At 46.9% G+C, this 1,153,433-nt stretch overlaps 2 protein-coding genes and 2 long non-coding RNA genes across 15 annotated transcripts in view; 2 read left to right on the plus strand and 2 right to left on the minus strand.

Annotated features, from left to right (window-relative positions):
• The window catches only part of LOC140419803 (parkin coregulated gene protein homolog), a 671,928-nt gene extending 586,040 nt beyond the window's left edge, over positions 1-85,888 (plus strand). For both annotated transcript variants that reach the window (XM_072503824.1, XM_072503816.1), the window contains one exon: positions 85,508-85,888. In XM_072503824.1, coding sequence (XP_072359925.1) covers positions 85,508-85,668 — 161 coding nt within the window. In that variant the 3' untranslated portion in view covers positions 85,669-85,888. The remainder of the gene's footprint in view (positions 1-85,507) is intronic.
• A 25,109-nt stretch (positions 85,889-110,997) lies between these two features.
• LOC140384379 (uncharacterized) lies at positions 110,998-138,706 on the minus strand. The gene is made up of 3 exons (XR_011940074.1): positions 138,345-138,706; positions 136,990-137,144; positions 110,998-111,192 (listed from the first exon to the last, which is right to left on the minus strand). It is a non-coding gene; the product is annotated as an uncharacterized lncRNA (long non-coding RNA).
• Positions 138,707-173,738: 35,032 nt separating this feature from the next.
• On the minus strand, positions 173,739-174,641 carry LOC140419853 (uncharacterized). 2 transcript variants are annotated; one of them, XR_011946045.1, is made up of 3 exons: positions 174,543-174,641; positions 174,280-174,367; positions 173,739-173,855 (listed from the first exon to the last, which is right to left on the minus strand). It is a non-coding gene; the product is annotated as an uncharacterized lncRNA (long non-coding RNA). The 2 variants fall into 2 exon arrangements; XR_011946046.1 differs by having other exon boundaries at positions 174,547-174,639.
• A 285-nt stretch (positions 174,642-174,926) lies between these two features.
• Positions 174,927-921,536, plus strand: LOC140419816 (KH domain-containing RNA-binding protein QKI). Of its 10 annotated transcripts, none has more exons than XR_011946033.1 (9): positions 174,929-175,434; positions 389,810-389,952; positions 549,177-549,293; positions 721,591-721,734; positions 875,541-875,628; positions 890,577-890,873; positions 891,215-891,307; positions 912,367-913,263; positions 916,936-921,536. XR_011946033.1 is itself a non-coding variant. In XM_072503844.1 (8 exons), exons 1-8 carry the CDS (start codon positions 175,293-175,295, stop codon positions 916,950-916,952), a joined length of 999 nt encoding a protein of 332 aa, XP_072359945.1. In that variant the 5' UTR covers positions 174,927-175,292; the 3' UTR covers positions 916,953-921,536. The 10 variants fall into 10 exon arrangements, 8 of the variants coding, with proteins under 8 accessions (XP_072359945.1, XP_072359936.1, XP_072359954.1 ...); XR_011946034.1 differs by having other exon boundaries at positions 913,189-913,263; XM_072503844.1 differs by lacking the exon at positions 891,215-891,307 and having other exon boundaries at positions 174,927-175,434; positions 890,601-890,873; positions 913,189-913,263.
• Positions 921,537-1,153,433: the final 231,897 nt, after the last annotated feature.

The following is a 1,153,433-nucleotide window of genomic DNA, read 5'->3' on the forward strand; positions in this document are numbered from 1 at the left end:
TCAGCAGGTCCTGTACGCAGTTAAAGCCACCCCCCATGATCAGTTGGTGTGCGCCAATGTCGGAAATTTCTGCCATGGCCTTCTTTATAAAGTCTGTGTCGTTCTAGTTGGGCGCGTACACATTGGGGACTGGTTTAGCATAGTGGGCTAAATAGCTGGCTTTTAAAGCAGAACAAGGCAGGCCAGCAGCGTGGGTTCAATTCTCGTACCAGCCTCCCCGAACAGGCACCGGAATGTGGCGACTAGGGGCTTTCCACAGTAACTTCATTTGAAGCCTACTTGTGACAATAAGCGATTTTCATTTCATTTCATTTACCAATACCACCAGTGCCCCTTCCAGGACACTGCTGACCATGATGTACAGTTCCCCTTGGTCCATAACCATCCTTGTCTCCGTGAACTTCGTCCTCTTGCTAATCAGTATGGCTACTCCCCTAGCCCTCGACCCGTAACATGAATGGTACGTCTGTCCCACCCAGCCATTTCTTACCCTCAGTCGGTCCTTCTCCCTCAGGTGTGTCTCCTGCAGGCTTCTTAAGTGGGCAAAGACTCGTGATCTTTTCACTAGGCCGTTAAGTCCCCCAACATTCCAGGTGATGATCCTGATGGGGGGTTTCTGTCCCCCCATTCATGCGGGGTCAACGATACTTACCTGGTGGATGCGCCCCTGCACTCTGGGCTTTCTCTTTGTTTAGGGGGCCATTCAAAATAGCCGCAGTCGCTGTTCTCACCGTGAGGCCGGGCCCCTGCGCTCCGGGTCCAGGGGGCACCCAACATGGCTGCCAACTATGTGTACGCCACGTGGGTGCGCCCCTGCACTCTGGGGCTCAGGGACCATTCAAAGTGACTGCTTGCAACACCATCTTGTTTCCACGACCTGCTCCCTGCCTGCCAAAGCCAATCCAAGTGCCAATTCTTTCTTCCCATCCTGTTTCCTATGTATTTGATTCTGATCGCCTCTCTCATGGCGGCCTGCTCCTTCTTGAAATAGGTCCTCCATCCATCTCTGGGTGCTGAGGGGGAGATTGATTGAGGTTGAGGATCACCCCCTCTCTTAGGCAGCCAGGGCCCCCTCACCTCGTGTGCCGGCCAGTTCTTCTGGTCGCTGTTTGTGGCTCTTTCCACCACTTCTGCCGTCTCTTCGACCCATTGAGCTAACGTTCACTGGCATTATTTGCAGATGTTCTCTTTCTTCCGTTGGAGTTATTTTGATATTGGTTTATTGGGCAAAATTCACCTAAAAGTGCCTTTTTTGTTTCTGGTTGGGAGGAGAGCCACCTGATGTTCGTCTGCTCAGCACATCACCGTCACTGGAAATCCATTGAATTTTTTAAAAATCTTCTCCTGGCTCAACGCGCTGACGTCAGGAGGAGGCGGCGTTTCTCTCTGGGCTCCAGTATTTGCACTGATGAACGGGCATGAATGCACAGCGCACCCACATTCTGAAAGACGGTCACGCCATCATTTTTAAAAGCCGGCTGCTGCGACCGTTGTACATTAATTTCCACGATCGGGAACGCCGCGATTGATGGCTCCGTGACCCTCCCGACACCCGCCTGCGACCCACCGGTGGGTCCCGTCCCCCACTTTGAAAATGACTGATTTAAGATCTCACTGCATCCATTGAAAAAAGTAGAGGTTTGTCCTCGAACTCACTATGCTTAATCTTCAAATATCTTAGAAGGTTTGAGGGTTTTAAACTTTTTTTAAAAATGTATTTTATTACAAACATGTATCAAAAATGTTACAGCGAATAAACACCCCGGGAAACATACTTCCCAACAGCCAACTACACAGCCTGTACAGATTTTTCCTCTTTTTCCCCCCTACTCCACAACGAACAGCCTCACAAGCACAAACATCCCCCACCTTTCCTCAAACCCCCCTGAAGAGCCCCTTAACTCATACTTTATCTTCTCTAATCGCAGGAAGTCGTACAGGTCACCCAACCAAGCCGCTATCCCCAATGGCGATGCCGACCGCCAGTCCAGCAAAATTCGGCACCGTGCAATCAGCGAGGCGAAGGCCAAGACATCGGCCTTCCTCCTCTCCACGAGCTCCGGCTTCTCTGAAATCCCAAATATCGCCATCAAAGGGTCCGGGTCCACCTCTTCCTCCACTATCCTGGCTGAGACTGCGAACGCTCCCGCCCAGAATCTTCCCAATTTTCCGCAACCCCAAAACATGTGCATGAGATTCGCTGCCCCCACCCACACCTCTCACACTCATCTGCTACCCCCTGAAAGAATCCACCCATTCTCGCCCGAGTCATATGTGAAGTGTTGGGTACTCTGATACACAGACGAACCAACATGGTTGCTTTTGGTACAACGCAGTTTTATTTCAATGAACTATAAACATAGTAAACTCTGGTATTCAGCACACGGTGAACCTCTGAGTGGCTGGCAATGAGGTCTATGCCCTGAGCCCTCTCCTGCTCGAGTGCCCAGGAAGTGTCGTGTTCCCTGCTTTGTACTGTGTATGCTCTTGTCCGTGATTGGCTGTCGTGTTTTGTGTGTTGATTGGTCCGCTGATCTGTCCATCAGAATATGTGTATGTATGTGCTCTGATGTTCACCTGAATATCATGACAATATGCACCTGTGCACCACCTTAAATTGTATCAGACTCATCCTTGGACAAGAGGAGGTCCTGTTTACCCTGCACAGTGCCTCCTCCATAATCCCCAATTGATCTCCCTTCCCAACTCCGCTTCCCATTTCTCCTTGATCTTCACCACCCGCTCGCCTCCCTGCTTCCCCCGCCAATTGTATATATTCCCAATTCTTCCCTCCACTTCCACATCCTGAAGCAGCCGTCACTCCAGCAGGGTGTATCCCGGCAACCGAGGGAACCCCCTGCAGACCTTTCGCGCAAAGTCCCTAACCTGTAAGTACCTGAACTCACTCCCCCTCGGCAGCTCTACCCTCTCCCTTAGCTCCTCCAGACTGGCAAATCCTTCCTCCAAATACAGATCCCTCACCTTGTAGGGTCTTAAACTTTTATTTGCCAGTTCGTCCCTGCATATAACACACATGACATTTGAATTCTGATTTGCAGTGGCACAATTAATAACCCAAACCTCAAGTAATCATCTTCATGCTGCTTTGTTCCTGTTTTCAGCTTCTCCTTCATGGGTTGTTCACCAGAGGCCCTGGTGTTCACCCCAGTACTTTTCAAAAGCCGGTCGCACAGTTGGGCACTTCTTTCTGCGATCTGAAATGCCGCAACTCATGGCCCCGTGACCCTCCAGGCACCTGCCCGTGACCCACCCACGGGTCGAGTTTTAAAATGACTGCCCCAAACTGCACCACTGATCACAGTGATGCAGCGTGCAAACACTTGATAGGAGAGCAAGGGCTAGCAGTGGGTCCATGCTGTGTGCGACAGTCTCATGAGAAATGAAGGCAGGCAGCAAGGGATTTTCAGTTTTCATAGGGTAGGTGCATGCTAGCTTAACAGTTCAAAATCAGTTGGCCATCACGTATAATGAGAGAACAGATCATAAGGGTTAATGATGACTTCACAGTGCTGGAACGGGAGAGCAGAATAAGAATGCAATCGAGCAAAAAACATAAAAAAGGAATATGAGAGCTTCTCTGGGGTATGTGAAAAGGAAGCATTTAGCTGAGACAATGTGGATCTATTGCAGACAGGATATTTCAATTTAATAAAAATAAATTTTAGAGTACCCAATTATTTTTTGATTCCAATTAAGGGGCAACTTAGCATGGCCAATTCACCAACCCGGCACATCTTTGGGTTGCAGGGGTGAAACTCCACACAGACAGTGATCCGGGGCCAGGAACGAACCCGGGTCCTCAGCGCCGTAAGGCAGCAGTGCTAACCACTGTGCCACCATGCCGTGCCCCCCTCAGAATCAGGAGAATTCACAATGAGGAATAGAGAAACGGCAGAGAAGCTAAACAATTACTTTGTGATTGTTTGCACTAAGGAAATACAGGAAATCTCCTAGATAGAGACATCCAGGGAGAATGTGGAGTCAAAGGAAATTAGTATGGGTAAGAAGATTGTGTTGGAAAACTTAATGAAATTGAAAGTTTTTTAAAATAAAATGTTTTTTATTGGGTTTTTGAACACAGTATATTTACAGTTATGTACACAGAATGGCATTCATTGAAAAAAAACCTGGTAGGATATTGTACACTAGCTCAGAAACAGCAACTCTGTACAGTTAGCAATATTGCGTTTAACAAATAAATAGACACATGTTTGGGGGCGGGGGGAAACTGGGGAAGTACATGTACATTTGGGTGCCGGAGAAACAATTACAGTAGTTATGTCCAATACAGAGAGGGCAATACGCGAATGGATCTGGTGTTGGTGTTGTTACTTGTTTCTCCCAGACGGCTTTCGCTGCTGTTGTTGTTGCACATTCACCTCCACTTCGGCCATTCGTCCCGTCTTTCTTTCATATGTACTTGCTCTCTGTTACTGTATTTGCCGAGATTGTTGTCGTTTCCCGCGCTCTCCTTCCGGTTTTCATTCCCTCGCCTCACCCCTTTCTCTGGCTCTCCTCTATTGTTTCCCCCACCCTCCTTCTTCCCTAGTCCCTCCCCGGCCCACCCCACTCTGCCCCCTTTCCCCCTCCTCCCCCTTTTCCCGTGGTTCACTTTTCTTTTCTCTTAGGTTTAGCTATTGCCCGCCCCCCCCCCACCTTCCGTGTCTTCCCCTCCATCTCACGCCTAGGCTACTTTCCCCTGATTCTTGGCTACTTGGCTATTCTTCTGCTTGTTCGTGGCCACAAACAGGTCTCGGAACAGTTGGGTGAGTGGCGTCCACGTTCTGTGGAAGCCGTCATCCGGCCCCCGGATGGCAAATTTAATTTTCTCCATTTGGAGAGATTCTGAGAGGTTGGATAGCCAGTCTGCAGCTTTGGGAGGTGCTGCTGACCGCCAGCCAAATAGGATTATACGGCAGGCGATCAGGGAGGCAAAGGCAAGGACATCCGCCCTCCTCCCCATAAATATATCTGGCTGGTCTGATACCCGAAGACTGCCACTTTCGGGCATGGCTCCACCCTCATCCCCACCACTTTGGACATTGCCTCAAAGAAGGCTGTCCTGTACCCATCAAGTCTGGGGTAAGACCAGAACATGTGGGTGTGGTTGGCCGGGCCTCCTTGGCACCGCTCACATCTGTCCTCCACCTCTGGGAAGAACCTACTCATTCGAGTTCTTGTTCAGTGGGCTCTATGTACCACTTTTAGTTGCGTCAGGTTGAGACTTGCGCACGTGGAGGTGGAGTTGACCCTATGCAGTGCTTCGCTCCAGAGTCCCCAACCTATTTCAATACCCATGTCCACCTCCCATTTCTTTCTTGTTACGTCCAGTATGGTGTCGGCCCTTTCTACCAGTCGTTCACACATGTCACTACAGTTTCCTTTATCTAGGATGTTTGCGTCCAGTATTTCTTCCATGTAATGTCTGTCGTGGCAGTTGTGGGTAAGTCCTTGTATGAGATTGATAGTTGACAAGTCCCCGGGACCTGATATTCTACATCCCATAGTATTGGAGGTTGTTATTGAGATAGCGGATGCATTGGTGATCATCTTCCAAAATTCTATAGATTCTGCAATGATTCCTGAAGATTGGAAGGTAGCAAATGTCACCCCACTATTTAAGAAGGGAGGGAGGGAGGAAATAGGGAACTACAAACCTGTTAGCCTTACATCAGTGGAAGGGAAAATGCCAGAAAGTATGATAAAGGATGTGATAAATGGACACTAGGACAGTCATGATCTGATTGCGCATAGTCAGCATGGATTTACCAATGGGAAATCATGTAAATGATCTTTGGGGATTGAGAAAAAATAATAATTTACGGGATGTGGGTGTCACTGGTTAGGCTAACATTTATTGCACAATCCTAGTTGCCCTTCAGAAGGTGGTGGTGAGTTGCCTTCTTGAACCGCTGCAGTCCATGAGGTGTAGGTACACCCACAGTGCTGTTAGGGACAGGGTTCCAGGATTTTGGCTAAGCGATAGTGAAGGGACAGTGATATATTTCCAAGTCGGGGTGTTGAGTGACTTGGACAGAAACCTCCAGGTGGTAGGGTTCCCAGGTATCTGCTGTTCTTGTCCTTCTAGATGGCAGTGGTCGTGGGTTTGGAAGATGCCACCTCAGGAACCTTGGCGAGTCCCTGCAGTGCATCTTGTAGATAGTACACACAGCTGCCACTGTTCGTCAGTGGTGAAGGGTTTGAATGTTTGTGGAAGGGTAGCAATCAAGCGTTTTGAGTGTTGTTGGAGTTGCACTCATCCAGGCAAGTGGACAGTATTCCATGACACTCCTGACTTGTGCCTTGCAGATGGTGGACAGGCTTTGGGGAGGGGGTCAGGAGGTGAGTTACTTGCCGTATGATTCCTAGCCTTTGACCTGCTCTGGTAGCCACAGTATTAATATGGCTGGTCCAGTTCAGTTTCTGATCAATGGTAACGCCCAGGATGTTGATTAAAGGGGACTCAATGATCGTAATGCTATTAAATGTCAAAGGGCGATGGTTAGATCCTCTCTTGTAGGAAATGGTCATTGCCTGGCACTTGTGTGGCACGAATGTAACTTGCCAGTTGTCAGCTCAAGCCTGGATGTTACCGGAGGCTGTTACTGACAAAATTGATAAAAGAAAGTCGATGGACATAGCATATTTGGGGCAGCACGGCAGCATTGTGGATAGCACAATTGCTTCACAGCTCCAGGGTCCCAGGTTCGATTCCGGCTTGGGTCATTGTCTGTGCGGAGTCTGCACATCCTTCCCGTGTGTGCGTGGGTTTCCTCCGGGTGCTCCGGTTTCCTCCCACAGTCCAAAGATGTGCAGGTTAGGTGGATTGGCCATGATAAATTACCCTTAGTGTCCAAAATTGCCCTTAGTGTTGGGTGGGGTTACTTGGTTATGGGGATAGTGTGGAGGTGTTGACCTTGGGTAGGGTGCTCTTTCCAAGAGCCGGTGCAGACTCGATGGGCCGAATGGCCTCCTTCTGCACTGTAAAATCTATGATTTGGATTTTCAGAAGGCTTTTGATAAAGTCCCCACAGGAGGTTGATTAACAAAATGAAAGCACCTGGGATAGGAAGCAATATACTGGCATAGATTCAAGGATTGGTTAACAGGCAGAAAACAGAGAGTAGGAATAAACGGGTGATTCTCACTTGGACTATGGTTGGTGGGTACCCAAAGGATCAGTACTCGAGCCCCAGTTCACAACATAGATCAAAGATTTGGATGTGGGGACCTTGGGCGTCATTCTCCGACCCCCCGCCGGGTTGGAGAATGGCCGTTGGCCGCCGTGAATCCCGCCCCCTCCCCCGCCGAAGTCTCCGCTCCCGGAGATTGGGCGGGGGCGGGAACCCAGCCGCGCCGGTTGGCGGGACCCCCCGCTGGATTCTCCGGCCCGGATGGGCCGAAGTCCCGCCCAGGAATTGCCTGTCCCGCCGACGTAAATCAAACCTGGTATTTACCGGCGGGACCAGGCGGCGTGGGCGGGCTCCGGGGTCCTGGGGGGGGGGGCGCGGGGCGATCTGACCCCGGGGGGTGCCCCCACGGTGGCCTGGCCCGCGATCGGGGCCCACCGATCCGCGGGCGGGCCTGTGCCATGGGGGCACTCTTTCCCTTCCGCCTCCGCTACGGCCTCCACCATGGCGGAGGCGGAAGAGACTCTCCCCACTGCGCATGCGCGGGAAACTTTCAGCGGCCGCTGACGCTCCCGCGCATGCGTGGGGAAACTGACAGCGGCCGCTGACGCTCCCGCGCATGCGCCGCATTTCCGCGCCAGCTGGCGGGGCAACAAACGCCATTTCCGCCAGCTGGCGGGGCGGAAATCCCTCCGGCGTCGGCCTAGGCCCCTCAATGTTGGGGCTAGGCCGCCAAAGATGCGGAGACATCCGCACCTTTGGGCCGGCGCGATGCCCATCTGATTGGCGCCGGCTTTGGCGCCAGTCGGCGGGCATCCCGCCGTTGGGGGAGAATTTCACCCCTAATGTGATATTTCCAAGTTCGCGGATGATACAAAGCTCGGCAGCAATGTGTGTTGTGAGGAAAGTGTGAAGCGGCTACAGGAGGATGTGGACAGACTTAGTGAATGGGCAGGAACATGGCAGACGGAATATAATTTGGAAAAATGTGAGGTAATCCACTTTGGTAGAAGGAACAGACGTGCAGAATATTTCGTAAATAGTAAGAAATTAGAACGTGCAGATGTACAAAGGGACCTTGGTGTCCTTGTCCAAAAGTCATTAAAACTAACATGCAGGTGCACCAAGCTATTTGGAAGGCTAATAGAATATTAGCATTTATCGCAAGAGGATTTGAGTACAGGAGTAGTGAAGTCTTGCTTCAATTGTATAGAATCTTGGTTAGACCACACCTGGAGTACTGTGTGCAGTTTGGTCCCCTTCCGTTTAGAAACGGTGGGCGAAATTCTCCCCAAACGGCGCGATGTCTGCCGACTGGCGCCCAAAACGGCGCCAATCAGACGGGCATCGCGCCGCCCCAAAGGTGCGGAATGCTCCGCATCTTTGGGGGCTGAGCCCCAACATTGAGGGGCTAGGCCAACGCCGGAAGGATTTCCGCCCCACCAGCTGGCGGAAACAGCTTTTGTTGCCCCGCCAGCTGGCACGGAAATGACATATCAGGACGGCGCATGCGCGGGAGCGTCAGCGGCCGCTGACAGTTTCCCGCGCATGCGCAGTGGAGGGAGTCTCTTCCGCCTCCGCCATGGTGGAGACCGTGGCGGAGGCGGAAGGGAAAGAGTGCCCCCACGGCACAGTCCCGCCCGCGGATTGGTGGGCTCCGATCACGGGCCAGGCCACCGTGGGGGCACCCCCTGGGGCCAGATCGCCCCGCACCCCCCCCAGGACCCCGGAGCCCGCCCACGCCGCCTTGTCCCGCCGTTCAAAAGGTGGTTTAATCCACGCCGGCGGGACAGGCAATTTATCAGCGGGACTTCGGCCCATCCGGGCCGGAGAATCCAGCGGGGGGGCCCGCCAACTGGCGTGGCCCGATTCCCGCCCCCGCCGAATATCCGGTACCGGAGACTTCGGCAACCGGCGGGGGGTCGGAGAATGACGCCCGGTATTATTGCCACAGAAGGAGTGCAACCAAGGTTCACCAGACTTGTTCTAGCAAAGGTGAGACTGTCTTATGAAGAGGGATTGGGCAATGTGGGTCTATATTCCCTTGAGTTTCTAAGAATGAGAGATGATCTCTTTGAAACGGACAAAATACTTAATGGAATGGACAGGGTAGACGCAGATATGTTTCCCTTGGTTGGGGAGTCTAGAACCAGTGACACAATTTCAAAATGCCACATAGGATCGAGATGAGGAGAAATTCAATGACACAAAGGGTTGTGAATCTTTGGAAGTCTCTACCCTAGAGAGCTGTGAAGCTGTGAAGCTCAGTCATTGAGTATGGTTAAGGTGGAAATTGATACATTTCTGATTAACAATAACATAAAGGTTATACATAGAAACATACATAGAAGATAGGAACAGGAGGAGGCCATTTGGCCCTTCAAGCCTGCTCCACCATTCGTCACGATCATGGTTGATCGTCCAACTCAATAACCTAATCCTGCTTTCTCCCATAACCCTTGATCCCATTTGCCTCAAGTGCCATTTCTAGCCGTCTTTTGAAAGTATTCAATGTCTCAACCACAATGAATTCCACAGGCTCACCACTCTTTGGGTGAAGAAATGTCTCCTCATCTCTGTCCTAAATGGCCTGTCCCGAATTCTCAGATTGTGACGCCTGGTTCTGGACACACCCACCATTGGGGACATCTTCCCTGCATCCACTCTATCTAGTCCTGTTAAAATTTAATCAGTCTCTATGAGACTCCCCCCTCATTCGTTTGAACTCCAGCGAAAACATTCGTAACTTAGTCAGTCTCTCCTCATACATCAGACCCGCTATCGCCGGAATCAGCCTGGTAAACATTCACTGCACACCCTCGAGAGCAAGAACATCCTTCCTCAGAAAAGGGAGACCAAAACTGCACACAATATTCTTCACCAAGGTTCTGTATAATTGCAGCAACACATCCCTGCTTCTGTACTCGAAACCTCTCACAATGAAAGCCAAAACACCATCTGCCTTCTTTACCGCCTGCTGCTTACCTTCCGCGACTGGTGCACAAGGACACCTAGGTCTGACTGCACACTCCCTTCTCTCAGTTTACAGCCATTCAGATAGTAATCTGCCTTCTTGTATTTGCTTCCAAAGTGAATAATCTCACATTTATCCAAATTATACTGCAGCTGCCATTGATTTGCCCATTCATCCAACCTGTCCAGATCATGCTGTAGAATCTCTGCATCCTCGTCACAGTTCACCCTCCCACCCAATTTGGAATTATCTACAAACTTTGAGATGTTACATTTTGTTCCCTCGTCCAAATCATTAATATATATTGTGTATAGCTGGGGACTCAGCATCGATCCCTGTGGCACCTCACTAGTTACTGCCTGCCAATTTGAAAAGGACCTGTTAATTCCTACTCTTTGTTTATTTTCTGCCAACCATTTTTTTATCCATCTCAATGCACTTCCCCCAATCCCATGCTGTTTTAATCTTGCATGATAAATCTCTTCTGCGGGACTTTGTCAAACGGTTTCTGAAAGTCCAAATATTCCACATCGACTGACTCCCCCTTGTCAACTCTACTCATTACATCTTCAAAGAATTCCAATTTATTTGTCAAGCATGATTTCCCCTTCATAAATCCATGCTGACTCTGTCTGATCCTGCCATTGTTTTCTCAATGCTCCGCTATAACGTCCGTGATAATGGATTCGAGAATTTTCCCCACTATTGGCGTTAGGCTTACTGGTCTGTAATTCCCTGTTTTCTCTCTATCTCTCTTTTTGAACATTGGAGTGGCATTAGCTACCCTCCAATCTGCAGGGACTGCTCCAGAGTCTATAGAACCCTGGAAGATGACCACCAATGCATCCACTATTTCTAGAGCCACTTCCTTGAATACTCTGGGATGTAGATTATCAGGCGCTGGGGATTTATCAGCCTTCAATCCCATCAATTTCCCCAGCACCATTTCTCTACTAATATTGATCTCCCTCAATTCTTCCCTCTCCCTAAATCTTGCAATATCCAACATTTCTGGTATCTGATTTGTGTCCTCTTTTGTGAAGACTGAACCAAAGTATGTATTCAGTTGCTCAGCCATTTCTTTATCCCCATTGTATATTCCCCCGTTTCTATCTGTAGGGGACCTACATTCGTCTTCACCAATCTCTTTCTCTTCACGTACTTCTAGAATCCCTTAGTGTCAGTCTTTATGTTCCCTGCAAGCTTACTTTCGTACTGTATTTCCCCTTCTTAATCAATCCCTTGGTCCTTCTTTGCTGAATTCTAAACTGCTCCCAATTCTCAGACCTATTATGTTTCTTGGTCAATCTGTCTGCTTCTTCTTTGGATCGGATACTATCTCTAATTTCCTTTGTAAACCATGGATTGACACTCTTACCCAGTTTGCTTTTGTGTCAGACAGGAATAAACTATTGTTGCAGTTCCTCCATGCGTTCCTTGAATGTTTGCCACTGCCTATCCACTGTCATCCTTTTAAGTAACTCTCCCCAATCTATCGAGGCCAATTCACACCTCATACCTTCATAATTTCCTTGATCAAGATTGAGCACCCTAGTCTCTGAATCAACTACTTCACTTTCCATCTTGATAAAAGATTCTATCATGTTATGGTCGCTCATCCCCAAAGGATCTTGCACAGCTAGATTGGTAATGATTCCCTTCTCATTACACAGTACCTAGTCTAAGATGGCTGGCTCTCTAGTTGGTTCCTCCACATATTGGTCAGGGAAACCATCCAGTATACACTCCAGGAATTCCTCCTCTACCTTACTGTGGTTAATGTGATTTGCCCAATCTATGTGCATTTTAAAATCACCCATTATCACAGATATTTCCTTATCACATGCATCTCTAATTTCCTGTTTAATGCCATTCCTAACATCACCAGTTTGGTGGGTCATCTGCAGTTTGGGGGTCTATATATGACGTCCACTAGTGATGTTTGCACCTTGGTATTTCTCAACTCTACCCATACAAACTCCACATTGTCAGAGCTAATATCCTTTCTCATTATTGTGTTAATTTCCTCTTTAACCAGCAATGCCACTCCACCACCTTTTTCTTTTTGCCTGTCCTTCCTAAATACTGAATACCCTGGGACATTCAGTTGCCATCCCTGGTCACCCTGCAGCCATGTCTCCGTAATCCCAATTATGGCATACCCATTTACATCTATCTGTGCGATTAGTTCACACACTCTATTGCAAATGCTCCGCACATTAAGGCACAAAGCCTTTAAGCTTGTCTTTTTGACATTGTTTATCTTGCTTCCAATATTTTTTGCTACAGCCCTGTTTGAATTTTGTCCTTGGTTTCTTGCCTATCACTTTTCTTATTCCCCTTTCTACCTTGCATTTTTGTCCTTGCTCCCTCTTCTCTGACTCCTTATATAGGTGCCCACTCCCTTGGCATATTAGTTTCAACTCTCTCCAACCGCTCGAGCAAACACTCCCCCTGCGTCATCAGTCCCAGTCCTGCCCAGGTGTAACCCGTCCAGTTTGTACAGGTCCCACCTCCCCCAGAAGCGGTCCCAATGCCGCAGGAATCTGAAACATTCCTCCTGACACCATTTCTTCAGCCACGTATTCATCCGATAGATCCTGTCATTTCTACTCTGACTAGCACGTGGCACCGATAGTAATCCTGAGATCACCACCTTGGAGGTCCGATTTCTTAATTTTCTCCCTAGCTCCCGGTATTCTGCTTTTAGGACCTCATTTATTTTTTTAACCGATGTTGTTTGTACCGATGTGTACCACGACCACTGGCTGTTCACCCTCCCCCTCCAGTATGTCCTGTACCCACTCCAAGACATCCCTAGCACCAGGGAGGCAACATACCATCCTGGAGTCTCGTTTGGGCCACAGAAACACCTGTCTATTCCCCTTACAATCGAGTCCCCTCTGCAACAGAACCAACCATGGTGCAACGAGTTTGACTGTCCCTGTTTTGCAGGGGAATGGCCACAGGAGATTCCTGCACCACCTGCCTATCTCTCTTGCTCTCCCTGGCGGTGACCCTTCCTGCCTGTGAGCCTGCGGTGTGACCACCTCTCTATACGTTATGGAGATAATGGGTACAAAAGGCATTGAAGTGTCCGTTCAGCCATGATCGTATTGAATGGCGATCAGGCTCGATGGGGTAAATGGCTTACTCCTGTTTCTTTGTTCCTGTCTTTCTTTATGCCTGATGCTGTCTTCGCATCAGTCTCACCTCCCAGCAATGGCATCAGAAACGGGCCTTATTTTGGAGCAGCAACATGATTCGCCCTACACTACATTTGACCCTGTTTCCAACTTTGGGGAGCCTTCAGAGTGAGCGGGCTTGTCACAAACCTACCATCCCAACATGAAAATGGGGTGGTTGGGCGCATCCATAATGGAGGCGAGATTACAGGGAGGGGGGAAGTTCCTGACTCCCGACATCCGTCGTGATGCTGAAAATACAGTCCCTAAAATCAAGCCCAGTAGTAAAAACATATCTAACGTCCAAATCAAATCTAACTTGAAACTGAAGAACAAACTTTTTTTGTATTTCAAAGCCTGTCAATCAAACAATTCCAGGAGTAGGTGACTTCTTCAGTTCCCCACTTGAGACAAAGGATTCCCCATGGTTCATGACTCCTCTGAGGCACCTTGAACCACGTATTCTTACAGAAGGGACCCAACTCCAAAAATCGAGAAGGAGGTTGGACTGCAAACCCCGACAATGGAGCCAACAAGAACAGGGGTGCTGCATGCTGGCGGACTACCCACAATCTTATCCCGCAGCAGGAAAAATGGCCAGAACAGGAAAGAGGCACGAACCAGTGAATTGGGTCCCATCTGCCGAATCCAGTGAAAATCCAGACAATAGAATTGATTAGAATTTACAGCATACGTCATTCAGCTCAACTGATCTACTTTGTCTAACCTTATCACCATAACCAGCTATTTGTTTCTCTCTCATATCTTACCTAAGTATATCTATGCTATTCACCTCAACTACTGCATGTGACAGCAAGCTCCACATTCTCACTATTCTTATGTGTAGAGAGATTTCTGCTGAATTTCTTACTGGATTTACCATCTCTATGTCTACCTTCATAATTTAAAAGATTTCTTACAAGTCATCCCAGTTTGTTCAGCTTTTCCTGTAGTTATATTGGTCAGCATGTTCTCATTTCTTTCCAAGTGTCAACTCGGGTGGGAAAAGCAACTTGCAGCTTGCCAGCTCTACTGCCTTTCCTGCTGAAATTTTGAAAACCCTGAAAAAAATGCAACAGGCAAGTCCCACAATGTCATGCTAGTGGGGTGGGATCTGAATGAACCCATCCCATCGGCTAATGAGGTTCTTGAGAGATTGGGACAGCCTTTTTAAAGGATACCCTGATGTAAAAAAAATACAAAGGAACGCCACGGACCTGGAATCCTCCTCTTAGGGAAAGATATATAGGTGGACAGGTAGTATTGAGGAAGTAAGGGGGCTGTAGAAGGACTTGGACATGCAAGAAAGTGGGCAAAGAAGTGGCAGATGGAAAACAAATGTGGAGAAGTGTGAGGTTATGCACTTTGGAAGGGGGAATGGAGGCATAGACTATTTTCTAAATGGGGAAATGTTTAGGAAATCAGAACTACTAAAGGACTTGGGAGTCCTTGTTCAAGATTCTCTTAAGGTTAACGTGCAGGTTCAGTCAGCAGCTAGGAAGGCAAATGCAAGGTCAGAATTCATGTCGAGAGGGCTAGACTACAAGGGGAGGGACGTACTTCTGAGGCTGCATAAGGCTCAGAAGTACCCCTTCATGGTCAGAACCCATTTGGACTATACTGAGCAGTTTGGGGCCCCGTATCTAAGGAAGGATGTGCTGGCCTTGGAAAGGGTCCAGAGGAGGTTCACACGACTGATCCCTGAAATGAAGAGCTTATCGTATGAGGAATGGTTGAGATCTCTCTACTCGGAGTTTAGAAGGATGAGGGGGGATCTTATTGAAACTTATGGGATACTGCGAGGCCTGGATAGAGTGGACGAGAGGATGTTTCCATGAGGAGGAAAAACTAGAACCTAGAATCTCAGACTAAAGACATGGGGCGTCATTCTCCGCCGGCGGGAGTCTCCGTTCTGCCGGCACCGGGGGGTTTCCCGACGGCGTGGGGCTGCCCCACAATGGGAAACCCCATTGACCAGCCGGTGTTACGGAGACTCCCGCCGGCCGGTCGGAGCAGAAATGTGGCGGGGCGGGTAGGAGAATTTCGCCCATGATCCTTTAAAACAGAGGTGAGGAGGAATTTCTTCAGCCAGAGGGTGGGGAATCTGTGGAACTCTTTGCCGCAGAAGGCTGTTGAGGCCAAACCACTGAGCGGCTTTAAGACAGAGGTAGATAGGTTCTTGATTAATAAGGGGATCAGGGGTAATTTTTTTTGTTAAAATCTTTTTATTGCCATTTCCCATATTTATAAGCAGTTGTATATATACACATCATATTTTTCTCGCCCGTGCTAATTTCCTTTATTATACAGAGAGGTTTAGTTTGTTCTTCGTTTAACTGACCCTACGTGCATTTCGTTGCCCTCTGGATCGGTCTATGGTTTCCCCCCTTCCCTGTTGTCCCCCTCCTCCCTGCCCCCCCGACTTTGGCTGCGCTTTTCTTTTATTTGTTTCCCCACCTTCCTACCACCCCCCCCCCCCCCCACCCCCCCCCCCCCCCCACCCCCCACCCCCCCAAGGTTGCGCAGTCTTTTGGTACCTCATCTATCTTGGTGTTTTTTTTAAATTCTGTCATAATATCCACGCATGTATATAATGAGATGCAGACAGGCAGTGATTGACACACAGGATGACCAGTAAGCACACAGCACAGTGCAGCCAATCACCAGACAGGACACTACCACTATAAAGCCAGAGGGCACTAGGTTTCCCGCTCTCTCTGGGCCCAGCCACTGAGACAGTCAGAGTCCACGAGCTAGCACAGTGCAAACACCATGAGGTAGCTAGTAAGTCTGGTCAGGCTAGTACAAGGTCTCCAGTCAGTTCAGTATAGTGTCGACCCACAGTTAAATATGTTTGTTAGTTCTATCGTTCAATAAAACCGTGTTGGATCTTCTACAGTGTTAGAGGTCTGTTTCTCGCATCGCTGCACCAAGTGCAGTCCACACCGAACCGACCTGCCGAACACATCAAATTCTTATTAGGTTATTCCTCGTTGCTGGCCTCGAACAGGTTTTGGAACAGACCGACAAACTGCCCCCAAGTATCCAGGAAGCCTTCCTCTGACCCTCGGATGGCGTACTTAATCTTCTCCTGGTGAAGAAATTCTGAAAGGTGAGCGAGCCAGTCTGCAGCTGTGGGTGGTGCTGCTGATCGCCAGCTGAGCAGGATTCTCCAGCGTGCAATTAGGGAAGCGAAAGCGAGGGCGTTCATGGGGCCCTTCCCCATGTGTAATTCTGGCTGCTCCGATACCCTGAAGATTGCCACTATTGGGCATGGCTTCACCCTCACCCTCACAACCATGGACATTGCCCTGGAGAAGGCAAGCTTGGGGCAAGCCAAAACATGTGGGTGTGGTTGGCCGGGCCCCTCTGGCACCGCTCACATTTGTCCTCCACCTCCGGGAAGAACCTGCTCATTCGGGTTCTGGTCAGGTGTGCTCTGTGCACCACTTTGAGCTGCATTAGGCGCAGGAGGAGGTGGAGCTCACCCTGCTCAGTGCTTCGCTCCATAGTCCCCATTCTACCTCTGTCCCCAGTTCGTCCTCCCATTTTTGTCTGATCTCGTCCAGTGGAGTCCGGGCTATGTCCAGTAGCTGTCCGTATATTTTCCCACGTAGCCATCCCTTCTCGTTGCTTGTGCCTATCAGGCCCTCTCGTAGTGTGATTTCTGGAACCCCGGGGTACCCTACTGTCTCTTTGCGGAGGAAGTGTTTTATTTGGAGGTGTCTCATTTCCTGTCCTTTTGCTAGCCTCCACTTCCTCGTCATTTCGTCCAGTGTCGCCAGTCTGTGCCCTACGTAGAAGTCCCCGACCGTCAATGTGCCCCCGTCCCGCCTCCATCTTTTGAAAGTGGTATCCAGCATGGCTGGGGGAATCTGTGATGCCGCAGATGGGAGCCATGGGGAACATTTGGCAATCCCGAAGAGTTGTCTCAGCTGGGTCCGCGTACTCAGCGTGAGCTGCTACCACTGGGCTCGCTGTGTACCTTGTTGAGGAGGATGGGAGTGCTGCTGTGGCCAGGGCCCGGAGGGTCATTCCTTTACAGGATGCCTCCTCCATTTGTACCCAATCTGTGTCGGATTCTTGTACCCATCCCCTCACTCTTTCGGCCATTGCTGCCCAGTGGTAGTATTGTAGGTTCGGTAAGGCCAAGATCTCTTTGATTTTCCTTCTTTGCAGTGTCCATTTGGGAATTCTCAGATTCTTAACCCCCCCTCCCACACACACAAACTCCATGATTAGACTGTCTACGTTTTGGAAAAAGGCCTTGGAGAGGAAGATCGGAATGGATCTAAACAGTGAGAGGAACCTTGGCAGTACGTTCATCTTGATCGTCTGCACTCTCCCCGCCAGAGAGAGTGGGAGGGACCCCCACCTTTGAAGGTCTCTTCTTACTTCCTCCACCAGGCTGGTCAGGTTCCACTTGTGGATCTGTGTCCAGTTTCTGGCTATCTGGATCCCCAGGTAGCGGAATCTGTTCTGGGAGCCCCTCCAGCTCTGCCCCTCCCCCGTTTGGGTTCACTGGGAATGGCTCGCTTTTCCCCAGGTTAAGTTTGTAGCCCGAGAAGGTTCCAAACTCTTTCAGTATTGCCTTCAGGCCCTCCTGTGGCTTCAAGACATAGAGGAGCAGATCATCTGCATAGAGTGAGACTCTGTGCTCTCTGTCTCCTCTCCGGATTCCCTTCCAGCTTTCACGTCCCGCAGGGCTATCGCCAGGGGTTCGATCGCTCGCGCGAACAAGAGTGGGGACAGGGAGCAGCCCTGTCTTGTTCCTCTCTGCAGCTGGAAGTACCCAGTGCTGGTGGTGTTAGTTCGGACGCTCGCTTTGGGAGCGTTGTACAAGAGCCTCACCCAGGCGGTGAACCCCGCTTCTAGCCCAAACTTCCAGTACCTCGAAGAGGTATTTCCATTCGACTCTGTCGAAGGCCTTTTCTGCGTCCAGGGAGACGATCACCTCTGGTGTTCTCTCCCCGGAGAGGGTCATTATTACGTTCAGTAGCTGCCTGATGTTCGCTGTGAGCTGCCTACCCTTGACAAAGCCCGTTTGGTCCTCTGCGACCACCTCTGGTACACAGCCCTGGATGCAGCCTTTTGGCCAGGACCTTTGCGAGTATTTTCGCATCCACATTCAGCAGTGAAATGGGTCTGTATGATCCACATTCCGTCAGGTCTTTATCTTTTTTGGGTATCAGTGAGACTGTCGCCTGCACTAGCATGGGGTGCAGGGTGCCCCTTGCCAGTGAGTCCGCGAACATGTCCCTTAAGTGTGGGGCCAGGATTGGTGCAAATTTTTTGTAGAAGTCCGCCATGAACCCGTTGGGTCCCGGTGCCTTCCCTGCCTGCATGGAGCTGATGCTCTCCATGATTTCTCCCAAGTCTATTGGTGCTACCAGCTCCCCATGTCTGTCTTCCCCCACAACTGGTAGTTCCAGTCAGTCTAGGAACTGTTTCATCCCCGCACCCCCGTTGGGGGCTCGGAGGTGTACAGTCCCCGGTAGAAGGTCTCAAATGCCCAATTGACCTCCTTTGGCTGTTACCAGTCTGCCTCTGCTATCCTTTACCTGCGCTATTTCCCTTGTGGCTGCCTGCTTTCTCAGCTGGTGAGCCAATAGGCGGCCAGCCTTGTCTCCGTGTTTGTAGAAGGTCCCCCGTGTCTGGCGGAGTTGGTACACTGCTTTCCTAGTGGATAGCAGGTTAAAGTCCATTTGCAGCTTTTTTCTCTCCGCCAGCAGCTCCACAGTCGGGGCCTCGGAATATTTTCTGTCGACTTCCAGGATGGAGTCCACCAGTTGTTGCCTGGTCACCCTATCTTCCCTATCTCTGCTTGCCTTGTAGGCTATGATCGCTCCTCTAATCACGGCCTTCAGTGCTGCCCAGAAAGTGGAGGGTGAGACCTCCCTGTTTTGGTTGTTACTAACGTAGTCGCATATAACCCGCGATGTTTTTTGACAGAAGGCCTTATCGGCCAGGAGGTCCGTGTCCAGCCTCCATATGGGGTGCTGGGCACGGCCTGTCTCCAACCTCACATCCATATAGTGTGGAGCATGGTGAGAGATAACGATCGCGGAGCACTCTGTTCCCGTGATCCCTGGAAGCATCGAGTTCCCCACTGCAAAGAAGTCGATACGGGTGTGTACCTTGTGTACTTTTGAGAAGTATAGAAATTCCTTCTCTCCCGGGTGCAGGAACCTCCATGGGTCCACTGCCCCCATCTGCTCCATAAATGCTCCTAGGTCCCTTGCCATGCCAGTCTTTTTCCCTACTCTAGGGTTTGATCGGTCGGTCAGTGGGTCCTGTACACAGTTGAAGTCGCCCCCCATGATCAGTCGTTTGTGTCAAGGTCAGGAATTTCTGCCATGGTCTTCTTTATGAATTCTGTGTCGTCCCAGTTGGGAGCGTACACATTTACCAGTACGACCGGTGCCCCTGCCAGGACACCGCTGACCATGACGTACCGTCCCCCTGGGTCCATAACTGTCTTGGTTTCTGTAAACCTCGTCCTCTTGCTAATTAATATTGCTACCCCCCTAGCCCTCGTCCCGTAGCATGAGTGGTATGTCTGTCCCACCCAGCCCTTTCTTACCAGCAGTCGGTCCTTCTCGCTCAGGTGCGTCACTTGTAGGTAGATTATGTCTGCTTTTAGGCTTCTTAGGTGGGTGAAGACTTTGGATCTTTTCATCGGGCCGTTGAGTCCCCTTACATTCCAGGTAACAATCCTGGTGGGGGGTTTTCGATCCCCTGGTCCTGCGGGATCTCCCATACTTACCTAGTGGGCGTGCCCCTGCACTCCGGGGTTTCCCTTCGTCAAGGGGCCGTCCAAAATGGCCACAGTCGCCTCTCTCGCCATAAGGTCGGGCCCCAGGGCTCCGGGGTTTCCTTTTGTCCAGGGGGCACCCAACATGGCCGCCAGCTATGTGTACGCCACGTGGCTTCGCCCCTGCACTCCAGGGTCTCCCTTCGCCCTGAAGCCCTCCCGAGTGGCTGTTTGTGGCGCCATCTTGGTTCCTCAACCTGCTCCATGCCTGCCGAGGCCTGTGTTCGTGCTGCTTATCTACCTCACCCTTCTCTTTGCTTCTCTTTTGTTCTGCGCTCTCCCCCCCGACTCCTCTCCCCCCCCCCATAGTCCCTGTTCCTCTGTCGTCGTCCCCCCCGTGTTCTTCGCCCCCTTCTGCCCTGCCCCCCCCTCTCTTCGTGCCAAGAGCTCCCTCTCCCCTGAGAAGCGTGCCGCGGCCCTCCTTTCCTCCTGCCCTCCCGTGTTAGCCCTCCTCGCTTGCACGGTGGCCCCCCTCCCAGTACTTGCCCTGCTCTGGTCCTGTTTTACCTTCCTTTTGCTAGCCCTTGTCTGCCCTCCTGTCCGCCTTTCTCACCCTCATTCACCTTGCTTCACACCCCCCCATTGCATTGAGAGATGGAACAAGCCCGAGAACGAGTTAGCACAGTCCCGCGCAGTACACCAAACACGTGTGCATAGTTCGTGATCTTATTGTCTCTGTTTGCGGTCAGCCCTCCGCTCTTTGTTCTGATTCTTCCTTTCTTTTCCATCTCCGTCGCTTTCATGATGGCCGTTGCAGCTGTCCCTCCCCCAGTTTGTCCGCTCTAACGAACTCCTCTGCTGCCGCTGGGGTGTTTAAAAAACAGCTCCTTCCCCTCGAATGTTACGCAGAGTTTGGCCAGAAATAATATCCCAAATTGCACATTACCTTTGTAGAGTGCTGATTTGGCTCTGATAAATTCAGCCCGTCTTTTGTCCAAGTCCGCCCCAGTGTCCTGGTACACCCTTATGATCGTCCTTCCCACGTGCTTGATTTCGCCTGCCGGGCCCACTTTAGGATTTTTTCCCTGTCTTGGAACCTGTGCAGCTTCACGATAATTGCTCTGGGCTGCTCCCCGGCTTTCGGCCTGGGTCGGAGCGCCCTGTGAGCCCTGTCGATTTCTGGGGGTTTTGGAAATGTTTCCCTTCCCTCTAGCTTGCCCAGCATTTGGGTCCCCTGGGTCTTTACCAGCCGTTTCACCTCGGTTTCCTGAGTTAACATCCTGTCGCTCTGGTCCGAGGCGGCCCTCTCCAACTCCTGAATCGTTTTCTCCTGCACACCCACCTTCCTTTCCAGGCCATCGATGGTTCGCTGCATTTTGTCCGTTGTCTCCGCCAGCATCTCCTTCATCATTGTGTGGAGCTCCGTCCTGAGTGCGTCCCTCATGGCGTTTATCTCCGTTTTTATCTCCTCCTTTATGGCGTTTATTTCTGTTTTCAGCACACTTCTCCATTCCTCCCCCTGTGCGGGGGGGGATGGGCACCGCGTCCTGTTCCTGCTCCGCTGCGCCTGAAACTCCGCCTCGCCCCGTGGCCTGCGCGGCCGCAGCTCCTGCTTTTTTCTTTCGCCTTCGCTGCTGCTCCTTCTTACATCTCGCCGTCCCACCAATTTATTATTATTTGCAGGCATATTTCTGTTATGTGCCTTTCTCTTTTTCTCCTGGGTTTTGGTGCGAAAAAGAAAAAAAAAAATTCCCCCCAAAGAAAAAAAAACCCAAGGGTTTTTTCTCCTTTTAAAAACAATTTTTTTTAAATAAAAAGGATTTTTTTTTTTTTGGAAAGTTTTTTTAAAAAGTTGAATAAAAAAATGATTATTTTGTTTTTGTCTTATCCTCTCCATGCTCCAACTTTCAGGCAGTTTCTTGTTGCGATCCCCACTCCTCCTCCATGTGCAGCACACCCAGAGCAGTCTCTCCTCTTTTTTTTCTCTTCAGCTCCGTGGAATGGAGCTTTGGTGCCTGGGCAGGGCGAGGGAGGCAGGGCCGGTTTCGCGGGACTTTAATTTTTTTTAAAAACCCACCAGGAAAACCCCCTTAAAAAAACGCGATTTTGTGGATCTGCGGCCGCTCTTTGCTGCGGCCGCTCCGTTCGCAATCGCCACCGGAAGTCCACCGGGATCAGGGGTTATGGGGAAAAGGCAGGAGAATGGGGATGAGAAAAATATCAGTCATGATTGAATAGCGGAGCAGACTCGATGGGCCAAGTGGCCTAATTCTACTCCTATGTCAATATCATAGGAAACACCTCCCCGAATCTCTCCAAGAAACCCCATTCCCCCAGCACTGTATGGGCACTGCCCCATGGCAGTGCCTGCAACTGCCTTGACGTGACTGCTGTAAATCCTTCCGATGTGACGTCACACCACTGGGGTAAGGACCTGCCTACGTTGGGGGATGTTACAGCAGGAAGGTCCGTGAATTGTACATAAATGTATTCAAATCAATGCATGGCGGGAACCCTGTTGTGTCACTGGCTGGGGTGAGGACAATAGAGCGGGGAAATCCCATCAGCATAAAAGCATTTTGCAACTCCCCCTCGATTCTCCACCCCCTCCGCCATTGCTGCCTGCCAAAATGGGGGTGGAAAATCCCTCCCAATTATGTCTGTTCTGATATCATGGTTGTAACAAAATTATGTAAAAACCACAGGGAAACCAGGAGCTCAGGAAATGCTGGTCGAACGCTAATTGCTGTCAGTTCACAATGCATCATAGATGTGAGCTGCACCTATATACTTTCTCATTTCAAATTGTTTTTCATTCAACTTATCCTCATTAATCCCCTCTTTTTTGGGGGGCAAATATCTCTCCTCCCCTCCTATCCTATAGGTGTGAAATGAATCAAAGTGTCATAATATACACATCAGTATATGATGGTGCAGAGACACACACTGACTGACACACTGCAAGATCAATCAACACACACAACACAGCAGCCAATCACCAGTTAGGGCACGGTCACTATAAAGACAGAGGGCACTAGTTTTTCCACTCATTCGGGATGCAGCCTCTGAGACAGACAGAGCCCGCAGTCAGTAGCACAAACACCCACCATGTGCTGGCAGTATAGGCTGGTCAGGTTAGGCATAGGTCTTCAGTCAATCTAACATAGTGTCGACCCACAGTGCAAGTATGTTTAACAGCTCTTAATTAAATAAAATAGAGTTGTACTATTACAAGTGTTGGTAGCCTGTCTATGTTACTGCTACGGTAAACGCAGTCTGCACAGATCCAGAGTACCCAACATCATGGTACTAGTATGTGATGTTAGAGTTTAATAGACCTACCTTCAAGTGATCTGCCTTCGACCAGCAATCAGCCATCCGGTAGTATGGACAGCGTCCGCCTTCCCCCGCCGCTCCGCATCACCGGCAACCTCGGTGCGTACTGGAAAATCTTTAAACAACGATTCCAGCTATACCTCGAAGCTACAGACCTGGAAGCTGCTTCAGATGCCAGGAAGATTGCTCTCTTCCTTTCCACGGCCGGGGACCACGCTACCCATATCTTCAACTCTCTCACATTCGCTGAAGGTGAGGACAAGTCCAAGTTCAAAGCAGTCCTGCTCAAATTCGACAGTCACTGTGACATCGAGGTAAATTAAAGTTTTGAACGATATGTCTTTCAACAGCGTCTGCAGGGTAAGGATGAGCCTTTTCAATCTTTCCTCACCCACCTTCGCATCCTCGCGCAGTCCTGCAATTACGGCTCCATCTCCGACTCGATGATCCGTGACCAGATTGTTTTCGGTGTGCAATCGGACCCCCTACGCCAGCAGCTTCTCAAGGTGAAACATCTCACCCTTGCGATAGCCATCGAGACCAGTGTTCTGCATGAACACGCCACAAACCGATACTCGCACATTCAAGCGGCTGAAACGGCGCGGCAAGGTCCCCACGAGGCAGAGCTGGTGCAAGACATTGAACAACTCCAGGGCCTAAGCCTGGATGAGGGCAGCCATTTCACGTGCTTTTCGCGGGCTCCCGCGCATGCGCGCACTGACCAAGGGAACGGCGAGGCCAAAGACCGCACTGCACATGCGCACACTACGTACAACCGCACCGCGCATGCACGGTGGTGTACCGAACGTTCTGACGTCACGACGTGCGGCAACTGTGGCTCCGCCCACTTAAAGCGGCAATATCCTGCAAAATCCCAATGCTGTCTCCAATGTGGCAAGCTTGGCCACTATGCAGCCCTATGCAGGTCTGCTCAACCTACTACCTCTCGTCGCTCTAACCAGCCACGCAGGGATGTCCGAACCATCCAGCCACCGGTCACCGATTCCGACTCTGACTTGATTCCGGACCTTGACACCGAGGACCCTAAAACACCATTTCGGGTGGGCATCATCACCAAACACAAGATGCTCCAGAAGACAAAAGCAAAGTCTCTCCCTATATTCCACATTGATCCGGACGACGAGTGGTGTGCCACCGTCACGGTCAACTGATCCCGCTTCCGATTCCGCCTGGACACAGGCGCTTCAGCCAACCTCATTGCACGGTCTGACCTCGAAAGCCTCCATGTCAAGCCTACCATCCTGCCATCCGCCTGCCAGCTTCTGGACTATAATGGTAATGCCATTGCTGCCAGTGGCTCTTGCCAGCTTGAAGTGTCGCACCGGTCATTAAAGGCTAACCTGCCATTCGAAATAGTGGGATCCACTAAAGCCTCCCTGCTTGGTGCTCAGGCGTGCAAATCTCTAAACCTTGTCCAAAGGGTTCACTCCCTGTCACCCGCTGACGCTTCTGCATCTCAGGACGCTGACTTTCGGACACAGCTGAACGCCATCATCACCCGATACCACGGTGTATTCGAGGGCATGGGCACACTCCCTTACACTTATAAAATCTTGTTAAAACCAAATGCCACGCCTGTGGTGCACGCACCTCACAGGGTACCAGCACCCCTCAAGGACCGCCTCAAGCAGCAGCTGCAGGACCTCCAGGATCAGGGTGTAATTTCAAAAGTTACAGAACTGACTGACTGGGTCAGCTCTATGGTGTGTGTGAAAAAACCATCCGGCGAATTACGCATATGTATTGATCCCAAGGACCTCAACCGCAATATTATGAGAGAACTGTTATGGGCGAGGCTTTTCAGAACCCCAAAATGTATCATGGAGTTTAACCAACCTCTCCCTTTAATGGATTTGTTGCTTTTCCGAGCACACAGCTTTTTCCCTAGGTGTGGGATTACAATTATGGACACGTGGGTTTTTAAACACAAAACACTGTTTATTCCATGAACTCAACTGAACATCTTAAATAAACATTGGATCTCTTAACACCCCTTACTTCAAAGATAACTCAGAAAATATTGCAACTGTAAATAATTCCTTAAAATGTTCCTTCAAACTTCCAAGAGACTTAACACCTTTAAACAGTATCACATCAGGTTAAAGGATATACATATTTTCTGTAGAATGGCAGAGACTGTCGCAAACTGGCTTTCTACTTTTAAACTGCTCTCAGCAAAACCAGCCAGGCACTTTTTAGCTGCTCTCAGCAAAACCAAACTGCAAAACTTGCAGCTTTCTGGAAACACACAGACACTGCTTTTAAACTGAAACTAAAAACCTGCAAAATGGCTGACCTGAGCTGAGCTCCACCCACTCTATGACATCACTGTTTTCGAAAAGGTACATTGCTTAAACATCCAGTTCTTAAAGGCACTCTCTCATGACACCTCCCCCCAAGAAAAAAAAATAAACCATCCACTTCAAGATGGTTTCATTTTTCACATTTGCACCATCCACGAAGAAATGTACACAGTAAATATACCTTTTTGTTTTAAAAAAAAACACTTGCAAACAGGTATAATAATATAGTCCATTTATCTTTGCTCTTCTTCCTCCAACCAAAATCCTTCTCGATTGACAGTCTCTTTGAACAAAGTCTCTGCATGATCCATCCATTCCTCTACTCCTTGGCATTTCTCTTCAGAATCAGATAATTTAGTTTAATCTGACCACAGAGTCCCTTGCAATTCTCCAATACAGGAGCATTGGTGATCACAGATTTCAGGCAGTCAAATGCCTGTTGAAATTCCGCTGTCCATTGAAATTTTTTAGGTTTCTTTAGCAAGTCCACCAGTGGAGTAATCACGCCACAGAACCTTTGCACAAATGTTCAATCAAATCCACTCATGCTATGAAATCGCATTATTTCCCTTCGTCTTGAGGGTATCGGAAACTCCTCAAAAAAGTGATTTGGGCTTCTCTAAATTCACTTTCGGCTAGGTTCATCACCAAACCCGCCTCCCGAAGTCGATCGAAGAACTCCATATGATGTTTTAAATGTTCTTTTCGTGTCTGGAAGTTGAAAATAAAAGCAGATTGTCCCAGTTTCTCCATGCAATCCTTCAATGGTGAGACAAGATAAGAGTCCGTTCTTGTAACTGCATTCACCTTTCTATAGTCCACACACAACCATTGGGTACCGTCTGGTTTCGGTACCATCACTATGGGTGAGCTCCATTGGCTGCAACCCACTTCAATTATGCCATTTTTCAGCATACTCTCAATCTCTTTGTTAACCTGTGCCAATTTTAAAGGGTTAAGTCCATCTGGATGTTGTTTAATAGGAACAGCATTTCCCCAATCTACATCATGTATAGCCATTTTAGTACTTCCCAATTTATCTTTACAAACTTGCCCTTGTGATATCAATAACTCTTTCAGGTCAGTTTGTTTTTCCTCTGAAAGGTAACTTAACAATTCATCCCAATTTTTAAGACCATCCTCATTTTCCAATTTAATTTGAGGTATGTCAAATTCACAGTCATCTGGATTTGGTTTGTCACTTTGAGTTAGACTCATTAAAACCTCCTTTTTCTCTCCTTCCCTTTCAAAATACCTTTTAAGCACATTCACATGACACACTCGGTGAGTCTTCCTTCGATCTGGTGTTTTTACCACATAATTCACCTCACTTAATTTCCTTTCCATCTGATACGGTCCACAAAACCTTGCTTTTAAAGGCTCCCCTACCACTGGAAACAACACTAAAACTTTATCCCCACTGGCAAAACTACGAACTTTGGATTCCTGGTCCGCTACCCGTTTCATCACATTTTGTGCAACTTTCAAATGTTGTCCAGCCAATTCATCTCTATTTAATCATTCCCTAAAATTTTTGACACATAATCCAATCGTGTAATTTCCGATTTCTCGCCCACCAATTTTTCCTTAATCAATTTAAGTGGTCCTCTTACCTCATGACCAAAAATTAGTTCAAAAGGACTAAATTTGGTTGACTCATTAGGTGCATCCCTAATTGCAAACAATACGAATGGGATTCCTTTCTCCCAATCCTCTGGATAATCTTGACAATACGCCCTCAACATTGTCTTTAATGTCTGATGCCACCTTTCTAACGCTCCCTGCGATTCTGGATGGTACACAGTTGATTTAAAGTGTTTTATTCCTAAGCTATCCATAACTTCTTTAAATAACTCTGAAGTAAAATTTGTTCCTTGATCCGATTGAATTTCTGTGGGTAGTCCATATCTAGTAAAGAATTTAAATAACTCCTCCACAATCCTTTTAACTGTAATATTACACACTGGAATAGCCTCTGGAAACCTAGTAGACACATCCATTACAGTCAAAAGATATTGATTCCCACTTTTTGTTTTAGGAAGCGGTCCTACACAATCGATTAGGACCCTTGTAAAAGGTTCCTCAAATGCTGGAATGGGTATTAAGGGCGCTGGTTTTATCACTGCTTGAGGTTTCCCTATCACTTGACATGTGTGACATGATTGACAAAATTTAACTACATCTTTATGTAGTCCAGGCCAATAAAAATGTTTCTGGATTTTAGCTTGAGTTTCCTTATTCCCAAATGACCTCCCACTGGTACCTCACGTGCAACTCTCAACACCTCCTTTCTATACCCTACCGGCAATACTACTTGATGAACTTCTGCCCACTTTTCATCCGCCTGCATATGTACAGGTTTCCATTTTCTCATCAAGACATCATTTTTACGGTAATGACACTCTGGTATACTCTCAGATTCCTCTTCCGTATATGCTTTCTGATATATCCGTATTATTTCTACATCTTTCTGTTGTAACTCCGCCAATTTTCCTGAACTAAAAATATCCGCCTCATCCTCCACCTGTTCTTGTTCTTTTTCAACCATCTGATCAAAAATCGTTTCTGATAATTGCACTTCAACTTCATCTTCACTCTTTGATTTCTCCTCTTGTCTTAACCTGAGACTTTGCGACCTTGTTACTGCACAATCCGGAAAAATCCCAGGATATTCGTCCTCAAACCCTTCAGTTGATTGATTTTCCACTGGCTTATCAACCACAGTAGGCATCACTCCCACCTGCGATCCAGCTATATCATTACCCAAGATAAACTGTATTCCTGGACAAGTTAGTTTATCTATTACTCCTACTACCACTTCACCACTCTTCACTGGACTTTCCAACCTTACCTTATATAATGGAACGCTACTCCTCTCACCCTGAATTCCACATATCACCACTTTTTCTGGCAACATTCTTCCCAAACTACATATTTCCTCATCTCTTACCATTAAAGATTGACTAGTCCCTGTATCTCTTAAAATTGTGACTTCTTTACCTGCCCCTCCTGATACACATGAGTAAACTTTACCCACACAAGTAAATTCTTTAAATACATCTGGCACCTTCTTCACAATTACTTCTTGAACAGGCTGTACAATCGTTTGCACCTCCTTCACTTCCCTTGGGCTTTCCTTGACCACTCTAGTGCTTTTCTTCAACCACCAACACTGTGACTTTACATGGCCTAGTTTATTACAGTGAAAACATCTGAAACTTTTCATTTCTTTTCCACCCTCCTGGATTTCTTTTTTAATCTGAGGTACACTCTCTTTATTGTCTCCCATCAGATTATCTTTACCTTGACCACTTGAGTATTTCTCATGTCCTCAGTTTCTATCCCTCACCGGCTGAAACTGATGTCGGAAACCAATCTTTGATTTATGAACTAATTCATAATCATCTGCCATTTCCGCTGCTAATCTCACAGTTTTAACCCTCTGTTCTTCCACATGAGTTCTCACTACATCTGGAATTGCATTTTTAAACTCCTCCAAAAGTATAATTTCTTTGAGAGCTTCATACTTTTGGTCTATTTTCAAAGCCCTTATCCACTTTTCAAAATTACTCTGTTTGAGCCTTTCAAACTCCATGTATGTTTGACCAAATTCTTTCCTCAAATTTCTAAACCTTTGTCTGGAGACTTCAGGCACCAGTTCATATGCACTTCAGATGGATTTCTTCACCTCCTCATACATTCCAGATACCTCCTCCGGTAGTGATGCAAACACTTCACTAGCTCTACCTACCAGCTTTGTTTGAATCAGTAACACCCACATGTCCTGTGGCCATTTCATTTGTTTAGCTACCTTCTCAAATGAAATGAAAAAGGCTTCCACTTCCTTCTCGACAAACCTTGGCAATGCTTGGACATATTTAAATTGATTCCCACCAAGCCTTCGACTATGACGCTCTTTCTCACTATCCTCATCACTATTCTCCTACTGTATGTTTCCCTTTACGTCTGCCAATTTTAACTGATTGTCATGTTTCATGGCCATTTTCTGAAGTTCAAACTCCCTCTCTTTATCTTTTTGTTCTGCTTGGGCTATTCGTTCTTTTCTCCTTTCTTCTCTCTACTACTCATTTTCCTCTCTCGCTCTTTCTCTTTCTTTTTCCTCTCTCTCACTCTCGTATTCCAGCCGTTTTCATTCTTTCTGATGTTCCATTTGTTTAATTTGCAACTGAATTTTTGCCATTTCCAATGAGTCAAACTCTATCTCAAGCAACTTTAAATGCTTAACACCGCCATAATTACCTCATCTTTTCGCATTTTATCAGGTAATGTTAACTGCAATGTTCTTGCCAAATCTAACAGTCTGCTTTTCGTTTCTGTCCGTAAGGTACGACGTGTTACATTCTCCACCCCCAAAAACTTCTGAGACTCTGAAAGAGCCATTGTTCACAACACTCTCCCCACTTAAACTAAAATACCACACCGGGAAAGCAACAATCCTTCATTGTCTTTAAGTTCACAAAAGCTAATCTAATAGATAGACTTTCATCCCCCTCAAGCCCCCAATTGTTATGGGCGAGGCTTTTCAGAACCCCAAATTGTATCATGGAGTTCAACCAACCTCTCCCTTTAATGGATTTGTTGCTTTTCCGAGCACACGGCTTTTTCCCTAGGTGTGGGATTACAGTTATGGACACGTGGGTTTTTAAACACAAAACACTGTTTATTCCATGAACTTAATTTAACATCTTGAATAAACATTGGATCTCTTAACACCCCTTACTTCAAAGATAACTCAGAAAATATTGCAACTGTAAATAATTCCTTAAAATGTTCCTTCAAACTTCCAAGAGACTTAACACCTTTAAACAGTATCACATCAGGTTAAAGGATATACATATTTTCTGTAGAATGGCAGAGACTGTCGCAAACTGGCTTTCTACTTTTAAACTGCTCTCAGCAAAACCAGCCAGGCACTTTTTAGCTGCTCTCAGCAAAACCAAACTGCAAAACTTGCGGCTTTCTGGAAACATACAGACACTGCTTTTAAACTGAAACTAAAAACCTGCAAAATGGCTGACCTGAGCTGAGCTCCACCCACTCTATGACATCACTGTTTTCGAAAAGGTACATTGCTTAAACATCCAGTTCTTAAAGGCACTCTCGCATGACAGAACACTATCCCGTTCCAAAGCGCGAAGAACTCACCTGCGAGATGGCGTGCGCCAAATCTTTCACTAAGCTAGATGCATCCAAGGGGTTCTGGCAGATCCAACTCGACGCACCCAGTCGTAAGCTCTGCACCTTTAACACCCCATTTGGCCGGTATTGCTACAACCGGATGCCGTTTGGCATCATCTCTGCATCGGACGTGTTCCACAGAGTAATGGAGCAGATGATGGAAGGTATCGAAGAGGTTCCCGTATATGTGGATGACATCATCGTCTGGTCTACCACCCCGCAGGAGCACATTGATCGCCTCCAACGAGTCTTCCGACGAATCCATGAGCATGGCCTCCGCCTCAACAGGGCCAAATGCTCCTTTGGTCAAACAGAACTTAAATTCCTCAGAGACCACATTTCACAGTTTGGCGTGCAGCCGGATGCTGACAAGGTATCTGCCATTAAGGCCATGAAGACACCGGAGGACAAGAAGGCGGTCCTCCGCTTCCTGGGCATGGTCAATTTCCTGGGGAAATTCATCCCTAACCTCGCCTCCCACACCACGGCTCTCAGGAACCTGGTTAAGAAGACAACCGAGTTCCAATGGCTCCCCGCCCACGAACAAGAATGGTGGGAACTCAGGGCAAAGCTGACCAAGGCCCCGGTGTTGGCATTTTTCGATCTGGCCAAAGAAACAAAGATCTCCACGGATGCCAGTCAGTCCGGCATTGGAGCAGTGCTCCTTCAACGTGACAACGCCTCCTCATGGGCTCCTGTCGCATACGTGTCACGTGCAATGACGCCCACCGAATAGCACTATACGCAAATTGGACCAAAGTGGGCATCGACCTGTTCCATGCACTTGGCCGGGACTACGTCCTCATAGTGGACTATTTCTCAAACTACCCAGAGGTAGTTAGGCTATACGACCTCACCTCAACTGCGGTCATCCGTGCGTGCAAGTAAACCTTCGCTCGCCATGGCATCCCACTCACGGTCATGTCCAACAATGGCCCGTGTTTTGCCAGTCAGGAGTGGTCCAATTTTGCCAAACGATACAACTTCATACCTGTCACGCCCAGTCCCCATTACGCCCAATCCAATGGCAAAGCGGAAAAGGGGGTGCACATTGTCAAACGACTCCTGTGCAAGGCGGCCGATGCAGGATCCGATTTTTACCTCTCCCTGCTTGCTTACAGATCAACTCCATTGTCCACCGGCCTGTCACCGGCTCAATTGTTGATGAATCGCATGCTGCGGACGACAGTGCCGGCCATTCATGTCCCGGACTTGGACGACCTTCCAGTATCTTCGTCGAATGCAGTTGTCTCGGGCCCAACACAAATTGGCGCACGACGCCCTCGCCACGGATCTCCCTGCTCTGGCTCCTGATGACGAGGTCCGTGTACAACTTCCCGATGGTGGTTGGTCCGCCACCGCTGTGATGCTCAGACAAGTGGCCCCCAGGTCATTTTTGGTTCGTCTACAAGACGACTCTCTTCTTAGCCGAAATAGGCGGGCACTACGACTCCTTCCTCGTTCGCCACCAGATCATCATGTCCTGCCTCGCCGTCACGACAAACCTGTCACAGACTTTGCAGATCTCCCTTTCGCTCTGCCACCTCTGAGTCTGACACAGTCCCGCCCATTCCAGAACAGGCGGCCCCTGACCCACCCTTGAGGCGGTCAACCAGAATTTGTCGCCCACCTCAGGGACTGAATTTATGAACTGCCTGAATTCATGGACTCTTTGAACTCATGAACTGATTGTTTCATTACCCTGTTTGATTAACTCACTGGTTTGTACATACTGTTGTTCTAGTTATATTTTGTGTTACATACTGTCCATCTGCACTAGACACCTTCCAATGTAAATATCTTAGAGTTTCTGTACATAGTCCTGTAAATATGCTCGCATGTGCCACAAATAGTTGGGAACATTCGCATACTACATTATTTATTGCCACAAACACATTTTTTTAGAAAAGGGGGATGTCATAATATACATATCAGTATATGATGGTGCAGAGACACACACTGACTGACACACTGCAAGACCAATCAACACACACAACACAGCAGCCAATCACCAGTTAGGGCACGGTCACTATAAAGACAGAGGGCACTAGTTTTCCCGCTCATTCGGGATGCAGCCTCTGAGACAGACAAAGCCCGCAGTCAGTAGCACAAACATCCACTATATGCTGGCAGTATAGGCTGGTCAGGTTAGGCATAGGTCTTCAGTCAATCTAACATAGTGTCGACCCACAGTGCAAGTATGTTTAACAGCTTTTAGTTAAATAAAATAGAGTTGTACTATTATAAGTGTTGGTAGCCTGTCTATGTTACTGCTCAGGTAAACGCAGTCTCCACAGATCCAGAGTACCCAACACATCACAAAGAATGATGGATCATTCAGTTGAATCCGACTTTGAACTTTTGGTCCTTTGTCCTGTAGGTTAGGGAATGCAAATACTTGAAAGGCTGTGAGGACTTTTGCCACTACCCCTTTCAGGCAGTTCCAGGCCCCAACCACCCTCTGGGTGAAATAATTTTTTCTCAATTCCCCTCTCACCCTTCTGCCAATTACTTTAAATTGATGCCCCTGGTTATTGACCTCCCTGCTTAGGGAAACCCTAAGACCCTTTATTCCAACTCAATCTCGGCCCTTTATAATTTTATACATTACAATTAAACTGCCCAAAAGTAGCTGTTCCGTTCTAGTGCATTGCAATGATTGAGTCAGTGCACCAAAGAACATCTAGTTCGTGACTAGTTAAGATTTATTAAATTACAATAACGTGGGTGGAAAACAATACCAATCCTACTAACGAACTGTAAACTGTTAACAACTGGAATACGAGAGCTAATACAAAACACGGCTATCCACGACAACTCCTCACCCAGACTCTTTGAGGTTGCAGCATCACGTGGTGTAGTTCTACTGTCACCTGCTGGTTGGAGGTCTAACATATTAGCATACAGAATTGCTTATGCATATCATTACAGTAGCCATTATTTCTGAGTGTATTTCTGTCGCATCCATGTATGCTGCAGACTTCTTTACTGAGTCTGATCTTGCCCACACTTAGTGGATTTTCAGCCTCGCTGAAGTCAACTCCTTGTGGCAGGTTCCCTGGTGACGGGGTGAGCAAGCCATACAAAAGCCCATATACTTCAGCAGGACTGGAAGATCCTGCTGGCGGCTAATGGTTCACCGTATGCACCGCAGGAAAACCCTTCCTTAGTCTTCACAAATGCATAGTTCCAGATTGGATGATTTTCTCCTTATTAACGAAATAACATTGAAGCTGGATAGACCAAGTTACATTATAGATCAGTCATGTCACCATCTAGCCAAATGATGGAACAAGCTCAAGGAACTATGGGTGGAATTATCCATTCCTGAAGGCAGTGCCAGTGCCAACGGAGGATCCGTGTGTTTCACAACGGGAAAATTGGCAGGAATCCCTCACCGATTCCGGTAGAGTTGAGGGGCTCGCACCGGCACCTCGTGAAACACTTGCAAATCATTCGGAAAACGGCCGGAGAATCACCGGGTCCCGGGCCGCGCATGCGCAGGATTGACAAGCTGCACCAGTCACGGCAGAAAATATGGCGCTGGCCATGCTGGTCTGCGCACTCGCTCACCCCGACCCCACAGCCACCATAGCCACCACCCAACACTCCCCCCAGCCCTAGCAGAAGTCACCCGGGCCAGCAGCACAGATCCCAGCGAGTGTGGCGACGCTGGACACTGTCCGCAGCCGGCACACCAGGTTCCCGACCACTGGGACCACACGTGGCCCACGCCGTTGGGAACTCGGGCCATTGGAGGCGGAGCATCGCAAGTGGGCTGACTGATGACGTGCCAACAGCACTGCAACTGCGTGCTGCGCCCGTCCCAATGACGCCGATTTGGACGGGACTGAGCATCGCGAACCAACGAGCCAACGAACCAATGTGCACCGCGAACCAACATTAAAATGACGTCTGCACCAATTCCGGCGCCGGAAGCCATTCTCCGCCTAATCGCCGATCCCAATTTTGGCATCGGGCTACGGAGAATTCCGCCCGATTTCTTCGTTCCTTTCTATTTGAGCCCATTTTATGCTGAGATGAGGGGCAGGATTCTCCCCTACCCGGCGGGGCGAGGGGTCCCGGCGGGACGGAGTGGTGTGAACCACTCCGGCATCGGGCCACCCCAAAAGTGCGGAATCCTCCGCACCTTCAGGGGCTAGACCCGCCCCAGAGTGGTTTGCGTCCCGCCAGCTGGCGGGAAAGGGGCTTGGCACCACGCCAACCGGCGCCGAAGGGCCTCCGCCGGCCGGCGCCAGTTGGCGCATGCGCGGGAGCGCCAGCATGTACTGGCGTCATTCCCACGCATGCGCAGAGGGCTTTGTTTCCGCACCGGGAATGGCGGACCGGTACAGCCTCCGGTGCGGAAGGATAGAGTGCCCCCACGGCACAGGCCCGCCCACGGTTCGGTGGGCCCCAATCGCGGGGCAGGCCACCATGGGGGCACCTCCCGGGGCCAGATCCTCCCCCCGCCCCCCCAAGAACCCCGGAGCCCGCCCGCGCCGCCAGGTCCCGCCGGTAACGGACCAACTTCAATTTACGCCGGCGTAACTGGCAAAAGACGGGCGGGACTTCGGCCCATCGCGGGCCGGAGAATTCGGGCAGCCTCGACGCCCATTGAGTCCCGCTGGTCCCCGCCATTTTCCGAGGTGGGCGGCGCGACTCACGCCGCGCCAATTTATGGAGGGCCGGAGAATTGGGAGGACGGCGGGGGCGGGATTCACGCCGACCCCCGCCGATTCTCCGACCCGGCGGGGGGTCGGAGAATCCCGCCCGAGGTAATTCACCAGAGGCCCAGGAAATGCAATCTTAAAAACACTGACACAGGAAACACAGTGAATGAAGTTTTACTTTTGCATGTGAATGCTGAATTTATATTGTACTCATCTGCAGTGGAGTGGACCCAGCACCTAATTGAATAGACAATCTGAGTGCGTGCAAAACCTCCTAAAGTACTCTCCGTGGTTTAAACAGATAAAATTAAAACTTTTGCTGCAATGTCAGTTTTCTGTTATCTGTTCCTTTGAACAAAAGCCAATGGACTTGCAAATCATATGATCTAAAATGTGAACCATTTTAAATGCAGACAATGGCAAAAATCTTTGGACATAAAGAATATAATTTATAAGAAATGTGACATTGATTAGAACAAATTGATGGGTTTGTAGGAATGTCTGTTTCATTAATTAATAGTTGATATAGTTTCACAGGCTACTGGAATAGTATAATGAAGTGGTTGTAAAGCAACATGCATTTAAAAGAAGAAAGATAAAAATTGTTTCACTACAAAACAAAAATGTTGTATTTATCAAATGTATTTGTATGTCTCCAAGATATTCTAAGATTGCTTTTGAAAAAGGTTTTGTAACGCTTTAGTTAATGAGCTTGGCACGGGCCTTTCATCTTTTGAGACAAAGGAAGTACAATTAAAATAGAGTCCTATCTAAATATTTCAAAAAAGCTGTAATTTAACAGAATGATCTACTTTAGTCAACAGCCAGAACAATATTGTGTGAAATCATATTCTATTGAAATTTATAGTTAAATTTAAAAAAATATTTTATTGTGAATTGGAGAATAAATTCCAATAATATCTTAATTAAGGATTTCTCTAGTAAATTTACGTGATGTTGACAGGAACATACAGATGAGGAAGGTTGTTAGTTTCATCTTCTGCTTGCATTGAATTGGATGACCTTGGCTGGCTGGCAGTATGGATGCTGCAATTGCTCCCAGCTGCCTAGCTGAGCAAAGGGACCATCAGCCTGGGTTTCATCTCCAATGATCCATGCTAAAACTGTGCACATGTCAATTTCAGAGCAGGGCAGGACTAGGGTTCAGCTGTGAAAGCTTCCATGATCAAGTGACTTGCACACAGTGTTTAGGTTCACTCAGGAACAATTGACATCAAAACAGAAAGATTTCAGCATCTGCAGTGTCTTGTTATTATTTAAGAACAAATGACACTTGGGCGTGGTACTGGAGGATAGAGGAGGATACTAGCATATTCCAGCAAGGAATGAACATCTTACAGAGGCAAGAATGAAGATGAATGATTAAATCAAATTTATCCAATGATCACTGTGTTGGCTTCATACAGACGTTTATAAAATTAATTGTCTTCCCTCTTTTGTGCCCTTCAAATCACTCATTTATCCCTGGCCATGAATGGAGTTGAACTCTCCCTGATGACTTTATCTGGGTAGATCGGAGACATGGGCAGCACAGTAGCACAGTGGATAGCACTGTGGCTTCATAGCACCAGGGTCCCAAGTTAGATTCCCCACTGGGTCATTGTCTGTGCGGAGTCTGCATGTTCTCCCTGTGTCTGTGTGGGTTTCCTCCGGGTCCTACGGTTTCCTCCCATAGCCCAAAGATGTGCAGGTTAGGTGGATTGGCCATGCCAAAATAAAGGTTAGGAGGGGTTATTGGGTTATGGGGATAAGGTGGAAATGAGGGCTTAAGTGGGTCGGTGCAGACTCGATGGGCCAAATGGTCTCCTTCTGCACTGTATGTTCTATGAATAATCATAGTGCCTAGTCTAATTTGTATAGCCTCGAAAGTTCTAAGTTGCTTCCTGATCTTGGCTGAGCTTGCAATCAGTTTGGGTAGCAATTGAGGTTCTGAAATTGGGTTTGACACCACTGAGAAAAAAAACAATCATGGTTCTCCTCATTATTTCAATATTCCTGCTGGAAAGTACATATTAATGGACTTTAATGAGGATGGATTCTGGCAAAGTATCGGTGGCGGATAGGCTCCTGGGGCAAGCCACATGTTGCCTCTTATCAAGAAGGCCTGCCCAATGAAATGCCAGTCAGACACATAACTGGGCAGTGATGGGCTTCCCCTGGGATCAGGAATTCCAGGGAACTGCTGAGAATTGTCAGCCAATCAGACTGGCAGCTCTTTATTGCTCAGCAGCACCCTGGGGAGGTGGTTGTTGCTGCCAGTAATACACCCATCCTCAGTCCAGGATTGCTGATGGACCCAGGCACAGGCGGGAGGGGAATGAGGATCACGGGGAAGGACGATAGCGGTCGGCAGCAAGAGCCGGGTGAAGGCTCAATGGGTCCCTATCTTCCGGATGCCAGGTCCTTTGATCAGGCTCTGAATGCCTAGGAGCAAGGGACCCCCTCCACCACCCCTGTAGCTGGCAAGAAACCCTTTTTGGGCTTCCTGCATCGTGAGATCCCCTCTGCTGCTGAGTGACTTCAAACAGCCCAGTCCGACCATCACTTGCCAGTGCAATTCATCAGCAATCCTGGGCATTACTTGCTTACTTAAGGGCTCAATTGGCAGCAGGATGGGAAGGCCAGACACAGGCCTTCCCATCCATGGGCCCTCCTGCCACAATCTTAATCGAATCTTTAACCCAGTGACAATGAAGAAACAGTGATATACTTCCACATTAGAATGATGTGTGGCTTGGAGGGGAACTTGCAGGTGGTGATGTTCCTAGGTATCTGCTTTCCTTGTTCTTCTGGGTGACAGAAATCATGGGTTTGGAAGGGACTGTTGATGATTTTAAGGATTTGTCTCCTAGAACAACGTTAAGTAGAGAGGTGGAGAGGTCTAGGGAGGAAATTCTAGAACTTAGATAAGAACTTAGATAAGGCAACTGAGTGCCACCAATTTTGGAACAATTAAATTGGGGATGTACAAGAAGCCAGGTGCTTTGACCAAGGATTGCTGTTGGTAGATCATTCCAGAATCTTGATACAGTGCTGACTGAGGAACAGCAGTATGTCAGGCCTGTGCATGTGTCTTGGAGAGGGCGAGACATTGCGATGTAAATCTCGCCATTGTGGGCGGGATCACATTTTGTCAAATCTGCATATTAGAGCAAGACAGTTAGCCTCACTCTAATGTGCAGATTCCCGAGGTGTCTGAGGCTTTGGGATTCACCCCCTTCGCCTCGGGGACCTTGGATGAGCGCTGTTCAACACTGGTCCCCACAAGCAGGGAGTGCCACCAGGATGCCAGTCTGGTTGGCATTGCCAAGCTGGCATTATTTGCATGCGCACGATCGGGCCGAGGGTGCCCTTTGTTGCGGGGTATGGGGGCCCTCCGATAATGCATTCAGATGGGGGCGGAAGTTGGGATCGCTTTGAGGCCTTGGAGATCAGGATGTCCCACTCTCTTGCTACTCTGGGGAGTTCCGGCGAGCAGAGCTCCCCAGTGTAAAAAAACGGGCTATGTGTGGCCTCGGCCATGCGTTCCCCACTCAAGCCCCTCATATAACGCGAATCACATTGAATAGCCACGTGTTTCTCGGTACTGCGAGAGCCGGGAAACATTCAGCTAAATGTGCTCGCTATGGGACTTTTTTCCCTTTAGGAGAATCGCACCCATCGGGTTGTGAATGTGCCATCATTGAATATATTTAAGGCAGAGATAGGCAGGTTTTGATTTCTCAGGGAAGCAAAGGATGATGAGGAGTGTGTGGGAAAGAGGAATTGAAACCTAAGATCAGCCATGATCACATTGAATGGCAAGGGAGGCTCAGTGGCCATATGCTGTTCTCCTATTTACTGTCACTTGACACAGAATACTTAGCCACTGATTGCTCTCATAGTCACAGCATAAATGTGGCTGGTTCACTTAAGTTGCTGGTGAATGACAACCTCAGGATATTGATGGTGGGGGATTCAATGGTGGCAATGCCACTGAATGTCAAGGGGAGTCAGTTAGAATTTCTCTTGTTGGAAATGGCATTGCACTTGTGCGATGCAAATGTTACTTGCCACTTATTACCTGAAGCCTAAATTTATCCAGGTCTAGCTGCACATGAGTATGACTTGTTTCATTATTTGAGGAGTTATGAATGGAATTGAAAACTGCAATCATCAGCGAACACCCCCACTTCTCACCTTATGTTGGAGAGATAATGGATGATCAAGACTTGGTACAAGTTAGGAGATGACAACAGAGTTTTCGATGAGCGTAAGTTTATGGAGAGTGGAAGATGGGAGATTCACCAGGCATGATCATAGATTTATGGACTTACCTAACCGTCATTGCATTTTATTCTCATTCCAGCATATCCACACAATATAGGAATGGCTAAACAAGCTAATCATACCTCTACTCCTGACTTAATGAGATAGTTAAACAGACAGTAGCATATCATTTCCATGTCAGGGAGGAATTACTATTTTTTTTACATGAGAAAAAAGTACAAACATGAGAAAAAAATAGCCTGAATGCCCAATATGGCCAAAGCGGCAAACAAAGACCAGAACAAATATTGAAAATTGCTTATCAATATCAATTTCAACCATCCAACGCAAAACTGTCAGAGAAATTACAACAGAAGTGCTGAATTTTCATACTATTTCAACTCATGGACCTCATTTAAATTTTTCAAATCAGATTCCTGCCTGAAGCTTGGATCTCTCCTGCAGTGGAAGAAGGTTTGCAGATGTTCCTGAAGCTGCCACTTTCTCCAGCATATACAGTAATGATGTGAAACTCTGACAAATGTTAGCACACAGCAGGCCATTAGACTCCATTACTATTCCCACCATCTGCTGCACATCTTGGCAGAGACAGTGCAGGACCTCCATATGGATTTAATGTTCTGCTAGTGTTCTTCATTTCATGGCAGGGCCCCTGAGATCATCATCTGCATGTTCTGTAGAATCTGCTCAGCTGTAACAGGCTCCACTTCCACACCTGCTTCTTCTGGCCTTTTTATATGTGTGACTCATCTGTTGTCAATTTCTCATTTCCATGTCTGCCAGTAACTATTTCTGGGCTGCTGAGTGGAAGGGAGAAGGTTGTCAGTGGTAGAGGCAAGTACAGTTCCTTGGTCACCATCATCCTTCTCTTTTGTTTTCTGGCTTCCAGCCTCTAGAGGAAAATACATTACTGTTATCCAGCTGTAATAAAGGATTCTGTTATCTTGCTGGAAATGCTCCTGAAACAGCTGCTGGATTTCCTAGGAGGAAAGTGGTGAAATATTGAAGAATACCTGAAAACATACAGAATGATACTCCACAGGAGGAGGCCATTTATCTCATGGTGCCTTTGCTGTGTTCCATAGCTCTGAAAATGTTTCATTTTCAAGTATATATCCAATTCCCTTTTGAAAGTTACCACTGAATTGAATTCCATCACCCTTTTAGGCAGTGCCTCAAGCTCGCCGCACAAAAAAGATCTCACCTTCCCCTGGCTTTTTAGACAATTAACTTAAATCTGCATCGGTTTGTTACTGAATCTCCTGCCTGTGGAAACAATATTTCACTACCTACCAAAATGTGTTGTGAGAAAAGATATACATAATGACGGACATCTAACATTGAAGTAACTGCCACACCACAATTCCCAGTTTCCAGGTCACGGTTTATTCCATCTGTAGACATTCATGTGATTGTCGTTGCATTCTCCCCTTTAGCAGCCTCGGCCTTCCCTACCATTAAGTGATGTATTTTATTGCAAAACAAATTACTGCCTGAATTGGTTGAAGCAGTACTCAGATCGAGCAGCCAAATTATGACAAGGATAATGTAATAATCGGAGGAAAACTCTAGGATTTGAGACATCCGCGAGGTAACCTGCATTATAGAATGCGAGCAATTGACAGAATTACTGCTGAGGCGATAGAAAGCTAGGAGTGATTTCAAAGGAGTGCTTTAACAAAGAGTCATCGGACTCAAAACGTTAGCTCTTTTCTCTCCATACAGATGCTGCCAGACCTACTGAGATTTTCCAGCATTTTCTCTTTCGAGTGATTTGAAATGTGATACTGCTCAAGGTATTGTTTGAGTATTGGGATCCCGTTTGCCTGTCTTTTATTCAATAGGTTTTCCTCTTCCTTAATTAAGTACACAAAGTAATCAAATAGGCTAATTGTTATAACCCCAGTGGAGGTCCCAGGATCAGGACCATACGATTTCCCATGACCTCCTCAGAATATGGACTTTCCCTTTAAGGAGCGCAGGACTTCCCCTTTAAGGGGACGGAGTTTCCCCTTTACAAGGAGAGCCCCAGCTGTATAAAAACCCCGGCCTAGGTGGCTATACTAGTGGGGAAGCGGGTAATGTTTGAGGCAAAGACCATAGTGGCGGATAGTGGGGGCAGATACATGATGGTGAGTGGCAAATTGCAAGGGGAGGCGGTGGTCTCAGTGAACGTATATGCCCCGAACTGGGATGATGCCAACTTTATGAGGCGTATGTTAGGACATATCCCGGACCTAGAGGTGGGGAAGTTGGTAATGGGTGGCGATTTTAATACGGTGCTGGACCCAGGGCTGGACAGATCGAGGTCCAGGACCGGAAGGAGGCCGGCTGCAGCTAGGGTGCTTAAGGACTTTATGGAGCAGATGGGAGGAGTAGACCCCTGGAGATTTAGTAGAGCTAGGAGTAAGGATTTTTCGTTTTTCTCCTATGTCCACAAAGTTTATTCACGGATAGACTTTTTTGTTTTGGGAAGGGCACTGATCCCGAAGGTGACGGGGACAGAGTACACGGCTATAGCTATTTCGGATCACTCTCCACATTGGGTGGACCTGGAGATAGGGGAGGAAAAAGAACAGCGTCCACCCTGGAGAATGGACATGGGATTATTGGAAGATGAGGGGGTGTGTTTAAGGGTGAGGGAGTGTATTGAAAGGTACTTGGAACTCAATGATAATGGGGAGGTCCAGGTGGGAGTGGTCTGGGAGGCGCTGAAGGCAGTGGTTAGAGGGGAGCTGATATCTATTAGGGCACATAAAGGAAAGCAGGAGGGTAGGGAAAGGGAGCGGTTGTTGAAAGAACTTATGAGGGTGGACAGACAATATGCGGAGGCACCGGAGGAGGGACTGTACAGGGAAAGGCAAAGGCTACATGTAGAATTTGACTTGTTGACTACGGGAAATGCAGAGGCACAATGGAGGAAGGCACAGGGTGTACAGTACGAATATGGGGAGAAGGCGAGCAGGTTGCTGGCCCACCAACTGAGGAAAAGGGGAGCAGCGAGGGAGATAGGGGGGGTGAGAGATGAGGAGGGAGAGATGGAGCGGGGAGCGGAGAGAGTGAATGGAGTGTTCAAGGCATTTTATGAAAGATTATATGAAGTTCAGCCCCCGGATGGGAAGGAGAGAATGATGTGCTTTCTGGATCAGCTGGAATTCCCTAAGGTGGAGGAGCAGGAGAGGGCGGGACTGGGAGCACAGATTGAGAAGGAGGAAGTAGTGAAAGGGATTGGGAGCATGGAGGCGGGGAAGGCCCCGGGACCAGATGGATTCCCAGTTGAATTCTATAGGAAATATATGGACTTGCTGGCCCCGCTACTGATGAGAACCTTTAATGAGGCGAGGGAAAGGGGGCAGCTGCCCCCGACTATGTCAGAGGCAACGATATCGCTCCTCCTAAAGAAGGAAAAAGACCCGGTGCAATGCGGGTCCTATAGGCCTATTTCCCTCCTGAATGTGGGAATAAGATTCTGGCCAAGGTAATGGCAACGAGGATAGAGGATTGTGTCCCGGGGGTGGTTCATGAGGACCAAACTGGGTTTGTGAAGGGGAGACAGCTGAATACAAATATACGGAGGCTGCTAGGGGTAATGATGATGCCCCCACCAGAGGGGGAAGCGGAGATAGTGGTGGCGATGGATGCCGAGAAAGCATTTGATAGAGTGGAGTGGGATTATTTGTGGGAGGTGCTGAGGAGATTTGGCTTTGGAGACGGGTATATCAGATGGGTACAGTTGCTGTATAGGGCCCCGATGGCGAGCGTGGTCACGAATAGACGGGGGTCTGATTATTTTCGGCTCCATAGAGGGACGAGGCAGGGATGCCCTCTGTCCCCGTTATTGTTTGCACTGGTGATTGAGCCCCTGGCCATAGCATTGAGGGGTTCCAGGAAATGGAGGGGAGTACTCATGGGAGGAGAAGAACACCGGGTATCTCTGTATGCGGATGATTTGTTGCTATATGTGGCAGATCCGGCGGAGGGGATGCCAGAGATAATGCGGATACTTGGGGAGTTTGGGGATTTTTCAGGGTGTAAATTGAACATGGGGAAAAGTGAGTTGTTTGTGGTGCATCCAGGGGAGCAGAGCAGAGAAATAGAGGATTTACCGTTGAGGAAGGTAACAAGGGACTTTCGGTACTTGGGGATCCAGATAGCCAAGAATTGGGGTACATTACATAGGCTTAATTTAACGCGGTTGGTGGAACAGATGGAGGAGGACTTTAAGAGATGGGACATGGTGTCCCTGTCACTGGCAGGTAGGGTGCAGGCGGTTAAAATGGTTGTCCTCCCGAGATTCCTTTTTGTGTTTCAGTGCCTCCCGGTGGTGGTCACGAAGGCTTTTTTCAAAAGAATCGAGAAGAGTATTATGAGTTTTGTGTGGGCCGGGAAGACCCAGAGAGTGAGGAGGGGATTTTTGCAGCACAGTAGGGACAGGGGGGGGCTGGCACTACCGAGCCTAAGTGAGTACTGCTGGGCCGCCAATATTTCAATGGTGTGTAAGTGGATGGGAGAAGAGGAGGGAGTGGCGTGGAAGAGATTGGAGAGGGCGTCCTGCAGGGGGACTAGCCTACAAGCTATGGTGACGGCACCGTTGCCGTTCTCACCGAAGAAATACACCACAAGCCCGGTGGTAGTGGCTACATTGAAAATTTGGGGGCAGTGGAGACGGCATAGGGGAAAGACGGGAGCCTCGGTGCGGTCCGCGATAAGAAATAACCATAGGTTTGTTCCGGGGAGAATGGATGGGGGATTTGGAGCATGGCAAAGAGCAGGGGTAGCACAATTGAGAGATCTGTTCGTAGATGGGACGTTTGCGAGTCTGGGAGCACTGACGGAAAAATATGGGTTGCCCCAAGGGAATGCATTTCGGTATATGCAACTGAGGGCTTTTGCGAGGCAACAGGTGAGGGAATTCCTGCCGCTCCCGACGCAGGAGGTGCAGGATAGAGTGATCTCAGAGACATGGTGGGGGAGGGTAAGGTGTCGGACATATTTAGGGAAATGAGGGACGAGGGGGAGATCATGGTAGATGAGCTGAAAGGGAAATGGGAAGAAGAGCTGGGGGAGGAGATTGAGGAGGGGCTGTGGGCTGATGCACTACGTAGGGTAAACTCATCGTCCTCGTGTGCCAGGCTAAGCCTGATACAATTTAAGGTGTTACACAGGGCGCATATGACTGGGGCACGGCTCAGTAAATTTTTTGGGATAGAGGATAGGTGTGCGAGATGCTCGAGAAGCCCAGCGAATCACACCCACATGTTCTGGTCATGCCCGGCACTACAGGGGTTTTGGGTGGGGGTGGCAAAGGTGCTTTCGAAGGTGGTGGGGGTCCAGGTCGAACCAAGCTGGGGGTTGGCTATATTTGGGGTGGCAGAAGAGCCGTGAGTGCAGGAGGCGAGAGAGGCTGATGTTTTGGCCTTTGCGTCCCTAGTAGCCCGGCGCAGGATATTGTTAATGTGGAAGGAAGCCAAACCCCCGGGTGTGGAGACCTGGATAAACAACATGGCAGGGTTTATAAAGTTAGAACGGATTAAGTTCGTACTAAGGGGTTCGGCTCAAGGGTTCACCAGGCGGTGGCAACCGTTCGTCGACTACCTCACAGAAAGATAGAGGGAATGGAAAAGAAGAAGACAACAGCAGCAACCCAGGGGGAGGGGGGGGTGGGGGGGGGGGGGTGGTGGGAGGAATCGGACGGACTCTCAGGGATGTTATTGTATATGTATAGGCACTTGTTTTAGGTAATGTATATTGGACTGTTGGATTGTATCTTTGGAGAGTATTTATTTTCGACAAGGCAGTTGCCATTTAGTTTGGTTTTTGTTTCTGTTCATATATTATTTATTTATTTGTTTAAAACTGGCCACTGTTATTTATATTGCTTTATTGTTGTTTAAAAGAAACACTACGTACTGTTATGTTTGGCCAAAAAATCTTGAATAAAATATATATATTTTTTTAAAACCCCGGCCTAGCTGCAGGTTGGGAAAGGAGACCCTTAGGGGAGTGGAGGAGTACTGTGACTGTATTGCGATAAACCTTGTTCTTTCATTTCTACCATCGTCTATGCACTCTGCTTATTGCAGATTCAACATTGGCGATGAGGATTCAGTGGAGCTGCCGTCGACACTGATTGCTACACGTCTAGCCTGCCTCATCTAGGCTTCGGCAGGCCCCACCTCTAACTATTGAAACGCCACTCATGGGAATGCTGGAACCTTTTAACACAGGCACAGATGATTGGGGGCAATATGTGGAACGCATGGACTATTTTTTCCGCATGAATGCTATTACCGGCGATGCAGTAAAAACCTATATTACTGACGGCTTGCGGAGGGCCCACCTACAGTGTGATAAAGACCTGCTAAAGACCTGGAAGCCCCAGATTCCCAGCTGCTCACCACCATGGTGGCCCTGGTGGGGGAGCATTTCGACCTGAGGCCACCGCTCATCGTACGTCGTTTCCAGTTCCACACTGCTGCTCAGGTCCAAGTCGGGTCGGTGAGTGGCTTCTTGGCCCACCTCCAAATGCTGGCAGAGACTTGAGAATTCGGAGTGATGCTAAATTCGGAGAGACCGTTTGGTGCATGGACTCCGCAACCGATGCGGCCACTCAATGGATATTACTAGCTGAGGCCCAGCTGGACCTGCAACGCGCAGTGGGGATAGCTATCTCCAGAGAAAGCACTGAACAAGTGATCCAGGAACTCCTGGGACAGACAGTGCTCAGTCTGGGATGCCATAACAAGCATCAATCGCACTCGGCTGGACCTGAGGAGGCTGGCCCCCGACATTGGGACATCTACCAGAGGAACACGCACCGCCGTAATAGAAGCCGGGGACGCCGCCAGACATTCTCCCCCGACCAGGAGGAATAGGAATATGACCACCAGCCAGCAGGTGCTGCAGGAAACAGAGAGACAGGAAGCCCTGTGAGGATCTACCCACCTGCTAGGCGCAACCACTTCCCATATGACAGGGCTTACTACACGGAAGATGATGACAGCACCTACCACCGGTTACACTGCGTGGCTGCGCCAAGAATAGCGCCCATCTGGATCGCCCTGCAGATTAATGGACACCCAATCTGCATGGAGATCGACACTGGGGCAGCAATGTCAGTAGTCAATCGCAGTAAGTTCGACCGCATGTAGTCCTTCGATCGCTGTCCATGCCGGACACCAGCGCAAGGCTGGCCACTTATACAAGGGAACCTCTGGCAATAGCAGGCACTTCAATGGTTCCGGTCTAGTATGGTCAACAGTCTGCAATCCTTCCCCTTGTGGTGGTACACGGGAGGCATCTGAGCTTGTTGGGGCGTGACTGGTTACGCCACTTGCGGTCAGTTTGGCAGCGGGTGTGCCGCATGCACCCACATGGCCCTGAAGGGGTCCTGTCCAGGCTTCCATCAGTATTTCAGTGTGGCTTGGGCACGATTAAAGGAGCCGTGGCACGAATAATTGTAGGCCCAATGGCTCAACCACGCAACTTCCACGCCAAACCTGTCCTGTATGCCTTATGACCCAAAGTGGACATTGAGTTGGACCGGATGGAGAATTTGGGCATCATAGGCCCGGTGCAGTTCTCTGACTAGGCGGTGCCGGTCGTCCCGGTCATGAAACCGGATGGAACAGTACGCTTGTATGGCAGCGATAATTTTTTAAAAATAAATTTAGAGTACCCAATAAATTTTTTTGCAATTAAGGGGCAATTTAGCGTGACCAATCCACCTAACCTGCACATCTTTGGGTTGTGGGGGTGAAACCCACGCAGACACGGGGAGAATGTGCAAACTCCACTTGGACAGTGACCCAGGGCCGGGATTCGAACCCTGGTCCTCAGCGCTGTAGGCAGCAGTGCTAACTACTGTGCCACGTGCCACCCTCTGGCGATTATAAAATGACGGTCAACCATGTGTCTCGACTGGACCATTACCTGGTTCCTTGGATCGAGTACCTTTACGTGAAGCTCAGCGGCGGGCGCACATTTATGAAACTCGACATGAGTCACGCTTACCTCCAGTTGGTCCTGGCCCATCGAGTCCAGACGCTTTGTAACCATGAACATGCACAGGGGGCTATCTGAATACACCCGCCTGCCCTTTGGGGTTTCCTCCGTGTGTGCGATATTCCAGCGAGGAATGGAGAACATCCTGCGAGGCCTGACCCGTGTGGAAGTCTATCTCGATGACGTTCTGATCACAGGCTCATTCGATGAGGAGCACGTACGGAACCTGGCCGAGTTGTTGGGCCATTTTCAGGATGTCAGCGTCTGCCTCCGGCGAGAGAAATGTGCATTCAACACCGCCAAAGTAACATACCTCAGCTACCCCGTAGACTGCCTTGGCTTGCACCCGGTGGAAGAGAAGGTACAAGCAATTCGGCAGGCTCCTGGACCAGGTGGCCCGACTGAACTTTTGTTTGTTCCTGGGCATGGTAAACTATTATGAAAAGTTCCTCCCACTTTAGCCCCCTTCCACCATCTGTTGAAGATGGGGTAACACTGGGAGTGGGGCCACGAACAGCAAGTGGCTTTTGTCAAGGTGAAAAAACAACTCTCCTCATCACGACTGCTAACCCTCTTCAACCCATCCCGGCCAATCCTATTGTCCTGCGATGTTTCTCCGTGCGGCATCGGGGCCATGCTGGCCCACGAAATGCATGACGGGCCAGAATGTTGCATCGCCTTCGCCTCAAGAATGTTAGCCAACGCAGAGAAGCAGTATGCCCAGATCGAGGAAGGAGAGTTTAGCTGTCGTGTTTGGGGTCAAGAAATTCCATCAATATGCCAATGGGCATCGCTTACCATGCCCGTGGACCACATGCCGCTCCGAGGGCTCTTCAAGGACGATCGAACGATTTCCCACCCCCCCTCCCCCATTGCTTCTGCCCACATCCAACGATGGGCATTGCTGCTCGCAGAGTATGACTATGTGTCGGAACACCGCTTCGAGACTAAGAATCCCCATGCTGATTCGTTAAGCCATCTACTCCTGCTGACCAGGCCACCTACACCAGCTACGGCCAGTGAGATCATTGCCACCCTCCATTTTATGGACTTGCTACCGGTCACGACATCCCACATTCCCAGGTGAATCTAGACTGATCCTCAGCTATCCCATGTTCGCTACATGGTGCAGTATGGGGCTCAGCACAGGGCTGTACTGCAGGACATAAAGGCCGATTCCACAAAGATGCAGGAGCTTCGCATGGAGAACGGCATGCTCCTTTGGGGTACCCATGCGGTGGTCCCCGAATGTGGACATGGCCCACTCCTGACGGACCCCCACAATGGACATCCTGGCATGTCCAAGAGGAAAATGTCAGCTCGAAGCTACATTTGGTGGCTCAGCATTGATGCAGACCTCGAGTGGCTGGCCCAGTGCTGCGTCCAGTGTCAGGCACACCAGACGTTGCCTCCTGCAGCCCCGCTTCACCATGGCAATGGCCCAGTCGTCCGTGGTCTTGCCTCAATATAGATTTTGCGGGCCCCTTCTAGAAGCAATGGATGTTCCTCAACCTCGTCGATGCCCACCCCAAGTGGATGGAGATCGTCAAGATACAGACAATGATGGCTCGGACTACCATAGAGAAATTCCGGTGTATTTTCAGCACGCATGGCATACCCGAGGTGCTAATATCAGACAATGGTACGGCGTTTACGAGTGAAGAATTTGCGGCATTCATGTCTGCCAATGGGATCCGTCACGTGAGGACCCCGCCCCATTGCACCCTGCTTCAAATGGGTTGGCCGAGTGGGCAGTGCAAACCTTTAAGCTCGGCATGAAAAAGCAAACACTGGGATCCTGGGAGACCCGCCTAGCAAGATTCTTATTCTGCTACCGGACAACCCCCGCATGCCACGACGGGCATTGCGCCAGCCGATATGTTGATGGGTCGCCGCCTCCGCACCCGTTTGAGTCCCGTCCTTTTGGATATTGGCAAAACCAAGGTAGACTCAGGTCACTGCCAGCACTGGGTGAGTTCTCACCAGGAGACGTGGTACACATCGGAACTTCGGCGGTGGGGCCGCTTGGATCCTGGGAGTCGTGTTGGCAAAAACAGGTCCGGTTTCTTATCAAATACAGACCCAGGGCCACGAGTCTAATCGCCATGTGGACCCCCTCCGAAGCTGCATGCCGGATATTCCTGTCGTACCGGCCATTGGTTCAGATGTCCCAGCTCCGCCGTCCTCGCCGCTATTCCGGGCACCCCTGTTAGCTCCAATGCCCCCAGCTCCACCGGTTGTCATGGATTCAACAGTAATTTTTGAGGACACCAAGATGCCGGATGAAAAGCTGCCTATCTCCGACTCGGAAACCAAGATGGACATTCTGCCACCGCTGGAGGTGCCTATGTTGACTCTCGTGGCAACGCCAACATTGCCGCCACCGCCCAGACGCTCATCACATAAATGCCATTCCTCGGTTATATACACATTCTGATGCGCAAAGTATGCGCCTGATCACTGTCCACAGGCAAAATGGTCAAAAGGCCTGGTGCACTTTCCCATGGATGTGGATGTTGCTCCGGACATTGTTGGAGGGAAGTGTTCTAACCCCAAAGGAGGTCCCAGGATCAGGACCATATGATTTTCCATGACGTCCCCAGAACATGAATTTCTCCTTTAACCAGTCTGCTCTCACACTCAAAGGGGAACGCAGCCTATGGTAATCTGGTATGGTGGCGACTTTATTTTTACTCTGAACACCCTGGAGGTATCTACCCAGGACACTCCCAAGGGTGTCATGCCGCTTCAAATCCCCTGTGTTCGTGACCCCAAAATTCCACAAGGTCAGGCTGAAGACGGAGCACCTGCCCCAGAGCAGGAGACCCTGAGCAGAACAGTGTGCTCCAAGCCTCTGGCCACCAGAGGGCGCATGCCACGGTAATTTCTAACAACAAGGCTCGGCAGTCAGCAAACTGCCTCCACCTTAGCTGCAGATACAACACCCTTGTTCCTCTACTCATGTCCTCTTGCAATGATGGCCAACATACCATTGTCGTCCTAACTGCTTGCTGTACCTGTCTCCTTATTTGCAGTGACTGGTGTATGAGGACATCCAGATCCCTTTGATCATTTCCCAGTCTATCACCATTTAAATAATATTCTGTCAGTCTGTTTTCCTACAGAACCTGCTATGTATTTGTCCACTCACTCAGCTTGTCTAAATCGCCTTGAAGCCTCTTAGCATCCTCCTCACCACTCACATAGTTTTGTGTCATCAGCAAACTTGGAAATATTAGATTTTGTTACCTTATCCAAATTGTTGAAGTATATTGTGACTAGCCAGGGCTCAAGCAGGGATCTCTGCGGGACTTCTCTAATCAGCGCCTTCCACTCCAAAAAAGACCCGCTTATTCCACACTCTGTCTCCTATCTGCTAACCAGTTCTTCAATCCATGCCAATATATTACCCCCAAGCCCACTGTTTAAAAAAGGAGGTAGGCAGAAAGCGGGTAATTATAGGCCAGTGAGCTTAACTTCGGTAGTAGGGAAGATGCTGGAATCTATCATCAAGCAAGAAATAGCGAGGCATCTGGATGGAAATTGTCCCATTGGGCAGACGCAGCATGGGTTCATAAAGGGTAGGTTGTGCCTAACTAATTTAGTGGAATTTTTTGAGGACATTACCAGTGCGGTAGATAACGGGGAGCCAATGCATGTGGTATACCTGGATTTCCAGAAAGCTTTTGACAAGGTGCCACACAAAAGGTTGCTGCATAAGATAAAGATGCATGGCATTAAGGGTAAAGTAGTAGCATGGGATAGAGGATTGGTTAATTAATAGAAAGCAAAGAGAGTGGGGATTAATGGGTGTTTCTCTGGTTGGCAATCAGTAGCTAGTGGTGTCCCTCAGGGATCAGTGTTGGGCCCACAATTGTTCACAATTTACATAGATGACTTGGAGTTGGGGACCAAGGGCAGTGTGTCCAAGTTTGCAGACGACACTAAGATGAGTGGTAAAGCAAAAAGTGCAGAGGATACTGGAAGTCTGCAGAGGGATTTGGATAGGCTAAGTGAATGTGCTAGGGTCTGGTAGATGGAATACAATGTTGACAAATGTGAGGTTATCCATTTTGGTAGGAATAAAAGCAAAAGGGATTATTATTTAAATTATAACATATTAAAACATGCTGCTGTGCAGAGAGACCTGGGTGTGCTAGTGCATGAGTCACACAAAGTTGGTTTACAGTTGCACAGGTGATTAAGAAGGCAAATGGAATATTGTTCTTCATTGCTAGAGGGATGGAGTTTAAGACTAGGGAGGTTATGCTGCAATTGTATAAGGTGTTAGTGAGGCCACACCTGGAGTATTGTGTTCAGTTTTGGTCTCCTTAATTGAGAAAGGACGTACTGGCACTGGAGGGTGTGCAGAGGACATTCACTCGGTTAATCCCAGAGTTGAAGGGGTTGGATTACGAGGAGAGGTTGAGTAGACTGGGACTGTACATATTGGAATTTAGAAGGATGAGGGGGGATCTTATAGAAACATATAAAATTATGAAGGGAATAGATAGGATAGATGTGGGCAGGTTGTTTCCACTGGAGGGTGAAAGCAGAACTAAGGGCATAGCCTCAAAATAAGGAGAAGTAGATTTAGGACTGAATTTAGGAGGAACTTCTTCACCTAAAGGATTGTGAATCTATGGAATTCCTTGCCCAGTGAAGCAGTAGAGGATCCTTCATTAAATGCTTTTAAGATAAAGATAGATAGTTTTTTGAAGAATAAACGGATTAAGGGTTATGGTGTTTGGGCCGTAAAATGGAGCTGAGTCCACAAAAGATCAGCCATGATCTCATTGAATGGTGGAGCAGGCTCGAGGGGCCAGATGGCCTACTCCTGCTCTTAGTTGTTATGTTCTTATGTTCTAACCCATGTGCTTTAATTTTGTTTGGTAACCTCTTATATGGGACTTTTATCCAAAGCTTTCTGAAAATCCAGATACACCACATCTACTGATTCACCCTTATCTATTCTGCTGGTTACATCCTCAAAGACCTCATGTGGGTTTGTCAAACATGATTTCCTTTTCATAATTCCATGGTGACTTTCACTTACCCCATTGATATTTTCTAACTATTGTATTATCACATACTTTATAATGGACTCTAACATTTTCCCTACTACTTATGTTGCGCTAAACTGGTCTGTAATTCCCTGTTTTCACCCTCCTTTTTAAAATAGTGCGGTTATATTTGCCCCCTCCAATCTACAGGAACTGTTCCAGAATCTATTGAATTTTGGAAAACTGGCTGGCCTTCAGCCTCAGCTCCATTCTCCCACCCATTCTGGTTTAGCACACTGGGCTAAATAGCTGGCTTTTAAAGCAGACCAAGGCAGGCCAGCAGCACAGTTCAATTCCCGTACCAGCCTCCCCGAACAGGCGCCGGAATATGGCGACTAGGGGCTTTTCACAGTAACTTCATTTGAAGCCTACTTGTGACAATTAGCAATTTTCATTTCATTTCAGATCCTTTGGTTTCTTGAGAGTCAAAAGATGTGCAGGTTAGGTGAGGTTACGGGGATGGGGAGGGGGAGTGGGCCGAGGGTGGAGTGCTCTTTCAGGGGGTCGGTGCGGACTTTTAGGGGCTAGTGGCCTCCTTCTGCACTGTTGGGATTCTATGAATCACAACTGTATTTATTCCAGCTGCAAGAAAACGCAGCAAACAAGTCTTCAATCAGCAGCAGTGGATAGTGATCTCGCAAATGGGTTTATTGTTGTCTTTAAATCGCCACTTGTCCTTACTGAGCCATAACATTCCAGTACAGAAACTATTGGTGTAGCCTTATTACTTGCAGTAACTAGTGCAAATACTCCTGTTTGGATTAGTCTTTTTAGTTATGCTTCAACCTTTGGCCTGATGGCTTATAGTACAGGAGGCATTTTGACGTACTGTTTACCTACTCAATGATGGAATGCACATGGTGGAACAGTGGTTAGCACTGCTGCCTCACAGCACTACGGACCCGGGTTCAATTCCGGCCTTGGGTGACTGTGTGGAGTTTGCACGTTCTTGCCATGTCTGTGTGGGTTTGCTCCGGATGCTCTTGTTTCCTCCGACAAGTCCTGAAAGACGTGCTCTTAGGTGATTTGGCATTCTGAATTCTCCCTCAGTGTATCCGAACAGGCGCCGTAGTGTGGCGAATAGTGGATTTTCACAGTAACTTCATTGCAGTGTTAATGTCAGCCTACTTGTGACACAAATAAAGATTATTATTATTTTAATTTATACAGCTGGGGCTCCCCTTGTAACGGGGAAACTCCACCCCTTTACAGGGGAAGTCTTGGAATCAAACCCAGGTCCCTTACGCTGTGAAGTAATGGTGCTAACCACTGTGTTACCGTTCCGCCGGTAAAACCCTGGCCTAGCTGCAGGTGGGAGAAGGAGACCCTGAAGGGAGTGGAGGAGTATTGTCACTATATTGGAATAAACTTTGTTCTTTAATTTCTACCATCATCTATGCGTTCTGCTTATCGCAGATTCAATGCAAATGAAATGTTGCATTTATCTCAAATGACAAAGTGATGCTTGCCCTTCAGCTTTAAAGTACTTCACTCATTTTTGGGCACTGCACCTCAGAAAGACAGATTGACATCGAAAGGGTCACAGTGTTAAAATACCAGAATAATACCAGGGTTTAAAGGATGAAATTATGGAGACTAATTCCTTCGACTTGGTTTGTATTCCTTCTGAGGTTCAAATGCTAAGGGGTGATTTTATTAAGATCTTCAAAATGACAAAGGCATTTGATGATGTAGGTATAGAGAAATTATTTTCCCTGGTGGGACAATGTGGGATAAGGAGCATAATTTTAATATTCAAGCTGGACTATTTTGGCATGAATTTAAGGAACACTCTTTTGTACAAAGGATAGTTGAAGTCTGTAACTCTCTCCTCCAAAAGGCTGTGAATACTGCTTCTGCTGGTGTTTTCAAGATGAAATCAACAGAATTTCACAAGGTAAAGGTATCAAGGAATATCAAGCAAAAAAAAGGATTGGTCAAAATCTAATTGAAAGGAAGAGTATACTTAAAGGGTGAGGTACCCTCAATAATGATGCTTAGAGATTAAACTGTAAAGAAGGCTTTATTAGACTAATAACTATGCTACAGCTATGGACGAGAGCTGACTGCTATACAGACCATGAGGCAGGCCTTTATGTATGGCTCCCAGATGGGCGGAGCCAGAGGTGGAGTCCCCAGGGTTCCAAGCACGGTCTTAAAGGGGACATCACCTTACATGATGATAAGGCAGTAACCGTTCATCACAAAGGAATGAATGGCCCACTCCCTTTCCTATGCACCTTTGCTGATGTTGTGAAGTCATTAAACTTCTTTCAATATTGTAAAGGAATCCTTCGTGTTTTCAAGGAGTGACTTCTTGCCACAGTCCTGTCCACATTGCCTGTGCTGCAACTTTTATTAGATTTTCCCCAGCTATTCCCATCTCTCCTTTCTCCTATTCCAAATAACAAAACTTTAAAACCAGCATCAAGAAAATTTGATGCTGGCTTTTTTCTACCTTCTGCAGCTACCTTTGCGTGACCTCTCTCCAGGGTCTCTTTGACTCTCTAAATGGAATACGGATGATGCATCTTGCTTTACCTTAGCCCTTCTCGTGATCATCAGTAAGTGTTGCATGTAACCCTAAGGGGTTAGCATATTTGGAGGTCAGTAGATAGAAGCACTGCCTTGATCCATTTCTGCCAGCGCAGTGAATTTTAGGGCCTGGGTTACCACTATCTGATATGTTTGCTCAGCTTCCTCACACTGGTTAAGATAAATGATGATATTGAGTTAGTTCCTATTTCTTTCTTAATAGCGTTAGGATGTGTTAAAGAGACAGCAGAATTAAAATTTACAAATGAGGTGATGTGGCAGTAAAATTAGGAAGTAATACTACTATTAACCTTCTCTATAGATCTCTTATTTAAATTGAATACAAATGCACTATTTAGCTTCCATCTTTTCTCATGAAGATTAACAGCCATAAAAATAATTAATTGGGTACTAATTGCCCAAAATTTTGAAATTGATACTAGGTCATTTTTTGTTTATGACCAAGAATTATGCAAAATTTATTGATTTTAATAAGCATTTCTTAAGAGCTGATGGATGATTGAAGAACAGAAATTATTTAGCCAAAATTTCCCAAGACAATAGAACCACTCTTCCAGTGGTTATGCCTCTCGAGGGACTTTTGTTGTGAATTTGCTACATAACAGTTTTTTAAAAAAAAGGACTGTGTTGGACTTAGCAGCAAAATAGTTTTCGATTAAAATCAATTTGTATTGTTTTTAATGTGAGAAAACTGTCAGTCTAGTGCATTACTTTATATCTCTTGATGCCTACCTTCCTTCAACATCAATCGACACTTGAGTTTAACTTATGGTTTTGAGTGCAGCACGGTGGCACAGTGGTTAGCACTGCCGCTTCACGGCGCCGAGGTCCCAGGTTCGATCCCGGCTCTGGGTCACTGTCCGTGTGGAGTTTGCACATTCTCCTCGTATCTGCGTGGGTTTCACCCCCACAACCCAAAGATGTGCATGTTAGGTGGATTGGCCACGCTAAATTGCTCCTTAATTGGAAAAAATGAATTGGGTACTCGAAATTCAAAAAACAAAAAAAAACTTCTGGTTTTGAGCTGGGAATAAAAATGTCAGGTTCAAAATTCACAGAGTTCCTATGACTAGTTCTGAAGTGTTTTTAAGATTCACTGAAAAGTTTATTTTTTAAAATGGTTCATCTCCCATAGTGCTGTTTACAGAGAAGAAAAAATGTATTTCTGCTTTTCTACTTTTTTCCAGTCTCTTTGTGCTCTATTCAGTTTCATTCTACATTTGGCTCCTACATGTGCGGCGTGATTCTCCGTTGCCCGATGCCAATATCGTAATCGGCAATCGGGCAGAGAATCAACTCCGCCGACGTCGGTTTAGTGCCGGTCAGCCATGCTCCACCCCCTCTGAAATGGCATTGGTGCATCATCATCCGGCCCTTCTGTGATGCTCCGCCCCCTCCCATGGGCCGAGTTCCCGACGACGCGAGACATGTGTGGTCTCAGCCATGCAGGAACCCAGCGTGGTGGCTGCGGATTGTGTCCAGCTTCCGCAAGGGCTGGAAGGACTGGTGGGGGGTGGCCAATGTGTGGCCAGGGGGTGCGCTGTGGAGTCGTGGGGCGGCGATCAGGTCCGCGCACGGCTGGCAACATGTTGTACGGCGCAACGCTGCAGGTCGTCAGCTGTGTGCAAGCGCAGCCAGTAACCCTGCCATTCTCCAGCCATTTTCGGCGCAGGAGTCGGGAGTTTGAGCCGGCGCCGGTGATAGCCCGTCAGCAGCCCCAGAAGTGGTGAGGGTTTCACGCAGATCTTTTGGTCGTAAAAGACCACACATGCTTCGCTGGTGCCGGCACTTATCCGCTGAAACGGAGAATCCAGCCCATCAACTTTACTGATACACTGAACAAAACTTTGCACTCTGTGCACAGGGTGCTGGCTGGGACATGAAAACCAGCATGTAGCTCTCCAGCTGCACAGCGAGTTTTCTCTCCAGATTCTCTGGCACCCTGTGCTCAAAGAGCCTGGGGATGTGGATTTTTGCCATCACGCTGGTGGGTCAGGGCCTGATAGAACCAGCAATGCCAGCTCCACAGAGATTGGGGGCACCCCGATGGTTAAAACAATACTCTGTCCCTCCCACCCCCCACCCCTCACAGATACATGGAACCTCCCCACACCAACAAGCACTTTACCAATTCCACCCCCCCCCCCTCCCCCCCGCCGCAAGGATAAGTGGAACACCCCTCATCACAAGCACTGGGACAACACCATCTCCTCACAAGCACCAGGGCAACCTCCCACAAACCCCCCCTTCACACACACACACACACTCACACACATAAGGAACCCCCCCCCCCCAATGGAACTCCCCAGAGGACCTGCCACTGGAACTGCCAGGGTGGCACTGCTAGGTTGCCGTGCCAGTGTCACGTCAGTAAGGGGGGGAATTCTTTATGTGGAGGAACATAAGGGCCGGGAAGCCCTTTAAGTACATGCAAATTTATAAAAATAGATTTAAATGAAGTTTCCACTCTTTTTGGGTGGGCACCTCATTACATCACTGGCGAGGGGTGGTGAAAATCACTGAATGAGATCTCGCTGCCAAGATTCCCATTTAACTGGTCTCGTGAGGTTTTCCTTCTGTAGTGAACGCTGGCAGAAAATCCCCCCTACTGAATCTCCATCGTGTTTATGGACTGAAAAACCATTGGCATAAACTGGGGCACGAACCTGGTGCAGTACTGGTGACATAGTCAGGATATAGGGGTGACATGTACATATGTACTGAGGATTTGGGTTAATTGTATGGCAGCATTTGGAAATTGTACTCCTCATCCTGAGTAGTATTTATCGTAGATACCCTGTGAAAGGACTGAAGCTCAGAGATGCAAAATAAATAAGGCTGTTACCCCAAAGAGAGAACAGGACTATGCAGGACAAAGTAATTGGAGTTATTAATTGAAATGGACAGAAAGTTAGGTGGTTTTTCTAATCGGTATTAGGTTCTTCCCATTCTTCCATTCACTGGACCCAATAAGCCAATACAGGAACAAAACAATCTCTCCCTGAGTGCATCACCAGGCATCTAATGAAGAGAATAAGAAGATAAGGAACAGGAATACATAAACATTCAAAATACCATTGTTCCATTAAAAATCTACAGATCTACATTAATAAGGGAAGTTATGATAATTATTGTTAATACAGTTGATCAACTAGGACCATTGTTCATAGAAATTAATAGAAGCCGTTTTTCAAGGTTTTATTTTGTAACGCCTCTTAGGAACTTAGAAATAGGACTTAGTCAATAAGCCGCATAAACCTATTTTGTTCCATAAGGTCGTGGGTGACTTGTTACCTAACTCCACATAACTGGCCTTTTGCCCAAATACCTAAATACCTTTGGTTTAGAAAAATCTATCAATTTTGAATTTAAAATTAGAATTGATTTTGCAGCAATTGCCAACTGCAGAAGACAGTTCCAAACTTCTCCCACTCGTTGAATGTACAAATATTCCTATTTCACTCCTAAAAGGTCTGGCTTTTATTACACTATGTCCTAGTCTATTCTGTAATTTTTAAGTTCTTATCTTTGTTTCAAATCTCTCCACAACCTCATCCATCTCTATCTCTGTAACTTTCCCCAACCCTCAAATCTCTGAGATACTCCAAATCTAACATCTGTCATGTTCCTAATGGTCATCACTTTGCCAGCCATGTCTTCAGCTGCCGAGGCCTATCCCCTGAAATTCCCTCCCTACACCTCTCTCCATTTCTAGTTCTCTCTCCTCTCCCTGGGGCGGCTTGGTGGTTAGCAATGCTGCCTCACAGCGCCAGAGACCAAGGTTCAATTCTGGCCATGGGTGACTGTGGAGTTTGTACGTTCTGCATGGGTTTCCTCCGGGTGCTCCAGTTTCCTCCCACAGTCCAAAGATGAGCAGGTTAGATGGATTGGCCATGATAAATTGCCCTTAGTGTCCAGGGATGTGCAGGTTCGGTTACGGGATTTCGGGCGTAAGACAGGGTGGATCGCTGCCGACTCAATGGGCCGAATGGCCTCCTTCTGCACTGTAGGGATTCTATGATTCTAAAACAACTAAGGCACATAGATGGATGTAAGATACAGATCAGCCATATTCCGTAGCGTTGGCTGTGTCAGGCTACATTGCAGGAAATCTCTTCAGGCAGACTGAAAAGAGATGCAGCATCAGGGAGCATCTGCATAGTGAGATTGCGGTTTCATATGTATATTATGATTAAAGAGACAAAAATCTAAAATCACGTAGATAGAGTTAGTGCTGTGGGAGTGTCTGTGAGGACAATTGATATGGTGTCGCTCACTGGCAACACTCTTGCCTCTAAGTCGGACCGTTGTTGGTTCAACTTCCACTGCAGAGACTTGAGTAATTAATATAGCCTGGTCTTTCACTGCAGAACTGAGGGAGTAAAGGACTGTCAGAGGTGCTGGGAAGAGATTCTCAGTCGGCGAACACAGGAATCGGAAATGCGATTGGGCAGAGAATCAGTTTTGACACCCAAATCATGGCGGGCGCTGATTTCACGCCAAAAGACAATTCTCTGGTGCCTCGACAGTGACATCAATGCATTCCAGAACGCACATTCTGTAATCGCGTTGGCATATCATTAGCAGGCCTGACCCGGTTTTCTCCAGGGCCTCCGCAATGCTCTGCCTCCACTGGGGCGAATTTCCAATGGCGAGGTTCACGTGTGCTTTTATAAATCGTGAAACAAGCGCCGTGGCTGCTGAGGGAGAGAGTGGGGCACGAAAAGTATCCAACATCACCATAGTTTGCTGACGGTCATGCTGCTGGCCGGGGGGCTTCTGCCTGGGCTGGGGAGAGTAGTGGGGGTGGCCAGGAGATAGACTGTGGGATCGGGGTGGACAGGCAGAGAGCGTCCTGCAAGGCAGCCATGCAGCTACGCAGGCCACAAACTGCCCACTGTGAACTTAGGGCCATGGGTTGTATAGGTGCCCCCCAAGGACACCCCCGAGGTGACCTGTGGCCCCAGCCAACCCATCAGCGGGATACGTGCGCTCCGGCTCAACCAGTGCCATCTTGTTGGCTGGGATGGGTGTGTGTGTGGGGATTGTAATGTGTTTGTGCGGCTGCAGCTTATCAGCCTCCTGAGTGTCAATCACAGACACAGCAAATCCGTTTCTCATTGGAATCGATTGTTTTCCACGTGGCACCGGTGCTAGCCACTCCACTGTAGCTGAATCGGTCCAGGTGCGGTGCCAGTTTTGCTGTCGTGGAAGTCCATGAATCTTGCCCCGGCTTTAGTCTCAGGAAGGAGAATCCCACCCGGCTATCTTTGCGATGAGCTGGTCAAACCAAGACCCGTCTTCCCTCTCAGGTGGATGCAAAGGATCTCTGCTCACTATTTAAGAAAAGCTGCAGTATTCTTTCCGATACTTATTTCTCAGCCAACATCACAAAAAATGATGATCTGGTCATAATTACGCTGCTGTTTGTGAGATGTTCATGTACACAATTCTATGCTGCAATTCCTGCATCACAGCAGTGCCTATGTTTCAAAGACATAAGTAGCTGCAAAGCACATTAGGATATCCAGTCATAAAAGTAGAAAATGCTGGAAATACTCAGCAAGTCGACTATGGAGAGGAACAGGGTTAATGTTTCAAGTCAATGACCCTTCATCAGATATCCTGTGGTTTATGGCACTATATCTATGAAAGTTCTTTCTTTTTTAAGGTATAATTTTACATGACAATGTCCTAAACATGTAGAGCTAGAAATGTGTGTTCTTTGGCATTTGGGTGCAGGGTTGGCAATTTGTGACCAGCCTGCGCCTGTTCAAAACAAGGTGAGCAGCATGTAAAATTAATGTACTAGCCTCATCTCCATGATTGTTGTGTTCCCCAAAGTGGCTCCCGCACCGAGGTCATTTGTGCAGCACTGCTGGAAGTCTCTACGCACCGCAGTGAGCTGAGTAGAATGCTGAAGGAACAGATGTTCCAGGCAGCCTTCCCATTTTAAAGGTTCAGTTTCTCTCACAGGGAAGTTATAGCAATGCACTATAGGCTGCTGGCTAACTACTTTGGAGCATTGAAGGACAAGGATGATGTCACATCTCACCAAGGAAAGGGCAGCCCACTCAGTGAATATTGATCTGCAAACACTAGTGAGGCAGGTGGAGGCCAGTAAAGAGACTACGTTTTGGCGGGTAGCCGGAAGCCTGCATGAATGAGAGCAAAAGGGAATGGCAGCAGATGGCAAGGAGAGTTAATGCCGAGAGTGGAACATAGCAACATTGCTGAAATAAGTTTAATGACCCCAATCAAGTGGTCAAGGTGCAAGAATGCATCTGCACATCATAGTCTCACACTCAACTTCCATACTGCTCAATGCACCACAGCCCCTTCATTCACCCAATGCACAATGCACACCCTGCCACTCAGGACTCACTCTTAATACCCTTATAGCCACACACATCTTCCAACCATTCCAACTGACACCTTCACACACCTCTGCAAATAATTCAGCTGTGGCAGGCACATTATCTAAGCACACTGACAAATAGTCACTAACATTCTTCCCTCTCTCTTGAAAGAGAAAGTGGCACACGATGGGTGAAATCGTGTACTCTGCACAGAATTCTGGCTGGGGCGATAAACCAGCGTGCGGCTCTCTTTCTCTCCAGATTTCCTGGGGGTGTTCTTTCTGCCGTCATGTTGGCAGGTCAGAACCTGATACAGCCACAACACTGGCTCCAGAGAAATCGTGGTGCCCTTTTTAAAGGGCATCTCGACCTGCATTAATATGAAACACCCTCACAACCTGAACGGACACGGGTTCCCCCCACACAAGCACTGGTGCAACTCCCCCTCCCCACCACACAAGCACCGGGTCAACCCCACTTTCACACAAGCATCGGGACAGACCACCTGCCCCCCTTAACCGAGGCAACCACCCCACACAAGCACAGGGGCAAACCTTCCCACACAAGCACCGGGGCAACCACCCCTCACAAAAGAGGAACCTCCAGTGGGGCACCCCAGAGGGCCCACCCCTGGCGCAGCCCCCTGGCAATGCCACCCTGTCAAGTCGTTATTGGCAGGAGGCAATCCAAGGGCACTACTCGGGCATATTTTCTCCCTGGGGGGGCTCTGCATACCTTTGCGATGCCAGCGGGTTCCCCTCGACTACTTCCTGTTTTTCAATACCTGTTGTGAAACCTCATTAAGTCACCGACAAGGGGCAGGGAAAATCGGAAAACGAGGAGCGGGATTCTCCGTCCTGCCGCAACAGAGTTCTGATGCAGCGCGCCCCCAGGATTCTCCATATCGCCCGCTGGCCAATGGGGTTCTCATTGTGGGCAGCCCCATGCCGTCAGGAAATCCCCTGGTTGCCGGTGCAGCCCAAGACCTCACTGTCAAGAATCTCGTTTTCAAATTCTTGTAGGATTTAGCGCCCACGTTGCCGTTTGCGCACAATGTGAATGCGGGCAGACAATCACTCCCAATAAGTGCAAAAGCACCAGGCTGGCTGAGCGTCAGCATGCCTTTATCCCCTCAACACCTTCAAGGAGATGGTCCACAGAATCACCAGATCCTGCCAGAGAGCCTGTGACTTCCGGTGTTACTGAGGATACTGGGGATGATGATACGTTGTTGCCTTGTACGCCTTCTTTAGTCACTCCTTCATGCTCATGATGAAAGGTGCATGACTTGGAAACTGCACATAGAGTGAGCATTGAATTCTTGCTTTACTCCCACCACTTTCCCTTCAGTCCAACTCTCCTACTTTTCTGCTTTCAGACTGGCCAGCCCCTTCAGCCTTATGAGGTAACGAGCAAGCAACACAAGACCTCTGAGGAAGAAGCACCATCTCTTGATGTTACACTTAGAGTCATCGAGGACTACAGCACAGGAAAGTTCCTTCAGCCCATTGCATCTGTGCCAGTTAAAAAACAACCACCTAACTATTCTAATCTCATTTTCCAGCAATCCCCCCCCCCCCCCCCCCCCTCACACACACAAGTATACCTTGTATGCCTTGGCATCGCAAGTGTACATCTTACTACTTCTTAAATGTTATGAGGGTCTCTGCCTCCACCACCCTTTCAGGCAGCGAGATCCAGACTCCCACCACCTCTGGGCGAACAAGGTTTTCCGCTGAACCTCCCCCCTTACCTTAAATCTGTGCCCCCTAGACATTGATCCCTCCACCAAGGGGAAACATTTCTTCATGTCTACTCTATCTATGTTCCTCATAATTTTATACATCTCAATCCTGTTCCCCTCTCAGTCTCCTCTGCTCCAAGGAAAACAGCCCCAGTCTATTCAATTTCTCTTCATAAATAAAACTCTCCAGCCAGGCAACATCTTGATAAATTTCCCCTGCACACTTTCCACTGCTATCGCATGCCTCCTATGAATGGATTTGAGAATTGCACACAGTACTCCAGCTGTGGCCTAACAAATGTTTTATACAGTTCCAGCATAACCTATATGCTCTAATCTCATTGCCTCAGATAACAAAGGCAAGTATACCATATCCACCATATACTTTATCCATTTACCCTGCTACCTTAAGGCAGGACTTTTCCAACTGCAGGTCACAACCCGTGGGTGAGTCGTGGAGCGATCTGTCGCAGCGTTCTCGATTGAGGGAGAAGCGTCCAACGACCGTGATCGGCTTTTAAGAATGCTGGCACGACCGACTTTTAAATGAGAATGCCGACGCAACTGCCCTTTCAATAAGAACAGTGTAGTCTTCCAGCCAGAAGCAGCGGCAGAGAGCAGCTCATGCATCTGACATGTACACTGACATTACGCACCCTGTATGTCTATGGTTTGGCCGCAAAATCCCGTGAAGAGATTCCTTCATTTTGTAGCTGCCAGCAAGCAAGCAATAGGAGTGGATCATTTTGTAATAAGGAAGAGAGGGCCAGAGTCATAAACAGGCCGGGATCTCACAACTGAAACTGCCAGCGGGAGCTGCTCAGGAATCCAATTTGCCAAATTTCCATGGATCTCAAGCTTCTACCTTCACTGTCAGTCTCCCATGTGGGACCTATAAAAAGCATTGCTGAAGTCCAAGTAGACTACATCAACTGCACACCTGGTCACCTCTTAGAAAAATTCAATCAAGTAGGTCAGACATGACCGCCCCTTAAAAAAAACATGCTGACTGTTCTTGGATTAATCCTTATCTCTCCAAATGCAGATTCATTCTGTCTCTCAGAATGGGACAGTACGGTTGCACAGTGGTTAGCACTGCAGTTCCACAGCGCCAGGGACCCGGATTCAATTCCCGGCTTGGGTCACTGTCTGTGTGGAGTCTGCCCGTTTTCCCTGTGTCTGTGTGAGTTTCCTCTGGGCGCTCCCGTTTCCTCCCACAAGTCCCAAAAGACTTGCTGTTAGGTGAATTGGACATTCTGAATTCTTCCACTGTGTACCCAAACAGGTGCCGGAGTGTCGCAGCTAAGGGATTTTCACAGTAACTTCATTGCAGTGTTAATGTAAGCCTACTTGTGACACTGATAAAGGTTATTATTGCTTCCAATGGTTTCCCCACCACTGTGGTTAGACTGACTGGCTGGTAGTTTCCTGTTTTATTCCTTCCTCTCTTCCTGAATATGGTACCACATTGGCTTTCCTCCAGTTCTCCAGCTCATCTCCTGTGGCCAGAAAGACATTGAAAATTATTTCTAGTGCCTTTCTTATTTCCTTCCTTGCTTCACTCAACTGCCTGGGATACATTTCATCTGGCCCTGTACATTTGTCTACTTTTGAGCCTGCCAGACCACTCAGAACTTCCTCTTTATCTGTGTTAATTTCTTTAATTTTATCACAGTCCTTCTCCCTGATTTCTATTCCCACATCTTCCCCTCTCACTAGTTTTTTAAAAATAAATTTAGAGTACCCAATTATTTATTTTTTTCCAATGAAGGGGCAATTTAGCGTGGCCAATCCGCCTTCCCTGCACATCTTTGGGTTGTGGGGGTGAAACCCACGCAGACATGGGGAGAATGTGCAAACTCCACACGGACAGTGACCCAGGGCCGGGATTCGAACCCGAGTCCTCAGCGCCGCAGTCCCAGTGCTAACCACTGCGCCACATGCCACCCTTCCCTCTCATTATTGAACACTGACACAAAGGGTGCGGTTCGGCAGGATTAGTGGGTATTTCTCGGCGGCTGCAGTGCCAAGATTCAGCCCGCTATTCACTGGCATTTTGCCAGTTTCTTGGGGCCTCAGGGAGTTTCTCCCCAGAGAGGCCACACTTTAGTTGATTTCGTTCACTGGAAAGCTGAGCTTGCCAGTGGGACCGGTTCCTCGCAGATCGGGGCGACATTTTGACCGGCAGCCCTAATCTCTGCACGCCCTCCTTTCAGGCCCCTGACACTTTCTGGAAACCTCCATGCAACCTCTGGTGGTCCCTAGAGCCTCCCCTCACACTCCCAATGGGCAAGCCGAGGTCACGAAGGCGCAGTTGTTGACTCACAGGCGCCGGGTGAAGGCGGTGTCCAGGTATTTAACTGAGCCGTGGGCAAGATCCGGATCACGCCGGGTAGAGCGAGTCTGGTGACTGGCAATCAGCCAGACATCGCGCGCGGAGCCAGATTTGGGGCTCATACGGGATTCGCCCGGTGGCTGAATTGCGCCCAAAGTATTCATTTAAAACCCTACCTACATCCTCCAGCTCCACACACAAATTACCACTGTGGTACTTAATGGGCCCTACTCTTTCCCGAGTTATCCTTTTACCCTTAATCTACTTGTAAAACAACACACTTTCCAAAAGGGAACAAAGTTTAGCCGCTTGTTTCACGGCACTCGCAGTGCCAAGAAAGAGAACGCTATTCAAACGACTCGCTTTGAATAAGGGGTCTAAAAGGGGAATGCGCGGCCGAGGCCACACATAGCCCCGTGTTTTACAATGTGGAGCTCCGCTCACCGGAACTCCCCATTAGAGCGAGAGATCGGCACGCCATTTTTAAATCGCGTCCCGATCTCTGAAGCCCCGAAAAGAATCTCCTGGGCCACGCTCAGCAGCGCCGCTGCGACTTCCAGGTGGCTCTGGCACATGGTTGCCTGTGAGGTGGCAACCCTATCCTGCGCCTGCACAAAATGCCTTGGACACGCTGATCCAAAGTCAAAACCGCCGCCCCCAATGCCTCCACCACGAACGCCACCCATGTGGTGTTAACCTGGGTGACACACATGGTCGGCATCACCTCCTGCTGCTGCACATGGTTGGACTTTCTAACTTCTATACTCAATGCCCTGACTGATGAAGGCGAGCATGCCAAAAGCCTTTTTCGGTGCCCTATCTACCTGTGACTCCACCTTTAGAGAACCGTGCACCTGAACCCCAAGGTCCCTCTGTTCCACGATACGCCCTAAGGTCCTACCATTCACTGTGGAAGTCCTCCCTCGATTTGACTTTCCAAAATTCAACACCTCACACTTATCTGTATTGAACTCCATTTGCCATTACGTGGCCCAATTCCCCAGCTGATGAAGATCCTGCTGCAATTTTTTATAACCTTCCTCACTGACGACAATACTACCTATTTTAGTGTCATCTGCAAACTTACTGATCATGCCTTGTATAAATGTTGATACAGATAACAAACAGCAATGGGCCCAGTACTGATCCCTGAGGCACATCACTAGTCACAGGCCTCCAGTCTGACAAGCATCCTTCCACCATTACCCTCTGCTTCAAGCCAATTGTATATCCAATTTGCCAGCCCTCCGTGAATTCCATGTGATCTAGCCTTCGAGAGTAGCCTACCCAGTGTAACTTTATCAAATGCCTTACTGAAATCCATACAGACTACATCTACTGCCCTGCCTTCATCAACCATCCTAGTCACTTCATCAAAGAACTCTAACAAATTTGTACGGCATGATCTCCCATGTACAAAACCAGGCTGACGACTCCTAATAAAACCCTGTCTTTCCAAATGCCTGCATATCTTTTCCCGCAGAATCCTCTCTAGTTACTTATCCACCGCAGATGTTAGGCTAACCAGTCTATAATTCCCAGGTTTTTCTTTGCAGCCCTTCTTAAATAAGGGTTCATTTGCTACCCTCCAGTCTTCTGTTGCTTCACCCATGGCTAATGATGATGCAAATATCTCAGCCAGGGCTCCCGCAATTTCTTCTCTAGCCTCAAAAGTGTTCTTGGATATACCTGGTCAGGGCCAGGAGATTTATCCGCCTTCATACATTTAATACGTTCATCACCTCCTCTACTGTAATGCCACTGTCCCCAATATATCGCAACTAACTTTCCCAGGTTCCCAAGTCTTCATGGTTTTCTCCACGATAAACACAGAGGAGAAATATTCATGGAAAACCTTGCCCATCTTCTGCAGTTCCACACATATATGTCCACTTTGGTCCATGAGGGGTCCTATTCTCTCTCTAGTTATTCTTTTTCATTTAATATACTTAAAGAATCCCCTTGGATTCACCATAATCCTCTCAGCCGAAGCTGCCTCATGCCCCCTTTTTGCCCTCGTAATTTCCTTCTTGAGTATACTCCTGAATCCCCTGTACACCTCCGGGAACCCTTTGATTCCAGCTGTTTGTACCTGAGCCATGCCTCCTTCTTTTTCCTGGCCAAAACCTCAATATGTTTTGTCATCCAGGGTTCCCTACTCCTGCCCAGCCTTACCCTTCACCTTAACAGGAACATATAGACCCTGAACTCTAGCTATTTCACTTTGAAGGCCAGAGGTCCCTTTGCCCTCAAACAAGCTATTCCGATCAGCCCTTGCAACCTGTGAACCAGTTTTTTCCGTTTCCATAACTATTTTAAAATTAATAGAACTATAGTCACTGGTCCCAAAGTGGTCCCACACCGTCATCTCAGTCACTTGCCCTGCCCTATTTCCCAAGAGTAGGTCAAGTTTTTCCCATTCCTGAGTGGTACCCTCCACATTCTGCCTGAGGAACCTTTCCTGAACACACTTAACGAATTCCACCCCATCTAAGCCCTTAACACTGTGGCAGTCCCAGTCTATGTTAGGAAAATTAAAATCCCCTCCTATAACAACCCTATTACTCCTGCAAGTCTCCCCAATCTCCCTGCATATTTGTTCTTCTAATTCCCGTTGACTATTTGGGGACCTGTAATACAACCCAATAAGGTCACCATCCTCTTCTTATTTCTTAGTTCCACCCACAAAGCCTCGCTAGATGATCCCTCGGTTATTTAGGGCTGGATTCTTACCCCGCCCGCCGCAGGAACGTTACGGGTGAGACATCCATTGACCTCGGGCGGGATTTTCCGGTTGCCGGTCGGATGCGGCCGGAGAATGCCGCCCAGAATCTCTGACTACTGCTGTGATGCTCCCTTAATCAAAAATGCAAACCTCCCTCCTCTCTTTCTTCTACCTTTGTCCCGCCTAAAGCACCTGTACCCTGGAACATTAAAAGCTGCCAGTCCTGTCCCTCCCTTAACCATGTTTTAGTTATGGCTATAATATCCCAACCCCAAGTACCTATCCATGCCCTGAGTTCATCAGCCTTACCTGTCAGCCCTCTTGAAATAGATGCAATTTAATCCAAATGGTTTTTCCCACTCCCTGCCATGCTCCTGCAGGTTTATTAAGCCTGTCTTTGCTGAGAACTGCGACCCGTTTCAGTCCCTCATTTGCTTCCCTGCTGCTGAGGATCCCACCCCCCTGCCAATCTAGTTTAAACTCTCCCTTGTAGCACAAGCAAATCTGGCCCCCAGGATATTGGTCCCCCTCCAGTTCAGAGGCAACCCATCCCTCTTAAACAGGACGCCTCTGCCCCAGAAAATATCCCAATGATCTAAGAATCTGAATCCCTGCCCCCTGCACCAATTCTTTAGCCATGCATTCATCTGCCATATTCTCCTGTTCTTACCCTCAGTAGCGTGTGACACTGGAAGTAACCCGGAGGTTACCACCCTCGAGGTTCTGTTTCTTACACTTTTTTCAGCTCTCTCTAAATACTCCTCAGGACCTCATCCCTATTTCTATTTATGTCATTTGTACCAACGTGCACAACGACTTCTGGCTGCTCCCCTTCCCCTTTGAGAATGTTCTGCAGCCGCTCCGAGATATCCATGAACCTGGCACCCGGGAGGCAACACACCATCCTGGAATCCTGTTTGCGGCCACAGAATCTCCTGTCTGTCACCCTAGCTATCGAGTCTCCTATCACTGCGATCCTGTTTACCTTTACCCTTTCCTGCTGTGCCCCAGAGCTAGTCGCCGTGCCACAGATCTGGATACTGCTGCTTTTACCTGAACGGTCATCCCCCAACAGTATCCAAAATGGTATACTTGTTTAGGAGGAGAAATGGCCACACGGGACCCCTGCACTCTCTGCCTGCTCCCTCTGCCTTTCTTGGTGGTCACCCTTAGGTGTGACCGCCTCACTAAAACTCTTAACTATAAAGTGCTCAGAATCCCGGATGATCCTGAGTGCATCCAGCTCCAGCTCCCTAACTTGGTCACCCAGGAGCTGCAGCCAAGTGTACTTCCACAAGTGTAGTCATCAGAGAATTCTCCCTGAGCTCCCACAACCTGCAGGAGGAGCATATCACTGTCCTCATTGCCATCCCAACTGCACCAAGACTAAAGAGAAAAGTTAAGAGGACGTTACTTGTGATTACCTGTGCTCTGCTGAGATGCCACTCGCGGAAGCCTCTCGGGCCAAAGCCTTACCACTCAAGCACTCTTCTGCAAATAAGAATTATGAGAATTTTCCCATACTCAATTAGTAGAGTCCGGTGAACAACATTTAAAAAAAATAAATTTAGAGTACCCAATTCATTTTTTCCAATTAAGGGGCAATTTAGCGTGGCCAATCCTGCACACCTTTGGGTTGTGGGGGTGAAACCCACGCAAACACGGGGAGAATGTGCAAACTCCACATGGGCAGTAACCCAGAGCCGGGATCGAACCTGGGACCTCAGCGCCGTGAGGCAGCAATGCTAACCACTGCGCCACATGCTGCCCTGTGAACAACATTTTTAAGCATCTTATTATAATCTCCACTTTGTTCATTTCATGAAATTATGTAACAAGTTAGCATTTTAGGCATAACAGTTATCTGTGACTGGCAGCAACTTCACCAATGACACCTCGCAACAGAAGGGCAAAGAGCAGCAATAAACAGGCTATTGAGATAGTCGGATTTAATATATTCCAACTGTAATTTTAGACAAATGTAGTTTTGATTCCATTTTTATAAGGAAGAAACAAGTACATATGTAATTTTCTCAGATCGGTCTTCTGTGGGGCTTTATGATCATGGAACTTTTTTATACTGGAAACAATGGGTGCAATTTAATCAGAGAGAAACAGAATCCGGTTTCGGCACGTCTAGCGGGATGTTTCCCAGTGTCGGCAGCGCCGAGAAAGACACCGCTGGGTGCAGTTTCTTTGAGTTTCGGCGAGGAACGCTCCATCAAGCCGGCGCTTTCTGTATATTTGAGGCAGGGGGTTCATGAATACACTAAAAACAGGTTCTCGTGATGCAATTAGGAACCTAGTACAATTTTAATTAAAATCGTATCCAGAGCTAGATAAGATAAATCAAGCGGCAAGTAGATCAGGAGCCAGTTGATTAAAGTATTTTAAATTTTTTATTTTATTTTCCCGTGGGCTAGGAGGGGCAGGTTCAGGCAGGGGATGACCCATGAAGACGAGCTCCAGGGTACAAATGTCCTAAGACTCACAAGGCAGAAGGCCTTCGAGTTTCCTGTCTGCCTTGACCTTCCTGTCACCTCTGCAACTCATGCTGGGAGTTAAAATCCGGGCGCTTGTTCCTGCAGTGAGTGCGAATGGTACTTCTCTACAAATATTTCTACAGCTTTGTGATTAATGAGGTCAAGATTGAACCTAGTCTACAAAGCACTGCAACAGTGCAACAAAAGTCTTCCCCCATTCAGTGCACTCTGTGCTTTCAAGTATGATGTAACCACATCATAAGAATTAGCCCTTGTCTACAATGCAGTCTTTCTCATACATGTGGTGGGAATTAGGGTCCAACTTTCTCTTTTCATACATTTCATGGGAACAGACATCTCAAAGCATTGGGTGCTGCAAAATGTGACCTGAACCGAAAATGATTTACTCCAAATATCTTAAAATATTTTTATTAATAATTGTTTCTATGCTTGTTGCAAACTGTGTTACAAAATGAAAAAAATCACTTGAGTTCAAACCTGTGCTGAACATTCCAGATTTAGCAGACATTTAATTTCTTGTAATTAAACCCAAATAAATGTTCAGTGCAAAATTATTTAAAGTAGTACTTTTTAATCTATTAGTATCTATTATATTGTTGTAAAACTACTACCTCTTATTGCATGAAGCTTTGTACTCCACAGTATCAAACAGAAAATAACCATCATTAAACCAGCATCAAAATAACCTACATCTAGACTGATGTTGAATGTGGCAATTTTCTTTCATCCTCGTTGCAGCTTCGGTAACCATAACAGCTGCACCCTTGGTTTGTTCTGCCCCCTCTGACTACTTGCCTCTTGAGAATGGTTCCTTGTAGAACGAAAACATACCCACTTCGGTCAGCACCCCTCCTGTCCACCTCACTCTCAGCAACTGTGAAGAACAGATAAAACTGCAACCTGAGTCTGCTCCCTACTACTTTATGATCGGCTAATTGGAAGGTCAATGCAATACTGCATGTACATTGTGGTCAATCACAGAAAATGGCCCACAGATGAAAGAATAAGGACCTTTACATGATCATCACACAGGCAGAAATACTTCAGAGAAGCAGCTACATCCAAACAATTTCCTTTCATCCCACAAGGGCCAGCAGTGGAACGCGCATAATGAATGATGCACTATCAATTACAACGAGACGAGAGTAGAGTGTAATCGAGGCTTTATTACGCAGAGATGTGTAGCCTCCCGCAGCTGCTGCCGAAATGGCTGCAGCTCCGAGAGCACACACATTTATATTCCGCCTACTGGGCGGAGCCAGTAGGCAGGGATCTACCCCATACCTGTAGTACAGGGGCCTTACCGTAATACCCCTCGTATGCGGTATGTACAATACAACAGTAGTGACTACCACATTCACCCCCTGTTAAAAAAGAGTCCAGCGGGGGTGGTGGAAAACTATTTACATTCAGGTGTTTAACATTTTAAGGGAAAGTTTACAAATTCAAATGATCGGGCGCCTTGATCCGTCGTTGCGAGCGCCGCAGTTCTGGTCGGTTCGGTGGTCGGTGACTCCGGGAGCATATCAACCTCATCTTCATCCCCGGGTGGGACCAAGGGGAGGGTAGATCGTCCTGGAGCGGGGACTGTGGTGGGATGCACTGGGGGGGAGGGAGGGTGGCGCCGGGTCGGGGGGGGGAGGGGGGGGAGGGGGGACCCAACTGGTGCCAGGTCCCTGAGGGAGACTGTGTCTTGGCGGCTGTCGGGGTACGCTACGTAGGCGTACTGCGAGTTCGCGTGAAGTAGCTGTACCCTCTCAACCAACGGCAGCCGCACGTGCTTGCAGTAGAGGACAGGTCCTGGAGCTGCCGGCCACATTGGGAGCGAAACCCCGGAGGTGGACTTCCTGGGGAAGGCAAAGAGACGTTCATGGGAAGTTTCGTTAGTCGCAGTGCAAAGGAGCGACCGAATGGAGTGAAGTGCGTCGGGGAGGACCTCCTGCCAGCGGAGACCGGGAGATTTCTGGACCGTAGGGCCAGCTGGACGGCCCTCCAGACCGTCCCATTCTCACGCTCCACCTGCCCGTTTCCCCGGGGGATGTAGCTGGTCGTCCTGCTTGAGGCAATGCCCCTGTTGAGCAGGTACTGACGCAGCTCATCGCTCATAAATGAGGATCCCCGGTCACTGTGGACGTAGGCGGGGAACCCGAACAGAGCGAAGATGGTATTGAGGGCTTTGAAGACAGTGGAAGACGTCATATCGGGGCATGGGATGGCGAAGGGGAATCTGGAATATTCGTCGACCACGTTAAGAAAGTATGTGTTTCAGTCGGTGGAGGGGAGGGGCCCTTTAAAGTCCACACTGAGGCGTTCAAAGGGGCGGGAGGCCTTCACCAGGTGCGCTCGGTCTGGCCGGTAGAAGTGCGGTTTACACTCCGCGTTGACCTGGCAGTCTCTGGTGACAGCCCTGACTTCCTCGATGGAATAGGGCAGATTGCGGGCCTTTATGGACTGATAAAAGCGGGTGACCCCTGGGTGACAGAGATCATCGTGCAGGGTCCGGAGTCAGTCCACTTGTGCGCTGGCACATGTACCTCAGGATAGGGCATCGGGGGGCTCGTTCAGTTTACCGGGGCGATACAAAATCTTGTAATTGTAGGTGGAGAGCTCGATCCTCCACCTCAAGATCTTATCATTTTAGGTCTTACCCTGCTGTGTGTTATTGAACAATAAGGCAACCGACCATTGGTCAGTGAGGAGAGTGAATCTCCTGCCGGCCAGGTAATGCCTCCAATGCCGCACAGCTTCAACGATAGCTTGGGCCTCCTTTTCGACGGAGGCGTGCTGAATTTCGGAGGCATGGAGGGTGCGGGAAAAGAATGCCACGGGCCTGCCTGCCTGGTTGAGGGTGGCGGCTAGAGCGACGTCTGATGCATCGCTCTCGACTTGGAAGGGGAGCATCTCGTCGACCGCGTGCATCGCGGCCTTGGCGATGTCGGCCTTGATACGGTTGAAGGCCTGGTGAGCCTCGGCCGTCAGGGGGAAAACGGTGGAGTGAATGAGTGGGCGGGCCTTGTCCGCATAGTTAAGGACCCACTGGCCGTAGTACGAGAAGAAGCCCAGGCATCGTTTGAGGGCCTTGGGGCAGTGGGGAAGGGGGAGTTCCATGAGGGGGCGCATGCGATCGGGGTTGGGCCCTAGCACTCCGTTCTGGACCACATAGCCGAGGATGGCTAATCGGTTCGTGCTGAACACGCACTTCTCCTTGTCGTAGGTTAGGTTGAGGAGTTTAGCGGTGTGGAGGAATTTGGAAAGGTTAACGTCGTGGCTGGTCGTGGCCGCAGATGGTGACGTTATCCAGGTACGGGAAGCTGGCTCACAGTCCGTACCGATCAACCATTCGGTCCATCTCCAGTTGGAAGACCAAAGTGATGCCAAAGGGAACCCTAAGGAAGTGGTAAATGTGGCCGTCCGCTTCAAACGCGGTGTACGGGCGGTCCACCTTGCGAATGGGGAGCTGGTGGTAGGCAGATTTCAGGTCCACTGTCGAGAAGACCCGGTATTGGGCAATCTGATTGACCATATCAGATATGCGTGGGAGGGGGTACGCGTCGAGCTGCGTGTACAGATTGATGGTCTGACTGTAGTCAACGACTATCCTGTTTTTCTCCCCAGTTTTCACAACTGCCACTTGGGCTGTTGCTGGCCTCAATAATACCTTCCCATAGCAGCCGCGAGACCTCAGACCTGATGAAGGTCCTGTCCTGGGCGCTGTACCGTCTGCTCCTGGTGGCGACGGGTTTACAATCCGGGGTGAGGTTTGCAAACAGAGAAGGTGGGTTGTGAGACCGCAGATAGTAAGGGGTGGTAGGGGCCCACCAAATTTCAGGGTTAGGCTCTGGAGGTTGCACTGTAAGTCCAGGCCGAGTAGCAAGGCAGCGCAGAGGTCGGGGAGGACGTAGAGCCGGAAACCGCTGAACTCTACGCCCTTGTGGTACACTCAAAAACAAGGCTTAGAGTGTAAACAGTATAGCAGGCTTTAATAAACTAAGAACTAGGCTAGAGCCGAGACGTGTGCCTACTGCTGCACTGCCCACAAGGCGGCCCCTTATATAAGGCGTTCCCAGGGTTCCAAGCCCGGTCTTAAAGGGGACATCACCTTACATGATGGCAAGGGTACAGTGTTACAGTAACCGTTCATCACAGCCCTGGATGGTGAGGGGGGCGGAGCAGTACCCCCGGATCGCCACGGATTGGGATCCGGAGGCCAGGGAGATTTTATGGTTAATGGGGTGTACCGTGAGGGAGCAGCGCCTTACCTTATAGAGGTGGATGGAGCTCTCAGTGCTCCCGGAGTCCAAAAGGAAGGATATCTTGTGCCCGTCGACCTTCACTGTCGTCGACACGGTACACGCGGTCACGAGGTTGTGCGGTCGGGACTGGTCGATCGTGATGGAGGCAAGACACGGCTGGTCAGCGGCGGTTGCAAGCGATGAACGGCCCGATGAGGTGGCCGACGAGCAGGGGTCCTGAGGCGGGGAAGATAGCGGCGCCCACGGGCCGCACATGTCCTGAGGCAGGCAAGATGGCGGTGCCCACGGGCCACACGTGTTGTGAGGCGAGCAAGATGGTGAGCAAGATGGCGGCGCCCCCGGGCCACACTTGTTGTGAGGCGAGAAAGATGGTGGCACCCATGGGCCGTACGTGGTCTGAGGCGAGGAAGATGGCGGCGCCCACGGGTCGCACGTGGGGGTTGCAGGGACAATAGCGGCGATCGAGAGGGCCTGGCACACAGCAGCAAAATGTCCTTTCTTCCCGCAGGCTTTGCAGAGCGCGGTCCACGCCGGGCAGCGCTGCCGTTGGTGTTTTGTCTGTCCGCAGAAGTAGCACTTGGGTCCCCCGGGGTTGGTTGGCTACGGCACGGCGCAGGGCTGGAGTTGGCTGGGGGCGGTCGCTGATGGGGTCCACTATGGGGTGTTCGCTGGCGGGGTCCACGATGCCCAAGAGAGGTGGGCCGTGCGGTCGGGGGCATACGCCTGTACATTGTGTGAGGCAACTGTGAGTGAGATCGCTAGTTTCGTGGTCACCGCGAGATCGAGGGTAGCCCCTTCTAAGAGGTGCTAGCGGATGTAGGACGACCCTAAGCCCATAACGAACACGTCTCTAACTAGCAGGTCAGAATGTTCAACGGCCGAAATGGCCTGGCAATCGCAGTCTCTCACCAGGGCGTGCAGGGCACGCCAGAAATCTTCCACAGACTCACCGGGGAGTTGATGCCTCGTGGACAAGAGGTGCCTGGCGTAGATTTTGTTGGTCTTCTGAGTGTAGTTCTCCTTCAGTAGTGCCATGGCCTCAGCGTAGGTTGGCACGTCCCAAATGAGGTTAAAGATATTGGAGCTCAGCCGCGTGTAAAGGATCTGGAGCTTCTGTGCCTCTGAGGGTGGTTCTGTCGCAGATCCAATGTCGGCTTCAAAGCAAGATAGCCAATGTGCGAAGGCCGACTTGGCGTTGTCTGCCTGAGGGTGCAGCTGCAGGCGATCCGGATTGATGCGGAGATCCATAGTTGTAAAATCTCTGCGTAATAAATTGATGCACTATCAATTAGGGCGAGACGAGAGTAGAGTGTAATCGAGGCTTTATTACGCAGAGATGTGTAGCCTCCCACCGCTACTGCCGAAATGGCTGCAGCTTGGAGAGCCCACACATTTATACTCTGCCTACTGGGCGGAGCCTGCAGTCAGGGATCTACCCCCGCACCTGTAGTACAGGAGCCTTACCGTAATACCCCTCGTATGCGGGATATACAATAAAACAGTGGTGACTACCACAATGAAAACTATGTACAAAAGAGGGACCAGAATCATCGTTTTGTCACTATTTCACACTGATGCTCCATCATGAAGACAGGGTAAGCATGGCAGTCGAATCCTATGATGTTTACACTACAGAAGGAGCATAAAGGAAGCCATTTGGTTCATTGTGTCTGGTTCTTTGCGGGATCAATTCAGAACTACCCCCTCTTTCCCCATAGCTCTGCCTCGGCCTCTGCTTCAAATTCTTATCCGATTTTCCCTTAAAAGATGCAGTGGTCTCTGCCTGAGCCACTCTGTGTGGTAATACAATCTCTGATCCAGCAATCTCCTGAATAAAGAAATCTCTCTCTTTGCTCTATTACTGACAATTTTAAATTATCAAGCCTTTGACACTGATCCATCAAGCAGAGAAAAACCTAGTTTTCTCAATCAAAAATCTTCATCATTTTAAGCATTTCCATTGGGTTAGATATTCCGCCTCATGATGCCAGAAACACGAATCACGATTGAGCGGAGAATTAGGCATCTGAGAAAAAGCGAGGTTCACGCCTGGCGCCGATTTGGCCGCCATGCTCCGGTCACTACACCGCTGCGAAAACGTGTTTGCGCCCCTTGCCGGCGGGGCATGCAAAACCAGCATTTGCATGCATGTAAACGTGATTAGCGGCTTGGACACTTCATGCTCCACCCTTCCATGATGCGCCACCACCTATCTCAGGCAGATGTTTTGCGGGCACGAATTACTATAGGTATTTGTAAATGGGGACTGGGAGCCATGGCTACAGAGGGGGATGGGAGGCTAAAAAACACTGAGAAACCATTGAAAACTGTCGGGCTTGCTGGGAAGTGGCTGTCAGGCCAGGGCAGTAGCGGGGAGCGACTTGGTGCCAAGTCCATGGATTCGGGTGATCCCCTCGAGATCGGGATGGTAATAATAATTATAATAATCTTTATTAGTGTCACAAGTAGGCAGGTGGTCCGGTTCAGACTGCCATTGCTGCAGTCTGTCTTTTAAATGCATCCCTTTGGTGCTACTTACAGGCTCCTGGGGCGAGATTCTCCGACCACCCGCCGAGTCGGAGAATCGCCGGGGGCTGGCGTGAATCCCGCCCCCGCCATTTGCCGAATTCTCCACCACCGGATATTCGGCGGGGGCGGGAATCGTGGCGCGCCGGTTGGCGGGCCACCCTCCGCGATTCTCCGGCCCGGATGGGCCGAAGTCCCGCCGCTAAAATGCCTGTCCTGCCGGCGTAGATTAAACCACCTACCTTACTGGCGGGACAAGGCGGGGTTGCCTTGTTAATTAGGAATGAAATTAAATCAATAGCACTAAACGACATAGGGTCAGATGATGTGGAGTCTGTGTGGGTAGAGTTGAGGAACCACAAAGGCAAAAAAACCATAATGGGAGTTATGTACATGCCTCCTAACAGTGGTCAGGACCGGGGGCACAAAATGCACCACGAAATAGAAAGTGCATGTCAGAAAGGCAAGGTCACAGTGATCATGGGGGACTTCAATATGCAGGTGGACTGGGTAAATAATGCTGCCAGTGGACCCAAGGAAAGGGAATTCATTGAATGTTTACAGGAGGGCTTTTTGGAACAGCTTGTGATGGAACCCACGAGGGAACAGGCCATTCTGGACTTAGTGTTATGTAATGAGCCAGACTTGATTAAAGATCTTAAAGTAAGGGAACACTTAGGAGGCAGTGATCATAATATGGTAGAATTCAATCTCCAATTTGAAAGAAAGAAGGTAGAATCAGATGTAAAGGTGTTACAGTTAAATAAAGGTAACTACAGGGGCATGAGGGAGGAACTGACGAAAATCAACTGGGAGCAGAGCCTAGTGGGAAAGACAGTAGAACAGCAATGGCAGGAGTTTCTGGGCGTAATTGAGGACACAGTACAGAGGTTCATCCCAAAGAAAAGAAAGGTTATCAGAGGGGGGATTAGGCAGCCATGGCTGACAAAGGAAGTTAGGGACTGCATCAAAGCAAACGAGAAAGCCTATAATGTGGCAAAGAGTAGTGGGAAGTCAGAAGATTGGGAAGGCTACAAAAACAAACAGAGGATAACAAAGAGAGAAATAAGGAAAGAGAGAATCAAATATGAAGGTAGGCTAGCCAGTAACATTAGGAATGATAGGAAAAGTTTCTTTAAATACATTAAAAACAAACGAGAGGCAAAAGTTGACATTGGGCCGCTCCAAAATGACGCTGGTAATCTAGTGATGGGAGACGAGGAAATAGCTGAGGAACTAAATAAGTACTTTGCGTCAGTCTTCACAGTAGAAGACATGAGTAATATCCCAACAATTCCGGAGAGTCAGGGGGCAGAGTTGAATATGGTAGCCATCACAAAGGAGAAAGTGCTAGAGAAACTAAGAGGTCTAAAAATTGATAAATCTCCGGGGCCAGATGGGCTACATCCTAGAGTTCTAAAGGAGATAGCTGAAGAAATATTGGAGGCGTTTGTTATGATCTTCCAAAAGTCACTGGAGTCAGGGAAAGTCCCAGAGGATTGGGAAATCGCTGTTGTAACCCTCCTGTTCAAGAAGGGAACAAGGAAAAAGATGGAAAATTATAGGCCAATTAGCCTAACCTCGGTTGTTGGCAAGATTCTAGAATCCATTGTTAAGGATGAGATTTCTAAATTCTTGGAAGTGCAGGGTCGGATTAGGACAAGTCAGCATGGATTTAGTAAGGGGAGGTCGTGCCTGACAAACCTGTTAGAGTTCTTTGAAGAGATAAAAAATAGGTTAGACCAAGGAGAGCCAATGGATGTTATCTATCTTGACTTCCAAAAGGCCTTTGATAAGGTGCCTCACGGGAGACTGCTGAGTAAAATAAGGGCCCATGGTATTCGAGGCACGGTACGAACATGGATTGACGATTGGCTGTCAGGCAGAAGGCAGAGAGTTGGGATAAAAGCTTCTTTTTCGGAATGGCAACCGGTGACGAGTGGTGTCCCGCAGGGTTCAGTGTTGGGGCCACAGCTGTTCTCTTTATATATTAACGATCTAGATGACGGGACTGAGGGCATTCTGGCTATGTTTGCCAATGATAAAAAGATAGATGGAGGGGCAGGTAGTATGGAGGAGGTGGGGTGGCTACAGAAAGATTTAGACAGTTTAGGAGAGTGGTCCAAGAAATGGCTGATGAAATTCAACGTGGGCAAGTGCGAGGTCTTGCACTTTGGAAAAAAGAATAGAGGCATGGACTATTTTCTAAACGGTGACAAAATTCATAATTCTGAAATGCAAAAGGACTTGGGAGTCCTAGTCCAGGATTCTCTAAAGGTAAACTTGCAGGTTGAGTCCGTAATTAAGAAAGCAAATGCAATGTTGTCATTCATCTCAAGAGGCTTGGAATATAAAAGCAGGGATGTACTTCTGAAGCTTTATAAAGCATTGGTTAGGCCCCATTTAGAATACTGTGAGCAATTTTGGGCCCCACACCTCAGGAAGGACATACTGGCACTGGAGCGGGTCCAGCGGAGATTCACACGGATGATCCCAGGAATGGTAGGCCTAACATACGATGAACGTCTGAGGATCCTGGGATTATATTCATTGGAGTTTAGGAGGTTGAGGGGAGATCTAATAGAAACTTACAAGATAATGAATGGCTTAGATATGGTGGATGTAGGGAAGTTGTTTCCATTAGCAGGGGAGACTAGGACCCGGGGGCACAGCCTTAGAATAAAAGGGAGTCACTTTAGAACAGAGATGAGGAGACATTTCTTCAGCCAGAGAGTGGTGGGTCTGTGGAATTCATTGCCACAGAGGGCGGTGGAGGTCGGGACGTTGAGTGTCTTTAAGACAGAAGTTGATAAATTCTTGATTTCTCGAGGAATTAAGGGCTATGGAGAGAGAGCGGGTAAATGGAGTTGAAATCAGCCATGATTGAATGGTGGAGTGGACTCGATGGGCCGAATGGCCTTACTTCCGCTCCTATGTCTTATGGTCTTATGGTCTAAAGCGGCGCGGGCGGGCTCCGGGGTCCTGGGGGGGGTGCGGGGCGATCTGGCCCCGCGGGGTGCCTCACGGTGGCCTGGCCTGCGATCGGGGCCCACCGATCCGCGGGCGGGCCTGTGCCGTGGGGGCACTCTTTCCCTTCCGCCTCCACCATGGTCTCCACCATGGCGGAGGCAGAAGAGACTCTCTCCACTGCGCATGCGCGGGAATGCCGTCAGCGGCCGCTAACGCTCCCGCGCATGCGCCGCCCGGAGATGTCATTTCTGCGCCAGCTGGTGGGGTACAAAAGGCCTTTTCCGCCAGCTGGTGGGGCGGAAATTCGTCCGGCGCCGGCCTAGCCCCTTAAGGTTGGGGCTCGGCCTCCAAAGATGCGGAGCATTCCGCACCTTTGGGGCGGCGCGATGCCCGACTGATTTGCGCAGTTTTGGGCGCCAGTCGGCGGACATCGCGCCGTTTCCGGAGAATTTCGCCCCTGGTTACTCACACTGCTGAGTGCCTGTATCCTTTGAATTCTCAGAAGGCCCCTGGTCATCTGCAGCCCACCCAGGCCACCCCTTGAACACCCTCATACCCCATCTGTTTCATCAAGGGGATGGGCGTGACCAAGCTGAATCATGTGCCCACCAGGTGTTTGCACTCCTCAGACACGCTGCTGCCAGGCTCTATCGCATTAACTCAGGCCCCAGTGGTTAGAACGCCCACTAGACCGGGAATTGCTCTGAAGTCACGCCGGCAGAGTGCTGTCCATTTGCATTTCTTAACTCTCTTACCAAATAGCGGCCCCAATGGGAACGCATACCATATACAATTCAGTCCCAGAGTCAACACTTAGGGCGTAATTCAACTAAAAAGTGTCATTTTTGGCTAGTTTGGTGGGATCCTTCTCACCAGCTTTTTGGGTGAGATCCACACTGCTATTCAGCCACACTTAGGGCACAATTTACCAGCCACTTCCTGCCTTAATCACGATGGGAAGGGGACGGTAGATTCCGGGAGAGGCCTCTCCTGGGATGCCCGATGGTCGTTACGCTTTGCGAGATTGAACGAGATCTCGTAAGACGTCGTGATCTGGAACCTGCCCACAATGAGCGGGACCAGACTCGCATTGTTAAAAGAGCTTAAAAGCTCACTTAGCTATGCTTCCACCAAATCTAACCAGCGGACAGCATCTATCGACCTCACAAAAGAGACCCCAGCAGGGCACCTTTTAGCACTGGTCCCCACAAACGGCACTTAGGGGTTTCTCCCAAGGTGATCAGCCTCTGGCCAGGTTTACACCTTGGCACTGCTGGTGCCACCCGGGCTCCTTGGCGCTGCCAAACAGGCACCCTGGCAGTGCCACCTGGGCACCCTGGTGATGCAACCCTGGCACTGCCAAGGTATCCAGGTGGCATTGCGGGAGCCCAGGGACAAAACAGAATGTTGTTGAATAGTGGAGTCATTCGCGGCGCTTGCTAATCCCGCCCAGAATGGACTCTTTTTTGAGTTAAATTTTTTTGGGGCCTTAGGGAGTTTCTCTCTGGTAAAGTCCACACTTAGAAATCTTTTCAACACTGGGAGCTGAACTCGATGGTGAGACCAGCTACTCAGAATTCAGCCCGCCATTTTGATAGGTGCCCCTATCTCTCAGTGAGCTTGAGGGTCCCCCACACCCCACACCCATGGGTAATGTCACTCCCCGCTTATATGGGCATTACTCCACATCCCCCAAATGTGGAGCCCTGCTATGGGGTCGCTGAGGGCGACACTTTTCAGGCCTCCTCCCTTTCAGGTCCTCCCCTGAACTTTTATGAGACTCCTTCATACTTGCCCTTCACCGCCCGAAACCTCCATTCCCCTCATCCCCCCTTTCATGGGCATGCCCCCCCCCCTCCCCCCCTCAGGCCCAGACACTTAGCAGTACCATCCTGGCACCCAGAAACCCTGGCCTGCCACTCAGGCACCCTTACAGTGCCCCTGCAGCCTGGAGGTGCCATCTGGGCATATTGGCAGTGCCAAGCTGGTAATGCCAAGGTGCCAGGTTGGCACTGTCATGGTGCCCAGGTGCCACCCTACCCTGTTCCCGACCACCCAGGGGTCTCCAAAGGCCTGGAAGTCCCCCTAGGTGCCATTGCGCTTGATCCACATTTGTGGGTCCTGTACTAAACAGCGCCTGGTTGAAGCCTCGCTGGCGAGGCCGTTAGCTCCTGGGTCCCGGGAGAATACGGTGCAAGCCTATTTAAATGAGCCTGATGGCTCATTTAAATATCCTGATCTGCATCTCGCCCAGCAAAAGCTCGTTAAATTGCACCCTTAGTCTCCCAAAGGGAGAATCCTGTCAAGTAATTTTTTCAGAGCATTACTTTGGCACCCTTCTCAGGAGCCAGCACTCTATTCGAGAATGTCTGGCACCCTTTGGCAGGCTGAGGTACATCTATAGGAATTAGGTGACTCCACTTACTTTGGTAGGGTCAGTGCCAGTCATGATAATAATAATCTTTATTGCCATCACAAGTAGTCTTACATAATAATAATAATCTTTATTGTCACAAGTAGGCTTGCATTAACATTGCAATGAAGTTACTGTGAAAATCCCCTAGTCGCCACATTCCGGCACCTGTTCGGGTACACAGGGAGAACTCAGAATACCCAAATTACCTAACAGCACGTCTTTCAGGACTTGTGGGAGGAAACCGGAGCATCCGGAGGAAACCCACGCAGACACGGGGAGAACATGTAGAATCCACACAAACAGTGACCCAAGCCGGGAATTGAATCCGGGTCCCTGGTGCTGTGAACCACTGTGCTACCATGGTGCCGTCCATAGTAGATGCATCTGGCACTAACATCAGGACGTTAACCCTAGAATCTATTGGCTCCAATATAAATGAACACAAACATCTTCCTTCATTAAATTCCTGTTATCGTTCACGAACAAACTGAAACTAGATATAATTTTGAATTCCATTTATTGAATTTTTCATTGATGGAAGCTAAAACTAGACTGTCCTGGGCTGAATTGGCAAAGAGCAATGAAGCAGTCATGAATAGCAATGGGTTGATTAGCAGTTCAGAGTCAACGAGGAGTGTCAGATAGCAGCAGTGGGCAAAACAGTAAAATGAGCAGCAGTAGTATGGTGTGGACGATATTGGAATAACAGTAGAACACTGTGATATTGTAAAAAAGCAAGAGAGTCACGATCTATTTGGGGATCTGAACTTCCTGAAAAATAAAAGCTCATCCAATGTTTGTGTTTCTCTCAATTCACAGTGTCTCTAACATGAAGTATAGTCAATTGATTAATTTCATGTCAAAGAGGGTATATATTACACCTTAATTCCTGCTATAACTTGAATTAGGCAATCTTTTTGTGTCTTGTACAATAGTACAGACCCAGTGTTGTGTGACTGCCTAATAGAAGCTCCCGGTTATTAAAATCTCAAACATTGCACTGGATTATTTACAACATAAAGTTTACAAAGATTTTCTTATCTGCTATCAGAAGGCAAAATAGACAGTTCTCATGTCACTGGATACACTCGGTAATGTGCATCCTGTATGACAGCATAGGATTAGAAATACTACTTGTGGAAGTTGCCAAGGAAACAACCGAACAACCAGGAGTTTCCTGGCATTTCAATCCGAAACAGATCTTCATTGTTACTTACAGTTACAGGTGCAAGGCCACCCAACACCACTCAGCTCTTTTTTTACTGCTGGTCTTGTTTATAAATTAGCCAGACCATACAAAGATTACCAGTCAGTTGAATATGAATTTATGAAACCTGCAAGTGGTTCTTTTGAAAGAAGTAGGTACACTGGGCAGAATCCTCCGCCCCCCCCCCCCCCCCCCGCTCGGCCGGGTCTGAGAATTGGCACGGCACCGCGCGAATCGCGTCACGCCGCCCCGACACCGGTACGCAATTCTCCGCAGAGCAGAGAATCAGCGGCATCGGTGCCAGCGTGGTCGGTGCGGCGCCTGTTGGGGTATGTGCCGACTCTCCGGCCCGAGCCGGCACGGGCCTGCACGCCGATTATTCGTCCTGGATGGGCCGAGCGGCTGTCACACAAAATCCGAGTCCTGACGGCGCCCTTCTAACATCCTCTCGGCTGGCAGGACCTCGGCGTTGAAGGGTCCGGGGGCGGCCTGTGGGGAGGGATGGGGGTCCGGCCCCAGGAAGGGGCCTCCGTAGTGGCCTGGCCTGCGATCGGGGCCCACCAATCGGCGGGCTGGCCTCTCTGGCTGGTGGCCTCCTTTCCTCCGCGCCGGCTCCTGTAGCCTTGCGCCATTTGGGGTCAGGGCCGGCGCGGGGAAGAAGGCCACTGCGCATGCGTTAGTTGGAGCCGGCCCAACTGCGCATGCGCGGACCCCGCGGCGCCGGGATCAGCAGCTGGAGCGGCGTGGGCTGCTCCAGTGCCGTACTAGCCCCCTGTGGGCCGCAGAATGGGGTCCCGGAACGGGCGCCGACACTAGAGTAAAACACTCCCGTTTTTACGCCGACGTTGACTCTTAGCTACCCAATGGGAGAATCCCGCCCACTATTTATAATGCCGAGCTGGTACACCACCAGATCACAATGTTACTTTTTTCCTTCATGTTTTTCTTTTAAATTCTAGTCAATACAGGAGATGGCATTGACTACAGCCAACAGAAGAGAGAAAACATTGGAGACCTGATTCAGGAGACTCTGGAAATCTTCGAGCTGTATGGAGGAGAAGATGCCTTCATTAACATCAAGTACATGATCCCAACTTATGAGTCATGTATTTACAACTGAACCAAATAAACAGGTCTGAAGAAATATGTTGTATTAATTTATATAAGTAAGAATTATGTAAGTCTAAATGCATCAATTACACCATCAAATGGACCACAGCTGTGTTCTTGTTTCCTTTATTGTTTCTCAACAATTGTTTCTCTTTGAGCATGTGCATTTAAACTGCTGTTGGACTCAAACCTCAGATGCTCTGAACAATAAAAGCAATTTTCATACATAACTCAACGGTTCCTATTCTGTTCAGCCCACCCTGTCACAAACTACAAACAAGGGCTTACAATGGTACTATTGTCGGTGAATATAGCACTTCAGCTGAACTTCAGGTAAGCAACTATGACTGTTATGAACAAATGAGCAATGGTTTTGAATGACTGTAGACCATAGCATATTAAGTGGACCCGGGGTATAAGATGACCCCTGTATTTGGATGCCAAAATGCATGTTTAGGTTTATACTTTGTGTAGAAGTTAAACTCCACCACCTTCCCAACCAACATTTTTCAGCTAATCAATGTATGTTTAAAGCAATACTTATATTAGGAGTCAGCCTCAATTTTTCAGCTCAGAAATACATGTATAGGACTATACTTGCAAGTTGGATGTCCACACAGGATGCTCATATTGACCAACGAACATAATTGTTTTTTGTATTTCGAAATGGTGACCACCTAGCTAACACCAGCGGTTCACGTTTTATACTCAGCGAAGGATTTTTCAAAGTTTCAAAGGTCAGCTTAAACATTGCGATCGCCAGTATTTTGTTTGAGAGGACATAAATAGTATTTGACAGTCATTAAGGAATTCAAGAGACACTGGAGATGATGCCTCTCAAAAGGAAGTGCAATTCTCTCCTTAACATAACATAGAATTTACAGTGCAGAAGGAGGCCATTCAGCCCATCGAGTCTGCACCGGCTCTTGGAAAGAGCACCCTACCCAAGGTCAACACCTCCACCTGATCCCCATAACCCAGTAACCCCACCCAACACTAAGGGCAAATTTGGACACTAAGGGCAATTTATCATGGCCAATCCACCTAACCTGCACATCTTTGGACTGTGGGAGGAAACCGGAGCACCCGGAGGAAACCCACGCACATACGGGGAGAACGTGCAGACTCCGCACAGACAGTGACCCAAGCCGGAATCGAACCTGGGACCCTGGAGCTGTGAAGCAATTGTGCTATCCACGATGCTACCGTGCTACAATAATATTTCTAAACTAATGTTAACCACCAAAACAAATTTATGAAAAGGACCAAATATCTTGAATTGAGAAATTTAATGTGGTTCTTTCAAACCCGGATATTTTTGTCAATTTTCTCCCTTCTTTCTGTGGTTTTTTTCACTGGTGAGCAATGAGAAATTCAGCGCTAGAAGCTAACATGGACCTCATGTTTGCCAGGATGTATCGCTATGTCTGCTTCACAAAGGCTTGCATAGCAATTGAAGCAAAGGAGCTGGAATTGATCGGATTTCTGGTGAATGAATTCATATCACTGGTGCTACCACGTCCTACCATGTTCACACAGAAGGGGACAGTGAAAAACGTACCTATCCCATTTCTGGAAGAATTTTCAATAGACCAAAAAAGGGATAGAAATCCAGCATAACCAGGTCAGACCCCAACCTTAAAATGTTGGTCCTACTTTCCTTCCTTATCAATGTAGCTGCATGCTGAGTTGACTGTGGGGCCCTCAGGATGATGAGTGTTTATAGTTTATATCATTGACTCGGATTCAGAAATTCAAAGTAAAGTGGTCACATTTTTGCAGAGGATACTAAACGAGGAAGGTAATTTGATTCCGAAGATGCAGCTCGAGAAATGCAAAATGCGTCAAACAAAATATACATAGTGGGCATAATAATAGCGATTAAAATATTAGCAAATGTGAAGTACTGCACATAGGAAGCAAGCATTGAACGACACATGTAATCCATAAATGGTATTAAAATAGCTGAGGAAGAATAATTAACCAAGAAATAGTTAGGCTTGAGGAGAGATCTTTGCATGGTGAATCACTGGTTAGGAGCTAGCATTGACCCTATGCTCCGGAATTATCTTCCTAAATCTCTCTGCCTCTTTACTTCTCTGTTCCTTTAAAAGACTCCTTAAAGCCCTTTGCCTAAGCATTTGCTGTAATAGCTCCTGGAGCAGCTCAGTGCCAAATTTTGTTTGTAATGTTCCTGTGAAGCACCTTGGAATGTTTTATTGTGTTAAAGGTGCTATTTAAATACAAGTTGTTGTTATAGATGAAAGAAGTAGAGGGCTCAGGATGGAGGCTTGGGGTTTTCTGGGGTTGAGAGGAAACCATAATGAAAGATATGCTGGCTTCATTGCGACAGATATGATTGCAACCAGGATAGAGGAGTGCCATGGACGCGTGGTCTCAGCGGTCAAGGACCTGGTGTGGCAGCTGTTGACTGTGTCCAGCACTGCCACAATAAGGCAGGAGCCGTGCTGCTGGCCGGTGGGGCTTCCGCAAGGGCTGGGGAGACTGGTGAGGAGTGGCCAGGGGCTGGGCAAGGGGGCACTATCTGGCAGGTCAGATCCGCGCACGGCTGGCGCCATGTTTTACGGTGCGACCGCTGCAGGTCGTTACTTTGCACATGCGCAGCCATGAAGATACTTGGCTGGATTCTCTGCTTCGCAATGCTGGCAGGGCGATTCGCAATAGAGTGGAGAATCCAGCGTCAGGCAAAAACGGGATAGTTGCCTGAGGTTTGCACTCCACACCAGCAGTAGGACGTAAATGGGTCATTAACATCCATTTGCATCCTATTAACGGGCTGGGCACCATATTCTGTGGGCCCTCGTGATTCTCCAGTCCTCTGGGTGGGAATCACGTGAGCGAGAATTAGTGCAGCTCTTGTCAAGTGTGTACCTGATGCGATGTACTTCGCAGTGGGTTAAGGGAGTAACTCCTTAAGGGAGTTGTGCCCAAGGTCCATCAGAAGGCCACCCTCTCCCCCCCTGCACACAAAATGCAAGACTTACCCCCCCCCCCCCCCCCCCCCACCCCCCACCACCACCATCCCGGCACCCTTTATCAGAAACCTCCCGAATTAAAGCAACCCCCTAATTAAAGAGACCCCTACTAGGGACCCCCACAAGATAGACTCTTGTCAGGATGCCCTCCAGAAGAGAGACCCCAGTCTGGAAGCTGGAAGGCAGTCTAGACAGAGGCAGTGAAAAGAATGCTTTAAAACTCACCTGTGCAATACACCTGCTGGCTCAGGCACAGGATGTAGCACCTGTCAATTCCTGGAAAGTGAAAACCAGTCAGCTGGATATAAATCCCCTCAGATATTTGATCTGCAAACCATTTGTTTCTTGCTCTTTGATATTGATTTTACTTGGCTATGATTGACAGCTTCCATATACATGCAGTTGTCTGCATTGTTCCATTCATCTCTCTTCAGGCTTGAGTGACTTTGAAGTAATCAGCTGTGAGCTATGAAACTAAGAGAAATCACTTAACTCTCTTTTATGTGGTCCAGGAGCTGTCAATCAAAACTTGATGACTACTTCAAAGTCACTTGAACGTCTCTCTTCTGGTGGATCCCTGGGGGGTGAGGGGGTGGAGGTGCCCTATTACAGGGGCCCCTGTGCACTTATCTCTCTTTAATGCGGTCAATGTTTACAACCATTGGGGTTTCAAAACTTAGGCCACTGAAGCGTGAAGGGATATGAATGAATCAAAGCTGCAGTTTGTTGTTACCAGCTATCAGTCACAAACCACTACTCAAAAGCCATGAATGGATTGCAGATAGTAAATCTGTGGCAACCAGATGCAGGCATAGCTGCTCCCCTTCCAGGAATAGACATGTGTAGCTGCATGGTAAGTATTACTTCTATAATGCTTTCCACTGCCCCTATCTGGTCTGCTCTCTAGCTTCCTGACAGGTGTCTCTTTTCTGGGGGATCTATGTGGATGGGGGAGGTTCTGTGTGTGGGGAGTGTCAGTGGGGTGGGGGGGGGGGAGTTCCTGTAGGCAGGGGGTCACTTTGAGGGGTCTTCTACTTACAGGCATGCCTGGGGATGTCCCCCTATTACAAAGGTCCCTGTGGGGGTTCTCCCTTTTACAGGAGTCCCGAGGAGAATCCTGATGCCAAAATTAACGCCAGTTTTAGATCCTCCACCCCCTCCAAAATGGCATCATCACGTTGTGCGCCACATGCCTTAGCACATCACCTGAAGGACCTACCCCGATGCTCCGCCCCTGATGGGCCAAGTTCCCGACCGCGCGGTTGACGTGTGGACTCAGCGGTCGGGAACCCAGCGTGGCGGCTGCGGACTCTGTCCAGCACCGCCACAGTCGACCATGCTGCTGACCGGTGGGGAACTTCCCCAAGGGCCGGAGGGACTGGTGGAGGGTGGCCAGGGGCTGGCCAGGGGGCATTATCTAGCAGGTTAGGTCTGCGCACAGCGGGCGCCATGTTTTACAGTGCAACCGCTGCAGGCCGTCGCCGTGCGCATGCGCGGCCAAGGGCCCAGCCATTCTCCAGGCGTATATATCGTGGGATCCGGGAGTTTTACTCGGCACAGCTGCTAGCCCATCACCGATCGCAGGATCGCTGAGGGGTTTGCGCTGATTTTGCCATCGTAAAATGCCACAGTTCTCATGTCGGCGGTTAGTCTCCAAAACAGAAAATCCAGCACATAGTCTCCCAAACAGAGAATCCCACCCAAAATACACCATCAGAGGATCGGACGAAGGTTTCCAGAATACATGGAAGCAATTCACCAGCCTCTTCGAGGATCTGTTCTCGCAACTAACTGGTGGGGTGGGGGGACAGGAAGTGGAGGGGTGGGGGGGGGGCGGGGGGGGGGGGGCGGGTTGGAGAGGAGACCGAGCTAGACAGGGGAAAAGCAGGAGCTGGGAGGGAAGGCAGTGGGGCAAGAGGGGGAGAGGAAGGGAGAAGGGGAGGCAACACCCAGCGTGCAGGGGAAGCAAGTACAGAGGGATCAAAGAGTGCTGAGGGATAAAAAAAAAACATTGATGCAGCCGCGGCAACTAATGGCCTATTACGCCTTTGTGGCCTCAAACACATCCCTGGTACGTTTTAATACATGGGGTAGGTAGCATGAGTATAGTTAATAATATGGTTGTTGTAACCGACCATTTGGAGTTAACTGTTAATATGTCTCGTGTTTCTATATATGTCTCCTGCGTATTTTTACCTTTTCTGTTATATAAATAAAGATGCAAATCAATAAAAATACATTTTTTAAGATGTTATGGGTCTGTATAGCTGCTACGAATGCGTATTTGAAGGCAGTATACAAAGTGTATGTTCTAAATTGTGTTTAGAATGTAGTATAAAGCATTCAGTTCTCTGTCGATGCTATGCACACCTCACATTCCCATTCTAACTTTGTATACACTTTCTCAAAATAATAAAGCAATTGTCTTGAGGGGGGAAAAATAAGTATTCGACCATCGAGAAGGAGACATTGAGTTTGGTATTCGTGTTGCACCATTTTGACATTTATGTTGCTAGCAGTTCATTAGAGACAATTATTTATACAGACCTTAATTCATTGAAGTTTTTGGAGTAGTTTAAAGATCGATGAAGCTTATTGCTACAACCATTTAACTTGAAAATTATACATGAAGCAGGAAGTGAAAACGTGATTGCCGATACTTTATCACGACTTTGAGACGTAAGAAGAATGGAATGTTCAAAGTTTGAGAATGGAAGACGGAAATGGGCTACAATGATGTTTAAATTCGCATGCATAAATAAATGTGAGATACAGAATCATAGAATCCCTACAATGCAGAAGGAAGCCATTTGGCCCATTGAGCCTGCACCAACCCTCAGAAAGAATGTCTTACCGAGACCCAATCCCCCGCCCTATGCCCATAACCCCACCTAACCTTTGGACACTAAGGGGCAAATTAGCATGGTCAATCCACCTAACCTTCACATCTTTGGACTGTGGGAGGAAACCGATGCATCCAGAGGAAACCCATGCAGACACAGGGAGAACGTGCAAACTCCACCCAGACAGTCACCTGAGGTCAGAATCAAACCTGGATCCCTGGTGCTGTGAGGCACAAGAACTAACCATTATGCCAGCCTGTCTTACATGTATCTTAGAGAGGAATAGTAGTGTTTAGTAATGAGTAGTGTTTAAAGTTGAAAAGGCTTTGTAAATGAAGTTATCTTTTCATAGTGCTGCTTCATTTGTTTAAGGGGAGTGGTATGATAAATATAAGAAATTGATATATATTTCATATTTGTGGCAGTAATGTTATTAAAAACCCTAGTTTAAAATACAGACAGACAGTATGGTTGCTAAAGCTGTAATTAAGGTGTTGTAAAAGAGTGAGTTAAACATTCAATCCAACCACTTTCATGGTTACAGATAAAGGGCTAATGGAACATTGTTTATATTTAGAATGGTTCCCTGAGTAGATACTTTATGAGGGATAAATATAGGCCCATCTAAGCAGGTCATGGAACTTAGTGGGATACATATGATGTAATTAATACAAGCAGTGAGGTATGCAGTCTGTTAAAAGAATTTTAAGTTGAACAGCAGTTAGCCATAGGATTGAACTCTGACAAGAAGTATGTGTATGGGATCTCCTCTTGAAAAAGTCTGCTTCGAAAAGTATCTATACGGATAAGCAAGTAATATAGTTTTGTTAACATTATTTATCAATGGTATTTGAACTGTACTGAGTTGCTTAATTGGAATTAGTGACAGGTGTAAATAGTAAGTTCAAGTTTTCCTTTTATTTAAGAATTGTTTCACTATTAATTGTAAAGCTATTTCTTTGATGTTTAATGTGGTTAATTTTGTGTTTGAATTAAAGTTTGTTTTAACATAAAGATATCTATTGGTCAGAGTCATCACTCCTGGTGTGAAATATCTTTCCTCATAATTTTACAAGTAGAAAATTGTTTGGAGTTCTCATTCGGTATCCTAACAACAGTTGGAGTCTAGTCTGGGATCTTAACACTGGGACTTTGGGAGACTCAAAAATATCGACTTAAAATAAATTCAGAGGCTGCTGCCACTGTCTCCAAGCCTAAATACCTTGCATCTTCTGCCCCACAAAATAGCCCTCGTTTGATGTCCAAAAATAAATCCACCGGCCACGTGACCCTTTGTAATTACACTAAATTCAAAGCTATGGTCCCAAAATAATTATAGAATAACGACAGTGCAGAAGGAGGCCATTCGGCCCATCGAGTCTGCACTGACTCTCTGAAAGAGTACCTCACCCAAGTTCACTCCCCCACCCTATCCCATTCACCCCTTAATCTAACCTACACATCTATTGGACACTAAGGGGCAATTTAGCATGGTCAAACCACCTAACCTATCCACCTTTGGACTGCAGGAGGAAACTGGAGCACCCGGAGGAAACCCACCCAGACATGGGGAGAAAGTGCAAACTCCATACAGATAGTCACCCAAGGCCGAAATTGAAGCTGGGTCCCTGACGTTGTGAGGCATCAGTACTAACCACTGTGCCACCATGCTGCCTGATAAACTTGGTAATAGGTAACACAATCGATATGTTAATTACATTTTTTAATCATAGGGGTTCCAATTTCCTCCCACAATTACTTTCAGACCACAGTCACAAAAATTACTGCTGAGTCACATTTGTATTTTGATACATAAATATTTCAGATACAAACGGACTAGCATTGAAATGCTATTTCTTTCTGAAATTCAAACACTTTTTGCAGATATTTTCTACTCTTTGCTTTTTCTGCCATATCACATGTCATCATGATATATTCCTTATCGTCCACCACTTATATAGCCACTTATTTTACCAAGTGCATAAGAATAGCCCAGGACCCACACTTCCTTCAATTTTTCATTTTTTCTTTTGTAGGAAAGTGCCCAGTTTCTAAGAATATAAAAGAAGATTTTGTTACTATGCGGCAGTATATGTAGGTGTTCAGCATGATGGGGTTGAAAAATCTGGGCAAATATCATTGCCCCAAAAGTTCATTAAAATGTCTGAGGGGCATTCGATGTTCATACCTAGAGTGCCTTGGCCCTCAATAAGGGATGAAAATTGTGCAAGAGAGCAGAGCATGTCTTCCCCTGCATTTCCCATTATTGCTCATGAAACAACAGTTGGATTCTTTGGCCGCGCCCACCACAAGATCGCCACGAGCGGGACGCAGACCATGTGAAGGTCCATTGACCATGGGCAGGAATTTCCGGTCGGCGGGTGGGTGAGACCAAAGAATCCCGCCCATTTTACAGGGGTGCATTTACTATTCCATTTCTTGGGGTTTAGTTGCATTGGGAATAAATGTAAGGTGTAATGTTGATTTTGGTTTTGGTTTGTTTTTGTTACTTTCAGTTTTGTATTACCTTTTTTGCCATTTTGCAGTGACTTTGCAATTTTGAACTGTTTTAATTGTTTTTCCAACTCCTACAATTAAATAAAGCTCTACTCTCAAAACCAACACGTTATTCCAATAGGATGCGCATTTTTCTGAAAATTCTTCCAGGACTCACCAGAGGGCTTAAAGAAGAGTGCTGTGCAATGATTGAAAGATTGAAAGATTTTCTGATTACACCTGAGGTGAGGCAATCTTACATAGGCACTGGTAGCCCACTCGCCTCTTGTCAGAAGCTTGCGGATCCAAGCTCCACTCCAAAGACTTGAGCACACAATTTTGAGGACTTGGTGCTCAGGGAATGCTGCACTGTCAGGGTTGCTGTCTTTCTGATAAGATGCTTATTTACCCTCTCATGCAGATGTAAAAGATATCATGGCGCTATTCAAAGGTTAGATGTTGTCCTGGCCAACATTTCTCCCCAATTAAAGCCTAAAACAGATGATCCAGCTGTTTATTTCATTGTAGTTTGTGAGAACTTGTTATGGACAATTTGTCTGTGCATTCTCTTCATTATACCAGTGGTTACACTTCCAAAGTACTTCATTACCTGCAAAGCACTTTGGGACATCCTGAGATTGTGAAAGGCATTATATAAACAGTTTTATCACCAGCGTGGCCTCTGCTGGTTTGGATTAAGTTTTAACATATAATTTTGTTACACAAGTGGAAATTAGTCGAGAGATGTTACAAATTTTGCATGAAACAAAATGCAAAAGGAAAGTCGTGGACTCAACCCGCAGACAACCTGAGTGAAAATAGCTACTATTTATTAGGCAGCTAGATTGTTTTACAGTAGCTTTTGATTTTCTGGTCTTGGAATATGTAAACGTGGCAAGATTTTATATTGTAGGGGTACTTATTGAACCTCGGGTGTGCATGAAATGCAATGAAAGAATCGTAAGTTTTTGTGAGTGTTTGACATATATTGACAGTAAATATGGAAAAGGTTGGCATGCAAGACTTTGCAGTCTTCAATTGTGGGCCATCTATCCAACACAAAATATAGTTTGATAATCTTACCTTAGCCGCATTTCCTAAAATGTGCCCCCATCAGAGATGAGGAGGAATTTCTTCAGCCCGAGGGTAGTGAATCTGTGGAACTCTTTGCCGCAGAAGGCTGTGAAGGCCAAATCACTGAGTGTCTTTAAGACAAAGATAGATAGGATCTTGATTAATAAGGTGATCAGGGGTTATGGGGAGAAGGCAGGAGAATGGGGATGAGAAAAATATCAGCCATGATTGAATGGCGAAGCAGACCAATGGGCTGAGTGGCCTAATTCTGCTTCTGTGTCTTATTGTCTTATGGTTAAGGTCTCATTGCCTCATAAGATATAGAGCTGTGAATGTGCACTTACATATACAAAGGTCTTGAATAATATATATGCGTAAACATACATCGTTACGTACAATGGTCCCAAATTATCTGCAGAAGAGAGAAGGAAAAAAGTCACCAAAAAAGTCAACAAAATCGAAAAGAAGGACAGCACGGTAGCACAGTGGTTAGCACTGTGGCTTCACAGCGCCAGGGCCCCAGGTTCGATTCCCTGCTGGGTCACTGTCTGTGAGGTGTCTGCACGTTCTCCCCCTGTCTGCGTGGGTTTCCTCCGGGTGCTCCGGTTTCCTCCCACAGTCCAAAGATGTACAGGACAGGTGGATTGGCCATGATAAATTGCCCTTAGTGTCCAAAACGGTTAGGAGGGGTTATTGGGTTATGGGGATAGGGAGGAAGTGGGGGCTTAAGTGGGTCGGTGCAGACTCGATGTGCCGAACGGCCTCCTTCAGCACAGTATGTTCTATGTTCTATATGGCCTCAGCTTTGCACCTTCTTGTGGTGGTACAATGAAATCCAGAATCAATCCAATCCATTTAATAAACATCTCCCCTCTAGCCAGTTTATCCTTATGTGCCAATCTGACCAAAGGTGAAACTCATTACTGAAGAGAAGCCTGGCTGGAAATGTACATCGTTGGTATTCTAATGCTTTTGAACAGTGACTACATTTCTGAGTGTTATTGTTTATTTGTTTTCAAACCAGAAAAAGTTGCAATGAACTGAAAATGTTCCAGCTGATATTGTTCCAACTCTGCAACTTTTGAGAAATTACCATAGACAAGAACATGTGAATTATATATTTTTTAGAATATTTTTATTCGTTTTTTAACATTTTATCCATAAAACAATTCAAAACATCAAGAACAACAGAACCCCCCCCACTCCCCCACTCCACCAACCAATTCCCCAATCACTTAAATAACTCAAATCCACATGCAGGATCCCCGACATGATGCTGAAAAACGACCTCCAAAATTTCTCCAACTTTGGGTAGGACCAGTACATATGTACATGGTTGGCTCGATCTCTCCCACACCGCTCGCAAGTGTCCTCCGCCCTCTCAAACAACCGGCTCATCCTCAACCTCGTCAGGTGTGCCATGTGTACCACCTTTAACTGTATTAACCCCAGCCTCGCACACGAGGTTGAGGAATTCACCCTCTGCAACACCTCACACCACAACCCCTTCTCCAGCGCCACCCCCAACTCCTCCCACTTGGCCTTCACTCCCTCCAGTGACACCATACCCTCCTCCAAATGCTTTCCATAAATCACCGAGATGACCCCCCCCCCCCCCCCGCCCCCGCAGATTCCATCACCGACAACACTCCCTCCACCAAGGAGGAGGGTGGTGTTACTGGAAATGTCAGGAAAACCGTCCTTGCAAAGTCCCACACCTGCATATACCTAAAGGTCTCTCCCTACAGAATCCCAAACTTCTCCATCAATGCCTTCAAACTGGCAAACTGGCCTTTCAAAAATATGTCCTTCATATCCCCCGCTTCTCCCATCCCCGAAACCTAGCAGTCAGCCTCGACGGCTCAAACACATGAATCACTCGAACCGGCATCAACTTTGACCCCGCCCCCAACTGAAAGTGATGCCGACAAGTGAATTATCTAATCAATAGGCTTATGTAAGGACATAAATCACAGAATATAGCTTGCGATTTCGCTGGGACCTGGGGCTGGATTCTCCGCACACCGATGCACAAAATCTGGACCGGCGCAGTTTTGCTATTCTCCACCCCCCGAAAAGCAGCCTACTCAGGGAGTACGCCGCGCCGCATATCCACCGCCTCAGGCCATTGCGTAAGGCCCGCCCCACTATTCTTCGTCCCCGACCGGCCAAATTCCCAACGGCGTGGATCTAACATTGTCCTGCCATTCGGGAACCTCGTGTGCTGGCTACAGACTCAGTCCAGGGCCGCCACAGTCAGGGGAGGGACAATCGGAGGGCAGGGGGGCTTCATTCGGGACTGGGGGCTATGTGTGCGGGCGGTCCAGGGCAGGCAAGCGGTCGATGTGGGGCAGGTCCGCGGTCTGATTCCGCCATGGAGCATGGCGTGGCCGCTGGAGGCCGTCGCCATGCGCACGCGTGGCCTCTGACCCAGAAGTGCGGCGGGCCGTATCGGCAGCTAGAGCTGTGGGCCCTATGACAGCCGCCTGCTAGCCCCCTGCAGGACAGTGAATCTGTGGCCTTTTGACTCCAGTTTCCCTGGCATAAAGACCATAGTTTTCACAATGGCATGGGGACATAGTCCCAAAAGGGAGAATCTAGCCCCTGAAATCCAGGGCATGAAATTCATTCACAGAATCATAGAAATTACAGTGCAGAAGTAGATCATCGAGTCTGCACCGGCCCTTAGAAAGAGTACCCTACTTAAGCCCACACTTCCACCCTCTCCCCGCAACCCAGTAACAACACCCAATCTTTTTTGGACACTAAGGGCATTTGATCATGGCCAGCCCACCTAACCTGCACATCTTGGACTGTGGGAGGCAACCGGTGCACCCGGAGGAAACCCACGCAGACACGGGGAGAACGTGCAGACACCGCACAGACAGTGATTCAAGCCGGGAATCGAACCTGGGACCCTGGCGCTATGAAGCAACAGTGCTAACCACTGTGCTACCATGCCACCACATTGGCGGAGTCCCATTGGAGCGACTCAGACTCACCACAAATTTGTTGGGGGTTGGGGGGGGGGACACTGTGCCACTGGCTGCTTCCTGAGCAGCCCAGGCGGTGTTCCACCTGGAAAGGTGCACACCCGAGTTCTCAGCATGTGCAGGAAGACTAGGAATGTGCGCTATCCTGACACAGCACAGCTTAACTAAAAATACCTAATTTGGATCTTACAGCCCTAGGTAAAAATTCAGCAAACAACATAATCTTTATTAGTGTCACAAGTAGGCTTACATTAACACCGCAATGAAGTTACTGTGAAAATCCCCAAGTCGCCTCATACCGGCGCCTGTTCTGGTACACAGAGGGAGAATTCAGAATGTCCAAATTACCAAAAGGACGTCTTTTAGGACTTGTGGGAGGAAACCGGAGCACCCAGAGGAAAACCACGCAGACACGGGAAGAACGTGCAGACTCCGCACAGACAGTGACCCAAGCCAGGAATCAAACCCAGGTCCCTGGCGCTGTGAAGCAATAGTGCTAACCACTGTGCTACCATGCCGCCCATGCATGAAGCTGCAAAATAGTTCCTGCACTAGTGTTCCTTCAGGGGCCAGCCACCAAAATTAGAGGTAAGTTAATTTTGATGAATCTCTGCTATCACAAACTAGAAATATTCTGGATTGTTTCTGGCGGTACTATGGTGAGTTCTTAGATCTGCCATAGAGCAGTGTTTTTCAAACTTTTTTGCCCAGGACCTAATTTTACCAACTGGCCATTCTTCGGGACCCACACCGGCTGACCTTCACGACGCAGTGTACATGATACGTGACCTGTTCTCTGCCGCCGCTTCAAGCAGATAGACTGCAGCGATTTTTTAAAAAATCTGCTCCTGGGAAAGCACACTGACGTCAGGAGGAGGTGTGCTGCCACGTTGGGCACCTGGCCAGCGCATTGCTGAGGGGGCACACATGCGTGGAACAGCCAGCATTCTTAAAAGCCATGGGGCAACATTTCCCACGATCGGGAACGTTGCGACACATGGCCCCATTTGTTAATGCATCCTCACAGGGATGGCAGAGGCATGGATGACCTGCCAACCAAAAGGTTGCAAATGGCGTGAGGGCAACAGTGCCTCTGGGTCTGCAAAACGATAGGAAGGTGTCTGCTGAGACTCTGCATTGTACTTTTTGCTAACTTGCTGCCAGACTCCTCTGTGCTCCTTGATATTGATACAAGGCTGTCTAGCAGGTGGGACAATGTATCCAGCACTTGGATGTGCAAGTCATCTACTCTCCTGTAGGCCAGCCATTTTCAAAGTGGGGGTCACGACACGCCGGGGGGTCGCAGGCAGGTGTCAGGAGAGTCGCAGAGCTATCCATCGTGGAGTTCCCGATCATGGGAATTAATGCACAACGACCGCAGCAGTCGGCTTTCAAAAATGCCGGCCGTGATCAGCTTTCAGAATGCAGGCACGATGCGCTTTTGTGCCCGCTCATCAATGTGCATCCCCGGAGCCCAGAGCGAAAGTCTGCCTGTTCCTAACATCAGCGTGCTGACTCAGGAGAAGATTTTTTAAAATATTCAATTAAATCTTCCAGCCTGAAACGGCGGCAAAGAGCAGGTCACGCGTCCCGAACGCTGATGTCATGTGCTCTGGGCGCGAACACGATTCCTCCATTTGGTCAGCAGCAAACAAGCAACAGGACTGCAAAATTTAAAATGGATCATTTTATAATAAGCAAGAGAGGGCCAGAGACACAAACAGGCCAGGATCTCACAACTAAACCTGCTGGAGAGACTGGCTCAGGAGAATCCACAGCAGGACAAAGTAGTGGTGGTGTGAGCTCCAGGGTCTATGGTGAACAGCCCATTAGGAAGAAGCTGAAATCAGACACAAAGCAGTTGATTTTGTAATGTATGGGTTTATTAATTGTGCCAATGCAAATCGGGATGTGTTATATGCAGGGAAGTACTGGCAAATGAAAGTTTAAAACCCTCAAAATTTCAAAGGCATTTGAAGATTAAGCATGGCAAGTTCGAGGACAAATTTCCTGTTTTTTTCAAAGGATGCGACGAGAACTTAAATCATCAGCTGAAGTCCTCAGCAGAAATGTTACATTGAACGACAAAGTACAATTAGTTTCTTATCATGGCTTACCATGTAGCTAAAGAGAAAATGCCCCACATTGCAGCAGAGAGATTAATTCTCCCTGTAGCATTAGACATAGTTTGTAGGGCCCTAGATGAGAGGTTTGTTGAAAAAGTGAAACGCATCCAACTTAGTGATAACACAGTGGCTCGCAGAATTTGTGAGATTGCTGAGAAGTTAGAAGCCCAGCTTATTTCTCATTTGAAATCAGCACAGGAGTTCTCAATACAACTGGATGAAAGTACAGACTTTTCAGATTGTGCAATATTACTAGTATATGTTAGGTATGTTTGGCGCAATGAATTTGTTGAGGATTTGCTGTGCTACCTGACTTTACCAACCCACACGACTGGCGCAGAGATTTTTGAAGCATTGAATAGTTATGTTGTTGGAAAGTGTGGGCTCAACTGGGTTCATTGCAGAGGAATCACAAGCGATGGAGCAGCCAACATCACTGGGAAAACAGCGGAATTAAAGTAAGGATTAAGGAGGCAGCTGGTCAGGACATTGTTTGGAATCATTGTTTTATTCACCGTGACGCACTGGCATTGGGAGGCATTCCATCCGATCTTGAAGTGGTGTTGAAAAGAATTGTGAAAGTTGTGAATTTCATTAGTGGCAGCGCACTCAATACCAGACTTTTAGACACTCTGTGTTCCGATATGGGGCTGAGCACACACATTTACTGTTCCACACAAAAGTATGTTGGCTGTCAAGGGGTCGGGTGCTACTCAGAGTTTAGGAACGGAGGGATCAAATCCATTCTTTCCCCCTTGAGAAATCATCCTCTCTGGCTTATTTGTTTGCTGATGAAGCGTGGATGCTAACTATGTCTTACCTTGCAGACACCTTTTCAATTCTAAATGAACTGAACCTCAAATTGCAAGGGAAGGATGATGACTGCTTTTGGCACTGTGAAGAAATCAAAGCTTTCCAACAATCATTGAAAGTTCGGCAATTGCGAGTGCACAGCCAAAATTACAACATGTTCCCCTCACTGCTGCAACACATCGAAGAAAACAGCATTAGTAAGGAAACTGTAAATAGACTGTCAAGCCTTATTCAGTCGCATCTGGCTGCGCTGATCAACAGTTTTGGTCGCTGCTTTCCAGAGGAGAAGTTTAAGATTTTGAATGAGAAGAGGTGGGTGAAAAATTCCTTTGGGTTTGAGGTCTCAGAATCAGTTCTTAACTTGCAGCTGACTCCAAATGGAGAAACTAAACCTCTGCACCTCAGCTGTGACAGCACATTAAAAACAGCACAAGTCAACGTGGCTGTCAGCATTCTGGAGTAGCGTCTCCGAGGAGTATCCAGAGCTGAGTAAAACAAGCATTTTGTTGCTTTTGCCCTTCACAGCGACCTACATGTGCGAGGTTGGATTTTCCGTCCTCACAAAGATGAAGACGGCACAAAGGAACCGGCTGAATCCTGCACCCAATATGCACATAGCCCTCTCTTCCTGTGAACCTGATTGGAGTGAGATCGTGAGAACCAAGCAGGCTCACCTCTCGCATTAAAGGTAAGAGAAAATGATGGGTCGCGAATGTCGGCCGGCGTGGGTCATGAAGGTCGGCTGGCGTGGTTCACAAAGGTATCCTGTAACATTCCAGGTTGCCCAGGTGACACTGCCAGGGCGCCAGTGCTAGGGTGCCACCCTGCCCAGCGGCCAACCTCCCAAGGATCTCTGATCAACTGGGAGACTTCCCCTCACCCCCAAGTGCTGTTCCACCTGGTCTCCATTTGTACCCTGCTGTGGACTCCTTGGCAAGACCAATAGATGCCTGGTAGCTGTTCAATCTCACGTCAGCATGGTTATGTCAGTTTCTAAACTCACTGAACTGTGCAAGTCTCAAGGGAGGTATGGTGGCACAGTGGTTAACATTGCTGCCTCACGGCGCCGAGGACCCGAGTTCGATCGCGGCCCCGGGTCACTGTCCACGTGGAGTTTGCACATTCTTCCCATGTTTGCCTAGGTCTCACAACCCAAATATGTGCAGGGTAGGTAGATTGGCCACAATAAATTGCCCCTTAATTAGAAAAACATTTACTGGGGAAAAAACTGCAAGTCTGGGTCCCGCCCATTATGGACAGGATTCGTGTCAGCGCTGGATTGCGTCCGCAGCCGCCCACGCTGAGTTCCCGATGGATGAAACCACACGTGCCCCGCGCCATCAGGAACTTGGCAGGTCGGGGCAGAGCATCGGGGGGCGGCCCTCAGGCAAAGGCCTGAGGCCGTCGATTCGTGGCGCAGCGTACTCACAGAGTACGCCGCTTTGGAGAGGGCATAGCATCGCGTAAACGGCGCCGGCCCCAATTTTGTCAGGAATTTGGATTCTCCGGCCATTCGCCGAATGCGATTTTGACATCAGCGACCGGAGAATCTTCCTTCCATAAAACCATGTTGGCATTGTCTGATAATACTGTGGCTTTCCAAGTGCTTTGTTAAATTCCATAAATAATAAAACACATTTCTAGCCACCAGTCAGCAGGATTCTAATAACTAGAGATGGAGGTGGTGTTTGTTATGCACTGCCTGTGGGGTGGAATTTGGCCAGAATCCCTTTCAGGCCTCATTGGAAATGCCAGAAAATATGCAAATGAAACATAATAGATTCACTTATATGTGGGTGGGCATTTTTTGAAAATTCCTTCTCAGGATATTGGCATCACTGACATGGACAGCATTTATTATTCATCCCCTAATAGTTCTTGAAAAGATGGTAGTGAATGGCCCAGATTTGACTGCAATGGGGCATCCTGCAGTGTATCCCATTACTCAGATTCTTTTCCCTCATCTTTCAGCTGGAACAACTATAGACCAGTTAGCCTAACACCTGTCATAGGGAAAATGTTAGAACCTATTATTATAGATGTTATGGCTGGTTAAAGAGAAAAATGAAACGCGATCAGGTACAGTCAACCTGGTTTTGTGGAAGGGAAATCAAGTTCAACCAATATATTGGAGGTCTTTGAAGGAGTCACATGTGCATGGATGTACTGTACTTAGCTTTTCAAAAGGAAATTGATTAGGTGCCACATCGTAAAATAAAAAGCTCATTGTATAGCAGGTATTTGTCATGGATTGAAGATTGGCTCACTAATAGGAAACAAACAGTTGGCATAAAGGGGTATTTTTCTGGTTGGCAGGATGTGACGAGTGGTGTCCCACGAGGATCGGTGCTGGGTCCACAACATATTACAATTTATAAAATGGCATGGATCAAGGGGCCAAAGGTCTGGTTACTAAATTTGCTGATGACACAAAAATAGGTAGGAAAGTAAATTGAGAAGAGGACATAAGGCAGCTACAAATGGACACAGATAGGTTAAGTGAGTGGGCAAAGATTTGGCAAATGGAGAACAATGTGTGCAAATATGAAATTCCTCATTTTGGCAAGAAGAATAAGAAAGAAGCTTATTATCCAAATTGTAAGAAATTGCAGAGATTCAGAGGGTCTGGGTGTCTGAGTGCATGAATAAAAAAATGCAAGTATACAGGTACAGCAAGTCATTAGGAAAGCTAATAGAACGTTATTATTTATAGTGGGGGGAATTGATTACAGAAGTAGGGAGGTTATGCTTCAGTTGTACAGGCTTTGATGAGACCACATCTAGAGTACTGTGTATTAATTTACTTATTATTAATTCTTAATAAGAGTATTTGTCTAATATAAGGAAAGGTGTAAATGTGTTGTAAGAAGTTTAGAGAAGGTTGACTAGACGAATAGCAGGAATGGGCAGGTTGTCTTTTGAGGAAAGTTTGGACAGTTAGTTTCCACTGGCGTTTGGAAGAGTAAGGCAACTTGATTGAAACCTTTAAGATCCTGAGGGGTCTTGACAGGGTGGATTTGTAAAGTGCATTTCCTCTTGTGGGAGAATCTAGAACTAGGCATCATTGTATAAAAATAAGTGGGAAATCAATTAAGACAGAAATGTTTTCTCTCAGTGGGTCATGAACCTTTGGAACTCTCTCCCTCAAATGATGATGGATATTTTGAATATTTTATGGCAGGGCTAGAGAGATTCTTGATTAACAAAGGGGTGAAAGGTTATCTGGGGTTGGCAGGAACATGGGGTTGAGGGTACAACCATATCAGCCATGATCTAATTGAATGGCGGAGCAGGCTCAAGGGGACATGGCCTACTCCTGAGCCCCATTCGGATGTTTGATGGTAAAATCTTTGTCTTGCTGGCTGATAATGGCCAGAGCAAGGAGAAGCCTGGGGCATTGGCGAATGGTGAGATCAACAGACTTAAGCAATGAGATGAAGGGACTGAGAAAGAACATAAGGAAGAATGGGGAAAGAAATAGCGAAAATTAGACTTTCATTCGGTACAGAAAAATACATAAATGGAGGGAAAGAATGATTGGAGTAAGAGAATAAAGAGACGGAGTTGAATCACATTTTTTAATTTAAAGTTTATATTTCATAAATCTTAAACAACAATTTACAACTTGTTGGAATGAGACTGCACAATTCTAATTGTTTTCTAAAACAAAAGGAAAGTACTGTGGATGCTCAAAATCTGAAATCAAAACAGAACTCAGCAGGTCTGGCAGGAGCTGTGGAGGGAGAAACAGAGTAGACATTTTGACTTGGCTGGCTCTGACTGTCCTAATCAGTAGCAAAGTAAACGTAACTGGCTGTCCTGGCACAAATGACATAAATCACCGGGCAGCAGATTGTGAAATCCTGCAGATGTCACCAGCAGATTCCAGTAAGAAGCTGGAGGTGAAGAGATTTAGGGCTGTGATGACCTTGATGGCTATAGGCAATGCACCCTCACCTTGCCCAGTTGGAAGGAGTTCTCATTTCAAGAAGCTACAGTTGTCGGTAATTACCCTTTGAGAAAATCTGACCTTCCTGAGGCATTGCTGCTCAGTCATGTCTGGAAAGTGGATCCTGTTTATATACTGTGCTGGGGGTTTGAGATCCCTCAGGTTGGGCCTCTGCATAAATTTCCTCTGTCCTGTGGAGCAGCATGTAGCCGAGGAGAAGTACTGCCGCAGTTGGTGTTTCTGATGCTGCTTTTCTTTACTTGTTCATCAGAGATCCAAGGGAGAACTGCATAAGTTGCTTCCATGCTGCAATAAAGGTTGACAACAGGTAAGTACAAGTCAAGGTGATTCAAATACAACTCAGGAGATATAACTTCCAAAATGTTGGAAATTACCTGTAAAGCAATAGAATCCGTAAAGTACAGAAGGCCATTTGGCCCATTAAGTCTGAACCGACCCTCCGAAAGATCACTCCACCAAGGCCCACTTCACTGCCCTATACCCATAACCCTACCTAACTATTTGACACTAAGGGGCAATTTACCATGGCCAGTCCACCTAACCAGTGCACCCTTGGGCTGTGGGAGGAAACCATAGCACCCGGAGGAAACCCACACAGATACGGAGAAAATGTGCACACTCCACACAGACAGTCACCCAGGGTCAGAATCGAATCTGGAGGCAGCAGCATGGTGGCGCAATGGTTAGCACTGGGCACAAAACACAGGACGCAATTTACCGGAAATGAGACAAAGAGAAGGGTGCGTTCAGCAGGGTGTTTATCAGCATCAAACAAAAACCCCGCTATTAAACAGGACTCTGCTTCATTTCAGGGCCTTGGCAAGGAACGTCCTGTCGAGGCTGCCCTTGGTCCCATTTCCTGCACTAACGAGTTCTGCTCGCCAGTGCAGGAAGAGATCGGGGTGCCATTTTTAAATGGTGCTCCGATCTCTAGGCCCCCACCGTGGCCTCCAGACCCCCCCCACCCAACAGCCCAACTCACCTTTATCGAGCACCCCCCCCCCCCCCACACACACACACCTCACAAGGGCAGGGCACTCCGGGCCCAATCTCTGGCAACTTGACGTGCCACCTGGGCACCAGGCTGGATGTGTCACAGTGCCCAGGTGGCATCAGTGGTGCCGGGGTACCACCCTGCCCAGTGCCTAACCACTCAGGGCCCCCAATCACCTGGGAGATGGCCCAAGTGCTGGTACGCCTGGTCCACATTTGTGGAAACTGGTGCTTAACAGCACCGACTCAGGGTCTCCAAGGTGAGGCTGTTAAGTCCCGGGCTCTAGGGAGACCTAGCGTAGATATATTCAAGTGAGACTAGCTGCTCACTTGAATATGGAAATCTGGGTCCCGATCTCAATTGGGTGGGATCCAGATCGCAACGCCTTGCGAGATTTACTGACCTAGTCGCATCCTGAGTCGGGGGGGCGCAGCCGATAGATCGGACCCACAATCTTAGCGTAAGTCTTGTGAGCAAAAGCCTTTCACCTCGGCAGACATGAGGCGTGCTATTTCTGTAGTTAAATGTTTTGCAGACTGTCAACGTCAAAGAGTCACAAATGCCCCCACTGTGCTCTAACCCTGTTGACACCTAGTGGATTTCACACAGTTTGGGAAACCTGGCCACTGCCTATTAAAGCCCGAAAGCTGGGTTAAAATCTGAATTAATTATCTGTTCCGAGAAAGGCTATCGGTGTGGAATGTTCAGAGAAGGGTGACTTTTGTTCTCATCCTGGTTTCCATGTGAAAAAGGTTGTACATTTCCGTGACAGCCTTATTAGTGTAACAATAACCTCCACAGGCACTGCACCACACCTGGTCATTCTGAGGGATCATCCACAACCTCCTGGGATCCAGAGCCCACGTCGGGAGGAAAGGTAGGAGGATGAGAAAAGAGGAGAAGGTAGGGACGAGACAACATCCATCACGTACAACGGTACATCGGAAAAAAGACTATTTGAGGCCTTTCCTCGTTAAAAGAACATTTTGGTCCCACCAAAGATCCACCATTCCCCTGCTGGATGTCCATATCAGATACATCATCATCAAGTCCCCTTGGCCAATATCATTCAATAAAGGCAAATATCGTCATTCAATAAGTTTATCGGGCAATACATCAATAATAAGGGGGAAAAAAACACAGAACTAATCACCCATGTGTATCTGCTGGAAGTCTGTCGTAAGTGTGCCTTTGTCTGGCCTAGTACTCCTGGTGCAGTGTGATTCCAGTGGCTGCAGTATGACTGATGGAAGGCTGCTGACTTTCACTTAGGGGAGGCTGTAGTTGGCCTTACAGGACAACCTCAAGCAGCTGTGCTTCGAAATGCACCACATCAGCATTTTTCAATTCCTGATCGTGAGCATCGCTGGCTAGGCCAACATTTATTTCCCATCTCCAATTTTTTCTTTGCATTCTTGGGATGTGGGTGTGCTTCGCTCAGCCAGAATTTATTGCCCGTTTCTAATTGCCCTTGAGAAGGTGACGGTGAGCTGCCTTTTTGAACTGCTGCAGTCGATCTGGCATAGGTATATCCACAGTGCTGTTAGGATGGGAGTTCTTGGATTTTGACCAGGCAGCTGTGAAGGAATGATGATACAGTTCCAAGTCAGGATGATGTGTGCTTTGGAGGGTGGTCATATTCACATGCTTCTGCTGCCTTGTCCTTCTAGGTTGTCTAGGACAGTGATTTGGAAAGTGCAGTCGAAGGAGGCTTGGTGAGTTGCTGCAGTGAACAAAGAGAACAGAGAACATTACAGCTCAGGAACAGGCCCTTCGGCCCACCAAGCCTGCACCAATCCAGATTCCTTATGTAGACCTACTACCTACTGCCCAAACGATCTGTATCCCTCCATTCCTTGCCTGTTAATGAATGTGTCCATCAAGATATATCTTAACCGTTGCTATCGTGCCTACCTCCACCATCTCCACTGGCATCACGATCCAAGCACCCACTGCCATCTGCGTGAAAACCTTTTGTGTGGACGACTGCGTGCCAAAGAAAGCAGTACGTGCGTTCCCCAACCGGAAACGATGGCTCAATCGCGAGATTGACTCCCTACTGAAGGACAGATCTGAGGCGTTCAAGGCAGACGACCCTGCCCTATACAAGAAATCCAGGTACGACCTCCGCAAAGCCATCCGGCATGCCAAGAGAGAATATCAAACCAAGCTAGAGTCACAGACAGACTCTCGGCGGTTGTGGCAAGGACTAAACAACATAACGGGCTACAAAGCGAAGCCGAACAGTATCTCTGGCAGCAGCGCACCCCTCCCCGATGAACTCAATGCATTCTATGCTCGGTTCGAGCAGGTAACCAACAATCCGCTGGCGAGTGCCCCAGCAGCCCATAACTCACCCATACCCACCATCACAGCTTCCGAAGTCAGATTGGCCTTCCTGAAAGTGAACCCTCGGAAGGCGACGGGCCCAGACGGGTTCCCTGGTCATGCACTCAGAGCCTGTGCGGACCAGCTGGCAGAGGTATTCACGGACATCTTTAACCTATCCCTACTCCACTCCGAGGTCCCCACTTGCTTCAAGAAGACCACCATCATACCGGTACCAAAGAAGAACCAGGCAACGTGCCTCAATGACTACCGACCAGTAGCCCTGACTTCAGTCGTAATGAAGTGCTTCGAGAGGTTGATCATGAAGCGCATCACCTCCATACTCCCAGAACGCCTTGATCCACTGCAATTCGCATACCGCTGCAACCGGTCCACATCAGACACCATTTACCTGGCCCTACACTCATCCCTCGAGCATCTTGAAAACAAGGACTCCTACATTAGACTCCTATTTATTGACTACAGCTCCGCCTTCAGCACCATAATCCCAGCCAAGCTCATATCAAAGCTCCAAAACCTAGGACTTGGCTCCCCACTCTGCAACTGGATCCTCGATTTTCTCACCAACTGACCACAATCAGTAAGAATGAACAACAACACCTCCTCCACAATAGTCCTCAACACCGGCGCCCCGCAAGGCTGCGTACTTAGCCCCCTACTCTACTCCCTGTACACACACGACTGCGTGGTAAAACTTGGTTCCAACTCCATCTACAAGTTTGCTGACGATACGACCATAGTGGGCCGGATCTCGAATAACGATGAGTCCGAATACAGGAGGGAGATAGAGAACCTAGTGGAGTGGTGTAGCGACAACAATCTCTCCCTCAATGCCGGCAAAACTAAAGAGCTGGTAATTGACTTCAGGAAGCAAAGTACTGTACACACCCCTGTCAGCATCAACGGGGCTGAGGTGGAGATGGTTAGCAGTTTCAAATTCCTAGGGGTGCACATCTCCAAAAATCTGTCCTGGTCCACCCACGTCGACGCTACCACCAAGAAAGCACAACAGCGCCTATACTTCCTCAGGAAACTAAGGAAATTCGGCATGTCCACATTAACTCTTACCAACCTTTACAGATGCACCATAGAAAGCATCCTATCAGGCTGCATCACAGCCTGGTATGGCAACTTCTCGGCCCAGGACCGCAAGAAACTTCAGAGAGTCGTGAACACCGCCCAGTCCATCAGACTAACCTGCCTCCATCCATTGACTCCATCTACACCAACCGCTGCCTGGGGAAAGCGGGCAGTATAATCAAAGATCCCTCCCACCCGGCTTACTCACTCTTCCAACTTCTTCGATTGGGCAGGAGATACAGAAGTCTGAGAACACGCACGAACAGACTCAAAAACATCTTCTTCCCCACTGTCACCAGACTCCTAAATGACCCTCTTATGGACTGATTTCATTAACACTACACCCTGTATGCTTCATCCGATGCCAGTGCTTTTGTAGTTACATTGTATATGTTGTGTTGCCCTATTATGTATTTTCTTTTATTCCCTTTTCTTCTCATGTACTTAATGATCTGTTGAGCTGCTAGCAGAAAAATACTTTTCACTGTACTTCGGTACACGTGACAATAAACAAATCCAATCCAATCCAATCCACATCTCCCCTGAACTTTTCCCCTTTCATCTTGAACCTGTGCCCCCTTATAATTGTGTCTCCCTGCCTGGGAAAAAGCTTCTGACGATTCACCCTGTCTATACCTCTCGTAATTTTGTAGACCTCAATCAGGTTTCCCCTCAGCCTCCGTCTTTCCAGCGAAAACAATCTGAGTTTATTCAACCTCTCCTCATAGCTAGCAGCCTCTAGACCAGGCAACATCCTAGTAAACCTTCTTTGCACTCTCTCCAAAGCATCCATGTTCTTCTGGTAGTGTGGTGGACAGAACAGCGTGCAATATTCCAAATGTGGCCCAACTAAAGTTTTATACAACTGTAACATGACCTGCCAACTCTTGCATTCAATGCCCCAGCCGATGAAGACAAGCATGCCGTTTGCCTTCTTGACCACCTTATCCACCTGCATTGCCACTTTCATGGAACTATGCACCTGAACGCCCAGATCCCTCTGTATATCAATGCCCCTAAGGGTTCTGCGATTCATACCTGAATTTGATATTCCAAAATGCATCTCCTCGCATTTGTCCAGATTGAATGCCATCTGCCCAGCTCTCCAATCTATCTACATTCTGCTCCATTCTCTGACAATCCCCTTCACTATCTACAACTCCACCTATCTTAGTGTCATCTGCAAACTTGCTAATCAGTCCATCTCCATTTTCCTCCAGATCATTTATATATATGGCAAACAACAGAGGTCATAGCACTGATCCCGGTGGAACACTATTCTGAAAACTCCCTTCCACTGTTACTGTCTGTCTCCTATTGCCAAGCCAGTCCTTTATCAATCTAGCTAACACACCCGGAATCTTATGCGACTTAACCTTTTTCTATCAATCTGCCATGAGGGACCTTGCTAAAGTCCATGTAGATGACATCCACAGCCTTTTCATTTTGTCACCTCTTCAAAAAGCTCTATCAAGTTGGTAAGACATGACCTTTCCTGCACAAAACCATGTACCTATCACTAACCAGTCCATTCGCTTCCAAATATGAATAAATCTTGTCCCTCAGCATCTTCTCCAAAAGCTTCGCCACCACTGGCGTCAGGCTCACCGGCCAATAATTACCTGGATCTTGGATATGGTACCTACTGCTGGCACTGTGCACCGATGATAAGGAAGTGAATGTTTAAGATGTTAGTTGGGGTGCCGATCAAGCAGGCTGTTTTTTCCTGGATGGTGTTGAGCTTCCTAAGTGTTGCTGGAGGTTCGCTCATCCATGAGCAGGATGTGGTGATATGCATCACTGTAAATACACAAGGGGTTAATGTAAATACACAAATACTAAGTAAACACTAGAGGGAGCACCAGAGATATCATGACATGCAGACATACAGCTAATGAACACATAGAATAGGACACAACCAATGGGCAGTCAAGACACCCAGAGGTGACACTACCACAAGGGGGCAACCCATATAAAAGGACAGGGCACACATGCTCTTTCTCTTTCCACAGGCGACACAGGGACAGATCAGAAGCATCACACCCACTGCATGGCTTAGAGCAGACTGGTTAGTTAGACTGAGTTACTACAGCAAGATTAGCAGGAGAGTCAAACTCAAGTAGGAGAATTGTTAACTGTTCAATAAATGTGTTAAACCTATCTCCAAGTCGGAACCTTCCTTTGTCAGAGCATACATCAAGGAAGCAGCTTATGCTACATGAAGAAGCATAACACAACACAGGGTGGCAATGGTCTAGTGTTAGTGTCACTAGTCTAGTAATCCAGAGACCCAGGGTCAAGCTCTGGGGACACGGGTTCCAATCCCAACATGGCAGGTAGTAAAAGTTTAATCCAAAACTGGAATTTAACGTAATGATGCAGCCAGTGTCGATCCTTACCTGGTCTGGCCCTACATGTGACTCCAGACACACAACAATGCCCTCTCAGTTGCATCAGATCACTAAAACATCAATAAGGAATTAAACCAGATCACCAGGCACTTACCTAAGCACCAGAAATGACAATGACAAACATAGCCCTGTCGATATTGCAAATTCCTCCTCACAATGATCTGGGAATTGGTAGCAAAGGTGGGAGACCTATCTCACAGACTAGTCAAGCAACAGCCTGACATTATCATATTCACCACATCATATCTTACAGATCATGTCCCTGATACCACTATGACCATCCCTGGGTATATCCTGTCCCACCAGCATGACAGGCCCATCAGAGGTGAGGGCGCAGTGGTATACAGGAAAGAGTTGCCTTGGGAAGGCACAGTGGTTAGCAGAGCTGCTTTACAGCACCGGAGATCTGGGTTCGATTCCGACCTTGGGTGACTGTGAATGTTTGCACTTTCTCCCCATGTCTGTGTGGATTTCCTTTGGGTGCTCCGGTTTTCTCCCATAGTCCAAACTTGTGCAGGTTAGCTAGATTGACCATGTTAAATTGCCCCTTAATGTCCAATGATTAGGTCATGGGTGCCAGTCTTCAGCCAATTTGATTAACTCCACATAATATCAAGTAACAACTGAAGGCACTGGATACTACAAAGGCTATGGGCCCAGACAATATTCTGCCAATGGTACCCTAGCCAAGCTATTCCAATACAGCTATACCATTGGCATCTACCCAGCATTATGAAAACATTCCCAGGTATGTCCTGCATGGAAAAAGCAGGACAAATTCAACCCAGCCAATTACCACCCCATCAGTTTATTTGCCATCATAGTAAAGTGGTGGAAGGGGTCATCAACAGCGCTATCAAACGTGACTTGTTTAGCAGTAACTTGCACACTGATGCTCAGTTTGGTTTCCACCAGGATCACTCAGCCCGCACCTCGTTGCAACCTTGGTTCAAACATGGACAAAGGAGCTGAAGTCCAGAGGGGAGGTGAGAGTACCTTGATATCAAGGCAGCATTTGACAGAGAATAGCATCAACAAGCCCCAGTAAAACTGGAGTCAATGGGAATCGGGGGGAAACTCTCCACTTGTTGGGGGTCATAGCTAGCACAAGGGAAAATAGTTGTGGTTGTTGGAGGTCAATCATTTCAGTTCCAGGTCATCACTGCAAGAGTTCCTCAGGGTAATGTCCTAGGCCATCCTCAGCTGCCTCATCAATGACATTTGTTCCATCATGAGGTCAGAAGTGGGGATGTTTGCTGATGACTGCACAATGTTCAACATCATTTGAGACTCCTAAGGTACTGAAGCAGTATATGAGCAAATGAGCAATATCTGGACAATATCCAGGCGTGGGCGGACAAGTAGCAAGTAACATTTACACCATACAAGTGCCTAGGCAATCACCATCTCCAAAATAAATAATCTAACCATTGCCCCTTGAGATTCAATGGCATTCACATTGTTGGATCCTCAACTATCAATATCTTGGGGATTACTACTCACCGAACCATATAAATAAAGCGGCCACAAGTTCAGGTCAGAGGCTAGGAATCCTGTGGAAGGTGAGTCACTCCTGACTCCCCAAAGCCTGTCCACCACCTACAAGGCACAAGTCAGGAGTGTAATGGAATACTCTCCACTTGCCTGGATGAGTGCAGCTCTAACTACACTCAAGAAGTTTGACACCATCCAGGACAAAACAGCCCACTTGATTAAGACCCCATCCATAAACATTCACTCCCTCCACCATCGACGAACAGTGGCAGCCACGTGTACCATCTACCAGATGCACTGCTGTAATTCACCAAGGCTCCTCAGACCACAACTTCCAAATCCACAACAACTATGATTGAGAAGGACAAGGGCAACAGACAAATGGCAACACCACTACCTGGAAGTTCCCTTCCAAGCCACTCACCATAAAATGCCATTCCCTCACTGTCAATGGATCCAAATTCTGGAACTTCCTCTCTAACATCATGGTGGGTATACCTACACCAAGACGTTCAAGAAAGCAGCTTTGAAAAGGCAATTAGGGATGGACAATAAATGCTGGCCTAGCCAGTGACACCCACATCCATAAATTAATGTCTAAACAACCTTATAATCTGCTGAAGCACAGGTTTCTGGAGGTTGAAAGAGCTAACATGCCCTGTTGAGCACTGAGATTTTCACCCAAGGTGGCAGCCATCTAAGCCCGAATGTCAGCAACCATGGATCACATGACCTTTGTCTAAGTTTCCATTACATCACTTACACAACAGGAAGCCTCGACCTGTGGTGCAGCAAAGGCTGAGACAGTGCCCAGCAAATGCTCTATCATGGGTTAATATGGCAGTGGGGTACCCATCAGTTCCATGGTGGAAAGGATGGGCTCCAAGAACTGCGAGTTGGCCTGTGTCTTACAGACTCCTCCAAGCTCCTCGTCAGTGAGTGAAGTACCACTACTAATAATAATTTGTATTGCCACAAGTAACCTTACATTAACACTGCAATAAAGTTACTGTGAAAATCCCCTAGTCGCCACATGCCGGCGCCTGTTCGGGTACACAGAGGGAGAATTCAGGATGTCCAAATTACCTAACAGCACATCTTTCGGGACTTGTGGGAGGAAACCGGAGCACCCGGAGGAAACCCACGCAGACACGGTGAAAACGTGCAGACTCCACACAGACAGTGACCCAAGCCGGTAATTGAACCTGGGACCCTGGCGCTGTGAAGCAACAGTGGTAACCACTGTGCTACCGTGCCACCCATTATTTGGCTATTACTATTTGGCAAGTCTGCCAGTACATCAAGCACCTCTGCACACCGTCACCAGTATTTTCCTGTATGTCACCCCAAAGAGGTCCTCATCTCCAGCAGAACTTGTCTGCCCAAGGGGATCTTGCACATGAGGTGGTCTACCCACTCCTTGACTGCAGCCCATTCACCACTGATCCCAATTCTGCACTACCCTCTGAAGTTCACACAGTGGCAATATCTGAGTTGGTGGCTACATGTGAATGGCCAAGTGCATGTGTCTCTTCACTGACATGGGGTTGTTCTTCCTCATTGCTCGTTTGAGGGTGAGCAGGCATCATCTCCTGACTCCTGTCTGAATGCACAAAGTGTGTAGATTTGGGAGTCACACCTTTTTTTCTTTGTGGCAACTCATTTATTCTGAATCCTCTCTATCTCCTTTTTGAATGCCTCCGATTCCTCTGACACTGATTTTGCTTCAAGTAGCTGTTTCCAGTCCATTTTTGCCAAATCACATCTCAGCTTAGTACACGTGGCTTTTCCCCAATTTAAAAGTTTTACTCATGGTCTGTCTGTATCCTGTTCCATAGCTACTTAAAAGTCAACTGAATTATAATCACTACTGTCAAAAATGGACTTCCACTCATACCCCACTTACCCAGATTCATCCCCTAAAACTACATCCAGAACTGCATCTGCTCTTGTTGGGTTTGCTACTGTCATGTGAGAGTACCTTTAAGAAATGGGTGTTTATTACTGCAGTGATGTCAGAGAGTGGGTGGAGCTGGGCTGTCTGTCAGCTTTTTACTTTCGTTTTAGGCTGTTTGCTGCAGGGTGTGTTTTAGTTTTGTTTTCAGAGCTGGATAGCCGCAGCCAGAAGGGGTATTAGTCTCTCTCCCTGTAATCTAAAGAATGTAACTCGATCCTTTGGTGATTTAAAATGAATAACTGCTCTCAGAAGTGACTTTAACCTTTTTATGCTGTACCACACCTGTAGAGTGGGCCGTGTGCTCCCCATACCACAATCTATTAAAAGTTGTGGGTCAGATGAACTCCATGATACACTTTGGGCCCAATAAACCCTGGCCAATAACAACTACACACAAACTAAAACTGATCTCCTGAATAAATTTTAAGAACTCAGTGAACTCGATACCTTTTGCACTGAATCTATCCCAAGTAATTGGAATCCCCTATTAAAACTGTCCTTTTTTTCCTGCACCTCAGCAATTGTTCTCATCTATCTCCCTCTGACTGTTTCGCTGTCTAAAGCAGTGGTCTCCAAATAGTTGATCGCAATCGACAGGCCGATCCCGGAGTCTTGAAAAGTCGATTGTCATTACACACCGAAGTGCTCCAATTGTGCCAAGACCCGAGATTTCTCATAATGACGAGTGAATCATCTCATGCCTGCCAAACTATGCCAAATTGCTCGAGACTTGTGATTCTCGTAATGACGAGCAAATCAGCTCATTGCATTCTGAACCGTGCCAAATTGCACAATTGGGATTTCTCGTATTGACAAATCAGCTCATTGCCTGCTGAACAACGGCAAATATCTGCGGGACCCGGGCAACAAGATTCTCGCAGGCGCCAAAACTTGGAATAAGGTGGTTGAAGACAAAATGATGACCAAGGAACCAGGGACCTCCAACAGGGCAGAAACCTACCATTTCCACCAGGAATTGGAAAACAAATTTATTTTTGCAAACCTGAAACGCAAGACCATTTGTCTCATTTATTAACTGAGTGTAGCTTTGAGTAAAAGAGGCAATTTGGAATGGCATCACAAGACAATGCATGCAAAATGTCAAGAAAATTTCCCCTTAAACACTGCAACTCGGACGAAGGAGGTTGGGGATCAGAGGCAATTTTGAAAGCTAAACAGTCGCTCTTTCCAAAGACTGTGGCCAAAGGCAAGGCAAGCAAAGAGTTGTCTTTTCGCATTTGCCATCTGCTAGCAGAACATAAGAAACCATTCACCGATGGCGAAGTTATCAAGGAGGCTATGACAGTTGCTGCCAACACTTTGCTCAAAGACTTGAAAAACAAAGATGAAATTATGACAACCATCAAGAGCATGCTGCTTTGCGCTTTAACAGTAGCCAGAAGGGTGGAATTGTTGCCCAAAGACGTGTCTCAGCAAATACACCAAGACTTATCAGGTTGTGAATGCTTCTTACTGCAGTTTTATGTATCAGTAGACATGGCGGACATGGCCCAGCTGACTGTTTTCATTCGCATGGAATTTAAAGACTTAACAACAAAGGAGGACTTTCCACACTTGTGCCACTCAAGAGAGGCAAGGATGTCTACAATGAATTCAAAAGGTTTGTGTCTGAATAAAACATTCTGATCAAGATACTGGTTTCAATCACAACCGATGGTGCACCATCAATGCTGGGTGTCAATACAGGCTTTGTTGCACTTTGCAGAAACGATCCTGACTTCCCCTCCTTTGTCAATTACCAATGTGTTATCTACCAACAAGCGCCGCCGAGTGAGATTATTGACTTTTCTCATGTAATGACAGTAGTCAAAATCGTCAACTCAATTCATGCCAGAGCTCTGCAACATCGCTTGTTCAAATCTTTACTTAATGAGTTTGATGCCACCTACGGTGCTTTGATCCTTCAAGCAGATGTGAGGTGGTTAAGCTGAGAAATGGTCCTCCAGAGATTGCTCCCTGAAATTATCACCTTTCATTCAAGAAATAAGGTGTACAACAAGCTGTCAGATAGTGTGTGGTTGCTAGACTTGCCGTTTCTTACGAACATAAGTGCAAAATTGAATGAGCTGAATTGTGATCTGTGAGGGAGGGACAGAGACGTGTCACACATGATCAGTGCAGTAAATGTGTTCAAGTTGAAACTCGGCCTGTGGTCCTCCCTGTTAAAGAACAAAATTACTGAACATTTCCCAAATCTGGAGAAAATCCAACAACAGGTCACACAGAAAGGGCCCCAGCCCAACAAATTCTGTGATCACCTCAACAAATTGGCAAAGGAATTCAACTGACGATTTCAGGAGGGAGACAAGATGGAACAGGTCATTATGCTTGTCTCAAATCCTTTTCTTCAAGTGAACATTGGAGATCTGACAGAAAACTATCAGCAGGTGTTTGAACAAAGCAGTAAACTTGACATGGAAATCATCATCATGCAAAATGACATAGAGCTGAAATCTAGGTCAAGGGACAAAAACGTTTGGGATGATGAATGCAGGAATTTCAGATATATTGTATTCTATGTATTTGGTGCAGTAAGGGTTAAAAACCTGGGTTAGTGTATGTATGACTGCTGCAGTCATGTTTTTAAAATACATCCTAGTTAGGGGAGGAGGTGGTGTAATGGTATTGTCACTGGGCTAGTAATCCAGAGACCTAGAATACTCTGGGCTCCCAGGTTCAATTCCCGCCACTACAGATGGTGAGATTTGAATTCAATAAAAATCTGGAATTAAAAGTCTAGTTATATCCATGAAACCATTGTCGATTGTCATAAAACCCATCTGGTTCACTAATGTTCTTTGGGGAAGGAAATCTGCCATCTTTACCAGTTCTGGCCTATATGTGACTCCAGACCCACAGCACTGTGGTTGACTTGTAACTGCCTCTCAAGGGCAATTAGGGATGGACAATAAATTCTGGCACAGCCTGCGACGCCAACATCCCATGAACACATTTTTTAAAAAACAATTAAGCTTGGAGCCAAAGGTACAATTAAAGCACTGTAAAAAGCTCCACCCTGTGGAGTTAATTAGATATCAGCTTGGCAAAATGTTGTTGTTACTGGGAGGAGCTGAAAAGCAAAGTTGGTTGTGAGTTAGGTGGAGATGTGAACATAAGTCAAACTCAGTTAAAATATGAAATGAAAGTCGCTTATTGTCACAAGTAGGCTTCAAATGAAGTTACTGTGAAAAGCCCCTAGTCACCACATTCCGGTGCCTGTTCGGGGAGGTTGGTACGGGACTTGAACCGTGCTGCTGGACTGCCTTGGTCTGCTTTCAAAGCCATCTCTTTAGCCCTGTGCTAAACAGCCCTTTCATATAATCAGAGCTAGGTTTGCAGTGTTGTTCCAAGCAGTTCAGAAGAGCGTGAATAGAAGGTGAGCTGTAACAAGCTGACTCAGCTTCTGAAAAATTGCATCTAGAGTTTCTGCATGGTTCTGACAGGACTCTGGGGCGTCATTCTCCGCCGGTGGGAGTCTCCATTTTTCCGGCGCCCGGGGGTTTCCCGACGGCGTGGGGCTGCCCCACAATGGGAAACCCCATTGACCGGCCGGTGTAACAGAGCATCCCGCCGGCGGGTCGGGGCAGAAATGTGGCGGGGCGGGATGGAGAATTTTGCTCCCGATCTTTTCTTTAAAGCAGTGTCAAAATATTTCTCATTCTCAAAGACATCTCTGTAAAGCAGGTATTCCTGAGGGCTAACTGTATTTTAACAGTGAATTGAGAGCTGAGATGGTTTTGTTGTTATTTGAGTGGGACTAAAGATAGCAGTCAGTCAATTCACTCTATTGATTAGCATTGTTTAAGGAGCAACTGTTAGCTATTTTATGCTGTGATGTTAAAGATATTTTAATACTGTGTTAGTAATAAAGCTTGTTTTAATATACCATATCACCAAGCCCAAGTATCACACTCATCTCACAGATGGCCAAATGGTGGACTGTTTGAGATGGGCCAGCTCAACTACAACCCAGACTTCACAGATAGTGTTCAAGCACAGATGTCACACTAAGAATAGGTGAGTGTTATTGCATAGCAAACATTTTTGGGAGTTATAGTAAAGTCACATTTTTAAGAATAGATCTTGTGCTGCATTTAGATTCTAAAAGTGATCTTGTGCTTAAAAAGGGCAGAGACCACTGGTCTGAAGTATGGTCATAGAGATTTGACTGACCTTCTTTGTTCTTCAGTTCAACCCATGAAACTTACTTTGATGCTCCTTTTAACACACATCCCTTTTAACCAGTATTGCAAACCCCTCCCTATCTTATCCCCTTCTCTAACCTGCCTGAAAACACTGTCACCAGGAATGCCCAGCTGACATTCCTGCCCTTCTTTAAGCCATGTTTTGATAATAGTAATGATATTATACTTTCAAGCGTCTCTCTGTACCCTCAGTTCATGGGCGGGTTTCACTAGATAGTTTGCATTGAATTCTGTACCACTAATCACGGAAAACCTTTTTTGTCCATTTTGTAGCCTTTATTTCCTTGATCGTCTATGCCCATGTACTCCTTATCTGCATTCTATTTCCAGTTTTGCTCCGCATCCTTCTGGATCTATGCTCAGGTCCCCCAACCTTGAGCCACACTCGTTTAAATCCTCTCTAATCGCAAACCTCCCAGCCAAGACATTGGTCACCCCATTGAAATGCAGCCTATTCTCACGTCGCCCAAATCCAATCCTAATATCCAAAGAACGTAAAGACCTCTCTTCTGCACCATCTCTCCAACAGTACATTCAGCTGCACTCTCCTCCTATTTCAGTAGTGCATGGTGTTAGGAGTAATCTAAAATATCTTTGATGTCCTACTTTTTAATTCCTTTCCTAGCTCTATAAAATCGGCCTACAGGACCTCATCCCTCTTTCTACTTTAGTCATTGATCAAAATGTGGACTATGACCTCTGGATGTTCACCCCCCCCCCCCCCCCCCCCAGACATTCTGCAGCCGGTCAGTGACATTTCAATCCTGGCACCAGGGAGGCAATATTCCATCCTAGAATCACCTCTGCAGCTAAAGAAACACCTATCTTCCCCAAACTATTGAATCTCCTATAACTATCGCTTTCTTGACCTTCCTTTTCCACCCTGCACAGCTGAGCTATTTATGTTATCATGGACTTGGCCCTGACTGCATTCCACAGGTGAACTCTCATTTGTGTTCAGAATTGAACAGTGTGAGGCACTTAGGGGATCCTCTCCACGACCTGACAGATCCAGCTTGGCTGTTTGATGGTCAACCAGTCCCTTTCTACCTGCTCATCCTTAAGGAGAAGCACGACCACCTCAAAAACATGCTGTCCACTTAGCTTTCAGCCTCGAGAATGCACCACAGTGAAGCCAGCTGCTGCTCAAGCTCTAAAGTCCATAGTGAAAGCTCTTCCCGCCAATGACACTTACTGCACATATGATTGTGCTGAGCATGGGAAATATGCTGAGGTTTCCACAGGGCACAGGGTATGCATTCCATGGGACTGAGGTGTCCTGTGACGCCTTTATTAGACTCATTAAAGTTAACGGAAATAAACTGAAGACTTATCAAAACATTAGAAAAGACTCATGAGTTACTCACCAATTAGTGTCTTCCCTACTGTTGTTGTCACTTAAGGTTTATTTTCCACCTTGTTCCTTCCATCTTGTTTTTGCTCTATCCACTCCACTGTTTCATCCTTGAATTCCTTCACGTCCACACCTCTGACCTCCGAGTTGTTGTTCTATTATGTAACCATTTTTTTTTTGTTCGATATCCGTCTATCTTTATATTCACGCCTCACCCCCCCACCCCCTTCCCCCCATTACCCCCCGGCAAAACCTGCCTCGGCCTCAGGCCTCTGCTCCTACTGTCACCATTGCTGTAGCTTTTAGCGTTGGCAGCAGCTGCTTTATGTCCTTCGCTCTCACTGCTGCTGCTGCCATGGTGGCCTCAGTTTACAGGTAGCGCTCTCATCCCTGAGTCAGAAGGTAAGCAAGCCACGCGAGAGCCCTGAATTTATAATCTAGGCTGACATTTAAAGAGCAGTACAGCAATACTACGTTGTCAGTGATGCTGTCAAACCGATAAGACATTACACCGAGTCTATCTGAACTGTCGGGTGGCATAAATGATCCCATACACTGTTCAAAGAAGAGCAAGGGAGTTCTCCTGTGAGACTGGATCAACATTTATCCCTCAACCAACATCATTAAAACAAATCACTGCGTTAATATTTCATTGCTGTGTCTGGAACTTGCTGCTCACAAATTGGCTGTCATGTTTCTTGCATTACAACAGTGACTACATTTGTAAACCATATAATTGGCTGTAAAATGAAAGATGATATATAAATGCAAGTTATTCATTTTTTATAACCCTTGATCACAGCACTTTTGCTAAGAGCATTCCCAAACTCCCTAGCCAGCACTTTGACATCACACCTCTGAGAACGCCTTACTCCACATCTTCACTTTGCCATACTTCACCTCTCCCATCACATTCACTGCCAATCTATGTTGTTATGGGAGAAAGTGGCAAATACTCTATATGGGCATAACAATGGAGTGGGCATCCCAGCATGCAGGCCCACCATGAAGAAGTGGCATTCTTGGTAATACATTCTGTTCAGCTGCCCCAGAGGTGGAGGTTGTATTCACGCACAGTGTTCCACCTTTTCACCCATTCTTAAAAGCTGGCATCCTGAAAATCCACCTAAGCCACAAGGGCTGCAGGAGAAAGAAAGGGAATAGGAGCAGTAAGACTATTTGTGTCCATCCTTTGATCTAGTGACATATGAGGAAGAACTGAAACTCTTCTTGTTTGTCCTTCAAGGCAAAGGTGACCATGTTCATCACCGGGGGTGTTTTTTAGGGTTCTGATGGGTGACTGCTAAGGCCGACCCACACTCAGAAGGCAAATAGAACTGATAGTGCAGATGATTACGTTTTGGATGAGTTGCTGGCTCAGAATTCCTCGGCCTGTGTTTTCTCTCTGTCTCTGTTTTCTCTGTGCCTGCTTTCAAATGATTAGATGTAGCAGTCTTGGGTGAGCTTCTCCAAGGACACAAAGTCAATATCAAAACTCCTAAATAAGCTTTCAGGGAATCCATGCAGCTTTTCCTTTGACTGTCATGAGAGCGTATCCCAGAGATAAGCTCTTTTTGGAATATTTTCTTTGGTAAGCTAATGTCCAGCTCAACTCAACTGCAACTGCTTCAATATATTGTGGATGCTTGGCATTCCAGCTTGTGTGACCTCCTCAGTGCCCGGCATTTTGGCTTACCTTCTTATCTTCAGAAAGCTTTGAAGATAGCTCAAGTAAAAGTGGTTGAGTATCTTGGCATGGTGCTGGCACATGGTCCAAGCCCCTAGGCATAGAGCAGATTGGGCATTAGGAACATAGGATCAGGAGTAGGCCATTTAACACATCGGGCCTGCTCTGCCATTCAATTGGATCATGACTATTCATCTACCTCAACACCACTTTCCTGCACTATCCCCATATCTGTCAATTTCTGTCTTGAACAAACTCAATGACTGAGCTTCTACTGCCTTCATGGGTAGAGATTCACCACCCTCTGAGTGAATAAATTCTTCCTCACCTCAGTCTTTAATAACCTACCAGTTATTCTGAGACTGTGTCCCCTGGTTTTGGGCTCACCAGCCAGGGGAACCATCCTGGAGGGCGATTTTGTGGCCATGCTGCACGTGATGCAAATACTGCTAAGTTGGGAAAATCCCGTGTGAACCCAAAAATGGGAGGCACAAACTAGTTTGCAATCTTCCTGATCCCTTCCTACTGGCACGAAACGGACCATGCTCATAAAGGGCAAGAAGGTGATTAGCATGCAATTGAATACATTCTAATATCGTTAGCAAGTTTAAAGTCAGATCTTTCGACCTAATACAATTTTCCTGTCCAGCAGCAGATGGCAGCTGGGTGCCAATTAATACTGGTCCTAACAAGCGTGGACCAGGCACAATGGACTCTTGAGAAGTAGCAAGGGAGTGACTACTCTCTTCGCTTACCTCCAGGGTGCCTAAGGGTGTCCTTCAAGGGAGGGGGTTCGGGTGTGGGGGGTGCTCATGCTGCCCTGGACGGGCTCAGGTTGGGGTCTTTTCCAAGGGATGGGAGTAGTGTGACAAGTCTTCCCTCTTTAAACCTGAAGTCCTTTGATGTGTTTCCCAGCAGGTCAAGTTGAAAGATCTGTCAGATCTTCTCTCTGATGTGGTGAAAATCTTTGAAGTGCTTGTTTCACATTCAGTTTAATTTTGCTTTTAATGTTTTCAAGCCTCTGGCCATGTTGGGAAGCCGAAAAGCTTTGAATTGCATTGTTTACAATCAATTTCACGCCCCATTTCCTCTTGACTGACAGGTCTAGACTATTTCATTTTTTTAAATTAAGGGGCAATTTAGCGTGGCCAATCCACCTACCCTGCACATCTTTGGATTGTGGGGCGAGACCCAGGCAGACAAGGGCAGAATGTGCAAACTCCACATGACAGCGACCCAGGGCCGGGACCAAACCCGGACCTCGGCACTGTGAGACAGCAGTGCTAACCACCAAAGTCCAGGTTATTTCAAAGGTGGGATGTGCTTTGTTTGTTTTTATTGCTCTACACAGTCGACAAAATCTAAAGTGCTTCCTCATTTCAGCTGCTGCATTTTCTAACCAGAGGTTTTTAAGCAGGGTTTTCCCTTGTTTGGAAGGCCTGACTAGAAAGACCAAGTTTCCTTTTTCATAGAGGGTCTTTTTCAACCTCTCATGCCGGAACAACATGCCTGTACTAGAGGTTGTTTTCAGCCACAGAAGAAGCTGCCACAGTTCAGAAAGTAAACTCCAGGGGGTCCTCAATGAGGACTTTTCACATCCAACATTAATTTCTCTATCTAGATATTATGACCATGCCGGGAGCTCGGATGCCTATGAAGCCCTCGGGTGGTCAGGTAAATGGCTGAACAGTACCTCTCAATCCTGCCACCCCGGCAGTACCAGGGTGACACTGCCAAGAGTCGGGGCCTGAAGTGAGGGGGCCAGCAGGGGACAGAGCCTTTGGTGACCTCCATATTGGAGTGGTTTTCCCTTGTGGGGGTGGGGGATTGAAGCCTTTTGATGGAGGGAGGGGGTTCAGGGGAGCATGGTGGGGGGGGGGGGGGGGGCGGCGGAGGGGGGCATGGCCCAGGGTTCAATGAGTGATGAGGCTGTCATTTCAGGATGTCTGTCACTGTGGGTTGCAGTTGCTTGAATGTTCTGTAGGAGGATCTGAGTTCAGATTGGGGGGGGGGGGGTGAACTCTGTGGGAAAGGGAGTCAAAACAATGGAGTTGCGGTTTGAGGTGTGAGATTCTTTGATGTTGATTAGTTACAATGATTCTATCCCTAATTATGATGTCTGCCTTCACCAGTGCCCACTCAGTGCTATAACCTCTTCATCTTACGTGGCTTAGCGCTATGTCTAGGTGTCTGCCCAAGAGGTGGAGGCGGTCTGCTGTCTTCCACGCCCCGTAGCCTGTGACAATTATGGCGGACATCCTCTGGGGGGCCTGGGCCTGGAGGGTTCCGCTGACTTTTGGGTGTCACTGGTGGCACCATGCCACTGTATTCTTCCCGCTTCCCCTGAGATGAGCTGATGTCAGGAAGGGGGGAATTCAGAAGGGCTGCTAGGGTCTCCTGGATGGAAGGCCTCAGGATGGGCTCCAACATTTTCTCCTCCCTCGGGGTGCTTGCTAGGGCCTCTGGACTGCTCCATGATATGCTGGGGTAGCTGGAGCAAGCTCCAGAAGCCTCAGCATCACCTGGAACTGCCATTCCTGGAGGCCTGACATTGCACCGTGGTTTCAAAGTCCTCAGCAATGGACCTCGACATCTGGACCCAGCTCTGGAGCCCCTGAGCAATGATCCTCTGTGTCTGCACCATGCTCTTGAAGCCCTCAGCCATGGTCCTCAGAGATGAGCCATGTCTTGGACTCCACCACTCATGGTTCAGACGTCCTGCCCCAGGATTTCCACTGTGGACGCCAACCTTGCAGGGTTGGCCTGGGTGCCGTGCAATGCCGACAACATCTCCTGCGCCTGAAGGCTTTGGGACTCCTCCAATTGGCCTAGCAGTTGCTGGAATATCACCAGCACTCCTGGATCTGTCTTTGCATGTCCAGCAGCTCTGGGAGAAACCTTTCCAAATGCTCAGCATCTGGCTGCGGGCTAGTTGAAACAGTAGTGGAAGGGAAAACAGCTTCAGAATGATAAACAGCGGAGAGATTCAGTGCTGGACCAGGCAATATGTTGTTCCTGCATGGTGTGGGAGCTGGTGGACCCCATTGCTGGTCCTAGTGAACACATCTTTCTGGGGAAGGTGGGACCTCTACAGACAGGATGGTCTACATCTGAACCTGAGGGGCACAAATATCCTGGGGGGGAGATTTGTTTGTGCTCTTTGGGGGGAGTTTAAACTAATGCAGCAGGGGCATGGGAACCTGGATTGTAGTTTTAGGGTACGGGAGATTGAGAGTATAGAGGTCAGGAGCACAGATTTGACTTCGCAGGAGGGGGCCAGTGTTCAGGTAGGTGGTTTGAAGTGTGTCTACTTCAATGTCAGGAGTATACGAAATAAGGTAGGGGAACTGGCAGCATGGGTTGGTACCTGGGACGTCGATGTTGTGGCCATTTCGGAGACATGGATAGAGTAGGGACAGGAATGGTTGTTGCAGGTTCCGGGGTTTAGGTGTTTTAGTAAGCACAGAGAAGGAGGCAAAAGAGGGGAGGTGTGGCGCTGCTAGTCAAGAACAGTATTACGGTGGCGGAGAGGATGCTAGATGGGGACTCTTATTCCGAGGTAGTATGGGCTGAGGTTAGAAACAGGAAAGGAGAGGTCACCCTGTTGGGAGTTTTCTATAGGCCTCCTAATAGTTCTAGGGATGTAGAGGAAAGGATGGCGAAGATAATTCTGGATAAGAGCGAAAGTAACAGGGTAGTTATTATGGGAGACTTTAACTTTCCAAATATTGACTGGAAAAGATATAGTTCGAGTACATTAGATGGGTCGTTTTTTGTACAATGTGTGCAGGAGGGTTTCCTGACACAATATGTTGACAGGCCAACAAGAGGCGAGGCCACATTGGATTCGGTTTTGGGTAATGAACCAGGCCAGGTGTTAGATTTGGAGGTAGGTGAGCACTTTGGGGACAGTGACCACAATTCGGTGACATTTACGTTAGTGATGGAAAGGGATAAGTATACCGCGCAGGGCAAGAGTTATAGCTGGGGGAAGGGCAATTATGATGCCATTAGACATGACTTGGGAGGGGTCGGTTGGAGAAGTAGGCTGCAAGTGTTGGGCACACTGGATATGTGGAGCTTGTTCAAGGAACAGCTACTGCGCGTTCTTGATAAGTACGTACGGTCAGGCAGGGAGGAAGGCGTCGAGCGAGGGAACCGTGGTTTACCAAAGAAGTGGAATCTCTTGTTAAGAGGAAGAAGGCGGCCTATGTGAAGATAAGGTGTGAAGTTTCAGTTGGGGCGCTTGATAGTTACAAGGTAGCGAGGAAGGAGCTAAAGAGAGAGCTAAGACGAGCAAGGAGGGGACATGAGAAGTATTTGGCAGGTAGGATCAAGGAAAACCCAAAAGCTTTCTTTAGGTATGTCAGGAATAAAAGAATGACTAGGGTAAGAGTAGGGCCAGTCAAGGACAGGGATGGGAAGTTATGTGTGGAGTCTGAAGAGATAGGCGAGATACTAAATGAATATTTTTCGTCAGTATTCACTCAGGAAAAAGAGAATGTTGTGGAGGAGAATGCTGAGACCCATGCTATTAGAATAGATGGCATTGAGGTACGTAGGGAAGAGGTGTTGGCAATTCTGGACAGGCTGAAAATAGATAAGTCCCCGGGGCCTGATGGGATTTATCCTAGGATTCTCTGGGAGGCCAGGGAAGAGATTGCTGGACCATTGGCTTTGATTTTTATGTCATCATTGGCTACAGGAATAGTGCCAGAGGACTGGAGGATAGCAAATGTGGTCCCTTTGTTCAAGAAGGGGAGTAGAGACAACCCCGGCAACTATAGAGCCTCACGTCTGTTGTGGGTAAAGTCTTGGAGGGGATTATAAGAGACAAGATTTATAATCATCTAGATAGGAATAATATGATTAGGGATAGTCAGCATGGCTTTGTGAAGGGTAGGTCATGCCTCACAAACCTTATCGAGTTCTTTGAGAAGGTGACTGAACAGGTAGACGAGGGTAGAGCAGTTGATGTGGTGTATATGGATTTCAGTAAAGCGTTTGATAAGGTTCCCCACGGTAGGCTATTGCATAAAATACGGAGGCTGGGGATTGAGGGTGATTTAAAGATGTGGATCAGAAATTGGCTAGCTGAAAGAAGACAGAGGGTGGTGGTTGATTGAAAATGTTCAGAATGGAGTTCAGTTACAAGTGGCGTACCACAAGGATCTGTTCTGGGGCCGTTGCTGTTTGTCATTTTTATAAATGACCTAGAGGAGGGCGCAGAAGGGTGGGTGAGTAAATTTGCAGACGACACTAAAGTCGGTGGTGTTGTCGACAGTGCGGAAGGATGTTGCAGGTTACAGAGGGACATAGATAAGCTGCAGAGCTGGGCTGAGAGGTGGCAAATGGAGTTTAATGTAGAGAAGTGTGAGGTGATTCACTTTGGAAGGAATAACAGGAATGCGGAATATTTGGCTAATGGTAAAATTCTTGAAAGTGTGGATGAGCAGAGGGATCTCGGTGTCCATGTACATAGATCCCTGAAAGTTGCCACCCAGGTTGATAGGGTTGTGAAGAAGGCCTATGGTGTGTTGGCCTTTATTGGTAGAGGGATTGAGTTCTGGAGTCATGAGGTCATGTTGCAGCTGTACAAAACTCTGGTACGGCCACATTTGGAGTATTGCGTGCAGTTCTGGTCACCTCATTATAGGAAGGACATGGAAGCTTTGGAACGGGTGCAGAGGAGATTTACCAGGATGTTGCCTGGTATGGAGGGAAAATCTTATGAGGAAAGGCTGATGGACTTGAGGTTGTTTTCGTTGGAGAGAAGAAGGTTAAGAGGAGACTTAATAGAGGCATACAAAATGATCAGAGGGTTAGATAGGGTGGACAGTGAGAGCCTTCTCCCGCGGATGGAAATGGCTAGCACGAGGGGACATAGCCTTAAACTGAGGGGTAATACATATAGGAAGGAGGTCAGAGGTAGGTTCTTTACGCAAAGAGTGGTGAGGCCGTGGAATGCCCTACCTGCAATAGTAGTGAACTCGCCAACATTGAGGGCATTTAAAAGTTTATTGGATAAGCATATGGATGATAATGGCATAGTGTAGGTTAGATGGCTTTTGTTTCGGTGCAACATCGTGGGCCGAAGGGCCTGTACTGTGCTGTATCGTTCTATGTTCTATGTTCTATGATCTGTAGCAAGTATTGGTTGCTCAAGCAACTTCGGCTTAGGGATGATGAGCTGGAGTCTGAGATTCGGACACTGCAACACAGGAGAGTTATCCGGATGCTGTGTTTCTGGAGACAGTCACATCCCTTACATTAAATACTGAATTTTGCCAGTGGTCAGGGACAGGATGATGTGACTATGAGTGAGGCAGGTAGAGGCTTACAGGAACCTCAGCCCTTGCCCTTGTCCAACAGGTTTGAGATTCTTGCTCCTTGTGTGGAATAGAGTGGGTACTTTTGGGAGGTGAGAAAACTGACCACACACCGTGATACAAGGAGCCATTTAAGTGGGAGAAGAAAAGAGAAATGTATTCGTAATTGAGAATAGTATCGTTAGGGGCATAGACACTGTTCTCTGTGACCAGGATCAAAGGTTCCAAAGGTTGTGTTGCCGGTGCCAGGGATCAGGATATCTTATCTGGCTGCAGAGGAACTTGGTGTGGAAGGGTAAAGAGGGTAAAGATCCAGTTGCTGCGGTCCACATAGGTATCAACGACATAGACGACATAGGTAGAACAAGAATCAAGGTTCTGCTGAAGGACTATGAGCAGCTAGGGGCTAAATTATAAAGCAGAACCAAAAAGGTAATAATCTCCAGGTTACTAACTGAGCCATGGGCTAATTGGCACAGGGTCAATTAACGTGGCTCAAAGGTTGGTGTGGGAGAAATGGGTATGAATTCATGGGGCATTGGTACCAGTACTGGGGCAGGAGGGAGCTGTTCTGATGGGACAGTCTTCTTCTGAATCATGCTGGGACCAGAGTCCTGGCGAATTGCTAAACTAGGACTGTAGATAGGGCTTTAAATTGAATAGTGAGGTGGGGGGTTCAGTTGCATGGAAAATTAGAAGATCAAAGTTAAAGGAGAAGGTAAGAGTGAAGAGTGCAGGTTAATGATGAGGTGGATTGATACCAGAAAATAAGAGGAAGGGACAGAATGAGTGAATATCATATTGCACCAAGGAATCATACAAGAGTAGAGAAATTTAATAATTAATAAGCTTATAGGCTTTTTATCTGAATGCATGAAGCATTGGGAATAAATCACTGAGTTAACAGTGCAAATGGAGACCAAAGGTTATGATTTGGTCTCGATTACTGAGACATGGGTACATGGAGACCGGCTCTCGGAGTTAAATGTCCAACTGTACTCATTTTTTTGATAGGATAGACAGAAAGGTAAAGGAGGTGGTGCAGCTCTGCTGGTAAAGGAAGGTGCTGTGAGAAACATACATGCAATGGAGGTCAAGACGTGGAATCAGTCTGGGTAGAAATAAGAAATAGCAAAGGGAAAGCAATCTATAGGTCCCCGTAGTTACGCAGTGGGAACCAGGAAATGGTGGGGGTTTGTAACAAATGTACGGCAATAATCATGGGTGATTTTAATATACATATAGACTGGAATGATCAAATTGGCAAGGGCAGCCTTGAGGGAGAGTTCATCAAATGAGTTAGAGATTGCTTCTTGGAACAATATGTTGTGGAACCAAGCAGGGAGCAGGCTCCTCTGGATTTGGTATTGTATAATGAAGAGGAATTAACTAATCACCTCATAGTTAAGTATGCTCGATGGTAGAGTGACCATAGCATGATAGAATTGCAAATTCAGTTTGAGAGTGAGAAACTGGAGTATCCACACTAGAGTTCTGGACTAAACAAAAGTCATAGGCATGAGGACAGATTTGGCCCTAGTGGACTGGGCAGGAAGACTAAAAGGTAAGGCAATTGATGAGCAGTGGCAAGTGTTTAAGGAGATATTCAATTCCTCACAACTAAAATATATTCCAGAGAGGAAGAAATATTGTAAGGGGGAGAAAAAAAACATCCCTGGCTAATCAAGGAAATTAAAGATAGCATAAATACAAAAACTAAGGCATACCATATCGCAAAGGCCAGTGGCAGGATGGAAGATTGGGGAACTTTCAAAGATCAACAAAGGATTACTAAAACAGTAATAAAAAAAGGAAAATTCTGAAAGAAAATTAGTACAAAATATAAAAAAGGATAGCAAAAGCTTCTGTAAGCATATAAAAGGGAAGAGTGTAGCTAAAGTGAATGTTGGTCCCTTGGAGGATGGGACTGGGGAGTTAATACTGGGGAACAGAGAAATGGCAGAGATGATAAATCAATATATTGCAGCAGTGTTCAAGGTGGAGGGCACGAGTACCATCCCAATAGTAACAGGTAATGGAGAGCTAATAGAAAGGGAGGAACTTAGGACAATCATAATCAATGGGAAAAAAGTGGCAAACAAGTTATTGGGATTGAAGACAGACCATGCATTTGCGAAGAAGCCTCAAATAATGGAATGGGCGCGAGGTAAGGTGGTGCACTGCAGTACACCCCCCAGAGCCACTTTGTGGTGGTCTGCTATGTCCTCCACAACCTGGCGCAGTTAGCGGGGCAACGTGCTGGAGGAGGAGGGGGAGGAACATGTGTCCACCTCTGAGGTAAAGGATGAGGCCGAAGAGGTAATGGACCAGGAGGGGCTGGGAGACAAGCCTGGGAGGACCCGTAGGACCAGTTGGAGGATGGAGGACAGGTGGCTGTGGTGAGGGTCCGGCAATACCGGCAGGCCAGGGAGGCCTTCATCCTCACCTGCTTCATATAGGACCTGGCCTCATCCGTCATTCCCCCTCTCCCAACCCCCCTTCCCCCACTTTGTTCCTCAGCCTTCCCCCCCCCCCCCAATTTGCTAACCCCCTTCACCCTTCTCCCCACCCACCATTTCCCATCCTCCCAGATTCTGTGGAACATCATTCCAGAGCGATGATGGGACTCTGTCAGTGGGTCATTGTCGAGGGCTGGGTGAGGGAGGGTGGAGGTGATGATAACCCACTGTGAGCTGAGCGCCGGTGCTCCTCATTCAGTGCCATCGTCTGACCCCTGCCTGTCTGTGAGTGCTCGTTCACACGCATCACCTGCACGTGGTGGACCAGAGCGGGAGGGTTGGCGGAGGGGGACATCCAGGAAGTGGCAGCAGCTGTCAGCTTGGGGAGTGTGACCAGAAGGACAGGTACAGAGATCAGTGGCCTCCACCAGGCCGCACGGGTGAGTTGTGTTATGGACCAGGGTTTAGAGAACCCCAAAGTGTATCATGGAGTTCACCTGACCCACAACCTTTAATAGATTGTGGTATGGGGAGCACACGGCCCACTCTACAGGTGTGGTACAGCAGAAATGGAAAAGTATTTTTTAAAGCAAAACAATGTTTATTCCATGAATTCAAGTTAACCTTTTTAAAGCAAACAATGAACATCCTTCATGCATGTTTGACCAGGTTCGTTCCTTAAATTTCTGAACCTTTGTCTGAGGGCTTCAGGCACTAGTTCATATGCACCTAAGATGGATTTTTTCACCTCCTCATACATCCCTGATACCTCCTCCGATAGGGATGCAAACACTTCACTAGCCCTACCTACCAGCTTTGTTTGAATCAGTCTTGTGGCCATTTAATTTGTTCAGCTATCTTCTCAAATGAAATGAAAAAGGCTTCCACTTGCTTCTCGTCAAACCTTGGCAATGCTTGGACATATTTAAATAGATCCCCACCAAGCCTTTGACTATGATGCTCTTTCTCACTATCCTCATCACTATCATCCAACTGTACGTTTCCCTTTATGCCTGCCAATGTTAACTGACTGTCATGTTTCATGGCCATTTTCTGAAGTTCAAACTCTCTCTCTTTATCTTTTTTCCTGATCTGTATCTCCCTTTCTCTTTCTTTTTCCTCTCTATCTCTTTTGTATTCAAGCTGCTTTAATTCTTTCTCATGTTCCATTTGTTTAATTTGCAACTGAATTTTTGCCATTTCCAATGAGTCAAACTGTATCTCAGGCAACTTTAAATGCTTAGCCACCACCATAATTACCTCATCTTTACGCATTTTATCAGGTAATGTTAACTGCAATGTTTTTGCCAAACCTAACAGTCTGCTTTTAGTCTCTCTCCGTAAGGTACTGCGTGCTATGAATTCAAGATAACCTTTTTAAAACAAACAGTGAACATCTTAGCAACATTAATTCAAATACAACCCCCAAAGAATACAACACTAAGTAATCCGTAAGCTGTCCTTTTAACATCCAAAAGGCTTTGAAAAAAAACTTTAAACAGAAGCACATTAGGTTTACATTCACAACTGAGAACATTTATAATTCTGAATTCACCAAATGATCAACAGATAGTCTTTTCATGGCAGAGAGATCAACAGTATAGCTGCTCTATCGGGCTTCAGCTCCAACACTGAAAACGAAACTAAAACACATGCTGCAGCAAATAGCCTAAAATGAAAGTAAAAAGCTGACAGACAGCCCAGCTCCACACTCTGACATCACTAATAAGCACCAATTTCTTAAAGGTCCATTTCTTAAACTCCCATTTCTTAAAGGTACTCTCACATGACAGTTGGCACCAGATCATCGACCGCCCCCCCCCCCCATGGGTATGCACCTGGCACCTCCCCCACACAGCACCTTTCTGTATCTTGGCCCAGCCCAGCCATGTCCAGCAGTGCCACCAACACTGCCCCCCATACTCTCCATCCCCGCCCCCACCATACAGGCCTTCTCCCCAAACCCTCCCCTCGCCGAAACCCCCATGCAAGAGTGCCCCGTATACCTCCCCGCACCCCCTGAGGAACAGCATGTGAGGTTAACGTGCCCCATATGTATCACTGCAGGAGAAGTTGGCCCACAATAGACGGGAGATTGCCCAGACGAACAGCAGGGTGCCAGATATCAGGGGCGGGATTCTCCGCAGGCGTGATTATCCGTTATGCCGCCGCCCGGGGGTTTCCCGACGGCGTGAGGCTGCTCTACAATGAGAAACCCCATTGACCAGCCGACGTAATGGAGAATCCAGCCAGCGCGTCAAGGCAGAAATGTGGCGTGTTGGGACAGAGAATCCAGCCCCAGATTCCTCACCCCTATGAGGAACACGCCTTGGAGGTCGCAGGATTGGCGAGAACAGATCGGTTACCAATGTAGAAGTTGGTGTACGTTGCAGAGGCGAGGATCCACCGGCCCCCACCCAGGTGACCTGGCAGACATGAGTTGTTAAAGTCAAACACTGACCCATTCCTTCCACCTACCACATGTCCATTCTCCTGCAGGATCTCCATCCGACGGTGCCAGCCAGTCCAGGATGCCCCTCCCACACCAACGTCCCATGAGAATACCTCGGAGGGGAGCTCCAAGGAGACTACCGTATTCACGGCAAGAGCTGTCATCCCCACTCTCCAGCAACGTAGATGCACACACCTCGGTAGGCGACAGTAATGGTCAGGCTTCTGGGGCACATTCTGGTGAGCACCACACAGTTGCTGATGCACATCAGGTGGGGGGAGACGGGAATACCCAGGAGAGGCAGCAGTTGGAGGGCTGCTGGATCCCAGGACCCAGCTGGGTCCCAGTCAGGTGCTGAGCCTCTGGACCAGCTTTACCCAGAGCTGAATCAGTCGATATGGTGTGGGCGTGATATTCAGAGGGAGATGTCAGCTACACTCCAGTAGGTCCCAGATTAGAGAGGTCCCAGAGGCTATGGATGCAGGAGATAGCACGGGCAATTCGTGGCACCCAGGCCAACACTGCTAGGGTGGTGAAAGCAGTGGAGAGCCTGGTGCACAACATCAGAAGCATGTGTGGTGGTATCCAAGGCGTGACAGTCAGTGACAGTCATGGCTGAGCAACTCAACGGCAAGTCCCAGTTGCTGAGGGACCTTTTTTTATATTTTAAGTATCCAGTTCTTTTTTTCCAATTCAGGGGCAATTTAGAGTGATCAATCCACCTACCCCGCACATTTGGGTTGTGGGGGTGAGACCCACGCAAACAGGGGGAGAATGTGCAAAACTCTACATTGACAGTTATTGGGGGCCGGGCTCGAACCTGGGTCCTTGGTGTCGTGAGGCAGCAGTGTTAACCACTGCATCACCGTGCCGCCGCCCCACCCCTCCCCCCTTCCTTCCCAGGTGGACCTTTCTGAGCAGTTGCAGAGCAGGTCCCAGTCGCAGATGGGCATTGCCGAGGTGCTCCAGAGCATGTCCCAGTCATAAGATCATCGCTGAGGGTGTTGACACCGTGCTGCAGACATTGGGGAGCCAGCAGGACAGGCAGAGCCAGATGATGCCGGGGCAGCCAGGGCACAATCCAGCTGCTCCTTCTTCCCGAGGTGAACCCCAGGGCCCTATGGGCACTGACAGGGAGGAGGGGGTGCTGAGTGCTCAGCCGGAGCCACCATACGAAGTGGCGACAGCAGCCGCCATCTCCCCCGGGTTCCATCCCCCTGACATCGGCGCATCTCGGGGTCATCACCCAGAACAGGGTGGCATGGCAGGGCATGTGCCACCAGCAAGTACCTACCCCCCCCCCCCCCCCGAGGGCCTCCGGAGGACGCGCACCAGTGCATCGAAAGACAGGGGGCGCGGTAAGCAGCAGGCTGCTTCTGATGTGCATCTTGGGGACACACCTAGATGCAGCTTGGAGCACGGAAGGCTGAGCGGGTGGAGGATCACTGAGAGGGCACTGGGTGTAAGGGAGGGGTAGGGGGGTAAGGGAGAGGGGTGGGGTGAGAGGTGGAAGGGGTGGGGAAGGTGAGGCGCCATCATCAGGTGCTAGGGGCAGTTGAGGACACATACGTGCAGCATTGAAAAAGCGTTGCACCCGAGAAATATGACGCCTCTGGCACTTTCGTCCGCAATGCGGGCTGACCATCAAATCTCTGCCAAGCCTTCCCAGTCATGGGGGTTCTGGATTTCACCACCCCGCCCCCCCCCCCCCCCCCCCCCCCCACCCCATCATGCAGGCTATGGGCGTGAGCACTAGGCAGTCAGGCAGGACTCAGATTTTGGTATAGATTGAGTAGGACAGGAAATCAGCCCTCGGCAGGTTATCATCATTCCCTCTGCCTTCGACAGTGAACCACTGACAGTGCTGACACAGTCCTATCACCCTGGAGTGATGTTACATAGACTCTGGGAGAGTGGAATAGTGGGGTGAGGAGGGGAATTGAATGGGTGGGGTGGGAAGGGTGGAAAGGGGGGAATGGGGGGTGAGAGAGGGGGAGGGGGTGCGATGACGGACAAGACCACGCCCTATGTGAAGTGGTCGAGGGTGAGGGCCTCCCTGGCCCTCTGGGCTTGTCGGACACTCACCGCTGCCACCTGTCCTCTATCGTCAGCCTGGTCCTGCGGTCCTTCCCGGGCTCAACATTCAGCTCCTCCTAGTCTGGCGCCTCTTTGTCCTCCTCCTCCTCAATGTCCATATGTTCCTCCCCTCCACCTCGAGCACATCACCCCGCTACTGTGCCAGGTTGTTGGGGGGTACAGCAGACCACCATAAAGTAGGCAACTCTCTGGGAGGAGTACAGCAGGGCACCACCTGGTTGAGGCATCGGAACCACATTTTGAGCAGTCCGATGAACCGCTCAATGGCAGTCGAGGCTGCATGGGCCTCGTTGTATCGGGTCTCTGCATCAGTCACTGGCCTCCATAATGCCGTCATTAGCCAGGTCCTCAGCTCCTTAACTCCAAGAGCCAACCGGCCATTCTGGGGTGGTAATCGAAGAAGCCGGACATGTCAGACTGCCCCAGGATGTAGCTGTCGTGCACACTCCCTGGGAAGTGTGCATGATCCGGAGGTAGAGATCGCCGATGAGCTGGACTTTCAAGGAGTGGAAACCCTTCCTGTTGATGTAGGGCATTCCCAGATGGCCCGGTGTGTGCAAGGCGACATGCATATCATCTATTACCCCCTGGACCTGGGGCACCCCGGCGATGGTGGAGAATTGAGCTGCCCGGGCATCTTGTTGGGCCTGGTTCATGTTGAAGTCCAAAAGAACAGTGACACCTGTACACCCTGGGCTGTCCCTGGCCTCCCCCTCCCTGGCCGGATGGGAGGCTGGGTCCTCAGGGTGTGGGCGGGGCCCTGCACATGGGCCACCGAGTCGAGTCTCTGTTGACATTGCTGTCATGATATTCAGATAAACATCATGGTGCAAACACACAAACACACTGATGGACAGATCAACGGACCAATCAATACACACGCAACACCACAGCCAATCACAAGCAAGAGCAGACACACTATAAAACGGGGAACACGACACTTCCGATGGATTCCAGCAGGAGACAGCTCAGGGCATAGAGCTCACAGCAAGCCACTCAGACATTCACCATGTGCCGAGTGCCTCTCCAAGATAGTGTTAGGGCTGGGTCCACAGGTTAGAGGGTAATGAACGAACCAAAGTAACCAGTTTACAAATGTTAATAATTGTTAGTAATAAAACTGAGTTGTACCTTCCGCAACCGTGTTAGTTCGTCTGTGTAGCAGAGCACCCAACACGACAATTGCTACCACCGCCTCCTCCGGCATCTGGCCGTCTGACCTGCCAGCAGCACCACAAAAGGCACCTTCCGCGGGGGTCCAAGATATCATCCATCCCGTGTAATATCTGCAAGGAATTAGAGAGAGTGTGAGACTGAAATCCAGCGGTGTTTTCCACCCTGGGATCCTCCATTTCCCCATAGAGCCCCCCCTCCATTGCCCTCCCCTCCACATCCCCTCTATCCGACACACCCTGCCCACACATACCCGGCCGCTGCAGGGGTCCCTGGTCGCCAGATCCCACTCCCTGGGCGGGATTCCCCGCCCCGCCGCGCCACATTTCTGCCCCGACTTGCCAGCGGGGTTCTCCGTTACGCCGGCCGGTCAATGGGTTTCCCATTGTGGGGCAGCCTCACGCCGTCGGGAAACCCCCAGGCGCCGGCATAACGGAGAATCACGCCGGGGGAGAATCCCAGCCCCTCTACCCCAACCACCCGCACAAAATGTTGCCTGTACTGGGTGCTGCTCCCTCTGCGGTGCACACCCCCACCCACTGGTCGCGGAAATGTCCCCGGTGCTGGGGTCCAGCCCCTGGGTTTTCGGAGGTTGTTTTTAAATAAATTTAAAGTACCCAATTCTTTTTTCCAATTAAGGGGCAATTTAGGGTGGCCAATTCACCTACCCTGCACATCTGTGGGTTGTGATGGTGGGACCCACGCAGGCATGAGAAGAATGTGCAAACTCTACAAGGACAGTGACCCGGGGCCGGGACTGAACTCGGGTCCTTGGTGCCGTGGGGCCGCAGTGCTAACCACTGCACCACCGTGCCACCCCTGGGTGATCAGATGTTGAACACTGCATCCATCGTGTTGCTTCCTGTAGTGTTCAAGCACAGTGTCCAGGCATCACAGATTGGTTAGGATGCTCGGCAATAACTGCCACATGCTCCATGGCATTCCTACCCAGGGGAATCCAATTGGGAACTGTGAAATGCTCACCAAACTACGTTTGCCAATTCCTTATTAGCAAAAGCCTTCAGCCGTAAAGCCAGAGGCCTCCATGGTCAGTGGTAGTTACGGGTGGTCGGTGGGGCAGCCAAGCAGGGGCTGGGGACGCCCCCGTAGTGGGTATACACGATCCAGGAGGTGGCATGGTGAAACACCCTCCTACCCACCCCCTAGCCCATGGCTGACCCCCACCCCTGCCCCCTCCCACCACCACCGAAGGCGGCCCACGCCAACCAGTCTGGCCCCCGTAGGACCTTCCCCACCCCCCAGAAACCCAGTTCCCCCGGGTTCATTGCCCGAGAATGAAGATGGCTACTCACCTCCTCGGATCCCCACAGCAGCCATTCCGCCAGCTTCATGTTTTTAAAAAGCCCCCGACGACATGGGGCTGCCCCACAATGGGAAACCCATTGATCGGGGCGCCTGTGTGGCCACTTGTTGAGGAAGCCATTAGATTACGGGGGTCTGTTAGACAGGGGGTCGCTCCCATTAATTGTATGGAGATTGACCTTAAGTGGTGATTATTGGTTTCAAACCACACCAAGGTGGGATTCTGATTTCGCAAAGGGAGTGGACAGGTTAGATCGCAAACCGATCAGCGCTTGGCACGGTTCTCGATTTTAGCCACTATCTAACGGCCGGGTTGCACTCTCGCTAAAGTGCGGTGCGGCCATTAAGTCACACCCTGTGTGTATGTGAGGAGAGCAGAGAGTGTATGGGGGGAGAGAGAGAGAGACAGAGACAGAGGGCATGTGTGAGGAGGAGGAGAGAGAGTGTTTCAAATTGATTCCTTGGCTGTGATGGCCTGAGGCTGTGAAACACAGTGCAGTGTTTGTATTCACTGCTGGCAGCTTTACATGGAATCTACAGCACAGAAACAGGCCATTTGGCCAACTCCATCCATGTTGGTGTTTATCAGCTTCCTTGAATGTATCTATACTGGAAACATGGAGCACAATTTAATGGAAATGAAACAGAGTTCCATTTTGGGTGTTTCCAGCAGGTGTTTCCCAGAGCATGCAGCACCGAGAACCACCCCGCTATTAAACAGCACTCTGCTTCATTTCTGGGCTCTGCGAGGAACGCAGTAATGAGCTCAGCTCAGCCAGATCAGGAGCCCCGGGGCTGAATTCTCCGCCTTCGGGATTCTCCGTTTGGCCGGCAGCCCCAGGGTTTCCCAACGGCATGGGGCTGACTCACAATGGGAAACCCCATTGGCCAGCTGGGGAGACGGAGAATCCCGACGGTGCGCCGCACCAGATTTCTGCTGGAGGGAGAAACCCGCCCCCAATCTCTGGAACCCCCACTGCGGCCTCCAGACTCTCCCAATGCCCTAACTTACCAATTAGAGACCTTGAGCCCCCGGCACCCCACCTCATAAAGACAGGGCAACCCCAGGCCCGATCCCTGGCATGGGCAAGATGCCACTTGGGCACCTTGGCACTGCAGCCTGGCACCCTGGCAGTGCTCCTGCCAGCCTGGCAATGCTAAATGAGTACCTTGACACTGCCAGGGTGGCACCCAGGTGGCACTGCCAAGGTACCCACATGGCATCGTGAGTGCCAGGCTACCACCTTGCCCTGAGCCCAACCACCCGGGGTCCCCGATCGCCTGAGTGATCCTCTCATGTGCCGATATGCCTGATCCATGTTCGTGGAAACCAGTGCGAAATTCCTCAGCAAGTTCCACTCCTCAGCTAGTCCCACTCCGCAGCTAGTACCACTCCTCAGCTAGTCCTACTCCGCAGCAAGTCCCACTCCTCAGCTTGTCCCACTCCTCAGCTTGTCCCACTCCTCAGCTTGTCCTACTCCCCAGCTATGCCCACTCCTCAGCTAGTCCCACTCCTCAGCTAGTCCCACTCCTCAGCAAGTCCCACTCCTCAGCAAGTCCCACTCCTCAGCTAGTCCCACTCCTCAGCTCGTCCCACTCCTCAGCTAGTCCCACTCCTCGGATAGTCCCACTCCTCAGCAAGTCCCACTCCTCAGCTAGTCCCACTCCTCAGCAAGTCCCACTCCTCAGCTAGTCCCACTCCTCAGCTAGTCCCACTCCTCGGATAGTCCCACTCCTCAGCTAGTCCCATTCCTCAGCTAGTCCCACTCCTCAGCTAGTCCCACTCCTCAGCAAGATCCACACCTCAGCTAGTCCCACTCCTCAGCTACTCCCACTCCTCAGCGTCCCACTCCACAGCAAGTCCCGCTCCTCAGCTAGTCCCACTCCTCAGCAAGTCCCACTCCTCAGCTAGTCCCACTCCTCAGCAAGTCCCACTCCTCAGCTAGTCCCACTCCTCAGCTAGTCCCACTCCTCAGCGTCCCACTCCACAGCAAGTCCCACTCCTCAGCTAGTCCCACTCCTCAGCTAGTCCCACTCCTCAGCTAGTCCCACTCCTCAGCAAGTCCCACTCCTCAGCTAGTCCCACTCCTCAGCAAGTCCCACTCCTCAGCTAGTCCTACTCCTCAGCTATTCCCACTCCTCAGCTAGTCCCACTCCTCAGCTATTCCCACTCCTCAGCTAGTCCCACTCCTCAGCGTCCCACTCCACAGCAAGTCCCACTCCTCAGCTAGTCCCACTCCTCAGCTAGTCCCAGTCCTCAGCAAGTCCCACTCCTCAGCTAGTCCCACACCTCAGCTAGTCCCACTCCTCAGCTCATCCCACTCCTCAGCTAGTCCCACACCTCAGCTAGTCCCACTCCTCACATAGTCCCACACCTCAGCTCGTCCCACTCCTCAGCTCGTCCCACTCCTCAGCTAGCCCCACACCTCAGCTAGTCACACTCCTCAGCTAGTCCCACTCCTCAGCTAGTCCCACTCCTCAGCTAGTCCCACTCCTCAGCTAGTCCCACACATCAGCTAGTCCCACCCCTCAGCTAGTCCCACTCCTCAGCAAGTCCCACTCCTCAGCTAGTCCCACTCCTCAGCTAGTCCCACTCCTCAGCGTCCCACTCCACAGCAAGTCCCACTCCTCAGCTAGTGCCACTCCTCAGCTAGTCCCACTCCTCAGCTAGTCCCACTCCTCAGCAAGTCCCACTCCACAGCTAGTCCCACTCCTCAGCTAGTCCCACTCCTCAGCTAGTCCCACTCCTCAGCTAGTTCCGCTCCTCAGCTCATCCCACGCCTCAGCTCGTCCCACTCCTCAGCTAGTCCCACTCCTCAGCTAGTCCCACTCCTCAGCTCGTCCCACGCCTCAGCTCGTCCCACGCCTCAGCTCGTCTCACTCCTCAGCTAGTTCCACTCCTCAGCTCATCCCACACCTCAGCTCGTCCCACGCCTCAGCTCGTCCCACTCCTCAGCCAGTCCCACTCCTCAGCCAGTTCCACTCCTCAGCTAGTTCCACTCCTCAGCTAGTCCCACTCCTCAGCTAGTCCCACTCCTCAGCTAGTCCCACTCCTCGGATAGTCCCACTCCTCAGCTAGTTCCACTCCTCAGCTCATCCCACGCCTCAGCTCGTCCCACTCCTCAGCTAGTCCCACTCCTCAGCTAGTCCCACTCCTCAGCTCGTCCCACTCCTCAGCTAGTTCCACTCCTCAGCTAGTCCCACTCCTCGGCCACTCCACTCCTCCACTATTTCCCTGTAGCCACATCAAATATTTTCTCTTTCAATAATTAACCAGTTCCCTTTTGAAAATAGCAATTGAATCTGTCTCCACCCCATGTCAATATAGTGCATTCCAGATCCAAACCACTTGTTGCAGGAAGAGGTTTTTCCTCATGTCGCCTCTGGTCCTTTTGTGTTAATCATCTGAGAATTTTCAACCTTCTAGCAAATGGGAACAGCTTCTCATCATTTACTCTATCCAGACCCCTCATGATTTTGAACACATCTAACAATTCTCCCCTCAACCATCACTGCACCAAGAAGAGCCACAGCTTTGTCAATCTATCTGAAGTCTTAACTGAAGTCTCTCATCCTCAGAACCATTCTTGTAAATCTTTTTTGCACCCTTTCTGAAACCTTTACCTCCTTGCCATTGAGGCTGAACCAGTGTTTATGAAGGTTCATAACTTACTTGCCTATGTACTCTGTGCCCCTACATATAAATGCAGGATTCAGTATAATTTGTTAACTGCTTTGTCAACCTGAACTGCCACCTTCAATGATTTTCTGCACGGCTGAGGCAGCCTCATGTAGGGGTACCAGTCTGGGGGCGTTGGTGGCGGCGCCTCTGCCATTCTCACCGGCCTGCTTCTCCACCAGTCCTGAAGTGTTGCCGGCCCTTCGGATCTGGGGATAGTGGAGGAGGCACATGGGAGCAACGGGAGCATCGGTCTGGTCCCCGATATGTGACAACCATCGGTTTGCCCCGGGAGGTTGGACGGGGGGGTTTCGGGTATGGCGGAGGGCGGGGATTGAGCGGATGGGAGATTTGTTTTTGGAAGGGAGCTTCCCTAGCTTGAGGGCGCCGGAGGCCAAGATTGGATTGATGAGGGGGAATGAATTCTGGTATATTCAGGTGCGGGACTTTTTGGGTAGGCAGGTGCCATCTTTTCCACTCTTGCCACTAAAGGAGATCCAAGATAGGGTAGTGTCTGGAGGATGGGTGGGGGAGGGAAGTGTCTCAGATATTTTCAAGGAGCTCATGGGGGCAGAGGAGACGCAGACCGAGGAGAAGAGGCGTAAATGGGAGGAGGAGTTGGGGGGGGGAGATTGGGGAAGGCCTGTGGGCGGATGTGCTGAGCAGGGTCAATGGGACTGCAACATGTGCCAGGCTTGGCCTGATTCAATTTAAGGTCGTCCACTGGGCCCACATGACAGTGTCCCGGATGAGCAGGTTCTTCGGCGTAGAGGACAGGTGTGCAAATTGCCTGAGAGGACCAGCAGACCATGTCCACATGTTTTGGGCTTGTCCAAAACTTAGGAGATACTGGCAGGGGTTCGAGGACATCATGTCTAGAGTATTGAACACGAGGGTGGCAATGAGTCCAGAGGTGGCGGTTTTTGGGGTTTCAGAGGCCCCGGAAGTCCAGCGGGAGAAAGAGGCCGACGTTTTGGCCTTTGCTTCCCTGGTAGCCCGGAGACGGATACTTCTAGCTTGGAGGGACTCAAAGCCCCCGAAGTCGGAAGCTTGGCTGTCAGACATGGCGAGTTTCCTGGGCTTAGAGAAAATCAAGTTCGCCTTGAGAGGGTCGTTGTTGGGATTCGCCCGGAGGTGGCAACCATTCATTGACTTATTTGCGGAGAATTAATCGTTAGCAGGGGGGGGGGTTAGGGGAATGTAGTATAGGGGGTCAATTAGGCAGATCTGGGTGGGGCAGGCTACGGCAATTGCATGATGTACTTTGTTTACTGTACAGTCCTTTTGTTTTCTCGTTCTGTAATTCTACTGTTTACAATGCCCAAAAATACCTCATTAAAATTGTTTATTTTAAAAAAATGATTTTCTGCACATATACAGCCAGGTCTCTCTGCACCTGCATTTCCTTTCGAATTGTATACTTTATTTCATGTCACTTCTCCTTGTCTTCTGACCAAAATGTATCACTTCACACTTCTCCACATTAAGTTTAATCTGCTACGTGTTTGCCCATCCCATCAGCCTGTCTGTATCCTCCTGAAGTCTATCATTCCAAGTCTTGTATCAGCTTCACATTTTGAAGTTGTGCCCTGTACACCCAGGCCTAGGCTATAAATATAACTCAAGAAAAGCAGTGATTCCTCCTTACACCATCCCCCAGTCAGAAGTAAGTAGATTCTTCAGTAATTCATGTTTTTCAGAGGATTGAATCACATCAACCGTTGCGTAATGAAATTCTCGCTGTGCTAAAGACTAACGATTCAAAATATCACATGGTTCAAAATAATGCTAAAATGATGCATGCGCAGGAAAACAGCATAATAGTAGATTTAGAAATGATATGGTCAACACATTTTCTTAGAGCTCCTGCACCTCATATTACACCACTGATCAAAAGCCTTCTGAAAATCCAAATACATCACCTTCACCGGTTCTCCTTCACCTGTGACACAAATAACATCCTCAAAAAACTCCCAACAAGTTTGATTTCCCTTTTGTGAATTCATATTGACTCTGCCAAATCATAATTTCCCTTTGTTCCAAGTGTCTAATTATCACATCCTTTATAATAGATTCTAACATTTTTTCCCTACTATTGATGTCAAACTAACTGGTCTGTAGTTTTTGGTTTGATCTCTTCCTTCCTTCTTAAATAGTGGGGTTACATTTGCTACGTTTCAGTCTCGAAGAACCTTGTTAGGTTCCTGCAGACTGAACCTTTCTGTAATCTATAGAATTTTGAAAGATAACTACGAATGCAGTAGTTATCTCTATAGCCACCTCCTTCAATATTCTATGATTTATCAACCTTCAATTAGTACTGTAGCCCCTACGGGGCCACCAGGGGAGCAACGAGTGTAATGCTGGCAAGGGCAGTGCCAGCCGATGGTACCCCTGGTATCAGGGACAGGTGCCAGGGCCAGAGACTGTAGGCCCGCAGAGTGCCGGGCACCGACGGGTCCAGGGTTGCGGACATGGGGATGGGGTGGGGAGACATGCAGGGGTAGAGCCCTCAGTGCCAACCAGGGCCACCATGTAGCCTTGGTTGGGCATGGGGGCATGCTAACATATTGGCCTTTCATCCCTGCAGACAATGGTGGCCTTCCTGCTCGTCGCCGCAGCCTTTGGGGATGCCTTGCAGCTGTACGAGCTGACGCTGCTCGAGGAGGAGGAAGCTGCAGAGTGAAGCATGCAGCAGTGGAGGGTGCCCCAGAGGAACAGGAGGCAGCTGCCCAGGATGGAGATCCGGCTGCCCAACAGGCCGAGGAAGAGGAGGAGGTGCAAAGGAGGTGCCGCATAAGGCTGCGTGTGTACCTGCAGCGCCTGTCATTCGAGGACGTGACGGACCGGGCATGCCGTCAAAGACTCCAGCTGAGCAGGGGGACAGTGCAATATGTCTGCCAAATCATGGCACACCTGGCACTGCAGGGGTATGGAGGAGAACACCCGCTCCTGGTGACCATCAAGATAATGTTCGTGCTGAACCTTTAAGCGACGGGGTCCTTCCAGGTGCTGAGTGGGGACCTGTCCGGGATCTCACAGACCTTGGTCCACAGGTGCATCCGCGCCGTCATTGAGGCCCTATATGCCCGGTCGCCGCAATACATCCATTTCAATGTGGATCGAGCCCACCAGGGTGCCCGGGCAGCGGGTGGTGCTCGCACTGTTCTCAATGAATCCTCCGCCAAGGATGTTTCCTGACGAGATCTTCCCACACTTTGCCACGAGGGAGCATGTTTTGCACCACCATTGTGAGGGCCTGGGCCTAAACACACCGGCAAGCCTGGCTTCACAGATTTAAATGGCGCCCTGATCTCATAGTTATCATAGAATTTACAGTGCAGAAGGAAGCCATTCGGCCCACCAAGTCTGCACCGGCTCTTCGAAAGAGCACCCTACCCAAGGTCAACACTTCCACCCTATCCCCATAACCCAGTAACCCCACCCAACACTAAGGGCAATTTTCGACACGAAGGGCAATTTATCATGGCCAATCCACCTAACCTGCACATCTTTGGACTGTGGGAGGAAACCGGAGCACCTGGAGGAAACCCATGCACACACGGGGAGGATGTGCAGACTCCGCACAGACAGTGACCCAAGCCGGAATCAAACCTGGGACCCTGGAGCTGTGAAGCAATTGTGCTGTCCACAATGCTGCCGTGCTGCCCCAATTGATGTTAAAGACCCCGCCCAACCAAAGACATCGGGACACCCCCAGTTATTGATTGCTCCCTCAACCCCCTCCCTCGATCCCTCTTCCAAGGATCTCTGGCATCAACCCCTCCACCCCAAGGATTGCTGGCATCGGGGCCTTCTCAATGAGTCTTCCTGTAGGCCCTGGCCATGCCCATTCAGGCCATGCCCCCTTCAGGCACTCAGGTTGGCACTCCCAGGGTGTCGGGGTGAGTGCCCTGTCATATACCTGATCACCCAGAGCTGCGATGGCCTCTGAACCCCCCCAGCAGGCCCCAGGTGTGCATTTGAGGAAGCTTTCAAGCAAGCCACAGAGCTCTGTCACAATGGAGAGTGAAAAAAAACATTCGGAAAGACTGAGTTCAGCCAGGCCCCAGGTGTGCAATGGCAGAAGCTAGTTAATGGAGCGTAAAATTCAATGGTAGCAAACAATCGCCATAGTCCTATGAAGCAAGAAGCAGTTGGCTGAACCTCAGAGGCTCATAAAAGTCAATGGGGCATGAAACTGAATGTAAACAAGCAAGTACACAGGGATAAAGCAGGCATACTGCAACATTTACACCGCTGAGGCTCATAAAAGTCAATGGGTGTGAAATTTACTTTAAACAACCAAGTACAAAGGGATAAAAGCAGACGTACTGCAACAGGGAAACCGAAGAGCCCACTGAAACTTCAAAGGATATGAAGCGCTTCTCCAAGAAACACGCTGCAGAATGGCTCCTTCCTGTTAGAGGACTTTAGGACAGAGAGGCAGCAGTTGTGTCTTGCCCTGTTATGGAGTGTTAAACAAGAAAGAAAGCAGGCTTCAAGGCTTTACAGACCCACAGCTTTCTCCATCCTGGGGGAGACCTTCAAACTGGCCCCTTCCAGCCCACCTGAGCATCCCAACCCCAGCACTCTTAAGGTACCTCCCCCCCCACACACACACACACACAGCATCTGGCCAGTGGCTGCTGTGCCTTGTGCCCCTGGTGATAAGTGGAGAGAGTTTCTCACCTCCTTCCTCCCTCTCAGGGTCCTGGTTCACATGTGTAAGGACCAGTAGTAATTGGCACCCGGCTGACTCCCGCTGGTGGGCGGTAAATTTGTGTAAGGCCGGAAGATCGGACTTCAATCTTGTTACTGAGATTGAAATTCAGTCAAATACATTTTAAAAATAAATTTAGAGTACCCAATTATATTTTTCCAATTAAGGGTCAAGTTAGTGTGGCCAATCCACCTACCATGCACACCTTTGGGTTGTGGGGGCGAGACTCACATGGACACGGGGAGAATGTGCGAACTCCACACGGACAGTGACCCGGGGCCGAGATCGAACCTGGGACTTTGGCGCCGTGAGACAGCAGTGCTAACCACTGCGCAACCGTGCTGCCAAAGTCAAATACATTCAAATCAGCATCTCACCCTTTCTGGTTCGTGCAAGTGGAAAGGCCCGGGAAAATCGCAAACTGCTTTGCGCACGGTGAAAATCCTGTTTTTGGCCTCATACCGAATTTTCCTGACAGAAAGATTTGCACCAGGCGCAACGTGGCTGGAATGTCTCCATAAAGGCGATTAAATCAAATCAATATATCTTTATTTGTGCCATAAAATCAACTACTTATTGCAAATGCAGTGTGCATTTAGATAGAGAGCCCTTAATTTTGTCTCTTTAACATTATTCCATATTCTGCTCCTATTTTTATTTATTTATTTTATTAAATGTTGTATTGGTTTTCATATTTTTATGTTGCACATTCCAGTTCATACTTTAAATTTACAAATGTTATCACCATGCACAGTATTGGTCGGAGCAAGAAAAATTTGAAATTACAAGTGAGAGACAAACCCAAGAAGAGATGAAGAAAACAGAAACGATGCAAACAAACAAGGATCATTACACATATTATTACATGTTCCGCCCTCCCCCACTCCCCAGCCGTGGCTGTGGGGCCCCCTTTGGCTGCTCTGCCATGGTTGGACTGCCCTGTGTTGGCCCCCACGTGTTTTGCCCTCTGCCTTTACCTGTATGCTGTCAGGCTCGTTTTCTGTGGCTATGTCGCTTGTGTCCCACAATCTTTTTAATGGGCTCTTCCCCCTCCTCCCCCGGGCCCCTTCGCTTCCCCCCTGCCCCCCTTCCATTTCCTTTGCTTGTCTGTGCCTCGCCCCGCTTCCCTCCCCACCCGCTCTACAGGTTGCTGACTACAAACAGGTCTTGGAACAAGTTGGCGAATGGTGTCTATGTCTTGTGGACCTCTTCCGACCCACAGATGGCGTATTTAATTTTCTCTTGTTGGAGGAATTCTGACAAGGGCAGTCAGGGAGGCAAAAGCTAGGGCGTTAGTCCCCTCCCCATAAAGAGTTCTGGCTCCTCTGATACCCCGAAGCCCGCCACTTTTGGGCCTGACTCAATCCTCACCCCACAACCACAGACGTTGCCTCAAAGAAGGTTTATTTTCCCGATTTGGGGTTTGAACTGTCTGTCCATGTGTCCTGTGCACAGTTAAAGACCCTCCCCCATTATGAGTCGGTGTGTGTCTATGTCGGGGATTTCCATCATAGTCTTATTTATAAATTCCGTGTTGTTCCAGTTAGAAGTGCGTATGTTGACAAGAACCACTGGTGCCCCTTCCAGGACAACTCTGACCATGACGTACTATCCCCCTGCATCCGTAACCATCCTTGCCATAAACACCATCCTCTTATTGAGCAGAATGTCCAACCCCACAGCTCTCGTCCCGTAGCTCGAATGGTACGTCTGCCCTACCCAGCTCTTTCTTACCTGCAGTCGGTCTTTCTCCCTCAGGTGGGTCTCTTGGAGGAAGACCATGTTGGCTCTCATACTTTTCAGGTGGGTGAAGACTCTGGACCTTTTCACTGGGTCGTTAAGTCCCCTGACTATTCTGATGGGCTGTTTCTGCCACACACACCCCTGCGGGATCAACATACTTACCTTGTCACCATGCCCCTGCGTTCTGGAGTTTCCCTTATTTAGGGGACCACCCACAATTACCGTAGTCACCGTACTAACTATGAGGCTGAGCCCCTGCGCTCTGGGGTTTCCTTTTGTCCAGGAGCTACCCAAGATGACCACGAACTATGTATAGCCATGTGGGTGTGGGTAGGTCCCTGCACTCCAGGGTTTCCCTTTGATTGGGGACCCTCCAAAGTGGCTATTTGCGGTGCCTTTATGGTCCTTGCTGCCATATACGATCTGTCGTAACCAGCCTAGTGCCCTTCCCCATCCCTCTGTTCTCCCGCTGAGTCTGTTTCACTCCCCCTTCCCTTCCCCCCCGTGTCCCTGCTCATGCCCTCCCCTCTGTTCTTTCTCCCCCCTCCCCCCACCCTGTTTACCACCCTTTATATCCTCAGTTTGTAGAGTTTTACCCCTCTGTCGCCAGGCACCCTCTCCCTGACGGGAGATGTGTCGCGGCCCCCCCTCGCTCGTACTTCCTGGTGCTAGTGTGGTGGCCCCCATCCTGGGGTTGATCTGTATCTTCCCCCCAACTGCTCTGTGCCTGTTCCCCCTTCCTCCTCGTCACCCCCTCCTGCGCCCTGCTGCCCTCACCTTCTCCTTTCTGATATTTAGTTCCAGCGTTCAAAACGAGATGGTGCAGTCCCGCGCAAACAGTTTCTCAATGTCCCAGAATGTAAATGTGTCCAGTTCATCGTTGGTTCTGCTGCTGCCTTCCCAGCCTGTGTTTGTGGATGAATTTGTCCATGTCCGCAGGTGTGGTGAAGTAATGCTCCCTGCCCTGGAAGGTGACCCAGAGCTTGGCTGTGCACAGCATTCCAAATTTCACACCGTTCTTATGCAGTGCTGCCTTGGCTCTGTTGAATTGTGGCCAGGCCTGCCCCAATGTCCTTGTGTGTCCCTCCCAGTTGCAGGACTTTGTCTGCCTGGTCCAGTTCAGGCTTCGTTCCTGGTCCTGGTACCAGTTTAGCTTTGCGATTGTGGCACTTGGCTGTTCCCCAGCTCTGGGCTTTGACTGGAGTGACCTCTGGGCTCTGTCTATTTATTTTTATTTTTATTTTTTTAATTCTCCTCCTTTTTCACATTTTCTCCCACATTTACATCCATCAACAATAAACAATAATCAGCAAGATATGTCAGTCCCCATAATAACAACCAACCCCCAAACCTCAACCTGCATGTTTACATAAACAAATGACAAAAAGGAATCGGGGATTACCCGTAGTCACCCTTAATCTTACACAGCTCCCCCCCCCCCCCCGCCCCCCTCTGGTCTCCAGCTCCTCCCGTCCACTGCGTCTTGTAAAACTCCTCCTCCCAACCTCGGTTCCTTCCCCCCAACTTTCCACCCCAGCTAGACCACTCGGACCCTGTTCTGCCAGGCTCCGATGGCCTCAGCCCCTCCCCCCACCTCACTGCCGTTCACTGGCCGGCTTAAACCGGCCAGCGTGGAGGCCCCCGCCTGGGTCCCTTTCCCACTTGCCCGGCCCAAGGAAAGCCCAAAGATCCCCTTTTAGCACACAAACCCCGCATATCCACCTACACCCCAAAGAACCCTCATTTCGAGTGAAAGTCCCATCCCTTCCCTTGTCCAAATATATACCACATTGGCTCCTTTAGTGTCTACACCCGCACGCAGTGATACAAAAAAGAAGAAAATACAGTCATGAGGTTACATCGGCACATGGCCATTCCTCAATTTGTCAGTTCTGCCACAGTCCTTCTGCTTTCGCAAACTCTTCCGCTGCTTCCGCCGTTCCAAAATAAAAGTCCCTGAGCTTGTAAGTCACCCTCAGCTTCGCTGGATATACAATGCCGCACCGCACCTTGCTAATGTACAGTGCCCTCTTCACCCGGTTGAAGGCAGCCCGCCTCCTTGCCAGCTCCACCGTAAAGTCCTGGTATACATGTATACCAGCTCCAGCCCACTGCACCACCCGCTTCTGCTTGGCCCAGCTCAGGACCTTCTCCTTCACCCTGTACCTACGGAAGCACAGAGTCACTGCCCTTGGCGGCTCACTCGCCTTTGGTACAGGCCTCCACGACCGATGAGCCCGATCCAGTTCATATCGGGAGGGATTCTCCCCCTCCCCCAATAGTTTTGCCAACATCGCGGCAAAATACTCAGTCGGCTTCGGTCCTTCAACTCCTTCGGGCAGCCCCACAATCCTCAAATTCTGTCGCCTGGATCTGTTTTCCAGGTCTTCCATTTTTCCTCGCAGATCCTTGTTAGTATCCATCACCTTCCGCATCTCTTTCCCCATCGAGGCAAGTTGATCACCGTGCTGCAATAACGTCTCCTCCACTTCCTTCAGCGCCTCCCCTTGCTCTCGCACCTCCGCCACTGCGCTCGCCACCTCCGTCCTCACCGGGGAAACCTCCTCCTCCACCAGCACATTCAAAACCTCCCTCATCTCCTTCCTCACTGTCTCCATGCATTTCGCAATCTGCGCCAACTGCTTTTCAAATTCCGCAGCCATCACCTTAGTTATTTCTTCAGCCGTAAGCAGCGCGGCCTTCCCTGGTGCTCCAGCCTCCATTTTCCTTGGTGACCCCGCGGTGACCTTTCCACTCCCCGATGGACCTTCAGCTGGTTTTATTTCGGCCGTTTTCTTGCTCACCCTCGACATTTTTCTTTGTTCTTTTTTTCCTCCTGTGTCTTCACTGTGCCTCCTCCGTGCCTTCTCCCTGCTTCTGCCGCCTCCGTGGACCCTGGGACCAGGCTTAAAGCCCCGAAAATGCCGTTGCCGAACGGGAACCCTCCATTGTGCGGCCGCCTCCCGCCCGCAGTCACCGGAAGTCTGGCTCTGTCTATTTCTGGTGGCTTGGGGAAGCTGTCTCTCCACACCTGATTACCCAGCATTTGGGCCACATATTTTGTGGAGTTCCTGCCCTCCGGTTCCTCCGGTAGACCCACTATGCGGAGGTTCTGGCGATGCGACCAATTTTCCTGATCTTCGACCTTTTCCCTTGCCATCTCCGTCTCTAATGCAGTGATCCAGTCGCTCTGGACAGTCAAAGCCATCTCTAGCTCCCTGGTAGTTATGTCCTGGGTCTCCAGCCACCTTTGTGCCTTTTCTAGAGCCGCCTGCAGGGTGATCAGTGCCTCTGCCATTGCCACCTTGACTGTTGCCCTCATCTCCATCTAAATGGCCTTCTTGAGTTCCTGGAGTTTCAGTGTGATGAACTCCCTCCATCCATTCGTCAGGCGGGGGGAGCTCTGTGCGCAGCCTGCCGGTCTGTCTTGATCAGAGATAGCTGGGGACTTGGTGCCCCGGTGCTTCCGTTACCTCATTCCTTCTCCCCGGCTTTTGATGCTCTTTCTGTCCTTTTGGCTCCTGGAGCAGCTGCTGCTTGGCATGTCTTGTCCGGGTGGTGTATTGGCGGAGGGTGAGTTGTTTTCTCCTGATTTTAACGGGCTATTTCGGGCTGAATGTGCCTTTTTCCAAGTTTTCAGGAGGAGAGCCATCTTTCGTGCATCTACTCAGCACATCCCCATCACCGCAGGTCCTGGTCCTATTTTTTATAAAATAGTATCTAAAATAGTCTTGCTAAAATTATACAAGACATTGGGTAGGCCACACCTGAAATACTGAAGAAATGTGGTCCTCTTATCTGAGGAAAGATATACTGGCTTTGGAGGCAGACCAGAGAGGGTTCACAAGGTTGATCCCGGGCATGGAGGGATTTTCTCATGAGGCGAGGTTGAGCAGGCTCAACCCCTACATCTTGTGGCTTTTGGTCTTATTTTATATTTGTCTTTGCTTTGCCTGCCTTCTAATTTTTCTGACCACATTTCTACTTCCTGGTACCTGTTTTGCTTCCCTCAAGTTTGAGTTCCCTCTCAGGTTTCCATTCCCCTATCAATCTCATTTAAACCCTCTCCAAGAGTACGAGCAAATCTGAGGATATTAGTCCGGTCCTGTTAAGGTGCAGTCCATCTTGTCCCACCTGACCCAGAACCTGTCCCAATGCCTGAAAATCTGATTCCCTCCTTCCTAGACCAATTCTCCAGCCATATGTTCAATCATTCAAGCCTCCTATTCTTATACTCACTCATATGTGGGATTGGGAGTAATCCTGAGACAACTTCTTTTGATGCCCTGCTTTTTAATTTCTTTCCTAACTCCCTAAAATCTGCTTGCAGGACCACATTCCTCTTCCTACCTCTGTCATTGGTACCAGTGTGGACCACAATCTCTGGCTGTTCACCTGCCCTTAGAAGAATGTTCTGCAGTCACTACATGATCCTGGCACCAGGAGGCAACATATCATCCTGGTGTCATGTCTATAGCCGCAGAAATATTGGCATGTTTTATTAAATTCCAAATCCCCATCACTATTGCTCTTCCACTCTTCTTTCTCCCTTCTTGTACAGCTGAGTCACCTGTAGTACCACAGACCTGGCTCTTGCTGCACTCCTCTGCGAAACCATCATCTTCGCCAGTATTCAAGATGGAAAACCGATTAGTGAGCAAGATCGACTCAGGGGACTCTTGCACGACCTGTCAGGTTCCTTTAGACTCCCTGGCATTCACCCATTCCCTCTCTGACTGCATGATGTTCTTAACCTACAGTGTGACCATCTTCCTAAATGTGCTATCCACATAGTCCCCAGCCTCGTGGGTGCACCACAGTGACTCCAGCCACCACTCAAGTTTCAAAATCTGGAACTCAAGCTTCTCCAGCCAGTGACACTTCCTGCAGACGTGTCTATCTAGAACACATGCTGCATCCATTACTTCCCACATGCCACAGGATGCGCATTCCACTCACAGAGCTGCCCTGCCATATCTTAACTTCATAAGCTATTTATTATAAGTAGAGTTACTCACCGATCAACTACCTCCCCTGTACTGGGGCTAGGAAAAGTAAGGAGCACACCCTTCCCTGAAATCCCTCACTCGCTCACCAAGCTCCCAGTTGCACACTCTGCACATACTGTACTCAGTTCAAGGCGCACCAAGAAACATGTATTTACACCAACTAAGATTCAGATGAGTCAACACTGCCAAAGCCATCCAAACCGGATTAAGCTAGTTACTAATTAACTAAAAAATTGCACTCTAGTAGAGAAATTGTTTATTACTACTTAATTTAGAAATTTAAACATAAACAGTAATTTTTAGTTAAATTCTAAATGCAAACAAAACCAGATTTTTAAAAATTGATTAACTTGTAAGATTCCCTCATTCACCAAACTCCCAGCTGCTCACTCTGTTCAAGCCACACTCTATTGCTCTATAGAATTTCACTTTTACTCCTCTTCATTCTTACCTAACAGCATGTCTTTTGGGACTTGTGGGAGGAAACCGGAGCACCCAGAGGAAACCCACACAGACACAGGGAGAACATGCAGACTCCGCACAGACAGTGATCCAGCCGGGAATTGAAACTGGGACCCTGGCGCTGTGAAGCCACAGTGCTAACCACTGTGCTAACATGCTGGCTTACGCCTCTTCATTCTCGAAACTGATGATCAAAGTCTGCCAAAGACCACCTGTGGGATTCTCTGTCGGCAGGACCCCCTGTCCCACTGGCAGCGCATCCACTCCCGCACGTTTCCCGACGGCGTAGGGAAACCCCATTGGCTGGCTGCGGGAACGCAGAATCCTGCTGCCGGCGAGTGTACGTCGTGCAGGAAAACGGGGCTGGTGGGACGGCGAATCCCGCCTCACAATTGCTTTAGCAATTATTGCATGTGTCTTGTCGTCATACAGACAGCTTGAGAGAATGTGCTGCCCAGATAAGTGAACTTTTCCACTGCCGACAGGTTCTGGTCAAGGACTGAAACGTTGGGTTCAAGATAGAGCTTTCCTGGAAGAGGCTGGGACACGACTTCAGGTTTTTGCTGTGCTGATCATAAGGCTAACAATCGAGGCATTGTTGTGGTCTTGCAGTATGGTCCCTTGCTCTTGCATAGACTGAAAAAGGTCAGTGAGTTTCTTCATCAGGCATTGACCTCCAGCTTTGTAGACCTCAGCTGGGATTGGACATCTTCTGGAGTTTTGCAGCTGGGCAGGGGACTGATTGCCTTCGTCATCAAGAGAGCAGTTGGTGGCAACCAGTGACAGGCAGCATGCTGATTGATTCATCATTGATGAATGAAGGCCAATTGAGAAAATGGCTAAAGCATTCTTCCCATTTTCCGAGCTTCTCCTGTGAGTAGTAGTGTTGACCCATCAGCACAAAGGGCTGGTTACAAATCAGTAGACTGGGGCCCTGGGATAGATTTCAGTTTTTGTGGTCTGAAGTTTGTCTGCTTTCTTTTTTTTAAGAAAGTATATTTATTGAGATTTTACATTTTAGAGAATAACACAGCAATGTTCCAAGATAATACAGTGCCATAAGCAGGGGGGGAAAGAACAGCTAGCCCGACATGAGTACAGAATGGAACAGGAGAACGACAGCACAACTGGCTCAATACAATCATTGGACAAAACTGGATATTCACATCGCCCCACCAGAGGCCGAGGGAGAAACACGATAAGATCATGAAAATGGGACAAAATGGTACACACTCTTCCACGCCACATAAGTCTCCACTTTCCGGATATCAAACCCATCTGCACCCTTCAAGAGCCAAAAATCGAATTTGTCATACCCACCCTTACAAAAACAAAAGAAAACACACGGAAAGCTCAGTACTAAGGGGGGTTAAATGCTAACCACATAACGCCACTAAACCCCAAAACAGAGCCAGGGCAGAACCAAAATCATTCCATTCAATTGTGAAGAGAGGCCCAGCAACAACAGCAACATGTTTGGTTATGGCCAAGCCTTCAGGGCTTCTCAATGGAGACAGCACCCACCAATGAACAAGGAGGTGTACCACCTCCCCCCCCCCCCCCCCCCCCCCCCCCAGGGAGATAACAGAATATCCACCAAGGCAAAGAACTCGACCCATTCCCGGGAACCTGTGTACCTGAGAAGCGAAACACAGCCTCCCAGGATGGCCCCCACAACCCCTTCAGAGGGACATCCTGTGCACCAGGGACATAGGATAACAGCTACAAGACCAGGCTGGCCTAGTCCAGCACCAACCAACATACAAGAAGTTATATCCCCAGGGCCTCCAGCACCCCCCAAAAACCGGCACCCTCTCAAACCTGCACTTTTACAACCCCATCCAGGGCAACGAATATTAAGAGGATAATTACTCCAGCCCCAGCCAAGGGGGGGCCCCAGCCTGAGAAGAAGAAGAACCATCAAGACCCCCAACAATTGGATTCCCTGGGAGGGAGGGCCAATTTCCTCCTCCCCAGCACAACCAGGAAAATTCCCCACAAACCACCAGGCCAGCTCAAGATAAGAACCAATACAATTCTCACCCGAACGAAGAAAAGAACCCCCTCCCGCCCCCTCTCCCGGCCAAGGAAGGGGTGTCCAACCTAGCCTAAAGCAACCACCATCTCAGAAAGGGTACCCAGACCAACTTCCCTTTTCCAAAACTCAACCCACCACAGTAGCTCCGGCTCCACTCGTCTTCTTCATAAATGAGATGGGGAGGTGGCAAAAAACACTGCCCTCCTTCAACCACCAGGAATATAAGACAGAAAGAGTAAAACTGCACAAATCACACTTTGCATAATTGCCTCAATATGATTTTGCTAAAACAGGATAATCAGCAGCGCGGGCCATCACATTCACATTTCGCATTCCCCTATAAGAAGAAAAAGACAGCAACAGATGGTCAACAACATGGTCAAACAGGGAGTAACATTCAGGATTATAAAGGAACCACAGGGTAAAATGCAGGATAACAATATCTTCCATGTTGCACGAGAAGATGGAGGATAAAGCAGGACCGATGAGAATTCTTCATGATCTCTCAAAGATTCCAATGATCGAAGCACGAGACACCATCACTCTCACCATGCTGTCTCTCCAATGCCCAGATGGTGCACAGACTTGGCCCCAGCTGAGGGAAATGACTTGATCCACATGGCCACCTCCAACTCCTCACGGCAGGGCAAAATAGGACCAGTCATCGGTGAGCTCTACTGACCCCTGGCCTTGAAGACAGGATGCGTTGTGCTCCATTGAACCTGATACACCCAGCTTCCAAATCAAGATTTTCAAAGCATGCCAGCCAAATTTCGAACTCAATCGGGAACTCGCCTCCTTTTGCCAAGGTCACACCCCACCCGTTAGCAGGATCGCAGACCCTAACCAGGGACAGTGTTCTATCAAGAACCCTCTCATGTGACTCCATCGCTCTTCTGAAGGTACCTGCAGATCCTCAAAGTGAGCTTTAATTACCTGCACTGCAGAGCCAAGATTCTCAGTCAAGGCAACATCTTCAATGGCGACCATCATCCAGATGCACACAGCATTGTGTGTGTCTGATGGGGGTAGACAGCTTCCCACCTGACAGGGAATCACTACCGGGTTTACCTCTTTTGGTGCAATCAACTCCTGCCATCAAGCGGAAAGGGTACAACACACGTACGGGAACTGTGTGCGACCTTTTATTTCTCCACTTTGTTGCCAGAGAAAGTGTGTTTGGCAACAGGAACGGGGACACAGTGCTAGGAAAAGCTGAGGACTCGGAGCCTGCCCGTTCCAGGACTCAAGAGATTGCAACTGGGATCTTCCACTACAAGCTGGTCCCCACCTCAGCCCACTTTGACCACCACGAACAACTGAGGATGTTAGCATTTTATCTCGGCTCTTGCTTGCAAAAAATACATTCAGGAACTTCCAGGGACATGGCGTAAGAGGCCCAAGAAAAAGCAAACATGAAGGGCGGGATTCTCCTGCAATTGGCAGGATTGCCCGACGCCGGCGCCAAGAATGGCATGAACCACTCCGGCGTTGGGCCAACCGGAAGTTGCGGAATCATCACCGGAGGGGTTGGCGCCACGCCAACCAGCGCCGAAGAGCCGGCATGAGTTGGTGCATGCGCAGAACCGTCGCCGTGGTTCCGCGCATGCGCAGAATGGCCGGCGTGTTCCTGCGCATGCGCAGGGGTTTCTTCTCCGCGCTGGCCATGGCGGAGCCCTACAGAGGCCGGCGCAGAAGGAAGGAGTGGCCCCACAGTACAGGCCCGCCCGCAGATCGGTGGGTCCCGATCGCTGGCCAGGCCACCGTGGGGGCCCTCCCCGAGGACTTCACTAGACGGCCTACCTGCCAGGTCCCGCCGTGTGGGACCATGTCCATTTCCCGCCAGCGGGACTGGCCAGGAACTGACGGCCACTTGACCCATCGGGGCCCGGAGAATTGCCGGGGGGGGGGCACTGCCAACAGCCCCCGACCGGCGTGACGTAAACCCCGCCACCGGCCGAAAACCAGCGCCGGAGAATACGGCAGCCAGCGCCGGAGTGGCGGGGCAGGATTCACGCCGCCCCCCGGGGATTATCCGACCCAGCGGGGGGTCGTACAATCCCGCCCGAAATGTGCACCAGGATGAAATGACGGATTAAAAGACGAGTAGAGCCAGAGCTCATGAAAATGCGGCCGCTCCCATACTCACACCACGTTACTCGCCATTTGTCTGTTTTCTGATTCAGCCAAGTGTTTTGCATTCCTCTGAGCTTGTATTGGGGTGTTACAGCTGTGGGGGGCTCTTGTGGTGCAGTGAAAGTGTTCCTTACCTCTGAACCAGAGGCTCAGGGTTTGAGTCCCACTCTCGGACTTAAGGTCATGGAATGTGCATTCATATTGTGGCCAAATAGGTTGGTTATTAACCTGCAAATACTCCCAATATGTCTGTGACAGGTGGTAAGAGTGGGAGAGATTTCCGGTCAGCCAGAACTGTTTGCTAGATGCAGCAGATCAGAAAACTCCGCATGCAGGTTCTTGCCACAGGATACACTCAGTGGCAAGTATCCTCCTCACTTTGAGGCACTACCAGAGGAAGAGAGAATGTTTCAGTAGGCATTGTGCTTAGATACTGATGACTTATCATTGAAATATATCATGTGGAGGTGATGTTTCCTCCCCAGTAGTTTCTGGATCATCTCATTGTTCTCATCAAATCAACCTTGATGCTCAGGGGAGGAAGGGCCAATGGCCACGGGAGCAGTATAGACCTGAAGGTCGCCCGGTCATCCCCAACGTAGTAAGTGTCTATTTTTGCTGACACAAGCGACCCTTGAATTCCTATGTGAGAGATTCCTCGCATAAAATCTGCCTCTTTAAGACATTGAAATGCTTCTGAACATTCATGCCCTGGGGTATCTTGGGGATGGATCTCGATATTTAGCTTTGAAATAAGATGGTGGTCAGTTCAGCAGGCAGCACTGCACATGGCTTTCTAATGTGCACAATATGCCTGTCCCACTGCTTGATATGACACAGGTGATTAGAAGTCAATGCATAGAACAAGGGTGTATCCAAGACATCTTGTTGCGAACAGGAAGCTTCCAGCTTTTGCTCAGCTCACTCTTCAGTAAGACGAGACCATTCCTGTTAGATGTGCAAACTTATTTGTCGTCTCCCCCCCCCCCCCCCCGCCCCCCAATGATCCCTTTCCATGCCTGGTGATCATCACCAACTCTGGTGTTGAAATCACTAAGAATGATTTCCTTGTCTGATTTTCGCACAGTAGCAATCAAAGAGCGGAGGGCATCATAGACTTACTGTGGGAGTCACCATTTCAGAGACTAAGTGTTGATGCTGGGGCTGAATCAGTGGTGTTCTACGACAGAAAATTGTCGCCGTTCCCAGAGCAATTCATCAACAGTTAATGGCCTTGCACCAGTGCCACGTGAAACAGGACCGATTCCAATGAAAAACGGTGTCTGATTCAGTGTGGGATTGACACTCGGGAGGCTGACAAGCTGCACTCCACTCTCCGCACACACACTCATCCCAGCCAACAAGATGGCAGCAAAAAGAGCGGCACCTCATTTCATCAATGCGGAACTAGAGGCACTGCTGGACACAGTGGAGGAGAGGCGGACTACCCTGTACCCCAGGATTGGGAGGAGGCTGTCACCCGCCACCGTGCACCATGCCTGGGCACAGGTGGGAGATGCCATGAGCGCTGTGGGCAACACTGTCATGACCAGCCAGCAGTGCCATAAGAAACTGCACAACCTCCTCAGGGCAGCCAGGGTGAGTAGGCAGCATTGTGCCCCCGACCCATAAACCCGTAACCCCACCCCTCCCAACCCCAACCGGAGGCCGACCGAATCCCCACCTTGCACCACCTGTCAACACCCATACCGGCTGCCATGGCCGGGTGCCCTGGCTACCTACCCACCTCCTGTGTTGCAGGCGCCCGACTGTCTAACACTGGGTTTTCTTTCTTCCCCCCACCATGGAGAAGTCAGCCCCCAAACGCCATGAGAGGGAGAAGACCGGAGGGGTCCACTGGACTCCCGGCCCGTCATCGCAGCAGAGCAGCGGGTACTGGACCTGATTGATGGGTCCGGGGAGAGGGCAGTCACCGAGGCGGATGTTGGCATCGGGCGGGCAAGTGAGACCTCGAAGGGTTGCGGTTCCCCATGGCACGTGTGTCACCATCTCCTCCACCATCCCCCCCTCCCACACCGCCCCCATCCCCCCCACACCGCTTCTCCACCACCACCACCCCAACACCTCCTCCACTACCACCCACACCAATCCCACACTCCCCGTCCAACACCACCACCCACTTCCCTCACACCCCCTCCACCCCTAACCACCTCCACCCCCCCACACCCCACCACCACCTCCACCCCCACACCCCACCCACCCCTACACCCCTCCACCACCTCCAACCCCCCACACCACACCACCACCTCCACCCCCACACCCCACACCCCCTACACCCCTCCACCACCTCCACCCCCACCCCCCACCCACCCCTCCACCACCTCCACCCGTACACCCCCACCACCTCCACACCCCATCCAGCCCCACATCCCTCCATCCCCACCACCCTCACACCCCCATCCACTACCTCCACCCCCCCACACCCCACCACCACCTCCACCCCCACCCCCACCCCCACACCCCTCCATCACCTCCACCCATACACCCCACCACCACCTCCACCCCCACACCCCACCCACCCCTACACCCCTCCACCACCTCCACCCCCACCCCCACCCACCCCTCCACCACCTCCACCCGTACACCCCCCACCACCTCCACCCCCACACCCCACCCACCCCTACACCCCTCCACCACCTCCACCCCCACCCCCCACCCACCCCTCCACCACCTCCACCCGTACACCCCCCACCACCTCCACACCCCATCCATCCCCACATCCCTCCATCACCACCACCCTCACACCCCCATCCACCACCTCCACCCCACACCCCCCTCCACTCCCACACCTCCCTCTACCCCCATAGCCCCCTTCTACCCCCACATCCCCCTCCACCCGCACCCCCTCCAAGTGATGGGATCCCTGCCAGCTGAAGAAAACCGAGGTGACGCAGACAATGTTTAGGGATCCTTTTCGAGTCCCTTCCTCTTACCAGGGAGGTGAACAGTTTGACCCTGAAAAGGCTGTTCAGTCATGCGTGGGTGGCCGGGTTCCACTTCTGCTTCCTTCCAGTGAAAATTACCCAATGGTCTGAGCCACCTGTGCTCAGGTTCGCTGAAGCTGCTTCCATTGAATCCACACATTTTGCTACACGCATGCCCATCTCTACAAGACTTGCGACAGATAAAGGGGCAGCACGGTAGCACAAGTGGCTAGCACTGTGGCTTCACAGCACCTGGGTCCCAGGTTCGATTCCCCGTTGGGTCACTGTCTGTGCGGAGTCTGCACATCCTCCCCGTGTGTGCGTGGGTTTCCTCCGGGTTCTCCGGTTTCCTCCCACAGTCCAAAGATGTGCAGGTTAGGTGGATTGGCTATGCTAAATTGACCTTAGTGTCCAAAATTGCCCTTAGTGTTGGGTGGGGTTACTGGGTTATGGGGATAGGCTGGAGGTGTGGGGTTAGGTAAGGTGCTCTTTCCAAGAGCTGGTGCAGACTCGGTGGGCCGAATGTAACTGTAAATTTTATGAAATGATGAATGACAGATAATGGAAAGATAACGAATGTGACTTGCACATCGTCCTGACCAATCTTGGTCCAGTATCAAGGGAAGTCTAGATGGCTAGAAATAGATTTGCATGCGGTGAATTACCAGAATGTCTTCTGTGTCTTGTCAAGCTCTATACACGGTGCTGACCTACCTTCAAGACCGTTGGACCTTAGATTAGTCTTATCGGACCAGTCGGCCACAGCCAGTCTTCACAAGTCAGGGCAGGCAAATTCCTCAGTCTCCAAGGGTAGGAAACCTAATGGCTACCCTTACCTGGTTCAGCCCACCTATCAAAGCAGTCTATTGGGGTGTGGCTGCTGTTGCACACGAACAAGTATTTGGAGCCACAGGTGAGACTGGGTGAAGACAAAAGAGAATGAGCCGCTCCTAAGAGAGTGGCAAGCCTCCCCTGTAAGAGGTACTAGTCAAGGTTTACACCCTGGAACTGAATCTAAAGCAATGACAATAACCCAATCTTTCTATCCGATCCAACCCTGGCTTAAACCCCTCCACTGAGTAATCATCTGTGTTACTGGTTTCCTCATTTTGTAGCCACCTGCTCAGAACGAATTGCCAAGCGGTAAACCACTGAGTTTGGGAAAAAACCGAGAAATTGGAAGCCAGTGACACTTTCCTATCTTCCTCATGGAGGTGGAGGAGAAGGCTGCTAGCAGTTTCACAGTTGTGGCATCCGGAATATTGATACTCATCTCAAAAGGAGGATGTTGAAAAAACATCACACCTATGTGCAGACTCTGAGGATAATCTTCCATGATGTGTAGCAGTTAGCTGGGGTGCCTGTTCAGTCTACATCTCACCTCTGTGACATTTCAGAAAATTCCTCATCCTTGCAGCCAACAAATTTCACAAGCATCAGCTGATTGACAGGTGAAAGGCACCCGGGGGCTAGTGGAGACCTCCACTTTCATGGAAACACAGGTGGAAACTCTGAATGCGGTTGAGGACAGAGTGGAGGGCAGAGTTGAATCTGGCTTCTAGGCAGTGGTTATTGATGTCTCAAGGCTGGGCGGATCTGACAGGTGCTTTAGGCTTGCTATCCAACCAATGAGTGGCGATGCAGATCCAAGGCCCAGCGGAATGGCAATGCCTGAAGCCCTGATGCCTAATGTCATCATCTCTCAGGACAGCAACACATACCAGAACTCAGGCTGAGTGAGTACCATGACTGTGTATGGTGGTAGGTGAGATCAGGCAGCCCAGGAACAACTCCAAGGATCTAACCAGGAGTAGGTCCATCTCAGGTGCCATCTGCATGAGTCAAGAGCCACCTCAGTCTCATGTTTTGTTTGTACAGCATAAGGAGTTAACCACCTCTTGCACTTTAGGTCTTAAAGGAGCATTTTGAGCAGCAAAAGAGGAGCCAGAAAGGCACGGTTAATCATGAGAAACAATATTAAGTTTATAGTTTGGAAACAATTTTCTTTAAATAAATGTTTTGTTTGGAATACAGTGTGCAATTATCCTGTGTTTTGCCAATATTCCGGTAAAGGGGGCAATCATTTTGTGTGGACTTCCTCGCTCAGGCGATACTTTATATCAAAGTTCTGTTGGACCAAAGAGTTCTACTGTAGTGTCATCTCCTACTTTGTGGGGAAGAAGATATGGATGATATGATGTCACTGCAATTGATCAGTCAATGACAATTTCCTGAAGAGTCTCCCCTTGTGGCAGGAGCAAGTGATGGAATGGGTTGGTTTGCATCACAGACAAATTGGTCATTTGGGAATAACATGCCTTCTTCACATAATTAAATGGTTGGTTGCTTGGTGCCTTCAGTGCCACATGCATGTCTTTGTGACATCCCTAGGGACTCTAACTGTCCTGTTGATGCCCCTTGCTGTGTTCCTCTACTGCCTGCAGTCTAGGTGGAGAAGTTGGTTGTTCTATAGAATAAGGCTGCTAATACATGCTGGATACAAGTCTTAACGTCTGCCTGGCTCAGATGCACTGTGGCAGCCTAGAAGAGTCGAGAGGCTGGAATTTGAAGGCTGTTGCTGCATTAATGGCCAAAGCAGAGCAGTTACAGCAGTGAAGTGAGTCTGCAGGTATCCATAATTCAGCTGGCAGGGATGCCCAATCGTACTTTGAAGAATCACAGTTGGCAGATGCACTGCTCTGAAGGACTGGTGTGGCCTGAACACAGGTTGTGGTGTTTCTGCCCTCTGCCATACTGTCTCATTCTCCAGATCTGGCACTACTCCTCCTGCATTATCATTATATTGAGTGATGTTTCCATGGGGAAAGCCATCCCTTGTGAGAGTGTGAGTTTGGAGTGAAGGAAATCAAGAGGACAATTATGCCAACCTGGTGAAGCTACAACACAGGACAAAGCAGTTTTGTATAGACAGAGCTAATCAATCCCGCAATGAACAGATTAGTCAAAGCTCTGCAGTCCTGTCGCATCCAGTGGTGAATGGAGGTGGTCAATGAAAAAACTAAACAGGAGAAGAAGCTCCCAAACATTCCCATCTTCAATCCAAAATATCAGTTCAAAAGTCAAACCTGAAGCACTTGCAGCCATCTTCGGCCAGAAGTGCGGAGTTGATGATCCATCTCAGCCTTCTTCTGTGGTCCCCATCATCATAGGTACCAGTCTGAAGACACTGGATACTGCAGAAGACACGGACTCTGACACCAACCCGGCTGTAGTACTGATGACACGTACTCTCGAACTATTCACATCCCTAGCCAAGCTGTTCCAGTACAGTAAACACTGAATATCTAACCCTACAATGTAGAAAATTATCCAGGTTGCACAAAATTAATTCCAGCCGATAACCACCCAAACAGTCTACCCTCAATCATCAGCAAAGTAATGGAAGATGTCATCAACAGTTCTATCAAGTGGGGCGGCATGAAGGTGCAGTGGTTAACACTGCTACCTCATGGCACCAAAAACCCGGGTTCGAGCCCGGCCCTGCGTCACTGTCCATGTGGAGTTTTCACATTCTCCTCATGTCTGCGTGGGTCTCACCCCCATAACCCAAAGATGTGGCGGGTAGGTGGATTGACCGTGCTAAATTGCCCCTTAATTGGTAAAAAGGAATTGGGTACTCTAAATTTATAAAAGGAAAAGAAATAGTTCTATCAAGCGGTATTTACTCAACAACAACCTGCTCACCAATGCTGAGTTTGGATCTGCCAGGGCCATTCAGCTCCAGATCACATTGCAGCCTTGGTCCAAACATGAATAAAAGAGCTGAAATCCAAGTTGAAGTGAGAGTGACTACCCTTGACATCAATACGAAGTCTTACAACACCAGGTTAAAGTCCAACAGGTTTGTTTCGATGTCACTAGCTTTCGGAGCGCTGCTCCTTCCTCAGGTGAACCTGTTGGACTTTAACCTGGTGTTGTAAGACTTCGTACTGTGCTCACCCCAGTCCAACGCCGGCATCTCCACATCTTGACATCAAGGCAGAATTTGACCAAGTGTGGCATCAATGGGTCCATGCAAAATTGAAGTCAATGGAAATCAGGGGAAATCTCCCCACTGTTTGGTCATACCTAGCACAAAGGAAGATATTGAGGCTGTTGCAGGTCAGTCATCTCAGCACCAAGACATTGCTGCAGGAGTTTCTAAGGGTAATGTCCAATGCCTCGCCATCTTCAGCTGCTTCATCAATGATCTTTCCTCCATCGCAAGTTCAGAAGTAGAGATTTTTTTTTAAAAATTCAGAGTACCCAATTCTTTTTTGTTCCAATTAAGGGGCAATTTAGTTGTAGCAATTCATCTACCCTGCACATCTTTGGGTTGTGGAGGTGAGATCCACACAGCCACAGGAAGAACGTGCAAACTCCACATGGAAAAGGACCCAGGGCCGGGATTGAACCCTGGTTCTTGAGAAGTAGGGATGTTTTCTGGGTGCAGAGTATACAGTACCATTCGCAACTCCTCAAATACTGAAGCAGTCTATGCCCGCATGCAACAAGAGCTAGTACACATTCAGGCTTTGGCTGATAAGTGGCAAGTAACAATCGTGCCACGAACATGCCACGCATTAATCATCAATGTAGCAAGGTGGCACAGTGAGGGGGGGGGGGGTAGCATGGTGGTGTAGTGCTTAGCATTGCTGCCTCACAGCACCAGGAACCCGGGTTCGATTCCAACCTTGGGTGACTGCTTGTGGAGTTTGCACAATTTCCCTGTGTCTGTGGGGTTTCCTTCAGGTGCTTTCCAAAGATGTGCAGGTTAGGTGGATTGACCATGCTAAATTGCCCCTTAATGTCCAACAGGTTAGGTGTGGTTATGGGGATAGGGCAGGGGAGTGGGCCTCGGCAGAATGCTCTTTTGGATGGTTGGTGCTGACTCGATGGGCCGAATAGCTTCTTTCTGCACTGTAAGGATTCTATAATTTCTATGATCTCCAAGATAGAATCCAACCATCTTCCCTTGACATCAAGGATGGGCAACAAATGCTGCCTTGTCAGTGACACCCACATCCCATGAAGGAATTAAAAGAAATCAATGGAATTACCATTGCTGAAACTCTGACATTAACATGTTGGGGTCTACCGAGGACCAGCAACTTAACTGGGGCAGCCACATAAATATTGTGGTTCTAGGAATAGGTCACAAGCTGGGAAATCTGTGTCAAGTAACTCACCTCCTGACTCCATCGTCGACAAGCTCCAATAACACTCAAGAGGCTCAACAATATTGAAGGCAATGCAGCTCAACGTAATCGGCACACCATTGTAGCAGTATGCACCATCAGCAACATGCACTGCAACAACTCACCAAAGCTCCTTCGACAGCACCTTCTAAACCTGCCATCACTACTACCTGGAGGAACAAGTGTAACAGATGTTGGGAACACCACAATCTGCAAGTTCCCCTCCAAGTCACACAACATGCTGAGTTGAAGCTATATCACTGTCCCTTCACTGTCGCTCAGTCAATATCTTGGAATTCCCCTCCTCATAGTAGGGTGAATATGCTGACACCAGATGGGCTGCAGCAATTCTTAAAGACAGCTCACCGCCACCTTGTTAAGGGTAATTAGAAATGGGCAATAAATACTGGGGAGGTCTTCTGACGCAGTGGGTAGCTTCCCTGCCTCTATGCTAGAAGCTCCAGGTTTTGGTCAAATTCCAGGACTTGATGGCTAAGGAAGGTGCATTCATAACGTGGCCAAACAGGTTGTGTGTCAACCTGCAAATCCTTCCAATATGCCATTGGCTGGCAGTAAGAGTGGGAGACACTCCAGGTCATTAACGCTTGATGTGGAGTTGAGCCCTTAAGTTATAAGCCTCTGGTGACAGACTACAGACCTGTTCCAGGGATAACTAGCTTTGGAAACAGATAAAGGTTCTGCTTTAGTACACCACTAGATGCGGGAAGAGAACTGAAATAAATACTGGCCTTGGGCGGCATGGTGGCGCAGTGGTTCGCACTGCTGACTCACAGCGCCAAGGACCCGGGTTCGATCCGGCCCCGGGTCACTGTCCATGTGGAGTTTGCACATTCTACGTGGGTCTCACCCCACAACCCAAAAGATGTGCAGGGTAGGTGGATTGGCCATGCTAAATTGCCCCTTAATTGGAATTGTAAAAAAGATAAACATAAATAAATACTTGCCTTGCCCATGACACACACATCCCAAGAACAAAAGAATAAAATTCTGGGAAGGTTGCAAAGCATTACAGTAAAATGCAGTCGCTTGAAAAATATGAGGTTGAAATGGGGAAGAAAATATTCCATTATTTAATCAGTCTGTAAAGTTGGTTGTCTCTTTTGTGTTTTTTGTTGGGAGGGGGTGTACATAGACACATTACTTCTAAGAGTGCCATAAATTCAGAAAACTTGAGTGTACTTAAGCAATGCTGTTAAGCAAATGAGTGTGAAGTGGCTTTGATGGGCATAAGTTTTCACCATTAAAAAGACTCAGAAAATTTGCATTTCGTACAATAATGCTGCAGAACTGCTGAAGTGCTAATTATCCCAAACTTTTCAGTGCAGTAATTGTGTAGCAATAAAGTACTGAAGATAATGATGAAGTTTCGGGTCATCCTGTCTTTCATCATTCTAATTTGAATTCATTTTTCGAAGAAGATATGAATTTACAAGCTAACATAAAGAGTCTGTATTCATTGTATTTGTTGACAGGAAATATAAATATTCTTATTTCTGATAGTTGTAACAAAGAGAACAATCATCGAGACTGGCAGCGATTTCCCTAATACTAAAATTGAGTTTTTAACAAAACATGCAAGTTAAATTTTGAAGTAAACAAAGCTTAGAAGGACATGGATATTGAAAGTGTTGGGTGGGTTGCTGGGTTATGGGGATAGGGTGGAGGTGTTGACCTTGGGTAGGGTGCTCTTTCCAAGAGCCAGTGCGGACTCGATGGGCCGAATGGTCTCCTTCTGCACTGTAAATTCTATGATTCTATGATGATAATCTATAAAAGGAAGAAGAAAACATATTCAGTGTAAAGGTTTCTGGCATCCCTCACGAGAGAGTGGTCAGCGGAGTAGATTGAAGGCTAAGGAGGAGGAGAGTGAGAGTGGACTGAGGGTAAACTGTGCATGCAGGAATTGAATTGGTAGTTCTAATGGACCAAATCAGGTTAGCCATGTAAGGAACTGGGATAACAACTGAACTTAGAAAATTGCCAGGAATGGATGGAGTAGAGGGAAGGTGAAGGAAAGTGGATCAAATGAGAGTAAGAAGGAAACACAAGAAATGGGCAGGGGGTGCTAAGGGAACACGTTAGGAGCCCATACCTCCAAGAACTATATGTTATTTTTAAAATGGAAGTACATTGTATTATTTGGACATTCCTGAGTTTTTAAAAAAACTTTCCAAGTTGACTTTGATCTGTGAGCAAGCTGCTTTTTCCTTGAAATCACAAAACTTCAGCTAGATGACCATAGAATCATAAAATCTACAGTGCAGTAGGAGGCCATTCAGCCCATCGAGTCTGCAATGGCCCTTGGAAAGATCAGCCTACCCAAGCCCACACCTCCACCCTATCCCCGTAAACCCACCCAACCTTTTTGGGCATTAAGGGCAATTTAGCATTGCCAATCCACCTGACCTGCACATCTTTGGACTGTGGGCGGAAACCGGAACTCCTGGAGGAATCCCACACAGACACGGGGAGAACGTGCAGACTCCGCACAGTCAGTGACCCAAGCCAGGAATCGAACCTGGGACCTTGGAGCTGTGAAGCAACTGTGCTAACCACTGTGCTACCATGCCGCCCATGCAGCTGGTGAGATTAGGTAATGCAGCAAGACAGCTGGTGAGATTAGATAATTTGTTTACCGGAGATAAACCCAGGCTCCCAAATTTGATTCCCACTTGGCTCACTGCCTGTGCGGAGACTGCACGTATCTGCATGGGTTTCCTCGAGGTGCTCCAGTTTCCTCCCACAGTTTCTGAAAGACATTCTTGTTAGGTGAATTGGACATTCTGAATTCTCCCTCTGTGTACCCGAACAGGTGCCGGAATGTGGCGACTAGTGGCTTTTCACAGTAAGTTCATTGCAGTGGAAATGTAAGCCTACTTGTGACAATAATAGATTATTATAACGTAAAACACTGATGTAGTCAGGTTGTGGGCTCCTGCTGATTAGCTGCAAATACCTTGCCTGTGAGAAATTCTCTCTGAACATTGTTATTTTGAACTCAGGGAGCAAGCTGTGAAGGAAGATTACCTGCATTGCCTGCAGTCTAGAGTGTGTCTTCACCTTCAGCGAGAAAATTCTTATTTCAGTTTAACTCATATGTATTTGAAATCTGGCAAAGCTATGATAAGCTAGAGTTAACAAAGGCAGTGTTTTACCAAAGATCCATCTGCAAGGATCTCCAACTAATTACTGTGACCAGTGCTCTGTCAGATCAACAGCATCAATCCTTTTTAAACTTTATCCTTTATAATGTGTTCCCTTATGGCGACCTCTGCAGAGATCTTGTTTGTTTTGACCTTTGTTTTATTTTGTGTATGTGTGTTGGGATTTTGAAATGAGTAATTTGTTACACTCCCAGATTACAAATTGTATACAGTTGTGCAACTTTTTAAAAAAAAGTTTTGTTTTATAATAAATCAATTATTTTGAGTTATTGAAAGGAGCCTCGTTAAAGTCTATTTTCTTCTGGGTCTAGCAGTAATGAAGGTAATAATTGGCAATATTGGTGAGTGAATTAAACATTTACACTTATCATGGAATCCCTATGGTGCGACCTGTGGAGTAGTGAGGCTGGAAAAATCTGCTTGTTCCTCCCATCCTGGTCATAACAAATCACTGAAGGCTGAGCATCACATTTCCCCTAAAACCTCCACTGGAAGATGCAGGCTGTGGCCTTCAGTTACTCATGCCATATCAGCTACCACTTATAAGAAAGGAGAAAGAAAACTTATGAAAACAAAAGTAATAATAATCTTTATTATTGTCACAAGTAGGCTTACATTAACACTGCAATTAAGTTACTGTGAAAATTCCCTAGTCGCCACACTCCAGCGCCTGTTCGGGTACACTGAGGGAGAATTCAGAATGTCCAATTAACCTAACAAGCACGTCTTATGGGACTTGTGGGAGGAAACCGGAGCGCCCGGAGGAAATCCACGCAGACACGGGGAGAATGTGCAGACTCCGCACAGTGACCCAAGCCGGGAATGGAACCTGGGACCCTGGCACTGTGAAGCAACAGTGCTAACCACTGGGCCACCAAATAAATCGGATTGACAGAAACATAAATAATGACACAGAAGTATTAACAGAAACACAACAGAGACGGGTGACAGAGAGAAAATTATCTGACTTAACATGTTATGCCATGAGGGATCCGTTGGTATATGTTCATAAAAATAGAAAATTGTGATACAGTTGGACGAGCAGACTACATACAGTGACATGGGTTCCCCTACACTCAAACGCACCAATGGCCTCAACAAATTGTACCACTGCCAGTAAGTCTACTCACTGGTGCAGAAAAATATCCATCCCTATTTTTATAAAATATAATGATTTAGGCATTTTTTTTGCTGTCATCACACCACCAGCCAACCATATTTGATCATATTTTTATGGTGAATTAATAAGTGCTTTAAAAATGTGTATACAATAAAGGCAACTTCACAATAATCGTTTTTTTTAGCTGAGCATTAACAAATCAAGGCAGCTTCCATTAAAAAACAGGTTTAAATTGCTTGGCTGGGCAATCTAAATATGATAATAAATCTGTATGCACAAAATGTACTATGTTTAGTGTTACTAATTTATAAAAATATGTACATTTTTCTCTCTAAAAGTATTTTTTTAGAATTACAAGTCGGGACAAGAATTTACTGCTGGGTCTATTAACATCGGCCATTGTAGGCAGTAGAAAGTACACTGATCTTTTTAATTTAAGTGTTGTCCAATTTTTTACCAAAAAATTAAGTATGCAACTATAGCACATTAAAAAAGCGTATAGGTCTTGTGAAAAAGTGTTCCAATTACAATTAAGAAGTGAAATGCTTCCACCAGCAAGATAAGGTTCCATTTACAATGCAGATTTAGCGTTGATGAAGCTTTTTCAGCTAAACTGGCAGTACATTTGGAATTAGAGGCCAACCCTAGTGGGACTCCTGGGAATAAATTCAATGCCGTGTCACATTTATTTAACAAAGTGCTCATGGAAATCACTGTACGTCCCCAAAGCACTTCGCAAATCTACCAAATCCGAAGCTAAATGTTGTGGATTCTCTTATCCACAATTTCCAAACGTTTTTTTTGTTGAAGGTTGGGAAATTGCTTTGCCCATCGCTATATCCAGACAGGTTGTCACCCCGGTGACCGTTTAAATTCCCAATGCGGCCGTGTCGATGCATTTCTATTTGGATGCAGCCAAATACAACAATCCAAGCCAGTAGCTGCCCTGTGCAACCTTATTAATCGTGTCAGTCACATGACCTCAATGTTCTTAAATGGAAATAATCAAGTGGTTCTCTCAAATTAAGTATTTCATACAGTAATTCTGGCGTTTATTCTGTATTCCGGAGGTGACCTCATGAAATATTATTAATGTAATAGCAAATATGACTCGAATGTAAACTATTTAACGACCCACGTAAGGTTATTGTCCGAAGATGCTTGTTGACCAGAGGTTTGCTGGTTGCATACGTTTATACATTACCACAGGGTTGGTGTTTGCAATGTTTGAAGTGTTACAGTCCAATACTATATAATTAGTCTGTACTGATTTATAGGTTCACCAGAGTTCAGATTTCGCCAGATCCCTGCAGAAATTGCTCAGGGTTTATCTTTTTATTCAAAGATATATATTTCAGTATCCAACTAGAACTCATATTTTGTTAATGGATAGCCAGTCAAAGCGGGTCATTGAGCCACATCGGTAGAACGGGGATGCAATTGATTTGTGTAATTATAATATTAATTTGCAGTTTACAATGCACACGCTGTTTCCATACTACTACCCATGTAACCGTAACAGCAGGAATAACTGGGAGAAAATTAAGTTTTTATTGTACATTAGTAAATAACAAATCACAAGGAAAAAAAACGGGTACAGACAGTGCGAATTGCAAATTAATATTCTGTCGATTATGTCTGCAGGAATGTGTATGTAAAAAACGATGAAGTAATCGATTAAAGGAACAATGTTGTTTAAGAAACTTCCAAATTGCTATTGTTTATTTTACCGTGCTCGCTTACACAACGGTAACACGAAAAAAAACTTACAATCTTTAAAATAGAAATCAGTAATCCGAAAAACTAAAATGTACACTTCCCAAATGTGTTACACTCCGCCTCTGTATAGATCAACATTCCAAACAGCTGCGCCATCCCCGGTGGAAAATGCATCCACAACCTTGCTGCCCCATACAGGAATATATTTTTTCCCGATTTGCTTTATCCTTATTTAAAGTTTTCTGACAAATTAATAAATAAAATCATTTGATTTTAGTAATCCAAAAGGTGCTGCCTCATAGTTTTTACCAAAACTACCCAGAGACATTGTTGTGGGTTTCGGGGTGCGTCCCAAAGAATGTGTTTTTGTTTAAATCTGAAATCCAGTACAATCCTACTGATCACAGCAAATAACTTACCGCTCAAGGTCGAGATTCTTGTTTTAATTGCTTCTCCGTCCGAATTTGCCAACGCAATTTAGCAAAAGTTATATTCGCCATTTGAGCCGTGCAGTTATTTTGAAAGTTTGGGCTTTTTGTTCAAACAAGATCCGAAAATGTTTAACAACGCAGTGAAAGTTACCTCAACATATGCAGCAGAAAAGTAAGCTATGAAACGTGATATAATGATTTTGGATACAGAATTGTACGGATCAGATCTAAAGTCTGAAAATGGATTGTAATGATAAAATTGTTCTATCGGGGTTTCATTATGGACAGACAACTTTGGCAAACACACTAACTTTGAAAATACACTAAAAATGTATTTTGTTACAAGTGCACATATAGCCGAGGTCCCAGGTTCGATCCCGGCTCTGGGTCACTGACGTGTGGAGTTTGCACATTCTCCCTTGTTTGCGTGGGTTTCGCCCCCACTACACAAAGATGTGCAAAGTAGGTGGATTGAACACGCTAAATTGCCCCTTAATTGGAAAAAATGAATTGGGTACTCTAAATTTTTTTTTAAAGTGCACATATATCCCAATTAAAGCTAGCCTCATTGTCCATATAAGACAGAGGCAGAGAATGTGGGAAAGTGTGGGCAGATGTGGAATGTCAAATAATACATGAGTAAAAATATGATTACGAATTTGATCCACTCTGGTCAGTCCCCGCTTGAACAGTCATGGTGTCTGTTTTTGTCGTGGTACAAAAGTATTTTTACCGATGGCTTGAGGGGAGAGAAAACACCTTTCCCTCAAGTGCTAAATGGACAACATTCCAACGTCCTGACGCCGAAGCAAACGTGCCCTCTTCTTTCCTCTCAGCACGATGTCAATTCATCAACCAAACTGGTGCTTTGCACAAAGAAGTTCCAAACATCTGTGTCTATATCAATGTCACAACGGTGGAGATGGAATTGTGATGATACAAGGTGTGGTGACGCGTCGCTGACTTATGTTAAAACAAAGGAAGAAAACGATTCGCTGCAAATTTAAAACGCACAATTTTAATTCAACCCATTCCTGTAGTCCCTCGCTTCTAAACATGCTTTGAACTTCGAAAGACATCGCTTTTAATCAGCACCAGGATGTCAAAGGAGAACTGGTAAAAAAAAACACATTGACAAACGATTATAATTTCCCTAGTTCAGTCATTAACCCCTCCCAGAATGATTTGGGATGGTCAAACTTTATGACATTGTAACACGACAACATGGACACTTGACTGGTCACCGCCCAAAACATTTCTATTTTACTTTTGTGCTCAATTACTTTTTAAATTTAAAAACACCAGTTAAATAAAATGTTTACCACCGGGAGACAACAAGCCTCACTGAGAGTTTCTCTTTGGGTGGGAGGGGGCGACGGAGATCACAGGTTGCATTTCGTACTGATGGAGTCTAGAATTAAATCTATCCCCTGGCAATTGCTAAAAACACAATATTTTCCTGTGCTGTTTTCCATGGGAACAGTTGGTTGAGTGGTAGATTTTAAAGAAACAAAGCTTAAGAGAGTTATTTCTTTACCCGGTCTCTGTTTCCACGTGTGCAGGCATGCATTCATTAACACAATTCCTCCACATTTCAACATCAATTCAGAGGACAAACCCAGTAGCTGCATAAGGGAGAGAAAAAAATCATGAATCATGAATATTTAAGCTCCCTCGCTACCTTCCAACCAAAGGAGTAGGTATTTAGCACCGAACACAGTCCAGCTTATATGCATATGAATAAGCTGATTGTGCAGGACACAAAGGCGAAAAAAAGCAAGTCGAAAGTGGAATACAAACCCACATCTCTGGGGGGTGATTCATCTCGGGCTTGTCAAATATTTAAGCGATGCGGCGCTTTGCTTTGCAAGCCCGCCTCGCAACCCATTCACTCAGCGCGCACGCGCGCGAAATACCCCCCCCCCCCCCCCCCGCCGCCGGACCCTCGCGCCGCAAACACGTAACAACCTTCCCTGGATTTGCCAGACACAGCCCGCAACGCGGCTGCGCGTAAGTGTCCCACCCTTCCCCCTCTCCCACCCGGGACCGATCGGCGGCGTTGCCCAAGGAGGCGCGCGCGCAGGGGACGGGGTGCGCACGCACGCACGCACGCACGGAGGAGGCGTTGGGAGAGGGTGCGCTCGCTCGCTCGCGCAAGCGCGGATCACGTGAGGGTGATTTTTTTTTTCCCTCTTGAGGGTTGATGAGCTCGAGCAGGACCAAGAGGGGGGGAAAAAAAATCCACACAAGAGCCGTTAGTGTGAGAGCTGCTGTGTGCTCGTGTGAAGGCATCGCACTCGCGCAGCACAGACAAAACTCTCAGCACCATTCACACACAGGAGTGAAAGAAAGAAACCCCCTGGGGGAAGCTCCTAGTAAAAGGACAAGAGAAAAAAAAAACCAAACAAACAAAAAGAGACAGTCCTACAAGAAAAGGGAAAAGCGCTGTGGGACCAAGAGAAGGACGAGAGACCGAGACCTCTCCGCCAGAACTTTCTCAGCATTTTTTGCGGGTGCGTGCTTTTGGGGAGGGGGTTTATTTGTTGGAATATGGTTGGGGAAATGGAAAATAAGGAGCGACCAAAACCCACTCCAGACTATCTCATGCAACTGATGAACGACAAGAAGCTGATGAGTAGCCTGCCCAACTTCTGCGGCATTTTCAATCATTTGGAGAGGCTACTGGACGAAGGTATGTACGGTGGCAATGTGAGGCGCGGGGAGGGGAAGGGGAAACATTCCTCCACACAGATGTAAACACGTTAAAGGCAATGTGCAGGTCTGAGTGGCACCTCCTGTGCATCCTGCACACACTGGAAGGATATGTTCGCATTAGTTCGTAGGGAAGGGTGAGAGCAGACGCGGACCACCCTCCCCCCCCCCCCCCCCGGGTAATCGCTCCCGGATAAATACAGGGAACTGGTCAAACTCGGGAAACATTTGCTTTTTGTCCATATTTTTCGCCCAGCGTTGAAAGGACGATCTGGTAACAGTTTGGCGACTCTTGACATTTCCAGGCAGGGTATTTGAAAGGTGAAAATGGCATGGCTTTGGTGTCCTGTCTCTCTGTCTGCCCCCCCCCCCCCCGTAATTTTGGTGAGGTGGGGGGAGAATGTCTGCACGAATGGGATTATATAATAATAATGAACTCTGCAAAGCCCCCGCGGTGTTGATGCCCGGAGGACTCGCAGCAGTGAAATCCCAGCTGCGGACACTTGCACACGCCTATTCCTGATACATTTGTGTCATGGTGAAAATGTGGGTATCGCTGTGCAATGCTAATTTAGGAGATTCTTGGTTGAGGTTGCGTACAGGCGACTTGTTTGTTCCCTGTTTGGAGCACTGCGAATGGATTTTTTTTTAGTCGGTGGGCTTGCAAGCGGTGCCTTTTCGTGATTTAAAGTAGAGCGAGGCGCAGTGATTTCCACAACTTTTGGGTTCCTTGTTTCCAAACCAGGCGAGGTTTCAAACGGACACGGGTGGGTGTGGGGAACTTGAAACATACAGCTTGAGCTGAGTGTGGTCCCCAACCGGGACACATTTCAGAGAAAAGGTGGAATCTCCCCGTGAAGGAGTCGAAAAAGACTTGCAGATAAGGAAGATAATGGGAGATAATTTGGAGTGAGGAAAGATGAGCACCGATTAACGGGGGAAGTAGTTTAAAGAGTAGGGAGTAAACAACGTCAGTTGCCTTGATCTGCATTTGCCGTGGAAAATGTGTTCAGTGCCAAGAAACTTCCAGCAGTTCTGCAGCTTAAGTAACTTGTGTAACTAACATCTTAAATGTTCGCCCCGTGTGCGGCGTGCATGAGCAAGTCGGAGTTTAAATGTTTTCGTCCCTGTAAATGCAAAATATTGAGACAAGATTACTTTTAGGCCTCTGGCATTTTGAGATATTTTCACTACCCATATTTTGGGTCTATTTAGCCCTGGGTCACTAATAATGGGCATTGCGCCAAATATGTCAAATGGAGCCGAATAGGCAATAGATAACTTGTACAGGAAATGAAGTGACGGGAGAAACGCAAGATATAAGCATTAAAGGTGAAAATGAGATTCATTCTACTGGGGGGGGTCGATCAAAGATTTATCCCCACGATGACATGCGGCTTGATTTGATGCGGTTGTTTCATGTTTTCATTGGTAAGGCTTCTGTGTGTTTTAAAGAGGAAGCTAAGAAATTTAACTTAACTGTGAATGGAGTTTCAGTGAAGCAGTTTACATTAATTCTTGCGAAAAGATAACCAGACGGAATTAGAATAGAGAAGGGAGAGTTTTAAAAAAACATAAACGAGATTGGGCCAGTCATTGACTGGTCAAGCGGCTGGTTCAGATTTCATTTTACTGCAACGTTATTACGATACACGGCCGGACTTAACCCCAACAGGGGAGGGGAGAAGAGATGATAGGAGGAGGAAGTGGTCCAGAGTGGTGTGGTACTCTTTACAGATAAGAGGCAACTTTAAAAAATGGAGGCATCTGCACAAATTGTCCTTGGTAAACAACGAGTCCGCACCATCAAATCACAAAAAAAAGTTACTATGCGACATGTAACGAAACTAATTAGGAATAATGGTCATCACTCACTCTGTCCAGTCGGCTGTCATAAGGAATGGCGTGTGAGCTTTCCAAATGCTCACTGTAATCTTTTTACAAGCGAATGCATTTTTATTTACGTACACCCCATCCATTTGGGATCTGTAGAGTTTTCTCGCGCCCCAGTTTTTTCTAATTCCGCAATGACCCAAGCAGCTAGAGGTTAGAGTTTGATCGTATTTCCCCTTTTCAGCAAGGCAAGACTGTACTAAAGTGGGAAGGAAATGCTTGCAGGCGTAAATCGTTGCTTCTGCTTTAGCTTTCCGCGGCTTGGAACCGGATCACGCTATTGACTAACGATGCTGTTCATAAATCTGTCAAATTTAGTAAAAGTTCCACGTTTGAGCGCTAGGGTGTGCCAAATCTTTCCTTGAGGAATCATTGAGGCTTTTCTTCTGTTCCTTTCTTCAGGAACCTTGATTTTAATAAATGCCAAAGGTGACAGACAGCTTTCCATAGTATTCTGATCGGTGATAGGTGGCTTCGCACTCGACGATGACCATTTACTCCAAGTTATGTTGCCAATCCTATATTCGTACCCGCTGGCTCTGCAGATTCGGCTTTCATTCACAAATCAAAATATTTTGACGTCTCTAAATAGTAAACGATGATTAATGATTTGTCTTAATTGGAAATAAATATTAGGAGGAACTAAAATTGGCTCGCGTTAGATGCTAAATATAAATTAGATGTTGAAATGTAAAATTGCTCTATCCACATATTTGAAAAAGAATCAAAATAACAAGGATATTATCAATAAACAATATAAAGGCATGGTTTTCCTTTTGCACGATAGTACATTACAATTCGTATAATTGTTTTGTAGGGGCAATTGGGAATGTACGAATGAGTCAATGTTGTTACAAATTGTGTGGTTTAATAAAACTAAATTCCAGTATCCATAATTCAGAGAATTATACTTGCATTCTTGAACCTTGTGGAACACATTTGTATTCGAGTGTGCTCTATTGTCGATATGGGGTCGGTTTAGCTAACTTGGCTAGACAGCTGGTTCAATTCCAGTACAGGCTGAGGTTATTCATGAAGGCCCCACACGCTCAACCTTGCCCCTCCCCTGTGGTGATCCTCAGGTTAAATCACCACCAGTCAGCTCGCCCCCTCAGAGCGGAAAGTAGCCTATCTGGGATTATGGCAACTTTTAATTTTTAATCAATAGCCATTCTGATCACATGTTTTACATTTCTTTGATGTACAGAGGGTGAGGAAACTTTTTTCTGATCTGTACTTCCGGTAGTTACAACAGACTGTGGGCAGCACGGTAGCCTTGTGGATAGCACAAATGCTTCACAGCTCCAGGGTCCCAGGTTCGATTCCGGTTTGGGTCACTGTCTGTGCGGAGTCTGCACATCCTCCCCGTGTGTGCGTGGGTTTCCTCCGGGTGCTCCGGTTTCCTCCCACAGTCCAAAGATGTGCGGGTTAGGTGGATTGGCCATGCTAAATTGCCCATAGTGTCCAAAATTGCCCTTAGTGTAAGGTGGGGTTACTGGGTTATGGGGATAGGGTGGAGGTGTGGACCTTGGGTAGGGTGCTCTTTCCAAGAGCCGGTGCAGACTCGATGGGCCGAATGGCCTCCTTCTGCACTGTAAATTCTATGAGAGCATTGTAGTTTGGTGGTAAATGTTGCTGAGACAGCCATCAGTGATTGACTGGTAAAATGAGTTCCTTCCCACAATCTCAGAAAACGTTTCTTGGTGGATTGTTTAAGAGATATTATTTTATAAATTATATGACTGCATATGTTTTCAAATTGATCATCTTTGTCGGAAGGATTGAAGAAAGGGAATCTTTTTAGATAACCCGTTTTTATTGTAACCGTTGAATTGTTATTAAGATTGCATTCTGTGACCTTTGCTTCACTGAACATTAAAAAAAAGCATGCACCAACCTTTAGTAAATTTATGGTAAATTAAGATCATATAACAAAACAGGACAATCAGTAGGAAGTGCTCTTTTATCACAGTGCAGCAAATATTGAGAAGGGGGCTTTCCGTTTTGAGATTTAGTATGTTTCCTGGAATTGTAAGATTCCACATCCGACTTATCTACAATAATGCTATGTGATGTGGAGGGTTTATGTTACTGTAATAAGCAACTACTTTCATGCACCCATAACATTTCTTCATTGCTGTATATTGAGAGGGGTTTAATTTAACAAGTGATAGTGACAGGCTATCTTTCTATAAGTAGTAACCACAATTTGTTTTAGTAGTGACAGCATGAAAGCTTAGTACATAATTTGTTTGAATACATCACTTATTCTGTGCAGTAAAATTAACTTCTAGTACTTCTGTGAAGTGAGTAGGCTCTGTTGGAGATGGGCTTAATTTAGGTATTTTATCCATCATCCATGTGCTGGTCGACCTACGTTGGAACCCACTTCTGATCTTAAAATTCTCACTCTTGTTTTCAAATCACACCATGGTTTTGTCCCTTCCCCTCCCGTGAACCCCCTCTGGCCCTACAACATGCTGAAACCTCTGCAATCCTCCAATTTTTCCTGCTTATGCATTCCTTTACCCCACCATTAGTGGCCATGCCTTTATTTATCTCAGTACGAAGTCTTACAACACCAGGTTAAAGTCCAACAGGTTTGTTTCGATGTCACTAGCTTTCGGAGCGCTGCTCCTTCCTCAGGTGAATTTATCTCGACAATTTATCTCGGCCCTAAGTTCTGGAATTCTTTCCCTAAACCTTTCAACTTCCCCACCGTTCTTCTGTCTTAAGACCTTTGGCCATGTTTTTGATCATCTGCCCTAATGTTTCCTCCTTTGGCTCAGTTTTAATTGTTTGTTAACTATGCTCCTGTGAAATGTCTAGGAAGTATTACGTTAAAAACACTATGCTGTATGTTGCTGTTGTTATCTATTTTTTTGTTTCCTTACTTACCATATTGGCATGGAAGGGAGAAGGATAATATAGTTTACATGGTACTCCTTTATGATAGTGTATTTATAGGTTGGTGAGTAAAGTACCAATTCACAGCTGATAGTGTATTGTTTATATTACCTTGCTGGGATTTGCTGTCAGAACCAGCAAAGTTTACTTTCAGGGATGCATGGCATTCTCCTCCCAGTTCAATTTTAAGTATATTGTGAACACAGGTAGAAACACATTTGATATATTTATGTAATTTTTGGATATCTTCATCACATATCTAGTTCTGGAGTGCTTAATTCAGTTTACATGCACCGTGTGGTGTCAAACACAGCAGTGTATCAGGTTAATTGAACTAGTGGATCATTTCCTGTCTTTTTTTTTGTATATCCTTATAAATGGCCTCTTCAGTGTGACTGACATTGCTTCCTTTAAAGGTCATTTTACATTTTCCTCTGGAGTAACAAGATAATCTGTGTTTATGCTTCACACACAGTTAGTTGCAGAAAAAAATATACCCTCAATTGGTAATACATTGCTGATTAAAAATCATTGTACTATCTAATTCAAATACTAATTGTAAGATGTGCAGCTTGTAGCTTAAAATCTTGATACATTTGATTTGGTTTTACTTGTTTTGTATACAGTGACCATTGGTTAGGTAGAGATCTGGAGCAGTATTATGATACACTTAGATATTCTGGGCTTATACTTTTTAAAGATGCAGAGTAAATCATAAAGAAACAATAATAGTTGAATAAAAAGGGGAAAAAATCCCTGCATTGCAGACTGGCTTAACTCATTACTTACAGGCAACTGTAATCATCTTGTTAATGTATACTGAACACAGCAAACCTAGCAGCCTGGCTCAGATCCAAATTGACTGCAATATTATACAGTCTCTGCTTCATTCAGCAATTTAATTAATCAACTGCCTTAAGAGTTTGTTGTATTTTGAAGAAAAAGTAGGTTATTCTTGGTTTAAGTTCATTCAAGTTTTTGAGTGGCACAGTGGTTAACACTGCTTCACAGCATTAGGAACCTGGGGTTGATTCCGGCCTTGTGTGACTGTGTAGAATTTGCTCATTCTCCCCGTGTCTGTGTGGTTTTCCTCCGGGTGCTCTGGTTTCCTCCCACTGTCCAAGGATGTGCAGGTTAGATGAATTGGCCATGCCAAAGATTAGCAGATTGGGTGTGGTTACGGGAGATAGAGTGGGGGCATCGGCCTAGGTAGAGTGCTCTTTCGGAGGGTTGGAGCAAATGCAATTGCCGAATGGCCTCGGCACCGTAGGGATTCAATGAATTTGCTGACATCAAATGAAGGTGGTTTATTTAATGTCCAGAATGTTTATGGTAGCTTTGAATGTATGTATTCTGTGAATAACTGAACTGCTGATATATCAGTTATCTTCGATTTGCAATCATTTCACAACTACTCGAATAACTTCAGGAAAAAATGGAACCATCTCTTTTTCTCCATTTATACAAGTGTTAAACCATGATCTTGAATATCAAAATATCAGTAGCAGTTTAGAGGCTAATGTCTGCTTTTAGTTGTGGAGCTTAACTATTAAAATTATTCTCAAATAATTCTTTCACAGATGTAATTATTGTAAGCTCTGAAATCTCAAAACATTAGCTATCTCTCTCCACATATGCTCCCAGCATTTTTCTATCTTTATTTTATATTTATTAATTATTATAATTATTGTCCTAATTAATGCATCTGAGCATACAACTTTTGTGATTCTGATTTAATATGGGCTTCAAGAACTCTAAATATCTACAATGGTACAATGAAAGCTTCATAGGAGATGTGCTGGAAACCCAATACTCGAGGGTTGTTTCCTACCCTTTTCTATTTAAGATGTGAAACATTCAAAAGATTGCTTTTTGTTTGTGAAAATGTGAGAAAATAGTTTCGCATAAAAACAAACCCCTTAGAACTGATAAATTCTTAGGCATGGAAAATGTGTGCAGATACATATTAATATATGTTAACAGTATAAATATTACCTTGAGTACCAGTATTTGAGTCGGGTCCCTGAGTGCATTAGCTGGACAATAAACCCGTCTCTATGTAGCATTTCCAAAAGGTTGAGGCCTCTTGACCAATTTTACAATATTAGTGCTGTAACACTTTTTCACAAGACTAATTTGCCTTTTGTCAGCTGCTCCTTCTAGCATTTTGCACAGTTGTTATTAACTCAGGCTAACTCAGGCTAAATTGTATGAAAAATAAAACTACAAAACACAACCATTCTGGCACAAAAGCATTAAAGTGAATCATAATGTTCTTTAGAAATAACTTCTTGAAGTGTCCACCCATCAGGACTCGAGTTCCACTTCCAGAATTCTATCCAAATCACTGCCCATACTTGTCATACCCTCTTGTGATGCTCAGATGTTATATGGTTAGGTTTACTTAACTTGCTTCAGGTTATATTTATATAACAAATAAAGGGACAAAGTAAATAAAATTTAAAATTGTCTTTTATTTGTGGAACAATGCCCAGACATGCCATATTTATTGGACTAATAAACCCCTTCACACACAGCTGTTATTTAGGAATAATAATTTCACAAAGATCTTGTAGCATAATTGAATTTATGCTGTCATATTGATACTAGTAGTTACAAAATTGTACTCTTTGTAAATCTTTCCAATATAATTGTACTTTCTCCTTTGTGGCCGCTTCACACAGTGTAATTCCACAGCAATTGTTTTACTTAAAATTTAAATGCACCTAATGAGATAGTGGGTGGGTGGGAGAGCTTACACAGTTGTTTTACTTTGAATAGAACATTCAATTAGCTGAAATCTATTCGTTATGGGAGGGGGTTCTACACTGGTCACTTGTGTTCATATTTCATCATGTGGGATAAATACTTTTGATTTTATTTAACATCCTTTTTTTTTTACAAAATGGCAAGATTGTCAATGTAACATTTATTTCACTCCTCCAATGCATTGCTGGTTTCCCAAGCTTGCAAAACTGAAAAGGGAGACGCTGAGTCGAGGCCTAATATCTCTGTAGTTGAAAGAATCGAGAGCACTGCTAAAAGGAGGATTTATGCATCAAAGGGTAATGCACCCTCTGAAAAATTGCTCAATTTCCCTTTTCCAGTTCGCAAAAATGGCTATAAATAAAGAAGCCTGTTCAAAAGCAGTATATCTAGTGTATTTATATTTATTTACAGTACCAACATTTCACTTCACTAACATACAGTTAAACAAGCAATTTGTTAAATATACTGTTGAAATCTGAGGAATCTATATCATATGTTGCTCACTTGTGCTATTTTGGTACACAAAGTTCAGAAGTTTGCAGGATGTACTGAATCATCTAGAGCAAACACAGCATTATAGTGCCTATTTCCCAGTGGAATTAATTGTTTGCCTTCCAAAGGAATGTTTAGATCCCAGCCTCCTACAGTTTGGGGAAATTGTAGCCTTGACACCCAGGTCGTGATTGTCATATCCTGCAAGAAAATGTTCACATATATATGCTGCAGGTGTGTGTGTATTAGTTGTTTTCATAATAAACAGTATTGTATGAATTGGATAGATGCATATTAAAGAAGGTATGGAGCTCAAATTGACAATGCGCTGCAGGGACTGGAATTTTGCCATTTTATCACAGTCAACCATTGGTATGAGACAAGTTTATCACAGTCAACCATTGCTATGAGACAAGTGTGTTACAATGATGGTGGGCTGAACTGCATTTCACCTGCATTCTGTTATGTATTTTCTCAGGGCAGCCTATGGTACTTTGGAGATGATGATATGATGCTATCAAATCTGTCATAATATCTAACCAAACATGGTGTGGATGTGGTGGGATATAGATCAAAAGGATGCGTAAAAGTTAAAATTTTTCTAAAGGTGATCTGTAGAACCGACTGCGTTCATTCACCCTGATATGAGAATGAATGCAATTGCTTAAACACTGTTCACAACACAATGTTATGATGGATTCTAACAGGCTGTTGTATGCTATTGTATGGTGCCAACTCAGCTTGTTTCCCTTTTGAGATTAATGTTTCTCTGGTAAATTGGAATTGATCTTATGTGGGCTTCATTGCACTTTGACGGGAATTCTTTTTCTCCCCTCCCATTCTCCTCTGTCACACCAATCAATTACTCCGTTATGTTATGAGATATTTACATGTAACCTACATTTGTGGTGAGTTGATAAATGTTTCATTGATTTGCAAACATCAACAAAAACAAAAGTAACATTTTAAATCCGAGATATTTGAGTTGTCTTAAGTTTTTTTTTTTTTGAAAAGCACAGATACTTAAATTGAGATCCTAAGATGACCAGTGCTACAAACTGCATTTGAAATATTATTTCAATAACAGCATGGACTTAGATTGCATTATTAAAGTAATAAAAAAATCCCAGGGCACTTCACAGGAGCATTATAATGCAAAACATGACACCGAGCGACACAAGGACAATTGGCCAAATGCTGGGTCAAGGAGGTAGGTTTTAAGGAGTGTTTTAAAGGAGGAAAGATCGATAGAGAAGCAGTGAGCTGCAAGGTGAAACTCCTGACCTTGGGATCAAGGCAGCTGAAGGTACAACCACCAATGGTGGAGCAATTAAAATCAGGATGCTGAAGAGACACTACAAGAGCACTAATATCTCAAAGGGTTGTGGGATTGGAGGAGATTAGTGTTGACAAGGAATGAGGCTATGGAGGGATTTGATTGCTAGTGATGGAGTTGGTGACTAGGGAATGGAGTTTGCAAATGGATGGCAAACAATATTTTCGGTCTTCCCAGTATTTCATTTTGGTTAGGGCTGAACACCTGACGTAGGAATGTTTTTCGGCAACAATCTCAAAGGAACTAAGATGGTTATGTTTTTTTTTAATGTAGTTAGGAAAGGTACCTGTATGCATTGCATGTAAAGACTTTCAGATGGAATACTGCTGAGATCCAGATATGATGTTTGGATTGTTCTTTAAAAATTCATAGGTGTTCTGTAATTAATCAAACTTCAACATGCATCCATTCTATTAAAATCCTTAGTTATGTGTCCATCCACGCTACAAGATCTGTTCCTAGTCACCAACTCCTTCCCTCTCCCTAGCAATTGTCTGAAGCTAAACCAGAATATATGCAAACTTCATGTTATATTTGACCCCGCAATGAACTTCTGATTACATATCGATGGTATCACTAAAATTTCTGTAAAGTTGCCCGATTCTGTCCCTGCCTCAGCTTATCTGTTGCAGAAACTCTCACCCATGCATTTGCTACCTTCTAGACTTGGCTCCTTGATTGCTTCACACCTTTTAACCGCTGGAAACTTTGGTGTTATCCAAAACCCTGCTGACCCTATCCTGGCAGAGTTTCATTCATTCATCACTCCCGTGACTGCAGACCTAAATTGGTTCCTGGTCAATAAAGCAACACCCCGGTTTTAAAAATTTTCATCCTTGTATCCAAAGCCCTCCATAACCTAATTCCTTGCCAACACTAAGCTCCTCCAATCTCACAACCCTCCAAGATATTAAATGCTCCTGTGATGTCTCTTCAGCATCCTGAATTTAATTGCTTCATCACTGGTGGTTGTATCTTCAGCTGACTTGGTCCCAAGGTCAGGAGTTTCCTCCCTGCACCTCACTGCTTCTCTACTGCTCTTTCCTCCTTTAAGATGCTCCTTAAAACCTACTCCTTGACTGAGCATTTAGCCAATTTCCCTTGTGTTGATTGGTGTCACATTTGCTTTATAATGTTCCCGTGAAGTGCGCTGGAATTTTTTTATTATGTCAATGATGCAATCTAAATACATGCTGTGATTGAAGTAATAATATTTCAAACGCAATTTGTAGCACTGGTCATCTATAGGATCTCAATTTGAATATTTGTGCTTTTAAAAAAAAAACTTAAGACAACACTTTCTACTCACATATCTCTGATTTAAAATGTTACTTTTGTTTTTGTTGATGTATGCAAATCAATGAATCATTTATCAACTCACCACAAATGTAGGTTACATGTAAATATCTCCTAAAATAACAGAAATTGATGGGATGGTGCAAAGATCTATTCCTTGATACATCTTGTGACAGTTAAACTGAAATAAGTCTGATGAGTAATCCTGGATATATTCAAGTCACTCCCCACTCCCCTGAATAAACACAGTATATAATTCTCATGTACCTTTCAATAAATTCTTCCCCTCTTCAGTAATCTAGATTCTTTAATGCAATACAACACACTCTTTTAAAAACCACATGCAACTGATTATTACTGAACAATTTGCAATTTTTAAAGTTTCATGCAAGTCATGAGCAAAAAACAAAACCAATTCTGAGCACTTCCTGTAGAGTGGTCCACTTTTTAAGGAACTGAGTGCAACTAGTTCTCGTATGCATGTGAAACGTTTCTTGATTTCCTATGTACTGTTCTACAGTCAAATACAAATTGAGCTACTTCATAATGGAGTACAGTTCACCTCGCTTCCAACCTTTTAAAACAACTTAATACACAAGGAACACATTTTGGTAGAATCTACTGTTTTATTAACAATCCATTATCATGTGAATAAAACTTTCTAAAAGTACACAGAACCTTTAGTGCAAGACTTTTTAAAATAAAAATAATTTTTATTAAGGTTTTCATAAAATATCAATAACAAAATGAAAAAGGAACCCAACAGGGTTAAGTACAAAACACAGTCCAGAAAAGCAACCCTCCATACCCCCCTCCCCTGTACATAAATAATAAATTAACATTAACACCCCGACTTAACACAACAGGTATATACACCCCCTCAGACCCTCCAGTGTAAATAACAAAAATAAAGTAACCCCCCGAGTTGCTGCTGCCATTGACAAATGTCTACCGTTCTACCAGGAAGTCTAAGAACGGTTGCCACCGCCTAAAGAACCCTTGTACCGACCCCCTCAAGGCGAATTTCACCCTCTCCAACTTAACCCCGCCATATCGTTGATCCAGGATTCCATGCTTGGGGGCCTCGCATCCTTCCGCTGAAGAAGAATCCTTCGCCGGGCTACCAGGGACGCAAAGGCCAGAATACCGGCCTCTTTCGCCTCCTGCACTCCCGGCTCCTCTGCGACCCCAAATATTGCGAGCCCCCAGCCCAGTTTGACCCTGGATCCTACCACCCTCGACACCGTCCTCGCTATGCCCTTCCAAAATTCTTCCAGTGCTGGGCATGCCCAGAACATATAGGTGTGACTTGCTGGGCTCTCTGAGCACCTAACACACCTGTCCTCACCCCCAAAAAACCGTCTCAGCCTTGTCCCGGTCGTGTGTGCCCTGTGTAGCACCTTAAACTGTATGAGGTTGAGCCTCGCGCACGATGAGGAAGTGTTCACCCTCCCTAGGGCATCTGCCCACGTCCCTTCCTCAATCTCCTCTCCCAACTCCTCCTCCCACTTACCTTTCACCGAGGCCTCCTCCTCCTCCTGCATCACCTGGTAAGTTTCCGAGATCTTCCCCACTCCCACCCACCCCCCGGAGAGCACCCTGTCCTGCACTGTGTGTGGCAGCAGCCGCGGGAATTCCACCACCTGCCACCTGGCAAACTCCCTTGCCTGTAAGTACCTGAAGGTGTTCCCCGGGGGGAGCCCGTACTTCTTCTCCAGCTCACCCAGGCTCGCAAACTTCCCGTCCACAATCAGGTCCCCCAACCTTTATCCCTGCCCTGTGCCACCCCGAAAACCCTCCATCTGTTCTCTACTCCGCTCCAGGAACACCTTTCTCACCCTCGCAGTCCCTCGCGCCCACACAAACCCCATTATACTACTGTTGACCCGCCTAAAAAAGGCCTTCGGGATAAACACGGGGAGGCACTGGAACAGGAACAAAAACTTTGGGAGCACCGTCATTTTGACTGACTGCTCCCTACCCGCCAAGGACAGCGGCAACGCGTCCCACCTCTTGAACTCCTCCTCCATTTGCTCCACCAGCCTTGTGAAATTAAGCCTATGCAGGGCCCCCCAGATTCTGGCCACCTGGACCCCCAAATACCTGAAGCTGCTCTCTGCCCTTCTTAGTGGGAGCTCGCCAATCCCCCTCTCCTGGTCCCCTGGGTGAACCACGAACAGCTCGCTCTTCCCCATGTTGAGCTTGTACCCCGAGAACTCCCCGAATTCCCTAAGGATCCTCATTACCTCCGGCATTCCCCCCACCGGGTCCGCCATATATAGCAGCATATCGTCTGCATAGAGCGACACCCTATGCTCCTCCCCACCCCGCACCAATGCCCTCCAGTTCCTTGACTCCCTCAGTGGCATAGCCAGGGGTTCAATCGCCAGTGCGAAGAGCAGGGGGTACAGGGGACACCCCTGCCTCGTCCCTCGGTGCAACCGAAAGTACTCGGACCTCCTCCTGTTCGTGGCCACACTTGCCATCGGGACCTCATACAACAGCCTAACCCACTTGACAAACCCCTCCCCAAACCCAAACCTCTTCAGCACCTCCCACAGGTACCCCCACTCTACCCTATCGAAGGCTTTCTCAGCGTCCATCACCACCACTATCTCCTCCCCCTCCCTCGGCCCATCAGGACAACGTTCAAAAGCCTCCGCACATTCGCGTTCAACTGCCTCCCCTTCACGAACCCCGTCTGGTCTTCGTGGATGATCTGCGGCACACAATCCTCAATCCTCCTGGTTAAGACCTTCGCCAGCACCTAGGCATCTACGTTTAGCAACGAAATCGGCCTGTAAGACCCACATTGCAGGGGATCCTTGTCCCGCTTCAGGATCAAGGAGATCAGTGCCCGGGACATCGTCGGGGGCAAAGCCCCCCCCTCCCTTGCCTCATTGAAGGTCCTAACTAGCAACGGGCCCAACAGGTCCATATATTTTTTATAGAATTCGACCGGGAAACCGTCCGGCCCCGGTGCCTTCCCCGCCTGCATGCTTCCTATCCCTTTGGTCAGCTCCTCCAGCCCAATCGGGGCCCCCAATCCCGCCACCAGTCCCTCCTCCACGTTCGGAAACCTCAATTGGTCCAGAAAGCGGCCCATCCCTCCCTCCTCCAGTGGGGGCTCAGACTGGTACAATTCCTCATAGAAGTCCCTGAAGACCCCATTGATGCCAACCCCACTCAGCACCAAACTCCCGCCCCTATCCTTAACTCCCCCGATCTCCCTAGCTGCGTCCCGTTTCCGAAGCTGATGCGCCAGCATCCGGCTTGCCTTTTCCCCATACTCGTAAATCGCCCCCTGGGCCTTCCTCCACTGCACCTCCGCCTTCCTGGTGGTCACCAGGTCGAATTCGGCCTGGAGGGTGCGCCTCTTCCTCAACAATCCTTCCTCGGGCACCTCCGCAAACCTCCTGTCTACCCCCACCAGCCTCTCCCTCTCCCCTCGCTCCCTCCTCTCCTTGTGGGCCCGAATGGAGATCAGCTCTCCCCTAGCCACCGCCTTCAGCGCCTCCCATACCATCCCCACTCGGACCTCCCCGTTATCGTTGGCCTCCAGGTACCTCTCTATACTTCCTCGGACCCACTGACTCACCTCCTTGTCCGCCAACAACCCCACCTCCGTTGTGGCGCTGGTCCTTCTCCTCCCCCAGCTCTAAGTCCACTCAATGCGGCGCATGATCCGAAATGGCTATCGCCGAGTACTCTGTATCCTCTACTCTCGCTATCAGCGCTCTGCTCAAAATAAAAAAGTCGATCCGGAATAAGCCTTATGGACATGTGAGAAGAATGAAAATTCCCTAGCGCCCAGCCTTGCAAATCTCCAAGGGTCCACCCCTCCCATCTGGTCCATAAACCCCCTCAGCACTCCCGCCGCCGGCTTTCTACCCGTCCTAGACCTGGAGCGATCCAGTGCCGGATCCAGCACAGTGTTAAAGTCTCCCCCCATTATCAGGCCCCCCACTTTCAAGTCTGGGATCCGACCCAACATGCGCCGCATAAAACCCGCATTGTCCCAATTCGGGGCATACACATTGACCAGTACCACCCTTTCTCTCTGCAGCTTCCCACTTACCATTACGTACCTACCGCCATTGTCTGCCTTGAATGACACCTTTCCCACCAAGATCGCCACCCCTCGATTTTTGGCATCCAGCCGCGAATGAAACACCTGACCTACCCACCCTTTCCTCAATCTTACCTGGTCTGTCACCTACACGTGTGTCTCCTGGAGCATAACCACATCCGCCTTCAGCCCCTTCAGGTGCGTGAACACGAGGGCCCCCTTGACCGGCCCGTTCAGTCCCCTTACATTTCATGTTATCAGCCGGATCAGGGGCTATCCGCCCCCCCTCCCCCGCCGACTAGCCATAACCCCTCCTTGGCCAGCCACGCGCCCGCACCCCACGCCTGGCCCGTTCCCCACGGCGGCAGACCCCTGTCTCGACCACCCCCCACTCACTCCAGCTCCCCCTTGACCATAGCAGCAGCAACTCTATTCTCTCTCTTCTCTCCCCCCCCGTCTAGGACCCATCCTAGCTGTTTTACTCCCCCATTGCACTTCTGCAAGTCTGCTGACCCTGGCCACTTCCGCCTCTCCTTCGACTCCTCCCATTGTGTGACACACCCTCCTCTTCCGTTCCCCATCCGCAGGCTCTCCCCCTCCCCTTTCCATCCTAAGCGCGGGAAACAACCCTCGCTTCCCTGCCCCGGCCCCACCCCCTCCAGTCTTCAGCGCGGGAAAAAGCCCGCGCTTTCCATCTACCTGGCCCCGCCACCTCTGACGCAGCTCCTTTTACAGGCCCAGTCCCCTCACCCCCGACTTGGGCCTCCCCCTCCCCCGCGGGGCCCCATCTCACCGCCGGCCATCCACCCCTGTTCCATTTGCTTACCCCCCTCAAAGAGCCCCCCCGACCAACCCAACCAAAACAGTGCCCAACCCGCCCTTCACCACCCTCACCGGACCAGAAAGAGAAAAGGACCCCCCCCTCAAAAAGTAGCACATCAACCGCAATCCCCAAACGCCCATCCCGACCCTCAATCTGTGTCCAACTTCTCGGCCTGAACAAAGGTCCACGCCTCCTCCGGAGACTCAAAATAATGGTGCCAGTCCTTGTAGGTGACTCACAGTCGGGCCAGCTGCAACATGCCAAACTTCACCTTCCTGTGTAGCACCGCCTTCGTTCGATTGTACCCGGCCCTCCTCTTCGCCACCTCCGCACTCCAGTCCTGGTATATTCGAACCTCCGCGTTCTCCCACCTACTGCTCCTCTCCTCCTTGGCCTACCTGAGCACACACTCCCGATCAGCGAACCGATGAAACCGTACCAGCACCGCCCGCGGAGGCTCGTTAGCCTTGGGCCTCCTCACCAGCACTCTATAGGCCCCTTCCAGCCCCAGGGGCCCCTGGAAGGACCCTGCTCCCATCAGTGAGTTCAACATGGTGACCACATAGGCCCCCACGTCTGGCCCCTCCAGCCCCTCCGGGAGGCCCAGAATCCGCAGAGTCTTCCGCCTCGACCGATTCTCCATCTCCTCGAACCGCTCCTGCCATTTCTTGTGGAGCGCCTCATGCGTCTCCACCTTTACCGCCAGGCCTAAGATCTCGTCCTCGTTGTCGGAGATCTTTTGTCGGGCCTCGCGGATCGCCACCCCCTGGGCTGTCTGTGCCTCCAACAGCTTATCAATAGAAGCCTTCATCGGCTCAAGCAGGTCCGCTTTAATCTCTCTGAAGCAGCGCTGGATAACCTCCTGTTGCTCCTGCACCCATTGCATGCACGCTGCCTGGTCTCCGCCCGCCGCCATTTTGTTCTTCTTCCCTCGCACCTTCTTCGGGTCCACCACCACCTTTTTAGTCGTCCCGCTCCTGGTAAAAGCCATATACTGTCAGGGAACTATTGTAATCTCCTTCCCACACCGGGGAACGTCGGACAAAATGCCATTGGGTGCCCTGAAAAGAGCCCAAAAGTCAGTTTTTGCAGGAGCCGCCGAATGTGCGACTTAGCTCCGCATAGCCGCAACCGGAAGTCTCCTTTAGTGCAAGACTTACATGGGAGTTAGTGTTCACTTCCCTGCACATTGAGGTCTTTGTTTTAGTCACACTAATGGGTTTGGGGTGTTGCTCTTTTTAACCGTAGTCTATTTGCTCTGTTTACGTCACCTTTGCTCATGAGTCGCCAGGTATCTTTATGATACCGCCACGTGGTTCAAGTTCAGGTTATGATTAATAACACAGCACACCGCTTAGTAAGGATTAAAACAATGGTCATTTATTATATACAACAAGCAATATTAATACCCTAATACTACTTTCTATATAATAAACCTATCACTACTGGCCAATACTTAACTTAGGAAGAGCCCACCAGGTCAGGGAAACGAATGGCTTGTCCAATCAAATCTGGCCCGCGGGATTCAAAAGGCTGCTACAGGTCAGTGGCTAGGTGTCTCTACCGGATAGCGATTGTTGGATTCAAACTTACAGTTGCCGGTGGCTGGTCTTGTGAAGGTCTCGAGCAGGCGAAGAGGAGAGAGAGAGAGATCTGAACTTGGACCTTCACTTTTATAGGGCCCAGGGGCTTCCCGCCTCCCGGGGCGGCCCTTGACCCTGAGTCCCAAGTGATTGGATTCTGTCCCCAATCTCTGGGGTCGATGTGTCCAATGGTGAGGCGATTCCTCGATCGGGGGGGTGGTCGCTCACCTGTCTTTGTTTCAGCCACTGCAGGCGCCGACAGGTCTGGCCCAGTATTCAATTGCTAATATGTTGCAATTGTTCCCGGGGATAGCCGATTTAACTGTGGATGTCTGAATAGATTGGCTGCAAACAGTCCTGAATGCAGCTGTGAATACCTGGGTTGATGGGCTGTTGATAGCCCTGAGTATCGATCTGGGCTGCCTTCCCAGAGCCGAATATGCAAAACTGTCTGCAGCTGCCTGCTTGTGTCTTCTTGGCTGCTTTTCCCAGCAGTCTTTCGGGTTCGCCGTTTTAAACTGGGTTTTGGCCAGATTAATCGGAACGCAGCCATTTTACATGGCTACAGGGGGCATCATATGGAAGTGAAGTGTTTCTCCACAAAGAGAGGTTAAATTTAGAGGGTTAGTTTCTATATTCTGCTTTTCACATTTCATGGGGCTGGATTAGGTGCAGTGTTTGCCTTGACTCATGAAAGGTTCCTCCTCTTTATTAGCCATGATCATGCAATGCAGGGTGTTGTGGGACAAGGAAAAATAATTTGATTATTTTTCTTACATTCAGCATACAGATAAATTGTTTACTTATTATCTGCTAAGTACAAATTTCATTTTTTTTTTACAACTGTCTAACTCAATGGAACAAAAATGTCTTTGAATCTATGGCATTATAATTCTTAGAATGTTGCAGCACAGTTTGGGCGATTGGAGTGATTCAGTTAATCCCACTCCCCTGCTTTTCCTCAATAGTCCTTCAATTTTTTTTTCCTTCAAGTTTTTATCCAATTCTCTTAAGTTGCTAATAAATTTTCTTTAACCTTTCAAGCAGTGCATTCTAGATTACAACTTGCTGTGTAAAACGATTTCTCACATCAATTCTGGTTCTTGGGCTAATCACTTAAATTTGTGTCCTCTTATTATTGATCTTTTTGCCACTGGAAAAGGTTTCTCCTTATTTACTGGATCAAGACATTGATGATTTTGAACACCTATTGAATCTCCTCTTAATGTGTATTCTACCCTACATTCTGTACATTTTCATAGAGCTGAAATCTTGCACCCCTGGAACTTTCTAGTAAATCTTTTCCACTTCTTCCTAAGTACTTAGAATCATCCACAATATCACGATACTTAAGCTAAAATATAAACTGTGTTTGTAAAGGTTAGCATATCTTCCTTTCCTTTTACCCCATTCTTCTATTAATAAGATCAAGAAATCTATATGCTTATTTAACAACCTTCTCAATTTGGCCTGCCACTTTCAAATACTTGTGTACACACACTTCCAGATGTCTCTATTTTTGCCACAAATCCACTTCAGTTAAATTTTACCAAACTATATCCTGCTGAAGTCTGTTCCTATATCCTTCTCATTATTTACTTATGTTTCCACCTTTTCTGCAAACTTTGAAATTATGCTTTATTCACCCTTATTAAGATATATCAAATATATCAGTGGTTCTAGGGCCCCTGTGGAACACCACTGTATACTTCTCTCCAGTCTGTAAAACAACCATTCAACCCTGCTTTCTGTTTCTTAGCCAATTTTGTATCTGTGCTGCCACCATACCTTTAATCCCTAGGCTTTAATTTTGCTAACCAATCTTTCCACTGAAGAGCTGTCAGTTGAATTGAGTAGTACTGTAAATTTGGACAATATAGGTGGTACAGTGATTAGCACAGCTGCCTCACAGCCCCAGGGACCCGGGTTTGATTCAGACTTCAGGTGACTGTAGAGTTTGCACATTATCCCTGTATCTGTGTGGGTTTCCTCCGGATATTGAGAGGAATATCCTGGAAGCATTGTTATATGCAGAGTAACTTTCTTCAGAGTGGAAAGTGGAGGCAGACAACCTATTCTGTACCTGTTAACTAGCAATTGCAGCTGATGATGGGTAGCTTTTTTTGTAATTATTTCTTTTCACAGTTTAGAAGTTTGTAACATTTATTTGGATCCTCACTGAATTAAGGAACTGCTATGTGAGGAATCACTTGCATTTCAAGTTATAATGAAACACTAATGGACAGCAGCCCCATTCTGTATTTGTCGTGTATTTCAGGATGTTGTCCTTTTGAGCAACTTATTGCCTCGAAATTACAATCCTGATGCATAGATAATTATGTTCACACTGAATGACAGGATCTGCTTCTGTTCGTTTTCTGATTGGCCCGTTTATGAATTAATATTAAACGTTGAAGTTTTATGCTCCCTATAGTAAGGACAATGGATCAGGTTTCCAACTCTGGCATTTGCAGCAACAACTCCCATGTATATGGCACAGTCTTTTGCAGAGTAAAACTGCAACAATGTGCCTTAGCCATAGCTCATGAAAAGTATGGAAAATTTGACATTTCAGACATGCATATGGAAGATTGGGAGTTTCTGCCAGTAATATTATAATCCTGCATCCATTAGAGATTGAGTTGAGATCTCGAAAGCTCATGCCAGATAGGACCAGAAACGAGTGCAGACTTCCATCTAATCAGTTAGAAACAGACTCTAATAGTTAAGGGTACTGGAATGATGATCTTTAATGCTTATGTGATATGCTTGTCACTGTTTGCTGGCTCACATTTGGAGAGAAGAATAAGCAGAAAAGCAATTATTTGGTTTCTCAATTTATAGGGACTATAAAAATTTTGACTTTGTATTTTCGGGGCTAATAATACTCTTTTTTAAAAAAAAAATAATCTTTATTGTCACAAATCAGCTTACATTAACACTGCAATGAAGTTACTGTGAAAAGCCCCTTTTACCATTGTTTGCATTTTACTATATTCTGAAAATGTGGGACTAATGATCCAAAATGTCAAATTATCCCAGATTAGTATCAGTTGTCATTTATTAAAATATTAGAGAATTTCTTGTTGAACTTTTATCTAGTATTGCACTTTAAAAAAAAAAATGAAGTAAAGCATGAACTTTTGCAGTCAATATCAAACAAATGGCACTAGCGGTTCACTCCACGTACTCTATCTCACAGGCGTTTTGTATGCTTTTGCACTGGAATTTGGGGTGATAAGAAATCAAAAAAGTGCAGTATCCTTTACAGGTGATCTGTGACCGGTGAGAATAGGGCAAACAACTGTGTATCTTATCAACCAGTTAGATTGAAGAATCATTTGTGAGGTATACAGGATCTGAAACAGGAATTGTAGGTTAATAGTTAATTCAATGTCAAATTAAATATGCAAAACAAAATAGAAGGGGGGAGGGAAAGAAGTGATTGAGTGATAAAGTAGTTTGGAAAAAGGTTTTTGAAAATCTCCAGCAATAATTAAATCTGGAAGACTGAGACTCCTGCAGTTACAGTGGCAGATTAAGTTGTTGGACAATAGTTAGTACTCGTATTGTTGTTAAAAAATGACTTCGATTTGAATGCAACATTTTCTGGTATGCTTATGGGTATCATGTATTTGAATGCAGAGTCTCTTGTAAAGATTCTGGTATAGGGAAGTTCTGGAGGAACAGGGTAACTTTGACAACAACATCTTGATTTCTGCATTTGCACATGTATGGTCACCAGAAATTGCTGTCTGATTTACTCTTTAATCGTGAGTATTGATTGCTTCACTGCTATTTTCAATGCAAAATCTAGGCCATCCATTATCATTGATTTCTGCACAGCCCCATTCCCTAACTTTCCATCCTTCCAGTAACTGTCTGAAGCTGTGATAGACCATTTACACACTTGGTATTGTGTTTGACCCCAAGATTGGTTTATGGCTACACATCCACTCCAGCACCTCCTTCCACCTCTGTAACATTGCCTACCTTAGCTCACCTGCTGAACCCTCATCCATGCTGTTACCCTTAGACTTGACTATTCCAAAGTCCTCCTGCCTAGCTTCCCATCTTCCATCCCGTATAAGCGGGCTCATTCAAATGTTTGTTGACAGTTTCCTAACTCGCACCAAGTCCCATGCACACATTATCCTTATGCTTGCTGATGTACAGTTACTCCCAGTCTGGCAACACCTCAGTTTTAAATTAAGGTGGTAGAGTGTTGGTCCTCTGCGCTTGCTCCACCAGTCAACAAGGTCATGGCTGATTGGATGTGGCCTTAACTCAACTTTCTTGTCTGTTCCCCAGAACCTCCTTGTTAATCAAAAAGCTGTGTAACTGAGCTTTGATTACGTTCAATGACCTAACCTCTACTGTTCACTCGGAGAGAATTCCAAACACTCCAAAGAGAAGAAATTCCTCCCCGTCTCCATCTTAAATGGTACACCCCTGATTTTGGAACTGTCTCCTGGTTCCAGATTCCCCATGAGGGGAAACATCTTCTCAACATCTATCATGTCAACATGCCTCAGAATCTTGTATGTTTCAATAAGGTCACCTCCCAGTCTTCTAAACTCCAATGACTATAAGCCCAACCTGCTCAACCTTTGCTCAGAAGTCAGCCCCTTCATCCCACATATCAGCTTAGTGAATCTTCTCCAAATTGCCTCTAATGCAAGTATGTCCCTCCTTTAGTAAAGTGACCAAAACTGCACACAGACTCGAGGCATGATCTCACCACTGCCTCGTTTTGTAGCAAGACTTCACGGCTTTTATATTCCATGCCCCTTGCGTGGGCAGCACAGTGGTTAGCACTGCTGCCTCCCAGCTCCAGGGACCCAGGTTCAATTCCGGACTTGGGTCACTATGGAGTTTGCACTTTCTCCTTGTGTCTGCCTGGATTTTCTCCGGTTTCCTTCCAGTCCAAAGATGTGCAGGTTAGGTGGATTGGCTGTGTTAAATTTCCCCATGGTGTCTAAAAGGTTAGGTGGGGTTACAGGGATAGGGCTTAAGTAGGGTGCTTTTTCTAAGGGCTGGTGCAGATTCAATGGGCTGAAAAGCCTCCTTCTGCACTGTAGGGATTCTATTCAATCATTGAATAAAGGCCAACTTTCTGTTTGCTACCTTAATTACTTGCTGTACCTGCAAGCTGACCTTTTGTGATTCATATACAAGGACCCCCAAGTCCCTCTGTATTGCAGTTTTCGGGATTGTCTCTCCATTTAAATAAGGTCTGCTTTTTTGTTCGTCGTGCCAAAATGGCAATCACAATTTCACAGATTATATACTCTATTTGCCAACTTTTTGCCCACCCACTTAACTTATCTATATTTCTGCACAATCTGTGTATCCCCCTTACAACTTGCTTTCCTACCTATCCTCAAACCATCATCAAATGTAGCGGCAATACAGTCGATCCCTTCATCCAAGCCATTAATATAGTTCATAAATAGTTGAGGCCCCACCACTGATCACTGTAGCACTCCTCTAGTTACAGATGGCCAACCTGAAAGTGACGTATTTATCCTGAATCTCTCCAGATAGTTAGCCAGACCTCTATCCATTGCCACTATTCTATCCTAAACACCATATGCTTTTTTTTTTGTGTAGTAACCTTTTATACAGTACCTTATTGAATGATTGTTGGAAATCCAAATGCACTACATTTATTGGTTTCCCTTTATCTACCCTATCCACCCTTAATAAAAATAATAATCTTTATTGTCACAAGTAGGCTTACATTAACACTGCACTGAAGTTACTGTGAAAAGCCCCTAATCGCCACATTCCGGCGCCTTTTTGGGTACACTGAGGGAGAATTCAGAATGTCCAGTTCACCGTGTTACATTTATCAATAATTCTAATAAATTCATTTATTAATTTCCCTTTTATGAAACTATGTTGCCTCTGTCTGATTGCATTATGATTCCCAATGTACTACGAACTCTTTAATAACGGATTCTAGAATTTAGGCTAACAGACCTAGAGGGTGCAATCCAATGGCCATGCTGCGCCGGAAAAGCCACTTGATGCAGCGTGGCTGATTAAAAGCCGGGAGACTCTGCTCCTGGGATCTAGCAGACCCGTTGGTTGAAAGGGTGCAGTTACTCCACGCTAACCCCCAGTATGCCTACGTAGCATACTCCGACGGCCGCCAGGATACTGTCTCCCTCAGGGACCTGGCATCAGCAGGTTCCCCACACACACACCCCTCCAGCCTGGTACCACCCTCCCCTCCCCCGGTGCACCCAGCAGCAACCCCCCCCCCCCCCCCCCCCCCCCCGGGACCATCAGTCCTCCCCCTGCCCACGCCCGAGGATGAGGAGGATTTCGGCACGCTCCCGGAGTCACCGAGGACCAGACCGGCACCAGAATCGCCGCCACCACTGCGTCGCTCTCAACGTCAGATCAAGGCCCCGGACCGGCTAAACCTGTAATTGGTTCGGGATTGTTAAAGCACTATGTACTGGACACCAAAATTTTTTTTTCCTCTGCCCCGCCGGACTCAATTTTAACAGGGGGTGAATGTGGTAATCACCACTGTTGTATATATTAGGAGATGTGTGGTAAGGCCCTGTACTACAGGTACGGGGGTAGTCCCTGCCTGCTAGCTCCGCCCAGTAGGCGGAGTATAAATAGGTGTGCTCCCCATACAGCAGCCATTTTGCCAGCTGCTGTAGGAGGCCACACATCTTAGAGCAATAAAGCCTCAGTTGTATTCAACTCTCGTCTTTGTGCAATTGATCATGCATCATCTCTCACTACGCTGGGGGATTCCGGCAAGTGCAGCCCCCCGCTGTACAAAATGGGGCCATGTGCAGCCTCGGCCACGCATTCCCCGTTCAGACCCCTTATACAAGGCAAATAACACAAGAACATAAGAACTAGGAGCAGGAGTAGGCCATCTGGCCCCTTGAGCCTGCTCCGCCATTCAATGAGATCATGGCTGATCTTTTGTGGACTCAGCTTCACTTTCTGGCCCGAACACCATAACCCTTAATCCCTTTATTCTTCAAAAAACTATCTATCTTTATCTTAAAAACATTTAATGAAGGAGCCTTAACTGCTTCATTGGGCAAGGAATTCCATAGATTCACAACTCTTTGGGTGAAGAAGTCCCTCCTAAACTCAGTCCTAAATCTACTTCCCCTTATTTTGAGGCTATGCCCCCTAGTTCTGCTTTCACCCACCAGTGGAAACAACCTCCCCACATCTATCCTATCTATTCCCTTCATAATTTTATATGTTTCTATAAGAACCCCCTCATCCTTCTAAATTCCAACGAGTAAAGTCCCAGTCTAATTGACCTCTCCTCGTAATCCAACCACTTCAGCTCTGGGATTAACCTAGTGAATCTCCTCTGCACACCCTCCAGTGTCAGTACGTCCTTTCTCAACTAAGGAGACCAAAACTGAACACAATACTCCAAGTGTGGCCTCACTAACACCTTATACAATTGCAGCATAACCTCCCTAGTCTTAAAACTCCATCCCTCTAGCAATGAACGACAAAATTCCATTCGCCTTCTGTTGAAATTGTGTTGAATAGCCACTTGTTTCTCGGCACTGCGAGCATTGGGAAACACGTGGCCAAATGTGCTCCCTTTGGGACTTTGTTCCCTTTTGGGAGAATCACACCCATAGTTTCATGCTTTCTGTCTCCCTCCTTTCTTGAACATAGGCATTGCATGTGGTCTCCCAGTCTGCTGCGACTTTTCCAGGATTTAGGGAATTTTGGAAGATTACAACCAACATCTCTACCATCCTGCTGCCAAAGGCCCTAGATGCAAGCCATCTGGTTCAGCGGTCTTGTCAGCTTTAAGCCCCGATAGTATTCCATTCCTTTTTCTCCAGTGATGGCAATTGTTTGTTCTTCCTCCCTAATTGTTCAATATTGCACATCCTGATTTTAAATGTTCCACCACTGATGAATGTGCTTTCAACTGCCTTGGACCTAAGCTTTGAAATTTCCTCCCCAAATCTTTCTGCTCCTCTGCCTCTCAGACAGTTATAGGTTCAAGTCCTGCTTCAGGACAACCATCTAAGTTGACACCTCAGCGTAGTACTGATGGAGTGCTGCACAGTTAGGGGTACCATCTTCTGCACTGTATGTTCTACGTTCTAAGACACTTCAGAAAAGTTACCAAAATGTATGACACAAGGTCACAGGAGCTATCTGGAAAGTATCTCGAATGTATTTAGCGCCTTTTATGACAACCCAACATCCCAAAGAGCTTTGCAGCCAATTAAATATTTTTGAAGTATAATTGCTGCTGTACAGTAGAAATTGCAGCATCCTTGGTGCACTGCAAACTCTCGCAAAGAGCAATGTGATAATGAACTGATTGTTTTTGTGAACGTGCTGTTCACTGAAGGATCAATAGTGGACAGGACACCACAGAAAACTCTACATTCGGCCTATCGAGTCTGCACCGACCCACTTAAGCCCTCACTTCCACCCTATCCCTGTAACCCAATAACCCCTCCTAACCATTTTTGGGCAAGGGTAATTTAGCATGGCCAATCCACCTAACCTGCAAGTCTTTGGACTGTGGGAGGAAACCGGAGCACCTGGAGGAAACCCACGCAGACACAACGCGAACGTGCAGACTCCGCACAGGAAGTGACCCAGCGGGGAATCAAACCGGGACCCTGGCGCTGTGAAGCCACAGTGCTAATCACTTGTGCTGCCCATCTTTCGGATTAAATGTTTAACTAAGGGCCTGTCTGTCCTCTCAGGTGGCACTATCTTGTGCGGTTTTACAATGCTAATGGCACTAAATAATTGTTTTTCGTCCAATGAAGCAGCTCAATCTATCCAGTTTCTCCCCACTATTGGATATGAACCTTTTAGTAATCTAAAATAAGTTGGTACTTCACATTTACTGAGTTAGATTTGTATCATGTGGTCAACTGAGTTTTTCCAGAGTGCAGATTCACTTAAGATGTACACAAGTTTGTGTTGCTGATTGTCTCTCAAGCTGTTTTTAAAAGTGGACTAAATTCAACAATTTAGCTTTTGACCTTTTATTGAACTGAAAGCTTTAAAAAGGTGTGCATTGGCTTCTCAGCAGCTAATTAATTACTTGATGAAGGTAATTGTTGGGGGTTAACTGGTAGAGAAGGCTTTCGGGGCTGAAGAGCCTCCTATTATTCTTAGATTTCTGTGATATGCTTTTAACCCTCATAAAATATAGGATCAGTATGCCCAGGAATCCTGGAAAGCGGTAGTTTTCCTGTTTTCCATGATTCGAGAAAGTCACAAGGCTGAAAAACTGAAATCAGTTGGAGTGTGCTCCTTTATGTTGCAGAACTATACTTGGGGATCCTTTTGTAGAATCCTACCACTTAATTTGTTGGGTGGCTATCATTAAATAACACAATGGAATACATAAGCAGTTATTGAGTTTTTTGATTTTGTTGTCCCATCGGAGGCAGGAGCCTCCAAGCTGAACTTCTTTTAAATTATAGGACTCCATGACGTTTAACATGGTTGGGGTGGGAGGATTTGCTACAGTTCTTTTTATAAGCATTTTCTTTTTGCTTTCATATAAAAAAAGCTGCAAATACTTCCTGTTTCACCAGGAACTTGAATATACCTGTGTCAAACCATAACTTTACCATCTAATAATTTCTAACCTTATTGGATTTTGTTTTCAATTTGAGCCATTTGCTACTAATGACTCCAGCCCCTCCCTGGGTGAACACCAAATTGTTGCAGGAGTTTGTGTGCTGACTAATTTAAATGAAAATGCCTCGTATTTCATGGGAAAATGTGAGCTTTGGATTTCTAAGAAAGACTTAACAGGGGTGACCTATAGTGGTAAAAACCAATAAAACTAGTGAGAAACTTGAATGGACACTGAATCAAAGCTCAACTTGAGGCAGCAATGTTGCAATTTCCAGTGTCTCAAACAGTGGGAGAGTACATTTGAGTGGGGCCAATTTACTGGACCCCCCCCCCCTCTACTCTGGTGCTAGATAGGGACATCACTAATGAAGTCCAGTACATTTTTCCAAGGTCGGCCATTTTATCCCCTGCTCCGTGTCACCAGGATGCTAACAACCCCTAATCCCTGTTCACCAGCTCAATCCTGTTCCTTGCTGGGTCTAGCAATGGAATAAAACGGACAGCAAATGGAATGAAAATGCTATCTCTGGCCCACAGGGGATCCTGATTCAAGTTTCTTGGGGTATTTTTGATCTTGACAACTTGTAGCTGTAACAAAAAGAAGTAGAGAGGGGAACCTCCAGACCCCCCCTGTCTCATTTTGACATCTTTGGACCTCTGCCTATCAAACTATTTATCCCTGCACGCTCTGGAATTGAAACCGTGTAATGTGTGTCTCCCCTTTCTTGAACTTTGCGCCTAGCAAAGGGATGCAGTCCAGGAACAAAGGATACAGATCCACATTTCTGTCTGGGTCTTCTGAGCTTGACTTCTCCAAAACTGGTGCGTGCAGTTCATTGGAAAAGGTTCCGAGGACTAGTCGGGGTAGTGGTTGGGTTGAGAGTGGGACATACAGTCGAGGTGGGTTGGGTGAAGAGGGCGTGATCTGGTCTGGAGGGGTATCCATAGACTCCCGACAGTGCAGAAGGAGGCCATTCGGCCCATTGAGTCTGCACTGACCTTTCAATAGAGCATTGTACCTAGGTCCACTCTTCCACCCTATCCTCCTAACCCTCTGCATTGATCGTGGCCAATCCACCTAACCGGCACATCTTTGGAAAACAGAGCACCCGGAGGAAACCCACGCAGACACGGGGAGAACGTGCAGACTCCGCACAGACAGTGACCCAGCAGGGAATCGAACCTGGGACCCTGGCACTGTGAAGCCACAGTGTTAGTCACGTCTGCTACCGTGCTGCCCTGTTTTTAAACACTTTTTTGCCGATTGCTCTACAACACGTGCACCAAGCCAACAACTTCTAACCTAATATTTGCAACTCTTGATCAATGGGAGAAGAGCTCCTAGCGTACCCACAACAATCTAACTTAATTTGTAATCAGAGGTCCTTGGAACATTCCACCACTAAGACCATTCTAGTCAATCAGCTTTGCAGTCTTCTAACTGCTAAGCTCTAGTATCTTTTATTGGTGGCCCTGGAACATCTGCAATCCGCATCATAGGTTTGGCTTCTGTTTACTACTCAGCTCGACTCACTGAGGTCCAAATGTGCAAATGTGTCCAAGTTTGGTTCACCCGATGTGTTATTTATTAAAGCGACCTAAAGAGATCCCAACTTTAAGACTTTCTTAACAGTCCCCAAAATTCATTAGTCATCCCAGTAATATGGACAAATTAAGACTTTTCATGATTAAGCTTGTATATAGTAAAATTCGATAAATTATGCCTGATTAATTGTCAATGAGGTGAAGTCTAACGGGTCAGCTCCGTTACCCAGGAACTAGACTAAGATTTTTATGGGGGTGGCTATTCAGATAAGTATATAGGAACTGGGAACTGTCTGAGACTCTAGCCCAAAATTGAAGACATTTGTGGATGGTGCTGGGGAGGGAAATTGCCCATCAGAAGTTAAAACTTTCCAGGCAATTTCCAGGGAGACCAGCGCGCTGGGTTATATGTCCAGGATCTGACGATCCAGTGATTGGGAAGCTTGGGCTTTGATATAATTGATTGTTCCTATATTGTGGAATTAAATGCAAGAAGAGAAGGTCGTCTGAACCTGCTGTACCTTTTCACAAATCCTAGAAATGAAGTAAAAACACATTTAAGTAACTTTGCACTAGTAGATTAACAATTAATGTTTGGAGTGAATTTTAAGATTTTATTTGCTATCTGAGTGGTCTCTAAAATTTGATACAGTAAATTAATTTCATGTACCATGAATATATGCCTTGACTTGTCTGAATGGGGCATCTGCCAACTGAAACTGAAAACTCTGCCACTATATTCTTATCAATTTTCACCTACTTTTTGAATGGTTGTTGTGATTGACTCTCTTAATACACTTTCTCAGTAGTGAGACTTCTGTGGATGTTCTTCGCTTAAGTCAAGGTTGAAATACAGTGATGGGAAAAGGTGCTGTTTTTTGGACATATGATTAACAACATTCTGTTGTTGCTGTAAAAATCTAGGTTTTGCAGCAGCAATAACAGTGAAACTGTCAGCATTGTGTTATTATTCTTTTGAAACTGACAGCAACTTAGAGTCTGCACGTGCACAGTTAAATGTGGAAATCCACAAGTTGTCAGTGATTCTATGGTTTTTGGTAGGGTGTGTTGTTGACCATACAGACTGATATCAGTTGGAAAACTACAAATTGACAAGAATCTCCATTTTTAAGCTATTAGCCTCACTGTACAAACCTTTTGAAAAGTTACATATAGTTGAATGAGGGGTAACTGGATCTTTAACAGGGTCGTCTTCATGTGTGTTCAGACCAAACGCATGTCCTTGGCTCTTTTATTGTGATGTGGGCCTCACTGGCAAGGCTAGCATTTGTTACCCTTCCCTAACTGTCTTTCAACTGACTGGCTTGCTAGTTGGTCCGTTTCACAGGGTAGTTAAGAGTCCACCACATTGCTGTGGGTCTGGAGTTATGTGTAGGCCAGATGTCCTTTCCTGAAGGGCACGACTGAACAAGATAGATTTTGACAACAATTGATGATAGCATCGTCACCATTATTGAGACTATATTTATATCCCTGATTTATTATTTATTGAATTTAAGTTCTACCAACTGCCATGGTGGGATTTTAACCTGTGCCCCAAGGATTACTTGCCTGGGCTCTTTACCTGGTAGTTTTTGTTGGTGATGTTTTAGCATTGCCTTTCACTTTCGGGAACAGGGCTATGAGGCAGGTTCTAAGTCGACCACAGCCAAAACATGAATGAAACCCGTACTGTTGGTGTTGACCTGAACCACACTTGCCATCTTACCAGCTGATCAAACTGGTCCCCTTTTAACAGTGTAGTCCTTTCATAATTACTATATATTTTTTATTCCTTTATCAGAGCCACAAAACCAAAGCGCAGAGTGAACAGGGGCAAAACCCCAATCCATCTCCCTGTCTGCTCCAAAAACCAATTCAAAGTCAAATTGAATCCAACTCCTGATCCCCACAAGAGAGACATACCAGATCCAGGCATTACACCTGATCTTGCATTCGATCCCAGCCAAAAGGCTGAGAAGCGATAGTTCATAATTATTATTGAACAATCTCTCTTGACACCTAAATACCAATTTTATAGTTGTGGAATGTCAAATTTCTCCATTACAAAAATAATTTTTTGTTTCAAATAGCGTTTGTACGAAATTTCAGTTACAAACTTTATCCCTCCTGTATTTCTCAATCTTTATTTTGCTTCCTGTAACATGTTATTAAGAAGTGAAGAATAATTAGTTGTTAACTTCCTGCTTTGTTCTCTGTGAAAATTCTTCAATGTTATTGGCTGCTTACCCTAGTTGAAAACCATGCTGGAGACCTACAGAATCCCTTGAGTTGATGCCAGATTCAAATTGATATCAAGAAAATTAAATGCATGATAGAGAGATTGATGGATCTATGTGGGCAGCTTTCTTTCAGGTTAGCATCGATCACCATCACTTCACTGTTTGCAAAATCAGGGCATGTCTCTGAAGAAGTCAACTATTTCTCTATGCCAAATTAATCAAGCTTTTATTATTTTCAATTTTTCTGAGGTGGAATAATGTGAAACTAGGAATAAATTAACAAGTATTTTGACAATATTATTTTTAGCCAGTAATCTACTGTTATACGTCTATATGTTGGGCAATCCGATGCCTGACAGTAGTTTGTGTCAAAATGGGCCCTATATTGAATGTTATGGACAAGCATTTATTAAATAAATTAAATGTAGTGAATCCATTCTGCAACTTTATAATAAATTGAGCAATTTTTATCCTTGGTTTCCACAAAATTGCTTTTTCTTTCTCTGCTATGGTGTCAGCCTAAATTCAATTGAAATATCATTTGACTTGCAAGCACACACTAACGAAGGTAGAAATAGGAAGATAACGAGAGTCAGAAGGTAGAGATTCAGGTTCTTGGCACATTGAGACCAGTTATGCGGCGAAAAGCGACGTTCAAAAGAGACATGTTGCACCTCAACAGGACTGGGACCAATGTCCTCACTGGTAAGGTCACTTTAGGGAGGCATGGTAGCACAGTGGTTAACAATGTAGCTTCACGGCTCCAGGGTCGCAGGTTCGATTCCCGGCTTGGGTCACTGTCTGTGCGGAGTCTGCATGTTCTCCCCATGTCTGCTTGTGTTTCCTCTGGGTGCTCCGGTTTCCTCCCACAGTCCAAAGATGTGCAGGTTAGTGGATTGGCCATGCTAAATTGTCCTTAAGTGTCCAAAAAAAAGTTTGGTGGGGTTACTGGGGTATGGGGAGAGGGTGGAGGTGCGGGCTTAAGTAGGGTGCTCTTTCCAAGGGCCGGTGCAGACTCGATGGGCTGAATGGCCTCCTTCTGCGCTGCAAATTCTATGATTCCGTGACTAGTGTGGTTGGGGAAGGTTTAAACTAAACTTGTGGGGTAATGAGCACCAAAATAGAAAAGAGGAATAATATGCATGCTGTTAGAATAGTAAGTAGTGCTGGAGAAGGGTGGAGTTCAGTATTAGAGAGGAGTGGATTAAGAAGAAATAGTATTATGTGAATTCAGAGTAAGGGAGAAAGTGATGAAGTCTAAATCTGCTTATATGTGAACATCAGGAGTATGGTAAATAAGATTGGTGATTTGCAGTTGTAGATTGTCTTGTGGAAATATTATGTTGTGGCTATAACAGAGACCAGGCTCAAAGAAGGGCATGACAAGGGGTTAAATATTCCTGGATACAAGGTGTTGATTAAAAGGGGAGGGGGGGCAGTATTGATTAAGGCAATCATTGAAGTGTTGGAGAGAGGATGCCCCAGAGGGATCAAGGGCAGAATCTTTGGCTAGAGCTAAGGAATGAAAAAGTTGCAAGTACGTTGCATGGTGGCATCTATAGGCTACCGGCAATTGGGAAAGATGGTGACAAACAAATATTCAAGGCGGTTACAGAGATGTGCAAAAATTATCAAAGTTATAATGGGAGATATTATGGTGTAAAGGGCAGAGAAAGCATGAGTTTCAATAGCAAATGTTTCCAATCCTGAGTTGAGGGCTGTTTTAGTCATGGTTCTTTTCTTTAGGCTGAGTGTAATCCCTCTGTGCTGCTGTCCTAGACTGCCTTGCTCAGTTCCTTTGTAAAGTAGTAAGGTGTCAGCGGGAGGACCAAGAAACTGCTTCAAAGACACTCTGGCTCTCCTTGAAGGTTGGTTCAAAATGGCAGCAACTTGTATATCAGACAAGCTACACCCTGCTTTGAGTCCAAAATCCTTAATGGGAGGCAGCGTGGCAGCAAAAAAGGACAGAAAAGGAGCAAATTCTGCATTCCAGATTCCACTAACTCATGGGATGTCCTGCCCATGTGCCCAAAAGTCTTCTGGTCAAGCTGCTTGCTGGAGTACACTGGAGTGCTGCTGTGGTTCGATTTGATTTGAATTATTGTCCCATCTACACCTCCCGCTGCCTGGGGAAAGCGGGCAGCATAATCAAAGACCCCTCCCACCCGGCTCACTCACTCTTCCAACTTCTTCCATCGGGCAGAAGATACAAATGTCTGAGAACACGCGAACAGACTCAAAAACAGCTTCTTCCCCTATGTTACCAGACTCCTAAACGACCCTCTTGTGGACTGACCTGATTAACACACCCCTGTATGCTTCACCCGATGCCGGTGTCTTTGTAGTTACATTGTGTACCTTGTGTTGCCCTATTCATAGATCATAGAATTTACAGTGCAGAAGGAGGCCATTCGGCCCATCGAGTCTGCACTGGCTCTTGGAAAGAGCACCCTACCCAAGATCAACACCTCCACCCTATCCCCATAACCCAGTAACCCCACCCAACACTAAGGGCAATTTTGGACACTAAGGGCAATTTATCATGGCCAATCCACCTAACCTGCACATCTTTGGACTGTTACTGTTGTATTTTCTTTTCATGTACTTGATGATGTTGAGCTGCTTGCAGAAAAATACTTTTCACTGTAACTCGGTACACGTGAAATAAACAAACCCGATCCAACATGTACCGAAGTACAGTGAAAAGTATTTTCCTGCGGCTAAGGGAACATACACAGAACGTACATGGTAGACAAAAAAAAGAATAATTGACATTGACAAATGGTACATCGACAAACAGTGATTGGTTACAGTGCGAAACAAGGAGCCAAACAAAGCAAATACATGAGCAAGAGCCGCATAGGACGTCATGAATGGTGTTCTTGCAGGGAACAGATCAGTCCGAGGGAGAGTCGTTGAGGAGTCTAATAGCTGTGGAGAAGAAGCTGTTCCTATATCTGGATGTGCGGGTCTTCAGACTTCTGTATCTTCTGCCTGATGGAAGGGTATAGAGGAAGGCAAAGCCTGGGTGGGAGGGGTCTCTGATAATGCTGTCTGCCTTCCTGAGGCAGTGGGAAGTGTAGTCAGAATCAATGTGCGGGTAGCAAGCTTGTATGATGCGTTGGGCTTAGTTCACCGCACTCTGCAGTTTCTTGCAATCTTGGGCCGACCAGTTGCCGTACCAAGCTGTGATGCAGCCAGATAGGATGCTCTCTACGGCACATCTGTAGATGTTTGTGAGAGTCGATGCAGCCATGCCAAATTTCTTTACCTTCCATAGGAAGTAGAGACGTTGTTGGGCTTTCTTGACTGTTGCATCAACATGAGTGGACCAGGACAGACTGTTGGTGATGGTGACCCCCAGGAACTTAAAGCTATCGACCATCTCCACTTCGGAGCCATTAATGCAGACGGGGATGTCTGTCGTGCTACGCTTCCTGAAGTCAGTTCCTTAGTCTTTCTGATATTTAGAGAGAGGTTGTTTTTGGTACACTATTTAACCAAGTGATTTATCTCCCTTCTGTAGTTTGATTCATCATTGTTTGAGATACGACTGACCTCAGGCAATTCTAACCAGGGCCTGGGAGAGGGGAGGGGGTGCAGATAGTTCCAAACACTGGGGTTGGAGAGCACAACTGTGTTGTGTTTGGGGGGGGGGGGGGTTGTGGGGGGGGCTTTTCCATGGTGGACTCTTCCTCATTCACTCCCTCAGGCACTATTTGGCAAACTCATCGCTTCTTAAGAGTTTATTTTCCATTGCCCTGTGCAGAATCAAGGTAAAACCTGCCTGTTGTATTTAATTACATTGATCTCTGTGCTTTCAAACATTTCAATAGTGAGAGAATTGTCACCAAGTCTGACTGGGACTGGACTGCAGCATGCTTCTCCCTCCCTTGGTTTTATAGCCTTACTTGAGCTTGGCAATTTTAAAAAATGCCTTTCTAATAGCACTCTTCACAATCTCTGGATGTCCCAAAATAATCGATGGCCAATTAACTTATTAGAGTGTCACTTGTAGGAAATAGATTGGAGATTTTATTTTGACAAATGTTAGACTGAATATTAGGAGGATATGTATAGCTCAAGATGGCCACCAAACCACACATCAAAAAAGAACAAGCTACAGTCACCATCATAAAACCCTCCTGTCCCCCTCACAACATCAGCACACCCAAAAAACCAACAACCAAAAGATGAGCAAAAACCCCAGCCCCTGACTCCAACACCCCAAACAAAACAAAAACCCGAAGCTCATTATCTAATCCAACCCTAAAATATTGAGCTGCATTTACCTTCTCTCCTCCCCCCACCCCTCCCCGCCCCACTATGCTAATCGTTTTCAGCTAGCGGGGCAGCCCCCACATGGAATAAAGATGAATAAAAAACCTGAACAACAAACTCCCTGCTCATATCCAACTTTACTAAACATAGAAAACGTAACACACCCATCCCACATAAGAACAATAGAAAACAAACAAATTGGAACAAGAAACCCCAGCAAATCCCCATACACATGTCCTCCCCAACAACAACAAATTCCCATATAAATAATAATGAACTCTTCCCCCAGCCCATGCTTCTTCACAAAAGATTCAGCCTCCTCCAGCGCATCAAAATAGTCTTTGAAGTCAAAAAGTCACTCGGAGATGTGTACTTTTGACGGTGTTAACTCCCATAATGTTATGTTTTCATAGCTGTTGGTCACTAACAAGTAACCTCTCCACATGATCATTACTCTTCAGGGATAGTGAACATTCACCTGCGAGCCAAAACTTTTGAGTTTGATTCTCTCTACATATATCGATATAAGCATAACTGAAAATGATCAACGTGTGAGCCTTGCTTTTTTGCACCATGCTAACTTAGGAAGTCCTCAGTCTGCCCCAGCCATGAAGGGGAGATAAAGGGATTGAACTTAGAACTGAGAGATGCAGCTGCTGGCTGAGACTCTTGGAAAGCTTGTGATGAAACAATTTATAGTTTAACAAATTACTTCGCTGGAAATTTTGTTAATTTTTTTTGTAGATAGCTTTTAGAAGGGTAAGACTTTTTTTGTTGAAAGAAATGTAAATATTACTGTAGCAACAAGAGGTTGAGCCTTTCTAATAGTCAAAACAAGTTATCAAGTTATTCCAGTTCCCAAAGGAATGACATGGATACTCAGTGGCAGGTTTTAATTTACACTAGTTCTGTAACAGCAATATTAAGGAATTGAGCAATTGTGGTCATTATCAGGCTGTTCTGTGCACCTTCTGGTGGCTAATTCACAGCAGTGATGAAACTTATTAACAAAGATAGGTCCATATCACAGCACAAAGAAAAGCAGCATAATCTCAGAATGAATGCAGTTTGGAGACTCAACTCTATTTTACATTTGAGGGTGGCATTCACTGCGTTTTGAAATACAAACTGGGGAACTAATTTTGTTTTGCAAAAATATACTTTATTCATAAAGTATCTAAAAGATAATTTCAAATTGTCATAACAGGAAAGTGCAATGATATTTACATTTTCTACATACATTAGATTACACTTGGTGCTTCAATACAATTAAAAAGAAAATTACAAACATTTCAAAATGTTCAAAATTAGAGTGTAGTGATATTCACACCATCTACATAGGTCATGTTGCACTCCAAGGTGCTTCAGCATTTACTATATGCAGTCAGGAACATATTTTCAGTCCAAGGGGTTCAATGCAGTGACCAGCCCTCGGTGTACTATAGCTGATGGGGCTTACACACTGGCCTTTCTCCACTGCACTTTTGAGATGGCTGCCCCAAACTTGAGTGTGTACCTCAGCACCTAGTCCTGGTCGTTGGAATATGCCAATCTGCAACACTCGGTCACGGACAACTCTTCGTACTGGAAGATCAACAAGTTTCGGGCTGACCGAAGAGCGCCTTTCATCGAGTTAGAACATAGGACATACTGTGCAGAAGGAGGCCATTCAGCCCATTGAGTCTGCACCAACCCACTTAAGCCCTCACTTCCACCCTATTGCCCAAACCCAATTACCCCATCTAACCTTTTTTTGGAAACTAAGGGCAATTTATCATGGCCAATCCACCTAACCTGCACATCTTTGGACTGTGGGAGGAAACCGGAGCACCCAGAGGAAACCCGCGCAGATACGGGGAGAACGTGTAGACTCCGCACAGACAGTGACCCAGCAGGGAATCGACCCTGGCACTGTGAAGTACCCGTGCTAACCACTATGCTACCGTGCTGCCGAGTTGATGATCCTCCCAACAGCAGTTGACTTTTGTCTCAGTGTGCATCCCTGGGAACAGACCAAAGTGACAGTCTACTCAGAATGAACTTAGACACAAACCACTGCATCTCCTTCCACCTTTTTTTTTACAAAAGCACATTCTACAACCATTTCTTCACCGCTGTCCAAGCCGCTCCCCTCCCATCATGGACTTGTGATCACAGATGATACAGCACGGTCCACACCTATCCTAAAACTGGGGACAGGTAGAACCTCGGCACACAGTAACACTTAGCCTTTGCATACCGAGGGTTTACACACTGCTTAGTGCAGCCATACACAAACATGGCCATTGGAATGAGAGCAATATTGGGTCATTTTCACCCAGCTTTATCCAGTGCTTTGTACATTGTGTCTCTGCAGACATGATCCACGTTTATCTCCAGATTAAAATAGAAGATGGCGCAGGCGACCGCTGCATTGCAGCATCAGGGTATGGGCCACACCTGCACAACACCGAGAGCACCTTACACCTGATGGCCAAGTTCTTAGGCATCATGGAGAGGGTGTTGCTCTCCCTTGCCAGTACCTGCCTCACCTTGGATATATGCACCTCCCAGTTTTTGGCACAGCCTCCAGCACCTCTCAGCCATATCCCCAGCATCCTCAGGTAATTTGACCTGTTGGTGAGGAGACAAAGGATCGGTCAGCCAGTTCCATGAGAACCTGGCCTCACTCTTGCCGTAATTTACCTTCGTTCCCGAGGCCAGTTCAAACAGATTGTAGACATTCATTGGCCTGTACATTGACTGGATCTGAGTAGAAGACAGTGACATTGTTTGTATACAGGGAGGCTTTGACCCAAGTGCCTCCGCTGCCGGGGATAATCAGTCCTCCTATACTCAAATCCTCCCTGATTGACTCGGCCAAATGTTCTATGCAGCACACGAACAGGACAGAGGAGAGAGCACAGTCCTCCTGACTCAAGTTTTGATCTGAATGCTTTTGTATTCCCATCCATAGATTGAAACTGCGCTACTGATGTTTGCATAGAGCAATTGAATACAATTGTGAATTCCTTTCCCAACTCCATTTTGTAGAGCACATCCATCACGTAGGTGTGCAATATTTTGTCAAATGACTTCTCCTGGTCCAGGCTGATGATGCAGGTGTCCACCCGCCCCCCTGTTCCATGCACAGCCTCCTGCTAGCTATGGATATGATTTCCTATCAGAGATCTTCCTTGGTTTGTAGAGCACATCCATCATGTAGGTGTGCAATATTTTGTCAAATGACTTCTCCTGGTCCAGGCTGATGATGCAGGTGCCCCCCCCCCCCCCCCCTCTGTTCCTTGCACGGCCTCCTGCTAGCTAGGGATATAATTGCCTATCAGAGATCTTCCTTGGTTTGCCTATCAGAGATCTTCCTTGGTTTGGTCATGGTGGATCACTGACCCAGAGCAGACCTGACCTGATTGGTGATGACCTTGATTGGAATTTTATACTCTTTATGTTCAACATTTTAATGTGTTATATTCCAGTCGCAACATCCAGAAGTCTATTCCATTCCAAGGTGTGCTCCTGCATACATGTTGGTTGTGGACTGCTGCATGGTCACTGGGCTGAGGTAATCAACCTGTTCTGTGTTCTGTTGATAGGGTGATATTGGCAGGCAGACTTTTGCACCCAGGGAGGTTCAGATTATCCTCAGTAGGTGCTGTTGCTGGATTCCTCTCCTGGTTGAGGGCGTTGCTGGTCCCGGTTTTCAGAGCTGGGGTGCAACACTGCTCTTATTTTCTGGGGTTTTGGGTATGTTTCCCATTGCTGGTCCTTCGCCTACAACTGTTGTTCTCGGAGCCCTTTGTCACCTCGACCATTTGTGGGCAGAGGACCCTTTGACTCCTGTACCACCGTGGCACTTTGCTGCTTTTTCTGTCAGCGATGGCTTTATGTCCTCCTTGATCTCCTAGGGGGAGCAGGCACTGGAGTCAGTTTCCAATAACCTTTTTTGGAAATATTTTATTGAGGCATTTATATGTTTACAACCACAAAACAAACAAGCCAACAGGGCAGCAAATCAACTAAATACCTAATACCCCATTATTCCGCCTCCCACTCTCCCTCCCTCCCCCCATCTCCTCCTCCTTCTCCTCCCCTCCCCCACCCACTGCTGACATCTTAACTGTTCTCAACGAAGTCAATGAACGGCTGCCATTTCCGAGCAAACCCCTCCACAGACCTTCTCAAGGCGAACTTTATCTTTTCCAGCCTAAGAAACGCTGCAAGGTCACTCACCCACCCCCCTCCCCTGAGTCCCTCCATTCTAATGAGATCCGTCTCCAGGCTACCAGGGAGGCAAAGGCCAATACATCGGCCTCTCTTGCTCCCTGGATTCCCGGGTCTTCTGACACTCCAAAGATTGCCATTTCTGGACTTGGACCACCTTCACCTTCACATAACGTCATAATCCCCCAAGTTCGGACAAGCCCAAAACATATATGGACATGATTTGCAGGCCCACCCTTACAATGCCCACACCTATCTTCCACCCCTTCAAAAAACTTGCTCACCCTGGCCACCATCATGTGTACCTGTGGACCACCTTAAACTGAATAAGGCTAAGCCTAGCGCACAACGAGGATGCATTCACCCTCCTTAAAGCCTCCTCCCAAACCTCAGCCTCCAGCTCTCTCCCCAACACTTCCTCCCACTTGCGCTTCATTACCCTAATCGGGGCTCCCTTCCAATCCATCAACTCCTTGCAAGTTTCTGACACTTTACCCTCCCCTACCCCTGTTCCTGACACCACCTTGTCCTGCAGCCCCTGGGGCAGCAGGTGAGGAAAGGATAGTACCTGCTTCCGGACAAAATCCCTCACCTGAAAATATCGGAACGCATTCCCGCTGGGCAACTCCAATTCCTCCACTAACCCCTCCAAGCTCGAGAAGCTGCCCCCAACGAATAGATCCCCAAACCGCTCAATCCTCGCCCATGGCCACCCCGAAACCACCGGGCTTGTGGAGTACCTGGCTGGCGAGAACGGTAAAGGCGCCGTCAACAATGCTCCCAAACTCGTGTCTTTACAAGAGGTTGCCTCCATCCGCTCCCACACCGATTCTTTTCCCCCCCCCCAACTACTCACTTCCTCACAATGGCTATATTCGCCGCCCAATAGTAGTTCATTAAATCTGCTCCAGCACCACCTTCACCCGCAGGGCTTTACCCGCCCAAACAAACACGGAAATCAGCACATTCACCCTCCTGAAAAAAGCCTTAGGAATGAAGATTAGGAGAGTCTGCAACCTCGGGATAACCGTCATCTTCACCGACTACACCAGTCCTGCCAGCGGGAGCACATCCCGCTTCCTAAAATTCCCTTTCATCTGTTCCATCAACTGAGCCAAATTCAGCTTATGCAGCTGCACCTACCCCCACACCACCTGAATACCCAGTATTCAAAAGTTTTCCGCCCCCATCACTCTAACCGGCAACTCCCGCAGTCTCTTCTGTCCCCTCGTTTGAATCGGAAAAACATCGCTCTTCCCCATATTCAATTTGTACCCCAGGAACTGGCCAAATTCCTCCAATATGCCCATAACCCCCCAGCACTTTCCAACAGGTTCGAAGTGTAAAGCAGCAAATTGCCTGCATACAGTAAAACCCTACACTCCGCCCCCTCCTCCCCCCGCACTATCCCTTGTCAGTCCCTTGACATTCTCAGTGCATTGCCAATGGCTCTATAGGCAAGACAAAGAGCAATGGGGAGAGTGGACATCCCTGCCTCGTCTCCCGATGCGACCTTAAATATTCCAAACTCACCCGGCTCATTCGTACACTCGCTACCGGTGCCCGGTACAATAACCGGATCCAATCCACAAGCCCCTGCCCGAACCCAAACCGCCCAGCACCTCCCGCAGAGAGTTCCACTCCACCAGTCGAAGGCCTTCTCTGCATCTATGGTGACGACCACCTCCACACTTCGTCCCTCTGGGGGCATCATTACAACATTCAACAGCCGCATGATGTTAAATGACAAATGCCTCCCCTTAACAAACCCTGTCTGGTCCTCCTCTATCACCCCTGGCACACAGTCCTCAATCCTCGATGTGCCAATATCTTACTCGCCTTTTCCCCATATTCATAGACTGCCCCTTTAGCTCTCAACTGCCCTACCGCCTTACCCGTAGATATCAGACCACACTCCATTCTCTCCATCCCCCCCCCCCCCACCCGTGTCATTCAGCTCCATGTATCTCCGAATGGCAGCCCTAACCCGCTCACAAACCTCTTCATCTGTCAACAGCCCCACATCCAACCTCCACTGTGGGTGCTGCCCCAGCCCCATTCACCTGCAAGTCCACTCAATGAGGTGCAAAACCACAATTCATGAGTACTCCGAACTGACCACCCCCGCCAACAACATCCTGCCCAACACTAAATAATCGATCGGAAGTACACCCTATGCACATTGGAGAAAAACGAGAATTCCTCCCCCACCCCCCGGCCTGCCAAATCTCCACAGATCCACCCACGCTCCCGTCACCGCTGATGCTCTCCCTGACCTCTGGCACGACTGGTCCAATTTCGGCTCCACAACTGTGTTAAAATCCCCCCCAGGTCCGGGACCTTCCCCAACGCCCACCTCATAAACTGCCACGTCCACATCTGGGCTCACCCCCCCCCCCCCCCCCCCACTGCGCTTCCGCGAACCAGCTAGTCTGGCAGTCCCCACCCATGGCGCCCAGCATCCTACCCCCCATCTGCTCGAACACTAACCCAGTGCAAACAACAACACCAATATTCAAAGACCAAAAACAAAGCAAAAGAGCAACCACCCATCCCCCACAGAAGGACACAGGACAATGGCCCTCAAAGAAATAAAGAACACCTCCTCCAAAGTTCAATGTCCTCCTTCTCCTGCCAGTCCATTGCCTCGTAAAAACTCCATCGCTTCCTCTGGCATCCCAAAGTAAAATTCCCGGCCATTGTAGGTCACCCAGAGGCGAGCCGGGTACAGCATCCCAAATTTCACTCTCTTCTTAAAGAGGCAGCCTTCACTTTATTAAAACCTATTCTCCTCTTGGCCAGCTCCGCACCCAGGTCCTGGTACACCCAGAGTTCACAGTCCTCCTAGGTACATCGCCTCACCTGCCTGGCCCAGCAGGATCTGCTCCTTGTCCAGAAACTGGTGCAACCGCACCACCATCGCCCTTGGTGGCACGTTACCATGTGGCTTCCTCATCTGTGCCCTGTGCGCCCGGTCCACATACAGGGGGCGTTTGAAGACCCCCCTCTCCCAGCAATGTCTCGAACATCCTGACCACATATGAGCCAGCGTCTGCTCCCTCACTGTCCTCCAGCAGCCCCACGATCCTCCGGTTCTGTTTCCGGGACCAGTTCTTCAAATCTTCCACCTTCTCCTGAAGTTGCTTCTGGATATCATGCATCACCCCCATCTCAGCCGCCATCGAAGTAAGCTGCTCTCCATGCTCTCTCTCTCTCTCTTCCTCCTCCTCCTCCTCTCCCCCCCCCCCCCCCCCCCCCCCCCCCCCCCCCCCCACCAAAACCACCATCTTCTCCACCTTCTGGATCGCCTGGCTTTGAGAATCTAATCTCCTGCCTTGATAGGATCCACTGTCCTCCAGAGACCTGTCGCGCCAGGTCCTCCAGAGCCTCTTTTCTCTGCTGGTAGAACTTCCAATTCAAGAAGTCTACCAGCTGCTCCATAGACCACTGAGCTGGTAAGGCCGGTCCCTTACCCTCATCTTTCTCTGTGTCCCAGGCACAGTTTCTGACTCCCAACAGCTCCTTTCGCCTAAAACCACTTCTGGTCCACAAATCCATTCACTTGTGGAACAAACTCTTCTTCCACCACTCCTGCACCTTTTACCATTTAAAAAATCCGCTCGTTAACAGTGGAAAAGGTCCAAAAACACGCCACGAGCGGAAGCTACCAAATGTGCAACCACTCACGGCATGGCCACCACCGGAGGTCTGTCGTCCGTTTCCAATAACAGCCACTTTTTGCTTTTAGTCCGAAGCCTTGATCTCTTGCACCATTTTGTGCACTCCCTGTTCTTGTTGGAGGGTGGGCATGAGCTTCCCATGCAACAGTTTGGTTTGTTGCTCATCCTTTGATTATTTAAGTACAGCTTGCACCCTGTTTTGGGCAGGCCTTGTCAAGATGGTTGGCTTCCCCACAAAGGTTGCATCACATGGTCTCTTCCAGTCCTTTGTTACATATCCCTCCTGCTTATAGTTTCGGCAGAAGGTGGCACTGCAGGTAGCAACGATGTATTCTATTTTGTACCGATGTGACACACTCGTGACTGCCCCGTGTGCAGCTAATAGCCGTGACTTCCTCCAATGGAGGGAGGATGGTTACATTGGCATCTGCCTTCAAGGTCACCTTGACCAGTCATTTGCTTGTCCAATTGCCGAAGTGTCATTGACTTCTGTGCTGTTTCCATCAGCTCTTAAAGTACCTGGCGAGGAATGTGAGCACATCCACCACAGGGATATAGGCATTGTACATATGGATTGTGACAACCCAGTTCCGTGTGATGGAAAAGTAAACAGCGGCTCAGCAGTGAGGATGGTCAGTGGTCCCTGGTTACCTTTCTCTTTGAACACCTTCAGAAACGTGATGCAACCCACAATGTTTTTGAAGATGACTTTGAAATATCCCCTATCGGGAAAATCTTGCAGGCAGAAGATGTCTGCGATTTCAGATCCACAACACTTGAACAGCACCTGCTTATCAAAATCGGTCCGGTCCACAGACGGGCTTTAATCCAACATCTTCACCAACACCCTGACCGCATTCTGCACGCTATGGTCTGGCTAATCATTTGCAGTTTTGATGTAACAATGTCCAGAACTACTGTTTTCAATCTATAAACCACTTATTTCATTTGTAACTTTGCCACTCTTAGCATTGCTTAGTTTATGATTTGAATAGCACTTGAACTCCCCAGTGATTAGAAATAACTATTTCAATTATCACTTATTATTTAAATAACAGAGACATTCTTTTTCATGATTGGGCAAATTGCAATCATTCATTCAGGCTGTTGGTAGGCCCCTTATTGCTGAGGTGAGTGAAGAATGCCCATTTTCACAGCTCCAGGGTCCCAGGTTCGATTCCCGGCTTGGGTCACTGTCTGTGTGGAGTCTGCACATTCTCCCTGTGTCTGCATGGGTTTCCTCCGGGTGCTCCTATTTCCTCCCACAAGTCCCGAAAGACGTTAGGTAGTTTCGACATTCTGAATTCTCCCTCTGTGTACCCGAACAGGTGCCGGTATGTGGCGACTAGGAGCTTTTCACAGTAACTTCATTGCAGTGTCAATGTAAGCCTACTTGTGACAATAAAGATTTTTATTATTATTATTATGGAACTTCAGTGTTACCAAAATGTAAATGTTAATTGTTGTACCCAATTATATTGAAGTTAGCTTTACATGAATGTTCTAATGGAAGCAGATTTAAAAAAAAAAAGAGGTTTCATGTATTGAAACAGAATTTGTCACTTAATTAAATTCCCTGAACAGGAAAAAATTGCCTACATAAGGGCATAGAGAGAAAGGTATAAGATAAAGTGAGGTTTCTTCTACCTTTTTGACAGTCTTAAAAATGCTGGTCGAGAAGTTGTGATTGTCCTGAACAGTCCTTGTGTTGGTAGTTCAGAAGAATCGGACAGATGTATCTCTGCAGTTGGTCTGTGGCATGGGGAGGGGAAACTTCTTTATTCAAAAACCCAAACCTCTTTCGTAAAGTACTGTTTGGCTATAATCCAAAACTGTGAAGCATGAGACTAGTGCTGCTTAACCACAAGAGGACGTTGAAAGTGCTGTGATAATATTTAAATTACCTCTCCAATTCAAAAAGTATTCAGTGCAGTAACTTGAATGCTTAAGATAGTCATCTGGAATTTACCATTCTTGAAATGGGTTCAAGTTTAACTTGCGGCATTACTTTTCTCACTGAAATCAGTTCAGATGAGGTATTGATTTTGTAATTGTTCAACATTTCTGTACCGATTTCCATTTTTTCAGAAAAGTTACCATTTCCACTTGCAACACTGGATTAATGTTTCATACAAAGTTGTTGAAACAATTTGTTTGAAAAACAGAGCTGTCGTACAGTAACATTTTCTGCTTTCAAAGTGAAGTTAAATGGTACTTTCCAGTTCAACTATAGCAAAGCTTGGTGCAGAATAATCCTCTACTCTGCCACACTTTTGAACTTCAGAACAAAATCCCTCTGTAGACCGGTGTGGTGATCTAGCTAGTCACATCCATATCCCTTTAAGACACTCCTTAAGACCTACTTCTTTGACCAGGTATTTGGCCACATACCCATATCTCCTTCTATGGCTTGCATTTGTTTTGTTTGAGTGCTCCTGTGAAATGTCTTCGCATATTTTAGTATGTTAAAGGAATTATGAAAATATAAATTGCTGTTGTATTCTAATCCTCTAGATTTAATGGCCAGCATTTCATTGGCTCATGGCATTTCAATGATCTATGTCCCTGGACCCTTAAGTCTCCTTGGGCCTGTATTGTTTATAGTTTTGCTCGATTTAAAAAGTATCCAGTTTTATCTCTTTTTGGGCCCAAAATGGATGATCTCCCATTTGCAATATTGAATTCCATGTTATTTACATTTTAATGGGTCGTGAGTGTTGCTGGTGAGGTCACCATTTGTTGCTCACCTTTAATTGCCATGAGAAGGTGGGTGGCGAGCCACCGCCATGAATCCATCTGGTGTTAGGTGCATGAAAAGTGCTGTCAGCAACAGAATTTGAGAATGTTGGCTCCATGACAGTGAAGGGACTGCAATATCATACTAAGTCAAGATGGTGTGTGGCTTGCAGGGGAAATTGCAGGTGCTGGTGTTTCCCTCTGTCTTCTGCTTTTGTCCTCCTGGTGGTAGAGAATTGGAAGGTGCGGTTGACGAAACCTAGGTGAATTATTGTAGTGCATCTTGTAAATGGTACACAATGCTGCCACTCTGTTGGTGGCAGGGGGTGACTGTTTGGTGGTGCCAATCCAGTTGGCTGCTTTGTCCTGGATTGTGTTGAGCTTCTTGAGTGTTGTCCAGGCAAGTGGAGGTTATTCTTTCACACCGTGACTTGTGCCTTGTTAGATGATAGACAGACTTTGGGGAGTCAGTAAGTGAGTTACTCACTGCAGAATTCGCAGCCTTTGATCTATTCTTGTAGCCACAGTATTTATATGGCAAGTCCAGTTAAGTCTCTGGTTAATGCTAAATACCATTGATTGTCAAGAGGAGATGATTAGATCCTTTCTTGTTGAAGATGCTCTGCCAAGACCTTATGTGGTGAAGACTACTTTCCACTTATCAGACCAAGCCTAAATGTTGTCCAGGTCTTGTTGCGCATGCTAACTGCTGACTGCTTCAGTGTCTGAGAAGTGTACACAGTCCGAGCATCAGTGAACATCCCCACTTCTAACATTATGATGGAGGGAAGGTCATATATGAAGCAGCTGAAGACGGTTGGAGCAAAGAATCTTCCTTTCTGGTAGCTATGACTCCACCCAGTGAAGATTGACTTGGGTGGATTGGCCATGCTGAATTTCCCCTTCATGCCTAAAGGTTAGGTGGGGTTACGGGGATTAGGTGGGGAAGTGGGCCTGGGTAGCATGCTCTTTCAATGGGTCGGACGGTCGCCTCCTGTCCTGTAGGGATTCTATGGACTTCAATTTTTCTAGGGCTCCTTGATGGTGGTCAAGTGGTGCCTGATGTCTAGTGAGTCACCCTCACCTCACCTCTTGAGTTCAACTCTTTTTGATCATGTTTGGACCAAGGCTGTGATGATGTCGGGAGCTGAGTGGCATTGGCAAAAACCAAACAGAGCATTGCTGAGTAAGTACCTTTTGACAGCACTGTCAGTGACACCTTTCATCGTTATACCGATAGCGCAGTAATTGGCGGATTGAATTTGTCCTGTTTCTTTGTTGGCAGGGCATGTCTGGGCAATTTTCCATATTGTCCAGTAGATGCCAGTGTTGCAACTGTACTGGAAAGCTTAGTTATGGGCGTGGCTAACTCTGTAGTCCAAGTCTTTAGTACTACTGCTAAAATGTTGTACGGGCTCAGTGCCGCAGTCATTTCTTGTCTCATGAGTGAATTGGATTGGCTGAAGACTGGGCAGCACGGTAGCATAGCGGTTAGTGCAATTGCTTCACAGCTCCAGGGTCCCAGGTTCGATTCCCGGCTGGGTCACTGTCTGTGCGGAGTCTGCACGTTCTCTCCGTGTGTGCGTGGGTTTCCTCCGGGTGCTCCGGTTTCCTCCCACAGTCCAAAGATGTGCAGGTTAGGTGGATTGGCCATGCTAAATTGCCCTTAATGTCCAAAATTGCCTTTAGTGTTGGTTGAGTGGGGTTACTGGGTTATGGGGATAGGGTGGTGTGGGCTTGGGTAGGGTGCTCTTTCCAAGAGCCGGTGCAGACTCGATGGGCCAAATGGCCTCCTTCTGCACTGTAAATTCTATGAAATACTATGAAAAAGACTGGCATTTGTGATGCTGGGGACCAGAGGACGAGGCTGAGATGGATCATCAACTTGGCACTTCTGGCTGGAGTTGGTTGCAAATGTTTCAGCCTTTAATTTTGCTATGATATGCTGGGCTCCCCCATCATTGAAGGTGGGGATGTTTTGGAGCCTTCACCTCTGTTTAGTTTTATTGTCCGCCAGCATTACGACTGGATGTGGCAGGACTGCAAAGCTTAGATATGATCCATTGGCTGGGGGGATTGGCTTTCTATCAGTTGCTGTTTCTGCTGGTTAGCATGGATGTTGTAGCTTCATCAGGTTGGTACCTCGTTTATAGATCTGCGTGGTGCTGCTCCTGGCATGCTGTCCTGCACTCATTGAACCAGGATTGATCCCTTAGCTTGACGGTAATGGTAGAGTGGGGGATATGCCAGGCCATAAGGATATAGATTGTGATCGAATACAATTCTGTTGCTGCTGATGGCGCACGGCACCTCATTTGATTTTGATTTGATTTGATTTGATTTACTGTCACATGTACCGAAGTACAGTGAAAAGTATTTTTCTGCGGCCAAGAGAACGTACACAGTACGTACATAGTAGACTGAAAGAATAATCAACAGAGTACATTGACAAATGGTATATCGACAAACAGTGATTGGCTACCGTGCGGAACAAGGGGCCAAACAAAGCAAATACACGAGCAAGAGCAGCATAGGGGGTCGTGAATAGTGTTCTTACAGGGAACAGATCAGTCCGAGGGGGAGTCGTTGAGGAGTCTTGTAGCTGTGGGGAAGAAGCTGTCCTATGTCTTGCTGTGCGGGTCTTCAGACCTTTGTACCTTCTACCTGATGGAAGGGTTTGGAAGAAGGCAATGCCTGGATGGGAGGGATCTCTGATAATGCTGTCTGCCTTCCTGAGGCAGCGGGAGGTGTAGACAGAATCAATGTGAGGGTGGCAAGCTTGTGTGATGCGTTCGGCTGAGTTCACCACACTCTGCAGTTTGTTGCGACGTTGGACGAGTAGTTGCCAAGCCAAGCTGTGATGCAGCCGGATAGGATGCTCTCTGTGGCACATCTGTAGAAGTTGAGAGTCGATGCAGACATGCTGAATTTCTTTAGCTTCCGTAGGAAGTAGAGACGTTGTTGGGCTTTCTTGACTGTTGCATCAACGTGAGTGAACCAGGACAGACTGCTGGTGATGGTGACCCCAGGAACTTAAAGCTATCGACCATCTCTACTCCGGAGCCAATAATGCAGGCGGGGGTGTGTGTCGAGCTACGCTTCCTGAAGTCGATGATCAGTTCCTTGGTCTTTCCGACATTTAGAGAGAGGTTGTTTCATGGATGTCCTGTTTCACTGCCAGATCTGTTCTGAATCTATTCCATTTTGCACGGTGGCAGCCAACAAAACAATATCCTCAATGTAAAGACAGGACTTCAGCTTCACAAGGACTGTGCAGTGGTGGCTCCTACCAATATTTATCATGGACAGAAGTATCCCGACAGGCAGATTGGTGAGGGCAAGGTAAAGGTTTCCCCCTCTTGGTTCCCTCATCACCTGCCGCAGACCCAGTCTAGCACAATATCCTTCAGAACTTGGCCAGCTTCGTCAATAGCAATATTACTGAGGCAGTCTTGGTGATGGACATTGACGTCCCCCAAACAGAATACATTCTGTGTCTTTGCTGTCCTCAGCGCTTCTTCCAGTTGTCGTTCAATATGGAGGAGTAATGATTCATCAGCTGAGGGAGGGCAGTAGGTGCTAATCAGCAAGCAGTTTCCTTGCCCATATTTGATGGGATGCCATGAGACTTCATGAGGTCTTGAGTCAATGTTGAAGACTTCCAGGGTAACTCCTTTCCAACTCTGTAGCGCCATTTATGCTCGGTCTGTCTTGCTAGTGGGTCAGTCCATAATCAGCAATGGTGGTGAAAGTGTTTAGGACATTAACTGTAAGTTAAGATTCAGTGAGTATGAATATATCAGGCTGTTGCTTGCCTCATCTGTGGGATAAGTCTCCCAATTTTGCCACAAACTCCCTGATGTTAGTGAGGAGGACTTTTTCAGGGTTTATTGGACACGTACTATTGCTGTTTCTGGTGCAATGTTGATATCATCTGCTTTTATTCATTATTGCCTTTTCTGTAGTGGTTTGGTACACATGAACGGCTAGTTCGGCCATTTCATAGGGCAGTTATAATGCAGACAGATTGAGTGGGTCTGGACTCACAGTTATGCCAGATTAGGTAAGTACAGTGAAGGACATCAGAGAACCAGACAATCTGGTAGTTTCATGGTCACCATTAATGAGGCTAACTTTTAATTCCTGATTTATTAATTGATTAAATTTAAATTCCGCCAGCTGCCTTTGTGAGATTTGAACATGTGTACCCAGAGCGTTAACCATTGCCTCTGCATTACTTGTCCAGTAGCATTAGTCTTACGCTTACTGTACTCTCCCTGATCTCCTATTTTTATCCATCATTTTAAAAATGTTATACTTTCATCTACACTGCCTACAGTGCCCCTTATTCAAGTTTGCCAATGACAACCTGGCTATCTATCCCATCATCAGTTTAAAAAAATACAAGACTAGTCGAGACCCCAAAACACACCTTTGCGAGACCAGTGCATCAAGGTACACAGATCACTTGTCGAGTTTTCTGTAGATTGGTGTTGGCCTGTCTGTTTCACCTACTTCAGGCCCTGTTGACCACAGCCAAGTACTGTTGGTTTGTATGTAGGTATATGATCTGTCTGGGGGAGGAGCAGGTGGTAGCAGCCGATGAAAGATGCATTTATATGAATGTCAGTGGAAATCCTAAAGTTTCAGAGTTCTACATTGAGTGAGACTTAATTTTACCTGAAAATCATGCATCTTGATAAATGCTCTAGAGTTGGTAAGTTTGAAATCATCAGTGCTACTTTTTATGAGATTATTGTTATGTGTCAGATAACTAGTAAGGTGAGGCGGGAGAAGTGTTCATCATAGGAAGCTAGAAAGTTGCACGAGGGGGGGGGGCTGTACGATAGCACAGTGGTTAGCACTGTTGCTTCACCGCTCCAGGGTCCCAGGTCACAGCATGTGCGGAGTCTGCACATTCTCCCTGTGTCTGCGTGGGTTTCCTCTGGGTGCTCTGTTCTCCTCCCACGGTCCAAAGATGTGCAGGTTGGGTGGAATGGCCATGCTAAATTGCCCTTAATGTCCAAAAAGGTTATGTGGGGTTATGAGAATAGGGTGGAGGTGTGGGCTTAAGTAGGGTGCTCTTTCCAAGGGCCTGTGCAGAATCGATGGGCCGAATGGCCTCCTGCACTGTAACTTCTATGGTTCTATGAAGAGAGCAATGTCGCCATGGACATGGAGCAGATCTGGTAATGGGCAGTGCAGGACCTGAACTCTCCGCTCACGGCGTCAATTCTGTGGTACGCTCGACAACAGTTGTGAAAGGTTAACAGCCCAAGCTGAGAAAAAGTAAGAGCTCTTCCTGGCGTAGCCTGGTCTCCTCCATTCCCCATCCATCCTACACCACTCCTACCCATCTTGCCAATGAGCTCCTTACAGTTATGCCTCGGACATGGTGTGTATGAGTTAATCTTTGTGGTATAATATTTTAAATCCAATAACAGTTTATCTTTAAATTTCCATTTATTTCTTACTCCCTTCTCCTCCATTCCTCAGTTCTCCTCTCCTTGCTCTCCTCTGTCTCAACATGCAAAGTTGACGCTTGTATCATTAGAAAGATCCTTGATGGGGGTAAAATGGTGGCCAGGGCTAAAGGATCTAGAAATGGTAAACTATCATGACATCCAAAGACTTATTGAAATTTTGTTTTAGGAATTTGTCTTTTTAATCAATATGTTTTTAATGAGAATCAAATGGGAGCCAATAAGTATGCCTTGTAGACACATCTTGCACATTTCTGTGCCTTTGACATGTTAGACAAACACCAAAAATGTAACTTTCTCATGATTTTTTTTTTAAAGGTGGGTCGGGATTCTCCATTCCCGGAACGCCCAGATAGTGTTCTCTGATGGAATGGAAAATTGGGCGTTGGGGCAAAATCGGGATCGGTGCTGATCTGAAACCCTCGCAGGTGGTGTGAATGAGTTCTACACTGCACACCAGCAGGAGCATGACTCATCTGCATTTATTTAGCAGACCCGGCACCCTATGCTCCGCCCTCTCGTGATTCTCCGGTCCCTGCAGCCAGGAATCGCATGAGCGAGGTTCACTTGTGGACTCCATAATCGTGGCCCTGATGTGATGGACCTCATGCCCTCTTGGCCCACCACAAGATCCACCACGCCAGGGCCACAATGGTAGAGACCATCTGAGGACATTTCCCCTACCCCCCCCATCCCCATGCAACACACGGCAGCCGCCAACCCCAGGATTGCCTGGGCGCCCCTGAGTATAATAGTAATAATATTCTTTATTGTCACAAGTGTGCTTACATTAACACTGCAATGAAGTTACAGTGAAAAAACCCTAGTCGCCATGCTCCGGCGCCTGTTCGGGTACACTGAGGGAGAATTCAGAATGTCCAAATTACCTAACAGCATGGCTTTCGGGACTTGTGGGATGAAACCCTTGCAGACATGGGGAGAATGTGCAGACTCCCCTCAGACAGTGACCCAAGCCAGGAATCGAACGTTGTGAAACAACAGTGCCAACCATTGTGCTACCGTGCTGCCCAGTATGGGGTGACCCGACTCACGGCCCCTATTACGAGGGGTCTTTGGGGGGGGCAGGGTCCTCCTATTACGGGGGTCCTTTTTGGGGGGGTGTGGGGGGGGGGGCAGTGTCCCACTATTACAGGGGTGGGGGGGGGTCGGGGTCACCTACACAGCAGGACTCCATTATTGGGCCGCCTGCTCAAGATGGCAGTGTGAGATCGGCATTCCCACGGGAATCCCTCTTATTCCAGGCCATGCATAAATTTCCATGGCATGGAACACTGAATTGCATACTGCTTAAAACTAGTGCAATTCAGCTCCGTCAGGAGAACACAGCTTCCCAAAAGGAAAATTCTCCCCATTATTTTCTTTTTTAATATTTCTCATTATTATTTGACTGCTGTTTCCTCTACACCCTGAAGCTGACGGCAGAAGTCTGCATTATTCTAACTACCTGACCAGACTGACAGCTCATACTGATTGAAGTGCAGCAGGAGTCTGACACAAGAAAATTTGCAGTTTTACTGTTCTTGAATATAAGGTAAAATGTGCTTTGCTAAGGGAGTGTGGAATAATGAAATGTCCTTGTTCAGTGACCTCTGTCTTCATTGAAATATAGTTTAGGTTTTTATTCAAGACTGAAGAGTTTTTCAACATTCTTACTCTTGTACCATTATCATCAATGATGTAGCAAAGTCGAGCAATTTGCCACTTCAGAATTCCATGCTATTCCTAAAATCATTTTTTTTCAAATCTCTAGGAGGCAGGGTAAATCAGAAGCAGAAATTTAGCCCTTTATCTTGCTCCTATATCAGCATTTAATTTTTAGCATTGGCAGGGCATTTAAAAGAGACATATTTAGTTTTCTTCATCAGAGACCAGCAGTTCCATGGAATAAATTGCCAAAGCAGATCTGTGCTTCCTCAATTGTGTACAAAATCAGCTAGTGCTTTATATTGATATCTACAATCTGTCATCCTCTGGTATTACAGGGATTGAGTTGAGGGGGTGTGTTGAATGTCAAGCAAAAAATTGCAATTATTATGCAACAGTAAATTAGGATGCAGATCACCTCCAAATCAAATCACCTTTGGAGAAAGGAAACTGATGGTTCAGTTTGCTTGAAGTATGCCATTTAAAGTACAGTTACTGCACAGAAGGATTCATTCAAAATATTAAATTAAGCAAGACTGGCAGACATTATAGTGTTGGCTGGGTATTCACTCAATTCTTTTGTTTTTTTTTGTAAAGAAAGTCCTAAGATTTATGAAAATTCAGGTTCCTTATTTGGTAAGTTTGAACTTTACATTTGCTTCTTGTGATATTAGGCGCAAGAATGGATCCTTGTGTTGTTTGAGTGGTATGCTACCCAAATAAAAGTTGCTATTCAACTATTGATTTGCCAACTGTACTTTCTGTCATAGTTCATGAATGAAATTACCTTTGTTGATTAATTTAATGATTACAATTGTTGCTGGTTATGTTGAATTTTAATGTTACCAAGTGTCTAAATTCAGCAATATACACTTACATCAGCCACAGATTGGCAATCAGTGAATAATGGAGCAGTTCATCACTGGCAAATCCAATTGGGTGGCAAGGTGGCACAGTGGTTAGTTAGAACTTCTGCCTCACAGCGCCAATTCCAGCCTTGGGTGGCTGTCTGTATGAGTTTGCATGTTCTCCCCATGGCTGTCTGGGTTTCCTCTGGGTGCTCCGGTTTCCTCCCCCAGTCCAAAGATGTGTAGGCTAGGTGGATTGGCCATGCTAAAATTGCCCCTTAGTGTCCTAAGATGTGCAGTTTAGGTGGGGTTATGAGGGTTGGGCCTAGGTAGGGTGCACTTTTAGAGGGCCAGTACAGATTCGACGGACTGAATGGCCTCTCTGCACTCTGGGGAGTCTATGAAAGGGCCAGAATTTCAAGGGAGAGTAAGGAAATTTGAAAGCACAACTCATCGTAGTGTGGCGACTCCAGTATTTTCACAGTAACTTCATTGCAGTGTTCATGTCTCCTACTTATGACACTATAATTAAGATTATTATTATTGCTGGCAGTGATTTTGCAGAGCTGACGATAGTCTTTGTCTGGCATTTGTGTAGGAAAAATGTTACCTGCCACTTATTAGCCTAAACCTGAATGTAGCTTGGGACTTGCTGCTTGAGGGCGCAGATTGCTTCAGTATCAGAGGAATTGAGAATGTTTAAAAAAAACTGTACAATCATCAGCGAACATCCCCATTTTTATATTTGTATTGGAGGGAAGTTCATTAATGAAGGAGCTGAAATGGTTGGGCTTAGACTATTACTCTGTGAACTCCTGCAGTGATGTCTTAGGGCAGAGAAGTTTGGCTTGCAAAAATCAGAACTGCCGTCTTCATGCTAGGTGTAACTCCAACAAATGCTGAACTTCCCTGACTTCTATTGACTCTATTTTGCTAAAGCTCCTTGTTTACTGCACTTGGTCATATGTACCCTTGCTGTCAAAGGCAGTCACTATCCCCATCCCTCTGGAATTCAACTCTTTTTGAACATGTTTGGACCAAGGATATACTGAGGTCTGGAGTCCAGTAGCCCTGGCGGAACTCAAAACATTAATAAGTTATTGCTGTGTAAGTGCCGCCTGCAGCACTGTCAACGATGCCTTCCATCACTTTGCTGATCTTAACTACAGTAGGACTTTGTGGGGAAGCAGCCAAGCCAATGTATGAGATCATTCAAGAACTGCTTCAAAAGTTTACACTTCAAAAGTGCTGATTGTTTCTGAATATAGGATCTGAATTCCATATTCTAATATGTCTGCATGTTAAATATAATGCCTGAAAAATGTACTGATCATTTTTGTCATGTTCTTTCTTTAATCTGTACTTACAGACTGTGATCATAATCTACTTCAACAGTTATTAATTTTCTCTTCCTACTGCTTTCCATTTGGAAATTCTTGGTGCATGTGAAAAAGATCTTCACCTGAAATGTAACTTCTCCTTGTTTAGCATTTTCTAAAAGTTGTCGTTGATGTACTAACTTGAGCAGTGCATAACATTTAAGGCTATAGATTTGATGTTACACTGCTGCTTTACTATCTGTCTGATCCTTTAAATTAGCTTTTTAAACCTTTTTAATGGATAAAATTTCTGTTAATCTATGCTGCAGTAAATTTATACTCAAATTCTCCGCACTTGACTCTTAATAGAATCTGTATTCATTGCAGCCTGATTGCCCAAAGAGGTATTGTGCTGAATGAAGAGGACAGAAGAAAGAAAGATTAAAGCAGCTAATAAAATATTTGGACCTATTCCAAGCCCCAGAGACATTCATAATTAACATACAAATATAAATATTGTGTACCATTTTCATTTAATTTGAAACAAACAAAATCATGAGACGATCAGTGTTCTAGAATGCACTGTTGTTCGATTACTCAAAATAGAATTAGAAATGTTCATCTGTCAGCTTCAATTTAGGGGTCAAAAGTTTATTTGGTTGCATTACATAATGCATCAATTTAACTCATTCCCTCAGTGACCCTGGATATAATTTATTGGACTGGTGTAAAATTAATTTATATGCCAGGTCTGAAATCCACTGTAGTCTGAACTAATTGTATGTTTTAGTTCACTTTTAGTGTGTTAAATATTTTCCAATCTGATCAGGTTAAATTCCATTATGACCATGATTTCTTCAATATTACAAGACCCTAGGGTGTTGCTTGTGTAATTATGCCTGGGATCCAATAGGATACTAAATTCAGCTGCCAGATTTTGAGTTGTCAATAAATGTATAGGTGTTGGTCCATGAATATTACATTTTTAAAAAAATGTATTAATCACAGGTAGAACGAGGCAATTGAAAAATAGATTTGTGTTCAACAGATTAGATCAATATTCTGAATCCCAACACATCATTGCATATTATCAATTTACCAACTTTATTAATTCTGTAATCTGTTCTACGGCTCCTCAGCTCCTTGTTCTTTTAAGCTATTGACTTATTGTTCTTGTGTAGAGGGCATGGTTTTTGCACTGTATCTTCACTTGTGCTATTTCTTTCACCAAAACTACCCTTCCCTTTCTTCTTTGGAAATTAGATTTTCTGTAGAAATTTCTGTTCATAAAATCTTTAAAAAAATATATATATTTATGAAAGTTTTTTACCAACACAATTTTTCCCCCTTACAAACAATAAACCCCCCCCCCCCCCGTAACAAAATAACACAAAATCGTACTGAGCAAGATATATACATGGCAAAATGGTATATTTACATAGCTTTATACACTGGCTCTCTCCTGCACGTGCCAGTTTCCCCCACCCTTCATGCTATCTCCTGCTCATCCATCCATTCCCCCCCCCCCCCCCCCCCCCCCCCCGGTTGCTGCTGACCGACCTTCCTCTAACGCTCCCCGAGATAGTCTAGGAACGGTTGCCACCGCCTGTAGAACCCCTGCGCAGAACCTCTCAAGGCAAACTTAATCCTCTCCAGCTTTATGAACCCAGCCATGTCGTTTATCCAGGCCTCCAGGCGAGGGGGCTTCGCCTCCTTCCACATTAGCAAGTCCTTCACCGGGCTACTAGGGACGCAAAGGCCAGAATGCCGGCTTCTTTCGCCTCCTGCACTCCCGGCTCGTCCACTACTCCAAATATTGCTAGCCCCCAGCTTGGCTTGACCCGGACTTTCACCACCTGAGATATTGTTCCCGCCACTCCTCTCCAGAACCCCTCCAGTGCCGGGCATGACCAGAACATATGGACATGGTTCGCCGGGCTCCCTGAACACCTTCCACATCTGTCCTCTACCCCAAAGAACCTACTCAACCTCGCCCCCGTCAAGTGCGCTCTGTGAACCACCTTAAATTGTATCAGGCTGAGCCTGGCACATGAGGAGGAGGAGGAATTAACCCTACCCAGGGCATCAGCTCACAAACCTTCCTCGATCTCCTCCCCCAGCTCCTCCTCCCATTTACCCTTCAACTCTTCTGCGAGCGCTTCCCCCTCTTCTTTCATCTCTTGGTGTATTGCCGAAACCTTGCCCTCCCTGACCCATACACCCGAGATCACCCTGTCTTGAATTTCTTGTGCCGGGAGCAACGGGAATTCCCTGACCTGTCGCCTCACACAAACCCTCACCTGCATATATCTAAATGCATTTCCCGGGGGTAACTCAAACTTCTCCTCCAGTGCCCCTAGGCTCGCAAATGAACCTTCAATGAACAGGTCCCCCATTCTTCTAATCCCCGCCCAACGCCAGCCCTGGAACCCCCCCCGTCCATCTTCCCCGGGACAAACCGGTGGTTACCCCTGATCGGGGACCACACCTAGGCTCCCACTGCACCCCTGTGCTGTCTCCACTGGCCCCAGATCCTTAACGTTGCCGCCACCACCGGGCTCGTGGTATACTTTGATGGCGAGAACGGCAGCGGTGCCGTCACCAAAGCCCCCAAGCTCGTTCCTTTACAGGACGCCATCTCCATCCTCTTCCATGCCGCCCCCTCTCCCTCCATAACCCACTTGCGGATCATCGCCACATTTGCTACCCAGTAGTAGCTCCCTAGGTTTGGCAGTGCCAACCCTCCTCGGTCCCTACTGCGTTCCAGGAACCCTCTCCTTACCCTCAGGGTCTTATTCGCCCACACACACCCCATAATACTCCTACCTACTCTCTTGAAAAAGCCCTTGGTGATCACGATGGGAAGGCACTGAAACACAAACAAAAACCTCGCAAGGACCACCATTTTGACCGACTGCACTCTACCTGCCAGCGAGAGCGGTAACATGTCCCATCTTTTGAAGTCCTCCTCCATTTGGTCCACCAACCTCATCAGATTCAGTTTTTGTAGGGCCCCCCAACTCCTGGCTATCTGGATCCCCAGATACCGAAAACTCACCACCACCCTCCTCAGCGGTAGGTCCCCTATCCCTCTTTCTTGGTCCCCTGCCTGTAATACAAAAAGCTCACTCTTCCCTACATTGAGCTTATAGCCCGAGAACGCCCCAAACTCCCTTGGCGTCTGCATGACTTCCACCATCCCCTCCATTGGGTCCGCCACGTAAAGCAGCAGGTCATCCGCGTATAGCGACACCCGATGCTCTTCTCCCCCTCGGACCACCCCCCTCCATTTATTAGACTTCCGCTGTGATATGGCCAAGGGTTCGATCGCCAATGCAAACAACATGGGGGACAGGGGGCACCCCTGCCTCGTTCCTCGGTACAGCCGAAAGTACTCCGACCTCCGCCGGTTCGTCACTACACTCGCCACCGCGGCCCTGTAAAGGAGCTTAACCCAGCTGATAAACCCTCCCCCGAACCCAAACTTACGCAGCACCTCCCAGAGGTACTCCCACTCTACTCGGTCAAAGGCCTTTTCTGCGTCCATGGCTGCCACTTTCTCCGCCTCTCCCTCCTCCGATGGCATCATTATCACGTTTAAGAGCCGTCGCACATTAGTGTTTAATTGCCTGCCCTTTATGAATCCCGTCTGGTCCTCATGAATCACCCCCGGGACACAGTCCTCAATCCTCATGGCCAGCACTTTTGCCAATAACTTAGCGTCCACATTGAGGAGCGAAATCGGCCTGTACGACCCACATTGCAGTGGGTCCTTGTCTCGCTTTAGAATCAAGGAAATTGTCACCTCCGACATTCTCTGGGGCAGGGTCCCCTCCTCTCTTGCCTCGTTAAAGGTCCTCACTAGTAGCGGGGCCAACAGGTCTACGTACTTTCTGTGGAACTCCACCGGGAACCCGTCTGGCCCCGGGGCCTTCCCCGCCTGCATACTCCCCAAACCCTTGCTCAGCTCCTCCAACCCGATTGGTGCCCCCAAACCAGCCACCTCTTGCTCCTCCACCCTCTGGAACCTCAGTTGGTCTAGGAATCGTCTCATCCCCTCTTCCCCCCCGGGGGCTGGGATCTGTACAGCTCTTCATAGAAGGCCTTGAATACCTTGTTTATTTTCGTTACACTCCGAACCGTAGCTCCCCTTCCATATTTGATTCTCCCTATTTCCCTCGCTGTCGTCCTCTTACAGAGCTGGTGTGCCAGCATCCGACTAGCCTTTTCCCCGTACTCGCAGGTCGCCCCCTGCGCCTTCCTCCACTGTGCCTCCGCCTTCCCCGTGGTCAACAGGTCAAACTCCGTCTGGAGCCGTCGTCTTTCCCCAAGTAATCTTTCCTCCGGGGGCTCTGCGTATCTCCTGTCCACTCACAAAATCTCCCCCACTATCCTCTCCCTTTCCATGCCCTCTGCCTTCACCCTATGATCCCTGTTGGAGATTAGCTCTCCCCTGATCACCGCCTTCAACGCCTCCCATACCACCCGCACTCGCACCTCCCCGTTGTCGTTGGCCTCCAAGTACCTTTCGATACACCCCCTCACTTCCCCACACACCACGTCATCTGCCAGCAGTCCCACATCCAGCCGCCACAGCGGGCGTTGGTCCCTCTCCTCTCCCAGCCCCATTTCCACCCAGTGCGGGGCGTGGTCCAAAACGGCTATGGCCGAATACTCCGTCCCCTCCACCCTCGGGAAGAGCGCCCTGCCCAGAACAAAGAAATCTATCCGGGAGTAGGCTTTGTGCACTTGCGAGAAAGAAAATTCCCTGGCCTGTGGTCTTGCAAACCTCCATGGGTCCACTCCCCCCATCTGATCCATAAACCCCCTGAGCACCTTGGCCGCCGCCGGCCTCTTTCCCGTCCTTGATCTGGAGCGGTCCAGTGCTGGGTCCAGCACTGTATTGAAGTCCCCTCCCATTATCAGGCCTCCTACCTCCAGGTCCGGAATGCGCCCCAACATGTGCTTCATGAATCCAGATTCATCCCAGTTCGGGGCGTATACATTTACCAACACCACCCACATCCCTTGCAACCTACCACTCACCATCACATATCTCCCTCCATTATCCACTACGATAGTCTTGTCCTCAAATGACACCTGCTTTCCCATCAAAATTGCCACCCCTCTATTTTTCGCGTCCAGTCCCGAGTGAAATACCTGTCCTACCCATCCCCTTCTTAACCTGACCTGGTCCGCCACCTTCAGGTGTGTCTCTTGGAGCATAGCGACGTCTGCCTTCAGTCCCTTCAAGTGCGCGAACACTCGAGCCCTCTTCACCGGCCCATTCAGGCCCCTCACGTTCCACGTTATCAGCCGGATTGGAGGGGCTCTCATCACCCCCCCCCCCCCCCCGGGCCGACTAGCCACCTCCTTTTCTGGGCCAGTCCCGTGTCCGCGCCTCCCTCGCCCTCCAGTCCCCCAGCCGGGCGACCTCCGTCCCAACCACCTCTTCTGTGTCCTATTCCCTTTCAGCCAGTGCAGCAGCAACCCTTTCCCCCCCCTCCCCCCCGCTAGACCCCTGTCTAGCTTTTTTGCTCCCCCCATGTCACTCCCGTAAGTCAGCTGACACCTGCTGACCTCGGCTTCCCCCGCCGTCCCTTTGACCCCCATTTGTGGGAGTCTCCCAATCGATATACGTTCCTTCGTTCCCCTTCCCGCGTACGGGGAAAAAAAAACACGCTTTCCAAAGCCTGCCCCGCCCCCTCTGGCGCAGCTCCTGTCGCGGCCTTGTCTCTCTCCCCCAGCCCATATAACATTTCCTGCGCGTGAGTGACCCCCTATATACAACAACCATCATACTTCAACCCTCAAACACCCCCCCACCCTCTCAAACCCTCAGTTAGAGTCCAACTTTTCAGTTTGTATAAAGGTCCATGCCTCTTTGGGCGTTTCGAAGTAGTAGTGTTGGTCCTTGTATGTAACCCACAGTCGCGCTGGCTGCAGCATTCCAAATTTCACTCCTTTCCGATGCAGCACCGCTTTGGCCCGGTTGAAACCCGCTCTCCGCTGAGCGACCTCCATGCTCCAGTCCGGGTATATTCGGATCTCTGCATTGTCCCACTTGCTGCTCCGCTCCTTCTTGGCCCATTTCAGGACCCTCTCTCTGTCCGTAAACCGGTGAAATCTCACCACCATCGCCCTTGGCGGCTCATTTGCCTTGGGCTTCCTTGCCAGCACCCGGTGCGCCCCGTCCAGCTCCAGCGACCTCGAAGGGGTCTCCGCGCCCATCATCGTGCCCGCGTATGCCGCGGCATCGGCCACCTCCACTCCTTCTGGGAGACCCAGGATCCTCAGATTATTTCTCCTCGACCTGTTCTCCAGGTCTTCGAGTCTTCCCGCCCACTTCTTGTGTAGCGCCTCGTGCCGCTCCACTCTCACTGCCAGGCCCAAGAGCTCGTTCTCCTTCTCACTCACTCTTTTCTGGACCTCCTGGATCTTCACCTCGTGGGCCTTCTGGGTTATCTCTAGTCCTTCAATTACCGCCAGCATCTCCTTACGCAGCTCCTCGAAGCAGCGCTTGATGAATTCCTGCATCTCCTCTTTGTCCCCGGCCGCCGCCATTTTGCTTTTTTTCCCTTGCTTCTCCCGCTGCTCCAATGCCGCTTTTTTGGCCGTTGCACTTAGGGTCCGGTCCATAAAAGTTGGTAGGGGACCTCTCTCTTCTGTTCACCTCCCCACGGGTTGTCTGTGAAAAAAGTTCAGTTGGGGCTCCTCTAGCGAGCCCGAAAGTCCGTGGTCGCGGGAGCTGCCGAATCGTGCGGCTTAGCTCCGCATAGCCGCAACCGGAAGTCTGTTCATGAAATCTTGTATATTAAACAAATAACCCTCACAAAATAGCAAGTTGGCTATATCACACAACAATAATATTGTGTACAGTCTGAATTCAGACTGGATCCAGTAACATTTGAACATTAACAACACCTTGTTGACCGTTTCAGACTGATTACTGATGTTGTTAATTTGGGTTTTTATCGCCACAAATTCTGTCAACAGTAACTGAATGCTGGGGAATTTATACCCCTGCTAGGCCGGCTAACGCTGACAGTGACTTACAAGGATTGAGTAGATATAACTGACATTTTTTTCAAAAGCAAAGCTGAAACTGGAGCTGTTTTGAGACTTCTTGAATAAGTAAGTAGAATTGCTTAGTTATCAGCCCCAATATACTTTAAGAAAATTGCCCTTAGCCAGTATGCATCTGTGTAATGGTCTTATTTATCATTTGAAATTACTCCCAACAATGTGCAAAATGTAATTGATTCGAAATTCTTCACCCTGCCTAGTGTTACATAGCTCAACATGTTCTTTGCAGACATTACCCAAATCTGAAAGGACATGCTTATCAAATGTTTAATCAAGTTGCGCGTTGAGGCAGCAGTGCTAACCACTGTGCTACCATGCTGCCCTTCGGAGGAGGTAAGAGTACAGGTTAGCGATGTGGCGGATGGTTACCAGAAAATAAAGATAAGCGACAGAATGGTTGAATGTCTTTATGCAACAAGGAATTATAGAAGAGTATGGAAATTTAACAGTGGAACAAATTTAAAAGCTTTGTATCTAAATGCGTGAAACATTCGGAACAAAACTTGATGAGTTAACAACGCAAATACAAACAAAAGCATATGATTTGGTGGTGATTACTGACTCATGGTTATAGGGATCCAGGGGCGGGATTCTCTGACCCCCCGCCGGGTCGGAGAATTGCCAGGAGCTGGTGTGAATCCCGCCCCTGCCAGTTGCCAAATTCTCCACCACTGGATATTCGGCCGGGGCGGAAATCGTGCCGCGCCAGTCGGCGCCCCCCCCCCCCGGCGATTCTCCGGTCCGCGATGGACCGAAGTCCAGCTGCTGGAATGCCTGTCCTGCCGGCGAGAATCAAACCACCTCTCTTACCAGCGGGACTAGGCGGCGCGGGCGGGCTCGGGGGTCCTGGGTGGGGGCGCGGGGCGATCTGGCCCCGGCGGGTGCCCCCGCGGTGGCCTGGCCCGCGATCGGGGCCCATCGATACGTGGGCGGGCCTGTGCCGTGGGGGCACTCGTTTCCCTCCACCTCGGCCACAGCCTTCACCATGGCTGATGCGTAAGAGACACCCCTGCGCATCCGCGGGGATGACGTCAGCAGCCGCTGACGCTCCCGCGCATACGCGGACTTCCGCTGGCCGGCGAAGTCCTTTCGGCCCCGGCTGGCGTGGCGCCAAATGCCTTTCCCGCCGACTAGTGGCGCGCCAACCACTCTGGCACGGGGCTAGCCCCTCAAGGTGAGGGCTTGGCTCCTAAAGGTACGGCCCGACGCCGGAGTGGTTCCCGCCACTCCATCCCACCGGGACCCCCCGCCCGCCGGGTAGGGGAGAATCCCGGCCCAGGTCTAGGAGTTGAATATCTAAGGGTATAAAGTATTTTGGAAAGATGGACTAAAAGGAAAATGAGGTGGCGTAGCCCTGCTGGTGAGGAAAGGGATCAGTGTTGTAATGAGAAATGACATAAGCACTGGAGATCAAGATGTGGGATCAGTCTGGGTAGAAATAAGAAATTGCAAAGGGAATAAGTGATTGGAAGGAGTAATTTATAGATCCCCAGACAGTAGTTCTGCAGTTGGGCACAGTATAAACCAGAATACGGGGGGCTTATAAGAAAGGTACGGCAATAATCATGGGTTTATTTTTAATATGCACATAGACTGGACAAATCAAATTGGCAAGGGTGGCCTGGAGGCAGAGTTCATTGAATGTATTGGAGATTGTTTCTTGGAACAGTATGTTGGGGAACCAACCAGGGAGCAGGCTACTCTCGATTTGGTATTGTAAATGAGAAGGGATTAATTAATGATCTCATAGTTAAGGATCCTCTAGGGAGTAGTGTCCATAGTATGGTAGAATTCAAAATTCAGTTTGGGCGCGAGAAAATGGAGTCCCACACTAGTATTCTGGAATTAAACAAAGGAAATGACATAGGACAGATTTTGCCCAAGTAGAGTGGGCAGAAAGGCTAAAAGGTAGGATAGCAAAAGCTTCTGTAAGTACATAATTGGGAACAGAGTTGCTAAAGTGAATGTTGGTACTTTGGAAGATGAAACCGGAGGGTTAATAGTGAAAAACACACAAATGGCAAAGATGCTGGAACATAGAACATACAGTGCAGAAGGAGGCCATTCGGCTCATCGAGTGTGCACCGACCCACTTAAGGCCTCATTTCCACCCTATTCCCCTAACCCAATAGCCCCTCCTAAACCTTTTGGACACTAAGGGCAATTTATCATGGCCAATCCACTTAACCTGCATGTCTTTGGACTGTGGGAGGAAACCGGAGCACCCGGAGGAAACCCATGCAGACACTGGAAGAACGTGCAGACTCCGCACAGGCAGTGACCCAGTTGGGAATCAAACCTGGGACCCTGGCGCTGTGAAGCCACAGTGCTAACCACTATGCTACCGTGCTGCCCCAATACCGTGATGCTAAATACTTTGCCTCAGTTTTCACGGTGGATGACATAGGAATGAGCAATTCAGAGGTATAGAAAGGAAGGAACTCCGAACAATCAACATCAATAGGGAAACAGTACTCAATAAACTATTGTGATTGAGGACAGACAGGTCCCCTGGGCTTGGTGGCCTACATCCTAGGGTGTTAAAGGAAGTGGCAACGGAGATAGTGGATTTATTGGTTATAATATTCCAAAGTTCCATGGACATGGGAATGGTTCCAGTGGATTGGCAAAATGCTAATGTAACACCCTTATTCAAAAAGAGAGGGAGGCAGAATGTGGGAAATTTCAGACCAGTTAGTTTAACATCTGTTGTTGGAAAATTGTTAGAATCAATTATCAAGGAAGTAATATCAGGACATTGGAAAGGCAAAACGCTATCCATCAGAGTCAGCATGGTTTTATGAAGGGCAAATCATGTTTGACTAATTTGATAGAGTTCTTCAAAGATGTTACAAGCAAAGTGGATAATGGGGATCCTGTGATTGTAGTATATCTGAATTTACGGAAAGTGTTTGATAAGAAGGTTAATTCACAAAGTTAGATCACATGGGATTAGGGATAATTTCTTATCTTGGATAGAAGACTGGCTGACGGACAGGAGACAGAGTTGGGATAAATGGGTCTTTTTCTGGATGGCAAGGTGTGACTTGTCGGGTGCCACCGGTTCTGTCCTTTGGCTTATAAATGACCTGGATGCAGGGATAGAAGGTTCTGTAGCCAAATTTGCAGACAACACAAAAATAGGTGGGACAGTAAGTTGCAATGAGGAAATAAGAACCTGACAAATGGATATAGATAGGTTAAGAGCATGGGTAAAAATGTGGCAGATGGATTTTAACATAGATAAGTGTGAGGTCATGCATTTTGTTTGGTAAAAGGGGAAGGCAACTTATTATCTAAATGGGGAGAGACTTTGCAGAGGGATCTGGGGGTCCTCGTTCAGGAGTCACAGAAAACTTAGCATGCAGGTACAGCAGATAACAAAAAAATCAAATGGAATGTTGACACGAACAGCTAAAGGATTAGAGTATAAAGGTAAGTAAGTGTTGTTGCAACTATACAAGGCATTGGTGAGACCACATCTGGTGTATTGTGCACAGTTTTGGTTCCCTTATTTGAGGAAAGATGTGGCATTGGAGGCAGTTCAGAGGCAGTTCAACAATAACAGTAATCTTATTATTAACAGTAATCTATATATTGTCACAAGTAGGCTTACATTAACATTGCAATGAAGTTACTGTGAAAATTCCGGAGTCACCACTCTCCGGCGCCTGTTCGGATACACTGAGGGAGAATTCAGAATGTCTAATTCACCGAACAGCACGTCTTTCGGGATTTGCGGGAGGAAACCGGAGCATCCATAGGAAACCCACGCAGACACAGGGAGAATGTGCAGACTCCACACAGACTGTAACCAAAGCCGGGAATCTAACCCGGGTCCCTGGCGCTGTGAAGCAGCAGTGCTCATCTTTTTTACAATTTTTTTTTTAGTGTACCCAATTAATTTTTTACAATTAAGGGATAATTGAGCGTGGCCAATCCACCTACACGCCACATCTTTGGGTTGTGGGGGCGAAACCCATGCAAACATGGCGAGAATGTGCTAACTCCACACAGACAGTGACCCGGAGCCAGGATTGAACCACGAACATCGGCACTGTGGGGCAGCAGTGCTAACGACTGTGCCACCATGCTACCCAGTGAAGCTGCAGTGCTAACCACTGTGCTACCGTTCCGCCTGTGCTATCATACCACCTGATTCACCAGGTTGATTATAGAAATGAGGGGTTTGTCGTATGTAGAGAAATTAAACAGTTGCGCCTATTCTATTGCGTTTAGAAGAGTGAAGGGAGATCAAATTCAGGTATACAAGATGATAAAAGATATGGGTAAAGCAGATGGCTCCACTTGTGGGGCATTCTAGAATGAGATCATAGCCTTAGGATGACAGGTAGCAAATTTAAAACAGAGTTGAGGAGAAACAACTTCTCCCAAAGGCTTATGAGTCTGTGGAATTCGCTACACCAGAGTACGTTGAATGCAGGGTCAGTGAGTAAATTTAGAGTTGGACAGATTTTTAGTTGGTAATGGGTTGAAGGGTTATGGAGAACGGGCAGGGAAGTGGAGTTAAAACTAGGATGAGATCAGCCATAATCGAATGGCGGAGCAGACTGGATGAACCAAATGGCCTAATTCTGCTCTTTTATCTTATGAACTTTTAAAAAACAGAATTGGCTATTGGGCAAGTCTCAGCTGGGTATGAGTTCAATTCTGAGCACTACACTTTAAGAAGGATGTTAATGCCTTAAAGATAAGTGCTAGAATGGTTAACGATGAGGAACTTCAGTTATGTGGAGAATCTAGAAAAGTTGGGGTTAATCTTGTTAGAGAAGAGTCGGTCAAAGGGGATGTGATGGAGATATTCATTCCTGAATGAATTTGATAAGAGTGAATAAGGAGACGCAACTGGTTCCAGTGGCAGCAGGGTTCGTAATCAGAGGATAGAGATTTAAGATGATTGGCAAGAGAATCAGAAGCAGCAGGTATCTTTTATTTTTAAACTGAGTAGTTTTGATCTGGAGTGCAGCGTCAGAAAGGGTGATGGAAGCAGATTTGGTAGTTATGTTCAAACTGAATTTGTTAAGTATTCAAAGACAAAATAATTACAGGGGTATGGAGAAAGAGAAGGCAAGGAACAAGGATAAGCGCATGTGAATTCTCGGGCATAGCACTTCAGTCCCTGGTGGAGGAGGTTCCAAGGAGGGTTTTGTGCAGCAGTTCAGCAAGAGCCCATCTTGCCCCCCCCCATCCAGGAAGTGGTGTCGCTCCAGTCAATCCGACTCTCGACCTAGATTGACCCCCAAGAACATCCCCATGACGAAGTACTCCCTTTCTCTTGGTGACTTCTATTATATACAGTAGCTGCTGTACATCACTCTTTAAATTAAGTCGTCAAACAATGAGAAGTTTTAAAAGGTAACAAAGTGTCCTGATGTATCTTGAATGTGCTTTTGAAACACTGTCTAGCTCCAGCAGAAAGTGATTAGCAAAAGCCGAGTATGGATTTAAGTAGCAGTAGAAATCCTTAGCAATTACTTGAATTGCAGTATTAATCATGGAGGCTGATTTTTGTTAAAAGAAGAAATAATGCTTCAAAGGTCAGTAACCAATATTTTTGTTTCAGTGGAGTTGAATTGTACTCAGAGCCAGGATTTGTGTTGAGAATTTATTTAATTTTCTTCTGCATTCCTTTGATAAACTAAATTAAAGTACAAAGAACATCTATATTTTGAAAAGCTGATGAGATATGTGTTTATAATACATTAAATAATTAGTAAAATCTGTTGCAACCTCTCTTGTAGAGCTCTGTAGACCATATGAATACTTTATCCTAACAGCTGCTGAAAGAAAATTGGTGGATTTACACATTTAATTATTTTTCATCTCTTATTAAGTGGGGCTTTTATGTTCTAAAACACTTCATAGGGTCCATGAGTAATTAGAGGCAGGTGAGTAGATCAGTTTACCAGATTTTTTCAAAGTAAGTGTACTATTAAATCTTATTTTGGAGTCTGTTCCTTTATTGTTTTGGGCACATCTGCATGCACTCCAAGAGGACACTTTGGTAGCAGTAACTTATAAATGTGTCATTTTTAAACCACTGTCTCTGAGAAAACATATCTCCCAAGCACAATGATTTTTAGTGTGATTCTTTGTGACTTTTGTGTGAAGCAAGCTGTTATGATATGGCAGAATGATAAAAAGGCTGAGACTTCAAAATATCAGGCAGGTTGTGCTGTACCCTTTCATTATCTGCCGTTAAAAATCTTTTAATTTTACTTTGCTAAACTCAGCACTTTTGTACCTAAGAGCAGGATAAAATATTGTGAACAGCTTGTGTTAGAGCGGGACACTGATCACTTGTGAAGTATAAACTGGTGTTTTCTATTTACATCTGTTCTATACCAAAAAATGCAATTCATTTTGTCACACATGGTGAGACAAATAAAGCATTATTGCTGTCAAGGCAATCGTTGCCGCAGGGAAGCAGCTCAGGCATATTTACACACTGATAGTTGGTTATTGAAAACCTCCCTGTTCAATAAGCAATTCTCCCAAGGGTTCAAATCTGGCCAAATGAGAGCTTGGCCTAGATTCTAACTGTGGAGCTAGATAATGTACTGAAATGATTCCTTTTGAAAGAATGAAAAATAAACATATTTTCTTCCTGGTGATTAATCCTTTGCAGTGTGTCTTTGTGAAAATATCAGAATGGAAGTGAGTAAAATAAGTTTGTGGAATATCCTCTAATTTTGAGCTGGTTGTGGATAGGAGAGAGTAAACATACATGTGTATATTTCATTCTGCTACTTTGACAAATGAAAAATTGTAAGTGGGAACTCCTATAATTGGATGAAGGGGGATAATCGTGACAGCCTGGAGATAGTTAATTTTCTTTTTTTTTAAGTATGGAAAAGTGCCATGGTCCAAACAGTGCTGAAGCTATGATGTTTTTGAAATGAATTTATAGTAGATGTTGAAATACTTGGTTGTAAAAATATTTTTATCTGAGGTAAATTTCATGTTTTTGCAGCGGGTTGACATCTTTTGAAAGATTTCTGAGCTGAGTGGGAGAAAAGCTAATGCCTGAGTAGATGTGGTTGTTGGATCAGAACGATGCAGCTGTTAGATGTGAAAAATAACTTCTCCTAGCTGCTTGTGCACCAAGCTGTAGAATGCAGCATATTTATTTACAATAAAGGTGATGAATTTAATGGAAAGCTGAGGGAGAATGGAAATTGCAGACCTTGATACAAATAAAAACTGCCTACGAAGCAACTCTTGAGTGCTTGCTTTAAATGTACTTTCTGTTCCAATATCAAGGGAATAATAGAAATTGGTGGGCATTTTGAAGGATACATTTGGTTCAGATAAATTGTACTGGCAATTTCTCAATATTCAAGGTCAAGGATAGTAGGCAGAGTTGATAATAGCTATAACTCTAAGCTGATTTTTAAAAAAATGACTAAATGATTAACACCATTAGTAAAAGTAGACAATGGATTAAACAAGCCCATCCTTTGTAAGTGCCAAATATGCTGCTGTTTATTGATATCTTTTAAATGCTGTCATTTTGCAGCAAAGGTTAGGGTATTTGTCATAATCTGCACGGGATTTATGAAGTGGCAATGATTAAGCTCCCCGTGAGCCTCGCTGAATACGAGTTTCCCCCATTAAAGGGAGTGGGGAACCCTAAACCATGTATAGCTAAAGCTCAGTATAAAGTCGGCCAGTTTGGGTACCAACATAGAGGAGAGACCTGGCTGGGATCTTTTGTGCCGTGTAAATAATTGTTATTGCAATAAAACTTTATTTCTTTTTACAACTCCGTGTGGACTCTCTTCGTGGTCTACTAAAGTATTATAACTGACTGGCATGCTTAAAACCCATGGTTATTCCAAATAATTTGCTCTTGGAATTCAAAACTGGAAATGACTGAAGCTGGATTCTTGTCACAGTACATGCAAAAAATAAAGATCCATTGCTCTCAAAATTATAGGGTAACTGAAAAGCCACATCATTCATCTTTTACCTGTTGACTGATTACATTTCATGCTTCTGAAAGTGTGATGTATCAGTTGATAATTATTGATACTGGACATAGCTGGAGCACTGACATCCTCTAACAAGCCCGACTGACTCAATGTAAACAGATGACGGAGGTTTTTTGTAAGAATATTGAAATTCAACTTGTTATAATAATTGAATGGATTTGAACGTCATTCTCACTAAAGCCCCCTCAGATAGCAAATTGTTCAACTGCACCTGCTTATGACCTGCACCACTGAATGGAAATCAAGGGATGGGTAATGGAAGACTAGTTTCTATGTTGTATTCCACAACATCATCTATTTAGATTGTCAGAGTGACATTGGTTTAATGTTACCCCAATTGTCCACACATGTGAATTTGAGATGCAGCAAAAATATAGTAAAGAAGTGCATGTTGCAACTTCTTGAATGGTTTTATGCCTTGTCTAAATGTAATATTCTGACTTATGATTTTGCCATAATATCGACTGGAAAGCCAATGCAGTTTGTTTATTAAATGTATCTATTATGATTATAATTAGTTTTTAAAACTAGAATGGCAATAATGTTGAAATAGAATTCATTGTATGTCACATTAATAGTGATGTTACAGAATTTCAATAACCCTACCATTTTGTATATGCCATTCTTTTGGGCAGCACGGTAGCATTGTGGATAGCACAATTGCTTCACAGCTCCAGGGTCCCAGGTTCGATTCCGGCTTGGGTCACTGTCTGTGCGGAGTCTGCACATCCTCCTCGTGTGTGCGTGGGTTTCCTCCGGTTTCCTCCCACAGTCCAAAGATGTGCAGGTTAGGTGGATTGGCCATGATAAATTGCCCTTGGTGTCCAAAATTGCCCTTCGTGTTGGGTGGGGTTACTGGGTTATGGCGATAGGGTGGAGGTGTTGACCTTGGGTAGGGTGCTCTTTCCAAGAGCTGGTGCAGACTCGATGGGCCGAATGGCCTCCTTCTGCACTGTAAATTCTATGATAATCTTTTGATCACAGATGTTTTGTGAATTTGTGTTGCAATCTGCAGCAATAACTAATAACTAGCTTAGCTAGCTAGCATGCAGTTCAGAATAAATGTCAACAGTGGGGGTTCAATTCCTGTTCTGTCCGAGGGAAACAAGGGATGTACCTACTCACCCATAATATGAAAAAAACCACCCAAAGTCGACGGACCTTTGGCTGCTCTCCAAACTTTCTGGTCTCGGCCGCACCGATCCCCTCTGGTGGGACTGGAATTTCCTGCCAATGTCATAGTACCTGGATGTAAAGTGAAACATGTTTTTCTTCCAGAGTTTAAAATACTGGAAAATAGAACAATACTTTGCAAAAATATCCGTTTGGCCTAGGTCTAAACTTTCGGCTTTTTTCCAAAGGAATTCTGCTCATCAACAATGTAGGATAATGAAGGCCAAACAGGGATTTTGTCATGATCTTCAAATTTCAGAAAATTTTAAAGTTTGCTGCTTGTAATTCAAGTTTTGTAAGATAACATTTTGAAACTGAAAGGTGTTGATCATAAAATCTGCCCAAGTGCAAAATGGTTAATTTCTGCTTTTCCTCATCTGCACTCTCCTCATATTGAGTTTGCTACTATCCTAATTTCAAACCATAGCAGATTTTAATCAACTCAGTGCCCGAGGAGGAAAGGTACTTAATTCCAAGGTAGATGTTTAGATCAACTATGTTTCCTATTTACACATTTGCACAAAACCATGCCATCCTGCAACTGATGGTTAATCATCATGGGTACTTGGTACCAAGAATAAAGCCTTGTGTTGCTTACAGAAATGTTCTATTCATGCTTAACTCCATGAATGATGCAAAGATGCCATTAAAATTGTTCAATTGGAAACAGTAATTCAGAAAACTGGGGAGTTGAATGGAAAACAAATTTGGGATAACGAGGTGATAGCTATGTTGTTTTTTCGTCTGCAGACATTCAGAGCATTTTGATCGCTTTGTCAATATTGATAATCCCAGGGTCTGCTGCGTACTAATTATTCTATGGAATGTAGCTTTTATTGAACAAGAGAGCATCCACCATATTTTATGACTTCCATTCACTTGGTTTGACTCCCCTTGAAAATCTAAATAAAATTATGAACAAATAAACACATTTATCTATGATTATGTGGCACTTGATCGCATTTTGTTAATTCCTCAATTTCTCTTAAAATTTGTCAGTTTTGTTACAGAAGTGTTTATTAAGCTTAGCAATTATATAACTTGCAGAACCTATTCCAGGAAATTATTTTGTGAAGGTGATTTTTGAGTGACACTATGTAGAAGTGTTTCTATTAGAAATTGGGCAAGATAGATGCAGCTTTTTATCGCAATCTGGGGTAAAGCAAGGTGAATAGTGATGAAACATGTTTTAGCATAATATTTTATCCACAACTAATTGTGACATTTCCACTTTACTTTGGCTGTCAGGGTTTTTTATTCTGGGCTACGAATCACTAACATTTTAAGTGTATGACTGGTCAAAGCAGATAGTATAACTTCCTCTTTTTATCTGTTGCTTCTGCATTGTGCTGTATTGGGTATATTCAGTGTTCCCAACAGGGTCTGTCCTTGAAGGGAGCATGGATCAGGAATATGGGGATATGAAGCAGTATTTTCCCATCCTGCTCACGGTGCTCCCCCCCCCCCCCCCCCCGGCATAAGATTCCTTTGCAAGATTCCTCTGCAGTATTCCTGCTGGCGGGTGGGGTTTTCCGCTGAGTAGTGATGTGAACGCTATTTGCATTCGTTACCATCTTGTGAATGCTCATTAAATCTCGCTAGGATCATGTGATTCCTTCCAATCTTGCATCTCTCAGGCGGGAAATCATGTTGGTCTGAATCTCGTTTGAAAGAGGTTTGGGCCTCACTTCCCTTGCAACTTCGAGATGGGTGCAACACACAGAGTTACATGCCACAGTAATGCAGTGGTCTTGTTACAATGTCAGTGGAATGCTACACCGCTGGGGGTGTGGGGTTGGTCTGCAGCCGTTGGCTCCCTCCATAGTCACAAGAACACCACTGCAGCGATATTCAGACAGAGACCAGTATTGCAAACGGTGAGGGGCAGATTGTCGGATGGGTCTGCTCCAGGTGGATGCCACAGTTGTCCTAAGGACAAAACTGCAGCAGAACTCCAATAGGGCGGAAAATTCTAAGATTAACATTTCAACCAGAAGTGGGGGTTTGGAAGGGAACAATAACAAGCACATGGGCAGCAAAGGGGCAGGAAGGCTTTGCAAGGGGTTGAGGAGGAAGGGGGCACTGGAAGGCAGCGCAGCAGAAAGGCTTGGCAAGGGTGTGGAGGAGGAGAGGAAACGATGGCAGACGGGGGATACTGAAAGTTGGGAAACCAGAGCCTAACGAGGGAGACTGAAACATAGAAACAAAGGGGTGAATGAGATACCACATGTATGAATGGGAGGGGACGCATGCATACACTAGAATAGGAAAGGGGGTGGTTGTTACTGTTGCATGAAAGAGATGGGTCACATGGCGATTCGAGGTTGTGGAGGGAGAAAGTGTGGTTGTTGGCCATCAGAGCAACAGGGAACTTATTGAAAGAGCCCTAAGTCTGAGGTTAGCAGGTCAGAGTAGAGACGGACCATGGGACTACAGTCCAGAGTCGGAGAATAGAGGGAGCCATGGTGCTCGCTGGACCTCTCAGTCAAGTTGAGACAGTCAGGGGGGCATAGCTCAATGCTGTAATGTTCAAGCACCCATGTTGTACTCGCACTCCAGGAAGGGCAAGATCTGTGTGCTCGTACGGGATAACGCACCGCTTAGTGTGCAGGGTGTTTTCAAGAGCGACATAGTCGAAGGCTTGGTAGGTAACTATTTAAATATGTCCAAGCATTGCCAAGGTTTGATGAGAAGGATGTAGAAGCCTTTTTCATTTCATTTGAGAAGGTAGCTAAACAAATAAAATCGCCACAGGTCACGTGGGTATTAATGATTCAAACAAAGTTGGTAGGTATAACCAAGTGAAGTGTTTGCATCATTACCAGAGGAGGTATCTGGGACATATGAGGAGGTAAAAAAATCCATCTTAGGTGCATATAAACTAGTGCCTGAAGCCTACAGACAAAGGTTTAGAAATTTAAGGAAAGAATCTGGTCAAGCATACATGGAGTTTGAAAGGATCAAACAGAGTAATTTTGATCGGTGGAAAAGGGCTTTGAAAATAGACCAAACGTATGAAGCTCTTGGGGAAATGTTAATTTTGGAGGAGTTTAAAAATTCAATTCCTGATGTAGTGAGAACTCATGTGGAAGAGCAGAGGGTTAAAACTGCGAGAGTAGCAGCAGAAATGGCAGATGATTACGAATTAGTTCATAAATCATAAAGTTTTGGTTTCCGGCATCAGTTTCAGCCTGTGATGGATAGAAACTGGGGAAGGAAGAAATACTCAGGTGATAAAGGTAAAGGGGATCTGATGGGAGATAAGGATACTGTACCTCAGAGTAAAAAAATAAATAAATCCAGGAACGTGGAAGAGAAATTAAAAGTTTCAGATGATTTTACTGTAATAAACTAAGCCATGTAAAGTCAGCGTTGGAGGTTGAAAAAAAGCACTGGTAAGGCCGATGTGGTAAAACAGGATAATCCAGTGGGGTTTGTTAAAGTGGTAAAGGAAAGCCCAATTGAAGTGAAGGAGGTGCAATAGAATGTACAGCCTGATCAAGAGGTGATTGGTTAGGGTTAGGGTTAGGGTTAGTTTACTCATGTGTACCAGGAGGAGCAGGTAAAGAAGTCAGAATTTTAAGAGATACGGGAACGAGTCAATCTTTGATGGTAAGAGATGAGGAGTTATGTAGTTTGGGAAGAATATGGCCAGAAAAGGTGGTAACATGTGGAATTAGGGATGAGAAGAGTGGTGTTGCATTATATAAAGTGAAGTTGGAAAGTCCAGTGAAGGGTGGTGAAGTGATAGTAGAATGTTATTCCCTTAAAAATGATGTCTTAATGAGAAAATGGAGACCTTTGCATATGCAGGCGGATGACGTTCATCAAGAGGTATTGCTGGTAGGGTATAGAACGGAGGTGTTGCGAGCACATGAGGTACCAGTAGCAGGTCATTTGGGAGAAAGAAAAACTCAAGCTAAAATGCAAAACATTTTTATTGGCCTGGACTACATAAACATGTCGTTAAATGTTGTCGATCATGACACACATGTCAAGTGATAGGGAAACGTCAAGCGTTGATAAAACCCATTCCCGCATTTGAGGAACCTTTTACAAGGGTCTTAATTGATTGCGTAAGACCGCTTCCTAAAACAAAAAGTGGGAATCAATATTTTTTGACTATAATGGATGTGTCTACTAGGTTTCCAGTACACAATATTACGGCTAAAAAGATTGTGGAGGAGTTACTTAAATTCTTTACTAGATATGGACTACCCACAGAAAGACAATCGGATCAAGGATCAAATTTTACCTTTAGGTTATTCAAGGAGGTTATGGATAGCTTGGGAGTAAAACCATTTAAATCCACTGCGTACCATCCAGAATTGCAGGGAGCATTAGAAAAGTGGCATCAGACGTTAAAAACAATGTTGAGAGCTTATTGTCAAGATTATCCAGAGGATCGTGATAAAGGAATTCCATTCGTACTGTTTGCAATTAGGGATGCACCTAACGAGTCAACCAAATTCAGTCCTTTTGAACTAATTTTTGGCATTGAGGTAAGAGGACCACTTAAATTGATTAAGGAGGAATTGGTGAGTGAGCAGTCTGAAATTACACTATTGGATTATGTGTCAAATTTTAGAGAATGATTAAATAGAGCAGGTGAATTGGCTAGACAACATTTAAAAGTTGCACAGCACGTGATGAAACGGTTAGCGGACAAGAAAGCAAAAGTTTGTAGTTTTGCCAGTGGAGATAAAGTTTTAATATTGTTACCAGTGGTAGGTGAACCTTTAAAAGCAAGGTTTTGTGGACCTTATCAGATTGAAAGGAAATTAAGTGAGGTGAATTATGTGGTAAGAATGCCAGATAGAAGGAAAACTCACCGCGTGTGTCATGTTATTATGCTTAAAAGGTATTTTGAAAGGGAAGGAGAGCAAAAGGAAGAGGTTTTAGTGATTCTAACTCCAAAGTGAAGAACCGAATCCAGATGACTCTGAATTTGACATTTCTCAAATTAAATTGGATAACGAGGATGTTCTTAAAAATTGGGATAAATTATTGAGTTACCTTCTGTTAACTTTTGGTTGGTTCAATTGGCTCTGTTTTATAACCTTTGCTCTAGAGTCGCCAGGTATCTTTATGATACCGCCACGAGGTTCAAGTAATGATCAATAACTCAATGCACCAATTAGTAAGATTCAAATCAAAGCACATTTATTATACACAGTAAATCGCTACTCATGCATAAACTCTACTTTCTAAGCTATTTCTATAACTAACAGGCCAATACTTAGCTTCGGACTGGCCCACCAGGTGAGGGGAACAAATGACCGTTCGTTCGGGTTCTGAGTCTGCGGGATTCAAGGCTGGTATGGACTGGTAGCTAGGAGCGCCTATTTCGTAGCGAACGTTGACTTGAAACTTATGTTCTTGGAGGCCGCCGGACAGGTCACTGTCAAGGGTTGCTTTGCGTTGCTGAGTGACCCTGTCAAGAAAAAAGATTTGAACTTGGGGGCTTTACTTTATAGTCCCCAGGGGCTTCCCGCCCTTCAGGGCGGACCCCGTACCTGGTTTCAAGTGATTGGACTGCGTTCCAATCGCTTGGTTCGATTTCTCCAATACTGGAGCTGTTTCCTGATCGTTGGGCGGTCTTTAAGTGTCCGTTAACCTCTTTTGTGATGGCTCCTGCTGGCGCCGAGGAGTCTGGCTTGGCCTTGTTTACCTCAAAATGTTTTGATTGTTCCCGGGGATCGCTCATTACTATGTAGATGGCTGCTACATTACTATGCAGATGGCTGCTTGTGTCCGGGTTTCTGCAGAGTCTAATACACAGTAACTTGCACCTGCTAGTTTTTGCCTGTGTTGACTGAATTTCCCTTCAACCTTTGCTGTTCTCCATTTTAAGTCGGGAAGTGGCCAACTCAGGTGGCTACACTTCCAGAGGAAAAATGACCTGACCTGAAAGAGTTATTAATATCACATGGGCAAGTTTGTGGAAACAATATAACAATAATAATTGCTTATTGTCACAAGCAGACTTCAATGAAGTTACTGTGAAAAGCCACTAGTCACCACATTCCGGCGCCTGTTCGGGGAGGCTGATACACGAATTGAACCCGCGCTGCTGGCATTGTTCTGCATTACAAGCCAGCTGTTTAGCCCACTGTGCTAAACCAGCCCCTATAAGTTGGGAAGTACTAAAACGACTACATGATGTAGATGTGGGAAATGCTGTTCCAGTTAAACAACATCCATGTAGACTTAACCCTCTAAAATTGGCACAGGTTCAAAATGAAATTGAAAGTATGCTTAAAAATGGCATAATTGAAGTGGGTTGCAGCCAATGGAGCTCACCCATAGTGATGATACTGAAACCGGACGGTACCCAACTGTGTGTGTGGACTATAGAAAGGTTAATGCAGTTACAAGAACAGACTCTTATCCTATCCCACGGTTGGCGGACTGCATTGAGAAGGTGGGACACTCCACTTTTATCTCCAAACTTGATTTACTTAAAGGTTACTGGAAGGTACTTTTATCCGAAAGGACGAAGGAGATTTTGGCTTTTGTGACTCCAAAAGGTATATACCAATTCAAAGTTATGCCATTTGGCATGAAAAACGCCCAGCCACATTTCAGCGGTTAACGAACAAAGTCATTTCAGGATTACCCAATTGTGCGGTATGCATAGATGATCTGGTGATTTTTAGTCAGACATAGAAAGAACATTTGAAGCATCTGATGGTGTTATTCGATTGACTTCGGGAGGCAGGATTGGTGGGAAACCTAGCCAAAAGTGAGTTTCGAAAAGCCCAAGTCACGTTCCTTGGCCATACAATTGGATAGGGACAAATGGTCCCATGGGATGTGAAAATGAAAGGTATTGGGGAGTTTCCAATATCCACGACATGAAGGAAAATAATGCGATTTCTTGGCATGAGTGGTTTTTACCGGAAATTTGTGTCGAATTTTAGCAGCGTGTTTGCTCCACTGATGGACTTGCTGAAGAAGCATAGCAAATTTCAGTGGACGGTGGAATATCAACAGGCATTTGACGGCCTGAAGGCTGTGTTAACCACTGCTTCTGGGTTGGCCACCCCAAATTACATGAAACCATTCAAGGTGACTATCGATGCGAGTGATGTGGGCGTAGGTGCAGTGCTCCTGCAAGAAGACGACGAAGGAAGAGAGCGGCCTATTGGATATTTTTCCAAGAAATTAAATGATCACCAGAGGAAGTATTCAACAATTGAAAAAGTGACTTTGAGCTTGGTACTGGCTTTGCAACAATTATCATTTATGTTACCAGCAATTTGTCTGAAATAATTATATATACTGAACATAATCTATTGATGTTTTTGGAGTAATTCAGGAATAAAAATGCCAGACTGTTTCGATGGAGTTTATTATTACAACCATTTCATTTAAAAATTATACATGTGGCAGGATGAGAAAATGTGATAGCCGATGCTTTGTCACGAATGTGATAAAGAGAAACAGGTTCGATGGTGGAAAAAGAAGAACTAAAATGGACTGTAATGTTTGCCTGTTTTATTTTTGTTTGAAAAATTTATGTTTATTGTCAATTGTTATTAATGGGCAAGTGAAAAGGTGAAAATTGAAACCACCTTTGAAGTTGATTTATTTTGTTTCTTGGGGGGAGGTGTCTTGTGAGTGTCCCTTTAAGAAAGGTTATTGTCTTATCACATGGCTTCAGTGATTTCATTGTGTGGGTGGAGCTGGGCTGCGGCTCTGAGTTTTTACTTTCATCTTGAGTTTTGGGCTGGTTTTGAACTGCACAGGTTGAAAGAAGTGTTTCTCTGTCTTCATTTTAAAAGCTGTTTCCAGATTGCTTGATAACTTAACGAGATAATTACTTTCTAGAAGGAATTCAAACCTGCTGTTTGAAATGAGGAACAGAGTATCAATAATGAGTCTTACACCAGTAAGAATGCAGTATGCTGGGCCACACCTTTGAAAATGGGTTTCTGATTTTACTTGGATTTTGTTATTGAATTGGAACAGTCAAGAGGGAATTCATTAAGGGTTATACATAGATTACTGTAGCTGTGTGGGGTCTTTATGTTTGTAGTTGATAAAAATTCTTACTGTGTGTGTTTATACAAATGTTAACTAAATTTGTAGAATAAAGCTTGCTTTTTGTTTAAAAGCACAAAGAAGTCTATTGAATAACACCTGAAAGGCAGGCTCTTGTGCTCATCCAGCCAAATTCAATAAACAGTTGTAGGTCAGATGAACTGCATGATATTGGAGTTTACTAAACCCTGACCCATAACAGAAGATAGGCAGGCTGTGAGATTCAGTGGCTTTCCTGTCATCTCAGGATTCCCAAGCGTGCAGGGAGCACTCCACGGCAGCAGTCCCTAATGTTTATCAACTGAAAAGGCTATTATTCCATCAATGTTTAACGAGTGGGTGATTATCGGAAGCACATCATGCACGTTTGTGCCAAGCACTGTGGGAGCTGCATTGACTTCTACACCCTGGGTCATTCCTAAGTGCCTCAGATTTTCAGAGGGCCTGCGCGTCTGCAGGGATGGCTGCTTGGGGTTAAGGGCTACCCACTGAAATGCTGGCTCATGATACTGGTGTGTCTGCCTCAGAGTGGTTCGGAGGAGAGGTACAACACAGCTCATCATCACACAGTCACTAACTGAGCAGACCCTTGGCATTCTGAAGATGTGCTTCTGATATTTGGACTTCCCAGATGGCATATGACCATACTTTCCAGGTAGGGTCCACCACATCATCGCAGTCTGTTGCACCCTTCACAAGCACTACAAGGATGTGATCCCTTGCCAGAGGGTGATGTGGAGGAGAGCTCTCAGGACAATGATGCGGAGGCCCAGGAATCTGGAGACGGCGATGAGGATCCGCTTCCACAGGACGATACTATCGGGGAAACAAGACACAAGAGATGTGCCCGTGCCACTTCAATCACTACCAGATTCCAGGATGAGTGAAGTGAGGGGAAATGGCCACATTTCTCCTGGTCTGAATGCCATTTGATCTCAATGGCAGTGATGGCCAACATGTCTCAAAGAGCTGCTTCTGCATTCACACTTACATTGTCTAATCTCATGATTCCCTGGGCTGGGATCTTTAAGACGGTCACCGGTGCACTCTGCATTTGCTCGCTCGGGGGAGTGAGAGTATATTCAACAGCAATAGGTGAGGTTGACATCACATGAATGTGAATGTCAGAGGGACACTATCACTGAGTGGGAGGATGGCTAAACCTCAAGATAAGATGATTCATAAGTACATAATCTCAATGCCTTCAGTTGACCAAGCCATTTACATGAACATCAAAAATATCAACAAAAGTGCAACATGGCATCATGGTGGCAGTGGTTCACACTGCTGATTCACTGTGCCGAGGACACGGGTTCGATCACAGCACATCCATGTAGAGTTTGCATATTCTCCCAGTATCTATGGGTCTGACCCCCACAACCCAAAGATGTGTAGGGTGGGTGGATTGGTCATATTAAATTGCCCCTTAATTGGAAAAACATTTTTTTTAAAGTGCAACATTTTTACAGTGGTTTCATATCAGTGACCTAAAAGTGATTTCAATATTTCATCACTTTCCCAACCCTACCACTATGCCTGGGTGCAGCCCCAATATCTGCAGCAAAGGTGGAAGCAGCCTGATGACCGCTGCATCCTGATCTTGCGGACACCCTTTGGTGGCCTGAGGCTTGGAGGCCTCTGATTTGATGAAGGTCTCCTGCCCAACGGCACCCTTATTGACATGAGCCACTGGAATGGATGGGGTCACAGGCAAAGGGGAGTCAGAGCAACTGGACACGAGTGGAGGCCCATGGGGTGTCTGATTGATGCTCACCCTCTCTCGGTGCACAATGGTCCTTTCCTGATTCATGAGGAGAAGGGGCACTTGACGGGAGGTCAAAGTGCCTCCCCCTCCCACCCCCCATCACCTAGACATTAATGGTGCCCATCAGTCCGTGTGGCCATAAAGTTCAAGACCGAGCGTAAACCCGCCAAGGTCTTCATGGTTCCATGGTAATAGCCAACCTACCATTTTTATTTCATTTTAAATATGTTTATTAAGAATTTTTAAACACAATTTTCAACCATACAAACACCCCCCCCCCCGTAACAAAAAGAAAGGAAAACTCTCATAGCAAGACATAAACATGGCAAATCAACATGATACAGAACTTTGTACATTGGATTCCTCCCGTACATATCAGTTTTCATGATCGTTTATGTATTTTCTTGCTCAGATGCCCCCCAGAAACCCCCCCCTTCCCCGTCCCTCCCTCTTCTTCTCTCCCCCCCCCCACACCCCCCCGGGTTGCTGCTGCTGTCGACCGAACTTCTTCTAACGCTCCGCGAGATAGTCTAGGAACGGTTGCCATCGCCGGGAGAACCCCTGCACAGACCCTCTCAGGGCAAACTTTATCCTCTACAACTTGATAAACCCCGCCATGTCATTTATCCAGGCTTCCACACTGGGGGGCTTCGCATCTTTCCACACTAACAAGATCCTTCGCCGGGCTACCAGGGATGCAAAGGCCAGAATACCGGCCTCTTTCGCCTCCTGCTCTCCTGGTTCGTCCGCTACTCCAAATAATGCTAGCCCCCAACTTGGCTTGACCTGGACTTTCACCACCTTAGATATAGTTCTCGCAACTCCCCTCCAGAACCCATCCAGTGCCGGGCACGACCAAAACATATGGGCATGGTTCGCCGGGCTTCCTGAGCACCTCCTACATCTGTCCTCCACCCCAAAGAACCTACTCAGCCTCGCCCCCGTCATATGCGCTCTGTGAACAACCTTAAATTGTATCAGGCTAAGCCTGGCACACGAGGAAGAGGAATTAACCCTACTTAGGGCATCAGCCCACAGACCCTCCTCAATCTTCTCCCCCAGCTCCTCTTCCCATTTACCCTTCAGCTCCTCTACCAAAGCCTCACCCTCTTCTTTCATCTCCTGGTATATCGCCGACACCTTGCCCTCTCCGACCCATACGCCCGAAATCACCCTGTCTTGAATCCCCTGTGCCGGGAGCAGCGGGAATTCCCTCACCTGCCGCCTCACAAACGCCCTCACTTGCATGTACCTGAAAGCGTTTCCCGGGGGTAGTCCAAACGTCTCCTCCAGCGCCCCTAAGCTCGCAAACGTCCCATCGATGAACCGGTCCCCCATTCTTCTAATCCCTGCCCTATGCCAGCTCTGAAACCCCCTGTCCATCCTTCCTGGGACAAACCGATGGTTATCTCTGATCGGGGACCACACCGAGGCTCCCGTCGCACCCCTGTGCCGTCTCCACTGCCCCCAGATCTTTAGCGTTGCCGCCACCACCGGCCTCGTGGTGTACCTTGTCGGCGAGAGCGGCAGCGGTGCCGTCACCAGCGCCCCCAGGCTCGTTCCTTTTCAGGTCGCCGTCGCCATCTCCAACCTCTTCCATGCCGCCCCCTCTCCCTCCATCACCCACTTACGGATCATCGCCACGTTGGCTGCCCAGTAGTAGCCACCCAGATTCGGCAACGCCAGCCCTCCTCTATCTCTACTATGCTCCAGGAACCCCCTCCTTACCCTCGGGATCTTACTCGCCCACACAAAACCCATAATGCTTCTGCCTACCCTCTTAAAAAAGGCCTTGGTGATCACAATTGGAAGGCATTGGAATACAAAAAGAAACCTCGGGAGGACCACCATTTTAATCGACTGTACCCTGCCCGCTAGCGAGAGTGGTAACATGTCCCACCGTTTAAAGTCCTCCTTCATCTGCTCCACCAGCCGCGTCAAATTAAGTTTGTGCAGGGTCCCCCAGCTCCTAGCTACCTGGATCCCCAAGTATCGAAAGCTCCTTTCCGCCCTCCTCAATGGTAGGTCGTCTATCCCTCTTCCCTGATCCCCCGGATGCACCACAAAGAGCTCACTCTTCCCTACATTGAGCTTGTAGCCTGAGAAGTCCCCAAACTCCCTTAGGATCTGCATGACCTCCACCATCCCCTCCACTGGATCCGCCACATACAGCAGCAAGTCGTCTGCGTACAGCGACACTCTATGCTCCTCTCCCCCTCGAACCACCCCCCTCCATTTCCTGGACTCCCTTAATGCCATGGCCAAAGGTTCAATTGCTAATGCAAACAACAGGGGGGACAGGGGGCACCCCTGCCTCGTCCCTCGATACAGCCGAAAATACTCCGACCTCCGCCGATTCGTAACCACACTCGCCACCGGGGCTCTATATAGGAGCTTAACCCAACTGATAAACCCCTCCCCAAACCCAAACCTCCGCAACACTTCCCAGAGATACTCCCACTCTACTCGGTCAAAGGTCTTCTCCGCGTCCATAGCTGCCACTATCTCCGCCTCTCCCTCCACCGATGGCATCATTATCACGTTTAGGAGCCTTCGCACATTGGTATTTAGCTGCCTGCCCTTTACAAATCCCGTCTGATCCTCGTGAATCACCCCCGGGACACAGTCCTCAATCCTCGTAGCCAACACTTCTGCCAGCAACTTAGCATCTACGTTGAGGAGCGAGATCGGCCTATACGACCTGCATTGCAGTGGGTTCTTATCCCGCTTCAGGATCAAAGAGATCGTCGCCTCCGACATTGTCTCATTGAAAGTCCTTACCAGCAACTGGGCTAACAGGTCTATATACTTCCTATAGAGCTCCACCGAGAACCGATCCGGTCCCGGGGCCTTCCCTGCCTGCATGCTCCCCAGTCCTTTAACCAGCTCCTCCACCCCAATTGGCGCCCCCAAACCAGCCACCTCCTGCTCCTCCACCCTCTGGAACCTCAGTTGGTCCAAGAATCGTCGCATCCCCTCTTTTCCCCCTGGGGGCTGGGACCTATACAGCTCCTCGTAGAAGGCCTTGAATGCCTCATTCACTTTCACCGCACTCCGGTGACTCCACCTATTTCCCTCGCAGCCATCCTCTTACGGAGCTGATGTGCCAGCATCCGGCTCGCCTTCTCCCCATACTCATACATAGCCCCCTGTTCCTTCCTCCACTGTGCCTCTGCCTTCCCTGTGGTCAACAGGTCGAACTCCGTCTGGAGACTTCGTCTCTCCCTGAGTAGTCCCTCATCAGGGGCCTCTGCATATCTTCTGTCCACTCTTAAAATCTCCCCCACTAACCTCTCCCTTTCCCTGCCCTCTCTCTTCTCCCTATGAGCCCTGATGGAGATTAACTCTCCCCTGACCACCGCCTTCAGCGCCTCCCATACTACTCCCACCTGCACCTCCCCGTTGTCGTTGGCCTCCAGATACCTTTCGATACACCCCCGCACCCTCCCACACACTTCCTCGTCTGCCAGCAGTCCTACATCCAACCGCCACAGCGGGCGTTGGTCCCACTCCTCCCCCAGCCCCATTTCCACCCAGTGCGGGGCGTGGTCTGAAATGTCTATGGCCGAATACTCCGTTCCCTCCACTTTCGGGATCAATGCCCTGCCCAGAACAAAAAAATCTATCCGGGAGTAGGCCTTGTGTACATGGGAGAAAAAAGAAAATTCTCTGGCCAAAGGCCTGGCAAATCTCCACGGATCTACTCCCCCATCTGATCCATAAACCCCCCGAGCACCTTGGCCGCAGCCGGTCTCTTTCCGGTCCTAGATCTGCAGCGATCCAGTGCTGGGTCCAACACCGTGTTGAAATCCCCACCCATTATCAAGCTTCCTACCTCCAAGTCCGGAATACGCCTCTTCATCCATTTCATGAATCTAGCATCGTCCCAATTCAGGGCGTATACATTTACCAATACTACCCCCGTCCCCTGCAACCTACTGCTCACCATCACGTATCAGCCACCATTGTCCACTGCTATGTTCTTGGCCTCAAACGACACCCGCTTCCCCACCAGTATTGCCACCCCTCTATTCTTCGCATCCAGCCCCGAATGGAACACCTGTCCTACCCATCCCTTCCTTAACCTGACCTGATCACGTCTGCCTTCAGTCCCTTTAAGTACGCGAACACTCGGGCCCTCTTAACCGGCCCATTTAGGCCTCTCACATTCCACGTGATCAGCCGGATTGGGAGGCTACCCTCCCCCCCCCCCCCCCGTGCCCGCCGACTGGCCATCTCCTATCTTAGGCCAGTCCCGTGCCCGCGTCTCCCGCACCCTCCAGTCCCCCAGACGGGGAACCCCCGCCCCGACCACCTCTTCCATTTTCAGTTCCCCCTCGGCCAATGCAGCAGTACCCCTATTGTCCCCCTCTCTTTCTCTTCCCCCCCCCCCCCCCCCCGCTAGATCCGAATCTAGCTCTTTTGCTCCCCCCCATAATACTTCCGTAAGTCAGCTGACTCCTGCTGACCCCGGCTTCTCCCGCCTTCCCGTTGACCTCCCCCCCCCCCCCCCCCCCCCACCGGTGTGGAAATCCCTCCTCCTTGCGCTCCTCCATCCCCCTCCCTCCCTAATGCGGGAAAAAGCCCGCGCTTTCCTGAGCCAGCCCCGCCTCCTGTGGCGCAGCTCTTGTTGTGGCCTTATCCCAATTCCCCCATCCCCGAGTCTCACCGCCCTCCAGCACCGACGCCCACATTCCTCACTGTCCCCCCCCATCAAAAACTCTTCCCCATCCCCATTCATCGCCCCACCCGTGAAACATTCTTTACCCATATTTGCAACCCTGTGTACAGTCAACATCTCCCCCACACCCACAGTCCCTCAGTTCGAGTCCAATTTTTCCGTTTGTGTAAAGGTCCAAGCCTCTTCTGGCGTTTCGAAATAGTGGTGTCGGTCCTGATATGTGACCCACAGTCGCGCTGGCTGCAGCATTCCGAATCTCACCCTTTTTGTATGCAGCACCGCCTAGGCCCGGTTGAAGCCAGCTCTCCTCTTTGCCACCCCCGCGCTCCAGCCCTGGTAGACTCGGATCACCGCATTCTCCCATCTTCTGCTCCGCTCCTTCTTGGCCCATCTCAGGACGCTCTCTCTGACTGCGAAGCGATGGAACCTCGCCACTATTGCCCTTGGCGGCTCGCCAGCCTTGGGTCTCCTCGCCAGGACCCGGTGAGCCCCTTCTAACTCCAGGGGGCTCGGAGAGGCCTCCGCACCCATCAGCGAATGGAGCATCGCGCTCACATACGCCCCGGCATCAGCCCCCTCCACTCCTTCGGGGAGACCCAGAATCTGGAGGTTCTTCCTCCTCGACCTGTTCTCCAGGACCTCGAATCTCTCGGCACACCTCTTGTGCACCGCCTCGTGTGCCTCCATCTTCACCGCCAGGCCCAAGATCTCGTCCTCGTTCTCGTTAGTTTTGTCCCTCACCTCTTGGAGCGCTACCATCTGGGCCTTCTGGGTCTCCTTCAGCCCCTCGATCGCCAACAGCATTGGCGCCAGCACCTCCTTTTTAAGCTCCTCCACGCAGCGCCTGAGAAACTCCTGCAGGTCCGGCCCTCATGCTGCTCGATCTCCATCCTCCGCCATCTTGTTTTTCCCCCCTCGTTTCTGCTGCTGCTCCAAAGCGCCTCTTTCCGCCGCTCCACTGCTAATATAGCCAACCTACCATGATGACATTGAGGTGCTTGCACGTCGGAGCCACGACATCGGACAGAATGTGGACAGATTCCTCCATCATTTGCTCCAGACTGGTGAATGACTGCTGACCCTTTTTCCTGCTGTTCCACCGCCTGTTTGCATCTCCAGCATTGTGTTTTTGCCGCTTTCCAATGTTCATCATCTGACTCGGACTGGGCATGTGGCTGGTCTCCAACAGCCCTCCAAGTGCTGGTCTGTCCCTGCCTCCAACTTCTGCAGGGATGTTTCAATGACTTATTCATCAGGAAATAAGGCCAAGCTTAATCTGGAACTGCCCCACCAAGGAGTGTGTCCGCGCTGGTGGAGGGTGTGGTGAGCGCAGTGACTGTTCTTTCTCAGCTTCCGCATCTGATGTGGCTTGGGAGTTGGGATTTTGTTCGGCAACCTTGTGGGCCTCGATCTTCTGATGCCTGGAAGAAAGAGAAGAGTTTTAGTTGTAGTTGATGAGCATGCAGATTACAAGATTGCATGTGACTCACTGTGATTGTCAGGATGCGGTAAACTGATCAAGGTGTGATCCATGCTAGGTTACAGACACACAGTTTGATCTCCCCTTCCCCACAGGAGTGATCCCTAAACCCATCAGCGATCTCTGTTACATCCTTCTCCAATTCCATGAGGGGTATGATGTTGCCCAACCTTCCTCCAGTCTGGGATCTTTCCCGTCTGTTGTGGCCAAGGTTGCCTTGGATGAAGATAAAAGAAAAGCATGGGGTGAGAAGGGATGGAGCAGAGGTTGCGAAAGATGCATGCCCCCCGTGTGTGGCGAGCCTTTCCCAGAAGGGGCGGAGGATGAAGTGTGAGCAGCATGATAGATGAGATGGTGGTAATGTGAAGGTTTCTGTGGGCAAGTCGGTGATATGTGTCCCTCGCTAATGGTAGTGGGAGATTCCTGAAGAGAGTAGCCCTTTGAATACATGATGCTGCGATGAGAGTTTGATATTGTAAGGAGTTGAAGGATGACTGACCCTGGTGAATCGGATGAGATCATTCACCTTCTTCCTTCGCTGAATTTCATTGCAGGTGTAATTGGCCGGCCAAGCTGAAGTCTTCTGAAATGGCTTCCCAGGCTAGAGAGGTGAGGCTGGTGTGCTTTACGGAGCTGTCCCTGGGGAAAGCACATCCCTATGCACTTACACTGCTCTTGCGAAAGCCTGGAGGGCATTGTGGCTGAAGTAGGTGCTGCCACCATCTTTTGGCTTGCAACCGCCTTCTTTTGGTTTGCTGACATCTGTGTGTGTCCTGAACACAGCTGGGCTGGGGAGTGAGATCTGTGTGCTCGGGTGATGTTTGATGTTTATATCGGACGCCTGGACTTTAGACCCCCGCCAGGTAAAGGCAAGGCGGACAAATCTGTTCCTGACCCATCGAGTGATTCACAGAGCTGGTACCTTTTAGTTGTTGAGCATGCGGATTGCAGGATTGCCCATAATTTGAGGTTCCAAGTGCAATTTCCCGCCATTCCGCGCAGTGTGATCCATGATGCTGTACCCACCCATCCCCGCATTAAGTCTCAAAAAAGGCAAAGTTTCTTCCATGGTTACAGCACCTGTCCTAATTCCTTGTCTGTTCTCCAGTAAATATCCAATCTAACCAGGAACAGAAAAAATAACTGGCATCTGTAATTCAATTTTATTGCACTCTGGTTCATTGTTAACTAGGTTTAGCATCTAGCAACCAATTCTTATTTTCCTACTCTTGCAGAAATGTGCACTATTGGATAACTTCCAGTTGTACTTGCTGGGATAACCTGGGCTGTTAACTTGTTAGCAACTTTCAGGCTTGTGTTGTACCCAGGCTTCTTAATTTTGTACAATTATATGTTAAGAACTAGGGTGGCACGGTAGCATAGTGGTTAGCACTGTTCCTTCACAGCGCCAGGGACCTGGGTTCGATTCCCGACTTGAGTCACTGCCTGTGCAGAGTCTGCACGTTCTCCCTGTGTCTGTGTGGGTTTCCTCCGGGTGCTCCGGTTTCCTCCCACAAGTCCTGAAAGACGTGCTGTTGGGTGAATTGGACATTCTGAATTCTCCCTCCGTGTACCTGAACAGGCGCCGTAGTGTGGCGGCTAGGGGATTTTCACAGTAACTTCATTGCAGTGTTAATGTAAGCCTACTTGTGACACCAATAAAGATTACTATTATTAGACCAATGTCTGTTTATTTTCCTCACTCAGGTGAGGTGTAATTGCTGTGACTGTGTTGAACTACTTGCCCTATGTTTTTTTAAACAGTTGTCATATGTTGAGAACATTCAGGCCCACTAATGACCCATGGTTGTAGTGGTTGGCCTCCATCCACAGTGGCTTTGCAAACATTGATGCAGTTTTTCATTTTAAATCTGTTCGTTCATAGGTCCAAAACAATTTACTGCCTTCTGACAATGTTTCTTTGGCTTTGATAGTGCAGTTCTTTATTGGTATTAAAAATAGTACAAGCTGAAAGTGGCTACTGACAGTTGTGTGGGTGACTTTTGAAATGTGTGCAATTTAAGCATTCTTAAGCATGTTTGTACTTGCAGTGGCTTAGTGCCAGGGAAATGCACTGTTCTGCAGCACAATGGAGCATATTTGGTTGGAAACAGACTTAACACCACTTTGACTAAAAGTTATTTTGTGTGATCAAAAGTTATTTCTCCCTTATGAAATTACATGTTTAACCAAATTTCTTTGTCGACTTGAGACTATTAGTGGAAATGTGTATGCAATTTTCTCACAAACATATGAAATAGAACTAATTATTGTAGATTGCTTCCCATTGTTAAATAATGCTCGCATCATATTATAGTAGTGTGTGCTTTGAGACAAATGTGAAATACTTTATTTTTTAAAAAAGTACAGATTTCTGATGTTAAGTTTAACCATCTGCACCACACACACTGACCGACCATTAGTTAGTTCAACATGTCCTTCTGAGAATGACATTTACTTTCCAAGCTACCTCTCTGACTCTTTTGTTTCACTACTTCCTTTCCTGTAAAACTTGGGCAAATATTTAAAAGAAATTCAAAGTATATTAAAGTGAGAATTCCTCTCTGTATTTTAACAAAACTGCCACGTTTGTTCAGTTATCAGTAGAGTAAAATAAACCATTGTGTGAAATGTCAACTGTTGTCCTATATATTTCCAGCTGATGGAACACATTATGTAGTGATGAAGTGTTTTAATGCTTTCAAAATCGTCCTCCCTATTAGTTACTGGGGTGTTTTAAACGATGGCACCGAAAGTGTTAAAAGTGCTTGTGAAGAAAACTAAATGAAAGATTGGAACAGTTTGAATAATTTTTCACCTGACATCCAATGTTTAAAAATGTAAATTCCAAATAAATTCTAATTTTTGTAAAACTTTAAAATTTCAAAATGATCAAAAAATTGATATTTTTCAGTGCCAATGTGTACCCTGCTTAATTTAATTATTTTCACTTCTAAATTGAGATAAAGCTAAATTTAAAAAAAAAATCTATTTCCCCAGAAATAATGCTGACTAATTATGAGGAACCTTTTCATAAATTATTCCAACATTTATGGGGGCAATTCTCCGATATTGAGGCCAAGTGTTCGCGCCGTCGTGAACGCCGTCGCGTTTCACGATGGCGCAAACAGGGCCCGGACACAACCTATTCTGGCACCCACAAGGGGCCAGCACGGTGCTGGAGCGGTTCACGCTGCTCCAGCGTCCTTACGCGGCGCCCGCCCCAACCCGCGCTTTCGCAATTGGGGCAGCCCAATCCTCTGCATGTGCAGTTGGGCCGCGCCATCCTGCGCATGCGCGGGGAACGTCTTACGCACGCCGGCCCCTCACCAACATGGAGCCGGTGTTCTGGGTCCGCGCGAGGAAGGAGGGGAGGAGGGAGGGGATAGGCCAGCCCGCCGAGCGGTGGGCCCCGATTGTGGGCCAGACGCCATCGGAGGCCACCCCGGTGAAGGAGCCCCCCCCCCCACAGGCCGTTTCCGCAGAGTTCCCACCGGCTGCGACCAGGGGTGCACGGCACCGTTGGGAACCTGTCGTGTCGTAGCGGCCGATAGGCCCATCCGGGCTGGAGAATCGCCGCTCGCTGGTTCTCCGAGCGGCCCGGTGCGAATCGCGCTCCGCTGGTTTCTGGCGGTTGGGAGAATCGCGTGCGGGGGTCGGAACGGCATGGCGTGATTCGCGCGGCGCCCCGGCGATTCTCCCACCCGGCGTGGGGGGGGGGGGGGGGGGGCGGAGAATAGCGCCCTATGTTTCTGATTGATGTAAATCAGTTTGGGGTTCTTACTCTGTTTCCTCAGGCCTCATGTATATGAAGTTACAGTAATCCAGAAGATCGAGTCCTTTTGAGATGCAAGTACTGTAAAGAAGATAGAGAGATTCCATGATTCAGCATAAGAGATTAAAACTTGCTAGTTCAAAAGTGAATTTTCTTTTACAGCTGCTACTTAACTGTTCAAGTGGTTTATTCTTTCCCTTTTTTTTTTACAACCAATAATATCTATAGTTAAGAAACTGCACCATAGTTAATTTATGCATGGGATCTCAGATCAATGCCCGGCCCCTTGTATCCCAAATAATTTAAATTGACTCGCAAAGCTATGAATGCAGGTTACTCAATTCATGGGTTGGAATCTCGGACAGTTGCCAACTAAAAATGAGACCGCTTCCAATAGTATCTCTAATGAATCAGTGTATTGTTTTACTTTTGAAGAGTATATTTATGTTCAGAATAAACGTAGGTCTATGGAAGTATTGTGAGATGAATTACTGGCAAATAAAATTTGCCTTCATGCTATGTATTACTGAAATATTAGACTTTACAATGTTACAGGTAATAAAGCCAGTGAGAAGATTAAATGCACTTTTTGTGTTGATTTGCCAATCATTTATTTACACCCTTTCATGCCACCTGCTAAAATGTGCTCAAATTACAAATTGCTGTCATTGAAAGAATTGTTGTTTACTGTCTCATCTTCCTTGTGTGTAGAGTCTTTAAAAAGTTGTGCAGTTTAGAGGGGGTAAGGAACAAAGTAGGCATGGCTGTATAAATCACTTATTTCACACGACTATCATCAATGATGAATATGCTGTTCTCTTTTGATGGCACTTTAAATATAAAACAAGTGATCTCAGGCATTCCGATGCATCACAGACTCAGATTTTGTTGCGTTTTGCAACCTCATTGGATTAAAATATTTTACTGCTTGCTCAGGATCAGTTAAGAGAAGCGAACCCAGACTTTATTGGTTCAGCAAATATATCAGCCACTCACTGTTGTAAAAAGCATATCCATCCAGAGAGTTCAGACCGTAGTATCTTAAATTAAAAAAGTTAGCTTATACTGTGTAACGTTTGAGAATCTTTTTTGCTTTTAAGTGTACATGGAGCTAGGGATTCTGTTGGAATATAAGGTTTATTGAATGCTAGTCTCAAGTTGAACAGCTCCAGCCATAAATAAATCTTCAGAAGTAAACTTGTTCTTCATACTGCCTATTCTACCATTGCAAAATTTGTGTTTTGTGATTATTTGTTGTTTGCAACTATATTTACCTGTGGCAAGTGAAGGTCATCTAACTAACTGACTCCCTATCGCTAATCAAATGTCTATTTTTTTGTTAAAATGGCAGCTGTTTCATGCTGCTTTCTTTTAGGGAGGGTGGAGGTGCTAGTCCAAGTATCTTTCAATCTGAAAACCTGCCTCAGCAGATTCTAATTAACTTTAGTCTGTGCTTATAACAGTTTGACTTTGTCACCTTTCAAGGACATGTTAAAACCCAGCACCATAGGAGTAGAGTAATACATTGTGGCACATGGCATAAAATTTCTCGGTATAAAACAATATTGTATGATTCATCATAAGAATTGCTACCAGGAATATCAGTTTATATGTTGTACTAAATATTAGAAAAACTAAGTTTAAAGGAAGCACGATGGCACAATGGTTAACACTGCTGCCTCACAGTACCAGGGGCCCGGGTTCAATTCCAGCCTTGGATGACTGTGTGGAGTTTGCACATTCTCTCCGTGTCTTCATGGGTTTCCTCCCACAGTCCAAAGATGTGCTGTTTAGGTGGATTGGCTGTGCTAAATTGCCTTTTAATGTCCAAAGATGTGCAGGTTAGGTGAGGTTACTGGGATAGGGCGGGGGACCGCCTGGGTAGAGTGCTCTATCGGATGGTCGGTGCAGATACTGTGGTTCTTTAACCAAGCTTTTGGTTATCTCACCTAGTGAATCCTTATGTGGCTTGGTGTCATACTTTGTTTTACAATGGTCCTGTGTAGTGCTATGGGATGTTTTATTACATTAAATTTAGTTAGTTAACCTCCTGAGTCCTGGGTGGGACATACGGCCGTAAGATATATGAGCAGAATTAGACCATTCGGCCCATCGAGTCTGCTCCACCATTCAATCCTGGCTGATATGTTTCTCATCGCCATTCTCCTCATAACCCCTGATCCCCATATTAATCAAGACAGGGAAATCTCTGTCCTAAAGACACCCAATAACTTGTCCTCCACAGCAATGAGTTCCACAGATTCACCACACTCTGTCGGAAGAAATTCCTCATCTCAGTTTTAAAGGATCATCCCTTCAGTCTGAGGCTGTGTCGTTGGGTTCTAGTTTCTCCTACTGGTGGAAACTTCCTCTCCACGTCCATTCTATCGATGCCCCTCAGTATTCTGTAAGTTTTGATTAGAACCCCCTCATCCTTCTAAACGCCATCAAATACAGACCCAGTGTCCTCAACTGCTTCTCATATGACATGTCCTTCATTCTGCGGATCAGGCTTGTGAACCTCCTCCGAACCGTCTCTAAGGCCAGCACATCGTAGATATGGAGCCCAAAACTGCTCACAATACTTCAAATGGGGTCGGACCAGAGCTTTTTACAGTCTCAACAGTACATCCCTGCTCTTGTATATTAGCCACTATTTCCCAATCAAGCCCTGTCTTCTGCTGTGGCCGAATGGTCTCCTGCACTGTAGGGATTCTATGATTCTGAGTGAGCGAGATTAATTATAGCCTCATGTGAGCCAGCTCAGTAGTTCATGTCGATTAGGAAAGACTATCATTGTGTTTTTAATGTGCTGTCGCAGGTGAGGCGCAGAGGTTTAGTTTCTTCAATTGGAGTCAGCTGCAAGTTAATAATTGACTCTGGGGTCTCAAACTCGAAGGGATTTTTCACCCATCAAACTCTGAAACTTCACCTCCGAAAACTACTCAAAACTGTTGATCAGTGCAGCTAGATGCAACTGAATAAGGCTTGCCAGTCTATTGACAGTTCCCTAACTAACACTGTTTTCTTCAATGTGTCGTAGCAGTGTGGGGAACATGTAGTAATTTTGGCTTTCTACTCATACTTGACAAACTTTCAACTACTTTTGGAAAACATTGATTTCGCCACAGTGCCGAAAGGCAATAATCACCCTTCCTTTGCAATTTGAGGTTCAGTTAATTTAGAATTGAAAAGGTGTCTGCAAGGTAAGACATAGCTAGCATCCAAGTTTCACAGCAAACTAATCAGCTGTGATGACGATTTCTCAAGGAGGAAAGTTTGGATTTGATACCTCAATTTGTCAACTATGACAAGCACTGGCCCCTTGACAGTCAACGTACTTCTGTGTGGAACAATAAATGTGTGTGCTCGACTCCCATATCGGAATACAATACTTCAAAAAGCCTGGTGTTGAGAGCGCTGCGTTTAATGAAATTCACAACTTTCACAATTCATTTCACCACCACTTCAAGATCGGATGGAATTCCGTTCGATGCCAGTGCCTCACGGTGAATAAAAGAATAATTCCAAACTATGTCCTGACCAGCTGCCTCCCTAATCCTTTATTATAATTCCACTGTTTCTCCCTGTCATGTTGGCTGCTCCATCGCTTGTGATTCCTCTGGAATTCTACAGAATCCCAACAGTGCAGAAGGAGGCCTTTCAGCCCATTGACTCTGCACCGAAACTTCGAATGCGCACTCTCCCCATTTACACCCCCCTGTCTACCCCACCCTTTCCCTGTCACCCAGAACTTGGACATTAAGGGGCAATTTAACATGGCCAATCCACCTAACCTGCACATCTTTGGACTGCTGGAGGAAACAGGAACACCCGGAGGAAACCCACGCAGACACTGGGAGAACTTTCAAACTCCACACACAGGCTGGGATTGAACCCGGGTCCCTGGTACTGTGAGGAAGCGGTACTGTGAGGAAGCAGTGCTAACCAGTATGCCACCATGTCAACCCATGAGCCCAGTTGAGCCGTGGTCTGCTGTAATGTTTAAGTGAAGCCCAGTGCAAACTTGAGGAACAGCCCCATATCGTCTGATTAAGCATATTATAGCCTTCCGGACTTAACATTGAGCTCAACAACTTCAGACTTTGAACACTCTCCTCACCTCAAACCATTTTTCTTTCTCTATCAATTTATCTTAATTTCTTCCATCGATCTGTTCTCAGTTGCCCTTTGGCACACTGCTCACCTTTGTTCTGCCATTAACACATTTCAATCTCTATGTGCCACAATCAGCACCTTATTAGCCTTTTGTCTTTCAGTCCACGACATCTTTGTCAATCTCCACCTATCGCTGGCCCCCTATCCAGCCCCCCACACCATGCCCCCCCCACTACAGTATAAATCTGACCCTATTTCCTATTCTATCCAGCTTTGACAAAGAGTCTTCCAGACTCTCAACGTTAACTCCCTTCTGTCTCTACAGATGTTGTCAGACCTGCTGAGATTGTCCATTATTTTGTTTGTTTCAGATTCTAGCATCCGCAGTAGTTTACTTTTACCAAATTTAATTTCCTGAGGTAACATCACTTTGTCACAATTTGCAATGGTCAATTTCAATATTAATTGAGGCATGTGATGATGCAATAAACTGAAGAAAATTCAAGAGTGAAGAGGTGAAATTGGTATTGCGTTAACTGGCTAGATGTACACAATTTTCTCTAACCATGAATACCAACTTTCCCTGTCAGCTTGAATGCCCAAGCTTCTATGCCATTGGACTCTGGAACTTTTGTCTTCAATCTTTCTTCTTTACCACCTCTTTGCCCCCACTTTCAAGTGTCTTCTTAAAACCTCTTCACATGTATCTGATACTTCTCCCACTTCATGTTTCAATCTCCTATAAAGTAGCACATTTATTACTCAAAAGGAATGATATAAATGGAAACTCTTGAAACTGATATGTCTGCAACAAAGAGTTCAGTGTGAATAGGGTAATTTTTCCTCTTCCTTGGACATATTGCAATATCTTAAGCATAAGAACAAAGTAATATATTTTGGAAATTACCATTGAAGGCTATCGGTTATGATGTCAATTTTAAATGAGGCCAGAACTTAGAAATAGAATTTAAATGGAATTAAGTTAAAGTCTTTTTTTCCCTCAGCTGACTGTCTATATATGTATTCATCCATTCATCACTGGGTACTGGTTAAAATAGGCTGCATTCAAGGCTTTGTCTGCCTAATGCATATTCTAAACTGTCTGTGATTGTACGTTTATCTCTCAATGGTATTTTTTTAAAGGGATCTAGTCTTTATGAAAATAGTATTTGGTAAGCCATTTTTCTTCTGCCAAACACTGCAAAGCTAAGATGCAGATTCTGTCTAAATGCATCAGTGAATCATTTGTTTTATTGAGATGTCAGTAACTCTCTTCCTCAATTTTTTTTTCTTGGCAAAATAATCATACCTTTTTTAGGGGGAGATGAAAATAGTATTTGGTAAGCCATTTTTCTTCTGCCAAACACTGCAAAGCTAAGATGCAGATTCTGTCTAAATGCATCAGTGAATCATTTGTTTTATTGAGATGTCAGTAACTCTCTTCCTCAATTTTTTTTTCTTGGCAAAATAATCATACCTTTTTTAGGGGGAGATTTGCATAGTCAAACTGGGTCATTTGGACAATAATTTGAAGTGGCATTTTTATGCAGGAATATTGGTTGCGTGTTAGACGTTTCTACGAATATACAAAACTGATCTGCTGGAGCTTGCCAGCTCCTTGAATGGTTCAAGGGGTAGTTGTGATCCCATTTTGATCCCAGGTATCTATTATTAAAGCTGGTTTCAGACCATAGAATCCTAAAATCCCTACAGTGCAGAAGGAAGCCATTTGACCCATCGAGTCTGCACCAACCCTCTAAAAGAGCATGCCACCCAAGCCCTATCCCAATAACCCCTTCACCTAACCTACTCATCTTTGGACACAAAGGGAAAATTTATCATGGCCAATCCACCAAAACTACACATCTTTAGACTGTGGGAGGAAACCGGAACAAACGGAGGAAACCAACGGAGACATAGGGCGAAAGTGCAAACTCCACACAGACAGTCACCCAAGGTCAGAATTGAACCCGGGTCCCTGGTGCTGTGAGGCAGCAGTGTTAACCACTGTGCTGCCTAGGGGTGGAGAAAGCATCTCAGTTGTTCTGGTCTTGAGAAAAACTTTAGGCCCTGCATTTCTTTGTATGGACATGAGATGAAGATGGGATTGAGCTTGGATGAGATCTTCTGATAGGCAAATCGTTTACAAATGCTTGCAGTCTATGAAGAATAGGCACTTAGCAAGGTATTACTGGATGGTTGTCACCTTTAAATCATAATAACTTATTGCCTTCAGGAAAAAAAAAAGAAGAAATTTTGGGATAGCTAAAGGGAGCTGTGGCCATGTAAGTCTGTAATTTCATATACTGTGAGGATGATATTTTATGGGTCATGATGTGCTCAATTTATTCAGGTTTCAAATTTGTGTCAATTATTTGAAAGCGTATTGGACAATTTAAAATAAAATTAATGATTTAAAATAAGCAGTTGTATGTTTATTTGTGGGTACGAACATTGTTCCAAATTAGGAACAGGAGTAGACCATTCGGCCCCCTAAGTCTGCTCTGCCAGCCAATAAAATCATGGCTGATCAGATTGTAAACTCAATGCCACATTCCTGCCTACCCCTGTAACCTTTTACCCCATTGTTAATCCTCCTCGCTCTCTTAAGCCCTTTTTCTTTAGCTCAGTCCTTGCTACCTTGTAACCCTGAAGCGACCCAACTGAATCTTGTTTTCTCATTCTTACAAACGCTTCCTTTTTCCTCTTGACAAGACATTCAACGTCTTTTGTGAACCATGGTTCCCTCACACGGCCATTTCCTCCCTGCTTGACAGGGACATACCTATCAAGGACACGCAGTATTTGTTCCTTGAACAAGCTCCACTTTTCATTTGTGCCTTTCCCTGACAGTTTCTGTTCCTATCTTATGCTCCCTAATTCTTGCCTAATCGCATCATAATTACCCCTCCCCCAATTATAAACCTTGCCCTGCGGTATGGCCCTATCCCTCTCCATTGCAATAGTGAAAGACACCGAATTGTGGTCACTATCTCCAAAGTGCTCTCCCACAAACAAGTCTAACACTTGGTCCGGTTCATTACCCAGTACCAAATCCAATGTGGCCCCACCTCTTGTTGGCCTATCCACATATTCTGTCAGGAAACTCCTGCACACACTGTACAAAAACTGCCCTATCTGAACTGTTCGACCTATAGAGGTTCCAATCAATATTTTGGAAAGTTAAAGTCACCCATGACAACTACCCTGTGACCTCCACACCTATCCATAATCTGTTTTGCAATTTCTTTCTCCACATCTCTATTACTATTTGGGGGCCTATAGAAAACTCATAACAACGTGATCGCTCCTTTCCTATTTCTAACTTCAGCCCATATTACCTCAGTAGGTAGATCCCCCTCGAACTGCCTTTCTGCAGCCGTTAAACTATCCTTGATTTATAATGCAACTCCTCCACCTCTTTTACCACCTTCCCTGTTCTTACTGAAACATCTATACCCCGGAACTTCCAACAACCATTCCTGTTCTAACCATGTCTCCGTAATTCCCACAACATCGTAGTCCCAGGTACCAATCCACACTCCAAGTTCATCTACCTTATTCCGGATGCTCCTTGCGTTGAAGTAGACACACTTCAAACCACCTTCCTGCCTACCAGCACACGCCTGCGACCTTGATACCCTCCTCAGTACCTCACTACTCTCAACACTGGCTTCTGGACTACAGCTCGTTTTCCCATCCCCCTTCTTATCAATCACCTCTTGATCAGGCTGTACAATATTTTGCTCCTCCTTCGCTTCACTTGGGTTTTCCTTTACCACTTTAACAAATCCCACTGCCTTATCCTGTTTTATCACATCAGCCTTCCCAGTGCTTTTCTTCAACCACCAACACTGTGACTTTACGTGGACAAGTTTATTACAGTGAAAACATTTGAAATGTTTCCACTCTCCTGGATTTCTTTTTTAATCTGAGGTACACTCTCCTTATTATCTCCCATTAGATCACCTTTATCTTTACCACTTGAGTATTTCTCATGGCCCCAGTTTCTATCCCTCACAGGCTGAAACTGATGTCGGAAACCAAGCTTTAATTTATGAACTAATTCATAATCATCTTCCATTTCTGCTGCTAACCTCACAGCTTTCACCTTCTGCTCTTCCACATGAGTTCTCACTACATCAGGAATTGAATTTTTGAACTTCTCCAAAAGTATAATTTCTCTGAGAGCTTCAGATGTTTGGTCTATTTTCAAAGCCCTTATCCACCTATCAAAATTACTCTGTTTGATCCTTTCAAACTCCATGTATGTTTGACCAAATGTTTTCCTTAAATTTCAAAACCTTTGTCTGTAAGCGTCAGGCACTAGTTCAGCACCTAAGATGGATGTTTTCACCTCCTCATACGGCCCAGATACCTCCTCCGGTAGTGATGCAAACACTTCACTCGCCCTACCTATCAGCTTTGTTTGAATCAGTCATACCCACATGTCCTGTGGCCATTTCATTTGTTTAGCTACCCTCTCAAATATAATGAAAAAGGCTTCCACCTCCTTCTCGTCAAACTTTGGCAATGCTTGGACATATTTAAATAGATCCCCACCAAGCCTTCGACTATGACCTCTTTCTCACTATCCTCATCATTATCATCCAAAGTGACATTCTCATGACACCTGATAATTACCCTTTAAGTTTCAAATGCTAGTCTTGGGCTTTTTTTTTCTCTCCCTCCAGCTGAATGTATAATTCAATCATATTTTGATCACTAATATCTTGGGGTCTTCACCGAGGTCATCAATTAATCCTATCTCATTGCATAGCACTGTGTCAGTTATAGCCTGCCCTCTGGTTGGCTCCAGAACATACTGTTCTATAAAATGATCTCAAAAACATTCTATAAACTCGTCACCGATGCTACCTTTGTCCATCCAATTTGTCCAATCTATATGTAGATTAAAATCCCCCATGAGTATCACCGTAGCTTTCTGAGAAACTCCCATTATCTCTTTAATTCTATTTCCTATCCGTGTAGTACAATTAGGGGGTCTGTACAGCACTCCCACATGTGACTTCTAGCCTTTATCTCAACCCTCTCTAATGTGCTAATACCATAATTAATTAACAGATTCACACAATTACCTTTTCTTAACTTCTGTGCTTCCTAAATGTCACAAAGACTTCAATATTCAGGTCCCAATCTGTAGCCGTATCTTTTTAATGGCTATCAGATTGTACTTAATAATATCTGTTTGCGCTCATCTGCTATGTTTCGATGCTACATTAGTTTAGATATGGAGCCTTTAGTTGTGTCCTTTTATTATTTTTGTAGCCTCTAGCCTTATCTGCTGATTTTACTTTTGTGGATGTGTGATAATCCAAAATGAACACGTTTGGTGCATCCAGAGGAAATAATTAAAATAAGAATGTGGACAGTTTGTGTTGTAGGAATATGTTTGGAGGTAAGACTACTGAAAATCTGGATGTATTCAATTCCAGCTGCAGTGCACAAAATAGTCGGGTATCAACCATAATTCTTTTGACAATTTGTTCCAGAATGCCCCTTTTATATTTTATTTCTTGTAGGTAATTATTGGGCGGGATTCTCCCAGCTTGTGGCTGGGCCAGAGAATCCCCGCAACCAGGCCACGCTGCCCCGACGCCGGCTGTACGCAGCCGGTCTGCCGATTCTCCGGCCCTGATGGGCCAAGCGGCCGCTCTAAAAAAGCAGAGTCCCGCTGGCGCTGTCCACACCTGGTCGCAGCCGGCGGGAACTCTGCGCGCAGGGTCGGGGGGGGGCGGCCTGTGGTGGTGGTGTGTGGGGGGAGGGGGGGGGGGAGGGCCCGATCAGCGGTCCGGCCTTTTGCTTCCCCGGGCCTATTTTCTTTCGCGCCGGCCCCTGAACCCCTGCGCCATGTTGCATCAGGGCCGGCGTGTTGAGGGACGCCACCGCGCATGCGCGGATTGGCGCCGGCGCCACTGCGCATGCACGGATCCCGTGGCGCACAGTTCACGCCGGGATGGGAGGCTGGAGCAGCGTGAACCGCTCGAGCACCATGCTGGCCCCCTGTAGGGGCCAGAATCAGTACTCCTGGCAGCCCGTTCACGCCATCGTGAAACACGACGGCATTTCCGACGGCGTGGACACTCTGCCACTGATAAGGAGAATCCCGCCCATTGATCTTGCAGATTGGCTCAGGATGTTTGGTGATATTTGAATTTCTTAAACATTTGTGTTTTGGGTTTGTCCTTGAGATAAATCTGTGTTCTGCCCAGCTGCTATCCACCTGTGGATGTATATACTTGGATTTCCAAAAAGCATTCGATAATTTTCTGCATCAAAGGCTACTTAATAAAGTAAGAGCCCAGGATGTTAGGGGTAATATATTAGCATGGATAGAGGATTGGCTAACAGATAGAAGACAGAGAGTTAGGATAAGAGGGGCATTTTGAGATTGGCAACCTGTAACTAGTGGAGTGCCCCAGAGATCAGTGCTGGGGCCACAACGATTTATAAATGACTTGGGCGAGGGAAGTGAATGTACTATTGTTGGGATTGTGGATGAGAACTTAACTATTTGAAATTTGAGGAAATGTTACTCCACCACTGGAGTGATAACACTGATTCATAAGTATCTTTTATGTCAAAACAAACTTTAATTTAACACCAAATTAACCACAGTAACAACAGAGAAATAGCTTTACAGTCACAGTTCTTAAGTGAAAGGAGAAATTTTAGTTTGCTTCCGAAACCTACCTCTATATTCCAATTAAGCAAACCAATGTAGTCCAAATATCACTCATGAAAGTTAACAACCAAATTTCTACTTGCTTTTCTCTGTGCAGAATTTTTGGAGAGAGAACCTTTCAGGACCAAAACTGAAACACCGCCATTAAGATTAAAATCCCAAGAAGAGCTAACTTTTTGGACAGACCTAGCTCCTCCCCTTAATTATATCATCAGTACCTAAAGCATAAGGTTTTCTTCAGTCTCCTCCCATAAGACGTCCCAAGACCTTTTTAGCCAGGACCAAATACAATACCCCTCACAAATTATCTACACCTTAGTTGTCCATTAAACATAAACAATATTGCACTAGCAGAACACCTGCAAAATCATTGCCTCATTTTTATGACCCCTTAATCACAGACATACTGCCTGTATGCATCTTAACCCGTGTTTTAATAATGTTTCTGCAAAAGAAATACATTTTCTTAGATTCATCACATTATTGCCAAGTTCCTGGATGACACAAACATAGGTGGGAAGTCAAGTGGTGAGGATGATGCAAATAGTCTACAGAGGAATGTAGGCAGAATAAGTGAGCATGCAAAAGCTTGGCAGATGGAATATGATGTTGGAAAATATTAATTTATGCACTGTGGTAGGAAGAATAAAGGAGCTGAACATTATTTAAATAGGAGAAAAACTGCAGTACAGAGGGATTTGGGGTCCTTGTGCATGAATCACAAAATTCTAGCATGCAAGTTCAGGTAATAGGAAAGATAAAATGGAATGTTGGCCTTTATTTCAAAGGGAATGGAGTATAAAAATAGGGCAGTCTTGTTAAAACTATACAAGGATAGACCACACCTGGAACACTGAACAGTTTGGCTCCTCTTATCTAAGGGAAGTTACACTGGCATTGGAGGCAGTCTAGATAAGGTTCACCAGGTTGATCCCGGGCATTAAGGCATTGTGTAGGTTGGGTCTGTATCTATTGGAGTTTAGAAGAATGAGAGGCAAATTTATTGCGACATATTGGATTCTCGGGAGGCCTTGACAGGGTGGATGCTGAGAAGTTGTTTCCTCTTGTAGGGACCAGAGGGAATAATCTTGAGTAAGGGGTCTCCCATTTAAGATCGAGATGCGGAGGAATTAGTGAATATGTGGAATTCTTTACTGTAGAGACTGTCGTTTAGGATGTTTAAGGTTGAGTAGACAGATTTCTAATCAGTAGGGGTCTCATGGGAAATGGAGATAAGCCGGGAAAGTGGAGGATTATCAGATCAGTCACGATCTCGTTGAATGCAGAGCAGACTCAATGGGCTGAATGGCCTACTTCTGCTCTTATCGTCTCTGATATGTGCAGCATGGTAGTACAGTGGTTAGCACTGTTGCTTCGTTAGCACAATCTCCCCGTGTTTGCGTTCGTTTCATCCGGGTGCTCCGGTTTCGTCCCACAAATCCCGAAAGACATGCTTGTTAGGTGAATTGGACATTCTGAATTCTCCCTCGGTGTACCCGAACAGGTGCCGTAGTGTGGCAACTAGGGGATTTTCACAGTAACTTCATTGCAGTGTTAATGTAAGCCTACTTGTGACACTAATAAAGATTATTATTATGTATCAAACACTAGTCAAGTAATGATGATGAGTATGTATCCAGGTTGAGCTGTTACTCAAACTCTGATTGGATAGGGATTAGGATGGTGAGGTGAAGGAAAAACTGGTAAAAAACACTTGTTAGTTTTCAAAAATTCTAGCTAACAGATACTTCAAACCAGAATGGCAGGACAGTGTTGAATAAAGTGTGAGCTGTAGCTATTGGGAGGAAAATGGCACAAAATAACCCAATTATTGATAGTATGCTCTTGAATGAGCCCTCTGTGTGCAGGCAGTGGGTTAGTATTGCAGTAATAACTTACATGCCACCATCTCAACATTCTAAAATAGTTCCCAATTAAATTTAATCAGGTGAGTGGTAATGATATTGTCAGAATCAGGTACGGTGCACTATAATTGAGATTAATGGATTTTATTCGGTTTATAAACTAGATTCCCGGCCAAGGTGATCAGATTTCTGATGTGTGTTGACATAATAGCATATTATTTCTTGTGCTGTCTACTAAAATGTTTTCCGTGATGTAAGCACTGTTTTCCTATGGGTAGTTGATGGTGCCTTTTAGAAATTACGATATAGTTTCTGGCGTGTGCCAATGTTTGCAGAAGATACCTCGACAAAGAAATGTTTGAAAATCAAATTTAAAAAGGAAAAATGATTGAAAATGCTGATAAACGTCTGCAAAGAAAAAGGGCAGGTTTGTGACTTGTTGGATGTGCGTCTTTAATCCATATCTGAAACATCATAAATTTTCCACAATTTGAAAATTACTTATTTACAAACCTATTAGTACCAGAGGAATACTACCACTTGACACATGTGAAGATTTTACGGTAGAAGTTTCTGAAACAGTCCGCTGCATTAGCTTGGCTGAATGCCAAGGTGTCATCAGGCACAAACGGTTGATTTGTTATACTGTTAACTTATGCATTGTGCATGTGTAGAGATTGGCACTAACCTATTGGCTGGGATTCCCTTGGGTCAATTGGAGCCTCGCCCACTGGTTGGAGAACCCATAGGGAACCCCCTCAGTTATGTGGAGGAAGCCCAATGGAATCAAGTGCCATTCAGGGTCTCAAGTGCCCACCCTCATGCCTTCCCCTGGCAGAAGATGTCCTGCTCACTGTGAGCTACCGTCCAGTCCAAGGCTGACAGCTCCTCATGTTGCCAGCACTAGTGTCTGCGATGCCAATGGGAAAACACACTGGTCCAGAACACGCCTGGGCCAACATGGTATGCAAAAGTTGGGACTTACCAGAAGAAAGCTTGCGTTGCTTCTTGAGATTGGGATGGAGGCCTCCCGTGACCATGGAACAGCACAACAGTAGGTGGGGGGGAGCATTTATCAGGAGATCTTCCAGCTTTAATTTCTTTGAGGACGTCCATCTTCCAGTCTCTGTGTCCCTTGCAGTCCATCTTCTTTCCTCAGGAGGTCCTTCTTCAATGGTGGGTCAGTTATGTTGGGCACTCTTAAATATGGCACCCAGATATGACTGGGATGGACGCCGATAAGCCCGTCCCGCCAAGAAAGATGGCGTAAACTCCCCGGATACATAATTTATTATGCCGGGGATTGAAGATATTGTGTGATTTGCTGTCGGCCTCCACAGCAGGAAACACTCCTCATCCCTGCCCCTACCACGGGACCAGAATGCCTGATTACAAGTTACCTCCAAGATCTGCTAGCAAACCAAAGAGGTTTTGCTTCTTAATTTTCAGGAGGTACAGGACAGGTATAGGCCCCCATTTAATCCCTGAACCACCACTAAATTGCAGGGGTGCTGGGGATAATGTGTGTCAATTGGCTCATTAATGAGCCCAATTAACATCCTGGTGGCTGGGAATCTCAACTCAGCCTTTCCGCTGCCCTCAGACATAATCAAGGAAGGTTTTGTCACAACAGGTTGTCCAAAGTGGGGCCTCATGATTAAGTGGACCCAGTCGCCATGCTTTCTATTGTAATGGACTGCACTAAATTCAACCTATTGAGTTTTCTTAATAATAATAATCTTTATTGTCACAAGTAGGCTTACATTAACACTGCAATAAAGTTACTGTGAAAAGCCCCTAGTCGCCACATTCCGGCGCCTGTTCGGGTACACAGAGGGAGAATTCAGAATCTCTAAATTACCTAACAGCACGTCTTTCGGGACTTGTGGGAGGAAACCGAGCACCTGGGGGAAACACATGCACACACTGGGAGAACGTGTAGACTCCCAGCAGACAGTGACCAAGCGGGAATCAAACCTGGGACCCTGATGCTGTGAAGCAACAGTGCTAACTACTGTGCTACAGTGCCGCCCTTTATGTACAGACCAGGCAATTTTTTTTAGCCCTCTTGGTGCGCTCCCTACAACCGTAACGCAACAAAACAATTTTCAGATGTGAAGTTTTTAAAAATAAATTAGTACCCAATTCTCTTTCTTTTAAATTAAGAGGCAATTTAGCGTGGCCAATCCACCTACCCTGCACATCTTTTGCAAGGGGAGAATGTGCAAACTCCACACGGACAGTGACCGAGGGTCGGGATCGAACCTGGGTTCTTGGTGCTGTGAGGCAGCAGTGCTAATCACTCTGCCGTCGTTCCGCCCACATTACAGCTGTGAAGTTAAATCTTCCATTTGCATAGATGTAGTGGATCTCAGGATGCTATTTCATTTAATGACAGGGAGTTGTCTTTGGTGTTCTGGCCAATATTAATCTCTCAGTTAACATCTCTGCAGCATTATCTGGTCATATAATGTTCTTGTTCGTGGGATCTTGCTGTATTCAAATTGGCTGCCATCTTTCTTACATTACAACTTTTGAAACTCAAGGTTATTTTTGCTTTTTTTTCTCTCGTGATCATACTTTGCCTCTAGTTTCTTTTTTGATAAAATCAAGAATCAATCTGTTGTATGCGTGGAGAAGACCAGGGTTTACACTTTCATCAGAGGAGAACAGATGCAAAAGACAAACACTTTTGTATTGACTTTTAAATTTATTTTAATAATTGGTTTTCCAAGCCTGGTTATAAAAAAAAGGCCTGTTTGCATGTCAACCGGCTTGTGCCATAACACTACTTTGTGTAGTGTTTATTCTAGTAGACCAACGATCCATAAACTAGGGTTTGGAAATACTAGCAGTTTGTCCTCCGATTTGACAGCACTAAACTGGGGCATGGTAGCCATGGATGGAAGAGTCCTTTGGTCTGGCTTCTGTGGACAGGTACCTGCTGATTTGGTAGAATTAAGAGTCTCTTTTGTTTCTCATATTGCTTGCTTTCCCATTCATATGGACATTTAAAAAAAAAAAAAAATTTAGAGTACCAATTCCAATTAAGGGGCACGTTAGCATGGCCAATCCACCTAGCCTGCACATCTTTGGGTTGTGGGGGTGAGACCCACACAAACTCAGGGAGAATGTGCAAACTCCACATGGACAGTGACCCTGGGCTTGGATCGAACCCGGGTCCTCAGCGCTGTGAGGCAGGAGTGTTAACCACTGCGGCACCGTGCCGCCCTCATATGAATGTTCATACCAACATTCATGATCGCTTAAAAATGAACAAACTCAATACAACTTGCAATGTGAACCTTTTGATATTTAACTGCTAAATTTTCTACAATTAATTTTGAAAGGCCACCATAAAGAAACTGCTGTATACCAAATAAATGCAGTTGATAAAGTACCTAGAATCTGCCCCAGAGAAACAAACCATTCGACCCAACTGGTCAGTGCTGGCATTTGTACTTTTCATGAACTTTTTTTTTAATAAATATTTTATTGAAAATTTTTGGTCAACCAACACAGTACATTGTGCATCCTTTACACAACATTATAACAATACAGATAATAATGACCTTTTTTATATAAACAAAAAACAACAAATAAATAAATATTAAATAACAAAAATGAAAACTAGCCCTAATTGGCAACTGCCTTGTCACAGGCTATACACCCCCCCCATCCCCCCCCCCCCCCCCCCCCCCCCAAGTCCTGGGCTGCTGCTGCTGCCTTCTTTTTTCCCCCATCTATCTTTCCGCAAGATACTCGACGAACGGTTGCCACCGCCTGGTGAACCCTTGAGCCGACCCCCTTAGGACGAACTTAATCCGCTCTAGCTTTATGAACCCCGCCATATCATTTATCCAGGTCTCCACCCCCGGGGGCTTGGCTTCCTTCCACATTAGCAATATCCTGCGCCGGGCTACTAGGGACGCAAAGGCCAAAACATCGGCCTCTCTCGCCTCCTGCACTCCCGGCTCTTGTGCAACCCCAAATATAGCCAACCCCCAGCTTGGTTCGACCCGGACTCCTACTACTTTTGAAAGCACCTTTGTCACCCCCATCCAAAACCCCTGTAGTGCCGGGCATGACCAAAACAGGGTATGATTCGCTGGGCTTCTCGAGCACCTCGCACACCTATCCTCCACCCCAAAAAATTTACTGAGCCGTGTTCCAGTCATATGTGCCCTGTGTAATACCTTAAACTGAATCAGGCTTAGCCTGGCGCACGAGGACGACGAGTTTACCCTGTTTAGGGCATCTGCCCACAGCCCCTCCTCGATCTCCTCCCCTCGTTCTTCTTCCCATTTCCCTTTTAGTTCGTCCACCATAGTCTCCCCTTCGTCCCTCATTTCCCTATATATCCGACACCTTACCATCCCCCACCCATTTCTTTGAGATGACCCTGTCCTGCACCTCTTGTGTCGGGAGCTGCGGGAATTCCCTCACCTGTTGCCTCGCAAAAGCCCTCAATTGCATGTACCTGAATGCATTCCCTTGGGGCAACCCATATTTCTCGGTCAGCGCTCCCAGACTTGCGAACTTCCCGTCCACAAATAGATCTTTCAGTTGCGTTATTCCTGCTCTTTGCCACATTCCATATCCCCCATCCATTCCCCCCGGGGCAAACCTATGGTTGTTTCTTATCGGGGACCCCCCCAATGCTCCGGTCTTTCCCCTATGTCGTCTCCACTGTCCCCAAATCTTCAGTGTAGCTACCACCACCGGGCTCGTGGTGTAGTTCCTCGGTGAGAACGGCAATGGGGCTGTCACCATAGCCTGCAGGCTGGTCCCCCTACAGGACGCCCTCTCTAATCTCTTCCACGCCGCTCCCTCCTCCTCTCCCATCCACTTACTCACCATTGAAATATTAGCGGCCCAATAATACTCACTTAGGCTCGGTAATGCCAGCCCCCCCCTATCCCTACTACGCTGTAAGAATCCCTTCCTCACTCTCGGAGTCTTCCCGGCCCAAACAAAACCCATGATGCTCTTTTCTATCCTTTTAAAAAAAGCCTTCGTGATCACCACCGGGAGGCACTGAAACACAAAGAGGAATCTCGGGAGGACCACCATCTTAACCGCCTGCACCCTCCCTGCCATTGACAGTGCTACCATATCCCATCTCTTGAAATCTTCCTCCATCTGTTCCACCAACCGCGTTAAATTTAGCCTGTGCAATGTGCCCCAATTCTTAGCTATCTGGATCCCCAGGTAACGAAAGTCTCTTGTTACCTTCCTCAACGGTAGGTCTTCTATTTCTCTACTCTGCTCCCCTGGATGCACCACAAACAGCTCACTCTTCCCCATGTTCAATTTATACCCTGAAAAATCCCCAAACTCCCCAAGTATCCGCATTATTTCTGGCATCCCCTCCGCCGGATCCGCCACATATAGTAGCAGATCATCCGCATATAAAGATACCCGGTGTTCTTCTCCTCCCCCAAGTATTCCCCTCCATCTCTTGGAACCTCTCAGCGCTATCGCCAAGGGCTCAATCGCCAGTGCAAACAGTAATGGGGACAGAGGACATCCCTGCCTTGTCCCTCTATGGAGCCGAAAATATGCCGATCCCCGTCCATTCGTGACCACACTCGCCACTGGGGCCCTATACAACAGCTGCACCCATCTAACATACCCCTCTCCAAAACCAAATCTCCTCAACACCTCCCACAGATAATCCCATTCCACTCTTATCAAATGCTTTCTCGGCATCCATCGCCACTACTATCTCCGTTTCACCCTCTGGTGGGGCCATCATCATTACCCCTAACAGCCTCCGTATATTCGTGTTCAGCTGTCTCCCCTTCACAAACCCAGTTTGGTCCTCGTGAACCACCCCCGGGACACATTCCTCTATTCTCATTGCCATTACCTTGGCCAGGACCTTGGCATCCACATTTAGGAGGGAAATTGGTCTGTAGGACCCGCATTGTAGCGGATCCTTTTCCTTCTTTAAGAGAAGCGATATCGTTGCTTCCGACATAGTCGGGGGCAGTTGTCCCCTTTCCTTTGCCTCGTTAAAGGTCCTCGTCAGTACCGGGGCGAGCAAGTCCAAATACTTTCTGTAAAATTCAACTGGGAATCCGTCCGGTCCCGGGGCCTTTCCCGTCTGCATGTTCCTAATTCCTTTCACCACTTCTTCTACCGTGATCTGTGCTCCCAGTCCCACCCTTTCCTGCTCTTCCACCTTGGGAATTTCCAGCCGATCCAAAAAATCCATCATTCTCTCCCTCCCATCCGGGGGTTGAGCTTCATACAATTTTTTATAAAATGTCTTGAACACCTCATTCACTCTCCGCCCCCCGCTCCATCTCTCCTTCCTCATCCCTCACTCCCCCTATTTCCCTCGCTGCTCCCCTTTTCCTCAATTGGTGTGCCAGCAATCTGCTCGCCTTCTCCCCATATTCATACTGTACACCCTGCGCCTTCCTCCATTGTGCCTCTGCAGTGCCTGTAGTCAGCAAGTCAAATTCCACATGCAGCCTTTGCCTTTCCCTGTACAGTCCCTCCTCCGGTGCTTCCGCATATTGTCTGTCCACCCTCAAAAGTTCTTGCAGCAACCGCTCCCGTTCCTTACTCTCCTGCTTCCCTTTATGTGCCCTTATTGATATCAGCTCCCCCCTAACCACCGCCTTCAACGCCTCCCAGACCACTCCCACCTGAACCTCCCCATTGTCATTGAGTTCCAAGTACTTTTCAATACACCCCCTCACCCTTAGGCACACCCCCTCATCCGCCATTAGTCCCATGTCCATTCTCCAGGGTGGGCGCCCTCCTGTTTCCTCCCCTATCTCCAAGTCTACCCAGTGTGGGGCATGATCCGAAATGGCTATAGCCGTATATTCCGTTCCCCTCACCTTCGGGATCAATGCCCTACCCAACACAAAAAAGTCTATGCGCGAATAGACTTTATGGACATAGGAGAATAACGAGAACTCCTTACTCCTAGGTCTACTGAATCTCCACGGGTCCACACCTCCCATCTGCTCCATAAAATCCTTAAGCACCTTGGCTGCTGCCGGCCTCCTACCAGTCCTGGACTTCGACCTATCCAGCCTTGGTTCCAACACCGTGTTAAAGTCTCCCCCCATTATCAGCTTTCCCGTCTCTAGGTCCGGGATGCGTCCTAGCATTCGCCTCATAAAGTTGGCATCATCCCAGTTCGGGGCATACACGTTTACCAAAACCACCATCTCTCCCTGTAATTTGCCACTCACCATCACGTATCTGCCCCCGTTATCCACCACTATAGTCTTTGCCTCGAACATTACCCGCTTCCCCACTAATATAGCCACCCCCCTGTTTTTCGCATCCAGCCCCGAATGGAACACCTGCCCCACCCATCCTTTACGCAGCCTAACCTGGTCTATCAGTTTCAGGTGCGTTTCCTGTAACATAACCACATCTGCTTTAAGTTTCTTAAGGTGTGCGAGTACTCGTGCCCTCTTTATCGGCCCGTTGAGCCCTCTCACGTTCCACGTGATCAGCCGAGTTGGGGGGCTTCCCACCCCCCCCCCCCTTGCCGGTTAGCCATCATCTTTTTCCAGCTTCTCACCCAGTTCCCACGCAGCTGTATCTCCCCCAGGCGGTGCCCCCCCGCCCATCCTCTCCCGTACCCACTCCCCCCTTTCCCCAGCAGCAGCAACCCAGTAATTCCCCCCTCCCACCCCCCCCGCTAGACCCCCCGCTAGCGTAATTACTCCCCCCATGTTGCTCCCAGAAGTCAGCAAACTCTGGCTGACCTCGGCTTCCCCCCCGTGACCACGGCTCGCACCGTGCGACGCCCCCTCCTTCCTGCTTCTCTATTCCCGCCATAATTATCATAGCGCGGGAACCAAGCCCGCGCCTCTCCCTCGGCCCCGCCTCCCATGGCCAACGCCCCATCTCCTCTCCCTCCCCACCTCCCCCCATCACCACCTGTGGGAGAAAGAAAAGTTACCATACCGCAGGATTAGAACATAAAACCCCTCTTCGCCCCCCCCCATTCGCCCCACCACTTTGTCCAAACGTTCTTTTTCATAATCCACTCATTCCAGTTTTTCTTCTACAATAAAAGTCCACGCTTCATCCGCCGTCTCAAAGTAGTGGTGCCTCCCTTGATATGTGACCCACAGTCTTGCCGGTTGCAGCATTCCAAATTTTATCTTCCTTTTGTGAAGTACCGCCTTGGCCCGATTAAAGCTCGCCCTCCTTCTCGCCATCTCCGCACTCCAGTCTTGATAAACGCGGATCACCGCGTTCTCCCATTTACTACACCGAGTTTTCTTCGCCCATCTAAGGACCATTTCTCTATCCTTAAAACGGAGGAATCTCACCACTATGGCTCTGGGAGTTTCTCCTGCTCTCGGTCCTCGCGCCATCACTCGGTATGCTCCCTCCACCTCCAACGGACCCGTCGGGGCCTCCGCTCCCATTAACGAATGCAGCATCGTGCTCACATATGCCCCGACGTCCGCCCCCTCCACACCTTCAGGAAGGCCAAGAATCCTCAGGTTGTTCCTCCTTGCGTTGTTTTCCAGTGCCTCCAACCTCTCCACACATCGTTTCTGGTGTGCCTCCTGTATCTCTGACTTCACCACCAGGCCCTGTATATCGTTCTCATTCTCGGCTGCTTTCGCCTTCACGACCCGAAGCTCCTGCTCCTGGGTCTTTTGTTCCTCCTTTAGCCCTTCGATCGCCTGTAGTATCGGGGCCAACAACTCTTTCTTCATTTCCTTTTTTATCTCCTCCACGCAGCATTTCAAGAACTCTTGTTGTTCAGGGCCCCATATGAAACTGCCACCTTCCGACGCCATCTTGGTTTTTGCTTGCCTTCCTTGCCGTTGTTCCAAAGGATCCGCTGCAATCCGGCCACTTTCCTCTCCTTTTTCCATCCGTGTCCAGGGGGAACACCCTCCTGGTTTACCGCACGGTGTTTTTAGCCGTTAAAATTGCCGTTGGGGCTCCTATCAAGAGCCCAAAAGTCCGTTTCACAGGGAGCTGCCGAAACGTGTGACTCAGCTGGTCATCGCCGCACCCGGAAGTCTGACTTTTCATGAACTTAACCCCTACTCTCTTCTTACTCTTATCACGCCATTCCCTTTCCCATTTATGCATCAAGCCTTTGTTACACATTATTGTTAGCTGTTCAACCACACCATGTGATAGTTAGTTCCACGTTCTCACTCTCAGTAAAGAAATTCCTCCCAAACTCTTTATTTGATCTGTTCGCGCCTGCCTTCTATTTATGTTCCCTAGCTCTGGACTCACTCATAAGTTGAAACACTTTCTCCAGAGCTACCATATTGGATCCCTTCAAAATTTGAATGACCTCTATAGTGTCTACTGTGAGTTTTCTCTTAGCCAGAGAAAATAGCCTCCAGCCACAAACTTGTTCCTGCAGTTACATCCTCTCAATTCTGGTGATATCCTTGTAAATCTTTTCTGTACTTTCTCCAGTGTTTCAATATCTTATTTATATCCGACCACCCCCTCCATGCTGAGCCCAAGGTTTCAGTCCATGATGAGAACCTGTTAGTAGTAGATGAGTTCACTTATCTTGGCAGTACATTCTCTCAAGCTGTTTACATTGATGCTGAGTTTCATGCAAGAATTGCCAAAGTATGAATAGTCTTTGCAGACTTCGAACATCTGTATGGAAGTGAAAAGGAATAAGCCTGATCCCAAATTGAAAGTCTATAAAGCAACAGTGCTTCTGACTTTGCTCTATGGATGTGTGACTTGGATGTGTATCAATGTCATGCCAAGAAGCTCAACCACTTTAATTTGAGCTGCCTTCGGAAGCTCCTGAAAATCAGATGGCAGGGCAAAATACCAAACACTGAGATGATCACTTGAGCGGGCATTTAAAGCATCCACATAATATTGAGACGCTTGCAACCGAGTTAGGCTGGTCATGTAGCCAGAATGCCTGATATTCGTTTTATCAAACTGAATCTTCTATGGAGAGCATGGGGTTGGGTGTGCTCTCATGGCAGTTAAAGGAAGCACTATAGGGACACTCATGGGGCTTCATGTAGGACTTTGATATCAATTCTGAGTCCTAGGAGAAGCTTACTGAGGATTGATACACCTGACGCAATCATATAAAAAATGGTGCAGCCCCCTTTGAGAGCAAACGCATATCAGAGGCAGAGAGAAAATGCAGAGCCTTCCTGGTGCAGATCAGCCTTAGCAGTCACCTATGTACCCACAGATAATGAATATGATCATCTTTGCCTCAAAGGATGGACAATGTCCTATTGTACTATTGAGACCAGAATTACACACACTGCTGAAAGTGTAACCTAATAAAAGTTCTCTATAGATCCCTGATTATATATTCATCTCCTCTCCAAATCAACCCTATTCTGTTTATGGCTTTATCAACTTATGTTGCTACTTATACAAATTTACATATCTTTGCTGCCAGATCACTTATTTCCTCTACCCCATTTAGTTTCTAACTTTCAAAGAAGTAGTAGCTTTCTTATTTCTTTCATACTGGAAGGTTGTGGACACTGCACATTTGAAATCGCAGCATTTGCCTTCCATTAGGGGCCCCATTGGGGCAGCACGGTAGCACACGTGGCTAGCACTGTGGCTTCACAGCGCCAGGGTCCCAGGTTCAATTCCCCACTGGGTCACTGTCTGTGCGGAGTCTGTACGTTCTCCCTGTGTCTGCATGGGTTTCCTCCGGGTGCTCCGGTTTCCTCCCCCTGTCCAAAGACGTGCAGGTTAGGTGGATTGGCCATGACAAATTGCCCTTGGTGTCCAAAAAGGTTAGGAGGGGTTGTAGGGTTGTGGGGATAGGGTGGAAGTGAGGGCTTAAGTGGGTCGGTGGAGACTCGATGGGCCGAATAGCCTCATTCTGTACTGTATGTTCTGTATCTATGTATTAATAGTCATAACATCTGGCAAAAGATACCAAGTGCAACTTTGAGGGAATATGTTCCAGTGAAGACTGTACAGAAGATAATAAAAGATAATGCAATAAATATATTGAATCTTGTTATGTGATGTGCAATTATTTGAATTAATATTGTGTTCAAAATCTTACTCTGGAGAGTAGAAATTCCACATAGGAGAAAAAAAAAATCAAAGTGTATTGAATGATTTGGCTCACCAATACAGTGTGATGGCTAAATATTTACAAAGAGACACATTTGTAAAGGGAAAATTGTATGAATCCCCATTGTAAATATTTACGTAGACAGCTTCCAATGTAAGTATTGACATGAAAACAGTTGTAGAAAAAAAGGTTTCTGGGTAGGGAGTATGTTCAGAATTTGCATTGGAATGTATCAGGGCGCTGATCGTTCCATAGTGAGGGTTGCTGAATGTGAGTGTTGTGCTGTGCTGTGGTTAGGAAAATGTTGAAATATAATGTTTCCCAATGCTACTGAAAGCCAAGTCTGTACAAGCTGAGATATCTGCTGAACACAGAACTCAGTTGCTGGAAGGGAGGTAATATAAGTATGATATGTAAAGTTAATGTTCTAAAAATGTCACAACACAGTAGGGAGTCAAGTACTGGACAAAATACTTAAAGGATGGCCAGACAAGTATTCAAACAAAGTCTAATGTTCCACTTGTATGTATTCATGTGTTTTGTAATATTAAATATGAAACTGAAGTTGAATAATAAATATTAATGCAACTTTTAAATATTTATTAACAACACAGTTGAAACGTTTATTTAACCTTTGTAGCCATGTTCTGCCTTTGTAAGCTCGACATGGACATGGTTGGTTGGCTGTCTCCAGTCTTGGGGCTGAAGTCCACTCGAGTTTCTGCCATGGTTCTTTGTGTGACTCAACAGACTGATTCTTTACCTGCAGATCTTTGGGCACTGGGGTAAGATGTCCCATTAGGTAGCGGGATCTGGAGTGGTGGATTTGCTTCCTTTTCTTTCCTTCTCAATTCACAGGATAATTTACATCAATTTTTAACAATACTCAGAAGAAAATATTTAAAGTTGCAAATTAATACCTTAGTTTTTAATTTTGAAGATGTGATTAAAAGCTCTAAAAATGACTGAGGGCATTTATATGCTCAGACTCTCTCATTGAAGCAGTGCATACCAAACAATTAATTGCTTATGTTCATCACAATTGCTTGTCCAGCACTACAGTGTATTGCAGTCATTTGGAAATTGCATTTTCTCCTGTTCCTGGAATATTTTTCCATCTCTCCCCAAGGCGCTGACTTGTTCTGAGAAATGTTCAGTGTGCACAAGGTGCTTCCCATATTTCACCCAAGTGACCAGAGACAGACGGCAACAAATCAATTGATTTGGCTGCCACAGCTGAGCCCAGTCCTGTACTGTTCTCACATCCACAGTATGATGGAAGTTCCATTGAACAATTTTCAGCAGTAAATGTTGAATTAGATTTTTTTCTCATATTATTTTGTTTTACTTTTTTTCACTTTCTTTGAGGATGTAGTTAAATTTGAAATACTTTAATGCTATACTGCAGCATAACTGTTTAACATGTGAAGGATCTTTCCTTTTGCATCTTCTTTGGTGTATTCTGTATTTTTTACGAATGGAAGTTGTGTTGTTTGCTGCATTCTTTCTTTAGTTAATCATTGAAATTTTGGGCTCGCAGTACAAATTCTATATTCTTAACACTTGGCCTGCAACAAAATAAATTGAGATCTTTTCATGCTTGTAAAATAGCATTTAGAATGTTGTCATGTAATCCCCAATTCCTGGGAACCTGAAGATGAACTGGGTCTATAAAACAATCATTTATTTTTGCAATATGTACACTGCCAAATTACCAGAGTTATCCTTTTGAGACATACCCAGTGAACTAACTACTGTAAAACATGTCTGTCCCTGTGTTGTCTCTTTTGTGTGAACTGCCACTGAGTTTGTAAAGTAGCTTGTTTCATAAAAGTGGGTTTGATATTAATGTACCATGTTGTCAGATTAAAGAATGTCAAAGTGAGGAAAAGCTGTAGCAATTGGGCTTCCAATAGGTTGAATCAGACAGAGTTTATGCAACAAATTGTATGAATAATATGCAGAATTCCTCATTAGTGAATCATGATTTTTTTCATTGGATCATTGTGGTTTAGTGTATAGTCATAATTTTCAAAATAATTGTTTGGGTTATTGGGTGGGGTTGGAATGGGTGGTGCCATGGCAGTGCTGAGGAGGGAGGGTTAAGAATTAGTGTATTTTTCCCCCTGTTTCTTCATTACTCAATCAGTTCAGCTAGATTGATTCACTTTAGCAAATAAATACTGTTAATACTGTTAAAAAACAATGTTAACAGGTCATGGTATTGCAAAACAACAATTAAAAATGAAAGTAAATAAAAGTTCAATAGTGTTGAAGTAAAAATACTCTGATGTCAAAAGCTGGGCCAGTGTTTTGCTACTAATACCACGTTAAAATCTAAGCTTCATTTAACTTCATTTTTAAACACTTCACTCATGGACCTCTGAATCAATCAGCGCAGGTATTTGATCTCAGTTCACACCTATCATGATTTATAAACCATTTTGTAAGCCCTTAATATTGAATAGATCTGGGATTGTTAGAATGCTCTTTTTAGAATTTGCAATGTCTCTATATAATTTAGAATGTTTTGAAGGTTTGTGATTAAATGCTTTCTTCTGTTTTTAAAATTATTACCTTGCATATAACTTTCAGATTGCTTTCTCCATGTTTGAAGCAAACACCTGCTTTTGGAAAACACCAGGAAAAAGCAATAAACTTGGTAACAACTGTGTTGCTATGTAAATTGATGCAGTCTGTGAAGATTTCTAAATTATTTTTTCATTCCTGCATATGGCTGAAAATTGACATTTTAAAACCTCACTTGATATAGAACTCTTTCTTGCCTTTTCCCAAAATGACCATACTTGGCATGTAATTGAGTCAGAATCATCGAATACAGAATCATGTTGTACAGTATTAAACGTTTAAAAATTATTTCTTGCAGTCTGAAGCTGCATTTTCTGGTGCTAAGATCTTTTTTGTTGCTTTTTGCAATGTTAAGGTTTTTAATCCTGCCTTAAGATGGCAAACTGCAAATGAATAAGGGAAAGAGCTCAATATACTTCCAGCTAGCTATGATGTGATGAATTACACTTCTGATCCTTTTGTTGGCAGAATCTTTCAGACTTAAGTGTAATTGGGAGATGTCTATTCGGGCAGGTGGCCCCAACAATTGGAGATTGAGAGCCTGACCACGAGAGCAAGTGATCAGACTAACGTTTAGTATTAAAAGATACACCTGTCAAAACCCTGCCTCTTGCTTTGAATGCGAAACAACAAAAACATTCTTTAATTGATTGGCTACAGGCACTGGATGAGGTCCAGAATAACTGGAGCAACAGGAAACCTCATATGTAGGAATGTTTCTGAGATATGTTTCACAGCCTATTCTGGCTGCCATACCATTCCAATGGCTTAGATGTAAGTTACAATTTAATGAGCACGAAACCAATATGCTGGTCAGCATGAGTGAGCTGAAATTGTTGACCTCAATTGATGGCCACAAAAGTTAACAATCTACATCTTTGTCAATGACATTTGTACTGTTAGCAGAGGCATTGCAAGGACCTGGAGGGAAGAACACTTAAATGATAGTTTGAAGTAAGAAAGTTGATGCTATGAGAGGTATTGAATATTCTACCAAAACTCTAGAAATATGGTGCTAATTTATGCATTTTAAGGATATAGGTAACGTATTCTCAATAATGGGGTGAAAAATGTTCATTGTTCCAAATACAAATTTGAGGAGCCATACACTCTGGTGGAATGATCACTTTCAAGTCATGTCCCTACTGCGTTGTTGATGGGCATGCCTTCAGTTGCCCATAGCTTTGGAATATTCTCCCTACACCTCTCTACCTTGTGTTCTTCTTTCAAGACATTCCTTCAAATCATCTCGAACAAGCTTTTGGTCGTCTGACTTAATATTTCCTAATGTGGCTTGGTGTCGTATTTTGTTTTATAAAGTCTCTGTAAAGCAGCTTGGGACTTTTTATTATGTTAAATATAAGTTGTTGGCCCTTTTCATTCTGAATTAAAGATTTTTTAAATTAATCCCAGAAGGGGGATAAAAGCAAAACTTCAAATAAGTAATTAGCCCACTAATTAGAGTGTAAAGTCTTTCCTTTTACTGTCAAGGATAATTATAATTAATTACAATTACAGGACACCAGATAACAGACAATCTTCACAAAATTAGTTACAGCTCCACTTTCTGCATTTTACCCAATCACTATTTCACCATTCCCACATGATTTCCACCTTCCTCAGTTACACTGTTCAATCACAGAAGCATTAAGCCTGCTTGCCTGTCTAACAATGACTGGATAAAATTACACATTGCAAAGAACATTGAGTCAATTTACAGTGGGCCTCCAATGATTAGAAATCAAGTCCAACCCACCATGTTGCAAATAAATGCAGCCAATTTCTGAAAGACATTACAACTAGACATAGTAGGAAAATATTATGCCAATTAACATGACCGAGATGCGTGTCTAGCGCAAAAGAAAAACAAAGTTACAGGCACGTCAAGTTGTGGGAGTGGAGGAGGAGGCTGACGGGCAGTATTACGATGGGAGGTTTGGACGTTGTAGTTTGTAAGGGACTTGTTTGATTTTTTTGAATCGATTGCTGTGAAAATCTGCCTTCCCTCATAAAGCCACTCTTTCCCTATCATCCCTGTCTCAGCACTCCCAATCCCGTTCCTGGTTCAAGTGGGCCTTAGAATCCCTTTTCCCAATTCCTCTCTGCCCCTCTCCCCACAGGACTATCTTTCAGTACCCATAAGCTCTTCTTGCCCAATGCTTTTAGAAGCCAGGATCACTTGTAATCGTTCTAGGATAGTTCTTTTCCAACGTTCCTGATCCCAGGACACATCTGTCAATTATCCAAGAATCACTTGAAACTTCCAGTGGTCTGTGCTCGGAAATGCAACTTGGCATAATATTGTGTTATTCATTAAATCTCTTAATAACTGCATTGTGGAAAATGGGTGATTTGCAAGCACGCCAGCCAATGGATCAGATCTTAGCTAATGGTAGTGGGCAATTAAATAACTAACTGAAGAAGGAGGCGCCATAAATCCTCAATGATGTGGGAGCTCAGCAGTTCAGTACAAAAGACAAGGAAGTGCTGAGTGGATGATCCATCTTGGCCTCCTCCTGAGGTCCCACACATTACAGATGCCAGCTTTCTGACAATTGACAAGTGATATTGAGAAACTGTTGAAGGCACTGGATATTGCAAAGGCTATGGGCCCTGACAACATTCTGACAGTAGTCCTGAAGACTTGTGCTCCACAACTAGCTGTACCAGTACAACATCAACACTAGCATCTTCCTGACAGCGTGGGCAACTGCCCAAGTATGTCCTGTCCACAAAAAGCAAGAAAAATCCAACACAGCCTATTGCAACCCCACCAAGCTGCTCTTGGTCATCAGCAAAGTGATGGAATGTATTGTCAACAGTGCTATCAAGTGGTACTTCCACTGCAATAACCTGCTCACTGATGCTCAATTTGTGTTCCGCCAGGGCCACCCAGTTCCTTACCTCATTGCAGCCTTGGTCCAAACATAGACAAAAGAGCTAAAACTCAAGAGTGGAGATGAGACTGACTGCCTTTGACCATCAAGGCAGCATTTGACCAAGTGTGGCATTATGAATACCTTGCTAAAACTGAAGTCAATAGGAATCAGGGTGGGGTGGGGGTGGGTGGGAGATGGTGGTGGGGAATCTCTACTGGTTGGAGTTATACCTACAACAAAGAAAGATGGTATGGCTGTTGCAGGTCAGTCATCTCAGGTCTGGCACATCACTGTACGGATTTGTTCGGGTAGTATACTGGAACCAACTATCTACAACTGCTTCATCAATTGCCCTTCCTCTATCATTTGTACCATTCATGACTCCTCCGATACGGAAGCAGTACATGTCCAATGCAGCAACACTCATCAGGTTTGGACTCATAAGTGGTATGTAACATTCGTGCCACGGAAGTGTCAGTCAATGACCATCTCCAACAAGGGAGAACCTAACCATCTTCACCTGACACACAATGATATTAACATTACTGAATCCCCAATGTCAACATTGTGGGCATAACCATTGACCTGAAGGTGAACTAGAACAACCAGATGAATACTGCAGCTACAAGAGCAGGTCAGAAACCTGAGAATTCTGTGGTGAGTAACTCACCTCCTGAGTTTCTGAAGCCTGTCCACAATCTACAAAGCAAAGGTTAGGAGAGTGATGGAACACTCTCCACTTACCTGGATGAGTGCAGTTCCAACAACACAAGACGTTTTGACAACATGCAAAGCAGCCTGCTTGATTTGTTCCCTATCCATCACATTAAACATTACGCCCTCCACCACCATTGTACAATGGCAGTAGTGTGTACCTTCCAAAGCCCTGACCTCTACACCTAAAGGGTAGCTGACGCATGGGAACACCACCACCTGCAAGTATCCCTCTAAGCCACAACCATCCTAACTTGGAACTATATTGCCCTTCTTTCACTGTCGCTGATGTCAAAACCTGGAACTCTCCTCTTACATCCGTGGATGTACTACACCACATGGGTTGCAGTGGTTCAAGACGGCTCCTCAATGCCATCTTATCAAGGATAATTCAGGATGTGAAACATATGTTGACCTAGCCAGCAATGCCGACATCCTGTGATAGAGTAAAAAATATATAATACAAAATCAGAGGAAACAACTTCTCAGTATCTACCCTGTCAATCCCTTCATAACCTTGAATGTTTCAATTAGATCACCTCTCATTCTTCTAAATTGTGGAGAATATTTACTCAGCCTTTCATCATACTCCAACCCTTTCCTCCCAGGGACCAATCTAATGAACTTTCACTGCACAGCCTCCATGCAAGGATATCTTTCCTTTAATATGGAGACCACAATTGCACAGAATCTTCTAATTGTGATCTGGTCAAAGCAGCGTACAATTGCAGCAAGACTTCCTCATTCTTGTATTCCAATCCTCTTGCAATAACAGCCAAATGCCATTTGTTTTCCTAAGCCTGTGCTGCACCTGCATGCTTACTCTTTGTATTCCTTTTATGAGTACACCTCTGATTCCCTGATTTAAGATATTTAAGATGACATGGCTTTTATTCTGCTTTTATATTATGACCAAAATGAATAATAATCTTTATTATTGTCAGAAGTAGGCTTACATTAACACTGAAATGAAGCTACTGTGAAAATCCCCATATCACCACACTCCCGCGCCTGTTCAGGTACACTGAGGGAGAATTCAGAATGTCTAATTGTTGCTAGTTTCTTTTCTACTTGGTCTTTTCTGTGGCTCTGTTCCAATTGTGGCAATCAGTGAGTTTGCCCTTCTTTCTATGTTATCTATGTCCGAATGCTTAGAGTAGCCAGGTATCAAATGATACCACCACAAGTTTCAACCGGCTATCGATCAAAGAGCCAAGCACCAGTTAGTTAGGTCAAGGGTACTTTATTTACACACAATTAGTCATGCAACATAAACACTACTAGTTAGCTACAACTATCAACTAAGACAACCTGTACTTAACTTCGGGCACCTGGCTTAGGTCAGAAAACAGTGGCCGCTGTTCAATTCTGGATCTCTCAGGTTCGAAGGAGTAACTGCTGCTCAGCTGGGCTCATCCGCCTCGTAGCGGGCGTTGAACTTGGACTCGCTCCTGATGCTGCTGCAATTGGCGATGGCCGTGACCGGGGTACCAAGGCCAAAAGAGAGCGAACATATGGCAAATTCTTCTTATACTCGGGGGGGGGGGGGGTTCGCGCTCTTTGGGGCGGTCCTTCGATTTGGGCCTTACTAATTAGGTGATCCCTGATCACTCCGTTCAATTCCTTAGCCAATACGTGGGCGGGGATCTGGATGGCTGGGCGTGTCCCCAGCGGTCACTGACCCCCGTTGTTTGCGGTTCCCTTGAACTGGGAGTGGCGCCGAAATGTCTGGGACTGTCCGAGTTGCTCGAGTATCAGTCCTTTGTCTTGGTGAAGATGGGCCATCAAATGCTAATCGGCCCCATTAAAATGCTAATTGGACGGAGTTTTGATACCGTCTGGACTTTTTGCTGGCAAATATGCATTTCAGGCTCTGAGCCTGCCTGAGTCTTGGCTTGTCCATTTTACCCGCCAGGCTTTGCGAGTTTCTCTGTACCTAGCTGGAAGTGGCCATCCCAGATGGCTACACAATTCACCTGACAAGCACATCTTTCGGGACTTGTGGGAGGAAACCGGAACACCTGGAGGAAACCCACATAGACACTGGGAGAACGTGCAGACTCCGCACAGACACTGACCCAAGTGGGAATCTAATCTGGGACCCTGGTGCTGTGAAGCAACAGTGCTAACCACTGTGCTACCTCACACTTCCCCACATTATACTCTAACTTGTTGTCCACTTACTTACCTGTTTGTTGCCTTTGTGTCCTCCTCACAGCTAACATTCCCACCTAGCTTTGTATCATCAACAAAATTAGATACATTATTCTCTGTCTCTTCCTCTAAGTTATGAATAATGATTTTAAACAGCTGAGGCTTCAAAATTGATCCTTGTGGCACTCCACTTGTCACAGCCTGCCAACTTAAAAATGCCCAATTTATCCCTACTCTGCTTCCTGTTTATTAACCAATCCAATATCCATTCTAACATATTACCGTCAACTCCACGAGCCTTTATCTTGTGTATTAACCTTTTTTGTGTCGCACCTTATCAAATGCCTTTTATAATCCAAGCATACTACATATGCTGGTTCCCCTTTATCTAACCTACTAGTTACATCCTCAAAAAACTCTTAATTTCCCTTTTGTAAAACCCGGTTGACTTGTTCTGGTCAGACTATGATTTTTTTTTAATGCATTGCTAAGACTTGCTTAAAAATGGATTCCAGCAAATTTCCAATGACCGGTGTTGGGCTAACTAGCTTGTAGTCTTTTCTCTCCTTCCTTTTTTTAAATACTAGTGTTACATTTGCTGACTTTTAATCTGCTTGGATGATTTCAGGTCATTTTGGAAAATGAAAGCCAGAACAACTATTTCTCTGCTGCTATCTCTTTGAGAATACTAGGATATAGGCATGAGGTCCAAGGGACTTGTTGGATTTTAGACCCCTTTGTTTCTCAAGTACTTCTCGCTGCCCATGTTAATTACCATAATGTCCTAAATCTTAATAGCCTATTGGTTATGTTCTATTTCGGGCATGTAACTTGTCTGTCTTCACAGTAGACGACGCACAAAACCCTAACATTTTCTTATTTCCTATGATAATTTCTCCTGTCTCTGCCTGTAAGGGTATGACATTTACTTTACCTATTCTCCTCATTTTTATACACTTGCAAAAGCTTTTGCCATTGGTCTTTATATTTCTGGCCTGTTTACTCTTGTGTATCCTATCTTTTCTCTTTTTTTCTCAGCTTTTTGGTGGCCCTTTGCTGCTTTCTAAGATATCCCCAATCCTCTGCATTGTTTTTGCATTATTGTAATCTTTTTTAAATCTATACTATCTTTAACTTCCCTAGTGAACCATGAATGAATCTTTCTGGCTGTGATTTTGTTTTTCATTGGAATATGTTTTTGTTGAACATTTTGAATTGTTTTGAAATGTTTTGCCTTGTTTATTTATCCAGGCTTATTAGCCTATTTACCCAATCAACCTTGGCTAGCTCTCATTTATACCATTTATTAGAATTGACTGTTTAAAATTAAGATTCTTGTTTGTGATTGGATTATGTTGTTTTCAAAATTAGTGTGTAACTAACGTGTATTATGGTCACTATTTGCCAGGGTGATTTACTGTAACTTTCTCATTGCACAATACTAAATCCAAAATAACTTTATCTCCAATTGGTTCCGCAACATATTGCTCCAGGAAATGGTCACAAAAGGATTCTACAAACTCATCTTCCAGACCATCTTTGCGAATTTGATTGGTGCTTTCTATATGAAGATGAAATTTTCCCACAACTTTTACAATGTGCTTGTTAAAAGTTGAAATAATTTTTTGTTTAATGTTCTGTCCAACGATAAAACTACTGTTATGGGGCCTATAAACTCCTCCCACCAACATTTTCTGACCTTTACTATTTCTAATCTCCACCCATACTGATTCTTCTTGTGTATTTTCTAAGCCAGGATTCTTTCTTACTATTGTCTTTATGTCCTCCTTTATTATCAGTGCTACACTTCCTTTTGCATTCTGCCTGTATTTTATGGAACTGTTGTCTACCCTGGAATATTTAATTCCTAACCTTTGTCACCTTGTAACCATTTTCTGTATTTGTTTGGACTGATCTAAACCATTTATCTCTAAATGGGCCTGTAGTTCATCTATATTACAGTGGATGTTCCACACATTCAGATAAAGTGTCTTCAGTTTTTTTTTACTATTCCATGCATGGACCTTTCTATTACAATATCCCCCCTTGCTGTCCCACTCAGCTTCTCATTACCAACATCAATATACCTTTCCTACTGCCTCAACTGTTATTCGATCTCTGAATTGTCCCTCATCCAAACCCGCTTAGTTTACATCTAGTTTTCCCTACTCTGACAATATTTGTTTTTACCCATATCACTACCTTGCAATATTACCGTGTGCTTTTTCTTTGATTTTCCAATCTCACCTCACAGTAATCTCCCCCTGCACTAATTAGATTAAAGCTCTCTACAGCTCTTGTTATTCGGCTCGCCAAGACACTGGTGCCAGTGGTTCAAGTGAAGATGGGTGGGCCAAATGGTGGAGTTGCTTCTTTCCCTAGTACTGGTGCCAATGCCTCATTAATCAAACCCACTTCTCCCCAACCAATCTTTGAGCCATGCATTCAACGCTCTGAATCTTATTTGACCTATACCAGTTTGTTCATGGCTCAGGTAATAATCCAGAGATAATGACCTTTTTATTCTGCTTTTTACTTATTTTTAAATATTTTTATTTAAGGCACTTCTATAAGCATCAAACATGAACCATCAGAAGAACAAACAGAAATCTCATGCAAAATAAATAACTCCCTGACCTCCCTGCAATTCCCCTCCTCCTCCTGACCTGCCTCCCCCATTTTGATCCCATTACTCCTCCCACTCTTCCTCTGGACTTCTCCTATCGGGGCTCCCTCCCACTCCATTAACTCTTTGTAAATCTCAGATACCTTGCCCTCCCCCACACTCTCCTTCGACACCACTTTGTCCTGTAGTCCCGGGGGCAGCAGATCATGAAAAGACGTCACCTGCTTCCTTGTACAGTCCCGTACCTGTAAATAATGGAAACCCATTCCCTCTGGACAGCTCATATTCCTCCTCCAATTCCTCTAAACCCGGAAAGCTTCTCCCTTCAAACAAGCACCTTCTTATTCTGTGGGGTTTTCCCTGCCCACACAAATCCCAAGATCAACAAATTAACTTTCCTAAAGAATGATTTGGGGACAAAGATCAGGAGGTTCTGAAAAACAAATAAAAGCCTCGGAAGCACCATCATTTTCACTGTCTGCACCCACGCCCGAAACACCTGTATCATTCAGTCCCACGTATCCTCGAATGGCAGTCCTCACCCGCTCGCACATCTTATCCGCTAACAACCCTACATCCAGTCTCCACTGTGGGCGCTGCCCCCCCCCGATCCACTAGCAAGTCCACCCAGTGTGGCGTGTGGTCTGAAACCATGATCGGCGAGTACCCCGAATCGACATCCCCTGCCAGCAGTGCCTTGCCCACCACAAAATAATCAATCCGTGAATACACCCTGTGCACATGGGAGAAGTACGAGAACTCTTTCGCCCTCGGCCTCCCAAACCTCCACAGATTTACCCCCCTCCCCCCATGTGCTCCATAAACCCCTTCAGCTCTTTCGCTACAGCCAACACCCTCCCCGACCTCTGGGTCGACCAGTCCAACCCTGGTTCAATGGCCATGTTAAAATTCCCTCCTATGATTAACCGGTGGGAGTCCAGATCCGGGATCTTCCCCAGCACCCGCCTCATGAGCTCCACATCATCCCAATTTTGGAGCATAGACATTCACCAAGACCACTGGCAACATCTTCTGCTTACCACTCACCAGCATGAACCTTCCTCTCGAATCTGCCACAAAATTCCCCATTTGTTAATCAACACCGCCAACTCCGCGTCTTCATATCGATGAAAGACTTGCCGTACCCACCTTCCTTAGCCTAGTCTGGTCTCCGATCTTCAAGCACGTCTCTTGTAAAAAGGCCAGGTCTGGCTTCAAGCTCCTTAAGTGTGGGAACACACACGACTGTTTGACTGGCCCATTCAGCCCTCTTACATTCCATGCAACCAACCTAGTTCTCCAAAGCGCCCCCCTGCACAGGCGCCGATCAACTATATCCCTTCTTGGGCTAGCCCCTGTCACGCGGCCGTCAGGCTCACCGACGGACGCCGACGGACACCACCTCCCTTCTGGCTGCACCCCCTTCCCCTTAGCAAAATAATAATCCCATACCCCTCTGCTACACTAACAACCTGCTCACCCCCCCCCCCCCCCCCCCCCAACTGCGCTCTCGTTAATTAACCCGTCCAGCTAGCCTGGTAGCCTCACCCAGGGTGCCAAACCTCCTATCCCCCACTGATTCCCCTCCTCCCTCGCTCGCATGCCTCCATATCAAAAACAACAATGAAATAAGAAAAAGGTCTACTGGCCCTCCATGTTTCCCCAAGACCTTGCAAAGAAGAGATGTTTTCCCATAATCAACAAACAGAAAGCAACAAAAATGAAAAAGGCAGAAAAAAAAGCCAACATTTCCTCACACCACCTCTACAGTTCAATGTCCACCTTCTCCTGTCAGTCCATTGTCCCTTACAAATTTCGTCGCCGCCTCTGGTGTCCCAAAATAATGTTCTCGGCTGTTGTGAGTCACCCAGAGGTGGACCGCATACAGCATCCCAAACTTCACCCCCTTCTTAAAGAGGGCAGCCTTCATTCAATTAAACCCGGCTCTCCTCTTCGGCAGTTCCGGGCCCAAGTCCTGGTACACTTGAAAGTCAAAGAGATCTAGGAGTACAGGTTCACAGGTCATTGAAAGGGGCAACACAGGTGGAGAAGGTAGTCAAGAAGGCATACGGCATGCTTGCCTTCATTGGCCGGGGCATTGAGTATAAGATTTGGCAAGTCATGTTGCAGCTGTATAGAACCTTAGTTAGGCCACACTTGGAGTATAGTGTTCAATTCTGGTCACCACACTACCAGAAGGATGTGGAGGCTTTAGAGAGGGTGCAGAAGAGATTTACCAGAATGTTGCCTGGTATGGAGGGCATAAGCTATGAGGAGCGATTGAATAAACTCGGTTTGTTCTCACTGGAACGAAGGAGGTTGAGGGGCGACCTGATAGAGGTATACAAAATTATGAGGGGCATAGACAGAGTGGATAGTCAGAGGCTTTTCCCCAGGGTAGAGGGGTCAATTACTAGGGGGCATAGGTTTAAGGTGAGAGGGGCAAGGTTTAGAGTAGATGTACGAGGCAAGTTTTTTACGCAGAGGGTAGTGGGTGCCTGGAACTCACTACCGGAGGAGGTAGTGGAAGCAGGGACGATAGGGACATTTAAGGGGCATCTTGACAAATATATGAATAGGATGGGAATAGAAGGATACGGACCCAGGAAGTGTAGAAGATTGTAGTTTAGTCGGGCAGTATGGTCGGCACGGGCTTGGAGGGCCGAAGGGCCTGTTCCTGTGCTGTACATTTCTTTGTTCTTTGTTCTTTGTTGTTCTACACCCGGAGCTCATTACCTTCCCAGGTGCACCTCCTTGCCTGCCTTGCGCACTGCAATATTTTCTTCTTGTTGAGAAATCGGTGGAGCCGCGCTACCATTGCCCTCGGCGGCTCTTCACCTGCAGCTTCCTTATCAGCGCCCTATGTGCCCGGTTGACCTCCAGGGGCCGGTCATAGGCCCCCTCCTCCATCAGCTTCTCCAACATCTTGGCTACATATGAGCCTGCACCCGCTCCCTCGATGCCCTTGGGCATCCCCACAATTCTTTTTGCCTCCGGGAGCGGTTCTCCAAATCCTCCAGCTTCTCCTTTTAGCCGCTTCTGGGTCTCCCGCATCATCCCAATGTCTGCCACCAACGAGGTAAGCTGCTCCTAGTGCCCTCCCCTGCTTCCTCCACTTCCGAATAGCCTGGTCCTGGGATTCCAGCCTCTGTGCCACCCTATCGATTCCAGCTTTTAATGATTCTAAAGCCTTGGCTAGATCATCCAGGGCTTCCCTCCTCTGCCGGGTGAATTTCTCATTCAAGAAGTCTACCAGCTGCTCTGTTGACCAGTAGGCAGGCAGGGCTAGCCCTTTATACTTCGCCATCTTCCCCTGTCGCACACAAAGAACTTCTTGCTCCAACAGCTCTCTTCTTCTTGACTCACTTCTGGTCCATGGATCCATCCACCAGCACCATCAGTGGAGCTTAACTTCCCTCAACCACCTCAACACCTTTTTCCACCAAAACACCCTCCCAACAAACGGAAAAGGACCAAAACAACTGCGTTGAGCGGGAGCTGCCAAAATGTGCGACCACTCACTCCATGGCCGCCACTGGAAGTCTTACTCTGCCTTTTAATTTTGCCTCTAGGCTCATGCTTCCTCAGCAGACCCTTTATACTAATCCTGACTTTGTTCTGGTACTCACTACACCATGTCACCTGGATCCTTCCCGTCCTGTTCCAAGTTCGTCTCCAACCCTGAGGGACTGTCCAGACAGGCAACACATAATTTGCAACTTATACTCTTGGTGGCAAAGAACGGTATCTTTCTCCCTAACTGTTATAAATATGAGGTTTATAAGGTAGTTATGTTTTGGGGCTGTGTTTTTAATTTAGAGTAAAATGAATGAGTTCATGTAACCTTTTGTTTTGAACTCTGCCAAACAAAAGGCCTGGGTGATGTGGCTATTTAAATATTAAAGAGGAGCCCAGGCTTTTTTTTTAATGGAGAGAAAGAGTTTGCACACTTGGAGACAATGGCAGCAGTACTTGTGTTTGCAGTGGTTAGAGTCTCATCTCAAAAATTTCAGGAAGGTATTGGGAATATTGGGTTGTAAATAGTTGTGGTTTTAACTGTTCATTTACTTCCAAGATTAAAGAGAGTTGGGGTCTTAAGAATAGCTAATCAATTTTTCTACCTGGATACAAGATCTATGTGATTCACATTGCCATGGAAGATGGGGTTTGAGAGGAGAAGAGTTTCTGTGTTTTCTGGTGCAGTTAGTCTGACAGGATCTGTGAGAGAGAGAGAGCAGCCAGAGGCTGAAAGATTCTGTGGTTCACTGCACAGGAATGTAGATGAGAGCTCAAGGTCAAAACTAAACCAAACAAAGTTGGAAAGATTTGAAACTAAACTGGAAGATTCACCTAACTTGTGGCAGAGGGAAAATACCCCTCACTGTCAAGAACAGTTCTGTGGTTAAAGGTTACCTGACTGGGAAAGGAATGGAGGTAAACCTTTGGGAGCAAGGAATCACTTCAAACTGGGTCCAATAAAATTGAATTACAGCTTAAAGGACCGTATAATGTATACCTGATGGGTTGTTTTTCAGTTGTGTTAAGAGTTTTGTTCTGTAGTTTCAAATAGAAGTTTAAGGAATATTCCTTGTACTTGACATTCTTTGCGGAATATAATATATATATTCTTGTCAAATTAATACAAGCATGCAATCTATATTGTGTAGCAAATATTGCTCACAAATAATTAATTACCTTCCTGTTCATTTGCCATAAAATAAGTTGTCATGATTCCTTCGAGATCATTACCTGTATCACACAAATTGTCAATCTTGCAGTGCAAGTGATGTCACCTTCATTAATGGAAGAATCCTGTCATTTGTGGAAATGTTTGATTCTGTTCTTTAGTGGGAGCTCTGCTTTTGGGGATAGTGGTAATTCTTTAAGTTCCCAAAAGGCTAGTTCATTTAAAAACTAATTGGAGCCTAAGGAGTACAAACAATGTCGCATAATTTTGTTGTCTGTTTTGTGTTTTGTCCATGGAGGTCAGTGCTCATTAGCCAGGAATTTGATTTTCTATTTTTTCTCCCAAGCCTATTTGGGCCTGTATCTTCATGCTGTTACAAACCAAATATTCTTTCTCTATTTATCATCAAATATTTTTGTTGTTTTCTCTTGAATGCTGAAAAAATGGAAATGAGGTACTAGCAGTAAACTATCAGATTAACTGTTTTGGAGATCTGAAAGAAACTAGAAGATCCTGTTCAAACAGATCAGCAACTGGTTGAAATGATGAGAGCTGTCAGCTCAGCCTCACCAATGCAATCATACCCATATGTATAGAAGCAGCATGCATTTGTTCCATAAATATTGAATTGGGTCTATTATCCCACTGTTCCAGCTGATTAAATTAATTGAAGATGTGCACAATATAACATTGAATTGGTAGCTCTCCATGTTTCACAATTGGTGAACAGCGACATTGTAGCAATATCTTTTGTGATCAGCACTCAGTGTTGCTATAATGGCGTTAATTATTTTTGGTGACTGGTTTGGCTGTGGGTATAGATGAGTAGTGATGCACAAAGAGAAAACAGATGAGGTGCTGAAATTTTGCTTCGTACATTTAGATTGTGCAGCAGAGCCATTTGAGAAAGCATAATGATGCTATTAGATTTTTCTACAGTACAGTAGCTTTGAGTATCAGGTCAGATGAATTAAACACCATGTAGGAATTGGAACATCCTTTTTTCTAGTATGTAAATTTTTATGACAAAATAAGCTGGTGCTGCAATACATGTAACCTTTAAACTTTTATTTACATCACGCCGTTTACACACGCCTGGTGAGCATTTTGATTCAATCCGGTTGAGTGAGATAACCAAAAGATTATTTCGCAAAGTTTTAAGTTTGAAAGGAAATAAATTATCAAATAAAATGCGCTTAGTTTCAAAATTAAATGGTTGCAGTTTATCCCTTTTGATTTTAATTTTTTAGTTCAGTGATGCTTTACGTTAGAGGATTCAGGATACAGAAAATTTGAATTCTTTACAGATATGTAATAGATACAATGGGCGCGATTCTCCGACCCCCCACCGTGTCGGAGAATCACTGGGAGCTGGCATGAAGCCCGCCCCTGCCGTGTCCCGAATTCTCCGCCACCAGAGATTTGGCGGGGGCGGGAATTGCGCCGCGCCGGTCGACGGGCCCACCCCGGCGATTCTCCGGCCCGCGATGGATTAAACCTCCTTTTGAACGGCGGGACAAGGCGGCGCGGGCAGGCTCCGGGGTCCTGGGGGGGACGCGGGGCGATCTGGCCCCGGGGGATGCCCTCATGGTGGCCTGGCCCGCGATCGGGACCCACCGATCCGCGGGCGGGCCTGTGCCGTGGGGGCACTCTTTTTCTTCCGCCTTCGCCATGGTCTTCACTGTGGTGGAGGTGGAAGAGACCCCCCCCTCCCCTGCGCATGCGCGGGGATGCCGTGAGCGGCCGCTGACGCTCCCGCGCATGCGTCGCCCGGCGAAGACCTTTCGGCGCCAAAGGCCTTTCCTGCCAGCCGGCGGAGCGGGAACCTCTCCGGTGCGGGCCTAGCCCCTCAAGGTGAGGGCTTGGCCCCTAAAGGTGCGGAATTCTCCGCACCTTTGGGGCGGCCCGACAACGGAGTGGTTCCCACCACTCCATTACGCCGGAACCCCCCGCCCCGCCGGGTGGGGAGAATCCCGCCCAATGTTCATTTAACAATCGTCAATTGTGGTGCCAATTGAAAACATCCGGCAATTTGGATAAAATTGCTGTGGTTAGCAACAACATTGTGCCATCTGCACGTAATGGCATGTTGCTCTGTCTGCGATGACAATTGGTGATGGTATGCAATTTAATAAGCTTAACTGCTTCCACCCAGCTACGTCTCATGGGTTCAATCAACATGGATCTTATGAAACCTGCAGTATTCTAGCTGGATAGGAGAGCATAGAATATTCTAATGTTGCCAAGAGCTCTAGTCAAGGCCTATATACAGACAAAGGGTCGAATTTTGGTGAGCCTGAGAGCAACAATTGAAATATTTGTCTAATTTTCTAATTCCGTTTCATGTGGAGGTCATTGCAAGGATTGTCTTAGTCTAGTTTAAAAGTATTCAAAATCTGTTAACACTGGGCAAGCTAAGTTGATCCACAGGTGATAAGTGATTTCTTTGAACTTTCTATCTTGTGCTACGTTTTTGTTCAGCTTTATGCTCTAAAATATGCTATGACACAAGTAAGATTTACATAATTCATAATCCATCACTGGATACATACAATTCCAGTTCGGGGTTTACTTATCATGTTTTCAAAATGGAACTAGCTATTAGTCATGAATAATCAGTTCATGCTGATGTTTGTCAGCATCTATATTCTTCCAGGTAGAGGACTGCTCCCTATGTTATGATCCCCGTAGATAATGTTTTAACAGTACTGAACTCCACGATGCCAGTGGAAAGAAACTGATGAACAAGATTTAACTTTTTAAAATTTTAACTAACAATCAAACCAAAGTAAACATAATTCAAACATGATAACTGGTAAATAAAAAGGTAAATTTACCTCTAAATGGTCGATGCAACAAAAGTAAGTGTTACAAAACTGCACACCCAAACACACAACATATATGGCATTACACTCACCTACTGAGTCCCATATTTCTCTTTATTTCCCAGGTGAAGGTTCAGGGCGCGATTAACCAAACCTTTTCTAAGTGTGGTAGCGAGCGAGAACTGCCGCAAGCTTCCCGATGCTCGGCCTGGCGAGGCTATCACCGCTATAAAATGTTAATTGGTCCATTTAAGGAGACTGCAAAGCAAGGTCCCACCAGCTGATTCATCAAGAACTCGCTCACAAGCCCCCCTGCTAACAACGGAGAGCAGCACTTAACCAATCCTGCACAACCAACCCCACTCAGCCATGCCGCCAAGATGTCCAACGCCACGATTTGGCGATGCCGACCTGCTCAGGCTACTGGAAGTGGTAGAGGGCAGCCACTGCTGCCTGGGAGGAAGTGGCAGCGGCAGTCAGCTCGGGTAGCATGACCAGAAGGACCGGCACCAGTGCCGCAAGAAGGTCAACGAACTCGGGGGAGTTTGCACCGGACCCCCCTTCCCCGGCGAGTAACCATGCGTGCGGCTAAGAATGCCCCCTCTGGCCCGCAACTGGCTGGAGACTTAACAACCAGCGGTCCCTCATCACTCCCCCACCCACCCCACCTCCTCCAATCTCCAATCTGGCACATCCTGTCCACTCACCCCACCCCCGGCAGCTGCTAGGGCCCCCTGCTCACTGGACCCCATATTCTGTACCTCAGACAGCCGCATGTAGCATTACCTGGACCGGGCGCTGGTCCCTTCACTGGTGCACACACCCACCCTCTGGTCACGGAGATGTCTCCAGTGCCGGAGCCCAGCCCCTGGGGGTTCTGATGTTGACTGCTGCACCCTAGGTGTTTCCTCCTGCAGTGTTCGGGCACAGGGTCCAGACATCACGGTCTGATTGGGATGCTAGGCAATAACACCTACGTGGTACGCTTATCCACAGGGATCTACTTGGGATGTGTGCAGTACTCACTTAACTACGCTTGCCAATTCCCAATTAGCTATAGCCTTCAGCCACATGGCCAGAGGCCTCTACGATCAATGGGAGTTATGGATGGTCGGTGGGGCAGGTGGGCTGAGATGCCCCCGGAATGGTACCCCACGGTCCAGCTGTTGGCATGGTAGGCCCATGAGCGCTGAGACACCCGTTTTCTCTTTCTCTCACCCCCGCCCAAGTCTATCCCAGGGCATTGGTGGCCATCCCCACTGCTCCACAACCCCGCTTCCCCCGACGGCAGCCCACCCTGATCAAAGCTGGACCCTCAGTGGCTCTCCCACCCCATTCCGAGCACCGGGGCAGCAGTCCCAGTGCCCCCTCACCCTTTGCCTGTGAGCGAACATGGCTACTTACCTCCTTGGGTCGCCGCAGCCATTCCATTCCAAAGCAGAATTGTAGTCCAGAAGAGCCTCCAGTGTGTTGTGCTTCTAATTGTTCAAACTCTGAGGTTGGTTTGGAGTATTGCTTGGAAAAAAAGTTTTTGTCAAAGCTTTTCATTTTACACTCATCAGGACAATTGTAAGAATACCAATGTCAGGGGAAAGAACAACTTTATACTGGATGAGAAGAGACTGCTGATTAATTGGCAAATGGACTCTGATTGGTAGCGGCGTTGCCAAGGAGAATGCACCAGTTACTGGTGACTCTTAACTTGCCTAGCATTGTTTGAAGATTTAAACCAGGTAGCTTGACTCTGGTCAAGACATTGTCCTGAGGAATGAAATCGTGAATGGCTATCACTTATTTTGTTTAGCTGAAACAGGAGCAATAAGGGTACATGTTCTTTCTGCCTGCAAAGAACAGGACCCTGTGTATTAAAACATGTAGCTTCCAGTGCATTCAAATGCACCACACTGTGAGCCCAACTGACCATGCTAAATTAGTTGCCAGAGTAATTTTTAGCACACTGAGGATTATTTAGCAAATGCTGTCCAATTGCAGAACCGCATCTAATGTAGGCACTTTCATTTGAGTTTTGCAAACACGGGCTGGTTGGGTATGGTCTGTATCTTGCCCGTTACAAACAGCAGAAGGGACTTGCTGTTACAATCCACCAGTCGTTGGGACGTACAGCGTACATACCTTGCATCACACTGGCACTGAAATTCCTCATTTACACACCATATTACTCATTTGTGTGATAGGCAGAATGTCTCATTGGCTTGGCAACAACATCCTGGTTAATAGTGTTTACAACTCATGTTGCTACTGCGTAGTGGTAGTGTGAAACAGCCAGCTTTCCCTGTTGGACAGATTTATGAGATATCTTGGTCTTCCAGGATAATCTGAGGTAGACTGGGCACTTTTCAGGGATGAAAGTGATCACCTTAATAAACCTGTTTATGATTTTGCATAATATACAGCGAGAAATTATCTGATCATGGTAGCCATTATCCCTATTAAAAGGTTGAATCTTTGTTTCCAAAACTTTGGAAACCTGGATGAGATTCCAGCAAATTTGACTGCATCCAAAATATAATTGTGGAGTATTTAACTCAATGATCAAACCAGCTTCAGTAGATGCTGGCATGTATAGTTATGGTGATGAATTAAAACGAATGTCTTTTTCTCAACCAAAACCTGTCATGTGAAAAACTGCCATCATCAGTGTTGTGTAGAGTGTTGAGATGCAGGATGAAAGATGCTATGATGTTGAACTGAAGTTAGAATGTTGTGCACCAAAAAACACAATTAATTCCAGAGCACTTTTAACATCTAAGCCTGCACAAGCTGGGCAGTTTAATGTGTGATATAGTGAGCAAATACAATGTCAGCTATAAGGCTAGGACACCTGATCAAGCTGTGTCGGTGACTAGATGCAGCATTTTACAAGGTTACAAAAAGTTGCATTCAGAAAACTGTGGGAAAGAGCAATGTCCTGAAGCTTGGGGACTTGACCACCGTTGAAAGAATAGGGAGGCCATTGTAGCTACAGTATGTTAGTGTGTGTCGGCAGGCACTCAAGAGTTTACTGTGAATGGATTCCGAAATGTTGGAATTGCAGAGCAATCACCAGCTGAAATGATTCATGAATTCTTGCAAACTTTTGTTGAGGTTTTGATTGCAGTTAGACAAAATCCTTTAGTCTGCATATTTTTTTGTTTAACTCAGCTGATTTTTCACGAATCATCATTTCGTAGTTGATTTTTTATCATATTCAATATTATAGCTTTTTGGAGAATGTTTACCATGAAGCACAACTCCAATTTGGGCTCAGGGTGTTTGCCCTGATCAAGGTCAATAATGGCATGGCGAGATGATAAAAGGACCACTGCTCTATTGCAAGAACCTTATTTAATTTCAATTCTTTGTCCTTCAGCCTTTTTTTCAACCATCCGTTTAAGTGTTTTCTGGGTTATTTTCTTTTTGTGCTGAAGACCAAGGTGAGGCTGCACATTTCAATTTCATTGCAGATTCTTAAAGCTAGTCGAGAAAGGAAGAGGGAAGTAGACTTTTATTCTAGTTCAATGGGTAAACTGAATTCTATTCATGCAAGGACAGTTATAATGTATGGCACCACCTATTGGTAGTAAGATTAAAGTAGCAGGTTGTAACAGTAAGTATGAGAGAGAGAGTTGATTTTGTAAAGGATAAAGTGAACAAAATATATATTTGTCTTAAAAATATTGTGTTGTTTTATGTTCTGGTAAGTGCAAGTTGTGTTCCTTTTCTTTAAGGAGTGTTGGAGAGGGTTTTGGTGGAGAGGGTGTTCGTGGATAGGAGAAGAAATCTAAGAGTGCGGAAATCATTTCAACTTAATGCCCAGTTTTTCCAGAGTGATCGTTTCTGTGGAGGATTTCTTGCTTCCCATTATTTCAGCTCATACTGTATTGTTTGGTTGCCTTACCAATTGCAGGATAGTGCCTGTACTCGACCCCTTTAAATTCCCTAGTCCAGTATTTTTGAAGAACATCAGTACTGCTTTTTAATTTATTGTTTTGTGTCAGCGTTACTGGTTTATTCATTTCCACCCTTCAAGCCAGATTTTGCTGTGTCAAAAACTTGGTAATACATTCTGATTGACTGGTCCTGTACACGTGTACTATAAATAGAAAATTTTGTAGAGGATGTGATGTGATTACATTTAAACAAATGGACCTGGCTCTATAAAACAACAAGCAAAATCCAGCCATCTCTCCCTTACTTTCAGTCATGATATCCCCAACATTGACTGGGCCAGCAATATTAACATTAGCTAAAAGAGTAGGACAGAGGCTGCCCACTATGTGATGAGTGGCTCATCTTCTGATCTTTTCGTGCCTCTCCACCATTTACGGGGCTTAAGTTCAAGAATGTGATGAGTTCAAGGGAATGGCGAAGATGGTTTTTAATTTAGTTGCCATTGAGGTTTTAAATGGTTTTACATAAGAACAAAAGAAGTAGGAGTCTGCCATTCTGCTCCTCACACCTGCCCCTCAAACCTGCTACACCTTTCAATTAGACCATTGCTGATCTGAATGTGGCATCAACTTGACTTTCCTGCATGTTAACCCATAACCTTTGTTGATCAAAAATCTGACTAACTCACCCTTGACAGGCTGAATCACAATGCAACTGGATTCCATAATACGATTGAAAGCAAGAATCATGGGAGGCACGGTGATGCAGTGGTTAGCACTGCTTCCTGCAGCACTGAGGACCCGGGTTCGAACCCGGTCCTGGGTCACTCTGTGGAGTTTGCACGTTCTCTTTGTGTCTGCGTGGGTTTCACCCCCACAACCCTATGATGTGCATGGTAGATGGATTGGCCATGCTAAATTTCCCCTTAATTGGAACAAAATAATTGGGTACAGTAAATTCATTTAAAATAAAACAAGAATCATAAACTTAAGCAAAACTAATTATATATATATATATAAAGTTAACAATTTATTTTTCATAGAATTTACAGTGCAGAAGGAGGCCATTCAGCCCATCGAGTCTGCACTCGGAAAGAGCACCCTGCTTAAGCCCATGTCTCCACCCTATTCCCGTAACCCAACCTAACCTTTTGGACACTAAGTGGCAATTTAACAGTCCCAATCCATCTTTGGACAAGGAGGTTATGCTGAATTTATATAAAACACCAGTTTGACCTCAGCCAAAATGTTATGTAAAGTGTTAATGGACAATAAGCAAAGAGGAGAGCTAAATGGGCCTTTTTCAAATCTCCCCTTAGAAATCTATGCTGGCTCTTCCTAATCAATCGAAACTTTTCAACGTGACTGTTAATACTACCCCAAATAATTGTTTCTAGAGGTTTGCCCACTGACTGGCCTGTCAGTTGCTGGAGCTATCCTTACTATCTTTTTGAACAAATGTATTGTAAGGTACATGAACAAAGGTGCATTATTTGCAATTCTCCAGCTCTCTGGCACCTCCCCGAGTCTAGTGAAGACTGGAAGATTATGGCCAAGACCCCTGCAATTTCCATTCTCACTTCTTTCAATATCCTTGAATCATATCCGATCCCGGTGTCTTGTCAACTTTCAGTACTAGCGACAGTATCAATTTTTAATCCTTCTAAGGACAGAATTTCCTTGACTGTCAGCATGTTCTGTGTATCATCTACCTCCTTGGTAAAGACGGATGTAAAGTATTCATTTATTAATAATAATAATCTTTTGTTGTCACAAGTATGAAGTTACTGTGAAAAGCCCCGAGGCGCCACATTCCGTTCGCCTGTTCAATTCCTCAGCCATGCCCTGGCCTCCATATGTAAATTCCCTTTTAGGTCTCCAATCGCGCCTACTCCTCCTTTGACCACCCTTTTACTATTTGTATGCCTATAGAAGACATTGGGATTCCCCCTTATGCTGGTGCCAGTCTTTTCTCATAATCCTTCTTTGCTTCTCTAATGTGCTTTTTCACCTCCACTCTGAATCTTCTATACTCCTCTTGGCTCTCAACTGTATTTTCAACCTGTCATTTCCCGCCAACCTTTTGTTCCTGTCTAACCGCGCCTGTTCTTGCCCCATTGAAGTCAGCTCTCCCCAGTGAATTATATTTACTCTGGATTACGTACTTTCCTTTTCTATCATAATTCCAAATCTTACAATACAATTCACTGTCTCCTAATGTTCCACCACTGACACTTGATCTACTTGACCCACTCCATTTCCAAGAACCACATCTAGCAGTTCATCCGTTTTGTTGGACTCGACCCATATATTGCTGCAGAATATTTTCCCAGACGCAATCTAGGAACTTTGCTCCTCTCTGCCCTTCACCCTTCACTCGGGGCATCCTCTTTCACCAGCATCGCAATGCTCTCCCTAACCAATATTGCCACCCCTCCCCCTTTCTTTCCTTTTTTATGTTTTCTGAACACCTTGGCCAGGATTCTCCGAGCCTCCGTGCCAAAATCGTGCTTGGCGCGGGTGCGAAGAATGGGGTCTCAGACCGGTGACACCTGGACACGATTTTCCACGGACCGGAGAATCACAGCCAGCCACGCGATGTGGCGCCGGTCAGGGGCCATTGAAAGAGGCCCCCAGGCCGATTCTCCGCGGCCGACCGGCCGAGTTCCGCCGGCGTGGTTCCCATGTGGTTCCAACCGGCGGGAGCTCTGACTCGTGGACGTGCTGGTGGGGGGGGGGATCAGACGGGGGGGACGGGGGCTCCACGACAGACAGGCCCGCGATCGGGGGCTACCAATCAGCGGGTGCGTGCAATCTGGGGAGGGGCCTATCTTCTTCCGCGCTGGTCCGCTGTTTTGCTCTGCCATGTTGCGCGGGGGTCGGCGTGAAAACTGCCGCCGCGCCCATGCGCGGACCAGCGGCCGGAAGTGCAGGGCCCCTTGTCGGCAGCAGGAGCAGGGATAGCACCTGCTATGCCTCTTAAAACCGGAGAATCACTTCGGACTTTTTGAAAAAAGTCTGGAGTGATTCGCGCCCGTTTTCCGGTGGGCGAGGGGACATAGCCCCATTTTTGGAGAATCCCGGCCCTTGTATCCAGGAATCTTTAACACCCAGTCCTGTCCTTCCTTGAACCAGATCTTTGTTGTAATAATAATCTGTATTAGTGTCACAAGTAGGCTTACATTAACACTGCAATGAAGTTACTGTGAGAATCTCTAGTCGCCACACTACGGCACCCCTTGGTTCTCATAGCTCTGCCGAATTATCTTAAAGCCCCCTACTCCCAGCACGAGCACAACACTCCGCAACAAACTCAGTCCCAGCTCTTTTCAGATATAACCACTCCCGCTTCTACAGATTGCCCGTCCCCCAGAGCCTGTCCCAAGAATCTAATGTCCTCACTCCTGCACCATCTTTTCCAGCCACAAATTAATTTGCTTTATCCTCCTATTCCTGTACTCACTTTCACGTAGCACTTAGAGTAAACCAGAGACCTTTAATGTCCTGCTTGCTAATCTTCTGCTTCTAGCTCCCTAAATTCTGATTGCAGGATTCCATCACCATTCTACCTGGGTCATTGGTATGAATGTGGACCACAACCTCTGGCTAGTCACCCTCCACCCTCGCAGAATGTCCTGCAGCCGCTCTGTGACATAATTTACCCTGGCACCACGGAGGCAACATGCTATCCTGGAGTCATGTCTAGGGCCACAGAAACACCTGTTTGTACCCCTAACTAATGAGTCCCTTATCACTATAGCTTGTCCCTTCTTCTTCGTTCTTCCATGTACAGCTGAGCCGTCTGTGGCTCTGACTGCACTCTCCGGAGGAACCATCGCCTTCACCAGCTTCCAAAATAGAAAACAGATTTCTGAGCGGGACCCCAGGAGACTCTTGCACTACCTGCCTAGTTGTCTTGGACTGCCTGGTGGTCACCCATTCCCCCTCTGCCGCCAGGCCCTTACGCTGTGGTGTAACCTCCACTCTGAATGTGCTATCCATGTAGCTCTCAGCCTTGTGGAAGTGCCACAGTGACTCTAGCTGCCGCTTGAGCTCTGAAACCCGGATGTCAGATTTCTGCAGCTGACAGCACTTCCTGCACATATGACCATCTGGTACACCAGTAGCGTCCATGACTTGCATATATTACAGGACACTCATTCATTCCACTTGACTGAGCTGCCCTGCCATGCCTTAACTTTACTTCTCTTGTATCAACTCTATTCTATTTTGTATTACTTCTATTACCTTACTTTGTAAACCCTAACTTTCCCTTATTTCAGATGCTAATTTTTTATACATTGCCCCTTACACTGAACATTTACTATCCAATCCCTTTACCAGTTTCCTGTAACACTGCGGTTGTCTTTTATGTCCACTGCTTCCTCGCAGCAGCTGACGTAGCCCCCAAATAACTAGCTACCCCTGTCGCAAGGCAAGACCAATTTCTGAAGAAAAAGTTAGAAAGCAAAAGAGCACTTTTTCCTCTCTGCACCAAATCCCACTTTGCTTCAAATTCACAAGTATACTCACTCAAACTGTGTCTCACCCAATGTCCATGTGCCCACTTACAAATAGTTGAGGTCGCAGTACCTTTGGCATCCCACCACTTACAATTTACCAATCTGAAAATGACCCATTTATTCCGGCTCTGTTTGATGTTAGTTAGCTAATCTTATATCCATGCAAATATAATATCCCCAACACCTTAAAGCTCTTGCCTTGAATAGTAACCTATTCTCCAGCCTCATTCTCTGAAGGATCAATGTTTACTTTAGCTTTATTTGAAGGAACTGTCCTGAATACACTCTATGAAGATGTCCTGAAGACTACTTTTGCTAATTTGTGTTTTCCAATCAGTGTGAAGACTAAAATCTTCCACGGTTATTGTAATACCTTTTTTACAAGCCCCAATTATTTATTGATTTATTCTTTGTCTAACGGTGTTAGGGTGACGTGTGAACACCTCTCACCAATCTTTTATTTCTCTTAATTTTTGAGTCTTCAATTGTCTGATTTTCCCACCCCCCTTATTCTGTGGAGAACGATAGTGGCAGTATTGTATTTGTGTTAGATGTGGGAAAAATAGTACCCTACTGATGCCACACCCATCATGTAATGGGGTTCTGCACTGACCTTTAATCTGCTTCAAATCTTCATTCCAACATAATGGACTAATTGGTATTCTCCATAATGGATGGATTAAAAGCTGGTGAGATTTGTTTTGAATATTATGTGCTATCTCCAGAACCATTGTATTCCATGTCTTGTAAATTCAGCAAATACAGAGTGCAGTGAATGTGACGTGACAAGTATTTAGCCTGCAGCACGTGTGCAGTGAATTTTGTAATGTTGACTTTGCAATGATTTTATACCGACCATCTCCATCTCAGTTTCATTGTTTAAATGGGCAATTATGGTTGTACTTTGAGTTTTAAAAAAATATTGATCTTTGTTTTCTTGAGATGTGTTTGAAACTGTTGTGTTGTCTGGGGGAAAAAAACCAATGGAGTCAACTATTTTAGTTAGGAATTCAGGGGCATTAGTTTTTCCATCTTGGCAACTCCAGTGAACTTCAGACATGGTTATTTCTTGAACTCGTCAAGGCAGTGTATGCAGCAGGTAGGGACGGTTACATTACCTGTATTTCATGGAAGGTAAAGATTTCCACTCAGCAAGCTTCGAACAGAATTACTTACAATCCATTATCTTTCATTTCCTGCATAAATCAACTGTCAATGGGAAAGTATTTTTTAAACTACAAATTATTCTTTTTTTTTGGAATATTTTTATTGGCATTTTTTATATTTATAAACAATTGTGTATATATACATCACATTTTTCTTACCCACGTTAATTTACTTTATTGTACAGACAGGTTTATTTTGTCTTTCTTTTAATTGACCCTATCTACATTTCGCCGCCCTCTGGGTCGGTCTATGGTCCCTCCCCCCTCCCCTGCGTACTCCCCCTGTCCCTTCCCCACTCTCCCACATTGGCTTCAGTGGTGCTTTGCTTTTATTTTCAGGGGGATTAGCCCTCCTCTCTCCTCTTCTCTTCTTTTTGTGGCTTCTCCACCTTCCTTCCACCCCCCGCCCCCCTCTCCCCTCCCAGGTTGCGCAGTCCTTTGGTTCCTCATCTATCATGTTTTTTTATTCTTAACTTACTCCGCGTTGCTGGCCTCAAAGGTTTTGGAACAGGCCGACAAACTTCCCCCCCAAGTATCTGGGAAGCCTTCCTCGGACCCGCGGATGACATACTTAATCTTCTCCAGGTGGAGAAATTCCGAGAGGTCAGCAAGCCAGTCTGCGGCCGTGGATGGTGCTGCCGATCGCCAGCCGAGCAGGATTCTCCGGCGTGTCATTAGGGAAGAGCGAAAGCAAGGGTGTTAGCCCCCTCCTGCATGTGTAGTTCTGGTTGCTCCGATACCCCGTGGATTGCCACTATTGGGCATGGCTTCACCCTCACCCCCACAACCTTGGACATTGCCTCGGTGAAGGCTGTCCAGAACCCAGCATGTTTGGGACAGGCCCAGAACATGTGGGTCCGGTTGGCCGGGCCGCTCTGGCACTGTTCACATTTATCCTCCCCCTCCGGGAAGATCCTGGTCATTCGGGTTCCAGTCAGTTGCACCCTGTGCACCAATTTGAGCTGCATTAGGCTTGCGCAGGAGGAGGTGGAGTTAGCCCTGCCCAGTGCTTTGCTCCAGAGTCCCCACCCTACCTCTGTCCCCAGTTCGTCCTCCCATTTTTGTTTGGTCTCACCTAGTGGTGTTCGAGCTCTGTCCAGTAACTGTCCATATATTTTCCCTTCTTGCTGCCTGTGCCTATCAGGTCCTCTAGTAGTGTGGTATCTGAGCCCCGGGATACTCTACTGCCTCTTTGCAGAGGAAGTGTTTTATTTGGAGGTGTCTCATTTCTTTTTGCTCGTTTCCACTTCCTCGTCAGTTCGTTCAGTGTCACCAGTCTGTGACCTACGCTAAAGTCCCCGACCATCTGTGTGCCCCTGTCCTGCCTCCATCTTTTGAAGGTGGTATCTAGCATGGCTGGGAGGGATCTGTGATTGCCACAGATGGGGGCCATGGGGGGTATTTTAGTTAACCCGAAGTGTTGTCTCAGCTGGGCCCACATTCTCAGCGTGGCCGCTACCACTGGGCTCGTTGTGTATCTTGTTGTGGGGATAGGAGTGCTGCTGTAGCGAGGGCCCAGAGGGTCATTCCTTTACCGGAGGCCTCCATTTGAACTACAAATAATTATTTCTGTTCACTTAGTTAATGTTTGTTTCAGAGGATGTGTTCTGACTTGCCATTGATGTACAACTTAAATTAAAGTGACACTTGAAATCTGAATGAAGGTTTGTAATATGGTACATAGGGGGCGGGATTCTCTCAGCCCGGGGCAGAGCGGAGAATCGGCGGCATTGGCGCCGGCGTGGTTGGCGCGGCGCCGTTCGGGGGCCGTTCTACGTGGCCGGCTCGCCGATTCTTGGCCCGGGATGACTGTCGTAAAAATGCTGAGTCCCGCCGGCGCCGTCCACACCTGCTCTCAGCCGGCGGGAACTCGGCGTGGAAGGGTCAGGGGGTGGCCTGTGGGTGGGGGGTCTGACCCCGCGAGAGGAGGAGGGGTATCCCGGGGGTGGGTGGGGTAGCATCTTTCTTTTCATAGAATTTTTTCGGAGGTTAGGTGGATTGGCTATGATAAACTGCCCTTTGTGTTCAAAATTGCCCTTAGTGTTGGGTGGGGTTACTGGGTTATGGGGATAGGGTGGAGGTGTTGACCTTGGGTAGGATGCTCTTTCGAAGAGCCGGTGCAGACTCGATGGGCCGAATGGCCTCCTTCTGCACTGTAAATTCTATGATAAGATAGCATCTCATTTGTTATTGTTAGTAAAGTGATTTTACCTATCTAGTAGCTAGGGTATCATCTATAATGGCCCCTCCTGGTCCCACACTGTTACTGCTGGGATCCCCAAGAAACATTGATTACCTATTCTGTCTCATCTACATGCTGCAGTTTCATGGCTGTGTCCACAGACATGGGATCAGCTTCTATATGCACACTGAAGGCACCCCGCTCTACATCATTTCTTGACTTGTGTTGGTTTGCTTGTCTCGTGTCCAGTACTGGATGAGTTATAATTTCCTCCAATTAAACATTGGAACAATTACCGTAAATCTGTGTTCTCTAGTTACTGATCCTCTTGCCAGCAGAAATAATGCTCCTTATTTACTGAATTGAAATCTCTCCATTTTTGAATACCTCTATTAAATCTCCATTCATGACTGAGGTCCCTTATTCCCTCATTAAACGTCTGGCTTGTTTCCATAAAGGAAAATACTTTACTGATACAGAAGAGATGAGAAGACATTGACAAGCTGAAGGACTCTGAACTTACTCTTCTCCAGTTAAGATCCTCTCCATAAATCCTTGACACTGTATTTGAGTAAATAGAATGGAATGTCAGCATCTTATTAAAAGTAAATGAAGAGACTGTTCTGTAAAGTAATTTGCTGGAGAATGTACACTTTCTCGCTCTGAGATCTGTGAAACAAATGGATAAATATATTTGGTATATGGACACCTGGACTCTTGCTGCCTTTCCTATTGTCTTGGCTGCAAGTAAATGATAAGTTACATCACTATCACTTTGTCTTCGTTGAAGCTGTATGAGGATTCTATTAAAATTCTCTCCAATTTCCCCAACTGCTATCTTTCTTATTCAAAGCTGAATTTTATTTAGGATCCTGTTTCCCTCATAGTTTTCTAACTTTAGAACGCTGCCACAAATGAAGTTTTTGGGTTTATTTTTATTTTTGACTTTATTTCCTTTCAGAATTTTTCATGTTAAATTAACTAGGAAGCAGTAGTTTGAGCAGAGGATGTGCTGAAACCATCTTGGTTTACCATCCCACTGCAGTGTTTGCTGCACCCAGCTGAACAATAGCTGTGGAAGTATGTTTACTGTTAGAATTCAACATTGAGAAACATATTTTGTAGAACCAATTTATCACACTATATTTCCTCATTTTACTTGCTTCCCACTCCTTACTCTTCTTCATCCTCTATTGATGTTGTCACCCTTATAATTTGCATTTCCCACATCTGTGCTGATCATAGACGTTCTTCCACAGCTTTCCTCTATATCCCACATTTTCCCCTTTACAGCTCAACTTTCTCTGTAACCCTTTTGCATATTTGTCACCCTTTTTCCTACTTGCCCATGGCTTGTAAGGTGATGTCTCCATTCCTCCCTTATCCCTGAACTCTTATCCTAAATCTTTTTGAAGAGATAATTAATAGTGCCTCCATTTCTGCCTGGTAACCTTTGGGCCTTCTTTCCTTGCTGCTGCAATTTATTTTTATGCTTCATTTTTGTCTGTTATGCAAAACTAGTATTTTAGTTTACAAACAGCTGACTGATCAATTGTAGTTTGTGGGCTGCAACTGGAGCGCTTCTGTGGGAGTCAGAGCATGTTGATGATGGAAGAGAGGGTGCAATACACAGGCTGCAATTACCGTGGTGACAAGCATTGTTAACGTAGCAAAGTTTGCATTATAAATGTTTATATATGTGATTTTCATTGATCTGAAAATTGTTACAATAATGAGGTTTCAAAGATCATTATATTTTGGGGCTATAGCTTTAAATTCAAGGTAAGTGAGGTTATGAGACATTTTCTCAATTTTCTCCAGTCTGTCTGATGCCTGGGTGGTTTGATTGTTCAAGGTCAAAGGGAGGCTGAGATTATTTTACTGAGAAGAAGGTGTACAAGGGGCAGGATTCTCCATCCCTGGGTCGACCAAAATGCATTCCCCGACGGGGCGGTGAATGCAGCCAGGCACCGACCTAAATGCCATGCTCTTAACCCCTCGCTGGTTGTGTGAATGAGGTCCACGCCGCACACCAGCAGGAGCATGAAAATAAATGCAATTGGGTTGTAATGACCCATTTCTATCTATTTAGTGGGCCTGGCGCCCTTAATTTCGCCCTCTCGTGATTCTCCAGTCCTCACCGCCGGAAATCACATGGGTGAGGTTCACTTGTGGGGTGGGATTCTCCCCTACCCGGCGGGGCGGGCCGTACCGGCGCCGAGGAGTGGCGCGAACCACTCCGGCGGCAGGCCGCCCGGAATGTGCGGAATCCTCCGCAACTTCAGGGGCTAGGCCGGCGCCGGTGGGGTTGGCGGCGAAGAGCTTGGCGCCGCGCCAACCGGTGCCGAAGGCCCTCCACCGGTTGACGCGAATTGGCGCATGCGCGGGAGTGCCAGCGTGTGCTGGAGTCATCCCAGCGCACGCGCAGGGGTTTCTTCTCCACGCCGACCATGGCGGACCGTTACACTGGCCGGCGCGGAGGGTAAGAGTGCCCCCACGGCACAGGCCCGTCCGCGGATCGGTGGGCCCCGATCACGGGCCAGGCCACCGTGGGGGCCTCCCCGGGGCCAGATCCATCCGCGCCCCTCCGAGGACACCGCAGGCTGCCTGCAGAGCCAGGTCCCACCAGTACGGACCTGGTGTATTTTACGCCGGCGGGACACGCTGAAAACGGGCAGCCACTCAGCCCATCGCAGGCCGGAGATTGGCCGGGTGGGCCGCTGCCAATGGCCCCTGACCGGCGTGCCGCGATTCCTGCCCCCGCCGAAATATTGGCGCCAGAGAATCCGGCGGCGGGGCGGGATTCACACCGCCCCCTGGCGATTCTCCGGCCTGGCGGGGGGTCGGAGAATCCCGCCCGTGGTCTCTACAACCATGAACCTGAAGTGGTGGACCTCGTGGTGAGCCTCCCGTGGCCCGCCATGGCAGGGTCCCAATTGTAGAGACCATCCAAACCCCCCCCCCCAGTCCGCAAATAAGCTCGCCCCCTCGCACCGCTCAGCAGCCCCAAACCCATGGGTTGCCTGGGCATTCCCCCGCCCCAAGTATGGGGTAACTCGCCCCCCGGGTCCCCTGTAATGGGGGGGTCTGTAATGGGGGGCCTGTAATACGGGGGCTCCTGTAATGGGGGGGGGCTCCTGTAATAGGAGATGCCCCCCAGAGACCTCTGTAATGGGGGACACCCTCCCCCCCCCCCCCCACAAGGGGTCCCTATAATAGGGGGAAACCCCACAGACCCCTAGAATAGGGGGACCCCACCCACAAGGACCTCTGTAATAGGGAGATCTCCCTCAAGGATCCCTGTAATATAGGGACATCCCACTGGGGCTCCTGTAATAGGGGAACCCTCCACAGGGACCCTTGTTATAGGGGAACCTCCACAGGGACTCCCTGGCTAAAGTAACCCCCTCCACAGCCCCCCCCCCCCCACACACACATCCAACCCCACACAGACCCCGTACCACAAAAACAGATCCGCACACACACCTCCGATTCTCAGATCCATCCCCCACAAAGATCCCCCCCCCCTCCCCCGCAGAAAAGAAGACTCCTGCCTGGAAGCTAGAAAGCAGTCCAGGCAGGGGCTGTTGGCAGCATTATAGCTGTACTACCCACCTTGCAGCTCCACATCTCCATTCCTACAAGTTGAGAAGATGTGACTAAGTCTGGTTTCCACAGATTCACATCAAAGAGATGAAAGTTGCACTAAGTGCGTTCCAATCACTCAAGTGTGCAATTTCAGTTCACTTACCTCTCTTTGATGTGGGCAATGTTTACAAACATTGGGATTTCATCACTTAGGCCACTGAAGGGTGAAGGGAGATCAATGGATCAAAGTGGCAGATGGTTTTTATGAGCTGTAAATCAATCCACAAAAACCATGAATAGATTGCAAATGGTGAATCTGTGGGAACCAGAGGCAGGCACAGCTGCTCACCTTTGAGGAATGGACACAGTGCTGCAAGGTAAGTATTACAGCTATAATGTTTCCCACAGCCTTGTCTGGACTGCTCTCTAGCTTCTGGACAGGGGTCTCTTTTCTGGGGAGAGGAGGGTGGTCTGTGTATGGGGCTCCTTTATGCAGGGGGTCCCTGGGGTGATGTCCCTATTACCGGGGTCTCTGGGTGATCCTCCGATTACAGGGGTATCTGGGGTGATCCTCCTATTACAGGGGTCTGTGGGGCTGGGCTGGGTGGGGCGGGTCACCCCTCTACTTGGGGGTAGGGGGGGCATCCATGAAATCGGAGGGTGGGGGGGGGGCTGCAGTGTGGGTGGGTGTGGGGTGGGGCGGAATCATGCCCGCTATGCGGAAAGGGGGTCATGACTGATGTGTGTGCAGGGGAGGGTGTGTCATGAATGATTTGCGGTTAAGGGGGGGAAGCTCATAGGTGATCAGCAGTGCCGAGGGGGCGTAGCCGATGGACTCCACTATCAGGCCGGCCACGGAACTCCACTATCAGGCCGCACGCTCAAGGTGGTTGCCCGATATCTAGATACCCGCTGGAGACCCCTCATATTTCATTCCATGCATAGTTTTGCATGGCAAGGAATATGGAATTGCATCCTGCTTTGCGACTACAAGGGAATTGTGTAATTCAACTCCAGCCGGAGTGCATATGGAGAATCCAGCCCAAGATACTTATGCTTGAGTAGAAACACAGCCTTTATTAAGAACTTGCTTTTCCTAATACTCTAACTGAGGGTTTTACATTAATTTTACAAAACCTGTGGTAAATACATTTTAAGATGATGAGAAGTATGTATGTTTCAAAATGTCTGAGTGGCATTTTGTGCTGCAAATCTTTGAAGTGGCCCACTTACTGATACAGCAGAGAAGGGAGGGCAATTGTATATGAAAGGCAGCACGGTAGCATTGTGGATAGCACAATTGCTTCACAGCTCCAGGGTCCCAGGTTCGATTCTGGCTTGGGTCACTGTCTGTGCGGAGTCTGCACATCCTCCCCGCGTTTCCTCCGCGTGGGTTTCCTCCGCGTGCTCCGGTTTCCTCCCACAGTCCAAAGATGTGCAGGTTAGGTGGATTGGCCATGATAAATTGCCCTTAGTGTCCAAAATTGCCCTTAGTGTTGGGTGGGGTTACTGGGTTATGGGGATAGGATGGAGGTGTTGACCTTGGGTAGGGTGCTTTTTCCAAGAGCCGGTGCAGACTCGATGGGCCGAATGGCCTCCTTCTGCACTGTAAATTCTATGAAAACCTTTGAGCACTAGATTCAGGTAGGTCCATGGTCCTGATGTCCACAATGATAACTGTTGTAGGCTTTTAACTTTGGCATCCCTTCGTCCAGGAGACAATATACTTGGCTCAGGGTGTATGTCACTTCTTATTGGGCATTGGCTGTCATGGCTGTAGAGGCCAATTCATGAGTCCCTTCCGCAGCTGCCAGAGTATAGCATTGGCCCGAGGTCAACTGATGTTCTTTTCCTTTGGTAAGCACTCTTTCTTTCTCAATGTGGTCATTTCTTTTGTGCTCTTCCTGACTGCTTGGGCGTAATTTAATGGAAAATTTCTGAAGTTCATTCGTGGCGGGTTTTTCAGCGTGTTTCCCAGCGAGTTCCCCACCGCTATCAAACGACACTTAGAGTCGGATTCTCCGGCCGCACCCGCCCGCCGACTGGAAATTCTCAGCCGAGGTCAATGGACAGTTACATGGTCCGCGTCCTGCCCATGGCAATCTTGCAGCGGGCAGGGTGGAAGAATCTGCCCCTCGTCACTTTTCTGGGGCCTGGGGAGTTTCTCACTGGTTTAGCCCACAATTAGAATTTTTTTCAGCACTGGGGAGCTGAACTCGGAGATCAGGCCGCCATTTGAAAGGGTGCCCCAATCTCAAAGTGAGCTTGTGGGTCACCCCACCTGTGGGCAATGTCACCCCCTCCACACGCATGAGCACTACCCCCCCCCTGCCCCCCAAGTGATGACACCCTGCTAGGGGTTCCCTAGGGGGGGCTCCCCCTTCACTACCCCCACCAACCTCCCAGAAGCTCCTACTTACCTGTCCTGCACCACCCCTCTTCAAACCCCCCCTTCCACCCTCCTTTCATGGGCATGACCCCCCCATAGGCCCTGATCCTTGGCAGTGCCACCCGAGCACCTGAGAACTCTTACATTGCCAACCTGGCCCAGGCAGTGCTCCTGGCGGCTTGGCAGCACCTCCTGTGCACCTTGGTAGTGCCAAAGTGCCAGCTGGAAGTGCCAATGAGAGCCCGCGTTGGGGGATGGCCGGGAGCCACCCTGCACTATCCCTCCCACCATAAATGACCCGGAAGACTCCCTGAGCGCTGTTCTGCCTGGTCCATGTTTTTGTGGACAAGTACTGAACGGCGCCTGGCTGCAGCCTCCCTGGGAGGCTGGTAGATCCCGGGTAGGTTCGGTGCCATTTGGCCCTTTTGGGTGTGATTCTGATTCCAACGCGTTGCAGGATTTGGATAGATACGACGAGGCGTGAAAGCCACTGGGCGGCCTCTCCCAGGATCAACTGGCTGCGTTGTGCTCTCGCTCAAGCGCAATGTGGCCACAAAGTCACTCCCCTTGTCTCCAGGCATTCTAATCAACAACAAGGATTTCCATGCATCAACTCCAATTCTAGTCAACCTGAAGTTTCACTTGCAGACATCATTGTATCGCAGACTTAGGTGACCATTTTGATCTCATGCTGATAGCAAGCTCGACATAGAGCATGGGCTGGATTCTCTGATTCTGCGGCTATGTCCGGAGGATGCGTCTGGTCTTGTGACTAAAAAGCCGGCGCCCACCCCCCGCACCAATGCTCCGCCTGGACGCAGAATGTCCGTGGCCGCGCACGGTGGCAGCCTGCGGCGGTCGCGTCGTACAACATGGCTCCGGCTGCGCATTGACCGGGCCTGCCAAATACTGCCCCTCTGCAATCCCCCTTGCCAACCCTATCTCCAACCCCCACCACTGTGGCGGCGCTGGGCACAGTCCGCAGCCACTACGCCAGGTTCCCGAAGGTTGAGAGAACACGCCCATTGGGGGCGGAGCATCGGGGAGGGCCTCAGCTGACGTCCTGAGGCCATCCCAACAGCGTGCGGTGTACTCATTGAGTTTGTTGTTTTTGAGGGAGCGGAGCATCTGAAAAATGGTGCTGCCCCGATTTCAACGTAAAAAGGGATTCTCCGGCCAATCGCCAAATGTGATTTCGGCATCGGCAATCGGAGAATCCCGCCCCATGTCTTTAGGAATGTAGCTGTCATCCATTTGGCTCACATGGCAGAGCCAATGGAGTTGCCAGTGACTGAAGAGGGCAAACATGAGGGTGTCTGCATACTGGTGAACTTCCATTTTTGGCACTCGGTTTTGCCAGACATGCCTATTATTTGTCTGAAGCAGCAGAGGTAGAATTTTTCGGCTTTTTTCTTGACTTGCATAAGTTACCTATGCCTTGCCACCATAAAAGAGGGTGCTGAGAACACACGGAACTTTGTATTTTTGGTTAGTTTGCTGTTGTTCCGCACTCAACTTTCAACTTGATCATGACAGCTGCAGCCGTGGAAATCCTGATGCTGATTATGGCATCAAGGGACAGGTTGGGGATATGGTGTACGAGCCGGAGAGTGGAGCTGAGTCCACAAAGATCAGCCATGATCTCATTAAATGGCGGAGCAGGCTCGAGGGGCCAGATGGCCTACTCCTGTTCCTAGTTCTTATGTTACTGGTATGCAAAGCTGTTAATAAGCTCCAAAATTAGGTGGATGGAAGGTGGAGTCTCTATAGCCAGGCCCATGATGTTGGTCTTCCTGATGCAGATTGTCAGTCCAAACTCCTTGCGGGCCCCAGGAGAACCGACCTACAAGCTGTTGCAAACAAACTTCTTAATGGGATGCCAGCATGGCATCATCAGCAAACAGCAGCTCATGAGCTTCGACATTATGTGCTTTGTTCCTGATATGCAGTCTTGCTGAGTTGAAAAGTTTGCCATTGGCTTTGTCATGCAGGTAGATGCCCTGAATTGCGTCGTCTAAAGTGTACTAGCGCCCTAGGGGCATCAGGGTTAAAACTGTCCCCTGGCTGCAGGCATACCAAGCACAAAGGAAGACGGTTGTGGCTGTTGGAGGTCAATCATCACAGTTCCAGGACATTGCTGCAGGAGTTCTGCAGGATAATGACCTAAGCCCAACCAGCTTCAGCTGGTTCATGAATAACCCCCCCCCCCCCCCCCCCCCCCTTTTCCGCTGTGTTTGTCTGTCTTGTGTGTGTGTGGGTGAAGGGTGGGGTAGGATTTGGGATTAGGTAGATTTTGTTCGACCATTGTTCATTGTTACTTCATATATTCATCTTTTCCTCTTGTTATTAAAAAAGTTAGTTAACGTTTTACTTACAAATCTGGTGTTTGCATCGCATTGGAGCAGTCTAGGGCCAAAATCGCAACAAATTTATTAGAATTATTTGTTAATTCACTTTTGTTGCGACTCCGGGTTGAGGGGGGCTGGAACTGACCGCACGCTCGTGCAGGTTGTCAACTGACACTGCCAGCACTGAAGTCGCACTGAGACTCAAGATAGTTGCATGATTACAGGATCTGCAATCTGGTCAGAGCAAGGCAAGCAAAGCCCTTCTTCACAATAATTAACAAGGAGATGCCTTGGTAATTGTGCAATCACAGAGATCCCCTTTGATTTTTACATCTATATTGGATTGGATTTGTTTATTGTCACGTGTACTGAGGTACAGTGAAACGTATTTTTCTGCGAGCAGCTCAACAGATCATTAAGTACATGGGAATAAAAGAAAATACATAATAGGGCAACACAAGGTATACAATTTAACTACATAAGCACAGGCATCGGATGAAGCACACAGGGGGTAGTGTTAAGAGGTCAGTCCATAAGAGGTTCATTTAGGAGTCTGGTAACAGCGGGGAAGAACCTGTTTTTGAATCTGTTCGTGCGTGTTCTCAGGCTTCTGTATCTCCTGCCCGATGGAAGAAGTTGGAAGAGTGAGTAAGCCGGGTGGGAGGAGTCTTTGATTATGCTGCCCGCTTTCCCCAGGCAGCAGGAGGTGTAGATAGAGTCAATGGATGGGGGCAGGTTTGTGTGATGGACTGGGCGGTGTTCACGACTCTCTGAAGTTTCTTGCGGTCTTTGGCTGAGCAGTTGCCATACCAGGCTGTCATGCAGCCCAATAGGATGCTTTCTATGGTGCATCTGTAAAAGTTGGTAAGGTTTAATGTGGACATGCTGAATTTCCTTTAGTTTCCTGAGGAAGTACAGGCGCTGTTGTGCTTTCTTGGTAGTAGCGTCGACATAGGTGGACCAGGACAGATTTTTGGAGATGTGCACCCCTAGGAATTTGAAGCTGCTAACCATCTCCACCTTTGCCCCGTTGATGCAGACAGGGGTGTGTACAGTACTTTGCTTCCTGAAGTCACCAACCAGCTCTTTAGTTTTGCTGGCAGTGAGGGAGAGATTGTTGTCGCTGCACCACTCCACTAGGTTCTCAATCTCCCTCCTGTATTCTGACTCGTTGTTATTCGAGATCCGGCCCATTATGGTCGTATCGTCAGCAAACTTTTAGATGGAGTTGGAACCAAACTTAGCCCCCTACTATACTCCCTGTACACACACACACGACTGCAGTCGTGTGTGTGTACAGAGAGTATAGTAGGGGGCTAAGTACGCAGCCTTGCGGGGCCCCGGTATTGAGGACTATTGTGGAAGAGGTGTTGTTGTTCATTCTTACTGATTGTGGGCTGTGGGTCAGGAAGTCGAACATCCAGTTCCAGAGAAAGGAGCCGAATACCAGGTTTCGGAGTTTTGATATGAGCCTGGCTGGGATTATGGTGTTGAAGGTGGAGCTGTAGTCAATAAATAGGAGTTTGGTGTGGGAGTCCTTGTTGTCGAGATGCTCAGGGATGAGTGTAGGGCCAGGGAAATGGCATCTGCTGTGGACCGGTTGCGACGGTATGCGTCTTGAGGCACAAATATCTTCTTCCAGAAGAGCCACAAAGGTTCATAGAGATGCTGCAACAGTGCTGGTTTTCCACTTTTGCTGAGTTTGTGTGGAATGCTACAGTTTCCTGTGTCTTTACCACTGTCAAGCTGGTCAATGGCCTTGTTGAACTCTAGTTATGGTGAACTCACTGTCCAACTCCTGCACGTCAAGAAAATCTGGAATCACACAGAGCTTTAGTAACAAGTGCTCCATCCACCTTCCCATCAACTTGCTATGTTTAGTGATGATGTTTTTATCCTTGAAGGGACTGCTTTGGATGCTGCTAGACCTCCAGGATTCCGCAACAGATTGTGCGCTGTTGCAGACTTTTAACCAAAATTGGTTGTCGCAGTCTGCTTCAACTGGAATCTGTCAGCTCTGAAGAGTAGCTTAGATTTTGTTTCTGTCTTACTCTGGTTCCCTCCCACAAATCCTTTTCAACTACATTGAAGCTGCTTCATGCTCTCATCCAGAACTTGAAAAATTCATTTATTTTACTTCCAATTTCCACCCCCTCTCACTTTCATATGGTCTATCTCCAACACTTCCTATTCCTTCCTTGACTTCTCTTTCGTCATGGCGCTGCAAAAGTTTTACCTTCAAGCAGTTATTGCATTTCCTTTTAGTACGATCCCAACCAGACTCCAACATTGGCTAGGATACTGAACCAAAGCCCCAATAATTTAGTTTATTTTGTAAGACTGTGCAGAAAGAATACTTCCATCCAGGAGTGATTGCACAAATAAATAGGGATTTGGTATTTTAAAACAACACAACATTAAACTCTTTAATATCAAACCACAAATAGCTTACACTTACACCTTGAACAATACTGTTAAAGACGGTAAATATAATACCCTTAATTATTATCTCTATTCCGAATTATACAACAAGAAAGAAAAAACAAACAGCTCTCAATCCATCCTACATCCCAATGGATAATACTTGCTTTCCAGTACAGATTCGGCTCCTGTTAAAACCCCTGTAGATTCTGGCTGGATGTCTTCAAAAAGCTGTTTCAACTGGTTTGTTTCAGTTTCCTCTTGTCCTCAGACAAGTCTGCACTGCTTTAAATACTAATACTCTTTTTTTTTTTTTAGCTATCCCACTGTGAGAACAAAATACCTTACTTGTGGTCTAAAGGGTTAGTCAGATCAGAACTTCACTCAAAAATGATTTCTTAAAACACCCAAATGCTTGCCTCCACCCAGAAATGACATCTCCCCAGGATGCAAACATTAACTCCCCAGGTTGAAAACATATTAATTCCCCAGGGACTCCCCTTAGTCAAACAACAGTGCATTAGCCCAGGCTATTTACTCTGGTTAATTTCACTTCCGGCTCCTAAAAGCTTTCTGGTCTGGAAAAACATGATTTAAAAAGAAATGACTACTGCAGTCAAACACACTCAAACCCAGGCTTTTAACCCTTGAAATGACAAATGTTTATCATCCAATATATCTAAAATCCTTCATTCATCACACTTTAGAAAGTTCCTATTGAATCTTGTGCACCAAGCCTTCAGGCAGACCTTCTAAATCATAAAACCATTTTTAAAAAAACTTAGAGTACCCAATTATTTTTCCCAATTAAGGGGCAATTTAGCATGGCCAATCCACCTACCCTGCAAATCTTTGGGTTGTGGGGGTGAAACCCACACAGACACACGGAGAATGTGTAAACTCCCCACAGACAGTGACCCAAAAACCTTTTTGTTTAATCCTCATGTCACCTTTGATTGTTTAGTCACTGTAAATCTGTCAGCTGGTAAGAGATATTTATTTACTCTGTCAATGCTGAAGAATTCTACTTTGGACATGAAGTAGGCTTCGTAGTCATGAGTATATTAACAACAACTCTTTTTTTCACATCTCAGAACTATATACAATAGAGGGCAGAGGTATGTAGCTGACTCCATCCAAGGTATTTACACATCTTTACACTGACCCTGGCCTTGGGCCATGTGTTGTGTTACATTACTGTGTGGGCGGTACCATACTCAATTCTACATTAGCCCTGTATGTACAAGACCCAACTACCACAATTGCAGTTTATGATTTCGAACAACATTCAAATCCCCGTTTAAGATTCCCGATTCCCAGCTCTTAGAATTAGATTTCAGTTATGAGGAAGGAAAGGTAAATTTTAGTTTTTTTTAGTATGCAGAAGATTATTGTTGGGATGTGAATACTCTATTAGGGATAATGGTGGAAGCAGAATTCATTGGCCGATATTTTCTGCCCGTTCCTGCTGGCGAGATCTTCCGGTGCCTGCGATGGCAACCCCCCCTCCCCTTGCAGCGTCCCGATCGGTGGAGAGTCCGAACTATCGGAAAACTTGTTTTCTTTCGAGAGGGGAATGAGGGGGAAAGAGGTAGAGAGGCAGAGAGAGAGGGTGAGAAGAGAAGAAGCAGAGAATGAGAGGGAGAGAGGAGGCGAAGGAGGGGAGAGGGAAAGGACAAGGGGAGCCAGGGTTGTGATACCCAAATTGTAGGTTATGAAAAAACCCAGAAACCTAGCTTAACAAAATATATGTTAAACCAGAAGCTGCTTTTTCTAAACTTAACTCCATTCTAGAATGTTTAAAGCTCTGGAAATTCAGAAATATGGAACATAAACTCTGATCACTTTTGCTGTCAGAATGCTTAAATGATTATGCTGACCACAAATGTTTAAGCGCTGCAGTTTGGGGAAATTTATGTCAGTTATGTTACTTGCAATGTTAAACAATAGATAAATGATTGTTCCTAATTGTGCTCAAAAGCATAGGAACATTATTTGAGGAACATTATTAGATGTAAAATAATGCTTAATTGATTGCTTTTGAGCATGTTTGATATCAAATAATAGCTAAATGATTTGTTGGAGTGCAATTGATGTCAAAAGAGGGAAAATGAATGATGTTGAATGCAAATGATGTCAAAATGGGAGGGTAATAATCTGGTTCGATATGTTGATAGAGTGAAACTATTTTCTCCACTGTGCAATGCAGAACATGGGGCGAGATTCTCTGACCCTCCGCCGGGTCGGAGAATCGGCGGGGGCTGGCGTGAATCCAGCCCCGCCGGTTGCCGAATTCTCCGGCACCGGATATTCGACGGGGGCGGGAATCGCGCCTCGCCGGTTGGCGCCCCCCCCCCCCTCGCGATTCTCCGGCCCTTTTGGACCGAAGTCCCGCCGCTAAAATGCCTGTCCCACCGGCGTAGATTAAACCACCTACCTTACCGGCGGGACAAGGCGGCGTGGGCGGGCTCTGGGGTCCTGGGGGGGGCGCGGGGCGATCTGGCCCCGGGGGGTGCCCCCACGGTGGCCTGGCCCGCGATCGGGGCCCACCGATCCGCGGGCGGGCCTGTGCCGTGGGGGCAATCTTTCCCTTTCGCCTCCGCCACGGTCTCCACCATGGCGGAGGTGGAAGAGACTCCCTCCATTGCGCATGCGTGGGAAACTGTCAGCGGCCGCTGACGCTCCCGCGCATGCGCCGCCCGGGGATGTCATTTCCGCGCCAGCTGGCGGGGCAGCAAAGGCCGTTTTCGTCTGCTGGCGGGGCGGAAATTCCTCCGGCGCCGGCCTAGCCCCTCAAGGTTGGGGCTCGGCCCCCAAAGATGCGGAGCATTCCGCACCTTTGGGGCGGCGTGATGCCCGTCTGATTGGCGCCGTTTTGGGCGCCAGTCGGCGGACATCGCGCTGTTTCGGGAGAATTTCGCCCAATGTGTCCTTTTAGATTTTAGTGCATTAAAATGTTATTCTAACAAAGTCTGGAACTCCCTATGAAGGAATGAATTATTATATGCCGTCAATAACATTGAGTGCACTTAAAAATGTCAATTGAATGCTCTTATGATAGAAAAGCCTGTCGGCGTTTTAGTTCAGGATTGGGGGTTGATAAAGCAGACCTCACACTGCGTGCTGGTATGAATTTAGTAGGCCTGTGGCCATGATCAGAAGCAGGAGTGATTGAATTCTTGAGACCCTGCAAGCTGACAAATCAGTAAAATGACTGTTCATTAATCACCTGCCTGACAGTTTAATCATATATTATGTTCCTAAATTGGGTTGATGGGCAAAGTACGAATACAAGAAAAGAGAATTCTGCAAAGTACGAATACAAGAAAAGAGAATTCTGCAAAGTAAAAGCTTGACCAAGACCATTTGAAAATCATGAGCACCTGTGAAGTAGACCATGCTTGTGTTATTAAATTACAAACAAACTGCTGTAAGTTTTTTTTTTAGCTTATTCAAATTCTAGCATACTGGATTTGAACAATAATTACTATATGGATATGCAAAATAAAAAAATGTGCTCATTTTAGGAATTTGTTTCTTAGTATTGCCATCTCTTCAATTTTAGTTCTTTACAAGTATGACAGACTTTTACCTATTTTGTAAGTTACCTCCCTCTGTTGAATCTACTTTGAATGTCTTTTCCATGGTCTTGAGCACCATTTTAGTAGCATGCATACAAGTGATATTACTGAACTATTTTTCTTCCTGCTCTTTATTCTTCAGCATTTCAAGCTGCAGTTAAAGTGGAATTTAATAGGAAATTCATTTACCCTCCTTGTAACTTTTGATTCTCTTCCCTAACATTTTTGGAAAGATTCTTTATCAGGATATGGGTGTCTCAGGCCAACGCAACATTTGTTGCCTTGAACAGATGGTGGGCTGCCTTTATAACTCACTATAGGTCCCAGTTATAGTAAATAACATTGGTGAGTTACAGACGCAGATTGCATTGTGGAAATATGATATGGTGATAAGAGACCTGGCTCAAGGAAGAGCAAGACTGGGTGTTAAATATTCCTGAGTACATACGTGTTCAGAAAAGATATGCAAGAAAGGAAAGGGGAAGGGGTGGTGGTTATGGGGAAACATTGCAATGCTGGAGAAAGAGGATGTCTCAATGAATTCAAGGACAGATTCAATTTGGATAGTGCTAAGGAACAAAAGGATGTAATTACATTGCTCAGTGTAGTCTGTAGACTGCCAACTAGTGAGAAGGATGCAGAAGAACACATCCAAAGGAAAGGAGATGCAAACATTATAGGATAGTTTTAATGGGGGACTTTACACTACCAATGTCCCAGTCTACATTTGGGTAATTAAAGGATGGAGAGGGGCAAAAGTTCCTCGATTGTCCAGAACAATGATCTGCAGAGTCTGTGTACAGTCTGACCCAAAAAGGATTCACTGTTGGTTCTGGTTTTTGGAAATGAGGTTGGCCAAATGGATTAAGTGTCAGTGGTGGAACGTTTAGGAGACAATGATCATTGTATTGTGACATTTAGGATAATGATAGGGAAGGAAAATAAGCCACCCAGAATAAAACTAATTAACTAAGGAGAGATTACTTCAATGGGGCAAGAACGGAGCTAGGCCAGTTAGACTGGAACAAAAGGTTAATGAACAGTGGGCTACCTTAAAAACAGAAATGATCCAGATACAATCGAGGTATATTCCCTTAAAAGGGAAAGGTCAGGCAAATAAATCCAGAGCAAAATTAAGATAAGAAAAATTGTGTTTATGACAGGTGTCAGGTGGAAAATACAGTTGAGAACCAAGGGGAGTACAAAAGGTTCAGAGGGGAGGTGAAAAAGCACATTAGAGAAGCAAAGAAGAATTATGAGAAAAGACTGGTGCCAGCATAAGGGGGAATCCTAAAGTCTACTATTGACATATAAACGTAAAAGGGTGGTCAAAGGAGGAGTAGGGCCAATTGGGGACCTAAAAGGGAATTTACATATGGAGGCTGGGGCATGGCTGAGGTATTAAATGAATACTTTACATCAGTCTTTACCAAGGAGGTAGATGATACACAGAACATGGTGACAGTCAAGAAAATTCTGTCCCTAGAAGGGTTGAAAAGGAAGTGTTGAATAGACTGTCAGTACTGAAAGTTGACAAGACACCGGGACTGGATGAGATGCATCCAAGGATATTGATGGAAGTGAGAATGGAAATTGCAGGGGCACTGGCCATAATCTTCCAGTCTTCTCTAGACTCACGGAGGTGCCAGAGGACTGGAGAATTGCAAATGTTTTTTAAAAAAAGGTTGTAAGAATAACCCCAGCAATTACAGGCCAGTCAGTTTAACATCAGGGGCAGGATTCTCCCAGCCCTGGGCCTGGCCGGAGAATCCCCGCGACCAGGCCACGCCACCCTGACGCCAGCACGCAATTCTCCGCAGAGAGGAGAATTGGCGCCAGCGTGGTTGGTGCCACGCCGGGCGCAGGCCACACTATGCGGCACCCCCCCCCCCCGCCCCCCCCGCGATTCACGGCCCGAACAGCCGTAAGAAAGAAAACCGAGTCCCAGCAGGACCTCGGCGTTGAAGGGATGGGTGGCGGCCTGGGGGGGGGGAGATGCATGCGTTGGTGCCGGCGCCACTGCGCATGTGCGCGTTGGCGCCGGTCCACACTGCGCGTGCGCGGATCCCACGTCGCCCTGTTCGTGCTGGGATCGGCAGCCGGAGCGGCGCGAACCACTCCAGCTCCGTGCTGGCCCCCTATAGGGGCCAGAATTAGTCCTGGCATCGGCCCGTTCATGCCATCGTAAAACGGGACGGCGTTTACAACGGCGTGGACACTCTGCCGCGGGATTAGAGAATCCTGACCCATTTGTGGGGAAGCTTCTAGAAACAATTATTTGGGGTAGTATTAGCAGTCACATGGAAAAATATGGGTTGATTATGCAGAGCCAGCATGGATTTCTCAAGGGGAATTTGTGTGTTAACTATCTTTTTGGAGTTTTTTGAGGAGGTAATAGAAAGAGTCAATGAGGGGTAACTCTGTTGATGTGATGTACTTGGACTTTCAGAAGGCTTTCAAAGCAGTGCCACGCAACAGACTTGAGAAAGGTTAAAGCTCATGGAATAAACAGGACAGTAACAACGTGATACAAAATTGGCTGTATAATAGGAAGAAAAGAGTAATTGTTAATGGATATTTTTTAGGCTGAAGGAAAGTTTGTAGTGTATTCCCTAGGGGTCGGTATTAGAACCCTTGCATTTTCTGATATAAATGGTCGAGATCTTGGTGTGCAGGGAGCAATTTAAAAGTTTGCGGATGATACAAAACTTGGAAGCACTGTAAATTGTGAAGACGGCAGTGTTGAAGTTCAAAATGAAAAAAAAAATCAAGTTGGGGGACTGGGTATATTGGTGGTAGGTGAAGTTCAATACAGGGAAATGTAAGGTGATGCATTTATGGTAGAAAGAAACGTGGAGAGACAATATAAAATACGGGGTAAAATTATAAAATGGATGCAGGAGCACGGACCTGGGGCTATACGTGCATTGATCATGGAAGGTGGCAGGACAGGTAGAGAGAGCAGGTAAAGCATATAGTAATCTAGACTTTGTTAATAGGGCATAGAGTACAAGAGCAAGGAGGTTTTACTGAACTTATACAAGACACTCGTTAGACTTTAGCTGGAATATTGTGCACAGTTCTGGGTGCCATACTACAGGAGGATATGAATGCATTGAAGAGAGTGCAGAAAAGGATTACAAGAATGGTTCCAGAAATGAGAAGCTTTAGTTATGAGGATAAATTGGAGAGGTTGGGACTGTTCTCCTTGGAGAGAAGAAGGCTGAGAGGAGATTTGATATAGATATAAAAAATTGTGAGGGGGTTGGACAGAATAGATAGAGAGACACTGTTCCCTCTCACAAGAGGATCAAGAGTGAGAGGGCACAGATTTGAGATGATTTGCAAAAGAAGCAAATGTGATGTGAGAACAAACCTTTGGACAAAATGAGTGATTCGGGTTTGGAATGCACTGCCTGGAGTGTGGTGGAAGCAGGTTTAACTGAGGCATTTGAGAGGGCATTAGATGATTACTTGAATCAAAACAATATGCAGGGGGACAGAGAAAAGGCACAGTAATGGCACAAAAACTTGATCTTCATTTCACGAGCCGGGGCGGGCCAAATGGTCTACTTCTGCACCGTAACAATTCTGTCATGTGATGAAAGAGTTCACACAAAGGTATTAGGTGGGGAATTCGGATTTTGACTTGGTGGGAAGGAACAGCAACATATGTCAAGTATAGATGGCATGTGAATAGGAGGGTAAATTGCACCTGACTTCCCAAGATGATGGTTGGGGTGCTGCCAACTGCCTCAATTTCACCGTTTCGAATAATAGATTTTATTGTTCTCGCCTAATTATTAAATAATTTCACAAATATTTGACCATAACCATATAAGGGTCAATGCCATAATCTGCTAAATGATCTGAAGTGATCCTAAATGTTAAAATATAAAAATGTTTTTGAAAGTATTGATTTGCCCATCAATATATCACTGCCATTCAGTGCTTGGATCGGATTGGATTGGATTGGATTTGTTTATTGTCAAATGTACCGAGGTACAGTGAAAAGTATTTTTCTGCGAGAAGCTCAACAGATCATTAAGTACATGGGAAGAAAAGGGAATAAAAGAAAATACATAATAGGGCAACACCAGGTATACAATGTAACTACATAACAGCATCGGATGAAGCTAACAGGGTGTAGTGTTAATGAGGTCAGTCCATAAGAGGGTCATTTAGGAGCCTGGTAACAGCGGGGAAGAAGCTCTTTTTGAGTCTGTTCATGCATGTTCTCAAACTTCTGTATCTCCTGCCCGATGGAAGAAGTTGGAAGAGTGAGTAAGCTGGGTGGGAGTGGTCTTTGATTATACTGCCCGCTTTCCCCAGGCAGCGGGAGGTGTGGATGGAGTCAATGGATGGGAGGCAGGTTCGTGTGATGGACTAAGCGGTGTTCACGACTCTCTGAAGTTTCTTGCGGTCCTGGGCCGAGCACTTGCCATACCAGGCTGTGATGCAGCCAGATAGGATGCTTTCTATGGTGCACTTGTAAAAGTTGGTAAGGGTTAATGTGGACATGCCGAATTTCCTTAGTTTCCTGAGGAAGTATAGGCGCTGTTGTGCTTTCTTGGTGGTCGCGTCAACGTGGGTGGACCAGGACAGATTTTTGGAGATGTGCACCCCTAGGAATTTGAAACTGCTAACCATCTCCACCTCGACCCCGTTGATGCTGACAGGGGTGTGTACAGTACTTTGCTTCCTGACGTCAACGACCAGCTCTTTAGTTTTGCTGGCATTGAGGGAGAGATTGATGTTGCTGCACCACGCCACTAGGTTCTCTATCTCCCTCCTGTATTCTGACTCATCAATATTCGAGATCTGGCCCACTATGGTTGTATCATTAGCAACCTTGTAGATGGAGTTGGAACCAAATTTTGCCACGCAGTCGTGTGTGTACAGGGAGTAGAGTAGGGCCCCCGGTATTGAGGACTATTGTGGAGGAGGTGTTGTTCACTGTTATTGATTGTGGTCTGTTGGTCAGAAAATCGAGGATCCAGTTGCAGAGTGGGGAGCCAAGTCCTAGGTTTTGGAGCTTTGATATGAGCTTGGCTGGGATTATGGTGTTGAAGGCGGAGCTGTAGTTAATAAATAGGAGTCTGATGTAGGAGTCCTTGTTGTCGAGATGCTCTAGGGATGGGTGTCGGGCCAGGGAAGTGGCATCTGCTGTGGACCCGTTGCGACGGTATGCGAATTGCAGTGGATCAAGGAGTTCTGGGAGTATGGAGGTGATGCGCTTCATGATCAACCTCTCGAAGCACTTCATTCCGACTGAAGTCCGGGCCACCGGACGGTAGTCATTGAGGCACATTGCCTGGTTCTTCGGTATGATGGTGGTCTTCTTGAAGCAGGTGGGGACCTCGGAGTGGAGTAGGGACAGGTTAAAGATGTCCGCGAACACCTCTGCCAGCTGGTCCACACAGGCTCTTGAGTGCACGACCAGGGATCCCGTCCGGGCCTGTCTCCTTCCGAGGGTTCACTTTCAGGAAGGCCGATCTGACTTCGGAAGCTGTGATGGTGGGTATGTGATTCTGTGATAATGGTATTATAAACAAGACACTTTTTAGATGTTGATGCATTGCTGTGTTAACACCACAAATTGAACAGTATTATTAAATACATTTATCGTGCTGATAAGGTTTTCATTAAAATCAGCAGAGCAACCTGGAAAACCAGAATGGAGTTCAGTGAAAGATCACTGCATTCATCCCGAAACCCATTATTGTGAACTTTCAGCACTGTTATCTGCATGATCATTCACCTTCAGCAAAGAATAGTAATATACTAAATACTGGAGTAAAGCCTAAATTCTGAAAATGATTATGGGCACAAAATCTGCATGCTCTTCAGTGTTACGAATATGAAGCTGAATGCCATTGCAGCATGTTACATTGAACTTTTATAAACTTGAACTGATCATTTTATACTGTTGCACATTTGTAGTAAATAAGCGAAAAGGCTAATATATCAGAAATAAATATCAGTAAAATGAAACAATTAGTTATTTTTGTTGTTTTCTCAATTAAGGCTACTTATCAAATTATTAGTCTCCATAAAACCACATTTGGGGCCCCTTCCAGACTGACTGATGTTCTGCAGTGGCTGTCTCACTGGGGTTTCACTTTAAAAACATAGAGCATGGTGCAAGTCAACTGAGAGCAGAGAGGCACTATCAGGGTGACATTTTTGAGACGAGTAAGGGTAACAGGTGTCAAGTGTGGTTCTGCTGCCCACCTATTACTGTCTACCAAGCCAAGTGCTGAGCATTGCAGTAGATGCTACCAACTTGCAATTGTACTTCAGGATCTATTTCAACATTCCCACTCAGAACCAGGCTAAAGTGTCTGGTGAGGGGCAGGGGGCAGCTTCAAAAAAATCAGGAGTAATCAGGCTTGGGTAGTGAGTACATTTCCCAGGAGACCCTCTGCACAGGAGGGAGGGCAGAATATTTTTGGGCTCAGATTTTTCAGTAGTATTAGCAACTGAAACTGTCAGCATTAGTTGTTGTTGGTCATTGGAAACTGATGACAACTTCTGGAATCTGATGTGCATAGTTAATTTTGGAAATCCAGAAGCTGTAGTGAGTGCGCTGTTAAAAGTCCCTGCAGACTGCAGTCAGTTAGAAATCGTTGAACTGATGAGAGCTTCCACTTTTACGTTATATGTATTGCTGTCGAAACGCTTGAAAAAGTTATATCTTGTGAATGAAGTGTTACAAAGTTTTTAACAGCATCCTAAGCTCATTGACTACTGCTGAACAGCTTTCTGCCTATGGAAAACTAATACTTCATTTGTTGAGCTTCTAGCTTATCTCCTTGTCGCAATCTTTATTTCATACTCTATAAAATGATCTTAAAAAAGAAGGGATTTTACTTTCTAGTTTTCTGTATGTGAAAATGTGATTGGCTGCATTCCGTTTGATGACATTACTTTTCTTGGGTGCTTGGAGACTTCCTTGAGTTGTCACCAGATTTAAATTAACATCAGGAAAGGTGAAATCCATGCCACAGATCACTAGTCAAGCCTCAATTATTTCACCACAAAATCTGGGCCTTTGTATGTCCAGTGCCTCAAATTCTGAATCCCATCTGTCATCCACATTGGAAGGAGTGAGCTCATCTCCACTAGGTTCAGATCAAAAACACTGATTCATGGATGCTCAACTGCATTTTAAGTTGCATTCACATTTTTAATGTACAATGTTAAAGGTGTTGGAACATCATTAAAACTCAGAGCTGTATGAATGATTTAAATTGAAGAATGGATGCAAATTAGATTGGTTTAAATAATTGCACAATTTTGTTTTGAGTTGATGAGAAACTTGGTAGGAGTAAGGAAGCCAAAATTAACTACCGGTATGTTGTTTAACATTCCCATTGTGAAACATTGCCTTTTTGCATACAGTTTGCAGAGAATAGTTTCAATAAATACACTTAATGGCAAAAATAATAATGCATGGAATTGAAGAAATAATGGATGGAGGATAAAAATCAAAAGGTTTCTTGTACTGGAGGATCATGAATGATGTTCCATAATATTGGGACGACTCGTATTTGCTGTATGAACATAAACGTGTTGGATTTAGAAATTGAGGGGACAAGATCAAAATTTGTTGCCTCTACCAAATTGCAGGTGTGCTAAATTTGTTGAGGACTGTTAAAAACCGGAAGGAGGACATATATAAGTTGGTAGATTGGGTCGAGGGTTGAGCAGAGGGAGGGTGGTGTTGGTGGCAGATAGAGTTCAATATTAAAAAATGTAAAGGAATTCATTTTGAATACACAATAGTGGAAGGAGGTGCAGCTTAAACGATAAGAATTTAATTGGAGTAGAGGACAGATGAAACATTAAAGGTGACATTATAAGTAAATAAAGCGAAAACAAGATTTACAGAACCATTACTTTTCTGGAAAATATTTTTCAGAAGTGAGGCACCGTAAAATTGTGCATTTTAAGTTCAAAACTATTTACTCCCAAAACTCGAGCTGATTACGATGCAGTGAAGACAACAGGGCATCAGGTTGCTTGCCAAACAGCTACAAACTGTATCTCCTTAACCAATGAAGTTTAAGGATTAAGAAAGTTTCAGAGGAAGAATATGAATTTGATGATCAGGTGTGAAATTACAGCGGGATCTTAAGCTGCCCACCATGGCAGATTGTGAATCCCGTGGAGGCCAAGGTGAAAGCGATTTGCATCCTCAAGTCTATATAATGAAGCTGAAAGACATAAAGTAGTGAAAGTGAATATATTTGCAGAATATTCAGTGATAATATTGCATTTAACAGGCAACCACTTGTGATCAAAATATTTTGACTTTCCATGGCCTACCACTTCTTCTAGGTGCTGTCCCGACATCCGCAGGAGTGGTGGAGACAGCCTGTGGAGTTGTTAGTCTGTTGCCTTCGGCAGCCGTTTTTTAGATAGCTGAGGATTGGAGGGCCCTGGCTTCCTTTGCCTGTCCACCTATGGGCCAGATGCTCCCTCTGCAGTGACAGAGGATGAGATTGAAGGGGTCACAGGCAAATAGGATTCAGAGGTAGCAGACATCATCTGAAGTCCTGTGTGGATGACTGAGGTGTCCAGCGTCTGCTCCTCCTCCCCTTGAGTGTCTGAGGGTCTTGGCTTGACTTTTCCGAAGGGGGAAGGAGAACCTGGCAGGAGGTTAAGGTGCCTCGCCGCCGCCCCCCCCCCCCCTTTCGCATTGCCATTGCAGGAATTCTATCATGGCTACTGTGATGGATTGCAGGTCTGCGTGCATCTCCAGCAGAAACTGTGTTTTGCTGGGCCAGGATCTTCATAACATCTGTTATCCTCCCGATAGAGACCTCCATGCATGCACGGGCAGGGAATGGGTGGGGGCTTTTCATCAGAGAGCAGGCGGACCGACTCCTCTGACTCTCATTCACCTCAGGAAGGCGCAGTGCTCCGAAAGCTAGTGATTTGAAACAAACCTGTTGGACTTTAACCTGGTGTTGTACGACTTCTTGCTGTGCTCACATGACACTGAGGCTTTCAACAGCTCTGCCTGATGTTCCTCTGCCTCTTGCTGACTCTCCACCATGAGTTGCAAGGCCAATTCCAGAGGCTCATCATCTGACCCCACAGTTGCCTCCTCTCCAGTAGTCTTGCAAGGGCCAAAGTGCTCAGTCTTACCCCAATACCCTTGATTGCCTTGCTGATTTAAAAGTCTGTCTATCACAGCCTTTAACATACTTAACGGCCCAGCTTCTACAGTTCTCTGCGGTAAAGAATTCCACAGATCCACTACGCTCTGAGACAAGAAATTCCTCCTCATCTCTGTCTTCACTCTCTGTTTGTATTGTATCTATTCCGACAGAAAGAGAACAGCATGTTTGAAAGGAGTTGCATGGATTGAAGCAATGGAAATTGGTTTATTTATCATACTTCCCCTTTTAAGATGACTCACTTTTGCGGCAGGTCATCACTGTTGAGAATTGGGCACTGGGGTTCGGGACAAACTTCCTCCAGAACACTGAGTACATCCACATGCATGGAGAAGGCTCAGACAAGCATGTGATTTGTGGTGGGTGCTGGTTCCCTCTGGTCCATGCCGGTTCCTACCTGTCCCTCCCTTTCTCCCCTGTGCGCACACATTTTTCACACATGATTATTTACCCTCTGAGAAAGAAAGGAAATTGGTGGTCATTAACAATTAGCACTCTAAAACAACACTTCTACTAATTACTAGATTTAACTTGCTAGTGTATGTTTAATAGGTAGTGAGTGTGTAAATGGAGCAACTTCATGAAAATTACATGGAGTTGAAGGGCTAGATGCTGTTTCTGCAAAGCTGTAATGGAGTGATGCAAATTGGCCAGGAACGTGACAATTTGCAATTCACGGGATGTCTATTCCTTGCTATGTTGTTCCCTGATTTGTGGTTTAATACTGCTGTATGTCAGGCGACACCATTATTTTTTCATCAAAATCTTTCCCTCCATCTGCACTGAATATAAATTTTTAAACCACAGCTGCAGTTGGAGTATTGTGTGCAGTTTTAGGCACCCCATTCTAGATAAAAGCAATGAAAAATGTGCAATATACGTTGTTTTGCAATTAATGAGGGCTGGAGTTTGCTTTTTCCATTTAAAGCCAAGAAAGTTGAGAGGTCATCAAGATTGTGAAAAGTTAGAATGAGGTAAATAATGATAGATTGTTGTTATGCTTCCGGTCAAGGAAACAATGTGCACAAATTTAAGATAACCATAGAGAATTCAAGGAACAATTGGAATCTTTACACCGAATTTGCTTAGAACATTAAATTATCTGCCACAAATCATTGTTCAATTAGACTCCATGGAATCATTTGTAAGGAAGTTGGATAGTAGCTGCTTGAAATAGAGAAGACGTCAGCTGTCCCTTGATTAAAGTATGTTGTCTACTCAGGGCCACGAGTTTCTGTCGTTGATCCTCGTGGCTAAACAGGCCGATTCTCAACCCACAGATCTTTGAGAAAATGGAACAGGGGTTCCACAAGGTAGTGGGATCCAGAGTGCAGGATTTCTTTCCCTTTTTTGTTCTACGCTGCTGCCACTCTACCCCATCATTAAGATGTTGTTTCTCAAAGCATGACACAGCTTGAATGATGGTTGCAAGCTTCTCCCAGTCATTTGTGGCAATGCTACTAGCTTCAAGGAGAGATTCCGTGTCTTTGAAGCACTTTCTTTGTTTTCCCCAGAGCACTATCCATTTGGGAGTTTGATAAGATAATAATAGAGGGGTATTGACTAGTGCGAAGAATGAGATTGAATTAATTACTTTATGGGGAAAAGTACCCATATAGTTGATGAACCGAATACCTCATTTCATTCTGATCCTGTGTAGTGTTGCTTGTCTTTGTAAATTAATTCCAACAGATATTTAATTTGATATAATTGGTGAGGCTCATAAGAACAGGTGTTTCTGGCCTCCTGGTCTAGATGTTCAATGATGCATTTAAGAAGAGCGTAAATGGTCTGCGCAGTGCAACCGGTTTGTGGAGCAAGACTTGGAAGTGGGATATGTAAATTTGGAAGAAGGGAGGGGGGGGATTTTTCAAAGAACTTGATGATCTAAGAGCTGGAATATTCATGAACCACTGTTTTGGCCCACCAATTATTGACTTAAGGCAGTGTTTTCCCCTTTGATGCTGATGGACATGCAGAGCTTATCTGAGATTTAGAGTTTCATATGTGGAAGGCTTCTGTGGGAAGAAGGGACGACCTAGACACGCAACCACAGATAGTTTCAACCAGTTATCTATTTATCTGTTAAAGTAATCTGTTGACCTTCCATTGTGCGAGAGTGAATTGTCAACCCAACGGGGAAAATGTTTTTTGAAGCATCATAGTTGATTGTTGTGAGGCAGGTGTGGGAATTAGCAAGGCAGTTTATATTGCCCATCACTATTTTCTTTGAGGACTTTGGGAGTTATGGGAATGGATTAATGTATTTGTCTGATCAGGTTGAGGTGGCAGATCTCTTTTCTAAAGGACATGACTGAACCAGTTAGGTTTTTATAACAATCTGCCAGCTTGTGGGATCATTTTACCAGATTCATAAAATTCTCAAATTGTGTGGTGGCACAGTAGCTCAGTGGTTAGCACTGCTGCCTCATATCATTGAGGACCCGGGTTCGATCCGGCCCCAGGTCACTGTCCGTGTGCAATTTGCACATTCTCCCCGTGTCTGCGTGGGTCTCACCCCCACAACTCAAAGGTATGCAGGGTAAGTCGATTGGCCATGCTAAAATTGCCCCTTAATTGGAAAAAGATAATTGGGTATTCTACATTTATTAGAAAAAAAGGAATTCTCAAATTGCCACAGTAGAATTTGAACTCATGGGGCTGGATTCTCCGGTCACCGACGCCGAAATCGCGTTTGGCGATCAGCCGCAGAATCAAAGTTCCCGACCAAATCGGGGGTGGTGGAGCTTTCGCGATGCTCCGCCCCCTCAAGTGGCGTACTCTGAGAATATGCCGCGCCACATATCGACAGCCTCAGGCCATTGCCTGAGGCCCCCTCCCCAGATGCTCCGCCCCCGACTGGCCGAGTTCCTGACGGCGCAGGACACGTGTGAAACTCGGTGTGGCGGCTGCGGACTCAGTCCAACGCTGCCACGGTCGGGTGAGGGCCGATCCGTAGGCAGGATCGGACTGGACCCGGCAATTCTCCAGACCACATCGGCAGCTAGAGCTCTACGTTGCCGTCCTGCTAGCCCCCAGCAAAACGGGGAATCGGTGGCCATTTTACAGCACTTTTTCTGGTGTAAAACGTGACTGTTCCCATGCCAGCGTGGGGACATAGCCCCAGAATCGGTGAATCCAGCCCATGATGTCTGGATTTTTAGTCCAGTGCCATAATCACAAGACTAAACATCCTTTATGTTAAATTATCCACCAACCTTCTTGACTGCAGCAATTGGTGGATATATGCAGAGGAAAAAAACAGCAAATGTTCAAAAGTAGAGGGGTATGTTAACAGAAATGGTGTTTATTCTTTATGCCTGTTCATGCTGTGGTTGGAATTCATTTTCAATTACACTTATTAATATATCTTGATTTAAAAATATAGCTGGAGTATTTCCCAAGAGCTAGTGAGTATGTAATCAGCTGTTTTTATTGCTGTTGGCCAGCTTCCATTCAGTTTTTCCAAAAACATTTTGTAAAGTAAGCAGGAATATAGTCAAGGTTACATTTCTGCTCATGTTTTTTAAAAATCCTGACCAATGTGCTGTGTGGCAATAAGTCTCTTACAGTTATTGTATCTTAAGTGATATATTTCTGATTGTCCACTTGGCATTGTGAAGACCTCTGAGACCATGGTTGATTTTTCTTGAATTGGGTCGAAGGTGTAAATTGATGATTCATGCTTCAGTAATGATGAATGCAATGGACTAACTGATGGAGCATCATTGAGCTGTTACCGAAATAACAAAGTTGTTAAAATGTGTAACAGGTTTGGTTTGAAACCTTGGCTTGATGTTTATGTTTCCTGTTTCTGTTTATCGCAATGGACTACTAGTTGCATTCATTTATTTCAGTTAAATTCTGGCTCAATTTCTCTAGGGATTTGATAATGTTAAGCTGGAACTGTAGAGATAGTGCGTTCACTAGCTATGCTGTTATGTTCTTCAGGTCTCTGCCAGCTCAGCCAGTAGTGGTGCTACTGAACCACTCTTGGTGTTGGACATCTAAGTCTCCCACCTAGATTACCTTCTGTGCCCTAGTCACCTTCAATGCTTGCTCCAAGTGGTGTTTAGCATGTTTCATCAGTTGAGGGAGTTGGAAGGTAAGTTGTAATTAGCAGGTGGTTTCCTTTCCCATGTTTGGCTAGATGCTATGAGAATTCATGTGGTTCAGAGCCAGTGTTCCCAGGGCAACTCCCTCTTGACTGTATACCACTGTGCACCACCTTTCGGGGGGCTGCCCTGCGAGTGAGAAGGTACCTACCCAGGGTGGCATCTAGGACACCGTCTGAAAGATATGATTTAGTGAGTATGACGATGTTAGGCTCTTGGTTGGCACGTCTGTGGGACAGCTCTCACAGATTTGGTCTAAATCCCCAGATATTAGAAAGGAGGACTTTGTAGTGTCAAAAGTACTGGGTGTGCCATCTTCTTTTCTGGTGTCCGGTTCAATGTCTAGTAGTCCGTCCAGTTTCACCCTTTTCAACTTTGAAGCAGTTTGATACAACTTTGCTTGACGATTTTAGAGAGCATTTCAGAGTCAACCACATTATTGTTGGTCTGGACCCTGATGCGGACCAGGCCAGGTAAGCATGATTTCTTTCTCCAAAAGACATTATTGAACCAGATTGTTTTTTCTGACAATTGAGGATCGTATAACTTTTAATTCCAGATTTTAAAAATTAACTTAATTTCCAGCATCTGTCACGGTGAAATTTGAACCCGTGCTCAGGAGTATTAGCCTGGGCCTCTGATTACCAGTGCCATGAAATGTTTTACATGAAATATGGTTGATGTCTTTTGAAAAAAATTCCACCAAATTTTGACCCAAGTTCAATGTCAGATAGAATAGCAACGCAGGTGGAAAATCCTGAGAGAATTGGGAAACGTGATTTTCTCAGGAGAGATCATGGGTGGGATTCGCCGATGCCAAAATCAGGAACGGCGTTTGGGTGGAGAATAGCTTCCGAAGCCAAAATCGCGACAGCGCCGATTTGAGGCCAAATCGCGATTTTTACGTCACCTCTAAACGGCTTCAATGCCATGCACGGCGCGCATAGTTTAAACACCGTTTACATTTCATTTGTGAGCCCACCCGCGATTCTCAATCGTGAACCTGGCATGGTGGCTGCTAAGAGAGAGCAGGTCGGACACGGAGAGGAGCGACTGCGGGGGGTGGGGGGGACAGGCCGAGTGGCTGGGGTGAGCCACTGGGGCGGTGTCCAGGCATGGACCGCCATTATGGCAGCTATCTTGCTGACTGACCACCCACCTTGGCCCTTGTTTCTGAACAGTGACACCGGCTGTATGGATTCCCCCCCCCCCCCCCCCCCCCCCCCCCCCCCCCGGTCACAACCGGCCACCACCCACCGGCGGGCCCCCAGGTCACCACCCACAGTAGCCCCTAGTGAGGGCAGTACCAGTCAACGTTACCCCTGGCATCAGGGATGGGACCAGGCCCCCGCTACGGTGCCAGCCACCGATGGGGCAGGGGTGGGGGGATGGTAGATCACATAGTACTTGGAAATGAATGGTAAAATAGGACTGAGTCAGCACGGCTTTGTCAAACGGAGGTCATGTCTGACAAATCTGTTAGAGTTCTTTGAAAAGGTACCAAGGAGAACCAGTGGAGGCAAATTATTTAGATTTTCAGAAGACCTTTGACAAGGTGCCACATAGGAGATTAATCTCCTTAAGGCCCATGGTGTTAAGGGAAAGATCCTGGCATGGATAGAGCATTGGCTGACTGGAAAAGGCAGAGAGTGGGGAATAAAGGGGTCTTTTTCAGGATGGCAGCTGGTGACTAGTGGTGTGCCTCAGGGGCCAGTGCTGGGACCACAACTTTTCACAATATACATTAATGATCTGGAAGAAGGAACTGAAGGCAGAGTTGCTAAGTTTGAAGATGATACAAAGATCTGTAGATGGACAGATAGTATTGAGGAAGCAAGGGGGCTGCAGAAGGATTTGGACAAGTTAGGAGAGTGGGCAATGAAGTGGCAGATGAAATACAAAGTGGAAAAGTGTGAGGTTATGCACTGTGGAAGGAGGAATTTATGCACAGACTATTTTTTAAATGGGAAAATGCTAAGGAAATCGGATGCACAAAGGGACTTGGGTGTCCTTGTTCACGATTCTCTGAAGGTTAATGTGCAGGTTCAGTCGGCAGTTAGGAAGGAAAATGCAATGTTGGCATTCATGTCGAAGGGCTAGAACACAAGACCCGGATGTACTTCTGAGGCTATATACGGCTCTGGTCAGACTCCATTTGGAGTATTGTGAGCAGTCCTGCTACAACGATGTCCATGCAGCAACCAGGGGTGTGATCGAGCGGTGCTTCACCCTCCTGAAGATGTGGTTCAGGTGCCTGGACCGCTCTGGAGGGGCTCTCCAGTATGATGCTGAGAGGGACACTGTTGACTCTCATCGCGGTGGCCTGCTGCGTCCTCCACAACATTGCGTAGCAGAGGGCCAATGCTCTGATCACCTCCAGATTCACTGACTAGGAGGGGGGGTGGTAATTGGTTAGGGGCATGGACACTGCATCCCAACCCCACACAAACTCACTTCCCATCCTGCCTCTCTCTCTCTCTTCGCCCCCCCCCGGTGATACATACCTGCCGCATTACGGGGAGGGTGCCCTGGGTTAGCAGTAACAGCGGGCCTAGGGGATGGAGGATGATGACAGCCCGCTCTATAATGAGCTCCGGTGCTCCACATCATATGACAACGTCTAACTCCTGTCCACGGTAGCACTTTCCACCTGGGTGATCCCTGCATGCGAGCTGGCCAGTCCATCACACAGTCCCATTGAATCTCTGGGGTGGCGGTGGTGAGGGCATTCGGGGTGGGGGGAGGTGGAAGAGCAGGGAGAGCATGGGCCTCATCACCTCCTCCTCCCTCGGGGTGCCCGATGACCCATGGGCTACTCCATGGGACAGGGGTGCGGGCAGAGCTCTCCCCTGAGGCTCCCCTGGCGCTGCCAATCCTGGAGGTCCATTATGGCTCAACCAGGGTCCACACGCTCGCAGCCATGGAGCACAGGGAGTGGATCATCTCCATCTGGGATGCGCCTCACCACGCTGCGGCTATGCCACAACTTTCTGGGTTTGTGTCACATCAGCCAGTGACTGCGCCATCTCCCTCTGGGACTGGCCACTTCTCTCTGTGTCTGCGCCACCTTGGCCAGCGCCTGGGCAATGCCACACGTTCCTAGTCATGGCCTGCTGTGACTGGGCCATGCTCAGGAGTGAAGCTGCAATGTCCAAGTGGCTCTGGCACACAGCTGCCCTGTCCTGGGCCTCAGCCATTGCCTGCACCGAATGCCCCAGGCCTTGGATATGCTGATCCATGGTCGAAACCGTCGCCCTCAATGCCTCCACCACGGACGCCCCCGTGCGCTGTTGGCTTGGGTGGTCACATGGTCTGCACCACCTCCTGCTCTTGCACGCGGTTGGACTATTTCACCTGCACCCGCAGGTACTGGATGCTCGCCGACAACCCCTCATGGCAGTCCATGGCTCTGCGACTGCATCTCCACTGTAGTCTGGGACCCGTCTAGACGGCAGCTAGTTCCTGGGGTTGGCCTGCCCTCCAACCGACCTTCCGCTCGGGTGCTCCTACCTCCACCTGCTGTACTAGGTCAACTGTGTGGTGCGCACCAGAGAGTGTCCCAGGATCCTCTTCACTAATGTGCCCAACTGAGGCGAGTGTTTCTGGGATGGTGGAGGGTTCTGGAGATAGCTGTGATGGAAAATCACTGGCATCCTTCGACCCGAGCTCCAGGGCCTACTGAGTCTTGGGCGGAGGTCTGGTGTCCGAGCTGCTCTGTGTCACTGATTGGCTCATCTGGAGGTCTCCGGCTGTGGGCGGGGACCACCTGATGGACCCGCCCCATCTCCGGCAGATCCTGCAAAATACAAGACAAAATGCATGATTGGACCATGCGGGGGGGGGTGGGGGGGTCGACACACGTGTCACTGGGAACTGCAACTATGCGGGGTCTCACCTCCTCGCTCGTGGCCGCACTCCACCTTGGCGACCTCCCATTCCTTCGGGCTGCCTACTCACTCCGGCCGCCCTGAGGAGATTGTGAAGTTTCCTCCGCACTGCATGCCGGTCCGGACGACGTTGATCACGGCGCTGACCATCTCGGTCACCTGCATTCAGGCATGACGAACAGCGGTGGCTGACAGCCTCCTTCCCGGGTCCGGTTACAGGGTCACCTTCCTCTCCTCCACGGAGTCCAGTTGGGTGTCCAGTTACGCGTCTGTGTGTGTGTGGTGTGTGTCTGTGGTGTGTGTCTGTGGTGTGTGTCTGTGGTGTGTGTGTGTGGTGTGTGTCTGTGGAAGAACAACTGTTCTGCGTTTCGCTACTGTTGTGTAAAGAGTCAAAGGTTCGTCTCCTTTTCACAAACACCTTTATTTCACTCTCACAGACTCTGCACAAAACTCTAACATCGCATCACCTGACACAAAGGCCACCTGAAGCCTCTTTACATATCGGTGTCAAATATTGGAAACTTAACGTCAATGAGATAATTAATTGGAATTTCTCTTAACCCATTATTTAAAAACAACATGCGCCTGCCTGCCAGCTACTGGCATCCCAAAGCCCCCCTGGCCAGCGGAACGTCTCTCTCTCTTTCCCCCCGCCCCCCCTCGCAATGTGGCGGCTGCTGGACACGGAGCGGTTAGTGAGGGTGGAACTTGCAGGCATGGCGCGGGCGGGGTGTGGAACAGGCACTGAGGGAGCAGGGTTTGCATTCCAGCGGTGTTTCTGTGGTAGTGGGGTGGGGGAACCCCTGATGATTGTCAAGGGGAGCTCCTGAAACCTCTGTAGTGGGAAGAGGTTTGTGGGGAGAAAAGAGAGTTTCAGTTCAGTGCGGATCTGGGCATCCTTTAAGATGTCGCTCCAATCTCTCTAGAGCAGAATGCTGGCTCTCTCAGATGGTGTAAACCATGCCCACTCGTTTTTTTTCTGAGAGGCTCAAGATCCAAAGAGAAAACTGGTCTGTGCAGCAGGAGAGCTGCACGCAGGTTTTCAGTCTGAGCCTGAAAAAATATGGTTGAGAAGTCTTACAACACCAGGTTTGTTTCGAATCACTAGCTTTTGGAACGCTGCTCCTTCCTCAGGTGAAAATTTGGTTTTGGGTAATGAACCAGGCCAGGTGTTGGATTTGGAGGTAGGAGAGCACTTTGGGGACAGTGACCACAATTCGGTGACGTTTACGTTAGTGATGGAAAGGGATAAGTATACACCGCAGGGCAAGAGCTATAGCTGGGGGAAGGGCAATTATGATGCCATTAGAAGTGACTTGGGGGGGATAGGTTGGAGAAGTAGGCTACAAGTGTTGGGCACACTGGATAAGTGGAGCTTGATAAGTACGTACCGGTCAGGCAGGGAGGAAGGCATAGAGCGAGGGAACTGTGGTTTACCAAAGAAGTGGAATCTCTTGTTAAGAGGAAGAAGGAGGCCTATGTGAAGATGAGGTGCGAAGTTTCAGTCGGGGCGATGGATAGTTACAAGGTAGCGAGGAAGGATCTAAAGAGAGAGCTAAGACGAGCAAGGAGGGGACAGGAGAAGTATTTGGCAGGTAGGATCAAGGAAAACCCAAAAGCTTTCTATAGGTATGTCAGGAATAAGCGAATGACTAGGGTAAGAGTAGGGCCAGTCAAGGACAGGGATGGGAAGTTGTGTGTGGAGTCTGAAGAGATAGGCGAGATACTAAATGAATATTTTTCGTCAGTATTCACTCAGGAAAAAGATAATGTTGTGGAGGAGAATGCTGAGACCCAGGCTATTAGAATAGATGGCATTGAGGTACGTAGGGAAGAGGTGTTGGCAATTCTGGATAGGCTGAAAATAGATAAGCCCCCGGGGCCTGATGGGATTTATCCTAGGATTCTCTGGGAGGCCAGGGAAGAGATTGCTGGGCCTTTGGCTTTGATTTTTATGTCCTCATTGGCTACAGGAATAGTGCCAGAGGACTGGAGGATAGCAAATGTGGTCCCTTTGTTCAAAAAGGGGAGTAGAGACAACCTCGGCAACTATAGACCGGTGAGCCTCACATCTGAAGTGGGTAAAATCTTGAAGGGGATTATAAGAGACAAGATTTATAGTCATCTAGATAGGAATAATATGATCAGGGATAATCAGCATGGCTTTGTGAAGGGTAGGTCATGCCTCACAAACTTATCGAGTTCTTTGAGAAGGTGATTGAACAGGTAGATGAGGGTAGAGCAGTTGATGTGGTGTATATGGATTTCAGTAAAGCATTTGATAAGGTTCCCCACGGTAGGCTATTGCAGAAAATACGGAGGCTGGGGATTGAGGGTGATTTAGAGATGTGGATCAGAAATTGGCTAGCTGAAAGAAGACAGAGGGTGGTGGTTGATGGGAAATGTTCAGAATGGAGTTCAGTTACAAGTGGCGTACCACAAGGATCTGTTCTGGGGCCGTTGCTGTTTGTCATTTTTATCAATGACCTAGAGGAAGGCGCAGAAGGGTGGGTGAGTAAATGTGCAGACGATACTAAAGTCGGTGGTGTTGTCGATAGTGTGGAAGGATGTAGCAGGTTACAGAGGGATATAGATAAGCTGCAGCGCTGGGCTGAGAGGTGGCAAATGGAGTTTAATGTAGAGAAGTGTGAGGTGATTCACTTTGGAAGGAATAACAGGAATGCGGAATATTTGGCTAATGGTAAAGTTCTTGGAAGTGTGGATGAGCAGAGGGATCTAGGTGTCCATGTACATAGATCCCTGAAAGTTGTCACCCAGGTTGATCGGGTTGTGAAGAAGGCCTATGGAGTGTTGGCCTTTATTGGTAGAGGGATTGAGTTCCGGAGTCATGAGGTCATGTTGCAGCTGTACAAAACTCTGGTATGGCCGCATTTGGAGTATTGCGTACAGTTCTGGTCGCCGCATTATAGGAAGGACGTGGGGGCTTTGGAGCGGGTGCAGAGGAGATTTACCAGGATGTTGCCTGGTATGGAGGGAAAATCTTATGAGGAAAGGCTGATGGACTTGAGGTTGTTTTCATTGGAGAGAAGAAGGTTAAGAGGAGACTTAATAGAGGCATACAAAATGATCAGGGGGTTAGATAGGGTGGACAGTGAGAGCCTTCTCCCGCGGATGGAAATGGCTGGCACGAGGGGACATAGCTTTAAACTGAGGGTTAATAGATATAGGACAGAGGTCAGAGGTAGGTTCTTTACGCAAAGAGTGGTGAGGCCGTGGAATGCCCTACCTGCAACAGTAGTGAACTCACCAACATTGAGGGCATTTAAAAGTTTATTGGATAAGCATATGGATGATAATGGCATAGTGTAGGTTAGATGGCTTTTGTTTTGGTGCAACATCGTGGGCCGAAGGGCCTGTACTGCGCTGTATCGTTCTATGTTCTATACCTGTTGGACTTTAACCTTGTGTTGTAAGACTTCTTACTGTGCTCACCCCAGTCCAACGCCGGCATCTCTACATCATGAAAAAATATGGTAAGATTCCACCCAAAGTTTTTTTTTTTTTTAATCAAATAAGCATGCTTTACTGCTATATTGCTAAAACTGACAAAACAATTACTTGAACAGGTCAGTACCAGATGTCACTTCCATGCACATAAACCTTAAACCATGGTATTCCCTACTGAAGTGCCAACTTTGCAATTGTAAGTGGATCGTAGTGCAATGTTTTGATTAATACACATCCTTTTTCTATTTTGGGATGCTGGGCCCATTAACTGGCAGTTAAGAATCAACCACATCCTGGTGGATCAAAGACAGATATTTGTACCTCTCTGTATTAGTGGTCGGAATTTTACAGTCTCCCCCCCCCCCCCCCCCCCCCCCCCCCACGGCAAGCTTTCCCACAGCGGGGGCAGCTCACCATTGGATACCGGTAGGATCTTTGGTCTTAGCAAAGTCTATGGCAATTTGCATAGCTCACTCGTCCAGCTGCCTGGGAACCCATGTTGGAGTTGGAATTTAGCAGGGCCAGATGATCCCACTGGCACGAAGGATTGGAAAATCCCACCCATTACTCTAATTTCTGTGGGCAAGTTGAATAATAACAGGCGTCATCTGATATAATGTCATAATATTGTAATTGTCTCTTGATGTCAAATGATGCAATTAGAGGAAGAAAACATAATGGCCATTGCAACAGCTGTAGACTTAATGATCAAAGGTTTTGTTACTTCAATAAAGCTCGGAAAATGTAAATAAAAGTTTATTGTAATTTGTTGTGGCATATGTTGAAGGATATGCCAATCTCTGAGACATCATTTCCTGAATGAAATAGAGGTTTATTTTGCACGGTCCATGAAAATAACTGTGGACAGGACTAAAAGTCACATTATTAAATTACAATACTGATGTGCTGCTCCTGCTGCTACCAAAGGAAAGCACGGTCACTGTTCACATGACTGTTAAATAGAAAAATAATTCCTCTAGGTGTTGAAAATCAATATATATGTACCTATCTGACAATTTTGTACTTAATTTGTAGAATATAATTTTTTTGAGGTGTTTACTGGAACTCAAATTTTGATATGTTTTTGTTGAAAGTGTTTAAAACAATTATTATGGAAAGTTTATTGTAAGACATAAATATTCTGTTCTATGATTGAAACAAGTCAGTAATGCACAGAACTTGTTTTTGGATCTCATTTTTATTTTAATTCGCCTGGATTTTTTGAACTGTTGTAACATCATTTTTTAAAACTTGTTAGCTTATCAGATTATCCACATGATGACAATTAAAAGTGCTTAATTCTGGCTGAAACTCTGCTAAAGTGGGTCCATTGATTGATGTGTTACATTAGCATTGACAATTGGTGGTATAATTTTATGTTGCAATAAAGTATAATCTGTTAAATACTGGTTTGATCTTGCATGGCAGGTTGGAAAATGGACATTAATTGTGGCTGAGTCATTTTATTAATCAAATGAAATATTTTACATTTTTCACCTTAAGGTGACAAAGTTGAATTATTTTCAGAAAAAAACTTTGAAATAATCTTCAAAAGTTGATGGATGACTAGCAGTTTCATGAAGAATCTTGTATTGCCAGGGTCAGTACACATTTCAAATAGGAATTGGTCTGTTACATTAATAGGCTGATCTAGTTTTTCTCCACATGCTGTGGAAGCAGTAACTCCATTTTGATTTTCTTTCTGTGCACATTTCATTCTACCATGATTCAAATCACAAAAAAGTAGATAAATGACATCAGTAAGACAAAATATAAAATTAAAATAAATATTTTTAGGAGGATGAGAATGGAAATCCGAGTCAGCAGCAATGTATCCCATTGGAAAAAGGCGGAGGCTAAGTAGATGGACAACAAAGGAGAGGAAGACAAAAGGGGAAAAAAATTAAGAATGGTGGGGTTATGGGGATGGGACAGAGGAGTGGGACTGGGTAGCGTGCTCTTTTAGAAGCTCTGTGCAGATTCGATGTGCTGAATGGCTTCCTGCACTGTAGGTATTCTATGTAAAGTTCGGAAGGCAAAGAAACTCATAAATTAAATAATAAACTATTCAAATTTCAAACAGATCCTTGTCCAGATGGATTGCATCCAAGCATATTTAAAGAAGTTAGGAAAGTGATGGCAGAGACACTGGGTTCGATCCATTGTCCTCGTCGTGCCCAACTCAGGACGCAACAAAACCAGTAAATCTCGCGAGAGGCTACTCCTGAGGTTTACTGGCCTCGTTGCACCTTACAAGATCTAACGAGATCTCTGGGCGGGATCCAGATTTGCATATTCAAGTGAGCAGTTAGGCTCACTTAAATATGTCTACGCCGAATCTACCCAGCGTCTGGGATCGAAGGCCTCGCCTTGAAGACCCTGCGCGGGCACCATTTAGCACTGGTTTCCCAGGCGATCGGGGGCCCCTGGGATGGCATCTTGCCCATGCCAGGGAACAGGCCCGGCGGTGCTCAAGTTCCCCCTAATTGGTAAATTGGGTCTGAGCTCGTTCGCGCGGGAAATGAGCGCGAGTGTGGCTTCAGCGTTCCTTGCTGAGGCCCAGAAAAGAAGTCGAGCCCCGTTTGATAGCGAGTTCGATCTCTGCGCTGCAAGTGCCGGGAAACACCCGGCTAGATGCGCCCAAAATGGGACTCTGTTACTTTCCACTAACTCGCGCCTACTGTTACTTATTTAGATTTGGTTCCTCCAGTCCCATGCAGACAATGAGCAGCAAGACTTCACCACCTGCCCGGGGTACATCGCAATTTATTTAGCCGGTCCTCCATAAATGTACTTCATCAGGTAGTCTTTGGCTGGCTCCATCTTCTTTTTGGTGGTATCCATTCTACTACTACTAGTAGTAGGGCTTTTCACAGTAACTTCATTGAAACCTACTTGTGACAATATGCGATTATTATTATTATTATTATTATTATTATTATTATTATTATTATTATTATTATTACTATATGCGTGAGGCAAAATACCTGTCTTGCCAGTCTCAGTTGTGTCTCAATTACAATACCCCGGAGATGCTTCTGGCCAGTTTCTTGTGGCACTTATTCATTCGTGATGTTGTCTCTCTTTGTGGTAGTCAGGATTTTATCTTGGCAACCTGGTGAAAGATGTCATCTTTACCTTTCAATTCCATGTCTTAATGCCATTGATTGGAATTTGTACTACAATGGACATGTCGGGTTGCAGCTTCATGATCTTGTTGGGGGACACTCAGAATCCCCCCCCGCTCCCCACCTTATCTGGGCAGTGCACCCCTGGGCCAGATCCCCAGTGCGGTCAAAATGCCACCCAGGCACCTTGACACTGGCACCCTGGCAGTGAAACCTGGGCACATGGGTGGCACTGCCAGCATACTAGGCTGGTGATACCAAGGTGCCCAGGTGGCATCAGCAGTGCCAAGGTGCCACCCTGCCCAAATACCAACCACCGGAGGACTCCGATCGCTTGGAGGACCCCCTCCCCCCCCCCAAGTGCCGTTCCGCCTGGTCCCCATTTGTGGGGACCAAGGATAAACAGCGCTCGACTAGGGTCTCCTCAGCCAGGCTGGTAAATCCTGGGGCCAGGTTCCATCTGGCGTCGGCAGAGTTAGCTCACTTTTCTCTGTAAGAATGGGCGTGATCCAGATCGCAAAGTCTTGAGAGATCTCATTAGATCTTGCGAGGCATAACAACCGGCAGGAATCCTGGAAGAGTCCTCTCGCAGGATCTACGGGTTGCGTCCTGTCCTGATTTTGGTGGGACAGGGCCAGTAAATCGCGCTCATGAAAGATATTGCTAGCGCGGGTGAAACTGTAAGGGCTTCATAATACTTTTTTCTAAGTAAATAAGAACGCTTGATTCCAAGTCAAAATGATGATTGCACCCATTACTGATCTACAGGGTCATTAGAATTGGGGCTGAGCACTGTTGAAAATGTTCTGTTTATTAAGAATTAATAAATTGGCTTGTTTGCATATGTACATACAGTCAGTAACTGACTTGGACCTGATAAATTTAAGATCAGTGTGCATAACGAGCAGGTAATTTGACATAAAAGTACTCGGCTCTGGTAAATAGAAGTAATATTCTATGTTTCCCCCAAAAAGGTTAAGGTCATTTTCAAAAACCCTTCTATTTACATTCTTTAGTACTTTGACACATAGGATTCGAAACTGTTCACTTTTATGAAAAAAAAACAGTATTGTTTTGTACCTAAACAGGCTCCAGGAATTGAGGGATAGCTTCACAGCATTGGGAGACATGTATAAGGGACTCATTATAGGTACCTTTGATCTATGTGAAGCCAAATTAGAATTTCAATGTTACACAAAATAGTGGATTAACTATAATGAGGTAGAAAGGCATCAGAAATGCTTGACCTCTAGGAGTTTGCACCAGAATGATAATTTTGTCAACTGCGATCTTGTCTTCATTGAACAATGTCACAAGAGTAACTTTGAGGTTTCCTTGTTCGTTCAGGACACTCCCGTTTCTGCTGACTACACATGGGATACTGGTTGGCAGCTAATACAAACCAATAATTAATTGATAAGTTCTCATGACTTTAAATATGATCACTGTTTCTGAAGGTTTGCACAACATAAAGGTACTGATTTGTGCTGGCATGTCGTATCCCAATGGCTATTCTTAATGCATGAACTTTGAGGGGTTTTGACAGGTTTTTCAGTTGTGGGAAGTATCACAGCCAACCATAGTCCTTATCCTTAGCTGGTGTCCTCTCACTTTCCAGCATGGGCCATTGGTAAACAACTGAAAGAAAGACGCTGATTCATTTTGGCTCTAAACCCTGGAAGTTCTTTATATAACAAACTTTGTAAAAATTACAGAGTATTGTTTTTATCTTCTCAACCGATTAACACTTATAAGTTCACACCAAGTATCTGATTTGTAATTAAAATTTTTTTTTTTTTTTTTTTTTAAAGAGTACCCAATCTTGTTTTTTCCAATTAAGGGGCAATTTAGCGTGGACAATCCACCTACCCTGCACATATTTGGGTTTTGCGGGTGTCACCCACGCAGACACTGGGAGAATGTGCAAACTCCACATGGACAGTGATCCGGGGCCGGGATCGAACCTGGGTCTTCAGCGCTGTGAGGCAGCAATGCTAACCACTATACCACCGTGCCGCCCTCTGATTTGTAGTTTGAATGTTTATTTTTGCTTGTTTTTTGCCATTATGGCTAACCCTTTGGGATGTTTTCCAATGCCCTTTGATAGTTGAAGTAGTGCTATATGGCATGGCACTGAAAGATCTATTATCTGCAATGTTCCTATTAGTTTTCTTTTCTCTTTTATTGCTACAGCACATGAAAATAAACTTTTCCTGCCATATGATACAGCATGGTCTGGAAAAATGTTTTCTTTGAAATGTTCTATGAAAGTGTTCCCTTGCCAATGTTGCAATTCATTTATTTTCTTTTTCCTAATCTTTTCCAGACAAATTGCTCATGAAGTTTTTTGGGTAATATCTTTGGAGTTTAGTTTGAAATTATACATGCAATGTTTTTTATGAAATACTAACTAAACTGGTTTTAATTAATACTCTTACAGTATTAAAATAGCCTTCATTGCCCTGGAGACGAGATTAGTATTGGTTTTAGATATGAAAGATTTAATGAATCTAAACAAAAATAAGAATTCTTTGTGCATGTTTAAGATTTTGATTTTTTTTGTGGTAATTCACTGCTCTTGGTCTGAAATGTGAAATATTCTGTGTTGAGCTCAATGAATAGAGTAGTCGTGGAAGGTTCATAATAATTATGCTGGGGGCTAGCAAGATTAGCACAGGGCTTTGTGTTGCAAGCATGTTTTGGTTGAGTGACTGCATTAGATTAAAAACGGCATTGCCCATGAATGCACTGTTTGTCCCACAGGCTGAGGACAAAAGAGTGGCAGAATAAGCATCGTGACAAATTTTTGGTGAGCCAAGCATTTCACCGCCTGATATAAAAAGTTGATTTGTGTACAATTTATGTGACCTTCATGTTTCATACTGCTTACCTTGTTTGTTGCTGAGATAGTAGTTTTATGAACAGACATAGTTTCCCTTGGCTTTGTGGAAAATAGACTCAAAATGTATTTGTGTTACAAATTATTGACAATTTAAAAAAAAAAAACTCTATACATGCTTAGCCAACAGAATATCATCCTAGACATGAAATCTGACTCTATTTATGTAATACCCATCTATATGTGTTCCCTTATTGCAAAGGAAAACACATCATGTTGACATGAAAAAGGGAAACTACAAAATATTAGAACTGATGGAGCCTAAAACTCCTCTGTATTATTAACTTTCAAATGACTGCTGGAGTACTCAGTCTAGTGCAACTTTTGAGTTGTATCTTTCACAAATTACATTTGGATGAAATGAAGTGGATTGATTAAACACTTGACAGATTATGTCACACTTAAAGATAGAGATGTTTGTCAACGGATATTTGTGACAAATGTCTATTTCTCTATGTGCAGTGACATAAAGCACTCATCTGGTTAATTTGTATTTTGAAACCAACTGTAATTCTAAATGTTGTGTCTGTAAAGCCAGAAAACACCACCAAACATCCATTTCCCTCTACACAGATACTATTTAGCAATTTTTAAAAATGGGACCAGACTCATTTTGGTATATTTTGATTTAACAACTACATCAAAACTAATTTAAGGGAGAAAAAAAAAGGGTTAAGGCATATGGTAACGGGCTAATGATCATGATTGTCACTTGGCTTTCTTTGTACATGTCATACTTATGTGATATTTACCCTTACAATGAAGTTCTAAGTATCTTAAAGCTGCTAATGTCACAGTGCTTTTACAGTCAGTGAACAGTAGAGGACACACACCAGGAAACCTTGAAACTACAAACTACATGCTGCAAGTCTTCATATCAATGTGCTTTATCATACATGTGTACTGTATCAAAGATTCCCTATTCATAAGATATGGCCCTGAGGCCATTTGGTCCACCGAGTCTCCTCCGCCATTCGATCATGGCTGACCTCACCCTGGCCTTAAACTTCACTATCCTGCCTATTCTCCATAACCCTTCAACCCATTACCATTTAAAAATCTGTCTAACTCCTCAAGTTTACTCACTGTCCCAGCATCGGCTGCACTCTGGGGTATCAAATTCCACAGATTCACAACCCTTTGGGAGAAATAGTTTCTCCTCAAATCCATTTTAAATTTACTATCTCTTATCCTAAGACTATGACCTCTCAATCTAGAAACTGAATTTTTATTAACCTTTTGAGCACTGAAAAACCTCTTTGCCTATAAAATGCCCTACAGTTTGTTTTTTGAAAAGTTCAAATCTGTTAATTTCGTAAGCTGCAATTAATCAAATTCAGTGATCTTTGTTTAATTTAAAACTTTGAGAACAAATATAAGAACATTACAATTCAGTATTGCAATTATCATTACTCTAGCACACCCTTCTATATAAATCTAACTATGATAATTCAGAGACTGGTTTGTAAAATTAACCTTAATTGGTGTACAGCTGTCTCAAGTTAGTAAATGCACTACAGTTTATTTCCCATCAATATTTCTTTTATTAAAGTATGCATTAATTAGACAAGTGCCTCAATGAAACCAATTACCTAAATTAATGGATGGGTGGGAATAATTAGAAAATGCTCGAGTGCATAGTTTGACAGATGTGAAATATCAGGTGAGTATGTGTGTGTGTCACAGATCACTCTGAGTCCAGGTTGCTGTGGCAAGGTCATGAGCAATGGCTAGTAATGGTCGAGACTCCAACTTTCTTTCCATCACATGGCTGACCAGGAATCTCTTCCACTCTTACCACCTGTCAGTGGCATAGAACATAGAACATAGAACAATACAGCGCAGTACAGGCCCTTCGGCCCACGATGTTGCACCGAAACAAAAGCCATCTAACCTACACTATGCCATTATCATCCATATGTTTATCCAATAAACTTTTAAATGCCCTAAATGTACTGGAAGGAATTGTGGTTTTGTAATCAACCAGCTTGGCCGCGTTATGAACACACCTCCCTTGACCATCAAGTCCTGGGGTGTAACTTGAACCTGGAACTTTTGAGTCAGGAACAGGGAACCTACCCACTGTGCAACAAGAGCTCTTCAGGTAGAAAATTGCAATAGCCTAAAGATATTTCAAGGGTGGAGTTACACTGCACTCCTTGAAAATTCAAACTGGCATGCAACAGCTCCCTGAAGGAGTTCTGGCCTGATAAATCAACGTTCAGGTGCAAAGTAGATTTTTGAATACAGAACTATTTCCACACTGCGCACATTCAGACCATTTTGCATAATGAGAAAACAGCAGTATATTTTGCTCAACAATAGCTATTCTTTCAAATTTCACTAGCACTATAATGTTATGCCTGGGAAATTCAGACTTAGGATGGGCAATTGGCTTGGGAACCATCTGGAAACACAACTTAAATTACAAACTTCAAATGGTTCTCACTTGTCTTAAGCAATAGTTGCCCAGAAAGGAGTCAGAAGAATTAAAATCACTTCCAGATTCTATTTAATTATTATATTGATCCACACTGACCCTCCTATGGGACGCTCCCCACTCCCTGATCCCCACGGGACTCTCTTTCTCCCTCACCCAAAATTAATTTTGAATGGAATGGCAAACAGACTCAATTGCCACTTAGTTAGAAGTTAGGTTCCATTGTTTTATTAGCACAGAGCAGATCAGTATTTTGTTTGAACAACTTTTCAAAAAATTGAAATGAATCTGAGCAGAGACTGTCCAAAGTAACTTGATTTTAAATGAAAGCAAAATACTGTGGATGCTAGAAATTGGAAATATAGGGCGTGATTCAGCGATCGCATTGGCCCAGGCGTGCCAGGTGAATCCCGGGAGAGCCCCAAATTGGCCTCCGCCCGGCACGATCTGGATCCAGATCAGCCTATTTATGCTATTTATGCCATTAGGCTCATTTAAATATCTGGATGCTGGATTCACCCAGGAGTCAACGGACACGCCTGTAAGGCCTTGCCAGGACACCATTTAGTATTTATCTCCACAAATGTGGACCTGGTGTAATGGAGCCTCGGAGGGGGGGGGGGTTTGAGGGGCGCACACAGGCCATTGGACAACTTCGGGTGAACGGGGACAGGGCATGGGGTACCCTGGCACTGCCTGCCTGGTAGTGCCACCTAGTCACTGCCAGGATGCACAGGTCGCATTGCCAGACTAGTCATGCCAAGATGCCAGGTTAGGGGTCGGGCATTGGCCTGGGGGTGGGGAGGGGAGGCGTTTGCCAATTGGAGGAGAGTTCCAGGGGCTTAGAGATGGTTGAGGGAGTGAAGATGGGGGGCCTGAAAGAGGAGGAGGGACGGAAAGAAAGATCGGGCTACAGTTCAAAATGAGGCCTCTATCGGCGAGCAGCAATTACTGCTGGCAAAGATCATAGAACATAGAAAAATACAGCACAGAACAGGCCCTTCGGCCCACGATGTTGTGCCGAACCTTTGTCCTAGATTTATCATAGATTATCATAGAATTTACAGTGCAGAAGGTGGCCATTCAGCCCATCGAGTCTGCACCGGCTCTTGGAAAGAGCACCCTACCCAAGGTCAACACCTCCACCCTATCCCCATAACCCAGTAACCCCACCAACACTAAGGGCAATTTTGGACACTAAGGCCAATTTATCATGGCCAATCCACCTAACCTGCACATCTTTGGACTGTGGGAGGAAACCGGAGCACGCGGAGGAAACCCACGCACACACGGGGAGGATGTGCAGACTCCGCACAGACAGTGACCCAAGCCAGAATCGAACCTGGGACACTGGAGCTGTGAATCAATTGTGCTATCCACAATGCTACCAAGGCACATTCCCCTGTCTTGCTCCGTAACCCTGGACACTAAGGGGCAACCTATCTTGTCCAATCCTCCTAACCTGCACATCTTTGGACCGTGGGAGGAAAGCAGACCACCCGGAATAAACCCACGTAGACACTGGGAGAACGTGCAGACTCCACAGAGTCGGTCACCCCGTGAACGGAATCTAATCCGAGTCCCTGGCGCTGAGAGGCAGCAATGCTAACCACTCTGCAACCTTCAGTTTGAGCCTTTTTCGAGCCTCAATGTCCCTTCAATTGCTTGCAGCCCCTCCATTTATTTGCCCCCTGCCTTCAATTGCACACCATCCCTTTAATCAGGAACGTTTACTCCCAGATCCCTTTCATCACACGTTCGGTGTCTTTCCCCCCCCCCCCCCCCCCCCCCCACACCTTTTGTCTGCACCTTTTGGCAGCAACTCCCCTTTAATTGCACATTTATTGACACCATACTTTTTATCCCACGCCATCCCTTTAATTGCCGCCCCCCCCCCAAGCAACTGCATCACTCCATTGAACCCTAAAGCGAGCGGGGGGAGGGGACGGAGGGAGACTGGTTGGGAGAGGAGCAGAGGTTACAAAGGCCACACTCACCCCCTCCACTATCTTCGACCCGCAGCCTGGGCCGGCTGCACAAAAAGCTCACCAGCAGGAAATCTGAGTGTGGCCTCAGCGGGTAGAAACACCCCAAGGTCACAAAACATGGCAAAGTGTCATTGAATAGCAGGGTGATTCTCGGCTTTGCAGCCGGCGAGAATCACCTCACCAAAAGTGGACTTTAACTTTTGTCTGCTGAATCGCGCCCAAAATCAAAATACTGGAAACATTCAGCAAGCCGAGCAGAATATCACGAGAGAGAAATAGTTAATGTTTCCGAATGGTGACCTTTCATTTAAACTGAAAAAGGGGACAGATTCAAATTAAGTATAGACCCAGGGAATGTGAGAGCGGAGGGTAGAACTGAAAGAAAAGTTAGAAGACTGGAATGATTAAATGACAAAAAAGTTGTTTTAGAAAATATTTTATTGAGGCATTTTAACACTTTTCGACAACAACAACATCCGACAGAGACAGAACCCACAACAAAATAACCATCACCCCCCCCCCCCCGAACACAAACCTCAACCAACATGGTTTATAAAAACACACCGCCATTGGTTTTCCTACCCTTATTCGTTACTTCCATGCCCCCCCCCCCCCCTCCCCCCGCCCCCGCTGACGGTCTAATTTTTCTCAATGAACGGCTGCCACCTCCGAGCGAACCCCTGTAATTAACCCCTCAAGGCGAATTGAATTTTCTCAAGCTTGAGAAACCCCGCCATGTCGCTAACCCAAATCCCCGACTTCGGGGGCTCTGAGCCCCTCCACCCCACCCCCACCCCCCTGGGCTCCCGGGTTTTCCGACACTACAAAGACCGCCACCTCTGGATTCGGAGCCACCCTCCCTAGCAGGACCTCTGACATGAAGTCCGCAAATCCCAGCCAAAAGCCCCTCAGCCTCGGACACGTCCAGAACATGTGTACTTGATTTGCAGGACTTCCCCCACATCGCTCACACCTGTCCTCCACCTTCTCAAAGAACTTGTTCATCCGGGCCACAGTCATGTGTGCCCTGTGGACCATCTTGAATTGGACCAGGCTGAGCCTGGCACACAACGAGGACGCGTTAACCCTCCACAGGGCCTCCTCCCTTAACCCAGCCGCCAACTCCTCTCTTTCCCCTCCCTCCCCTTTCCCTCCCACTCCATCAGCTCCTTATAGATCTCCGAGACCTTCCCTTCACCAACTCCTGTTCTCGACATCACCTTATCCTGTAAGCCCCTTTGCGGCAGGCATGGAAAGCTCGAGACCTGCCTCCGTACAAAATCCCTCACTTGCAGGTACCGGAACCCGCTCCCACCTGGCAACTCAAACTCCTCCTCCAGCTCCTTCAAACTCTGAAAACCCTCATCAAGAAAGAAATCCCCAAATCTCTCAATCCCCGCCCGCTACCGCCCCCATCCAGCCCCCCCCCCCCCCGGAGCGAACCGATCGTTATTGCATATCAGTGCCCACACCGACGTCCCCTCCAAATCTGTGCTGCCGCCACTGTCCCCACACCCTCAGAGCTGCCACTACTACCAGGCTTGTGGAGTACCGAGCCAGCGAGAACGGCAGAGGTGCTGTTAACAGTGCCCTCAAACTCATGTAATTACAGGATGCCACCTCCACCTGCTCCCACACTGACTCCTCCCCCAATACCCACTTCCTGACCATCGATATATTCGCCGCCCAGTAATAGTTAATAAAGTTTGGAAGAGCCAGACCCCTTTTCACGCCCCCGCTCCAGCAGCACCTTCCTCACACGCGGGGTTTTACCGGCCCAAATAAATCCCCAAATTACCGCATTCATCTTCGTAAAAAATGCCTTGGGGATAAAAATTGGGAGACACTGAAAAACAAACAGCAACGTTGGGAGGACTGTCATTTTCACTGTCTGTACCCTCCCGCCAGAGACAGCGGGAGCAGGTCCCACCTCCGGAAGTCCCCCTTCACCTGCTCTACTAGCTTACCCAGATTCAATTTGTGGAGTTGTCCCCATTCCCGTGCCGCCTGGATACCCAAGTACCTAAAGCTACCTCCCACAGCCTTGAATGGCATCTCCCCCAATCTCCTCTCCCGCTTGCCTGGATCGCAAAAATTTCAGTTTTACCCATGAAAAATTATACCCCGCGAACCGGCCGAATTCCTCTAGTATTCCCCTAATCCATCCAATCCCCCCCCCAACGGGTCTGATATATACAAGAGCAAATCGTCCACATAGAGCGAGACCCTATATTCCAAATCTCCTCGCACTATCCCCTGCCAAACCTTCAGCAGCGCCATTGCCTACAGCAGTGGGGAGAGTGGACATCCCTGCCTTGTCCCCTGGTACAGCCTAAAATACTCCGACCTCGCCCGATTCGTAAATGGCAAATAAGTTGATGGTGCAAAGCATAATGGGGTTTACAATGGGCTAAGTATAGAAACAAAACATGTGCCTAGGTAAGGTATAAAAACGAAAGCAGAATCGTTACCAATTGTCCCAACACAAAACTGAATATCATAAACTAAAACTGAGTAAGAGGTTATGATCTGAAATTGTTAAACTCAGTACTGAGTCCAGAAGACTGTGAAATGCCTAATCAAAAGATGAAGCGCTGGCTGCTGTTTCTCTAGCTTACCTTGAACATTATTGGAACATAGTAAGAAGCAGAGGTCAGAGCGAAGTGAAGAATTGAAATGACGGGCATGATTTTAAACAATGACAAATTTTTGAAATACTAGGTTGAAGTTATCCAGCCCTTAAAAATGGTCTTGGAAGTTAAAGATTAGCAAAATCTGTGCTGGTGAATAGAATAGTTTCCTCTCTTGGGCACTCATAGGAACATGAATAGACTGCTCAGGCCCTTTGGCCTGTTTGTTCGATCATGATAACTATGTACTGCAACTCCTGGGTCACCTATATGTGGGGAGCAAATTTCAGAGTAAAACTACTCCATCAACAATGTTCTTTAGCCTTGGAAGAATTTCCACTTTTTTCCAAGTCATTGATCTTTGTGTCTTCTCTGAATGACTTGTCAATTTGTGGTTGGAGTACTTCTTTGTGCTGCATACTTATGCAGACATCCGTTGCTAAGCCTCACATATGAACTAATTTCATATGTGAGGCTTAGACAATAGGAAGGCAAAACATTCATCCCGCCCAATGGACTGGATTTTGCCTTTGGCTGCAAAGGCAGATGATAGTGTATGAATGCACATTGACAGCCAGTCCCACAAATTGTCTAATTGTAAAGAGATTGAGCTGTAAGGTGAAGGTTAATACAGCAACTATCTTGAAGTTGAGTGCTTTTCTTGATTTGGAAAATAATGCTTTGATTAAAACCACTATAGGGATATCTGCTGTATAATGTACACACTTTTTTGGTTCTTAATATAAAATGTTTGTGTCTAATTGCATAAAGCCAGCATATACCTACAATGGTATGAGAGTGAGAGGCAGCAGAATATATTCTGTGATACTAAAATAGACAGTGATGCTCTCATCATTACTGTTTGTGCAGGCAAATACTTGGAGACAAAGAAAATGCAACAACTATGACTTTTGCAATGACCTAAATTCTGAGAAAATATAATACAAATCATAAACACACATAGCAGGAAAACGTTAAGACAGACTTGGAACCATAGACTTGTAGCATAGAGGTAATACAGAAGGAGGTCATTTAGCCCATCAGGTGGAATCTCCTCTCGCAATTATATTGTACACCTACAATAACATAAACTGACACGTTTACATGTATCCAATGTGAAAGGCAAAATTCAAGTGACTATGGGCACTCTTGCTCAAGCGAAACGAGGCCAGTGAATAGTGGGAGAACCAAAAAAGAGAACCACGCCAGGCACCAAATAGTTTGCGATGCAACCAGCCTGCTCCCGTAGGTGAAATCGTGATCTTGCCGTAGCTTGGCGAGAAACCAATTATCACCACTTAAGCGCCATTTCCATACTCGCGGCAACCACTTGTGGCACCACCATGCCAACCCCTTGATGGTGTGTGCCCATTCATAGGGCAACACTTGTCCCTGTCTGTCTGCCCCACCGACCACCCATAACCCCCACCGAATGCGAAGGCCTTTGGCCGTGTGGCTGAAGGCTATTGCTAACAGGGAATTGGTAATCATGGTTAAGTGAGCACTTCACACAACCCAAATGGATTCCCGTGGGTGGGCGGGACATGTGGCAAGTGGGAGCCATTGACTGGCATCCCAATCACACCTGAGGGTGGGTGGGTGGCACAGGGAAGGGGAGATGCTTGGAGAGATATGGCAAGGATTCGAGGGTTGACCCGCATTGCGGAAGAAAGTGACTGAGGCATCATACTGTTGTGCACAAAAATGTTTATTGTGCTTGACAATTCCCCACCCTCCCAATGGTGCTGCCCCCTCGCCCATCCCCGCTCTCACCCCTCACCCCCTACTGCCTCCTCCCCTCCCCCTCCCCCGGTGCCCTCAGTGACCCTCTATTTGCTTTGCCCTCCTAGCTCTACCACTATGTAATAATAATCTAATAATCTTTATTATTGTCACATGTAGGCTTACATTAACACTGCAATGAAGTTACTGTGAAAAGCCCCTAGTCGCCACATTCCGCCGCCTGTTCGGGTACACCGAGGGAGAATTCAGAATGTCCAAATCACCTAACAGCACGTCTTTCGGGACTTGTGGGAGGAAACCGGAGCATCTGGAGGAAACCGACGCAGACACTGGGAGAACATGCAGACTCCGCACAGACAGTGACCGAATCCGGGAATCAAACCTGGGACCCTGGAGTTGTGAAGCAACTGTGCTACCCACTGTGCTACTATGCTGCCCTTACAGTGACCCAAGCTGGGAATCGAACCTGGGACCCTGGCGCTGTGAAGCAACAGTGTTAATCACTATGCTACCGTGCGCTCGGTGATCCTCAGTGATCCTCGATGTGCTTTGCCCTCCTAGCTCTACCACTAGGTCTAGGTGTTCCTCCAGGATGCACATCTGAGGTGAAGGCAGCCAGCTGCTTCCCACGTCCCATGGTCTTCCTCTGGGGGCTCTGAGACCAGAGGGCCCCGACTCACTTGTCGGCAGCACAAGCTAGGCCTGCTGCCCTGTCCCGTGTATTGGCTATGAGATGCGGCGTCATCAGAGTGGTGGAACCCTGGGGAGCTGGTGGCCACCATCGCCACTCCATGGGATGGGTCCGGGTTGGCACTCCGTGTCCCCTCCTTTTGGGGCCTGGGATTCATTTGTGACGGAGAGGCAGCTCGTTCGAGCCCCAGCTACCCCTGTATCATCTGGCTCTGCCAGCCCTGACAGTTTCCCCACGGTCTATACTATCGTGTCGACGCCCTCAGCAATGCTCCTCCGTGACTGGGACATGCTCTGCAGTGACTCGGCAATGCCTACCTGCAACTGGGACGAGCTTTGCAGCACCTCGCCATTCCTGTCTGAGAGCGGGACATGTCCTGCAGAACCTCATCAAGGTCAGCCTGGTACTGGCCATCCCCCAGCGAGGCGGACATATCTGTCGAGACCACTCAAGCAGTGTTGTTCTCGGTGCTATGAATTGCTGGCGATACCTCCTGTGCCCAGAGCCTCTGGGACTGCTCCAGGCGGCTATGAATCTGCTGGAGTGTTGCTGACACCTACCCCTGAATGTGCCCAGGCGCACCCTATCGTCTCCATCAGCTCTGGGATGACCTCTTCCACTGGCTCAGTATCAGGCTGGGACGCAACTGGGTCCTGGGATCCAGTAGACCTCTGACTGCAGTCTCGCCTGGGGGTTTCCTGCCTCCACCTGATGCACACAAGCAGCAGTGTGGTGATCACCAGATTGTGTCCCAGAGGTGATCTCCTGGGAGACTGGAGAGGGTGCCACCTGGGATGGGCACCCTGGGGAGGACCTGCGGGAGGGCAATAACACCTCATGTTTGACTGGTCCTTGACGTGAGGCCCGGTGGTTCTTCACCTTTGTGGCATCCTCCAGCCTCGGCATTGGTGACCGCCCTGTCCTCGGCCACACCGGTCACCTCCAGGGCACGCTTAAAAGTGGTGAGGATCCTGATGTCTGGCACACCACTGCCAGTCTGGACTGAGAGGGCTTTTATTGAGGAGATGAAGAAGGGCCATCGTTAGCCACACGTGGTGGGGGGATGTGTGTGAAGGAGGGGTTGGGAGTGTTGAAAGGGGAAGGGGTGGAGAAGGGTAAGGGGGGTTCGAAGGGGGTGGGAGGTAGATGCTCCCCTGGGGGTGGGGGGTGAGAGGTTGTGGTGGGGTTGGTGTCACCTCACTCTTGCTGCCCGGTGTAGGCCATTGACCTTCTTCCTGCACTGGAGGGCATTCCTCCTGGTCACACTCCCCGAGCTCACTGCTGCCGCCACCTCGTCCTAGGCAGAACTGGCTGGCCTAGGACTGACCCTCCTGGATTCTCGGGGGAACAGGACATCCCTCCTAGCCTGCACAGAGTCTAGCAACCTTCCCAGGCCAGCATTCCCGAATCTTGGGGCTAGGCTCCTTGGCGCCATTGTTGTGAGTTGGTTGGGGCTGGCTGAGCAAGTGCAGCTTAAGTGCTGCTCAACATTGTTAGCGGGGGGCTGGTAATCAAGGTCCTGCGAATCAGCTGGTGAGCCTTAATTTGCAGCGAGAAGCCCGTGAGGCCTCATTAAGTGGACCAATGAATGTTGAATAGAGTTGCCAGCCTCGCTGTGCCAAGCGCCAGGAAGCTCGTGGCAATTCCCGTTCGCCACAACACACCTCTTTCTGGAAAATCGGGCCCTAAATTTGACTTCAGTCTTTGTGGTCCTGAAGGCACCTGGATATAGAGTTAAAAGACAACTAAAACCTAACTCTCATATTATGGTGTGACGGGATGTAAGTTCATATAGAGGGGACCGCCTGCACTACAGAAGCTAAGTGCTTCGACACAGGAGAAACTGAATTTACTGTGTACTCTTTAAAATGTTATTGGTTGGCATAAAATGTTCTTGGTTGGGCACGAATGATGATCAAGGTGCAGTTGAATGCTTAAGCTCCTTGAACCTAACGCAGGCATGGGGCACGATTCCCTGTTGCCCAACGCTGATATCGTGATTGTTGTGTTATGGTGCTTCGGATAACACAGGCTGCTCCTTGATGCAGTCTTAACTAAAGGATGCTCCAGACTCTGAAGTGAGTTCAACGTGTTTATTGAACTATTAACACAGTTCTCAAATGAGTTTGACTTTCTGCTAATCTAACTGCAGTAACTCAGTCTAACTGTACCAGCTTGCTCTAAGCCACGTGCTGGGGTGTGATGCTGCTGATCAACCCTGTCTAACTCTCTAGATATCTGTCTGTGGAAAGAGGCAGGGTGTGAGTGCCTCATCCCTTTTATAGTGTTTATGTCATGCCCCCTTGTGGTGATGCCACCTCTGAGTGTCCTGACTGCTCATTGGTTGTGTCCTATTCTGAGTGTTCATTGGTTGCATGTTTGCATATCATGACAGCGATCGGGTGGAGAATCCCTGTTTATGACTGCATCGGGGGCGGTGCCTGTTTCAGATGCTCCAGCCCCTCCAAAACTGCATCATCGAGGAGTGCGGCGCACGCCATTGGGACGGCCTCAGGACGTTACCTGAAGGCCCTCACCCGATGCTCCGCCCCCGATGGGCCAGGTTCCTGACGACACGGTTCACTTGTGCTCTCAGTTTTCGACAATCCGACGTGGTGGCTGTGGACTGTGCCCAGTGGCGCCACAATCGGAGGGCGGGGGAGCCGTGCTGCTGGCCTGGGGGAACTTGTGGGGTGGTAGCGAAGGGGTGTGCAAGGGGGCACTATCTGGAAGCTCTGGTCCGCGCATGACCGGCGCCATATTGTACGACGTGACCGCTGCAGGTCATCAGCGTGCATATGCGCGGCCATGTAAAACACACGGCCGTGTATTTTTTGAAGGCCGTGTGTTTTACGTGGCCCAGCTGCTGGCCCCTCACCAATCGTTGGGTCAGTGATGGGGCCTTGTTGATTTTTTTTTCGTCGTAAAACTAGACACTTCCAACAAAGCCTCAAAATCGGAGAATCCAGTCCATGATCCTTTCGCATGCCTATCTTATGTTCGAGGAGCTTACTCATTCAACTGCACCTTGATCATCCTTGATTACTTCAGAGCAATAGCAGTCATATCACCCACTCAACATGTGCCTTCGAGATGTGCATAAGAAAATAAAGAAACAGTTCAAGGAAAGTGTCTTAGTAAGTATTTTCATAATGCACACAATTTATTCCACCTGCAGGGCAGACTTCTGTAACTCACTCTTCTTGCTCCAAAATAAATATCTTAGTTCTTAACTGAACAAAACTTCACACTAACATTTAACACACAATGCTTGGCATTGAATTTCATGCAATACTTTCGAATGTACGCAATGACCAACTTACAGAACATAAAAATCCTAGCCTTGACAACATTTTTTCAGGGAAAATATATCCAGCTGAGTGGTATTGCACAATAATGTCTTAGGAATTCCTGGTCTTAGTATTTGGTGGTTGGCAGTCGAATCAATATAGCAATTCCATTGAAACAATGTACAACACTAAGTTATTGATTCAGAAATTTTAAAAAACCTTTCCCCAAGCCTACTGTTGAGTTGTAGCTGTATATATTCAGTCTTCACTTCCCAATATCTGGCTGACCCAATTTCCAAGGCAATGTTCGCATTTAGAAAAGTCAGGGGCCTTCACCCATGGATGGCAAATGCCTCTGGCAGGTTTCTCCATTGGACACGAGCTGCCCATGTACAAGAAAAACCCCACCATGCCACAGGCATGATCGCCATAGTTTACCTAGTGGGTTGCTGACATGGTGTAGCTCTGCGCACCGTGGTGGGATGAGGCCCTTACTTACAGTTTGCATTAGAATTAACATTAATTAATTTAGCTTCGAGTTAACAAATTCCCCCTTGAAAGAGGGTGGACCAAATGAATGATGAACAAAGCTTGAGGGGCTGAATGGCCTACTCCTTTGCCTGTGTATCTATATGTTCCTATTCCATAGACCTGATGATTTTTAGTCTTAAAAGCTTTGAGTTGAGAATAAATAGCCTGACGCCCTTCACGTGCCTGTCTTCGGTTCAAGGAGCTTACTCATTCAACTGCAGCTTGATCACCTTTGATGCCCAACCTCTGTACCAACCAAACCATAATGCATCCTGCAGAAGAGTGTTGGCGTTCCTGATTTACAGGCAAACATTCTAGTGTGCAGACTTCCTCTGGAAAATGTTGTCCAATTGCCCAGGACTGTTTATTTTTAGATTTTCTCTCTGGGCTGGCCATTCACAAAAACCTGGGCCGGGATTCTCCCGGAATCGGCAGGGCATCCCGTACCGGCGCCAAAGAGCGGTGTGAACCACTCCGGCGTCGGGCTGCCTGGAAGTTGCGGAATTCCCACACTTCCGCGGGCTAGGCTGGCGCTGGAGGGGTTGGCACCGTGCCAACCGGCGCCGAAGGGCCTCCGCAGCCGGCGCGAGTTGGCGCATGCGCAGGACGGCCTGCATGTTCTGGCGCCTGCGCAGAACAGCTGGCGTGTTTCCTGCGCATGCGCATGGGGTTTCTTCTCCACGCCTGCCATGGCGGAGCCCTACAGAGGCCGGCAAGGAGGGAAAGAGTGTCCCCATGGCACAGGCCTGCCCGCAGATCGGTGGGCCCCGATCGTGGGCCGGGGCCCACGAGGACCCCACTAGCCGCCCTCCAAGCCAAGTCCCGCCGGGATGGACCATGTCCATTTCACGCCGGCGGGACTGACTGAAAACGGGCGGCCACCCGGCCCATTGGGGACCGGAGAATTGCCTGGGGGGCTGCTGCCAAAAGCCCCCAACCAGGGCGGCGCGATCCCCGCCCCAACCTGAAAACCGGCGCCGGAGAATTCGGCAATTGGCGGGGCGGGATTCACTCCCCCCCCCCCCCCCCCCCCCCCGGCGATTCTCCGACCCGGCGGGGCGTTGGAGAAACCCACCCCTGAATCTTTGCTTCCCCACCCTTTTTTTGCTGTTTATGCATGGGTGCTGGTTTAGCTTGAATTCTGAGGGTGGGCATTTGTGAGGGAACTCTTAGCATTTCAAATGAAACTGATTCCCTCCTTTCAGTTCCAGACTATCAGAAGGATAAATCCAAGATAAAAACAGAAATGCTAGAAAAACAACAGTGGACCTATGGCGGAGGCATGTAGGTGGAGGTCGCACGTTGGGTGGCTCCTATTAGAATCTCATGTTTTTGGACTTTTATACCTGGTTTTAGGGGAAGTTTGTGAATGAGTTGGTGTGGGAATACATAAGGAAGACGAGGAATGTCAAAGCCCCAGAAGAAAGGTCCTGGGTCGTCTGGTGTGGCCGCTCCACTCATGGTGGAAGGTGTTACCGAGGTGATGTTGGTGGAGTATGAAAGCCTGTTTGCCAAGCATATGGAGTTGCTTCGAAGGGAGATGATGGCTTCTCTGAAAGAGTGTGTGGAGCAGGTGATTGCCAGGATAAAGGTGGCAGTGATGAAGAGGAGAGAAGTTGAAGGAGGAGGCGGAGGCATTGCCGTAACAGAGCAACCCGTTCACCTTGATGATTGAGGAGCTGCGGAGGGTGACGGAGGTCAACAAAGGGCTCAGAGTTAAGGTGGAGAACCTGGAGAACAGGTCGGCGAGGCAAAACTTGAGACTCGTGGGCCTGCCCGAGGGGGTTGGAGGGCCCAAGGCCGACAGAGTACTTTATGAAAATGTTTGTGGAGTTGATGGGGGAGGGGAAAGAACCCTCCCGCTACAAGTTCGACAGGGCACATCAGTCGCTCAGGCCGAAGCCTAAAGCGAATAAGCCACCAAGGGCGGTTATAGTCTGCATCCACAGCTACCATATAAAGGAGAAGGTTTTGAGGTGGGCGAAGTAGAGATGAGATGTGAAGTGGGAAGGCGTTGGTATACACATATACCAAGATCTGACGGCGGAGTTGGTGAGAAGGCAGGAGGCCTTTGGACAGGTGAAGGTGGCATTGTAGGCAGCGGAGTGAGATTTGGTGGTCTACCCTGCAAAGCTGAGAGTGACTCACTATTCAAAGAACTTTTATTTGGGTCTCCCAAATTTGGTGTATTATTATTGGGTGGAAATTCAGAGAAGATTCAGGATGGAGCAGGGAGGGGTACTTTGTAGGTGTGGATGGAGGTGAACTCTTGCAGGGGGTCGGGGTGCGGGCACTGGCAATGGTGCCATTCCAGATGGCCCCAGGGAAGTATTCGGTGAGTCCGGTGGTAATGGCCATGTTGAAGATCTGGAGGCAGTTTAGGCAGCATTTTAGCTTGAGTGCTGGGTCGGGGGATGCAGATTAGGGGGAAATCATGGGTTTGAGCCGGGGAGGATGTATGCAATGTTCCGGAGATAGGGGGCGGGATGCGGGATTCTCCCCTATCCGGCTGGGGGCGGGGGTGTCCCCCGGCACCGAGGAGTGGCCCCCCCGGCACCTTCAGGGGCTAGGCCGTCCCCGGAGTGGTTTGCGCCACGCCGGCCGACGGGGAAGTGGCTTGGCGCCACGCGAACTGGCGCCGAAGGCCCTTCGCCGGCCGGCGCGAGTTGGTGCTTGCGCGGGAGCGCCAGCGTTTGTTGGCACCATCCCAGCGCATGCGCAGGGGGGGTTCATCTCCCCGTTGGCCAGCGTGGACTGTTACAGCGGCCGACGCGGAACAATAGTGCCCCCACGGCACAGGCCCGCCTGTGTATCGGTGGGCCCCGATCGCGGGCCAGATCTCCCCCCCCCCCCCCCCCCCCCCCCCCGGAGGCCGCCCGCGCCGCCAGGTCCCACCGGTAAGGACCTACTCTAATTTATGCCGGCGGGACCGGCCGAAAACGGGCGGCCACTCGGCCCATTGCGGGCTGGAGAATCGCGGGGGGGGGGCTGTTAGCAGCCGCCGACCGGCACGGCGCGATTCCCGCCCCCGCCATATCCCCGGAGAATCCCGCCCAGGAAGAAGGGGGGATTAAGGAAATGAAGGATCTGTTTCCGGGAGTGCGATTTGTGAGTTTGGAGGAGCTGGGTAAAACGTTTGGGCTGGCGTGGGGCGGAAAGTTTCAGATGTGCACATGAACGGGACTTTGTGAGTAAGGTCGTCCCAACCTTTCCGATAGTGCATGCCTCCTTGTTTTTGGAGCCGGTGCTGTCAGCAAAGGGATTGGAAAAGGGGGGGGGGGTCGTCTTGACGATTTACGGGAGGATTTTGGAGGATGATGAGGTGTCCAGGGAGGTGATTTCGCGAGTTGGCTACCGTTGACTGTTGAGGGGATGCGTTTGGTGTGTTGGGGAGGTTTTGTGGGTTGTTGTAATTTGTAAAACTGTTATCGGCAGCACGGTGGCACAGTGGTGAGCACTGCTGCCTCACGGCACTGCGGACCCGGGTCACTGTCCGTGTGGAGTTTGCGCATTCTCCCCGTGTCTGCAAGGGTCTCACCCCCACAACCCAAAGATGTGCAGAGTAGGTGGATTAGCCGTGCTAAATTGCCCCTTAATTGAAAAGAAAATAATTGGGTCCTCTCAATTTATTTTTTAAAATTGTAAAACTGTTGAAAATCTGTGGAATAAAAATACGTTTTAAAAATAAAGAAAAAACTGAGTAGCTCCAGCATCATCTGTGAATATTAAAACAGTAAACCTTTCACCTTAAAAACCTTTAATCCATAAATCACCGATTTAGGTTTATGATTCTGTTTTCTGAATAAGCATTATCAGCTGGATTCTCTGTTTGGGAGACTTGGGGCAGGTTTCTCCGTATCTCGTGCAGCACGCCGTCGGGATTCCCCGTTTCGCCGGCTGGAGAATGGAGAATCCCGACGGCGGAGAATTCAGCCCTAAGTGTTGATGCCAGCGGAGCATGTGTGGACTTTCACGACCGAAAAATCGGCACAAAACCCTCACCAATTCTGGTACCGGGGAGGGGCTAGCACTAGTGGTGAGTGAAAATCCTACGGAATGCACCGAAAATGGCCAGAGAATGGCCGGTCCCCCTGCACCGGTCGCGCCGTACAACATGGTGCCGGCTGTGCATGAACCCAAACAATAACCGCGACCCCACAGCCCACCCATGGCCACCCTCCACCAGTCCCCCCAACCCTAGCAGAAGCCCCCCTGGTCAGCGGCACGGATCCTGGCCTAGTGTGGCGGCACTGGACACTGTCCGCAGCCAGCAAGCTGGGTTCCCGCATGCTCGGGACCACACGTGACCCACACTGTCGGGAACTAGGCCCATTGGGGGGCAGAGCATCGCGAGTGGGCCAGCCTATGATGTGCCAATGATGTTGATATGGCACGGGTCACTATGATGCCGGTTTGGAGGGGGCGGAGCATGGAGGACCAGCGTCAAACCGGCGCCGGCCCTGATTCCGGCGTCTGAATCCATTCTCCGCCCGATCGCTGATCACGTTTTATCCAGAGAATCCAGATAATTGAAGATTATCCAGCTTTGCTGAACTTAATGCTTTTACAAAACAATCAAGTTAAATCCCATTCCACTTAATTAGCCGGCATGTTTTTGAAGTTTGAAATTTAAAGTATGGCGATGTTATTTGCATGTTAAGGATGTGGGATATGGTGCTTAGCAGAGTCCCAATTTGACCCCTTCCATTATAGAATTACATATATGGAATTTTGATAGAATTCACAGATACTGAAGTTAGAAATGACCACTGTAAACCGCTAAATCGGTCAGGCAAAAGCTGCTATTCTCAACTGTTTGGTCTCGAAGTTGTCTGTTTATTCATAGCTTGATAATTCACAAGATGTTTAAAAGTCCAAAACTTAATTTTTAAAAGGTCTAAAAGCTGATCAATTTTTTTTTTTCAGTCTGTGATTCAATTGGTGTGATGAATTATAAAGTAGAGTAATTGATTTGTATATGCTTAAATATACTGCTCTTTGTTACGCCACTTAGAAATTTACAGCGATATTTCTTGACAGGGCGAGCAGATAATCATCTTGGGTAGCACGATACAATGCTTGGGACAAAATTTATCAGCGCAATTGATTTGTAGTAATAGTATAAGCAATATGTAATATAGCCTGAAATACAAGTTCTTTGTATATGAAAGGAAAAACTCTGTTACTGAGAATTGAACACAAAATTTATGTATTTGGACTTAATAATGTGGTGAACACTGATCAGCTATTGGATTTGAAACTAAAATTGATCACTGTGCTTAAATGTTCTAAATGATTACTTTCTTCAAATATTCATAAGGGAAGAAGACATGAACAACATGCCTTCCCCAGAGCTAATCAAAATAAATTTAATGACTTTGATTGGAACAAAATAAATAAATCATAGTTGGTATTTATCTGAATGCTGAAAGCGACTGAGGAGGAGATTTGTGAGACATCGAGGGAGGGTATATTATAAAATATACACAGAACTACAAACTCATTAATCTGCCTTCCATTCTATATAAAATTACCAGTACAGGTTGAGCATCCCTTATTGGCCGTGTGTGTATCGGATTTCGGAATTTTTCAGATTTTCGAATATGATATGTATCTGCGGCGCGTTGGGAACTGCGGATGTGCGGTGCATTGGGACCTGTGCATTGCCTGGGAACCTTCCCAGAGCATTGTCACATAGGCGCTACAAATAAAGTGCGGATTTCAGAATTTCTCGGTTTTCGGAATTTCAGATCAGGGATGCCCAACCCATAATACACTTCAAAATTGTCTGTGCAACAATAACATAGCAACAAATATCCAACATAGATTCAGAAAGGGACCAATCTCTTAGGGGCATCCTAAATGGATTATGGAAAGGTCTTTTTATGGTGCAATTAGACTTCCAAAAGACATTTTGTTTTTGTTTTAAAAATATTTTTATTCTCCTTTTACACCTTTTCTCCCGCATTTACACCCATCAACAATAAACAATAATCAGCAAGATCTGTCAATCCCCATAATAACAATGATCCCATCCGCGCACCAACCCCCAAACAGCAGCCCGCATATTTACGTAAACAAATTACAAAAAGGAATCGGGGATTACCCATAGTCACCCTTAATCTACACAGCCCCTCTCCACCCCCACCCACCCACCCCCTCAACTAATGTTCGATGTTATCCAGTTCTTGAAAGTGCATAATAAATAGTGCATATGACTTGTAGAACCCCTCCGAGCTTCCCCTCAGTTCGAATTTAACCTTCTCAATGGTCAAGTATTCCAACAGGTCCCTCCGCCATGCCAGGGCACTGGATGGAGAGGCTGCTCTCCATCCCAGCAGGATCCGCCTTCAGGCGATCAACGAGGCGAAGGCTATGATATCTGCCTCCGCTCCCGTTTCCAACCCTGGCTGGTCCGATACCCCGAATATGGCCTCCTGGGGACCCGGGTCCAGTTTCACACGCACCACCTTGGAAATTACCCTAAACACCTCCTTCCAGTACTCCACTAGCTTTGGACAGGACCAAAACATATGAATGTGATCCCCCCCCCCCCCCCCCCCCCCCCGGCAACGCTCACACACATCCTCTACTCCTTAAAAAAATCGGCTCATCCTCGCCCTCGTGAGGTGCGCTCTATATACCACCTTCAGCTGTATCAGCCCCAACCTCGCACATGAGGTGGAGGCATTCACTCTCCGGAGCACCTCGCACCAGACCCCCCCCTCTACAACCTCTCCCAGCTCTTCCTCCCACTTTGCTTTGATCCCTTCCAGTGGTGCCTTATCCTCTTCCAAAATAGCTCCGTAAACCGCTGACACTGCCCCCTTCTCCAGTCCCCTTGTCATCAACACCTCCTCCAGCAATGTGGAGGCCGGTTCCTCTGGGAAGCTCTGTATCTCCTTCCTGGCAAAATCCCGAACCTGCATGTTCCTAAACACTTCTCCCTGTTCTAGCCCATACTTCGCTTCCAGCTCCCTCAATCCTGCAAACCGACCCAGAAGAAACAAATCTTTTAGCGTCTTAATCCCCTTCTCTTCCCATGTCCGAAAACTTCCATCCCACCTCCCTGGCTCAAATCTGTGGTTCCCCCGAATCGGCATTTCCCTTGACCCTAAACCCAACCCGAAGTGTTGGCGAAACTGCCTCCAGATTTTCAATGAAGCTATTATTACCGGACTCGCTGAATATTTCCCCGGAGCTATCTGGTGCGGCGCTGTTGCAAGTGCCTTCAGCCCCGGCCCCCTGCACAAACTCTCCTCCATTCTGACCCACTGACGTTCCTAGCCCTCTCACGTTTCACGTGACTATCCTTACTGGGGGTCTCTCACCCCCCCCCCACCCCCACCTTTCTTATCCACCATCACCATACCACCGGGCCCTACCCCATAAGCCTGACCCGCCCCCGTCCATTGTTAACATCGAACCCCCCTCCCCCCCCCCCCCCCTCCCAAGAACCCCCCCTACAAAAACATCCCCCAACATCCATCCCTCCACCCCCTCTTGCTCGCCTCGTAGGCCCATTGAAGCCTGCTATCCAGGCTCCAATGTCCGCAGTCGTCCTCACCTCACCCCCGTTCACTAACTGACTTTAGTTAGCTAGCGCGGGTGGCTCCCCCCGCCAAGACCTCTCGCCCCCTTCCACCCGGTCCCAGAGAAAGAAACACCAGTTCCGGGTGCGGCTATGCATAGCTAGGTCGCATATTCGGCAGCTCCTGCTTGGAACGGACTTTTGGGCTCTTTTACAGGGCCCCCACGGCATTTGTTTGACATTTCCCGGTGTGGGAAGAAGGCGGCAATATTCCCCCGACAGTGTCCCCCAGGAAGGGTATGTCTCTTGGTTGCCAGACACACGCAGAAACAGTGAAAGATTTGGCTGCAACTACAGGATAAACAGGGCCTCTTCCAGCATGCAGGCGGGGGAAGGGCAAGCTTAAAGCTGCAAGCTGACCTGAGGGCCTGTATCAAAGGTGAATTCTAGCAGCAGAGGGAACAACTGTGAAAAGACCTCATCAAGGCCACTGAAGGGACTTCCGGTTGCGGTGATGCCTAGCTAGCCGCACGCTTCGGCGGCTCCAGCTCCGACGGACCTTCGGGCTCTTTTAAGAGCCCCAACGGGGAATTTTTCGACGACGCAACCCGGTGTGGGGTGTGTGAGAAGGGAGTCCCCCCCCCAACGAAGGAGGAAAAAACCGGCGGCGGCGGCTGCAGCGCGAGGAATCGTCGACCAAAGGGTCAGAAAGAGAGAAGTGCAAGATGGCGGCGGAGAAAGCGCAGGCGACATGGGGGCCTGAGCAGGATGAGATCGCGAGACGGTGCGTGGAGCTGCTGAAGAGGGAGGTGCTGACCCCGTTGCTACAGGCAATTGAGGGGCTCAAGGAGACATTAAAGACCCAGGAGACAGAGCTCCGTGTGGTGGAGCAGAAGGTGACAGATATTGAGGACGAGATCCTGGGCCTGGCGGTTAAGACACAGACGCACGAGGCACTTCATAAAAAGTGTACTGAAAGGATCGAAGCCCTAGAAAATGGAGCGCGAAGGAAGAACCTTCGGATACTGGGTCTCCCTGAGGGTGTGGAAGGAGTGGACTGTGGAGCGTACGCAAGTACGATGCTGAGCTCACTGATGGGTGCTGAGGCCCCTACGGGCCCCTTGGAGGTGGAGTGGGCAAATCGGATTCCGGCGAGAAGACCAAAAGCGGGAGAACCACCCAGGGCGATAATCGTGCGATTTTACCGCCTTAAGGATAGAGAAGAGGTCCTGAGATGGGCTAAAAAGGTGCGGAGTAGCAGATGGGAGAATGCAGTGGTACGGGTATACCAGGATTGGAGTGCGGAGGTGGCGAGAAGGAGGGCGAGCTTCAACCGAGCCAAAGAGGTGTTGCATAAAAGGAAGGTGAAGTTCGGGATGCTGCAGCCGGCAAGACTATGGGTCACGTATCAGGAGAGACACCATTATTTCGAGACGGCGGAGGAAGCATGGACCTTCATCAAAGAAGAGAAATTGGAGCGGAACTGAGGGACTGATGCTGCAGGAAATGTTATTGTTAATGTTACGGTGGAAGTTAATTGAGAAGTAAACAGGGAAGGGGGGAGACATTGGGGAAATGTGGGCGCCGGTGAGGGGGGAAAGACGGGACATAGTTGGAGAATGGGGAAGGGGAGGGGGAGGGGAAAGGGAGCTGCGCCATAAGAGGCGGGTCAGGTAAAGGGATGTTCCCGCACCAGAAAGAATAAGGCGGGAAGACAGGCGCAAGGCGGATGGGAGTTCCCCACATGGGGCAGGTCGAGGAGTGAGCAGGAGTAGCCGGGGTCAGTTGAAGTCAGCTGACTTACGGAAGTAATATGGGGGGAGCAATCAAGCTAGAAAGAGATCTAGCGGGGAGGGGAGGAGGGAGGGAGAAGGGGGGGGGGGACAACTGGGTTGCTGCTGCGGAAATCCAAAAGGAAATGGCTAAAGAGTGGGTGGGCGGGGATGGTGTGCGACGCTGGAGGAGCGAGCGGGAGCGCGGAGGCGGGATATGGGACTGGCCTAGAGAAGGTAATGGCTAGTCGACACGGGAGGGGGGCAGGTAGCCCCCTAGTGAGGCTGATCACGTGGAACGTGAGAGGCCTGAACGGACCGATAAAAAGGGCCCGAGTGCTCGCGCATTTGAAAGGACTAAGGGCAGACGTGGTTATGCTCCAAGAGACGCACCTAAAGGTGGCGGACCAAGTTAGGCTAAGGAAAGGATGGGTGGGACAGGTGTTCCACTCAGGACTGGACGCAAAGAATAGAGGGGTGGCCATTTTGGTGGGGAAACAGGTCGCATTTGAAGCAAAGAACATCGTAGCAGATAGCGGAGGTAGATATGTAATGGTGAGTGGCAGGCTGGAGGGAATGGAGGTCGTGTTGGTTAACGTGTATGCCCCAAACTGGGACGATGCGGGATTTATGAGACGGATGCTGGGGCGTATACCGGACCTGGAGGTAGGAAACTTGATTTTAGGAGGGGACTTTAATACGGTGCTGGACCCGGGGCTAGATAGATCCAGCTCAAGGACCGGAAGAAGGCCGGCAGCGGCCAAGGTACTTAAGGGGTTTATGGACCAAATGGGGGGAGTGGATCCATGGCGATTTCTTAGACCTAGGGCTAGGGAGTATTCCTTCTTCTCCCATGTCCATAAAGTGTACTCCCGGATAGATTTTTTTGTTTTGGGAAGGTCGTTGATCTCTAGGGTGGAAGAAGCTGAGTACTCAGCCATAGCGGTTTCGGATCATGCCCCACACTGGGTGGACCTGGAATTAGGAGAGGAAAGGGAGCAGAGAACACTCTGGCGATTAGATGTGGGACTGATGGCGGATGAGGGAGTGTGTGCAAGAGTGCGGGGGTGTATTGAGAGATACCTGGAGGTCAATGACGACGGCGAGGTCCCTGTGGGAGTGGTATGGGAAGCACTAAAAGCGGTGGTCAGAGGAGAGCTGATCTCCATTGGGGCCCACAAAAGGAAAACAGAGGCCAAGGAAAGGGAAAGATTACTGGGGGAGATTTTAAGGGTGGATAGGGAATTTGCAGAGACCCCGGAGGAGGAATTGTACAGGGAGAGGAGACGACTCCAGACGGAATTTGACCTTCTGACCACCAGAAAGGCGGAGGTACTGTGGAGGAAGGCACAGGGGAGGAGGTATGAATATGGGGAAAAGGCGAGTCGCCTGTTGGCTCATCAATTGCGAAAGAGGGCAGCAGCGAGGGAAATAGGAGGAATTAGAGACGAAAGGGGAGACACGGTGCGAAGGGCAGGAAAGATAAATGAGGTGTTCAAGACCTTCTATGAGGAACTGTATAGGTCTCAACCCCCAGAGGGAGGGGAGGGGATGCGGCAGTTCCTGGACCAATTGAGGTTCCCGAAAGTGGAGGAGCGGGGGGTGGTAGGCCTGGGGGCACCGATTGGGGTGGACGAGGTTATTAAGGGACTGGGAAGCATGCAAGCAGGGAAGGCCCCAGGACCAGACGGGTTCCCGGTGGAGTATTACAGAAAATATGTGGACTTGTTGGCCCCGTTGATGGTGAGGACGTTCAATGAGGCCAGGAAAGGGGGTACTCTACCCCCGACGATGTCGGAGGCGACGATATCGTTAATTTTGAAGAGGGATAAAGATCCGTTGCAGTGCGGGTCCTATAGACCCATTTCATTGTTGAACGTGGACGCCAAATTGTTGGCAAAGGTACTGGCATCGAGGATAGAGGACTGTGTCCCGGGGGTGGTGCACGAAGACCAGACAGGGTTCGTAAAAGGGAGACAACTGAATGTTAACGTGCGACGACTATTAGGGGTGATAATGATGCCCCCAGTGGAGGGGGAGGCAGAGATAGTGGCGGCAATGGACGCAGAGAAGGCATTTGATAGGGTGGAGTGGGAGTATTTATGGGAAGTGTTAAGGAGGTTTGGGTTTGGGAACGGGTTTATTAGCTGGGTTAGACTTCTTTATGGGGCTCCAACGGCAAGCGTAGTTACAGGTCGACATAGATCGGAGTATTTCCGACTATATAGGGGAACAAGACAGGGATGCCCGCTGTCTCCATTGTTGTTCGCGTTGGCAATTGAACCTCTGGCCATGGCGTTGAGAGACTCCAGGAAATGGAGAGGGGTGATTAGAGGGGGAGAAGAACACCGAGTCTCGTTATATGCGGATGACCTATTGTTATACGTGTCGGACCCAGCGGGGGGAATGATAGAGGTTATGCGAATTTTGAGGGGGTTCGGGGATTTCTCGGGGTATAGGCTAAACATGGGGAAGAGTGAATTATTTGTGATACATCCAGGGGACCAGAGTAGAGAGATAGAAGGCTTGCCTCTAAGGAAAGTGGAAAGAAACTTCCGATACCTGGGGATTCAGATCGCTAGGAGCTGGGGAACCTTGCACAGACTTAATCTGACACGGTTGGTAGAACAAATGGAGGAGGACTTCAAGAGGTGGGACATGCAGCCTCTGTCGCTGGCGGGCAGGGTGCAAGCAATTAAGATGATGGTCCTCCCGAGGTTCTTATTTGTATTTCAATGTCTCCCTATACTAATCACTAAGACCTTTTTTAATAAAATAGACAGGAGCATCACGAGCTTCGTGTGGGCAGGGAAAGTTCCGAGAGTAAGGAGGGGGTTCCTTCAGCGTAGTAGGGACAGAGGAGGATTGGCACTACCGAACTTGGGCGATTACTATTGGGCCGCCAATGTGGCAATGATACGTAAATGGATGATGGAGGGTGAGGGAGCGGCGTGGGAAAGACTGGAGAGAAAGTCCTGTAAAGGGACGAGTTTAGAGGCGCTGGTGACGGCGCCGCTACCGATCTCACCTAAAAAGTTTACCACGAACCCGGTGGTGGCGGCAACATTGAATATCTGGGGACAGTGGAGGCGACAGAGAGGGGTGCGGGGAGCCCTGGTGGGGTCCCCAATCAGGAACAACCATAGGTTCGCCCCAGGAAGAATGGATGGAGGATTTCAGAGCTGGTTCCAGTTGGGAATTAGGAGGGTGGGAGATTTATTTATAGATGGGACTTTTGCGAGCTTGGGAGCATTGGAGGAAAAGTATAAGTTGCCCCGGGGAAATTTCTTGAGATATATGCAGGTGAGGGCATTTACTAGACAACAGGTGAGGGAATTTCCATTGCTCCCGACACAGGGGATACAGGACAGGGTGCTTTCAGGGGTGTGGGTCGGAGAGGGCAAGGTGTCAGAGATTTACCGAGAGATGAGGGAAGAGGGGGAGGAGTCGGTGGGCGAACTAAAAGGAAAGTGGGAAGAAGAACTAGGGGAGGAGATAGAGGAGGGTATGTGGGCTGATGCCCTAAGCAGGGTAAATTCCTCTTCCTCATGCGCCAGGCTTAGCCTGATTCAATTTAAGGTGCTACATAGAGCACACATAACGGGAGCAAGATTGAGCAGGTTCTTTGGAGTGGAGGACAAATGTGGGAGGTGTGGCGGGAGCCCGGCAAACCACGCACATATGTTTTGGGCATGCCCGGCACTGGAAGGGTATTGGAAGGGAGTGACGGGAGTGATTTCGCGGGTGGTGAAGGCCCGGGTCAAACCAGGCTGGGGGTTAGCTCTATTTGGAGTTGCGGAAGAGCCGGGAGTGCAGGAGGCGAAAGAGGCCGACGTTGTGGCCTTTGCGTCCCTAGTAGCCCGGCGCAGGATCCTACTCATGTGGAAGGAGGCGAAACCCCCCGGACTGGAGGCCTGGGTAAATGATATGGCGGGGTTCATTAAACTGGAGCAGATAAAGTTTGCCCTGAGGGGATCGGCTCAAGGGTTCACCAGGCGGTGGCAGCCATTTCTCGACTACCTAGGGGAACGTTAGAGGGAAGACAGATGACCAGCAGCAGCAACCCAGGGGGAGGGGGGGGGGGGGGGAGGGGGGGGGGGTTTAGTTTAGGTCAAAGATAAAGGGGTTTTGTTACTTGTGTATTGTTTAAAATTTCTGTATTGTTATTGTTGCGTTTGCTTTGTAAGAGGGGAAAAATTGTTGTTTGGGAAAAAATTTTCAATAAAACATTTATAAAAAAAAAAGAGAAAGAAACACCAAAACAATCCAACCCCTACAATTCACTGACATAACATTTAACCGTCGCTAAACAGAACGCCATTAACTTGAACTCTGTAACAATGCAAAGAGAAGTAAATTTCAATACAAATCAGTAAAAAGAAAGTTGTAACATTTGTACATTTTCCAGCCGCTCAAACACAGTCCACAGTCTCTCTTCTAGTTCCGCTCTTCACGTCTGTCCCAAGCCTTCTGCCCTCATGAACGCCTCAGCCGCCTCCGCTGTCTCAAAATAAAAGTCTTTGGCGTTATATGTTACTCTCAACTTCGCCGGGTACACCACACCAAATCGCACCCCCTTCTTGTACAAAGCCGCCTTCACTCGCCCAAACGCCGCTCGTCTTTTTGCCAACTCCACCGTCAAATCCTGGTAGATCTTCCAAAAGACATTTGACGAAGTTTCATATGAAAGGCCCATTAAATTCAAAGCTATGGGGTTGTACAGTGGTTAGCACTGGGACCTGGGTTCGATTCCGGCCTGGGTGACATTCTCCCAATGTTTGCGTGGGTTTCCTCCGGGTGCTCCGGTTTCCTCCCACAGTCCAAAGATGTGCAGGTTAGGTGGATTAGCCATGCTAAATTGTCCCTTGGGGTCCAAAGATGTGCAGATTAGGTGGGGTTACAGCGATAGGGCAGGGAGAGTGGGCCTAGCTAGGGTGATCTTTCAGAGGGTCGGTGCAGACCCAATAGGCCGAATGGACCTCTTTCTGCACTAGGGATTCTATGATTCTGAATAAATTGTGGTAAATGGTTATGAAGCTGGCCGAAGGGGAAAAACATTAGTATACATTGAATTTATGTTGAAGTGGGAGTATTGAATGGGGTACTTCAGTGTCTGAAGCTTCAAATTAAGTGAAGTGCTTTGAGATGTTTGTGAGAGGTGAGGTTATTATACAACGCAAGACTTTCGTTTAAACCAGCATGCATTTAGAAAAATAAAAACTTTATTTACATCAGATAAGGTTGGAGTTTTTAACCTGATAAATCCCTTTGCGTTTTTTTGATTAGATGGTAATCCTGGTGGTAACTTGCTGAAGTTGGGTAGGAATGGTAATATTTTGTTCGTTTCATAAGCAGCAGGAAGGCTGGGAACTTTTTTTCTGGTCAAACTTCATAAACAGAAATTAAAGCAGTATTTTAGCATGTGTATTACTTCAATAATTTTTATTGATTTCAATTGACTTAATTTTTTGAAACTCGTCACAATTCATCATGTGTCAGAAAACATTTGAGATTTTGGCCATGTGGAGAACTTTCTGAAAATGAAGTTCCTTCTCAAACTGGGAGATTATGGGCGGAACTTTCAGATTTCGTTTTTCAAAAGTGTCTGGGTGGGAAAAGTGGAATGTAGTCTGTTTCTATTCACCAATTTCACATCGTGGCGAACTTATCTTTATTCACATCAGCGTGAGTGGACAGTCTTAATATGTGTGTGGGGGCAAACCTGATATTCAAGTAGATGTACATGGAGATCTCAACTTCCAACTCATCATTGGCAGGGGGTGGGGACAATCGAGGGGAGGAATCCCGTTTGATTCTCTGCCCTCTATGCTGTTCCCGCCCAATTCCCCCAATGTTTTTTCTGCTATCATTAAGTTTTATACGTTTTGCCTTACTCCTCTTTTGTTCTACAGAGATCAGCAGAGTGCGGAAAGACATGTACAACGACACATTAAATGGCAGCACAGAGAAGAAAAGTGCAGAATTACCAGATGGTGTGGGACCTATTGTACAGTTACAAGAGAAGCTTTATGTACCCGTTAAAGAATATCCTGATGTAAGTATATGGTTTAGCTAAAAATGTTATGCCACTCTTATTAAGTATTATTTGAAGCTATTTATGTTGGTCTGGAAGACCTGTAGTTGTAATGTGTTTGTAATGATCAACAAAACTTCCATATTTGTTAGAATCCTAACAAAAGTAGATGCTAATTGGCAATCCATAGGCAATAATGGTATAGTTAGACTCATTAATGAGAAGTGATTTTTAAATCTGTCCTATTATAGATTAGAGAAGAGATCACAAATTGTGTCGAGGAGTTTTGGTTTTGATTCCTTTGTGAGAAAAGGCAAGGATCACCAGCAGCCTATCATAGGAATCTGTGCAAAGACCATTGCTGTTCCTTGTGTACAAAGGTTTGCAGCAGAGATTGAAACAAAGCCAACTATATTTCCAAAACATAGATGAGCACTTGAAATGCCATAGCATGCAAAGCTATGGACCGAGTGCTGGAAAATGTAAATCGAATAAATAGGTGCTTGATAGCCATAGACACAATGGGCCAAAGGCTTTCTTTCTGGGTTGTAAAACTCTGACTCTTTGACCTCAGATAGTGTGGTAGGGAGTCAAATAATGAAGAGGCAATACATGTGCAAAGGCATCTGGATAGATTGAGGTGATGGGCTTATGAATAACAAATTGCACCTACAATGGACAAATGTACAGTGTTATGGACAGGAGAGGGATTAATTTAAACAGTTTGATTTCTCCGCTCACTGCCCACAGTAAACAGAAAAGTGATATTGATTTCTGATTTCCCCCCTTATAAGTGATGGCTTATTTTCCCCAACCCTTCAGCTTGGAGCATTCCACGTCTCAATCAATAACCCCACAGCAAATTTGAGATGCGATGAAATAAGAGGGTTTGGTTTCACAGCGTCCACCCCTTTTGTACTTAGAGGAAAAGGGAAAGAAAGGGATACATGGCAAGACCGCGATAAAAATAAAAGTTACAGTTTTTATATGGGTCCAGAATCAACAATTCAAAGGCGTTATCCTTCAGAGGCTGACTGTGGCAAGGTGATCATTCTTTCCAGAAATGAGGAGTTCCATGATAGGCAAAAGACATGGAGAACTAGTCTTGAAGGCACAGATACAGAAGCTCCAATCTTCCAATGGTTCACAGTGTAGATGAGGGTGGCAGTCTACCTGGACAGAGCTCTTTCTGCTGCTACCTGCTCGATGGTAAAATGGTAGACTGCCTGGGTTCAGTTTCACATGCCAATATTACAGATTCTAGCAGCTTGAGGGAAGCCACTTCGTCTTCTGGATGTTGGACGAAGATTTATTTTCCAAGGTCGGGAATCTCGAGGGGCGAGATTCTCCACTCCCGCGCCGGTTGGGAGAATCGCCTGGGCCGCCAAAATTTCCCGGGACGCCGGTCCGACGCCCTCCCGCAATTCTCCCAAGCGGCGGGAACGGCCTCATCGAGTTCCGCAGGCCGGAGAATCGCTGGAGACACCCAAATTGGCGATTCTCCAGCACCCCTGCTATTCTCAGGCCCTGATGGGCTGAGTGGCCAGGCCAAAACGGCGGGTTCCCCCTGGCGCCGTCCACACCTGGTCGCTGCCGTCGTGAACGGTGCGTGAACGCTGGGGGGGCTGCCTGCGGGGGGGGGAGGGGATCCTGCCCCGGGGGGTACCTCAAATGTGGGGTGGCCCGCGATTGGTGCCCACCGATCGTCGGGCTGTCCTCTCTGAAGGAGGACCTCCTTCCTTCCGCGGCCCCGCAAGATCCGTCCGCCATCTTCTTGCGGGGCGGACTTGGAGAGGACGGCAACCACGCATGCGCGGGTTGGCGCCAGTTATGCGGCGCCGGCCGCGTCATCTATGCGGCGCTGCCTTACGCGGGCGACAACGCCTGGCACGTGTAGATGACGCGGCCCCGATCCTAGCCCATTGTCAGGGCCTGAATCGGTCGGGAAAGGGGCCGTTTCGCGCTGTCGTGAACCTCGACGGCGTTCATGACAGCGCGGGAGTGGAGAATCCCGCCCGAGGTGTTTAATAGAGCAGTCGGGTCCTTTTGTCCCTTACAGACAAACCGTCCTTGTTGGCTGGAGCTCTGCCGTAGAAATGTGAAAGAATGTTCATGTGTTTCTTTGAAATTTGATTGTCGGCAGTCACCGAGGGCAGTCAAAGATAATGAGGTCCTTGCTGGTTTTCTGAAGGTTAAAAATTTATCTCTTATGAGTCATGGCTAGACAGGGTAACACTTTGTACATTTTAAAAATAAAAATAATTTTACAGAGTAGCCAGGTTGACATAGATACATATATTTTTTCCTTCCTGTCCTCTGACCAGGATAATGGCTATGAAACTTAGAAAGGGAAATAAAAAATGAGAATTACAACTTAAATGGCTGGAGGTTTCAGGACACAAATCAGGAGAGGGATCGTGGACATTGTTGACCAACCCAATGAAACCATACTAAATGATTCATTGTCAAAGATGGATTGTAGACAAACCTTGGGAAGTGGTAGTGAGTACAAGACTATGGTATAACCACATCTAAAATACTGTTCACATGACACAAGAAAGCATTCAATATTCTTCACTTAATAGATAAATTGTACCCGGACATGCTTAAGCTAGTCATAAACAGCTGTGTCCAAAAACACAGGTTGATATAAAAAAAAACAAAGAACAAAGAAAATTACAGTATAGGAACAGGCCCTTTGGCCCTCCCAGCCTGCGCCGATCCAGTGCCTTTATCTAAACCTGTCTTCTATTTTCCAAGGATCTACTTCCTTCATGGAACTGTTCCCCGCCCGTTCATATATCTGTCTAGATGCATCTTAAATGATGCTATCGTGCCCACCTCTACCACCTCCGCTGACAAAGCGTTCCAGGCACCCACCACCCTCTGCGTAAAAAGCTTTTCACGCACATCTCCCTTAAACTTTCCCCCTCTCACCTTGAAATCGTGACCCCTTGTAATTGACACCCCCACTCTTGGGAAAAAGCTTGTTGCTATCCACCCTGTCCATACCTCTCATAATTTTGTAGACCTCAATCAGGTCCCCCCTCAACCTCCGTCTTTCCAACGAAAACAATCCTAATCTACTCAACCTTTCTTCATAGCCAGTACCCTCCATACCAGGCAACATCCTGGTGAACCTCCTCTCCACCCTCTCTAAAGCATCCACATCCTTCTGGTAATGTGGCGACCAGAACTGCACGCAGTATTCCAAATGAGGCCTAACCAAAGTCCCATACAAGGATAACATGACCTGCCGACTCTTGTACTCAAAACCTCGTCAAATGAAGGCAAGCATGCTATATGCTTTCTTGACCACTCTATCGACCTGCGTTGCCACCTTCAGGGTACAATGGACCTGAACTCCCAGATCTCTCTGTACATCAATTTTCCCCAGTACTCTTCCATTGAACGTATATTCCGCTCTTGAATTAGACCTTCCAAAATGCATCACCTCGCATTTGCCTGGATTGATCTCCATCTGCCATTTCTCTGCCCAACTCTGCAACCTATCTATATTTTGCTGTATTCTCTGACAGTCCCCCTCGCTATCTGCAACTCCACCAATCTTAGTATCATCTGCAAACTTGCTAATCAGACCACCTTTACCTTCGTCCATATTATTTATGTATACCACAAACAACAGTGGTCCGAGCACGGATCCCTGTGGAACACCACTATCCACCTTTCTCCATTTTGAGACACTCCCTTCCACCACTACTCTCTGTCTCCTGTTGCCCAGCCAGTTTTTTAGCCATCTAGCCAGTACACCCTGAACCCCATACGACTTCACTTTTTCCATCAACCTGCCATGGGAAACTTTATCAAATGCCTTACTGAAGTCCATGTATATGACATCTACAGCCCTTCCCTCATCAATTGACTTAGTCACTTCCTCAAAGAATTCTATTAGGTTTGTAAGACATGGCCTTCCCTGCACAAAACCATGCTGCCTATCACTGATAAGTCTATTTTCTTCCAAATGTGAATACATGCTATCCCTCATTATCTTCTCCAACAGTTTGCCTACCACTGACATCAAGCTCACCGGTCTGTAATTCCCGGGATTATCCCTGCTACCCTTCTTAAACAAAGGGACAACATGAGCAATTCTCCAGTCCTCCGGGACCTCACCCGTGCTCAAGGATGCTGCAAAGATATCTGTTAAGGCCCCAGCTATTTCGTCCTTCGCTTCCCTCAGTAACCTGGGATAGATCCCATCCGGACCTGGTGACTTGTCCACCTTAATGCCTTTTAGAATACCCAAAACTTCCCCCTTCCTTATGCCGACTTGACCTAGAGTATTTAAACATCCATCCCTAGCCTCAACATCCGTCATGTCCCTCGCCTTGGTGAATACCGATGCAAAGTACTCATTAAGAATCTCACCCATTTTCTCTGACTCCACGCATAAATTTCCTCTTTTGTCTTTGAGTGGGCCAATCCTTTCTCTAGTTATCCTCTTGCTCCTTGTATACGAATAAAAGGCTTTGGGATTTTCCTTAACCCTGTTAGCCAAAGATATTTCATGACCCCTTTTAGCCCTCTTTATTGCGCGTTTGAGATTTGTCCTACTTTCCCGATATTCCTCCAAAGCTTCATCAGCTTTAAGTCGCCTAGATCTTATGCATGCTTCCTTTTTCATCTTAGTTAGTCTCACAATTCCACCCGTCATCCATGGTTCCCTAATCTTGCCATTTCTATCCCTCATTTTCACAGGGACATGTCTGTCCTGCACTCTAATCAACCTTTCCTTAAAAGACTTCCACAGGGCAGCACGGTAGCATTGTGGATAGCACAATTGCCTCACAGCTCCAGGGTCCCAGGTTCGATTCTGGCTTGGTTCACTGTCTGTGCGGAGTCTGCACATCCTCCCCGTGTGTGCGTGGGTTTCCTCCGGGTGCTCCGGTTTCCTCCCACAGTCCATAGATGTGCAGGTTAGGTGGATTGGCCATGATAAATTGCCCTTAGTGTCCAAAATTGCCCTTAGTGTTGGGTGGGGTTACTGGGTTATGGGGATAGGGTGGAGGTGTTAACCTTGGGTAGGGTGCTCTTTCCAAGAGCCGGTGCAGACCCGATGGGCCGAATGGCCTCCTTCTGCACTGTAAATTCTATGATCTATTTCAAATGTGGATTTACCCTTAAACAGCTGCTCCCAATCCACATTCCCTAGCTCCTGTTGAATTTTGTTATACTTGGCCTTTCCCCAATTTAGCACTCTCCCTTTAGGACCACACTTGTCTTTGTCCATGAGTATTCTAAAACTTACGGAATTGTGATCGCTGTTCCCAAAGTAATCACCGACTGAAACTTCAACCACCTGGCTGGGATCATTCCCCAATACCAGGTCCAGTATGGCCCCTTGCTGAGTTGGACTATTTACATACTGCTCTAAAAAAACTCTCCTGGATGCTCCTTACAAATTCTGCTCCATCTACACCTCCAACACTACAGGATTCCCATTCAATGTTGGGGAAGTTAAAATCTCCCATCACGACCACCCTATTGCTCCTACATTTTTCTATAATCTGCCTACATATTTGTACCTCTACTTCACGCTCGCTTTTGGGAGGCCTGTAGTAAAGTCCCAACAATGTTACTGCACCCTTCCTATTTCTTAGCTCTACCCATATCGCCTCAGTGCTCGAATCCTCCATCGTGCCCTCCTTAATCACAGCTGTGATATCATCTCTGACCGGTAATGCAACTCCTCCACCCCTTTTACCTCCTGAAGCATCTATACCCTGGGATATTTAGTTACCAGTCTTGCCCTTCCCTCAACCAAGTCTCAGTAATACCATCATATTCCCAGGTACTAATCCAAGCCCTAAGTGCATCTGCCTTACCTGCAACACTTCTCGCACTGAAACAAATGCACCTCAGACCGCCTGTCCCTTTGCGTTCATCATCTCTTCCCTGTCTACTCTTCCCCTTAGTCACATTGAGTTTATTATCTCGTACCTTACTGGCTTTAGTTGCTGCCTCTTTACTGACCTCTAACTTCCTAATCTGGTTCCCATCCCCCTGCCACATTAGTTTAAAACCTCCCCAACAGTGTTAGCAAAAGCACCCCCGAGGACATTGGTTCTAGTGCTGCCCAGGTGTCGACCATCCGAATTGTAATGGTCCCACCGCCCCCAGAACCGGTTCGAATGTCCCAAAAATATGAACCCCTCCCTCCTGCACCATCTCTCAAGCCACGTATTCATTCTGACTATTCTTGAATTTCTACTCTGACTGTCTCATGGCACTGGTAGCAATCCTGAGATTACTACCTTTGAGGTCCTACTTTTTAACTTATCTCCTAACTCCCTAATTTCTGATTGTAGGACCTCATCCCGTTTTTTATCTATATCGTTGGTGCCTAGATGCACCACGACAACTGGCTGTTCACCCTCCCCCTTCAGTATGCCCTGCAGCTGATCGGAGACATCCCTGACCCGTGCACCCGGGAGGCAACATACCATTCGGGAGTCTCGTTTTCGACCACAGAAACGCCTGTCTGCTCCCCTTACGATTGAATCCCCTATGACTATAGCCCTGCCAGTCTCTTTCCCGCCCTTCTGTGCAGCAGAGCCAGCCACGGTGCCATGAGCCTGGCTACTACTGCCTTCCCCTGGTGAGTCATCTCCCCCAACAGTATCCAAAACGGTATACCTGTTTTGGAGGGATTGACCTCAGGGGACACCTGCACTGCCTTCCTGCTCTTTCTCTGCCTTTTGGTCACCCATTTCCTGTCTCCCTCACCAATCCTAATCTGTGGTGTGACCAACTCACTGAACGTGCTATCCACAACCTCCTCAGCATCGCGGATGCTCCAAAGTGAGTCCATCCGCAGCTCCAGAGCTGTCATGCGGTCTAACAGAAGCTGCAGCTGGATCCACTTCCCGCACATGAAGGAGTCAGGAGCATCGGCCGCATCCCTGAACTCCCACATTGAGCACGAGGAGCACAACACGGGCTGGGACCTCCTGCCATTTTTACACTTTACCTTAACTGATTACAAATATAATATCAAATAATGAATAAGTGAAAGGAATAAAGATTTTTTTTTAACTTACCAATCACAATACTTACCAACACACGAAGAGTTAAATTTCTCCCAGCTACTGCTAATTGGAGCACTTTCCTTACCAGCCAATCAGGTCACTGCTTTGCTGTGATGTCACTCTTCAAGGTAAGTTTTTTTAAGTTTTTAAAGAGGAAAACTTACCTTCCCGACAGACCCCTGGCCACTGTTCCCGCCGAAAATCTGAAGGCCGCTTCTCCGGCAGCTGTGCCCCGCCGCTCTCCTCGCACTTTTTTTTCCTGTGTCACCGCCGCTCTCCTCGCGCTCTTTTATCCTGTGTCCCCGCCGTTCTTCCACTGAATCTCCGCCGCTCTCCTCGCGCTGTTTCACTGAGTCTCCGCTGCTCTTTCACTGCAGGCTGTGACAGCACGGTTTAACTGTCACTTGACAACAGCTCCTTCAAAAACCACCTTCAAGATACGGTGACCGCAATGCACTGATGCAAATTTTCCCTGCAACAGCCAATCAGCAGCTCTGCTCTACTGCCCTCTGCTGGATATATATTTAGAACAAAAATCCACTGACAGTTTAGATTTAACTACTTCATAAGTTCACGATGTTCTGTGTCGAGCAAACTGTCTCCGAAGGCAGGTAACATAGAAAGATTTTGGGGAATGACACAACATGTGGGTTACTGGGGTGTATGAGTTTTTGGGAGCAGCAGATGGTCTGCAGAGCTTTGTGCTTTCCCATAATTCTGCATTATCCATTTTCAGCAAGTGTTTTTCTACAAAATAGGAGCTGAAGTGAGCCTTTTGGCCCCTCAAGCCTGCTCTTCCATTCAATAAGATCCATGGCTGATCTTCTTGTGTTCTGAATTCCACATTCCCTTCTACGCCTGACAACTCTTGATTTCCTTGCCTAACAAGAATCTATTTACCTCTTCCTTAAAAATATTCAATGACCCTTATTTTATTTTCCCTTCATTTTATTTTCTTATTTTATCCCCCACCTCCTCGCCTTTACCGAGGGAGAGTGCCTTTAACATTACCTGCCAAACAAACCTGTTCCTTTATTATATAAAAAATTGTATGCACGCATACCCAAAGAAGAAATATTTTCTAATGACTAATGATTTGTCTCAGGATATTGTAAGTATGTTGCCCAATCTTACCACTTGAAATAATCTACCCAATGTGACCAAATTTAATTCCTTTGTTTTAAAACGCTCAATGATACCTCCTCTAATCCTGCATTTTTCTGAACAAAACTAGCCCCATATTCTGAAATCTTGATAATTATTCAGTTGTAATTTTGGTAGCCTTCAGAACTTTCATTTCTCCTACCATGTGTAGGCACCAAAACTATACTCCAGTTTGAGCTGATCTCCATGTTACTCCCTGTTGTAAATAGTAGTACAAAATCAAAAGTAGTACTTTGGAACATAGAAACAGGAGGAGGCCATTCAGGCCCTTGAGCCTGGACAGTCATTCAAGTTGATCATGGCTGATCTGTAGTTCATCTACATTTATCCTCCTGTGTTTCGTAATCCCTCTATACTCTTACTTAACAGAAATCTATCAATCTCAGTCTTGATTCCAATTTCAATTTACTTAGCACCCACACCCTTTTGCGGGGAGAAAATTACAGACTTCCACTACCCTTTGCATGAAGAAATAAATATCTCCTGATTTGACTCTTGGAATGGCTTGGCTCTAATTGCTGTATTATTAGGCAACTCCTCAGATAATGCAGCAGCCCATGTTCAAATGCAGCAAGTAGACCTGTATAGTATCCAAGCTTGACCAGTGCTGGCCAGTAACATTCGCACTATACAATTGTCAGGCAATGTCCACCTTCAACAAGAGATAATTCAACTATCATTCCTTGACATTAATTGGCATTACCATTGCTGAATCCCCCACTATCAACATCCTGGGTGTTACAATTGACTCAGAAGCTGAACTGGACTAGCCATATAAATGCTATGGCTGCAAGAGCAGGTCAGAGGCTCAGATTTCTGCAGTGAGTAACGCACCTCTTGAGTGTAGCTCCAACTGCACTCAAGAAGCTTGACACCATGCAGGACAAAGCAGCCTGCTTGATTGGCATCTCTTCTACAAAAGTTCACTCCTTCCATCACAGGCGCACAGCAGCAGCAGTGTGTACCAACTATAAGATGCACTGCAGGAATTTACCAGAGCACCTTCGACAGCAACTTCCAAACCCATAACCACTACCATCTGAAGGACAAGGGCAGCAGAAAGGTGGGAACACCACCATCTAGAATTTCTCCTCCAAGCCACTTACCATACTGACTTGGAAATATACTGCTGTCCCTTCAATATGGCTGGATCAAAATCGTGGAGCTCCCTTCCTATCAGCATCACTGGTGTACCTACACCACATGGACTGCAGTGGTTCAAGAAAACAGCTCACCACCACCTTCTCGAGGGCAATTATGGATAGACAATAAATGCTGGCCTAGCCAACGAAACCCAAATCCCATGAATGAATTAAAAAAAAAAAAACATTGTTCCAGTTTAATTTAGGAACTATGGGCTTCATCTAACTGCTCCATCGCATCTGACTCCGGTTGCAACCCGGCAAGTAAATCCCGCAAGAGACCTCTCATGAGAATTACCCGGCTCGCCACGCCTCATGAGATCTAAAAGGATTCAATCTTTCTTGCCCATTTCTGTTTAATTAGTACTATATATAAAACTGTTTTTTGTTGATTTAAATTTACCATCTTATTGATTCTCCTCCTCACTTTCTAGCAATTTGTATTGTAATTAGAACTCATTGCACATATTTCCCGTGATCTCAAAAATTGGAATTCCTCTATGTTTCAGTGCATCACATACATTCTTTTACCCTCACACTTAATCTTGTGCTCTCCCTTTCTCTCTTTACCTCTCCTTCCTTGGTTCCCCCTCCATCTTTTTTATACCCTTTCCATCTTTTTCAGCTCCCCCTACCTCAGTTTTCCCTCTTGACGCTTGTTCCCCTTTTGTCCTCCATTTTTTAATACACCCCTCCTATGATGCTGTATATTTCCTTTATGCTTTCCCTTTTTCTCATTTTCCCTTTTGCTCTCTCACCCCCTCATAAACGCTCCGGTTTGCTCCCACAGTCCAAAGATGTGCAGGTTGGGTGGATTGGCCATGCCCCTGGGTGGGGTGCTTTTTTTGGAGGGGCGGTGTAGACTCGATGGGCCAAATGGTCTCATTTTGCACTATAAGGATTCTATTCTATTCAATGATCTTAGTTGGAGGATTGGTGCGAATTTCTGGTGATTTGCCCAAAATAATTTTCTCCCAACTCTATTTGAGATTGAAGGTGAAAACTGTTCTTTCATCTCTCACAGCAAATTCATGCTGTGCATTCCAGGTCATAATAACTCACTGTGTAAAATAGTTTTTCCCTAATGTAGCTTCTGGTTACGTTGCCAATTACTTGAAGTGCAGAATTTTAAACTCCACCCCACCCAAACCGAGATACGATTGCACACTTGGCCAGGCAGGGCCTCAGACGAAATCCGCCCATTCACCTATTAAGTCCCTTAAGTGACCACTTAATGGTGAGTTAAGGGCCTTATCCCACCAGCCTCAATTTTTATGCTGGTGGAATCAGCTGCTGGGAGTGGACAATTCCCCCATTCCGGGCAGTAAATATTGCATCCCTCACTCTGCAGACCCCGTCAGAGTTTGGGTGCACCCCCTCCCCTCTTCCGGGACATAGGTGCTCCTGGGGCTCTCCCGCAGCTGAGGCCTACACCTCAAAGCCGCAATCCTCATTGCTAAGCTTAAATTCCATCGTCATGTGGCCATTTCACCCATCCTGGGTCCTCGTGAAGCTTGTTACTTTCCTCCTTGCTTTTTACCACACAAATTTTGTATTGTCCACAAACTTTGAAATTATATTTTGTGTAACCAAATCCAAGTAATTAATATATGCCAAAAAAGAAAATGGTTCTAATGTTGAAGGGAACAACACTTTACACCAGTTCCAAGTTTGAAAAACAACTGCTGAACAGCTCTCTTCTTTCTGTGTCTATGCATTCTTTAATCCCTGTTTTACAAACAAGTTTTTTGTGTGCTACTTATCAAATGTATTTGAAAATCCATATGTACAACATTGACTGCATAGCCCCCAACAACCCTCTGAATTAGTTGATGAAGTAACAGAATCAAGTTAGTCAAGTACCATTTGCCTTTAACAAAATTTGTGTTAGTTTTTATAATATAATAGAATAGCGCAACACAGAATGAAGTCTTTCAGGCCACCAGATCTGTATTGGCTGCTTCAAAGTGCAATCTAATCCCACTCGGTTGCTTTTCCTCCAAGTATTTTGCCAGTTCCCCTTTTAAGGTACTAATTAATCTGTATCCAACACCTTGTTAGTTAATGTATCCAAAATCCTAACCACTTGCTGCATAAAGGGTTTGCCTCATGCAACCTTTGGTTCTTTTGCCCGTCACCTTAAATCTGGATTTCCTGGTTATCAATCCTTCAGCCATTGGGAACAGTTTATTTTTGTTATCTAAAGACTTTGTGATTGTAAACACCTGTGTCAAATCTTCAGAGCTTTCTCTGCTCTATTGAGGAAAAACCCCTGTTTCTCCATGTAACTGTAATCTGTTATCCCTGGAACCATTCGAGGAAATGCCTTTTGTACCCTCTCCAAAACTTTCACGTACTTCCTGAAATGAGATGCCCAGAATTTTACACAATACTTGGTTGAACTGCATGTGTTTTTGGCATAACTTCCCAGCTTTCGTATTGTATGCCTACATTTATAAAGTCCAGATTCCCATAAACCCTATTGACAACTTTGCTAAACTTGCCTCTCGCCTTCAAATATTTGTGCACGAGAGCTTAGAAATGTCTAGTTATAATCATTTTGTGTATTAGATTGTATATTGATCCAAGGCAATATTTTTAAATGGCAAACTCTATAGGTTAGTTTATTTTTCATTTTTTTTCTTTGTTTCTAAGTTTATGGGCCCCATACACAGGAATAAGACAGGCCATCCATCCAGGTTTCTGCAATGTAATTGAACAATGGGCGTGATTTAACAGATTTGAAACAAGTCCCACGTTCAGCACGTTTAGCCAGGTGTTTCCTGTGTCGAGACCCCCGAACGTGACCCAACACATTGGGTAGATCAGGCGAGTGCATATTAAAATGAGACTAGCTGCACACTTTAATATGCAGATTTAACAAATACAGATCCCACACATTATGGGCAGGATCCAGATTGCGACGACTCATGAGAACCCGTTTGATTTTGCGAGGCTTGGCACTCCGGGTAAATCCCATGAGAGGCCTCTCGCGGGATTTACCGTCCGCGTTGCGCCCGGGTTTGGGTGTGACGCGGCCGTTGATTTCACCCTAAATTTGAGTGATAGGTGTGATTTCTCTGACATTTTCATTGCAAAATTTGATTTTCTATCTAAAATACTTGGGGTGTGCACTCTGTTCCCTAATGTCATGCATCAGGTGAGGCGTACTTGATTTTCTGCTTATGCTTGGGTGTCTACAATGTTTAAGACATGAAAGCATAAATTAAACTTAATTTAAATAGCCTTGCATAATTGATGAATCACAAGTGTGTAAAGCTTGTCCTATGTTTATAGAATGACAATTGCATCCGATAGTAATCAGAACTTGAAATTCATTGGAATGGTTGGGATGATTACATAACCCCTTAATACATTTTCAAGTTCCAAATCTTGAGGACATATAAATCAATCTTTCAACTTAAAGAAGAATGTCATTGTCATGTGAGAGTACCTTTAAGAAATGGGTGTTTATCAAATAACTGCACTGATGTGTGGATGGAGCTGGGCTGTCTGTCTGCCTTACTTTCGTTTTTGAGCTGGCAGCTATAGTGTGTGTTTCGTTTCGTTTTCAGAATTTGAGCTGCATCCAGCCAAACAAGGTGTAATTTTGACCTCTGCATGTAAAGAAAGTCTTCAGATCACTTGCTAATTTAAAAGTGATAACTGCTCTCAGTAGAGAATTTAAAACCTGCTACTTTTGTTAAAGAGGGTATTTGTCTTATGGATGTTGCTGGGAAAGATTAAGGGTTACTTATGGAGTACTGTATTCTTTGGACGGAGTATTTGAGTTGATAGTTGCTAAGATGTTTACTGTGTGTTTATAAAATATTAACTGGATTTATAGAATAAACATTGTTTTGTTTTAAAAGTACTTTAAATCTCTGTTGCATCACATCTGTAGAGTGGGCCCTTGTGCTCCCCACAACCAAAATCTATTAAAATTTGTGGGTCAGGTGAACTCTATGATACACTTTGGTGTTCTCTAAACATTTTTCATTGCTGTGATCAGAATTAATTATTTCCCCCTCTCCTTTAATCCCCATTTATGAAGAATAGTCTAATCTATGTTAAGTGTTACCAGAGCTAATTGTTTTCCAACAGTTTGTGTGACAGGCAATGAGACTGTTAAAACCAGTTTATCACAGAAATTTCTTAAGTCAGGCTCCAAGCAGTGTTGAAATGATAATGGATGTCACTGGGTTGCCTGTTACTTAGACAAATATAATTAGAATGCTAAGTATATATATTTGATAAGTAGATTTTTGGCAAAAGGTTCATTTCTTTTCAGGAATATTATCAGACAAATGCATTGTTACATTTACAGTCATAGTGGCTTCATTTCAGTTTCGAAATCCTAACAACCAACTTCAATTTCAGTACGTCAATAAAATTGGTGGCTTGGGAGTGTAGTCTCAGTCGAACAGTTGAAGTTGACAACTATTTGATTCTTGGGTGCTGTCATGTGCAATTAAACTGTCACATATGTACGGCACAAACAGCCAACCCCTGGGTCAGTAGAGTAGTGTCAGCAAGTGAATTTAATGTATTTGCAGAGAGTTTACTGGTTACCCGATGCACACACGAGTAGCTAGGGTTTCCTTCAAAACTTAAATCTACTGTGTTCATTTGTTCGAAATGCAGCGCGAGTCTTCAGAGTGTTGAAGGAAACTGACTTTGTCCGGCATAGGTTCAGGATGGTGGGGGTGGCAGTATAGGATTGGTTAATGCTCTTCACTCATCCCAGGAATTTAGCAATGACTGGAAAAAAATATTTCACTGTCTGAGTTCTTGGTTGGGTCCATACTGTCATTGCGAGGGTGTGCGAGGTGAAGATCAGGCAATTCTTGAGAGAGAGGGATCAATCAATTACAACAAAACCAGCCTTTGCATAAAATGTTTAATGCAGGAAAGCATTGCAAGCTGTTTCACAGAGGAATAAAAATGGACAACGGATGAATTGTTAGCTGTTTTAAGCATAGTAGCTTAGTAATTTTTCTTCTCAACCAGGCAATAATGCTGTATGTAGGACCAAAAGAAGATATTTTAAATTGTTGATATTAGATCTTTTGTACGGAGGGACAGATAGATGGAAGTACATTGGTTTGGCATGTTTTTATCATTTGCGTTTAAGTTCATCATTTTCATCATTTGAGTTTAAATTCAACCAAAGTTGAATATTTGGGTGACAGTGTTAATTAAGCTAGTTGCTTGTGACCTTGGGCTCACAGCACAAAACTGTTCAACTTTCCTTGAATGACAGATGACATTATGGACTGTTGGTAGAGGAAATGGAAACATCATGGGCAGCATGGTAGCCTTGTGGATAGCACAAATGCTTCACAGCTCCAGGGTCCCAGGTTCGATTCCGGCTTGGGTCACTGTCTGTGCGGAGTCTGCACATCCTCCCCGTGTGTGCGTGGGTTTCCTCCGGGTGCTCCGGTTTCCTCCCACAGTCCAAAGATGTGCGGGTTAGGTGGATTGGCCATGCTAAATTGCCCATAGTGTCCAAAATTGCCCTTAGTGTAAGGTGGGGTTACTGGGTTATGGGGATAGGGTGGAGGTGTGGACCTTGGGTAGGGTGCTCTTTCCAAGAGCCGGTGCAGACACGATGGGCCGAATGGCCTCCTTCTGCACTGTAAATTCTATGATTCTATGATCCTCTGTAATGTAATGAGAATTGCCCATCTGAGGTTGGGATTAAGGGATTTTGTTTCCGCAGAAAAGATCTTTCTATTCTGCACCTTGCTCACTTAAATATATCTTGAAAGTGGTTAATGCTAATATTGAATGTCTAATCTGCTGTGCATTCACATGTGCATTACATGGAAAGTTGTGGTTTCAATCCTCATTCAAGAATTTGAGTGCGTAATTTTGGATGACATTCAAGTGGACTACTGAAGATTGTTGCAATGTCAAACGTGGCATCTTTTGGATGTGATATTAAAAAGAAATCCCTTTTTGTTCCTTCTGACAAGTGACACTGTTCAAACAGAAAGGAGGTTCTCCTGGTAATCTTACCCAATGTTCCTTCCTCAAACAACACCAGCAAAGGAAAAATAGTTAGTTGGGCTGCTCATCTAATTTTCTGTTGTGGGATTTTGCGATGTGCAAACAGTCAGATTCACTTATAGAATAGTGATTTCACTTCAAAAGTGATTCTTCAGATGGACAGTGCCTGGGGGCACATTGACGTTATGGTAAGACTAAAGATAATGGGCGCAATTTAACGGGAAATGCTCTAAGCGCCATATCGGACGCGACATCCCCGGTGCTCCCCGACGGCCGAGCTGGCCGACAGGATTGATTAAGAAGGGGAAAGTACAGTACGAAAGGAACCTTGCAGGGAACATAAAGACCGACACGAAGAGTTTCTACAGATATGTGAAGAGAAAGAGAATGGTAAAGAGAAATTTAGGCCTCCTACAGACAGAAACAGGAGAATGCATAATAAGGGAGAAAGAAATGGCTGAGCAATTGAATACATACTTTGGTTCTGTCTTCACAAATGAGGACATCAATCAGATCGCAGAAATGTTGGAGAATGAAAGGTTTAGTGAGAGGAAAGAACTGAGGGAGATCAACATTAGTAGAGAAATGCTGCTGGGAAAACTGATGGGATTGAAGGCGGATAAATCCCCAGGGCCTGAGAATCTGCATCCCAGAGTGCTTAAGGAGGTGGCTCTGGAAATAATGGATCCATTGGTGGTCATCTTCCGGGATTCTATAGACTCTGGAACTGTCCCTGCAGATTGGAGGGTAGCTCACGTCTCTCCGATATTCAAAAAGGGAGGTAGAGAGAAAGCAGGGAATTATAGACCAGTAAGCCTAACATTGGTAGTGGGGAAAATGCTTGAATCCATTATCAAGGACTTTATAGCGGAACATTTAGAAAGCAGTGACAGGATCAGTCAGAGTCAGTATAGATTTATGAAGGGAAAATCATGCTTGACAAATCTGTTGGAATTCTTTGAAGGGGTAACCAGTACAGTCGAAAAGGGGAAGCCAGTCGATGTGGTATATTTGGACTTTCAGAAGGCGTTTGACAAAGTCCCGCATAAGAGATTATTGTGCAAAATTAAAGCGCATGGGATTGGGGGAAATGTATTGAGGTGGATAGAAAACTGGTTGGCAGAGAGGAAACAAACAGTAGGGATTAATGGGTCCTTTTCAAATTGGCAGGCAGTAACCATTGGGGTACCACAGGGATTGGTGCTAGGACCCCAGCTATTCACAATATATATTAATGATTTGGATGAGGGAACAAAATGTATCATCTCAAAGTTTGCAGATGATACCAAATTAGGTGGGAGGGTGAATTGTGATGAGGATGCAGGGATCCTACAGCAAGATCTGGACAGGTTGGGTGAGTGGGCAAACCAATGGCAGATGCAGTATAATTTGGATAAGTGTGAGGTTTTTCATTTTGGAAGCAAAAACAGGAAGGCACATTACTATCTGAATGGTTGTAAATTGGGAGAGGGGAGTGTGCAGCGGGACCTGGGTGTCCTTGTGCACCATTCGCTGAGGGTAAGCATGCAGGTGCAGCAGGCGGTAAAGGAGGCTAATGGTATGTTGGCCTTCATTGCAAGAGGTTGAGTATAGAAGCAGGGATGTGTTGCTGCAATTGTACAGGGCCTTGATGAGGCCACACTTGGAGTATTATGTGCAGTTTTGGTCTCCTTCTCTGAGGAAGGATGTTCTCGCTCTGGAGGGAGTGCAGCGAAGGTTTACCAGACTGATTCCAGGGATGGCGGGTCTGTCATATGAGGGCGATTGACTAGGTTAGGATTGTTCTCGCTGGAGTTCAGAAGAATGAGGGGGGATTTCATAGAGACTTAGAACATTCTAACAGGACGAGACAGAGTAGATGCAGGGAAGATGTTACCAGTGATGAGTGTGTCCAGAACCAAGGGTCACAGCCTAAGGATTCAGGGTAAACTATTTCAGACAGAGATAAGGAGACATTTCTTCACACACAGAGTGGTGAGCCTCAGGAATTCATTATCACAGGAACTAGTTGATGCTAAAGCTTTGAATATATTCAAGAAGCGGCTGGATATAGCACTTGGGGAGAATGGGATCAAAGGCGATGGGGAGAAAGCCGGTTTAGGCTATTGAGTTGGATGATCAGCCATGATCGTGATGAATGGCGGAGCAGGCTCAAAGGGCCAAAAGGCCTCCTCCTGCTCCTATCTTCTATGTATCCTCTGCGTGTGGGGTGGGGATGGGGATGGGGATGGGGGGGGGGGGGGGGGGGGGGGGGGGGGGAGGGGGGGGGGGGGGGGAGAAGAAAGAGAGGAAAAGTAGCTGTGATACACACCAGAGCGGTCCAGGCATCTGAAACACATTTTCAGCAGTCCGATGCACTGCTCAGTGACAGCACAGGTGGCAGCATGGGTCTCCATCTTGGGCTCCGGCCTCCAGTCTTGCGTTGTTATCAGACTGGACCTCAGCACGGTACCCCTTTTCCCCCCAAGAGCCGACCTGCCATCCAGGGTGATCCTCGAAGATGCCACCACAGGGTGTAGATGTCAGGCACATGCCCTGGGAAACATGCACATATGTGCATGATTCAGAGGTGGTAGTCGCATACAAGTTGAACATTCAGGGAATAAAACCCTGTGGTTGCCCCTATTATGAGTGTGCACAATATTGGAGAATGGCTTGTAGGCTCCACAGACGCTAATCCCCCCACCCAAAAAAACCCTGGGGTGACCTCTGACCTATTTCACCCAGCAGCCAACCTCCCCCCACCGGCATGCCGGTGAATGGTAATGGTTACTCAGCTCCTCAGCTCCCTTGAGCAGCCATTGCGCTAGCTTCCCATTTTTAAAGAGGAGTGCTAAGTGGCGCCCACGTGACCTCCTCGCTGGGGAGCCGGTTAGTTCCCAAGTGGCCGTTAGATTGGGCTTCCATCTCGCTAATGAGGTGGAGATTTCTCTTAATTGGTGTTTAGGCACATCTGGGCGGGATCTGTGACCTGACACCTGGGGCTGGCCGGTTAGATCGCAAACCGATTTATGCCCGGAGCGGATCCTGATTTGGGCTTCTCCCACGATTTAACGGCATGTCCGGTTCTGCGCTGGGTGCAACACGACCGTTAAATGCAAAGTCAATTTGAATCTTATGTAATGAATATTTAACAGGAATGAAAATAGTATTTATATGATATTGGTGGCAATAACTAAATCAGTCAGTAGTGACAGAGCCATAAGTAACGTCACACTAAAACAAAACATAAACACAGCCCGACATTTCTCATCACTCTGATCAAGGTCGGGTGATGCTTATTGTGACTGTTTCATGTGTGGACACTTTACACTGCATCGATTCATCATTATGATGATGAACATTGCAGAAGAATTGGCTGGAAGAGGGGGAAGGGACAGTACTTTCAATCTTGATGAACCGGAGTGTAAAAAGTTTGTATACACATTGAGAGAGAACAGATTTTTTTGTATTGAGAGAAATTGGTGCGCAATGAATATAAATTATATTTATATAATTCCTTTCACGACCTCAAGACATCCAAAGTTATGTTACCAATGAACCAAACCATCTTTGTCAAAGGCAATGGTAAAAGGCTGGAATTTTATTTCTGTTATTGTTGGCTAATGGTAACAGTAAATATTCCAGCCTGTATTGTGCTGAATAATGGACCGCAAGCAGATTAAAGTATTTGAAATCGCCTTGTACTTTAATCACTGTTCCTCCTCCCTTTTCTGGCTTACATTGCTGCAATGTTCATCATGATAAAGATGTATCCTTGCAGCATCAAATATATGAAATGGTCACAACTGACATCAGACTTTATTCAGTTGGAGTGATGACAGCTTTAAGGTTGGGTTTATATTTTGTTTTAGTGGTGACATTACTTATGACTCTGTCACTGACTGAAGAAGTCATTACTGCTCGTGTAACAATTTTATTCTTCCCTATTAGATATCCATTGCCCAAGTCTCTGATTGTTTTTATACTTGCAAATGTCACTATGGTCCGCATGTTGATTAAGCAGTTGGTAATATGTAATGCCTTTGACTAATCCATTATTAAAATATTTTTAAAGCAGTGTTGTAGCTTCTTGTTCCGGTATTTATTTGTATGCCCACTGAACTTTTCCTTCCAGGCAACACAATTACCCCCTTGTATCTGGAATCCAACATTGGCTTTTAAAAATGCTAGTTTTGAACTGATTTGTCCCCATGAATATTAAACTCTGTCCTCAGTAGCTTCAAGTGTTTATTTTAATATAGTTCTTTTCTTTTTCTGTTTCTTCTTATAAAATTATATAGAAAGCAAGCCACATGCTGTTAAAATAGGTAATGAAAGATATAGATGCAATAGCCTCTTAACAGCCTGGTCTAACTATCCAACGAGACACGAGATAACCCTGAGCAGTAATTTTTGGAAGAAGCTGTTCATGGAAATATCCATACTTGGAAAAGTCCCTAGATAATGACAATATTCTATAACATGCAGAATAAAACAATTAGTCTACAGGTCAGTCGTTCTTTGCAGTTTCACATAAATTTACTAAAAATTCAAAGCATATAATACAGAACTCACCAGGAATCTACATGGTGCTATCTCTTTCCCAGTAATTATTTGGTGTTGTCAACTCTGCAGGTTTCTCGTGAGCTAAATCCAGCTCCTCCCCTTACGCTTGCAAATCTCCAGCTGAAGCCCCAAAGCAAGCAAAGGGGCTGGATTCTCCGCCCCACCACATTTCTGTTTTACCCCGCCGGCAGGATACTCCGTTACACCGGCTTGTCAATGGGGTTTCCCATTGTGGGGCTGCCCCACACCTTCGGGAAACCCCCGGCGTTGAATCCAGCCCATGATCTTTGAAATTAACACGAGAGAAGGATTTCGAGAATCTGTTGTCAGCAGCAGTACATGCATTAGAAATCAACCGATTGTGATGTTTTGCTTTCCAGAGAACCATTAGTCAGTAACATCAGTAAATCTGTGTCCAACCAGACCAGGCCTAATTGGCTTAATATGCAAGCTGTGATTCTAATCTTAAAGCATATATTTTCAAATTTTGTCCACTGTCCTTTAGAGTCAGCTTTGATATCCTGAAGCCATCAGATTTTTACCACAACAGACACAAGTCACCAGAGAAACCTGAAGACTTGAGTTTGAAAATAAGTGTTGTTGACTGTAAAAATAAAATGTTATTTCTTGCACTTGGATTTATTTTTAACTGTCAGCAACACTCCTCTGAGATTGGCATTTGGGAAACCTTTGCTCGCCCATTTGTCAAACTTCTAGCAGTCAGCTGCTGTGGGTCTGGCGCTCCTGCCTAACCTGCAGCATAGGAGATCCAGGTACTGGACTAAATATGAATAACTAGTCCCAGGGTCAAAGCTGATGATACGATGTACCCAAGGAAAGCTAAAACTGCTCTGCCCAGAGAGAAGTGCTGTTGAGAGTAAAATACATAATTTATAGTTCCTGTCTTTCAATTCTTGATTGCACACCAGTGCAAGCTGAGTAAGGTCCAGCAAGCTTTATTTGTGAGAAGATTTGTTCTGCCTAACTTGAAGGGGAAGCTCATAGCCCCAGTGTTTCTGGACTCCTGGTAAAATGGTATTTCTCTTTTGAGCTAGAGTGCTGCATTTGAATTTGATCAAGAGACACTTCTGTATTTAAATGGTTTATTTTTTAATATTGTTGTATCCAGTTACTATAGATTCTGATGTATTACCCGAAGTTTAAAACCTAGAATAGTCCATCTAAAAACAGGGGGTTTATTTATGTGCTGAGTATAAAATGGTGAACCGGCACTTTTGAAGTGAGTGGTCGTCATTTGGAAAGGTGAAAAAAAAGTAACACCAATAATTCAGATTAAATCAATGTAACATTGGGGTGGTACAGTGGTTAGCATTGCTGCCTCACAGCACCAGGGACCCAGGTTTGATTCCGACCTCGATAACTGTCTGTGTGGAGACATTCTCCCCGTGTCTGCGTGGGTTTTCTCTGGGTGCTCTGGTTTCCTCTCACAGTCCAAAGATGTGCAGGTTAGGTGGATTGGCCATGATAAATTACCCCTTAGGGTGGGGTTATAGGGCGGGGGATTGGGCCTAGGTAGGGTGGTCTTTCAAAGTGTCGGTGCAGTCTTGATGGGCCAAATGGCCTCTTTCTGCACTGCAGGGATTCTGTGTTTTATTGAATGATTTAATCCTACAAGAATACCTTTCACCACAATCGAAATATTTTAAAAACCATCAAATTCCTAATCAAGCTCATTGAGTCACTTTGACGATGATCATGAGGATGCCACTCTGGAACAAATTTGGTTCTTTCATGGAGGTCTTGGTAGTTTCTCAGTGATCTAGGTCTTCCGCCGCAACGGTGGACACTTTTGTTCCATAAAGAGGAACCAATTGGAACCAACCAGCTTTGCTCTGAAATCTTTGCTGGACTTAGGGTTTGATTTGGCTCACTTAAGTGCATATGTACTTTGTATTTCTGGTGACAATGTAACCATTCAGATGATTTTCAAGGAAACATGTCAATACATGCTTCTCACGATCAGACCAGTAGCTAGTCCCTACTCTGAGGAAGCATTTGGTCTTGGGCATCTTCTTCAAGGCAGATTCTCGCTCCAGTTTTACACTAACACTGAATATTGAATTCCCTTGTTGCAGCACAGTTATCTGATGAGTTAGCAAATGTTACAACTTCTAGCTTAATTGTTTTTTCCAGAGGACCCATTTCAGCTTGTACGCCATAGACAGGCTGCTCTAAACACTCCAATCTTCTTGGCAACAAGATCCCATGCACCAACTGTTGTGTTCTGTGATTATGGCCATTGTAATGAGGTACACAGAACATCTAGTTGTTTAACTAGAAAGATGATTTATTAACACACAGATAGATAACTAACAGTTTACCATTATGACAATAACTACTAAATGAATTCAGTGAATTCTCCTGGAACTACCCTAACTGCGACTATCCTCTCGTATGTCCTACTACCAACTGGCGGGTATCTCAAGTCACGTGAGGGATGTCTGACTCCACTAGCTGGTTGGAGGTTGCACTACTAGCTATCTACAAAACTGTGCACCGGCATATCACCACACCAAGGTAAAAGCTGAGTCAAACATGCATTTCTGAAGTGAAAAATTGAGGTTGGCTCCTGATGCAAATGTAACATTTCTCAGCACAAAGGTGAGGTTGACTTAAAATGCCGAGTATAGGCCTAAACATGAATTCTGGCACCGAAAATGGGGTTATCATATGTGCTAGCTTACATAAATGTGGTGATCTATTTAGATGCTTCACCTTGAAATCCATGATTGGTTATGGAGCCTCTTTGGAAGGATGCTAGGTTGACCTCTCCTTTATGGACTTTAAGGTATTTAGCTGTGTTAGTTTGTGTGTTTTGGGATGTTTCATTACGTTAAGGGTGATGAAGTCGTTATTGTGTCACATCCAATGACATTAATTCTCTCAGAGCAGTGTTTTTCAAACTCCTTTTCCAAGGACCCACTTTTGCCAACCAGCCAACCTTCAGGACCCATGCCGGCCAACCTTTGGGACGCACACCAACTGACCTTCGCAACCCATGCCAACCGACCTTCACTTACCTTTAATGCAAAAGGGAGCCTGCTTGCTCCTCATGATCTCACAGGAGGAGAGGGCAATGTTCATACCAGGTGCAGACCAGCCAGTTCCTTTGCGCCGTTTTCATCTTTATGAAATCAGAAGATCCAACCTCGCACATGTAGGTTGTCATGAAGGGCAATAGTAACAAAATGCTTGTTTTACTCCGCACTGGATACTCCTGGGAAGTTCCACATCAGAATGCTGACAGCCTCATGGGCTTTTGCCATGTTTTTAATGTGGTATCACAGGTCAGCTACAGCAATGTAGTCTTTTAATTTGGAGTAAGCTCCAAGTTAATACCTGACTCTGGGGTCTCAACCTCGAAAATAATTTTTTACCCACCACTTCACTTTCAAATTCTGGAAGTTCTCTCATTTGCCTGTACTTTCCTGCATATAACAAACATGGGCTTTGCATCTTTATTTGCATTGGCACGATTTACAAAACTATACCTCAAAAAATCTTCTTCATACTGCTTTGTTCCTAAGTTAAGATTCTTCTTGGTAGACTCTAGCACTGCTCTGTCTGCTCTCTCTAGCAGATTCTGTTGTGAGATCCTGTCTAATAGGTAAACTGCCTGTTTGAGTCTCTGGCCATCTCTCTTTTAAGAAAACCATTCATCTTCCCAGTTCACTTGCCTAGCTTGCCAGCAGCTGAAAAATGGAAGTAACACTGCTCTGTGATTTGGCTCCAAAAGCACATACCTGGAGGGTGCTTGGCATCAGGTGTGCATGCAGGATGCGTAACCTGCTCTCTGCTGCTGCTTCTGGACGGACGCCTCCACACAGCCTCATTTATTTCCATGGCTGCGGCCGCCGTTCTCAATGTAAAAGCCAGTAGCGGCCGTTGGGTGCTTCTCCCGTGAGCGTGACCATCGTGGGAACGGCGCAACTGATCGGCCCATGACTCCCCTGACACCCACCCATGACCCACACATGGTTCTCGACCCACATTTTCAAAAACCCTGCCCTAGAGCATCACCACTTCAGTGGGGTGCCAAATACTTAGACGGCAGAAGAAAAATACGAATTGTATAAAAGTATTAGTTTACTCACTTTTCATGCGTACGGTCACATTTTGAGGAAGGCAGCGTTGCAAACATCGAGATCATTGACCTATGTTTTATGTGTGATGGGTTCTGTCTGTAAGCTTTAATTGGTGACTTGGCAGTAACTAATCCTGTTTGAGAGATACAAGTGACATTCGGAGAGCTTCTGCAACCCGCAGATAATGGAGTCATTTAAAAGAAAAATCTGATGCAACCCAGCAGAGAAGTTCTCACTATTGAATTTTCCAAGCATGAAATACATTTCTTTTATATGCTTTTACCCGACAGAAATATAGCACTGTTACCTCTGGTCAGAATTTCATGAAAACAACATGAACTGTGCACAAATATAAAATTGACTTTGTCCAGCTCGGATCTGGCAAAATCAAAATATGATTTTTTTATTTGTGCTATTTATATAGAATCACAAATTTGTTACAGCACAGAAGGATGCCATTCAGCCCGTCATGTCTACGCCGACTTTCTGAATGAGTAATTCACCCTGCCTCTCCCTCATAATTGTGCACATTGTTCCCTTTCAGATAACAATCTAGTTTTCTCCAAAAGTCTCCATTGAACCTGCCTCCATCAGGCTCTAAGGCAGCACATTCCTGATCTTAACCACTTGGTTGTGTGAAAACGTTTCTCCTTGCGCCTCCAAAGCTTCTTTTGCTAATTACCTTAAATCTGTGTCCTCCTCCCCTACTCGATCCTTCCGCCAATGGAAACAGTTTCTTCCTATATACTCTGTCCAGACCCCCAAACCTCTATCAAATCATCAGAACCTTCTCCAAGGAAAGAATTCTCAACTTTTCCAATCTATCTACGTAACTGAAGTTCCTCATCCTTGGAATCATTCTCAGGAATCTTTTCTGCTCTCGCATCTTTCCTAAAGTATGTTGCGCACAACTGGACGCAATACTCCAGTTGAGGCCAAACCATTATTTTATACAAATTTAAATTAATCATTTTCTTCTTGTACTCTATACCCTATTTACAAATCTTAGGATACTGCATGCTTTATTAACTGCATTCTCAAGCTGTCCTGCCACCTTCAATGACTTAGGCACCCAGGTTGCTCTGCTCCTGTACCCTCTTTATAATTGTACCCTTTATTTTATATTGTCTCTGTTTTTCCTACGAAAATGAATCACATCAACTTCTTTGCATTGAATTTAATTTGCCATTTGTCTACCCATTCCATCAACTTTTCTATGTCCTTTTGAAGTTCTACACTATCTTTCTCATAGATCATAATGCTTCCAAGTTTCATCTCATTCACAAGTTTTGACATTGCGCCCTTTATACCAACATCTAGGCCGTTAATATATATCAGGGAAGCAAGTATCCCAACTCCGACCCTGACAAACTCTACTACAAACCCTATTCATGTCTGAAAAACATTCATTCTCTACCACTCTCTGTTTCCTGTTACTCAGCCAATTTCATATCCATTTTGCTACTGTTCCATTTATTGCATGAGCTAGACCTTTGCTCACCAGCCAGCACTGTATCAAATGCTCATTGGAAGTCCATGTACACCTGATCAACAGCTTTATCTTTATTTGACAAAGAGTCATCTAGACTCAAAACGTTAGCTTCCTTCTCTCTCCACATGCTGTGGACCTGCTGAGATTGTCCAGTATTTTCTATTTTTGTTTCAGATTCCAACATCTGTAATAATTAGCTTCTATCCTTATTAACCCTCTTTGTTACCGCATCAAAAATATTGAGCAGGTTAGTTAAACACAACTTGCCTTTGCTAAATTCATGTTGGATTTCATTAATTAACGCATTTCCCCAAGAGACTAGTAATTTTGTATCAAATTATTGGGTGGAATTCTCCTATCTGGGACTAATGGCGGGGATGGGGACAAGGAGTGTTCCCCGCTATGGAGTCCAATGGAAAACCATGCCATATCTTGCATCCCTGGTATAATTAATTATGCATCCGGAGGTTTTGCGCTGTCTTACTTGGCGGGGAAAGCTTGATGGCATGCTTCCTGTCATCAAATCTGGGTACCTTATTTACCCAACATCAGTGACACAGGGTTGAAGAAAGAAGATGGACCTCCTGAAGAAACACAGGAACACTCTGAGGTTGGAAGATGGGCCTCCTCAAAGACAATGAAGCCGGAAGATCCACCTAAAAAATATTCCCCTCACCCTCTGCTCTGGTAGTTCAGGGTTGCTGGCGGCTTCCATCCTGACCTCCAGAGACAGTCCCAGGCGTTCTTCAGGTGAGTTGATATTTTAGCATGCCACATTGATCCAGACATGCTCTGACTTTATTTTTTCCTGAAGGTGCTGCAGAGAATCTGGCATGGTGAGAAGATTTTGGTTGGGCCTTCTGCATCCAAATAGCGGGATGCAAATCGATTTGAGACCAGCCTCAAGCAGGAGTCCTGATTTGCCAGGGCGGGCAACATCAGGAGATTCCGCTATTATGCAGATGTGAAACCAATTTTTGGGCCTCCCACTGAATTCTCTCCACCACACAACCCCACCTGCCATTGATCCCGTCAGCGAGAACATGGGAGAATTCCACCCACCATTTCTGAAGCTTCCCCACCGCCGAAGTTAAACTGATGGCATGTAGTTGCTGGGCTTAACTTTGTACCTGTTTTTGAACAAGGGTGTAACATTTGCAATTCTCCAATCCTCTGGCACCACTCTTGAGTCTAACGAATATTTTAAAATTATGGCTAGTGCCTCTAAAATTTACACTCACTTCCATCAATATCTTTGGTGCCTTATCAACTTTAAGTACTGACAACCTATCTAATACCTCCTTCTCATTGATTTTAAACCTATAAAGTATCTGAATTATCTCCTCTTTCATGACCTGGGCAGCACATCTTCTGTAAAGACAGATGCAAGGTATTCATTTTATATCTCAACTATACCCCCTACCTCAAGTTGCCTTTTGGTCTCTAGTCAGCCCACCTCCTCCCTTGACTATCCTTTTACTATTTATATGTCTATAGAAAACTTTGGGATTCCATAAGACCATAAGATATAGGAGCAGTATTAGGTCATTAGGCCCATTGAGTCTGCTCCATCACTTGATCATGGCTGATATGTTTCTCATCTCCACTTTCCTGCCTTCTCCCCGTTACCCCTGATCCCCTTATTGATCAAGAACCTATCTATCTATGGCTTAAAAACACTCTGTGATTTGGCCTCCACAGCCTTCTGCGGCAATGAGTTCCACAGATTCCCCACCCTCTGGCTGAAGAAATTCCTTCTCATCTCTGTTTTAAAGGATCGTCCCTTCAGTCTGAGGCTGTGCCCTTGGGTTCCACTCTCTCCTATGAGTGGAAACATCTTCTCCATGTCCACTCTATCTGGGCCTCTCACTACTCTGTAAGTTTCAATGAGATCCCCCCCTCCTCCTCCTAAACTCCATCGAGTACAGGCCCTGAGTCCTCAATCGCTCCTCAAATGACATGCCCTTCATTCCCGGGATCATACTTGTGAACCTCTGGACCCACTCCAAGGTCAGCACATCCTTCCTTAGATACGGGTCCCAAAACTGCTCACAATATTCCAAATGGGGTCTGACCAGAGCCTTATACAGCCTCAGCAGTACATCCCTGATCTTGTATTCTAGCCCTCCTGAAATGAATGCTAAAATTGCATTTGCCTTCCTCACTGCATGTTAACTTTAAGAGAATCCGGAACTGGGACTCCTGAGTCCCTTTGTCCCCTCTCTCTCCTTCTGCCAGTCAGCCAATCCTCTATCCATGCGAGTACCTTGCCCTTAACACCATGAGCTCTTATCTTATTTAGCAGCCTCCTGTACACAAAGGCCTTCTGGAAATCCAAATAGATCATGTCAACTGGTTCTCCTTTGTCTTTCTTCCAAGTTACCTCCTCAAAGAATTCTAACAGATTTGTCAAGCATAACCTCCCCTTGACGAATCCATGCTGACTCAGCCCTATTTTACCATGCATTTCCAAATACTCTGCAATCTCATCCTGAACAATGGACTCTAAAATCTTACCAACGACTGAAGTCAGGCTAAGCAGCCTATAATTTCCTGTCTTCTGCCTCCTGTCCTTCTTAAACAGGGGTGTTGCATTAGCCCTTTTTCCAGTCCTCTGGGACCCTCCCTGATTCCAGTGATTCCTGAACGATCACTACCAATGCCTCCACATTCTCTTCAGCTATCTCCTTCAGAACCCTGGAGTGTAGTCCATCCGGTCTGGGTGATGTATCCACCTTCAGACATTTCAGTTTCCCCAGCACCTTCTCCTTGGTGATGGCCACTACACTCACCTCTGCCCCCTGACACCCTTGAAGTTCTGGTATGCCACTGGTGTCTTCCTAATTAAACTACCTAATTTTTAAATCACAGTACATATTAAAAAGCACCAGGCCAAGAAATTTTAAGTTCCCTTAGAAAGGTTGCTGTAGTTTGAGTTACTCTTTCATTTTCTCTTTTCAGTTGGGTTTTTTTCTCTGCCGCTCTAATTTTTTCCTCCATTGGCATATCTCTTGTTATTGCCAATCTTTCTCTTTGTTTCTTCTGCATAACTCTTAATTTATTTTTAGAAAGCACACATATTCTAGAAAATAATCTTTACAGGCACTATTCTTTACAAATAACAACCATCAAAATTCTAAATAAATGATCTTGAGGCATTTAATAGAACAGTCAGTAAATCGCGAATAACAGTACAGTGAAACCTAGATAAACAGACACTCCCAAAAAAGACACCGGCAAAACACTGAATACTTGGAGGCACCCAAATAACTTGCATGGAAAACATACAAAAGGCACCTGTGACAGCTCAAATTGCAAACTACAGACAACCTTCAAAGCAAAAACCGTTATTACATCTTGAAACACGGCGCAGTCTGTTGCAAATCTGCTGTCTCTGGAGAGACACTGATGCTTGTCCTTTCTTTTCCCCCCAATTCCCACTAAGTCGTTATATGCTAGTTAATGTGAGGCAGCAACATGTTTCATGAAAGACAGGGGCTGGACTTATCTGACTGTTCACACTGGTGGGATCTTCTGGTTCCGCCTATAGCGCACCCCTGCCATGGGTTTCCCAGTGGCGAGGGTAGCATTCAACTGAAATCCAGTTGACAACAGCGGACCTGAAGATCCCACCGCTAGTCAATACCAGGCTGCCTCTGCAAAACATGCGGCGGGCTGCGTGGAAAATATCACCCAGGGGATGAAATTCTCTCATGGTCCTGCTGGTGGCATCAAAATCGAGCAGGGGGAAAGAATTCCGCATTACTCAAAAATCAGTTTGATGATGGCAGTGATTTCCCGTGGCTCTGCCACTGGGTGCTCACCATGGCAGATCAGGAAACCTGCTGTTTCCTGGCCAGTGTTTAAAAACTGATTAGCATCCCGCTAATTGATGCAGATCAAGGCCCGACTGGGATGTTCTCCCAAGCCCAATTCACCACGATGAAGAATCATATCTGTTGTCTTCTATTACTTCTTGAGATTGAGGTACACATTGAACACAAAGATGTAGTTGCTACAAGTATTTATTCTTAATGGTAACCATGCATTTCTATGTACAAATGATTCATTCTCCGTTACTGTAATCTGTCCTCTTGTCCATCGAGCTACCAAGTGTCCGGCTCCCGTACGACCTCTGTTATATATACATCTGTCTGGTCTGGTTCCAACGACTGGCGGAAGGTTATAGCTATCCCTACATGTATTAGTCATCGTCTATATACAGTGGCACTATTATATACAAATATATACATTGGTACAACTATGTACAATTATGCATAGATATGCCAATATGCATAAGGATATGGGGAAAAGGCAGGGGAATTGCATGAAGCCATGGTGCTCATCACACTATCATGCCCACCCCGCCACAGAATAAGGCGCTAAATCCCCGGGTTTGTAATTAATTAAATTGCGGTCAGAAGATATAGCATGGTTTCCCACCGGCCTCAGTCATGGGAAATGCTCCTCCATTCCTGCCCCCACCATAGGACTTATTCCCACATGCGACAATTCCACCCAGGATTTTTGTGGAATTGTAGGTTATTTACCCACATGCATTTCAGCAGAGAAACCACACTATCTCTGGGATTGATTGCATGCATAGCTCTATTCAAGGGATAGAGTGGCTTCTCTGGCATGATCTGAGCTGGATATTGGACTGAACATTTTTTTTACAGAACCTCAGTACTATTTTGAATGCAAGGGCAGCTAATGCCAGCCCCTCACAATATAGAGACTTCTCTGCATTTCAATTTAGATTTAGTGAGGTTTATGAAGAAAGTGATGTTCAGATTTAAACTCCGGTAATAAAGTAGGTTCACAAAGATGTGCCTGGCTTACACAATCACAGAATCTCGAACTGTTATGGCACAGGAGGCCATTTGGCCACCCTGTCTGCACTGGCTCTCCAAATGAGCACCATGGCTTCGTGCAATTCCCCTGCCTTTTCCCCATATCCTTACGCATTGTTTCTATCAAAGTAATCATCTAAAACCCTTTTAAATGCCTTAATTGAACCTGTCTCCGCCACACTTCCAGGCAGTGTATTCCCGACCTGAACCACTCGTTGTGTGAAAAAGATTTTCTCACACCACATTTGCTTCTTTTGCAAATCACCTTAAATCTGCACCCTCTCATTCCTGATCCTTCTGAGATTGGGATCTGTTCCTCTCTATCTACTCTGTCCATCCCCCTCATAATTTTGAACAAATTTATCAAATCACCTCAAGGGTCCATCTTCTCCAATCTATCCTCAAAACTGAATTTTCTCGACTCTGGAACCATTCTTGTAAACGTTCTCCATACTCTCCAATGCATTTACATCCTTCCTATAGTGTGGCACCCAGAACTGTCCACAATATTCCAGCTGAGGTCTAACTAGCATCTTATACAAGTTCAACAAAACCTCCTTGCTCTTGTACTCTATAAATGATCTGCAAGCAGGGACAAGAGTGTAACATAGCAAAATTTGTGGATGATACTAAATTAGGTGGGAAAGCAGGCAGTGAAGAAGAGATAAAGATTTTACAGCTGGATATAGATAGGCTGGGAGATTGGGCCAAAATTTGGCAGCTGGAGTTTGATGTGGATAAGTGTGAGGTTATCCATTTTGGCCAAAAAATAGTCAGGCAAATTATTATGTAAATGCAAAACAGATTCAAGATGCATATGGGCAGAGGGATCTGGGAGTCTTTGTTCATGAATCACAGGAAGTCGGTATGCAGGTACAGCATGTAATTAAAAGACAAATGGAATGTTAGCGCTTATTGCAAAAGGAGTGGAGTATAAAGTGTTGTTGTAATTGTATAGGGTGTTGGTGAGACCACATATGAACAAAGAACAAAGAAATGTACAGCACAGGAACAGGCCCTTCGGCCCTCCAAGCCCGTGCCGACCATACTGCCCGACTAAACTACAATCTTCTACACTTCCTGGGTCCGTATCCTTCTATTCCCATCCTATTCATATATTTGTCAAGATGCCCCTTAAATGTCCCTATCGTCCCTGCTTCCACTACCTCCTCCGGTAGCGAGTTCCAGGCACCCACTACCCTCTGCGTAAAAAACTTGCCTCGTACATCTACTCTAAACCTTGCCCCTCTCACCTTAAACCTATGCCCCCTAGTAATTGACCCCTCTACCCTGGGGAAAAGCCTCTGACTATCCACTCTGTCTATGCCCCTCATAATTTTGTATACCTCTATCAGGTCGCCCCTCAACCTCCTTCGTTCCAGTGAGAACAAAACCTCCTTGCTCTTGTACTCCATTACAAATATGGAGTAATGTGTCCAGTTTTTGTCTCCTTATTTGAGGAAGGATGTGGTGGCATTGCAGGCAGTTCAGAGGAGGTTCACCAGATTGATTCTGGGGATGAAAGGGTTGACATATGAGGAGATATTAAACCGTTAGGGCTTATACTTGCTGGAGTTAAGAAGGCTGAGAGGGGATCTGCTCAAGGTGTACAAGGTACTAAAAGGGATTGATAACGTAAACATAGACCAAATGTTCCCCCTTGTGGGGCAATCTAGAGCCAGAAGTCATGGAAATAGGTTGAGAGGCGGTAGATTTAGAACTGAGTTGAGGAGGAACAACTTCTCACAAGAGGGTGGTGAATTTGTGGAATTCGTTGGCCCAAAATGCGGTGGGGTCGGAGTCATTAAATGGTTTCAAGAAGAAGATAGATATATTTCTACTAAAATAAATGGGTTAAAGGGTTATGGGAAACACATGGGGAGGTTGATTTGAGACCAGGAAGAGATCAGCCATGACCTGATTCAATGGTGGAGCAGGCTCGAAGGGCTTAATTGCCTACTCTTCTCCTATTTCCTATGGTCCTATGCCCCTATTAATAAAGATGTGGAGATGCCGGCGTTTGGACTGGGGTGAGCACAGTAAGAAGTCTTACAACACCAGGTTAAAGTCCAACAGGTTTGTTTCAAACACTAGCTTTCGGAGCACTGCTCCTTCCTCAGGTGAATGAAGATGCCCTCATACGGACGGGATATGGCGCTCGACTCATCGATCGACAGTTCCAACGTGCCACAGCAAAAAACCGCACCGACCTCCTCAGAAGACAAACACGGGACACAACCGACAGAGTACCCTTCGTCGTCCAGTACTTTCCCAGAGAAACTACGACATCTTCTTCGCAGCCTTCAACACATCACCGATGAAGATGAACATCTTGCCAAGGTCACCCCCACACCCCCACTACTTGCCTTCAAACAACCGCACAACCTCAAACAAACCATTGTTTGCAGCACATTACCCAGCCTTCAGAACAGCGACCATGACACCACACAACCCTGCCATGGCAAACTCTGCAAGACGTGCCAGATCATCGACATGGATACCACCATTACACGTGAGAACACCACCCACCAGGTACGCGGTACATGCTCGTGCGACTCGGCCAATGTTGTCTACCTCATACTCTGCAGGAAAGGATGTCCTGAAGCATGGTACATTGGCGAGACCATGCAGACGCTGCGATAACGAATGAACGGACATCGCGCAACAATCACCAAGCAGGAATGTTCCCTTCCAGTCGGGGAACACTTCAGCAGTCAAGGGCATTCAGCCTCTGATCTCCGGGTAAGCGTTCTCCAAGGCGACCTTCAGGACGCGCGACAACGCAGAATCGCCGAGCAGGAACTTATCGCCAAGTTCCGCACACATTAGTGTGGCCTCAACCGGGACCTGGGATTCATGTTGCATTACATTCATCCCCCACCATCTGGCCTGGGTTTGCAAAATCCTACCAACTGTCCTGGTTTGAGACAATTCACACTTCTTTAACCTGGGGTTACCCCAATCTCTGGATCTGTAAACACTTAATTAACTGCAAATGCTCGCATTCAAAGCATTGCCTTGCATCTTTGAATTTGTCTATATATATGTTTCTGGAACATACCTCTTCATTCACCTGAGGAAGGAGCAGTGCTCCGAAAGCTAGTGTTTGAAACAAACCTGTTGGACTTTAACCTATTAATAAAGCCCAGAATAATATATGTTTTATTAACTGTTCTCTCCACCTGTCCTGTCGCCTTCAATGATCTATGCGCATAGGCAATAAAGGTCCCTCTGCCCCTTCGCTTCTCGAACGTGCTTTTTCACATCCCCTCTGAACCCCTGTATTCCTCTTGGTTCTCAATTCTATTTTCTACCTGACATTTGTCATTAAGAATTGAACCCCTTATTTAATATTGTCTTTCCATGTTCTTCCTACCAAAATGCATCACCTCACACTTATTGGCATTGAACTTCATCAACCACCTATCTGCCAACCTATCTATTTGTTTCAAAGTTCTCACTGCCCTCTTCACAATTTACAGTATTTCCAAGTTTTGTGTCATTCTGTCCCCTTCACACCAAGATACAGATCATCAATATACATCAGAAAAAGCAAGGGTCCCGATACCGACCCTGGGGAACACCACTACAAATTTTCCTCCAACCCAAAAAATATCCATTGATCATTACTCTTTGCTTCCTATTATTCAGCCAATTCTGTATCTGCGTTGCTACTGTCCCTTTTATTCTATGAGCCTCTTGTGTGGCACTGTTTCAAATGCCTTCTAGAAAGTCCATGTACATCAACCGCATTACCCTCATCGGTCCTTTCTGATAACTTCCCCAAAACTCCAGCGAGTTAGTTAAACACGATTTCCCCTTTAGAAATCCATGCTGGCTCTTCCTAATGAACCCACATGTTTCCATGTGACTGCTAATTCTGTCACAAATAATTGATGCTGGAAGATTGAACACTACTGATGTTAAACTGACTGGCTGGGGCTAACCATACAACTTTTTTTCAACATTTGCAAATCTCCAGCACTCCGGCACCTCCCTGAAACATAGAGAAGACTGGAAGATTTTGGCCAGCGCTCCCTTCAATTTCCATTCTCAGTTCCTCCAATATCCTTGGATGCATCCCAGCTGGTCCCGGTGCCGTGTCAGCTTTTTGTCAGCTTTCGGTACTGACAGCCTTTTTAACACTTGCTCCTGATTAATTTTTAACTTATAGGGACAGTTTCCTCATCTGTCATCATGTCCTTGGCAACATTTACCTGGGCAAAGATGGATGCAAAATATTCATTTAATATCTTAACCATGCCCCAGCCTCCATCTGCAAATTCCTTTTTAGGTCCCTGATCAACCCAACTCCTTAGGATTACCTTGTATGTCGGCTGCCAGTCTTTTCTCATAATCCTTCTTCGCTTCTCTAACGTGCTTTTTCACATCCCCTCTGAACCTCTGTATTCCTCTTGGTTCTCAATTCTATTTTCTACCTGACATTTGTCATAAGCACAATTTTTCTACCTCATCTTAATTTCTATCTTCTTTTTCATCCAGGGAGCTCTGGATTTGTTTGCCCTACTTTTCCCTTTTAACGGAATATACCTTGACTCTGTCCAGACCATTATTGTTTTGAAGATAGCCCATTATTCAGCTATATCTGTTCCCGCCAACCTTTTGTTCCAGTCTAACCGGCATAGCTCCGTTCTTGCCCCATTGAAATCGGCATTCCCCCAGTTAATTATTTTTACTCTACATTGCCTATTTTCTTTTTCTATCATCTTTCTAAACCTTAAAATACAATGATCGCTGTCTCCTAAATGTTCCCCCATTGTCACTTGATATACTTGGCTCACCTCACTTCCAAGAACCAGGTTCAATAGTGCATGCTTTCTTGTTGGCCTATACATATCCTGCTGTAGAACATTTTCTGAACACAATCTCGGAACTTTTGCCACATCTGCCCTTTCCAGGACCACTGTCCCGGTCCACATTTTGGAAATTAAAGCCCCCATTAAAATTACTCTTATCATGTTTGCATCTCTTTGTAATTTCCCTGCAGATTTGCTCTGCTACATTATAAATACAATCACAAATACATATACATCAGCAAATTGACACAAAAACCTTTTTGGAAATAATAATAATAATCTTTATTATTGTCACAAGTAGGCTTACATGAACACTGCAATGAAGTTACTGTGAAAATCCCCTAGTTGCCACACTCCGGCGCCTGTTTGGACATACAACGGGAGAATTCAGAATGTCTAATTCACCTAACAAGCATGCCTTTCGGGACTAGTGTGAGGAAACCGGAGCACCCGGAGGAAAACCATGCAGATACTACGATAACTGCAGATTCTGCACAGACAGTGGTCCAAGCGGGAATTGAACCCGGGGCCCTGGCGCTGTGGAGCAACAGTGCTAACCACTGTGCTATCGTGCACGATGAATCACATTCTTTACAGCGAGCTTCAGAGCAATTCATTCAGAAGATGGTCCGAGTCCTTTGCCCCAACCCCAACCCCAACCTTCCCCCAACACTTATCACAACAGGCTCCTTTGGATGTAAATGTAATGGTAATTGTTTCTGAAATCAGTATTAATCAGGACTCTCCAGCTGTTTGTAATTATTTAAAGTACTGAACCATAAGCATATATTGGGATTGAGGAGACATTATCAGAGCATTTATTTTAACCTTGGACACTTCCTGTGTCCTGGATAACCATTTGTATTGGATATGTTGGTTGCAGAAGCTTGAACCCTGGGTTTCTGAACTGAGCAGCAGCTGGCGTCACTGCAGTACATCCATGAAGTTGAGAGCTTCGTGCATAGCACATTTCTGGATGTGATTACTCACAGTTTGAGAGGATGCAGGGAGAGATGGAATCGATGACCAACAGACAGTCGAGGAATAATAGGCAGGTAGAGCAAGAGTCCCCTGCGTGCATCTTACACTCCAACCAGTATTCAGTCTGAATACTCTGAGAATGATGGTTCATCAGGGGCATGCAGTCAAAGCCAGGTACATGGCAGCATGGGTGGATCAGCCGCACATTGGGGGGGGGGGGGGGCACAAAGAAGACTGAAAGAGCTTATTATAGGAGGCGCAATAGTTAGGGGAATAGACAGGTGTTTCTGCAGCTGCAGAAGTGAATCCAGGATGGTGTACTGTCTCCCTGGTGCCAGGGTCAATAATGTCGCTGAGAGAGCACCCTGACAGGGGAGGGTGTACAGCCGGCAGTCGACGTCCGCATTGGTACTAATGACATTGGCAGAAAGAGGGATGTGATCCTGCAGTCAGAATTCAGGGAGTTAGGTAGAAAATTAGGTAGAAGAATCATATTAGACTTAAAATGTTAACATTGTTTCTCGCTCCACAGATACTACCTATCCTGCTGAATCTTTCCACCATTTTCTCTTTTTAGTTTATGGTTTCCCCACTGCTGGGTGTCTCTGTTTAAAATAAGGTTCAATTAAAAAATATAGAATCTTGGCTTGTACAACCGCACTGTAGGGGACTGGCTTTTATTCTTTTAGTTCTGCATGAATGACTTAAAAGTAATTAACAAGTTACACATCTGGAAAAAGTTACCAAGGATGCCCAACTAATAGAAACGGATGGCATGAATCACTAATAATTGACAGCATGGTGTAATCAAGTTAAACCTGACAAAGCCAGCATTTGTCAGACGCCATAGGTGGCCATAATATTTTATGCATGTGTTTGAGAAATTCCTGTCTATTGCTGGAATAATGTTCTGTACCTCTGCCTAGCCAACAGGCTTTTCAAGCAGGATTGGATACTTCAATATAGTTAGATTCTATTTTGACTTGGCCTTAACAGGCATTAAGGTAGCTGCTCTGTGAGCAGGACACCTACGTCATTCAACGAAAGGAGGAGAAATGACTTCCATTTAAATAGTACCATTCATGATTCACCCCACATAAAGTATAATCTTGAAATCTGGATTTTGTGTTGAGCAGGATGCACGGAACTGGCCAGATCTTAGCGTAACAGATCTGAAAGCCATCTATGGGCGCGATTCTCCCAGAAGACCTTAGCGAGCGTGTTTAACCGCGTGTTTCCTGATTCTTCCTGAAAAATACATGGCTCCAATGCGACTCATGTTGTATAAGGGGCTTGAATGAGGAACGTGCGGCTGAGGCCACACAGCCCCGTTTTGTACAGTGGGGAGTTCCACTCACCAGAACTCCCCATTGTGGCGTCCTGATCTACAAGGCCCCTGAAACAATCCCCGACCTAGTCTTACCCCCCCCCCCCCCTCTCCACAGCCCGAATGCATGAGGGAGGATCCCCGGCCCACTCGCAAGCAAACATGTCAGCTTTGCAACTTGGCAGTGCCAACCAGGCACCCTGGCACCTTGACAGTTCCCCTGGGCATCCTGGCAGTGCCCATGTCAGCTGGAAATGCCATCTGGGCACCTTGGCAATGCTAGGCTGGCACTCAGGTGGCACTGCCAAGGGGCCATGCTGCCAGCTGGCACTGTAAGGGAGCCCAGGTGGCACCAGCAGTTCCAGGGAACCATCCTGCCCAAAGGACATGCAGCTGAGGGAATCCGATCCCCTGGGAAACCCCCACGAGTGCCGTTTCATCTATGGGGACTGGTGCTGAGCGGTGCTCGCCAGAGGTCTATGAGGCGAAGGGGATGAATCCCAAAGCCTCTGGTACCTCCAGTATCTGCACATTAGAGTGAGGCTAATTGCCTCGCTCTAATATGCAGATTTGCCAAAAGGTGATCCTGTCCACAATGGGCGGGTTTTGCATCGCAGCATCTCGTGAGATTGCGTTGGATCTCGCGAGCCGGATAGATTCCGGGAGTGGGGTCTCTTTTCTTTCATCGGCCGTGCCAAGCACGGTGCTTTTCTGGCGCAGCATTGCCGTTGGATTGCACCCCAAGTGTGTTAAGATTCTGCACCCTCCCTGTTGATCAAAGTCCTTGAGAGAAGAGGACCAAAATGACTATCTGTTAAGTCCATCAACTATCTGGACCATTCTTCACAACCAAAATTGCAAATGAGAAATATTAAGGGAGATTTTCCAGTTCATTGTGCTCAATTTTCAATAATCAGAATTTTTGTTAAATAATAGAAATAATAAGATGTTACCAGTAGTTCTAGATTTATTTCACGCTTTGTCAGTCACGGTTTTAATATTTTGATATGGTTATTATTGTAATAATAATCACTTATTGTCACAAGTAGGCTTCAATGAAGTTTCTGTGAAAAGCCCCTAGTCGCCACATTCCGGTGCCTGTGCGGGGAGGCCGGTATGGGAATTGAACCCACGCTGCTGCCTCGTTCTGCATTACAAGCCAGCTGTTTAGCCCACTGTGCTAAACCATACTTTGTCTCCCTCAACCACCAGCATGTGAGACCACATAGGTTCTTTCAACATAATAGAATTTGAAAATTAGTGCATTAACCTAATTTGTTATCTTTCACAACATCTTGTGTATGCTTTAGGTTTTAAGATGTGTTTATGTGCTATATATTAATGTAACAATAATTAATTGTTTGTGATGGCAACTTCTGACCATGTAATTTTCTTAATCACATATTCCCATGAAAGGGCAATTACCTTTGTGGAAGACCAATGACAGAAGATGTGTTGTAAAGGTGGTGTACACATTTAAAAATGTTTCAAACTCTGGCAGAGAGCTGTGTCAAAGTTTGGATCTGTCCTTGATGCTGCCTGGGCGCCAATGTGGTAATGGTTTATAGTGAAATTTATCTTCCTGTGTGAAGAACCATTTGTCTATTAATTAATAATTGAATTGTGTTGATCATGGTTTGATCGTTACAGTAAAAGTTAGTCTCTTTACAATTTGTAACACTTATCTGCCTGATCCAAACCTGTCCTTTTCTTGTGTACTTTTCTCAAATCTCACCTCAATCTCCTTTACTCCAACAAGAACAACCCCAGCTTATCTTTCCCAACTTTGTAACTCAAACCCTTCTTCCCAGAATCATTCTGGTAAATCACCCCTGCAGCTTCTCAAGAACCCTCAATCTTCTTAAAGTGCGGTGATCAGAATTGGACCCAGTATTTTAATAGTGGCCTAACCAGAGTTTTATAAAGGGTTTGTATGGTTAGCACTGGGACTACGGCGCTGAGGACCCGGGTTCGAATCCCGGCCCTGGGTCACTGTCCATGTGGAGTTTACACATTTCCCCCCATGTCTGTGTGAGTTTCATCCCCACAACCCAAAGATGTACAGGTTAGGTGGATTGGCTACGCTAAATTGCCCCTTAATTGGAAAAAAAAATAATTGGGTACTCTATATTTGTAAAATGAAATAAAATAAAGGCTCTGTATGAATTCTGTTTTGTTACTGGATCCTCTATTTTTGAAGCCCAAGATCCCATATGCTTTGCCAACTGCTCTCTCTGTATATCCTGCCATCTTTAAAGATCGATGCACATGAACCTCCACTATTCCCTTATCGTCCATATGTCTATCGAATGACCATTTGAATGCTCTTAGTGTTGGCAAGTCCACTACTGTTGCAGGCAGGGCATTCCACGCCCTTACTACTCTCTGAGTAAAGAACCTACCTCTGACATCAGTCTTATGTCTATCTCCCCTCAATTTAAAGCTATGCCCCCTCGTGCTAGACATCACCATCCGAGGAAAAAGGCTCTCACTGTCCATCCTATCCAATCCTCTGATCATCTTGTATGCCTCAATTAAGTCACCTCTTAACCTTCTTCTCTCTAATGAAAACAGCCTCAAGTCCCTCAGCTTTTCCTCATAAGATCTTCCCTCCATACCAGGCAACATTCTGGTAAATCTCCTCTGCACCCTTTCCAATGCTTCCACATCCTTCCTATAATGCGGCAACCAGAATTGCATGCAATACTCCAACTGCGGCCGCACCAGAGTTTTGTACAGCTGCAACATGACCTCATGGCTCCGAAACTCAATCCCTCTACCAATAAAGGCTAACACACCGTACGCCTTCTTAACAACCCTCTCAACCTGGGTGGCAACTTTCAGGGATCTATGTACATGGACACTGATCTCTCTGCTCATCCACACTGCCAAGAATCTTACCATTAGCCCAGTACTCTGACTTCCTGTTATTCCTTCCAAAATGAACCACCTCACACTTTTCTGCATTAAACTCCATTTGCCACCTCTCAGCCCAGCGCTGCAGCTTATCTATTGTAACTTGTAACATCCTTCCGCACTGTCCACAACTCCACTGACTTGAGTGTCATCTGCAAATTTACTCACCCATCCTTCTACGCCCTCCTCCAGGTCATTTATAAAAATGACAAACCGCAGTAGCCCCAAAACAGATCCTTGTGGTACACCACTAGTAACTGGACTCCAGTCTGAACATTTCCCATCAACCACCACCCTTTATCTTCCAGCTAGCCAATTTCTGATCCAAACTGCTAAATCACCCTGAATCCCATGCCTCCGTATTTTCTGCAGTAGCCTACCGTGGGGAACCTTATCAAACACTTTACTGAAATCCATATACACCACATCAACTACTTTACCTCATCAACCTGTTTGGTCACCTTCTCAAAGAACTCAATAAGGTTTGTGAGGCACGACCTACCCTTCACAAAACTGTGTTGACTATCTCTAATCAAATTATTCCTTTCCGGATGATTATACATCCTATCTCTTATAAACCTTTCCAAGATTTTGCCCACAACAGAAGGCTCTGGAAGAAGTAACCTCTTCCTGTCCCTTTTGCCAAAATGCGTCACTTTTTATGAGTGTTCTTAGCTAGCACTGATCCTTGGGCACACCAATGAGTTTCTTCCTCCAGTTTGAAAAATAACCATTTACCACAACTCTTGACCGTTTTCTATCCTTAAGCCAATTTTTAAATTCAATTTGATATTAATCACCTATTCCATGAGCCTGCACTTTGTTAACCAGCCTTTTATGTGGCACTCTGTTCAATACTTTCTTAAAACCATACTGACGACATCCACTGCATTCCCTCCATTAACCTTCTCTGTTACTTCATCAAAAAGTACAGATTGATTAGTCAAGCATGATCTGCCTTTTATAAATCTGTGCTGTCTGTTCTTATTAACATAAATCTCTCCACGTGCCTGTTGATTTTTTTTCTTTCTTTATTGATGCTAAAACTTTACCCAACAATGATGGTGAACTAACTGGTCTATAGTTGCTAAGACTGTCCTGGCATACTTTCTTGCCACTCTTCAATTCTCTGGAACCCCATTGAACTTTGGGAAGATTATGGCGAGCGCTTCTGCAACCCCACCAGAATTTCCTTTGTCAAACAGGGAGGCAAGCTATCCGCATGACTTATCCATTCTCAATATAGCCAGCCTTTCCAGTAGTTCTTCACTCTCAATTTTCACCCCATTCCTCACTCCTGCTAGCAAATGGCCCTTCGACTTGCCATTCCTTCCCATCCTAAGACAGAACAGGGTCCAGATACTCTGGGGAAGAAGACATAGCAGGGTGAAGACACTCTGGGACAGATTTTCATGGAATCAGGAAGACTTCACGGACATTTAAAAATGGCGGCTGGTCCTGAATTTGGAAGCCCTGTCCCATGTCTGACAGATCCAATTTTTGTAGGCAGGTAAGTGGACGGTACATGGTTCACACAGGAAGGAAATTGGAATTCAGCAGGGCCATCGTGTGGAGTTCAAACTGATCCCATTTTCGCAATTGCAGGGGCCATAACTTGTAATATGGATGTCACAGATTGATGGAGTAGACACAAACTCCACACTTCCGGGGGCCAGGTGGACGCTGGAGGGGTTGGCGCCGTGCCAGCTAGCGCCGAAGGGACTGCACGAGTCCGCGCATGCGGCAAAGGGCCGGCATGATCCCGCGCATGCATGGAACCGTCGCCGTATTCTGCCGCATGCGCAGGGGGGTGTCTTCTTCGCGCCGGCCATGGCGGAGCACTACAGGGGCTGGCGCGGAAAGAAGGAGTGCCCCCACGGCACAGACCCGCCCGCAGATCGGTGGGTCCCGATCGCGGGCTAAGCCACCGTGGGGGCCCTCCCTGGGGTCGGATCCCCCCCGCGCCCCCCCGAGGAACACCCCAGCCGATGTACCTGCCAGGTTCCGCCGTGTGGGACTGACCAAAAACCGACAGCTGCTCGGCCTATTGGGGCCCGGAGAATTGCGGGGGGACCGCTGCCAACGGCCGTGGACCGGCGTGGCGTGAACCCCGCCCGAAAACCGGTGGCGGAGAACATGGCAGCCGGCATCGGGGCGGCGGGGCGGGATTTGTGCCGCCCCCCCGGGGATTCTCCGACCCGGCGGGGGGTCGGAGAATCCCGCCCTTCATCTACGTTTCCCAAGAACAATTATTCTTTCATTATTACTGTTTGCTAGAGTTTCAAAAACCACAGGTGGCCATCTCACCAGTCCGCCTCAGCATTTGTCTGTCCCCGTGACTGGCTAAGATCTGCATTCTGGGTCAACAGGCCTGACTCTATCCTGTTCTTGCTTTCCCATAGTGAAAACTGGTCTAATGGAGCCTTTTAACCGAACCGGGTGTGGAAAGTTTCCGCTTTGAGCCATCTCCTTGGTAACAAACATCTACCCTTTTCTTTGAAGCATGGATTGGGACAGATGTTGCTGGAAGACCCTGATCATGTAAATGACCCTGTCTCCACACTGGTGGACATAACTACATCTTTAGGCATTGGGTGGTAGGGAATCCTCTCTGCTGAAACAGTGCCTCTGGTACTGTTGAACCTGAGCTGCAAATGAATATTATTGGATTTTTGAGATTAGGTTTTTAAGAGAAAGCAACTTACGCAGTAAAGCAACTTAGCTGCCAACTCGGCAGTCCTGAAGAAGAATCACATTTGACTTGAAATTTTAACTCTGTTTGTCTCAGGCAGCAGAGTGGCGCAGTGGTTAGCACTGGGGGGTGGGTACCGGAGGGTGGGTACCGAAGCAATAGGTCAGAAGGTGAAAGCATTGAGGGAGAACTTGGGAATAGGGCCAGTATGGCTCTGAGGAAGAGCAGACAGGGAGATGTTGCTGAAAACAGCGGGTCTGGTGGCCTTAAGTGCATATGTTTTAATGCAAGAAGTATTGCGGGTAAGGCAGATGAACTTAGAGCTTGGATTAGTATTTGGAACTATGATGTTGTGGCCATCACAGAGACCTGGTTGAGGGAAGGACAGGATTGGCAGCTAAATGTTCCAGGATTTAGATGTTTCGGGCGGGATAGGGGGGGATGTAAAAGGGGTGGCGGAGTTGCGCTACTGGTTAGGGAGAATATCACAGCTGTACTATGGGAGTACACCTCAGAGGTCAGCGAGGCTATATGGGTAGAGATCAGGAATAAGAAGGATTCAGTCACAATGTTGGGGGTTTACTACAGGCCTCCCAACAGCCAGCGGGAGATAGTGGAGCAGATAGGTAGACAGATTTTGGAAACGAGTAAAAACAACAGGGCTGTTGTAATGGACGACTTCAACTTCCCCAATATTGACTGGGACTCACTTAGTGCTAGGGGCTTGGACGGGGCAGAGTTTGTAAGAAGCATCCAGGAGGGCTTTTTAAAACAATATGTAGACAGTCCATTTAGGGACGGGGTGGTAATGGACCTGGTATTGGGGAATGAGCCCGGCCAGGTGGTAGAAGTTTCAGTAGGGGAGCATTTCGGGAACAGTGACCACAATTCAGTAAGTTTTAAAGTGCTGGTGGACAAGGATAAGAGTGGTCCTAGGGTGAATGTGCTAAATTGGGGGAAGGCTCATTATAACAATATTAGGCGGGAACTGAAGAACCTAGATTGGGGATGGATGTTTGAGGGTAAATCAACATCTGACATGTGGGAGGCTTTCAAAATGTCAGTTGAAAATAATTCAGGACCGGCATGTTCCTCTGCAGAAGCAGGATAAATAAGGCAAATTTCGGGAACCTTGGATAACGAGAGATATTGTAGGCCTCGTCAAAAAGAAAAAGGAGGCATTTGTCAGGGCTAGAAGGCTGGGACCAGACAAAGCCTGTGTGGAATATAAGGAAAGTAGGAAGGAACTTAAGCAAGGAGTCAGGAGGGCTAGAAGGGGTCAAGAAAGTCATTGGCAAATAGAGTTAAGGAAAATCCCAAGGCTTCCTACACGTACATAAAAAGCAAGAGGGTAGCCAGGGAAAGGGTTGGCCCACTGAAGGATAGGCAAGCGAATCTATGTGTGGAGCCAGAGGAAATGGGCGAGGTACTAAATGAATTCTTTGCATCAGTATTCACCAAAGAGAAGGAATTGGTGGATGTTGAGTCTGGAGAAGGGTGTGTAGATAGCCTGGGTCACATTGAGATCCAAAAAGACGAGGTGTTGGGCGTATTGAAAAATATTAAGGTAGATAAGTCCCCAGGGCCTGATGGGATCTACCCCAGAATACTGAAGGAGGCTGGAGAGGAAATTGCTGAGGCCTTGACAGAAATCTTTGGATCCTCACTGTCTTTAGGTGATGTCCCGGAGGATTTGAGAATAGCCAATGTTGTTCCTCTGTTTAAGAAGGGTAGCAAGGATAATCCAGGGAACTACAAGCCGGTGAGCCTTACGTCAGTGGTAGGGAAATTACTGGAGAGAATTCTTCGAGACAGGATCGACTCCCATTTGGAAGCAAATGGACGTACTAACGAGAGGCAGCATGGTTTTGTGAAGGGGAGGTCGTGTCTCACTAACTTGATAGAGTTTTTCGAAGAGGTCACAAAGATGATTGATGCAGGTAGGGCAGTGGATGTTGTCTATATGGACTTCAGTAAGGCCTTTGACAAGGTCCCTCATGGCAGACTGGTACAAAAGGTGAAGTTACACGGGATCAGGGGTGAGCTGGCAAGATGGATACAGAACTGGCTAGGTCATAGAAGGCAGAGAGTAGCAATGGAAGGGTGCTTTTCTGATTGGAGGGCTGTGACTAGTGGTGTTCCACAGAGATCAGTGCTGGGACCTTTGCTGTTTGTAGTATATATAAATGATTTGGAGGAAAATGTAACTGGTCTGATTAGTAAGTTTGCAGGCGACACAAAGGTTGGTGGAATTGCAGATAGTGATGAGGACTGTCAGAGGATACAGCAGGATTTAGATCATTTGGAGACTTGGGCGGAGAGATGGCAGATGGAGTTTAATCCGGACAAATATGAGGTAATGCATTTTGGAAGGTCTAATGCAGGTAGGGTATATGCAGTGAATGGTAGAACCCTCAAGAGTATTGAAAGTCAGAGAGATCTAGGTGTACAGGTCCACAGGTCAATGAAAAGGGCAACACAGGTGGAGAAGGTAGTCAAGAAAGCATACGGCATGCTTGCCTTCATTGGCCGGGGCATTGAGTATAAGAATTGGCAAGTCATGTTGCAGCTGTATAGAACCTTAGTTAGGCCACACTTGGAGTATTGTGTTCAATTCTGGTCGCCACACTACCAGAAGGATGTGGAGGCTTTAGAGAGGGTGCAGAAGAGATTTACCAGGATGTTGCCTGGTATGGAGGGCATTAGCTGTGAGAAGCGGTTGAATAAACTTGTTTTTTTCGCACTAGAACGATGGAGGTTGAGGGGTGACCTGATAGAGGTCTACAAAATGATGAGGGGCATAGACAGAGTGAATAGTCAGAGGCTTTTTCCCAGGGTAGAGGGGTCAGTTACTAGGGGGCATAGATTTAAGGTGCGAGGGGCAAGGTTTAGAGGAGATGTACGAGGCAAGTTTTTTACACCAAGGTTAGTGGGTGCCTGGAACTCGCTGCCGGAGGAGGTGGTGGAAGCAGGGACGATAGTGACATTTAAGGGGCATTTTGACAAATACATGAATAGGATGGGAATAGAGGGATACGGACCCAGGAAGTGTAGAAGATTTTAGTTTAGATGGGGAGCATGGTCTGCACAGGCTTGGAGGTACTTTTCTTTGTTCTTTGTTCACTGCTATCTCACGGCGCCGAGGTCCCAGGTTCGATCCCGGCTCTGGGTCACTTCCGTGTGAAGTTTGCACATTTTCCTCGTGTTTTCATGGGTTTCGCCCCCACAACACCAAGATCTGCAGCGTAGGTGGATTGGCCACGCTAAATTGCCCCCTAATTGGAAAAAATGAATTGGGTACTCTAAATTTATTTTAAAAAACAACTGTTTGTCTCTCCAAAGATGTTGCAGACCTGTTGAGTATTTACAGCACTTGAGATTTCCAGCATCCTCTGTATTTTGCTTTTATTATACCATGGTATTTTTAGTTTTCTACAAATCATGGGCGGGATTCTCCGAAATGGAGGCAAAGTGTTTGCGCCGTCGTGAATGCCGTTGAGGTTCACGACGGCACGAAACGGCCCCGATCCCGACCGATTCAGGGCCCGATAATGGGCTAGGAGCGGCGCCGCGTCATTTACACGCGCCAGGCCTTAGCGCCGCGTAAAGGCGGCGCCGCATACATGACGTGGCCGTCGCCGCATAACTGGCGTCAACCGCGAATGCGCGGGTAGGCCAGTGCCAACCCGTGCATGCGTGGTTGCCGTCCTCTGCAAGTCCGCCCCGCAAGAAGATGTCAGACGGATCTTGCGGGGCTGCAGAAGAAAGGGGGCGGGGTTCTCCGAAATGGAGACAGAATGTTCGCGCCGTCGTGAACGCCGTCGAGTGTCACGACGGCACAAAACGGCCCCTATCCCGACCGATTCAGGGCCCGATAATGGGCTAGGAACGGCGCCGCGTCATTTACACGCGCCAGGCCTTGGCGCCGCGTAAAGGTGGCGCCGCATACACAATGCGGCCGGCGCTGCATAACTGGCGTCACCCGCGCATGCGCAGTTGCCGTCCTCTCCGAGTCCGCCCCGCAAGAAGATGTCAGACGGATCTTACGGGGCTGCGGAAGAAAGGAGGTCCTCCTGCAGAGTGGCCGGACCGACGATCGGTGGGCACCGATCGCGGGCCGCCCCCCCAGCGTTCCCGCGCTGTTCCCACCGGCAGCGACCAGGTCTGGACGGCGCCAGGGGGAACCCCCCGTTTTGGGCTGGCCCCTCAGCCCATCCGGGCCTGGGAATAGCAGGAGTGTCGGAGAATCGCCTTTTTGGGTGTCTCGGGCGATTCTCCGGCCTGCGCGCGCGGAACCCGACGGGGCCGTTCTTGCCGCTTGGGAGAATCGCGGGAGGGCGTCGGACTGGCGCCGCGGGAAAATTTGGCGACCCAGGCGATTCTCCCAACCGGCGCGGGAGCGGAGAATTGAAGCATTGTTTATGAGACAATTGTGTTTTTTTGTGTACAGGACTAAATTGGCTTTGAACTCCCAAATCTTTAATCTCACAATAATAAAGGTGGTGGAGTTTCCCTTTTTGGTGTTTTACTGGAAAGGCAAAGTTTAGTGACATTAGTAAGCCAGGAGAGAATGGACAGATCAGATATTAAATCCCAGGAATGCTTTATTATGCCTGCCTCGCACCATATCAAAGTTTAAAAACAAACTTAAAACAGGCTTCACCCCTCATATTCGGTCACCCCTCCACCCACACTCCCCATGCACCATCCATTCTCACCCATGCTACCTCGGCACCGTGAGGCATCAGGGTCCCATGCTACCTCCTGCTTCCTGCCCAACCACAATGGCCCATCATAACTTCCAACATACCCCTCCTTAACAACCTTTTTCCCTCTGCCCAACCTTTTTGCTCTTTAGAATGCATTGACACTCTCAGTGTCTACTCATGTTAGCTCATGCCCCCAATCTACCATGCCAATTTACCTAATATTTGATGTTAGTTTCTCTGCTGTTTGGCCTTTCACATATTTTGTTCTCTCTGGGGACTGCCATTCGCACTCTTTCCCCTTGGTTTCTGTGGCTATTAGCCCCGGTTTCCCTGGGTTTCTGTGGCTATGACTCATCTTTCATTCTCACTCTACAGTATCAATATTTCCCACTTTTGTCTGTTAGCTTTGACAAAAAGTCATCGGATTCGAAACGTTAGCTCTTTTCTCTCCCTACAGATGCTGCTAGACCTGCTGAGATTTTCCAGCATTTCCTCTTTCTACCCAATATTAACTATGGATTTACCTCAGGACCTATGCCGAGATTGGATGAAATGAAGTTCCAACTGCCTGTTGCAAACTTTATTTTTTAAATTCCTAAATACCCAATTACTACATTTATATTCCTTCAACTGCATTATCCTTTATCGCTACAAAATTATAAACATTTCATCATCACCATAATGCCTTACAAAACAAGGATTTGAATTCATAGCCCCACTTCAAAGAATCCAGAACCATTGGAACTGTCAATCAAACTGTGAAATGACAATCACCCTAATGTGATAATGGACACTGAAATCAGTCATGCAGTACTAATCCAGTATTGATAGCCCTAAGGTTTATCCAACAGACAGTGAAATAGCTGGCCATCATTGTTTTAACGCTAGAAGAGCTGGAGTTTAAAATGCCTTGACAGCTCCTTTTGACAGTTCATCTTGACACTTTTGATAGTTGTTTTCAGTTCCAATGAGCTTTGTAGTTCGAATGTTTTTATGCACATTCATGTCTACTTTTAGCAATCCCAAGGGGCCCCTGACCTCTCCTAAAGGGAACCTGACCTTCCCCAAAGGTGTCCCAGTACCACATCCAAAAGGCTATCCTAACAAATCCATAAACTTCAGATCTATGTCTACCAGGTCTAATCTGTGCATTTTAAGTTTCAGACACACCTCACACCAAAGTCTGACATGAGTGGAGGCAGCTGTTAATTTCTATGGGTAGCTATGTCTGCAAAGTTTGCATTTGTAGTTCCCATTCTCACCTTCAAAATAGTAAGTGCTATGTTCAGGGATGGGACTTTGGAATTACAAAACAAAGAACAAAGAAATGTACAGCACAGGAACAGGCCCTTCGGCCCTCCAAGCCCGTGCTGACCATGCTGCCCGACTAAACTACAATCTTCTACACTTCCTGGGTCCGTATCCCTCTATTCCCATCCTATTCATGGATTTGTCAAGATGCCCATTAAATGACACTATCGTCCCTGATTCCACCACCTCATCCGGTAGCGAGTTCCAGGCACCCACTACCCTCTGTGTAAAAAAAACTTGCCTCGTACATCTACTCGAAACCTTGCCCCTCTCACCTTAAACCTCTGCCCCCTAGTAATTGACTCCTCTACCCCGGGGAAAAGCCTCTGACTATCCACTCTGTCTATGCCCCTCATAATTTTGTATACCTCTATCAGGTCTCCCCTCAACCTCCTTCGTTCCAGTGAGAACAAACCGAGTTTATTCAACCGCTCCTCATAGCTAATGCCCTCCATACCAGGCAACATTCTGGTAAATCTCTTCTGCACCGTCTCTAAAGCCTCCACATCCTTCTGGTAGTGTGGCAACCAGAATTGAACACTATATTCCAAGTGTGGCCTAACTAAGGTTCTATACAGCTGCAACATGACTTGCCAATTCTTCCAATTGAACCTCTTCTACCATTTTCACATTGATAGAGAGGCCCTCAATTGCAAAAATCCAGGTGTTAGTCTCTGAGCCAGTAAAAATATCCTTAATTCTAGTCTTTGATTTCTTGCTTATTACGTTTTCTTATTCTTGGATGGATGACTGATGGGAAGAATCTAAACGGTGGTAATCAGAAATATCAAACAGAAATATGCAACAGAAATCTCAAAAATACTAAGAGCTGTTGTTAGACTTAAAACTATTCTGTCTTCAGTGTTCCTTGGGGAATGTTTAGAATATGGAAGAGTTCAACAAACTTAATGTGGAATTTGTTGCAAACTGGTCTAGTCCAAATGGGAAGGATGCTTTTTTTTTAAACCCTTTCAAGATTTGGTTCGCCATGAAACTTAACATGGCATTTCCACCAACCAAATAATTTTATTGTTTGCCAAAAGCTGGTTAGTTGGAAATGTTGTATTTCTGTTTAAATGGTCTTGTCTGACAACTATAAAATTGCATTTGGGACTTTTTTGTTCTTCCATAACTATAATGATATTGACTTCTGCAGATAGAGATATATTTTTCTTCAGTTGTATTAAAGGGTATTTAAAAAAATATATAAATTCCATTTGTACAAATAATTTCCATTTGGCACAACATATTTTTTAAAATGACAAAAATGTGTATTTAGTTTCACTTTGTTTAGTGGTGTTTGATGCACAATTTTTTTAAAGTTAGGAATAAATATGAAGGTTCTTAACTGAACCCGAGTAATAGTTTTTCTTAATGTATTTGTGTGTTCCTTTGTCTCTTTCTTTGGTTTCCTGCCGAAGAATGTGGAAGGTCAGCTTGCTCCTCATTGATGCCACTTCTACTCAGAAGGTCTGTGAGGGCAGCTTTGCATGACTTGCCTTTCACGAAGTATGTAGATGTTGCTGAGCCCTTTTATTGTTCAATTATTATTTGTTGGAATTATTTGTCATTAATTTCAAACTTTAAACAAATTCTACATTGAAGGCTTCGCTTGTTGCAACTAAAAATGAAATTTTAGTTTAGTATATGAACAGTGTCAAGGGTATCTATGAATGGGTAACTCACAAATGAACAGCCAGTTTCATTGTGAATTGGACTTTGTGCTGCATGGTGGGCCATGTTGTCTGTACTTACAGTACAAAAAAACTGAGACAATCTAAATGTCTAACTTGCCATTTAGGCATCAATAGATAATAGCATGTTATCAGCTGCTCTGTAATTGTATGTAAGTGACAAATCAGTGCAGTACCACTAGGGTTAATTAATGTTGCGATTTTTTTTCACTTTCTCTGTGGTCCTTTTATAGGTGCACTTAACACAAGTGGTTTGAAATTATTTTCTGTGGAGTGTTGTGACATTGTTTTAATTGAATGAAGCTGCAGAACTGGCACGATAAATCAACACAATGAATTTATAATGAAGTGCAAACTATATTAACTGGCTGCAGTAGAGAAAGCAGCTGTTGTGATACATTTTTTCCCAGTCTCCATGCATCTGTAGAGGAGAGAGCAGTGACCTTGGTTACTCCAATGAGCAAACAGCAAGAGATCTCTGGCTTTAAGATGAGTGTACTGATGTCTGTAGTTTTTGTTTGGGACAAAAGGCCCCACTTTAACAATGGTATATTGTGATATTTGAGCATGTTATAATGATGCTGTCAAAGCAGAATAAGAGGTTTGATGTAGGAGTAAAATCATTAAAACTGGTTAATGTATGATTCCCGTACCAGCCTCCCTGAACAGGCGCTGGAATGTGGCGACTAGGGGCTTTTCACAGTAACTTCATTGAAGCCTACTCGTGACAATAAGAGATTTTCATTTCATTTTCATTCATTTCATGGGTTAGTGAGACGTGTTTGTGAGTGGTTGTTAAAATGGTAGCTGTGGGACTATGCTTTTTGCGATTTTAAAATTTTTTAAACATATTTTTTAAATTTAAAAAAAAAAAAAAAAATTTTTTCTTTTTTTTCTTTTTATTTAAACGAGCTTTTGGTCAACTTTATTTTTGCATGTTTGTTGTCTGATAACTATTTGGAATTGGGAATTCCTTGTGGAAGTGCTGAAACTCTAAAAAGTAAACTGTCAAAAATTAATCTATTACATACTAAGCACTCACAATTCTATCATTGGTCGATGCTTTGCACAAATTACCCCAAGAAAACCAGCTTTAAATTTATTGCTGTTCTCCCCAGTGCCATCCAGAGTATGAAAGTAGTAATAGCTAAGCATAACTTTGTTGAATGAGAAGAATTCACTCTGTAATTGTGTGTGTTTTCACATTGACAGAAAGGAAATTCATAATTTTTGTTTAACATGGACGGCAGATGTTTTCCCTTTTATTTCTCTGAATAAGAGCAAATTTTAATGACAGTCGGATGGAATAAAACAAAACCTATTCTGATGTACTGATAAGATAAGACACTATTTTGATTAATTTATATTTACATGGTTTCTTGTTGCTAGTAATTCAAATTATTGAGATTTGCTATCCTTAGCCGAGCTTTATCTATTGTCTCATTTTATTCGAGATTGAAATAATTCAATAAAGCAACAGTTAAATGGGGCAGATTTAAAACCCGGCTGTTCTAAGGTGGTGGTACACTTCTTGAACTTGAAGAATAAGAACTTGCCTGCTTTTGAATGCCATTATTCATGTGTGATGCTAGCTTTGTTAATTATTTTTTATATTTTAGTTTTTGTTGCTGTCGTCAGTTGATTAAGGATTTTATTTGACATTTACTGCTGTTCAAATGCAGATTATGGAAGTACAATTTTGTAATTCTTTTCGTGGGAATGCCAAGAGCCAAGTAGAATTGGAAACTCCCAAGTTTGATTCAGAGTTGACCATGACTGTTGATCTCAGCCAGTGTATTATAGAGGCACTACACTCAACGATTGTACAATAATTTCTGTGGAAGTGTGTGCTCTTCCCTACTTTGGTTGATGCTCTCCAGGGTCAAATAGCAATCTGTCAGCATTCACTGTTTAGGCTTAAAGAATAGCCATTTGGATAAGTTGCCAAAGAAGAGCAGTTTTGCAAGTGAGTCAGCACCAATCAAGAAGAATTACTATCATTGCAAAAATTGCATGCTAACTTTATGGCAGTACCCAAAGCAGTACACACAGAACCAAACACAGTTTACATGATGCTTTTGAATTTCAGAAGTCCTTCTGGATTGGAAGAGGAAAGTACATACTCTGAAATACTTGCTCATGATTATGCCATGGCGCCTAAAGACTTCATGTTCATTGCACTAGTCAAGTGTTGCCAGAGAACAATGAGGTTTTGGAGTTTCTTAAGCTAAAATGAGGAGTGATACTGTTATTTAAGCTGAATTATTTGATTTCCTGCTGAGTAATTAAGAAACTAATGCAATTAGATGAAAAACATCAATGTTAACATTGTTTTAAAATAATTGGCCAGTTGTGGTACATTGTGCGTACAGAAAATAACATTTCAAATATCCTTAAAATGAGTAGTTTGTGGTCCCAAAAATTGCTGGGATTTCTTCCATCCACCCCCCCCCCCCCCCCCCCCCAAAGCAGACCCCAAAATGGCCCCCTCACTGTGCTGTTCATGGAAACCAATAATATTTAAAAAACCCACCCTTTCTCTGAGGTTCCAGGCCCATCTCTTCACCTAGACCTTCCCTGGTAAGGCCGACCTTTGCTCACCTGGAAACCGGTATCATAGAATGATTACAACACAGAAGAATGCTATTAAGCCTGTTGTGTCCATGCCGGCTCTCTTCAAGAGCAACTCAGTATGCACTATTTCTCTGCCTTTTCCATGTAGTCCAACAAATCTTTCTCTTTGGATAATCATCCAATACCCTTTTGAAAGCCAAAAATTGAATCTGGCTTCTCCACCCTCAGGAAGTATTCTTAACTGTGAGGAGAATGGTGTTAAACTTCAAAAGGACATAAACACTTTTGAGGAATGAACGGAGAGATGGCAGATGAAATTTAATGCAGAGAAGTGTGAAATGACTCATTTTGACAGGAAGAGCGACAAAAGACAAAGAGTCATTCGTACTCAAAACATTAGCTCCCTTCTCTCTCCACAGATGCTATCAGACCTGCTGAGATTATCCAGTATTTTCTGTTTTTGTTTCAGATTCCAGCATCCACAGCAATTTGTTTTTTAAAAATAAAATACAGGATACAAGCAGGAGAAGAAGGATCTGGGGAATATGTACATAAATCTGTGGCAGGGCAGGTTGTGGGTGCGATTTAAAAAAAGATACAGGATCCTGGACTTAGTAAATAGGGGCATAAGTATACAAAAGCAAGGATGTTATATTAAACCTGCATAAAACACTAAATTGGAATATTATGTCCAGTTCTCAGCACTTCAGGAAGAATGTGAAAGCATTATTTGTGGAAGCATTAGAGAGTGCAGAAAAGCTTCACGAGAATCGTTCCAGGAATGAGGAACTTTGGTTACATAGATTGGAAAGCTGGGGCTGTTCTCCTTGGGGAAGAGAAGATTAAGAGATTTGATACAAGTATTCAAAATCATGAAGTGTCTGACCAGAGTAGATAGGGAGAAACTGGCAGAAGGATCAAGAACTAGAGGAGATTGATTTAAGGTAATTGGCAAAAGAAGTCATAGTGAAATGAGGAAAAGCTCTTTTAGTCAGCAAGTGTTTGGGATCTGGAATGCACTGAGTAAGGAGTGCGGTGGAGGCAAATTCAATTGTTTCTTTCAAAAGAGGATTGGATCGTTATCTCAAGAAAAGTTTGCATGGTACGGAGAAAAGGTGATGAGGCGGTTTTTGGAGGGACTGGAGTTTCCGAGGGTGTAAGAAGAGCTGGTGGAGGGTCCAGGGGCCCCAATTGGGCTGGAGGAAGTGGTGGAGGGGATGGATGCAATGCAGTCGGGCAAGGCCCCGGGGCCGGACGGGGACCCAGTGAAGTTCTAATGAAGGTTTACAGGAGTGGTGGTTACCCTGCTGGTAAGGGTGTTTGATGAGGCTAGGGAGCGAGGGATACTCCCTCCGATAATGTCACAAGCCTCGATTTCTTTTATCCTGAAGCGGGATAAGGACCCAGAACAATGTGGATCGTACAAGCCAATCTCCCTTCTAAATGTAGATGCCAAGCTAATGGCCAAGATCTTGGCCTTGAGAATAGAAGATTGTGTGCCAAGGGTGATAGGGGAGGACCAGATGGGGTTTGTGAAGGGGGGGGGGGGGGCGGTAGCGAACATTAGAAGGCTGTTAAATATGATTATGGTGCCCTCAGAGGGAAGTGAGGTGGAGGTGGTGGTTGCCATGGATGTGGAGAAGGCCTTTGATCGGGTGGACTGGGAGTATCTTTGGGAGTACCTGGGGCAGTTTGGGCAGGGCTTTGTAGAGTGGGTCCGGTTGCTGTACCAGGCACCGGTGGCGAGCGTGCGGATGAACCCAGTGAGCTCGGATTATTTTAGGCTGCACCAGGGGACGAGGCAGGGATGTCCACTCTCCCCACTGTTGTTTGCCTTGGCCATAGAGCCATTGGCGATGGTGTTGAGAGTGTCAAAGGACTAGCAGGGGATAGAATGTGGGGAGGGGGTGTAGAACAGGGTCTTGCTATACGCGGATGACCTACGTTTGGATATTTTTGACCCGCTGGGGGGGGGGGATTGGAGAGATAATGGGGATCTGAGGGGAATTTGGCCGGTTTTCGGGGTACAAATTAAATATGGGCAAGAGCGAGGTCTTTGTGATTCAAGCAAGGGGACAAGAGAGGAGATTGGGGGAGATGCCATTTAAGGTGTTGGGTGGGAGCTTTCAGTTTTTGGGTATCCAGGTGGCGCGGGAGTGAGAACAGCTGCACAAGCTGAATTTGGCTCGGTTGATGGAGCAGATGAAGGGGGACTTCAGAAGATGGGATATGCCCCCGTTGTCACTGGCGGGGAGGGTATAGACGGTAAAGATGACGGTTCTTCCGAGGTTTTAGTTTGTATTTCAGGGGCACCACCCCATCAGGCCCTGAACCTTGGCAATGCCACCCTGGCATTGCCATCCTGGCACCCTGTGAGTACTCCTGCCAGCTTTGTGGTGCCACAAGGGTTAGATCACGGAAGGCCTTTAGATGGAAGGTACTTCCCGTTAATGGGATGGAGATTGTCCTTAATTGGTGATTATTGATTTCTCACCACGGCGCAGTGGTAGGATCCTATGTACATCTGAAACATGTTAAACCAGCCCCCCCCCCCCCCCCCAAACCCGGCCCTCCAAAAACTGCCCCCACCCTTAATGCCTTCTCCTGCTTTTACACCCAACTGCACAATACACCTACTGGCTGAGACACAGGAAGCACCATATGTCAATTCCTGGAAAGAGAAAACCGGTCAGCTGTGTTTAAACACCTCCGATCTTTGATCTGCAAGCCATTCATTCATTTCTCTTTGATATTGATTTTACTCGGCTGTGATTGACAGCTTCCACACACCCAGCTGTCAGCATTTTTCTATTCCTCTTCCTTCATGCTGCCATTCCTCAGCGTCTCTGCACAGGCGCCGTAGCGGGAGCCACCGGGCACCAGAGTCTGTATCCCAGACACCCCCTGGCAACGTTACGTGGACCGGGTGCTGGTTCCGTTCCGTTCCTGGTGCACACACCCAGCGGCTGGTTGCATGCATGTCCCCAGTGCTATGGTCCAGCTGTTGAGTGTTTGGATGTTGCCTTCTGCCTCTGTTGTGTTGAAGCCTCCAGTGTTCAGGCAGAGTATCCCGGCTTCACGGTCTGGTTGGGATGTGAGGCATTAACTCTCCCCTGCAACATGGCACGTGTACCCACAGGAATCCACTTGGGGGCTGTGAAGTGCTCACATTACTACAATTGCCACTTCTCTATTAGCAATGGCCTTCAGCTGTGCACCTGGAGGCCGCCACGGTCAGTGGGGGTCATGGGTTGTTAGACGTTTTAGTTGCTGTGAAATGAAGAGTCTAAAGTTCTGTTCCTTTTTCACAAACACACATTTATTTCCTTCCAACAACCTTTGCACAAAACTCTCACTGTACATCACCTGACAGAGGCCACCTGAAGCCCTTAACATATCAGTGTCAATTAATGGATACTTAACATAAACGAGACAACTAATTGCAATGTCTCTTAACCCATTACTTAACATGGGTGGTCAGGGAGACAGATAGGCAGTACCCGGTACAGATGATCTGGGGGTGGCATGGCGGACCCACGGTGCTGGGGCACCTACCCCTAGTCCAGGGGCGACCTCCCCCACCGATGGAGGCGGTTAGGTCACAGGTGGCCGTTAAATAGCCGTTGGATAGTCAGAGGCTTTTCCCCAGGGTAGAGGGGTCAATTACTAGGGGGCATAGGTTTAAGGTGAGAGGGGCAAGGTTTAGAGTAGATGTACGAGGCAAGTTTTTTACGCAGAGGGTAGTGGGTACCTGGAACTCGCTACCGGAGGAGGTAGTGGAAGCAGGGACGATAGGGACATTTAAGGGGCATCTTGACAAATATATGAATAGGATGGGAATAGAAGGATACGGACCCAGGAAGTGTAGAAGATTGTGGTTTAGTCGGGCAGCATGGTCGGCACGGGCTTGGAGGGCCGAAGGGCCTGTTCCTGTGCTGTACATTTCTTTGTTCTTTGTTTGTAAATAGGGGGTATGGAGATTGGCTTTAATTGGTTAATATTGCTTTCTCGCTACACCATGGTGGGATCCTGATTTCGGCAAATTGAGCGATCCGGTTAGATTGCAAACCAATTGGCGCCCAGCGTGGTTTACGATTTTTGGCCTCTCCCGCCATCTAACGGTAAGGCTGGTTGATTCCGCCCAATGCCTTATGGAGTTACAGGTTGTGTCTTGAGATGGATGGAAAGCTGGTTAGCTGACGGGAAGCAAAAAGTTGGAATAAATGTTTTTTTCCTGATTGTCAGGCAGTGACTAGTGGGGTACTGCAGGGATTTGTGTTAGGACCCCAAATGTTCAGATTATATATTAATAATTTGGATGAGGTAACTAAATGTATTATCTCCAAATTTGCAGATGATACAAAGTTGGGTGGGAGGGTGAGCTGTGAGGACGATGCAGAGATGCTTCAGCAGGATTTGGACAGGCTGAGTGAGTGGGCACATACATGGTAGATGCAGTATAATGTGGATAAATGTGAAGTTATCCGCTTCGGTAGCAAAAATAGGAAGGCAGATTATTATTTGAATAGGTGTAAATTGAGAGAGGTGGATACTCAGCGAGACATTGCTGTCCTAGTGCATCAGTCACTGAAAGTACGTGTGCAGGTACAGCAGGCAGTAAAGAAGGCAAATGGTATGTTGGCCTTCATAGCGAGAGGATTTGTGTGGATGAATACTGCAATTGTATAGACGCAGCTTGAGTATTGTGTGCACTTTTGGTGTCCTTGGGTGAGATTCTCCGACCCCCCCGCCGGGTCGGAGAATCGCCGGGGGCTGGCGTGAATACCGCCCCCGCCGATTGCCGAATTTTCCGGCACCGGATATTCGGCGGGGGCGGGAATTGCGCCGCGTCGGTTGGCGGGCCCCCCCGCGCGATTCTCCAGTCTGGATGGGCCGAAGTCCCGTCGCTAAAATGTCTGTCCCGCCGGCGTAGATTAAACCACCTACCTTACCGGCGGGGCAAGACGGTGCGGGCGGGCTCCGGGGTCCTGGGGGGGGGGGGGGGGGGGGGGGGCGGGGCGTGGGGCGAGGGGCGATCTGGCCCCGGGGGGTGCCCCCACGGTGGCCTGGCCAGCGATCGGGGCCCACCGATCCGCGGGTGGGCCTGTGCCATGGGGGCACTCTTTTCCTTCCGCCTTCGCCACGGTCTCCACTGCGCATGCGCGGGAATCCCATCAGCGCCCGCTAACGCTCCCGCGCATGCGCCGCCCGGAGATGTCATTTCCGCGCCAGCTGGCGGGGCACCAAAGGCCTTTTCCGCCAGCTGGCGGGGCGGAAATTCGTCCGGCGCGGGCCTAGCCCCTTAAGGTTGGGGCTCGGCCCCCCAAGATGCGGAGCATTCCGCACCTTTGGGGCGGCGCGATGACCGACTGATTTGCGCCGTTTTGGGCGCCAGTCGGCGGACATCGCGCTGATACCGGAGAATTTCACCCCTTATCTGAGGAAGGATGTTCTTGCTATGGAGGGAGTGCATCGAAGGTTCACCAGGCTGATTCCTGGGATGGTGGGACTGTCATATGAGGAGAGACTAAGTTGGTTAGGATGATATTAATTGGCGTTTAGAAGAGTGAGAGGAAATCTAACAGAAACTTAGAAAATTCTAACAGATTAGACTGGGTACATTCAGAAAGAATGCTCCCGATGGTGATGGAGTCCAGAACTAGGTATCATAGTTTGAGGATAAGGGGTAAACCAGTTAGGGCTGAGGTGAGGAGAAATTTCATCAGAGAGTGGTGAGTTTGTGGAATTTGCTACCACAGCTGAGGCCAAAACGTTGTGTACTTTCAAGAGGGAATTGGATTTAGCTCTTGGGCTAAAGAATCAAGGGATATGGGGGGTAGGTGGGATCAGGGTATTGAACTTGATCAACCATGATCATAATGAATGGCGGAACAGGCTTGAAGGGCCGAATGGCCTCCTCCTGCTTCTAGTTTCTATTTTTATAACAACAAACATTTAATTTAAGTGCACAATTCCTTAAAACAAAAGGCATTGGAATTCATCATCTCACATCGAGTTTTACTTACTCTTTCACAGGATGTGGGCATCAACCAGAATTTTTATTGCACATCCCTCATTGCCCATGAGAGGATGGTGGTGAGCTGTCTTCTTGAACCGTTGCAGCCCGTGATGTAGGATCACCCACAGTGCTGTTAGGGAGGCAATTCCAGGCTTTTCACCAATGATGGTGAAGGGACAGTGATATAATTCCGAGTCACAATGATGAGTGGCTTCAAGGGGAATTTGTAGGTGGTTGTGTAGGTAGTAAAGGTCACCGGTTTGGAAGGTGCTATTGAAGCAACCTTGTGATTGTGAAATTAGTCATGCAGCACCAATCCAGTAATGGGAGCCTTCATGCTTATGCCAACTGACAAGAGTTAAATAGCAAGCAGTAATTTTAAAACACTGGAGACATTTTTCAAAGATTTAAAGGGCATAAGTTTAAAATGCTTTAACAGCTTGACAGCTACCTTTGACAGGTGCTTCTGACAGTTTTGACTGTTGATTTTGATAGGTCTTTTGCCAGTTGCATTGAGCTTGACAGTAATGCGGCTATAATTGCTACGCACACTTATGCCTACTTTGAACATTCCAAAGGCACCTTTACTCCACTGACAGGCCTCTGACCTCTGCCAAAGGGAACCTTACTTCTGTCAAAGATGTCCCAGGACGAGATGCAATGGGGTACTTTACCTAACCAAAGGGGCAATTTGGCTATCCAAATGAATCCACAAACATCAGACCCCCTCTTATCAGGTATAATCTGCACAATTATGATTTCACATTTCAAGACAACCAAAACTCCACTTGTGATGACAGCAGATGATTTAAATGGCTAGCTGCCTCTGAAAAATTACCATGCCCTCTGCCATTCCTGATACTGCCAAAATGAGAAGTGCCACATTTGGATGCGGGCCTCATCATTTTCAGGCGGTCCCGCTATTTTCCATAAAGGCGGGAAACTGGGCCATATATCCAGTTTTGGAGCTCCTTGAATTCATCATCTTCTGACTTGGGCCAATAGTGCTGGTCAGAATGCTGAACCTACCAAGGAGTTGAACAGAGCAGTCTTTCAGTTTCAGCTATTTATTGTAGGTATTATTGAAATTCTGTTGGAACATTTATGCTGTGATGACATTGATGTGCAAATTGGGATAGATTTGAGCTCTTATTGCCAATAATTCTTTTGAGTGTTTCAATCCAAAATATGAACAAGATTATATCTCAATAAACAACTCGCTGCCAGTTTTATACTAAATATGGTACCTGTTAGGAACTATATTAAAACTGCTCAGGTTCACTTCATGCATGATCTTCAACTAGCAGTGAGAGAGTGATCTCCATGACTTTGATGGAGCTGTATTTGTATTCTTGTCCGCGAGTTAAAAGGGTCAGAATCAACTGTGCTGCCCAGCATGTTTTCCCTTTAAATATCTTTCTTATCCAATTTCTTACCCCATCATTACTCAGCAGAAGATTATTTCTACTGAGTGTGGATTGTTTTCATAGGCAACACTGGATGGGAATAGATAGTCCCTCCTGCTGGATGTAGAGAAGTGGGATCAACATTTTCAAATTTGCTGATGACACCACCGTAGTGGGTGGGATTTCAAACAATGACGAGACAGAGTACAGGAATGAGATAGAGTATCTGGTGAACTGATGCGACAACAATCACTCCCTCAATGTCAACAAAACAAAAGAGATTGTCATCGACTTCAGGAAGCTTAGAGGAGAACATGCCCCTATCTACGTCAATGGGAGCGAAGTAGAAAGGGTCGAGAGCTTCAAATTTTTAGGTGTCCAGATTATCAACAACCTGTCCTGGCTCCCCCATGCCGACACTATAGTTAACAAAGCCCACCAATGACTCTACTTTCTCAGAAGAGTAAGGAAATTTGGATACTGGGGGTTATGAAAATGAGTAATTGAATACAAAATGATTTTGTAATTACACTTTTCCATTCATTTTTGATCTGGAAGGCAGTGTAAAGTATTGTTCTGGAAAATTCCTGTTTTTCAGAGCACATTAGCTTTGTACACCTCGTGGTGATACCACTGTGGTCTGTGCGAAGGACAGTGAGTTCATATAATACAAATACCATACCTGGTAACGTCAATTGCTCTAACTGTAGTTCGTCTGACTCTAGACTGTGTTACAGATGCATTTAACTAGGATTTAGGATACAAAGAACAAAGAACAAAGAAATGTACAGCACAGGAACAGGCCCTTCGGCCCTCCAAGCCCGTGCCGACCATACTGCCCGACTAAACTACAATCTTCTACACTTCCTGGGTCCGTATCCTTCTATTCCCATCCTATTCATATATTTGTCAAGATGCCCCTTAAATGTCCCTATCGTCCCTGCCTCCACTACCTCCTCCGGTAGTGAGTTCCAGGCACCCACTACCCTCTGCGTAAAAAACTTGCCTCGTACATCTACTCTAAACTTTGCCCCTCTCACCTTAAACCTATGCCCCCTAGTAATTGACCCCTCTACCCTGGGGAAAAGCCTCTGACTATCCACTCTGTCTATGCCCCTCATAATTTTGTATACCTCTATCAGGTCGCCCCTCAACCTCCTTCGTTCCAGTGAGAACAAACCGAGTTTATTCAATCGCTCCTCATAGCTTATGCCCTCCATACCAGGCAACATTCTGGTAAATCTCTTCTGCACCCTCTCTAAAGCCTCCACATCCTTCTGGTAGTGTGGCGACCAGAATTGAACACTATACTCCAAGTGTGGCCTAACTAAGGTTCTATACAGCTGCAACATGACTTGCCAATTCTTATACTCAATGCCCCGGCCAATGAAGGCAAGCATGCCGTATGCCTTCTTGACTACCTTCTCCACCTGTGTAGCCCCTTTCAGTGATCTGTGGACCTGTACTCCTAGATCTCTTTGACTTTCAATACTCTTGAGGGTTCTACCATTCACTGTATATTCCCTACCTGCATTAGCCCTTCCAAAATGCATTACCTCACATTTGTCCAGGTTAAACTCCATCTGCCATCTCTCCGCCCAAGTCTCCAGACAATCTAAATCCTGCTGTATCCTCAGACAGTCCTCATCGCTATCCGCAATTCCACCAACCTTTGTGTCGTCTGCAAACTTACTAATCAGACCAGTTACATTTTCCTCCAAATCATTTATATATACTACAAAGAGCAAAGGTCCCAGCACTGATCCCTGTGGAACACCACTGGTCACAGCCCTCCAATTAGAAAAGCATCCCTCCATTGCTACCCTCTGCCTTCTATGGCCTAGCCAGTTCTGTATCCACCTTGCCAGTTCACCCCTGATCCCGTGTGACTTCACCTTTTGTACTAGTCTACCATGAGGGACCTTGTCAAAGGCCTTACTGAAGTCCATATAGACAACATCTACTGCCCTACCTGCATCAATCATCTTAGTGACCTCCTCGAAAAACTCTATCAAGTTAGTGAGACACGACCTCCCCTTCACAAAACCGTGCTGCCTCTCACTAATACGTCCATTTGCTTCCAAATGGGAGTAGATCCTGTCTCGAAGAATTCTCTCCAGTAATTTCCCTACCACTGAAGTAAGGCTCACCGGCCTGTAGTTCCCGGGATTATCCCTGCCACCCTTCTTAAACAGAGGAACAACATTGGCTATTCTCCAGTCCTCCGGGACATCCCCTGAAGACAGCGAGGATCCAAAGATTTCTGTCAAGGCCTCAGCAATTTCCTCTCCAGCCTCCTTCAGTATTCTGGGGTAGATCCCATCCGGCCCTGGGGACTTATCTACCTTAATATTTTTTAAGACACCCAACACCTCGTCTTTTTGGATCACAATGTGACCCAGGCTATCTACACCCCCTTCTCCAGACTCAACATCTACCAATTCCTTCTCTTTGGTGAATACTGATGCAAAGATAGGGCAGCTATTTGCTGGCTGACAGGTAGTGTAATTTTATAATTTACTCCAAAGAAGCATTGCTGCAGCGATATCTCCTTCTGAAACAAGATGTCGATGATATTCCTTCTCAACAAAAGGACCTGTGAGATGAGAGTGATTAAAAACTATATTAAACGATTGTCTGGATTATTTTCCCTCCCTCCCCTTCTTTTTCACGTGTTCCTATAACACTTGCCTCTATACAGCTTATTTTATCCAGAGGATTATAGTTAATTTAGAAACCTAACAGTGAAGCTATTTCTCCCTTGTCCAATACCGTTGCAAGAATGGCTGCAGTAATAATATTTTTTCAGACTTCAAACTTAGTCCTCTGTCGGGCACGTTTAGCAGAGTGTTTCTCGGTGGCTGCAGCACCGAGAAACACCCTGCTATTCAACAGCATTTTGCCGTTTCTTTTGGCCTCTGCGAGTTTTTCTCTGCCGAGGCTGCACAGACTGATTTCCTGTGACCTTCCCACTCTTCCCCCCCCCCCCCCCCCCCCCCCCCCCAAACCAGGCCTGATCCCTCACAGTGCTAACCTGCCATCCGTGCACCCTGGCTGGGTACTCTGGCAGTGCCAAGGTGGCCAGGTGCCAGGGGACCACTCTCCTGTTCCTGACCACGTGGGGGTCTCCAATGGACTGAGAGACCCCCTCAGGTGCCATTACCCCATGTCCATGTTTATGTGTACCAGTACTAAATGGCGTGCTGGTAACGTCTCCCAGAAGCGGCCATTGAGCCCTGGGTGCATTTGGCGTCTGGGTATTTTTTTTTTTTAAGAATATTTTATTGAAAATTTTTGGTCAACCATCACAGTACATTGTGTATCCTTTACACAATAATATAACAGTATAAATAACAATGACCTGTTTAATAAACAAAGAATAAATAATATATAGCAAAAACTAAAACTAAATGGCAACTGCCTTGTCTCAGATAAACACTCTCCAAAAATATGGTTTAACAATCCAATATACAATTATTTATAGCAACGACCTATACATATTATACATATATATTAATAACCCTGAGACTCCTTCAGGTTCCTCCCCCCCCCCCCCCCCCCCCCCTTCCCCCCTGGGCTGCTGCTGCTGCCTTCTTCTTTTCCATTCCCTCTATCTTTCTGTGAGGTATTCGACGAACGGTTGCCACCGCCTGGTGAACCCTTGAGCCGATCCCCTTAGGACGAATTTAATCCGTTCCAGCTTTATAAACCCTGCCATGTCATTTATCCAGGTCTCCACCCCCGGGGGCTTGGCTTCCTTCCACATCAACAGTATCCTGCGCCGGGCTACTAGGGACGCAAAGGCCAAAACATCGGCCTCTCTGGCCTCCTGCACTCCCGGCTCTTGTGCAACCCCAAATATAGCCAACCCCCAGCTTGGTTCGACCTGGACCCCCACTAATTTCGAAAGCACCTTTGTCACCCCCACCCAGAACCCCTGTAGTGCCGGACATGACCAGAACATGTGGGTGTGATTCGCTGAGCTTCTCGAGCATCTCGCACACCTATCCTCTACCCCAAAAAATTTACTGAGCCGTGCTCCAGTCATATGCGCCCTGTGTAACACCTTAAATTGAATCAGGCTTAGCCTGGCACACGAGGACGATGCGTTTACCCTACTTAGGGCATCCGCCCACAGCCCCTCCTCAATCTCCTCCCCCAGCTCTTCTTCCCATTTCCCTTTCAGCTCATCTACCATAATCTCCCCCTCGTCCCTCATTTCCCTATATATATCTGACACCTTACCGTCCCCCACCCATGTCTTTGAGATTACTCTGTCCTGCACCTCATGCGTCGGAAGCTGCGGGAATTCCCTCACCTGCTGCCTCGCAAAAGCCCTCAGTTGCATATACCGGAATGCATTCCCTTGGGGCAACCCATATTTCTCGGTCAGCGCTCCCAGACTTGCGAACTTCCCATCCACAAATAGATCTTTCAGTTGCGTTACTCCTGCTCTTTGCCATATTCCAAATCCCCCATCCATTCTCCCCGGGGCAAACCTATGGTTGTTTCTTATCGGGGACCCCACCAAGGCTCCCGTCTTTCCCCTATGCCGTCTCCACTGTCCCCAAATTTTCAAAGTCGCCACCACCACCGGGCTTGTGATGTATTTCTTCGGTGAGAACGGCAATGGGGCCGTCACCATAGCTTGTAGGCTAGTCCCCCTACAGGACGCCCTCTCCAATCTCTTCCACGCCGCTCCCTCCTCTTCCCCCATCCACTTACTCACCATTGAGATATTGGCGGCCCAGTAGTACTCACTTAGGCTCGGTAGTGCCAGCCTCCCCCTATCCCTACTACGCTCTAAAGAATCCCTTCCTCACTCTCTGGGTCTTCCCGGCCCACACAAAACTCATGATACTCTTTTCGATCCTTTTGAAAAAAGCCTTCGTGATCACCACCGGGAGGCACTGAAACACAAAGAGGAATCTCGGGAGGACTACCATTTTAACTGCCTGCACCCTCCCTGCCAGTGACAGGGATACCATGTCCCATCTCTTGAAGTCCTCCTCCATTTGTTCCACCAATCGCGTTAAATTTAACCTATGCAATGTACCCCAATTCTTGGCTATCTGGATCCCCAAGTAATTAAAGTCCCTTGTTACCTTCCTCAGCGGAAAGTCCTCTATTTCTCTGCTCTGCTCCCCTGGATGCACCACAAACAACTCACTTTTCCCCATGTTCAGTTTATATCCTGAGAATTCTCCAAACTCCCGAAGTGTCCGCATTATCTCTGGCATCCCCTCCGCCGGGTCCGCTACATATAACAACAAATCATCCGCATACAGAGATACCCGGTGTTCTTCTCCTCCTCTAAGTACTCCCCTCCACTTCTTGGAACCCCTCAATGCTATTGCCAGGGGCTCAATCGCCAGTGCAAACAGTAATGGGGACAGAGGGCATCCCTGCCTTGTCCCTCTATGGAGCCGAAAGTATGCAGATCCCCGTCCATTCGTGACCACACTCGCCACTGGGGCCCTATACAACAGCTGCACCCATCCAACATACTCATCTCCAAAACCAAATCGCCTCAGCACCTCCCACAAATAATCCCACTCCACTCTATCAAATGCTTTCTCGGCATCCATCGCCACCACTATCTCCGCTCCCCCCTCTGGTGGGGGCATCATCGTTACCCCTAGCAGCCTCCGTATATTCGTATTCAGCTGTCTCCCCTTCACAAACCCAGTTTGGTCCTCTTGGACCACCCTCGGGACACAATCCTCTATCCTCATTGCCATTACCTTGGCCAGAATCTTAGCGTCTACATTTAGGAGGGAAATAGGTCTATAGGACCCGCATTGCAGCGGGTCCTTTTCCTTCTTTAGGAGGAGCGATATCGTTGCCTCAGACATAGTCGGGGGCAGCTGTCCCCTTTCCTTTGCCTCATTAAAGGTCCTCATCAGTAGCGGGGCGAGCAAGTCCACATATTTCCTGTAAAATTCAACTGGGAATCCATCCGGTCCCGGAGCCTTCCCCGCCTGCATGCTCCTAATTCCTTTCACTACTTCCTCTATTTCAATCTGTGCTCCCAGTCCCACCCTTTCCTGCTCCTCCACCTTGGGAAATTCCAGCCGGTCCAGAAAGCCCATCATTCTCTCCCTCCCATCCGGGGGTTGAGCTTCGTATAATTTTTTATAAAATGCCTTGAACACTCCATTCACTCTCTCTGCTCCCCGCTCCATCTCTCCTTCCTCATCCCTCACTCCCCCTATTTCCCTCGCTGCTCCCCTTTTCCTCAATTGGTGGGCCAGCAACCTGCTCGCCTTCTCCCCATATTCGTACTGTACACCCTGTGCCTTCCTCCACTGTGCCTCCGCAGTACCCGTTGTCAGCAAGTCAAATTCTACGTGTAGCCTTTGCCTTTCCCTGTACAGTCCCTCCTCCGGTGCCTCCGCATATTGCCTGTCCACCCTCAGAAGTTCTTGCAGCAACCGCTCCCGTTCCCTACTCTCCTGCTTTCCTTTATGTGCCCTTATTGATATCAGCTCCCCTCTAACCACTGCCTTCAGCGCCTCCCAGACCACTCCCACCTGGACCTCCCCATTGTCATTGAGTTCCAAGTACTTTTCAATGCACCCCCTCACCCTTAGACACACCCCCTCATCTGCCATTAGTCCCATGTCCATTCTCCAGGGTGGGCGCGCTTCTGTTTCCTCCCCTATCTCTAAGTCCACCCAATGTGGAGCGTGATCCGAAATGGCTATAGCCGTATACTCCGTTCCCCTCATCTTTGGGATCAACGCCCTTCCCAAAACAAAAAAGTCTATTCGCGAATAGACTTTGTGGACATAGGAGAAAAAAGAAAACTCCTTACTCCTAGGTCTGCTAAATCTCCACGGGTCTACTCCTACCATCTGCTCCATAAAATCTTTAAGCACCTTGGCTGCTGCCGGCCTCCTTCCAGTCCTGGACCTCGACCTGTCCAGCCCTGGTTCCAACACCGTATTGAAATCTCCCCCCATTACCAACATTCCCACCTCCAGGTCCGGGATGCGTCCTAGCATCCGCCTCATAAAATTGGCATCATCCCAGTTCGGGGCATATACGTTTACCAAAACCACCGTCTCCCCCTGTAGTTTGCCACTCACCATCACGTATCTGCCCCCGCTATCCGCCACTATAGTCTTTGCCTCAAACATTACCCGCTTCCCCACTAATATAGCCACCCCCCTGTTTTTCGCATCTAGCCCCGAATGGAACACCTGCCCCACCCAACCTTTGCGTAGTCTCACCTGGTCTATCAGTTTCAAGTGCGTTTCCTGTAACATAACCACGTCTGCCTTAAGTTTCTTAAGGTGTGCGAGTACCCGTGCCCTCTTTATCGGCCCGTTCAGCCCTCTCACGTTCCACGTGATCAGCCGGGTTGGGGGGCTTCCCCCCCCCCCCCCCCCCTTGTCGATTAGCCATCCCCTTTTTCCAGCTCCTCACCCGGTTCCCACGCAGCTGTGTCCCCCCCAGGCGGTGCCCCCCCGCCCATCCCACCCCATACCAGCTCCCCCCTCTCCCCAGCAGCAGCAGCCCAATAATTCCCCCCTCCCACCCCCCCCGCTAGATCCCCCACTAGCGTAGTTACACCCCCCATGTTGCTCCCAGAAGTCAGCAAACTCTGGCCGACCTCGGCTCGCACCGTGCGATGCCCCCTCCTTCCTGCTTCCCTATTCCCGCCATGATTATCATAGCGCGGGAACCGAGCCCGCGCTTCCCCCTTGGCCCCGCCCCCAATGGCCAACGCCCCATCTCTTCCACCTCCTTTCCTCCCCCCACCACCTCCTGTGGAAGAGAGAAAAGTTACCACATGGCAGGATTAATAACATAAAACTCCTCTTTCCCCCCTTCTTCGCCCCCCATACTCGCCCCACCACTTTGTTTCAAACGTTCTTTTTTTTAGTAACCCGCTCATTCCAATTTTTCTTCCACGTTAAAAGTCCACGCCTCATCCGCCGTCTCAAAGTAGTGGTGCCTCCCTTGATATGTGACCCACAGTCTTGCCGGTTGCAGCATTCCGAATTTTATCTTCTTTTTGTGAAGCACCGCCTTGGCACGATTAAAGCTCGCCCTCCTTCTCGCCACCACGCACTCCAGTCTTGGTATACGCGGATCACCGCATTCTCCCACTTACTGCTCCGAGTTTTCTTTGCCCATCTAAGGACCATCTCTCTGTCCTTAAAACGGAGGAATCTCACCACTATGGCTCTAGGAATTTCTCCTGCTCTCGGTCCTCGCGCCATCACTCGGTATGCTCCCTCCACCTCCAGCGGACCCGCCGGGGCCTCCGCTCCCATTAACGAGTGCAGCATCGTGCTCACATATGCCCCGACGTCCGCTCCCTCCGCACCTTCAGGAAGGCCAAGAATCCTTAGGTTGTTCCTCCTCGCGTTGTTCTCCAGCGCCTCCAGCCTTTCCACACATCGTTTATGGTGTGCCTCGTGCATCTCCGTCTTCACCACCAGGCCCTGTATGTCGTCCTCATTCTCGGCAGCCTTTGCCTTCACGACCCGAAGCTCCCGCTCCTGGGTCTTTTGCTCCTCCTTTAGCCCTTCGATCGCCTGTAATATCGGGGCCAACAGCTCCTTCTTCTTTTCCTTTTTGAGTTCTTCCACGCAGCGTTTCAAAAACTCGTGTTGTTCAGGGCCCAATATTAAACTGCCACCTTCCGACGCCATCTTGGTTTTTGCTTGCCTTCCTTGCCGCTGCTCTAAAGGATCCACCGCAATCCGGCCACCTTCCTCTCCTTTTTCCATCCGTATCCAGGGGGGATTCCCTTCTGGTTCACCGCACAGTACTTTTAGCCGTTAAAATTGCCGTTGGGGCTCTTATTAAGAGCCCAAAAGTCCGTTACACCGGGAGCTGCCGAAACGTGCGACTCAGCTGGTCATCGCCGCACCCGGAAGTCTGCGTCTGGGTATTTAAAGGAGCCATTAGGCTCATTGAAATATTTCGACCTGAATCTCGCCCAGCAGGGTGGAGCAAGTGAGGTGGCTAGTGATCGGCCCAGTGCGGAGCCTAATTTGGGGCTCTCGCGTGACTCACCCAATGAGCCCAGCTCCACATCACTAAATCCCGCCCAACGTCTTAATTTTACTCCGTAATAAATTGATAAATTATTCTTTCAATATTTAGAAACATTTGGGGTTAGAGTTTCTGCTAGGCAGCGTAAAAGATCAAGGAAGTAGCAAGCGCAAATTGAATTTCCAGTGTCTTTCATGGTGGTTAAAAAACATTGCACTGAAAATTGACCCCCTCGGTAAAGCTAGCCGTGTGCTCAAACTTGATTAACGAGTGTGCCAAGTTTCTGCCAATTGCATCCATTTGCAACCTTTCAAGGTGTCTATTCAGATTAAGCTGCTTTTTACAGGTAGGCACCTTTTCCTTTAAATGAAGTTTAAAAAAATTACTTTTTAAACTTTCTGTGGAGTGTTTTTTAAAAATATTTTTTATTCTCCTTTTTCACATTTTCTCCCAAATTTACACCCACCAAGAATAAACAATAATCAGTAACAAATATGTCAATCCCCATATCAATAACAACGATCCCAATCTCTCGCCAAACCCCAAACATTAGCCCGCATGTTCCCGTAAACAAATGACAAAAAGGAATCAGGAATCACCCATCGTCACCACTAACACACACCGCCCCCCCCCCCCCCCCCCCCCCCACTAATATTCAATGTTATCCAGTTCTTGAAAGTGCATAATGAATAATGCCCATGAATTGTAGAACCCCTCCATCCTTCCCCTCAGTTCAAACATAACCTTCTCAAGAGTCAAGAATTCCAACAGGTCCCCCTGCCACGCCAGGGCACAGGGTGGAGAGATTGCTCTCCAACCCATCAGGATCCGCCTTCAGGCAATCAATGAGGCGAAGGTTACAACATCTGCCTCCGCACCCGTTTCTAACCCTCGCTGGTCTGATACCCCAAATATGGCCTCCCGGGGGCCCGGGTCCAGTTTCACGTGCACCACTTTAGAAATTACCCTAAAAACCTCCTTCCAGTAATCCTCTAGTTTTGGACAGGACCAAAACATATGAATATGATATGACCCCAGTAGTTGGGGTCGGGAGGGTTGTCATAAGGTGGGCGGTAGTTGGGGGGGTTGTCGTAGTCAGGTGGTCCACTGTGGCGTCGGTAGGGAGGTCCGTGGTATAGTTATCTTGGAGTTAGAACTGGTTTTAATTCTTCTAACTTTTCTTTGATAACTATTCTACCAAGTGAGTTGTAATCATCTGAAGTCCTGAATTTTAACTCAGCATTTTGGAGTGTTCAAGATGCAGTGTAATTGCCCAACTGAAGTTGAAACTTTCTGGGCAATTGGTGTGTTGCCTCCCAGGTGCCAGGGTCCGTGATGTCTCGGATCGTGTTTTCGGGATCCTTAAGGGGAGGAGGAGCAGCCCCAAGTCCTGGTCCACATAGGCACCAACGACATAGGTAGGAAAAGGGATGGGGATGTAACGCAGGTATTCGGGGAGCTAGGGTGGAATCTTAGAGCTAGAACAAACAGTGTTATTATCTCTGGGTTGTTAACCATGCCACGTGCTAGCGAGACGAGGAATAGGGAGAGAGAACAGTTGAACACGTGGCTACAGGGATGGTGCAGGAGGGAGGGATTCAGATACCTGAATAATTGGGGCTCATTCTGGGGTAGGTGGGACCTCTACAAACGGGATGGTCTATACCTGAACCAGAGGGGTACCAATATCCTGGGGGGAAAATTTGCTAATGCTCTTCGGGAGGGTTTAAACTAATTCAGCAGGGGGATCGGAACCTGAATTGTAGCTCCAGTGTACAGGAGGTTGAGAGTAGTGAGGTCATGAGTAAGGTTTCAAGGTCGCAGGAGTGTACCGGCAGGCAGGAAGGTGGTTTGAAGTGTGCTACTTCAACGCCAGGAGCATCCGGAATAAGGTGGGTGAACTTGCAGCATGGGTTGGTACCTGGGACTTCGATGTTGTGGCCATTTCGGAGACATGGATAAAGCAGGGACAGGAATGGTTGTTGCAGGTTCTGGGTTTAGATATTTCAGTAAGCTCAGGGATCGTGGTAAAAGAGGGGGAGGTGTGGCATTGTTAGTCAAGGACAGTATTACGGTGGCAGAAAGGACGTTTGATGAGGACTCGTCTACTGCGGTAGATTAGGCTGAGGTTAGAAACAGGAAAGGAGAGGTCACCCTGTTGGGAGTTTCTATAGGCCTCCGAAAAGTTCCAGAGATGCAGAGGAAAGGATTGCAAAGATGATTCTGGATAAGAGCGAAAGTAACAGGGTAGTTATTATGGGGGACTTTAACTTTCCAAATATTGACTGGAAACGCTATAGTTCGAGTACTTTAGATGGGTCAGTTTTTGTCCAATGTGTGCAGGAGGGTTTCCTGACACAGTATGTAGATAGGCCATCAAGAATCAAGGCCACATTGGATTGGTACTGGGTAATGAACCAGGCCAGGTGTTAGATTTGGAGGTAGGTGTGCACTTTGGTGATAGTGACCACAATTTGGTTACGTTTACCTTAGCGATGGAAAGGGATAGGTATATACCGCAGGGCAAGAGTTATAGCTGGGGGAAAGGCAATTATGATGCGATTAGGCAAGACTTGGGATGTATAGGATGGGGCAGGAACTGCAGGGGATGGGCACAATTGAAATGTGGAGCTTGTTCAAGGAACAGCTACTGCGTGTCCTTGATAAGTATGTACCTGTCAGGCAGGGAGGAAGTGGTCGAGCGAGGGAACCGTGGTTTACTAAAGTAGTTGAGTCACTTGTCAAGAGGCAGAAGAAGGCTAATGCAAAGATGAGACGTGAAGGTTCAGTTAGGGCGCTTGAATCACTTGTCAAGAGGCAGAAGAAGGCTTATGCAAAGATGAGACGTGAAGGTTCAGTTAGGGCGCTTGAGAGTTACAAGGTAGCCAGGAGGGACCAAAAGAGAGAGCTAAGAAGAGCCAGGAGGGGACATAAGAAGTCCTTGGCAGGTAGGATCAAGGAAAACCCTAAAACTTTCTATAGGTATGTCAGGAATAAAAGAATGACTAGGGTAAGAGTACGGCCAGTCAAGGACAGTAGTGGGAAGTTGTACGTGGAGTCCGAGAAGATAGGAGAGGCGCTAAATGAATATTTTTTGTCAGTATTCACACAGGAAAAAGACAATGTTGTCGAGGAGAATACTGAGATACAGGCTACTAGACTAGATGGGATTGAGGTTCATAGGGAGGCGGTGTTAGCAATTCTGGAAAGTGTGAAAATAGATCAGTCCCCTGGGCCGGATGGGATTTATCCTCGGATTCTCTGTGAAGCTAGGGAGGAGATTGCAGAGCCTTTGGCTTTGATCTTTATGTCGTCATTGTCTACAGGAATAGTGCCAGAAGACTGGAGGATAGCAAATGTTGTCCACTTGTTCAAGAAGGGGAGTAGAGATAACCCCATAACTATAGACCAGCGAGCCTTACTTCTGTTATGGGCAAAGTCTTGGAAAGGATTATAAGAGATAGGATTTATAATCATCTGGAAAGGAATAATTTGATTAGGGATAGTCAATACGGTTTTGTGAAGGGTAGGTCGTGCCTCACAAACCTTATTGAGTTCTTTGAGAAGGTAACCAAACAGGTGGACGAGGGTAAAGCAGTTGATGTGGTGTATATGGATTTCAGTAAAGAGGTTCCCCACGGTAGGCTATTGCTGAAAATATGGAGGCATGAGATTGAGGGTGATTTAGCGGTTTGGATCAGAAATTGGCTAGCTGTAAGAAGAGAGAGGGTGGTGGTTGATGGGAAATGTTCAGCCTGGAGTTCAGTTACTAGTGGTGTACCACAAGGATCTGTTTTGGGGCGACTGCGGTTTGTCATTTTTATAAATGACCTGGAGGAGGGCGTAGAAGGATGGGTGAGTAAATTTGCAGATGACACTAAAGTCGGTGGAGTTGTGGACAGTGCGGAAGGATGTTGCAGGTTACAGAGGGACATAGTTAAGCTGCAGCGCTGGACTGAGAGGTGGCAAATGGAGTTTAATGCAGAAAAGTGTGAGGTTATTCATTTTGGAAGGAGTAACAAGAATACAGAGTACTGGGCTGATGGTAAGATTCTTGGTAGTGTGGATGAGCAGAGAGATCTCGGTGTCCATGTGCATAGATCCCTGAAAGTTGCCACCCAGGTTGATGGGGTTGTTAAGAAGGCATACGGTGTGTTAGCTTTTATTGGTAGAGGAATTGAGTTTTGGAGACATGAGGTCATGTTGCAGCTGTACAAAACTCTGGTGCGGCCGCATATGGAGTATTGCATGCAGTTCTGGTCGCCGCATTATAGGAAGGATTGGAAAGGGTGCAGACGTGATTTACCAGGATGTTGCCTGGTATGGCGGGAAGATCTTATGAGGAAAGGCTGAGGGACTTGAAGCTGTTTTCGTTAGAGACAAGAAGGTTAAGAGGTGACTTAATTGAGGCATACAAGATGATCAAAGGATTAGATAGGGTGGCAGTGAGAGCCTTTTTCCTCGGATGATGATGGCTAGCATGAGGGAACATAGCTTTAAATTGAGGGGGGATAAATATAGGACAGGTGTCAGAGGTAGGTTCTTTACTCAGAGAGTAGTAGGGGCGTGGAATGCCCTTCCTGCAACAGTCGTGGACTCGCCAACATTAAGGGCATATAAATGGTCATTGGATAAACATATGGATGATAATGGAATAGTGTAGATGGGCTTTAGATTGGTTTCACAGGTCGGCGCAACATCGAGGGCCGAAGGGCCTGTACTGCGCTGTAATGTTTTATTCTATTCTACCTTTCTTGGGCCAGTCTCCAGCCTGCGCCCCACGCATCCGCCGTCCCGCCCCCAGGCAGCCTCCGCCCCCGACCTCCTTTCTGTCCCACAGCACAATGCTTCCCCCGTCAGCAGAACATTCCTCTCTCTTCCCCCCCCCCCCCCAGTAACAGCACTATGTAAACCAACCACTTCAACAAACATAACATCTGCTCACCCTGCACTACGCTTCCGTGAGCTAGCCCGCCAGCTAGCTTGTGACCCACTCCCATGGCGCCAGACATTCTCCCACCTATTGTTCCCTCCCCCCGCTTGGACACACATATTCAAAAGAAAAGCAATCCCAACACAATTGCCCGAAAAACCCCACGAAAAACAAAGAAAAAATCAAGCAGAAGATCCAACATCTAACAAAGACACCTCCATCCACCATCAGTGCAAAAGTAAACTCACTCAGCTCTGCAACAGACCCCAAATCAATACAGAAGGCATTACAGATAACGTCCAAAAAACAAGAAACTTTTTTAACATGAGCGCTGCAGCAAAGTTCAAAGACCTCAGTCCGCCACCAGTCCTTTCCTTCTGGCGAAGTCCATCGCTTCCTCAGGCGACTCAAAATAAAAATGTTGCTCCTCATACGTATCCCAAAGACGGGCCGGATACAGTAGTCCAAACTTCACCTTTTTCTTAAAAAGAATCGACTTTATCTGATTGGACCCCGCTCTTCTCCTGGCTACATCCGCACTCAGATCCTGATAGTTCCGCAGGATACTGTTATCCCATTGACAACTCCGTGTCTGCCTGGCCCACCGTAAAATACGCTCCTTGTCCAAGTACCTGTGGAATCTCACCACCATTGCTCTCAAGGGGTCCCCTACTCGCGACATTCTCGCGACCACTCTGTGAGCCCTGTCCACCTCCCAAGGGTCGGGAGAATGTCGCATCCTCCAGTAACCTCTTGAGAATGCCCGCAATATGTCCCAACGTCCGCTCCTTCGGACCCCTCCGGGAGACAGACTATTCTCAAGTTCTGCCGGCGGGACCTATTCTCTAGGTCCTCCACCTTCTCCAGGAGCCTTTTCTGCTGGTCTCTCAACTAGGGAAGGGGCGGTACTGGACCTGGTATTGGGGAATGAGCCCGGCCAGGTGGTAGATGTTTCAGTAGGGGAGCATTTCGGTAACAGTGACCACAATTCAGTAAGTTTTAAAGTACTGGTGGACAAGGATAAGAGTGGTCCGAGGATGAATGTGCTAAATTGGGGGAAGGCTAATTATAACAATATTAGGCGGGAACTGAAGAACATAGATTGGGGGCGGATGTTTGAGGGCAAATCAACATCTGACATGTGGGAGGCTTTCAAGTGTCAGTTGAAAGGAATACAGGACCGGCATGTTCCTGTGAGGAAGAAAGATAAATACGGCAATTTTCGGGAACCTTGGATGACGAGTGATATTGTAGGCCTCGTCAAAAAGAAAAAGGAGGCAGTTGTCAGGGCTAAAAGGCTGGGAACAGACGAAGCCTGTGTGGCATATAAGGAAAGTAGGAAGGAACTTAAGCAACGAGTCAGGAGGGCTAGAAGGGGTCACGAAAAGTCATTAGCAAATAGGGTTAAGGAAAATCCCAAGGCTTTTTACACGTACATAAAAAGCAAGAGGGTAGCCAGGGAAAGGGTTGGCCCACTGAAGGATAGGCAAGGGAATCTATGTGTGGAGCCAGAGGAAATGGGCGAGGTACTAAATGAATACTTTGCATCAGTATTCACCAAAGAGAAGGAATTGGTAGATGTTGAGTCTGGAGAAGGGGGTGTAGATAGCCTGGGTCACATTGTGATCCAAAAAGACGAGGTGTTGGGTGTCTTAAAAAATATTAAGGTAGATAAGTCCCCAGGGCCTGATGGGATCTACCCCAGAATACTGAAGGAGGCTGGAGAGGAAATTGCTGAGGCCTTGACAGAAATCTTTGGATCCTCGCTGTCTTCAGGGGATGTCCCGGAGGACTGGAGAATAGCCAATGTTGTTCCTCTGTTTAAGAAGGGTAGCAAGGATAATCCCGGGAACTACAGGCCGGTGAGCCTTACGTCAGTGGTAGGGAAATTACTGGAGAGAATTCTTAGAGACAGGATCTACTCCCATTTGGAAGCAAATGGACGTATTAGTGAGAGGCAGCACGGTTTTGTGAAGGGGAGGTCGTGTCTCACTAACTTGATAGAGTTTTTCGAGGAGGTCACTAAGATGATTGATGCAGGTAGGGCAGTAGATGTTGTCTATATGGACTTCAGTAAGGCCTTTGAAAGGTCCCTCATGGTAGACTAGTACAAAAGGTGAAGTCACACGGGATCAGGGGTGAACTGGCAAGGTGGATACAGAACTAGCTAGGCCATAGAAGGCAGAGGGTAGCAATGGAGGGATGCTTTTCTAATTGGAGGGCTGTGACCAGTGGTGTTCCACAGGGATCAGTGCTGGGACCTTTGCTCTTTGTAGTATATATAAATGATTTGGAGGAAAATGCAACTGGTCTGATTAGTAAGTTTGCAGACGACACAAAGGTTGGTGGAATTGCGGATAGCGATGAGGACTGTCTTTACAGCAGGATTTAGATTGTCTGGAGACTTGGGCGGAGAGATGGCAGATGGAGTTTAATCCGGACAAATGTGAGGTAATGCATTTTGGAAGGTCTAATGCAGGTAGGGAATATACAGTGAATGGTAGAACCCTCAAGAGTAATGAAAGTCAAAGAGATCTAGGAGTACAGGTCCACAGGTCATTGAAAGGGGCAACACAGGTGGAGAAGGTAGTCAAGAAGGCATACGGCATGCTGGCCTTCATTGGCCGGGGCATTGAGCATAAGAATTGGCAAGTCATGTTGCAGCTGTATAGAACCTTAGTTAGGCCACACTTGGAGTATAGTGTTCAATTCTGGTCGCCACACTACCAGAAGGATGTGGAGGCTTTAGAGAGGGTGCAGAAGAGATTTACCAGAATGTTGCCTGGTATGGAGGGCATAAGCTATGAGGAGCGGTTGAATAAACTCGGTTTGTTCTCACTGGAACGAAGGAGGTTGAGGGGCGACCTGATAGAGGTATACAAAATTATGAGGGGCATAGACAGAGTGGATAGTCAGAGGCTTTTCCCCAGGGTAGAGGGGTCAATTACTAGGGGGCATAGGTTTAAGGTGAGAGGGGCAAGGTTTAGAGTAGATGTACGAGGCAAGTTTTTTACGCAGAGGGTAGTGGGTACCTGGAACTCGCTACCGGAGGAGGTAGTGGAAGCAGGGACGATAGGGACATTTAAGGGGCATCTTGACAAATATATGAATAGGATGGGAATAGAAGGATACGGACCCAGGAAGTGTAGAAGATTGTAGTTTAGTCGGGCAGTATGGTCGGCATGGGCTTGGAGGGCCGAAGGGCCTGTTCCTGTGCTGTACATTTCTTTGTTCTTTGTATCCCCACCTCCATCTCCACCGCAGTTTGATGTTCCTCCTGCTCAGCCAGTGCCTTCTCTACTTTCTGGATCTCCCGGTCTTGGGCATCCAATCTAAGTTCCAGCCGCGCAATCGATTCTTTAATCGGGTCCAAGCAGTCCTGTTGCTGCTTGGCGAAGCCCTCCTGAATAAACTGCATCAGCTGTTCTGTCGACCGCTGGGTCGACAAGCCAGGATTCCGATCATCCGCCATGCTTTCTCCCGCTTCAGCTTCAGCCCAAGCCTTCTCTGTTCGTCTATTTCTTCCTTTGCGAGCACTTCTAGTCCGCCTCTCCATGCATTGATGTAGGAATCCACTTCACAATTGCCTCCACCATCAATTTACCGAATCAAGTCCGATAAGCAACGGCGATATGATTGATGGTCAGTGGCTTGGAGGGGAACATCCAGGTGGTGATGTTCCCAGGAATCGGCTGCTCTTGTCCTTCCACATGGTAGTGGTTGTGGGTTTGGAAGGTGCCTCCAAAGGAACTTGGTGAGTTCTTGCCTTTGATCCATATCTGTTGACACCCTTGCAAAATCAAAATTTGTTGAGTTATGTCCTGCATTCACAGCCATATGAAGGCAAGAATTCCACATATACATTACCCTTAGGGTAAAAAGTGCTTCCTGATTTTGTTATTGAATAGTCTAACTTTACAAGATGTGGAGATGCTGACGTTGGACTGGGGTAAGCACAGTAAGAAGTCTCACAACACCAGGTTAAAGTCCAACAGGTTTGTTTTGAATCACTAGCTTTAGGAGCACTGCTCCTTCCTCAGGTGAATGAAGAGGTATGTTCCAGAAACACATATATAGACAAAGTCAATGATGCAAGACGATACTTTGACTGCGAGTCTTTGCAGGTAATTAAGTCTTTAAAGGTCCAGACGGTGCAACTGGAGAGAGGGATAATCACAGGCTAAAGAGATGTGAATTGTCTCAAGGCAGGAGAGTTGGTAGGATTTTGCAAGCCCAGGCCAGATGGTGGGGGGTGAATGTAATGCGACGTGAATCCAAGGTCCAGTTTGAGGTCATAGTCATGTGTGTGGAACTTGGCTATAAGTTTCTGCTCGCCGATTCTGCATTGTCGCGCGACCTGAAGGCCGCCTTGGAGAACGCTTACCCGAAGATCAGAGGCTGAGTGCCCTTGGCTGCTGAAGTGTTCCCCGACTGGAAGGGAACATTCCTGCCTGGCAATTGTCGCACGATGTCCACTCATCCGTTGTTGCAGCATCTGCATGGTCTCGCCAATGTACCACGCTTCGGGACATCCTTTCCTGCAGCGTATGAGGTAGACAACATTGGCCAAGTCGCACGAGTATGTGCACCGTACCTGGTGGGTGGTGTTCTCACGTGTAATGGTGGTACCAATGTCGATGATCTGGCACGTCTTGCAGAGATTACCATGGCAGGGTTGTGTGGTGTCATGGTCGCTGTTCGGAAGGCTGGTTAGTTTGCTGCAAACAATGGTCTGTTTGAGGTTGCGCGGTTGTTTGAAGGCAAGTAGTGTGGGTGTGGGGATGACCTTGGCAAGATGTACATCTTCATCATTGACTTTGTGTCTATATATATATATATATATATATATATGTCTCTGGAACCCACCTCTTCATTCACCTTAGGAAGGAGCTGTGCTCCAAAAGTTAGTAATTCGAAACAAAACCTGGTGTTGTAAGACTTCTTACTGTAACATTACAAGAACACAAGAAATAGGCTCTTCGAGCCTGCTCTGTCATTCGATGCAGTCAAGGCTGATCTTGGGCTTCGTCTCCACATCTCTGTCCTTACCCCGTATCCCTTAATTCCCTGAGACCCAAAATACATTCTGTTTATTTTATTTTTTCAAATTATCTTTATTGTCACACGTAGGCTTACATTAACATTGCTATGAAGTTACTGTGAAAAGCCCCTAGTCGCCACATTGAGGCGCCTGTTCGGGTATACAGAGGGAGAATTCAGAATATCCAATTCACCTAACAGCACGTCTTTCGGGACCTGTGGTAGGAAACCGGAGCACCGGCGGAAACTCACGCAGACACGGGGAGAACATGCAGACTCCGCAAAGACGATGATCCAAGCCGATAATCAAACCTGGGACCCTGGAGCTGTGAAGCAACAGTGCTATCCACTTTGCTACCGTTATGCAATATGTCATCATAATCGGTATATGTGCACTGTAACCCCTCTTAAGGCCTCCCTCCTGAGAAGCTGTGCCCAGAACTGAATACTCCAGCTGTGGTCTCAACAAGACTTTGGACAACTTAAGAATAATGTATTTCAATCCTCTGTCCAAAGTCCAACATCTGATTTGTACTTACTTATTTGCACCAGATTTCAGTAGTTTGTGTACCTGGACTCTCTATGCTCCTCCACTATTCAGTCTCTCACTTCTCCCAGTTGTGTTTATAAATTATCCAGGCTAATGATGTTCTTTCCTTGCCCACAAATGCAACTGGACCAGAAATATTTGGTGATGAGACAGGCTCGAGAATATGCACACCTGTGAAGTTGGCCATCAAACTGCCCAAAATATCTCTGCTACCCTGCAGATGTATTACATCTTATGTTTAATCAATAGATGTGTTCATATTGGTTTACCATTCTGATCATTGCCACTGATTATTCTAGAAAAATCCCACTGAATTGAATTGACAGTTAAAGAAGCTTTGATGTTTTAGTAATCCATTTCAGTTAGGATAAAAGAAGATGGCTATGTGCTAATAGAATGGAAAAGCATGCGCTGGTGAATGGGTGTACAAAAAATGTCATTTTGATTTTCTTATCAGCCCCAAGCTTAGAGACTGCAACATGGGTTATCGGTCATCTGGAGCTTCAATCTGCCTGGCAAGATTATTTTCTGTAGGGCAGACAGCGGACAGTTGACATAACCATAGAGACGGTAAAGAAAAGCAAGATAATGACATTTGATTGATTGTGGGTGCAAGAATTCAATTAGTCTTCATGACTAACAAATAGATGGAATTGAACAGTTCAATTTTACATGGCTCAGTTCAGAGCTGTGCCAGATTACCTTTTGTTTCTGTAGCTTTTCAAGCCTGTCTAGCTGCAATTGAGGATCTCATCTTCCCTGGAAGGTTTGTTTGAGATTGCAGTGCAGTGCACCCTTAGTTACAAAGCACAAAGCATTTCAACTAATGGGGATAGTATACTCAGCTGGTAGGACCTCCTCTGAAGAGGAAGAGAGGGGCAGAAGGGAGAGGAGGCCAATTAAGCACAGGCAGCATCCCAGGGAGAGATTTTGAGAGGAGAGGCATGGGCTCAGCTGGTGCAGGGCCAGCAGGGAGGTCAAGGCGATAGGTTCGGCCTTGCCCAGTAGCTCGAGTTTACAAGTAGTGCTGCAACTACCTCCAAGTGTCAAGGTTGAATGCCGATGAAGGCTCCAACTCTTCTTAGGGACACAGTGATTGCCAGATGATTGGGCTGGAAATTGCCTCCAACTGCACAGGCAAACAACCCGTGCCAGGGGCTTTGAAGGTCACAGTGGCCCTCAACATCTATTCCACTGACTCTTTCGAGGGGTCAGAATGGAGGGTCTGTGTGATGTGTCCCAATCAGCTGCCCACAGTTGTGTCAAGCTCGTCACTGACACTATCCTCAGATGCTTGCACATTCATCCATTACCAACCAGCCAAGGCTAGCCAGGCGGAAAGAGCCAGAGGCTTCGCCATGATTGCTGGATTCCCCCACATCCAGCTGTATTAGATTGCATTCATGTGGCCATCAAGGCACCAGCAAGTAAACCGGGATGTAAACAATCAAAGTGCAGATTGACTGACCACAGGACACACATACTCCAAGTCTGTGCCCGTCACCCTGGCAATTCACATGATGCTTACATCTTGCAGAACTTGGGTACTAAAGTTGTTCATGACTCCTGCATGATTGGATAGATAGCTTTTGGGTGACATGGCTACTCTTCTATTTATTCATGAACCCACTCTAGCATCCAAGAACAGAGGTGGAGTAGAGATACAACAGGAGTTATGCCTCCACAAGGGTGGTGGTGGAGAACACCACTAGACTGATCAAGATGCACTTCAGATGTCTGGACTGATCAGGGGGAGTATTGTAGTATCCTCCAGAATGTGTCTCCCTTAAAGTAGTAGCATGCTGAACCCTGCACATTCTGGCCCTGGCAAAGGGCGGCCCAGAGGATGCCGAAGAAAGTGATGCCAGGGAGGATGACTTCAGTGATAGGTCTGATGAAGAGCCTAGGAAGGCACAGGGTGATAGTGTGGAGGCAGACGAGAGGAACCTTCAGGGAGGCAGGGACTCGAGGGATGCCTTGATCTTGGCGAAGCTTCAGGTAGGCATCCAAGGCATTGATGCTTCCCCATGCCAATGGCACTGCTTCCACAAGCAACCCTGATATGCTTGACGAACCCAAAGCTCCAGCTTGCGCACAACACAATGCAGTTACAACCCTGTACTGCACCTGGCACCAATTACAACCATCAAGCCAACTCCACCCATTAAAGCAAAACAAAGTTTGTTATTGTCAATGCACCAACAAGGAACATTTAATGTTGCCAAACCAAAAAATTCAAACTAATCAGTGCAAATAATGTCACCTGTGACTAATCCCTGGTGTGCTCTAGGACAGGCATTTTCAAAGTCGTGGGTCGCGACCTGCGTGTGGGTCTTGGGCGGGTGTCGGGAGGGTCGCGGAGCCAGCCATCGCAGTGTACCCGATCAAGGGAATACATGCGCAGCAGTGGCTTTTAAAAATGCCGGCTACGAGCGGCTTTGAAAATGACAGCCACGACCAGCTAAAAAAATGCGGGCACACTGCGCGATACGTGGCTGTTCATCAGTGCGCATTCGGTCGGGGTGTGTTGGAACCTGAACCTGGAGTCCAAGTGAGATAGCGGCATGGTAAAAATGGGTCTCCGGAAAAAAACTTTGAAAAACACAGCTTATGTTTGCAGGTGCTGCATCTTGGTGCTTCCCCCTCCACTGCCAGTGGCATTGGAGAGATCCTGGCGGCCGTGATGAATTTGGCAGCCATCCTCTGACCGGCAAAGCCGGAGCACGCTCTGGCTGGGAGGGTGTGTGCAGCCCATGGCTGAGCACAGCATGGTATCATCAGATGCAGCGGCAACTGGAAGAGGGAAGGAGGAGTTGGTGCCTTCATCTGGAACACCCTGAGAGGAGCCCATGGAGATGACAGGCAGCTTGTCTTTCAGCGTGAGGTAAGTTTGGACCTATCTTCTCCCCATTGATGGATGGGCGCCCAGCAGCGAGACTAGGTATCGCATCCATTTCTCTCAGTAGCAGTGACCTCCTGAGGTTGCAGCTGATGTACTGGATTGCAGGTCTGAATGTAATCCCTGTAACCTCTGGTTATGTTCCTGAAGCTGCCCCTCCATGCGAATCACCGATCTTTCAATGGAAGAGGCTGTGCACTCGGATGTTCAGGATCAATGCAGTGCTCATGCTCTACATGGACTCCTTTATGACAGAGACCATGGCGCGCAGACCTCCTTGGATTTCCGCCAGAATGCCCCGCGCATTTCACTGGAAATCCAGCATCTGTCGCCTGATGGATGACTTCAAAGGCTCATCATCTGCCTCGGACTCGGTGCGGCCCTGGTCTCCAATTGCAAAGACCCTGGGACCTCCTGTCCACCAGCTCCTCATGCAAGTGTGATGTGCCCTCGCCACTGTACTGTACCCTCTGAGACAGTGACCTTATGCCCACTGACGTGTTAGTATCTGTACTGGTGTCAGCTTCCGAGGAATGGCGTGAGTCTGGTGCAGGTGTGAAATTGTCTTCCTGTTAGCTTAAAGGATAGTCCTCAGGGTCATGCTGAATGACATCCATGGTAGGAAGACGAGGAGAATCAAGAAACGTCAGAGAGTCGTGAACACAGCCCAGTCCATCACACGAACCCGCCTCTCATCCTTTGGCTCTATCTACACCTCCCGCTGCCACTGGAAAGCGGGCAGCATAATCAAAGATCCCTCCCATCCGGCTTACTCACTCTTCCAGCTTCTTCCATCGGGCAGGAGATACAAAAGTCTGAGAACATGCACAAACAGATTCAAAAACAGACTCCTAAATAACCCTCTTATGGACTGATCTAATTAATACTACACTCCTGTATGCTTCAACCGATGCTGGTGTCTATGTATTTACACTGTGTACCTTGTGTTGCCCTATTATGTATTTTCTTTTCATGTACTAAATGATCTGGTTGAGCTGCTCGCAGAAAAATACTTTTCACTGTACCTCGGTACATGTGACAATAAACAAATCCAATCCAATGCATCAGTACATTCAATCATTACAAAATTACTGCATGCTAGGCGGTTGTTGATACACTGGAGACCTGCAATGTGGTGCCATCTGCATTGGAGCTTCTTGCTATGACATTTCCATTTCAGATTCGAGGACACCATTGTGTTTGCACTCCCCACCGCACAATCATCTGTGCAGTGCATTCTTATCTTCATCCGAGACCCCTGCCTCACAACACCAATGGAGCAAGCTGGGAAGTGGCATCTAGCTCCAGTGCATCACTCTTACATGGGCTGAGGACAGATAGATTGGACACCCAACCACCCATTCATCAGCACTCCACCGCATTACGGCTTCTCTTCTGAAGGGGAAAAAAATAATTAATCATTAGTTATCCCTCTGCCCGAAGGTCCGTTCCAGCTTGCTGCCCCACCCCTTCCCCTGCTCTGTACAGCCAGTTAGTGTGCCTTGCCACAGTGGCACACCTCACCCTCCAATGCACTTCAATCCAAGCCTGATGACATCCCAACCTCAGCAACACAGACTTCAGTGCCAACCAACTACACTTCTCCATACAGTTCCATGCCATCGCTGCACTTACTCTTGCTGGTTGCAGAAGATTACTGAACCTTTTGCCATATGCAACGCACCTATCATGCCCACTGACCTGAATGGCAACCTCTGCCCAGGCCTTCTTGGTTAGAGGGGGTGGCTATCTCTTGCCATACCTGAGCATCAATATGTCCCACCTGGCACTGACCACCACCAGAGCTCCCAGGCACCCATCTGATAAATGGAGGAGTGCCCGCCGGACTTGCCCTCCCACCTTCCATGCCCACCAGGTGCTGAGGACATGACCGCTCCAAATTCTATCTCCCACTGTTTCAGAAAATTCCCTCTGCCTCCCATACAACCTTTGGCAGCCCTCTGGGTGCTGCCTGCAGAGTTTTTAGAGCACTGCTGGGTTCGCATTCGATGCATAACTCATTCCCACCCTCATCTGCACTGTCAGCCCAACTGGGAGATACGTTTCACATTGGGCAGTCCTCAATTGGTGATACCGCTTGGTGAACGCGACCCTGGCCAGAATTGGGTTCTACATCCGCTTCTGTTCTCTCCTGCAACTTCTGCATTCCTCATTCTCTCTGCTGCTTGACTTAAAGATATATGTCCATTAATCACCCAAGAATCAAAAATGATCATGGCAAAAGACAAGAGAAATGACGGGAAGGATCCATACAGCGTAATTCACAGGTTTGAATAGAGGGGTGATGTGGGCATGATGAGACAATGGGCAGAAGTGCCCTGTAGCTAGGGCAAGAGACAAGGGTTTTGCATGTGCCAGCTTTCCAGAAGATGCGGTTGTGTTCAGTTCTCTACTGCAGAGGACTCAAAATAGGGTTTTGATGGGATAACATACAGAAAAAGGCTGATGGTTTTGCACAATGAAATGCTTGGGCCATTGGCAGACCTGCCAGAAAGCCGGCGTGCAATGTTTTGGAGTATAGACTAGTTGGCACTAATTTAGCATAAGGCCTTACCCAGAGCTTGGAGTCCACCCTTTCCGGTGTGGAAGTGATGGATAACTATTTGAGTGCTTGTGTGGACCCAACACCGATGTCTTGGCTTCCATTGCTGCACAAAAAGCAACTGTCCAACACCTGAGTCCTACCATGGAAGCTCAGCTTCTCATATACAAGCTTGGCTTACTGCTGTGCAAGGTTATACTCTTGCTTCATGGCTGCAGATAATCATTTTACAAAGGGGCTTGCATGCTGGCATAATGATGTATTTTCAAAGGCCTTGCATCCTACCAGTGCCCTTGTTGTTGTCTGTCAACCAAGCAGCTCAGATTACTGTATCCGTGCCAAGGTTATGCCTTTTTTTTTAAAGCTGGGCCCGTAGACCCAGAATTGCTTGAGGTAATTTTCCAAGACTATCTGCAGTCTTTCCCGCTGAAAGTCAACAGCCTTCCGCCAGTATTGCTGTAACTAGTAGAGTGGCATTGTGTAAGAGCACGAGGACATACAAAGGCACATGGAGGACAAGCACTATGAGAATGCATAAAGGTAATTATGTTTATGCAATATAGCATGATTTAATTCATAAATTTGGTTTGGCATGCTTATTTTGTGTTGGCATTTAATTTTGCAGTTTGTCTAAGTGGACACTGATGGTCAATGAGAGAGGGACAGCAAGTTGTAAACTACAGTTCCTGGCAGTCTTTGGCACTTCTGCACATGTGTCAGCGGGGAACAATGGATGAAAAATGGCAAGATGTTACAAGTATCTCCATCTCCAGCTAGGAAGGAGCCTGACACAAATGTTCATAGCCATGGTCATCTTCATAGCCACCGGCAATGCGATCCTTGCTCTGCTCTGGGATTGTAGTTGTGGCTGTAGCTGGTGGCAGATTCCATAGAGAACTCGCGTGTCTCATACTCCTGCTCAGATTCCGGTCAGAAAATTGCTCTCTGAACATCTTTGGTAGATATGGCTGCCTATCAAGAGCCATTATCTGCACGCTCCTCTTTTTCCTAGCCGGATGGTTGAATTCCAAAGTGGCACCATTGACATCAGTTCAGCTTTACCTGTGATGTCATGATTTGTTTACCTCGGGGCTGGTTTAGCACACTGGGCTAACTAGCTGGCTTTTAAAGCAGACCAAGGCAGGCCAGCAGCATGGTTCAACTCCCGTATCAGCCTCCCCGAACAGGTGCCGGAATGTGGTGACTAGGGGCTTTTCACAGTAACTTCATTTGAAGCCTACTTGTGACAATAAGCGATTTTCATTTCATTTCATTTCATTGACTACTTCTGACAGATACTTAGTTATATCTTCACCAATATGATGTCTGGTGTGACTCGCACCAGAGGTTTGCATCTGCACCCCACTAGCTTCATTTTGGACCTCTAGAAACTTAGAAAATAGGAGCAGAAGGAGGCCGTTCGGCCCTTTGAGCCTGCTCCACCATTCATTATGGTCATGGTTGATCATCCAACTCAATAGCCTAATCCTGCTCTCCCCCCCCCCCCCCCCCCAATCCTTTAATCCCCTTTACCCCAAGTGCTATATCTAACTGCTTCTTGAAAACATAATGTTTTGGACTCAACTGCTTCCTATGGTAACGATTTCCACAGACTCACCACTCGGGGTGAAGAAATTTCTCCTCATCTCTGTCCTAAATAGTCTATCCTGTATCCTCAGACTTTGACCCCTGGTTCTGGATACCCTCTCCATCCGGAACATCCTTCCTGCACCTATCTTCTCTAGTCCTGCTAGACTTTTCTAGATTTCTATGAGATCCCCTCTCAATCTTCTGAACTCCAGCGAATGCAACCCTAACTGACTCTCTCTCTCTCCTCATACATCAGTACTGCCAGTCCCACCATTCCAGGAATCAGTCTGGCAAGCCTTCACTGCACTCTCTCTAAAGGAAAAACATCCTTCGGCACCATTGATGCAGCTAACGAGATGAAAACTACACACAATATTCCAGGTGTGGCTTCACCAAAGCCCTGTATAATTGCAGCAAGACTGTCCTGCTCTTGTACTTGAATTCTCTCTCAATGAAGGCCAACAAACCATTTGCCTTCTTTACCGCCTACTGTACCTGCAAGCTTGTCTTCATTGATTGGTGTACAAGAACACCCAGATCTTGTTGTACACACCTCGGCATCAATGGTGCCGAGTTGGAGATGGTTGACAGCTTCAAATTCCCAAGTGTGCACATCACTAATAATGTGTCCTGGTCCACCCATGTTGACGCTACGACCAAGAAAGCACAACAGCACCTTTACTTCTTCAGGAAACTAAGGAAATTCAGCATGCCCACATTGACTCTGACTATTATAAATTTTCACAGATGCACCACAGAAAGCATCCGATCTGACTGCATCACAACTTGGTATGGCAACTGCTTGGCCCAAGACCGTAAGAAACTACAGAGAGTCATGAACACAGCCCAGTCCATCACGTGAACCCACCTCCCATCCATTGACTCCGCCTACACATCCCGCTCCCACCTGGGTTATTCTCTCCCAACTTCTTCCATCGGGCAGGAGATGCAAAGGAGAACACACACAAACAGACTCAAAAACAGCTTCTTCCCCAGACTGTTACCAGACTCCTGAATGACCCTCTTATGGGCTGAACTGATCTCTTCCCACATCTTCTCTACTTAGTAGTACTATTACACTAGTAATACTACACTTCGTATGCTCGTATTTACATTGTGTATTTATGTACGTCCTATGTTTTTTCATGTATGGTGCTATCTGTCTGGACTGTACACAGAACAATACTTTTCACTGTACCTCGGTACACGTGACAAGTTACATTTGCACCACACAAGTGCCAGACAATGACAAGAGAGGATGTAACCATCACCCCTTGACATTCAATGGCATTACCATCACTGAATCGCCACAATCAACATCCTGGGGGGGTTACCATTGATCAGAAACTGAACTGTGGCTGCCAGGGCAGGTCAAAAGCTAGGACTCCTGCGGTGAGTATCTCTCCTCCTGGTCGCCTAAAACATGTCCACCATCTACAGGCACAAGTCAGGAGTATAATGGAATATTCTCCACTTACCTGGATGTGTGCAGCTCCAATAACATTTAAGAAGCTCCACACTATCCAGGACCAAGCAGCCTGCTTGATTGCTACCTCTTTCACAAACATCCATACCCTCAACCACCGAAGAACAGTGGCAGCCGTGTGTGCCATCTACAAGATGCAATACACTAACTCACCAAGGTTCCTTAGACAACACCTTCCAAACCCATGACCACTACCAGCTAGAAGGATAAGAGCAGCAGATACCTGGGAACCCCATCACCTGGAGGTGCCCCTCCAAGTCACTCACCACCCTGACTTGGAAATATATCGCTGCTCCTTCACTAGAGCCACATCCTGGAACGCCCTCCCTAACAACACAGTGGGTATACCTACACCTTAAGGACTGCAGCAGTTCAAGGAGGCAACTCACCACCGCCTTCTGAAGGGCAACTAGGAATGGGCAATAAATGCTGGCCTAACCAGCAACATCCACATCCTGTAAATTAATGTAAATCAAATCCAAATCTCCTAATATATGGAAATTCAAATAATAGTCTGCCTTCTCGTTTTTGCCACCCAAGTGGATAACCTCGCATTTATCCAAATTATACTGCATCTCCCATTCATTTGCCACTCACCCAACTTGTCCAAATCACACTGAAGGATCTCTGCATCATCCTCACAGGTCACCCTCCCACCCAAATTGATGTCATTTGCAAATTTGGAGATATTACATTTCGTTCCTTCATCTAAATCATTAATATGTATTGAGGTCCCACATAGAGATTAACGTGTAAAATTAAAGCGCATGGGATTAGAGGTAGTGTATTGAGATGGATAGAAAACTGGTTAGCAGACAGGAAACAAAGATAGGAATTAACATTTTTTTCCAAATTGGCAGGCAGTGACACGCTAATCTCTTATGTGGGACTTGTCAAAAGCCTTCTGTAAATCCAAATAAACTACATCCACTGGCTCCCCCTCATCAACTCTCCTCGTTACATTCTCAAAGAATTCCTGTAGATTTGTCGAGCATGATTTTCCCTTCATAAATCCATGCTGACTCTGTCCAATCCTGCCACTGTTTTCTCAGTGCTCTGCTATAAAATCTTTGATAATGGATTCTAGAGTTTGTCCTACCAACGTCAGGCTTACTGGTCTATAATTCCCTGTTTTCTCTCTACATTCCTCTAAATAGTGGAGTTACATTAGCAACCCTCCAATCTGCATGAACTGTTCCAGAGTCTTTAGAATCCTGGAAGATGAGCACCAATGCATCCATTATTTCTAGACCCACTTGTTGAGTACTCTGGGATGCAGATTATCAGGCGCAGGGGATTTATTAGCCTTCAATCCCATCAATTTCCCCAACACCATTTCTCTACTAATATGCATCTCCTTCAGTTCCTCCCTCTCACTTAACCCTGCATTTCCTCACGTTTTATCTTATTTTTGAAGACAGAACTGAAGTTTGGATTTAGTTGCTCAGCCATTTCTTTGTCCCCCATTTTACATTCCCCTGTATCTCATTGTAAGGGACCTACATTTGTCTTCACCAATATTTTTCTCTTCACGTACCAATAGACACGTTTACAGTTAGTTTTTATGTTTCCTGTAAGCTTACGCCCGCACTCTGTATTTTCCCCTTCTTAATCAGTGCATTGGTCCTTCTTTGCTGAATTCTAAGCTGCTCCCAATCCTCAAACCTGTTGTTTTTCTCAGCCAATTTGTACGCTTCTTCATTGGATCGAATACCATCTCCAATTTCCCTGGTAAGCCATGGATTGGTCACCTTTCCCATTTTACTTTTGTGTCAAATAGGAATAAACAATTGTTGAAGTTACCCCGTGCGCTCCTTGAATGTTTGCCATTCCTATCCACTGTTAGCCCTTCAAATAACATTCCCCAGTCAATCATAGCCAACTCAAGCATCATACCATCGTAATATCCTTTAATTAAGATTCAGGTCTCAATCAACTATACTCTCCATCTTGATGAAAAATTCAATCATATAATGGTCGCTCAACCCCAAGGGTGTCACACAGCTAGATTGCCAATGATTCCATTCTCATTACACTGTCCCCAGTCTAAGTTGGCCTGTTCTCTAGTTGGTTCCACAATGTTTGGTCCAGAAAACCATCCCGTATACACTCCAGGGATTCCTCCTATACAACATTGTAGCTAATTTTATTTGCCCAATCTATATGGTGATTAATATCCTTCATAATTACAGATGTTCATTAATGCATGTGTCTCTAATTTCCCATTTAACTTATTCCCAACATGGCCACTGCAATTTGGGGCATCTATATATGTATGACGCCCACTCACATTTTTTGCCCCTTGTGCTCTACCCATACAGATTCCACATTGTTGGAGCCAATATCCTTCCTCGCTATTGCATTAATTTCTTCTTCAACCAGCACTGCAACTCCACTGCATTTTCCTTTTTGTCTGTTCTTCCTAAATACCAAATACCCTGGGACATTCAGTTGCCATCCCTGGTCATCCTGCAGCCACGTCTCCGTAATCCTGATTACATTCGCTTTATTGCGAATGCTCCGCGCTTTAAGGCACAAAGCCTTTAAGCTCATCTTTTTACATTACTTGTCCTGCTCCCAATACTTTTCACTGTGGACCTGTTTGAATCTGACCCTTGGATTCTCTGGCTATCACTTTTCTTATTTCCCTTTCTGTTTTTTGTTTTTGTCCTTGATTCCTCCTCCTCTGACTCCTTGAATAGGTTCCCATCCCCCTGTCTTTTTTAAACCCTCCCCAGCCACTCTAGCAAAACTGCCCCAGGACATCAGTCACATGTATCTCCCACAAAACAGGCATTACAGATCCAAAATTTGCACCTCATGAGTTTAGCTTCAAAAATTAGTGTTCATGCAAGGGTATATTTTTGAAGTAACTATTCCGGTTAAGACTAACAACCCAGAGTTTTTGAACTAATTTGTGTGCATCTGTTCTCCAAAATAATGCCTGTAAATTCCCGAGTTAGGTTCATCAATTTTCCCAAAAGTGCTTTGGGAATTTTATGGGTTTAGTTCGGTTCCAGAATCAATAATAATTTTTCTGCTGCTACAGTCTTTTAACTCTAATGTGGAGTGGAGCATTGTGAGAGTTGCTCTATATCAGAATGCTGTAACTCTTCTAAGAAAACATATTTAAAAAATGGTATGCTGTGCATTCTTTGCGTATTAACTGAAAAATTCTGTGGAAATAGTTTTGATTGAAAAGGGCTTTATCACTTGGATAGTCCAAAATGTTTGCTTCCAAGGGAAGCTGTAAGTACTTTTAAAATGTAATGTTTAGATTGAAGGATCTTATTGTGGAACAGCATTCTTAAGTACCTTCCAATTTCCTTGCCAGTGAGGAAGGTCGCAATAATAACAAAATGAAAGAAGTAGAATTGTGACATTTACCATACAAGTAATTTTTTTTTAAAGAAAAGGCTTTGGTTGATAGTAGTGAAATAAAACTAATTGCATAATTTTTAAAAAAAATTAATTCATGGAATGTGAGCTTCGCGAGGTAGGCCAGCATTTATTGCCCGTCCCTAATTTCCTTTGAGAAGTTGGTGGTGAGCCTTCATGAACCATTGCGGCCTATGCGCTGTAGATACACCCTCTGTTGTTAGGGAGGGAGTTCCAAGATTTTGACATGGCAATATATTTCCAAGTCAGGATGGTGAATGGTAACTTCCTCGTGGTGGGGTTCCCATGTATCTGCTGTCCTTGTACTTCTAGATGGTAGTTTGGAAGGTGGGTTTGGAAGGTGCTGCCTAATGAACTCTAGGGAGTGACTGCAGTGCATCTTGTAGATAGTACACACGGCTGCTACTGTGTATTAATGATGTAAGGGAGTGGATGCTTGTTAATTAATTAAGTAATTAATTAATTAATTGGTAACAAATGAATGCCACAGTGTCACCAAAATAAATTCTATATGTAATGAGCTAAGGCTCTTTGGCTTTGAAAATTTGTCCTAGAGCAGAGGAACTTGGAATTGCAGCCAGTTTGAATGAAAATGACATTGCTACTCAACACTGGCTGAGCAAATTGAAGATAATAGTCAGGGGCAACATAGGGAGTGATTTGCCGGGAATAATTATAACTGTCATTTTGGGAACGCTTCGCGGTTGTTTCTCGATGGCCGAATGGGTGAGATTGCGGCCCGTATTTAACGGCACCAGAAATGAACCCCCACGAGCTTCTTGCCATTACTCATTACTGGATGCCTCGCTGTTTGATTCGTCAGACTTGTGCCTCAGTTGCTTGTGCTAACCAAGGGGAGCTGCTTTTAAGCGCACCCTCACCAGTCAATACACAAGCATGGCAGCATGCAGACTTGCTCCTTGCTTTGGCAATGCCAACCTGGCCAGGCTTCTCGACGCTGTGAATGCAAGACGGGGCATCCTGTTCCCCCGAGGAGGTTTGAGGATCAGCAGTAAGGCCACTAATGCAGTGGCAGCTGTCATGGGGGCAGCATGATCAGGGCGACCGCCATACAAAGTAGGAAGAAGACAAACAACCTTCACTGAGCTGCAAGAATAAATTACTACCTCTCCTGGCATCAGTTCCACTTGCCACCCCTCAAATTCCCAATCCCGCCCCAATAAAGAACTGGCTGACAGTTCGCACTGTCCCCACATCCAACCTTCATGCTTATTCCTCAACAACCCCTGGCACCCACCAGCACAACCTCTTAATGTCCAGGTGCGGTACCCACACATGCCACCCGGTATAGACCTCCCCTGTTCCATCAAGCACACGGCTCACAAAGCCCTCTCTTTGCCCCCTCATGAGAAGATAGCCCACAATAAGCGGGAAAGTGCCAGATATCCGATTCCCCGCCCCCCGCATCCTATGAGGAAGAGGCCCTGGAGGTTTTGGGGTTGGTGGGAAGAGAACGGTCACCAACAGGGAGATAGGCCTACACTGCAGAGGTGAGGTTCAACTGACCCTTCAACCTGTCTTAAGTGAGTTCATGTCAGACAAAAGGATCCTTCCCTCTCATGAACCACATGTCCATTCTCTCGGAGGACCTCCATCTGATGGGGCCTGGCCATCCCGAGTCATCCCCCAACCTCCGAGGAGAGCACCGATGGGAACACTAGCGAGGCATCACAGCTAGCACCCACATCTTCCACCAGCGCAGAGGCACTCACTTCGGTGGGCAACAATAGTGGACAGGCACAATCTAGTGAGCACCCCACAGTTGCTGATGCACATTAGGTAGAGGCATGAACATCCAGGGGAGCCAGAAGTTGGAGGTCTGCTGGATCCCAGGACTCTGCAGAGTCCCAGTCAGATGCTGAGCCTCTGGACAAGGTTATCCCAGAGCTGATGCAGATGCTGAGATATAGCTGTGGAATTCAGGAGGGGATGTCAGCGATGTTCCAGCGAGTGCATAGCCGATTAGAGGAGGCTCAAAGGCTACGGACGCAGGAGATGATGCCGACAACGCATGGCACCGAGGCCAACATGGCTATGGTGGCCACTGCAGTGGAAAGCCTGAAGCACACAGTCAACATCTTGAGTCGGGTTGTCCAAGGAATGGCTCAGTCTGTGACAACCATGACTGAGGGCTCAACATTCTGTGCCAGTTGCTGAGGGACATTTCCAGGGCACTCCAGAGCTTGTCCCAGTCACTGAGAGTCATGTTCCAGATGCAGGTGGGCATTGCCAAGGCTCTGCAGAGTGTGGCCCAGCCTCTGAGGAGCATCACTGAGGGTGTTGACACCATGGTGCAGACAACTGGGAGGCACCAGAACAGAGTCAGATGACTCAGAGGCCCCTGGAACTCACTCCAGCTGCCCCTCCATCCCAGGAGCCCATGGGCACCATCAGGGAGGAGGAAGCGCTGGAGGCCAACCCGGGGCCTGCCACCAAGGAGACGACGGTGGTCTCCACTTCTTACAAATCGCCCCCCTCCTGATAGGGACACAGCCAACGTTGTTGACCTCATATGCTGCAGGAAAGGATGTCCCGAAGCGTGGTACGTTGGCGAGACCATGCAGACGCTGCGACAACGGATGAACGTACATCGTGCGACAATCACCAGGCAGGAATGTTCCCTTCCAGTTGGGGAACACGTCAGCAGTCAAGGGCACTCAGCCTCTGATCTTCGGGTAAGCGTTCTCCAAGGCGGCCTTCAGGACACGCGACAACGCAGAATCGCCAAGCAGAAACTTATAGCCAAGTTCCGCACATGTGAGTACGGCCTCAACCGGGACCTTGAATTCATGTCTCATTACGTTCACCCCCCCACCATCTGGCCTGGGCTTGTGAAATCCTACCAACTGTCCTGGTTTGAGACAATTCACACCTCTTTAACCTGGGATTATCATTCCCTCCAGTTGCTCCGTCTGGACCTGTAGACTTAATTACCTGCAAATATTGCATCTTTGACTTTGTCTATATAAATGTTTCTGGAACCCACCTCTTCATTCACCTGAGGAAGGAGCAGTGCTCCGAAAGCTAGTGATTCGGAAAAAAAACTGTCGGACTTTAACCTGGTGTTGTAAGACTTCTTACTGTGCTCACCCCAGTCCAAGGCCGGCATCTCCGCATTATAGAACAATTTGGTTCTGATGATCCAAAAGCTGACTGTAGCCTTGAAATTAAGAACTTACCAAGGATAACTATTCTAATGTGATATACGATGCAAATACATTTTGTCTATTTTGTGCTCCCTCAAAATAAGGTCATCAATGCTGGGGAAACACAATTCTTTGAGAATACATACTATCAGTATCAAAAGCCCAGGAGCTGCAAAGTAGAACTACTGCTCTGCGATCAAAATGTGCCAAAACTGCAAATGCATTTCTCACTACATCAGTGTAACATTTTCATTCCAATTTCAATTGCTGTTTTGGCCAGTCTGTCACGCCATTCTGAGGGAAAGTGCAGATTTAACTCCAATTTTGAGACAGTTTGCTGTTGTAGACCCACATGAACCAGGAATTGGATTTAGACCAGTCAAATTTATGTTGGTAAAATTTGCAGTTAAGCACTTTTTAACTTTAGAGACTGAATTTGATTAAAACCCAGATCCCAGTGATGTTCCTTATTCTTCAAAGTGTTTTGGTACGCAAAATTTCAGACTTCTCTCTTTCTCTTCCACCCATAATCTGAATTAACCTACTCAATTCTTCTGTGCAATGTCTTAATTGAAACAAGCATAACCACTTCTTCATCCATTCCTTGCTACTTCAAAATGCAAGAATAAATTCCCTTTAAGTATCTCAAACTAACTATGCGATTACAATTTAATGCTCTTTGTTAATGATTAAACTGTTGCCTCTTGACATTTTTCAAGTGAACACTGTACCACTCCCTCTAAATAAAGCCCTCATCATCTTGGACATTGAATTGTTTTAGATCAGTGCTAATTTGTCTTCAAATTAATGTGAACTCCAGCTGCAAGGTCAAGATTTAAAATGAGTATAATTATGCAGAGGATAATGGATACCTGAGGTGATTCTAAGATAATGACATTTTTAGATGATGTGTAGAATCAAGGGTGAAACTCAAGACATTTGTATGATTCTGAACCCAAGGTGATGGACCCTGAAGAACAATTTTGCTTTTCGTAACTTGAGCATTTCTAATTGGATTGGAAAAAAATATCCCAACAGCAAAGAAAAAAATCAATTTGCTGGTGTGCATTCCATGTAGTTAATGCAGTGAAGTAATAGCAGCCCAGACTTCTCCATGCAAGGTTATTTAGGGATGGTCAACAGCTGATTGCATATAGTTACAATCATTATATATTAATTGCCATTGTCAGTGGGCTTGCGTTTTTTCTTGAACTTTGTGAGGATATAAGATCCGCCTCTCCAGTTTCTTTCAATTTACAAGCTAGTATTTCACTAACCTGGTCACTTGACGACAGAAAGGCAGGCCAGATCACTTCTTCCTCTGTCTGGCACCTCTCAACAGCACAATGATTGAGGTGTAGTAGTCAGTGGAATGCAGAATTGGAAATGTATTTGTTGTCCAGCATTTGGCATCCGATGGTGATCACTTGATTTATTTTGTGGTTTGTTTCAAATAGCAACATTCAGCATCAATTTCAAATACACGTTGAGCTGTAGCCTATTTGGAATGTAGTTACTTGTAGCAGCATGTCTTTAGTCATTTGCAGTGAAATGATTATATACAGTACCATTTAACACTTCTCAACCAGAAAGCTAGCAGAAGTTAGCAGTAAAAGGAAAACTATGTCAAAGTGCTGTTGAGTTCAAATTGAATACAGAATTATCGGCTTTACAAATCGAGACATTGAATACAAAATAAGGAAGTTATGTTTGGTTAGACCTCAACTTGTGTATTGTGACCAATTCTGGCATCACACTTTAGGAAGTGTCATAATATACACCAGTATATTATGGTGCAGACACACACACTGATGGACATGCAGTGGGACCAATCAGCACACAAAACACCGCAGCCAATCACCAGTGAGAGCGCACACACTATAAAGACAGGGGACAGGAGAGTTCCCGCTCATTCTAGTAGCAGCCAGCTCGGAGCACAGAGCTCACAGCCTGCAACACAGACATTCACCATGTGCTGAGTGCATCATCTGGTTAGGACTAGGCAAGGGTCAACAGTTAAAGCTGGTATTGCATTTACCCACAGTTCAAGTATGTTAATATAGTTAACCTTATAATAAAATAGAGTTGCACCACTTCCAGTGTTGGTGACCTGTTTGTGATCCAGAACACCCAACACATCAGGAAGAATGTCAGAACCTTGAAGAGGGTGCAGAGGGGATTTTCTTTTATGACCTGGGATTTTAGCTATGTAGGAAGTCCAGAGAAGCTGGTAATTGTTCTCTTTAGAGCAGAGGAGGTGAAAGCAAGGTTTCATTGAAGTCTTCAAACTAACTATGCGATTACAATTTAATGGTCTTTGTTAATGATTAAACTGTTGAACTTTGAAAGGGTAAATAGGGAGAAACAGTTTCCATTTGTAATTGGGTCAATCTCTTAACACAGATTTAAGGTAAGTGGCAAAAGAACCGGGTGAATCTTTTCATTCTGTGTTAAGATAATTAGGGCGGCATGGTGGCACAGTGGTTAGCAGTGCTGCCTCACAGCGCCAGGGACCCGGGTTCAATTTCGACCATTGGTGACTGTGTGGAGTTTGCACTTTCTCCCCATGTCTGCATGGGTTTCCTTCAGATGCCCCGGATTCCTCCCGCAGTCCAAAGATGTGCAGGTTGGGTTGACTGACCATGCTAAATTGTCCCTTTGTATGCAAAGGGTAGGTAGGAATGGGCCTAGGGAGGGTCGGTGCACTCGATGGGCTGAATGGCCTCCTTCTGCACTGTAAGAATTCTATGATCTGGGATGCGTTGCCTGAAAGGATGGTGGAAGAAGATTTAATTCTAAACTATCAAAAGTGCAAATTGGATGAACATCTGAAAAGCAAAAAAAAAAAGCAACGCTATCTGCAAACAGCAGGGGAGTGGGACTTATAGGATATTTCTATCAAACAGCCTACATTGGCAGGATAGGCAGAATGGGCAACTCCTATGCTGCATGATTCTAAATAAACTAGCACTGATTGATCTGGAGGAAGAGCAGGCAAGGAGAAGACTTGGAAAGAAGGCTGCCTTGCTTTTCGTAGATATGTGGCTTGGTGAGATCAGAACGAGGAAGGGACGGCATGGTAGCACTGTGCCTCACAGCGCCAGGGACCCAGATTTGTTCCGGCCTTGGGTGACTTGTGTGGAGTTTGCACGTTAAAGTCATAGAGGCCTACAGCACAAAAAGGTGCTTGGGCCCATCTGTTTGCGTAGGCCAAAAACAAAGTTAAGTATTCTAATCCCATTTTCTATTGGCCCATAACCTTGTATGACTTGGCATCACAAGTGTACATTGAAATACTTCGCAAATAGTATGAAGGTCTCTGCCTCCACCACCCTTTCAGGCAGTGAATTCCAGACTGCCATCACTCTCTGGGTGAAAAAGGTTTGCCTCACTTCCCCGCTAAACTTACTGCCTCTTGCCTTAAATCTATGTCCCCTGGTCATTGATTCCTCCATCAAGGCACTGGAGTGCTAACTTTGGGCTGCATTAGAGTGCTAAAGTGGGAATTCGGTGACTGAGGGAGTTTGGTGAGGGGGGAACAAGGTGTTCCGTTCATTTCCTCAAAGAGCGTGAGGGAAGCGGGAGTTTGCTTTTCGTAACTTGCGCATTTCTAATTGGATTAGAAAAAAATAGCCCAACAGCAAAGAAAAAAATCAATTTGCTTGGTGTGCATTCCATGTAGTTAATGCAGTGAAGTAATAACAGTCCAGACCTACTCCATGCAAGAAAAAACACAAGCCCACTGACAATGGCAATTAATATATAATGATTGTAACACAAAGAGTGCAGCTGACTAGGAGCAGAGTCGGAGGGCAGAGTTCCAGCTGGTTCACAGCGCAGAATCTCAGCTACATTCTGTAAGACAAGAGTTATTTTTGTTTGAGTCTTTTTTTAGGCGGCAACAAGCTATATTTGAATCCTTCGGCAGAATCATCAATTTTAGAGGGTTCACGTGAGAGAGTAGCAGCGCATATATATTTTTTAAGGGCCTAACGGGTGTTAAATCGTTAATTTTGTTTTTCCTTTTAAATCTCTTTGGGAATTCAGATCAGAGGGGATGGAAGCTAATGCAGTTGCATGCTCCTCCTGTAGGATGTGGGTGGTAAGGGGCACCACTAGTGTCCCTGCTGACTACACCTGCGGGAAGTGCACCCAACTCCAGCTCTTGGAGACCGCATTAGGGAACTGGAGCTGGATGAACTTCGGATCATCCGGGAGGCAGAGGGGGTGATAGAGAAGAGTTACAGGGAGCAAGCCACACCCAAGGTTCAGGACAAGAGTAGCTAGGTTACAGTCAGGAGAAGGAAAGGAAACAGGCAGACAGTGCAGGGATCCCCCGTGGCCATTCCCCTTCAAAACAAGTATACAATCTACCAGAGGAAGGCCATAGCGGCCAGGTCTCTGGCACTGAGCCTGGCTCTGTGCCTCAGATGGGAAGAGGGGAAAATAGAAAAGCGATAGTGATAGGAGACACAATGGTTAGGGGAACGGATAGGAGATTCTGTGGTCGCGAATGAGACTCCCGGAAGGTATGTTGCCTGGAGGGGCACCAATATCTTGGGCGGGATGTTTGCTAGAGCTCTTCGGGAGGGTTTAAACTTGTTTGGCAGGGGGAAGGGAACCAGAGCTACAGATCAAAGGATAGGGTAGCTGTTGAACAGGCAGAAATAGTATGTAGTGAGTCTGTGAGGAAGGATAGACAGTTGATAGGGCAAAGTTGCCCTCAATGGGATGGGTTAATGTGTGTCTGTTTCAATGCAAGGAGTATTAGGAATAAGGGAGATGAACTTAGAGCATGGATTAATACTTGGAACTACGATATTGTGGCCATTTCAGAGACATGGATTTAACAGGGGCACGAATGTTTGTTAGCTGTTCCGGGGTTTAGATGTTTTAAGAAGAATAGGGAGGGATGTAAAAGAGGAGGGGGAGTGGCACTGTCAATTAGGGAGTGCATCACAGCTGCAGAAAAGGAGGTAGTCGAGGAGGGTTTGTCTACTGAGTCAGTATGGGGTTGAAGTCCGAAACAAGAAAGGAGCAGTCAATTTATTGGGAGTTTTCTACAGACCCCCCCAATAGCAGCAGAGAGATAGAGGAACAGATTGGGCGGCAGATCTTGGAAAAGATGCAGAAGTAACACGAGTTGTTGTCATGGGTGACTTCAACTTCCCTAATATTGACTGGAACCTCCTTAGTGCAAATGGCTTGGATGGAGCAGATTTTGTCAGGTGTGTCCAGGTAGGATTCCTGACTCAATATGTAGAGAGGCCAACTAGGGGCAAGGCCCTATTGGATTTGTTGATTGGCAAAGAACCAGGCTAGGTGTCAGATGTCTCGGTGGGAGAGCATTTCGGTGACAGTGACCACAACTCCTTGGCCTTCACCATAGTCATGGAAAGGGAAAGGGAAAGGAACAGGCAGTATGGGAAGGTATTTAATTGGTGGAGGGGAAATTGTATTGCTATTAGACAGGAGCTGAGGAGCATAAATTGGGAACAGTTCTCAGGGAAATGCACGACAGTAATGTGGGGGTTGTTTAAGGAGCACTTGCTGCGAGTGCGGGATAGTTTTTTCCCACTGAGACAAGGAAGAAATGGTAAGGTGAAGGAGCCTTGGATGACAAGAGAAGTGGAGCTTCTAGTCAAGAGGAAGAACAAAGCTAATGTAAGGTTGAGGAAGCAAGGATCTGGCACAGCTCTCGAGGGTTACAAGGTAGCCAGTAAGGAACTCAAGAATGGACTTAGGAGAGCTAGAAGGGGGCATGAAAAAGCCCTGGCGGGAAGGATTAGGGAAAACTTCAAAGCGTTCTACACTTATGTGAGAAATAAGAGGATGGTCAGAGTGAGAGTAGAGCCGATCAGGGATAGTGGGAGGGAACTTGTGCCAGGAGTCGGAGGAGGTAGGGGAGGCCATAAATGAATATTTTGCTTCAGTATTCACTAGAGAGAGGGACCTTGTAGCTCATGAGAACAGCGTGAACCAGTTTAATAAGCTCGAACAGGTTGATATTAAGAAGGAGGATGTGCTGGAAATTTTGAAAAGCATCAGGATAGATAAATCCCCTGGGCCAGACGGGATATGCCCAAGGTTACTACGGGAAGCGAGGGAGGGAATTGCTGCGCCGTTGGCGATGATCTTTGCATCGTCGCTCTCCGCTGCAGTAGTACCGGATGATTGGAAGGAGGCAAATGTTGTTACCTTGTTCAAGAAAGGAAATAGGGAAATCCCTGAGTATTACAGACCAGTCAGTCTAGCGTCTGTGGTGAGCTAAATACTGGAAAGGATTCTGAGAGATGGGACTTATAATTATTTAGAAAAACATAGTTTGTCTAAAGATAGTCAGCATGACTTTGTGAGGGGCAGGCTATGCCTCACGAGCCTCATTGAATTCTTTGAGGATGTGATGAGACACATTGATGGTCAGGCAGTGGATGTGGTGTATATGGATTTCAGTACGGTTTCCCATAGTAGGCTCATTCAGAAAGTCGGGGGGCATGGGATACAGGGAAATTTGGCTCTCTGGATACAGAATTGGCTGGCCGAAAGAAGACAGCAAGTGGTAGTGGATGGAAGGTATTCTGCCTGGAGGCCGGTGACCAATGGTGTCCCGCAGGGATCTGTTTGGGACCTCTGCTTTTTGTGGTTTTTATAAATGACTTGGATGAGGAAATGGAAGGGTGGGTTACTAAGTTTGCCGATGACACAAAGGTTGGTGGAGTTGTAGATAGTGTTGAGGGCTGTTGCAGGTTACAACAGGTCATTGACAGGATGCAAAGCTGGGCTGAGAAGTGGCAGATGGAGTTCAACCTAGATAAATGTGAAGTGATTCATTTTGGAAGGTCGAATTTGAATGCTGAATACAGGGTCAAAGGCAGGATTCTTGGAAGTGTGGAGGAACAGAGGGATCTTGGGATCCACATACATAGATCCCTCAAAGTTGCCACCCAGGTTGATAGGGTTGTTAAGAAGGCGTATGGTGTGTTGGCTCTCATTAACAGGGGAATTGAGTTTAAGAGCTGCGAGGTTTTGCTGCAGCTTTATAAAACCCTGGTTAGACCACACTGAATATTGTGTCCAGTTCTGGTTGCCTCATTATAGGAAGGGTGTGGATGCTTTGGAGAGGGTGCAGAGGAGATTTACCAGGATGCTGCCTGGAATGGAGGACATGTCTTATGAAAAAAGTTGAGGGAGCTAGGGCTTTTCCCACTGGAGCGAAGAAGGAAGAGAGGTGACCTGATAGAGGTGCACAAGGTGATGAGAGGCATGGATAGTGGATAGCCAGGGCAGAAATAGCTGTCACGAGGGGACGTCATTTTAAGGTGATTGGAGGAAGGTATAGGGTAGATGTCAGAGGTAGGCTCTTTACACAGAGAGTGGTGGGTGCATGGAATGCACTGCCAGCAGAGGTGGTGGGGTCACAGTCATTAGGGACATTTAAGCGACTCTTGGACAGGCACATGGACAACAGTAAATTGAAGGGGTGTAGGTTAGGTTGATCTTATATTAGGATAAATGGTTGGCACAACATCGTGGGCCGAAGGGCCTGTACTGTGCTCTACTGTTCTATGTTCTCTAAGGGGGAATGTTTCTTCCTGTCTCCTCTATCTATACCCCTCATAATTTTATACGTCTCAATCATGTCGCCCCTCAGCCTCCTCTGCTCCATGGAAAATAACTCTAGTCTATCTAATCTCCTTCATAGCTGAAATTCTCCAGCCCAGACAACATCCTTGTAAATCTCCTCTGCAACCTTTTGAATGCTAATAAATCCCTCTAAGAATGTGGATTCCAGAACTGCACACAATACTCGCTGTGGCCTAACCAACGTTTAATACAGTTTCAGCATAACCTCCCTGCTCTTAAACTCTATGCTTCGATAATGAAGGCAAGTATACCATAAATTCTTAACCACTGTATCCACCTGCTCTGCTACTTTAAGGGACTGGTACACATGACACCAAGGTCCCTCTGATCTTCAGTGCTTTCCAGACTCCTGCCAGTTGTCATGTATTCCGTTGCCTTGTTTGTCCTGTCCAAGTGCATCACCTCACACTTAACTGGATCGAATTCCATTTCTCACTCATCAGCCCACCTGATCAACCCGTCTATTTCCTTCTGTAATCTAAGGCTATTCTCACTACTTATCACCCCACAAATCTTTGTATCATCTGCGAACTTACTGATCAACCCTCTTACATTCATTTACCTAAAAGTGTCTGCTCCCAATCCATTCTGGCCAAATGATTTCTGACCTTATTAAAATAAGCCTTCCCCCAGTTTAGAACTTTGATTTCGGTCACATCCTTGTTCTTTTCCATAACAATCTTGAGTCTAATGGAGTTCTGATTGCTTTCTGCAAAATGCTCCCCCGCTGATATTTCAACCACTTGCCGGCTTCGTTACCTAAAATTAAGTCCAAGACCACCCTCTCTCTTGTAGGTACTTCTACGTACAGGCTTAAAAAGTTCTCCTGTGTGCATTTTAAGAATTCCATTCCCACTAAACTTTTCACACTCTGCCTACACCAGTTAATGTTGGGGAAGTTGAAATGCCCCACAACTACTACCCCATTACGTCTCTGAAATTTGCCTATATATCTACTCTTCTATTTTTCACGGACTGCTCGGAGCCCAATAGAACACTCCCAGCAATGTGATTGTTCCTTTTTGGTTTTTAAGTTCTGCCGAAATGGCTTCATTTGAAGACCCCTCTAAGATGTTGTCCCTCCTTACTGCTGTAATTGATTCCATTATAAAAATTGCTAAACCCCCTCTTACCTCCTTCCCTGTCTCGCCTGAAGATGCTATATCCTGTAATATTGAGCTGCTAATCCTGCCCCTCTCATAACCATGTCTCAGTGACAACAATGATATCATACCCCCATGTTTTAAGTTGTGCCCTCAACTCATCTACCTTAATCGTCAGACTCCTTGCATTAAAGTAAATACCATATAATCTTGCAAAAGTCCCATGTGACTTAACTGATCTAGAAATTCTATGCCTTCCTGACTCACTTAATGTCTCTTTTAATTTTTGCTTTGCACCTCTTCCCTACTGAAACGTCTCTCAGGATCCCAGTCCTTGCCAAGTTAGTTTAAACCTTCCCCAACAGCAGTAGCAAACCTCTCTGCAGGGACCCTGGTCCCATTTCGTTTCAAGTGTAACGCGTCCACCTTGTACAAGTCCCACTGACTCCAGAAATGGTCCCAAAGTCCCAGAAATCGCCCCGTTCTTCCAGTGTCTGCCTGGGTTTCCTCCGGGTAATCCGGTTTCCTCCCACAATCCAAAGATATGCAAGTTAGGTAGTTTGACCATGCTAAATTGACCCTTAGTGTCAGATGTGCAGGTTAGGTGGATTGGTGGCCATGATCAATGCACAGGGGTAGGGCGGGTGTGTGGGCCTCAGTAGAGTGCTCTTTAGGAGGATCAGTGCAGACTCAATGGGCCAAATGGCCGCCTCCTGCACTGTAGGGATTCTATGGAAAAGGACCAAAAAAGACATGCCATTAAAAAATACATCTTGTTCGATAAACAAAATTTGTGCTAAACTTGTGTTTTGTAATGCTCACATTTTTATTGAAGTGACTGTTTTCATAAATATATCTTAACTTGTGATTTTTGGTACGGCTTAAAAGTTCATGTGCCACACACTGACATGTAATGCATTCCTAGCAGTGCCGTATAATCAGTTGAAAGCTAGAACCGTATAATATGTAGCAGTGGTTTTATCCAATGTCTTTTATTTTCACTGGCACAGTGGCATTTTTCATAAAACATTTTGATGCATACCTGTTAATAGTGATCTGAAAGATTTTGATGACAGATCAATGGAATCATGAGTTAATGCTGTCAACTCAACATCTGTTGTATGTTTAAAGGAAAGATCTTTGAACCATTTCGAATTTGGGAAGACAAACAACCTGGGATCCAGAATTTCATTTTACACAGTGTTGAAAAAATGCAATGCCAGCAAGAGATTTTAAGGTTGCAAATTAATAGAAACCGAAAGATTTATGGCCTAGCTGAAGGCCACTTGGCCCATCTTGTCCATGCTGGCCATTAAAGAGCTATCCAGTCTAAACTCACCTTTGAGTTCTTGAACAGTATTCCTGTAGGTTATGGCACTTTTGAGTGCATATCCACATATTGTTTTTTAATGTAATGAGGTTTTTCTGCTTCTATAACCAGATCCCTCCTCACCGCCACCTTGAGTGTACACATTACTCAGATGGTTTCTAATCCTTCCACCAATGCCTTTAAAAGCCCCCTGGTTATTGACCTGCCTGATAACGGAAATGGGTCCTTCCTATATTTGGAGTGTCATGAAGGTAATTCTTTTTCTTTCAGTTTAATAAAAATTGTTTCATGGGATGTGGGCGCCACTGGCCAACATTGGTTGTCCATTCTTAATTGCCCTTGAGCTACTGCCTTGAACCGCTGCAGTCCATATGGTGTAGGTACACCCATAGCATTGTTGGGGAGTTCCAGGATTTCTGACTTGGTGATGGTGAAGGAAAGTCTGTATAATTATAAGCCAGGATAACTTGCAGCTTGGAGGGGAGCTTGCAGAATGCATTTGCTGTCTTTGTCCTTCTAGGTGAGAAGGATAATTTGTTGATGGTGGTGTGCATATTACAAACAAAACAAAGAACAAAGAAATGTACAGCACAGGAACAGGCCCTTCGGCCCTCCAAGCCCGTGCCGACCATACTGCCCGACTAAACTACAATCTTCTACACTTCCTGGGTCCGTATCCTTCTATTCCCATCCTATTCATATATTTGTCAAGATGCCCCTTAAATGTCCCTATCGTCCCTGCCTCCACTACCTCCTCCGGTAGTGAGTTCCAGGCACCCACTACCCTCTGCGTAAAAAACTTGCCTCGTACATCTACTCTAAACTTTGCCCCTCTCACCTTAAACCTATGCCCCCTAGTAATTGACCCCTCTACCCTGGGGAAAAGCCTCTGACTATCCACTCTGTCTATGCCCCTCATAATTTTGTATACCTCTATCAGGTCGCCCCTCAACCTCCTTCGTTCCAGTGAGAACAAACCGAGTTTATTCAATCGCTCCTCATAGCTTATGCCCTCCATACCAGGCAACATTCTGGTAAATCTCTTCTGCACCCTCTCTAAAGCCTCCACATCCTTCTGGTAGTGTGGCGACCAGAATTGAACACTATACTCCAAGTGTGGCCTAACTAAGGTTCTATACAGCTGCAACATGACTTGCCAATTCTTATACTCAATGCCCCGGCCAATGAAGGCAAGCATGCCGTATGCCTTCTTGACTACCTTCTCCACCTGTGTAGCCCCTTTCAGTGATCTGTGGACCTGTACTCCTAGATCTCTTTGACTTTCAATACTCTTGAGGGTTCTACCATTCACTGTATATTCCCTACCTGCATTAGCCCTTCCAAAATGCATTACCTCACATTTGTCCAGGTTAAACTCCATCTGCCATCTCTCCGCCCAAGTCTCCAGACAATCTAAATCCTGCTGTATCCTCAGACAGTCCTCATCGCTATCCGCAATTCCACCAACCTTTGTGTCGTCTGCAAACTTACTAATCAGACCAGTTACATTTTCCTCCAAATCATTTATATATACTACAAAGAGCAAAGGTCCCAGCACTGATCCCTGTGGAACACCACTGGTCACAGCCCTCCAATTAGAAAAGCATCCCTCCATTGCTACCCTCTGCCTTCTATGGCCTAGCCAGTTCTGTATCCACCTTGCCAGTTCACCCCTGATCCCGTGTGACTTCACCTTTTGTACTAGTCTACCATGAGGGACCTTGTCAAAGGCCTTACTGAAGTCCATATAGACAACATCTACTGCCCTACCTGCATCAATCATCTTAGTGACCTCCTCGAAAAACTCTATCAAGTTAGTGAGACACGACCTCCCCTTCACAAAACCGTGCTGCCTCTCACTAATACGTCCATTTGCTTCCAAATGGGAGTAGATCCTGTCTCGAAGAATTCTCTCCAGTAATTTCCCTACCACTGAAGTAAGGCTCACCGGCCTGTAGTTCCCTGGATTATCCTTGCTACCCTTCTTAAACAGAGGAACAACATTGGCTATTCTCCAGTCCTCCGGGACATCCCCTGAAGACACCGAGGATCCAAAGATTTCTGTCAAGGCCTCAGCAATTTCCTCTCCAGCCTCCTTCAGTATTCTGGGGTAGATCCCATCCGGCCCTGGGGACTTATCTACCTTAATATTTTTTAAGACACCCAACACCTCGTCTTTTTGGATCACAATGTGACCCAGGCTATCTACACCCCCTTCTCCAGACTCAACATCTACCAATTCCTTCTCTTTGGTGAATACTGATGCAAAGTATTCATTTAGTACCTCGCCCATTTCCTCTGGCTCCACACATAGATTCCCTTGCCTATCCTTCAGTGGGCCAACCCTTTCCCTGGCTACCCTCTTGCTTTTTATGTACGTGTAAAAAGCCTTGGGATTTTCCTTAACCCTATTTGCCAATGACTTTTCATGACCCCTTCTAGCCCTCCTGACTCCCTGCTTAAGTTCCTTCCTACTTTCCTTATATGCCACACAGGCTTCGTCTGTTCCCAGCCTTTTAGCCCTGACAAATGCCTCCTTTTTCTTTTTGACGAGGCCTACAATATCATTCGTCATCCAAGGTTCCCTAAAATTGCCGTATTTGTCTTTCTTCCTCACAGGAACATGCCTGTCCTGTATTCCTATCAACTGACACTTGAAAGCCTCCCACATGTCAGATGTTGATTTGCCCTCAAACATCCGCCCCCAATCTATGCTCTTCCGTTCCCGCCTAATATTGTTATAATTAGCCTTCCCCCAATTTAGCACATTCATCCTCGGACCACTCTTATCCTTGTCCACCAGTACTTTAAAACTTACTGAATTGTGGTCACTTCATTACTTCAATGTTACTTATGGAAAGGAGTTAAGTGGTTTAAATTAACATTTAGTTGTAGTGTTACCTCTGTCAATTATACAAAATGGTTCATTGTTCTTCTTGGCACTTTTCAAATACAATGTAGAAAAGACATCTCTGTAGGTGTATTCTGGGCTTTAGAGTGGTTTCACAGGTCGGCGCAACATCGAGGGCCGAAGGGCCTGTACTGCGCTGTTATGTTCTATGTAGGTCACAAGAATCAGAGCTTGGCCTCCACTGTTTAACAATCTATCTGTGTTAATGATTCAAATGAAGGGACCAAGTGTATATTAGCCAAATTTGCTGGCAAATCAAAGATGAGTAGGAAAGTAAGTTCCAAGAAGGGTACAAGGGGATAGGTTAAGTGATTGGGATGTGGGAAAATTTGAGGTTGACCGCTTTGGCGGAAAGAATAGAAAACAATATTATTTAAATTGGCAGCATGGTATCCCTGTGGCTTCACAGCACCAGGGTCACAAGTTTGATTCCCCGCTGGGTCACTGTCTGTGCGGAGTCTGCACGTTCTCCCTGTGTCTGCGTGGGTTACCTCCGGGTGCTCCGGTTTCCTCCCACAGTCTAAAGACTCCCAGGTTAGATGGATTGGACATGCTAAATTACCCTTAGTGTCCAAAAAGGTTAGGAGGGGTTATTGGGTTACGGGGATAGGGTGGAAGTGAGGGCCTAAAGTGGATCGGTGCAGACCCGATGGACTAAATAGCCTCCATCTGCACTGTATGTTCTATCCACTCTATCTCGTTCTGTACAGTTTTATACACCTCAATTAAATATTCCCTTAGCTTCCTCTGCTCCGAAGAAGGCAACCACAGCCTATCCAATCCTTCCTCGTAACTAAAATTCTCCATTCTTGGCAACCTCCTTGTAAATCTCTTTTTTACCCTCGCTCATGTGCTGTAAACTGATAAACAAAACTGTGTGCAATGCTCTAGCTGCAATCCAACTTGTGCTCTATTCATCTCTAATATAACCTCCCTGTTCTTATACTCTCAGCCTCAGTCAATAGAAATAAATATCCGCGATGCTTCCTTCACCACCCTATCCACTTGTCTTGTTACCTGCAGGGCTCTGTGGACGTACATGCCAAGGTCTCTCTGTTTCACTACATTTTTCAGAAACTTATCGTTTATTGTACATTTCCCTGCCTTGTCTGTCCTCCCCAAATGTATCACCGTACACTTCTCTGAATTGAATCCCATTTGACACTTTTTGCTCACTGACTGATATCTCCGTGCCAAACCTAGCTTTCTTATTCCCAATCAACTGCATCGCCAATTTTCATATCATTTGCAAACTTTGTAAACATGTTTTTGTAATATTTAAGTATAAATTATGGACATATACCATGAACGACAAGGGACACAATATGGAGCCCTGTGAAATGTCTCTGAAATCAGTCATTCAGTCACCTATCAACCTTTGCTACCTACTTTGGATCCAATTTGCTCATTTCCCTTGGATTCCTTGAGCTTTAAATTTACTGACCAGTCTGCTGTGTGCAATTGTCAAAAACCTTTCTAATATCCATGTCAAATTTTCTATTCTCATAAACACTCCTTGTTACCCTCTCAAAAAAATTTAGTCAGGTTAGCCAGACTGGGGGCACGATTCAACGGGAATATTTCAAAGTGTCATTTTGGGCGCATTTGGGGGGATGTTTCTCGATGGTCACATTGTCGAGATTGTGGGCCGTATTCAATGGCACTTGGTGCCGAAATGTGCCCCCATGAGCTTCTCTCCATTACTGGCTATCTTGCAATCTGATTCGCCTGACTTGCGCCTCAGCGTCTCGCCGCTAACAAGAGGGAGCTGCTTTTAAATGCTCCCTCAGCACTCATTCCCAGCCAACACACCAGCATGGCAGCACACAGACCTCCTCTCTTTGGGATGCTGACCTGACCTGCTTTTCGATGCTGTGGATGTGAGGCAGTAAGTCCTGTTCCCCTGAGGGGGTCGGAGGACCAGAAGTAGGGTCAGCAATGCTGCCTGGGAGGCAGTGGCAGTGTCTGTCAATGCGGTCAGCATGACCAGGAGGACCGCCATCCAATGTCAGAAAAAGACCAACTACCCCCACTGAGCTGTCAGGATAATACCTCTTTCCTGGCATCAGTTCCACCTGCCATCCCTCAAATTCCCCACCCCCCACCGCCATAGATCACTGGCTGACACCTCGCACCCTCCCAACATCCGATCTTTGTGTTTGTTCCTCAGAACCCACTGGCACTCACCAGCACAACCCCTTCATGTCCAGGTGCAGTGCCCACACATGCCACCTGCTACAGATCCCCTGATCCATCAAGTGTGCGGTTCACAATGCCCTCTCTTTTCCCCAGCAGGAGAAGATAGCCCATAATAAGCAGGAAAGCCAAGATGGGGGGGCGGAGTCCCAGAGATCCGAGTCCTCTTCCCTGCCCCCCCCCCCCCCCCCCCTGAGAAACAGGCTCTAGAGACCACAGGTTGACCAAGGAGAAAGCAGTCACTGACAGCAGGGTTGGCCAGCATCACAGAGGTGACGATTCACTGCCCTTTCACTCCGCTGACCTGTCTCAAGTGAGTAGTTCATGTCAGACAAAATGATCCTACCCTCTTCACTGACCTGCTGTCTCCGGTATCATTCCCCCCCACCTCCTGCAGGGCATATGTGGAAACCAACACTGCTAGTGTGGTGACTGCAGTGGAAAACCTGGAGCATGACATCAGCATCCTCAGTGGCAGTGCCTAAGGCATGGCTCAGTCTGTCATAACCATGGCTGAGGGCCTCGATATCATGTCCCAGTCGCTGAGGGACATGTCCCAGACGCAGCTGGACATTGCCGAGGCACGGCAGAGCATGTCCCAATCACTGAGGGACATATCTCAGATGCAAGTGAGAATTGATGAGGCACTAGAATGTGGCCCAGTCACTGAGGAGCATCCACTGAGGGTGTTGACACTATGGTGCAGACGATGGGGAGCCGCCAGGACTAGTAGAGTGAGATGACTCAGAGGCCCCTGGAGCTCACTCCAGCTGCCCCTACATCCCATGGAGACCCCCAGGGCTCTACAGGCACCGTCACGGAGGAGGGAGCGTTGGTGGTCAACCCGGGGCCTGCCACAAATCATGGTCTCAAGCTCTTCCGAATCCCCCCCTCCTGACACCGGTGCACCTGAAGGGCAGTGGGCAGAATAGGGTGGCACGGTGATACTGTGGAGCCGAAAAGTTGGCCGGGGCCCTCCATCTCCAGGCACTCCAGAGGACATCTGTGAAAGGCATCAAAGGCCACAGGGTGCGGAAAGCAGCAGGCTACCTTCACTTCTGATGTGCATCCTGGGACACACCTAGACATAGCAGTACACCACGAAAGAACAAGAAGATCGAAGAGCACTGAGTGGGCACTGGGGGAGGGGGTTGGCACTACCTGTAGCTAGGGGGAATGGAAATGTCAAATGTTCACTATTAAAACATGTAACACCTGATACATGTGAAGCCACTGTCACATTAATCTTCACAAGAGGGCCTGCCTGCACCCCACCCCTGTTGCTCTCTGCTCCACCCCCCTCACCCCACCCACCAGATACAGTGGTCCAAGATCAAATACCCAGAATGTGTTTGTTGGGACAGATGGGCTGCAGCTTGCCCACAAGATTTAAAGATGGCTTGAACGCCTTGCTGATGCAAAGCCCCCTTACCCCACCCCCTTCCAGGTTCATGGGTAACCCCCAACTAAGCTCAACCCCCCTGAGGGGTTTCTCTCTCTCTCTCTCTCTCTCTCTCTTCCCCCCCCCCCCCCCCCCCCCCCCAACTGAGTAGTGGCCCAGCAGCTCTGGTGACCCTGTGCTGCATACTGGAAAATGGAAATGGCTACGCACCACCTCCGCTCCCCTCAGCAGCCACTGCGCCAGCTTCATGTTTTTAAAAAGGAGTATTCAAAAACGCCCGCATGATTTCTCGCTGGCAAGTCGGTTAATTCCAGAGAGGCCACTGTATTTGACTTCAAACTCGCTGATGAGATTGAAATGAATGAAAATGAGGATTAATGATAGTCTCGTCATCACTGGACGAGATCCGGAACTCTCCATCGGGAGCGGGCCGAGAGAATTGCAAACCGGTTCGCGTGCGGCGAGAATCTCGATTTTGGCCTTCCCCGCTATGTACCCGGTCTGTCTGGATCTGTAGTGGGCACAACACAGTGGTTGAATTGCGCCCATGATCTTCCCTTGAGTACCACTGATGCTACATTGACCTGGAAGAACTCGGGCTATCCCTCCTTCCCTTGCCTCCCTTTTTCAAGCAATGGTTTAACATTCGTACCGTTCCACTGGACGCTTGTAGCTGGAGAGGATTGGAAAATGAGGGTCAGAGCTTCTGCTGTTTTTCCCCTTATTTCCTATAGCATACATTTAATCCAATTTCTTGGATTCTAAATGTCTTAATATTTCCTCTCTTTGTATGTTTATCTCATCTGATCTTTCAAATTCCTCATTCTTATCCACAGCTTTGTCCATCTCCTTTGTGAAGACAGATGGAACTCATTCACCAAGTACCATGTCCATGTCTTGTGCGCCCATACACAAGTTACTTTTTTGGTCTCTAATTAGCCTTACTCTTTCTTGCCTTAGCTATCCACTTGCTGTTTGTGTTCATAAAACATCCTTCAGTTTGCTTGCCAATTGTTTTTCATGATTTCTCTTTGCTTTCCTTTTTTATAATTTTACCTTTGCACACTCAGCTTCTTGACTTTCTGCATCACTGAGCACTTTGCACCTGACAGCTTTCTTTTTTGCTTTATTCTACTCTGGTGGCTCTTTGACATCCACAAGGGGCTAGAAATGTCAATCTCCCCCATTTTGTTTGTGGGAACACATTTTTTGTCTTCTCCTTGAATATCTCCCACTGCTCCTGTGATATACCTTTTAAGTAACTGTTTCCGGTCCACTTTTGCCAAATTACATCTCACAATTGGTTTTTCCTCAATTTAAAACTTTAATTCTTCATCCATAACTACCCTAAATCTAACTGAATTATGAATAAAATCATTAAGGGCAGCATGTGGCGCAGTGGATAGCACTGGGACTGCAGCGCTGAGGACCCGGGTTTGAATCCCGGCCCTGGGTCACTGTCCGTGTGGAGTTTGCACATTCTCCCTATGTCTGCGTGGGTTTCACCTCCACAACCCAAAGATGTGCAGAGTAGGTGGATTGGCCACAATAAATTGCCCCTTAATTGGGAAAAAAATAAAATAATTGGGTACTCTAAATTTTTTTTAAAATGAATACAATCACTACAATGCTAAATTAAACTCCGAACTGTCCCTTCCTTTGTAGGCTTCCTTTGTAGTACTGGTTAAAAATGCTCTCCTGGATAAATGTTATGAATTCTGTACCCCTATACCTTCTACACTGCAATTATCCCACTATCTCAGTTTTGATGCTTTTTCTAAAATGTCATCCCTTCTCACAGCTGTGATTGTTTCTTTAAACAATATTGCAACATCACTATCTCTTCTGAAAACTCTGTACCAGGAATGGTGCCTTTCCTGCATTTCTTTAATCAAGTTTCTGTAAAAATGATGATAGCATATTTTTGGGTGTTTATCTCTGCCTTTTCAATTCCTCTACCTGGTCCATTAGGCTTCTGCATTGAAGTATATTACACTAATCTCTGGACAACTCGTTTTGTTGTCGGCTTCTTAGCCATTATTTTCTGAACCTTCGATACGTACTTAGAAATTTTCTGCCTTCTATTTCCAGTTTTACTTTTCTTGCTTCAGAGTCTGTGCTCATCTTTCAAATCCCCTCACAAACTTGTTTAAAACCTCCCCATGAAGATACCTTCACGCCATGATGTTGGTCCCAGCCACATTGAGGTGCAGCCCACTTGGCTCTAATCCTAGTGTTCCAGGAATCAAAATCCCTCTTTCCTCCACCACCTCTTCAGCCACATATTCAGCTGCACTATCCTCCCTATTTTGTACTCACAGGCCATACATTGGTAGCCATCTGGAGGTCACTACCTTTGAAGTGCTACTTAATATTTTTTTTCCAAGCTCCCTGCAACTGGCTGCAAGATCTCATCACTCTTCCAACCTTTGTAATTTATACCAACACGAACCGTGACATTGGATAAAAGCAAATTACTGCGGATGTTGGAATCTGAAATCAAAAAAGAAAATGCTGGAAAATCTCAGCAGGTCTGGCAGCATCTGTAGGGAGAGAAAAGAGCTAACGTTTCGAGTCCAGATGACCCATTGTCAAAGCTCAAAAGAGCTAACCTTTCGAGTTAAAGTTTTGCGTTTCGAAACGTTGGCTCTTTTCTCTCCTACTGATGCTGCCAGATCTGCAGCGATTTTCCAGCATCTTCTCTTTTGGTAAACCGTGATATTGAGCTGTTCACTCTTGCCCTGGGAAATAATGTAATCCTGAAGTCACATCTGTGCCTACAGAAGCGCCCGTCTGCTCCCTTAATTGAGACCCCTATGCGCACTCCAAAACTTGCACTCCACGTAACTCTCAACTTTGTGGAAGCACCGCACTGCTAGCTGATGCCCAAGCTATGACACCTGAGGATTGTGGTAATAATTATAAAACTCTATTTTGTTTTACAATATAATTTGAACCCCTGGATCAGATTTCTGTCTTCTGTCAACACCTAAGTTTATGTTCTCCATGAAATTGACATGTTTGCCTTTTTATTTTTCAAATAAAAAGAACCTATCAATACTTCTATGCTTGTCAGATTTTTTGATTGATAGATTTGCAATTTTAAAACAGTATTACTCCACATATACTATATTAAATGAAATTACAGCATACTTGTTCGAAACTAAATTAGCAGCAAGTTTTGAAAAGAAGCATAATTATTCTTGCACATTTCTGATGTGAGTAATAAATACTGATGCAGTTACACTTTGATAACTCCTACAAAATGCCTCTAATTCTTGTTGAGAAGTGGGGAACAGGCAGATAATTGGTGTATTTTAGAGAGCTAATGTTGATAGGCAAAGAGAGAAATCTGATTTACTTTGAAGTTCAACTGTTCATTGATGTGGTCAAAGCTTTGACAAGTTTGCATGCTTCACTCGTACAACTGAATGTCTACCTACTCATTGTAGATATTTTTGCAGTCAGTAATTTAAGGAATGTTAGAATAGAATCCCCATAATGCAGAAGGAGGCCATTCAGCCCATCAATTCTGCACCGGTAGACCAACCTACCTCGGCCCAATCCCCCTCTTATCCCCTGTAACCCCACCTAATGTTTTTGGGGGCAATATTAGCATGGCTAATTCACCTAACCTGCACATTTTTGGACTGGGAGGAATCCAGAGAACACAGAGGAAACCCACACAGACACGGGGAGAAAGTGCAAACATCATACAGGCAGGTTCCCAAGGTCAGAATCGAACCTGGGTCCCTGGCGCTGTGAGGCAGCAGTGCTAGCCACTGTGCCACCTTGCCGTTGACAGACTGAAGCCAACAGAACACAATGGATAGATACTGAGGGGAAAAAAAGCAAAACTGAAACTAAATATGTATTACGATTTTATTTTTTTGGCAGTAGGACTGTACCATGCTGTTGGGGTAAAAAGGGTCTTAAAAAGGAAAAGAATGCATTGTGCTCCTAATGAACAGCTGATGGGCTTATCGGGGACAGCCTAAGGTCAAATAATTTTAGAAGAACAACTGGTGGCCGAGACAATACTTCTATTTTAATCCGTTTTGTCAGCCCAAATGGTAATAGTGTTATGGGCGAGGCGTTTTCAGAACCCCAAAATGTATCATGGAGTTCAACCAACCTCTCCCTTTAATGGATTTGTTGCTTTTCCTAGCACACGGCTTTTTTCCTAGGTGTGGGATTACAATTATGGACACGTGGGTTTTTAAACACAAAACACTGTTAATTCCATGAACTCAACTTAACATCTTAAATAAACATTGGATCTCTTAACACCCCTTACTTCAAAGATAACTCAGAAACTATTGCAACAGTAAATAATTCCTTAAAATGTTCCTTCAAACATCCAAAAGGCTTCAAATCTTCAAAACAGTAACACACCAGTCAAAGTTAATTTATATTTTCTGTTTTATGGCAGAGATATATATGCTTGGTTGACTTCAGCTCCAGCACCTTGCTTTCTTCCTACAAACTCTCTGGAAACACACAGACACACCCAAACTGCTTTCTCAAACCTGGTTTTCTCCCTTCAAGCAGATCACAGCAAACCAGAACTTCTCAAGCTGCTGTCTCAAACTGGCTTTCTACTTTTAAACTGCTCTCAGCAAAACCAGCCAGGCACTTTTTAGCTGCTCTGCGCAAAACCAGTCAGGCACTTTTTAGCTGCTCTCAGCAAAACCAGCCAGGCACTTTTTAACTGAAACTTCAAGAATGGCTGAACTGAGCTGAGCTCCACCCACTCTATGACACCACTGTTTTCTTAAAGGTACATTGCTTAAACATCCATGTCTTAAAGGTACTCTCACATGACACCTCCCTCCAAGAAAACAAAATAAACCATCAACTTCAAGATGGTTTCATTTTTCACTTTTGCACCATCCACTAAGAAATGTAGGTGAGTCCTCGAGGGCGGGGCGGGGGGGGAGGCGGGGGCATCCAGCCCCGAGGGGGGGGGGGGGGGGGGGTCCACGGTGGCCTGGCCCGTGATCGGGGCCCACCGATCTGCGGGCGGGCCTGTGCCGTGGGGACACTCCTTCCTTCCGCGCTGGCCTCTGTAGGGCTCCGCCATGGCCGGCGTGGAGAAGAACCCCCCTGCGCATGTGCAGGAAACACGCCGGCCGGTCTGTGCATGCGCGGAACCACGCCGGTGGTTCTGCGCATGCGCCAACTCGCGACGGCCTTTCGCCACCGGTTGGCGCGGCGCCAACCCCTCCGCCGCCGGCCTAGTTGTGGAGGATTCCACAACTTCCGGTTGGCCCGACACAGGAGTGGCTCGCGCCGTTCTTGCCGTCGGGCCATCCCACCAATTTCAGGAGAATCCTGCCTCCTGTTACCTGTATCAGTTTTTTTTGTGGGGTAGATGAAGGGGAACCAGTAGATATAGCATACCTGGATTCCCAAAAGGTATTCTATAAGGTGGAACACAAAAGGTTAATAAACAACATTGCGCATATCTAGTTCATGGTTCATGTGTTATAAAGTATAACATTAAAGCCTAGATTTTCACGATGATGGAGAGGCTCTTTGTATGGCGAAAATCCCAGAAATGGCTGGGATTTTTAAGGCCTGCCCCTTAAACCGTCATTTTCCATCTTTGCTGGGGCGGGACTGGAGTTGGGCTGAGGTTTGTGTGATTTGGCAAGGTAGCTGGCCATTTAAATCACCAGCTGACTCCACTGAAATGTGACTTTGGAAGTCCAGGAGCGTGAAACCTGGAACATGCGGATTAGAACAGGTAAGAAGCAGTCTGAACTTGACAGATTTGTTTGGATAGTCAAGATACACGTTTGGAGAGGGCCCTAGGACACCATTTAGGAGAGGTTAGACACCCTTTGGGATTGTTAAAAGTGAAATGATTGTTTGTCCCTGAATTGGGAAAAAAAATGAATTGGGTACTCTAAATTTATTTTAAAAAACCTTCAGGTTTTACTAAATGCTTTCAAACTCCCAAAACAAAAACATCGCTCTGGACTGTCCTTACTTGAAATAATTGTGAATGTCATATCTCCATCCAAAGACCAACAGAGAGGTAGGTCATGCATGGTTAAGATTTTCAACTTTCTGTTTTAAGATATTCACATTTTTAGTTGTTACCCTCTTAAGTCAACATGGCCCCAACATTTTCAGTATATTAGACTCCAAGCTTGCTTTATCTGCATTTACTCCATTTTACACAGTTAAAATTTTCATTCTTAAAACTAAGTCCCAGATTTTTGTCCTTGGCTCAGATTCCCAGGGTTGGATGATTTCCTGGCGCTGCAAATCCGACACTTAAAAATATCTGTCCACAGGAGTTGGCATGCTGAAATAGGAGCTGGGGCAAGTGACAACAGAAGCTGCCAGGTACAGAGGTGGACTGGGTGCAAGACCTGCCTCAGTGCTCCAGCACTGTATTTAAAGAAATATAAATGTTACAGACAAGAGGGGGGATAATTTTTAAAGAGCACTAATTTCTCTTCTCACCGCTCGCCCATAAACAGAGCGATGTTTTCGTTTGTTTTCCTCTTTATAAACAGTGGTAAATTTCACAATCCCTGTTTTGGTGCATTTCAATTTTCTATTAGGTAGGAATGAACGCAAACGATTAGAATTTCAACAAGGCAGAAGAAGGCCATTCGGCCCATCGAGTCACAGCATCGAGTCATTGAGCAGCATGGTAGCACAGTGGTTAGCAGAGTTGCTTCACAGCTCCAGAATCCCAGGTTCAATTCCCAGCTTGGGTCACTGTCTGTGTGGAGTCTGCACGTTCTACCCGTGTCTGCGTGGGTTTCCTCCGCGTGCTGCAGTTTTCCTCCCACAGTCCAAAGATGAGCAGGTTAGGTGGATTGGCCCTTAGTGTCCAAAAGGTTAGTTGGGGTTACTTGGTTACGGGGCTAGGGTGGAGCCATGGGCTTGGGTGCTCTTTCCAAGAGTCGTTGCAGACTCTATGAGCCAAATGACCTCCCTCTGCACTGTAAATTCCATGACTCTATGAGTCTACGCTAACCTTCTGAAAGAACACCACACCCTGGCCCACTCCCCTGCCCTAGCCCCGTAACCCCACCTAACCTGCACATCTTTGGACTGTGGGATGAAACCAGAGCACCCAGAGGAAACCTACGCAGACTCGGGGAGAATGTGCAAACTCCACACAGTCACTCAAGGCCGGAATTGAACCCAGGTCCCTGGTACTGTGAGGCAGCAGTGCAAACCACTGTGCCACCATGCCAATTAGTTTATTTGCACACACTCAAGATGCAAAAGAGGGTTCACCACATCGTCATTGTATTCAGGTAGTAAAGAGAAGGATAGAGAGAAAAAAAGATAGAGATCACAGGGAAAATAAATATTGGTTCTCGTGGGTTCCAGAGTCCAGAATCCTAAAATCTCTACAGTGCAGAAGGAAGCCATTCGACCCATTGAATCTACACCGGCCTTGGAAAGGGCACCTTAATTAAGCTTAAACACACGCCTCCACCTTATCCCCATAACCCGGTAATCCTACCTAATCTTTTGGCTCTAAGGAGCAATTTAGTATGGCCAATCCATCTAACCACATCTTTGGACTGTTGAAGGAACATGGGGAGAAAGTGCAAACTCCACACAGACAGTCACCCAAGGTCGGAATTGAACCCGGGTCCCTGGGGTTGAGAGGCAGCAGTGCTAACCACAGCACCGTCCATATGAGGTACTGCTTCACAGAAGTCGGTGGGCTCAAAACCAATGCTGGATAATTAATTTTTTTGGTGGTGTTGACTTCACACGATAATATAGGAATGCAGAGATGAATCAGTCTTGTGGCCAACAGCACAAAATTTCCAACCGAAGCAGTGTAGATGGGGTCAGGTTTTTAATCTTGACAGAACTTCTTTTCGTGAGGCTGATAGTCGGTTGGTAAACAGCAGACCAATGCTATGCAGTTCAGCAAGGCAAAATCACTGGTTCCAAAAGCACAAGGTCCATGTCACATGACTCCTCCTCGCCACACTGTCTTTGACAAAGGATGCATAATCCCTCGTCTGGGTCCCCAAGACTGTTAAATGTCTCAACTGTTAAGAATTGAAAGGAAACTAATCGGGTCCTTTGTTTTAGTAGACAAATAAATTCCTGTTAGCCATCTGGGTTATGAAATGCAGATGGCCTTTGTATTGTTCTCTTTGAACTTGGTTGTGCAGCTCACAGGGGATTGTTAGTGGCTCGGCAGAGATTTTTAAAACTAAATACGTTTAGAGTACCCCAATTCTTTATTTTTCCGATCAAGGGGCAATTTAGCACGGCCAATTGACCTACCTTGCACATCTTTTTGGGTTGTTTCAGGGGGTGGGGGGGGGGGGGGGGGGGGCGGGGGGTGCGGGTGAGACCCTCGCAGAACCAGGGAGAATTGGCTCCCCAGAGATAGTGATGTGCGTGTTTCCCCGAGACTGCCAGGCAGCTCCTTTTGTTCTCTCTCCTGGCATTATTGTCATTCCTACTGGGCCAATTTGGGAACATTCCTGACATTCCTAGTCCCCACTTAGATTCGCCATAAAGCTTCCGGCTAGACCAATCAATTACTTCTTAGTGGGTGCCTTTGAATTGTTCCCCGACTCCTGGAACACCACTGTCCTCAAGTGGGGGTGCACTCCTGTGGTGATTCCACTGCAGGAGGCATCTCACTCCGTATCTAAACATTGGTTGGGCTCCTGTAATAACTTGTAGTAACCTGCACAGAACTCATCCAGCTGGGGATGATTGTTCTCTGTGCTCAATTGGACTGAGTTAACCCAGCACTAGCATAAAAGGCCGGCAGCTGTAGAGCCAGCTAAAAAGAGGATGAGGACCCGGTGAAAGGTAACCGGTCCCTGTGCATGTATGATGCTGTTGCTGAAATAAAGGACTTTTAAGAAGCTCGTTGGACTCCCCTGGCTTTATCACAGCTCCCTTTGTCCCTATTTAAATTCGGAAAGAAGGTTTCTGCCAGCCATGTTTCATACAATTCCCTAACCTTTGTCTTTCTGGGTTTAATAAGTTGCCTTCTTTGAAGACCTGAGGCACCTCCCTCACTATCCCTTTCCCTGCTCTGAGACTTTGCTGCACCCTGATTTATTCTGGGGTATTCTGTGAATCTATTTTAATTCTGCTAGCCTTTCATGGATTTTTAAAAAAAACTCTACTGGCCTGGCTTTGACCTCGTTAAATTCAAGCAGCTCTTGCTCACTGGGCTTTATTTCACCTTTTTGGGCCTTTAATCATTTCCCAGCTTTCTGCATTCCCATAGATTTCTGCAGGCTGACGTTGGCCTTGTTTCTTTTTCTGACGAACACTTTGCTGCCAGCTGAACAATTTCAGTCGAGGAAATCGATTCCTGCTACTGGCAATTCATGGACAATATCTAACTGACAGGGCATGAAAAATGGTCATACTTTAAGAGATCTGCAGTGGGCAAAAGATCATTGAGACTCCGATGGGAGGGCCACATTGTGAGGATCTATCGGGATGTTGGAGTGGAGCTGGCCAAGTGGCATGCACATTCAACAACAAGTTGGATCTGGGCGGAGGGTTGGGTGGCATTATGGTTTTTTTTGTTATGTTTATTACTCTGTGAGGTGACCATCCTGCTAGCTAAAGAGTTAGATAACCGGGACGGAGGGAGGGGGTATCTGCAGCTCATAGTGAAGGGGTTTTTAAGCATGAGCTTAGGAGTTTTGTTTTTGTTTTTGTTGGGAGAGGGTGGAGGGTGGGAGTCTTTGTTTGCCTTGTTGTTTGCTGGGCTATTTGGGTGTGGTACTGATGGGAGGCAGGGGGAAGGGTTAGTTTTCTGACAGTGGCTACAAATTTTTCTTTGTTCTGTTTGATGGGGGATTTGGTTGCCAGCTTGTGTGGGCCTGAGATCGTCTCTCTTTGTTTAGTTGCTGGACTACCCCACAGGGTGGGAATGGCTGACTCTGGGTCGGGGATAGATGATCCCCTATTCGGCTGGTCGTTTGGAATGTGTGGGGGTTGAACAGCTCGGTAAAAAGATCTAGGATGTTTACACACCTTAGGAGTTTGAAGGCTGATGTGGTGCTGCTGCATGATACCCATTTGTGGATTAAAGATCAGACAAGGTTACGGAAGGGCTGACTGGGGTAAGCACTTCATTCAGATTTAACAGTAGGGCCCGGGTGGCTGTGACTTTGATTAATAAGAGAGTATCTTTTTTGGCGGCTGAGATTCTGATAGATCCGAACAGAGGTATGTAATGGTCAGTGGGTCATTGGCGGGTACCTGGTGGTCTTCATTAATTTATATGCACCAAACTGTGATGATAGAGCTTTTAACAACAAGTTGCTGGCTTCTATTCCCGATCTAGACTTGCACCAGCTAATCCTGGGAGGGGACAAACTGTGTACTGGACACTCGACTGGATAGATCGAGGCCCAAGTCTTGAGTTCTTCAGGGGTAGCAATGGCACATTTGACCTTTATGATGCATAGGGCACATCTGACCAGACACACCTCCCTCTGTCCCTGGCGGGCAGGGTCCAATTGGTGAAGATGAACATCCTCCCAAGGTTTCTATTTTTGTTTCAGTGTCTCCCCGTTTTCCTTCCCAAATCTTTCTTTGTGAAAGTTAATAAAATGATATCATCTTTTATTTGGGAGGGCAGGACCCACGGATTATTTGGGTGTTTTTGCAGAGGGAAAGGCAACGGGGGGGGGGCCTAGTGTTGCCCTATCTGTTATTTTATTATTGGGCGGTGAACATAGAGAAGGTACAGGGGTGGTTTGAGGGTACAGAGTCCACAAGGGGGCAGATGGAGGGGAGTGTCTGTGGAGGTGTAGTTTTAAAGGCCTTGGTTATGGGTCAACTTCAGTTTTCCCCCACAAAGTGGACTGCAAGTCCAGTGGTGGTGGCCTCTGAGAATATAGAGATAGTTTTGGCAACATATCCAGCTGGGTGCCATGTCGTTGTTAACCCCAATCTGCGGAAACCATTGTTTTTTTCCAGCGGTTTGGGGGCATTGGGTGGGGGGGGGGAGGGGGGCGGGGAGAGAGAGAGAGAGATAAAGAACAGGGAAAGAGGGTATGGGGACATGTTTATGGAAGGGAAGTTCGCTGGTTTTGAGGAGTGGTTGGGTAAATTCCAGCTTCCGAGTACTAATTTATCAGATGTGTATCTTTTTACGGAAGGAGTTTCCTTCCTTCCCCTTGCCATCCTTGCTCCCTTTAATGGTTAGGGTTCTTTTGGCAGTTGAGCTACGAGAAGGGAAGATATCGGATATTTATAGTCAGCTTGCGTCGATGGAGCAAGCTCCATTGGATGAGGTTAAAAGGAAGTGGGAGAGGGAGCTGAGTCAGGCTTTTGATGGTGGGGGGGTATGGAGTGAGGCTCTACAGAGGGTCAACTGCGTCTCTTGTGCTCGGCTCAGCTTGATTCAGTTCAAGGTAGTGCATAAGGCACATCTGACAAGGGCACGGATGAATGTTTTTTTTCTGGAAGCAGAGAATAGATGCGAGTGTTGCTCACGGGGTCCGGTGAATCATATGCGTATGTTCTGGCCTTGTCCTTAAATTTGTGAGCTTTTGGGTCTCCTTCTTCAGCACCACATTGGGGATTTTTGGGATTGAGTTGGAGTCTTGCCGTTGGTGGCTGTCTTTGGGGTCTCGGGCTTGCCGGAGCTGCAGACAGGGGCGAAGGCTGACGCTCTTGCCTTTGCCTCGCTAATAGCCCAAAGACAAGTTCTGCTTGGATGGAGGACTCCGGTTCCATCCAGTGCTTTGTCTTGGTTAAGTGACTGTATGGAGTTTTTGCATATAAAAGCTCAAGTATATCATGAACGTATCAGTAGAAGGGTTCTACTCGAGATGGCAGCCTTTCATTTCTTATTTCAGCGAGGTGGTCACTATCAGATATTTGAGGGAGAGACAGTTCCGGGTTTTGTCTCGGTTGTTTTATTTGTGGGTGTGAGGGGAGGGGGTGGTTGAGTCTGGAATTATATTTGTTGTGTAGTCTGGTTTCACGGTATTATATTGAAACATTTTTCTCAATAAAAATGTTTTTCAAAAATTACTTTAGGTGGACATTATGGAGGGGTGAAAACACAGGTCCCCCTTCCAATCCACTGTTCAGGGCTTTGGCTTTCAGGGAGGACTCGAGAAGTAGGTTTAGGTTTCCCTCCATCATTAAGAACCAAGCGGCTCCTGTGTTCTGGAGCAGCACACATTTTAAGATGGGTGTGTGGGGTAAAGAACAAAACTCCGGAAGCTCTTTAGGACATTGTCCAGCTCAGACACACAGTGCAAATGCCTTCCAAGGGGTGAGTTTCTGGAGCGAGAGTCTATGACTGCTCTGTTGAGCTACCCTTTGAAGCGTCCTTTGGGAACTAGGGGACTACTCGTGTGGAACCCTACTCGTCTTACAGGCATTCCTTGCAATTTCCAGCACTCAGGCCTGGTATGGCCTATTTCATTACAATCCATATACACCAGTTTCCTGCGGTTCTCCCTACGAGGTTCAGGAGGCTTCTCACAACCTCCTTTGTGTTTTCTTTTCTGTGAGGGACCTCTCTCTGCTTTTCTTTCGAAGGATCATGGAAATGGTTTGGAAAAGGTCTGCCTGAGTCTCCAGGCCTATGGGCGAGATTGTAGCTGTCTGCTGTGACAGCTACACCCCTAGGTGTGAGGATTCTCTGCTCCCTAGAGGTAACGATGTTCGGGTTCCCCTCAGGCTGCGAGGCATCTCCTTTTGTCCAGGGAACACAGACAGAACAATTCAGCCATTTTTATGGACTTTGTCCAGTTTTTAAATTTAAGAAATAGCAATGAGCATATATTAATATACAGGCTGTGATCTTCGCCCTCAAAAACAAAACAAAAAAATTACTCCAGCCCTCACCTCCACACACTACCTCTGCCTCATCCATGCCATCCTATGTTGCCCTCTGCTTCCCATTCACCCTCCATAGTCCCTCAACTCCCAATGCCAACCATCCCCATTTCCCCCAAAGTCCTACACCAACCAATGTCCCCCACTCACCCACACCCCCAATGCCAACCCATACCCCCACCAGAACTCCCCAATGCCTCCATACCCCCATGCCAACTTGAGGCTGACTCATGCTAACCCATGCACCTCACCCACCACACTTTGCCCTTACCTCTTCCATTCCAACTCACCTAGTTTTTTGGGTAGTTCCTTGACAGCTTTGACACTTCCTAGACAGGTTTGATAGCTTTGACATTTCCTGGACAACTTTGACACTTCCTGGACAGGTTGGACAGCTGTTACAGCCAGTTGAGAAGGATTAACTGGCTCCCCTCTATTCAACATCCTTGGTTGGTCACAACAAACATTTAAGTTTCTTTTTCATGAAGAAATGACTTTTCCAAATCAGAATGTATTTAATTATTTAAGCTATGATCAATAAGGAGTCAATAAAATAAGGTTTGCATGAGAAACAAAGAGCGATTAAGCCCGAGAAACGCAGTACAAATCTGATGTGACTCAGTCGACCTTCATGCTGCCATTTGGACATGCACGCATGCACACACACACACACATATCAGAAATAAGGAGAGTTAGAGTTTAATACAAAGGTACAATAATACAGTTATGTGCCCTTTTCATGTCAAGGCTTAGATTTTAAACACTGCAGCTGAATAGGGTTATCTGGTTTCTTGGGTGCGGTCAGATGTAGAAGACATTGCAATTATTTCGACATCTCTGTTTGCTGGTAGTTTTCAGGTACAGCTGGCGTTTTGAACCGGATGGCACTCTCATTCCAAAAGACACAGCGGGAGAGAGAGCCTGATTCTTCTACTGAAGACTTTCTTGACACTATTTATGTCACTTGCAATCTCGCTCGAGTCGTTGGGTAGCCTCGACAAGAAATACTTCACCTAATGTATATTTTCAATAGGTGTGTGTCTATGTGGCAACCATTGTTTCAATATCGAGTGCTTCACATTTTTGATGACTCTTCCTTGGACAGTTAGCAGTTTTGATGGGTGTCTGGATTATATGAAATGTTTCTTCCTTCACACTCCCAAGGGTGATTTGCTTTTTTCTCTTTCACCTTGGAATGTGGCTTTGCATTGTTAAGCAGTTTGCTCTGTGTCAGTTCAAACTACAAAATTTCCAGTCAGCTAAAAGTTGAAAAATCATATTTTCAAAAATAAAGGGGCAAAGTCTTTTAGTACAGCTTTGATACTTCATGGTCAGATCTGACAGCTGGACAGTTCTTTGACAGCTTGACAGTGCCAGTGAGCTTTAGCGTAACAATCATTTCACTTTTAACAATCCTAAAGGGTGTCTAACCTCTCCTAAATGGTGTCCTAGGGCCCTCTCCAAAAGTGTACCTTGAGTATCCAAACAAATCTTATCAAGTTCAGACTGCTTCTTACCTGTTCTAATCCGCATGTTCCAGGTTTCACGCTCCTGGACTTCCAAAATCACATTTCAGTGGAGTCAGCTGGTGATTTAAATGGCCAGCTACCTTCCCAAATCACACAAACCTCAGCCCAACTCCAGTCCTGCCCCAGCAAAGATGGAAAATTACAGTTTATGGGGCAGGCCTTAGAAATCTCAGACATTTCTGGGGTTTTCACCATGACAAAGAGCCTCTCCATCATAGTGAAAATCTAGGCTTTAATGTTCTACTTTATAACACATGAACCATGAACTAGATATGCGCAATGTTGTTTATTAACCTTTTGTGTTCCACCTTATAGAATACCTTTTGGGAATCCAGGTATGCTACATTTACTGGTTCCCCTTCATCTACCCCACAAAAAAAAATAATAAAGGTAACACGGGGTGGGATTCTCCTGCAATTGACTGGATGGCCTGACGCCGGCACCAAGAACGGCGTGAACCACTCCTGCGTCGGGCCAACCGGAAGTTGCAGAATCCTCCGCACTTCCGGGGTCTAGGCCGGTGGCGGAGGGGTTGGCGCCGCACCAACCGGTGCCGAAGGGCCGGCGCGAGTTGGCGCATGCGTAGAACCGCCGGTGTGGCTCCGCGCATGCGCAGACCGGCCGGCGTGTTTCCTGCGCATGCGCAAGGGGGAAGATCTCCATGACGGCGCAGAAGGAAGGAGTGCCCCCACGGCACAGGCAAAGCACTGCTCAAAGCTATGCAATTGACTTGAATTAGATTTCTGTTTGTGATTGGAATATATAATTTTTAAACTTATTGTGGAATTAATTTGTATTTTTCTGACTATTTGCCAGTGGATTTTTGATGGTGACATTACTAATTAAAAAAAAATAAAAAAATTAGAGTTTTTGTTTCCAATTAAGGGGCAATTTGGTGTGGCCAATCCACCTAGCCTGCACATCTTTGGGTTGTGGGAGTGAAACACACACAGACACAGGGAGAATGTGCAAACTCCACACAGACAGTGACCCAGAGCCGGGATCGTACCGGGACCTCAGTGCTGTGAGGCAGCAATGAGAACCCACTGCGCAACCGTGCTGCCCTGCAAAAACATTTTTTGCATCGGATCAAAGATATACACGGCCTCCTTATGTGCCGTAAATTGTTCTATGGACAGAATCTTCTCTTGTTGGTGGCGAGCTTCGTGGCAGGTATTAAAATTCCAGACCAGACCCCAACAGTGGCTTGGATACTGGACAGAAACCCCAATATTTTATTTTGATTTTGTAAGACTGTGAGAAAAGGATACCTCATTGCAGGAGTGATTTCAAGAAGAAATAAGAATATGGTATATTAAAACAAACTTTATTGCTAACACTTGTAACCTTCAACATCTCACCAGAAAATATGGCTCCATCTAACTCTCCACTGAAAGCCAGCTTTCCTGCAAAATGCCTGATATCTTAGCTCCACCCAGTAACTACATCATTTCACCAAGCTGAAATCTAATTAACTCCAGAGGGAACCCCCTTAACCAAAAACGAGTGTGCATTAGCCCAAACTTAGCCCACAGTAGTCAGGTAGTCACCACTGCTGAGCATTAGAGCTGTCGTCCTCTAATTTGCCGGGAACTCTTGGAAGGTAAGACTTCTGCACTGAGATCCTGATTTCATGGAAAAACCTAACTGTTGTTTGGCTTTGCCACTGCCCAATTGACTTGTGGCTCAGCTAGTCTTCTCGAAAAGATGCAGCGTGTGTCTCCCACTGGGCTTCCAACCAACACCAGGACCCCAAATACCTCAACAAGATTCCACCCATTGACTCATCTCTAGATAACACAATTTGACTTGATTACTGTAGTGCTCTTGGGAATCAGATTGTTTCTGGTATATTTCTCAACTACTGATTTTTATTGTGATCCAAGACTCATTGACAGTAGGCTATTTTAGTGAAGGAGGCAGGCCGGCATCTCTGTCCATATTCAAAATGCATAGCATACATTCCTGCGTCCAGAAGGGAAACTAGTCAAAAGTGGGAACTTTGTTCATTTACATTCTGCTTCCAAGTGAGACTAGCTGTTTCAAGATAGTCCGAGGATTGAAAACAGCAACTTCCTAAAATAGGCTTGGAAGCCTCTTAATCTAGGCTGATACTTCAGTACAGCACAGAGGGAGGACCTGTGCTTTCAGAAATTGGTGCCATTTTTAAGGCGAGATGTTTTTAAAAAACTTAGAGTACCCAATATTTTTTTTGCAATTAACGGGCAATTTCGCATGGCCAATTCACCTACAAAGAACAAAGAAATGTACAGCACAGGAACAGGCCCTTCGGCCCTCCAAGCCCGTGCCGACCATGCTGCCCGACTAAACTACAATCTTCTACACTTCCTGGGTCCGTATCCTTCTATTCCCATCCTATTCATGTATTTGTCAAGATGCCCCTTAAATGTCACTATCGCCCCTGCTTCCACCACCTCCTCCGGTAGCGAGTTCCAGGCACCCACTACCCTCTGCGTAAGCAACTTGCCTCGTACATCTACTCTAAACCTCGCCCCTCTCACCTTAAACCTATGCCCCCTAGTAATTGACCCCTCTACCCTGGGGAAAAGCCTCTAACTATCCACTCTGTCTATGCCCCTCATAATTTTGTAGACCTCTATCAGGTCTCCCCTCAACCTCCTTCGTTCCAGTGAGAACAAACCGAGTTTATTCAACCGCTCCTCATAGCTAATGCCCTCCATACCAGGCAACATTCTGGTAAATCTGTTCTGCACCCTCTCTAAAGCCTCCACATCCTTCTGGTAGTGTGGCGACCAGAATTGAACACTATACTCCAAGTGTGGCCTAACTAAGGTTCTATACAGCTGCAACATGACTTGCCAATTCTTATACTCAATGCCCCGGCCAATGAAGGCAAGCATGCCATATGCCTTCTTGACTACCTTCTCCACCTGTGTTGCCCCTTTAAATGACCTGTGGACCTGTACTCCTAGATCTCTTTGACTTTCAATACTCTTGACGGTTCTACCATTCACTGTATATTCCCTACCTGCATTAGACCTTCCAAAATGCATTACCTCACATTTGTCCGGATTAAACTCCATCTGCCATCTCTCCGCCCAAGTCTCCAAACAATCTAAATCCTGCTGTATCCTCTGACAGTCCTCATCGCTATCCGCAATTCCACCGACCTTTGTGTCGTCTGCAAACTTACTAATCAGGCCAGTTACATTTTCCTCCAAATCATTTATATATACTACAATGAGCAAAGGTCCCAGCACTGATCCCTGTGGAACACCACTGGTCACAGCCCTCCAATTAGAAAAGCATCCTTCCATTGCTACTCTCTGCCTTCTATGACCTAGCCAGTTCTGTATCCACCTTGCTAGCTCACCCCTGATCCCGTGTGACTTCACCTTTTGTACTATTCTACCATGAGGGACCTTGTCAAAGGTCTTACTGAAGTCCATATAGACAACATCCACTGCCCTACCTGCATCAATCATCTTAGTGACCTCCTTGAAAAACTCTATCAAGTTAGTGAGACACGACCTCCCCTTCACAAAACCATGCTGCCTCTCACTAATACGTCCATTTGCTTCCAAATGGGAGTAGATCCTGTCTCGAAGAATTCTCTCCAGTAATTTCCCTACCACTGAAGTAAGGCTCACCGGCCTGTAGTTCCCTGGATTATCCTTGCTACCCTTCTTAAACAGAGGAACAACATTGGCTCTTCTCCAGTGACATCCCCTGAAGACAGTGAGGATCCAAAGATTTCTGTCAAGGCCTCAGCAATTTCCTCTCCAGCCTCCTTTAGTATTCTGGGGTAGATCCCATCAGGCCCTGGGGACTTATCTACCTTAATATCTTTTAAGACACCCAACACCTCGTCTTTTTGGATCTCAATGTGACCCAGGCTAACTACACACCCTTCTCCAGACTCAACATCTACCAATTTCTTCTCTTTGGTGAATACTGATGCAAAGTATTCATTTAGTACCTCACCCATTTCCTCTGGCTCCACACATAGATTCCCTTGCCTATCCTTCAGTGGGCCAACCATTTCCCTGGCTACCCTCTTGCTTTTTATGTACGTATAAAAAGCCTTGGGATTTTCCTTAACCCTATTTGCCAATTACTTTTCATGACCCCTTCTAGCCCTCCTGACTCCTTGCTTAAGTTCCTTCCTACTTTCCTTATATTCCACGCAGGCTTCGTCTGTTCCCAGCGTTTTAGCCCTGACAAATGCCCCCTTTTTCTTTTTGACGAGGCCTACAATATCTCTCGTTATCCAAGGTTCCCGAAAATTGCCGTATTTATCCTTCTTCCTCACAGGAACATGCCGGTCCTGAATTCCTTTCAACTGACACTTGAAATCCTCCCACATGTCAGATGTTGATTTGTCCTCAAACATCCGCCCCCAATCTATGTTCTTCAGTTCCCGCCTAATATTGTTATAATGAGCCTTCCCCCAATTTAGCACATTCATCCTAGGACCACTCATCCTTGTCCACCAGTACTTTAAAACTTACTGAATTGTGGTCACTGTTACCGAAATGCTCCCCTACTGAAACATCTACCACCTGGCCGGGCTCATTCCCCAATACCAGGTCCAGTACCACCCCTTCCCTAGTTGGACTGTCTACATATTGTTTTAAGAAGCCCTCCTGGATGCTCCTTACAAACTCCGCCCCGTCTAAGCCCCTGGCACTAAGTGAGTCCCAGTCAATATTGGGGAAGTTGTGTCCGTCCGTCCGTCCGAAGTCTCCCATCACCACAACCCTGTTGTTATTACTCTTTTCCGAAATCTGTCTACCTATCTGCTCCTCTATCTCCCGCTGGCTGTTGGGAGGTCTGTAGTAAACCCCCAACATTGTGACTGCACCCTTCTTATTCCTGATCTCTACCCATATAGCCTCACTGCCCTCTGAGGTGTCCTCCCGCAGTACAGCTTTTACATCCCCCTCTATCCCGCCTGAAACATCTAAATCCTGGAACGTTTAGCTGCCAATCCTGCCCTTCCCTCAACCAGGTCTCTGTAATGGCAACAACATCATAGTTCCAAGTACTAATCCAAGCTCTAAGTTCATCTGCCTTACCCGTAATACTTCTTGCATTAAAACATATGCACTTCAGGCCACCAGACCCGCTGTGTTCAGCAACTTCTCCCTGTCTGCTCTGCCTCCGAGCCCCACTGTCCCTATTCCCTAGTTCTCCCTCAATGCTCTCACCTTCTGACCTACTGCTCCCATGCCCACCCCCCTGCTATAAGAGTTTAAACCCTCCCGTGTGACACTAGCAAACCTCGCGGCCAGGATATTTATGCCTCTCCGGTTTAGATGCAACCCGTCCTTCTTATATAGGTCACACCTGCCCCGAAAGAGCTCCCAGTGGTCCAGATAACGGAAACCCTCCCTCCTACACCAGCTGTTTAGCCACGTGTTAAGCTGCTCTATCTTCCTATTTCTAGCCTCACTGGCACGTGGCACAGGGAGTAATCCCGAGATTACAACCCTAGAGGTCCTGTCTTTTAACTTTCTGCCTAGCTCCCTGAACTCCTGCTGCAGGACCTCATGCCCCTTCCTGCCTATGTCGTTAGTACCAATATGTTCCACGACCTCTGCCTGTTTGCCCTCCCCCTTCAGGATGCCCTCTACCCGTTCGGAGACATCCTGGACCCTGGCACCAGGGAGGCAACATACCATCCTGGAGTCTCTTTCACGTCCACAGAAGCGCCTATCTGTGCCCCTGACTATAGAGTCCCCTATTACTATTGCTCTTCTGCGCTTTGACCCTCCCTTCTGAACATCAGAGCCAGCCGTGGTGCCACTGCTCTGGCTGCTGCTGTTTTCCCCTGATAGGCTATCCCCCAACAGTATCCAAAGGGGTATACCTGTTCGAGAGGGGGACAACCACAGGGGATTCCTGCACTGACTGCCTGCCCTTTCTGGTGGTCACCCATTTCTCTGCCTGCACCTTGGGTGTGACCACATTTACATAACTGCGATCTATGACGCTTTCCGCCACCTGCATGCTCCTAAGTACACCCAATTGCTGCTCCAACCGAACCATGCGGTCTGTGAGGAGCTCCAGTTGGGTGCACTTTCTGCAGATGAAGCCACCCGGGACGCTGGAAGCCTCCCGGACCTGCCACATCTCACAGTCAGAGCACTGCACCCCTCTAACTGACATTGCGTCAATTAATTAAAATTAAAATTAAATTTAAAAAAAATTATTTTAATATATATTTTTTAAAATTTCAAAGTTACTGCGACCTATCTGTTTCCTAGCACTAGATTTCTAATAGAAGTGCGAAAGCTAAATATAGTACTCTCCGATCTCTGGCTTAGATACCCCTCTAAATTATAATTAAGTAATTATGTTTAATTAGTTACCAATGCTTAATTTTTTTTAATTTAGTGTAGATTCCCAACCAGCCACTCAGGTCACAGCTTTTCTGTGATGTCACTTCAGTTTCCCCCGACACACACTTTGAAAAAGGTATAAAAGTAAAAATGAGTAAAAATCACTTACTTACCTTCTGAGTGTCTTAGATGTTCTCAGGTTCTCTCCCTGACAGAGACTGCTCCTCCACCTCCGAACCTTGACCTGCACAATGCTAATAATATAATATAATAATAATAAAATATGGCACTTACCTCACACCAATGGGTCTTATTATTAGGTTAGAGGAGGAGGGCGGGTGGGAGACACTACACATGTAGTGTCTCGGGTTTCCTCTCCTCCAGAATTTATTGGTTGGGGGGGGTGGTGGTCTTCCCAGAAGTCCGCGGGTCGAAAAAAATAAAACAGAAAAGAAGTGTTTTTGAAAAGGATACACTTACCTCCCTGAAATCACTTGCGCACCGCTCCCACTGAAATCGACTGGCCTGCTCCTGTGAAGGTAAGTGTTTTTAAAGGATACACTTACCTCCCTGAAATCACTTGCGCACCGCTCCCGCTGAAATCGACTGACCTGCTCCTGTGAAGGTAAGAGTTTTTAAAGGATACACTTACCTCTCAGAAATCACTTGCGCACCGCTCCCGCTGAAATCGACCTACTTTACACATGTTTTAGGGTATGGGGATGAGGCCCATGCAGACACTGGGAGAATGTGCAAACTCCACACTGACAGTGACCCGAGGCCGGGATTGAACCTGGGTCCTTGGTGCTGTGAGACAGCAGTGCTAACCACAGCGCCACCATGCTGCCCCTTTAGGCGAGATGTTGAGTTGAGGCTTCGGTTATTCCCTTGGAATGTAAAACAAATTGTCTACTAATTTATCTGATTGCTGTTTCTGGTGCCTTGGTGTGTGCAAATGGTCCTGTTGGCTATGTTAGCAGGACGTTACGCAGCTAAAATATTACAATCTGGCAAGATAGAATTTGTGTTTTTAAAGCCAGTAACACTGGGCTGGATTCTCCGCCCTGCCGTGCCACATTTCTGCCTCAACCTGCCGGCGGGATGCACCGTTATGCCGGCTGGTCAATGGGGTTTCCCATTGTAGGGCAGCCCCACGCCGTCGGGAAACCCCCGGGCTGCCGGCAAAACGGAGCATCCCGCCGGCGAAGAATCCAGCCCACTATCTTCTGGATTTGTCCACAGAATCCGTCCAGATCCAAACAACAATGAAAATTTAAATATGTTTGGAAATGCCCACTAAATGTATTTAAATCCAGAAGAATTTGCAGAGTAACAGTCAAAATATTGTTTGTTGTCATTTTCATAGTTCCACCGAAACACTTCCTAATGAAGATTGAAGCCTACTTGTGACAATAAGCGAATTTCATTTCATTTCATTTCCGATCAGAGCTGCAATTGTAAATGACAGCATATTTTACAGTGACATTTGTTAAGTATATAAAAGGTAAACTATTTACCAATAGCCTACTACTTTGGAGCTGAATTTCATGTGTGTTATTATCAGGGGGTGGTACTTGAATTTTGGAGAGCAAACCTTTGACTTTTCGGTTCTACATTGGAGAAAGATGTGCAGTTTTAAGATTTTGCAAGTGATTGCGGTGCCTCTGAATTGTGACATTAATGTTACTTGCCGTGAAGTTTGAACTGCAAATAAGAAAGGGATATTTTACCTTTGTTAGCTGATCAGTGTGTTCTCCAATTCCTTTTTAAAAACTTGATTATCACAGTTACTTTCCTGGCAGTTCCACTGAAACACAGGCAGAAAACAAGCCTTCTCATTCAACTTCTGCTTTATGGGATCAGCTCTGATATGAGGGCTGGCTCTATTGCATGCTGAGTGTTGGGTGGTTCCATCTGAGTGCCTGGAAATTGAAAAGTACTTTCCTCAGCTGCATTGTTTTGAATCTTTGCCAATTTATATATTTCACTGCTCCTTTGTCAGGCAATTCTTTTGAAAATCAGATTTTCATATTCTACCATTTCACTGGATATTTATTCGTTCCGGTTGGCATTCTTTTTCATTCATATTCTGCAACACAAATAATAGTTTAAAAAGAAACAAATATTCCTTGGAAAATGTTACCTTTTTGATATTGTTAAGCACATGCTGGGTATAATATCACCTTTAAACAGGAAATGAAAGTATTCTATTTCACAGTTGATAAGAATTAGGCCCAGAATTTCCATTCCCTGAGAGGGGTTGTACTCCAGAAGAACTCCATAAGTTTCACTCAGGGACTCCACAGAAATGTACTCCCAGAAGTACCCTACAACAGGAACCATCTAAATCTCTGATTTAAGTCTGTGACTGTGGGAGGTTTTGACTCACTTCGCAGAACACTTATTAAAAGTCTAACTCCTGGGTAACAATGGTACTGACATCCACCATCCCCACTTGGTTTGTCCCCTTCCCTGGACACCTTCAACCAACCCACACTGTCATGATATGCAGACATGCAGATAATGATATACAGACAGGCAGCTAATGAACACAGAGAACAGTGAGCAGGCAGGACACTCAGGGGTGGTATCTCACTATAAAAGGCATGAGGCACTCACACTCTGCCTCTTTCCACTAATGAACAGCTACAGAGTGAGTCAGGGTGTATTTACAGTATCACACCTCCAGCACGTGGCTAAGAGCTGGTCTTGTTCAGTCAGACAGAGTAACCACACTTAAGTTAGCAGAGAGTCAAACTCACAGAGAACTGTGCTAGCTGTGCTACTGGTTCAATAAATCAGATTGAATTAACTTCAAGGTCTGGAGTACCTTTTGGTTAAAGCTGCATCCAGTTGCAGCCTGTGTTATTCCAGAGTACATAACACGACATACTACCAGGAGACTGCTTAATCTAGGTGGTTTACCTCAGTCCGTTCCGTGACAACCAGCGAATGTATCCCGGCACCATGGAGAAGATTCAGGCTCTTCACCAGCTCAGGACCTCCGGCAATCTCAGTGCCAACTGGCAGACATTCAAGCAAAAGTTTCTGCTGTACATCGAAGCTTCAGACCTCGTGGGTGCGTCTGATGCAAGGAAGATTGCGCTTCTCCTCTCAACAGCGGGTGATCAAGCCATCAAACTCTTCAACTCTTTTCACTTCACCGATGGTCAGGACAAGACCAAGTTTCAGACCATCCTGGACAAGTTTGACAGTCACTGTGAAGTGGACACCAATGAAAGCTTCAAGCGCTACATATTCAAATAGCATCTGCAAGGTAAAGATGAATCTTTCAACTCCTTCTTAACTAACTTCCGCCTGCTAGCGCTGTCCTTCAACTTTGGTGATATTGTTGACTCCATGATCAGAGACCAAATCGTTTTTGGATTTCACTCTGATCCTCTGAGAGAGCAGCTACTGAAAATCAAGCATATGACCCTGCCAATCGCGATTGAAACATGCACAGTGCATGAGCACGCCAAAAATCGCTAAACCCAGTACAAATCGGCTGAAAATGAGAAACTTGCCTCCCACGAGGCAGTGTGTGTGCAGGCCATCTCCCGGATGCAGCACCTCAGCATTGATGAAAGCGGCCATTTCACGCGCTTTTCCCGGGGTCCCACGCATGCCCGATGCGAATGGGATAACGAAGCGGCTGACACCCGCACTGCGCATGTGCGATGACGCGCAGAGCGTCAGGACGCCAATGTCATGACGTGCTCGAACTGCGGCAACGCCCACTTAAAGAAACACTGCCCTGCAAGAGGCAGGTGATGTTTAAACGGTGGAAAGCCTGGACGCTATGCAGCCTTGTGCAGGTCTGCGCCACCAGTCAGGGGCCAGCGTTCTCAATTCCGACGACGATGCGTTCAGAGTGTGCAACAACGATTAGAGGATTCGATCCTGGCAGCACAACGGATCCAGAGGAAGAATGTCTCGACTCCGCCTACTGTGTGGGCATCATTACCAAATGTGAATATGCCACATCCAACTCATCACAAATTCAAACCAGCCTCGCTGTGGATTCTGCGGGCGAATGGCGTGTGGTGATGCAGGTCAACCACTGCTCCGTCCAATTTAAGCTGGCACAGGTGCTTCTGCCAACTTCCTCTCTCAGGCAGATTTCAAATGCTTCAAGAAGCCCCCCAAGGTCCTTCCAGCAGCCTGCAGGCTCCTGGACTACAACGGAAATGCCATCACGGCACTGGGATCCTGCCAACTCCTCGTCTCCAATCGGAGCACCCATGCATGGTTACGTTTTGAAATTGTCAAGCCAGACAGGGCATCCCTACTTGGCGTGCATGCCTGCAAGCAGCTGAACCTCGTGCAGCGGGTTTACACAACGACATCCTCCAATGTGGATCTTCAGGCCGTCATTGACGACATCTTCGCTCAGTACCCGGATGTGTTCGACGGTATGGGCACGCTGCCATATCAATACAAGATTCTGCTATGACCTGATGCCAAGCCAGTGGTCCAAGCACCACGCCCGGTCCTGGCTCTGCTGAGGGAGCGCCTGAAGGCACAGCTCCAGGATCTTCAGCAACAGGGCATAATTTCCAAGGTAACCAAACCGACTGACTGGGTCAGCTCAATGGTATGTGTTAGAAAGCCTTCGGGAGACCTGCGCATCTGCATTGATCCCAAGGATCTCAATAAGAATATAATGCGTGAACACTACCCCATCCTGAAGCAGAAGGAACTCACCAGTGAGATGGCACATGCACGTATTTTCACCAAGTTAGATGCGTCACGTGGATTTTGGCAAATCCAGCTGGATGAGTCCAGCAGAAGGCTCTGCACCTTCAACACACCGTTTGGCAGATACTGCTATAATCGCATGCCATTTGGCATTGTCTCGGCATCGGAGATCTTCCATAGCATCATGGAGCAGATGGTGGAAGGCATTGAAGGGGTTTGTGTGTACGTGGACGACATCATCATATGGTCCACAAACCCTGAAGAGCATGTTTCCCGTCTCCAGCAGGTATTCTGCCGTGTCCATGCCAATGGCCTGAAGCTGAACAGGTCCAAATGTTGCTTTGGCATGTCAACACAAGTTCCTAGGTGACCAGATCTCTCACCAGGGCGTGCGCCCAGACACAGACAATGTCAAGGCCATCGAAGCCATGAAGGTCCCTGAAGAAAAGAAGGTGGTGTTGCGCTTCCTGGGCATGGTCAATTTTCTGGGCAAGTTCATCCCAAACCTGGCCTCACACACCACGGCCCTACGCAACCTGGTAAAAAAAAGTCCACTGCCTTTGAGTGGAGGGCAGCATATCAGGCAGAGTGGTTGGAGCTGAAAGCCAAGCTCAACACTGCACCCATCTTGGCATTTTTCGACCCAGACAGGGAGACGAAGATCTCGACAGATGCGAGCCAGGATGGCATCGGTGCGGTGCTTCTTTAACGCGATGACACTTCATCCTGGACACTGGTAGCCTACGCATCGGGGGTCATGACGCCCACCGAAACAAGCTATGGGCAAATAGAGAAGGAATGCCTGGGTCTTCTCACTGACGTTCTCAATTTTCACGACTATTTCTACGGCCTGCCAACATTCACTGTTGAGACAAATCATAGGCCTCTGGTCCACATTATCCACAAGGACCTGAACGACATGACGCCTCAGTTGCAGCGCATCCTCCTCAAACTCAGAAGGTACGACTTTGACTTAATGTACAGGCCTGGCAAGGAGCTCATCATCGCTGATACATTGTCCTGCTCCATCACATTGCCTAGTGAACCGCTGGAAATCATCCGGCAGATTGAATCACAGGTGCAGCTGTGTGCTAGCATCCTCCCGGTGTCTGATGAGAAGGTGGTTTGTATCCGCGAGGAGACAGCCAAAGACCCCCTCTTGCAGCGTGTCATGCACCACCTCGCCAATGGTTGGCAGAAAGGGCAGTGCCCTCAATTTTACAATGAAACGGACGACCTGACGGTGACTGATGGTATCCTCCTCAAGCTGGACCGGATTGTCATTCCACTCAGTCTCCAGAGCTTGGTGCTCTGCCAAAGTGCAGAAGCAGAGCCAGGCAGGCTGTCTACTGGCCCGGTATTAGCCAGGACATCTCGAACATGGTCCTCAACTGTGCGACCTGTCAATGCTTCCAGCCAGCGCAGAGCAAGTAGACGCTCCAGCAACATGAAATCGAGACCTCCCCATGGTCCAAGGTTGGCATCGACCTCTTTCGTGCGAATGGTCGTGACTACGTGTTGATTATTGACTATTTCTCCAATTACCCTGAAGTCATGAAGCTCTCCGACCTCACATCTTGGACCGTCATCAAGGCCTGTAAGGAGACGTTCTCCAGGCATGGTATCCCGCTCACTGTCATGAGTGACAATGGCCCGTGCTTCAACAGCCACGAGTGGTCTATGTTTGCCAAGTCATACCATTTCAAACATTTCACTTCCAGCCCACACTATCCACAGTCTAATGGGAAGGTTGAAAAAGGGGTGCACAGTGTGAAACAGCTCATCTGCAAGGCCTCGGATTCTGCTTCTGACATCTACCTCACGCTGCTTGCGTACAGGGCGACCCCACTGTCCACTGGCATGTCGCCGGCTCAACTCCTGATGAACAGGGACCTGCGGACGACTCTTCCAGCCATACACTTCCCCAATCTGGATCACCTCCCGGTGCTGCAGAAGGTGCAGCAGCTCCAAAACCAGCAAAAGCAGGGCTATGATGCTCATGCCACCGATTTGCCAGTGTTATCCCCGGCAGACACTGTCAGGATCAAGATACCGGATGGTGGCTGGTCTGCTCCAGCTGTTGTTGTTCGACAGGCTGCGCCCCGCTTGTATGTTGTACGTATGGCTGATGGTTCTGTTGTGCGACGAAACAGACGGGTACTGCGCAAAGTTGCCTGCCCGCAACCGCTTTCTTCTCCGTTTCCGTCCGTTGTTTTGCCACCTCCTGATACCTCGAACTACGAGGCCACCAGTCAGGCTTCCATCCCGACTGTCGAGGTGCTGTCGTCCCCACCACCACCTCTCCGGCGGTCGACAAGGATCTGATGCAAGCCCCAGAGACTGGACTTAACATTTGTTTTGCTTGCTATGTTCTGTTTTCTCACATTGGACAGCTGTCTTCACATATAAATACGTTCACATATGCCATCGCTTGTAAATATGTTAATATATGCCACCACATGCAAGTACGTTCCCATGTGCCAACAAAATATAAAACAAGGGGGAGATGTCATGATATGCAGACATGCAGATAATGATATACAGACAGGCAGCTAACGAACACAGAGAACAGGACATGACCAATGAATAGGCAGGACACTCTGGGGTGGTATCTCACTATACAAGGCACGAGGCACTCACACTCCGCCTCTTTCCACTGATGAATCTCTACAGAGTGAGTCAGGGTGTATGTTCAATATCACACCTCCAGCACGTGGCTAAGAGCTGGTCTGGTTCAGTCAGAGAGAGTAACCACACTTAGGTTAGCAGAGAGTCGAACTCATAGAGAAGTGTGCTACTGGTTCAATAAATCAGATTGAACTAACTTCAAGGTCTGGAGTATCTTTTGGTTAAAGCTGCATCCAGTTGCAGCCTGTGTTATCCCAGAGCACACAACACGACACACACAGCTGCCCACTGGTCCCATCCACCCGCCCCCCAACTGTATCCCATCCTCTCCCACACCCCTGTCCAATCATCCACGCCCTCGATCTCCCCTTCAAAACCCCGACTGCCCTGCCCACCATCCCAGCTACTTTCTCAATCCCTGATTATTCTGCAGCCCCTGGTTTATGACATCTGGCACCATAAGAAGGGGGCATGGCTTCACTTCAACTGGTACTGTTGACTTGCACTGGAAGGATTCTGGGGCGGCTGTGCTGCACATTTGTCACTAGGCCCAGGACAGAAGTCTGGGTGAGAAATGTGTAGCTCCCGACTAAGGTAAATAAAAAGGAGTGGGGGGGGGCAGCAATCTGACAGTGACTCCACGAAAGCTCTGGCTCTAAGTGTTTTGTAATCATAGTACATTATATTTTTGCTTTTATAATAGACAAATACTTAAAGACTAAAGGTTAAAGGACACTTTAGCGCAAACAGGTTATTTTACAATATCTACAAATAATTGGGTCATGTTCTCATGCCAAGAAAGCATTTAAGATACAACTTTAGCCTGACAGCATCATGGCATTATGCGAATGGTAAAATGTGTGTTGTAAATCTGGAGTAAAACCTTCCTGGATAGCTACACCACAAGACTCCCTGGGGTACTAACACCAATCTGAAATCCAACCTTCAGCTGCCCTAAGCTCTGGAATTCCTTCCCTAAACCACTCTGTCTCTCCCTCCTCCTTTAAGGCATTCCTTAAATCCTTACTTTTTGACCAAACGTTTAAACATCTGTTCCAGCATCTCCATATGTGACTCTGTATCAAATTTTGTTTGATAATGCTCTTGTTCAGCACTTTGTATCATTTTATCATATTAAGAGTGCTACATGTTTCTGTTGAACCAAGGTTTAGAAATGGCCAGGGATTCCTTTTGAACACCGACTTGACATAATGTAAATGTTTTATAGAGTTTTTTTGTTCTTTTGAGTTTAGACTCTTGCGCGTATTTTAACTGTCAGGAACTCTGTATGTGTGTAAATATGTATATACAGAGCTGTCTTCTATGTGAGAGAATTGTTTTGAAAGCAGTAGCTATAGTGTGAATGTAAAAACACTTGGGCATTGAGATTCTATTTTTGGAAGAGTCCTGTATTTATAATGGCCCAAAAATATATAATCACAATATAATATTGAATTTTTGGGTAGTTCAGGTGGGTTTAAATCAGAGGATATAGTTGGGTAGAGTTACTCCTCAAATTAATCTCGCTTGTATGACATTGGGATTATAAACCTTTGCGAAACCACATGAAGTATATAAAACCAAATGAAAAGCGATAGACAGTTGTTTTCCAGGAGACATTTACTATTTGCTGCAGTTTGGAGGTAATGTCACATTACTGGATGTGTTCTGGACCACTTTTAGATCAAGATGTTTACAGTTATTGTGGTCTTGGATTAATGTGCTAAACTCTTTAAGGGTTACTGAATACAATATACAAATATTGTGCATTATGGACAGCAAGGCAGTACAGTGATTAGCACTCACAGCGCCAGGGACCCAGGTTTAATTCCGGCCTTGGGTGGACCTGTGTTGAATTTGCACATTCTTCCCTGTTTGCGTGGGCTTCCTCCGGGTGCCCAGGTTTCCTCCCACTGCCCAAAGATGTGCAGGTTAGTGAGTCGTGGGGATAGGGTGTGGGAGTGGGCCTAGGTAAGGTGCTCTTTCAGAGGATTGGTGCAGACCCAATGAGCCAAATGGACTCCTTCTGCACTGTAGGGAATTTATGGAGAACAAAACGGGGAAGTGTATGTCGGTAGTTGATCAGGTGAACAGGGGCGGGATTCTCCCGCAACCGGCGGGGCGGGCCGTACCGGGGCCAAAGAGTGGCGTGAACCACTCCGGCTTCGGGCTGCCCGGAAGGTGCGGAATCCTCCGCAGTTCAGGGGGCTAGGCCAGCGCTGGAGTGGTTGCCGCTGTGCCAATCGGCGCCGAAGGGCCTCTGCCGGCCGGCGCGAGTTAGCGCATGCGCAGGAGCGCCAGCGTGTTCTGGCGCATGCGCAGAACCGCAGGCGTGATTCCTGCACATGCGCAGAGGGTTTCTTCTCCGCGCAGGCCATCGTGGAGATTTACACAGGCTGGCGCGGAGGGAAAGAGTGCCCCCATGGCACAGGCGCGCCCACAGATCGGTGGGCCTCGATCGCGGGCCAGGCCACCGTGAGGGCCCACCCTGGGGGTGGATCCCCCCGCTTCCCCCCGAGGACTCCGCAAGCTGCCCTCAAAGCCAGGTCCCGCCGGTATGGACCTTTTCCATTTCACGCCGGCGGGACTGGCCGAAAACAGGTGGCCGCTAGGCCCATCGGGGCCCAGAGAATTGCTGGGGGGGGCCACTGCCGACGGCCCCGATCGGCGAAACACGATTCCCGCCCCTGCCCAAAAACCGGCGCTGGAGAATTCGGCAGCCAACGTCGGAGCGGCTGGGCGGGATTCACGCCGCCCCTCACTGATTCTCCGACCCGGCGGGGTGTCGGAGAATCCTGCTCCAGATTTCTGGATTGAAAGTAAGTTTATTTGTGCTAGTGTGGTTTAACTTGCCACCCTACTCTGGATCTCTGCATGTGATTACTGGTATGTAGAAAGCAACCATTCTGTAATAATTTAATTTATTGCTTCATTTTGTCAGTGTTCCCACACTCTGTTTATTTCCTTTTCCCTGAGCCTTACCCCTATTCCTGGGTTCTTGAGAGTGTTAGTGAGTGACACAGATTAATTTCTTCTCTGATTTTTCTTTTCTTTTCTCACAATATATTCACTTAGCTTCAGAAAGTGTCATTTGGGAAATCTAAGTTTGGCCAAAACTTAATCTTCCTCTTACCAAACCATGGCGCAACATGTTGAAACAACATACGTCAGCCTGCTATTACTTTACTAAGAGCATTTATATATAAAGAACAGAGCTTAGCAGTGTCTGTTTAATAGCTATTGGGTAAATGATGCTTCTAAATTAGCTTGAAATGATCTGTGTGTTCAATAAGAGTTAATAGATTAGTGAAAATTATGAATCAGTTTTGGAATTTGTAGACTGGCAATTTCTAATGATTTCATGAATTATGTTCACATGAATTTGGGAGATTGTGAATTGTGTTGTGACTTGGATTATGTATGTACCATCTGTTACAATGTATTGTAAATGGTTTAAATCATTAGGGTTTAGTGCTAGTGTCTGTAGTGTGCCCATGATCCTCATTTTGAAGGATTATATCCAATGACATTCTCTTGGGTAATGCTAGTGGATAGAATTGTTTTGAGCATGCTAAATTCTCATTCTTTCCATCTATCCTTTTCCGCTTCCTTCCTCTCACCTTCCTTCCCTCTCCTCTTCCTCTCTCCTCTTCCTCTGCCCACATCTTGCTCTCTATCTCTTTTCTCCTTTCTTTAATAAGAACAAGTGAAATTGACACTGAGTAAAATAAGAACAAAGTTTTATTTACACAACAATATATATGCTACCCGGTAGACGCCTACCGGATTCCTGCTTGGTCGGTGCCTTACTGGCTAACCATATATTCAGGGCAGCACTGTAGCACAAGTGGATAGCACTGTGGCTTCACAGCGCCAGGGTTCCAGGTTCGATTCCACGCTGGGTCACTGCCTGTGCGGAGTCTGCACTTTCTCTCCATGTCTGTGTGGGTTTCCTCCAGGTGCTCCTGTTACCTCCCACAGTTCAAAGACGTGCAGGTTAGGTGGATTGGCCGTGCTAAATTGTCCTTAGTGACCAAAAAGGTTAGGAGGGGTTATTGGGTTACAGGGATAGGATGGAAGAGAGGGCTTAAGTGGGTCGGTGCAGACTCGATGGGCCGAATGGCCTCCTTTTGCACTATGTTCAATATATGCACTGGGTAATTGAGATACCCCGCCCCTAGCCGGGGAACTCTTATTCTGCAAGGAGCACGGGGAAGACGGGCATTCCCACCCCTAGGTCCAGTGTGGGATATTTCCCCTTACTTGCTCTCTTCTTCCATCCCCATATCCCCCCCCCCTAAATGTTGATGCTCAGAGAGACTAGCTGTCTCGCTCTAATATGCAGATTTGCCAGAAAGTGGGCGGGATTCACATCACAGTATCTCATGAGATCGCGTTAGTACTTGCGAGTTGGGTAATTCCCTGGAGCGGGGTCTCCCAACTTCTTTCGGCCATGTTGTACCGCAGTGTGCTGCCTTTCGGGTGTGCAGCATGGCGTTCGATTGTGCCCACAGTTATTGTCTCCCATATCTATAAAGTGATGTACTTGACTTGAATGGGATACAAACTAAAGGTTCACTAGATTGGTTTCAGCAATGTGGGGATTGTCGTATGATAAGAGGCTGAGTAAGTTGGGTCTATTTTCTCTGGAATTTAGAAGAATGATAGATGATCTCATTGAAACATACAATATTCTGAAGGGACTTGACAGGGTTGAATTGGCAGGCTATGTTCACTTGCTGGGGAATCAAAAACATGGGGACACAGTCTCAGGATAAGGAGTCGGCGATTTAGGATTGAAATGAGAAGTTTCTTCACTATAAGGGCTTTAAAATTCTCTATCCTTTAGGGTTGGGTATATTCCCTCCATCATTGAATATATTTAAAGCTGAGATTGATAGATTTTTGATGACTCAGGGAATCGAGGAATATGGGGAGCAGGGAGGGAAGTGGAGTTGAAGTCAAAGATCAGCCATGATTGTATTTAAGTGGTAGAGGCAGTTCACAGAGCTGTGTGGTTTACCCCTGCTCCTATGTCTTGTGTTGTTAGGTATGCCCTCACTAATTAAATTGGCCGTCCTCCAATTTAGGTATTTTTTTCTCTGTATTACTCTTCATCTTTTTCTGTAGTTAATCTATATGTTATGATATCCTGATCACCGTTCCCTAAATGTTACCCTGCTGACTCCTAATCCAGTTGACTGACCTTATTGTCCAGAACCAGATCCAACAATGCATTATTTTTCATTTGGCTGGAAACATTTGAAGAAGAAAATTCTCCTGAACACACCTCAAAGATTCTTTCTCCCCTCTTTGCCCTTTGCAGTATTACTAACTCAGTTTATATTAAGATAATTCAAGTTGTCCATTATCACTGCTCTATAGTTTCTGTACTTCTCTGTGGCCTATAGATTACACCGAGTTGTGTAATAATATCTCTATTGTTTCTGAACTTTAACCAAATAGATTCTATCCCTCACCCCGCTAAGTATTTGAATTTTTTATGATTATTGTTGTGTTTACCAGATGTATTTTTGGTAGCTTTGTTTAGTTGTATTTGTACCTTGCTGATATTTTCTTTGCTAACTGTGGTGAACGTATTATAGTAACCATTCACCACTGTACTACATTGTACCACGCTGTTGCCCTTGTGGGCTCCACCTATGGACCATTGTACTGTACTACACTGATTGTATCATGTTGGTGTCCTTGTGGGCTCCGCCTTGAGGGGAGGTATAAAGGTATAAAGAGCAGCTGCCCTGTAGGCGGCTCTCATTGCAGAGCAGTTTCAGGCAGGCACTGTTCCAGTTGATTTATGCCACTGTTCACTTCAGCTCTCTGTCTCGTGTGAATTGATGGTCGTATCACTAACACAGCATTTAAATGACCATACAGTTATGTGTTAACACATCTCACTTTTTGTGTCAACATTCTGAGTAAAACACATGTGCAAAAGGAAAGGCTGCTCAGTTAGGTATTCTTGAGTGATTCCCATGAGCACTTGCTGAAAATGTTACAGCATGTCATGATATTCAGGTAAACATCATGGTGCAAACAGACATACATACTGATGGACAGATCAACGGACCAATCAACACACACACAACACCACAGGCAAGAGCATACACACTACAAAACAGGGAACACAACACTTCCCGTCCATTCCAACAGGAGACAGCTCAGGGCAGAGAGCTCACAGCAAGCCACTCAGACATCCACCATGTGCTAAGATAGTATTAGGAATAGGTCCACTGATTCAAGGGTTATGATCGAACCTCAGTAACCAGTTTACCACTGTAAATAAATGTTAGTAATAAAACTGAGTTGTACCATTCGCAACCGTGTTGGTTCGTCTGTGTAGCAGAGCACCCAACACATCACAGCAGATGTCCTGTCTTGTACCATGAATATTTGAAGATTTCCCTTGGACACACGTGTGTATGTGCACAGACAAACATAGACACGTGTATGTTAAAACTAGTTGTTTAAGGATCTTTTGGATTGACACCTTGGATAGTTTCAGATTAGATTGGGTTATCTTTCCAGATTCTGCATCAAGGTGACTTAAAGATAGTGACGGATGATTTATCTGCTCTTCTAGAGTCAGCAGCTGCTGGGTTGATTTTTCAAGATGCTGCCCATGCCATGTGGCTGGTCAGACTAGTAGGGCACAAACTTGTAGAATGGCTGGAGAAGGAGTGTGTACACTCGGGATCATTCTGATCGCGCACGCAGACTCTCCTTTTTTTGACTGGCCTCGAGAAAAATTGTTTCTTAAAACATAAACAAAAAATTCCCAATTAAGGAGCGATTTAGCTGCCCTGCACATCTTTTGGCTTGTGTGGGTGAGACCCATGCGTACTCGGGAAGAATTTGCAAACTCCACACAGACAGTGACCCAGGGCTAGGATTGAACCCGGATCCTCGGCACCGTGAATAGTTTCTTAAAAAATGAAGTGGTTTCTGTTTTCTCACCCCATTATCTTTCCTACCCAAACATGGCCGTAGCAAAATGATCCCAGGCCCATTGTTTAGAAATTCTTAGATTGTGGCTGAAGGAGATTGATTGATTAATTTATTGTCACATGTACTGAAGTACAGTGAAAAGTATTTTTCTGCGGCCAAGGGAACGTACTCAGTACATACACAGATCTTCTCTCAGCCAGCGACTATCCTCTGAAGTACCCTTCTTACCATCAGGGATTGTCTTTCCTGCCTAAATGCTCTCCGCTCCAATGCTTCTTCCTCCATTGATGAGAGGATCACCTTGTATGGCATGCCACTTCCAGTTTCCCGTTTGAGCATCATGTGCTCTCTTGGCACGGTAACATGGTGGTTAGCACTGTTGCTTCACAGCGCCAGGGACCCGGGTTCAATTCCTGGCTTGGGTCACTGTCTGTGCGGAGTCTGCAGGTTCTCCCCAAGTCTGCGTGGGTTTCCTCCGGGTGCTCCGGTTTCCTCCCAGTCCAATGGTGTGCTGGTTAGGTGGATTGTTCACGCTAAATTGCCCCATAGTGACCAAAAGTGAGGTGAGGTTGCTGGGTTCCAGGGACAAAGTGTAGGTGTGGGCTGAGGTAGGGTGCTCTTTCAGGGACTGGTGAAGACTTGATGGACCGAATGGCCTCCTTCTGCACTGTAATTTCTATGATTTCTCTTGCACATAGATATTTCCATTTTTACTTGCCTGTCAGAGACACACATCATGCCTATGGGGGTGCAGTTTAACAGCTTATCGTATTGCAGAGAGATCTCGGTTTCCATGTACATAGATCCCTGAAAGTTGCCACCCAGGTTGATAGGGTTGTTAAGAAGATGTATGGTGTGTTAACTTTTATTGGTAGAGGGATTGAGTTTCGGAGCCATGAGGTCATGTTGCAGCTGTACAAAACTCTGGTGCGGCCGCATTTGGAGTATTGCATGCAGTTCTGGTCGCCGCATTATAGGAAGGATGTGGAAGCATTGGAAAGGGTGCAGACGAGATTTGCCAGGATGTTGCCTGGTATGGAGGGAAGACCTTATGAAGAAAGGCTGAGGGACTTGAGGCTTTTTTCGTTAGAGAGAAGAAGGTTAAGAGGTGACTTAATTGAGGCATACAAGATGATCAGAGGATTAGGTAGGGTGGACAGTGAGAGCCTTTTTCCTCGGATGGTGATGGCTAGCACGAGGGGACATAGCTTTAAATTGAGGGGAGATAGATATAGGACAGATGTCAGAGGTAGGTTCTTTACTCAGAGAGTAGTAAGGGCGTGGAATGCCCTTCCTGCAACAGCAGTGGACTCGCCAACATTAAGGGCACTTAAATGGTCATTGGATAAACATATGGATGATAAGGGAATAGTGTAGATGGGCTTTAGATTGGTTTCACAGGTCGGCGCAACATCGAGGGCCGAAGGGCCTGTACTGTTCTATGTGCTATATGCGGCCATTCAGTACCGACAAAAGCCAACTTTGCCTGACTAGTGTCGTCCTCAGAGAAGCTAACAACCAAAAAATTTGACAACCAATGCTGCTGCCTTGACATTATTGCTGACTGCGTGGGCACATCCTTCTTCAATTTAATTTAATTTTCAGTCATATTTAAGGCTGTTAACTTGTGCATGACAGTTACCTTGCCAGAATAGTGTTGTTATGGCACGGAAGAAGGCCGTTTAGACATCAACTCTGTGCTGGCTCATAGTAGAGCATCCAGTCAGTCCCATTCCATTACTCTGTTCCCATTTATTTTCCTCAAATGCCCATGCAACTTCCTTTTCAATAGAAGGACACAAGAATTAGGAGCAGCAGTAGGCCATTCGGCCCCTCGAGCCTGGTCCACCATACAATACGTTTATGGCTGATATGATTGAGGACTCTCCTTCACTTATCTGTCTGTCCACATAACCCTTGACCCCTTGTCAATCAAAATTATAACTCTGCCTTGAATATATTAAATAACCCAATATCTGCCCTCTGGAATGAAAATTCCACAGTGTAATACCCAAAATCATTGATTGTCCCTGCTTTCACCACCCTAGACAATGAGTTCCAAATCATCACTACTCGCTGCGTAAAAATAAGTTTTTCCTTCTATCCTCCCTTCATCTCTTGCCCAAAATCTTGTATCGATGTCACCTATATCCATTTGACTTAATCTTGTATCCATAGAATCCCATATAATTCCACAGTGCAAAAGGAGACCCTTCAGCCCATTGCGTCTGCACTTACCCTCCGAAAAAATACCCTACCTCGGCCCACTACCCCACCCTATCCCCATAACCCCACCTAACCTGCACATCTTTGGACTGTGGGAGGAAACCGGAGAACCCGGTTGAAACCCATTCAGACAGGGGCGAGCATGTCAACTCCACACAGTCACCCAAGGCTGAATAGAACCTGGGTCCCTGGTGCTGTGAGGCAGCAGTCTTATCAAACCACCTTGCAATTTCCTTTGCTCCATAACCCCATATTCTTCAGCCTAACCTTGTGACTAAGTTGCCTCATGTCTGGAATGATTCTGGTAAATTTCCTCTGCACCCACTCAAGGACCCATGCATCCTTAAAGCACAGTGATCAGAACTGGATTCAATGTTTGAACTGCCCTAACTCGAGCATTGTAAATGTTACTTTGTAACATCCATGCTTTTGTACTCAATACCTCTATTTATGAAACCCAAGATGCCAGAATGCTTTGCTTATTACTTTCTCAAAATGTCCTGTCACTTTCAAAAAACTATGCAATGAACAATGGGTCCCTCTGTTTCTGAAGAATGTTTCGAACTGTTCCTTTAAGTCTACATTTTCCGTCCCCATTCCTTCTGCCAAAATGCATCAAACTTATCCATATTAAATTTCATCTGCCACTTGTTTGCCCATTCTGATAACCCATCTATATCCTGTTGATATCCTCCTGACTGCTTGCCACATCTCCAGGGTTGGAATCTTTGGCAAATTATGAATTATTTCTCTGCATTTTGATACCTAAATCATTTATATATGTCAAAAAGCAGTGGTCCTAGCAATGACTCTTTGGGAAACACCATTGTCTGAAACAACTCCATTATCACAATGCACTGCTTTCGGTCCAATTCAAAAAAAATAAAATCCCATAAACCAAAAAACTCTTTTCAAGGGTGTGGCCCAGCACTCTGCATTCACTTGAAATAGACTGGCTTTCCCTGAGATTCTGACCCTGTCTTACCAGTAGATTTAAACCCTTCCGGAAAGCAAACTATATCTTTTAAGTTACCAAAGCAGGTAGCTATAATCAATGGTTTTTTAACTGGAACAGATATTTAAAATGAAGATAGAGAGACATGCCAAAACACTTATTTTCTCTGTCTGTAATCCACAGCAGTCAAAAGTGAAAGTAAAACAAACCTTACAGCCACAGCTTAGCTCCACCCACAAAATGACATCAATGAAGCCATGTGGTAAGACAAAAACCTTTCTTAAAGGGACACTCCCATGACAGGTGTCACATTTTCCACTTTCAATAGTCTACCACCTCCCCTGCATTTAGGGGAAATTATGGAAAGCCTTTATCCCCTTTAGCAACCTGGGATGCAAGCCACCCGGACCAGGTGATTTATCCACTTTATGCATAGCCAGCCTTTCCAGCACTTATTACGATCCCAGACCAGACTCCAACAGTGGCTAGGATACTGGGCCGAAACCCCAATGTTTTAGTTTATCTTAAGACGGTGCGGAAAGAATTATTCGCTCCAGGAGTGATTGCATGAAAAAGTTGTGCTTTGATATTTCGAAAACAAAATGTTATTATGAACACAATATGAAACTATTAACTTCATACCTGAAAAGAACAGCTTACAATTACCCCTTAATACTACTGTACAATTTCCCATTAACGAACAAGAAAAGAAACATAGCTCTCAATCAATCTTAAAAATCAGCAAGGTATAGAGTAATACTTGCTTTATAAAACAGATTTGGCTCCGGTTGGAACCCACGCAGACTTTGGCTGAATATCTTCAAATAGTTGCTTATTTAGGTTGTTTCAGCCTCTTCCTTGTCTTCAGACAAGACTGCACTGCTTTAAAATGTTATTCGATTTTTTAATTATCCTGCTTGGAAAGAAAACTGCCTTTACTTGTGGACTTTGTGGTAGCCAGATCAGGGCGGCGATTCTCCGAGCCCCGCGCTGGGCCGGAGAATCTCCGCAACCGCGCCATGATGCACCAACACCGGTGTGCCATTCTCCGAGGTGCGTTTGACGCGGCACTGGCCGCGGGCCACTGGAATCGGCAGGGCCACCGATTCTCCTGTCCGGATGGGCCGAGCGGCCGTGCGGATACGAAAGAGTCACGCCGGCGCAGTTCACCTCTGGTCGCTGCCGGTGGGAACTCTGCGCAAAGGGTCGGGGGTCGGCACGTGGGGCGGGGAAAAGTGCTCCTTCAGCAGGGGAGGGGGGGGCCTCCGATGGGGTCTGGCCCGTGATCGGGGCCCACCGATCAGCAGGCTGGCCTCTTTTCCCCCCCCCCTTCCCCCGGGCCTACTTTGTTGCGCGGCCGGCCCCTGAATCCCCACGCCATGTTGCGTCGGAGCCAGCGTGCTGAAGAAGTCCCCTGCGCATGCGCAGGTTGGCGCGGCCCAACTGCTCATGCGCGGGTTGGCGCGGCCCAACTGCGCATGCACAGGTTGGCGCGGCGCCCATTTGACGCTGGGAAGGGAGACCGCTCCAGCACCATGCTGGCCCCCTGTAGGGACAGAATCGGTCGTCCCCTTGCCCGTTTCGCACCATCGTGAAACGCGACGGCGTTCACGACGGCGCGAACACTTCATCTCCATTTTGGAGAATCGCCCCCTAGACCTCTGCTCCTCTCACTCCCAAAGCTTCTCCAACACTCACTGCCTCTCTGCTTTACTGGGCTTCACCCAGCAATAACCTAATCTCTCCAAGCTGAAAACAAATTGGGCGGGATTCTCCGATCTCCCGCTGGGGCGGAGAATCCCCGGGGGCGGAGCGAATGCCGCTCTGACGCTGGCTGCTGTATTCTCCAGCACCGGTTTTCGTGCGGGGTTCACGCCGGTCGGAGGCTATTGGCAGCGGCCCCCCTGCAGTTCTCCGGGCCCCAATGGGCCGAGCGGCTGTCCGTTTCTGGCCAGTCCTGCCGGCGTGGGTTAGGCATGGTCCCACACAGCGGGACCTGGCAGGTAAGTTGGCGGGGACGGTCCTCTGGGGAGGGGGGGGGGGGGGGTGTGCAGGGGGATCTGACCCCGGGGGGCCTGGCACACGATCGGGCCCACTGATCTCCGGACGGGCCTGTGCCATGAGGGTACTCCTTCCTTCTGCGCCGCCCCGTGTAGGGCTCCGCCATTGCCAGCACGGTGAAGAGAACTCCCCCGCGCATGCGCCAAAATATGCCGGCCTGTCTGCACGTGCGTGGAGAATTCTGCACTTTCGGGGGCTGTTGCTGTTGGAGTGGTTGTCGCTGGTTTTCCCGCCAGCGTGGAGACTGAGTCCCCGGAAAGGAGAATCCCGCTGATTATCTCTGCAAAAGCACATCAACTCCCATGGACCTCCCAGTCAATCCACATTCCTCTGGTCAATTTCACCTGCCCTTTTCTAGAAACAAGACAGTAGCTGCAATGCCACTTGCTCTGCAACGTAGCCAGGACGAGCAGAGGAGTAGACAAAAATGGTATCTCTTTGAGGAAGGAGGGCGAGGAGGCCTATCCTTTATGGCCCTACCCAGAAAGTGTCTTCCAGAAAACCATTCATTCATTGTAATGAGCTAAGAGCAGTGCATTAGGAGGCTACACTTCAGAAAATAGTTAGTGGTGGAGTTGTATCTGTCGTCTGCTTCATGACTCCTCAAACCAGAAAGAGGACGACCCTGGCAGTTGCTGTGAGTGTCACCATCACTCTTTTTATCTATACAACAAGATATTTTTAGATGGAGGCAGGTGACATTAAAATCCAAATCAGTAGTATATATTAAGAAAAGAAGTCATCCAAACATCAATCCCTGGGGAACCCAACTGTATGCCTTCCTCCTGCTAAGCTCTATTTCCCACCACTCATTCAAGTTTGTATCCATGATGCTACTATCCCTTTTATCTATTGACTTCTACTTACCTGGCTGGCCTATTATGTGGCAAACATCTTTTGGAAGTCCATATAACCGTATCAACCCTTTCTGCTACCTCATCAAGTAACTCAATTGGCTAAACACAATTTGCCTTCAGATATTCCATGTTGGCTTTCCTTAATTACTCTACTCTTGTCACCAAGTGACTGTAAATTTCTAAAACCATTCCCAGAACAATGATTATACTGACTGGCCTGTAGTTGCTTTGTTTATTCTTGCAACCTTTCTTGAACAAAAGTGTAACATTTACAATTCTCTAATATTCTGGCACACTACTGTAGGAGGATTGGAAGATTATGACCAGTACCTACACAATTTACATCCTTATTTCCCTCAGCATCCTGGCTGCATCTCATCCAGTCCTGGTAATTTATTATTTAAGTACATCTCGGCTTTCTCATACCACTTTATCAATTTTTTAGTCACACAGTATCTCAGCTACCTGCTCATTCACTTTAACTTTGGCAGATCACCTTTCTTGATAAAGACAAGTGCAAAATACTCATGTAGTATTTTAGTCATGTCCTCTGCTTCTACGCATGGTCACTAATTGACCCTCACTTTACTATGCTGTTTATTTAAATGGCTATGGAAGACTTTTTGGATTCCCTTTCATGTTAGCTGTCGGTCTTTTTTCACCTCGCTTTGTCTCTCATATTTCCTTTTTCATTTCCCCTCTGAGCTTTCTGCATTCAGCATGGTTCTCATATTTATTGAATGGCGATGAAAAGGACCAGAGAAGTTTTGTTGTGAAGAAGGGAATCAGAGAAGGTGTACAGATGAGAGGAGGTTTAAAAAATTGACCCCAGAGGAAAGGTGTGTTACGGAAAGGGGAGAGAGAAAATTAACAACTTTATCCTCTCTTTATCAGTCCATAGGCAGCAGTGTTTTTGAATGATTTTGAAAGTAGGTTATGGCGTATTTCCCCAATCCCACAGTTTCAGGACTGATAATGCCCTTGGCTTTTGATAGCGTTATCATCCATATTGTGGTTCTTGAGCCGGGAAGCCATTGTCTTGGCAGGCCCTCTGACTCCGCTAGAAGGGTAAACTAATGAAGATGCAAATGGTGTACATTTTCCCCTCAATGGTCCACTTTTGAAATTGATTTGGACTGTCCCAGATGTGAGGTGGGTCTGTTAATAACTCTGCAGGCATGATAAGTTTTGATCTGTGAATCTACCAGTTTAGTGATTAGAATGTCCTTCTAATTAGGTGTTTCTACAATGATGAGAGGAGGATTCTTTTGTCCTTGTAATCCCTGTTGGTAGCTTCCAGAACAAAGGATCAATACTGTAATCATGTGACTTTCCGCAGCTATATTTTTGGTTCAACAGAAAGTCCATCTACCCATTATACACCCTTCTTTCTCCCACCCACCACTATTGCATTCCACTCAACTTCCATATCCTTCCCTCCCTATTGCACCTAACCCTCCAGTTATTCTTTCCCTTAACCCGTCAATTTGCATTCTATTTTAGCTTTTAAAGGGGAAAATTGGCAGGTGAAAATTATATTTGCAATGTATTTTAAATGATACGCAATCTGGTCATCAGCTTCTCACGAAGTCAGAGTGACCAGCTTATACGGAAACCATGTGATGGAAGAAATGGTGACACAAAATGTGTGACAAAAACATGATCGCAGAAAGTGGCAAACAGGAAATATGTGCTGATGTAAGATTTTTAATTCTTCAGAAATTGTTGGATAACTCTGTTTAAGACCAAGTTGAATCAAATCATGTAGTTTTATTTTAAATTAGGCTAGTAAAGCTACGTCGTTTCAGTTCATTATTGTTATATGGATGCGATTCAACGACCGGGTTGTGCTTGTTGCGATCGGGGCACACCGGGTGAAAAGCGGGAGGGGGTAAAATGGCAATTCACCCAGCCCGCTCACGATGGTGAGTTCCAGATTATGCCCAAAAATGGCGAGAATATATTTAACTCTAATTTGCATGAATTGCAATCTCATTAACAAGATTAAAGTCTAATGCAGCGGCCTTCCAGGAATTGCCTGACTCACCAGTGGGAAGTCATGTGGGTGTCATTTAGCACAGCTTTTCAAAAACGTGAAGCTGGCACAATGGCTACTAAGGGGAAGTGTGGCGCTGAATTGCCCTTTACATTTTCCGGCATGCAGCTCAAGGGTACCAGAGCTGCTGCCCCAGTGCTGGGGGTTGGACTTGGTCGGGGGCTGAAGGGTTCCAGGTCGGGGGTCGCCCCTGGACTGGGGGAGATGAGGGGCTTTGGATCTGTGAGGCCTTCAAGCCATCTTTAAATATTGTGGAGACCGATAACAGGGGCAACCATAGCTTCCGCCTGTCTGTCCCACCAAACTCTTGCAGGGCAAAGTCCTGCTGCGGCTTCTCTCCTGAAAGCCAATTTCACTCCTTTTGACCGTGAGCAGCCTCTAGCTTCACAGCTGAAGGCTATTTCAAATGAGGAATTAGTCTTGAAGTTATGAGAGCACTTCACATTCCTCAACTCTCAAGAGCCTCCTCGAAGGCACATGTGCCTTGCCTCAGAGGAGGATTAGTGAACTGCATGTCCAGCAACCATTGATGCCTGACCAGTGTGCATGAACTCGAGGAGCATCAGCACCATAGAGGCAGTTGCCAATGAGGTATTGAAATAATAGTCTTTTGGCTCCTAATTAACCTGCAGCCTCGCCAGCTACACAATCTGAAACCAAACTCTGTTCTTGTACAATGCAGCCTTCGTTTTATTGAAGGCCATCTGCTTCCTCGCCAGTTCCACTCCGATGTCCTGTTAAATCCTCCCACTTCCAATCTCGTGTTGCTTGACCCACTTCAGGACCCACTCCTTCTCCCGAAAGCTATGAAATTGAATGATGACTGCCCGTGGTGGTTCATTCGATTGAGGCTTCTGCTGGAATGTTCAATAGGTCCTGTCTAGCTCTGGAGGGGATGTGAGTCCCTCCTCCCCCATAATCTTCCCAAACATCTACGAAAAATACCCAGTGGGATTTTGGGCCCTCCACACCCTCCGGCAATTCCACGACACTAGTTTCTGCTTCCTCGAACTGTTCTCAAGGTCGTCCAACTTAGCCCTCAGACTCTGATCTCGGCCTCCAGCAAGGCAATTTCCCACTGTACCTTGACAGAGCCTCTTCACACCCTTCAACACCTTGCCCTGCTCCTTCACCGTCTCCAAAGTCTTTTCCAGCGTTTCTCAGATGGGACCCAGAACCTCCTTGATCGACTTTTGAAGGGTTTCTGACATCACCTTCCACTGTCTCTTAAATTGCTTATCAAACTTTTGCCAGTACACCAATAAGCATGTCTGCCATGAAATAGCGGTCGCAGCCACTGGAGCTGCCTCTGCCATTTTCTCTACAGAGGAGCCACACGAAGCCTTCGAGTCTGTCGATGAATTTTCATTCACAGGCTTCTTGCCTCCAGCCTTTCTTGGCATTTTCCCGAAATAGGCTCCTTATACCTTCAGATGGATCTGATATTTCCATCAAAGCACTCCAGAAACCGTGCAAAAGGGACCAAAACAGCAAGTACCTCGCGGGAGCTACCTAGTGCGTAACCTCTCCCTACATGCTGCCATCGTAAAATCCCCTGTGATGTATTTTCATAGTGAACATTTCACTGTGACAGATTTCCATTCCCACGAGCTACAGATAGTGCCCCCCACACCTCAGGCAGTGCCCAGTCAATGATCCTCACTCTTCTTGATCATCTTCTGTGATCTACTACTACATCTAAGTGTGTCCCCACGATGCACATCAGAGGTGGAGGCAGTCTGCTGCTATCGGTGCCCTGTGAATTTGCTGCCCTTTGCGGACATCCTCTGGAGGGCCTGGAGCCAGGGAGGTGCTGTCGACATCCGACTAACCAGTGTCACTGGCGTTGCCATGCCCCCCTATTATGCCTGTGACGATGTCAAGAGGGGGTATTTGGAAGAAATGGAGACCGCAGTATTCTCCTTGGTGGTGAGCCCCAGGTTGGACTCCACTGCTTTCTCCACCCTGACGGTGCCCATGAGATCCTGGGAGCTCCATGAGATGGAGGAGCAGCTAGAGGGAACTCCAAATACCTCTGAGATATCTGGTTCTGCCAGAACTGGAGGCTCCCCATTGTCTGCACAATGGACAATGGTGTTGACACCCTCAGCGATGCTCCTTAGTGACTGGGCTATGCTCTTCAGATCCAACCTGCATCTGGGACACGACCCTCAGTGATTGGGATTTGATGTTGAGGCTCTCAGACATGGTCATCACAGGCTGAGCCATGCCTTTGACATATCCACTCAAGATGCGGACGTTGTGTTCCAGGTTTTCCACTGTGGTCGCTTTCCCAGCAGTGTTGGCCTCGGTGCCATGCAATGTCAGCACTATCTCCTGCAGCCTTCGGGACACTTGCAATCAACCTTCGAGTCACTGGAATGTCGCTGACACCCCCTCCTGCATCTCACGTCTGTGTCCTATAGTGTGTATCAGCTCTAGGACAACGTTGTCCTGAGACTTGACATCTGGCTGCGACCCAGCTATGTCCTGGGATCCAGCAGACATCCGACTGCCATCTTCCTTGGATGTTCTGCCTTCATCTGATGTACATCAGCAAGTGTGTGGTGCTCACCTGATTGTGTCCCTGAAGCCTGTCCACTAATGTCGCCCACTGAGGTAGGTGTGTGTCTCTGCGTAAGTGGAAGGTGTGGGTGACAGCTGTGATGCCTCATCAGTATCAGCGGCTGGTTTAGCTCAGTGGGCTAAACAGCTGGTTTGTGATGCAGAACAAGGCCAGCAAAGCGGGTTCAATTTTCGTACCAGCTGAAAATTCTGAATTCTCCCTGTGTACCAGAACAGACGACGGAATGTGGCGTCTAGGGGCGTTTCACAGTAACTTAATTGCAGTGTTAATGTAAGCCTAATTGTGACAATAAAGATTATTTATTATTTTTATATTTAGGGTCGTCTCGGAGCACTTTGTTCTTTTGGGTGATGCGGGGGGGATGGCCCAGCCTCATCAGGTGTAATCCTGCGAGACAATGGGCATGTAGTCAATGAGAGGGAATGATTGTTAGACATGAAGTACTCACTTGAGACAGGTCATCTGGGTGAAGGGGCAGACACCTCACTGGCACAGGCAAAACTCTGTTGGTGACTGCTCTCTCCTCGGGCAACCCGCGATTTCCAGGGCCCATTCCTCATAGGGTGTGAGGCCTCAAATCCTCCCTTGGGGGGGACAGGGTGCCCTGCCTCTGATCCAAAGCATCGAGAAGCCTTGAGGTCAGCATCCCCAAAGCGAGGAGCAGGTCTGCGCGCTGCATGCTTGTGTGTTGACTGGCAGTGAGTGGTGAGGGAACGTTTAAAAGCAGCTCCCCCTTGATCGCGGAGAGCTCCTGAGGTGCAAGTCAGGCGAATCAGATGGCGAGGGAGCCAGTCATGTTGAGAATCTTGTGAGGGCACATTTTTGGCACTATATACTGTTGAATATGGGCCGCAATCTCGTCAATGCAGCCGTTGTGAAACTCCCTGCCAAACGCGCTCAAAACCGGACTTTAACTTGAGTCCACTGAATCGCGCCCATGATATCCTCTATAATAATTCCACATTGGGTTGGATTGGATTTGTTTATTGTCATCTGTACCGAGATACAATGAAAAGTACTTTTCTGCGAGCAGCTCAAACCGATCATTTAGTACATGAAAAGGAAATGAAATAAAAAGAAAATACATAATACGGCAACACAAGGTACATCGGGTGAAGCAAAAAGGAGTGTAGTATTAATCAGGTCAGTCCATACGAGGGTCATTTAGGAGCCTGGTAACAGTGGGGAAGAAGCTGTTTTTGAATCTGTTTGTGCGAGTTCTCAGACCTTTGTATCTCCGGCCCGATGGAAGAAGTTGGAAGAGTGAGTAATTCACTCCGTATATTCAACCTATTATACAGCTGCAGATCTGAATTATTTCAAAGTGCTCTCTTTTTCCAGAATCCATTGTTCAAGGTGTAAAATTTGTGGTTGTTCCTTAATAAAAAGAGATTTTTAAAAATGTTTATCAATTAAACACACTTTCTCACTGATGCAAATGACTCATTTAAAGGATTTTTTTTCTCCCTTAACTAGTTCAACTTTGTGGGAAGAATTCTTGGACCCAGGGGGCTAACAGCAAAACAACTGGAAGCAGAGACAGGATGCAAGATTATGGTACGAGGAAAGGGCTCAATGAGGGACAAGAAGAAGGTGAGTCTGATGTAACTGGATGGTTTTGAAAGAGGATTTTCCTTAGGACACATGTACACACACTAATTCTGGAACAGTATTCCAGTAAACTCTAATCTCAGAAAAATAATTCTTCATTTGGTTTCAGGATAGCTCCTTGTACTTGTCCCAAAATGGAATATTTTTTGAAGTGGAACAAACAGCTCAATCCATGAGATTTTATGTTGTATGTTGTGTTCAACACTGCCTTGCTGATTAAGTTTGTGTTCCAGATCAAGCTACCACTTCAATTTTTTGCTGCAGTTGGGATGTTTATTCACTATTGAATATAGTGAACTTGAGCTTGGAAAAGAGACTAGCAATACAGTTCACCTGGTCCACTGAATATTTGCCTATCTTGTCACCTGATTAGAAGGGCAGCTTTGATGCTCCTGTAGAGTATTTCGCATTCATTATGTAATTTTTAAAGTTACGGTTGCTGTAATCAATTTGTTTATTATGGATAGAAAGTGGGAACAAGCCATGTCATCCTCTATTAAATCACATGATACTATTTGAATAGTTTGAATCGCTGAATGAATATTTAAGAAGGGATTGAAAGTATAAGGATAAGTTTGAAGATCTAGCTGACGCTGTGAAAATATCCAACTCATCAAGGTTGAATGACAAATTGCTGTCCTGGAAATTTTGCTTATTTATCTTGCGGTCAGGGAAAAAGTTAAACCCTTATTGTTGAAGTTGTGGTTATGCAGAATGGATAAGTTGGTAGAATCAGTGATGATGGATGATGGATAATGTGCATGGTGCATAATGAATTGGTTTGATGAGCCACATGGGCACGATATTATGAACCAAAAAAAAATTCTTGCACTGTCTTATTTACAAACAGGATGTGTTTAAACAAGTCTATTGCTCCAATAATTTTTGTTTTGTGTGACTACCTGAATTCCATAAAGGCTTTATTACAATGGTTATATAAATCATATTATTTTGTTAATGTGGTTGGGTTTATCAGCAAATTGTTTAAATTTAAACACTACTGGGGCATCTGCTTTGCAATATCATTAGATCCCATTTATAATAACTGATATACTGCTCACATAGTTTGAAATGCAAAAATAACAGGTCAGATGATTAAAATTTAAAAAGTAGTCCATGAGTAGAAAGCAGTGGAATTATTGTTAGTTCTAATTGGGATATAAATAAGAACACACTTAAATAAGTTGAGCTCTTTGTAGATTTATTTAAAAGCATAAAATAGAATGATTTGACACAGTAGTTTAGGTAAGTTACTTGATTTAAGTTAGTTTATGGGTGTTTTTTGAACCGGAGATAGGTATAAAATTTCCTTCGATTTGGTAAGAGGACCACTGTCATTCTTGATCTATGATAGTGATCTGAACTTGATTTGCAGGACACAATTTCAAAATTTGGTTATAACGCAAAACTTGGACATATAGTGAACTGTGAGGAGGATAGTGATAGACTTCAGGTGGGCACACAGGCTGGTGGAATGGGCTGTCAATGGCCAATAAAATTTAATGCAGAGAGTGTGAAGGAGCAATAGGGAGGCAATATAAAATAAATAATACAATTTTAAAAGGAGCAGAGGGATCTGGGTGTATATACACAAATCATTGACGGGTTCAGAAAGTTGTAAATAAGGCATACAGCTCTCTGGGTTCATAAATAGAGGCATAGAGTACAAAACCAACTTTGTAAACCTTCATGAATCTTTGTAAAACATTGGTTGGCCTCGAGTGGAGTACTGTGTCCAATTCTGGGTAAGGAAGGATGCGAAGACATTCGGGATGGTACAGAAATGATTGATGAGAATGGTTCAAGGGGTGAGGGACTTGGGTTATGTGGGTATATTGGAGCAGCGGGGGTTGTTCTCACAGAGGAGAAGATGGAAAGGAGATTTGATAGAGGTGTTCAAAATCATGGAGGAATTGATGGGAAGAAGCTGATGCCATTGAAAATGCAGGAAGCAGATGTCTCTGATTTTAAGGTGAATGGCAAAAGGACCAAAGGTGGTACAAGGGAACACTTGTTTTGACCCAACCAGTATTTAGGATCTGGAATGTACTGCCAGAATGCGTGGTGGAGGTAGATTCAATCGTGGGTTCCAATGGAAATCAGATAATTATCTGAAGAGAGAAACTTGATAAAAATATTTTTTTTTTAAATTACCTGAAGAGAAAAAAATTGCAGGACCATGTGGAAAGGATTGGGAAATTGAGCTAGCTGAACTGCTCTTGTAGAGAGCTAGCATGGACAGGAAAGGCCAAATGGCTACTTCCGTGCTGAAACCATTCTACCATTATTTATTTAATTATTGGTCAGCACAATTATTTTGCATTGGGAACTGAGAGCATTTATTCCTTATTAATATTGGTACTGCAGGTCCAGTGAAATTTTCCAGGATATTTTAAGGACCCTTAAGCATTAGCAGTTATTATGAAGGCAAAACTTTCAGCCCTCTTGCTGCTGAGCCAGAAGGTTCTGGGTTCAAATCACACACCAGGTTCTGAGCACAGTAATCAAGGTGGACACTCCAGTGGAGTGCTGAGGGAATGCTGCACTGTCAGTGATGTAATCCTTCAGATGAGATGTTAAACTGAGGCCCCATCCATTCTCTCGGGTGAATGTAAAATATATACCATGGCATAATTTTAATGAGGAGTAGGGAAGTTGTCACAGGTGCCCTAGCCAATATGTGTCTTTTAATTAACATCGCAAAAAGATTATCTGATCGTTATTACATTGCTGTTTGTGGGAGCTTGTTGTGTGCATATTGGTACCACATTTCCTACATTACAACAGGGATTACAGTCCAGGAGTACTTCATTGGCTGTGATATGGTCATGAAAGGTGTACAAATTCAAGACTTTCTTTCTTTATCTTAAATTGAAAGATGAGGGCTGATGCTAGGATTAAACAGTTTTGAAGTATGAGACTAAATTTGATGGTTTTTATCTGTATGTGGGCCAATAACAGGGACAGCATGGTGGCACAGTTAGCACTGCTGTCTCACAGCACCAGGGTCCCAGGTTCAATTCCGGCCTCAGGTGACTGTCTGTGTGGAGTTTGCACTTTCTCTCCGTGCCTGCGTGGGTTTTCTCCGGGTGCCCACACCCCCACCCTGTCCCCATATCCCAGTAATCCACCCAATGTTTTTGGACACTAAGGGCAATTTAGCATGGCCAATCCACCTAAACTGCACATCTTTGGACTGTGGGAGGAAACCGGAGCACCCGGAGGAAACTCACAAGTTGGGAGATGTAAACCTGAGACCCTATGGCTCACCACTGACAAGTCTTCAGTTACGTAGAACCTTGGTTAGGTGTACCTGGAGTACTGGGCGCAGTTTGGTCCCCTTACCGTAGGAGGATATTATTGCCACAGAGGGAGTGCAACGAAGGCTCACCAGGCATATTCATGGGATGGCAGGACTGTCCAAAGAGAGCTTGGGGAAACTGGGCCTGTATTTTCCAGAGTTTCGAAGAATGAAAAGATCTTATTGAAACCTACAAAATACATAAAGGGCCAGGGTAGATACAGGTAAGATGTTTACTCTCGTTGGAGAACCCTGAACCAGGGGGGGCAATTTCAAATTAAGGGAGAAGCCAATTCCGACCAAGATAAGTAGAATATTTTTTTTACTCCGAGGGTTGTAAATCTTTGGAGTTCTGGAGAGCTGTGGAAGCTCAGTCATTGAATATGTTTAAAGCAGAGACTGATAGCTTTCTAAATAACAATGACATAAAGGGATATGGGAATAGTGTGGGAAAAAGATATTGAAATGGATGATCAGCCATGATTGTATTTAAAAAAAAAAATAAAAAAAAATCTTTATTGTCACAAGTTGGCTTACATTAATACTATAAAAATCCGCTAGCCGCCACACTCCAGCGCATGTTCGGGTACACAGAGGGAGAATTCAGAATGTCCAAATTACCTAACAGCGTGTTTTTCGGGACTTGTGGGAGGAAACCAGAGCACCCGGAGGAAACCCATGCAGACACGGAGAATGTGCAGACTCCATGCAACAGTGACCCAAGCCGGGAATCGAACCTGGGACCCTGGAGCTGTGAAGCAACAGTGCTAACCACTGTGTTACCGTGCCGCCCAGTATTGACTGGCAGAGCAGGCTCAGTGGGCTGAATGGCCTACTCCTGCTCCTTTTTTCCTTAGAAAGTGTATGTGTGGCAAGTTTATAGAGGTAATATCCATTGTAGACATAGAATTTAGGGGCAGCATGGTGGCGCAATGGTTAGCACTGCGGCCTCACGAGGTCAAGGACCCAGGTTCAATCCAGGCTCTGTGTCGCTGTCCGTGTCGAGTTTGCACATTCTCCCCGTGTTTGCGTGGGTTTTGCCCCCACAACCCAAAATGGATTGGCCATGCTAAATTGCCCCTTAATTGGAAAAAATGAATTGGGTACTCTGAATTAAATTTTTTAAAAATAGTTTATAATAGAAAAAATTGATGTAAGATGCATGGTAGCACAGTGGTTAGCACTGTTCCTTCACAGCGCCAGGGACCCGGGTTCGATTTCCGGCTTGGGTCAGTGTCTATGCGGAGTCTGCACGTTCGCTCTGTGTCTGCGTGGGTTTCCTCCGGGTGCTCCAGTTTCCTCCCACAGGTCCCAAAAGACGTGTTTGTTAGGTGAATTGGACATACTGAATTCTCCCTCAGTGTAGCTGAACAGGCACTGAATGACTAGGGGATTTTCACAGTAAGTTCATTGCAGTGTATTATGTGACTATTATGTGTAAAATTTAAATTATTTTTCATTCATTCATGGGATGTGGGCGTCGCTGGCTGGCCAGCATTTATTACTAATCCCTGAGGGAATTTTAAGAGTCAACAAAATTGCCGAGGATCTGGAGTCACATGTAGGTCAGACCAGGTAAGGACGACAGATTTCCTTCCCAATGGACATTAGTGAACCAGATGGGATTTTATGACATCGACAATGGTTTCATAGTCACCTTTAGACTTTTAATTCCAGATTTTTATTTAATTCAAATTTCACTATCGGCCGTGGTGGCTTTAGAACCCGGATACACAGAGCACGACTTTGGATCTCTGGATTACTAGTCCAGCGACAATACCATTATGCCACTGCCTCCCATATACAACAGTATGTTGTGGCAAATCCTGTCATTGAGAGAATATTGAATGTTGTAGGGACAATCTAAATACAACTCTTTTAGCAAATAGAATAGATTAACCTTTCAAACGTTTTGTCACTCAACACACTTTCAAATTAAGATTTCTATTTTCAGTAAAAACTGTGAATCCAATTTGAACTTTCCATTATTTGAAGAAATTGCCAGCACCAAATGAAGTGTTTTAAGTAATGCAAAGGCAAACCGGGTGGTCACAAGCTGCTGTTCAGAGCAAGCAATCTTTTTCTACTTGAGCCTAGGGGTGCGATTCACGAGACAAAAGTCTGCTTTTGGACGTGTTTGATGGAGTGTATCTCAATGGCTGCAGTGCCGAGAACCACCCTCTATTCAACGGCACTTCGCTATATTTTTTTTGGCGTTTGGGTGTTTCTCCCTGCTGAGGCCACTCTTCGGCAACCGTCCTGCATTGCGAGCTGATCTCGGCAGCAGGACTGGCTCCTCGCAGATCACGGCGCCATTTTGGAAGGCTACCCAGGTAGCTATACCCCCCTCCATTCAGCCACCCTGACTTTCAGTATTCCCCCTCCACTTCACTCCCCCAGCCTTTTCTGGGACCCACAAACCCCACCTTAGCCTAGCCCCTTTCCGGCAAGGCCACCCCCAGGCCTAACCTCTGGCACCTTGGCACTGCCAGCCCTGGAACTCTGGCAGTATCCCTGGCAGTGCCAGGCTGGCAGTGGCAAAGTGCCAGGATATCACGTGCCCTGTCCCCGACTACCCGGGAGACTTTAATGGCCTGAAAGAGCCATTAAACGTAGCCCCTCCCAGGTGCCGTTACGCCTGGTCCACTTTTGTGGAAACTAGTGCTAAACGATGCCATGACAAGGTCCCGCAGATGTGGCCGTTTGATTCCCGGGCGCAGGGTGTTAGTGATTTAATTTGAGGAGCAAAATACAGTATTTTACCATGCAATTCATAAGACCATCAGAGCCATCAATCCCGCCTTATCGAATGAATGGGGCTACGTTGCACAGAGTTAATCTATTCTTGAAAAAGCTATCTAATGGGAGAGGCAAAAAGGCTGTGATGAATTGAAGTAAGAATTTTGGAAAATTCCTCTCCACTCTTTCCAATCAAGCAAGCGCTAACAGACCACATTTGCTGAGTTACAATTAGCAACATATCCCCTACAACTGGAAATGATCCCTTCTCTTAGAAGATTGCCAAGTTTTCTTTTCAATGGATATTAGCACGGTAGCACAGTGGTTAGCACTGTTGCTTCACAGCTCCAGGGTCCCAGGTTCGAGTCCCGGTTTGGGTCACTGTCTGTGCAGAGTCTGCACGTTCTCCCTGTGTCTGCGTGGTTTTCCTCTGGGTGCTCCGGTTTCCTCCCACAGTCCAAAGATGTGCAGGTTGGGTGGATTGGCCATAATAAATTGCCCTTCGTGTCCAAAAAGATTAGGCGGGGTTGCTGGGTTACGGGGATAGGGTGGAGGCCTGTGCTTCAGTAGGGTGTTCTTTCAAAGAGCAGATGCCGGCTTGATGGGCCGAATGGCCTCCTTCTGCACTGTAAATTCTATGATTATATGATTACAATTCAATAGTCACTGCTTGTTTCTGCAGTTTGTTCTAACATGATGACTCTCTGTGAAAAGACATACATCCTGGCATCTAACACAACTTTGCTTGCATAAGGATTTTTTTAAGCATAATCTCCAGTGCTACCATCTAAAGCCTTTATCTAAATAGATTCAATCCAAATACCGTCGTTTTGAAAACATCAGTCATAACATCGCTAATCCTACATTCACCAAGTAAAGACTAACTTTAGAATGTCATATTTGGTAATCACCTTGGTAATCATTCGGGGGAATTTTCCCAAAATCTGTCAGTGTCAGGTCCAGACTGAAAATCTGCATGTATCTCCAGCTGTGGGTCGGGGGGGGGCGGTGAAGAGAGAGGCGGAAGGAAGGTGGGGAACCACACAAGAAGAGGAAGGGTGTCCATGTACATAGATCCCTGAAAGTTGCCATCCAGGTTGAGAGGGTTGTTATGAAGGCGCACGGTGTGTTAGCTTTTATTGGTAGAGGGATTGAGTTTCGGAGCCATGAGGTCATGTTGCAGCTGTACAAAACTCTGGTGCGGCCGCATTTGGAGTATTGCGTGCAATTCTGCTCGCCGCATTATAGGAAGGATGTGGAAGCATTGGAAAGGGTGCAGAGGAGATTTACCAGAATGTTGCCTGGTATGGAGGGAAGATCTTATGAGGAGAGGCTGAGGGACTTGAGGCTGTTTTCGTTAGAGAGAAGAAGGTTAAGAGGTGACTTAATTGAGGCATACAAGATGATCAGAGGATTGGATAGGGTGGACAGTGAGAGCCTTTTTCCTCAGATGGTGATGTCTAGCACAAGGGGACATAGCTTTAAATTGAGGGGAGATAGATATAAGACAGATGTCAGAGGTAGGTTCTTTACTCAGAGTGTAGTAAGGGCATGGAATGCCCTGCCTGCAACAGTAGTGGACTCGCCAACACTAAGGGCATTCAAATGGTCATTAGATAGACATATGGAAGATCAGGGAATAGTGTAGATGGGCTTTAGAGTGGTTTCACAGGTCGGCGCAACATCGAGGGCCGAAGGGCCTGTACTGCGCTGTTATGTTCTATGTTCTATCCTGGAGAAGTACCATTGCCACTGGCTCTGAAAGATCCTGCAAATCCATTGTCAGGATAGGTGCATCAACATCCGTGTTCTCGCACAGGCCGACTCTTACCAATTTTTACAGATGTACCATAGATAGCATCCTATCTGGCTACATTACAGCCTAGTATGGCAACTGCTCGGCCCAAGAGAGTAAGAAACTACAGAGAGTCATGAACACAGTCCAGTCCAATTCCCAAAACCACCTCCCATTCATTGACTCTGTCTACACCTCCCACTGCCTTGGGAAAATGTAAGCCTAATCATAGACCCCCTCCCATCAGGTTATTCTCTCTTCCAACTTCTTCCATTAGGCACGAGATACAAAAGTCTGAGAACACGCACTAACAAGTTCAAAAGCAGCTTCCCCACTGTACCAGACTGCTGAATGACCCTCTTATGGACTGAATTGAGCTCTTCACACGTTTTCTCTAGTGAGATGTACTACACTCCATATGCTTCACCCGGTGCCTGTGCCTCTGTATTTGCATTGTGTACTTATGTATGTCCTATGTTTTTGTCACGTATGGAATGATCCATCTGGACTCTAAGCAGAACAATACTTTTCACTATACCTTGGTACACGTGACAGTAAATCAAATCCAATCCAATCCCAGCATCAAAACATTAACCACATTCTATCCACTCTGCTGTGAGGGCCATGTCATCCACATGCCTGACATGAGACTCCCAAAACAAGCGCTCTACTCGGAGCTTCAACACAGCAACTGAGCCCCCGGGAAGTGAGCCCCTCCTTGAAAAAATGGAACCCCCCCCCCCCCCCCTCCCAGACACCTGGGAATCCCTGGCCCAAAATAGCCCAAAGTAGAGTGAAAGCACCTGGGAAGGAGCAGAGCACTTCGGTTTCATGGTTGAGAGGAAGCTGAAGCCAACATTGACAGCGGAAGGAGCTTGTGGCAACGTGGCACTCCACCCATGCGCTCCTCTAACAACAGTCTGCCCCAGCTGTGACCGAGATATAGGTCCCACATTGGACTCCTTAGTCACCTGAGACCTCATTTTTAGTGTGTAAAAAATTCACCCTCGATTCCAAGGGACTGACTAGAAGAAGGAAGTCCAACAGAATATCATTGATATTGCAGCTTAGAATTTCAACAGTAACCATTAGCCTATATTGCTTTCATGTAGGGTTACCATGACAGCCACTTGTTCACAAAAATACTGTAGGCATGTGCTGACTAAAACGTTTCTGGTATGTGTGCTGCATTCTTGCTAGTATTGTATATTAGAGCATCAGCGTACAATAGTCAAGTTACCATAACACAAATACATACTGCTGTGTAACATTGACATGCCAGACACATATATCTGAAGTGAGATTTTGCAGCAGGTCTATGTAAACTGGCCCTTTCAGGCTGCATTGTTCTTCATGTACTGTTTGAGAACTGAGTGTTTGAAACGGCTTGAAACAGCTGAATTTGAAGCTTGCAAACAATCATTTAACTTTAACGAGGTATTTAGAAACATGGTCATTCTGGAAAATAATGAAATAATACACTTGTAACTTATCGTCATTCAGTTAGATCATGATTGATCTGTGCCTCAATTCCATTTTACCTGCCTCGGCACCATTTTCCTTGGTATGTTTACCTAACAAAAAGCTATTGGCTTTTGCAGGTTGGATACATATACATTTTCCAGCTCAAGAAATGGGAAGATTTTGAGGTCAAACAGCTGGCTGGAGACTGTCAGGTTTTCCAGCTGAAAGAGCTGGGATATTTCAGCCTGCAAAGTAGTCCTGACCCACTGCTACAATTAAGAGTCTTAACTTCACAAATGATATAGATTAAATGTGCTACATCATTCCCTTTAGTTTCTAATGTTATCAGTTGTACATCACTCCACATCTTATTGGAAAAAAGGCCCTCTCCCAATTCATTTAGATCTGCACTTTCAAAATGTTACTGTGTAGCCTCTGACCCTCCAATCACCACAATATTTCCTCCACTACCAATCCTCTGAATCACATTATCATTTCCACATCCTTTGATGCCCTTTTCCCCATTAAAAACCTTATTCGCTGTCACCAGGCCATTCTCCCTGGTACGGCCTTCATTTTCTGCTCCTTGAAATCAAAGGGACGGGGACATGAATGCCTGTGGCAAACAACAAGTTTAATTCATCACCATCATCATTATCAGGTCCTGTTTTTCTCTGTCAAAACTGCACATTATTCCAGGATTAAACCCTGGCATTATTTCTCTTCTGCAAACTACATTTTTAAAACCCTTTCCCCTGCTACCTGCACCCTCATAAAATCATACAATGGTTATAATAGCACAAGAGGAGGCCATTTGGTCTATTTGCAAGTGCTATCTATCTGATCCACTCACATGCCCTTTCTCCTTAATCCTGCAGAGTTTTTTTCTTTTCAGGTGACTAACCAATTGTCTCTTGACTATCTCCATTGTATTTGCCTCCACCACCCATTAGGGCAGTTTTTCCCAGATTGTAACCATTTGCTGCATTTAAAAACAAATCCTTAATTTACATTTAGTAGTTTTGTCATACAGCTTAAATTGCTGTCCTCTGGTTCTTGACTATTCTCTCATGGTATACTTCTCTCTGTCTATTCTGTCTCGACCCCTTATGTTCTGAATACCACAATCAAATCTCCTCTCAACCCCCTCTTTTCTAAGAGGAACAACCCCAGCTTTTCTGAACCATTGTTCTAAGAGAACCTTATCTCTGCAGCAACTCGCATAAATCTTTTCTGCACCCTCCCTAAAGTCTTTGTGTCCTTCCTAAAGTGTGGTGTCCAGAATTGGGCACAGTACTCCAGTTGTGGCCAAACCAGTGCTTTATAAATGTTTACAAAGTTTTGATTTGAGAGAAAAGGGCCCCAACGTGTTCAGTCTTTCTCGGTAGTTAATTTTAACGCCCAAAAACAGTCCGGCTTTGGGAAAGTATAGCAGGTGAAGTTAACGACCCACTATCAAACCGGACCCTGGGTTTTTCTTGGCCTCAGTTGGGAATTCCCCACCAAAGCGGCAGTTGCTTCGCTTCCTGCACCGATGAGCTGGACTTGGACTTCCCGTTGCGACCTCTGGACCCCCCCAATGCCCCAACATACATGTTAGTGGGTCCTGGAGCCCCTCTCATCACACCTCATAAGGGCAGGGCACCCCTGGGCCCGATCCCTGGCACAGATATCCTGGCACATGGGTACCTTGGCAGTGCCCAGGTGGTTCTGCCAGGGTGGCAGTGTCAGGCTGGCAGTTCCATGATGCCCAGAGCCCAATCACCTGGGGGCCTCCGATGGCCTGGGAGATCCCCCTCAGCTGCTATTACGTCTGGTCCAAGTTTGTGTGGGCTAGTGCTAAATGCCACCATGGCGAGGTCTCCCAGGCGTGGGCTTTTGTTCCTGGGCCTTGGGCAAATTGGGCGCCAACATAGTTAAATGAGCCTAATGTAAATTTGGATCTCACCTAGTGATGGCAAGATCCAAATCGCGCTGTCTCGCAAGATCTCATTAAATCTCGTGAGGCATTCCGAGCGCTGCAAATCTCGCAAGAGGCCTCACGAAATTTAGCGGCCTCGTCACGCTCTCAGTAACGCGACGAGGTTGTTCGATTGCACCATATAGTTCTGGTGGATTTTCCATAGCTAAGAAGCTGCTGCATGGGCAATCTGTGCGTGCCTCCATTCTATTATAAGCAGGCACTGGAGAGGTTGGCAGAACTCTACACATATATTGCTATTCTGAAAGACAGCACAATCATTTCAATGCATTCCTATCAATTCCCACCAGGATTGCACTCTGGCTCAGTATGAACAGACCTCTGTGAAAGTGGCCCTAATTGTACCAGTGAGATCAACAATGTCTTGCCTCAGCTTGTCTGTAAGCATTTGTCATAACTGCCAAGCCTGGAAGAGACCGCTTATTCCAAACTGGCTATCTCGGCCTCTGTGGCAACAGTCTTGACTTGCACAGGGTGCCATGGGCTGACTGCCCAATGTCAGTCCTGGGCCGTTACTACTCAGACCATAGAATCCCTACAGTGCAGAAGGTTTGGCCCATCAAGTGTGCACAACCCCCCCCTCGCCACCGGAAGACCACCTCACTTTGGCCCAATCCTCCTCCCCACCCCTGCAACCCCCCACCCAACCTCCAGATGCTTGGGGGAAATTTAGCATGGCTAATCCACCTAACTAGAGCACACAGGAAATCCAGGCAGACATGTCCCTTTCTTCCACATGCAGTGGTGTTGAATTGCCTTCCAATGTTTTGCATTTATAACTAGTGGATTTCACCATCTGACCCACAAATTTACATTAGGACATCAGATAGAATGTTACCGACTGAATGCTTACAGACTGATGAGTGGCAATGAAACATGGTCTCTTGTGGTTTATTCTTACCACAGTATTTGTTCTGCAGCAGAAGCAAGCCTACTTTAAATATAAACCAGCTTTCCTGTACTGATGCTTTGACAGAGTGTTTGATTAAATACCACTAGTAATATGTTATCAAAATTAATTGGTTAACACCTGGCCATATTGTACATCATTTCCTGAAAAAGACTATGTGGAGGGAAACAGCAAGATGAGGAAATTTTATGTAATGTTTAAATGGTTTTCTTTAAATTAAGCCTTTGGTTTGTTTCTCTTAATAATGTAGAGTCACCTATTCAGTTGGGAACAAAACCTGGTCTAGGTCACAGGGCTCCATTCAGGTTAGCACAAAACAGCTTATTGCTTTTTATAATGCAGTTTGTAGCCTTCATTCAATGTCATGGGTTAGGTTTCAGAAAATGTTGGCCACCTTGTTATAAGGGACACTAAATTGCATTACTGATCTATGTGGAGCTACTTAACTTGGTTATTTTAATTAATTGCATGCGCATGATATGAATTAAAAAATTCCATGGGCTCGCAGCCAAGTTGCTTCAAGTATAGCCGTGCCAGAGTGGCTGATGAGGAATCCTCTTTACTGTGACATGTTGATACTGTTTGTGATGTTCTTTAATTCAGTTAGGCATTGTAATGCATGAAGTCAGTCTTGTAATTCCATTGGGTACTTCAATACATGGCCAGACTCCAATTGTGCCAACTATTGTAAAAGATGAGCAATTGCTATTTTGTTGTGCAGATAGATGGCTCTGTTCATTCTGTTGAACATAATGAATAAACTAGAATACTTACCTTTGGGTACTGAATCGCCTCAGTGGCTCCAGGAATAAATCTATACTGCTTCATTATATTATAGGATGTAACTTGTAGCTCAAATTTTACGAAAGTGTTGCATGTAGAAAATAATTGTACAGGATGGACAATTTGAACTTGGCTCATGATTTCTATATGTTTGAATATCTTTAAATCAATATATTTTGAAATTCCAGTTAAGTTTGAACTGTTTCAGTCAGATTTGTTGTGGTAACTTTTCTTTTGATTTTAACATAGAACCATAGAATCCTACAGTACAGAAGGAGGCCATTTGGCCAATAGGGTCTGCTCTGACCTTCTGAAAGAGCACTCTACCTGGGCCCATCCCTGTAACCCCACCTAACCTGCACATCCCCGGACACTAAAGAGCAATTTTATCATGGCCAATCCACTTAACTGACACCTCTTTGGACTGTGGGAGCACACCAGAGCACCCGGGGAAAACCCATGCCGACACAGGAAGATAGTGAAACATTTTCTTGCAGATGCTTAGGGGAGGCACAGTGGTTAGCACTGTTGCCTCACAGCAACAGGCACCCAGATTCAATTCTGGCCTTGGGTGACTGTATGTGCTGAGTCTACACGTTCTCCCCGTGTCTGCGTGGGTTTCCTCTGGGTGCTCTGTTTACCTCCCACAGTCCAAAGATGTGTAGATTAGGTGGATTGGCCATGATAAATTGCCCTTAGTATCCAAAAAGGTTAGGTGGGGTTACGGGGAGAGGGTGGAGGTGTGGGTTTCAGTAGGGTGCTCTTTCCAAGGGCCGGTGCAGACTCGTTGGGCCAAATGGTCACTGTAAATTCTATGATAATCGTCCTTCCATCTGCAATGATTTATGCACACGTATACCTAGATCCCATTTGTTCCTGTACCCTCTTTAGAATTGCACCTTTTATTTTATATTCTCTACCAAAATAAATCACTTTACACTACCTCTACACTAAATTTTATTTGTCACTTATCAGCTCATTCCACTAACCTGCTTTATGTCCTTTTGAAATTCTACACTACCCTCCTCACGGTTCACAATAGTTCCACGTTTTGTGCCATCACAGGTTTTGAAATTATTATCGGTTAATTCCAGCAGGGCCACAATCTTGGAATGTATTTTACCCACTAGTCCACCTGCGAGAGTGTAAAGATGAGGACTGAAAAGTTGGAAGATTCGGGGAAGTTTGTAACTTTATTCTTGTATGATCTAATATTGAAATAATGGAACTGGTTGAGTAGAGTTCATTCAAAGGCCTAGATTTAATCTCTAATCTGCTTTATTGATTGTGTGCCAAGTTGGTCATCATGGTTCTAAACTAGGTCTCTGTTCTTTTGATTAGGGAAGGGATATCAGTCAAGGGTGTTGCAAATTGATTTTCAGTGAAATCTGTGGGATGGATATATGGACTTCGAGTGCCGGATCTTTAGTCAAATAACCTGCTGACAGTAGCTGTTAAAGCTCACACCTGAAGAATTGCCTGTTAAATTATATTAAATAATTTAAATAAATAAAAAGTTGATATTGTGAAAAGGAGAGGTGAAATAATAAGTCAAAAGAAACGTTAGGGTAAGTATCCGCTTTATGTAATTTCCAATTCTATTCAGGAAACCTAACCAACTGTGAATGAGAATGCAAGTGCTCATTTTATGCCTGGGTCCTCATTATTGACACTGCTTGCCCCAGATGATCTGTGAGAGACTTGTCTAGTTTTCATCCTGTGTATATGCTTGGTCTTGTTGTTTGCAGTCAATTGTGTGAAAATTGTGACCATAGTACCATGTGATTCCATAAGCATTCAATGGTACGAACTGTTGGATATTCCAAACTTCCTTCTGAATATTTTATTTACAAGTCAGATGAGGAATGTTCGCTGATGATTGCACAATGTTCAGCACCATTCGCAACTCCTCAGATACTGAAGCAGTCCACATGCAAATGCAGCAAGATAAGAATTGGGCTGATGAGTGGCGAATAGTATTTGTGCCACACAAATGCCAGGCAATGACCATCTCCAACAAGAGAGAATCAAACTGTCGCCCCTTGACGTTCAATGGCATTACGGTATCACAAGTGGCTAGCATTATGGCTTCACAGCGCCGGGTCCCAGGTTCAATTCCCCACTCGGTCACTGTCTGTGAGGGGTCCGCACGTTCTCCCTGTGTCTGTGTGGGTTTCCTCCGGGTTCTCCGGTTTCCTCCCACAGTCCAAAGACGTGCAGGTTAGGTGGATTGGCCGTGCTAAATTTCCCTTAGTGTCCAAAAAGGTGAGGAGGGGTTATTGGGTTACGGGGATAGGGTGGAAGTGAGGGCTTAAGTAGGTCGGTGCAGACTCGATGGGCCGAATGGCCTCCTTCTGCACTGTATGTTCTATTACTATCACTGAATCCCTCACTATCAACATCCTGGGGTTACCATTCAACAGAAACTGAACTGGACTAGCCATATAAATACTGTGGCTGCAAGAGCAGATCAGAGACTAGGATCCTGCAGCGAATAACTGACCTCCTGATGCCCAAGAGCCCATCCACAACCTGCAAGTCAAGAGTGTGGTGGAATACCCGCCACTTTCCTGGATGAGTGCAGCTCCAGCAGCACTCAAGAAGGTCTGCCATCCAGGCAAAGCAGCTGGCTTGATTGGCACCCCTTGCACAAACATTCACTCCCTCCACCACCAACACAAAGTAGCATCAGTGTGTTCCAGCTACAAGATGGACCGCAGGAACACACCTAGGCTCCTCAAGCATCACCTTCTAAACCTACTCCATAGGTTGCATGTAGAAAAGAATTGTACAGATGGGCAATTTGAATTTGCCTCATGACTACCATCTAGAAGGACAAGGGCAGCAGATACTTGCGAATACCACTACCTGGAAGTTCCCTCTCGGGTCACTCACCATCCTGACATTGAAATTCATCGCCGTTCCTTCACTGTCGCTGGGTCAAAATCATGAAATGCCCTTCTTAATCGCATTGTGGGTGTACCTACACAACTTGGACTGCAGCTATTTAAGATAGATGTGGAGATGCCGGCGTTGGACGGGGGTGAGCACAGTAAGAAGTCTTACAACACCTGGTTAAAGTCCAACAGGTTTGTTTCGAATCACTAGCTTTCGGAGCGCGGCTCCTTCCTCAGGTGAAGGAGCCTGTGGGCTCACCTGAGGAAGGAGCAGCGCTCGGAAAGCTAGTGATTTGAAACAAACCTGTTGGACTATAACCTGGTGTTGTAAGACGTCTTGCTGTAATTTAAGAAGGCAGTTCACCAGAACCTTCTCAAGGGCAGTTAGGAACGGGCAATAAATGCGGACCTAGCCAGCGAAGCTTACATCCTGTAAAAATGAATTTTAAAAATGATAATGTTAAAAATTAACATCCTTGAAACTGACATACAAAGTCTACGGTTTTTTGGAAACAAGATAAAATTTGTCTGCCAGACTTTCACAAAGTTTGTGTCCTTTAGAGTTGAGCAAGGCAGAAGAATCAGTTAGATGTTGTGTTTCAGGACTGTGAAGTAGTGTTTTGATGCAGAATAATAGATCGGATCATCCGCTTGACTCTGCATAGCAGATTGGTTTCGTTATCTCTGCTGGGCCTTTCAATAATATGGTCTGAAAGTCGATTCATGCAGGATATGAAATAGGCCAAGGATGAAAGCTGCTGTCTTGGTTACAGTACACAGCACATAGCTTTTCTGGATGAGTTGAGATGAAATGTTGCTGAGTCGCAGACTGATTTGAAACTGATTAATGGGGAAAGAAAGATGCAATCTTGACATTTAAATGTAGTTGATGCATGAGCCAGAATCAACAAGAGTCATGCAGGGAAAAATGTTGAACTTTTAAAATAAACTTTTATTGTAGTTCTGTCAAGTTGATTCCTGTATTTTAGACCTGTTGGAATTAGAATTAGACCCGAAAATTTACTCACACTGAAAATGTGACCGTCAGATAAGTTTGTTTAATTCTTTTGCATTGTACCAGTGGAACTGCAAGGAAGGAGACTTGAAATATTCAACTGATGAAACAGTCCTGAATGCACCATAATTAAAGTGTATTGTTTGTAAGGTGAAATAGTAGCCATACTTTGAAAGGCTTTCTTAAATATCGAATACAGTCCCGATACACATTGAGATCAGCACTGGTTTTCTAGGCCTTTGTTAAATGCTCTATTTTTCCACAACGAAAAGACAACAGTGATGATCAGTTCTTAGTTTGCCTACCTCATTGCATCAAAAACATCTTGTGACTGGTCAATGCAATGCGCAGTTTTATCCCAACTTGTCCTTGGAGATCTGTGTGGTAGTGACCACTGTTTGTATATAGTACACATATGAGATGTAATACGGTAAGGCTCATGTACTACAGGTACAGGGGTTGATCCCTGCCTGCTGGCTCCGCGCAGTAGGCGGAGTATAAATGTGTGTGCTCACTAAGCTGCAGCCATTTCGGCAGCAGCTGTAGGAGGCAACACATCTCTGCGTAATAAAGTCTCAATTACTCTCTACTCTCGTCTTGTCGTAATTGATAGTGCATCAATTTATTATGCAGAGATTTTACAGCGATGGACCTTCGCATCGAGCCAGATCGCCTGCAGCTGCACCCTCAAGCAGACAACGCCACGTCGGCCTTTGACCACTGGTTAGCTTGCCTTGAAGCCTACATCGGATCAGCGACAGAACCACCCTCAGAGGCACAGAAACTACAGATCCTGTACACACGGTTGAGCTCCGATATTTTTTCTCTTATCCGGGATGCGCCCAGCTACACTGAAAGAGAACTACCCACGGCCGATTAACAAACTCTGCGCTAGGCTCTTCCTGTCCACGTGGCAACAACTCCCCAGTGAGTCATTGGAATGTTTCTGGCGTGCCCTGCATGCCCTGGCGAGGAACTGCGATTGCCAGGCAGTTTCGGCCGTTGAACATTCCAGACTCCTAATCAGGGACGTTTTCGTTACGGGCAGGGTCAGCGTACATCCGCCAGCGCCTCTTAGAAGGGCTGGACCTCGCTGTGATCAAGAAACTTGCAACCTCCCTAAAGGTAACTTCTCGTAATGTACAAGCGTACGCCCCCGACCGCACGGCGAGCCCATCCTGGACATCGTGGACCCCACCAGCGACCGCCCCCAGCCAACCCAAGACTGCGCCGCGCAGCAGCCAGCCAACCCCAGGGGGCCCATCTTTAACACCGCCCGCCACGTGCGCCCCTGGGCGCCGCCATCTTTGGCGCCATTTTGGACGGCGCCTCAGGACCCCTGCTCGTCGGGCACCTCATCAGGCCACTCATCGCCCGCAACCATCGCCGACCAGCCCGGGGCTCACCAACACCAGCCGCAGCTCGCCTCCATCACGCTCGACCAGTCCCGGCCACACAACCTCGCAACCGCGACAACGACAGCGAAAGTAGATGGCCACAAGACACCTTGCCTTCACGACTCTGGGAGCACAGAGAACTTCATCCATCCCGATACGGTAAGGCGCTGCTCCCTCGCGGTACACCCCATTACCCAACGAATCTCCCTGGCCTCCGGATCCCACTCCGTGGAGGTCCGGAGGTACTGCACCGCCACCCTCACCGTCCAGGGCATAGAGTTCAGCAACTTCCGGCTCTGCGTCCTACCCAACCTCTGCGCAGCCTTGTTACTTGGCCTGGACTTCCAGTGCAACCTCCAAAGTCTTACTCTGAAATTCGGCGGGCCCCTACCACCCCTTACTGTATGCGGCCTCACGACCCTTAAGGTCGACCCACCTTCCCTGTTTGCGAACCTCACCCCGGATTGCAAACCCATCGCCACCAGGAGCAGACGGTACAGTGCCCAGGACAGGACCTTCATCAGGTCGGAGGTCCAGCAGCTACTGCGGGAAGGCATCATTAAAGCCAGCAACAGCCCCTGGAGAGCCCAAGTGGTAGTTGTAAAGACTGGGGAGAAACACAGGGTGGTCAGTGACTCCAGTCAGACCATCAATTGGTACACACAGCTAGACGTGTACCCCCTCCCACGCATATCTGATATGGTCAATCAGATTGCACAGTACCGGGTCTTCTCTACAGTGGACCGGAAATCTACCTACCAGCAGCTCCCCATCCACAAGGTGGACCGCCAATATACGGCGTTCGAAGCAGACGGCCGCCTTTACCACTTCCTTAGGGTTCCCTTCGGCGTCACTAATGGGGTCTTGGTCTTCCAACGGGAGATGCACCGAATGGTTGACCAGTACGGACTGCAGGCCACCTTCCCGTACCTGGATAATGTCACCATCTGCGGCCACGACCAGCAGCACCACGACGCTAACCTTTCCAAATTTCTCCACACCACCAAACTCCTGAACCTAACGTATAACAAGGAGAAGTGCATGTTCAGCACCAATCGCTTAGCCATCCTTGGCAATGTGGTGCAAAATGGAGTTCCACAGCCCGACCCCGATCACATGCGCCCCCTCATAGAACCTCCCCTCCCCCACTGTCCCAAGGCCCTCAAACGATGCCTGGGGTTCTTCTCATACTATGCCCAGTGGGTCCCTAACTATGCGGACAAGGCCCGCCCACTCATCCAGTCCACAGTTTTCCCCCTAAACGGCCGAGACTCACCGGGCCTTCAACCGTATCAAGGCCGATATCGCCAAGGCCGCGATGCACGCAGTTGACGAGACCCCCTCCCCCCTTTCAAGCTGAGAGCGATGCATCAGACGTCGCTCTGGCCGCCACCCTCAACCAGACAGGCAGACCCGTGGCATTCTTTTCCCCCACCCTCCACGCCTCCGAAATTCAGCACTCCTCTGTCGAAAAGGAGGCCCAAGCCATCATTGAAGCTGTGCAGCATTGGAGGCATTACCTGGCCGGCAGGAGATTCACTCTCCTCACTCACCAACAGTCGGTTGCCTTCTTGTTCAATAACGCACAGCAGGGCAAGATTAAAAACGATAAAATCTCGAGGTGGAGGATCGATCTCTCCACCTACAATTACGAGATTTTGTATCGCCCCTGTTATGGGCGAGGTGTTTTCAGAACCCCAAAATGTATCATGGAGTTCAACCAACCTCCCCTTTAGTGGATTGTTGCTTTTGAAGCACACGGCTTGTTCCCCAGGTGTGATATTACAATTATGGACACGTGGTTTTTAACACAAAACAATGTTTATTCCATGAACTCAACTTAACCTGTTAAATAACCATTGGATCCCTTAACACCCCTTACTTCAAAGACAACCCCGAAAATCATACAACACTAAATAATCCCTCAAAATATTCCTTCAAACATCCAAAAGGCTTCAAACTTTCAAAACAGTAACACACCAGGTCACAGAATATATATATTTTCTGTTTGATGTCAGAGATATATCAGCTTGGTTGACTTCAGCTCCAGCACCTTGCTTTTCTTCCTGCAGCTCTCTGGAAACATACAGACACATACAAGCTGCTTTTTCAAACTGGCTTTCTCCCTTCAAGCAGCCCACAGCAAACCAGAACTTCTCAAGCTGCTGTCTCAAATTGGCTTTCTCCTTTTAAACAGCTCTCAGCAAAACCAGCCAGGGACTTTTCAGCTGCTCTCAGCAAAACCAGCCAGGCACTTTTCAGCTGCTCTCAGCAAAACTGAAACCAAAAACAGAAGTGAGCTCAACTCCCCCCAACCTCTGACATCACTTCAGTAATATGATCATCTCCATTCCTTAAAGGTACATTTCTTAAACATCCATTTCTTAAAGGTACTCTGACATGACACCCTGGTAAGCTCAACGAGCCCCCCGATGCCCTACCCCGAGGTACATGTGCAAGCGCACAAGTGGACAAACTCCAGGCCCTACATGATGGTCTCTGTCACCCAGGGGTCACCCGGTTCTTTCACTTCATAAAGGTCCGCAACCGACCCTACTCTATTGCGGAAGTCAGGGCTGTCATAATATACACCAGTATATCATGGTGCAGATACACACACACTGATGGACACACAGCGGGACCAATCAACACACACAACACCTCAGCCCATCACCAGTTAGAGCACACTCACTATAAAGACCGGGGGCATCAGAGTTCCTCAGTACACGCATCAGAAGCACAGCCCCACTGCAGGGGAGCAGGGCGATAGCAGAGCTCACCCCAAACAAAGGACACATGCACCGTGACCTTTGGCATCCTCTTACAGGGCAGAGATCTCGACAGTTACACTATCAGCTCGCCTACTCTTCAGGACCAAAGGCTGTCTCCAAGCCTTGCCTGTCCACCGCACCTCTATTCCCATGCATCTTGCCCCCAGACAGGTTGTCACAACCTATGTATCAAACCAGGACTTACATCACACTGCAGCTACGCTCCCAGCAGATGTACACTTCCCTGTCTCACCCCCATCTGGACATGTCTACTCACAAGCCTCTAAACATGGAGGCGATTGGTGGCACATGGTGACTCTCTCCACCACACAACCAGGTGTCACCCTGCTGTCAGGATAACACCCAGCCAACCCAATGAGGACACCCATAGTAGACCCCACTGGAGGAAGCACTTCTGATGCCTGGACCCCTGTGGTGGTGCTCTCCAATGTAGCTCTCAGAGGGTCTCGAACATTGTTCTGGCCTGCTGTGCCCTGCACAACATCGTGCAGAGGGGGGACATGGAGGAGGAGGAAGAATGAGGAGAACGGCCAGGAAGAACTGGGCATGGAGCCACCCAACGTGAGCTCCAGGGCTGCCGCACACAAGACAACCTCATCATCTCCAAATTTGCCTATGAGGAGACCTGGCCACTGGCAGCTCTGATACCCTGTCTCACCTCGCCATATTTTCCCTCCCCCCACCCCCTTCCAAGTGGTGCTCCCATTCCCATAGCTGCTCAAATCCTCTCTTGTCCCTCCTCCCTTCACTGCACCACCCTGGCCCCTTGTCCCTTCACTCCATCCCACCACCCCAGCTCTCCCTCTCCCCTCCAAGGGTCGTACCACCATCACTGCAGATTGTTGGGCAGGCAACATCAGCAGGTCTTGTCCACTGGACGGAGGAAGATGACAACTCACTGTGAGATGAGCTCTGGTGCTCTTCATCATTTGACAAAGTCTGACTCCTGCCTTCAGGATCACATTCCACTGTCCAGCTGGGTGATCCCTGCATGTGTGCTGGCCATTCCATCTCATGGGCCCATATATCCTTTGGGGGTAGGGGTCTGGGCGGAAAGTTATGGAGATGGTGAGCGGTGTTGGGTCACTCACTGGATAAGCTGACCTACAAGGCGACCTTCTACTTCTGGCCCCATTTCCTGCCACCACTGGGGATGACACTAGATGGAAAGTTCAATTGCCCTGCCCCATGCCATCTTCCCAACACCCAAACACCCCACCCAGCAGACCCTCGACACACAACACAGCCTACCCCTCATATCCTTCAGACAAAGGTATGAGGCAGGTTGGAATGTTTAATTGACTATATACATTATTGTGCCCTGACCCCTACCTTTAACCTATGTGCTGCACCATGCCAACTTGTGTCCAACTTCATTTGCGGCCTACCGCTCCTTCTAGTAAGTACCTCAGACAGCACATCAGACATAGAGGCGGCCTGCTGTGTACCTCACCCTCTGACCTGACATGCCTTTGGCAGCCATCCTCTGGAGTGCCTGGACCTGGATGAGCCAGGCCGACCTTCGGGCGTCAGAGGTGCTGAGGTGCCATCCTGTTCAACCCTCTGCCCATCAGATGTGCCAGTGTATTTGAGGGGATTCAGAAGTGGTGAGGTGTTCTAGCACCTCCCCTGCAAGAAGACCCAGCATGGGCCCCGTCACTTCCTCCTCCCTTGGGCTGCTTAATAGCCCCCAGGCTACTCCATGGGACGAAGGTGAGGCTGGAGTGAACTTTGGAGACCCCCCGTCACCTGGCGCTGCCAGTCCTGGAGACCTATCCTCGGCTGAATCAGGGTCTCGATGTCCTCAGCCATAGCAAACTGAGACTCTGTCATGTCCCTCAGTGAGTGAGTCATGCCCCTCACTGCCTCGATCATGTCCCTCTGGGACTGTGCCATGTCCCTTTGTGACTGGCCAAGGTCAGTCAGCGCCTGGCTAATGCTCTCGATGCCCTCAGCCATGACCCTCTGCGATATGGGCCAATCTCTGGACCTCCCCAGTAATGTCTATTTGGGCCCTGTACATAGCTGCCTATGACTGCGCTCCTTTGTCCTGAGCCTCAGCCATCGACTGCACTGATTGCCCTGATCCTTGGATGTTTTGACCCTGGCTGTGACTTTCTGACCAAAGGTTTCCACTGCAGATGCCACCCATTCAGTGTTGGCCTGGGTATCGCGCATTATCGGCTCTGTCTCCTACACCTGAAGGTGATTGGACTCCTCCAGCTGCACTTGCAAGCACTGAAAAATTGCTGACACCCCATCCTGTAGATCATGGCATCACACTTTCCAGAAACGCGACACCTGTCCAAATTCCTGGGATCGGGCACCTTCCGCCTGACTTCTCCCTCGGGTGTCCCAACCTCCAATTGGTGTGCTGCAGCATGTGTGATGTGCTCACAAGAAGGTGAATCAGGAGCCTCTTCACTCAACTGCCCTACCAAAGTGATAGTCTCTACGGTGGTGGAGGATGTAGGTGAAAGCAGTGCCGAGAAGTCAGTGACTTCCCGGGACTGGTGCTCCGGGATACGCTAGGGTTGTGGCAGGGGCGAGGTACCCCGATGGGCCAGCCTGGTCGATGCTGTTCCTGCGAAACAAGACAAGACACATGGTGAGATCGTGGGAAGATGTCACCTGGGGGAGAGGGGTGACTCACTTGCTATTGGGACATCACTCTACATTAGAAGCTCACTTTGTTGTCGCATGCCAACCTCGCATGCGCGGCCACTTACCCAGCCATTCTGCGTCCGTATCGGCAGGTAAAGCCGGGGGGCTTTATGTGGCGCGGCTGCTAGCCCCCCACCGGCCAGGGCATCGGTGCGGGGCGGTGCCGACTTTTTGGTCGTAAGACCAGATGCATCCTGCAGCCATAGCCGTAGAATCGGAGAATCCAGCCCTTAGTCTCCCAAAAAAGAGTTTTGCCCGGTAAATCTGTGCCTTATGTAACCAGTGCAGGCAGATTTGAGCTGTTGTATGTTATGTTTTGTTTTTATTTGCTTCCACTTCCACTTTCTGTCGTACAAAATTAAGATATCTGTAAATCGAGGCCCATATATGTAATATTCAAAATGCTAATCGATTTAACTCTCACTATTACTCTGTATATAAATGTGAAATTACCATGTAAATAGTGAAGTAAGTGAAAATACTAATAGTTCATCCATCTTTCGTTACTTGCAGTCATTGTGATGACTTGCAAGACATTTTGTAATGTACAACACCAAAATACATTCAATAACCATTGTACATGCAATCGGGTCCAAAGCTACAATACAAAATTGAGGTCTGGACTATGTGTCCAGTTAGGTAAAAGAAAACAAATCATTTGCATGAACTGTATTGATGACTTGAAGGTCTCAATGCTGCAGTTACATCCCTGACTTTTCCCATTTTGTAGTCATTACCAACTGTTGCAACAGACAAGAACTGAGTTGCTTGGCAAACTACCTGATTTGCTACTGTTCCATTAAAATTGTATTTAAGTGCGTGCAGCATTTTTAAAAGTAGATTAGAAAAAGGATATTTGGACTTTTATGATCTTGTAAAATAGTGCTAGAATTTTAATAGCCAGGCCTAATAATATTTATGATAGAGTTGGAACATGTGGGATATTCTGAACTATGTAACCCTTTATAAGACCATAAGACATAGGAGCAGAATTAGGCCACTCGGCCCATCAAGTCTGCTCCGCCATTCAATCATGGCTGATATTTTTCTCATCTCCATTCTCCTGCCTTCTCCCATAACCCTCGATCCCCTTATTGATCAAAAACCTATCTATCTCTGTTTTAAAGACACTCAGTGATTTGGCCTCCACAGTCTTCTGCGGCAAAGAGTTCCACAGATTCATCACCCTCTGGTTGAAGAAATTCCTCCTCATCTCTGTTTTAAAGGATGTTGCCTTTAGTCTGAGATTGTGTCCTCTGCTTCTAGTTTTTCCTACAAGTGGAACCATTCTCTCCACGTCCACTATATCCAGGCCACGCAGTATCCTGTAAGTTTCAATAAGATCCCCCCTCATCCTTCTAAACGCCAACGAGTATAGACACAGAGTCCTCAACCGTTCCTCATATGACAAGCTCTTCATTCGAGGGATCATTCTTGTGAATCTCCTCTGGACCCTTTCAAAGGCCAGCACATTATTCGTAGAAATGGGGCCCAAAACTGCTCACAATACTCCAAATGGGGTCTGACCACAGCCTTGTATAGCCTCAAAAGTACATCCCTGGTCTTGTATTCTAGCCCTCTCGACATGAATGCTAACATTGCATTTGCCTTCCTTTTTTTTTTATAAATGTTTTATTGAAAATTTTTTCCCAAACAACAATTTTTCCCCTCTTACAAAGCAAACGCAACAATAACAATACAGAAATTTTAAACAATACACAAGTAACAAAACCCCTTTATCTTTGACCTAAACTAACCCCCCCCCCCCCCCCCCTGGGTTGCTGCTGCTGGTCATCTGTCTTCCCTCTAACGTTCCCCTAGGTAGTTGAGAAATGGCTGCCACCGCCTGGTGAACCCTTGAGCCGATCCTCTCAGGGCAAACTTTATCTGCTCCAGTTTAATGAACCCCGCCATATCATTTACCCAGGCCTCCAGTCCGGGGGGTTTCGCCTCCTTCCACATGAGTAGGATCCTGCGCCGGGCTACTAGGGACGCAAAGGCCACAACGTCGGCCTCTTTCGCCTCCTGCACTCCCGGCTCTTCCGCAACTCCAAATAGAGCTAACCCCCAGCCTGGTTTGACCCGGGCCTTCACCACCTGCGAAATCACTCCCGTCACTCCCTTCCAATACCCTTCCAGTGCCGGGCATGCCCAAAACATATGTGCGTGGTTTGCCGGGCTCCCACCACACCTCCCACATTTGTCCTCCACTCCAAAGAACCTGCTCAATCTTGCTCCCGTTATGTGTGCTCTATGTAGCACCTTAAATTGAATCAGGCTAAGCCTGGCGCATGAGGAAGAGGAATTTACCCTGCTTAGGGCATCAGCCCACATACCCTCCTCTATCTCCTCCCCTAGTTCTTCTTCCCACTTTCCTTTTAGTTCGCCCACCGACTCCTCCCCCTCTTCCCTCATCTCTCGGTAAATCTCTGACACCTTGCCCTCTCCGACCCACACCCCTGAAAGCACCCTGTCCTGTATCCCCTGTGTCGGGAGCAACGGAAATTCCCTCACCTGTTGTCTAGTAAATGCCCTCACCTGCATATATCTCAAGAAATTTCCCCGGGGCAACTTATACTTTTCCTCCAATGCTCCCAAGCTCGCAAAAGTCCCATCTATAAATAAATCTCCCACCCTCCTAATTCCCAACTGGAACCAGCTCTGAAATCCTCCATCCATTCTTCCTGGGGCGAACCTATGGTTGTTCCTGATTGGGGACCCCACCAGGGCTCCCCGCACCCCTCTCTGTCGCCTCCACTGTCCCCAGATATTCAATGTTGCCGCCACCACCGGGTTTGTGGTAAACTTTTTAGGTGAGATCGGTAGCGGCGCCGTCACCAGCGCCTCTAAACTCGTCCCTTTACAGGACTTTCTCTCCAGTCTTTCCCACGCCGCTCCCTCACCCTCCATCATCCATTTACGTATCATTGCCACATTGGCGGCCCAATAGTAATCGCCCAAGTTCGGTAGTGCCAATCCTCCTCTGTCCCTACTACGCTGAAGGAACCCCCTCCTTACTCTCGGAACTTTCCCTGCCCACACGAAGCTCGTGATGCTCCTGTCTATTTTATTAAAAAAGGTCTTAGTGATTAGTATAGGGAGACATTGAAATACAAATAAGAACCTCGGGAGGACCATCATCTTAATTGCTTGCACCCTGCCCCCCAGCGATAGAGGCTGCATGTCCCACCTCTTGAAGTCCTCCTCCATTTGTTCTACCAACCGTGTCAGATAAGTCTGTGCAAGGTTCCCCAACTCCTAGCGATCTGAATCCCCAGGTATCGGAAGTTTCTTTCCACTTTCCTTAGAGGCAAGCCTTCTATCTCTCTACTCTGGTCCCCTGGATGTATCACAAATAATTCACTCTTCCCCATGTTGAGCCTATACCCCGAGAAATCCCCGAACCCCCTCAAAATTCGCATAACCTCTATCATTCCCCCCGCTGGGTCCGACACGTATAACAATAGGTCATCCGCATATAACGAGACTCGGTGTTCTTCTCCCCCTCTAATCACCCCTCTCCATTTCCTGGAGTCTCTCAACGCCATGGCCAGAGGTTCAATTGCCAACGCGAACAACAATGGAGACAGCGGGCATCCCTGTCTTGTTCCCCTATATAGTCGGAAATACTCCGATCTATGTCGACCTGTAACTACGCTTGCCGTTGGAGCCCCATAAAGAAGTCTAACCCAGCTAATAAACCCGTTCCCAAACCCAAACCTCTTTAACACTTCCCATAAATACTCCCACTCCACCCTATCAAATGCCTTCTCTGCGTCCATTGCCGCCACTATCTCTGCCTCCCCCTCCACTGGGGGCATCATTATCACCCCTAATAGTCGTCGCACGTTAACATTCAGTTGTCTCCCTTTTACGAACCCTGTCTGATCTTCGTGCACCACCCCCGGGACACAGTCCTCTATCCTCGATGCCAGTACCTTTGCCAACAATTTGGCGTCCACGTTCAACAATGAAATGGGTCTATAGGACCCGCACTGCAACGGATCTTTATCCCTCTTCAAAATTAACGATATCGTCGCCTCCGACATCGTCGGGGGTAGAGTCCCCCCTTTCCTGGCCTCATTGAATGTCCTCACCATCAACGGGGCCAACAAGTCCACATGTTTTCTGTAATACTCCACCGGGAACCCGTCTGGTCCTGGGGCCTTCCCTGCTTGCATGCTTCCCAGTCCCTTAATAACCTCGTCCACCCCAATCGGTGCCCCCAGGCCTACCACACCCCGCTCCTCCACTTTCGGGAACCTCAATTGGTCCAGGAACTGCCGCATCCCCTCCTCTCCCTCTGGGGGTTGAGACCTATACAGTTCCTCATAGAAGGTCTTGAACACCTCATTTATCTTTCCTGCCCTTCGCACCGTGTCTCCCCTTTCGTCTCTAATTCCTCCTATCTCCCTCGCTGCTGCCCTCTTTCGCAATTGATGAGCCAACAGGCGACTCGCCTTTTCCCCATATTCATACCTCCTCCCCTGTGCCTTCCTCTACAGTACCTCCGCCTTTCTGGTGGTCAGAAGGTCAAATTCCGTCTGGAGTCGTCTCCTCTCCCTGTACAATTCCTCCTCCGGGGTCTCTGCAAATTCCCTATCCACCCTTAAAATCTCCCCCAGTAATCTTTCCCTTTCCTTGGCCTCTGTTTTCCTTTTGTGGGCCCCAATGGAGATCAGCTCTCCTCTGACCACCGCTTTTAGTGCTTCCCATACCACTCCCACAGGGACCTCGCCGTCGTCATTGACCTCCAGATATCTCTCAATACACCCCCGCACTCTTGCACACACTCCCTCATCCGCCATCAGTCCCACATCTAATCGCCAGAGTGTTCTCTGCTCCCTTTCCTCTCCTAATTCCAGGTCCACCCAATGTGGGGCATGATCCGAAACCGCTATGGCTGAGTACTCAGCTTCTTCCACCCTAGAGATCAACGACCTTCCCAAAACAAAAAAATCTATCCGGGAGTACACTTTATGGACATGGGAGAAGAAGGAAAACTCCCTAGCCCTAGGTCTAAGAAATCGCCATGGATCCACTCCCCCCATTTGGTCCATAAACCCCTTAAGTACCTTGGCCGCTGCCGGCCTTCTTCCGGTCCTTGAGCTGGATCTATCTAGCCCCGGGTCCAGCACCGTATTAAAGTCCCCTCCTAAAATCAAGTTTCCTACCTCCAGGTCCGGTATACGCCCCAGCATCCGTCTCATAAATCCCGCATCGTCCCAGTTTGGGGCATACACGTTAACCAACACGACCTCCATTCCCTCCAGCCTGCCACTCACCATTACATATCTACCTCCGCTATCTGCTACGATGTTCTTTGCTTCAAATGCGACCTGTTTCCCCACCAAAATGGCCACCCCTCTATTCTTTGCGTCCAGTCCTGAGTGGAACACCTGTCCCACCCATCCTTTCCTTAGCCTAACTTGGTCCGCCACCTTTAGGTGCGTCTCTTGGAGCATAACCACGTCTGCCCTTAGTCCTTTCAAATGCGCGAGCACTCTGGACCTTTTTATCGGTCCGTTCAGGCCTCTCACGTTCCACGTGATCAGCCTCACTAGGGGGCTACCTGCCCCCCTCCCGTGTCGACTAGCCATTACCTTCTCTAGGCCAGTCCCATATCCCGCCTCCGCGCTCCCGCTCGCTCCCCCAGCGTCGCACACCATCCCCGTCCACCCACTCTTTAGCCATTTCCTTTTGGATTTCCGCAGCAGCAACCCAGTTGTCCCCCACCCGCCCCCCCCTCCCTCCCCCCCTCCCCGCTAGATCTCTTTCTAGCATGATTGCTCCCCCCATATTACTTCCGTAAGTCAGCTGACTTCAACTGACCCCGGCTACTCCTGCTCACTCCTCGACCCCCCCCCATGTGGGGAACTCCCATCCGCCTTGCGCCTGTCTTCCCGCCTTATTCTTTCTGGTGCGGGAACATCCCTTTACCTGACCCGCCTCTTATGGCGCAGCTCCCTTTCCCCTCCCCCTCCCCTTCCCCATTCTCCAACTATGTCCCGTCTTTCCCCCCTCACCGGCGCCCACATTTCCCCAATGTCTCCCCCCTTCCCTGTTTACTTCTCAATTAACTTCCACCGTAACATTAACAATAACATTTCCTGCAGCATCAGTCCCTCAGTTCCGATCCAATTTCTCTTCTTTGATGAAGGTCCATGCTTCCTCCGCCGTCTCGAAATAATGGTGTCTCTCCTGATACGTGACCCATAGTCTTGCCGGCTGCAGCATCCCGAACTTCACCTTCCTTTTATGCAACACCTCTTTGGCTCGATTGAAGCTCGCCCTCCTTCTCGCCACCTCCGCACTCCAATCCTGGTATACCCGTACCACTGCATTCTCCCATCTGCTACTCCGCACCTTTTTAGCCCATCTCAGGACCTCTTCTCTATCCTTAAGGCGGTAAAATCGCACAATTATCGCCCTGGGTGGTTCTCCCGCTTTTGGTCTTCTCGCCGGAATCCGATTTGCCCACTCCACCTCCAAGGGGCCCGTAGGGGCCTCAGCACCCATCAGTGAGCTCAGCATCGTACTTGCGTACGCTCCACAGTCCACTCCTTCCACACCCTCAGGGAGACCCAGTATCCGAAGGTTCTTCCTTCGCGCTCCATTTTCTAGGGCTTCGATCCTTTCAGTACACTTTTTATGAAGTGCCTCGTGCGTCTGTGTCTTAACCGCCAGGCCCAGGATCTCGTCCTCAATATCTGTCACCTTCTGCTCCACCACGCGGAGCTCTGTCTCCTGGGTCTTTAATGTCTCCTTGAGCCCCTCAATTGCCTGTAGCAACGGGGTCAGTACCTCCCTCTTCAGCAGCTCCACGCACCGTCTCACAATTTCATGCTCAGGCCCCCATGTCGCCTGCGCTTTCTCCGCCGCCATCTTGTACTTCTCTCTTTCTGACCCTTTGGTCGACGATTCCTCGCGCTGCAGCCGCCGCCGCTGGTTTTTTCCTCCTTCGTTTGGGGGGGACTCCCTTCTCACACGCCCCACACCGGGTTGCGTCGTCGAAAAATTCCCCGTTGGGGCTCTTAAAAGAGCCCGAAGGTCCGTCGGAGCTGGAGCCGCCGAAGCGTGCGGCTAGCTAGGCATCACCACAACCGGAAGTCCCTTCAGTGGCCTTGATGAGGTCTTTTCACAGTTGTTCCCTCTGCTGCTAGAATTCACCTTTGATACAGGCCCTCAGGTCAGCTTGCAGCTTTAAGCTTGCCCTTCCCCCGCCTGCATGCTGGAAGAGGCCCTGTTTATCCTGCAGTTGCAGCCAAATCTTTTACTGTTTCTGCGTGTGTCTGGCAACCAAGAGACATACCCTTCCTGGGGGACACTGTCGGGGGAATATTGCAGCCTTCTTTCCACACCGGGAAATGTCAAACAAATGCCGTGGGGGCCCTGTAAAAGAGCCCAAAAGTCCGTTCCAAGCAGGAGCTGCCGAATATGCGACCTAGCTCTGCATAGCCGCACCCGGAAGTCTGCATTTGCCTTCCTAACTGCCGACTGAACCTGCACGTTAACCTGAAGAGAATGGTCCCTTTGTGCTCCTGATTTCCTAAGCATCTTCCCATTTAGAAAATAATCTATACTTCCATTTCTCCTTTCAAAGTGCATAACCTCACACTTTTCCACATTGTATTCCATCTGCCACTTCTTTGCCCACTCTCCTAGTCTGTCCAAGTCCTCCTGAAGCCTGCCTGCTTCCTGAATACTACCTGCCCCTCTACAGATCTTTGTAGCATCTGTAAACTTAGCAACAGTGCCTTCAGTTCCTTCCTCCAGCTCATTAATGTATATTGTGAAAAGTAATGGTCCCAGCACAGACCCCTGAGGTATACCACTAGTCACTGGCTGCCTTCCTGAAAAAGACCCCTTTATCCCCACTCTACTTTCTGTCAGTCAGCCAATCCTCTGTCCATGCCAGGATCTTACCCTGAACACCATGGGCTCTTAACTTATTTAACAGTCTCCTTTGCGGCACCTTGTCAAAGGCCTCCTGGAAATCTAAATAAATCACGTCCACTGGTTCTCCTTTGTCTAACTTCCTTGTTACTTCCTCAAAGAACTCTAACAGATTTGTCAGACATGACTTCCCCTTGATGAAACTGTGCTGACTCAGTCCTATTTTATCATGCACTTCCAAGCACTCTGCGATCTCATCTTTAATAATGGACTCTAAAATCTTACCAATGACCAAAGTCAGGCTAACTGGCCTATAATTTCCCATCTTCTGCCTCCCTCCCTTCTTAAACAGTGGTGTTACATTAGCCACTTTCCAGTCCTCTGGGACCCTTCCTGCCTCCAGTGATTCCTGAAAGATCATCACCAATGCCTCCACAATCCCCTCAGCTATCTCTTTTCAAACCCTGAGGTGTCGTCCATCCGGTCCAGGTGATTTATCCACCTTCAGACCTTTCAGTTACCCCAGAACCTTCTCCTTAATAATGGTCACTGCACTCACTTCTGCCCCCTAGTTCCTCTGGAGCTCTGGCATCCCACTGGTGTCTTCCACCGTAAAGACTGATGCAAAGTAACTATTCAGTTCATCTGCCATTTCTTTGTTTCCTATTATTACTTCTCCAGCCACATTTTCCAGTGGTCCAATGTCTATTTTTGCCGCTCTCTTACCTTTTGTATATTGAAAAAAATTCTTCCTATCTTCCGTTCTATTACTAGCTAGCTTGCACTAATACTTAATCTTCTCCCCCATTATTGCTTTTTAGTTGTCCTCTGCTCGCTTTTAAAGCCTTCCCAATCCTCTGGCTTCCCACTAATACTTGCCACTTTGTATGCTTTTTCTTTAACTTTTATGCTGTCCTTGACTTCCCTCAGCAGCCATGGATGCCTTGTCCTCCCCTTAGCATGTTTCTTCCTCCTTCGGATGAATTTCTGTGTGCCTCCTGAAATCCCCCCAAAACTCCTGCCATAGCTGTTCCACTGTCTTCCCTGCTAGGCTCCTTTTCGAATCAATTCTGGCCAGCTCCTCCCACATGTCTTTGTAGTTACCCTTATTTAATTGTAATAACGATTCTATCATATTGTGGTCACTGCTCCCTAAGGGTTCCTTCACCTTAAGTGCCCTAATCAAGTCTGTCTCATTACACATCACTAAATCCAGAATTGCCTGTTCCCTAGTAGGCTCTGTCACAAGCTGCTTCAAAAAACCATTTCTTAGACATTCCACAAATTCCTTTTCTTAGGATCCACTACCAACCTGATTTTCCCAGTCCACCTGCATGTTGAAATCCCCCATGATTATTGTGATGTGGAGATGCCAGCGTTGGACTGGGGTGAGCACAGTAAGAAGTCTTACAACACCAGGTTAAAGTTCAACAGGTTTATTTTGAATCACTAGCTTTCGAATCCTTCCTCAGGTGAATTATTGTAATATTGTAATTATTGTAATATTGCCTTTTTTACATGCCTTTTCTATCTCCTGATTTATTTTCTGCCCCACCACCTGACTACTGCTCGGGGGGGGGGGGGGCCTTTGTGAGATGTGAACTTGGTGTTCGATTACCTAATGGCTGGGTAGCATGGCTTTGCAATTCCCAAACTGAACATTTCCATAGAATCAAGTGTTGCTGTGCTCGGCTAATGCATGGCTCTCCAAGTGAATCCATCGTAATCTAGTTCTGACCTGTGTCACATAGTCGTCATATTGTCTGGCAGGACCAAAAGCCTGCAGAGTTCAAATATATCTGCAGGATTAATGTGTTCTTACTCAGTTACACTTTTCTGTATGAGGTCATTTAGCTTCACATCGATGGCTACCTTCAAATCGGAGCAAGTGTGCTTATTTTAGAAACAGATATTTCTGTTGAGTTTTATTTTGGTTCCAAAAACAAAACCATACTTCATTGTATATTCTTAAATAGCTTGGATATATATTTGAGAGGAATGTTTTGCTTCTATTCTATTGCATTTTAAAATGTAACTATCTTGTATTTAAGGAACTTGGTTTGTTACTTCAAAAAATGAAAAAGGTGACAATTTGAGATTTGACTCTGAGGTTGCTGAGACACGAATTTGTAGTGCTATTATCTTTTTGAAAAGCAGCTATAAAATAGAATGGACAAGTTTCACCTAACACTGGTCTTATGATTGTGAACCAGTGTGACTCAGTGCAATCTCTGACCTCTTTGAATGTTAATTCAGCTGTTCCACTGTGCAATAGAATTTTATATTGTGTAGACTGATAACTTGCAGAGCTGTCCCTTTGGCTCTCTAGGACGGACAGCATTTCTGCCTTAAATAAAATGGCAGATGCTTTTATGTTTTTGCTTCCAGAAAGTAAATTTTCTGTTACTCTTCACTTTTGATCACAACACAGGAGCATTGGTCACTGTTCATTGCCCTATCGAGGCATGGTTGCAAGGGTGGTTACAGCTTTGTATGGCCTTCTATCATAGTAAGACTAGTGGACTGAGGTTTTATACCAGCTGAGGGAAGTGGATTTAGTTGAACCAACTGAAATATGTGTCACATGTTTTGGAATTCGGTGCACATACAGTGGGCGGGATTCTCCACTCCCGCGCCGAAGTGGCCGCGCCGTTGTGAACGCCGTCGAGGTTCGCAATGGCGCAAAACGGCCCCGGTCCCGACCGATTCAGGCCCTGACAATGGGCTAGGATCAGGGCTGCGTCATCTACACGCGCCAGGCATTGTCGCCCGCGTAAAGGCGGCGCCGCATAGATGACGCGGCCGGCGCCACATAACTGCCGTCATCCGCACATGCACGGGTTGGCCGGCGCCAACCTGCGCATGCGTGGTTGCCGTCTTCTCTAAGTCCGCCCCGCAAGAAGATGGCGGACGTATCTTGTGGGGCCGCGGAAGGAAGGAGGTTCTCCTTCAGAGAGGACGGCCCGGCAATCGGTGGGCACCGATCGCGGGCCATGCCACATTTAAGGTACCCCCTCCCCCCCCCCGCAGGCCGGCCCCCCCAGCATTCACGCACCATTCACGACGGCAGCGACCAGGTGTGGACGGCGCGGGGGGGGGGAACCCGCCGTTTTGGCCTGGCCGCTCGGCCCATCCAGGCCTGAGAATAGCGCGGGTGCCGGAGAATCGCCATTTTGGGTGTCTCCGGCGATTCTCCGGCCCGCGGAACTCGACGGGGCCGTTCCCGCCGCTTGGGAGAATCGCGGGAGGGCGTCGGACCGGCGTCCCAGGACATTTTGGCGGCCCAGGCGATTCTCCCAACCGGCGCGGGAGTGGAGAAACTCGCCCAGTGTATCTGATAGATGCTTGACCACCACGCGAATTCAATTTACCAGTTTATGTCCAGAATAATATTTTTTCTTCACAAGTTCTACAAAGTTGCACTGAAAACCTCTGTTGCATTGAAATATTTTGTACCCTGAAAGGTGCATAATAAATAAAGTATTTGGATAAAGGATTCCCAAAGAGTCTTGTCAATAACATACATAAAAAGTAGCACAAATGTGGTAGGTTAATGTTAAAATCACTTATGTATTCGTGTACAGTTGTATATGCGATATGAGAACTTCTGTTGAATAAATTGCAATTTCAGCAAGGTCTGCACAAGAAAATAAATGTAATACTTTCCTTTTTATGCTCAATGTATAATCTCCCTTATGTGGCCTGTCTTAGCCAGCTGTTCAAATCAAAATGGCAGGGACTGATCTTTATGGAAATGTTTCAAGTCTTCTCTGAGGAACTGAAAAATTTCCATTTTGATTTTCTGAAGTAGTAAGATTAGCAGCCAGGAAATTGGATGAAAAGTGATTTTGAAAGTAACACGAACAGCATGCAATGAAACAATGCCTTTGAATTAAGAACAGAAAACTCTAGCACACCTCGGGTAGTATTTAATAGCAGCAATGATGGCCTCACTCATGGGCTGGTGAGCCGGCGAGATCCCTGTGTCGCCTCTTTTCAGGAAGGCCTGCCTCATTAAGAATTCATCAGGCTCTTAACTGGGCAGGACTTTTCCAGGATCAAGAACCCTGGGGATCAGAAGGCTGCCCACTGAGACCTGCCAGCCTATCAGAGGCAGCTAGCTTTTAATTCCTCAGCAGCGCAACAGTGGAAGCAGTGGCAACTGCTGGTATACACCCACTGTCTAAGATCACCATGAACCCAGGCACAGGTAAGTGATGGCAGGAGGAGGGCCACATGGGCATTAAGGGCATGAGGTGTTTCTCAATGGACACCTCCCCTTTCCCGATGCCGTGTCCCTCAATCAGGTACTGAGTGCCTGACAAGTAAGGACTCTTCTTCGGAAGCTTGCAAGCAAATATGCCATGGTTTTCTCTTTGGGCTTCCTGCATGGCGTTTCCCCTGCCCCTCACTGGGCCAATCCCAACAACAATAGGATGAGGCCCTTAAGTGTGCATTAATGACCCACTTAAGAGTCTTACTTGGTAGGGGTGGAGGAAGGCCATTCATTGGCCTTCCCTCCACAGAGTTAATAAGGACAGTGGCGGGGCCTGCATTCACCACTTTCCCGTCTGTTTAAATGCCCCCTGCGAACAAACTTGCCATGGGGGAGGGCATTAAATTTTATCTTTAATATTTAATTAGCTTGAGGTTCTGTGTTGCGGAACAGAATTAATCAATTTTGGTAATTTACTCAAAGCGAATAGTTGGACAGGGCAACATCTTTTGAGAACAGTTCAGATTCAAACATATTACAATGTGCATTATGATGGTCAGAGTACCTGTTCTATAGTCAATTGGATTGTGCAACTTCTCATCTTTCGAAGACATATTATTTTCACCGGTGAGTGTGACCACACCAATTTAGAACTCTGAAGATGACAAGCAACCTAGTCCCAAAGCTTTGCCAATGCTGCTCATGTTCTAAATATTAGCCAATTGCAAAAGGGAACTACAGTGAACTTGCTATATTTTTTATTTTTCCTCTTTCCTGGTAGTTAAAAACATTTAACCATACCCATTGGGAATCTCCCAATGACATATCTGACATTAGACATTTGATATTGTGCGGAATAAAGGCTCATGTTCAACTGTTCTGCCGTATTTTATACTTGAGTGTAGACAAAAGCTGCATCACCCCCCCCCCCCCCCCCCCCACTTCGTAAGATTGTATAATTCTACTAAACTCTACTGATACAGGTTAGGTTTATTCTCCCGAATAAATGAAGTCCATTTTTGGCAGTTAATAGTTTTAATGGCATCAGGTTTGTTTTTGAAATATATTTATGGTGGCATTACTTGCAGTACGTAGTAGGCAGTCCAATGGAACTAAACCTGTTCTGTTGTCCTGTGAGGATAATTTCTGTCTGTAATCTATTGTATGTGACTTTAGATAGTCCTATTTATGTGAATTGAAGAGAAAGTTGAGATTAGTTCATTGTTCAAACAAATTTCATTAATTATGCATGATTGACTAATCCTTGTGATTTGCAGTGTTTTTCTATATGTCTTTGAGCTTCCTTGACTATAATTGTAAATTACATAAAGCAAGGGGTCATAAATGTAACAGCCACAAATAATTCCAGGAGCAATGCAGGAGAAAATTGTTTACTTTGAATGGTGAGAAGGTGGAAAAGGTTATTGTAAATTAGATGTAAGTTTAAACTGTTCATTTTAGTCTCAATGTAATGGCCTGACAATTGGGCTGGAGTGTGACGGACAGCAATTTTGTGGTAAAAGACTAATTGTTAATCATGTGCTAATCATGTTTCACTTCAAGAAGCCAGTTCCAGTTCAAAGAAGATGTAGATCTGCAGAAGGAATGCTGCATCTTTAATGTGAAATCAAGTTCGGTATTATGAGAAAATATTCTATTTAGAAATGTTTTGACGGTAATAGGCAATATTCACTAAATTTGTTTGGTTATGGGTAATGCACCTGCAGTCTGTTTCTCCTTATCATTTAATGCAAAAATGAAAATTACCCTGCTACTGCACTTAGTATGCACTAAAATACAGAAGGTTCATTGTATGTCTGAAAATAGGTGTTTGACATGTTCTTCCTTCACTCGGGCGATGTGACAGTGATTAAAAATGAATAATCCGATTTAAATGTTTGCTTTGGCTGAAGGATATGGCAACTCCCACAGTTACAGTAGTGTTTTCCTGAGTAGAGTGAATTTGTGTGGCACATGTAGTAAATAGGATAACAGCTGAAATTTAAAAAAAAAAGTGACAATGAAGTAAATTAAGGCAACATAATCCTGCTGTTAAAATTATTGATTGCTCCATACCAATTGCGTTTGGGTGATTTATGTAGAGGAATAATGATCTGAGATTTTATAAATTTCACCATGAGCTGCTTCTTTAAAGCTTTTATTTTTGGACAGCACATTTGAAATGAATAATAATGTTTTGAATACATACAGCAAAATATAAAAGGAATTCCAATTGTTTGTGTTTTAAGCTTCTCCTTTGAGAAGAGGCCTTTAACCCTCTTTGAAGAGATTATTTGTAATTTCCTAATCATGGTTGACAGAAATTGCTGCTATTTTGTATGCGTGATGTTTTGTAACAAAGTGCTTGCTGTCAATTGATTCAGCAAATCCCTGCACAAGAGCTTTGATTTGGAAGAGATTTTTTTCACAGTTGTGGAGTGATAGTATTGCAGGCATTAATCTCATCTCAGTGAAATGGCAGGTTTTCAGATTGTTTTCAAAAAAATTTGCACCGTGTGTTCTTCTGGATCATTTGACTTTGACTTTGTTGTTCCACCCTGTTCCGTATTTGAAACGTTTAGTAAATTATAGAATCCCGACAGTGCAGAAGGTGGCCATTCGGTCCATCGAGTCTGCACCAATACCCTCCTGCCCATCCCATCCTATCCCCATAACCTAACCTGCAAATCCCTGGACACTTGAGGAGCAATTTTATCATGGCCAACCCACCTAACCTGCGCATCTTTGCACTGTGGGAGGAAACTGGAGCACCCAGAGAAAACCCCATCAGACACAGGAAGAACATTCAAATTCCACACAAACAAGGCTGGATGGAATTGAACCCGATCCCTGGCGCTGTGAGGTAGCAGTGCTAACCACTATGCTGCCAGTATGCCATAATGTTGTGGGAAAACTTCAAATATGACTGCCCCTTAATATTTTTACATTTACATTTTTGCAGCATTTTTAATTTGTGGTAAAATGTCCCAAAATACAATTTAAACAAACACATTGAAATGAAATGAAAATCTCTTATTGTCACAAGTAGGCTTCAAATGAAATTACAGTGAAAAGCCCCTAGTCGCCATATTCCAGCCCTGTTCGGGGAGGCTGGTACGGGAATTGAACCGTGCTGCTGGCCTGCCTTGGTCTGCTTTAAAAGCCAGCTCTTTAGCCCTGTGCTAAAAATAGCCAGAGATTGAGATATTGGGACATGTGACCAAAAACTTGGTCAAAGAGGTAGTTTTTGTGGAAAAACCTAAAGGAGGAGAGGCAGAGAGGTTTAGCTAGGGAACTTCAGAACAAAGGACAGAGATCGCTGAAGACATAGCCAACATTGTTGGTGTCAAGGAACTCTTGAGATGTGCAAGCAAACACGACTTGGAGAATGTGGAGATCTCCGAAGGTGTTTGGCTGGAGGAGATTAAGGAGATGAGGTGGGGTGATTTGAAAATAATTATGGGAATTCTAAACTTGAAATACTGTAGAACGTAGGACCAATGTAGCTCAGTGAGCACAGGAGTGATGGATGATCAAGACTTGGTGAGAGTTATCATGTACCCAGCAGAGTTTTGGATGAAATCTAAAAAGTTGTTAGGGATGCTGACCAGGAGAATAATGGAACAATCAGGGCTGCAGGTGACACAATTTTAATGAGGGGTCCTTCAGATAGATTGTGGCACAGATGGAGTCAGATGATGTTACGGAGGTGGAACTAGGCGGTCTTCATGATGGAGAGGATTATGAGGTCAGAAGCTCTGCTCAGGGCCACATTTTATTTACTATCTATTTATAGCTATGGAATTTGTCTAGTGGGCTAGTTGTTTCATTGCATGAAAACTTGCTAGGTTATAATTTAAGGGTTTAAATGTAAATTACTTTTGCAGTGTTTTGTTTATTTGTGTCACCGACGGAGTTCACAATTATTTATTATCATTGTAGCATGGAATAGAACCATAGTTTATTGTATGATGTGTTGTGCTATAGCAAAAAAACGTAGGCCAAAAATTGTGACGTCCTACGTGCGCATTTTGTGACCTTTGTCATTGAGGGAAGAGCCAAGAGCAGGTAGATTGTGCAAGGGAAGAGCCACGAGCAGGTAGAGTGTGTGCTGAAAGCAGGAGAAATTATAGGATAAATCATCTACTGGCACACTCTTGTACATTTCCAAACAAATGGTCGAAATGCAGCATTGGTTGATCACAATAAATAGGAGCAGGAGTAGGCTATTCAGCCTCTTTAACCTGATAAACTACAGTTTAGTAAGATCGGATTTTGGAGTTGGTCTTATTCCTTGCCCACTTCCCATAATCCTTGACTCCTTCATTGATCAAACATTTGTCGAACTCAGCCTCAAGTATATCAATAACCCAACCTCTACTGTTCACATCCAGCCTCATTATGCATGCTTGACTGGGATGCCCAGACTTCCATGAAATTTTTACTTCGTTGACACAGCTGGAGAGAATGGAAAACTCCCTGATAGCTTGATGATATAATAAGTCATTTTCCTTTTGCCAATGGTTCAGTGTTTATCTGCATTAAATAAATATGTCAAATGCTCATCTCTTCTATTATTGATAAATGTTAATCAATTTGATTAACATTTTTTTAGGGTTGTAGGAACAGGAGTTTGTTTTTAAAAAGAGATAATTATGAATGGGTGTTGTTCTGAAGAAGCTCCAATCATGATGTTGTTACTATAGAGTTCATTGGTTTTATACAGTGTCTATACTGGGTGAATGGGCATGAAAGTGCCTTGAGTTGGCATGGAGGGGAATAGGGGCCATTGGGAGTGAGTGGGGGAGGGAGAACATGATTTGGCATGGGTGGGCAAGGGTCATGGGTTGGCACTGAGTGGGTAAGGGGATCATGAGTTGGCACAGAGGGTATTAGGGAGCCATAGGAGAGAATGGGGCATGAGTTGACAGAGAATATGAGGGAATAAGGGGAGTGGTGGGGGGCCATGGGTACGGTCTTTTGACCTTTCAAATGGTTCCCGAATCCAGATAAGGATTTTGAGGGGCCGTGACTCTCAAATCATGGAACTGCTGGCCCACCTCTAAGAAAATTGCAGGAGGCTAGGAGATGACTACCCCTGCAGTGGAGCTAGCCAGGTCAGCAGTGTGGAGTGCGGGCTTGCTACCCCTACCCTTATTCCGTGCCACCAAAAACTGGGAGTGCTAGGAATGTGTTGGAAATTCCAGAATCCGATCATGCCACCATTTTTAAAACCCCTGCCTCTCTTTCGACACAGATAGAAGTTTGAAATTTTGGGCCCCTGTGTCCTATTTACAGCTTTCCTGAACATAGATCAGCTCCCTGTTGTTTAACCAGACAGAACAATGTACAGTCTTGGGAGATTATGTGGGAAGTGGAAAATAAATTGCACACCACAAATTGGTTTTTAACCTGATCATTCTGGGTTATCATTATGAAGTCCCTTGTGCAGCTGGCATTGATTCTGTGTATCTATAATAAATGCTATATTTGCTGACTGCTTGACTGAGAAGCACCAAGAGGCATCCAGAGTAGTAAAAGCATACATATTTAACTTACTTATTCAGTTGAAGATAAGATACTGGGTGCATTCTACCCGAATGGGAACAGAATCCCGTAACGCACACGATTAGTTGTGTGTTTCCCTCAAGCCATTCGGGTAGATTGGGGGCCTCAGCGGGGAACACGTGGCCGAAGCTGCACTTAGTCCCGTTTTCTGCACTAAGGAGCTCTGCTCGCCGCAATTCTTCAGTGCAGAAGGAGATCACGCCACCATTTTTAAATGGCGTCCTAATCTTTCTGTGATACGTCCACAGAGGCAGACGTCCCTTCACCAGAATCCCTTTTATTAACAAAACCAACAGCAGTACGACCATGTGCAGTCAACTTGCTTTCTACACTGGGAGTTTAGAGGATCTGACACTCCCTGTTATATACAAAGAAGCGATTCCCCGAATCCAGACTAGAATCAGGGAATTCTTATTCCAGTTGGCCAGTCTCAAAGTCTTGGGGCTGGATTCTCTGATCCTGCGGCTATGTCTGCAGGATCTGTCTGGTCTTACGATCAGAAAGTCGCCCCTGCACCGATCCTCCGCACAGTAGGGGGCTAGCAGCCATGCAGCGTAAAGCCCCCAGCTTTACCTATGGATACGGCCGCAGAATAGTCTGGTCTGTGGCCGCGCATGCGCACGGCGGTAGCCGACGGCGGCCGCGCCGTGCAATATGGCGCCAGCCGCATGCGGACCCAGCCTGCCGAAAACTGCCCCCTGTAACCAGTGGAATGGCTCCCCCCAAATGTGGCGGTGCTGGACACAGTCCACAGCCGCCGCTCGAGGTCCCCAAATGGTGTGAACACACGCGAGCGATACCGCTGGGGACTCCACCTATCGGGGGAGGGCCTCAGGTGACGTCCTGAGGCCGCCCATACAGCATACGGCGTACTCCCCGAGTATGCCGTTTTTGAGGGGGTGGAGCATAGGAAAAATGGCACCAGCCCCGATTCCCGTGTAAACAGGGATTCTCTGGTCAACCCCCAATCCGTCGGCGATCGGAGAATCCAGCCCCTGGTCTAAGTCACACCTTCAACCCTAGCGCGGCCTCCGAAACCCTCACTTGGGTATAAGAGGGTCCTCAGGCCCCTCCACACCCTCCTGTACACGGACAGGGAACTCCGGGCCTGATCCCTGCCAGCTGGCAGTGCCACCTGGGCACCTTGACAATGCCAGGTTGGCACCCAGGTGGCATGGTCAGGATGCCAGGCTGACACTGCCAGGTGCCACCAGCAGTGCCAGGGTGCCACTCTGCCCAGAGGTAAAGCACCTGGAGGCCTCCGATCCCCTGTGAGACCCCCACGAGTGCTGTTCCGCCTGGTCTCTGTTTGTGAGGACCAGCACTGAATGGCACTCGTACAAGATCTCCCAAGGCCTGGGAATTAGATCCCACGTCCAGGGTAGATCATGTGAATGCCCACCGAGTAAAAGCTGAGTTTTCAGTTTACCTCTGGGTTATTTGATGTATTTTTACTTCTCATTTGCCAAGATTGTGGCTGAGCTAAATTATTGCCTTCTGAAAAGCAATTTGGAAGGTGAAGTAAAGAGATTTAAAATGTAGATAATTATATATCTGCATAATTGTGCAAATATAATGAAATGTTAGAAGTAGTTATTAATTTAGAACAAACTTTGTGTCCCAGAGATAAGCAGCAGTTCAGCTTTGTGGTAATTGTGGGGAAAACTGAGGCTGGAAAAGAGAAATGTTTGAATAAATTTTATGGCAGCAGTTATAACATAATTTTACTAACTTACAAAAATTGTCTATTCAATTAATATCAAGAGCATTGGTGCTACAATGGAACAAAAACAAGGCGATTGTTCAGAACAGTTTCATGTTAAAGGTAATAAAAACGTTACTGTTGTTTTAATAGAGATGTGGTTAGTAAATTGGCAAGAGCTGCCATAGTAATAAAAAATAAAGTATTAACTTTCTTCAAATTTTTCACGTGTACTTTTTTTGTCAGTTTTTCCAATTAAGGAGCAATTTAGCATGGCCAATCCACGTATCCAGCATATCTTAGGATTGTGGAGGTGAGACCAATGCAGACATGGAGAGAGTGTGCAAACTCCACACGGACAGTGACCCGGGGCCAGGAACTAACCTGGGTCCTCGGCGCCATGAGCGAGCAGTGCTAACCACTGCACCACTGTGCGACCCTAGAGATGTGGACTCTTAAGAAGTCAAAACAGTACTTTAAGGATTATAAATTTGATGCAAAATTTGTCTTTCTTTTCTGCCACTCAACAACTCCCCAGCACCATTGCAGCTACGGTTTGGGAAGTTTTATGGTTGTTTTTATATTGAGACCGAAAATGGCAAAAGCACTGTTCCTTGAACTATCCTAATCTGCACTTTTCAGTACAGCAAAAGTAGATCTCCAGTAATGCACATCTATTTGACCTTACAACTCTAATAGAGATTAATGCCCAAATTTTTGCCACAACGGAGAGGCTCACTGCGAAAACGGCCAAAAATCCACACATAGTATTTCCTATTTTTGTGGGCATAGGGCTGGATTCGGGCCAGAGTTGGTGCATAATTATTTTACAGAGGCAGTTGCCCATTTAAATCATCAGATGTTTCCACTGGAGTGGGATTTTGGGAGTCCAAAATTGTGAAACCAGCATATGCCGGTTACACCAGGTAAGAACTGGTCTGAACTTGGTGGATTTGTTGATCGCCAGGGTACTTTGGAGAGGTAAGGTATCGCTTTGAATATGATCATGGGGAACCTTTGGGAGAGGTAAGGCATGTTTTGGAATAAGTAAGATGCCCTTTTGGATTGTTTAAAGTAGATATGAAGGATGTCATGACTAAGTAAAAAGTTCCAATAAGGAAATTGGAACTGCCAGAACTGTCAAAACTGTCAAAGCTGTCAAAGAACTCAAAACTTATTGTACCTGTCAAACATGTCAATGGATTAAACTTTTTTAAAAGTCTGGAGTTAAAGAAAAAAACTGGTGCTTAATATTTCATTGTCTGTTGACACAAATCTGTAGGTTATTATGATAGGATTTATGCTGCAATGACTGATTTTTCAAATTAACATCATCACATTGGGGTGCCTGTTAAGTAAGTAAACAGCTTCAAGTGGTATAGAATAGAAATGTCTGTTTTAATAAGAGATTGGTTGAAGAACTTTCTGTGTATTGATTTTTTAAATCAGTGTTTTTAGTTTAAAATAATGACATCATCAATGGACAAATAATTTTATTTTATGTCAGTAGAGTTCGAAGTTTTCCAGTGGTGGATATTCAGAAAGTTGGCATGGAGGAGGTAAGGGAAAAGGGTAGTAGGTGGGGCAACATGGTTGGTACTAAATATAGGGCCGTATAAAGATAGTTAATAAGTATATCAATGGGAAGAGGATAACCAGGGAAAGAGTAGGGCCCATTATGGACCAACGGGCAAATCTGTGGATGGAGGCAGAGGGCATGCTAGGGTGTTGAATGAATGCTTCATATCTGTCTTCATCCAAGCGAATGAGGAGGTAGATATAGGACTCAGGAGAGAAACTGAGAGGTTCTTGAGCAAATTGTCATAGGGAGTGGCAAGGTATTGGCAGGCTTAAAAGTGAACAAATCTCCAGGTCCGGATGAATTGTGTCCCAGGATGCTGTGGGAAGCAAGGGAGGAGATTGCAGGGGCTCCGACCCAAATGTTTAATTCCTCTCTTGCCTCAGGGGAGGTGCCAGAGGATTGGAGAACAGCTAATGTGGCCCCACTATTTAAGAAAGGTTATAAAGATAAACCAGGGGACTACAGACCAGTGAGTCTCATGTCAATGGTACGGAAACTATTGGAGAAAATCCCAAAGGAGAGAATCTATCTCCACTTGAAGAGGCAAGTTTGATCAGGAATAGTTAGCATGGCTTTGTCAGAGGGAGGTCATGTGTAACAAATTTGATTGAATTTTTTGAGCATGTGACCAGGTGTGTAGATTAGGGTAGTGCAGTTGATGTAGTTTCCATGGATTTCAGCAAAGTCTTTGATAAGTTCCCACACGAGACTTATAAAGAAGGCAATTGAATATGGGATACAGGGGAACTTGATAAAGTGGAATCAAAATTGACTTAGCTGTAGGAGAGAGAGGGTGATGACAGATGGCTGCTTCACTGACTGACAGTGGTATACCACAGGGATTTGTGCCGGGTCATTATCATAGAATTTACAGTGTCCTCTATTGTTTGTCATTTATATAAACAACATAGATGACTATGTGGGGGTAGGATCAGTAGGTTTGCGGATGATGCAAAGATTGGCCGGGTGGGTAATGGTGAGGTTGAGTATCTTGGTTACAGGAAGATAGACTGGATGTTTTGAATGGGCAGAAAAGTGGCGGGTGGAATTTAACCCTGAAAAGTGTGAGGTGATACACTTTGGGAGGAGTAATGTGACAAGGAAGTATTCAATGAATGGCCTGACACTGGGAAGCTCTGAGGAACAAAGGGACCTTAATGTGTTAGGGATGGTGCAGGAGGGAGGGATTCAGATACCTGGATAATTGGGGCTCATTCTGGGGTAGGTGGGACCTCTACAAACGGGATGGTCTACACCTGAACCAGAGGGGTACCAATATCCTGGGGGGAAAATTTGCTAATGCTCTTCGGGAGGATTTAAACTAATTCAGCAGGGGGATGGGAACCTGAATTGTAGCTCCAGTGTACAGGAGGTTGAGAGTAGTGAGGTCATGAGTAAGGTTTCAAAGTCGCAGGAGTGTGGTTTGAAGTGTGTCTACTTCAACGCCAGGAGCATCCGGAATAAGGTGGGTGAATTTGCAGCATGGGTTGGTACCTGGGGCTTCTATGTTGTGGCCATTTTGGAGACATGAATAGAGCAGGGACAGGAATGGTTGTTGCAGGGTTTAGATGTTTCAGTAAGCTCAGGGAAGGTGGTAAAAGAGAGGGAGGTGTGGCATTGTTAGTCAAGGACAGTATTACGGTGGCAGAAAGGACGTTTGATGAGGATTCGTCTACTGAGGTATTATGGGCTGAGGTTAGAAACAGGAAAGGAGAGGTCACCCTGTTGGGAGTTTTCTGTAGGCCTCCAAACATTTCCAGAGATGTAGAGGAAAGGATTGCAAAGATGATTCTGGATAGGAGTGAAAGTAACAGGGTAGTTGTTATGGGGGACTTTAACTTTCCAAATATTGACAAGAAACACTATAGCTCGAGTACTTTAGATGGGTCAGTTTTTGTCCAATGTGTGCAAGAGTGTTTCCTGACACAGTATGTCGATAGGCCAACAAGAGGCGAGGCCACATTGGATTTGGTACTGGGTAATGAACCAGGCCAGGTGTTAGATTTGGAGGTAGGTGAGCACTTTGGTGATAGTGACCACAATTTGGTTACGTTTACCTTAGCGATGGAAAGGGATAGGTATATACCGCAGGGCAAAAGTTATAGCTGGGGGAAAGGCAATTATGATGCGATTAGGCAAGACTTAGGATGCATAGGATGGGGAAGGAAACTGCAGGGGATGGGTACAATTGAAATGTGGAGCTTGTTCAAGGAACAGCTACTGTGTGACCTTGATAAGTATGTACCTGTCAGTCAGGGAGGAAGTGTCGAGCGAGGGAACCGTGGTTTACTAAAGTAGTTGAATCACTTGTCAAGAGGGAGAAGGAGGCTTATGTAAAGATGAGACGTGAAGATTCAGTTAGGGCGCTTGAGAGTTACAAGGTAGCCAGGAAGGACCTAAAGAGAGAGCTAAGAAGAGCCAGGAGGGGACATGAGAAGTCTTTGACAGGTAGGATCAAGGAAAACACTGGAGCTTTCTATAGGTATGTCAGGAATAAAAGAATGGCTAGGGTAAGAGTAGGGCCAGTCAAGGACAGTAGTGGGAAGTTGTGCGTGGAGTCCGAGGAGATAGGAGAGGCGCTAAATGAATATTTTTCATCAGTATTCTCACAGGAAAAAGACAATGTTGTCGAGGAGAATACTGAGATACAGGCTACTAGAGTAGATGGGATTGAGGTTCATAAGGAGGAAGTGTTAGCAATTCTGAAAAGTGTGAAAATAGATAAGTCCCCTGGGCCGGATGGGATTTATCCTAGGATTCTCTGGGAAGCTAGGGAGGCGATTGCAGAGCCTTTAGCTTTGATCTTTATGTCGTCATTGTCTACAGAAATAGTGCCAGAAGACTGGAGGATAGCAAATGTTGTCCCTTTGTTCAAGAAGGGGAGTAGAGACAACCCCGGTAACTGAGCCTTACTTCTGTTGTGGGCAAAGTCTTGAAAAGGATTATAAAAGATAGGATTTATAATCATCTAGAAAGGGATAATTGGATTAGGATTGTCAAGATGGTTTTGTGAAGAGTAGGTCCTGCCTCACAAACCTTATTGAGTTCTTTGAGAAGGTGACCAAACAGGTGGACGAGGGTAAAGCAGTTGATGTGGTGTATATGGATTTCAGTAAAGCATTTGATAAGGTTCCCCACGGTAGGCTATTGCAGAAAATACGGAGGCATGGGATTGAGGGTGATTTAGCGGTTTGGATCAGAAATTGGCTAGCTGTAAGAAGAGAGAGGGTGGTGGTTGATGGGAAATGTTCATCCTGGAGTTCAGTTACTAGTGGTGTACCACAAGGATCTGTTTTGGGGTCACTGCTGTTTGTCATTTTTATAAATGACCTGGAGGAGGGCGTAGAAGGATGGGTGAGTAAATTTGCAGATGACACTAAAGTCGGTGGAGTTGTGGACAGTGCGGAAGGATGTTACAAGTTACAGAGGGACATAGATAAGCTGCAGCGCTGGGCTGAGAGGTGGCAAATGGAGTTTAATGCAGAAAAGTGTGCGGTTATTCATTTTGGAAGGAGTAACAGGAATACAGAGTACTGGGCTAATGGTATGATTCTTGGTAGTGTGGATGAGCAGAGAGATCTTGGTGTCCATGTACATAGATCCCTGAAAGTTGCCACCCAGGTTGATGGGATTGTTAAGAAGGCATACGGTGTGTTAGCTTTTATTGGTAGACGGATTGAGTTTTGGAGCCATGAGGTCATGTTGCAGCTGTACAAAACTCTGGTGCGGCCGCATATGGAGTATTGCATGCAGTTCTGGTCGCCGCATTATAGGAAGGACGTGGAAGCATGGGAAAGGGTGCAGACGAGATTTGCCAGGACCTTGCCTGGTACGGAGGGACGATCTTATGAGGAAAGGCTGAGGGACTAGAGGCTGTTTTTGTTAGAGAGATGAAGGTTAAGAGATGACTTAATAGAGGCATTCAAGATGATCAGAGGATTAGATAGGGTGGACAGTGAGAGCCTTTTTCCTCGGATGGTGATGGCTAGCACGAGGGGACATAGCTTTAAATTGAGGGGAGATAGATCTAGGACAGATCTCAGAGGTAGGTTCTTTACTCCGAGAACAGTAGGGGCGTGGAATGCCCTGCCTGCAACAGTAGTGCAGTCGCCAACATTAAGGGCATTTAAATGGTCATTGGATAAACATATGGATGATAATGGAATAGTGTAGATGGGCTTTAGATTGGTTTCACAGGTCGGCGCAACATCGAGGGCCGAAGGGCCTGTACTGCGCTGTAATGTTCTATGTTCTATGAAGTCAGAAGGGCAGGTTAATAGGGTGGTGAAGAAGGCATACGGGACACTTGCTTTTATCAATTGAGGCATAGATTACAAAAGCAGGGAGGCTATGTCGGCGTTGTATAGAACTTTGATGAGTCCACAGCTGGAGTTATGTGTGCAATTCTGGTCGCCACATAGGAAGGATGTGATTGCACTGGAGGGGGTGCAGAGGCGATTCACCAAGATGTTGCCTGGGATGGAACGTTTAAGTTATGAAGAGAGGTTGAATAGGGTTGTTTTCACTGGAGCAGAGAAGACTGAGGGGTGACCTTATTGAGGTGTACAAGATTTAGGGGACAAGGACAGGGTGGATAGGAGCAGCTGTTACCCTTAGGTGAAGGGTCAGTTACGAGGGAACACAAGTTCAAGGTGAGGGGCAGGAGGTTCTGGGAGGATTTGAGGAAAAACCTTTTTACCCAGAAAGTGGTGATGGTCCGGAGTGCACTGCCTGGGAGGGTTAGAGGCGGGTTGCTTCACATCCTTTAAAAAGTACCTGGATGGGCACTTGGCACATCGTAACATTCAAGGTATGGGGCAAGTGTTGGCAAATGGGATTCGGTAGGCAGGTCCGGTGTTTTTCATGCATCTGTGCAGTTTCGATGGGCCGAAGGGCTTCTTCTGTGCTGTATTGTTCTGTATTATTATTATCCTTGGAATGAAAGTCCGAGCTGCTGGCTGTCATTTTTTACAGTTGAATTTGCAGAGCCAGGAATTCTCCTACCTCTGCGTCCCCAAGCTTATGTGTGCTGTCTCCAGGAAACCTGGGCACGACATGGACTCTGGTGTGGCTAGCTGACTAATTTGCCAACAGATAAACTGGGTTTGAAGCAACGCTGGTGGTTTTCATAAGCTTTGTGTTTCCTCTAAAGGCTTACAGACAGTAATTTGGAACAGTAGAGACTGACTTAGAGGAAGAAAACTATAATTACCAACTGAGGAAGGATGAACATTTTTTTTTTGCATCCAGCTGAAATCACTTGAAATGCTGACATTGTGATGTAATTGTAGAACTGAAAGTGCTGAGCTTAGGACACATCTTTAAATAATTGAGTAAATTTGAGCCATTTCTGTTCTGGACCTCCTTGCTGATACGAAAGTCAGCAATACTTGTGCATTTCAACAACTCAAAGCACTCTGCTGTCACCACTTTACAAAGATACTAACTCATTTATGCACCAAACTCTAAAATGAAATACGCTTTTTATTTCTTTGCCGGCAATTTAATTGGCCTCAACTGTTTCTGTGGTAGTGAATTCCACAGGCTCACCACTCTGTCCTAAATGGCTTAGCCTGTATCTTTAGACTGTGACTCCTGTTTCTGGACTCCCCCACCATCAGGAACATTCTTCCTGCATATACCCTGACTAATCCTGTTAGAATTTTATAGGCTTCTATGAGATCCTCCCTCTTTCTTCTGAACTCCAGAGAATATAATCCTAACTGACTCAATCTCTCCTCATACATCAGTTCTGCCATCCCAGGAATCAGTCTGGTAAACCCTTGCTGCACTCCCTCTATAACAAGAACATCCTTCCTCAGATAGGAAGGCCAAAACTACACACACTATTCCAGGTTTGGTCTCATCAAGGCCCTGTATAAATGCAGCAAGACATCCCTGCTCCTGTAGTCGAATCCTCAGTCATTAATGTATTGGTGAGTAACATAGAATCTAATGTATCTTAATATGGTATGCCATGGGAAAGCGGGTAAATTTTGTGCAGAGTCGCTTTGTAAATTTGTATATTTTTTTTATTCGTTCAGGGCATATGAGCATCGCCCTGCTGGGCCAGCATTTATTGCCCATCTCTAATTTCAGAGGCATTTAAGAGTCAACTACATTGTTGTGCGGCTGGAGTCATTTGGACTTAGGGCAGACCAGGTAAGGGGGGCAGATTTCCTTCCCTAAAGGAGATTAGTGAACCCGATGGGTTTTTCTGACTTTTAATTCCAGATTTTTATTGAATCAAATTTCACCATTTGCCATGGTGGGATTCGAATCCAGGTCCCCAGAGCAATACTTTGAGTTTCTGGATTACTAAACCAACGACAATACCACTGCTACCACCTCCCTTAAACCAGAATGACGATGAGATAGTCAAGGCAGGGTGTGATTTTAAATGTTGTCCCCTGATGATCAAGGGAGGAAATTCTAATGCTAGTAGTCTTGTGCAAGATGACTGAAAGGTTGCCAGCGTAACATCTTTTAAAGGAGAGGAAAGGATACACTGAGTAATCGGTTTCTTAACACTTTCAGCTCGAGAAAATGGATCATACCATTGTATTTCAGCTGAAGTTATTTTCCATCAAACTTATTTGGTGTTTGACTATTTCATTCTCTGTTAAAGCAATAAGCAGCATGTTAAATGTCGATGGTAGATGAAAGTATAAAAAGTTATAATAAATATCAACATACTGGATTGGTTAATGTTACCTGGGGAGGATTTATTCAAGTGCAATAGATAAGCTGATGATAATGGCAGGGCAAGTAATCAAAAGACTGATGCACATACCCAGTTTAACCTAGTTGCTGCTGCTGACCCCCTAGTGGTTGAGTAGTAACTCTCGTGAATGCTATTTGTCAGCAGATTGCCTGCTACTCACTGTCTTGCGAAGAGAACAATGCCAGGATTTATTTGACATGGGCATTGAAGGTGCCAGTGCTCGTGCTTCAGTGAATGAAAAAAACCAGTTCGGATTTGTACAAATTGTGCGGAATTAAATTCTCTCTAACTAGTTTTTCTTGAAAGTATAACGTGTTCTCACAATGAGTGTTACTGATGCTTGCTGCAGTAAATCGCAGCCTACAAATGAATACAGCTGTGGTTTCAAACTTTTTGAAACCGTCAAAGATTTCTCAGAGTCCCTTTAGTGCTCCTTCAGTTGAAGATGTATATGTCTGGGTGCTGGAGTGGGGAGGAGTTACCTTTTTTGATTCTTAATCGGTGCAAACTTTAATAGGCAAATATTTCAGGGTTTCTTTTCCTATAATATCTCACTGTTTATCTCCAATTGTCTCCCCAGTTTGCTATTTCTATTCCCCTTTACCTTGCCTAGTTTTGAGTGCTCTCAAGGGAATAAACATGTTGGTTTAATGTACATCGAGTTTACAAGTGCTGTATCAAAGAGTAAACTCTGGTAATGAGAGAGGTAAACAGGTAAGTCATCAGGCCCACCATTGCGCACTTGAGCAATTAAGGTCCGGATTATGGTAACTGACAGCCCTTCAGTCTTGACATAGCTACAGTGAAATTTCAATGAGGTGGAACCTCTTTGTGGAATGTCCCAATGGATTTTCACATGTACCTCTCAATAGCATCTTCCACTGATGTAGCGCTTGAAACACTGAAATGTCTAAATCACTTTGCTGAGGTCAGAGAGAAATATTTATAAATAAACAGATGCTGAGAGCAAATGGGGGAAGAGTTCAAGCCACTGAAAACATTTTCATAAATTTGGGCTTGACGAGGCTTTTGAAACCCCAGGGCCTGAGGGATCTACCCCAGAAAAATGAGGGCGGCAAGGGAGGAAATTGCTGGGGCCTTGACAGTAATCTTTCTCCTCATTGGCTACAGGGGAGGTCCCAGAGGATTGGAGAATAGTCAACGTTGTTCCTTTGTTTAAGAAAGGTAGCAAGGATAATCCAGGTGAGCCTTATGTCAGTGGTAGGGAAATTATTGGCGAGGAATCTTCGAGACAGGATTTACTCTCACTTGGAAATAAGTGGATGTATTAGCGAGAGGCAACATGGTTTTGTGAAGGGGAGATTGTGCGTCACTAAATTGATCGAGTTTTCCGAGGAAGAGGCGAAGATGATAGATGAGGGTAGGACAGTGGATGTTGTCTACATGGACTTCAGTAAGGCCTTTGACAAGGTCCCTCAGTTTAGGGCCATTTGATCCATGAAATTCATCTCTCTAGTAACCTAACTCCTCATTGCATCCAGAGCCATTTTGAACAACCTGAATGTATTCTATTTTGGTACCCTGCCTGACAGTTATTTCAGTGGCAACTAAGTCTCCAGGTGTGTCACACCAGCATTATAAAGCAAAACTTGATATGGCGCAAAGAGCAAGAGGTAGATTTAAGGAGTGTTGTACAGGGGAAAAGAGTGGTAGTGAGATGGAGATGTTGCTCTGTTTCGGTCCCAACAGCGTCGCCAATACTGGGTATTTCTATTTATCTTAAGTGAACCACGAGCCTTCCCTTGTATCAACCAAATGACCACACAACCAGTTAGTTAGTTCAAAAGATAGTTTATTTACATACACAAGAGTTATCTCAACATGCAAACACAATATCTACTACGGGTTAAACTATACCTATCAGCTACAATAACCTATACTTAACTTCAGGGCGACCGGCACTGCGCACATGGATAAGGCCTTTATCAGTATTTTACTTGGCTGGTTCAAAGAAAGTGGCTCTGTCTCTGCTGTGCTCATCCGTCAGGTAGAAATCGTTGGTCTTGAACTTAGCTGGCTGTTCCTGCTGCAATTGGGTGGCACAGGCCGGATCCAAAAGAGAAAGAACACATAGCTGCGCTTTCTTTTATCCCCCTTGGATTTCACACTCTTTGGGGCCGGCCTTAACCTTGGACCCAATAGTTCAATAGGGCTCTGATCACTCTCTTCGATTTCAGCCAATAAAGGGGTGGGTGCCTTGGTCGCTGGGCGGGTCCTTAGCGGTCATTAACCTTGGCAGTTGTGCTTTCTGAGTAAGGGGAGTGGCGCCGATCAGTCTGTGGCTGTACCGGTTGCTTGATTGGAGTTCTATTGTCCTGGGAAAATGGGCCATTAAAATGTAAACGAGCAGGGGTTTCGGTCAGGTCAGATTACCTGTGTTTTAGATACACATATCTGTCTGAGTCCTGGGTTGGCCATAATTCCCATGGTCCTTCGCAGGTGCCATCCTAGATGGCTGCAGAGAGGTTCCAGGATGGAATTCCAAAACTAAGAGCCTTGGCAGCTGAAGGCATGGCCACCAATTAAACAAATTAAAGTGGGGATGTTCAGAGGCCAGAATAAGATGAGCACAAATATCTTGGAGGGTCTTTGGACTGGAGGAGATTGCATCGATAGGGACGGGCAAGACTATGGAGAAATTTTGAAAACGAGGATGGGATTTTAAACTAAAGAATTGCTTAAGTGGGAGTCAGTGTCAGCCAGGAAGCACAAGGGTGATGCGTGAATGGAGCTTGATGCAAGGAAGGACACGAGCAGCAGAGGTTTGGTTGACCTCAACTTTACAGACAGTGGGAGGCTAACCAGGAGTGCTGAGTGGTTGAGGCAACAAAAGGAATGGATGAAGATTTCAGCAGCAGATGAGCAGAGGCAGAAATGGAATCGGGCAATCTTGATAGAATGGTTACAGCATGTTACAGAGATTGAATTTGGCAGTCTTAGTGATGGCACACACAAAGGGCTGGAAGCTCGGGGTCAAATATGACAGGTTGTAAACAACCTTGGTCAGTCTCCAAACATTTGTTACTTTTTCAATGAAGAAGCTGTTACTATAATTTGTTTTTGATAAACAATTCATTCATTTCCATTTTCCTCTGCTTCTCTTAGGAACAGGATTATGCCATTTGGCTCTTCAAGTTCGTTTGTTCTGTTATTTAATGAGATTATGGAGGATCTGCAGCCTAACTTATTAGAACTGCCTTTGCCCAGATCCCCTAATACCTTTGGTTAGCATAAATCTATCAATCTCAGTTGAAGTAGATCAATTGATTTAACATTCATTTCTGTTTGCAGAAGAGAGTTCCAAATTTCCACTAGTGGGAAGAAGTGTTTCCTAATTTCACTCATGAGAGATCATCTTATAATTTTTGGATTATGCACTCTAGCCCGAGGCAAGATTTTTCCATGTGGAGTGTGGGCATATGTCCAACCCAAAAACATGTGAAGTTGCGCAAGAAGACGTCGGGCACGCGTCCCACGTCATCACGCACTTAATAATATTTCAGTTGGAGAGTCTGAAAGTTGAGAGTGTGCCAGTAATCAAGAAGCCAATTTAAATGATTTGAACATCAATTGACCAGAATTTTATTCTGCCCATCTGCCTTTATAGGCAGGTGGGCCGATTGGCAAGGCGCCTTTACGTTTCGGCTGTATCCTCAATCTAGGGTGGGATGAAAGATCAGGGCGCAAATGAAATTAACAAATTTGTGTGTAGGGACTGAAGTTTGTGCATGATTGTGCTGCCTAGACACTCGTGGCATAGTTTTTTGGTCGATACTTATTTTTCCACAGGTCAGCAGCTTCCAAGTCAGCTCTGCAGTGGCTGTCCCTCTGAGGGTGCACATTGGAAGTACTAGCACACACCTTTCTCATCACCCATCCTCCCTGGCAATGCAAAGTATTTCACAGCTCATGTTTCAAATCATGCTCTGGGTTTCACAGCCGTTTCTGGTTTCACAGCCGCTTCTGATCCTGATGAAAGTGCATGCCCAACAGACAAAAGATTCAAACCCTAGATTCCCCAATCACTGGAAATAGTTTCTCCTTATCTACTGTCATCAGTTCCCCTTAATATCTTCTAAACATTGATAATCATCCTCATCCTTCTAAATTCAAGGGAAGACAACCCTAGTTTCTTTAAACTCTCCCTGGTGCTTAAACCTTGGAGTCCTGGTTTAATTTTAGAAAATTTTTCCTTGGGTATGGTAGAGTTGCTTTCAGTACTCCAATGTGGTCTGACCAGGGATATAAACTGACAAAGGGTCACCTGGACTCAAAACGTTAGCTCTTTTCTCACCTTACAGATGCTGCCAGACCTGGTGAGATTTTCCAGCATTTTCTCTTTCGGTTTCTGACCAGGGAACTGTATGGTTGAATCCCCATGACTTCTATGCTTTTCTGTTCTAGGTCTCTAAATATAAAGACCGGCATTCCATTAGCCTTTTTGATTATGATATTTAAATGATCCATAAAGCTGGGCCCTAACTCTGTTCGGACCTCCACTTTTTCTGACTCTTCACCATTTAGAAAGTACACCTTTTATTTCTATTTAGGTCCAAAGTGGATGACTTTACATTTGCCAACATTGAAATTCATTTACCATAGTTTTGCCCATTCACTTAATGCCTCTTTGTAATTTACTGTTTACAATTCTGATAACTGTCCTGCTCAATTATTGAATCCTCTACAAACCACATTAGGCTTTCCATGCTCCTCTATGGTTTTGACAGCCTCCAGCTCCAAGGTGCTAAGGTTCACAATCTGGCTGTCCTTTGGACAATCTTTAACTTCAGCTTTACTGATCGCAAGTACATTGTACCTGTTGGATAGGATCAGCTTCTGTGTCACCTAGCGTTCCTTTACCCTGCACAGTCACACAAACCTATTTTGCACCTGCACCTCTGAAGTGTGACTGAAGACTGAGGAAACTGTATCCCTTCCTTATGCATCAAGAGTGCCTCCAACTCTTAGTCCAGCTCAATGAATCTGAGCTGCAAAGATTTGAGAGGGTGACACTTGCTGTGGGATTGAGTTGGAACATAACAAACAAATGAAAAAGGAGCAGAAGTCGGCCATTCAGCAGTTCATGGGGAGCTGCCACACAATGCAGCAGCAGGCAGTCATCCCCCTTCTCTACATCTTCGGGAGTAGTCCCTGCAGGTTCATCCAAATGGAAGGTACGGCCCCTGGGCTAGCCCCAGTTTCTGTCAGAACAACGGAGCCTCTGGCGCCCCCAGGACCGGTGCCCACAAGTCCAACACTGACATGACTCCTCATCCATCAGTTCTGGAGAAGGCCCCCTTCAGGGAGTAATGTCCGGCGGCCACTGGCGTCGATCCGGACGTCGCCCCGCCCAAGATATGGCAGGAGTGTGGGGAGACGATTTTGGATGGATGAGGTTGTGTCCCAAGGCATGCACCTCCATTCCCTGTAGCTCCTGCACTCCCCGTTCTGCGCTCTCTCGGGACACGCTATCTGAATGGCCTGTTGAAAAGTCATAGTCGGCTCGGCTAACAACTTCCTCAGGGTGGCCGTGTCCTTAATTCCTCCCCCTCCTAAACCTCCTGCCCTGACCTTGAACTTGTCCCTTCGTAACTGACCCTGCAACTAAGGAAACAACTGCTCCCTATCCACCCTGTCTATGCCCCTCATAATCTTGTATACCTCATTCTTATCTGTTCCAGCGAAAACAGCACAAGCCTATCCAATATGTTCACACAGCATCAGTACCGACTGCTTATTTAAACAAAATAATTTCAATAATAGAAAGGCATAAATGCCAGAAGTGATATTAAAATTATAACGTATACATCATTGTGATCTATATTTTTCAATGGTAATTTTAGCAGCAGGTCCTAGATAAGGGCAAGATCGAACGGCCTCATCGCACCCTACTAGGTGACGCGACGAGGTTGATAAGTCACTGGGACCAGATGAGATGCATCCAAGGATACTGAGGGAAGTAAGAACATAAATTATGATGAACATCTTTGAAACAGTGGCATCAACTAGAGTATTGTATCGGATTCTGGGCGTCACGCTTTTGGAGTATGTGATGGCATTAGGGAAGGTGCAGAAAAGATTTAATAATAATAATTGCTTATTGTCACGAGTAGGCTTCAATTAAGTTACTGTGAAAAGCCCCTAGTCGCCACATTCCAGCGTCTGTTCGGGGAGGCCGGTACGGGAATTGAACCCACGCTGCTGGTATTGTTCTGCATTACACGCCAGCTGTTTAGCCCACTGTGCTAAACCAGCCCCGGTTTACAAACCATCTACAAGATGGTTCCAAGGATGAGGAACTTACATATGTGAATGGATTGGCAAAACTGGGGTTGTTCACCATGGAGAAGAGAAGAGAAAGTTGGGAGAGGATTTGAGAGGGTTGTTCACCGTGGAGAAGAGAAGAGAAAGTTGGGAGACGATCTTCAAATCTATGAAGGGGCTGGTCAGAGTAGGTAGGGAGAAATTATTCCCAGTGGGGAAGGTGTCTGGCAAAAGAACCAAAGAAGACATGAAGCCAATGGTTAGGATCTGGAATGCACTACCTGAGAGTTTTGTGGAGACAGATTCAATCATGATTTTCAAAAAGGAATTGATTAATAATCTTTATTATTGTCACAAGTAGGCTTACATTAAGACAAAGTGACTGTGAAAATCCCCTAGTCGCCACATTATGGTGACTGTTTGGGTACACCGAGGGAGAATTCGGGATGCCCAATTCGCCTTACAAGCACGTCTTTTGGGACTTGTGGGAGGAAATCGGAACACCCGGAGGAAACCCACGCAGACACTGCTGTGAAGCAAAAGCGCGAACCACTGTGCTACCGAGCCATCCATATATTTGAAGAGAAAACATTTGGAGATCAACCAGGAATGGGCAAAGGAGTGGGACTGGCAGAGTCATGACAGACCAAATAGCCTCCTTCTGTGCTGTAACCATTCTCTGTTTAATTATCGGCAGATCAGATTTGGGTTTAGAGCCTTTTTAAAAAGAAACTACTGTTTAGACATCCATTCCTTCATCAATTTGGAATTTGTATCTCAATTTAAATTGGAAACAAGGGGCGCGATTCTCCGACCCCCCCCCACCGGGTCTGAGAATCGTCGGGGGCTAGCGTGAAACCCGCCCCCACCGTGTCCCGAATGCTCCGCCACCAGAGATTCGGCAGGAGCGGGAATCGCGCCGCGCCAGGGGCGGGAATCGCGTCGGTCGGCGGGCCCACCCCCGACGATTCTCCGGCCCGCGATGGGCTGAAGTCCCGCCGCTGTCAACCTTCTCCCGTCGCCGTGGATTAAACCACCTTTTGAACGCCGGGACAAGGCGGTGCGGGCAGGCTTCGGGGTCCTGGGGGGGGCGTGGGTGATCTGGCCCCGCGATCGGGGCCCACCGATCCGCAGGCGGGCCTGTGGGGGCACTCTTTTTCTTCCGCCTTCGCCATGGTCTTCACTATGGCGGAGGCGGAAGAGACCCCCTCCCCTGCGCATGCACGGGGATAACGTCAGCAGCCGCTGACGCTCCCGCACATGCGTCGCCCGGTGAAGACCTTTCGGCACCGGCTGGCGTGACGCCAAAGGCCTTTCCCGCCAGCCGGTGGAGCGGAAACCACTCCGGCGCGGGCTTACCCCCTCAAGGTGAGGGCTTGTCTCCGCACCTTTGGGGCGGCCCGACGCTGGAGTGGTTCCCGCCACTCCATTACGCCGGAACCCCCCGCCCCGCCGGGTAGGGAAGAATCGCGCCAAAGGTGCTCGGTTATTCTGAAGCACCTACCTTATTTGCGTATTCAATTGGGTGATACACAACAGAAATTGCTTTTGGTCAGGCTGGAGATGGGCAGAGTTGGAGCTGAAGATCAATAGTGTCTTATTAAATGGAGGAACAACATGAAGGGCTGAATGACCTACATCTGTTACTATTTATGTTCTTGAAATGTTCTGTTAGCTAAGAGAGGTTTCTATTGACATCTCGCATGGATAAATGGAGTTGAGGTATATATCAGTCATGATCCAATTAAAGGCCAAACAGGCTGAAGGATCTAAGTCCTCCTTTGTTTCCCAGAAAGATTTGGTGAAATAGGAATAACTTCAAGCAAGGGAATATATGCTAAGTCCTAGAACCCCTCTGTGTTATACTCAAAGGCTGCTCAATGAAATTCCTGTAGAGTTCCAATGAAATACTAGAAAGTTTCAATGCAGCAATGCAAGTACATTAACTAGTAGCAGAGCCATCTCAATGTTCACCTAATAATGTAATAAAATTGAGACATGATACACAGTGTAACCTAAACTGTCAACCACGTAGCAAGTTAAATGACAAATGTCTTGGCTATTGCCTTTGTTAATATACAGTAGAAAATATTATAAAAGAAGACAACTTCCCAAAGCCAACTTCTGTTGTCAGTCAAAAAGAAAAATTAAATTCACTTTGGAAAAAGACACAATCTCATGCAGGACTGATTAACCAAGTAACGTTTCAACAAAATTCACTGGAAAGAGAAATCTAGGTTTTCCCAAATGTAAAGGGAGTGTGCATTGAAGAAACATTGAAGCTTAACCTTTGCTTAGAAAGAAGGCAGTTAAATAGGTGAACTGACAAAAATATAAAAGTTATTAACTGGTAAAGTTATGAACTCACCAGTGCAGGAAGAAAGTAAGTGAGGCTTCTGTGGGGCATTCCTCGCCAAGGCCAAAAAACCCCAACAAATTCCTGTTTGATAGCAGGGTCACCCTACTATTCACGCCCAAAACGGGACTTTTTGGGGGGCATTAAATCACGCCCATTGTGTTCAGTTTTAGGCATTGTACCTCAGGAAGGATTCCATCTGATTCACCAGAATGATACCAGGGCTTCAAGGACTAAATTATGAGGATAGATTACACAAATTTGAATTGTATTCTGGTTGGGGACACCTGACTAAATGAGCATAACCTTAAAAATGGAGCTGCACCTTTCTGGAGTATAAATTCAGAAGCACATCTTCACATAAAAGGTAGTGGAAATGTTGAACTCACTCCTGAAAAGGACTGAATGCTGGGTCAATTGTAATTTTCAGGATTGACATCAGTAATTTTTTGTCTGGTAGTATCAAAAGATGTATATATGAGTAACCTACAATAAAGAAATTATGTTGAGATGAGAAAAACTTGCTGTGCTACCCTAATTATTGATTGGTCAATGCACATATGCCAAAAACTATATAACAGAAACAATGTCCTCCCAATTCTCTGCCATCTGCATATTGCCGCAGATTCTTTGACCACAGCTGAATTTACAGTCTGGGCCATTACTTTACCAGTCATGTGACTGTTTAATCACTTGTGTCTTGTGAAACAGTTGGTAGCATTCCAGAATGTTGTGGTTTTAAGTCCCACTCTAGAAGCTGAGCAAAAAATTCAAAACTGACAGTCTAGTACTGAGGGAATGCTGCAATGTTGGTGGTGCCATCTTTGGATCAAACGTTAAACCAAAACTTGCCTGTCCACTCAGTGGATGAAAAAGAAACCATGGCACTATTGCAAAAAAGGCTATGCCTGCTGTTCTGGTCAATATTTATTCTTCAATTAACATGACAAAAATAGAATATCTGTTCGTTATAACATTACTGTTTGAAGGAGCTTGCTGTATGCAAAATTGGCTGTTTGCTACACTGCAACAGCGACGACACTTAACAGTGCCTCATTGGTTGTAAAATTCTTTTGGATTTCTGGTGATCATGAAAGGCGTTATATAAAAGCAAATGTTTATTATCTTAAAAATGACCATTACTGCAGTATGTCCTCATCAGCCAGGTTTATGGTGCTGAAAGCAACAGAATATCTGAAAGGAGCTTCCCAGCAGGTGATGGATGCCTGGAATAATTCAAGCTCTGGCCATTAAAATAAACTTCTAAAGGTAGAACGCATGCCCTTTGTTTGGAAATGGTCTGAATAGATAGGCTTTGAAGTAGCAAATCTAGAAATGCTGAAGTCAACATGCCCGATTGGCGTGGTCTTGCATCTTAGTGACATAGGATGTTTGCATCATGCGTTGTTGCCCATAAACCTTTTGTAGACTTATTAGTGGCGATTTCAAGTCCTCTGCCATCTGGTTCAATGTAGTACCCTTGCCAAAGAATCTGTGGCATCTTAACTGGTTGAACAATCGTGCGGCCGATCAACCTATCAGCTTGAACAATATGCACAGAGCCACACAGTCTAAATCAGGAAGTATAAATTGCATTTTAATCATGTATAGGAGGCATAATAAAGACTGGGAGAGACATAAAATATTAAATATTTTTTTTCTTAATCTCCAAAAGTAATTTTCTTCCTGAGGGAATGAGACTCAACACTTTTAAAATTCACTTTTAAGATCAGTTACCGTTATTAATAAATCACTCTTGAATGCACTATTCCTAAAAGTTCCTGCCATTGTTATCAATGGGCAATTGCCCCAAGTTAATACCATTACAATGATTGCAGTGCAGACAAAGGTAATGTAGTACATCCTGTGGAAGAATAGGGTATAGTTGACAGCAACTTCTAGAATTCTGTCTTTACACTGGTGGAGCCACATATTGATCCCAGATTTATCCTGAAATGAAAGCAAGTGCTAATAAGCCTCAGATCGTTTTATAGCAAAATCTGGACTAGGGTTCATGAAATTTCCCAGCATAGCCAGATAAATTTGATGACTTATACAAAACATTTTATTTTTTGTCCTGCTGAATTAAGTTTGAGGAGCTTCAAACTAAATGCTGATTGTGTTAAGCCGATTGGATAAACTTCAATCTAAGATTGTTCTCACGGCTTCAGCTTTGTGTACAGTACAAACTTATAAAATTATTTCTGTAATTGAATAGTTAACCTGCAACAGTATTTAGTATTTATATGTTATGTAGGTTTGCAATACCAGTTAAATTATCCAAGAAAATGGAATGACGCTCATTTCAAGCATCAGTAATGGAAAAGATATGTTTGCTACTAGGTGTGATGGTGGAATGCTGTGAGCACGGTGAGGCTGGGAACATCTGAATTGCCAAAATGAACTCCAAACAGGAATGTAGGGTAGTAATGTAAGTTCAAGCTACAGAACAAAACAGGATAATGAATCATTTTCAGGCAATAAACGTGTAAAGGATATAAGTTTCTTTTTGATAATTAAATACCATGATACTAGCTAGCTCGTCCCATGCATGAAAATCTTTTACGTTCAGGGCAGGCTCAATGATCCATTGTAATAAACAATTTTCAGAACTCTCGTTTCCAAAATAAAAAGGCATTAATTTGTGAATTTGATAATATTTTAACGAATAGTCCTGACATTTTGATTTGGTGGCCCTGCAAATGTAATCTTTTATTTACTGCACTTATTCATTAGAGATGTCAACTTGTGTTTAACACAAGGGGCCAGAAATTTGATGTAAGTATAGACTGATCTCATTTATATGAAAGCTGCCATTTTGAATTTATCAGTCACAATTCAGAATTGCCCATGATCTGTGCAGCTTTATTAACATCTTCCAGACAGGTTCATTCCCCTTGTTGTAAATGCCTGTCCTTTACCCCAAGTTTAAGTTGACAACTCTGGATGTATTCCAAGAGGGTGTCATCACATGACTTGTTTCCAACTGCCCTGCCTCTACACACCTGCCAATAATGACCCAGCATGTCCATCCTTGTGTTGCACCAGTTTCCCATACCAGTCAAATATCAACAGAATTTTCAGGACTAAATTAGATGACACATCAATCAGCCTTGTATCCTATATCAAATAGTTTTGTCACAATATAAGGGCAGTACGGTGGCCCAGTGGTTAGCACTGCTGCCTCACAGTGCCAGGGACCTGGGTTCAATTCCGGCCTCAGGTGTCTGTCTGTGTGGACTTTGCACTTTCTCCCCGTGTCTGCATGGGGTGGCCCCCCCCCCCCGAGTGCTCCGGTTTCCTCCCACAGTCCAAAGATGTGCAGGTTAGATGGATTGGCCGTGCTAAATTGCCCCTTAGTATCCAAAGGGTTAGGTGGGGTTATGGGGATAGGGTGGTGCTATTTCCAAGAGTCGGTGCAGACTCAATGGGCCGAATGGCCTCTTTCTGTACTGTAGGGATTCTATTCTTCTATTCTAACATAAGAAGGAAAAGACCATATGGCCTGTCAAGATGGACACGGCCAAAACCCGACGGGGGGAGAAAAGAAAGGGGGGGGAAACGCAGAGAATGGGGACCCCCCCCCCCCACCCCCAGAACAAGCAGGGAGGGCAACAGAGAAGGAGGAAGAGGGGGGGGGGGGGAAGGAGGATTGTCACCGAGTCAGACGGCGACAAACTGTAAATAGAGAAACTTAAGAAAAAAAACTTTAGTACTGTGCAATAAACATTAACGAAGTAATGTAAATAATATTGAAAATGCCAATAAAAAGATTTTTAAAATAAAACCCTGCTCCACCATTTCATTACTGATCTTGGCCTTTATCTCCACTTTTCTGCCCACTTCCATATCTCTCGATTTCTTGAGAGACCAAAGTTCTGCCTATCCCTGCCTTGAATATGTTTTCTGATGACACATCCACAATCCTCTTGGGATTGAGAATTCCAAATATGCACAATACTGAGTGAAGACATTTCTCCTCATCTTGGTTCTAAATGATAGCTTCAGGATAAGGAGCCAGTGTTCCCTTTTCTAGATTCCCCAACCAGGAGGAACAATGGCCGGAAATCTCCAGCTGTTGCAATTCATTTTTCCCACCGGAACGCACATTTCTCAGTGGTGTGGGGTGGCTTCAATAGGAAATCCCATTGACAAGCAGTGGGAAGAGAGAATCCCACTGCCAGTAAACAGTGCATGACCGAGAAACACAGGACTGGGGCAACCAGAGAATCCAGCCCAATGTCTCATTATCTACCCTGTCAAGCCCCTTCATAATCTTGAATGTTTAATTATATCACCTTCCATTCTTCCAAACACCAGAGAATATAGACCCAGTTTACTCATCCTCTCATCATAGGACAACCCTCTCTTCCCAGGTTCCAACTGGTGAATCTCTGCTGTACTGCCTCCAATGCAAGTATATCCTTACTTGAAACATGGAGCCCAAAATTGTATTCCAGGTGTGGTCTCACTAATCCAATACAGTTGTAGCAAAACCTCATTATCCTTGTATCCCAAAACCCATGCAATAAAGATCAAAATGCTATTTGCTTTCCTAATTGCTTGCTGTGCCTGTATGCCAAGGTTTTGTGTTCCATGTACAAGTCTTTCTGAACAACAACATTTACAAGTTTTATACCTTTTAAAAAATATTCTTATTTTCTATTCTTATAATTAAAGTGGCTAACCGCACTTCCTCAAATAATACTCCATCTTCCACTTTCTTGACCTTTCACATAACCTGACCATATATCTTTGCAGCCTCTTTGTGTCCTCCTCATAGCTTGCATTCCCACCTAGCTTGTATCATCAGCAAACATAGGCATATTACTTTCTGTTTCTTCCTCTAAGTCATTGATAGATATTGTAAACAGATGAGGTCCCAGCATTGGACCTTGTGGCATTCCATAAGTGAAAACCTGCCAACTTGAAACTGCCCTATTTGGCCCTACCCCCCTGCTTCCTGTCCATTAACCAATCCCCTATACAGGTTATATCACCTCTTATTCTGTATTCACATGTTTTTGTTGCACCTTTATCTAATGCTATTTAGAAATCCATATATACTATATCTACTGGTTTCCCCTTTATCTACCCCAGTTGCATTCTCAAAATGCTCTAATAAAATTTGTCTCAGCAGGACTTTCCTTTTGTAAAGCCATGACTTGTTCTAATCATGTTGTGCATTTCTCAGTGAGTTGTTCAGACTTCCTTAATTATAGATTCCAGCACTTTCCCAATGACTGGTGGCAGGCTAACTGAACACGGACCACTGCAGTGTTGAGCATTGGCTCGACCATGGGTGTATTGCCAGCCATTCTCTTTTCTAGGGATGAATAAAAGGCTATGCTGGAGGTGCCCTTCTGTACCCTGGGATATGATTGCTCACATCTGGGAGCTTCTCCAGTACAAGCTACAACTCCAAAAACTTTGTCGGAGCAGTGCAGCATTCCTGGTCTGCAATGAGTGAATGTGTGTTTAGATGCATTTAAAAGGGGCATCGGGCCCTTTGGTCCCATGAGATAAGTGCAGGGCAGGCGACTTCCTGCCTGACCTGCCATGAGATTCACCACGCTCTTTGCTGATACATAATTAACAAGCAGAAAATAGGAAGATTCCATGGGTATTGAGATGAGAAGGGTACAGAGGAAGCTATTGTAAAGAGTGTGTTTATGGGCTTTCAAAAATATCACTGATTATCACAGACAGATGGGTTAGCCTGGCAGGGTCCAGAAAGGGGACAGAATTTACTCTGGGTGGAGAACTTCAATTTCCATCACCAAGAGCCCTTGAGTAATACCACTGCTGACTTGAGATGGCTGAGTCCCCAAGGACATGTCTGCCAGACTGGACTTAGCAGATGAGGAATAAATCAAAAAGAGGGAACAATCTACCAGACCTTGTCCTCACCAACCATCTATCTGTCACACATGCATCTTCTCCATATCAGTATAATAATAATCTTTATTAGTGTCACAAGTAGGCTTACATTAACACTGCAATGAGGTTACTGTGAAAATCCCCTAGTCGCTACACTCCGGCACCTGTTCGGGTACACTGAGGGAGAATTCAGTATGTCCAATTCACCAAACAAGCACACCTTTTAAGACTTGTGGGAGGAAACCGCAGCACCCGGAGGAAACCCACACAGACACGGGGAGAATGTGCAGACAGTGACCCAAGCCGGGAATCTAACCTGGGTCCCTGACACTGCGAAGCAACAGTGCCAACCACTGTGCTACGGTGCCGCTGGGTATCTATTTGAAAGTGATGAATTTAAAGGGCTCGGAGATGGGGCTGGGGAATGGGACTAACTAGGTTGCTCTTTTGGGAGCCTGTGCAGCCAAGATGAGCCGAATGACCTCCTTCTGTGCTGTATATAACGGACAAACAAATAACAAACAAACTTCTTGGACCACTCTCTTCATATAACATCGTGCAGTCAGCCGCCTTACTAGGGATGGTGCTTGTGGCTGGACATTGTCGATAGAGTATAATTTAGTGAATACAATTATGTCAGGCTCGTGGGATACTACCCCCAATTTTGGCATACGCCTTCAGATGTTAGAAAGGAGAACTTTGTAGAGTCAACAGTGTTCATTTTGGTGATTGAATCAATGGCAGGTGGTCTTTCCAGTTTTATTCCTTTTTGACTTTCCTGTGGCAGTTTGGTACATCTGCGTGGCTTTTCAGAGGGCTGTTAAGTCTGCAATCACAGGTAGGCCAGATCAGCTAAAGGCAGCAGATTTCCTTCCTTTGTGGACATTAGCGAGCCATTTTACAACAATTCGTAGTTTCATAGCACCATCACTGAGACTAACTATTAATTCCAGATTTTTAATTGATCAATAGAATTATTTAAATAACACCAGCAGCCCTGGTGAGATTTGAAACTCTGTTCCCAGCCCATTTTTAGCGTGGGCTTCTGGATTACAAGTCCAGTGACATTAATTACTATTGCACTACCATTTTCCCTATTTGGTTTACAGCCCTGGTTATATGGCTTGCCAGGATGCTTGCCCCAGCACAGTTCAGATGCAGCAGTACAGCTCTCTCTATCTTTCCCCAGTATTAGTGACCCATGAATCAAAATCTATTTCTCCCGCATCAATCTTTGAGCAATATATTCAGCTCTCTGATCGTAAATTACCCTATGCAAATTTGCTTATGGTTTTTGTAGTAATCCAGAAATTATTATTTTTGTGGTTCTGTTTTTTAATTTATTACCTAGCTGCTCATGCTCCTTCAGCAGAACCTATTTCAGTCCCACTTATGTCATTGTTACCCATGTGCATCACGAATATTGGGACCAGGAGTTTAATGGCACAGGTTGGGTAGATCATAAAAGGGTAATGCTGCTATGCATATTGGTTACTGATACTGCTTTTGAAATGATTAACAAAACTAGTCATTTCATACTGTTTTCCTTCTGACCTGAAAATTTACCAACATTTGCCAATCAGCAAATTTATCTCATCAAATAAGTTAATAGTAATATTGAGATTTAGAACTACTAAAGTTTGTGGCTTTAAGGCAGATCAGTTTAAGACAGCTATACTGCAACACTAGGATAATACATTACTGGTTCACAGAATAATGATCCTATTGTTACAAGATACTATATCATCCTACTTACTGGGAGCAGTGCCATGGATGATCCATTCATTTGGGAAATATTCTGGGAGAATTTTCAGTTCATGTTTAGAAGAGGCATAATAAGAATGAAGCACTCTAGGTTGAGAATAGAATTCCTTCAGTGGGATTATGCTCAAGTTATGCAGAGTAGCCTTTTACTGCATTGTTATGGTTTAATTCATGCCACCAGTCCTGATTGAGGTTTTTCATTCAGATAATTAATGTTGAGACCCCTTGGTTATATTCTATTTCTGGTATGTAATTTCTGTATTCTGCTGTGAAGATTGACACAAAATATTTGTTCAACATCTCTGCCATTTCATCATTCCCCGCGATAACTTCTCCTGTCTCCTGGAACCAATGTTTGCTTTCACTACTCTCCTTTGTGTAAACTCTTAAAAGCTCTTACAATCTGTTTTTATATTCCTGGATAGTTTACTCTCATTCTATTTTTTTCCATTTTTATCAGCTTTTTGGTGGCCATTAGCTGGTTTCAGCAAATTGTCAGACTTGCTTTGCAATATTAAAAACCTCTTTTATTCTAATATTATATACTTCCCTAGTAAACCTTGGATAGATCTTTATTGCTGAACTTTGCTTTTAAATGTAATTTGTTTTTGTTGGAACATTTTGAATCATTTCTTTAAATGTTTCCGACTGTTTATTTACTGCCATATCTTTTAGCCTATTTACCCAATTAACCTTTGTCAGCTCTTGCCTCATAACTACATAATTGGCTTTGTTTAAGTTTAATTGCTAAATTGATTTGTCTAGTTTTACTTCAATTATCTTTTAAAGAACTGATAGCTTGTCCAAATCACTTGCGGGCTGTTGAGAATGGGTTCTACCATAGAATAAGTCATTGTCATCACTATGACTGCTTTGCGTGGGTTTTGATATCCTGCACTCAAGTGTGAGTGATGGAATTTTCAATTATGGCTGCAGCATTACATCACTGCATTGATTGGGGATTTTGTAGAACACTGATGCTGGTTGTAATTCACTTTGTAACATTGGATTGTAGGAATCTATTTTAAATGATGTGCTGTGACTATTAGTTCATGCTTCCTGGAATACAAATGTGTTACTATTGTTTAAGTTAATGAGTTTAAAATAGATGGCATAAAATCATGAACCCTCTGATAACACATGAACTGAATTGTATGACTTGAAGCTCTCAGTTGAATAATGTGCAACTTCTAATTTATTGTTGGCAATTTTAATGCAGTTTCAGTGATGCAACAGTAATTGAAATAAGTCAAAGATGTTGCCTGGCTTGGTGAAAGAGAAAGGATATGCTTTATTTTCAATGCTCATCCTCCCCCCCCCCCCCCCCCCCCCCCACCCCCACCCCACCCCCAAAGAAAAACATTTTGCCCAAGGATAGAGTCAACACAATAATGCATCTTACCTGCCATTACTGGGTCCCTAATCTTTATCTTAGCCTCTAATACTAACTGTAGTATTGTACAACTTTATAAAAATAGTCCCAAACAATTGACAATGGTTCCCTCTAACAGTTTTGATATGGGGAATAGAAATGAATGCTCTCCAGAAAGTATGGTGATTTTTTAAAAAAGCCTTTAGTTCCATATATTTATTCTAATAACCACTGATATCATGTTCAATCAGCTATTCATTCTTTCTTGATGACGTAGTTTGTTGATGCTTAACTATTTGGAAATCTGTTCCAGAAAAACTTGTTCGAGAATATTGTCTGCTAAACGAGATCACTTTGCTGATAATAGTGGTGAAATAGGTAGGATGTGCAAGTAGAACTAAACAAGTATAAGCAGTTGGCAGCAGACTAGCTGTTATGACATTTCAACAGTAAACCACAATATGAATATTTCTATGCTGGCAAGCAACTGGAGCATTAGAATACATTAACTGGCTAGGTAATTGAAAGGCCTGCAAGGGGCATATCAGACGTTTATTACTTGTCCTTGTATCTTACTTTGGTTTGGCTACTTGATAAACCTGTGCAGAGACTGAAAAGGTGGCCTGCAAATGATTGCTTGAGATTACACAATTCTAATAAATTGTTTCCTTGGACTTCGATTGGATTGTAGGTCACATTGTCAAAAATGTGGACAGATCCTTCCCATGTCCAATTTCCCTTTTAACTTTGTTCAGGCTGTAGTTGCTTCCTTTCGGTTCCTGTTTTCTTATTTCTTCTGCAGACTGCGTCAGTGCCCCTGAGTCAGCTTCCTCGGTTGCTGGTAATATTCTTCCACCGTTTCCATCATTGCTTCCTGCCATTCGTTCTGTTGTAGTCTGAATGGATTTGCCAGATAAAATGGAGGAAATCATTAATTTAATAAAATAGTGGAAATTTTTCTGAAAGGGTGGAGAAAGAAGATGTTAAATCAAAGAATTTAACCAATGAGAAGTAGAGCCATGTGGACTCGGTTTAATTGATTTCTGAGGAGACGACTCACGGTGCAAAATGAGTTCAGGAAACTGCTGAAATGTTCAGAGCAATAGCAGATGAAATTTAAGAAGGACAAGTATATAAATAGATGTTGGCAGCATATTTCTTCGATAAATGGTGTTAAAATGTCTGAGGATGAAGTTAAGAAAATGTTTTAGGTCTTAGTAAATTCGACTTCCAACTGCCAAGTCAGGATTACAAAGACAACTAGAAGGCCAGAGTGAAAACAGAAGCTACTAAAAAAGCTATAAAGAAGAGTAAGATAGATTATGAGAGTAAACTTGCTCAGAATATAAAAACAGATAGTAAAAGTTTCTACAAATATATAAAACAAAAAAGAGTGGCTAAGGTAAATATTGGTCCTTTAGAGGATGAGAAGGGAGATTTAATAATGGGAGATGCGGAAATGGCTGAGGAACTGAACAGGTTTTTTGGGTCGGTCTTCACAGTGGAAGACACAAATAACATGCCAGTGAGTGATGGAAATGAGGCTATGACAGGTGAGGACCTTGAGAGGATTGTTATCACCAGGGAGGTAGTGATGGGCAAGCTAATGGGGCTAAAGGTAGACAAGTCTCCTGGACCTGATGGAATGCATCCCAGAGTGCTAAAAGAGATGGCTAGGGAAATTGCAAATGCACTAGTGATAATTTACCAAAATTCACTAGACTCTGGGGTGGTCCCGGCGGATTGGAAATTAGCAAACGTGACACCACTGTTTAAAAAAGGAGGTAGGCAGAAAGCGGGTAATTATAGGCCAGTGAGCTTAACTTCGGTAGTAGGGAAGATGCTGGAATCTATCATCAAGGATGAAATAGCGAGGCATCTGGATGGAAATTGTCCCATTGGGCAGACGCAGCATGGGTTCATAAAGGGCAGGTCGTGCCTAACTAATTTAGTGGAATTTTTTGAGGACATTAACAGTGCGGTAGATAACGGGGAGCCAATGGATGTGGTATATCTGGATTTCCAGAAAGCCTTTGACAAGGTGCCACACAAAAGGTTACTGCCTAAGATAAAGATGCATGGCATTGAGGGGAAAGTAGTAGCATGGATAGAGGATTGGTTAATTAATAGAAAGCAAAGAGTGGGGGTTAATGGGTGTTTCTCTGGTTGGCAATCAGTCGCTAGTGGTGTCCCTCAGGGATCAGTGTTGGGCCCACAATTGTTCACAATTTACATAGATGATTTGGAGTTGGGGACCAAGGGCAATGTGTCCAAGTTTGCAGACGACACTAAGATAAGTGGTAAAGCAAAAAGTGCAGAGGATACTGGAAGTCTGCAGAGGGATTTGGATAGGCTAAGTGAATGGGCTAGGGTCTGGCAGATGGAATACAATGTTGACAAATGTTTGATTATCCATTTTGGTAGGAATAACAGCAAAAGGGATTATTATTTAAATGATAAAATATTAAAACATGCTGCTGTGCAGAGAGACCTGGGTGTGCTAGTGCATGAGTCGCAAAAAGTTGGCTTACAGGTGCAACAGGTGATTAAGAAGGCAAATGGAATTTTGTCCTTCATTGCTAGAGGGATGGAGTTTAAGACTAGGGAGGTTCTGCTGCAATTCTATAAGGTGTTAGTGAGGCCACACCTGGAGTATTGTGTTCAGTTTTGGTTTCCTTACTTGAGAAAGGACGTACTGGCACTGGAGGGTGTGCAGAGGAGATTCACTAGGTTAATCCCAGAGCTGAATGGGTTGGATTACGAGGAGAGGTTGAGTAGACTGGGACTGTACTCATTGGAATTTAGAAGGATGAGGGTGGATCTTATAGAAACATATAAGATTATGAAGGGAATAGATAGGATAGATGCGGGCAGGTTGTTTCCACTGGCGGGTGAAAGCAGAACTAGGGGGCATAGCCACAAAATAAGGGGAAGTAGATTTAGGACTGAGTTTAGGAGGAACTTCTTCACCCAAAGGGTTGTGAATCTATGGAATTCCTTGCCCAGTGAAGCAGTAGAGGCTCCTTCATTAAATGTTTTTAAGATAAAGGTAGATAGTTTTTTGAAGAATAAAGGGATTAAGGGTTATGGTGTTCGGGCCGGAAAGTGGAGCTGAGTCCACAAAAGATCAGCCATGATCTCATTGAATGGTGGAGCAGGCTCGAGGGGCCAGATGACCTACTCCTGCTCCTAGTTCTTATGTTCTATAAGTTGAAGGAATGATTGGTGTGGGTGTTGTGATATCATGGTTATGTTGTAATTCACCGACTGACCACTAGGAGTCTCACTAGTATATCAGTGAATGTTAGAGTCAGATGACCTCTCAGACTGGCTGGAGGGAGGTTGCTTGTGCTCGAGCTTACTGTTATTTATCTCATCTCACTTTCTCCAAATGGTTACCCGCATGGGTCCTAGCTACGCTTGCCTTTTTATGGGGTATGTGGAACATTCCTTGTTCCAGGTCTATCCGGGGCCCCTCCCACAACTCCTTTCCCGATACATTGATGACTATTTTGGTGCGGCATCATGCTCTCGCCCGGACCTGGAAAAATTCATCAACTTCGCTTCCAGTTTCCACCCCTCCATCACTTTCACCTGGTCTATCTCAGACACTTCCCTTCCCTTCCTTGATCTTTCTGTCTCCGTTTCCAACAATAGACTATCCACTACAAGCCCACTGACTCCCACAGCTATCTGGACTACAGCTCTTCGCACCCTACACCCTGTAAGGACTCCATCCCTTTCTCTCAACTCCTTCGCCTCCGTCACATTTGTTCCGATGATGCCACTTTCCAAAATGGTTCTTCGAAATTGTGTTCCTTCTTCCTCGACCGTGATTTCCCACCTACAGTTGTTGACAGGGCCCTCAACAGTGTGCAGTCTATCTCCCGCGCCACTATCCTCGCCCCCTCCCCATCCTCCCTGAACAAGGATAGAGTTCCCCTCGTTCTCACATTTCACCCCACCAGCCACCGTATGCAAAGCATAATTCCGCCATTTTCGCCAACTCCAGCGTGATGCCACCACCAAACACATCTTCCCTTCACTCCCTCTGTCAGCATTCCTCAGAGACCATTCCCTCCGAGACAATCTAGTCCACTACTCCATCATACCCAGTCCCTCTCCCATCACCCATGGCACCTTCCCATGCAATCGCAGAAGGTGTAACACGTGCCCCTTTACCTCTTCCATGCTTAACATCCCAGGCCCAAAACACTCATTCCAGGTTGAGCAGCGTTTCACTTGCATCTGTTCCAATTTGGTCTATTGCATTCGCTGCTCCCAATGTGGTCTCCTCTATATCGGAGATACCAAACGCAGACTGGGTGATCGCTTTGTTGAGCATCTTCGGTTTGTGCGCATTCAGGACCCTGACCTTCCCATTTTAACAAAAGACCCTTCTCCCACGCCCACATGTCTGTTCTTGGCCTGTTGCAATGTTCCAGTGAAGCGCAACGCAAACTGGAGGAACAACATCTCATCTTCTGGTTAGGCACGCGACAGCCTTCCGGCCTGAACATCGAATTCAACAACTTCAGATGATCAGCTCTACCCCACCTCGGCCCATTTGTTTTCATTTCATTTTAACTGTCTTTTACCATTTCTTTCCTTCTTAATATATATTTAATTCCCCCCCAATCTTATCCACCTTTCCTTCACCTTTCTCCTCTTTGCTTCCCCCTTCCTCTCCCCCCACATTTACAGTTCATCCTCTGATAGTTTCCCTGCTGTTTGTCCTTTCACATCTTTTGTCCTCTCTGGGACTGCCATTAGCACTCTTTCCCCTTGGTTTCTGTGGCCATTTGCACCCAGTTTCCCTGGGTTTCTGTGGCTATGACTCATCTTTCATTCTCACTCCACAGTATAAATATTTCCCACTTTCTCTGTCTGTTAGCTTTGACAAAGAGTCATCAGACTCGAAACATTAGCTCTTTTCTCTCCCTACTGATGCTGCCAGACTTGCTGAGATTTTCCAGCATTTTCTCTTTCGTTTCAGATTCCAGCATCCGCAGTAACTTGTTTTTATACTGTTATTTATCTGTTGTTTTCTATATAGTTTACCCACAGTTAGTGTTAATAACTCATTTATAGCTTTAGCTACAAGTGTTCTAGGAATATAAATCAGGCCATCCAGCAAGAACATTACAGTGGGAGAGGGGTAAAAGAGGAGCTCCATTTTTACAAATGGTTACACAGCATGTGAATGTCGCTGGCTGGGCCAGCATTCATTGCTCATCACTACCTGCCCTTGAGAAGGGGAGGTGAGCTGCCTACTTGAACCACTGCAGTTCATGTGGTGTAGGAACACCCACAATTCTGTTGGTGAGTGAGTTCGTGAATTTTGATCCAGCGACAATATACGGTTATATATTTCCAAATCAGAATGCTGGGTGGCTTGGAGGGGAACTTCCAGGTGGTGGTGTTCCCACGTTCTGCTGCCCTTGTCCTTCTCAATGGGGGTGGTTGTTGGTTTGGAAGGTGGCTCGGTGAATTTCTGCAGTGCCCCTTGTAGATGAGTCACACTGCTGCCACTGTGACGGTGGTGGAGGGAGTGAATGTTTGTGGCTGGGGTGCCAATCAAGGGGGCTGCATTGTCCGGGATGGTGTCAAGCTTCCTGAGTGTTGTTAGAGCTGCAATCATCCAGGCAAGTGGAGCGTGTTCCCGCTGCCTTGGGAAAGTGGGCAGCATAATCAAAGACCCCTCCCACCTGTTTATTATCTCTTCCATCGGGCAGGAGATGAAGAAGTCTGAGAACACACACTTATAGGTTCAAAACCAGCTTCTTCTCCGCTGTTACCGGACTCCTTAATGACCCTCTTATGGACTGACCGGATCTCTTCACACGTCTTCTCTACTGAGTATGCTTCACCCAATGCCTGTGCCTATGTATTTATTTTGTGTATTATATTGTGTAGGGGCTGATTTAGCACAGTGGGCTAAACAGCTGGCTTGTAATGCAGAACAATGCCAGCAGTGCAGGTTCAGTTCCCGTACTGGCCTCCCTGAACAGGCGCCGGAATGTGGTGACTAGTGGCTTTTCACAGTAGCTTCGAAGCCTACTTGTGACAATAAGTGATTATTATTATTATTATTATTTATGTCCTATGTTTTTCATGTATGGAATGATCTTTCTGGACTGTACGCAGAACAATACTTTTCACTGTATCTTGGTACACGTGACATTAAATCAAATCCAATCCAAATCCACACTCCTGATTTGTGACTTGCAGATGGTCGACAGGCTTGGTGGAGTCATAGTGAGTTATTCGCCACAGGATCCCTAACCTCTGACCTGTTCTTGTAGCCACGGTATTTATATGTCTCATCCAGTTTTAATAATCTTTTTATTGTCACAAGTAGGCTTACATTAACACTGCAATGAAGTTACTGTGAAAAGCCCCTAGTTGCCACATTCCGGCGCTCTTCGGGTACACAGAGGGAGAATTCAGAATTCTCAGCTGGTACGGGAATTGAACCCACGCTGCTGGCCTTGTTCTGCATCACTAACCAGCCATCTAGCCCACTGAGCTAAACCAGCCCAATTTCTGGTCAATGATAACCTCCCCGCCCCCCTCCAGGATGTTGGTAGGATGTTTCATGGCACACCAGCAGTAGTACTGGGATACAAAGAGGTGCAATACTGGTATGGGCTGCATCTGAAACAGGTTGAGAAAAAGGACCTGGCTGAAAGGATAAATAGAGCTATTGAAAATAAAATAAAAACGGGCTTTTGTTTAAAACTGTGATTTTCACACCCTTGGCTGTCCCAAAGCACTTTACAGCTAATTAAGAACTTATGCATTGTACTCACTGTTGTAACGTATGGCATATGGCAGCCAATATGCACAGGCAAGCTCCCATATACAGTAAGGTAGTAATGAGTAGATAATTTAGTGATGGAGTGATAACTCCCATCAGGGTCAATAGTTATGTACAGGCCCCCGAGCAGTAGTCAGGGACAAAAATTAAATCAGGAGATAGAAAAGGCATATAAGAAAGACAATATTACAATAATCACTGGAGACTTCAATATGTAGGTGAACTGGAAAAATCAGAATGGTAGCGGATTCCAAGAAAAGGAATTTGTGAAATGTCTAAGATGGTTTTTTTTGAAGCAGCTTGTGGTAGAGCCCACTAAGGAACAGACAATTCTGGATTTGAAATGAAAATTGCTTATTGTCACAAGTAGACTTCAAATGAAGTTACTGTGAAAAGCCCCTAGTCGCCACATTCCGGCGCCTGTTCGGGGAGGCTGTTACGGGAATTGAACCGTGCTGCTGGCCTGCCTTGGTCTGCTTTCAAAGCCAGCGATTTAGCCCAGTGTGCTAAACTGTAATGAGACTGACCTGATTAGGGAACTTGAGGTGAAGGAACCCTTTGGGGAAGTGGCCACAGTATGATAGAATTCACACTGCAATTTGAGAGGGAGAAGCTAGAATCAGATGTAACAGTATTACTTGGAACATAGAACATAGAAAAATACAGCACAGAACAGGCCCTTCGGCCCACGATGTTGTGCCGAACCTTTGTCCTAGATTAATCATAGATTATCATTGAATTTACAGTGCAGAAGGAGGCCATTCGGCCCTTTGAGTCTGCACCGGTTCTTGGAAAGAGCACCCTACCCAAAGTCAACACTTCCACCCAACACCAAGGGCAATTTGGACATTAAGGGCAATTTATCATGGGCAATTCACCTAACCCGCACATCTTTGGACTGTGGGAGGAAACCGGAGCATCCGGAGGAAACCCACGCAGACACGGGGAGGACGTGCAGACTCCGCACAGACAGTGACCCAAGCCGGAATCGAACCTGGGACCCTGGAGCTGTGAAGCAATTGTGCTATCCGCAATGCTACCATGCTGCCCTTGAGAACAAATAAATCTACACTATCATTTTACTGTAATCCATGTACCTATCCAATAGCTGCTTGAAGGTCCCTAATGTTTCCGACTCAACTACTTCCACAGACAGTGCATTCCATGCCCCCACTACTCTCTGGGTAAAGAACCTACCTCTGATATCCCTCCTATATCTTCCACCTTTCACCTTAAATTTATGTCCGCTTGAAATGGTTTGTTCCACCCGGGGAAAAAGTCTCTGACTGTCTACTCTATCTATTCCCCTGATCATCTTATAAACCTCTATCAAGTCGCCCCTCATCCTTCTCCGTTCTAATGAGAAAAGGCCTAGCACCCTCAACCTTTCCTCGTAAGACCTACTCTCCATTCCAGGCAACATCCTGGTAAATCTTCTTTGCACCTTTTCCAAAGCTTCCACATCCTTCCTAAAATGAGGCGACCAGAACTGTACACAGTACTCCAAATGTGGCCTTACCAAAGTTTTGTACAGCTGCATCATCACCTCACGGCTCTTAAATTCAATCCCTCTGTTAATGAACGCGAGCACACCATAGGCCTTCTTCACAGCTCTATCCACTTGAGTGGCAACTTTCAAAGATGTATGAACATAGACCCCAAGATCTCTCTGCTCCTCCACATTGCCAAGAACTCTACCGTTAACCCTGTATTCCGCATTCATATTTGTCCTTCCAAAATGGACAACCTCACACTTTTCAGGGTTAAACTCCATCTGCCACTTCTCAGCCCAGCTCTGCATCCTATCTATGTCTCTTTGCAGCCGACAACAGCCCTCCTTACTATCCACAACTCCACCAATCTTCGTATCGTCTGCAAATTTACTGACCCACCCTTCAACTCCCTCATCCAAGTCATTAATGAAAATCACAAACAGCAGAGGACCCAGAACTGATCCCTGCGGTACGCCACTGGTAACTGGGATCCAGGCTGAATATTTGCCATCCACCACCACTCTCTGACTTCTATCGGTTAGCCAGTTTGTTATCCAACTGGCCAAATTTCCCACTATCCCATGCCTCCTTACTTTCTGCAGGAGCCTACCATGGGGAACTTTATCAAATGCCTTACTAAAATCCATGTACACTACATCCACTGCTTTACCTTCATCCACATGCTTGGTCACCTCCTCAAAGAATTCAATAAGATTTGTAAGGCAAGACCTACCCCTCACAAATCCGTGCTGACTATCCCTAATCAAGCAGTGTCTTTCCAGATGCTCAGAAATCCTATCCTTCAGTACCCTTTCCATTACTTTGCCTACCACCGAAGTAAGACTAACTGGCCTGTAATTCCCAGGGTTATCCCTAGTCCCTTTTTTGAACAGGGGCACGACATTCGCCACTCTCCAATCCCCTGGTACCACCCCTGTTGACAGTGAGGACAAAAAGATCATTGCCAATGGCTCTGCAATTTCATCTCTTGCTTCCCATAGAATCCTTGGATATATCCCGTCAGGCCCGGGGGACTTGTCTATCCTCAAGTTTTTCAAAATGCCCAACACATCTTCCTTCCTAACAAGTATTTCCTCAAGCTTACCAATCTGTTTCACACTGTCCTCTCCAACAATATCGCCCCTCTCATTTGTAAATACAGAAGAAAAGTACTCGTTCAAGACCTCTCCTATCTCTTCAGACTCAATACACAATCTCCCGCTACAGTCCTTGATCGGACCTACCCTCGCTCTAGTCATTCTCATATTTCTCACATGTGTAAAAGGCCTTGGGGTTTTCCTTGATCCTACCCGCCAAAGATTGTTCATGCCCTCTCTTAGCTCTCCTAATCCCTTTCTTCAGTTCCCTCCTGGCTATCTTGTATCCCTCCAATGCCCTGTCTGAACCTTGTTTCCTCAGCCTTACATAAGTCACCTTTTTCCTCTTAACAAGACATTCAACCTAACCTCTCTTGTCAACCATGGTTCCCTCACTCGACCATCTCTTCCCTGCCTGACAGGGACATACATATCAAGGACACGTAGCACCTGTTCCTTGAACAAGTTCCACATTTCACTTGTGTCCTTCCCTGCCAGCCTATGTTCCCAACTTATGCACTTCAATTCTTGTCTGACAACATCGTATTTACCCTTCCCCCAATTGTAAACCTTGCCCTGTTGCACGTACCTATCCCTCTCCATTACTAAAGTGAAAGTCACAGAATTGTGGTCACTATCTCCAAAATACTCCCCCACTAACAAATCTATCACTTGCCCTGGCTCATTACCCAGTACTAAATCCAATATTGCCCCTCCTCTGGTCGGACAATCTACATACTGTGTTAGAAAAGCTTCCTGGACACACTGCACAAACACCACCCCATCCAAACTATTTGATCAAAAGAGTTTCCACTCAATATTTGGGAAGTTAAGTCGCCCATGACTACTACCCTATGACTTCTGCACCTTTCCAAAATCTGTTTCCCAATCTGTTCCTCCACATCTCTGCTACTATTCGGGGGCCTATAGAAAACTCCTAACAAGGTGACTGCTCCTTTCCTATTTCTGACTTCAACCCATACTACCTCAATAGGGTGATACTCCTCAAACTGCCTTTCTGCAGCTGTTATACTATCTCTAATTAATAATGCCACCCCCCCCCCTCTTTTACCACCCTCCCTAATCTTATTGAAACATCTATAACCAGGGACCTCCAACAACCATTTCTGCCCCTCTTCTATCCAAGTTTCTGTGATGGCCACCACATCGTAGTCCCAAGTACCGATCCATGCCTTACGTTCACCCACCTTATTCCTGATGCTTCTTGCGTTGAAGTATACACACTTCAACACATCTCCGTGCCTGCAAGTACTCTCCTTTGTCAGTGTTCCCTTCCCCACTGCCTCACTACACGCTTTGGCGTCCTGAATATCGGCTACCTTAGTTGCTGGACTACAAATCCGGTTCCCATTCCCCTGCCAAATTAGTTTAAACCCTCCCGAAGTGTACTAGAAAACCTCCCTCCCAGGATATTGGTGCCCCTCTGGTTCAGATGCAACCCGTCCTGCTTGTACAGGTCCCACCTTCCCCAGAAGGCGCTCCAATTATCCAAATACCTGAAGCCCTCCCTCCTACACCATTCCTGCAGCCACGTGTTCAGCTGCACTCTCTCCCTATTCCTAGCCTCGCTATCACGTGGCACCGGCAACAAACCAGAGATGACAACTCTGCCTGTCCTGGCTTTTAACTTCCAGCCTAACTCCCTAAACTTGCTTATTACCTCCACACCCCTTTTCCTACCTATGTCGTTGGTACCAATGTGCACCACGACTTCTGGCTGCTCACCCTCCCCCTTAAGGATCCTGAAGACACGAAGACACGATCCGAGACATCCCTGGCCCTGGCACCCGGGAGGCAACATACCTTCCGGGAGTCTCGCTCGCGACCACAGAATCTCCTATCTATTCCCCTAACCATTGAATCTCCTACAACTATTGCTTTTCTATTCTCCCCCCTTCCCTTCTGAGCCCCAGAGCCAGACTCAGTGCCAGAGACCTGCCCGCTCGGGCCTTCCCCCGGTAGGTCATCCCCCCCAACAGCATCCAAAACGGTATACTTGTTTTGAAGGGGAACGGCCACGAGGGATCCCTGCACTTTCTGCCTGTTTGTTTTTTTTCCCCCTGACTGTAACCCAGCTATTCTTGTCCTGTACCTTGGGTGTGGTTACCTCCTTGTAACTCTTCTCAATCACCCCCTCTGCCTCCCGGATGATCCGAAGTTTCATAGAATTCACAGTGCAGAAGGAGGCCATTCGGCCCATCGAGTCTGCACCAGCTCTTGGAAAGAGCACCCTACCCAAGGTCAACACCTCCACCCTATCCCCAGAACCCAGTAACCCCACCCAACACTAAGGGCAATTTTGGACACTAAGGGCAATATATCATGGCCAATCCACCTAGCCTGCACGTCTTTGGACTGTGGGAGGAAACCGGAGCACCCGGAGGAAACCCACGCACACACGGGGAGGATGTGCAGACTCCGCACAGACAGTGACCCAAGCCGGAATCGAACCTGGGACCCTGGAGCTGTGAAGCAATTGTGCTATCCACAAGGCTACCGTGCTGCCCAGTTCATCCAGCTTCAGCTCCAGTTCCCTAACACGGTCTTTGAAGAGCTGAAGTTGGGTGAACTTCCCGCAGGTATAGTCAGTGGGGACACCGGTGGTATCCCTCACCACCCACATCCTACAGGAGGAGCATGTAACTGGCCTAGCCTCCATCCCCTCTTACCTGACAGAATATAGCTGCCCTGTGGACTAACTAGATCTCCGCCCTCCGACCCTGCTCCCAGTCAGCTACACTTTCTGTAAACTCCTGGCTCTCTTCGCACTCTTACGGAAACAAAATGAAAGGAGCACCTTACTCCCTCCTCACCTAACTCCCTCGGTCACCAAACTCTCACTATCGCACTCAAATGCACCAAATTTAGCACTCCCTCGGTCACCAAACTCTCACTATCGCACTCAAATGCACCAAATTCAGCACTCCCTCGGTCACCAAACTCTCACTATCGCACTCAAATGCACCAAATTCAGCACTCAGTTACAATTGAATAAAGGTAGCTACAAAGACATGATGGGGGACCTGGCCAGAGTTGATTAGAATGGGAGCCTAGCAGGGAAGATGGTGGAACAGCAATGACAGGAGTTTTTGGAGGTTGTTATAACCTGCCCGAATCCTATTTGCTGGGGCCAATTGGTTACCCCATGACTCGGGGAATATGAGCTCCCCTAATGAGGTGGGGATGGGGCAATCGTTAACCTTTCAGCTGTATAAATAGTGCTGGCCAGTGTGGTACTGGCCAGAGAGAGAGAACCAGTAGTGAAGTACTGGTGCTGTGTAAATATTGTTGTCAATAAGGTCACTTTCTGTTTGACTCTTCAAACTCATGGTGGATTCTTCATGGCCCTCACAAAAGGGGTTATGGTGGAGACACAACAGAAATTCATCCCAAAGGAGAGGAAACATGCCAAAGGGCAGACAAGGCAACCATGGCTGATAACGGAAGTCAGGGACAGCATAAAAGCAAAAGAAATAGCATACAATGTGGTGAGGATTAGTCTGAAGTCAGAGGATTGGAAAGCCTTTAAAAACAACCTGAAGAGAACTACAAAACCAATGGCGGGGGAAGAGACGAAATAGGAGTGTGAGTAGCTAGTAATATAAAAGAAGATTGCACAAGTTTTTTTTGATATATAGATAGTAAGAGAGAGGCAAGAATGGACATTGGACTACTGGAAAATGAAGCAGAGGAAGTACTAGTGGGGAACAAAGAAATGGCAGAGGAACTGAATAGGTACTTTGAATCAGTCTTCACAGTGGAAGACTCCAGTGGCATACCAGAACTTCAAGAGAGTCAGGGGGCAGAGGTGAGCGTAGTGGCCAACACTAAGAAGAAGGTGCTGGGGAAATTGAAAGGTCTGAAGGTGGATAAATCACCTGGACCAGATGGATACAACCCAGTGTTCTGAAGGAGATAGCAGAGGAGATTGTGGAGGAATTGGTGGTGATCTTTTCAGGAATCACTGGAGTCAGGGAGGGCCCCAGAGGACTGGAAAATAGCTAATGTAACACCCCTGTTAAAGAAGGGTGGGAGGCAGGGCAGCACGGTGGCACAGTGGTTAGCATTGCTGTCTCACGGCGCCGAGGTCCCAGGTTCGATCCCGGCTCTGGATCACTGTCCATGTGGAGTTTGCACATTTTCCCTGTGTTTGCGTGGGTTTCACCCCCACAACCCAAAGATGTGCAGGGTAGGTGGATTGGCCACTATAAATTGCCCCTTAATTGGAAAAAATGAATTGGGTACTCTAAATATTTTTTTTTAAAAGAAGGGAGGGAGGCAGAACATGGGAAATTATAGGCTGGTTAGCCTGGCTTCAGTCATTGGTAAGATTTGAGAATCTATTATTAAGGATGAGATTGCAGAGTGCTTGGAAGTGCATGATATAATAGGACTGAGTCAGCACAGCTTCATCAAGGGGAGGTCACGTTGGACAAATCTATTAGAATTCTTTCAGGAGGTAACGAGGAAGTTTGGCAAAGGAAAACCAGTGGATGTGATCTATTTGGATTTCCAGAAGGCCTTTGACAAGATGCCATACAGGAGGCTGCAAAGTAAGAGAAGAGTCCATGGTGTTAGGGGCGACGTATTGGCATGGATAGAGGATTGGTTGACTGGCAGAGTGTTGGGATAAAAGGGTGTTTTTTCAGGATGGTAGCTGGTGATTAGTGGTGTTCCGCAGGGGTCAGTGGTGGGATCAAAACTATTTATGATATACATTTTAAGGGTGGCACGGTGGTGCAGTGGTTAGCACTGCTGCCTCATGGCGCCGTGGACCCGGGTTCGATTTCGGCCCTGGGTCACTGTCCGTGTGGAGTTTACACATTCCTCCCGTGCCTGTGTGGATCGCGCCCCACAAACCTAGATCTGCAGCGTAGGTGGATTGGCCACACTAAATTGCCACTGAATTGGAAAAAGTTTTTTTTTTAAAATCATGTACATTATAAGCGTCGGTCCTTTTTTTCCCCCTGTTTATTCCCTTCTTTCCCCTTTCTTTTATTTCTCCTGTTACGTTTTTGATCCATGGATGACTAGTGGACATGTGGCTTCAAGGTAAGTAGGCTGTCCTTTCATTGAAGCAGAAGAATTCAACAGCGGGAGAGATCACTGTGCTAGTCTGAACTGGAGTTGTAGATTGCCGGCATTAGGGTCAGAGATGGACTGGGACTCCGTTTTATTGATTTGGCTGGTGGCCAATGAATTGGCCCAAAAGGGTGTACTTTGCCCTGTAACAGGTGGTGATTGGCTCTTATGCCACTTAAATGGTTCAGAGACCTAAGGAGGTTTCAGTTTTGAATTTGGCAGCAGAGAGATGAAAAGTCCAACTAATCCTCCACCATACCCCCCACAACGTTGGATATTTTTATAAGAATTATTAGTTAATTCACTTGTGTTTGACTCTGGGACTGGAATTGACATTGCACTTGCTCAAGGTGTCCTATCATAATTTAGGGGCTCGAGGACGGCATTGTGGCACAGTGGTAACACTGTTTCCTCATGGTGCGGAGGTCCCAGGTTCGATCCCGGCCCCGGTTCACAGTCCGTGTGGAGTTTGCACATTCTTGGGCAGCACAGTGGTGCAGTGGTTAGCACTGCGGTCTCACGGCGCCGAGGTCCCAGGTTCGATTCCGGCTCTGGGTCACTGTCCGTAAGGAGTTCACACATTCTCCCCGTGTTCGCATGGGTTTCGCCCCCACAACCCAAAAGATATGAGGGGTGGGTGGATTGGCCACTCTAAATTGCCCCTTAATTGGAAAAAAATGAATTCGGTATTCTAAATTTATATTAAAAAAAGAGTTTGCTCATTCTCCCCGTGTCTGCGTGGGTCTCGCCCCATAACCCAAAGATGTGCAGGGTAGGTGAATTGGCACACTAAATTGCCCTTTAATTGGGAAAAAAAGAATTGGGTACTTTAAATTTATAAAAAATAAATAAATAATTTGGTGGCTCGTGTCTGGAATTTCTGGAGTGGTAGATGGCGAAGTTGGGTTACAGTGTTATTAAAAAAGACATCAGGTTTGTAGTGATATAATAGGATGGCTCTGGAAGCTGCTGAAATTTTTCTTTAGATGGATGACTTATCTCTGGTTTATTTAAAAGAGCTTTGCAAAGATAAGCTAGTCGAATTGGTAGGTGAATTAGAAATAGAGATGCCATTAAGGTGGAGGTAATTGACATGAATGCTGAACGTTTAAATTTGAAAGAGAGGCCAGAAACATACCCTGGGTTAGGGTAACAATCAGAATTAGCTAAAACCAGCTACAAATGAAACAATTGGAAATGCACCAAAAGCAAAGGTAGCTGATGCAAAAAGAAATAGAAAAAGAAATGCAGATGAAGAAAAGAGAAATGGAGGTGCTGGCGAGATCGCGTTTTCATGTGATTCTCGAAGGCAGGAACAGGTTTCCTGATTTTTCCAGGCCACTCATCAGTGGAGTAACAAGAATCCTGCCCCGGAAGGCTGGGAACCTCGTGCATTGATATCATTAGCAAGTCTTCCGGCTGGGACTTACCCCCTACTGAATATTCGTTGGTCATCGGCGTGATGTTCCAGACCCTGAGAGGGCTGAGGATCAGGACATTGTTAGGTTTCCTCATCGACGCCAACGGAAAAACTCACTTCCGCCTTTCTAACAACATTTTTTTTCTTCACATGAATCAGGCCCTGTTTGTGATGGCTTGCCCTTGATATGCTTGCCCTGGGAAAACTTAATCTTTGTAATCAGGAGACTCCTTTAAAATGCCCCAGCACTTTTTCCAAGTCCAGTCGGGAGGGATGGCAGCCGAAAGACGACGCCACGTTTTACAGAGGGAGCCCTCAGCAAACGCCTCGATGGGTTTGAACAGAGGCAGGATTCTCCTGAGTTTTCACACCGGAACCGACACTTTGAAAAAATATGCTAAGGTTCCGTCCAAAGTAAGTGATGAAAATACATTCAAATTGACAAGAAAAAATAAGGGCTGGGATTTTCTGGTCAGGCCTGCTATAGGATGGGAAATTCTGTGGTCTGTTAAACTTTCTATCCCGAAGGGAACAGTTCCTGCTGCAGGTGGGACTAGAAATCCTGACCAAGGATTTTGAGAAGTCAAACTGTAATCCCCAACATAATAATCTTTATTGTCACAAGTAGGCTTAAATTAACACTACAATGAAGTTACTCTCAGTCAGCTCTAGGCGGTTCTTCCCTTCTGGCTTGGATGAGGTTGATGCACCCTGCATGCTTGTGGTGAAGTACACATGACTGTCACCCTCATCTGTGCTGTAAATTCACAGAGTAACAGTTTGAGGAATGTATTAAAGGTCCGTGGGCAGGATTCTCTGCCGGCGGGATGCTCCGTTGTGCCGGCGCCCAGGGGTTTCCTGACGGCGTGGGGCAGCCCCACAATGGGAAACCCCATTTGCTGGCTGGGGTAACAGAGAATCCCACCGGCGTGGTGAGGCAGAAATTAGGCGGGGCAGAGCATCCCGCCCTATGTCTTTGATGAATACAAATATTTATTTTTAAGGGATTGAGTACCTGAGGCAATTTAAATGTATTGAATGGGACAGATACATAGAACATTGTTTTATTTAATCTCAGCATGGTTCATGAGAGCTGCCACTGGTGGATACAGGGTGAGTTGGCAGGGAGGGTGTAAGGGAAAAGGGTGGTGAGGGCATGAGTTGGCACAGGGCTATAATGAACCATGTGTTGTCAAGGTTTGGTATAAGAGCTACGCGAGGCCATGAAAATGAGTGGAGGGGTCATGTGTTGGCATAAGTTGGCGCCACATTGGCATAGGTTCTATAAAGGATCGTGGGGATACATAGGTTTGCATGAAGAGTATATGGGACCACTGGGGTGTGTAGAGGGGCATGGCTGGCATAGTTGGGGTAAGGGAAGTAGGTGGAGGTGTGAGGGATGAGTACTCGAGCACCTAATATTCAGCAACACAATTGAGACAAAGTCCCAGAGCACCAAGGCAAATCTTGCCCAACTCAGCATTCGGCAAACCCTGTGGCCGCAACCAATCTGCATGTGGGTGCGGTGGGCCCATATCCAGCATGTAGGTTGAGTGCACTCCACACCTTCATCTACAGCTTTCAATAGCTTTTCATTCCCTCCACAAGCCCATCTCTCCTTCCCTGCTTTGCTGCTTGGGTCACCCTTGCGATTTCCATGATTCCCTTCTCCAATGCAATAAACCCGTGGATGTGACTCTCCTCTACCAGTCAGTGCCCTCTCCATAGCATTGTAAGTCCATTTCTCCTCCATTCTGACCAATGCCAACAGTTCATCTGCCCAAGAGGCTGCATGTTTTAGTGCTGACATGTTCTCAATAGCACTACATTGCTGAGTCTTGCTGGAGGGTTAATGAGCACCTTGGGAACAAAATGCTGTCATGTGCAAGGGTAACATACACCCTCAGGCTCCTCAGCTGGTGTGCTGGTTGGAGGTTAAATACCCATAGGCCTGTCATCAGGGTTCGATGTTGCACTCACCTTGCTAGAGTGCAGAAGGTCATTGAACCTTTCACGAAATTGGACCCAGTTTCTAAGGATCATACTTCTGTTGCTCTTGCTCTCGATCTCCGCCAGCCATGCCTGTTTTGCTTAACTAGGTGGCTTTCTCCTTTCACCCTCCAGAAAGAGCAGCTTCCTCCTCATTCTCACTGCTTCCAGGAGGATCTCAATGTCGGCAATCAAGAATCGAGAGGCAGCCCTATCCTGGATATAAAGGCTTCTGCTCTCATGTGGAATCCACTTGTCATTCAAACTGCAACCGTAATAATGGCTGCTGTGATGACTTTAAATATGGGACCCTTAATATGATATACATTAATGATATGATATATAATTGTAATTGGAAATCAGGAAGCAGCAGTTTTACTAAATAGATAATTTGTAGGTCTTCACAGTAGAAGACGAGCATAAAGTACCACAAGTGCAATGAAAACTAAGAAACTAAATCACTGGGTGGAACTGACTAGATTGAAACTAGTCTGGAATCTGGGCTGTGGCACCATTTGAATATGCTGGAGAACCTCTCTGTCCCCCCCAAAAAATCAAGTCTTAATGTTTCAGGTAAACAACCCTACATTAGAACTGGGGAGTACCATTGCTCAGTTACCGTCGGTCTGTTTTGTAGCCGTGTGATGAGAGTTGAGTTGAGATTTGTTCTGTTTCAGACTCCTGCAGTAAATTTAAAGTGCAAACTTTCATTCTATTTGCTGGACAGGTCCTCAAACATTACCATGGAGAGTGAAAGAATATTTTGTGAGAATGTTTTCTCCCCACATTGCTGCTGTCCTACGCCCCCCCCCCCCCCCCCCCAAAACCCTGTCAAAAAAAAATCTTGGTCACAGAGTCCTTTGCCCAGTGCTGGCAAAGGAAAAATGGGATTCTATCCATATTCTCACTGGCACAAAGTAAAAATCTGTTTGCAGTAATGGAGGGATATCTTTACTCTTTCCTGAGGTATGGCAAAGGAATTATAGGGCATGTGATGAGAGGTCACATACAGAGAATGAATGGAGCTGATTACATGCATTCTGACACTGTGAAAGAGCTTTTCTTTTCTCCAGAGCTCCTGATATTTGCATATCTAATTGTAATGTGAACCAAGCAATTCAGGGTTGTTTTAAACTTTGCAATGGAAAGTAATCATCTTAAAGAAAAGGAAAGGATGGTGCTGAATGTTAAGATTATATTCTATTTAATTATAGGCATCTGAGTGAGCAGTAAATTTGGGGCTGTATAGTAAAGGAATGAATGTGACCCTGAAATGTCAGTTCAGCTTTGCTGTAGCACAGCGTTGGCACTGAGAGAATTTAGCAGTGCTGTGCATTGCACTGATAAGGGAAAGAGGCAGAATAGCTGTTAATTACCTGCTTTGTTTGATGTGGAAACTAGCAGTTCCGCACTTTCTTCCCATCAGTAACAGTACTCAATTAAAACTTACATTAACAGTGATAATGCCCTCGTTTATCTAGTGAGGGAGACGTGAGGTGAAGAAAATGAACAGTGCATTGTCAGCTGCTGCCAGATGCTGAAAACTTGCCTCGTAATCCAGAGGGATGAAAAGCTGTTACTAGACAGTGTTATTTTGTATGTTCCTATGTCTTTAAACAAACTGATTTATTTTATTGCAGTGACTTTCTTAGAAGAATTACGCTATCTTTCAGCTTCTGAGGGTATTAATGTTTAAATGTCATTCTTCAGAAAACTTATTACTTTCTTTTAAGTTATTTGCTGTCATGCAACCAAGCCAATAGAGGAGAGAAGGAAAAAATGACGCCGAAAGGTCCTTACAACTTATTTTGTATAATGTAACTCACCACTGATCTTTCTGGAGTGATTGTAGGAGAAGCAGTAATAAAACTGCAAACGAGCTGAAATAATCCAAAGAAATTCTAGGTGTACAGTAACAGGTGGAATCTTGTCAAGCTATAGTGCATGAGTAAGTCAGTTTCTGCTTATAAAGGAGGATTTGTGTTTAAGACTTGGCTTCAAAGAGAGCTTTACTAAAATCTGTATCCATGATTTATGATCTTGTGGTGGCGTAGTCACTTTAAGGGGCAATCCATCGCGGGCCAAGTGACCGGCTCGGAGCCTATGGGGAGGGAGCACGTAAATGTTAGCCTGTCAGGTGTTTGGGCACAGATCTGGCTGTTGGGGTTTGGTCAGAGTTAGCTTTGGAGTCGAGGGAATAAGACCTGTGTAGTCGTCAAAGAATCATAAAATCCCTACAGTGCAGAAGGAGGCAATTTGGCCCTTCGGGTCAGCACCGACCCTCTGAATGACTATCTCAGCCAGGCCCACTTCTCTGCCCTATCTACGTAACCCCACCTAACCTTTGGACACTAAGGGGCAATTTAGCATGGCCAATCCATCTAACCTGCACTTCTTTGGACTATCCTGTATATCAAGTTTTTTTTTTTTTAGTTAAATAAATCAGTGCTGTGATTTAATACTGCCTCGTCGCTTGCCTCGAGAATAAATCAATCCAGTTGAAGGAAACACGTCGAAAATTGGAAGGAGGAAAGAGTGGCTTCTCAGAGTCCTGAAAAGGTGCAAGATAGTCAGCAGTCAAATAGCTATGCCACTATTCTCAAAAATTGATCCATTTGATCTGGAGGTTGAAAGTTGAGGCCAAAATATCGAACAGCTTCAATACTTCTTTGTTGCCAATAAAATCATGGCAGAAGACAAACAGAAAGTAATATTACTTACAGTTTGCGGCCCACAAACATAGGGCGGGATTCTCCACTCCCGTGCCGAAATACCCATGCCGTCGTGAACGCCGTCGAGGTTCACGACGGCGCGAAACGGCCCCGATCCCGAACGATTCAGGCCCCGACAATGGGCTAGGATTGGGGCCACGTCATCTACACGTGCCAGGCCTTGTCGCCGCATAAAGGCGGCGCCGCATAACTGGCTCCAACCCATGCATGCGTGGTTGCCGTCCTCTCTATGTCCACCCCGCAAAAAGATGGCGGACGGATCTTGCGGGGCCGCGGAAGGAAGGAGGTCCTCCTTCAGAGAGGACGGCCCGACGATCGGTGGGCACCGAACGCGGGCCACCCCACATTTGAGGTACCCCCTGGTGCAGAATCCCCCCTCGCCCCCCTGCAGGCCGCCTCCCCAGCGTTCGCACACTGTTCCCGACAGCAGCGACCAGGTGTGGTCGGCGCCGGGGGGAACCCGCCGTTTTGGCCTGGCCGCTCGGCCCATCCGGGCCTGAGAATAGCGGGGGTGCCGGAGAATCGCCATTTTGGGTGTCTCCGGCGATTCTGCGGCCCGAGGAACTCGACCGGGCCGTTCCCGCCGCTTGGGAGAATCGCGGGAGGGCGTCGGACCGGCGTCCCGGGAAATTCTGGCGGCCCAGTCTATTCTCCCAACCGGCACGGGAGTGGAGAATCTCGCCCATATAACCTCGTGCGAAGCTGAATATTTCCATAGAGCCTGGACTCTAGATTCTTTAATCAATTGGTGCAACGAATGAGGGACCATTACAACCCCTGACCCCCCCCCCCCCCACTGCATTATTATGCAGCGCTATAACTTTCATAGAGCCATTGGAGGTGCTGGAGAAAGGGTATCCGCTTTTGTAGCCAGATTTCAACAAATGTCGGAACATTGTGAATTTTGCACTTCTCTCAGCGACATACTGTGTGACCGGTTGGTCTGGTGGAACAACAACTTAAATATTCAGAAGAAGTTGCTGACAGAAACCAAGATATCCTTTGACAAGGCAATTGAGTTGGCTCAAGCGACTGAAAACGTTGAACAAAGCGCTTTTGAATTACAAAGTGCAAAGCGAGGTGAACCAGTTATGGCAGGAATCGGCGACTGCTCAAGGTTTCCCGAAGCGAGAGAGCAGCGCAGCCAGAGAAGAAAAGTGACCAGCAGTCACAAGAGTTAGAGGTTTGTTACTGTTATGGGGTAGAACATTCCCAAGAATAAAGATAGATGGGTGACGGTGAGAGGGGCTGGGGGGAAGCAGTCAGTACAGGGATCCCATGTGGTCGTTCCCCTTAGTAACAAGTATACTGCTTTAGATACTGTTGGGGGGGGGGGGGGGGGAGACTTACCATGGGGTGCAGAGTCTGTCCCTGTTGCTCAGAAGGGAAGGGGGGAGAGGAGTAGAGCATTAGTCATTGGAGACTCCATAGTTAGGGGGATAGATAGGAGATTCTGTGGGAACGAGAGAGACTCGCGGTTGGTGTGTTGCCTTCCAGGTGCCAGGGTGCGTCATGTCTCGGATCGTGTTTTCGGGATCCTTAAGGGGGAGGGGGAGCAGCCCCAAGTCGTGGTCCACATAGGTACCAAAGACATAGGAAGGAAAAGGGATAGGGATGTAAGGCAGGAAGTCAGGGAGCTAGGGTGGAAACTTAGATCTAGGACAAAAAGAGTTATTATCTCTGGGTTGTTACCCGTGCCACGTGAAAGCGAGGCGAGGAATAGGGAGAGAGAGGAGTTGAACACGTGGCTACAGGGATGGTGAAGGAGGGACGGTTTCAGATTTCTAGATAATTGGGGCTCATTCTGGGGTCGGTGGGACCTCTACAAATGGGATGGTCTACACCTGGACCAGAGGGGTACCAATATCCTGGGGGGGAAATTTGCTAATGCTCTTCAGGAGGGTTTAAACTAGTTCAGCAGGGGCTTGGGAACCTGAATTGTAGCTCCAGTATACAGGAGGTTGAGAGTAGTGAGGTCATGAGTAAGGTTTCAAAGTTGTAGGAGTGTACCAGCAAGCAGGAAGGTGGTTTAAAGTGTGTCTTCTTCAATGCCAGGAGCATCCGGAATAAGGTGGGTGAACTTACGGCATCGGTTGGTACCTGGGACTTCAATGTTGTGGCCATTTCGGAGACATGGATAGAGCAGGGACAGGAATGGTTGTTGCAGGTGCCAGGGTTTAGATATTTCAGTAAGCGCAGGGAAGGTGGTAAAAGAGGGGGAGGGGTAGCACTGTTCGTCAAGAACAGTATTACGGTGGCAGAAAGGACGTTTGATGAGGACCCGTCTACTGAGGTAGTATGGGCTGAGGTTAGAAACAGGAAAGGAGAGGTCACCCTGTTAGGGGTTTTCTATAGGCCTCCGAATAGTTCCAGAGATGTAGAGGAAAGGATTGCAAAGATGATTCTGGATAGGAGCGAAAGCAACAGGGTAGTTGTTATGGGGGACTTTAACTTTCCAAATATTGACTGGAAACGCTATAGTTTGAGTACTTCAGATGGGTCCGTTTTTGTCCAATGTGTGCAGGAGGGTTTCCTGACACAGTATCTAGATAGGCCAATGAGAGAAGAGGCCATATTGGATTTGGTACTAGGTAATGAACCAGGACAGGTGTTAGATTTGGAGGTAGGTGAGCACTTTGGTGATAGTGACCACAATTCGATTACGTTTACTTTAGTGATGGAAAGGGCTAGGTATATACCGCAGGGCAAGAGTTATATTTGGGGGAAAGGCAATTATGATGTGATGAGGCAAGACTTAGGATGCATCGGATGGAGAGGAAAACTGCAGGGGATGGGCACAATGGAAATGTGGAGCTTATTCAAGGAACAGCTACTGCGTGTCCTTGATAAGTATGTACCTGTCAGGCAGGGAGGAAGTGGTCGAGCAAGGGAACCGTGGTTTACTAAAGCAGTCGAAACACTTGTCAAGAGGAAGAAGGAGGCTTATGTAAAGATGAGACATGAAGGTTCAGTTAGGACGCTCGAGAGTTACAAGTTAGCTAGGAAGGACCTAAAGAGAGAGGTAAGAAGAGCCAGGAGGGGACATGAGAAGTCTTTCGCAGGTAGGATCAAGGATAACCCTAAAGCTTTCTATTGATATGTCAGGAATAAACAAATGACTAGGGTAAGAGTAGGGCCAGTCAAGGGAAGTAGTGGGAAGATGTGCTTGGAGTCCGATGAGATAGGAGAGGTGCTAAATGAATATTTTTCATCAGTATTCACACAGGAAAAAGACAATGTTGTCGAGGAGAATACTGAGATTCAGGCTACTAGACTAGAAAAGCTTGAGGTTCATAAGGAGGAGGTGTTAGCAATTCTGGAAAGTGAAAATAGATAAGTCCCGTGGGCCGGATGGGATTTATCCTAGGATTCTCTGGGAAGCCAGGGAGGAGATTTCTGAGCCTTTAGCTTTGATCTTTAAGTCATCTTTGTCTACAGGAATAGTGCCAGAAGACTGGAGGGTAGCAAATGTTGTCCCCTTGTTCAAGAAAGGGAGTAGAGACAACCCCGGTAACTATAGACCAGTGAGCCTTACTTCTGTTGTGGGCAAAATCTTGGAAAGGTTTATAAGAGATAGGATGTATAATCATCTGGAAAGGAATAATTTGATTAGAGATCGTCAACACGGTTTTGTGAAGGGTAGGTCGTGCCTCACAAACCTTATTGAATTCTTTGAGAAGGTGACCAAACAGGTGGATGAGGGTAAAGCAGTTGATGTGGTGTATATGGATTTCAGTAAAGCGTTTGATAAGGTTCCCCACTGTAGGCTACTGCAGAACATACGGAGGCATGGGATTCAGGGTGATTTAGCAGTTTGGATCAGAAATTGGCTAGCTGGATGAAGACAAAGGGGGGTGGTTGATGGGAAATGTTCAGACTGGAGTCCAGTTACTAGTGTTGTACCACAAGGATCTGTTTTGGGGCCACTGCTGTTTGTCATTTTTATAAATGACCTGGAGGAGGGGGTAGAAGGATGGGTGAGTAAATTTGCAGATGACACTAAAGTCAATGGAGTTGTGGACAGTGCGGACGGATGTTACAAGTTACAGAGGGACACAGATAAGCTGCAGCGCTGGGCTGAGAGGTGGCAAATGGAGTTTAATGCAGAAAAGTGTGAGGTTATTCATTTTGGAAGGAATAACAGGAAGACAGAGTACTGGGCTGATGGTAAGATTCTTGGCAGTGTGGATGAGCAGAGAGATCTCGGTGTCCATGTACATAGATCCCTGAAAGTTGCCACCCAGGTTGAGAGGGTTGTTAAGAAGGCGTACGGTGTGTTAGCTTTTATTGGTAGAGGGATTGAGTTTCGGAGCCATGAGGTCATGTTGCAGCTGTACAAAACTCTGGTGTGGCCGCATTTGGAGTATTGCGTGCAATTCTGGTTGCCGCATTATAGGAAGGATGTGGAAGCATTGGAAAGGGTGCAGAGGAGATTTACCAGAATGGTGCCTGGTATGGAGGGAAGATCTTATGAGGAAAGGCAGAGGGACTTGAGGCTGTTTTCGTTAGAGAGAAGAAGGTTAAGACGTGACTTAATTGAGGCATACAAGATGATCAGAGGATTGGATAGGGTGGGCAGTGAGAGCCTTTTTCCTTGGATGGTAATGTCTAGCACGAGGGGGCATAGCTTTAAATTGAGGGGAGATAGACATAAGACTGATGTCAGAGGTAGGTTCTTTACTCAGAGAGTAGTAAGGGCGTGGAATGCCCTGCCTGCAACAGTAGTGGACTCGCCAACACTAAGGGCATTCAAATGGTCATTGGATAGACATATGGACGATAAGGGAATAGTGTAGATGGGCTTTAGAGTGGTTTCACAGGTCGGCGCAATATCGAGGGCCGAAGGGCCTGTACTGCGCTGTAATGTTCTATGCAAGTGTAAGGAATTAATCTGTTTCAAATGTAATAAGACCATTTGTAAGCCAGATGCAGAGTCATACAGCCTACTCCATGTTCACAAAAAAATCGGCAACTCCAATGAACAAGCTTGTGGAAGACCCTGAAGAAAAATCAGAAGTATACGTGGTGAGATTAAATAAAACACCCCTCATTGCGATTGTCCTTGACGTCGATGGCCTTAAAATGGAGGTCAATTCAAGGGCAGCTGCCACAGTGGGTGAGCATACTTTTAGCTGTCTGCAGGGAAGGCTGCAGCCTGTGAATCTAAGCAGTACTTTGGCCACCTTGGGGGAGGCATAGACGATATTGTGGACGGCATCCATACCAGTATCGTACCAAGAGCACTCAACCCAGTTGCCTTTATTCATAGTGAAGGGACAAAGGCTAACCCTCATGAAACTGGATTGGCTGAAGAAAATCAAATTGAATTGGTTAGAAATATTCAACATCACCAACAGGGTTTTCCAGGAACTTCTACCGAAATTCCACAAGTTCACCCAGGGAGAGTTAGGATGCATCAAAAGAGTGAAAGTAAAGATCTATGTAAGCCAGAAGCAATGCCAAAATCTTTTTCCACCAGACTGGTGCCTTATGCTCTACACAAAAAGGTGGAGGTGAAGTTGAAGCATTTGGAAGACCTGGGGGTAATTACTCCAGTTCAGTTTTCAGAATGGGCAACATGGAGGTCAGGATTTACCGACCACCACGCTGCGTGTTTTTCGGCGGGGGGGGCTGGCCCTCTCGCGGGATCGACCGGTCCTGCTGTTGTCGATGGGATTTCCCGTTGATGGCACCACTCGCTGCCGGGAAACCCGTGAGCTGGCATGGGACCGGAATTTCCTGCCGGCGTGAACAGCTGATAAATCCCACCCTAATTGCCCCAGTGTTGAAGCCGGACTGCACAGTCCGAATTTGCAGTGATTACAAGATGACGGTAAACAGGGCTGCTAAAGTTGATAAATGTCCTATCCCTAGGATAGAAGATTTATATGCCAAGTTGACAGGGGGCTTCAAATACATCAAATTGGATTTAACAATGCATACCAGGAGCTTGACCTGAAAGATGAGTTAATAAAGTTTGTTACTATGAATACCACAAAGTCATGTTCCAATATGCGAGATTGCCCTTCGGTATTTCATCGGCCTGCTCTATATTTCAGTGCATGGTGGAGAGCCTTTTGCACAGAATTCCGAAGGTGGTTGCGTGTTTGGACGATGTCCCAGTGACTGGGGCAGAAAATTTTGTAGAAGTCCTCAAAAGAAGCTTGTATTCTGCTAAAGCAAGAGAAGTGGATCTTTCAGGCTGATGAAGACATGTATTTAGGTTTCAGAGTTTATGCGAAGGGGTTGCACCCACTCGAAAATGAAATAAGGCAATACAAGGGGCACCTGAACCAAGGAATATTTTGGAATTGAAGTTCGTTTTAGAGATGGTCAATTATTATGTCCGATTTTACCAAATCTGTGTACCATTTTGGTATCCCTGCATCAATTTTTTTTCATTTGTTCATGGGACATAGGCTGTGTCAGCATTTATTGCCCACCCCTAATTGCCCTTGAGGGGGCAGTTAAGAGTCAACCACATTTCTGTGGGTCTGGAGTCACATGTAGGCCAGGATCAGTCAGAGTCAACATGGATTTATGAAGGGGAAATCATGCTTGACAAATCTGTTGTAATTCTTTGAAGATGTAACCAATACAGTTGACAAAGGGGAGTCAGTCGATGTGGTATATTTGGACATTCAGAAGGTGTTTGACAAAGTCCCGCATAAGAGATTATTGTGCATAGTTAAAGCGCATAGGATTGGGGCAAGTGTATTGAGTTGGATAGAAACTGGTTGGCAGAGAGGAAACTAAGAGTAGGAATTAATGAGTCCTTTTCAAATTGGCAGGCAGTGACTAGTGGGGTGCCACAGGGATTGGTACTGGGACCCCAGCTATTCACAATATATATTAATGATTTGGATGAGGGAACAAAATGTAACATGTCAAAGTTTGCAGATGATACAAGGTTGTGTGGGAGGGTGAACTGTGACAAGGATGCAGAGATCCTACAGCATGATCTGGACAGGTTGGGTGAGTGGGCAAATCAGTGGCAGATGCAGTATAATTTGGATAAGTGTTGGAAGCGAAAACAGGAAGGCAGATTCCTACCTGAATGGTTGTAAATTGGGAGAGGGGAGTGTGCAGCGGGACCGGGGTGTCCTTGTGCACCAGTCGCTGACGACAAGCATGCAGGTGCAGCTGGCGGTAAAGGAGGCTCATGGTATGTTGGCCTTCATTGCAAGAGGTTTTGAGTATAGAAGCAGGGATGTGTTGCTGCAATTATACAGGCCCTTGGTGAGACCACACCTGGAATATTGTGTGCCGTTTTGGTCTCCTTTTCTGAGGAAGGATGTTCTTGCTCTCGAGGGAGTGCAGCAAAGGTTTACCAGACTGATTTCAGGGATGGCGGGACTGTCATATGAGGAGAGATCGACTAGGTTAGGGTTGTTCTCGCTGGAGTTCAGAAGAATGAGGGGGGGGATCTCATAGAGACTTATAAAATTCTAACAGGACTAGACAGGGTAGATGCAGGGAAGATGTTATCAATGATGGGTGTGTCCAGAACCAGGAGCCACAGTTTGAGGATTCAGGGTAAACCATTTCGGACAGAGATGAGGAAATATTTCATCACCCAAAGAGTGGTGAGCCTGTGGAATTCATTACCACAGGAAGTAGTTGATGCTGAAACATTGTATATATTCAAGAGGCGGCTAGATATAGCACTTGGGGCAAATGGGATCAAAGGCTATGGGGAGAAAACCGGATTAGGCTATTGAGTTGGATGATCGGCCATTATCGTGATAAATGGCGGAGCAGGCTCGAAGGGCCAAATGGCCTCCTCGTGCTCCTATCTTCTGTGTATCTATGTACCAAGTAAGGAAGGCAGATTTCCTTCCCTAAAGGACATTAGTGAATCAGATGGTTTTTTTTCGACAATCGACAATGGTTTCATGGTCATCATTAAACCTTTTTAATTCCAGATATTTTATTGAGTTTAAATTCCATAACCGGCATGGTGGGAATTGAACCTGGGTCTGCAGATCATTATCTTGCATCTCTGGATTACGAGTCCAATGACAATACCACTGTGCCACTGCCGCCTCCTGCTGAAGCAGCACCAATGTTGAAAGTGGGATGATTCCCAGAAGAAGTCATTCGATCAGGTTAAACAAGCCATGCAGTCGCTGGCCTTGCTGGTTAATTTCAACCTGAATAAACCCACCATAGTCACTTGTGATGCATCACCATATGGCATACAGTGGTACTCTGGCACAAAAGGGAGGATGGTGTGGAAAGGTTGGCCACCTTCACTCCAGAACACTGTTGGATGTTGAGAGGAAATATTCCCAGATCGACAAAGGAAGTCTGGCGGTCATTTATGTCGTTAAAAACAAATTCATGAGGATTTCCGGTGGCAACCATGGTGCGTATGGTTGATTATTTGGTAGCTCCTGCTTGTGGTAGACTTTTTGGACCTTTTCCATTGATTTACGGTGGATTTGATTGATGAAACAAGGTGCTGGTGAAGTAGAAGAGGAGGATTCCCCACCAATGTATGGATTCGTGGACCAGAAGTAGTCTGAAAAGAAGAGAAAGTTGGTCGAAATCGGGAGTGGAATTTGCGACACGGGAATATGGCGGAAGGTCAGGGACCGAAGCTGCCGGCCCAGTGGTCGACGGAGCAACTTATGGCCTTTCTCCATGAGAAATTTGCTCAGCAGAGAAAAGAATATCTGGAAGATCTGGCCAGGATGGTGGATCCGATAAAGGTGGGGATTGACTGTATGGAGCAGAGATTGGAAACCCAGGGACAGGCGATCCAGAAGGTGGAAGAGGCGGTGGCTGAGCATGACGATCAGCTAGCCATGATGGCGGTGGAGATGGGGCTGATCAAGGACCATCAGAAGAGGCTGCAGGATAAAGTGGAGGATCTGGAGAACAGATCGGGCAGACAGAATCTGTGGATTGTCGGCATGCCAGACAGCAGCGCGGGATTGGATGCCGGTGCATATGTGGCGCGCATGTTTGAGAAGTTGCTGGGAGAAGGTGCATTTCTCGGCCTTTGTAGGTGGATAGTGCGCACAGGGCGCTTGGGGAAGCCACTGAGGAACGAGCCACCGAGGGCGATGATGGTACTAATGCACCGGTTCCTGGACAAGGAACAGATTTTGAGGTGGGCCAGACAGACGAGGCACTGCTTATGGGAAGGCAGCGAGTTGTGCGTCTATCAGGGCCTGGGTGCGGAACTGGCCAAAAGAAGGGCGAGCTTCAATAAAGCAAAATCGTCCCTCTTTAAGAAGGGGGTGAAGTTCGGCATGCTGTACCCAGCACATTTGTGGGTCACATATGAGGGCCAGGAACTTTACTTTGGATCGCCAGAAGAGGCAATGAACTTTATCAGGGACAAGGGACTGGCAGGAGATGGAGGACATTAAACTTGGAGGTGAGTAGTTATGTTTTAGTACTTCTGTTAAACTTCTTCTTCTGGTTTTGTATGTATTGTTTTGTACTAAGTTTAGGGCCGTTGCTCAGTTTTATTTGCGGGTTAACTTTGTTCTTAATGGGAGATGGTAGGTGGAATTTTCTTCTTTGTGTTTCACAAGTGCAGAAGGAGGCCATTCGGCTCATCGAGTCTGCACCGGCCCTTACAAGAGCACCCTACTGAAGCCCACGTATCTAACCTATCCCCGTAACATAAGAACATAAGAACTAGGAGCAGGAGTAGGCCATCTGGCCCCTCGAGCCTGCTCCATCATTCAATGAGGTCATGGCTGATCTTTTGTGGACTCAGCTCCACTTTCCGGCCCGCACACTATAGCCCTTAATCCCTTTATTCTTCAAAAAACTATCTATCTTTATCTTGAAAACATTTAATGAAGGAGCCTCTACTGCTTCACTGGGCAAGGAATTCCATAGATTCACAACCCTTTGGGTGAAGAAGTTTCTCCTAAACTCAGTCCTAAATCTACTTCCCCTTATTTTGAGGCTATGCCCCCGAGTTCTGCTTTCACCCGCCAGTGGAAACAACCTGCCCGCATCTATCCTGTCTATTCCCTTTATAATCTTATATGTTTCTATAAGATCCCCCCTCATCCTTCTAAATTCCAACGAGTACAGTCCCAGTCTACTCAACCTCTCCTCGTAATCCAACCCCTTCAGCTCTGGGATTAACCTAGTGAATCTCCTCTGCACACCCTCCAGTGCCAGTACGTCCTTTCTCAAGTAAGGAAACCAAAACTGAACACAATACTCCAGGTGTGGCCTCACTAACATCTTATAGAATTGCAGCAGAACCTCCCTAGTCTTAAACTCCATCCCTCTAGCAATGAAGGACAAAATTCCATTTGCCTTCTTAATCACCTGTTGCACCTGTAAACCAACGTTTTGTGATTCTGAAGCAGGAGAAGGACCCAGAACAATGTGGGTCACCAGGCCAATCTTCCTTCTGAATGTAGACGCCGAATTGCTGGCCAAGAATTTGGCCTCGAGAATAGAGGATTGTGTCCCAGGGGTGATAGGGGAGGACCAGGCTGGGTTTATAAAAGGGAGGTAGTTAACGGCCAATGTTAGAAGGCTCCTGAATGTTATCATGAAGCCCTCCAAGGGTAGGGAGGTGGATGTAGTGGTCACTATGGACGTGAAAAAGGCCTTCGACCGGGTGGAGTGGGACTATCTGTGAGACGTCTTGGGGCAGTTTGGGTTTGGGCAGGGCTTTATAGACTGGGTCACCCGGTTGCTGTATCCGGCACCGGTGGCGAGTGTGCGGACGAACCGAGTGAGCTCGGGAGTATTTTAGACTGTACCTGGGGACGAGGCAGGGATGTCCACTCTCTCCATTGCTGTTTGCCTTGGCTATAGAGACGTTTGCTTTAGCGCTGAGGGCGTCAAATGACTGAAAGGGGTTAGTCCGGGTGGATGGGGGGGGGGGCGTGGAGCACAGTGCCTCGTTATATGTGGACGACCTACTCCTGTATATTTCTGGCCCGTTAGGGGGGATGGGAAAGATTATGCGGATCCTAGGTGAATTTGGCCGGTTCTCGGGGTATAAATTGAATATGGGTAAGAGTGATGGCTTTGTGATCTAGGCGAGGAGAGGAGGCTGGGGGAGATGCCGTTTAAAGTGGTGGGAGGAAGTTTTCGATACTTGGGAATTCAGGTGGCATGGAGATGGGAGCAGTTACATAAATTAAATCTGGCCCAGTTGGTTGAGCAAATGAAGGAAGACTTTCGGAGGTGGGACATGCTCCCGCTGTCGCTGGCGGGGAGGGTACAGACCATAAAATTGACGGTTCTCCCGAGATTTTAGTTTATTTTCAGTGTCTATTTTTATCCCAAAAGCTTTTTTTAAGGGGGCCAATGCGGTGAGGCTGGGTTTGTATGGGCGGGTAAAACCCCATGAGTAAGGAAAATGTTGTTGGAGCGGAGCAGTGGGGGAAAAATTATTACTGGGCAGCAAATATAGCTATGATTAGTGTTATGGGTCAGGGTTTAGAGAACCCCAAAGTGTATCATGGAGTTAACCTGACCCACAACTTTTAATAGATTGCGGTATGGGGAGCACACGGCCCACTCTACAGGTGTGGTCCAGCAGAAATGGAAAAGTATTTTTAAAAACAAAACAATGTTTATTCTATGAACTCAAGTTAACCTTTCTAAAACAAACAGTAAACATCTTAGCAACCAGTAAATCAAATACACCCCCCAAAGAATACAACACTAAGTAATCTGTATGCTGTCCTTTTCACCCAGAGACTTAACAAACCTTTAAACAGAAGCACATCAGAGTTTACATTCAATATTGAAATCATTTATAATTCTGAATTCACCAAATGATTAAGAGATAGTCCTTCATGGCAGAGAGCTCAACAATACAGCTGCTTTGGGTGACTTCAGATGCAACACACTGAAAAGCGAAACCAAAAAGACAGAGACACACCCAAGCTTTTCTCAAAGTGAAACTAAAAAGCAGAACCAGAGCTCAGCTCCACCCACACTCTGACATCACTGCAATCACCATGAGCAGCTAACCATTTCTTAAAGCGACATTCTCATGACATTAGGAAGTGGATAGTGGGGGAGGGGTCGGTATGGGAGCGTGTGGAGGTGGCATCATGTAGGGGCACAAGCTTAGGGGCCAGTAATGGCACCTCTGCCATTCTTGCCAGCTCGGTACTCTACAAGCCCGGTAGTGGTGGCAGCTCTGAGGGTTTGGAGGCAGTGGCAGAAGCGTATGGGAGTGGAGAGAGCTTCGGTGTGGGCTCCAATTTGTGGGAACCACAGGTTTGTGCCGGGGAGGTTGGATGGTGGTTTCGGAGGTGGCAGAGAGCAGGGATTGAGAGGATGGGGGGACCTGCTTATTAATGGGAGCTTTCCTAGTTTGGAGAATTTGGAGGCGGAGTTTGAACTGCCAGGGGTGAATGGATTTCGTTATCTGCAGATGACGGACTTTGTACGGAGGCAGGTCTCGACCTTTCCGCTTCTACCGCCACAGGGGATACAGGACAAAGTAGTTTCAAAAACGGGGGTGGGGGAGGGGAAGGCCTCGGAAATTTATAAAGAGCTTATGGAGTGGGACGGAACCCAGATAGGGGAGGTAAAGCGTAAATGGGAGGATGAGTTGGGCAAGGAACTAGAGGCAGGTCTGTGGGAGGATGCTCTGAGTAGAGTCAACACGTCCTCATCATGTTCCAGGCTCAGCCTCATACAATTCAAGGTGGTCCACCAGGTACACGTGACGGTGGTCCGGACGAGCAGGTGTTTTTGAAGGGGTGGAGGACAGGTGTGGGCGGTGTGCGGGAGAGCCCGCAAACCATGTCCCCATGGTTTGGGCATGTCCGAAGCTTAGGGGATTCTGGCAGGGATTTGTGAATGACATGTCCACAGTTTTAAAGACGAGAATGGCACCGAGTCCAGAGGTGGTGATTTTTGGAGTATCGGAGGACCCAGGAGTCCAGGGGGTGAGAAAGGCTGACGTGTTGGCCTTTTACTCCTTGGTAGCCCGGAGATGGACCTTATTGGCATGGAGGGACTCGGAGCCCCTGAAATCGGGGGTATGGGTTAGCGACATGGCTGGGTTTCTCAGGCTTGAGAAAATCAAGTTCGCTCTAAGAGGATCAACGTTAGGGTTTTTCCGGAGGTGACAGCCGTTTACCAACTTCTTTGGGGAAAATTAAACTGTTAACAGATATAATAAGTGGAGTGGGGGGGGGGTTAGGGCATGAGGGGCTAGGGGGAGATAGGTTAGTTTAGTTTAGACCAGCGAGTGAAGGAGGAGGGACTGAGGAACTGCGTGTGTAAGCCATGTTGGTTGGTTATGGTTGTTCGTTGGGGGGGGGGGGGGGGGGGGGGGTTATTTACGGAGTTATGTTAAATCTGTAGTTGTTGTTATAAAATCATAAATGCCGTAATAAAATGTTTTTCAAAACAAAATTCATGGGCGGGATTCTCACCTACCTGGCGGGGCGGGGGGTTCCGGCATAATGGAGTGGCGGGAACCACTCCGGCATCAGGCCGCCCCAAAGGTGCGGAGACTTCCACACCTTTAGGGGCCAAGCCCTCACCTTGAGGGGCTAGGCCCGTGCCGGAGTGGTTTGCGCTCCGCCGGCTGGTGGGAAAGGCCTTTGGCGCCACGCCAGCCGGGGCCGAAAGATCTTCACCGGGCGACGCAAGCGCGAGAGTGTCAGTGGCTGCTGACGTATTCCCCGCGCATGCGCAGGGGAGGGGGTCTCTTCTGCCTCTGCCATAGTGAAGACAATGGCGAAGGCGGAAGAAAAAGAGTACCCCCACGGCACCGGTTCGCCCGCGGATCGGTGGGCCCCGATCGCAGGCTAGGCCACCGTGGGGGCACACCCCGGGGCCAGATCACCCCGCGCTCCTCCACCCCCAGGACCCGGGAGCCTGCCTGCGCCGCCTTGTCCCGCCATTCAAACGGTGATTTAATCCACGCTGGCGGGACAGGCATTCCAGCAGCGGGACTACAGCCCATCGCGGGCCGGAGAATCGGCGGGGCTGAGCCTGCCGACTGGCGCGGCACGATTCCCGCGACCGGCGTGGCGCGATTCCTGCCCCCGCCAAATCTCTGGTGGCTTAGACTTCGGGACACGGCGGGGGCAGGATTCACCCCAGCCCCCGGCGATTCTCCGACCCAGCGTGGGGTCGGAGAATCCCGTCCCAGATGTTTATGACTGGCACTTCTCCATAGTCTTGACAATTTCGTGAAGATAAACCCATCCTGCCAATAGCATCGGCCCATGTACAAAAATGGGTACTGCTCTTGGCTGTCTATTCATATACCTTTCGGCAGAGACCAGAAACCCAGATATCACATGCGGGTGCTTTGAGCATGCTTCCATTACCACAAACAATATCCGTACCTCCCATTCCACAGGAGATCATCCTGGCTGTAAATGTTCTTGACACATATGGGCAGCACGATAGCACAGTGGGTAGCACTGTTGCTTCACAGCGCAAGAGTCCCTAATTCGAATCCTGGCTTGGGTCACTGTCTGTGTGGAGTCTGCACATTCTCCCCGTGTCTGCATTTGTTTCCTCCGGGTGCTCCCGTTTCCTCCCATAAGTCCCGAAAGACGTACTGTTAGGTGAATTGGATATTCTGAATTCTCCCTTTGTGTACCCGAACAGGGTCCGGAATGTGGTAACTAGGGGCTTTGCACAGTAACTTTATTGTTAATGTAAGCCTCCTTGTGACAGTAAAGATTATTAAAATAAAATTACCTATTTCATCTGGCCACGTGAAGACGTGAACCAAAAGAGACCCAGTGTTGTCAAGAGTAAAAATAAATAGTTCTCATGGGCTACCATTTTGAGAAGTCAGAACAGATTAGGCCCTATATGCAATGTAGGGGCAAAATCACTTGTGAGGACGGGATTCCCCTGTAGGGTTGGGGTGTTGGTGAGTGGTAGTGCCACCCCGGGAGCTGCAGCCGCTTCTCCGAGAAGTGCACATTGGTCGTCCTGGTCAGTCCAAGATGGAGAAGCTGGCCAGGAATTATATTTGGTGGCTAGGAATCGACAAGAAGGTCGAAAGTCTGGCCAACCATTCCGGACTCAACACAACCACCAGCCTGCAGCAAGTGGTTGATTCTTAACTGTCCCCTCAAGAGCAATTAGGGATTGCCAATAAATGCTGGCCCTGCCAGCAACGCCCATGTGCCATAAACAAATAAAAACGTTTTCACCCTTGGGAGTAGCCAGGGTGTCCTTGGACAAGGTTCCTCATTAACTTTGTGGGTCCCTTTTTGGTTATGATGTCTTTCACTGTGATATACGCCCACTTGAGGTGGCTGGATGTACAGCCTCTGTGTTCGACTACTACGACGGCCATCGTGGACAAGCTGCCCCAAACCTTCATCATTCACTGCCTATCCAAGGTGATTGTTTCTTTTACATATGCAGCTGGCATCCTGAGAAACGGATTTGCAAACTGCAACTGGCCACTGCCCAACAGCGACCCCCCCCCCCCCCCTTCCCCAAACACTACCACAACAAAAGTGACAGGTTCAGGGTCAGGATTTCTGGTATGTGGGCTCTGGCACCATTTGAATATGCCGGAGAACCCCTCTGCCCCCCCTGCAAAAAAAAATCAAGTCTTAATGTTTCAGGTAAACAATCCTACATTAGAACTGGGGAGTACCAATGCTCCGTTACCTTCGGTCTGTTTTGTAGCCGTGTGATGAGAGTTGAGTTGAGATTTGTTCTGTTTCAGACTCCTGCAGCAAATTTAAAGTGCAAACTTTCATTCTATTTGCTGGACAGGTCCTCAAACAATACCATGGAGAGTGCAAGAATATTTTGTGAGAATGTTTTCACCCCACATTGTTGCTCCTACCCTTCTCCCTTGCTAAATATAGAGGACTGTCTGATTAGTGTTATTATTGGAAGAGGTTTGAAAGCTATGTAAATGCTTGTCTTTTTGACTTCAATCACACAAAGTCCTTTGCCCAATGTTGGCAAAGGAAAAATGGGATTCAATCCACATTCTCACTGGCAAAAAGTAAAATCTGTTTCCAATAATGGACGGATATCTTTACTCCTTCCTAAGGTATGACAAAGGAATTATTGGGCATGTGATGAGAGGTCACATACAGAGAATAAATGGAGCTGATTACATGCATTCTGACATCGTGAAAGAGCTTTTCTTTTCTACAGAGCTCCTGTTAATTACATTCACGGCCTACCCAAGGTGATTACCTCAGACAATGGTATCGTCTTCACAGTCAAAAAGTTTCAATTCTTTGTTAAGCCCAATGGGATCCACCACGCAAGACCAGCCCCTACCACCCCACATCAAACGGGCCAGCTGAAAGAACGTTACATATGTTCCAAGCATCAGTGAAAAAACAAGCTAATCAGCCACTACTGCTTTGCTCAGCGGATGTCTTGCTCTCGTACAATTCAACCCCGCATGCCACCACTGAGGTCATCCCAGCTGAGTTGTTAATGAACAGACGCCTCAGTATCCAACTTGTACCTTATTTTTCCAAGTTTTTCGAGAAGGGTGGAGGCTAAGCAAGCCTCACAGAAGGGCCACCACAATACAGCCAAGAAGGACAGGTCGTTTAAAACAGATGATTTAGTGTAGGTGTGGAACTTTGTTGGAGGACCAGAATGGATACCTGGGAGAGTTGCTCATCGGTTCATAAGATATAGGAGCAGAATTAGGCCATTTGGTCCTTCGAGTCTGCTCCGCCATTCGATCATGGCTGATCTCATCCTGGCCTTAACTCCACCCATTCCCAATAACTCTTCAACCCATCACCAATTAAAAATCTGTCTAACTCCTCCTTAAATTTATTCACTGTCCCAGCATCCACCGTACTCTGGAGTAGGGAATTCTCCAGATTCACAACCCTCTGAGAGAAGTAGTTTCTTCATTTTAATTTTGCTACCTCTTATCCTAAGACTGTGACCTCTCTTTCTAGAATGCTCCACAAGAGGAAGCATCCGCTCCACGTCTACTTTATCCATACCTTTTATCATCTTGTATACCTCAATTTGATCTCTCCTCATTCTTCTAAAAGAGAGCATAGGTCTAAAATGTTCGCCATCTCTTTATACGACAAACCCCTCCATTCTGGAATCAACCTAGTGAACCTTCTCTGATCTGCCTGCAATGCCACTACATCTTTCCTCAAAAAAGAGGACCAAAACTGAGCACAATACACCAGGTGTGGTTTCACCCATACCTTGTATAGTTGCAAAAACACTTCCTTACTTTTATACTCTATTCCTTTAGCTGTAAATGCCAACATTCTATTTGCTTTTTTTATTATCTGCTGTACCTGCATACTGGTTTTCTGTGACTCATGAACGAGGACCCCCAGATCCCTCTGCACCGGAGCACCCAAAGTCTCTCCCCATTTAGATAATAAGTTGCCTTCACATTTTTCCGACCAAAATGCATGACCTCACACTTATCCACATTAAACTCCATCTGCCACATTTTAGCCCACTCTCCTAACCTATCCATATCCATTTGTAAGGTTCTTATTTCCTCCTTGCCACAATTACATTCAAGAAGCTCAACATCATCAAGGACAAAGAAGCCCATTGACTGGCACCCGTCTATCACCGACACACTGGATAAACTATCTACAAGATGCACTACAGCAACTCTCCAAGCTTACTTCGACACCACCTTCCAAATCCGTGATCTTTACCACCTGGAAAGACCAGGGAAACAAATGCATGGGAATGCCACCTCTAATTTCCCTTCCAAACATCCTGATTTAGAACTATGTTACTGTTCCTTCACTGTTATTGAGCCATAATCCTGGAACTCCCTCCCTAAAGGTACCTACACCAAATTGACTGAGGGTATAAGAAGGCGACTCACCTTCCCAAATGCAATTTAGGGCTGGGCAGCAAATGTCAATAGCACTTACAACCCAAGAAAGAATTGTTCAAAAATGAAGATGTTCTTAAACTAATTACATAAACTAAGGGATCTCTTGTGACCTTTCTGGCAGTGCAGAGGGAAATGCTGGGCTGGATCCTCTACTGGTGGGATTCTCTGTTGCGTCGGCAGCGCATCCATGCCCGGGACTTCCAGACGGTGTGGGGCTGCACAATGGAAAATCCTATTGGACAGCTGGCGGGATGGAGAATCCAACTGCCAGCTGGGGTGCGCCGCACCAGAAAACTGGTGCAACAGGATGGAGAATCGCGCCCGCTGTGTCTGCACAATGGTCTGGTCTGTTTTAAAGTTACGGTGTACATCTTTGATCTCTGGACTGTGGAGTGAGTTTAGTGTGTCACATCAGGGTGAAGCTGGGCTTAACGCTGAATATAATATAATCTTTATTGTCACAAGTAGGCTTACATTAGCACTATAATGAAGTTACTGTGAAAAGCCCCTAGTTGCCACACTCCGGTGCCGGTTCGAGTACACGGAGAGAGAATTCAGAATATCCAAATTACCTAACAGCATGTCTTTCGGGATATGTGGGAGGGAACCGAGCACCCGGAGGAAACCCACGCAGATATGGGGAAAACGTGCAGACTCCGCACAGACAGTGACCCAAGCCAGGAAACAAACCTGGGATCCTGGCGCTGTGGAGCGAGAAAGAAGTAATGTTTCAGGTTGATGACCTTTCATCAGAACTGTTGAAGCTTTGGGGTGGGTCTGTAGGGGGAAGGTGTAATACTGAGGTTTTTTTCTAATGTTACTTTTTTTTTTCTCTTCACCCTTTTTCACTGTTTCTTTTCATTGTACAGAGTTGTGGTTAATTGAAATTGGTATGTTTTTGGGAAGGCTTTTTCGTTTTTGTGTATTCTTTTCTCGATGGGTATTCTTTGGCATGGGGGGAGTACTTGGCTTGGATGAGAGGTGATGGATAGTTTTAAAGTTGAAGGGGGGTGGGAGGATTTGGTTCTTGGATGTGGTGCTGTGGATTTTGATCTCTGTCTTTGGTTATATATTGTGGGAGGAGGGTTCTGGTGGTGGGGGCTACCTCGCTAGCAGGCTGAGGTTGGCTAGTGAACGGGAGCGAGGTGGGGGATGGGCTGCAGCTTGCTGAACCTGTTTCGGGAGGTTTTGATTAGCCTAGAAGGTGTGAATGGTGGAGAGATGGGGATGGAGGAGAGAGGGGTTGGCTGTAGAGTAAGTGGTTGGGGGATTTCGCGGATGGGGAGGGGTAGAATGCTGATGGCTCTTTGTCCCATCTGGTGGGTGGGACTGGCTGCCAACTTGGGTGGGTTCGGGTTTCAGGACTATGGGAGATGGAGGACATAATCCCGCACAGTGGAGATGACTGACTTGAGAGCTGGGGGGGTGAAAGATCCCCGATTTGATTGGATACGTGGAATGTGCGGGGTTTGGGGGACCCAGTGAAACGGGCAAAAGTTATCTCGCATTTGAAGAATTTGAGGGCGAGGTGCTGCTCTTGCAGGAGACCCACCTGCTGGTGAGGGACCAGATTAGGTTCTGTAAGAGTTGGGTTAGCCAAGTGTTCCACTTGGGCTTTGACAGCAGGGCCCGAGGAATGCCGATACTAATTAAGAAAATAATTGGGTTTCAGGTGGGGAAGGATGTAGCGGACCAGGGTGGTCAATATGCCAGAATCATGTTAGCGTTGGAAGTTAAGTCGATAGTTTTGGTGAGTGTGTATTCTCCAAATTGGGACAATGTGGAGTTTATGAAGAGGATATTGGCAGCCATACTGGACAGGGACATGCACCAGTTGATTTTGGGGGTTGATTTGAATTACATTCTGTTGGTTCAGTCCAAGCTGAAGCTGAAGCCAAGCCCCTTCGGTCGTGGTAAAGGTACTGGCGGAATTTGTGAAGGAGATGGGTGAAGTGGATCTGTGGTGGTTTTTATATCCTGGTGTGTAAGGTATTCATGTTTTGATTTTTCATGTGGTGGGGAAGTCTCTACAGCCAGAGGTGAGGAATGTGGAATATCCTGCAATAGTCATTTCAGATCATGCTCCGCATTTGGTAGATGTGGTTTTGGAGATGGGGCTGGTTTAGCAGCTGGCGTGGAGTTTTTGGGGTTGTTGGTAGATTTTGGATTTTGTATGAAGATGGCTAGGGTGATTGACTATGTGGGGAGTTGTCGCCCTCCAGAATGGGAGGCGAAATAATTTTGCACAAGGCGCACGTGGATATAGAGGCGAGGGAGAAGCGCCAATGGTTTGTGGATGAGATTTTGAAAGTAGATGGTACGTATTCGAGTGGTACTACTCTAGTACTCCTGGCAAGTAGAAAGAAGGTGCAGACGTAGTTTGATCTATTATCTACTGATAAAGTGGTGCGTCAGTTGCGGCACTCGAGGGGGGTGTTATGTATGAATATGGAGAGAAGGCCAGTAGTCTTTTGGCTGGTTAGGCGAAAGGTGGCCTCCTGGGTGATTGTTCAGATTCACGAATTGGGGGGGGGGGGGAGGAAAGGGGGGCGCGATGTGGCTTGTTGTCTGCACCGGATAAGGTTAACAGGTGTTGAAGGCATTATATAAGAATCTGTATAGGTCGGAGCCACCAGGGGAGGAGTTGGATATGGTTGGGTTCCTGGAGGAGTTTGAGTGCCCCAAGGTGGAGGAGGATTGGAGGTACCGTTGGGGGTAGAGAAGGTTCGGACAGCTATTGGGAGAATGCAGACAGGGAAGGCCCCAGGGCGGATGGGTTCCCGGTGGAATTTTATTAAAAGTTTGTGGATCGATTGGTGCCATTATTGGTGGAGATGTTTGAGGATTTGGTAGCGCAGGGGTCTCTTCCAGAGACGATGAGGCAAGTGTCGATTTTGCTCTTGCTCAAGAAGGCCAAGGAATCGGTAGAGTGTGGGTTGTATTGCCCGATTTCCTTATTAAATGTGGATGCCAATATCTTGGCATAGGTCCTTGTAGTGCAGTTGGAGGAGTGTCTGCATCAGGTTATTGGAGAGGATCAGATGGGGTTTGTAAGGGTCGGTGTTTGTTGTCTAATGTGAGGTGGCTTTTAAATGTGATATGTTCCCCAGCAGAAGGGAGAGAGCAGGAAGTTATTGTGGCATTGGATGCCAAAAAGATAGGGTAGAATGGGGGTATTTGTTTCCGGTATTGTAACAGTTTGGGATAGGGCCTAAATTTGTGTCATGGGTTTGGTTGTTGTCTAAGGAGCCTAAGGCTAGCGTCCGTACAAATAATGAAAGTTTGAGATACTTTCAGTTGCATAGGGGAACGAGGCAGGGGTGCCCTATGTCCCCTCTCTTGTTTCTGTTGACAATTAATCCTTTGGCCATTGTCCTGAGGACTTTGGATAAATGGAGGGGGTTAATTAGGGTGTGTGGAGTATAGGATGTCCTTGTACGCTGATGATCATCTTTTGTACGTGACAAACCCAAATCCCACAATGAGTGATATCATGTCCCTGCTGAAGCGTTTCATCGCATTTTCAGGGTTTAAACTGAACTGGGAGAAGAGTGAGTGTTTTCTGGTCACTCCACTGGGGAGGGGGATTAATTTTGGGGGGCTACCATTCCGTTTAACAAGTTCTCATTTTAGGTACCTGGGTGTGCAGGTAGCACGGGATTGGGCCCGGCTTCGAAACTTGAATTTTACGAGCTTGGTGAGTAGGGGTAAGGCTGATTTACAGTGGTTATATAGTCTCCCTCTGTCCTTGGTGGGCAGAATTCAATCGGTGAAGATGAACGTTTTATCATAGTTTCTTTTTCTGTTTCAGTATTTGCTGGTCTCTCTGCCAAAGAAATCATTCTTTGGGAGTGGAGAGATTGATCTTGTCTTTTATTTGGGTGGGCAAAGTGGCTAGGATCCGGAGGACAGTCCTTCAGAGGGACCGGCAGTTCCTCTTGGAGGGGCTTCGCATCGACAAACTTGATATATTATTACTGGGTGGCGAATGCAGAGATAGTGCTGGGGTGGTATGGACATCCTGAGGCTGCTTGGGTGCGGATGGGGTCGGGGTCAAGGACATCAGTGATGGCTGCACTGCCCTTCTCTGCAGGGAAATATGCTGTGAACCTGATGATGGTCTCTACACTGATGATCTGGAGTCAATTTCGGTTGGGGGCTGTATCGAAGCTGCCGCCGATTTGTGCCAGTCACATGTTTGAACCGGCAAGGCTGGATGTCAGGTTTAGGGGATGGGAGGAGAAGCGGGTGGAAGGGATGAGGGATTTGTTTTTGGAGGGGCGACTTGCGAGCCTGGGGGAGTTGTTGGAAAATATTTTGCTTTCGCAGGGGGATACATTTAGGTATCTACAGGTTCGCAGCATCATGAGTAAAATTGTTCCGGCATTCCCTGTGGTGCATGTGTTCTCACTGTTGAAGAGGGTTCTGTCGCTGGTAGGGATGGAGGAAGGGAGTAACTCGGGGATTTATGGCAGAATTATGGCGGAGGATGTAGTGTTGATGGAGGGGATTAAGGCCAAGTGGGAGGAGGAGTTGGGATTGAAATTGGAAGAGGACGTGAGGCTCTGCGGAGGGTGAATGTAACAATTTCATGTGCGAGATTAGGGATCATACAGCTGAAGGTAGTGCATGTCGTGTTATTCACCCTGGGGTAACACGGACTGCAACACAATGCAGTTAAATGATCAAGCATACACCAAACGTAGGCGTTGGTCCAATGAGATTTATTGAACTTCAGTAACGAAGCACACAGCTGCCTGTGGGTTGACTCTCTACTACTCTAAGTAAACTAACATTCACTATCTAGACCAGGCTAGCTCTGATCCACATGTAGAAGGTGTTGAATGATTTGTACACCCTGACTGTCACTACAGTTGTCACCAGTGGAAAGAGGCAGAGTGCTGATGCCTCGTGTGTTTTATAGTTGGAAGCCCCCCTCTGGCGTTCTGTCTGGTGATTGGTTGTGTTCTGTTCTGTATGTTGATTGGCTCACCTGGGTGTCTCACTGCCTGCTTTCACCTCATGATGTGCATGGGTGCATATTATGACAGTGCATAAGGCCCATTTGACCAAATCCAGGATGAGTAGGTTGTTTGCAGGAGTGGAGGATGATTGTGAGCGTTGTGGGAGGGGCCCGGCAAATCATGTGCAATTGTTCTGGTCTAGTCCTAAGCTCGCAAGGTTCTGGGTCTCCTTCTTTAGCACCATTTTGATGATTCTACAAATTGAACTGCCTGTCCATTAGGGACCACATTTGGGGCGTCAGACCTGCTGGAGCTGTAGGCCGATGTTCTGGCCTTCACCTCGCTGATTGATAGAAGGTGGGTGTTGCTGGGGTGGAGGTCAACGTCTTTACCCTGTGCTCGGTATGGCTGGGGGATCTGATGGAGTTTTTCTATCCAAGATAATTAAGTACACCATGAAGGGGGCAATTGAGGGATTCTACCGGAGAGACAGCCGATTATTTCGTATTTTAAAGAGCTGGTCACTATTAGCTGCTACGCTACATGGGCGGTGGAGGGGGGGGAGCCCTTTCTGTTGGGAGTCTTTCTGGTCAGGGGGGGGGGGCGCCTTTCTGTTGGGAGTCTTTCTGGTTTGGGGGGGAAAAGGTTTTGGGGAAGTTTTGTTATTGCTTTATTGTTATGTATAAAATTGCAAAGGCTGAATAAAAATATATTTTTAAAAAACTGTTGAAACTGATCAGTTTTGGCATCAAACAAAAAAATTCCACAGCTGCTTCTAAACCTCCTGAGTATTTCCAAAATGTAATGTTTTATTTCAGATGTTCAGTATCCACAGTAAATTGCTTTTGTATTTGTGTTGTGAAGTAAAATGTGTATTTATTGACCGACCTGCATGAGGTCTGATAGCTATTTCCAGTCTGAGAACGTGCGACCAGAGTTATTATCTACATAGACCAGTGTTTTTCAAACTTTTTTTCCGGTGACCCATTTTTACCAACCGACCGACCTTCGTGACCCACCATTTTCTCTTACCTTTGATGTGAGAGGTGAGCCTGCTTGGTCCTCATGATCTCACTCCAATCAGGTTCACAGAGGAAAGGGTATGTGCATATCGGGTGCAGGATTCAGCCGGTTCCTTTGTACCATCTTCATCTTTGTGAGGACAGAAAATCCAACCTCGCACATGTAGGTCGTTGCTGACAAAATGGAGGAATCGCAATTGCGCCCAAAGCACGTGACATAAGCGTTCGGGGCACGTGACCTGCTCTCTGCCTCGCTTCAGGCAGGAAGATTGCATTGAATTTTTTTTTTAATCTTCTGGGTCAGCATGCTGACGTTAGTTCCCGCGATCGGGAATGCCACGATGGATAGTTCGACACCCACCCACGGGTCGCGACCCCCACTTTGAAAATGCCTGACATGGACCACTCCAAATATAAATATGTAGTGGTGAACATTTTGCAGATTTAATGGAGGAAACTCTTGGTCTGCAAGCCCAGAAGTGGAGTGTCTACCTCAAAGTATTTAAATTTCCTCCAGAACTGAAGTACATGGCAAAATCCAGTGCACATATAACATGGATTATTAACATGACTGAAAGGGTTGCACTATCTGATCAATGTTTTGTAGACTATATAGTAATTTAGATTCTTACAGCATAATCTGTCTGACCATGAATTAAATATTTAATTAGATCACTTCATAAGTGCAATCCGCTGCATCAACCTATGACCTACATCTATTTCAGATTAATATTGGTGCACTTTAAATAATACAATAAAGGCTAAAGAGCAGATTTGAAGTTCTGACCAGTAAGCTCAAATTGATTCATTAAGATTAAGAAGATGTATTAGGAACGTAGGAACAGGAGTCAGCCATTCAGTTCATCGAGCCTGCTCCGCCATTGTTAGTCAATCTCTGCTTTAAACATACACCATTACTGAGTTTCTACAATCTTCTGGGATAGAGAATTCCAATAATTCACAGCCCTCGATGTAAAGAACTTTCTCCTCATCTCTGTTCCAAGTGGCATCCTCCTTATTTTGAAATTGTGCCCCCCTAATTCTAGACTCCCCAACTAAGGGAGACATTTTATTCTTGATCCAAAGGAAGCAAAACATGTCAGAAATGTTTTAAGGCTTTTTCCAGCACACTGAATGAATAGTGTTGAACTATAAATGTAGGCAGTATTCATCCTGACTAGAATGTTGAACCTGATTTCAGAACTAGATTCAAAAATGGTGGATCCTGTTCAAGGTGATGAATTCAAATTTAGAGGGAAGGAGAAATATCAAATTCAAATTTAGAGGGAAGGAGAAATATCATTGGAAGCAATAGAAATGGCAAGATGTACTTTTCTGTACAATATGCACAACTACATTGCATGACATATTGTAATTGTTGCACATCGCTGCACCATTGATGACATGATTTATTTTGCTTCCTGAGGTGGTATTTATCTCTGAAAGGCAATGTATTTAATGTGGTCCAAGCATTAGCAGTATTTGTCTGCCTGCCATGCAAAAACAGAAGATATTAGAGATGCAAAAATGAGTTTTCCTTCAGTACCTGTGATGCAGGCAAACTTTCTAATACACAGATAGCTTGCAGAGAAATAGTTGGTGTACCAATATTAACCAGTTATTGCGAAGGAAGGAAAATCATATCATTGAAACTCTTGCATTCTGTGATTTCTGTTTTCGGGGATTTTCACAGGAACTTCATTGCAGTGTTAATGTAACAATAATACTTGTAACAATCTTACTTGTAACAATAATAAAGATTTTTTTAAAAATTTGAATCCAGACTCATCAATAGCCAGTTTAGGATGAGTAAATGTTACTAAGTCAAGGTCAGCTCAGAGAACAGTTATTTCAGCAGCTATAGACAGAAGTGCTGTGCACTATTTCTTCTGAAAAGAAAAGGAAAACTGAACTTAGCATTGCAAAGTTTGTGTTGTAAAACAAATGGATGAAGAAAACTACCAATATTCTATTCATCTTGAGTCATGAATGGAATTATTTTTCCATGTTTACATTTCATTGTTTGTATCTGTAATTATAGTTTAAAACAAAAATCCAGGTCGTGATTGTAGTAATCCTAAGAATATGTTGCACAATTATGAACAAAGGTTTCGGGATGCTTCAGGATGACTGAATATATTGACTGTCATGATATTCAGATAAACATCATGGTGCAAACACACATACACACTGATGGACAGATCAACGGACCAATCAGTACACACGCAACATCACAGCCAATCACAAGCAAGAGCAGACACACTATAAAACGGGGAACATGACACTTCCGATTCATTCCAGCAGGAGACAGCTCAGGGCACAGAGCTCACAGCAAGCCACTCAGACATTCACCATGTGCTGAATGCCTCTCCAAGATAGTGTTAGGGCTGGGTCCACAGGCTAGAGAGTAATGAACGAACCACAGTAACCAGTTTACAAATGTTAATATTGTTAGTAATAAAACTGAGTTGTACCTTCCGCAACTGTGTTGGTTTGTCTGTGTAGCAGAGCACCCAACACGACATTGACCATATTATCTGGGCTACAAAAGTGATTTGAATATTGACACCAAAAATATGCAGCAAATGTGAAAGTATTCTAATGATTAAAAGAGAACAGCCTCGATTAGCTTTCCATTTGGTATTTGTTGTTGGCAACTGTATTTTCCACTTTAATTGTGATAGTTACTGAACTTTGCCTTGAAGCTACACCCCATGGTAGCATCCTTTAAACAAAAATTTTAATCCTATTAGGAAAAGGTTGTCATGATGGCAGTTAACAATATTTTACTGAAGTATTTTTAAATTTTGTTTGGTCATATTTTTGTTTATATCAAAATGCATTACCTTTTTGTTGCAAGAAGCTTTTCTAGACTATTCGACTTACATTTATAAAACATACACATTGCATTATAGTTTCTTCTCATCAAATTTTTTTAAGCATCCAAAATTGATACTGTTATATAATTGTTTCTCTGCAAAGAGGAAAAGGAGAGGTGCCACACTTTAAGTTGGTAAAAACATAGTGCAGGGTTTATTAAGAGATGTTGCTTCAACAGAGTAAGATGGTGAGCTCCCAAAAGCCTGCAAAATGCTTCACTGACATCACTGCGTATCATGTGACATTTCACTAGCTAAAAGTGTTACTTGAATACATAACACCCCTCCCATTTCCTCCTTTAACATAGAACAGCAGCACAGTACAGGCCCTTCGGCCCACGATGTTGTGCCGACCATTTATCCTAATCTAAGATCAACCTAACCAACACCCCTTCAATTTACTGTTGTCCATGTGCCTGTCCAAGAGTCGCTTAAATGTCCCTAATCACTCTGACTCCACCACCTCCACTGGCAGTGCATTCCACGCACCCACCACTCTGTGTAAAGAACCTACCTCTGAGATCTCCCCTTTACCTTCCTCCAAACAGCTTAAAATGACGTCCCCTCGTGACAGCCATTTCTGCCCTGGCTATCCACTATCCATGCCTCTCATCATCTTGTACACCTCTATCAAGTCACCTCACTTCCTCCTTCACTCAAGTGAGAAAAGCCCCAGCTCCCTCAACCTTTTTCATAAGACATGCCCTCCAGTCCAGGCAACATCCTGGTAAATGTCCTCTGCACCCTCTCCAAAGCATCCACATCCTTCCTATAATGAGGCGACCAAAACTGGACACAATATTCCAAGTGTGGTCTAACCAGGGTTTTATAAAGCTGCAGCAAAACCTTGCGGTCAACCCCCAGTTAATGAAAGCCAACACACCATACGCCTTCTTAACAATCCTATCAACCTGGGCGGCAACTTTGAGGGATCTATGTATGTAGACCCCAAGATCCCTCTGTTCCTCCAAACTTCCAAGAATTCTGCCTTTAATCCTGTTTTCAGCATTCAAATTCGACCTTCCAAAATGAATCACTTCACATTTATCTAGGTTGAACTCCATCTGCCACTTCTCAGCCCAGCTTTGCATCCTGTCAATGACCTGTTGTAACCTGCAACAGCCCTCAACACTATCTACAACTCCACCAACCTTTGTGTCATCGGCAAACTTACTAAACCACCCTTCCACTTCCTCATCCAAGTCATTTATAAAAAGCACAAAGAGCATAAGTTCCAGAACAGATCCCTGCAGGACACCACTGGTCACCGACCTCCAGGCGGAACACTTTCAATCCACTACCACTCGCTGTCTTCTTTCAGCCAGCCAATTCTGTATCCAGACAGCCAAATTTCCCTGTATCCCATGCCCCCTGACTTTCTGAATGAGCCTACCATGGGGAACTTTATCAGATGCCTTACTGAAATCCATAAATACCACATCCACTGCCCGACCTTCATCAATGTGTCTCATCATATCCTCAAAGAATTCAATGAGGCTTGTGAGGAATTACCAGCCCCTCACAAAGCCATGCTGACTATCTTTAATCAAACTATATTTTCCTAAATAATCATAAATCCTGGGCGGGATTCTCCGACCCCCCGCCGGGTCGGAGAATCGCCGGGGGTCGCCGTGAATGCCGGCCGCCAAATTCACCGGCCCCCTGAAAATCCCCCCAAAGTGAATCGCGCCGCCCGCCTCGGAGAATGGCGAGGACCGGCGCGGCGCAATGGGCCCCGGGGCCGCCTGAATTCTCTGGCCCGCGATGGGCCAAGCGGCTGCCCGTTTTAGGCCCGTCCCGCCGGCGTAAAGGTAGGTACTTACCGGCGGGACCCGGCTCTGTAGGCGGCATCCGGGGTCCTCGGGGGGGGGGGGGGGGGGTGGTGCGGGGGAATCTGGCCCTGGGGGGGGGGGGGGGTGCCCCCACAGTGGCCTGGCCCGCGATCGGAGCCCACCGATCTGCGGGCAGGCCTGTGCCGTGGGGGCACTCTATTCCTCCACGTCGGCTTCTGTGGACCTCCGCGATGGCCAACGCGGAGATGAACCCCCATGCGCTGGGATGACGCCAGCACACGCTGGCGCGCTAACTCGCGCCGGCCAGGCCCTTCGCCGCCGGTTGGCGTGGCGCCAATCCCCTTCCGCGCCGGCTGGCACTGCGCAAACCACTCCGGTGCTGGCCTCGCCCCTGAAGGTGCGGAGGATTCGGCACTTTCGGGGCGGCCCGACCTCAGAGTGGTTCACTCCACTCCTTCGCGCCGGAGTTGCCCGCCCCGCCGGTTCGCGTAGAATCCCGCCCCTTATCTCTCAGAATCCTTTCCAGTATTTTGCTCACACAGACACAAGACTGACTGATCTGTAATTTCCAGGGATTTCCCTATTCGCTTACTTGAACAGGAGAACTACATTTACCTCCCTCCAATCATCCGGTATTACTCCAGTGGAGAGTGAGAATGCAAAGATCTTCGCTAACGGCGCAGCAATCTCTTCCCTCGCTTCCCATATTAATTTGGGGTATATCATGCCTGGTCCAGGGGACTTAACTACCCTGATTCCGCAGGTGTTTCATGCGGTGCCGGTGCTAGCCCATCACCGGTAGTGGAATCGGTGCGGGTTTCGCGCCAATTTTCCCGTTGTGAAACACCATGGATCCTCTGTTGGTGTCGGAACTTAGCCTCAGCAATGGATGCTAAATGCCAAGTCCAGTTGTGACAAAGCTCTGTTTTGAGTACTTGAGTTTGAATATTATTTAAGTCCTCGGAATGGGAACCCAATATACAACTAAACGAATCTGTTGTAATGGATTAAACTTCAAATTAAATTAAAATTATAATGTTAAATCTTCTCATTGATATTTTAATGAAATAGTTTTAATTCGTTGTTAAAACCTGTTCCCTGCCTCTGCTGCAGTTTAATGTAAAACATACATTGTTGCAATGTCAATTGTGGTAAAATAATTGGAGAAGAATTGTAATGCAAATAACAAACAAGAGTGAGTCTCACACACACATATTGCAAGGAGCCTCCTCTCCCATCACAAACCAAATAATCCCTTTCTGTTTGTAATATCTAGGTGTGAGATATGTGACTTGAGACGTTCCACTACTCTCATCTGGGAACTTCCTGTTTTGGCCATGTACCTTAAAAGAAATGGCTTGGAGGAGTAAATGATGCTGGCATTGGTTGAGTTTCAGTATTAGGAACATGCAATTGAAGCACCATTTCTAAAAAGAGAGCAGCTTTTTGGGCATGTTTATAATAAGTGACCTGGTTCAAACAAGGGCAGGAATTGAAACCAAACATTACCAGCTACAATGAAAGAGAAAATGCTGGAAAATCTCAGCAGGTCTGGCAGCATCTGTAGGGAGAGAAAAGAGCTAACGTTTTGAGTGCAATGACTCTTTGTCAAAGCTGAGCTTTGACAAAACAGAGCTTTGACAAGAGCCATTGGACTCGAAACGTTAGCTCTTTTCTCTCCCTCCAGATGCTGCCAGACCTGCTGAGATTTTCCAGCATTTTCTCTTTTGTTTCAGATTCCAGCATCTGCAGTAATTTGCTTTTATTACCAGCTACAGTATGGACCATGGAAGGAAAAAAAGGGGGGCGCAGGAGTTTGGCAGTATAGATCCAAAACAGTGAAGAGCAGCTGCTTTTCAAAAAGAAAATACACTCCCCAAACAATAAGAGATGTTTTAAATTGATCAGGCAAGCAGTGTATATTGCAATGACAGTTTTTTAATGTTTATAACACTTATCTTAAAAAAAAATATTAGACACTAATAATTCAAATGCAATTTGCTGTGCGGACAATGAAACCTGCATTGCTTTTATTTGTTATAAATTTAGAGTATCCAATTCTGTTTTCCCCAATTAGGGGGCAATTTAGCTTGACCAATTCACCTATCTTTTTTGTTTAATATCTCGTAAAAGTTTTGGAGAGAGAATGAACTCACAGTTTATTTGTTTAAGTTACTCAATAAATTATTTGCTTTAATTGGAAAACTACGCGTGTTAATCAACATCGCGTTTAAGAGCATCTTGGTAAGAAGCAAATGAGTAACTTATATTACGCAAGGTAATAGAACAGGTTGGTGTTTATATTCCGTAGTATTTGAGACAAGTCAAGTACAAGTATAAGATCTTAATTTCCTGATAGGTAAACTAAATGTTTACTCATCTTGTGAGCACCTTTTTCTTTCCTTTAAGAAGAGATGGAGAGAGGCCTGTCATAATATGCATTCATGCACATAATGAGGTAAAGACAGGCAATGACAGACACCCAGGTTAGCTAATCAACACACAGGACAGAACACAACCAATCACCAGACAGAACACGAGAGGGGGGCTTCCTACTATAAAACACACGAGGCATTTGCACTCCGCCTCTTTCCACTGGTGACAACTGTAGTGACAGTCAGGGTGTATATATCATTTAGCACCTTCTACACGTGGCTCAGAGCTAGTCTGGTCTAGTTAGTTAGCGTTAGCACACTTAGAGTAGTAGAGTGTCAACCCACAGCAAGCTGTGTGCATTGTTACAGAAGTTCAAAAAATCGTATTGAACCAACGTCTAAGTTTGGTGTCTGCTTTCCAGTACAACTGCATCCAGTTGCAGTCCTTGTTACCCCAGGGTGAATAACAGAACATGATACCAGGAGTCTACTTCATCGAAGTAATTTACCTTGAATAATTCAATGACGACCAGCAAGTGCCTTCCAGCAGCATGGAGAAGATCCAGGCTCCTCCACAGCTACGGAGCTCCGGCAATCTCAGTGCCAACTGGCAGGTCTTCAAGCAGAAGTTCAGCCTCTACATTGAGGCCTCGGGCCTCGAGGATGCGTCCGAAGACAGAAAGATCGCGCTGCTCCTATCGACTGCAGGGGACCAAGCCATCCAAATCTTCAACTCGACGGCGAGGACAAGACCAAATTCAACACTGTTTTAGCCAAATTCGACAGTCACTGTGAAGTCGAAACGAACGAGAGCTTTGAGCGCTATGTCTTCCAGCAATGCCTTCAGGGTAAGAATGGACCTTTCCAATCCTTTCTAACTCATCTGCGTATATTATCTCAGTCCTGCAACTATGGTGAAACCGCTGATTCCATCATCAGGGATCAGATCATGTTTGGGGTCCACTCCGACGCCCTGCGGGAGCAGCTCCTAAAAATAAAAAACATGACCCTGCCAGTCGCAATCGAGACTTGTAAAGTGCATGAACAGGCGAAAAGTCACTACTGCTGTCTTAAATCGGCAGAACAGGACCAACTTGCCTCCCTCGAGGCAGAGAGTGTACAGGCCATCGCCCAGATGAGGCGCCTTAGTATCGATGAAGGCGGACATTTCACGCGCTTTTCCCAGGATCCCACGCATGCGCACCACGGAAGGGAGAACGAAGCGGCCGAAGACCACACTGCGCAGGTGCGAACGTCGGCTGACCACACTGCGCATGTGCGACGACGCACGGAGTGGAACGACGTCAATGTCATGACGTGCCCGAACTGCGGCACCGCCCACTTAAAGTGGCAATGCCCTGCACGGGGCAGGCGATGTTTAAATTGTGGGAAGCCTGGACATTATGCAGCCTTGTGCAGGTCTGCACCACCGGTCATGGGCCAGCGATCCCATTTCCAACGCAAAGGCGTTCGATGTGTGCAGCAAGGGCTGCTGGATCCGGATCCTGGTTGCACCACGGATCCAGAGGACGACTGCCTGGAGTCCCCATATCGTGTGGGCATCATTACTACGTGTGACAAGGCCTCCTCAAATTCAGCAATATGCCTATCTATCCTCAACATGGATTCTGCGGACTCAGCTTCTGACTTTAACCTTGCGCTGCGGGCGTACAGGGCAACCCCTCTGTCCACCGGTATTCTCCAGCACAACTCCTTATGAATCGAGACCTGCGGACGACTGTTCCGGCCATTCATTTACCAGACCTGGATCACCTCCCAGTGCTGCAAAAGGTGGAGGAACTCGGGAACCGGCAAAAGCTGACATACGATACTCATGCTACTGATTTGCCTGTGCTCTCTCCGGAAGATGCTGTTCGCATCAAGTTACCTGATGGAGGCTGGTCAGCTCCAGCTGTTGTTCGACAGGCTGCTACCAGGTCGTTCGTGGTTCGCATGGCGGATAGCTCCATTGTCAGGTGCAACAGAAGGGCACTACGCAAACTAGCCTGACCACCATCGAAACTCACTTTTCCAGCTGTCGTTATGCCTTCTCCGGACACCTCGCTCCATGAGGCCACCAATCTGGCTGCAATCCCATCTATCAAGGCGCTGTCGTCCGCACCTCCACCTCTCAGCCGATCGACAAGGATCCGACGGCAGCCCCAGAGATTGGGCTTGTAGATATTTATTTTGTACATATTGTTCTGCATCTGCACGCTAGACTCCTTCCATGTACATATGCATTAATTCGCCATTCGCTGTAAATAATTATATCTGTATATATATTGTACATGCTCTAAGCAGCCGACAATTTTTTTTTAAAAAGGGGGGATGTCATAATATGCACTCATGCACATAATGAGGTAAAGACAGGCGATGACAGACACCCAGGTTAGCCAATTAATACACAGGACAGAACACAATCACCAGACAGAACACACGAGGCTTCAGCATTCCACCTCTTTCCACTGGTGACAACTGTAGTGACAGTCAGGGTGTATATATCATTTAGCACCTTCTACACGTGGCTCAGAGCTAGTCTGGTCTAGTTAGTTAGAGTTAGCATACTTGGAGTAGTGGTGTCAACCCACAGCAAGCTGTGTGCATTGTTACAGAAGTTCAATAAATTGTATTGAACCAACGTCTAGGTTTGGTGTCTGCTTTCCAGTACAACTGCATCCAATCGCAGTCCGTCTTACCCCAGGGTGAATAATACAACAAGGCCCAGTGGTTTTTCACTGAATTAGCACTGCAGGGTAAAATTTAGGAGAGCTGCTAGTTTATGCAACTATACCTGGCAACAGCTTAACCTGACATAGAAAAAAAAATTATCACAGACACCATTTATTCGATGAAATAGATTTTGATTCTGGTCTTTTGGATTTTATATTTAATTCAGTTGCTCAGCTGCTGGTCTATGCACCTCCAGATTATGAACTCTTTGTACATTTTCCTTACATAGTTTTGCATTATTCAGACCATTTTCTGATTCCTTCGAACGTTGTCTCACCCAAACTCCTTCAAAGTGATCCACCTGATGTTGATGCCTAGCCTTATTTTGGGTGCAAGTGGAATTTTAAACATTTTAAAATAATTTTTCTGGAATAGTTTCAAACTAATATCTCCAATTTATTCCAGTGTCCAGGATTGCAGTAACTGCCCAATGGAAAATGTATTTTTTTGTGAATTTATTTTAAAGTGACTATATAATTTTGGGGTTGCTTGCTGATCTGATTCTGGAATTCACTAATGCGAAACATTCTCCAAGTTGCAACTGCATGACTGTGTTTCATAAGACGTGGAAGATGACTTGGTAGTGTAAATTTGGATTTTAAAAAGGTCTCGACTTTCTAACTTTACTGTAGGAGCTGGTCAATGTTGTGAGAAACTGGACACTTCTGCATGCACTGTCATGATGTTAAATACAAAGTTATCTCAAGAATGCAACTCATCCTTCATAACCAAGTACAATTCTCCATCAGCACAGCTCGTGATGTAAGCTGGCATGTTGCAGGCTTTGTACTCTGCAACTGCTGATCTCGATAGTTAGTGAGTTAGCCCCTCCCCCCTTTGGAAATTCAAGATTCTGATCCGGACTTTGGCTCTCCATCACAGTGGAGGTCCTGGAAATGGCCGAAAATTATATGTTCCACTCCAGAATTTCTCATCTTCATGAGTGCAAGACTGGAGTTAGGCCGGGGTTTGCATATTTACGATTTGCAGAGACAACTAGCCATTTAAATCATCAATAACTCCATATTGGGATTTTGGAAAAACAGGAGTTTGGAATCTGGAGTGTGCAGACTACAACAGTTAAGAAGAGGCTCAACGGGACTTCCGGGTGCGGCGATGACCAGCTAAGTCGCACGTTTCGGCACCTCCCGTTTTAACGGACTTTTGGGCTCTTATCGGGAGCCCCAACGGCAATTTTCGAAGGCTAAACCCACTGTGAGGCGACATAGAAGGGAGTCCCCCCGGATGTGAATGGATAGTAGAGAAAATAGTGGCCAGATTGTGAAGGATCCTCTGGAGCAGCGGCAAAGAAGGGAAGTGAGAAGCAAGATGGCGGCGGAGGGCGGCCAGTTGGTATGGGGCCTGGAACAGCAGGAGTTCCTCCGGCGATGTGTGGAGGAGCTCAAGAAGGAGGTGCTGGCGCCGATGCTGCAGGCGATTGAGGGGTTAAAGGAGGTGCAGAAGACCCAAGAGATGGAGCTCCGTGGAGTGAAGGCAAAAGCTGCCGAAAATGAGGACGAGATACAGGGCTTGGTGGTGAAGACGGAGACGCACGAGGCACTGCATAAGAGGTGTATGGAGAGACTGGGGCAGAGGGAGCGGACGTTGGGGCGTATGTGAGCACGATGCTCCATACCTTAATGGGAGCTGAGGCCCCGACTGGCCCCCTGGAAGTGGAGGGAGCGTACCGAGTCCTCGTGAGAAGGCCAAAGGCAGGAGAAATACCTCGAGCAATAGTGGTGAGGTTCCACCGCTACAAGAACAGGGAGATGGTCCTGAGATGGGCGAAAAAGACACGGAGCAGCAGGTGGGAGAACGCGGTGATCCGCGTGTATGATGATTGGAGTGCGGAGGTGGCGAGAAGGAGGGCGAGTTTCAATTGGGCCAAGGCGGTGCTCCACAAGAGGAAAGTGAAATTCGGAATGTGCAGCCGGCAAGACTGGGTTACACACCAGGGTAAACACCACTACAGCGAGACGGCAGAGGAGGCGTGGACATTTATTGAAGAGGAGAAGTTGGACTAAATTTGAGAAAGAGTGTTTGAAATGAAGTAGCGAGGTGGTGGCAAGGGACTGTGAATCAGATGGGGGAAAATGTTCTTTCCCCTCGAAGGGAGGGGACACGAAGAAATGTGGGCGCCGGTGGGGAAGGGGAGGGGTAAGGAGAGAGGGAGCTGCGCCATCAGGGGCGGGGCCGAGAGGGATGCGCGGGCTTTGTTCCCGCGCTATGGAAATTGTGGCGGGAAAAGGGCAAGGGTATTTGCGCACCTAAAGAAGCTAAAGGCAGACGTGGTCATGCTTCAGGAGACGCATCTGAAACTGGCGGATCAGGTCAGATTAAGAAAAGGATGGGTGGGACAGGTATTCCACTCGGGCTTGGATGCGAAAAATAACGGGGTGGCAATACTGGTGGGGAAACGGGTATTGTTTGAAGCGAAGACCACAGTGGTGGACAGTGGGGGCAGGTACGTGATGGTGAGTGGCAGATTGCAAGGTGAGGCGGTGGTGCTGGTGAACGTATATGCCCCGAACTGGTATGATGCGAACTTTATGAAGCGTATGTTGGGGCGCATCCCGGACCTGGAGATGGGAAAGTTGGTAATGGGGGGGGGACTTCAACATGGTGCTGGACCCAGGGCTGGACCGGTCCAGATCTAGGACTGGGAGGAGGCCGGCAGCGGCCAAGGTGCTCAAGGGCTTTATGGAGCAGATGGGAGGAGTGGATCCCTGGAGATTTACTAGACCAAGGAGTAAAGAGTTTTCCTTCTTCTCCCATGTCCACAAAGTGTACTCCCGGATAGACTTCTTTGTCCTGGGAAGGGCGCTGATCCCGAAGGTGGCAGGAACGGAGTATTCGGCTATAGCCATTTCAGATCATGCCCCACATTCGGTAGATCTGGAAGTAGGAGAGGAAAAGGAGCAGCGCCCACTCTGGAGATTTGATATGGGACTGTTGGCGGACGAGGGGGTATATGTAAGGGTGAGGGGATGTATTGAAAGGTACCTAGAGATCAATGATGATGGAGAGGTCCAGGTGGGAGTGGTCTGGGAGGCGGTGGTTAGAGGGGAGCTGATCTCCATAAGGGCCCATAAAGGGAAACAAGAGGGTAAAGAAAGGGAGAGATTGTTGGGGGAGATTTTGAGGGTGGATAGGCAATATGCGGAGGCTCCAGATGAAGGGCTATACAGGGAAAGACGGAGATTGCACACGGACTTTGACTTGTTGACCACGGGTGAGGCGGAGGCACAATGGAGGAAGGCACAGGGAGTGCAGTATGAATATGGAGAGAAGGCGAGCCGGCTGCTGGCCCAACAACTTAGGAAGAGGGGGGCGGCGAGACAGATCGGAGGGGTTAGAGACGAGGAGGGAAAGATGGAACGGGGAGCGGAGAGGGTGAACGGGTGTTTAAGGTATTTTACGAGAGGCTATATAAGGCTCAACCCCCGGAAGGGAAAGAGTGAATGATGCGTTTCCTAGACCAGCTGGAGTTCCCAAAGGTTGAGGAACAGGAGATGACGGGACTGGGAGCGCAGATTGAGGTGGAGGAGGTGGTAAAAGGAATTGGGTACATGCAGGCAGGGAAGGCCCCGGGACCGGATGGGTTCCCGGTGGAGTTCTATAGGAAATACGTGGACCTGCTGGCCCCACTTCTGACGAGAACCTTTAATGAGGCTAGGGAAAGGGGGACACTACCCCCGACGATGTCGGAGGCGACGATATCACTGATCATGAAAAGAGACAAAGACCCGCTGCAGTGCGGGTCATACAGGCCTATTTCCCTCTTGAACGTAGATGCCAAGCTTTTGGCCAAGGTGATGGCGATGAGGATAGAGGACTGTCTCTGGGGTGGTGCATGATGATCAAACGGGGTTTGTTAAAGGGAGGTAATTGAATGCTAACATACGGAGGCTGTTGGGGGTGATGATGCCCCCACCGGAGGGGAGGCGGAGATAGTGGTGGCGATGGATGCAGAGAAAGCATTTGATAGAGTGGAGTGGGACTACCTGTGGGAAGTACTGAGGAGATTTGGAGAGGGGTTCATTAGATGGGTTCAGCTCCTGTACAGGGCCCCGGTGGCAAGTGTGATTACAAATAGGCAACGATCTGACCACTTCCGACTATATAGGGGTACAAGACAGGGATGTCCCCTGTCCCCGTTACTGTTTGCGTTGGCAATTAAGCCATTGGCCATAGCGCTGAGGGGCTCTAGGAAGTGGAGGGGGGTACTTAGAGGAGGAGAAGAGCATCGGGTGTCATTATACGCGGTTGATTTGTTGTTGTATGTCGCAGACCCAGTGGAGGGGATGCCTGAGATAATGCAGACACTCTGGGAGTTTGGAGAATTTTCAGGATATAAATTGAATATGGGGAAGAGTGAACTGTTTGTGATGCACCCCGGGGAACATGGCAGGGGAATAGACGATTTACCGTTGAGGAGGGTAAGAAGAGAATTCCGGTATTTAGGGATCCAGGTGGCCAGGAACTGGGGAACCTTGCATAAGCTTAACTTGGCACGACTGGTAGAGCAGATGGAAGAGGTCTTTAGGAGGTGGGACATGGCGCCCCTGTCACTGGCGGGCAGGGTGCAGGCGGTTAAAATGGTGGTCCTTCCGAGGTTTCTTTTTGTGTTCCAGTGCCTCCCTGTACTGATTACAAAGGCCTTTTTTAAGAAGGTGGACAAGAGCTTTGTGTGGGCTGGAAAGACCCCAAGAGTAAAGAGGGGGTTCCTGCAGCGCAGTAGGGACAGAGGGGGACTGGCACTGCCGAGCCTAAGTGACTATTATTGGGCCGCCAACGTGTCAATGATATGTAAGTGGATCAGGGAAGGGGAAGGAGCGGCGTGGAAAAGACTGGAGATGGCGTCCTGTAGGGGAACTGGGTTAAAAGCACTGGCGACGGCGCCGTTACCGTTCTCCCTGAAAAAATACACCACAAACCCAGTGGTGGTGGCAACTCTGAAAATTTGGGGGCAGTGGAGACGACATAAGGGAGTGACGGGTGCCTCAGTGTGGTCCCCGATAAGGAACAACCATAGGTTCGTCCCGGGAAGGATAGATGGGGGATTTCAATCTTGGCAGGGAGCAGGAATTGCGAAATTGCAGGACTTGTTCTTAGACGGGACGTTCGCGAGACTGGGAGCACTGACACCTGGGAATGCATTTCGCTATATGCAAGTGAGGGCATTTGTGAGGCAACAGGTGAGGGAGTTTCCGCAGCTCCCGGCGCAAGAGATCCAGGACAGAGTGATTTCGGGGGCATGGGTGGGTGAAAGCAGGGTGTCAGATATATATAGGGAAATGAGAGACAAGGGGGAGACGATGGGAGAGGAGCTGAAGGGAAAATGGGAGGAGGAGCTGGGGGAAGAGATTGAGGAGGGGCTGTGGGCAGATGCCCTAAGTAGGGTAAACTCTTCGTCCTCGTGTGCCAGGCTCAGCCTGATACAATTCAAGGTTCTACATAGGCGCGTATGACGGAAGCAAGGCTGAGTAGGTTTTTTGGAGTGGACGATAGGTGCGGGAGATGCGCGGGAAGCCCGACGAACCACACCCACATGTTTTGGTCATGTCCGGTATTGCATGGGTTCTGGGTGGGTGTGGCAAAAGTGATCTCTAAAGTGGTGGGGGTCCGGGTCAAACCAAGCTGGGGGTTGGCTATATTTGGGGTTGCAGATGAGCCGGGAGTGCAGGAGGCTAGAGAGGCCGACGTGTTGGCCTTTGCGTCCCTAGTAGCCCGGCGAAGGATTCTACTTATGTGGAAAGAAGCTAAGCCCCTGGGTGTGGAGGCCTGGATCAACGACATGGCAGGGTGTATAAAACTGGAGCGGATAAAATATGCATTAAGAGGTTCGGCTCAGGGGTTCACCGGGCGGTGGCAACCGTTCCTCGACTATCTCGCAGAGCGATAAGGGAAAATAGGAAAAGCAGCAGCAGCAGCCCGGGGGGAGGGGCGGGGGGGGGTTTATATATTAGTTATTTATATTTGATTTCACAAAGTTACTATTTTAGTTATTATTTCTGTTGTTTCTTACTTTGTTGTTGGCAGTTGCCATTAGTCAGCATATTATTTATTTAAAAAACGATCAATGTATATATTATTACAAAGTTGTAAAATGGGAAATTTTTGTTTGATCGAAAAACTTTAATAAAATATATATTTTTTTTAAAAAGAAGAGGCTCGAACTTCATGTGTTCTTATGGGTATCCAGGGTACCCCTTTGGATCGGGTCCTGGGACACCTTTGGGAGCGGTAAGACAACCTTTGAGATTGCTAAAAGTGAACATAATTATGCACATTTTTCACACACATTCATTGGAGCTTTCACGCTGTTAAAGAGCTCTCCAGCCAAGGAACTGCAACATTTCTGTCCAACTGTCAAGTAATTGTATAAGAGCTATCCAGCAGTCAAAGAACTGTTAAAGAACTGTTGTCTGTCAAGGAAATGTTAAGGAGCTGCCCAGTCGTCAAAGCCATCTAGGAATCATCAAACCTGTCGAAGCTAACCAGGAAGTGCCAATGTTGTCGAGAAACTATCCTAGAATACTAGGTGAGTTGGCATGGAGGGGGTAAAATCAAAGGGTGGTTGGGAGCATTGATTGACATTTGTTGGTATAAAAGTTAGCATAGGGAACATGAAGGCTGAGGGTGGGGAGAGCAGCACTAAGTTGGCACAGCGGTATGGGGGACTTTGGAGTAGGTGGCAGGGCACAAGTTGACATGGGTTTGGCATAGGAAGTATTTGGGGGTAAGGGCTGGAGGATTTTTTTTTGTTTCATTATTATTTCTGATCTAGTGAAACAACGGTGCCATGGCACAGAGGCAGGTCTTGTGAGGCAGGCCCACCTTCTCACCCTGCGCTATTGTCCCGGGCTTACCCGTCCTGACTCCTGTTTCAACCTGACAGGCTGGAGGCCCACTGATACTTATTGTAAGTTGACATTGTAAGTTTCTCCACTTGCTGTTTTACGAACTTTCCTTTCTAGCTGATTTTCAAACCAACATGGTCCAGCTTTTTAAGTGCAATGACCTCCAAGCTTGTTTTGATTACATTTACTTCAGAACTGCTTCTCAACCAGTTTCTCAACCAGACTCCCATTTTCTACCATTCGAGCTTTAATTCCTTAAACTACAAGTTTTATTCTAAAACACATGAACCATGAACTAAATATCCTCAACAGTGCATAGATACACTGCATGAATATGAGTATTGGTATAAAATGCTCAAGGATGCTATTCCTCATTTTAAATTTATTAATCAGGCATGCAATTAGCAATGTTCGGATTCCCAATTAACCGTATGTAGCTAGGGGCTTATGTATTGGACAATGCAACATGATTGCAGGACATGATTGTATTGGTTATCATTTGTAGTTCAAAGTTAATAGAGTTTGGAATTGGCAATACATTGAAGACATTTTCAGGTTTTAGTGGAGTTATTTTGATGAGAGCTAATTACCTGTACCCTGCATTTAGAGTTATTGCTTAGTTTTGTTAGCAACTAGTGTTTTCTTTCTCATTGGTGTTTTTGATTGTAATATATGTCATTCCTGAATTGTTGTGCAGTTTGGGGGCTGTTTAGTTATATTTATTTCTTGCCCATCCATCAGTTATTAATCTAGAAGTACTTCAACCACAAGTCAGGGTTTGCTATGTCCCTAGTTGCAGTTCAGGCTTTGCTCCTTTCTCATGGAAAGGATTTTGACATGTTGAAAGATGTCAAGTTCAGTCAGTATCATGTTTCATCAGAGAAGAAATTGAATAAGAACATGACTTCCTTCTGTTGGTATTGATTGTGAGAACAAGAATATCACTTTCCCTTGAGTTTTTTTTGTTTAGATACACATTTTCTTTGATTTTTCTCATTCATCCTTCCCCTCAAGTACGGATTTAGTGTTGTCATTTTAAACCTACTATTTTATTCAGTCGTTTCTCTTCCTTTTGAGCCAGTCTATTGTGTCTGCTTATTAGTTGTGTTTTATTATAGCCATCTACTCTGCTAAGAATCAGTCATGTTTAAATCCTCAAACATTTTTGCAATTTTTTTAATCTGATTTTCTTTGTGTTTTCAAGATAAAGGCTTCTAAAGATGCTTTTATCTTAACTTGTGTGCTGATATATGGGTTTTTCACAGTTGATGCTAAACAACTCAATCTCCACACAGTCAGCACAGCAGGATGTGACTTTATAGTGTGTTCCCGATGTGGGATTGGAACAATCCGATCCCCTGTTGATCTGTTCAACGCTCTGAATCAATTCAGTGCATCAACATCCTATTCACTTGCACTTAGCTTGTGATAGGCTATATTGTGTACAATTCATCCAAAATAATTAGTACGAGGATTGTGTGTAATTATATTTTTAAATCAGTTAGCAAGCATGCTGCATTATAAGATTTGTCTTAGTTAGGTTTGACTGTCTGTTGGAACCCTTTTTTACACAGCACATGAAGACTTGATTTTTCCCGTGTCCACTTTTCCAGGTTCTTATCTTTCTCAAACATCAATTCATTCTGAACTCAGCTGGCATTCTACTGTCATGTCCGTCCATCACTTATGTCTTCGCTGACCTACATTGGGTCCCCCATTACATTAAAATTACAATCTTGATTTTCAGGTAGTCACTGTGCCCCCAGCCTTACATCCTCACCCACACCTCAGTCACCATTCCTAGCTACGCACCATGGCTTGTGAATCCATTTAACAAATTTGATTCCTTACCTTTAAGTCCCTGCAAAATAAGGTCTTTTGGAATGTTTGGAACTTAAAAGTTTTGTAAATACATTTTTTTCTGTATTGCAATGTGCTAGATACAGACTATTATTGATTCAAAGATTAAATTGTACAGAAAATGAGCCAATGTTATGTTAAGATTGCTTAATTTAAGGTAAGTTCAGATTTTAGTGGAACCCAAAATTGCTTCAAGCAATCAGCACAAACAACATCAACCTCAACATCCAACATAGATATTGGAATTCTCAAATACAAACAGAACTTGTTAGAAATGCACAGCAGGCCAGGCATCATCTCTGGAGATAGAGAAACGGAGTTCAAGTTTCAGGTCAATGACATTGCATCAGAACTGGGAAAAGTTGGGAAGTGTTATAACCTCCACAGGGAAACCATGGTTGATCTCCCTGAATGACTCGTGGAGTACGAGCTTCCAGAGTCACCGAGCTGGAGCTTGTTACAAACGAACATAAAAGCCAGCCCAAAGCAGGGCCAGGTGTGATTAGTTCTCCCAGCAAGGATTGTACAGTGAGCAAGTTGTTGCCTTGAACAGAATATTATATCTTGTTAAATAAACCTCTGTTCTCCAACTTCCTCAAGTTACTAAAGGAATGTAATGGGTTCTAACATGTAAAAAAGAGAAGGCTGAAAAAAGAACAAATGAGAAGGTCTGGGATAAGGTGGAAGACATGAGAAGTTAAATTACAAAAGAATTGGCCACAAGGCCAAAAGTGGTGGTAGTGAGACAAGTAAGGAATCAAGAGATATGTCTAAAGGAGATACAAATGGCAGAATGATTACTCTCTGCTCCTATTTTGTTTCCCTTTCTTTGCCTGTTTCCATCTTACTCCTGTCTTCTGCTTTGTTTTACTTGAGGATGGAAGCTATTCATCATTCTGCCATTCACACCTTTTCTTGACATCTTTGTTTCTTTACTTCTCCCAATACCGTGCTCATTGGCCTTGCATTACCAACTCATTTGTGGGTGCTGGCACGAGGTAGAAAAGGCCATTCGAGAGCTAAAGAGAAACAAGACCTCAGGAGCAGGTGGAATCCAGCAGCCCCCCCCCCCCCCTCCCCACAATCGCTGACGGTGACTAGCTCTTAAAAACAGAATGAAAGCCCATCATCTTACATAAAACCTTCAATGGTGCTCCTTAACATGTACTTAATTTTTCCAAGATGCAAAAACTCCATAAGATCCTCCAGCCATACCGAGGCATTGGGTGGAGAAGCTGACCTCCATTCCAACACCACCCACCTGCGAGCGATCAGTGAGGTGAAGGCGAAGACATCCTGCACCCGTCTGCAGCTCCAACAGGTCTGACAGCCCAAATATGACCACCAGAGAACTGGACTCCAATTCCATCTGTAGAATCGGCAACATGGTACGGAAGAAGGAGACGCAAAATCTCACCAGCTCATGACATGCCCAGAACATACGTACATGATTTGCTGGGCCCCTCCTACAACACTCACTTATCTTCCTCACCCCTCAAACAACCAACTCGTCCTAGCCTTAGTTAAGTGTGCCTAGTGCACCACCTTCAAATGCACCAGCCCCAATCTCGCACACGATGACAACGCAGTCACCCTACGCAAGGCCTCACACCACACTTCATCTAATTCCACCCCCAACTCCTCCTCCCACTTGGTCTTAGTCCCCATCAAGGATGCAGTATCCTCCCGTCAATTCCCGAGGGGAGGATGAGCACTATTGGCAAGAATACAAAACTCATTTCCTTATCTGGATGGAGGGGAACATGCCATGAGATCTCAGAGACGCCATAATCATGACCACATTCCGTTTGAGGGAGAGAGTGGATCCAAGGCCAGTATTTTAAACTTGAGTAAGGCCAAGTAAATGGGAATGAAAGCAGAGCTAGCTAAAGTGAATTAGGAAATTAGGTCACGGGATAGATTAACAGAGATTCTGTGGCAGACATTTTAAAAATAATTTTTCAGAATAAACTGAATGGATTCGATCCAATGAGGAAGCAAAATTCCAAGGAGAGGATCCACCATTCGTGGTTAACTAAAAAAATAAAGTTAGTGTCAAGCTTAAAGAAAAAGCATATGATTGTGCAAAGATGGGTGGCAGGTCAGGAAATTGAACAGAATATAAAGAACAGCAAAGAATGATAAAAGATTAATCAGGAGGGAAAAATTAGAGTATGAGAGAAAACTAGCTAGAAATAGAAAGATGGATAGTAAGAGTTTCTATAGATAGTTAAAGAAGAAAAAAAGTTTTCAAAGTGAGCATTGGTCTGGTAGAAAGTGAGTCTGGGAATTAATGGAAATTAAGGAAATGGCAGATGAATTGAATAGGTATTTTGCATCAGTCTTGACTATAGAGGATGTAAGTAACATCCCAGAAATAGCTGGAAATCAGGAACTGGAAGGGCAAGAGAAACTCGCAAACTGTTAGAGTTGTGGGCTGACAAATCCCTGGATCCTGATGGATTTCATCCCAAATTCTTGAAAGAAGGTGGTTTACATGTTGGTTTTAATTTTCGGGGAAGGTGGCACTAAATTGAAAAATAGCAAAATGACTCCTGTATTCAAAAAGGGAGGGAGATAGAAAGCAGGAAATGACTAGCCAGTTAACTTAATATCTGCCATAGGGAAAATGTTGGAAGCTATTATAGAAGATGTTATGGAGGGACACTTACAAAAATTCAAGCAATCAAGCAAAGTCAACATTGTTTCGAGAACGGGGAATTTATTTATCCAATTTATTGGAGTTCTGTGAAGGAGTCACATGTGCTGTGGAACCTGTGGCTGTGTACTGTACTTAGATTTCCAGAAGGCATTAGATAAGGTGCCACATCAAAGGTTATTACGGAAAATAAAAGCTCATAGTTAATTTAGAAAATAAAGGCTCATATTGGCATGGATTGATGTTTGGCTAGCTGACAGAAAATAGGTAGCCATAAGGGGTCTTTTTCTGGTTGGCAAGGTGTAACCAGTGTTGTGCCACAGAGATCAATGCTGGGCCCTCAACTTTTTACGATATATATAAATGACTTGGATGAAAGCACTGAAGGTATGGCTGCTAAATCTGCTCATGACATAAAGATAGGCAGGAAAGTATGTTGTGAAGAGGACACAAGGATGCTACAGAGGGAAAAGATGTGTTAAGTGATTAATAGAATCCCCACAGGACTTCCGGTGACGGCGGGCGGGAGGCGGCCGCACAATGGAGGGCTCCCGGTCGGCAACGGCATTTTCGGGGCTTTAAGCCCGGTCCCAGGGTCCGCGGAGGCGGCAGAAGAAGGGAGAAGGCACGGAGGAGGCACAGTGGAGACACAGGAGGAAAAAAAAATGTCGAGGGTGAGCAAGAAAACGGCCGGAAAAAAAACAGCTGGAGGTCCGTCGGGGAGTGGAAAGGTCACCAGGAAAAATGGAGGCTGGAGCACCAGGGAAGGCCGCACTGCTTACGGCTGAAGAAATAACTAAGGTGATGGCTGCGGAATTTGAAAAGCAGTTGGCGCAGATTGCGAAATGCATGGAGACGGTGAGGAAGGAGATGAGGGAAGTTTTGAGTGTGCTGGTGGAGGAGGCGGTTTCCCCGGTGAGGACGGAGCTGGCGAGCGCAGTGGCGGAGGTGCGAGAGCAAGGGGAGGCGCTGAAGGAAGTGGAGGAGACGTTATTGCAGCACGGTGATCAACTTGCCTCGATGGGGAAAGAGATGCGGAAGGTGATGGATACTAACAAGGATCTGCGAGGAAAAATGGAAGAGAAGACCTGGAAAACAGATCCAGGCGACAGAATTTGAGGATTGTGGGGCTGCCCGAAGGAGTTGAAGGACCGAAGCCGACTGAGTACTTTGCCGCGATGCTGGCAAAATTATTTGGGGAGGGGGAGGATCCCTCCCGATATGAACTGGATCGGGTTCATCGGTCGTGGAGGCCTATACCAAAGGCGAGTGAGCCGCCAAGGGCAGTGACTCTGTGCTTCCGTAGGTACAGGGTGAAGGAGAAGGTCCTGAGCTGGGCCAAGCAGAAGCGGGTGGTGCAGTGGGCTGGAGCTGGTATACGTGTATACCAGGACTTTATGGTGGAGCTGGCAAGGAGGCGGGCTGCCTTCAACCGGGTGAAGAGGGCACTGTACATTAACAAGGTGTGGTGCGGCATTGTATATCCAGCGAAGCTGAGGGACTTTTATTTTGAAACGGCGGAAGCAGCGGAGGAGTTTGCGAAAGCAGAAGGACTGTGGCAGAACTGACAAATTGAGGAATGGCCATGTGCCGATGTAACCTCATGACTGTGTTTTCTTCTTTTTTATATCACTGCGCGCGGGTGTAGAGATTAAAGGAGCCAATGTGGTATATATTTGGACAAGGGAAGGGACGGGACTTTCACTCGAAATGAGGGTTCTTTGGGGTGTAGGTGGATATGCGGGGTTTGTGTGCTAAAAGGGGATCTTTGGGCTTTCCTAGGGCCGGGCAAGTGGGAAAGGGACCTGGGCGGGGGCCTCTACGCTGGCTGGTTTTAAGCTGGCCAGTGAACGGGAGTGAGGTGGAGGGAGGGGCTGCGGCCATCGGAGCCTGGCAGAACAGGGTCCGAGTGGTCTAGCCGGGGTGGAATGTTGGGGGGAAGGAACCGAGGTTGGGAGGAGGAGTTTTACAAGAGGCAGTGGACAGGAGGAGCTGGAGACCTGCGGTGGGGGGTGGGGGAGAGCTGTGTAAGATTAAGGGTGACTACAGGTAATCCCTGATTCCTTTTTGCCATTTGTTTATGTAAGCATGCGGGTTGAGGTTTGGGGGTTGGTGGGTAGATGGGATCGTTGTTATTATGGGGACTGACATATCTTGCTGATTATTGTTTATTGTTGATGGATGTAAATGTGGGAGAAAATGTGAAAAAGGAGAATAAAAATTATTTTAAAAAATAAAAAAGATAGAATCCCCACAGTGCAGAAAGAGGCCATTCAGCCCATCGGGTTCAGCACTGGCCCTCCAAAAAAAGTACACTATTAGGCTCACATGCCCATCCTATTCCCACAACCCAGTAACCCTACGTTACTTTTTGGACATTAAGGGGCAAATTAGCATGGCTTCTCCACCTAACCTGCACATCTTTGGACTGTGGGAGGAAATCTGAGCAATCTGGAAGAAACCCACCAAGACACGGGAGAATGTGTAAACTCCACAGACAGTCACCCAAGGGGGAAATTGAGCCTGGTGCAGTGAGGCAGCAGTGCTAACCACTGTGCAACTGTGCTGCACATTGGGCAAAGTTCTGGCAAATGGAATATAATGTGGACAAATGCAAAATTGTCCATTTTGGCAGGACGAAAAAGAGCAGATTATCTAAATTCTGAGAAATTGCCGAGCTCTTAAGGGTCAAAGGGATCTGGGTGTTCTAGTGCATGAATCGCAAAAGACAGGTATGCAGGTACAACAAGTAATTAGGAAAGCTAATAGAATGTTATCATTAATTGCCAGGGGAATTGAATACAAAAGTAGGGAAGTTATACTTCAGTTATACAGGACATTGGTGAGACCACGGGCTGGATTTTCCATTCCCCCAACCATGTCTTTCTTGGCAACGAGCCATTCACTGACAGTGGAATTCTATATCCCCTCAGCTTGTCAATAGAATTTCCCATTGAAGCCTCCCCACACCGCAGGGAAACCCACGGGCAGGAGTGTGCTGCCGGCAGATAAAGTGAATCGCGACGACCAGAGAACTCCGGCCCACATCCAGAGTATCATCTACAGTATTGGCCATTTTATTCAAGGATGGATGTAAATGCATTAGAAGCAGTTCAAAGAAGGTTTGCTGAACTAATACCAGGATTGGGCAGGTTTCTTTGTGAGGAAGAATTGGACAGGCTCGGTTTGTACCTGCTGGGAGTTTAGAAGTGTAAGAGGTCATTTGATTGAAGCACATAAGATTCTGTGGGGTCTTGAAAGAGCTGATATGGAGGATGTGCCGCCTTGTGGGAGAATCTAGAACTAGGAGTCACTTTTTTAAAAATGAATCACTCAATGTAGACAATGATGAGAATTTTTCTGAGGGTAGTGAGTCTTTGCAACTCCATTCCTCAAAAGGCAGTCGAAGTAGAGTCTTTGAATGTTTTCAAGGCAGAGGTAGAAAGATTATTGGTAAATAAGGGTGTAAGTAGGAAAGTAAACACTTGGATAAGAAATTGGCTTGAATTACATAAAACAAGTAGTGATAAATAGTTGTTTTTCAGATTGGAGGAAAGTTTGTAGTGGAGTTCCACAGTGGTCAGTGTTGGGACTGTAGAACTATGGTCTGATTTGTTGGTCGTGGGATTACTTAGCACTATTTTTAATATGCTGGTTCACCTGTTTAACATGCATGGAGTTCATGTTGCAGCTTCACCAAACTGGTACCTCTTTTAATGAATGCTTGGAGCTCCCCTGGTCTGCTTTCCTGCACTCCTCATTGAATTAAGATTGTTTTTTGACTTCACAGTAATGGTAGAGTGAGAGGGATATGACCAGGAGGTTACAGAATGAGGTTGAATACAGTTCTGCTGCTATTGTTGGTCCACGGCCCGGTGCCCAGTTTTGAGGTGATGTGTCTGCTCTGAGTTTATCTCATTTAGCATGGTGGTAGTGGGAAACCTTCAGAATTTAAGATCCAGTCTTATGATTGGCCCTTTCCTGCAAAGAATGAATTCCAGAATTCTAGAGTAATGCCTAAAATGAGTAATGATTAGAGTAATGATTTGGAGTTGAGGACCAAGTGCAATGTGTCCAAGCGTGCAGACGACACTAAGATGAGTGGTCAAGCAAAAAGTGCAGAGGATACTGGAAGTCTGCAGAGGGATTTGGATAGTTTAAGTGAATGAGCTGGGGCCTGGCAGATGGAATACAATGTTGACAAATGTTTGATTATCTATTTTGGTAGGAATAACAGCAAAAGGGATGAATATTAAAACATGCTGCTGTACAGAGGGACCTGGGTGTCCTAGTGCATGAGTTTCAAAAAGTTGGTTTACAGGTGCAACAGGTGATTAAGAAGGCAAATGGAGTTTTGTCCTTCATTGCTAGAGGGACTAGGAAGGTTATACTGTAACTGTACAAGGTGTTAGTGAGGCCACACCTGGAGTATTGTGTTCAGTTTTGGTCTCCTTACCTGAGAAAGGACGTACTGGCACTGGAGGGTGTGCAGAGGAGATTCACTAGGTTAATCCCAGAGCTGAGGGGGTTGGATTACGAGGAGAGGTTGAGTAGACTGGGACTGTAGTCGTGTGAATTTAGAAGGATGCGGGTGGGATTTTATAGAAACATATAAAATTATGAAGGGAATAGATAGGATAGATGCGGGCAGGTTGTTTCCACTAGCGGGTGAAAGCAGAACTCGGCGGCATAGCCTCAAAATATGGGGAAGTAGATTTAGGACTGAGTTTAGGAGGAACTTCTTCACCCAAAGGGTTGTGAATCTATGGAATTCCCTGCCCAAGTGCGCAGTGAAGCAGTTGAGGCTTCGTCATTAAATGTTTTCAAGGTAAAGGTAGATAGTTTTTTGAAGAATAAAGGAATAAAGGTTTGTGGTGTTAGAGCTGAGTCCACAAAAGATCAGCCATGATCTCATTGAATGGGCCAGATGGCCTACTCCTGCTCCTAGTTCTTATGTTCTTATGTAAACCCCAGAAATGTCACTGATGGCATATTGCAATTCCAACCTGCTCTATATGGGAACGTCCTGCTGAGACAGGGAATTCTTTATCATCTTCCTACACCAACTAACGACTTTGACTCAAATGCCTCGTCTGCATCATGTTCGGATGGGTAAATTAAGTTCCATGGGGGATGTGTTGAGGTTGAAGTTACTAATCCAGGTAAACTGTATTTATCATTACTCTTTATTTGGCATCTTTTTTTCTTGCAAAATTGTTTGATTAATTAAACCAGGAGTTTTTCTTTTATTTTCAAGCATTCTCTGGGATTTTTTTGGATCCAACAAAGCATTCATTTGCCTGCAGATGATTTCACTTTAAAAAAAATCTGAATTCAAGAAAAAATAATACCCAAAATCTAAAGCCGCAATGACTAGTTTGTTTGCACTAGTATTCTTTTGTGATTTTAATCATCTGTTTTGTTTGCTTAACAAAGTAATTTTGTAGCGGGCTATGATAGCTGGTCGATCTATTCTAAATCTCTAAAGGTCACTTTAGTTTGAAGATCAAACTAACACCAACTGCAGATCCAATGCCCTTAAATTGAGATTAGGGGCAAAGGGACCAAGACACTGTGAGTAATCATGCATCATGCTCTCCTGGCCATCCTTTCACTTTGTCCCTGAAAAATTGAGGTCAACTAAAACTCTTATGGCCATACCCTAAATTATTTTAGAGCCCATCCACCTGCTGACCAACTTGCTTTTCTTAACCAAAGTTTCCCTCCCACTGTGGTTAACAAGGCACTCTTTTCCTCCTTCCCAGAATCATGAAAGGATCCAAATAAATATAAAAGCAAGTTACTGCAGATGCTGGAATCTGAAACCAAAAGAGAAAATGCTGGAAAATCTCAGCAGGTCTGGCAGCATCTGTAAGGAGAGAAAAGAGCTCATGTTCCGAGTCCAGTTGACCCTTTGTCAAAGCTAAAAGGCATAGAAAGTGGGAGATATTTATACTGTAGGATGAGGGAATGAAAGATAAGTCATAGCCACAGAAACCAAGGGAAAATGGTGCTAATGGCAGTACCCAGAGAGAATAAAAGATGTGAAGGGCCAAAAGCAGAGAAACTAAAATCAGAGGGTAAGCTATGACAGATGTAGATGTGGGGGAGCGGGAACATGGGTGGGAGAGAAGAAAAATAAGAAAAGGGGGGAAGGGGAAAACAAAGGGGAGAAAAGGTGGGATAAGATAGGGGGAAAGAGTGGGGGGAAAATCTCTGTAAAGAAAGAAATAAAAGGTAAAAGACAGTGAAAATGAAAGGTGGTCTCAGCCTCAACCTCAAGAAGACTCGAGTTCTTTACCAACCCGCCCCTGAGCAAGATCCAGGGTCGTCCTCCATCAAGATGGATGATCAGTCATGATCGTGATAAATGGCAGATCAGGCTCGAAGGGCCCAAAGGCCTCCTCCTGCTCCTATCATCTATGTATCTATGTAAGATTAATGGAGAACCCCTGCCAAATATGGAACATTTCCCCTAACTGGAGAGCCACCACTCATCTAAGGCTGACATTGATGCAGAGATCCAACATCATATTTAATCCACGAGTGCCGGCTTTGGACCCTAAGAACGAGAGCCTTTGACATCCGTGACACCTGTGCTGATACCAAGATCCTTGTGTAGAAGAAATTCATCCTCTCAACTCATTTATATACGGCTCAGAAATGTGTACTACACACAGATGTCACCTCAAGACCCTGGAGAAGTACCATCAATGCTGTCTTAGACGAATTCTGCTCATCAACTGGGAGGATAGGCATACTAACATCTGCATCCTTGAAGGAACCAAGAGCACCAGCATTATTTATGATCATCCAAAATCAACCATGCTGGGCCGGCCACATGCTTAGGATGTCAGCGTCTTGAATGCCAAAGCAAATCTTTGCCCAACTCAAGGAAAACTCCTGAACAAGAAGAGGATGAAGGAAGAGCTTCAAAGATACACTGAAGCTCACATCAAGAAATGCAATATAGACCTCAATGCCTGGGAGACGCTTGCTCAGAAGAGACCTACTTAAAGGAACCTCCTGATTGAAGGGATACAATTCTTTGATACACCCGCCGACAAGAGGAAATCTGGAAAATGAGCCTAAGAAAGGAATGCCAGCAATTTTGTGTCCAAGAAACAATTCCACTTCCTGGAAACATCTGCCAAGTGTGCGGTCAAAGGTGTGGCTCTCCGATCGGGCTCATCAGCCACGCAAGGACCCACACCCATGACCAGTGACATGGAGTTTCTTAGATGGACAATCCTATTTGTTAGCAAGTGATCGCCGAAGAAGGATATCATATAAATTTTAAAATCTCTTTTTAAAAAATACTTTGTAAAAGTTTTAATTTTTTATGTACTCATGTAAGTTTCAGCCAAGCTTTCCATATTCCCTTGTGACAGAAGACTCGCCCTGCACAAATTGTAATCCACCCTTCTACCCCACCACTGCGCACACACTTTACTTCCCCCATGACACACACCCGACCTCGTTCAGCAGCCCCTCCCCAAACCCCTACCTCACCCCCCACACACATATGCAGACAGCACCAGTCTCTGGCCCCTTCCCCGCTTTTAGTCTAGTTGACGATGCCTGCAAAACAGTATTGCTATCCTGTGGTAAAGAGCCTATGCAACAGGCAGACAAGAGCAGAAACGCACTAAACTTTTAAGCTACCACTCACCTCTGGTTCAGCTGTATGACACGCCATATGACATCCCAGTTTTTTGTGTACTTAGTCAGTAACTGAGTTACACTTACCCGCGCCAAGTCCAAACATCCTAGACCCATTTGAACTTGCCACTAAAAGTGGTCTCTGATGTTATTGGGCATCTGGGGCTCACCATTCATTCCTTTCTGATTTCATGGCATCGATCCAGTGGCTCTCGGGCTATCTCGCCAGAGCCTTCATCTAAAAGTGGCTAAATGATAGTGCACAGTAATATGTAAATAAATCCATCAGCTGGCCTCTACTGTAATTCAGCTACATAGCACAATGTAATGGGTGAGGGCCAGTCATTCTAAATCAGCACCTGTCATGTAAATGGTTTCAATGCACTGTTTATGTAAGACACTTCAAGCACAAATTGAATATTTGAAAAGATGAGTGAATGCTTCACAGAATTAAAACACATCCTAACACTGAAGAAGTTCAGTCTTTAATCATTCTGCTGTGGTATAGAAAGGAGCAATAATGGGGAGTTAAGTTTATATGCCAGGTGAAGGAATTCTTTGATTGTGTTTTTAGGTATAGTGGATGCATTGACAATTTTTGGGGGGAAGGTGGGAGTCTTGACAAATTTCAAGATTGGCAAATCAAAACTGTTTAATGCTTGTTTTAATTAGACTGAGCTAAAGATGAAATAATGGAATAAATCCATTACACTGTACTGCTTTACAAATGTTCTAAACGTACAGTAATTGCATTGAAAGAAGTGGAACTGAGTATCCTGTTCTGTGATAGGTGTACTTGGGCAACAGGCCAGTGGAAAGTCTTGTTACAATGCTTACATTAAATGTCTGTGATTCATGTAAGTGACAAAAAAACATCAAGTTCTGCAGAGTACATCTTCCATAATAATGCAAGATTTTGTTGAGGAAAAGTTAAAACCATAGTAACTGCAGATGATAATTTGAGTAACACTTGCTATGGAGTTCCTCATGCATTTGGGTTTTTTTTCATCCTAAAATAGCAACTTGAAGCTGCTGTTGTTCCATAATTTAATAGTCAGCATGAAGTTAGGAATACAGGGCCTTTTTCCTGATGAGCGATAAATTGTTTCATCACTTTTAATGAAAGGGAACTTTCAACACCAGTGATACATAGTTTATTTATAAATGGTTTGTCCTAGTGCAGCACTGTGGCACGGTGGTTTGCACTGCTGCCTCAAGGCACCGAGGGCCCGGGTTTGATCCCAGTCCCAGGTCACTATCCATGTGGAGTTTGCACATTCTCCCCATTTTGCGTGGGTCTCACCCCCACAACCCAATGATGTGTGCAGGATAGGTGGATTGGCCATGCTAAATTGCCCCTTAATTTAAAAAAAGACTAATGGTGTGTCTATTTTCTATTTCAGTTATTGCATATATTTCTTAGTTACTGTTTTCCTGCAACTAATCTACCAAAGGTTTGATAGTATTGGGATGACATGTTGCTCCAAGCACACTTTGGTCTCACACTTTGGGGAGGGTTTGTGGGCAAAACCTGGCATGCCTGGGTACGTGGCGGCCCTGCCAAATTTAACAGTAGACCCTCATCATAATTTGTTACTGTGTTTCCCACTCAACAGTTGACCAAACTACCAGGTTGGTCAACTGGCTGATGGGGAAATCAGCAGAAGGAGGCCTCAGCAAGTGACCCTTAAATGGTTCTCCACAATTGGGAAGGGAGAGGGAGTGAGCAATCAAAGAATAGAATGGCCACAGCACAGAATGAGGCCATTCAGCCCATTGTGTCTATGCAGGCTCTCTGCAAGTGCTAGCCCCACACCCCAGCTTTTTCCCCATTGTCCTGCAATTTCTCTAGCAGGTGTTTATCCTATTGCCTTTTGAAAGCCTTGATTGAATCTGCCTCTGCCATACACTCAAGTATTGTATTCCAGATTCTAACCACCTGCTGTGGAAAAAAAGTTTTTCTTTTCTTTTCTCAGCATTGCAAGTGAGCAGTGGTGGGAGTGAGTGGAGCCATTGTGGGAGGGTGGAACCAAGAGATTGGGGATTATAGTGTAGAGGTCAGCAATCATGATAAGTGGTAGGGAGAGGCCACGATAGACAGAAGGGAAGAGAAGGCTTCCGTGTGATTGTGAGGGAAGCACTCTGCTCTTTGCCCACTGATGTACCATCAATGACGACAGACGAGAGTCGGAAGAGTAAACTGCGGCTTTAATCAGCTAAAAGACACCTGCTGGCAGCCGGTCCCAGAATGAGGGCAGGGCTGGAGGTTAGCCACCTTTATACTTGAGCCCGAGGGGTGGAGCCAGCAGGGACAAACCCAGACATGTAACAAACAGTAAGTACAATAAGTAAGAACAGTAAGTACAATATCATAGTGGTTTACCCATTCACCCCCTGTTAAAAAAGAGTCCGGCGGGGGTGAAGTGGACGGGTTGAATTAGAGATCGAGTCTGTCAGGGGCTTTGACCTTCTGCTGTGATCGCCTCAGTCCCGGCTGTGGTGAGGACACTGGTATTGGATGAAGTGTTGAGGCCTGCGTATCCATGAGCGTGTCGTCTTCCGGATAAGTAGGAACGGAGGGAGACGGTGTAGAGTCGCGAGGAGCAACGGAGGGAGACAGTGTAGAGTTGGGGTAGTGATGATGGTCGCTGGGGAACCTGCGGGTGCCGAGTCCCGAAGGGAAACTGTGTCCTCCCGCCTGTCATGGTGTGCCACGTAGGCATATTGAGGGTTAGCATGGAGGAGAAGGACCCGTTCGACCAGGGGATCTGACTTGCTTCCGGAGGAGGACGAGCCCTGGAACCGTCAGCCAGGACAGGAGGGAGACCCCTGAGGTGGACTTCCTGGGGAAGACAAACATTCTCTCATGAGGTGTCGCATAGGTGGCGGTACACAGGAGCGACCGGATGGAGTGGAGCGCATCGGGAAGGACACCCTGCCAGCGGGAGACAGGGAGACTTCTAGACCATAGGGCAAGAAGGACGGCCTTCCAGACCGTCGCGTTCCCCCTCTCCACCTTTCTGTTTCCCCGGGGTTGTAGCTGGTAGTCCTGCTTGAGGCGATGCCCTTGCTAAGCAGGAACTGACGTAGAACCCCGATCGCTATGGATGTAAGTGGGGAAACCGAACAAGGTGAAGAGGCCGTGCAGGGCCTTGATGACTGTGGCAGAGGTCATGTCAGGGCACGGGATGGCGAAAGGGAAATGTGAGTATTCATCAATGATGTTAAGAAAGTACACATTACGGTCAGTGGAGGGGAGGGGCCCTTTGAAATCGATGCTGAGGCGCTCAAATGGGCCTTTACCAGGTGTGCTCTGTCCGGCCGATAGAAGTGCGGTTTGCACTCCGCGCAGACCTGGCAGTCCCTGGTCATGGTCCTGACCTCCTCGATGGAGTAAGGCAGGTTGCAGGCCTTGATAAAATGAAAAAAAACAGGTGTCCCCCGGGTGACAGAAGTCATTGTGGAGGGCCCGAAGTCAGTCTACTTGTGCGCTGGCACATGTACCGTGGGATAGGGCATCTGGGGGCTCATTGAGATTCCCAGGTCGATACAAGATATCATAATTATAGGTGGATAGTTCGATCCTCCACCTTAGGATCTTGTCATTCTTGATCTTTCCCCGCTGTGTGTTATTGAACATGAACTGTTGGTCAGTGAGGAGAGTGAATCGCCTGCCGGCCAGGTAATGCCTCCAATGTCACACAGCTTCCACAATGGCCTGGGCTTCCTTTTCGACGGAGGAGTGTTGAATTTCGGAGCCCTGGAAGGTACGGGAGAAGAAAGCCACGGGCCTGCCTGCCTAGTTGAGGGTAGCGGCCAGAGCAAAGTCAGACGCATCGCTCTCCAACTGGAACGGGATGGACTCTTCTACTGTGCATCGTGGCTTTGACAATATCTGTTTTCAGAAGGTGAGTGGGCTGATCGAGGGTAGCGGAGGCCAGCGTACGATCTGGTGAGCAGGGGTTCCGGGAGGCGGCGGGGTGATTCCAATATGGCGGCCCCCATGGGTCGCACGTGGTGGGTGGCGTCGAAGATGGCGGCCCCCACGTGGCGGGTGGCGGCCAAGATGGTGGCCCCCACGGGTCGCAAGTGGCGGATGACGTGGGAGCTGGGGGCGGTCCCCGCGGGCTACATGTAGCGCTGCTGGGTTTAAAAACAGGTCGTGCCTGACAGACTTCAGAGAAGTGGCCCTTCTTTCCGCAGCCATTGCAGATCAAGCTCCTCGCTGGGCAGCGTTGTGTGGGGTGCTTACCCTGGGCACAGAAGTAACATTTCGGGCCTCCGGAATTGGCGGGTCGCTCTGCGACACAGGCTTGCGGCGCCCCTGGGTCGGGTGATGGCAGCGCCCACGACGTCCACGAGGGTGCCGCGTGGTCGGAGGTGTAGTCATCCATATTATGGAAGGCCACTTCCAACGAGTCCAAGAGCTGTACTGTGTCTTGGAGGTAGAGTGTACCCCCTTCTAGTAGGCGTTGGCGGATATAATTAGATTTTATGCCTGCGACATAGGCGTCCCGGATCAGCAATTCGGTGTGCTTGACAGCCGATACTGCCTTACAACTGCAGTTGCAGCCGAGTACCCACAAGGCGTGCAGAAATTCAGCTTGCGATTCTCCGGGGTGCTGTCGCCTCATGACAAGGAGATGCCCAGCGTACACCTCGTTGACTTCCTTAACATAATGCCCCTTCAACAGCGTTATCGCATCCTTGTACGAGGTAGCGTCCCTGATAAGAAGGAAAACCTGCGGGCTTACCCGGGAGTTGAGGACTCGCAGCTTGTGGGTCTCAGCGACGGCGGCGGTGGAGGAATCAATGTAAGATTCGAAGCAGCTTAGCCAGTGTTCAAACTTGGCAGTGGCGTTGGCTGCTTGGGGGTCCAGCTCCAGGCAATCAGGCTTGAGCGATGGATGGATCCATCTTAAAATTTTAACTGATTAAATTGATGTACCATCAATGAAGACAGACGAGAGTCCGAACAGTAAACTGTGGCTTTAATCAGCTAAAAGACACCTGCTGGCAGCCGGTCCCAGAATGAGGGCAGGGCTGGAGGTTAGCCACCTTTATACTTGAGCCCGAGGGGCGGAGCCAGCAGGGACTAACCCAGACATGTAAGAACAGTAAGTACAATAAGTCAGAACAGTAAGTACAATATAGTACAGTGGTTTACCACACCCACAAGGAATGCTGTTATTAACATGTACTTTAATGAGCCGGCAGCTTCTGCCTCCCCCTTTTGGCTGTAATAGTGGAATCTTTTGGATGAAACCTTACATCTCTTAAAAGCCCTTGATTCGATAAGGGATTGGAGATTCAGATCATAATGTTATGCATTCCTTCCCTAAATAGCAACAAAAACTGAAAGCAGTAAAACCTGACATGAGAGTGGTTCAAGCCTGGGATAATGCAGTCATTCAAGATCTGTTAAAAATTGCTTTGAAAACACAAATTGTGATATTTTTATGTAGGAAAACGACATAAATAAGAGTACAGATATCATAAATTATATAATCTTCTCTGAACAGCTTCATGTACAGACTAAAATGGTTAAGGTCTATCCAAACAAGAAATCCTGGATTACAAAGGATTTAAAAGCAATAATGAAGTGCAGGGGACCAAGACAAGTTCGATGAACTAAAAATCAAGGTGAGGAAAGAAATTCAGAGTGTAATAGATGCATATAGAGCAGGCTGCAAAATTGTTTTTGGATGAATAATCCCAGAGATGCATGGAAGTGCATGTATAAAATGTCAGGCTATAGATGGAAAAAGAGAAATGACACCTTTTTGTCTACAGTAATCCTCATGGTTGCAAATGAATTGAACTGAGTTTTTAAAAATTTGGTTTGAAAATGATGAATTTGAGGAGCATGTGATTTTACAGCAGGCAGCACTTTGTGAACCAGTAGGATCTTGTGTTACTATCAATAAATGGGAGTTAGAGAAGCAATTGAAGCGAGCATATTCATGAAAAGCATGTGGTCCAGATCAACTCACCAGAAAAAATCTTAAGGAATGTGCTCATCAGTTAGCTGTTCCTCTCTGTCTGGTCTTTCAGAAATCATTTGACACACATGCTGTTTCCTGCTGCTGGAAATCAGCCATCATCGTTCTGGTTGTGAAAAAGCCGTGCCTACTGAGGCTGAATGATTACCGACCAGTTTCCCGTGCAACTTTCGTCAGTTTTGAATGCATTGTTGCCAAAGTGGCTTTTAGATCTGCATGTTCCACATATTGATCAGTTACAGTTTGCCTATCACCCTCAAAGGTCAGTGGGCAATGTTATCTGACCTTGGTCCATTTGATCCACTGCACAAGGTTAGATTGGGCAACTATGCCCAATGTCTCCTTAGATTTTAATATTATGCACCCATTAAAGGTTAATATGTTAACCAACTGGATTGCCTCAGGGGTGTGTGCTTTCGCTTTTGATTTTTTTAATAAACATTTTATTGAGGTATTTTTTTGGCATTTTAACAGCAGCAATATAAACAATATACATGAGACTATAAACATAGTGCAAATACCATCTCCCTCCCTAACAGGTCCCACCATTAATTAACCCCCTAATCTACGCTAACCTAACCCCCCCCCCCTGCTGACAATCAATTTTCCGCAAAGAAATCGATGAATGGTTGCCACCTCCGGGCGAACCCCATCAGTGACCCTCTCAGGGCGAACTTGATTTTCTCCAAGCAGAGAAAGCTAGACATGTCCGATAGCCAGGTCTCGACTTCGGGGGCCTTGCGTCCCTCCAAGCTAATAGTAACCGTCTCCAGGCTACCGGGGAAACAAAGGCCAGAGCATCTGCCTCTTTCTCCTCCTGAATTCCCGGGTCTTCCGACAACCCAAAAATCGCCACCTCTGGACTCAATGCCACACTTATTTTTAATACCTTGGACATTACACCAGCAAACCCCTGCTTTGGACATGCCCAGAACATGTGGACATGGTTCGTTGGTCCTCCCGCACATTTTGCACACCTGTCTTCCACCCCAAAGAACCTGCTCATCCGGGCCACTGTCATGTAAGCCCGGTGAACGACCTTGAATTGAATTGAATCAGGCTGACCCTGGCACATGTTGTGGTCGCGTTGACTCTACTCAACGCGTCTGCCCAAATGCCCTCCTTTATCTCTCCCCCCAGCTCCTCCTCCCACTTGCGCTTCAGCTCCTCGGTCTGCGTCTCCTCTGATCCCATAAGTTCTTTGTAAATGTCAGAGATGCTCCCCTCTCCTACCCATCCTCTGGAAACTACCCTATCCTGAAACCTCCTCAGCGGCAGGAGTGGGAAGGTTGATACCTGTCTAGGCAGAAAGTCCCGCACCTGCAGATATCTAAATTTGTTTCCCCTCACCAACACAAACTTCTCCTTCAGCATCCTCATACTCGGAAAGCTCGCCTCTATAAACAAGTCCCCGATCCTCTCAATCCCCGCTCTCCGCCATATTCGAGACCCCCCATCCATACTCCCCGGGGCAAACCGGTGATTATCGCAGATTGGGGACCAGACCGATGCTCCCACTGCTCACACATGTCTCCTCCATTGCCCCCAGACTTTCAGGGCCGCCACCACCACGGGGCTGGTGGAGTACCGCGCCGGCGGGAATGGCAGAGCGCAGTTACCAGCGCCCCCAAACTTGTGCCCTTGCATGAAACCCCCTCCATACGCACACATACTGACACCTCCCCCACCACCCACTTCCTAATCATGGCTATGTTCTCCGCTCAGTAATAGTTGCTAAAATTCAGTTTCTTCCATCCCATCAATTGGATGTGAAACATACAGGAGCAGGTCATCCGCATAAAGTGAGACTCTGTGCTCCAACCCCCCCGGACCAGCCCCTTGAGGCTCTCCGAGCAATTGCCAGCGGCTCTATAGCCAGCGCAAACAGCAGTGGGGAGACGGGGCATTCCTGTCTCGTTCCCCAGTGCAGTCTAAAATAGTCCGAAGTCGTCCTGTTCGTCCGTACACTTGCACAGGAGCCTGGTACAGCAACCTGACCCAGTCAATAAAGCCCCTCCCAAATCTGAACCGCCCCAGAACCTCCCATAAATAATCCCATTCAACCCGGTCGAATGCTTTTTCCGCATCCATTGCGACCACTACCTCCACCTCCCTACTTTCCAGGGGCATCATGATCACATTTAATCATTACCACGTCCGCCTTCAGTCCCCTCAGGTGCGCAAACACACGTGCCCTCTTAACCGGCCCATTTAACCCTCGAACATTCCAAGTGATCAGCCTAGTTGGGGGGCACAGTGTCCCCCCCCCCCACCCTCCGCCGATCAGCCATCCCCTTTCTTGGGCCCGCCTTCAGCCCATGCGCCACGCCTTCTCTGGCCCGCCCCCCCAGCAGCCCCCGCCACTGTCTGTCCTCTCTGTCCCTCAACTGAAGTCCCTCCCTCGTCAGCAGAACAACTACCCCCCCCCCCCCCTAGCAATATCCCTCTGAAACCTAACCCATACAATAAACTAAACATATGCACACCCCCCACTGCACTTCCATGAGCTAGTTCACCCAGCTAGTTTGGTGGCCCCCGGCACCAAATCGGCTCCCATCTACTGTTCCCACACTTCCCCCTCCCGCTCATACAAATAAATTCCCTCATCTAACGATCCCCACACAATCACCCAACCGAAAGAAAAACACCGAAATCCAAACAAGCACGTCTCCATCCCACAACAGAGAAGTTTGCAAAATGGCGTGATAACAACTCTCAAATTGAACTAAAACAAAACCAAAGAACCTGTTGTAGATTTCAGGGGAAAAAAGAGTCAATGATAGTGTTTCCATGAGGTTTTGTGATGTGGATATTGAAATAGTTGCTACTACTAGTAAAGTAGATAAGTTGAATTGGAAGAAACAGTGTACAGATTTAATTCAATTAGGAGCTCGATGGGAGAGAGGAACTTGGTAAAATTATAATCATTAGGTTAGCAGTACTGAGCAAACAATAGAGATGTGACTTGATGAGTCTCCGGGTCCAGAAGTGACGAACGGGATGTTAATTTTCCAAAATTTCCTATATTCTGTAAAAGTTCCATCAGGCTGGAGAGTAGCAAGTATAATCCCTCTATTCAATAAGGGAAGGAGGCAGGAAATAGGAAATATTGGACAATTAACTTGATGTCTGTCATTGGGAATTGCCAGAATAGATCATTAAGGAGGTTATAGCTGCTCACTTATGAAAGCTCGGCAATCGGGAAGAATCAGTATGGTTTTGTGAACAAGAAATCCTGTTTAACCAGCTTATTAGAGTTCTCTGAAGGAGTAGCATGTGCTATGGATTAAGGGGACCCTGTAGATGTACTATACTTGGATTTCCAGAAGGCAGTTGATAAGATGTCACATCAAAAGTTATTGTGGAAAATAAAAGCTCATGGTGTAGAGGGTAACATATTAGCATGGAATGAAGATTGGTGTACTGGCAGAAAACAAGAGTATGCATAAATGGGTCTTTGTCTAATTGGCAGGATGGACTCCCACAGGTGTCTGTGCTGGGGCCTCAACTTTTTACAATTTACATCAGTAACTTTGATGAGGAGTGTGACGACATGATAGCTAACTTTACAGATGACACACCGATATTGTGAAGAACACAAAAGGAGTTTGCACACTGATAGGTAGAATGAGGGAGCAAAAATCTGGCAAATGAGGGCAGCACAGTGGCGCAGTGGGTTAGCCCTGCGGCCTCACGGTGCCGAGGTCCCAGGTTCGATCCCAGCTCTGGGTCACTGTCCATGTGGAATTTGCACATTCTCCCCATGTTTGCGTGGGTTACGCTCCCACAACCCAAAGATGTGCAGGGTAGGTGGATTGGCCATGCTAAATTGCCCCTTAATTGGAAAAAATGAATTGGGTACTCAAAATTTTTTTTTTTTAAATTTAAAATAAAATAAAAATCTTGCAAATGGACCATAATGTGGGAAAGTGTGAAGTTCACTTTGGCAGGAAGATAAAAAACACAGTATTAAATGGAGAATGATTGAGGGTTATGCGGTTGCGGGGATAGGGCGGAGGAGTGGGCTTAGGTAGGGTGCTCTTTCAGAGGGTCGCTGTGGACTCGATAGATGAATGGCCTTCTGCACAGTAGTCATTCTTTGATTTCACGTTGAATAGTCTTGACAAGGTAGACGTGGAAAGGAAGTATCCTTTTTAGTGTGAGTCCAGAACTAGGGGTTCTGTTTTAAAATTAGGAGTCTCCTTTATAGGACAGAGATGAAGAGATTTTTTTTACTCTGAAGGTTGTGCAACTTTGGTACTCTGCCTCAGAAGTGGGGTTATTGAATATTTTTAAGGTGGCGGTAGATAGATTCCTGTTCGGCAAGGAAATCAAAGGTTATCGGGGGAGGTGAGAATGTGGAATTCGTAACACAAACAGATCAGCCATGATCTTATTGAATGGTGGAGAAGGCTCGAGGGACTGTATGGTCTATCTCTCCTACTTCCTATGTTCAAATGTGGTGGCCAAGTGAATCCCACTGAGTGCATATCCACATCCATATATCAAACTCCTGTTAAACGTTCTTTCAGAGAAGGGCACAAAAGAGTTCAGAAAGAAATTTTGCATTTGAGGGATTGTAGTTTGGGGAGAGGGCAGCTTGGTGGTGAGGACGCTTGACTAGTAATCCAAATCCAAGTTAATGTTCTGGGGGCATGAGTTCAAATTCCATCAGAGCAGCTGGTAAAGTTGAATTCAGTTAATAAATCTGCAAAATAAAGCTAGTCATCAGTAATAGTAACCATGAAACATGGATCGTTGTTTATTAATGTCCTTCAGAGAAGAATATCTGCCAGCCTTACCCAGTCTGGCCTACATGTGACTCTCAACTGCCCTCAAGCTATTCAGTTCAAGGGAAATTTGGGATGGGCAGCAAATGCTGGTCTTGCCAGCGATGCCCACATCCCATGAAATAATTTTTTTAAAGACTTTTTCTTGAACCCATCCTTCAGTAATACTGAGACGAGGAGTGATTCTCATTGTTCTATTTTTGTCAAAAATTTTCAAATGGATATTTCAGCAAGAAAGATATGTTCATCAAATACCCTTCCTGCTTGGTTGAGTAGTGCTCTTTCAAAGAGCCAGTGCAGACTCGATGGGCCGAATGGCCTCCTTCTGCACTGTAAATTCTATGATTCTATACCCTTGCACCTTTTGAAGCCTGCATTACTCCACAAACATTTTGTGGACACACCAAAACCACACACAAGGACCTATATGCACACAAATGTATCAACATTCATACATATATACATACACCGTACGCATAAAACATATAAATATCATGGGGGAAAGACAAAAGCCTTGATGGGTGAGAGGGTCATTGATGGGGTTGCAGTGCAGGTTAAACATTCTTAAGTGGAGAAGGCCTATCTGACAATGTGCCCGGTGTCAATTTTATGGTGGAAGATTTGGTGTCTTGCAAGTGTCACAGCATCAAGAGGACAGACAAGTCAACAACATTTATATTGGGCTCCCCCTGTGCAATTGGAAACTTATTGAAATTTTACAGTTGCCATGCACATTTTTTGGCACTGAAAATAATAAAAGGAAGACCTTTTCTTGTACCCAATTGTAGGGTGCAAAGATTTTTGAAACCAGGCAGGAAGGGTATTTGCAGATCTTCCTTGCTGAAATCTACTTTTGAAGAATTTTGAAAAACGTAGAGTGTCGTGAATGATGAGAATCGCCCCTTGTCTCAGTATCACTGTTTGATGCATTCAGGGAAAAGATTGCAATCCCTCATTTAGGACAAATCAGTACCTGACTCGTTTCTGCCCTTCTTTATAAGAACTTTGAAAAGGAGTTTGATTGTGGATGAGGATATGCACTCATCGTGGGGTTCACGCATTCATTATTTTAATGTATTGTAAGTTTTAAACACATATTTCAACCAAAGTGAGACCATATGACAGGATCATTTTTATCTTTATTATTATTTATTCATATGTAATTTTTAAATGGGTGAGTATTCTACCCGAAGTGAATTTCCAGGACAATGAAATGAAATTGAATTGAACTGAATTGAAACCAAGGCCCTGACTGTCATCTAAGGTGTAAAAAATCCTATGGCCCTATTTCAAAGTTACCACCTGTATCCTGGCCAATATTTATCCCTCATTCAACATCAAAAATACAGGTTATCTGTCATTACCACATTCCTGTCTGCAAATTGGCTCCTCTGTTTCCTAAATTACAATTGTGACTATGCTCCAGAATTATTTTATTGGCTGTAAATTGCTTTAAGATATCCTGCGGTCGTGAAGGGCGCTGTATGACTTCAGCTCTTCCTTTCTTATCTTTTTATGTTGAATTTTCTGAGCTTTATGAGAACTGTCAAATTTAAATCCAGTTTCCAATTGAACTATGAGAGTCCAATACAGATGTTATTGAAGAGTTTGTCCTTTTGATGCTGCAGCATTTGCGTCACAAAAACCGTCATTTCAAAAATGGCAATGGGCACATTGGCAAGTAGGCAGCACCTTCGCCATTTAAAATGTTTTAAACCCCTTCTGACGATACAGTTAATATCAAGGCTTTTATATTTCGACCTTCATATTTGTATTTTTTAAATATAGTGTGCGTGTAAATATCTTTATATATGTGTTTGTGTTTATACATTTGTGTGCAAATAGATCCATGTGTATAATGTTTGTGTCCATGTTATGTTTAGAGTCTCTGTTAAGTTGCATTACTCTATAAAGTAGTGTAGTTGTTTACAGCCTGTTTTAAACTTTCTTCCCTACAGTGATTGCACTTTCAATTACAACCATTTTGATAATTTATACAATTTTTATCCCATATTTTCTGTGTACGAATTTGTTCCATCAGGTGCACAGTAGGAGAAAAACCTGTGGTTAATTTGCCTTACTGGAAATATACAATTAAAAACATTTACTGGTAGGGGGTTGAGAAAATTAGTGTGTCTTGCTGCTTCGTGTTATGAAATTCCTGTTGTTCAAACAGATACATAATCATAATTTTACACCTGTTTTTTTTCATGGGGTGCATGACTCATGAGAGATTAACCATAAGTAAATTCTAAAGTTAAGGGAATTCGATATTTCAGCTCGAAGAACGGCAGTTATTGAATGTGTTGCACAATAGGATTTCTTTGCATATATTGGACGCGATTTTCCTACCCCCCGCCGGGTCGGAGAATCGGCGGGGGCTGGCGTGAATCTCGCCCTCGCCGTGTCCCGAATTCTCCGCTACCAGAGAATCGGCGGGGGCGGGAATCGTGCCATGCCGGTCGGCGGGCACCCCCCGGCGATTCTCTGGCCCGCGATGGGCCGAATTCCCATCGCTGTCAACCCTCGCCGGCGAGGATTGAACCGCCTACCTTACTGGTGGGAGCAGACGGCGCGGGCGGGCTCTGGGGTCCTGGGGGGGGCGCGGGGCGATCTGGACCCGGGGGGTGCCCCCACTGTGGCCTGGCCCGCGATCGGGGCCCACCGATCGGCAGGCGGACCTGTGCCGTGGGGGCACTCCTTTTCTTCCGCCTTCGCCATGGTCTTCACTATGGCGGAGGCGGAAGAACCCCCTCCACTGCGTATGCGCGGGGATGCCGTGAGCGGCCGCTGATGCTCCCGCGCATGCGTCGCCCGGCGAAGTCCTTTCGGCGCCGGCTGGCGTGGCACCAAAGGCCTTTCCCGCCAGCCGGCGGGGCGGAAATCACTCCTAGCCCCTCAAGGTGAGGGCTTGGCCCCTAAAGGTGCGGAATCTCCGCACCTTTGGGGCGGCCCGACACCGGAGTGGTTCCCGTCACTCCATTACGCCGGATTCCCCCGCCCCGCCGGGTACGGGAGAATCCCGGCCATTGACTTGGAGAGGTAAAGACAATTGGAACAACTCATAGTACACATGTCTTGATGCTGCCTCTTCTAAATCGCAGTGTTATTCAATAGAATTGCATTTGTTGTATTAATTTTATAGAGGGGGTACTGAAAATCTATGCTGCAACTCTTATTTTATGTATTTCATCAGGTAAGCAGCACTTCAAAGTTCAGCGCAATTTTTACAATAAAATATAACGATGTTGCACATATGTGTTAATTGTTTCCTCTTAATGAACACTCAAGCAAATAATAGACTGAAAAGGTCATTGAGCCGACTGAAACTTCAGCTGTGGCTTGTGTGCAAGTGCAGTGGGATGATGCCATTTTTGTGCAAAACTGTATTTTGCAAATTCTGTCACAAATGCTTTAAATACCATATTAATGTAATGAATATCCAAACCAAATGTGTCTTTTATATCTATAGCACAGCTGTTAAAAAGCTGTTAGAATTAAAATAAATGCAGATCTGTAGATTGTTTTTTGGCCATTGCTCATTTTTGGTATATGGTCTTGTCTTGTACAATTATTTCTGCTGTTGGCCTATTGTAATAACTGTTTTGGCCGTTTTGTACTGGGTTAGTTAACATAACCATGAATCCACACAATAGGAAAAAATAGACTAATTACCACACCATAATCACGGCTTGTGTCAAACCTATAACCAGTAGTTCATCACTTTGGTATTGTATAGTTCAAAGTAAACTGTCATGCCACTGGCTGAGAACAATTCAAGACAATATTTCACTTCCCCGTCATTACATTTCACTAAAATCTTACTGTCGATACCGCTTTGCGATTTTCTTCATATGCATAACCTGCATATATATTGAGGTATCTTTGCCTGATAAAATACATAAAATAAGATCTGCACAATAGATTTTACTAATAAGTTCAGATTTGTTTCATGCTATCAAATTTTGTGAGGACATTTCAGATCTGAATTGCATCATTACAGTAAAACTTAACTTCAAAGCAAATTTGTTGTTTCAGGTGACATGTTTGATAGATTGTTGATTTCTTTGTAATGGTAAATGTAGTCACTTGGTAGTGCAGAACTTGAGTATTGCTGAAAAATAGAAACATGTCGAAGCTTTTCGACTTGCACTCGTTAGGACAGATTCACAAGAATACCGATATAATTGGGGAATAAAATTATACTGTGTGAGAAGAAAGTGCTAATTGGTCGGCAGAAAGACTCTGGGCTGGATTCTTCCGCCCTGCCCGCCGCAAGAATGTTACAGGCGAGACGCCGACAATGGAAGAATCCATTGACTTCGGGCGGGATTCTCTGGTCGGCGGGTGTTGGTAGAGGCGTTGCAGTGGAGAATGCACCAGGTTATTGCCAAGCATTGTTTGAAATTTAAACCAGGAAATTTGACTGGCCATGACATTGCCCTGAGGAATAAGTCAGCGAATGGCTGGCACTTATTTTGTTCCGCTGAAACAGGTGCAATGTGTATTTATGTTCTTTCTGTCTGCAAACAACAGGGCTCTGTGTATTAGTATATGTAGCTTCCATTGTGCCACATTGTGAGCCCCATTGAACTTAAATTGGTTGTTTGTGTAATTCTTTGCATATTAGAACATAGAACATACAGTGCAGAAGGAGGCCATTTGGCCCATCGAGTCTGCACCAACCCACTTAAGCCCTCACTTCCACCCTATCCCCGTAACCCAATAACTCATCCGAACCCTTTTTGGTCACTAAGGGCAATTTTTCATGGCCAATCCACCTAACCTGCACGTCTTTGGACTGTGGGAGAAAACCGGGGCACCCGGAGAAAACCCACGCAGACACAGGGAGAACGTGCAGACTCCACACAGACAGTGACCCAGCGGGGAATCTAACCTGGGACCCGGGCGCTGTGAAGCCACAGTGCTAGCCACTTGTGCTACCGTGCTGCCCCTGTTGAGAATTATTTAGCAAATGTTATCCAATCACAAAATCACATCTAATGTTGAATGCTGTTTTGAGTTCTGCATGCATGGGCTGGTTTGGTAGAGCCTGTACCTTGCCTGTTGTGAACAACGACTTGGACATGCTGTTTGAGACAGTTCACCAGTCTTTGGGACATATGGCCTACATACCTAGCATTACACTTGCACTGAAATTCATATACCACATTACTCAGTTGTGTGATAGGCAGAACATCTTTTTGGCTTGCCAGCAGTTTACTGTTAGTGGTGAATACTGCCTGGTAGCAGTGTGAAACCGCTAGTTTCACTTGTTCATGTTTTGAAATACCTGGCCCTTCCAGGTAGCCTGAGGTATGCTGACCACCTTTCAGCGCCAAAATGATGGCCTTCAGCCCATCCTTGAGTTTGCATGATATACAGAGCAAAATTATATACAGAGCAAAAGGGTAGTCAGTACCCCGCAGGATGCCTTATTTCAGCATCAATCTTGCATGGTGAGCAAATGTCTCAGGCACTATTTACAAGGTTGCAGATAAGACCAATCTTACAGCGTGTGGCGCCATAAGAACCCCAACAAGTATATTGACCAGTGAAGATAGGCTTTCGATAGACCCTGGTGTTGAACTCTCTGGTAGATTTTTCTAAACTTGGCAGTTAACTGTCAGTCACCTGGTGCATGTTTCATGGCAATGTCTCTTCCAATCAGAGTCTACTTGTCAACCAATCAGCACTTTTTAGTAGGTTTATGTACCTAACAAGCCTCCCCCACTCTATTTTACCTTGACTAACTTCTTGAACACCCCCGATTTTAATTCCTCTACCATCGGTGGTTGTGCTTCAGCTGCATAAGCCCAAAACTCTGGAATTGCCTCCCTAAATCTCTTCGCCCATCTGCCTCTCTTTCCATCTTTAGTACTCTCCATAAAACTTAACTCTGACCAAGCTTTTGATCATTACAGTAGTGACTAAATTTCAAAGTGCTTAATTGGCGGTCTGTTGAAAAGAGCTATATAAATACAAGTCTTTCAAGTCTTTTTTTTATATCTTAATATTGCTTTACATAATAGATGTCCAGTTTTATTTTTTAAACATGTGAAGTGCCTTAGGATAGTTTATGACATTAAAAATCCAATACAAATACAAGTTGTTGTTATTTCATTTATCCTATCAACATGCCCTTTATTTCTTTTCTCCCTCATGTACTTATCTATCTCTTGCTTAAATGCATCTATGCTATTCACTTCAGCCACTCCATGTGGTAGTCAGTACGACATTTTCACTACTGAAAGAAAAGAAGTCAGTTTCTAACTTCACTCCCCAACATGGAAAACCATTCCAAATATTCAAATAATTCTTGCATTACTATTTTGCACTACTCCAGCCTTAAATTTGCCATTTTCTAGTTTGTGCAAGTGAAGTCTTTTCCTGCAGCTACAATAGTGCTTTTGGATTAACCTGACAATAAATTTTGTTTGCTTGTTAAAGATCTCCTTTCATTCACCACATTTCAGAAAAAACCGTGGGCTGGATTCTCCGATTCTGGGGATGTGTCCCCACGCCGGCATGGGAACGGTGGCGTTTTATGCCAGACAAAATGGCGTAAAACAGCCACCAATTCCCCGTTTCGCTGGGGGCTAGCAGGAAAGCAGCATAGAGCACCCAGCTCTAGCTGCCGATACGGCCCTGAGAATTGCCAGGTCCGTAGCCGTGCATGCGCACGGCGGCGGCCTGCAGTGGCCGCGCCGTGCAACATGGCACCGGCCGCTCACGGACCCGGCCCGTGAAATAGTCTCCCCACCCCCCCCTTTGGCTGGCTCGCGCATCCCGGACCAGCCCCCAGCCACTGATGAAGCCCCCCTGCCCACGGATCGGCCCTCCCCCGACTGTGGCGCCGCTGACTGAGTCCGCAGCCACTACGCCGAGTTCCCTACGGATGAGACCACACGTGTCCCGTGCCATCGGGGGCGGAGCATCGAGGGGATGGGCCTCAGGAGGAGGCGGAGCATCATAAAAGCGGTGCTGGCCCCGATTTGGATGAGAACTTTGATTCTCCGGCCGATCATCGAACGCAATTTCGGCGTCGGCGACCGGAGAATCCAGCCCCTTAGCTTTAATGGGGCTCCTCACTGTTCCATGGGTTTGGAATGTTTTCCTTGTACCATAGTGAACATAAAGAAGACAACATTCAAGCTGTAATCTGGCTAGAACTCTACACAACCTCAACATGATAGCTTCAAACCTATACTGTCCTAATATGGCAATCCATGTCAGCATTCTATTTAGTTTGTTGACTGTTTCTCAGCAAAATTGGATTTTAATTTTTTCAATCTCTTCTCTGCACCACCATCCAATGAGTGCAGCCTCGATTTTCCCTTCAGTTGTTGGGTTCCCTATGACGTGAAAAGTAATCTATAACTTTACTCCTTTGCCATTGAAAATAAATGCATTCTTGCATCAGAAAATGGCTGATACAAGTCCCATGACACATGGTTGGCCTTTTGTTCTGGAAGGTACCACCAAGAATTACAAGAACAGAAGAACTTCTCAATCAGCCTGTGAAATCTCATTGTACCGACCCCTTGTAGCCAACATAAGCAGAAGTGCAGTGTCATGTGAGAGTACCTTGAAGAAATGGGTGTTTATAAATGGGTGTGTTTATAAGTATCTGTAGGGAGAGTACCTTTAAGAAATGGGTGTTTATTACTGCAGTGATGGCAGAGAGTGGGTGGAGCTGGGCTGTCTGTCAGCTTTTTACTTTCGTTTTAGGCTGTTTGCTGCAGGGCGTGTTTTAGTTTAGTTTTCAGAGCTGGATAGCTGCAGTCACAGCCAGAAGGTGTATTAGAGTCTCTCTGTAATCTAAAGAATGTAAATCGATCCTTTGGTGATTTAAAACTAATAACTGCTCTTCGTAGTGACTTTAACCTGATGTACTTCTGCTGAAATGTTTTTTTTTTTTAAAGTCTTATGGATGTTAAAAGAAAAGTAAGAATTACTTAGTGTTGTTTTCTTTGGGGGTTATATTTGAATTGATGGTTGCTAAGATGTTCACTGTATGTTTTAAAGGGGTTTACTTGAGTTCATAGAATAAACATTGTTTTGCTTTAAAAACTACTTTTCCATTTCTGTTGGACCACACCTGTAGAGTGGGCCGTGTGCTCCCCATACCACAATCTATTAAAAGTTGTGGGTCAGGTGAACTCCATGATACACTTTGGGGTTCTCTAAACCCTGGCCCATAAGAGCAGTCAAACTGGCTCCCGAACCAGAAGGATCACAAAAGAGAGAGATCGAACACCATTTTACTGGAAGAGATGCTAATAAGTATCTCGTTGCTCTCTCTCTCCTAAGGAGAAACAAATAAATTCTGTCCAGAAGCGCAGAGACTGAATATTAAGCTGCAATTGCACATTAATGGACTATTTCACATGATCCCAGTTTCTAGCCTTTTGAATAGTTTTGTTACTATTCTTTGGTCTCACAACCAGTCTCTTATTTAACATCCAACTGGTGAACCACCAGTAGCAGACCTCCAGGTAAAACAACATCTTGCCTTTTGAAGCTTATCTCTATTGCAAAATTTCCTAATATTGTCTGAAGAACTGACCCAGTCGCTGAATACCTACTTCCTCTTTCAGTATCAGCAGCAACTGTAAAGTGAGTTCTACTCTGGCCTTCAGCCAACTGACCTCGAGCTCTTACATGAAAGAATTCCTAATTGAACTTTGACTCTGGAAATCACACAAACTAATGAACTAATATTAGTTCATTGTACTATTACAAGTTCTTGTACTATTACTATCCATAGTTGTAAAACTCTTATTGAACCTCATCCCCCCCTCCCCCCACCCCCACTTTCGCTGTGCATGTGTGCCTGTAGTGGAGTGGGAAACTATGAACAATCCTCCCCTGGGTTTTGAATGTGAATTAAACTAACCAGAGTTTTTTTTTAAAAATTATTCACATTTTCCAAATTTTATACATAAACAATAAACAACCCCCCCTGCAACATGATGCCCAACAGAAAGACCCCCCCCCCCCATCCCCATGTTCGCACCCCCACCCCACCCCACCCCAACTAACCTTCTGAGTTAATCATGGCATGAGTTTGCTGCATGTTATTAGTAAATTGGATCACACGAACCGAGAATTTCGGAAAACATGCCACTGCATCCACTGGTGACAGGTGGTGAGAGGAAACCAGTACAGTTTCCCTGTTCCACTCCTGTCTGGTATGCATGCATTCATCTGTAGTATTTCTGTCCATGATCAAGTTTTACTTCCCCACCTCCAATTTTTCTCTTAAGTACTTGAACATGTGTCCTCCCAAATCTGTACCTATTTGACTCCAGTCAAGCTTCAGACCCCAGATCTTCTCCATCACAAATATGTCAATAAGATTTTTCAGTTCAATCCCTATCTCCAGAATATTCAGTTCTATCCCTATCTCAACCCATTTACTGCAGAAAATCTGATTCATGCCTTTGCCTCATTCAGACTCGTCTGTTAGAGTGTTGTCCTGGATGGCCTCTCAAATTTGATCATCTGTAAATCCCACCTTATCTAAAACTTTGTGCACCATATCCTGTCCTGCACTGCCCAGTTAGGCCTCTTGACCTACATTGGTTTCCAGTTCTGAAATTAAAAATTCTCATCATGACTTAATCCCTTCTCAGTAGCTCCCCTTACCCTATAATCCTGAAATATTCTGTTCTTCTGAATCTCCACTCCCTTTGCTCTGCCATGATGGCTCTGTCTTCAATCACCTAAGCTTCAGGTTCTGAAATTCCCTCCTTGAACATCTCCATCTTCCTTAAGAGTTGCCTTAAGACTCGGTTCTTTGACCGAGTCTCCTAATATCGCCTCCTTTGACTTCACATCTATTCTAGATTTTTTTTTTTTTGGTATGCCTCTGTGAAGTGTATCAAAGTTTTTTTTTAAAAATAATCTTTATTGAAGGTTTTCATAAAATATCAATAACAAAATGAGAAAGAAAAAAGAACCCAACAGGGGTAAGTACAAAACACAATCTAAAAAAGCAACCCCCCAAACCCCTCCCCCCGTACCTAAATAATAAATTAACATTAACACCCCGACTTAAGACAACAGGTGTATACACCCCCTCAGACCCTTCCAGTGTAAATAACATAAACAAAAATAAAGTAAACCCCCCCACCCCCCGAGCCGCTGCTGCCATTGACCAATGTCTAGCGTTCTGCCAGAAAGTCTAAGAACGGTTGCCACCGCCTAAAGAACCCTTGTACCGACCCTCAAGGCGAATTTCACCCTCTCCAATTTAATGAACCCTGCCATATCGCTGATCCAGGATTCCACACTTGGGGGCCTCGTATCTTTCCACTGAAGGAGAATCCTCCGCCGGGCTACCAGGGACGCAAAGGCCAGAATTCCAGCCTCTTTCGCCTCCTGCACTCCCGGCTCCTCTGCCACCCCAAATATTGCGAGCCCCCAGCCCGGTTTGACCCTGGATCCTACCACCCTCGACACCGTCCTCGCTACGCCCTTCCAAAATTCCTCCAGCGCTGGGCATGCCCAGAACATATGGGTGTGATTTGCTGGGCTCCCTGAGCACCTACACACCTGTCCTCGCCCCCAAAGAACCTGCTCATCCTTGTCCCGGTCATGTGTGCCCTGTGCAGCACCTTAAACTGTATGAGGCTGAGCCTCGCGCATGAAGAGGAAGAGTTGAAGCATATCAAAGTTGCAATATAAATGCGGGTTGTTGATGGTGATTTCCCCCATAATCAAGCACCACCCCTTCAAAAAAACTGTGTCATTTGTACACTTGACAAATTTAAATTGTTTGTGAATCCAGGTTGTTGAAGTAGCTTAGAAAGAGTAGGGACCCATAAACAGTAATCCCTGGTATGGTCTACTTGTATGCACCACTACACCACAAACACTGCTGCTCATTCTTGTTCAGCTATTTCTTTATCCATTTCAAGGTATTGTCCAAGATGGTACATTGCTTTAAACTGAAATAGCAAACTTACTTGATTTGTAGACATGCAGGTAACAGACTCTTGGGGTTTCACTTCCTGATGTTGCCTTGTTTCCAATGCAGCAAGACTTTGTTGGTGTTTGCCAATTCCCAGTGTTAAACAGACTGTAATGTGTTTTGTTTTCTAAATTTTAAAATTTAAAATGATACATTATATTCATTATGGTAGTAATATTTGTATTCTTGCGGTGAGAATGACTGCCAGTGAAAAGATTAGATGATAATTAAAAATATATAGTAAGAAGTCTACAATACCAGGTTAAAGGGACTTCAACCTGGTGTTGTAAGACTTCTTACTGTGCTCACCCCAGTCCAATGCCGGCATCTCCACATCATGGCTAAAAATATATAGTATTATAAGTGCTCTTTATGCCAAGGGCAGAACACGACTTAGGTTGATTGATGCTCATTCCTTTAATAGTTTAGCTACTATTATAGCATTCAGTTTCATTTTGAAATTTCTGATTGTTTCTTCTTGTAGATTATTCCAAATGTGTATCATTTAGCAGCACAGCTATAGGATAGTACATTGTTCCCAAACATTTTTGGTTATGCACTCCTATTCAAAATTACCACTTTTTGTTTTCCACACAGAGTTTCTATTTGTTAAACCCAGTAGTGGTGAATTCGACATTTTCAGACGTTAGACACCTCACCAAATCCATCTGTGGTTTCAGATTAAAATTGACTGTAGAGACTTCAGTAGGGGAAGACTATGTTCTATCTACTACCACTGTATGAACAATAAATAACCAAATTCAACTGCCATGTGCTATATTTTCACGGATGTTAATTTGTAATTCATATAACAGTTCTGCAGTTTGGTAATGCTGTCAGTATTTCTACAACCTGTTTCACATCTTCAGATAATTGTCTATAGAACTGCTGAGTTTGAAGGTTAATGTTACAGCTGCAGGCAGAAAAATACATTGTAGTGATACAGGATATGAAATTACTGTTTCAAAATTGGTTGAATCCTTATGAAATAATGGCCTGCTTTACCATGTATTAGTTTGCTTGGGTTCACATATATTGTCATTGTCTCACCATGACTATCTTATTATAATTGAAAGGATTCACTTTGCACGAAACAATTGCCTTCTCTAGCAGCAGCACACCAGAAAATTATTATTTTATTTGTTTATGGGATGTGGGTATCGCTGGCTGGGCCAGAATTTATTGCCCATCCCTAAGGGTATTTAAGAGTCAACCACATTGCTGTGGGTCTGGAGTCATATGTAGGCCAGACCAGGTAAGGACGGCAGATTTCTTTCCCCAAAAGGCATTAGTGAACCAGATGGGGTTTTATGACATTCGACAATGGTTTCATGGATATCTTTAGATTCTTAATTCCAGATATTTATTGATTTTAAATTTCACCATCTGCCCTGGTGGGATTCAAACCTGGATCCCCAGAGCATGACTCTGGGTTGCTGGATTACTAGTCCAGCGACAATGTCATTATGCCACCGCCTCCCAAAATGATATGCATTTGAAAATTAAATTTATTTTGGGATGGGGGAGCAAAGTTTTTGTTCATATCAAAGTTAGTGTTACTCCTTTCCCAAGCTAATTAATGAAGTGTGAAACTAAATACTAATATTTTTATTGAAGATGTGTTTATTCATGGAATGCAGCATTGCATATGTCTGCTTCTTAACTACCAACCCAACAGTCTCTCTTTAGAAGTGCTTAAAATACTTAATTAAACACTGCCCTTCACCTGTGCAATTTAACAACATTTTTAATATCCGATTAACAGGTGAGTTCAGTGGTAGCATATGAATTCCAGTTTGATATCCTGTAACAGTATCAATTTCTCTCAATTCAACCATAATAAATGTTGCCCCAAAAATATGCTGTAATCCCAAATTGAGAAGACCACACACACACTGTGTATTAATGTAATGTTTCTTGTTTCCATTCAAATAATTCGTGTAGTTCCTAAAATTGACAACTTTCGTTGAATTATGGATTATTTTATTCTTTTGACTGATTCCCAATTGAAACTATGCTGGACTGGACAGGAAACCTAATTTCCCTCAATTCTGTTTGGCTTTGGGCAATCATCTCAAATGTATGATAGTAAATTGGCAGCTTATTTACATTGATCTGATTTTTAAAATATTCATTAAAGTCAACAGAAATAAAAATAAAGAAAGCTGTAAAACAGGCTGCTATCAACCACTTTGCAGTATTCAATGTCAAAATCTACCCCTTTACATGCAGCTGAGAAACATACATCCAGTTAGTCAGGCTGGATTCAAACATGTTAGTGAGAAGTGTCCTGTTTAATTGTACCACTCAGTACATTGTAAATTTATGAGCAGGAATGGAGATCTCAACAGAACCACATTTTCAATATGCAAAATTTATTCTGCCTATCGAGTGAAGAGGCTAACATTTGAGATAGAAGTTGCACAACTGTATTAGACCTAAAAAAAGACTCATGGAGCAATTAAACATAGATCTGTACTCCATAAACTGTATGTGCATGTGAATTTCAGAGTCCTGTCAGCAGATCAAAGTGATTCTGATCAGGTTTTAAAACATCACAGTAGAATATAGGTTAGTAAAAGAAGATTGTGGGGAGTAAGATTTAAATAAAATGTTACATTGTTCCCAGAGATGGAGTTTAGACCATAATTCATGTGTTAATTCTGTGGCGTATATATTAAAAAACCTGCAAAATTCTCTGTAATCTGTCATCATAAAATTGGATGATTGTTTTACCAAATTCCACAAGCATTCCCAAAGTTAGGCCTGCTGCAAGTCCTTGGCCTGTTGCAATGTTCCAGTGAAGCCCAACGCAAACTGGAGGAACAACATCTCATCTTCCGGTTAGGCACGCTACAGCCTTCCGGTCTCAACATCGAATTCAACAACTTCAGATTAGCTCCACCCCACCTCGACCCATTTGTTTTCATCCCATTTCATTTTAACCACCTCATCTTATCCATCTTATCCACCTTTCCTTACCCTTTCTCCTCTTTGCTTCCCCCTTCCCCTTCCCCCACATCTACAGTTCACCCTCTGATAGTTTCTCTGCTGTTTGGCTTTTCACATCTTTTGTTCTCTCTGGGGACTGCCATTATTTCCCCTTGGTTTCTGTGCCCATTAGCACCCGGTTACCCTGGGTTTCTGTGGTTATGACTCATCTTTCATTCTCACTCCACAGTATAAATATTTCCCACTTTCTCTGCCTGTTAGCTTTGACAAAGAGCTTTTTCACCAAGTGTCATCAGACTTGAAACGTTAGCTCTTTTCTCTCCCTACAGATGCTGCCAGACCTGCTGCGATTTTCCAGCATTGTCTCTTTCGTTTCAGATTCCAGCATCTGCAATAATTTGCTTTTATCCAAAGTTAGGTGTGAAATCTTTGAGAAAGTTTGAGAAGCAATTTATTTTGATTCACTGTTAAATGTTTCAACCTTTTGCATGAACCTAAGTCTAATGCAACTTCAATCACCCTTAAAAGACCAGGATTCATTACCTACAACTATCATTTGGCCAATAACATTGTATTGTGTCTTTTCTAAAGTATGAAATTAGTATAAATATTTATCTTGGTGTTAGAAAAAGCCACCTATGTTGGTTAGCACATATATTACAGTACTTTATACAATGGCCCAGGGAAAATTATTCCATTAAGGGCTCTTCAAGAATGTTGACAAGATTGTCACAAATTCTGGGCCACCAACACCCACCTTCATTAAAAATGTCAATCTTTAAGAAAGCAGTCATTTTAACAAGTGGTATCCATTGAGCAAAATGGATTTTTGTCAGTGTATTAGCATCATAACTTTAGAGAGACGTTTTTTTTAAATGAACTCCTTACTGCTAAAGTAGCCCTTAATGGTGTGCATACTCAAGGAATGGCAATATCCTTTGAGCATGATGTTTTTACTGCTTCAGGGTTATCAAGCACTAAAGTTCATTTCTGATGCTTGCACTTGGAGGGAAATATTCTAAATGATAAGATTCTGAGCCCTATTTGGTTTCCAGTGACACTCTGCTGATGTCCGATCAGTAACCAAATAATTAAGTGGAAAGGAGTGTATTACAGCAGTTATTTCTTTTATTCAATATTTTACTTTCTTTTAATAAAAAATGGGTGGGAACAATAATTCATGGCAGAAAACCACATTGCACTTAGGGATGATTTCTCCTATTGTATTTATTTCCATAAATTATCACTGTAATTTGACAAACTCCTAATTAATATATAATTTACAGTCCCAGAGGTTGAGACATAACAAAGAAATCCATATTTTATACAAATCAAGAAGTCATGGTCGTAACTTTAGGATTAATTAAATACATGTGAGTGGAAAATATTAATCTTCCTTGACTGCCAACTTCATTAATCAGCCCAAGTAGCCTAAATGGATTTGGCTCGAGAGAATGTCCCCAGTCATATTGTAGTCCAATGTAGTAATTCCTATCATTTGTCACCCAGATCTTGCAGAGCCTGTGGAGGCTCTTGAGGTTGCATGACGGAATTCCGCAATGGTAATGCCATTGAGCGTCAGGGTGAGATGGTTGGGTTCTCTCGTGTTGGAGATGGTCATTGCCTGGCACTTGTGTAGTGCAAATGTTACTTACCACTTATCAGCCCAAGCCTGAATGTTGTCCAGATCGTGCTGCATATGGGCACAGACTGTTTCAGTACCTGCGGAGTCGCAATTGGCAATGAACACTGTGCAGTCATCAGTAAACATCCCCACCACTGACAGCATCTGTGGAGAGAAAAGGGAGCTAACGTTTCAAGTCTGGATGATTCTTTGTCAAAGCTGAGATTGTCCCGTATTTACTGTTTTTGTTTCAGATTCCAGCATCTGCAGAAATTTGCTTTTATATTGATATCACTTAACCTGAATGTGAATATATGAAACTATGTTGTACATTAATTGTATTTTTGTGGGCAGTGTTACATCATGAATTATTTTAAGTGACAATTTGTGTCTGGGGTGATCAAAGCAATGTAAAAGCTTGGACTTCAGAATACACCTTATCTTAATTTTGGTGTGACACTTGAATACTCCAATTTCTTGTGCCATTGAGGTGCAGGTTCATGTTTCCCTCATCCATGAGTCATAGAGGTCTACAACATAGAAAAGGCCCTTCAGCCCATCGTGCCTGCGCCATTCAAAACAACTACCTAAGTATTTTAATCCCATTTTCCAGCACTTGGCCCATAGCCTTGTATGCCTTGGCATCACAAGTGCACATCTAAATGCTTCTTAAATGTTATGAGGGTCTCTGCTCCACCACGCTTTCAGGCAGCGAGTTCCAAACTCCCTCCAGATTCCCATCAACCTCTGGGTGAAAAGGTTTTCCCTCCCATCCCCTCTAAACCTCCTGCCCCTCACCGTAAATCTATACCCCCTAGTCATTGATCCCTCCACCAAGGGGAAATGTTTCTTCCTGTCTACTGTCTACTCTATCTATGCCCCTCATAATTTTATACATCACAAACATGTCTCCCTTTAGTCTCCTCTGCTTCAAGAAAAACAACCAGGATGTTGTGGGAGGCTAGGGAGGAAATTGCGGGTCCCCTAACCGAGATATTTGAATCATCGGCAGCCACAGGTGAGGTGCCTGAAGATTGGAGAGTGGCGAATGTTGTGCCCTTGTTTAAGAAGGGCAGCAGGGAAAAGCCTGGGAACTACAGACCGGTGAGCCTAACGTCTGTAGTAGGTAAGTTGCTAGAAGGTATTCTGAGAGACAGGATCTACAAGCATTTAGAGAGGCAAGGACTGATTCGGGGCAGTCAGCATGGCTTTGTGCGTGGAAAATCATGTCTCACAAATTTGATTGAGTTTTTTGAGGGGGTGACCAAGAAGGTAGAGGAGGGCAGTGCAGTAGACGTTGTCTACATGGACTTTAGCAAAGCCTTTGACAAGGTACCGCATGGTAGGTTGTTGCAGAAGGTTAAAGCTCACGGGATCCAGGGTGAGGTTGCCAATTGGATTCAAAATTGGCTGGACGACAGAAGGCAGAGGGTGGTTGTAGAGGGTTGTTTTTCAAACTGGAGGCCTGTGACCAGTGGTGTGCCTCAGGGATCGGTGCTGGGTCCACTGTTATTTGTGATTTATATTAATGATTTGGATGAGAATTTAGGAGGCATGGTTAGTAAGTTTGCAGATGACACCAAGATTGGTGGCACAGTGGATAGTGAAGAAGGTTATCTAGGATTGCAACGGGATCTTGATCAATTAGGCCGTGGGCCGATGAATGGCAGATGGAGTTTAATTTAGATAAATGTGAGGTGATGCATTTTGGCAGATCGAATCAGGCCAGGACCTACTCAGTTAATGGTATGGCGTTGGGGAGAGTTATAGAACAAAGAGATCTAGGAGTACAGGTTCATAGCTCCTTGAAGGTGGAGTCGCAGGTGGACAGGGTGGTGAAGAAGGCATTCGGCATGCTTGGTTTCATTGGTCAGAACATTGAATATAGGAGTTGGGACGTCTTGTTGAAGTTGTACAAGACATTGGTACGGCCACACTTGGAATACTGTGTGCAGTTCTGGTCACCCTATTATAGAAAGGATATTATTAAACTAGAAAGAGGGCAGAAAAGATTTACTAGGATGTTGCCGGGACTTGATGGTTTGAGTTATAAGGAGAGGCTGGATAGACTGGGACTTTTTTCCCTGGAGCGTAGGAGGCTTAGGGGTGATCTTATAGAGGTCTATAAAATAATGAGGGGCATAGATAAGGTAGATAGTCAACATCTTTTCCCAAAGGTAGGGGAGTCTAAAACTAGAGGGCATAGGTTTAAGGTGAGAGGGGAGAGATTCAGAAGGGCCCAGAGGGGCAATTTCTTCACTCAGAGGGTAGTGAGTGTCTGGAATGGGCTGCCAGAGGTAGTAGTAGAGGCGGGTACAATTGTGTCTTTCAAAAAGCATTTAGATAGTTACATGGGTAAGATGGGTATAGAGGGTTATGGGCCAAGTGCGGGCAACTGGGACTAGCTTAATGGTAAAAACTGGGCGGCATGGACTGGTTGGGCCGAAGGGCCTGTTTCCATGCTGTAAACTTCTATGATTCTATGATTCTAACCCCATCTATCCAATCTCTCTTCAAAGCTAAAACTCTCCAGCCCAGGCAACGTTCTGGTTAATCCCCTCTGGGTCCTTTCCAATTATATCACATCTCTCCTATAATATGGATTAAAGAAATGCACACCATATTCCAGCTATGGCCGAACCAACATTTTATTCAGTTCCCTGCAGAACCTCTCTGCTATTAAACTCTATGTCTGGGCTAATAAAGGCAAGTATACCATATGCCGCCTTAACCACTGTCGTGCTACCTTAAGAGACCAGTATACATGCATACCAAGGTCTTGCTGATCCTCGGTGCTTCCCAGGGTCCTGACGTTCATCCTGTATTCCCTTGCAATGTTTGTTCTGCCCAAGTACATCACCTCACACTTATCCAGATTGAATTCCAATTATCACTAATCAGCTCATCTGACCAGCCCATCTATATTCTCCTGAAATCTAAAGCTATCCTCCTCACTATTTACCAACCCAACAATTTTTGTATTGTCCATGATAAGCCCCCCTACATTCATGTTTAAATCATGAACAGCAAGAGCCCCAAAACAAATCCCTGTGGGACCCCACTAGACACAGGTTTACAGTCAGAAAAATACCCCTCGACCATCACCCTCTGCTCCTTGCCACTCAGCCAATTCTGGATCCAATTTGTCAAATTTCCTTGAATCGCATGGGCTCTTACCTTTGCTCTCAGTCTCCCATGTGGGACCTTCTCAAAAGCTTTGCTGAAGTCCAAGTAGACTATGTCAAATGAATTGCCCTCATCTACACACCTGGTCACCTCTTCGAAAAATTCAATCAAGTTGGCAGACATGACCTCCCCTTAACAAAATCATGCTATTGTAAGAGTTGAGCGTATGGTGCTAAGTGGGAGATGTGTTGTCTTAGGTGACTTCCTGTTTGATTCCTTGTAGGCGATCAGTTACAGAGGACCAAAGATAGTGTCATAGCAGGTTCCTTGCGGTTGGCCTTAGTTAAATTATGATCAATTGGGCATGAAGACCTAACAAACAAAAATAGTTGACCTGTGTTTTGTGTTTGTTTTTAAACAATTTATTTTTGCCCTATTGATGTTACAGGAGGAGCAAAACAGAGGCAAACCTAATTGGGAACATCTGAATGAAGACTTGCACGTATTAATCACTGTGGAAGATGCACAGAACAGAGCGGAAATCAAGCTAAAGAGGGCAGTGGAGGAAGTTAAAAAATTGCTTGTCCCAGCGGTAAGTACCTTCAACAACAGATTCCAGTTTCTCTCATGTAACTTAATTGAAAGTTCTGTGCACAGAATCAGAAGTGATTGACTAAAATATACAAACAAAAGTTCCATAAAAGAAAAACAATTCTTTTTCCCTCTCATGCCAGTTTTTTCTCCTCATTATCGGCAGACATCTGCTCGTACGGTTGTGGTTCCATGTAGCCCCTCCAAACCTTTGTTGGAATAACCATTTGTTTTGCAAGAATCTCAATATTTACATGCAAACAACTTGCCAGCATTCAGTGTCATAGGTGAGAGTGTCTGCTCCCTGATATCCATACATCCAGACTGGATTGCTGGTAGATACAAAAAAATATTATTCTTTGCTGATGTAAAATGTAACATAACATAAGAAGTCAACTCATAGAAAACATTACCAACATGTGGCACCATTTTTGATGGTTTGTATGTTTGTGTCCACGATCCACAAAACTATTCATTTCATGCTATCTGTTGCATTGACATGGCAGGTGAGATTCTCAGAAGGAGGGAATGAAAATAGCCTCAAAATTTGATGTCACCACGGACACTTTCCATTTGTAAAATGAATGACTAAAGATATGATAATTGAGGAAGCATGCGGTGCTCATTCTACATCCAAAGTGCACTGCCCACCATATTACGTGGTACTGTTCGAATGAAACTGGTTTGATCCATTGTACAGGCAAATTAGAAGCCTAATGTCTGTTTCAATCCAAATGTCTGAATGGCTGCTGAAATCCATTACTTCAGATGATAAGCAGTGATCTTTCAAGGGACTGCTGGAGGCGGCCACCTGAAAGGCAAGTCAAAAATGTTTAGACGTAGCTTATTGTGGAGGTGCAGGAGCGTCTCTCTCTCTCTGCTACATGTTAAAATTGTCACCTGCTGACAGCCGCCACTCAGTCACATGTCTGTTTGCTCTAGGAGCTGAGTTGGCAAATCATGCTGCCCCACACATGAGCAGTGAACAGCCTCTAAAACCCTGACTGACACCACAGCTCACCGGCTTTATCTTAATATTGCGACAGGCCAACTTTCACTGGTCTCGCAGCCAGCCTTATCAGGCACAGCACCAGGATAATATCTCAGTTTGGGTTTAATTCAAATTCTAGACTAATGAGTTGGATGCTCAAGTCTTCATGGACATTATTTCTCAATGATTGAGATTTTGGAGCTGTCATCTTAGAATCAGCTTAAAGGCAATTAGGAATGAGAAATAAATGCTGGTCTAACCAGTGATGTCCACATCGCAAGGAGATTTTTTTTTTTAATCAGCAGGTGTATATCATGGAAGGGAAATAAAAAATAAACTTAGAAGGGAAAAACACAATGAAACTATCGTTAAAATGATTGATTAAATGTCTTCTGTGTTTTAGCAGGCCCCATGGTGCAAGCCCATTTATGACCTCAATTCAAACCATATATGCTACCTCAGAAATTACACAGGTTTATTATTATTAAACCCATGTTTTGCATTTCTTAGCTTATTGATAAATTTGTAAATGTAATTTACCATAAGACTGTGAACCATGGAAGCAGAATAAAACATAGAGTAGAGGAAGCGTCTGGTTGCAACTTGATTGTACTTGCATTTTTATTTGAATTTGATGGATTTTATAGTCTAATAAAAAAAAACATAATAGTTTTGACACTGGAACCATCTGTATCCTACATTAAAGTATATTTTTATTTATTCATGGAATGTGGGCAACATTGGCTCGGCCAACATTTATTGCCTATCCCTAATTACACATGAGAAGGTGTTGATGAGCTGCCTTCTTACAATTGCCTACAAATTGCACAATGTTCAGTGCCTTGTAGATGGCACATTGGTTTTGGGGAGTCAGTGGGTGAGTTACTCGCCTTAGGATACCTAACCTCTGACTTGCTCTTGTAGCCACAGTATTTTTATGGCAAATCCAGTTCGGCTTCTTGTCAATGTTAATCCCCAAGATATTGATGGTGGGGGATTCAACGATGGTAATGTCATTGAATGTCAAGGGACCATGGTTAGATTCTGTCTCGTTGGAGATGGTCATTATCGATCACTTGTGTTGCATGAATGCTACTTTGCCACTTTTCAGCCAAAGCCTGGATATTGTCCAGGTCTTGTTGCATTTGGACATGGAAAGGTGTTTGGAATTTTATTGAACATTGTGCAGTCATCAGTGAATATCACCAGTTTTATGTAACGTAACTGATGATGCAGTTGAAGATGGTTGGATCTCTGACATTACCCTGAGGAACTCCTGCAGTGATGTTCTGGAACTGGAATGATTGACCTCCAACAATCACATCCATCTTCCGTTGTGTTAGGTATAACTCCAACCAGCGGAGAGATTTCCCCTGGTTCCCATTGATTCCAGTTTTGCTCGGGCTCCTTGATGTCACGCTTGATCAAATGCTTTACTGTCAAGGGCAGTCACTCTCACCTCAACTCTGGCATTCAGTTCTTTTGTCCATGTTTGAACCAAAGTCAGTGCAATGAGGTCAGGAGCTGGGTGACCCTGGAAGAACCCAAATTGAGTATCAGGGGTCAGGTTATTGCAAAGTAATTTGAGGTCTTAAAATTTAGCTCAAACTTTAATGGTGAATTTTCATTTTCTTCTTGTTGGTGGATGTTTGACTTGGTCTCACATTCCGCTGTCAGAATTAGGTTTCATTTTCAAAATTGATTCCGTTAATTCCACTTGGGCCGTTTGTTTTTCAGGGCTCTCCACTCGGCTTCCATTCCTTTGGTTAAACATTTTCTGTTTGTTAAGATCATTATAGTATTTGTGAAATGTATTATTAAATAAATACACCTAACTTTTAATTTAATTACTGACTTAATGAAGTCTAGAGTTATACCGCGGAGCTGTAGGACATATCTTGCTGACTATTTTGAATGTGGAATCACTCATTTGATGCAAATCACAATTGTTATCATACAAGATAGAGCAGTCCGCTTGATCTGGAGCCCTTTCAGCACCTTGAACATTCACTTAACTGCCGTGGCTGAAATGTGTACTGTCTCTCGGATGCACTGCAGCAACTTACCAAGGTTACTTCAATAGCACATTCATACCCTTGACTTCCAGCAACGAGAAGACATTTCTTGAATAAGGGTGTGACATTTGTAATTCTAAAGTTCTCTGCCTATATCCAAGGAAGATTGAAAGATTATGACCAATGTTCTGCATGTTTCACCCTTACATCCTTCAGATTTCCTGGATTCATCTCATTTGGTCCTGGAGACTTAACAACTTTAAGTATAGCCAGCCTTTTTAATGCCTCTTTATCTGCTGTTTACAGCTCACCAACCTTATTTCCCATGCTCCGTATATTCGCATGCAGGCACTGTAAGCTAATTTAGACCTTATTTTATCTCCTTTTACTTTAACCTCACCAAATTCCTTACTATTATTCTAGATCTATTTGCCTCTCCCAAACCTTTGTGCACCTTATTTTGTCTTTCTAATGCCGCAATCTAGCTTCCATCCCCCTGCTGTTAGTTTAAACCCTCCTGAATGATTGACAGACCCCCCCCCCCCATGATCTTATTAAATGGCGGAACAGGCTCAGGGGGCTGAATGGCCTACTCCTTCTTGTTCGGATGTTTGTGCTCTTTAGCTATTCACCTCTCCCACTCGGAGTGCTCTGCAGCTGCTTCGTGACATCCTTGATACTGGCAGCAGAGAGGCAACATACCATCCTGGAATAATGTCTGTGGCTGAAGAAATTCTTGTACGTTCCCCTAACTATAGAATCCCCATTCACGAGCTGCTTTTCCGATTTTCCTTCAGCCCCCTGTAAAGCCAAGAGAACTTGGCTCTGGCTGCACTTCCAAGAGGGGCCATCATCATCACCAGTAAAAGTGACATGCAGCCAGAGGACTCCTGCATTACATGCCTGATCCTCCTTGATTTTGCAGTCACTGTCTGCCTGAAGCTGTAGCCTCTACAAGCATACTATATGCACAGCTCTCAGTCTTCTAGAAGCACTGCAGCGACATCAGATGCTGCTCAAGCTCTAAAAGTCGAAGCCAGTTTTTCAGGTCATGGGAAGCGTCCTGGAATTTCCATGTGGAGAAGAATACACTTAACTTTTCTGCTGTCCCGTTGTAAGCATTGGTCTTCATCTAGAATTAGTTAAGGATATTATCCTTTAATAATGTAAAATTACGGGGGGGGGGGGGGAAAGAGGGGACTGCCTGGGAGGGTGGATGAGCAAGAGATAACATGAAGGGTTGGGGAAACTGGCACGTACGGGTGAGGGCCAGTGTACAAAGCTGTGTAAATATATCATTTTGCCATGTATATATCTTGCTCTGCGCGATTTCTCATTTTTTTTTTTGTTACGAGGGGGAGGATGTTATTGTTTGTAAGGGAGAAAAATTGTGTTAAAAAACTTTAATAAATTTAAAATAAAAAAAATAATGTAAAATTACCAAATAGAGGAAAATTAAAGCAGAAATGAGATATCAGAAAAATAAATAATTTTCAATGAAAGTTGCAATTATACAGCACTATACCACTCTTTAATATCTTAAAGAATTTCACATTTTTTACAAATGGATCTGGATATGAGCATTACTGGCAAGACGGGCATTTATTCTCCATCCTTCGTTGTCCTTGAAGGTGTTGATGGGTTGCCTTATTGAAGTGCATTAGAAGTTTCATACACAAGGTAAACTTTAACGACATATAGTCAGAAAAAGGCCTGATTGAGCAAACACAATTCCTGAAGAGATTGGGTACTTACCATCAGCTTCATTATCATTTTACTAGTACCAGTTTACTTTTTAGCTGCCATTATTCTTATACTGCATTTAAATTTTCCAACTGGCTTTTTGGTATTTGAACTCTATGGGTCTCAGTTTTACCCAAAGCAAGGAAGTTCTGCCACTGAGCCTGTAAGGGATCCTGAGTCTGAGAGGGCAAACAGCTAGACTGCGGGGCCAATTGTATCAGTGGCAGCCGACTAAGAGATCAAAACTGCTGAGAGGACTGGCAATTTGTCAGCTTTGGCAGTGCCTCCAACAGAGGAGGCTGCTGGGAGAAGGAGAGAGTTCCTCCATTTTGAAGTCCCTTGAAAGGCTGATGAGAAATGATTCTTAACATGCCAGGGTCAGGCTAGAAGGCCTTGGTGATCTAGGGGCGAACCTTCTCACGGGGGCAACCATTGCCACCAGAGGGGGATCCGCCATGACCCCCGAGTGGCTACAAAGATCATGCTTCCCACTTGGGCATCTTCCACCTCTATCTAACAAACATTCCCACCTCTGAACTTGCCGACATAGGCAATAACTTTCTGATTTCTTAGTTCAGACCATTGGTTTCCTAATTTGTTACATAACCACTACACTGCTGTGCCTCAGTTCCACATAATTATTTTGAGGTGCTTTGTCACTGTCTGGGCGACTACTGATTTGCTAAACTGATGATAAACCAAAGAGCTGGAGGCACACTTCCCCAGAACTTTCAACAATATTCAAGTTCTGTATTACCAACTGACTAGTTCCCTAATTCATAAGTCAGCAATATTTTAGCAAGGCTTAATCATGGGATCAACAGTATTCAGAAATGCAGTGTTGCAAATCTGTATTAAAGAACGTTGAATTACAAAGTTTCTATGTTAATGCTTTAAAATTTTAGCAGGTCTTTATAGTGACTTCCACTGTATTCAGAAATACAGTCCTCAAAATCACAGATACCAGACCTCAGCCAAGATTTGCTCCACTTGATATCCACAAATGGCTGAAGGGAATGGATACTGCAAAGGCTATGTGTCCTGACAACATTAGCTTTGATGCTAATCACCATGTTTATTAACACTTGCTATAATTGACAGTTCCTCACCGCACTAAAACAGCGAAGTGCTTGACTTCCTCTTTTTCACATCCGGAAGCACTTAGCTGACTTTGATCTGGTGGGGGGGACTGTCAGTCATAGCAAGTGTGTTTATAAACATTGTGGTTAGCATCAAAGCAGGATAATGGAGATACATTCAAGGTGGAGCGAAAGATCGATTTTTTAAAAAATCCACCAAGCAGCTGCCTCTGGAGTAATAAATCATTGGCCAATGCAATGTATTGCTGTGTAACATTGAATGGAAGATCTGTACTTCAAGGCTGTCAAGGAATTTCAAGCCCTTTGAAGTGTACTGGGCTTTCCAGGGAGCATCTGATACTTGTAAAAGCTGCTGCTTTGAACTCTTCTGTCTGAGGCAGCAGATGTTAGGAAAAGGTAAATGAAAATGCAGTAATTTTTCAACCTACTGTCTCGACTGCACTTCAGCTGTCACCCTCATGCGTGCATGCTGTGGGGGTGACTTGCAATTCCATGGCAGGTAGAAGGGGAGGAAACCCCTTCTGATCGTGGGGGGGGGGGGGGGGGGGTGAAGAGAGCAGGATCTACATTGTGGGGGAGGGGGACCAGTTGCCAGACCTTGGTATTGGGCCATCGGCTCAAAATGCAGGCCCAATACCAGGATTCTGACGGAATCCTGCAACCTCCCCTCCATGCATAAATTTGCAGGGAAAAGGGAGAGGGAATCTTTCCTGGGCACCGCACCTCGTGCCAGCGGAGACCAGGAATGATTCTACTCTGGCAGGTGCATTTAGTCTCCAGAATGGAGAATCCAGTCCATGATCTTTCCTCAGAAGTTGAACCTGATGATCTCCACTATTGTTCAGTGAAATTCAGTTTAGATATATGAAAGTAATATTTTTTAGTTTGTACTTCTCTTGGTTCAGTTTAATGTTGTTATGGGCCAGGACTTAGAAACTCCAAAGTATATTATGAAGTCCACCTGACCTGAAATCCCTCTCTGAGGCTCCCAGGTAAGGATCGACCCAACACGATCCAGCCTAACCTTCCCCAGACCCCCAATTCATCACCGATCCTTAACAACCGGCACCACGTCCCCTCAATGTGCAACTTCTTGGCCATGTCTATTCACCCCATATCCCACATCGCATTCACGCACCTTAGACACTTTCCTGGAATGTTATTTTCAATGGGACATTTAAACTCAGCTGCTTTACAGTAGCCAGTGCCGTAAAAAAGGGGGCATGTCCTCCTTCATTCTGCTTCTTTTACACTTCGATGTCCGAGTCAGGAAGATCAGGCAATTAAGAATCCTAGCGCTGGTAAGTCGGCACGGAGTGCCAACCTGCTGCTGTTGCCACTCCAAGGACCTTATGACCCATCATGTTCTTCACTGCCTTAGCAACTTGCTCTGCTACTATATGCACCTTCAGATTCAAATTTTAGATTATGTTACCTCTCCATGTTGTTCCCAAAGTACATCACTTCACATTTATCCACATTAAATAGTATCTGCCATCTGGTTTTTAATTTCACCAACCTGTCTCTATCCTCTTGAAGTCCAAAGCTATTACACTCATTACCTGCCACATTAGTAAGTTTTGTATCATATGCAAACTTGAAAATTGTACTCCCTATATACAAATCCAGGTCACTAATATATGCATATTAAAGATTTTTGGGCTGCCTTTTATGTTACCTGCTAATCTTTCCCAACCCCCACACCCCTTGATGCCTCTCTCTACCTTTTTGAATTCTCCCACACTCAATATTCTGCCTGATTTTTTTCCATTGCATTCTATTCCTGACATTTATCTTAAACCTCTTTTTTAATGTTTTATTTTAATCTTTATTGACATGTCATCTAGGGAACTCCAGGTTTGGTTGCACCATCTTTCCTCATATTAGTATGCTTGGCCTATATCCAAACTATAGTATTTGTATCTAAACTATTTCCACATTGCAGGTACAAGTTAATCTTCTCAAACATGAAATTTAACTTATATAAAAGATAATATTATGTTCATGTTTGTTTTGTCTTGCAAATTTAGTAAACTTCAAGCATTTATTTAAGTGCATTTGATTTGGCATTCTGACAGACAATCCTTTGGATTCACCTGCAGTTTTTTGACTTTGCATTTTCATTTGAGTTAAGAAATTGTTCTGTTAGTTTATCTGTTGCCACCCATCATTAGCGAAATGTCATTCTGCCATTTAAGTGGTCGCAGAGCTCTAATACTATGCTTATTGCACAAGACAATTTTGAGGCAAACCTGCGAGCACTAATTGGATGATTGAGTGCATTTTACTTTCCTGGGATGTTAGGTGAGGAAGCCCAAGGTTCTGATTAAAGATCTATTTCACCCATCCCATTGCTGCTGCTTCAGCATTGCACAATAATGTTCCAATTGATAATATGTAATGCTGCCACATGGAGTAATCTCACATACTGACTGAACATTAATGTTAAGTTGCCACATTGAAATGTCTTTAGCAAACTGGTCTTTATGGGCGTTTTGGATTCTGTACAAGGCCTGAAAGGCTCCTACATCTGTATGACTTTTATACTTTCCTACAGCAAGCATGGATCTGAAATGAAGAAGGAAGATGTATTGCTTACCACCTCAGATCGATCACACGCTGGCATCTTCCATCCTGCAATCATCTTCATAGAATTTTAGAATTTACAGTGCAGAAGGAGGCCATTCGGCCCATCCAGTCTGCACCAGCTCTTGGAAAGAGCACCCTACCCAAGCCCACACCTCCATTCTATCCCCATAACTCAGTAACCCCACCCAACACGAAGGGCAATTTAGCATGGCCAATCCACCTATCCTGCAAATCTTTGGACTGTGGGAGGAAACCGGAGCACCCGGAGGAAACCCACGCACACACCTGGAGAACGTGCGGACTCCACACACACTGACCCAAGCCGGGAATCGAACCTGGGACCCTGGAGCTGTGAAGCAATTGTGCTAACCATTATGCTACCTTGCTGCCTTCTCTCAACCTCTGCTTCACACAAAACAACTCCTCCTCATCAATTTAAGCTTAACTTAAACTAACTGTCTCCTGTGTTCATTAACTTCATTGCACTGCTCATCTCTCTATACTTTACCCTCCATGTTAAATCTCTCACCCGGTAGAATGATTATGTCCCTCGATCTTATTATCACATGATCTGATCCCGTACCGGCCTCCCCGAACAGGCGCCGGAATGTGGCGACTAGAGGCTTTTCACAGTAACTTCATTGAAGCCTACTCGTGACAATAAGCGATTTTCATTTCATCTTAACATCCCTATTGTCCCTGTTGCCTGTTGGATCACTTAATTACATTAATTCTCCTACACAAACCTCTCTCCGTTATTTTCTTCTTCTTCTTCTCATGCAGTCCCTTGAGATCAAGCATGACTTTATTCCAGCCCTTGAAAGCTAACCATTTCTCGTGTGACTTCTAGGTCAAATCTGCCATGGTTTGGCCTATAACTCAGAGTGAAATTCTTCCTGAAAGTGAGTCACAGAATCACAGAAAAATACAACGCAGGAAAGGCCCTTTGGCCCATTGAGTCTGCATCGCCGCATGAAAGGCACCTGATCTGCCAATCCTAATCCAGTTTTCCAGCACTTGGCCCACAACTTCGAATGCTATAGCGTGCCAAGTACTCATGCAGGTACATTGTAGAGGATGTGAGGCAACCCGCCTCTACTAACCTCCCAGGCAGTGCTTTCCAGTCTGTTACCACCCTCTGGGTAAAAAAGATTTTACTCAAATCCACCCTGAACCTCCAGCCTTCACCGTGAACTTGTGTCCCCTCGTAACTGACCTGTCAACTAAGCCTATCCAACCTCTCTTCATAACTTAAATGTTCCATCCCAGGCAACATCCTGATGAAACGCCTCTACTCCCGCTCCAGTGCATTCACATCCTTCCTATAATGTGGCAACCTGAATTGCACACACTACTCCAGCTGTGGTGTCACCAATGTTCTATACAACTCCAACATGATTTCCTTGCTTTTGTAATCTATGCCACAATTGATAAAGGCAAATCTACCATGTGCCTTTTTCACCACCCTATTAACCTGCCTTCTGCCTTCAGAGATCCATGGACAAACATGCCAAGTTCCCTACTTGTGACAATAATAAAGATTATTATTATTCTGCCTTCAGAGATCTATCTACAAACACGCCAAGGTCACTTTCTTCCTGAGGACTTTCCAGTGCGGTGCCATTCATTGAATATTTCCTTGTCAAATTGCTCCTCCAAAGTGTAACACCTCACTTTTCAGGATTCTATTTCATCTGCCACTTTTCTGCCCATTTGACCATCCCGTCTATATCTTCCTGTAACCCAAGACTCTGAGGCCGGGTGATTAACAATGGGGCTATCTTTGTGTCATCCGCAAACTTACTGATCGTACCCTCCATATAGCCATCAAAGTCATTTACATAAATGATGAATAATAGGGAACCCAGCACAGATTCCTGTGGTATTCCACTGGACACTGACTTCCAGTCACTAAAGTAGCCATCTGTCATCACCCTGTTTCCTACAGCTCAGCCAGCTATGAATCCACCTTATCAAGTTCCCCTGTATCCCATGTGCATTTGCCTTCTTTATAAGTCTCCCCATGTGGGACCTTGTCAAATGCTTTGCTGAAATCCATGTAAACTACACAACTGCACTACCCTCGTCTACACACTTCGGCACGTGCTCAAAAAATTAATGTGGACTCAAAACATTAACTCTGTTTCTCTCTCCACAGATGCTGTCAGACCTGCTGAATTTTTTCGGCAGTTGTTCTAAAGCACCTATTTCCTTCCTGCCTCTGAACTAATATTGAGGCGCCTATCTCTTTGTGATTCTCAAACTCTACAAGCTAATTTCTTTGGCCTCTTGTGCATTGCTGCTGCCAGTTAGTGGATGTACCTTCAACTACCCAAAACAGCTCCCTGAAATTGCTCCCCACCTCTCCTACTTTAAAACCTTTATTGACTCCCATCCTGTGATTAAGCTTTTGATGATCTCTCTATTGATTTAGTGCCTCTGTAAAGCACTTTGGAACATTCTAGGAGCTATGTTAATGCAAGCTGTTTGCCATTTCTTTCTCTCCGGGGTTGGTTTACCAACTGCATGATTCGCAATATATAGATTTACCATATTTTATGCAGGCCTGTCCCCTGTCTTTTATCATCTTACTTTTTGACATTCTTTTACTGTCTTTCTAATGAATGGTTGAGATAATTTTTATATTATCTAACCATTTTCTATTTGGCAGATTGTGGATCATTAGCTTTCCCTCTCTGATTAGAGTATTGATGAGTTTTCTCTCAACCCTGAACAAACATAGAACATACAGTACAGAAGGAGGCCATTCGGCCCATTGAATCTTCACCGACTCACTTAAGATCTCACTTCCACCCTATCCTCGTAACCCAATAACCTCTCCTAACATTCTGCACAGTAAAGGCAATTTAGCATGGCCAATCCACCTAACCTGCACGTCTTTGGACTGTGGGAGGAAACCGGAGCACCCGCAGGAAACCCACGCAGACACAGGGAGAACGTGCAGACTCCGCTCAGACAGGTGACCCAGCGGGTAATCGAACCTGGGACCCTGGCGCTGTGAAGCCACAGTGCTAGTCACTTGTGTTACCGTGCTGCCCACGTGCTGACATGTTTGCTTATCATTCTGATTTAGTCCTGATCTAAGTGTATATCCAAACTGCTAGCCTATCTTTTCTTTTTACAGAAGCTGACTGATCAATTTTGTACATCTGTCATTTTTTTGTTTCCGACATTGTTTTAGAATCGTCAGTCAGTTAGAGATGATGGACCCAATGTTGTATATTGTGCAAGGAATGAATCTGAGCAGATGTTCAACTTCATTCAAGCTTTGTGTAGTAATTCTTCAGACCTTATGTAATTGTTAATTATTTCGTCAACTGTAACCTGATTAACACATCCAGAAATAGATTCTGTATCTCCCTTAATCAATAGCTCAAACAGCTGACCCTGGCTCTGCACCAATTTCTGGAGTTACAATGAGTTGTGAACTTCCAACTTTACTGTAGTTACTTCAGCATACTGCTGCATTTAAAACTTCTTCCCCAGCTGATAAGAGACAAAAGTTATTTTCAACACCAGAAAATGTTGAGAGTAGATCCACAGGGAATATTCTAACTCCGTTTGGTGGTGGGGAGGAATCTTTTTGGGGACTATATTCGATATGAATTAGGTTATCCCATGTTTTTCTGTATGTATCACCAGTATCCGAGCGCTAATGGCATTTTTCTATGCAATCATGGACAGTCCAAATTTGCTTAACTTCATCACCTGCCATGGAAGCAATTAATACTTTTTTTCCTGTCTTTGCCGAATCCCACCCATGGTCTTTGTTTGTTTCAAAAAAAGGGTTTAAGTTCTGCTGAGTAGGCTGTGTTGTCTGCCCAGTGCCAGGATTCTGGAAATCTACTCTGGAATGGAGAGATACTTGCAGTGAGTGGGGAAGGATCCAGTTGTCGTGGTCCAGGTAGGTGCCAACAGTGCAGGCAGGACTAGGAAAGAAGTTCTTTTTAGATAGTATGAGCAGCTAGAGGGGACATTTAAGAAGCAAAGCCTCAAATCTCTGGATTATTACCTGAGCCATAAGCAAATTGGAGTTGAGTAAATAAGATTAGTGAGTTAAATGCATTGGTGTGAGAAAAATGGGTTTTGATTCATGGGTCGCTGGCACCAGTAGTGGCAGCTGCACCTTTGAGATGGTCTTCACCTGAAATGTGCTGGGAACAATGTTCTGGCGAGCCCATTACGATCCCCGACCAGACCCCAACAGTTGCTAGGATACCGAACAGAAACCCCAATATTTTATTTACTTTGTAAGACTGTGAGGAAAGGATACTGTTCTCCAGGAGTGATTTCATACACAAATAGGGAAATGGTATATCAAAACAAACTTTATTACTAACACAGTATTAATAACTTTAACCTTAGAAATACAAATAGCTTTCAATTACTGGTTAAGCAATGCTTATCAATATAATGACACCCTGATGCCCTCCCCCGATGCTCCGTTCCCGATGGGCCTGGTTACCGACAGCGTGGGACACGTGTGCTATTTTTTTCCGGGAACCCAGCGTGGCAGCTGCGGACTGCGTTCAGCGCCGCTACCGTTGGGTGGGAGCCGTTCCGCGGGCAGGGGGAACTTTGGCAGGGGCTGAGGGCACTGGAGGGGTGTGGCCGGGGGGTGGCGAACCTGGTCCAAGTGGGGCATTATTTGGTAGGCCGGGTCCACACGCGGCAGGCGCCATGTTAGCGGCCGCCGCCATGTGCATGCGCGGCCACGGACCCGGTAATTCTCCGGCCGTATCCGCAGCTAGAGCCCCACCGACGGAGGATCGGTGCAGCTTTTGCAACATTTTTTCGGGATTAAAATGCCACCGTTCCCAAGCTGGCGTCAGCACATGGTCTCCCAAACGGAGAATCCAGCCCAATGTCTCCAATGATCTACTCCCCAAGAAACCCTCTTAATATAAACAAAAGTCCTTTAGCCCAAACTTTTACAATGCTTTAACTGCACCTCTTGCCGCCACAAATCCTGCTTGCCTTGCAAACCAGGATTTTTAAAAGCACAACTGTAGCAGCCATTCACACACTAACTCAGATTTTTAACCCTTACTGCACCAAATACATATAATACAACATATATGAAATTTCTATATTAATCACAAGTCAAATAACTGGGTAAGTAGAGAGGGCTTTGAACTAAATAGTGGGGATGAAGGATCACGCAAGGGAAGATGTGATAAATTAAAGAGAGAAGACCAGGCAAGAGAGCAATAAGGGAATTGATAATCTTGAACGTGGCAGAAAAGAAGCATACAAACCTAAGAGTGCACCTGCAAATAAGGCTAGAAGTTGCAAAGAATAAAAAAAACAGATTTAAAGGCACTATCTGAATGCGCACAGCATTCACGGCAAGCTAAATGAATTGGCAGCACAATTGGAAATAAATAATTATCATCTGATTGCCATTATGGAGACATGGCTGCAGGGTGACCAAGGCTAGGAATTGAATGTTCAAGAATATTTGACATTAAGAAGGATTGGCAAAAAGGAAAAGGAGATGGGGTAATACTGTTAACAAAGGATGCAATCAGTATATTAGTGACAGCCAACCTTCGATCGAAATATCAAGATTTAGAATCAGTTGGGTGGAGCTAAGAAACAGCAAGGGACATAAACATTGGTAGGAGTTGTTTATAGGTTACCAAACAGTGGTGTTCATGTAGGACACAATATAAATCAGGAAATTATAGCTGAATGTAACAAGAGTAATGCAGTAATTATGGGGGATTTCAGATTTCAATCCACATGCAACTGGATAAACCTAATTAGCACTAATGATGTGGAGGACGAATTCCTGGAATATTTCTGAGATGGAGCAGCACAGTGGTTGCTACCTCACAGCACCAGGGACCCAGGTTTGATTCAGGCCTGGCGTGACTGTGTGGAGCTTGCACATTCTCCCCTTGTCTGCAAGAGTTTCCTTTGCTTTCCTCCCACAGTCCAGCGATGTGCAGGTTAGGTGGATTGGCCATGCTAAATTGCCCATTAGTATCTTGATCAATGTGCAGGGTTAACGTGATAGGGTGGGGGAGTGTGCCTAGGTAGAGTGCTCTTTCGGAGGATTGGTGCAGACTCGGTGGGCTGAATAGCCTTCTTCTGCACTGTAGTGTGTCTATGAAGTCTATGGTTTTCGAGAGCAATATGTTGAGGAATCAACTAGCGAACAGGCTAAATTAGATCTAGTATTGTGCAGTGAAAAAGGGCTTATTTATAGTTTTGTTGTGAAGGATACTCGAGGAGTGATCATAATATGATAGAACCTTACAATAGGTTTGGAAATGATGTTTTTAGAAGTTAATTTAGAGGATATGGGCGTCGTTGGTTACACTACCATTTATTACCAATCCCGGTAATAAAACGGGCCCTCCAGGGCCTGATCCTCGTAGAGGGTGAGGATTCTAATGTTCGGTACCCCGCCGCCTGTCTGGACCCTCTCCCATCTGTTGTGGGGAGACACAGAGGGGGCATCATAAGCAGAATGTACCGTTCATTGTGGTGGGGGTGAAGGCTTGGGTGGGGTGTATGTGGGGATAGGAGAGTATCGGGGTGGATGGGGAGACTGGGGGGTGGTGGGATGGATGGGGCGATGGGGAGAGAGGGGGTGGGGCTGCATGGGCGCCACTGTTGGACATGGGTGTGCTGGGGCACAGAACGGTGCTGGGCAGGGATGGTGCCACATCCATTCCCGCGGGGTGTGGTGCCAACCCACCCATGCAGCCCGGTGGAGGTCTTCGGGCAGTGGCTGTCAGTCCTCCCAGTCACACTCCCTGAGCTGACGGCCACTGCCCCTTCCTCACAGGCAGCCCTGTGGCTGGCCCTCCGAGTCCTTCGGGGAACAGGGAATTCCGTCTGGCCTCTACCGCATCCAACCATCTGCCCAGGTGGGCATCTCCGAATCATGGAGCTGGGTCTCCTCGGTGGCATAGCTGAGTGGGTTTGTCTGTGCAGGAGCGGTTTAAGTGCTGCTCTTCCTTGTTAGCAGGGGGATGGCGAACACGGTCCCGGAGAATCAGCTAGCAGGGCCATCGTTTGCGGCGTGAAGCCCGTGGGACCTCGTTAAGTGGACCAATTAATGTTTCATAGCGGTGACGGCCTCACTGGTCCGAGTGTTGGGATGCACACGGCAGCTCCCGCTCGCTACCACACTTAGAAACCTTTTTGTTAAATCGCACCCTTTGTGTCTGTCCTCACTGCGGAAAATACAATAACCTTCCAGAAATACCAGAAAATCAAGGGACTAGCGAAATTGAAGAGCTGAAAGAAATTAGTATCAGTAAAAAAAACTGGTACTGAAGAAATGAATGGGACTGAAAGGTGATAAATCAGCTGGAACTGATGACCTTCATCCCGAATGTGTTGAAAGAGGTGACTGTAGAGATAGTGGATGCGTTAGTGGTCATCTTCCATAATTCTATTGATTCTGGAACAGTCTCTGCAGATTAGATGGTATCAAATGGAACCCCAATATTTAAGAAAGGAGGGAGGGAGAAAATGGCAAATTACAGATCTTTTAGCCTTACATCAAAAGTCAGGAAAATGCTGGAATCTATGATAAAGGATGTGATAACTGGACACCTAGCAAATAATGGTAGGAGTGAACATGGATTTGTGAAAGGGACATTATGTTTGACAAACCTGTTGGATGTTTTTGAGAAAAATAATCTTTATTAGTATCACAAGGGGGAGAGATTCGCAAGTGTTTATGTCTAAAGCGACCGAGGTATCCTTGTTATAAGTCATTGAAAGCTAACATGCAGGTGCAGAAAGCAGTTAGGACAGCAAATGGTACGCTGGTACGCTGGCCCTTATTGCAATAGGATTTGAGTACAGGAGTAAAGAAGGCTTGCTGCAATTGTCTTGAGAAAGCACCAAGAATGTTGTGTACAGTTTTGGTTGTCTTACATAAGGAAGGCTTACATTAACAATGCAATGAAGTTACTGTGAAAATCCCCTAGTCGCCACGCTCCGGCGCCTGTTCGGGTACACAGTGGGAGAATTCAGAATGTCCAATTTACCTAACAAGCATGTTTTTCAGGACTTGTGGGAGGAAACCGGAATACCCGGAGAAAACCCACGCAGACATGGGGAGAACATGCAGACTCCACACAGACAGTGACCCAAGTGGGAATCGAACGCGGGACCCTGCTGCTGTGAAGCAACAGTGCTAACCACTGTGCTACCGTACCGCCCTCTATGTAATTAACAGAATAAATAAGGATGGGTCAGTGGATGTGGTGTATTTGGATTTTCAGAAGACTTTCAATAAGATCCCATGCAAGAAGTTGGTAAGCAAAAGTAGAGCACATGAGATTGGAGGTAATGTACTGGAATAGATTGAGAATTGACGAACCTGACACAAATCGTGGAGTAATCGGGCATTCACAAGTTGGCAGGCTGGACTAAGTGGGTAGCCGCAAGAATCAGTGCTTGGGCCCCAGCTATTCACAATGATATTTGGATTTTGGGACCAAAATCCCAACGAGAGAAATCTTGTTGACAACAACAGGACCCAGAAAATCCCCCTGGTGGGCTGACTCCACTACCGAAAAACACACGGCGGGTTGGGCGATAAATCCCATATTTCCAAGTTTGCCAATGAGACAAAACTCGGTGGGAATGGGAATGTGAGTTAGAATGAAGTTGCAAAGAGGTTTCAAGGAGATTTAGAAAGGCTAAGTGAGTGGGCACAAACATGGCAGATGTAATAATGTGGAAAAATGTGAAGGTATCCACCAGGAATAACAGAAATACGGAGTATTTCTTAAATGGGGAGAGATTAGCAAGTGTTTATGTCTAAAGCGACTGAGGTATCCTTGTTACAAGTCGTTGAAAGCTAACATACAGGTGCAGAAAGCAATTAGGACAGCAAATGGTACGCTGGCCCTTATTGCAATAGATTTGAGTACAGGAGTAAAGAAGGCTTGCTGCAATTGTCTTGAGACAGCACCAAGAATGTTGTGTACAATTTTGGTTGTCTTACATAAGGAAGGATATACTTGCCATTGAGGAAGTGCCATTCACCCCGACTGATTCCTGCAATGGCAGGATTGACCTATGAGGAGAGACTGCGAAGATAGGCCTGTATTCTCTAGAGGTTAGAAGAATGGGAGATGACCTCATTGAAGCTTACAGATCTCCCACAGGGCTCGACAAGGTAGATGTAGGAAGGATGTTTTCCCTGCCTGAGGGGACCTAGGACCAGAGGGTAGAGTCTCAGAATAAGAGGTAGGCTATTGAGAACCGAGATGAGTAGGAATTTCTTCATTCAGAACCCAACTGACTGCAAGCCTGACTGACTGACAACATTAGATGTGATTCTGCGATTGGACAGCATTTGTTGAATAATCCTCAGTATGTTAAAAATTAAGATTTAAGATAGTCAATCGGGCTCGCGTTTGTGTTTACTGGATGCTACATATGTTAATATACAGGACCCTGTTCTTTGCAGATCGAAAGAGCATTTACGTACATTGCCCCTGTTTAGCTAAACAAATTAAGTGATAGCTAGTTGTGTGTTCATTCCTCGGAGCAATGCCTTGCCAAAGAGAGTCAAGCTGTCTGGTTTAAATTTTCAAACAATGTTTGGCAGTTAACTGTCAGTTACCGGTGCATTCTCTATTTCAACACCATTACCAAACAGAGTCCACTTTGCAACCAATCAACACTATTTTAGAATTTAGAATTTACAGTGCAGAAGGAGGCCATTCGGCCCATCGAGTCTACACCGGCCCCCGGAAAAGTACCCTACCCAAGGTCAACACCTCCACCCTACCCCATAACCCAGTAACCCCACCCAACACTAAGGGCAATTTTGGACACTAAGGGCAATTTATCACGGCCAATCCACCTAACCTGCACATCTTTGGACTGTGGGAGGAAAACGGAGAACCCGGAGGAAACCCACGCACACACGGGGAGGATGTGCAGATTCCGCACAGACAGTAACCCAAGCCAGAATCGAACCTGGGACCCTGGAGCTGTGAAGCAATTGTGCTATCCACAATGATACCGTGCTGCCCACTATTATGAAGGTCTTCCCCACAATTAAAGAAACAATTTAGTTGAACCGTCACTCAAATGATATTCTAATTATTGTATGGGTTTTGAGTTTAAAAAAAAATCAAATCAATTGTCACATTGAATATCTCGAGTGGATAAAACAATTAATTTTAATGTGAAATATTAGCCCTACAAAATTCAACTGTACCCAGCGACCAAAACCCTGAAAAAATAAATTGGTTTCTATAATAATGCAAGTAAATTATAATTTAAGACCTGTTTGGCTATAACTGTTGCTGAACAATAAAGTAAAAGTAAGTAAAGCCACCATAGTCCAGGATGACCATAGGCTGCTTTCCACTTTTCAGGAGGAGAGCTGACTGGTGGTGATTTAACCTGAGGATCACCACACCTCAGTCGGTTCCAGAATTGAACCCTTGCTGCTGTCTCGATCGGCATCATAAGCCAATTGTCCAGCCAACTGAGCTAAACCATCTCATACAGTATAAAGTTGCTGAGCGCGATTCTCCGCTCCCGCGACTAAGTGCCCACGCCGTCGTGAACGCCGTCGAGGTTCACGACGGCGCGAAACGGCCCCGATCTCGACCGATTCAGGGCCCGAAAATGGGCTAGGATCGGGGCCGTGAGAAACTCTGGGGGCGTGTCGCTAAAGCAGCGTCGTCAGCGCGCGCTGGGCATTATGCGGTGCCACATCATCCGCCGCCTAACTGGCGTCACCTGCGCATGCGTGGTTGCCGTCCTCCCCGAGGCCGCCCCGCAAGAAGATGTCGGATGGATCTTGCGGGGCGCGGAGGAAAGGAGGTTCTCCTTCAGAGAGGCCGGCCCGCCGATCGGTGGGCACCGATCGCGGGCCAGACCCCTTTTGAGTGCAACCCCGGTGAAAGAACCCCCATCGCCCCCCCACAGCCCCCCCCCCCCCCTCAGCATTCCCGCGCTGTTCCCGCCGGCAGCGACCAGGTGTGGATGGCGCCCGCGGGAAGCCGTTGTTTTGGGCAGGCCGCTCGGCCCATCCGGGCCGGAGAATAGCGGGTGTAGCAGAGAATCGCCATTTTGGGTGTCCCGGGCGATTCTCTGGCCTGCGCCGCGCAGAACTCAATGGGGCCATTCCCGCCACTTGGGTGCATCGCGGGAGGGTGTCGGACCGGCGTCGCAGGGAAAAATGGGGCGCCAGGCGATTCTCCAAACCGGCGCGGGAGCGGAGAATCGCGCCCGTTGTGTCCCCTTACATTGCTATTCGTGTGATTGGCCTGATGAGTACAAGACAAAAAGCATCAACAAATTCAATAATCAACATAGTATTTTTCAGCAATGCTCAAGCTCTGCACTACCAAACGACTATTTGTAGTTGTTATGACACTAGACTTGCAACCCAGGGTGATGAGTTCAAATCCCACCATAGAAGATGTGAAAATCTGCACAGTCATATAAAATGTCAGGTAGGGAACAAGCCACCCACACTCAATTCAGTCCAATTAATAACTCCAGTCCTGCACTGCAGTTGATTCTCAATGTCTCTGACATGGCTGAGCAAGCTATGCAATTGTAAACAATTGCTACAAAGTTCAACACAACTAAAAATATTGGATAGACCTATGAGTGGTCTGAAATCCAAACACCATGGGCGGGATTCTCCGACGCCCCGCCAGGCCGGAGAATCGGCAGGGGGGGCGGCGTGAATCCCGCACCCGCTGGCTGCCGAATTCTTCGGCGCCACGGTTTTGACGGGGGCGGGAATCGCGCCGGTCGGCGGCCGCTAGCAGCGGCCCCCCCCCCCCCCGCCGATTCTCCGGCGCGCGATGGGCCGAGCGGCCGCCCGTTTTAGGCCGGTCCCGCCGGCGTTTCCCAGGTTCACTCTTAAAATGTGAGCATATATAATTAAAGCATCACTTCATTCCTTCTGTAGTTGTGTGGTTTGTAAGTCATTTTAATGTTAATGCAAAACAATGAAGTTCAAGGAGAAAGGAATATGTAAAGAATTGGTAGTCATATGGGTGGCATGGTGGTGCAGTGGTTAGCACTACTGCCTTCGGCACTGAGGACCCAGGTTTCATCCCAGCCCCGGGTCACTGTCCACGTGGAGTTTGCACATTCTCCCGTGTCTGCATGGGTCTCACTCCCACAGCCCAAAAAGATGTGCAGGGTAGGTGAATTGGCCACACTAAATTGCCGCTTAATTGGGAAAAAAAAAAGAATTGGATACTCTAAATTTTTTTTTAATTTTAAAAAAGAATTGATAATCATAGGATTTAGTGAATTACACAGACTTTGGCTGAAATCTTCTGTCCTCATTCGCAACTGAGATTTTCCAGTGCCGCTGAAAGTGAATGGAGTTTTGGCTGGAACGCCAAATTTTCGGTTCTCGCTCTCAACGGATCCTGCCACAGACTATACCGGAGAATCCGCCCTTTGTATTATATACCTCAACCTGATGAGGTTTTGTGCCACATGATATTGTTGCACATGATTGACTGGTATTTAATCAAATCACATTGAAATTCCTTAGACACAGTGACCAATTTGTCTTGAAATCTATCCTTCATTCAGATATAGCGCATGCAATGACAGACACATGACTGTGGCAAGTAATCTCCTTAAAAAGTCATACTGAACATCAGCTTGCTATATGTCCAAGCAGTGAAAGTTCATTATGTCCCATTGAATATGCAAGGCTCTCAGAATAATTTACTTTACAAGTGTGTGTGCAAACTTTTGAGAATCAACTAGCATTTATGTTCTCCTTCCTTTCATGAGGAACTACTGTTCTCATGGTAGTAATCCTTCCGTCTCCAATTCTTGGCAAAATTCTACAAATGCTTTTGGGAATTCTCTGTACTGAAAATCTATCTAATTTAGCAAATATTGTAGTGTGGCATAGATGATAATGCTATCCTTTACTCATGATAGAAGTAATACGTCCAGCAGAACATTCAGTCTAGTTTAACGCTCTACATACAAAGTGATTTTACAGTTTTCATAACTCTGTAAAAATTCATAGCAATTGTTATATTTGCCTCCAAGGCCAATAACGAAATAAGAAATGAAAGAATTTCTCCTCCTGAAATAATCCCACATTGTACTATAATTTGTTTTCATTTTAATGCTGGTTTGAAATTTAAATACAGAAAGAAAGATAGTTGAATCAATTAAATTCAGTTAAATCGGTCTATTTGCATAAAATATTTTATTTTAAAGGAAGTGTCCATACTCTGTTCATGCACATTTCATTAAATCTTTTTAAAGTTATTGTCAGTTATCAGACACCATTTGCAACTCGCATATTAACCCCTAGATTAAACTCTCACACATTTGGGCATTATTGCCACAAGGTATTTTTCCAGGATCAGAGTAGTTGTACATTACTGGATTGTTATCAGAAATCAGATTTAGTTGAAATTCATCAGTGACTGGTAAACATTTGCACATGACACACATTTTGCTCTTTATAGTGAAGAAGTATGATGAAGGAAAGAAAAGTGACAAGTTGGGACTTCAAAAGTGGAGAAATACTGTACAAACAATAGAATATGCTTCAAGTGCAGGCAGCTGGGAAAATCGATGCAACATACTGCTACTACTTCCACCCTTTACTGGTATTTTCTGATCCCCAGACAGAACAGACTATAATTTTGATCTTTGTACAGTCATGCAATGCCATTATGTTTCAGTTTTAATTATCAGTATTGAGTCAAATAAACTGAGATACAGCTGCAGGCATCCTTCTTGGAGCGTGCTACAGGCCATTAGTTACATAAAAATTAAACGGAGTTCAGTTTGGAATCATGTCATGGAGTGTATCATTCCTTAAAATTACTGATGGCAGTTGATCCTGTCCAGTCATGGCCACTTTGGTAAGAACCTTAGAGCAGCTTCATTGTGCAAATTGATTTACGATGCTATATTTTGCATGCAATCTCTATCATTTATGAGTCAATTTAATTAAACGTTGGCTAATTCCACAAGCCCTGCAGCTCCTGCTGGAGTAGTGGAACTTCTATTCACTTCTATTGCAGCTATTTCAATCTGTAAAAACCTTAACAAATAACGCCTAGAGCAAGCATGTTATTAAAAGTTAATTAGTTACGCAATAGATTAGATGTCTCAATAGCAATAATAGAAAGCATATAATGCTTGAATATTTACCATTTTGCATGCTCACGAACAACGCATGGTGTTACACTTAGTGTCCCTTGTATTGTCAAATACATGGGTTCACTGCTAAACTGAAAACAGTAACGTTTTGGAAATTTAGCTTGAGTAGAAAGATTTTTTTATACAGCATTGCTTGAGCAGGAAATAATTATTCAATGTTGGAGGCTGGTTGGAATTAATTATTCAAACTTCATTGTTGACGCTTTGGTACTGACTGGATCTTTTGCTTTGGTGCTGCTTTGTAAACCTCTCCCAAAATTGCATCCTTTGTTCAAAATTCAGATGCAGGCTAATTTAGTTTTAGGGTCATACTTTTTTATTATACTCTTATTCTATTTGAGTTTTACATTGCTGCAATGTAGCTACGCCTTATTTTATACACCGCCTCTCTGTTTATTTTTTTAAAAATTATTACTTTCCTCAAATTGGCTGATCTTCCATGTCTCGGATTGTGGCCCAGATTTTCACGCCCAGGTTGGGAGCAAGAGTTGGGAGAATTTCTGGTTCCGCGAACTCAACCAAATGGCTGCCTTCCGGATGTCAGATTTTTGGTCCAGGTGAGAGGGCTGGAGTAGAAATCCGGATAGGTGAACCCGTAAGAACTGGGAGAGGCTGCCAAGGGATGGGGCGGTCTGGACAGAAGGCCTGCCTAGGGTACTGACACGGTGTCCTAAAATAAAGACTGAGGCATAAAACATCCTTCCATCCCACACCCGTCAAACTCAGTCCCCACCTTGACCATCCCTTCCAAGCCATCCCAATATGTCCCTCATCCACCTCCATGCCCCCCATAACCTTCCCATGACGCCTCATACTGTCAAAGCCAAGCTATGCCCCTCTACCACTTTACAGCCCCATGCCAATTTAATGCCAACTCATTCAAATAGATGCCTCCCACACACCATAGATGATGTCTTTGCACCTACTCTGCTAACTCGCATCCACTGTGGACAGATCTCAGAACCCATGCAAACATGAGGGATGCAATCGAACGGCCAACCTCATCCAAAATATAGTGCGCCGTGGCACAGCATGGCCAACAAGAGTCGGGAGCCCCCACTCCCAGAAGTTACTCGGCTCGCAACGCCTCGATATCTAACGCAATAACGAGAGACGTTGAGATGTAAATCCCACCCATTTTAGGTGGGATCATGTTTCGGAAAATCTGCACATTAGAGCGGGACGGCTAGTCTCACTTTAATATAGATTAAATGGGGCCGACTGGTCTCCTTCAGTGCTATAATGACACCATGGCCTGAATTTTAACCCCCCCCCCCCCCCCAGCCACACACACACAATTACCGGGTTTTCTGGTGGGAGGAATGTGGAATTTCATGGATGGGATTCCTTCTGGGATCCCGCTCATCCTGACCTGGAAACAATTTTATGGTGCGGTGGGCAGGGCCTTGGGTGGGGAGCCTGCCCGAGCCCTAATTAAGTCCCTGATGCCATGGAAAAGGATGAGTGTTGTCTTAGAATTAAGGTGCTGAATTGGGGCAGCACGGTGGCGCAGTGGCTTAGCCCAGCTGCCTCACGGCGTCCAGGTCTCAGGTTCAAACCCGGCTCTGGGTCACTGTCCGTGTGGAGTTTGCACATTCTCCCCGTGTTTGCATGGGTTTCGCCCCCACAGCCCAAAGACGTGCAGGCTCGGTGGATTGACCACACTAAATTGCCCCTTAATTGGAAAAAATGAATTGGGTACTCTAAATTTATCCAAAAAAATGGTGCTGAATTAGGGGAAGGCTAACTACAACCAGATTAGGCAGGATTTGGAGGCTGTTGTTTGGGAAAGGCTGTTTGAGGGGAAATCCACATTTGACATGTGGGAGTCTTTTAAGAGGACTTGATGGGAGTGCAGGACAGGCATGTGCCGGTAAAACAGAAGGACAGGAAAGACACGGCAGGATTCTCCGACCCCCCCCCGCCGGGTCAGAGAATTGCTGGGGGGGCAACGTGAATCCCGCTCCGACGCCGGCTGCCGAATTCTCCGGTGCCGGTTTTGTGGCGGGGGCGGAGATCACGTTGCGCCAGTCGGGGGCCATTGGCAGTGGCTCCCCCGGCGATTCTCCGGGCCCCGATGGGCCGAGCGGCCGCCCGTTTTCGGCCAGTCCCGTCGACGTGAAATACACAAAGTCCATACCGGCGGGACCTAGCTGTGAGGGCAGCCTGCGGAGTCCTCGGGGGAGATCCGGCCCCCGCCTGGCCCACAATCGGGGCCCACTGATGTGCCGGCGGGCCTGTGCCGTGGGGGCACTCTTTCCCTCCGCGCCGGCCTCTGTAAAGCTCCGCCATGCGCATGCGCTGGGATCACGGCAGCGGTTCTGCGCATGCGCCAGAACATGCTGGTGCCCCCGCGCATGCGCCAACTCGTGCCGGCCGGCGGAGGCCCTTCGGCGCCGGTTGGCGTGGCACCAACCACTCCAGCGTCAGCCTAGCCCCCGGAAGTGTGGAGGATTCCGCAACTTCTGGGTGGTCCGACACCGGAGTGGTTCAGGCCTATTCTTTGGCGCCGGTATGGCCCGCCCGCCGGTTGGGGGAGAATTCCGGCCACGATTTGGGAACAATGGTTGACCAGGGAAATTGAGAATATTGTCAAAAAGAAAAAAGATGCTTATGTGAGGTACAGGCAACTAAAAACAGAAACAACACTTGAGGAATAAAAGAAAAGTAGAAAAGAGCTCAAGCAGGGAGTTAGGAGGGCAAAAAGGGGTCACAAAATGTCCTTGGCAGACAGTATTAAGGAGAATCCCAAGGTATTTTATACACATATTAGGAACAAGAGGTTAGCTGGAGAAAGAGTTGGTCCACTCAAGGACAAAGGAGTGAAATTATGTGCAGAACCAGAGGAAGTAGGTGAGGTCCTTCATGTGTATTTTGCATCGGTAGTCACAAAGGAGAGGGACATATTGATTTGGTGGTGTCTCAGAGGGATGTATAAACACTTTAGAACAGGTCATTATTACGAAGGAGGAAGCGTTAGGTGTGTTGAACAGCATTAAGGTAGACAAATCCCCAGGGCCAGATGGCATCTATCCCAGTTTACTGAGGGAGACAAGAGATGAAATTGCTGGACTTCTGACAGAAATCTTTGTGTCCTCATTGGCCACAGGTGAGATCCCAGAGGATTGGCGGATAGCCAATGTTGTACCGTTATTTAAAAAGGGTTGTAAGGATAATCCATGTAATTATTGACGTCAGTGATGGTGAAATTGTTGGAAAAGATTCTCAGAGATAGGGCGCAGGATTCTCCAAACGGGAGTCTAACTGCCGATGCCGGAGTAAAAACCAGAGTGTTTCACAACGGTGTCGGCGCCCGTTCCCAGACCCCTATTCTGGGGCCTCGGTGGGGCTGGCAGGGGCGTGGTGCAATTTGCAGGGGCGGGGCCTCGGCGCGGCGTCGGAGACCCGGCACAGTGTAAAAGACGCAGCGTCTTTGGTCCCGCGCATGCGCAGTGGGCAGGCGCCAACTAGCGCATACACAGTGGCCGCCCTCCCCCAGGCCGCCCCGCACAACAATGGCGCAGGGATGTGACATTGCCGGCGGAGGAAAGGAGGCCCACTGACAGAGCAGCCGACCCGCCGATTGGTGGGCCCCGATCGTGGCTCAGACACCATCGGAGGCCACTCTCCTCCCCCCACAGGCCGCCCCCCGAGCATTCCCGCAGAGTTCCCGCTGGCAGCGACCAGGGGTGATGGCGCCGGCGGGACTCTGCCACGTCAGAGCGGCCCATTCGGGCCGGAGAATCGGCGGCCCAGCCGATTCCAGCGGCCAGCGCCGCACCAAATGCGCCGGTGCAAATGCCGCCGATTCTCCGCACCTCGGAGAATCGCACGCCGGCGTCGGGGTGTCGTGGTGTGGTTGCTCCGATTCCCCGGCGCAGGGCTCGGAGAATCGCCCCCAGGGGGTGGGATTCTCCAATAATGGGGCTATGTCCCCACGCCCGCAAGAAACCCACGCCCGCAAGAAAACGGGCGCGAGTCACTCCGGACTTTTTTCTGGACTGTCCGGAGTGATTCTCCGTTTTTAAGGGGGCTAGCAGGGCCCCGGAGTACTCCACGCAGCTCTGGCTGCCGATATGAGGCCCTGCACTTCCGGCCGCAGGTCCGTGCATGTGCGCGGCGGCCTCCTATTGCGCCGGCCCCGTGCGACATGGCGGACCCATAGAGCGGGCCGGCGCCAAAGAAGTAGGCCCCCCCAGATCGCTCACGCCTGCCGATCAGTGGCCCCCGATCGCGGGCCTGGCCATCGTGGAGACCCCCCTCTGGTGACGGATCCCCCCGCCCCCACCAGGATGGCAACCGCAGCCGCGATTCCGATCTCCCTCCAGGTGGAAATATACGTGAACCACGCAAGCAGGAACTCAGCCGGTCATCAGCGGATAATCGCCATGGCCATTCTCCGGTCGCCGGAGAATCGCAGGAAGGCGTCGGACCCGCGATTGCGCCGCCGAGGCTCGGAGAATCCCGGCCAGGATCGATGCACATTTGGAAGTGAATGGTCTTATTGGTGACAGACAGTATGGTTTTGTCTGAGGGAGGTCATGTCTCACAAATTTGATTGATGAGGGAAGGGCTGTGGATGCTATCTACATGGACTTTAGGAAAGCATTTGATAAGGTCCCTCATGGCAGGTTGGTGCAAAAGATTAGATCGCATGGGGTTGGGGTGAACTAGCTGGAAGGATCCAGAACTGGCTTGGCCATAGAAGACAGAGAGTAGGAGTGTTTTTCCAAATGGAGGTCTGTAACTAGTGGTGTTCCGCATGGATTAATTCTGAGACCTCTGCTCTTTGTAATATATAGAAATGACTTGGAAGAAAACGTAGCGGGTCTGATTAGCAAGTTTGCAGATGATACTAAGACTGCAGGAGTTGCAGATAGTGATGAAGATTGACAGAGAATACCACAGGATATAGATAGACTGCAAAATTGGACAGAAAAATGGCAAATGGAATTTAATCCGGACAAATGCGAGGTGATGCATTTTGGTAGATTCAATTCAGGTGGGAGCTATAAAATAAATGGCAGAAGCATAGAGACACAGAGAGATCTGGGTGTGCAGGTCCACAGATCCTTAAAAGTGGCAGCACAGGTAGAAATGGTAGTAAAGAAAGCATATGGCATTCTTGCCTTCATAGGATGGGGTGTCGAGTATAAAAGCTCGAACATTATGTTACAATTATATAGAACATTGGTTGAGTCACATTTGGAATACTGTGTCCAATTCTGGTCACCGCACTACCAGAAGAATGTGGAGGCTTTGGAGAGAGTACAGAAAAGGTTTACCAGGATGTTGCCTGGTATGGAGGGTATTTGCTATGAGGAGAGATTGAATAAACTGGGATTGTTCTCCCTAGAGAGACGGAGACTGAGGGACGATCTGATAGAAGTTTATGAAATTATTAGGGTATAGATAGGGTGAACAGTTGGAGGCTTTTTCCCAGGGTGGAAATGACAATTACAAGGGGGCACAAGTTCAAGGTGAGGGGGGGAGAGGTTCAGTGGAAATGTGCGGGGCAAATTTTTTTTACAGAAGGGTGGTGGGGGCCTGGAATGCACTGACAAGTGAGGTGGTTGAGGCAGATACGTAGCGACTTTTAAGACTTATCTGGATAGGCACATGAACAGACGGGGTATAGAAGGATTCAAGCGGTTGGTCTAGAAAGGACACATGATTGGCGCAGGCTTGGAGGGCTGAAGGGCCTGTTCCTGTGCTGTATTGTTCTTTGTTCTTTGAAGCGTCCACTTAGGGGCCTCTTCCTGCCCAGTGTAATTTTTAAGCTGGCGGCAACCAGATAGATTGGGGGGAAATAGAAACGTTTTTAATGCACAATCTCGGGCAGAAAGGTGGGGGCTGGAGGAGCTGGGCCTCCATCAGAAGCCCTCACTTTATGCAAATGTTGTGCTTGCTAGTTACAACTGTCATTTGTGTATTGATAAGCCAAAACTTTCAAATCAATTGTGAAACTGCTGTTACAACTTCACCTTCAGAGAAACATCAAGAAAATACAGCATCTTTTTTCATTCATTTATGGGGGTGGGGGACAGTAAGGCCAGTATTTATTGCCCATTCCTAATTGCCTTTGAGAAGGTAGTGATGAGCTGCTGCCTTGGATTACTCAAGTCCCTATGGCGTAGGTAACCCCACAGTGGTGTTCAGGAGGGAATTCCAGGATTTTGACCCAGCGACAGTGAAGGAATGGCGATATATTTGCAAGTCAGGATGGTTACTTGGAGGGGACCTTCCAGGTGGTGTTGTTACCATAGCTACTGGTAGTGGTAGGAAGTTTGGAAGATGCTGTCTAAGGAGTCTTGGTAGTTCCTGCTGTGCATCTTGCAGATCAGCGTTTTTCAAACTTTTTTTCCCGTGAACCCACTTTTACCAACCACCCGACCTTTTTGACTCACGCTTGCCGACCTTCACAGCCCACCATTTTTGCTTACCTTTAATGCGACAGGTGAGCCTACTTGGTCCTCACAATCTCACTTGCTTTGTCATTCAATGTTACATTTCTGCTAAGGACTTCAGCTGACAATTTAGGTTCTCGCTGCATCCTTTGAAAGAAATCGAAGAGGTTTATCCTTGAATTACTCGCCACAGGATTCATAGCCTCTGACCTGCATTTGTAGCCCGAGTATTTAAGTGACTTAGCCCAGTTCTGATTTCAATTGATTTGCTAAACATTTTGAGACTAGAAATGCTAGAACTCTAATGTGACCAACTTTTATAACATTTTTTGTGTGGACTCATTCTTTCCCGACAACTTCCATGGCTTTTTTGTTCCTAATTGTTTGTTCTTCGGTGCTTTTGGTCCATTAAGTCAAATCAAAGACGCTTACTCACTGAATTTAAAAGTGATCCACAGTCTGACTCAAAACAATACTATTAAATGTTCATGATTGTAGTCACTTATTTAAATTTTTATTCAGTGTCATGTTTGAAAAATCACAGGGAGCTAGTATACATTAAAAATCATGCAAAATTAGCACTGCGTTAATAATGCTGGTTGCACACCATCTAAAGGGCAGAGAATTGCGTGCAGTAGCATACAACAGTGAGGCAAAAGGCTGCAGAGGAGGTGTTTTTTTTTCCTTTTTATTAATGAGAAAACAATGCAATAGATTTTTGAGCAGCATTTTTGGAAACCTACAATGACATTGCATTCCCTCTACAACATATTAAATGGTCAGTGTCAGGACATTTATTTATTACAGGGGCAGCACGGTAGCCTTGTGGATAGCACAATTGCTTCACAGCTCCAGGGTCCCAGGTTCGATTCCGGCTTGGGTCACTGTCTGTGCGGAGTCTGCACGTCCTCCCCGTGTGTGCGTGGGTTTCCTCCGGGTGCTCCGGTTTCCTCCCACAGTCCAAAGATGTGCAGGTTAGGTGGATTGGCCATGATAAATTGCCCTTAGTGTCCAAAATTGCCCTTAGTGTTGGGTGGGGTTACTGGATTATGGCGATAGGGTGGAGGTGTTGACTTTGGTAGGGTGCTCTTTCCAAGTGCCGGTGCAGACTCGATGGGCCGAATGGCCTCCTTCTGCACTGTAAATTCTATGATACAGTAAAATTCTTATTTGCATAATCCAGTAAATATTTATGTTTACTATTCTTGATTCCTACGACTTGCCAATTGCAAAGTGTTTTGCAAAATATGTCAAGAGATTGAATCATTACGGTCCTTGATCTGTTGAGCCTTTCAATTTCTGGTTAAAGATGGAGCTGCAGGTACCCAAGAACATGCATGTTCTAAGTTCTAATACAAGATCTTCCAAAAACAAAAACTATATGTGCTATTTTAATGATTGGCAAGTAGAACAAAGTAAATGATAATAATTCTTATCACCTTGTCTTGAATGTTCAAAAATTTGAATGTTTTTGTTTCTCTGTGAAAAAGAATCCCAAGTACTTACAAACTATAACTAGTTCATATTTGGCAATTCACCAACATTGCACAACATTGAAGACCATTTAGTAATGGGTTATTATGATAAATTTGAATTATATGTAGAGAAATGAATTACATACACTATAAAGTTATAGGTCAAAGCAATGCATTAAAATTGTTGTTTTAAAACTTTCTAATTATGAAAAGAGCTTTTAAGTCCTGCATATGGAAATGTAATTTCAAGTTGGGTAACAGGACTAGCATTAGCCAATCTGCAATATCATGATATAATTTAAACTGAGGATTTGGACTAACAGTTTTAAGAATGGAGAAGTGAAAACTGCAGCATAAAGGGATTTGAGCTCCAATCAAGTATTTGGCTGTGAGTGACAGAGTAAGGTTAATAAAGCAAAGAGAATCCTTTAGATCTTATTGTGCAATGCTCGCAGCATCCTAATCATCTGTCACTGGCTAGCTGTTCTGATCTTTCCTTCTCCATCAGCCACAGGATATGATATTGCCATCAGCCAATATTACAATTGTTACCACTATCAACATTAACTTGGGGGAACTAAAATAAATTGTCTCATGTCCTGTAGAAAAAAAAAATCAGCTTTCACCTTAACAGCAATGGACCAACATTTAACAGATCCCCTGGAGAATTTGTTTATAGCCTTAATTAATCCTAATCTTCAATTCAAAGGAGGACAATTAAATCTATTTCGATAAACTACAGTGGCCCTTTTGTTTAAATTACACAAGGCCGGCATTTGAATCCATGCATGTTAAGATGTATTAGTAGGATTATAAACAGTGCATGCCATTATTGCCTTCCCACTGAGGGTACAGCATTGTTTCAATTTAATACAAGTTGGTGTAAAAACAATACATTCTGGCAAAAAACAATTATGGAATCTCCGAGAAATACGCCAAAGTAGATCATGCTAAACAGCTTTGTGAAAAGCTATTCACTGAAACCTTGCAGTAGGCATACCCATGATTTATTTTAATGACTGGCATCTGGAACAAAGTGTTTGACAATAATATGTCATTCTTTATCCAAAACAATAAGTATATTTCAACGAAGGAAGTGAACTGCTCCATTTTTTTCTAAATGGGTTAATCACTGTTGGCATTGAGTGTCAACAATACTCCTCTCTTCTCATCATCTGTCTATCACTTAATGCAGCACTGAACAAGTGAAAGTTGTGGATCCAGTGTGGCCAATAGGATTCTCAGGCTATTGTAGAATGATCATATCTGCAGCTAGTTTGTAATGAACTGCCGACTGAAGTTATTTTTGCCTTCTCCAATTTCTGGATATTAAATTATGTGACAGAAACTAATAGTCTCTTCAAAAACTTATATTTCTGCTTGATAGTTCAACTTTAGACAGCTAAAATGTGATTTTTAGAATACTTGTAACTTTATCAAATGTTTAGTTTTGCTTTTAGAGGCAGGAAACCATAAAAGCTTTTCACTTAAAATAATAAAATTTAAAAACACACTTGTTCTATTAAGTGACCCCAGCAATGATGCTGACCTGAACTAATCACTGCAAGCTGATACCCACAATTACTGACAGTGATTTGCAAATACCTGAGATTTTTCAGATATTTCCCTGGCAAAAGGCCAAACATTTGAAAATATGAAAGGCAAGCTAAGCATACTACCCTTTCATCAACAAGACATTGATTGAAATTTCTCGGTTTGTGAGGATCCTACATGAACTGATTGTTGCCACTATCAAATGATCACAATTCCAATTCAGAAAATAAATTAGCAATTTTGATCTTCGTGCAAGAAGGGTGAAGAGTGTAGGAAAGGGATAGCACCATAATGGTGCAATAGAGCCTTAACTCTCTGTGGATATGACTGTGTGGAGGGAGTTTCACCTTATTTAAATCATAATGTACCCAATTTAGAATGCTTGAACATTAGGCGGCACAGGGATTAGCACTGCTGCCTCATAGCGCTGAGGACCCGGGTTCGATCCCGGCCCCGGGTCACAGTCTGTGTGGAGTTTGCACATTCTGCCCGTGTCTGGGTGGGTCTCACCCCCACAACCCAAAGATGTGCAGGCTAGGTGGATTGGCCATGCTAAATTGCCCCTTAATTGGGAGAAAAAAAAGAATAGGGTACTCTAAATTTATTTTAAAAAAAGAAAATGCTTGAACAAAAGCAAAGGATGAATCTTTTTCTTTCCAGGATTGATAGTCTTCACCTTCAGTGGAAACATAATCCTTTGGAGAACATGTTGTCTCATTTAAACATATTACGATGGTTCCATTTCCTCAAAGGTTAAATGAAGGGGACACTTTAACAACATGATAATATTTAGGGGAAACCATACCCATATATATCTCATTCTGATTTGGCTATGAAAACAATTCTTCCACCATAGCCATTTTTATGTAAAAGCTGAATTTGGCATTTTTCTCCCTTGTGGTTGCCCTCATTTTGGGCTTCTAAAGAAACAATTTGCCATCAATAACTGAATATTGTGCAAGGATTCTCTTTGTCTAGATTTCATGTAATTCATGTAGCACCATGCATGCTCAACTTTCAAACACAATGGGCTGGATTCTCCGCCGTCGGAATGCTCCATTTTGCCAGCAGACCGGGGGTTTCCCGACAGCATGGGACTGCCCCGCAATGTGAAACCCCATTGACCAGCTGGTGGAACAGAGCATCCCTCGGCATGCTGAACCAGAAATCTGGCGGGACAGAGAATCCAGCTCAATATTGTAATGCCATGATAAAATAAAATGATCCAACAACTGCCTAAAGGCCGAAAATGGTTAAAGGTGGCCTGTAGCTTTTAAGAAATGGCAAAATGCATGGTTGTTCTGAAACCAGATTCTGTAATTCCTGTGTTGAGTAGTTTTGTCAGGGTTCTGAAGACATGCTGTTAAGCAGGTTGCTGATATTGCTTTTTTTCCCTTCTGATTGTATGGTGTTTTGAGGAACTTGGAGCTTAGGGTTGTAAAAGTGCTTCATGAAGTAGAAAATATGATGTGTCAGTTGAAAATTCTGTCTTGTGTCATCACTAGACCGTCACAGACTTTGTTTGTTGTTATTTATATCAATAAGCTTTCAATATTTTTAAATGTGGCTTCCAACTGGAAGCTGTTGAAGGGTAAGTTATAATTAAACTCCTGTCTTTGTCTGCTGGTGCTGGCATAAAGGCTTCAGTATTGCAAGATGGCAACAGCATAGTCCGTGAAACACATTGGGGTTAATTTGGTCTTGGGCATTTGGACAAAAACGGCCAAGTGAAAAGTTTGTTCTGGAATTCCAGCACAATCAGTCACTGTAGAAGACGTTCAGGTAATTAAGATTTGTAATGAACTGACTGGCTCTGCCAGTCAAGTAATTCAAAATGCCTGAATTGCCAATATTAAATGTAGCTCATCTTTTGGGATCAGCACTGCAACAAATACCAAACGTTAGTCTTGTCAGTTTACACACAAATGCCACATCGTCATAGAATTTAATTCCGAAAACACCACTAACTTTCCTACAATACTGTATAATGAAAACACAATTTGACTTGATAAATCACTATTATATTGGATCCTATGTGAAATAACACAGCACATGCACCAACTTAACTCCACAGGGGCCTTCCCATCCTATCCCTTCTCCTCTTTTATTCCCTCCACCTCCTTATATTTTGATGTGGAGATGCCGGCGTTGGACTGGGGTGAGCACAGTAAGAAGTTTTACAACACCAGGTTAAAGTCCAACAGGTTTGTTTCGATGTCACTAGCTTTCGGAGCGCTGCTCCTTCCTCAGGTGAATGAAGAGGTATGTCTTCATACCTCTTCATTCACCTGAGGAAGGAGCAGCGCTCAGAAAGCTAGTGACATCGAAACAAACCTGTTGGACTTTAACCTGGTGTTGTAAAACTTCTTACTGTCCTTATATTTTGCCCTCGTTGCCTTCATCAACTTGCTTCTTCCAATAAGAAGCTCTGAAAAGCAATAACAAAGCTGTTTGTCACATGAGGATATGATATAATTTCTAAACCAAATCCCTTGCCTTAACCCCTTTGCAACCCCTTCCCTTGAAGCCTCCTCCCACCCCCTCGCCCCCTACTTCCCCCTCGCCCCCTACTTCCCCCTCGCCCCCTACTTCCCACTCGACCCTACTTCCCCCTCGCCCCCTACTTCCCCCTCGCCCCCTACTTCCCCCTCGCCCCCTACTTCCCCCTCGCCCCCTACTTCCCCCTCGCCCCCTACTTCCCCCTCGCCCCCTACTTCCCCCTCGCCCCCTACTTCCCCCTCGCCCCCTACTTCCCCCTCGCCCCCTACTTCCCCCTCGCCCCCTACTTCCCCCTCGCCCCCTACTTCCCCCTCGCCCCTACTTCCCCCTCGCCCCCTACTTCCCCCTCGCCCCCTACTTCCCCCTCGCCCCCTACTTCCCCCTCGCCCCCTACTTCCCCCTCGCCCCCTACTTCCCCCTCGCCCCCTACTTCCCCCTCGCCCCCTACTTCCCCCTCGCCCCCTACTTCCCCCTCGCCCCCTACTTCCCCCTCGCCCCCTACTTCCCCCTCGCCCCCTACTTCCCCCTCGCCCCCTACTTCCCCCTCGCCGCCTACTTCCCCCTCGCCCCCTACTTCCCCCTCGCCCCCTACTTCCTCCTCGCCCCCTACTTTCCCCTCGCCTCCTGCTTCCCCCTCACCGCCTCCTGCTTCCCCCTCGCCGCCTCCTACTTCCCCCTCCCCGCCTCCTACTTCCCCCTCCCCGCCTCCTACTTCCCCCTCCCCGCCTCCGATACCCTCCTACTTCCCCCTCCCCGCCTCCTACTTCCCCCTCCCCGCCTCCGATACCCACCTTGCTCCCTATTCCCCACTCGCCCCCTATACCCTCCTCGCCCCCTATACCCTCCTCGCCCCCTATATCCCCCTCGCCCCCTATACCCCCCTCGCCCCCTATACCCCCCTCGCCCCCTATACCCCCCTCGCCCCCTATACCCCCCTCGGCCCCTATACCCCCCTCGCCCCCTATACCCCCCTCGCCCCCTATAAACCCCTCGCCCCCTATACCCCCTCGCCCCTATACCCCCTCGCCCCTATACCTCCCTCGCCCCTATACCTCCCTCGCCCCCTATACCTCCCTCGCCCCCAATACCTCCCTCGCCCCCAATACCTCCCTCGCCCCCTATACCCCCCTCGCCCCCTATACCCCCCTCGCCCCCTATACCCCCCTCGCCCCCTATACCCCCCTCGCCCCCTACTTCCCCCTCTCCCCCTACTTCCCCCTCTCCCCCTACTTCCCCCTCTCCCCCGACTTCCCCCTCGCCCCCTACTTCCCCCTCGCCCCCTACTTCCCCCTCACCCCCTACTTCCCCCTCGCCGCCTCCTGCTTCCCCCTCGCCGCCTCCTGCTTCCCCCTCGCCGCCTCCTGCTTCCCCCTCGCCGCCTCCTGCTTCCCCCTCGCCGCCTCCTGCTTCCCCCTCGCCGCCTCCTGCTTCCCCCTCGCCGCCTGCTGCTTCCCCCTCGCCGCCTCCTACTTCCCCCTCCCCGCCTCCTACTTCCCCCTCCCCGCCTCCCGATACCCACCTTGCTCCCTATTCCCCACTCGCCCCCTATACCCTCCTCGCCCCCTATACCCCCCTCGCCCCCTATATCCCCCTCGCCCCCTATACCCCCCTCGCCCCCTATACCCCCCTCGCCCCCTATACCCCCCTCGCCCCCTATACCCCCCTCGCCCCCTATACCCCCCTCGCCCCCTATACCCCCTCGCCCCCTATACCCCCCTCGCCCCCTATACCCCCTCGCCCCCTATAAACCCCTCGCCCCCTATACCCCCTCGCCCCTATACCCCCTCGCCCCTATACCTCCCTCGCCCCTATACCTCCCTCGCCCCTATACCTCCCTCGCCCCCAATACCTCCCTCGCCCCCAATACCTCCCTCGCCCCCTATACCCCCCTCGCCCCCTATACCCCCCTCGCCCCCTATACCCCCCTCGCCCCCTATACCCCCCTCGCCCCCTATACCCCCCTCGCCCCCTATACCCCCCTCTCCCCCTACTTCCCCCTCTCCCCCGACTTCCCCCTCTCCCCCGACTTCCCCCTCGCCCCCGACTTCCCCCTCGCCCCCTACTTCCCCCTCGCCCCCTACTTCCCCCTCGCCCCCTACTTCCCCCTCACCCCCTACTTCCCCCTCGCCGCCTCCTGCTTCCCCCTCGCCGCCTCCTGCTTCCCCCTCGCCGCCTCCTGCTTCCCCCTCGCCGCCTCCTGCTTCCCCCTCGCCGCCTCCTGCTTCCCCCTCGCCGCCTGCTGCTTCCCCCTCGCCGCCTGCTGCTTCCCCCTCGCCGCCTCCTACTTCCCCCTCCCCGCCTCCTACTTCCCCCTCCCCGCCTCCCGATACCCACCTTGCTCCCTATTCCCCACTCGCCCCCTATACCCCCCTCGCCCCCTATACCCCCCTCGCCCCCTATACCCCCCTCGCCCCCTATACCCCCCTCGCCCCCTATACCCCCCTCGCCCCCTATACCCCCCTCGCCCCCTATACCCCCCTCGCCCCCTATACCCCCCTCGCCCCCTATACCCCCCTCGCCCCCTATACCCCCCTCGCCCCCTATACCCCCCTCGCCCCCTATGCCCCCCTATGCCCCCCTCGCCCCCTATGCCCCCCTCGCCCCCTATGCCCCCCTCGTCCCCTATGCCCCCCTCGCCCCCTATACCCCCCTCGCCCCCTATACCCCCCTCGCCCCCTATACCCCCCTCGCCCCCTATGCCCCCCTCGCCCCCTATGCCCCCCTCGCCCCCTATGCCCCCCTCGTCCCCTATACCCCCCTCGCCCCCTATACCCCCCTCGCCCCCTATACCCCCCTCGCCCCCTATAAACCCCTCGCCCCCTATACCCCCTCGCCCCTATACCCCCTCGCCCCTATACCTCCCTCGCCCCCTATACCTCCCTCGCCCCCTATACCTCCCTCGCCCCCAATACCTCCCTCGCCCCCAATACCCCCCTCGCCCCCTATACCCCCCTCGCCCCCTATACCCCCCTCGCCCCCTATACCCCCCTCGCCCCCTATGCCCCCCTCGCCCCCTATGCCCCCCTCGCCCCCTCGCCCCCTATGCCCCCTATGCCCCCCTCGTCCCCTATGCCCCCCTCGTCCCCTATGCCCCCCTCGCCCCCTATACCCCCCTCGCCCCCTATACCCCCCTCGCCCCCTATACCCCCCTCGCCCCCTATACCCATCTCGCCCCCTATACCCCCCTCGCCCCCTATACCCCCCTCGCCCCCTATACCCCCCTCGCCCCCTATACCCCCCTCGCCCCCTATACCCCCCTCGCCCCCTATACCCCTTCGCCTCCTTATTCCCCCCTCGCCTCCTTTTCCCCCCTCGCCTCCTATTCCCCCCTCGCCTCCTTATTCCCCCCTCGCCTCCTTATTCCCCCCTCGCCTCCTTATTCCCCCCTCGCCTCCTTATTCCCCCCTCGCCTCCTTATTCCCCCCTCGCCTCCTTATTCCCCCCTCGCCTCCTTATTCCCCCCTCGCCTCCTTATTCCCCCCTCGCCTCCTTATTCCCCCCTCGCCTCCTTATTCCCCCCTCGCCTCCTTATTCCCCCCTCGCCTCCTTATTCCCCCCTCGCCTCCTTATTCCCCCCTCGCCTCCTTATTCCCCCCTCGCCTCCTTATTCCCCCCTCGCCTCCTTATTCCCCCCTCGCCTCCTTATTCCCCCCTCGCCTCCTTATTCCCCCCTCGCCTCCTTATTCCCCCCTCGCCTCCTTATTCCCCCCTCGCCTCCTTATTCCCCCCTCGCCTCCTTATTCCCCCCTCGCCTCCTTATTCCCCCCTCGCCTCCTTATTCCCCCCTCGCCTCCTTATTCCCCCCTCGCCTCCTTATTCCCCCCTCGCCTCCTTATTCCCCCCTCGCCTCCTTATTCCCCCCTCGCCTCCTTATTCCCCCCTCGCCTCCTTATTCCCCCCTCGCCTCCTTATTCCCCCCTCGCCTCCTTATTCCCCCCTCGCCTCCTTATTCCCCCCTCGCCTCCTTATTCCCCCCTCGCCTCCTTATTCCCCCCTCGCCTCCTTATTCCCCCCTCGCCTCCTTATTCCCCCCTCGCCTCCTTATTCCCCCCTCGCCTCCTTATTCCCCCCTCGCCTCCTTATTCCCCCCTCGCCTCCTTATTCCCCCCTCGCCTCCTTATTCCCCCCTCGCCTCCTTATTCCCCCCTCGCCTCCTTATTCCCCCCTCGCCTCCTTATTCCCCCCTCGCCTCCTTATTCCCCCCTCGCCTCCTTATTCCCCCCTCGCCTCCTTATTCCCCCCTCGCCTCCTTATTCCCCCCTCGCCTCCTTATTCCCCCCTCGCCTCCTTATTCCCCCCTCGCCTCCTTATTCCCCCCTCGCCTCCTTATTCCCCCCTCGCCTCCTTATTCCCCCCTCGCCTCCTTATTCCCCCCTCGCCTCCTTATTCCCCCCTCGCCTCCTTATTCCCCCCTCGCCTCCTTATTCCCCCCTCGCCTCCTTATTCCCCCCTCGCCTCCTTATTCCCCCCTCGCCTCCTTATTCCCCCCTCGCCTCCCTATTCCCCCCTCGCCTCACTCATTCCTCTTCCTCGTCGCTGTCTCCTGCCCTCTTACCTCCTTTTCCTCACTTCCTCCTCCCCACTTCTTCCTACCCATTGTCGCCTCTTCCCCTTCTCTGCCTCCTCTCTCCTCACCTCCTACTTTCCCTCAATGACTCTCTTCCATTATCTTTTCCTCCCCTTCACCTTCCCCATCCCTCCCTTTCCTCCACCTCCGCCATTATCCTCCCGTCCTCTTTCTTCTCCACTTCTTTCTTTTTACATCCCCATTTTAAAAGAGAGAGTTGAAATTACTCTTTCAATAATAAGCTCTGAATCACAAAATCATTTGGCACATGAGGATGCTTTGATATCAGGTTTTAAACCAGATCCCAGTGTGCAAAATAAACATGACAAATAGCACAACATATTGTCCAGGATGGTTCACAAAATTTTTTTGTTTTGTCTATATACTTCCCTGAAGGCTGAGAAGCTGTGTTTGGCTAGAGCTTTATCACAATGCCCAGAGCTGGTCTATGCGAGCACATTTATACTATAATCTGTAGGCACCAGAATTGATGACCTCTAAATATTTTGAAGAAATTAAATGCTCACATTGTGTAATGGACAGCTGTTGATATTGTGGGGAGTCCCAAAGTAATTTTGGCTTGTGTAAAAATAATTGCTGTAAGAACTAAAGCCTCAATCTAGAGTGACCGCAGAGCGTATATATGGAGCATGGTCCCCATAGAATTGTCAAGTTGGTCTGCAGTAAACATTTTTTGAAGCCAAGTTGGAAGGACCTTTTTTCTGAAGCACGGCTTTTATTGAACTACATGATATTTTGAATCGGGAATATCAAGGGGGTGGGGGCGGGGCGGGGGGGGGGGGTGTGTGGGGGTGGGGGTGAGGAGAAATGTTATGCAGTTTTTGTGCACGTGGATGATATTTCATTAAAGGTGCGAACAAAGAGTCAGGAAATTGTTCAGCTGAGGGATGCATTTCATTCTAAACTCTGAAAATTATCTGTTTTAAATTTGGTGACTGCTGCTCATAACGTTCTAATTATAATGTGGGTTAATAATGCTACAGCCTTCCAGATCCATCTGCCCTCTATTTCCACTTACATGTTGTGACAGTGTTACTTTGTTAATATAAGAACTGATGTATGTCAAATAATTCAGTCTGTAGTTGCTTAATTATAATAACTTAATTGTTGAATTTTCTTTTAGCAGCATGTATCTTCGATCTTAAAGTGGGATATATAATTTCATACATGCTTTTACTTTAATGTATCCCCGATATTACACTCTTTTTCACCTAATGCCACGAGAAACCAATCATTTGGTACTTGTGTAAAACAGCCACAAAAATGGCATTAATGTTGGACATGGGTCATAATGGTAAGGAGTTCTATGTTAAAGGGATACACCAAAGATTGGTCACAATCTACTGTTTCTTTAATTGTAACTGAGCCCCCAAATTACAGGACAATTTGCCAAATGAGTTCTTAACTGACTGACCTTTTTGCATCCAGTTTTCAAGGTGGCTGGGCATTGATATTTAGCAATGGTAAACTGATTTCCATTTCCAGACATACAGTTGAAAAATAAAGTCCAACCCAAAGTGTGCAACAGGCATTGGCTGTCTTTATGTTTTTGATTGCAGAACTGTGAAATGCCTTAGAACATTGCTCAACATTAATGACACTACACAAGTACAAGTTGTTGCTGTTTATAGGGCATTAGACACTTTCTGAAGTGCCTCTCTGTGCCCATGCAATATCCTTTGCAGAAATTATATGAGTTTCCTCCAAACAACTGCCCATCCTACTTTGAAACTGCCTACATGAAAATGTGAACTTTGTTGACTCTCCTCCCTCTGACTGGCCACCCACCCTCCTTGTGGGGAATTGCATAGTTGTCAGAACCTCCTGATACAGTCACAATTGAGATTGGGAAATCAGAAACACTTAGGTGGTGACCTGATTTACAACATTTAATTCTAATAGCTATTGCTTTGCTTTTAATTGGTGTCTGATATGCATAAAATATCCTGACTTGTGTATCTAAAGATTAACAAGTATTTGATATTCATACAATGATGAATTATTATGTTGTTTCTAATTAATGATCACATTAACACTAACTTAGTCATCAGAAACTTAAATGCAACAAAACAAATTGCTGAAAAATCCCCAATATAGTCAGAAGCGTTTGCAATGCACGGACAAAGTTAATGATTAGCAGCTGGTACCCATTTCCAGAAAGAGGCTTTGAGTAAAATGGTCACTGAGCATGCTATTTCCTCTCGTACTGTTTAATTCCAACAACTATATTTTTTAAAATCTATATTCTTTCATGGGATGTCATGGAAACTGATCATGTCAAGCTGTCCATTTGAGTCATTCCAGGATATAGGACCATCCACTGCTAGAGGCGTCTTCCAAAGCAATGGGAGGGGAGGGGAGAGAGGGGGTTGATCCTATTGATTGCAATTTGCTTCCCATCACATGCTGAAGAATTAATATGCGGTTTAAGTTTTGCTGTTACAGCAGATTAGGGACAAATTTGAGGCAGTGCAGATGTGTGATTGGAACAGCATTTAACATTTTGGCAAGTGAACACTTTTATGTTGTTTGCTGTCAAGTAAATTATTGGGTCTATTTAAATTGTCTTCAAAGCATCAATTTCAAACGTAAGAACTATGACCTGAGCTGAACATATATCACCTGCTGACCTAAAGTTAAAACATATGGATGTTTTTGTACATAAGATCTAATGTTCTCCACAAATCATTATTTGTAATGTTTGGTGTGTCAGATGTTTAGATTTGACAGTTTATTGATATAGGTGAGTCCTGTGCTTGCGTGCAGTGTAAAATCCTATCAGCATGAAATGTAGATTTTTATATTCCCTGGTTTTAAGGGAGATACTGGGCGGGATGCTCCGTTTTGCCGGCAGCCAGAAGATTTCCCAACGGCGTAGGGCTGCCCCACAATGGGAAACCCCATTGACCGGCCGGCGTAACAGAGCATTCCGCCGGCAGGGTGAGGAAGAAATGTGGCGCGACAGGACGGAGCATCCAGCCGAAAATTTTTTAAATAAAGAATTATTTTAAGATTTGTAAGAGTATTTTTCTTAACTGTTTACTTGTTCATTTTTTACTTCTCAGACACAGCAGCCTATTACTTGAGTACTTGTGTCTCGTGCTTGATAAAATCTTTAATTGATCATGGTTTGACAGAAAAAAGAGGCAGTGTGGATATCATCATGACATTTATAATTGATAAATGTGGCTTATTGTAAGCAGTGAAAGAACACACTATTTCTCTGAGAGATAACTAATGTAGGCATGATCTGTTACAGGATGGTTTTAGAAATAGGATAATTTTTTATTGAATTAAGGGCAATGTGACTATTTTAATCAAGTCTAATTTTTAGGAACTAGCTAGAATAATTTACAAATGAAATACTTTTTGTGACTCCTTTATTTAGGGCAGGTTCATTTGTCCTGACTTTACATACTCTAGTACTTTTTTCATATGATGTAGCTTTGATTATCCATTAAATTTTAGACCTTGGTGATCCTTTCATGTACCCCGTTCCATAGTGACCAGTGATAAAGAGGTACATCCTAATCTGAATGGTTTCCTTATGTTTGCATTTTTTTCAACTGAGAGAGTGCAATGGGAAAAACAATGAAGCGGGGCACTTTATAAATCGAGTATTAACTTATTCCTGCCAATAACCCCCCCCCCCCCCCCCCCCCCCGCCCCCCCCCCCCCCCCCCCCCCCCCAATCGCCACCTTCAAAGCAACACTGGGCACTCCTTCCATTTTGGGGACCAGCCAAGAAGAAAGAGAAGGAAAGGATCCTCATGTGCATTATGAAAGCTGGAATTCATATTAGGAGATACACAAAAAGATACATAATCCTTAACACCAAAATAAAGTAATTTGAAACTCCACTTTTTAATCAAACTCCGTGTGTAAAATGGTTTGCAGACTAAGCATTGAATACCCGAGGGCTAGGAGTAACAAAGTGTGCATGTAATGCTTCAAATTACAAATGTTATGCTTTTATTACAAAATGACCAAATGATTGCAATCAGATTTTAGATTTGAGGCATCAATTCTGCTACAATCTGGAGGCTCTTTCAACTGGCTTATCCCATGTTACTAGGCCCATTATGTTGCAAATGCAATACATAGACTGTTCAGCTTCACTTTTTGCAGGACTCTAGTTATGACTGGAAAACTGTAATTGCATTATGTTGGAGCTTTTGGTTTATCCAGAGTTTTGCCTGACTTCCCATCCTAAAGTAGAGAGTAGGTTCTATGTTAAGTATTCAGTAACATAATCACCATAGGATTGCCACTCTACTTGGACTTTTTCATGCCTAAGTGCTGTTCCGCATTTCTTTCCGGGTCTTCAGAACCCAACTTCTCCAAAAACATAGAACACAGCATCTCTTAAAGAATTCCATTGCAGAGCTAGCCTTGGGAGATGACAAGACTCTTTATGGGACTAGCTGCAGTGTAGTAGCCTCATTGTTCGGGGGCATCCTTTGGCTCTCCAGCTTCCGGAGTCCATTTTCCAGTGAGCACATCTTCTGGCCATCAGTTAGTCATTGCGTTGAAATTCACATTATGGGATACTGCAGGGACCTTCTTCGCCCAGCTCAAGGAAGGCTCTCGAAAAAGAGGAAGCCAAAGGAAGCGCTTCAAAGACATCCTGAAGGCTTACCTCAAGAAATGTAACATAGACATCAATGTCTGGGAGACCCTGTTCAGGAGAAACCTACTTGGAGGAACCTCCTGATTGAAGGAACACAATTCTTTACCATTTCCAACACGGTGCAGGGTCAGGATCCCAAAATAAAAGTCCAGCCCATCTGTCTGTATTCTTTTACAGACACTGTTGTATCCTGCTCACACCTTTTCAGCAAATTTGGATAGATTACACTCAGTCCCTTTGTCTAATTTATCAATATAGATTGTTAAAAAGTGATCAATATAGATTGTAAATAGTTGTGACCCCAGCACTGATCCCTGCAGTCGTCTTCTTCGTTACTCACTAACGAGTATGATTGTCTACCTCTGGGCTCTGTGGTTCTTGCATGGCTGATGAGCCAGATCCTAGAGCCGCATCTTCAACCTCACATTTGACAGGTGTTTCTGAGAGGTGGGATTGGTCCGTGAACTCGATCGTTGGTATTCCTTTCTCAGACACCTTTTCTGGGCCTCCTCTTGCAGTCACATATCCTCAAAGAATTGGGTCTCTTCAATCGGGAGGTTCCTCCAAGTGGGTCTCTTCTGAGCAACGGTCTTCCAGGTAATGATGTCTATGTTGCGTTTCTTGAGATAAGCCTTTCGGGTTTCTTTGAAGGGCTTACTTTGTCTCCTCTTGTTTGAGAACCTTCCTTACGCTGGACGAACCTCTGCAGTACCCCACTAGTAACATGTCAACCTGAAATTAGCCAATTTATTCCTACTTTCAATTTTCTATGTTAGAAATAGAATTCAATAGTCTCTTTTAAAATGAAATTGAACATATATATTTGAAAATAAAACATTGATGAGGATTGAGGATGTGAGAAGAGAGTTGGGAAATGGGACTCATTGGTAGCACTTTCAAAGAGCCAGCACGTTGCATCATGATGGGCCGAATGCTTCTGTGCTGTGTGATTCTACAGAACTTAATCACTCCCTCCTTGCTTTGTGTGCATTTAACTTGCTGCCTGTGCTGGTCCTACAGAGATGGTTTGGCACGTGAGGTTAGGTTTGTTATATTTGATGTATAGTTTTCTCAAAATGATCCAATAGCTTTCCCATCATTTTCAAAGCAGTCTTTGTTCCCACTGGTGCCATAGGCATGTGGCACATTGTATCGGGTCGGTGGATTGGCCATGATAAATTGCCCTTAGTGTCCAAAATTGCCCTTGGTGTTGGGTGGAGGTGTTGAGTTTGGGTAGGGTGCTCTTTCCAAGAGCCGGTGCAGACTCAGGGGGCCGAATGGCCTCCTTCTGCACTGTAAATTCAATGATCATCTATGATTAATCTAGGACAAAGGTTTGGCACAACATCGTGGGCCGAAGGGGCTGTTCTGTGCTGTATTTTCTATGTTCTATATCATGTTCGTTATTTACAAGACATTTCATTCAGATGGAGTGACAGTCCATCTCATTTGAACATCTTGGGCTGAATTCTCCATTCTAGAGACTGCTGATGTCGTCGTGAAAACGATGGAGTTTCACAACGGCGCGATCGGGTCCCCAGCTGCAGCGATTCAACCGCTTCCAAGGGGCTAGCATGGGCGTATCGGGAAACTCAACACTTTGTTAACGGAATTTGATTCGCCGCGGCTGCACATAATTCATCCTCCCTCTCCCACACACAAGTGTTGCTGCCAACTTGGCCGCAAGGAGAGCAGCGCCATGCTTCCGGGATGCCAAACTGGAGACCCTCCTGGACGCGGTAGGGAGAGGAGGCTGGTGCTAAACGCCGGGATGGAGGTCAGCAGGCGCCATCGTTCGCCATGCCTGGGCAGAGGTGGGAGCCGCCGTCAGCGCTGTTGGGGTGGTGGCCCGGACAATGGCCGGGTGCCATGGCTATTGATGCCACCAGATACCCAACGCCTGGGCTGCATATGTTGGGCTGTCTAACACTGTTGCTGTTTGTGTTTGCCCTCCCACATCCCAGGACAAAGCCACACACAACCGCCGGGAGTGGGAGAAGACTGGTGGGGGACCACCAGACCCCTCACCGTGCCCAAGCAGAGAGCACTAGACATTGTCAGCGGTCTGGAGGAGAGGGAGGTTGCCAGAGCGGGTGTCCCCCAGACAGCCGAGCACAGACGGAGGGAGCAGCCGGAACACCAGCCCTGTGCCCGAGACGACCCAGGACATCACGGAGTTCGGGTCAGAGGAGGACACAGACTTTCTGTCACTGCTGTCTCCAAAACTGTCCACCATCTCAGAGACTATCACCTCGGTTGGGCAAATTAGTGAAGAGGCATCTGGTGCGCACCTCACAGTCGTTCCAGTACAGCAGGTGAGGTAGGAGCAGCCGAGGGGCCGGACTGTTGGAGGGCATTCCGGCCCCAGGAACCAGCTGACACCCAGACGGGTCCCCTGCTCCTGGAAGATTCAGTCCCACCCATAGTTCAGGTGCAGCCAGAGACCCAGGGACTAGAGGAGGAGATGACGGCTGGCTTCCAGCACCTGCAGACGCATGTGGAGGAGTACATCTGTGGGCAGGAGCAGGGAGTGGTGCTGGTCATGCTTGCCACCCAGGCCAAAACCGCACGGGTGGCATCCGCGGTGGAGGCAATGGGACGACGGTGTCGGACATGGGTCAGTGTGTCCAAGGTCTGGTGCATTCTGTGCAGGCGTGGGCCGAGGCCCAGGAGACGACTGCCCTCTCACAGGCAACCATGTGCTGTGGCCAGCTGGACATTGTAGCGGCGCTCCTCCGCGTGGCCCAATCACAGCAGGCCATTGCTGAGAGCATCGGTGGCATAGCCCAGGTGCTCTCACAGACACAGAGGGAGGTGGCCCACTCACTGGCTGATGTGGCACAGACCCTCAGGGTGGTGGCGCAGTGCCAGATGGAGATAGCCCACTCGCTGTGCTCCATGGCCGTGAATGCTCAGACCCTTGTCAATACCAGAGCGGGCAGGTGGTGGGGGGGGCCTCGGGGGATGGCTCCAACTGCCCCTCTGCAGCCCGCTCCTCTGCTGCCGCCTCCGCCTCCTCTCTGAGCCGCCCCCGCTCACGCTGCCACAGGGCTGCATGGGCAGTGGCCGTCGCCAAGGCAGCCAAGATCGCTGGTTGATGACTGAACATAATTATCTGCAGGGGGGTGAGAGGAAAACATGTTACCATGGCGCATACACGCGTGCACAACCAGGTACCATTGGCTGCACTGTGGCCCCGGTTGTCACCGAGCGCCCCAGCCATTCATACCCCACACCCCGGCCCCGTCAGTGCCCTCGGTTTTGGCACCCATCCCTGCTGCCAGGGCCACCTTTGCCCTCACTGGGGGCTGCCAATGGTGTGGCCCTGGATGGTCCCCCGATGGGTGTCGCCGGTTGAGTGGGGTTTCCTGGGAGGACGCGGGGGGGGGGGGGGCAGTTGGCCATTTTCTCTGCGTCCATCCAGGGGCCAGGGTGGGTGGCCAGCAGGATGGCCGCCATAGTTGCGCTCCATGCGTGGGCACAGATCCTGTCCTCTCGGATGTTCCGCGGCTGCTCAGCCATTTTCCTCTTCCCCCCTTCCACAGAAAGCACGACCAGCGTCCGCTATGGGAGACCACGCTCTCCCCAGCCACTTCCTACCTCCTCTCAGCCAGCACGCCAGCTTCATGATTTTTTTTCTAGGATATTAGAAACATGCTGTCGGGAAATCGGCCCATCCGGGGCACAGAATCGTTGCGGCTCCGGAGAATTGGTCGTCTGGGCAGATAATAAGATGCGTACTGTACGTCCAGGCCGCATGGCAGGCGCCGTGATTTTGTCGAGTTGGGGGGTCCGGAGAATGGCAAATCGGCGCAAAACAGGTGTCGAGCCCTATTTCTGCGTCGGAGCCGATTCTCTGGCCGATCATGTTTCGCGATTTTGCCGTGATGTCACAGAGAATCCAGCCCCTTGTCTAGGAGATGGAGGAAATTAGCCAGCTGTCTAGGTTTAGTTTAAAACTGGGAATGTTTATAAATGAGTCTACAGTTTGTACAGCAACCAGTGCAAAGCCCAATAATATGAAACTATCACATCACTAAATGTGTGGCATTGCTTCACCAAAATCATTATTTATGCAATTGATAACTTGCAGCTATGGTTATTCTGTAATGGAATTCGTGCCTGTATTTAAATCGAATGGAGCTGAGGTGGTGCTGTTCGAGATGCTTTTTAGGAGATGATGCAAAGACAGCCATTGAAACTGATGCTGGGGGGTGGATTTTAAAAGCAGGTTGGGATCAGGCACAGATGGGTGGGCCCAAAGCTATGTGCTGCCAGCTGTCATGCTGATTCAGCACCACAATCCTGACCGAGGGCCTTTTTAGAGAGGCTAATCAAAGGCCCCTTTCGTTTGCCAAGTGGAATTTCCAGATCAGCACTGCGGGCAAGAGACATCTGCCTGGACTACTATCAGGCAACCATAGCAGGCTCACATTGGAGAGGTGGCAGAACCCTGCTTCATTCCTTGCCACCCCCCCCCCACCCCCATCTGTGTAGTCATGGCAACTGGACTACAGCTGCTGCCATCCTGTGGTGGGGTTGCTCCTCCATGATTACAGCCAGGCAGCTGTGGCATTTCCAAAATGAAAAATGCTAATTTTTGCTTCACATTGCCTCCCATTGGCCCTTAAGACTTGGGATCCAGCAAAGGACAGCGAATCCGCACCTGCCATTAAATTGCCTGCCCTTTAAAAGTCCAGTCTAGAACACACAATGTGGGGTCGGGACTTTGTATGGTCCCAACTTCGAGTTCTCGAGGCCAGACTGTAATTGCAGCTCTGGATGTGGAAAATGGGATTATGTTCCATTTCCTAGTTCTGCAACTTGATAAGCACAGAAATTCATGGAAGAATCATGGACGCGATTCTCCGATGCCGTGCCATTTGGGAGAATCGCCTGGGGTACCATTTTTTTCACGCAACGCCGGTCCGAAGCCCTCCCGCGATGCACCCAAGCTGCGAGATCGGCACTATCTAGTTCTGCGCGGCACAGTCCGGTGAATCGCCCGAGACACCCAAAATGGCGGTTCTCCTCCACCCCCGCTATTCTCAGGCCCGGATGGGCCGAGCGGCCTGCCCAAACGACGGCTTCCCGCTGGCGCCATCCACACCTGGTCGCTGCTGGCGGGAACGCTGGGGGGGTGCGGCCTGTGGGGGGGGCGAGGGGGGTTCTTTCACCGGGGTAGGACTCAAAAGGGGTCTGGCCCGCGATCGGCGCCCCCCGATCGGTGGGCCGGCCTCTCTGAAGGAGGACCTCCTTTCCTCCGCGCCCCGCAAGATCCATCCGACATCTTCTTGCGGGGCGGACTCGGAGAGGACGGCAACCACGCATGCGTGGGTGACGCCAGTTCGGCGGCGGATGACGTGGCGCCGCTTTTATGCGGCGCCAATGCCCGCCGCGCGCTGACGACGCTGCTTTAGCGACACGCCCCCCCGAGTTTCTCGCGGCCCCGATCCTAGCCTATTTTCGGGCCCTGAATCGGTCGAGATCGGGGTCGTTTCGCGCCGTTGTGAACCTCGGCGGCGTTCATGACGGCGTGGGCACTTAGTCGCGGGAGCGGAGAATCGCGCCCCATGACTTTTCCGAAGTGATAAGATAAATTTTTAGCATGTTGTTGGTTTTTCACAATTTAAATGGCTTTCTTAACAAGTCTTTGCCAGTTCCAGTTTTGAGCCAGTTAGGCCAAAACTAACTGACAAATATTGTAACAGGCTGGTTATCTGTTTACCCTATCAACTTCTAGATGGGGAAACATTCAGTCTTCAATTGGCTACCCTCCTGACCAGTTTGGCTTGGACTTGGTATATCCAGTCACTAAAGAACACTTTGTAGTAGAACCAACATTTTTGTTCATTTTTTTAAAAATGGAACAATGTTTCCATTTAATTCTGCGCAATTGATTACTGTATCAGTTTCCTAATATTGATATTTTATAACTGGGAACTCTTGATTTCTGTCTATGGTGGATTCTGGGTATGTTGGCATGCAGGGTGTAACAGAAAAGGGTGGCAGGTAGGATCATGAATTGGCATGGGGCTATCAAGGTGCCCTGGGATGGCTGGGGGCAAGGGTTGATATGGAGGGTTTGAGAACTATTGTGATTGGGTGGCTGTGTTAGCATGTATGGGCATGGGGACTGGGTGGGAGATGAGGGGACTGTTGTGTTATCCTGCTTCGGTTAACACAGGCTGCTACTTGATGCAGTCTTAACTAAAGGGTGCTCCAGACTCTGAAATGAGTTCAACGTGTTTATTGAACTATTAACACAGTTCTCAAATGAGTTTGTCTCTCTGCTAATCTAACTGTAGTAACTCAGTCTAACTGTACCAGCTTGCTCTAAGCCACGTGTTGGGGTGTGATGCTGCTGATCAACCCTGTCTACCTCTCTAGATGTCTGTCTGTGGAAAGAGGCAGGGTGTGAGTGCCTCATCCCTTTTATAGTGTTTGTCATGCCCCCTTGTGGTGATGCCACCTCTGAGTGTCCTGACTGCCAATTGGTTGTGTCCTATTCGGAGTGCTCATTGGTTGCATGTTTGCATATCATGATATCTGCCCCCTTTTTTTTTTTTTAGATGTATATACATGTGAATGTGTCTGTCTAATGTGACTGATTAGGAATACAGAACAGAACAAACAAAACAAATGCTCATAAGTCCAGTCTCTGAGGCTTGCGTCTGATCCTCGTCGACCGCCGGAGAGGTGGTGGTGGGAATGACGGTGTCTTGTCAGGCGAGGCACGACTGGTGCTCCCGTTGTTTGAGGTGTCTGGAGGTGGCAATTTGACATGTGGAAATGGAGGGGAAAGTAGTTGTGGGCAAGCAACTTTTTGCAGTGCCCTTCGATTCCTTCGCACAATGGAGCCATCAGCCATACGTATGACATAGGATCTGGGTGCGGCCTGTCGAACAACGACAACCAGAGCAGACCACCCACCATCTGGTATCTTGATCCTGACCGTGTCTGCCGGGGATAACACGTCCAGATCGGTGGCATGTGCGTTATAGCCCTGCTTCTGGCTGTTGCGAAGCGGCTGCATCTTCTGCAGCACCGGGAGATGATCAAGGTTGGACAGGTGTATGGCTGGAAGCGTCATCCGCAGGTCCCTGTTCATCAGCAGTTGAGCTGGCGACATGCCAGTGGAAAAGGTACGCAAGTAGTGCAAGGTGTATGTCGGAAGCGGAGTCCGAGGCCTTGCGGATGAGCTGTTTAACGATGTGCACCCCTTTTTCGACTTTGCCATTGGACTGCGGATAGTGCGGACTGCAGGTGACATGCTTGAAATTGTAGCTCTTGGCAAACGTGGACCATTCTCGACTGTGGAAGCACGGGCCATTGTCGCTCATGACGGTGTTCGGGATGCCAAGCCGTGAGAATGTCTCTTTGCACGCTTTAATGACGGTCCGTGAGGTGAGGACTGGCAACTTCAGCACGTCAGGATAGTTCGAAAAGTAATCGATGATTAAGATATAGTCGCGACCATTCGCGTGGAATAGGTCAATGCCAACCTTGGACCACGGAGAGTACTTTAGGGTCATGTGGTTGGAGCGTCTCCTTGCTCTGCACTGGTTGGAACCTCTGACAGGTTTCGCAGTTCAGGACCGTGTCCGTGATGTCCTGGTTGATGCCGGGCCAACAGACAGCTTGCCAAGCCCTGCCACTGCACTTTTCTATGCCCAGGTGTCCCTCATAAATCTGCCGCAGCACCATGCTCTGGAGATGTAGCGGGATGACTATCCTGTCCAGCTTGAGCAGGGTGCCATCGATCAGGTTGTCCTTGATGTTGTAGAATTGAGGGCATTGCCATTTCTGCCAGCCATTGCTGAGGTTGTGGAAGACTCGCTGCAACAGGGGGTCTTTGGCCGTCTCTTCTCGGATGAGAACGATCTTCTCATCTGTTATCGGGAGAGTGCTTGCACACAGTTGTACCTGCAATTCAATGTGCTGGATGATCTCCAGTGATTCACTGGGTGAGTTGACGGAGCGGGAAAATGCATCTACGATGATGAGCTCCTTGCCAGGTGTGTACACCAAATTGAAATCATACCTCTGGAGTTTGAGCAGAATTCTCTGCAAACGAGGCGTCATGTCGTTCAGGTCCTTTTTTGGATGATGTGGACCAGAGGCCTATGATCCGTCTCAACAGTAAATGTTGGCAAGCCGTGGTCATAATCATGAAATTTGAGGATGCCGGTGTGAAGACCTAAACACTCTTCTCAACCTGTGCATATCTGGTCTCAGTGGATGTCATTGCCCGTGACACGTATGCTACTGGTACCCAGGATGACATGTCGTCTCTTTGAAGCAACACCACCCCAATGCCATCCTGACTCGTATCTGTGGTTATCTTGGTCTCGGTCTGGTCAAAGAATGCAAGGACAGGTGCAGTGGTGAGCTTGGCTTTCAGCTCCAGCCACTCTGTTCGGTGCTCCGCCTTCCACTTAAAGGCGGTTGATTTTTTTTTCACCAGCTTGCGTAGGGCCAACTCCTTTCACTCCTGTGTGTGGCCAAATTCGGGATGAACTTGCCAACGAAATTGACCATTCTCAGGAAGCGCAGTACTGCCTTCTTGTCCTCGGGGACTTTCATTGCCTCAATGGCTTTAATTTTGTCTTTGTCCAGGCGCACACCGCAAAATCTGATCGCCCAGGAACTTCAGCGTGGATGTCCCAAAACAGCACTTGGATCTGTTTAGCTTGAGGCTATGTTCATGTATGCGTCGGAATACTTTCTTGAGTCACAACACATGTTCCTCTGGGGTTGTGGACCAGATTGTGTCAACTTCGACACAAACCCCTTCTATTCCCTCCATCATCTGTTCCATGATGCGATGGAAAATCTCTGATGCCAAGATGATGCCAAATGGCATTCGGTTGTAGCAGAATCTGCCAAAAGGCGTGTTGAAGGTGCAGAGCCTTCTGCTGGATTCTTCAAATTGGATTTCCCAAAATCTTGGGATGCGTCCAATTTTGTGAAGAAGCACGTGTGTGCCATCTCACTCGTGATTTCGTCCCTCTTCGGGATGGGCTAATATTCCTGCATAATGTTTTTGTTTAGGTCCTTGGGGTCAATGCAGATGCGTAGGTCCCCCGAAGGCTTCTTTACACGCGCCATCGAGCTGGCCCAGTCGGTTGGTTCAGTGACCTTGGAGATGATGCCTTTTTGTTGTAGACTTGTGAGCTCTGCCTTCAGGCGCTCTCCCAGTGGAGCAGGGACACGTCGTTGGATGCGTGGACCATTGGCTTGGCGTCAGGCCACAGTAGAATCTTGTACTTGTACAGCAGCGTGCCCATCCCACTAAATACATCCGGGTACTGGGTTAGGATATCGTCGATGCTGGCCTGAAGATCCAAATGGGACGGCGTTGTGGTGTAGACCCCTTGAATGATGTTCAGTTGCTTGCAGGCATGCGCACCTAGCAGGGACGCCCTGTCTGGTTTAACAATCTCGAAGCGTAAGCTTGCTTGTGTGTGTCGGCTGGACACCTGCAGATGGCAGGACCCCAGTGCCTTGATTGCATTTCCATTGTAGTCCAGGAGTTTGCAGGCAGCTGGAAGGATTGTGGGGAGCTTCTTGATTATCTTGAAGACCACCTGCGAAATCAGGTTGGCGGGGGCACCTGTGTCCAGTTTGAACTGGATGGGGTAGTGGTTGACCTTCATCATTGCATGCCATTCGTCCTCGGAATCCACGGCCAGGATTGATTGGACTAGCGATGTGTCCGGTTTGGCATATTCGCACTTCGCAATAATGCCCACTCAGTAAGTGTTGTCCAGGTATTCATCATCTGGATCCGTCGCACTGCCTGGATCAGAGTCATGCATTTGGTGTTTCACACTTCTGATGCGCTGCTGTCGGAATTGGGAGCGCTGGCTCCTGACTGGTGGTGCAGCTCTGCACAGGGCTGCATAGTGGTTTGGTTTCCCACAGTTTAAACAGCGTTTGCCTCTTGCAGGGCAGTTTTTTTAAAAATGGGCGGTGCCGCAGTTCGCACACGTCATGACGCTCAGTGTGACGTTGCGCATGCACGGTGGGGTTCTCGGACACTTTGTGTTCCCGATCGCATTTCGCCTGCGTCTGGCCCCGGGAAGAGCACGTGAAATGGCCGCTTTCGCCAGTGTGGAGGCGCTGCATCCGGGAGATGGCCTGAACACTCTCCACCTTGTGGGAGGCTTGTTTTTCACTTTCTGCCGTTTTGTGCTATGAATAGCGATTTTTAGAGTGCTCATGCACAGTACACGTTTCAATCGCGACTGGCAGGGTCATGTGCTGGATTTTCAACAATTGCTGTCGCAGAGGATCAGAGTGGACTCCAAAAACTATTTGGTCTCTGATCATGGAGTCCGTGATATCGCCGAAGTTGCAGGATTGCGCTAGCAGTTTAAGGTTAGTTAGATAGGAGTTGAAGGATTTGCCTTTACCTTGCATCCTCTGCTTGAAGATGTAGCACTTGAAGATTTTGTTGGTGTCCAACTCGTAGTGGCTCTCGAATTTGTCCAGGATGGTTTGGTACTTTGTTTTGTCCTGCCCTTCGGAAAAGTGAAAGGAGTTGAAGATCTCTATCGCATGGTCACCCGCAGCGGTGAGTAGAAGAGCTACCTTCCGAGCATTGGCAGTGCCATTGAGGTCGGATGCTTCCACGTATAGTTGAAATTTCTACTTGAATGATCGCCAGTTGGCACGAAGGTTGCCGATGGTCCTGAGCTGATGAGGAACCTGAATCTTGTCCATTGTGCCTGTATTCAGTAGCTGGTTGTCACGGATCTTGCTGAGTTGAACGAAATAGATTGAACAGTCACACCTGGTATCATGTGTTATGCTGCTTCGGATAACACAGGCTGCTACTTGATGCAGTCTTAACTGAAGGATGCTCCAGACTCTGAAATGAGTTCAACGTTTTAATTGAACTATTAACACAGTTCTCAAATGAGTTCGACTCTCTGCCATTCTAACTGTAGTAACTCTGCCTAACTGTACCAGCTTGCTCTAAGCCACGTGCTGGGATGTGATGCTGTTGATCAACCTTGTCTAACTCTCTAGATGTCTGTCTGTGGAAAGAAGCAGGGTGTGTGTGCCTCATCCCTTTTATCATGTTTATGTCATGCCCCCTTTTTGTGATGCCACCTCTGAATGTCCTGACTGCCCATTGGTTGTATCCTATTCTGAGTGTTCATTGGTTGTATGTTTGCATATCATGACAGGGACTGGGAGGAAACCGGATCACCTGGAGGAGATCCAAGCAGACATGGGTAGAATGTGTAAACCCCACACACAGTTACCCGAGGTGCTATGAGGCAGAAGTGCTAACCACTGTGCCATACTGTGCTATCTTCGCTGTTTAGCCCTCCATATTATACAGCCTTACTGTCTAGTTCTCCAAATTGTGCTGTCCTAGGCTTTGCTGCTTCATTAACGCACCCCCCCCCCCCCCACTCTCACACAACTGTACCCCTTGTCTACTGCAACATTGGTTGATTATAGTTAAAGTGCAAAATGAGTTTGTCATGTTGAGCTTTGAAGGCCTGGTAGTTTGAACATTGAAACACAAATACAAATGGAAAAGTAGTTATGGGGCTTTCAGGTCTCGCAGGCACGGTTCATGCAAGCAAGATTTTGCCTCCGGAGTGTAGGTTTCATCACAATAAGCAGAAACTGCAGGAAACTGCCTGGCATGTTTAAAATTTCAGCTTTACATTTTTAGTGCTGAGCTTTAGTATAGTGGAACATCCACAGCTGAGACCACCTACTAAGTGAAATATTATATCCAATATGTATTAACAGAGTAAACAATGAAACAAGTTGCATGTTGTAGAAATCTTTAAAGTGAATGTACAAATCTGGAACACCAAATCCGTGGAAGCAGCACAATCCACATTTGTGTCACAGCATGCCAGTACAAATACAACACTTACTGCAACTGGCAATACTAAGTAGAAGATTGAGCAGATACCCACAGACTGTGAATTCGAACAATTTACATTTGTAGGCACCTTCTCTGTATAGGAGGAGGAAAGAAGCCACATAAGCATCTCTTCTGCCAGCAAATTCCAGATTATGAAATACTTGTGTACAAAAATTCCTGACGAGCCTAGATCTTTGCTCCCAAGTCTGGTCGTGGAAGTTAGGAAATTCCCCAGGAATTCCCCTGCCTCAGGAAAAAGTGGCCCAAATGGCGGGATCTTTGTTCCAGGAGCATGGGTGTGGTCTGCCCCTTCTGGACACAGACCATAGGTAGTCACAGGGACTGGCAAGTGCTGGTTTGATTCCCTGGGGTGTTGTCCCAGTTATTTTCTTAAAACATTAGGCCCTCTAACCACACCCATGTCAACCCATGCCCCCAGCCATGCAGGGCCCCTTGATAGCCCTAATGCCAACTCATGATCCCCACCTACATTACACCCTGCATGCCAACATACCCAGAATCCACCATAGACAGACATCAGGAGTTCCCAGTTCTAAAACATCAATATTCGGAAACTGATACAGTAATCAAATGCGCAGATTAGGTGGATTGGCCATGCTAAATTGCCCCTTAAAATAGAGTTACAGGGCGAGGAATAATTGGGCCTAGGTAGGGTGGTCTTTCGAAGTGTCGGTGCAGACTCGATGGGCCAAATGGCTTCTTTCTGCACTGTACGGATTCTATGAGTATGGAGGGCTAGAGAATGAGGCAGCAGAAGACAATGGAGGACTAAATATTGAGGCAGCACAATGGAGTTCTAAATGACAGTAAGGCGAGCACAGTGTGGAGGGCTAGTCAGTAAGGCAGCACAATGTGGAAGACTAATCATTGGGGCAACAGTCTGCAGAAGGGAAGACTGGCCTAAGAAACACACCAACTTGCATTTAAAAGGCTCCTTTAATGTTGCAAAATGCTCCAAGGCATTAAACAAAAGTATTATCCTTGATTCCAAAGCGCAGAAGGAAGTAGCAGAGAAGAGTTGGTTTTAGGTTGCATCATAAAAGAGAGAAAGGTAGATGGACAAAGAGTTTTGGGGATAGAGTTCCAGAGCTTACGCCAAGGCAGCTGAAATCACAATAGTTGAGCAACAGGGGATGCGCAAGAGGCTGGAATTGAAGGAGTGCAGAAATCATGGAGGTTCTAGGGCTGGTAGACTTTACGAATGTAGAAAGGACCAAAGCAGCAGAAGGATTTGGAAACTAGGGTGAGGATTTTAAAATTGAAGTGTTGTCAAATTGAAATGGGCAGCAGGGTTTTAGGTGATCACAAGTTTTATGTCAAATGGGAATATGGGAGCTGGGGAGTATTAGAATCATCAATTCTTACAGTGACAAATGCATGGGTTAGATTTTCAGAAGCAAACTGAGGCAAGGTCCGAGTCAGACGATAAGGTGGATGTAGGTAGTATTGGTGATGGGGCAGGTATGTGGTCAGAAGCTCATCTTAGGTCAAATGAAGTTTGCAAATGGTCTGGCTCAGTTTCAAACAGTTACCAGAGGAAAAGATCAGAGAATAGAGTCTTCCTAATGATTAGTTGGAAGAAGTTTCTTCTCATCCAGTATCACTAGTTAAACAAGTGCTGTGACAAATCAGAAATAGTGGAGAGACCAAGAGAAGTGGCGGTGAGATAGAGCTGAGTGTCATCAGTGTACATGAGGAACCTGCTGTTGTGTTTTCAGATGCTGCCACCGAGGGGCAGAATGTAGATGAGAAATAGAAAGGGCCTGTTGGTAGATTCTTTGGGGGGGGTCTAGGGGTATGGTGTGGGAGGAGGGAGCGGTCTGGGGGTATGGTGTGGGAGTGGGAAGAGAAAAGAAACCATGGATATAACTGAATAGATAAGAATGGAATTGGACAAAGAGTAGGAAGACTGGTCAGTGAAGCAGCGCAGCACAATGGGGAGAGGCTGAACAATGAGACCGATCAGCAAGAAGGGTTGGATGGTGAGACAATGCAGCAACAAGAGCGGTTGAAAATATTGAAAATGCTCTTGAAAAGATTGGTTGGGGATAATATGAAAATTTAAATCTAAATATTGGGATACAAGTTTTGAATGAAATGTATAAGTTGCAAATATCAACAAAGGAGGTAACGAGCATGTAGCAAGTAGTCTTAATGACAGTAGATTGTGAGAGACTGTTCAAAGATACTTTAGATTTACATCCTTACTTATTGCTAGAGGATTCACAAGTTATTATTTTTGAATATTTTTCAAAGATAAAACACTTCAAATATTTTAATGCAAAATTGTGGGTTACAGCTGACTGTTTTGATATTATCAGGTGCAGCAGAAACCTGAAGGTTTGTGGTATGTTATTGAGCAAAAATTATTATATTAATTGTTTCAACTTAATCCAACATAAAGCAAGTACATTATACTAACCACTGTTATGCACATCTAATAAATATGCAAATTAATACATAAAAATCTGAATATAATGAAAGTTGGAAAAGGGTTTAGAAAAGATTGATCTATTTCTAACAGTCACATTTTATAAAATAGAAATTGACTTAAATCTGTAAATTACTGATAAAATATTCTGGTAAGATGAGAAAACAATGTATAAAGTAACAAAATGCCTAAATAGAATGTCTTTAATTAGTTTTTTAACAGTTGAAATAGTTTGCATCTTGAAGTATTTTTTGAATGTGGAATATTGTTTTATATTTTTCTGTGGTCCATGGGGGTACATGAAAAAAGGCTCACATCTATGGATTACTTTAGCGCCCACTTGAAACATTCCAAAGTGCTTCATACAATAGATTGTAGTGCTTGTTAAGTGAACAAACACAACAGATAAATTGTGCTCAATGAGATAAAGGAGTACTTTTTTTTGTTGGTGTTAGTTGAGGCAGTAATAATATTATGGGAACTTTAATACAGGAACATACATACAAGCCTCTATTTAAATCACATCCAACAATGACCTACAGCTATTTCCAGGTAATGTGTCACATAATAAAAAGCAGGTATATTTTGAACCGCCACTATTATGACTAGTGCTACTCAGAGGCACGTGCCCTCTTTATAATTCCCAAAACTACTCCCAAGGTCCAAAGTAAAAAGTAATCATTGAGGTACCTTAAATATCGGCCTGAAATATGCACTTGTATATTTGAATATAAAGAGCTGGAAAAGAACGTATTTTGCATATTATCAGCAATATTGAGCAATACCATGTTCAGGTACAGTGTATATGGAGTTAGCTGTTCATAGAAGCTTGAACCAAAGTAACAGATCATCAACTTGCATGAATATAGCACTTGTAACATTCTTAAAGCATAACATTCTGAGATGCTTCACAAGAGTACTATCAAATAAAATTCCAAAATAAAGAAAAACTTGCATTTATAGCGCTTTCGTAACCATAGGACACCCAAATGCTTTGAAACCAATTAAGTGCTTTTGAAATGTAGTCGTTGTAGCAATGCTGGAATGCAGCAGCCCATTGTGCACACCAAGCTCCCACAAGAGCAATGTCATAATGTCCGGAATCTATTTTTGTGATATTGATTGAAGAATAATTATTGACCAGAACAAAAGAGATTACTCCCCTGCACTTCAAAATAGAGTTGTGGGATTGTTTACATTCACCTGAGAGGGCAGACGGGACCACAATTTAACATCTCATCAGAAGGATGGTGCTTCCAACAGTGCAGCATTTCCTCATTACTTCGCTGGCATTACTTCAGTCGAGATTTTCATTCTCAAGATCGAAAGTGGAACTTGAAAACAAACAGGAAATATTAGGTCACATTCAAAAGCTTGCTCAAAGGTTAATTTTTAGGAGCATTATATGTAATCTTTATTGTCACAAGTACATTTACATTAACGCTGCAATGAAGTTACTGTGAAAAAAACCCTAGTCGCCACATTCCGGCGCCTCTTTGGGTACACAGAGGGAGAATTCAGAATGTCCAAATTGCCTAACCGCACGTCTTTTGGGACTTGTGGGAGGAAACCGGAGCACCCGGAGGAAACTCAAGCAGACGCTGGGATAACGTGCAGACTCCACATAGAGAGTGACCCAAACTGGGAATCGAACCCGGGTCCTTGGTGCTGCAAAGCAACAGTGCTAACCAGTGCGTAATTTGAGGACACACAGTTATTCTGGGCCCAGAGAATCGCTGGAGCGGTGCCAGGCCTGATTTCGTCGGAAATTTTAATTCTCCGCCCCCGCACCAAATGCGATTTCAGCGCGGGGCTGCGGAGAATCCAGCCTATTGTCCAACTTGTATCCTTCCTCAGCTTATCTGCAGCTGAAATTCTCATCAATGCTTTTGCTACGTCTGAACTTTATTATTCCAACACACCCCTGACCAAACTCACATTCCAGCATGTGGAAACCCGAGATTGTTCAGAGTTTGAATATTGCAGAAAAAAGATACATTTTTTGTCAAAGCTTTTCATCTTGCATTCATCAGGGCTATCATACAGCCTTCATTGGTTCATTCCTCAGGGCCATGCCTTGACCAATCGAGTTAAGCTGCCTGCTATAAACAATGCTCTGCAGTTAACTGTTAGTCACCATCAACTGGTGCATTCTCCATAGCAACGTCTCTACCAATGAGAGTCCACTTGCCAACAATCCGCACTTTTTTCTTATAGTGTTAATATGTTGGGCGCGATTCAGCCCCAAAATTTCAAAGTGTCATTTTGTCGAGTTTGGCGGAGTGTTTCCCACCCAATTTGTGGGTGAGATCCAGACCAGTAGTCACCCACTTAAGGTGCGATTTAATGGCCGCTTTGCGCATGAGTGAGAGTGCGATGCGGCCATTAGATCGCTGGAAAGGCCAAAATCGAAAACCACACTGGGCTCTGACTGAGCGGCTGAAGAATATTGCTAATAGGAAATTGGCAATCACACTTTAGTGAGTACTTCACACCTCCCATGTGGATTCCTGTGGGTAGACGTCATGCCATGTATCATGTGGGCGTTATTGCCTTGCATTCCAATCAGACCGTGATGCCTCGATACTGTACTGAATACTGCAGGAAGCAACACCACAGATACAGCAGCCGACATCCATCACCCAGGAGCTTGGCCCCAGCACTGGGGACATTTCCACCAGAGGGTGGGTCTGTGCACCGGGGAAGGGACCAGCACCCAGGTAACGCTTTGTCTGGGGTCCCGTGACCAAGGCCTTCACTGCGACCGAGGGTGCATGGGCTGGGCGTGACGGATAGCAGGGGATGGGGGAATGGAGAGTCTCTGGGTAGAAGACACCTCTGGTTGTCAGTTTCTCAACATCTCTAATTCATCACAAATATTATATGGGATGGATGGCTCTGCCAGCCTGGCACCCAGGCACTTTTGCACTGCCAGCCTGACACTGGCAGTTTGCCAGCCAGGCAGTGCCAACCAGGCACACCACTTCCATGGTTCCCAGGTGGAAGTGCCAGACTGGCAGTACCAAAGTGCCCAGGTGCCAGTGGACATGCCAGGGTGTCGCCCTGCCCAATGCCCGACCACCTGGGTATCTTCTGAGACCCCACCCCAGATGCCATTACGACTGTTCCACATTTGTGTGTGCCAGTACTAAACGGCACCCTGACGAGGTTTCCCAGGCACTGCCGGTGAATCCAGGGCCCCAGGAGAATCCAGCTTATGCATTTTTCAGCGAGAACGAGATCTAGATTGTGATGTCTCGTCAAGACTCCGTTAAATCGCACGAGACGTTTCAAGCGTTGGGAGGTTCAATAGCCTTGTCCCAACACTAGGATGGGCGTGACAAGACTATTGAATCATTGTTTCCCGTGATATTGGTATTCTTGTAAACTGCCCTGATGTGTGCAAGATGAAAATCTTAGACAAAAGTATTTTTTTCAGTAACGCTATATATTACCAAATGACTATTTTTTTCATAACTCTCCTTGTGTCCTAACACACACAAAGGTCTGTTCACCCATCTCCACTCTGCTTCTTGACCTACGTTGGCAACAGCAATTTTCAAAACATTGGCATCCTTGCTTCCAGACTGCTCATGGCCTCACCCTGTGCTGTCTCTGTATCTCCTTCAGCTGTATGGCCTCATTTGATCTCTGTGCTTCACAGATTCTGGACTATTTTGTATCCCAGGTTTTAATCACTTTAACATTGGTTGCCATGCCTTCAGCTGCCCAATTCTGGAACTCCCTCCCTTTACCTATTTGCCTCTCTTCCCTCCTTTCAGCTGCTCTTCAAAACCTACCTTTGGTAATTTGTTCATATCTTGCTGCGTGACTCGCATAATGCTCCTGTGATGGCTTTTGGGATGTTTTATAAAGTTGGGCGCTATAAAAATGCAAGTTGTTGTTGAAAGCGCATGGCATAGATACATTGATCTAAAATTCACAGTAATATTTATTTAACATTAATGAAATGAAAATCGCTTATTGTCACAAGTAGGCTTCAAATGAAGTTACTGTGAAAAGCCCCTAGTCGCCAAATTCTGGCGGCTGTTCGGGGAGGCTGGTACGGGAATTGAACCGTGCTTCTGGCCTGCCTTGGTCTGCTTTCAAAGCCATCAATTTAGCCGTGTGCTAACAGTAACTGAGACATTCACTCTCCGGAGCACCTCACACCAGACCCCCTCCTCTGTAACCTCTCCCAGCTCTTCCTCCCACTTTGCTTTGATCCCTTCCAGTGGTGCCTTATCCTCTTCCAGAATAGCTCCGTACACCGCTGACGCTGCCCCCTTCTCCAGTCCCCTTGTCATCACCACCTCCTCCAGCAATGTGGAGGCCGGTCCCTCCAGGAAGCTCTGTATCTCCTTCCTGACAAAATCCCGAACCTGCATGTATCTAAATACCTCTCCCTGCTCCAGCCCATAGTTCGTTTCCAGCTCCCTCAATCCTGCAAACTGACCCCGAAGAAACAAATCTTTTAGCGTCTTAATCCCCTTCTCTTCCCATTTCCGAAAACTTCCATCCCACCTCCCTGGCTACACTGTAAGCAAAACTGTGCTTGTGATGCTTGCTGTGACCAAATAGCCTGATGGTATTCATTGTCAAGACTCACACTGAAACAATTGAGTGAGGTATACTGCCCTGAACCACAGCCAAACAAGGACTCAATACATGTGAAGGGGCAGGGAGAAAATTGACACATAGGACGCTTTCAAGGCAAAATAATTATGAAAATGCATCTCTCCACTCAACAACGTTATCCTCCTCATGATGCTGACCATCACGAATTTGCTATTTCATCACATATAAATCATCAGATAAGTTCATAAAAGGGACACAGTAAAGCCCTTTGTATCCTCTCTACCTTGACGAATGAAGGTGCAAATATGTACGTTTGGGCAGTTTTATTTTCAACCAATTCTTATTTGCCTCCTTTCCACAACATTCTATTTTATAAAATAAAGGGAGAAGCGTTTCAAGTGTTTATCATTTGTAGATTTTTAGAATAGCTGGAATTTCTATCCAGTGGCTATATCGATATGGCAGGTACTTTTGTCTATTTGAGCAGCTGCACCAGCTAATGACCATTGATGAAACTTGTGGAAAGTATAATAGTGATGTCTACTTACCCTGTGCCAATGTCCCAAGGGCCAGTACAAAAGAAAGTAAATTCTGGTTCTTTCGCCCATTACGTATAGTTACAATCTTTTCTTGAAATGTTATGTATAATCAAACCAAAAGTGGATCAAAGTGTGATGTTCAATCTGTGAAAAATGGAATGAAGTAGGTAAAGCCTTCTTTCGTCAAAAGAAAAGAAATCCTGCTCACTAAGGGCTCGTAAGCATGACTTTGAAAGTGTACTTTTGCAGCCATTAACGACTTAAGGTGATGCAGCTATGGCATCTCTTTGTACACAAATGTTTCAAAGCAAGCCATGAGAAAAGTGGATGTACTTAAGTACCTTTTTCATAGAAAAAGGTCATTTTTTGCAAGGCTCTATTCCCAGCAGAAAGGTGAACAGGATGCTTTTGTTGTAAATGGAAGTATCTGAGAATTTCAGTCCCTTTCTTGCAGACAAGACTGTTTAAATCTGAATCTATCCAGGGATCTAAAGCACAGTAATTAGCAGCCTCTTCTGAATGTCAGAGCAGAATTATGATTGTAATGGTTTAGCTGTAGGATAAAGGGATTGAATTGGATTGTGCCTGCCAAACTAAATGAGTTTCCATGGGAATTTTTAACTCGTAATAAGCATTTACTTAAGGCAGTGGGATTGTATAACTAATAAATTATGGGTTTAGAGGAGAGATGCCTGGTTTCTTCAATGAAACCTAACAGCAAGCAAAACTGTTAGAAAGAGGCTTCGGTTCTTAATGAGAATGACCTGATCTGTGCTCTTGTGCCGATGTTCAGCTCATTAAGGCTAAACAGTTTCTGCTAAATACAGTACAGTAAGCACATTTCATGAGACATCGTTTACAGCACATCCCCAGAGCTAAACATTGAATCTGATTGATCCAAACAAAATTGAATTTCCTCTGCCAGATTGGATTCATTTTCTAGTAATGCTATTAAAAATAGTTCTTTGCGGTGTTTCAATAAACATTAACTTGTTATTGATTTTTAACTTTTCTCTAGTTTATGTAATATTTATTGAAACACTTGTAAAAAGAGCCTCTGAGGTGTGGGGAGGAGTATTGGGGACTGCTATTATAACTGAATGTTGCCTGTTACTCTTGAAAACAAATTTATACAATAATCAGGCTTTTTCACTTTGGAAAGATCAAACTTTGACCTCCGATTTATTCTGCAACATTGTTCATAGGTCCATTTAATTTCCAATGCTGAATTGGACAAATGTTACATAAGATAGTTTTGTCACTGGTTGCCTCGTACAATTTAATTATGATTTACTTAAATCACATATTGTGAATGCATATTGTGAATTAAAACAATGGGTGCGATTTCACAGAAAAAAAAGGTCCCATTTTGGACGCAAGTAGTCTTTACGGTGTCTGCAGTGTCAAGAACGACCCCACTATCAAATGGGACACTTTTTGGGGGGCCTCGGCGAGGAACGCCCCACCAAGGCCGCACTTTATTTTTAAATGCTGCCTTGATCTCTCAACCCCCACCGTGGCCTCCAGATCCCCCCCACTTGTTAGGGGATCCATGAGCCCCCCTCTCTCCACATTATAAGGCTAAGGCATCCCTGGGCCCAATCCCTGGCACAGGAAGCCTGGCACCCTGAAAGTGCCACCTGGCACAGCCAGTGTGCCCAGGTGGCAGTGCCAAGGTGCTCGTGTGGCAACAGGAGTGCCAGGGTACTGCCCCTCTTTGCCCAAAGCCCAACCACCCAGGTGCCTCTGATGGCCTGGGAGAGCTCCCCTCCCAGGTGCCGTTACCCCAGGTTCACGTTTGTGTGAACCAGCGCAAAATAGTGCCATGGTGAGATCTCCCAGGAGCGGGCATTAGATCACAGCCCTTGGGAGAGTCTGGCGCAAACATATTTAAGTGAGCCTAATCGCATATTTAAGTGAGCCTAATTGCATATTTAAGTGAGCCTAAAACTGGATCCTGCGCAGTGAGGATGGGATCCAGATTGCGACGTCTTGCAAGACCACATTCGATCTCAGGAGGCATTCGGAGTGTCGCAAATCCTGCAAGAGGCCTCTCCGGACCAGGTGCGACGAGGTTGTTCAATCCTGGCCAATGTAGATTATTCTAAATTCATTATTTAATGGGAATTAATTCTTCATAAGGCAAGACTAATGTACAATGAATGTAAATGTCATGTACCAAATCTTCCAGTCTGCAAATCGTTGGACTTACTTGGGAATTTCCCAGGAAATTTAAACTTCCGATGTCTAATTCCCCCACTCTCGGGTCGGCAATGGGTGAATGGCCTACTCCTCCTATTTCCTATGTTCCTTCATGAATTAAAGTCAGAGACTTTGGACAAGTCTGTGGTACCTGCCTGGATAGTTAGCCAGGACGTGTCAGAGAGAGTAAAGCTTAATCTAACACCTGAGTAACTCCACAACCAAATTCCCATCACGCCCACACATCCCCAATTAAGCCTCTAACCTGACCCAACGACCCCCCTCCGCCAACCTAACCCGACTCGACACAACTACCTCCCTCGACCAAAATATACCCCACCTCGACCACCTGACAACTTCTGATCACTCGACTACCACTCCGACAACAGCCAAGAAGCTCAACACTATCCAAGACAAAACAGCCTGCTTGATAGCTATCCCTTCACAAACATTCACTCCCACCACCACCAATGAACAGAGGCAGCCGCGTGTACCATCTACAAGATGCACTGTAATAACTCACCAAGGTTCTTTACATAGCACCTTCCAAACCCACAATCACTACCACACTACCATCTGGAAGGTCAGTAGATACATGGATATATCACCACCTGGACTTCCCCTCCAAATCACTCACCATCTTGACTTGGAAATATATCGACGTTCTTTCACTGTTGCTGAGTCAAAATCCTGTAATGGTCTCCCGAGCAGTACTGTGGGTGTACCTACACCTCAGGAATTGCAGGTGTTCAAGAAGTCAGCTCACCACCTCCTTCTTGAAGGCAACTCGGGATGGACAATAAATGCTGGCCTACCCAGCAATGCCATATCCCATAAATTAATTTTAAAAGAGGGTCTCGATAAATGGTCTTGGTGGAACCCAAACTGAGAATTGGTAAGCAGGTTATTGCTGAGTAAGTGCCACTTTGATAGCATTGTCAGTGACATCCTCCATTTTTATGATGATTTAGAGTAAATTGATGGAGCAGTAGTTGGCCAGATTAGATTTGTCCTGCGTTTTGTGGTGGACAGGACATAACGGGGGAATTTTCCACATTATCACACAAATGCCAGTCTCGTAGCTGTACTCGAATAGCCTGGCTAGCAATGTGGCTACTTCTGGAGCTCATGTTTTCCGTATTACTTGCAAGTATGTTGTTGGAAGCCATAGACTGCATTCAGCCATTTCTTAATATCACGTGGAATGAATTGAATTGGCTAAAGACAGGCATTCCTGATGCTCTGGACCTCAGCAGGATGCTGATATGGCACATCTGCTCAGCACTTCTTTGCCAATGCTTGAGCCTTGTCTTTTTCATAACCTGCAGAGCTCTCCCATCATCGGTGATTGGAATGTATGAGGAGCCTTCTCCTCCAGTTTGTTGCTTAATTGTTTACCACTGTTCACAATTGTGGCCGAACTGCAGAGCTTTAATTTGATGCAGTGGTTGTGAGAAATTGTAGCTCTATCTAAAGCACATTGCTTCTTTTGTTTAGCAAGCATGTAGTCCTGTATTGTAGCTTTGCAAGGTTGGCACCTCATTTTTAGGTATGTCTTTTTCTTTCCTGGAGTGTTCTCCTGTACTCAATTAATTGAAATTGACATGGAAGCCCCGCATAAGAGAGACCCCTGCCTGGAAGCTAGAAAACAGTCCAGACAGAGTCAGTGGAAAAAAAATCACTTCTTTAAAACTTACCTGTGCAAAACACCTGCTGGCTCAGACAGAGGAAGCAGCACCTGTAAATTCCTGTAAAGAGAAAACCAGTCAGCTGGGTTAAATCCCCTCAGATCTTTGATCTGCAAGCCTTTCATTTAGATCTCTTGTGAAATTGCTTTAAGTGATTTACTGCTTCCATACAAACCTAGCTATCTGTATTGTTTAATTCATCTCCCTTCAGGCTTGAGTGACTTTCAAGTACCCAGCTGTGAAACTAACCACAATGTTTATAAACTTCTAGCTATGATTGACAGCTCCTGGACCACATCAAAGAGAGTTAAGTGCTTTCTGCAGAGGAAGTGAGAGCACTTAACTGGTTATGGATAGATTGCTGAAGCTGGGACTGTTCTCCTTGGAGAAGAGAAGATTGAGAGGAGGTGTGTTAGATGTGTTAAAAATTATGAAGGGTCTGAGTAGAATTAATGGAGAGAAACTTTCCATCAGCAGAAAGCTGTGAACCGTAAGGTAATTAATAAAAGAACCAGAGGTGACATGAGGAAAAACTTCTTTATGCAACTGGTGCCGATTCTCTTTATGCAAATGGCGCCGATTCTCCGCACCTCTGAGAATCGCGCGCCGGTGTCGGGGCGTCGTGGCGTGGTTGCGGTGATTCTCCGGGCCGGCGCGGGGCTCGGAGAATCGCTCCCATTAGCTTCCTTCTAATGGAACTTTATAAAGTCTTAATTTGATCACTGGTTTGTAATTGCTTCTTGTAACTCCATTATTTGGTGCTGCAATTGTTTTTAACCACATAATTGCAGCCTGCGATTGGATGAGCAACTTTACAGCATTTTTCAAATATAATTCCGTTAATTGTCCAACAGGTTTAGCGGACCGCATTGAGTTGGACAAGCTTGCTTTAAATGGAAGGTACTGGAGTGCTCTCCTGTGCCCTCCGGCAGCACGACACCCCTGAGTGTCTCAAATTAAATAGGTAATGGGTTAGTCTCTACCTGTGCTCATGGACATTTAGCTTCCCTAAACATGAATCTGTTGTCAGATAACATTTTTTTAAAGAAGTAGGGGAATACCCATGGGTCCATAATGATAAAGTACGATTTAAAACAATTTTTTCAAAGGCTTCAGGCTGTGGAATTATTCTGAGTTATTTGTGTCTTTATTCCTGCTAGGCAGCTTGGATTTTCCAGTAGCTAATGAAAACCCTATTTACTCTTTAATTATAGTATAAAATACTTACTCTCTCATTTTAGCATAAAATATATAAATAAATATTTATTCTACTACCATATCATGGCTTCATGAATTTAAATATGCTTGTAACTACAAAGAGCATCTGATGGCTCGTAAAGTGCAATGAATTATTCCATTGAAAATACCACATAAACATTCATAGAGTCATATAGCAACAGAAGACTACCATTTGGTCAATCCTATTGTACCTCGAGAAATTCTCATAAAATATTCTCAAATTGTCGTGGCTCTTTATATGTAAGGCTGTTCAGTAGGTATTCAGCAGCTTGCTTCAAACAGAATTTTGAAGTCTTAATTTGATCACTGACTTGTATTTGCTTCCTGTAACTCCATTTTTGGTGCAATTGTTTTTTCTTTAACCACATCATTGCAAATACACAATGAAATAATTTTTTTTTCAATATGAAAAAAGGTTTCAAACAAAACATTCAAAAAATACATTTTTATAATAAATTGCAGTTGTTCATTGAGTAATATTTTCATCCTCTTAATATCTTTGTAAAAATATTTTTATTCTCCTCCTTTTTCACATTTTCACCCAAATTTACACTCACCAACAAAAAACAATAAGCAGTAACGAATATAATGTCAATCCCCATATCAACAACAGCAATCCCATCCTCACACCAACCCCCCAAAAAACTGCCTGCACGTTAACATAACATAAACAAATAACAAAAATGAACCATAGTCACCATTAACACATACAGTCCCCCCCACCCCCAATGTTCGATGTTATCCAATTCTTTGTTAATTTAGGGTACCCAATTATTTTGTTTCCAATTAAGGGGCAATTTAGCGTGGCCAATCCACCTAATCTGCACATCTTTGGGTTGTGGGGGCGAAACCCACGCAAACACGGGAGAATGTGCAAACTCCACACGGACAGTGACCCTGGGCCGGGATTCGAACCCGGGTCCTCAGCGCCGTAGGTAGCAGTGCTAACCACTGTGCCACGTGACGCCCGATGTTATCCAATTCTTGAAAGTGCATAATGAATAGCGCCCATGAATTGTAGAACCCCTCCATCCTTCCCCTCAGTTCAAACTTAACCTTCTCAAGAGTCAAGAATTCCAACAGCCCCACATCGCCCCCCCACCAACACGCCAGGGCATAGGGTGGAGAGGTTACTCTCCATCCCAACAGGATCCGCCTTCGAGCAATCAACGAGGCGAAGGCTACAACATCTGCCTCCAGACACGTTTCATACCCCGGCTGGTCCGACACCCCGAATATGGCCTCTCGGGGGCCCGGGTCTAGTTTCTCATGCACCACTTTAGAGATTACCCTAAAAGCCTCATTTCAGTAATCCTCCAGCTTTGGACAACACCAAAACATATGGAAGTGATCCCCCCCCCCCCTTACAACGTCCGCACATATCTTCTACCCCCTCAAAGAGCAGGCTCACCCTCGCCCTCGTGAGGTGTGCTCTACATATCACCTTCAGCAGCAATCGTCTTAATATCTTAACTAAAGATTGCACTTGAAGGCTTCAGTCCCTTCCCAAAACTATGCATGGACTTAATAGGCAGAATTTTCCATTGTGGAGACATAAGTGCAGTGAAGGACAGGATTCGCGTTAAGTGGCGGGGTGGGTTCTAACACTAGATTGTCCACTTTTCAGCTTGTTAATCTGAATCTTGTGGTGGGGTGCAGACATGCATTCTTCAACCCCACTGTTACCTCAAGGGGTCAAAGGTTCAGGCGCCATATTTAAATGGCACTCACACACATATTCACTCTCTGGCGTTGTGACAAGTGAAGCAATGGGCCGAATAAGAAACAAATCCTCTGCACACGGTTGACGAGACCTTCCTGGAGAGATTGCTCCATACAGTCCTGGATCGGTGGAGATCCTCTGTCCTCAGGATGGGAGGCAGAGGTCCACTAACCTGACCACACCAGCGTGGGAGGATGTTGCCAGGGAGGTCAACACATGTGGACAAAGGACACTCTGTAGTTCAGGAAGAGCATGAATGATCTCATCCACTTTTGCCAGAGTAAGCCAACCGTCTCCTGACCCCAAACTCTTCACTCTCATAAGGACTTCAGCCATTCTAATGGTTACAATCCACAGGGACCTCTCACTGCCAGCAGAAGGGACATCAGCACTGATGGACATCACTATCTCAAGTAACATCCTGCACAAGTAGCATCTTCAGCCCTTACTGGGGAGGACTCCGCGCACACAGCAGGCATATATGCTTATAATCTTCTCTTTCGTCCATGATGCTCACACTCAATCCATCTGTCTTTACAAGATCTCCCACAACAAAAGGGAGAGATCCCAGACCAGAGAGGGATGCTGGAGGTAAGGAGGAGCAGATAGCAGTGCTGGCTGAAAAGGACAGGGATTCCTCCTGCACAGAAGATGAGATTGGGTCTCCCAACAAACCAGTAAGGATCCAGGCAGTGTACATTGGCCAAATGCAGATAATGACTGTGAGTGATGGATAAAGTAGGTGCCTGTGTAGTCAATTACTAATGATCTATTTTCTCTATTCCATCCACAAGCATTAAAGGCAGAGGCAGAGTGCCAAGCAGTGAATCAGCCCCAGCTCCTAGAGCACCTTGGATGTGGAGGCTGAGGTGGCATCTGAAGTAGACCTCTTACTGTATCCACCTGAACCTTCTGCCAACACATATACAGACACGCCGATGGGACCTAGTTGTAGAATAGGCTCGGGATCACTTTCTGGTGAGCACCTCACAGACACAGGTCCACAGCAGGTGGAAGGAGGGCCAACCAGGATCTCCAACACATGGAGGACTGATGGAGAATAGGCCCCTGCTGAGTCAGAGTCCACTGACGCATCTCTGGAATCCACCCTCCGAGAAATATTGGAGCTGTAAAGACAGGCAGGTTAGGTGGGGTTACAGGGATAGGGAGGCGGAGTGGATCTAGGTGGGGTGCTCTTTCAGAAAGTCGGTGTAGACTTGATGGGCCAAATGGCCTCCGCTGCACTGTAGGAAATCTGTGATTTTATTTATTTTCTTTTTAAAATAAATTTAGAGCACTGGGGAGAACACCCCTGCCATTGCTTGAAATTGTTCTATGGGATGTTTTTACTTTTTTTTTAAATTTAGAGTACCCAATGATTTTTTTTTTTTAGTAAGCTTTATTGTCACAAGTGGGCTTACATTAACACTGCAATTAAGTTACTGTGAAAAGCCCCTAGTCGCCATATTCCTGTTTTGGATAGTCAGAGGCTTTTTCCCAGAGTAGAGCGGTCAATTACTGGGGGCAGATGTTTAAAGTGTGAGGGCAAGGTTTAGAGGAGATGTGCGAGGTAAGTTTTTTTACACAGAGGGTAGTGGGTGCCTGGAACTTGCTGCCAGAGGGGGTGGTTGAAGCAGGGACGATAGGGAAGTTTAAGGGGCATCTTGACAAATACATGAATAGGATGGGAATAGAGGGATACGGACCCCGGAAGTGTAGAAGATTTTAGTTTAGGCGGGCAGCAAGGTCGGCACAGGCTTGGAGGGCCGTAGGGCCTGTTCCTGTGCTGTACTTTTCTTTGTTCTTTGTACACAGAGGGAGAATTCAGAATGTCCAAATTACCTAACAGCATGTCTTTTGGGATTTGTGGGAGGAAACTCCGGAGCACCTGGAGGAAACCCACACAGAGATGGGGAGAACGCACAGACTCCACACAGACAGTGACCCAAGCCGGGAATCGAACCTGGGACCCTGGAGCTGTGAAGAAACAGTGCTATCCACTGTGATACCGTGCTGCCCATGAGGGGCAATTTAGTGTGGCCAATCCGCCTAACCTGCACAAAAATCGCTTATTGTCACAAGTAGGCTTCAAATGAAGTTACTGTGAAAAGCCCCTAGTCGCCACATTCCGGCGCCTGTTCAGGGAGGCTGGTACGGGAATTGAACCGTGCTGCTGGCCTGCCTTAATCTGCTTTCAAAGCCAGCAATTTAGCCCTGTGCTAAACCAGCCCCTGACATCTTTGGGTTGTGGGGGTGAAACCCACACAGACACAGGGAGAATGTGCAAACTCCACATGGACAGTGACCCAGGGCCGGATCGAACTTGGGACCTCGGTGCTGTGAGGCAGCAGTGCTAACCACTGCGCCACCATGCTGCCCCAGGAATTCTGTGATTTTTATAATTCTTCTTTGATTCATGCAGCCACTCCTGGAGTGAATTGTTCTTACAAATAAACTAAAATATTGGGGTTTCGGGCCAACATTCCCCCAACCCCCCCCATCAACTTTCCCAACCTCCCCTCCAACTTTCCCCAAACCTCCCCTCCAATCTTCCCCCAACCTCCACTCCAACTTTCCCCGAACCTCCTCTCCAAGTTCCTCTAACCTCCCCTCCAACTTTGCCCAACTTCCCCAACCCCATCCAACGTTCCTCAATCTCCTCTCTAACATTCACCTAACCTCCCTCCAACTTTCCCCCACCTCCCTCCAACTTTCCCCAAACCTTCCCAACACCCTTCATTTCCCCCCCAACACCCCCACACAGCATCCAAGTGGTTCTAAAATGTACAGAGATTTGACTTACCATTTTTAATGCAGGAACACTCTCCGTTGCACTGCTGCTTCTCACCTTTAGACAGGCTTGTGGTTTCTGCTGAGCTTTCCGGTTTCTGGTGAGCTTTCCAGAAAAAAATTAGAGTTGCGAAGCTGCCTGTAGGTTGTGAACAGCAGCAGCAACTTGTGACATTGACCTGACACTGACAGACAGGCTTAAAAAATGTTGAAAATCTGAGGCTGACTGAATTGTATTTTTTAAGCTGGTATTTCAGGTCTGCATCTGTGGCTGCTGAGCAGGGAAGACAAGAAACTGTTTGAATCACCAAGCCTAAGCAGCCCTCCAAACCCCTGGCCCTGTTATTAGGCACCGTCTGTAACCCCCGTCGCCCAGGCCCTCGCCTCATTCCCAGGAATGTCTTTTGATTCTACCCAGGATAGTGTGGCCTGAGGATTGTCTCATACTACTGTCTTCCCCAATCATGCCTGTGCCTCCCCCTTGCCTCCGTGGCTCCACTCACTCCCCAAACTCATGCCTCTGTCTTTCCTCTCCCTGCCAGTATCGACCCCATGCAGCAGCTCTGGCATAGCTTCATTGACACACCAAGATCTTGCAGCACCACTGTAAAATGTAGATGAAAGAAACGTCGATGCACCTCAAAGTCACTTGTGAAACAAAGGTCGCGAGGAGCACAATACTTTTAGACAGTCATGAAACAGCCATTCTAAGTATCCACTGTTGGGCATTTATTTGGATAAGGAACATGATTTTGGCGCATTGTTTCCGGCATGGATCAGTGGGAAACTCATCCCACCATGAAAGTTGGGAGAGCAAAGTTCCGAACTAATTTCCCACCAGTGGGAAACTGACATTTGACATGACTCCAAATTTTGAGCCCCTGCCTGCCAGAAGTCCAAGGCTGGCATGAACGAGAAATCCCAAAAGCTACGGTCATATTATATACTACTTTGTTCCTTTAGTAGAAGACAAATTGTATAATCAGAACATGTACATTGAACCTAATTTCCTCTGCTGCATCAGCCCTGTTCAGCTTCATTAATGGGATATTTTTCTTTAGCTTCTTGCAGTTTATGCTCAGTACTTTTTCAGTTAATGGAAAAAGGCTGTAGAAGAAAATTCAAACTCTTCATTTGTATAAATTTATTAAATACATTTTTATAAAAGAATTGTGACTTGTGTAAGAGAAAGAAGATAGGGATCAGCTCTATGTTGTGTAAACATTAGAAAGCACATTAAATTGAAAATGAGATCTGAAAAAACGAACTTTGAAGATAAACAAAGCTTCTGCAGAAAAGTGATACGAAGAAGAGTAGAGAAGGGCAGCACGGTGGCGCAGTGGTTAGTGCTGCTGCCTCACGGCGCCAAGGTCCCAGGTACGATCCCGGCTTGGGTCACTGTCCGTATAGAGTTTGCACATTCTCCCTGTGTTTGCGTGGGTTTCGCCCCCACAAGCCAAAAGATGTGCAGCGTAGGTGAATTGGCCACTCTAAATTCTCCCTTAATTGGAAACAATTAATTGGGTACTCTAAATTTTTAAAAAAAGAAGAGTAGAGAAGCACATTCAGGATGAACCCATCTCTGGTTGATCGGAGTCTGTGAGGGTAGTGATGTTTTTCAGTTCTTTTGTAGTTTAAAAAAATCATTCATTATCCAGACTTGAATGATAGCAAGGAACACAACTGGCACTGGCCTATTAAAGTGATTCACATCAGAGCTTACTTCACTGCACTTCACGTTTTTTTCCAACAATAATCATATGTTCATGGATTGTGGGCTTTGCTGTCAAGGCCAGCATTTATTGCCCATCCCTAATTACCCATATCAGCCTCCCCGAACAGGTGCCGGAATGTGGCGACTCGGGGCTTTTCACAGTAACTTCATTTGAAGCCGATAACAATAAGCGATTTCCATTTCCGTTTCATTCCATTCCACCCTTGAGAAAGAGGTAATGAGCATATTTCTTGAATTGCTGTAGTCCGTGTGATAAAGGTACTTCCTCAATGCTGGCAGGTAAAGTGTTCCAGAATTTGACGCATCAACCATGAAAGCACAGCAACACGTTTCCAAGTCGTGGTGGTGCATGACTTAGAGGGGTCTTGGAGATGGTGGTGTTCTCATACACCTGCTGCCCTTGTACGTCTAGGTGATAAGTATTGCTGGCTTAGGAGGTGTTGTGGAAGAAACGTTGACAAGTTGCTGCAGTGCATCTTGTAAATCTCATACAGGAACCATGCTGTGCTGGTGGTGGAGAGTATGAATTTTTGAAGTCGTGAATAGTGTCAGTTAAACTGGCTGTTTTGTCCTTGATGGCATTGATGAAGTTGTACTCCTTCAGGAAAGTGGAAAGTATTCCATTACATTTGTGCCTTAAAAATGGTTGAAAGACATTGAAGACAGGAGGTGATTTACTTGCCACAGAATACCCGGGGCGGGATTCTCCCATTTGGCGGCAGAGTGTCCACGCCGTCGCGTTTCTTGACGGCGTGAACGGGCCGCTGGGAGTACCGATGCTGGCCCCAACAGGGGGCTAGCACGGCGCTGGAGCGGTTCACGCCGCTCCAGCCTCCCATCCCGACGCAAACTGTGCGCCGCGTGATCCACGCATGCGCAGTGGCACCGCACCAACCCACTCATGCACGGTGGCCTCCCTCAACGTGCCAACCCCGACGCAACATGGCGCGGGAATTCAGGGGTCGGCGTGTGAGAAAATAGGCCCAGGGAGCGAGAGGCCGGCCTGCCGATCGGTGGGCCCCAATAGCGGGCCAGGCCCCATCGGAGGCCCACCCCGGGGTCGGAGCCTCCCCCCCCTCCACCCCCACCCCCCCCACAGGCAGCCCCCCGACCCTGTGCGCAGAGTTCCTGCCGGCTGCGACCAGGTGTGGACGGCGGCGGCGGGACTCTGCCTTTTTAGAGCAGCCGCTCGGCCCATCCGGAGAATCGCCGATCCGGCAGCATACAGCGGCCCACGACCGGTGCCGCGCCAAGCACGCCAGAGCCAATGGTGCCGATTCTCCGCTCCGTGGAGAATCACGTGCCGGCGTCAGGGAGGCGTGGCCCGGTTACGGGGATTCTCCGGCCCAGCCCCGGACTGGGAGAATCCCGCCCCCAATCTATGACCAGCTCTTGTGGCTTTGTTATTTGTTATTTATGTGCCTGGACCAGTTAGTTTCTAGTCACTGATGGCCCCCTTCCTCTCCAAGATGTTGTTGATGGAGAATCTGAAAATGGCAATATCATTGAAAATCGTAGGAACATTGGATGTAGGAGCAGGATTAGGCCATTTGGTCGTTTGCTGCCTTCAGGGAATCATAGAATCCTCGAATTTACAGTGCAGAAGGAGGCCATTCAGCTCATCAAGTCTGCACCTGCCCTTGGAAAGAGCACCCTGGGGGGGTGGGGGGGGGGGGAGTCTCCGCATCTTATGGGGCCGAGCCCTCACCTTGAGGGGCTAGGCCAGCGCCGGACTGATTTCCACCCCGCCAGCTGGCGGGAAAGGCCTTTGGTGCCCCACCAGCTGGCGTGAAACTGACTTTGCCGTGCGGCGCATGCACGGGACGTCAGCGGCCGGTCACGGCATCCCCACGCATGCGTAGTGGAGGGGGTCTCTTCCGCCTCCGCCATGGTGGAGACCATGGCGAAGGCGGAAGGAAAAGAGTGCCCCCACGGCACAGGCCCGCCCGCGGATCGGTGGGCCCCGATCGCGGGCCAGGCCACCGTGGGGACACCCCCCGGGGCCAGCTCGCCCCGTGCCCCCCCCAGGACCCGCGAGCCTGCCTGCGCCGCCTTGTCCTGCCGTCCCAAAGGTGGTTCAATCCACGCCGGCTGGCGTGGGTTGACAGCGGCGGGACTTCGGCCCATCACGGGCCGGAGAATCGCCAGGGGGGGCCGCCAACCAGCGCGGCGCGATTCCCGCCCCCGCCGAATATCTGGTGCCGGAGAATTCGACAACCGCCAGGGGCGGGATTCACGCCAGCCCCCCGCGATTCTCTGACCCTCTGACGAGGGGAGGAGGAGGGAAAGTCAGCTCTAATGATTAACCTTGAAAGTAGAGTATTGCTTTTCTCCTTTTTTAATTTGATTTGAAAGGCACAGTCTCACAGGATCCCTCTCCTCCCAATATTTAGTTTAAACCCTCTCTACCACCCTAGTTATACGACTCACAATAGTCACAATAATAATCTTTATTGTCACAAGTAGGCATACATTAACATGTTGTAGGAGCGTTTCCAAAGACTGAGTATTGAGCTAGCTTTCACGTGGGGTTCCTCCCTCTTCGATATAGCTCGGCTGAACACACCGGGCGGTATTCTCCCCCCTTCCCCCGGCCGGGTGGGAGAATGGCTGGGGTGCCACGCAAACCGCACCACGCCGTTCCGACCCCACGCGAATCGTGCCATGCCGCTCGGAGTATCGCCGCAAGTGGCGATTCTCCGGCCCGGATAGGCCGAGCGGCCGCGCATAGACGGCCTAGTCCCGCCGCCGCTGTCCACACCTGGTCGCTGCCGGCAGGTACTCGTCGCAAAGGCTTGGGGGGCGCCCAGAGGGGGGCTCTGTTCCCGGGGGGGGCCTCTGGAGTGGCCTGGTACGCGATCGGCACCAACTGATCGGCAGGCCGGCCTCTCTGTCGGTGGGCCACCTTTCCTCCGCCGGCGAGCCTGGATCCATCCGCCATGTTTGTGCGGGGCGTCCTGGGGGAGGATGGCCACCGCCCATGCGCTAGTTGGCGCCAGCCCAACTGCGCGGGACCCAAGGCGCCGCGTCTTTTACTCGACGCGGGTCTCTGACGCCGCGCCAAGGCCCCGCCCCCGTAGATCGCACAACGATTTTATATTGACCAGTGAAATTTACTTTTAGCAACATGATGACTTATGATCAGCTCATGATTTAACCCCATCCTGCCACCTGTTATTTACTAGGATACTATGTCCATTATGAAGTTGTTTTTGTCTATTCCCATCCTACTTATTGCAGGCAGTTCCTGTCCACCTCATTGTTCATTTAGGGGCAGGATGCCAAGGTTGGTTCCTCTTTACACCATGGATTGTCCAAGACAGGATATTGGGGGCACCGTAAGAACTGTTTACTGAGCTGACCGTGTTATTGCTGACCACACTATTCTGCCTAATCCCTGTTTGTCTGAAAAACATGGGCAAATTAGCTAGCTTAAATCCCATCATGCATTGTGACCACTGCTTTTAGCAAGAGTTTAAATGCTTAATACTGCTATGTTCTAAAAATACAGGTTTCATGGTTAATAATGATTACTGAGTATACTTTCTATGATCAGTCTCAATCCTTAATAAACTAACTTATGTAGAACTATTCTAGTCTTATCCTAGCTATCCAGTTTTAAGGGATCTTATCTCAGGACACCCCCCCCCCTTCACTGGTCGCAGCATGATTCAGGTGAAACCGTTTCTCAGAACACGGCTGGTTTGCCTGGAGCCACAGAGTGACATCCAGGGAGTTTTACCCAGTCTGCTGTGCTCCCCTTCAGCACTTTTTTATCTGGTCTGCTTCTCTCTTCTCTCACGCTGTTTTATTCGGTTCACGCCGCCTCTCGTGCTGCTTAATCGGGAGCACCGTACACTCTTATTTTTTTTTTATAATATTTTTTATTCTCCTTTTTCACATTTTCTCACAAATTTACATCCACCAACAACAAATAATAATCAGTAACAAATATGTCAATCCCCATATCAATAACAACGATCCCATCCTCCCACCAAACCCCAAACATTAGCCCGCATGTTCACATAAACAAATGACAGAAAGGAATCAGAAATCACCCATAGTCACCATCAATACACACCGCCCCCCTCCCACCCACCCCCCCAAACTAATGTTCGAAGTTATCCAGTTCTTGAAAGTGCATGATGAATAATGCCCATGAATTGTAGAACCCCTCCATCCTTCCCCTCAGTTCAAACTTAACCTTCTCAAGAGTCAAGAATTCTAACAAGTCCCCCCGCCACGCCAGGGCATAGGGTGGAGAGGTTGCTCTCCATCCCATCAGGATCCGCCTTTGGGCGATCAACGAGGCGAAGGCTACAACATCTGCCTCCGCAACCGTTTCCAACCCTGGCTGGTCCGACACCCCGTATATTGCCACCTGGGGGCCCGGGTCCAGTTTCATGTGCACCACTTTAGAAATTACCCTAAAAACCTCCTTCCAGTAATCCTCTAGCTTTGGACAGGACCAAAACATATGAACGTGATTAGCGGGCCCCACCCCCGCAACGTTCGCACACATCTCCTACTCCTTCAAAGAATCGGCTCATCCTCGCCCTCGTGTGGTGTGCTCTGTATACCACCTTCAGCTGTATCAGCCCCAACCTCGCGCACGAGGTGGAGGCATTCACTCTCCGGAGCACCTCACACCAGAACCCCTCCTCCATATCCTCTCCCAACTCTTCCTCCCACTTTACTTTGATCCCTTCCAGTGGTGCCTTCTCCTCTTCCAAAATAGCTCCGTAAACCACTGACACTACCCCCTTCTCCAGTCCCCCTGTCGTCAGCACCTCCTCCAGCAATGTGGAGGCCGGCTCCAACGGGAAGCTCTGTGTCTCCTTTCTGGCAAAATCTCGAACCTGCATGGATCTAAACTTTTCCCCCTGCTCCAGCCGATACTTAGCTTCCAGCTCCTTCAGCCCTGCAAACCGACCCCAAAGAAACAAATCTTTTTGTGTCTTAATCCCCTTCTCTTCCCATTTCCGAAAATTTCCATCCCACCTCCCTGGCTCAAATCTGTGGTTCCCCCGAATAGGCATTTCCCTTGACCCTGCCCCCAACTCGAAGTATTGGCGAAACTGCCTCCAAATTCTCAATGAAGCTATTATTACCGGACTCACCGTACACTCTTATAAAATTTTACCTGGTTCATTGTTCCCACCTACCGTACGCTGTTTTATCTGGTCTGCTGGTGTACTCGTACGCTCTCTTCTCACTGTTTTATCTGGCCCTCCAATCTCTCTCCTTACGTGCTGTTTTACCTATCCTGTTCTAGGACTGATTCACCCCAGACACCTTAGAATTATGACCAGAGGCTTAAATGCCTTCAGTGCAGCTAATTATAGTCTGAAAGAGAACTTTTGGCACATCATAGTGCAATAATTATCAATCTTTCTACCAATATCTCTCAACTGTTATTTTGTAAGGGCTAAATGAGGTGGATGAAGATTTTTTTTTTAAAGGTGAAATAAGTGCATGTTGCCGTTTCCAAGTGCACTGTATTCCCATATTTATACATTTTCACACAACAGCAATAATCATTTATTTAACTATGTTTAGCAACATAAGTAAGGTAGACCTATGATTTCATAATTCTGGAAACTGAAATTAAGCAAGCCCTTCAACATTATTAAACTATTGCTCTTCACAGCCACTGATAGACCTACTGTGAATCCTTAGCAATTTCTGTTAACAGTTCATAACTTCAGCATTTGAAATTTTGTGTTTTGTTTATCCAAGATTGTAATTTACATTTTACTGCATTGCACTTGATATACCATCCATCTATCCAAAGGATGCTGAAGGTAAATTCAGTGATCCCATGTTCCCCATAGGAGCTGAACTCTAAAAGTGAGTGCAAGTCAGAAAATTGGCACCAAAGAAACGCTCAACCCATGCTTGCTTCAAGTACAGCTGCCCACTGGGAACATGGACCTGGTGAATTGACTCTCCAGCCTCAGCTTTCTGTTGTGAGCAGGCTTGTTTCCTATTGGCGCTAAAGGAGGATTTCTGAATGCTTGTTATTTCTCTGTGGTTTTGGGAGACTAGCTTAATGTTGGCTTGCTAGATTTTAGGTTGTTGCTATTGCTGGTGCAAGGGTTCATTTCCCAGCATCTCACGGTTTGAGTATAAAATTTAAACCAAAAGGAAAATCCATTTGCTGCTACTGAGCATCTCTGCTCAACTTGTCCCTAACCCGAAGAATAGCTTAAATTCCCCATAAATTACTTGGCATCTATTTTAGTATTGTCAGAAAAATTTGTATTACTTGAAGTGCGAGCTACATGTAACTTGTACCTACAGTGAACAGCAGCTGGAGCAGACACCTGAAATATTAAACTAATTACTATCTTCCATTTGGAGCCCTCACTTCGCTGTACTGCTTTCCAAGATTGGGATATTTACTGCATTTCACTATTCTGCCATGTCTGTGGTTTTAAAAGACCACACTTCAAAATTATGTCACTTATGCAGTAATAAATATGGGTGTATATTTGCATGCTCCCGAGAGTTTTTTTTAAACAAAATGTTTATTCAGATTTTTCCAACAAAATTTTAACAACCCTCCCCCCCCCCCATAACAAAAAGAAAAAAGAACACAAACACAACAATCAAAAATAATACAAAACTTATACATTAGGTTTCCCCCGTATATAGTAACCCCCCCATATGACATTCAAAGGTACCCTTGGGGAAGCCCCCCCCCCACACCCACCCAAATACCCCCCTCGAAAGAGACCCCCCTCCCTCCCCCCCCCCCCCCCCCCCCCCCCCACCTTTGGGTTGCTGCTGCTGCTGACCTCCTCCTAACGCTCCGCGAGATAGTCTAGGAACGGTTGCCACCGCCTGAAGAACCCCATGCACTGACCCTCTCAAGGCAAACTTTATCCTCTCCAGCTTAATGAACCCTGCCATGTCATTTATCCAGGCTTCCACACTGGGGGGCTACGCGTCCTTCCATAATAGCAAGATCCTCCGCCGGGCTACCAGGGACGCAAAGGCCAGGATACTGGCCTCTTTCGCCTCCTGCACTCCCGGCTCATCCATTACCCCAAATAGTGCCAACCCCCAACTCGGCTTGACCTGGACCTTCATCACCTTGGACGTAGTCCTCGCGGAACCCGTCCAGTACCGGGCACGACCAGAACATGTGGACGTGATTCGCCGGGCTTCCCGAGCACCTTCCACACCTGTCCTCCATCCCAAAGAACCTACCCAACCTCGCCACTGTCATATGCGCTCTGTGAGTAACCTTAAATTGTATTAGGCTGAGCCTGGCGCAAGAGGAAGAAGAATTAGCCCTACTCGGGGCATCAGCCCACAGACCCTCATCTATCTCCTCCCCAAGCTCCTCCTCCCACTTGCCCTTTAACTCCTCTACCGAGGCCGCCTCCTCTTCTTTCATCTCCTGACAGATCGCCGAAATCTTGCCTTCTCTGACCCATACACCCAAAATCACCCTGTCCTGAATCCTCTGTGCCGGGAGCAACGGGAATTCCCTCACCTGCCTCTTCACAAACGCCCTCACTTGCATATACCTGAACGCAATTCCCGGGGGTAACCCAAACTTCTCCTCCAGTGCCCCTAGGCTCGCAAATGTCCCATCTATAAACAGTCCCCCCATTCTTCTAATCCCTGCCCGATGCCAGCTCCGAAACCCCCCATCCATCCTTCCCGGGACGAACCGATGGTTCTCCCGAATCGGGGACCAAACCGAGGTTCCCACCTCGCCCCTATGCCGTCTCCACTGCCCCCAGATCTTCAACGTTGCCGCCACCACCGGACTCGTGGTGTACCTTGTCGGCGAGAGTGGCAGCGGTGCCGTCACCAGCGCCCTCAGGCTCGTGCCCCTACAGGACGCCATCTCCAACCTCTTCCACTCTGCCCCCTCTCCCTCTATTACCCACTTTCGGATCATCGCCACATTGGCTGCCCAATAATAGCCGCACAGATTCGGCAGCGCCAGCCCTCCCCTGTCCCTGCTACGCTCCAGAAACACCCTCTTTACCCTCGGGGTCTTATTTGCCCACACGAAACCCATGATGCTCCTACCTACCCGTTTAAAAAAAGCCTTGGTAATCATAATGGGAAGGCACTGGAACACAAAGAGAAACCTCGGGAGGACCATCATTTTAACCGACTGTACCCTGCCCGCTAGCGAGAGTGGCAGCACATCTCATCTTTTGAAATCCTCCTCCATCTGCTCCACCAACCACGTCAAATTGAACTTATGCAGGGCCCCCCCAACTCCCAGCCACCTGGATCCCCAAGTACCGAAAGTTCCTTTCCGCCCTCTTCAATGGTAGGTCATCGATCCCCCTTCCCTGGTCCCCTGGATGCACCACAAAGAGCTCACTTTTCCCGACGTTGAGCTTATAGCCCGAGAAGTCCCCAAACTCCCTTAGGATCCGCATGACCTCCGCCATCCCCTCCACTGGATCTGCCACATACAGCAACAGGTCGTCCGCATACAGCGACACCCGATGTTCGTCTCCCCCTCGGACCAATCCCCTCCATTTCCTGGACTCCCTTAGTGCCTTGACCAAAGGCTCAATTGCCAATGCAAACAACAAGGGGGACAGGGGGCACCCCTGCCTCGTCCCTCGGTACAGCTGAAAGTACTCCGACCTCCGCCGATTCGTAGCCACACTCGCCACCGGGGCTCTATATAGCAGCCTGACCCAGCTGATGAACCCCTCCCCGAACCCAAACCTCCGCAACACTTCCCAAAGATACTCCCACTCCACCCGGTCGAAGGCCTTCTCTGCGTCCATAGCTGCCACTACCTCCGCTTCTCCCTCCACCGATGGCATCATAATCACGTTGAGGAGCCTCCGCACATTAGTGTTTAACTGCCTGCCCTTTACAAATCCCGTCTGGTACTCATAGATCACCCCCGGGACACAGTCCTCAATTCTCGTAGCCAGCACTTTTGCCAGCAACTTAGCATCCACATTGAGGAGCGAGATCGGACTATACGACCCACATTGCAGTGGGTCCTTGTCCCGCTTCAGGATCAGAGAGATCAGCATCCCGGACATTGTCGGGGGCAGGGTCCCCCCCTCCCTTGCCTCATTGAAAGTCCTCACTAGCAACGGGCCTAGCAGGTCTACATATTTCCTATAAAACTCGACCGGGAACCCATCTGGCCCCGGGGCCTCTTCCCCCCCCCCTGCATGTTCCCCAATCCTTTAACCAGCTCCTCCAACGCTCTTGAGAGTTTTTAGTCCAACTCCACCAATAAAAGTCTTTTAAAATGCAACTATGCCCATTTATTGTTGGCCTTTGCGTGATGGTAAAGCTCACAATATTTTTAAAGTTATTTTCTCCTCTTTCCCCTAATTAAGACAGGGATAAAAGGTGTGTGTGGGTGGAGGAGCCCCGCCCCTGGAAACAATGTTGATGTGCAGTCCACATGCTCCATGCCCACCTGTCCCTCAGCAATGAATTGCTGCAGGGTGGATTAACATGGGCTAAGTAGGACTGCTGATCCTCATTGGGATGGAAGACCCGCCTTCTGGAGCTGCTGGAAAAGATGGATACCCGGAGCTTGTAAGTCCGGGATCATGGGCCAGTAGGGTTTGGGTAGGTTAGGGAAACAGGCAGGTGTGGGGAGGAGCAGACTTAAGAGAGGCAGTGGGTAAAGAGGAAGTGGGGGTTTTAGGGGGCAGCCTGTGATCGGCAAAAGCAGCCCCCAAAGTCCTACCACCACCCCATCCTCCCCTTCACAACCTTTAATCATTTTATAGCCTTGACAGCGTATTGCTATTTATAGCAAACCTAATTACCCTTGGGATATGACGGACAGGCTGCTAATTTTGGCACCTACCTCCCTTCGTATTATGGGGGTGCGCTCGGGTGTGGGACTAACTTATTTTCCGTGCCCCCTAGTAGGAAACATATCTGCTCGGGGCTCATAAAATTCAACCTAAGTCTCTCTTCAACCTATACCATATTTCAACAGATGATACACTCAGATTTTCACCAATGCTGCTTTGAAATACGTGTGAACTAGCTGGGGATGACTTTCCTTCAATTTTCCCCTTATATTTGTTGTGAGGAATAGTTGATCTCTGGAACATCAGAGAATGTGAATTTCAGTGGTAACCACACATTCTGCTAAAATTCTATTAGTTTTCTTTCTTTATGTCACAGTCTGCACAATTAATAAAGAAAATTTGATTTTCATTTTTGCTCATCCGTGTGAAGGAGCTGACTAGAGAGGAGGTGATTGCTTTAAAGTAGGTTACTTCAACCATTTGTTAATTCAGCTTCACATTGCCAGACTCGGCAACTTCTGAAAGAGAAATTTTGTGACTGCCATCAACATATAAGATTTAAACAAAAATACTGCTTGACCAAGATGGAACCTCAAAGGTACTGAAGTTAAAAATTACACAATAATGTAATTGCCAGAGGAAAAATCCAAAAGAAATGTTCCTCAATAAAAGTTGCTCAGTTCTTTATTTGAAATGTAAAACGTAGAGAAAAACATTGAGTATTTCTGCCTCATTATGTCACTCATATGAGATGAGTGACATTCTTAACTATGCAGCTGTCATATAGCTTTCTGAAAATATTGTGCATGAATGGTGGTTAAATTTAGCTGTAGCACATTATTGAATCAGAGGCTCTGGTCCTATTTGAAGTTCATAGAATCATTACAGTGCAGAAGGAGACCATTCAGCCCATTGAATCTGCACTGACCCTCTGAAAGAGCACCCTACGTAGGCCCACTCCCCCGCCCTATCCCCATAACTCAGTAACCCCACCTACCTTTTGGACACTAAGGGCAAATTAGCATGGCCAACCTACCTAACCTGCACATCTTTGGACTGTAGGAGGAAACCCTCGCAGACACGGAGAGAATGTACAAACTCCACACAGTCACCCAAAGTCAGAATAGAACCCTGGTCCCTGGCGCTGTGAGGCAGCAGCCATAGAGTCATAGAGGTCTACAACACAGAAAACATTCTTCAGCCAATTGTGTCTGCACCGGTCAACCACCTAACTATTCTAGTCCTATTTTCCAACACTTGGCCGGTGCACATGCACACCAAGGTCCATATGTCCTCGGTGTTTCCCAGGTTCCTGCCATTTATCATGTATTCTTTGGCTTGCTTGTCCTGCCCAAGTGCATCACCTCACACTTATCCGGATTGAATTCCATTTGCCACTGATCAGCCCATCTGACCAGCTGGTCTATATCCTCCTGTAATTAAAGGCTCTCCTCCTCATTATTTACCACCCACCAATTTTCGTATAATCCGCAAACTTACTGATCAACCCTCCTACATCCATTTCTAAATTATTTATCTAAACCACAAACAGAAAGAGCTCCAACACTGATCCCTGCTGGATGCCACTGAACACAGGCTTCCAGTCAGAAAAACATCCCTCGACCACGACCATCACACTCTGCTTCCTGCCACTCAAGCCAATTCTGGATCCAATTATTCTACTTAAACTGTCATAAATTATTATTCTTTTTAATTATAATGAGAATTTATTAGGGCTGTGAAGTTCCAGGGATAGCGTTCAAATTCCAGCCTTGTTGACAATTTCACTTGGGACAATTTTACCAGTTTAGAGCCAAATCGGTGAATAAATGGTGATCATATTAACATTGCACTATACCATCAGCAACAGGAACTTTGGGAGAACCAATTCCAGAGTAGATCTCTGAAGTTTACATTTTAAAAAATAATATCCTAGAGCAGCAGTGCGCAATAGCCAAAAAGAATACTGTACTAGAACCTATCCTGGATGCAAGAATGGAAAAGATTCAGCAGTGTTCACCAACATAACAAAATTAAAACTTTATATAAAATACACAGGTGGATATTTGCATGACGTGTCACTAACAAGGGGATTAGTCATGATGTGGAGTTGGACTGGGGTGAGCAACGTAAGAAGTCTTACAACACCAGGTTAAAGTCCAACAGGTTTGTTTCAAATCACTAGCTTTTGGAGCACTGCTCCATTCACCTGAGGAAGGAGCAGTGCTCCGAGAGCTAGTGATTTGAAACAAACCTGTTGGACTTTAACCTGGTGTTGTAAGACTTCTTACTAAGGGGATTAGTAGAACATAATGGAAGCATCCCCCCATTTTCTGCCCAGTAATAACCATTAATGGATTATCTTGCACAAAACACACATGATTGGCTAATAATTTAAGGACGAACTGGGAGCATGGGGCCTCAACGTTCCTTCTGTGTTGTCCTAAGTGAGAAGTCACAATCGCATCTTAGTAGCTATCAAAACAACTCCAACTTGTTGAATAAGTTTCACTCACAACCTTAACCTTTGGGCTGATGATGTAAAATACTGAGTGGTAGCATCCTTGCTATTTAGCTAACGGCCGTGTTGTGCATGACTCGAGATGCGACCGGTAAATCTTTTACCTGGCTCGCCAGATTTTGCGAGATCTAACGCGAGTGCGAACCAGCCCCTGGGATGTAACGGCATTGCTGAGCAAACCCCAGCCGGGCACCATTTAGCACTGGTCTCCACAAACGAGGACCAGGCAGAATGGCACTTGGGGGCTTCCCAGGCAATTGGATGCCCCCGGGCAGTCGGCCTCTGGGCAGGGGCGCGGGACGATCTGGCCCCGGGGGGTGCCCCCTACGGAGGCCTGGCCCGCGATTGGGGCCCACCGATCCGCGGGCGGGCCTGTGCCGTGGGGGCACTCTTTTCCTTCCGCCCAGGCCATAGCCTCCGCGATGGCCGATGCGGAAGTGAACCCGCTCCCACGCATGCGCGGACGTCCGGCGGAGTCCCTTCGGCCCCGGCTGGTGTGGCGCCAAATGCCTTTCCCGCCGGCCGGCGGCGTGCCAACCACTCCGGCGCGGGCCTAGCCCCTCAAGGTGAGGGCTTGGCCCCTAAAGGTGCAGAGAAATCCGCACCTTTGGGGCGGCCCGATGCCGGAGTGGTTCCCGCCACTCCATCCCGCCGGAACCCCCCCGCCTCACCGGGTAGGGGAGAATCCCGGCCCTTATCTAGAACTTGTGTTTAGTTATCTTTAACTGAACTTGTGTTTGGTTATCTTTAACTGCGGCACCCTGGCTGTACTGTCATGTATGAGAACTTTAACAGCACATTGTCTAGTATTCCAGGTCAGCATGGAAATGCTTCCTGACTATATTTAACATGGCTTTCCTGACTATGTTATACATAAGTTCACTTTCACAAATGCAGTTGCACTATGTCATTCCAAACGTGGAATATTTCTGCCATTAACTAACAAGTTACTGAAGCAGAGATGTTCTATGTAATTCAATGTGATTTTTATTGATGGAACAATAAAGTAAAACTTTATTTTAAAACTTTGATGTCACAATAACTTAAAGGAATTCTTGATTTGAAGTATTAAAAATGGTTTAATGTCAAACAGTTGCTGTTAATTTTATGTGCGTGGATTATTTAAATACATTTTTTTTATATCACTGTGTGAATAAAATCTATTTACAATACATCTTGATTGCTGTATTCTGACATTATTAATTCCTTTTCCAAAATGTTTTCTGGGCATTTGTGGAAAAATCTTTGAGGTGAGTGAGTGACTCAATCGAAAATAAGTTGTTTTATCATATCTTACTTTTTTGGCCATTTGCAAATTTTCTTTGAGCTTTTTTATGGTATGGACAGTACATTTAGTTTGTCAATTATTTAGAGTCTGGTTTATTTAGCCTCACTCAGGTTTTAAAAATTACAAATGGTAACAAAGATAGTTTAATAATCTTTCACATAGCATTCACTATCCAGACCGAGATATTGATGTTCTTTTTTAAATGGAAAAATCACTCTCTGGGCAATTATAATATTTTGGGACTTTGAGCATAGCTAAATTAATTTGATTTAATGGTGGATCCCATGGCAAAAGCTGGAGAAGTTTATTATTACTTATGCTTTTCTCCTTGATGCAATATAAAATTAGTAACTTCTCAGAGTTTCAATGATGTACGGAACTTTGCGAATTTATGGTGATTGGAGAGCCAGTTTATAAGAAATCACACTGCTGGGTACTCAGCAGGTGTTGTGACCATGAATTCATTAATTTAAATTGGATGGTAGAGGTTTCCTATAATGTAAAAAGCTCAGATTGCTGCATGTGCAAGATGCTTATTTGTTGTTTACTGCAGCAGCCCAGAGCTGTGTTTAGCAATAACATAATGTTGCTAGGCTGGTCACATGGGGAGAGTATATAGCCATCCGACTGTTTCTAGCTCAGTTCCCATCAAAGAGTCTTTGTTTTCAGTCTCTCTCTGGCAATTCTAAGCCTGTATTTATCCCAGATTTGAAAAATAATAGGTCAATGGTGGCACTGAAAAGAAAAGGGGAAAAAATCTTGCTTCTTAGCACTTGTTGCCCTCAGCTACTGCAGCAGTTAAAATGAAAAAATGAAAATTGCTTATTGTCACAAGTGTTACAAATGAAGTTACTGTGAAAAGCCCCTAGTCGCCACATTCCAGCGCCTGTTCGGGGAGGCTGGTACAGGAATTGAACCATGCTGCTGGCCTGCCTTGGTCTGCTTTCAAAGCCAGCTCCTTTAGCCCTGTGCTAAACCAGCCCCTGGTTCCCTAGTGTCATCTAAAGAATATATTTGTCGCAGGATGAAACTGCTTATAACCCTTATTCTTGTTTTCTTCCAACCGATCGACTCCTCTTCTTACTTGAGGTACTGTGCCCTAAGAGGGCGTTGGTGATCGTGGACTTCCATTGGACTGGCCCATGATTACGCTTCGCAAAGTACTATAGTAGTTTGGCATTGCCTTCTGCAATGTGGCTGACCAGGAAACACTCCTGTTCTTTCCACCTGCCATCAGGCATATTGGAAGGAATTACAGGCTGATAATCAACCTGTTTGTCCATATTATGAATGCACTATCAAGTCCTTAAATGGGTCTTGTACTAGGAGCTTCTGACCCAGATGTAGGTTCTCTATCGCTGCGCAACATGGCATCCCCAATTGAGTGACACTTAATTCCAAATCTATCTGCCAAATGAGGAATAGGCCTGGGCACACAACGGCCAAGATCTCAAAACATAGGAGTCATCTTTAAAAGCGAATTGTTGAATCTTTTAATACTGGTTCCTTAAATTAAGCAGACATTTCCATATGCTGAAAAGGAAATTAAGCACTCGCTCTTTCCAATTGAACTGGTCATTGAAGTTCAAACTACTTTAATACTATGATGTAACCTTAATTAAAATGTTAACTTTCAATATTTTTTGCATGAAGTTGAAGATGTCAATTCTAGCATTTCTCCCAGGGTTTGCATAGCATAGCTAGATATTTAGCACAACTCCCTCCACTGTAAAGTACTCAAACCTTAACTTAGACAAACAACTGAGTGTACTAACGTAATATTTTGTTTACAATGTCCGGCATTGACCAGCCACTCTGAATGCAGTTAGAAAGTTAGCACTGAATTAGCTGTTGTAATTTCAGAGGAAGTATTAAATTGGCATTCAGTGCATTTTGCAGTTGTAAAATGAAATTGTTCATTCACATCCGTTTCTTCAAAAATTTATGCCATTGAGTTATAAAGTATTACAAATCAGGGAAATTTCTCAAGCTTCTGTTCGTTTATAGGACTACTTTTTAATTTGCTGTAATGTGAGGTCGTTTTTATGAATTGGAGATCTGTTCCACTTCCAATCACAAAAGACACAATGGGTTGGATTCTCCGGCCGCGTCCGCTCGGCAACCGGAAATTCCCGCCCGATTCAATGGACCTTTACATGGTCCGCATCCCGCCCGTGGCAATCTTGCAGCGGGCAGGGCGGAAGAATCCAGCCCAATCTATTACATTTTATTATGGGAATTCATAGCTGGGTGACTTAATGACAAGCTTCAAATGGCATCCTCCTGAATGGACTTAAGTTTCTCTGGATATTCCAATGTGTTAGTCATTTCAAAGAGACTTGTTTAATACTAGTCAACCAATTCACCTCATCATGATCACAGAACAAACGCCACTATTGATGTTAATCACTGAACAGGTGGAAGGAAGGCTAGTGTTGCTTATCAGAGTTTTGCTTCATGAGTGTTAACATTATGGCTGGGATTTTATCTAGCCTCCCCGTGGCATGTTTTCCGGTTCCGGAGGTGGTTCCCCATGGACTGACGACAGGAACATCCGGTCCTACGGTGTTTTGCATGGCTCATCCGCCCCACTGCTGGGGAACCTGCTGCAGGGGGGTCGCCTTCGGCAAGACCAAAAGATTCCACTGGTAGGAAGGACTGGAAAGTTCCACCCGATATCAGGAAAATCAGTTGGCAATTTCCCTTCCTTTTGAACACCATTTTTGTTGACAATGTTTGGGGTACCAATGAAACATTGTTGTTTGTTTTACCTGGGTATTAACTCCATTACTGGTATCATTGTGAACAATGAGTTTACAACCAGCTATGCTTAGCAATCATTTCCCTGCTTAACTTAGTACATAATCTGTGAGAACTACTGTGCGGTTATTTTGAGAGGTGCCAATCTACACATTTCAAGTGCAACCATGTTAAATGTCTGAATGGCAGCTCTTTCTAAATTCGATCATCAGTTATTTATAGTATAAGGGTCTAGCATAGATAGGGTTAACAAGGAACTGAGTACAGTATCACCCACACAGAGACTTAAGAGAACATGACCCACACCTAGGGGCCAGTGTAGCGATGGATAGAGCCATGTGTACAAGCAAGCTTGGAGACAACTCCTAGCTTGAACCCTTTACTGTATACATGTATATAAGCTTTGTTGTTAGTAAATACATACAGTTAACCAATATGAGACTATGAAGACTTCATTAAACCCGACTGAAAGATATTTAACACCCTACAACATGGCGACAGTGAATGGAAAAACCCAAATCTCAAAAAATGCAAAGAAAAACTAAAATCCTGCAAGACTGAAGAAGATTAAAGCTCTAAAAACAGATGTTCAGAGGAAAATCATCAGGGAAAAGCTTCAAAGAAAGGTTTGAAAGCTGAATGCAGAGGTTTAGAATTCTCCACAGCAGCAGGAAACATCATGGGATTATTGGAAGTTCAGCTTCAATTCCCGGAGTGCATAGTCAGCAGACATAGCAAGGGTGGGCTAAAACCTTTAAATTCCAAAATACAGCAACTCCTCAGGAACTTTTAAACAGCTCAGTGGTCAGAAATTGCAATTTAAAAACTAAAAAAAAAACAGATTCTCAAGGTAGTGCCTGAACACATCCAGTCTGCTCCAAGAAGAAAATTAATTAATTCAGAAGAATTACGACTTATAATCAGATTCAAGGACCAGCAAAGGCCAGGATTTGATGCTTTAGTGACCTTAAAGCATAGTGCTGAAATGGCAAAGTCTGTTGTTAGTCGATCCAAGTAGCCGTTTTAAAAGGATTTTCAAGGCTGTACACGGTTTTAAGGTTGGTGTCTCATGGAGATGTTTGGAGGCTTGTATGGGTAAACATAAACCACTTAATGCTAACCCATAACCATGGACGCATCCAAAGTACTGCAACGCATGGATATTGTCTCGATGCTGGCTCCTTCCAAACTCTGTTACACACACAGTCTACCATCACGTGACTCACAGTATCATACCATGGACTGTGCTGTTGTCCAGTTCCACATTAACCCTTGTTCTGCCGTAACACCCTTGTACAACAAGCGCGAGCGCCACTGCAATGGGGGGCCCACCAAAACTGGCAAGTGCAGGAAAACCCTATGTCTTCAAATGAACAATGGCGACACCTTGAATTACAGCAACTCCTTAAAACTGAACTTACAGTTAAATATTTTTTTCGCATTGATCAGAAATCCACCCTTCCAGAACAATTTGATTTATCCAAGACCCCAAATCTGTCACTTAATTGGTGACTTTGGAGAAAAAGGTTCCTTAGTTACAAGATTGTTTCAAGTCTGAATAAAAAGACAGAAGCTTACCAAGTTAACACACTGCTTTACTCGGTCGACCCAAAAGCAAACTATATTATTGCTAGTCAAAGAATCACCTGCTAAATTTGAAAAAGTACTAAACTCATTCAATGCTTACTTTAATCTATGAATTGAAAAAATCCTCGAAAGGGCTAAATCTTCCTGCTGCCAGGCAAACCTGTCAATCATTCATTCATGATCTGGACAGGATGGCTGAAGGCTGTGAATATGGAGACCTAGGGCGGGATTCTCCCGCGCATGGCGGGATGGCCCTACGCCGGCTCCAAGAGCGGCACAGACCACTCCGGCGTCGGGCCGCCTGGAAGCTGCGGAATCCTCCGACGCCGGGATACGATTCTCCGGCAACGGGAGAATCGGCGGCAGTCGCGCGTGTGCAGTCGACATGGCGCCGGTCGGGGGCCATTGAAAGAGGCTACCGCGGCGATTCTCTGCGGCCGATTGGCCGCATTCCCGTCGGCGTGGGTCACGGCGGGAGCTCAGTGTCGCGGTTGCTGTGGCCGTCCTGGAGGCGGGGCGGGGGGATCAGTCTCCGGGGGGGGGACCGCCACGACGGCCAGGCCCGCAATCGGGGGCCACGGATCGGCGGGCGCACGCGATCTGTGGGTGGGGGGGGCTATCTTCTTTATGCGCATGTGCAGACCCGCGGCGAGCACTGCAGGGCCGCGTACACCAACTAGAGCAGCGTGGAGCACTCCGGTGCTGTGCTCGCCCCGTGTGGGCTAAGAGGCTTGTTGACGCCGGCGTGAAACACTCCGGTGTTTACGCCGGCATCAACACTTAGCCGTGTTTTTAGAGAATCCCGGTCCAGATCTCCCTATTAGTCCAGCTTCCTTCTAGGTTTACAAATCAAAATCTACTGCCCCTGGAGGCCTATGTGACATATCATACCAATTTGTCAGAACCACTGCTTCCCATACCTTCAAAATCCTATGGCGGGATTCTTCAATAATGGGGCTATGTCCCCACTCCAGCGTCAAAATGCGTGCAAATCACTCTGGACTTTCCTGAGGAAAGTCCAGAGTGATTCTCCGACCTGAAGGGGGCTAGCAGAGCTTCGCAGTAGTCCTCACAGCTCTGGCTGCTGATAGGGGGCCCTGCATTTCTGGTTCGGGGTCCGCGCATGCACACGGCAGTGGCCTGCGTGGCCGCCCCACACGACATGGCGGACCCACACTGCGGACCGGTACCAAAAAGATAGGCACCCCCCGAGGTCACGCACACCTGCGGATCGGTGGCCCCCGATCGATAGCCTGGCCATCTGTGAGGTGTGTGTGTGTGTCCGGTGATGGATCTCCCTGCCCCCCCCCACCAGAGCGGCTGCGGACTTACGCCGAGTTCCTGACAGGTGGGACTATGAGAGACCCACGCCGTCGGGAACTCGGCCAGTTACACTTGGAGAATTGCCGCGGGGGCCTCTGTCAATGGCCACCTACCCGCACTGCGTAGACCGCGCACGCGTGATTCATCGGGGGCCAACTCAACTGAATTGCTATCTGGACTATCTTTTCTTCCTTTTAATCCCAGATGCTGCGCTATTACCTCAATTATGCCTATTTCTTAGTCCCAGCTTTTAACTCTGACTCTGATACTAAGATTGGTGGAGTTGCAGATAGCGAGGAGGACTGTCAGAGCATACAGCAAAATATAAATAGATTGGAGAGTTGGGCAGAGAAATGGCAGATGGAGTTCAATCCAGGCAAATGCGAGGTGATGCATTGTGGAAGGTCTAATTCAAGACCGGACTATATGGTCAATGGAAGAGTCCTGGGGCAAATTGATGTACAGTGAGATCTGGGAGTTCAGGTCCATTGTACCCTGAAGGTGGCAACGCAGGTCGATAGAGTGGTCAAGAAGGCATACAGCATGCTTGCCTTCATCGGACGGGGTATTGAGTACAAGAGTCGGCAGGTCATGTTACAGTTGTATAGGACTTTGGTTAGGCCACATTTGGAATACTGCATGCAGTTCTGGTCGCCACATTACCAGAAGGATGTGGATGCTTTAGAGAGGGTGCAGAGGAGGTTCACCAGGATGTTGCCTGGTATGGAGGGTGCTAGCTATGAAGAAAGGTTGAGTAGATTAGGATTGTTTTCGTTGGAAAGGCGGAGGTTGAGAGGGGACCTGATTGAGGTCTACAAAATTATGAGAGGTATGGACATGGTGGGTAGCAACAAGCTTTTTCCAAGAGTGGTGGTGTCAATTACAAGGGGTCACGATTTCAAGGTGAGAGGGGGAAAGTTTAAGGGAGATGTGCGTGGAAAGTTTTTTACGCAGAGAGTGGTGGGTGCCTGGAACGCTTTGCCAGCGGAGGTGGTAGAGGCGGGCACAATAGCATCATTTAAGATGCATCTAGACAGATATATGAACGGGCGGGGAACAGAGGGAAGTAGACCTTGGAAAGTAGGTGACAGGTTTAGATAAAGGATCTGGATTGGCGCAGGCTGGGAGGGCCGAAGGGCCTGTTCCTATGCTGTAATTTTCTTTGTTCTTTGTTCAACTTCTCTGCTAATGCAATTAACCAAGCCTTACTTGGTGCAAATCACTCGGGGATAAATCTTCCCTCTCCTGAAGAGTCATAGCAACTGTCAAAGCCATTCTGTTTTTCAATCAAAATAGTAAAATTCACCGTGGAAATCTTATCAACCTCAACTCAGCTAGGACCAGCACTTGTATCAGTCTGGGGATTTGTAATCTCGCAAGAGCCCCAATTTATGTTATGACACTGGACAAGCCCCCGTCCCAAGATTTTGGTATGATCCAGTTAGGGACCAGTCATTTTCTATTTAAAGTAAGCAAAATTTGAGATTCAAGACACTTGCTGAGAGAATAAAGCCACAAAATTTGCCAGTTTGTCAACAAACAAAAATAACTTTACAATATAATGCCAGAAGAATAAGACAATTTGCAATAACTATCGTATACTCCAACATTCAGGGTTAATATGAGGTACATGTGAAATAACAGGCAAACTGTGACTGAACACACCACATTTAATAATAAATGGCAGATGTGACAAAGACATATTCCACGGATTTCTCAACAACCCACCCAGACATCTGTAAACACCGAGTCAACCAATCTCATTGAAACTCTGGTTCATTCATGAGGGATTCCAGTCTTCACCTTTGAAGACCTTGTCTTACGATTCTTTCAAAATGTCACTCCAACTTAACGATGGTCCACCTCACAAAGTTTTAATCTCCAGAAGGTTTTGGCACAGAAACAGGCCGTTCGACCCATACTGATGTTTATGCTCCGCTGGAGCCCCCTCCCATCTCTTCTCTAAAGCTATCATCAAAACCGATTCCCTTCTCCCCCACACTGCTTATCCAGCTTTCCCTTATGTACATCGGTACCAACATTACCACTATGTCCTTCAGGGAAGGAAATCTGCTGTCCTTACCTGATCAAGCCTGCATGTGACTTTGATTCTACAGCAATGTGGTTGACTCTTAAATGCCCTCAGGGATGGGCAATAAATGCTGACCAAGTCAGAGACGACCACATCATATGAACAAATTTTTAAAAACTTAACTTCAATGGTGCCCTAATGGTAGTAAGTTCCATATCCATACCACTCCTTGGGTAGAGAAGTGTCTTTTGAATTCCCTATTGGATTTATTTGTATTCATTTATTGTATCAAGGGCCTGTAGTTATGCTCTACCCCACAAAAGGAAAGGTTGACCTGAATTTTTGCCAGGAGGTGTGATTCTCTGCCCTTGCAAAATCCAGCCACCACCATTTTTGCAGTTGCGGCAAACAGGGGTGGGCTGTAGTTTACAGAGGCAGCTGCACATGTTAACATGGAAATATGAAAATAGGAGCAGCAAGGGGCCGTTCAGGCTTCGAGCCTGCTTCGCCCTTCATTATGATCATGGCTGATTATCTAATTCAGTAACCTGTTCCAACTTTCCCCACATATCCTTTGATCCTTTTAGCCTCAGGAGCTAAAGCTAACTTGAAAACATACAATGTTTTGGCCTCAACTGTTTTCTGAGGTAGCAAATTCCACAGGCTCACCATCCTCTGGGTGAAGAAATTCCTCCTCATCTCAGTCCTAAGTGGTCTACCCCATATCCTCAGACTGTGACCGCTGGTTCTGGACTTCCCCATCGGGAACATCCTTCCTGCATCTACACTGTCTACTCCTGTTTGAATCCCCACCTCATTCTTCTAAATTCCAGCGAATATAATCCTAACCGACTTGATCTCTCCTAATAAGTCAGTCCCGCTATCCCAGGAATGAATCTCGTAACTTTCGCTGCACACCGTCGAAAGCAAGAACATACTTCCTCAGATAAGGAGACCAAAACTACACACACTATCCCAGGTGGGGTCTCCCCCAATGCCCTGTGTAATTGCAAGACAGCCCTGCTCCTGTACTCTAATCCTCTTAACAATGAATGCCAACATGCCATTTTTCTTCTTTAACCCCTGCTGCATCTGCATGCTTACTTTCAGCGTCTGATGTACAATGGCAGCAAGGTCTTACTGCATATTACCTCTCTCAATCTATAGCCAATCAGATAATCTGCCTTCCTACTTTTGCTACCAAAATGGATAACATAGAACATACAGTGCAGAAAGAGGCCATCCGGCCCATCGAGTCTGCACCGACCCACTTAACCCCTCACTTCCACCCTATCCCCGTAACCCAATAACTCCTCCCAACCTTTTTTGGCCACCAAGGTCAATTTATCATGGCCAATCCACATAACCTGAACATCTTTGGACTGTGGGAGGAAACCGGAGCACCCGGGAAACCCCACGCAGACACGGGGGCGAACGTGCAGACTCCGCACAGACAGTGACCCAGCGGGGAATTGAACCTGGGACCCTGGCGCTGTGAAGCCACAATGCTATTCACTTGTGCTGCCATGCTGCCCAGCATGGTAACGTCACATTTCTCCAAATTATACTGCATTTGCCATGCATTTGCCCACTCCCACTCACTCAACTTGTCCAAATCACACTGAAGAATCACTGCATCCTCCTCACAGCTCACCTCCCACATAGCTTTGTGTCTTCTGCAAATTTGGAGAAATTGGGCTGAATTCTCCGCTGCCCTCCACTGGCAAGAATTGCGGTCAGGCTGAGAATAGTGCGCAATGGAAAAATAGCAATTTGCGCTCGGCGAAAATTCCAATGTAATACTCCAGTCCCCTGTTGGTTGTGTTAGTGAAGTTCGTGTTCTGCGTTGGCGGGCCCATGCAAAACCATCATTTGCATTGATTTAAATCTCATTAGCGGGTTTACCACTGCGTGCTCCACCTATCTGCATTGCTTCATGCAGGGGCGAATAGGTACAAGTATTTACAAACAGGACCTGGCTGGGGATCGCGCCCAGGGGTGCACTGCCCTTATGAGGTGGGGTGCGGTGAGTTTGATGGCCCCCTTATTTGTGAGTTGGAACGTTGGGGTGGGGAGGTCCAGAGGCTACGGGGAGGGGGGGGGGGGGGGGGGGGGGGGGAGGGGGGAGAGTCTAGAGATCGGGGCCATTTTTAAATGGTACCCCGATCTCTTCCTGCATTGGCAGAGTTTGTTAGTGCAGGAAACAAAACTAAGTGTGACCTCAGTGGCCATGTTCCTTGCCGAGGGCCAAAAGTGAAGCAGAGTCCCGTTTAATGGTGGGGTCATTTTCTGCGCTGAGAAACACCCGGCTAAATATAGTGCTAGATATAGTACTTGGGGAGAATGGGATCAAAGGTTATGGGGAGAAAGCAGGATTATGCTATTGAGTTGGATGATCAGCCATGATCGTGATAAATGGCGGAGCAGGCTCGAAGGGCCAAAAGGCCTCCTCCTGCTCCTATCTTCTATGTATCTAAAGGCACTCGACATGGGACTCTGTTTCATTTCCGTTAAATCGGGCCCCATGTTTGTAGGTCCTTATTGTCGGCAAATTGTCTCATGTTTCCTACATTACAACAGTGACCTCACTCCAAAATTGGGCATGATTTTATGGTCATGCTGCACCTGCACCTGCCCTGGCGCAGCATGGCCGATGAAAGCCACGAGATCCTACTCCGTGAATCTACCTGGCTCGCAACGCCTCACGTGATCGCGTGAAACGTTGTAAAGTAAATCCCGTGGGATCACTTTTTAGCAAATCTGCATATTACAGCGAATTACACAATACATGGGATTAATCTCCTTCATCTCGGAGACCTCCCGTGAGCGCCGTTATGTACTGGCCTCCAGAAACGGGGACCAGACCGAACAACACGCGTGGGGGTCTTCCAGGGGATCGGAGGCCTCCACTGCATGCCTTTTGGGAAGGATGGCACCCTGGCACTGTTGGTGCCACCCAGGCACCCCAGCAGTGTCACGCAGGCACCCTGGCAGGTCCACTTCAGTACCAGCCTGCCACTGCCAAAGTGCCCAGGTGGCACTGCCAGCTGGCATGGGGATTGCCAGGGTGCCAAGCTGGCATTGTTCGGGTGTCGAGCTGGCATTTTGTGCACAGGTGTGATCGGGCCAGGGGGTGCCCTGCATGGGTGTTGGGGGGTGCAGGGGGTCGCTGACCCTTCCATCGTGCACTCGAGCTTGGGAAACGGGGGGGGGGGGGCGTTTAGGGGTCCTCCAAGATTAAGGCGTCCTGATCTCTCGCTACACTGAAGAGTTCCAAAGACCAGCGCTCCTCCATGTACAAAACGGGACTATGTGTGGCCTTGGCCACATGTTCCCCATTGAGGCACCTTATCATAACGCGATTCGCGTTTTATAGCCTTGTGTTTCTTGCCGCTGTGAGCACTAGGAAACACACGGCTAAACGCGCTCGCTATGGGACTTTGTTCCCATTTAGTAAAATGGCACACAATATTTTATTAGCTGGAATGTGCTTTTGGATTTCTGGTGTTCATGAAAGGTGTAGACGAATACAAGATATTTTCTCCGTTAAACTGGTTTCAAGTAATTCACCAATCTAGAGTAGCCAGTTTTCTTTCCTTTGTGTTTAATTGATTGCGTGAAAACATTCAGTAAAGGTTTCATGTTATACTATTCAGCTCCATTGTATTGGAACTTGAAAAAAATAGTACTAAAGAGGTCAAAACAGTGTTTAAATATAATTCATTCTTAAACTGACAGCCAGTGAATTATCGGAGAAGCTTTTGCTTTTGTATACCATTTCTGTCTGTAGCAGAGTAGATTCTGAATTATTCTACTAAACATTTTTAAAGCAGAAAGTGTATTGGCTACTGGTTTGCAGTCAAATTTAAAGTCTCTCTTTTATACACTGAGAGATTATCTGCAGGCAGTACAGAAAGGCTTGAAATATTGATTAAGAAAGTGAACGTCAGATAGAGAAATCAGGATTGTAAAGAGCTCTGTTGAAGATCCCTTTCCCCTAGTGCATGTTTAACATTATGACCCATGAATTTGTCAAGTGAAGCAGCAGAGTCATCTTTGCATATCGTTTGAACTGAGGGCTTGCTTTGAAGATAAGCAAGCCTTGTTGCCCAGAAGAAATAATGATGTTAATTTATCTCTGCCTGCCAAGGGATGTAGCCACCAAGCATGTGTGTAAGATTGCCTTGAAGGAACAGGGAGATGACTAGCTAAACTCAATTCACAGAAGCAAGTGCAATGTATTAAAAGCCATGCTGTGCTTCTCTTGGAAACACGTGTGCAATGTTTCACATCATGCTGTCAAATAAGCCATTTTTGCTGTCCTGTCATTCCTTCTTGCGCATTTGAAATGTTGTTTTCTTCATCAGCTGCATGTGATCCTTTATTTCAGATAAATTGATCCATTTTTAAAATTGAGCTGAATACTGTATTAGTTTGTAATAGAAGGTTTACTGAAATATTTTATTGATTACATAATTTGATATTTTGAAAATAGTATAGATGCCATGCAAATGACCTATGTTTTGAGATAAGAACGAAGCAGAAACTGTCAGCATTTCCCATCATTACTCTATTGAAAAAGAAAACAAACATAAAAATGACAAACACTCCATATATTTTAATAACCCTTCTTGCACTTAAGGTGCTGGGGCAAAAAATGCAGAACTCTATAAGCGGTAGCAAACTTTTTTTCCTTCCATCATTTAAAGAGGTAAAAGAATTACACTTCAAAATGACGGTTACTTGGATCATTGTGGCCAAAGTTATACCTTGCTGAATAAGGTGTAGAATAAGGTGTTTTAGGCTTTTTAATGGTGTTCTAAATTCGTAATCATTGTTCAACACCCTCTCTAGCCCTGAAAATAAGTAACTTTGGCCACAATGAATTATTTCTCCGAGTCCAGATACAACAGCTCTGGCTGCTTACGTTTAGTATGAAGCAACATTTTCACCAGGTTTCAAACCATAGATTTGTGAATTACAGAGATGACAACAAAGGCAAGACGTAATCTATACTCCCTGTTGGCTGCTTACTCAAGATGTTATTTTGAAACATATTATATCAATGTTCTGCAATAAGGTAAGTCTTTACAAAAATCTGGATGCTTTTAAGTAGCTTGGCTAAATCAATTTTATTTCATAGTACTGTTTCAGTGCTTATTAGCTGTGACAACAGCCTGGTACAACAGTGAAGATAAGATGTGAGACTGTTACTAATTGAATAGAAATGAAGATCTTCTGAAAATACCTGTCTTTAGCTAGCAGGCACTAGGACTTGAATATTGCTGAAAAGAGAGTCGTGTTGCTGTTCATCTGGCACTCAGCTGGACAAATGCAAGAATGTAAAATTTCAAACAATCACAACAATTTAATCTACAGGAGAAAAAGGCTGCTGATTGGTTAGTAGGTTGACTCTGGCCAGGGCATTGCCATGGTGAAAGCAATGGAGAACCATAGGCTCCCCATGTTTAAAGATAATTCAAAAAAGGTGCAAGGCTTTTGTTTGCAGAGAATAATGCCCCTGTGTATGAATGTATGTCACTTTTAGTAAGCGTAAACAAACCACATTCCAAGCTCGACTGATTATCTTAAATTGGTTGTTAGTGCACATTCATAAATAAACTAACAATGTTGAATGAGCACATAGACAAAGCATTGCTATAGATATGTCATTTTCATTTACTTGCAAAAGTGAAGGAATCTTTCACTGTGAACATGGAAAACTCATTTCAGAACTAGCTGTAGTAATTCATTCAACTATTTGGCCAATTCATGCTGTGCAGAACTAGCCTTTGATAAAGTAGGGCATTGTGGGACATTACTTTTGTGCGTCACCCATACATACATGGACATAGTGAGCAAGCCATGAGAATGCATCCTATCATTTACGTCACAGGTCAGCTTGTTTCTCTTGCACAAGTCCATCAAACATTTTTGTAGCTTGCTTTCAAACAAAGCTGTACGATCATGCTGAGCAGCAGATCCATTAGATATGAATTTGGAACCATACATTTTATCAACATAATGGACTTGTTTATAATGACTGCTCTGGTCCCTTTAACAAGCTTGCAAATATGTATGTGTGGTGTTGTGTTTGGTGTTCGATGTCTAGCAAGGAATCTACCAAATGACTTGACTTGTCCAAACCAGGATCATTCTTGAATCACGTGGTAAAATAATGATCTGATTTAGATAGCAAGTTATCATAGAATTTCTTTGTACTCCTCTGGAACTACACCTAGCACGACTGCTCACTTGTCCATCTTACAACCATCTCCTGATGGCCAGATGTGCCCCACGATATTGGAGTGCCTTGTCACATTACCACTGTCTTGAGAGTGCCTGGTGTGTCTGTACCGCCACCTGCTGGTTGGAGGTCGCACCACCATCCATCTATGATATTGCTTACTGGCATATCACCACATGTGCATTGTCCCTGTGGCCTTGCAATGCCACCAGCTTGATATGCAATAGTTTTATCAAAACACAGCACTTGAAGTGAGAGAGATTGTGCTGGAAATTTGATACGGTTTCTTAAAAAATTAATTAGTGCATGTAGTAAATCTGAGTACATCTGTTGAAACCAGAAGGAAGGTGGCTTAAATTGTTAATGTTGCAATTTAAAATAATCCAGTAAATTTTGGTTTTAAACTTTATCCTGACTGATAATCTTAAATGGTTGTTTGCACCAACAACCAATTTATGATTATAAATTGGGCTCACAGTGTAGCTCACTAATGCTTTCCAGAAGCTAGATATATTCATATGCAGGGACCTATCCTCTGCAGACAAGAGGAAAATGTCCATGCATTGCACCTTTTTTGAATAAACAAAATAATGATGAATAATTGTTCCCCTTACTGCAGTCGCTGTATAGCAATGTTTCAAACAATCAGCCAGCTTGCGAACCAATCAGTATCCCATTTCTCATGCAGTATAGATTGATGTTCCCTTTGAAATTTGGCATTTTTACGTCTGTCCCGATGAAAAGTTTCAACAACATATCTCTTTTTTTCTAAAAACACTTGATGTCATATTTAAAAATGAATAATCTCTAATAAAGGAATTTGAAACTAGAGGTCATAAGCATGAGAAAGTCACTAATTAAAATTTTACATAATTCAGGAGAAATGTCTTTACCCAGAGAGAGTGGTTTGAATGTTACGTAAGGAGAAGCCAGATAAATACATGGAGGAGAAATAAAGGAGAGATATTGATAGTGTGAGATAGTAAGGTGACAGGAGGCTCATGTGGAGCATAACCACCGGCTTAGACCTGTTGGGCCAAATTGCTTGTTTCAATGCTGTAACTTTGTATGTAATTTTGATCTTGATAATAAAAGAGTGTAAATTTCATACCTTAGAAGATAGGGACAGTAAAGGATAACATTCTTGTTGTAAAGCCTATTTCCCTTGATCCCCAAAAGATAGCCTTCCTTTCAATTAGCTTTAATATAATACCTTTTGTGCACTCGTTTAGAAAGCTTGCAGTTGATATGTCCTGTTTTTAATTTAAATAAATATAAAAGTGCTCATTCAGAGATGCTGAAATCAAATTTTTGGATAGTAATCTGCATTTGATTAGTTGTCCTCCTCTGCAGCCTTTCCACAGCAACCATAATATGATAGAATTCTTCATCAAGATGGAGAGTGACGTAGTTGATTCTAAGATTAGGGTCCTGAATCTTAATAAAGGAAACTACGATGGTATGAGGCTGTAGCGCACAAAGACTCCGTGAGACGAATAGAGTGAAGTCGATGAGGCTTTATTAAGCGTGTCTGTTCCCCCGCAGCTCGATAGTAAACTGGCCTGCGGGGGAAGACTCCGGCTTCTTATACTCCGCCTTCAGGGCGGAGCTAGAGGTCAACGGCCAACCAGGACCCGGGATCTGTCAGCCAATGACATTCGGGCTTCCAGTCCCACATGACCCCCAATACATACTACCACATTCACCCCTTGTCAAAAATGAACCCGGCGGGGTGATGCTTCGTATGGTGGTAAGGGTTTACAGGGCTGGTCCTGGGAGGAAAAAAAACATTCACAAGGCAATACAGTATTGTACAATTTTGTCCTGTTGCAACTATTTACAGAGGGTATGGGAAGAAAAACAAAATGTTCTTGTGAAAAGTCCATATTTAGTTTTAGATCGACGCCACGAGTCGGTCGGGTGGTCTGGTCGTCTGTGTCGATCGCCTCGGCCCCGGTGGTGGTGGTGCTTGTACCGGTGTTGTCGCCTCCAGGAGCCTTACGGTTTCAGCTTGGGCTTTATTCTTGGTCGGTGCTGAGGGGGGGGGAACCGATCCTCCTGGGAAGGGGGCGGTCGCGGGGTGCGGTGGTGGCAGGAAGGGGGGGGGTTGGGTTGATGGTGTCGGGGGGGTGTGCGTGTTGCCGGCGAGGCTATGATGGATTGGGGAATGTTAATTAAAGGGATAACGGGGGATAGGCAATGGGAAACATTCAAAGAGTGCATGGGAGAACAGCAACAATTGTTTATTCCTGTCTGGTGTAAAAGTAAAACTGGAAAGGTGGCCAAACCATGGCTCACAAGGGAAATTAGAGATAGTATTAGATCCAAGGAAGAGGCATAAAAATTGGCCAGAACAACAACTGACCTGAGTATTGGGAGCAGTTTAGAATTCAGCAAAAGAGAACCAAGGGATTGATTAAGAAGGGGAAAATAAATGCAAGAGTAAGCTTGTGGGTAACATAAAAACTGACCAAAGGTTTCTACAGGTGTGTGGAGAACAAAATAGGTGAAGAAAAGTGTAGGTCCCTTACAGTTAAAAACATGGGAATTTATAATGGGGAACAAATAAATACCTGACCAACTAAATACATACTTTGGTTCAGTCTTCACAAATAACACATCAGGAATGTTGGGGAACATTCTCTGAATTGGAGACAGAATGTTCGCGCCGTCGTGAACGCCGTCGAGGTTCACGACGGCGCGAAATGGCCCCTATCCCGACCGATTCAGGGCCTGAAAATAGGCTAGAAGCGCCAGGCCTTGGCGCCGCGTACATGGCGCAGCCGACGCCGCATAACTGGCGTCACGCGGGTTGGCCGGCACCAACGCGCGCATGCGTGGTTGCCGTCCTCCCCGAGTCTGCCCTGCAAGAAGATGTCCGACAGATCTTGCGGGGCTGCGGAAGATAGGAGCTCCTTCTTCAGAGAGGCCGGCCCGACGATCGGTGGACACCGATCGTGGGCCAGACCCCATTTGAGGCCCCCCCCCGGTGCAGGATCCCCCCCCCCTTGCAGGCCGCCCCCCCCCCCCAGCGTTCCCGTACTGTTCCCGCCGGCAGCGACCAGGTGTGGATGGTGCCGGGGGGGGGGGGGAACCCGCCATTTTGGACAGGCCGCTCGGCACATCCGGCACTGAGAATCGCGGGGGGACTGGTGAATCGCCATTTTGGCTGTCGCGGGCGATTCACTGGACCGCGCCACGCAAAACGCGATTGTGCCGATCTGGCCGCTTCCGTGAATCGCGGGAGGGCGTCGGACCGGCGTCATGGGAAACTTTGGCGAGTCAGGCGATTCTCTGAAACGGCGCGAAAGCAGAGAATCGCGCCTATAGGGTTTAGTGAAAGGGAGGAACGGAAGGAAATCCGTATTAGTAGGAAAATGGTGTTAGGAAAATTTATGGGATTGAAGGCTGATAAATCCCCAGGGCCTGATAATCTACATCCCAGAGTACTTAAGGAAGTGACCCTAGAAATAGTAGATGCATTGGTGGTCATCTTCCAAGATTCTTTAGACTCTGGAATAGTTCCTACAGATTGGAGGGTAGCTAATGTAACCCCGCTATTTAAAAGGCAAGGTAGAGAGAAAACGGAATTGCGTCCAGTCGGCCCGACGTTAGTAGTGACAATTTTAAAGTCCATTCTAAACGATTTACTAGCAGAGCACTTAGAAAACAGTGGCAGTATCCCTAGATTCCTTGCCAATGTGTGTCCTTGATTCTACAACCTATCTTGTCCTCTGTTATTGCTCTTTTCCAATCTTACCATTCTGCATTTGTCTACATTGATGATAGCTGTTGTCCAGCAGTCGAATTATCCAAGGATATACAATTATCCAACCTATACAGATCCCTCTGTATTTAGTCCACTTATTGGGCTGGATTCTCCCAAAATGGGGCTATGTCCTCATGCCAGCGTAAAGATGCTGGTGTTGCACTCCCCAGTTACCTGCAAAAAATAAAAGTTGATTCACTTACCCCTTCAGGGGGCTAGCAGGGCTAGAGTGATTCACGCAGCTTTGGCTGCGGATACGGATCCCCACACTTCCGGTTCCAGATCCGCGCATGCGCACGGCGGCCTCCAGCGATCGCGCTGAGTGCCGTGGCGGACTCGGTCCGTGCACCCACACGGAGAAACTAGGTCCCCCCAATCGGCCATGGGTCCCTGCATTGGACCGGCCCGATCTCTCCCCCGGCCGCCCATTAGGTCCCCCTGGTGCCCGATCCCCCTCCTCTTTTCTCTCCCCCCCCCCCCCCCCCCCCCCCCCCCCCCACCACCAAGGCGGCAGAGGTTCGCTAGGCGGGCCTCTGGCAATGGCCCCCCAGGCGTGCGGCGTAATTCGCGGACGCGTGGATATTCGGGGCCCAGAGAATCGCCGGAGCAGCGCCAGGCCCGATTCCGTCGGGAAGGTTGATTCTCCGCCCCCGCGCTAAACGTGATTACGGCCCGGGGCTGTTGAGAATCCAGCCCAATGTGTTTTTACTCTTCGCCTACCCATTTTTTCATATGGTCAGCAAAATTAGAAAACTTTATTTATTCCTGACTTCTAAATAATTTATATAGAATATGAGATAATTACTGCTCTTGTACTGAATTCTTCATCCTGCCAATTCCCTTCCCCTTAAAAAAAAAAATTGATAACAATTCTGTGTACAAGTGCTTTGTTCCTCTGGGCTAATTTCTGATGCAATTAATATTTCCCTCCACCTGATCATCCTGCGACTTGTTGCTCATTTTATGCCTTCAGATTGTGCGGACCAATCACCTTACCAACATTTTCAAATGCTCTAAAACTCAAATTGTTAATTTTGCATTTCATTACCTTCTCATTCATTATCTCTTCAAATAGTTCCTAAAACTATGGGATTTATTCTTACTAATGCAAATTTCTTCAGTTGTTTCCTTATTCCCTTTTTAAAAATTTTGTCCACTGCAGATATTGGGCAAACCTGGCTGTACTTCCCAACACTATTTTTATACTTCTTTCTATAAATTGGCCTAATGTTTCTCTCCTTGGCTGTAACTATTATTTCCAAACACTAAAAAATGTATGCTGGGATGTAAACAGCTGCATTCTCTTAGAGTTCGGTTTTAGCTTTCTTCACCTATTACTTCTTATTTGTAATCTTCAACTTTATAAATATTACATGTCTGTCCACAGAGCTCAGCACTTTGTGGCAGTGAGCGTTAAGTTGTGTCTTCCACCCATTCAGTGACTTGAGCACAAATCCAAGCTGATGTTTCAGTGCAATACAGAGCATCATGTTGGTCTTCCAGTGAGACATCAAGCTGAAGTTTTGCTGTTTGATGGACATTAAACATCTCATGGCACAATTTAAAGAAGAGCAGTGGGTTCCAGGCCAGCATTCCTCTCTCAGCCAACACCAAAGCAGATTAATGGTTCACTATTCTCCTGGCTGCTTGCGGGATCCTGACTCATACTTGCTAACCAAATAACAACAGTGACCAGTAACAAAATATTTACATATAAAATGTTCCTATGTGAAAATTCAGGGAAGCCTCTTAAGGAAGGGACATGGTGCTCTCTAAATGCAAAACGCTCCTGCCGACATCTCTTTCTCCCTCCCTCCCTACACAAAGTTCCACCATCTATTTCTGGATGGTAGCTCCAGGTTTGAAACCCTAATGACATTAGGCATCCAAATTTTTTGTGAGACCCACAAAATAGTGTAATTCTTTACTTTTTGATGGTCAGTCTTTTTAACAGTGGTGGCAGCCCTAGACATATTGGAGAAAGGAACACATAGGTTATGGTTTTGATCTGAAACTTCATCTCCTGGGGCTATAGATATGTTCTGTCAAACAGCAACAAAATACACAGCTTTTACCTGACAGAGATTGTTTAGGCCACACGACAATAAATTACCCTGTTCACAGAAAAAGAATGGATATTATCATGGGAAATATCCAACCCATATGTGTATGCATATATTCTGGGGCCACCTTAACCCCAACTGAGGTTTCTGTTGGGGCTAGCTCTTGCAAATATGCTGTTATGCTGAAACGTCTGATTAATAGCTGTTATTTTCAAACCCATATGTACTGCATATATAGAGCAAATAGGAGCATATTGTCTGCAGTGTCACAGGAATTAGTTAACATTAAAAGGAACATGGGGAATATAATGTCTCCTTCATGGTTAATCTAAAAATTGCAGATTTTTCATTCTTTCAACTTCTACACGTAAAGCAGCAGGCTGCCATCCGAGTGGGAGAAAACCTACTGTGATACTGTCCCATTAACTGTCACATATAGATAGTAGCTTTGTGAATCTCATCCTTGTTGCATCTAAACTTTCAGTTTCATACCACGCCTCATTTTTATTTTATCCGTAAGAATATATGAGACATTCTGAGATTCAACTGCAGACTTGACTGTTCCAACACACTGCTGGCCAGCCTCCTATGTTCTAATTTCTGTAAACGAGATGTCATCTAAACTATGCTGCCTGTGTCCTAATATACACCAAGTCCCATTCACCTATCAGCCTTGTGCTTGCTAACCTACATTAGCTCCTGGTTAGGCAACACCTCAAGTCTAAAATACTTTTCACTGTACTTCAGTACATGTGACAATAAATCAAATCAAATCAAATCTGAAAAATGGCCTTGCCCCTCCCTATCTCTGTAGCCCTCTGAGATATCTCTGCTTCTCCAATTCTGGCCTCCTGAGCATCCCCAATTTTAATCACTCTATGATTGTCATCCGTGGGAAGGCCCTAAACTTTGGAATTTCTTCCATAACCCCGGAACCACCTTTCTATTTCCTCCTTTAAGACACGAGTTAAAATCTCCTTGATTAACTAGCCATCTAACTGAATGCCTCCTTAATTTGCTCTGTGTCAGATTTTGTTTGATAATGCTTCTGTGAAGTGCCTTTTTTACATCAAAGCCACTATTTAACTACAAGTTCTTTTAGTCCCTTTGCAAACTCTTTTATTTAAGTTTAAGCTTTTCTTTTGTTGTTTCCTAGTATTATCACTAAGTTCCAACTTCAATTTGCAATTTGTTATTGGTTATAAAATGGATGGGTATAGAATTCTTTTAAACTATTGCCAGGATGGGAAGGTGCAGGAATGGAGACTTCCCAACTGCTCCAATTAATTCTGGGCAGGAAGGCATAAGGATGACCTTCCTTCCCAGAAGTCAATTTAAGTGCCTCATCCCCTGGCTGCTGGTCTTCAGCCAGCAGCAGGTGAGCCAAGTCATGTAGGTAACCCACATGGTTAAGCCTGGCATGTATGGCCTTGTAGCCCAACAGAGATATCCACCAGAGACATGGTCCCACTGATGAAAACCCCTGCCTGCTGTAATTACCAATCTCCTCCTCCCCCTTATCTTGTCAGGGTCTCCGACTGGCGCCGGTAAGCCCGCCTCACCTACCCTTTCTCCAGGCTCCAATATGGTCCTGCAGCCTGAGCCTAGTGTAATATCAGATGTGGCCATGCTACCTGTATTGGAGACCTGCTGGCCTCTGATTGGTTGATAGCTCCCAGAAGTGCAATATTCCCCCTGAGGATGCTAAGTACCCTGACTCTGACCAGCTAAGTCCCTGAGTGACACTAAATGGGGTTGGTGTGTGCAGAATGATCACGGTGGTGTTGACACGGGCTCTCTAGCCAGTGCACAAACCCAATGCTGAAAGCATCAAAATCCGCCCTACTTTTCAAGTTGCATTTATTTCCTTTGTTAGTTTTAAAAATAAATTAGGGAAGCAAGTATCAATTGTTTGGAAATGGTAGGCATCATTACCAGCTCTCTTACCACAATACTTAAGGACACAAACCTCCCAAAATGTAATCATTCTGTGATACACTACTGATCGTCAAAACAAGTACCAAAATAATACAATCAGCAGTGAGTTCTGGATTTCAAGGTGGAAAGCAGTAGGGCCTGGTGCATGGTGTACCTTCATCTGGGAACACGGAAGTCCAAGTTACTAACCTCTTTCCATGTTGCTGTTGTGTATCTCTGTGGTGATTCATTTATACTGTAGTAGCAAAGCCTATGAATTAGGGAACAGAATTTCACATATGGGGAACCTAAGGACAGAAAGAAATTAAGGATTTTACAAACCAAATGCATGGATGTGATGTCTGCAACTGTTGCTTCAGTTTTTATTAACCAAATATTCTATGGGCAGGAGCTTCAGGACTCTTAAAACATTGGAAAGTCGAGATGACTTTCTGTGATGCTTAAGGATCAGTGAGTGGCCGGTTAAGTCAGCTGGTTAGAGGATGTTGCTTGACAACGCCAATGACACTGGTTGAGCCCCTGTAGTGGTTGAGTTTGATCTTAGGGCCTACCTTTTCTGCTTGCTCCATTGTGTTTATAGGGCATCATTGAGCAACTCCCAGATAACCAGGGTGGTGCATGAAGAGACAGAGAATGATCAATAAGCCGAACACAGTTGCAGGGAGACAGAGTGACAAATATAAATTTACATTCAGGTAACCTTTATTGATGTTGACATGAAAACATTCCTAAAATACAAATAGCCGAGCTTTGCTTCAGATAGTATGCAGATGTTGCATCCTCTCCAGGGCTAGGCCTTGTGCAACACTTTGCACAACCTTTCTCTGTTGTAACAGGGTGCCTGCAGGATTGCTTGGAGGGAAGATAGATTGCTTCAGCTTTCTTGGTTTGATCAGTTGTCAGCTGTGGTGGAGGAGAGAAGAACTCATAAAAATGAAAATACAGTAGCTTCCTTAATGGCTTTGGTTTCTCAGGCAGCAAGTTGATTGAGGATGAGAAATTGGGACCTGTGACATCAGTGAATGAAGAAGTCGATAGAACAGCCTGTGTGGGTGCAGAGAATTCTCGATATACCTTTGAAACTGACAACTGAAAGAAAGAGTCAGGCACTTTTGACTCGATATTCAATGTGCCATCAAATTTAAGCTGATCAGTGATACAATATAGTGATACTGGCGGAGATGAGATAACTACCTGTCATGGGGATGGTTTGTACTTTGTACAATAAACAGTGCCATCTCCTGGGGCAGGTAGTGAGTTTCCATCCTTCTGTTGTGTAACGTCATTCAGCTAATTGAGGTTGAAAAGCTTAAATAATCAGGACTTCATTGCGCACAGTGTCATGGGCCAGGGTTTAGAGAACCCCAAAGTGTATCATGGAGTTCACCTGACCCACAACTTTTACTAGATTGTGGTATGGGGAGCACATGGCCCACTCTACAGGTGTGGTAGAGCAGAAATGGAAAAGTATTTTTGAAAGCAAAACAATGTTTATTCTATGAACTCAAGTTAATCTTTTTAAAAGATACAGTGAACATCTTAACCATTAATTCAAATACAACCCCCAAAGAATACAACACTAAGTAATGCTTAATAAGTTCCCAAAAAACATCCAGAAGACAGAAGAAACACCTTTTAACAGAAGCACATTAGGTTTACATTCACTACTGAGAACATTTATAATTCTAAATTCACCAAATGATCACGAGATAGTCTTTTCATGACAGAGAGATCAACATTACACCACCTCTGTCTGGCTTCAGCTCCAACACTGAAACGAAACTAAAACACACCCTGCAGCAAACAGCCTAAAACAAAAGTAAAAAGCTGACAGACAGCCTAGCTCCACCCACACACTGACAGCACCACAGTAATATGAGCAGCCAAAAATTTTGTAAAGCAACATTCTCATGACACCTCCCCCCAAGAAAGAAAAATAAACCATCAACTTCAAGATGGTTTCATTTTTCACCTTTTCACTATCCTTTAAGAAATGCACACAGTAAATATACTTTTTTGTTTCAAAAAACAACACACAAAAAGGTATAATAATATAGCCCTTTTGTTTCTTCTTCCTCCAACTCGATTGACAGTCTCTCTGAACAAGAAGGTCTCTGCACGATCCGTCCATTTCTCTACGCCTCGGCATTTCTCTTAAAATCAGATACTTTAGTTCAATCTGATCGCAGAGTCCCTTGTAATTCTCCAACACAGGAGCACTTGTTATCACAGCTTTCAGGCCGTCAAATGCCTGTTGAAAGTCCATTGAAATTTTCGACTTTTCTTCACAAGTCCATCAGTGGAGCAATCACGCTACAAAACGTTTGAACAAATGTTCGATTAAATCCACTCTTGCCAAGAAATTGCATTATTTCCCTTTGTCTTGAGGGTATCGGAAACTCCTCAAGGAACGTGACTTGGGCTTTTCCAAATTCACTTTTGGCTAGGTTTATCACCAAACCCGCCTCCTGAAGTCGATTGAATAACTTCATCAGGTGTTTCAAATGTTCTGTCCATGTCTGGCTGAAAATTACCAAATCGTCGATGTATACCACACAATTGGGTAATCCTGAAACAACTTTGTGAGTTAACTGTTGAAATGTGGCTGGGGCGTTTTTCATGCCAAATGGCATAACTTTGAATTGGTACATACCATCTGGAGTCACAAACGCTGAAATTTCCTTTGCCCTTTAGAATAAAGATAACTGCCAGTAACCTTTAAGTAAATCCAGTTTGGAAATAAAAACTGATTGTCCCACTTTCTCAATGCAATCCTCCAAACGTGGGATAGGATAAGAGTCCGTTCTTGTAACTGCATTAACCTTTCTATAGTCCACACACAACCGTTGGGTACCGCCTGCTTTAGGTACCATCACTATAGGTGAGCTCCATTGGCTGCAACCCACTTCAATTATGCCATTTTTAAGCATACTCTCAATCACTTTGTTAACCTGTGCCAATTTTAAAGGGTTAAGTCTATATGGATGTTTGATTGGAACAGCATTTCCCACATCTACATCATGTTTAGCCATTTTAGTACTGCCCAATTTATCTCCACAGATATGCCCATGTGATATGAATAACTTTTTCAGGTCAGATCGTTTTTCCTCTGGAAGGTAACTCTACAATTTCTCCCAATTTTTAAGAACATCCTCGTTTTCCAATTTAATTTGAGGTATGTCAAATTCACAGTCATCTGGATTTGGTTCATCACTTTGAGTTAGAATCATTAAAACCTCCTCCTTTTTCTAACCTCCTTTCAAAGTACCTTGTAAGCATATTCACATGACACACTCAGTGAGATTTCCTTCTATCCAGCGTTTAAACCATATAATTCACCTCACTTAATTTCCTTTCAATCTAATAAGGTCCACAAAACCTTCCTTTAAAGGTTCACCTAGCACTGGTAACAACATTAAAACTTTATCCCCACTGGCAAAACTACGAACTTTGGATTTCTTGTCCGCTACCCGTTTCATCACATTTTGTGCAACTTTTAAATGTTGTCTAGCCAATTCACCTGCTCGATTTAATCGTTCCCTAAAATTTGACACGTAGTCCAATAATGTAATTTCCGATTTCTCATTCACCAATTTTTCCTTACTCAATTTAAGTGGTCCTCTTACCTCATGACCAAAAGTTAGTTCAAAAGGACTGAATTTGGTTGACTCATTAGGTGCATCCCTAATTGCAAACAGTACGAATGGAATTCCTTTATCCCAATCCTCTGGATAATCGTGACAATAAGCCCTCAACATTGGTTTTAATGTCTGATGCCACCTTTCTAATGCTCCCTGCGATTCTGGATGGTACACAGTTGATTTAAATTGTTTTATTCGTAAGCTATCCATAACTTCTTTGAATAACCTTAAGGTAAAATTTGATCCTTGATCCGATTGTATTTCTGTGGGTAATCCATATCTAGTAAAGAATTTAAATAACTCCTCCACAATCTTTTTAGCTGTAATATTACGTATGGGAATGGCCTCTGGAAACCTAGTAGACACATCCATTATAGTCAAAAGATATTGATTACCACTTTTTGTTTTAGGAAGCGGTCCTATGCATTCAATTAGGACCCTTGTAAAAGGTTCCTCAAATGCTGGAATGGGTATTAAGGGTGCTGGTTTTATCACTGCTTGAGGTTTCCCAATCACTTGACAGGTGTGACATGATTGACAAAATTTAACTACATCTTTATGTAGTCCAGGCCAATAAAAATGTTTTTGTATTTTAGCTTGAGTTTTCCTTATTCCCAAATGACCTCACATTGGTACCTCATGTGCAACTCGCAACACCTCCTTTCTATACCCTACCGGCAATACTACTTGGTGAATTTCTGCCCACTTTTTATCCGCCTGCATATGTAAAGGTCTCCATTTTCTCATCAAGACATTACTTTTACGGTAATAACACTCTGGTATACTCTCAGATTCCTCTTCCGTGTATGCTTTCTGATACATCCGTTTTATTTCTATATCTTTTTGTTGTAACTCCGCCAATTTTCCTGAACTAAAAATATCCGCCTCATCCTCCACCTGTTCTTGTTCTTTTTCAACCATCTGATCAAAAATCGTTTCTGATAATTGCACTTCAACTTCATCTTCACTCTTTGATTTCTCCTCTTGTCTTAACCTGTGACTTTGCGACCTTGTTACTACACAATCCGGAAAAATCCCAGGATATTCGTCCTTCAACATTTCAGTTGTCTGATTTTCCACTGGCTTATCAACAGTAGGCATCACTCCCACCTGCGATCCAGCTATATCATTACCCAAGATAAACTATTCCTGAACAAGATAGTTTCTCTATTACTCCCACTACCACTTCACCACTCTTCACTGGACTTTCCAACCTTATCTTATGTAATGGAACTCTACTTCTCTCACCCTGAATTCCACATATTACCACCTTTTCTGGCAACATTCTTCCCAAACTACATAACTCCTCATCTCTTCCCATTAAAGATTGACTAGTTCCCGTATCTCTTAAAATTGTGACTTCTTTACCTGCTCCTCCTGATACAACTTCACCCACACAAGTAAATTCTTTAAAGACATCTGGCACCTTCTTATCAATCATCTCTTGATCAGGCTGTACAATCTTTTGCACCTCCTTCGCTTCACTTGGGCTTTCCTTTACCACTTTCATAAACCCCACTGTCTTATCCCGTTTTACCACATCAGCCTTCCCAGTGCTTTTCTTCAACCACCAACACTGTGACTTTACATGGCCTAGTTTATTGCAGTGAAAACGTTTGAAACTTTTCATTTCTTTTCCACCCTCCTGGATTTCTCTTTTAATCTGAGGTACACTCTCCTTATTATCTCCCATCAGATCACCTTTATCTTTACCACTTGAGTATTTCTCATGTCCCCAGTTTCTATCCCTCACAGGCTGAAACTGAAGTCGGAAACCAAGCTTTGATTTATGAACTAATTCATAATCATCTGCGCTTTCTGCTGCTAACCTCACACTTTTAACCCTCTGCTCTTCCACATGAGTTCTCACTACATCAGGAATTGAATTTTTAAACTCCTCCAAAAGTATAATTTCTCTGAGAGTTTCATACATTTGGTCTATTTTGAAAGCCCTTATCCACCTATCAAAATTACTCTGTTTGATCCTTTCAAACTCCATGTATGTTTGACCAAATTCTTTCCTTCAATTTCTAATCCATTGTCTGTAGGCTTCAGGCACTAGTTGATAAGCATCTAAGATGGATTTTTTTGCCTCCTCATACGTCCCAGATACCTCCTCCGGTAGTGATGCAAACACTTCACTAGCCCTACCAACCAGCTTTGTTTGAATCAGTAATACCCACATGTCCTGTGGCCATTTCATTTGGTTAGCCACCTTCTGAAATGAAATGAAAAAGGCTTCTACTTCCTTCTCATCAAACCTTGGCAATGCTTGGACATATTTAAATAGATCCCCACCAAGCCTTTGACTTTGACACTCTTTCTCACTATCCTCATCACTATCCACCAACTGTACGTTTTCCTTTACGTCTGCCGATTGTTCCTGACTATCATGTTTCATGGCCATTTTCTGAACTTCAAACTCTCTCTCCTTACCTTTTTCCCTGATCTGTATCTCCCTTTCTCTTTCCTTTTATTTTGCTCGGGCTATTCTTTCTTTTCTCTTTTTCTTCTCTCTCTCTCTTTCGTATTCAAGCTGCTTTAATTCTTTCTCGTGTTCCATTTGTTTAATTTGTAACTGAATTTTTGCCATTTCCAATGAGTCAAACTGTATCTCAGGCAACTTTAAATGCTTAGCCACTGCCATAATTACCTCATCTTTTCGCATTTTGTCAGGTAATGTTAACTGCAATGTTTTTGCCAAATCTAACAGTCTGCTTTTAGTCTCTGTCCGGAAGGTACTGCGTGTGACCGTCTCCACCCCCAGGAACCTCAGAGCCTCTGAAAGAGCCATTGTCCACAACACACTCCCTACTTAAACTGAAATACCACACCTGAAAAACAACCACAATATGCTCACCTCTCACTGTCTTTAAGTTCACTAAGCCAATTAGAATCATAGAAGTTTACAGCATGGAAACAGGCCCTTCGGCCCAACCAGTCCATGCCGCCCAGTTTTTACCATTAAGCTAGTCCCAGTTGCCCGCACTTGGCCCATAACCCTCTATACCCATCTTACCCATGTAACTATCTAAATGCTTTTTAAAAGACACAATTGTACCCGCCTCTACTACTACCTCTGGCAGCCCATTCCAGACACTCACTACCCTCTGAGTGAAGAAATTGCCCCTCTGGGCCCTTCTGAATCTCTCCCCTCTCACCTTAAACCTATGCCCTCTAGTTTTAGACTCCCCTACCTTTGGGAAAAGGTGTTGACTATCTACCTTATCTATGCCCCTCATTATTTTATAGACCTCTATAAGATCACCCCTAAGCCTCCTACGCTCCAGGGAAAAAAGTCCCAGTCTATCCAGCCTCTCCTTATAACTCAAACCATCAAGTCCCGGCAATATCCTAGTAAATCTTTTCTGCACTCTTTCTAGTTTAATAATATCCTTTCTATAATAGGGTGACCAGAACTGCACACAGTATACCAAGTGTGGCCGTACCAATGTCTTGTACAACTTCAACAAGACGTCCCAACTCCTGTATTCAATGTTCTGACCAATGAAACCAAGCATGCCGAATGCCTTCTTCACCACCCTGTCCACCTGCGACTCCACCTTCAAGGAGCTATGAACCTGTACTCCTAGATCTCTTTGTTCTATAACTCTCCCCAACGCCATACCATTAACTGAGTAGGTCCTGGCCTGATTCGATCTGCCAAAATGCATCACCTCACATTTATCTAAATTAAACTCCATCTGCCATTCGTCAGCCCACTGGCCTAATTGATCAAGATCCCGTTGCAATCCTAGATAACCTTCTTCACTATCCACTGTGCCACCAATCTTGGTGTCATCTGCAAACTTACTAACCATGCCTCCTAAATTCTCATCCAAATCATTAATATAAATCACAAATAACAGTGGACCCAGCACCGATCCCTGAGGCACACCACTGGTCACAGGCCTCCAGTTTGAAAAACAACCCTCTACAACCACCCTCTGCCTTCTGTCGTCCAGCCAATTTTGAATCCAATTGGCAACCTCACCCTGGATCCCGTGAGCTTTAACCTTCTGCAACAACCTACCATGCGGTACCTTGTCAAAGGCTTTGCTAAAGTCCATGTAGACAACGTCTACTGCACTGCCCTCATCTACCTTCTTGGTCACTCCCTCAAAAACTCAATCAAATTTGTGAGACATGATTTTCCACGCACAAAGCCATGCTGACTGCCCCGAATCAGTCCTTGCCTCTCTAAATGCTTGTAGATCCTGTCTCTCAGAATACCTTCTAGCAACTTACCTACTACAGACGTTAGGCTCACCGGTCTGTAGTTCCCAGGCTTTTCCCTGCTGCCCTTCTTAAACAAGGGCACAACATTCGCCGCTCTCCAATCTTCAGGCACCTCACCTGTGGCTGCCGATGATTCAAATATCTCTGTTAGGGGACCCGCAATTTCCTCCCTAGCCTCCCACAACATCCTGGGATACATTTCATCAGGTCCCGGGGATTTATCTACCTTGATGCGCTTTAAGACTTCCAGCACCTCCTCCTCTGTAATATGCACACTTCTCAAGACATCACTATTTATTTCCCTTAGTTTCCTAACATCCATGCCTTTTTCCACCGTGAATACCGATGAGAAATATTCATTCAGGATCTCACCCAACTCTTGTGGCTCTGCACATAGATGTCCTTGTTGATCCTTAAGAGGCCCTACTCTGTCCCTAGTTACTCTTTTCCCCTTTATGTATCTGTAGAATCTCTTTGGATTCTCCCTTGCATTATTTGCCAAAGCAATTTCATGTCCCCTTTTTGCCCTCCTGATTTCCCTCTTAACTCTATTTCGACAATCTCTATACTCTTCAAGGGATCCACTTGATCCCAGTTGCTTATGTACGTCATATGCCTCCTTCTTCTTTTTGACCAGAGTCTCAATATCTCGAGTCATCCAGGGATCCCTACTTCTACCAGCCTTGCCCTTCACTCTAAAGGGAATGTGCTTACCCTGCACCCTGGTTAACACATTTTTAAAAGCCTCCCATTTACCAGCCGTCCCTTTGCCTGCCAATAGTCTCCCCCAATCTACCTCTGCAAGTTCCTGTCTGATACCATCAAAATTCAATAGATAGACTTTTATCCCCCTCGAGCCCCCAATTTGTAATGGCCCACGTTTTAGAGAACCCCAAAGTGTATCATGGAGTTCGCCTGACCCACAACTTTTACTAGATTGTGGTATGGGGAGCCCACTACCCACTCTACAGGTGTGGTAGAGCAGTAATGGAGAAGTATTTTTTAAAACAAAGCAATGTTTATTCTATGAACTCAAGTAAAACTTTTTAAAACATACAGTGAACATCTTAACAACCATTACTTCAAATACAACCCCCAAAGAATACAACACTAAGTAATCCTTAATAACTTCCCAAACAACATCCAGAAGAAACATCTTTTAACAGAAGCACATTAGGTTTACATTCACTACTGAGACAATTTATAATTCTGAATTCACCAAATGATCAAGAGATAGTCTTTTCATGGCAGAGAGATCAACAGTACACGCTCTGTCTGGCTTCAGCTCCAACACGGAAAACAAAACTAAAACACACCTTGCAGCAAACAGCCTAAAACAAAAGTAAAAAGCTGACAGACAGCCCAGCTCCACCCACACTCTGACATCACTGCAGTAATATGGGCAGCCAAACATTTCTTAAAGCGACATTCTCATGACATTGCTTAAATTGTAACATGTTTTGAAAATAATGATCGATTAACACCTGATCCATAGTTAATGCCAACTTTATATTGGTAGTTATCCTTGAAATATGAATGAATCATTGTTGATGGCCTAATTCAGTTGTGAAGTTGTATTTCACATTTTAGAGGGCCTGAAATAGAATACAAAGTTTGCGCCTTAAGGGTTGACTCAATGGATTGACCATTGTCAATGATGAAGAAACACCCAGTTGACACAGCATCTAAGTGCACATGAGACTGAACCCCAGAATACTAATATCGGCTTTCTGAAACAGATGAAAGAATCCTGAAAATTAAAAATTTTGCTTCCTCGACTAAACCTCGTATTCAATCCTTGGAACCCAGCTGTGTGGGCTATCAGAAATCCTGGAAGATTTGAAGAACCGAGGCGGGAGAAAGAACATCCGGGTTGTTGATCTGTAAGAAGGAGTGAAGGGTAAAACGCATGTTAGGTTTTATGAGAGCTGGCTGCCACATTTCCTTAAGGCTGCGTGTGAAGGTTGGGCGTTTCAAGTAGGAAAGGGCGCACCATATAATTCCTTGAGGTCTGGGGAAAATCAACGTTCTAGGCCCATAATCATTTGCTTGTAGAATTTCAAAGATTGCCAGAAAGTTCTGGAGGTGGCAAGGGCATGGCGGGACCTGGCTCCATGAGGGTGCAAGGATCTTCTCAATGGTGGCACAGCTGAAGCTTAAAGGCTTTGATTAACTTAGAAGATGGCTCAAGAGAGCTGGAGTGAAATATATCATGCTTTATCCTGTGGCCCTCAGGGTGATATCCAATGAGCCCATTAAGTCTTTCAATAATCCAGATAGTGTTTGGCCTCTGTAAAGTCCAAAGAAGATTAGAGGTGGCGCGTTGGTCCAACGTAAAAATCGGCGCGAACCACTCCGCCATCGGGCCGACCGGAAGTTGCGGAATTCTCCGCACTTCCGGGGGCTAGGCCGGCGCAGGAGGGGTTGGCGCCATGCCAGCCGGCGCCGAAGGGACTGCGCGAGTTAGCACATGCGCAGAACCACCGGCGTGGTTCAGCACATGCACAGACCGGCCCTGCGTATTCTGGCGCATGCGCAGGGGGGTGTCTTCTCCACGCCGGCGATGGCGCGGCTCTACAGGGGCCGATGCGGAAGGGAGAAATGTTCCCACAGCACAGGCCCTCCCGCAGATCGGTGGGCCCCGATCGCAGGCCAGGCCACCGTGGGGGCCCGCCCCGGGGTCGGATCCCCCCACGCCACCTCGAGGATCGCACCAGCCACTTTACCGGCCAGGTCCCGCCGTGTGGGACCATGTCCAATCCACGCCGGCGGGACTGGCCAGAAAACGACAGCCGCTCGGCCCATCGGGGCCTGGAGAATTGCCGGGGGGGCCATTGGCAATGGCCCCCGACCAACATGGCATGATCCCCGACCTCGCCCGAAAACCAGCGCCGGAGAATATGGCAGCCGGCATTGGAGTGGCGGGGCTGGATTCACGCCGCTCCCTGGGGATTCTCTGACCCGGCGGGGGGTCGAAGAATCCCGCCCGTGGACTTGGACTGACAATCTGCAGCTCGTTGAAATTTGAATTTTGGACCTGCTATATTGTTTTTTGTTTGATTTTATTTTGTCGTATATCCTGTTTATTGGGGGTTGCTAACATTTGAGCACTGTACTGAATGTCTTATCCTTGAGAATGTCAGGAACCTTTATTCGTGGTAACTTTGTCACATGCCAATTATCCATTATTTTCTCATATCCGGATCTTTATTATAATAATAGTAGTTGTATCTTTCCTTTAATCATGATAGATTGTAGTGGTGCCATTGCCGGGTGGTGGGTGGAAGGTTTAGGTTTTCATGGGTGGATCCAAAGGCAGTGTCATTTGGCTCCCATCCCCTTGTTGACTTTTGTCGAGGAGTATGTCTTCTGATGGTAATGATGGTTTGGCCACAAGGTTAGCCTTACGGGTTCTCACTTGTGTTGAGGAATGTCCCCTTAGAATGATTGTTGTGATTTTTTTCATATTTTTGTTGAGTTGGGGTTAGTATGATGTTGATTGAATCCTGCAATGGTACAGACAGGTCTCTTATCTGAGAAAATAATATTTTAGGGTTATTCTGTTGCCTCTGGTGTGACTTGAGATGGGGGGGAAGTGTGTTTTGGTGCATGTCCGAATGTGGCGCAAAAACCCTCTTGTATTTTTCTTCTGGTGGGCTGTGCAATGTCAGTAGCTAATTTTAAACTATGTCCCCAGAATGTACGGGGAATTCATCATCCTATCAGAAGGAAAAATACCCTGGGCCAAATTTTCCGTTTGGGAGACTAAGGGCGTAATTTAACTAAATGGGAACAAAGTCCCATAGTGAACGCCGAGAAACACAAGGCTATAAAACACGACTCACGTTTGATAAGGGGCCTCAACGGGGAACGCATATCGAGGCCGCACATAACCCGTTTTGTACATGAGGAGCTTTGCTTGCCGGAACTCCTCAGTGTAGCGAGAGATTGGGATGCTGTTTTTTTTTTAAACAAACAATTTTATTGAGGTATTTTTGGAATTGTAAACAGTAACAATATCAATTACAAAAACATAGTACTAATAACAGTTCCTCTCTCGCAAATAGACCCGCCTATTCTTCCCCCCTTCTCTACACTATTCTACACCCCCCTCTCCTCCCCAGCTGACGATTAGTTGCCCGCGAAGAAGTCGAAGAATGGTTGCCACCTCCGGGCAAACCCCGATAGTAATCCTCGTAAGGCGAACTTGATTTTTTTCCAAGCCGAGAAATCTTGCCATTTCCGACAGCCATACTTCGGTCTTTGGAGGCTTTGAGTCCCTCCAGGCCAACAGTATTCATCGCCGGGCTACCAGGGAAGCAAAGGCCACAACGTCGGTCTCTATCCCCTCCTGGACTCCCGGGTCCTCCGACACCGCAAAAATCGCCACCTCTGGACTCATCGCCACCCTTGTTTTCAGTACCCGGGACATGACGTCCGCAAATCCCTGCCAGTACCCCCTGAGTTTTGGGCACGCCCAGAACATGTGGACATGTTTCGCTGGTCCTCCCGCACATCTAGCGCACTTGTCCTCCAGCCCAAAGAATTGACTCATCCGGGCCACCGTCATGTGGGCCCGGTGAACTACCTTGAACTGAATTAGGCCGAGCCTGGCACATGTTGCGGTTGCATTTACCCTCCTCAAAGCGTCTGCCTAGACGCCTCCCTCCAGCTCCCCACCAAGCTCCTCCTCCCACTTGAGTTTCAGTTCCTCGGTCCCTGTGTCCTCCGCTCCCATAAGCTCCTTATAAATATCCGAGACTCTCCCCTCTCCTACCTCTCCTCTGGAAACTACTCTGTCCTGGATCCCCCTTGGTGGAAGGCGTGGAAAGGACTGGACCTGTCTACGTATGAAGTCCCGCACCTGCAAGTACCGAAAGTCATTTCCCCTTGCCAGCCCGAACTTCTCCTCCAGTGCCCTCATGCTCGCGAAGCTCCCTTCCAGGAATAAGTCGCCCATCCTTCCCACCTCCGCCACGCTCGAAACCCGCCGTCCATCTTCCCCGGGCCAAATCGGTGGTTGTCGCATATTGGGGACCAGACCAATGCTCCCACTTCCCTCGCGTGCTTCCGCCATTGGCCCCAAATCTGCAGAGCCACCACCACCACTATAGGGCTGGTGGAGTACCTGGCCGGCGGGAGCGGCAAAGGAGCCCTGACCAGAGCTGCCAAGCTGGTGCCCCTACACGAAGCAGCCTCCACCCGCTCCCAAACCGAGCCCGTACCCACCATCCATTTCCTTATCATAGCTATGTTAGCCGGCCAGTAGTAGTTACTGAGGTTCGGCAACGCCAGTCCCCCCTCGCTACGGTTCTGTTCTAGCATCCCCCTCTTTACACGTGGGGACTTCCCCGCCCAAACAAATCCCAGGATGATTTTATTGATCCTTTTAAAAAAGGAGCGCGGAATGAAAATAGGGAGACACTGAAAAATAAACAGGAATCTCGGGAGGATCGTCATCTTCACCGTCTGTACTCTCCCTGCTAGCATCCCATCTCCGGAACTCGCTCCTCATTTGCTCCACCAGCCTAGACAAGTTCAACTTCTGCATCCTGCCCCAGTCCCGCGCCACTTGTATCCCTAAATACCTAAAACTTTCCCCAACCAGCCTAAACGGTAGCTCCCTCAGCCTATTCTCCTGACCCTCGCCTGCACCACAAACATCTCGGTCTTTGCCATGTTCAACTTGTTCCCTGAAAAGCGGCCAGATTCCCCTAGGATTTCCATAATCCCGTCCATCCCTGCCACTGGATCTGACACGTACAAAAGCAGGTCATCCACATAGAGCGAGACCTTGTGTTCTACCCCCCCCCCCCCGGACCATTCCCTTCTATCCCCTTGCCGCTCTCAGAGCAATTGCCAGCAGTTCTATGGCCAACGCAAACAGCAATGGAGCTAGGGGGCATCCCTGTCTTGTCCCACGGTATAGTCGAAAATACTCAGATGTCGTCCTGTTCGTCCTTACACTAGCCTCCGGGGCCTGATATAGCAGTCTAACCCAGTCCACAAAGCCTTTCCCCAAACCCAAATCGTCCCAGCACCTCCCATAAATAGTCCCACTCCATCCGGTTAAAAGCCTTTTCGGCATCCATTGCCACCACTACCTCCACCTCTCTGCCCTCCGGGGGCATCATAATCACATTAGGTAGCCTTCTTAGGTTGGCTACCAGCTGCCTGCCCTTTACAAACCCCGTTTGGTCCTCCACAATCACGTCCGGTACGCAGTCTTCGATTCTGGACGCCAGGATCTTGGCCAGAAGTTTAGCGTCAACATTAATCAAGGAGATTGGCCAATAGGACCCACAGGCTTCCGGTTCTTTATCCCGTTTTAATATCAGCGAGATGGTGGCTTGCAACATCGTCGGGGGTAATACCCCATTGTCCCTCGCCTCGTTAAACACCCTAACCAGCACCGGCCCCACTATCCCCGAGAACTCTTTGTAGAACTCCACTGGATACCCATCCAGCCCCGGGGCTTTACCCGACTGCATGCCCCCCATTACTTCTTCAGCCCTAATCGGGGCCCCCAGCCCCTCTACGAACCCCCTGCCCACCTTTGGGAAGGTCAGCCCATCTAAAAAGCACCTCATCCCCTCCGGCCCCATGGGGGGTTCCGAGGTATATAGCTTGCTGTAAAAGTCCCTGAATACCCTGTTCAATCCTGCCGGGTCTCCAAACCGGTTCCCTGACCCGTCCACTACCGTCCCTATTTCCCTGGCCGCCTCCCTCTTCCTAGGTTGCTGTGCAAGCATCCTGCTGGCTTTCTCCCCATACTCATACACCGCGCCCCTTGCCTTTCTGAGCTGCTCTACGGCCTTCCCAGTAGATAGCGCCCCCAGCTCCGCCTGCTGTCTCCGTCGTTCCCTCTGCCCTCGGGGACTCCGCATTTTCCCTGTCCGTCCGTATCATCTCCTGAACCAGTCTGTCCATCTCCGCCCTGTCCGTTCTGTCCCTATGGGCTCGGATTGAGATCAGTTCCCCTCTCACCACCGCCTTCAGCGCCTCCCAGAGCACCGTTGCTGAGACTTCCCCTGTATCATTGGCCTGCAGGTAGTTCTGCATGCATTTCCCCACTCTCTCACACACACCCTCATCTGCCAACAATCCCACCTCTAACCTCCATTGTGGCCGCTGGTAACTTTCTTTGCAGACCTGCAGGTCGACCCAATGTGGAGCATGGTCCGGAATCGTGATCGCCGAGTATTCTGTATACCTCACCCCCTCCAAAACGTCCCTACTCATAATAAAGAATCAATACGAGAATAAACCTTGTGAACATGTGGATAGAACGAGAACTCCTTCCCCGTCGGCTGACTGATTCTCCAGGGGTTCCATGAACCCCCTCAGTTCCCTTGCCATTGCCGGGACCCTGCCCGTTCTGGAGCACGACCGATCCAGGTCGGGATCGAGGACTGTATTAAAGTCCCCACCCATAATCAGCTTGTGCGAATCCAAGTCAGGGATTTTCCCCAGCAGCCTTTTGATGAAATCTACATCATCCCAGTTTGGAGCGTAAACATTCACTAGGACCACCCTCACCTCCTCAAGCTTACCCCGGACCATGAGAAATCTATCACCCCCATCTGCAACTGTGCTGTCCGCCTCAAATTGAACCCGTTAGTTAATCATGATCGCGACCCCTCTGGTCTTAGCATCAAGCCCCGAATGGAAGACCTGGCTAACCCAGCCCTTCCGTAATCTAATCTGGTCCGCCACTCTCAAATGTGTCTCCTGCAGCAACATTACATCTGCCTTCAGAGCCCGTAAGTGTGCGAACACACATGCCCTCTTGACCGGCCCATTTAACCCTCGAACATTCCAGGTGATCAGCCTGGTTGGAGGGAACCCTGCCCTCCGCCCCCCCCACGCCGATCAGCCATCCCCCTTCTTGGGCCCACCCCCTGCCCATGTGCCACGCCTCCCCTGGTCTGCATCTTGGCAGCTCCCACCCCCGACCTCTTTCCTGTTACCTGGTCGGGATGCTGTTTTTAAATGGTGTCCTGATCTACGAGGCCCCCAAAGTGATCCCGAGCCCCACCCACCCCAACGCCCACGTGGGGCACCCCTGCCCAATCGCACCTGTACAAAGATTGCCCTGGCAGTGTCACCTCGACACCGTGGCAATGCCAGGCTGACACCTAGGTGGCACTGCCAGGCTGGCACTGCAAGGGTGTCCAGGTGGCACCAGCAGTGCCAGAGTACTACCCTGCCCAAAAGGCATGCACCTGAGGCCTCCAATCCCCTGTGCCATTCCATCTGGTCCCCGTTTGCGGAGACCAGAACGGCGTTCGCCCGAGGTTTCCGAGGCGAAGGAGATTGATCCCACACCTCGGGTAAAATGGGATTCTGCACATTAAAGGTCTCACTTTCATATGTGGATTTGCTAAAAAGTGATCCTGCCCACAATGGGCGGGTTCACATCATTCCATCTCGCGAGATCGCGTTGGATCTCGCAAGAAGTTGCAAGCAGGTAGATCCTATGAGCGGGGTCTTACGGCTCTTATTGCCCAAGCTGTGCCACGGCAAACTGCTTTTTGGGCGCAGCATGGCCGCTCAATCGCACCCTAAATGTTACCGCTGGGACTGAATTGCGTGCAGAGAACAATGCAGGAATGCTAATGGACCAACTCCCTGCTGCCGTGAATTCCGAGCAATTCCTGGCCCAGCTTGTGCTCTTACTGCTCAGGCCGGAGTTAGAACCAAAGAGCCTGGCAGCTGGAGCTGTTTTGTAGGCGCTCCACTTACCACATGCTCACTATAGCCACCAAGTTGTCTGAGAGAAGAACTGCTCCCCTAAGTTGAGAGTCCAAAGTGGACCCACAGCTCCATGCCAGTGAGGAGCAGAGGGACACCCTCTTCCCCAGCATGGACCACAGACTCAACCTTCCCTCCTGAACACTGCACGGGAGGTGGTGGCAGGGGCAGTCAGCGCTGCCAGTCTCATCAGGAGAAAACAGCTGGTGAGCGAGAGGAGTGGGAGTCACTGGTGAGTCCTCTGAGTAGGGCAGAGAACCAGGGAGGGGCAGCATTTCTGAGGAGTGTCAACACTTGGTGGGCTCTGATTGAGCTTGGCCCTTGATGATACAGCTGGGGTATGAGGGTGTCCAGAGGGGCGGCCTGGATGGGCTCCCAAGATGACCACAGGCCTTCTGAGCATTTAAATAACAAACAGGCAGCAGACAGCATTGTGAGCAACCAGCCTGTCAGTAGCACCAAAGAGGTTTATTTGAAAGACAACTGCAACAATGGCAGTCTGAGTAAAGCCACCCAATCCTGAGGGGGATACTCCAAGCCCACAGACTTACCCGGTACTGCCCCAGTTTGGGCAGCCACCTCCCAGCAAGCCCAACAGTTTTTAACCGTTTTTCATTTAGCCTCCCACTCCTCCTCCGCAGCCATGGCACCCAGTCCATGTTTGTCAATACTTGGGTAATTCACACCCACGAGCCGTCTGCCTGAGAGGAACGGTTCATATTTGTGGTGTCACAAGGGGTAGAATTTTGCACCCTAAGAAGGAAGAAGTGGATATAGCCTTGATACAGAATGACACGGAGTACTTAAAGTTAAAGTGGGAATGGGTGGGGCAGGTCTTTTTTACTCGTTCTCAACCAGCAGCAGGGGAGTAGCAATTTTGGTAAATAAAAATGTTCCCTTTAGGATGGAAAATTGAGTGAAGGATAATGGGGGTAGATATTTTATTATTAAGGGGCTTGTATATGAAACATCTGCCTCAATAATTAATGTGTATGGCCCTCTCAATCACTCCCCCGAGTTTGTCACTAAAGTTTTTTCTTTTGTGAGTGGGCACTTTAATTGTCATTTGAATGTCTTGATGGACATGCTCCCGGTAGCCAGAAAGCCCCCACCCCACAGGCATGGGCATTGGCATCAATCTGTGCGGAGATGAGTTACCCAGACGTTTGAAGGACTCTTAAGTCCTAGGGATAAAGAATTTACATTTTTCTCAGCCTTTCATCAATGTCATACTAGAATTGATTATTTCTTTGTGCCTGGGGCAATCCTACACCTGGTATCCACCTGTTCTGTGGGTAACATTGTGACCTCTGACCATGCTCCTGTCTGTCTTGTATTTTCTCTTGAGGGCTTACCGCCCACCCCCTATCTAGGTCATGACGTTTTGACGTGTCTCTGCTTTAGGATAAATCCTTTACTATACATCATGAAACTCCAGCCATACCCTTGAGCACCAAAGAATCCCTACAGGACAGGAGGAGGCCATTAGGCCCATCGAGTCTGCACCGACCCTCCGAAAGAGCATTCAACCTAGGCTCACTCCCTGCCCTATCCCCATAACCCCACCTAACCTGCACATCCCTGGACATAATGCGGCAATTTTAGCATGGCCTCACCTGCACATCTTTGGACTGCGGGTGTAAACTGGAGCACCCGGAGGAAACTCGCGCAGACACGGGGAGAAAGTGCAAACTCCACAAAGACAGTGACCCAAGGCTGGAATTGAACCCGGGCCCCTGGTGCTGTGAGGCAGCAGTGCTAACCACTGTGCCAACGTGCTACTGTATACTTTAAGAAAGAGTTTGAGCTTTTTACTCAGTCAATCCCCTTTCTTTTTTTTATAAACAGTTTTATTCTACTCCTTTTTCACATTTGCATCATATTTACAACAACAAATAATTAACAATAACAACACATACAATCGCAATCCCCACATCCCACCCACCCTGAAACAGCTCCCAACATTTTGAATACAAAACACCAATGAAAAAGAATCATCATTAATTTATACATTCCAACCCCCACCATAATGTTCAATGTCATCCAATTCGTGAAAATGCATGATGAACAAGGCCCGAGTTGTAGAACCCTTCCATCCTCCCGCTCAACTCGAACTTTACTTTTTCGAGTGTTTGGAACTCCAGCAGGCCCCCCTGCCACCCCGAGGCACAGGGCGGATAAGGCGACCTCCACCCCAACAGAATCCGCCTTAGGACAATCAGCGTGGCAAAGGCGGGGATCTGCCTCTGCACCCGCTTACAACCTCGGCCGATCTGGCACCCTGAATATGATTTCTAGGGGACCTGATTCAAGTCTCACATGCACGACCCTTGAGATTACCCTAAAGACCACCCTCCAATACCCCCTCCAACCCGGTTTTGGGCAGGACCAAAACATGAACATGATTTGCGGGCCACCCCCCCCCCCCCACCCCCCACAGCGTTCACAAATATCCTCCACTCCCTCAAAAAGTCGGCTCATCCTCGCCCTTGCGAGGTCTGCCCTATACACCACCTTCAACTGTATCAGCCTCAATCTCGTGAATCTCACGAAGTTGAGGGATTCACCCTCCGAAGCACCTCAACCTTCCTCCCACTGTGCCTTAATCCCATCCAATGATACCTTATCTTCCTTCTCCCAGAATAACCCCATAAATTGCCGACACCACCCCTTTCTCCAATCCCCCCGCCATCAATATCTCTTCCACCAGTGTGGGGGCTGGTGCAATCGGAAAGTTCTGTACCTCTTTCCTCGCAAAATTTCGGACATGCATATATATAAACAAGTCAATCCCCTTTCTGATGTGACCTCCTCTAATTTGTGGGAGACTTGTAAGGTTTAAGCTAGGGGTTTTGTTATTTCTTATATCCTCCATGAGGTTTCGTTGGCTGAAGTGGAGGAGGGGTATAGGAGGAATCTTAGCCGGCAGTTGTTGAGGGAGGTTAACGCAGCTCAGGTGGCTCTTGTTTCCTTACCTGACCCAGCCAGCCGAGAGGAGTCTAAAGTTTGTGAAGCAAAAATTGTAAAATTTGGGAATAATCCAGGAGATACTTGACTTTTTTGACTAAGAATAGCACTGATTCTAGGGCTAACCCCTCTGTGCGTGATTCTAGAGGTGGGAGATTAATTAAAACCAAAGATATTAAATGGAGCATTTAGGGATTTTTATGCTGAACTGTATAAGTCAGGCCAATCAGGAGATGTAATGACACATGCGGGGAGTGCTTCTTCTCTTCCTCAAGCTCCCTGTGGCTTCAGAGGATTAACATTCGGCCATTAATGCTCCTATCTCTAAAATTAAGGTGGCTGTTGCCATGAGAGAGCTTCAGCTGGGCAAAGCCTCAGGCAAGATGGTTTTTGGTGTGAGTTTTACAGGGAATTTAAGGACTTGCTAATAGATCGACCCGTACTGTCATTCTTTTGAGACCGGTCTGCTGTGGCAGGCACTTCAGAAAGTGAATATTTCCCTGATTTTGAAGGCAGGCAAGGACTGGAGGAGTGTGCTTCCTACAGGCCAATCTTGCTTTTGAATGTTGATTTGAAATTGTGTCTGAGATGTTGGCACGTCGGTTAGATGGAATTCTCCTGATGATCATCCGGGAGGACCATAAAGATTCATAAAGGGTCTGTTTCCAGCAATAATGTCAGGAGGTTACTGAATGTGATCCAGGTTTTTCAGAGGTGGGTATTGGATGGGTTAGTGATCTCTTTGGGTGCAAAGAATGCTTTTGACAGGGTGGAGTGGAATTACTTAATTTATACTTGTGGAGATTTGGGATGTGTGAGGAATATGTTAAGTGGATTCAAATGTTGTACCATTGGCCTTTGTCAGCAGAGCTCACCAATGGTAATATATCTGAGAATTTTGGCCTTTAGAGAGGGAATAGGCAGGGTTCCGCCCCTATCCCCCTTGCTGTTCGCATTGGCCAAAGGGGCTGTAGTAGAGGCTATTAGGAAAGATCCTTTGATATCAGGGCTGTGCTGTGAGGGGAAGCAGCATAAGATTATGCTTTAAGCTGACGATGTGCTGCTGTTTGTTTCAAAGTTGGATGTTTCAGTTCCCTCTATCATTGATTTAGTTAATAAATTTAGCGCCTTCTCCAGTTATAAGATTAATTAAAGTCGGAAGCCAAGCCAGTGGGAAAGTTGTGGGGTAAACCAGCCCCCTTGCTAATTTTCCTTTTAAGTTGTCTCCATCGGTTCACTTATCTGGGTGTTGCAATTACCCCCTTTTCAAACAACTATGTTGGGCCAATTTTCCTCAGTTAATTGATGCTTGTTAGGTAATTTGGACATTCTGAATTCTCCCTGAGTGCAACTGAACAGGCGCCAGAGTGTGGCAACTAGGGGATTTTCACAGTAACTTCATTGCAGTGTTAACATAAGCCTACTTGTGACACTAATAAAGATTATTATTATTATTAGACATGATTTGACTCATTGGTCCTGGCTGCCGGTATATTGGCTAGGTAGGATTGCTTTGATGTGTAGATTGCTGTATCCCTTGTAAATGTTGTCAATCTTGTTATCTGCTAGCTTCTTAGAGATTAATGGAATGATTAGCTTGTTATTTGGAATAAAAAGATGCTTTGTCTAACGTTCTCCAAGCTGCTGCTCCCAAGTTCCAAGAGGGGTCTGGGGGTCCCGAATATTAGACTGTACCTTTTTTAAATATCTGCTACTTTGAGACTTTATCCTTAACAAGACAATTTGCGGCATCTTAACTCTTCTATTCCCTGGCAGAAAAAAAATCCTGATTTCTGCGGAGCCTAAACAGTTAATTGCAAGATTTATGATGCCTTGTGTTCTAGATCCCGGGCGGGGTTCTCTGACCCCGCGCCGGGTCGGAGAATCGCCGGGAGGGGGGGCCACGCGGATCGCGCCATGCAGAGCGGAGAATCGGCAACATTGGGGCGTGGCGCCAGTCGGGGGCCGCTCTACCCGCCCCCCCCCCCCCCCCGCGCGATTCTCCGGCCCAGATAGGCCGAGCGGCCGTAAAAAAAATTTTTTAAACGAGTCCCGCCGACGCCTGCTCTGAGCCAGCATTGAAGGGTCGGGTGGCGGCCTGTGGGGGGGGGGGCGCCAATGTGACCTGGCCTGAGATCGGGACCCACCGATCAGCGGCCGGCCTCTCTGTCTCCTGGCCTCCTTTCTTCCACGCCGCGCCTGTACCCCTGCGCCATGTTGGTTCAGGGCCGGAGTGGACAAGGAAGACACCGCGCATGCGCAGAAATCGCGCCGGTGGGACTGCACATGCGCCAAACCCACTGCGCATGCACGCATCCAGCAGCGCCCATTCCACGGCCAGATCAGCAGCTGGAACAGCGTGAACCGCTCCAGCGCCCTGCTGGCCCCCTGTAGGGGCCAGAATTGCTGATGGGCCATGTTGACGCCGTCGACAAATGCAACATCGTCAACATTTAGCCTCAGGATCAGAGAATCCCGCCTCCCGTGTCAGTACACTTGGTACTTTGAAGTCTTGGGAATGAGACTTGGCAACTAATATTGATGAGGAGACATGGGGTAGTATATGGGATTATGCCATAAAATTTTGGTATGCAATAGAATAAAGAAGATTCAGTAACTGATGCTGCACCACATGAATATCACTTAACCTAAGACCAGTTTGATCCTGCTGTATCCTCCAATGTGCCTAAAGTGCCTGCTAGTTGAATGTGATTATATACACTGCGTATAGACCTGTATCTAGATTTAATCCTATTGGTCTGGTGTAGTTGAGGTGTTGGAGAGGATATTGACAGGGCCTCAAGTTGATCATTTGTCCCTAATTCTGGGTCTTCCAGATAGGAGAATTATTGAGATTAATGAAAAAAGGCTGCATAACATCCTAACATTTGCCGCTCAAAAAAATATCTCTCCTCTTGGATCAATGCCGAGTATCCTTCCAAATCAAAACTGACATTAAAATAGTTCTGGAATGTATCCCTATGGAATTCCTGACATCGGTGATCCGTTCCGCATTGTCTGACCTGCTCCTTCAAGGTTCCCCATGAGTCATATTGCAAGTAATGATTTTGCCAAACATTAAGGTGTGCATCTTGATATGTTATCCAATCTTGTTTATATGGCCTTATCCTCTTTCTCCCCCATTTTTTGATTGATCCGGTCTATAAATCGAGGCACTAGTTCTTAAGAACTGTTGTTCTGAATTTATCCTGTCTTTCTCTGTTCTTACAAATGCAGAAGTATTTGTTTTGTACCAGATGTGCTTTGAAAATTTGTTGTGTTTTCAGTTTTTAAAAAATTATAAAACTCTAAAAATATATATATATTTAAAAAAAGAATGGTGTCCAACAATGCTGAAGAAGCTCAACACTGTCCAGCACAAAACAACCCATTTGATTGGCACCCCATGCTACCACCTTAAACATCAAGTTCCCCTCCAAGCTACTCACCATCCTGATTTGGAACCATATCACTCTTTCTTCACTGTCACTGGGTCAAAATTCTGGAACTCAATCCTTAACAGCACTGTGGGTGTACCTGTACAACATAGATAGTAGTGGTTCAAAAAGGTGGCTCACACCCACCTTCTCGAGGACAATTAGGGATGGGTAAACACTGCCGGCTTAGTCAATAACATTCCCATCCCATGAAAGATTAGAATAAAAGATGCTAATGAGCTAGTATTGCAGTTGTTTATCATAGGTTGTAAATAATAAGCTACTCAATATCCTGTTACAGCATTTGAGAAACACCACTTATTGTATTAAATCGTCTCTGATCTCTTTCTGGCTTTTAAAGAATAAAGGGATTTGGGGATATTGTGTACGGGCCGGAGAGTGGAACTGAGTCCACAAAGATCAGCCATGATCTCATTAAATGGCGGCGCAGGCTCGAGGGGCCAGATGGCCTACTCCTGTTCCTTGTTCTTATGAACAGAAAATAAATCACTGAGATCAAAACAGAGGAAGTTGGTCAAGTTTTTGAAACTGAAAGATGTAAGGTAGTTTTGCCCAGAAAATTGACAGAAAAGTTACATGAGGGAGAGATGGCGTGTCACCATGAGAAGGTTCAATTCTGTTCAATTCTGGTCGCCACACTACCAGAAGGATGTGGAGGCTTTAGAGAGGGTGCAGAAGAGATTTACCAGAATGTTGCCTGGTATGGAGGGCATAAGCTATGAGGAGCGATTGAATAAACTCGGTTTGTTCTCACTGGAACGAAGGAGGTTGAGGGGCGACCTGATAGAGGTATACAAAATTATGAGGGGCATAGACAGAGTGGATAGTCAGAGGCTTTTCCCCAGGGTAGAGGGGTCAATTACTAGGGGGCATAGGTTTAAGGTGAGAGGGGCAAGGTTTAGAGTAGATGTACGAGGCAAGTTTTTTACGCAGAGGGTAGTGGGTGCCTGGAACTCACTACCGGAGGAGGTAGTGGAAGCAGGGACGATAGGGACATTTAAGGGGCATCTTGACAAATATATGAATAGGATGGGAATAGAAGGATACGGACCCAGGAAGTGTAGAAGATTGTAGTTTAGTCGGGCAGTATGGTCGGCACGGGCTTGGAGGGCCGAAGGGCCTGTTCCTGTGCTGTACATTTCTTTGTTCTTTGTTCTTTGTCTTTGAAAGTGTTTATTATTTGTGTTATTAAGCAGCAATTTGATTAGTTGCACCTAATTCAATCAGTACATTTGGGATAGTCATTTTTCAATCAGGACAATTGGTACAGTAATTTGCTATAAAATAAAGTAGCTTAACAACTTGCCTGTGGCCAAGTATTGCCCAGTGTTTTGTCATAATATGCGGAAGACATGAATTTCCAGTTCGATGATAAAGGGGCCCGTTTTCCTATACACCTGTTGAATACATAGATTTGTAGTTAGATATTAAAGAGTTGGTGTTGTATACTCAACGGTCTTTTTCATAGTTTATATATCTGATTTATCTTGGAGAAATGCAGTGATGGCACTGGTTCCAAGTCTGCAACACGTTTATTTACAGAGTGTTAAAATATCTCCTCAATTACAAGATGACTCCACGTAAGTTTACAATGCAGGCTACTCACGTCTTTCTCAAACAGCTACTGTTTACTTTAGGTCTCTTAGGCTTTACTCAGGCTTAAACAATCAAATAAGCGTACACAGTTCAGTATGAGACTAGCATAATCAAACGCAGATCAATCAAACCATTGAACACTACAGTAGGTGCACCCCAAAACATAAGACACTTGTACAAGTATTTAGAAGGATGAGGGTGGATCTTATAGAAACATATAAAATTATGAAGGGAATAGATAGGATAGATGCGGGCAGGTTGTTTCCACTGGCGGGTGAAAGCAGAACTAGGGGGCATAGCCTCAAAATAAGGGGAAGTAGATTTAGGACTGAGTTTAGGAGGAACTTCTTCACCCAAAGGGTTGTGAATCTATGGAATTCCTTGCCCAGTGAAGCAGTAGAGGCTCCTTCATTAAATGTTTTTAAGATAAAGATAGATAGATTTTTGAAGAATAAAGGGATTAAGGGTTCTGGTGTTCGGGCCGGAAGGTGGAGCTGAGTCCACAAAAGATCAGCCATGATCTCATTGAATGGCGGAGCAGGCTCGAGGGGCCAGATGACCTACTCCTGCTCCTAGTTCTTATGTACAACTTTCTGAAATGAATAATACCATTGTACCAAGAGAATATCTACATAAATACCTTAAGGTTTTCTACAACTTATGTTCCTGAAGAAACAGTAAGACTGTATTTAATGTATATAGCAATTTGTAATGAGTAAGCACAGACTCTGGAAGTTTATTGCATTGTCTTAAAGATTCAGGGAGAAATTCTCCAGCGTTCTTACTGAAATTGAGAATGATTTTCTTTGTATACATGTTGCTGTTCCCCAAGTGTTTATATTAGTAGCAACTGGAGAGGAAAGTGTTTGTGACTGCATTGTCTAATATGGTGACCATTGAAGAGCCCTGGTTGGTACATTTTCTCAACCTTTTCATATCTGTGCACATAAAAACTAATGCAATATGGGGCGGGATTCTTTGACCCCCGCCGGCTGCCGAATTCTCCGGCGCCGGGGATTTGGCGGGGGCGGGAATCGTGTCGCGCCGGTCGGCGGCCACTGACAGCGCCCCCCCCCGGGGCGATTCTCCGGCCCGCGATGGGCCGAGTGGCCGCCCGTTTTAGGTCAGTCCCGCCGGCGTAAATTACAACAGGTACTTACCGGTGGAACCTGGCTGCGCGGGCGGCTTCCAGGGTTCTCGGGGAGGGGGGGACGCGGGGGGATCTGGCACCGGGACGTGCCCCCACGGTGGCCTGGCCCGCGATCGGGGCCCACCGATCCGCAGGCGGACCTGTGCCGTGGGGGCACTCTATTCCACCGCGTCGGCTGCTGCGGTCCTTCGCGATGGCCGACGCGGAGATGAACCCCCCCCTGCGCATGCACTGGGATGACGCCAGCACATGCTGGCGCTCCCGCGCATGCTCCAACTCGCACTGGCCGGCGGAGGCCCTTCGGCGCTGGTTGGCGTGGCGCCAAGCCCCTTCCCCGCTGGCCGGCGCGCCGCAAACCACTCCGGCGCCGGCCTAGCCCCTGAAGGTGCGGAGGATTCCGCACCTTCGGGGCGGCCCGCGACGGAGTGGTTCACGCCACTCCTTCCCGCCGGAGTTGCCCGCCCCGCCGATTCCTGCAGAATCCTGCCCCTGATATTTGACTCCAATACTTTGCTGATTCATAGGAAAATCTGTAGTACCCCTGAACCATATTTAGGTGTGGTCGTATAGTGGTTATGTTACTGATTATGGACTGGTATTAAGAAAAATGGACCAATAATCCACCATAAAAGATTTTCTACTTATGTTTAATGTGTATTTGCTCGTATTATTATTTAATTGTTTATGTATACCATATATTTATCCCTTTATAGTTGGTATCCTCTCTTGAGAATTTTATTTTATTCCCTTAAATATCAAATTAATGACTAATTATTTATATACTTCTTGATTTAAAGTACTTAGCACCTCCTTTTTCTTTTGTTCAAATTCCCAATCTCTTCAAATTGCCATTGCCACGCTGTTTAGCCATCCACTCAGATGGATTCTCCTCAATGTGTAGCCACTCTCCTGGAGTTTGATATAGATGCGATGTTAACATTGAGGAACACCGTGCACTTAGAAGTTGTTTGAAGGTTTTCAGTGTGCGAAGAGGAACATTGATCAAGACAAATTTACACTTTACACCATGGAAAACTTTGTTCTGAGAAGAGCGGTTTTTATGTTGGGGAAACTGAAAAGCCTCAACATTTCAGGAAGCATACTCTGCCCATCATCTGGAGGAATGATTGGAATAAGAAAGAGAGGTAATTAAGCATAGTGTAGAATGGGAATCTGGGGTGGATCTTACCATTGATTGGTCAAGCCATTTTAGTATTTATTTATTTTTTAATAAATTTAGAGTATCCAATTTCTTTTTATTCCAATTAAGGAGCAATTTAATATGGACAGTCCACCTACCCCGCACATCTTTGGGTTGTGGGGGTGAGATCCACGCAAACACAGGGAGAATATGCAAACTCCACATGGACAGTTACCCGGGCTGGGATCGAATCTGGGTCATCAGTGCTGTGATGCAGCATTGCTGCAAGGCCATTTAATTTATAATAAATCAGTATTTGTTGGCATTCTTGCCACTGATAGGTTAACTGTGTAAGAATGGATAGATCATATGTTTATTGAGTAAGTATAGTATAAGGGTCTGGCACATATATAGAGTTAATGTGAGACTGAGTGCAGTGCCAGAATGTATTTGGTAAGCTGCTGCACAAAAGGTTAATACACAAGGTAAGATCACATGGGATCAGGGGTAATTTGGTAGCTTGGATAGAGGACTGGTTAACTAACGGAAAGCAGAGAGTTGGGATAAATAGGTATTTTTCTGGTTGGCACGATGTAACTAGTGGGGTGCCACAAGGTTCAGTCCTGGGGCCCCAACTATTTACAAATCTATACTAATGACTTGGATGTAGGGATAGGAAATACTACAGCTAAATTTGCAATTGAAACTAAAATAAACGGTACAGTAAGTTGTAAAAAGAAAATAAGAAATTTACAAATAGATATGGATAGGTTAGGGTTTTGGTTGGAAAAATAAAAAGGCAACTTATCTAAATGGAGAGAAACTTCAGAGTGCTTCGGTGGAGAGGGATCTGGGTGTCTTCATGTATGAATCACAGAAAACTAGTGTGCAGGTACAGCAAATATTAAGGAAGGCAAATGGAATTTCAGGTGTTTATTGCTAAAGGAATAGAGTATAAAAGTAGGGAAGTGTTGCTGCAATTGTACAAGGAATTGGTGAGACCGCACCTGGAGTATTGTGTACAGTTTTGGTCCTCTTATTTGATGAGCGATGTAGTTGCATTAGAAGCAGTTCAGAAGACGTTCACTAGATTGATTCCAGGGATATGGGGTTTGTCTTATGAATGGAGATTGAGCAGTTTATGTCTTAACTCTCTTGAGTTTAGAAGAATGAGAGTAAATCTAATAGAGGTATATAAGATAATAAAGGGGATTGACAAAGTAGACATGTAGAGGATGTTTCCTCTTGTGGGACAATCTAGAACGAGAGGTCATAGTTTTAAGCGAAGGGTAACAGATTTAAAACAGAGATGAGGAGAAATTACTTCTCAAAGGGTACTGAATCTGTGGAATTCACTACCCCACAGTGTCATGGATGCCAGGACTTGAGTAAATTTAAGGCGGAGATGGATAGATTTTTAGTTAGTAATGGGTTGAAGGGAGCAGGCCCAAGAGGCAGATGGACAGCGTATGCTTCCCAAAACATTGAGGCCCATCAGTTCTTCTAAAAAACCTTTAAGGTAACAACTGCTGTTTTCAGATAAACATTTTACACGGTGTAACCATAGATTTGACTTCCTCAATGCTACTGCTCTCACCATGAAAACCTTCAAACAACTTACAAATGCACTGTTTTTTTTACTTCCCCAAGTTTTTTCCTAAAATAACGTGGTCCTTAAAAATTCTTTAACAGGGCGGCACGGAAGCTCAGTGGTTAACACTGCACGGCGCCAAGGACCGTCACTGTCCGTGTGGAGTTTGCACATTCTCCCCATGTCTGTGTGGGGTGTGGGTCTCGGCCCCACAATCCAATGATGTGCAGGGTAGATGGATTGGCCACGTTAAATTGCCCCCCCAAAAACTTAAAATTCTTTAACTTAGAATTGCAAATTACAGGGCCAGCCATCTTCCATTAAAGTGATATGGGAGTCACAATGTCATGCGAATCACAGATATCAATAATTGCAAAAGTTGTGTTCTTGGATAATATTTTACAGGCAGTACCATATAATCTATAAATGCGAGTTAGAAAACTCCTTAAGTAGCTGGAAAAAGTTCCATCAAAAAATCGTTTAATTTCAATTTTGTTCAAAGTTCTCACTCTGAACCATAATTGGATTCTTGGTTACCAGGTGGTTTGAATGAATGACATCAAAGGTGAAATGAAACAGAACCCCCATTGATCCTCACTCAAGTGATCAGACTCTTCTCAGAAAATGGTTTGTTAGCTCCATGTTTCATAATACCAAGATGATATGAAGGACGAGGGAGTTCAGTTATGTGGAAGGTTGGAAAAGCTGGGACTGCTTTTCTTAAAAGCAGAGAAGGTTATGGCGAGACCTAATAGAGGTGCTCAAAATTATTGAGAGAGAAAATGTTTCCTTTGACTAAAAGGTCAGTAACTAGAGGTCATTGATTTTAAATAATTGCTAGAAGATCTAATGGGAACCGAAGACTAATTATTCTGTGCTGGGGACTGTTATGTTCTGTCATGCTCTGGAATGCACTATCTGAAAATATGGTTGAACCAGATTCCATAGAAACTTTTAAAAAACGATTGGATACGTATTTGAAAAGAACTAGTTGCAGGGTCATGTGACAAAAATTGGAAAGTACTTTCAGAGAGCCAGCAACAACAACAAAGAACAGTGCAGCTCAGGAACTGGCCCTTCGGCCCACCAAGCCTGCTCCGATCACGTGTCCGATCTAGACCAACCGCCTATATCCTTCTACACCCCATCTGTTCATGTGTATATCTAGATAAGTCTTAAAGGTCGCCTACACATCTGCCTCAACCACCTCACTTGGCAGTTCATTCCAGGCCACCACCATCCTCTGTGTAAAACACTTCCCCCTCCCCCCCCTCACCTTGAACTTGTGCACCCTTGTAATTGTCATTTCCACCCTGGGAAAAAGTCTTCAACTGTTCACCCTATCTATACGCCTCATAATTTTATAAACTTCCATCAGGTCGACCCTCAGCCTCCATCTTTCTAGGACGAACAATCCCAGTTTATTCGATCTCTCCTCATAGCAACATCCTGGTAAACCTTTTCTGTATTCTGTCCAAAGCCTCCATGTTCTTCTGATAGTGTGGTGACCAGAATTGGACACAGTATTCTAAATAATAATAATCTTTATTATTGTCACAAGTAGGCTTACATTAACACTGCTATGAAGTTACTGTGAAAATCCCCTAGTCGCCACTCTCCAGCGCCTGTTTGGGTACACTGAGGGAGAATTCAGAATGTCCAAATTACCTAACAGCACGTCTTTCTGGACTTTAATCTGACCTGACCAACGTTCTATATAACTGTAACAATTTTTGAGCTTTTATAATCGATACCCCGCCCGATGAAGGCAAGCATGCCATATGCTTTCTTTACCACCATTTCCACCTGTGCTGCCACTTTTAAGGGTCTGGATTTTAAGGAGCACTGGCATGCTGGACTAAATAATTTCTTTGTGTTCTCAGAAACCATGAATACCTTTGACTGAGGGTGGGGGGGGGGGGGGGGGTGCACAGGAGGGCACAAGAATGTATCTTGGTCAGTGCAAGATGACAATTCTGGCTCTGAAATAAAATGCTGACCCAAATCTTTAATCTGCATAGAAAAAAACCTCATTGGCAAAAATGTACATTTTAACTCTGCATAGAACCCTGTTACACTCATCAGAGTTCCTGGCTTACGCCGACTGAATAAATCATGATGCATTTTTATCAGGCAATTCTGGGATTTTGTTTGTGTTTTGGGGATCACATTCTATAGTTCCTTGCAGTTTTCTGTGTTCCAGTCAAGTTGTTAATGTGACAAGATCATTGCTACAAAACTATTTGTTTGAAATAATGCTGGAATAATTTCACTGGAGTCACTAAAGTGGTGTGATGTGTGCAATCATAAACTCTGCTATTTTTAGGGAGAATTGCGCCTTTTGTTTAAAAAATGCATAGGGTGTGATTCTCCCAAAGTTCATTTGTGCCAGGTTTTTCGGAGCGTTTCCCCCAGCCAGCGAGTTCTCCACTGCTATTCAATGACACTTAGTCATTGTTTTTGTACCCTGGGGAGATTCTCACTGGTTTAGCCTACACTTAGAATTTCTTTTGCCATTGGGGAGCTGAATCGGGCCACCATTTTCAAAGGGTGCCCCGATCTCTCAGTGAGCATGTGGGTTACATCCCCCACACACATGGGCACTATCCCACAACCCCCAAGTGAGGTTACCTCGTTATGGGGTCCCTGGGGGGGCCTCCCTCTTCAGGCCCCTGCAATCCCCCGTACAGTACCCCCTCCCTTCCAGGACTCCACCCGTCACACCCTCAACCTCCCAGAGGCTCCTACTTACCTGCCTTGCACACCCCCATCCTTCAACCCCCCCCCACCCTAGTTTCGTGGGCATGGCCCCCCTCAGGCCCTGACTCTTGGCAGCGCTACCCTGGCATTTGGGCACCCTTGCACTGACACCCAAGCAATCCTCTAGGCAGTTGGCAGTGCCACCCAGACACCTTGGCAGTGCCAGGGTGGCAGTGCCAAGGTGCCCATGTTCCAGGGGGAGGGCCAGGGGCCCACCCTGCATTGACCCTGACCACTCAGGGCTCTCTGATGGCCCGGGAGACTCCTGAGTGACCTTCCGCCTGGTCTACGTTCTTGTGGACCAGTACTGATTGGTGCCTGGCTGCAACCTCCCTGGAGAGGCCAGAGAATCGAGGGAGGCCGGTGTATCCCTCGTGAATAGGTCTTAAGTAAGTTTAAGACCTACTTCTGGGACCGCCGTTTGGTCCCACCCCTTTCGGTCCGAGTCCCGAATAGGACGCCTCGCAAGACTTGGGTGAATCCTGCAAGGTGCGGAGGCTGCTGGGAAGCCCGCGAGAGGGCTCTCCCGAGATTCTCTGGCAGCGTTGTTCTCCCGCTAAAGCACAACGTCGCTGGAGAATCGCGCCCATAGTGGTAGCAAAGTCCCCTACGCCAGTTATTGAGAGTAATATATTTATACAGGGAAGCCCTGTCTGAAATTGTTTGAGATATTGCTGGCAAGCTCAATCAGGCTACTAGGAGCCTGACTAAATGGAATGGAAGCTCATAGTTTCGCTACATGCCAGAGTATTATGTCCTTTTTTGAGTTGCAGCTGTTTTCTGGGTTGCTTTGGCTTTACCTTTTATTCAATCGAAGGGTTTGGAAAGAAGGATGTTGCCGTTGTCAACTTTTGATGACCCTGCTGTAGAAGTGGAAGGCACCACAATTTTTAAGTGGAAAGTGCTTTGAAGCTGCAGAGGACCAGGGGGAATCAAGCATTACTACTATTGTCAAAATTTTTGTTTTAAGTTGTAATTAATAGTAAAATACACTTGGTGCTTTGAATATAATTTTCCATGAAAATGGTTTCGTACTTCCCCTATATTATGTAGCTAACACATTTTAATCAATCTTGGATTTGTTGTTTTTCCCATTCATAACGGGTAAACATTTCTATTATTCAGTGATATCTTGTGAGACCATTTGCCATGTTTTTATTCAGTGAAGACAAATTACATAATCTGCAACACAATGAAGTAATTGCTTTAGAAGTTGAACTGGCACGATAACTTTTTTAACATCAGTTCAAAAGATATAGGAGTGGAATTGGGCCATTCGGCCCATCGAGTGCTCCGCCATTCTATCATGTTTAAATTTTTTAAATAAATGAATGAAAATTGCAATTGTACTGATACAGTTTGAGCCCCATTATTGCAATGCATCTTCACTTTAGGGTCCTTTGTGATATGACAGTTCATTTTTAGAGTAGGCTGACCCTAAGCCTCTAAAGTAATAACATGTCTATTTAAGTTGCAGAAGACTGTGACCTGAGTGTGTAACTGGTTATGGGCAGCTACGACCATTCTTGTGCAAGTGCATCAGGAATTTCCAGAATTTTATTGTAAAGCAAAATGCTTGTGCTTATACAGCTGTCCTTCCTCTTCCCTTCCCACCTGCCAACACAGATAAATGTTTGATTCCTGAAGTTGTTGGTGCTTCCTCCAGCAGTGTAGATGCAGACATAATATGTTAGAATCACCTTTCATGCTTAAGAGAAAGGAATTATGGTTTTTAAATATAGTCTTTATCCACAATAAAATTAATCTCAAGCCATCTTAGTTTGATCTTCAATAAACATCATAACAATACACATCTACCTCTTTATAAAGTTTATATACATTAAAATATTTTATTGTTCCAATCTTCCCCTTTGTTTTCTGTTATGCTTTTTGATGGCTTGTATTGCGGAGAAGGTGTAGAGGGGACACGAGGAAGACCTTTTTTATGCAGAGGGTAATGGGAGCCTGGAATTCACTGCCCGAGTTGGTTGTGGAGGCAGAAACCTGAAATGCTTTTTAAAAAGTACCTGGATCTGCACTTTAAATGCTGTAAGATAGAGGGCTATGGACCGAATGCAGGAAGGTGGGATTAGATAGGGTACCTGGGTGTCCTGTGGCTGGCATGGACAAGATGGGCCAAATGGCTGCCTCCTGTGCTGTAACCTTTCTATGATTCAATGCAGCAACAGCGAGGTCCGGGGCAGCTGGAGTATAAAAACATAGAAAATAGGAGTAGGAATAGGCCACTCAGCCCTTCGTGCCTGCTCCGCCATTCATTTTTTAAAAATATTTTTATTCTCGTCCTTTTTCACATTTTCTCCCAAATTTACACCCACCAACAACAAACAATAATCAGTAACAAATATGTCAATCCCCATATCAATAACAACGATCCCATCCTTCCCCCAAACCCCAAACATTAGCCCGCATGTTCACACAAACAAATGACAAAAAGGAATTAGGGATCACCCATAGTCACCATTAACACACATCGCCCCCCTCCCCCCAACCCTCCCACCCACACGCCCCAACTAATGTTCGATGTTATCCAGTTCTTGAAAGTGCATGATGAATAATGCCCATGAATTGTAGAACCCCTCCATCCTTCCCCTCAGTTCAAACATAAGCTTCTCAAGAGTCAAGAATTCCAACAGATCCCCCCCCCCCCCGACAAGCCAGGGCACAGGGTGGAGAGGTTGCTCTCCATCCCATCAGGATGCGCCTTCGGGCGATCAACGAGGCGAAGGCTACAACATCTGCCTCCGCAAACGTTTCCAACCCTGGCTGGTCCGACACCCCGAATATGGTCTCCCAGGGGCCCGGGTCCAGTTTCACATGCACTACTTCAGAAATTACCCTAAAAACCTCCTTCCAGTAATCCTCTAGCTTTGGACAGGACCAAAACATATGAACGTGATTAGCGCCCCCCCCCCCCCCCCCGGCAATGTTCATACACATCTTCTACTCCTTCAAAGAATTGGCTCATCCTCGCCCTCGTGAGGTGTGCTCTGTACACCACCTTCAGCTGTATCAGCCTCAACATCGCGCACGAGGTGGAGGCACTCACTCTCCAGAGCACCTCACACCAGAACCCCTCCTCCATATCTTCTCCCAACTCTTCCTCCCACTTTGCTTTGATCCCTTCCAGAGGTGCCTTCTCTTCCAAAATAGCTCCGTAAACCGCTGACACTACTCCCGTCTCCCTGTCGTCAGCACCTCCTCCAGCAATGTGGAGGCCGGCTCCACCGGGAAGCTCTGTATCTCCTTTCTGGCAAAATCTCGAACCTGCACGTATCTAAACATTTCTCTCTGCTCCATCCCATACTTCGCTTCCAGCTCCTTCAATCCTGCAAACCGACCCCTAAGAAACAAATCTTTTAGTGTCTTAATCCCCTCCTCCTCCCATTTCCGAAAATTTCCATCCCACCTCCCTGGCTCAAATCTGTGGTTCCCCCGAATCGGCATTTCCCTTGACCCTGCCCCCAACCCGAAGTGTTGGTGAAACTGCCTCCAAATTCTCAATGAAGCTATTATTACCAGACTCCCTGAGTATTTCACCGGGGTTATCGGGAGCGGCGCTGTTGCAGGTGCTTTCAATCCCAACCCCCTGCACAAACTCTCCTCCATTCTGATCCACTGGGAATCAACCCCTCTGACCCAGCTCCGCACCTTCTCCACATTCGCCGCCCAGTAGTAATATATCAGGTTTGGAAGACCCAAACCCTCTGCCTGCCTTTCCCTCTGTAGCAGCACATTTCTAACTCTGGCCACCCTCCCTCCCCATATGAACGAAGTAATCTTTCCCTCAATCTCTCTGAAAAAAGCCTTTGGCAGGAAAATCGGCGGGCATTGAAAAATAAACAGAAATCGCGGCAACACGTTTATTTTAACCGCCTGTACCCAACCCGCCAGTGACAGAGGGAGACCTTCCCACCTTGCCAGATCAGCTTTCACTCTCCCCACCAAACTAGAAATGTTGTTTGATCAGGGTTGATCACCAACTACAATAACCTGTTCCCACTTTCCCCCACGTCCTCTGATCCCTTCAGCTTCTAGAGCGACAGCCTTCTTGAAAACATACAATGTTATGACCTCAACTGATCTCTGTGGTAGAGAATTCCACAGGCTAACCACTCACGAGGTGAATATATTCTCCTCACCTCAGTCCAAAATGGTCTCCCCTCGGGCTGTGACCCCTGGTTCTGGACACCCCCACACCACCACCATCGGCCACATTCTTCCTGCACCTACCCTATCTAGTCCTGTTAATTTACAGGTTTCTATGAGATCCCCCTCATTCTTCTAAACTCCCAGCAAATATAATCCTAACTGACTCAATCTGTCCTCATATATCAGTCCGACCATCCCAGGAAACAGTCTGATAATCCTTTGCTGCACTCCCTCGAGAGCAAGAACATCATCTTAGATAAGGAGACCTGTATAACTGCAGCAAGACATCCCCTGCTACTGTACTTTAATCCCCTTGTTATGAAGGCCAACGTACCAGTTGCCTTCTTTACCGCCTGCTGCACCTGCATGCTTACTTTCAGCGACTGGTGTAAAGGGGCACCCAAGTCTCATTTTCCATTCCAGTTTCTTAATCTATAGCCATTCAGATAATCTGCCTTCCTGTTTATGCTACCAAAGTGGATAACTTCACATTTTTCCACATTATACTGCATTCGTCCACCCACTCAATTTGTCCAAATCGCACTGAAGCATCTCTGCAGTCTCCTCACAGCTCACCCTCCCACTCAGCTCACCCTCCCACCCAGCTCACCCTCCCACCCAGCTTTGTGCCATCTGCAAATTTGGAGATATTACATTTAGTTCCCTCATCTAAATCCTTAATATATATTTTGAATAGTTGGGATCCCAGCACTGATCCTTGCGGTACCCCATTTGTCACTGCCTGCCACTTAGACAAAGGCCCGTTTCTTCCTACTTTTTGTTTCCTGTCTGCCAACCAGTTTTCTATTCATCTCAATACACTAGACCCATCTCAGGCACTATAATTTTACATACTAATCTCTTATGTGGGACCTTGTTGAAAGACTTCTGAAAGTTCAAATAAACCACATCCACTGGCTCCCCATCATTAACTACTAGTTAAATTCTTTAAGAATTCCAGTAGATTTGTTAAGCATGATTTCCCTTTGGTAAATCCATGCTCCCTTTGTTCAATTCTGCCACTGTCTTCCAAGCACTTTGCGATTAAATCTTTTAATGGACTCTAGCATTTTCCCCACTACCAACGTTGGGCTGCAATTCCGTTTTCTCTCTACTTTCCTTTTTAAATAGTGGAGTTTCATTAGCTCCCCTCCAATCTGTCGGAGCTGTTCCAGAGTCTACAGAATCTTGGAAGATGACCACCAATGGATCTACTATTTCTAGGGCCACCTAAATGCTCTGGGATGCAGACTATCAGGCCCTGTGGATTTATCAGTCTTTAATACCATCAATTTCCCCAACATCATTTTCCTACTAATACTGATTTCCTTCAGTTCCTCCCTCTCACTAAACCCTGCATTCTCCAACATTTCTGGTATGTCATTTGTGTTCTCCTTTGAGAAGACTAAGTATATATTTAGTTGGTCAGCCATTTCTTTGTTCCCCTTTATAAATTTCCCTGTTTCTGACTGTAAGGGACCCTTTGTCTTCATCAATCGTTTTATCCTCACATATGTATAGAAGTTTTTACAGTCAAATTTTATGTTCCCCGTGAGCTTACTCACATACTCTTATTTTGCCTTGTTCATCAATCCCTCCCTTGTTCATCAATCCCTTTGTCCTCCTCTGTAGAATTCTAAACTGCTCCCAATCCTCCAGACTGCTGTTTTTCTGGCCAATTTGGATGCCTCTTCCTTGGACCTAATACTATCTCTAATTTCCCTCGTAAACCATGGTTTGGCGTCATTTCCCATTTTATTTTTGCGCCAGTCAGGAGTGAACAATTGTTGCAGTTCACCCATGTATTCTATATTTGCCATTGCTTATCCACCACATCCCTTTAAATAACATTCCCCAATCTATCATTGCCAACTCACACCTCATACCATTGTAGTTGCCTTTATTTAGATTCAGTTCTCCAGTCTCAAAATCAAGTACGCCACTCTCCATATTGATGAAGAATTCTATCATATCGTGGTCGCTCATCCCCAAGAGGCCTCGCACACCTAGATTGCTATTATTCCTTTCGCATTACGCAATACCCAGTCTAGGATGTATTAGACATGGCCGAGAAGTAGCGCATCAGACCACTTTCCGAGCCATTCAAAACTCCCCCTCAGTGGTATTAACCTCCAGACCTCCCAGGCCCAAGGGCGAGTGAGTCCCGGATATAAAACACTGGAGCAGGACATAGACTGGTAGGATATAGACAGGGTCAGAGATTGGGCAGTTGCAGTTCAACATAGAAAAATATTAAGTGTAAGATTTTGGAATGAACCTCCCTGTCTCAGATGCATCTATTCATGCCAATATCGGGAGGAATGCACCGTCATAGTGGAGACAAGTCCCACCAATAAGGATACTCCCCATTGTGTTGTTTGGCACTAGCACAATGCTTAATGGGATTGATTTTGAACAGATCTAGCAACTCAAAATTGGGTACCCATGAGGTGCTATGGGCCATGAGCAGCAGCATAATTTACATCAGCCACAATCTGTAGCCTCATGGCCAGCATATCCTTCACTCTACCATTACCATCAAACCAGGGGATCAACTTTTGTTCAATTGCAGGAGGGCATTCCAGGAGCAACAGCAGGCACACCTAACAATGAAGCTACAACACAGGGTTACTTCAGTGCCAAACGGTGGACGCAGCATGAAATAGAGTGATCCCATAACCAACAGTTCATACCTAAGCTGTGCAGTCCTGCCACATCTAGTCATCAATGGTGATGGGTTAGCTCAGTTGGCTAGACAGTTGGTTCGTAATGTAGAGTGAAGCCAGCAGTGCGGGTTCAATTCCCGTACCAGCTGAGGTTATTTATGATGGCCCGCCTTCTCAACCTTTCCCCTCGCCTGAGGTGTGGCGAGCCTCGGGGTAATCACCGCCAGTCAGCTCTCCCCCTTAAAGGGGAAAGCAGCCTATGTTCATCTGGGACTATGGCAACTTTGCCTTACCTTTGCTCAGCAATAACCTGCTCACTGATGCTTAGTTTTCGTTCCACTAGGGCTGCTCAGTTCTTGATGTCACTACAGCCTTGATCCAAACATGCACAAAAGAGCTGGCTTAGACAGAGGAAGCCCCATGTGTCCATTCCTGGAAAGAGAAAAGCATTGACCTGTGTTTAAACCCCTCAGATCCTATCACAGGACAGATGCTGTCAGACCTGCTGAGATTGTCCAGTATTTTCTGTTTTCGCCATTGAGTGGAATAGTGGAGCAAGCTCAAAGGGCCAGATGCCTGCTCCTATTTTCCATGTTTCAATGTAAGATCTCCTGAATCGGCCTTCAGTGGCCCCCCAAATCACCGGTAACAGTGCTCACCTCCACCCCCCAGGTAAGCGACACCCTGCTGTGGGTTCATGAAATGTCCCCTTCAAGCCCTGCCCTATCCATTTCATGCCGCCTCTTGGCAGTGCCAACCTGACATTGCCCCCTGGGGACAGTGCCATAGCACTGCCCTGCAATATCCCCAACCACCCAGGGGCTACTATGTCCTCAAAGCCCCCCGGCATGGTCATCACGTCTGGTCTCCAGTCGTGGAGACCGGTAGTGAATCCCGCCAGCACAAGTTGCACTGGCAAGTGGGTGAAAAGCGGAAGCCAGGAGAATTCGGCTTGAAGCTGATTTTGAATATGTTAATGCAGTTAATATTATGCTAACCTGGTTCATGCCCAATGAGGACATGAACAAGATCACGTCAGCTGCAGCAGGCCTGGTGCGGATCCCATTTGGCGCCTGGTGCGGATCCCATTTTGTACCTCCTGCTGTTTTCCCCACATAGGAAGATTAGCACCAGGCGCAATGCAGCTGGAAATCATTGCCTCTTTTTCCACAAATGATGCCTGGCCTGCTGAGGATTTCCAACATCTGCAGTACTTTGCTCTCCTCATATATGCTCCACGCTGGGTATTCGTACGTGTGGTTTATTTCAGTTTAAAACAAGAAAATATTTCAGTTAATGCGATGTGTAATTTTTCTGCAAACAAAGGTCACTTGTGTGGCTCGAAATAGCACATTATGCAAGTGAATTGAATGGTGCGACTTTACTGGAATGGTTTTGCCATTTTGCCATACAATTTGGAAGTGAAACCAAGAGTCATGCGGTTAGTTCAAAATATTCTCATTTGTACGCAGAATCATTGTTTGTGGAGCTTGTGAGGTTCAAATCTTTTGTCCGGATGTTGCATACGGCCAGGATCAGAGAAGTGGACAAGGTGCACAACATCAACTGCAGCATTGGATGGGATTCTCTGGCCTCCCGGCCGTGTGTTTCTCAGCGATGGGAGGGGGTGTGGTGTTCGCTGATGATGGGATTCTCTGTTCCCGCCACTATCACTGAGAAACCCAAAGGCTGGGTTGTGCTGCCAGAGGGACCAGAGAATCCTGCCACCAGTGAACGACTGGAGGATTCTGGCCATTAAGTCAATACCCTCGGGGATGGCCAATTCAGTCATCCTCCTAGCAACAGTTAAGGGCGAGCATGACGCCTCAAAAGGGGTGACATGGTGGCACTGTGGTGAGCACTACTGCCTCACAGTGCCAGGGATCTGGATTTTATTTCAACTTTGGATGACTGGGTGGAGTTTGCACGTGCTCCTGAGGTACACCACTATTCTCCCTATGTCTGTGTGGATTTCCTCCAGGTGCTCCGGTTTCCTCCCACAGTCCAAAAATGGGCAGGTTAAGTGCTAAGTTGCCCCTTGGTGTCCAAAGATTAGGTGGGATTACGGGTATAGGATGGGGGGGGGGGGGGGCTTGGGTCAGGTGCTCTTTCAGGGGTGGTCGGTGCAGAGTCCATGGGTTGAATGGCCTCCTTTTGCACTGTAGGGATTCTATGGTTCCATGAAAATCCATTTGTCAATGACAGTTGTAATTCTTTTAAGTTAGTTACATTACCATCAATATGAATATTATCATGGGTAGAAATGGATCCTTGTTTCAGTACCATAAGACAGAGGAGCAGAATTAGGCCACTCGGCCCATCGAGTCTGCGCCGCCATTCAATCATGGCTGATATTTTCTCATCCCCATTCTCCTGCCTTCTCCCATAACTCCTGATCCCCTTATTAATCAAGAACCTATGTATCTCTGTCTTAAAGACACTCAGTGATTTGGCCTCCACAGCCTTCTGCGGCAAAGAGTTCCACAGATTCACCACCCTCTGGCTGAAGAAATTCTTCCTCATCTCTGTTTTAAAGGACCGTCCTTTTAGTCTGAGATGGTGCCTTCTGGTTCTAGGTTTTCCTACAAATGGAAACATCCTCTCCACGTCCACTCTATCCAGGCCTCCCAGGCCTCGCAGTATCCTGTAAGTTTCAATAAGATCCCCCTCATCCTTCCAAACTTCAACGAGTACAGACTATTTGTCCTCAACTGTTCCTCATGCGACAAGTTCTTCATTCCAGGAATCATTCTTGTGAACCTTCTTTGGACCCTTTCCAAGGCCAGCACATCCTTCCTTGGATACGGGGCCCAAAACTGCTCACAATACTCCAAATGGGGTTTGACCAGAGCCTTACACAGCCTCAGAAGTACATCCTTGGTCTTGTATTCTAGCCCTCTTGACATGCATGCGAACATTGCATTTGCCTTCTTAACCGCCGACTAAACCTGCACAACCTTAAGAGAATCGTGAACAAGGACTCCCAATTCTCTTTGTGCTTCTGATTTCCTAAGCAGTTACCCATTTAGAAAATAGTCTATGCCTAAATTCCTCCTTCCAAAGTGCATAACCTCACACCTTTCCACATTATATTTCATTTGCCACTTCATTGCCCACTCTCCTAGCTTGTCCAAATCCATTTGCAGCCCCCTTGCTTCTTCAATACTACCTGTCCCTCTACAGATCTTTGTATCATCTGCAAACTTAGCAACAGTGCCTTCAGTTCCTTCTTCCAGATCATTAATATATATTGTGAAAAGTTGTGGTCCCAGCACAGACCCCTGAGGTACACCACTAGTCACCGGCTGCCAGTCTGAAAAAGACCCCTTTATCCCCACTCTGTCTTCTGCCAGTCAGCCAATCCTCTATCCATGCCAGGATCTTACCCTTAACACCATGGGCTTTTAACTCAATTAACAGTCTCTTATGTGGCACCTTGTCAAAGGCCTTCTGGAAATCTAAATAAATCACATCCACTGGTTCTCCTTTGTCTAACTTCCTTGTTACCTCCTCAAAGAACTCTAACAGATTTGTCAGACACGACCTCCCTTTGACAAAGCCATGCTGACTCAGTCCTATTTTACCATGCACTACCAAGTACTTTGCGATCTCATCTTTAATAACAGACTCTAAAATCTTACCAATGACCGAAGTCAGGCTAACCGGCCTATAATGTCCTGACTTCTGCCTCCCTCCCTTCTTAAACAGTGGTGTTACATTAGCCACTTTCCAGTCCTCTGGGACCTTCCTGCCTCCAGCGATTCCTGAAAGATCATCACCAATGCCTCCACAATTTCCTCAGTTATATCTTTTAGTACCCTAGGGTGTAGTCCATCAGGTCCAGGTGACTTATCCACCTTCAGACATTTCAGTTTCCCCAGCACCTTCTCCTCAGTAATGCTCACTGCATTCACCTCTGCCCCCTGGTTCTCCTCATCCCACTGGTGTCTTCCACCGTGAAGACTGATGCAAAGTAACTATTCAGTTCATCTGCCATTTCTTTGTTTCCTATTATTACTACTCCAGCCACATTTTCCAGTGGTCCAATGTCTATTTTTGCCGCTCTCTTACCTTTTATATATTGGAAAAAAACTCTTCCTATTTTCCTTTATATTACTAGCTAGCTTGCACTCACTTCATATTTCCCCTCCCCCCCCCCTTATTATTTTTTTAGCTGTCCTATGCTCGCTTTTAAAGGCTTCCAAATGCTCTGGCTTCCCACTAATCCTCACCACTTTCTTTGCTTTTTCTTTAGCTTCTATGCTGTCCTTGACATCCCTTATCAGCCATGGATGCCTTGTCCTCCCCTTAGAATGTTTCCTCCTCTTTGGGATGAATTTCTGTTGTGCCTCCCTAATAACCCCCAAAAACTCCTGCCATTGCTGTTCCACTGTCTTCCCTGCTAGGCTCCTTCTCCAATCAACTCTGGCCAGCTCCTCCCTCATGTCTTTGTAGTTACCCTTATTTAATTGTAATACCGTTACATCTGATTTCAGCTTCTGCCTCTCAAACTGCAGGGTAAATTCTATCATATTTTGGTCACTGCTCCCTTTAGGGTTCCTTCACCTTAAGTTCCCGAATCAAGTCTGCCTCATTACACATCACCAAATCCAGAATGGCCTGTTCCCTAGTAGGGTCTGTCACAAGCTGCTCCAAAAAAAAATCTTAGACATTTCACAAATTCCTTTTCTTGGGATCCACTACCATCCTGATTTTCCCAGTCCACCTGCATATTGAAGACCCCATGATTATTGTAATATTGCCTTTTTTACATGCCTTTTCTATCTCCTGATTTATTTTCTGCCCCACATCCTGACTACTGCTGGGGTCCCTGTACATAACTCCCATCAGGGTCTTTTAACTTTACGATTCCTCAACTCTACCCACAGAGATTCTATGCAGGACAACTAATTATTTTTTAAAAGTAGGATGTAAAAAAAAGAAGATGGAAAACTTAATGTTCTGTAATGCCTTCCATGACCTGACCTCAGAATATCTCAAAAGTGTTTACAGCCATGATATACTTCTGAAGTGCACTAATTGTTCTAATGTAGGGAAACACTTCAGCCATTTTCAGCAAGGGCCCACACAAGCCAGTGATCAGATAATTTGTTCTTATTGATGGGTGAGGAATAAATATCAGCTAGAATACTTGTGAATATTCTTCTCCAAAGTAATGCCATGGCAAGGAATATTTTACCCTTCCATGTGGCGAATTTGGTGTGATTTAATTGTGTGTGAGGGTTGGGATCTCACAGTCTTCGCGCCTCCATCCCAATCCCATGGCAGGAAAGCCTGTGAACATCCTTCTGCCAATTGAGGCCTTTAAATTGGAAATTAATGCCCACTTCACGACAGTATCCTATCGCTGTTGATAGTAACCAAGTGGCGGGTGAGGGAATCACCATGTGGGGAGCATGACAAAGAAACCCTGGTGCTTTTGCTTCTGGGTGCCTGGGGTATGGGTAGGTGGGTCCCTAAAAAAGTCATTCAAAGATCTGATCAAGGGGCAGCACGGTAGCACAAGTGGCTAGCACTGTGGCTTCACAGGAATTTCCATGACAGTTACAACTACTTAATTTTACTGAAAGAAATAATAAAATGCGATGATATTTAAGGGCGAGTATCTGCCACTCATGTATTTGTAAATAATTTCCAGATCTGGATTTTGTTGATCTGAAAACTTTCGATATAAGTCATCACTGGATAAAAATGAAGTTTTTTTTCTATTGTGTTTTTAGGCAGAGGGAGAAGATAACCTTAAGAAGATGCAGCTGATGGAATTAGCGATTCTGAATGGCACATATAGAGATGCCAACATCAAATCACGTAAGGATATGATGGGCTTCTAGAGCCTTGTATGAGCACAGTGCAACTTGTGGAATGTTCAGCTTTCAGACAACTCCAGCCGGACTTTGGGGCAGGTGCTTTTTATATTGAGTACCAAGAGGAGATGGGTACCTACTGAGAGTTAAATAAAATGCAACAGCTTACACTCCCAGAAGCCGAAACCCAGCAGAGTAAGCCACAGTCAGGTTTTCTTGGCTTAGAATAATTTTTTACGTTTGAAAGTAAAATATCTAGCCTCCACCCCTTCCTGGGAATGCTCAGAAAAGTGCTGAAATCTCGATGCAAAATTAAGTTACAATCGACTAGCCCACAAAATATAATTTGCTTGAAATAAATAACTAATTGGCGTAATGAATTCTAAGGAATAAGTGACTGCTAACCATGATAGATTCATAATTACTGTTTGACAATTTGATAGACACATGGTAAGCTCATTAATCAAATAGGCATTCATCCTGTGGACAACAGGAAGTAGTCCAGAGCACCTTCTGGTACTGACCTGTACGGATTTGACCTTTCCGGACGGACTGTCACAAAAATAAATCTCTTCATTTGTTCATTTTTAGTAAAATATTATGTAACTAGGAGGGTTGGTTAGTTTAGTTGGCCAGATGGCTAGCATGTGGTTTGGTATAATGCCAGCAACATAGGTTCGAGTCCCATTCCTGCCTCTCACCTGAAAGCGGAAGACAAACCGCAGCTGACAAAAGCTGCCAAGAAAACGGCTCCGGATGAAGCGATGACAATGAACCAAGGACCTGCCTCAGACATGATGTACATAACTCGTCTACTAATGAAAACTTTTATTTTCTGCAGGAATTAATTTGTTGGTTTTTGGTCTGATTGTTGAAGAAAAGGTCTCGCTGTTGCATTGATGTTTAATGGACAAAGAAATTCTTTGTTTAGCAATGGGTTATCATGTCTGCCAATCCAGGATCATTAATTTCCATGTGAATGCCATTAAATATTAAAGATAAGGGTGCACTGGTGTCGCCCATTTCAAAGACTGACCAAAATCAGGATATGGCCACATAAAATTGAAATAATACTGGTATGGAGGGAAAATCTTATGAGGAAAGGCTGATGGACTTGAGGTTGTTTTCGTTGGAGAGAAGAAGGTTAAGTGGAGACTTAATAGAGGCATACAAAATGATCAGGGGGTTGGATAGGGTGGACAGTGAGAGCCTTCTCCCGCGGATGGATATGGCTGGCACGAGGGGACATAGCTTTAAACTGAGGGATAATAGATATAGGACAGAGGTCAGAGGTAGGTTCTTTACGCAGAGAGTAGTGAGGCCGTGGAATGCCCTACCTGCTACAGTAGTGAACTCGCCAACATTGAGGGCATTTAAAAGTTTATTGGATAAACATATGGATGATAATGGCATAGTGTAGGTTAGATGGCTTTTGTTTCGGTGCAACATTGTGGGCCGAAGGGCCTGTACTGCGCTGTATTGTTCTCTGTTCTATGTTCTAATACATTTAAAATAAATAAATTCAGGCGCAGTCAAATGAACTTAGCTTTTGGGTTTATTTGTCACATTTTAATTTCATATGAGCTCTTCAATAAGATCACGTATTTGATATTAAATCGGGTCAATTTGTGCAGGCCTCACCCAGAAAGGTAGTTTTCCCAAACAGGGTACAGGTGCCACATCAGTCCTCTCTAGCAAAAGGAGTTACACAAACATAGGAAATAGGAGCAGAAGTAGGCCATTCAGCCCCTCGAGCTTGCTCTGCCATTCAGTAAGATTGTGGCTGATTTGTTTATGTTTCCGGTTCCAAATTCCCATCTATCCCCAAAAACCTTTGATTCTCTTGGCTAACAAGAATATATCTAACTTCACGTTAAAATATTCAATGACTCCGATTACACCGCCTTTTGAGACAGAATTCCAAAGCCTTGCAACCCTTTGAGAGAAAATAATCTCCTCATATCTGTCCTATAAAGGAGACTTTTAAGTGCCTCCTAGTTCTGGACTCGCTCACAAGAGGAAACACCCTTTCCACATTCACCTTGTCAAGACGATTCAGGATCCTATACGCTCTATCAAGTCATCCCCACTCTTCTAAACTCCATGGAAACAAGCCCAATCTGTTCCATTTCTTCTCATTAGACAATTCACTCATCCAAGGTACCATTCTATTATATCTCCTCTGAACCACCTTCAAAGCATTTACACCTTCCTCAAATAAGGGGCGTAATTCTCCGCAATCAGCGCGATGTCCGCTGACCGGCGCCAGAAACAACGCGAATCAGTCCGGCATCACGCCGCCCCAAAGGTGCGGAATCCTCCGCATCTTGAGGGGGCGAGTCCTCACCTTGAGGGGCTAGGCCCGCGCCGGACTGATTTCCACCCCGCCAGCTGGCAGGAAAGGCCTTTGGTGCCCCGCCAGCTGGTGCGGAAATGACATTGCCGGGCGGCGCATGCGCGGGAGTGTCAGCGGCCGCTCACGGCATCCCCGCGCATGTGCAGTGGAGGGGGTCTCTTCCGCCTCCGCCATGGTGGAGACCATGGCGAAGGCGGAAGGAAAAGAGTGCCCCAACGGCACAGGCCCGCCCGCGGATCGGATCGGTAGGCCCCGATCGCGGGCCAGGGCACCTTCCGGGGCCAGATCGCCCCGCGCCCCCCCCAGGACCCCGGAGCCCGCCCGCGCCGCCTTGTCCCGCCGGTAAGAGAGGTGGTTTAATCCACACCGGCGGGACAGGCATTCCAGCAGCGGGACTTCGGCCCACCCGAACCGGCGCGGCGCGATTCCTGCCCCCGCCGAATATCCAGTGCCGGAGAATTCGGCAACCGGCGGGGGCGCGATTCACACCAGCCCCCGGCGATTCTCCGACCCGGCGGGGGGTCGGAGAATCCCGCCCAAGGAGTCCAAAACTACACACACTATTCAAAATGTGGACTTACCAATACCCTGTATAACAGAAGCATAACATCCTTAATTTTATTTTCAATTCCTCTCATAATAAAGGATACCATTCCACTAGTCTTCTTGATTACTTGCTGTACTTGCTTACTCTGCACTAGAAAACCAAGATCCCTCTACCCCTCAGAATTCTACAGTCATTTTCTGTTTAAGTAATATTCAGGGCTGGATTCTCCGTTCCTGAGGCTACGTGACGATGCCAACGCAGGATCCGTGGTGTTTCGCAACGGGAAAATCGGTGTGAAACCCTCACCTATTTCAGTACCAGTGAGAGGCTAGCACCGGCGCCGTGTGAAACACCCGCCAAACGGACGGAAAACGGTCGAAGAATTGGCGAGTCCCGGGCCGCACATGTGCAGGGCTGACAAGCTGCAGCCACGCACACCTAAACTCACCCCCCCCCCCCCCCACATGCACTGGTCGCGCCGGAACGTATGGCGCCTGCCGTGCTGGATTGCGTACCCACCCACCCCGACCCCATAGCCTTAGCAGAAGCCGGCCGGCCAACGGCACGGATCTCGGCCGAGTGTGATGGCGCTGGGCGCTGTCCACAGCCGCAGGCCAAGCTCCCGATCGCTGGGACCTCATATGACCCGCACCGACGGGAACTCGGCCCATCGGAAGCGGTGCATCGCGGGTGGGCCGGCTGATGATGCTCCAACGGGGTTGCGACTGCGCACGCTCGTCCCGTGATGCCAATTTTGAGGGGACAGAGCCGTGCAAACAGGCGCCTGCCAAATTTCGCCTTCCGGAGCCAATATCCGCCCGATCGCCATTCTCGTATTTGGCATCGGGCTACGGAGAACCTCGCCGTTTTTTAATTTTGTTGCCAAAATGAACAACTTCCCATTTTCCCACATTATACTTAATCTGTCAGAATTTTATCCACTCACGTAACCTATCGATATCCATCTGCAAACTTTTTGGCCGTGATGTACACCAGTAGTAAATGGCGCCCTGGTGAGGTCTCCCAGCCGAGGCTGTCAAATTATTCCCTCCAAAGTGTATTACCTCACGCTTTTCAGGGTTAAATTCCATCTGCCATTTATCTGCCCATTTGACCATCCCATCTATATACCCAAGACACTCAATCTCACTGTTAACCACTTGGCCAATGTTTATGTCATCCACAAACTTACTGATCCTACCCTCCACAGAGTCATCTGTGTTTATATAAATGACAAACAATAGGGGAAAACAGATCCTTGTGGCTTCCAGTTACTAAAGCAGCCTTCTATCATCACCCTCTGGCTCCTATAACTAAGCCAATTTTGAATTCACCTTATAAAGTTACCCTATATCCCGTGTGCATCCTGCCAATTAAGGACCCATTTGTGCATACCCTGTTTTCTGCCAGCCAGAAGCGAGCCTAATGTGCAAATGAATTATCTGAATATCTTAACTTCATTACTGACATGGGTGGATTCTCCGCCGCCGGTCGTTGCTCATCGTAACCAAACAATCAAAGTCTCGGTGTCTGATAATACTTGTCACAAGTAATGGATAGGTCTCGTCTAAAGAATCACATCTTCTCCAGCAGCATCTGCTTTGGGCTTGTTCGCTTCCATCTTACTGGTACCCAGGAATGTATTTTCTGCATCTTCTAACAAGCCACTCTCTTTATCGTCTTCCTTATCACCTGCTTCTCCTTCGGGGGTTCCTGATATGGCGGAGAATCGAGCATAAGGCTAAAAATGGGATTAGCGCCCCCAACGTACCGAATCTCCACTCCCCGGCAGCAAGCTACATGCCCTGCACTGCTGGGATGATGGAAATGGGTCATTTGAACATGTTTGATCCGATTATTGGGCTGGAAGCCCAATCCTCCATGCCCCTGTGATAGTCTGGTCCTTCTGGACAGGGTTCATGTGGGCGTGGATTGGTGCAAGTATTTTCAAGCGTGGCCCTGATGCGGTGGATCAAGGGGGTAAGTGTGTAACCTAATTGCCCCCAAGGTCCATTGGAAGGCCCCCTCCCCCAATACAAATCCTGCCCACCTCTGCATCAGACTCTCCCAATCATAACCCCCCCCCCCCCTCAATCAGACCCTGCGTTGAAGCTAACCACAATGTTTGTAAACATCTAAGAGATAAGTGCTTTCATTTCCTCTTTTCCTCAGCAGAAAGCACGTAACTTCTTTTGATCTGGTCAGGAGCTGTCAATCATAGTTAGATGGGTACTTGAGATACATTTAAGTGGGAAGAGAAATGAAAATAGACAATCCAGGCACATGGCTGTCTTAAAGCTGTTACCCTGTCAATTACAGCCTCCTAAAAGCTATTTCTCTGTGAAAATGAATAGAAGCCTCACAGATGAAAGGATCTGTGGGGGTTTAATGGCTTGTGCTGTGTTTTGGCTTTCTATGAAGTCTAGGACACTTGTAGCAGCTATTGCATCAACACTTCTGTCTGAAGTGTTAGACGTAGACGTTTAGCTGCTGTTGTATAAAGAGTCAAAGGTACTGCTTTTTACAAACACCTTTATTTCACTTTAACAGACTCTGCACAAAACTCTTATCTTCACATCACCTGACACAAAGGCCACCTGATGCCTTTTTACATATGTGTCAATTATTGGATACTTAACGTAAATCAGACAACTAATTGGAATGACTCTTAACCCATTACTTAAGCCTCCCCTTCCTTGGAGAACAAAAATAATTAGATGAAAACAAAATTACAAGAAACTAAAAAGTACACACGCAATTTCCTCCCTTCTCTTTTTTTGGGGGAAAAAAAAACAGTCACAGAAATGGGCACCCTTCATTAACAATATCCAAACGTTTGTGAACTAGCCCCTCTTTTTGTAAAACAGTCTGACAATTGATAGCTACTGTCGACCCATTTAATTTTTTCTATCTCCCCTCTGTCCAACATCTGCTTCAAACTTGCGATTTCTATCCTTAACTTTTTTTCATTGACACTTTTTGTAGCGTGCACATTTTCCCCACAGGGATTTATTGTCAATGTGACATTCAATAGGTATATTACCCTAATCCCAAAATTTCTGTCAATATCTGAGATATCTTAAAGGCCATATCCACCGCCGCTACAAGACTTAACGTCTCAGCAGCCAAAGTGCTTTTGATCACTCTCCTTATTTTCTTTGTTTCCCACACAAGAGGGCAACATTTACCATTGTTCCCCAAAAGGAAAATTATAAAACCTCCTGCTCTTGAAACCCCATCACATAAATTTGCATAGGACGCATCACTATAAACTAAGAGTTTCAAGTGCCTACGGTCACCTAAAACTGGGAACCTCAAAACACACTCCTGCATTTTTAGTTTGACCAATGCTTTATTTGCTCTTATTAGGTCTTCCACTTTGGAATCATTCATTTTTGTACTCAACTTTAAGACAACAAAACTCACGTCCGGTCTCGTCTGTCTACCTAACCAATTCAGTTGCCCAATTAAACTTCGCAGTTGCTCTTTTTCCATCTTTGAAAACTTTACGTCTTTTTGTGAAACTCGGCCATGACTAATTGCTATTGGGCTGATGCTTTTCAAATAAGATTGCTGACGTAAAGTTGCCCCAAACGCAGTCTGTCCGATTTCCAGTCCAATATATTTAAATGCACCGGAAGCCTGACTTCCAACCCTGAATTTTTTCCTCAAACTAGAGATTACAATAGCTTCGAAATCACTAGTCCCACCCCACAAAAAATCATCAACATGCATTATAAAGATACCAGAAAGATTTCCTTTATGGTGCCAGTAAAACATTGCTGGATCTGCTTTCAACTGGCAACAGCCTAACTTTAATAAAACTGTCCTTACTGAAAAATACCAGACTCTAGACTCATCACTTAATCCATATACACATTTGTTCAACTTCAGAGTACCCCTTCTGTGTTAGCTGCCTCTTTAGGAGTACAGAGAAAAATGTCTCTGTAGCTGATGTCCCTGCAAAAAGGCAGCTTTTATATCTATAGATTTGCATTCCCATGCCTTTGTGGCTAATCGAGCCAAGAAGATCTTTAAAATAACCTTTCCTGCCGTAGGTGAATCTACCTTAAATCCTGATATTCTAAGTTTTCTTCAAATCCCCTTGCCACAAGCCTAGCCTTTGCCTTATAAGTTCCATCCAGAAGAACCTTTTCCGTGCAAATCCATCTGTAGGATAGAACACTTTGTCCCCTATCCAGTACTTCCGTGTATACCTCAAATTCACTCCAACTATGCAGTTCTTGCTGTTTGGCATCTTTGATAACTTTTTCATCTAATTTATTGGAAGCCACCAAAATCTCACGTGCATGTGGGCTTCTACTCCTATCAGTATTCGTAGTCTTACTCATGCTCCGAGATCTTGATAAACTACGTCCCCTCTCCTGCCTGGTATCTCGTTCTGTACTGCTACTGCTTGATCTTTCCCTTCTGCTGTGGGATGTCCTTTCAATATTTCTCGACCTTTTCCTGTGGACCTGTTCACTATCCGATGTACTATCTGAACTGGCACTGCGTTTCTGTGCCCTCCATTTTTGAACTTCGTGTTCCCAATCCATTGTCTTGACTTCTTCCCCCGAATGCTGTACATTCATCCAATGTTTATAGTTTCCAGTGGCCTTCCCTGCTCTACTAATAACAGTTGCGTCCTTCCATTGACTAGACTGTTCATGCAAGTATGTCAATTTTGTACCAACTTTTGGCAGTTGTCCTTTCGGAAAAATGGTATTTGATGGCCGTACATTATGTCTTAAAGCTCTGCGAATTCTTTCAGAGACTTCTGCTTCCAAAAAAGCTTTTCTACTGCTATGGAATGCATTTAAATGCTCAGCAAAGGCAGAGCTAATTGTAGTCCCTTCCCAAGCTGGAGGCTGGTCATCTAAATTGGACGGAATTTTAGGATTTCTACCAAACACTAATTGATAGCCCCCAACCATCTGCAATGAATTCTTTACATGTACCACCCATGCTAAAGCTAATTTAGTTTGCAGTTTGGTCTATCTGCCAACATTTTCTGGAGCTTGTCATCTATTACCACATGGGGCGACATTCTCCGACCCCCCCCCGCCGGGTCGGAGAATCGCCGGGGACTGCCGTGAATCCCGCCCCCGCCAGTTGCCGAAGTCTCCGGCACCGGATATTCGGCGGGGGCGGGAATCGCGGCGCGCCGGTTGGCGGGCCCCCCCCCCCGCTCAATTCTCCGGCCCGGATGGGCCGAAGTCCCGCCGCTAAAATGCCTGTCCCACCGGCGTAAATTAAACCACTTACCGACCGGCGGGACAAGGTGGCGCAGGCGGGCTCCGGGATCCTGCGGGGGGCGTGGGGCGATCTGGCCCCGGGGGATGCCCCCATGGTGGTCTGGCCCGCGATCGGGGCCCACTGATCCGCGGGCGGGCTGTGCCGTGGCGGCACTCTTGCCCTTCCGCCTCCGCCACGGTCTCCTCCATGGCGGAGGTGGAAGAGACTCTCTCCACTGCGCATGCGCAGGAATGCTGTCAGCGGCTGCTGACGCTCCCGCGCATGCGCCGCCCGGAGATGTCATTTCCGCCCATGCGCCACCCGGAGATGTCATTTCTGCGCCAGCTGGCGGGGCACCAAAGGCCTTTTCCGCCAGCTGGCGGGGTGGAAATTCGTCCGGCGCCGGCCTAGCCCTTCAATGTTGGGGCTCGGCCCCCAAAGATGCGGAGCATTCCGCACCTTTGGGGCGGCGCGATGCCCGTCTGATTTGCGCCGTTTTGGGCGCCAGTCGGCGGACATTGCGCCGTTTCCGGAGAATTTCGCCCAGGGTTTCTTTCACACACACCATTACTAAATGGGCTTTCCACAGCTATATTCATAACTGTGATATTCACGTTTTCACACATATCCCTAAACTCATCATTAGCAAAATCTCCCCCATTATCCGTAAGGAATTTTGCCGGTGGGCCCATTTCTGTCCCTATCCATTTTTCCACGATTTGATCCAGAATTACTCTCTTTTCTGTACTTTGTACAATCATTGATTGACTAAACTGGTTGCTAAATCTACAAAATGCTAAATAAATATATTATTGGCTTTATCCCAGATTTTAAGGTCCATGGCCACAATGTCGTTAAAATCTCTGTCCAAAGGTAGGATTACTATCGGTCGTGCTGGTGTCCTTCTGTACTTCCTCCAAACTTCACAGCAATCACTAACCTGTTCTGTCAGTTTAGTATAGTCTTCATCCCTTACCCCTGCATCCTTTAATAAAATTTTCAGCCTCCGAGGAGACGGATGCACAAATTGCCTATGCAGTTTTAATACAACAAGCTTTTTTATCAGCTTAAGTCCCATTTTCAACTGCCATTAACACATCCTTAATAACTGTACTTGAAATATTATTTGTCAGTAATGGAATACAATAGTGTCCCGACTGTGTAAATTGTAAGTCCACCGTCTTTCCTTATCCTGTTCCATATCCAGTTTCATGTGTGCTTTATTCATTGACGGTCTTCTCAGAAGCAAAGGTATCTCACTTGATACAACATCCATGCTAATGTATTGATTCACTCTGGCAATATTGCAAGGGATCACCACTCTTTTTAGCGATTTCAGTGTATTATCATCCCCAAACCTGAAACTTGTGGAACTTCCAAATTCCTTAACCTTGTTATGATTTTCAGCATTCAAGGAATCCAGGTAACATTTTAACCAGTCAATTCCACACACAGTAGATGTGCAGCCACTGTCCAATACAGCATAATTGAAGGATTCTGCAACCAACACCCTCATTACCTGCATAAAACCGCTTGTTAATAGGACAATGCCTTCTTTCTGGTCACTATCTTTTTCCTCTTCTGACTCTTCCTTGTCACGTGTCGCTTCAAACACTATTATAACGTGTTGGATAGTTGAAAGCAGAATGGTATTGAGAGTCACATCGATTTATCATACCCCGGGCATTTCTGGGATTCATCTTCCTATTGTACGTTCTGACTGGGTTTCTGTCTTCATAATTTCCGGGTCCCAATCTCCTTCTATAGTCTTGGAACCTGTTTGTAGCCGTGCGATTTCGCCATCCTGTTAGTAGCCGTGCGATTTCGCCATCCTGTTAGTAGTGTATCTTCCATATTCTGCTTTATTGCAGACTGACCTATTTGGGTCATCAGAGCCATCGGAATTGAATGTTTCCCCAGAAACACAAAAAGATTGCTGCATAAGATAAAGATGCATGGCATTAAGGGTAAAGTAGTAGCATGGATAGAGGATTGGTTAATTAATAGAAAGCAAAGAGTGGGGATTAATGGGTGTTTCTCTGGTTGGTAATCAGTAGCTCGTGGTGTCCCTCAGGGTTCAGTGTTGGGCCCACAATTGTTCACAATTTACATAGATGATTTGGAGTTGTGAACCAAGTGCAATGTGTCCAGGTTTGCAGACAACACTAAGGTGAGTGGTAAAGCAAAAAGTGCAGAGAATACCGGAAGTCTGCAGAGGGATTTGGATAGGTTAAGTGAATGGGCTAGGGCCTGGCAGATGGAATACAATGTTGACAAATGAGAGGTTATCCATTTTGGTAGGAATAATAGCAAAAGGGATTATTATTTAAATGATAAAATATTAAAACATGCTGCTGTGCAGAGAGACCTGGGTGTGCTAGTGCATGCGTCGCAAAAAGTTGGTTTACAGGTTCAACAGGTGATTAAGAAGGCAAATGGAGTTTTGCCCTTCATTGCTAGAGGGATAGAGTTTAAGACTAGGGAGGTTATGCTGCAATTGTATAAGGTGTTAGTGAGGCCACACCTGGAGTATTGTGTTCAGTTTTGGTCTCCTTTCCTGAGAAAGGACGTACCGGCACTGGAGGGTGTGCAGAAGAGATTCACTAGGTTAATCCCAGAGCTGAAGGGATGGATTACAAGGAGAGCTTGAGTAGACTGGGACTGTACTCGTTGGAATTTAGAAGGATGTGGGGGGTGTTATAGAAATGTATAAAATTATAAAGGGAATAGATAGGATAGATGCAGGCAGGTTGTTTCCACTGGCGGGTGAAAGCAGAACTAGGGGGCATAGCCTCAAAATAATGGGAAGTAGATTTAGGACGGAGCTTAGGAGAAACTTCTTCACCCAAAGGGTTGTGAATCTATGGAATTCCTAGTGAAGCAGTTGAGGCTCCTTCATTAAATGTTTTTAAGATAAAAATAGATAGTTTTTTGAAGAATAAAGGGATTAAGGGTTATGGTGTTCGGGCCGGAAAGTGGAGCTGAGTCCAAAAAAGATCAGCCATGATCTCATTGAATGGCGGAGCAGGCTCGAGGGGCCATTTGGCCTACTCCTGCTCCTAGTTCTTATGTCCTTAAACTTTTTTTTAAAGCTTCTGTTATCTGATCGAATAAGGTATCCTTATCCGCAAACTGAACTCCTGTCAAAACCAGGAGCCTGTCCATGTTGCTCACTCAAGCACAGACAAGTAAGTTAAAAGCCAACACAGACTGTGGAAATTCCAGGTTGTGTTTCTGCAGCCTTTTATATAGTCTGACAAATTCCATTATATAGTCTTCAATGGAGAAATCCTCTATTTTCCGGAACCTGCCAAAATCCGACCATATGCACTTAATAAGTCGTCCTTTTTATAAATCTTATCCATATAACGTAATAAAGTCTGCAGACCTTCTTCTGAGTCTAACTCTTCCAATTCCAGATCAGAAAACACTTTGCTTTGGATTTTACTGGCATAAGGTAGAGAAAGAGCCAATGCCATACCTTGTTTTCTCTTTCACAAGGCAGTTACTTTACTCCACATAACTACTGCACTTCTCCATTGGCCGTACGATCCCCTTTCAGAAAATAAGGGGTGTAGTCATATCCGGCCTTCTTTATCCTAGGTTCAGCCATATATCTTCTTTTCTTTTTTTCTTCTCGATCACTCCTTGGTTTGGTCTAGAAAAGTTGTATGTTTCAACCCTTCACATTTGCACAGCAAACATCCTCTGCTACCATTTGTTAGACGTTTAGCTGCTGTTGTATAAAGAGTCAAAGGTACTGCTCCTTTTTACAAACACCTTTATTTCACTTTAACAGACACTGCACAAAACTCTATCTTCACATCACCTGACACAAAGGCCACCTGAAGCCTCTTTACATATTAGTGTCAATTATTGGATACTTAACATAAATGAGTCAACTAATTGGAATGTCTCTTAGCCCATTACTTAACATGAGGCAGCAGATCTAAGGCACTGGTAAGTGAAAGGTGATTTCTCACTGTTTCTGCCTGGTCTGCTCTTTAACTTCCAGGCAGGAGTGACTGATGATTGGGGGGGGGGTGTCTGAAGGGGGGGTCGAGTCACCCCCACGCATGAGTTATGTGGGGGGGTGAATGTGATCTGTAATTCCTGTGCTGGTAAGGAGGAGGTTGGCCAACCTGTCAGCGGGGGAATGGCAGAATTTGCATTGTAGGGGGGGCCTGCGGCCGGATCTCCCCTTTCAGAGAACCCCCGACCCGATGTCAGAGACCCCCTCACCCCATTTTGAGCGGGCAGCCCAATACCAGTATTCTATCGGGTGCAATTCAGCGGAAATAAATGTATATCCACTTTTTGGTGGGGTGTTGCGTGCCGGCAGCAGCGCCAAGATTCACCCCATTATTCACCGACACTTCGCTGTCTTCGTGGCCTTGGGAAGTTTCACCCTGTCGAGCGAACACTGAGGCTCTTTCCCTGCACTGATGAGCTAAGCTCACCAGTAGGAATGGCTCCCTGCAGATCAGGCGCCATTTTGAACGGCAGCCCTGGTCTCTACAACCCCCTACTTTCTGGACCACCCTCCTTCACCACCCCAATCTTCCCTTGGCCTCTCGACCCCACCCCCCCCCCCCCCCCCCCCCCTCCTCTCATGAGCAAGGCCCCTGGCAGTGTCAGCCTGGCACCCTGGCAGGTGGCAAGGAGCCTGGGTGAGTGGCAGAGTACTAACCAGCCCCGCTCCCGAACACCGGGGGGTTCTCTAACGGCCTGCGAGACTCCTTGTGGTGCCATCACGCTTTGTCCATGTTTGTGAAAACCAGTGCTAAACAGCACCTGGTTGAGGTCTTGCAGGGGCGGTGGTTGACTCCCACGTGCTGCTTACACCTGGGGGCGGGGGGCCCTAATGGCTCATTTAAATATCATTAACTGGATCACCCCAGTGTTTGGCGTAGAACCCAATTTTGGGCTCTCGCGGGATTCACCTGTTGTGCCCGGTGCAGACCAAAAGCAATTCTACTCCAGCAAGAGAACGTAGTCTCTCGAATGGAGAATCCAGCCCATGTAATTGCATAGGCATTTTTGCCATTTACAATTTCTGCGGATAGAATGTAATTGCATTTTTAAAAAAATATTTTTATTCTCCTTTTTCACATTTTTATCAAGTTCACAGCAACATGTAATTGACAATAACAACAAATACAATGGCAATCCCCTAGCCAACAATCCCCTTATTCCACCCACCCTCAACAACTCCCAACATTTTGAATACAAAACACTAATGAAAAAGAATCATCAATACCTTAGACATTCCAAACCTCCCCCGCTAATGTTCGATGTCATCCAATTCATGGAAATACATGATGAACAAAGCCTATGAGTTGTAGAACCCTTCCATCCTCCCCTTAACTCGAACTTTCTTGAGCGTTAAGAACTGCTGCAGGTCCCCCCCCCCCCCCCCCCCGCCACGCCATTTAAAAAAAAATGTTTTTTTACCAATGCCTGGCCATTTTTTTTTCCCCCAAGTATATGATTGTACAACACCATTGTTCACTAATTTTGTAAATGGACAACTTTTTTTAAATTTCCCTCTTCAGTTATCTCTCCCATATTGGGGTCTCAAAATATTGGAAAGCAAAACATAGGAATTTGGGGTCTGCATGCAGAGAGGCTGCTAGGATTTTCTGGAGCATGGTACATCAAAACATGTAGTATATACACTAGCTTTGAAAGGATATTGCAATGTAATTAGCTACATGTCCTTGGCTGTTGGATTCAATTTTATCAGGTCAATATTGAAAAATTCCCTGCTTGAATACAAATCTGACAAGTCTAGGTCACCGATATTTGAAGGAGGATGGTAATTGGACACCTTTGCAATAATTTCTGACAAGTATCTGGCCTACGTCTAGAAGAAGATGCTCTTCTTCATTTGTAATAAGACTGGCCACATTACTAAGCATCTGTACTACAACAGTTTATTGAAACATGGATGTGTGCAACACAAACATGGAACTGTTCAGGTCATTGTGTCTGTGCCAGTTCTTTTGTTGGATGAAATCTATTCATATACCACTGCAATAGTATTTTGAACTGCTATAAACCAGAATATAGGGATATTAATGGAGACTGCATTGGGCAAGGACATCCATGGTTACACATACTGAATTTTAGAAAATGGACTCTCCAGAACATTTTGCCTAATGAAAGAAAGACTGGCATTTGTTTCGAGTCCACTATGATGTCAGGACTTGCCAAATTCCTTAAAATCAATTATGTACTTTTAAAGTGTCATTGTTGTAATGTAAGAAAAGTGGAAGCCATTTTGCATTTTAGATGATGGTTGAGGGGTAAATATTATCAATAAATAATATTTCATGAGGGCACTGGGGAGAGCTCAACTGGGATTCTTTGAATTGTAGCATGGGGGTTGGCTGGGGTGCATGAAAATACTGTGAATGAAATGTTGGATTTTGACTTTTGAATAATGAAAAGCCTTGCTAGTTTTCTTGGATAAAATGCAAATTTCTGTCTCAGCTAAGCTTCATTATACCTTTATATAATGTGACTTTGATGTGTTAGTTCACTGCTGACTTTTATTTACAATTGGATTTTGAGTTTTTCAGTTTATGTTTTTAGTTGATGTGATTTGAGTTTGATTGGAAGTTGGTTTGGTTTTTAGTTAAAGATGTGCTTTAGCAATGCAAAATATCACTGCTTGTACTAATGATTTCTTCTTCATTTTTCTTTCATTCCACCTGCTTTTTTGGCTTTCCTCCATTTCCCACTTTTCCTTTTCCTGACACACCGTTCTATCCGCACCTTCACTATGAATTTCCTTCGCTTACTGTAGCTGCCCTTGCCTTTTCTCTTGCAGCGACAGCCCAAGCTCCACGGATTATTACTGGACCCACATCAGTTCTACAATCAGCTGCCTTGAGAGCTCCAACACCAGCTGGTCCAACTATTATGCCTCTAATTAGGCAAATACAAACAGCAACGGTCATGCCTAATGGATCGCCTCATCCAACTACAATAGTGCCTCCTGCACCTGAAGCCGGTCTAATCTATGCTCCCTATGACTATCCTTACACACTGGCACCAGCTACTTCCATCCTGGAGTATCCCATTGAGCCTAGCGGAGTTTTAGGTAAGGAACCTTTTCAAGCATTATTGTTCCACTTCATGTTTAACATCCTGGTTCACTGTTTGAGCCAGTTAAGGCTCATTTAAGTTTACTCAAACTTTACTTTTAATTCATTAAATTTTAATTAATCATTTGAAATGACAGTTTAGCCTCTGATGAGGATCTTGTGTACTTTACAGCACCATTTGCAATTTTGTAATGCATTTAAGCTTCCGTTAAAAGTAAAAAAACGATCAAGTATAAACTGTGCGCGCAATTATCTGTGCATAAAACTATCTGAGACCTAAGCGCACACTCTTAATTATAACAAAAAGTATTACGGCAGAGACACCTTCTCTCTACAGCTGATTTATTCCAACAGGCCTTCATGCCATTAGTTGCCAATACTGAATAAGGTATAAAAAAGTTACATTGGACATTGCCTTTCGAAAACACTGGTAAGCTGCATATTTCATGCTTTTTCGCTTGGTTTTGTATAGCTAACACATCACAAGATAGTTCTGTAAATCACCCCTCTTGGATTTTCTTTTTCACTGCTCCAGTCTTGTAATTGGAAAAGGTGGCAGTGGCAAAAATGATGAAACATACAAAAAATAAAAATAGCTGTAATCTGGTTTTCATGAAGAGCAAAGTTACTATTGTGGATATGTTTATTTCAAGCCCCTTTTTGTTAGTGATGAGTCATGCTGTGTGGGGTTGTGTGTATTTATTTCAACCATGCCTATAATTCCTTTCCTCCCCAACTCACCCTCATGCACCTCCTATCTTAGAATTTGACATTTTAATGTACTTGAGAATAAAATACATTGGGCGGGATTATCCGTCCCGCCGCATCCGTTTTTTGGTGCGGCGCACCCCCACCAGCAGTGAAATTCAACATCCTGGCAGCCGGCCAATGGGGTTTCCCATTGTGGGCACCCCCACGCTGTTGGGAAATCAACGGGCAGGAGTGCGCTGCCGGCGAAATGGAGAATCCCGCCGATTGTGAATCCAGCCCATTGTACTTGAGAATAAAAGTAGTTTCACAGTTCTTCATGTTTTAGATAGTAGATTGATAGGGTCAAGAGAAACTAATTCCTCTGGTGAAGGACTCCAAAACAAATGGGCATAATTTTAAAATTGGAGCTGGTTGTTCATGTATGACATCAGGAATAATTTCTTCACACAAAGGGTGGGGAAAATCTGGAATTCTTTTTCTCCCAAAATGCTACCGAGGCTAAGCCAATTGCAAATCTAAAATTGAATGATAGATTTTAGTGATAGATGTTGAGAAAACTATTAAAGGTTACAACATCAAGAAGGGTAGATGGAATAAAGCTATAGTTCCATAATGATGTGAGTGAGTGACAGAGCAAACACGAGAGGCTGATTGGCCTACTCCTGTTCTAACATTCCTAAAATCTTGTTTTCGCCACTGTAATGAAATTTGAGATGTTATTAACTTGCAGTTCCTCAATGATGCTTCAAATATTTTTGTGGTAATGGCTAAATAAAAGCTTTGAATGGTGCAATTTAAATTTTGGATATAATTTCTTTCCCACAGTATTTAAATAGCATGGGCTGGATTCTCCGTGACCCAACACCGAAATCGGGAACAGCGATTGGGCGGCGAATGGCTCCCGATGCCGAAATCACGGCAGGCGCTGGTTTGATGCCGGGTCGCGATGCTCCACCCCCTCCAAATCGGCATCATCGGGCAGCGCGCAGTCACAACCTCGCTGGAATGTCCTTGGCCGGCCCACCCACGATCCTCCTCCTCCGATGGGCCGAGTTCCTGACGGCGTGGGCCACATGTGGTCCCAGTGGTCGGGTGCCTGGCGTGCTGGGTGCGCGGGGAAAGGGAGAGAGAGGGTGTGCGGATAGTGTCCACGCTGCCACACTCAGCCGAGATCGGTGCCATTGGCTGAGGGGCTCCCGCCAGGGCTGGGGGGAGTGGTGGGGGTGGCTTGGAGGTGGACTATGGGTCGGGGTGGACTGGTAAGCAGTCCAGCATGGCCGGCGCCTATGTGGGGTGTAGACATGCACGCGGCTGCAGCTTGTCATGTGCAGCACGGATCCCGGCGATTCGCCAACCATTTTCCGCGCATTCCGCGGGTGTTTCACATAGCGCTGGTGCTAGACCCTCACCGGTAGCGGAATCGGTGAGGGTTTCACGCCAATATTCCCGTCGTGAAACACCATGGGCGCGATTCTCCAAGCCCCGCGCCGGGCCAGGGAATCGCCGCAACCGCGTCATGCCGCCCCGACGCCGGCGCGCGATTCTCCGAGGTGCGGAGAATCACCGCCATTTGCGCCGGGGCGTTTGACGCGCTGCCGGTCGTGGGCCGCTGTACGAGGCTGTGCCGCTGATTCCCCAGCCCGGATGTGCCGAGCAGCCGCGCGGATAAAGCAGAGTCCCGCCGGCGTCCACACCTGGTCGCTGCCGGCAGGAGCTCTGTGCGAAGGGTCGGGGGGGCGACCTCTGGGGAGGGGGGGAGGTTTGGGGGGCGTCCGATGGGGTTTGGCCCGCGATTGGGGCCCACCAATTGGCGGGCTGGCCTCTTCCCCCCCCCCCCCCCCCCCCCCCGGGGCCTACTTTGTTGTGCGTCCGGCCCCAGAACACCCGCACCATGTTGCGCGGAGCCGGCGCGTTCCCGCGCCCATTTCGCGCCGTCGTGGAATGCAATGGCGTTCACGACGGCGCGGACACTGAGTCCCACGATCGGAGAATCACGCCCCACGGATCCTCCGTTGGCATCGGCATTTAGCATCAGGAACGGAGAATCCAGTCCCCTATCTTTCAAAGTCAGGTTTTTGCAGTTGAATTGTCATCTACGGTCCAAAGGCATCCATGATATGCATGTACAATCATTTCTGCTGTGGGAAAAGCCAAAAGGCTACTGTATTCACAGGAAAATTGCCAAAAAGGTGGATGTTCTGTCGAGAAGTGAACTGATTTATTATCAAAGATTTCACTGGTCATGAAAACTAAAACTCTATTCCAGCATTTCACAGGCATTCTTTGTTTTTACAAGGATGATTTGTTTTGGGGCCCTTAAGATAAGAAGTAATGGCCTAATCCCAGTTGATTTTAAGGAGCACGGAATGCTTAGGGAACACTCCGTTGTGAAGCTGACAATTACTTATTTTCATCTTAGACTTGCCTATTTTGAGCCTTGCTTATGCTAAGAATGGTTTGCAGAGCACGTCGAAAAATGTAATTCATATTTTATTGTTGTGTATGTAGTCTTTAGATCTGCTATTAGAAACAAAGAGTGTGATTTAACACCCAAACAATAGAGTCCTGTTTTGGGTGCCTATAGTGCCTGCAACCCCAAGAACAACCCTGCTATCAAACGGGACTCTGTTATTTTCTTACCTCATTTCCTGCACTGACAACCCCCTCGGCATTCCCACCGCAGCCTCTGGACTGTCCCAACTTGCCTCTTGAGGGATCCTCGAGCCCCTTCACCCCATCTCTGAATGGCAGGGCACCTCCAGGCCCGATCCCTGGCATGGGCAACTTGGCACCTGGGAACCGTGACACTGGCATCCTGGCAGTGCCCCTGCCAGCATGGCAGTGCCAAGGTTCCCAGGTGGTAGCAGGAGTGCCAGGGTCCACCCTGCCCAAAGCCCAACCACCCAGGGGCCTCCGATGGCCTGGGAGACACCCCCTCACTGCAGGTGCTGTTATGTGGACCAGTGCTAAATGGCGACATGGCAAGACCTCCCAGGTGAGGCCGTTAGTTCCCGGCCCTGGGAGAATATTGGGCAGACTTATTTAAATGTTTAATATGTTAATCTGGATCTCGCCGTCTCACAAGGTCTCGATAGATCTCTGAGCATCGCAAATCTTGCAAGACGCCTCTCGTGAGATTTAATGGCCTCGTCGCAACACCACATTGGGCGCGGCATTCAATCTCACCCATGGTCTATAACAAAAGTAAAGCACTGCACAAACATTTATTGGTTATAATGGATTTCCTTGCAAACAAATATCCAAAATACAACATATAATTAGCTAAGCAGCTCAGAATGTGTACCGTTGCTTCCGCTATCATCACAGATTTGCTAATAACTTCTTAGAATGTAGTGTATTTTCTAGTAAAGCCATTTTTCTTCTCACTCAAGGAACTCTTGCATAGTTTTACGGAAAATTCTTTTCAGGCCTGTGATCTAGTGGGAATTGTTAGTGGTGAAGCATTAGAGAAAACGAGGGAGCAAAATAGGATTGGGAAAGGCAACCATTTTATTTTATTTATTTAAAAATAGGAAAGTCTTGCTAATACTGTACAAGGCACTCGTAAGACCACACCTGAAATACTGTGAACAGTTTTGGCACCCTTATATAAGGAAAGATATACTGGCATTGGAGGCAGTCCAGAGAACGTTCACTACGTTGATCCCCAATATGGAGGGCTTTTCTTATGAGGGGAGTTTGAGTAGGTTGTGACTGTACTCGATGGAGTTTAGAAGAATGAGAGGTGACCTTATTGAGACATATAGGATTCTCAGGGGGCTTGACAGGGTAAATGCTGAGAGGTTGTTTCCCCTTGGTTGGAGAGATTAGGACCAGAGGGCATCATTTTAAGACGGAGAAGAGGAGGACATTTTTCTCTTGAGGGTAATTAAACTGCAGAATTTGTTACCGCAGAGAGCTGTAGAGGCTGTGTTGTTAAGTCTGTTCAAGACTAGGGGATGCGCAGTGGTTAGCACTGCTGCCTCACGGTGCCGAGGACCAGGGTTCGATCCCCACCCCGGGTCACTGTCCATGTGGAGTTTGAACAATTTTCCCCATGTCTGCCTGGATCTCACCCCCACAACCCAAAGGTGTGTAGGGTAGGTGGATTGGTCACACTAAATTGCCCCTTAATTGGAACAAAAAGGAATTGGGTACTCTAAAAAAAAATTTTTTAAGTCTGTTCAAGACTGAGATAGACCGATTTTTATCAGTAAGGGAATCAAGAATTATGGGGATAAGGTGGGAAAGTGGAGTTGAGGATTATATTAGATCAGTCATGATCTCATTGAATGGCAGAGCAGACCCAATGGGCCAAATGACCTACTTCTGTTCCTACGTCTTCTGGTCTCATGGTCCTCCATTGAAGATATTCATTTCTGTTTGCACATCCCACCACAATTCCCGTAACAGCCTCCTCGAACAGGCGCCGGAATGTGGCGACTAGGGGCTTTTCACAGTAACTTTGTTGAAGCCTACTTGTGACAATAAGCGATTTTCATTTCATTTCAGTTCAATTTCCGAACAATCCTCCCAGTATGAGCCAAGATAGTGAATGTCGGCAAGCTCTTTTACTGGGGGGAAGAGTCCATCAGAGGTAACCTAAGTTTTCTTCAACGAGAAATTTTGAAGCTAACTGTAGGGTCATGCTCCTTTCTCCTCTGAATGCAACAAATTCAGCACACACTGAGACGCAAACTTCGTATTTTATGGTCTGTGTGACTCTGTTATTTGCAACTTTTTTTAAGGTGAGCCATCAGGGGAGCTAAATTTGACAATGTTTAATATTAAAGATTAAATGTTACATTTTATAAAGATAAGGAGGAGTGTGTTATGGACTGGGTGAATTCTGAGGGATTTTAATGACTCCCCTAAAATTAAGTCCTGTGGATTTCTGTTTTAATTATTCATTATTCATTCACATAGTACCACAAGTGGATAGCACTGTGGCTTCACAGCGGCAGGGTCCCAGGTTCGATTCCCCTTTGGGTCACTGTCTGTGCGGCGTCTGCTCGTTCTGCCCATGTCTGCATGGGTTTCCTCCGGGTGCTCTGGTTTCCTCCCACAGTCCAAAGACGTGCAGGTTAGGTGGATTGGCCATGGTAAATTGCCCTTAGTGACAAAAAAAAGGTTAGGAGGGGTTATTGAGTTACGGGGATAGGTGGAAGTGAGGGCTTAAGTGGGTTGGTGCAGACTCGATGGGCCGAATGGCCTCCTTCTGCACTGTATGTTCTATGTTCTATTCTCAAAATATTGGCGTAGCTGGCAAGGTCAGCATTTTAGTTGTCCTGAAAAGATATTGATGGTTACTAACTTTGTAGCAATACTACTGAATGGCTTGCAAAGCCACTTCAAATGGCAGTTACCCACCTTGGTTTGGGACTGGAGTCATACTGATGCCAAACTAGGAAGGATGGCAGATTTCTTTCCCTAAAGAGCATTCCATAAAGGCCTTGATAGAGTGAAAGTAGAGAGGATGTTTCCACTCGTAGGAGAAACGAGAATCTGAGGGCACAGCTTCAGACTGAAGGGACAATCCTTTAAAACAGATGAGGAGGAATTTCTTCAGCCAAAAGGTGAATCTGTGGAACTCTGCTGCAGAAGGCTGTGGAGTCAAGTCACCTGAGTGTCTTTAAGACCAAGATAGATAGGTTCTCGAATAAGAAAGGGAGAAGGAAGAAGAATGGGGATGAGAAACATATCAGCCATGATTGAATGGCAGAGCAGACCTGATGGGCCAAATGGCCTAATTCTGCTCCTATGTCTTATTGTCTTATTAATGGACCAATTTTCTTTTACGACAATTTGAAAGCGGCTGAATCACTTTTCTATTTTACTGATGCTAGTCTTTGATTTCTAGGTTAAAACAATATAATTGTCATGGTAGGGTTTAAATTCATGTTCCCTGTATCAATAGTCCAGGCTTCTTCCAGTTCTTTCCTTCTGTTTATAACACGCTCTCAGAGTTGGTCTTTAAATATTTTGAGCTCAATATAGTCAAGCTAGCAGTCTAAATAAAATAAAGTATGAAGAATTAAATCCATTTGGTGTTTGAAATCTTTGAAGTAATTTGACCTTTATGTCTTTGCTGCTGTACGAAGCACACATAGAAAGAAACAAGCACACATGAACGTGTAGGTGACTTTGTGCCCAGGAGTTTATTTTTCTGTAGTGGAAGACAGCTTATTGATTTAGTCAAATGCTTTAATTCTGTTTGAGGAGACCACGGACATCAACATCCTTCTTTATCAATATCTGTTCACCAAGATGCACAACAACAAAAAAAAATCAATTGTCCATATCAAATGACGCGTTACCTTAGTATGGTTTGGTTACTTAAGTGTTTTTCCTTGAGAATGATATCGGATTCACCAACAACTGAGCTAATATTCTGTCCACATTAAAATGATGGTTACATTTACTCTCATCCATCTCAGTAGCTGATCTAGATGATTTTGAACCAGGTATTTCCCTTTTTTTTCAAATTCCTCTTAAATAGATTTTAAAAAGTACTCCATTATGTGCCTGAGATTAACTGCCAGAAAATTCCAGAATAACATTCTGGCAACTAATATCATGATAAACAGAAGTTATCTCCTGCACCTATGATGCGCACTGATATATTAAAAATTGGGAGTTAAGTTCAGATAATATTATAAGAGCCCATTTATAACAATAGAACCATTAAAGCACACCTTGCACCATAAGACTGCTTCGTTTTGGAGCATTGTGCAAAGAGGATCTGGTGAGAATCTTTAAAATTTCTTGTGCCTACCATATACATCAAGTGTTGTGATCAATGAGCTGTTAGTAGAGTTCCTTCCTAATTAAGGAAGAAATATTATGGCAAAAGACCAAAAGATTAGTCAAAGAGGTCTAAAAGGAGTAAAGATGGAGAGTTTTCAAGAGGAAATTCCTGAGCTTCGGGCCTTAGTATCTGAAGGCATGGCCACCAATGGTGGAGGGATTATAATTGGGGATGTGCAAGAGACCAGAATTGGAGAAATGCAGATATCCTGGAGATTAGAGTTGAGAAAGAGCAAAACATTGGAGGGAATTGAAAATGCGGGTGAGAATTTTAAAATCACCACTTTGCTTAACTGGGACCAATGTAGATCGGTGAGCACAGGTTTGATGGATGAACTGGACTTGGTGTGAGTAAGGACATAGGCAACAGAGTTTTGGATGACCGTAAGCTTCTAGAAGGTAGAACATGGGAGGCCAGAAAGGAGTACATAGGATGAGTCAAGTCTAGAGGTAACAAAGATATGGATGAGGATCTCTGAAGGAAATCATGAGGAAATAGGCAGTCATAGTGATGGTGGGGATATATGGTCAGAAACTCATTTCAGGATTAAATGTGGCATCAAAGTTGAAAACGGTCAGGTTCAGTCTCATTCAGTCACCAAGGAGGGGGATAAAGTCAATGGATATGGAACAGAGCTTGTAGCAGGGACTCGAGACAATGGCTTTGTTATTCTCGATATTTAATTCGATAAATTTCTGCCAATCTAGTACTTGATATCAGCCAAACAATCTGGCAGTTTGGATACAATGGAGAGGTGGATAATGGTGGTTGTGAGGTTGGGGATAAATGATGAGAAGGAAAGCATGGGTGGTTACTGTTGTCTATTTTGAGAGGAAGAGGCATGACAACAGGACAATCACATGCTCTTTTCAGAATTCTATGTGCTGTGGGACATCTAAAAAATAGGTATTATAACCTGTCCGGATCCTATTGGATGGGGACAATTGGTTACCCCATGAACTTTCCTAGGTTCCAATCAACTTAAAATACTAACAGAAATAAACTCAGGGACAAATTAAAAGAGGCCGCTCATGGTAACGGCACGGCCCAAGATAAACAAAGAGCAACGAAAACTTGCCAAACATCGAATCAAAATGTGATTAAAGGGGTTGATTAAGCTATACAACCCCTTCAGTGCCCACCGGGCACGGAAGGCCATGAGGGTGCCCGTGGTCACCACATGCTCCCTCTCCGGGGACACCCAGCTGTGAACATGGCCGCGGAAGGGGGGCAGTCAGTCCGGCCGGACGGCCCCTTCGGTTGCCTGCTGCCTGGACCTGTTATGGGCGAGTTTCGCCAGGCTGAGGAGCAGGTTAGCAAAGAGGTCCTTCATCTTCCCTGCCCCTTCCCGCACCAGGTGCCCGTAGATCAGGAGCTGAAGTGCGAACAAAACTTCAACAAAAGGATGGACAAGAAACTAAAAAGGAGGTGCAGCCTGAAACACTCAACATAGACATGGGGGACAGACTCCACAAGACCGTAAAAAAGACAGGATTTGGCTACCCCGTGACTCTTCAAGAATATGAGCTTCCCCAATGACGGTAACAGGGCAATCATTAACCTTTCAGCTGTATAAATAGAGCTGGCCAGTGTGGTACTGACTAGAGAGATAACCCATAGTGAACTGTTGGTGCTGTGTAAATATTATTGTAAATAAAATTTACTTTCTGTTTGACTCTACAAACTCGTGCTGGACTCTTCGAGGGTTACAATTAGATAGCTGTCTACACTGCTGATGACACCTCCCTGGACTTTTGTTGGATACAGGTTGGAAGTATTTTTTCCTGTTGCACCGTGCCTCTTCGTACATTTGGATGTATTTGATGCTACGCTGGAGGATTGGAACTAATATGCACAAAGAATGTGGTACTTCTTCCGGGCAAATAACCAAAAACGACCACCAGGTGGTCATTTACTTGCCTGTGGCACGTATATGTTTGGGATGATGAGAAGCCTTACGTACACAGCCGCACCAGACACAAAAACGTTTGATGAGCTTGTGACTTTGGTGGGAAGACATTTTAACCCAACCCCATCAATGATGGTGTAATGTTACCAGTTTCACACCGCAAGAGGACTCCAGGGGAATCCGTTGCGGAGTTCATATTAAGGCTACGCAGGATTGCGGAATACTGTGAATATGGTATCACCTTGTCAAATATGGAGAATTTAATTTCCCATATATTTCACTGTTAAGTTTGGGTCTGATCATTAACATGTTCACAACACATATTGTGCGTGATGAGCTGTGATTAAAGTTCCAGATAAACACAATTTCCACTGTTGCAGGTTTCTTTTAGGAGAGGGGATAAAGTAATACTTGTAAATACCTTAATTATGGATGGCTCCTTATTACTCAGGATAGAAGAATAAGAGGCAGACGTGCTTGTCAGAAAAAAGATGGCATTGAAAATGTGTTTTTACTCCTATGTAATTAGACTTGACACTTGTAATAAGGTGGAATAATTTAACAGCACATACACTAAGAAGAACCTGTCATGGAAATTACAAAGACTTCAGAGTTTGCTTTATTAGCTATCCTTTTCGAGTAAAAAAGGAAACCACATTTTTTCAACCTGTCAAGTACAGAAGCATGCCATTTTAAAAAATCAATCTTTGCAGGAATACAGTTTGACCTTTTATAGAGAAATCTTTTCATTCTAATGTAAGATATATAGAGATAAGATTTTGCTGGGAAAAGGGAATTTCTTTTGTAGATGGCTTGGTATTTCTGCAGCTACTGATATGGCTATCCGGCCACTGTGAGGAGAAAGATAAATCAGAATGGCTGGGAGGAACGCTGGTGCGAATATTGCATTGGAACGATAATCCATGTTGTCATCTTCTTGAATTCTCTGCCCAAAGGCAGATCTGACCAACAGCACCATGACCTCCACCATGGTTAGGGCAAGGATACAAGTCCCAAATGTACCTTAGCTGGAACAGGAATTAAACCCTGTTCTGTTGGTGCCAATCTGATCCACACCATTCATCCACCCAGCCAACTAACCCAGCCTGCCCCCCACAGTGTCTGAGTTGCTGTGGCAACATTCATCATTAATGTTGTCAGCTGGAACTATGGATAGTGATGGTAGAGGTTCCAATTTCTTTGCATCACATAGCTGACCAAAGAATCTCTCCCAGCTTATTTTGGAACGATTTAAAAGTCGATACCTGTTTGGTCACATTATGAATGCACCCTTCCTAGGCCATCAAGTCCTGGAATGGGACTTGAACCTGGAGCTGCAAGCCCAGAGGCAGGGATGCTACCCACTGCACCACAAGACCTCCTCCATGCCTAGTAAAAGTGAAAATACAGTCTGTATAAGTTATCTAAATAATGTGTTTGTTCCTTTTTAATTTACTATTTACAATATATGTTTGTATAATATGGAGTTTCTTGGAAATGAACAACTTCTGTAAATTCTTTGGCAGAAATCTATAGTACCATTGAGAAGGAGGCCATTCAGACCCCTTTTGTCTGCCCAGATCATATCACACACAATCCAAAGCTAATCTCACAACCCTGCTCTTTGTTGATAGCCTTGTTTCTTCTTCTTCTTCAAATATATACTCACTTTGCCTTTGAAAATTGTAATTGCTTTTTTCTCAGCTACTCCATTTGACAAATGTACCATGCTGTGACAGCTCCATTCGTAAAGAATATTCTCTTAACTCCTTTCCTCAATTTCTCATAATAACAATTTAAATTGTTGACCCCTTATCTTAAAAGCAGATGAATCTATATTTTCCTATTCTCATGGTCAAACTCCTTCACAATTTAAAAAAGTTAAATTCCCTCCCTTCGCTATTTTAATGAAATTAATGTCAAACCTCTAGATTGCAGACACCCAAGGGGTTGACATTAACTGTAATTTTTTTGCAGAATTTTTAAAAAATTGATTCTTGGGATGTGAGCATCGCTGGCTGAGCCAGCATTTGTTGCCCATCCCTAATTGCCCTTGAACTGAGTGGCTTGTTAGACCATTTCAGTGGGGAACAATTAAAAGTCAACCACATCATTGTGTGGGTCTGGAGTCACATGAAGGCCAGACCAATAAGGACGGCAGATTTTCTTCCATGAAGGACATTAGTGAACCAGATGTTTTTTTTTAATGACAATCAGCAATAGTTTCATGGTCATCTTTTAATTTCAATTATCTTTTAATTAGACTTTTAATTCAAGATTTTTATTGAATTCAAATTTCACCATCTGTCTTGGTGAGATTTGAACCTGGGACCCCAGAGCATTACCCTGGGTCTTTGGGATCGCTGGTCCAGTGACCATACTACTACACCACCCTCGCCCCTATGTTCCCAATGTCCTACATTCAAAATGGTTATTGCATTTATAGTACTCTTACTATTAAATTTAAAAATCCAGAGACCTAGAAGGACCAATAGAGATTATTGACAGCACCTAATCAGCTGCAAAAATGCTACTAACTTAGAATTGAAAACAGGGGCACGATCAAATGGCCTCACCCAACTCAGGACACGATGCGGCCGGTAAATCACGCGAGAAATCTCTGCAAGATTTACCAGGCTGGTAACGTCTCGTGACATCTTCTTTTAAAATATTTTTGTACGACAAATGTTCATCATTTTCACCATACAAAAGAAAAAGCAAGAACCACCCGAACAATGCATAAAAAGAAACAATCCTACTCAAACTAAGAACCCCCATCCCAATTCCCCCCCCCCCCCCCCCCCCAACAGTCAACGGTAACCAACTCACAAGTGGTTAGCACGGTTGCCTCACGGCACCAAGATCCCAGGTTCGATCCCGGCTCTGGGTCATTGTCCGTGTGGAGTTTGCACATTCTCCCCAGTGTTTGCGTGGGTTTCGCCCCCACAACCCAAAAGATGTGCAGGATAGGTGGATTGGCCATGCTAAATTGCCCCTTAATTGGAAAAAATGAATTGGATACTCAATTTATTTTTTTAAAGTGCATAATGAACAAACCCCAAGAATTGTAGAACCCCTCCTTCGCCCCCCCCTCAGCTCAAACGTCATCTTCTCCAGGGTCAAAAACTCCAGCAGGCCTCCCCGCCACGCGAAGCACAGGGTGGAGAGACTGACCTCCACTGCAACAGGATCCACCTATGAGCAATCAGTGAGACAAAGGCTAAAATATCCACTCCGCTCCTGCCTGCAACCGTCTGACACCCCGAATATGGTTTCTAGGGGACTGGGCTCCACATCCATATGCAAAACCCCCAATATTGTGCGAAATACCGTCCTCCCCCGATGGCTCCAACCTACACAGATCCTTAAAAAACGCCTTGAATACTTTATTGATCTGCTTCGGGGCCACCGCCAACTTCCCCATCTTATCCCATACCATAACTATCTCCCTCCGGAGCTAGCTGTCCAGCATACGCCCTGCCTTCTCCCGATGCTCGTTGACAATCCCTTCTCACCCTTCTCAACTGGTGCATCGTTTTCCCTGTGGAAAACTGGTCGAATCTTGCCTGCGACTCCTTCCTCTTTGCAAAGTGCTCCGACCTCCTAACCCCAGCCAATAGCACCTTTCCCACCATGAAAAAGTCAATCCTCGAGTACACCTTGTGTACCGGGGAGAAAAACGAATCCTCCCATTCTCTCGGGTGTAAGAACCTGCTTGGGTCCACTCCTCCCATCCCCATCATGTGCCCCGCCATCGCCTTCGCCGCCCCCCTGACTTGGCCAGCGAGCACGACTGAGATCTGTCCAGCTTTGCTCCCTGCACCATATTCCAATCCCTTCTACTATTAACTCATGGGTATCCAAATCCCAGATGGCACGCAGCACCCTCTTCACGAACCCTGCATCATCCCAGTTGGGCTCTATATGCTCGCTGGTGCCATCAACCTCCCCTCTCGCGCCACCATCACTATCACGTACCTGCCCCTCTGGTCCGGCACCACCTTCTCCGTCAGCAATCTCGCCCTCTTGTCCACCAATACTGCTACTCTCTCCTCTCTCCCCCCACCCCCCCACCCCAAGCCCTGCTATCAAACCCTGAGCAGAAAACCTGATTCATCCAACATTTCCTAAGCTTCCCCTGTTCCTTCACCCTCAGATGGGTCTCCTGCAACATCACCATGTTGGCCTTTAAACTCTTTAAGTGTGTAAAAACCTGGATCTCTTCACCGGCCCCCCTAATCCCCTCGCATGCCACGTCACTATTCTAACTGGGGGTGCCTCACCTTCGTTGGCTAGTGTGGAGGCCCCTGCCCAGGCTCCACTCCTCCCAATCCCCTCCCCATGACCTAATCCCTAAAAACAAGGACACTCAAACATAACCTCAAAAAACGCATCCCAGACAACTGCCATAACCCCAAAGCCCAATTTTCTCATACCCACTGTAGCCCATAACAACATGACCCAGATTTGCATATTTAAGTAAACAGTCAGGCTCATTTGAATATGCTCTCGTTGGAGTCACCCAAAGCACAGGATCAAATGCCCTGTGTTTTTATTTTATTTTCCCTCCGGTGTTATCGTGCGGTGTGCAGAGGTTGCTGAGTGAGTGCTTGTTGAGAAGGGGAGTGAATAACAGGTGAGCTCTTTTTAAATTTATTTTATCTAGAGGGGATGACAGGGAAGGTAGTGCAATGTTCCTCCTGCAGAATGTTTGAGGTGAGGGACGCCATCAGTGTCCCTGCTGATTTCATCTGTGGGAAGTGCACCCATCTCCAGCTCCTCAGAAACCGCGTTAGGGAACTGGAGCTGGAGCTGGATGAACATCGGATCATTCGGGAGGCAGAGGTGGTCATAGATAGAAGCTTCAGGGATGTAGTTACTCCGAAGAATAAAGATAGATGGGTGACAGTGAGAGGGGCTGGGAGGAAGCAGTCAGTACAGAGATCTCCTGTGGTCGTTCCCCTTAGTAACAAGTATACCGCTTTGGATACTGTTGGGGGGGGGGGGGGACTTACCAGGGGTAAGCCATGGGGTACAGGTCTCTGGCACAGAGTCTGTCCCTGTTGCTCAGAAGGGAAGGGGGGAGAGGAGTAGAGCATTAGTCATTGCAGACTCCATAGTTAGGGGGATAGATAGGAGATTCTGTGGGAACGAGAGAGACCCGCGGTTGGTGTGTTGCCTTCCAGGTGCCAGGGTGCGTGATGTCTCGGATCGTGTTTTCGGGATCCTTAAGGGGGAGGTGGCGCAGGCCCAAGTCGTGGTCCACATAGGTACCAACGACATAGGTAGGAAAAGGGATAGGGATGTAAGGCAGGAATTCAGGGAGCTAGGGTGGAAACTTAGATCTAGGACAAAGAGTTATTATCTCTGGGTTGTTACCCGTGCCACGTGATAGCGAGATGAGGAATAGGGAGAGAGAGGAGTTGAACACGTGGCTACAGGGATGGTGCAGGAGGGAGGGTTTCAGATTTCTGGATAATTGGGGCTCATTCTGGGGTCGGTGGGACCTCTACAAACGGGATGGTCTACACCTGGACCAGAGGGGTACCAATATCCTGGGGGGGGGAAATTTGCTAATGCTCTTCGGGAGTGTTTAAACTAGTTCAGCAGGGGCTTGGGAACCTGAATTGTAGCTCCAGTATACAGGAGGTTGAGAGTAGTGAGGTCATGAGTAAGGTTTTAAAGTTGCAGGAGTGTACCGGCAGGCAGGAAGGTGGTTTAAAGTGTGTCTTCTTCAATGCCAGGAGCATCCGGAATAAGGTGGGTGAACTTGCGGCATGGGTTGGTACCTGGGACTTCGATGTTGTGGCCATTTCGGAGACATGGATAGAGCAGCGACAGGAATGGTTGTTGCAGGTGCCGGGGTTTAGATATTTCAGTAAGTTCAGGGAAGGTGGTAAAAGAGGGGGAGGGGTGGCATTGTTAGTCAAGGACAGTATTACGGTGGCAGAAAGGACGTTTGATGAGGACTCGTCTACTGAGGTAGTATGGGCTGAGGTTAGAAACAGGAAAGGAGAGGTCACCCTGTAAGGGGTTTTCTATAGGCCGAAAAGTTCCAGAGATGTAGAGAAAAGGATTGCAAAGATGATTCTGGATAGGAGTGAAAGCAACAGGGTAGTTGTTATGGGGGACTTTAACTTTCCAAATATTGACTGGAAACGCTACAGTTCGAGTACTTTATTTAGATGGGTCAGTTTTTGTCCAATGTGTGCAGGAGGGTTTCCTGACACAGTATGTAGATAGGCCAACGAGAGGCGAGGCCATATTGGATTTGGTACTGGGTAATGAACCAGGATAGATTTGGAGGTAGGTGAGCACTTTGGTGATAGTGACCACAATTCGATTACGCTTACTTTAGTGATGGAAAGGGATAGGTATATACCTCGGGGCAAGAGTTATATCTGGGGGAAAGGCAATTATGATGCGATGAGACAAGACTTAGGATGCATCGGATGGAGAGGAAAACTGCAGGGGATGGGCACAATGGAAATGTGGAGCTTGTTCAAGGAACAGCTACTGCGTGTCCTTGATAAGTGTGAACCTGTCAGGCAGGGAGGAAGTGGTCGAGCAAGGGAACCGTGGTTTACTAAAGTAGTCGAAATACTTGTCAAGAGGAAGAAGGAGGCTTATGTAACGATGAGACATGAAGGTTCTGTTAGAGTGCTCGAGAGTTACAAGTTAGCTAGGAAGGACCTAAAGAGAGAGCTAAGAAGAGCCAGGAGGGGACATGAGAAGTCTTTGGCAGGTTGCATCAAGGATAACCCTAAAGCTTTCTATTGATATGTCAGGAATAAACAAATGACTAGGGTAAGAGTAGGGCCAGTCAAGGGAAGTAGTGGGAAGTTGTGCTTGGAGTCCGATGAGATAGGAGAGGTGCTAAATGAATATTTTTCGTCAGTATTCACACAGGAAAAAGACAATGTTCTCGAGGAGAATACTGAGATTCAGGCTACTAGACTAGAAGGGCTTGAGGTTCATAAGGAGGAGGTGTTAGCAATTCTGGAAAGTGAAAATAGATAAGTCCCCTGGGTCGGATGGGATTTATCCTAGGATTCTCTGGGAAGCTAGGGAGGAGATTTCTGAGCCTTTGGCTTTGATCTTTAAGTCATCTTTGTCTCCAGGAATAGTGCCAGAAGACTGGAGGATAGCAAATGTTGTCCCCTTGTTCAAGAAGGGGAGTAGAGACAAACCCGGTAACTATAGACCAGTGAGCCTTACTTCTGTTGTGGGCAAAATCTTGGAAAGGTTTATAAGAGATAGGATGTATAATCATCTGGAAAGGAATAATTTGATTAGAGATAGTCAACACAGTTTTGTGAAGGGTAGGTCGTGCCTCACAAACCTCATTGAGTTCTTTGAGAAAGTGACCAAACAGGTGGATGAGGGTAAAGCAGTTGATGTGGTGTACATGGATTTCAGTAAAGCGTTTGATAAGGTTCCCCACGGTAGGCTACTGCAGAAAATACGGAGGCATGGGATTCAGGGTGATTTAGCAGTTTGGATCAGAAATTGGCTAGCTGGAAGAAGACAGAGTGATGGTTGATGGGAAATGTTCAGACTGGAGTCCAGTTACTAGTGGTGTACCACAAGGATCTGTTTTGGGGCCACTGCTGTTTGTCATTTTTATAAATGACCTGGAGGAGGGCGTAGAAGGATGGGTGAGTAAATTTGCAGATGACACTAAAGTCGGTGGAGTTGTGGACAGTGCGGAAGGATGTTACAAGTTTCAGAGGGACATAGATAAGCTGCAGCGCTGGGCTGAGAGGTGGCAAGTGGAGTTTAATGCAGAAAAGTGTGAGACGATTCATTTTGGAAGGAATAACAGGAAGACAGAGTACTGGGCTAATGGTAAGATTCTTGGCAGTGTGAATGAGCAGAGAGATCTCGGAGTCCATGTACGTAGATCCCTGAAAGTTGCCACCCAGGTTGAGAGGGTTGTTAAGAAGGCGTACGGCGTGTTAGCTTTTATTGGTAGAGGGATTGAGTTTCGGAGCCATGAGGTCATGGTGCAGCTGTACAAAACTCTGGTGCGGCCGCATTTGGAGTATTGCATGCAATTCTGGTCGTCACATTATAGGAAGGATGTGGAAGCATTGGAAAGGGTGCAGAGGCGATTTACCAGAATGTTGCCTGGTATGGAGGGAAGATCTTATGAGGAAAGGCTGAGGGACTTGAGGCTGTTTTCGTTAGAGAGAAGAAGGTTAAGAGGTGACTTAATTGAGGCATACAAGATGATCAGAGGATTGGATAGGGTGGACAGTGAGGGCCTTTTTCCTCGGATGGTGATGTCTCGCACAAGGGGACATAGCTTTAAATTGAGGGGAGATAGACATAAGACTGATGTCAGAGGTAGGTTCTTTACTCAGAGAGTAGTAAGGGCGTGGAATGCCCTGCCTGCAACAGTAGTGGACTCGCCAACACTAAGGGCATTCAAATGGTCATTAGATAGACATATGGAAGATCAGGGAATAGTGTAGATGGGCTTTAGAGTGGTTTCACAGGTCGGCGCAACATCGAGGGCCGAAGGGCCTGTACTGCGCTGTAATGTTCCATGTTCTATGATCTTATTGATCTTACTGAATGGCAGAGCAGGCTTGAAGGGCCAGATGGCCTACTCCTGCTGCTAGTTCTTATCTTCTTATAGCTTGGCAGGTTCCTGAGTAGGGCAAAGATTGCATCATCTAGAAGGCAAGTATACTTGTGGATAACACTTGGTCCATGTGACCTCCTCGACTGGATATGATGGCCTGAGGGAGTCAGAAAGGAATTTTTTAAGCTTTTTAAAAAAGTTATTAGCTATTTTTTTTCTTTTGCCTCTACAAGAAGCATGGCTATGGTGGCTGAGGCAGAAGTTGCAGAGAGAAGAATTGTTTAGTTCTGCTGATCCAGCCATCATGGTTTGGGACAGGCTTCCTGCCTATTATCTCTGTATGTTTCTAAGTTTCAGATACAGCAGCTTTGTAACTGTTTTTATTCATTCATTCATCTATGAGGTGTGAGTGTTGCAGAAGGAGCTAGTGTTTATCTTGGGTGACACCATCACTGTTCCGGTTTAGGTTCTTTCCAACACCCTTTTTGCCTGTAATTGGTATCGCAACAATTTTTCGACATCAGTTGTCTTCTATGAGCTGAACTTTACAACTTATCCTCTACCTATTGCATTACCTTAACATATATATATTATACATATACACAAGTCCACTAATTAACCTAGATCATATTAATTTGTTGATGACGAATGCATCGGATGCCCATTAAATCTAGTGCAACATACATTTAACTTTTTAGTGCAGGATCAACTTTATTTGCAAATAAAAACAATGCACAGAAGCAAATTACTTGATACATTATGACATTTTACACAAGCTCACAATTCTGCACGCTTCTCTTTCCATTTCATGGCAAGAAGTTATTTGGTGGTGTATATCTAAGCATCTATCAGCATGCAAAAACAAATTCTATTGATGTGGCACCTTTAACGTAATTGAACACACCAAGATACTTCACAAGAGCATTATGAAACAAAATATGACACTGAATCACATAAAGACGTATTCTGTCAGATGACAGAAAGCTTGGTCAAAGAGGGAGGTTTCAAACCTGTATTAAATGAAGAAAGAGAAGCAGTGAGATGTAAGGAGGATATTCCTGAGCTTCGAGGCTGGTAACTGATGACGCAATCACCAATGGTGAAGCAATTAAAGTTGCGGATGTACAAGAGACCAGAATTAGAGAATCAGAAATATCTATGAGGTGTGGGCCTGGAGGGGCTCCAGAGATGGGGAGGGAAAAGCAGGATGAGAATTTCAAAATCAAGAGATTGGCTCCTAGTCAAGCAATGTGTGTTAATGAACACAAGTGTGATAAGTGAATGGAACTTGGTGAGTTAAGCCAAGTGTAGCAGAGTTTTGGATGACCTCAGATTTATGGGGGGGTATCAAATTTAGGAGACCAGTCAGGGGTGTGTTGGCATATTAGGTCTACAAGTGGCAAAAGCATAAATCAAAGTTTCAGCAGCAAATGAGTTGAAATGAAGCGAAGTTATGCAATGTTCCGGAAGTGGAAATAGGCGGTCTTAGTGATGGTGCAACTATGTGGTTAGAAGCTCATCCTGGAGTCAAATATTACACCAAAATTGCAAACAAGTTGGTTTAATCTCAAACTGTTACCAGGAAGAGGCATGGAATCAGTAGCTAGGGAAGTGAGTTTGGAGTGGGGACCAAAAACAATAGGCTGGATTCCCTGGACCCCCTGCAGCATATTTTCTAGAGGTGGTTTGCCATTGGCCACTGATGGGATTTTCTGGTCCTGTGATGTCTACGGCATTTTGTGTGTCTCGCCCGTCCGCCACTGAGGAACCCGCCGTGTGGGGTTGCCTTTAACAGGGCTGGCCAGAAAATCCCACGCAATTAATTTGATCTTCCAGGTATTTAATTGGAGGAAATTTCTGCTCATCCATTACTATGCAGTGCTGGATGTCCGAGAGGTCGTCTGATTTGGCAACAGAGAGGTGTCGATAAGGCGGTGCGAAGTATCATTACCATATGTGTGACAACTAATGCTATGCTTTTGGATAATGTCACCATGGGGCAGCAAGTAGTTATTTAATAGGAGGGGGCCACAGATAGATCCTTGGGCAATTACAGAAGATGCAAGAGCAGGAAGAGAAGCCATTGTGTTACGAACTTGGTTTTGAGATCAGTAACTCAAAAAGAAATCTGAAATCCTAGTTATTTACTGAAACAATGAAGCCAGAAGAGGCACCTGTCTGCAGTACCTTCTCAATTCGACCTGGAAGGAGTAAATCCACCAAAATTATTTTCAAGTAACAGAAACAGCTGCAGCAACTCTATTGTTGCTTATTCGCAGTTTATGAATGTAGCCAATCTTCCTCAACCTGCCTGTACTGCACAACTGGAATCATAATCAGCTACTGAGCTCTCGTGGCTCTTGTGTGTTTTTATATGGTTTCAACTAGGAGTTTAGCAACTGGAAAAAACAGTTTCTCTTTCTCAGTTTCCCATTTCACTTGTGGACTGCCTCAAAAATAATACAAACTTTAAAACATCACAATTGCTACAGTGATAATGGATCTCTATTCAACTGTGTTCATAATTGGCATAATGAACATAAACTGAAGGCCAAAAGATGATCTGTATGCCAAAATAATAGTTTTTGTTTTGATTAAGCTCTTCACAGATTAAATCTGTCATTGAGCTTGTCAGGTTAATCTTCAAAGTTTGTTGCATGATGCACTCCAAAGAGCATTTATATGTTCATTAACTTTGTTAAAACACTGGTTACTGACCACTAAATTAGCAATTTAAATAGTACCCTTTCCCTTCAAAAATGGCCTTTAACTTGATGATTGATGCTTGATCTTTGACTCAAGGCCTTCACATGCAACATACTGGTGAAACCATCTCCAAATAGCCATTTCAGCTCTTAATTCAGTGTTTTGAAACAATTTCAAAACTGAATTAATCCCATATGTTGGGTATATGTCTTTGTTGTGTATATGTCTTTGTTATGTACGTGTCTATATATACTGCTTCTATCTACATATGTTTAAAAAGACAAATATTTTATTGCCATAGCTGTAACATGTCCATTCTTGCTCTGTGCCATACTATTGATTTAAAACATCTGCAAATAGCATATTTTCAGTGTCCACTTTTATTTGATCAAAACAAATTGAGTCAGATAAATTGCAGAAACTGGAGAATGTCAAGCACTCCCATATCATCCATGATTAACAGAGGTTTGGGCATTTCTACACAAGAGAGACTCTCACCTCACAAATGGTGAATATGGCAGTCTTTCATCACACCTATCCCAGAGATGTCTGTGATTCATTTTAAGCTTTTTATTCTACTATTAATATCCGGTTTGAGTGATTTCCAAAATATGTTTCTCTGGTGATGAAGCGAAACCCATTGCACAATGCTTAAAAAGTAGCGAACAATGTCTGGTAGTCAAAGGTTTAAGATGACAATTGCCCAACATTTTTCTTCATAAAGTATAAGAATAGACTAATTCTAATTCCCTTCTTTATCTTTAGGTATGGCTTTCCCAACGAAAGGCTAAGAATTCAAGAACCATGTTACTGAACCCTCATCAAATCTGAACTTTAACAAATGCTTAGTTTCACAGCAGCCATGGACAAAATGAGCCCAGCCGGACTGTCAGTGAAATACTAGCATTGTGTATGTGTGTGCATATTTGGAAACCAACTGAGTCAATTTATTAGAATTCTGGTCTATTGTTCCTCCCATATTGTTACATCTGCCCCAGAGGAATCACATGTAAAGTATTTCATTGTCTGTTTGGTGTAGGGTTCATCTAAAACTGTGTTTGCTTTACAATTACCTAATTCTTTGCAAATTGTAGCTCGCAGCTTCTGAGCTAAGTGTGCATTTTGTAGGTCAATTGCTCAAGAACTTTTAAAAATCTGTAGAGGTTTTATTTTTTAAAAATTGATCTCAATATTGATTCAGTGTTATGATGACAAATAACTTGTTTGTTTGCAAGAAGCACTCCACTGATTATGTGACTAGTAAAACTTAATTGCGCTTGGATCTAATTGAATTATCTCATAATACAGTGGGATTTTTAACAAATGGATAATAATGGTTTAAGACTACGTCTTTTGAAACCGAATGCAATATTAACATGCACAGTTGTACTCTATTTAGTAATTTCTGCGTAAAATGTTCAAATTATAAAGGTGCTGTGCCTTAACTTGTTTTTAACTGTTATCTTGTAGTAATTTCTAATGCAAACCCATCTTTGATCTGCTGTTGAAATGCTATTGATAAGTTAACCAATCACTTCCTAAAAAGATTCCTCTAATCATGTGTTGGAAATGTTGCAATTTAACTAGGTGCAGTGGCTACTAAAGTTCGAAGGCACGATATGCGGGTCCATCCTTACCAAAGGATTGTGACCGCAGACCGAGGTTAGTTTAGTTCTGGAGTTCTTGTTTTTTGTTGAACATGTTGAATGAAAGGGTGCTGCTTTGCAACATCGTATCAGGTGGAGTTGACCGATGGTCTAATTTCTGAGGACCAGTCATACCCATTTTTATTCTGCCAAATATCACTGTGCCCAACAACACTTTTAAGATTTTTGTTGCAAAGCTTTTTGAGAACTTTTGAATGGAAGTTCTCCACATAAGATGAGGGAGATGGAAAGATATATTAGGCTGGAGAAAAAGAACATTGGCGTTCCTGTTCCCTGCCTGGTAAAATTGTTGAACATTGGAGTGCATATTCTAACTGCCAACCCATGGTTAATATTAGAGGAGGGAAGGGAAATGCATTCGCTTATGTTAAAAAGTTATTTACAAATCCAAAATGGCTTTATAAAACTATACTTCAGATCGCACCGATTCCTTTTCCATGAAGAAAGGAAGTCCTAATTGTGCCTTTATTTTGTTCAGTGAAATGTTACACATGAAAATGAATTTTATATATGTACCTGATTTTCATTGATGCTTGTTGAGGGATCCATGAACTTCTTAAATCTGCATTGGACGTATTATGCTTAAGATAGATAGGGTTAGCAATGTATCTGAGTAACTCCTATTTTCTTGTTTTTCCCCAGTAGTTTACACAACAGTTCTTAACAGGAAACTGAATGTTCATTTTCACAGCCAAATTGTTCTTATAGTTATATGCCCTTAGACCTACAAGTGGAAAAAACATAGTATGAAATTGTTAATGTACTTTAGGCTCACTAACACACCATGAATTTTGATGGTTAAGATTCTTATTACCTAATTAATCTTCAAAGTGAATATTGCAACCAACCTATGGCCATATAAACCTTCCTTATTTTTTTCCCTCTACCTTTTGATAACAACTAGAAGTGCACCCCTAGCCCGGTTTCCCATGGACACCTTATTTCCCATGTCCATTTTGTCACGTATCCAAATTGTTTTCATTATCAGGTGAACCAATTTTATGTAAAGAAATGTACTATATTTTAAGCGCACTTTACATTTTACGTGAAATTACGTCTAATGGGGAGAAGAAAAGAAACACTGTTGTTGAAGAATCTAGTATAATGCGAAACTAGAATATGCCACAAACAAAATAAAAGCCAGCTATCCCTTGCGTGCCTTGTTCCAATGCTTTGATGCCCTACTATCATCCCTAACACTAAATATTCACATTCAGGTGATGATAATCTAATACCTATATGCTGTGTTGGAAGCCTAAATTACAACTTGGCATTCCAGCATTATTTTTGGACCTTAATTTATTCAAGAGCAGATGCTGTTTAAAACCAGTGTCTACCAACTGGGTCTGAGGGACTTCAATATTCAATATAATAGCTTCTACAGGCTATATTAATTTCTGCTGTTGATGGGTTGTTTAGTTAGATGGTTCTCTTTCTTTGCATAGGATTGTGTTTCTCAAGTATGCATTTTTCAACAGTAAAAAGATTTTTCCAGTTAATTTAGTTGTATTACTTTTAACTAAGCATTTAGGATTGGTGATGGGTTAATGAGTGCATAGTTCCTTACTGCTAAGAAAATGACCCTGCAGTGTAACTTTACAAAATTATGTTTGGTACAGATAACAAGATAGACAGACTGACTGAAGTAATTGGAATAAACTCCACATTGTGTTGCACGGTTACTGAACCTGTGTGTACTGTTGAAAGCCTTGGACTGAGCAGAGGATATGTAGCAGGTGTATTGGTTGATTGAAAAGATTATAGCCATTTTGTTGGCCCTTATAGGCTGTATATTTTTTAAAAAACAAAGAGCTTAGTTTTCTGTGAGAATATTGTGGCCTTTAAAAAGCTTACAAATTTTGAGCAGAGTGAAATATTATGAATGCCACGTAATTCTTTTCTTGTTTTTTAAAAAAAATGTACTAGAATAGATGAGTCCTAGAATGTAAAATGATTACCTGGGCATCAGCTAGAATTTTCCAGCCCCTCCCACCAGCAGGATCTTCCAGTTCTGCTGAGGTCAACGAATATTTGAATACCGCGGCGGGGCCAGAAAATCCCGGCCTTGGTTTTTAACAGTATTATTAAATATTCTATCATCATGATCTTGGATGCTAAAGTACTTGGATATTGTTGAATCAGTGGCTGATTCCATGCAGTACAAATTCATGGCCTTGCATTGGCTGTCAGTGGGTAATGCACTCCTATTTTAGCCCACTAACATAACATGAGAAAATGTGCTGTACTTCTTTGTAGTACTTTTTGCGCTAAAGAGGATGAGATCCATAAATGAAAGGCCATGTACATGACGTGGTAAATGAATACAGCCTGATGTATAGGCCACCAAAAGGGATGCTATTATTAAGCATTACACCAACCTTACCTTGCTGAAATGGCACAAATTTGACTTTGCACTGAATAATTTATTTCATTTCCTCTGTTTTAGTCTTGTGGCCAACAGTACATTATTTTGGAACCTCAGAATTTTGATACATGTTAAGCTGTTGAACAAAAGTCTTATTTTACATTTAAGTGGACCAAGTTGTGTGGAGGGAAATGGGAGAACGAAAGAGAGTGAAACAGAGAGAGAAATAGAACGTTTCCAGAACGCTGTGACTTATCATTTTCCACTTGAGAACTTTTGTTTTACTGTAATCATCTCCATTTTTAATTTTTTTTGCAAAGAAAATAGTATTACAGGTGGCTTCTTATAAAAAATATAAAAATATAAAGCAGGAATGTATATGAAAATGTCAGATTTTATTGTATTTGCAGAGTTTTAGCATTGAAATTCAAAAAGAGGGCTGTTTGTAGTTTAAAATGTGCATTATAGTGTCAAGTAGAAATTCATCTATTTTTGGATATATTTTAGGGCTTTATAAATGTAGACTTTTAAACGGCAGGACTTCTATTGTGTTTACATGCAAATGCATTTTATACAAGACTGTCCTATAAGTGTACAATAGTACTCTCAACTGGAATATGTTGGATAAAGTAAAATACTTGGCCTCTTCCAAGTGCCCATGATGTAGCCGACACTGCTAGTCATATAATTTAGAATTGCTTGTATTTTGAGGCCAAGAATTTCATATTGTTGTAAATAGAAAATTGAAAGGCAATAAAATTTTATTGAACAACTTTGTTTTGCCCTATAGTTTGTTAAGTTTGTTCTGTGAACTCTTTCAATCATTTCTACTTTATTTATAACCATTTAATCATATCCCATCATTAATAGTTGCTTTTTTTGTGCTTGTACTTGGGGAGGTCACTAATGCTTAATAGCAGTCAGGTACTGACAACTATTTACTGACTGAGGAACACCAGACATTGCAGTGCAAATCCAAGCACCTTTTCTTGCCTCTCTTGTACGATTACTGTTTCTCGAGCTCTTCCATTGACTGCTACTAACCATTAGTCACTATTAGTTTTATTTTTCTCCGGTTAACAAATTGTGGAATGGGGCTCCTTTTCATGCTTTGAATCATGATCCACTACTGTCATGATTGAATGCATTCCGTAGATGGTGTCGAGCAGTGCGTCAGAATTACAGTGCTTGTTTTAATAGTTGTGATTAGTTTTTCATGTTGTCATCCAGTTGTCACCAGCTGGCAATAACCTCTTCTCTATCTTTTTTCTTTTTTCCTTTTTTTTGTTTCTAACCACCCAGCCGCCACCGGCAACTAACCTATGACCTCCTGACCTCTGAACTCTTCGCCCAATGATGACCTGACCATGCCTGCCTGCTGATCAGTTAACTGGTGATCGCCTTTGCTTGCCTGTCTTCAGTGCAGCGAGCTGAGGCACTGTCTGTCCGTCTTACTGCCTAACAATGAAAACAAACAAAAAAACAAAACACACAAAAAAAAAAAAAAAAAAATTATCCAGCCTCAGTTTTTTTCTGGTTGGTGAATCGTGAGGTCCTAAACCTGCACTGAATAGTACTAAAGCAATAAAGTTCAATTCATCCCTCAGCACTATTCATCAGTAATCATCATTTGGTGACCCTCCCTAATGAACGGTAAGAAGGCTTCACCTAGGAGACAAGAGATGGATGTGTATGAATAGCTATTAACAAAGGCAGTAACTGTGGGAGTTGGAAGAACATTTTTTTCTCATGGCGAAGTCACAGGTTCCCTGAATGTATTTTGTTGTGATGATGCATCATGCATGAACCTTTGGTCAGTGATGTCATTAGTGAAGGATTTTTGAATGAAGTTCAATGTTCAAAATATGGCCAATATTTTTCCCCTAAATCCATTTGTGTTCCTTAAGGGCACAGATGCCAACTCAAAGCCTTTCATGACCTCTACCTGCCAGTTCAGAATTTTCCTTAATGAATGCCTGTCCCACTAATAAGAGCATTGAAACAGAAGCAAAGGGCGAAGACAACTGAATTAGTAATAATGTGTATTAAGAATGAGTATCCATCAGATGCAAAGATTCTTTTGACAACAAGGTTCATGCATATGTGTCATGATACTGGCGAATTGTTGAATCCTATTTTTCTTCCTTGTATAGAATTGTTTTCTCAAGGATGTAAAGCCATGCTTGCCTATTTACTATATACATGTAATTAAATTGTAGATAAGCATAATGCATTGAACAGACCACAAAAAGTAGATAATTTTACTATACAAGGGTGCTGGTAAGAAGAAATATATTTTTGACAGTGTAGTCTTTTATACTTTCAAGTATTAAACAGAAATCTGAACAAAGAAACCCTTTATTTCATTAAATGATTTCCTGGCAGTTGTGAACAAAGCAAACAGGAGACCAAAACAGCCTCTTTTTTTGTCTCTTCTTTCTTTTTAACCCCTTTTTTGTCAAATTGTAAAGATTGGAAAATGTCTAAAGAGAGAAGTGCCTTATTTTATTCATGGCCATTTTGTCTAGCGTCTCACAAATCAATCATCTTGCTAAGTGCAGGGTCTCAAATGCATGCAAACGTAGCTGCTCAGTACATACATGAAAGGATCCACAAGTGAATAAAAATGAGCTAGCAGTTGTCGTCTGATTAGTGCCACGTCACTGAGCCTCGGCCTTTCTATAACTGTGACTGTGACATCGATCTGTACACTCCTTGGTTTTATAGTGAATTGTTCAAAGTCATCATTCCCTGTGGATATTCACATCTTAAAGAGCCAGTTTGCCTTTTGTTGCCATCAGTAGGTTGCCATCAGTAGGGTGACTTAAGAATGAAAGAAACTGAAAGATAAACAGTAAAATCTATTTGGAGCATTCACTTGCACCTCAATCTGACTGTAAAATTTGATGTTCATGAACAATTTCCAAATTTTCTTGTCTTCACGCTACAATTATGTGCCCTTGAACGAGACGGAGCCTGTTGTGTAGTATAAAAGATAGCCTCGGTAAATTGAAGCTTTCCTGGTGGTTTGCACCACCAGTGATGGTCTAATTTTCTACCTGGCAGCAGCTTATTTTGATTACCATAGCCACTAAAGCTCATCCACACTTCTTTTTCTTGGGCTTGCAGACAGGGCGGCACGGTAGCACAGTGGTTAGCACTGTTGCTTAACTGCGCCAGGTTCGATTCCCGGCTTGGGTCACTGTCTGTGCGGAATCTGCACGTTCTCCCTGTGTCTGCATGGGATTCCTCCGAGTGCTCCAGTTTTCTCCCATAAGTCCCGAAAGACGTACAGTTAGGTAATTTGGACATTCCTCAGTGTACCCGAACTGACGCCGGAATGTGGTGACTAGGGGCTTTTCACAGTAACTTCACTGCAGTGTTAATGTAAGCCTATTTGGGACAATAAAGATTATTAAAGATTAAAGACTTGATGTCAGAATCGAACCCAGGTCTCTGGCGCTATGATGCAGACGTGCTAACCTTTCACTGGCAAAGATTCGAATTATCTCCACTGCTGCCTTCTTACTGACTGACCTCAGGGGAAAGAGATAAAGAGAGGGAGGTTGCAGGGAATTTGTTGAACATATTCACAGTTGCAGCCAATGTTTATGTTCAATCATTTCCAAATCTCTTTCTTAATATAGTTGTAGACAGACTGGGACACTGGCCAATAGCCTCCTGGTTCTCCAGAGTCGCATTTAGGGGACACCTCAATGTTGTGCTGGGGGATCCTGCTAGGAAGTTGCCAAATAGGTGTTCACCTGGCAATTGCCCAAAAGTGCTAACTTCTTCTGGACAATTTTTAATTTTTTTTCCAATTAAGGGGCATTTAGCGTGGCCAATCCACCTACTCTGCACATCATCATTGAGTTGTGGGGATGAGACCCTTGCAGACAAGGGGAGAATGTTCAAACCCCCACACGGACAGTGACCCGGGGCCCGGATCGGGACTGGATCGAACTCAAGTCCTTAGCACTGTGAGGCATTCCTCTGGCTGGGAACCATACAGCAGAAGTGATATAAATCGCTAAATTAGAGTGGTTCTACCAGTTTCACCCTGATAGTTACTCTGAAAGAGATATAAAGAAAATAATAATTTCTAACTCCAGAGTAACTATTTAACACACAGACACAATCTCATACAGGACATCCTGCATTCACAACACTCCTCCCAGGGGACCCATCAAAAACCCCAACCCCCCTCCTGGAGCAACCTTGTCTGACCACCCTCCCCCTCCCAAACTCACCCCCCATCGGGTCTGACCCTCCCCTCTGATCCAACCCTCCCATTCCTGGTGTGACATCCCCCGCCCGCTTTCCGATTCAAACCCCCTCCGATCCGACAGTTCTATAGAAAGTGGGCATCCGCCGGAGATTGCCACTCTGAGAAATTTGTTTGGCCTGTATTTCCAAATTGTCGTGCCTTAGCCATCTTTTTCTAGCAACTTTGAGTATTATGTATAGTTGCAGTAATCGTTTGAAACAAAATCTTTTAAGTACTCTATTGTTAAGCCAGCAATATTGATCACTGTTACAATCCAATTGGCAAGTATTGTACAATGTGTTACAAGTTGATAGGGAACAATTTGGCTAAAGCATGTAGTACTAACTGAAAAGGCTCTAATATGGTTTTCAGTTAGTTGCTGAATAGGAGTAGGCATTTGTTTTGACGGGACTTCTTACAGATTTTCCACTGGCTCTTTGACCTGCTGACTATGGCTGAAACTGACTGGTACTCCACTGCAGGGGAGTTCTGTGCCACCATATGTATCAGGTGATTGAACTGATGGCTCATTTATATCCACTGAGGGATCCTTTTTAACAAAAAAATGTACATCCTTCAAAGCTTCCTAGGGAAAAATCCTGCCTTTATTATGGCAAGGGAAAGGAGGGTTGCTATTAAACACTTGCATGGTAAAATCACTCAAATTCTAGTCACTTTGCTGGGGAGAAAATGATTTACTATGCAACAAGTGTGAAACTACTAACACCTGTCCAACCAGCTTTAAATGTGCCACCATCTTTGTCTTCCTAACTGATGATCCTCAACTGATGGTTCCTTGATTCTTTGACCATACCCATTTTTCATCAAGTGCCATTTTTTACACTTCTTTTGAACAAAACTTGCGACACTCAAGTAATAGTCATGATATTGACTGCAGAATGTGGGCTAATTTAAAATTTAAACAGTTTTATTTTCTGTTTGCCACTGGACTTTGGGGAAGTGTAGTTTGGGAGGGAAAAGTTAGATATTAAAAACAATTCTGTGACACATCTCTGAAAATTGTTAATTGCTGACATAATCCCTGAATAAGTATGACAACTTCAAAAATGTGTGTATGCCCTTAACTTCAATATTACTATTGTTTAAGGAGTTTAGATATTCAAAGGTCATTTGAAAAAAGAATGCGGTACTGTACCTTTACCTGGCAGTATTATGTATTTCTAGAGTGATTTGATGGGAGTGTCGCTAGTAGTCATATAGTTGACATGTGTGAGTCAACAAGAAGTAGATCCATGTTGTGTCTGTACCATAACCAACTTATTGCCTAAAGACATGTAAGATAATGTATTTACAGCCATTGTTACAAGTTTATAATGTATTTTTCTATAATCTTGTTTTTTGTATGTTATATATAACATTCAAGAAAGTTTCCTGATAAATTGAAAAATATAGAAAATGCAACTTTTTGATAACCAATCAATACCAATCGTTTTTGCAGTAGTTATTATTGGAAGGGTTTTTCCTTTGGCTTTATGTTAGCAACTTGATGACTTCAATAGACAAGTTGGTTTGCTGCTTTTTTTTTAAACATGCTTGCATATTATTTCATTGATTCTTTGCTGTTTCTATTAACCCTTGCATTATTTTAATAAATGTTATAATATCAAACTACTAACTCTGGACTAAATCTGTTTTAACCATTTCCGCCTCATCTTTTTAAAAAAAAACAAGCACAGAAATTAAAATGCATCACACCAAGTTTGTCAGACTAATCTTGAGGTGAGTGACCACACTAATGTAACATCTTTAATCCATGTCCTGTTGGTTGACAGTTTCTGTGTTCTAATAATGAAGTTGTTGAATTTTGGTCAGTTGATCTTTTTTACCTTTTAAGAAGGCTGCTGTTGAAAGGGGAACAAAAATGCAGCACTTTTCACATTGTTAGAGCCCTTGACACTTGCCTTCAAGGTACATATGTGTCATAATTTTGAACTGCTGTGTTTTAGGGACATTGAACATGGAGCAAAAATAAAAAGACACTGCTAATAATTTGTCTACAGTATTAGCTGTACACACTCACCTAAAACTAGTTTCGCTCAGTACAATTTCAAGAAGTTCATATGCGGAATTGACTATTTACAGGGATGATTGCAGGGAAAAACTATTGGAAAACCTCTGAGAATTAGAAAGATATTTTGAACATAATTTTAATTACAACAGTGTCCCTTTCCTCCTTTGCACACCTTTCTTTATTAATGGTGAGATAAAGCGTGGAGGTGGAATGGTCTGGTAGATTTGAATTCAGAGTTTCAACATAGTGTTAATAACATTGATAGCCTAAGGTAATTGTGGAGTACAGAAACTGCCATGCAACTTTAAGCAACAGTGTATAGTTAGAAACATGGTCAATTATCAGCAATTGGTTTTATTTTGTTTTCATTTTGTGCCATTAGAAGTTTGTCTTTTTGAAACCGGAATAAACCAGTAAGATTGATTTCAAATAACTTTATTTTTCAAAACTGTTTTTACATAAATCTTTCATGGTGAATTATTCCCTGTTTCTTTCAAATTTATATACAGCTCTCGAATGTATGGTAATTAATTTAACCCCATGCCTAGACATTAGCTGCAGTAAGTCCTCATTTAAAGTAGTGATTGAGTTTTCCTGAAAGTAATGACTTTAAGTGAACGGGCTTTAAGTGAATCATCGATTCCCATAGGAATCAATGTTAAAGCTAGAGTTGGGTACCTTTGGACATTTCTCACCTAGAAAAAATAAATTTAAATACTATATCGTACAGGTGGAGCACTGTGCATTCCTAACTGAAATAGCTTGCAAAATAAACATCACTAAATATAAAATAAATCGAATGCAATACGCAATAAAAAAAATACACTCACCATATTTTTAGATTGACCGGGCTCCATCTGGTGGCTGAAACTGGTTGGTGCAGTCATCAGCTGATGTCCCAGAAATACCTGCACTGGACATCACCTCCCATTAGGTCGAGTCCAGGTATTCAGCACGGGCAAAGAAGCAAAGACAGGAGTGGAACTAGTAGCAAGGAGAAGAAGAACTAACCCCAGGGTCAAAGGATCAGCAGAAAGCAGGTGAAAGTATTGTTGTAATAATGGAAATGGATTTTAACTGCTTCTACAGTTTGCCATTTGAATTCATGAAAATAAAATTTGTGATCAGCATGTGAAGGTCTGTAACCAGTCTTGCCAATCTTCAATGATTTTCACCAATTGAGACCTTCGGTCAAAGGTAAGAACAGAGAGTGGGAGTCGAGGCTGGGGTGCAAAGGTTAGGAGAGGAGGCCAGGGAGCAAGACCCGAAAGGAGAAGCCTGGGGACGAGGGTAGGAGGCAAGACACAGAAGCCAAGGACAGCAGCCGGCATTGAGATATTGAGGGCAAAAGTGGAAGCACTGGGGAAAGATTTTGTCAGCAGGCAGGCAACTAAAAAGGAAGTCTGTGGCAATGACGTTCAAGTGAAATTGACAACATTAAAGCAAAACAACATTAAGTGAGTCAATGCAAGTGGATAACCTTCCATCTGAACAGGTGAACTGGGAAAAGTTAGAGATGTAATAGGTTTAGAGCAAGGGTCGGCGGGACTGGGCCATAGTAACGTCTGTGATAAGATGTAAAACAGGAGAAATTGAATGACAGTCAGGTTAGTCTGATAGGGCCGAAGGGATTGGAGATGGGGTGAGCAAAGAATAAAGCATGTGCATAGAGCAGGTGTGCTGCTGTCTGAAAACCAAAATGGGGGGGAAAACTAAAAAGTACAAAGAAAAGGAAACAAATTGGGGGACAGTGTTTATGATCTGGAACTGCTGAACTCAATGTTGAATCCAGAAGGCTGTAAAGTGCCGAAACAAAAGATGGGGTGCTGTTCCACAAGCTTACATTGGATCTCACTGGAACTGTAGAGCAGGCCAAAGACAGATATGTCAGCAAGAGAGCAAGGTAGATAATTAAAATGATCAGCCACTAGAAGCTCAGGGTCGTGCTTATGGACTGAACAGAGGTGTTCAGCAAAGTGCTCACCCAATCTGCATTTGGTTGTCTCTGATGTAGAGGAGACTGCATTGTAAGCAGCAAATACAGTGGACTAAATTGAAAGAAGTGCACATAAATCGCAACTTCACCTGGTGGCGTGTATGGGGTCTCAGATGGTGAGGGTAATGGGCAGCTGTTAGATCTCCTGCATTTGCATGGAAAGGTGCTGTGGGAAGTGGATGTAGTGTTAGGAGAAACTGAGGATTGGACCAGTGTACCTCAGGCAGAATGGTCCCTTTGGAATGCTGACTGCAGGAAGAGGGGAAGATGTGTTTGGTGGTTGCATCATGCTAGATGTGTCAGGAATGGCGAAAAAGTATCCATTGAATACGGATTCGATCCAACTGATTTTTAAAAGATTAAGCACAATGTCCAGACATTTTGCATCTACTTATGTTGAGCTGCACTAATGCCGTTCTGCATGCTACAGAGAAATTGTAAGTGCAATACAGGCATCACTGACTGGTTGATATTAACTTGACTTTTCACTATGGTTGCCAACTCTAGTTAGATGTATTCCTGGAGATTTCATCACATCCAACAATCTCACCCAGTCAAACGGTCTTTTCTTCCACATCACCATTTCTTTCTGACCAGGGCAGATTTAGTTCACTTGGTTGGACAGCTGGCTTGTGATGCAGAGCAAAGCCAGCAGCGCGGGTTCAATTCCTGTACCGGCTGAGGTTATTCATGAAGGCCTCGCCTTCTCAACCTTTCCCTTCACCTGAGGTGTGGTGATCCTCGGGTTAAATCACCACCAGTCAGCTCTCCCCTCAAAGATAAAAGCAGCCTATGATCAACTGGGACGATGGCGATTTTACCTCTTACTTTGTGACTAATAAATTAAAGCATTCAAAGGAAACCAAGAAAATAATGTTATTAAATAAAAGAAAATTACTGCTGGAATCTGAAACCAAAGAGAAAATGCTGAAAAACCTCAGCAGGTCTGGCAGCATCTGTAGGGAGAGAAAACAGCTAATGTTTTGAGTCCAGATGACCCTTTGTCAATGCTAAAAGACAGAGAAAGTGAGAAATATTTATACTGAAGAGTGAGAATGAAAGATGAGTGAAAATAATTTTATTTATTGTTTAGATAAACTTGTTATGACTTTTTATTGGATTGTTCACAGGAGTATCCAGGAGATTAATGTTGCTTCTAATTCCTGGAGACTCCAGGACAACCCTGGAAGGTTGCCAATCCCACTGATCATAGAGCAATATGAGGTTGGATTGGCAGTGATGATGTTTCTTATTGTCATAAAATATGACACGTAAGTATTCTGTTAATTTAAATGATTTTTTTAAAAAGGAAAAAGTTTCATTAGCAAGAGCTTGCAAGTGAAGAAGATTGAGATTGTGTGTAATAATCTAACCGGGAAGGAAAATGTTGGCGTTGTCAAGTCACCAGTTTCTCGCTTTGTTCTCCACCCGTACCTCCAAGAAAGTCTTTTAAGTTCCAGAAACTAGGACGGAAACAGTGATTTGAAGAAGGGTCTTTCGAATGAGATGTGTTGGAAGGTAAAGTATACTCAGAAATAATCCTTGAGGTCACTAGATGGATTTGCAATTTGGCACAGTTTGAAATATATGATGAAGTTTGGAAATAATCTTCCAGACAGATTGTTGGGCTGCACCACATAAAATCAAGGAAACATGTTCACAGGCAGAAGAGTCTGTGATCGCAATTCAAGAACAACCCAAAAGGAAGTTGAAACTGATGTGCAGGTTGTTTATCTTCATCTTTGAACCATGTGTAATAAAGTGATTCTTGACATCCCAAAACATTTGTTTGTTCAGTTCAGAGCCTAAATCCATCTTGTACCGATGAGTCACACACTTTGCCATCAATGAGATTTGCAATTTTGGTTCTGTTCCTGATGAGCCCAAGAGTCTAACAACTCGCTACTCAAAGATTGATTCAAATTGTCTGGCAGCAAACAATGGGTTTGAAATCTGTTGGCCTGCACAAAAACGCAAGAAGCTTCACTTTACACCTGGCGAAGTAATTACTACCCAAGGAATATTTTAATGACCCTGGAACCAAAACGGGGAACAAAAATACACAGACTAATATCCCCATTTCCATATTTTGCAGTTTTTGTGCGAGTAATGTTTTCTTCTCTATTCTCATTTTCACTCCTGAATGTTTCTGGTCTCTGTGTTTTGTGTGTGCTTGCAACCCTGCATCACCTTACTGATGTTTTCATTGGATATCCACTGGATATTGAATAATGGGGTCACCACACCTAAACCGAATTCTGAACACTTTGTGTGTCGTTATCTGAAATATGGTTCAAGCTCAGAATTCTGACTCTCTGCTCTCTCTTTCCCACTTCCCTATTCTCCAAACAGCTAGGGCCAGGCCAGGCCAATTTTAGTGCCCTGCAATTGGTTCATCAGCATCAAACTGATAGTAAGAACCAGGGATGTAACTTGGTCTTACTTTGTATAGCACTGTAACAATCACATTTTTCTGAAATTACATTATTCTCCGGCTCTGAGTGCACGTGTCTTGAGGCCAAAAGTCACATGACTTGCTGCCAGATGTTCTAAAAGTGGTCCTCTTTGCTAAGCCTTCTATTATAATACTAAATTGTGAATTAAATTATATTTTTAAACTGGTTCATTGGTACGTCATCTCATTCAAATTTCTGACTATTCATTCCCTGCCACTAGGGATTATATGCTTGCTATCAAGTTGTGTAGCTAGCTAATGCACATCTCCCATGTTCCTTTGTATCCCTGTGCCACCGCTATAGCCACTCATGCAGTACCACCATAGTCAGACCTCAAGAGTCATGTGGAAATGAAGCAAGACATACAATCTATTACTGCTCTCACTCCTATAACCTTGATAGTGAAAAAGCTCCATTCAAGAAACACTTCCAAAGCTTTTAAATCGCCTCATAGGGTTAATCTCTTAGAAAAACACTCAGGCCCAATATCAAAAACAGCTAATCCCTCAATGGTCTATTTAAACTGCCAATCAAATTGTGAAATAGTACACCCTGCTAAGATAATAGTTTTTGAAACTTAGCCAAGCATTCATAATTATCTAATACTAGCTGTTGAGAAAATGTCAACAAAGAACTCTATTGAAACTGCGCAATCATATGCAAATACTTCTCTAACCTACACCAAATGGCCTATCAATGCAGCCTAGCAGAGGAGGTTTTTTAACTGTCATTGATTGCTTCAGTCTGTTTTTTTCTTTGTTTCATGAGCAGGGAGTTTAAGATCATGACATTTAAACAGGCCTATCCGCCCTTCAGAAGTGTTTATGTCTGCTCCATCAATCCATGACTCCCATACTGTGGGTTACGACTCTTGCGACAGCCAAAATAGGATCTGTTTGAACTCAGCACCAAGTTTGGAAAATAAGTTACCTAACAGTTAAAACTTGGGGGGGGGGGGGTGATTGGTTATCATTTCCAAATAAAGTTTTGCTGTTGCATTCCCCTGCTCTATATTGCTTAATTGGAAAACCTCTATTTATATTAATAAAAAAATTACCTGTTTAAATTAAAATATTTCTGTTCAAATGTTACTGTTCTGTAATAAGTTAGTAAAATATTTTCTTCCACTTTACACACAGACCAGCATTTGTCATTGTATTTTATGTAGCTGATTAATGTTCTAGACCAGACAGTTGCATAGGTCGTGTGATTGAAAGACAGTTCCCCAGACCACGGTTGAACTTGAAAAATCTCTCCCATTTTTCATTTCGGGTCATGACCTTCAACTGAGTTCAAAGGCCAACATTGAATCCTGAGAGCAGCTGTTTCCTGAAGCAGAACTGGAATCCACCTTTTAAAATATTACAGCAGTCGATCTGTGCACAGAAAAATGTTTATTAGAATCATAGAATCTACACTGCAGAAGGAGGCCATTTGGCCCATCGAGTCTGCATCGGCCCTTGGAAAGAGCACCCTACTCAACCTCGCGCCTCTACCCTATCACCATATCCCAGTAATCCGACCTAACCTTTTGGACACTAAGGCGCAATTTAGCCAATCCACCTAACCTGCACATCATTAGACTGTGGGAGGAAACTGGAGCACCCGGAGGAAACCCACGCGGACACTGGGAGAAAGTGCAAACTCCACACAGACAGTCACCCGAGGCCAGAATTGAACCCAGGACCGCCACCGTGCCACCTTCCATCTGATATGCAATCTCATAAATTCACAAATAAAGACTGTATATGTGAAATAAGACATTTTAATTGCTTAACTTTAGACATGTTGAGCTGGATTTCTATTCGGCGAAGGTGATGGATTTCCGGGTGACCATGCCAATCTGCTGGAATGTTACTGATGCTGGCTTGTTTTTACTGAGGCTGCTTCTGGGTAGGGTGACCGCTATCTGCTTGCCAGCCGGTAGGTGTTAAGACCAGTTAAAGCACTCATTGAAGGCACTCATCACAAGCCTTGTGGAATTTTCCAGATGGGCTCCCTGCCGCGACAGAAATCTGGAATATAGATAGAGATGCCCCTTGACATCAGGTTAAGGGGCCAGCAATGCCTCCTTTAATTCCACCCCCGGTGCCTTTGGCCAGGGCACTACAATTGCAGCCACACGCCATCCTGCCTCACAATGGCAACTGGGGTTACAATTTATTTTGAAATCTTGAGTCTTTAGAGAGTGCCTCCATCTTGAGGCACACTCTTACTCGCACACCTATTAGCAGTGCCAACCTCTCCTGGTGATGCTACTGGGTGCTCTCATTGACATCCACCCACCATTCTTAACTGGATAGTGTTGCTGGAAACAGCCTTTTAATTGGCCACCTCTTCAAAAACATCCCCAAAGTCCTGCCACTGCCACTTCGGAGTTCCAGAATTGGAAAACAGCCCAGCATTGAGACCAGGAACCTGGAACTGAAATCCCATCCCCTGAGTCTATGTTTATGAAAAGGAACTATCAGCCTTCCCCTAAAATTGGTCATATTCTAAAGTCAGCCTGCTACATTTCTGACGCACGTGTTACATGCAGCATTTTGATCTGTTATTTCATATGATGCATGTTATTGATGCCACACTAAAAGTATATCTTAAAATAAATAGAAAGAAAAGTGATATGTAAAAGATATGATGTGGAGATGCTGGCGTTGGACTGGGGTGAGCACAGTAAGAAGTCTTACAACACCAGGTTAAAGTCCAACAGGTTTGTTTCAAACACTAGCTTTCGGAGCACTGCTGGAAGCAGTTCACCTGAGGAAGGAGCAGTGCTCCGAAAGCTAGTGAACATGTTGGACTTTAACCTGGTGTTGTAAGACTTCATAGATTATCATCGAATTTACAGTGCAGAAGGAGGCCATTCGGCCCATCGAGTCTGCACCGGCTCTTGGAAAGAGCACCCTACCCAAGGTCAACACCTCCCCCCTATCCCCATAACCCAGTAACCCCACCCAACATTAAGGGCAATTTTGGACACTAAGGGCAATTTATCGTGGCCAATCCACCTAACCTGCACATCTTTGGACTGTGGGAGGAAACCGGACTACCCACACACAGGGAGGATGTGCAGACTCCGCACACTTCTTACTATGTAAAAGATAAGTTATAGGTCTTTGCAGTTATTAACCTATATACAAGTAACAGTGGATATATCTTTCACAACTGTTCAAAATATCAATTGTTGTGGGACTATGGGATTTGATCTCCTGAGAACCAGTTAAGTAATTCTATTTACTTTAGAAAAGCTCACTCAGAGGCTTCAGTTGATGGGTTTGAAATGCCATATAATATAGATAATGGCTCTCATTACAAACTTAATGCTGAAGCTGTGATTTATAATCATGACACTGATCCAACTTCCACATGATCTGTTTGTGCTGCTTAATATTATTATCAACAGCATGTCTGCAGAAGCACCATTACAACACATCCCAGTGAATGGAAGAGCCAAAGCACAGGATGACATTTATTTAAAATATTTTTATTCAAATAAAATTTTCAATATTACAAAAATAACCCCTGCACAACTGATCACAACCCCTCCCACCCCCCTCAATTGTCCCCTCAACAAAGAAAAGCTAATAGACTAACCTACCACTCCCCTTCTCCTCCTGCCCCCGCCTCCTCCTTCCCCCCCCCCCCTTTGCCGCCATAACCTACCATCCTCCCTCCTCCAAACAGCTGACGGTGACCGGCGCCCTGAAAAAAATAAAACCCGTCCACCCCACCCTCATCGCATACTTGATCTTGTCATAGTACAGAAATTCCATCAGGTCCTCTAACCAGGGGCGGGATTCTCCCCTATCCGGCGGGGCGGGATTCTCCCCTACCCGACGGGGCGGGGGGTCCCGGCGTGATGGGAGTGGCGGGAACCACTCCGGGGTCGGGCCGCCCCAAAGGTGCGGAACCCTCACCTTGAGAGGCTAGGCCTGCACCAGAGCGGTTTCCGCTCCACCGGCTGGTGGGAAAGGCCTTTGGCGCCATAACATCCGGGGCCGAAAGGTCTTCGCCGGGCGACGCGGGTCCGTGCATGTGCGAGAGCGTCAGCGGCTGCGCAGGGGAGGGGGTCTCTTCCACCTCCGCCATAGTGAAGACCATGGCGGAGGCGGAAGAAAAAGAGTGCCCCCACGGCACAGGCCCGCCCGCGGATCGGTGGGCCCCGATCGCGAGCCAGGCCATCGTGGGGGCACCCCCTGGGGCCAGATTGCCCCGTGCCCCCCCCCACCAGGACCCCGGAGCCTGCTTGCGCTGCCTTGTCCCGCCGTTTAAAACGTGGTTTAAGGAATGCTGGCAGGACAGGCATTCCAGCAGCGGGACTTCGGCCCATCGCGGACCGGAGAATCGGCGGGAGTGGGCCCGGCGCGGCGCGAATCCTGCCCCCGCCGAATCTCTGGTGGCGGAGACTTCGGGACACGGCGGGGGCAGGATTCACGCCAGCCCCCGGCGATTCTCCGACCCGTCGGGGGGGGGGGGGTCGGAGAATCCCGCCCATAGTCTCTAACTTAGGCAGCACCGGTGACCTCCGCCTGAGCAATACTCACCTCCAAGCTATTAGTGAGGCGAAAGCCATGATATCTGCCTTCATCCCCACCTGCAGCACCGGCGGGTCCAACGCTCAAATGGCCACCTACAGGCACGGCTCCAGCTTCTCACCCAGAACGTGTCCGTGTGGCTCGCCGGCCCCTAGAGCACCACTCACACCTGTCCTTCACCCCTTAGAAGAACCCGCTCATACGTGGCCTGGTCAGGTGCAGCATCTTAAACTAAACTTAACCTTCCACACGAGGAGGTGAAGTTAACTTTATGAAGTGCCTCACTCTATACCTTCCCCACCCCCCCTTGAAAACCAAACCCATCTCATCCTCCCATTTCCTCTACTTCCAGTGTCACCAACAACTGCCTAGAAATCCTTTCCTCCCCCAGCCACACCCGCACTGATTCCACTACCGGTGAGGGGCTAGCGCCGGCATCGTGTGAAACACCCATGAAACACATGAAAAGTGGGGGAGAATCGGCGGGTCCGTGCTGGACACATGCAGGGCTGACGAGCTGCTGTCGCGCGTTCACTTATACCACACACACACACGCACCGATCACACCAGAAAAATGGTGCCGGTGTGCTGGACTGCATACCTGTCCACCCAGACTCCACAGCCCACCTCCTGGCCACCCTCCACTACTTCCCCCCAGCACTGGCAGAAGCCCCCCGGCCAGCGGCATCACAGTCGGCAAAGAATGGTGGTGCTGGACACGGTCTGTACGCTCTCTCTCTGTAGCCACCACGCCAGGTTCACGATTGTTGAGACCACACATGACCCGCGCAGTCAGGAACTCGGCCTTTTGGAGTTGAGCATTGCGGGTGGGCCCACTAATGAGGTGCGAACGCTGTTGCAACGAAGCACGGTGCAATGACGCCGATTTGGAGAGGGCAGAGCATCACAATTTGGCGCCAAACCGGTGTGGTGGTATGTATTAGGGGTAATACGGTACACCACGTGTCGACAGGCTATTGGTGGAGGGATGCCAGGTCCTGATAGGATCTGCCACCTACTGGACTCCACCCAGAAATGCCGGTATAAGAACCCAGTTTTTCCCTCCATTTCCCTCAGCAGTTGCATTCTGTAACCACGCTGCTGGGGATAAAGTTCTGCTTAATAAAGCCTTCAATTGACATTACCTCAACCTGCCTCGCGTCATATTGACGGTGCTACAACCGGCACCTGCCGAGATTTTGGCGTCGGGAGCTATTCTCCACTCGAACTCCGTTCCCGATTTTGGCATCAGGCAAGGGAGAGTCCCGGCCCCTACGTTCCTTCCCTCCATGCCCCATCCCCCTCAAGCTGGTAGATGACCTCAGCACAAAGGCTAGAAGCTTAATCACTAAGGCAAATTACAATAGAGATAATGGGCATCTCTGCCTTGTACCCCTGTTAAGTTGAAAGTACCCTGAGCTCAGGGCATTAGTACAGACACTCTCAGAGGGCCTTATACAGAAGCCTAATCCAAGATATAAATTTTGGCCCAAAGCCAAAATCTCAGAGGTACCACCACTCAACCGTGTTGAATGCTTTTTCAGCATCCATCAAAATAATCTGTGGATCGGTCACTGGGGAGGGCGACAACACCGCATTGAACAATCTCCTAATGTTGGCCACAACTGCCGGCAAATCCTGTTTGCTCCTCCCAAATCACCCCTAGCAGGCAGGGCTTCAATTGAGTTGCCAACACATTAGCCAACAACTTCATGTCAGCATTTAACAGAGAAATAGGTTGGTACAACTCACACTCTGGCATCCTTGTCCTTTTTCTGAATCAAGGTAATCGATGCCTGCGCCTGCATGGCCAGCAACACCCCCGGGACAGAGGATCATTGAACATTTCCCGCAGAAGTGGAACCAACAGACCAACAAACTGTTGATAAAATTAAACGGAAGCCATCCGGACCCAGTGCTTTGCCCGTTTATGTTAAATGAATACAATTCATGATCTCTTCCTGTCCAATCGGCGCCTCCAGCTCCTGCCGCCGCCTGTTCCACCTCCAGGAAGGTCAACCTATCCAAAAATTGTAACAGTATCGAAATCTCTGGAGGCTGAGACTTGTACAACCCACGGTAAAAGGCCGCAAATACTTCAACCAACCCACCACCCAAGTCCTCAAACTGAACTATCTCCCAGGAAGCAGCGTGCTGCTCAGCTGGTGAGCCTTCTCCCCATACTGAACACATCCTTCTCGAGCGATGCAGCTTATCACCGCCTTCCCCATTGATAACAACTCAAAGTCCATCTGCAATTTGCTTCTCGCTGTCAAGAGCCCCAGGTATTGGGGAAAACAAGTATTGATGGTCCACCTCAAAGGTGGAATCCACCAGCCTCTGCCTTTCCATCTTCCCAGATTTAACCCTATACGCCTTATAAGAAATGATCTCTCCTCTAATAACTGCTTTCTGTGCTTTCCTGAGTGAAACCGCCTTGTTCTTGTTAAACTCCACATACTCCCCAATAGCAGAATTCCTTATCAGTGAGCAACGCCGTGTCCAACCTCCATGGGGATCATTGAGGGCGGTGTGGCTCCATCAACATTATGTCCACATAATGTGGGGCATGATCTGCTATAACGATCGGCAATGAGTAGAAACCTACCCATCCTGAAGAAATCCACCATAGAGTATACCTGATGGATGTGGGGGAAAAAAGCAAACTCCTTATTGCTCGGATACCTAAATCTCCAAGGGTTCAGACTATCCCCAGCTGTTCCATGAATACCAACAACTCCTTTGCCACTAACACCCCATTAACAATTACATACCTCCTCTTGAGTCTGCTAAAATAATAGCATGGTAGCACAAGTGGATAGCACTGTGGCTTCACAGCGCCAGGGTCCTATGTTCGATTCCGGCTTGGGTCACTGTCTGTGCGGAGTCAGCACGTTCTCCCCATGTCTGCGTGGGTTTCCTCCGGGTGCTCCGGTTTCCTCTCACAGTCCAGACGTGCAGGTTAGGTGGATTGGACATGCTAAATTGCCCTTAGTGACCAAAAAGGTTAGGAGAGGTTGTTGGGTTACGGGGATAGAGTGGAAGTGAGGGCTTAAGTGGGTCGGTGCAGACTCGATGGGCTGAATGGCCTCCTTCTGCACTGTATGTTCTAAGTTCATTAACTACAGAAAAAACCCACCCTCTTGTTAATCAGCACCGCAGTCCCCCGTATCCTAACATCAAAACTCGAGTGATACACTTGCTCCACCAACCTTTCCACAGCCTTGTTTGATTGTGGACTCTCAAATGGATCTCAGCTTTCAACAGCTTCAGGTGGGCAAACACCTGGAACCTTTTAACTGGGTTATTTAACCCCCACAAATTCCATGTAACCAGGGGGCCTCAAGCACAAAGGAAAAATCCCCCTCATTAATCAGTTGCAGCCATCTCCCCCTCTCCGCTCCCATGAACTAGCTATACTGCCAGCAGGGTGACCCCCACCGAGGGTAAAAGTAAAAGTCTTTCAAACATTGATTCAATAATCAGCCCTCCTACCCATACCCAACTTTAATACCAAACATTATAGGAGGAAAAAAGAGAACCACACCCAAATTCCCTCCCCAAACAGCTCCAACAATACAATAAACAACCCCAGATTCACTCAGATACAACCCCCACCAACAAGCCCCATAACAAGATCACGCCCTCTCCACTTTACAACAAACCCACACAAAAAACAGATTCAGAAGTACTTAATAATGAACAAACAGAAAAGACCATAGTCCTCAAGCACTTCAGTTTCCACCCAATCTGTGTCTCTTAATAAAGTAATTTGCTTCCTCTGGCGCATTGGAATAATCCTTGACGGTAACGCGAAGACGAGCTGGGGTACACCATCCCAAATCGTAAGTTGTTCTTATAAAGTGCAACCTAGGCCTTATTAAACAGTGTACACCTTACCAGCTCTGCCCCAATGCCGTGGTATATTCTGATGGCTTGGCCCTCACACTTACAATCTCGATGGCCCTTCGCCCATCTCGGGACCCGCTCCATGTCCAGGTACCTATGGAACCTGGCTGTGATCGCCTGCGGTGACTCCCGATCTGGGCCTCTGCCTCAATGGGCCTGGTCCAACTCAGATGGGGTCGGCAACATCCCCACCCCCACCAACTTTCCAAATATCGTGGAGATGTAATCTGTGGCGTTTATACCTTCCAGGCCGTCCAACAGCCCAACAATTCTTAAATTCTGCAATTCTCCAGACCGTCAATCTTGGCCTTCAGTGCAACCCCGTTCCTCTGCCAGCGACGCCATCTCTGCTTCCAGAGAGATGATGTGATCGCAATGGTCAGTGAGCGCCTCCTCCACCTTCTTAATCATCCCCCCTGTATCTCCACCTGCTGATCCATCCTGATCAATGAAGCCAGAGTAGGTGCCATAGCCCCCCTCATTCGCCTTCACCAGATCCTTAGTAACCACTTGTCCCTACTTCTTAAATTTGCTTCTTAAAAATCCATCAACTTCTTGGTCGTCCACTGAGGGAACAGCGATGCCATGGAGACCTCCGCCATTTTCTCTTCTGAGGCTCGAGGACCTGAATAAGTCAAAGATCTGCCCAATTTCAGCCTTGTATTATATCCACCAGACATCATGCGCAAGAGGGGATCCTTTCTATCATACAGCACCAATTTCTACCCAAGAATTACCCATTAACTGGGCAGAAAGGGCTAAAAAAATAATTCCCCAGGCAAGAGCCACGATGTGTGCGACTGCTCATCTCATAGCCACCACCATAAAAACCAGGTTTACATTTGCATGTTCTAGCTAAGCTCTAGGCGTTTTCACAAGAAACATGTACCCCAACCGATTGCACATCTTTGATGTAGAACAATGGCCAAAGGAGTCATCAGATGAAATGGACACTGAGCCAAAGGAGATATTAAATGGGGGACAAATCCTACTCAAAGAGATGAATCTAAAGGAGGATCTTAATTGGGAGGAGATTTAGGAAAATAATTCCAGACTGTTGGGCTGAGACAGATGAAGACCTGACCACCTATTGTGGGTAATCTGAATGGGGAATGAACAAATCAGAGTTGGGAGACAAGCAGATTTCTTAGAAGCTCTGTAGCTGAAAGTGGTAAAAGAGGTAATGAGAGACCAGGTCATGAAGAAATTTAAGCATGAAGCAAAGAATTAAACATTTGCGACATCGGAGGACCATGAGCCAATAAAATGAGAACATACATGTTAGCTGAATGGAACTGAGCTGCTTGTATCCAAACCTGCACCAGGTTTTAGATGAACTGAAATTTCTGGAAGGTATAAGATGGAAAGTCAGACAGGAGAGCATTGGAACAGTGAGATGCAAAGTGACAAAACATTAGTGAGGGTTTCTACTGCGAGTGAACTGAAGCAAACCTAAAGGTAGGTAATAGTATAGAGATGAAAATGGGAGGTCTTTGTCCTGGAAAAGCTATTGGGTGGAAGCTGAGCTTGGAGTCAAAATGGACACCAAAGTTGAGACATTTGTTTCAGCCGGAGACTTGGCCAGGGATGGGAATGCACTCCTGGGTTTTGCTGAAAGGTCATCAATCTGAAACGTCAACTCTGCTTCACCATCTTTGCTGGCTCACTGGTGACCTCCTAATTCTTGGAACATCTCGCACAACAGCTACTGCCATGAAACCATGAGCAAACATACTCAACTACAGAGGTTCCAACCTTTAGAAGGTAAAATGCATGGTGTCATGTGATCAGGTGTCATGTGATCAGGTGTCATGTGACCACAACATCTTGGGTGCGACAGAATGACTTTGTCGCACCTGACTGACACGACAAGGCCGTTAAATCTCACACGAGGCCTCTCACAATGCTCGGAATGCCTCGTGAGCTGTTGTGATCTGGATCTCGCCCTCAGGTTATTAAGGATTTGGAAAACAAGGCTAGTAGGTGGAGTTAAGATACATGTCAATCATGACCTAATTGAATAGATGACTAGGCTCAAGGACCTAATCCTGATTCTATGTTCCCTACAAAGTCCATGAAAGTGTTTGCATCTTTCAAATCCACGCCCAACTTTCTCACAGCTCCAAGTCTGAACCTTCCAATTAGATTTTTGTTCCCAAAACAACCCTAACTAAAGTGAAAAGTTACGTGACAGTGACCCTGGTGCCCTACCCTTCCTTGTCCTTTCAATTTCTGTAGCTTTTAACACAGTCAATCACACCATAATCCCAGTCATCCATTGGCCTACTCAATGGGTGGCCCTCACTTTGGTTCCACTTCTATCAAAGTCATTATCCAGTTCTGGCGGAGCTGTAATTTCCTCAAGTTCCATACGAGGAAGACAGAAACCATTGCATTTGGCCCCCATCACAAAACTCTGTACCCTAGCCAATAGGTCCTTCCTATAACATTAAAAAAGAAAATGTTGGAAATAGTCAGCAGGTATGGAAATCAATGGCAAAGCAGAAGAAAAATTGAAACCAGGAAGGGCGAAACTGAGAACGGGGGAAGGAAGGAAAGCAAGGGTGGGCAGCGGGCACTGAGGACAAGCTGCCTTTCACAGCTAGAAATCAGATTCCGCTAGTAACTCACTGAAATCGCATCAGTAACGGATTGTAGACTGGTAAGACTCAAGGTTTTCCTCAACCCCAGACATATTTATATTCCTTTTCAAACATTTATCTCATTCCTTTTTAAAGAATGATCGAATTTGCCTAATTAACCACATGCCTCCTAGTGCTCAGAACCTCTTGTAAATCAGAGCTGAATTACTTGGCTCTAATTTTAACATTCTGGTCGCTTGTTCTGAATTCCTGCACCAAGTGAATATTTCCTTTCTATCTGCCCTGTCAACTCCTTAAATCATCTTAACCTGCTCACTTAGATCACGCCATAATCTTCCAAACTCTGGGGAATGCAGGCTGTAGCTATGCAATCTGTTAACCCTTTCAGAGAATATGGGTAATGGGTAACAGATGGGTAATGGGTGGGCTTTTGAGGAGGGGCGTATTGAAAAGAGTTTTCAAAGAATTGGGAATTTTACCTGGGCAGAAGAATTTGTTTAAAATGTCAACTAGCATGGGAACCAGGAAGGAACATTACATAGTCGGCAGTTTGGTAGGAATGGGGTCAAGGGAGTAGGAGGAGGGTCCCGTGGACATGTTGAGCTAAAGAAAGCTCGTGGGGAGATAGGAGAGAAACTAGAGAAAGATGTGTATTTCAAACAGGTTTGGGGCAAATTTAAGTAAGCTTTGATGGGAATGGGGGAAGGAATAGAGGATACTGACTGAATGACCACACCCTTAGTGCCATAGAGGTCCATTAGTGTCTCCCACTTGTTGTTGAAGGATTGGGGGACAAGAGATAGTTGTAGTGGAGAACAGAATCCAAGTATTATCTTTACATTCCAAGATACTCCTGGAATAGTGAGCAGTTTTGGCAAATACAGGAAACCCCTATTCTACTTTATATAGTCCAGCCAGATCTGGGGACCAATTGTTAACTCAATTAGCAACCTTGGACCCTCTCTGTGCAGCTGGATCCTTGACTTCCTCACCAACAGACCGCAATCTGTCAGATAGGCAACAGCACCTCCTCCACAATAGTCCGCAACACCGGGGCCCCGCAAGGATGTGTGCTCAGTCCTCTATTGTACTCCCTATACACACATGACTGTGTGGTGAGATTCAACTCCAATTCAATCTATAAGTTTGCAGATGATACGACTGTGGTGGGCAGCATCTCAAACAACAACGAATCAGACTACAGAAGGGAGATAGATCACTTGGTTGCATGGTGTACCGAAAAAAACCTCTCTCTAAATGTCAGAAAGACCAAGGAACTGATCATCGACTTCAGGAAGCGTAGCACGACCCCCCACCAGGCCACTCCGAAGTGGAGATGGTCGATAGCTTTATGTTCCTGGGGGTCACTATCACCAACAATCTGTCCTGGTCCACTTAAGTTGATGCAACAGTCAAGAAAGCCCAAAAATCGACTCTACTTACTACGGAAGCTAAAGAAATTTGGCATGTCTGCATTGACTCTCACAAACTTCTACAGATGTGCCACAGAGAGCATCCTGGGCGGAATTCTTCACCCCCCCCCCCCCCCCCCCTACGCCGGGTGGGAGAATCGCTGGGGCGCCGTGCTAGTCCCGCCACGCCGCCCCGGCATCCGCACGCGATTCTCCCAACCCCCCCCCCCCCCCCAAACCGGCGCGGCACGAATCACGGCTGGCCGCTGGGAGAATCGCCGCTCGCTGTTTGTAATGGGCGAGCGGCGATTCTCCGGCACGGATGGGCCGAGCAGCCTGCCCAACATGATGGCTTCCCGCCGGCGCCGTCCACACCTGGTCGCTGCCGGTGGGAACAGCGCGGGAACGCTGGGGGGGGGGGGCAGCCTGTGGGGGGTGAGGGGGATTCCTGCACCGGGGGCAGCCTCAAAAGAAGTCTAGCCCGCGTTCGGTGCCCACCGATCGGCGGGCCGGCCTCTCTGAAGGAGGACCTCCTTTCTTCCGCCGCCCCGCAAGATCCATCTGACGTCTTCTTGTGAGGTGGCCTCGGGGAGGACGCAACCGCGCATGCGTGGTTGACGTCATTTACGCAGCGCTGGCCGCGTCACTTACGCGGCGCCGCTTTTACGCGTAAATGACGCAACGCTGCTACTAGCCCCCCGGGGCGGGAGAATACGGGGCTGGGAACGGTCTCCGACGCCGGAATGAAACACTCCGGTTTTCACTCCGGCGTCGGGACTTGGTCTCCCGATGGGAGAAATGCGCCCCCTATCCGGTGCATCACAGCTTGGTGTGGCAACTGCTCGGTCCAAGGTCGCAACAAACTGCAGAGTGTGGTGAACTCAGCCCAACGCATCACACTAGCTTGTCATCCTCCCGCTGCCTCAGGAAGGCAGACAGCATTATCAGAGACCCCTCCCACCCAGGCTTTGCCCTCTTCCAGACCCTTCCATCAGGCAGAAGATACAGGAGTCTGAAGACTCGCACATCCAGACATAGGAACAGCTTCTTCTCCACAGCTACAAGACTCCTCAACGACTCTCCCTCGGACTGATTTGTTCCCTGTAAGAACACTATTCACGATGCTGCTCTTCTTTGGCCTTGTTCCGCACTGTAACCAATCACTGTTCTGTCGATGTACCATTTGTCAATTTACTCTGTCGATTATTCTTTTGTCTACTATGTACGTACTGTGTACGTTCCCTTGGCCGCAGAAAAATACTTTTCACTGTACTTCGGTACATGTGACAATAAATATCAATCAATCAATTGTACCTTAAATCCTCATTGGTTTCATTTTAACCTCTCTGTTTACCTGAATAAATTGAGCCAGTTAGACAAATCTATATACAAATCTATAGTCAGTTCATATCATAGTAACGTCTCAAGCTAAATGATACTGTTCAGAATGACATTCAATTGAACCAGTATCTACCAAACATGCTATTACTGACATGTTTGAATTTACAGAATGGGATTAAAATGGATGGAGAATTTCATAATGTTATCTTCTTGCGCCTATACATTTTCTACAGTTCTACATCCTCGTACCCTTTCTACTCTTATGACTCTAGTCTAACTGTGCAGTTATCATATCCTCCATTCCACGGTAATAATGTCACCTTGGTCTCAGTGACCTCTGACACAGGGTGCAATCCGCATCCCTGCCCCTGCGATCGGCAATCGCGATTGGGAGGAGAATGGAACGTCCCCAGAAAAACAGGTTTGGTGCCGGGCACCAGACTCATTGCCATCCTCTGCTGCCCCGCCGCTGGCCGTAGCGCACTACCCGCTCTGCGACAGTGGGAAAATTCTAAATTTATGAAGCATGCAATTAACGGGCTGCAAGCCTGATTCTCCCCCACCAACCACCCTGATGCTCCGATGCCAACATCAGGAAACCCTCCAGACGGGCTTTGGTGTGAGGCTGGCCAAGCGCTGCCCTGGCACGGTGGAGTCCAAGCAGTGTCAAAGGGATCAGGGCACTGATAAGGTGCCCCTCTTCCACTGCCTGGCTACAGAGGGAGTGTTCCCCAAGGGCCCGGAGGGTTGGATGGGCTCAGGCTGTGGGTTAAGGCCCCCCCCCCCCCCCCCCCCCCTCCTGCCCCCAGAATGGGAGTCCAGACTCTGGTCTGCTCCTTGGCATGGTGATCTCGGATAGCTCACTACTCAACAGAATCCTCCTGGTCTGCGTGTTTTAAATCTAAGGTGGCCTCCTCAGCTTGAACTGCCCAGTACGATAGCTGAAGAGCAGTCCAGGCGGTCCAGTAAGGAATCAAAGTCCAATACAGTTTCCCTTTCCTAACATCATCTCCCTCAGGGAAAAGCCTTTAAAACAGCAGCTGTTATAAATATCAGCGGCTTCTCCAGAGCCCACAACACTTGAAAAGGCTCCAAAGCCCCTTGAACCTTTATAAATGCAAAATTCCCATTCAATTTCACTGAGGTTTCACTAGCCTGTGATTTACAGTTTTTTACTGGACAGGCTCTGCTGCTTGGTGGATTGTTTATTGATCTTTCCCTTCATGCTTGAATGCATCTCCATTGGTCTACTTTGATGCTATCCACAATGTTTATAAACACTCTTGCTACGATTTACAGTTCCTCAACACATCAAAGGAGCAAAGAAGTTCCACTTCCTCTTTTATCACAGCAGAAAGCTCAAACAGGAGTATTTATAAATGTTATAGTTAACATCAAAGCAAGATACTTGGATTGCATTCAAGCATGAAGAGAAAGATAAATAAACAATCCACCAAGTAGCTGTGTCTGAACCACTAAACTGTCCGAGACTAGGGACAAAACATTTCTCTGAAATTGAATGAAAGCTTTGCATTTCAAAGGGTCGCAGAAAAATTGAAGCCTTTAGGTGTTGTGGGCTTTCGAGGAGGCCGCTAACACTTGTGTCAGTTGCTGTTTTAAAGGCTTTTCTCTGAAGCAGTAAATATGTGCAAGGGGAAGGTGTTCCTGCGTTGATTCCTCACTGGACTGCCCGGATTGCTCTCAGACAGAGCAGTACAGGCTGAGAAAGCCACATCAGACCAGGAGTCTGCTGCTCAGCAAGGGGTGCCTGAGATCACCATACCAAGGGTAATCTCAGGTTGCCCAGGGCTGGAAGGGGCAGACCAGACATGGGACCCCAATCCTGTGGGGGGAGGGGTGGGGTCCTGGGGTCAACCCCTCATTCACAGCCCTCACCCACCCAATCCCCAGGACCCTTGGGGGAGATCCCACTCTGTAGCCTGGTAGCGGCAGAGGGGCACATTATCAGTGCCCTGACCCCCCACACCAGACAAGGGTTTAATTGACAGTGTGTTGGTGCCAAAGGACAGTGCACCATTGGCAATACCAGGAGTGGTGTAAACTGAAGAGGGATGGCTGATGGCGGGGGTGGGGGGGTCAGGATTTGCATTATGGGGTGGGAGCAGGGCGTGCCTGCAGAGTTTGTGATTGGGCGACCCGCTCAAAATGGCCGCCCGATACTGCGATTCTGATGGAATCTGGCAAGCTCTCCACGGTACATACATGGTTAAGGAGTGAGACTCGTACCTGGACGCGATTGTCAAGTAGCGGGAGCACTCAGACTCCCTCCCAAATGGAGAATCCCAGCCAGAGACTGTGCTTTAAGTCTCATTCTAGAACTTTGAGCCCATAATCTCAGTTAATGATCCACTACAATGTTTGGGGAATGCGGTGCTACCATTCATTCAAAATTTAAATGAAGGCCCCATTTGCCCTCTCTGGTTAATCCTCTGGCACTTGTTTTTTGAACAAAAGGAGAGGATTACTCCTCGTTGTCCTGGCCAATATTTACCCATCAAAACATTGCATGAAACAGATTCGCTCGTCATCATCACATTACTGTTTGTGGAAGCTTGCTTTATACAAATTTACTGCTGCATTAGAGCAGTGACTACAATTCATTGACAGTAACGTACACGGAGATTGTGAAGGGCACACTCACTACAAGTTCCCACAAATAGAAATGTGTTAGTGATGTTTAAGGTGTACAGGACACAAAAGTAGTGTGAACTCTGAAAACAGTGATAGACGTCAAGAAAACATTGACAGGCTGGTGGAATGAATGGGTACTTGGCAAATTAACTTGATACGAAGTGGGAAGAACCAGGAGAGGCAATATAAAATAAAGGATCCAATTCCAAGGAAAATGCAGGAAGAGAACAGTTTCAGGTATGTCAGCACAACATGTTGAAGGTGGCAGGGCATTTGAGAATGTGGTTTAAAAAGAAATACTGGGTGCGATTCAGCAACGCTGTTGCGCCCAGTATTGATCCGGGCGCAACGGATAAATCATGCGCGTACCCCAATCGGGCTCCGCGTTGGGTCCCAGGCCAATCGCGGGTCTCGCACTGCCCGGTCTGGATCTTTCCCTCGCTGGGTGAGATCATGGGGCGTCATTCTCCGACCCCCCGCCGGGTCGGAGAACCGCCGGGGGCTGGCGTGAATCCCGCCCCCGCCGGTTGCCGAAGTCTCCGGCACCCGAGAGTCGGTGGGGGCGGGAATCGTGCCGCGCCGGTTGGCGGGCCCCCCCCCGCTTGATTCTCCGGCCTGGATGGGCCGAAGTCCCGCCGATAAATTGCCTGTCCCGCCAGCGTGGATTAAACCACCTTTTGAACGGCGGCACAAGGCGGCGTGGGCGGGCTCCGGGGTCCTGGGGGGGTGCGGGGCGATCTGGCCCCGGGGGGTGCCCCCACAGTGGCCTGGCTCGCGATCGGGGCCCACCGATCTGCGGGCGGGCCTGTGCCATGGGGGCACTCTTTCCCTTCCGCCTCCGCCACGGTCTCCACCATGGCGGAGGCAGAAGAGACTCCCTCCACTGCGCATGCGCGTGAGTGTCAGCGGCCGCTGACAGTTACCCACGCATGCGCCGCCCGGGGATGTCATTTCCGCGCCAGCTGGCGGGGCAACAAAGGCCGTTTCCGCCAGCTGGCGGGGCGGAAATTCCTCCGGCGCCGGCCTAGCCCCTCAATGTTGGGGCTCGGCCCCCAAAGATGCGGAGCATTCCGCACCTTTGGGGCGGCGCGATGCCCGTCTGATTGGCGCCGTTTTGGGCGCCAGTCGGCGGACATCGCACCGTTTCGGGAGAATTTCGCCCCAGATCTGTATATTTAAATTCGCCTTACGATTCATTTAAATACCCGGAAGCTGGATTCACCCGGTGCCTGGGATTCAGCGGCCATGCCTGGGAGACCTCATCAGGGCGCGTTCAGTACTTGTCCGCACAAATATGGTTCAGTCGTCACAACACTTCGGTGGGGGGGGGGGGGGGGGGGGGGTGTCTCTCAGGCCATTAGAACCCCCCCCCCCCCTGGTCCGGGGACAAGGCAGGGTGGCATCCCCCAGGCAGCTTGGCACTCCCAGCCTGTCACCCTGACAGTGCCCCAAGCAACCTGGCACTGCCAGGTGCCAGGTTGGCACTGCCAGGGATTGGGCCGGTGGGCCTTGTTAAGTATAGGGGGTATTTTTGGGGGCGTCCCCAAGATTCAGGGGAGTGAGGGGCGGGCCGGAAAGGTCTGGCGGGGAGGGGGGGGGGGAGAGATCGAGTCTGCCGGGAAAAATGGCGCTCCAATCTGCGAGAAGCTCACCAGCAGGGAATCCCTCTAAGTGCGACTTCAATGGGGGGGGGGGGGGGGGGGGGGACACTCCCGGAAGCCAAAATAAACGACAAAGTGCTGTTGGATAATGGGATGTTTCTCAGCACTGCAGCCACTGAGAAATACGCCATTAACTGTGCCATTCAGCGGACTTTAACTTGCGTCAGCTGAATCACGCCCACAGAATCCAGGGCTTTTTAATTAGAGGCGTAGGGCCAGAGTTGTGAAATTGCCTGACCTGGCAGACCCCCTCAGTTTAAAGGGCCCCATCTGATCCATTGTTCAGAGGCGGGACTGGGATCAAGTCGGGCTACCAACCCCTATCGCAGATCCCAGCTGACCGTGTGTCAAGGCAGGCTGATTAGAAAACCTATTCATGCTCCTCACACACCCCTCAACCCCACATATCTCCATGCCACCTCCATGCTGATGCATGCACCCTCATACCACTGTGCCACCATCATAGCCTCTCACCCAGTATCCGCAAACCCCTGAAGCCATGTGAAGATTAAAAAATATATACTTCTAACAATCTAATACAGCTCTCATTCCTACACATTTGATAATGAAAAAAAATCCTGTTCTAGAAACATATTCAAAGCTGTTCAATCTCCCCAATTAGACCACCTCTTATAAAACAAGCACAGTTCTATTCAGACCCACATAAAAAATAACAAATCCATTAATAACCTCTTTAAACTGTCAATCACACTATAAACTCAAAAACCCCTGCTGAATTAACAGTATTCATAATTACATAATAATACCCTTGTGGAAATGTCAACCAAAGAACTCTATTGAAACTGCACAACCAGATGGGGTTTTCATATCATACAGCAGATGGCCTGTTAATCAAGTAGTCCAGCAGAGGGTTTTTTAAAACTCTCAGATACAGCTTCAGCCTGTTTGAAGAACTGAAGATTAGACCTTATCTGCCCTCAAAGAGCGATTATGCTAACTGCTTCAATTCATGACTCCCACACCGCAGGTTTAAGGCACTTGAAACAGCCAAATATGATCTGCTTGAGCTCAGTATTAAGTTCAAATGGTCATGCTGAGATCAGATTTCCCTCCTACGTGAATCACTCACTTCCCTCTCCCAGCAAAAATTGAATTTGTCAGAAATGTGGGCGGGACATGTGGATCTGCATCCTGCCCACCATTTTTACAGGTCAACTGAGTCTTCCTAACTCCACAAAAATCCTCCTTTGATAGTACAACAGCAAGGAAATTGTGATGAATCTTTATAGAACAATGACTAGTCTCAAATGGAATATTATGCCCAACTCTGAGCACCACACTTTAGGAAGGATGTGAAATCCTTGGAGAGAAAGAGGATAAGATCTGCAAGAATTGTTACAAGGGTGAGGGGCTTCAGTTACGTGGATAGATTGGAGAAGCTGGGTTGTTCTCTTTAGAGAAGAGGAGATTAAAAATGAATTTAGTCGTTGTGTTCAAAATAATGAGGGGTGTAGACAGATTAGATAGAGAGAAATCACTCCCTTCGGCAGACGGGTTGAGAATCAGAGGACACAGATTTATAATGGTTGACAAACAAACTAAAGGCACCATGAGGAATAACATTCTGATGTTGCAAATGGTCACAATCTAGAATGCACATCATAATCAGGACTTTCAAAAGGGAATCAGATAAGCACTGAAAGAGAAAATAAATTGCAGGGTTATGGGGAAAGGGTGGGTGGAACATGGTCTCAATGGGCTAAATATCCCCCTTCTGTGCTGTAACTATTCTATAACAGTTTGATCATATAAATCTGTCTTGGAGAAGCTTGGTAAAGGATGAATATTAACCAGAACATACATACAGCCTTAAACCCTTTCAACTGTCCGTCAGCATGCCCAGCTTAAAGATCTGTGCGATGAAGGTAGAAGTATTTCCTTCAATGTGGTGAAAACCTTTGAAGTTGTTATTTCACAGACGTTTTCATAGCCCTGTAACTCATTGAAGCCTATCTGTAAGCTTGAAACCTAAAAGCTTTGAATTGCATTGTTTAAATTCAATTTCACAGACCTAGCCAGGAAGCTCTTCAGAACAAAGGGGCAGCCTCTTTTAAAAACGTGCTATTAGAAAAACAGCTGCTCCTCAAAGCTAATGGACCCCGGTAGAGATATATAAATAAACAACAGTAATCTTTCCGTTGAAACTGCCTGGACCTGTCAATCTTTTAAAAGGCTTTTAAAAGGCAATGGTCCGTGCATTTAAATGTAAATAATGCAGTTCAAAGGTTTTGAGCTTTTAAACTTGCAGAGAGGCTTCAATGAGCTAAAGGGCCATGAAAATGATTGTAAATAACAACTTCAAATGTTTCCACCACATTTAAAATTTTACCTTCATCTCACAGATCTTTGAACTTGGCATGTTGATGGACAGTTCAAAGGGTTTAAGGCAGCAGATGGGAAGACCAGCCAAACAACCCCAAGCCCAGCACAAGACCCCCTGCTCCCCAAGTCCCCTGACCGTCACCGATCAGCACCCCTATACCCCTTGGAATGCAAGGGTGACATTTCCAAGGGAAGGGGGGGAGGACTGAGGAGGAGGGGCCTTGCCAGTGATCCGGTTGGCCGGGGGGCGGGTTGCAACAGTGTTCCAAGGTCTCTGCGGCATGAGACCCTTCAGCGAGATTAGGCCCTGCCCTGCTCGGGTCAAACGAAAATCGTAATCCTCTTTAAAAATGTTACTTTGTGCCATTGAAAAGCTGGATCCTGCTAAAGATAATTTTTTGAAGTGCCATTATATGGCACACAGGTTTGCTCCGAGTGCCAATGGACCCGTACCGATTCTCCACTGGTGGGAGCATGAAGTCCTCAAACGGGAGAATTGCGCCCATGCCATCTAATAAGCTCTATTTATTTGGGTAAAGAATTAAATATGCAAAAAATGAATTCAGTGAATTTCAGGTACAACTGAGCAATAATGAAAGTAGTGTGGAGTGTCAAACGAAGGCTTGATGGAGTTGACCTTTGATATTTTCATGAGAGTCCCACTTCACTCATAAGGCCCCAGGACTGCATTGACATAAATTATTTCACTCAATCAGGTGAATATGAAGCAAAATGGACTCTTCAGCTTTAATACATTAAATTTAAAAAGATTAGTTGAAGCAATGTCTTAAACCAAACGGACAGACCTAACTGGGAAATACCATACCCTCGACACAACATTCAATCCATAAACACATATTAATTTCCTTAGCTTCCTTTCTCAATCACTCACTTTGTTAGATGGTTTCAAACATTCTTCCATTTGAAATTTTTCACCCTGCAAAAATATGCGGCCGGATTCGCCGTTCCTGAGATTAAGGGCGCGATTCTCCAGCCTCGTTACACTCTCACTCAAGCGAAACGAGGCCGGTGAATAGCGGGAGAGGCTGAAAACAAAAACCGCATCAGGCGTGAAACAGTTTGCGATGCAACCGGCCCGCTCCCATAGGTGAAATCGGTATTTTGTCGTAGCTTGGCAAGAAACCAATTGTCACCACTTAAGCCCTATTTCCATACAATTAACAAGAGCCACCACATATCCAACGGCCTCCCATCATTCAGCTGCCTCCCCACAAAGTGGTCATGCTGGCACCAATTAGTACTCTATTTGAAAAATGTGAACCTGGAGGATAGACTGCTGTGGAGAGCCGAGGAGGTGAGCAGCCATCTTTGCTCACAGGCAAAGAGCCCGGACTCCAGGGTTTGCCACCTCACTGTTTGGCAGGGGGGGTGGGGACCCTCCACAGGGATGGGTTACCATGGGAGGGTGGTGGTGGGGGGGGGGCAACCACACGTGGCATCACCATGTCAACTGCTGGATCATATGTACCCATTCTGGGGGCAACATCTGTCCCTGCCCATCCGCCCCACAGACCACCTCCGACTGCTGAGGCCTCTGGCCATGCGGCAGAAGGCTATTGATAATAAAGAATTGGCATCGTGGTTAAGATTCCCGAGGGTGGTCGAGACATGTACCATGTGGGAGTCATTGCCCGGGATCCCAATCACACCTTGATGCCTGGACACTGTACCTGAACACTGCGGGAGACAACACCACACACGCAGCAGCCAAACCAGAGGATGGGACACAGCTCCGGAGACACATCCACGGCCAGAGGGTGGGTGATTGCCATGGGGCCGGGGGGGGGGGGGGGGGGGGTGCCTGGAGAGATGGGCCAAGGGTTCGGAGGTTGGCCTACATTGCGGCGGAAGAAAGTGACAGAGGCGTCATACTAGTTGTGCACAAAGTTGCTTCACAATTCCCCAGACTCCCGATGGTGCTGCCCCTACCCCATCACCCCCTACCTAACCCTCACCCCCATCCCACCCCACCCCATGCTCCAGTGCCCTCGGTATTCCTCGATGTGCTTGGTCCTGCTAGCTCTACTACCATGTCTGAGTGTGTCCCCAGGATGCACACTAGAGGTGGAGGCAGCCAGCTGCTTACCATGTCCCCTGGCCTTCGATGCCCCTGGTGGGCGTCCCATGGGGGATCTGAGGTCGGAGGGCCATGGCTCACTTGTCAGCGGCACCTGCACCGCCAGGTTGTCTTTTCCCGTGTGCTGACTCATCAGAGGGGTGGAACTCAGGGAGCTGGTGGCCACCATCGCCACTCCATGGGATGGGACCTGGTTGGCACCCAGTGCCCTCTGCTCCTGCTCGGTGCCCATAGAGCCCTGGGGTTCACCTTGGGATGGAGGGACAGCTGGTTTGAGCCACGGCCGCCCCTGCATCATCTGGCTCTGCCAGTCCGGGCGGTACTCCAGGGTCTGCACCATCATGTCGACGCCCTCGGTGATGCTGCTCAGTGACTGGGACATGCTGTGCAGCGCCTCGGCAATGCCCACCTGCGACTGGGGCAAGTTCCGCAGTGTCTTGGCCATTCCCATCTGAGAGTGGGACATGTCCCGCAGAACCTCGTCAAGGTCAACATGGTACTGGGTGACCCCCAGCGAGGCAGACATTCTGTCAAGACCCTCAGCCATGGCCGTCACCGACTGCACCACGCCTTGGACACCTTCACTAATGGTGCTGACATTGTGCACCAGGCTCTCCACTGGGTCCCACTGGTAGTTGGTGTCTACTGACTGTGCTGCCCGGTGTAGGTCATTGACCTTCTTCTGCAGTGGAGGCCAGTTCTCCTGGAGGCCACTCCCGGTGCTCCACCACCTCATCCCAGGCAGCACTGGCTGCCCTATGGCTGACCCTCGGGGGAACAGGACATCCCTCCTGGCCTCCATAGCGTCTAGCAGCCTCCCCAGGTCAGCGTCCCCGAATCTTGGATCCGGTCTCCTCGGCGCCATTATTGCTGGGGTTGGCTGAGCGAGTGCAGCCTAAGTGCTGTCCGACCTTGTTAGCGGGAGGCTGGCGAGTGCGGTGCCGACGAATCAGCTGGCGAGCCTTCATTTGCGGCGAGAGGCCGTGAACACTTAGAAGTCTTTCCAGAGAATCGCGCCCCAAGTGTTGATGCCAGGTCAGGATTAGTGGAGTTCTATGATAGCAGAAGTGGCGGCGCAACTGGAATAATTCACCGACCGTTGAGAGGCTAGCATCAGCACCACGTGGAACACAATCAATTCCAATGGAAAACAGTGCCGGATTCACCGGGATTGGGATTGGCACTCAAGAGGCTGACAAGCTGCAGCTGAATATTCGCACTCTACTGCCCACACACACCATCCCAGCCAACAAGATGGCACTGGTTACGTTGAAGCACGCCCATCCCATTGATGGGTTGGCTGGGGCCAGAGGGTACCTGGGGGACACCCATGCGACCCTTGGCCCTAAGTTGACAGTGGGTTGTTAGCGGTGTGCACAGCTGCAGGGCTGCCTTGCAGGCCACAGCAATGATGTTCCGTGCCCGTCCCCCCAACCCCACAGCCCACCTCCTGGCCAAACCCTACTACTCCACTGTGGTAATACCAGGTATTGCAGTACCTGAGAGGTGAATGACCATTGGCTAGACTGAGGGGGTCTCCATTGGATAATGTACATAGCCCCGCCCTGAGAGGCGGGGTATAAGAACCGATGCCGTCCCAGCAGCCTTCACTTTCTGTATCACAGCTGCTGGGTACAGTTCTAGCTGATTAAAGCCGATTAGATATGACTCCTCTTTGGCTCGAGAGTATTGATTGTGCATCATCCCCCTAGCCCTGGAAGAAGCCCCCCGGGCAACTGTCAGCAAACGATGGCAATGTTGGACACTTTCCGTACCCCCGCTCTCTCCCTCAGTAGCCACGGTGCTTGTTTCATGATTTTTAAAAACACAAGTGAACCTCGCCGTCAGGAACTCCGCCCAGGTGGAGTCGAAGGATCACGGAGGCCCTGGAGAATACCACGTCAGGCCTACTAATGATATGCCAATGGCGTTTACTATATGTAGGGAGTGGAACGCATTGACTCCACTGTCGAGGCACCGGAGAATTGCGATTTGGCGTGAACCCAGAGCCCACCACAATTTTGGCATCAAAACCGATTCTCCGCCCAATCGCCTTTCCCGATTCCAGGACAAACCCGCCCATGGCTTTTCTAATGCTTCACTTACATTCCCATGGATTTGTGATATATGCGAGAAGTATTGGAGGACACCATGGCTGCGGCATGTTGTAAGTCTCCAATTAGCACGAGACTCTAATGAAGTAGTAGCTATGGATTTGACAGCGTGGGACAAAAATATAAACATTTTCATTTTACATTTCCTAGACACAGCAAGAAGGTTCAGTCTGTGTACAGTAATACATGGTAAAGACAAACGAGTCATAACATTCAAAGCTATGGGGCAAGCATTGGCAAGTGGGATTAGGTGGGCAGGTCAGGGCCTTACATGCGTCGGTGCAGACTCGATGGGCGAAGGGCCTCTTCTGCAGTGTTGTATTCTGTGATTTTGATTGTGGATAAAATCATGGACACATAGAGCCTGGGCTGGAGGTATCAGCTAATTCCTAACTGACAGTGGGGATGGAGTTTGCCATTGATGAATTTAAAAACAAGTGTAAAAAGGCTGACCAACCAAACTGTAAGCTAACATCTGCTCTGGTGTGTAAGTCCCTGCAAAGAATTCCCTTCAGATGGTTGAGGCCTAGAGTTCATATCAGTTGATCTCTGGGAGAAGTCCAAAAAGACCTTCAGTGATGTGTGATCATCCTCCGGCCTTGGAAGGGACTATAATTAGTTCTCCCTTTTTTTGCACACTTGAATACCTTCCTTGCAGGAAAAAGGCATTCATCAAGGCAGAAGTGTCAGAAAGACTTTGGCAAGCCTTACGGCAATGCATAAGACCAGAGATAAACTTTAATGCTGGGGATTTTGTTATTCTATAAAACAGGGTCAGAAAGAGTGGGAAGGTCAGGATAAAATGAAGGTAAGACGATCATTCTCCAATATGATAGCCAAGCAATTAGGGTCCATTCACCGAGGTTAATCGCGATTGATTATAAACTTGCAGAATCTGAGCAATTAGTAGAAGGTGATGAAGCACCTGCACTTCACACACTCACATGTCTGACAGATCTGCAGAGCAGGATCGATGGAAAGGGGACGAGATGACACTAAACAAAAGTGATACTGATGTACAGGATGGTGCTACTTTACCCAAAAGACAGCTGCCGAAAATCAGTCCGAGGGTGCTACATCTCCGAAGGATACATTGAATTGCAGGATGCAGCTAGTAGGGACAGACGGCAAAGCCACTGGCAACTTCAAACATTGGCTAAATGTTGAAGATAATGGACAGGAGGTAAGTTGGGCGGGATTCTCCCAGATTTCTGGTGCGGTACACCCCCGGGATTCTCCGTCTTGCCAGCCGACCAATAGGGGGCTGGATTCCCCATTTTGGAGACTAAGTGTTGACGCCGTCGTGAAAACGGTGGAGTTTCAGGACGGCAAAATCGGGTCCACCGCTGCAGCGATTCAAGCGTTCCCAAGGGGCTAGCACGGGCGTAACAAGGAACGCCACACCCTGGGAACGGAACGGCGGCCGATTCGCTGGTTCTGTGATTGCTGCGCCGACACGGCTGGACTTAAGGCATTCTCCCCCTCCCACACACAAGCGTCGCAGCCAACATGGCCACTAAGAGAGCAGCGGCGCGCTTCCGCGATGCGGAAATGGAGACCCTCCTGGACTCCGTGGAGGAGAGGAGGCTGGTGTTGTACCCCGGCCGGGAGGGAGGTCAGCAGGTGCCACCGTATGCCGTGCCTGGGCGGAGGTGGGAGCCGCTGTCAGCGAGGTGGACGCACTGGAGACCAGTGCAGGGAGAAACTGCACGACGTCCTCAGGGCGGCCAGGGTGAGTACCCAGCGCTGTGCCCCTATGCGCCCTACCCCCCACATATGTGACCAGAACCCCCCCCCGGGGACGGCCGGTCCCCCACCCTCACCCACATACCAGCACCCATGCCAGGCGCAATGGCCGTGTGCCCTGGCCACTAATGCCATCAGATACCCAACCCCTGGGCTGCATGTGCCAGACTGTCTAACACTGTTGTTGTTTGTGTTTGCCCCCCCCCCTCCCCAGGACAAGGCCGCACACAACTGCCGGGAGCGGGAGATGACTGGAGGGCGACACCAGACCTGGCAGAGCAGAGGGCATTGGACATGGTCGGCCACCCGGAGGAGAGGGAGGTCGGCAGCGCGCAACAAAGTGAGAGCACCGCCTGGTTGCGGATCCTCACAACAAATGTGTGCCCATCCCAAACCCCCTCAGCCCAAGCCCCCCTGATCTCACACCCCAACCCTCCTCACCCAACACCCCAACCCCCCTCAACTCAGCCCGCACCACATCCCAACTCACTCCCGCCCCGCTGTCTAACCATACATGTTGTCTTGTGTCTTACAGGACCAGCCGGGGATGGGCCCGGCCCATCCGGGGCCCCCGTCCCCAGCCAGAGTCAGAGCCGGTGGCCCCCAGACAGCTGAGCACCGACAGAGAGAGCTACTGGAACACCAAACCTCTGCCCGAGACGACACAGGACACCACGGAGTTCGGGTCAGAGGAGGACACAGACTTTCCGTCACAGCTGTCTCCTTCACCCTCCACCATCTCAGAAATCAGCACCTCGGTTGGACAAATTAGTGACGAGGCTCCTGGGACACTATCTGGTGCTCACCACACAGTCGGTCCGGTACAGCAGATAGGAGCAGCCAAGGGGCCGGACGGTCGGAGGGCAGGCCCGATCCAGGAACCAGCTGCCGTCCAGATGGGTCCCGGGCTCCTGGAACATCCAGTCCCAGCCACAGTGCAGGTGCAGTCAGAGGCCCAGGGACTACAGGAGGAGATGGCGGCCGGGTTACAGCACCTGCAGGGGCAAGTGGAGGAGTCCATCCGCGTGCAGAAACAGGGGGTGGTGCCAGTCATGCGTGCCACCCAGGCCGAAACTGCACAGGTGGCGTCCGCGGTGGAGGCAATGGAGGCGAAGGTGTCGGATATGGGTCAACGGTTGCAAGGCCTGGGACATTCTGTGCAGGTGGGGGCCGAGGCCCAGGACACGACTGCCCTCTCACAGGCAACAATGCGCCGGAGCCAGCTGGAGATTGCAGCGGTGCTCCTCAGTATGGCCCAATCACAGCAGGCCATTACTGAGAGCATCAGTGGCATTGCCCAGGTGCTGGCCAGCATCGCACAGACACAGAAGGAGGTGATCCAGGCCCAGAGGGAGGTGGCCCACTCACTGGCTGCTGTGGCACAGACCCTCAGTTTGGTGGCACAGTTGCAGCGTGATGTGGCGCAGTCCCAGAGGGAGATGGTCCACTTCCTGTGCTCCATGGCCGCGAGCGTGCACACCCTGGTGAAGACGAGAGCGGGCCTCCAGAACTGGCAGCGTCAGGTGGTGGTGGGGGGGGCCCTGGGGGATGGCTCCGCTCGCACCCCTGTCCCATGGAGAAGACCGAGGGCCATTGGGCACCAAAAGAGAGGAGGAGGTGATGGGGCCCGTGCCGGTGGATCCCACAGGGGAGGTGCCGGAACACCGCACCACTTCGGAATCCACCCCCCCCTCCTGTCCCGGGTGCATCTGGTGGGCAGGAGTAGAAGAGGGCAGCACCACACCACCCAGGACGCCCGAGGAGCAGCCGGGCCCATCCAGGCCTGGCCGCCACAGGAGACGTGCACCAACGGGGACTCTCGTCGCAGTCCACCATCACTCCTGCTGTACCATCTGGGGAACCACAAAGGCGTAGTGTTAGGGCCTGTAAGGCCAGAAAGTTAGGCATCAGTTAAGGTGGCATGGGTGCAGGGCACAGCTTAGATTTAGGGGCTAGGGCACAGACTGTATTTGTTCAGAATAAACACATGTTCACTCCGTTAAAACCAGCCTTGGTGCTCTTGTTTGATGGATGAGGGGGTGGGACGGTCAGTGTTGGCCACTGGGAGTGAGGGGTGGTGGACAAGTGAGGCCCAGTGGGTGGACCATGTCGCCCCCGCATGTCCCCATCCACCCCCTCCCCAGCTATTCAACAGGACTGTGCGATGGACTGGCCAGCCTGCATGCAGTGCTCACCCTGGTGGGAGGTGCTACTGTGGGCATGAGTCAGACATTGTCTAACGATGTGGAGCATGGAGCTCATCGCAGAGCGGGCTGGCATCATCCTCCATCCCATGGACCAGACCCGCTGTCACTGCCAACCCAGAGCCCCCAGCTCGTAGTGCTGCAGGTATATATGACGGAGGGGGGTGTGCATGCGGGTGGTTCGGTGGTGTGGGAGGCGAGGGTGTCTGGTGGTGAAGGGGTGTGGTATTGTGTGCACCTGCCCAGCGACCCCCCTCCCCCCTAGTCAGTGAAACACGTTTCGATGAGTGTGCCCCATGCTTGTTGGCCCTGGCGATGGCGTTGTGTGGCCTCCCGTGACTGGCCAGGCCCCATTTCCCGCTCATTGTCGCCCTCCCCATGATCCTCCTTGTCGGCCGAGGCCTGCCCTTCCTCCTCGTCCTCCTCCAGCACGTCGCCCCACTGCTGCGCGATGTTGTGGAGGATGCAGCAGACCACCACGATGCGGGCGACCCTCCTAGCCTCGTACTGGAGGGCCCCTCCAGAGCGGTCCGGGCACCTGAAACGCATCTTCAGCTCCCCGAAGCACCTCTCCACCACACCCCGGGTCGCTGTATGGGCATTATTGTAGCGGGTCTCCGCGGCGGTCTGTGGCCTCCGTATAGGAATCGTCACCCACGGCTGCAACGGGTAATCCCTGTCGCCCAGCAACCAGACCCTCAGCCCGGGAAGGGGGGGGGGGTCTCCCTCGAACATGACGTTCATGAACATTGGCCTGTTATCCGCTGGTGCCCATCGGGTGACATGTACCTCATTGATTACCCCCTGGACCCGGGGCATCCCTGCGACAGCAGCGAACCCCGCCGCCCGGGCATCCTGGTGGGTGTAGTCCACAGAGTACTGGATGTTTCGGTCCGCCAGGACATACAGGGTGTCCTGTGCGCCAATGCCTGTGAGATGCCGGAGAGGGCTCCACTCGGCGACTGGAATGACCCCGTCGCATAGAAATTCAGCGCCACCGTCACCTTGACGGTCACTGGGAGCGGGTGTCCTCCCCCATTCCCATGCAGTGCCAGGTGTGCCATCATGTGGCAGATGTGTCTCACTGTCTCCCTGCTCATCCGCAGTCTCCATCTGCAGGGACGGTACGGAAGGTCCTCAAAGGACATGTGGTCGCGGTAGACCCGTGGCCTCACCCGGCGCCTCCTTGGCACCAGCTCCACCTCCTCTTCCTGTTGAGCGACCTGCCCCTGCAGCCCACCCCTCTGCTGCAGCCTCCACCACCTCTCTGAGCTGCCCCCGCTCACCCTGCCACAGGGCAGCGGCCTTTGCCGCGGCGGCCAACATCGCAGGTTGATGCCCGAAAGCCATAATGATCTGCAGGGGGTGAGAGGAAAACAGGTTACCATGGCGCATACACACGTGCACAACCTGGTACCATGGGCTGCACGGTGGCCTGGTTGTCACTGCTCGCACCATCCATGCATGCCCCCACCCCCGCTCCCTGACCCCGTCGGTGCCCCCAGTCCTGGCGCCCGTCTCTGCTGCCAGGGGCACCGTTTGCTGGCTCTGGCCTCACTGGGGGCTTCCGCTGGCATGGCCCTGGGTGGCCCGCCCTGTGGGTGTCACTGTTTGGGTGGGGTGGTCGAGGGGGGACCCATATGCCCATTTTCTCTGCATCCACCCAAGGGCTGGGGTGGGTTGCCAGCAAGATGGCCACCATAATGGCGCTCAGTGCGTGGGCAGCGCCCCAGACTGTCGGCCGCTCCCTGGCTTTCCAGCCTGTTCCCCCTGATGGGAGCTCGCAGTCCCCCCACGCCATCTCCTACCTCCAGCACCCCAGCTTCACAATTTTTTATAGGATATTAGAAACACGCCATTGGGAATTCGGCCCATCCAGGGCGCAGAATCGCGGAGGCCCCGGAGAATCGGTCGTCAGGCCCGATAATGAAATGCATACTGTACTTCCCGGCTGCGCGGCAGGCGCTGCAATTGTGTCGATTTCGGGTTCCAGAGAATGCCGATTCGGCGTTAAACCGGCGTCAGGCTCGATTTCGGCATCGAAGCCGGTCTCTCCGGCCGATCACATTTCGCGATTTCGGCGTTGTCCCACGGAGAATCCAGGCCAGGGTTTCCCATTGTGGGCAGCCCCGCGCCCTCGGGAAATCCCCGGGCTGCCGGCGCAATGGAGAATCCCAACAGCGGAGAATCCATCTTTGGACTGACAAAACTGTGGTAAGTCTAGAAAATGCAGTGCGAGTTCCCATTTCAGACCTGAAAGTGACTCTGGCCCTCAGGAACAAATCACAAAATGGCAACAGGACCTCTGATCGCAGGGGGGAGAGTTCATGTAGATATGGTCCTGCAAGAGACAGGAAGTCAGGTAGACGCTGCAGTTTGACTCGTACAAGGACAGCAGCATAGGAATGCCATGCAAAATGAAAGCACTCATTGGCAAAATTTGTTGGCTACAAACAAATTGGAAGATAAATTGATAAGAGATTGCTGGCATATCTGACGATGCCCACATTCCATAAACAAAATGTGAAATAAACAAAACTAATTCAGTGTTTACTCTGAGATGCCAGATAGGGGACAGCCAGGTGGATAAGTATGGTAAAAGTACTCCTTATGGGTCATATAAACTAAAGGGAGACTAGTGCCTTTGGGTTTCAAAGACATTTTGGTGATCAAGATGTTGGAGTGGCAGGAAAAGCAAACATTCAAACCCTCCATCACTGACAAATAGTGGGAACCATGTGTGCCATCTACAAGATACACTGCAATAACTCACCAAGGTTCCTTCCAAATCCACGAGCACTATCATCTAGAAGGATAAGAGCAGCAGATACCTGGGAACCCCACCACCTGGAGGTTCCCCTCCAAGTCACTCAGCATCCTGACTTGGAAATATATCGCCGTTCCTTCACTGTTGCGGAGACAAAATCCTGGAATCCCTCCCTAACAGCACAGTGGGTGTACCTACACCTCAAGGATTGCAGCGGTTCAAGAAGTGAACTCATCACCACCTTCTGAAGGGCAACTTGGGATGGGCAATAAATGCTGGCCTAGCCGCTACTCTCACATCCCATAAATGAATTGGAAAAAAGTGATTTTGAAAATTTTCTTAGCTCTCCAATACTTCTTTGCATTTATCATGGGCTGGATTCTCCGATTCTGCGGTTATGACCACAGGATCTGTCTGGTCTTACGACCAAAACGTCAGCACTTCCCCAGCACTGATTCCCCACCCAGTGAGGGGCTAGGAATCGTGCCACGTAAAGCCCCCGGCTTTACCTGCCGATACGGAAGCAGAATGGCCGAATCCCTGGACGCGGCTGCGGCCTGCGGCGGTCATGCCGTACAACATGGCGCCGGCCTGCCAAAACCTGCCGTCCTGTAATCCCTCTCAACAGCCCCGGACCACCCCCGACCAGCCCCCTGACTGTGGCGGCGCTGGACACAGTCCGCAGCCACCACGCTATGTTTACAAAAAGTGAGAGGACATGTGCCCTCCTGAGGCCGTCCCGATGGCGTGCGGTGTACCCCTTGAGCACGCCATTTTTGAGGGGGTGGAGCATCAGAAAAACAGCACCACCCCTGATTTCGGCGTAAAAATAGATTCTCTGGCCAATCACCAAATGTGGGGCGAAATTCTCCACCAACGGCGCGATGTCCGCCGACTGGCGCCAAAAACGGCGCCAATCAGACGGGCATCGCGCCGGCCCAAAGGTGCGGAATGCTCCGCATCTTTGGCGGCCGAGCCCCAACATTGAGGGGCTAGGCCGACGCCGGAGGGATTTCCACCCCGCCAGCTGGCGGAAATGGCGTTTGTTGCCCCGCCAGCTGGCGCGGAAATGCGGCGCATGCGCGGGAGTGTCAGCGGCCGCTGTCAGTTTCCCGCGCATGCGCAGTGGGGAGAGTCTCTTCCGCCTCCGCCATGGTGGAGGCCGTAGCGGAGGCGGAAGGGAAAGAGTGCCCCCACGGCACAGGCCCGCCCGCGGATCGGTGGGCCCCGATCGCGGGCCAGGCCACCGTGGGGGCACCCCCCGGGGCCAGATCGCCCGGCGACCCCCCCAGGACCCCGGAGCCCGCCCACGCCGCCTGGTCCCGCCGGTAAATACCAGCTTTGATTTACGCCGGCGGGACAGGCAATTTCTGGGCGGGACTTCGGCCCATCCGGGCCGGAGAATTGAGCGGGGGGTCCCGCCAACCGGCGCGGCCCGATTCCCGCCCCCGCCCAATCTCCAGTACCGGAGACTTCAGCGGGGGCGGGGGCGGGATTCACGGCGGCCAACGGCCATTCTCCGACCCGGCGGGGGGTCGGAGAATGACGCCCCAGATCTTGCCATCGGCGATTGGAGAATCCTGTCCCACATTTTTTTCTAATCTCTTCAATATGATTTGTGTATTCAACATCAACTACCCCTGCCACCTTCAGTGGCATGTTTTAATCTGTAACAAGAGGGATGAGCAAATTGCTGTAATTTTAAGGCACGCAAACCTACAAACAACTCACTGCCACAAGGTGCCAAACACCACCGACTCTTCGTGCTGCAGTGTCCACAGATCACTCATTGGATTGAACAACCATTTCAGAACCCATCGAGCTGGGGTGGAAGCAAGTTATCCTTGATCCCGACGGACTGCCGAAGAAGGTGTAAAGTGGAACTCAAAAGAAAAAGATTTCTGTTAGCATTTTCCTGAGGCTAGAGAGACTTTCACTTAATTTTTTATCTTTTTTTATTTTTGGCATATTTCATGATAATTTAATGACCAAGTGATGAAGTGCACAGGTTCTTGGACACAACATTGGAGGCCCTGGTGGAGGAGATCAGTGGAGGAAGGAGTCTTATACTCACAGTGGGGAAAGGCTTAACCTCCCCCTGCTCTAGAAGGCTTCATGTTCTCCTCCTAATCCTCCAAACACACTTGTTTTCCTGGTGACTATTGCAAGGTGTGCAATAAGGCTGAGTTACACTGTACTTACATTTCAGGTGAAGTCCACAGGGAATTTCTGAAAGAAATGTTGATCATTTCTGTCAACTCTTGACGAAGTGTCCCAGAACGTGTCTCAATATGACTCAAAGGTCCTCTTCAAACGTCCTGTAGCAAGTGAACAAATGATGTACCTTTAAGTAGCACTCAATCCTGCAATGTCTCAATTAATCCCATTCAGCTGGTTGCAGTGAGGAGAGGAAAGCCACCAAAATGCTGTGCAGCCTCATTTAACGAGTGTCAGCAGGGAGGTTAACCAGTAGGTCAGCGGCTTATCCTCTGGGTGGTCATTCCCAGTGCAAGCTCCAGCTCCTTTACCAAGATCGGAGTCTTGCTCTAAGCACAGGCTGAACCAATATTTCAGCTTAAGATCCCACCTTTACCAGGGACAGAGGCTCTTTAGCGTGTGAAGCATCATGGGAAACTTCCTCCATTATGTTTTTGAAATCCCTTACTATTTGAGAAGGTGAGTTGAGATGCCAATTTGAAGCTCTTTCTGTCTATTCCATTGGCTCAGCTGAATACTTATGACTCTCATGTCATGATGTAAAAAGGGCAAGATGTTCCCTAAGAATCATAACCAACAACAATACCACCAAACACACCAAACCGCCAAGCATTTGTCTCATTAGTACTTGGTGTTATAGAATTCAAGTCCACCTCCTTTCTGAAGTGGTGTTCCTTTGAGTAGACATGTAGGTCGGGTTTCTCCGTTTCAGAGACTAAGTGCTGACGCCAGTGAATCGGTGGTGTTCTACGACCACGGAAGCAGCACTAGTCCAGGAGAAATTCCGGATCCGTTAATGGGCTAGTACCAGCGCCATGTGGAATAGAGTGCTTCCAATGAAAAACGGTGTCCGATTCACAGGATCAGGATTGGCACTCGAGAGGTGCAGCTGCAAATTAGCACTCCCCACACTCACTCTGCACACACACTCGCCACACACACTCCCCACACACACTCCCCACACACACTCCCCACACACACTCGCCACACACACTCGCCACACACACTCCCCACACTCGCTCCCCACACACGCTCGCCACACACGCTCCCCACACACGCTCGCCACACACACTCCCCACACACACTCCCCGCACACACACTCCCCACACACACTCGCCACACACACTCCCCACACACACTCCCCACACTCACTCTGCACACACACTCGCCACACACACTCGCCACACACACTCGCCACACACACTCCCCACACACACTCCCCACACACACTCTGCACACACACTCCCCACACACACTCCCCACACTCACTCTGCACACACACTCGCCACACACACTCGCCACACACACTCCCCACACACTCCCCACACACACTCCCCACACACTCGCCACACACACTCGCCACACACACTCCCCACACACTCCCCACACACACTCCCCACACTCGCTCCCCACACACGCTCGCCACACACGCTCCCCACACACGCTCGCCACACACGCTCGCCACACACACTCCCCACACACACTCCCCACACACACTCCCAACACACACTCGCCACACACACTCCCCACACACACTCCGCACACACACTCCCCACACACACTCCCCACACACACTCCCCACACACACTCCCCGCACACACACTCCCCACACACACTCGCCACACACACTCCCCACACACACTCTGCACACACACTCCCCACACACACTCCCCACACACATTCCCCACACACACTCTGCACACACACTCCCCACACACACTCGCCACACACACTCCCCACACACACTCCCCACACACACTCACCACACACACTCCCCCCACACACTCTGCACACCCACTCGCCACACACACTCCCCACACACACTCCCCACACACACTCTGCACACACACTCGCCACACACACTCCCCACACACACTCCCCACACACACTCGCCACACACACACTCGCCACACACACTCCCCACACACACTCGCCACACACACTCCCCACACACACTCCCTCCACACACTCTGCACACACACTCCCCACACACACTCCCCACACACACTCCCCACACACACTCCCTCCACACACACTCGCCACACACACACTCGCCACACACACTCCCCACACACACTCGCCACACACACTCCCCACACACACTCCCCACACACACTCGCCACACACACACTCGCCACACACACTCCCCACACACACTCCGCACACACACTCCCCACACACACTCCCCACACACACTCCCCGCACACACACTCCCCACACACACTCGCCACACACACTCCCCACACACACTCTGCACACACACTCCCCACACACACTCGCCACACACATTCCCCACACACACTCTGCACACACACTCCCCACACACACTCGCCACACACACTCCCCACACACACTCCCCACACACACTCACCACACACACTCCCCCACACACTCTGCACACCCACTCGCCACACACACTCCCCACACACACTCCCCACACACACTCTGCACACACACTCACCACACACACTCCCCACACACACTCCCCACACACACTCGCCACACACACACTCGCCACACACACTCCCCACACACACTCCCCACACACACTCCCCACACACACTCCCTCCACACACTCTGCACACACACTCCCCACACACACTCCCCACACACACTCCCCACACACACTCCCTCCACACACACTCGCCACACACACACTCGCCACACACACTCCCCACACACACTCCCCACACACACTCCCCACACAAACTCCCTCCACACACACTCGCCACACACACTCACCACACACACTCCCCACACACACTCTGCACACACACTCGCCACACACACTGGCGTAAAAGACCACGGGCTGGATTCTTTGCACCCCGACGCTGAAAGCTCGTTCGGCGACGGGGCAGAGAATCCAGTTTCGTGCATGAAATCGGGACCGGTACCGGTTCAGCGATTCTCCGCCCCCGAAAAGCGGCATACTCGGGGAGTACGCCACGCCGATTATCCACCACCTCAGGCCATTGCCCTAGGCCCGCCCCATTATTCTCCACTGCCGACCAGCTGAATTCCCGACTGCGTGGACTACTCATGGTCCTGCTGTTCGGGATACTCACCAGGCGGCTGCGGACTTAGTCGGGGGAGGGCCGATCGGAGGGCAGGGGGGAGCCTCATTTGGGACTGGGGTATTTTTCAGCGGGCGGTCCAGGGCGGGTGCGCGGCCGATAAGGGGCACTATTTCCGCAGTCCAGGTCCGCGTTGTCAGTCTGCCATGGAGTGCGGGGGGGCCATATCGGCAGCTGGAGCTGTGAGCTCCACAACAGCTGCCTGTTAGCCCCCTGCAGGGCTGTGAATCTGGGACCTTTAGACGCCAGTTGTTCTGGCATAAAGGACCACAGTTTGCACATCGGCATGGGGACATAGTCCCGAAAACGTAGAATCCAGCCCGACAGTTTTCACAGCGGCGTCAGCACTTAGTCTCAAAACCGGAGAATCCAGCCCGAGGTGTGACTGAACAGAAAGGTTTTGAAGATACAGCGCCAAGCTTGCTCAAGTAAAGAGCTGGTAAGAAGACCACACCTTGTGGTGTGCTCGAAGCAGGTAGCCGGTCAGTTTTGTGAGTGGGAGCGTGTATCAAGAGGCTCAGCACTGGGATAGCTCAGTTGGGAAAGGCGAGAGGCCAGAGTGTGGGCTGGATCGAGAGCGAGCAAGGGAGTGGCAAACAAAAAAAACCTTCCATGAAAATCGGACCAGAGAAGGTTGCAAATTATAATGGGTGGCTTCAGAAGTTGCTGAACAAGGATTGACTAAAAAGCAAAGACCTCATTACTCTGCAGTACACTCCACAACTCGTTTTCATGGACAGGGCAGCACAGTAGCACAGTGGTTAGCACAATTGCTTCACAGCTCCAGGGTCCCAGGTTCGATTCCTGGCTTGGGTCACTGTCTGTGCGGAGTCTGCACGTTCTCCCCGTGTGTGCGTGGGTTTCCTCCGGGTGCTCCGGTTTCCTCCCACAGTCCATAGATGTGCAGGTAAGGAGGATTGGCCATGCTAAATTGCCCTTGGTGTCCAAACTTTCCCTTAGTATTGGGTGGGGTTGCTGGGTTATGGGGATGGGGTGGAGGTGTGGGCTTGGGTAGGGTGCTCTTTCCAAGAGACTCAATGGGCCGAATGGCCTCTTCTGTACTGTAAATTTTATGATTCTATGATTCATGGACAGGGCTTCAGAAACGAGCGTGAAAGCTGCTCTCACACCATTCATTCCCAGGTACAAGATAAAAGTATAATCAAAGGGATATTGTCAGAATGTCCACAAATCTCCCCAGTTTGAATTGGGATGCAGCTGATTCAAAGACGCAATTTAACCAGAACGTTACTAAGTGTGGTAGCGAGTGGGCACTGCCACGAGCTTCCCGACACTCGGACCAGGGAGGCCATCACTGCTATGAAACGTTAATTGGTTCACTTAACGAAGCTCCACGGGCTTCACGCCACAATGATGGTCCCGCCGGCTGATTCACCGGGACAGCGTTCGCCAGCCCCCCGCTAACAAGGGAGAGCAGCACTTATACCGATGCTGCACAGCCAACCCCACTCAGCTCACAGCCATGCCGCCACGGAGATCAGCCCCACGATTCAGGGATGCCAACCTGAGCATTAGACACAGTAGAGTCCAGACGGGATACCCTGTCCCCTGAAGGTCGCAGGGGCAGCCAGAGATCGACCTGCGCGAGGTGAACCCCAGGACCCTATGGGTAATGACGGGGATAAGGGGGCACTGGGTCCTAACTTAGAGCCACCCTATGGAGCGGCGACGGCAACCACCCGCTCCCCCGAGATCCAACCCCCTGACCAGGGCTGGTCTTACAGTCAGCACCTGCAATAGGGTGGCATGGCGAGGCATGTGCCGCCGGCAAGCCCTGCGGCCCCCAGGTCGCCAGAGGACGCCCGCCAAGGGCATCGAAGGCCATGGGCAGCAGTAGGCAGCAGGCTGCCTCCACCTCAGATGTGCATCCTGGGGACTCACCGAGGAGTAGCGGTAGAGCGCGGAAGGCCTAGCAGGTCGAGGATCACTGACAGGGCACTGGGAGGGAAAGAGGGTTGGGGGTAATGGGGTGAGGGTGCGATGGGGGGAGGGGTGGAGGGTGGGGTTTGGAGAGAGGGGCAGCACCATCGGGGGTTTTGGGCAGTTGGGGACACATGTGAATAGCATTAAAAAATGTAACCTCGATCAACATGACGTCTCTGCCATTTTCTTCCGCAATGCAGGCTGAGCACCAATCCCACGCCCCAGCTCCCCGGATATGGAGATCATGGATGCCTCTTCCCCCCTGTCCCATCCTGTTGGGCCTGGTCCATGATAAAGTTTATATAGTTTGCTGCCAGGGCAAATAGGGATCCGTGCTTCATGAGTGCACTTGTGGGCTGTAGCTTGTGAGATGCCACACAAGTACCCGCTCGAGCCCAGGAATGATTTTGGGTGTAGAAGTTCAAGGCTGCGGTGATCTTGATGGCCATCGTAAGCAGGGGTCCTCCTCTTCCACGTGGTGCCAAGTCTGCAATGACATGTCACATGTGCCGCACCGTCCCCCTGTTGAGGCGGAGCCTCCTGTGGCTCATGCTGTCTGTCACCTGTTCAAAAGACCAGCAACGCCTGTATACCTTGGGCCGTCGCCAACCTCCCTCTCTGGGTCCCTCCAAGGCCTGATGTGCGGCCGGCTCATCAGGGTGTGGGGCCCGGCACAGGGCCGCTGCTTCAAGTCTCCGTCAGTGCCGCTGCCGCTGACTCCTCCAGTGTCTGGCTGCCTGGCCTGCCAGCAGCACCATGAGAGCAGCTTCCATGAGGTCTAAGATATCATCCATTCCGTGTAATATCTGTAAGGAATTGGAGAGGGTATGAGACAACCAGCGGTGTCTTCCACCTCGCGACCATCCAGTCCCCCGTTGCTTCCCCCTCCCGCTCATTCTCCCATTGTTCCCTCCCCCTCTGACATTGCCCCATTGCACCCCCCTCTGACCCCCATTGCACCACCTCTGACCCCCATTCACCCATTGCTCTCACCTCCGTCCCGCCATCCAACATGCCTTGCCTATGCACCCCCAGTCTCAATGGGGGCCCCTGCTCACCGGACCTCACGCTCAGGCACCCGCATGTAACGTTGGACCCGCCGCTGGTTCCCTTCCCTGTGCACACGCTTACCGTCTGGTCACTGAAATATCCCTGGTGCTGGGACCCAGCCCCTGGGTGTTCGGATGTTGGCCACTGCGTCCGTGGTGTTGCTTCCTACAGTGTTCAGCCACAGAGTCAGGCATCACGGCCTGATTGGGATACTCGGCAATAACTCCCACACGCTACATGGCACGCCTACCCACAGGATTCCAATTGAGAGATGTGAAGTGTTCACCTAACTACAATTCTAGGCCAGAGGCCTCCGTGGTCAATGGGAGTTATGGATGGTAGGTGGGGCAGGCGGGCTGGGGCTGCCACTGGAATGGGAACACACGCTCCACGTGTTGGCATGGTGGACTCGCGGGCACTGAGACACCCATCTCTCCCCCCACCCCCCCGAGCGAGGCCATGGGTGGCCATCACCCCCCCTGCTCAGCAACCCATCCCACCCCGATGGCGGCTCACCCCGACCGTGGCTGGCCCCCGGGGCCTTCCCCACCCCGCTCCAAGCACTGGAGCAGCAACACCAGTGCCCCCTGAGCTCATTGTCCGGAAGCAAAGATGGCCTCTCACCTCCTCGGGTCCCCGCAGCAGCCCTTCTGCCAGTTTCACATTTTTAAAAAGGAGTATTAATCGGTGCCCGCATGACCACTTGCTGGGGAGACAGATAGATTGCGGGAGGCCGTTAGATAAGGGGTTGCTTCCATTAATTGTATGGAGATTGGCCGTAAGTGGTGATTCACTTTTTCACACCAGACCACTTCGGGATCCTGATTTCGCCAACAGGAGTGAGCCGGTTAGATCGCAAACAGATCGTCGCGATTCTCAATTTTGGCCTTTCACGGAATCTAATGGCCTGGTCGCGCTCTCGCATAAGCGCAAGGCAGCCACTAAATCACACCCAAAATGTGTGAGCAGCGTACAGATCTATGGCTTCTGGTTCAGGTGTATTTGAACCAGACAAGCAAGCCATAAAAAGTCACCTAGCAATCAGAAATGAAGGTCTACATATGCTGAACACATCAGAATTACCAGCAGAATTGCTAAAGGATTCCCAGACGATATGGACTACATTGAAAAGACTGTTTCAGAATCAGGTAAACCTCCATATTCATTGTTCAGGTCGTTTTGACACCAGCGTCCAGAATCCACAGACTCTTTTGTCAGTAGATGCTGAGAAAAGGGTACATGTTGTGACTTTCCAAATGCAGAGCGAGCAAAGAGAATTGTTGAGTTGGCATCACATCCACTCCCATGGAAACATTCCAGAAAGATTTGCTAGACAGGCCCAAAAAGTATAGCATTGAAGAGCCACTCATGGATGGATGTAAGTATGAATCCTTGTGGGCCGCGAAGCCCACAGGTCTTCAGTAGAATCCCAATTGTTGATGCACTCACTAACACACCCAAACCTAGCAAGACATGTGGAAGATGTGGCCTTCTGCATGCACTGAGGTATTACCCAACTTTTCATCAGCTCTGTAAGGCATGTGGCAGAAACGGTCATCGGCAGCAGCAGTGCACTTGAGCAAAGGCAACTGCAAAGCGTTGTGCACTCATCCTAACAGACCATACCAACGGGTACCTTCAGGCAATAAGAATGACCACCTGGTGTTCCGTCTGAAACATGATGCGATTGACAACCCAGAAAATCATGATGATATATACCATGAGATGAAGTGCGGTGTGGGGAACAGATCTTTCACACCGTCAATTTTGAGAAAATCATAAATATCATCACACTGTTCAAAGTATTCAAATTATCTCTCTCCTGAGAAAGTTGGTAACTATTCATTAATCGGCCACAATTGGCACAAGGGCGAATGCCAAAATCCAACCTCTGCAAATTTTAAGAGAAGTGTATCCACAAACGTGGGGTGGGCATGGCGAAACCTACTACTGTGAACCTTCCAGCATAGAATGGTTCACTAATTCCACTTGCAGGACCCATAGTCCTGGAGTGCAAGTACAATCAATCCTCTTTGGTGTCACAGAAGTTCCACATCATGGAAACTAAAGGCCCCAGTGATTGTAGGTTTACCAGCATTCTGTAACCTTATGTTAGTCACTTGGAATAAGTCAGACATCACAAGGCAGCTCAACCTCAGAAATTACTCCCTTCGCCTCAGTTCACCACCTAAAGTTGAAATTTCCAGAATGTTTTGACAGAATTGGCAGTTTCAACACTTGAAAGAGAATGCAGGTCCATCTATTGATCCACCACATAAGTGAAAGCATGTAGAAGACAAATTGAAATCCTGACCAGATGAAATGAAGAAAGACAGAATAATTAAAAGAGTACAAGAGAACTCATTGGTGCAGCTCAATCACATGGGTCATAAAGAAGGATGGAGCATTGAAAGTATGCCTCAATACACAGCCTTTAAATGCAGCTTTGAAATATTGTTTTTACAACGTATCAACATTAAAAGAGTTAAATCTAAGATATTCAGGTGTAAAATCCTTCTCAAAATTATGCCAACCATGGTTATTGATCAATACATCTCGCAGAGCGCTCCGAAGATCTTACTATATTTCACAGCCATGTTCGCTGATACCATTTTCAATGACTTCCTGCCGGGCTGTCTATTGGCCAAGATCTCTTTCAAGCTCACATGGACCACATTGCATACACTGTACTAGGTTGCATCTGTATCACCGATAACATAGCTGTTGTGGGAAGAACATGACAACAATCTGTATTTCTCATTGCAAGTGGCAAGTAATGAAGGACTGGTGTTCAGCAGTCTGAAATGTGAAATTAAAATGCAGATGACCAATTTCTTCAGTTCTATTTATTCCAGTGCTGGCATAGACTGTAGTAAAATAGAGGATATTAAAGCCTAGCCAACTTCTAGCCAACTAGTCAAAGCCAGGATGATTCTCAAAAATGTCACGGTCTCTTTATTTTCTTGTCTCCATACATTCCCAATTTCCCCCAAAGATCTTCATCGCTCAGGGAATTGTTGAGAAAGGGTGTGCTTTTCTTGTGGCACGAAGATCACCAGTGCCACTTCACCACTTCAAAGCACTGAAACAGTCAAAGTAAGAAGCATCAACATGTCAATTTTATAATCCTAGGTAGAAGCTACCCTGGAGGTAGATGCCTCGCAGAAAGGTCTGGGAGCATGCGTACTGTAAAAAGGCAAACTAACAGCATTTGTTTCAAAATCTTTCTCTATAATGCAATCCAACTATTCTAACTTTGAGCAGGAAACATTAGCTTTAGTGTTTGGAATCATGCATTTTGTTAACTATCTATTTGGCAAAATATTTGTGTCAGAGACTGACCACAGGCCACTGGGGATGATTTGGCAAAAGCCATTGACCAGGGCACTGCCAAGACTGCAATGTCTCTTGATAAAGATTCAAGGTTATGACTGAGATTAGGTACAAGTCGGGTAATGTGATGATTACATTGAATAAATTTAGCAAATTGCCTAACCCAGCAAAAACCGAGATATATCCTTAGATGCACAAGTTGTCTCCATTGACATTGAACTTTAAGATGTTGTCCAAATTGATCTGGTACATTTTGCACAACTCAAATGCCAGCATCTACGAGAAGAAACCGGGAAAGATTCCACACTACAGAAGCTGTGGAAAACCGTCTTCAAAGGATGGCCTGATTCCATTCAGCATGCCCATAAGCACATGAGACCTTTTACCAGGAGAGCTAGGCATCTACCAGAGAGTCATTTTTAAAGGCAGGCAGGTCATTACACTGGAATCTTTATGACCTTATATTCTTCAACAACTTCATCATTCATAGACATAGATTAGTGGAGAAGATTCGCAAGAGAGACAGTCTATGAACAATGACATTGAGGTTGTTGTCAAGAAGTGTGAGGCATGTAAGAGTAATTGCGAAGTCAGCACAAAGCACCATTGAGTCCACATGAAGGGGCAAGGTGGCACAGTGGTTAGCACTGCTGCCTCACAGCTCCAGGGTACCAGATTCAATTCCAGCCTCAGGTATGTGTGGAGTTTGCACTTTCTCCCCATTTCTGCGTGGGTTCCCTCCGGGTGCTCTGGTTTCCTCCCACAGCCCAAGGACGTGCGGTTAGGTGGATTGGCCAAGCTAAATTGCCCCATAGTGTCCAAAAGGTTAAGTGGAGTTACAGGGTTACAGGGATAGGGTGGAGGCGTGGGCTTAATTAGAGTGCTCTTTCCAAGGGCTGGTGCATACTCGATGGGCCAAAATGGCCTCCTTCTGCACTGCAGGGATTCTAAGTTCCTACCCAGCCTAGAACCAAAATCACATCTGACCTCTTTCATGTCCATAACACTGCATTCATCGTCATCGTTGACTACTCTACCAAGTACCCCATTATTTGACAACTGCACAATCCGTCAAACACAACATTCATCCACATGTTAAATGTTATTTATGTTTTTTTGTTGTGTCTGGAGAGATCATTACAGATAATAATTCACAATTTATTAGAAAGCCATTTCAGGATATGTGTGAGAAATGGAAAATTAATCACACTACGTCCTCTCCCCCTTACTCAAGATTTAATGGCCTAGCTGAATGAATGATTTACATGGTGAAGTTCCGAATTCTCAAATGTTGCCAGACCAAGTAAAATCTGCACATTACAATGTTACACCTGAAAGAGACACCTTTAAATGCAACTACTCCCCTTTACAGCTCTTGGTCTTGTAGGTAACAGCACCTCAAGCACAAATCTCTTCTTCTTGATTAAAAAGGGGATTTTTTGAATAGTAAGGAGATCGGGGTTATGAGGAGAAGTAAGGAGAATGGGGATGAGGAACCTATCAGCCATGATCGATGGTTGAGCAGACTCGATGGGCTGAATGGCCTAATTCTGCTTCTATATCTTATGGTCTTATGGTTACTCATTGTGTTTGGCAGATCAGTGCATACCAATTTACGGGCTCTTACCCATTTTACTCTCAGAAGCTGGAGGGCGACTTTTAAAACGACAAGAGAAGACCAATGTACACAATAAAAATTAAGGTGCACCATTGCCAAGTTTATAGTTGGGACAACAGGTTTACATCCAGGATCCCACAGAAGGAAGCTGAAAACCAGCTGAGGTGACAAGGATTTGTTCAAAACCAAGGTCCTATGCAATCATAAACACAAAGACACAACGTTGAGGTGTAACTGAAGACAGGTTAGATCCGTTCCAGCTTCTCTGCCACTGTACAGTCCTTTTGCGTCAATGCAATGGCAAGATTCCAAATACAACCAGGAACAACAACAATAACGGTTCACTTGAGCAATTGTATAAACCTCAAGACAAGGTTACCATAAGATTCGGGCACACCAACAGATTACCTTTATGCTTTAGAAACTTTATGATTCATTGGCCCAAAAAAATAATGTAATGATAATTAAACACAAACACGTGTTGTAAATAGTTATACTTCTTTGAAAAGGCGGAAAGTATCTTTAAGAAGAAAGGGGGATGTTGTAATTTGCCTTTAAGGGATATTAGCATGGCATCTCTAGAAGGGAAATGTAAGCAGAGCACAACACAGTTCTGATGTCTTCTAGCTTTTTGTTCTCATGCACCCAATCTCAATCAATCTCAATAAATGAACCCACAACATGTTCGCCCAATCCCTTATGAGTAACTGGTGATTATATCATTATAAGAACATGACATCCTGTCCAAATGCTTCACTTCATCTTCTGATTTTACATTACCTAATCTGTTGAGTATCTTCCTGTAAAGAACCTGGGGATGTTTTGCTGCGTTGAAGGTGCTGTATAAATTGAAGTTGTTAATGTTCGATTTTGGAACCCACATTTCACTGGCATGGGAGGGCACTGCAGTCCTGGTAGGTACACATCCTGTTTCAGGTGGGGAGATTTGCTAGTGTTATTGGGGAGGATTTAGATTAACTTGACAGGGGAATAGGAACCTGAGCATAGGATGAGAAGCAAAGTTGGAAATGGAAGATAAAAAATTGGTAATAGAAAATGTCGCTAGAGGGCCATCGGTTGCTCTCCCCGTTTGAGAGAGAGCTGAATGGTAGTGATTGAACCTCTGCGTCACCGCACCTCAGGCAAGAGGCAAGGTTGAGAAGGCGGGCCTTCATGAATAACCTCAGCCAGTACGAGAATTAAACCCTTGCTGTTGACGTTGCTCCACATCACGAACCAGCCGTCCAGCCAATTGAGCTAAAATTAGTAAGCAGGTAGGGAAGGCCGACCTGAGAAAATAATGTCTGGAAAATAGAGAACAAAGAAGTTAGTCTGTGGTTTGTGGTGTATACTTCATTGCCAGGAAATTAGTGAATAAGGAAGATCAGCTGAGGACATGGATAGAAACCTGAAACATAGCTTAAAGTGGGGTTGCGGGGGCTTGGGCCTTGGTAGGCTGCTCTCTCAGAGGGTCAGTATAGGCTTGATGGATCGAATGGCCTCCTTCTGTACTATAGGAATTCTATGATTCTATGATTTTAATGGCAGGTCAACTTTCCCAATAACAAGGTTTTCAGGCAGAATAGAGATGGGGGCAAAAATGGGTGTTGCTAAAATTGGCTAAAGAAACTATCATAATTGTGAGGAAGGATGATATATAAGAAAGAGCATCAAATTAGTCAATATGGATTGAATTGAGGAGCAAAATAAGGGCATTCATATGACCAGGCATTTTCTATAAAGAAAATTAGGAAAGCAAATAGAACGCAGAAAAATATGTTGGAAGATACAATCAAGGAACGTTTTGTAAAGATCAAGAGGATAACTAAGGGAAGAGTAGGACTATTACAGTCTCAGACCAGACCCCAACCATTGCTGAGATATCCGGCAGATATCCCAATATGTTTTAAAATTGTAAAGCTGTGAAGAAAGCATATTTCACTCCAGGAGAGACTCCATGCACAAATAGGGATATGGTATATTTCTGTACAGAGATGGCTTGGACAGAGAGAGAGATCCCTCAGGAAACAGCCTAAAGATTCTTGTATATGTCAAGCCATTGTTTAACTTGACCACTCTTTCCAGAAGCTGCAGTTCTGTTCACAGTCAAATTTAAACTGATTGACTCAAAACCTGACTGCTTCAGCCCATGACTCCTCCCATTAATTATATCATCCTAATCCCACTCAAATCCCATGACCTGATTATTTAAGTTTCGACACAATGGGGTCACATCTCTGCCCCCTCAGCTGTGTGTTCCTCGGTGGCACGCTGTTACCAGCAGCGGAATGCTTCGTTTCTGCCGCCAGCCAATAGGATTTCCCATTGTGGCCACTCCACACTGCCGGGAAAGACCCGGCGTGGGTGGGCTGGCAGCAGAATGGAGAATCCCATCGGCCGAGAATTCACCCCAACGTCTCTAATTATCTACTCCCTAGAAATCATAACAACAATCCATTGGACCTGTCCCTTTACGCACAAGCATGATTTGAAATAATGATGATTTCATTTTACGATGCTTTAATGACCCCTTCTGTAGCCACAGTGTCTGCTTTTCCTCCAAACCAGGATTTTTAACAACCTTTCTACAGCAGATATAATGTAAAGTAAAGCCGCCATAGTCCCAGATAACCATTGGCTGCTTTCCCATTTGAAGGGGAGAGCTGACTGGTGGTGATTTAACCAGAGGGTCACCACACCTCAAGCAAGGGAATAACCTCAGCCGGTACAGGAATTGAACCCATGCTCCCGACCTCTCTCTGCACCATGAACCAGCTATCTAGCAAAAGCAGATATATGCACATACTAAGCCAGGCTTTTAACTATTACTGCACCAGATTCATATCATACAATATATGTCTGAAATTCTTCCATCCATCATAGGACCAATTAGAGATGAAAAAGGTAACATTGGCATAGTTCGAAATGAATATTTTGCTTCTGTCTTCAAAAGTGGGTGGCGAATCAGAAATTGTAGTTCAGGAAAAAGTTACCTTTTTCATCTCTAATTGTATGGGATTAACATAGTGAGGGAGGAAATATTAACATTCTTTAAATTACAGGCCTGGATGCGATGTAAACAAGGCCTCCAATGGGAAGCAAGGTGTTCTGTCTAGACGACAGGATGTATGTCATGGTCAACCTGGCTAATTTATTCATTTTCTTTTCATTGACAAAGGTTTTACCCTCAAATGCCTAAACAGACATGACTCATAGTAGACGAATGGCTAACCTTCTGAACCCAGCAAGGACCTCATGATCATTAAAGAAGCAGAAATGACACCTGGGACTGGAGAAAATCAAATTCCAAAGAAATGCACCAGCACCTTTTACATTGCTAAGGCAGAGCCCTGGCCAATGGAGACGGGTATGCCTGCAAGGGACAGAAGGAACCCTGACTCCTCTATTAAACATCTCAAGATTCCAGACCTGTACAAATACATCCTTTGTCCAAAACCCAGGAGAAGAAGTGGGAGGTGTGTCACATGACCTCTCCGAGTTGCTAGATCCTGTACTATTGCCACGTCGAACTTAACCCAGGCAACCTATCACTTCACCACCTAACAAGTAGAAGGAGCGCAGTAAATTGTCTGGCCCTCACCTACACTGTGTACGAGTGAACCATGGGAACTCCTGTATCGGTGCCTATAAGACTAATTCATCTCTACATGCCTTCTTGGAAGTCCTCACTTTTGCAAAGACGGATCACCTAGTAAACAGTTTGGGTCTGTTACGAAAGAGAAGATGCTGGAAAATCTCAGCAGCATCTGTAGGGAGAGAAAAGAGCTAACGTTTCAAGTCCGATGACTCTTTGTCAAAGCTAACAGACAGAGAAAGTGGGAAATACTTATACTGTGGAGTGAGAATGAAAGATGAGTCATAGCCACAGAAACCCAGGGAAACTGGGTGCTAATAGCCACAGAAACCAAGGGGAAAGAGTGCTAATGGCAGTCCCAGAGAGAACAAAAGATGTGAAAGGCCAAACAGCCGAGAAACTAACATCAGAGGGTAAACTCTGACAGATGTAGATGTGGGGGGAGGGGAAGGGAGAAGCAAAGAGGAAAAAGGGTAAGGAAAGGTGGATATGATTGGGGGGGGGGGTTGTTTATTATATATCAAGAAAGAAAGAAATGGTAAAAGACAGTTGAAATGAAATGGGGTGAAAACAAATGGGGTTTGGGTAGGTGGGGTAGAGCTGATCATCTGAAGTTGTTAAATTCGATGTTGAGACCGGAAGGCTGTAGCGTGCCTTACCGGAAGATGAGATGTTGTTTCTCCAGTTTGCGTTGAGCTTCACTGAAACATTGCAGCAGGCCACGAACAGACACATGGGCGTGGGAGCAGGGTGTTTTGTTAAAGTGGGAAGCAAGGGGAAGGTCAGGGTCCTGAATGCGCACGAACTGAAGATGCTCAACAAAGCGATCACCCAATCTGCGTTTGGTATCTCCGATATAGAGGAGACCACATTGGGAGCAGCGAATGCAATAGACCAAATTGGAAGAGATGCAAGTGAAACGCTGCTCAACCTGGAATGAGTGTTTTGGGCCTGGGATGTTAAGCATGGAAGAGGTAAAGGGGCATGGGAAGGTGCCATGGGTGACGGGAGAGGGACTGGATATGGTGGAAGAGTGAACTAGATTATCTCGGAGGGAACGGTCTCTGAGGAATGCTGACGGAGAGAGTGAAGGGAAGATGTGTTTGGTGGTGGCATCATGCTGGAGTTGGCGAAAATGGCGGAATTATGCTTTGCATATGGAGGCTGGTGGGATGAAAGGTGAGAACAAGGGGGACTCTATCCTTGTTCTGGGAGGATGGGGAGGGGGCGAGGATAGTGGCGCGGGAGATAGACTGCACACTGTTGAGGGCCCTGTCAACAACTGTAGGTGGGAAATCACGGTCGAGGAAGAAGGAACACATTTTTGAAGAACCATTTTGGAAAGTGGCATCATCGGAACAAATGTGACGGAGGCGAAGGAGTTGAGAGAAAGGGATGGAGTCCTTACAGGGTGTAGGGTGCGAAGAGCTGTAGTCCAGATAGCTGTGGGAGTCAGTGGGCTTGTAGTGGATATTAGTGGATAGTCTATTGATGGAAATGGAGACAGAAAGATCAAGGAAGGGAAGGGATGTGTCTGAGACAGACCAGGTGAAAGTGATGGAGGGGTGGAAACTGGAAGCGAAGTTGATGAATTTTTCCAGGTCCGGACGACAGCATGAAGCAGCACCAAAATAGTCATCAATGTAATGGTAAAGGAGTTGTGGGAGGGGACTCGGGTAGGCCTGGAACAAGGAATGTTCCACATACCCCCAAAAAAGACAAGCGTAGCTAGGACCCATGCGGGTACCCATTGCTACACCTTTGATTTGGAGAAAGTGGGATGAGTTAAAGGAGAAGTTGTTGAGAGTTAGAACGAGTTGAGCCAGGTGGAGGAGAGTGGTGGTGGATGGGAATTATCTGGGCCTCTTTTCGAGAGAGAAGCGAAGAGCACTCAGGCCATCCTGGTGTGGGATGGAGGTGTAGAGGGATTGCACATCCATGGTGAATAGAATGCGATTAGGGCCCGCGGACTGGAAGCTGGCAATATGACGCAGGGCGTCAGAGGAATCCCGGATGTAGGTGGGGAGGGAATGGACCAGAGGAGTGAGGATGGAGACAAGATAAGAGGAAATACGTTTGGTGGGGCAGGAGCATGCTGACACAATGGGCCTGCTGGGACTGTCCTTTTTGTGGATTTGGGGAAGTAGGTAAAAGTGGGCTGTCCGGGGTTTGGAGACTATGAGGTTGGAAGCCATCGGGGGAAGGCATCCGAAGGAAATTAGGTCGCTAACGGTGTTGGAGATAATGGCTTGATGTTCAGTGGTCTGGTCATGGTCCGGGGGGGGGGGGTAAGAGGAAGTATCTGAGAGTTGGCCTTCAGCCATGAGGTAGAGGTCAGTGCGCCAAACGACAACAGTACACCCTTTGTCGGCAGGTTTGATGACAGAGTTGGGGTTAGGCCTGACGGAGTGAAGAGAAGAAAGTTCGGAAGGAGAGAGTTTTGTTTGGGTGAGGGGGGCAGAAAAATTAAGACGGCCAATGTAGTGTCGACAGTTCTCAATGAAAGGATCAGCGGAACGGGGGGAGGATTCTTGCCCAAAGAAGTGGGCACAGAGACGAAGGCGGTGAAAGAAGAGTTCAACGTCATGTCGAGCCTGGAATTCATTGAGGTGGGGACGTAAGGGTACAAAGCAGAGTCCTTTGCTGAGAATAGCGCACTCAGCCTCAGAGAGTGGAAGGTCGGAGGGTGTGGTGAACACGCGGCAAGGTCTGGGGCTGGGAGAAATGGGGTACGAGGGATTGGGACTGGTGGAGGGCCTGGGATGGGCAGTGGTGTTGATGAGTTGTTGAAGCTTGCGTTCCTTAACATCTGTAAGAAACAGGAAAAGATTCTTGTTAAGGCCTCGATTGATGCGAAGGATGAAATGAAACTGGGGACAGGGACAGCTTTGAGAGAGAGTAAGACGGTGCTGCTAGAGAGAGAAGTTGAGTGCCTTCATATGGCGCCGCATGGCACTGAGTATGGCTTTCAGGATGCGGCGAGAGCAACAGTTGGAAGAATGTTGTATATCCTGGAGGTACCTGTAATCCTGGAGGTTACATGCAGGGTGGAATTTAAGTTGAAATCCCCGTGGGGTAAGTCGGAGACGAAGATGGGTCTGTTAACCTTGATAAAGAATGGACATCACGGTGTGTGATTAACCTGCACCCTTTGAGATAATGCACACAAATCCTGTGCTGCCTGCTCACCTCCGTGATTATAGTGTGAAGCTCAACACTCAATGTGCTGCTGAGTTGCTGCTTGCTCAGTATGGGTTTGAGGTTTGTGCCAGGCAGATCATTAACTGTTTGGGAAGCACATTTGGAGCAGGAAAAAACCTGGGTCATGGTACAGTAGGGCAGAGAGGGAGTTTCTGGGTTCTTCTGTAATGCAGTTCTGCAGGCCATAGTGCAAGGAGGCTGAATAGTGCAGGTCTATTCACAGGGGACCAGGAGCCCCTCCAGATACACAATGCGAAGACAATGGTGCACATGGCAGGAAGTCAATGGTACTGAGGTCCTGGATATAATCACAGACGATTTCAATGACCTGACACAAATGGTCAATGTCAGTGAATGTATCTTCAAGTCTATCGTATCAGCAATCAGGACTCATGTCTAACATTCCTGTGCCCTGTCTCTCCCTCACACGTATCACTGTGTGCAAGTCTCACACCCACACTTCTGATCTTCCACGTATGGCCAACCTTTCAGCTGAGGCAGACACATTACCCAAACACATTGCAATATACTGTCTGATACTCCATTTGCAGGATGAGGTGGGATGAAACAAGAGCAGCAGTGGTAAACCAGACATAGCTGCATGTACTCACCCCCATGGAGGGGCGGTGCTGGGGATTATTGGAGTGCATATCAATGAGGCCATGGAGAGGGACTTCAATGATGCCATCCAGGCTGACAGTATACTCCTTCCATTTGCAGCTTCTCAAAACCCTGCTTTACCCTCATTCCGTAATCTTGTTTGATGTATAACCATGCTTTGCCCCCATCCCTGCTTCCTTCCCCCCAATCTTCCCTTGGTGCATTTGTACTTTTAGTTATCCAACAACTACATGCCTGACCAGCCAGTGGTGCCTGAGGAGGCAGACCCAGAGGAAGAGCAGACAACTGAGGAAGAAACACGGCCTGGCACTTGCAGCCACCAGTTCAGATGCTGGCAGTGCACGAAATGTCAGGGATAGTACTGAGGCAAAATCTGTGTCTGGTGAGTGACTGGGCTTGAGAAAACGGCACACAGGTCATGGAGAAGATAGCGGGTGAGAGGGCTTACTATAGGACGAGGTCGCAGAGGATTCCTGCTGTACAGGACTCAGGTGAGGAATTTGATGGGCAGTGTAGAAGAAAAAGCTGGCAGGCATGCACAGTGAACTGTCTGCTGCATTAACAGGCCTGCTGAAGAGCCTGTTGTTGATGTAAAGGAGCATGGAGGAATCCTGCTCCAACGTGGCGCAGAGTCTGGAGTCCATCCAGTCCAACATGGAAGAGGTGGCCAACTCCATGAGAATTCTTGCAGACCCGACCATAATGCAGTGTCTGATAGCTCATGTCTCGGTTCTATTGCAGCAAAAGTAGAACAAATGCATGACCTCAATGCTGCAATAGAAACTCACAATGAGGTTGTGATATCTCAGCTTGTTGCCTCACAATCCCAGATTGGTTCTACGTGGATATCAGAGCTCAAAGGAATGTTCAGGGTTTCACAGAAACCCAGCAATCTGTGCTCCAACAGATTTTGAGGATTACTGATCCAGGGAGCGCCAATGGCTCCATGGTGCACTTTTGTACTGTCTTCAGCACCTATCACTTTGCCAGTTCTCCTGCTCGTGCTTCTCTGCCACCTATCCTACACTGCTGCTGCCCGTGTGCCATGGTGTTGGCATGGTAGGGGCTGTTTAGCACAGGGCTAAATCACTGGCTTTGAAAGCAGACCAAGGCAGGCCAGCAGCATGGTTCAATTCCCGTAACTGCCTCCCGAACAGGCGCCGGAATGTGGCGACTAGGGGCTTTTCACAGTAACTTCATTTGAAGCCTACTTGTGACAATAAGCGATTTTTCATTTTTCATTTTTTCATTGTTGTAGTCTGAAACCATGCTCTCAAGACCCAGAGTTGCTAGACCACCTGCAGGATCCTCAGTGTAAGGTATACTGTGGAAGATATTGCATTACGTGAAAGTCAGCCATTAAGGGATTGCACAAGTGTGATCAGTTGAGTATTCTGTTGGAATATTGGATTGTAGTTGGATAAAGTAGATATGGAATAGTCATTTGGTGGTGTCTGAAATTTGAGAATTGTGGCCAAGTGTCATTGTGATGCTCTGTAATAAGGGACAGTAAAGTGATTAAACATTCAGTAAGAGGAATTTGTGAATTTATTTAGGGGACCCTGAATCTGATAAGTATCTCGCTGGCAGTCAGGTTGGACCATGGATGTGTAAACTCACACTCCCTTTGGCAGTTGATTGACAGACAATATCGAGTCTCAAGTGAATACCTAATTAGATATGGACATTCACAGTCATCCTGAGGAATTCACACATCTCTTTGTTTAAGAATGGACCATCATACAATGTCAATCCCCAATTTTAATAAGAAATAACATGGAAGGCAAATTGAGCCCCCCCTGACTCGACCGTCCCCCCCGACTCAAATCCCCCTCAACCATACACACTGTCATCCATTCTCACAGTGAGTGAGAGTGAGTGTGCGAGCAGGCTGAGACTGGCAGTGAGCTGGACAGATGTCACCTTGTCACACTCTGATACTCATCTGTATTTATTACTCATTTTGTTGCTCAGTCCCATGTTTCCTTTCATTTCTCATTTTTATTATGTGCCCCCCCCCCCCCCCCCATGCAAAAAAGTTGGACAAGCTTGTTCCAGATGGTTGGAGTTGCAGACAGACATGGGGTGAAAGTATCAGGACTGCTGACAGGATTGCATTCATCAATATGATGTGGTGTGTGGTCAGACACCAGCTGCGTGAGAGGCATCTCCTGCTGTTTCTGTCCCCAATGAGATGTGAAAACCGCCATGCGTGTGCAGTAGCAGGTCCCCTGCACCGTGGGGAAGCGCAATTTATTGACAAAGCCACGTTTCCACTCCTCCTCCTTCACACTGTTTAAATAGAAGACAATGAGCACCCATCTCCTGACATATAAAACGTCTGTGACTTCCTGGAAGCAGTGATGGACACTGAACTTCGATATGTTAGTGATATCACCTCAGGGCCTTGATGACCGTGATCCCCAATGCTGGAGCCATTTTGCCCTGTTCTGAGGAGACAGGTTTGGTTTGTGGCGTGACACAGTTCTGTGACCACCTCCTGGTGAAGTTCAGCTGTAGAACGCAATTCTCCTGGCTTTATGTAGAGGAGGAGGTGCTGCTGAAAACTGGTGGTGGGTAAGGCTTACCGCTGAGAGCCCTCCTCCTCCTCTCTCTGTGGGCAGCTGGTCTTTCATGTAGCGCGGGACCCAACTCCTTGTGATGCTGCAACCTCGGGGAGCTGCAATCAGAGCCTCTTCGACTCGGAGCAATTGGTGTGCTCAGAAAAACACAGCTTCGCCCAGCCTGCTGACGTAAACAACATCTTCGACTGTTCCGCCACCATGACACATCCATGAACCCAGCTTCAACAGGCAGACAGTCAAGCACCTCATTTGTAGGTTGGATGGTGATGACTTTACATAATGCTGATGGTGGGGGAATTGCGAGTGCCCCTCGTGCAGCTGTGCCTGCTCAACAGAGGGTGTTAACAGGACCCACGAGACCAGGTGTCAAATCTGGGTTAGTCACTGACCACCTGCTCACTCCTCATATTTCCTGCACACCCGCATAGGACGTCCACACTATCATCCTCCACGACATGGTGACATGACAAAGGCCATGATGGAAATGGCACCCCACCCGTATATCCACCATTTACATTTTTTTGTCTAAAGTAGCTCCCATTGTCCTGAAACCGGCAGTGGTACAAGTCAGCGTTTGCAAGCTTATCGCTATAGTCAAGGGTCAAGTTGGGGATGATGGATTGACCGAGATTTCCAGCCCAGGACAAACAAAGGAAAAATGAGTTGAAGCACTGTCCGCTGGGGAATGTTCGAGAGAAATGTAGCTAAATCAACATTTATCACACATTTACCTCACACTTTTAGTTAAGTAAAAGGTACCAAGGCACATTGCAGGAGTATTATTAGACACCAAACCACACAAGGAAATATTAGGACAGATGAGCAAGAGATTGGTCATGGAGGAAGGATTTAAGGAGAGTCCAAGAAGAGGAGAGAGAGTTAGCGAGATGGACAGGCTGAGGGAGATAACTCTAGTCCTCAGTGCCTAGAGACAGCTGAAGGCACAAGCGCCAGTGGTCATCGGTTGCATTTGAACCGTTGGGTTACATTTGGGTATTCCACCTCAAAAGAAATGTTTGGAAAACTTTTCCCACAAAAATAGTGCCTCTGTTTTGTTGCCTATTACATAGACAAGTGGTTGTTACCAAGTTTTAATTGTCCTTGCTACAGAGAATGTGAAAGTGATGAAGCTCAGAGCCACTGTTGATTAAAAGTCTTAGAATTGTTGCAAACTACCTTCTGAGTGCTTCGGTTTACAGTAGATGAGGTTGCTTGTAGCCAGCAGCTGAGCCCTGTAAAGGTATAAACATTTGTGAACCAAGTCCTCTATTCACTCCTGTTATGTGGGATCATTGCCCGGGTACAGGCACAGCTCCTGTCAGTGTCATATGGGACGATTGGCTTTATCTGCATTAGCACATAAACCAAAAGACTGGCATCACAATAGGTGTGGTGGTAACTCGATCATGCCTCCAAATTGGACAAACATTGGAAGCACTCCGTCGCGAATATGTATTAAAAGCAAAAGTCTTCTCTCAACCGCACAGATTTAGAGAGTTCAATCTTTTTGGTCTTTGTACCATTCAGAGTTGTGGGTGACCTTGCTTGAGGAAATCAAAGTCAGCAATTGATGTGGTGGATCTGTATTATTTTCCTGTTCTTGAGTTAGAAGGGCAGATACATATTAAGTGTAGTAAGTCTTTCCATTCCTTCTGTTAGATTATTGAATGGCATTCAACAGGATCGGAAATCTTTCGTGGGACAAAAGTACACTATCAAGTTCTTCTCAGGGACTCAAGAGCACAAGAATTCTGATTAAGAGGAAAGAATGACACTAACTAAGGGGATCAAGTGTTATGGGAGAAGGCAGGAGAATGGGGATGAGAAAAATATCAGCCATGATAGAATGGCAGAGCAGACTCGATGGGCCGAGTGGCCGAATTCTGCTCTTATGCCTTATGGTCTTATGGTATAACTAACAAGCTCAGGGTCAGATTACAGCTATATTGAAGAAAGGAACTATTTGTTCGCCAGTAAAAATTGAAGCCACCTTAAGAATTGGAGGGATTGCATTTATATTTTACCTTGCATAACTTCCGAATGTTTCAAAGCACTTGACATTCAATAAAATGTACTAATGGTCATAATGTAGGAGCCAATTTGTACACAGCACGCTCCTGTAAACAGCAGTGAAAAGGTGACTGGATAATTTATGTATCTATTATTGATTGGAGTAGGAATACTAGCCAGGATACAGGGGAGAACTTTCTGCTCCCCTGTGCAGCAATGCCGTGGAATATTTTACACGTACCTGGATTGTCATGTCATGTGAGAGTGATGGCACTGCTAATAATGCAGCATTCGCTCAGCGCTGTACAAATCCATTAGCTAGAGTTGGACTTGAACCAATGACATTTTGATTCACAGACAAGAGTATGACCAACTAAACCACAGCTGATACAACAGTTCGTGGTGGTGGCAGTAAAAATGCCCAACGTTTGACAGGAACAGGCCCTATAGTGTAAGTGTTAAGAGCTTTCCACGATAAAAATGATTTGTAATGCTTTTTCCCCGGAAAGCAAATTAAAATCACACAAGCATTTTCTGCGAGCTGTCTCTGTTCTGCTTGTGACTTTACAAGACCACAAAGGATGAATAGTGTTTTCTCATTTTTTAAAATACTTTTTGGAACAAAATGAAACAATACAATTGTTCCAAATAATTAAAAAATAGGAAATCTGGGGCCACGTGATGTGAGTGCAGGAGCGACTGTGTTTCCGTGAGCTCTGGCTCTATTTTTCTTTTAATCCTTTATTTTATCTTAATCCACATCCCATAATTACTTAGCTTTAGGATATATGCTTTTCTTCATGTCCCTGGATAATCCTGGCTGGATTTTGGCGATGAGGAGCCGAGTTAAATCAGAGAAAATCCTTAGGCAGTCGGAGATGATTGGGGTTGGGCCCAGCTTGCAGTGTCGGGTTTCCTGGTGAGCGAGCCTACAGCTCGGTGATGCGGTCAGAAGCTAGATAATGGCTGCCATTGTGATTGATGTTCTGGACGATGATCTTGGCTCCACAGTGCAGGTTTTTGGTGCTCACTTTGATGAACTGTGAAATATCCTTGAGAATATAGTGGAAGTGCAGAAGATAATTCTACTATTTGATAAAGCAATTTCCTGGCGAGGGCTCGCCTTCCTCCAAAGAAATCGTGCTGCATAATATGCTGTCTACTCTGACCGACCCGGGGAGTAGGGGATGGACAAGGAGTGTCCATGAGCCCAGTCTCTTGCAAGGAGTGGGGTCAAGTTCCCAAATTATTTTGAGAATTGTCTGCCATGCTTTCGCAATCCCGATTTGCAGGTTGGGTGTTTCTGGTTCGACGGAGCACCTTGTATCTGGTCTTCGAGGCCTGGGGGGTTAGGGACCCCGACCGCTGGCCTTATGTTATCCTGTTCTCGATGCTCATCGTGAGGGGTTGGAGGTAGCTGGTTGTGTTGAGTCAGCCCCCCCGCCAGGGCCTAGGTTCCTTGCTGCCTGGGCGTCGGGGCAACGACATGGCGGAGGTGATGGCACTTTGTTCGATGGAACATTTCTTAGTTCCTGAAGGTTGCTCAACGATCCTGTCATGGCTTTGGCCTTCCCAAGCGACATAGATGGTGTAATTGTCCTTCAGTTCATCAATAACCATGGACTTTATTCCCTTTTGATTATGCTGGTGATTTCATGTTGTTGTCTTTTCTGCTGACAAGGGTTTACAATGTTTGAGCACGAGGGTGAGGGTCACCTGTTACTGTTATCCTGTTTTGGTAAAAGCCATATTGAGTCAGTAATCTGATATGTAGTTTATGCAGAGTCTTGGCCTTTTTTAATGTACTGTAATCCTTGCAGTTATGAGGCGGGAGTGCATTTTAGACCCCTTATATGGTTTATAACGAAGATGAGTAGAACCACGGCAGGGTGATGGGTTGGTGGTTGGTGTGGTGGCGGGTGGTAGCATTAGATAAGTCCTCACTTGAATTAAGGAAAGCCCCCAATTAGAACTACTTGTGTCGGGATTTTATTTAGCATTTTTGTTGCATTGAATCTTGAGAATCCATGCATATCTCCCACAAAGGCCCGGACAGATCATCTATCACAGAAAGGACTGGGTTCCTTGGGATTCTTCCTTCTGGTTGGCGTCTTTGGTGCTGTTGGAGTAGAGGGAAAAGAGTGGTGGTGTGCGCTTGGGTGTGGTGAACTAATCCTTGCTCAATTTGTTGAATTGAGAGTGTGTATGCTATGCCTCTGCATTGTTGGGTTTTTCGGCCACGTCTGCCCGGCGACCAGGAATTCCCGCCCGAGGTCAACCGACCTTACATGGTCCCCATCCTGTCCGTGGTGACCTTGCGGCGGATGCGACCAAAATACATATTGTGGTTTCCTGAGTGCCCTCCTCATTGTAGTGGGGTTTCCTTCGGGAGGCAGTGTTTTTGACATTGTTGAGACAGGGTTGCTCTGTCCCCTAGTATACTCCTTGCAATGGCATACAGTGCTGGTCTGCAATTTGGTTAATTTGGGCGTTCTTCCCCTAAGGGGGGTTTCTTCTCTTTATCTGGGTGACCAGCATACCATTCAGTGGGGCTGGTGCATTGCACGGGTACGGTTAGTGAGGAGCAGGGCCGGCTGGGTGGTAAGTCTTGGCATGCGCTAGGTATCCTGGGGGTACTGACTACTATGTGCAAGAATGTGCTGGACGAGGCCAGGTCCGGTACTGTGGCTTGTATCCTGTTGCCCCTTTATGCTTGGGGTGTCCCTCTTCAAAGGTGTCCTGAGAGGCTGTGTCTTGATATATTTGAAGTATCCTTGGTTTATTGGCCCCTAAGCGCATTTGGGTGCGGGGCTGGGTCGGATCCTATCCTGTGGTTGATATCCTGCTGCCCCGCCTCCCTTACGGTCGGGATGTTCCTTTGTCTGAATGAGCAGCCTTTTCTCTTCTTTGCAATAGGGTGGAGGGTGTGTGCTGGAGGAACACAAGCCTATGGCCATGTTCTGGTCATTTTTATCCCGATACCCTCTGCTCCTGGTAGTTTTCCTTTTTTCATCCTGTCTCGGTTAGTTTGTTGGGAGGCGCTGATTGTTCTGTACTCTGCCTGAGGTTGGGGATTTGTTGCATTTTGTGGTTTATGTAAAATATTCTTTTAGAGCTGTTGATGTCACAAATTTTCTTTGTAATTTTTTATTTTTGTCATAGTAGGGCTAAAGAATCCGTAATTGGCTCCTGCAAGCGTACAGATGGACCTGGTATCTGAGGAGATGATGTTACAGTGTGTTATTGGTGCCTCTGGTCTTGCTGGAGTTGCAGGGGATATGTCCCAGTGTGCGTCCGAACATGGTGCGATGATCATATCCTGAATTCTCATGGTCCGTGCCGGGGAGGAGGTTGGGGGGTCCGTGCCGGGGAGGGGGATGGGGGGTCCGTGCCGGGGAGGGGGATGGGGGGTCCGTGCTGGGGAGGAGGATGGGGGGTCCGTGCCGGGGAGGAGGTTGGGGGGGTCTGTTTGGGAAGGCGTGCACCATTTTACCATGTCTTCATGGCCTTATTGCCCTTCCCTTTGTAATATCCTGACAGACAGGCAACCATCAAGTTGATTAATGGTTTATTAAAGTAATATCTATAGACAGAGAGTAAGATAAAAGGTTATCATGTTCCAAGACTCCAAACTCCAAACTGACTTGGAAAACCCTCAGGGTTCATGCGCTCCAGTCCCATTGGCCGATCATGTTAAATGACAGTCTGAGACGTCACCTCCGTAAAGGGGCACACTACCACATTCGTCCCCCTTTAATTTCCTGATTACACTCTTCAATTAACAAAGGAACTATTTACAAAAATATACAAATGTCTCTTATAAGGTAAGTCAGTCAGGGGACCTCTTGATCCTTTGAGAGTGATGCATTTCACTAACGGGTGCTTCAGCAGTAGAGGTAACTTTGTTTGAACCTCAATGGGTTGATTCTTGATTTGCGAAGGTGCACCCATGCAGATAGTTTCCTCCGTTGCCCTGGGATATTACTGAGTTTGTCCTCGACGTAGCTCACTGCAGCCTCACTTTCATTCATAGCCCTATCACCGACTATCCTATTCGGGCCAGGTTGTCCCATTGGTTCTGTCTGCGGTTCTCTCCCCCTCAGATGGCCCAGGTGTTTATTAACCTTCTCCCTTGAACATCTACCTTGTACAATACTGGACCTGTTTTTGCCAAGTCTGTTCCTGGATTCCAGTTTGCGCCAGCACCAAAATTCTTCACATACATCAAATTATCCACCTTAAACATACTTCCAGTTTTCTTTGAGCTGTGGTGTTTTTCCTGGTCATTCAGTTTAGCCTCCACCTCCCTGCCAAATTTGGAAACATAAGATCCAATCATGTTCTAATGTGTCTGCCCATTAATAACTCAGGTGCATAACACCTGTGGTGATATGAGGTGTAGTTCGATAGTTAAGCAGGAACCGGGTCAGTTTGAGTTGTAGAGAGGCGGATGACTGTTTCTTCATGGTGGCTTTGAATGTTTGGCCAGTTCTCTCAGCCAGTCTATTTGAAGCAGGGTGATAGTATTGCTATATTTATTTGGTTATAAATATGGCGGTCAATATGGTCGCCTTCCTTAATCCTAATTATGAGTATACTTTCAGAGTCGCCAGGTATCTCTCGATACAGCCACAAGGTTCAAACCCGAATACCGATCAAAGAGCCAATACACCAGTTAGTTAGTTCAAAGTCAATACTATTTATTTACACACACAGTAAGTTCTACTCATGCACAACAGTACTACAAACTAAACTATCTCTATCACTAACACCTATACTTAACTTCGGGTGCCCACTTAGTCAGAGGAACAATGGCCGTTGTTCGGATCCGAGGCTGTTGGGTTCAAAGAGGTAACAGTACAGCTAAGGTCGTCCGTCTGGTAGCGGGCGTTGACCTTGAACTTACTTGCTTCTGGTGATGCTGGTGGATGGGTCTCTCCGCTTGAGAGCCAAATCCAAGAGAGCTAACCTCTCGTGGGGGTTCCTTCTTATACTTGGAGGGGCTTTGCACGTTTTAGGCGGGCCTTAAACTTGATCCCAATTAATTGGGCAGCTTCTCGATCATTGTTATCGATTTTGACCAATAAAGGGGTGGGTGCCCTGATGGCTGGGCGTGTCTTAGGTGGCCGTTGGCCTTGCTTTGTTTGTGTCTTTCGGTTGGGGTACTGGTGCCGGGATGTCTGCGACCGTATCAACTACCTGAGTGTTAGTCCTTTGTTCCTCGGTGATGGGCCATCAATATGTTAATCGACCCAGAGTTTTGATTCCGTCTGGTAACTGCTTCCCAAATATACATTCAGGCTCTGTGCCTGCTTGTTGTCTCGTATTGTCCACATTTCCCTACATTCTCTGTGAGCGTCCATTTTGTGTTCTGAAAGTGGCCATCCCAGATGGCTACAGTAGGGACCGGTCGAATATGTTGAAAGTCATTGGTTCTTATAAAATGCTGCAACTCTTCACTGGTAAACTCAGTCCCATTTTCGGAGACCAGAACCTCGGGCAACCCGTTGGTGGTGAACGTTTGTCACATTTTCTCTCCTGTCGCTGGCGAGGTCATGGACTTCATTTTGAGAATGTCCAACTACTTGGAGTGCACATCTATTATAAGGAAGAACATGGAGCCCATCAATGGACCCGCAAAATTGACATGTAGTCACACCCAAGGTCGACCTGGCCATTCCCAAGGGTGGATTAGGGCCAGCAAGTTCTGTTGTAGTTGACATTGGTCACTTTATTTCACCAGACTCTCTATGTCTATCCATTCCAGGCCACCGCACTTAACTGCGTGTGAGCATTTTCACCTTTGTCATCCCAGGATGAGCACAGTGTAACTCCTGTAATAATAACTTCCTAGCCGGGGTGGGAATGACCATTCTGGCTCCACATAACAACACTCTATCTTCACAACTCGATTCATCTTTTCTTACCTGAAAGGGTCGCAGCTGCTCAGACCTATTATCACAATGCCGACCGTGTGAGACAATTGGGCTCTTTTTGGATCCAAAGCTTGACTTGCCTCGTCGACACTGGCACTGTATCTAGAAAGTGTAAAGCAAAAATAATTTCCTGTGGTACTGACGGACATAAGACCATAAGACAGAGGAGCAGAATTAGGCCAAATATCATGGCTGATATTTTCTCATCCCCATTCTCCTGCCTTCTCCCCATAATCTCTGATCCCCTTATTAATCAAGAACCTATCTATATCTGTCTTAAAGACACGAGGTGCATTGGCCTCCACAGCCTTCTGCGGCAAAGAGTTCCACAGATTCACCACACTCTGGCTGAAATAAATCCTCCTCATCTCTGTTTTAAAGGATCGTCCCTTTAATCTGAGATGGTGTCCTCTGGTTTTAGTTTTTCCTACAAGTGGAAACATCCTCTCCACGTCTACTCTATCCAGGCCTCGCAGTATCTTGTACGTTTCAATAAGATCCCCTCTCATCCTTCTAAACTCCAACGAGTACAGACCCAGAGTCCTAAAACGTTCCGCATACGACAAGTTCTTCATTCCAGGGATCATTCTTGTGAACCTCCTCTGGACCCTTTCCACGGCCAGCACATCCTTCCTTAGATATGGGGCCCAAAACTGCTCACAATACTCCAAATGGGGTCTGACCAGAGCCTTATACAGCCTCAGAAGTACATTCCTGGTCTTGTATTCTAGCTCTCTTGATATGAATGCTAACATTGCATTTGCCTTCTTAACTGCCGACTGAACCTGCACGTTAACCTTAAGAGAATCGTTAACAAGGACTCCCAAGTCCCTTTGTGCTTCTGCTTTCCGAAGCATTTCCCCATTTAGAAAATACTCTATGCCTAGATTCCTCCTTCCAAAGTGCATAACCTCACACTTTTCCACATTGCATTTCATTTGCCACTTCATTGTCCACTCTCCTAGCTTGTCCAAATCCTTCTGCAGCCCCCTTGCTTCCTCAATGCTACCTGTCCCTCTACAGATCTTTGTATCATCTGCAAACTTAGCAATAGTGCCTTCAGTACCTTCTTACAGATCATTAATGTCCATTTTAAAAAGCTGTGGTCTCAGCCCAGACCCCTGAGGCACACCATTAGTCAATGGCTGCCATCCTGAAAAAGACCCCTTTATCCCCACTCTATCCATGCCAGAATCTTACCCTGAACACCATGGGCTTTTAACTTATTTAACAATCTCCTATGCGGCACCTTGTCAAAGGCCTTCTGGAAATCTAAATAAATCATGTCCATTGGTTCTCCTTTTCCTAACTTGCTTGTTACCTCCTCAAATAACTCTAATAGATTTGTCAGACACGACCTCCCTTTGACAAAGGCGTGCTGACTCAATCCTATTTTACCATGCACTTCCAAGTGCTTCGCGATCACATCCGTAATAACAGACTCTAAACTCTTACCAACGATCGAAGTCAGGCTAACCGGCCTTTAATTTCCCGTCTTCTGCCTCCCAGGGGCTTTTCACAGTAACTTCATTTGAAGCCTACTTGTGACAATAAGCGATTTTCATTTCATTTCCCTTCTTAAACAGTGGTGTTACATTAGCCACTTTCCAGTCCTCTGGGACCCTTCCTGCCTCCAGTGATTCCTGAAAGATCATCACTAATGCCTCCACAATTTCCTCAGCTATCTCTTTTAGGACCCTGGGGTGGAGTCCATCTGGTCCAGGTGACTTATCCACCTTCAGACCTTTCAGTTTCCCCAGAACCTAGTAATGGTCACTGCACTCACCTCTGCCCCCTGGTTCCTCTGGAGCTAGTGGTCCAATGTCGATTATTATTGCCTTTCTCTTACCTTTAATACATTGAAAAAATCTCTTCCTATCTTCCTTTATATTACTAGCTTGCTTGCACTCATACTTCATCTTCTCTCCCCTTATTGCTTTTTTAGTTGTCCTCTGCTCGCTTTTAAAGGCTTCCCAATCCTCTGGTTTCCCACGAATTCTCACCACTTTGTATGTTTTTTTCCTTAGCTTTTATGCTTCATCCCTCGTCAGCCATGGATGCCTTGACCTCCCCTTAGCATGTTTCGCCTCCTTGGGATGAATTTCTGTAGTGCCTCCCGAATAACCCCCAAAATCTCCTGCCATTGCTGTTCCACTGTCTCCCCTGCTAGGCTCCTTCTCCAATCAATTCTGGCCAGCTCCTCCCCCATGTCTTTGTAGTTACCCTTATTTAATTGTAATACCGTTACATCTGATTGCAGCTTCTCCCTCTCAAACTGCAGGGTAAATTCTATCATATTGTGATCACTGCTCCCTTCACCTTAACTTTCCTAATCAAGTCTGCTTCATTACACATTACCAAATCCAGAATTGCCTGTTGCCTAGTAGGCTCTGTCACAAGCTGCTCCAAAAACCCATCTCTTAGGCATTCCACAAATTCCATTTCTTGTGATCCACTACCAACCTAATTTTCCCAGACCACCTGCATATTGAAGTCCCCCATGATTATTGTAATATTGCTTTTTTTACATGCCTTTTCTATCTCCTGATTTATTTTCTGCCCCACATCCTGACTATTGCTAGGGGGCCTGTACATAACTCTCATCAGGGTCTTTTTACCTTTGCGATTCCTCAACTCTACCCACAGAGATTCTATGCCTTCTGACCCTATATCGCTCCTTGCTATCGATTTAACTTCATTCCTTACTAACAATGCAAACCCGCCCCCTTTGCCCATCTGCCTGTCCTTTTGATCGGACATATATCCTTGGATATTTAGATCCCAGCCCTGATCCCCTTGCAGCCACGTATCTGTGATGCCCACAACATCATACCGGCCAATTTCAATGTGTGCAACAAGCTCATTTACCTTGTTTCGTATACTGTGTGCATTTAGGTACAACACCCTCAATCCTGCATTGGCCCACCTCCCTTTTCACACTCTCCTCAGTCACTGTACCCTGTACTGTGGCCCTTTTCGATTTTTGACTATGGCTTCTCTGCCTTACATTTTCCCCCTTACTGCTTTTTGTTTCTGGTCCCATTTTACTTCCCTCCGACTTCCTACATTGGATCCCATCCCCCTGCCACATTAGTTTAAACCCTCCCCAACAGCTCTAGCAAACCCCCCCCTAGGACATCGGTTCCAGTTCTGCCCAGGTGCAGACCGTCCGGTTTGTACTGGTCCCACCTCCCCCAGAACCAGTTCCAATGCCCCTGGAATTTGAATCCCTCCCTCTTGCACCATCTCTCGAGCACGCATTCATCCTATCTATCCTGACATTCCTACTCTGACTAGCTCGTGGCACTGGTAGACATCCTGAGATTACTACCTTTGAGGTCCTGCTTTTTAGTTCAACTCCTAACTCCCTGAATTCAGCTTGTAGGACCTCATCCCGTTTTTTACCTATATCGCTGATGCCTATGTGCACCACGACAGCTGGCTGTTCACCACCCCCCCCCCCCCCCAGAATGTCCTGCAGCCGCTCCGAGATATCCTTGACCCTTGCACCAGGGAGGCAACATACCATCCTGGGGTCTCGATTACATCCGCAGGACTGCCTGTCTATTCCCCTTACGATTGAGTCCCCTATCACTATAGCCCTGCCATCCTGTGCAGCAGAGCCAGCCATGGTGCCATGAACCTGGCTGCTGCTGCCTTCCCCTGGTGAGCCATCTCCCTCAACAGTCTCCAAAGCGGTACATCTGTTTTGCAGGGAGATGACTGCAGGGGACACCTGCACTGCCTTCCTACTCTTGCTGTCTTTTGGTCACCCATTTTCTCTCTCCCTCAGTAACTTTCACCTGCGGTGTGACCAATTCGCTCAATGTGCTATCCACGACGTCCTCAGCATTGCGGATGCTCTAAGGTGAATCCATCTGCAGCTCCAGAGCCGTCAAGCGGTCTAACAGGAGCTGCAACTGGACACACTTCTTGCACGTGAAGGAGCCAGGGAGCACACGAAGAGCATGGCATGGTCTGGGATCTCCTGCCATGTCTTAAACCTTAGGTTAACTTATAGAACTACAATTCCAAAAAACGAAAGAAAAAATAAATAAATAGACAAATGAAAAGAAAAACTACTTACCACTCACTTACCAACGATAAAAAGCACCTCCTCCCAACCCAGCTTCGAATTCCCACCTAGCTTCAAATTCCCAAACTCACTCTTCATGATGTAGAGGAAGATCGCTCAAAGCGTCCGCGTTTGAAATGTGGGTGCCTGGCCTATGTTGAAACATGTATTCGTAGGCTGCTAATAATAAAACCCAGGGTTGAACCCAAGCTGAAGCTATTGGGGAAAATGGCCTCAACAGAGGTTTATGGTCGGTAACTGCTATGAAATGTTGTCCATAGTTGTAATGATGGAACTTTTTCACTCCAAATATTGTTCAGCACCGACCAAAGTCCTCAAGGCATAGGCGATAGGCACCTTCTTCCATTTTATAGGCCAAGCTGCTCCTATTCCGTAAGGGGAAGCATTGTTGGTAATGATGGATGACTGTCCAGCTAGTTTATTTAACTTGTTCAAAGGCTTCTTTTTGATGCCTTTTCCAATACCACCTCTGGTACTTCTTGAGTAGTGTGTGCAAGGATGTTAACATTGTAGAAAGATTAGGAATAAATCTACCGTAATAGTTCCCCATACCTAAAAAGGATTTCAATTCTGGCATATTTTTTTGGGGGGGGGGCAGGGGGCCAGTGCTCACGCAATTGCTTTTATCTTCTCATCCATTGGGTACAGCTTTGTAGCGTCTACCCTAAATGTATCACTTCCTGAGCTTGGAATGTACATTTCCCTCATTCCAGCCTTGCCCTGGCCTTCTTAAATCTTCTTAAAACTTCTTCAAGATTTGCGAGGTGTTCCTCCTCAGAACACTTTTGTAATCAGTACATTATCTGAATAAACAATCACCCTGGATAGATCCTGTGGTATACGTTCCATCGTGCATTGGAAAATCACGTACACAGAAGAGACTCTGAAAGGTAGCCTGGTATGGTGATATAGGCCTTTGTTGGTGTAGATAGTGACAAATTCCCTGGATGTTTCATCTAACTCTAATTGTTGCCACTCTTGGCTCATATCAAGTTAGTATAAGTTCAAACTCCTGACAATTTAGTATATAAATCTTCAATTCTTGGTATTAGGTATCAGTCCAATCTTGCTGTTAGTTTGTAGTCTCCATAAACCCTGATGGTTCGATCAGGCTTTACCACTGGCACGATTGGAGTTGCTCGCTCCGAAAATCATACAGGTCTTATAATACCCAATTCTTCTCCTCATTTGAGATTAGGCTCAATCTTCTCACGTAAGGCCTAGCAGAATGGTGGGGCACGGAAAAATCTGGGTGTGGCCCCAGGATCCACATAAATCTTTGCTTTTCGGCCCTATGTCTTGTTGAACTCATCGTGGAAAAGTTCTTTTTTTTAAGAGGTCATGAAGACCTCCTTCATTAATTTGAAAGCTATCGAGCCAATTTCATCTAATTTGGTGAAGTCAATCCCGACCCATCAGACTTGGCCCTTAGCCTCTCCACTACTTTTAAAGATAGTTGAGCTAACTGGTACTGGTCGTTTACAGGCATTGTGGATGTTCCTATGATTATTAAAGCTTCCCTTGTATAAGTGGCTAGCCTGGCTGTCGTGCTTTTTGATTTCAGGGGCTGGACCCACCTGCAAATAACGATACTTGTTCACCTATAGCTATAATGGAGGCCCCCGCGTCCACCTCCATTCTGAGTGGCTGACCATTTCCCATCAGTGCAATCGTGATTGGGGGCATCTTGCCCACCTTTGTCTTGTTTAAATTGTCTACTTCAGATTTGTTTTCAGGGAGTCGGAGTATTTTTTGTCGGCCCCCTGTGGGCTCTACCTAGTCCTGCATTTCCTCCTAATGTATCGCAGGCAGAACATGTATTTACATCTTTCCTGGGGATGATCTCCCCCATACCGGGAACATTCTTCATAGCTCCTTTATTTCTGCACTCTCCTTTTCTGAGTCCCTTTGTTCGTTAATTTCTGCACTTTCATCTCTAGCACCACGACTGCCAGTGGCTTCCCGCCAAACCTGGTTGACCTCACCTGCTTGCACGTTCTGTAACTCCATCGCCCCCCCTCTCAGTGCTTTCCAAAGCCTGGGCGACCCAAATGCCTTCTTTAAGATCATCGCTGCTAATAGTATTTTTGTATGGCCGTGTCATTAACACCACAGACCAACCTGTCCCTCAACATTAGTAGAGACCTTAATTCTCATTGTTCAGCCATTTCTATTAAGGGTGCCATGAACGTTATAATCATCTCCCATGTGGCCCTTGTCATTGAATTGAATTTGTTTCATTGCATTATTATCGAGGGCTTTGGGTGCTAATGCCCATTGACTAATTCCACAAGCTCCTTGCAAATCGGTGAGTTGGGGGCACATGGGGAAGTCCGACTCTGAATCAGGTTGTATGTGGGAGCCCTGCAAGTTGTCTACAGGATTACCCACTTCCTTGCTTCCCTCCGATTTCATTGACTTTTTTAAAAAAGTGGATGTGTTGAACATACAGTCCCTATTTATCCATACTGGGGTCAAATGGTTCTAGTTTGCCAAAAAGAGGCATTTTCGCACTCACAGCCTGCTGAACGAGTTTCCTTCAAGGAAAGTCTTTCACAAGAGACCTGCTCTCCCGATTCCTGCTGAAGAGGAAAGCACTCCAGTTGATCCTCATCGCCAGTGTAATATCCTGACAGGTGAGCGATCACTAACTTGATTTAACGAATGACGGTTTATTAAAGTAATAACTATATACAGAGAGTGAGATAAAAGGCTATCATGTTCCAAGACTCCAAACACCTAACCGACGAGGAAAACTGTGCTCCGGCCATGGGGTTCATATGCTCCGGCTCCATTGGCTGATAGGGTCACAGGACACGGTTACGGGAGGTTACGGGAACTCGCCTCCTTAAAGGGGCACACGATCAAGTCAGGATGATAAGTCACTTGGAGGGGAACCTCCAGGTAGTGGGGATCCCAGGTATCTGCTGCTCTTGTCCTTCTAGATGGTAGTGGTCATGGGTTTCGAAGATGCTGCCTAAGGAGATCCTGCAGTGAATCTTGTAGCTGGTACACACGGCTACCACTGTTCATCAGTGGTGGAGGGTTTGACTGTTTGTTGAAGGGGGAGCAACCACATGGGCTACTTTGTCCTGGATGGTGTCAAGGTTCTTGAGTGTTGTTGGAGCTGCACGTGGAGAGTATTCCATTACACTCCTGACTTGTGCCTTGTAGATGATGTACAGGCTTTGGAGGGTCAGGAGATGAGTTACCCACCGCAGGATTCCTAACCTTTGACCTGTCCTGGTAGCCACAGTATTAATATGGCTAATCCAGTCCAGTTTCTGATCAATGATAATCCCCAGGATGTTAATTGTGGGGGATTCAGCGATGGTAATGCCACTTGTCAGCGCAAGCCTGGATATTGTCCAGGTCTTGGTGCATTTTGACATGGACTGCTTCATTATCTGAGGAGTCGGGAAAAGTATGGGGAAAGAACAAGTGGGGGAGATGAATTGGATAGTTCATCCAAAGGGCCAGTATTGAGAAGATGGGTCATAGAGCCTCCTTTCTCGTTGTAAGATACTATGATCCGTGTGAACAATTAGCAGGTTCGTTAGTATGTGAATTTGTCCATTTCCTTTGCAGAGGGGCTGAGCTGTTTATTTTAGTTTTCTTTTGTTACAAATGTGAGGTTTATTGTGTTGCTAACTTTTGGTTGTCTCTTAATTTGGCTCTGTTTAATCACGTTTGCTCAAGAGTCGCCAGGTATCTTTCGACACCGCCACAAGGTTCAGAACCGAATACTGATCAATGACTCGATACACCAGTTAGTAAGTTCAAAAGCAATGCTCATTTATTTACACACAATCAAATCTACTCATGCATAAACTCTACAAACTAAACTACCACTATTACTAAAGCCTATACTTAGCTTTGGGTGCCCACTCAATCAGAGGAACAATGGCCGTTGCTCGGTTCTGAGGCTGCTGGGTTGAGCTGTTTACAGGGTAGCAACTAGGAGCGTCTATCTCGTAGCGTGTGTTGACTTGGGACTTATTTGGTCTGGTGCAGCTGCTAGGCAGATCTCTCTCTTCGGTGAGAGCCAAAGCCAAAGGAGGAAGATTCTCCCTTGGGGGATACCTTTTATACTGAAAAGGGCATCGCGCTCTTTTGGTCGGGCCTTGAACTTGGCTTCAACTAATTGGGTCTTTCCCAATCATCTGTATCGATTTTCCTCCAATAGAGGGGTGGTTCCCTGATCGCTGGGCGTGTCCTGGTGACTGCCAGTCTGCTTTGTCTTAGCTTCTTCTGGCGCCGGGGAGTCTGTCCTAACATTGTGTATCTAAATGTTTCCCTTTTGTCCCCGGAGATGGCTCATTAGTATGTAGATTGCTTGGTAGTTTCTGTCCTGTCTGAGAGTTTAAGGTTCTAATCAACAGACAGAGCTTGCACCTGCTTGTTTCTTAGCATTGTCCAATTTTCCCTGCATTCTTTGCAAGTGTCCATTTTGTAATCGGGACGTGGCCATCCCAGATGGCTACATTCCCTCCTTGTGATTCTCAACGCGAAGCGTGAAGGATCACATTACTATGTCGTCTTCATCCTCTGATCACCGGGGCACCCATACTTAGGCTCTACACTGTCCTATCCTATGCAACACAATTTTACCTAAACCATTTAAATACATTCATTATCATAAAAACTCTACCGGGCGCTATGACATTAATACAGGCATTACAGAAAAATTTTAAAAACTGGAACCTCCAACTATTCTCAATAAGCTATCCTCATTCAAACAATCCAAAAATACAAACAATCTATACATCTTAAACTGTACAAAAAATAGCAGCACACAAATTTCTCTGGCCTGGCAGTCAGACACAGAGGTTTACATCTCTTTATTCCATAGAATACATTAATCAAATGGATGCTCTTTAATCCGTCCCAATGGGTTCAGGGGTCTGGTGAAATCCGAAAATGGGGGACCTAAATCTGTATACCAGGGTGCGAGAGCGATATGCTCTTGTTTTGCCATTTCCTAACTCTAAATGTTTCCACGACACTGCAAAGTATCGCCAGCACTAAGAGTGCTTCGACTATATATGAGAGTGAGTACCAGGTGATAAACTTATCACACCACACCAGGTCGGGTTATTGCTAGCTGTCGCGGGGCTAGTTATCTCGGAGTTCCATGTATTGCAGGGATGGGAATCATTCACGGTTTGTGTGGTAGCGGTCAGGGATATAGCGTCCGCGCGCAACTGAAGGGTTCCCGCTAAGATCCATGTGAACACGAAGGCTGTCTTCATCTTTGTCGGACTTCTTCTTTGTCTTCCTCTGGGGTTCCTGGGTTTCTGGAGTTCTGTGAACACAAGCATAATTTCTGTTATTATCTTGCTTAAGATCTCGTATGTCTGTCTGTCTGTCCTTTATTGCCAATTTCCCTTCATAATTGGTCACCATCTGTGACTCCCTCATCATTTTTTAAAAAACCGAATATTTGGACTAGACATCGAAGAAAAATACTGCCGTACTGCGAGCCGTCTCGCAGCCTGTGTGATTTACCATCCCAGTGTTTGAGGATGTAAATAGCATAGGGAACCAACCTAAGGATTGCCAAAACCAAACAAAAGAATTTCGAACGTAACGAGCCAAAATGGGGTGCGTATGGGCCGCGGCGGGTAAGAAATGGGTGTAATCCCCGGGTAGAACGGTGATCAATGCCGTATGTGCTCTACCCGAGCGTAGCTGACCAGAGGGGGATCCTCAGGCAGGGCGGGGACCAATGCCCTTTCTCCACTGCTTGAGCAACTGGCAATTAGGGTAAGAATGTGGTCGTCGTGGGGGGCTGCCTCTCGAATTAGGAGAGCAACTATGAGTCGTGTTCTGTCGACAAACTATTTGCTTTGAACTTATTGTCTGGGGACAAACTTGTACCTTTAACAAGTTTCTGGGGACAAACTAGTTCCTCTGAACTATTGTCTGGGGACAAACTTGTTCCATTAACAGCCAGGGGGTGTTAAAGGAGTGGTGACATGGGGCCGTGAAAACTTTCGAGTTTACGAACAACACTTAACGATAACACTAACGAACAAACATTCAACAAACATGGTGCAGGTTCCATCAGAAAGGACACCGTACCTCTCCATAGGTTCCTTTTTTTTCTCCATCATCTGGACACCTCACTGCTCAATAGCGAATAGGGTCGCAAAGGGATTTGTTTGTTGGGAGTCAGACTCTAAGTCATCATCTTCTCCCGGCTGACAAACTCTTGTCTGTAGTAACCGTGCTAAAGCTGTTTGGGGCGAATTGGGGTCCATCTCATCATTCCAGATGAGCTTGAACGAATTGTCTCGGTGCCAGAATCGTGTGTCGAGGTTGGAGCTACTATGCTTCAATCTGTAATCGTCGGGTGGTGGGTCTGGGTCAGGGGCTTTGATATAAGTGATCTCAAATGGGTCGGTAGAACGTGCTCAGATTCACTGGGAGTGGGGTCTGGTGCAGGGGTGTAGTCGTAACGTGGTGTGCTGTGGCTATTGTCATTGTGATCACTATCACTGTCGCTGTTGGTTGAAGGAAGGGAGAGGTGGAGTCGTGCCTCTGGGGGCGGAGTTGAAGTCGTGTCTGAGTACGGGCTGGACTGGTTGGGGGAGGGTAGGAATACATCATCTGTGGTTGGGGCGTGATCGTCTGCTGCTGCGAGCAGGATGTGGTGTGTGTGGTTATTCTGTGAGCCGTAAGCCTTGAGCTGGTTTATATGAAACCACGCAGACATACCATTGGGATAGGTTATTTTGTATACTGAGGGGCTGACTTTGTCCGAAATGGAGTACGGTCGGGAAAATATTGGGGAGAGGAATGAACTGGGGTTGTAAAGGAAAAGCATAACTTGTTGCCCTACTGTAAACTCAGTGGCGTGTACTGTTTTGTCGAAACAAGCCTTGCTCTGTTTCTTCCTGGTTCCAAGTCTCACTGCTGCTGCGAGTTGGGCTGCCTTTATGTTCTGAACCAGTTGTGTAACCGCGTTTTCATGTGTGAGGGCTGTAACTGCGGGGCTGGCCAAATCCAGTCCTAATAAATACTCAGTACCTTTCATGGGGTGTCCGGTCATGAGGGTGTACGGGGTGTAACCTGTGGATGTAGATACCGTGTTTCTTAAAACCATCAAAGCAAATGGGAGTACTGAATCCCAGGTGCTGTTATTCTGCTGTACCATTTTCCTGGGGGTGGCTTTCAATGTCCTATTCATTCGTTCGACAATACCACTTGACTGGGGGTGGTATGCGATATGGAACTTTTGTCTAATGCCGAAAATCGTGAGGACATTTTTCATTACATGTCGGGTGAAATGGGAGCCTTGGTCGGACTCTATACTGCGTGGGAGGCCCCATCTTGTAAAGATGTGGTGTGTTAATATTTTAGCCGTTGTCTTGGCCGTATTAGTTCGTGATGGAAATGCTTCCACCCATTTTGTGAGGGTGTCTATGACCACCAACACATACTTGTAACCATTTCTGCATGGGGGTAGGGGTCCTATATAATCTATCTGGAGATTTGTCCAGGGTCCATTAAACAGGCGGGTATGGCTAAGTTGAGCCTTTTTAGCATATCTGTCCGGATTGTTCTGGGCACAGATTAAGCAATTCTCTATGTAGTGTGTGACATCGATTTTTAAATCAGGCCACCAACAAAGCGGTCTGAGGTGGGCTAGGGTGGGTTCAATTCCTTGGTGTCCATGATTGTCATGGAACTGACAAATGATCTGATTCCTGTCCTGGCTGGAAACTATATAAAGGCCATCCTTTAAAATCACACCATCGTGTGTGGTGATTGTGTTTTTAAACTTGTTGTACGGGGCTGGGAAGCTTCCCTTTAAAACTTCTCTGAGTTTCTCGTCCTCTTTCTGGGCCTTCGCTAAATCCTTAATGTTGGTCTGTGAGACCTGAACTGCGTGTACTGAGGTGCTTTCGGGGGGGTTCCAAAAATAACCATGTCTGGAGCCTGCCTTCGCTAGGGCGTCTGCTTTAACGTTATCAGGGGGGGAGGAACGGTGATGACTGCGAACCTTAATTATGCCGTATTTCCTATCCTTCGCTGTCTCTAAGATATGGCAGAGTAATGGGGCTGAGGGTCGGGGTCTACCGTCCGCGGAAACAAATCCTCTTGTTTCCCAGAGTGGTAGGATCTCTGTCAAACTATTACAGACATACAAGCTGTCTGAGTAGATGTCTGCTGGGGTCGGGAACGAGTCTGGGTGGTCTACAATATATGCAATTGCTGCCAGCTCTGCTGCCTGCGAGCCTCAGTATCCTGGCAACTTTAAGGAAATTTCATCTAGGGCGCGTCCATGCACGTCCTCTACATATATACCGCAACCGGTAATTCTCTCTCCGTTTAACACTGTGGATGAGCCATCCACATATATCTTCAGGGGTGCGCACATGTCTGTGGGCTGGAGTCTCTGGGGTGTACTACCTGTTTTCCTGGGGGGTGTCTTGGGAATAAATGGGCCTGTGTTCTGTTTCGTGGTGATGATCTCATATTCATGAGGGGTGCCTGCATACTGCAGATTATCGGCAAGGAATGTGTGGGTTTTGGTTCTCTTTACCGTGATGTCCCGTCCCTGTAAAAGAAGGGTCCAACGGGCTGCGTGGATTTGGCTGACTGTGCCATCTTTAAGTCGGCCGTCTAACAAGAGCTGTGTCGGTGTGTGTTCTGTGAGGATGGTGATGGGGTTGAGTCCTGTAATGTATGCGAAGTATTGTACTGCCCAAAAAACTGCGAGCAGGTGCCTTTCACAGGCAGAAAATCCTTGCTCTACGGGGTCTAACACACGTGAGGCGTATGCTACAGGGCGTAATTGGTCATGGCGTTCCTGGCGGAGCACGGCCGAAAGGGTTTGGTCGGAGCTTGCCACCTCGATAGCGTACGAGGAATGTGGATCTGGGACCTGTAGTGCGGGGGCTATGCTGTGTGCTCTTTTTAAAACATCCACGGCATCTGTATGCTGCGGAAGCCATTCCCAAGGTGCCTGCTTCTTGAGAAGTTCGGAAAGGGGTGCTGCTTTAGTGGCAAAACCGTCAATATGGTTTCGGCAGTAACCAACCAGTCCGAAAAATGACCAGAGGGCGGAGACATTGTGGGGAAGGGGCAATTTGACGATTAAGTCAATTCTCTTGTGCTCGATCTCGCGTTTACCTTGAGTGATCACTGTTCCCAAGTAAATCATTTTTTCTTTCAGAATCTGGGCCTTCTTGGGGTTGACTTTACAACCAATTTCTTTTAGGAGTGCTAGGAGCTCGGCGAGAAGCAAAATGTGCTCTCCCTTTGTGTCTGTCTGTAGTAACAAGTCGTCTACATACTGGACCAGACAATCGGGGCGGGAGAATTTTGCTAAACCATTTGCCAGCTGTTGGTGGAAAATGGAGGGGGAGTTGTGGAAGCCTTGTGGAAGGCACGTCCACGTGTATTTTGCCCTTGGAATGTAAAAGCGAATTTGTACTGGCACGCTTTAGTCAATGGAATGGACCAGGAGCCATTACTAATGTCCAAAACCGAAAAAAAATTTGACTGGAATCCCTGTTTGAGCATGGTCTCAGGACTCGTGGTTATGGCGGGGTCTGCTGCTGGGGTTACTTTGTTCAGTTCCCGGTAATCAATGGTCAGTCGCCATGATCTATCTGGTTTCCTGACGGGCCAAATTGGTGCGTTGTTTGTGGAGGCTACTGATCTGAGTACACCTTGATCCAACAAACTCTCTATTACTTTGGAGATTTCGCCCTCTGCTTCGTGGGGAAATCCGTACTCCTTCTGGGGTTTAGGGTCGGGACCTGTAATGTTCACAAAGCCAGTCAAATTGCCACAGTCGTGCTTGTGCTGTGCAAATGTTGCTTTATGTTCCTGCAGGATACCCCAAACCTGTTTGTCTGCACTAATGGCTCGAGGGTCGAACCAGAAGTCTCCTACTGAGCTAATCCTATTTACGTACTCTCCTACTGTGAGCGTGGCGGGGGCTCGTGCTGCCTTTGCCATTTTCCAAACACACTTGTTCACTGGGTCAAAAGAAAGGTTATGGGAGCTCATGAAATCGATCCCAAGGATATGTTCTGCTGTCTGGGGCAGATCAACTAAAACTACGGGGTGCTTGGTTGTGATGTTCCCTATCTGTATTGCTGGAGAGGCTGTGATGTGTCCCTGTTGTAAATGGCCTGTAAAACCGCTGAGTGTAATGGTGTCTGTTGTGGGCCACGTGTCTCGCTGAAACATCGTGGAGGAATTGAGTGTGGTGCGGGACCCTCCTCTGTCCCAAAGAAATTCTACGGGTTGTCCCTAGACTTTGCCTGCTACTACCGGTCTACCGGACTTGTCCCAAGGGGTGTCGCAGACCCAAGTTGAGGAGCCCAAACACCGTCAGTCGGTGCCGTTCATGTCTGCATTCTCTGAACGGGCGCTAACGCTATGGATCGGCTTTGCCCTATTCCTGTTTAGGGTGCCTGTCTGTTAGTTTCTCTGCTGCTTCTGGGGCGCGTTGCACTCTCGTGCAAAGTGTCCTAGCTGTACACAATTATAACATTCTTGAGGTTTTGGCTGGGGTGGGCTGTTCCTGCCCTCATTTACCCATGTGGGGTTCTGGTGTGCTTTAACTGGGTTCATTTCTACCTGCTCTTCATCGGGTGTTATAAATGCGGTTTTGCCTGCAATTCATTGCTCCCAGGCGCGGGATAGTCTCTTCAAAACCCATTTTTCATTGTGGGCCTCATCTGAGGGGTCATAATTTGCGCAAGCTTTTCGTCCTGCTTCTGTGGCGTGGGAGACTAGAAAATATTATCTGGAGACAAATGGGCGCGGGCTAACTCTCCAAAAACTGCGATAAAGTAAATCCACAAACGTCCAGCAAACACTGTGGGGTGCTCTGTCTTCTTTTACCTACACTTATTTAGGCCTTCTACGGGGTCTCCTCTGTTAAAACCGATCGCATCAAGGATCGCTGTGTGCATCTCTTGGAGTGTGCCTCCTCCTACATTCTGTGGGTCGGGAAGGGCTGCTACGACTGAAGGGTCGAGGCTTAAAACTGTGAGCTTCACTTGCTCCTTTTCATCCAGACCGTACATGGTAGCCTGTTGTCTGACTTTCGTGAAAAATTGGTGGGGGTCTGAAGTGGGAAGGAACGGTGTAATTCTTCCACACGCGTTCCGTAATTGGGTCACGGTTAACGGGGTTGTGTAAAGGAAATCTCCTTCTCCTTCTGCTGTGGCCCTGCGGTGTGTGGTTACAGGACTCATGGGGGTGTGTCCTGCCTCTTCGTTTGGGGGTTGGGGCGCTTTCCGTTTCTGGGGTTTTTCCTGCGTACATGTCCCATGTACTTATCTATGGGCAGTCTCGTTTAATTTCTGCCAGTTGGGGCTATTTTCTTGATCTAATTGAGGTCCGAAAGTACTTTGAAATCCATTTTGCATGGACAGCAGAGATTGCAAGTCTGCAATTTGCTTCCGGCACTTTACATGGTCTACTGAGCTCTGCCTTTGTTCCGTCCTGGAAGTATGGAGTGCTCGTAGGGCTGCTTTTAAATCATTGCATTGTTTCTGCAATTTCTCGACCTGCTGTTCTGTTTCTTGTCTTACCAAGACCGCACGTTGCGTGTTCTGGTAGGCCTTATCATATTGTGTCTGAAAACTGTTCAAATGCACGAGACAAGACTGATGTACCCGCTTGGCATCATCCACCTCTCTGTCCCTTGCTGCTAACTGCTCTTTTAAATCTCGATTCTCTTTCTCTACCTCACTCACGTCTACCTCACTGCTTCTGTCTTTCACCTCTATCTCTCTACGGAGCGTCCTAACGACCTCCTCTGTGCCTCGCAATTGCGCCAAACAGGACACGATTGCCATCGGCTTGCGAGCTTTCCCTAAGCTCTTCTTGTGGATCTCTGACAGGTTCTCCCACCAAGTATGTCCTATACTCCCGGGTCCTGTTTCCTCATTATTGCAGAATTCACTCCAAAGGGGCCATCCTTTCCCTTTGAGATATTTCCTGATCTCATCTTCCCAAAAGGGACACTGTCCTACTCTACTGGTCGCTGCGACCTCGAATTCCTGGGGGTTCATAAGGCGTTCCATTGCCTTCATTGCCATTTTCTCTATCTCGGTTCTCTACTGAATTTGGATCAGGGGGTGATAAAGTGGTGATGTAAACACGGGTACGGCTTACGCTAATTTCCAGCCTACAAAACCCCCGACAGTTTTACACAACAAAATCTCTCAGGTTTACCTTATATCCCTGTTAGTACACATGCATTAACACACTTCTGAATCTTGGAGGCTTGATCAGTACCGTTTTGGCGCTTGTGGTTTTTCTGTTCCTAATTGGATTCTCAATTCAAATTTTGGGTTCTCTTGGAGTGGTTAGGCCACTTCTAAGTCGAGTCCCACCAGATGTCGCCAGTAAATGTTGCTCTCTTTGGTGTTGTCTCTTAATTTGGCTCTGTTTAATCACGTTTGCTCAAGAGTCGCCAGGTATCTTTCGACACCGCCACAAGGTTCAGAACCGAATACTGATCAATGACTCGATAAACCAGTTAGTAAGTTCAAAAGCAATGATCATTTATTTACACACAATCAAATCTACTCATTCATAAACTCTACAAACTAAACTACCACTATTACTAAAGCCTATACTTAGCTTCGGCCCACTCAGTCAGAGGAACAATGGCTGTTGCTCGGTTCTGAGGCTGCTGGGTTGAGCTGTTTACAGGGTAGCAACTAGGAGCGTCTATGTCGTAGCATGCGTTGACTTGGGACTTACTTGGTCTGGTGCAGTTGCCAGGCAGGTCTCTCTCTTCGGTGAGAACCATAGCCAAAGGAGGAAGATTCTCCCTTGGGGGATACCTTTTATACTAAAAAGGGCTTTGCGCTCTTTTGGGCGGGCCTTGAAATTGGCCTCATCTAATTGGGACTTTCCCAATCATCGGTATCGATTTTCCTCCAATAGAGGGGTGGTTCCCTGATCGCTGGGCGCGTCCTGGTGACTGTCAGTCAGCTTTGTCTTAGCTTCTTCTGGCGCCGGGGAGTCTGTCCTAACATTGTGTATCTAAATGTTTCCCTTTTGTCCCCGGAGATGGCTCATTAGTATGTAGATCATTTGGTAGTTTCTGTCCTGTCTGAGAGTTTAAAGTTCCAATCAACAGACAGAGCTTGCACCTGCTTGTTTCTTAGCATTGTCCAATTTTCCCTGCATTCTTTGCAAGTGTCCATTTTGTAATTGGGACGTGGCCATCCCAGATGGCTACAGTTGCATCACTCTCCCCATACATTTCATAGCTGAAGACCTTCAATAGCTCATAATATCCCATAGCTTTTACAAATGGTCGTCTTTAACTCAGAATATTCATATTGTTAGGTGACAACCTAAATTGCTACAGGATTCTTTACATCTTGGCATGAAATGACAGGATAATAATTTAGCTCAACAACAGTCAGTCTGACAGTACAGATGAAGATATGATTCTCAGCGAGAGAGCTCATTTACCTCATACCTCGCTAAGATATTTGCCTTTTGTAATATTTCCCATTCACTAGTTAGGTAAATAACAACAGAGACGTTTATTTACAATTAACTGCAATGCACAGGTCTACAGCCCAGAGGCTGAGTCAACTCCCAGGATTGAACTTATACCAAAACCCATGCTTGCTAAGGTGACCCCCCACTTTCACCCTTGATTGGTTACCCGGGTCGCGCTACCCTCTCGCCTCTTAAAGTGAACAAACACCACATCCTTCCCTCTCTAAGTTCTTTTATGCATCAACAATAATTAAGTTACTTTGCTGCAATTCAACCAAAAGGGAACAAAGTCCCATAGCGAGCATGTTTAGACATGTGTTCCCTGGCGCATGCAGCCCCTCTCTTAAGGGGGATCTCTGGTGGGGGTCTCTGTAAAGGGGGGTTTCTAATGGAGGTCTCTCTTATGGGGGTCTCTGGTGGGGCGGTCGGTGGTGGAGTCGTGTCACCCTCGTACTGTGGGAGGGTGACTGAGCAAATCCCGTGGTTGGGGGGTGGCGGAATTGTGGCGGGGGGGGGTTGGAACGGGACCACCAGACCTCCCTATTGGGCTGCCTGCTCAAAATGGCCGCCTGAGAGCGGGATTCGCGAGGGAATCCCTCACAATCCCCGCCATGCATAAATATAAAAAATTCCCATTACAAGAGATAGTGAATCGCCTCTGGATTCTTGCTCCCAGCTCAAGCGCAAATCAGAGGCGACTCATCTCCAGCAGGACAACAGAGTCTCCCAAACGGAGAATTCAGCCCAAGATGTTGGCTAACGATAAAGAGAATGGGAAAACAATACCACTCTGAGACATGCACAGAAGCTCTATTTATACTATTGTACATTTGGCTTTGAATAGTTGATGCAACTTCAACTGATTTCTCTTAACTGCTTCTCCATTTCATTTTCATCCCGTATATTACCATAGAATGTACAGTGCAGAAGGAGGCCATTCAGCTCATCGAGTCTGCACCGGCTCTTGGAAAGAGCACCCTACCCAAGGTCCACACCTCCACCCTATCCCCATAACCCAGTAACCCCACCCAACACTAAGGGCAATTTTGGACACTAAGGGCAATTTAGCATGGCCAATCCACCTAACCTGCACATCTTTGGACTGTGGGAGGAAACCCGAGCACCCGGAGGAAACCCACGCAGACACGGGGAGAACGTGCAGACTCCACACAGACAATGACCCAAGCCGGAATCGAACCTGGGACCCTGGAGCTGTGAAGCAATTGTGCTATCCACAATGCTACCTTGCTCTCCAATCGGAATAGTAAACATTCTATTCCGATTGGAGAGACAAGAGTTTGTTTGCAATTGAGTTTTTGCCACAGCCGATGTAATTTAATGTAGAAGTTAGTCAGAGTCAACGTCCTCCTCTACGCTGGAGCAATTTGTTTCCACATCCATCGAAAAGGAACAGAAAACTAACAGCTGAGATCTAGCCCAAGGTCACATCCTTCCAGTTCGAGACGATTTGCTCAATGAGCTCAAGGTACTGGGCCATTGCTGAAATTCAACAATAATTAGCCCCCAGCTCCTTCCAAGTCTAGGAACACGGGGTTGGGGGGTTGGGGTTTAGGGAAGCGATTCATGCCAGAAGCAACAGCATTTGGTATTACCCTCCAGTTCACTCAGGGCACAGAGAATGTATTGAAGAAGTGAAACCCTGGAATGATGGCACCTGTCTACCTCAATAATGCTTTGAACATCCAGACACGGTAACATCTATCCCCAGGTGCTAAATGACAAATAATCTGACAGACAAAATCATAGACGGAAGGCTGTGAAACAAACCATTTGCTGGAATGAATTAAATCTATAAATAAACAGAAAACTGGACATGTTTTGAGTCGATTGTTTTGTGTGGAACATGTCATTCTGTGGAAAATGTGCTGAGACGTTCCAGAGCGATGAATTCCAATTAGCCCCAAATGACATTCCATGACCTTTCTGTAAGAAACAAACATTCAAAAAGAACTCAAATGTAAAGAAATTAAATGTCAATCGCCCACTTCCTATTAATTGGGCAACATTTTCCGAGTTGATTGAGAATACAGATCAGGGATTTGTGGTGTCATAAGTTCTAATTCAAGTTTCTTTTTATTTGTTCTTGAGATTGGAGAGTCGTTGGGAAGGTTAGCATTTATTGCCCATCCCTAATTACCCTTGAGCAGCTGATCATCTTGAACCACTGCAGACCGCTGAGGCGTAGGTATGCCCACAGTGCTGTTAGGGAGGGAGTTCCATGATTTTGGCACAGCAACAGTGAAGGAATGGAGATGTATTTCCAAGTCAGCTTGGTGAGTGACTTGGATACAAAACTTGCAGGGGGTGGTGTTCCTATGCAACTGCTACCCTTGTTCTTCCAGGTGACAGAGGTCATGATTTGGAAGGTGCAGTTGAAGGAGGATAGGTGAGTTTCTGCAGTGCACTTTGTAAATGGTAAACACTATTGCCACTATGTGTCAGTGGTGGAGGGAGTGAATGTTTAAAGTGGTGAAAGGGGTGCCAATCAAGCGGGTTGCTTTGTCCTGGATGGTGCTGAGCTACTTGACTGTTGATGGAGCTGCACTCATCAAAGCAAAGGGAGAGAATTTCATCACACTCCTAAATTGTACCTTGTCGATAGTGGACAGGCTTTTAGGTGTCAGGGAATGAGTTACTTGCCACAGGATTCCTAGCATCTGACCTGATCTTGTAGTCACCTTGGGTGCAATTTAATGGAAATGTTTCTAAAGTGTCCATTTGTGGCAGGTTTTGTTGGGAGTTTCTCACCGGCTCTGTTGACGAGTTCCCCACTGCTATCTAACCACACATCGTCACTTTTGTGGGCTCCGGCGAGGTTCTCACTGGCTTAGTCCACATTTAGGGCACGATTTAATGTCCGCATTGTGCTTAAGTGAGAGCGCAACGAGGCCCTTAAATTGCAGGAGAAGCCAAAATCGAGAACCGCGCCGGGCGCAAATCGGTTTGGGATCTAACCGGCCCGCTCCCATTGGCGAAATCAAGATCCCACCTCAGCGTGTCGAGAAACCAATAATTAGCACTTAAGGCCAATCACCACAATTAACGGGAACGACCCCCGATCTAACAGCCTCCCATGATCGAACCACCTCCCCAGTAAGTAGCTACGCGGGTGCCGATTAGTACATCTTTTTTTAAATGTGAAGTGATGCTGTAGGGACTCGAGGAGGTGAGTAGCCATCTTTGCTCCCAGGCAATGAGCCCGGGGGTCACTTGGGTTGCTGCTCCGATGCTCGGAGGGGAGTGGGGGAGCCACTGGGGGCCAACCTCATTCGAGGTGGACCGTCATCAGTTGGCAGGGGAGGGGGATGCAGAGCAGGGGAGGTGGCCACCCATGGCCTGGGTTAGGCTTGGGTGGGGGGGGGGGGGGGGAGATGGGTGTCTCAGCGCCCACGGGTCCGCCAACCTCTGGACTGTGTGGTCCTGTTCCAGGGGCAACCTCAGCCCACCTGTACCCCAACAACTCCCACTGACTGCGGAGGCCTCTGGCCACGGGGCTGAAGGCTACTGCTAATCGAGAATTGGCAATCGTAGTTAAGAGAGTACTTCACAGATTCCAAGTGGATCCCCGTGGTTGGGCCATGTAGCATGTGGGAGTTATTGCCCAGCATTCCAATCAGATCGTGATGCCTGGACACTGTGTCTGAACACTGCAGGAGGCAACACCGAGGATGCAGCGGGAAACATCCGAACATCCAGGTTTAAGGCCCACTTACGCAAGTGCAACTTGTTCCCGGCCATTGTGGGTGGATTCCTGATCCCGCTGCCTCGCGGGACTTGGGTGGATCCTATGAGGCATCGTGGTTGTCGGTAAGCCTTGGGAGGCTTCACCCGGGATTTATCAATCGTGTTGCGTTCCCATTGTGGGTGGATAGCTGGGCATTCAGCTATGACGGGTGAAAATGAGAAACTTGCCTCCCCCGAGGCAGAGAGTGTGCAGGCCATCTCCCGGATGCAGAGCCTCAGCATTGATGAAAGCGGCCATTTTGCACGCTTTCCCCGGGGCCCCACGCATGCCCGATGCGAACGGGATAACGAAGCGGCCGACACCCGCACTGCGCATATGCGACGATGCGCGGAGCGTCAGGACGCCGATGCCATGACGTGCTCGAACTGCGGCAACGCCTACTTAAAGAAACACTGCCCTGCAAGAGGCAGGCAATGTTTAAACTGCGGGAAGCCTGGACACTATGCAGCCTTGTGCAGGTCTGCACCACCAATCGGGGCAGCGCTCCCAATTCCGACGACGGCACGTTCAAAGTGTGCAACAACGATTACAGGATTCTGATCCTGGCAGCACAACGGATCCAGAGGAAGAATGCCTGCACTCCGCCTACTGTGTGGGCATCATTACCAAATGTGAATATGCCACATCCAACTCATCACAAACTCAAACCATCCTCGCTGTGAATTCTGCGGACGAATGGCGTGTGGTGATGCAGGTCAACCACTGCTCCGTCCACTTTAAGCTGGACATAGGTGCTTCTGCCAACCTCCTCTCACAGGCAGACTTCAAACGCATCCAAGGTCCTTCCAGCAGCCTGCAGGCTCCTGGACTGCAACGGAAATGCCATCACGGCACTGGGATCCTGCCAACTCCTTGTCTCCAACCGGAGCACCCATGCACGATTACGTTTTGAAATTGTCAAGCCAGACAGGGCATCTCTACTTGGCGCGCATGCCTGCAAGCAGCTGAACCTCATGCAGCGGGTTTACACAACGACATCCTCCAATGTCCTCCGGCATTGACGATATCCTTGCTCAGTATCCGGATGTGTTCAACGGGATGGGCACGCTGCCATATCGATACAAGATTCTGCTACGACCTGATGCCAAGCCAGTGGTCCACACACCACGACGAGTCCCTGCTCCACTGAGAGAGCGCCTGAAGGCACAGCTCCAGGATCTTCAGCAACAGGGCATCATTTCCAAGGTAACCGAAGCGACTGACTGGGTCAGCTCGATGGTATGTGTTAGAAAGCCTTCGGGAGACCTGCACATCTGCATTGATCCCAAGGATCTCAATAAGAATATAATGCGTGAACACTACCCCATCCCGAAGCGGGAGGAACTCACCAGTGAGATGGCACACGCATGTTTTTTCACCAAGTTAGATGCGTCACATGGATTTTGGCAAATCCAGCTGGATGAGTCCAGCAGAAGGCTCTGCACCTTCAACACACCGTTTGGCAGATACTGCTATAATCGCATGCCATTTGGCATTGTCTCGGCATCGGAGATCTTCCATCGCATCATGGAGCAGATGATGGAGGGCATTGAAGGGGTTCGTGTGTACGTGGACGACATCATCATATGGTCCACGACCCCTGAATAGCATGTTTCCCGTCTCCAGCAGGTATTCCGCCGTGTCCACGCCAATGACCTGAAGCTGAACAGGTCCAAATGTTGCTTTGGCATGTCGACACTCAAGTTCCTAGGTGACCAGATCTCTCAGCAGGGTGTGCGCCCGGACACAGACAAGGTCAAGGCCATCGAAGCCATGAAGGTCCCTGAAGACAAGAAGGCGGTGTTGCGCTTCCTGGGCATGGTCAATTTTCTGGGCAGGTTCATCCCAAACCTGGCCTCACACACCACGGCCCTACGAAACCTGGTGAAAAAGTCCACTGCCTTTGAGTGGAAGGCAGCACATAAGGCAGAGTGGTTGGAGCTGAAAGCCAAGCTTACCACTGCACCCGTCTTGGCATTTTTCGACCCAGACAGGGAAACAAAGATCTCAACAGATGTGAGCCAGGATGGCATCGGTGCGGTGCTGCTTCAACGCGATGACACTTTATCCTGGGCATCGGTAGCCTACGCATCGAGGACCATGACGCCCACCGAACAAAGGTATGTGCAAATAGAGAAAGAATGGCTGGGTCTTCTCGCTGGCATTCGCAAGTTTCGCGACTATGTCTACGGCCTGCCGACATTCACTGTTGAGACGGATCAGAGGCCTCTGGTCCACATTATCCACAAGGACCTGAACGACATGACGCCTCGGTTGCAGCGCATCCTCCTCAAACTCAGAAGGTATTACTTTGACTTAGTGTACATGCCTGGCAAGGAATTCGTCATCGCTGATGCATTGTCCCGCTCCATCACACTGCCTAGTGAACTGTTGGAAATCATCCAGCAGATTGAATCACAGGTGCAGCTGTGTGCTAGCACCCTCCCGGCGTCTGATGAGATGGTGGTTTGTATCCGCGAGGAGACAGCCAAAGACCCCCTCTTGCTGCGTGTCATGCACCACCTCGCCAATGGCTGGCAGAAAGGGCAATTTTACAATGTCAAGGACGACCTGACGGTGATTGATGGTATCCTCCTCAAGCTGGACCGGATTGTCATTCCACTCAGTCTCCAGAGCTTGGTGCTCCGCCAAATCCATGAGGGACACCTGGGCGTCGAGAAGTGCAGAAGCAGAGCCAGGCAGGCTGTCTACTGGCCCAGTATTAGCCAGGACATCTTGAACATGGTCCTCAACTGTGCGACCTGTCAATGCTTCCAGCCAGCACAGAGCAAGGAGACGCTCCAGCAACATGAAATCGAGACCACCCCGTGGTCCAAGGTTGGCATCGACCTCTTTCGTGCGAATGGTCGTGACTATGTGTTGATTATTGACTATTTCTCCAATTACCCTGAAGTCGTGAAGCTCTCCGACCTCACATCTCGGACCATCATCAAGGCCTGTAAGGAGACGTTCTCCAGGCATGGTATCCCACTCGCTGTCATGAGTGACAATGGCCCGTGCTTCAACAGCCACGAGTGGTCGATGTTTGCCAAGTCATACCATTTCAAACACGTCACTTCCAGCCCACACTATCCGCAGTCCAATGGGAAGGTTGAAAAAGGGGTGCACAGTGTGAAACAGCTCATCTGCAAGGCCGTGGATTCTGCTTCTGACATCTACCTTGCGTACAGGGCGACCCCACTGTCCACTAGCATGTCGCCGGCTCAACTCCTGATGAACAGGGACCTGCGGACGGCACTTCCAGCCATACACTTGCCCAACCTGGATCACCTCCCGGTGCTGCAGAAGGTGCAGCAGCTCCGAAACCAGCAAAAGCAGGGCTATGATGCTCATGCCACCGATTTGCCAGTGTTATCCCCGGCAGACACTGTCGGGATCAAGATACCAGATGGTGGCTGGTCTGCTCCAGCTGTCGTTGTTCGACAGGCTGCCCCCCGCTCGTATGTTGTACGTATGGCTGATGGTTCTGTTGTGCGATGAAACAGACGGGCACTGAGCAAAGTTGCCTGCCCGCAACCGCTCTCTTCTCCGTTTCCGTCCGTTGTTTTGCCACCTCCTGATACCTCGAACTACGAGGCCACCAGTCAGGCTTCCATCCCGACTGTCAAGGTGCTGTCGTCCCCACTACCACCTCTCCGGCGGTCGACAAGGATCCGACGCAAGCCCCAGAGACTGGACTTATGAATATTTGTTTTGTTTGCTATATTCTGTTTTCTCACATTAGATAGCTGTCTTCACATGTAAATACGTTCACATATGCTACCACTTGTAAATCTGTTAATATATGCCACCACATGTAAGTACGTTCCCATGTGCCAACAAAACATTTTAAAAAGGGGAGATGTCATGATATGCAGACATGCAGATAATGATATACAGACAGACACAGACAGGCAGCTAATGAACACAGAGAACAGGACATGACCAATGAGCAAGCAGGACACTCAGGGGTGGCATCTCACTATAAAAGGCACGAGGCACTCACATTCTGCCTCTTTCCACTGATGAACATCTACAGAGTGAGTCAGGGTGTATGTACAGTATCACACCTCCAGCACGTGGCTAAGAGCTAGTCTGGTTCAGTCAGACTGAGTAACCACACTTAGGTTAGCAGAGAGTCGAACTCATAGAGAACTGTGCTAACTGTGCTACTGGTTCAATAAATCAGATTGAACTAACTTCAAGGTCTGGAGTATCTTTTGGTTAAAGCTGCATCCAGTTGCAGCCTGTGTTATCCCAGAGTACATAATACATCAAGTGACATGGCGCAAAATCCTGTGAGATTCAGAAAACGTGAATCTCATCGGTGAGATCCCGTTTTCAGATCCCCCACCCCCCTGCTGGTGATGAATTGATGGGTGGGAACCTCATTTAAATAAATTAGCATCGCATTAAAGAGATTGCCTGCTGCATGTTCCCCCCTTTGGGATTTCCCCCCTCATCAACATGGCGTCACCATCAGCAAGGTTTAAAACAAGTTTTTAAAACGGGAACTAGGTGGAGGGAAGCTGCGGTGGTCGCACAGGTTAAGTATAGCTCCTGGGGTGAGAGGGACAAACCCATGCAAGTACCCTGGCACTGCCCTGAGTACTGCCCACAGGGGGCAGTACCAGGTCGCTGGGAGCTGTGCCAGGCATAAATGCCAATGGGGGCCCCTCTGAGGAGTCCATGGGGTTGGGGTGGTGGTTTCCCCTTATCCATCAGGCATGGTTCCCTGTGTCCATGGGGATTTCCCTGTGTCCATGGGGGAAGAGAGTGAGAGGAGCTGGGACTGGAAGGGAGGGAGCAAGGTGGGCTGCGAGTGGATAGAGGGAGGGAGATGGGCTGTGAATAGGAGGGAGGAAACAAGAGGGAGTGTGATTGGGAGTGTCAGGGAGGGAAGCAGCGAATAGGAGGGAAGGAGCGAGTGGGGGGGGTTTGTGAGCCGGTCACAGGAAAGACAAATGTTCACAAAGCTTCAGGCCCCAGGCACTGACAGATGTACATTTCAGCTGATTAATCACATCAGACTTGGCTCTCCTCCATTAACTGTTGTCAGGGAGTCTACAGGCTCTTTGCTCCTCGGCTAGAATGACAGTATACCTCATTTAATCATTAGGATATGCATGGCTGTAATAATTATGTGCACTGCACTTGATGGACTACTGTGTGGCTGTATAGCGTCCAGCTGAGAGGGAACACTACCCATAGCTTTTGCAATATCCAGTGCGTTCAGCCATTCCTTGATATCGCATGGAGTGAATCAAATTGACTGAAGTGAAGACTTACATGTGTGATCCTGCCCAAAGGCCAATATCCATTCAGCACTTCTGGCTGAAGATTGTTGCAACTGCTTTGACCCTGTCTTTTGTACTGTCATGCTGGGGTCTTCCATCATCGAGGATGGGGAAGTTTCTGGAACTTGTCCTGGATATTTGTTTAATTGTCCACCACCTTGCCTGACTAGATGTGGTATGACAGAGCTTTTATCTGATCCATTGTTTGTGGAATATTAGCTCTACCTATTAACATGCTATTTTCACTGTTTAACATAATCATACTCTTTATTAGTGTCACAAGTAGACTTATATTAACAGTGCAATGAAGTTACTGTGAAAATCCCCTAGTCGCCACACTCCGGCACCTGTTCGGGTACACGTAGGGAAAATTCAGAATGTCCAATTCACCTGACAAGCACGTCTTTCGGGACTTGTGGGAGGAAACCGGAGCACCCGGAGGAAACCCACGCAGACACGGGGAGAATGCGCAGACTCCGCACAGACTGTGACCCAAGCCGGGAATTGAATCCAGGTCCCTAGCGCTGTGAAACAACAGTGCTAACCACTGTGCTACCGTGCCGCACATCCAAATAATCTTATGCAATAGCTTCACCAGGTTGCCGCCTTATTTTTAGTTAGTCTGAGGCTGCTCCTGACATGCTGTTCTAAATTCCTCATTGAGCCAGAGCTTGATAATAATGGTAGAGGTAACACTGCAGCATCCAGTGCATTCAGCCATGAGGTTACAGATTATGGTTGAATACAATTTTGATGCTGCTGATGGCTCACAAAACCTCATTACCTAGTTTTGAGTGTGAGATCTGTCCTAAATCTAGCCCGTTTAGCATGGCAGTAGTACCACACAACTTGCTCAAGGGTGCCTTCTGTGTGAAGATGGGACTTCAGCTCCACAGCATCTGTGCAGTGGTCACGCCTACCAATACTGTCATGGGCAGATGCATTGGTAAGAATGAGGTCAAGTAGGTTTTTGCCTCGCCACCTGCAGCCCGGCAGTAGACAATACGACTTCGGAGCAGGAGTAGGCCACTCAGCTCCTCGAACCTGATCCACCATTCAGGAAGATCGGGGTGATCTGATTGTAACCTCAAATCCACATTTCTGTCTGTCCCCAATAATCTTTCACCACCTTGCTTATCAAGACTCTATCTAACTCAGCCTTAAAAATATTTCCAGAGTCTGCTTCCACTGCCTTTCCAGGGACTCATGATCTCCTGAGAGGAAAGATTCACCTCTTCTCTGTCTTAAATGAGCAACCCCTTTTAAACAGTGACCTTTAGTTCTGGAATCTCCGCCAAGAGGAAACATTATCTCACATCCACCCTGTCATGACCTCTCAGGGATTCAATCAAGTTGCCTCTTTAAAGTCCACTGGATACAAATCTAACCTGTCCAATCGTTCCTCATATGACAACCCATCCATTCCTGGTATTAGTCCAGTAAACCTTCTCTGAACTGCTTCTAACACATTTATATCCTTCCTTAAATCAGGAGACCAGTACTGTACACCAGGGTTTTTCAAAGTGCGGGTCACGACCCATAAAACCATAAGACCATAAGATATCGGAGCAGAATTAGGCGATTTGGTCCATCAGGTCTGCTCTGCCATTCGATCATGGCTGATATGTTTCTCACCCCCATTCTCCTGCCTTCGTCTTAGAGCAATAAAGCCTCAGTTGTATTAACTCTCGTCTTTGTCCAATTTATCGTGCATCCGTGTTCGTGCCGTTGTGAACGCCGTCGCGTTTTACGACGGCGCAAAACGGGCACGGGGATGACCGATTCTGTCCCCCACAGGGGCCCAGAACGGCGCTGGAGCGGTTCACGCTGCTCCAGCCTCCCTTCCCGGCACCAAATGGGTGCTGCGCCAACCTGCCCATGCGCGGGGAACTTCTTCAGCGCGCCGGTGCCGACTCAACATGGCGTCGGTGTTCAGGGGCCGGCCACACAGGAAAGTAGGCCCGGGTGGGGAGAGGCCGGTCCACCGGTCAGTGTACCCCGATTGCAGGCAAGACCCCATCGGAGGCCCCCCCCCCCGGTGAAGGATCGCTTTTCCCCGCCCCACAGGCCGACCCCCGACCCTTCGCGCAGAGTTCCCGTCGGCAGCGACCAGGGGTGAACGGTGCCGGTGGGACTCTGTCGTATCCGCGCAGCCGCTCGGCCCGTCCGAGCAGGAGAATCCAGTGGCCCGTGGCCAGCGCCACGTCAAACGCGACGGCGCAAATGGCGCCGATTCTCCGCACATCGGAGGATCACGCGCCGGCGTCGGAGTGTCCGCGATAGCAGCGATTCTCCGGCCCGGCGCGGGTCTCGGAGAAACGCCCCCACTATCTATGACCACCTCTGCCTCCCGAATGATCCGAAGTTCATCTAGCTCGAGCTCCAGTTCCCTGACGCGGTTTCTGAGGAGCTGGAGATGGGTGCACTTCCCACAGGTGAAATCAGCAGGGACACTGACGGCGTCCCTCACCTCAAACATTCTGCAGGAGGAACATTGCATTGCCTTCCCTGCCATCCCCCCTAGATAATTTGCGGTAAAAACAAGAAAAAGAAAGAAAGAGCTTACCTGATATTCACTCACCCCCTTAGGTTAGAGGAGGTGGAAGGGTGGGGGACACTAATGTCTCGGGTTTAGCAACCGCCCAACTTAAATACAGGTAAAAATAAAACACTTAACTAGCAACCACTGCGTCCCGCATTATAACAGCAATCAGCTGTTATGAGCCCGCGCAAACAATTTAAATCTGTACTACTTACCCAGCAGTCACTCTGTCCTCACTCCATGATTCAGTTGGAAACCCCTAATGGTAAGTGTTTTAAAATTCACTCACCGTCCCAGCAAGCACTCAGCAAGTCCCGCACTATAACAGAAATCAGTATGTTTCTCTCCTGCTGAGGAGCCGTTGCACGGACTAGTCAAGCAACATGCCGTCGTTCTTTGAATTACAGCAGTGACTACAATTCAAAGGCATTCCATCAACAGCAATTACATTGGAATACACTGGACTTGAGAAAGGTGTTATGTAAATGAACATGATGTTCCCTCCCACCACTGTCAAGTTGTTTGTGCATGACTTTCTCTGCCTCTTGGTCCCAATAAAAATCTCGACAGAGGGAATTGTCCTGGGTACATTTACAATATCACCAAGCACATCGAGACTTACCGCTGATTAAGATGGACAATTCATTTTGTGTCACTGTCTCACACAGTGGAATAATGCCCCTCCACATTCAGCTTTGTTTTTGGAATTAGATTGTCACTACAATTTGGGAAGTGATACAAAACTGTGAAATTACCGTGAAAAGCCCCTAGTCGCCACATTCCAGCGCCTGTTCAGGTACACAGAGGAAAAATTCAGATTGTCCAATTCACCTAACAGCACATCTTTTAGGACTTGTGGGAGGAAACCGGAGCACCCGGAGGAAACCCACGTAGACACAGGGAGAACGTGCAGACTTCACACAGACAGTGACCCAAGCCAGGATTAAAACCTGGGACTCTGGAGCTGTGAAGCAACAGTGCTAACCACTGTGCTACCGTGCCACCCAATGACAACATATTCAGACTATCGTCAAACCCTCAGGGCCTCCCAAGGGAAAAAAGAAGAAAACAAAGAGTGAGAAAACAGACCTACCTGAGCTATCCCTTCAGATGACAGTGAAGAGGAGAACAGGCCACTCAATGAACAAAAGGGTAACACCCCTCACCCCTCCTCAACCCCCGGGGGAACAACAAGGTATCCACCAAGGCACAAAACTAGACCCATCCCCTGGTCCCTGTGCACCAAAGAGACAAGGAAAAAAAAAACAGCCTCCCCGTAGGTGAGCAACAGCCTTGGAGAGGGACATCCCAAGCCACGAGGGACAACAGGATAACTGGCACAGCACCAGGCCTGGCCTAGCCCAGCAGTAAGAGGCCATAAACCATAATATATAGGAGCAGAATGAGGCCATTCAGCCCATTGAGTCTGTTCCGCCATTCAATCATGGCTGATATGTTTCTCATCCACATTCTCCTGCCTTCTCCCCATAACCCCTGATCAGTAACTCACACACAAAAAATTATACCCCCAGGGCCTCCCAGCATACCCCAAAGATCTGCACCCCCATCGAGCCTGTACCTTGCCAACCCTCTCCAGGGCAACAAACCACAAATATTTGATTATTCCAGTCCCCGTCAAGAGGGGATTCCGCTTGAGAAGAGGATCTGTTCGAGAAGAAGGCATCCAGCAATTAGCCGACCTGATAGGGAGGGATGATTCCCTCCTTCCTGACACAAACACACAAAGCACCCCCCAAACCTATGAAACCACTGGTTAGATCAGGATAAGAACTAACACGATGCTCACTTGGATGAAGAGAAGAAAATGAGAAATGAACCCCCAAAGAGGGGACACCCAGCCTAGCTGAAAGAGAACACCGTCACAGAAAGGATATCCAGAGCAACCTCCCTCCTCAACAACCCAACCACCACAATATCCCAGGAGAGAAACACGAAGAGAGACCCAAACAGAGGAAAGGAAAAACTCAAGGAGGAGACAGAAAGAACCCGGGCCTCCCCAGGATACAAACTCTGCCCAGGCCAAAGGAGGATAAAGACACCGATTCATAATTCAAATAAACCAAAAAAATATACAAATCCAAAAGAAAAGCCCAAAACTAATTAGCTCCAACGGGGGGAGCTATCTTCAACCTCAGTGAGGACTGAACAAACTCCATCAACCTTTTCCACCTACTCTTCACCCTGCCCCAGCTCCACTCGCCCCCTTCAAAAAGGAGACAGGGGGTGACAAAAAACACTCCCTTCCCCCAACCACAAGGATTATAAGACACAATAACCAAAAGGAGTAAAACTGCACAAATCACACTTCCCATAATTGACTCAAAATGATCTTGCTAACACAGGATAACAGGAGAAAGATAATCAACGGCACAGGCCATCACTCTCACATTTCAAACTCCCCTACAGGAAAAAGTCAACAACATGATCAACAGGGAGTAACGTTCAGGATTATCAAAGATCCACAGGGTAAATTGCAGGATTAAGACATCTTCGATGTCGCACGAGAATATGGAAGATGAAGCAGAATTGTCTCAAGGATGTCTCAAGAATTCCAACGACCTAAGCTTGGGTCACTATCTCTTCTACCATGCTGTCTCGCGATGCCCAGGTGACCTACAGTCTAGGCCTCGGCCAGAAGAAATGACTCGATGCATTCGGCCATCTCCAACCCTTCATGACGAGCATTGAGAATAGGACAAAATAGGACCAGTGATTGGTGGGCCCTACTGACCCCTGGACTTAAAAACAGGGGACAGGATTCAACGTGCCACCGCACCCATTTTCTGGTGCAACGGCCCCCACCGGCAGCGGGATTCTCCATCTGGGCAGCTGGCCAATGGGGTTTCCCATTGTGGGCACCCCACGCCATCGGGAAATCCACGGGTCTGAGTGCAGTGGGTTGCTGGTAAAGCGGGGGATCCCGCTGACGAAGAATCCAGCCCAGGATACGTTGTGCTCCATTGAATCTGATGCAGCCAGCTTCCAAATCAAGCAACAACAAGAAGGCACTACTCTTCTAAAGGTACCCTGCAATCCTCGAGGTGAGCTCTAACGGTCTGCACCGCAGAGCCAAGATTCTCAGTCAAGGCAACATCTTCAACGGTGACCGGGATCCGATGCACACAGAACTGTCAAGGCGAGATCTCGCTCAGCAGCAACTGTACCACTGCAAGCTGGGCCCCACCCCAGCCCACTCTGACCGCCACAAACAAACAAGGATTTTAGCATTTTACCTCAGCTCTTTCTCGCAATTCGGAACTTCCAGGCGCAGCCCAAGAAAAAGCAAGTATGAAATGTGCGCCAGGATGAAAAGATGGATAGACAAGCAGAGCCGGAGCACGCTGAAACACAACCGCTCGTATGCTCACATCACGTGACCACCCCCCAACCCATTCAAAGCAATTTTACGTAGAACATCTAATTTTACTGTTGGTAAGTGGGCCAATTGGCCAGGTAACCTTTACCTTTTAGCTGCACCCTTGATCCAAGGTGGGATGAAATGTCAGGGCTGAAATAAAAGTACAAAGGTGTTTGGGGGACCGAGGTTTGTGTTTAATGTGCTGCCTAGACAATCTTTGTAGTGATTTTTCATCGGAATTGGACCTTTACAGATCTGCAGCTCCCTGAGACAGCTCCGTGGCCACTGTCCCATCAGGGAGCACATAAGAAGTGACAGCCCAACCCTCCCTTTTCTGGGTGCCCGCCCTCCCTGGAAGTCTGAGCCTTTTCCAGCTCACATTTCATGCTAGCTGCCCATTACTTGGTCAGCCAGTGTGAAATTGTGTCCAGGGTCCACTGTGGCCAGAACAGTGCCAGGCGCCCGCTTCGGCAGCAGACAAGTGCGTGCGCACAAAAAAATTCAGACCTTTAGTTTTAAGATTGTGTTTGATTCAGTACGATTCTGTGCTAACCAATGCCTTGCTTCCACAGAAGTCTCAATTTAAGGGGATGATGTATCCCAAAGTTTCCTGTGCGGTGCTATTATGGTCTTGTTGTTAACTGTTTCAGATTATTTGAAATGTATAAATCAGTATGCACTGGGATATCTTCTAATTAGGTTCAATGAAGTGAACTAAACTAGCCCATTACTACTTTCAATTGACTTAAACGTTCCTGCTTAACAAGCTAAGGCTAAAGGTTATTATTGCTACACTATCAAGAGAAATCAATAGCAGTATAACAGTAGCTGACCTCAGAATAGTCTGACCCTGTCCTTACATTGTTATTGATGCAATGATCCATGCTCAACTTCACAAACACTTTCCTGTGCTAACCTCATAGTTGAGTTCCACTTGTCAGCATCCTACCCTATTCATTACCCACCCCAATCACCCTTTACAGCTCTCCCAACCCGACCGTGTTGATTTCAATATCCTTGTCGTCATTTACAAGTCTCTTCATGGCCTTGCTCCACCTTTCAATCTCTCTCAGCTTCATGACCCAAACAAAGAACAAAGAACAAACAAAGAACAAAGAAATGTACAGCACAGGAACAGGCCCTTCGGCCCTCCAAGCCCGTGCCGACCATGCTGCCCGACTAAACTACAATCTTCTACACTTCCTGGGTCCGTATCCCTCTATTCCCATCCTATTCATGTATTTGTCAAGATGCCCCTTAAATGTCACTATCGTCCCTGCTTCCACCACCTCCTCCGGCAGCGAGTTCCAGGCACCCACTACCCTCTGTGTGAAAAACTTGCCTCGTACATCTACTCTAAACCTTGCCCCTCTCACCCTAAACCTATGCCCCCTAGTAATTGACCCCTCTACCCTGGGGAAAAGCCTCTGACTATCCACTCTGTCTATGCCCCTCATAATTTTGTAGACCTCCATCAGGTCTCCCCTCAACCTCCTTCGTTCCAGTGAGAACAAACCGAGTTTATTCAACCGCTCCTCATAGCTAATGCCCTCCATACCAGGCAACATTCTGGTAAATCTCTTCTGCACCCTCTCTAAAGCCTCCACATCCTTCTGGTAGTGTGGCGACCAGAATTGAACATATACTCCAAGTGTGGCTTAACTAAGATTCTATACAGCTGCAACATGACTTGCCAATTCTTATACTCAATGCCCCGGCCAATGAAGGCAAGCATGCCATATGCCTTCTTGACTACCTTCTCCACCTGTGTTGCCCCTTTCAATGACCTGTGGACCTGTACTCCTGGATCTCTTTGACTTTCAATACTCTTGAGCGTTCTACCATTCACTGTATATTCCCTACCTGCATTAGACCTTCCAAAATGCATTACCTCACATTTGTCCGGATTAAACTCCATCTGCCATCTCTCCGCCCAAGTCTCCAAACAATCTAAATCCTGCTGTATCCTCTGACAGTCCTCATCGCTATCCGCAAGTCCACCAACCTTTGTGTCGTCTGCAAACTTACTAATCAGACCAGTTACATTTTCCTCCAAATCATTTATATATACCACAAAGAGCAAAGGTCCCAGCACTGATCCCTGTGGTACACCACTGGTCACAGCCCTCCAATTAGAAAAGCATCCTTCCATTGCTACTCTCTGCCTTCTTTGACCTAGCCAGTTCTGTATCCACCTTGCCAGCTCACCCCTGATCCCATGTGACTTCACCTTTTGTACTAGTCTACCATGAGGGACCTTGTCAAAGGCCTTACTGAAGTCCATATAGACAACATCCACTGCCCTACCTGCATCAATCATCTTAGTGACCTCCTCGAAAAACTCTATCAAGTTAGTGAGACACGACCTTCCCTTCACAAAACCGTGCTGCCTCTCACTAATACGTCCATTTGCTTCCAAATGGGAGTAGATCCTGTCTCGAAGAATTCTCTCCAGTAATTTCCCTACCACTGAAGTAAGGCTCACCGGCCTGTAGTTCCCGGGATTATCCTTGCTACCCTTCTTAAACAGAGGAACAACATTGGCTATTCTCCAGTCCTCCGGGACATCCCCTGAAGACAGTGAGGATCCAAAGCTTGGATTCTGCTCTCTTCTCAGTCTGGATTTCTGTTTATCCTCCCAACCACCTCCATCTATTTGATCACAGGATTTTTAGTCCACACTCTACAATTCTCTTCCACTCAGTTATTTCTTTCCCGTTTTTCAAAGCTTCGTCAAAACCTCTTTCACCTACTTCTTCAGCCACAGTGCCAATCCCTGTTCCGTGTCCAATTCCCCTTCTCTGGTGAAGATCCTTGGGACTTTTCCTCCCATTTTGAAGGTATTGTAAGAGTGAGTTGCAGTTTGGTAATTAGAGTTTGACCTTTTAAATCCTGTTGTGTCAAATATGACGATACTTTGTGATGCTGAAGATGGGTGAAGAGGCACTGTCAGTTGGAGAAAGAAAGAGATCTGAGAATTCTGGTCCATAGATTTTGTAGGTTCACCCTTAGTGTCCAAAAGGTTAAGTGGGATTACTGGGTTTACGAGGATAGGGTGGAAGCGTGGACTTAAGTAGGGTGCTCTTTCCAAGAGCAGGTGCAGACTTGATGGACCGAATGGCCTCCTTCTGCACTGTAGATTCTATGATTCTATGGGCAGTGTCATGCATGGAGAATTTGCAATAAAGTGGATGAACTAATTGCGCAGATAGATATAAATGGGTATGATATCATTGGGATTACAGAGATATGGCTGCAGGGTGAACATGGATGGGAACTGAATGTCCCAGGGTTTTCAGGATTTAGGAAGGACAGGCATAAAAAAAGGTGGTGGTGTGGCACTGCTGATTAAAGAGGAAATTAACACAGTAGTGAGAAAGGATATTAGCTCTGAAAATGTGGAATCTGTATGGGTAGCGTTGTGAAATACCAAGGGGCAAAAACATTAGTGGGTGTCATATATAGACCCCCAAACTGCAGTGGTGAGGTTGGGAATGGCATTAAACAAGAAATTAGAGATGCATGTAACAAGGGAATATCGGTGATCATGGATGATTTTAATCTTCACATAGATTGGACAAATCAAATTAGCCACAATGCCGTAGAGGAGGAATTCCTGGAGTGTATACGGGATGGATTTTTTGACCAATATGTGGAGGAACCAACTAGCGAGCAGGCCATCTTAGGCTGGGCAGTGTGTAATGAGAAGGGAATCATTGCCAATCTGGCTGTCCGAGACCCCTTGGGGATGAGCGACCATAACATGATAGAATTTTTTATCAAGATGGAGAGTGAAGTAGTTGATTCGGAGACTAGGGTGCTGAATCTTATTAAAGGGAACTATGAGGATATGAGGTGTGAATTGGCCTTGATAGATTGGGGAGAGTTACTTAAAGGGATGACAGTGGATAGATAATGGCAAACATTCCAGGAACGCATGGGGGAACTACAACAACTGTTCATTCCTGCCTGGCACATAAGCAAAGGGGGAAAGAGGGCCAATCCATGGCTTACAAAGTAAATTAGAAATAGTATCCGATACAAGGAAGAAGCATACAGATTGGCCAAGAAAAATAATAGGTCTGAGGATTGGGAGCAGTTTAGAATTCAGCAAAGAAGGACAAAGGGATTGATTAAGAAGGGGAAAGTACAATACGAAAGGAAGCTTGCAGGGAACATAAAGACTGACACTAAGAGCTTCTTTAGATATGTGAAGAGAAAGAGATTGGTAAAGAGAAATGTAGGCCCCCTACAGACAGAAACAGGGGAATGCATAATAAGGGGCAAAGAATTGGCTGAGCAATTGAAAACATACTTTGGTTCTGTCTTCACAAACGAGGACACAAATCAGATCCCAGAAATGTTGGAGAATGAAAGGTTTAGTGAGAGGGAAGAACTGAGGGAGATCAACATTAGTAGAGAAACGGTGCTGCAAAAATTGATGGGATTGAAAGTGGATAAATCCCCAGGGCCTGAGAATCTGCATCCCAGAGTGCTTAAAGAGGTGGCTCTGGAAATAATGGATCCATTGGTGGTCATCTTCCGGGATTCTATAGACTCTGGAACTGTCCCTGCAGATTGGAGGGTAGCTCACATCACTCCGAAAGTCAAAAAGGGAGGTAGAGAGAAAGCAGGGAATTATAGACAAGTAAGCCCAACATCGGTAGTGGGGAAAATGCTTGAATCCATTATCAAGGACTTTATAGCGGAACATTTCAAAAGCAGTGGCAGGATCAGTCAGAGTCAGCATGGATTTATGAAGGGAACATCATGCTTGACAAATCTGTTGGCATTCTTTGAAGAGGTAACCAGTACAGTTGACAAGGGGGAGCCAATCAATGTGGTATATTTGGACTTTCAGAAGCGTTTGACAAGGTCCCACATAAGAGATTATTGTGCAAAATTAAAATGCATGGGATTGGGGGAAATGTATTGAGATGGATAGAAAACTGGTTGGCAGAGAGGAAACAAAGTGTAGGGATTAATGGGTCCTTTTCAAATTGGCAGGCAGTAACCAGTGGGGTACCACAGGGATCGGTGCTGGGACCCAGGTATTCACAATACATATTAATGATTTGGTTGAGGGAACAAAATGTAACATCTCAAAGTTTGCAGATGATACCAAATTAGGTGGGAGGGTGAATTGTGACGAGGATGCAGGGATCCTACAGCAAGATCTGGACAGGTTGGGCGAGTGGGCAAACCAATGGCAGATGCAGTATAATTTGGATAAGTGTGAGGTTATTCACTTTGAAAGCAAAAACAGGAGGGCAGATTACTACCTGAATGGTTGTAAATTGGGAGAGGGGAGTGTGCAGCGGGACCTGGGTGTCCTTGTGCATCATTCGCTGAAGGTAAGCATGCAGGTGCAGCAGGTGGTAAAGAAGGCTAATAGTATGTTGACCTTCATTGCGAGAGGTTTCAAGTATAGAAGCAGGGTTGTGTTGCTGCAATTGTATAGGGCCTTGGTGAGTATTGTTTTGGTTTTGGTCTCCTCTGAGGAAGGATGTTCTCGCTCTCGAGGGAGTGCAGCGAAGGTTTACCAGGCTGATTCCAGGGTTGGCGGGACTGTCATATGAGGAGAAATTGACTAGGTTGGGATTGTTCTCGCTTGAGTTCAGAAGATTGAGGGGGGAATCTAATAGAGACTTATAAAATTCTAACAGGACTAGATAGGATAGATGCAGGGAAGATGTTACCAATGATGAGTGTGTCCAGAACCAAGGGTCACAGTCTGAGGATTCAGGGTAAACCATTTCGGATAGAGATAAGGAGACATTTCTTCACACAAAGAGTGGTGAGCCTGTGGAATTCATTACCACAGGAAGTAGTTGATTCTAAAACTTTGAATATATTCAAGAGGCGGCTGGATATAGCACTTGGGGAGAATGGGATCAAAGGCTATGGGGAGAAAGCAGGTTTAGGCTATTGAGTTGTACGATCAGCCATGATCGTGATGAATGGCAGAGCAGGCTTGAAGGGCCAAAAGGCCTCCTCCTGCTCCTATCTTCGCTGTATCTATGTATGTTTTTATGAAGCGATAGCTAGAGTGAATAGGGTGTTGGAGCATATTTATACATACTATTTTGTACTTGTACATGATTTTGGTCAGGCCTCTGTTGGAATACCGTGTCCGGTTTGGATCTCCTCACCCTGTGGGTGATATTGAAGCTTTGGAAATGGTGCAGAGGAGAGCCACGAGACTAACTCGGACTTTAATGCACCTTACCCATCGATAGGCTAAGAACTGGGGCACTACACTTGACAGACGCATACATACATACATACATGCTTTTATCTAGATTTATAGGATAACAAAAAGAATAGGTTGTGTTTGAGTAGATTATGTGTTCTAACTGAATAGTTTTGGGAGAAACAGGAGTTGCAATTTTAAATTATACAAGGAACGGGTCAGTGAGTCAGTGAGGAATTTCCCAATTTTATTTGCCCCAATTGACCTTTGTTTTTCTTTGGTTTTTCACCTCGTGGCAACCTATGGCTTTCGGTTGGAGTAGTGAGTGTATTGTATAGTGTACAACAGTGTTCTTCAAAATTTTTTTCCGGGGACCCATTTTTACCAAACCGCCAACCTTTGGGACCCAACTCGGCCGACCTTCGCGACCCACACTGGCCGACCTTGGCGACCCATGCCGGGTGACCTGCGCGACCCACCATTTTCTCTTACCTTGTTTGCTGCTGACAAAAATGGAGGAAATGGTTTTGGGTCCCTTTGACCCTCGTACCCGCTCCTCCAATGGAACCATTTGGTTGAGGGTGAAGCCTTCTGTTGTTAGAAAGTATGGAGTCTCCATCTGTCCAAAGTTCTGCATTTGTTTCCCGGAAAATTTTATCAAATAAACCCCCCCCCAACTTGTGAAAAAAAAAATTAAATGAATAGAATAAATGAATAAAACCCCCCCAAACTTTTAAAACAAAATGCTGCGACCCTTAAAAAAAAAGTACGAAGTCTTACAACACTAGGTTAAAGTCCAACAGGTTTGTTTCGATGTCACCAGCTTTCGGAGCGTTGCTCCTTCCTCAGATGAATGAAGAGGTATGTTCCAGAAAAGAATATATAGACAAATTCAAAGATGCCAAGCAATGCTTGGAATGCGACCATTAGCAGGTGATTAAATCTTTACAGATCCAGAGATGGGGTAACCCCAGGTTAAAGAGGTGTGAATTGTCTCAAGCCAGGACAGTTGGTAGGATTTCGCAGGCCAGATGGTGGGGGATGAATGTAATGCGACATGAATCCCAGGTCCCGGTTGAGGCCGCACTCATGTGTGCGGAACTTGGCTATAAGTTTCTGCTCGACAGCAATGCCGTCGTCATGGGGGATGCTGGTGTAGAGTGCCGAGACATCCATTGTGACGAGGAATGTTGCTGCAACAGCCTCAGTACTCAACACCGACAACTGCCAATCTCCAGACGCAATTCTGCAACTCATCCGCTTCATTCTGGATCACAACGTCTGCACCTTCGACAATAAGTTCTTCATTTAGACGCACGGAACAGCCATGGGGACCAAATTCGCACCCCAATACGCCAACATCTTCATGCACAAGTTTGAACAGGAAGTACTCACCGCACAGGACCTTCAACCGACGTTATACACCAGATACATCGATGACATTTTTTTCCTTCCGACCCACGGCGAAGAATCACTGAAACGACTACACGATGACATTAATAAGTTCCATCCAACCATCAGACTCACCATGGACTACTCTCCAAAATCAGTTGCATTCTTGGACACACTCGTCTCCGTCAAGGACGGTCACCTCAGCACTTCGCTTTACCGCAAACCCACAGATAACCTCACGAAGCTCCACTTTCCCAGCTTCCACCCTAAACACATTAAAGAAGCCATCCCCTAATGGACCAGCTCTCCGTATACACAGGATCTGCTCAGACAAGGAGGAGCGTAACAGACATCTACAGACGTTGAAAGATGCCCTCGTACAAACGGGATTTGGCACTCGACTCATCGAGCGACAGTTCCAACGCGCCACAGCGAAAAACCGCACCAACCTCCTCAGAAGACAAACATGGGACACAACCGACAGAATACCCTTCGTCGTCCAGTACTTCCCCGGAGCGGAGAAACTACGTCATCTTCTTCACAGCCTTCAACACGTCATTGATGACGATGAACATCTTGCCAAGGTCATCCCCATACCCCCACTACTTGCCTTCAAACAACCGCGCAACCTGAAACAAACCATTGTTTGCAGCAAACTACCCAGTCTTCAGAACAGTGACCACGACACCACACAACCCTGCCATGGCAATCTCTGCAAGACGTGCCAGATCATCGACATGGATACCACTATTACACGTGAGAACACCACCCACCAGGTACGCGGTACATACTCGTGCTACTCGGCCAACGTTGTCTACCTCATACGCTGCAGGAAAGGATGTCCCGAAGCGTGGTACATTGGCGAGACCATGCAGACGCTGCGGCAACGAATGAACGGACATCGCGCGACAATCACCAGGCAGGAATGTTCCCTTCCAGTCGGGGAACACTGCAGCAGTCAAGGGCATTCAGCCTCTGATCTCCGGGTAAGCGTTCTCCAAGGCGGCCTTCAGGACGCGCGACAACGCAGAATCGCCGAGCAGAAGCTTATAGCCAAGTTCCGCACACGTGAGTGCGGCCTCAACCGGGACCTGGGATTCATGTCGCATTACATTCATCCCCCACCATCTGGCCTGCGAAATCCTACCAACTGTCCTGGCTTGAGACAATTCACACCTCTTTAACCTGGGATTACCCCATCTCTGGATCTGTAAAGATTTAATCATCTGCTAATGGTCGCATTCCAAGCATTGCTTGGCATCTTTGAATTTGTCTATATATATTACTCTGGAACCTACCTCATCATTCACCTGAGGAAGGAGCAGCGCTCCGAAAGCTAGTGTTTGAAACAAACCTGTCGGACTTTAACCTGGTGTTGTAAGACTTCGTACTGAGCTTCACCCCAGTCCAACGCCGGCATCTCCACATCTTAAAAAAAATAGTCCACACTGCGCATGCATGCCCGATCATTGGCGCGCATGCGCAACGCGGCTGTATTTCTTTTTACATGTTCGCAGCCATTTTGAAGCCCGCTTGCAGTCGGCGTTATTAATAGAAGGCTGCTGCGGCTGTTTCGCGATAGGGAGCGCCGAGACGGACGGCTCCGCGACCCTCCCAACACCTGCCCACCCGCGGGTCTCGCCCACGAGTTTTGACAATGCCTGGTGTACAAGGCATCGCAGTTGTGGGGAGGGAGGGGGCAATTGGATGGAACAGAACATCTTTTCCTGCTCATCATTCCTTGTGTTTCACCACAAAATGGTTACTGTCCCCTGCCAATAATGTTCAGGCGAAATGGGATCATGGATAACTCAGCACCAACAAGAGGGAAGATCAACAATGGGCAGAGGAGTAGGTTAGAGCTGGTGGCCAGGTGAGAACTGGATGATAAGGGGTTTAAAGTAAGCCATTTATGGACTCAATGGTGAGATGAGGGAATAAAGGGAAGAGTGCCAATCATCGGAAGACAAAATTCTTTGGAGAACAAAATGTTTGAGGCACAAGGGAGACATTGCCAACTTTAGAGGAGGGAATACAATTTATTTACAACAATGTAGAACTGATAGAAATGTGTTTCCATAGGAACGCAATCTTGTGTATGACTAGTTAGCAACAATATGTAAATTACTTTGGGGCTCAAACTAATGTAATCCTGGGAGGTTGACAGTATCAAGTGGCATATTTTCTTTATCAATGCAAGAGAATTCTAATTAATCCCAGAACATCTGTACAAACAATGCAGACACCAAAGATCGTAATGATGCCTTGATGGGGCGGCTCTAGCCAAGGAATCAACTCTTACAAAAATGGAAAAATAAAAGCCTCATCGCTAAAAGCTTACAGACCGGATTTATCACCTTATTGTTAAACTCTCGATACGATTGAAGTATTTTATTGAGGCAAGTCGTTGTTGCCTCAGTAAAATTCTTCAATCCTATCAAGATGCCTTCAATGTAGGCATTGGAAAACATCCCAAGATGTTTTGCAGCAACGTGACCAAACAAAATTTGACACAGAGCCACAAGACAGATGACCAAAAGTTTGTCAAAGAGGCAGATTTTAAGAAGCATTTTAAGGGAGAAGAGAGATGAAGCAGTGTAGGGACGGAATAACATTTGATGGAGGCAAATTCAGCCAAGGCTTGTGAGATTAAGGAAATTAGGGATGTCCTAATGCCCCTCCCAAATTGGATCACAGATGCAGTGCTGACTGGAGGAGGTCCAGACAAAGGGAGTAATGAGACCGTTGAGGAAATTAAAAGCAAGGATTAGAATTTGAAAACAGAGTTTCACTTTTATATACACCATTAGACAATCCCAAGCCCCCTTAACACAATACGTTTAGGCAGCCAAGCTTGTCTCATCCTGAGATGGTCTACGGATATCCAGTGTATAAAAACTGAGATACAAGTGGAGGCATTTGACTTGGCTGTAATGTTGAATGGACGTTTTCACACGAGCGCAGTTATACATCGGCTTGATGTTCAGTTCCTTTCAAGTTAATGTCAAAGGACTAAGGGACGTTCCTAACCCCTTGCATTTTTTAGTAGCTTCAATACTTCCATCACTGGACATGTCATCATTTTTATTGTATTCCACCTAATGATAGGGTTACCAAGTCTGATTGCGAGTATTCTGGAAGTCGTATTGCATCACCTATAATCGACTCCACCCAGTAAAATAGCCATTTTCCCCCATTCCAATGGGCGGAATTTTCCCTCAGTGGGATCCTCTGCTTCGCCAGCAGTGCACCCACGCCCACAGGTTTGTCGACGGCATGGGGTGGCCACAATGGGAAATCCCATTGGCCGGCTGCCGAACGGAGGATCCCACTGCCGCAAGGGTGTACCGCGCAGGAAAACGCGGCTGGTGGACCGGAGAATTCCACCCAATACTTTATGATCGGGATCCTCCGTTCTCGAGCCTAAGTGCTCTCGTCAATGGAGAATCGGGTCTGGAGTCTTCTGGTGCTATGAGCAAGGCCCAGGATGCGAGTCTCTCACTTTTACAATTCAACTTATGCATGGGAGACAATTCGCCGGATTCCATCGGAATCCCAGTATTGGACCGCCATTTTGAGCGGGTAGCCCAATCTCGAGGTCTGGTGATAGGCCCTGCTTCCACCCCCGGCTGACAATTAGTGACATCCTGCCTCCCACCACGGGAATAATGGGTCAAGCCCCCACAGCACGCATGAAGGAGGGTGGCCCAACCACCTCCCCGCCGACCCACCCATCTCCCAATGTTACAAGTGTCAGAGGCTTCCTCAAAAGCCCAGTACAATTGAAAGGGCTTCAAATCTCTTGACCGCCTTTGAAATGCAAAACTCCCATTCAATTTCACACAGCAATATATTGCATTAGCCAGTGATTGACAGTTTTATTAGTCCAAAGGATAGCAGTAGAAGGGTGCTTTTCTGAATGGAAGACTGTGACTAACGGCGTTCCACAGGGATCAGTTCTGGGGCCTTTGTTGTTCATGGTGTATATAAATGATTTGGAAGAAAATGTAGCCGGTCTGATTAGTAAGTTCGCAGACTACACAAAAATTGGTGGAGTTGCAGATGATCAAGAGGATTGTCAGAGGATACAGCAGAATATAAACTGGTTGGAGTTTTGGGTGGAGAAATGCCAGATGGAGTTTGATCCGGACAAGTGTGAGGTAATGCACTTTGGAAGGCCCAGTGCATGTAGGAATTACACAATAATGTGAGTACTGACAGGCATAGAGATCTGGGCATGCATGTCCATCGATCACTGAAAGTGGCAATGCATGTGGATGAGGTGGTCAAGAAGGCATACGACATTCTGGCCTTCATCAGTCGGGGCATTGAATATAAAAATTGGCAAGTCATGCTGCAGGTGTACAGGACCTTAGTTAGGCCTCATTTGGAATATTGTGGACAATTCTGGTCGCTGCACTACCAGAAGGATGTGGATGCTTTGGAGAGGGTGCAGAAGTGGTTTACTAAGATGTTACCTGGTATGGAAGGCATTAGCTATGAGGAGAGGTTTGATAAACTCGGTCTGTTCACACTGGAATGACGGAGATTGAGAGGCGACCTGATGGAGGTCTACAAGATTATGAGCGGCATATACAGAGTCAGATGCTCTTTGCTAGGGTTGGAGAGTCAAGTACTCGGGAACATAGGTTTAATGTGCGTGGGGAAAAGTTTAGAACAGATGTGCGAGGCAAGTTTTTTACACAGAGGGTGGTAAATATGTAGAACATGCTGCCTGGGGAGGTGGTGGGATGAGGTACGATAGTGGCATTTAAGGGACATCTAAACAAATATATGAATAGGGTGGGAATGGAAGGATATGTACTCTGTAAGTGCAGGTGCTTTTAGTTTAGGCAGGTACCATGGTCGGCGGAGGCCTGGAGGGCCGAAGGGCCTGTTCCTGTGCTGTATTGTTCTTTGTTCAGAGATAGGTGCTTGGTGAATTGCTTATTTATCTTCCCCTTCACACGTCAATGCATCTCAAGTACACTGCTTTGATGCTAACCACAATGTTTATAAACACTGTTGCTGTGATTGACAGCTCCTCACCACCTCAAAAGGAGCTACATGGCTTCATTTCCCCTTAATCACAGCAGAAAGCCTCGGGTCCACCATGTCAGGGCCACTATTCAGCAAACTTGCCCCAAAGCCTGCCCGGTAGAATTCCTGTTGTGGGGGTCGGTACATAATGGGAGGTGGTGAATTGGGCTTATAGCTCCTTAATTATATTGAATTGGGTGCAAATCACCCACTGGCATGGGCAGGTACAGTGCTGAGGTTGTTGTTGATCAAAGCATCACAACGGGCACCAAATCCGTTTTGAGGGGGATGCTCCATTCTCCGCCAAATCGGGAATCCTGATCGCAGTTTCAGGCGATGGAGAATCCACCCCCATAACAAGTAGTTTTATTGGAACAAAGGATTTAGGAGCAGGAGTAGGCCATTCAACCCTTTGAACTTGCTCTTCCATTCGATAAGATCATGGCTGACCTGACTGTTTTATTAACCCCACGTTCCTGTCTGCCCCTCTTAACCCTTGACTCCGTTGTTGATCAAAAGTCCATCTAACTCAGCCATTAGATTCATTGACCCAGCCCCTACTGCTTTCTGGGTAGAGAATTCCAAACGACTCCCTGAGAAAGAAAAACAATTCACCTCCACCTTAAGAGGGAAACCTCTTAGTTTTTGAACTGTGTCCCCTTTTTCTCGGCTTTCCGAGAGAAAACATCCCCCCGGTACCTACCCTACCAAGTCACCTCAGGATCTTATACATTTTAATGAGATCACCTCTCATTCGTCTAAACTCCAATGGATATAGGCCCAATGTGTTGAACTTGATAAAGCCGTCATCCCAGGAATGAGTTGAGTGAAACTTCTCTGAACTGTTTCTAATGCAGTTGTACCCTTTTTCAAACAAAGAGACCTAAACTCTACACAGTGCTCCATATGTGATCTCACCCAGGCCCCGAGGAGCATTATTTTATTCACTTGAAGGATGTAGATGTTGCTGGCAAGGCTGACACCCATTGCCAATCCCTAAATGCCCATGAGAAGCCGCCTTCTTGAATACAATGAAACGCTCTATGGTAAGTTATTTATGTTTTTATTATTGTGAATGGTGAAGGGCTTTGTTTCGAAAAGGACAAAGTGCTCTTCTGCATTGCACAAAATTCAGATTTGACGGTGTCAATTGTCCCCTTTGCTTTAATGTTTTCATTGAAGTTCAGCTCAGATATTTGGTCTCATGTTTCAAAGCTTGGACAAATGGCAGGGCTCTTTGAATGACTTCAAAGGTTTTCATATATTCAGCTCTGACAATTTTGTGGACACAGTTGGCTGAGCGTCAAACCCACTAGTGAATTCAGCTCCGCGGGAGTTATTGGCACATCTGCCATGCCTATTTTGTCAGTTTTAAGAGCTCTTAATAAGATTAGATTTTTAAGTGGATTTTGAATTACTGTTTATTTTCACAGTTTTATGAACATTTCAATGACTTCCCAATGTCACTATGGAGCTTGTAAATTTAGTACCTAGTGGATAACAATAGGTGACATGGGAGTTGAAGGAGGTATGGAAGGTACGGGGGAAGGGGGTATGGATTGTATGGGGGTGAGGAGGATATGGAGGTATGGAGGGGTGAGGGGTAATGGGGGAAAGGGGTATATGTGGAAGGGGATGAAGGAAGTAAGGATGGGGAATGAGAGTGAGGGATAATGGAGGGTGAATGAAGGTGAGGGGATGGGTGGTTGGAGAGTGAGATCTAGAGTGTATCACACGAGTCCAGAACTCGGCCAATGTCCCAGAGAATGGTGGTGGGCCTCCTCACCTGCCCACCACCTTGCCTGCCTTGGGCCTGCTTCCAGAGGTTGCTTCATTCCAACCGACTATTCCACCAGGACAGCTCGGGCAGCCACTGCGGGCAGGTGTATCATAATCGCTATGCTAGTGCACTCCAAACTAAGTGTTTAAAGAAAGTTTTTTTCAAAATCCCAATACCGGTTTGACTTTTCTCCCAGATTATTCCAGAATCATAGAGGGATGAAATGCAGGAGAGGCCATTTAGCCCCTCATAGCTGCACCAGCAATAGCTATCCAATTAATCTCACTCCTCCGCTCTTTCCATGTATCCTCTGAAAACATTTGCCCTTTCAATATTTATCCAGTTCCCTTGTGAAAGTTGTTATTAAATCTGTTTCCTGCATTGGAGACCAGCACAGCTCACCGCATCAAAATCATTGTGAAAGAAAAATTGTCAATCACCTCAGACTTGTGTTTTTTGGTGACCAACCCTTCTTCCACTGGAAACAGTTTCTCCTTATTTACTCTGTCACAACTATTCATGATTTTGAACACCTCAATCAAATTTCCCCTGAACCGTTTCTGCTGTAAGGAGAACTGCAGTCTCTCATCTCACCACATAACTGAAGTCTTTCATCCCTGATGACGTTGTAGTAAAGTCTCCACTGCACCTTCTCTGAGGCCTTGACATCCTTCCTGAGGTCTGGTGCCCAGAGTTAGCCACAACACTCCAACCTGAACCTCATCAGTCTTTTGCAAGTGGTTAGCCAAACCACCTTGCTGTTTTTATTCGATGCCCTCCATTTATAAAGCCAAGGATCTTATATGCCTTTTGAACAGCTTTGCCAACCTGTCCTGCCACCTTCAAACCCTTCTGTACATGTACCTCTGGTCTCTTGGCTTCTTGCATCCCTTTAAATTTGTACCATTTAGTTTATCTTGCTTTTCCTCATTCATCCAATCAAAGTGAATTACTTCACACTTTTCGCCAGTAAATTTCACCAGCAACGAGACTGACCATTTCACCAGTCTGTCTAAGTCCGCCTGAAGTCCGTTACGAGCCTTCCCTCTGCTTATTACATTTCCTAAACATTAATCTTTCAAACCCGGAGACTCCCTGGGCTAATTCTGGAGAGGTTGGAACACCTGTTTGACAATGATACTTGGAAACCATCTTCTGGGAGGATGTGAGGTGGTTCCAAGTGTGATCTGAAAGATCAACTGCATCTCCCATTCCACAGACTGACCCCTTCCCAGTCGAGAGGCCTACTTAGGTTTCTGCATACTTCACTCTCTGGGTGGCCTGAAGGACTGGAGCAATGAGCAACCTGGACAAATAGGCCGAAATTCTCCGCCGGTGTGATTCTTGGTTATGCCGGCGCCCGGGGGTTTCCCGACGGCGTGGGGCTGCCCCACAATGGGAAACCGCATTGGCCGACTGGCGTAACGGAGACTCCCGCCGGCCAGTCGGGGCAGAAATGTGGCGCAGCGGGGAGGAGAATCACACCCTGTGTCTTTTACTTCTCTGTCCCTCCATATAGAGGAATTGTGAAATTATTTAGGTGTCAGTAATATTCACAAGAATTAACAAAAAAACTTAGCATTTTACATCAGAGTGTTAACAAAGTTGGGAAAGCCAGCAGTTAAAAACAAATATGGAAATTAATTCTGAAACGATTTCCTCAAGCAGACACTGCAGGATGCTGAAGATATTTAATGAAAAGCCGTCGACTGCTATTGGCTTTGATTTGAGAATGGAATCAGACCTCCCTGTAAGTTGGATGACAGCGTGCGATTATCGAGAGAAGCATCAGTCTCTACAATTAAAGTACACTGCATACAATATAACGTGGTGTTGGAGGCAGATTGCACTAGCCCAGGCTCCAGTATGTGGAGAAAATACAGAAGGAAGCCAGGGGCAATCAATGCTGTCCTTTGTGCTATCTGACATTTGAAGGTATGGTGATCAGTGATTGTCGGATCTCTATCTAATGTTACCTCGGCTTACTGGTGCTGCCAGACCTGTCGCAGATAAAGGAGAATGAGCATGCTGATATTCTGCGCAATAAATATAATTCTTACATAATTGGCGGCTCTGCCTTTGTCAGGAGCCTTGATGCTTTCGGTCAATACCATGTTGACATTTGGTTAACTGTAAAGGCCTCCCTGGCAGTATCCACACAGAAAGAGTCTCTGCCGGCTTTAATGTGGCTTCTTTATTTTTGAAGCTCACCGCACCAAAGCCCATTACTTCAATATCCTCACTTTTCTTTTTCTTCCTTCTATAATGCAATGAGACTAATCTGACTCACGTAGTTAGATTGTGGCCTGCTCTATTTATTTAGTTTTATATAGTAATTTGCATTGCAGGTTTCTTGAACCTGAAAGTGATATCATTTGTAACACACTTGAACCACGTGGCAGAAGAAGTTAAAAAGGGCAGATTGTTACATTGGATGATGGAGAAAGACATAGGGCTGGATTTTAGCCATGGAGGTGGGAAGTTCGAGTCGGAAAATCTTCCAATCTGGCAGACCAGCCTCCATGGAAGCGACCACCACATGTATTATTTTCACTTGGTGGTGGGCAGGGGGGCATGTTCCTCTTGGGCATGCTACATCTGGACACAGTTGGGTGGTCACAGATGTGGGTGAGAGCCAAGGGTGACTGCTTTACATGGCCTGCCACAGTTCCTGGAGATTATGACCCAGTTGCATAAAAGGTTCTCAGGCTCTCTAGCCCACGTCCCTTATCCCCATACACTCCTTTTGCCCCCTCATCCACCCATACCCCCAGTCCACCCCCATGGCCACACATAACTCCCATCCCAGCTCCAAGCCACCTCATACCAGCATATCACCTCCATGTTCCTTCATACCCCATGCTACCTCCATGGCCACAAATACGCTTATGCCACCTCAAAGCCCCCTCAACCTCATGTCACCTCCATGCTTTCGCATAACCCCATGTCATCTACATGTCATCTACATGCCACCTCATAACCTCATGCCACCTCCATACTCTCCTCATATGCCTATGACATCACGATGCCTCCTCATAACCCCATGCCACCCCCATAGCCACCCACCCAGTATCTACTATAACAGACCTCAGGAACTGTGTGGAGATGAATAAAATTAAACTTCAAACAATCTATGAGAGCTCTCACTCATACATATTTGATACTGAAAGAAGCTTCCATTCATGAAACCCATTCAAAGATGTTAAATGCCCCTCAAGTGTTAAATATATTATAAAAGCAAAGACATTTTTTTTGACTAACTATTTCAAAGGCAGATAATCCTTTAATAGCTTCTTAAATCTATCAATCAAAATGTGGACTTAATCCCTCCTGCTGATATAAGTGGTTTGGGATCTTTTGAAACTCAGACAAGCATTCATAATGGGCTCAGCTGTAATAACAACCCTGGAGAAATGGCAATGATGAAGTCTATTAAAACTGCAGTATAGGTGATAATGGTTTTTTGTAAGGTACACCAGATGGCCTGTCAATCAAAGTATTCCCAGAGTGCGTGCTTGTCACTTTTACTCTTGATAGTTGCAGCCTTTTTTTGTGTTTAAAAGGCTGAGGAGTTAAAATATTTCAGATCATGACATTTAAATAAACCTTATTCGCCCTTCAGGAGTGCTTATGTCACCTCCATAAATCTGTGACACCTTCACTGTGGGTTAAGACCCCTGAAGCAGTGAAAATGGGGTCAGTTTAAAGTCAGCACTAAGTTCAAATAATCTTTATTGTCACAAGTAGGCTTACATTAACACTACAATGAAGTAACTGTGAAAACCCCCTCTGTTGAGTTTGAATGTCCTGCCTGTGTGATTCACCCCCACTCCTTTCCCCCGCTAATAAAAATAGAGGGCGAGATTCTCCCAGCCGAGGTGCGACGGGCCGGAGAATCCCCGCAACTGCGCCACGCCGCCCCAACGCCGGCACGCAAATTCTCCGCGCAGTGGAGGATTGACGCCGGTGCGTTTGGCATGGCGCCGGTCACGGGCCGCTCTACGCGGCTGGGCTGCCGATTCTCTGGCCGAATGGGCTGAGCGGCCGCTCTAAAAGGCAGAGTCCCGCCGGCGCCATCCATGCCTGGTCGCAGCCGGCGGGAACTCTGCGCACAGGGTCGGGAGGCGGCTTGTGGGGGGGGGGGGGCTCTGACCACGGGGGGGGGGGCCTCCGATGGGGCCTGGCCAGTGATTGGGGCCTCTCGCTCTCCGGGCCTATTTTCTTACACGCCGGCCCCTGAACTCCCACGCCATTTTGCGTCGGGGCTGGCACGTTGAGGGAGGCCACCGCGCAAACGTGGGTTGGCGCCGGTGCCACTGCGCATGTCCTCGTTGACGCCCGTGCCACTGCGCATGCACGGATCCCGCGGTGCACAGGTCGCACCAGTATGGGAGGCTGGAGCTGCGTGAACCACTCCAGCGCCATGCTGGATCCCTGTAGGGGCCAGAATCGGTACTCCCAGCGGCACGTTCCCGCCGCCGTGGAACGCGATGGCGTTTCTGACGGCGTGGACACTCTTCCACCGAATGGGAGAATCCCACCCAGAATCTGCCACAAATGGGGGTGGTACTTCCGCATTCGGGTCCTTTCCTACCATTTATAATAATAATAATCGCCTATTATCACAAGTAGGCTTCAATGAAGTTACTGTGAAAAGCCCCTAGTCGCCACATCCCGGCGCCTGTTCGGGGAGGCCGGTACGGGAATTGAACCCGCGCTGCTGCCTTGTTCTTCATTACAAGCCAGCTGTTTAGCCCAGTGTGCTAAACCAGCCCCTAGAGGCCTTGGCTTGATTCTGCGAAAATCCGGCCTGTGGAATTTACAGCACAGAAATAGTCATGAGCCTCCTCCCACTTCTCTTCATTTCATCCTAACACTGTAATCTTCTATTACTCTCTCCACTCTGAACATATCTAGCTTCCCCTTAAATACATCTACGCTATTTACTTCAACCACTTAATTGGGAGTGACTTCTACATTCTAGCCTCGCTCTGGACGAAGAGGTTTGTCCTGAGTTCCCGACTGGATTTATTAGAGACTAATTTATACCTATGGCCCCTATAGCTGATCTTCCCCCAAGTGGATTTTCCCCCTTAAGTTCACCCGATTGAACCCCTTCATAATCTTAAAGGCTGGTCACCCTCGGCAGTTGTTCTCCTTTCAAGACAAGCTATCGTTAACTAATCTCCGCAGCGGAGCGTCAACATCCTCCTATCCAAATTCAGCATTCCCGATCCCCTCTGGCTTAAGGAAATAAAAGATAAACAAGTTGCCCTCTCAGACAGCGTGCGGTATGCATTATAATTGCTCAGAAAATTGCTTTTGTCTTGTCCTTCTGACAGACTGAGAAACCACTGGCAGGCCTGTAACCTACTGCTGATTTCTGAAGCCAGGACACACGAAGGAAGCTGATTCCTCCCAAGAGCAAATTTATGTCAATCGAAAATTCATTTGGGATGAAATATTTATGGTTTCTTTTTTGCATTTGAGCAGAGTTTGGTCATATCAAATTATCATTGGCTGCCGGCGTTGACAGCAGCAGTAACCTTTTTTGGCCCACACTTTAATGAGCATTTACCCTAAATGCTGTATCATAATGCATTAGGTCGGGCTTGAAAAGATGCTGTTTGTCAGCTGGGGGGTGGGAATAATAGTGGGAACCAGAGTTGTAAACAGGAAGGGAAGTGGGCAGCCTTGAGCGTGTCAGTGGGCCCAGAGAGGGTCATTTTCTGTTTGACAGATTTAATTGACTGCCGATTGAATCTTCTTGAGAGATCTGGATGACCTTCACGTCACAATATTTGTCTTCTTTGCAGTTTGTGTTATCTACATGGCTTGATGGTATCTCTCTGTGGCCCGTTTAGCAGAGGAACGAACAGGTTGATTGGGAGGAAGAGCAGTTTACTGAACTTGCATTGTGTTAACGCATTGATGACTGCCTCGGATGCCCTGGTATTTAACGGGGTGGGGGCAAGGATGAATGTCAGCAGCTGGAAAACTGGGAATGTGGGAACGGTGGAAATTGTACTGAATTTAACAGCTGAACCTCATTTAATCGTTTTTATTCCATTTCAAGCGCAGCAGCCAGACAATTGGAGAGGGTGAAAATGTTTGCTTTACAAGGCTGCAGTCAGGAACTGGAGGAACATGGGGTGGGGGAGGGGGTGGGGAGGTCACTGAGTTGGGAGAGACATGATTACCGGAGAGGATTCATGATGTGGGTCGAGGTCAGATCACGGGGTTGATTGATTGATTGATTTGATTTATTGTCACATGTACCGAAGTACAGGGAAAAGTATTTTTCTGCGGCCAAGGGAGCGTACACAGTACGTACATAGTAGACAGGCAGATAAAGAAGGCAGCGTTAATGATCACAGCGGGGTAACTCGGATTGCGATGTGGCTCATCATGGAGATTGTGGGTGAGAGATGGGGAAGAAATAGGAATGTGGCAAGGGAGATCACAGGAGAGAGAAAACAGGGAGAGGTTGTGGGGACAGATTGCAGTAGGAGATTGTGAGCAGGGACTACAGAGCATGATCGGTGGGAGGGATTGTGGGAGAATACACGGGTAGAGGGGTTGCAGAGGAAAGATCACAGGGGGCAATTGCAGGGGGAGATTGCAACAGATCAGATCATGGGGCTTCGACCTTGGGGTGACACCTGCAGCGAGGTGACAAGGGGACAGATCACAGACGAGAGAACTTGGGGAAAGATTGAATTGTGTGAAGATCATGGGGAATAAATGCAGGGTAGCAATCAGATGATGGAAGGAGCATTGCCTCGAGAATGAGGTGACCAGGGAGATGACACAAGGAGAGATCACAGAGTATGATCTGAGGGGAGTGATCATATTCTAGGAAATCATTTCAAGATGAAACTGTGGGGATGCTGGGGAAGGCATTGTAAGGAGAAATTGCAGAGGAGAGAGTGAGGGAAGACATGGTGGGGGGAAATCCTGAGGAGAGGAATTGTGCAGGTAGCCACTGGGCGAGACCTTCCGGCTACTCTCGCTGGCGGGTATTCTGGTCCTGCCGACGGGACATCCCCAACGTGGGTTTCCCGGTGGAGCGGATTCAATGGGAAATCTCATTGAAAGCGGTGGAAAGAGAAAATCTTGCCGCTGGTCAATGGCAGACTGCCTCTCGTCACCGAGGACCATGCCCCGGGGAGGCCAGAGAATCTCATCCGTTGTGTAGGAATAGATTAAGAAAAGCAAAGTCATGAAGCAGATTGCGGCCAGAGGGAATGATTGTGGAGATCACTGGGAATAATCGGAGATGGGGGAAGAGATCACATAGGAACAGATCGCAGGGTTAGATTTTGGGGAGAGATTGCTGACATCAGGGAGAGATTCAATCACGGGGGCATCATTGGGTAGAGATCATGGATGAGGGGCGGAATTTCATTGCAGGGAGAAATCACAGTGGGGAAGTGGTGAGAGGAGTGATCAGGGATGAGAGATTGGGTGGCGAGATGGCCAGGGACTGTGGGGAAATGATCACATGGGAGATTGTGGGGTGAGATGGATTGGCTAGTATCACATATCATGCAAACTTTATTCTAATCATCCTTTAACTTCCTAAATTCCTGGGAATACAATCCTAGTCTGTGCAATTTTACCTGGTAATTTAACCCTTGAGGTCCATGTATCATTCTGGAAGATCTATCCTTATCTCCGACCAAGGCCAATTTATCCTTCCTAAGATGTGGGCGGAATCCTCCTATCTGGGACTAACTTCCAAGGTGGGCGCAAGGACTGGCATTGTTTCCCATGATGGAGGGCACCAGGAATCCATGCTATGTCTTCCATCCCTGGCCTCATTAATTATGCATCCAGACATTTGCATCGTATTCCGTGGTGGGATGGGCCTGATGGCGAGCATCCCGCTGTCATAGCCAGGTGCCATAGTTAAAAGGCAGCCAGAAACTTTACTGACATCACCAACCTTTGCGGAGATGTCACGAAGTGGAGGTGAGGGTCAAGCATCTGAGTTTAATGATTCCTCCCTGGGCATCCTCCCGAGGTCAGGAATATGGGAGCAGGAGGACTGGCAGAGAAACAAACCCGACATGGGTGCAGGTGGTCTATGCCATCAGTGCCAGGGGAATGAACAGGAGCTTGGTAACCCAGTGCCACAAGTGGACCAATGACGTTATTCACTCTGCCAGGGTAAATCTCATCCATGGTCACGCAAACCACAAAGACTCCAAAACGTCAGGGTCCAAGGACCAGTGGTATGCTGTCCCTCAGACCCCATTTCAGTGCACCCACGCTGCAGTAGAGTGACGACTGGGCCTCTGAAACACCATCAATAACACACGACGAGTGATGAACATAACTGAGGCTTTAATACACTAAACAGCAAGCCTTCTGCTCTGGACCCGAACTGGGTTGGAGGCGGAGACCTGCCACCTTTATACATAAGCCCGAGGGGAGGAGCCACAGGCGGAGCCAGCCTGGACAAGCCCAGGCATGCACAATACAATGCAATGCCATACAATGCAATACCGTGGTTTACCACATTCACCCGCTGTTTTAAAAAAAGTCCGGCGGGGGTGAGGTGGTCTTAAACGTTAAGTCTGTTGGGGGCCTTGATCTTCCGCCGTGATCACCTCAGTCCCGGCTGTGGTGTGTGTACCGCTGTCGAGACCTGCGTGTCTGGGAGTGTGTTGTCTTCTTCTTCTTCACCCAGATGTTGAGTCGGCGAAGGGGGGGGGGAGGGGGCAGTGTATGGGCAGAGGTGGTGATGCTTGTCGCCGGTGGGCCTATGGGTGTTAGTTCGTGAGGGTGGTGGGCAGGGGTGGGGGAAGACGGTGTAGGGTGGGGGGTTGTGGTGATGGTCGCTGGGGAACCTGCAGGTGCCAAATCCCGAAGGGAGACTGTGTCCTGCCGCCCGTCCTGGTGTGCCACGTAGGCATTTTGTGGATTTGCATGGAGGAGCAGGACCTTCTCAACAAGGGGGTCGGTTTTATGGCTCCTCGCATGCTTCCGGAGAAGGATGGGCCCTGGGACTGTCAGCCAGGACGGAAGCGAGACCCCGGAGGTGAATTTCCTGGGGAAGGCAAACATACGTTTATGAGGAGTCTCGTGGCTGTACACAGGAGCGACCGGATGGAGTGGAGCGCATCGGGGAGGACCTCCTGCCAGTGGGAGACTGGGAGACTTCTAGACCGTAATGCCAGAAGGACGGTCTTCCAGACCGTCGCATTCTCCCTCTCCACCTGTCCGTTTCCCCAGGGGTTGTAGCTGGTCGTCCTGCTGGAGGCGATGCCTTTGCTGAGCAGGAACTGACGCAACTCGTCGCTCAGAAAGGAGGCGCCCCGATCACTGTGGATGTAGGCGGGAAACCGGAACAGGGTGAAAAGACTGTGCAGAGCCTTGATGACGGAGGCAGATGTCAAGTCAGAGCAGGGGATGGCGAAGGGGAATCTTGAATACTCGTCAACGATGTTGAGGAAGTACATGTTACGATCAGTGGAGGGGAGGGCCCCTTGACGTCGATGCTGAGGCGCTCAAAGGGGCAGGAGGCCTTTACCAGGTGCGCTCTGTCTGGCCGATAGAAGTGTGGTTTGCACTCCGCGCAGACCTGGCAGTCCCTGGTCACGGGCCTGACCTCCTCGATGGAGTAAGGCAGGTTGCGGGCCTTGATGAAGTAAAAAAGACAGGTGACCCCCGGGTGACAGAGGTCGTTGTGGAGGGTCCAAAGTCGGTCTACCTGTGCGCTGGCACATGTACCACGGGAGAGGGCATCTGGGGGCTCGTTGAGCTTTCCGGGTCGATACAAGATATCATAGCTGTAGGTGGAGAGCTCGATCCTGCACCTCAGAACCTTGTCATTCTTAATCTTGCCCCGTTGTGTGTTATTGAACATGAAGGCAACCGACCGCTGGTCAGAATTTATCATCGAATTTACAGTGCAGAAGGAGGCCATTCGGCCCATCGAGTCTGCACCGGCTCTTGGAAAGAGCACCCTACCCAAGGTCCACACCCCCACCCAACACTTAAGGGCAATTTTGGACACTAAGGGCAATTTAGCATGGCCAATCCACATAACCTGCACATCTTTGGACTGTGGGAGGAAACCGGAGCACCTGGAGGAAACCCACGCACACACGGGGAGGATGTGCATACTCCGCACAGACAGTGACCCAAGCCGGGAATCGAACCTGGGATCCTGGAGCTGTGAAGCAATTGTGCTATCCACCATGCTACCGCGCTGCCCCTAAACTCTCAGTGAGGAGAGTGAATCGCCTGCTGGCCAGGTAATTCCTCCAATGTCTCACAGCTTCTACAATGGCTTGGGGTTCCTTTTCGACGGAGGAGTGTCGAATTTCGGAGGCATGGAGGGCACGGGAGAAGAAAGCTACGGGCCTGCCCGCCTGGTTGAGGGTAGCAGCCAGAGCAAAATCCGACGCATCGCTCTCCACTTGGAATGAGATGGACTCGTCCACAGCGTGCATCGCGGCTTCGGCAATATCTGCCTTGATGCGGTTGAAGGCCAGTCGGGCCTCAGCCGTCAGGGGAAAAATGGTGGATTTAATAAGTGGACGGGCCTTGTCCGCATAGTTTGGACCCACTGGGCAGAGTATGAGAAAAGCCCCAGGCATCTCTTCAGGGCCTTGGGGCAGTGGGGAAGGGGGAGTTCCAGGAGGGGGCGCATGCGGTCGGGGTTGGGCCCTCGGACCCCGTGTTCCACGGCGTAGCCGAGAATGGCTAGGCGGGTTGTGCGGAGGATGCATTTTTCTCTACTATAGGTTAGGTTCAGGGGTTTAGCGGTGTGGAGGAAGCGCCGGAGGTTCTCGTCATGGTCCTGCTGGTCATGGCCGCAGATGGTGACATTGTCCAAGTACGGGAATGTGGCCCACAGCCCGTACTGGTCAAGCATTCGGTCCATTTCCCTTTGGAAGACTGATATCCCGTTGGTGACGCCGAGGGGACCCCTGAAGAAGTGGTAGAGGCGGCCATCTGCATCAAAGGCAGTGTATTGGCGGTCCTCCGGGCGGATAGGGAGCTGGTGGTACGCGGACTTCAAGTCGACTGTAGAGAAGACTCTATACTGGGCAATCTGATTGACCGTGTCAGATATGCGGGGGAGGGGGTACGCATCGAGCTGCGTGTACCGGTTGATGGTCTGGTTGTAATCGATGACCATCCGGTGCTTCTCCCCAGTCTTCACGACCACCACTTGGGCTCTCCAGGGGCTGTTACTAGCCTCAATGATCCCCTCTCGCAGGAGTCGCTGGACCTCCGACCTGATGAAGGCCCTGTCCTGGGCACTATAGCGTCTGCTTCTGGTAGCCACGGGCTTAAAGCCCGGGGTGAGGTTTGCAAAGAGGGAGAGTGGGGCGACCTTAAGGGTTGCGAGGCTACAGACGGTGAGGGGGGGGGGGGGGGGGGGGCAGGGGTCCGCCGAACTTTAAGGTAAGGCTCTGGAGATGGCACTGGAAGTCGAGCCCCAGTAATAGGGCAGCGCAGAGATGGGGGAGGACGTAGAGCTTAAAGTTAGTGTACTCTACGCCTTGTACAGTAAGGGTCGTGACACAGTACCCCCGGATTTCTACTGTGTGGGATCCGGAAGCCAGGGAGATTTTCTGGGTCGCGGGTAGGATTGGGAGGGAGCAGCGCCTTACTTATCTGGGTGTATGAAGCTGTCTGTGCTCCCAGAGTCGAAAAGGCAGGTCGTCTCGTGCCCGTTGATCTGGACGGTCATCGTGGACTTCGTGAGGTGCTGCGGCCAGGACTGGTCGAGCGTGATGGAGGCAAGCTTCGGAAGGCGGTCGGTAGGCCGGTCAGAGGTAGCGGCGGCCAGCGTATGGTCGGGGGAGCTGGGTTCCCGGGAGGCTGCGAGTGGTCAGAAGATGGCGGCCCCCATGAGTCGCGCGTGGCGGGTGGCAGCGGCGATGACGTCCAAGATGGCGGCCCCCATGGATCACGCGTGGGTCCAGCTCCAAGCGATCAGGCTTGTGTGATGAGTTCATCTTTAGGAGTTTAGTGCATTAAATTGATACACCATCAATAACACACGACGAGTGATAAACGTAACTGAGGCTTTAATACACTAAACAGCAAGCCTCCAGCCTCTGGACCCGAACTGGGTCAGAGGCGGAGACTTGCCACCTTTATACTTAAGCCCAAGGGGAGGAGCCACAGGCAGAGCCAGCCTGGACAAGCCCAGGCATGCACAATACAATACAATGCCATACAATGCAATACCGTGGTTTACCACAGCCTCCTTGACCCTTAGGCACACAGTGACACTGTGTGGAACGGGGGTGGGTGGGGGAAAGAGGTGTAAGGGGGGTTACCCAGTGTTGGCTTAGAGGGAACGTGCAGACTCCAGATCACTTGCAAGTATGAGTCCTCCCTTTTCATGTGGATGCGCTCTGCGTCCTGGAGGGAGTTGGTCCACAAACTCTGACCAATTCTCACCAGGGATGACTTACCACAAAGGGGGAGAATGCGGAAAGTTCTGCAATGCAATGCTCCAGCCGATGTTACATGCAGCCCCTCTCTGAGCAGGATAAGCTCCAGCACATCCGAGCTGATTGAAAGAAGGCCAGTGGGCACCGACCACACATAAGGGTGGAGAAAAGAGTTTGCCGAAAGGGCCTCTGAACTTGCGGGCATTGAATGGGACTGAGACATCGGCGATGGGAGCTTGGCCTTGATGTCCACATCGTATGAATTCCTCCAATGATTGGAAATCTCAGGGTCGAATGTGCCTCCAACCTTGGAGGCTGTTGATACTGTCACTTACACTCTCCTTTCTCACCTGCAGATGCCGCCAAGAGGTCATTGCCAGAGGACGGGGAGGACCCCTTCTGCAGCTCCAGCTTCAGCCACAGCCACAGCTCTGCAAGGAGCGAGGAGAGAAGGAAAGAGTAGAGCTCCACAGCAGTCGTAGCGTCACAGCGCTCACTTGCACCCTTCACTTACTCAGGTATAGACACCTCGGTGGGTATTAGTACTAGTTCAGGTGGTCACCGCACAGGCACATGACCACAGCAGGAGGAGAGAAGTTCAGCCGAGCTCCCCGGCCCTCAGAGGTCAGCCAGGAAAGAGGCACTCAAGTGGTCCCAGTCCGATGACGAGTCTCTGGAATCAGACTTCCAACTTGTAGTGGAGCGTCAGCAAGAGATGGGGGAACACCAGGCAGAGCAGTTGGATGCCATTAACAAAGTGGCAGAAGGAGTCCGTCTACCTGCTCTATGAAGTGGTCTACACATGTGCACACATTGATGCCTCCATGGGGAGGGTGGTGAACGCCATGGAGACCCTTGCCCAGCAGAACACCCAGTTTCTGCCGGAGATGCATGCGGACCTTCACTCCATTGCAGTTGCCACGGTTGAATTCATGTAGTGGCAACAGGAGAGGGCAACGGGACATATCGGTGGCCCCCAGGAGCCCCTTGCCATCAGGAAAGTCAGGCCGGGGCCCTCGGGCATGTGACAGATGGAGGAGCAGCAGGTGGACACTATGGGTCATTCTCTCAGGGCACTCAGAGGTTGTCCATGCCCTCTGAATCCCCTTGGTCTGTGTAACTCCTTCAATCTCGTCCTCGAGGAAGTCAAAGTCAGGAGCCTCAGCTCTCTGGAGGACAGCCACTGAAGTCATCAAAGTTAGCAGGGCTGACAACTCCACTGGCTGCCTCCACCCCTGCTGTAGATGTCCCAACCCTGCAGCACCTAGAAGAAGCAGTAGGCCCAGGAAAACAAGACATTTTGAGTTGAAGTGTTTGCACGGGCGAGGACTTCTGCTGTATTTTATGTAAATATGTTCACACTTGCACGAAACAATATCTGGTGTTGTCTTTCAACATCATTATGTTGGGATTGGGAGGTCAACTCATTGCCGCCGCCACCCACCCCCCCCCCCCCCCCCCCCCGCCCATCCCTCCACCAACACTCACAGTCCTGCTGCACACAGCCACACCACGGGTGATTCTGAGGGAGGAGTATCTATACTAGGGCTTATCACAGCCTCCAGCAGGCATTCACCCACCCACGCGGGCTGATCCTTCATCCATCACCTTCATCTGACTGCCCTGAGTTTTTCCACAGCTGTCTGCTGGGATTCTCTTTGTCTTTCCATTCCGCGGCGATCACCGTCTCTGCCGGCCCACTCCCAGGCTGCACCTGTCTCTGCCCAACAGCTGCCTGTGATCACTGTGGGGTTTGGTAACCCGGACAACGGCAGGTCCCATAGCCCCATAGCAACTCCCCTCAATATTCCCAACAGGACATGCTCCTGAATCCTCCTCACTCCATCCTCTCCCCCTGCCCCTGAATCCTCCTTCACTCCAGTCTCTCCCCCTGCCCCTGAATCCTCCTTCACTCCAGTCTCTCCCCCTGCCCCTGAATCCTCCTTCACTCCAGTCTCTCCCCCTGCTCCTGAATCCTCCTCACTCCATCCTCTCCCCTGCCCCTGAATCCTCCTTCACTCCAGTCTCTCCCCCTGCCCCTGAATCCTCCTTCACTCCAGTCTCTCCCCCTGCTCCTGAATCCTCCTCACTTCATCCTCTCCCCCTGCCCCTGAATCCTCCTTCACTCCAGTCTCTCCCCTGCTCCTGAATCCTCCCTCACTTCATCCTTTCCCCTGCTCCTGAATCCTCCTCACTCCATCCTCTCCCCCTGCCCCTGAATCCTCCTCACTCCATCCTCTCCCCCTGCCCCTGAATCCTCCTTCACTCCAGTCTCTCCCCCTGCTCCTGAATCCTCCCTCACTTCATCCTTTCCCCTGCTCCTGAATCCTCCTCACTCCATCCTCTCCCCCTGCCCCGAATCCTCCTTCACTCCAGTCTCTCCCCCTGCTCCTGAATCCTCCCTCACTTCATCCTTTCCCCTGCTCCTGAATCCTCCCTCACTCCATCCTTTCCCCCTGCACCTGAATCCACCCTCACTCCAGCCTCTCCCCCGGCTCCTGAATCCTCCCTCACTCCATCCTCTCCCCCTGCCCCTGAATCCTCCTCACTCCATCCTCTCCCCTGCTCCTGAATCCTCCCTCACTCCATCCTCTCCCCCTGCCCCTGAATCCTCCCTCACTCCATCCTCTCCCCTGCTCCTGAATCCTCCCTCACTCCATCCTTTCCCCCTGCACCTGAACCCACCCTCACTCCAGCCTTTCCCCCGGCTCCTGAACCCTCCCTCACTCCATCCTTTCCCCCTGCTCCTGAATCCTCCCTCACTCCATCCTTTCCCCCTGCCCCTGAATCCTCTTCACTCCATCCACTCCCCCTGCCCCTGAATCCTCCTCACTCCATCCTCTCCTCCTGCCCCAGAATTCTCCCTCACTCCAGCCTCTCCCCCTGCTCCTGAATCCTCCCTCACTCCATCCTCTCCCCCGGCCCTTGAATCCTCCTCACTCCATCCTCTCCCCCGCTCCTGAATCCTCCCTCACTCCATTCTCTCCCCCTGCCCCTGAATCCTCCTCACTCCATCCTCTCCCCCTGCCCCTGAATCCTCCTCACTCCATCCTCTCCCCCGCTCCTGAATCCTCCCTCACTCCATTCTCTCCCCCTGCCCCTGAATCATCCTCACTCCATCCTCTCCCCCTGCTCCTGAATCCTCCCTCACTCCATCCTCTCCCCTTGCCCCTGAATCCTCCCTCACTCCATCCTCTCCCCCTGCCCCTGAATCCTCCCTCACTCCATCCTCTCCCCCTGCTCCTGAATCCTCCCTCACTCCATCCTCTCCCCCTGCTCCTGAATTCTCCCTCACTCCATCCTCTCCCCCTGCTCCTGAATCCTCCCTCACTCCATCCTCTCCCCCGCTCCTGAATCCTCCCTCACTCCATCCTCTCCCCCTGCTCCTGAATCCTCCCTCACTCCATCCTCTCCCCATGCTCCTGAATCCTCCCTCACTCCATCCTCTCCCCTGCTCCTGAATCCTCCCTCACTCCATCCTCTCCCCCTGCCCCTGAGCCCTCCTCACTCCATCCTCTCCCCCTGCTCCTGAATCCTCCCTCACTCCATTCTCTCCCCCTGCCCCTGAATCATCCCTCACTCCATCCTCTCCCCCTGCTCCTGAATCCTCGCTCACTCCATCCTCTCCCCCTGCCCCTGAACCCTCCTCACTCCATCCTCTCCCTCTGCTCCTGAATCCTCCCTCACTCCGTCCTCTCCCCATGCTCCTGAATCCTCCCTCACCCCATCCTCTCCCCCGGCTCCTGAATCATCCTCACTCCATCCTCTCCCCCTGCTCCTGAACCCTCCTCACTCCATCCTCTCCCCCTGCTCCTGAATCCTCCCTCACTCCATTCTCTCCCCCTGCCCCTGAATCCTCCCTCACTCCATCCTCTCCTCCTGCTCCTGAATCCTCCCTCACTCCATCCTCTCCCCCGGCTCCTGAATCCTCCCTCACACCATCCAACTCCCTCAACTCCTGCATCCTCCCTCACTCTGTACTCTTCTACTGCACTCCTACATCCTCCCTCAATCTCTCCACTCCTTAATTCTCCCTCCATCCTCTCCCTCCACTCCTGCATTCTCCTTCACTCCATCCTATCCCTTTAATTCCTCCATACTCCCACACTCCTTCCTCTCCCTCCACTCTCGCATCCTCCCACACTCCTTCCTCTCCCTCACTCCTTCCTCTTCCTCACTCCTTCCTCTCCCTCACTCCTTCCACTACCTCACTCCTTCCTCTCCCTGACTCCTTCCTCTCCCTCACTCCTTCCTCTCCCTCACTCCTTCCTCTCCCTGACTCCTTCCTCTCCCTGACTCCTTCCTCTCCCTCACTCCTTTCTCTTCCTCATTCCTTCCTCTCCCTCACTCCTTCCTCTCCCACACTCCTTCCTCTCCCTCACTCCTTCCTCGCCCTCACTCCTTCCTCTCCCTCACTCCTTCCTCTCCCTCACTCCTTCCTCACCCTCACTCCTTCCTCCCCGTCACTCCTTCCTCTCCGTCACTCCTTCCCCGCCCTCACTCCTTCCTCTCCCACACTCCTCTCTCTCCCTCACTCCTCCCTCTCCCTCACTCCTCCCACTTCCTCACTCATTCCTCTCCCTCACTCCTTCCTCTCCCTCACTCCTTCCTCTCCCTTCATTCCTTATTCCCTCCCACACTTCTTCCTCTTTAATGACACCTTCCCGCACAGCTCTACCTCTCTCTCCCTCCCCCATTCCTACCTCTCGACAAACACCTTCAGCCTTCTTACCTCCCTTACACCATCTCCCAACCTCCATCCCCCGACATCTTCATCCCCCAACCTCACCCCACGGCATCTTCATTTCCCCAACTAACTTACTAATTACTAACTAACCCCCCGGGTAAAAGGACCCACTGAACGTGGCAAGTCTTTGGTCACAAGTCCATCAAGCAGTGGTATTGAAAGAAATTACACTATCTTGCACTTTATCTACTGTTTGATCTGTTAGGTAATGTACCTTTACAAATTTTGAAGAAAGATAGATTCCATGCTTCAAAAGGCTCTTAATTGATAGGAGGGGGAGGGGATGTGAGAGACCCCCCCCCAGCCCAAATGGTAACATGGAACCTGCGGGGGTTGAGTGGACTGGTGAAGTGGGCGAGAGTCTTCTCACATTTGAAGAGCTTAAAAGTCGACGTGATGCTGTTGCAGGAGGCCCATCCGAGGGTGAAGGTCCAGGTAAGACTTTGGAAGTGTGAGGTAAATCTGGTGTTTCACTCGGGCTTTGATAACCGGGCCCAGGGGGTAGCGGTGCTGGTGGGTAAGAGAATTCAGATGGAGAAGATGGTGAGAGATCAGGGGGTAGATATATTATAGTAACGGGTGCTTTGGAGGGGAGGTAGGTGGTGTTGGTTAGTGTGTATGCTCGAATTGGGATGATGAAGGGTTTATGAAGAGGATCCCTGGTCTGGACACACATCAGTTATTTTAGGTGGAGATTTAAATACAGTGTTGCATCCGTGGATGGATCAATTTAAGCTATGTTCGTTGACCCTTGCACAGGGGAGACAACGAGGGTGTTGGCTGCATTTATGAAAGAGATTGAGGGAGCGGACCCGTGGCGGTCCTTCCATCCAGGGAGAAGAGAGTATTCCTTTTTTTCACCAGTGCACAATGTATACTTGAGGAGTGGCTTCTTTATTATGGGGAGGTCATTGCTGTTGGGATGAGGAAAGCGGATTACTCGGCGATTTTCATTTCGAATCATGCTTTGCATTTGGTGGATGTGGCCAAGTGTGTTTGGGAAGAAGCCCGCACACAGGCCGGTGTGGAGGTTGGATGTGGGGCCTTTGCAGTTCCGACTTTTGTGTGAGGATGGGAAAGGTGATTGATGATTATGTGGGGTTTAATACGAATGGGGAGGTCTTGCAGTGGGTGGTTTGGGAGGCACTGAAGGCGGTGGTAAGGGGCGAGATCATCTTGTATAAGACACAGGTGGATAGGGAGACAGCAGCTGGGAGATGAAATCTTGGAGGTTCATGGGAAGATCCCACTCCAGAGCTTTTGGCCAGTAGAAAGGAACTGGAGATGCAGCTTGACCTCTTGCCTACAGGGAAAGCAGTACGCCAGTTGAGGCAAGCAAAGGGTGTGGTGTACGAGCACGGGGAGAAGGCCAGTTGCTTGATGGTGGGACAGCTCCGCCAGCAGGCAGCCTTGCAAGAGATTGTTCAGGTCCAGGATGGGGGTGAGGGGACTGGTGGTAGCATCAGAGCAGGTGAACAGGCCATTGGAGGAGTTTTATAAGATGTTGTATAGATCGGAGCCTCCGGGGAATGAGTCGGGTATGAGGGAGTTCTTGGAGGGGCTGGAATGTCCTACTGTAGTAGAGGAGGAGGGGGCAGGGTTGGAGGAGCCAGTGGGGATTGAGGAGGTTTGGACGGCGATAGGGAAGATGCAAATGGGTAAAGCACCGGGGCTGGATGGGTTCACGGTGGAATTCTAGAAGTTTTTGGATAGGCTGGCACAGCAGTTGGGGGAGATGTTTGAGAATGCGGTAGCTAAAGGGAAGCTCCAGAGACATTGGGACAGGTGTCTATTTTGCTGTTGTTAAAAGAGGATAAGGACCCGGTGGAGTGTGGGTCGTATCGGCCAATATCCCTGTTAAATGTGGATGCTAAGATTCTTGCCAAAGTGTTGCTGCTGAGGTTGAAGGAGTGCCTTCCACAGCTGGTTGTGGAGGATCAGACGGGATTAATAAGGGGTAGGCAGTTATCCTCGATTATGCGACACTTGTTAAACATGGTGCTCTCCCCTTCAGAAGGGGAAGCTGGAAGTGGTGGTGGTTCTGGATGTGGAGTTATTTGTTTGCAGTGTTGGAACGGTTTAGGATTGGGCCTACTTTTGTGGCGTGGGTCAAATTGTTGTATAAGGAATCAAAGGAGTGTTTGTACAAATGAGGTGAACTCAGGATATTTTCAGCTGCATAAGGGTACGTGTCCGAAGTCCCCCCTTTTGTTTGCACGGGTGATAGAGCCCTTGGCCATTGTGCTGAGGAGCTCGGATAAGTGGATGGGGATAGACAGGGGTGGCGGGGTGAAGCATAAGGAGCTGGATTCTCCACAGCCCCGCGCCAAAAGTCCACGGTCCGAGTCCGCTATGGTGTTCGGCTGGAGGCCGCCGCCGTGCGCATGGGCGGACTCGGAACCGGAAGTGCGGGGGCCACATCTGCAGCCAAAGCTGCGTGAAGCTCCCCGGGTCCCTGCTAGCTGCCTGCAGGTAAGTGAATTGGCCTTTATTTTTTGCAGGAAACTGGGAGCGAAACGCCAGCATTTTTACGCCGGTGTGGGGACATAGCCCTATTTTGGGAGAATCCAGCCCAAGGTGTCCCTGTATGCTGATGACCTTTTGTTGCATATTTCTAACCCAGGTCCCAGGGTGGGGGATATAATAGGGCTGCTCAGGTAACTTGGAGCTTTTTCAGGATACAGATGGAATTTGGATAAGAGCGAGTGATTTTTGGTTTCCTCTCCATGGACGGGAGCTGGTTTGGTGAGGATTGCCGATTCGTGTGGTGACGACTCACTTCTTGTAGCTGGGGTGCAGGTGGCTCCAGACTGGGCCCGGTTCCGTAAATTTAATTTTACGAGCCTTGTGGGTAGGGTCAAGGTAGATTTGTTGAGGTTTGACAGCCACCTCCTGTCATTGGCAGATCGGGTGCAGGCGGTGAAGATGAAGATGAAGATTCAGAAGACGGTGCTACAGAGAGGGCAACAGTCGGGTGGGGGGGGGCGGGGGGGCTTTGGCTCTTCTGAATCTAATGTATTATTATTGGGCGGCAAACGCTGAGAGGGTGCGAGGCTAGGGTAAGGTGTCAGAGGCAATGTGGGTGAGGATGGAGTCAGGCTCTTGTAGAGGGTCGGAGTTGCGGTCGCTGGCAACGAAGCCACTCCCGTTTTCCCGTTGATGGAGAAGTTGCGATTCCGTGGGGGGGGGGGAGGCCTTTAGGTATATGCAGGTGTGGAACTTTGAAAGGAAGGTTTTCCCGACATTTCCGGTGGCACCTCCCTCCTTGTTGGAGGGAGTGTTGTCAGTGAAGGCGTTGGCGGGGGGGTGTCGTCTCGGTGATTTATGGAAAGCATTTGGAGGAGGGTATGGTGTCACTGGAGGGAGTGAAGGTCAAGTGGGAGGAGGAGATGGGGGTGGCGCTGAAGAAGGGGTTGTGGTGTGAGGTGTTGCAGAGGGTGAATTCCTCAACCTCGTGAGCGAGGCTGGGGTTAATACAGTTAAAGGTGGTACAACCTGACGAGGTTGAGGATGAGCAGGTTGTTTGAGGGGGCGGAGGACACTTGCGAGCGGTGTGGGAGAGATCGAGCCAACCATGTACATATGTACTGGTCCTACCCGAAGTTGGAGAAGGTTTTGGGGTCGTTTTTCAGCATCATGTCGGGGATCCTGTACATGGCTTTGGAGCCGAGTCCTCTGGGGCCCATATTTGAAGTGTTGGATCTGCCGGGAGCTGGGGTGGATGTTTCAGCCTTCTCCTTGCTGATTGCTCGCAGGCGTGTCCAGCTGGGGTGGAAGTCAGCTTCTCCGCCCTGTGCATCCGTATGGCTGGGGGACTTGGTGCAGTTCCTGTATTTGGAGAAGTTTAGATTTAGGTTTACCTTTAGGGAGGGTGGTTGAGGGGTTTCACAAGAGGGGATCTGTTTATTCTTATTCTTCACTTTAAAGAGTTGGTTACCGTCAGCCTTTGGGGGGGGCGTGGATAGAGATAGGGTTGGGCTATTCTTAGTTTGTAGAGTGGGGGGGGGGTGGTTCTGTTGTTCTTGGTGTCTTGCATTGTTTTGTTTCATGTATAAAATGTTAAAAAACAAATAAAAATATATTTTTTAAAAGGCTCTTAATTGTTTAATTAATTACCTCAGGGATTAGCCCCTACGGAAGTTTTCCAGCCTTCCCCAGGAAAAGCCAGAAGAGGGTGGGTTTATGTTGAGATCCTGACCATTTTCCAGGCCATCAACCCCCCACTGCCTCAGAATCCGATTCCTCGCAACTGGGAAAATTGTGCCCATTGCACCATGGGGAAGACTGTGGGAGATATCTCACATGAAATATCGCACAGGTAGAGATTTTTGTCGGAGATTGCAAGAAAGAAATAATAAAGAGTAATTCAGGGAGTGGGATAGCAGGGAAAGATTGCAAGGGAGAGATTGAGGACAAAGGTCACTGAGAGAATTCGAGAGGAACAGGATCATGGTGACAAAGATGGGGAGAAGGGAGATATTGCCAAAGAAGGAAGTTTGGAGCTTTCATGGCCTGGGATGATACGAGAACAGACTTGTGGGGTGTGATAATTGGGGAGACCATTGTTGGGATCTCAGGGAGAGGTCGTGGGGGAGAAATGACAGGACGAGATAACAAGGGAATGATCAAGTGAAGAGACCATTGGGGACAGTTAAGATCGTAGGGGGAGACTATTGTTAAAGGGCAGAAATTGGAATTTGTTACATATTTTATGGTTGTATAACTTTTGCCCCGTGGCCAATCTTGGTGAGCAGCATTTTGCACCAGGTCAACATCAGGGGTATGGGCACGGCCATACTGGAATATACAGCTATTGATCTCCACCCAAAACAGAAATTGAATGTGTAAATGAGAAGCCATTCATGGAAGGCTGCTACAACCATACAGGCCATTGATGAGACCACACCTGAAGAACTGTGTATGGTTCTGGTCTCCTTACTTAAGTATTGATATACTTGCATTAGAAGCTGTTCAGAATAACTTCATCAAGCTGGCTCCTGGGATTAAGGAGTTGGCTTATGAGGAAAGGTTGAGCATGTTGGGCCAATACTCATTTTAGGCTGGAGGAATAAGAGGTGATCGTATTGAAACATATAAGATACCAAGGGCACTTGACAGGATAGATACCAAGATGGTGTTTCCTCTCGTGGCACCACCAAGAACTAGGAACTACAGTTTCAAAATAAAGGGTCTCCCATTTAAGATGATGAGGGGTGTTTGGTGATGTTGGGTCATTGAATATATTCAAGGCTGTGTTTGACGTATTGTTGGTCGACAATTGAGTCTGGAGTTATGGGGAACAGGCAGGAAAGTGGAACGGATGTCACAATCAGAACTCTTTGACGAGCAGAGCAGGCTTCATGGGTCGAATAGCCTACTCCTGCTCCTAATTTTTACAATCTTATCCCAATGACGGGTGAATCAATATTGCCTATGATCACTTTGCACTAACCAGCAGAAAGAATCTACATAAAATGACCAAACCCTAAAAAGCACAGCCCAGTAATGGAAAGGCATTGTTGGAAGAAGTGAAAATTGCTACTCTTTGCCTCCCATTTGTAAGAAATGATCCTTAAGCCAGGCTGTGAAATTATGTAGCATCTCATTCATTGAAAATGAACACAAGGTCGTCAGTCAGACACCTATCCAAATGTACAAAATGGAATGTTTTATTTAATTCTTCTCTTTGCTCAATATTCTTTCAATTTTGTGCACTCCTATAGTCAGCACATAACCTCTCAAATCCAAAATCTAATATCTGATGCTATCATAAAATGACAACAGCTTTGAAGGAAGCAATGAAAAACGTAAAGGAATGAGCCCTATTAATTTGTCTTCTATCTGCCTCCTCTCCTTCAATATGTCTTTCTGTTGTCAGTTCTCGGGAAGCAATCCATTCTAAACAACCTTTCAAGTTTAGCTGTATGAATCTTTTTAATCAACAAACCATTACGGGTAAACAAAGAGACCCTTGATTTTTAAAATGCGTCTTCACTTGATCCAGTTCAAATTGTGATTAAGTACACAAAATGTCAACCTGCTCTGAGCTAAAGTTTAAGGTTGGAATATTCCCTTACTTCTGAGTTCTCACTGTGGCAATTAAGAAAAACACACAATCCCAAAGGCATGAATTTTTACGCAGATGAAGAGGCTCTCCACCTCAGCGAAAAAGACTGTGGCGGCACAAGTTGTAAATCAAATCTGTGGTTCGCAGAGGCAACTGCACATGCTAAAGTTGTCTCAGTCAGATGTGATTTTAACTTGTTGGATGTTCAAAACATATCTTGCACGCTTTAGACCTGGTAGGAGAAGGACTAATCTTACAAGAGTTCTTTGGAGAGGTCGGGTACCTTCTGGAGTGGTAAGCTATCCTTTTGGAAATGGCTCGAGAACAACTTTGGGAGAAGCCAGCTGCCCTTTGGGAGAAATCACTTGCCCTTCAAAATTGTTAAAATTTGACATGAATGTGCATAAAGAGTGCATTATATTATTGGAACTGTCATTCTCATTGGAACTGTCAAGATAATTGTCAAAAGAAGAGTCAAGAGAACAGGCAGAGACAGCTGTCAAAAGGAGCTGTAAACCTAGTTAAGAAATTTAAACCTCCCAGTATTTAAATATTTGAAGAACAACCATTGGCAGTGTAAAGAAAAAATCAATGCTTGCTATTTCATTCTGTCTGTTGACATAAGCTTGAAGGTTGCCATTATAAGATTCTGCTGCATGGCTAATTTCACAGCCTATCATTATCACAGTGGGGTGCCTGTCAGTTCACAATTTGAGTGACAACTCCAAGTGCTTATGAATCTTTGAAGTGAGATAATGGGTACAAATGAGTTTTTATAAGGAATTAAAGAAAGTTAAATGTAGTGAGTGGGGTTTTATCAATGAGAATACTGTGTTTGAAATAGTCAATTTATCTATAGTCAGTTAAGAATTTTATTTTATCTCAGCTCCAAAACCAAGGTGTCTCAAGGACAAAACTGAGTTCACACTTTGACCGTTTTAACAGGCTTCTTTTAAATTCATTTTCTCGGGATGTGGGCTGCACTGGCTAGGCTAACATTTGTTGTCCATCGCTAATTGCTCTTGAGAAGGTGATGGTGAGCTGCCTTCTTGAACTGCTGCAGTCCATGTGGTGTAGGTACACCCAGCGACAATGGTACATGTCAAAGTCAGGACGGTGAGTGACTAGGAGGGGGACCGCCAGATGGTGGTGTTCCTATACATCTACTGCCCTTGTCCTTCTAGATGGTAGTGGTCATGGGTTTGGAAGGTGCTGCCTAAGGAGCCTTGGTGAGTTCCTGCAGTCCATCTTGTGAATGGTACACATGGTTACTACTATGCGTCAGTGGTAGAGGGGGTGAATGTTTGTGGAAGGGGTGACAATCAAGTGGGCTACTTTGTCCTGGATGGTGTTGAGCTTCTTCAGTGCTGTACTCATCCAGGCAAGTGGGAGTATTCCATTACACTCCTGACTTGTTCTTGTAGATGGTGGACAGGCTTTTGGGGTCAGGAGGTGAGAACTCACCACAGGATTCTGAGGCTATGACCTGCTATTGTAGCCACAGTATTAATATGGCTAGTCTAGTTCAGTTTCTGTTCAATGGTAACCCCCAAGATGTTGGTAGTGGGGGAATTCAATGTTGATAATGTCATTGAATGTCAAGGGGCAATGATTTGATTCTCTCTTATTGGAGATGGTCATTACCTGACACTTGTGTGGCGCGAATGTTACTTGCTACTTGTCAGCCAGAGCCTGGTTATTGTCCAGGTCTTACTGTATTTGGACATGGACAGCTCATTAGAACGGAGAAGGATGAGGGGCGACTTGATAGAGGTTTATAAGATGATCAGGGGAATAGATAGAGTAGACAGTCAGAGACTTTTTCCCCGGGTGGAACAAACCATTACAAGGGGACATAAATTTAAGGTGAAAGGTGGAAGATATAGGAGGGATATCAGAGGTAGGTTCTTTACCCAGAGAGTAGTGGGGGCATGGAATGCACTGCCTGTGGAAGTAGTTGAGTCGGGAACATTAGGGACCTTCAAGCAGCTATTGGATAGGTACATGGATTAAGGTAAAATGATATAGTGTAGATTTATTTGTTCTCAAGGGCAGCACGGTAGCATTGTGGATAGCACAATTGCTTCACAGCTCCAGGGTCCCTGGTTCGATTCCGGCTTGGGTCACTGTCTGTGCGGAGTCTGCACGTCCTCCCCGTGTCTGCGTGGGTTTCCTCCGGGTGCTCCGGTTTCCTCCCACAGTCCAAAGATGTGCGGGTTAGGTGAATTGGCCAATGATAAATTGCCCTTAATGTCCAAATTGCCCTTGGTGTTGGGTGGAGGTGTTGAGTTTGGGTAGGGTGCTCTTTACAAGAGCCGGTGCAGACTCAAAGGGCCGAATGGCCTCCTTCTGCACTGTAAATTCAATGATAATCTATGATTAATCTAGGACAAAGGTTCGGCACAACATCGTGGGCCGAAGGGCCTGTTCTGTGCTGTATTTTTCTATTATCTGAGGAGTCGTGAATGGTGCTGAACATTTGCAGTCATCTGTGAAAATCCCCACATCTGACCTTATGTTGGAAGGAAGGTCATTGATGAAGCATCTGAAGAGGTTGGACCTAGGACACTACCCTGAGAAACTCCTGCAGTGATGTCCCAGAATTGAGATGACTGACCTCCAACAAACACAACCATCTTCCTTTGTGCTAGGTATGTCTCAAACCAGTAGAGAGTTTTCCCCCTGATTCCCATTTAGTCCAGTTTTGCTAGGGCTCCTTGATGCCATAATTGATCAAAGCTGCCTTGATGTCGAGGGCAGTCACTCTCACCTCACCTCTGGAACTCAGATCTTTTGCCAAGGCTGTAATGAGGTCAGGAGCTGAGTGACCCTGATGGAACCCAAACTGAACGTCCGTGAACAGGTCATTGCTAAGTAAGTGCTGCTTGAGAGCACTGTTGATGATCCCTTTACTGATGATTGAGTGGAGACTGATCGGGCGGTAATTGGCCGGGTTGGATTTGTCCTTTTTGTGTGCAAGACACACCTGGGCAATCAAAGGAATAACTGCATTTGATACTGTTTGTGGATATTATCTGTTTTTACTAATAGACTGACCACTTGAGAGGGGTTAAATTTTTTTCAATGGGCTTCATGAAAGGGATCTTTTTCTTTTAAAAAAAAATATTTTATTGAGGTATTTATAATTTTAACAATTTTGAACAGAAAACTCCACAAACACAAAAAAACCACAATAACATGGCCATCTCCCCCCTATCCCCCCCCCCCCCCCCTCAGCACCAACCCTAACTGTCCATGCAACTACTCCATCTCATGGTTCTCCCTTCATTGGTTTTCCTACCCTTATTCGTCACTTCCATGCCTCCCACCTTATGCCCCCCCCCCTCACCCCTGTCCCCCACCTTGCTGACAGACTAAGTTTCCCTGAAGAAGTCGATGAACGGCTGCCACCTCGGAGCAAACCCCTGTAACAAACCCCTTAAGGCGAATTTGATTCTCTCCAACCTGAGAAACCCCGCCATGTCGCTGACACAAACCCCCGACTTTGGAGGTTCCGAGCCCCTCCATCCCAGTCCAACACTCCAAATATTGCCACCTCTGGACTCGGAGTCACCCTCCCTTCCGGGACCTCAGACAAGACATCAGCAAATCCCTGTCAAAATCCACTCAACCTCGGATACGCCAGAACATATGTACATGATTTGCAGGACCCCCCCCCATACTGCCCACACCTATTCTCCACCTCCTCAAAGAACCTGCTCATCTGGGCCACAGTCATATGCGCCCTGTGGACCACCTTAAATTGGATCAGATTGAGCTTGCACACGATGAGGATGCATTAATTGTCCTCAGGGACTCCGCCCACAGCCCAACTTCCAACTCCCCTCCCAACTCTTCCTCCCACGTCCTCTTCACTTCCTCTATTGAAACACCTTCCCACTCCATCACCTCCTTATATATTTCCGAGACCTTCCCCTCCCCGTCTTCTGTTTTTGATATCACCTTATCCTGTAGCCCCCTTAGTGGAAGGCGTGGGAAGCACAGGACTTGCCTCCGGACAAAGTCCCGCACTTGCAAATACCGGAACCCATTCCCACATGGCAACTCGAACTCCTCCTCCAAACTCGGAAAGCCCTCATCAATAAAAAGATCTCTGGATCTCTCGATCCCTGCCCACTGCTCACTGCCACCGCCAGTCCAGCCCCCCCGGAATGAACCGGTTATTGTCACAGATCGGTGACCACACCGACGCCCTCTCCAGTCCCACGTGCTGACTCCACTGTCCCCACACCCTCAGGGCTGCCACTACCACTGGGCTTGTGGAGTACCGAGCTGGCGAGAACGGCAGAGGTGCCGTTAGCAAAGCCTTCAGGCTCGTGCCCTTGCAAGATGCCGCCTCTACCCGCTCCCACACCGACCCCTCCCCTACTACCCACTTCCTAACCATCTATATGTTAGCCATCCAGTAATAGAGTTCATTGAATTTACAGTGCAGAAGGAGGCCATTCGGCCCATCGAGTCTGCACCGGCTCTTGGAAAGAGCACCCTACCCAAGGTCCACACCTCCACCTTATCCCCATAACCCAGTAACCCCACCCAACACTAAGGGCAATTTTGGACACTAAGGGCAATTTAGCATGGCCAATCCACCTAACCTGCACATCTTTGGACTGTGGGAGGAAACCGGAGCACCCGGAGGAAACCCACACACACACGGGGAGAATGTGCAGACTCCGCACAGTGACCCAAGCCGGGAATCGAACCTGAGACCCTGGAGCTGTGAAGCAATTGTGCTATCCACAATGCTATCCTGCTGCCCCTACAGGGGCAGTTGATAAAGTGCGGAAGGACAAGCCCCCCCTCCCCGCGCCTCTGCTCAAATAGGACCTTCTTCACCCGCGGGGCTTTCCCGGCCCAAATAAAACCCTAGATCGCCGCATTCATCTTCCTAAAAAACGCCTTAGGGATGAAAATTGGGATTCACTAAAAAATGAAAATCCAATCTCGGGAGGACTGTTATTTTCACAGTCTGTACCCTCCCCGCCAATGACAGCGGGAGCACGTCCCACCTTCGTAAGTCCCCTTTCATCTGCTCTATTAATCTGCCCAAATTTAGTTTATGAAGCTGACCCCAGTCCCTTGCCACCTGAATACCCAGGTACCTAAAACTCCCTCCCACCACCTTGAACGGCATCTCCCTCAATCTCCTCTCCTGCCCCCTTGCCTGGATCGCAAAAACCTAGCTCTTGCCCATATTCAGTTTATAACCTGAGAACCGGCCAAATTCCTCCAGTATCCCCATAATTCCCGCAATCCCCTCCAACGGGTCTGTTATATAAAGGAGAAAATCGTCTGCATAGAGCGAGACACTGTGTTCCGCCCTCACTCTTACTATCCCCCGCCAAATGTTTGCTGTTCGCAGTGCCATTGCCAATGGCTCTATGGCCAGGGCAAACAGTAGTGGGGAGAGTGGACACCCCTGTCTCGTCCCCTGACACAGACTAAAATATTCCAATCGCACCCAATTCATCCTTAATTTGCCACTGGTGCCTGATAGAGCAACCGGACCAATCCTCAAATCCCTGTCCAAGCCCAAATCTTCCCAGGACCTCACACAGATATTACCACTCCACCTGGTCAAAGGCCTTTTCTGCATCCATGGCCATCACCACCTCGACCTCGCGCCCCTCCGCAGGCATCGTTATTGCGTTAAGGAGCCCCAGGAACCCAGAAAACCTTTTGTAGAACTCCACCAGGAATCCGTCCGGTCCCAGGCTTTGCCCCATTGCACCGCCCCCAACCCCTCAAGAACCTCCCCGAGCCGAACTGGGGCACCCAGACCCTCCACCCAACTCCTCATCTATCCTCGGGAACTCCAGCCCCCCAAAAATCGTTTCATCCCCTCCTCCCCGGCTGGGGGGTTCCGATTTATACAATTTACTGTAAAACCCCAGAAACACATCATTCACCCCCGCTGGGTCCAGAACCACCTCCCTCCCTGTGTCCCTCACTTGCTCTATCTCTCTCGCCACCTCCTATTTCCTCAGCTGATGTGCCAATATCCTACTGGCTTTCTCCCCATATTCATAAGCTGCCCCCTTAACCTCCTCAGCTGTCCCGCTGCCTTACCTGTGGACAAGAGCCCAAATTCTAGCTGCAGCCCCTGACGTTCTTTCAAAAGCCCGTCTTCCGGAGTCTCCGCATATCTCCTGTCTCCCTGTAGAATTTCACCTACCAGTCTGTCTAACTTCGCCCGCTCAGCCTTCTCCTTATGGGCCTTCTCCTTATTGAGATGAATTCTTCCCTGATGACTGCCTTCAATGCCTCCCAGACCACCCCCACCAACACCTCTGCCATATCATTACTCTTAACGTATCCCCGGATGGCCTCCCTCACCCGCTCACCGACCTCCTCCTCTGCTAACAGCCCCACATCCAACTCCATTGCGGGCGTGTGGCCTTTCCTTTACTAACTTGCAAGTCCACCCAGTGCAGGGCGTGGTCTGACACCACTATTGCTGAATACGCACCATCTACCACCTCTGCCAGCAGCGTTTTATACATCACAAAAAAGTCTATCCGGGAATACGCCTTATGCACATGGGAGTAGAACGAAGATTCCTTACTCCTCGGCCTCCCACATCTCCAAGGATCGACCCCCCCACCAATGTGCTCCATGAACCCCTGGAGCTCCTTTGCCATAACTGATACCTTCCGAGACCGAGAACTCGACCGGTCGAGCCTTGGATCAAGAACCATATTAAAATCCCCTCCCATGATCAGTCGATGCAAATCTAGGTGGAATCTTCCCCAGCACCCGCCTCATAAATTACACGTCATCCCAGTTCGGGGCATAAACATTCACCAACACCACAGCAATTCATAACATAACATAACTAACCATAACATATCTCCCCCCCCCCCCCCCCCCGGGTCCGCCTCTACATTCCCCACCTCAAAAGCCACTCGCTTATTAGCCAAAATCGCCACCCCCCTCGTTTTGAAGTCTAACCCCAAATGGAACACTTGCCCAACCCATCCCTTCCTTAGCCTAATCTGATCCCCCACCTTCAAATGTATCTCCTGCAGCATGGCCACATCCGCCTTCAGTTGCCTCAAGTGCGCGAACACATGGGCCCTTTTGACTGACCCATTCAGTCCCCGAATGTTCCACGTGACCAGTCTGGTCGGGGGGGGGGGGGGCACCCCGTCCCCCTCCCCTGCCGATCAGCCATAGCCTCTCCTAGGCCAGTCTGCAGCCCATGTCCTGCATCTCCCCTGGCCTGCCCTCAGACAACTACCGTCATCAACCCTCCTCCTCCTCCACTTTGTAAGTCCGCTCCCCGCCACCTATACTGTCTCTCCCCCCAACCCAATTCCCCAACTCCCCCTCCAAACCCCCCTCCAGCTCACCCCCCACTGCGCTTCCGTGAACTAGCCCGCCCAGCTAGCCTGTCAGCTCCCGCCCATGGCACCTAGCATCCTATCCCCCCCCCCTGATACCCCTCCCCCACTCAAACATTAGTGCAAACAATCTAGACAAAGGCAAGAAGTGAAAACAATCCCTCCCAAGGCCCGAATACAGAGACCCACCCCTCAACCCTTAACAAAGAACTGAAGCCAAGCCTAAAGCCAAAAAACAGAAAGAAGAAAAACAAACATCAAAAACAGAGTTTTTCACAATAGAGTACATTCCCTCCACTTCTCCTCCATCAAAGCTCAGTCCAATCTCTCTCATGAAGTCCATTGCCTCCTCCGCAGAGCCAAAGTATAAATCCCGGCCCCCATACGTCACCCATAGGCGAGCCGGGTACAAGAGCCCTCCTCTTTGCCAGCTCTGCACCCAGGTCCTGGTACACACGGATCTCGACACCTTCCCAGGTGCATCGCCTCGTCTGCCTGGCCCACCTCATGATACGTTCCTTATCAAGGAACTGACGCAACCATACCAGCATCGCCCCCCCCTGGGGCTTGCGCATCAGCGCCCTGTGGGCTTGATCCACCTCTAACGGCTAGTCAAATGCACCTTCCCAAGCAGCTTCTCCAGCATCTTCACGAAATACGCAGCCGCACCCGTTTCTTTTCTCCCCTCCAGCAGGCCCACAATCTGAATGTTCTGCCTACGAGATTGGTTCTCCGGGTCCTCCACTTTCTCCAGCAGTCGCTTCTGCTGATCTCACATCAGTCCGACCTCTGCTGCCATCGTGGTGGACTGTTCCTCCTGCTCCCCCGCCAGCTCCTCCAACCTCTGGATCGCCTGTCGCTGGGCTGGCAGCCTCGTCTCCACGCGGTCGACCACCGCCCTGATCGAGTCCACCTGCCGGGCCAGGTCCTCCAAACTTTCCTTCCACTGTTGGGTGAACTTCTTGTTCAAGAAGCTCACCAACTGCTCCGTCGACCACTGAGCCGGCAGGGCAGACACCTGCCCAGCCGCTATCTCCACAGGCGTTGCCAGCACCTCACCCGCCTCAGCCAACTGGTTTGCTTTTTTCCATAAACTAGGGGTCAATCTCTTCTGCTCACACTTCTGCACCTTTTTCCTCCAAAATTCCTGCTGCAAACTGGGGCAAAGACCACGAAAAGACCACCACGAGTGGGAGCCATCATTTATGCGACCACTCACCCCATGGCCGGAAGTCAGAGAGATCTTTTTCAATATCAAATGAGATGATTCCTCAGATTGTTCAAACTTTTTTTTTCATCTTCACATTGGCCAGGATTTTAGGCCCTGCCGCACTGCTGTTATGCCTGGAGGATGCAGTGAGTTATTTAAATCCCCGTTTAGTTCGGCAGGACCACAATATTCCACCGGGCAGTGGGGCTGTAAAATCTTGGCCATGGCTCCTGAGGTTATCCCATTGTGAATACTGAGTGAGTGGTATGGAGGAGGTATAGAGATGGCACGGGGCTTTGAGGGTGCCTGGAGATGGTATGACGGGGCATGGAGATTTAGTGGGAATGGGGGGATAGGGATGGTGGAGGATGATGGGTGAGCTCTAGAAGGCCTAACAACCTTTTATGCAATTTGGCCAAAGTCTCAGAAAACCAGGATGGGCCTTCTAACCAACCCGCCTCGGCATGCGGCCGCCTCCATAGCTGTCCTCGAGCTGCCTTCAGAGGCATCCTGCCCTCGCTTCCCCAGAATTTAAATATGGTGGCTGGAGGCCCTTTTAATGGAGATAGGTCTTCTGGGTCAGGAAGTTTCCCAACTTGACCTTCCCTCTGCAATGGTGAACATCCGGCCCTCCATTTTCAAGGACCCTGCGTTTCTCAGATTCTGGTGTCTTGTACATCATAATCCCTTCAACCTGCCTTCTGGAGCCATCCTGGCCCAATGTTCTGGTACACCCGCCTTTGTTGAACCCTTTGGCTCCTTAATTATATCTCCAAATAGAACCCTGCAGGGTGGGATTGTCTAGCCGTTCCTGTTAGCAGGATCTTCCGGTCATATAATCATAGAATTTACAGGGCTGAAGGAGGCCAATTGGCCCATCGAGTCTACACCGGCCCCTGAAAGCGCACCATACCAAAGCCCACACCTCTCCACCCTATCTCCGTAACCCAGCAACCCACCTAATCTTTTGGACACTATGCGGCAACTTAGCGTGACCAATCCATCTAACCTGCACATTTTTGGACTGTGGGAGGAAACCGGAGCACCCGGAGGAAACCCACGCACACACGGGGAGAACATCAGACTCCACACAGACAGTCACCCAAGCCAGGAATTGAACCCGGGCCCATGGCCACTGTGCTACCATGTCGCCGGTGGTATGCCGGGCCCACCGAAGGCGATCGCCCCTCCTCCGCAGCCACGGGTTCCCGATGGAAGAGGGTTTGAACAATGCGTGGTAGTCACCACTGTTTGTATAATACGTGTATTAGAGGTAATACGGTAAGGCTCCTGTACTACAGGTAGGGGGGTAGATCGCTGCCTGCTGGCTCCGCCCAGTAGGCGGAGTATAAATGTGTGTGCTCACTGAGCTGCAGCCATTTCGGTAGCAGCTGCAGGAGGCAACACATCTCTGCTTAATAAAGCCTCGATTACTCCCTACTCTTGTCTCGTCATAATTGAAAGTGCATCAAATTATTAGGCAGACATATTACAGCGATGGAACTACGCATCAAGCCAGATCGCCTACACCTGCACCCTCAAGCAGGCAACGCCACGTCGGCCTTCGGCCATTGGCATGCTTGCTTTGAAGCCTACATCGGATCAGCGCAAAAACAACCCACAGAAGCACAGAAACTCCAGATCCTGTACTCACGGGTGAGCTCCGATATTTTTCCCCTTATCCGGGATGCGCCCAACTACACTGAGGCCATGGCGCTTCTGAAAGGGAACTACATCCGGCTGATCAACAAACTCTACGCCAGGCACCTCCTGTCCACACAGCAACAACTCCCTGGTGAGCCATTGGACGATTTCTGGCGTGCCCTGCACATCCTGGCGAGGAACAGCGATTGCCAGGTAGTTTCGGCCATTGAACATACTGAACTCTTAATCAGGGACGCTTTCGTTACGGGCATGGGGTTGGCGTACATCCGCCAGCGCCTCTGAGAAGGGGGTACGCTCGACCTCGCGGCGACCAAGCAACTCGCGACGTCACTAACGGTAGCCTCCCGTAATGTACAATCGTACGCCCCCGACCGCACGGTGCTCCCCTCATGGACAGCGTGGGCCCCACCAGCGGCCGCCCTCAGCCAACCCCAAGCCTGCGCTGCGCGGCAGCCAGCCAACCCCGGGGGGCCCAAGTGCTATTTTTACGGGCAGACAAAGCACCCCCGGCAGCGCTGCCCGGCGTGGAGTGCAATCTGCAAGACCTGCGGGAAGAAGGGACATTTTGCTGTGGTGTGCCAGGCTCGGTCGATCGCCGCTGTATCCAGGCCCATTGCTCCTGCACCCTGTACGTGCGACTCGTTGGCGCTGCCATTTTCGTCCCCACAGCCCACGTGTAGCCCGTGGGTGCCGCCATCTTCCCCCCACCATACCTTGTGCGGCCCGTGGGCGCCGCCATCTTTAACGCCGCCCGCCATGTGCGCCCCGTGGGCGCCGCCATCTTCGGCACCATTTTGGACGTCGCCTCAGGACCCCTGCTCATCGGGCACCTCATCTGGCCGCTCATCGCCCGCCACCACCGCCGACCAGCCCGGGGCCCACCAACACCTGCCGCAGCTCACCTCCATCACGATCGACCAGTCCCGGCCGCACAACCTCGCAATCGCGACGACGACGGTGAAAGTCGGTGGCCACAAGACACTTTGCCTTCTTGACTCCGGGAGCACGGAGTGCTTTATCCACCCCTCTACGGTAAGGTGCTGCTCCCTCGCGGTACACCCCGTTACCCAGAGAATTTCCCTGGCCTCCGGATCCCACTCCATGGAAATCCGGGGGTACTGCGCCGCCACCCTCACCGTCCAGGGCGTAGCTTTCAGCAACTTCCGGCTCTACGTCCTCCCCAATCTCTACGCTGCCTTCTCGGCCTGAACTTCCAGTGCAACCTCCATAGTCTAACTCTAAAATTTGACGGACCCTTACCACCCCTCACCGTATGCAGCCTCACGAACCTTAAGGTCGACCTACCTTCCCTGTTTGCAAACCTCACCCCGGATTGCAAACCCATCGCCACCAGAAGCAGGCGGTACAGCGCCCAGGACAGGACCTTCATCAGGTCAGAGGTCCAGTGGCTGCTGCGGGAAGGTATCATTGAGACCAGCAACAGCCCCTAGAGAGCCCAAGTGGTAGTTGTAAAGACTGGGGAGAAACACAGGATGGTTGTTGACTACAGTCAGACCATCAATCGGGACACGCAGCTCGACGCGTACCCCCTCCCACGCATATCTGATATGGTCAATCAGATTGCACAGTACCAGGTCTTCTCTACAGTGGACCTAAAATCTGCCTACCACCAGCTCCCCATCCGCAAGGCGGACCGTCCAAACACTGCATTCGAAGCAGACAGCCGCCTTTACCACTTCCTTAGGGTTCCTTTCTGCGTCACTAATGGGGTCTCGGTCTTCCAACGGGAGATGGACCGAATGGTTGACCGGTACGGACTGCGGGCCACCTTCCCGTACCTAGATAATGTCACCATCTGCGGCCACGACCAGCAGGACCACAACGCTAGCCTTTTCAAATTTCTCCACACTGCCAAACTCCTGAACCTCACGTATAACAAGAAGAAGTGGGTGTTCAGCACCAACCGCTTAGCCACTCTTGGCTATGTTGTGCAAAATGGAGTTCTAGGGCCCGACCCCGACCGCATGCGCCCCCTCATGGAACTCCCCTTCCCCCACTGCCCCAAGGCCCTCAAGCGATGCCTGGGGTTTTTCTCCTATTATGCCCAGTGGGTCCCTAACTATGCGGACAAGGTCCGCCCACTCATCCAGTCCACAGTTTTCCCCCTGACGGCTGAGGCCCGCCAGGCCTTCAACCGTACCAAGGCTGACATCGCCAAGGCCGCGATGCACGCGGTCGACGAGACCCTCCCCTTTCAGGTCGAGAGCGATGCATCAGACGTCGCTCTGGACGCCACCTTCAACCAGGCAGGCAGACACATGGCATTCTTTTCCCGCAACCTCCATGCCTCCGAAATTCGGCACTCCACTGTCGAAAAGGAGGCCCAAGCCATCGTAGAAGCTATGCGGCATTGGAGGCATTACCTGGCCGGCAGGAGATTCACTCTCCTCACTGACCAACGGTCGGTTGCCTTCATGTTCAATAATACACAGCGATGCAAGATCAAAAATGATAAAATCTTAAGGTGGAGGATTGAGCTCTCCACCTACAATTATGAGATTTTGTATCGCTCCGGTAAGTTCAACCAGCCCCCCGATGCCCTATCCCGAGGTACATGTGCCAGCGCACAAGTGGACCGACTCCGGGCCCTACACGATGATCTCTGTCACCCAGGGGTCACACGGTTCTTTCACTTCATAAAGGCCCGCAACCTACCCTACTCCATTGCGGAAGTCTGGGCGGTCACCAAAGACTGCCAGGTCTGCACGGAGTGCAAACCGCACTTCTACCGGCCAGACCGTGCGCATCTGGTGAAGGCCTCCCGTCCCTTTGAACGCCTCAGCATTGACTTAAAAGGGCCCCTTCCCTCCTCCTCCGACCAAAACACGTACTTCCTGAACGTGGCCGATGAATATTCCAGATTCCCCTTCGCCATCCCATGCCCCGATATGACGTCTGCCACAGTTATCAAAGCCCTCAATACCATCTTCACCCTGTTCGGTTTCCCTGCTTACGTCCACAGTGACCGGGGATCCTCCTTTGAGTGATGAACTGCGTCAGTTCCTGCTCAGCAAGGGCATTGCCTCGAGCAGGACGACCAGCTACAACCCCCGGGGAAACGGGCAAGTGGAGAGGGAGAACGGGACCATAAGACCATAAGACCATAAGACGTAGGAGCGGAAGTAAGGCCATTCGGCCCATCGAGTCCACTCCACCATTCAATCATGGCTGATTTCAACGCCATTTACCCGCTCTCTCTCCATAGCCCTTAATTCCTCGAGAAATCAAGAATTTATCAACTTCTGTCTTAAAGACACTCAACGTCCCGGCCTCCACCGCCCTCTGTGGCAATGAATTCCACAGACCCACCACTCTCTGGCTGAAGAAATTTCTCCTCATCTCTGTTCTAAAGTGACTCCCTTTTATGCTAAGGCTGTGCCCCCGGGACCTAGTCTCCCCTGCTAATGGAAACAACTTCCTACATCCACCCTATCTAAGCCATTCATTATCTTGTAAGTTTCTATTAGATCTCCCCTCAACCTCCTAAACTCCAATTAATATAATGTAGGGCCAGCAGGACGGTCTGGAAGGTCGTCCTGCTGGCCCTACGGTCTAAACATATCCCGGTCTCCCACTGGCAGGAGGTCCTCCCCGACGCGCTCCACTCCATCTGATCGCTACTCTGCACTGCGACTAATGAAACCCCCCATGAACGTCTCCTTGCCTTCCCTAGGAAGTCCACCTCCGGAGTTTCGCTCTCAACGTGGCTGGCAGCTCCTGGACCTGTCCTCCTCCGCAAACACGTGCGGCTTCGTAAGGTGGACCCATTGGTCGAAAGGGTACAGCTGCTGCATGCGAATCCGCAGTACGCCTACGTGGCGCACCCCGACGGCCGCCAAGACACAGTCTCCCTCAGCGACCTGGCACCAGCTGGTTCCCACCACCCCCTCCGATTGCCCCGGCGCCACCCATCCTCCCCCCAGCGCAACTCACTACAGCCCCACCCTAGGATGATCCTTCCTCCCATTGGTTCCACCCTGGGATGAAGATGAGGACTACACGCTCCCGGAGTCATAGGCGACCAAGCCGACGCCTGCATCACCACCGGGACTGTGCCGCTCACAGCGGAGGATCAAGGCACCCGACCGGCTAAATTTGTAAACTTCCACCAAACTGTACACTTTTTAAATTCTCACATACCTGTAAATAGGTCCCCCCCCCCCCCCCCCCCCCCCGCTGGACTCCTTTTTTTTAACAGGGGGTGAATGTGGTAGTCACCACTGTTTGTATAATATGTGTATTAGGGGTAATACGGTAAGGCTCCTGTATTACAGGTACGGGGGTAGATCCCTGCCTGCTGGCTCCGCCTAGTAGGCAGAGTATAAATGTGTGTGCTCACTGAGCTGCTGCCATTTCGGTAGCAGCTGCAAGAGGCAACACATCTCTGCTTAATAAAGCCTTGATTACTCTCTACTCTCATCTCATCCTGAGGAAGGAGCAGCGCTCCGAAAGCTAGTGACATTGAAACAAACCTGTTGGACTTTAACCTGGTGTTGTAAGACTTCGTACTGTGCTCATCTCATCGTAATTGATAGTGCATCACAATGGGAAACCCCATTGACAGCTGCTTGGCCTGAAGATCCCACCGTCGGCCAATGATGGGCCACCTCCGCAAAACACGCTGCGGGGTTCGGGGTGGGATCCCGCCCTGCCCTGCATTTATATAGCACATTTCATGACCTCAGGACATTCCAAAGGTCTTCACAGTGACTGAATTATGATATTTGAACTGTAGTCACTGTGCTGTGTGAGGGGGGGGGTGCGGAGCGGAGCGGAGGGGTGTTTTGGGGTGGAGGGCGGGGGAGGAAGAGACGTGTCATTTGCAAAAATCCATCCAAAAGTAGAAGCGACCGATTACTGGATCTGTCCCCAACTAGAGTTCAAGAGAAATCAACTGTGAGCTGAGGTGGCAGGCCCTCGCTGAGTTCTGGGTTGCCTGCTATGTGTACATTGCAACCTAAATGGGGTAGTAGGCAATGGCTTTGCTAAGAGACATAGGTGACTGGCTACTGTGCTCTGTTATGACCTGGACCCTCAGGATTAATGGCGGCAACCTGGTCACTGAAAGGTTACTGATATTGAGCACCAAGAGTGGATTTTGCTGCAGCATCGCAGGATCAGTACTGGTAATAAAATGTTGCGTGCCTTAACACAGCCTTTCAACAGCTAAGCAACAGGAGCTTGGGGTTAATTTGTCGAGGCGCCCTAAGATTTTACTGGGAGTCATGTGCAAATGAGATGACTGGACCGTGCAGTGAGGCCCCCTTTTCACTCTTTTTTTTGCAAAAAAAAACCGACTGGGGAAGAATTCTCTCACGCCTGCAGTCCCGATTGAGTAATGGTTTATTCAAACTCGTGACAAGACACCCATAACTCACTGTCACCAGATTAATTGTCTGAAGCCAGGGGGTGGGAGGGAGAGATCGGACTCCCTCTGCGCGCCAAGAGTACTGAGGGCATCGAGTTGTTTCTTTTTATCCGCTTTGTGCTTTGCTAGCCTTGGAAGCACAAAAGCGATTAAAAGTGAATTTTGTTTAAAGTAGAAATTAATTCAAATGAAACAGTGAGGCAAACGAAATTCGAATTAAATTAGAATGAGGAACGCATCCCGGGCAAAACTATATTTTACTTCAGGCAATCTGGAGTGCAAACAATTTACTTAGCTCCGCAGTAGATGGTGCATGATGTTTTAATCCTGCGAACACTTTTTTTCTTGCTTCAGGAATAATGGTTCTCTGCTGCCTAACATCTGTAAGAAGAACATTATCTGCTCGTTTCTGCTGCTCAGAGTTATGAGGGAGAATGAGAGAGATGTATGTGCGTGCAAAGCAGTTCATCAATGATTCTTTCACCCTTTCCTCCCTAACTGGCTTACTAGGATTACTGTGCACTTCAAATAGGTAACTTCACATTACAGTATTTTAAAATTTAATCAATGGGATGCTCATATTTTGGAATCCCTGTAGTGGTGGTGGAAGTGCTAACTTGTGGTTCAGTGGCTGGTTTTTCTGAACCTCTGAGTCAAAAGGTTATGGGTTCCAGCTCACTTAAGAGTTTTGTGAGTAGAATTGACACTGGCACCCAAAATTGAGTGCTGAGGGTTATGCTGTACTATCAGAGGTGCCACCTTTCAGATGAGACATTAAACTGAGGCCCCGCCTGCTCTGTCGGATGGACAGAAAATATCCCATAGCATCATTTCATACAGCAGTTCTCCCCAGCTCCCTGGCCAAAATTTACCCCTCAAAGCAACATCACTGAAACAGTTTATTTGTTCATTATCTTTGGGAGATTTTGCTCTTTGAAAATTGGCGGCTGCATTTTCTACATTACTGTCCATACCTATGGGCAGGATTTAGTTCTTGCGATGGGGTCTTCTCCATTGGTTGGAGAACTGGCGTGAGTCCCAGGTCACTTCCATGGAAAGGTCAGTTCAAATCAAGAGGCTGTCAGGTATTTGACTGGTCAGCGTTGGGCCTCACCTGGGATTTAGGATTTTGGGGACAGAAATCCCAACCACCAAGATCTGCCAGCCAGTCAGAGGCTATCAACTCTCCATTGCCAGCTGTACCCACTGGGACTTCACCAGGAATTGTCACGGGATCCCTGGTCATAAGTGAGCGAGGGTGGAGGTTGGCAGGTAGGGATGGTGGGGAAGGTGGTCTGGGGGATTTGGAGGCAAGAGGCGGGGATGGCTTTCATGAGGATGGGGTTCTGATGCTGGGTCCTTGATCGGGCATTCAGTGGCTGTGAATGAGGGACAGGATTTGCTGGGTGGCCTGAGGGAGGCACAGGAAGGTTGTGAGATCCCATTTAATCCCGAAGCCAGATGTTGCAGGCAGGTGGGATTCCCACATTGGGCCCTTCTGGGAATTTGACGTAGGTAGTCTTGCCTGATTCTCCCAGCCTCCTGGCACAATTGCCCACCATGACAGCCTGGATGAAATTCCACCCTGTGTTCCAGAAGTATCTTGTTGGTCCTAACAAGCTTTGGGATATTCTGAGGCTGTGGAAGTTGCTATAGAAATGCAAGTTCTTTCTTTGAATATAAACAGAATGCAAAAACAAAGAAAACCTGCCCGTGATAAAATTTGAAGCGAAAACAGCGAATGCGCCGATGTTTCAATGGCAGCTTAAATATTTGGAATAGAGTCTGCCCATAACGTTAACTTGTCTAGCCACTCCGCAGGTATCAAACCTACTAAGTGTTTCTAGAACTTTCTGTTCTTTGTGTCATTATATACCTAGAAATATCTCCACAATATATAAAAGGTGGGTGATAGCTTGTATGATTCTGAGTTGCAACAGCCATTTACTGCAATGTGATATGTCAGTACACCATCACAAAATGATTAAAAACAAAAAAATCTGGTAATACTCAGCTCTGGCAGCACCTATAGAGAGAGGAATAGAGTTAAAACTAATGTTTCTTTGCTTATTAGTCAGCAGAATTCATTGCGAGAGGTTACAAATGCTATTCTTGAAGTTGTTGTCATCAAAGGTTGAGCCCTGTGATCTGAGTGAGACTTGACGGGCAAGAGTGAAGCACATTAGTACAGCACCTTAGCAACTCTCTCAAAGGTGTCTCCCACACACCTTACCTAAAGTGCATTGTTCTTTGTTATGTGATGACATTATTTAAATGTACGGAGCTCTTGCCCTTTAGCTCAAGAGGACATGATTACAGAGGAGTGGGAATTATGCTCCAGTTGCACAAAGCTGTGGTCAGATCCCATCTCGGATGTTCCATTCAGTTAGTGCACCAGAGCTCGGAAAAAGCCTTGGCGACGGTGCCAAAACAATTCACCAGGACAATACCGCCCAAGGTTGAAGACTGTTAAAAATTTTGAGGAGGTGTTGCATAAACGTCGCATGCACTTCCTTCAGGATCCTTGACCAGCAAAAGGGTGATAGATTATCGGAGGTAGGCAGGAATGTGGGATAATGTTGCAATCGGATCAGCCATGATCTTATTGAAAGGCGGAGCAGGCGTGAGGAGCCAAATGGCCTATTCCTGCTCCTTATTCATATGTTCATATGACTGAGTGAAGACCTGATGGAGATGTTTGAAATGTTAAGCGCATTGAAAGGGATAGATAAAGAGAACTTATTTTCTGTGGTTCGAGGGGATACAATCCTGTACTTAAGGCTAGACCATTGAAAGATCAAAGCACTTTTTCACACATAAAGGTTGTTGAAATTTGAACTCTGCAACACAAAAGATTGTGACCTTAGGGGTCAGTTTGGCATTTTCAAGCTGAAGATCGAGAGATTTTTGTTTGGTGAATATATCAAGGGATATATGGAGCAAAGGTCGTAAACAGAGTTGAGGTACAGATCAGCTATGATCTAATTGAATGGTAAATCCTCTTGTTTTTGTTGTTCTCATTTGTTTCGTGTTTATGGTGGCACATGAAACACAGTTTCATTTGAATTTACACTCAATAGCTTCACTCCTAATCCTTGAGGTTTGACAGGACTGTTCTTTGGCAGCGGAACAGATAGAAATTCATTCCAAGATCCAGGTGAGGACAAGGGCCATAACTGGAATATTTAGCACAGTTTTAATTTACCTCATAAAGGAGATGAATAAAAGAAATTGAGAATATTTCAATTTATTTCGTAGACAGGTGCCTGATCTTCCTCATGCAAATGTTTCCAATTCAAATCCTCAATAAAACATTCCTTGTTTCAATAACTTACCTTCTGTATCCGTCATAAGACATAAAATTGATTTTTCACTCGAAATTCCTCATCTTTAGCTTTTCCACCTGTCCATGCAAATTCAACATAAACCTCAAGAACAATGAACTTGAGATAACACTGGAAAATGTATTATGGGAATCCTTAAAATGGTCATTGCCCATTTATTTTAATCTTCTTTTCCTCAGCTCTCTGATATAAACATTGCTGTCAGTGGCTTTAGAACTTATCTGTCTGATTTCCGACTGCATTGTCCGACTGTCATTCACATTCTGCTGCTTTCCCTCCTAACTTGGACTCACCTCTTACTCGCCCCTTTCTTTCCAATGGATTTGGCTTTGAAATACCATAACCAGCCACATTTATCATTACTCTTTTCATCTATCAATCGGCTCGCAAAACCTAGTCAAATAGATACCGCTGTGTGAAAGAGTAGATGTAGCTCTATGACTTCCAGCTATTGCTCTTTCCTCACTGTATTTGCTGCCTTGGGGATGATGAGTCCTTGGAGAATGGTAATGGACTTCTTAACCTTGACTGTTCGAGCTGTGAGGACAGATTCTACTGTAAGTGCCTGTCTCAGTATTGTGTGTTTATTGTATGATACACAGCTTGAGTTACTGTGCTGGCTCTATTGGTGCGTGTGACATCTATAGTACAGTTTGAGTTATTGGGCTACCTGTTTCAGAATGTGACATTGTGTTTTGCAGTCGAGTTGCAATCCTGTCTGTATTGGAATGTGTGATGTACAGTCTGAGTTGTGGTGCTGCCTGTATTGGCGTGTGTCACGTACTGTCTGAGTTGCGGTGCTGCCTGTATTGGCGTGTGTCATGTACAGTCTGAGTTGTGGTGCTGCCTGTATTGGCGTGTGTCACGTACAGTCTACAGCTACCTGTATTAGTACATGTGGGGAGTAGTGCACAGCTAAATTCTATGTAAAACTTGCATGTACAGAGTTCGTCTCCCTCTGTGCTTCATTTTAATGGCAGAATGTGTGGTTGGGACTCTTGTTTCTCTTGTCATGTTCAAACAATTCCCTACTAGGTGGCACTTCTGAATTTGCCTTTATCCCAGACTGGGTTTATACTAATCCCAGTGCAAAACCCAAGTGAGATTATGTAGTTGAATGGTGTCACACCTCCTGCTTTTGAATGGCCTCATACAGCCGATAATCTCCCCGACTCCTGAGCTATACCTTCTGTCCTTGCTTTGACAGAGCTAGCAAGGGGGTGTTCTCCTGGGCGGCCTGGCAAAATCTGTTTCGCGATGCCACTAAAACAGACAATCTGGTCTTGATCACATTGTGGGAACTTGCTGTGCCTTCCAACATTACAAAACAATGATTACCCTCCAAAATGTATTTCAATGGTTGTAAAGCAGTTTGGGGTGTCCTATGGTCATGGCATGCACTATATAAATTACAAGCCTTTCTTTGTAGTGGTGGAATCTGAGCCTTTCCTGCTTTTAGCTGCACCACTACGTGCCAGCATTTTGTGCTTTTATTTCATATTTCTGAAAAGGGTGGACTTTCTCATTTTCCTCTCCCCCCCCCCCCCCCCCACCTCCCCTTGCAATTGTTATATCAAACTATCCACTTTTTGTTTGCTTTAGCAGAGTGGGATCCAATTGTTCTATTTACTTTAGTAACATAAGAAAGTTGTTTTTGTCTGACTTGTTTTTTTCATATGCAAGGCAGATCTTTAAGCAAGTTGTCACAGGGTGGGTGTGCACAGTCCAAAGATGTGCAAGTTATGTGGATTGGCCATGCTAAAGTGCCCCTTGGTGTCCAAAGATGTGCAGGTTAGGTGGATTGGCCATGCTAAAGTGTGTCACAACATCCTGGGCTAGTGCGTGGTTAATTCCAGCCCCACATACCCCGGTGTCACAAAACAAGTGAATTAACCCACAATTCTTCTTTTAAAAAAGACCAAAGTCTTTAGCTCTTGGCTCCCCAGTAATTACAGTCACCAGGTTTCTAAGTTTAAGCATAATTACTGTTTATTTATAACAAACGTCTATCATGAAATATGCAGTAAATACAGCTGGTTAACGATACGCCAATACCTACTACCCACTTTAACTGCCCCACCCTCTACTGACACACACAAGATATACAAACACAGAGAGGTGGAAAGGGGTAAGAACTACTAAGGATGAAGGTCAAAAGATAAGAGTCTTTGCTTCAGATGTTGGTTCTTTAGCACGCTTTATTCACAGCAAGCTTGCCGATTAAAGTCTCTGGTTTCCAGCTGGAAATGTTCTTCTTTGTAGAGGCATTCATTCAGGGTCCATGTAGTTTAGAAAATGCAGTACTCACAGGCAGCAGACTTTCTGGAGAGACACCTTGGGTGCGATCTATCAGCCAAAAGGCAGCATGGTATGGCCAGTGGATGCCAGGAGATCCCTCTTCTGGAATCTACCCGGTTTTCCATGCCTTTGTGATCTCGTGAGACGTTGCAATTTGAATCCCACTCATTGTGGGGGGATCACTATTTTGCAAATCTGTACATTAGAGTGAGACAATTAGTCTCACTCTAATATGCTCTCCCATGATTTACTCAAGGCGTTGTGATCTAACCCTTTCACCTCGGAGATCTTGGGGGCACACCGTCCAATGCTGGTCTCCACGAACAGCGACCAGACGAAACAGTTCTTGTGGGGGTCTCCCAGGGGATCGGAGGCCCCCAGGTGTTTTCACTCTGGGCAGGGTGGCACCCTGGCACAGCCAGCCTGGCAGTGCCAACATGGCACTGTCAAGGCAGCATTGCCAGCTGGCAGGGGCACTTCCAGGATGTCAAGCACTGCCAAGATGCCAAGCTGGCATTTTACCCACAATGGGGATCGGCCCGAGGGGGTGCCTTGCATGGGGCGGGGATGAGCATGAGGACCCCCTTATAGGTGAGTTGGGGGTTCGGGGGTCATGTTGGGGGGGGGGAACGAGAGATCGGGACACCATTTTTAAATGGCGCCCCAATCTCCCCCTGCACGAAGGAGTTTCGGCGAGCGAAGCTCCTCAGTGGAGTGAACGGGACTAAATTCTGCCTCATTGGGTCCTGATAGATAGCTTGGTGTTTCTTGCCGCCACAAGTGCTGGGAAACACCCGGTTAAATGCGCTTGTCACGGGACTCTGTTCCCTTTCGGTTAGGCCACGTGCTTTATTTCTCATCAAATTGGGCCTTCAGCTCGAGGTTCGCATTCAGGCTTCTATCATTCTGGAGAGAGAGAGAGATGGTTCGTTCTACCTTTGCCTTTCAGGAGGGTGACTTGGTCGGTCTGGACTCTGCCTGTACATAGGTTCACCCAGGCTCTCTGCCAGTTCAGAAACACAGCCTTTCTGTAGAATAAACAGAGGGGAGAGGATAGCAGGTCCTTTTCTGAGGCTGACAAGATCAAAACTGAAAGCAAACTCACACCTTGGAACTCTGAAAAACACATCAGTGGGATCTGAGAGGCAGCATGGTGGCACAGTGGTTAGCACTGCTGCATCACGCCGCCAAGGACCCAGGTTCGATCCCAGCACCGGGTCACTGCCTGTGTGGAGTTTGCACATTCTCCCCCTATCTGCGTAGGTCTAATACCCACAATGCAAAACATATGCAGGGGAGGTGGATTGACCACGCTAAATTGCCCCTTAATTGGAATTTTATAAAAAGTAAATCAGTGGGATCAGTCCCAATCACCACCTATTACCCGGCAGAGCACAGCCTTTTGGATCAATTCATTGGCCACCAGCTAATCAATCAAACTGAGTCCTCACTGCTGCTTGCCAGTCTGCAATTGCAGTACAAACCAGCACTGCCTTCCGGATTCTTCTGTTTGAATTAAAGGTAGGAGATCATTATATGCTGCTTGTCTTAAAGTGACATGTCCATTATAAAATGTATAATGCAGAAGGAGGTCATTCAGCCCATCGAGTCAGCACCAGCCCCTGTAAAGAGCACCCTACTTAAGCCCACACCTCCTCCCTATCCCTATAACCCAGTAATCCCACCTAACATGTTTTGGACACTAAGGGCAATTTATCATGGCCAAACCACCTAATCTGCACGTTTTTGGACTGTGGGAGGAAACCAGAGCATCTGGAGGAAACCCATGCAGACACGGGGAGAACGTGCAGACTCCGCACAGACAAGTGACCCAAGCCGGGAATCAAACCTGGGTCCCATCAATTGTCCATAGATTGAAAGTGGAACAGCAAAATAAAAGAAAGGCAAAATAAGGGAATAAACAGGAAGGACCCTTACAATTACCCCTTAATGTCCAAAGAGATGCCAGTTAGGTGGGATTACGGGGATAGGGCAGGGGAGTGGGCCTAGGTAACGTGCCCTTTTGGAGGGTCAGTACAGAAGAGGCCCTTTGGCCCATCAGGCCTGCAACGACAAAAAAATGGCTCTAAACTACCCAAATCCCACTTCCTAGCACTTGGCCAATAGCATTAAATGTTATCCAAGTTATTTTTAAGGATTGTGAGGTTTCCTGCCTCAGCTACCCTCCAGGCAGTGCATCCCAGATTCTCACCACCTTCTGGGTGAAAATATTTTTCCTTAAATCCCCTGTAAACCTTACACCTTAAAATTATACAGCCATGTCATTGACCCTTCAACTAAGAACATAGAACATAGAACAATACAGCGCAGTACAGGCCCTTCGGCCCACGATGTTGCACCAAAACAAAAGCCATCTAACCTACACTATGCCATTATCATCCATATGCTTATCCAATAAACTTTTAAATGCCCTCAATGTTGGCGAGTTCACTACTGTTGCAGGTAGGGCATTCCACAGCCTCACCACTCTTTGCGTAAAGAACCTACCTCTGGCCTCTGTCCTATATCTATTACCCCTCAGTTTAAAGCTATGTCCCCTCGTGCCAGCCACTTCCATCCGCGGGAGAAGGCTCTCACTGTCCACCCTATCTAACCCCCTGATCATTTTGTATGCCTCTATTAAGTCTCCTCTTAACCTTCTTCTCTCCAACGAAAACAACCTCAAGTCCATCAGCCTTTCCTCATAAGATTTTCCCTCCATACCAGGCAACATCCTGGTAAATCTCCTCTGCACCCGCTCCAAAGCCTCCACGTCCTTCCTATAATGCGGTGACCAGAACTGTACGCAATACTCTAAATGCGACTGTACCAGAGTTTTGTACAGCTGCAACATGACCTCCTGACTCCGGAACTCAATCCCTCTACCAATAAAGGCCAACACTCCATAGGCCTTCTTCACAACCCTATCAACCTGGGTGGCAACTTTCAGGGATCTATGTACATGGACACCTAGATCCCTCTGCTCATCCACACTTCCAAGAACTTTACCATTATGCCAAATATTCCGCATTCCTGTTATTCCTTCCAAAGTGAATCACCTCACACTTCTCTACATTAAACTCCATTTGCCACCTCTCAGCCCAGCTCTGCAGCTTATCTATGTCCATCTGTAACCTGCTACATCCTTCCACACTGTCGACAACACCACCGACTTTAGTGTCGTCTGCAAATTTACTCACCCACCCTTCTGCGCCTTCCTCTAGGTCATTGATAAAAATGACAAACAGCAACGGCCCCAGAACAGATCCTTGTGGTACACCACTTGTAACAACTCCATTCTGAACATTTCCCATCAACCACCACCCTCTGTCTTCTTTCAACTAGCCAATTTCTGATCCACATCTCTAAATCACCCTCAATCCCCAGCCTCCGTATTTTTTGCAATAGCCTACCGTGGGGAACCTTATCAAACGCTTTACTGAAATCCATATACACCACATCAACTGCTCTACCCTCGTCTACCTGTTGAGTCACCTTCTCAAAGAACTCGATAAGGTTTGTGAGGCATGACCTACCCTTCACAAAGCCATGCTGACTATCCCTGATCATATTATTCCTATCTAGATGATTATAAATCTTGTCTCTTATAATCCCCTCCAAGACTTTACCCAGCACAGACGGGAGGCTCACCGGTCTATAGTTGCTCTGCTCCCCTTTTTGAACAAAGGGACCACATTTGCTATCCTCCAGTCCTCTAGCACTATTCCTGTAGCCAATGATGACATAAAAATCAAAGCCAAAGGTCCAGCAATCTCTTCCCTGGCCTCCCAGAGAGTCCTAGGATAAATCCCATCAGGCCCCGGGGACTTATCTATTTTCAGCCTGTCCAGAATTGCCAACACCTCTTCCCTACGTACCTCAATGCCATCTATTCTAATAGCCTGGGTCTCAGCATTCTCCTCCACAACATTATCTTTTTCCTGAGTGAATACTGACGAAAAATATTCATTTAGTATCCCGCCTATCTCTTCAGACTCCACACACAACTTCCCATCCCTGTCCTTGACTGGTCCTACTCTTACCCTCGTCATTCGCTTATTCCTGACATACCTATAGAAAGCTTTTGGGTTTTCCTTGATCCTACCTGCCAAATACTTCTCATGTCCCCTCCTTGCTCGTCTTAGCTCTCTTTTTTGATCCTTCCTCGCTACCTTGTAACTATCCATCGCCCCAACTGAAACTTCACACCTCATCTTCACATAGGCCTCCTTCTTCCTCTTAACAAGAGATTCCACTTCTTTGGTAAACCACGGTTCCCTCGCTCTACGCGTTCCTCCCTGCCTGACCGGTACATACTTATCAAGAACACGCAGTAGCTGATCCTTGAACAAGCTCCACTTATCCAGTGTGCCCAACACTTGCAGCCTACTTCTCTAACCTATTCCCCCCAAGTCACGTCTAATGGCATCATAATTGCCCTTCCCCCAGCTATAACTCTTGCCCTGCGGTGTATACTTATCCCTTTCCATCATTCACCGAATTGTGGTCACTGTCCCCAAAGTGCTCTCCTACCTCCAAATCCAACACCTGGCCTGGTTCATTACCCAAAACCAAATCCAACGTGGCCTCGCCTCTTGTTGGCCTGTCAACATATTGTGTCAGGAAACCCTCCTGCACACACTGTACAAAGAACGACCCATCTAATGTACTCGAACTATATCTTTTCCAGTCAATATTTGGAAAGTTAAAGTCTCCCATAATAACTACCCTGTTACTTTCGCTCTTATCCAGGATCATCCTCGCCATCCTTTCCTCTACATCCCTAGACCTATTTGGAGGCCTATAGAAAACTCCCAACAGGGTGACCTCTCCTTTCCTGTTTCTAACCTCAGCCCATACTACATCGGAAGATGAGTCCCCATCTAGCATCCTCTCCGCCACCGTAATACTGCTCTTGACTAACAGCGCCACACCTCCCCCTCTTTTGCCTCCTTCTCTGAGCTTACTAAAACACCTAAACCCCGGAACCTGCAACATCCATTCCTGTCCCTGCTCTATCCATGTCTCCGAAATGGCCACAACATCGAAGTCCCAGGTACCAACCCATGCTGCCAGTTCCCCTACCTTATTTCGTATACTCCTGGCATTGAAGTAGACACACTTCAAACCACCTACCTGAACACTGGCCCCCTCCTGCGACGTCAAATCTGTGCTCCTGACCTCTATACTCTCATTCTCCCGTACCCTAAAACTACAATCCAGGTTCCCATGCCCCTGCTGCATTAGTTTAAACTCCCCCAAAGAGCACTAACAAATCTACCCCCCAGGATATTTGTGCCCCTTAGGTTCAGATGTAGACCATCCTGTCTGTAGAGGTCCCATCTTCCCCAGAAAGAGCCCCAGTTATCCAGAAATCTGAATCCCTCCCTCCTGCACCATCCCTGTAGCCACGTGTTTAATTGCTCTCTCTCCCTATTCCTCATCTCACTATCACGTGGCACGGGCAACAACCCAGAGATAACAACTCTGTTTGTTCTAGTTCTGAGCTTCCATCCTAGCTCCCTGAAAGCCTGCCTGACATCCTTGTCCCCTTTCCTACCTATGTCGTTAGTGCCAATGTGGACCACGACTTGGGGCTGCTCTCCCTCCCCCTTAAGGACCCGGAAAATATGATCCGAGACATCACGTACCCTTGCATCTGGGAGGCAACATACCAAACGTGAGTCTCTCACGCTCCCACAAAATCTCCTATCTGTGCCCCTGACTATCGAGTCCCCAATTACTAATGCTCTGCTCCTCTCCCCCCTTCCCTTCTGAGCAACAGGGACAGACTCCGTGCCAGAGGCCCGTACCCCATGGCTTACCCCTGGTAAGTCGTCCCCCCCACAAGTATCCAAAGCGGTATACTTGTTTCTCAGGGGAACGACCGCAGGGGATCCCTGCACTGACTGCTTCTTCCCAGTCCCTCTTACAGTTACCCATCTATCTCCAATATTTGGTGTAACTAATTCGCTAAAGGTACTATCTATGACCCCCTGTGCCTCCCGAATGATCCGAAGTTCTTCCAACTCCAGCTCCAGTTCCCTAACTCGGTCTTGGAGGAGCTGGAGATGGCAGCACTTCCTGCAGGTAAAACCAGCAGGGACACTAACGGCATCCCTCACCTCAAACATCCTGCAGGAGGAACATTGCATTCCCTTCCCTGCCATCCCTCTAACTTTCTACCAAGATCTGGCTAACAACTAAATTTTTTTTTAAAAAATAATAATAATAATACAATATGGTACTTACCTCACACTAATGGGTTTTATTATTAGGTTAGAGAAGGAGGGTGGGTGGGGGGCACTACACGTGTAGTGTCTCAGGTTTCCTCTCCACCAGAATTTATTGGTGAGGGACTTCCCAGAAGTCCGTGGGTCGAACTTCCTGTTCCCGCCTTAAAAAATAAAATTTGGAAAAAAAAACAACAGCAAAGAGGGACAGAAACGGGACCAGGTAAGTGTTTACTTAAATACTCACCCAGCAGCAGCCCCCGCACTCCGCTTCCGCTGAAACTCCAAGAGATGCTCCTGTAAGGTAAGTTAGTTTAAACTGCAATACTCACCCACCAGCTGTCTCTGCACTCCGCTCCCGCTGAAACTCCAACTCTCCCGCTGAAACTCCAAGGGGGACAGCTGCTTTCTATCCGCCCTGTCCATGCCCCTCATAATCCTATACACCTCAATCAGGTCCCCTCTCAGCCTTCTCTGCTCCAAAGAAAACAACCTGAGCTTATCCAGCCTCTCTTCAGAGCTTAAATATTACACCCCAGGCAACATTCTGCTGAATCTCCTCCGCACCCTCTCTTCTGCGATCACATCCTTCCTGCAGTGCGATGACTGGAACTGAACACTGTGGCCTAACCAACGTCCTGCACAGTTCCAACATACCCTCTCTGCTCTTATAATCTATGCCACGACTGATAAAGGCAAGTGTCCCGTATGCCTTCTTAACTGCCCTATTAACCTGTCCTGCTGCCTTCAGGGATCTGTGGACAGGCACCCCAAGATTCTTCAGTTCCTCTGAGCTGCCTAGTGCCCTGCCATTCATTGAGTACTTCCTTGTCGTGTTACACCTTCCAAAGTGCATTACCTCATACTTTTCAGGGTTAAATTCCATCTGCCACTGATCTGCCCATCTGACCAATCCGTCTCTATCCTCCTGTAACCCAAGACCACCTTCTTCACTGTCAACCACATGGCCAATCTTACATATCATCCCCTCCACATTTTCTTCTATACCTTTAGAATATATCACAAACAATAAGGGATCCTGCACTGATCCCTGTGAAACGCCACTGGACACTGGCCTTCAGTCACAAACAGCCTTCTACCACCACCCCCTGCCTCCTTTTACCAAGTCAATTTTGGATCCAACTTGCCACGTTACCCTGGATCCCATGTGCTTTTACCTTCGTATCAATCTCCCATGTGGGACTTTGTCAAAGACTTTGCTAAAATCCATATAAACGACATCAACGACACTGCCCTCATCTACGGTGCTGACTCGATGGGCCGAATGGCCTCCTTCTGCTATGTTGTATGTTCTATGTTCTACGCACCTGGTCACCTCCTTAAAAAATTCAATCAAATTTGTTAGGCATGACCTCCCTCTGACAAAGCCATGCTGACTATTCGTGATCAAACCTTGCCTCTCTAAGAGGAGATTGATTCTGTCCTTCAGAATTTTCTCCAATAGTTTCCCTACCACTGATGTGATACTCGCTGGTCTATAATTCCCTGGCTTATCTCTATCACATTTCTTGAAAAGTGGAACCACATTAGCCGTCCTCCAATCCTCTGGTACCACCGTGTGGCCAGAGAGGAATTAAAAATTTGAATCAGAACCCCTGCAATCTCTTCCCTTGCCTCCCATAGCAGCTTGGGATACAACTCATCTGTACCTGGAGATTCGTCCACTTTTAAGCCCGCCAAAAGGTCCAGTACCTCCTCACTCCCGATGTCAAACTGTTCAAGAACCTCAAGTCCTTCTGTCTGAACTCTGCACCCACATCCTCCTCCAAAGTGAAGACAGGGGTGAAGTAGACGTTTAACATCCTACCAATGTCGTCCGGATCGTCGCGCAGATTACCCCTTGGTCCCACCTACTCTTTCCCTGGTTACCCTCTTGCCCTTGATATACTTCGGGAATATTTTGGGATTTTCCCTCATCTTACCCGCCAGTACTTTTTAATGCCCCCTCTTTGCTCTGCTAATAGCTTTTTTGAGTTCTCCCCTGCACTTTCTATACTCCACGAGGGCCACGGCAGATTTTCTCCCTTTGCATCTGTTAAAAGCCTCTTTTCCTTCCTCTCCAGTCCTGAATATTCCAGGACATCCAACGTTCCCTGGACATGTTGCTCATAAAGGGAACATGTTGGACCTCCACTCTCGCCAATTCCACTTTGAATAGCCGCCACTGTTCTGCTGTAGATTTACCCAGAAGTAGCTATTCCCGTCTACCTTGGCCAGATCCTGCCTTATTTTAATAAAATTAGTCTTCCCCAATCCGAAACCCTGTTTTTGCAGATGTTTTCCTTTTCCATGACAAATTTAAAACATAGTGTTGTGGTCGCTATCACTGGTCGGTGCAGACTCAATGGGTTAACATAAAACATAGAACATACAGTGCAGAAGGAGGCCATTCGGCCCATCGAGTCTGCACCGACCCACTTAAGCCCTCACTTCCACCCTATCCCCATAACCCAATAACCCCTCCTAACCTTTTTGGTCACTAAGGGCAATTTATCATGGCCAATCCACCTAATCTGCACGTCTTTGGACTGTGGGAGGAAACCGGTGCACCCGCAGGAAACCTATGCAGACACGGGGAGAACGTGCAGACTCCGCACAGACATTGACTCAGCGGGGAATCGAACCTGGGACCCTGGCGCTGTGAAGCCACAGTGCTATCCACTTGTGCCACCCTGCTGCCAAAATGGGTTGAATGGCTTTCTGCACTGTCGGGTTTCTATGGATTCAATGAAGTACACAATAACTCTTACAGTACTATCTAGATTATGTGAGGTATCGTCCCACAAATGATCTTTTTTGGCCAGGTATACCTTGGCATGGGGCCAAGTTCTGGCAGCTAGTAATCAGCATGAAAGTTGTACCTGGAAGGGAAGAAGGAATAATAAACAAAGGAGAATGAATTGCAATAAAATAAGGATTGATGTAAACAGTAGACCAAACACAAAACACTGGAGAACATAAAAGGTTCTACCACAATGGGTGATGACATGGAATAAAGGACAGAACATCAGTGATGTGACATCTAACCCAGCCACATGTGTACAAGATGGAGGGCAAAATACTAGCGTCAGGGAGAATTTGTGGCCTCAGGCAATTCTCAGTCACTGATGTTGTTTTGATCGAGCTGTGAACATCCAATGTCCTTTTCTCAATAGAGACAAAACGGGGAAGCTGTCAGCAAAAATAAGCATCAGCTGAATAGAGCAGGCATATTTTTGGCTCTGCGTGTGTTTCGGGGCAGGGAATGGGTACAGGGTGTCAGGAACAAATCTGTGGGGTAGCATTCTCAAATCTCTGGGATATTGCTGAGTCTCCAGGCGGGAGAGACTCGCCGCTTCAGGGCAAAACTCTGGGCGAACCCTGAGGAAAAAAATCATAAGCAAAATAAATAGTTGTGGTTTTTATCTTAATTCTTTGACTATTTCTGTTCAGTTCTTATAAAAAATAACGAACCCGAGAAAAAGGCTAATTGTCTGACAGTCAAGTTGCACCCAATTAAGTAATGAAGAGTCTATTACTTTCCAATCAGCATAGGATGGACATGTCAACAAACCAATGATAGGAATGTTGCAGGGGCAACATTTGTAGGCAGGAAGTCATGTGATAATACCTCCAGGAATGTGTCCAACTGCAGTTGACCACCCTATTATGTTTGACTCAATACTGATTTTGAACCACAGCTTTAGGATTTCCCCTCATTCAGGAACACGGACAACTCCCACACTATCTGTCCACAGGAAATTATAAAGATAGACAGTCTGCACAGCTTATTGTTGGCAACATTGTGATTTTCCCGTTTCCCAGTAAAACCAAAGTAATCACCGTATTTAAAAAGGCAGGAAATCTCTCTCATTGATCGCCTCTCTGAATTGTTACCAGCTGCATCACAGAGGTAACTGGATTTTAATAAGATGCGAACATATCATTGGAAATGCTCAAAGGATTGACTTTGAACTTCATTGGCTGCAAAGCACGGAGGTTATGAAAGAGTCTCTAAAAATGTCTTTCATTCTTGTTTTCCTCGGTTGAAATCCGAGCACCCCTTTAAATCAGTCAGTACACGCTAAGTACTTATTGAACAGCCCAAAATATATATTTTTAAAAACATTTTTTATCCCATCCTGAAAGTATCAAAGCCAGTGCTCAGAGGGTAAACCCTGAATTCACCTCACCTTGGGCTTGATCTTACTCTTGACCTTAGCCAAAAATCCAGAAACAATATCCCAAAATAATCTGAAAGCGCTGGTAACTACCTGATCTAGGCCACCAGTCATAATCGAGCACAATGTCAGTGGGAGGGACTCAACTCCCAATTTATCCCTTCTTACTGACAATACATCATGGGGCAAATGATCGAGGGGGATGAAAATTACTCTTTAGGGGGTGCCACACAACACTGCCTGACAGGGTGGGAGAGGCAGGAACCCACACAACACTTAAGAAGTATTAAGATGAACACTTGAAACATTGTAGCGTGCAAGGCTATGGATCAAGTGCTGGAAAATGGGATTTAGAATAGATTGGTGCTTGACGGCCAGCACAGACATGATGGGCTGACTGGCCTCTTTCTGTGCTGTAAAACTCTTATGACTCTGCGTGGTGGAGACTTGGTAACCCACCCAGATGGGGCAGTGTGTAAACAGGGCTGCTGCATCACCACCAGATTTTTGCGCTATCACCAATGACCCAGTTCACATATCTCTCCCCAGCACTATCCCAAACCCCATACAGTCGATGAGGAGGTTTTCATACTATTCTACCAACAGAAGAGGTCAACATAACAACTTGATGTAGTCCTTTTCCGTACACAAAGCCTCACTGTGCTCCAGTGTACTTTGTCAACTCTGCCAGCAAATCCTCCTTGCTCACCAAGTAGATTCTTTGTGCCATGGGCTCCCACTATAAGTTTGGATCACGTACACTTCAATAGAGAAAATATCAATGTCTAAAAACGATACTTACCTCTTTGTTCAAGAGTCTCCCCTTATTTCACATTTGCTCAATTCAACTCATCTGTTATGTTGAATTGGAACTGCATGAATTAAACCTCCTATAGCGTTTTATTAAAATTGCTTAATTACACTACTGGCCAATTCAAATAGTCTTTTCTTGAGCAACTTTGAGCTTAAATTAACAGGAAGAGATTGTATTTCAATTTATATCAGTGTGACAATGCACCCCTCATTTTACAAAATTTAAATCACAAATCACATTTGTTTCAGATGGAAGTAATTTGGTCGGGATTGAATGTAAAAGACTCAGCAATTCTCTGCACAAATCCCTATCAACACAGCATCAGTAAATACTTTTAAATGGAAATTTGATAGTTTCTTTAAAAAAGAAATATTAAAAAGAGTATTTGAAGCAGGCAGAAATTGGAATATAGGCTATAGAATTTAGTATAGGAAAACATCAGGGACAGGAATATGGTCTAAATGGCTTATGGCTGTGCTGTATTATTCAATGACATCAAATATCCATCATTAACGTGAGTAACCAGACATTAATAAGCAAATAATAGCGCATTTCTGTGAAGTTGTCCTGAGGAGGAATCACAGGAGTAGGCCTGGAGTCGGCGTAGCTATGGCTCAGTTAGTAGATTTTCTGATTCAGAAAGTTATGATTTAATTTTACTCCAGTAACTGAGCAGAGAATCTCGCTGACCCTCCAGTGGAATACTGAGGGGGTTATGTACTTTTGAAGGTGCCATCTCTTGTGTGAAACATCTGCCTTCTCAGGTGAATTTTAAACAGGCTTGCCCAACCCACAGACAACAGGCCATATCCGGCCCTCAAAGTCATGCTATGTGGCCCCCCGAGCCAGTTTTCAAAATGCCAGTCAAGCAGGTAAGTTGGGGTGGAGTATTCTGCGAGGAGCTACTCCTCCAATCATAGGTCGCTTCCCCCCCCATAGTTCCAAGGGGAGGTGGGTGGTGAAAGTGCTGGGGACATCCAGAAGCAGAGACCAGCTGTCATGCCCCAGAAGGAGAGGCTGGGAGTGAGAGCGAATGTATGTGTGTGGGAGTATGAGCGTGGGTGTGTGTATGATGGGAGTGAGTGGGAGTGAGTGAGTGTCTGTGGGAGTGAGTGCGTGTATGTGTATGTGGGAATGGGTGGGGGGGGTGTGAGTATGTTAGTGTGTGTATGTATGGGAGTGAGAGTGAGTGGGAGTAAGTGTGTGTGGAGGTGTGTATGTGCGGGAGTGACTGTGTGTGGGAGTGAGTGTATGTGTATGCGTGGGATTGAATAAGTGTATGGGAGTGGGAGAGTGAGTATGTATGGGAGTGAATGTGTGGGATTGTGTGTGTGTGTGTGGGATTGTGTGGGTGCGCGTGGGATTGTGGGTGCGTGTGGGATTGTGTGGGAATGAGTGTGGATGGGATTGAGTATGTATGGGAGTGAGAGTGAATGTTTATATGTATGGGAGTGAGTGAGTGTGTGTAGCATTGAGCGTGTATGTTTGGGAGTGAGGATGTTGATGCACGATCAATTACACAAAGACGAGAGTTGGACGCAATCGAGGCTTTATTACACTAAGACGTGTGGCCTCCTACAGCAGCTGGCGAAATGGCTGCTGTACGAGGAGCACACATATTTATACTCCGCCTACTGGGCGGAGCCAGCAGGCAGGGATCTACCCCCGTACCTGTAGTACAGGGCCTTACCATAAAGCACCTACACCGACATCCTCTATATACAATATATACATGAGTGGGATCGAATGTGTGTTTATATGGAAGTGAGAGAGTGTGTGTTTGTGTGTGAGTGACAATGTGTGTGTATTAATGGGAGTGACAGTGTGTGTGCGAATGAGTGTGTGTGTGTGAGTGTTTGCCTTACTCCCAGTCTCAGGTTTCTCACTCACTCTCACACCACACACCAATAGAGAGTGAGTAAGTGCCTTTGACGTTGCTTTATCACTGCTCAGCAAAGTGTTTCTCCTAATTCCTCAACGTTTGTTGAAATTCTGTCCAAGGTTGTGCCAAACCTTCTTATCTTGCCAAAATTTGCTCATCAGCCCCTTGAGTGAGAAAAAAAATTGGAAATGTGGCCTCCTCCTCCCCCCAGTGAAAGGATTAGGTAAGCCAAGTGTAAAAGATCACATGACACCGATGTCCTGGTAATGTTCAACATCAGTAAACACATTACCTGATCATTTATTTAATTGCTGTCTGTATTCCTATGTCATGAAAAGGTGTTAATGGTGGGATCCTGGAAAATGTGGACCATTTTCAGCTCTTGAGAGCCTCCTCTTGACACAGGCATGGGCGATGAAATTCATCATTGCCTCCAATGTGTCAGCTCAGCCTATGGCCAACTGAGGAAAAAAGTATTTGAGAACCAAAATCTCAACTTCAAACCTGAGACGAGGATCAGAGTTTCTGGGCAGCAGTGATCTCTGCTCTCCGATGTGTTTCAGAGACTTGTACAACCTACAGCAGACACCTCCACAAAGCACTGGAGGAGTACCAGCAGCAGTACGTTCACAAAGATCCTCAGATCCCATGGTGGGGAAGGCAGTTCAAAGCAGTGTCCTTTCCTGAGCATCGAGGTGCTAGTTGCTCGAAACCAGCTCCACTGGGTGGGACATATCGTTGGTATGTCTGACAGCTGGGGCGAAATTCTCCATTATCGGCGGAAAGTCCGCCGATCGGCGCAAAAAACGGCGCAAATCCCACTTGCGTCACGTCATAAAAATGGGCCGATAGTCTGCGGCCCGAAATGGGCTAGCAGCGACGTAACGGGATCCGCGCTTGCGCAGTGGTTCACGCCGTCCAGCATCATACGCGCTGCACGGCGTGACGGCTCATAAGGCCGCGCAGCTCCCCCCCACCCGACCGGAACAGCCGACCGCAACACCCGACTTGATGGCTGGCCGTCGCTCAGCCCCGAGGTTCGAGTCACGCGATGTGGAGGCGCTCCTGGACGCGGTGGAGCAGAGGAGGGACGCCCTGTATCCCGGGCACGGCCGCACAGTTGCCCCACGCCACAGTCGGCGTCTGTGGAGGGAAGTGGCAGAGGCCGTCACCGCTGTGGCCCTAACACCACGGACAGGCACCCAGTGCCACAAGAAGGTGAACGACCTCGTCAGAGCAGGCAGGGTGAGCCTCCCCATATCCCCCATATCCCCCCTCCCCCAAATCCACCCCTCCCCATATCCCCCCCTCCCCCATATCCCCCCTCCCCCATATCCCCCATATCCCCCCTCCCCCATATCCCCCATATCCCCCCTCCCCCATATCCACCCTCCCCCATATCCCCCATATCCCCCCTCCCCCATATCCCCCATATCCCCCATATCCCCCCCTCCCCCATATCCCCCATATTCCCCCCTCCCCCATATCCCCCCTCCCCCATATCCCCCCTCCCCCATATCCCCCCTCCCCCATATCCCCCCCTCCCCCATATCCCCCATATTCCCCCCTCCCCCATATCCCCCCTCCCCATATCCCCCATATTCCCCCCTCCCCCATATCCCCCCTCCCCCATATCCCCCATATCCCCCCTCCCCCATATCCCCCCCTCCCCCATATCCCCAAGTGAATCCAGCCCTAACCTTAACCTCTGCAATGCACGCGCAACCGATGGCATGCATTCATATACCTGCCTAACACTGTTGCCTTTTACCCCTGCCAGCACCCCCCCCCCCCCCAGGAGAAGCGCGCACACAACAATAGGGAGCATGTGAGGACTGGAGGAGGGCCCGCTGATGAGAGGCCACTGACCGTACACGAGGAAAGGGCCCTGGAACTGGCTGGCGGACCTGAGGACCGGGAGGTTGCTGATGCAGAGGTCGGGGCCCCACGAGCAAGTGAGCCACCAACAGCCCGTCCCCATATCCCCCCTCCCCTATATCCCCCTCCCCCGTATCACCTGATCACTGCCTGATGTCTAACCATGCATGCTTCATTGTGTATCGCAGGACCAAACGTCCAGGCACCCATCCCCGCAGATGCAGACCGCCCGCAGGATGCCCCTCAGAGACCACGGGAGACGGAGAGACCCGCACCCTCCAGCATGCGACGCCCGCAGGATGCCCCTCGGAGACCACGGGAGACGGAGAGACCCGGACCCTCCAGCATGCGACGCCCGCAGGATGCCCCTCGGAGACCACGGGAGACGGAGAGACCCGGACCCTCCAGCATGCGACGCCCGCAGGATGCCCCTCGCACACACGTGAGTCAGAGTGGATGGGTGGAGACGAACCCCCACCCCAAAGTGCCATGGACTCAGAGTAGGACGAAGAGCACGACACAACGCCACTGCTGTCACCAACACCCTCCACCATCGCAGAAACACTCACCACGGTTGGGCACTTTAGTGATGAGGCGTCTGGTACACTCACTGGTGCGCACAACACAGCCGTCCCGGTACAGCAGGTGGAGGTAGGAGCAGCAGAGGGACCGGGCGGTCGGAGGGCAGCCCAGGCCAAGCGAACATCTGCCGCCCAGATGGATCCCGGGTTCCTGCAGTTACCACACCCACACATAGATCCGATGCAACCACCGACACGGAGACGAGCGAATAGGGTGACGGGTGGCTTGCGGCGGCTGCGGTCGCAGGTGGAGGAGTCCACCCGCGTCCAGGAGCTGGGAGTGGTCCCGGTCATGCGTGCCACCCAGGCTGACACCGCACGGGTGGCGTCCGCGGTGGAGGCAATGGGTGCGACGGTGTCAGACATGGGGAATGGTTTGTGAGGCCTGGGGCCTTCCGTGCAGGCGGCGTCTGTGGCCCAGGAAATGGCTGCCCTCTCACAGGAGGCCATGAGCCAGTGCCAGCGCCAGATGGCAGAGGCGCTCAACGCCATAGCCCAGTCTCAGCAGGCCATGGCCCAGTCTCAGCAGGCCATGGCCCAGTCTCAGCAGGCCATAGCCCAGTCTCTGCAGGCCATGGCCCAGTCTCTGCAGGCCATGGCCCAGTCTCAGCAGGCCATCGCTGAGGGCATCGGTGCCAGTGGCCATGTGCGAGCTGGCGTCGCACTGTCGCAGACAGGGTTCGACAACCCCCTGGGCGCCATGGCTGCAAACCTGCAGACCCCTGTCGATACCAGCACGGGCCTCCAGGACTGGCAGCGCCAGATGTCGGGGGCGCGTCGGATGGCCAGTCCGTTCGCATCCCCCACCCATGTAGAGGCCTGGGGGCCATCGGGCACCCCGAGGGAGGAGGAGATGGTGTGGTCCATCCCGGCTCCCTCTGTAGGGGAGGTCCCGGTACACCGCAACACCTCGGACTCCCCCCCCTTCCGTCCCAGGTGCATCGGGTGGGCAATGGGCAGGACAGGCTGGCAGCTCGCCATCCCAGTCGCCCGGGCCGCAGCCTGGCCCATCTAGGCCAGGACGCCCCAGGAAACGGCCGCCAAAGGGATCCAGTGTCAGAGGGCAGGAATCACAGGAGTCCACCTCCAGTTCTGCTGTACCGTCTGGGGAACCACGTAGACGTAGTCAAAGGGCCCGTAAGGCCAAACAATTAGACACTGAGTAAGTTGGCACGGGTGCAGGGCACAGATGAGTTTTAGGGGCTAGGGCACGTGCATGAACTCCTTTGGTTATTAAAGTCAATGTTACACCTACCGAAGCTGCCTTTGTGCTCTGTCCAAAGTGTGCGGGGGTGTCGTGTACGTTGAGCGCAAGTGTGTGTGTGAGGGGTGGTCTTACCTCAGCCCCAGGTGAGTCTGCCCCCTTCCCCCTGGGCCGCCATCAACATCCCCCGGGCAGAGGACGGGACCGTGCGCTGCAGTGTCACAGCCGCATGCAGGGATGGTCCGGGTGGATGGTGGTACTGTGGCCATGGGTCAGACATAGTCCAACGATGTAGAGCCAGGAGCTCATCGGAGGCGGGTTGTCATCATTCTCCATGGCCTGCGATAGACACGCGTCCACCCGCAACTGGGTGAGCCCGGCCCGTTGTGCCGCCGGTGGATCGGCAATTGGGGGTGGGGGGGTGGTGTGCATGCGGGTGGGGTGTGTGGGGTTGGGGAGGGGGGTGAGGGTGCTGGGTGGGTGGATGGGTGGGGGGTGTGGGTGGTCGGCTGTTGTCATGGTGTGAGGTCTGTGGCCATACTACCCGATTCCCACGCCCATCTAGTCAGTGAAGCGGGCGTCTATCAGTCTGTCCCGTGCCCGCTGGGCCAGCCGGTAACGGTGGACAGCCACCCGCCTGTGTCTACCCCGTCTGCCCTGACCATTGCCCCCATCCCCCTCATCTGGGGAGGACTGGGCCTCTTCCTGCTGCTCCTCCACTCCGCCCTCCTCTGCCTGCGGCACATCGCCCCTCTGCTGGGCTATGTTGTGCAGGACGCAGAACACCACAATGATGCGGCCGACCCTATCTGACCGATACTGGAGGGCGCCCCCAGAGAGGTCCAGGCACCTGAAACGCATCTTCAGCACGCCAAAGCACCTCTCGATCACTCCCCTTGTCGCTACATGGGCATCATTGTAGCGGTTCTCCGCCTCATTGCGTGGCCTCCGTATAGGCGTCATCAGCCACGATCACAATGGGTAGCCCCTGTCGCCCAGCAACCAGCCCCTCAGCCGGGGATGGCGTCCCTCGTACATGCCGGGGATGGATGACCGCGACAACACGAATGAGTCGTGTACACTGCCTGGGTGACGGGCGCAGACGTGCAGGATCATCATGCGGTGGTCGCAGACCACCTGTACGTTCATCGAATAGGTCCCCTTCCTATTAGTGAACACGGCCCTGTTCTCTGCAGGTGGCCGCACGGCGACGTGCATCCCATCGATCGCGCCCTGGACCATGGGGAACCCGGCAACGGCAGAGAAGCCCACGGCCCGGGCATCTTGGCTGGCCCGGTCCACGGGGAAGCGGATGTAGCGGTGCGCCATGGCATAAAGGGCATCTGTCACTGCCCGGATGCACCGATGCACCGATGTCTGCGATATGCCGGACAGGTCCCCACTCGGTGCCTGGAATGACCCCGTTGCATTAAAGTTCAGGGCCACCGTAACCTTGACGGACACGGGGAGAGGGTGTCCCCCGCCAGTGCCACGCGGTGACAGGTGTGCCAGCAGGTGGCAGATGTGTGCCACGGTTTCCCGGCTCATCCGGAGTCTCCTCCTGCATTCCCGGTCCGTGAGGTCCTGGTATGACTGCTGGGGCCAGTACACACGGGGCGCCCTCGGGTGCCTCCGTTGCTGTGGGGCCGTGACGTCCTCCTCCCCCTCCTCGTCCTGTCGGTCAGGTGTCCCTCCAGCCTGGGCGGCTGCCGCCTGCCCCTCTGCGGCAGCATGCGCCGCCTCTCTGGCACGCTCCTCCTCCTCATCCAGGGCAACATAGACATGAGCGGCTGCCACCACGGCGGCCAACATCGCTGGATGGTCTGAAAACATGACGGCCTGGTGGGGGGGAGGGGAACGACGACATGTCATCATTGCCCATATCCCCTCCTCCCCCCAGCCAGGTGGCATGGACCGCATGGGTCCAACTGTTGGAGGCTGGCACCTGGCCAGGTGGACCAACTCATTTGCCCTCCCATCACCCACCCCGGCACGGACCCCAACCCCCAACCTCCACCCCGGCACGGACCCCCTCCCCAACCTCCTCCATGGCACGGACCCCCTCCCCAACCCCCAACCTCCACCCCGGCACGGACCCCAACCCCCAACCTCCACCCCGGCACGGACCCCCCCCCAACCTCCACCCCGGCACGGACCCCCCCCCCCAACCTCCACCCCGGCACGGACCCCCCCCCCCAACCTCCACCCCGGCACGGACCCCCCCCCCCCAACCTCCACCCCGGCACGGACCCCCCCCCCCAACCTCCACCCCGGCACGGACCCCCTCCCCAACCTCCACCCCGGCACGGACCCCCTCCCCAACCTCCACCCCAGCACGGACCCCCCCCAACCCCCAACCTCCACCCCAGCACGGACCCCCCCCAACCACCAACCTCCACCCCAGCACGGACCCCCCCCAACCACCAACCTCCACCCCAGCACGGACCCCCCCCCCAGCCTCCACCCCGGCACGGACCCCCTCCCCAACCTTCACCCCAGCACGGACCCCCCCCCAACCCCCAACCTCCACCCCGGCACGGACCCCCCCCCCCAACCTCCACCCCAGCACGGACCCCCTCCCCAACCTCCACCCCAGCACGGACCCCCCCCCAACCCCCAACCTCCACCCCGGCACGGACCCCCCCCCAACCTCCACCCCAGCACGGACCCCCTCCCCAACCTCCACCCCAGCACAGACCCCCCCCAACCCCCAACCTCCACCCCGGCACGGACCCCCCCCCCCAACCTCCACCCCGGCACGGACCCCCCCCCAACCTCCACCCCGGCACGGACCCCCCCCCAACCTCCACCCCGGCACGGACCCCCCCCCCAACCTCCACCCCGGCACGGAACCCCCCCCCCAACCTCCACCCCGGCACGGACCCCCTCCCCAACCTCCACCCCGGCACGGACCCCCTCCCCAACCTCCACCCCAGCACGGACCCCCCCCAACCCCCAACCTCCACCCCAGCACGGACCCCTCCCAACCACCAACCTCCACCCCAGCACAGACCCCCCCCCCCAACCTCCACCCCGGCACTGACCCCCTCCCCAACCTCCACCCCAGCACGGACCCCCCCCCAACCCCCAACCTCCACCCCGGCACGGACCCCCCCCCCCAACCTCCACCCCAGCACGGACCCCCTCTCCAACCTCCACCCCAGCACAGACCCCCCCCAACCCCCAACCTCCACCCCGGCACGGACCCCCCCCCAACCCCCAACCTCCACCCCGGCACAGACCCCCTCCCGGCACTCCCCCGGAGCCCAGCCTACTCTGACCAGCCCCCCCCCCCCCCCACCCGCCGCACACACACACACACAAGCCGAGACACACCTCTCCTCACGCAATCAGTCTGCGGCCACGCCATTTCATGCCCAGAGCCAACCCCCCAGGCCGTCACTCACCTCCTCGCTGGTCGGCGTGAGCCTGGAGCACCGGGTCACGCCGATGAAAAGGAGGTTTGATTCACGTCGACGTGAACGGTCATCACGTCGACGGGACTTCGGCCCATCCGGAAGGGAGAATATCGGCAGGCCGAAAATCGGCTGCCTTGCGCAGACCCGTGACATTCTCCGCAGCAGCGGCGCCATTAACGCCCCGCCGACTTTTCTCCCTTCGGCGACTTTGGCGGGGGCGGGATTCACGGCGGCCAACGGCCATTCTCCGACCCGGCGGGGGGTCGGAGAATGACGCCCCAGATTCCTGAAGCAACTGCTATGAACTCTGGTCTCAGCAGGAGACTCCCAGGAGGACAGTGGAAGCGCTTTAAGGGTTGTCCTCAAAGCATACCCGAAAAGGTCAAACATATTCGCCGACTCATGGCAGACCCTGGCTTGTGATCGACCGAAATGGAGAAGGCTCTTGTGGAAAGGCATCGAATACATCGAAAGATTTGATCGGGAAGCAATGCCAAAGCATTGGAGAGAGATCATAAACCGGCAAACAACTTAACCCTCCCAGCTCACCATGCGGCAGAGTCTGCGGGCCGTGACTTGAATTTATCACAGAACCCATCAAACCGGAGTAGAAGCAATTCATCGTTGATCCTGAGGGACTGCCTAAGAAGAAGAACATTGTGAAATATTTCCAACATTACAATGGTGACTGTACTTCAAAAGGGCTCCATTGACTGTACAGTTTGAAAGGTGCCGTATAAATGCAACTTCTTTCTGTTACCCCCCTCAGCTCCTCGAGCCTGTTCTGTCATTCAGCTGGATCATGATTTGATCTGTAGTTTTCTCAGTGTAGCTCTGAACACGGTCTTCATTTCCTGTGGGCTTTTTTCCCCTCACATCCATGTTTTGTTTCTTAAAATTAGCAAATTCAGGGGATTTTATTCCCTGGTGTGTGTTGGCAAGCTGATGCCTGCTTCGATTGAAAGTACTTCGGGGAAGTAATTATTCTTTGTTCAAAAGAATAAAAAAGAAATGTGTTTTTCCTGAGATCCATTGAACCCAAACCGATGACACATACGCTTTGCGATTCAATTGAGTGACAGTGTTGGATGGAGCCTTTCCCCCTGCCATGGTAACCATCTTGTTGCAGGCAGTAACCTTGACCACACAAGCACAAAGCTTACAGCAGCACTCTCAAATGCACTGGGAAACTCACTGCCCAAGCCCACAAAAGCTTGCTTGTTTCAGCAGAAAAGAATGGTCCTGGCGTAAATGTGTCCATCCCCTATGGCTTCCGGTCATGCACAGTTCATGCTCCTCAGGAAGCAGTTGCATGGACTAGCAAACTTGAGAATTGAGCAGCTTTCCTGGTCTCCTATTGAGAGGATTCTGGTTATGTGCCTCGGTGAGGTTCCTCTGACAGAACCACACATTCCACACACACCAACAACTTGCATCTTTATAGTACCTTTAACATAATTTTTAAAACGCCCATAGGCGCTTCACCTCTGAGTGAATGGACTCAAAGCATTTTGAGACCAAACCACATAAAGAGATTAAGGTAGGTGAACAAAACCTTGGTCAAAAACTTTTAAGGAGCATCTTAAAGAAATAGAGGAAGAATAATTGAAGGAATACATTCCAAATCTTGCAAGGGACTACAGAGAACTCTCATACAGCTATCCAACTTTGATGAGTTAGCTGAAGTCCGCTATGATAAAGTATGACTTAAAGAAAGATGTGCATTTATGCAGCATCTACCACAACTTCAGTGTATCTCTTCACAGTTAACAAAGTACTTTTGAAATATAGTCATTGATATAATGTAGGAATCGAGGCAGCCAATTGACACACAGCAAGGTCTCACAAACAGCAATGCGATAAATGTCCAGATAACCTGTTTTAGTGATGTTGCTTGAGGAATAAATGCTGGACAAGACGCTGATGAAATTCAATTGCTGTTCCTTGAATAATGCTAGTGGTTCTTTCATTTCCATGTGAGAGGATAGGAAGCACACAGTTCAATATCTCATCCAAAAGACAGCACCAACCTCCCTCAGGACTGCACTCAAGTGTCAACCTAGACTTCGTAAGAACTCTCTGGAGTGGGTAATGTGCCATAACTAAAGTCAGAGGTGAGAGCTTACCAACCAAGTTACAGCTGAGAGGGGGCCTGTTAAATGAACAAAGTTTTTGCTGGCCAGCATGATGTGGATCATGGAAAACATAATACTCCCTTGTACATCATTTAAAATTATTGTACTCCACAGTGGGCGGCACAGCAGTCAGCACTTTTGCCTCACAGCTCCAGGGGCCCGGGTTCAATTCTGGCCTCGGGTGGGTGACTGTGGGGAGTTTGCACTTTTTCCCAGTGTCTGCGTGGGTTTCCTCCAGGTGCTCCGGTTTCCTCCACAGATGTGCAGGTTGGGTGGATTGACCATGCTAAATTGTCCCTTAGTGTCCAAAAGGTTAGGTGTGGTTACTGGATTACTGGGATAGGTTGGAGGCATGGGTTTAAGTAGGGTGCCCTTTCCAAGGGCCGGTGCAGACTCGATGGGACTCCTTTTGCACTGTAAATTCTATGATTCTAGTTATTCATAGAATCCCTACAGTGCAGAAGGAGGCCATTCGTCCCATTAAGTCTGCACCAACTCTCCGAGGACACCCTACCTAGGCCCACTCCCCTGCACTATTCTGCACATCATTAGACTGTGGGTGGAAACCCACACAGACATGGGGAGAAAGTGCAAACTCCATACAGACTCAAGGTTGGAATTGAACCCGGGTCCCTGGTGCTGTGAGGCAGCAGTGCTGGCCACTGTGTCACCGTGCTGCCTAATGTAGCAGACACTTCCTCACAAATCTTTGTCCAATGTATTACAAGTTAGACTAGCTTACCCCATTTGTTTACATTGTTCTCTGCATTCATAGGTTCAGGCAGTCTGAAGACCTTGTAACCTTTCCAAAGCTCATTCACACTCCTGTCAGAGAAATGGTAGGTTCTGTCGTTAGAGGCAAACTCTGTTAATTTGGAGGTTGTTCTGACATCTGCTTATCTTTTCATTCTCTTTTTCCATTTGTTATGGGCCAGGGTTTAGAAAACTCCAAAGTATATTATGGAGTTCACCTGACCCATAACTGTTTATTGATTGTGGTTACGATGAGCACAAGAGCCTGCCTTTCGGGTGTTATTCCAACAGAATTCAGAGGTGCATTTAATCAAAAAACAAACTTTATTCTACAAATTTAGTTAACATTTGTATAAACACACACAGCAAAGAATTTTTATCAACTCCAAACATAAATGCCCCACACAGCTACAGTAATTTATGTATAACCCTTCATGAATTCCCCCTTAACTGTTCCAATTCAATAACAAAATTCAAGTAAAACCAGAAAACCCTTTTCAAAGGTGTGGCCCAGCACACGGCATTTTTACTGCTATAAGACTTATTATTGATACCCTGTTCCCCTTTTCAAACAGCAGGTTTGAATTGCTTCCAAAAAGCAATTATCTCTTTCATGTTATCAATCAGTCTGAAAACAGCTTTTAAAATGAAGACAGAACGACACTTCTTTCAACCTGTGCAATTCAAAACCAGTCCAAACTCAAAGCAAAAGTAAAAACTCACAGAGCCAAAGCCCAGCTCCACCCACACAATGACATCACTGAAGCCATGTGATGAAACAAAAACATTTCTTAAAGGAACACTCCCATGACACCTCCCCCAAGAAAAGAAATAAACCATCAACTTCAAAGATGGTTTCATTTTTCACTTGCCCATTAATAACAATTGACAATAAACATACATTTTTTTAAACAAAAACAAAACAGGCAAACATTGATAATAATAGTCCATTTTAGTTCATCTTCCACCATCGAACCTGCTTCTCTTCATCACGTTTAGCACAGGGCTAAATCGCTGGCTTTGAAAGCAGACCAAGGCAGACCAGCAGCACGGTTCAATACCCGTACAAGCCTCCCCGAACAGGTGCCGGAATGTGGCGACTAGGGGCTTTTCACAGTAACTTCATTTGAAGCCTACTTGTGACAATAAGCGGTTTTCATTTCATTTCATTCGTGACAAAGCATCGGCTATCACATTTTCTCATCCTGCCACATGTATAATTTTTAAATGAAATGGCTGTAATGATAAACCTAATCGAAACAGTCTGGCATTTTTATTCCTGAATCGCTCCAAAAACATCAATGGATTATGATCAGTAGATATAATTGTTTCAGACGAATTGCTGGTAACATAAATGTTAAAATGTTGCAAAGCCAGCACCAAGCTCAAAGTCTCCTTCTCAATTGTTGAATACTCCCTCTGGTGATCATTCAATTTCTTGGAAAATATCCAATAGGCTGCTCTATTCCTTCATTGTCTTCTTGCAAGAGCACAGCACCTCCGCCCACATCACTCGCATCGATAGCCACCTTGAATGGTTTAGTGTAATTTGGGGTGACGAACACAGGAGCAGTGGTTAACACAGCCTTCAGGCCGTCAAATGCCTGTTGACACTTCGCTGTCCACTGAAATTTGCTACACTGCTTCAGCAAGTCCATCAGTGGAGCAACCACGCTGCTAAAATTCGGCACAAAGTTACGGTAAAAACCACTCCTACCAAGAAATCTCATTATTTCCCTTCATGTCGAAGGCATTGGAAACTCCCCAATAACTTTTGTTTTCACATCCCGTGCGACCATTTTCCATGTCCAATTGTATGGCCAAGGAACGTGACTTTGGCTTTTCCAAACTCACTTTTGGCTTGGTTTACCACCAAACCTGCCTCCTGAAGTCGATCGAATAACTCCATCAGCTACTTCAAATGTTCTTTCCATGTCTGACTAATCCCACCACCTGGAGGTTCCCCTCCAAGTCACCCACCTCCTGACTTGGAAATATATTCCTGTTCCTTCGCTTTCGCTGGGGCAACATCCTGGAACTCCATCCCTAACAGCACAGTAGGTGTACCTACACCTCAAGGACTGCAGCGATTCAAGAAGGCAACTCACCACCACCTTCTGAAGGACAACTAGGGATGGATAATAAATGCTGGCCTAACTAGTGATGCGCACAGCCCATAAATTATATTTAAAAAGTTGTATTTTTCTAGATTAATTATTTTTTCCTTCTCAGAGCAGGCCACATGTTCAGGTGTCACCTTGGGAATCTGGTTTTACCGACAGAAGGCAATTACTGATCACTGAACTATTTAAATTTCTCAGGACTTGCTGTATCTTGCAATTTAAAAAGTTTTAGCTCACCCTGCTAGAAATTGAAATTGGTCTTCCAAGAGGTCAGCGAAAATTTTAAATTTCTGCCTTCAGCTTCCAAGCTTTTCTTTGGAGCTTATCTCTGGCAACGTTCATCTGCCTGTTTGCTTCTCTAACTTTTCATCAGGTCAAAATGCATCTTTGAATTTTTCTTTCGTTTCATATGATTTTCGTTTTCCTCTGCATTTCTGGGAGGTTTTGGGTTTTTCCTGTTGCTTTCACCATGTTGTAAAGTGTTGGAAAACATTCAGTGGGTGTTATTGAAGTCTTTGCAGTCTTACGTAGGTTAACTCTGTGTATTTATAATGAAGGGTGAAAAGAAACATGAGGCCAGAGAAGTGATCATGGCGAGGTGGGGTGGAGTCCTCTGCTCCTCAAGGCTCCATATTCAGTGGGAGTAAATTTCAACAGCTTATCTTATGCGAGGTCCCAAGGCCTTGTTTTCCTCAGGGCAAATTAATTTTAAAGTGGGGACCTGAAGCAGATGCTGTATTTGTACATGCCACGAGCTAATGTATATTTCACGTACTTGAACAGATTGGCTAGTGGCATGACTACAGCCGGGGTATTGTCAGGGCCGGAGATTTTACTGTACCTGGCCATTTCTTGATATCACGTGACGTGAGTTGCATAGGTTGAAATCTGACATTTGTGATGCTGGGGTCCTCAGAAGGAGCCCGTGATGGATCATCCACTCAACACTTCTGTCTGAAAATTGTAGTAAATGCTTCAGTCTTGTCTTTTGCACTGATATGCTGGGATTCCCCCATCATTGAGAATGGAGTTATTTATGGAGACTCCTGCTGCAGTGAGTTGTTTAATTGTCCACCACCATTGATGGCTGGGTGTTGCAGGATTGCAGAACTTTGACCAGTCGATTTATTGTGGGATTGCTTAGCTCTGTCTATCAAATGCTGCTTCCATGGTTTAGTGTGCATGTAGTCCTGTGCTGTAGTTTCACCAGATTGCCCCCTCATTTTGGGGTATGCCTAGTGCTGCTCCTGGCATGCTCTCTTGCAACTCTCCATTGAACCAGAGTTGATCTCCTGGCTTAATGGTAACAATAAGTGGAGAATATGCCAGGCCATAAGGTTTCAGATTGGGGTTGAATACAATTCTGCTGCTACAACATCCAAGGATGCTTAGTTTTCAGTTGCTAGATTTGTTCTGAATGTAGCCCATTTATCAAAGTGATATTGGCATACAACACAATGGAGGGTGTCCTCAATGTGAAAATGGGACGTTACCTCTACAAGGACTCAGCTGGTCACTCCTGCCAACAAGTGTGGGACATTTACATCTGCATCTGTGTTAGGTTGGTGAGGACAAGGTATTTTCCTCCTGGTTGGTTCTTTCGTCACCGGTTTCAGACCCAATCTGGCAGATACGTCCTTTACGATGTGACCAGTCTGGTCAGTAGTAGTGCTACTGAGCAATATTTGGTGATGGGCATTGAAGTTTGCCCCCCAGAGTACATTCTGTGCCCTTGTCATCCTCAGTGCTTCTTCCAAGTGGGATTTAACATGGAGGGGTATTCGCCAGCAGATGGGAGGCAGCAGGATGTTTCCTTGCCCATCTTTGGTTGGATTGTTTTTCATTCCATGAGACTTCATGCGGTTTGGAGTCAATGTTGGGGACTCCCATGGCCACTCCTCCCACTGTGCAGCCACCTCTGGCGGGTCAGTCCTGCCATTGGGACAGGGCATATTCAGGGATGGTGACGGTGGTCTGGAACATTGGCTGTAAGGTATGATTCTGTGAGTATGGCTCTGGCAGGCTGTTGCTTGACTAGTCTGTAGGACAGTTCATCAATTTTGACACAGGTTCACCGATGTTCGTGAGGGCAACTTGGCAGGGACGACTTGGGAGGGTGTTTCCAGTGCCTCGGTCGATGTAGTTTGGTTCATTCGGTTTTATTCTTATTCAACGTTTCTGAAGCAGTTGATCAAATTACGTGACTTGCCCAGCCATTTCAGAGGGTGATTAAGAGTCAACCACATTGCTGTGGGTCTGGAGTCACAGGTAGACCAGGCAGGTGCGAACAGCATATTTCCCTCGAATCTAGTTCATTCCAAATGAATATCCATACTGGTGTCATTCTGGGTAACAAACATAAGCAGGGTTAATGTCACCTTGCAAAAAGAAAATCGCCCATTTAGCTTACTGCCAAATCTAATTTCAATGCCCTCTACCCCCGACCACCACCCCACAACTGCACCCACCCTCCATCAAGAGTGGGTGGCACTGTGGCATACTGGTGGGCACGGCCGCGTCACAGCTCCAGGGACCCGGGTTCAGTTCGGCCTCAGGGGACTGTGTGAAGTTTGTACTTTCTCCCCGTGTCAGCGTGGGTTTCCTCCGGATATGCCGGTTTCCTCCCACAATCCAAAGATGTGCAGGTTATGTGGATTGGCCATTCTAAATTGCCCCTTAGTGTCCCAATGGTTAGGTGGGGTTACTGGGTTACAGGGATAGGGTGGAGGCGTGGGCTTAAGTATGATGTTTCTTTCCAAGGACCGGTGGAGACTCGATGGGCCTCCTTCTGCACTGTAGGGATGCTATGATGTTACATTTTGAACTGAATTAATGAAAATGCACAAGGCGCCTCTGAAGCGTCGGTGAGGTGATGCATGTGCATGTTTGACTGCTGAATTGTTGAATGTGCTGCAAATGGAAACCTCACCCCACGCCTTCCAGATGATAAAAACTTGCTGAAAGAAAATTCCTGCCCAATTCACCCTGTTTCTTTTGCCAACAATGCTAAGTTTTTGTCCCCTGCTCCCTCCTCTTCCTGTCAATGGAAACAACTTCTCCGTATTTACCCCAGCAGAACCCTTCATCATTTTGAAACACAATGTAAATCTACACACAGCTCACATTCATTTAATAGAAATGTCAGTCTGAAGTATTTCATTTCAATTTCAAACATTGATGCACGATCAATTACAATTAAAGACGAGGTAGTAACATAACTGAAGGCTTTAATAAACTAGAACTGTTCCCCAGCAGCTTTGGTACAGAATGAGGGCTGCTGGGGCGGCACCGGTTCTTATACCCTGCCTGTCAGGGTGGAGCTACATACCAAACAGCCAATGGTAAACTAGTTTTAACCAATGGTCTTCAGCCTCTCGGGTACTGCAATACCTGATAATACCACAAACGTGATTCCATCAAGATATATAATGGATTTCAGCGGATTGAGCGACACAAGTCGCTGACAATAAAATCACCTGGGGGAGGGGGGGTGGGAGTGAAATGCAGGTCTTTTCTTGTCCTGTACCTGGATTCAAATGGAAGGCCGGCAGATGGGACGCAGTGAAAAGGTAAAAGTTTCTTCCCTCCTTAAATTTTTCAATGGGGTCTTCATGCATTCAAACATGGATAGGCTATTTCTCGACCCATTTCCCAGTGGATGCAAGACTGAAGCTATTAAACCTGGCACTAATTGTGCAACCTCACTCAGAAAGGTCGTATGGATCCCTGATCTGGTCAATAGAAAGGCTGCAGTGAAGGCCACTTGCTCAGGCTGCGGTTTGTGGCTTGTTGCCGGGGTAGTGTGAAGGCAGCTCTGCTCGGTATCGACCCTGCTCAGTACGTGAGAGGAGAAAAGCTCCGTACTGCCACATGACACAAAGGAAGAAACCATTTCATTTCCCGCTGCTGTTATTTATTACCGCGCTGGGCGCCAAAAAAAGTCTACAGTAAATCTGTGGTTTAAAGCAAGTGAAACGTAACTCTTTTCACATGAGATGTGATTCAGCCCCTAAGCTTTCAGGAAAACATGAGAACCTCCTGAATCCAAACTGTTGCCGGGGGAACAGAGATTTTGCCAGAATGACAGGAAACTCACAATGTTCTAATCTGGGACAAAAGCTGTGGATGGGGTCACACCTCGGAGTTTAGTTCTGACACACATCAGGAGGCAATTCAAGAAGCAGAACCTTTTTAAAAATATCTAATTTTCTGAGAATTTCTGAGAAGACAACAGGCCGTAAGATACCGGGATAAAGCACGCAAATCATTATGGTCAGCACTTCCTTTGTGCTCAGCTGCGTAATCTTTGACAACCTTTCTGTTTATTTTCCACATCTGCTTATCAGAAGAAATATTGATCGACCACTTCCCATTTCCGGATGGTCACCGCCAGATATACCTCCCCCACCCCCACCCCCCTCCCCCCAACCCCTCCAGGTGCTCTGGGGGCCCCCTCAGAAGTCCCTATGTACTAAATTGTCCAAGTGATGGACAATTCACCTCCTTCTGGAACACTTTGGGGCAGCATGGTAGCATTGTGGATAGCACAATTGCTTCACAGCTCCAGGGTCCCAGGTTCGATTCCGGCTTGGGACACTGTCTGTGCGGAGTCTGCACATCCTCCCCGTGTGTGCGTGGGTTTTCTCCGGGTGCTCCCGTTTCCTCCCACAGTCCAAAGATGTGCAGGTTAGGTGGATTGGCCATGATAAATTGCCCTTAGTGTCCAAAATTGCCCTTAGTGTTGGGTGGGGTTGGGTGAGGTTACTGGGTTATGGGGATAGGGTGGAGGTGTTGACCTTGGGTAGGGTGCTCTTTCCAAGAGCCGGTGCAGACTCGATGGGCCGAATGGCCTCCTTCTGCACTGTAAATTCTATGTAAAAAACTCCGAAACTCTGAATTAAAGTCGGAGACTTTGGATGGTTCCGAATCACTTCACAGAATTGTTGCCCCGGAAACGTTAGAAGGATTACAACCATTTCTAAACTCCCAACTGGACTGCTCCCTCCCCACAATACGACCAGACCCTCACTCAAGCTACCCCTGACCCAATTTACCCCCAACCACGCACCTCACCCCTCCCCCCTGACCCCTCAACTACCCCACCCCATCTCTCCGACTCACCATATCCCTCACCCACCCACCTGCCACCCTATCCCCTCACCCATCTGCCACTCTACCCCTTGCCCATCTGCCACTCTGCCCCTCACCCACATACCTGCCATTCCATCTCATCCAGCCACCGACAATTCTACCCCCTCACAAGACTGCCACCCTACCCCTTCACCCACTTACCTGCCACCCTACCTTCTAAGCCAGTTAGTTATCTTACACACTTGCCTTCTCTCTGGACCTTCTCAAAGTGGGTTTGGGGCATTTAAACTGACTGGAATATGGCAGCTAGTGCTGTAAAAAGAGGGTGTGGCTTGGCTTCCCCAACAATCCTGCAGGAAGAAGAATGGAATCCCAGAACTTTTCCGAGGAGACCCAGTTCAGATGTCAAGGTGAGAAATGCAGAGCTCTGCTGCAAGGTAAGTAAATAGGAGCAGAGTAACAACCTGATGGTGATTGCCACCCCTCAGAAGATTCGGCCCATTGAGTTGTGCTTAAATATACTTACTGCTGCTGGCTCTGGCACAGGAGGTATTTGAGTGCAGGAGAGGATGAGTGGAGTTAGGTTGGGGTAAGGAAACATTTGCAAAATTATGGGTACAAGAGTGGAGGAGCTTGACTAAATGGAAAACTCTTACAAAGAGCTAGAATGGGTGTGCAGGGCCAAATAGCCTCTTTCGCTGCTGTAAAATTCTCTGATTCTAAGATTAGCATGAATTAGACCCTATTATTAACTAAAACTTTCTGAAGATCTGAATTTGGACTCAGATCCACTGCATATTCCCCTAGACCTGTAAGGTTCAACACTAGAATAAACTTAATAAAGAATGCCAACAGGGCATTGCAACAAAACTCAGGATATTTGAAAGGAGCTTATTTAAAGAGCAACTGGAGCTGTGGCAGAGAATCCTCAAGACAATATAACAGTTGAGATATGTAGCAGAATGCAGCAATATGATTGTGCAGTTGCATAGTTTATCTGCTGATGTAAGTCCTTTATTCCAATGCATTGACTAATGAGGTGTGAGCATCATTGGCAAGGCCAGCAGTTATTCCCATCCTTTCTTACCCTGAGAAGTTGGTGATGGGCCTTGCCTTTCCATAAAGGGCCAGGAAATAGGTTGGAGATACGTGGGGGAGCTGGAGGTTTTGGTGGAGAGCACATTCCGGATTATTTTGGTTCCACATTCAGGGAAGTTAAGGGATTTCTTGCTGGTTAGCATCACACTGCACTGCAGTGCTTCACGCCTTTGATACCAAGACAGAACCAATATGATCCTCATAATATATTAGATGACACTGTCATCTTGCAGTTAATTCCAATGAATGTCAGTGTATTTTCGGAAAATGCCACCTCTGCATTTGATAATGAAAGCAAGACACCATTGTTTCATTTGAATGTGTTTCCAACCAATTTCAATAAAATGGCTCCAGGTTTCTATTAATACAAACATTATTTAGCAAAGTGAAGTTGTGCGCTGTTTGTGTCAAAGTTATGTAATTTAAAAACACCTAGTTTATATTCAGAGGACTCTTGTGATGCAACAGGTAGTGTCCCTATCTCTGAGTCAGAAGCTCTGGCTTCAAGTCCCACTTCAGGACTTGATGGCCCTGGAAGGTGTGTACATCACGTGTCCAAACAAGCTGAGTAGCAGCCAGTAAACCTTCCCGATGCAGACGGTAAAGGATGAGAGTGTTTTCTGGTCACCCATTCTGCAGAAGGCAATGGCTAAGCCATTGCAGTATTTTGCCAAGCATAATTATTGGACCAGTCCAATGGAAGAGCATGGTTCCAATAGCCTCTTAGAGCATGGTCGGAGGAGGAGTCCACGATTCATTCAGGTCACAGTTGTTAGAACCCATTACTTAACAACAGTGAGTATCAACAAACCCACCTCTGGAATAGGTGCAGCACTAACACAAAGTGGAATTTAATTGGCCCAGTAAGAGTGGGATACGTGACGGGCAGGGGGGAATTAATTTGGCAGGAGTCAAAATTTTGCTTTCCCAACAGTAGGCTGAGATGTAGAAATTAAGTCAGTGAGTTGGAGCAGTGGGTCGGACCTCATGCTGCCTGCGTCTTCCTAATTTCAATACATTTGCAACTTATGAATACGCATTGCAGTATTTGAAAATGTTTTCAGTTGAAGTCCTACCTTCAAGACTGAGTCAGTGGCACACAGGAAGACCGTGGCATCGGTTTAAACGTGACGTGCACCCAGTCAGGTTTATCCATTTGGATCTGAGATGAGTGGTTATTTTCTTTTTCAATATCTGCAGCACGGGGGCTGGGAGCAGGCGTAGCCAGCTTGGATCTTGGATAGAGAGTCAGAAGGAACAAGCATGGGTCATGGGTAGGGGTGTAGTTAGGTCAGGGACATATATAAGGGTCAGAGTCTTGGAAGAAGGAGAGACGGGTGTGGTCGGCTCATGAAGGGAAGCAAGGGGGCTTCGAGGAAGGGGAGTTGGTGGGGATGGAGTGCAGGTGCACAACAGGAGGGGCCCGGTGTCCTGGGTGTGGTCGTCGCGCGGGGGGGGGGGGAGGGGGGGGGGGGGGCGGTAGGAGCAGTCAGTAGATGCAAAGCAAAAGTCTTAAAGGGAAAGTTCTGTTGTGTCCAATGTCGAGTCATGGGTGTCAAAGTGAGGAAGTTGTCTGCCATGGGGAAGGTCCACATTTAAAGGGAATGGTCGAAGTGGTATGAGGATAGGCCCTGTCTGAAGGATACGGATAATGGAAGGTCTCGGAGGTTGAGTCAAGGAATTGTAAGGGCACATCAAGAATGATGGGTGTAGGGTCTAGGATCAGAGGAAGAATGTCGATAGGGAGGGGGTGAGGGGGCATGCCCACTGTCAATGTCACAGCACAAAGAATGATAGGATGTTAGATGGTGACAGAGGGAAGGTGCACAAAGATGTTCAAAGGGTCAAGAGTAGTGGGCTCAAACTCAAGGTGACAGGTATGGGTGGACTCTGACAGGTTCCAGGTGGGGGTTGATTTGGTTCTGTTATTGGCCATTTCACTAAATTAGCAGTTAGCTGGCAGGTGTCCAGGTCCAAGTGGGAAAAAGCCACTGGGGATAGGAAGAGTTTAGCATGTGGCCCACGGGAGGATTAGAAAATCTCATTGTTCAGCAGCTGTACAGATGAAAGCCACGTACACAGTGGTGCTGATATCATTGCCTGCCTTCTTCACACCGTTACCTTGGTGATTTTGCTCTGGGTCTGACACACCTAATATTCTTGCAACCTCGAGGAGCAAGAAGCTAGGATGTGAAAAAGGAGACCTGTCATTGGCCAACAATAGAGGCTGCTAGGCCAATAGCAGGCCGGACCAGAGGGTGAGGCTGGTCAGGAGGGAAGCAACCATGGAAGGCATGGACAGGATGGACATTGGCACGTCAGTGTTTCTTTAGGGCAGGAACTAACTATCCACAAATGCCAGAGGTGGCTGAGGCTGTCCTGGGAAGCAGTCACAGAGATATGTGGAATCCAGCCGCCATGTGGATTTGATGGAAACGTCATGTCAGTGACCCTGAAGGTGACCATGGTGCTCTATCTTTTCATCAGCAGTTGCCTGCATGGCTCCATGAGCATTTATCAGGCTGCCACACACAGGTGCATAAAGGAGGTGACCAAAGCCCCCTTCCATTGTGCCGAATAATTTATCAGTTTCTCGACAAATGAGAACAGCTAGGTGGCAAGGGCATTGGGCTGCGGGGCCAATATTCATTTCCCTAAAGTGCAAGAGGTCATCGGCTTCACTCATGCGGTTACTAGAGATCCTTGGGAGCAGACAGTGGCATTTGTGAGTCACAAGGGCTTTCATTCTTTGAGGCAACTGGTCTGCAACCACAGACAAAAGGATCATGCATGTCTCTGCTTGTTCCCCAGGGCACTCACATGACTCCTACATTTTGCACAACTTGAACGTCCCTGGGTTTTTTGGAGGCCCCAGCCCAGGTTGACGGCTGAATCCGCAGTGACAAGGTCTAACCTCTCCAGACCAGGGTTTGTGGTTTTTGATTTTTGACATTTTTAAGGGCTGGATGATTGACACTTTTATTAGCTTGTAGTCCAGGCGTTTTTTTCCAGCACAGTGGAAAGTTATCAATGGAAAACATACACTATGGCTTTCATTGGTTCTACAATGTGTACAGTAGGTCAATGGCATAGAAGTGCCATAGCTTGGCATAGTGAGCATGAGGGGCCTTGGGGATTGGTAGATGGACCTAGGGGCATGAGGGGAAATAAGGGTGGGTAGAGGGGCAGAGCTTTGCATAGGGGCTTGAGAGGCCTGTGGGGGTGGGGGGAAGGAGCAGAGCTTGGCAAAAGAGGCATGAGAGGACATAGGGGTAGGTGTGGGAAAGCTTTTCTTGGCATAGAGGGCATAAGGGGGACCTTTTGAATTTACCTTATAAAGGGTCACCTCATGCACACCAGTGTTCTTGACTCCTCTAAGGGACTGTAAACCATTACCCTTTAAAAATCAGGCCCGTCCCCACATGAAAACTGCAGAGTTGTAGACGATATCTATGTACGCAATGGAGCCAGCCAGATCAGGAGTGCGGATGTGGTCTTTTGAAAAGAACCAACCTAATTGCTAATTTAAATATGTTAATCTCACTGGGCAAGATCTCGCGAGGCGTTCCAAGCATCGCAAATCTCACGAGAGGCCTCTCTTGAGATTCACCGGCTTTGTCATGTCACCAGGTCAGGTGCAACGAGGTCTTTCGATCACGCCCATTAACTCCATTTCCCTTTCCACAGCTACTGAGTATTTCCAGCATTTTCTGCTTTTAATACTAAATGGAAGTTGGGAAACTTATGCGAATCCCCTAGGAGGTACACGGGGATCATTGCTTTCTTATCTTATAATTTTCTGACAAATTTAGAAATTGAAATCTGACTGCAAAATGCAGCCTTTACCACACATTTATTCACGTCTCCAACAAAATCTATCAAAACCACTTGAAATGCTTCTGCACAGGACACGGACAAAGGCCTTTTCTTGTAACTTTGCCCATTTTATCTGTTTAGTATTTTTTTTAACAGCCTCACTGAATGTCTCTTAAGGGATCACTAAACAGTGTTAGTCTCTCCCTTTCACAATCCCTCACAATTGAGAAGCCTTTCAAAGCATTCAAAGTGTGAAGGGATTACAAATTTTGTTTTCCGCAGTGTCCAAGATCCTGCTGCTTTCACAGCCGCCCTCCTCCCCCACCCCACCCCCCACCCCTCACCCTCAATCCACACAGACCCCTTCCCCCAACCTCGCCAAGCCCCAGCCGGTCCAAACTGGCTCATTCAAGAGGACAAGCACAGAAGAGTCATCCCTGGTTACCATGACAATGCCATCACAGTGGAGTCTTTGCGTCTGGTTACGTGCCGCTACGAGCTTTTCAAAAACAGGAAGGGCCTAGGCGAAGAGGGGAAAGGAAACAAGGCAGGAGGGAGGAGAAAAAATGGAAACGCACTTGGGGTGATATCACTGCCAGTTCCCCCTGTGGTCGTTTAGTCAGGAAGGACCAGTGCCCATTCAGTGGTTAAAGCTTTGGGGAACTGAGGGTGGTCGTCTCTTTGCCTGAATTTAGTTGTATGAAAACAGTGGGCAGTCTCGGCTCACATAAAGAACTGAGGGATTCTGCACTGTTGCCAGGAGGTCTACAGACCTCCCACACAAACAAATACTAACTTTATCACCTGCACAGAGGCTCGACCCAGCTACAGCACTCGAATCCTAATGAGGGCCCTGCCAGACCCTGGCTGTTTTCACACCAGGCTCCTGATTTGCTCCAAGGAGTTCCAGGCTCTGTTTGCCCATCATGTTTTACAACAACAGGTTCATTAGCTGCAGCCATTCTCCCAGCCGGATGCACACACACAAAAGTGAGAAAATAAAATTGCCATGTACTGAGCCGTTCACAGAATTCTGGCAATTCCTCCAGTGAATGTATCGAATTTTGAAGCGAACTCGCTCCTTGCTACCTAATTCTTCTTCTTTCATAAATAATGTTTTTAATACTTAGAAAGTTTGAAACCCCCGTCACATATTGTTAAACTCAGGCTGGGAGCTTGTTAAAATTTGCTTCACCTCAAGATGTCTACCACAGCCTTGTAAGTGTACTGAGTCAGAAAATGTGATGCAGCCCTCAAATTACGAATTGTGCCTTTTCAGGGAATACATACCAGAGCCTTAAAGATTGAATACTATTACCAACAGGAAAGTCAGTGTTCTTTCTTGCACTGAGCACAAGGATGCAAGTTGCAGCCATGGCTCAGCACTCTCCCCGTTCTGAGGCAGACGGTCACGTTCCACCCTGGAGACTTTGAGCTCAAAATCTAGGCTGACACTTCAATGTGGTGCTAATGGAGTGCTGCACAGCCAGAGGTGCCAATTTTCAGATGGAACATTAAACAGAGGCACGCAGCTGGATTCGCCGTTCCTGAGACTAAATGTTGATGCCAGGGCAGGATCCGTGGAGTTCTACGACAGCAAAACAGACGTCGCGCCTGGATCGATTCAATGACCGTTAAGGAACTAGCACCAGCGCCATGTGGAACTCAATCGATTCCAATGAGAAATGGCGCAGCATTTGCTGGGGTCGGGATTGACACTCAGGAGGCTGACAAGCTGCAGCCACATATACACACTTCACTCCCCACATTCGCCATCCCAGGCAACAAGATGGCAGTAAGAAGCACAGCCCCGAGATTCACCGACGCGGAACTGGAGATCTTGCTCGACGCCTTGGAAGAGAAGCGGGGGACCCTGTACCCCGGGGTGGGAAGGAGGTTTCCAGCTGCCGCCGTCCGCCAGGCCTGGGCGCAGAAGGCAAAGGTGGTCAGTGCTGTGGGCAACATCGTCTGGACTCACCAGTAGTGCTCAAAGAAAACTGCACAACCTCCTCAGGGTGAGTAGGCAACACTGTGCCCCGAGCACCAACCCCCGTCCCACATACATGTAACCTCCCCCACCAGGAGGGCGGCTGAACCCCCACCCTGCATGACATGCCGGCACTCATACCAGCCGCCATGGCCGGATGCCCTGACCACTGAGGCCACCAGCTACCCACACCCTGACTGCATGCGTCAGACCATCTAACGCTACGTTTTTGGTTTCCCCCTGCCCCCCAGGAGAAGGCTGTGCACAACGCCGGGAGCGGGAGAAGACTGATGGGGGACTGCCGGACCTGCGGCCCCTTACCGCAACAGATCAGTGGGTACTGGACATGTTCGGGGGGCTCGATGAAAGGGCAGTTGCCAGGGCGGACCTCAACGTTGGGCGAGGAAGTGAGACCTCACTGAGTTGTGGTTCTCCTTGGCACGTGTGTTACCCCACCCCACCACCCCCACCCCACCCCAACACCACCCCCACACCAACACTACACCCACACCCCACCACCCCCACCCCAACACCACCTCCACACCCCACACCCCCACACCACCCCCACACCTACCCTACACCCACACCCCAACACCACCCCTACACCAACACTACACCTACACCCCACCACCCAACCACCACCCCAACATCACCCCCACACCAACACTACACGCACACCCCACCATCCCCACACCCCACCACCCCCACACCCCACCACCCACACCACCCCAACAGCACCCCCACACCAACACTACACCCACACCTACCCTACACCCACACCCCAACACCACCCCCACACCAACACTACACCTACACCCCACCACCCAACCACCACCCCAACACCACCCCCACACCAACACTACACCCACACCCCACCACCCCCACCCCAACACCACCTCCACACCCCACACCCCCACACCACCCCCACACCTGCCCTACACCCATACCCCAACACCACCCCCACACCAACACTACACCTACACCCCACCACCCAACCACCACCCCAACATCACCCCCACACCAACACTACACCTACACCCCACCACCCAACCACCACCCCAACATCACCCCCACACCAACACTACACGCACACCCCACCACCCCCACACCCCACCACCCACACCACCCCAACAGCACCCCCGCACCAACACTACACCCACACCCCACCACCCAACCACTACCCCCACACCAACACTACACCCACACCCCACCACACCCTCACCACCCCAACACCATCCCCACACCAACACTACACCCACACCCCACCACCCAACCACCACCCCCACCCCACCACCACCCCAACACCACCCCAACCACCACCCCCACACCAACACTACACCCACACCACACCCACTCCACCATCATCACCCTTACACCCCCCTCCACAACACTCCCCCCCTCCCCCACAGACCCCCACCACTGCCACTTCCCTTTGGTCTGCGATGCAATCATGGGTCTTGTCTTGTGTCTTGCAGGAGCTGCTGGTGATGGGGTGGGCCCTTCTGGTATCCCCCCTCCCCACCCCGAGCCACAACCAGAACCCCCTGTGCTGAGCAGCAACGAGGACGACACCGACACAGACGGGAGCCCTTGACCCAAATTCCAAGATACTCCGGTAGCTCGAGTCCGGGGATGGCACTGACTTCCCATCACAGCTGTCTCCAACACCACCCACCGTCCCAGAGACACTCACCTCGGTTGGGCACTTGATTGAAGTGGCTCCTGGGGCATTCGCTGGTGTGCACAACACAGCTGACCCGGCACAGCAGGTGGAGGTAGGAACTCCCGAGGGGGTGGTCGGTCAGAGAGCAAGCTGACACCGGGGACTAGCTGCTGTCCATATGTGTATCGGTCTTCTAGAACGGATAGTCCCATCAATTGTGGAGATCCAGTCACAGGGCCGGGGACTACATGAAGGGTTGTCAGCAAGCATCCAGCACCTGCAGGAGCAGGAGGTGGTGCCGATCATGCATGCCACGCAGGCCAACACCGCATGGGTGACGTCTGCGGTGGAGGCCTTGGGGCCGCAGGTTCCAGCCATGGCCTGGGGCACTCAAAGCAGGCAGAACCACTTGGACATTGCAGCGGCATTCCTGAGCGTGGCCCAGTCACAGCGGGCCAAGGCTGAGAGCATCGGCGCCATTCCCCAAGCATTGGCCGACGTGGCACAGACACAGAGGGAAGGAGTGCTGCACTGTCAGAGGTGCTGTCTTTCAGATGACAGAGGTGACTGGGGCCCTTTCTGGTGGGTGAAAAGATCCAATGGAACATAGGAATTGCTGGATAGCAAAAGACCAAAGTCCATTTAGTTTACCTTCGAGCATCCTGGTCATTATATTAAGAATTATAATAGTGTTGCCTGATCATAGAGACCAATCTCTATCATGTTGTCTTTCACAGACCCACCAAACGTGAGGTTAGGAAAACCCTGGTTGTGGAGAACCATGGGAAATTGTTCTTCTCAAGCATTGTACCACATGTTATGCCAGAAATTACCACCACTCTGTACTCTAAAACATTGGCCTGAATTTTTTGAATGACAGGGGTTTGCCTTCCGCTGTTCTTTTTTAAAAATATATATTGATTCAAATTTTTCAACAGATTTTCAACAAAATCATCACCCTTACGCCCCCCCCCAACAAAAAGAAAGAAACAAGAATACAACAATCAAAAACTATACAAAAATTATACATTGGATTTCCCCCATATACATTAACCCTCCATATGACATTTAAAAGCACCAATAGGGAACCCCCCGCAACCCACCCAAACGCCCCCCCAAAAGAACCCCCCGCCCCTAGGCTGCTGCTGCTGACCTCCTCCTAACGCTCCGCGAGATAGTCTAGGAATGGTTGCCACCGCCTGAGGAACCCCTGCACAGACCCTCTCAAGACAAACTTTATCCTCTCCAGCTTGATGAACCCTGCCATGTCATTGATTCAAGCTTCCACACTAGGGGGCTTCGTATCTTTCCATAATAGCAAAATCCTCCGCCGGGCTACCAGGGACGCAAAGGCCAGGATACCGGCCTCTTTTGCCTCCTGCACTCCCGGCTCGTCCATTACCCCAAATAATGCCAACCCCCAGCTCGGCTTGACCCGGGCTTTCACCACCTTGGACATAGTCCTCGCGAAACCCCTCCAAATCCCATCCAGCGCCGGGTACGACCAGAACATATGGACGTGATTTGCCGGGCTTCCCGAGCACCTCCCACACCTGTCCTCCACCCCAAAGAACCTACTCAACTTCACCCCTGTCATATGCGCTCTGTGAGTAACTTTGAACTGTATTAGGCTGAGCCTGGCGCAAGTAGCAATTAACCCTACTCAGGGCATCAGCCCACAGACCCTCATCTATCTCCTCCCCAAGCTCCTCCTCCCACTTGCCCTTTAACTCCTCCACCGAGGCCTCCTCCTCTTCCTTCAGCTCCTGGTAAATCGCCGAAAATTTGCCTTCTCCAACCCATACACCCGAAATCACCCTGTCCTGAATCCCCTGTGCCAGGGGCAGCGGGAATTCCCTCACCTGCCGCCTCACAAACGCCCTCACTTGCATGTACCTGAAAGCGTTTCCCGGGGGTAGCCCAAACTTTCCTCCAGCGCCCCTAGGCTCGCAAACGTCCCATCGATGAACAGGTCCCCCATTCTTCTAATCCCTGCCCAATGCCAGCTCCGAAATCCCCCATCCATCCTTCCCGGGACGAATCGATGATTCTTCGGAATCGGGGACCAAACCGAGGCTCCCACCTCGCCCCTGTGTCGCCTCCACTGCCCCCAGATCTTCAACGTCGCCGCCACCACCGGACTCGTGGTGTACCTTGTCGGCGAGAGCGGCAGCGGTGCCATCGCCAGCGCCCTCAGGCTCGTGGCCACACAGGACGCCATCTCTAACCTCTTCCACGCCGCCCCCGCTCCCTCCATTACCCACTTCCGGATCATCGCCACATTGGCTGCCCAATAATAGCCGCACAAATTCGGCAGTGCCAGCCCCTCCCTGTCCCTGCTACGCTCCAGAAACACTCTCCTCACCCTCGGGGTCTTATTCGCCCACACAAAACCCATGATGCTCCCACTTACCCGTTTGAAAAAGGCCTTGGGGATCATAATGGGAAGGCACTGGAACACAAAGAGAAACCTCGGGAGGACCATCATTTTAACCGACTGCACCCTATCCGCTAGTGAGAGTGGCAGCATGTCCCATCTTTTAAAATCCTCCTCCACCTGCTCCACCAACCGCGTCAAATTGAGCTTGTGCAGGGCCCCCCAACTCCTAGCTACTTGGATCCCTAGGTACCGAAAGCTCCTTTCCACCCTCCTCAGCGGTAGCTCGTCTATCCCCCTTCCCTGGTCCCCTGAATGCACCACAAAGAGCTCGCTCTTCCCCCCGTTGAGTTTATACCCCGAAAAGTCCCCAAACTCCCTTAGGATCCGCATGACCTCCACCATCCCCTCCACTGGATCTGCCACATACAGCAACAGGTCGTCAGCATACAACGACACCCGGTGTTCCTCTCCCCCCCCCCCGGACCAGTCCCTTCCATTTCCTGGACTCCCTTAGTGCCATGGCCAGAGGCTCAATTGCCAGTGCAAACAACAAGGGGGACAGGGGGCACCCCTGCCTCGTCCCCCGGTACAGCCGAAAGTACTCCGACCTCCGCTGATTCGTAGCCACACACGCCACCGGGGCTCTATATAGCAGCCTGACCCAGCTGATGAACCGCTCCCCGAACCCAAACCTCCGCAACACTTCCCAAAGATACTCCCACTCCACCCGGCCAAAGGCCTTCTCCGCGTCCATAGCTGCCACTACCTCCGCTTCCCCCTCCACCGGGGACATCATAATCACATTGAGGAGCCTCCGCACATTTGTATTTAATTGCCTACCCTTCACAAATCCCGTCTGGTCCTCATGGATCACCCCCCGGGACACAGTCCTCAATTCACGTAGCCAGCACCTTTGCCAGCAACTTAGCATCAACATTGAGGAGCGAGATAGGTCTATACGACCCACATTGCAGTGGATCCTTGTCCCGCTTCAGGATCAAAGAAATCAGCGCCCTAGACATTGTCGGGGCCCAGCAGGTCCACGTATTTCTTGTAGAATTCAACCGGGAACCCATCCGGCCCCGGAGCCTTCCCCGCCTGCATGCTCCCCAATCCTTTAACCAGCTCCTCCAGCCCAATCGGCGCCCCCAAACTAGCCACCTCCTCCACCTCCACCCTCGAGAACCTCAGCTGATCTAAGAATCGTTGCATCCCCTCCTCCCCCGCTGGGGGCTCAGACCTGTACAGATCCCCATAGAAGTCCCTACATACCTCGTTTATTCTGACCGCACTCCACACCGTATTCCCCCCTCTATCCTTAACTCCACCAATCTCCCTCGCTGCCTTCCTCTTACAAAGCTGGTGTGCCAGCATCCGACTCGCCTTCTCCCCATACTCATACGTTGTCCCCTGCGCTTTCCTCCACTGTGCCTCTGCTTTCCCTGTGGTCAACAGGTCGAACTCCGTCTGGAGGTTCCGTCGCTCCCTGAGTAGCCCCCTCCTTGGGGGGCCTCTGCATACCTCCTGTCCATCCTTAAAATCTCCCCCACCAACCTCTCCCTCTCCCTCCCCTCTCTCTTCTCCCTGTGGGCCCTAATGGAGATTAGCTCTCCCTGACCACCGCCTTCAGCGCCTCCCAGACTACCCCCACCTGCACCTCCCCATTGTCGTTGGCCTCCAAATATCTTTCAATGCACCCCCGCACCCGCCTGCACACCTCCTCATCCGCCAATAGTCCCACATCAAGGTGCCACAGCGGGCGCTGGTCCCTCTCCTCCCCCAACTCCAGCTCCACCCAATGCGGGACGTGGTCCGAGATGGCTATGGCCGAATATTCCGTTCCCTCCACTTTCGGGATTAGCGCCCTACTCAAAATGAAAAAATCTATCCGGGTGTAGGCTCTATGGACGTGGGAAAAGAAGGAAAATTCCCTGGCCAGCGGCCTGACAAACCTCCATGGGTTCGCTCCCCCTATCTCGTCCATAAACCCCCTGAGCACCTTGGCCGCAGCCGGCCTCTTACCCGTCCTGGACCTAGAGCGATCCAGTGCTGGGTCCAGCACCGTGTTGAAGTCCCCCCCCCATTATCAAGCTTCCTACCTCCAGATCCGGAATCCGACCCAGCATGCGTTTCATAAATCCGGCATCATCCCAATTCGGGGCATATACGTTCACCAGTACCATCCGCACCCCCTGCAACCTACCGCTCACCATCACATATCGACCTCCATTATCCACTACAATATTCATTGCCTCAAACGACACCCGCTTCCCCACCAGTATTGCAACCCCTCTGTTCTTCGCATCCAGCCCTGAATGGAAGACCTGCCCTACCCATCCCTTTCTCAGCCTAACCTGATCTGCCACCTTCAGATGTGTCTCCTGGAGCATAACCACGTCTGCCTTCAGTCCCTTTAAGTGCGCGAACACCCGGGCACTCTTGACCGGCCCGTTCAGGCCCCTCACATTCCAAGTTATCAGCCGGATCAGGGGGCTACTCTCCCCCCCCCCCCCCGCCGACTAGCCATCTCCCTTTCTAGGCCAGCCACGTGCCCACGCCTCCCGCATCCTCCAGTCCCCCAGGCGGCGGACCCCCGCCCCGACCACCTCTCCTACTTCCAGCTCCCCTTTGGCCAATGCAGCAGCAACGCTGTTCCCCCTCCCCCCGCTAGATCCACATCTAGCCATTTTGCTCCCCCCATAACACTCCCGTAAGTCAGCTGACTCCTGCTGACCCCGGCCTCTCCTGCCATTCCATCGACCTCCCAGTGTGAGAATCCCCCCTCCCCTTGGCAGTCAGTGTGTCCTCCTCTCCAGCACCCCCCCCCCCCCCCCAGCCCCATCCCCATCCTTCCCTAACGCGGGAAAAAACCTGCGCTTTCCTGAGCCGCCCCCGCCCCCTCTGGCGCAGCTCCTTTTTGCGGCCTCACCCCAACTCCCCATCCCCGGGCCTCCGCTCCCCCTCTTCCTCCATGGGGCCCTGCCCCTCCAACACCGACGCCCACACTCTCCCACAGCCCCCACATCAAATTCATTTACCCATCCCCACCCAGCACTCAAACCGAAAGAACATTCCCCAAATGTAATAAACACTATATACACAGTAAACATCCCCCCACGACAAACCCTCAATTTGAGTCCAACTTTTCAGTTTGTATAAAGTTCCATGCCTCATCGGGCGTTTCAAAATAGTGGTGCCGATCTTGGAACGTGACCCACAATCGCGCTGGCTGCAGCATCCCGAACTTCACCCCCTTCCGATGGAGCACCGCCTTAGCCCGATTGAAACCAGCTCTCCTCTTAGCCACCTCCGCACTCCAATCTTGGTAAATTCAGATCTCCGTGTTCTCCCACCTGCTGCTCCGCTCTTTTTTGGCCCATCTCAGGACACACTCTCTGTCCATAAAGCGGTGGAACCTCACCACTACAGCCCTTGGCGGCTCGTTGGATTTGGGTCTCCTTGCCAGGACCCGATGAACCCCATCTAGCTCCAGGGGCCTCGGGAAAGCTCCCGTGCCCATCAGCGAATTGAGCATCGTGCTCATATATGCCCCGGCATCGGGCCCCTCCACTCCTTCAGGGAGACCCAGAATCCAAAGATTCTTCCTCCTCGACCTATTCTCCAGGTCCTCGAATTTTTCCGCCCACCTCTTGTGCAGCGCCTCGTGCGCCTCCACCTTCACCACCAGGCCCAAGATCTCATCCTCATTCTCCGAGGTTTTTTGCCGCACCTCCCGGATTGCTGCCCCTTGGGCCTTCTGGGTCTCCACAAGCTTCTCAATCGCCGCCTTCATTGGCGCCAGCATTTCTGTCTTCAACTCCTCAAAGCAGCGTTTAAGAAACTCCTGCTGCTCCTGCGACCACTGCGCCCACGCTGCTTGGTCTCCACCCGTCGCCATCTTGCTTTTCCTCCCTCGCACTTTTCGCTGCCCCAAAATCACTTTTTTCACCGCTCCACTCCTGGTCCAATCCATATAATGTCGGGGGGACCCTGCTGTCACCTTCCCACACTGGAAGCCGTCGAACAATTGCCGTTGGGGCCCCTCTGGAGAGCCCAAAAGTCCGTTCCCGGCGGGAGCTGCCGAACGTGCGACCTACCTAGGCATAGCCGCAATCGGAAGTCCGCCTTCCGCTGTTCTGAGAGACGGTGGGGAACACAGCCCCGCCAATTCTAGCTGCCCCTACAGCCAATTTACCCTCCGATGAGGGTTACTTGGGTGAAGGTGGGACTTTCACCCCTCACTTGGGAGGAAGTCCCACCTTAGAGAGCTGCCAGTCAATCCCAGAGCCGGAGATCAAGGTAAGTTCAAGGACTCACAAGGCCGGGAGGGCAAGGAAGGCCTAGGGTGTCGCAAGGCAGAGATTGTGGGGGTGAGAGATCAGGGCCCCGGGGGAGATGCTGGGGTGGGAATGGAGGGATATCTGGAGGCCATTGGGTCTTAAGGGTGTTATATTACCATTCGTGGTGATATGTTGTGTTCTTTGTCTTCCAGAATGATCTGATGTGTTGTTGACAAAGAATCCACCAATCAAAAGATTGAAACAAAACTAATTTATGACAAAACAATTAATTAAATGAAGTTTGCACACTCTTCTGAGCTACAGTTAATAATTAAGTAATATAGAATCTGTCTAGCAGTACTCAATAATCTAAATAGTCACTAACCGCACTATGATCTAACCTCGTGTTAACTTGTCTAATCTAATCTTCTCCTAATGCTGTCACCATGCTTTCTCCTCATGCTACACCAGAATTCCCTCAGGGTCTGACTTAAATACAGAGAAGTGGTGGCGCACTCTAGTGTTTGATTTACACTGAGATGTAATAATTAAATCTTCACTGACTGGACTCTCTACATATCATTACAAAGGGGAGGGTGCCTCCAGTTAGAAAGGCTTCTGATAGAGGCATGCCCTCCAGGCATGGCCCCCACCCTAACACTTTCTGCCCGAGATCTAAATTTGTTTTGTTCCAGCCTTCCTGAACGGACATTCAATCTGCCCACCAGCCTCAATATTGAAGCTGGGTGGGAAACAGCCCTTAAGTGGCCAATAATTGCGTCCATCTGAGGCCTCGTCCACCCCACGTGTAAAATCGCCGTGTGGTCGGGGAAGACAGGAACCCTGCACAGTGCTAATCCCGTTCCTGAAATTGCATGTCCCCCGCCCCATCCCTCCACCTAAAAAACAGTTGCGGGGGCGGGGAGTGTAAAGTTCAGGACATTGATTTGTGAAATAAAACTATTAACTGCAGTATTACTAGAAGAGGAGGGAAATTGGCCAATACTTATCCCTCAACAGCTGTCACTAAAACAGGTCAATTCTCGCATTACAGATTGTGGGATTTCCCTGTGCACAAATTGGCGACCATGTTTCCCTTCATTCCAACAGTGATCTTGGGCGGGATTCTCCGATATTGGCACGATGTCCACCGACCGGCGCCAAAAACGGCGCAAATCAGTCCGGCATCGCGCCGCCCAAAGGTGCGGAAGTCTCCGCATCTTGAGGGGCCGAGCCCTCACCTTGAGGGGCTAGGCCCACGCCGGACTGATTTCCGCCCCGCCAGCTGGCGGGAAAGGCCTTTGGTGCCCCGCCAGCTGGCGCGAAACTGACTTTGCCGGGCGGCGCATGCGCGGGAGCATCAGCGGCCGCTCACGGCATCCCCGCACATGCGCAGTGGAGGGGGTCTCTTCCGCCTCTGCCATGGTGGAGACCATGGCGAAAGTGGAAGGAAAAGAGTGCCCCCACGGCACAGGCCCGCCCGCGGATCGGTGGGCCCCGATCGTGGGCCAGGCCACCGTGGGGGCACCCCCGGGGCCAGATCGCCCCGCCCCCCCCCCAGGACCCCAGAGCCCGCCCGTGCCGCCGTGTCCCGCCGTCCCAAAGGTGGTTCGATCCACGCCGGCTGGCGTGGGTTGACAGCGGCGGGACTTCGGCCCATCGCGGACCGGAGAATCGCCGGGGGATTCCCGCCGACTGGCGCGGCGCGATTCCCGCCCCCGCCGAATCTCCGGTGGCGGAGAATTTGCGACACGGCGGGGGCAGGATTCACGCCGGTCCCTGGTGATTCTCCGACCCAGTGGGGGGGGTCGGAGAATCGCGCCCCAGGTTTCAGAAGTACTTTATTGTTTATAACACACTTTGGAAGCATCCTAATAGAATTTATTCCATCTATAATAAAGGACTATGATAATTATTGCGAGTACCCAGAAGGAAAAACCAGTAAGAATGGAGAAATAAGAATACTGGTCCAACTGGGCTTGTATACCTTAAAATGGAACACCAGCAAAAACTTGGAAATAGAAATATTGTTCCCAACTGTGTTTTCCTTCTGGAGGAAGACACGGTGACACAGTGGTTAACACTGCTGCCTCACAATGCCAGGGACCCGGGTTCGATTCTGGCCTTGGATGACTGTCTGTGTGGAGTCTGCATATTGTCCCCGGTCTGCATGGGTTTCCTCCGGATGCTCCGGTTTCTTCCACAGTCCAAGGATGCACTGGTTAGGTGGATTGGCCATGGTCAATGTGCGGGATTACGGCGATACGGTGGGGGAATGGGTCTAGGTCGGGTGCTCTTTCTGAAGGTCAGTGCAGACTCAGTGGACCAAATGGCTTCCTTATCCACTGTCGAGATTCTATGAGGACTGGAGTACATATTTGACTTCTTAAGCTGTATGTGAAAAACTCTGCAGTGCTGCAATCTACTAATGCTAAAGGGCACAAATTGCATAATGGACCCCACTTTCAGCAGCATTTTCTTGGTGAAATGCCAGTGCTTGAGTTTTGTATGTGTTTACAAAGAATTAGGAAAAATACAACACAGGAACAGGTCCTTTAACCCTCCAAACCAGCGCCGATCATGCTGGCAGTCTAACCTAAAACCTTCTACACGTCCGGGGTCTGTATCCCTTTATTCCCATCCTATTCATGTCTGTGTAAAGACGCCCCTTAAATGTCAGTATCGCCGCTGCTTCCACCACCTCCTCCGGCAGCGAGTTCCAGGTACCCACTACCCTCTGTGTAAAAAACTTCTCTCACACATCTCCCCTAAACATTGCCCTCACACCTTAAACCTATGTCCCCTAGTAATTGACTCTTCCACCCTGGGAAAAAGCTTCTGACCACATCCCTCATACTTTTGCAGACTTAATGCCCTCCATGCCAGGCAACATCCTGATAAAGCTCTTCTGTACTCTCTCCAAAGCCTCCACATCCTTCTCGTAGTGTGGCGACCAGAATTGAATACTATATTCCAAGTCTGGCCGAACTAACATTCTATACAGCTGCAGCATGACTTGCCAATTTTTATATTCAGTGTCCCAGCCAATGAAGGCAAGCATGCCGTATGCCTTCTTGACTGCCTTCTCCACCACCGTTGCCACTTTCAGTAACCTGTAGACCTGTGCACCCAGATCCCTCTGCCTGTCAATACTCTTAAGGTTTCTGCCATTTACTGTATATTTCCCACCTGTGTTATGCATTACCTTACATTTGTCTGGATTAAACTCCATCTGTCATCTCTCTGCCCAAGACTCCAACTGATCTATATCCTGCTGTATCCTCTGACAGTCCTCATCGCTATCCGCAATTCCACGCACCTTTGCGTTGTCTGCAAACTTACTAATCAGGCCAGTTACATTTTCCTCCAAATCATTTATTTATACTACAAACAGCAGAGGTCCCAGCACTGATCCCTGTGAACATCACTAGTCACAGCCCTCCATTCAGAAAAGCACCCTTCCATTGCTACCCTCTGTCTTCTATGACTGAGCCAGTTCTGTATTCATCTTGCCACCTCACCTCTGTTCCCATGTGGCTTCATCTTCTGTACCAGTCACCATGAGGGGCCTTGTCAAAGGCCTTACTGAAATCCATGTAAACAACACCCACTGCCCTACCTTCATCAATCATCCTCGTCACTTCCTCAAAAAACTCAATCAAGTTAGTGAGACACAACCTCCCCTCACAAAACCATGCTGCCTCTTGCTAATATGTCCACTTGCTTCCAAATGGGAGTAAATCTTGTCTTGAAAATAAAATGAAATGAAAATGAAATGAAATGAAAATGAAATGAAATGAAATGAAAATGAAAAATTGAAGAATTCTCTCCAATAATTTCCCTACCATTGACGTGAGGCTCACCGGCCTGTAATTTCCTGGATTATCCTTGCTACCCTTCTTAAACAAAGGACTATTCTCTGGTCCTCTGGGCCATCACCTGTAGCCAGTGAGGATACAAAGATTTCTGTCAAGGTCCCAGCAATTTCCTCCCTTGCCTCCCTCAGTATTCTGGGGTAGATCCCATTAGGCTCTGGGGACTTATTTACCTTAATGTTTTTCAAGATGCCCAACAGCTCCTCCTTTTTGACCTCAATGTGACCCAGACCATCTACACTTCCCCAGACTCATCGTCCACCAAGTCCTTCTCTTTGGTAAATACTGACGCAAAGTACTAATTTAGTATCGCGCCCATTTCCTCTGGCTCCACGCATAGATTTCCTCCCCATCCTTGAGTGGGCCAACCCTCTCCCTGGCTTCCCTCTTGCTCTTTATATGCGTAGAAATAGCCTTGGGATTTACCCTAATCATTTTTGCCAATGACTTTTCGTGACGCCAACATTCGTTTACCACATTCTGCGATACTTGTCTGCTCTTCTTACATTTTATAACTTTCTGTAAGACGATGAAAATCTGATTTGTGAAAACAATTTGCCACTAGCAAAATCTAAAGAAATAATAACATTTTGCACAGGATGTTTCATAATGGATGTAAAATCTGGTGAAATATACATTGTGTGAAACAGAATGAAAAGTAATTAGCTCAAAACAACCTCATTGCTTCCATTTAGCTCTCGACTTACTGTTTTCTGTATTATTCCTGATTGTTTTTCCTTCCCATTTATCTCCTTTTCCCAGGCCACTCATGGCCACACATCCTGCTGCAGATGTGAGTGAGGGTGAGTCTGGTTGAGCATTAAGTGATTAGCCCTGTGCAAGTTTAATGGTTCTGCAGCATTTTTACACACAAGCAATGTTCAGGACACTGGGGCTGTAGGTGTAACTACCACAGTTACATTGTGAGGTGGATCCCTCCAAGGCCTTTCGCCTGTCTCTGTGGCCTCCTCCATCTCTATGGCAAATCCCAACTCCTCCCATCTAACTTTGTTGCTTTGACATTGCCCTCCTTGAGTATTCCCCCTTCCATTCTCCCACCGTTTGTAGCCACCTCGGTTGCTTGCTCTAGAATTTCCTCCATATGCCTTCCACCTCTCCAATTCCTTTGAGATCCTCATTGAACTTCTTTAATAATCTTTATTGTCACAAGTAGGCTTACATTAAGACTGCAATGAAGTTACTGTGAAAAGTTCCTAGTCGCCACATTCTAACGCCTGTTCGGGTACACATAGGGAGAATTCAATGTCTAAATTGCCTAACAGCAGGTTTTTCGGGACTTGTGGGAGGAAACCAGAGCATGCAGACACAGGGAGGACGTGCAGACTCTGAACACACAGTGACCCAAGCTCGAATCGGTTGCCAATTTAAATGAGCGGAATACTATCTCACCAGCATCACTAATAACGGTTGCCAATTCTGCACTGGAGACGCCAATAATGTTGCCCTTCTTAATATTGAGTGATATTGCTTTTCAGAGTCGCCAGGTATCAAATGATACCGCCGCAAGGTTCAACCGGATATTGATCAAATACCCAACTACCAGTCAGTTAGTTCAAGTTCAATAATGGTTTATTTACACACAAGATTAACTCACACATGCAACATAAAAACACTACAAGCTAAATTATACCTAACACCACAACAACCTGTACTTAACTTCAGGCTCCCGGCTTTGGCAGAGGAACAAGGCCTTTGTTCGGATCTGGAGTGGCTGGGTCTGGAGAAGTAACTTCGGTTCTGCTGGGCTCATCCGTCTGGTAACGATCGTTGATCTTGAACTTGCTTCTGGTCGTGGTGCTGCAGTTGGCTTCAGGTATAGACCGGGCCGAAGAGTGCCGGTGTGCCAGGGCCAAAAGAGATCGAACACATGGCAGTGTCTCTCTTTATGGTTTGGGGTTTCGCGCTCTTTTGGGCGGTCCTTAGCTTTGGACTCAATATTTGGGAAGGTTCGATTACTGCCTTCGATTTGAACCAATAAAGTACCTTGATGGCTGGGCGTGCCCTGAGCGGTCATTGGCCTTGGCTGTTTGGGCTTCCTGGGTGAAGGGAGTGGCACCGATGTGTCTGGAATTGTATCTGATACCTGAGTACCAGTCCTTTGTCCTGGGGAAATGGACCATTAGAATGCAATTCAGCTAGGGGTTTCGATACTGTCTGGTTCTCTGTTAGCAAATATACATTTAGGCTCTGAGTTTGCCTGAATCCTGTATTGGCCATATTTCCCTTGAGTCTTTGTGAGTATCCATGTTTCCTTTGTAAGTGGCCGTCCCAGATGGCTACAGTCCATCCTCTTGATCCTAAACGCGAAGCATGGTGGATCACAATACTGATCTTTCATCTGTTATTTGGGGTGCCGGGTACCCTTGGTCAAGGACAGGTTCTATACTACTCTGTCCTACGTATTGGAGCATTTACCTAAGTTTTTAATACATCACACATTCATAAATTCTAAAGGGGCACTATAAAACATTTAATCATTGCACATTTAACTTATTTACACAAAGGGGAACCTCTAACTGTCCCTACCTAAACTACACTTATGCTGCTAGCTAATAACCAAAAAAGAACTTATATTACAATACAACATTTTTAAACAATGGCAGCATCACCTTCCTACTTAACTTATCACATTTACCGAAACGCAAACTTTCTTTGTCAGAAAAGGGTTCAAAAAGAGTGTGGGGTCTGTTGAAGTCCAACAAAGGGGGCTCGGAGTGTATATATCGGGGAGCGGGAGGCTCTCCTTCGCCATTTTCGAAGTGTAAGTGTCTGAATGACACTGCAGAGTATTGCAATAACTAATAGGCTTCAACCGTGTATGAGAGGGAATACCATTTTACGATGTTTTCGCACTATGTGGGGGTATCAGTGTTTATTTTCATGTGAGATGTGGTGTCCGGGCTAGAGGTATCGTGTAGTATGGTTGTGTTTTGGGCCAATGTGGTGTGGGTTACAGGGGCCGTCGACGCGCGCAACTGTAGTGATCCAACGATGATCATAATAGAGGTCATCAGTTCTGTCTTCACCTTGTCTTTTGTATATCTTCGTATATTCCTGGGGGTGCAAGCATAATACCTGTTATTACCTTTGTTTAATATCTTGCTTGTCTGTCTGTTTCTCCTTAATATCAATTTCCCATCAGAATTGTCATCATTTGTGACTCCCTCATTTTTTTTTTAAACCAACCATTTTGGAGACAAGACATCCGAAAAGAACATTCTGTTAAAGTGCAGCTTGTGGTCAATGCGTTGAGTGGGAGGAAATTTCTCCGTCCAGTGCCGAGGTAGTTTTTGTAATAGCAGCAAATTTTGTTTCAACCAAGTGTATTGAACATATAAATAGCAGTTGGGGTTAGTGACCCAAGAGTCGCCGGAAACCAAAGTTGAGTGCAAAGACTGTGGCAACGAGCATTCTTTAAACCACACGCAAAAAAAAGAACAGATCAGGGGAACCAAAGACCTGCCAAAGACAGTAAAGAGTTTTTTTTTTAAATTCCAAATCAGTGATGGGAACATGGGGTGCGTATTAGGGCAAGAAAGGGTGGTATCCTCGGGTAGTGAGGTGATCAGTGCCGTTGCTCCACTACCCGAGCTTGGCTGACCGAATACATAGGGGGTCCTCAGGCAGGGCGGAGATTAGTGCCGTTACTCCACTGCCTGGGTGTCCTTACACGAGCGGAAAGAGTTTGTAACATATGGACTCCGAGAATGTGCAGACGACTAATCATGACTGCATCAAGAAATTTAGTGGACGGGCGACATTAACGAAACATCAGAGACTGGAAGAATAGAGTGTATCAAGAAATTCGAGAAAGAAAGGCGGGCAGGCTCCATCAGAAAATAGGACACCGTAAATCTCAATTGGTTCCTTTTTCTCATCATCTGGACACCTCAGGGTTCCATTTCAAAAAGCGTCATAAAAGGATTACCATAACGGGAGTCAGACTCTGAGTCATCACCATCTCCCCGGTTGCCAAACTCGTGTCTGGTGTTTTTGTGCCGTGGCCTCGAAGGCCGCTGTGGGATCCGAGTCGTCGTTCCGTAACAATCGACAAGAGTTATCGTGGTGCTAATGGGGAATTCTTTGATCAGAAGGGGCGCTAGCTGCAAAGGGCAAATTTCTATCGTCGGGTGGTGGTGGTGGCTCTGGTTGTGGCAAAGAAAGGGGGTATGAGGGGCCAACAATACCTTGGTCGGGGTTCCTGGGGCTAGAGCGACTGGGGCCTGGTCGTTGATTTCAAATAGGTTGGAGCGCTGTCGCTCGCGTTCAAATCAATTTTAAGGTGGAAAGTTGTTCCTGGGGGCGGGGACAAGGTCGGGTCTGTGGACGTGCTGTCCTGGCTGGGGGAGGGTTGGGCTTGGTTGTCAGTGGGCGGGGCGTAGTCGTCTGCTATTGCCAGGGAGACATGGTGTGAGCGGCTGCACTGGGTTCCATAAACCTTAAGTTGGTTGATATGAAACCACCCTGACTTTCCATTAGGATATGTTATTTTATATACCGAGGGGCTTACTTTATCTGAAATCGAGTAGGGTCCTGCAAATTTAGGGGAGAAGAATGAACTGGGGTTATATAGGGAAACCATCACCTGCTGACCGACTTTATACTCTACTGGGTGTACTGTTTTAGCAAAGCAGGCCTTACTCTGCTTTTTCCTAGCGCCTAGTCGGACAACTGCAGCGAGCTGGGCTGTCTTAACATTTTCCATTACCTGTTGGACTGCTTTTTCGTGAGTGAGGGCGGTGACTGTGGAGCTGGCCAAATCAAGTCCGAATAAATATTCAATTCCTTTCATGGGTCGCCTGGTCATAAGGGTGTGGGGGGTGAAACCTGTGGAACTTGATACCGTGTTTCTGATAAACATAAGTGCAAATGGGAGAACTGTGTCCCATGTAGTGTTGTGCTGTTGCACCATTTTCCTGATAGTTGCTTTTAGGGTTCTGTTCATACATTCCACAATGCCGCTGGATTCTGGGTGATAGGCAAGATGGAATTTTTGCTTTATTCCAAAAATCATCAAAACATTCTGCATCACTCTTCCTGTAAAATGCGAACCTTGGTCCAATACAATGCTGTGGGGGAGTCCCCAGTGTGTAAATATTTGCTGTATTAAAACCTTGGCTGTTGCCTTAGCCGTGTTTGTCCTGGAGGGAAATGCTTCCTCCCATTTTGTGATGGTGTCGATCACCACCAACACATATTTAAAACCATTTCTGCAGGGGGGGAGGGGACCAATATAATCTAGCTGTAAATTCGTCCATGGGCCATTAACAGGGCGGGTGTGTCTTAACTGACCTTTCCTGGAGTATCTGTCTGGGTTATTTTGAGCACAAATTAAACAATTTTCAATACAATGTGTGACGTCTGCTTTTAAATCGGGCCACCAGCACAAGGGTCTTAAGTTGGCAAATGATACACCATCAATAATAGACGACGAGTGATAAACGTAACTGAGGCTTTAATACACTAAACAGCAAGCCTCCTGCCTCTGGACCCGAACTGGGTCCGGAGGTGGAGACTTGCCACTTTTATACAGAAGCCCCGAGGGGACGAGCCACAGGCGGAGCCAGCCTGGACAAGCCTATGTACAACACAGCACAGTGAATATAATACAATGAACACAATAACATGGTTTACCACAGCAATGGTGGTTTCTATTCCCTGATGTCCATGTCCGTCATGAAATTGACAAATAATCTGGTTCCTGTCCTGGGTGGGGATCACATAAATTCCATTCTTTAATACAATTCCGTCCTGTACCGTCAGTGTGTCCTTGAATTTGTCGTAGGGGGCTGGAAAGTTACCATTTAAAATTTGTTGAAGAGTGTCGTCTGCCTTTTGGGCCTGTGCTAAGTCTTGGATATTCGTCTGTGAGACGTGGACTGCGTGTACTGGGGCACTCTCGGGGGGTTGCCAAAAGTGACCGTGTCGTGATCCTGCCTTTGCTAGGGCGTCTGCTTTTATGTTACCGGGTGGGGACGAACGATGATGGCTTCTAACTTTTATTATGCCATATTTGCGGTCTTTAGCTGTTTCCAGAATGTCCTTCAATAATGGAGCTGAGGGTAGGGATTTACCGTCGGTGGATATGAATCCTCTAGATTCCCACAGTAGCAGGAATTCCGTCAAACTGTTACAGACATATAAACTGTCCGAATATATATCTGCGGGGGTCGGGAAAGAATCTGGATGCTGCACTATGTATGCGATGGCTGCTAACTCGGCTGCCTGCGATCCTAAATGTCCTGGTAATTTTAGTGATATCTCCTCTAATGCGTGTCCCTGTGCGTCTTCCACATATATACTACACCCTGTAATCCTTTTTCCGTTATGAATGATGGAGGAGCCATCTACGTAGATTTTTAAAGATTTATCCGTGGGCTGGGTTCTCTGCGGTCTGATGCCTGCTTTTGTGGGTAGTGATTTAGGAATAAAGGGTCCTGTGCTGTGCCTGGCTGCGATGATTTCACACTCGTGTGGGGTTCCTTCATACTGCAAATTATCTGCTAAAAATGTGTGTGTCTTTGTCCTTTTTACTGTGATGTCCCTTCCTTGCAAGAGTAGGGTCCAGCGCGCTGCTCTAATCTGGCTAACTGAACCGTCCTTTAACCTACCATCTAACAGTAGTTGCGTTGGGGTGTGCTCGGTTAAAATCACCACGGGGTTGAGGCCTGTGGTGTATGCGAAGTACTGAACAGCCCATAAAACTGCGAGCCAGTGCCTTTCGCAGGCTGAAAATCCTTGCTCCACTGGGTCCAAAACTTATGAGGCGTAGGCTACGGGCCCTAAACGATCGTGCCTTTCTTGGAGTAGTACGGCCGATAGGGTTCGGTCGGTGGTCGCAACTTCTATGGCGTAAGGGGAGTGTGGGTCTGGTACCTGCAAAGCGGGGGCTGTACCTAGGGCGTGTTTTAATGCATCAATGGCACCCGTGTGCTGTGGAAGCCATTCCCAAGGGGCGTCCTTTTTTAGGAGCTCAGAAAATGGGGCTGCCTTGGTGGCGAAACCGTCTACATGGTTCCTACAGTATCCAACCAGTCCTAAAAATGACCAGAGTGCAGTGACATTATGGGGCAAGGGCAATTTAACAATCAAATCAATCCGTTTTTGCTCTATCTCTCTTTTCCCGTGCGTGATGACTGTGCCTAAATAAAAGACCCTTTCTTTTAGGATTTGGGCCTTTTTCGTGTTGACTTTCCATCCAATTGAGTGTAGGAGACCTAATAGTTCGGAAAGAAGCGAAATGTGCTCTTTTTTGGTATCAGTTTGTAGGAGCAAGTCGTCCACATATTGAATGAGGCATTCGCGTCGGGAAAATGTGGATAATCCATTTGCCAATTGTCGGTGGAAAATGGAGGGGGAGTTGTGGAAACCTTGCGGAAGGAATGTCCACATATATTGCCGTGCTTGGAATGTGAAGGCGAATTTATATTGACAATTATTTTCTAATGGAAGCCATTGCTAATGTCCAGTACCGTAAAATACCTTGACTGTAGTCCCTGTTTTAGCATTGTCTCAGGACTCATGGCAACGATGGGGGCTGCTAATGGAGTTACTTTATTGAGTTCTCTGTAATCGATGGTCAGTCTCCATGAACCGTCTGGTTTCCTTACGAGCCAAATTGGGGCATTGTTTGTTGTGGCTACGGGCTGAATTACACGTTGGTCTAGCAAACTTTGAATTACTTTTGCAATTTCTCCCTTTGCTTGTTGTGGGAAACCGTATTGCTTCTGGGGCTTGGGATCGGGACCGGTAATGGCGACTGTTCCCGGAATTTTTCCACAGTCGTGCTTGTGCTGGGCGAAGGATGCTTTGTGTTTCCTTAGGACCTCCCTAATTGTCCTATCTGTAGTAATGGCTTGCGGATCAAACCAATAGTCGCCTACTGAGCATTTTCTGTGTTCGTAGTCTCCTACTGCTGTTCTAGCCATTTTCCAAACACACTTATTCACGGGGTCAAAGGAAAGGTTGTGTGAACTCATGGGGCGAAATTCTCCCCCAATGGCGCGATGTCCGCCGACTGGCGCCAAAGACGGCGCCAATCAGACGGGCATCGCGCCGGCCCAAAGGTGAGGAATGCTCCGCATCTTTGGCAGCCTAGCCCCAACATTGAGGGGCTAGGCCGACGCCGGAGGGATTTCCGCCCCGCCAGCTGGCGGAAATGGCGTTTGTTGCCCCGCCAGCTGGCGCGGAAATGCGGCGCATGCGCGGGAGCGTCAGCGGCCGCTGACAGTTTCCCGGCGCATGCGCGGGAGCGTCAGCGGCCGCTGAAATTTTCCCGCGCATGCGCAGTGGGGGGAGTCTCTTCCGCCTCCGCCATGGTGGAGACCATAGCGGAGGCGGAAGGGAAAGAGTGCCCCCATGGCACAGGCCCGCCCGCGGATCGGTGGGCCCCGATCGCGAGCCAGGCCACCGTGGGGGCACCCCCCGGGGTCAGATTGCCCCGCGCCCCCCCCCCCCCAGGACCCCGGAGCCCACCCACGCCGCCTAGTCCCGCCGGTAAATACCAGGTTTGATTTACGCCGGCGGGTCAGGCAATTTCTGGGCGGGACTTCGGCCCATCCGGGCCGGAGAATTGAACGGGGGGTCCCGCCAACCGGCGCAGCCCGATTCCCGCCCCCGCCCAATCTCCGGTACCGGAGACTTCGGCGGGGGCGGGGGCGGGATTCACGGCGGCCAACGGCCATTCTCCGACCCGGCGAGGGGTCGGAGAATGACGCCCCTGAAGTCGATCCCTAAAATGTGTTCTGCTGTTCGGGGCAAATCTACTAAAACAACGGGGTGCTTGGCATTAACGTTTCCGATTTGGATATCTTCGGGGGCCGTAATATATCCCTGCTGAATATGTCCTGTAAATCCGCTAAGGTTGATAGTGTCTGTAGTGGGCCATTTGTCTCGCTGAAACATTGTGGAGGAGTTTAAAGTGGTGCGGGACCCTCCTGTGTCCCAAAGGAACTCTACAGGGTGTCCCCGGACTGTGCCTGTGACTACTGGTCTACCTGACTTGTCCCAGAGTGTGTCGCAGACCCAAGTTGTGGAGTCCGAACACCGTCAATCTGTGCTATTTATGGCCGAATTGTCTGGGCGGGCGCTAATACTGTGTATAGGCCTGGCATTGTTCCTATGTGGGGCGTTCGCTTGCTAATTCCATTGCTGGTTCGGGGGGCATTGCATTCGCGGGCGTAATGTCCCATGCGTCCGCAATTATAGCATCCTCGTGCTCTGTGGTGCTGTCCGTCATGTCTACCTTCGTTTACCCATGTGAGGTCCTGATGTATCCTTACTGGATTCATGGTTGCTTCTGCCTTCTCCTGCTCTGCCTTTTTATGTAGGGATTGTTCCCAAGCTCCAGAAAGTCTCTTCAGACCCCACACTTCGTTATGTGTTGCGTCTGAGGGGTCATAATTCGCACAGGCTTTTTGACCTGCTTCTGTGGCATGGGAGACTAAAATACGGGTCCATTTGGTTGGGTTTTCGACATTTAAGCGTGCGTGGACTAAATCTCCAAATACCGCTTTGAAATGGGTCCAAAGGCGTCCTGCGTATGCAGTCGGATGCTCTCCCTTCTTTTGTCTGCAGCGATTTAGACCTTCTACGGGATCGCCTATGTTATAACCAATTGCATCTAAAAAAGCTGCCTTCATGTCCTGGAGACTTCCTCCTCCTACATTCTGTGGATCAGGTAGTGCTGAACTAATGGATGGTCAAGGCTCATCACTATTAGTTTCACTTCCTCTGGTTCGTCCAGACCGTACATATCTGTCTGTTGTCTTACTCGCTCAAAGAAATGGTGTGGGTCTGCTGTGGGTTGGAATGGTTCAATTTTGGCGCAGGCATCTCTCAATTGTGTGATGGATAATGGGGTGGTGCAAACAAAATCAGGCTCCTCGTGATCTTGTGACGTGCGCTGTGTGGTGACTGGATTCATGGGGTTGTGTGCTGCCTGTGCAGTCAGTTATGCGGATGCTTTCCTTTTTGGGGCCTGGGGGGCTCTATTGTGATTTTCGGTGTCTTCTACACATCTATAGGCAGTTTTGTTGAGTTCCTGCCAATCGGGGCCATCTTCCTGGTCTAAATTTGATCCAAAGGTGTCTCTGAAACCATTTTGCACTGAGAGCAGTGATTGTAACCTTGAAATTTGCTGCCTGCATTTGACGTGGTCTACTGAACTCTGCCTTTGTTCCGTTGTGGAACTGTGGAGTGCTCGTAAAGCTGCCTTCAAGTCTGCGCATTGCTTCTTTGACTGTTCTACCTGTTGTACCGTCTCTTCTCTTACCAAGACTGCGCGTTGTGTATCTTGGTAGGCCTTATCGTATTGTGTCTGAAAGCTGCTTAGATGAACAAGATAAGATTGGTATGCCCGTTTGACATCAGCCGCCTTCTTGTCTTTTGCAGCTAGCTGCTCTCGGAGTTGCTCATTAACCTTTTCACACTTGCTAACGTTTCCCTCACTCTTCTCTTTCTCTGCAAGCTGTCTGCGGAGCGATCTCACAACCTACTCTGTGCCTCGCAATTGTACCAGACAGGACATGATTGCCATCGGCTTACAAACTTTTCCTAAACTCTTCTTGTGTATCTCGGTTAGGTTGTCCCACCAAGTTTGTCCTATACTACCAGGACCTGACTCTTCATTTGCACAAAACTCAGACCAAAGGGGCCATCCTTTCCGCTTTAAGAATTTCCTCAATTCCTCTTCCCATATGGGACACTGCTCTGCTCTGTTGGTCGCCGCGACCTCGGGTTCCTGTGGGTTCATAAGGCATTCCATTGCCTTTGCTGCCATTTCTACTGGTATCTCTTTTCTGTATCCTAAATTTGGGACAGGGGGGAATAGGGCGGCGATGCAAACAGCGGGTATGGCCTAAGCTATTTTCGGGTTCACAAAACTCCGGATAGTTTTAGCAACAAAATCTAACAAGTTTATCTTGTATCCCTGTTCGTATGCATGCAAATTACTACACACTTCCGAATCTTGGAGGTTTGATCAATACGGGTCTTACACTTGTGGTTTCTTTCACTTTTCCAATTGGTCTTCTAATTCAAAGGGTGTGGGTTCGAGTCCCACCAGAGTCGCCAATTACTGTTGCCAATTTTAATGAGCGGAAAACTATCCCACCAGCGTCACTAATAACGGTTGCCAATTCTGCACCGGAGATGCCAATAATGTTGTCCTTCTTAATATTGAGTGGTATTGCTTTTCTGAGTCGTCAGGTATCAGATGATACCACCACAAGGTTCAACCGGATATTGATCAAAGACCCAACAACTAGTTAGTTAGTTCAAGTTCAATAATGGTTTATTTACATACAAGATTAACTCACACATGCAACATAAAAACACTACAAGCTAAATTACACCTAACACTACAACAACCTGCACTTAACTTCAGGCACCCGGCTTTGGCAGAGGAACAAGGCCTTTGTTCGGATCTGGAGTGGCTGGGTCTGGAGAAGTAACTTTGGTTCTGTTGGGCTCAGCCGTCTGGTAGCGATCGTTGATCTTGAACTTGCTTCTGGTCGTGGTGCTGCAATTGGCTTCAGGTACAGGCCGGGCCGAAGAGTACCGGTGTGCCAGGGCCAAAAGAGATCGAACATATGGCAGTGTCTCTCTTTATCCTTTGGGGTTTCGCGCTCTTTTGGGCAGTCCTTAGCTTTGGACCCAATAATTCGGCAGGCTTCGATTACTGCCTTCGATTTGAGCCAATAAAGGGGAAGGTGCCTTGATGGCTGGGCGTGTCCTGAGCGGTCATTGGCCTTGGCTGTTTGGAACTCATCTCTTGGTCAAGCTATTAGGCCACCATTGTAACATTCCCTTTCCTGCCTTCCTGGAGTGCTAAAACTGTCAATGAAGTAGATCTGAAGTGGGATCATTTTGGTTACACGGGGAAATGTGACAGCCAAGTTAGACACAGCAAGCTCTCACAAACAACAATGTGTTCATGGGCAAAAATGTCTGCTCTAGTGAAATTGTTTGATAGATAAATATTGTCCAGGGTACAAGGGAGAACCCCCTACTTTCATCAGATAGTTCCATGGGGTCTTTAGGGGCTGGTTTAGCACAGTGGGCTAAATAGCTGTCTTGTAATGCAGAACAATGCCAGCAGCGCAGGTTCAATTCCCGTACTGGCCTCCCCGAACAAGCACCAGAATGTGGCGACAAGGGGCTTTTCACAATAACTTCATTGAAGTCGATTTGTGACAATAAGTGATTATTATTATTATTTTACATCCATCTAACAGAGTTTCAATGCCTCACCTGAAAGACACCGCCTGCAACACTCCCTTCACGAAACCCTGAACTTGAACTCATGTCCTGTGGTGGGACTTGAACTCATGATACTCTGGCTTACAGACAACAGTTTGCCCATTGGGTCTGGCTGGTATTGGCTTCCACAGGTTGGATAAAACAAGCCCAAAAACTGGATACTCCTGCCTAGCAGTGAACTTGAGGTGACTCTTTAATAGCCTTCTGCTTGAGCTACCAGACTGCAGACAGGACGTTCAGTTTGATTCACACTCCTAGAATCATAGAATCCTACAGTGCAGAAGGAGGCCATTTGGCCCATTGCGTCTGCACCAACCCTCTGAAAAAATACCCTACCTAGGCCCATTCACCCGACCTATCCCCATAACCCCACCTAACCTGCACATCTTTGAACTGTGGAAGGAAACTGGAGCACCTGAAGGAAACCCACACAGACACGGGGAGAACGTTCAAACTCCATACAGACAGTCACCCAAAGTTGGAATCAAATCTGGGTCCTTGGAGCTGTGAGGCAGCAGTGCTAACCACTGTGCTACTGTGTCACTTCAAAATGGATGATGAGAAAGTTACTTATTTCACCACCCAACCTATTTTAGCACAAATTCTGCATTAGAACTGTTTCTGTCCCTCATTTTGAAACCCACAATGTCATGCATAAAGTTCCAAATAAATTGTCACTATGATGGCTGGGAATCAAACCCGGATCAACTGCTTGTAAGGCAGCTATGTTCACCACTATACCCTCATCACTCCGCCAGTGATACCTCACTATTGCATCAAGTGCCATAATTTGCTCATTGTAACCAGGATCCTATACCTGGTGGGCATGTGAGCTACCCAGATGAAAGCCTAGCAAAACATTTGGCAGACATTCTAGGATCGGGAACATATTGGTAAGTTCTGCACTGCCAAACCATAACCCAATGTTCTATCAGACCCATCATCAACTCGAGTCCCCGGCACATTCCAATGCAGCAAGAGATGTAGCACCTGCCCTTTCAATTCCTCGTACACAGTGTCTGAAGGATAAAGGTGACAGCGCTCCAAACATTCCTTCTGAATGAAACAGAAATTTGCAGTACTGATATTTCTTCCAGTTTGCTATGTTGTATTCATTGCTTGTTATGCCTCTCCACTGGAGAGTTCAAATGCAGATTAAAGTAATCATTTTGCTGAATGCCCTCGTTGCGTCCGCAAGCAGAACTCTGATTTCTGGTTGCTCTCCATTTGAATTCTCCAACAGACTTGCATCCTGACCTCTTGATCCTTGGCCTCCCATACTATTCCAAAGAAACTTAACACAGACTTGAGGATCCACAGAAACTTAACTCAGATTTGAGGAACGACAGGCGGGATTCTCCGTCGGCCGACGCCAGAATCGGGAAAGGCAATTGGGCGGAGAATCGGGTGTGAAGCCAAAATCGTGGCAGGCGCTGGGCGCTCACCAGAATGCTAGTTGCTGCTGTTACAAGTGTTAGAAGCTTCCTGGAAAGCTAGGGCCTCAAATCCCATGACAGCCTTTGAGATACAACTCTTCCATTCAATTTCACACAGCAAAACATTACATTATCCAGCGATTGACAGTTCTATTACTCCAGAAATAGGTGTTTGGTGGATTGTTTATCTATCTTTCCCTTCACGCTTGAATGCATCTCAAGTACTTTGTTTTGATGCTAACCACAATGTTTATAAACACTCTTGCTATGGTTGGCAAATCCTTGCCATGTCAAAAGCAGCTAACTGCCTTCTGCTGTGAACGAGTGTGACCCGTTATTCCAGTATAGGGGGTGGGAGGGGATGTCCCTACTTGTCAGCGGGGGAGGGGCTGTATTTGCATTGTGGGAGGGAGGGGGCCTTCTGATGGACTTTTGGATGTACCTCAGTCATGCACTGACCCTTTGACCCACCTTGGGATCCACCGCATCAGGGCCACACCCGGAAGAGCTTTCACCAAAGCCCGCCTGATTGATTCATGATAATATTAATAATCTTTACTATTGTCACAAGTAGACTTACATTAAGACTGCAATGAAGTTATTGTGAAAAGCCTCTAGTCGCCACATTCCGGCGCCTGCTCGGGTACACAGAGGGAGAATTTAGAATGTCCAAATTACCGAACAGCACATCTTTCGGGACTTGTGGGAGGAAACCGGAGCATCCGGAGGAAACCCACACAGACACGGGGAGAACGAGCAGACTCAAGATGGGAATCAAACCTGGGACCCTGGAGCTATGAAGCAACTCTGCTAACCACTGTGCTGCCCTGAGGGCAGGCAGTCAGTGCAGGAATCCCCTGTGGTTGTCCCCCTCTCGAACAGATATACCCCTTTGGATACTGTCGGGGGGGATAGCCTATCAGGGGAAAACAGCAGCAGCCAGAGCAGTGGCACCACGGCTGGCTCTGATGTTCAGGAGGGAGGGTCAAAGCGCAGAAGAGCAATAGTAATAGGGGACTCTATAGTCAGGGGCACAGATAGGCGCTTCTGTGGACGTGAAAGAGGCTCCAGGATGGTATGTTGCCTCCCTGGTGCCAGGGTCCAGGATGTCTCCGAACGGGTAGAGGGCATCCTGAAGGGGGAGGGCAAACAGGCAGAAGTCGTTGTACATATTGATACTAACGACATAGGCAGGAAGGGCATGAGGTCCTGCAGCAGGAGTTCAGGGAGCTAGGCAGAACGTTAAAAGACAGGACCTCGAGGGTTGTAATCTCGGGATTACTCCCTGTGCCACGTGCCAGTGAGGTTAGAAATAGGAAGATAGAGCAGCTAAACACGTGGCTAAACAGCTGGTGTAGGAGGGAGGGTTTCCATTATCTGGACCACTGGGAGCTCTTCCGGGGCAGGTGTGACCTGTATAAGAAGGACGGGTTGCATCTAAACCGGAGAGGCATAAATATCCTGGCCGCGAGGTTTGCTAATGTCACACGGGAGGGTTTAAACTAGTATGGCAGGGGGGTGGGCACGGGAGCAATAGGTCAGAAGGTGAGAGCATTGAGGGAGAACTAGGGAATAGGGACAGTGTGGCTCTGAGGCAGAGCAGACAGGGAGAAGTTGCTGAACACAGCGGGTCTGGTGGCCTGAAGTGCATATGTTTTAATGCAAGGAGCATTACGGGTAAGGCAGATGAACTTAGAGCTTGGATTAGTATTTGGAACTATGATGTTTTTGCCATTACAGAGACCTGGTTGAGGGAAGGGCCGGATTGGCAGCTAAACGTTCCAGAATTTAGATGTTTCAGGCGGGATAGAGGGGGATGTAAAAGGGGAGGTGGAGTTGCGCTACTTGTTCGGGAGAATATCACAGCTGTACTGCGAGAGGACACCCCAGAGGGCAGTGAGGCTATATGGGTAGAGATCAGGAATAAGAAGGGTGCAGTCACAATGTTGGGGGTATACTACAGGCCTCCCAACAGCCAGCGGGAGATAGAGGAGCAGATAGGTAGACAGATTTTGGAAAAGAGTAAAAACAACAGGGTTGTGGTGATGGGAGACTTCAACTTCCCCAATATTGACTGGGACTCACTTAGTGCCAGGGGCTTAGACGGGGCGGAGTTTGTAAGGAGCATCCAGGAGGGCTTCTTAAAACAATATGTAGACAGTCCAACTAGGGAAGGGGCGGTACTGGACCTGGTATTGGGGAATGAGCCCGGCCAGGTAGTAGATGTTTCAGTAGGGGAGCATTTCGGTAACAGTGACCACAATTCAGTAAGTTTTAAAGTACTGGTGGACAAGGATAAGAGTGGTCCGAGGATGAATGTGCTAAATTGGGGGAAGGCTAATTATAACAATATTAGGCGGGAACTGAAGAACATAGATTGGGGGCGGATGTTTGAGGGCAAATCAACATCAGACATGTGGGAGGCTTTCAAGTGGCAGTTGAAAGGAATACATGACCGGCATGTTCCTGTGAGGAAGAAGGATAAATACGGCAATTTTCGGGAACTTTGGATGACGAGTGATATTGTAGGCCTCGTCAAAAAGAAAAAGGAGGCATTTGTCAGGGCTAAAAGGCTGGGAACAGACGAAGCCTGCGTGGAATATAAGGAAAGTAGGAAGGAACTTAAGCAAGGAGTCAGGAGGGCTAGAAGGGGTCACGAAAAGTCATTGGCAAATAGGGTTAAGGAAAATCCCAAGGCTTTTTACACGTACATAAAAAGCAAGAGGGTAGCCAGGGAAAGGGTTGGCCCACTGAAGGATAGGCAAGGGAATCTATGTGTGGAGCCAGAGGAAATGGGCGAGGTACTAAATGAATACTTTGCATCAGTATTCACCAAAGAGAAGGAATTGGTAGATGTTGAGTCTGGAGAAGGGGGTGTAGATAGCCTGGGTCGCATTGTGATCCAAAAAGACGAGGTGTTGGGTGTCTTAAAAAATATTAAGGTAGATAAGTCCCCAGGGCCTGATGGGATCTACCCCAGAATACTGAAGGAGGCTGGAGAGGAAATTGCTGAGGCCTTGACAGAAATCTTTGGATCCTCGCTGTCTTCAGGGGATGTCCCGGAGGACTGGAGAATAGCCAATGTTGTTCCTCTGTTTAAGAAGGGTAGCAAGGATAATCCCGGGAACTACAGGCCGGTGAGCCTTACTTCAGTGGTAGGGAAATTACTGGAGAGAATTCTTCGAGACAGGATCTACTCCCATTTGGAAGCAAATGGACGTATTAGTGAGAGGCAGCACGGTTTTGTGAAGGGGAGGTCGTGTCTCACTAACTTGATAGAGTTTTTCGAGGAGGTCACTAAGATGACTGATGCAGGTAGGGCAGTAGATGTTGTCTATATGGACTTCAGTAAGGCCTTTGACAAGGTCCCTCATGGTAGACTAGTACAAAAGGTGAAGTCACACGGGATCAGGGGTGAGCTGGCAAGGTGGATACAGAACTGGCTAGGCCATAGAAGGCAGAGAGTAGCAATGGAGGGATGCTTTTCTAATTGGAGGGCTGTGACCAGTGGTGTACCACAGGGATCAGTGCTGGGACCTTTGCTCTTTGTAGTATATATAAATGATTTGGAGGAAAATGTAACTGGTCTGATTAGTAAGTTTGCAGACGACACAAAGGTTGGTGGAATTGCGGATAGCGATGAGGACTGTCGGAGGATACAGCAGGATTTAGATTGTCTGGAGACTTGGGCGGAGAGATGGCAGATGGAGTTTAATCCGGACAAATGTGAGGTAATGCATTTTGGAAGGTCTAATGCAGGTAGGGAATATACAGTGAATGGTAGAACCCTCAAGAGTCTTGAAAGTCAAAGAGATCTAGGAGTACAGGTCCACAGGTCATTGAAAGGGGCAACATTGGAGAAGGTAGTCAAGAAGGCATACGGCATGCTTGCCTTCATTGGCCGGGGCATTGAGTATAAGAATTGGCAAGTCATGTTGCAGCTGTATAGAACCTTAGTTAGGCCACACTTGGAGTATAGTGTTCAATTCTGGTCGCCACACTACCAGAAGGATGTGGAGGCTTTAGAGAGGGTGCAGAAGAGATTTACCAGAATGTTGCCTGGTATGGAGGGCATTAGTTATGAGGAGCGGTTGAATAAACTCGGTTTGTTCTCACTGGAACGAAGGAGGTTGAGGGGAGACCTGATAGAGGTCTACAAAATTATGAGGGGCATAGACAGAGTGGATAGTCAGAGGCTTTTCCCCAGGGTAGAGGGGTCAATTACTAGGGGGCATAGGTTTAAGGTGAGAGGGGCAAGGTTTAGAGTAGATGTACAAGGCAAGTTTTTTACGCAGAGGGTAGTGGGTGCCTGGAACCCGCTACCGGAGGAGGTAGTGGAAGCAGGGACAATAGGGACATTTAAGGGGCATCTTGACAAATATATGAATAGGATGGGAATAGAAGGATACGGACCCAGGAAGTGTAGAAGATTGTAGTTTAGTCGGGCAGCATGGTCGGCACGGGCTTGGAGGGCCGAAGGGCCTGTTCCTGTGCTGTACATTTCTTTGTTCTTTGTTGATTTGCCACTGTGGGGGTCAGTGCATAACTGGGGAGTGGAGACGTGGGCTTCCAGCCCATTAATCAAACAAAAATCGATGCAAATCACCGATTCGCACCCTCAGAATTTCCGTGGTCATCCGCGCACGACCAAAATCCTGGATTTGTGGTCCGCTTTAGAGGGATTATGACAGTGAATGTTGATAGTCTGGCCCATTATGCAACAAACACATCTCTCTCTCTCTAGTTTCTTTAGCCCTCTCAGCACTCGAGCTTCCAAGTTAATTTTATTTGCTCTGATAACAGTGATTTGCATCCTCCCAGCGGTTCAGGGCGGGCAGTGCACTCAGACCACCGGCAGGGAGGCGGAACATTGCAATGGGTTTGGCGTTGGGTGCCAAACCCGTTTTTCCCTCGATGCTCCATTCTCCGCCCGATTGGAAATGCCGATATCAGGATCGGACAATGGAGAATCCACTCCGTGAACTCTGCTTTCTCTTTCTCTCTCCACAGATGCTTCCCGACATGCTGAGTGTTTCCAGCACTTTGTGTTTTCATATTATAGATAATACATAATTGATAAAATGTTAAACAAAAGGGTCATAAATATCTGCAATGGCCCGATTATTCATGGATTTGTTCTCGTGCAATTGACCGTGTATCCTGTCTTCTTCGAATTTGGTATCTGTGGGACAGTCGAGGTGATTCATGCATGTGTACATGGTATATGAACACTCACTCATGCCATTCCCACCATCTGCAGGGTTTCGGAAACCGTTGACTGTACAGCAGTCTGTCGACCTGGGAATTAAATACTTCTCTTCTGATCCTTTGCCCTTGTAGCTAGATTTAATAATGTTTGGGGTGGGCAAATGAATGAAAAAGCAGCTTCTTACCATATCCACTAGGAATGGATACACAGATCATTCTCCTGGCTCATGACACCAGCAACAGAAACTTGCACAAGGCCTCCTCCATTCAAGCACATGAAAGTGTTTGGCAAAGGCTTTATCGTTCGTTTAGAAATACGATAACACCAGCGGGACAAAGACTTTGCCAAGTAAAAGGAGAAACAAACTGTCAAAATACCGTTTGATGATTTCAGTGCCTTTTAATTGCCTGTAAAAGCAACTTGCCTTTAAATAGTGCATTTAACATAGCAAAGCATCCCAAAGCGCTCCAGGAAAGCATTATCGATTAAAATTTGACACTGAGCCGCAGAACAAAATATCAAGGATTGACCAGAAGCTTGGTTAAAGAGGTTGCTTTTTAAGGATCTTTTAAAGGTGGGGAGAAGAGAGAGAGATGGAGAGATCTGGGGCGGGAATTCTGGGGATTATTGCCGAGGCAGTTGAAGGAACACCCACCACCCAGACAAAAGGAAAAAACCAGGGAAACGAAGGGTACCAGTAAAACCAATCCAAACTGGTCTTGTATACTTAAAATGGAACTCCAGTGTTACTGCTGCTAGCATTACTGACTTTCTTTACTGGGATTTGAACAATTTGAACTGCGTGGTCCTTCTTGGTGGTAGGGCAATCAAATTGGGAATTCTCAAACCTTGTTAAGACTGGAGGAGGATGCATGTGCAGGGGTTGGGAAAGGCCATGGAGGCATTTGAAAACCAGGATGAGAGCTTTAAAATTGAGGTGTTGCCTAACAGGAGTTAGTGTTGGTTAGAGCACAGGTTTATTCATGGTGGTAAATGGGGGGGCCAGCCAGGAGAACAGAGGTGGCAAAGGCATGGATGAGCGTTTTAGCAGCAAATGAGCTGAGGCCCGGCAATGGTGCAGAGTGAAAGTCGGCAGTCTTGAATAAGGAATGAATATGTAATTGAAAGCTGATCTCAGAGTCAAGCAGAATACCAACACCGCTGAAGAAGAGTCATATGGCCTAGAAACATTAGATTTGTCTCCCTCTCCACCAGGTGCAGCCAGTCCCGCTGGGTTTATCCAGCATTTTCTGTTTTTATAAATATTGTAAATAACCTGCTCCAGCTTCAGAAAGTTTCCAGGGAGAGGGATAGTCAGTATCCTAGAGAATGGCATTTGCGGCACGGATTGAGAACGTTGGCTTGAGTCTCCCTGATATTCAGTAGGAGAAAAATTCTGCTCATCCAATACTGGCTGTCGAACAAACAGTGTGACAAATCAGAGACAGTGGTGGGGTCAAGAGATAATGAGATAGAGTTGGGTGTTATCAACACACTGACATGCGGAGTTCTGGTTGCGGCGATGACTAGCTAAGCCGCACGTTTCGGCGGCTCCAGCTCCAACGGACCTTCCGGCTCTTTTAGAGCCCCAACGGGAAATTTTCGCGCGATGAAACCCAGTGTGGGGTGAGTGAATAGGGAGTCCCCCCCCCAACGAAAGAGGAAAATATCGGCGGCGGCGGCTGCAGCGCGAGGAATCCTCGACGATAGGGACAGAAAGGGAGAAGACACAAGATGGCGGCGGAGAAAGCCCAGGCGGCATGGGGGCCCGAGCAAGACGAATTCTAGAGACGGTGTGTGGAGCTACTAAAGAGGGAGGTGCTGACCCCGATGCTACAGGCAATTGAGGGGCTCAAGGAGGCACAAAGGACCCAGGAGACAGAGCTCCGTGTGGTGGAGCAGAAGGTGACGGATAATGAGGACGAGATCCTGGCCCTGGCGGTCAAAACACAGACGCACGAGGCGCTCCACAAAAAGTGCATTGAACGGATTGAGGCCCTAGAAAACAGAGCGCGAAGGAAGAACCTTTGGATACTGGGTCTCCCTGAGGGAGTGGAAGGAGCGGATTGCGGGGCTTATGTAAGCACGATGCTAAGCTCGTTGATGGTAGCTGAGGCCCCTGCGGGCCCCTTAGAGGTGGAGGGGGCACATCGGATCCCGGTGAGAAGACCAAAAGCGGGAGAACCACCTGGGGCGACAATCGTGCGATTTCACCGCCTTAAAGATAGAGAAGAGGTCCTGAGATGGGCTAAAAAAGTACGGAGTAGCAGATGGGAGAATGCAGTGGTACAGGTGTACCAGGATTGGAGTGCGGAGGTGGCGAGAAGGAGGGCGAGTTTTAACCGAGCCAAGGAGGTGTTATACAAAAAGAAGGTGAAGTTCGGGATGCTGCAGCCGGCACGGCTATGGGTCACGTACCAGGAGAGACATCACTATTTCGAAACGGCGGAAGAAGCATGGACCTTTATTAAAGAGGAGAAATTGGATCGGAACTGAGGGACTGATACTGTAGGGAATGTTATTGTCGATGTAAATAGAGAAGTAAATTGGGAAGGGGGGAGACACTAAGAAATGTGGGCGCCGGTGAGGGGGGAAAGAAGGGACATAGGCGGAGAATGAGGAATGGGAGTGGGAGGGGAAAGGGAGCTGCGCCACAAGAGGCGGGTCAGATAAAGGGATGTTCCCGCGCCAGAAAGATAATGGCGGGAAGACAGGCGCAAGGCAGATGGGAGTTCCCCACACGGGGGGGGGTCAAGGAGGGAGCAGGAGTAGCCGGGGTCAGTTGAAGTCAGCTGACTTGTGGAAGTAATATGGGGGGAGCCATCACGCTAGAAGGGGATCTAGCGGGGGGGGGGGGGGGGGATAACTGGGTTGCTGCTGCGGAAATCAAAGAGGAAATGGCTAAAGAGTGGGTGGACGGGGATGGAATGCGACGCCTGGGGAGCGAGTGGGAGCGCGGAGGCGGGATACGGGACTGGCCTAGAGAAGGTGATGGCTAGTCGACACGGGAAGGGGGCAGGTAGCCCCCTAGTGAGGCTGATCACGTGGAACGTGAGAGGCCTGAATGGACCGATTAAAAGGGCCCGAGTGCTCGCGCACTTGAAAGGACTAAGGGCAGACGTGGCTATGCTCCAGGAGACGCACCTGAAGGTGGTGGACCAAGTTAGGTTAAGGAAAGGATGGGTGGGACAGGTGTTCCACTCAGGACTAGATGCAAAGAATAGAGGGGTGGCCATATTGGTGGGGAAACGGGTAGCATTTGAAGCAAGGAGCATTGTAGCAGATAGCGGAGGTAGATATGTAATGGTGAGTGGCAGGCTGGAGGGAATGGAGGTCGTGCTGGTTAATGTATATGCCCCGAATTGGGACGATGCGGGATTTATGAGACGGATGTTGGGTCGTATACCGGACCTGGAGCTAGGAAACTTGATATTGGGAGGGGACTTCAACACCGTGCTGGACCCAGGGTTAGATAGATCCAGATCGAAGACCGGAAGAAGGCCAGCAGCGGCCAAGGTGCTCAAGGGGTTTATGGACCAAATGGGGGGAGTGGATCCATGGCGATTTCATAGACCGAGGGCCAGGGAGTTCTCCTTCTTCTCCCATGTCCATAAAGTGTACTCCCGGATAGATTTTTTTGTTCTGGGAAGGTCGTTGATCTCAAGGGTGGAAGAAGCTGAGTATTCAGCCATAGCGGTGTCGGACCATGCCCCACACTGGGTGGACCTGGAACTAGGAGAGGAAAGGGAGCAGCGAGCACTCTGGCGATTGGATGTGGGATTGATGGCAGATGAGGGAGTGTGTGGAAGAGTGCGGGGATGTATTGAGAGGTACCTGGAGGCCAATGACGACGGGGAGGTCCGAGTGGGAGTGGTATGGGAAGCACTAAAAGCGGTGGTCAGAGGAGAGCTGATCTTCATTAGGGCCCACAAAGGGAAAACAGAGGCCAAGGAAAGGGAAAGATTACTGGGGGAGATTTTAAGGGTGGACAGGGAATTTGCGGAGACCCCGGAGGAGGGACTGTACAGGGAGAGAAGACGACTCCAGACGGAGTTCGACCTTTTGACCACCAGAAGGGCGGAGGTGCTGTGGAGGAAGGCACAGGGGAGGAGGTATGAATATGGGGAAAAGGCTAGTCGCCTGCTGGCCCATCAGCTGCGAAAGAGGACAGCGGCGAGGGAGATAGGGGTTATTAGAGACGAAAAGGGAGCTACGGTGCGGAGAGCAGGGAAGATAAACAAGGTGTTCAAGACCTTTTATGAAGGACTGTATAGGTCCCAACCCCCGGAGGGAGAGGAGGGGATGCGGCAGTTCCTGGATCAATTGAGGTTCCCGAGGGTGGAGGGGCAGGAGGTGGAAGGCCTGGGGGCACCGATTGGGGTGGATGAGGTTATTAAGGGGCTGGGGAATATGCAAGCAGGGAAGGCTCCGGGACCAGACGGGTTCCCGGTGGAATTTTATAGAAAATACGTGGACTTGTTGGCCCCGCTGTTGGTGAGGACGTTTAATGAGGTCAGGGAAGGAGGGACTTTACCCCCGACAATGTCGGAGGCGACGATATCGCTAATTCTGAAGCGGGATAAAGATCCGTTGCAGTGCGGGTTTTTCATTATTGAATGTGGACGCCAAATTGCTGGCAAAGGTACTGGCATCGAGGATAGAGGACTGTGTCCCAGGGGTGGTGCAC

This window comes from Scyliorhinus torazame, chromosome 1, assembly GCF_047496885.1.
Source record: "Scyliorhinus torazame isolate Kashiwa2021f chromosome 1, sScyTor2.1, whole genome shotgun sequence".
Taxonomy (NCBI): domain Eukaryota; kingdom Metazoa; phylum Chordata; class Chondrichthyes; order Carcharhiniformes; family Scyliorhinidae; genus Scyliorhinus; species Scyliorhinus torazame.

What these genes read in the sequence shown, in the direction of transcription:
- LOC140419816 (XM_072503835.1), top strand. Translation starts at nt 175,293, where the DNA reads ATGGTTGGGGAAATGGAAAATAAGGAGCGACCAAAACCCACTCCAGAC. An exon ending in CAATGAGGGACAAGAAGAAG is followed by an intron (nt 549,294 to 721,590) that starts GTGAGTCTGATG and finishes TTGATGTTACAG; the next exon opens with GAGGAGCAAAACAGAGGCAA. An exon ending in TGAGCCTAGCGGAGTTTTAG is followed by an intron (nt 890,874 to 913,188) that starts GTAAGGAACCTT and finishes CAATTTAACTAG; the next exon opens with GTGCAGTGGCTACTAAAGTT.